The sequence below is a fragment of the Carettochelys insculpta genome, chromosome 6 (genome assembly GCF_033958435.1).
Source record: "Carettochelys insculpta isolate YL-2023 chromosome 6, ASM3395843v1, whole genome shotgun sequence".
NCBI lineage: Eukaryota > Metazoa > Chordata > Testudines > Carettochelyidae > Carettochelys > Carettochelys insculpta.
In genome coordinates this window covers 65208336-66335000 of record NC_134142.1, presented here as the reverse complement: position 1 = coordinate 66335000, position 1126665 = coordinate 65208336, and the positions used below count along the sequence as shown (strand labels likewise).

Genomic DNA, 1126665 nt, shown 5'->3' with positions numbered 1-1126665 from the left:
TTTAAAAATTACAAGTTGAATTTTATCTTGCTTCTACTAAGCCCAAAGATAAATGTTTTGTGTATAGGAAGCTTGTTAAAAATTTTATTCAGTTGTTTTGAGTTATAAAAGGATAAGTGTTTCTCATGCTTTCTGAAAATGCAGAAACTATTTCTTGTGCTGCAATAAAACACACTTATGTAGATTTTGTCCTTACAGAGGACAAGTTCCTTTGACATTCTGGAAGAAATTTGGGTTCTGCATAATGTATTCGTTAGAAATATCTAGGATTTACTTATTGATTTTTCTGCTTGTTACATTTACCAAGTTGCCTGGCAAATAATGCTCTTGTGGTGGTCTGAATTTTGAAGTACATGCAGTAAGGTTTATTTGAAGGATTGTACCTTAAACTGTACGTCATACTACTGTATTCCACATTCATGTGGTTATGTTTATTTTGTGGGGTCACTGAAATAAATGGTGCACTTTTCATGGCTTTCTCTTATTGGTTAATGGATAAATTGTATAAATAGGCAAAAAATGGAATACCCAATTAATGCTGTATACCAGTTGACAGTTTAACAATCTAAATCTTCCAGATGCCTGAAAATCAAACTTCTGGTTCTCTCAGCAACCCTAAGACACATTGCACATATGCAGCATATTAAGGCATAAAACTTCACAGCATATCTGAAAATAGGGAATGTTGTATTTATGTCAGGGAGCCTGTATGCTCTAGTACCCTGCTGGGACTGCTCTTGCGTTAGAGTGAGCTGCTGGTCTTGACAGATGCCACCTATTTCTGCTCATCTTCCTTGCCTTCCAGATTCTTTATGATTTTGCTGCAGCATGCAAGTATTCTACCATGTGCCTTGTATGTAGCTCAGGCTTAGAACATCTTCACACCCCCACTCCCCCGCCCCCAATCCCTGCAGTCTGGTTTTCTTTCTTTGCTCCCATTCCTCACTTAAGGCTGACCATCAGATCTTTTCCATCCAAACCCTACTGATTTGAATTGAATCCAATCTTTAAAAGGCAAGGATGAGGGAACCAAAGTGTGATCTTGTTTTGTTATGGGAACATTTAATGTGAGAAGTTCCAAAATTCATCTGTATTGCAAAACAGCAGTGTCAATCTGTTACAAGTGCATTTTTCATAAACTATATTTTTGCTATTTCAACATTACTAATTTTTAAAGAATGTTTGACTTCTTATAGAGTTTTATGTAATAATGGTTCCTCTTTCTTGTCTAGCACCTCCCCTCTATTTAATGTATTTGTAGAATTCACTACGTGTTTTTAATGTTTTCAACTTTGGTAGCATTAGTAATTATGATGTGTATGCATCTGTTGAATCCATCAAGGATGGAGTTGTGTGTTTAGGCAGTACATAAAATGAAGAATGTCTTTAGCTTGATCAAATTTTAGTTTTTAGTGTAACTTTCTACCATTGTGCGTGTTTATGGGGGAAGGGAAAACTTCATGCTCCTGCTATAGAACCAAGAAGCTTAAATGTTTATTGTAGAAGAAAAATTGTGCTGTTTGTTTGGCTAACAAGATAGTAATGAAAACAGAATATTCCCCTTCACTCCTTGCTTTTCTTTTATCCTTCCCTTTCTTTACAGTCTGTTTCAGTCCTCACTATTGAGCCCTCTCAGATACCTTTTTTTTTTCTTTACTTATTTCCTTGTTATTCAGATACCCTTGTGAACCTCAGCCTCTCCATTTAATTTTGCACTTTATTTCCATCTGCTTAATGATTATACTTGATAAATTTTCTCAACATGGTTGCGCTACAATGATATTTGAAGACATTTTCTCTTATTTGCAATGCCTCTACTGTGTTAACTCTGAATGAATTCATAATTTGAAATTTGTAAAACGGTGCAGAGTACAGATGTACGTGTTTTAAAAACGTCAGCTCTAATGTCCGTTGTAAGTAAGGAGCATGGCTCTTCTGCTCATTTGTACGTACCCACCAGTTTCAGGGAGGTAAGTAGTTGACACAGCTCAGCTCTGCCTCCATTTTTGCTACCAGTGCTACTCCAGCGACACTGCTGTTTATGCTTGTATTTGCTTGCTGGACACTACCACTTGTGTACACAAGCAAGAGAATCACTTGTGGAATTCGACTGAATTGGTCTCTAGGTGTCCCACAACTCTCCAATGTGACTGCTCTGGATATTATTTTCAACTCTGCTGAGCAGCAGATAGGTACATAGAAGACTGACCTTCCCTTGTTAAAGGCCTGGAGAATGTTTTAATGTGTTCTCTTTTGGCCACATGTCCCCTTCTCCAAGTTGTCTTGAACAGCCCACAGTTCGAGACACTTAATGCTGGTCCCTGGTCTCAAGGCAGTATCCGTGTTGCTAGAGGGAAGGGGCATTGTCCACTTGCCCCCTTCACCTCCCAATGCAGGATTCTCACAATTTGAATCTCAAGGCCTGTCACCAGTTGCTGCTGGGCCAGATTCAGCATGACTGGAAAGCAAACCAATTCATCAACTACCTAGGGATTCTGATTATGTTCTGGCTTGCACTTGAGTGTAAAAATGTTTTTGCTAACTATCAAAAGCATGTCTGTTCCATATAGCCGTTTTACAGCCATGAAGACTGAGGGAGCTTTGCTCATGCCTATCAGAAATTTAGGTCTATCTATGGTTGGGCATCATCTAAAGAAGGGGCTTTGAGTGTCTGAATATGGATTTAGGCATCTAAAGTGGCAGATACACACCTAAACTCCTTTGCGGATCTAGCCTTGCGTGAGTTGGGATACTGGGAGATCAATTCATGTTCTAAATGTGAGTCCTATCTTTTTTCCAAAAAGGGTTAAACATGATTCTTTACAAACTATTACCAGAATGATTTTATATAACAAACTGTAATCAGATGTAATGTGGAAGGCTGATTAAGCTGTTGATGTACTGAAACAGGAACACACCCACACATGTACTATTCTGTAGGTAATTTTCTTGTGGAAGTTTATCACTGATGTCTAAATAATTTAGAATGGTTTTTATTTTATGTAATGTTATGCATGTATGCATACTGGCAACAAGCGCATTTTCCTTTACTGACCATAGTTAATAGGTAAGAGTAATCATAGAGAAAACCACAGGAGGAAAAAGGATCTTTATTTTGTAAACTACTTTAGACACCCTGTCTTTACTAAACTCAAGTTGACATATTGGAATATTGTAAGGCAGAGGTGGGTGACCCATGGCCCAAGGCAGACATGCGACCCACCAGGGTTCTTTGTGTGGCCCATGAGACATTTTGTTTATTCTTGCCCACATGCAGAGTTGCAAGATTATATTGAATTCCATCTGAATATTTTTTTCCCCCTACTGGAATCATTAAACTACCATATGAGGAAAGTAAAGGCATGCGACGTGAAGTTCGTGCTGAATGCATGCAATGTTTTTGGAGAGAGCCCTGTACACCCTCTGTATCCAGTCTAAGTGCTGATGTGGTTCAGTTGGCACATCCCACAAATGCTAGGTAGGCAAGCACAGTTTGCAAAACTTTCCTAGCCCCAGAGGTCAGCAACCAAAAAAGCAAGAAGAGCCATTTTTTCCAAATTTGGTTTTAGAACAAAAACAAAAAAAACCCCTCAATAATTCAAGAGCCGCAATGCATGTGAATATGAAAGTCCTTAATAAATAACATCAAACCATACTTTTTGTAACCTGTATGTTAAGAACAGCACATGCACACATCACACAATGCAGTGCACATACTACTAAAGAGGAAGTTATCCAACATTTCAAGATCATACATAGTTTGCTATTTAGATATGAGTTGTTCATTGTTTGTGCTTTTCGACATTCACCGAAACAGCGAAAATCAGGAGCATTTTTTTCTAACTTGCAATTATAGTGTCAGGAACAACAAAGTCGTCCTTTAAAGAGCTTCATGTGGCTCCGGAGACGCAGATTGCAGACCCCATGACAAGTTTGAGGGCCTCTCCTGCAGATTGCTGTGCTAGGGATTAGCTTGTAGCACTATCTGTCATAGCAGATTTCAACTGCATTTCCCCATTTGTGGTCCTGGCAGGGCTGACAGCTGCTGCAGGGCATTGTGGGAATGGGGCCTGGCTCTCTGCCACTGGAAGGGCCAGGCTTAAGGGTGGAAGGAGAGGGGCCTAGGGCACTCACCCTTTAGTTAGACCTCTCTCCTCGAGCCGCACTTCAGAGGCCTATGGCAGGTGCCCCCTTTGCCCCCTACCGTCACTGGGTCTACATGGTCCCTTCCAGCTCCTTGCCTGTCATGTTTAATGGGTAGAGACTAGCCTCTTCTCTCCTCACTGGGGTGTCTTCAGACTGCTCAGTTCCCTGCTTACATTGTGATATCCCCATCAAGCCAGACTACATAAATAGGCCAGTGTTTAGGCTTCACTTTCCCTTTGAAAGCTGTGAACAACATAATTACCAACAATTGTTTTCACATAGCTCTTTAAAAGCAAACACTTACTCTCAGGGTGAAAGTGTTACCAAGGAAAAGTTCTAAAAACAATAAAGCAAACTACACATACGCTAATAAGGTTATCAGGTATTTCACCTCCTCTCCAGCAAAGCTCAAAGCCAGAACAACCATACACAGGTCAGTATTTCCTTTGTATATCATGCACCTTTGATCTTGGTCTCAACACGTGATCATCAGACAAAGTTCCACTCCCCAGGGTGTAGATCATAAAGGCTTGGTTTCTGCCTTATTGGGAGGTATAGAATTAACATTGCATGACATAAATATTTTGTGGGTGTATATATTGTATATTTAATTTGATTGGTCTGTGTAGACAAATTAAAGAACATCATCTGTTTCATGACTGATGTGGAGGAATCCATATGAAAAAATCATTCTAAGAGCATCTTTCATGCTTCTTGTGCTTACTCGTTCTCCGTTTAACTATTCTCTCCTCTTAATATCTATCTTTAATGGCCACTGCTAATGTGAGTCAATCCCAACATTGTTGTTTGAGATTTATTTTGTATGTTTGGTTGTTTTCTTTATTCCAATGTGGCTGTGGAGTCACCAACCTATGCTGAGATAATTTTAGTACTGTAACTTTCTTTCCTCACCAGTCTGTCCCCACATAGTTTTGTTCTCCTTCATGAGATTTAACACACTTCAGGATGCTGTAAAACATTTTTTTTTTAAACTTTTTGAGAGGATGGAACACCAAACAATAATATTTTTAATGCAGAACATTTATGAAAATTTCTTAGAAAAAACCGTTGTCAGACCAAAAACTCAAACAGCAATATATACAGCAAAAACAAAATGGAGTAATTTAATGAGATCATAGCAATGAAAATATAACATTGTATCTGATTTTAATAACTGAAAATATACCATCAGCATATGATAGCAAAAAAGTGTCAGATGCTCAAAGCACACCTGCAAGTTGTTCGCAGAACACGAGTGTTATGCAGAACATAGTTTAAGAAATACTGCTCTAAAGGAATAGTTCGGTATTTGCAGGTGAGTTTGCATTTGGAGTATTTGGTCTCTTTATGTTGTACCAGTATAAATAATCTGATTCTAGTGTTTAAATTTTTACATGCAGAAAGAATATGGTTAGAGTACGTTAAGCCTTCTCAGAGCACTAGGCCTTTGTATTAATGCATCTACTTTGTGCTAAGGGCTGTGGTTTAACCTGTTCTATTAACTATTCTACCAATCTGTTTGTTTGTTCTGTCTTAAACTAAAAATTTCAAGTTCTCATATCTTCTGTATTTTGTGATTTGTTATTAATAGTTTAGTCCTTTCAGCATCATCGCCAGATTCTCAATATTCAAAAGCTCAAATGAATCTTTGTACTTTAATATCATCTGATAAGAATTTAATGTAAATCTCAGCTATTGATGAGAGAATATGATACAAAAATGTGCTTAACTGTTAGCCAGAGAGAAATCCTGTGTGCATTAGCTTGAGCCATCAGGCCTTGTTTTAACTAAAAATGTACTGGAAGAATGTACAGTATATCTAATGTAAAAAGCAGCTGGTTAGGAGTTTTTACCTTGTTTGGCAATGTGGAGTTTGGGTAGCTTGGTTTTTTTACATGTATAAAGTTGATGGTTTGGGAAATGAATCCTTAATAAATATAATAAAAGGGCAAAAAGCTATTCTTTTGCTTGATTTCCCCCCCCCCCCCCCCCGCCATAGCAGATTGCATTATCCACAAGGAGCTGTACTTTTATGCTTGTTTATGTTCCATAAGAAATGGAAGCCTAAAAGCTTTTTGTACTGAGGAAGCCTCATGAAAATTTAGGTATATAAAGTATGTGTGCCAAACTTTAACGGAAGATAGTTTTCTTCTTTGATGTGCAAAATAACTGGTGGCTCCGATCAGGTATAAATACTAAATCTTGTATCTGAATTTTGTTCTGTTCATAGTGGAGTAGTAGCTGAAGCAAGCATCACAGAGGCAGTTGCATTGCATCAATTTAGACCAAAAAGCACTCTTAAATGCCTCCTCTACAAACTGAAGTAACTATGTATGCATCTAACCTGGAATGAGAAGCCTCTAGAGGAAGTTTTTACCCAGTGAATTTGGTAATTCCAAGAAGTAGCAGGGGGATGGAGGCAGTCCTCTTCCGAACAGCTCTTCTTCCAGCCCTTGTCAGCTGCAGTTACTGCTGCAAGGAACCTGTACTAACAGCCCCGCCCACTCCAGGCCCTTTCCTTGGCCCACATGGGGTCACTGATGTGGCAGGGGGCTGGAAGCAGAGGATCTCCCCCCGCACACATACACTGGGCCGGAGACTCCACACACCACAGAGGTGTGGACAGAGCCGTACAGGGTGTGGGCGAGGCAGGGGCTCTGGGGCTGCAGTACCTGCACTGGAAGTCGCGTGTGAAGGGAGCAAGGTGTGGGGGGGGGTCCCATTCCAGCAGCCACGTCAGCTCTGGTGGCACTGACACGCCCCACACCACAGCGGCAGCCGCCATCTCCAGCCTGGCCTACATAGAGGGGGTGCCCAACCCTGCCTCCACCCAGAGGCATGACATGGCCACTGACCAGCTCCCCACAGCCCTGCCACTGGGTTCCTTCCCCCTCCACCCCCTGCTGCTGCTCAGAGCTGCCTGGGAGCCCACCAATTTCTGCTCCCCCAGCTGGGCTAAAATGATACAGTAGGGTTGGGACATTCACAGGCGTTTTGATAACCTTTGTGAAAGTTGAATTTTGCGAATATCTGGATGCACCGCACAGGTGGCTAAGGCGCCTCGCTGTGACTCTAGAAGCACTGCACAGGTGGCTATGATGGCTCGAGCCGCAGGGCAGCAACAGTGCAGGGGAAGACAAGCTTATGATACCTAATGAGTGGCTTCTGGATCGTGATCTGGCAAACCAAACCTTCCTTCATGAAATACATGAGATGCATCTTTTTGCCACTCATTGAGCAAGAAGCTGTCAGCCTTGTGGACAAGGTATAAGAAGAGACCACATTAGCAAATGACATCTCTCTCATCTTTGAGCAAAAGGCCTGGCTGAGCTCAGATGAAGTCAGACCCATCGCTGCATACTGACACAGAAATAAGGCATTCATCTCTGCTGTAGGTGGCTAAAGCCAATTGCATCAAGCCACGACTTTTGCCTCAAATCATGTCATAATTCTGGGGCACTCCACTCCATTACAGCACAGTAGCCATACTGAAATCTGGACTTCTGTAGAGATCTATAGGCTTGGTTTCTTAAAGCAGCTGACTTGTCTTCCTGGCATCTTGGAAGGATTTACAATTCTAGATGGAAAAAGTTTAGGTATGATGTGGACAGGAACAAGTGGAACCTTTTACGTGCTCTGCAAAAATCTTCTTAACTGCCTTTGTTTGAGTCCAACTTAGATTAATTGCATCCTGGTTTATTTGACAGCTATTTTCACCTATCACAACTGGTGAAATTGCAGGTCAGTGTTCCTCCAGCGGCTATTCATTAAGTTAAATTGTACTTAACACTTTTTTAAAATTTCTCATTGAAAAGACCCTTTTATCATGAGATATGAACATAGCCCCGAAAAGTCTGAGAAAAACTAACTTGGTTTCTGTCAATTTAATCTCCTTGTATGGAAGATCATTTTTCATGTGATTTATTTCAATTTGAAGAACGATTGATTCAAATTCAGGCCCTGCTTTTACTAGATTGTTACAAGAATAATCACAGAGGCTCTGGCCACATTAGCCCCTCCTTTCAGAGGGGCTATTAATGTGGCACTTCCTCAGATGGTAATGAGGTGCTGCCATGAGTATGAATATGCAGCGCCTCATTAGCATAAGTGCTGCTTTTGAAACACATGCCGCCTGTGTTGCTGGGGGCCTTTAGAAAGGACCCCCTGATTCCAAAAGCCCCTTCTTCCCGAAACCAAATGGCAATAAGGGGCTTTTGAAATCAGGGGCTCATTTTAAAAGTCCCACAGCTACATGGATGGTGTATGTTTCCAAAGGTGCAGTTTAGATATGGGTGTGGCTGCCAATATGCTAATGAGGTGCTGCATATACATAGCAGCATCTCATTGCCATCTGCCGAAGTGCCACATTACCATAGCCCCTCCAAATGGAGAGGCTGGTGTGGCTGCAGCCAGAACGTTAGCTTGTATCTTCAGAAAACAAAACAGCAGATGTGGCATTTTAAAGACTGGAAAAAAAAAAAACTTATTAGGTGATGAGCTTTCGTAGGACAAACCCATTTCTTCAGATCTGGAAATTCTGTTTAAAAGTGAGCTGGCACAATGAGAATTTAACAGAAAGGCAGAAAAAAATGAAATGAAACCTGACAGAAGGCGGCAGGACGGAGAAGAGGGAGAAGAAAATTGCTTACTGAAATTGTCTATTAAGTGAGTTGCCTGAGGTCACTACGAATATCAAAGGTTGGGTAACAGTCCTGGTAATAAGGTAATTGCTATCTTTACTGAGGCCAAATTGTAAAGTATTGAACTTGAGAATAAATTGCAATTCGGATGTCTCCCTTTGTAAGATGGTGTTAAAGTCTCTAGCTTCATCTACACAAGCGTTTTCAGAAAATCCAGGCCTTTTCGGAAAAACGTGCGGAGCATCTACACACACAATGCACTCTTCCAATCTGAAATCAAAACAACATGGACACTTCTTCCAGCTGCCCTTTTCCTCTCCCAGATGAGGCAGAACACCTTTTTCTGAGGGATTCTTTCGGGGGAAAAACCATGTGTAGACGCCTCGGGGACCCCTTTTTTTCAAAATAGCAGTCCTCATGGTGCCAGATTTTTCAACCCCTGGCCCATTCTTTCAAAAGAAGGGTGCTGTGTGTATGCTCTTTATCGAAAGAACGGCTTGATATTTCAATCTGCTTTTTTGTATGGAAACACTTTTTCAAACAAGTGTTTTTTTTGGAAGAGATGTTCTGGAGGAACTTCTTCCAAAGAATCTCTGTAGTGTAGACGTAGCCTCTTTGTTTTAGGATGCAGGTTTTCAGGTCTTGCGTGCTATGGCCTACTTCATTGAAATGCTCACTGGTGGGTTTGTGTATTCAGATTCCTAATGTCTGATTTGTGTCCATTCATACTTTGGCAAAGTGATTGTCCAGCTTGTTCAATATACCTAGCAGAGGGGCATTGCTGACACATGATGGTGTATATCACATTGGTGGAGTTAGAGGAATATGAGTCCCTGATAGCGTAACTGACAGGGTTAGGTCCAGTGATGGTTTCTTCAGTATAAATATGTGGACAGAGTTAGCAGTGGGGTTTGTTGCAGGGAAGAGTTCCAGGATTAGTATTTTTGTGGTATGGTATGTGATTGCTAGCGAGAATTTTCCTGAGTTAAGGTGGTTGTCTGCAGGAAAGGGCAGCTATCTCACCCAGGGCCTCTGAAAGTATAGCATCAAGTTCCAGAATAGGTTGTAGGTTATCGATAATGTGCTGGAGGGGGTTTGAGTTGGGGGCTATACGTGTTGACAAGTGGTGTTCTGTTACTGACCTTCTTGAGCCTATCTAGAAGTAGCTGGTTTCTGGGTATTCATTTGGTGTTGTCAATCTGTGGGGTTTTGTTTGTTTCTTTGTTTTGTTGTTGTTTTTTAACCTTCTCCCATTGGGTAATTAAGTTTTATGAATGCTTGGTAGAGTTCTTCAAGTTTTTGATGTCAGTGGGATTGGAGCAGATGCAGTTGTATCTAAGGGCTTGACTATAAATGATGGATCATATGATGTGTCCTGAATGGAAGCTGGGGGCATGTAGGTAAGTATAGCAGTCAGTGGATTTCTGGTGCAGAGTGGTATTGATCTTGCCGTGACTGATTTGTACTGTGGTGTCCAGGAAATGGATCTCTCATGTGGAATGGTGAAGGCTGAGATTGATGATGGAGTGCAGGTTGTTAAAATCTCTGTGGAACTCTTTTCCATGGGTGTAAATGATAAATATATCATTGATGTAGTGTATGTAAAGGTTTCTGTAAAGTAAAGATTTCTAGATCTGAAGAAGTGGATCTGTCCCACGAAAGCTCATCACCTAATAAATCATTTTGTTAGTCTTTAAAGTGATACAAGACTGCTGGTTTGTTTTACAAGAATTAGCTTTGGTTTCAAACCCCTTTGAAATTTGCCCATAAGTAGCTTTCAAGTTACACCTTAATGAGCTGATTGTTCTGACATTATCACACTAGTTCTCTTTTGGTGACAGGTAAGGTAGAAATACTACCTTGGTCAGGATGGATCATTTTGAATTAGGAGTAGCACTAAAATAAAGTTAAAAATTATGTGGGAGATGCAGGGAAACAGCTTGGCCAGATCTCCAGTATGGATCCTGGGGATATTTTGTTCTGTTTAAAAGAGAGAATTTGTTCCTACTCTTTTTGTCTTGATAAATTAAACAGTAATAAGTCACCAAAACCAGATGGTATTCATCCAAGAGTTCTGAAGGAACTCAAGTATAACATTGCAGAATTGCTATCTGTGGTATGTATCCTGTTGCTCAAATTAGCTTCTGTATCTGCTAACTAGAGGGTAGTTAATGTAGCCCCAATTTTAAAAATAGATTTGTCTTTGGACTTTCAGAAAGCCTTTGACAAGTTCCCTCCCCAAAGACTCTGAAGCAAAGTAACCTGTCATGGCATAAGAGAGAGAGCCCTTTTATGGTTGAAAGATAAGAAATGAGGGGTAGGAATAAATGGGCAGTGGAAAGAGGTAAATAGCAGGATACCCAACGACCTGTGTGGAGATGAATGTTATTCACTCCCTTCTCCAGATCATTTATAGTGAAGTGGTAAAAGAGAACAGAAAATTACTCAAGATAATTAAGTCTATATCTGACTGCAAAAGAGTATCATTGCAAAAAGATGCACGGGGGGTGGGGTTCCAGTTATACATAGAAAATGGTGGGGTATACATTGACCATTACCAGTCAAGAAAGAGATCTTGGAGTAGTTGTGGATACTTCTCTGAAACCATCCTCTCTGTGCACTGGCAGTCAGAAAAGCTGTTAAAAAAGCTAACAGACAGTACGGAACGGGATAGATCATAAAATAGAAAATACAGAAAAGTTACTATAGACATCCCTGGAACGTCTACACTTGGAATAGTGAATGCATTTTTGGTTACCAAGTCTGTAAAAGGTGTATTGAAGTAGACAAGATACAAAGGAGGTGAATGAAAACAGTCAGGGACATGGAACAGCTTTCGTTCAAGGAGGGATTAAAAAATTGGGACTCTTCAATTTAGAGAAGAAACCATGGAGGGGAGATATGACAGAACGCTATGAAATTATGAGTAACCACGGAGAAAGTGAATAGCGAAATGTTACTTACCCTTCACAAAAGAACTTGGGATCATCCGATTAAATTAATGTGCATCAGGTTTATAAACAAAAGAAAATATTACTTCACAAAACCCCGAATCAACCTGTGGAACTTGTTGCTGTGGGATGTTGTGATGGCCAAAAGTTAAGTGGTTTCAAAAGAGAATTAGATAAATTTGTGGTGGATTAGCCTATGCAAGGGTATTAGCTACATCAGGGTGGGCAATTATTTTTGAAGGGGGGCCACTCCAAGATTTTGGTAAGTGGTAGTGTGGAGTCTGGGATTGAAGTTGGGTGCAGAAGGGAATTTAAGAAAGGGAACTGTGGTGCAGATAGGGTGAGGGATTTAGTTTGGTTGAAGGAGGGGATTGTGACCTGGGGCAGGGTTTTGGGCTGCAGGGTCTATGAGCGGTCTGGAAGGGAAGTGGGGTGTGGTACCAGAAGCAGGCTGTGACCAGAAGGCACTTACCTAAGCAGCTCCTGGCCAGCAGCACTCGGAGGCAGTCTTCCCTGCCTGCCAGCAGCCCCAGACTGCTGGCTGTTCCAGTCGGCTCTCAGGGCTGGAGGAGGAGAGCTTCGGACACTAGTCTCACCCCAGCAAATTCTCTCAGCTCCCATTGTTTGGTTTTGAGCAGTACTCTTGCCCCAGCAAAATTTCCTACCTTATATTGGCCGGAAATTGGCCAACGGGAGCTGAAAAATTGTGCTGCATTGCCCCTGCCCCCAGCAAAATATTTCGGCTCCTACTGGCACCCAATGTTCTTCCCCCTTCCAGCCCTAGTGGCAGGCTGTGGGTCAGATTACAAGGCTTGTCTGGCCAAATTTGGCCCACTGGCTGTATTTCGCCTGTCGTGAGCTAGATGATCAGGCATGCAAGCCCATATTCTGGGTGACCTTAAGTCTCTGACCGTCAGAAGCTGGGGTTGGACAACAGGGAGTGGATCACTTGAAATCATCTTGTTCTGTTGATTCCTTGTGTAACCTCTGGTATAGCCACTTACAGAGATATGGCGCTAGCTGGACCGTTTATTTGCACAGAACGGCTTTGATTAACTTCAGTTGCCACTGAAAGTGCTCAGCACTTCTCGGTATCAGACCCTCCGGTCTCAATGAGGGCACTTGCTGAATGGCTCCTCCAAGGCTTCAGAAAAAGGAGCTCTCAATTAGTGACAACATATGAAAAGTTTAGCTTATGAAGTAATAAGGAATTCAGTAGTTTTGCAAGAGAAATAGCTGGTCATCCTTCAAGAGTTACCTGTTTGGCAAAGTACAGTGATTTTTATAGATAATGATTGATGAAGTGTTACTAGGGAAACAATTGCATATCTGAATGGTGTCACAAAAACATCAATCACAAACTGCTTGCACTGTTTTTTCTATGGGTTCTGGAGTCAGCTTGCATTTTTAAACTTTCCTTAATGTTCAGCTTTATATAAATACCTGCTGCTCTTTCAAATCAATGCTGTCTATGAGAAGTGAAATTAAAACATGCTGCCTTTGGAAGTAGAAAATGTTCTGGCAGGCTATTTAATTACTGTGGGAGTAAGTACTCATTACTTTTGAGAGTTGACTGGAGAAAGTACTAGTTTTCCTAGAAGCACGAGAACCCTTGATTCATAGACAATACTGCATTGTCAATGTGGTGCTGGTTCAGCAGCATCTTTCCACAGATACTTGGCAAGTATTTAAAGGCCACATTTTGTGTAATTGGTTTAGTCTTTGAAAATGATCCACTTCTTTGTGTTAAAGGATGTACACAGCAGTACAGGATTTTATGCTGACATTCTTGTGCCTTTGTCTTCTACCAATTGGGGTGTGTTTGTATAAGTTTTGTAGCTCCTCCAAGAGTAACATAATGCTTTGTCATCAGTGTTTATACTGAGGCATGCAGAAGAATATTTACTTCAGTAGCCTTGTGAAGCTGGAATATAGAGGAATATATTCACAATATTTTGTCAGCAAGTGAAACGCTTCTGTGTCTGGATATTCAAAAGTGCGTGTGTGTGTGCACATATTCACATTGTCTGCACATAAGAGGTATGAAAATGGGATTTAGGGGATGCTATGTATTTTCCAAAATATGCAAATAGGACCAGAGGTGGGGTGGTCAAAACAGAGAATAAGTGCTGACATAATTCATATCTACTGCAGAAGCCTTTTGGAATTTTTTTTTCTCACTAGCTTTCTGCAGTTTTGTTGTTAGTGGTATAAATTATTGTGAAATAGTAACAAAGGGGATTACTGGGCATAGTTTTCTAATTATTCGCAAGGGTGGCTGACATCTAAACATCAGTCTTGCTTACAGACCTTGAAAGGATTGTAGTTGTAACTCAACTAGTTTACTGAATATGTAATAAATGATTTGTACAGTATATGTGTGATTTATTGTGGCATATATTTGTCACACTGATCTATTTTATGACCTAGTTAGGATACTGTGCTTGGGCTTAGAGCTTTCACTAGGTGCAGACTGCTCTCTGCTTAATTTTATAATACTCTCTGCCAACGAATGTATGGAGAAGCACAGATCTGTTCAGTAGATGTGCTTTGTACACAGGGTGGAAGGCAACTGACTTTCTGGGCTCCTGGGCAAGCTTGAAAGGGGAATGCAGCCAGCCCTCACTGCCACAAGAAAGGTGCAACACGCACCCTCTTCCACTGCCATGAGAGAGACACGTGGCAGCCCTCAAAGCCTCCCAGAGCACACCAGCAGGTGCTTCAGTGGAAATTTAAAGTCCCAGTAGCGGTGGCAGGAGCCCCAGCTCTTTTGAATCTCTGGGCCCTAGAGCAGTTACCTCTCTCCTTCCTCCTGCCCTTCGCAGCAGTCCTATTTGTACACAAATTGTGCAACCAAAAGTAATGCGGTGATACTCCTTCTAAATGCAAACAAAAGCTCCACCACTCTACGTTTTTGATACAGTATGAGGGTTTAAGCACAGTGTTTGTTTTACATATAACTTTAGCGTAGCAATTTATTTAATACATTTGGTTCTGAAATAATGCATTTACATAAAATTACTAAAACTTCTGTCTCCCTGTTCCTCTATTCTAGGCGTAAAACCATTGGATTATAGTAAATTAAGTTTTGGAACCAAAGTGATGGTAAGACAATTTAGGCAATTTGGAACATGGCCACCTGTTAAAATGCAGAAGCTAAAGGAATTGTTTTATGACAAAACTTACTGAAAATCTGAATTTCCTGGATATCATTTAACTGCTTTCTTAAATGACCAAGATTGGGATCTCATGCAACCAGTGTACGTTTTGGAAACTATTCTTCAAAAGGGACTTCTGCATTTAAAAAGCAGAGATGCCTATATCTTCTTTTGGAACTTACTAAAGCTGAACATATTCTCAAATCATGACCAGTTTGAAGCGGTCCCAGACTGAAAGAGCTGTTGCCACTGGGGTAGCAGTCGGAACAGATGGAGCTTCTAAGGTCCACTCAGATGACTTTTACATGAGACGCTTTAGGTCACAGAATGGCAGCTTAGGATCTGCAGTCATGGCTCCTGTGGGGCCTCCTCGCAGTGAAGGTCCTCACCACCTTACCTCTACTCCTGGTGTTCCCAAAATGGGAGTTAGGGCCAGAATTGCTGACTGGCCACCCAGGAAGGACAACGTCAAAGAAACTAGCAGATCAAGTCAGGAAATTGAAACATCAAGTTGCCTTGATAGTATGTCCTCTAAAAGCAGCCCTGGGAGCCAGGGGAGCTCTGTGAACCTGAATGCTAGTGACTCTGTCATGTTAAAGAGTATCCAGAACACTCTTAAAAACAAAACAAGACAATCTGAGAACCTAGATTCTAGGTTTCTTACACCTGATGGTTACCCCAGTTCCCCTAGGAAAGCTCTTCGCAGAATAAGACAACGCAGTAACAGTGACATTACCATAAGTGAGCTTGATGTGGATAGTTTTGATGAATGTATTTCACCCACTTTTAAATCTGGTCCATCCCTTCACAGGGAATATGGTAGCACATCCTCAATAGATAAGCAGGGAACTTCAGGGGACAGCTTTTTTGATTTACTAAAGGGTTATAAAGATGAGAAGTCTAATCAAAGAAGTCCAGCCCCTGCCAAGCTTAGTGAACTTCTGATAGCTAGTGGAAGCAAGGGTTCAGGATTCTCTTTGGATGTGATAGATGGGCCTATCACACAGAGAGAAAATCTCAGACTCTTTAAGGAAAGGGAGAAACCACTTAAAAGGCGCTCAAAATCAGAGACTGGAGATTCTTCTATTTTTCGTAAATTGCGTAATGCCAAAGGTGAAGGGGAACTCTCAAAGTCTTCAGACCTCGAAGATAACAGGTCAGAAGACAGTCTCAAGCCTTGGACTTGTCCAAAATGCTTTGCCCATTATGATGTTCAGAGTATATTATTTGATTTAAATGAAGCAGCACTCAACCGGCATAATGTTATTAAAAGAAGGAACACTACAACAGGAGCATCTGCTGCTGCAGCGGCGTCATTGGCTTCTGGACCCTTATCCCATTCTGCAAGTTTCAATTCTCCTATGGGCAGTACTGAAGATCTGAATTCTAAAGGAAGTCTCAGTATGGACCAGGGAGATGATAAAAGCAATGAACTTGTGATGAGTTGTCCTTATTTTCGTAATGAGATTGGCGGGGAAGGAGAACGGAAGATCAGCCTGTCCAAATCTAATTCAGGTTCCTTCAGTGGATGCGAAAGTGCCTCTTTTGAGTCTACTCTTAGTTCCCATTGCACAAATGCAGGCGTTGCCGTACTTGAAGTACCCAAGGAGAACCTAGTATTACATTTAGATAGAGTGAAAAGATACATTGTTGAACATGTGGACCTTGGTGCATACTATTATCGGAAATTCTTCTATCAGAAGGGTAAGTAAACTTTTTTTTCCCTTCAATCTATTAATATTTTTTCTGTCTCCAAATTTGAAGTTATTTTGGCATGTAATAGTGAGATGTTCGCGAGTTATGGTTTGCTGTATTCTATTAAGTTTACCCATAATTTAAAAATAGCTTGAATGTGGGGCAGGGTGCCTTGTTTTGGAAAAACAAAGTGAAGTCATTAAAGTCAGTGGCAAAAACTTCCACACTACAGTAATTCCTCACTTACCATTTTTTTGGTTAACATTTTGATTAACATTGTTTCATTATTATGTCCCCAATCTGTTGGAAAACATTCGTGTTTATAGTTGCACAAAGTTTCCTAATAATATTATTTGGCCACCTGGTGGCAGGTAGGGACTTGGAACCAGAATGGGCTGGCAGCTGCCCTACCAGCACCCCTCCACCAGCTCCTTCTGTCTGCTAGCAGGCCTTGCAGATCAACAGCTACTTCCTCCCTCCCTCCCAGCCCACGCCTCCACCCACAGCAATCAGCTGTTTGGAAGCATACAGAAGGCTCTAGTGGAGCGAGTGAGGATCCCTGTTCCCTCCACTAAGTCTCCTGAAATGCCAGCAAACCGCAGGTGGGGGGCATGAGGAAGAACAGAGGAGTTGTTGATCTTCAAGGCCCACCTGTGCAGCAAGGCATTCCCTGGAAAATATGCCACCTTTTATCAACATGGCAGCTTTAGGAGGACATCAGTGAACTTATAAGTAGGTTCCCAGACAACCCTTTGTTTACAACTTGTTTAAAACTTACACTGCATATGTATATAACACCTTTTGTCTGGTGGGGGAAAAAAAAATCCCTAGAACCCAACTCCCTCTATTTACATTACTTTTAATTGGGAAATTGATTTGCTTAACACCATGTTGCTTAAAAATTGCATTTTTCAAGAACGTAGCTACAACATTAAGCAAGAAGTTGCTGTAGGCCCAAAGGGTCCTTAGTTCCCCTTGCTTTATATAAGCAAGATCTAGAAGATTTACCCAGCGTCGCTCAAGTCCTTAAGTCAATTAATTTTTGTTTTTGGGGAAATAAAATGAAAATGTGCATGCTTCATTTAAATCATTGCTCTGGCATGGGGCTGAGTATGAGGAGTTCAGTATGCAGGCTTTCTGGGGAAAGAGCCTTCTCTCATCTCAGCAACTTGGGGCCCTGGTGAGACGTACCTCTCCATGGCTGCTGCAGCTTCAGCTGGGACAGCCAGGGGAAGGGGTGTATGTGCCCCAGGTGGGGCAGGTTCAGATTCTTTGGCCCTGGTGCTAGCAAGCAAAAGTGAAGAATGCACCAAAATCTGCTCTTTCTCCTTGCTCCCTGAGAAAGGCGAGCGACCAACAATGTCCCCATGTGAATCAGAGCAAGGAGAGCATTAGCTCCTCCAACACCTGGAGCATCAACTCTTCCTAAAGGACACTAGGGGATGGTAGGTTTGGGGCTGGGGCAGCCCTGGTTTTGGTGGGGGCGAAGGTGGGGGAGGGTTGCCTCTAGACAGCCCCGTTCATCTTCCTGGTGTTTTCTGTATGGTTTTATGAGAAGCAGTCCCATTCCAGGCACATCCTGTTTTTCTGGCACAACCGAACCCATTCCTTGCTTTAACTTATGATAAGAGGAAGCTTTATACAAATTTGGTGCTCTTACCATTTAGGAGGAGTTCTTGAACAAACAGAGAAATTCTCTCAAATGTATAGTAGCTAATAAACATGCTAATAAAATAGCTGAATATATCATTCTGTATAGCCAATAGGATAGTAATTGTACTACTTAGATGGCCTATTGTGTAAGTAATTGTCAAATCCCGGTGTTATGTTTGTTTTTATAAAATCAAAACAATGATGATAAACATTTACAATGCTGCATCAGTTTCTAGTTTAATATTCCAGTTTAGAATTACATTCAGGTTGGAAATTTGGGCTTTTAATGAAACATATGTTAAAAATCACATGCTGAAGACTGTTCATTTCTTTATAAAAGTGTGAAGAATTGAAAGGAAAAGCACCTTAACAACAATTTGATTTCATTTTTCCCTTCATTTTGGTCTGGATAATGAAACTGGACTGCTTAGTTGCTGGTTTTCATGTAGGAGTACTTGCTGGAATTATGCAGAAAAAACTGACTGTTGATTGTACTGGCTGGAACTTCATGTCTAGTTGCTAAGTTACATTAAAAGGCAGCTAAAAAAAGAAAGGGAAGTTCTCTGTATAATTATGAATGTGTGGTGAGCAATCCATAAGATGCTTTAACATGAGGCCCAGGCTATGAAAACGTTTGAGAATTCCTGACAATCCTATAGTGTTTGGATTTCTGCTGTTCAATATTTACATAAATCTATTTGTATTTATTTCTAAATAAAACAAAAGCAGTCATGCAGCACTTTAAAGACTGGCAAAATAATTTATTGGGCAATAAATTTTCTTGGGGCAGACCCACTTCTTCAGATCTGGAGACAATGCTGTACTAGAAATGGTGCTGAAAGTGAAGTGGCATGACGGTTTTATAACAGACAAATACAAACTAAAAAATGTGACATGAAAACTGACAAGTCGGGTATATAGGACACAAGGAGGGGTGGGGTGCGGGGGGAAGAAGGGGGTAGAGAGAATTACTTAGTGCAAGTGTCAATTAAGATAAGTGATTTGCCTGAGATCACTACAAATATCAAAGATGGGGAAGCTGTCTTTGTAATGCATAAGGTACAGTAGTCCCACGAGTTGTGTGAGGGCTGTGTTCCCACGCACCCCTGCATAACTCAAATTTCCCCGGTGGAACGCACGTTCTGCAGCCAGGGGAGCAGCAGGAGCACCTGGAGCTCCTTTTGAAAGGTGAGTCCTGGGGTGGAGGGGCAGTTGGGGAGGGTTAAGCCTGGCGGTGGGTTGGGGCCATGGGAGGGGGCAGAGGGGGTTAAGCCTGGAGTGAGTTAAGGCTGTGGAGGTGTGGGGGGCATGGAGGGGTGAGCTGGGACTGGAGCCACATGTGCGGGGGGGGAACAGTGAGCTGGACCGCGGAGGATTTGAACCAGGTGGCGGAGATTGATCCGGGGCTGGGGGGAATGGGATTTTGGTTGTGCTTAACTTGCATTCTTGTGAGTTAAGCGCAACTAAAAATTGTGCATTTTGAGGGTTTACTGTAAATGCTATCTTCTTTGAGACCAGGGCACAAAGTATCAAATTCAAGCATAAACTGTAGAAAAGAGACTCTGGAAGAATTCCCCAGAGATTTTAACAACCTGCACCCTGCTATCAATATCAGCCTTGACCATTCCTCACGAGAGATCCGTTTCTTGGACACAATAGTACGAATCACTGATGGCCAAAGCAATACCACTCTGTATTGGAAACCCACTGACTGCTACACTTACCTACATGCCTCCCAGCTTCCATCCAGGACACACCACACAATCCATCATTTATAGTCAAGCCCTTACATATAACTGCATCTGCTCAAGTTCTACTGACAGAGACCAAAAACTTCAAGATCTCTGCCAAGCATTCGTAAAATTTAATTACCCACGGGGAGAAATAAAAAACCAGATTTGACAGGGCCAGAGAAATACCCTGAAACCAACTCCTTCAAGATAGGCCCAAGAATGTCGCCAACAGAACACCACTTGTTATTGTCTATGGCCCGCCACTCAACCCCCTGCAGTGCATTATTAACAACCTACAGCCTATACTAGAACATAATCCTACACTCTGAGAGGCTGTGGGTGAGAGGCCTGTTCTCTCTTACAGACAACCACTTAACCTCAGGAAAATTCTCACTAGCAACCACAGGCCATACACAGTAATACTAATTGTGGAACTTTTCCTTGCAACGAACCCTGTTGCCAACTTTGTCCGCATATTTGTTCTGGAGACACCGTCACTGGACCTTGCCACGTCACTTACAGGAACAGGGGCTCATACTCCTGTACCTCGACCAATGTTGTACATGCCATCATGTGCCAGCAATGCCCCCCTGCTACTTGTATTGGACAGACAAGAAAATAACTTTGCCAAAAAATGGACACAAAGCAGACATTAGGAATAAACCTGTCAGTGAGCATTTCAGTGGAGTGGGCCATATTGTTAAAGACCTGAGAATATTCATCTTAAAACAGAGACTTTAACACCAGATTACAAAGGGAAACATGAACTACAGTTTATGCTCAAATTTGATACTTTGCTCCTTGGTCTCAACAGAGATAGCAATCACCTGATGCATTACAAAGACAGCTTCCCCATCTTTGATATTTGTAGTGATCTCAGACAAGCCATTTATCTTAATTGACACTTGCAGTGAGTAATTTTCTCTCCCCCCTTCTCTTGACTCTTGCTTCCCCCCCCGCCACTTCTTTCTTTCATACCTGATTTGTCAGTTTTCATTTCAGTTTTTTTGGTTTGTATCTCTCATAAAACTGTCATGCCAATTCACTTTCAGCACCATTTCCAGTACAGCACTTTCTCTGAAGTGGGTCTGTCCCATGAAAGCTCATCGCCTCATAAATTATTTTGTTAGTCTTAAAATGCTAGATGACTGCTCTTTCCTGTTTTGTTAGGATACAGACTAACACGGCTACTTCTCTGTTATTTGTAAATGTTTAATGGTGCATATAAATTTGTGTATAGTAAGTAATAAAATATACATTTTGGGCTTCAAATACTTGACAGCATCCTTTAACTATATGAAATTGTGACATCACTTGAGTTAAACATTCATATACAGAAATATTTGTAGTAAAGAATCCTACTTTTAAAGTTGGCAAAATGAGCTGAATATAGGAAATGCTGACACTCTGTATGACCATGAGTCATCAGCTAACAGCAGATGGGACATTGATCTTCTCTTGATGGGGCCTCTCTTTTTCCTTGGGTGGGATCTTTCAGAGGGCTCAGCTTCTGCTATTTTCTGGCCATCAAGAGCTGCTGGCAGCTGGTTGTCCAGACAGCCTGGCTTCGGGGACTGATTCCATTGCACGCTCACCCAAATTCATACTTTCCTCACTCTCACAAAAGAGAGCTCACTTCAGAGAAAGCAGAAACAATGAGAAGTCCTGTAGCACCTTACAGACTTACAGATTTTTTTTGGAGCATAAGCTTTTGTGGGCTAAGACCCACTTTGTCAGGTGCAATTTTTTCCACAAAAGGAACAGTTAGGATTTCTTACAGACTTATGGTATCTCTAAACAATTTCTTATTAACTTATAATACTTAAAATAGAGCTAGCAGCTGCTACAAAACAAAGGTTAGAGGAAGTTACAGGACTTAAAACCATCAATAACTGAAAGTTACAGAGCTTACATCTGCATTGTACTGGACTGAGCAGAGGCTCTATACAACTTAAGAACAATGAAAGCACAACTGTGCTCCATTTCTCTAGTCATGATGTAAAAGCAGTTGTTTTGAAGGAGAAAAGGAGGTTACTCAGTCTCCAGCGGAAAGAAAGAAGTTGCAGTTAGGGACTGTCTCATTTCCTATGCAGCATTAGATAAACAATTTTTCCCATGCCTGAAAATGTTCAGAGCTGGCTGTAATAAGTGCAGCAGTGCTTTTTTTTTTTTTTTTTTCAGTGATATTATGGCAGGTTCAGGTAGAATTGTTGGCTTGTGTAGTTCTGATCAGGTGGAATCTGTTATGGGCTGCAGCAGTAATCCAAAGTGTTTTTTGTTTTTTTTTTTATTGGAAACATTAAATCAGAAGACACAAAAATAGCTGCATATTTTAATTGCAAAACTCTAAAACATCAGGGTGAAGGTGGAGGATAGGATCAGAGCCCAAATGGCAATCTGAGCTGCAGTGTCAAAATACCATCTATTTTAGCACCCTTGCATTAGCTTCTCCACCATAAGTCTGGAGACATGGGCTGGAATATTTGCTGCCAGAGCATTTTGATTACTGTACAAAAAAATAAACAATAGCTCAATACAAGCCAACCTGCTATGAGAGTAAACTTGCTACTATATGAAAAAGCGTGCTTTTTTTAAAATTGAGAATTACAGATTGAACCAAGTTTGTAATCGTGCCTGCCAAATTGTGACTAATATTTGAATAAAGAATTCCCAAATATTTCTTAAGTTGTGCATCGTCTAAATATACTGCTGCAGAAGTTTTGTTTCATATTGCTTTGGAAGAAAATGTAAATTCTCTAATTAGTCTAATTTAAACCTGGGAATTCCCAGAGAATGCTGAAAATAATAGGTTACTGCACCGGCCATAAATCTTTTTATTCTTAATTGAAAGAATGAAGTTCCAGCCTGACATTCAAATAGGATCTGTGTTACTTTTTTGGTAGGACCTGTGATCATCTGTTTCTGTTCGTGTTGCATAAACACATGCAACATTATGATATAATAGGAGTTGTTGCCTTGTGGAATACTTGCATTTATAGTTGACCAAGTGTTTCTCTAAATTTAACCTGCCAGGCAGTCTAGGTTTGAATTTAACTACTTGCACTCAAGCTTCCCATTTAATTGTGTTGCATGCTGTATTAGTGGCAATCCTTTCTCTCGCCTTACCTACTTCCGTCCTTACTCAGAATAGTCCCAAGAATTGTAAATAGTAAAAGGGTCTCAACCCAACATCCGAATGCTTTTGCTTTAGTTTCGGGTCTGTGTTGTGTTGGGCTATTTTATCTATTCTAGAAAATTTGGATTTGTTTATATGAATTGAGTAATTTACATGTGTAAAATAAGATTGTATCATATTTTCCACTGCTCTCTCCAGTCCAGTTTTAAACTCAAGAGTTCAGTTTCTCTTGAGGTACTGTTCCATGGCAGCATTCTGAAATGTATCTTGATATTCAGCCTACATTTTTCAATACTTAATTTTGTCTGTGCATTAATTTTGTATCTTTTATTCTCACTCTAAATAATACTTCTGTCTTAAATTTGAATACCCTTTGGATACTTGCAGAGATTTACTAAATTGGTCATGAACTGTTGTATTGCAAGCTATAGTTTTGGTCTTTTCTACAGAGAAAGTCAAGCGTTGTCTAAATTTTTTATAGTGTAATCAATACTGTCATTTCAGATTTAAATAGATAGGTTGGAATTTGTCACATCTATTCATTTGCTTCCGTGCTTTTCATGGATTGGGTCAAATGTATTGATTAATTTTGTATGGGTGAAATCTACCCCTTTGGAAAGGGCTAGCATATGGGGAAATGTATTAAGTCCCATTTCAATTGTTTTTTGAGTATAGGCACAAAGATGAATGTCGCCCTATAAATATAGATAATTTTCATTGGTGAATTGACAGCACTGAGGGTGAAATTTGGCTTAAGTGAAGTCCGTGGCAAGCTCCCATTGGCTTCATGGGTCTAGAATTTCACACAATAGATCGTCTGTATGCAGACTGTTTCTGTGAGAACTGTAACGTGATTTTTTCTTTTTTATTATTTTTATACACAAGAACACTGGAACTATTTTGGGGTAGATGAGAGCCTGGGTCCAGTAGCTGTGAGCATTCGAAGAGAGAAACCAGATGAAATAAAAGAAAATGGACCTCTGTACAACTACCGCATCATTTTCAGAACAAGTGAGGTAAGCAATGTGTGAGGGGAATCAGAGGGGAAGAAACTAATAGTGAACAGGGAAAGCCGGGGGGTCTGTGGTGAAGTAGTTGTATTGCAGATATTGGAAATCAGAAGGAAGCCTGTGTATTGCTCATGATAATGATAATTTTGTTTTACATACACATGAGCCTGAACGTTAGTGTGCCTCCTTACCAAGACCCATAACAAATTATATTTTACAGAATAAAGATAAATATATCACCAAGTGAGTTATACGGTAGCCTTTTCCATAAATAAGCAGAATATTTGAACAAATCACTTGGATTAGGGCTTGAAAAATCTACTGGACCATTAGAGGTATGTAAGCAAGCATGGAACATTGCCCACCTTCACGCTTTAGATGGCAATGCATTGATCTGAAAAGCCTATTTTATTTCTAACATCTAACTAGTATGGCTGAGGTTACACTAGTGAGTTTTGCCAACAAAATCTGTGGAACAGCCACACACAAAACTCAGCACTTTTGCCAGTAGTTTTCTGCCTCTCGGCTTTGAGGCATAATGCTGCTGTTGACAGTCTGTTGACAAAAAAGCTGTGTGTATGCTCTGGGGGGCCTTCTGTCAACAGACGGAGCATCTAGAACAATGGGCAGCCCTGTCTGCTGTGCTTCCAGGTACCTGTTTTGTTGAGAGTGCAGCCTGGTAGGGCCAGGGCCACTCTGTCTACAGAGCGGAGCACTCTTCCAAGTGGCTTTTGTGTGTCAACAGAAGTTTTGTCAGGAAATCTCTTCCGACAGTAACTTCTGTCAACAGATTACTGTAGCCTATTTGTGTGGGGTGAGAAGATGGGGATAGTGTACAGATAAGTCGTCTTTTCAGATAGTGTGTCTAGGCTTTATTTTTGGTCCTATTTTTTCTAGATAGCAGATGTATGATGCAGCTGAAGCTTTCCTTCCAGATTCGTTTCTTTTCATTCACTTCCTCTCAGCTGCAAGAAGGAGAGTGGTTTTTTTTGTTTTTGTTTTTTTCCCCTTTTGGCTTTTTTCCTAGTAGAATGAATGGCTGGATATTCCACTTACCCTTTCTTCCAAACTGGGAAATTTCATTTCCTCTTTTTTTTCCTCTCCCATTTCACATTACATCCCTATCATAGCTGCTGTTCATGGCACATTTATTTTAAGAGTGGCCATCTTCACTGCTGCAGTTCTTATCCTTTAGCTGGAGAGAACATGACCAGACTCTGCAATTTTAATTTCCTGCTCTGTAAATCTAAGCCACAAACTACAAATCATCAGCTGTGTCTAAGAATGCTGCCTATGCTATGAGCTGAGGGGGAAGTGTTCTGAACTTATATAGGTGTTGATTTTACCTTTTCTTCCTCCTATGGTTGGGTTTCTGGAGCTGCAAAATGAAATCTGAAACCTCTTGTTAGTGTGAGTTAAGTTCCAGCTGTTGTGGCATCAAAAGTGAAACTGACTAATCTCTTGTTAATGACATTTTGTTACAACAAAAGGATTGTAACATTCTTGGGAGAGTTTTGTCAGTGACAAGTAGGGGAGAATACCTTTTAGAAAGCTGCATGATGTCTGAAGATGTGTGGGGGTTTTTGTTGTTTTGTTATGAAGAAGCACACCCAATTGTTTGGTGCACCCAAATGTGCTGCACTCTTTGTAATAGCAATCATAATTTTTTTGCAGTTGCTTTCTGTGTAGTTTAACAAAATTGACATTTCCACTTGTCTTATGATGCTGTTGAAACTTTCCTTCTCACCATTCATTTCAAAGTAAGTTCTATGTAAAGCTGGTGTAACTTTCTTCAAGAAGATTTTTGATGGGCACTTTACTTAGTTTCTTACCTGAAGTATTCAGTTCAAATGCAGTTCAGTGCACAACTAGGACTTTTATTTATTTAAAACTTCAGCTCTGATTTAAGATTAGTCTTCATCTTGCAGAACACCTCAGGCTAAACTTACAGTACCATTGGTGAAAGCTGTGGGGATCTTATGGGTTATTGTATTAGTTTGTGGAAAACATCCCATGTTTTGCAATAAAATAGTAGTTGTTTTGGGATTAATAAATAAAATAATGGAAGGATGTGGATAAATAATACAACTGCAATTTCCATACTGAATCAAAATAAAGTTTGCATAGACTTATGACTGGATAATTAGATATACAAGGTGTTTAACTATATGAGGCTTTTTAACCCTGTTGCTTATTTAAATTTAGTCCCGCTTTGCAATAACTATAAGTTACAGTGTAATAATTGGTGTATGTTCTTCTTTCAAGTCTGCAAGTTTTGAGAATCAAGATGGGCAAGCTTGCAAGTATTCTTGCTTAGGCTATGTCTACACTAGAGCAATTTTTCAACAGACTTCTGTTGGAAAGTATTGGAGGGGTAGCCGTGTTAGTCTGGATCTGAAACAGCAACGAAGGGCCTTGTGGCACCTTATAGACTAACAGAAAAGTTTTGAGCATGAGCTTTCGTGAGCACAGACTCACTTCATCAGATGGTGGTCTTGGAAGTCTGCAGGGCCAGGTATAAATAAGCCAGAGCAAGGGTGGGGATAACAAGGTTAGCTCAGTCAGCAAGGGTGAGGCTTACTACCAGCAGTTGATCTGGAGGTGTGAACACCAAGGGGTGGGGGGGAATGGCTGGCTAAATACAAAAGCAGCTTCTCCTCCCTCGGTGTTCACACCTCCAGATAAACTGCTGGTAGTAAGCCTCACCCTTGCTGACTGAGCTAACCTTGTTATCCCCACCCTTGCTCTGGCTTATTTATACCTGGCCCTGCAGATTTCCAAGACCAGCATCTGAAGAAGTGAGTCTGTGCTCATGAAAGCTCATGCTCAAAACTTTTCTGTTAGTCTATAAGGTGACACAGGACCCTTTGTTGCTATTTCTGTTGGAAGATATCTTCCGACAAAACTTTTATTGACAGATCACGGCCAGACTGCCAAGTGGATTAAAAGAGCCATCTGCTCTGTTGAAAGAGAGCAGCCGTACTGCCTGTCTGCTCTCATGACACAATGGTCAACCAGAAGAGCAGCAGACAGGGCTACCCGGTATCCCAGAAGGCCCCCAGGACATCCAGATCACCTTTCTGTCAACAGTCTGCGGACAGAGGTGTTCTGCCTCATGGGGGAGCAGCGGAATGCTGTTGACAGAAGGGCTATGTTCCGTCAATTTACGGTTGACAGAACACCTTGGGAATGTGTATGGTCTGTGGGTTTTGTCAATGAAATTCTGTGCTATAGACAGTTGTATCTCAACGTAGGCTCCAGTGACTCACAGAATCATCGAGATGCAGAAATGGAAAGGGCCTTGCACTGAGGAAGGACTAAGTATTATCTAGACCAGGGATCAGCAACCACCAGCACAGATTGCAAGAGGGGCATGCAAACCAATTTTCACTGGTACATGAGGTGGGAGCTCAGTCCTGCCCCTCTTCCCCATGCAGCAAGGGAGCTTGCTTAAAGCCACGTCACCTGTGGGTTACCAAAGGACCTGCTCATGCTACCAGCTGCCACCTAAACGGTAAAGCTCTGCATCTTTATTTACTTAATGAAGCTGTAAGTATCACCAGCACTCAGACCATACACACAGGTTAAAAGGTCAGATTTTGGCACTCCACCTCAGAATGGTTGCTGGCCCCTGATCCTAACGGGTGTTTGTCGGCTCTCTTTTGGTAAACCAGAGATGAGGAACCTTTTTTTTCCCCTCTCGGGACAATAATGCACAGGAAAATCAGTTGGAGGCCTCACATGTTTGCACAAAAGCCCCAAAAAGTACTCACCTGCTCCCACGCACATACATGCACACTGAAAAACCCAACTTAAATACTCTGGGCCAGATTAACTCTTCTGTGGGTCTGGGGCTATTAGATTTTGTGATGCCCCTTAGAATCCCAGGTGGGGACAAAAATGACAGGTACAGCATGTGGGAGGAGGCCATGGGTTGAGACCAGAGGGTGGGTGCGAGAGGAGGTGCAGGCTCCGACGGGGGGTGCCAGCTCTGGGGTGGAGCCTGGGATGAAGCGTATGGGATACAGGAAGAAGCTGAAAGCTGGGCCAAGCGATTTGTTATGCCTGCCTCAGGACAGGAGGGATGGGGTGGATTGTCGGATCTGGGTGGGAGTTAAGGTGTTGGAGCAACCTCGGGGTGGGGTCTGGGGTCTACAGGTGAATTAGGGACTCACGGTGCAGGAGGGGGCTCAAGGCTAGGGCAGGGCATTGGGTTCAGGGCACTTACCTGGGTTAGCTCTTTTTTGGTGTATTGGGGGGGAGGAGGGGAAAGCAGGTGGCTCAGTGCAAGCCATGCTGCACTGGGCTTGCCTGCAGGCGCTGTGGGTACTGCCCCTGCAGCTTCCATTGGAAGGGATTCCCAGCCAACGGGAGCTGCGGAGCAAAGCCTGCAGGTAAGTGCAGTGCATAGCCAGAGCTTCCCACAGCAATTTGTCATGATGTGGTTGCAGCCCAATATTCAAGAAAGGTAAGGCGAATCAAGTAGACATATAAAGTCAGTGTGCATAAATTCTGTTAATTCTTTTCCCTTTCCTCCCGCACTTCTCCAGCTTCTTTGCTTTTCTTCAGAAGTAAAGTGGACTAATCTTCCTACTCCTCTGTTCCAATTTACACACATTGGTTTCCTAACTTTAGTTGAATTGCTTTAGTATCCCTTGTTAGGTATGTTCTCAGATTCTTTCCAAAGTGAAGCTCTTGGGGGGAAAGAAAGGAGGAGAGAGAAGATGCTTATTGCTTATAACAAAAATCTGTCTATTCTAAACTACCATCTGTTTTAATATAATTTGGATTTTATTTATAAACTGATACTTTTCCTAACAAAGTATCAGTCATTTCTGTGCCTAAAAGACAACTTATTTGTGTTTCACTGAAAAAGCTTCATGCAGTTAAAGCCTCATGGTTAGAATTTTGTGACACTTAAAAGCAGGTGAAATGCTCACTGGGGATGTCTCATTGAACTTATCTTTCAGATTTATTTTGGTTGTCACTGCTTATTATTAAAGCCTTACAAGTCTGCTCTCTTCATATGATGCTGTGGTCAGTTTTGAATTTGACCCATTTCGTGATTTTCATAAGACACGTGAACTTCTACGTATCTTCCCTATGTATTAATTTCAGACAAAGTATGAGCCTCTGTAGACTATTACAGAACTCCTGCAGTATCATGTCTGCTGTGCGATATCATAATTAACAGCATTCAGCACATCTGTATTTACTTTATGTAACATGAGTTACTTAAGTCTCTCAAATACTGTTGAGAGATGGGAAAGGTTACATTGTTCTAGTTTACTCTTAGGGTGCGTCTACACTAGCAAGATTTATCTAAGAGAAGTTCTTTCAGAAGAGATCTTCTGGAAGGGCTTCTTTTGAATGGTCATGGTAGTGTAGACATGGTCTTAGTTGTACTGAGACTCCAAAAGGTTGACCTTCCCTGCATGTCATGACAAGTCAGTGTCAAAGGCAGTAACAGGCCCAGTCATGAGTAAATTGGGTGCTCTTTCTATGAGATGATGCATCATCCCTAAATATGTCAAAATAATTTATTTCTGTGTGTTAGCTTCTGACTTTAAGAGGCTCTGTACTGGAAGATGCTATCCCTTCAACTGCAAAGCATTGCACAGCCAGAGGACTTCCCTTAAAAGAAGTGCTTGAGCATGTGGTTCCTGAGCTGAATATCCATTGCCTCAGACTGGCTTTCAACACTCCTAAAGTCACGGAGCAGCTTATGAAACTGGACGAACAAGGGGTAAGTCCCAAGTTAAAGAATTGGAGAGGTAGCCGTGTTAGTCTGTAGCTTCAAGAACAACAAGAAGTCTTGTGGCACCTTGTGCATGCATCTGTTGAAGCGGGTCTTTGCCCACGAAAGCTTATGCTCCAAAATATAGGTGTCAAATGACTACTTGTTCTCGAAGTTAAAGAGCAAGAGGCTTTTCAGAGTTGTAAAATTAAACTGGGAGACCTGCCTTGAACTGCAAAATTATCTGCTCATCTTACATAGCAGCATTTCAGTTCAAATGGGGGCATTTCTGCTATGCTGGATGTAGAAAGTTTTCAGTATTTTTGAAATGGTTAATATCAAACTCACCATGTTGAATTGTTAAATGTTAGGAGGCAAACAGTGACTGAAATAGAAAATTTTGATCTTGCCTGTTAACTTTTTTAGACATTACTCGTGTGAAATCTGAATTCAGATTAATTTTCTTGACAGTTGTGAATTTGTTTCATCGGAATAGATCATAATTCAGTGAAATGCAAATTGTGCATGTGCATTCAATTTCTCTCTCACACAGTTCTCTGCCCAAAATGGAAGGGATGTCATCAAAGACAATTAAACCTTAAAAATTAACTTTTTAATGGCAGTTATTCCATTTAATCACTCCAGTTGTAAGTCCTCATTTTTTGGAAAAAGCCTTTGAGAACATCTGTTAAAGACTAATGTAATATGGGAAGACCTTCTGACATTAACATGAGTTTGAGGTTTTCGATATGAATAGTTTTGCACACGTTCTATTTCTGTAGAGTATAAAGCTATGATTGGAGATAATCATAGAGGTGTAAGACTGGAAGGTACCTTATGAGGTCATCTGTTACATCCCCACCCCTTGAGGCAGGTCCAAGTTTTCCTTAAACTAACCTGGATAGGCGTTTGTCTAACCTGTTCATAAAAACCTCCAACAATGGATATACTGTGATCTCCCTTGGTAACTTATTCCAGTGCTTGCCTATTCTTACAGTTAGATACTAGGAAATACTTCCTAACTACAGATTAAGCTGATTACAACCTGTTTTATCTTCAGTAGCCAGGACAATGATTGACTATTGTCCTCTTACCAGGTACCCACTTCCAGTCTTTTTTAATCAAGACTAAATGTGTTCAATTTTTCTTTGAGTGCTTGCTGACCGCATGCACCTGTGTCAGAAGATTTTTCCATTAGAAATATTCATGGGGGAGCTGACTCAGGTGCCTGCTGGAATGGTGCGCATGTGCTGCCCCATATATGGAGCCTCCGTTTTCCCAGATTGACAGAGACATATGGAAAATACTTGTTGAATATGTTTTCTCCATGAGTTGTGCCTCCCACATTATAGTAGTTTCATCTAGCCACTATTCTCTGGTTTGCTTAAGAAAATGTCACATTGGGCTGTGACAAATGCTTTGCTATAATCAAGATAAATGTCTATGGCTTTTCCTTTCTACACTAGACCAGTAACCCTATCAAAGAAGGAAATTAGGTTGATTTTCACTGATTTACTCATGACGAAATCACGCTGGTTATTTCTTATCATTAACCCAAAGCCAAACCCATACTCTGGCTTCCCTTCAGATCACACCACGTGTTTCTCTTCTAGGTCACCAGTTCTCACACTGTGGCTCAGGATCCCATAGGGAGTCACAACCCCATTGTAATGGGGATGTCAGGGATGGCTGAGTTTTGCAGGGGCCCAGCGTTGAAGCCTGAGCCTGACTGCTCAGGGCCAAAGCCAAAACTTGAAGGCTTCAACAGGGCTCAGGTTACGGCCCTGCTTCCTGCAGCTGAAGCTTTGCCCCCTCACCCCCAGCCTGCAGAAGTAGAGCTCAGGCTTTGCAAACAAACGCACGGGCAGCGGAGCTTGAGTCAGCTCAGGCTTCAGAAAAGATGAAGTGATTTTTCCAGGTTCACAGAGCAAGTCAATAACTAATCTGAAATTGAAACTGAAGATTTTGATTCCTGATTGTATGCTTGTATCATTAGACCATATTGCCCCTATGAAAAATAAAATTAGTGTATAACTACAAGCAGTGTGTACATTGAAATTGTGCTCTCTAAAAATAAAAAAATTTAAATCAACATTTGCTACTCCCTGAACTTAATCTGCATGTATCGCAAATGATCCATTTTATCCTTGGTATTTTTGTATTAGGAAAAAGGGGAGGATAAAGAGCCGTATTCACTGTGCCACATTACATAGTCCTCTTTGATTGACTTCTCTAAATTAACCATCGTAACGGTATCGCTACTGGCACATTGTGTCTTTCTAAGAAAATAGCATCCAATCATATTTGAAGACTTTTATATTGTGAACACAGATGGTTGTTCTGAATGCAGCTTTTGCAGTAGTGAATTGAAGTGTGGGAGTTTAATTAGATTATGATAATCATAATTCAGAACAGGAATTTACATATGGTCAGCTATTGTTCAACAGTGAGTATCTCAACTGTTCTAATTTGTTTATCTAAAATACTTTGAGAGAGTACTTGTTATTTTGAGAGGGTTTTATAATAAGAATTAAAATATGGTTGTTGTAAAAACAGACTTTGTTATGAAACTGTTAGGTATTTTTATTTTAACACAACACAATATAGTATCATTTATCAAAATCAGCCTACATTCTCTTACTGGTGGCTGTTAGAATCTGGCAGGGGGTGTTACTTGAGGTATAAATATTATTTTTGTTTAAATCACACATCCAATTGCAAACATTTTTTGTCAAAAATGTGAACTCAGTGACAGTTTGGAAATTGGTGCTGGATGGCAGGCAAAGTTAAATATTTAATTTAATCTGCAGAGAAAAACTTCAATTTTTACGTACCCTGAATTAGTGCACTTTGGGAACAGTGGACGTCTGCCAGCCTCTCCCCACCCTCTGTTGTTCCCAAAGTGCACTGGAGTCTAACATCTGGGAGACACTCTATCAACTATCTAAACATGTGGACACTCACCATCTACTTTATAAAGTCGACTGTAATAAATTGGACTATTTCCCAGTGTAACGTAGCGTAGATGTTACTTCTGTTTTTAGAATTTATTATTTGAATTTACAAGATGGTGGGAAACAACAGTGATGTCTACAAGAAAGTTATGCAAATCATTAAGTATTTTTCAAGTCTGTAAACTAGGGGACTAACTAAATGAAACAAAATTGGGCAAAATGAATGTTCTATCATCTGATACAAATCTTGACTCTGTATTTCTGCTTGTAGCTAAGCTATCAGCTGAAGGTGGGGATCATGTACTGCAAAGCTGGACAGAGCACCGAAGAGGAAATGTACAACAATGAGTCGGCAGGACCAGCCTTTGAAGAGTTTCTTCAGCTGTTAGGAGAACGAGTTCGACTCAAGGGGTTTGAAAAGTACCGTGCTCAGCTGGACACCAAGAGTAAGGCATCCCCCTTATTTTTAGACAAAAAAATATATCATATGAGAGGATTGTCAGCTGTTGAACAGATTTCTTCAAAAATCACATTCTGGGCTATGTTGAAACAGTTGTTCATTATTAAAGAATGAATAAAAACAAAGCAAACAAGTGAAATGAACCATCCCTATGTGGCCTTTTATACGTTTGATAACAAATGTTTCACTTTTACATCAACCAAAACTCTGGTCCAAAAGTGTTACAAAAATTCAAAGTAACAAGTGAGTAGCCTATGGAATCAATTTTAATTTAACACTTCAGTGAACTACATTGCATTAATTGCATTAAGTTTAACTTCTATGATAATTGTAATGCTCTGTCACTGCCATGGGAAAAAATATACTGAAATAGTTTTGCAGATTCAGATTCATAATCTTGACCCTGGTAATCTTGATCTGTTTGTTTTATGTTGTGCCCAGCCTATTTAGCTACTTGCTCTGGGTATTTTTATCCTGTCAGTTTCTAATTAATTTAGTCTCCTTTCCTTGGTGACTTCTCCTGAGTTGGCCTATGTAAACTAAACTCTTTTTAACAATTATACCAGTAGCTTTTACCATGAAATGTATTGCTCCAAAAATGCATTGGAATGACTATCTTGACTTAGATGGCAGTATTTGTAAAAGAAATATTCTGTCTTCTGTAGGAGGAGAGAGTATAGTACAGTTAGATATCTGTTTTTATGAAACAATCATCTGTATGTGTCTCTTCAGTTTTAAAATCTTTTTAAAAATTCTGACATCTTTGAGCATTAGGATTAACCCGTTTGTATTGAAATCTATTTTTATCTTGTTCCCTCCAGTACAGGAAATTAAATAAGGAATTTGAGTACTGAATATAGAAAAATATTTATAAACTTAAGCTCGGGGGTGGGGGGAGAGGCCTGCTCCCATGGTTCTGCTGTCACCAGTATTATAACTCTGTGTAGTGAGAGCAAGAGATCATAAGCATATGATGTTACTCAGCTTCTCTAGTATAACTTTTAAAGTCTTTTTGCTGTAATCAGTAAAGAATGTCACAACTAAATGTATAAAACTTCCTCAGAATTTTCAATATTCACCTCTATCAAGTCAGTGTCATGTAGCCTAGTTTTTCTACCACTATTTATGAGCAAGATTATCTTGTTGAAAAGCTTAGGGATGGGAGGAGTCACTATTTGGTGTCTGTAAGTGGGTGGATTAGGAATCGATCCTTTCCTGGTGGTGGTGGCGGTGGTTTTTTCCCCTACTTTGAACCGGGCTAGTATTTCTATTGTTCAGAAAAGTTCATTTGCCTCAAATCCTGCAGAGAGAGAACTTTAAAATGCAAATTTAGTAAGAACTACAGGCTCTTCAGATTCTGCATGAATAGAGACTAGATATTTCCAAACAATAAACCTGCTAAATGAATTGAATGGTGCAATGCATTAGAAATTCTATTGAATGAAATAACCTGGCAGCTAGAGACATATGCTGGCTATAGAGAAACAACCTTTTGGAGACCTATTTTGGTGGTACTCTTGAAGGGGTACGTCACTGTATTTGGTACAGGAAAATATTCCACAAACTACACTTCAAGGTATTAAATTTTTAATTTCTGGGTTTTTAGGTGTTGGAGCACATTAACATGTCTTACATTCATATTCAGCATCAGTAGTCCTAACTTTTAGTATCTAAATGTAACTTCACACTGAAATTTATCATTTTCTCTGAAACGTGAGTGTTGGCATGAGCTCTTTTATTCCCAGGTCTGGTGTTTTTTTTCCCCCCCACTGTACTGTATTGCTACGGAAGAGTGCTTTGAAATCTCGTAATTTAAAATAAAAATAACATTATGTATACATGTGTAACCATGGTATGACTTGCTGCTGTGTTGCTCCATCGCACACATCCCTCCCAGAAGATTACCACCCCTCGGGGCTTGGGGTCTGGGGGTTCCTAGCCTGCACCAGTTGCAGGTGCCCCTCCAAGCTTGCCACTCTCCTTCTCTTCATCTTTCAGCTGGCCACACAATATACTTTTTCTTCCACCACAGCCTCATACTCTCTGGTCAGGTCTACCCCATCTGCCTCTGCCTTGTGGCAGTCCTTTTCTGCTGCCGCCAAGCACACACACACAGGCCAGACTCTTCTGGACCCTCGGCCTGAGACTCAGTGCTCTTTGCAAGCTCCAGCCCATCTCTGAGTTCTTAGGTGCTCTTGCTTAAGTAGTTGTTAGTGAAGACCATTACAGCAGTTAAATTATCTGAGAGATGTAGGAAGGAGTTCCCCGATGAACAGGGACAGAAAATAGTGAAGTTTTGGAGTGAATGGGTGTGGATGTTGTGGGAACAACTGCTGTCCAGGGAGATTGAAGTGTTCTCCCACAGGCTTCTGTACATTACCATTCCTGATGTCTGATTTATGTCCATGTATTCTTTTACAGAGAGACTGTCCGGTTTGGCCAATGTAAATTGCAGTGGGGCATTGCTGGCACATGCTGGCATATATTCAAAAACCAAATGGGGAGAGAAATCTCTGAGCTGCAATTTATTTGCAAATTTGACTCCATTAACCATGGACTAAACAGAGACTGGGAGTGGCTCTTAGCTTACAAAGACAGTTTCTCTGCCCTGAATAGTTACTGTTTTTGGTTCTCTGTGCCTTAAATATTGAGTCTGGTCTGGTGTGGCTATGGTCTGAAGAAGTAGGTCTGTCCCACGAAAGCTCACCCAATAAACTATTCTGCTAGCCTTTAAAGTACTACTTGTCTGCTCTCTGCCCTGAGTGTTGATAGCTCCCCATTAGACACTGACAATGGCTCACATCCCCCTGTCTGATCTGACTTGTTTTTTCCTCTTTTGATAAGTACTGTTGATACTGGGCTATTCCCACCTTGCAGAGTAGACCTTGTCAGCTCTGGCCCTCCCTTTTACTGGGACCCCCCTCTTTAAATACCCCTCTGAAACCATTCCCCCTCAACTCATGCATCTGTTGAAGTGGGTCTTTGCCCACAAAAGCTTATGCTCCAAAATATCTGTTAGTCTATAAGGTGCCACAAGACTTCTTATTGTTCTCAAAGCTACAGACTAACATGGCTTCCTCTCTGATACTCAGCATTCTTAATAATTTCATGATTTCCTTACTACTTACAAGCTCTTTCTAATGTATTTCATTAAAATACCATTGCCAAGTTATATTTGTCTGCAGGGTGAACAGTTTTGGCAGGAGAGTAAATTGTGGTTAGGTTTTTTTATCATTGTTGCCATTGTTATTAAAGTGAAGATGAATGATGAATGGGTTTTATGCTGGGATTAGTATGTTTTCATGACAGCAATCTGGTTTTTAAAGTATTTTAGGTCTTAATAATGTTGTTTTTTCACTTTATTATTTTTAATTGCAGCTGATTCAACAGGAACTCATTCTCTTTATACAACTTACAAGGACTATGAAATCATGTTCCATGTTTCCACCATGCTGCCATATACTCCTAACAACAAGCAACAGGTACGATGGACTTCAGCAATTCGGAATTCCTCTATCCCCTACCTCAAAGTAGTTGTAATGTCAAACAACTGTAGTGGCAGCAGAAAGCACTTAATTTTCAAGTATTAAATACACAGAAAGGACAATCCTATGAGAAAAATGTTGTTTAAAATATATTTTAGTGTTCGTTGTCATTGGATGTTTTCAAGCAGGGCAAGCATTGGACTTGCTAGAACCTAGGGCAAAAAGCCAAAGTGCCACCAGATGGTGCTGAATCCTGGGACCAAGGCTCACCACCCAAGGCTGCAGCCAAAGCCTAAGCAACTTAGCTTCTCGGGGCTTCCTGTGGCACGAGGTCTGGGGAATTGCCCTGTTTGCTACACTCCAATACTAGTCCTTGCTTTTATATTCAGAAAAGCAGTTGTGCTTTGGGTTGGCGATGGAATATTTATACTGTATTGTCGGGGAGAGGTGTTGCGGGGGGGGAGCCGAATAACCCCTAGATACGGAGCCTATAGGCGAACCCACGGGTGTTTGGTTTATACAGGAAATAATCTGAGTTTCCAGAATACTTTTTTGTCCTCTTATCCAACTAATCACACCTTGATGGTGACAAGAAGTCTTAATAGCTAAAAAGACATGGTCTGGTTCAGCACTATGAACAGAGACTTTAAAAGACAAAAATATGTGGTTGCATGAAGTTATTTTGGCCATGTAGTAGTTGGTATTTTCTCCTTTAAAACAGAGTTAAATTGGTGCTTAAAATGGTATGTTCAGGAGTGGGAAAGAGACATACTGTACTGTGTGAGTTTCAGTCCTTAGGCTGAAAAATAATATTGAGATCATATAGTCATTAGAGCATCCTCTGGCATGAGCAGAAATGTTACCTCGGGTATCCTGGCCAATTTTCAAACTCAGATAGTCACTTTGTACTGACATAAATTCCTCCTACCTAAAGTAGTCTGTAATGTTGCTGTGTACTGTGGAATAAATACTTTTCAGTCCAGAAATGATTGCTTTTCTATGATGAAGGAAGTTGACATATTTCTTTCATAAACAAAACTGAAAACTTTTATATTAGTAGTCATAATTAACATGAGTTTTTGTTTACTTTTTGCTCACCAACATTTTTGTTCTCATAATATACCAGGTGTTGAGGAGTAATAGTTAAGTGTTTGTAATAGAATTGGGTTAGGATCTTATGCTTTTTTGTGTTTATAAAAAGATTTTGTTGCTGCGATTTTTTTTGCAGAGGAAAAATATTTTATACTATAGTATTAGATTTAAAAAGAAAAAATCCTTGAAAAATCAGCAGTAATATACACTGGCAACTGCTTTAAACAAAAAATATTAACCTTCTTCAAATTTAAATTACTTATTAATGTTGTTCAATCTCTAAATACTACCACCTCATAAATAGACAATCGAACCATAACATATCTTGCATTACAATTTTATTTTCATGGATCACTTAAAATCTGCCCTATATGTAGTCCTTCCTGTGCGTGTTTAAAATAGAATTAAAACTGTTGTTATGGAAACAGAAAATGCAGGATGCAAGCATTTTGTCTAATACGTCAGTTATAGGCAAGTTCCTCATTTAAGTCCTCAGGTTAACGTCTATATTGTCTTGTATAATACAATGATAAGAGCTGTGTACCTTATACAAAAATATCCTTAATTAGTAATGGATATTCAAAAATATAATTGCAGGAGAAATTGAAAAATGAAAATATTAGAGCATAAGTTAAAATGCACTAAGATTCCTTTTGTCTTTAACTTTTTTTTAGCTCCTGAGAAAACGGCATATTGGAAACGATATTGTGACGATTGTTTTCCAGGAACCTGGAGCACAGCCATTCAGTCCGAAGAACATTCGTTCTCACTTCCAGCATGTCTTCGTCATTGTAAGAGTGCATAACCCCTGCACTGATAACACCTGTTACAGGTAGCTATTGCCAGATTAACAGCAAAAAGGAAATATTGATTGTGAGGCGTAGCAACTTTTTGCAGTCTTAAATGTAATACATTGTATTGTTTCCTTTAAGGAAAAGCTTTTTGGGTGTTGAAAGCTAGAGAGCATTCTTAACTTCACAAAGTATTATGGGTGCTGGTGGGCACATTAACATATTCAGGAAGCAAGTTGCTAAAAGCTGTGTCTAAATAGGTGAATGTGAACACGTAAAATAAGGATTTCTTTTGTTCCTGGTTAGATACTGAGGTCTAGGATCCTTATTTTTCAACATGACATTTAAAAACTGTGGTGCAGTTTTGAAATTAGGCTGTTCTCTATTTGAAAAATCTCTTGCAGCTTCCAAATTAATGGAATCCGCATGTTCAATGTATTTGTGCTCAATTTTTTGTATTGGAAGTGGATTTTATGCTAAGTTTTCTAAGATTAGGTAACTAATTTAGATTGAAAAAGGAAACTGTTGATATAATTTGGTGGCAGTCTTAATAGTTGTGGTCTACAAAAATACAAATGTTCACTCATAATGAGTTTGATTTTCTTTTTTTTTGTGTGAAAAAGACTCAAGAATCTAAGTTTATGCTACCATTTCTGTGAAGCTATGTGAATAAGTGTGGTGAGCTCTATATAAAGATGAAACTGAGTTACATTTTCTATCTGAAAATGTATTTTATTACACAATTGGCCTCTGTACAGAATTGTAATTTGCAGATTAAAAAGTAGCCAAACCACTTGGTTTCAGTGATGCTACGTGGATACAGGAGTCTTCCCATGCATGGCAACTTGCAAGATCAGGACCTTTGTGTGTTTCATGTAATTTCCATGAGCTTAAAATCCTTCACTGATAGGTTTTCCACTATAAATACTTAATACAGATTTATACAAGTCAGTTCTGAAAAGTTTTTGTAGGAAACCTCTCTGAGTAAGTTTGTTTTTTTTTTCCCCCCCCCCCCCCCCACTGGATTATTTGGAACAGTTTCATAGGTTCATAAATTTTGGGTGAGACAGACAGCATATATCATACGATACTTCTGTGCCTTACATTGAATATCAGATGAAAGGAGCGGAATTGGGCACCATCTTGCACAATCTTTCTCCCTCTTTTCAGAGACAATATGTTAAAGCACTAGTTCCAATATCAGTGTTGACCTTCTTAAAACAGCCTATAGCCTGTTGATAGCCTATACAGCAGAAGTTAAATCCTTGTACTTGAAGTTCATGATACAGGAAACTTAACCCGGCAAAACGTTGCTAGTAGCTTTGCATTATATATCGGAATCATATTTAACTTATAAACAGCCTGCCTGGAAATAGGAAACGACTCTCCGGAATCACTGGAGATGACTGAGAGTCAAATGGCTACATCATTTGATTGGCTCCAGTGAGTGATTTCTGATATCCTGTCCTCCCCTCCAAAGATATATGTATTTAGATGTCTGTAGAAAATGTGATTACAATGTGAACTTGATGAGGAAAGAGAACTTCTCAACAGTGATACTAGTCTCGTTTTTTTGGGGAGAGTTCTTTAATTTTCATTGATTTTTTTTTTTTTCATAGAAATGGAGATTTTTAACAAACTAAATACTTGTTTCCTGATTATGCTTTGCTAGTTCAGATAAGAGGTCATATCAGAGTTCATTTTTGTTCTTATGCAGCCTCTCTACCAATTGTGACTAACTGGTAAAATGTTGTTTCTCAGGCATATTATTAGGCCTGTCATTAATCACAGCTAAGTCATGAATCACTCAAAATTAATCACAATTTTAAGAATTAGTTGCAATTAATTGCAGTTTTAGTCCCACTAACTGTAGGATTGCAATAAAAATTAAATATTTTGGATGGTTTTTGAATTTTTCAGGCATACTGACTTCAGTTACAATGCAAAACAAAGTAAACAGTGCTCACTTTATAATATTTTTATTACAAATATATGCATTGTAAAATGGTAAACAAAAGAAACAATAATTTTCCATTCAGCTGTACAAGTATTATAGTGCAGTCTTTATGGTGAATGTGACAGCTTACAAATATAGATTTTTTTTAAAATTACATAACTATTCAAAACAAAAACAAAAAAAACCGCAAAACTTCTGGTGCTTTTAAGTCCATTCAGTCTTACTTCATGTCCGTTCAATTGTGAAGAGAAATAAGTTTGTTTACATATATGGGAGATAATGCTATCGATTTCTTTTTTAGAAAGTCACCTAAAAGGGAGATCAGGCATTCACATGTCACTTTTGTAAATATTCATATGCCTCTCCCTGTTTTGGCCATTATTGCAGAGGACGTGCACACTGGTGAAGCTTGTTAAAAAGTGTATTAATTATATTTGATTGAACTCCTTGGGAGGGGAAGAATAATTGTTTCCTGCATTCTACTTGCATTTTGCCATACACTTCATGTTTTAGCAGTCTCAAATGATGACTTCGCTCATGGTGCCCATTTTAAGAACATTTTCACTGCAGATTTGACAAACTGCAAAGAGGGTACCAATGTGAAATTTTCTAAAGATAGGTACATCACTCAACCCAAGGTTTAAGAATATTATGTTCCTTCCAAATTCTGAGAGGCACAAGGTATGGTATATGCTTTCCGAAATCTTAAAAGTGCAATATTCTGATTTGAAAACTAGACAACCTGAGCCACCAAAATCAACATTCTGCTGGTGGTATCCAATTCAGATGATGAAGATGAACACCCATTGGTTCACATGGCTTTGGGTCATTATGTAGCAAAACCCATCACTAGCATGGAGACAATGATGTTTGGAGCATGAAGGGACATACAAATCTTTAGCATATCTGGCATGTAAATATCTTCAATGACAGCTATAACAGAGCCATACGAACTCCTGTGTTCACTTTCAGGTGATATTGTGGCGGGGAGGGGAAAGTGGGCATTATTATCTCCTTGAAATGTAAACAAACTCATTTGAGCAGTTGGCTGTACAAAAAGTAGTACCAAGTGGACTTTCTAGGCTCTAAAGTTTTATGTTTTATTTTTGAATGCAATTATTTTTGCATGTAATTTTGAATTTGTAAGTTCAACTTACATGATAGAGATTACACTAAAACGCTCAGGTGAACTGAAAAACAATATTGTTTTTATAAGGCAAATATTTATAATAATGTAAAGTGAGCACTGTACATTTCATATTCATATGTTGTAATTGAAATCAAAATATTGAAAAGGTAGAAAACATCTAAAATGTAAATAGATGGTTTTCTATTTTTGTTTAACATCTTGATAAATTGATCAATTTTTAAGCACTTGACAGCCGAAAATATTATATATTACTTGATTTAGCTCTTCAATGTTATGTTGCGATCTCAGTGAATGCATACAGTTGAACCAAAGCCTGCCATAAAGAGTGGTTATTAGGGAACCACCACGGGTAAAACAATGTCAGATATATGTCAACTTCTCAGGTACATTCTTCAAAGGAAGTAAATCAACAGTGGCTGAGCCATCAGTTTCGGGAAGAAGCTACCTTGCTGGCCCCATCAGGGTTAAGATAATTTTTCTCTTCCTAAGCATGAAATCAGAAGGTCACAAGAAGTTAAAAAGATGCAAAGAGAGAATGAGGAAGTGGTCATAAAGGAAGCTGATACAAAGATTGATTTGAGAGCCAGGGTCTTTGAAACAAGCTTTAACTTGCTGCCTAGAAAAGAGAACACCAAGGCTGAGTCATGTCTACCTAGGGGCTTAAGGGGAATTTCAACTGTAGCGAAGACTTTCACACAAAGGGAAACCTACCCAGAAACTGTGACACAAACCAGTATTCAAAATGAATCATCAGATGAAGATATGCAATTAATTATGCCCTGTTTTTCTTTATGGATCACCAGGTCCTGAGGCTCTAAACTCAGGAAATGAATGCACTGACTTACCTTGTTAATGTGATCAGGATAGAAATTTGTGTTGAATTATGTGTGAAATGCGTTTGGGGATCTTCAGCAGGACCGTAGGCTCTTGTATATTTACAGCTATGTGACATTTTAGTGAAGTGGTCACTCGAGGTAGCTCTGTGCAAGTGGTGCTTTCGTCAGTGAACCTGAATGTTTATATGAATGTTTCCAAACGAGAAGCAAGTTACCAAACTTGATATTTTACTGAAAACTTACTGAGAATTCTGTTTAGTTGGGAAGTGAGGAAAAACGTTATTTGTGGTGTTTCATTTATTAGCTGTAATACATGCTATATCTGTTCACTTTTGAGTCAGGAAATTTATGTAAAATATTAAAGGGAATGAAAAGCTTTTAATAGGTTTATTTGCAGTCAGTATACCATTAAAAATCTGCCAGGATAATCAAGTGAACATTGGTATTAGTTATTTTTTTCTCCATTTTATCTATATTTATCTTTCCAAATACTGATATTAAAATGTCTTTTCTAAATAGATCCCTTTTAATTACTTTTATATATAAAATCTGTTTTTTAAAGATAAGTGCTAGCTTCATATGAGCCTTTCATTCTTTTCATTAATTGTATGTTAGTGAGGCAAAAAAGACAAGGCTGACAAAATTTTTCTGCCTAGAATGCAAACTGTTATTTAATTTCAGGTTTATAAAATTTTCTGTGGATAACCTATGCTATGCTTTGGTGTTTGTACCATAGATTAAAAATCAGAACTGTGCATAACTAATGATTTCCTCATAAATGAGTCTGCATTCAGGATTCTACGTCTGAAACACATGGTTGTAGACTCAAAATTTTGACAGATCCAGATTATAAATTATATTTATTTATTGAGAAGACAGTCTTTGTCCTGAAGGACTTGAAATCTCCGTTGTGATGAGAGAAGAGAAGAGCAGGGTGGGATCAAGAAGGGTTTCAAATACATAGTAATGTGGTTATTTTTGTTTTCAATGGGCATGCTGGTTGCTGTTCTGTGCCTAAAATTAAGTTCAGATATTTTGTTATTTATGAAGAACACACTATTCTCACAAAAGTTACAGCACTTCTTTTATGGACACCAAATTAATATTCTGAAAATTACAAATAATCCCTTAATTTGTTTAAGGTTAAATTAATTTTAAATGGAATCTTTCAAAAATTAACATTTGTCAGTTTTTGGGTGGGTTTTTTGTTTGTTTTGAGGGTTTTTTTTGGGAGGAGGTAGTATCACACATTATTTCAACTCACTGTTTGGAAAGAGATGAATCTCTGGTGCATTGCCTAGTTTCCAAAAAGTAACTTTTGGGATTAATGATTGTTTTTTGTTTTCTGTTATAATTCTGGAGTACTCTTCTTCAGAGAAGAAGGTAGGGAGTCCCCTCATAAATGATTGCCACCTGTTACAATTAATGGGACTAAAACCTCCAGCTGCTTTTAGTTAATTTGGTCACCGCCTATGTTCTCCAGCTCGTTTGCCTTTTGACAGAACAGGGATCTACTGACTTCCCAGAGGGCATTTTGGCTTTATTCACATGGGGATCCACAGGAGGTTATGGTCATTTTAAGAAGTCCACCTAACTTGGGGCCTGAATCCCACAAAGAGTACTGTAAGATTGTTGCCATTTTGAAGGAGAATTGATGAATTTCTCTGACGGATGATTTGTGCACTACTCTTTTACTAAGGTGGCAAAACATAAACGTTAATCGTAAATGTTCATTCTCAAAAAAATTACCAGTTGAAAAAGAGGTACTGAGTAGGAGGTGACAAGTGAAATGGAGAGGGTGCAGTGCATGTGTGTGTGCACAGATTCACACAGGAGGTAGCAAGGAATGAGAAACATGGGGGTTATGAAATGGGAATGCAGGAAACAATAGTAAGGGGGAAGCTGGGGTGTTCACTAGAGATGCTTTCTACTTCTCGGTTGATGTAAAAAAGCTTAGTAAACCTTTATCTGACCATCACCCATTCTCCTTCTGCTTCCTTCTCCCCCACCAAAAAATGCTGTAACTGAGAAGAGAGGTCTTCATAAACCTTATAAAAGTAATGTTTCTGTTCAAGTTGAGCAAAATTTTAGAATAATGAAATTTAGTCCAAGCAGTTCACCTGTCTTGAATGACTGGTCAAGAAGATAGTTGTTTTTCTTAGAAATAGTGCAGTTTTGACTTTAAAGGAAACAGATCACCATTTTAAAAATTGTTCGTACAGTCGTGGTGATTGTGCATATAGGTTATATGCACACGTTTAATTCGTATGCAGTGAAGAAAATCAAAACTAGTATAGCTAAATGAAAACATTAGTGTTAGTTTTACTACAAATAAAACCAAAAATGATTTACAATGAATTGTCTGTCTTAATTAATATGGTCAGTCATAAGTGTTACCTTAATATAACTATTACAGAATAAGTACAAGAGACAGAGTTGTTCACCATCTCATTGGTGAGTCAAATATCACACAAAGAATGCTATATGCTAAAATATGTCCCCAAGAGCTTAAACTTTCAAGAAAGTGAATATCTGACTTATCCATAATACATGCTCATTAACATTTAATTAACATGTATTATATATTTTCCACATTCTCAAGTTGGTATAAAAATTGTTTTGCATGTATTTTAACTTACGTAAATGGGCAAGTGCATAGTTTTGTTTAGCCTTCCAGTGTGGGGTGTTGTGAAATTTTTGCACATTGTATGCAGCAAAGCATTTAGTTTTCTGCAAGGCAAATGAGACATTATCTCACCTCTACCCTCTTTGCCCCCCTCTCTCCTCCCCCATAAAGTACTCAGATGTATACATCATTATAGAAATCTTTGAGAAGCTAGCAAAGTGGAAAAAATACTTGTTTTATATGCAGATATTGATCATGTCTTCATTTCTGTGTTTCTTTTAGTGTTGCTGTGACAAGATCCAGAGATGTACCATCCTTTGGACCACCAATCCCAAAAGGTGTTACCTTTCCTAAATCAAATGTGTTCAGGGACTTCCTACTGGCCAAAGTGATCAATGCAGAGAATGCTGCTCATAAATCCGAGAAGTTCCGTGCCATGGCCACCAGGACTCGCCAAGAGTATTTGAAAGATCTAGCAGAAAAGAATGTCACCAATACGTCCATTGACCCATCTGGCAAGTTCCCATTCATTTCACTTGCCTCTAAAAAGAAGGAAAAGTCTAAACCATATTCAGGAGCGGAGCTCCATAGTTCTGGTGCCATTGTGTGGAGTGTCCGTGCAAAGGACTATTGCAAGGGTATGGAAATAGACTGTCTCCTGGGTATCTCTAATGAGTTTGTAGTTCTCATTGAGCAGGATACAAAGAGTGTGGTGTTCAATTGTTCCTGCAGAGATGTGATAGGGTGGACTTCAACGGACACAAGCATCAAACTCTTCTATGACAGGGGTGAATGTGTTTCTGTGGAGAGCTTTATCAACAACCCTGATGATATCAAAGAGGTTGTGAAAAGGCTGGAGGTTAGAATTTTTCTTCTAAATTAAAATGTGTAACAAATGAATTCCAATGCTTGCAGTAGCGATGTTTGTTAATTATGTCCACAAGACCACTTCTATATTCTCTCGCTCTCTCTCTCTGGACCCCTTCTGAGCCACCTTTACTTTGTCATCTGCATATAGTCAGCTGTTGTTTATTTTGCATCACTCAAGAATAGCAAATTTGTTTAAAAGCATGAGGAAAAAATGTGCTTTCTAAGGAATCATCAAGATGTAGAGTAAACAACAATTTAGTCAAATCTTATCTGTTTCCCTCGTTTTCCCTCCTTTCCCAATCAGATCTGTTATCTTTATGTCAAATTATAAACTACTTGTAGTAAAAGCTGCCTTTCGAAGGCTGCAGTTACCCTAGCAAGTTTTGTTGGTGAAACCCCAGTTTTGTCTGCAAAACTCGTAGTGTGCGCGCACACAAAATGCCTTTTGTCGACAATATGTGGACAAAACACAGCACTTTCTTCAGCAGTGTTCTGCTGCAAAGCTTCGAGGCAAAACACAGCTGTTGACAGATTTTGTGAACAAAAAAGCTGTGTAAACACCCCCAGGAGGTCTCTCTTGATGCACAGGATATCCACAAGAATGGGTAGTCCTATCTGCTGTACTTCCACGTGCCTGTTTTATTGAGAGAGCAGCCAGGCAGTCCAACTGCTTTGATGACAAAGCTGAGCGCTCTCCTGATTGGCTTTTGTGTGTGGCTGCACTCTGTTGGAACAGAAATTCTTCTTCGAGTGGTCCCCGTGGGTGCTCCACAGTAGGTGTCGGGCTCACCCCGGCACCACAGATCAGAAAATTTCTAGCAGTTTCCTTCGGCTCGCGCATGTGCCGATGCGCGCTGCTCCTTCATGCACTCTCGGTCATGTGCGCAATCCGGTCCCCGCCAGTTCCTTCTCAGCCGCCAACGGCTGCAGACGGAATCCGCTCCGGCTCCAACACCTGAGACAGATAAGACTGTTAATTATTAGTTGATAGCTTGTTTTTACTGCTGTTGAGACCGTTACTATTATATGTTTAAAAAAGAAAAAGTAACTAACTAAGAGAGAAGAAGAACAAAGGGGAGAAGAGCATACAAAGAAGGCTGCTTTAGGCCGTCCGCTACCCTAAATGCTGCAAATGTTTTTTGTTTAAAAAGACTGTGATTAGCGGCTGAGTACCCTATTAACAGTTAAAGACTCACCGGGATGTCTTTGTTGTGGTTTAAGAAGTGTGAGTCATGCCGCGAGGCCATGCCTGCCTCTGATGGGCATAGAAAGTGCATTCGTTGCCTGGGGGAGTCCCATGTTACTTAGAAGTGCTCTCACTGCACTAAGCTTACAGCCAGGGCCAGGAAGGACAGGGAAATGAGGCTCAAAATGATCTTGTTTGATAAGGTCCTTCAGCCCGAACCACCGGAGAAGCCTCACACAGAAGGGCCCTCAGGGGCGCACAAGAGGAAGGCGGCTTCTTTGACCCCCTCTGTGCAAAAGAAGAAGAAACTCTCCCCAGCTCGATCCTTGCCGGTGACATCAGCGAGCAGGACGAGCGGAACGCGGAGCCCTGACCTGCGGGCTGATGATAGCAGCAGCACGGTCGCGCATGCGGCCGTGGCTGGGCCTCCGACTATTCAACAGTCGGCGCTGCGGGCACCAGTGCGGCAAGTGCCGGAATCGGCAGCGCCGCCTCATGCGGCACTGGCTCTCACAGCACCGACGGAGCAAGGGCACCCAGCACGGGGCCAAACGGCGCTGGAGGAAGCTACCTGTGTGACACCGCATATGGCGGCACCGACGGCGGTGCCGAGATCCCCGGCACGGGAGGGAGCGACACCTGCTGTGCAAGGACGGGGAAAAGCTAGGGCTAAAACCCGGCACTGCAGTCCATCCCCGGGCATTGTTGTGCTGCTTTCATCACCCAGCGCCCCCCCCCCCCACCCCGAGATACACACACCGCGCCGGATAGCAACTCCAACGGCCTGTTCCAGACCTCCCTCCCCGTTCCTCCAACCACCATCACCTTGGCTCAGACAACCTTCACCCTTTTCGGTCATGGATCCCTACGAATACTATTACAGACCATCTTCACCATTATCAATGTCGTCAAGGAGATCACGCTCTTCCAGACGACATAGGTACACACTCCGATCGTGGTCCAGATCTCCATCACCGGGCCCTTGCCCGTGTTATGGCCATCCTCATCATACTGAACACTGACATCGGAGGTCCAGATCCAGGGGCAGATCCCCACCCACACCTCGCCAACACCCCCGCATACACTCTCGCTCTGGGAGAGGAACGCAGTTTTCCCAGGCAGAAATGGGTCCAGAGTCCCAAGACCTTCCTTCACAACCCACGAAGGAGCAAGCATACCAGCAAACTCAGGAATCAGAGGAGTTGGAGGAGGTATATCCTAGCGGCGTCTCCTCGTCCTCCCCAGATGAGGTAGTTGTCCCTGGGGACATCTCCCCCCCGGAAGACCTTAAACAATTCCAAGATCTGTTCAAAAGAGTAGCATACACACAGGACATTCAAATAGCAGAGGTGCAGGAGAAATATCATAAACTCCTGAAAAATGTGAGACCCCTGGCTTCATCTAAAATTGCTATCCCACTGGACGAAGTCCTTATGGAATCAGCCACTAACATATGGCAGATTCCGGCCTCCATCCCGCCTACAAATAAAAGGGCGGATAAGAAATACTTCGTCCCAGCCAAAAGCATGGAATTCCTGTTTTAGCCACCCACAGCCCAATTCTTTGGTGGTCAAATCATCTCAACAGAGGTCAAAGACACCTCAGTACAAATCAGGGGGGTCAGATAAAGATGCAAAGAAATTTAGACCTGTTCGGCAGAAAGGTCTACTCCTCCTCTACCTTATTACTGAGAATGGCAAACTATGCGGCACATCTGTCAAACCATAACTTTGACAATTACTCTAGACTTACCTCTCTCATGGACTTCCTCCCAGAGGACAGGGAACCAGCGCTAAAGGCGATCGTCCAGGATGGCTACGCGGCCTCGCGAACGGGAGTTCAGATTGCCCTGGACATGGCGGACACAGCAGCATGCTCAACAGCTGCAGCAGTGGTAATGTGTAGGGAATCCTGGCTCCAGACGTCTGGTATCCCCAGAGATCTGCAAGTGAAGATCATAGATCTTCCATTCGATAAGCAAAAGTTGTTTGCAGAATCAACCAACTCGGTCCTACACTCTAGCAAAGATTCGAGGGCCACACTTAGGACCCTGGACATCTATACTCCCCCATACAAGAAAAAGAAATTCTACCCCCAGCAAAGGCGCTACGCTTACCAACCACAGCACGCACAATATCAGCGAGGCTATGACCAAGGGTGCCATCAACAGCAGCAACAGTACAGGGCCCCCAGGCGACGTCCTCAACAAAGTCGCACAACCTCGGGGCAAGCCCAAAGGCAGCAAGTTTGACGGGTATGTCGAGGACTGCACTATCAACACCATCTCTCAATGCCACTCTCTCACCTCATGTTCCATCATCGCCTCAAACTGTTCTACTCCTAATGGCAAAACATCACAACAGACAAATGGGTGCTGGAAATTATAGCTACAGGTTACACGATGCCCTTCCAGTCACTACCACCACCACCAAAACCTCCCACCTGGCCTCTTCTCAGGGACACTTCTCACGAGACAAGGCTGAAGCAGGAGGTGGATCACCTCATGTTCGTAGGGGCGGTGAAAAGAGTACCAGAACAATTCCAAGGGAAAGGCTTTTACTCACGTTACTTCCTAACAGAGAAGAAAACGGGAGGGTGGAGGCCGACCTTGGACTTACTAGGCCTCAATCAGTACTTGTGCAAACAGCGCTTCAGGATGATTACAGTTGCCTCCGTGACTACGGCACTGGACGATGGAGACTGGTTTGCAGCCCTCGACTTAAAAGACGCTTACTTTCATGTAACAATCCATCCAGCACACAGATGTTTCCTCCGCTTCAAGGTAGGCAGGGAGCATTTCCAATAGAGTTCTTCCGTTTGGCCTCTCTTCAGCACCCAGAGTTTTTACCAAAACCCTGGCAGTGGTATCAGCTTACTTGCACAGGCAGGGCGTGTTCATTTTTCTGTATCTGGATGACTGCCTACTGAAAGGGGCTTCAGAGGCAGAGGTCCTACGCATGACACACGTCACCGCGAACACATTCACTTCGTTGGGCCTAGTTATCAACCTCGCAAAGTCAAAGACCGAGCCCACGCGAGATATAGAATTCATAGGGACGCACATAGACTCTATTACATCAAGAGTGTACCTGCCTGACACCCGCTTCCACACTATCAAATCGTCATGATGTACAGCCCCACGGTGCTGATCCTAACATGTCTGCAACTGTTGGGGCACATGGCGGCTGCCACGTTAGTGGTACAGAATGCCAGGCTACATATGTGAAGCCTGCAGCATTGGTTGGCGAGCGTTTACAGACCGGCAGCCCATACCATCCACAGGGTAGTATTGCCCACGACGGAGGTACGAAAATCACTAGCATGGTGGGCAGATCCCAGGAACCTGCTAGTGGGAGTACCCTTCCACCAACCACAAATTTCTATTTTTCTTACAACCGACACCTCCCACATAGGATGGGGAGCACACATTGGCAGCAAGGTGACGCAAGGGCTATGGTCCCCCGCAGAATAGACACTGCATATAAACATACTGGAGCTCAGAGCAGTGTTCACTGTGTGCAGACGTTTTCGGAAATGCCTGCAGGGCAATGTAGTTGGGATCAATACCGACAATACCTCCACCATGTTTTACATCAATCGACAAGGAGGGGCATGGTCCCATGCGCTATGCGCAGAAGCAGTCCAATTGTGGAACTGGTGCATTGCCAACAAGATAATGTTGAAAGCCTTGTACTTGCCCGGCGTCCACAACGTGAAGGCAGACCAACTAAGCAGACGCTTTGCACTCATGCATGAGTGGCAGATCCACTCCGACCTGCTCCGACGCATATTTTGCACTTGGGGGTTTCCCCAAGTCGATTTGTTTGCCACCCAACACAACAAGAAATGCCCTCAGTACTACTCCAGAGCAGGAATAGGGCGGAGGTCCTTGGGGGATGCCTTCATGATCTCATGGAAGGGCCCTCTACTCTACGCGTTCCCCCCCACAACACCCATCCACAAGGTTCTACAGAAAGCCAGAAGGGAGAGAGCTCGCATGATACTCAGTCCCGACCTGGGACTGACAACAATGGTTTCCCCTGCTTCTGCGCATGTCATGCCATCCACCACTCCCCCTACCGGTAGCGCCGGACTTACTTACGCAGGCTCGTGTCCATACTGCACCCGCATCCTCAGGGACTCCGCCTACAGGCATGGCTAATCCATGGCTCAGCGCCTTAAAGAGCACATGTTCGGAGGGAATAAAACAAGTCTTATAGTGTAGTTGAAGGACCTCCACCAGAAGGACTTACGAGCAGAAGTGGACACGATTTACCTCCTGGTGCTCTTCCAAGCAGTTAGCTCCTCTCGATGTCCCTATAACTGTAATTCTAGAATATCTGCGGGACCTCAAATGAGATGGGCTCTCTCTATCCTCACTAAAGGTCCACCTCGCAGCTATATCAGCCTTTCGACACAAAGAGGAAGGGTCCACCATATTCGCCCATCCTATCGTCACAAGGTTCCTGAAGGGGCTGGTATATCTGTACCCCCCTTGGAAACCACTACCACCGTCATGGAGTTTGGACTTGGTACTCCACATGCTGTCAGGACCACCCTTTGAACTGTTAGCCACGGTATCCCTCCAACTACTTACCATGAAAACGACCTTCCTTCTCGGGATTACGTCAGCCCGCAGGGTGAGCGAACTCGCAGCAGTAATGGGAACGCCGCCCTGCACAGTATTCTCAAAGGAAGCGGTGATCTTACGGTTACACCCAGCCTTCGTTCCAAAAGTTTCCTCGGAGTTCCACTTTAACGAACCAATAGTATTACCCTCGTTTTATCCGAAGCCTCCCAGCTCCAGCGCGACTGCATCTCCTAGATGTGAGGAGAGCATTGGCCTTTTACATAGACAGAACTAAGCCCTTCCGGAAAACGGACAGACTCCTGGTGTCTCTCGCACCCAGGTTGAAAGGGGAAGGCCTCTCTTCCCAGAGGATTTCAAATCGCATTGTGTCCTGCATAAAACTGTGTTACGAGCTCCGTAAGACCCCTCTGCTAGCTGCGCCCAAGGCTCACCCCACCAGAGCGATGGTGGCATCGACGGCCTTCTTCAAGGGAATCGCGTTGAAAGACATTTGCAGAGCGGCGACTTAGTCATCTTACGACACCTTCGCCAAGCGTTATGCCCTGCACCAGGTGTTCGATGAGGACACCCGTCTGTCGGCAGCAGTCCTCTCAAGGGCAAGCTGCACATGAATCGAGTACCCACCTCCTTACTTGGGGTCACTGCTGGGTAGTCACCTACTGTGGAGCACCCACAGGGACCACTCGAAGAAAGAGAGGTTACTCACTTGTGTAGTAACGATGGTTCTTCGAGATGTGTCTCTGTCGGAGCTCCACTACCCGCCTGTCCTCCCCACTTTGGATCTTTGTCCAGTGTTTTTCAGGAGCATCCGGGGAGGTTGGTCAAGGAACTGGTGGGGACTGGATCGTGCACATGACCGAGAGCGCGCGAAGGAGCGGTGCACGTCAGCACATGCGCGATCCAAAGGAAACTGCTAGAAATTTTCCGATCTGCGGCGCCAGGGTGAGCCCGACACCTACTGTGGAGCACCCATGGGGACACATCTCGAAGAACCATCGTTACTACACAAGTGAGTTGGAAAAACTCTTCTGAGTGACTTCTGTTGAGAAAGCTTTGTAGTGTAAACATAACCTAAGTGTCTTGACATCCCCTAGCAAATCAGGCCCCTATCTAGTTTGAGGCCTCTAGGTGTTGTCTCGGTTCAAATAATAGTAATAAAGTAAAATAAACAATTCATTGCATTTTTGTCTGTCTGGAAAATGTCTGCCCATTGTCACTTTCTTTATCTGTGTCATGAAGGAAAGTAGTATATGTGTAGCAGCTGTGTCCTCCGCTGCATCAAAACTAACAATTTGTAGAATGAACAAGAAGGAAGGAGGGATGCATTCCATCGATTAACACTTTTAGAAAGTGTATTCTCTTAGTTGCCAAATAAGAGAGTGGCATAAGGTTTTAGTTCCATTTCCACTAAATTGCATGCTATCAAACTCTGGTACTAAATAATGGTGAAAGGGAAGTTTTGTGAAATGTCTGCCGACTAGTTAAATTGTCAAATTTTAAATGAAATACAGGTGTTTGTGCATCTCTTCCATGCTTACCTGTTGTGTACTGCCACAGTAAACTCTTTCATATCTGGCACTCCATCATCCGGAACTCTGAAATAAACAGCATTTTAAGCATAAGTAAATTTTAGTTACATTTTCCATAAGTACAGCATAGTGAAACTAAATTCAAATACATACAAGAAATACACTGTGTACGGTGTACAATACTAGTGGTGTTGGTAAATAAAGTACTCTGCATACATTTATATTTGTTTCTTAATATCTAATCTTGTTTTTCTTTAGTGTTATGCATTGCTAGGTAAACCTCTCTATTATCCAGAATATTTGAATATCCAGCAAACTCCTGATCCTGAGGCTGCCAGTTATGAAAGAGCTTACTGTATGTTTCTTTAATTTTCCTGTGAAAAAAGTGAAACTTTAAGGCAGAACTACTATATCACTAGTTAGCTCTATGTAATCATATGCTATCTTAAATGGTGGCTTGAGTAAAGAGATTTGTTTGCATCGTGCACAGCAGTGGGGACTTTCCCTGGGACAAAGCGCTTCTGTTCTCTTTCCCCATACCTCATATTGGACTGTACCTGTAAAACCCAGAATTCTAGTTCTCTCAGACGAAGCGGGTCTTTGCCCAGGAAGGGTTATGCTCCAAAATATGTTAAGTCTATAAGGTGCCACAGGACTTCTTGTTGCTCTCTCAGAATGTAATTCATTGCACTAAACTCTTTCCTCTTCATTCGAATTCTCAGTTTGTGACAAAGGGCTGTGAGACCACGGAGATGACTTTACGTAGGAATGGACTTGGTCAGCTTGGTTTCCATGTGAACTATGAAGGCATTGTGGCAGACGTTGAACCCTATGGCTATGCTTGGCAGGCAGGATTACTGCAGGGCAGTCGACTAGTGGAGATCTGCAAAGTGGCTGTAGCCACGCTAAGCCACGAGCAAATGATTGACCTTCTGAGAACATCAGTAACTGTGAAGGTTGTCATCATTCCTCCACATGAGGACTGCACTCCACGCAGGTATTGAGAGTTAATACTGTCTAGAGCTATCCTTGAGCATGAAGTGGATTTTGTTGTAAAAATGCAAATTCCCGCCCCCGCTTGGTATTTTCCCTTGACATAAATTAAAAAATGTGAAAAATTAAAAATATGAAAAATATAAAATAATTGTTACAGCACCCCATACTGTCAACTGCAGTGTAATTAAACAGATGGACCTGCTGGGCTGGAAGGTATATTCTTTAGTAGAACTACAACTCTGCATTGCTAACTACCAGTGTCTGCTAGCCAAGTATGATTTTTAACAGAAACAGACCAGCAGAGTTCAAGGATCAGCTGCCACCAGAGTACTAGAAGCAACTCAAGGATAAAGGGCTTCTGGTTACAACCAGTGTGCTGTGACCAAAGTTGCCATATACACTGGGACTCATGGCTGCAATTATCCAGCTTCCTCATGGAAGTTCAAAATATAATTGAGCAACTTACCTTGGCAAGAACAAGTTGTTCACCAAAAAACTGATGAATCCTGCCACTTGCTGAAAGACTCCAAAGCTGCACTACTGCCTGTGCGTGTTTGTGTGTATACATGCCAGCTCTGAGATTTGGGCAGTTCTGAAGCCTTTGCCCCCATTAAATCTTAATCTCATTCTCTCCATCCTCACAAAGCTACCCTTTGAGCCATTGGCAAGATGGTCAGTCGTCTTCCTCTCAAAGTGACGTTCTTGGTAGCCTTGACTTCAGACGGATTGGTCATGATAGCAGATGCTCCTTGTGCCACCCCCCTTCGGTATTCCTCATGGACAAGGTTTCTTAGAGCTGTATCCAGAATTCCTCCTGAAAGTGATGTCAGAATTCCACCTAAATCAATGATGAACTTACCAGTTTTCTGCTCCAAACTGCATCCCTCCCCAGCTGACAGGGCCTCACGCTCCCTTGATGTCCATGGTACACTGGTATTCTACCTCCATAGTATTCTGTCCTATTTGTAGCCATTGTTGTGTGGTTAAGGATCCAGGCCCTGTCTTCCCAATGATTCTGAGTTGGTGTCCGTGATCATCCACAAATGCTATAAACAGTCTAACATACCTCTGCCTGATAACCACAGTGCAGAGTCACCATATCGGCCATACTGTAGACACATCCTGACAAGACATCTGTCATGCAGCATCATGGAGATCTGTCCACATATTCATGGGACATTATGCCATCACATAAGCAGCAGTTACAGATGCCACCGGGGGTTCAGGCCATACTGCAGATTGCAGTTCCATTGGGTCCTCTCACCCTCCTCCACCTTGATCACTGCTCGCATGTCACCCACATATAGAATACATATAGGGGCCATCACTCGAAGGGCTTACCTGTAAGTGGAGGTTCTTTGAGACGTGTGGTCCTTATTTGTATTCTGTTACCATGCCCCCACATCTCCTCTGCTTTAGACTGGATTCCAGAATAGCGAATAGGACACTGGAGTGGCATCACCCCACACTACCTGTTACACCCTTGGCTGAGGGCACAATGAGATGTCCTATGTGCAGGCAGTTCAACAAACATTGCAGACAAATTCTTCTGGAATTAGATGCTGGCACACATGTACGCCTACATATGCAATACAGTTAGGGATCGTGTATCTTCAAGAAGGTCCCATTACAGATAAGTAACCTCTTCTTCCAGTCTCCGAATCACGAGGGTCGGATAAGATAGGATTTCTCAGCCCATGTGTTGCCAGAATGTGTCACAAAGGATTATGGGGAAAATACAGTGCCTGGATCCCACCTTTGAGGCCAGGGTGTCAGACATTGAGAAGATGCAAAGCCCATCCTGCATTCATTCTGTAGAGCTGGCTTCTGTGGATCTGGTCCTATGGGGCTCTGCTTCCAGCTCCCGGTAGCATACCCTGGAGCATGGGGTCATAGTGCTGCTCAAGTTTGGCCAGCTGTTCTTCTGTCATGATTCCTGCTGGACCAAATTCGAGTGAGTGTTCTGTGATACTGGATGTCTCAATGCCTGGAGCAGGAGCCGTGCTCAGCCAGTCCTGTGGGACAGGAACTGCCACCAACCTGTGCATGGTATTGTTCATTTACTCCTGGGGAGTTCTGTACTAATGCACAAGTACAGAAGTAATGCCCTTGTAATTTTTACACTCTCGCTGCAGAAAAATTGATTCATGCATCCGTCCCAGTCAATGGGGGGTAGAGGAATGACATGTCTGGTTTGGAAATCAGGAGCAGATGGGGTAATTCCAAATCATCATCTCAGGAGGCCGGGCTGGGCGCTCTCTGTCTGACTCATGCACTGTCAAGATGCACCCAGGAAGGGGTAGGGCTGTGGACTCCCCAGCGGATGGCTTCTGCCACTGCTGGGCTCCAGCTACTTATCCTGAGTAGGCTAGGGTGGGGAGACAGGACATCCTCTTCCCCTGCACTGGCTTCTGCCAGGGTCAGATCAGACCCATCTCCTGTAATCCTCATTAGTCCCCAGCCATGAGCGAGGGAGGGATCATTGTATAGGAGCTGGCCCCCTGCCTCCGATCATCCTCCCCACAGTTTCTCCCTCCATTTAGACCCCCTTGTGAGTCTAAACCATGTTCACCTGGGGGAGAGTCCCATTTCCCCCTTCCATCAGACTCACCCATTGAATTGTGTATACAAGTCCCCTTGCATCCAGACCTCCAGCTGAGCCATCCACACCCTGATGGTGTCACAGACCCCTGTCCATCCCTGGATCCCCACTAAGCCCCTCTACTCTTGGATCCTGCTGGGTTGGGCTTGTGTGCTTCACATGTGGCTCTGGGAGTAGAGCTTGGCGTGTATGCCTGCAAGACTCTGACTTTTGCATATGTGGAGCTGTCTAGATTTACTAACATGGCTAATTAGGAATCTGTTTGTTAAAAAATTTGTTTGCAATTTTTTGTTGCCTGTATTGTTACAGGTATACTTGCTGAAGCATATTTTGACATAAATTAGCAAAATAACTGAAATGGCATAATTATATTGTATTGTTTTGACAAATAAAATCAGAATTTTTAATTTTTGGTGCAGAATTCTCTCAGGAGTATTTATTTACTGATTGTTAGTGTTTTTTATAAGATATATTTAGTAAGCCAGAATTTCCTTTTCCTTTTCTTTCCAAAGCTATTTACTGTGCCAGCACAGGTCGTCGTCATCTACAAATGAGCCCTGAGCCCAAATAGGTTGATACCCAGTGGATCAAAACATATACAATTGAATGGAACTTTGAGACGTTCACTGGTTACATCCATGTTCTTTATTTGGTAAACTGATAATTACTAGGAAAATATTGGGAACCCATTAATATAAAGAGTAAAATATTGAAGTCAGAATTCAAGTTTTAAAGGTAACTGTATCTGTCTGACCTGGCCTTCAAGTTGAAGAGAAATGCAACAATGGACAACCTATGCTTTCGGATGCTTTGAGGGGTGATCTCTGAGCAAATGTATAAATACACTTCCACATGCTGTTTAGTTTATTGAAAAAATGGAAGCAGCTTAATCTGCAAAAGTCAAATTTGGATTTAATCGTGTATGGATCCAGGTTCTAGGTTTGGGCTCATTGCAAATAAAATCCTGTCTGTTGAGCTCCTTGTCGTTCAGTTATACAAGGTAGAGAGGGAGATTAGATCATCCAGTCCATTCTGTATTTCTCTGGGTTTATCTTCCTGACTGTCTGTATTTTATTGTGTTTGTAAGCCTGCTTCAGCAAAAGTCAAGGCAACAGGGAAGACCTTATTAAACGGGACTAAAAGCTTCTGTTTAATTGTGCCCATTGCCACCTTGCATCAATGTAGTTCAAAACAATACTTATTTTTCTTTGGTGTGAAAAAATGTCTTCTATACATATTCATTTTTCTTTTCCAGGAGTTGTTCAGAAACCTGTCGCATGCCAGTGATGGAATACAAAGTGAATGAAGGAGTTCCTTATGAGTTCAAATTCCCCTTCAGGAACAACAACAAATGGCAACGAAATGCAAACAAGGGGCAGGGGCCCCATATGGCACAGGTACCATCCCAGATACAAAGTCCAGTCACCTCTAGGATTGGTTCAGGGAAAGGAGAAGGGAAAATGCCACCCCAAGAGCGAGCAGCCAACATCCCCCGAAGCATTTCAAGTGACGGACGTCCATTGGAGAGCCGTCGGTACGTATGCTGTTTACAAATCAATTTTCAACACTTCTCAGATTTTTTTCCAAAACAGAACACATTGCATGTGTGTTCAAATATTTTATTCAGGTGTTTCTTGCAAATAACTGAATGTGCGGACCCAAATGAAATCAGTGAATACTGTTCTTTGCAAAATAAAATGGTTTTGTATTGTTGGAATGGCAGATTTTGAAACTGAAGTATTTTTAAATTTGTTGGTACCAGAACTGAAATCCTAGATACAAACACACGTGGACTCAAATTCTAGATCCACATTTTATAGCTTTTGTGCAAGCCAGATACAGCTGTTTAATGCGGAGAAATAGCAGGAGTTAAAATATATAGCCAATGACAATGCTAGCACGATAGAGACATGAAGGAGGCAACGTTCCCTGACATGATTTGACGCTTTAGAGACTGAGTTGGATTTATATTTCCTCCCCTTATTTACAAACGAAACCTCATTTTGAGATGATGGTAGCAATCCCATCATGCCACAATATTTTCATCCCTTTAATAACTGGAAATGTGAATGATAGTACTGAAATGTCATGTCTTTGTCTTGATTGAGTAAATAGAGTAGCATCACTAGGCTTACAAAGAGATGGGCAGGGTGGCATGGGAAGTCTGTTTTGTATATTACCTTTCATGTAGTGTGTGTAAACCATGTCTGAATTGTGCTTTACACACCTGGAAAATACAAAGAAGTGAACAATACATGCTATAAATAACAGAACTCTTTTTAAAGACATGGTATGGTGGATAGATTCATTGAAGTACTTATTCATGTAGGCTGAAGGAGAGAGAAATTAAGAGATGTCATAGCTGCAGGAGAAAAACTGTAGAAATAAGATTGAAAGCTCAGGCATGACTCAGGTGTTGACAAATGTGGATTCCTAATGAGTTTATAGATAATACTTTCATTTCTGTCTGAAGAGTCTCAGTGATTTTATATTGCATTCACTTCCTTAAAAAAGAATTAAAACTGTACATCTCAAATCATTGTTTTGTATTTTGCCTCCCAAGGAAAAGCTGCACTTGATAATTTTAACAAAGAATGTACTTGTATTGACAGTAAAGAGTTCCATGAGAGCACTAGAGTTTTTAGCACTGTCAATTAAATTGGCGTTAACATAAAAAGTCATAAGTTTCTCAAGTCTTGTTTACGCAGTTTCTTATTGATTTACCAATGTTAGCACCAATAGGGATTTATTTTAAAATTCTGCTGTATACAGAAGCCCTAGAAGCCAGTTTGACATGTGACTGAAAGTTAGTGTTCCTCTGACCAATCTATTTGGATCAAAGTAGAGCACTGTGTTTGCAGGTCTGTAGCGTCCACGTGATATTCCTCCATAGTAATGGTGAAGGCAACTAGGACCTATATTTTAAGTGCCCCATGGACTTATGTTCTCCCCCCCCCCCCGGTATTCTTGGATTTCAAAGCATAGTCATAATTGTAGGATAGAATGTTTGGCGGAGACATCGCAAAACAGAATTTACATTTCCGTATTCAGTGCTTGCGTTGTAAACATAAAACCAAGATTTCTTTGGTTTCCAAACTGTTTAAACTTATTGTCCCCCTCTCCTTAAAATGTAATGTTCTTTCTAAAGTATTTTTTTAAAAACAGGTTCATATTGTGTCCAACTTTAAGTTCCTGTTATCTGAAGTTTTCATTTGGGGTTTTTACCTTCTCTGTCTCTCTCCCCTTGCTCAGCCTGCTTAAGAGATTAATCTTGTGGGCTGTATCCAGTTTTATGTAAAACAGCTGTTTAATGTTGACTTGTTTCCAGTTAAGATAAAGAAATAAATACTTATGTGATGTTAATGGAACACTGAAATTTTAATAGAACCATACATTGATTTATCGTTTTTCTTTTTCTTCAGTTGTGTAGTGCTTCGTATGTTTAGAAAACAAAATTCAACTGCTTTCATTTCCCCCATTAATAGTGATGAGATTGGATCTCTTCAAACGTTAATTCTAAAATTGTTACTTAATGAAAAAAAAGTAATATCCCTTAAAAAAAAAACCTGAAAGTTTATATTCTGCACCAGTAATGTGCATTCTTCGAAGGGACCATGAAGAATAATTTCTCTAATTTAAAATGAATTCTAATATTAGGTAGGCAGAGTAATTACAAACTTTGAATATGGCAAAAACACAAGGGTTAATTCTCCTTTTCTTAAGTAAGGACGGCAAATGGTTGCCTAGATGTGGAAGGTTTCCCACATTAAGTGTACTGGCAAAATAGCCAAATATATCGATATAAATGTGCTTATACCATAATAATTTATTCTGGTTTGGTGAAAAAGTAAGCTGTAATGGCACCATTATCTTCTGTACTTCTGCTCATGCTTGGAAAAAGCCCCGTGGAAGTAAACTTGGAATGCCATTTGCAGTTTCTTCAGTTGCTCAGTATCTACTACTGCTTGTCCTGTCAGAAACTTACCTGATTTTGTTATATTTTCATAAGATTCTGCTTTAAATTGATTGCCATCATTTAATTTTTTGTAATTTAAAATTCAGAGATTTTTTTTTCCTTCCATTTTTAATGATGGTATTGGGTGTTGGGAGGAGGAAGTGACTGTCTAAGGTGGAAATCAGGAGTAGAGCTGAACAATTTCGCTGTCTTACCTCCTCAGACATTCAGGGCTGATTTGAAAAAGAAAAAATGTAGTTCCATTCAAGTGGAAGTAAATTTGCTTGGGGTCAAACTTTGATTTGAAATGAATTTTTTTTCGTTTTGTTTCGTTAACATTTTCATTTTGTTAAAAAATAATTTTGAAACAAAAATGCTATTTAGAAATGAAACCTCTGAAAGGCTGAGGGAGAGCCAGAAGGATTGTATTCTGACTTCAGTTCATGGTGTGTGTTTTACGGGATGCTGCAGCTGTGAAACTTGCATATAATAAATTGATCCAGGTGGCCCTTTGAGCTAAGAACTTGAGATGATTAGTGAGACAAGCTTATGCAGCAATATTTACAACCATTTTGCAGAAATAAAGTAATCTAACACTATCATCATATATATTCCAACCATGTAGAGTTTAAGGATGAAACAGAGAAGCACTATAAAATTTTTGGCTTACGTTGCACTTGACACAATATTGAATTTAATCCTATCAGCAATAAAACTGTTACCTGTGTAACATCTGGAAGATACTAAATATTTCAGCAATTTAACTTAAAGAAAAACAGCTTAAAAGAAAATAAGTATTTTTCTTTGAGTGATGAACTAATGGGGCTTAACTACTTGGTACGATTATGCCGTTGAATGTTGTTGCTTCTGCAACTGAAAAACTGTCTGTCACTTGAGTTTCCAGCAGATTTTTACTGTATAAGAGATTGTTCTTTAGTGAATCTAGTTACCGTGAATGGTGCTGGCTTAACAGTCCTGGAAATTGAAGCAATTCATTTTTCCACTGGATAGTACAGTTTCCAGTATTGTCCTCTGAATGTATATCACATGTGACCTGGAAGAGCTGCCATTCGTGCTCGGATGGAAGTTCAGAAACAGTTCTTGGCTTCTGGATACCACAAAGCGTGCCAATGATTGCCAGATGCGTTCATGTTTTTCTAATACAGTAGACCCCTGATTTACCTGTAGGTTGCATTCCTGGGCAAATTTTGTGTAAGTCAGCACCAGATGGGGGAGGGACCCTGCCACCTTCAGGTCCCCTGTCCTGGCTGCACCTGGCTCCCCGCTCCTGTGAGCAGTGGGAAGCCCAGAGCCAGGCACAGAAGTGCTGGTCCGTTTCCTGGCTCCTGCAAGTGTTAAGGAGCCAGGAAACTGACAGCTGCTGCTGAGCCTAGTTCCCAGCTGCCCACCACTCCCAGGAGCCAGGAAACTGACCTGGCTTCTGGGAGTGGTGGGGAGCCTGGGAACCAGGCAGGAGCTTGGCTCCTGGCTCCCCTCTGCCTGCAGGGAGCCTAGAAACTGACCCATGCTGCAGGACAATTCTGCTCCCCCCAGCCTCAGCTCAACCCCCTTGGCCCTGGTTCAGCCTCGCCCCCTGCCCGGCTCAGCACCTGTTAGCCGATGGTCGGGTGAGATACTACCTATGCCCTTATTTTCATCCGAGCCTTTAACTGCTAGGACAGACAGTCCCTTCGCAGCGGGCAGCCTGGGCAGGCTGACGGGTGCCCCGAGGTCCTAAAACCTGAGTCTTTAACTGCTAGGACAGGAAAAGTCCCTTCGCAGCGGGCAGCCAGGATGAGCTGACAGGTGCCCCAGCGGTTGCACTGAGAGCTTCCCACACCTGAGTCTTTAGCTGCTAGGACAAGAAAGTCCCTTCGCAGTGGGCAGCCAGAGTGGCTGATGGGTGTCCCAGAGAGTCTGCTCTGTGGAGGCAGCACAACTCAGTGCTCAGCTCTCAGCACGCTCTCACTAATGACCAGACTAATGCAGCTGAAAAGCAGCTGGGTTCTTTGTTTTGTGTTCGGCTTGCACAGTAACAGGGAAAGTCACGTTAGAACTTAACCAGTTACTTATTTATTGACTAAGGAGACTTAACTCTTATGATTACAAGATATATACTTTGTTGCAAGGTTTACACTTTGTTCTTTAGTCGCCAATGGCTAGCATATGACAATTCATAGATCTATAACTGAATGTGCACAAAGAAAACAAAAGGAAAGCAATACACTTAACAGGTCTTATTCTCACCCCTGCATTACCAATGTGGCGTGGCCAGCTTTTTCACTCAATCCCTAGGGAAGCAGCAATAATAACAAGGAACGGGTGTCCCCTAGGACCTTGGGAGACAAAGACCCTCCTGACAGGCAGGTAGAGGTAATTGGAGTTCAGTTAGAGGGGCTGCTGGACCCTTACTTTATACCCATTGGGTCACGTACACTCTTCCTTATCTCAAAACATGCCAATTGAATTAAATCGTCTTGAGACACTAGTTCTCAGAAGGCTGGTTCACACCTGTGGGGTGAAGATAATTTTAGGGCATTTTTTTCTTTATGGGCCGGAGATTTTTCCTCTGTCTGGGACGTTTGTGTAGGCAAATCAACTGATGGTACTAGCCAAGGGCAGTCTGAGGCCCGGCTGTCTGTTAGCCCATTGTCTCTTGTTGCAGTTTTGCTCCAGAGCATCAAAAAGACTGTGCCTGAGATAAGCACATCTGTGCTCTCGGGCTGAGCTGTTTCTTTAACCCTTTGGTGCTCTAAAGCACCCAGGAGAGACAAGATGGAGTAGAGAAAAAAGGGGAGGGGGTTCTGTCTGGCTGTACCACCCATGCCCGGATGTGGCTCCAGCTCACTCCCACCCCACGTCCAGCTTTGGCTCCGGCTCAAACCTTCCACATGCAGCTCAGGCTCAAATCCCCTACCAGCCCACCACCCGAGCATGGCTCCGGCTTAACCCTCACCCCGCTTGTGGCTCTGGCTCCACCCCTGACCTGCTCCCGGCTCTGCGTCTGGCTCATGCCCCCCTCCACATGCACAGCTCCAGCTTAACACCCTCAGCCCTGGTTAAACCCCCCACCAGCTCACCAGCCCCACTTGCGGCTCCCACTCAACCCCCCCACCCGCCATCCTGGTTCAACCCCCATACGTGTGCTCCAGTTCAAACCCCTCATGACCGGGCTCACCGCCCAAGCATGGCTTTGGTTCACCACCCCTCGTGTGGCTCTAGCTCAGCTCCCCTGCCGTGGTTCAACCACACGCACCACCCCCCCCCCCGTGTGAGGCTGAGGCTCAACTCCACCACCGCCCCCCCGCTCTCCCTGCAGCCCTAACCCACCCCAGGCTTAACCCTCCCCAACTGCACCCCCCCCTCCAACCCCAGGACTTACCTTTCAAAAGGAACTCTAGGTGCTCCTGGTGCTTCCCTTGCTGCAGAACATGCGTTCCTCCAGGGGCAAAAAATGCCTCCCAACTTATGCAAAATTTGAGTTACATGAGTGTGTGGGAACAGGATCCTTGCGTAAATCGAGGGACTACTGTATTTGAAGCTGATTGGTTTTGCTACGCTCCTTAGGGTACCCTGGTTACAACTTTTAGGTCCCACTTGCGTTGCCTTCCAGGTGATCCATCTCAGAATCTTTGCTTCAGTTCTCCATGCCCTCTCAGCGGAGAAAGCAGAATGTTTTTATAGTCCATTTCAGTGAAATATTTGTTCTCAGGGCAGCCCAAAACACTAGCCTGTACTTCTGCTTCTCTCTGCTTCCCAGATAGACTTTGGCTCTGGCTCCCTCTCCTTTCCCCTTACCCCCCACCACTGTTACTCTGTTGAATAGTGCAAGGACTAGGCACTGCAGCCCAGATAAGTGCCCTGTAGTGAGCAAGGGGCACTTCTAGGTAAAGCCCACAAGGGCAAAGGGAAGGAGACAAAATGTTGGAGCACTTTAGTTGTAGGAAAATGGTGACTGCCAGGACAAGGATATTGAATTCCATGGCATCCTGGAAAAACTACATATTCTGTAGCTGCAGACTCATGGATTTTGTGGAACCATGATTGAAGTGAATGAGGCAGTTCATGCTTCTTGAAGTTACCATTTCAGAATCATCTCTTTATTGGTATGCACAGGATTCATTCTTTCAAACTCGTGCAGGTTTTCATACCTGAGCAGTACAACTTTTTGTTAAAGAAATGTGAATTTCTGGAGCAGAATTCTGTGACAAGTGTTGAAGTTTAGAGCCACAGAATAAATGATGCCTAGATGGAAAATCCTGAGCAGTCATCTGGTGGGAACTGCATGCACTAAAACTTGTTAGTTTAGACTATAACCAGATGCCAACCTCCCTCAACCAGAACTGTTCTCATGTAGGAACTTGGGTGGAGAGTAATATTATATACTTAGGCACAGATGAATTCCAGAGTCTGTGTTCTAAATACCTAATTCATTAAAACTTAATGAGTGGGATGCATTCTTTTACAAGCTAAGGATTGATTTACAGTACTTCCAAGTGGTGGTGATGAAAGTAAAATGTACAAAAAAAGCAAACAAATGTCTGAATAAGCTTTCATTTAAGATAGACACAATGAAGTAATTACAGTATTTCCTGAAGATTAAGTGAATTTATTTTGTTGAAAAATTGTGGCTATTGATGAATATAGACATTGTCAATGTGGTCTAAAAAGGAAATGGAATTGAGGCAGTTGTTTTACTAATATATGTTAAGCAGCTCTTGTTTGTTCATTTCAAATTCATTGCCTTGAAAAGGTGGAAATACGTTTTATTTGTGAGACCTCAGGTTTGACTAGGACTGGGAATGGGTTACCCTTGACTAACCAAAATCGTCTTTAAGTAAATTCAGTATGGCCGTGCTAAGCTATTTTTCAGCTGGCAAAAAAATGGGGGCGAAATGTGTGATTTCCATGTGAATAAAACACTTATGCCGGGTCTACGCTTGCCCCCAACTTCAAAGGGGGCATGTTAATCAGGGTGACAGCAGATTGCTAATGAAATGGTGCGGTGAATACACAGCACTTCGTTCGGCTAATTCTCCCCTGCGGCAATTTCGAAGCTTTAAACTGTGGGTGTCCAACCTTTTGGCTTGCCTGGGCCACATTGAGTGAAGAGGAATTGTCTTGGGCCGCATATAAAACATATAATATAGTTAATGTATATAAATCACATAATAATGTTAAAACTTTACACTCTTGTGGGGCCGCATTACTAGCTGTCCAGGGCCGCATGCAGCCCGCGGGCTGCGGGTTGGACACGCCTGCTTTAAATTTTGGAGTGCCGGCAAGCGTGCAGCTGCAGGCACCAAAGAAGTACCCGCGCTACTTCAAAGTCCCTTTACTTCTCAAAATACGTGCATGCCAGCACTTCAAAGTTGCTGTGGGAGAGAATTAGCCTAATGAAGTGCTGCGTATTCACCACAGCACTTCATTAGAAATCGCCTGTTGCCCTAATTACTGTACGTCCTTCGAAGTTGGGGGCAGGCGTGGACAAGCCCTTAATGTCCTAGTTTATCCTTTTTTTATAGAGATATTTTTATGGTTTGAAATTTTCATGGAGACAATATTAAAAATAAAGGTGTGACTGTCCACCCAGGTTCTGAGATGTCTACCTCAGATTGGAGCATCCACCTCTTTTTTTTTTTTTTTTCTGCCTTTCCACAGTGTGCCAGTCGCTGTTCTTTACCCATGCCCATTGCCTGCTCCAGGCATCATGCCGTACATCACGCTGACTCTAGAAAGCATTTCAAAATTAAACTGGCTACTGACTGTCATTCTCAGATTACGGTTTATTCAGCTGCTCAGTGGTACTCAAACCTGTGAGGTGAAACTTACTTCAGGGCTGTTTTTTGAAGCTGGTTGTGCTAGCAGCACAAGGAGCTAGAATGGCATTTGGATTGGAGTGAGTTGCAAGGGGAATAGCCAGAGTAGAAATTGATGAGTTACAGATGCATGTGTCTGTGTAGGTAAAGTAATCATACAGTGTTATGATTGCTTGGGAGAGAGGCAAAATCATGGAAAAGAACCAAGGAGACAACCAGAAGTGGGCTTACTCTGGCTTTTTAAAAAGAAAACATAAGTAATAAATTTTACAAAAACCAGACCAGACACAAAACTAATATTAAAAGTAGCCTCTGAGTAGGACTTGGCTGCATGCTCTGGCCATGTGTTTCAGGCTGAGTAGGAGGGGTGCTACTAAGGGAAGGGCTGAAAGAAAAGCTGAAAGTGTGCAGCCTTCCCACACTGCTGATAGTTGTGTGTGGAGGTGGAGGAAAGGAGCAGATGGGCAGGGGAAAGAAACTATGTGGGGGTGGGAGAAGCAAAGGAGACAAACTCCAAATCTCTGTGTAGCCTCTCACTGAAACATGGCAGATCTGCATTGAAAATATATGGCAGCTAACACGGGAAAAGTGATCCACAATTCTTTGGCAAGCTCCTAGAAAAGAATTCCATTCACATGAAGGCAGACACAAAACAGTAGCTAAAATCCAGACCTAAGGGGACACCGGCAGCGCTGTAAAATATCTGTAAGCTGGAAAAGGATGGAAGTAGGCATCCTGCGTCCAGTAGTTCTACAGGAAGTTCTGTTTTAAACTAAGTAGACTGTATCTACTCTAGGCACAAAGTGTCTGAAAGGGTGCTTCAGCAGAGTTCTTTATACCTACTGGTTTCTGGCTTTGTGTTTGCGGGTATGCATGCAGATAGACACAGATCACGTTTGCAGCTGTGGATATCAATTTTCTATCTGCGCAGAGCTCTGCATCCACATCTACAAACACAGGATGGGATTTTCCAAAGAGCATAACAGAATGAGGTGCCAAACTCCCACAGAAATTCAGTGGTGTTGGGTACCTCGTTTCCTTAGGGTCTTCTGGAAAATTACAGACTTCTTGGATGTGTGGATAGGTGAGAAGCTGAGTACACAGTCAGGGGTCAATTGGCAGACGACAAATGAGTTTTTTGCCTTACTCTCAACACCTACAAGTCATAGTGGGTTGAGTTAGGAATGCCCTTAGTACCTGCCTGAAGTACAGTTATGGAGTTGTTTGTCGCAACTAGCAGCCCAGTTTCCAGTGTGGCTAAGCGAATAACATGAACAGTTCTCAGAGGGAAAATACATGACATTTCAGTGATGAGCCTGGAATTCATGTGATAGGGTGGGACCTTGGCTTCCTTGTGGGCTGAGGTGCCCATCCTGCTGCTCACTGCACAGCAGGGAGCATACTAGGACTCAGAGACAGCTGAGTCCTGGGACTAGGCAGAGGAGAAGCCACTCTGCATTATGGGTTATACGATAAGGAGTCCTCTAATCCTGCTGCTAGTTACAGGCTGTATGGAGGGTCCTACCAAATTAATAGTGCAGTCTGGTCAATGTCACTATCAGAAGGCTTTCATATGGGTCGATTTCATGTTTACTCCTGAAATGTCATGGTTATTCTGACCCACAATGGGATCAAAGGGAAGGGCAGTTTGCAAAGTTGTTGTGGGGAGAAGGTCATAAGAATTCAATCTTTACTTCTTTGTTGGTTTAAGAGCTGGTCTGGAGAAGGTTCATGGAGGTGACCAATGTGTTGACCCTTGAGAAAAATGGGTGGTCTAGCCCCTTAAGAAGCCTTAGAGCCTTTAACATCTACTCAGTCACTCTGAGTCCTGGCAGGCGCTATGGGGGAAGAAGCCTCAAACCCCAGCTGGAGTCATGCAGGGGCAGAAACCTGGAGCCCAGGCTTCCCTAAGCCCCAACCAAAGTGGACGTGGGTGAGGGCGAGGGAGAACGGAGCGATAAAAGCCCTGAGCCTAGCAGGAGCTGCTGGGTAAGAAAGCTCTGGAAGCCAAACAAGAGCTATGGCATAGACCAGAGTCTAGGTTGCCCTGGCTGCAGCTGCTGGGAAAAGAGCTACTGAGTGGGAGAAACCTCAAGCTACAGCAGGAGTCCTGAAGAATAACTGTTATTTAGATGGGTTTTAAGTTCTAGTCAATGTGTATGGTGAAGAGGCTCTATGCTGATAGAGGAGCATAAGCTCTATTGGAAGGAGAAATTTCCTGCTAACGTAGCTCTGGGCAGATGAACACTTACATCGGTGTGTGTAATTTACATCCCTCAGGGAGCTGGACTATTCACATAGGAATGATCCAAGTTTTGCCAATGTAGTCTACACTATACGCATAGTCTTATATTTTGAAATCTATGGTTTCTCAATCTTGATTTCTCACTCTTAATGTTGTGTTAATGCTGGATTTTTGCATTTAATTTCCTGTTTGCTTTAAAGGGCAGGGGAAGTAAGCTTGTGTGCATGTGTGTCAGATTTTGAAGGTAGGAGGGAGTGCTGTTGTATTACAATCTGCTCTTAAGTGAGTCATCCAAAAGTGAATCAGCCTTAACTGAAGTCTGGTTCAGCAGAGCAATTAAGCAAGTATCTGAAAACATGTGAGCTGAAGTCTGTGTGGCTATTCACATGATTAGTTTTGTATTTTCTTAAATATTTTGCTGGATCTAAGCCTAAGTCTTAAACTATGCAGACACTCCTAAGATAAAATGTTTTTGAGCCCAGTCAACATTCTAAGCCAAATGGAAACTGTTCTGATGTGGTTACATTCAAACACAGACTTTAAATCTCTTATAAATTAAAAAAATACTGGAATAATTTTCTTTGGGGCTGGCTTTAAATTTTATCAAGAATCACAATGTAGGTCCTGAAAACTCTTGCACTTAAGAGTAAACCCTTTATAAGCAATGGCATTAGTTGCATGGAACATTATTTTGTAAATTCATGCCCAAAGTTTGATTATTTTACATACGTTATGCAGAAACTCAGAATATGCACATATATAATGGAGTTGAAGGAATCAACTGAAAAATGAATTTTTAAAAGAGAGAACTTTTTTTTTCCATTTTCATCAAAAACACATTTTTTTTCCTCAGGATTTTTCACAAAACCCATCTTGTGTTGATGGAAACAGAAATGTCCTCACAAAAATTCCCATCCAACCAAAAAGGCATTTTTCACTTAAACAAAAAAATCAAAAAACTTTTGCCCTCTCTATCATACAGGTGGGTTTTGCTCATACTTTCCAAAAATACTCTTTATTTGGCTGAGGCAAAATGTGGAAAATTTCAGCTTAAATAACATTTATAAAAAGTGTAGCCAAGCCTGTTAAGCAATGTTCATGGTGGTGTACTGAGTATCATACAGAAGCCATAGTTAAAACCTTTTCTAAACAACGGCGTTTTAATACAGTTTGACCTTGGCTATGCTTGCTGTTGAATAGTGGTCAGCTCAAGTCAAGAGCATCTGTTGGTGATACCTTGTGTCAAAACTCTTATTTTTCGTAGTGTAGATAAGAATAGGCCTATCTATGATTTGACTATCTGCAGTACAACTGTTACTTTTCCTACTTCAGGAATTTTGGATTAGAAAATATAAAGCCTTGTATCAGTACCCAGATAGCGTGGTCCACTGTGTACTAGCTCTAGACCCGGCACCTTCACTCAGCCTGGAGGACTGGAGGTCAGACACTGCACTGAAATATAATGGAAGATCTACATGTCTTCAGATGGTCAGTTATGGTTGTTCATTGTTATATTGTTTTACATAATGTATATATTGCACACACAGGCTATGTTTATGCTACAGTGATCTGTCAACAGAAGTTGCTGTTAGACGAGATCTTCCAACAAAACCTCTGTTGACTGATCACATCCACACACAAAAGCAGATGGAAAAAGCAATCTGCTTTGTTGACAATGTGGTCAAACTGCCCAGCCCTGTCTCGACCGAACAGCTGACAGAAGCACAGCAGACAGGGCTGTCACGTGACCCGGAAGCCCTGTCTGTTGACAGAGGGCCCCCCTGGAATGTCCATACAGCTTTTTGGTCAAGTTTGTTGAGAAAGGTGTTCTGCTTCGTGGGGGAGCAGCAGAAGGCTGTCAACAAAAGTGCCGAGTTCTGATGACAGAATGCATTTTTATGTGGACACTCCGTGGGTTTTGTCAACACAAACACGAGTTTTGTCCAAAAAAAAAAAAAAAAACGCACCCTCTAGTGTAAACAAAGCCATGGAGACTAAACAGAACATTACTAAAGTTACAAAAACAAAGCACTCAGAAGTCAGGAGATGCCAGAATTAAGTTTGTCTGTCTAACCTTCATTGAGCCCTGTGTGCCTATGTATTATAGTAGTTTTCAATTATTATTCACAGTTCCCCCACAGGACACCTACCTTATTCAGTTCACAGAGTAGGCTGCATTCATGTATTGAGCAATTAATCAGTATTTGGTGTTTTCTTTTTTTCCCCCCAGTGTGTACTCGCAGACCTTATTTACTGCACACTGTTCACATCCTGCTCTGAAAATGGAACTAATTTCCTTATGGCTTTTCTGTAGCACTAATCTCTGTAGTAATTGAGCGCTTCACAGACATCAATGAATTTATTTTCACTGTAACCCTGAGTTGAGGGAATATTTTTATCTGTTTTACAGATTAGAAGCTGAAGCAGGGAGAGATTAGAGTCAAACGTATTCTTTAATTCTGAGTGCTCAATCTGAGAAATGTAAGGCCAGATTTTTCAGAGTCGTTCTTATATGTTCAATTGGGTGGGGAGTGAGAAGTTCCACATGATAGGGATATGGGGGAGAGAAGGGTGCCAGCTCCAGATTGCGTGGGGTGCCTCTGTAGTTCCCATTGCCACACCTACAGGAGTTCCTTAAGGGTTGGTGCCCAGTGCCCTGTGCTTCTCCCCCTTACTCCCTTGTAATATTTCACCTTGTGAACCAGTGCCTCCCTGCTGCCTTTCCTGGATGTTGGTACCATGACTCATTCTTTTTTTCCCTACTCCCACCCTGGGGACACTGGCACACTTTCTCCTATTCAGATGTCTCTGATGGAAGGGAGCACCTTGCTGGACTAGAGTCCAATTTGCTCCTTGGCAGCCAGTCCAATGTTACGTGCCAATGGGCTGCTCTAGTCCCTCCTCTGAATATTTGTCTGATCCCCACCCCTCAATATTTGCATTGCAGGAACACTAGCCCTCCCTTACTTTCTCTGATTCTGTTGCCCTTTCGTGGAACAGACTTCCCGTTGATTTCATCTACAGTTGTGTATTCTCAATGCTTCTGTAAATCAGACCCTGGGAGTCTGTCACTGAACACCCTGAAAAATGAGAGGGAGACAGTGAACACTTGTGAAAATTCTGCATTAGTATTACATAGGAACTTCGTGGCAGAGGCAGAGACTCAGTTCAATGGAGCCCCAAAGAGCTGGCCTGAAGTGTAAGACTGCCCTTTCGCTGCCTCCTGTCCCCTGCTTCATTCGTAGCAGACCTCCCAACTTCTGTAAGTTTCTACATGGTTTCTACAGACAACTCTCCTTCCCTGTATAACCTTGATTCTTCCTCAGAACAAGTCCCTCCAGTGCACTGGGAGGGAGACCAAGGTCCTGTGGAAAAATACATATAATCATGTAATTAATATTTAGTGTAGGGAGTTCAATTAAGGTTACACAGGCAGTCTTAGTTCTGGCCAATACTCACTCTTAAGTGCTTGACTTCACAATCTAAAGAATGTTTTTAAATATTGTGTGTGTAATATATACAAATATACAGTGCTTTTATACATATATATTTAAAAAAGAGGAGCCGATGTCCACCTCCCCACAAGGCAATTCTGTGGCTGGCGCTGCCAAGGTGCCGGCAAGTACTGGCACAAAAAAAGCACTGCGAATGTATAATATAAATGTTATAACGAGATCACATATTGCTATATTTCATACATAAGAACATAAGAACGGCCATACTGGGTCAGACCAAAGGTCCATCGAGCCCAGCATCCCATCTGCCGACGGTGGCCAATGCCAGGTGCCCCAGAGAAGGAGAACAGAAGACAATGATCAAGTGATTTATCTCCTGCCATCCATCTCCTGCCCTTGTTATGAAGGCTAGGGCACCATACTTTATCCCTGGCTAATAGCCATTTATGGACCTAACCTGCAAAAATTTATCAAGCTCTTTTTTAAACCCTAATAGAGTCCTGGCCTTCACAGCCTCCTCGGGCAAGGAGTTCCACAGGTTGACTGTGCGCTGTGTGAAGAAAAATTTCCTTTTATTAGTTTTGAACCTACTACCCATCAATTTCATTTGGTGTCCCCTAGTTCTTGTATTATGGGAAAAGGTAAATAATTTTTCTATATTCACTTTCTCCACACCATTCATGATTTTATATACCTCTATCATATCGCCTCTTTTCCAAACTGAAAAGTCCCAGTCTCTCTAGCCTCTCCCCATATGGGACCCTTTCCAAGCCCCTAATCATCTTAGTCGCCCTTTTCTGAACCTTTTCTAATGCCAATATATCTTTTTGGAGGTGAGGAGACCACATCTGCACGCAGTACTCAAGATGTGGGCGTACCATAGTTTATTAGTATAAATAGCATGAATAGGGGAAGAAAGAAAAATAATCTATAAACTATCTGACATAAATCTCAACTGGAATTTTCTACAATGTCAAATTAAAGCTCATAAGAATATATGATGACATTCAGTGATCTAAGTGCAAAGAACTGCATTTAGTGAGTAAAAATAAATGTGGTATACAAAAAGTGAAGTAAGTGGCTATATGGCAATCCCAGTATAATAGGAGCATACTATCTCACCTGTATATCTCATCTCTGGGAAGATTTTTCCTTGATAGACTGTGAATTTTTGGCCATCGCCTCTTTCTACAGAGGCCTTGTTGAGCCTGTAGGAGAAAAAAAGTTTAAATGTGGCTTTGAACTCTTGGCCAAGGTGTAAAGCATGGCGGTCCAACACATGGCCCGTGGGCTAGAATCCGGCCCATGGAGTTGGTAGCAGTACCATTTTTAAAAGATGGCTGAGCGGATCTGAGCCTCATGTGACTCTTTAAGGAGCCATTTGTGACTTTCACTGCTGCAGCCTGACGCCTGCCTGCCTGCCTGCTGTGCTGAAAGCATACTACTCAATTTAATTGGTTTAATGGGCATTAAACCAATTAAATTAAGTCCTATTGTTTCAGTGCGGCAGGGCGCTGAGAGCTATCCCTGCCGTGCTGTACATGTGGGGAGCCAGAAGGCTAGGGGGGCTGCACAGTCATGGTGAAGAGGAGAAGGTGAAGGAGCAGCAGAGGTCAGCAGCTCGTGGAGTTCCTTTTCAAGGTGAGTTATCCTGGATTTGGGGTGGGGTGCTTTGGAGCTGCAGTGGGTTGAGTCTGGTGGCGGCTTGGGGCTGTCGGGGGCTTTAAGTCTGGGGGAGGCTCAGGGCTGTGGGGGATTAAGCCTGGGGGCTTATGTACATTTTTACAGTATGAAATAGTAATTAAAAAATAATGCTTGAAAAATGTGCATGTGGAGAAAATTAGACCCACCCATGTTATTGCAAAGTGACTTGTTTAACGTTTTATGTTGCAGTTAAACCAAGGGAAGGGGGGCAGTTTGGGGCTGAGGGGGGTTGAGCCTGGAGGCATTTTGGGGCTGCATGGGGTTAAGTCTGGGGATGGGGAGGCAGGTTTGGGGCTGCAAGTGGTTTAACCCTGGGGGGCAGTTTGGGGCTGTGAGGGTTAAGCCTGGGGATGGAAGGGCAGTTTGGGGCTGAAAGAGGTTAAGCCTGGGGGCAGGGAGAGGCTTGTGGTTATTTCATGTTCACCCATCAGAAGATGTAAAAAATTGCCATGTAGCCCTTTATGAAAAAATGTTGGATACCCCTGGTGGTAAGGCATTAACAAAAGCCAAGATATATCTTTTTATATTAAAAAAAAAAAAAAAAGGACAAGAATAAGAGTACATCTTTTTACAAAAGACTGTCATCACAGACGTGCAGAGCCGTAGAAATGTAGTGCTGGAGCGGAGCTTAGAGGTCAAGTCCAACTCCATGTGTTTTTGCACGATCGTGGAAGCCTACACCATCTCCCAACATGTTCTTAAAAACCTACAAATGTGGGGATTCCACAGCTGCCCTACACCTGTCCTTTGCCACCCTTTCGTACAGAAAGTTTTTTCCCCTAACTCTCCTTCTTTTTTGCACTTTAAATCATTACTTCTTGTCACACTTCCAGTGGACGTGAAGAACTGATCCACATCTTCTTTCATATATCTTTTTAATTTTCAGAACTTTCCAGATCTGAAGAAGTGGGTCTGCCCCACAAAAGTTCATCACCTAATAAATTATTTTGTTAGTGTTTCAAGTGCTACAGGACTGCTTTTTTGTTTTGTGCAGATCCCCTCGGTCTTCTTTCCTGCAGACTAAGTATTCCCAGTTCTTTAATCTTAGCTCATATGTCAAGTTTTCTAGACATTTTATTATTTTGACTGTTTTCCTGTGGACTCTCTCTTGTTTACCATACCTACCAGAATTGGGCACATTCCTCACCATTGCTGCGTAGAGTGGGACAGTTACTATCTACGTCTTTATGCTCTTTTTATGTGCATATATTCTTATTTAAGTATTCTACAATGAATTTTGTTAGACCCTCTTGATGTAAATGCGTTTAACTGATCTAAATATTTTACCTATTCCCTAGTATAGGTTGGTGGTGTTCCCCATCGTTTAATATTGAGTTAAATATCTGATTACTATTCTTAACCATTTTAGCATATAGAAAACACTGTGGAGTATTATAGTAACTACTGTAACATGATGGGACATTTCCAATATCTGAAAAATGATAAAAGCAGATATTGAGAGAAAATAAATACCTTATTTATCTTTGTCAGGCTGTCTGGTTGCTTTTATAGAGCACTTTTTGTTCAAGAAAGGGAATCATTACTTTTCTCAGATATCTTTATATTGCTCAGTATTTCTATGACCCTCATGTGCCCAAGAGCATCTTGCTGAATCTTATTAAGGAAAAATAACTGCATATTTCTAACAAGCCTAAGCATACAACACAAATTTGTGGTAAATACGTAACTGTGACCTTTATGGATGAGTTCTAAAATCGAAGTTCAAATTCTGTGCATATATCTCTTTCTCTTTCATGTATGTAAATATTGATATCAACTCTCTCTCACTCCCTATTTTTCCCTGCCACGTGTGAATGAAGACCTCTTCCCTCCTTGTCCAACCTCAGCTAGTTCTTTCAGCATGGACTAGAGCTGTTTGGTCTGAATTCACTAAGTAGCATGATTCAGCACAATTCCATTGACCTGAATGGAGTTGCATCTGTTTCAGTGGTAAATTTGACTTATTCATAGGCTTCACTGTGGAACCCTTTCTTAAAAGTAGTTCCACTGATTTAAAGGGAACAACTTGCATGAATAATAGCCAGTTAGTGAATCCAGTGATCCTGGCACTATGCATATTTTCTTGCAATGTGTTGCACCATTGAAATAGCACTTTGGTGATTCTTTTGATGGCTGGGCTTATTGGTGAACGTGCTGCCCTTTTTCAGATGATGAGCCATTGGTTGAAAGGGGTCATTCTAATTTTTAAAGAAATCAAATACACGCTGGGTGGTATCCACTTTTACGTTACTTCTCTAATGATGACAACTCTTTGGAAAAATCAAAAGTGAGTAATGATGTCACTGTTTAGCCTATAATTACACCGTGTTGAGTCAGTTCATATCTGAACATACCACCTTTATTTTATTGTGGCTCTTGAGTCACCTTAAAATCTCCCCTCAAAACAATCTTTGGAAATTATTTTTTTAAAATTCCAAATAGAAGGAAATTAGAGATTGAGTTAGCAGATGTCATGCTGCTAGAAGATACTGATTATCTTGTCCAAACTAATTTACCGTACAAATTACTTTTATTGTGGTTTGTGTGTGGTGTTTACTGTAAAATAAAACTTTCCCTATTCAAAATTTTCTTCTGTTAGCTGTTAGATGGTAGCTAGTGCTAATTGAAATTCAGTGCTGCTGTAAATAAGGCTGCCTTCCCTATGGGGCTGTTTGTTGCTGCTGTTCAGAAGAAGTTTATAATAATTTGTTTTGGTCATGTTAGAAATCTTTTAGGTTTGTTAAGGAATTATAGCTCAGTCTTCTGGTTGTGCAAGTCTTTGTATCACCTCAAAATAATGGTGTCATTTTTGGTAAGGCATGGGAAATGAGGAAAGCTGTACCTAAAAACTGAAATTGAAAATTTAAAGTATTCTACTGGGGGGACATTTTATACAAAACCATAAAGCTGTTATTGTTCCACTACCATAAATTCTAATCAGCAATCATGTGAGAAGGTCATAGTTTAAAAAAAATGTGATTTATGTATTGCTAAGAAGTCTACATGTGTGTATGTATATGAGAATGTGTGAATCTTAGCTAAAAGCAAGTATTTTTCTTGGCTGGCCTTTTTCTTTCTTCTGTATGCGAATGCCACTGGGAACATGTGAAATTGCTATTAATCTCCTTGGCTCATCTCTCCCTAAATTTCCAGCTTTGGAACTGTTTTCTTTGCAATCAAATGTAAGTTGTAAATATACGTTGTCAAATTTAGGTCAGTAGAGTAAAGATACTTGGCTGGTTTTGGTGGTAGGTTTTAAATGTTTAGGGTATAATTCACTGCTTTTTTGGTTGAGTAGAAATTTTCTTGCATTTCATTTGTAAAGACTGAGTTTAAGGAGGGGGTCAGTCTATTTTTTCTTTCCCTCCAACTTTTTTGTCTAAGTTTTAGCAAAAGTGTGGGAAGGAAAATAAAAAATAAAATAAATCATGATGATCAGTAGCTCTTAAGGATTTTTCAAAACTTATTTCTCAGTGTGATCAGAATTTTAAGCCTTTTTGGCTTCAAAGTACTTAAAATCTTTTAATAATTAATTCCCATGATGTCTTTGTGAGAAACCTAAGTAAATATCTCCCATCTTATAAATGGGATATTGAGTGATATAGATTAAGGAGGTTGCTTAATGTCTTGGAAGTTTCTGGATCAAAGTCCAGTGCTGAGACAAGCACACTATATTTTTTCTGATTGTCAATCTGTCTTTCCCCACCCCGGGTAAAATGACTGAAAGGTTTTAAGATGCAACGTGCTGGCTTTTTACAGTTAGTTTGTTGAACAATTTGTTAGAAATATAATTTTTTCGCCGATGGCCTGATCCAAAGTAATTTTAAGTTACTGAAAAGATTCACATTGACTTTAGTCACTCACATACAGTAGGACAAAACTATGTAGAATTGTTGGAACAGTATAAACTGTACTTGATACATGGGAGACAGAAGGAACCAAAAAAATGATCCAAATCCAGTAGTGCAGGACAGATTTGCTTTTTGGACAAAGTAAGGGTTCCCCGTACAAACTTTTTGTCCAGATGTGATACCTGGAACTCTTCCCATTTCTGTGATAGACTGTTGCTGTATTGATAGCTCTAAGTGAGTCAAGTATGTAGTGACCAGCAAAGTCATATGGTACAGTAAACCCTTGATTTAACGAACTAATGGTGGGGAGGGTTGTCCATTAAACCCAAAAGTCCATTAAATATGAGGATTTAGTGCCCACACACCACTGCCAGGCTCCACCAGCCCCCTCTCCTCCCCTCCCAAACTGCCAGCAACTCAACAGAGCTGCCACTGTTGGAAGAGCTGCTGGAAGAGCCACCAGAGCCTGCTGTGTGGGGCAGGAGCTGCCAGTTTGCTGCCTGGGGCTGGGACCCCGCCAGGGCAGGAGCAGCCCTGCTGCTGGAGACGCCTCCGCTGGAGCCACCATTCACTTCTCTCACCAGGGGTGGGACACACACACGAGTGTCATCTGCCCACGTATGCACCACACACCTGCTGGGAGGAGCGTGTGACAGCTCCAGGGGTCCACGCTGCAGTGGAGGGTTTAGCAGTGGCAGCTTTGGCAGCTTGAGTAAGTCACCTTACTTTTTGGGGGCGTTGTGGGGCAGGGTTTAGGATTTTACGGACTCTATGAAGCGGTCTTGGGGAGCAACGGCAGGGCTGGTGGACATCCGTTGTTCCTGAACTCCACTGACTCGGGGTTCATAAAATGGAGGGTTTGCTGTATTATCCAGATAGTCTTTGTGTTTAGGAGTGATGAACTTCCAGTTTTTTATTTTTGAATAAAATATTGCATCTACAATCCTATCATTTCAGTGAATAAAAACATGGTGCCAAAAAGATTAGCTTTATAGGCTTAAAGAGAGTTGATATTGATAAGTAGTGAAGTTTTTTAATTCCACACACAAGCTTGTTCTGAAATGTAAGACTAAATCAGTTATATGGTATGTGGTGAAACATGTTGTGCTTTATTTTTCCTGACTAGCAAATTGCAAAAACAATTTGGTTTCTGTCATTCTTTGGAAACTGTCATGTTTTTCTAAAGTTATTTTTTGAAGTTTGTTTTCCCACTCTTCCCACAGGAAATAGATTAATAGGGAAAAATATATAGAGCCCTCCAAATGGCTTCAAATTTACTATCTCCATGAAGCCAGTCTTACTGCTGTAGCAATTTGTGTCATGTTGCCCTGCACTGTGATTTATTGACTTTTTGTTTTGCTTGCCTTCAACAGGTTGTCTCCTGGTACTGACGTCTATGTAACAGTTTCATCCATTGCCTTAGCAAGATCACAGCAGTGTCGTAACTCCCCCAACAACTTACTATCCTCAAGTGAGACTGGCTCTTGTGGGGGAACCTACAGACAAAAATCTATGCCAGAAGGGTAGGCACCTGGTTTTTCTTTTTAGGTGCTGTTTGGTTACGGTTTCCTTCTTCTATTTTGTGGCTAGATAAACTGTATGATCTGTGCTTGCTCTGCTGGTTTATAAACTATTCTTAATATGCAGTTACTAAAACAGTTTTTCTTTCCTCGTCTTGCTTAAAAAAAAAATAGTAGTAAAAGAATCCTCTCACTTTCTCTCTCATTGGTCTATGACAATGCTCAGGCTAACATCTGTAGTGACCCTGAAATATTCATGTCTTTGCTAAATGCATCAGTTTCATGTTGCAAACATCTTCACTTCGCAGCTTTTGCTTCTTAAATATATCAGTAATGCACAATACTCAGACTGAGTTCTTAGGGTTTTGATTGCTCTTTTGAAGCAAGAAAATATGTTAATCTAAGACTTGGTTAGTTTAGGCATAAGGGTATTAAATGACCTTCAGGGATTGTTTAAAAATAGCATTTGTTTCATATATTAAATCTTCTCTGATTTCAGCCTGTCTCCTCCAACTTTACTGGAATCACGAAACTCCTTGAAGTAATCTACTATTCATATTTGTGGGACACACATAAGGAAAAAATTATATATGCATAATTTTTAGAGAACACTAAAAAGAAAAATGCATTAAACATTTTTAGGGAAAAATAATTAGCAACAATAGAACTACATGGCTAAAAATAACCCATTAGAACAAAGAGGAAAGTAGAAAAGCAGTTTAATAGTTCTCACTGTGCATCTTCTCTCTAGAGTCACTTTGGCTAGTTTGATGGTCTGTGTGTAATCCTCTACATTTTGGGTGCTTATTAATTTGAAATTTCCGCTCCTGTATTACAGAAATAGTCATAGTTAAATAAATTCTGTTGTATGAAACTAGCTAGCTAGACACTGGAATAACATCCTGTCCTATGTATGTTAGGGAAGTCTTCAGACAGGAGCCTTTCTCCTGTGCAGCACAAAGCATGTGCTTTAGCAAGGTATTGAGTACTTTCTTTGGCCAGGCCTACACTAAGGGGGAAGATCAAATTAGGGTACGCAACTCCAGATAAGGTAATTATGTAGCTGGAATCAATGTACATTAATTTGCTCTTCCATGCAGTCTCCATTGCTGGAGGTCTACGGAGCAAACAGTCCCACTGACTTCCCTTACTCCTCGCAAGGCACAGACATACCGATGCTGATGGGGCGCCCTTTGAGTTTGATTTAGCATGTTCTTACCAAATGCGCTAAAGTGAACTCCGGAAGGCCAGCCATGCCAGCATCAATGTTCTGCTGAGTATAGACAAGCCCTTTTTACTCAGACCTCCTGAGATGCCTCTGCAGTGCTCTTGCTTCCAGCATAGTTTGGGAAACTTTCAGGAAAGATGCTTTCCCCTGCAAATGTTAGGTGCTGCCTGTCTTCCCATGTTTCCGAGCAGGTTCCCTCCTGCACACCAATACAAAGGCGCAGATTCAAGAAAGCATGTCTGTTCAGGACTGATTAAGTACTGTCATGAATAAATACAGATTTACGCATATGCCTAAATATTGTCCTGAGTCATTCCAAAGTACATAGGAGACCTTTCTTAGCCCATTTCAATTTATAAGTTAGTCATGCATTTAATTATAGCAGATCCTTCTATTCAGAGAATGTTATAAGTTCAGAAAAGAAAACCATGCTTGCATGGTAATTTCATTTCTGCCAAGTCAAACCATTTTTCACTGAAAGAATGAAAGGAACAATGATCTTGAAAACAAGCTATATTTTTGGCAAACTTATCTTTCAGAGAACAAGAACGTAGCTGTAGAAACTGTTTAGAACAATTATCACAGTTTGCTTTGTGGTGGGGAAAATACCTTGCCCCTCTCTCCCATCTCTCTGTTATTCTCATGCTCATAAATGGCTGAAGAGTATTTGCTAGTTCTCTCCAAAAATTCTCCTCTGGGAAGAGAGACAAAGTATGAAAAATTCTACCCTGAAAGGTGAGGGTTTCAGAATAAGGGTAACTGGAAACGGAGGGTAGGATGGAACGTTTATCCAACAATATTTATTGTAACAGTAACTGGTGACCCTAGTATATTATTGTCCAGATCATACTCCCATTAAAAACAATACCAAAAGCTTCATTGACTTCTGCAGTACCCAGATGGGGCTTACTGTATATATTTAGATATATGTTTCATGTATACTTCTGTTTGTATTGTTGTATGGTTTTTTATGTATATGTATGAATGTTAATAGAATGTAAAAAAGGAGTATAAAACAATGAATGAATGTTTTTCCTTCTCTGATTGTATGAAATAAACTATTTTCCTGTGTTTCTCTGAGAATTGAAGATGCATTTCTGCTGTTTTCATGAGGCCAGTAACAGCTTCTATAGTGTAAGTGGCATAAAAGATACCACTACAACAAGCACTCATTATTTCTTAGCTTAATTACTAAGTTTTAAATGGCCTAGTTAATAAAAATAAATAAAAAGAAACAAGTTTGTTGAATTTTAATTAGTAGGGAAATTATTATAGCTAACCAAGATTAACAAACAGTATTTTCACAGAACTCTGATGTCCTCTTTGATAAAAATACACTATAAATTAAGCAAAGCGTATTATATTGCACATGATGACGAATACTGATCTCAGGGATGTTAATTACAGGAACATGTGAAGAATCAAATAGAGGCATTACACAGTTGGATGGATAAATAGTTTTTAGATCTTGAACTTTTTTAGAATACTAATTTATAATTACTCCTTTTTTATTTTTTCGTGTATGGAGAGCTGCTGTCCATCAGATGTTACTATTGTTTCAATGGTCACTCAGCTCGTTTTAGGGGAATGGTCAGGTTTTTAAAAAAAACACAACCCCCATAAATCTCTACTGTAGATTATTTTGATACAGTAATACGTGCTTGAAAGTATTTCACAAAGTTTAATTTAGACAGTTCTTACTATCTCTTGGGTTACAAGATAGAATTCTCTATATCCTTGGATTTATGGGATGCCAAATGGAAAGGAAGGAAATAATAGGATAGAATGGAATCCTCCACACAGCATGACCTTACACATGTGTTGTGCGTGAGATCACACTGTGTGAAGTGTGCCATTTTGCATGCAAATGTACAGTTGCGTGCTTGGCTAAATATGTGATGGCGTACCCCTGGTTGTCAGGTTTCCATTTCAGTATTAGGTCATGTGGAAGGCCTATGTTTGGCAGGGTGAGATGTGTTTATTTTCATTTCAACTGTTATGTTAAGTCCTTGGAACTGGGGAAATTCCATGATATGAATTACTGTCAAGTGTACGAAGCTTATCTGCTTGCCGTTTCTGTTTTAATGGTTGTTTGTGTACTTTTTTTATTTTAAATTGTGGTGTGTTCATGAAGTCCTCCAAGTAGAGGTTGAATAGAATATCTGCATCTAATATTTACACTAAAATCATATAGCGTGTTACTTTTATAGGTAGTGATGGATAAAGCAGGATGTTGTGTATTTCATGCTCATTTAGCAGTGGCATTTGCCAGAATCCGTCCTTTGCTTGAGTTTCAGGTTCTAGGCATTCATTTTAAATAGTGTTTTTTTTAGTTCTCATAGCTGCAGAGAGAACCCTACAAATATGTACCAAGTGTAAAACTATTGCCTTGTGTCTCCTTGACTCTGCAGACAGCCTGAAATGATTGTTCGGAGGTGGGAGTTGCTCCAGTACCTCTCAGAACAGTATCCATTTGTTCATTTTGAAATATAACACAAATTTCAATGCCAAATCAACTGTTTCACAGCTGGTCATTTTAACATGCCATTTCTGCATTCATGCCACACACTTTAACTATCTTCGACACCTCACATCTTTCCAAATGCCAAAAGCCACAACCGTCCACTCTTCACTGCCAAAATCATTTGCTTCTGTGTTAGTTGTGTATTTCCGGTGCATTATTCTTCAGTATGTTTGAAAAATAAAAATGTTGATACAATGTAGAAGGTATTGAATGTCATGAAATAAGAGAGGGAGATAATAACAAAGGGACTGTTTGTTTTTATATATATAATTAAATAAAACTTCAGTTTACTTTTGATTTTTTTCCCCCCCTGAGGTTGTCATGGAATTTCTAGTCTGCTCCACTGGAGTGTATCTAAAGACATAGTCTTACCCAGAAGTTAGGTTAAGGATGCTGTGGTGTACAGAGGGCCTTTCCCACTTAAATTCAGTTATAGTCAACAGTCACTTTTAAGATCTTCAACTTCTTTCCTCCCTATCTAATTCCCTTTCAGCTAGTGTGCACATTAGTACCTCATCCTGAATATCTGACTTTTTATCAATCATCTCTTGTTTCCATAACTTTGTGATACACTTGTGTTTACTTTTTGCTGCAGATTTCTTCCTGGTTATTGAACAAATAGAAGTATCACACCACAATTGGAATACACTGTATTCAGTGTCTTAATGAACTTGATTGACAGATCTTATTGTGATAGGACTTTTAATCAGGTGTGTGCTCTGTAGTTAATGAGGATATGTCTACACTCTAGTAAAATGCCTGCAGCTGGTCTGTCTGAGCTGACTCAAGCTCAGGGGGTTCATGCTGCAAAGCTGTAACATTGCAGTGTAGGAATTCCAGATTGGGCTGGAGCCTGGACTTGGGAAACTAAGCTACCTCTAATCTGTGTGGCCGTGCAGCTTCCCTGCAGTGAGGAGAGATGGCTTTCCTCAAGTCCTGAAGTTGCCATGAGCAGTGAACCTCCCAGTCAGGCCCAGTGAGGAGCAACCATGGCTGGTGGGGAAAAGTCCCTCCCAGCAGGGAGCAGCCATGGCTGGGGAAGCTATGTTCTGGGGCTGGCAGGAACACAGCCAGTGCAGCACATGCAGCTTCTAGGTGGGAGGGTCCATGGAGCTCTGTATGCTGCCTCTGCCCTGCTGGTGAGCGCAGTGTGCATGGTGAAAGCCTCGAGCCTCATGTCCCCCCTGCAAGGAGCTGGATTCACCAGACACTTACATGGCACAGCACAGTTGCCTGAGAGAGGCAGGTACCAGGCAACCTGCCTTAGTTCTGTGGACTAGCAGCCACCTAGGCAAGCCGACACAACACAGAGCCAGCTCCTGCACCCCAAGCCCCTTCTCCCTAGCCCCACTCCAAAGCCCATAACCACAGTCCAGTCTTTACCCCTCCTTCACACCAACTCCCAGGCCTAAGCCCCTCCCCAAAGCTGGAGCCCCCTCATTACACTCCAAACCCGTCATCCCCAGGCCCACCCCAACCTTCTGCTTCAACCCAGCTCCATCTCCTGTATTCCGAATCCCACTGCCCCACCCCAGAGTCTGCTCCCAACCAAAGCCTTTGCACCCTTACTACCTGTCCCAGCCCAGAGGTTACACCACCAGTCAGAGCCTTCACCATTCTGCTCCCCAACCCTCATCTGCAGACGAGTCCCCTTCCACACTTAGTATATTATTCTGCAGCACGTTTGAAAAATAAAAATTTTGGTTCTGTATGAAAATATTTAGTGTCATTAAATTAGGTGGGGGAGGTAATATAGGGACCATTGTTCATTTTTACATATGATCAAATGACTCTCTTCCTCCCCTCCACCCCCAGCCACATGAATTTTGTTATATGCATCAATCTAAAGATGATGTGTTGCAAAATTATCAGGAATACTGGAGGGGAGGATCATAGAGACCAGGCTCCAGCCTGAGCCCAGTCATCTACAGTCCAGTTTTATAGCTCTGTAGCTTGCATCCCACAAGCCTGAGCCAGCTATCTCAGGCCAGCCGCAGGTGTTTTATTGCAGATTAGACATAGGCTTGGGCATTTTTGAAAATCCCACCCAAAAATGTGTGCGTGGGAGTTAGGTGAAAATCTGAAGCCATTGCTTTTCCTTATCTCAGCCAAAGTTGATCCATTGTCTCAAACCCACATGTTTAAAACTAACCCAAGTCAGTCATTCACCAGAATTACCAGGTAATGGTGCTCCCATGGCCTGTGACTAATGCTTTGGTGCTTTCAATCTAGTTGCTAACGGACAAGTGTCCACATCACAAAAATCACCCCAACCGTTGCCACATGATGACATGCTGGTTAGCTCAGTGGAAAGGCCAAGAATATAGTGATCTATAAAGTCTGGTAAACCTCACAGCTCGTTTTAATGAAAATGTCGGGAAACTCATGATGTCACTCCTCATGTTGTACATGTATGGGTAGGTAACACATCATGGTCTAAGACTGTTGATCCAGCATCTTTTAAATACTTTTTTTTTAAAAGACCCCAGATTAGTTGGGGACCACAGTTCCATTGGCTTTCAGGAAAACTTGTAGTCCTAAAATCACTTGGTTAGTGAATGAAACATGATTTTTTTTTTTAAAACATTCTGCTTTGATATGAAATTCGTGCCTGAATAAAAATGAATTCTTCTTCCGCCTTTTGAGGTGGTATTTGCCCATTGGACTGCTTCATGCCTGCTCATGTGCATTGGGGCCCACAGCCACTGCAAGGGCAAGATGGGAGGCGAACCCCAGGTCCTCCACCTAGCAGGGGTGGGGCCAAGGGTGGGTGTGGTGGAGCTTGGGGCTGTCATTCCTGGGGTCCATCCCATTGTCCCTCAGCCACATGCAGTGTGGCAGCACAGCGCTCCATGGCATTTCAAAAAGGCCTGGAGTCTGGCTGATGCTGTTGCTACTTTGACCGCGGCAGCTGGAGTTCCGGGCACCTTTGAAATAAGAGGCCCACATTTGCCTCCTTTCCCTCCCTGCATCTGTGGGCCTGCTCACGTGACAAACCAATCATGTATTGAACCACCTTGTGTTGGTGGCAGGTCCAAGCTACCAAGCTGCACGGAGGTGGTCTTCAGCTCTGTGTACCTTCTGCCATCAAAACTCGGTGCACTAAGAGAGAGAACCTCCCCACCCTCGTTTCTCTTGCATCCTGGGACCAACACAGCTACAGTAACGATGAAAACCAGTCATTAAATGTCCTGTTGACCCTTAATTCTTCTTTCAGTTTTGGCCACATAATTAAAAATCTCATGTTGATATCTATTGACTGGAAATAGTGCAAAATGAGTTCAGTTATGATGTAAACATTCAACTTTTTCCCAGGTGCCACTTTTTAAATAGTTCTTTCAAAACCAGTGCTTAATTTGTAATGAAAAAGATGCCAGACCTCAAACAATTCTTTTACATTGATTGATGCAGCAAGCCCCGAGATGCTGGAGCTCTGAACTGCTATGCCCAGAGGTGTCAGGGTTCAGCCCTGGCATAAAGCAAGCAGTGCTCAGCCTTCAATAATAGGTGTTTAAACTAATATAAACAGTAGGTTTTTTTTCTTCCCATTGACCTAATGCTTTATTTAATTTTCCAGAATACATCTTACAATATAACAGTGTGTCTTAAGAACAGAAAAGGTTCTACTCACATAGCTTGCTGACATTTTTTAACCTAATTGCCCCTTCTTGTTTTTTACTATACCCTTTTCTACCCAAACCGATCTGTATACCTTAATTTCTGCTCTGCTTTAATTGCCTCTCTGCTACTGTGTTCCATGTATTTGATAACCATTTGAATAAAGTAACTCTGCCCAACTTCCGTACGCACTTATAATTTTATACAGTCTAGCTTTTATATCCACATATTTTGAACCCTGTATTACTAGACAGTCTGTCAGAGACCTGGTGAGGCACCTGACATCGGATGGGTTGTCCTTGTGTTTCTTCTGAGATTCACTTTCACCAGAACCGTGGATAGGACCATTTGTGGAACTCCCCACTTGAGAACATACATCAGTCTCCTCAGTGGTTTTTACTGAAAGTCCTAAGTCAAGCCTGTTCGGGTCAGTTATTCCCTGACCATTTAAGTCCATGACCACTTTCCACCTAATTTGTGCAAATGAGATCTGGTGATTTAGTTTACAGCTGGGACCCATTTTTGGTTAAATAATTATTTTAACTGAAACCTGGGATCTTACACAGGAGCTCAGTAAATTAAAGATTTAATATACTGTGTGCCTTAGAAATAGGAGATAAGTGCCCCCCCCCCCCCCAACAACTGGAAGGAAAAGAATGATAAATTCCACAATCAGTTAAGTTTCTGGATTTCTGGGTCAAGTGACTTGATGCAAAAACTGTTTTTCTCTAAGTGCTATTCTCATACGTGCAAGTTAAGCATAATTAAAACTGTTGTCTACCTTTGTTTTGGGGATGCTACAACAGGTTCGGACTGAGTCGTAGATCCCCTGCCTCCATTGACAGGCAGAACACGCAGACTGATACTGGTGGCAGCGGCAAATCCACACCTAGCTGGCAAAGGAGTGAGGATAGTATTGCTGACCAGATGGGTAGGTAATTCACTTCTGCAGTAAGCAAATATTGTTCATCACCAGCTGACTTTTTTTACAATATATTTCTCTATTTCTCCATGCAATAGAAGCTTCTAAAGCACTGCGTATTCTCTCATTTCCTCATACTGATTAGATCTCAGATATGCGTCTTTGAGACCTGTGAGTTTCACCTGAGGAAGAACTGAAGTTATTGTGAGGTTAATCCTTTCATAATTATCCCACTCTCTGGGGCACCTTGTCCTTAAGGCAGTGATTGAATAGACGGTCGTCTAAGTTTATCTTGTTGTTTAAGACTTGTTTGACCTCACTCACTCTCCCTGGTAGTTTGGCTTAGTTTAATGTTTATTTACTTTATCTTACGAGTGAACTTCACTTTCAAATGGCACTATATAAATGCAATTTAACTGTTTGATCATTGAAGCTCAAAGTCCCATGAACAAAATGAAAAACAAGCAATTAGTGAAACATATCTGTAGCTTGGTTAGATTGCGTTCCACCAGAATATATATATTTTCTATGCATTTTTCAGATAAATTGTCAGCTGAAGACAAAGTGAGAGGGCGGGTGATGCCAGGCTTCAGAAAGGGCGGGGTCTGTATTGGAGAGGGTGGGGCTGTAGGCAGCCACCCATCAACACCACCCAGACTGGGCCCCACCAATCCTCCAGCCTCAGGAAGCACAGGGCGCAGATCTCCACTGGCTATTTACAGGACCTAGGGCTCTAGGTGCCACACAGCATTGGCCGGGACACCCAGGCCTCCCCTCATCGGCAGTCCAGCTGAAGAAATATATTAACTACATAGAACAGCTGAGTACTGACATTTTTAAGCCCACATTTGGAGTTTCAGTACAGAGGTGTTTTGCCTTGTGTACTGCTGTTTTGCACTAAGGTGACGAGTTAACTCTAGTTGATGCCAGTGAGATCATGACGCTGGTACAAGTTTTGCCCTACAGTACCTAGCTGGTTGCACTGTTGCAATATGACTGGCTGAGTCAAGGTTGCTATTCTTAAAATTCCTCCCTTGAAACAGGTTGGTTGGAATTTAGAACTTTTAGGACTGAAGGAATTGAAGTTATGCCTGTAAATCCAGACCTTTCCCACCCTTATCTGCACAGCTCTTATTACCGCATTGCAGTTTCCTTCTATTTCTATCTCAGTCTGCCTGTCTTGAGCATACAGTGAAGTATTCAGTGGGTGCAGAAGGAGTTTGGGAAGTGCAATGTGATTCGCAGGTTCAGAAGACATACTTTGTTCCAGTATCTTCGAAATCTCAGGGAGCTGTGTCTTATTAACAAAGCCATCTGTCATCCCCTCCTCCTTTCTCCTTTCAACATGGCAAGCTTGTGATTATATTCATCTGCTGTTCTCCTTTTGACCTAATGCTTTTTAATTGCATATGTTTTGATACTGTTGTGATGGTAACGACACACATAAAATTCATTTCTTGTTCAGCATTTCGTCTGCAGCTTCTCAGCTGTGTATTGGTGCTGGCACTGAACACAAGTTAGCAAGTTCTGCTGTGGGATGTTAGGTGCTATCATACTGGCTTAAGAAGGGAGGGGAATCTCCAGCTCCTTGCTTAATTTCATCCAGCCCATGGCAAGTCTCCAAAACACAGCCTGGAAGCCCTGAACCTCAGTTCCCTCCTATGAGGCACGAACCATGAGCATTGGCTTGCCCCCTCGTTGGAGGGGGTGAGGTAAGGTCCCAGCTGATCACCTGTCCCTGTGGTCCCTAGGTACAGGGATGGATGATCAGGGAAGCTCTGAGTCTTCACGTCCCTGCCCCCACAGCTCTCGTTGGCCAGGAATTGTAGCCAATGGAAACTGCCCGGCCAGTGCCTATGGGCACAGGCAATGTTCAGCCTGCAGAGCCACCTGGTCACATTGTGGCAGCTATCTGGAGCAGTGTGGGGGTGGGGTGGGAGCCTGCCTTAGCCCTGCTGCACTGCCAGACAGCAGTTGCCTGAGGTAAGTGGCACCCAGCCCTGAGCCTCTTCCCACCACCAGGCAAACTCTCATGCCCTCCCAGAGGCTGCACTCCCACCCCAAAACCCTACCTAAGGCCAGAACCCCGTTCCACGTCTCATTTCTCTTCAGGAGCCCACACCCCAACCCTGAGCCACCTCCCTGAACCCCTCATTTCTGGCCCTAACTTGGAACTTAGTGGAAGCCTCTGCGCCCAACCCTTTTTCCTGTGGAGCTGTGTGAGCCTTGCAACTGATTTTTTTTTTTCTGGGTGTCAGTGACCCCCAGCAGAAAAAACAGTTCTCTACCCTTGGCTTAAAGGAAGTGAAAGGAGCAGCAAAAAATGTGCTTCTGAGGGGAAAGGTGGATCCAAGATTCTTCAAAAACAGACCCAAAAAAAAAATTAAAGGAAGAAGGGAGAAGACAGGATTTGTCAGTATCTATCTTGCATAGTGTCCTGCATTTGGACAGTTCTGGCTTTAAGCTTCATCTCTGGCTAGAAGCTGTAATGCCAGTTCTGATTAGTCTATGTAGCAATTTGGTTCACGAAAACATACGTGAATTACAGCTTGCAACTAGCTAGGACATAAGGTATGGTTACAGTTTGTAAATAGACCATAAGGCATACGTTCGCACAGAGCTGTTTCTGCCTCTTCCCTAGACGTTAAAGAATTTTTGTCCATTTAACCAAATCGAACAATAACCTACAAGGAGAGGCTGAGGGATTAGGGCTTACTTAGTTTGCAAAACAGAAGAGTGCGGGGGAGGGTGCGATTTTTATAGCAGCCTTCAACTTCCTGAAGAGGGGCTCTAAAGACAATGGAGAGGGGCTGTGCTCAGTAGTGATGGGTAGCAGAACAAGGAGCAATGGCTCAAGTTACAGAGCAGGAGGTGTAGGTTGGATTTAGGAAAAACTATTTCACCAGCATGGTGTTGAAGCACTGGAACGCATTACCTAGAGAAGTTTTGAAGTCCCGTCTTAACAGAGTCCTGTCTGGAATGATTTAGTTTGGGTTGATTCTGCTTTGGGCAAGGGCTAGACTCGATGACCTCCTGAGGCCCCTTCCAGTCCTAGGATTCTATAGTTCTCTGAACATTTTTGTCGCTTTTCCTAGAGTAAGAGGTAGAATGAAAGTAGTGCTCTAGGTAAAGATGGAGAGAAAACAGCTATATTGAGGAAGTTTGGATATTTCACATCTGTAGGTTGGGTAGTTGCAACTGACTGACCAAGTTTGCAAACATGTTACACTGCACTTGATGGTGCTACTCTTTGTGGGTAGAAAGGTAACAACTTCTAAATGCTCGAGTCAGTCAATTTTGGGGAATGCTCTAGGCATCAGTAACCAGCAAACTATTAATCTAGGAAAAAACTAGTGGGGGCTGAATTTGAGGGATGATGATATGGGGGGAAGAGGGAGCACAGCTCCTGGCTTAGGGGTTAGGGAGATTGGAGTGAGGGACAGACAAGGACCCTGGCATAGGAGGATGGAGGAATGATGGAAGTGAGAATGTGGCGGTGCACAGAGCTCTTAGCATGAGAGGAGGGGCCTAGCATAAGTGGGAAGGTAAATTGGGAGCAGGCAAACTCCCCATGATGGAGAAGAGATGAAGAGAATAGTGGCAAATACAGAGCCCCTACCAAGGAGGAGAATAGGGAATCCTGAAATGTTGGCAGAGGAGAAAGGGGGAAGGGGTCCATAGAACCCCTGACAGAGGGAAATATTGGAAGAACCTAGTTTGGGGGAAGGAGAACATACAGAGCCACGGGAAAAGGGCTGCACACACACTCCTTGGAATGAGGGATATATGGGAAGTGGGGGTAGGGGCAAGCAGCTGTGGCGAGAATGGAGGCTGTGGGGAAGTGGGAACAAGATTGCACAAAGAACTGCCATGTAGTGGCGGACTGGGGGTGGGGGGTCACAGAACCTATGGCAGCAGGGAAGACTGGGTTTCTAGGGATTCCTGGAAACTGGGTGGAAGAGGAGGGTGGCATTTACGAAGTTGCGAGGCGAAATGGAGGGATTCAAGGAGCACCTGGTAAGTGCAGTAAATGCAAGCTATGGAAACTATGAAGTGTGTAACCCTCTAGTACTCTTTAAGTTTCTTGTGTTTTGTAAGTACATGTTTCTCTTAAATGTTACCTTTTTAAAAAATACAATACGGTCAGTATCTCTAGAAGGTCCATGGGAAGACCTGTCCCCAAGATCCACCCTGCTTTAAGATACATTTTTTTTGCTTTTTGAAAGCAAATATATGTTGCTAGGGAACCCTCCATTGCAAGACCTCTATACTTCATAGTGACCTTTCAGGAGTGAATTAACTGCTTTTTATACCCTAACACCTCTTTATCCATGTACCTAATTGAAATAAGGCACACTTTAGACTGAGTACGAGTGTCCACACAAGGTGACTGCCCAAATTTAGTTAATTCTGTTTTTAAGTTGTTTTGGTTGAATTAGTGCAACTTCGTCATGTAGCCAAGGTCAAATATGCGCTGTTTCTTCTACAAGTCATTGTAGACCTGTATTCCACTCACGTTTGCGTGCGCGCAGCACAGCAAAACTAGAAGACTTAAGCAGTTCCTGTTGGAGCAGAGGTTGCACTGCGTGGCCCTCCTAACATTTTCCATGCCTGTATAAGGGTGATGCTGCTCTGATTCTCCCACTCCAAGTTCCTTCTTATAGCCTAGAGCTTGAGCTGAAAGTTCCTATGAAGATTTTACCTCATGGTTACAAACAGTACGATTGTCTGTAAACCATTAATTACCGGTACCCTTGTAGATAGTTTAGGAATTAGTTCTGTTTACAGTGTTGAATGGTACTAAGCCCTCACCAGGATTTAAGCTCCATCTTTTGTATGAGGTGGCATGTCCAACGAACAATCCCCATAGCTGCTGTTTGTTGTGTTTTAAGAAAGAGAAACAATAAAGAGTTCTCCACTTGCCATTCATGTAAGGAAAGCACTCAGGTTGCCATGGACTTGTGTTTAAAACAGCGCCTCAGGGAACAAGGCATAAAGTTGGAGTCGGTCAGGCAGCCCTCAGCTGATCCACCCAAGCCATCAGTCTTCAGAGCTGGTGTGGACACAAGATAGCCCCCAGATTCAGACTCTTCTCAGAGAACTAGGGACCCATCCCTTTCATCTGCACCCCTGAGAAGAGAACTCATAAAACTAATCAGAGCCACTCCAGGGATCGAAGAGACTCTCCTCCTCTTCTAGGAGGAGCATGGCACAGACATCTGCAAGTGAAGAGGAGTTCTTACTGCAGGTCTCGGGCATTGCTCTGTGCATAAAACAGACCAAATAAAATACGCCATTTGATGGATAATCTTTGTTCTCTGAAGATGGATGAAAAGTTTTTTTTAAAACAACTCCAGGGCTGTGTCACAGTTTGTCTCAGGGTTTCCTCAACCTGAAGCTGGACCATGTCAAACTTATATTAATTGAATCAGGTTATCTGGACAGTGCTTGAACTTTGGCCGCAGTCTGTGTGTTCAAACTCTCAGATTTGTTCACTTTCCTATGCTTGTGACTCAACACCATGGCCAGGTTACACATCTGGTTCTGAGCAGTGTTACTCTGTACGGCATGGATTATTGAAGGAAGTTGAGACGGAAGATCAATGTTGAGAAGCAGTTTGGAGTTCAAACCATCTACTAGGACTACCTATCTGGTGAAGTGGAAACTCCTCCTCCCTACCCCCTCCCCACCCAGTTTGGTCAATAAGAGAATTCAACCAATGTTGTGTTCAGGAGATTTGGATTACTTATTACATCCTCTGATCTGGATCTGATCTTTTGGTGGAGGCACTTGACAGCACCCTTGGCAATCCATCCTCCAATCTAAGAGAGGGCAGTTTTCTCAGACTTTATGGTATTGAGATTTCTGAAGGACACTGTCCACCTGTTCCCACCTGTAAAGGAAAGAAGCCCACTCTGGGACCTCAGTAGTGCAGTGGCTCTCCCCATGAGTCCTCCATTTGAGTTAGTAGAATCCCGCTGCTAGTTTTTCATTTCCCTTAAGACAAACTTTCTCATAGCTGTAACTTCTGCAAAAAGAGCAAACAAACAGCAAACCCTCATGGCCTGGTCTCTGTTTACACACTTCTTCAAAGACCATGTGGCCTTGAGGCCACATCAAAATATTTGTGTCCAAAATAGCTTTATAGTTTTGTCTTACCCATATTTACTTACCTGTATCCTTTCCTGAGGAGGCACATCATATGTCAGGTATGAGGTGGTGCCTGACATTCTGTTTGGAAAGAATTAAATCATGTTGTTCATTACCACCTCAGTTCTTCATCTCTTGCATGGATCAGAGCAAAGGTCCACTGGTATCGGTGCCGATGATTCCCATGTCATTAACTTCCTGCATGACCAAAGCTTTATGGAGTAGTTCAGACCACACCACTACACCCTTTATGGGCTCATTCAACAAAGGCTCAAGCCTCATCAGTTGCATTTTTAAGTGATGTTTCTGTCTTGGACCGTTGTAGATCTGTGACATGGTTTTCTGTATGTACTTTTGCCAAACCTTATGTGATTACCACAGCATCTAGGTCAGTTGGGACAGCGGTTCTGTAGCTGTTTAAGATGACACTCAGCCCTGTCTCCTGTCAGTAACCTTTATGAGTCACCTCTGGCAACAAAGAAAAAATGTTTACTTACCCATGCTATAACCTGTTCTTCAAGATGTGGGTGCAGGTGTGTACCCCACAACCCGTGCTTTGTCCTAGTCTTGGATTCCTGTGCAAAGGAACTGAGGGTGGTGGGGGTGATTCTGCTCTTACTAGTTACAGGAGTGGCTGTGTAGGCCAAAGGATGTGAACATTGTCCCAGTGGGCGCTACTAAGCAAAGTGCTGTGGCTTCAATGAGCAGGGCACGTGGGCACCTGGGTGGAGTACGCATCTGCGACCACATCCTAAAGAAATAACACTACAGCTAAATAACCAGTTTTTCCATGAAGTACAGTCAAAACTGTTGAGTGATATGCAAATAGTTCAACAGATGCTATTGGTCTTTAGGACTAAACAATAGATTCTCTTAAAAATTGTTTATAGATGGTTTGAGAAATACTTGGGATGTTTCTGCAAGTTATGCTTGAAGTTCAAAGGGGAAATAAATGTGTATAGTTGTGATCACTGTAACATGTCTGTTCTGCTTTGTTTAAAGTACAATAAGCAATGACAGACCTCAAGCTTCCTAATTTATTGTCCCCTGGCAATGTGAACAAAGAGAATTTTCACAGTATGCCAGCATCTGGTTTAATATCCTGTCCCCATCCTCTTGGACGCTTGTGGCACAATTCTCATGTGATGTAAATACGCATGGTTCCATTGAGTTCAGTGGAGCTATACGGATTTCCTACGGGTGAGGATTCGGCACTTGGTTTTTTACATGTGGTTTATGTACCATACAGTCTGTGTTTTGAAGTAAATATATGACTGAGTGAGCGTCTGAAGGTTTTGATTAGCAGCAGCAGTGGGGGGAAAATCAAACTGTGGCTTTCAAGTTTTCTTAATTTGTCACACATGCCATTGTGGGGCACTTTCTGAGTAAGTGAAATGTTGCTTGCTGTATTGCAGAACCAACATGCCATCTCCCAGCTGTATCAAAAGTACTGCCATCCTTCCGAGACAGCCCCAGTGGAAGACTGATAAGACAGGATCCTGTTGTTCACTTGTCTCCAAATAAGCAGGGTCATGTAAGTTAACTTTTTAAAGATTATTTTTAAATGTTTGATTCTCTTCATGCTCAAAGGGCCTGGGTGCAGTTCAAAGGCAAAGTGTCTTTCAAAAACATAATTACAACATCAGCTAAAGAACTCGCACCCGTTAAAATACGGAAGAGTCAGCAAAGCAGATCTGCTGCCTTCTCATTACTCCAGAAGCTAAGCACTGATTATAATAGCAAATTTATTAGGAGGAACGTTTTACTGCAAGTTGAACAGCAGGTTTTTAGTCTGGTACCTGGTGATGAGCAGAGGATTTGTGGGAAATTTGATTATTCCCAAAGTAAGTATCCTTTATAAATCCCACACATGCAAGAAGCTTAACAGCTTGCTTCATATGGCAAGAACCTTGCATGTTTGGAACCTTGGCACACCAGTCCATACACATACATTGAATGTAAGAACGTGGTATTGGCCCTAATGGGTTAGACCAAAGGTCCACCTTGTTTTCCAACAGGGGTCAAGATCAGGTACCCCAGGGGGAATGAACAGAACAAGTAATTGTCAAGTGATCCATCCCGTCATCCATTCCCAGCCCTGACAAACACAGACAATGGGACACCATCCCTGCCCATCCTGGCTAACAGTGATTGATGGACCTCTTCCCCATGAATTTATCTAGTTCTTTTTTGAACCCCGTTGAATTCTTGACCTTCACAACATCCTGTAGCAGGAAAGCCCATTGATTTTATCCCTAGACAGAAGATAGATAAGCTAAACCTTAGGACAAGTGACTGGATTTTAAAGCAAATAATATAAAAACTTAGTGGGGCAAATTACAAGTAAATTAATTTTCTTTGATAAATTAAGGAATTGTTGCCCAAGGTCATGCTACAACTTTAATACGGGCAGTAAATTGATGGCAACCTGAGTTATGTGTGGGAATTTTAGGCTTTCTAAGCTCCCCCCTCCCTGAAAAGTGTAAAAGTAGAGCTCTCATAGTGCACTTGTGCCTCTTTTGTTGTTTTCTCATTGTGATAATTCTGAATTAAACCCATGAACATGTTTTTTGTAGTCTGACAGCCACTACTCCAGCCACTCCAGTAGCAATACGCTCTCCAGCAATGCCTCCAGTGCACATAGTGATGAGAAATGGTATGACAGTGGAGATCGCACGGAGTCAGAGCTGAACAGCTACAACTACCTTCAAGGGACTTCAGCTGATAGTGGCATAGATACCACCTCATATGGCCCCAGCCATTGCAGCACAGCTTCTCTGGGAACCTCAGCAACATCGCCTCGGTCAGGGCTCGCAAAGGAGAAAGTGGCACCATTGTGGCATAGTTCCAGTGAAGTCGTCTCCATCGCAGACAGGACTTTAGAAAAAGAAAGCCACATTATAGACCGGAAGACGGAGTCTTCACTAAGCCTGGATATTCACACCAAGAATCAACCTGCCTCCAATCCTTTAACAAGAGAGAACAGTGCTTATAGTCTTAGTGATGCTGTTTCCCACACAAGGTAATTTTCTCTCGGGTCATGACTGATGCCCCTTCCACCGTCACTCTCCCTGAAACCTATCAGAGGTGAGAAGTGAGAATTAAGGGAAAATCGTGTACCTGTTTTGGCTAGCCCAGAGATTTAAGAGTTCCCGTTGCCTAAAATGTTTGACGGTGGATACTGTGTGTGGTGTTTGTACCTCTCACTGATGGATCTCATCAGTCTGAGGCATATGCATATTTGGGACAGCAGGAATATGCTCCATACTACCATTTTTACATACAACATAAGCTTTTTACTAAGATGGGTGTGGTGCAGGGAACATCACGCAGGCATTGATTTCTAAATAATTGTCAACCTGGGGGGATACATTTAACAGTGCCTATTTAATTTTGGAGTTTTTGTTTCTAAGTGGTGATTGCATGCAGGAAAATATAACTGTACATTTGGTTCCTCTCCCCATGGCTCCCAATCTTTTGGTTTAGAAACTTGGCAGGTATTGCCATCCAATATGTAACGTAAGGAGCAAAGAAAAAGGGAGACCTTGATTCTAGTACTCGCTCTGCCACTGACTGTGACATAGGACAGTTACTTTACCCTTTTGTCTGTTTCTCCATTTGTGAAATGAAGATAATAAACATCTTTATAAAGAGATTCAAGCTCCTTAGATGAAAGTCAGCCATCATTCTACAAATGAACTATAAAAATGAGGTGAAAAAACTGAGCTCTTCTAGCTTAATTCACAAAATACTAAATATTATTTTTAAAATGTTGTTAATCACTCGAAGAAAAATGCATCTATGCAATAGCATGAAGAAAAACAATCTGCAATGAAAAGCAATTAATTATATTTTTTATTCCTGGTTTAGGGAGGCAATTCTGTTCATTATTAGTTGCATTTTTAAGAGACAGCTATGATATCTAGTGGGCTAGAATGTAGAAAGTATCATGCAAACAGGTTTCCAGTCTAACAGTTCTGTTGGAGGAGAAATCAAATGAGGCAAAGCTGGAGGTTTACCAGGCAGTTTAACAGGTTCTGATACTGTGGAAGATGCAAGTTGTGGTGGCCAGAGTCTGTAATGCAATGAATGATTTCTTTTTGCTCAGTGTCATGGTCATTTCAGCTGAGGATTTTATTAATGGGATTCCATCCTATTCTATGGTGTTGTAGAGACATGATAGGCATTAACTGCTTCCTTATGTAAAGCGCATATTTACATTGATATTTTTACATAACATTTACAATTTTTATTTTAAGATAATATTGGAAAGTTGCTGGTATCATTTCTGTTTAGAAGCCATTTTTCAGAAAGCAGAAATACTAAAAATTACATTCCTAACGGTTCAAAAAAATAATGTTTATGCTGTTGAGGGTCTAGCATTCTCTCCCTTATGCAGCAAATAGTGCAAATAGAACAACAGAACTAAAAAAGTGGAAGTGAATGTGAGGGGGGAAAAATGGGAAACGTGGTTTAATGAAATACAAGAGGCATTCAAACAGATACCAGCGAATTCTAGACTTAGCCTGTCAGACCGTCATCCTAATTATTCACTGTCCTACAGCAATGTCTCCAAACATGGCATTTTTCTATGGTTTATTTGATTTTACCCAATTCTCATTTCTCTCATTACACTTAAATTGTTTGTGCCTGTATCTATTTTCTTCAGAATGGTTTTGAATTTTCTTGATAAACTACTCTGGTTTTATACTAAATATAATAGTCTTGTTTTGCTTGATTTGAATACTAAGGAAGGCACAGGTCTTTGCACACAGATATGATATCATAATGTGGAAAACAGACCTGAAGCCCCCTCATTTGGAAGTATGATAATACTTACAAAATTAATGCACGGTATTTGATCTATTAGCCAGAGAGTAGAGACGGGCAAAAAGTATTCAGTGCCTCAAAAGCAAATAGAAGAGCTTGCAGTCTTGATTAGACATGCCAGTGTAAATGAGGGTTTCTAACAGGTAAGGAAGAAGAGAGGAAAGTCAAGAATAACAATAAGAAAATGCTGTTACTCAATAAGGCATGTACACATTTTGATGGGCCTCCATGCTCCCATACCACTATTTTTAGCCTCTCCTTCACTTCTTGTTGGCTTATCTTGTGCCTGCAGACATAAAATTCTTCTGCGACGAGCTATAAAGGCGGTCATTCCAAGCTGGAAGAAATGGAACTTCATTTGGTGACAAAACAGTGTTGGAGAAAATAAAATAACTGTAAATAGGATGTTTGTGCCTTGAGAAGACAGGGACAGTAATTAGCGTGCAAATCATTTGCCAGTGCACAAAAGAATTTGTACCTGAGAACTGGTGGCAAAATGTAAATTATAGTGATTAAATTTTTCATCAGTATTTCTGGCTGGGTTCCCCCCTCCCCCTTCTTCTCCACCTTCTTTCCCCAAATCCCTAGTGGTGATCCTGGCATCCCAGGAGGACTGAGGTAACATAGGGCAGTAATCACACAGAATCACTATAAGATCGTTAGTGAAAACTATATGCACTGATAATTTGAATTTCCTAAAATAAAAAAGAAAGCATAATAATTGTCAAAATTTCATCTGCTCCCTGCTGACGTGGTCTCTTATGGTCCTGACTATCAAAACTAGAAACAAAAGTATTGATGTTTCCAGCCAAATGTGGTATTAAATTACTTCCAACGAAAGCTGTATTTCACGACTGGGCAATAGATCATCTAGGATTCTTTTACGGATGTTGGAGGAAAACATTTTTTGTTTGTTCCTGTTACCACACTCCAGTGTAAAAACAGCCTTTCCTCAAGCTTTGTGGTTAGACTCAGCTCACTTCAGAGACAATCACACTCTTCTAACTGCCAGTTAGAAGGCGCATCTCCTTCTTTCTCCCCCAGGGTAGAATGTGTTTCCAGTCCCTTCAGGACCAGGGAGACTGTACCCAAACTTGTGTGCCAAGTCTTCAGGTTCTATACAGACCAGCACCTTTACTTGTGCAGCTTCCCATGACTTCAGAGGGTGTTTTGTGTTGTAGAATGGAGCCTTTTGATCGCTGTGTGTCAATAGCATGGTGTGCTGCCACTAAAGAACCATGTTAACCCATCGAATATTTGTGTTGTAATACTGGGTACCCCCATACCCCACCCAAAGTATTTAAATCTTATATCTAAACAAGGACAATTCAGGAGCACTATATTATGTAAACAAAAAGCATAAAAGTTGTTGTGAGCTAACTTTTCTACCCCCCAATTGCATATTTCATGTGATCTTTGCTGCTTGGATCTTACTTCGTGTATTTATTACACCCTTCTCCATAAAAAGATCTTTGAAAATAGGTATCAATAAACACATGGAATATATTTGGAAATTTATTTACACACTCTCTTTACCCTCCTCGTTGGTACCCCACCCTCTGTAACTCTCCTTTGACGTTACAATTCTGAAATATAATGGGAATATTAATATTCCCATACAAAAGGGGAAAAATCTCCAGGTCTCGCATGCTCCTTCTTAATGATAAAATATTTTAAAAACAAAACCCCCGATACACTTTTCTTTTAAAATGTGCGTCTCGGTCACTTAACTCGTCTCATAGGTGGACTGGTTTCCACAGCATGTGTAAGAGTTTCTCTTTTTTAAAAAAAAAAAAAAAAAAAAGTGGAGGTGGGGAAGCAGCTTCTCAATTTGTCTTTCCCTATTTCTGCTCTGTTCCCTTAACAAAACTGATTAGTTGTACAGGATGTAAGTGGACAAGATTTATGATGTACAATTTCAGATGAACTGTATTCTGAGCCATTAAGGGCAAACTGTTTCCAGGGTTGTTATCCCCCCACCCCCTCATCTGTGTGTTACTGGCAGATACCTGGAAGAAATTACAATCAGTTGTTTTATGGGCCTGAACAGATTTAAAAAGTGAGTTTTGGATTGAGCACACAACTGGGGATCTTTTTCACTCTAACTTGTGACCTTGGCAAGTCATTCCTTACCTCTGACTCAGTTTCATTATATGTTACCAAAAGAGAACAAAAAGGCATAACAATACCTTCTTTCGCAAAGAGCTTTGAGATTTAAAGTTGAAAAGTGATCTAAAATATCAAATTTTCAGGATTATTGTGAACAGTGTAGACAGTACCTTTAGTGCCTTCTATAATTGTTTCAGTAACAAATAAAACAAAACTCTTTCACATGACAGGCTCACAGAGAACTTGCTATCAGGCTAAAAATGTAGGGTACATTCAACTTCTAGTTAAATTCAACCATCCATTTAATTGTTATTTCACAGTCAGAAAACATGGCTCTATAGCAAAAACCTCATCTGTTTCAAATGCTAGAATTACTCTCTGCCTCTGTCCCCACCCTGCCCATTGCTAGTTAAGGAGAAGATAGTGTATGTCTGCAACACAGAAAATTGTGTGACTGTGTCCTTATCTTATGACATTCCAGCACCGAATCTATACCTAAAGTTTTGTTCTAATTACAGGTGCCTCCACCTTTTTAAAGCATAACGTAATATATTGTCGTCTTAAAATTTAATATTCCTTTTTGATTCCTGGACAGTATCTAACTTTAATATCAACATATAAATGAAAACTAGATTTATCCAAGACGCACTTCCTCTGATGCAAGCAAGCTGTCATTAGGCATTCTGTTTTTCTTCATTTTTTTGTCTAGACATACTATGTCAGGAATTACAGATATGAAAAGACAATCCCTTCTGTTTCAGTTAAGGCCCAGCATGCTGGACAGCAAATTAATTGCCTAGTCATTTTTCTTTTTAATGAAACTGCTCTCATAGATTTGTTGTTCACACAGTGTGATAGAATAAGGAAATAATGTATTTGAATGATATTTTTCTTTCTCCCTAACATTACTTGCTCCCTTATGCAACTGCCTTGAAATGACTAGGGGAAAAACTCAGAATAATTCAGCATTGTGGACTCAAGGCCCAGTCTATCTGGAATTGTGTTTAGAGGCAATATGTATTAGTCAAATTATTTCTTCCTCTTGATTAAATGCTCATAGTAAGAAAGAAGGACTCCTACTGTGATGAGCAAACCTATTTTTTCCCTTAAAAATATAGAATTGATCATTAGACTTTAAAATGCTAGGCACCCAAGCAACCGCATTGATCATGGCGTGCATAACTCAGACTTCACAGAAGAATGGTTCAACTCTTATAGAATCCTCAGGTCTTGGATCTCAAGGAAGGTAAGTCCTCAGTGAGAAGTCAGTGCAACCCTCCAATACTGATGATGTTGCCCAGCTTCTTTCATCAAAGTAGTATTCGGTATATTCATCCGCACCGATTTCTAGCAAACCAAAACTTTGGTTTGCTCTACTTACCCTTTCTTTCCTCTCTCTGACCTTTATGGGTAAAACTGCGTTCAAAGTTCTGTTACAGTGAAATATTTGTATGCCTGCAGGACTCTCAATTGCTTTTTTTCCTCTCCCTTACTAGAGAGCATTGTCTTTAAGGCCAGTAATATATATCCTCTAGAGTTATATATTGTTGGGATTTCTTTAATATCTCTTGCTATTCAGAATATGGGTCTTGTGGATAAAACCCTGAACCTTGGACTCTCACATGGGTTCTCTTGCTAGCTCAGCCACAGAATTCTTGTTACCCAAAGTCACTTAACCTCTCTGCCATAGGTTTCATGTCTGTAAATTGAGGATGATGGTTTTTGTACCTCCCAGGTGGTTTGTGCAGTTTAATTCATTTGCTCTTGATAGTGCTTTATAATCCTTGGATGGAGGGGACTAGAGAACAGCACGGTGGTGGTGGTGGTGGTGGTGTTTGTTGTTGTTGTTTGTTGTTTTATTTATTACGTTTACATAACAGTAGTAATACTTTATGTTCTTGATAACTCTGTGCAGTTTTTTAAAATTTACAAGATATGCCTACACACACACTTAAGTTAAGCTTTGTCTTTGTTATGCTTCTCTCCCAGTACCATGAGCTCACGACACTCTGCCAGTCCAGTTGTTTTCACCAGTGCCAGAAGCTCACCTAAAGAAGAGGTTCATACTGCTACTTCCCCACAGCTCGCACCTTCTTTCTCCTCCTCCTCTGGTCCTAGGACTTTCTACCCTCGGCAAGGTGCTACTAGCAAGTACCTGATTGGATGGAAAAAACCTGGAGGGACAATAAACTCTGTGGGGTTTATGGATACCAGAAAGTAAGAGCATTTTTTTGGTTCCATGATTTGGTTGTTAAGTTAAACGTGAAGAAGCGCTGAAATTCAAAGACGTTTCCCATATGGAAAAGTCAGATAGAATTGAATGAAATGGCCATATTTTTAAAGAATTTTAGAATCTCTGCCCTAAAATTCCATAGAGTGGCTTAAAAATTCTATCATTGTTTGTCATTCTTCTTTACTTCGCAAATGTTTTTAATTTCCATAGAAATTCTACAGAATACTGTATTTTTCATCCTTATTAAATTGTAGGGTTTTTCTTAGGGAATTCTTAAATAGAATTAAAAATATTACAGTAAGGTGTCAGAGTACGTGAGGGTTCTGTTCCATGTACCCTCGCGTAACCCGGATTTCGCGTAAGTGGGGCTCCAGCTTTTTCCCAGGCAGAACACATGTTCTGCAGCCAGGGAAGCAGCAGAAAGTTAATTCCTGGGCTGGGGGTGGCAGTTGGGGAGGGTTAAGCCTGGGGTGGGTTAGGGCTGCAGGGGGGTGAGGGGTGAAGTTGAGCATGGGTGGTGAGCTGGGCTGCAGGGGGGTGGGGAGTTGAGCCAGTACCAGAGCCGTGCATGGGTTGTGAGCTGGCAGGAGGTTGCACGGAGCTGGGTCGGGGCAGGGCGGGTGGCTTGTGAGCCAAGGGGTTGCACTGGAGCTGCAGGGGTGGGGAGGTAGGCAGGCGGCTTTTGAGCCATTAAGGGGTTGCACTGGAGCCGTACAGGGCAGCGGGTGAGGGGAGCAGCTTGAATCAGAGCCGCTTGTGGGCAGTTTAAACTGGGCTGGGGCGTGAGCTGGAGCCATGTGGAAGTGGTGGTAAGCCAGAGCCAGGCATGGGCGTGCGGGTGGTGAGTGGAGCTGGGCAGGGAGCTGCTCTGTGGCTATGCGGAGCTGAGGGAGGTTGAGCCAGGGCAGGGGAAGCGACTTAAGTAGAACTGGAAATCATGGTACACTGCTTACAATAGGAATCGGGGTGGGATACGTAAGAGCGGGGTCGCGTACTCTGAGACCTTACTGTAATTAACCAAATGATAAAAACAACCCTCAACACTTAGTGTGGTTTTCCCCCTTAGGTTCCTCATTTTGTTTCCATATTCTAAGACCGGCATCAAAAATGTTGTGATTTGGCATCTCCAATGCCCTTGAAAAATGGAGGTTGTATCAGATGTATCATGTAAAGATGCATCAGAATTATTGACCCACTGCAGTGGAGAGTCAAAGGCCTGGGCATTTGGGGCTGCTTTGAAGTCATTATTGGTATGAAGACAGCCTTCTCAGATGATGGCTGTGCAACAGGTCATCAAAGGGAATGCCAGAAAGACACTAAAATATTTTGTGTAAGTTATACAGTGGGTGTCAGTTAAAAGAATAGAGACATTTGGTATGGTTATGCATTCATCTACTGTTTAACAGGCTTGAGCAGACATTTGTTCTTTGTGTAGAGAGCTCATTTTTTGAATGAGTACTACCCTTTAATAGGGATATTTATTACGGTACTGTTTTCATGCATTGAAAGTTGGTGTTTTCAACAGGTTTGTTCCTTTAACAGGTATTCCTTCATATGAAACTTTACTGCATAATATGAAACTTGACCTTCATCTTCCCATAACCACATCCTCCCTGTCTACCCCATTTTCTCCTCTGAAAATATTGACGACGCTTTACTGCTAGTTACATTCAGAGATCCATCCCTGAGTGGCTTGGGTCCTGAGCATCTGTGTTCCTTTCCCTTTAAGACGTCACCAGAGTGATGGCAATGAAATGGCCCATCCACGGTTGCGTGCATCAGCCAGAGACCTACGGGCATCACCAAAACGAGCATCCAAGTCCACTGTTGAGGAAGAGCTGAAGAAACTGATAGATCTTGACAGCCCAACACCAGAGTCCCAGAAGAATTTTAAGGTATGCTATTATGTGAAAGTCATGAGCCAGGTGGAGACCAGGGGGCCAGAGCACCATTAACTTAGAGATCCCTGCCAGTTTAGAGCTGCTAAGGATCAGGATCTGATAATCTCATTAGTATCTGAGTGCATCATTCGTAAAGCAGCGTTCATGACTGAAAACAAGATCAGCCTCTCTGAAGTCAGAGCTCAGTCCTTTCTTTTTCCTTTGCCCAGGGAAACCCCAGCTCTGCCCCAGGCCCACCTCCTGCCCCACCTTTTCCTGCTCACTCACATCCCCTTCCCTTGAATGCTGCTGTTGCCCCTCCTCTCCCTCCCAGCACCTACTGTATGGCACAGAGCAGCTGATTGCAGTGTGGGGGCAGCATCGTGGGAGGGAAGCTGGTTGCTGGTGGGTGCTAAATACCTGCTGATTTTTTTCCCCATGCATACGCCAGTGCGTATGTTGTTGAATGTCTCCAGGAAAATGTGAACACTTGTCAACTCTTAAGGAGAGTTGAAGGCGTTTGGCTCTTCACAGGAGCTGCTCAGCACCTCACAAAGTCCTATAAGTTCCTCAGATGAAACTTTCCTAGTCTTATCAATAGCAAGGCAACAAAATACAACATTTCCTGAATTCTCAACATGGACACAAGACTGGCCATTTAGTCCAGAGCTAATCAACTGCTGGAGGGTAGTACAGGTTGAAGCCCTCCTAATCCAGAGCGCTCATTGGCAACATCCGAGATCCAGCATGATTTTAGTTTGGTGTGGCCAAGTTTCCTGGGGTCCCATAAAGTTTGTTTACAGCCACCAATTCTGGCTCTGAGGGTTCTGTGCTGTTATGTAGCTGTAATTTACCCCAAATGTCTCCTTAAAGCCCAGTAAACAGTGAAAGTGTTGGTAATGTTGCTAGACAATACTGACCTCCCGTGTTCTGGCAAATTCTCTCATTCAGCACTGGTCAGGTTCTGAGGGTGCTTGAGAAGAGAGGTTCAACATGTATTTAGAGAGAGGTTTTGGTATTCTAGCCTCTGCAATGGTGTAGCAGTTTTTTGTGCCAGCCTTTGTGGAGACTAACTTTCCTAATTGAAGAGAATACCTAAGCCTGTCTGAATGTGGAAATAACAATGTCTTATCCATTTTGAATGCTCCTTCGACTGGTGTCATTACTAGAGGCGTGGCATGGTGACAAGCTGTAGAGCAGAGACTTCACTCTCCCTTGTCAGTGGTCTCAGTGCCTCTGGGGTTACACTAATAAAATAAACAATTTTCAAGAGAGTGTTTTGATTTCTATAGTCTCTGTATACTGAATCAGTGATTAACAGTTCAGGCTCATCACCAAGGCCCAAATGGTTTCCACAGCAACCATGAAAAGAGAGAGCTTGCAACTCCTTTTCTGCTTATCAAAACCCAAAAAGGCACATCAAAATCTCTAAGTACCAGATTCCATATGCAGATTGTTTCAAATATTACCTCAGAAGCTGGAGAAGAGAGATGTTTGCCCGGGGTGGGTGGTTGGTTTGTTCGTTTGTTTTTTAAATAGTGGTTCTAAGGAGAAGGTGGCATAAGGGGAAACACCTCCTCCTGACTTGGAAATGACTGCCTATTGTCTTTTCGAGAAATTTAATTCAAATTATTAATTGTCCCAGAGACCACACGTGTCTCCATTGTGAGTCTCTTACTTTATGTACAGTGCTAGTCTTTCCAGTGTTTGTTTTCTCAGCTCAGTGTCACCTCAGCCGAGTGACCTGCTCAATTTTATCAATACAAGAACAGACCTCCAATAATAAAACTAAATGTGAAAAGTTAAACAGAACTGTAATTTCTGCCCAGTGCACAATTTGAACTTGAAGTGAAAAAAAAATGTGGCCCTGCTTAGCTACCTGAATTCCCCCACCTGGTACCAGCCCTTCTTTTGTTTGGTAAGCAAAGGGTCCTGTTTCATGGGATTGACATCTTTTTGTTGTTGTTTTTTCCATCTCATCCTTTCCCTTCTCCTGATCATCTTCAATTCTCCTGCCTCTCTTCTTCCCTCCTCTTACTGCTGCTTCTTTTTTCACACCCTGTACCTTCCTATCATCTTCATCTTATTCCCCGGTCAATCTCCTTTTCACCTCCCTGATCACATTGCCTCTACTCCCCAAATCTAACTAGTATTCAAATATTAGTAACTTTCCAGTGCTAATTGTATTGCTAGTTTCTAACAGTCGAGGCTGCAGATGTTTCTACTCTGGGATGTCTAACACTAGGAGCACTGCAGGTGTTCTTCAATTAAACAGTGCCTGGTGTTGGCGACAGGCTCTTTTTTCCACTGTCTTTTTCCAATTATAGTATTGTTAGTCCTGGCTAGGTGACAAGAAACTGCCAGCCAGATTTTTGGTCCCAAAAGTTAAAAAACAGAAAGGTTCTTTATGTCACTTATGTAAAACCCATGTCATTAACCCCTTGGTCCCAAAAGTTGTCCGTTTTCTGGTGCTCAACCTTAAATAGATAACACACTGTGATGCTCTTTCCAGACTTCCTAACACAGTAGCAGTGAAATTAGCCATCTTATTTTTGTGCCCACTGAGCCCTATAAACAGGTATAATTCCACAACTCAGTATGTATGTAATTTTTACATCAGTATGCTTTCAAAAATCTCATTAAAATGTCATTTCTGTTTATGGTAACTTTAGAGACCAGCTTTGTCTGCATACTGCAATATTGGTCTTGCTCACCAAATAACCAGTGTGTGTCCTAATGTGAACAATCCCATGGAGGATACTGGCAAATGAAACAAATAATTTTGTGTGTAAAAGGGTCTGTTTTCTAAGTGTGTGTGTGTGTGTGAGGTGGTCTTGGCAATTTTTAAAACAGTTTAGCTGCATTTCTAGTTCTTTATCCCTAAACACAAAACTTGCTTCTGATCTTTTAGGTTAAAAATATATTCCATTTTAATAGAGTGTCTTCCAAGGTACAGAAGCAATAACATTTCTCCTCCTCCCTGCTTGTGTACCACTATTTGGTGTGGGTTTTAATTAGCACAATAATTGAAATAATTTTATGCATTTATTTGTGTGTTTATTTATGGGAGGAGCTCTGTATTTGTCCATGTCAGTGAGCAGCTTTCCATAATGCACTCAATCATATCTGCTCCAGGGTTTTCACTTAATGGAACAGTTTTAGGTTTAATTTTTTTTCTCAAGGTTCTTCAAAGGAATTTAGTTTGTTAGACTTTCCTCATAGTTGTGTTACATGGGGCTTGTAGCCAGTTGGCATCTTAGTCGAGTGTGAAAGATAGCACAAGAGGGAAACCTCTTTGTTTTGGGCATCACTTCACTTGGTTCTGTAAACATTTTCTCTAGTGCATATGGTCTGCAGCTTATTTATGGAATTCATAAGTCCTTTTTTGAGATTAGATGTCCTACAGGTTGTCTGCTGAGTGACAGAAATAGGAATTCGAGGTGGCAAAGATCTAATAGGACAGCTAGACTTGATATTAATGTAGGCTGAGTATTCATGTAGTAATTTGTCCATCCAATTTGACAGAAATTGGCTATATTAACGCTTGCTTCCTTATACAACTAGCAGCTCCTGTGACATGCTGGGAGCAAAAGGGACTCAAAGTTTCCAGCTGCTGCTGTTGCTAATGCAGCAGCCAGAGCCCCAGGCCCCTTTGACTTGCCACCAGACCAAGGTGCCGTTCCAGGAGGCTTTGGGGGTGGAGGAAGGCGAATAGTAGTCTGGACAGTGCTAATGGCTGACTGCCCAAGGTCCTGCTCCTGCTACCCAAGAAACTTCCCCCCTTCCCACCTTCTCTCCCCCCACCACCATACACCTTGCACCAGAGCTTGTAGTGGTGGTCAGCCACACTGACACATACAGATGGCATTAATAAATACAGCGTCTCTTTGAAATGCTACTATGTACTGATGTCCTCTTAAGAATTTATAGTCCCACCTTTCTTTCCTCTCAGTCTCCATTCCCTAGCACTCCCACCACAAAGCGTGCCTTGCAGAGGACTCTGTCAGATGAGAGCATTTACAGTGGTCAAAGGGAACACTTTTTCACCTCACGGGCCTCGCTCTTGGACCAAGCCCTGCCAAATGACGTCCTCTTCAGCAGCACGTATCCTTCTCTTCCCAAGTCATTACCCTTACGAAGGCCATCATACACTTTAGGAATGAAATCATTGCATGGTAAGTATATGGCCAGCCTCGTTACAGCAAAGGAGTGACACCATGACTGTTATTTATAAATAAATAAAAGTGGTCTGGCTATTTGTGAATTACATCTTGATTTTGCTAAAGTCAGGGGATTTTTTTTCCCTGACATGGACACAGCTTTGCATAAAAGACCAGGCAAATAGCTTTGGGTAAGAGGTGGGAAGTTCGCTTTTTTAATTCAGTATCACATTTTCACCACTACCAAAGGTAGGAATCAAGATTTGTTGATCAAATGATCATTAACTGTTGCCTGCATGTGGTGTCCACTGTTATAATGTAATCCATGCTGTCCAACCAGTTCTGAACCAGAAGCCACTATAGTAGTAAACTAACCACATAATTCTGAAAATACATTTATTTTTCAAGCCAATTAGCCACACTCAACCAGCCAAATAGTCAAGTGTGGCTAGTGAGTTGGACTCCATGCATTGTAAGTTATACGTACGAAGTAACACTGCAATGTATACCACTGAAGTGAAAGAATGCCAGTAGGTGTTGGGAGACATTAAAGTACTTAACAAATTCTTAATGCACCAACTGATCTTGAATTCAGATGCTTGTGCTGTACACTTCAGGGTTTGAATTTACTTAAGCAATTTGATCAAACATTTAACAGATAATTGGAAAAAGTTATCCCATTTAGTTAACACAATGTGTAGGTGATACTGCAATTGCCCTCATTACTGCAGTGAAGAGCATCAGTAATATTATGCTGTGTAATGTGGAATACATTGTGCTGAATTCCTTGCTATTGACGGGAGTGGGAGGGAGATTTTACACTGATTCCTACTTCACCACTTATTTAAATGTATAATTGTATGTTTTCTGAGTAGTTAACCTTCACTCAGAAATAGTTCGATCGGCTTCCCAGTGTGGAAGCACTCCATAGTATCTTCTGGGAATGTGTATCTGATTCTGTTCATTCATGTTGTGATGCATCTTAGGTAACAGAATATGAGCGTTTATAATGCCAATTGTTTCAACTCAGTGCAGTACTTAAGTATTTAAAACCAAGCTGCAGTAGTTGCTAGTTCTTTGATTTGCATTTTGCTTTAACTTTTAGCATAGTTGGTTATAGTATGAGCCATTTCTTTGGCCCTAAAACACAAACACCGTGCCAGCTTTTCAAAGGTGGTGGCGATTTTAGTCATGTTCACTCTGAAGCCTGGGCGCGTGTAGTTTGCATCAGAATAACTGAGGAGGCTGACAGGAGGAGGGCTGTAGTTTCCCAAGAATAGACACACTAACCTTTTATTCTGCAAGACATTATTTGCCAGATATAGTGAGATGATCAAGTGTGGATGGTATGATAAAGAGAGGAGGGAAGAATGCTTCTGCAGCCTAGCTCTTCCGCTGCACTGTGCCAGGGAAGACAAGCAAAACTTACGCACTCCGAAGTTGGAGGGAGAAATAACTGCCTCCTCTTCCCACTCTTTGGAGAAGTTCACTTTTTTTAATCCTAGCAGAAATACTGAACCTCCTTTCTTGATTCTCAGTGTTAGGAAGGTGTCACTGATCTTCTGCAGTTTGAATTTAGAGTTTGGGCACTGGTTGGCCATTTGGCCTACACTGATATTATGACTCGACGGGCATGCAGAAATTGGTCTGAAATGCAAATAATCTGATTATCACAGTTTAAAAAAAAAATGGACCAACTGGGTCAAACATGTCTTCAGTGCACAGGGGACTCAGGTCAGTGGTGTCCAAAAACAAGTCAACTGATCACCACGTTGAGCCCCCCACCACCCCAAGACAGGCATCCTCCTCCTCTTTCCCCCGGTTACTCACCAGAACTGCTGCCAGAGCCACGCCACTGGAACTGTCCAGCCCCAAGCCACGCATTCCTGAGAGCCATGCCGCACCAGCCTGAGCCAGCCATCCAAGCCCTGAGCCACACCGTACAAACTGCCCAGCCCTGAGCCATCCCACCGCTCAACTGAGCCAGAGGAGGAGCTGCCTCCACCACTGCCACCATGCTTGTCCCACCTAGTGGTGGGGTACATGCGCAGGTGGCGCTCCACGTGTGCCGCTCTAACAAGCCATATTCGCCACACCACGCTGTCCAGTTTACCACGTGGCAAATGGACGGTTTATTGGATGCCGCAGGGTTAGACTAAAAAGCCCCAAACTCTCTTCCAGACACCGGATAACCAGAGTACAAAGTACAGAGTACAAATAATGGTCTGGCTGTAGATGTGGGAAATCACCCTCCTCTTTTCCAAATCTGTGTTTATCTGCCACTAAGGAGCACTTGTCTTATCACAACAGTTTCTGTTAAATCAGGTGCCAGGAATTAAAGCACAATGCTGTTAAGGTATCTTACGCAAGCTGTGTAACTGTGAAAAGAAACTGTTCCCTGCCTCACAGAGAGTGCTGTTTGTCAGATTCGTAGAATAAATTTTCTTCAGCTGTAGACTGTGCTAGAAAAATATCGATGTAATTTCCAGCTGCCTCTCATTCCCGAACTTCAGTTTATTCAGTATGGATGTTGATATTTTTGTAATCAGTTGCTGCTGTTTTAACTTAGTTCTCCCACTGGGGTGAGAGAAATGAAGTTCCATTTACTCCTCTCCATAGCTACAAAAATGTACTTTTACACCGAGTTACATTTGTAATGGGCTTGTGGGAAGAGTCCCTATACACCCAGTCAGCATAAAATGGAACACGCCATATATAGGGTCGACTTTCATGTAGACCTCTGCTTGTTGCAGAAGAAGCTTGGCTCCTCTGTCATTCTGTCCTCAGCACTGAACTGGAAGTGCCAGTACTCTTAAAGTATGGGCTTTATGCAGTTGTCATTAAATTGGGATTTTCAGTTAAAAGTACCCAAATATGTGAGTGACACAAATTGTCTTTCTTTCTTACATGTCTTGGGTGAGACAGCATTTAAATAGCAGTGGCTGTTTCATACCACCCAGTATTTGCTAACTTCCACTCAGTCATAATTTTTGTTAATTTTAAGCATATTAATAACAATGGCATTCTCAAGGCAGCTCTTCATATGGTGTGGAAGGGAAAACCTCAGCTGGTAAAATTCTGATTTATCAGTCTGTCTTAACTGACAATCCAGTTAACACCTTTGAAACAAGCAGTGCCTTTTCTGTAAAAAGAGGAGGAGCTGGTATACAGCTGGCTTCCTGCCCCCACTACCCCTCCACCACCAGGGATCCTGGGGCTGCCAGCAGGGCTCTGTGCCCCATCTGGCTGCCAGGTCCCTAGGGCTGGAGCTGCTGACAGGGCTCTGCCCTGGCTAGCTCCCAGCACCAGGGCTTCCGGCGTTCCCCTGGTTCCTGGCCAGGGCTGCTGAGGTGTCAGTATAGCATACCGTCCCACACCGGCACAAAACACCACTGGAAACAAGTTGTTTTCTCAGTGGGTACAAATATTTCACATTTTGTTTTCTTCTGGTTACGTGAGAGAGCATGTGTGTGCAGGGGTGCTATAGCAGAGCTATCAGATTGCTGAGCATTCTAAGCTTGTCAGGGCCATGAGGGGACATGAGTTGTTTGGATGCCACAGTTGGCAGTGTACCGTGTCAGGTGAGAGCCTGAATTTCCAGGTGCTGGTCTGCATATCTTGGGTATGTTAGAGAAAATTGACTCTCAGGGTGAGATGTTAATATGGCCATTGAATAGCAAACTTGAGGAATGATGTGGCTGACCAGCCTCACAACAGGTGTTAATGGCATCTGTGTAAATACGAAAAATCATTTCCCAGAAAACCAAGGAATAGGGATTCAGCTCTTTATTATTTGGAAAGAAAGAAACTTTCTGTGAGGGGGGAAATGGCCGAATAGTTGATTTTTCTTTTTTATTCTTCATTGCGGCAGGGGAGTTCTCTGCCTCTGACAGCTCCTTGACAGACATCCAGGAGCAGAGGAAGCAGCCTATGCCAGACCCAGGTCTTATGCCCTTGCCTGATACTGCCTCTGATCTGGACTGGTCAAATTTGGTAGATGCTGCCAAAGCCTTTGAGGGTAAGTATTCAAAATACCTTGCTTGAAAAGTTTATATACTATTTTATGCCTCACTAAGGATGGGTTTTTAATGCTGATGTACTTTCATTTCTTAGCTGCTTTTCTACTCTGAAGTCCGTGTTCTTATGAAAATGTCATCCAAGTTGTAGTGGCCTAATAGGTGCTTCCTTATAAGAATCAGGTGCTTTTTTTTTTTTTTTTTTTTTTTTTTACATTTGAATCATAGTGCAGGTTTCAGTACTGCAGCCAAAACATAAAAGGATATCATGCATTTCTGTGTAACTGAATCCTTTCCATTAATACAGACCAGTCACAAAGACCACAGGAGGCATGGGCCATCATCTGCCTTGAAAGTGCAGAACAAAGCTAAGTGGTGGTGGAAAAGAATGCATGAGAATTAAATTTCTGTAGAAGACCTGAAGAACATTGCCAAAGTAATTTGGAAAGTCCACTATTCTCCTCTTAGCATACTTCCATATATGTGGTCTTGTAATCCTGTGGTGCTTTCCTTCTCTTCCACAAATAGCAAGCTGAAGAGAAATGTGTGTTGCCAAGAGATAATGGAATTTAAAGAAACACTGAAGATTTTAAGCTCAAGTGTGCATTATTTTAAAGTTGTTACAGTCTGCTGGTAAAAATAATTTTTCAAGTCTCTACATAAATGCTGTTCTACCTCATCAAGTCACTTCTACCGAGCCCTGCTTTTTTGGACACTGTGCCCAAGAATGTGGATACCAGCAGGCAATCCACTGAGAACTGCAGTTACTGTTAAGTAACCTACTCCCTTGAATTCTCCTGCCAGTTCAACAGTAGCAGCAGCATGAGTAACTAACACACAGTATTCCCTAGGTAGTGCTGATAGCAGCCAACAATTTAAGAACATGCTGTGATTAACATGGGAACTGTGTGGTGCCTGGATTAATGTACTTGCTATTCACCTCTGGAGAGCAGAGTTCTATTCCTATCTTAATTCACAGAGGGAAACGAAATTGTGGTGAGATTTTGTTAAATGCACAAGCAAGAATTAGAATAAGGTGGCCAGTGTAATGCAATTTATGATGATTGTAAATCTCTTGTTCGCAGCATACTTGACTCTAGTCAGCAATGTGTTTCTCACTTTCATAGGCACTGAAGCCACTTTTCTTTTTCACTAAAAGTTTGAATGCGTTAATGAAAGGTATCTGATTGACAGTCCTCTGTCTACTCAAAGACCGGGTAAAGCATGGTCAGTGTATGATCATCTTCCTTCCACTACTCCTTCTGTAGGTTTCAAATGTGGCCTGTGGAGACAATCTATCCACGTTCTATATCAAGTCAATCAAGTGGATGCTCTGCTGTGTACCAGTGGGGGATTTGCAAGTACTAAGTAGTGTAAATAACTAGTGCTTTTTTGGATGCCTGTTGACGAGAACCTAGGCACAGGTCTCCTGGGTCATCTCGCTTAGGTCCCAGCTGGCAATATCTTCTTGTCACTAACAGCTAAACTGAAAACCTTCATGCCCTGTTACTAAATTCTTAAGTCATTCAGTTCTCCTGAGTTTTTCATATTTTAAAAAATGGACATGACAAGCATCTCTCGAACAAAGCAGCCATATTAATTTTAGCCATATTAAAAATATAGAATAAAGCCTTTGCCAAATAGAAGACTATTGTCTCTTCCCAGTGAGATGCCAGTAGTAGCTAGCAGATAAGATATTACTTATTCATTTAGTACAGCAAGTCCCAACCTTTTGGTCCTGACGCAAACATATGTTGCCATTAGATTTGATAAGGGTTGCTGGCTGAACGGCTCCAGGCCTCATGTGGCTCTTTAACGAGCCATTTGCAGCTCGGGACTCTGCTGCCTGAGTCGTCGTCCTGCTCCCAGTCCTGGCCCTGCCATGCTGAAATGGAACTCAATTTAATTGGTTAAATGGCCAGCTGCTGGTGGGGGAAGGGAGTAGGAGGGCTGGGAGGGGAGCTGTAAAGAAGAGGCAGCAGCATCAGTACACGGAGCTCATGTGAGGTAGGTGGTTTGGGGCTGGGAGGGGTTGTCTGGGGGCAGGGGACAGTATGGGACTGAGAGGGTTTAGAACACATACTAATTATTTTATTTACTTTCAATTACATAAATTTTATATGTATATTGCAAGGGTGGATCCAGATGAAATTTTCATGGGGTGTAAAAATGTTCAAGCGGATAAAACAGAATCAAGATTTATTACAAAAAAAAAAAAATTTTCCCAGGGGAGAACCTCGTCTTCCCTTCCCTTCCCCATGCCCCCCGTTTTTGATTTACTTTGGGTCATAGTCCTCCTGAATTGTCAGAATTAGTTGCTGTCTCAGAAAGGTTGGGAACCACTGATTTTAATATGACCATTTTTGCTAGGAAGGGTGATGTATCATTTCATGGTGTTTGCCTAAGCTGTTTTTTTCTCTAGTTGTCAGTGGAAGCAGTGTCCTATAGTCTTATCTACTACTGGCTTCAAACATTTCAAAATGTCTGTCCCCTTCCAACAGAAAGGAGCTGCAGGGTGTAGGTGGTAGATTCATGAGCTGAAAGTTGGGATTCTTGAGTTTTATTTTTCTCTGTCCCACTGGCTTGCTTTGTCCCTTTGATCAAGTACGATATTTAACTTTTCTGTGCCTCAGTTTACCTGTGTCAAATGGTTACTTTGCCTTACATATGTCCTGTAGGTGTCGTGTTGTGATATTTAGTGTTTGTGTTGTTTTGAGAACCTCAAATGCAGATGCTCAAATATATAAAAAAACAAATTAACACTACTGTAAATCACAATTTATAACTGTTCAACTGAACTCTCTCTCTCTCTCTCTCTCTCTCTCTCTCTCTCTCTCTCTCTCTCCAGTTCAGCGAGCCTCATTCTTTGCTGCGAGTGACGAGAACAACAGACCTGTGAGTGCTGCTTCCAACAGTGATCAGACTGAGGACCAGCTTACTGCACAGATGAAGCCTTACACAGGGTGAGTAAATACACTGGACGGGAGGCCTTTTTAAACTGAGCACTGGGGAGACTGGATGCAGGCCCCGCTTTAGGGAAGGTGAGCAAGGCAGTTGCCTTGGGCCCCATGCCTTCAAGGCCCCCTGTGCTCTAATTGACTTATAGCATTCACCAACCCCTGGCCAGGCCCCACAGTCAGCATGCCACTTTGGGCCCTGCCCACCAACTGGCGCTGACTGGAAGGAGGGATGCTTTGCTTTGCAGCAAACTCTTAGCCTTATCCATTTTTTACAGGAGGAAAACAGGGGGGATAGAAAGCCAAGAATGCGGAGTATATTTGTTTTTGTGAAAATAGCATATTTCTGAAGGTTCTGAGATATTTAAAAGTGTCCAAGGCAGAGTCCTTCCGAGACACGTGTAATTATCCTGTAACAGAGTGAGAAAGCAAGCAGTGAAACTTCAGTTACTACTACTAGCCATTTTGCTGAGTGATTGTGCTGCCTAAACATGTGTATATTGTTTCTACTCGTAGTAGAGGCCGATGGTGAACATTTTCCCATATAAATACATATTCACAGTGCACTGTATCAAACAAGCATTTTAAGCAGTTTTGTATAGTAAAGGCTGCTAGAAATCTAGTCTAGAGTTATGAGTGAAGGATGATTCTGGAAAAATCCTGCCAATACTGTCTTTGTCTCCTGCTTCCTACAGTAAAGAGTCTCCTCCTACTCTTGCTTCCAAAGTGGATCAGCTGGAAAGTTTGCTGAAGATGCTGCAAGAGGATTTAAAAAGGGTAAACGTTTATTATACAGGAAGCCTGTAGGATGGAGATATCATGTTGCTAGGCAGTACTAGTCATGCTATAAATCTCTTCCCACGATCCTCGAACTTGTAACAGTCCCGGGCTTTGTTGAGAAAAATGATATCTCTTTATTTCTCTCCTCAGAGCATAGTCTTCGATAATTCTATTTTTTCAACAGTCATGTTAGGAAATAAGAGCCAGTGCCCCTGCTTTTTGTTGGTGAAATACATGTTTCTATGCAGAAGGGATCTTGCTGTGCTGAGGTCAAAGGTCTCTTATGCAGTACAGTATTCCTGAGGTGTTTTGCCATGTCTTTTTATAGCTCTCTTCAGCACGCACACCACAGGAAGTCTGTATTAGCAGCATGGAGTAGGTTGTCCATTTTCAGCTGGTCACTTAGGACAGGCCTACACAGCAAAGTTATTTAAAAATAACAGCCGTTATTCTGAAATAACTGTGCTAGCATCTACATGATGCAACCACTATTTCAAAATAAATTCAAAATTGTGGCTGTCTTTTTTGACACTGATAAACCCCATTTCATGTGGAATATCACCCATTTTGAGATAGGTGCTTGTTAAGGCAGGGAACAGAGGCTATTTCGAAATAAGCCATAGTGGTTACGTCTACGCTAGCCCCTTACTTTCGGAAGGGGCTTGATAATGAGCGAGTTGGAAGGATGCTAATGAGGCATGGCCATGAATATGCAGTGCCTGATTAGCATAATGGCAGCTGCACGTGATTCAAAAGTGCTGCTTTCAAATCACGTGCTGCCCGTGTAGATGGGCCTGTCAAAAGGACCCCCCCAGACTTCTAAAGCCCCTTCTTCCTAAAACCAAATAGGAAGAGGGGGCTTTCGAACTCCAGCGGCTACACAGGTGGCGCGTGATTCAGAAGCGGCACTTTCGACTCACACGTGGCTACCATTATTCGAATGAGGTGCTGCATACTCATGGCAGCACCTCATTAGCATCTTCCCAACTCGCTCACTACCATGCCTCTTCTGAAAGGAAGGGGCTAGTGTAGATGTAGCCTGTGTCCCCAATGGCTGTATTTTGAAAAAGGGTGGGTGTGTAGACAATGCATTTTGAAATAGCGGAGTGCAATTTTGAACTGCATTTTTGCATGTAGCAGCATTAGTTTGAAATAAGCTATTCTGGAATAGCTTGTTTCAAAAGAAGCCTTCTGTGTAGACATACCTATGGGGGGCCAGCATTTACATTAGAGCTTAGTTATGAGAAAGCACAACAATCTGTGCCAAAAGAGTGTGGGGAGGAATGAGTGTTGCCACACAGCCCATGTCTAGACTGTCCTAAAGCCAGAAACACAAGTGTCAGTGCTCTCAAAGCTCTTATAAAATGGGGAAACAAAACTATATAATACCTCCCTCTCAGATGGAGTTGTCCTTGTTGACAAGGGCAGGAAATGTGACCTGGAGTCACCACTGAGCTCTCATTCTTCCTCATCTCTCAGGAAAAAGAAGACAAAGCCAGTCTTCAGGCAGAAGTGCAGCATTTGCGAGAAGACAACTTACGGTTGCAGGAGGAGTCCCAGAGTGCATCTGAGAAACTGAAGAAATTCACTGAATGGGTTTTCAACACGATTGATATGACCTGAGAAGAGTAAATGTGGAAGGAAAACGTCAATTATAAATAATTGTTAGTGAGGCCTAGCTTTAATGCCACCTTAATCATGATACGTGAAAGTATAGTCAGAGCACTTCCCTGCCCTTTATACTCTGATGACCCCTCTTTGCGCCTCTGCACGCGCTCAGAACAATTGCAGGTCAACAATCATTGTCTGCCTTTTGTACAAAAACAAACAAAAAAAAAACAAAAAATAATTTAAAAAAGATAAAATAAAAGTTTAACTGTTAAAATGTGAATGTCTTTATTTTTTGCACATTATCTCTACTTGTTATGTACAAAATGATTTGGAGGCTGGAACAAAATTGCTCAGTCTATTAGCCTCTGTTTATTTCTATTAACTCCTTTCTATCTGTTTCAGGTAATCTGCTTTTCCTTGCTGCTTTGACAAATATTATGACTCCTAGGAAACTAGAAAGAAATGTTTATTTTGCTGCTTTCCTTACCTTGTTTTCTGAAGTATGCCACAGACAAGGGGATGTGATATGATGTTTTAGGTGTCTCCTTAATGATTCGTGCTTGATGACTAGTGCTATCTTCACATATGTTACTCAGAACATATGCCCCTAGCGTAGGATATACAGTACAATCAGGATGAGAACACTGGAAGAGAAATTAGACACTTGGATGAGACTGATTATCACACATGTCCTTGCATTAGCACTTCTAGTTGCCTTTGTTTCCTATGGAAACAAATGGCTGCCAGGTACTTTTGGAACAGTGCGACGTGGCATGCTGAATGGCACACTGCATTCGGCTCAGAGAATACTGAGAGTAACTGCTGTACTTATGCTTAAACATGGTCTCCATCCCTCCCCTATCTGGGGATCTGTTTCCTATGTATAGGAGGCAGGTCCTGGGGTAAAGCTATATAGCGTTTGATTGTTCTCCTCCAAACAGTAGATATTTTCTTACGTACCATATCGTCCATGTCATTGCACCTGCCCTCCATCCCCAGGCAGTTTGGTCATAGAACTTTTCAAATAAAAGGCTGAAGACATGTTTATTAATCTCACCTATCTAGCGGGTCTTTGGCATTAGTAAACCTTTAATAACCTTGTTATGGATAACACAAAAGGAGAAATATGAAGCTGAAATTAGAGACTTTGTCTCCTTCCTCAAGGGGTGGGCTGAGAAGGGAAGCAGTATTTTACTTTTGGATCTCTGAGGTCTGCATTTCCCCATGCAACTGCTTAGCATAAGATTTCCTCACCTGTCTGACACTAGGAAGATGAACTTGTCTTTCTGTGAAGGAGCTATAAACTTGCCATAAGAAGTCACCTCTCCTCAAATCCCCTTTGGTGTCAGAATATAATCCTACTGTAACCTCCGCAGACAGGGAGACACGCCACATGCAGTGAGGTATTCTCTTTGCCCTTCTCTGTATGCATCTACTAACACCCTCACATTGAAACACACATTGTCTTCCATGAGTAGCACTATATTATTTGTGCATTTCAGATACAGCCTCCCCTTCTTCCCCAGTCACTTCGCACTCTCAAAAGAAATCATCAATGGGGGTATTATTCTGCATCCTCACTGAATCTTCCAAGCTTTCCCCAATGTCCCTTTTCACGGTCTTCCATCCTGCTGCACACAACCTCACTAAGCTTGCTTTGTTGTGATAATCCCCACTGGAATTCTTCTCTGATAATGTTTTGTCATGGCAATGAATCTATTTGGAACTACTTCTGGAGTGCTTTTGTAAAGGTTGAGAATGTCCTGTTATTTTTTAAAATAGACTTGTATGAAGGAGATTTGTATAATGCCTGATATTATTTGTAAATGGGAAATATTGCTAACATCCCTGAGCATCCTGAGGTCTTGCTTATTCTCTTCTATTTTTAAGGTTTTTGTTTGGTTTTTATTTTATTTTAAAAAAATTGGGACTTGGGGCAGACTATTTATTAGAGTTTTGCAACAGAGTTCTTGTATGAAGCCTCTAAAGGCAACTTGTAAAATTCTGACAATAAAACTCATTTTAAAGGCTCTTCTAAAACAATTTTCTATTGATTTTGTTGGTGTTTTATATTGTATGAACCCTCCTAAAGATAAAGCCTTTTCTGGCCATTCTTCACTACACCGGTGCATCAGTACCAAGGAGACAAGAGTTTCAGTTTCCGTGTAGTCTCTGCTTTTCTTTTCCACTTGTTGGCCATTCCCTTTTACAGACACAGGCTTTTACCGACACCATTATGCTTTCTGTTCCTATTAATACAGAATGTTTTCTCCCCACCATCTCCATTAAAATATTCCTATTTCTCTATGAAGAAGAGGAGTTTTTTTTTATTCCCATGCAGCAGGTTCACCAAGCTAAAAGAAAAGTTTCTATAGCTATCCACTTCTGGCACAAGCATCTGCTGGTGAGTCAGAGGTAGCTCTTTAATTAAAATTTGCCCTGACTAGAGTGTTACTTCTCAGCCTCATGTTTAATCTAGCTCCATGGCATCCCCAAAAGATGGCTAGGGAAGAGTAAAATCTATTTCAGTCCAACAGGCAAATAGCTACCACAATGGAGCTTTCTGGTCAAGAGTAGTACAGGGCAATCTCTGTGTAAATCAAAATTCATGTAAATTGTGGGGGGTGTCACTGGCCCTGGTTGGGGGAGTGGGTAGCTGGGAGAAGTGGGGGAGCAGCCATGTGGCCTCCTGGCTTCTCTCAGCTGGGGAGGCGCACAGCTGCTTGCAGCACGGTTTCACCCAGCTGGGGGTGGCAGGTGGGGGGGAGGTTGTGATTTGCACTTAACTCTCATTAATGGGAGTTAAGCGCAAATTGAAATCGTGCTTCTTAGGGGCTTGCTGTATGTGCCAGGGTCTAACTGAGGAAGACCTATGGGATTCTGAGGAGCTGGCTGCTGTTTTTCCATTTTAAATTCCATTGTTGCGAGCATTCATAATTGAAGGACACAAGCTACTGTTTCTCAGCTAGTTCCTCTGCCCATGTCCTCATTCAGATAGAGCAGGAGGTTCCCAAGCTCTCTGTACCTGCTACACTGGCAATGTGGCAGGAAACCAAGGCAAGAACACCTAACGTGCACAGTTGACTTAAGTTGTTCTGAAAAATAAATGTGAACTGTTTGTACTTGCCTGTCCGTTGTTAGGCTGTTGCTTGTCAATTGAGGCCACCCACAATACAAATGTGCAGTTGATCGCCTTTGAAATCACCTTGCAGTCAAGTACCCTCTTAAACCTGTTTCTGGGTGCTGAACAAACACCTAAATTAGTTTAAAAGCTGGGAGTGCAGGGTTCCTGCTCCCCTCCTTTTCCCTCCTGCCAACGTTCTGTCAACTCGTTCCGCCCCCCCTCTGCTGACTGACTCATCTTCTTCAATCACGATCTCCTCCTCTTCACATAGTCTAGCCTGTTCCTTCCCTTTCACTAGGCGTATGTGTCTTGGGGAGGAGAGAGAAGGGGGTGAGGGAGGATAAAAGCCAGCACCATTAGCCGCCTACTCTAGAACCTAGTCCCCACTCAGTGAGGTAGGTAAAGTGCCAGCTTGCCTCCTTTTCTGGGCTTTGGTTTCATTAAAAAAATTCATTCAAACTTTCTCCCCAATTTTGCCTTCCTGGGTTTCTTCTTTCATGACTTCCGTGGAAATGGCGGGGAAGAGGGTGAGCCAAAGGAGCTCCACTTCATCCTCTGTATTGCACCATATGTTAGCACTGACAATGGCGTTGTTGGGTCAGACCGAAGCTCCATCTAGTCCAGTATCCTATCTGATCAAAGTGGCCAATGCCAGGTGCTTCAGAGGGAATGAACAGGAGTGGTGTCAATTGATAGCCCTGCATTGCATTTAGAGTACTGTCTGCTTTGTCTGTCAGCAGAGGAAACCACTGAGTGCTGAGTTTCCAGCTGCTGTACTTGGAGTGAGCTGCTTGCAGTCCACCCTGTGTTTGCAGGGGTTCATTTATATTTGGCCCCTCAAAGGACTTTCTTGAAACTTTGGAGTTAGAGGCTGATCATGGAGAAGAAGCTAAAATGCCAGCTCATTTAAGGGATCCTGTCTGTCTTTTCTCCCAAGGCATCTCTGCATGAGACTTCACCCTCTCCTTTGGTGGCAGTGTGTTCTGGGTGGACCTGTAACAGTCTCCCTTTTTAGAAGGAATCTGTTGATCTGCTGCCTGCTTGGCTCCTTGTAAAATTCTGTGTGGTTCGTCTGAAGTCAGATCAACTCATCTTGGACAAGCAAAAGGAGAACTGAGGTGGCTGCCATCTCTGAAGTAAATTGGCATCTAAAATTCCAGTCTCTGGATCAGACAGCATGCAGGAACAATTTTCATGGTGGGGTGCTGCTGAGGGAAACCACGTGTTGGTGTTTGTTATAACTACTTCAGGTTGGGATGTGATAGCACCACTGGGAAGAAAGGCATCAGCCTTCCCTCCCCTGAGCAAAAAGGGTTCGAGTGTGTGGGAACAGTGCCCTGGATGCAAGTTGTGGAATTTTCCTCAAATGTAACTGCTCCTAATGTGTAGGGACTTAAAACCTTACCATCCTGCTAGTGTGGAGATGATACTAAGGAAGAATATGGATTTGAATGTTTTCTCTGAAAGTCTAAAGATCTGTTTTCCTTAGCAGCTGCTCACTTTTGAAAGAGGAGTTTGTTTGAGTCATTCAACATTTTTGTCTTACTCAGTATGTGGTGTAACAGGTGGTAATGCCATTTACACAAGCTCTATTTATCCCATTTGGTCATGCCCCCTTGAGAGCAAATTATCCCCAGACTTGGCATCCTCCCGATTTGATTTTCTGAAGGTTTCATATGTTTCTGAACACCCTTCAGTTAAAGGGAGCTAAATAAACTGTGGCTGTAGATCACTGTGTTTATGCATTCTTGGCCAAATGGAGGGTGTTCAGCCACAGCCCTTGATAGGAGATCAAATGGGATAATAGCACTTCCCTACTTCACAGGGATGTTGTCAGGATAAATACCTTAAGGCTTGTAAGGTGCTCAGATATTACAGTGATGCAAGTACCTAAGATGGATGGATGAGGTGGAAGCTAAAAAAGGCATTGAACCTTCAGCAGCTCCTGGACAGCCTGATCCCCATTCTACACTTTTTGGAAGCCTGAAATAGATGTGCGTTCTGTGGGGCCAGGTCTCCTGTCTACTGGGAGAGACAAGCAGAACCCTGGTGTTGCCCATCCATTGAGGAGGATAACATTGCTGAAGGCGCTAACTCTGAGCAGAGATTTCCTCAGATGCAAAGAACAGTAAAGTTTAACCCCTTGAGCAGGGGATAAGAGGAAAAGTTGCTTGGTTTCTGTACCCTTGTGTAAGGTCAGGCATAGTATAGGCCCCCTAGGATGTTGATACTCCAGGGCAAAAGCCAAATATTTCACCTGCTCCGAATATGGATTTGAAACCATCCCTTTGTCATTTGTTTATGATACTGCATGTGATTAATGAGTCTCTTGCTATTCAGTGACTTTTTCCCAAGGATTTTGCATAACTTTAGTCAGCTCTATTTATACACACACAGCAATGTATGGAAGAAATCCCTGATTCAGAATTCTGTACGCACAATTGTACTCCTGGGAAGAGGTACCTATCCTCAGGCCTGGAAGAGCAGCTGGGCAAGATGTTGTGCAGATGGCACAGCTAGTAACCAAAAGAGAGATTTTTGCCTCATTAATTTTCAGTGTCCAAAGAAGCCTCATTAAGATTGGTATCCACTCAAGGACGAGCTCCTTATGCGTCTTCCTAACCTCAGCTTGTCACGGTGGGTGATACCACCAAATAACTATAAATAGGTCTCTCTCCTAAAGCTAAAGGGCAGAGGAAGAGGGGTGTGTACAGCATTTCACTCTTTCAGCTTCATGCCTGCTCTTTTCCCTTTCCTCCATCTCGCCCTAATCCCTACATTTACCTCTCCTAGAAAATAATACACTCTGCTTGACTGATTATTTACTCTCCCAGCTGCTTTCTCTCCCAGTCACGCAACATCCAATGCAGCAAGAGGTCCTCCAACTCCCTCTGTGGCAAGCAGATGGCAGGAGGATCAGAATTAATATCACGGAGTCCGGCAATAAAAATGGGGTTGCTTAGAGCACTTTATTTAACAGTGAAATTTAGCTGTCACCTGTTAATGCAAAAGGATTCAGCTCAAGAAGAAAAATGTGTATCATCTGCTGTAATATATGCAAAATATGCACACTCACATGGGAGTGGCATCCATTTGCAGTAGGCCTGAATTTGATGATCCCTCAGGCCAGAAGGGAAGTGACAACGGTTAGCTGTATGACAGGCATAAGTTCTAGCATGCCCGAGTGGTGGGCAACCCCATGGTCTGCTTGTCCGTAGCCTCTGACTGCCAGATGCTGGGAGTGGATGACAGGATGAATTGCTCAATACCTTGCCCTGTCCCCTATTTGTCCCCTTGGCAGCATTTGACATTGGTATCTGTCAGAAACCAGGTTTCTGGGCTAGATTGAGCTTTGGTCTGATTCAGTATGGCCATTCTTATGTTCTTTGTACTGGAGATACGACACTTAAGCTATGTCTACCCTACAGTGCTACATCAAAGTGAAGTCTTTTGAAGTAGAGACTTTGAAAGACGCTACTTAGATGCGTAGCATCCACACACGCGCCGGGGTTGGCGCCGTTGGCGTGCAATGTCGAAATAGCAGTGCAGCATGTCAAACGGGGCTGCCCCGAATGCAGGGGGTGAGCAGCCACACATACAGGTGGCCCCTTTCGAAATAAGGGGACAGGAAAGGCTGCAGATGGGGTCGCAGGATGAGCAAGCCCTTCTGGGGCCACAGCAAGCTGCAGCCTTAAAGGCCCCTCCCGAACACACAAGGCCTGCACAGCACGAGGCCTGCAGGGTTGGCACAAGCTCTGCAGACACAGTGCCCACAGGAACGAGCCTGGAGCAGCAGCTCAACATCCTGCTGGCCGCCACCGGTGGAGTGGGCCCCCTGCTAGCCTCAGCATGGGTGGCTGCCCAGCAGCTGTTGGCAGGGGAGCCCTCCCCAGGGGCAGAAGGGGATGCCCCAGACTATCTGGCCCCCATCGGCTCTGGAGTCGCGCACCAGCTCTGAGTGGTAGAAGCTACTCATCATGGGGGTGTGGGACGACAACCGATGGCTCTGGAATTTCCGGATGAGGCGCCAGATCTTCCTAGAGCTCTGCCAGTGGCTGAGCCCCTCCCTGAGACACCCGGGTGCAGTGCGTGTGCTCCCGGTCAAGAAAAGGGTCATGATAGCTGGCTGGAACCTGGGAGCTTGTGGGAAGGTGAGGATGCTCAAAATCAAATTTATAAATTAATAAATCAATTTTAGGTCATGGTGTTAGACGCCACCTCAGAGAGGAAACGTTACCGACTGACTCATGCTGGAGATACTCTAAAACTGCCTCCACACTTGACTTAAATCCTTATACTCTAGGTGGAGCAAAGGTCATCTACAGGTTTCCACTTTGCTGTTAGTCCCATCAAAATGTATGAAATAAACATAAAAAAACAGAATTTTTTTCTCTTTTTGTCATGGACTTAGCTGTGCTGTGTAGGAGCAGTAGGTACATTGTTAGAAGTGTGTTGAATACCACATTGTTTAAATTCACAGACAATGAAAATAGCTCTGAATTGGTTGTTTCAGTTGCTGATCACACATTCCTGGTAACTTAGGATTCTTTACTCTCAGGAAAAGAGACAAAGGTGGGAGTTAACTGACTTGGACGTACTGAAGATCAGAGGAGACGCTGGAGTTGCTGAGGCTTTTGTCGAGCTGTCGAAACCAAAAGGTGAGGTGTGGGCTGGAATGCATTTAACCATCTGACTTTAGGGATTCTGGGACTTGCTGACCTGCTGCCAAAGGAAGTAATGAAAACAAGTCAGTCCTTTCCTTAAGCTCATCGCAGGAGAGGGTGTCAGCCATAACTCTGGCACTGAAATTTAGAACAAGTACAAAGAAAATAGGAACTAGATTTCAAAAGGTATTTAGGCAGCCAAAGATACAGTGGGCACCTACTGAGATTTTCAAAAGGACCCAAGTGGGCTAGGTGCCTGACCTCTATTGATTGCAATAAAAATTAGGTGATGGGATACATCTAAAAATCCCTTTATATGCCTTACCTGCATTTTTAGAGGCCTAAATACTTGTAAAACTCTGGTGCAATGTATGTACCCAGCAGGTAAAATCCACTGCTGCCAGGGACTATCGCTGTGTGTTTAAAAGCATTGAATAATTTGCTTTATGGGCAATGCTATCTGTACATATGCTTGTTAAGATAAGAAGAATCAAATCTCAAGCCTGGGGGCACAAGATGATCACTTCTGTGGGCACTAAGGGGTTTTTCCCTTGCGTACTGGGGTGCACATTTAGCCAAGTGCGGTAAAAGAATTTCTGGGCACAGGCAGAGGCAGGATACCTCAGTGATCTGAGCAACTGTGAGAGTCTCTTTTCTGAACCTTTGGTGCATAACCCTTAGCATGCTACGCTGCAAAACCCACAGGCCTGTAAAGAAAGCCTGTAATAGGCAGTGGCGCTGACAGCCATGACAAGCCCCAGGCCAAAGTGGGAGGGGTCTTGACTCCATGCCCTGCAAGGGGCAGAGCTAAGGGCAGAAGGGGCGGGGTCAGGGCAGTCTCCCTTAGCACTGCTGGGTCCATAACGGTGGCCCACCCCCGGCAGCTGCATGAAGCAGCACCAGTGGCACGTCAAAGGGGCCTGGAGCACAGGCTGCCTCTGCCGAAGTACGGGTGGTGGCTGGAACTGCTGTGCCCTGGACAACATCCCCTTCTGCCTCCCCCCGCACCGCTGTCGGTGGGCCTGCTTATAGGTACCTGTAATTTACGAGGGGGGAGTGTGGGGGTCTATGTTTACAAAATCGCATGGATAGATCATTGTGTTTTTCAAATCCCAAGAGCGGGAAAGGTTTGGCTCCAGTGTCTGTTTTTAAATGAACCGAGGGCTCCAAGCCAGTTTGGACGCAAGGTTTCGGTTCTATTGCATCCCAGTAAGGAGCAAACTGGGGTGGATTTGGTGTTGAAAAACATAGCTGCAGTCAGACTGTGGGTTTGCTAACCCAATTCCCAGTAAGGTTTTAAACCTGGATTCAGTTATACCAAAGCCACCAGAATGTGGAGGTGAGAGAGATTGGAATAAGGCCCAGTTCAACACATCAGAAATCATCTGTCCCTCCCTCCCTTCTTCCCTTCCTTCGACACAAACTATGAGCTTCTCTTACCTGGATTTAATTTATACATGGCTGCAGGCGGGTCTCCCTCCTACGCTGCGCTGTCTTGTTCACTGCTGGAACACAGCAGTCAGCTGCTTTTTAACTGAGTGCTGGGCTGTCCTTCATTCTTCAGCCAACTTTTTTTCTTTCTCCCTCGTGAAAGCAGCCAATCGCTCACTTGGCTACTGTAAAAGATTAAAACTAAGTCTATTTTTAGATCTGGTGGGCACCTCCAAGGCCAATCTCAGTTTTGGGGTGACCACTTAAACATAGAGGCACCTAAAATTAGTAGCTTTTTTAAAATTGTATGTATTTTAGCTCATAAGCTCTCAGAGCCTCAGTAGTGAATATTAGTTTGTACAAAGGTGTTCGCTCCCCGGGAAATACCTGCCTTGCAGTATAACAAATTCATGCTTTGTTATTAACAATGCGATTGAAATTCACCCTGCAGTATTTTTAATGTGCAAAACTCTCCAGACTTGGGAAGGTGAGAGTCAACTCTGTACTCTGATGAAAGGCACCATCAGGCTTGGTTAGCTCCTGAGTGTTCTCCTCTTCCCACTGGTGTTACTCTCATCTTGTCAAAGGGGATATTGGTCATCCTAAACCTTTTGGTCCCTCCAGAACCACATAACTACCAATAACTGCTGCTGAGAGCAGATGTGAATGTTGGCAACTGTTGGAATGGATCAAAACTGAAATGAGGCAGATACTGGGGGAATGTAACTAAATAAAATGCAAACTGATCAGATATGAGGCCTGGAACTACTCTGCTTTTGCTGGTGGTGATCGAAACCCTGAGGACAAAAACTGTCCCTACTGCCTAGGCAAGGTCCTCTGTGCCACATAATGCGACCAACCTGTTCTCACAACAACACTGCTGCCTGAAAAATGGGCAGGGAAATTGGACTCATTATTTGGCATCAAGATGACACCATATATGCTAAAGATTAGCAGGGAGAACTTGCACAGCGTGACTCTTTCTAGCCTCAGATACTCGGGGATGGAAAAAATTATCACGGTTATTTTTGTTCTAAATAGAACAAAGCACTAGAAAATATCCTGTGGAGATTAATCCATCTCTGCCCCCTGAGGCTTCACTAGATTTAATATGGGTCTTTCCCATCTCTAATGTCTGTGATAAAACCAGAAACCTCATGGGGGATTAACTGACCTAGTCATATTCTACTGCTTGCTATAATTCACAAGACCTGACATCTGGCCACAAAATGAGCTTTAGCACCAGGTGGTCTTCGCTGAGAGATTTCTTCCTGGGACGTCAGGTCTTTGGGCACTGATAAGGACCAAGCAAAAATGGTAATGTATCTGTACGTGATGTCATCCCTTTTTAAGAACACCAAATACCAGGTAAGGTAGAAAAGGGTATTTGAAGTCAGGAAATTAGACCTGTACTTTTTTTCCTTCTTATTTGTAGCAGAACCTGAAACAAATTATGCAATCTCTCCATGCTACAGTTTTCTCAGCTGTAAAAGGGAGAGATTATCCCATTCTAACGCACGCACATCACTCCCTTCAGTGAAGTGCTTTGAAATGAAAGTTACTATCCAAGGGCTTTCCTTCACTGCAATGATAGCCTGAGTTACCTGCCCTGAGTTTACCTGAGGCTAACTGAAGTTAACCAAGCCCAGGAGAGAGAGGTCACCTTATGAAATAACATGTGAGCTGCAGTGCTTGTATTAGCAGCAGAGTGTACTGAGTGCCCACTGCCTTACTAGAATCATCAGCACTTATACCATAACCCCTACCCTCTAATAGGCAGTTGGCTCTAGCATTTAAAGTACCGCTTTGCTCAGTCTAGCGCTATGTGTCTGCAGACAGAAGGTGGGCTGGGTGCCCTTCAAGTTGCACCTCTCTCAAATGCTGCAGCGAAGACCAGCTCTCTGTACCAAATGATGTTATGTACTTTAATCACTGCCATTTCCAAGCAGCTAACACCTGCAAATGGTATGGTGAGGTCTGGGGACCAGTCAGATGAATCATAAAATCCTAGAGCTGTAAGGGAGCTCAGGAGGTCAACAAGTCCAGCCCGCTGCCTAAAGCAGGATCAACCCAACTAAATCATCCCAGACAGGACTTTGTCAAGCTGGGACTTAAAAACCAATAGGGCTGGTGATTCTACTACTTCTCTAGATAACTCATTCCAAAGCTTCACCATCCTCCTGGTGAAATAGTTTTTCCTATATTATTTTTTCCCACATCATCGGTTACCCGGTTACTTTACTCATCCACTAATGGCCCCACACCCTCCCTAATAAGCCTCTTATTGTTAACATTCCTGTAGAAATCCTTCTTGTTACCATTCAAATTCCTTGCTAGCTTCAGTTCCAATTGTGCTTTCGCTTTCCTGATTACTCCCTGGAATTTTCCAGCCATATATTTATACTCCTCCTTAGTCATCTGGCCAAGTTTCCACTTCTTATACACATCCTTTTTGAGTAGTAACAGAGAGGTAGCCATGCTAGTCTATACACTATCAAAACAAAAAGCAGTCAAGTAGCACTTTAAAGACTAGCAAAATAGTTTATTAGGTGAGCTTTCGTGGGACAGACCCACTTCTTCAGACCATAGCCAGACCAGAACAGACTCAATATTTAAGGCACAGAGAACCAAAAAACAGTAAGCAAGGAGGACAAATCAGAAAAAGATAATCAAGGTGAGCAAATTAGAGAGTGGAGGGGTGGAATTCTTGACCTTCCCCCCCCCCCCCCCCCTCCATTCTCTGATTTGCTCACCTTGATTATCTTTTTCTGATTTGTCCTCCTTGCTTACTGTTTTTTGGTTCTCTGTGCCTTAAATATTGAGTCTGTTCTGGTCTGGCTATGGTCTGAAGAAGTGGGTCTGTCCCACGAAAGCTCACCTAATAAACTATTTTGCTAGTCTTTAAAGTGCTACTTGACTGCTTTTTGTTTTGATCCTTTTTGAGGTTAAGCACACCAAGGAGTTCCCTGGTAAGTTAAGCTGGTTGCGTACCATATTTGCTTTTCTTAGCTGTGCATTGGGAGGTTTGTTCCTGTGCCTTCAATAAAACTTCTTCAAAATACTGCCAGTTCTCCTGAACTCCTTTTCCCTTCATATTAGCTTCCCAGGGGGATCCTGCCCACCAGTTCTCGCAGGGAGTATGTCTACACTGAGATAAATTTGCATTTATTAATATCAGTTTTGTAATGCTGGATTTCCTAAATTTGAATTTGACTATCTTCACCTCTGCACGTGTGCATCACAAATTTGACTTATTGCTGCCACTCTCAATCAGCAAACATCAACTATTGCAACAGTGCATTGTGGGAACCTATCACACAGTTCCCTCATCCCTGTAGATTTCTGGGTATTTTCACTGGTGCAGCGTGGGAAAACATGTCCTGCAAGTGGTTGTTGGTATTTGACATCATCTTCCCACATTGTATTGCCCTCATTCCCCTCCTGTGGTAAGCAATGGTCCATTTTTCTTGCTAGAAGGAAGGAAAATTAGTGTATCAACAAAGACTGCCAAATTCACATAAATCTCTTCCTTTGAGAACTGAATTGCTTTTTATCAGAGAGGTAGCCGTGTTAGTCTGTATCTTCGAGAACGACAAGAGGTCCTGTGGCACCTTTATAGACTAAATGGATATTTTGGAGCATAAGCTTTCATGGGCAAAGACCTGCCTCATCAGATGCATGAGTTGGGGGGTGGTTACAGAGGGGTATTTAAAGAGTGGGTACCAGTAAAAGGGAGGGCCAGAGCAGACAAGGTCTATTCAGTCAGGGTGGAAAAGGCTCATACCAGTAGTACGTATAAAGAGAGGAAAAAACAGATCAGATCAGACGGGGCTGGCCGGGGTAGGGGTGGGAGGGAATGGCCTATTGTCAGTCTTATGTGGAGATATTAACATCTAGGGCAGATAAGCTCCTTTTTGCCCCTCCCAGTCTCTGTTTAATCCTTGATTAATGGAGTCATTTGCAAGTAAATTGCAGATCAGAGATTTCTCCCTCCATCTGATTTTTGAAATTTTTTTGTTTCAGGACTGCCACCCTTAAATCTGCTACTGAGTATCTAGGGAGATTGAAGTGTTTCGCCACAGGCTTCTGTACATTACCGTTCCCGATGTCTGATTTATGTCCATTTATTCTTTTACGGAGAGACTGTCTAGTTTGGTCAATGTAAATAGCAGTGGGGCATTGCTGGCACATGATGGCATATATTATATTGGTAGATGTGCAGGTAAAGGAGCCCCTGATGGTATGGTTGGTGTTAGGTCCTGTGATAATGTCACTGGTGTAGATATGTGAGCAGAGCTGGCAGCGAGGACTGTTGCAGGGGTTGGTTCCAGGCCTAGAGCCACTGGTTTGTGATCTGTAGTGGCTGGTGAGGATTTGTTTGAGGTTGGCAGGCTGTCTGTAGGTGAGGACAGGCCTGACTCCCAAGATCTGTGAGAGGGAAAGATCATTGTTCAGGATGGGTTGCAGATCGCTGATGTTGCGTTGCAGAGGCCTTAGGTGGGGGCTGTATGTGATGTTTCTCAGCCTCTCATACAAACAACCCCACAGCTTCCTGGTCCTGAATTGAAATTCACGGTCTTCCTGTTACCTAATTCCTGTGCACCAGAGATGGAAGCAGCCAGAGCGGAGCAGGAGGGGCATTGTGGATAACATACAGGCCACCTCTGGAGGCTAATAAATTTGATTTTAAGACATGGTGCTTTCACTTTTACTTTTATTCAAACTTTTAAATTCAAACTTGATGCTACACCCAGTCAGTTCTGATGATGATATATCAATATTAGTGCGCCCTAAATCGAGCTAAAGGTATTTACAGTGAAAAGAGTCATGTCATAATATTGAGCTAACTGCCTTAAATTCAAATTTATTTCGTAGTGTTGATTTAGCCAGGGAATTGAAGTCTGCTCTGCTGAAATCAGGGTTGTGTATTATACTACTTAGCTTTCTTCCTTTCATCAGAATCCTGAAATCTACCCTCCCATGATCACTGCAGCCTAGGTTGCCACCTACTTCTATTTCGCCTACTAGTTCTTCACTATTTGTGAACAGTAGGGCAAGCTGTGTACAGCCCCGGTTGGTTCCTTCAGCACTTGCACAAGGAAGTTATCCCCAACATTCTCCCAGGTTTGTAAGAGGTCTTTCTGCAGGGCAACTTCGCTCCCTGGGTGTGCCCAGTGAAGTCAATGGAAATATTCCCACTGACTTGGGTGAGTGTTGAATTGGGTCTTGGGTTGAGAAGAGTTTTTGCAGCTGCAGGGGTATCTCCAGGGCAGGCCAGAAAAGAAATATTTTGTGTTTTAAGATTTGGTTTTGTTCCAGTGTGGAATTTAAAATGAGGCCTTTTGAAAATGCCCACCCACAAACCTGCAGGGCACCCATCTACAAATAGCCTGCGCACTAGGACTCTCACTTGGGATATGAAAGGTCCAGATTCAGGTCCCCACCCTGACTCAGGCACAGTGCCCTTCTGATATGTGTCTCATATGTTCCTAGACTTGACAGACAATTAGACAAGCACCTTGCTTGTCAGAGGGTGTCATTGTTTGCCTTGGGGTAAGGGAAGGGAAGGGAACTGTGAGAGCAGAAGCAGAATGTGAGAGAGTCAGGCAGCTTAGCAGTGGCCTTGGATGCAGGAGGCAGATGCATCTGATGAAGCGGGTCTTTGCCCACGAAAGCTTATACGCCAAAGAATCTGTTAGTTTGCAAGGTGCCACAGGACTTGTTGTTTTATACAATTAACAATCCACTTAGTCAGGGTGAATTCCCTAAAGACCCTCCAGGAAACGTCTGGTGATGGATCTTGGAAGACTGAGCCAAATTCGGTGTTCTGATGTAAGGCAGCTATTGCTGTGAGGAGAAAGTGGCTTGAACTAAAGGACAGTCCTGTCTGTTTCAAGGTAAATATCCAGCTGAGCAATATGTTGGTCATTGCGACTGTGTCAGGGATGAGCCACTGCTCTTCCTCTTAGCCATGCTCTGGGAGTGCCATCTACCACTCTGTGCATGCGCCCCAGCGCTTGGTGAGAGACGTGCATGGCGGCAGCGGTGGCTCTGGTGATTCACCAGCATCGAGTTAGAGTGGGGGTAGTCTGGGGGTGTCTGGCTCTGGGGGCGGGGGTGGGCATTAAGTTAGAGTGGGGGAAGGAGAGGCTGCGGGTGTCTGTGCTGGGGGAGTGGGAGGACACTGAACCACATATTGTAGATTTATTTTTATCTATCTAGATTGATATTATTTCTATGCATACAGCTATATAAAAATAAATCTATACCATGTGGCGCTTTGCATTCTGTCCACGTGGCTCTTTGCACTCTATCTGTGGCTCTTGGTCCCTAACTGGTTGGCCACCACTGGATTATGGGATTTTTATTTTTAGCTATACACCCGCCAGTAAATCTCTTCCACTTGTAGATGTACAAACACCTGGTGGAGGCTTTTTTGCTGTGGTGAAGCGTATGCTGGACCTCGGCAGAACAATTCAATTCTGCATCAGAGAGCCATCGAGACACCAAGCTGTGATCCAAAGTGTCCGTAGGTCCAGGTGTAGGAGATATCCTGATTGTATAATGATGAGGTTGAGGAGATGGATCTGGGCACGCTTTGAAATGTGGGCAACAAAAAGGTACCAGGGTTGTCCTGGTCACACCGCTGAGAGGTGAATCACCGTCTGTTTGTCTGTTCAGACTTTCTGAATCACCCTGGAAAGGAGTGGAGTAGGAAGTGAAGTTCAGTAGAGTGTGTTTATCCATGAGACACTGAATCCATTTCTAAGTCCTGTGGTCCAGTGCTACCTTCAAGCAAAAAGGGGGCCTATGAAGGGTTGTGAAAAGATCTACACTGGGTTATCCCCAGAGGTGGAAGATGCTCTGTATGATGTGGGTGTTGATCTCCCACTCATGGTGTTGAGGGAAATGTCTGCTCAGAGCATCCACTATGGTGTTGTGTGCTCCAGGTACGTAAGCTGCTGAGATTTGAATGTTGTGTCAGATGCAGAAGTTCCATAATTTTATTGCTTCTGAGCATAGTGAGCGAGACCTGGCTTCCCCTTGCCTGGGTATATGAAACAGGCATGATCATCACTTTTATGCGTCGGCCCTTTCTGAGGGGAAGAAAATGTCTGCCGACATTATGCGCCGCGTGCAGCTCCAGGAGATTGATATGGAAAGGCAGCTTCCTGTGATGAGAGTGGACCTTGCACTGAAGTGCTGCATCAAGTGTGCTCCTGAGCCCACGGGAGAGGCATCTGTTACGAGATTCAGCAGTGGGCGCTGTGGTGTAAATGGGATGCCCTCGCAGACATTGGTTGGTCATGACCACTGCTGCAGTGAGTATTACTGTGCTTGGCACTGTGAGTTTCTTGTGTTTCTTGAGTGTCAGATGCTTGTGCGGTCTGTGTACTGTTGCGAACCACGCCTGTAGGCTGCGCATGTGTAGACACACGTTTGACCAGCTGCACTAAGAAAATCTGTCGCATGCTGAAGAGGTTGTGTTTTCTTTTTTCCCTCCTAGTCAAAGGGATGCCTCCTTTTGGTTTTATGACTCTTCGAGGCTCGCTAACACTGTTTTGACCTGGGGGCCCAGTTGTGATGGATTCTACAGCCCTTCATACTTAACGTTTGAGAGACCATTAGTTAGTGTTTCCTTTTTGACTGAAGAAAATCCCCATGTTTGTCTTTGACACTATCACAACTCTGCAATAACCTTCCTCGGTCTAATCAGATACATAGGAATGGTGACATACCCTGCTGCTTTGACAGCATCTAAGATCACAATGAAAAAAGTGAAGATCTGCAGTTCTTACAGTTGCCTCAAAGTTCAAGCTTCCATCACCATACTGGCATTTATGGTTCATGGCAGAAAGCCTGTTGAGCAATAACAATGACTTCATCCTCCAGCTAAGTGGTGTGAACTCTCACCTGCAGCAAGATTCAAAAGAAAAACAAATCCCATATGGCTTTTTGTGAAGGCTTTTGTGAATTCCCACACGAGGAGCTATTTTTAACTACACTTTATCAGTTAACTTGCATCCTTTAGGAAAAGCTGTATGAAAGCACGGAGCCAGCAGCTCACCCAGAAAAGCAGAAATCTGAAAAGAAAGCTGTTGGCTCCCTCTAGCGTTGGCTTCTGCAAGCAAGGTCATTTCGTTTCACCTTGAAAAACTATATCTGTTTAGCATGGGCTGAACATTGCAGGCTGCTGTGAAAGGCAGTGAGAAGGGAAATATGCATGTTTATGAAATGGGAATTAATCCCAGGGCTGTGTAGATTTGGGTGACGAACGTATTTGGTTCAGCTGCGTTAGTCTGTAATGTCACAAATAACAAGCAGTCCTGTAGCACCTTAGAGATGAACACCTTTATTTATGAGGTGATGAGTATGTGGGTCTTACCCATGAAAGCTCATTACCTCATAAATACATTTGTTAGTCTTCAGGGTAATACAGGAGTGCTTGTTATTTGAAAAGTATTTGAGTAAACTTTATTAACTATGGAAAGGACAGCTGAGAGTGTGGAACTTTGACAAATACAGTAGAGGGGAACTAAATCAAAATACGGCTTGGGGGCTGAGTTATGATGAGGTTCTTTAATATATGGCCTCCAGAGCAGTGCAAAAAAAATTAACAGTGCTGAAAGAAAATGTACGAAGACTGTCCATTGAAAGTTCTGAGATGTATTTAACTGGGAAGCAAGAATACATGGATTCAAGTTGACGGAGCTTGAGCTCCAATTTCAAACCTGACACACTAAGTAATTGCCCACATCTGTGTCATAGTTCCTTGATTAAAAATGGCCTGATTTTCAGAGGTGTGGCTTCCACTAAATTCAACAGGAGCTGCTTGTGCACTGCACCTTTGGTCACTGAGTCTGAAAATGTTGGCCTTGGCCTGCAATTGGGTTAAGCAGAATTTCTTCACAGACACTGCCCCAGTGAACCAAAGACAGCGCATTCAGCAGAGAGTCAGGCTTATTCAGACTCCTGCTTTCAATCAGTTTGCCCTGGTTTCTAAACATGAATTCTAATGTATTTCTTATAACTGCAGCACTTGTCTCCTCCAATGGACAACTGGTCTGCTTACCCTGCTTGCTGGTGTGGGCCAGGCATGGGACATCTTAAGAGACTGTAGGAGAACTGGAGCAGAAAATTGTTCCAGGATATATTTCTTTCTCCCTTCCCTTTCCTCTCCTCTTCCTCTACATTTTTTCCTGTCTTCTGTACATATGTCCATTTCCCTTCATCTTCCTGTATTTTTAGTAGGTCGCTTTCCTGTTAATTTTCTTCCAGGTGCACCATGAAGTGCCAGTATTAGACAACCCTGCCTCCAAACACCTTCCGCTCATCAGCTGCACCCTCACACGTTAATGGATGCTATTCCTAGACTTAGGTCTAGCAGACAGATAAACTGCTCTAGCTGTGCTGTGATGGACCATATCTTGGGTTGACACCACTCTCACCCTCTTTTCAAAAGATGACGAAAGCCAACCCAGAACCAAGCACTCTGATGGTTTCCAATTTCTTTTATCCACCTGAGAGGTACAAAAATCTGTATCAGCAGTAGGGTTCCATTAGGGCGATTCAATGCCAGTGCTTGGGTTCTGATGAGCAAGAAATAAATAATAGCTCTAGCCTCTAACTCATCTTTCTTCCCTTTGTATGCACTTTGATGGCAAGGCTTTGGAGAGTCTGTGAGGGGAAGAGTGAATGATTTTGGTGCAGTGAGACTCCACACCCAGCCTCATAGGATTGGGTTGACCTCTAAGCTGAGGAATTTTCTCCTTTCACTTACGTTAACGTAGTTCATTTTTTTTACTTCTTTCTGGTTCTAAATGTTTTTTCCTGGGGGAAAAGATCCTGTTGTCTGCAAGTGTTGTTTGCTACGCTTTTGGTTGATAGTGACATTCAAGAGTTACATGGCTACAGTTATTCTTCTGTTTAGAAATCAGAGTATGGGTTTCCCCTCATCTGTGAACATGTTTGAACACTGGGTGGTTTGAGATATGAGTTTCTTAATTAGGAAATTATCCTTCATTAATATGTTGTAGTTCTCTAGTTAAAGGACTGAGTCAGCATGCTAGTAGTTATATGCACTTTTTTTTAGGGTAATATTCCCTCTTAATATTCATTTGTGTTTTAAGTCACCATTCCTTTTATATCCCTAACAGATGAGGGCTGGCATTCAAAGGAATGGTACTTTCAGGACTATTAATGGAAGAAAAAGAACATTTCCTCAAATAATCGTTCCAAGTTTTTGTCAGTGGCTGCTCCACTGATTTTCCTTTCTTTCCTCCTACCTTCTTTTTGCAGTAAAGCCTTTTAGGGATCTAGTATGGCTGTGATAGGCCATTTCCTCCCTGCTGTGTTGTGTGTGGACTTCAGAGAGCAGAGCCTCCTCTCAGGAGGCAGAATCAGCTGTCAAATGATAAGAGGTGTGCAGCTTCCCCTCATCAGCTGCTCCCCACTACGCTAATGGATGCTATTCCTAGCCTTAGGTCTGGCAGACAGATAAACTGCTCTAGCTGTGCTGTGATGGCCCCTGTCTTGGGTTGACATTTGAAGCTGTCCAAAGTGGATGAAAGGTGGAAGGAGGATAATTCTAACACGTACGTGTTTTATGTGAGATGGTGGCTGAGAGGAAGTACAGAACAAAGAAACGATGGACACTGAGTTTTCCTAAACTGAAAAGAATTTAATTTGAATTTTTGAGGCTTTGGGCAACACAATTTTTTTCATTACAGCAGACCAGAACCTTCTTAGGCTTGGAAGAAATGTCCATACACAGACCACTGGAAATTGTTTTTAATGGTCAGATTTCCCCGGACAAGGCTGACACCACTTGAGGGATATTTCTTGTCAAGGGAGCACTTGGCAGCTTCCTTGGAGTTCAGCTGTGAAAGGGAGCATCCACTTGTTCACCACTTGCTAGGTTCCTGGGATCATATTCTCAGGCATTACTTTTTTTTCTGATGCCTAAAGAGGTTCTGACTGGACCGGATGACATCCTCATCTCTGCATGGCAGTGTTCTGAGCAAGTCCTGAGGGCCCAGCATCATATATCAATCTCCATTCTAACCTTCTTCCTCCTACTTCTGTCCTCGATAGCTAAACCAGACTTAGCTTTGCCGGGTTTTCGTATGATCGGTTTGGCAAGTGAAGAGATACGGAGCAGTCTGACCTGTAGTAAAAGATCTGCCCCTTATAGAATGGCCAGAGAACATTCAGCACAATCTAACCAAACTCTCTCCCAATGTCAAGAGGAGGAAAGCCAGGTCTAGGAACAGCTCAGTGGGTTGTAAATGTGCAGGTGGTGTTCTAGCAACTGAGTTGCAAGCAGCAGAGACAGACGATGTAATTTCCAGGCCCTTGCTATTCTTTCAGCCGCCTCCCTCCATGTGTGTTTGTCTTGCTTTGTCTTAAAAAGAAGTGTAGCCTGAGGCCAGGTCTACACTAGACCTTAAAGTCGATCATAGGTATGCAATCCAGCTAAGGCAATTGTATAGCTGCAATTGAGGTATCTAAGATTAGCTTATCTCGCTGTCCTTGCTGAGGTAGGTTGGTGGGAGACTTACTACTTGCGAGATTGAGGACTACAGGAGTCGACTGTTGAGCCTTGATAGTTTCATTTCACGCATCCCCTCTAGGTGTGCGAAATGGAACCCAGAAGATTGACCTGGTCCCGGGTAGTGTAGCTGTAGCCTAAGTCAACAAAAGCAGAATTAACACTTACAGTTGATTCCCCTCCTCAAAGATATGATGGCATCTGATGAACTGTCAAACACGGGTTTTCTTCTCCAGTGAAGTCTCTCAAAACAGAGAGAGGAGGATGTTTAAAACAAAGAGGAAAGTACATTAAAATGTTTTTTTCTCTACAGGTGTATTCAATAAACATTTGAAAAAAAATCCAATTCTATCTGTTAAGAAAAGGCGGCAGGTCCCTGGCTCTCAGCCCAAATTCCAGTTGCTGGTGTGGCAGTAAACAAGCAGAATAACTTCCAATCACATTGCAGGACTCTTCTCTAGGCCTCCTAATAGTTGCAGTATGTCCCTTTTTCTTACTACCAAGCCCTGCCAGGTTGAGGCTCCAGTTGTTTTGTATTCTGCATAACAAGAGTAACTGTTGCAGCCCAAAGAGCATATTGCTATAGCATCTGGGTACTTTATGATTCCTTCTCTCTTATCAGTAAAGTTAGGGTTTCCCAGGACTTCCATTATGCTGGGATGGGGCACCTTTTTGAGGTCAGGGCCACTGAGTGCTACACAACTCATTTGGGGGTCACCTGGGTGAGAAGCAAAAAAAAACTTTAATGGGTTTTGTTACTCCTAAAGGTGCAAGAGGACTGCTAGTTTTTTTGTCAGTGAGAAATTCATTGTCTGCTATGAACCTGTAACATACTTCAGATATGCAAATGGGGAGGAGAAAGGCTTGCAGAACAAAAGGTGGGGGGGGATATATGAAAATCAGCAGGTTTGGAGTAGCTTTACCTTTCATGACACCTGTTTTGTCCATGTAGACAAAAGCTAGCTAGCAGCTTTTCATCAACATCGCACTAGGGCTTGAGGGATTATTAAATCCTGTCCTAAACTGAGCCAGTGCTGATCTCAGTAGATGGAAGAAACACTTTGAAGAGCTACTTAACTGCCCTGCCCACATGACGCCTCCTGAGATCACCTGCAAATGTACCACTGCAAATTAATGGTAGAAGACCTACCTACCAAAGAAGAAATAAGAAAATCCATTGCCCATCTGAAAAGCAGAGAAGTACCTGGTCCAAATGACATCCCCACAGAAGGAGTCAAGGCTGGCAGCGAGACATCAGTCAACATGAAGTATAACATGTTTGAGAAAATCTGGAACACTGAAGAGATCCTGCAAGACTGGAAACATGGCTATCTTATCAAGTTTCCAAAGAAAGAGAAGGTGAAGGAATGCAAGAACTGGAGGAGCATCATGTTACTGTCTATGACAGGAAAAGTGTTCAATAGAATTCTCTGAGAGAATGAGAGCAGAAATTGATAGACAGCTCAAGGAAGAACAGGTCAGCTTCCATAGAGACAGATCCTGTACTGACCGACTAGGAACTCTGAGTGATTATAGAACAGTTGCTTGTGTGGAACTCCCTGCTGTACGTAACCACCATAGACTTCGCAAAAAGCCTTTGACAGCAACGATAGAGACACTTGGAGGAAACTGATGCAACACTGCGGCATCTCATCCAAAATTATTAACTTGATTTGTTCAACATACGAACCCTCAACATGCCAAGTTGTTCACAATGGTGTCTTGACAGAATCCTTCAGCATACTGTCAGGTGTGCGACAAGGTGCCTATTGTCACCTTTCCTGTTCTTGAGCTCTGTGGACTGGATTATGAACAGGACAACAGATGGCCATCAACGAGACATCCAGTGGACACTTTTCAAACAGCCAGAGGACATTGATTTTGCTGGTGGTGATGTCCTCCTTTCATACTAACATGAAAGAAAAGGTCACAATGCTAAACAAGACTGAGCATTAACAAGGGAAACCCCAAGACAATGAGGATTTACCAGTCCAACAACAACACCATCATACTGGGAGGGGATGACATGGAGCTGTTCACCTACTTGGGGACTATTATGGGGAAGAGAGGGAGGAACAGATAAGGATATCAGTGCCAGGATAGAGAAAGCAACAGCTGCATTCAAGATTCTCCATCCCATATGGAGTTCACAGTGCTTGGATTAGGGTGACCATATTTCCCTGTGGTGAATATCGGACACCTGGTGAAATTGCTCAAATTCAAGCAACTCCAATGGCAATCAGTCAGACCCGTGTGGTAACCATTCCCACTCCCCAAACACCCACCAAGGCCAATCAGAGGGGCAGGGCCATTTGGCCAGGGCCTCAATCTCAAATGGGGCCTTAAATTTAAACATTTGTTCATTTTTGGGCATTGGATATATTTCACAAATTCTTTTTATGGACATCCCTCAATAATTAGTACATTGGCACAGAAAAAGGCTAGAAAAGCATTTCTTGAATTAAAAAAAGTGTTACAATTGTCTCACTTTTTTTGGAACCTTGTTTTGTTGTCGTGTATTATCTTTTTTTTTTTAATTTGTATCCTGGTGAGGGGTGTCGAAAGTGGGAAGTGGCCAGGGCCTCTGAGAGGTCTTGCCCACGACATGCTTTAAAAATTCCAGGGCCCAGCAGGGAAGAGGAGCCATGGTGGTCTGGGCAGAGGGTGGGAAGCTCAGGTACAGATGGAGTATGAGTTTTGTTTTGGGTGCAGAGCCCAGCATACTCAAGGAGCTCCATATGGCAGGATCAGAAAGCCAGTGCCACCTCCACCCTGATTCACTCTATGTGAACAGGGAGGAGCAGAGACTCTACTCATTAGACATGAGGTGTTGCCCTAGATTTCTACATTGAAAGGATCAGACCCTTCCAGAAATCCACCCAGTTTGGAGCAGTTATAGACTGGATGAAAGGTCTCCCTATCTCAGCTCAGAGCATCTCACCATGGATCATATCATATATCTGCATATGTTATGCATTGGCTGGTGTTCTGCCCCCGCCTATCCTAGCTGCTCACTGCACAAGGGTGCAAACATCTTCAGTAGCATTTCTAATGCAGGTTCCCATTTGGGACATTTGCAGGGCAGTGACTTGATCATCACTGTGCACATTTTCTTCTCGTTATTCCATTGCTTGGTAGGCTAGAGATGTGGTAGATTTGGCCAAGCTGTGTTGCAGTCAGCATATCTGTGAATTTCGAGCTGATCACCAAGAACTGCTTGGGAGTCACCTGCTTTGGAATGGACATACGGAAGGACTTAAAGAATTAAAAATGGCTGCAAACTTTCCTCTAACTGGTCTTCAAGATGTGTTGCATGTAGCCATTACACCACCTGCCACCCTTACTCCTCTTTTGGAGTTGTCCAGAAATAAGGACCTGAAGGGTGCAGGGTCAAATAGGCCCTTTACACCAATGCTATGAACATGCATCACCAGAGAGGTTCCAGAGCCAATCTGATGGATACACTACCATGGGAAAAAATTCAGCAGCTGTGCTTGGGGCATGCACACACCTCCATTGGAATGGACATGTGCAACACGCCTCAAAGAACAATGGCTATGGAAAGGTTAGTAGCATTTGTTTTTTGAGGTGAGACGCAAAACTGAATGCCTATCTGCCACTGAGAAGAATGACAAGTGGCAAAGATTTCTCAGCCAGGAGCCAACAGTAGGTATGAGTGGTGCCTTTCTAATATCCCAAGTAAGGTGAGGAATATGCTGTACAGATTGAACCTTTCTAATTGAGAACTCTCTCGTCCAGCAAAATCTGCAAGTCAGCATGCATTTCAGTTAGCTGGACAACCACTTACCATGGGCATGACCAAGTTTCCCAGGGTTCTATAAAGTTTGTTTCTAGCCACAAGTCCTGGCTCTGAGTGTTGTGTGCTGTTGTTTAGCTGTAATTTACCCTTACATGTCTTCTCAGAGCCCTGTAAGTGTTGGTAATGTGCTAGAAAATATTGACCTCCTGTTGTCCGGCAAATTCACTCCTCTGGCACCAGTCAGGTCCTGAGGGTGCTGAATGAGAGAGGTTGAACCTGTATAAAATTTTTCTCCCTTTGCTGTTAAGTTTGCCAGTGTGTATGTTCACTATCTCATTAACTTGGGGGGTTAGCTCTTCAATAAGGGCAGTTGGATTAATCTAGCCCAGAGCAGCTAGAGCAGCTTCAATACAAAGCAGTATGCAAATAACTGTGACCTTTGTGATGCACTTGTGTATATCACTAAGGGATTTTTGGTATTTTTTTTTTTGGGGGGTGGGGGAGTAACATCGCTTTTTCTGTTGAAGATCCTGTTGCTGAGCATGGTCAGTGCAAAGGCTTCAGAGGAAGGTGCAAGAAATCTGACTGTGAGCAATTATTGTGTAAGTGTAACCAGCTAATAAGAGAAATTTCTTCCTAGCCCTTGTCACATAGTACAGGCAGAACCTCCATTGTCTGGCATCCCTGGTTCGGCATGATTTTAATTAGCTGGATGTCCATTTATCATGAGTATGGCAACCTTCTTGTGGTCCTGTAAAGTTTGTTTGCATGCACCAGTCCTGGCTCTGAGTTCTGTGCTGTTATTTAGCTCTAAATTACCCCTAAATGTCTTCTAAGAGCCCAGTAAGCAGTGGAAGTGTTGGTAACGCTGCAAAGGGTAAGTATGTTTGTTATGCTTTAGCTGCTTATTTCCTTGTGCCAATACAGTACAATTGTGTAACAGCACTAACACTTTGTTATAAAAAGAGCCGATAAACCTTGACTAGGCATAGGCTTATGTTGGGTGTCTCAGTAGTGTCAAGCACTGTCAAGCAGCATTTCAAGCATTCTGTTTATTCACCTGGGTGAAATAAAAACAGAGACCCACTCGCTACAATATTGACCTCCCATAGTTTCTCACATTCTCTGGTTTGGCCCCGGTCAGGTCCTGAGGGTGCTGGACTAGAGAGGTTGAGCCAATACTTGACTGGTGCCCTGAAGCATGAGGATGTACATAGCATATTTTTATCCTATCCAAAGTCACTGTGGATGTGCTCATTAGCAATATTTATTTTGAATGTCACTATCTTAAGGGTCTAATGAAAGAGCTTGATAGCTTTGTTCCCCTTACGGTACAAACATGTACTAGATAGTACTAGGTGCTACTAGGAACCACAGTTGGAACTTACCTGGAAATGTCCAGCGGATTTCAGCTTAGTTATCCTGGTAGGGCATGTGTCTGCAGTGCAGCTGGGAGCAAGTTTCTTAGCCTGCTTGCCCCCAGTAGCCAGACTTGTGCTAGCGGTGCACAAGCAAGCATGTTAAAAATAATAATATGGACGTAAAGTTTTGCATTGGAGCTCAGGTTCTCCAGCTCACCCAAGTCCCTAAAGTGGAGGCGTGAGTTCTGGAACACGCTCCAATGACTATGTTGCTACAGTACTTTTAGCCAGCTAGCTCAAGCTTTGCTAGTGCTAGACTAACTTGGGATGGAGGCTCACTCCCTCCTGCAACAGACATACTCTTAGGGGGCTTTCCTGTTACCATGTCCTCCCCAGTGTTCTTTTCTTAGGGTGGATACATGCCAAGTTTTTTAACTGTTCCTCCTTGGTCGTGTTTTCTCAACCTTTTATCACTTTTGTTGGTCTCCTCTGAGCTCTCTCCAATTTACCCCCTGCTTTCCTGAAACATAGCACCCAGAACTCCCCATTGGTGTGCAGAATGAGATAATTGCTTCCTGTCTTGCATACACCCTCCTTTTAATGTAAACCTGAATATTAACCTTATTTGCAGCTGCATCACATTGTTGACTCATATTCAATTTGAGATCCACCATCACCCTCAGATTTTTTTTTTTTTTTACCAGTACTAACATTCTACTCCATTACTCCTTATTCAGTAGCTGTGAATTTGATTTGTCCTTTCTACATGAAGTACTTTGCCCTTGTATTCATTAAATTTCATCTTACTGGATGCAGGTCAGTTCTTGAATTTGTCAAGGATGTTTTGAATTCTAATCCTGTCCTCCAAAGTGATTGCAAACAATTCCAGCTTGGTGTCTTTATAAATTTTATATGTATACTTTCCACTCCATTACATGTGTCAAATACTGAATAGTGCGAGCTATGACTGACTGCTACGGCACCCAACTAGGTAAGCTTCTCCCCCACTGGTTTGATAGCAAACCATAGATAATTAATTTTTAAGAACTGTCTTTCAACCAGTCTCAGAGGGGTAAACCATGTTGGTCTGTATCTTTGCAAGACAAATAAAGCAGTCCTGCATCACCTTAAAGGCTAACCAACTTGTTTATTAGGTAGTGCACTTTCATGGGCAAGACCCATTTCTCTAAGGTGCTAAACACTGCTTAATGTCTTTCAGTGAGTTTATCACCCACCTTATAGGGTTACTTCTAGACTACATTTCCCTGGCTTGCTCATGAGATGGTCATGTGGGGCCATGTCAAAAGCCTTACTAAAATCAAGATCTATCGCATCTCCTAATTTACCTCATCCAGTAGGGTAGTAATTCTGCCAACAAAGGAAATTAGGTTGGTTTGGATGATTTGTTATTGACAGCTCCATATTGGCTATTCCTTACAACACTATACCCTGATATACACCCTCATAGAATTTGTGTAGGTCTCAAGAGATTTACCTCCATGTCTTTACACTCCTTTCTTTCTTTCTCTTTCATATCCTTCTCTGAGACAAAAGCCTTCTTGTTGCTACTACTTGTATCCACTGGGTGGAGCAGCCTACTGCTTATTATGTTCTGAAAACACTTTCCCTTTTGCTTCCTTTTTGCAAAAAAGGTCCAGGGCAAAAATCAAACTAAATGACAAGGGAAATGTTTGGAGGGGAAGGGTGATGACATTTTGAAAAGGACATCTAGAAACTACTGTGGCAAGAAAAAGGATCCATTAATATGTGCAAGCCAAACTCTAATGAAGTGGGCTAGAAACTTTCCTGTATGACAACAAAGGGGTTAAAAAAAAAAGCAGTCAAGTAGCACTTTACAGACTAACAAAATCATTTATTAGGTGAGCTTTCAGTAAATTACTCTTGATGTTCAGATTTTGTCCTAAGTGGGAGAAAAGAGACTGCAAAACCCCAGCACTGTTAACTTGCCAGCTCTTCCCCAGTTTTAGATTTCAAAATATGTGCAAATGTGTGCTGGAAAAAATATAAGCTATGAATAAGGATATTAACCAGACAGGAAACACTTGACTGGCTGGTGGTGTATAGAGATGCCCGGGATGATTTCAGCAGAATAGATTTTTAGTGAAAAATGGCCATTTCACAAAAAATATATAGTTTCACAGAATATTTTCATTTTTAGTAGATTTTTTTCCTTTTCTTAATGAAAAACAGGGAACTGGAAATTTTTACTGAAAATGTTTTTTAAAACTGAAAATAGGGCTTTTCAGCTAATTTTACAAAAAATAGCTATGAAAAGTAACTGGGATTTTTTTTTGGTCCATCTCTAGCTCTGTTATAATGAAAAGCAAAAACTAAGCCAAAGCTCGTGACATCCTCCTTCTTTCTTCCACAGCAGCAATGGGAAAATATACTTTCTTACCTGCAACAGTCAGTTACAACCTGCAGAGGGAGCTAAAAGTTCACACACTAGGTTCTGCAGTCTCCGTTCCTTACGCTTCAGAGCAGCACAAAGCACAGGACAGGAGCGACTACACAAACAAACAAACACCAACACTGCTCCCCAGCCAAGATGTACCCACTTATCACCAATCGAAAATGCCCATCAGCTGAACACGAAGACAAGCTCAATCTCAAGCTCAATAATAAAAAAACCAGTTGTCATCTACAACGTCATTGTAAGAGACACCCCTACGCCTTGACTTGATCTATACTGCACTACATGACACACAGCAAGCCCAGGGTTCATTCATTTCATTACCCCAGATAATAGCCTACTGCAGACCCAGTCACTGAAACCAGAAAGAAGCCTGTCCTATTTCAAACTACTTTTAGCATAAGAGAGGCTTCCTGTGCCCAGATCCTTCACGTGCATCTTCTTGCTGATATCTGAATCTTTAAAAAGGAGATATTTCCTAGAGAAGGTGACAAAAATGCTCTTTAGTATAATGTGACACAGAAACTCAGCGGTAGGACTCCTGTTCTTTGCAAACAGCTCTCATCTGAGACCTGACAAACTCACTTCATTCACTGCAAATGTATCTTGCAGGATATTGGTCCAACAACAGTAATATGTATCTACAGAAAGCTTGTAGCATGTCAAGATTCATAATCAAGGTGAGATGTGTGTGGAGGTAATATTTAAGAAATAATATAATTATACTGAAAAATATGCTTTCTAATATCGGAGTAAGTTAGTCACCAGGGGATATGATGTTTTGGTGATGACCATGAAAGCAGGAGCTTATTTTCACCCTGCCCTGGTTAGCTGGTGATGTAATAGAAGGCTAATTTATTTAGCCTTGTTCCATCCCAACATGCAAACTGCCAAGAATTGAAAGCACCTGGAGGTTTAACAATATTACAACAGACCTTGCCCTATTCTCTGAATAAAGATAACAAGCAGTTACAATACAAAACCAATCAAGGAAAACATAAACCTTGGTCTGCACTTATTAATAATTATCTTTTCTATCTCCTGAAGTAGGTTTCTCCATTTCCCCCAACACTCAGTCTGCTGCAGAGCTAGCTGGCTTCTCGGGAATCACATAGCAGTGTTTCATGAGAATACTCCTCCTGCAGAGCATGATGTCTCAGAGTGCCTTTCCCTCTTTTCCATCACTCTCTTGTTTCTGACAGAATCTCTCTTCTTCCTTAAATAACCTTTCTTTGGTTTTTAATCACAAGTGCTCTGTGATTGTTTTTTTTTTTCAGGCATGGTTATTTAAGATCTGTCATCTCCCTTTTGGTTCTGTCTTAGTACCTCATATGATGTGTAAAGAAGAAAGGGATGCCTCACAGTCACTCGATGGTGCCAAAGTTTCTGTATGTGCGTTCATTTTGTGGTGCACCTGGTGAGTGCCTGACTCCTCCATGTGTCCCAAAGAAATAAGCCGTTTGGCTGTACCTCCAGTGAGACAATAGTTTGATCACACTCACTCAATGGCCATGCCACTTGAACTCTCAAATACTACAAACTCTCACAAACAAGCAAATGAAAAGTGTTAGCTAGCGGTTTTTCCAAGGACTTGATTAAAATTAAATAAGTGATCAATAAGAATATTAAATTATTAGAAATACAGGTTGAACCTCTCCAGTCTAATACGCTCTTTTCTGGCAGCATCTGTAATCTGGCTTCCTTTCAGTTAGCTGGATAACCACTTATCATGGGTGTGTCCAAGTGTCCCTGTGGCCTCACAAAGTTTGCTTCAAGCCACTAGTCCCAGCTCTCAGCGTTCTGTGCTGTTGTTTAGCTTATTTAGCTGTACTTATCCTTAAATGTCTTCTAAGAGCCCAGTAAGCAGGGGAAGCATTGGTAATGTGCTAGAAAACAGTTACCTTTTGGGGTCTGGCAAATTCTTTCATTTGGCACCAGACTGGTCCAGAGGGTGACAGACTAGAGAGGCTCAGCCTGTATTAATGATACTTTATAAGGACCTGAAGCTATGCTTGCATGCTTACTATGGCACATGACCACCCACTCCCTAATATTCCTAACCAAACATGTCCCCCTGCTTAGTTCTGTTTGTCTCACGTGTCTCTGGTACCCAGATGGATCCATGTTGCAGGCCAGCCAGAAACAGTTTATTATACCAGGAACTGGCATTACAGTGCAGTGATGATCCAGGCAGATGAAAGGCCTTGTGCAGATGCAGTATGTCTCAATGGTACATGGTTAATTCTAAGTAGGTGTCTAACTACAATACAAGGCACCCACGCAGGTTCTTTTTCTGACTGAATGGTCAGGAGATTGGTAGTAAAAAGCAGGTCCTCCCTGGGGATTGCTGGGGAGGCACTAAGCATCTGCTCCCTTCAGGAATGGTGCTGACAGTGTTCAGAGACTGGGGCTCACAGGTTCAGGAGCTGGCAAGTCCAGAGTCTCTGCATACAAGGTCCAGGAGCTGGTGTGGAAGAGCTGCAGGTGAAGCAGGCTGCAGAATGAGTGAGTGGATTGTCCCTTCCTGAGGCTTTTCTGTGGGCTGGGATTGATGACAGGTTGGTTGTGGGGACTGGCAAGCTGCAGGGAGACATTTTCTCCCCTCGGCTGATCTCTCCCGTGTGGCAGGAAAGCGCTCTCCTGCTTTCCTAAGCATGTGGGCCTCTCCACACTGTCAAAGGCTGTTTACCATCACCCTGGTTGTTTACTAAGCCGGACTGCTGTTGTCTTTCCTCCTTGCCATGGCTAGGTGACCATGCTCTCCCCTCATCCTGTCTCTGTGCTGTCTCTTACTCTAGACCTGTGTGTGTTCTAAGAGGACACTCTCTCCCTGCCTTGGCACCTCTGCCAGCAGCATCAGGAGCTCAGGAGATGCATGCTTGGTCTCCGGTCCACTCAGGGTGCAACAGCAGCCTTCCTCCTTGGCTCTCCCACGCTACGTTCAGCTGCCTCCATGGAATCAGCAATGCAGGACTCTGTCTTCAACCCAACAGGGGACCCAAAAGGTATGGCTCTTGGGACACTGCCCAAATTGCTAATCAGATATTGCTAACAGGAATAAGAGTGCAGATAAAATTGGTAAACGGGGGCACAGTGTTACTTTGGGAGCAGATGACCTGTGATTTCTGTGAATAGCCAGTGTTGTGGGTTGGATATCACAGGGACTTGTGAATCATGGTGTATCTCTTGTTAACCTGAGACGCAGAGACAACTGGCATAACCCAGAGGAGAGTGCCTGAGTGGCTAGCAGTATTGTGGAGCTAACAACCAGCCATAGCATGGGCTAGGCTCCCTTTCGCTAGAGGCAGAGGGAAACTAGATCAAGCACAATCCTGGATACCTCTAGAACTGCCCATTGGTGGCATGAACTTATTGTCTTGGAAATCTTTAATCACTGCACTGGCCCAACTTCTGATGTGATGGTCCCAGATCTCCTCTCCACAACATCTGCCCTCAGTTTCTCCCAGGTTATCTTACAACTTGTATACCCAGTGAAGGGACCACTCCCCTACCTCCAAATCTCAACATAAACTTGTTATGCTGTTGAAACGTCTCTCATAGTGAGCTATATAGTATTATGTTAAGTCACTGATCACTCACATACCAACACCCCATTCCTGTCTCTCTGCTCCTAGAAATCCAGTTTCCCCATTAACTCCTCAAAGTGTTTGAAGCAGGCAGGGGAAAGCAGCATGTTAAAATTGTCACTATTTCAATTAATCCTTTCCTGAGGAGCCCCTAATGAGAATGACCTTTAGTTGCCAGTTAGGCTCATTGAATTGGCACAATCACATTTAAATAATGTTTTCTTCTTCGTACAATAACACAAGTAGGGTCCTTGCTATTAAATAGGTTTGAAGAGAATTTTGTTATCTAATTGTTCCATATGTGGGGACCAGACTACAGATCTGTCACCCTCCCACACTGAAAACCAGCCATTGGGCAATGCCAAACAAAGCCCAAGGAGACACTGAGTTGAATTAGATTGTAGTTATGTTCACTGTACCATCAATATACATTGATAACAATATTTTCAAGAGTGGCAGTGGTTCAGAAGAACTTTAATGCCCCAGGAAGTACAACCATAATTCACAAATATTGTCTGAAAATTCTTATTACTGTGTTTCTGAACATATGAGCAGCTGCAGCTTCACACAGAAAAACAACCCAATAAGAACACCATTTATCATTGATGGTCTGTGTTTCACAAGAAAAATATACCAAGAAGGAATAATGATTGATTAATACAAAAATATATCTGATAGCTTTTAGGAATCTTGTATAAATTTTTTTGGGTTTCTCAATCCACTAATCTGTACTGTTTGTTATCTTTGGTAGATGTAGTAGCAAATTCATTCTTGACTCAATCCAGCCTTCATCATGCCTGGTTGTTTTACTGACTAGCCCTGTCTATGGTGTTCTCAGTTCTTGTGTTCAGCTGGTGGCCAGCCTTCAGCCACTGGGCCTGGGCCTTTCCTAGGTCTAAGTTCAGCTTCCACTCGGAGCTGTCCAAAGTGCTGCTGGTCTGCCAGACAGAAAAGAGACCTGCCTGGGATGAGCTCCTGGAAGGAACTGACTGGCTCTAGCCCAGCAGCTTCTTTTATATTGGCCATATGGGTCCTGATTATCTGTCCCAGAGACAACCACTCTGTCCTGTTGGGAGGACCTCTCTTCTGCTCCTCTTACTGGGATGCTGTATGGCTAGGCCCCTGGCCTCCCGTTGGGCACTGGGGTTTAGTGCACCCCATCACAGAAGGATTTTCTTATTCACCTGGTGTGTTTTTAGTGCCTCATCTTCTGTATGCTGCATCTGCTCTTACCTGTCAAATACATTGATCTTTGAATTGAGGGCTTGAAGCTTCCCCTCCAACAAGATCATGCAAGCTTGCTGCTTGTCCATTATTGCTTTACTGGTCTATCATATTCTGAAGATGTTGGTGTATTGCTAGCAGCCTGCATGCTTTGCTTCTGCCATTTGGATGAACTTGCTAAAAGCTGTAGCTTTTAAAAAAAAATAAACACTTTTGTTCCAGCATTTGTTTTGTTCTTTGGTGTGATTATTGTACCCATTCAGCAATTCAATGAATGCACCTTGAGTACAGAGCAGCCTCCCAAACTGTGTCTGCATTCTGAAGAGCACTCAGTTTGGAAAGCAGATATTAAACATTTCCTCAGTATCGTAGACAGGATCTCTCCTGAGATTTAATAAATTGGGAGCCATATTTTGTGTCATTCTGTATGTTGTCAGGATGTTAGGATGGGATTTCCTAAAGTTAAACAATTCACTATCATTGAAGTTGAATATAGGATAGATTAGGCTGATTACTTGTGTGATTGCATAGTACAAATGATTGACAATTACATGAACTGGAATCTACAGGTGTTTAAGGGGCTCTTAGCACTTTCTTTAGCCATTCCATATTTGCTGGGCTGATATGGTCTCTCATATGGTAAAGTTCACATAGCTGATTACCTTTGATGGATGTTTTCACTGAGTTATTTTTCTTTAAGTAAAACATGGACAAATGTTCAATGTGTTGCCCACTTGTCCAAAGTTCAGAAATTGTCATGCTGCCTCCAATAGATAAAGAATCTAAATGTCCTTCCTAAGCAAATTTTAATTTCCATAGTTCTTCTTTTGTGCCAGTTTATTATTGCTAATTTTGTACACTATTGCCTACAATTTCAAAAATGACTAGTGATTTTGGGAGTAGATGTGTTAGTCTGTAGCTGCAAAAACAATTATTCCTGTAGCACCTTATAGATTAAAAGATTCATTTGGCATAAGTTTTGGTGGGAAAAATACTTTCATTTTGTGAGTCAATTTATGCACAAATAAATCTGTTATTCTATCAGGTGCCACAGGACTCCTTGTTGGGGTAGTGCTTTATTGTAATTTGGAGTCCTTCAGCTTTTGTGTGTACAGCTTCAGATACCTCAGCTAGGTGCCAAATTTCCCCATAATGATTATTCAGCAGAAAATATCAGACAGACACAATGAGATAAGTTCCTTGATCCAAAATGCTTTACTCTGTTATTTTGTCAGTGAATGAACAAAAGTTGGAAGAGTGGGGATAACCAGTTCATTGAGTTTCATTAGGTTTGGCATGCAGTCATTTCAGGATTTTTAAAAGAATGTATTAATATATTTTATCAATTCATATACACATAATCTCATTTAACTGTAGCCCAGAGGGCAATTGAAGGTACTTAATTATGAAAGGCTTGCCAAAAGAAGTGCATTTTGAGGAGGGGAGAGCAAAGTGCCATGTTTGTGCAGCATTGCCACTTTTCAGTGGTTCAGCATCTTTAATCACTGAAACAATTGTGTATGCTCAATTAACCTATGGGACTACTGCAGTAACCTTTCATGGAGTTATTGTGTGGTTCAACGTCTACTTCCTGCACTTGTGATCTTCAGTCCAGTTCTAAAGATCAGGCAGGTATATTTTTCATTGCACTCACTTCTTATGTCTTGCCTTCGTTTTCCTGTCTTCAGTGGCTGCTGACCCACTAGAGAATCAAGTTTCATTGTTGTTGTTGTTGTTGGTACTCAAGTCTTCCATGCCATTATATAAGTAAAACTAATACTAACAGCTTGCCTTTGATTTTTACTTAGTCTATAGCTGCCGTTGTTGTCGTCATCAATAACCGTGGGCTCAGCGCCTGTTGGTATCTGATGCCTCTCTCACTATTTCCTTCCATCTTTCCCTATCCAGTGCAGAGTGGCTTAGTTTCTGTAGACTAGCTCTGCACCCATCTACATCATCTACCCATTCTCTGTGGGCTCTGCCTCTCCTATTTGAACCACCCATTATGCTTGAATGAAGAATACTGGCTCAGGTGAGGGTGGAGATGAGCTGCAGGCAGAAACCATCCATTCAGTAGATCCCTTCATTTTGTTTTTCCTCTGGACTTTCTCATTTCACTTGCCCAAGACATTGCTTGTTAGTGCAATGAACCTGTCTACTAGAAAGCTCCTCCTGGCACTTCTTTCTAAAGCACGCCGTTTTGGGAGGGTCGTGGGGGGAGCAGCAGTGTATACCAGGACACAGCTTGCTCTTCGTCCCGTTGCCCTGTCTGTTAGGAAATGAGGGGAAAATACACAGCTTGTTTAAATCACTCTTCTGCTCCCTCCCCTCACCAGCCAAGAGTGAGAGGCATGCACACAAGCTGTGTATTTTCCCCTTGTTCCCTGACAGTCAGGGGAATAGGAAGAAGAGCAAGCGGTGTCCCAGAACACGTGGTAGCTGCCCCCACCCACCAGAAATCACTCCTTTCCTGTCCATGTAGCTAGCCCATGCTGCTGGTTAGTTTGAATTCAAGAGTGCAGTTTTTTAATGTTACCTCTTTGCTCTTTGACTTTATGCCTACATCTACATTAGCCCCTTCTTTTTGAAAGGGGCATGGTAATGAGCAAAGATGGTAATGAGGCACTACCATGAATATGCAGCACCTCATTAGCATAATGGCACCTGCGGCAATTTGAAAGTGCTGCTTTTGAATTGCACGCTGCCTGTGTAGACAGGCCTTTCAAAAGGACCCCCCCAGTCTTCAAAAGCCACTCATTCCTATTTGGTTTTAGGAATAAGGGGCTTTTGAAGACTCATGGGTCCTTTTGAAAGGCCCCCACCTACATAGTCTGTGTGTGATTTGAAAGCAACACTTTTGAATTGCTGCATCCACTATTATGCTAATGAGGCAACGCATATTCATGGAAGTGCCTCATTAGCATCTTCCAACCTTGCTCATTACCATGCCCCTTTCAAAAATGTAGATGTAGCCTGTACGTTTTAACAAAAATGTTATCAATTCAACATGTAATCTTGTTCAAGTTGGGGCAAGAAAATACTAGCAACATGTTGGCGATTTGAAAATATTACTGAAAACCTATAGCCTCAAAAAACAAAACAAAAAAACATTACACAACAACCCTCTCCACCACCACACAATCAAAGCCACTTACAGGGGTAGGTTCCTGAAGGAGCTAGGTATCTACCTTTTTTTTTTTTTTAAACCCCCAATACTGTACAAATGAATACAAATATGGTGCTTTATGCATCAAGAAATATTAGTAATACCCACTTTGTTCTTAATATGATTGCACTGTTAATCTCCCTCTGAAAACATTAGAGGATTGATGATAAATTCAGAGCTATTAATAGCAAGATCTTGTAACTGTAGAATCTAGGATAACATCATAGAGTCTGGCAATATTCCAGGACACACATCAAGAAATTAACAAGAGAATTCTCCAGTTGTCAGTTGCTAATGTGAACTCCACCAACACATTCAAATGCTAGATTAGCTTTCGAGAGTCCCGTTACCCAAAGGCTTAACATGGGTTCATTGTCACTGTGCCATGCCTGGGTATATGGATTGGATGCAGTATACTATAGCACAGACACGAGTCATGAGCCCAACAACCCTGGTTCTTGGAGTGACATGAGGGGAAAAATAATCTGTTTTCTTAAATAATCAGTTTTTAGCCCACTTAGTTGCAAAGAGAATATTAAATACATAACTTGAGTTCAAACCAAGTCACTGTTATCTGCCTTAGCCTACAGACACCCTGAAACAATAGCTTTGAGAATTGGGAACAGGCCTGTTCACTTTAATGGGTTGTCAACTTTATAGCTGACTACACTGGGGTGTCCCCTCTGAAATTCATCCCAGAAGAGGATTCTGGTTTTGCAGGGTCCATGCTGCAGTCACCCCATCATAGCTCCAGGGGCTGTCAGAAGAGACCCCAGCTCACCTCTGGAAAGTGGAGGGGGAGATTCAGCCTGGCCAAGAGGAGTCATAGAAGCCTCATCTCCACATGCCCATTTGTATGAGTGTCTTTTAGAGCTGCCATCTCAAAGAGCAATAGGACCAGAGTATACAGGGTGGGGTCATAGCATGGGGGAGTGGCCAGTGCATGGGGTCAGAGCACCAAGTGGGGATATGCCCAAATGCTGGCATTGCCTTAATCCAGTTTTAGGACTGAATGCTTTTCATTTTGGCTTTTCAGCTGATCAGAATTTTGGAACTCCTGTCTGAAAAGGATCCTGGTTTTCATCTAACAGGACAGGTTTTTTGATCCACAGTCAAGGAATCCAGTATCTTACTGCTTATCCAGTTAGAAATGGATAGTATCTGTTGGTAAGACTACTGGCACGAATTTGATTGACAATCAATAAGGACAATAGGACAATCATGGGACTAGACAAGACTGAGTCACAAACCTCAGATATGGATCCTAGTTTCCCCATAGATACTAAGGCCAGAATAGGCTATTGTGATTATCTGGAATGACCTCCTTTATAACACAGGCCATAGAAATTTCCCAAAATAATGTCTAGAATATAGCTTCTAGAAATACACCCACTCTTGATTAAAAATGGTGAGTAATGAAGAATTCACCACCATACTTGGTATATTGTGTCAGTGACTGATTACTCTCACTGCTCAAAATATATGTCTTGCTTCCAGTCTGCATTTGTCTACAAACTGTATAAGGGATGAGTGTATGTTTTCTTCGGGGACATTGCTAAAGCTGTTAAGAATTCAGAACAGATCTCGGCTGGATCTGACTGGAAATACACCCACTTGATGACAATTTCTCATTTAGAGTTGCATTTTGAGGCAACGTTTGGCCACTTTCTAATTCATTTAATGTGTGCCATGTTTTCATATCATTCTAGTTTTTAATGAAAATGTGTTCATGACAGAAATCTGTGTATTACAACAGTGTTGACTTTATAAAAAAAGTCAGTTTGACAGGATCTATTTTCTGTAAAACTATGCTGATTTGAATTAATTACAGTACCTTCTTTTAGTTCATTAATTGAGCCCCACATCAGGTGCTCTGTTTTCTTGTCTGAGATCAATATGAAGCAGACAGGTCTATAATTACCTGGGTCATTTAATTTACCCTTTTTAAAAATAAGCACAATTTTAACTTTGTTCCAGTCATCTGGGCCTTTACCAGTGCTCCACAATCAACATTAATTGTACAGTGACCGACTCAGCTATCTTAAAAACACAAACAAAAAACAAACAAAAAAAAACTCTTCTATGCAAGTAATCTGGGGCAGCTGATTTTAAAATGGCTAATGGGAGTAGCTTTTCTTTACCGTCCTCCATAGATACTAGTTAAACGGAAAGAATGTTATCATGATGAGACTGCATCATCTGTTTCTTCCTGTCGGCCACTAAAGCTGAGTCCTGGGCCTCAGGCCTTTCTAGGTCCATACCTTGGTTCAGGGCCGGGCAGCAAACAAACCACAGTTCTGGGTGGTGTCCACACAAGGCAAAGGGCCAGCAGACCCAGGTGTGTACCTAGAATGGTGAGAGGGGAAGACTGCCACCCACAGGTTAGGAGTGGTGGGGAGAGGGTGCAGGCCTACCCACTCCACTGTGCCCAGGGCCCTATTAATAGCAGACCAGTCTGCCACTGGTGTCAGCAGGGATCCACACTGCAACACGTTGACCCAACTTCCCCTGGGCGATTTCCAAAACTCCCCCCTCAGATCATACCTTGCTGGTCAAGTTCCTCTTGGTTTGGATAGAGTGGGTAGAGTGATACTGGTGGGTTGCCCTCCCCCCACGAGGTCTAGCTGTGGGCCCAGTGGTCTGGGCCAGTCTCTAGCTTCTTTCAGGACTGTGTCAGCCTTCCAGCCTGAGAGTCCAGGTTCAGTGTCTGCCTCGTCTGGTGGCTTGGGCCCAAATGTGCTTCTGGCTGGCGCTTTCATACAGATAGCTCAGGGCTCAAGATGCTGAGAAGAAAAGTAATCAAGAAACCATAGGGCATAGTCAGGGTCACAAGCAAGGGGAGCATGTGCAGAGGGCCCTGATGTTTCAAAGGGGCCCCACTACTTCAGCAGTGGTGGTGGCCTGAGCTCTGGGCCCCTCTGAACCGCCCCGGCAGTGCTGTTCCATGTGGCTGTGAGGAAGGGCACAGCACCATGGTAGGGGCAACACTATAAGCACTGCCTTAGGCCTCACCCTTTCCATCTTTGGCTCTGGCCCCTTCAGGGCATGGCGCTTGACCCCCACCCCCACCATTCCTGGGGACAACAATGGCTGTCAACTCTGCTGGACATAGGAATTGCCAATACACCTATGCTGGGAGAAGAGAAGATCAATAAGAAGTGGATTACACAGGAGACATTGAAGTTGTTCCAAGAGAAGAGATCACTGAGGGTCAGAAGGGATGTTTCTGAGAGGGCAGAACAGCAATATAGGGTGAAATGCAATGAGGTAAGGAAAGCAGCCAGAAAGGATAAGGCAAAATGGTTAGAGGAGCAGAGTGAAGGTATAGAGAGGTGTTATGGCAAATGGAAGACCAGGGAGGTGTATAAGGTGGTTAGGAGTATTAAAAGGAAGTGGCAGCAGAAGCAGATGGCGATCAAAGATGAGAACGAGGCGGTGCACATGAAGAAGGAGAAAGTTGTGCAGCAATGGCTGAGGTATTGCACCGATTTATACAAAGCACCGTTGGACCTGAGTGTCTCAGAGGGACTGACTGAAGTAATGAAAGAGGCATCTCCACTGAGCATTGACAGCGAGACCAATATTTCGAAGGAGGAAGTAGAAAGAAAAGTGAAACTGCTAAAGAACAGCAAGAGCCCTGGAAATGATAAAATCACGGGAGAGAGCATCAAATACAGTGGAGAAAGTATGATTCAGGAAATATACTGACTATGTAATATAGCATGAAGAGAAGGGAAGGCACCTAAGGAATGGACAAGATCCGTGCTAGTGACAATACACAAGACAGGAAGTACATTGGACTGCAAGAACTACAGAACAATTGCCCTTATGAGTCATCTAGGCAAGGTGCTGATGATGATATTGATGGAGAGACTAAGATCATAGATAGAAGAAAGAGCGGATGAGCAAGTAGGGTTCAGGAAAGATAGAAGTACCATACAGCAGATATGGGCACTAAGATTGATAGCGAAGATGGCTTGATGAAAGAACAAGAACATTTACACTTGCTTCATCAATTTTTCAGAAGGCATTTGATAGTATAGATCAGAAAATGACTTGGGTGGTGTTGGAATTGTATGGAGTGGATAGCAGATTTATATAGTTGTTGAAGGATATCGATGACAATGCAGAGTACCAGGAGTACTTAAATGAACAAGGATTAACCTGCGTTTTCACCTTTTGTAGTCTTTAACATAAGTTCACTTCTGGTCTAACCCCCATCACTTAATTACTTCTTGTAAAACTTTCTATAGTTGGGCACTGCGAGACTCCTGTGGACTAGGCTCATTAGCAGATTTTGACCCTCCTTGGGGAAACTCAGTGAGTCCTGCTGATTTATTCTTTTGGTGGCTGCTTAACACCCGTCTGGATTTAAAAGTGATGGGAGTGTCTGTCTTGAAAAAGCAAAATCTAGGGTGCAGGCCAAGCTGCCCTAAGAAAGGAAGCCCTGGGAGAAGGCAAAGGTTGGAGCAGAAGTTAATAAAGCCAAACCACAGGAAATAAGTTAAATTGTCACCCTGAGCAACATGTATTATCTGTGATTTGGAGGAGGCTGGAAAAGTTACCTGCTCAGTCTGACCTCCAGCAAAGGTTTAGATGTCCTTTAGTTGTCCTGGGAAGGTGGCAAGGCTGTTGTAGGGGGTATTGCAGTACTGCTACCGGTGCTTCTCTGCTGCTGCTGGTGGCAGTGCTGCCTTCAGAGTTGGGCAGTTGGAGAGCAGTGTCTGCTGGCTGGGAGCCCAGATTTGAAGCCAGAACTGCTGCCATCAGCAGCACAGGAGGATGGGATGGGATGGAAATGTGATTCTTACTGTGCTGCTGCTGCAGCCTGCAGAGCCGGGCTCTCAGCAGCCACTACTCTCTGGCCACTCAGCTCTGAAGGCAGCAGCACAGAAGTAAGGGTGCTGTGGTGTGATATGGTATTGCCACCCTTACTTCTGTGCTACTGCTGGTAGGACACAGCCTCCAGAGCTGGCCACTGGGCCAACTGCCACTGCTCTCCAGATGCCCAGCTTTGAAGTCAGTGGAGAAGTAAGCGTGGCAATACTGTACCTCCCTGCAAATAACCTTACAACTCTCTTTTGGGTCAGGACCCCCAATTCAAAAAACACTGGTCTCTCCCCATGAAATCTGTATAGGATAAGGTAAAAGCATGTAAAATAGCAGAGTTCATGGTCTGTGATGTGTTTTTCACAGACATGAATTTTGTGGGGCTGTATGTACAAATGTCCTCGGAGAAGTATTCATTCCTCATTTGCAAGGATAGAAGCCATTCTTCATTAGGGCTGCTGCCTCTACTGGCTTTACTCTTCCCTATCACTACTGCTCCCCTGAACCTGTGTTACCAGTGGTTGATCTTTCTGTTCTTAAAAGGGCTATGGAATGGAACTTGCATTGCACGTAAGGCCAGCATCAGAGAGGTAGCCGTGTTAGTCCGTATCCACAAAAACAGCAAGAAGTCCTATGGCACTTTATAGACTAATAGATATTTTGGAGCATAAGCTTTCATGGTCAAAGACCCGCTTTGTCAAATCTCCACTACATCGCACCTGACGAAGCGGATCTTTGCCTCATGAAAGCTTATGCTCCAAAATATCTGTTAGTCTGCAAGGTGCCACAGGACTTCCCGTTGTTTTTATGTAAGACTAAGATTCTCGTTCATTACATTCTTTCCAAACTTTGTCTCTCATGTCTTCTTTTGTATTCTTCCTATGGTTCAGTTTCTCTTATGTTGCTGTGTGCAGTGCTGTCCTCTTATATAATTTATACAAGTGCTATTAAATTTGTTGTAATCCTAATGACCATAACAATTTAATGGTTGTGGCCTTCAACACATCTCCAGTTGTATTCTCTGTAGTCAGAACTGATCTATGTTGGTAATTTATACTGCGGAAGAATGTGATGAGCATATTTATAAAAAGCAATGGCATGATTTATGCAGAATGTTGATTAGAGGTGTGGAAACACAGTTGTTTTGGTGTGAGCCTTTCTGATGGTGCAGAGAAGTCTGGTTGTGTGATGTCCCAGGTCTTGAGGGCAGGCCTGGTCGTCCCCAGACAGCTACTGCACTGGGCCTCTGTTCAATAGCTGCTGAAACCTGGTGGCTGGAAAACTAGTAGGAAAGTAGCTGCAATTAAGGTAGCACCCAAACGATCCCTGATTGGAGGATCATCCTGCTCCACCAATTGGTTGGACCCTAGTTGCGTCTGCCTTTTGCACCCAACCCTCTTCCTACCATGCTCCTGCTTCTACCGTGTTCCTGCTATGTAATTGATCCTCCCTTCTCCTCCCCTCCAGTTTGTGCTCTAGCCTCCAATCATCAGTTGCCAGCCCTGGCTGTGATCCTGATCTTCATCTTCTGACTCTCGTCTCCAGCATTTGGCTCTGACCCCCCGCTTTGATTCTTGGTTCTAACTCTGGCTTGACCTCTGGCTCAGGTAACTGATAGTTAATTCTGGGGCTGACCCCGGGCTTTGTTACTGAACATGGACGTGATCTCTGCCCGCTCGACTTGACACCTGCTCTGACTATTAGGCCAGGCAGCATATATCTTGGCCCATAAGAGCGTGCATCTACTGAATGGCTTGTGTTTTTATTGCTCACCATTTGTGCTGCTGCTCTAATAATTATATGAGATGTCTGTAGCTCTGATTTTCAGTTGCTTGATGATATTTATTGTGGAGCCCTGTTCATTGTGACTAGTGGTGTGCCCAATCAATAGGATAAGAGACTGTTTGTGTCTTTGGTTTGCTTCATTAAAATACAGCCCATCAATGAAATTAAGAACTCAGTCTTGATTTTCAAAAGTGCAGGGTTGTTCAGATATGGTGTTTGGTTAGACTCACTACCCAAGTACAATGTGTAAATATCCACTTTAATGTATCTCTGTTACACCTTTGCTGTAAAATAACATTTGGGTTAAAATAAGCTATTTGCATTTCTTTTCAAAAAAACAAATGGAGTGATTTTGTTGATCAGGGAAGTGAGGTTTCATAGTGCAGTGTAGAACCAGGTGAGGAGCTAGGAGATGCTGTAGCAGATTTAGTATTTTTATTGCTTTAATAGTAGCCCCTTGCGGCCCCCACCAAACCACAACTGCATAGCATCAGATATGGAAAGGCCTGTCTAACTAGATAAGCGAGGCAATGGAAATACTTCAGAGGGGGTAGCCATGTTAGTATGCAACTTCAAAATCAGCAAGCAATCCTGTAGCACCTTAGAGACAAACACATTTATTAGGTCATGAGCTTTTGTGCGACCTAGGCACAGAGAATTTGTGACTGTCGTAAGGTATTACTGGAAATTTGTGGCAAGGGTGGGTGCTGAGCTATAATCTTCTGTCGTCCAGGTTACTGGCTTACCCATAAAACCATCACATATCAGTCCTCTGTTGCAATACCACTCCTACTCCAGTTCTGAGCATCTCTGAAACAGGGACTTCAGCCATTGCCAAGTTGTCATGGGCAGGCCAGCAAATGAGTTAGAAGGATATCAAGCCCAGGATGTGAGCAGTTCATGTAGAAACTGAATACTAGGAAAATCTCATAAAAATGTGTTTCAGGAGTTTATTGTATCATTTAAAAACACTTCTGCTTTACGTGGGGTTTGCTGCATGAGTGCAAATTTCTGAGCACATACTGCCTCCCACAGACTGAAGCAAGCAAAATCTCTTTAGCGGGAAGAGGGGTTGGCACTTTCTTTCTGACTTGTGCTTTCCCATCAGCACCAGCTCTGGCTTGCTTGTTGGTGTGAAAGGTGCACTGGACTATACCCCTGCCTTTACTGCTCATTGTGGAGAGTCCAGTACTAATGATATGCCTCACAAGCTACACGAACCTGAGTGGCAGAAGTCTAGCCGTCTAGAGCCAGCTGCACTTGTGGGAGAAGGGTTCTCTGTGTCCTTTCCCTCTTACATGCCCGTAGTAGGGACCTAGAATTTGGCCCTTGTGGCTGATGTTTGGGGAAGCATTAATTAAAGCAACACATAGAACCAGCCGTGGGTAGAAGCCAGACAGTGCTGCTCTCTTGCAGGGGCTCTCAAAGAGCAATACGAGAGCATCCAGGTCCCTCTGTCGCCTAATTTACTACTATCCGCAGAGATAATGCAGGGGGCAAAGACATCAATGTGAGCCGTCTTAATTTGGTGCATTAATACTTAATAATGTGTGTAATGCACAATAAATTGGGACTGGCCCACCCAGCAGGGGTGCGAACTGCTGACAGGCAGTGTAAAAGGGACCAGAAGACTATAGGCATTTTCCCCTTAACAGCAGCCCTTCCCTCTGTGGAGCACCAAACCACAGCTCCTGCTGACCAGATGACAAATCCTGTGCTACTCCCTCCATGCATAGCCATAGCAGGTCCTGAAGGCGTGGGAATGGAGACAGTCTTGCATGGGGACTGGTGGATATAGGAAGCCTGCTGCTGGGGCAAGCTGCATCTGCATAGTCTGAAGCACAGCCTGAAAGGAGTTTCCCGTGCTCTGCTTGGGAGGCAGAGGGTCTGGCTATACAATTTGGAAAGGAGGGCACAGCAGAAGCAAAAGACGCTGATCCTGACGGAAACAGCTGTAGCTGCAGTGCATGGCTGGGAGGATTCATTCCCATATGGATGTCCTCATTTCACAGCTCCATTGGTTTCTTGCATCATGAACAGCCAGAGCAACAGCATCTGTCTGTCTGTATAAAGGCACCCACATTAGATGGCAGTGTTCCCCTTTGGCCCAAGCAGTTAGGCGATGTGGGTCCTTGCTGGGCTGTTTCTGTTAAGAGGGAAAAAGGATGAAATGAGTCTGGCATGCCTTTGGGGCAAACCAGGTGATTTACCAAGAATGTACACAGAGAGCTGTTCCCTGAAACACAGTGGGAACAAACAACAGGAGGTAATTTCCAGGCCTACTTTTCTAGCAAGGATTGTGTCCCAAGGAGCTCTGTCTCTGTTCCTTCTCAGGGCCATGCTACTGATTGCTTTTCTGCTGCCTTCCATGCCGACTCACCAGCTGCACCCTAATCAGAGCACCAGCCCCTGTGATTTCATTCGGTTCCCAGCGAAACCACTTGCTTTGTATGAGTTAGCTGAAGATCACTAATGCCTTGGGCAGTGGCTTCCAGTGTGCCTAGCTATCTTACGCCCTAAATAACTTTGTTTCTTCCATTTTGTTGAATGAAGTGTGCCTAGCCCCTCAGCCTAAAGGATGTCTGTGACTGATTAGAAATACACTTAAAGACATCCATTAATTCCTTCCAGGATAACCACAGTCTGCAGGTTGGATGAACAGGACTAAGACATGATTGCCAATGCATGGGCACACTTTGCAACCTCCAACTTTTCAATGTTGCAAGATTTATTGTATTGATCACAGAGAGCAGCTTCTACTCAATAAAGGGGAGCTTTTATTATACCTGTTATTCCCTTGTTCACAGATATGCAGCTTCACAGCTTCCTAGTGATACTATGTTGAATTTACTTAACGTTCTATGATAACAGAATGAAATAATTTCATCCAACCTCAAAACATTATAAAACTGATAGGATTGTAACACGGCTATCTCAAGGACATAGTATTTATTTGTTTGTAACTGTCTAACTTTACTGAAAAGTCTATATGGGCAGCCTGTGAGAGACAGTCTTACTTTATACTATGTCCTTAGTAAATCCAGTCTAATTTGGATTACTATTAATAGAAATGCTTCTTTCAGCTTCAGTTGGAATTTGAGTTATTCATGATCACACAAACCCTGGGGAGACATTTAACATAAGAAAATATATTAGATAAAATCCTGCTCCTCCTGCAGTCAATGAGCTTTTTGCCAATAAGACCACAATTTCACCTATTGTGTCTTTCAGCCACAGTTTTAAGTGCATACAGGTAGGTGCCTCGTGATTTTTCCAAAAGCACCTAGGTGCCTAACTCTAAGGTAGCTTTCTTTATCTTTAGGATTTGAAAATCTTACCTTTACATGACATCTAATTCTTGTAATTTTTAAATTATCTACCTGATACACATATTTATGGAAGTTTCTTTTTCTAAAATCTTGTAAATAGAACAGGTGACTTCCAATGATAATTATGTCTCCAAAAGCTGTCTGCCTCACAGCAGGAATTATGATAGGTTTTTTTGGTTAATTAGTTACCTTCTTAGATGCATGAAAGTGCACTTGGATATTTGAAATTTGGTGAGAAGGATGGAAATCTGGTCAGAACAACCAATGGTCTTTTGTTTGCCTCTGACAGACAAGCCAAATTAGCATTTAGGTATAGTGGTACTTACATTTATGCTGATAGGGTAAAATTGACCCCTGGGTTAAAAAAAAAGCACAAAATCTAAGCACTGTTTGGCTGTGTCTACACTAGCCCCCTTCTTTGAAGGGGGCCTGGTAATCAGACTGATCGGAGAATACTAATGAAGCGCTATGATGAATATGCAGCACTTCATTAGGCTAATTCTCCTCACAGCAACTTGGAAGTGTCAAACTTCAAAGTGCCAGCATGCCATGTAGCTGTGGGCACTTCGAAGTCCCCGTGTTATTTCAAAATTCCTTTACAAAATTTTGCCACCTTTTATACCGGGGTCAGCAACCCCCAGCACAGGTGCCAAGAGTGGCATGGGAGCCTTTTTTTATTGGCATGGGAGGCAGGAGCTCAGCCCTGCCCCTCCTCCCCCATGCAACTGGGAGCTTGCTCAAAGCCATGCCTCCTGTGGCTTAACAAGAGACCCGCTGATGCTACCAACCACCACCTAAATGGAAAAGCTCTGCATCTTAATGTATTTATTAATGAAGCTGTTGCAGGTAGGTCTATTAGTGACTTTAGAAAGTATCACCTGCGCTCGGATGGTAGATAGAAGTTGAAAGGTCAAATTTCAGCACTCCGACTCAGAAAGGCTGCTGACCTCTGTTGTACACTATAGCTGTTCTCAGTAATCCCCTTTGTTTCTCCTCTGCAAGTAATGCTGAAGGGACTTTATCAAGGCATTTAGGGCCTGCATTTCACTGATCTTTCAAGGGTTTTGTTGAAGCTGTAAAAGACTTTCTTGTACCTCTTAAATAATTACTTTAAAATTGCTGTCGCCAAAGTCTAGAACTGAAAACCACAGATGTGTAGTGGGGCTTGTGTGTTGGGCATCTAATGTGTAGAACATAGGAGGACAGAAGGCAAAGCTAGTTTTGAATGACTTCCAGAATCTGGGCTACTCCTGGAGCTGAAAATGACCCCTGGGAGAAATTAGAGCAGCCCCAGGGTTGAGAGTTAACCACAGTCCAGAATTTTTGTAGTGGTGTGTCCTACCGAGACCCTTCATTCCAGTATCTCCACCTCCATTGCCTGTAGTAAGGGGTACAGTTATCAACAATGGTTTTGTGCTGGGCATGCACAAGGGGGACTTTTTCCCAACTCCTTGCAGCACACTTCTTACACCTGTAACATGTTAATTTCTGACAACAGTGTAGAATACAGGCTTGGAGCAGAATCTGTCCCAATGTTACTAGCCGCTAATGCAGGACTACCGAGGACAGGTCTCCTGGGACTCTGCCACTGACTTGCAGTATAACATTGGGCAAATCCTTTAACATCGGCGTATCCGAGACAAGCTACCTATTGATAGATCAGTCACAAACCTTTGCTGTACCTATTGTTCCAGCCTAACCGCATTAGGGTATGTTACTAAAACTGAAGCTAGGACTTCTTAAGAGTGAAGCTTTGTAACATTTCCTTTTAAGAATACTAGTCTCACTTTCTATTTGTGTTATGCCTTTTTTGTGAGTATGATCCTATGATGCTTTGAAAATAAATAAAATGTTTCATTGGAGAAAAAACTAATTTCCAGTTACAGGGAAGAGTACCTCAGGCTATGTCTATACTATCGCAGAAGATCAACCCAGCGCTTTCTGGGGTCAGCGTCAACCCTGGAACTTGTCACAAGGAGCAGCAAAGAATAAGGAAGGTCAATGGGAGAAATGATCCCGTTGACCTTCTTCTATATAGACACTGAAATTGACTGCTGATAAGTCAATTTTAGCTACGCAATTGATGTGGCTAAAGTTGCATATCAACGGTCAACTTCTTTCTAGTATAGACATAGCTTCACACTGGGTGAAAAACAGCCCTATGCAAAGGGCTGCCATGAAACCTATTCATTACCAAAGTCCCACTTTTGCTCCGTTCTGAAATTTTAAGTGTTGCAAGCACATTGTGTTGACCCTCTGTACTGGAGTGAATTGCAACTTACTTGTGTTTTAGAAGCATTACCAAAAGTTTGTTAGAACAATGTTCATTTTATTCTCATTATCAAATCTGACACTGTCATTTTGGCAATATGGTGAAATAGAGCAAGACTTGGGGAATCTGCTCACCTCTTGAATGTATGAGAGATTAGAGACTCGGTAAATGGTTGTTTTTTTTTAAAAAAAAAAATCAGTTAATTTAACTCAAGAAAGAGACTGAGCTCCAAAATTCTGATCCAAGCTTCTCCCACCTTTGGGGTTTTTCCGATTCTTGATGGAAGTTTGGTGCCTTCTGCTATGTCTACACTATGGAATTACTTTGAAATAGCATCTGTTATTTTGTGGGCATCTACACTACGCACACGCTATTTCCAAATAAATTTGAAATAGTGGGCATATTATTTTGAAATCGGTGAACTTCACTGCAGGAGGCATAATGCCAGTTTTGAAATAAGCTATTTCCCAGCAGGTTAATGTAGGCGCTGTTAGGGCACAGAATAGCACTATTTTGAAATAAGCCATAATAGCATCCAGTGGCACTATTTTGAAATAGGCACTGTGTCCAGATATGCTATTTCAAAATAGCTAGGTGATATTTTGAAATATATTTTGTACATAGCTGTGCTATTTTGAAATAAGATGTTTTGAAAGTGCTCTCCAGGTCCAAACTTCTGCATAATGTAGGGGCATCTAGAACTGGAGGCTTGTTTTTGACCAGTCTTTTATATGTAAGCAGTTTTTCAGATGTCAAAATGAGTCCCTGAGTTTTACTGTACCATGGGGTTAGGCCCCCCCTATAGCAAGATATTATTTAAATGTCAGTACCCACCAAAGCTGGTCAGGGTGTTGGAGATGGTGAAATAATGACATGTATTTCTAGATACAACTTTAAAAAGTCATTTTCCATATTCTGTTTTGATCCATGTTTATTTATAAAGTCTCTAGCCACTGATGTAGGTTTCATTTAATGAAAAAGTTCAAGGAGGTGAACTTATATGCTGTCGTTCAGACAAGCCTTTCATTTGTATCATCAAAATGATAAGAGATAGGAGAAGACAACTGTATTTAAAAAAAAAAAAAAAGAAACAAGCAGAAAATTTCAAACGTTTTGATAGCAGTGTATCCCTTCATTAGCAACTGGTCCTTGCCAGAGGTCTAACGTGATCATGTTGCAGGAGTTCAGCCGACAGCATGCTGGGATGGTTCAGATAATGGTTTTCTACTTGAAAATGACACAGGTTCTAATTAATACAAACTATTGCTTTGGAGAAAGTCAGAAAATATTTTTTTTTCTATTCTTGATCTGTGTACGATTACCTCTGTGCAAGAATATTTCAAAAGGTGGAAATGCAGCAACCAGAGATTCCTTGGTACCAGTTTTCCAACCCCCATACTGTCTCCCCATCCCCCGTATATCAAGTAAGACAAGATTGAAAAAAAAAAAAAAAAAGATAATCAGGGAACTTTTTATTGTTAAAACATTCATTCTTCTTTTCCTCTTCCAGGCTTCCACAACCAGTCCAATCCTACTCTTCTGCCTCCACTCTGCCCTGGAGGCAATACTGTTGTGTGTGAAAAATTAGTTAAGTCCCCCTGTCACCTAAATCCATTGGCTTTTCTCCAGCAGCTACAAACATGTGCCCCTTAATGCCAGTTATGATGAGATATTTTTGGGACAGGAGAGCCTGCTGAAAACAGATTGAGGTCACCATTTGACTAACAAAGACTGATGTCTATTTTCTATCATGTCTGAATACAATTTTGGTGTTTGCATCCTACACCTTGGATCATGTACTGGTTCTGCACAGACTAATACAAAGGTCAGTGGGGAATGAGGAAGTGGAGGTAGTTTTTCCTTTCTCTCTCAAGCCACAAAAAGGAGCGAAAAATCACTGAGTGCTTTTTTTCCCCCCATTCATTGTTATTTAAGCTCCCTGATGGTCTTCCCTGTCCAGGGCCTGGAAGTCAGCAGACAATGATGTTTTTAAATCTAAGGGTGACTTTTTGCGGGGTGGGAAAAGGATTTTAGAACAAATACTACCACCTAGGTTATGTTTAGTATGAAGTAATCCTCCCCGGGCTGATGGGGCTGGAAAGGGTGAATTGATGAGTTTTTTTTCTGATCCTAATTTCTGTCATTCAGATGATTCACGTAAAGAAAAGGTTTTCTTTTTCTTCTTGGATATAGTCCAGTGAAATACTATATACCCTTATCATGGGCCAGATTCAACCTCTAAGGATGTCAACACAGACTCCCAATTACTTGAGCTGGAGTTGGGCTGAGTCCATGTCACCAACGCAGGGTGTGAGCTCCCCATATTACTACAGCTGGGCACTGAGGTGGATGAAGAAGCTTGGTCTGCATCGGCAACAAACTGCCTTTAGCCCACTGATTACAGCAAATTCAAAGGATAAGAAAAATTCCCTCAATTTCTGGCCTTAAGAAATGGCAAAGCTCTGCGGGAAGCTTGGAATTTTACTGCCGAGCACACTGAATTCACTCACAAATATTTAAAAATGGATAAAAATGATTGCATAGTATGTTTGTCAGGGGACAAAAAAATGTTTGCCACAAAGAATTGGAGGAAAATGTATATTTACTGTGTCTTTGGCAAGACTTTAGGAAGGGCACAGAGTGAGATTTAAGGGTGGTTGTCAGAAAATAGAGAGTAAGATCTTCAGTGCTTTAAATAACCATACTAAACGTCTCCTCCTTTATCCAGATCTCAAAGAAATTCTGGACTCTCCTGTGCTGTCTTCATCTTTGAGTCTAAGTAGCTTTTTGTCCTATCATCTGCCAGCTGTTGTTTTATTAGTGTCACCAGTGCTGCTGGGCTGTCAGGCAGAGCTGTAACGCCCTTAAGTGCCCTTTATGTAACTTGGACACATTCTGTTTAGAGGCAAGTCAGTATTGAATAAAATTTGCCTGTGTTCAGAGGGCCATCACAAAGCATGTACACCAGTTGGGTACCACTTAAGCCCTGCAGCTCCAGGGTATAGGTTACTTAGATCTTGTGTTCACTAACCTTCTCTACAGGAGCCATTTTCACCTGCCATGAGTGAATGCCCATCAAGGGTTACACCCAGAGACAGTGGGTTCTCTGTTGGCAAGCAACCAGCTGGGCCAATCAGAAGAGAGAGGGATCATTTGTATTGACGTGGTTGCCTGTTGAGGAGCCTCTTTTGTGTGGCCAGAGGTGAGGGATACAGAGATGTCGAAACCTGAGCAGGCTAAAGGAATTCAGTAAATATCCAGGCCACAAGTAAATCTGGGCATACAGATATGTAAGTAGAAAGGAAATGTTTAATCAGGCACAATCAAATTTATTTATTTGAATTGGTGCAGGACTTCTCAGGCTGTCTGATGCATCTCCCTGTACACCATAACTTTTAAACTGAATCCCAGGAAATTAATTCTCTGTGCTTTAGCCTACGTTTTTTTTAGTTGCTCTGTAACACCTAGGAACCAATTATGCTTTATCATGTAAATCTTTTGTTTTGTTAATAAATTACCTTTTTTAAAGGCAATTATTTTATTTCTGTGTCCTTGAGAAGGGTCTGTGTATATGCACGCCTAAGATTAAAAGGTCAGGTATCAGAGAGCAGCTTAATTTTTTCCCCTTTGTTTTCAAGCTCTCTCCTAAGGGAAGGTTAAGAGCTTGGGTTTACCCCACAGGGAGACATCCCAAGTGTGTCTTCCTGGATTTAAAGAGGGATTTTCTCACTCGAGGTATTTTCCCAAGGTCAGGAAATCTGTGACCTTGGGAAGCTTTTAAGCAGAAGTCTCCAAAGGCAAGGTTATTTTCAAAGTCTCCTGGGGCCCCCCAGCTTCTGCATTTGGAATATCAGAGTGGGGATGAGCCTTGACATCACCCATAATGAATAGGAAGCAGCAGTAAAAGTAAAGACCCATTTCTAGAAAATTTGCCTTGAAAGAAGGGTAGATGAGGAAGGGAAGGATGTGCCATGTGGGGGCCAATAGAGACATGTTTCTAAAGGGAGAACTTTCTAAGGATCTTAACACATTTGCGGCTTCCACAATAGGTCCATGACCTCTTAACAGCTTTCGTCCAAATGAATGGAATGTCATCTGGATGCATCCGATCACATTCTCAGCACAGGATAGTGCTCTTTTCCTGGTAAAGCCAAATGCCCCAGCTGGCTGACTTCTTGCCAGAGCACTGAACTGGGGCATGCACTGGCTTACTTTCACCTCTCGTTATCACTGATGCCTCCTTAATGGGGTGGAGACTGCACCTGGAGTCTCCGAAAGCCTGAAGTCTCTGGTTGGAGCAGGAAGCCTCAATGTTCATCAGTGTGCTGAAGCATCAGACCATGTACAAAGGGCTTCATGCTTTTCCAGACCATATCACCACCTCAGTGTTGTATTACCAACATCAATACCTCTGTGATGCGTTAGGTGACGAAGCAGTGGAGAGCAGGCTCCATGGGGGGTTTAGAAGAGGAGTTCAAGTTGTGGCAGTTCTCATCCAGGAGAGCGTTGCTCTGATAGCCGACCATTCGCCAGGGGCTGCAAATCATTTTGTGGACATCTCAGCAAGCATTTTTTCATCGAGTCAGAAGTGGTCTCTGAAGTCAAGTATCCTGTGTGTCATCTTTGCAGCTTGGGGTATCCCAGTGATCAATCTATTTGCAATGAGAAGCACCAGAAAATACCAACTATTCTGCTCTTGAAAGGGCCTTAGTCTAAGCTCTCAGTCCAAGACTTCCCACCTTGACTGGCGTTCAGCCCTCTTGTACACTGTTTTTCTGATTCCACAAGTCCTCCTCATGCTGAATGTGGATTGGGCCAAGCTCATTACCCCAGCATGGCCAAGACAGTGCTGCTCCTCCAACCTTCTTATGCTGTCAATTTACCCTCCCCATACCCCTTTTGTCTGAATCTGGACCTACTGTCACAGAATCCTGGTTGCAACTTGCATCCCATACTCAGGGCCTAGTATTTCACAGCATGACAGCTTTGTGGTTAAATAAGGGGAAAGAGTGGTGCTCAGCAACTGTTCAACAGGTGCTACTCAAAAGTAGAAAGCCCTCTACCAGAATAGTCTATTCAGCAAAACTGATATGTTTTTCATTGTGGTCCCTGGTCTGAATTCAACTGGTGCTCACCTCTGTCCAGGAAATCCTGGGCTACCTGCTGCACCATCAGCCATCAAGATTTGTGCTCACCTTATTGATACTATGCCTGGCAGCATCCACTCCTCACCCATTCAGGAAAAATCACCCTCCTCCATTACTATGGCTGCAAGATTCTTACAAGGGCTTCTTTGTCTCCATCTTCTGGACAGAGAGCTGATTCTTCTTGGGGACCATTACATGGCCCTAATCCCTTTAAGGTGACCTTCATTTGAGACCCAGCATCTCACCCCTTTCTGCTTCTGTGTCAAAAAACTGTACTCCTGGGAGTAGTAACATTCACCAGGAGAACGGGTGAGTTGCAAGCTTCGATAGCAGGGCTCCCATATGCACAATTCTGCAAGGAAAAACTGACTTTACAACCATACTCCAAATTTTTATCTAAAGTATTTTCTCATTGGATCAGGTGGCATAGTTATCTGTGTTCTTTCCCATGTCACCTTAATCTCCAGTAATTGTTCTCTGAGTTCCTCTTTTCCTTATTAGCATATTAACATCTATGTCAACCTGTTTCCAAGCATCAGAGTGGTAGCTGTGTTAGTCTGTATCTGCAAAAATGACGAGAAGTCCTGTAGCACCTTATAGACCAACAGATATACTGGAGCATAAGCTTTCATGGGCAAAGATGCATCTTATTAAGTGGGTCTTTGCCCACAAAAGCTTATGCTCCTATATACCTGTTTCCAGGATTACTTGGGGCCAGAACAGAATTTCCCATGATATTACTATAAGGTATCCTGTGATTTATTTTCCTATGAGATCATCTATTGGATTGTCTTTTACAGTAATTTATGTGGTGCTATTGGCATAAGTCAGTCTTAGGTCACCCACTCATGTCTAGTTTCCTTGAATTTGCATCATTGTGCTGCTAAGGTGAAATCTTAGTCCTCAGCCATCATACTTGTTACTCTAACCTACTTCTCTATTCATCACACTTTGATCGCGTACGAAACAACAGATGAGTTAACTAGAACAATAACTCAATTAAATGGCAAAATGAACTGATTGGTTACAGGGAGTGAAAATCAATTTATAGAATTTTGCCAAGTAGCTTAATTTTAAGGAAAATCACAGATAATAAAAATAAAATCACTGCAGGAGCCCAGCATCTACTTGTTTTACGTCAAAGTGTCAGTGTTCATCTCTCTTACAATATTGATTTTGTGCTATCAAAACCATGACACTTCAGCAATTCATTCAGGTTTCTTAGAATAGACTGAGCTTGTCATCTGCCTTTATCAGAACAATGTGCTGAATTACAAGAAGAATCTTGTGGTGGGGGGGGGCCCTGGCTGGTTGGATTAGAGCAATGGCTCTTTGTTTTCTAACTACTGTACTCCTTTCAGGAGGCTGATCTGTCTTGTGCACCCCAAGTTTCACATCTCTTATAAACTACTTGCTTACAAAAGCATATAAAAAACAAAATATACAGAAGTGTCAAAACACACTGACTGAAAAATTGCTCTCTCATTTTTACCATGTAATATAATTACAAAATAAATCAATTGGAATATACATATTGTACTTACCTTTCAGTGCATGGTATACAGAGCAGGATAAATAAGTCATTGGCCGTGTCTGCACTAGCCTCAAACTTCGAAATGGCCACGCAAATGGCCATTTTGAAGTTTACTAATGAAGCGCTGAAATGCATATTCAGCGTTTCATTAGCATGCGGGCAGCTGCGGCACTTCGAATTGACGCGCCTCGCTGCTGCGCATCTCGTTCCGATGGGGCTCCTTTTCGAAAGGACCCCGCTTACTTCAAAGTCCCCTTATTCCCATCAGCTCATGGGAATAAGGGGACTTCGAAGCAAGCAGGGTCCTTTCGAAAAGGAGCCCCATTGTGATGAGCCGCGCGGCGGCGAGGCGCATCAATTTCGAAGTGCTGTGGCCGCCCGCATGCTAATGAAGCGCTGAATATGCATTTCAGCGCTTCATTAGTAAACTTCAAAATGGCCATTTGCGTGGCCATTTCGAAGTTTGGGGCTAGTGTAGACGTAGCCATTGTGTGACATTTTAGTTTGTAGTGACTTTGTTGTGCTTTTATATGTAGTTTGCTGTAAAACTAGTAAAATGTGCGTTTATGCATCTCCTGGAAGATCTCTGTGTTCCCCCAGAGGTATATATGTCCCTGGTTGGGAACTTTGGATTAGAGGAAGTTGGACATACATAAAGAAAGTTCCAGTGCTCCTGTGGGAATCTAGGAATTCAAATTCAAATAGCACAATATGGCAGCTGAATTTACTGAAGGAAGAAAACTGTATGTTGGTAGGTGGTGTTTGTGAGCAGACAGGCATCTGAATTTGCTGAATAACAAATGCATTGAAGGAATATTAGAATCTTATTAGACCCCAGCCCCAAGACAAAAGACCTGAACTTGAAAACTTGCTAAGCTAGTCCGAAGTAAAATTCCTTCACTGAATGTGGATGTAAAGGAAGACCTTGTGTGTGTGTGGAAAAAATTGGTAGTTGCTCTCATAAAATCATTCAGAGAGTCTTGAACTAAAGCTGCAATTTGTCATGCTTCCAGATTCCAGAGGCAGAGACAGTTTTACAGGAAGCTTATAAAAAAAAAGTTGTTATAAAGAGATGACTTCCCCCCCTAGTTACGGTGTAAGTAAACTTCCCATTCTAAGCCTGATTCTTGGCATGTATACCTAGGACTTCACTATCATTATACCAATCCATTTGACTGTCCTATTACACACACATTTCTGCTTTGTTTGGAAAATTTGGTTCAAGTTGAACAAGCTCTTTGGAGATTATGGGTTCAGTTCTCAGATGTGCCCAGTCTCAGCTCAATAGAGCTGAGTAGGAGATGGAGGGGAAAGTGGCTTTGTACATTCTGCCTGGGAAAGACAACTCACCCAGAGCCAGGACCAACAGCTGAGCCTGTAGGTGCAAAAACTTAGAGACTTTCAGTTTTTAAAATTTTTCTAATTTGGCACAACACATCTCTATAATATCTTGACCTACACACTCCTCATGTGTTTGATTATACTGGCCATACTGAAGTGAAGTTTTTCTCAGTGTGATAAGGCTGCTGAAAGCATTACAAAGATATAGAAAGCTGTTTCCAAGTCAATACACCACGCAAGATGGCTGATGTTACGTCCAATGCTAATGTATGTGGATAATAAAACAGGGAGCCTAATTCTCCACTGCCTTGTATAATTAGTTACACGTGGGAAAGTAAATGGAACAAGTTAGTCAGAATGGCAGCATCCTATACCCATTTGCAAAGAAGTTATGACTACCCATGGCATAACGCAGTGGGGAATCATATCCTGGTTACAGTGTATTAATCGGCTGAGCAAAATGAGGCCCAACACACAACTTGATGGCATGTGTCTGTCTGTCAAAACTGTTTTAGTTCAGTGGCTGAAAGCCCCATTGCTCGAGACAGTAATTTGAAAATAAAGAGGACAAAGAACTCAAGAGCACACTGCAGGCACTAATCTTGCGCTGGACCTCTAGGGACTGGCTAGACGGAACTTAATAGGTCTTTCCCATTTTCTACCTTCTGTGATTCTATGCATGGATGCCAGCAGAGCCCTAAATATGGTTAAAACATTTGAATTTGTTGCAAATTAAGTCCATTGCACAGGAACATAATTGTCTTCACAGGTTGCTTCCCTTTTTCTAATCTCCTCCTACGTAATTGGATTATTGACCTGGAAGCACTTGGGTACCAAAAGACTTAAAAGCTAGCAGAGAGATGCAATGTGAAAGATGGTGTTCCCTTAGGAAATGATTGCGGAGTGTGGTAAGGTAAGGTTAAAATTGGAAGAAAGTAAAAAATGTAAGCAGCCAGGGATTATTTTTATGATCTGTTAAAGGGACACTGTACCCTTAGTTGGGGTTCAACATTTAGCTGAAATAGAACTGGGTTGTCATGGTGGGGAACTGTGATGGGTATATGAATCCGTATTGGGGAACAGGGGGTTTAGGAGCAGTCCTGAGCCCAGCAGCCTTGTCAGCTGGGCCTGCTGGCAATGGAGGTGCATCTTAAAAGGGCATAGCACAGTTCAGGTGGTCAGTGCAAGGGCAGACCTGACCTGGGAGCTCCTGCAGGAATAGGAGCAGCAGTCCCACACCTTCTGGTGCAGACCTCCGTAAGAGAAGGCAGAGAAAGCAGGGCAGCTGCCAACAAGCGAGAGGGAAGAACTCCAGATCCTTTTCAATGGAGTAAGCATTACTCATCAATAGCCAGGCCCCTATTTAGCATCTGGAGAGGCGGGCATGCGTGAAAGGAAGTGACCCAGTACTCTTGCCCAGGCTGCACAACTGAACTGTCAGTCCCAGGGTGCTGCATCAGATCCTGATGGTGTGGGAGGGCTTGGGTTCTCCGTACTGCCAAGACACTGATTTGAACCACCAGGAACGTCTGCTGATTGCAGACTTTAACCACTAGGTACAATCAAAAAACCATATACTTAGGGGGGTGGGTATAGTGAGCTGACCAGTAGCAGGTTGTCTCTTACATCACAAGAAGATGTCAGATACCAGAGTGTGGGGGGCTCAGTATTTTCTGAAGAAGAGGGCACATATATGTGTATATATGTATGCATGTACACACCCCACGCTGCAGCAGTGAGTCTCAGAGCTTGGGTCTACATACTTGGGCTTGGAAGAAGCCTGGTAGAGCCATCCTGATTTCCTGCTGAGCTGCCCTGAGGCCTGGCTGACTGGAAGAACCCTGAGCCTCTCTGTGGCCTGGTCCCAGGGCTGCAGCAGGGAGCATAGGGGAGGCTTAGGTTCCCCCAGCCTCCATTTCATGCTCCCCATGAATGTGAGTTATTTACTAATGGAAACGTTTTCAACACTGAATATAATTATTTCCTCTAAGGACTCACCTGCAGATCTGGAAACCCAGTCACGAAAGTCGTGGGAGTGTGCACGAGAGGCAGGAGTTAAAACTGCTCCATCTACTTTCACTGCCCAACCTTATGGGAGTGCCAAAGTCAGCAAACCTCATGAATGGGGAAGCCCAAATCCAAACTTTAGACAGATTTCAGGTTTGTGGGATTTACATGCTGTCATGATCATGAGGGTTAGCCAGCAGCCTGGGAGTAAAAGGGTTAACCTCCTTTGCCAGGTGGGTTGGCCTACAGGAATGTAGGTAAGAATTGAATTTTTTGGCTCCTCCCTTTTTCTGTCCTCTGTTCCTTCATGTTCTTTCCAGCCATGAGGGAGACAAACACAGAATATCTCCCTCCAAGAACAGGCCCTCCAATCTTCTGTAAGTAGGGTAAAGTTTAGATAAGTCCGTTAGGCTTTATTGTTTCATGGTTTGGGAAGTGGGATCTGATGTCTGTGCACTTTTTAGAAATGTTCTTTTGCTCTCCTGGTAACTAAGTTCTAGGCCCATGGTGGAGACTCCCGATGTGTTTTACTTTGTGACTCTTCCATCTAGTCATGAGGCTTGCAACACAAATATTGTTGTAATAATAAAAGTTCTCTCTTTTTCTTTTTATTAACCTGGTATTGGCTAATATTTGTGTCCTGGTTTTTTTACTTTTGGGGCTGAGATTTCCCAAGTAGTTTCTCCCTGGTTTCCTTATTATTACTTGGGTGGTGGCAGCAAATTTTATCCCCAAAATCTAAGGTTTTTAGGATTTGGGGGCGGGGAGGGGAAGCTTACACCAAAACCTGGTAGATAAGGTTTTGGAGGTACTCAGTGGGCCAGTCTCAGTTTGTGGGCATCACTGGCCCAGTCCTGGGTTGTGAGCCTAACCACCCCAATCAGGCTGCAGCAGCTGAGTCCCAGTTCACGGGATCTCCCAGCCAAGTCAGGCCTCAGCAGCCTAGGTCCTGCCTGCATTAGGCTCACAGGGAGGTGGGGGTACGGGAGCGTGCTCCTGCCCTCTCCACCAAATTCCAGCTCAGGGCCCCGTTGGTGGTGGGTGTGGGACCCCAGCTGCCAGCTCAGCAGGGATCCTCACCGCAACACACTGAGCTCACTGGTTACCTTCCCAGTATCCCCACCCTGGGCTGCTTCCCACCCAATTCCTGGTGCGGGCCGCCATCTCAACTCTGGCTGTGCTCTCTACCACTGCTCCAGCTGCTGCTGCTTGGGTGGTTGCTGTGGCAGGGGCAGTGGCTGCTTCTGCTGCTGCTTCTCGGGTGGGCAGCGTGGCTCCCAGGCTCCAGTGGGATCTCCTTCCTCTCTCCTGGCCAGCCCCGACTGCCAGGCTTCCCCAGCCTTTATACCTGGTCAACAGCAGGAGCATGCCCAGCAGAGCCCCAGGGGTGGGGTCTGTTCTATCCAATAGGCCTAGCTTTCACTCCCCTGCTCACTGAGGGGTTGGTATCCTCTGTCACCCCCCTTGCTCAGTGCGGGGTTGGTACACCCCGTCACAACATGGTTAATTCATTTTCAATGTGATTTTAATCTTGTGCACCTTTTTCTGCATTGTATACTCGTGTATCAGAGGCTTGTGGTTCTTATTTACTGCTGTGTAATTGATGTATTGGTAGACATTGTCTTTGGATAATGATCTCTTGATGTGCCTTAAGTGCCATGCCAAAGCTGCCATTTATTTCCAAATCAGGGCAGATTGCTCGGTGATGATGGCCGCACAATATGTTAATAGTAACACATTGTATTTGCAAAATATTACTCCTTTTGTGTGAGAATGGCAGAGTACTTCACCAATACCATTTGAAGTCTGAAATGTATTATCTTCATTTTATAGATGGGGAAACTGAGCCACAGAGAAGTTGTGACTTGTCCAAGATCACAGAGTGAACTGGGACAGAGTTAACAGTAAAACTCAGGTGTCCTAATTCTTATTCTTTTTCTCTAATTACTAAACAACAACACACTATGTCCATATGGAAGAATAGATGAAATAACAGTAAATATAAGCGTTGGGAAAAGGTGACTGATAGTGGGTACAGAATGCCCAAATCTTGAGTAAATTTTGAGACTACTAAAAAGGATAAAGAAAGCTGAACAGGAACTTTTTCTCCTTCGCTCCGTAAAATTGCAGGATCATCTTTGAGAACGCTGTATGTTGATGCCTTTCTATTTAAGTAAGCCAAAAATACCCTCATAAAGAAATCAGGACTTGGTGCTTACACTTTGTGACTGTTTATTTTATCCTTCTGTATATGCCAATCATATTTAAAACAAGTTGCCACAAAATAGTGTGATTGCACATATTTCAGAAATAAAATTCTTAACCATATGGACATGAAAAACACACTGTGCTGTCTGTGAAGCTTCAACAGGTAGGATGGCTATGTTAATTAGTAAGATGTCTCTGCAAGTCAAGCGCAAAAATGCAATTCCCAGAGGCATTCCCTGTATTAAATTTTCATATGGGCCATTCAATATTAACAAAACATAGCTACGAGTAAAATAGGGGAAACTTCCATTTGTTCAAATTCCCTCAGCTCTACAGTAAATTATTCTATAAATTGTATTGCAGCTTTCTTTTTTAATTCAGCTGTGCATGGCAGGGTCCCTCCTGACTGTTCAGGCAGGCAGAAAAAGTGGTTAAGGGTCACTAAATTCAGCTATAATTTTCCTGTTGGAGCGCAACGTGTATCTCACTAAAGCACAATAGATCTATTTTTGAATCATTGCTAGAGTGTAAGGCCATGTCTACACTACAGCAATCTTCTGGAAGAAGTTCTTTGGAAGTGCTCTTCCAAAACACTTTTTCCGAAAGAGCACGTCCACACACAAAAAAGCAGATTGAAAGATCGATCCGCTCTTTGGATAGAGAGTGTCCACACAGTCCCTGCTCTTTCGAAAGAATGGGTCAGGGATCAAAAAATCAGACACCATGAGGACTGCTCTTTCGAAAAAAGGGCCCACGGAATGTCTACACAATCTTTCTTTCAAAAGAAGCTTTCAAAAGAAGGTGGTCTTCCTGATCTGGGAGCAGAAGAGGGCTTCTGGAAGAAGACACATTCTTTTGATTTCTACTCAAAAGAGTGCATTGTGTGTAGATGCTGTGTGAAAGAACTTGCTAGCATAGACGCAGCCTCAGAGTATTATTTAATAACCACTTTGTTGCGCTTCATTGGGAAGAACAGGGCACGTGGGAGGGGTTTGCTTTTTCTTCAATGCAAATTTGTCAGTTGAGTGTGTGATGGAGGAACTTTGATCTCTGAATAATCCTCAAGAGGTCATTCTCCTGAAAGATGGTAAATACAGCTAGAATAATGATGTTTTGTTGAGAGCCCAGTAGCTTCCATCGAAGGGATGAATTGAGTGAGACAGAATAGACGTGAACAAAAATTGCAATGGGTTTGTGAAAGAAAAATATCTAGTTTGAAGTAGCAGAAAGACCTATAGACAGCCTTGTGTATACATGAGGATTTATGGTGGTGTTTTTTTAGTGTTGCTGCTGAAAAATCCCCTTTTTGGGGGGTCTTGCACAGTGTTTCCTCTAGTTTTTCCATTCCTGGGCAGATGCATTTTGTTATGTGCACCAAAGGCATGTGCAGATGTGTGCCACCGAGAGAAACACCTGTTCTGCTAATCAGCAGGGCAGCGCCTGAATCTCTCCTGGATGGCCGCCCAAGCACTCAGTTTACAGGGAATGCTGGTCTTGCAACAAATAAAGTGATTTAGTTGTCATCTTACTAACATGCAGGAATCAAGACTTGGTCTCAGATGGTTCTGAGTGTCCTTTGGGTCATGCACAAATTAGTCTGTCGTCAAATTTGGCTGGGTGAAGGTAGGAGCAAGAATTAACAAACATCTTCATGATTGAATTGTTGCTCTCACTCCTTTATAGACTATGTCTATAAGAATGCTTCAGTGCTTTAAAAAAAAAAAAAGTTTCATATCAGAAATCTAGTGCTTTCTCTGTGACTTCTCTGCCTGTCCCCACTATGAGGAATGAGAACATCCTCCAGGCTTGGAAACATCAGAAAAATATACAAATAGGGACATCATACAGGAAGAGGAATGGTGCTTATGTAGTCAGTGGTGTTCAACACTGCTTTCCTTGAGGATCTAGCCCAGTGTTTTTCAACCTTTTTTTGTAAAGTACCCTTCTAAAAAACTATACGTACCCCCCGTACCTACAATTTTCAGACATACGTTTTTTGTTCTGCCATTGCAACACATTGTTTAAGCAACTTAATCATAAGTGGTTGGTTGGAAGAAAGTGCCTATAGGTAATAAACTTGCCATCATACTTCTGATTGTGCAGAAAGGGTGAATAAAAAAAATTAGAAGAGCATAAAATAAGTCCAACTTTTTGTTCATAAAAAAGGTTGAGAAACACTGAGTTAATGAACCCTCTGGAAGAGCTCAGCGTCACCCCAAGGGTACATGTATCCCTGGTTGAGAACCACTGATGTAGGCAAACCTGTAGCTACATTCGACACTTGAGTCAGAGAAGCTGTTGTCTTTGCAAGTAATATGACCTTTGGCCTCAGTTCCATATTTAATCAGGTGAGAAATCCAACCCTATTCAGCAAAGCACGTAGGCCCATGGAATGGGGATATGGAGACTGGGGTGCTCCCTTTGTTTGCTGAATCAAGGCATTGCTGAACACAGATCATTAAGAAGATCGTCGTGACAAACCTGTCAGACTTCCCTTCTGCCTAGACGATTAGTGGTGCCTTGCCAAGCTGCAGGGCTTGGCCCTCCTGCTTCCCTCCAAAGGCTTAGAACTGAAGCCAGCAAAAACTGCATGCAAATCCTGCCAGCTGTACTTGGTTTCAAGGGAATAGAAGAAAGGTTTCTCATCAGTTAGCAGAGGGCTAACTTTAAAGGAGCAATGGCAGCACAGACTGTACCCTCCTGATGACCTAATTCCAAAAGCGGTCTTTAGATACTACTACAGTGTGCATTTATAATAGTGCTCCAGTGCGAGAAAATTGTAATTTCATAGCTGCAATCTAGTGCTCCCTGTGACTTCATTCACTGGATGTTGCTAAGCAATGAATGTGGCTCTGACGCAAATGCACGCAGAGACCAGCAAGGGAAGCGGGCAGGCATGCAGAGAACTGAATAACTTAGGCTTAACCACTTATGTTGGTGAAGTCCCTGTAAATTTCTTGGCACTCTAGACCTGGATGGGATCTTCTGTTAGGTGAAAATTAGTATATGCAAACTAGTTATTTACCCATATGAATGAGATCTGGACATCCAGAAGAGGGCAGTTAAAAACAGGCCATTTTAAAACACAGTTGGAGAGTGGTGGAGAAAACAGAGCTGGGGAAGTTTCAAAGGCACATTTGGCAATTAGACATCTACCTTCCACTGAAAGTCACTCTCATTTGTGCCTTTGAAAATATTCCCAGAATGGCAAAAGTAACAGCTTCTGGGTTAGGCTCAGGTAATGAGAGAGATGGCCAGGAAGTGGAAGAGGAGTCCAGTGCACAGACCCAGAAACTGATACCATATTTATAGCAACCACTCCCTTCCCATTTCTCTTCAGTGAAGGGATTTTGATAAGTGATCCAGGCTCCTTGGTCAGCTGTCAGCTGAGACTGTGCAAAATGGCAGGCGAGCACAGAAGATGAAGATAAAATAAAGGGATATCCATAACGTTAGAGTTCAGGGCAACTGCACCTTTGTTTCCCTACAGTGGTTTACTTTGGGCTTCTGGTCCCTAGTTTTTGCCTTTCTTGGGTAGAGACTTGCATCTCTCTCCCTCTTGGCTGAGCTATTTCCAAGTTGAATAGGTCCCTGCTTTCACTGTGATTTGTCCCAGCAGAAGACTGGCTGCCTAAACAGGACTGTTTCTCTTCTCTTCTCTTAGAGATGGCGCACAGCGTGACTGTCACAGTCATCATACAGTTGTTTCTGAGACAGTAACAGATTTATTCTTAAGAATTCATCAGATTCAGCCCAGAACGACACTCCGTCTTATGGGATCTTAGTATGTCAAAGTCCTTTTAGCCTTTTCCTAAGGATTGGGGCTCACCTTGAACAAGTAGCCCAGTCCATTCACTGGATCAGAAAACAAGCCCTGAGCCAGTTAGGCCATTTAGCCAAAGATTGCATCCTCACAAACCTAGCCCTGCACCTGCATGCAGCTCCCACCTTCCACAATTACCCAGGCCAGCGTTTCTTAAACTTCTTGAGCGAACACCAACCAGTAATATTTTTTATGAGGCACACCTGTGAGAATTTTCTCTGAACAGTTGGTGTCAGACAAAAAACAAACAGCAACATGTCCAGCAAAACCAAAATGAAGCAATTTAATCAGGTATCATAGCTGTGAAGAAGTAACACTGCATCTGGTTTTAATAACAAAATATATACATGTGCCACGTCATTGCTAGTTGCTGCACTGCTGCGGCACACCTACGAGTTGTTCACAACGTAGCTTAAGAAACAGTGACCTAGGCCATAGACACGCAACAACCTACCCGTAGACTAGACTTTGGGCTATAGTCTGTGCAAGGGAGGTGGTGCTGCCTGGCAACAATACGAGTCCCACTTTTGGAAGTAATGGCAAACTATGGTAACCTCTGTGGGTTTGCAGTGAGTATAACATGGATATTATTAATGCAATTGCTTGTAGGGGTATCTTCAGTTTATCTGGTCTCTCTTGGTTGGACTCACTTGTCTTCACTTTCCCTCTACATTCTCTGCTGCTTTCTGTTGGTCCTTCATTCACTCCCTTCTGAGTTCTTCCCTAGGACAGATGCTTTTCTGGTTTTAGAAGGCTGCTTCTTGTGCTTCCTCCGAGCTGACCAAATGCTGAAGGAATCAGTGAGCTAAGCAGTAAGGTTTGCCTCATGAAAACAGCAAAGGGTAGCAAAACCACTCTAGCTTTTGGGAGTAAGGGATTGAAGGGGATGGGTGGGCTGGCACCAGAATTGGCCTGCCAAGCCAAACGTATTGTAGGGAAAGTGTGAAAATTGTACAACTGGTAATTTACTCCCGTTATTGAACTTTGCCTGTCCTCACTAGTGGTACAGAGCATCTGCTACAGGAACACTATTTTAAGTTACAGCGGTATGTATTATTACAAAAACATTTCACACCCCAAGCATTGTTGTTCCATGTACACTTTTGAAATACATTATCTGGGCAGAGATGGTGAGTAGGGAAGTGTAGCTGAATGAATATCACTTCTGATTCTGTTCACGCTGGTTGGCCTCTGAGCTGGAATTTTTTTCTGTTTTTTTTTTCTTAAACCCATTTCCCATTGTAATAAGAGGTTACATTTTAATTAAGTAAATGTAACTACCCTGTAGTTACACAGCAATTAGTTTGTAATTGCACTGTGTTTATGCCATATGATACTTTGCACATGCACGAAAGGGCTTACCAATGACAGAATCACTTATACTTTATTACCTACATTATATGTTAACCTAAAATAGCCTGGTTTTGAGCTTTTTCTCTCTGCGTTTTCAGATATCTGTTATTTATTTGCATTGCAGTAGGACCAGAGCCCCATTCTGCTTGGTGCTGTACAAGCATATAACAAAGAGACACCCCTGCCCTAAAGAGCTGACAATCAACGTAGGCCTTCAGACAACAGGTGGATACAATACACACAGAGAAACAAATAGGGTATGTCTGTATTAGGAGATACACCTGTGTCCTGGCCCATGCGCATATGTCGTTGAATTAACTAAGTTTGCTGCAAGAGTCCTCATTGCAGAATGTGCCTGAACCGCACCCTATGTAGTGGCTTCTATGCTGATGCTGCAGCTGTATGTTGTTTTGTGTTTGGATTCATGCATGTGGTCGCAGTAGTTCTCAAGACCTGGAGCTGCTCTAACACAGTGGCACTCCCAGTTAAGTGACTTGAGAGCTGCATTTACAGCCACCAGTAATCATGAGAGCCGTGTGCAGGGTGACCACATTGCCCTATGGCAAATATAGAACACCAGCCTTACTGCTGACCCATGTCAGAGCTCCTTGCTGATGGGGGCTGCTGCTCCAGGACAAGGCACCAGAGAGGGGGGCTCTGCAGCCTCCAAACGGGAGGAGCCAGGGATGAAGAGGAGTGGAAGATGGGGGCCCCAGAACACCCTGGTGAGGGGATGTGCCAAAGCCTCCCAGTAGCAGGGGGCAGGGAACAAAACAGGAGCGACCCATGGAGGGGCTCCCTGGCAGTGGGTGCTGTCTCCCCTATGTTTACGGCACCAGAGAACAAGGCAACCGCCCTGTTGTGGAGCTCGTTGGCAGCATGCAGTGCTGGGGAATGGGGCAGCTCCCCCATGGAGGAGCTCCCCTGCAGCAGGAGCTGATGCCACAAGGTGCAGAGCTCTGGGGAACAGGGCAGCCACCCACTGGAGGAGGTCCCAGGCAGGAGAGGCTGCCACCCCAAGACACAGGCTGCCAGGGAGCAGGAGCCCTGCAAAATATGGGACAATTTGCCTATTTTTTTAAAAGTGTCAGGAAACCTGAGAGACAGCTTAAATAAGGGCCTGTCCTGGTAAAAAAAACAGACAGAACATCACCCTAGCCACTTGAATACTGTATGCTCTGCACACCACCTCATCAAACACAACCCACACAATCATATTAAATATTTAACTAGAAACATCACAAAATCCTGTAACAGTTTCAATACAGTAGAAGGTAAGCTTAAGCTAACTTATTTATTGCACGAGGGGCTCAGAATGTGGGAGGGGGCTCCACACTGGGGCCAAGGAGTTTGGACAGCAAGAGGAGGCTAAGGTCAGGAGGTGTGGGTGGGGCTGTGGGGTCTGGGCAGGAGCCAGGGTGTGGGAGGGTGCTCAGGGCTGGGACAGGGAGTTGGAGTATGGGGTTTTTACCTCAGGCACTTCCTATTTGTTGGCACAGAGGGGCTGAGGCAGGCTCCCTGCCTGTCCCGTCCCCCCTCCCACACTTGGAGGTGGTCAGCATGAAGGGGCAGGTGGCTCCACCCACTGTCTTTTCCAGCAGGCACTGCTCCCACAGCTTCCACTGGCCAGGAAAGGTGGCCAATGGGGGCGGTGGGGCTGGTGCTTACAGGTGGGGGGTTGTGCACTGACGGAGCCTTCCCAACTCCAGCCCTGCAGGGGCTGGAGGAACAGCAGTGTGAGGAGCCATCTTCCCCACCCTGCCAGCTGGGTCAACATGGGGCTTTTGTGGCTGCAGCCCAGGCCTCCAAGCTAAGGGAGTCCCACAAAAAGATCTGGACTTGTGGCAGCACAAGGATCGTGTCTACAGGGGCCCTCCTTAGCCTGGGGCCCTGAGCTACAGCCCCCTGAAGTCCCCGTGTTAATCTGGCCCTGCTTCCCTCAAGGAAAACCATGAATCAGCTGTTTGGTGCATTCCTGGGCGGAGTCTTGAGGACCACAGGCTACACATCAAAGAGCACAAGCCACAAGTTATCACGGCTCTAGTGCTTGTTTTGCAGTCTACTGTGGCAAAACTTGTCTGTCCTTCACAGACACCCACGCAGAAGCGCTTTGAGCAGGCCATCTAGGAGCGTCTGTCACTTGGGTGTGCAACTCGCTCACTTCTGTCTCTTCCAAGCCAGGGACAAACCATGGACGTATGTAATCAGCCATTCCTGCTTGCAGGTGAATGGCTTATGCAGAGGAGCGGACCGTGGCTTAGAGATGAAGAGGGCACTGGGGCTCACTGGAGGTTCTACTCATGACAGACATAATGCATGCCACACTGGATATTCCCTCCCATGTGTGGAGCGAGATTTCTGGTGCAGGACAACTAGCACTGTGTGGTGGGACTATATTGTCCTTCAGACCCCAAATGGCCAACAGTGAATCCAGAATTTCTGCATGAGGAAGCAAACCTTCCTGGAGCCGTGTGAGGAACTTGCCCTGATCCTCCGGTTCTGGACCACTTGATTAAGGGAGCCTATAAGAGTGCAGAAGTGGGCTGGCTGCTATTGCACTTTGGACTCTGTCTATCCCAGACTGCTACCAGTCTGTGGCTAAGCATTTTGGGGTCAGCAAGTGAACTGTGGAGGTAGAGGTGTGCTAGGCTGACAGAATCTGGGAATGGCTGACTTGGTGATTACCTGTTGTGTTCATTCCCTCTGAGGCACCTAGCACTGGAATATGTACTGAGGGTGTTGAAAGCTGGTGAAACTCAAAGTCCCCCTTTTATCCCTATCTGTGCCCTTCACACCTCTTAAATCTGGGACCAGGACCAGGGTCATAACTTTGGGAGGGGAAGACACAGATAGGTAAGGGGGCCAGGACTGGGGACAGGCATGGAGCCCCAGGTGCAAGACTGGCTGCCAGGCCTGGATGCATGGCCAGGAGCAGAGCCCTGGGCATAGGGCTGGTAGCTGGGCCCCAGCATGTAGGGCTAGGAGCAGACTCTCAGGCATGGAGTTGGCAGCTGAGACTTGTGGGGCAGGGCTGGGAGCCAGGACCCTGGGTGTGGGGCCTGGCAGCTCAGAGACAGGATGTGGGGCCAGGAGGAGCAGAGTCTTGGTGCAGGGCTGGCACACAGAGTGCTGCATGAAAATTGGGGGTGTTGCAGTCCCCCTTGCAATGCTAATGCCAACACGTAGGGCACTTGGCATTGGCTGGTGTTGGAAGACAGATACTGGGCTAGATAGAGCTTTGGTGTAACCCAGAAAATCTGTTCTTATGTACTGTGACTTATGTATGTGTGGGTAGCATTTGACATGTGAAAGGAATAATAGTTGGTTTACACAATGCACTATCCCACAGTTAAAGCACACAAGCAATATGCGTGCCGGTAGGTGAAAGCGCAAAATGTGAACCAGAGAACTGCATGAAACCTTATCAAGTATTAAATAATATAAACCATAGATAGATAGATAAATGATAGCAGACTGGGAAAATACTTGAGGGCTGAGCAATGGGTAGCCAGTGTGCCCTAGTCAGTTACCACGTTGCAGTCAAGGCATGTATAGCAGAGTCTGGATACCAAGTTGGTATCTTCTGGTCTCTCTCCCCAGGTGATGCCAGTCCTGGCTTCTTAGGGTGAGTCATATGGAACAGCCTCACACAGTCTGGGGCATGGACATGGGAAGTAGTTTCTCTGTGTGGTGTTTGGGACAGTAACTCATGTGTCCACTGGGAACTGAAGGTGGCAGGCATTTCATATGCCTTGTGACCCTGGAGTTTGGTAGAGGCAGCGCTGTGGTCCAGTCAGAAAAGGGATTCTCAGTCTAGGACCTCAGAAATGACACCCGAAAAACTGAGTCTATTTTGAGGGCTTGTGGAAGAAAACTGGGTTGATCTGCTGGCCTATTTGGAAGGGCCAAAGAAGTGGTAGTACAACAAGCGGACAGTCAATTGGTCTGAAGATGATCTGTGTCAAGCCACACTTCTGGTCTACTGTGAATGCCAGTGCCTTCTGACACAGTTGGTCTACATGCCTCTTGTAAGCGCCTTCTTCACATATTCTAGGTGGTTCTTGAGCTACTCCAGGATGAGATGGATCTGTTGGATCCTGTTGTTGGTGGCTGGATTTAGCATAGCTGCTGGAAATGCTGGGTGAAAACAAGGTGTGGAGCCAGTAGTTTGAGACGAAGGTGCTCTGACTTGTAGATGCATTAGTGATTTGGTTTAATGAAAACTGCATACAGCAGGAATGTGCATCAGTTATCCTGGTTATATTTCATTAAACGCCTCAAGTGTTGTTCTGCGACTTGATTGATGCCATTGGTTTATCCGTTTGGGTGTGGTACTCAATGGAAATGGACAGGTCCAGCAGCTCAAGTGCATTGTGCCAAAAGTGAGAGGGAAACTGAGGGCATCTGTCTGAAACTATCTGCTCTAGAGAGCTGTGAAGATGAGCCATGGTTAAAGAATTGTGGGAATGATGGTGGAGGACTATGCATATACATTCCCCCAATTCCTTAACCTGTATCAAGTATGAGAGAGGTAGCCATGATAGTCTGTATCTTCAAAAACAACAAGAAGTCCTGTGGCCCCTTATAGACTAACAGGTATTTTGGAGCATAAGCTTTCGTGGGTAAAGGTGAAGCGGGTATTTGCCCATGATCATCTCTGCCCATGAAAGCTTTTGCTCCAAAATATCTTAGTCAGTCTATAAGGTGCCACAAGACTTCTTGTTGTTTTTAAGCTATATCGTCCCACCATTCAGCCTCCTCAGTTGTCTCCCATTTATTCTTTACAGACTAGTCAGGATGAAGGGCTGCACATTTGACTTGAAGACTTGCTTCCTGACACCAAAGCTTCGTAGCAGTCTGTGAGCCCTGCAAGGCCTTTGAAGTACAAGCAGTTCTGGCTCACTACTGCAGTGACACTTAGCACAGAGGGAGTTAGCCAAAGCGAGTATCAGTCCTGGCCTGCACTTCAGTGGCGAAACCTTAGGCCCTGTTAACTCCATGAGAATTTTGCCATTGCCTTCCATGGGACAAGGATTTCACCTAGGTTTATGGTGCTGCATTCCTGCTGTGAATATTGATTTTCTACTTAATGTTTTGGATTTGAGGCGTCATTTAAGTGGCATATCAGAATCAATTGCACTTCAAGGTATTTGCCTAATGCTTGAGCCCTGAAATGTGAGACAGATGCAGGGAGCAGTTCCTTTCTCCCCAGCTCTTAGCTTCATTCCCTCCCTCACTGGCCTCTCTTTTTAATCTCCAGCAGCAGTTCTGCTGGCTGGAAGTAGCACTAAGCTACCCAGCACAGAAGGGTCAGCATGTACTGCCAAAGTCCTGTCTCAGCCAGCCAAGAATCACTGCAATATGCTCTCACTGGCCAACAGGACTCCTGCCCCATTCTCCTTCATCTGTCTCTCTTCCTTCCTCCACCCCAGGAATTCCTTCTGAAACTCCCTGTTCTCCCTTCCCTATAACATCAGCCTCTTTGTGGCTCCTGCTTTGTTCTCCAACACCTCCAATATCAACTCAAAATTTCACTGAGCTGTCCTGCTCCCATGGCTTCCCCATTCTCTTCTCCCGTCCTTGTTCCCCGCTGCCGGTGTTTCTAGCCATTCCCCTCCCATTACTTCCTAACCTGCACACATCTAGTGTAGGGGTCAGCAACCCCCAGCATGGGAGCCAAGAGAAGCATGCAAGCTGACTTTTATCGGCGTGCGAGGAGGGAGCTCAGCCCTGCCCCCTCCTCCCTCATGCGGTGAGGAGCTTGCTCAAAGCCATGCTGCCTGTGGATTAACATAAAATCAATTAACGCTACCAACCACCAGCTAAAGGTAAAGCTCTGTGTCTTTAGTTATTAATGAAGCTGTTGTAAGTAGGACTGTTAGTGACTTTGAAAAGTATCACCAGCACTCGTACCATACACAGAGGTCAAAAATCAAATTTCGACACTCCACCTTGGAAAGGTTGCTGATCTCTGAACCAGTGTCTAGTCTTGATTTTTAAAATAAATTGCGAATAAAGAGATTAATCAAACTCACATGTGGATAACTAAAAATGAGCTGCTGAAGTTAGTAGAAGTATCATTCTCAGACTTTTTTTTTTTTTGCTTTGCATCTCTCCTTTTCTCTGCCTCTAAGTTTTTATATTGATTTTCTTGCCAAGCAAAATCTAACCACAGAAAAAAGTTTGACACTGAGTAGAAAACAACTTTCTAACACAAAGGCAGTGAGACCTCCACAGCCTGAATTATTCCTTGTTGCCACATCCTGCCATCTGACATGTCTAAGCCTGCCTGTATGCCCTTAGCAACTCATTTATTTTTGTGGGCCTCAGTTTCATCATCTGTGAAATGAGGTTACTAAGACTTACTCCCATCACAAAGAGGCTTAGACAAGGATTTTCAAAGGATACTAGGAGAGTTAAGCCGTGTCTACAAGTGCACGCTACTTCGAAGTAGCGGCACTAACTTCGAAATAGTGCCCGTCACGGCTACACGTGTTGGGCGCTATTTTGATGTTAACATCGACGTTAGGCGGCGAGACGTCGAAGCCGCTAACCCCATGAGGGGATGGGAATAGCGCCCTACTTCGACGTTCAACGTCGAAGTAGGGACCGTGTAGTCGTTGCGCATCCCGCAACTTCGAAATAGCGGCGTCCGCCATGGTGGCCATCAGCTGGGGGGTTGAGAGACGCTCTCTCTCCAGCCCCTGCGGGGCTCTATGGTTACCATGTGCAGCAGCCCTTAGCCCAGGGCTTCTGGCTGCTGCTGCTGCAGCTGGGGATCCATGCTGCATGCACAGGGTCTGCAACCAGTTGTCGGCTCTGTGGATCTTGTGTTGTTTAGTGCAACTGTGTCCGGGAGGGGCCCTTTAAGGGAGCGGCTTGCTGTTGAGTCCGCCCTGTGACCCTGTCTGCAGCTGTTCCTGGCACCCTTATTTCGATGTGTGCTACTTTGGCGTGTGGACATTCCCTCGCAGCGCCTATTTCGATGTGGTGCTGTGCAACGTCGAAGTTGAACATCGACATTGCCAGCCCTGGAGGACGTGTAGACATTATTCATCGAAATAGCCTATTTCGATGTAGGCTTCACGTGTAGCCGTAGCTGTAGACACTCAGTTTCCTTTGAAATTCAATTAGATTTGGGCACCTAACTCTTTACACACCTCTAAAAATCCCAACCTAAATTAATTAATGTTGTAAAAAGCGTGGAGACCCGTGTTTGGAATGCACTGTAGAACAGTACCATGTTGTTCTTTTTGTATTTGTTATTCATTGGCACTCATTGAACATTCACAAACAACTGAGCCCCCTACTCACCCATAGAGCAGAAGTCTCTTCATGTACCTGCTAACTGCTGAAAAGTCAAGCTTGATGTACTGGGGTGGGAGTGGAATGAAAAATAACGGGTCTGGGGTCAGTGGGGGTTGGGAAGCTTTAAACAGCCCATTTTTGAACCATCCTTTTGACATGTAATGTGATTCTTTGTTTCTCTTCTGGAGACTGCTGTTGCGCTTGTGCTGCTTTAGATGTATCCAGAGGGGTATTGTAGACAGTGCCTGCCAACCATATCTCTAGATACATCTGTGAAACTGTCATCTACAGACAATGAATATCAGCAATCATTTGATCTCTCCCTCAATCCACAGCTCCTACCTCCTTACTTTAACTATAGAGGTGTTGAGCCTGTTGATAGAATGGGAAGTATTTGACACTTGACTTTGGGACAAAAGAAGAAAATAAGTCAATGTATAGTAAAGTTTGAGTCCTTGGAGAGATGCCCCCATCCTGACAATGCAGCTTCAGTTTGGTATGGTGTGTTGGTTCTCAACTGGGGTTGAGACCTGCTGGACCTGAAGCCTGAGCACTGCTGCCCAAGTCCAACCCCAAGCCCAAGGGCTTCAATCATTCTTGGTGGTGGTGGTGGTGGTAAAGGTTACAGCCCTCCCACACCTGGGGCGGAAGAGATGGGGCTTCAGCTTTGGCTTCCCCACCTGAAGTGGTGGGATTCTGGCTTTGGCGTTGTCCCCAGGCCGCTGGGCTCAAACTTCAATCCACCCTTTTGGGGTCACGTAGTAACTTTTGTTGTCAGAAGGGGGGTCATAGTGCAGTTAAATTTGAGAACTGCTGGTATATGGAGTGGGCAGCTGATCAAAGGATGTATGCATTCCAGAAGGGGACATCCACGTAGGAAAAACTCTGTCACTCAGAAAGCTGGCTGCCTCCCACCCCACCAGAAGAGAGAAGGTCTGCAAAGGTAGTCAGCTCTTGTGCCAGGGGAATAAGGGGAAAGATTCCTTATGCTGCTGCAGACTACCCAACCACCCAGGTGCTAGCTGCAGTCTGTCCTTTTCTCACTAAAACGTGTAGTTTAATGCAGGTTGAAGCTCTCTGGTCGGGCAACATCTGACATCTGGTAGGACCACAAATGTTGCTGGACCAGAGAATCCTAGTGGTGCTGAGCTGATCTGGCTGGCAGGCTGGAAGTGGAGTCCCACCAGTTGGCTGGTGATAGGGAGCCCCACCAGAGGCAAGGAGCCCAGCCTGCAGCCTTGCAGCTGGGAGCCTGGCTGGTGGGCTAGGAGCAGGAAGCCCTGCTGGCAGCCCCATGATGGGGAGCCAGAGAGGCAGGGTGTGGAGTGCTCCCCTCGACTCACAGCATGGGGGCTGAGAGCCCAGCCAGGAGTGGAGATTCCCCTCATGGCACCATGGTGACAGAAAGTGGGGCAGCAGACAGGAGAGGAACCGGTCAGCGAGCTGATAACCCTGGAGGCCTGACGTCCCCTAGTCTGGCAAACTCCCTCGTTCTGGACCTCTCAGGAGCTAAGTGTGCCAGACCAGGGAGGTATAACCTGCATAAATTTTGATCTTAATGCTTACTGCTGCCTATACAGTAGGTAACTAGGAACAGGATTATCTGTGTGTGTCTACCTCCGACCTGATCCTATGAGAGGTGCTGAAAGGTCTCAGCACCCAATGCAGACAATGAGGTGAGACTGAGTAACTGAGGACATAAAAAGGTGAATGCATGTGAACTTTCTTTATTGGTTTAGTTCTGATGTGAGAGGAAAAACTAGCTTGACCATTGGAGCCAAATTTTGCCCAGAGATGAAGCATCTTTCTGCTATGAAAACATAGTAGAGAAGAGCCAGAAGGGCTGAGAGGTGCCATGAGGCCAGAGACAAAATGAAACGGGGACCCAGCTCTGTGCCCTGTAAGGGGTGGGGACAAGACAGGAAGGGGTGGGGTCAAGAGCAGTCAGCATTCAGCAGTGCCTGGCCCATGGTGCTATTCCCATCCCACTGCTCCCTCGCAGCTGTGTGAACAGCTGGAGCGGTGCTGCTGGGGCATTTCAAAGGGGTCCAGAGCTCCAGCCACCACTGCTGTGACAGTGGTGGTGGCTGGAGCTCTGGGCCCCTTTGAAAATGTGGGCCCACTGGAAACTGCCCCCTTTGCACTCCAATGCCCTTGCTGATGGACCTGAGTAGAGCTATCACTGATATACTAGCTCTTATTTGCCCAGTCACTTACACAGCCTGCCACAGGCCACTAGTCATATGTGGGGAAAAAAAGAAGCAGACAGGTATGAATTCCAGACCTGGTGATTTTTGGACTGCATAAGAATAGAATTTTCATTTATGGAGTTCTGTGGGTTCATGGCACAAAGTTATCCAATAATCTGGCTCTGGGCTTGTCTGCATAGGACTTTGTTGTGCATCAAACCAAAGTGTGACTCCACACTGCACTAGTTTGCTGTGCAGTACAGCTAATATGAACCCTGCTCACGTGCACAACAAGGTTGGTGATGTGCTTTAACATACTCCCATTTCAAATTGCAATATGTCAAAGCACGCGATGGAACCGTAGTATGCAGTAGCAATGTCCACATTATACATTACGCTGTGGTAAATTAGTGTGCTGTAGATGCACATCCTGGCTTGCCTTGCACTAATATCCCATCTGGAAAAGCCCTAAAATTGCAGAACCAATCCATTGGTTTGGTGGAGGAGCCTGTGTTCATTATGATTAAAAAAAAAAAAAAAAAAAAAATGGGCCGGGGGCAGAGAAAGAAACCTTCTTTTCAGGAAAGATGGAAGTAGCCCAGAACTTCCTCTGATAATCACAGTGAAGTTGGTTGGAAGCCACACTACTGAGCTTCCAAGTTAGGGGATGGAAAGAATAACACAAAAGAGGCAACTCGGATTAGAGCAAAAGCCAGTTCAAAGAGCACTGAGGTTTTTATGGCTCAGAAAACAGCATGCTACATGGATTTGAAGCAGCTTTGTGCAACCACTGAGCCAGATCCAAAACTGGTGTAAACTGGCACAGGTCAACTAGCTTGAGAAAAGCTATGCCTATTCACACCAGCTGAGGATGTGGCCGATTATCCTCAAATTATCATATACTACAGTACAATTCTGAAATGGAAAAACATTGGCAGAATTAAAACGAAAAAAAATTAAAAGCTCCCACTGTAGGTATATTTACTTCAGTTTCAAAACCAACAGCACCGCTTTTGCTGCCCACTTCTCAGCTACCTCACCTATGCTAGGAACTCCTAGATTCAATTCTATTTTATGTATGTACCTTTGATCAATGTGGCATAACCACCCTTCTATGTTGTTATTCTTTATGAATGTCACTGTGGAGCACAGGAGACCCAATTGTAGGTCCCCTGTGATACACATCCTCGAAGGTCTGGAACTTCGTGATGGAAGGATTAAGAGCCCACACCCATTGTTACTGGAGCCACTGGGAAACATTTCATTGAGTACATTGAAAGATGTAGCAGCAGCACCCTGTTGTTGTTTCTTTCAAGATATATACTGCTTGCTGACCATACAATGACATCACCTCATGAAGTTTCATGAATCAGAAGGGTGGAGAATGCAAAAATATTTTCAAAAGACACTAACTCAATCAACCATTTTACACTTCTAAAATGTGTCTTTTCTGGACTGGGGTAGAAAGTTGGATCATTTCTTATTTTAGTTATGTGCATTTACTCATCTTTAGATGTATGTATAATGAACTATGTGACATGTAGCAATTACTTGCAGCAGATTTAATAGATCTTATTGAACCAAGTTGGAACACTTTTGGAGTCTGCTGTATTATAAATGCAAAGCTTATGTACTATTGTAGGATTACATATAGCTTGTCTAGGTAGGAGCTGCAGCCACTATAAACCCTGGAGCCTGTGATGAGGTTCAAAGGACCATTTTCAGCAATGTGTCTGAGAAAGAACTTTGGAAACAAAGTTAACTGGATTTCCTAATACCCTTGGAGAGGGAAATACAAATTCCTGCTGTGAGACCCCACTTTCTGAAGCTATGCTTGAGGCCAGAACCCACTGTCTGCTGCCTTATTTTTGGAATCTAAAGGTCAAAGGCCAAACTGTATGAAAAAGTATCTCAGATTAAGGGGGGTGCTTGTTCATAGCTAGCAATTGTTGTGACCTTACAACTATAGAAACATCTTGTGGGATTTGAAGGACTGATCACTGGCTAGAGCCTTTGTTGCAGTTCTGGTGATCTCTGATAAAGTTACTAGCATTTTCCTAGGGGATTATTTATTGTTTTTAATATGTTTTCTCTGTTTTGTTTTTGTTTTAAAAACAAATGTGCTGGCTTAGAAAAGGCTGTATGATGATTTACGCACGCAGTTAAGCTGAGCTGAAAACAAAGCACTGCTGCTGATATGCTCAGACTGTCTGGGTTGCTGGGGAATTCACAGTGTGGGCAGGGTAGCCTAGAAAAAAAAAGCCATCAGGAAGGACACATGAGTCTCTGCTGCAAGAGACATAGGTGTGGGGCCTGGAGTATCCATGGAAAAAAGAATAGTGGGTGCTCAACACCCATCAGCATTCCCACTGCTCTGCTCCTCTTTCCTCCCCCCAGATGCCTCTCACTGACTGCAAAAAGCTGTTCAGCGTGCAGGAAACACAGCAAGGAGACAGGGTAGAATGAGGTTGGACCATGCTTGGGAAAGGGGGCAGGGAGAGGCAGAGTGGGGGCAAAGCAGCAGCACGGATGAGGCCTTGAGGGGGAGGATTGGTGGGAGGGAGGTGCCCTGGGGCACAGCTGGGGGTGAGTGTCGGGCAGCTGCCCTGAACTGTGCCAGATTCAGGTATTGACTGCCCCTGAATTTCCAGGCACATCCCATGAAGTGGTTTATATTTTGCTTACTGTCTGTGCGTACAAAAATATCAAATCAATTATTTTCCTGAGTAATGGATAGACATTGCTGGTTTTTAAGTGGACGTATGGGCATTACTTATCTTCTTCTGAAGGGCTTTGCCTTTTAAATCCAGTCCAACAGAGAGATGGAAATCACCTCCCTTAGCTTTTCACACAGGGTTAAGAATGCTTACTGGATTCTCATGCCTTTAGTATCCAACTTTTCTTGTCTAACCATGTCAGTCCTGTTTGCAACTAACCTCAAGAGAGGGTGCTCTCTAAGGCCATGTGTACACTAGGAAAGAACTTCTAAATAAATTTCGAAGTTAGAGTTTATTTTGAAATTTAGCACAGAGCATCTATGCACATTATATATTGTTTCAAAATAGTGTTCGAAGTAAGGGGCCCAACTTCGAAGTCCTTATTCCATTCCTGGGACAGGAATAGTGCCTAATTTGAAGTGTAGCTTCGAAAGAGGATGTGTGTAGATGCTCCACAACCCGCTATTTTGAAATAGCGGGTCCGCCATGGCGGCGGTCTGCAAGAGCCTGGAGCTGCTCTGGCCAACCCAGACAGGGCTCTATGGTCACTGCCAGCTGCGTGTAAAGACATATCTACCCAGCAACCCAAGGCAGGAAGCTGAGAGCATGCTAGAAGCTGAGGGAGCACAAGCTCCCTGTAGCACACCCGCCTGCCCCCCGACGACACCATGGCAACAGCCACCCTCAGCCAGCTATGTCATCCAGCCAGGAGCCCCATGCCTCACCCGTGCAGCCTACAGGTGAGCCCAGCCAGAGGTCCCAGAAGCCCAGCCAGTGCCAGTGAAAAAGGGACTCCTGTACAGAGAATGAGCTGAAGGACCTCCTTGTGCTGTGGGGGAAGGAGGAGGTTCTGCTACTGACCAGGGTGTGGTGTCACAATGTATATATGGTTGACTGACTGGCCAGGGGCCTCACTGCCTAGGGGCATGCCAGCAGGAGCAGGGATTACATGTGCTCCAAAGTCAAGGAGCACTGGCAGGCCTACTGCCCAGTCAGGGATGCCACCAGCCCGTTGGGGGCATAGCCCACCCAGTGCCTCCATTACGAGGAGCTCCACCACCTCCTAGAGCTGAAGGAGGTGCAACCTCCAGAGCATCTCCTGGACATCTCCATCCCCGCCACCATGGAGATCGAGGAGGAGCTGGAGGTGGGCATGGACGAGGAGCCAGGACCCTCAGGCACCAGCACCACCCACTTGGGAGACCAGGGGACCGAGGCTGGGGGCAAGCAAGGACATGATCGCCATCCCCTCCAGACATCAAGCAGGACACCTCCAGCCAGGCGTCACCCAAGTTAATGGAGGTACCAGTCAGGACCCCATCCCCTGTCACAGGTTGGCAGGGGGCCACACATCTGCATGACACTCAGCACCCGCCCCTGCACAGCTCCACAGTCCATATGCTTGGTGAAGGGGGGGGTGGGGCCTGAACCTGGCCTGACTCTCACCATGTAGAAACCCCTCTGCACCTGGGATCCCATGGGGCCCATCAGGACATTGGACAGCAGGGGGATGGGGTGGGGGTAGGGGTCAGTGAAGCAAGGGCTCTGGCCCCCAGGGTCAGAACACAAGATTCACAGGCTGTCCCCTTCTGTCTCCCCAGGTCCGCCATCCAGGAGCTGCCTCAACACCATCCGGGACCAGCCTGCAGCCATGCAGGACTGAGAGTCAGCCACGCCACCTGATCCTACATCCCCATGGAGTTGCCGATGGGCCAGGTACTGCCACCAAGGGGGCGGATGAGGAGGCGGCCATAAATGGGGTCGTCATGTGGGAGATGAGTACTGTGCTCCAGGACTGGCTGGCAACAGAACAGGAGGTTGTCGGTGCAGGTGGCAGACAGCCTGGAAACCCTCACCGGGGCTGTGGCCAGCCACGTTACCCAACTCCCACTCCCTCAGCAGCACCCCCCCTACAGCTCCCCTCGCTGCTCCTGGTGTGTCCTCCAACCTTGGGCCCCTGCTCCTGCCCGCCCTCTCGCTGATCTGGCACTCAGGCAGTTGCTGGTGGCCAGTGCCACTGAGGGCGGCCAGCAGGCCCCTCCCCCGCATGTTCCCCATGCCTCCTGCCAACCACAAGGCCACTGTACCCCTGCATCGCCCCTACCTTCCTGTTGTCCCGGACCTGGGATAGTAGGGGATCCTGTGGCCACCGCGGCTTCCGGCCTTCCACCCTGGCGGACGAATGAGTCCTCGCCCACTCCAGCCCCCTCCTCCAAGGTGGGTCCCTCCCCCCAATGTCACCACTCAATCCCTCTTGTATATAGTTCCCTCCTTGTACATAGCTGTCAGCACTCATTTTGTTTAGGGGTTTATAAACATGCAACTTTTATTTACAACTATGTTCAAGTTCCACCCCCTACTCCTGTGTCCTTATTGTGTGGTGGGGTGCTGGTCAGCAGTGGGGGTGCAAGAGGGACTGTGTGGTCAGGAGTTGGCTGGGGGAGGGTCACTGCAGGCCCTGGATAAAGGCCTCCCACAGGTCCTCCCTGACAGGCACCCTGTCTCTGTGTGCCTCACAGCACGGGGCTGCGGGTGGCTGCTCATACCTAGCAGTGGGCTCAGTGGCCCAGCTCTGGGCAAAGGGCTCCCCTTTGCTCTCCACAATATTGTGGAGAGCACAGCAGGCCATGACCACTGTGGGCCTGTTTGGGAGGCTGACCTCTGCCCACTCCACAGTGTTCCTGGCCTGGTTCAGGCACGTGTTGAAACCGTCCTGGGAGGGGTCAGTGCATCCGGTGTAGAGCCTCATGAGCCATGGCTGCAGGGGGTATGCGGCGTCGACCATGATGCAAGGGGGCATGGTGATGTCGCCTACTGGGAGCTCCTGTTGCGGGGGGGCCGGGGGAGGGTAGGTCGCCTCCTGCATCCTGTGGCCAAGCCAAGAGTTCCAAAACAGCCGGGTATTGTGGGACCATCCCACACACATGTCCTTGAACTGGCCATTAGCATCTACGAGGGCTTGGAGGACCATGGAGTGGTACCCCTTTTTGTTTATAAAGGTGCCAGTGCTATGGTCCAGGGCCTGGATGTTGATGTAAGTGCTGTCCAGCACATGGAAACAGTTGGGGAAGCCCAAGTCTGTGAAGCTGGTGAGGGTGATGTCCAGTTCCCCGATGATGATTACCTGGAGTGTTGATTTCCCAGACAACCTGCATGGGGCACAAGACAAATGCTCCCCTCCCTGGCCCCAGGCAGGGCCACCCTTTGCTGGGTGCCCCCACCCAGGTGGGTGCGTGGTTCTGGCCTGGCTTACCTCCATCAGGACTGCCCCGATGGTGGCCCTGCCCACCCTGAACTCATGGCCGACAGAGCTCTGGTTGTCCGGGGTGGCCAACTTCCAGAGGTCGATGGCTGCCCCCTTGTGCAGCAGGAGTGTGGGCTGCATCCTAGTGTCCCAGTGCTGGAGGTCTGAAGCGTGCCAGTGGCAGAGCTCCTCGAAGGTCTGCCTGGTCACCCGGAAGTTGAGTGGCCACCGGTCATCTTCCCAGTCCCCCAGCATGAGGTGGTTGCACCAGCTGGTGCTGGTGGGAAAGCCCCAGCATCACTGGATCATTGGGGTGGGGTGCAGCCACTGCCCTTGGCAGAGGGCCTGCAGAAGAGGGCCTATGTGGCTGGCCCTGTGCTGCTGCTGGAGGACGGACACCAGCAGCAGCACTGCCAGCAGGCTGGCTGCAGCCTGGAGGAAATACTCCTCCAGGAGCTGCTGAGGATACATAAGGGTCTCCTCAGCGGCTCTGCTCTGCTGAAAGGGTGTGCTGTGTTGTGTACAGCCTGGCAGCCCTGAGCACATGCAGGGTGTGCGTGTTCGGAGGGGGTCCTTTAAAGGAGTGGCTGTCTGCGACCTCCGTTTGCACCATTTCCTGGCTTCTTATTTTGAAATAGGGCCATGGGTGTGTAGAAACTTCCTTTCAAACTGCCGGGACACTATTTTGAAACAGCGGATGGTGATTTCAATCTGCTTTGTATGTGTGGATGGGTAATTTCGAAGGCCATTATTTCTAAGTTGGTCTTCGAAATAAGCTCTTTTGAAATTAAAGTGTACTGTAGACACGGCCTAAGAGGAAAAGTCTGCCTAGCACTAACTCTTTTGCGCCTTGCCATTACGTCCTCAGAAGTATGTTTTGTTGACAGTAAAAGCAGATGATGGCAGCAAATCCACTCCCTACTTAGCAGTTCAGTTCTGATTTTACAAGATAGTCTAAAATTTTTTCGAGCGAGTGTCTTCATATGCATCCAGTACCATGGGGCTCAGGCACTTTCTTTTTCCATGCCACACAATCCTAATGCATCTAAAGCTGACTTTTAAGAAACTGATACAACATTATTTTTAAAACTAGCTCATCAGGACCCAGGAGCACTTTGAGCAGGAATTCATAATCTGCATTTCTCTGTTCTATGAACATTTTATAGACAAAACTCAATGTAGTTCGATATCCTTTCCAATAAAGAAGTTTTTTTATTATTAATTATTTACTAAGTGCTGTCTAAGATTGATGCAGTAAAAACCAGAGGAAGAAACTGTTTCTATCACAGGGAACTTAAATGGTTTTGGATCAGGCCCTAGGTGATCTAAATATTGTTTTGATAGTCCTCTAGGTTGCTCCTATTTTATCTTTTGTTTTGTGTTTTAATGGACATCCTGTCACTTCAAGAGGGTGGGAGGTATATTTAGGATTGATGGTGTTAATAAGTTAAAATATATATATACACATATATATATAGTATAATATATATTTTTAGCTTCAGCAATATTCTCATCTCTGAATAATACACACACACACAAAACACAGGCCCTTCCCTGAAAGTCAGTCCGTCTTATCTTTTAGATGTATACAAGACAGAGCTCTTGGAAAATATAATTGGTGGGAGGAAGATCATTTATCCCTTATCTAAGAATTCCTTAAAGGTTTGGATAGTTTGAATAACTTTCCTCTAAAATATACAGAATTAATGAAATCATAGGATAAAATGATTGTGTTGTCCAGGCTCATTGACCTGACACAAACAGACCTTTATCATTTCAAATGGGGGGTGGGTTAGCTGGTTAAAACCTTTCTACTTATTTTATTTGGCAAGCAAAACACCTAAGTTTAATCTCCATGTCTTGAAATAGTGCTAAATCTATGAGTTGTGCTGATTCTAGGTTTACAATGTGGTTGGTCATTGGTCCAGCATAATTTGCCAGATTAATGCAAGAGGAATGAATTTTTCTAGCCTCCTATATTTGTCTCTGCACCTTAGGAAAGGATCTTGCAGTCCGTGTAGGACCTATTGACTTCAGTGAGGCCCTGGTTTGTGATGCATGGCAATAGAATGAATAGGGCCATATTTACGTACATTAGACAGGAGTCTAACATATTTTAGTTAATCAAGGAATGAAGGCGGAGATCCATAGGGAAATCATTTATTATATTACTAGATGTTGTGTTTTGTTAATCTCCAAATATATCCAGAGGAAAGCTTAACTGTGTCTGCCCCTGTAAATAACATAAGGATACTAGTAGATGGACCATTGTTTCTAGGTGAGTTAAAAGGAATTTACCTACTTTGTGCTAAAAGAATATTCCTATCCGGTATGGGTCAATCAGAAATAGGTTATAAGTGTCTTTAAAAATAGTCATCCCCTCCACCACCTGTGAAATCTTCTGGTGCTTCCTGCTAGAATGCATCAGTTTGTGCTAACAGAAGGAGTCTCACATAATCACATAAACTGTGGTGTAGCAGATTGGAGATTTTTTTTTTCCCGGTTAATTCTTAGAGGGATTTTTTTCATGTAAAGTTGTAAATATTTCTGGACTGACTGCACCATGCAGCTTTGCGGGTGAGCTGAGTAGTCAGCACACACTGGCTATGTCTACACTAGCACCCGCCTTTTGAAAGGGGGATGCTAATGAGACACTTTGGGATATGCTAATGGGGCATGGGAATATGCAGCACCTCATTAGCATAATGGCAGCTGCAGCGATTTGCAAGTGATGCTTCGAAACTGTCCAACCCTTTAAGGAATTCTTAGGTAAGGGATAAATGATCTTCCTCCCACCAATTATATTTTCCAAGGGCCCTGTCTTTTATACATCTAAAAGATAGACTGATTTTTACAGAAGGGGGCTGTTTCATGTGTGTGCATTACTCAGTGCTGAAAACATTGTTGGCACTAAAACCAAATAGAAATAAGGGGCTTTCGAAGTCTGGGGAGTCCTTTAGAAAGGACGTTGTCTACACAGGCAGCCTGCGATTCAAAAGCGGCACTTTAGAAGCGCTGTGGCTGCCATTATGCTAATGAGGTACTGCATATTCATGAGAACACCTCCTTAGCATATCCCGAAGTGTCTCATTAACATCCCCCTTTCAAAAGGCAGGTGCTAGTGTAGACATAGCCACTGGGTTTGAGTTTAATGCAGGTAATCCTTTAAAACCTTCCATGTGACAGTTACAGAGCTGGCAGTGGTCCCTCTAATTTTTTCCCCACGCATGTGCAGAGTGATTTGTGTTAAGTGCACTAATATGAAAATGAGGTGATATATATTGATTCTGTATTCATGTGATGGCATGGAGCTGAGGGGTTCGGAGAGTGGTGGGAGGACTCTCAGGGGTGGGGCAAAGAGTTGTGTTGTGTGGGGGGGTATGGGCTCTGGCGTGGGCCTGCAAGGAAGGGGCTGGGTGCTGGCTGTCCTGGGGCTATGGTGGAGAGAGAGGTCTTCTCCCAGATTTCTTTTTCCAGAGCATTACCTGAGCTAGGAGGAGAGGCACCTCTGCCTACCCTGGCAGCTCTGTATCTGGGGCTGCAGGATAGGAGCCTCTGCCTCGGCCATGGCTGGTCAAAGGCTGGGCTGGCTTGGAACCATAGGGGCACCTCTCCCTCAGCTGTGCGACTTAGAGGGAACTTAAGGTGAGAGGCAAACCCAGTTCTGTTTGTGTTCTAGTTACAATCTCAAGTTTAAGTAACTCAATCTTCCCTCCATCATAGTGCAATGACAAAGTACCAGTCTACAAAAATGCATATTACATCCTGGCGGGCATAGCTGCTGATCTTCTTAATTTGTCCAGGACACTTACAGGTTTTGTCAGTTGGTCCCAGCTAATTGCTTTCTTGGACAAAGTCCCAGACCTATGACGTCACTGGAGAAAACTGCAGCACCTCTATGCTCAGAATGCACCAGTGTCACTCACAACTCGACAGTCCCCGTTTCCTGACCCTGCTGTCGCTACTTTTCAGCTGCAACTTACTGCTCTAGGGTAAAGTGAGCTGGTAGTTCTTTTTTTACATCAAAACTAGGTTCTTAGGAAGAAAGAGCATTGTGCTGTCACCCCACATTACAGTGTTAAGTCCCTTTTCTGCCTGATATAGACCAGGGACTTGAATGAAGATCGATCCTATCCCAGATAGGTGGTCTAACCTTCAGTGCCTTGGGTAACCTGATACGGGATAAGCTGTCTGTTTTTTCATTGAAAGAAGAAAAGACTGTTTTGTCCTGATGCTAAACAGGAAAAAAACTGAATTTTCAACAATTTGGCATGACAGGGAAACCATATTCAGCCCAACTCTTCTGGGCTGCATCAAGTTTTCAGCAAAAACACACAACAGACACAAAAACTACTGAAGCCAAGAAGTGGGTGCCAGGACCTAGGAAAATGAGGGGAAATTATTCAGAAGAAATTTAAAAATAAAGTGGCAGATAAAAACATAGTCTTGTTAAAGTCAGCAGCTTGAATGACTGTCACCTTCTGAGAGAGAGTGTTCCATTCTGGTCACCTCAAAAACTGTAGCGAAAGTAGAAGAGGTCCAGGATAGCATGTGGCTCTCTGCATAGTGTGCCCCTTGTAGGAAGGGGAACAGCAGGTCTCTGCATGCTACATAAGCCCTCAAACATTGCTCTTGCCGCTCAAACCAGCCAATAGGAGGCCGCAAGGACAGTGCGGGGGCCTGGGATGCACATGGAGACTCCTCGCCCCACAAAGGACAACCCACATCATGACACACTTGCTTGGCCCCAGCACCCAGCCGCTTTGAGCAGCATGTGAGGCTGCAGCAGGCAGGGAGCTTGCTCAAGGGGTGCAATGGGCATGCCAGGCTGCAATGGGCCAGACCCAAATGTTTGTTGGGTCAGATCTGGCCCATGGATCACATTTTGCCCATGCGCCCCTCTGGGCAGGGTAGAGCCATAGACTTTTGCCTGGCATCCTGGCTCAGGCAGAGAGCAGACAAATTCAGGCCAGGGGTTGGGTGGCTGTAGGCTTTAGGAGTGGCAGAGAGTTCCACTCCTGGGTCAGCAGGGAATCCACCTACACAGTGACCTGAATTCTGCCAACACAACTAAGCTATAATCTGGTGTACCCGGGCTACTTCCTAACACTCCTTTGGAGTGCACTTTTGTTCCCTGGAATTCCTCCCTGGGGAACATGATAGCTCTGTCTGGTACAGGTCAGCCAGCAGTCCTGGCACCTCCACTGGTCCACAGCACAGCAGAGCTCCATTTTGGGCTTAGGGCTCTGCAGAAGGCAAGACCCCTCTGTTTCCTCCTCCGGCCTTTCCTTAAATCAGCTGTAGGGCCCATCTTTTAAACTTGCTATACCAACCCGCTTCTTCTGGTGGGTGGAGGTGGATTGCTTGGCTCTGCCCACTGGAGGGTGGGGATTTGCTCCTTCCCCTTAATCCTGGAGGGAAACCAGAACCCCTCACTTGTAAAGAATGAGGCCAAGGTTCTGACCAAAAGATTGATAAGGGGTTTTAACGGACCCCCTTGTAAGTTTCCCACTTTAAGCCCATCTCTCAGAGCTGACTTAGAAAACAAAATACGCCACACCAAATGTTGAACCAAAGTTTTTCGTTTTTTTTTTTTTAAGGGGAAGATGACAGACAAATATAAGGAATTGATACAAGAAGGAAAAGGAGAATGAAAATGGAGGGCTAAGACTTTCACATCAAACGCCTGGGGAGGTAAAGGGAGAAAGATGGAACCTTTCTATCTTGCCTCACGGATGTCAGAGTCTTGGATGGCCAGTGATCACCACCTCTTCTGAGACAACACTACTAGATGTTGATTGGAACGGGGTGGATCAGGGTTCCCTAATTAAGTCTCGCCCTATCCCCCTTTGCACTATTGTGTCCAGATGAGCCCTACCTAACTGAAATAAATCCACAAGTGTGCGTGTTTTCCCCAGTAAAACAACAAACACCAAGATATTCCTCTTCAATTTGTGAGTAACTGCCTGAGGCTGACAGCTACCATACCCTTCCAGAGAGAGCGAGAGGAAGACAGCTTGCGTCAAAGAAGTGGTTACCAGGAGCCCCCTCCTTCTGAGAAGCAATCTGGAGAGCCCTTGCGTGAGAGAGCCCTTATATGGATTCCTGTCTCCTAGCAACTCCCACCTTCTCTTTCCTGGTCTTCTGGCCTTCTGCCTTTTCTCCTCTGGGTGGAACAAGAACCCTGCCCCATTTGGCAGACCCTTGTGGTTATGTCCAAACAAAATGGCAGTTACATCTAACAACCATAACTGAACTCCTTTTAATGGATACACCTCAATTTAAACAAGGGACGCAAGTAATTACATACTTTATTCCTCATAGTGTAATTTCAAAAGGATGAATCCAAAGGTGGGTAATTTATATTACCACCCTTCCAAATATTTCCTAGGAAATCCACTCAACTAAAAATCATTCTTGTCCGGTTTGTTGTCTTAAGACTCATAACATTTTCCTAAAATAATTACGTTTCATCTGACAAGATTTTCTTAAGTCAGGAATGTTTGTCTGGAAATTGCCATGTCGGCCACGGCATTCTCAAAGGGTGACTGGCCCTTTCCAGAAGGAGCAGGGCCTAGTGCATCTGTCACTGACTAGCTGCGTCCCGCTAGGCTTTAATAGAAGTCACCTGGGCCATATCAATTGGGAGAGACTGAGCTAGTTAGGAAAAGGGGCAGCTGGAGAGTTCCTTGAGGAGGAAAGTTAACAAACAAGCTAAAAACAGGAGTAGCAGCAAAAAGTTAATGCAGGGTAGTATTAGGCAGAATAAATGCTGAAGAAAACTGCTGGTGAGGACTGTCTGTGGCTAAGAGAATCAGTGCTGAGTTATCTGAGCACTTGGGCAGTGGCTGCCTAAACCATAGTCTCTAGTTAAGGGAACGTGAGCCTGAAACAAGGCTCATTACCTAATAAATAAAACGGTTAGTCTTTAAGGTGCTACGTGGTTGATTGCTTTGAAGCAAGGGGGTTAGTGCAGGAGGGAGATCACAGGAGCAGAATTCTGCAGCCTATAGAGATTTTGGAAGCGTAAGTTACATTCAAATGTGTTGAAATGTATGTAAGCCCAAAACTTTATTGCCTAAAAATAGATTTGACACTGGTCAAGTAAGGCCTGGCAAAATAGGAATAAGATGAAGTGAAATAAATTGGAATGTAACCTTTTGTTGCAACTGGCTTTAGTGAGGGTATTAGATGAAATGTACACGTTTGGGAAGAATGCTTCAAGGCATAACACTGCTTTTGACAGGGATCTATTGACAGAAAGCTGGTCTGGATGTTTCAGGGGAAGGGAAGCAGGGAGGGTTTCTTTCTACAGAAAACGTCTCCAAGGCACCTCACACTGTGGTCCCAGCATGTGGAGGCACACGCAAAGTAGTTTGTGCCACCCTGCCCCCGGGGGAATGAGTAGGTGTGCCAGCACTTGCCATAGCTGGAAGCAGGGTAGCTACAAGGATGACGGCCTGACCCCAAACACACAGAGGAGTGCAGTTCCTGGCACGCAGGCATGCCTGCAGGTGAGAACCAGCACCCAATCCCATGGACAGTGCTGTGAGCTACAGGGGGGCAGGGGGCACGGGAAGGGCTGGCTGCTCCTGGTTCACCCACTACCCATGACTTTTACCCCCGAGGAGGATTGACAATCCTGCTTCCTTCTGAAAACATGCCACAGTCTGTCCTATACTTCTAGAAGTTGGGGTTAACCAGGTGTTGATGCACCAGCATGTGTCAGTCAGCTGTGTTCTTCCTTGTTCCTGAAGGCTTCTCCATCACAGCCAGTATCAAGTACCTCTCTCTACCTTCAAACACACTGTGTGTGGCACCAGCACCCCATATGTAGCCAACTGCCTGAAGTGTTTGACTGAAAATCTGCCATGGTTGTTTGTGTGGCTTCAATAAAACATTTATCTTTGTGAAAGTCCTCATTGATGCACCCAAACGTGATACCTGTTGGCATTCATCACTGGACTTCAGCACAGTTTTGGAAGCTTAAGAATACTCACCAAACCACTGATGGAAGCAAGCAAACTCTGCCATGAAGCCTCTGGGGGTTCCATGCTAGTCCCAAGTCTGGATGAAGGAAGAGTGTTGGTCAGATAGGTGACGGTGCACTGACCGTGAACCAATACCAATGAAATCTGATGCCAGTATGCCTAAATGATAAAAGATGTCAGCTTGGACGTTGCCTGGATAAACAAGGTTTGTGACACCAGTCGAATGATTGGGGTTGGGTCAATAAGTTGGCTACCGAAGGAAAATTACAACTAACACATATGGTATCAATTGGAACATGGACAGTGTGGGTGACTGGAAAATTAGAGCTGCTTCAGAAGGAAATGGAGAGATAACGATGCGATATATTTGGACTGGCAGAGTTGCATTGGACAATATCAGGAGAGTTGTGTGGTTGTGAAGTCATTTGATCAGGGAACAAAGAGAGGCATGAGGCAGGAGTCAGATTCCTTCTGAGCAAAAGAGCTAGAGGAGCATTGTTAGGATACAAACTGGTGAGTACAAGAATGATGGTAGTGAGATTTGAAGAAAGATCATTCAACATCTTGGTCATTCAGGTGTATGCACCCACGTCAGACAGTATGGAGGAAGAGATTGAGCTATTTTATAAAGACATGACAAAGACGCTGAAGGAGATACTGAAGAGAGATGGGTTGATCATTGGAGGAGATTGGAACGCGAAGGTTGGAACATATAACAAAGACTGGGAGAAAGTCATGGAAAGGTTTGGATACAAAGAAAGAAAAGAATGAGGTGAGAAGCTACTAGAGTTTGCTATGAATCATGAGATGGTGATCTGCAGTACAAGCTTCCAACAAAAGGACTGTAGGAAGTGGACATGGTGATTGAATGATGGGAAGTCCAAGAATATGATAGATATGATTTTGATATGAAGAAGATGGGTAACATCAGTACAGCGGTGCCAAACTTTCCAAGGAGTGGATGTAGACTCAGACCACAGCCTAGTGATTGCAAACATCAAGATAAAACTCAAAGTGTAAGACACAGTTGAAGAAAAGAGGAGACATGGCACATCTAGGTGAGGAAGAAATAGGAAATGCGTACAGAGCAGAGCTTGAAGAGAACATTAGGAATGCGGGCACAGAGAATGACTTAAATAAGAAAGTTAAAGGGATAGCCACGGTGATAGAAGAGGCAATTTAGCAGACTGTTCTGGAAGAAGAGAAGATCAATAAGAAGTGAATTACACAGGAGATGCTGAAGTTGGTCCCAGAGATCACAGCATTGAAGATCAGAAGGGATGTTTCTGAGAGGGCGGAACATCAATATACAGTGAAATGCAATGAAGAAAGGAAAGTGGCCAGAAAGGATAAGGTGAAATAGTTAGAGGAGCAGTGTGAAGATATAGGGAGGTTTAATGGTGAATATAAGACCAGGGAGGTGTACAAGATGATTAGGACTATTAAGAGGAAGATGCAGCCGAAGCAGATGGTGATCAAAGATGAGAACAAAGAGGTGCTCGTGAACAAGGAGAAGATTGTGCAGCGATGGATGAGATATTGCACTGATTTATACAAAGAACAGTTGGACCCGAGTGTCTCAGAGAGACTGATCAAAGAACTGAAAGTGATATATCCGCTGAGCATCGAGAACAAGACAGATATTTCAAAGGAGGAAGTAGAAAGAGCAGTGAAATGACAAAAGATCAACAAGAGCCCTGGAAATGATAAGATCCGGGGAGAGATGATCAAATACAGTGGAGAAAGTATAAGTCAGGAAATACTGACTATGTAATATAAGCCGCGTCTACACCAGCTGGCTATTTCGAAGTTGCCGTGCCAACTTCGAAATAGCGCCCGCTACGTCTACATGCGCCAAGCGCTATTTCAAAGTTGAAATTGACGTAAGGCGGCGAGACGTCGAAGTCGCTATCCTCATCAGGAGATGGGAATAGCGCCCTACTTCGACGATGAACATCGAAGTAGGGCACGTGTAGATGATCTGCGTCCCTCAACATCAAAATAGTGGAGTCCTCCATGGCGGCCATCAGCTGAGGGGTTGAGAGACACTCTCTCCAGCCCCTGAGCTCGATGGTCGCTGTGTGCAGCAGCCCCTTAAAGCTCCCTGCCCCCTTATTTCCTGTGCAGGAAGCTGAGAGCTCGTGCAGGCAGCAGCACTGCCACGTGCCCAGACTGCACGTCTCTCCGCAGCCCCAAGCCAGCACCCTGCACCCCATGGCAGCCAGCCAGCCCCCCAAGCACCCACAGGGCACCCCCCCCAAGGGGACCCAGGGCTCCCAGCCTGCCAGCCAGCGGGGGAAGAGGCAGCGGGGCCCCTCCTGGATGGAGGCCGAGATCCGGGACCTGCTGGGGCTCTGGGGCGAGGAGGAGGTGCTCCAGGTAATGGGGAGCAAGAGGCGGAACGTGGATGCGTTCGCTCAGCTGGCTGAGGGCCTGGCTGCCCGGGGTCACCCTGCCTGCACTCCTGAACACATCAGGAGTAAAGTAAAGGAGCTGCAGCAGGGTTACGCCTGGGGCCGGGACACAGCCAGCCGATCTGGGGCTGCCCCCGCCGCTCGCCCCTTTTACAGGGAGCTCAGGCAAATCCTGGGCCCCCAGTACACCACCTCCCCCCCCCGGCCACCCTTGACACATTGACCGATGAGCCCCAGCAGGCCCCAGAGACGGAGTCCGCCCTGCAGGCCAGCCCTGCACCCCAGGGCCCCCCCCAGGAGCCCACCCCTGGGACACCGGAGGAGGAGGAGGGGGCCTCCAGCGACAGGGGCTCCAGATTGCCCTCCCCTCCCACAGCTCCAGCAGGGCGTCCGCCCGATGGGTGTCCCCCGACAGTGGGAGCAGAGCGTCAGGTATGTACCCCCCTGGTGCACGCCCCCGGGGTTAAGGGGTGGGGACAAGATGCATGACCAGGGCCCTCCACACACCCAGATGACCGTGGCCCCAAGGACAGCAGTGGCATGTCCCTCAGAAGAGTCCATCAGCCCCTGCCCCCCAGCAGGACAGCGCCATGCCCCATCCCTGGGGATGGGGGGAGCAGAACCTAGGGTCCCCCGTGGGGGGGGTGTTGGACACCCATCATCAGCAGCAGCAGCATCTCCAGGGGACGGGGATAGGGAACCAGCAGCAGAGGGGTGGGGGTACAAGGGCCACGGGTCAGGGCCCAGACTAACGGCTGTCTCCACTCTTCTTCCCCCCTGTGTTCCGCAGCTGCACCATCAGAGGGCCTGGAGAGCACTGGCGCACTGTCTATGGTCCTGGAGAGCCCAATGGGGCCATCCCACCAGGCCAGCCCCTCAGCGGAGCATGGACCAGCCCCAGGACGAGCCACGGCGTCAGCTGGAGGTGTCTGAGCGGCACCTGCAGGTGGAGGAGCAGCGGCTCCACCTCCAGGAGCGAGCACTGGCCTGGTGCCAGGAGGCCTGGGGGGCCTTCATATGCACGTTCGATGCCATTGGGTGGCACTTGGCCCTCCCTGCCACTCCGCCCACTGCTCCGCCTGCCATCCCTCTACCATCGGACGTCCTGGGGCCTGCCACCGAGGGGGACCATGGGCCTCCGGACACCACCCGGCCCTATCTGCCGGTTCTCCTGGCCCCCATGCAGCCTCAACCAGGCCTCCAGCCAAGACGTGGGTTGCGCCCCCCAACACCAGGCGCAGGACAATAGAGGTGTGTGGCCGAGGACGTTGCCTCCCAAGGCCCCCTCCTTTGGACTCATTCCCCCCATCTTTGTAAACAGTGTTTGTTCTACCCCTGTTTTGTACCTGCCCCCCCATGTACATAGTTCCCCCCTTCTTCTTCTGTTTTCATATTAATAATACAAGGTTGCAGGGTTTTGTTTAAAAAAAATTCCATTTTATTGCACAGAAGTGTGGGGGGGTGTGCTCTCGGGTTCTCTGTGGTGTGGGCGTGGGGGCAGGGAATATTGTGGAGGATGGGGGTGTGCAGTGGGTGGCTCACCCGCAGCTAGCCCTGCCAGCATTCACCCCACAGCCTGGTCAAAATGGGCCCGCAGGGCCTCCCGGACCTGGATCCCCTCTGGGTCGACCTGGCGACTGGGGGCAGCGGGTGGCTGGACGTCTGCCCTGCCAGCCTCCCCAGCCCAGCCCTGGAAGAAGGCCTCTCCCTTGCTCTCCACCAGGTTGTGGAGTGCGCTGCACGCGCCCACACCCTGGGGGATGTTGGTGAGGCCTGCATCCAGGCGGGTAAGGAGACGCCTCCAGTGCCCTTTGAGGTGGCCGAAAGTGCGCTCGACCACCTGGCGTCCATGGTTCAAGCACGTGTTGAAGCACTCCTGGCTGGCTGAGAGATGGCCCGTGTAAGGGTGCATGAGCAGGGCCGGAGGGGGTACGCTGCATCTGGGATGAGGCAGAGGGGCATGGTGGTGTCCCCCACAGGGATCTCCCACTGGGGGATGTAGGTCCCCGCCTCCAGCCGGTGGCACAGGCCCGAATTTCTGAACACCCGGGCATCGTGGGTGCTGCCAGGCCAGCCAACATAAATGTCCAAGAGGCGGCCCTGGCTGTCCACCAAGGCCTGGAGGATCATGGAATGGTATCCCTTCCTATTGAGAAAGCGTCCTCCGCTGTACTCCGGGGCACAGATGGGGATATGAGTCCCATCCAGAGCCCCAAAGCAATTTGGGAAGCCCAGGCTGGCAAATCCCGTGATGGCAGCATCCGGGTCCCCAAGCCGCACGAGCCTGTGGAGGAGCAGGGCATTGATTGCGCGGACGACCTGCAGGGGAAGGACATGAGAGAGCACCGGTGAGGGGTGTGCAGGGTGCGTTTGGCCCTCCCCCGCCCCGGGGCCCCCCAGGCTCCCCTCCTCCCCCTCGGGGTTCCCCCTGGCCTCTCCCCCCTCCCCTGGGTCCTCTTACCTCCATGAGGACAGCCCCGACAGTGGCCTTGTCCACGCTGAACTGCTGCCCTACGGATCGGTAGCTGTGTGGAGTGGCCAGCTTCCAGACAACGGTGCCGACCCGTTTCTCTACGGTGAGGGCATGTCGCATGGGGGTGTCCTGGTGCTGTAAGGCAGGGGTGAGCCACTGGCAGAGCTCCAGGAATGTCTGCCAGCTCATTCAGAAGTTCTGGAGCCAGCGGTCGTTGTCCCACTCGCCGAGCACCAGCCACTCCCACCAGTCCATGCTTGTGGGGTAGCTCCACGTCTGGTGGCATGTGTGGCGGGCAGGGGGGGCAGGCTGGGAGGGCAGCAAGGTCTGGGGCTGCTTCTTCATCCCCCGAGGACAGCTCATCTTCCTCAAATAAAAGATGGTCAGCTGCCTCCTGCATGGCACTGAGCAGGGCAACCACTGCTCCTCCAGGGGGCAGGTGTGTGGGCCTCTGGCTGCTGCTGCTGCTGCTGCTGCTGGGGGTCCATGGTGCTTACATGGGGTGTGTGTGCAGTGCAGGCTGTGTGTGTCTGGGAGGGGCCCATTAAGGGAGCGGCTTGCTGTTGCCCCGGAAGTGCTAGTCTGCCCTGTGGCCCTGTCTGCAGCTGTTCCTGGCACCCTTATTTCGATTTGGGCCGCTTTGGTGTGTAGACGCTCCCCTGCAGCACCTACTTTGATGCAGTGCTGTCCAACGTCTACATTCAGCGTTGATGGCACCAGCCCTGGAGGATGTGTAGATGCTATTCGTCGAAATAGCTTATTTCGATTTAGCTAAATTGAAATAAGCTATTTCGATGTAGCATCCCAGTGTAGACGTAGCTATAGCATGGAAAGAAGGGAAGGCACCTAAGGAATGGACAAGATCTGTGCTAGTGACAATACACAAGAAAGGAAGTACATTGGACTGCAAGAACTACAGAATGATTGCCCTAATGAGTCATCTAGGCAAGGTGCTGATGATGATACTGACGGAGAGACTAAGATCTAAGACAGAAGGACATCTAGCAAACAAGCAAGCAGGGTTCAGGAAAGATAGAAGTACCATACAGCAGATATTGGCACTGAGATTGATAGTGGAGAAAGCTTGACAAAAGAACAAGAACATCTACACTTGCTTCGTCGACTTTCAGAAGGCATTTGACAGTATAGATCAGAAAGTGACTTGGGCAGTGTTGGAATCGTATGGCGTGGGTAGCAGACTGATATGGTATGGTTGTTGAAGGATATCAATGACAATGTGGAGGCAGTCATGAGAACATGTAGGGAGTGGGGAAGCTGGTTTAGAATGAGTAGAGGTACGAGACAAGGAGATCCGATACTGCTGAGTATCTTCGTCTCGCATCTAGAGAGAGTGATGGACAAGATCAAGGAAGAGGTAGAAGGGATATCTATGCACAGGATGAGAATCAACAACTTGCAGTTCATGGATGATATAGTTATCATTGAAGAAGGTGAGAGAAGCTAGTGAAAAGAGTGCAGGTGCTAAATGAGGAAGGGAAGCGGTATGGACTGATTATGAACATCAATAAATCAAAAACAATGGTATTTGGAGATAAGAAAATATGTAGGAATATCAGTGTGGATGGGATTGAACTAGAGAACATAGAGAAGTTCACATATTTGGGGAGCAATATAATGTATGGTCTAGACTGTAAGAAGGAAATAGCGACTAGAATAGTGAAAGCAAGAGTGAGTTTGAAGGCGATGGATAAGATCTGGAAAAGCAAAGCAATTAGCTTAGGAACAAAGCTGAGTGTCCAGAAAACTTGTGTATTCAGCAGTATACTGTACGTATGTGAGACATGGGTGATAACAAAATATTTGAAGAGAAGAATATTGGCATTCAAGAGGAGTTGTTATAGAAAGATCCTGAGATAGGATGGATGCAGAAGGTCACCAATGAGGAATTATATAGGAAGATACAACCAAAAGAGAACCTACTTCAGAAGTTATACAAGAGGGGTTACAGCTATTTGGCATATTTGCAGAATGAATGATGAATGAAAAATCAAGACACTGGTATTTGGTATAATGGATGGGTCGAATAGGGGAGGAAGACCCCACAGAGAATGGGTAGATGACATAGAAGAGTGGTGTGGAGCTAGTTTACAGAAACTAATCTGCTCTGCATTGGGTGGGGAAAGATGGAAGGAAATAGTGTGAGAGGCATCAGACACCAATGGGCGCTGAGCCCATGGTGGTGGTGGTTGATGATGATGATGATGAAGGAAGTGGATAGTGAAAGGGGCCTGTTTGAGGGGCTGAGTGGAGACACAGATGGGAAGCTACTAAGGAGAAGACTGAACCTTCAACAAACATGAACGGTGATACTAGCACTGCTGATGTTGGCACAAAGTATCATCAACATTTCATACATGGCCCCATATTGTACTCCGCCATTACAAAATATAAACATTCCTGAACTTCCTCCGCTAATGGATGCATGCTGTGGTTGTTTATTCCTCTTCTTACAGTTTTATCACACACTGAGTTTTATGTCTGAACTATGCCTCCGGCCTGTGAAGTAATGATCCTGCTTGATTAGCTCAAGCAGTATTAACCCTAGATTTGAAAGCATGAGGTCTAGGCATCATTCCCCCACAGATGACCTAGCATCCAGTCCCTATGAGGGAGATAAAAGCCCCAGTGTGTTAACAGGCTCTTTTTGTACATTTTAAAATGGGATCTGAAGAAAATGTCTAACTAGTCACATAGTTCATCTTAGAACAAGTCAGAACTATTATTTTATGCTTAACCATAAACTGCTATAAAAAACTCAAGCACCATACCTACAGTAATTTTGAGATGTTCAATTTCATGAACTTTTCAATTTTGTGAACTTCTCAGTACCTAATTCATACCATCTTAAAATAGGGGTTCTCCCCTAATTTTTTTCACAAAGCCTCCATTAAAATGGAAAATTTTGTGCAAGCTTAACTTTAATGTCTCTGCCATGCCATTATAATTTCAATATCTGATATAAATATTCATGCTTCAGGATGAGTAGAAACTGGTGTCTTCTTGGGGTTAGGAAAAAAATCATCCCCTGTGAATAGGCAGTTCAATAACGTGTCATTATGGGAGCCCATACAACTTCCTCTGAAGCATCCAGTATGAGATGTGACATTGAGAGTGGATATACAATAAGTTTATGTAAGAAATGCGCCAGCAGGAGCTCAATACTGTTGAAGGAGTTGGGGAATGTGTCCTCCAGAGATCACTTGCATGAAAATACAAAGGTGTGCATATGTAATGCCTTGTAAACAAAGCCTGATGGGAGCAGGCAAAGCAATGAAATTTAATCTGTTGTAAATAACATGTTATTGTAAAGTCACAATTTATGCTATCACTCAGTGTAGGCATTGTGGATTCTCAATAATTCTTGAAGTTTTGAGGGGGTACAGGGCAGTCATCACTACCATGTAAGATATGGATTGCAGAGGTCTCCACCCCTCAAAGCATTGAAAAAGTGAAAGGGCGGGGGGCAAGGGGGAGGCATAGTGGTTGAAACAGCTGGCTGGAAGCCTTTTGGCTATACAGCTGTAAGACTGATTTGACTAGTTCTCCCCCCACCCCCATTCAAAGGTAGACCTAAAGATTGGGTCTGTAGCTATTCTGTGAGAATCCATTTGGTGGATACGGAGATGCTGTGGCTAGCCTCAGAGCTGAATGTCACCATGAGCTGAAATCACAGGGTTTTGCCTACAGCAAAACTCACAAGACAGCAGCAGGCAACCTGCAGATGGCCGGTAGGAGGAGCAGCAGACGGACAGCAGGCATGACTGGTGGATGGCTGGTAGGAGGAGCAGTGGGCTGCTGGCAGGCACAACCGGTGGTCAACCAGTGTGGCAGCTGGCAGGGAGCAAGCGGAATGCCGGACCAGGGCAAAGGGAGTATTGCCTCAGGTTCAATGAGGGAATGCATCAGGGTGATGTGTCAGGGCCTGCATGGACTGGACCGAGTTGTAAGTGGGGCATTTGAAAGCGGGGGTATGAAACAAGTTTGAGTGTGTGGATTGGCTGTTTACAGTGTTGGACTGGTGAGCCTGAGAGGCAAAGGACACTGTTCAATCCATTTGAGCTGGGACAGTTACCTGAGGATTGGCTATGAACTCCGGAGCTGTGGCCCCACTTGGCCAAAACTTCAAAATGGCCATGCAAATGGCCATTTCAAAGATTACTAATAAGGTGCTGAACTGAATATTCAGCACCTCATTAGCATTAGGACGCTTCCAGCCATGACGCTTTGAAAGTGCCGCTTTCAAAAGCATGCGGCTTGGTGCAGCTACATGGGGGTCCTTTTCGAAAGGACCCCTGCTCCTTTTGAAATCCCCTTATTCCTCTCAGCGGAAGCAAATAAGGGGATTTCGAAAGGAGTGGGGCCCTTTCGAAAAGGACCCCTGTGTAGTCACGCCGAGCCACGTGTTTTCAAAAGCGGTGCTTTTACAGTGCCGTGGCCAGAAGCGTCCTAATGCTAATGAGTCGCTGAATATTCAATTCAGCACCTCATTAGTAATTTTCGAAATGGCCATTTGCATGGCCATTTCGAAGTTTTGGCCAAGTCTGGCCACAGCCTGGGTGTGGTATTTTCCCAAGCTTATGCCGTATCACTTTTCTGCCTCTTTCATTGAAAGTTTCTTTTCTACACTCAGACTCTGTGCTTTTGAGCGGGGAAGCATTGCCTCTCCGAGGCACCCAGGGATGTGTGAATTTCTCAGGCTACTGGGTGGGGGCTTGAGCTGGTTCTATGTGTGATGGGTGAAAAGGAACCCTTAGATATTGAACCTGGCCCTGGTTGCTGCCAACTCCTTCCAGCAGAAGGGTTACATTTGTATTTTATGATCACTATCTGTGACTTGGTCAGTGCGGTGAAGTTATTCTGTATTGGGCATTGAGACTTTCTTATATGAATGTATTTACTTAGTGGTTGGAAAGACAGGCCAGAAAGCAACAAAGTATCTGAAGATAATCTTCCACAAACATTGGGTGGCGCACACAGGACAATGGCCTGCTTCCAGTCCATCTCCCATGTTCTCTCTTCTGCCAAAGAAAGAACTCTGTTGCGTCCTCTCGTAGTTTTTTAAAAGAGAGCCCACCTTATGGCACACAGCATATTCCTTCAGCTGTAAAGAATTTGAAGCAGAACTGTGTGTACCTCTGGTTCTTCAGTTTCTATAATAAAGGGGCCAAATCCTAGTCAGAGCTTCTGAGGTGTACCAGCATATAAATGTTTAATAACCATTTCTTAACTTTATTCTGCCACATGCAGGTTCCCTGTGGTTTTGTGCTGGTAAAGAGAGATGCACCCTTTCATCTTTGTTGAAATAACAGCTAACAATAAAATAACAATAACAATAACAATAAAAGGCAGTGCATGGATTGGCTTTTATAATTGTACAGTTCAGACAAAAATATTAAAACAACCAACCCACAAAACCTATTTTTCCTGTAAACGTAGAAACCACTTCATATTTAGAAACCCCGTGGCATGACTTCTGTTTCATAACAAGCTACTGCATTAACTTGTTGTCAAGTTGTGACAAATTTCATTAGTTTGATGCACAATTAATATAGTTGGCAGCTTTTCTATTATTATTATTCATATTACCCAGTTCTTATCATCTTGATCAGGTGGGGAAAATGTTGTCCTCGTAGAAGAAGTAACAATGAAAATATAGGATGTAGGATACTCCCCAAATCATTTATCATGTGTAAGAATTGATTGAACTTGTGGGCAGCATCTGTACGTGGGCCAAATCAAAATGATTTATCTTCATACCCCCCTTTTATTGAAACTTCTTATATGTGGGGGTGGTATGATTAACAGAAGTTTTGCCAGAAGGTCTCTTCCCACAGTAGCTTCTGTTGACAGATCACTGTAGTGTAGACATAGCCTATATGTGGAGTTTGGTTCAGTGGGTAAGACATTTAGCTCATCAATAACTTGGATCAATTTTCCTCCATAGCTAACCCATGATACATAGATTTTCAGCACCTTAACACATTACTGCTATTTGCTGCAACTGAACTATCAGAAAGAAACCTCGAAGGAAACCAGAGGGAGAGATTATCATTAGTAGTAGCATCCTTCAGTCTACGTAGACTATGGATCGCGCCCTTCGTAGTTCCATTTGGGATCATCATTTGCAGCGTTGACTGTGACTGTGAAGGCCCACACAAGAGTGACAGTCCTTGCTGCATCTGTTGCATGTGTAATGGGTGTCTGGCAGGTCCTTACTGTGCTTTCTGTGCACTCGCTTCTCCTCTGCTAGCTGTCTGATCCTCATCTCACCCTTCTGAAGGCTCTTGTGTAGTTCGTGCCTCCATCTGCTGCGATCGTTTGCCAGCTCCTCCCAAGTGTCCGGCTCGATGTCTACCCCACTCAGGTCCCTCTTGGAAACATCTTTGTAGCGCAACTGGGGGTGTCCAGGAGGTCTTTTGCCAGAGGCTATCTTGCCACACAGGATGCCTTTTGGGATCCTTCCATCATTCATCCTGTGGACGTGGCCAAGCCAGCAGAGCCGACGCTGCCTGAGGAGGGTGTGTATGGTTGGGATTCCAGCTTGCTCAAGCACGGCAGTGTTGGACACTCTGTCCTTCCATGATATTCCAAGGATGCTCCTGAGGCAGCACAAGTGGAAGACGTTCAGCCTCTTTTCCTGGCGGGTATACAGGGTCCAAGACTTGCTGCCGTAAAGGAGGGTGCTGAGGATGCAGGCTCTGTAGACTCGCATTTTGGTGTGGGTGTACAACTTGATGTTATTCCACACTCTCTCACTGAGTCTAGACAGAGTTGTGGCTGCTTTTCCGATCCTCCTATTTAGCTCAGTCTCCAATGACAGGGTGTCAGTGATGGTGGACCTGAGGTAAACGAACTCGTGGACGACCTCTAACGAATAGTTGTCAATGCTGATTGATGGAGGGTCAGCAACGTCCTGAGCAAGTACATTTGTCTTCTTTAGGCTGATGGAAGCCCGATTATCATTATCGTTCTGCAAAATCCCTTGCCTCCTATTTGCCTCACAGACCAGTAGCTGAATCCTGACAACATGTAAGTACATTTGGTCAACCATAGGCCAACTGCCTCCCCGTGGCCTTGCCAGTTTATAGTACCCAGCTGCTAAATATGCTTGTATTATTTTCCCCACATGCTTTAATGTATTTGATACTCTGTATCTAACAAGGGAGTTAAGTTTTATACTTAGCTTTTTCATAAGCTATCTAAATACAGCTACAGTAGCAAAAACCCAGTGCACTGGCTCATGAGATATAGAAAGTTATAAGGACAGTTGAAAAAAATAAGTGCTTTAAATATTAGAGATGGGCCTGCTTCCATGTACCAAAAGTTTTGGTCAAAGCCAGATTAAGGTTTCAAGTGGACTCAGGCAGGGAACAATATTATTTTGGGGGTTAGAGGCCAGGGAAATGTTCTGAAATCTCTAACAGCCCCACTCTATCTGTCCCTCAACTTTGTTTAGACATGGAATGTTTATGAGCCTGCCGGGTCACAGAGCTGGCTAAATAAAGTAATTGCTTCTGCAATCAAAGATTTTATAGCTATCTGCCACTTAACAAAGCCCCTTCAACAGATGGGTCCCAAACTACCTCAGAATGTTGGTAAGTGTCTTCATTAATCCTTCCTTCCTACGCTTGATTTAAATAGGTCCTGTACGAAATGAAAATCTATGTTGCCTTTCAATGCCCTGTACTGTTAAGTAATGCAACACAATCTATACTGACAAAGAGTGAAAATTGACTAATAGGCTCTTATAGGAAACATTTCAGTTCATTGATTAATTTACTGCTGAAGTAATATCTTGATGCAACTGGTTACATTTCATATGAGCTGTTATGTTTGCTGCAATTACTTGAAACACTTTAAAGCAGTATAGGCCTTGTCTAATTTGGTGTTCCATTAAGACTCCTCTCTCTCTCTCTCTCAATTTCTCACTTACTGGGGAATTAAGAATTCCTCCTTACCTTTATTTTTGAAAAGCAGACATAAGTTTGGATATCATTTATTTCCTTCATCAAACCTTAGTGCTAGGGCACAACCTGTTTAACTGTATTACTGTAATATATTTGTTAGGATTACATTTTACTAGGACTTCTGAGTATTCCTACATGTAATTTCTCTGACTGTAAGTGAGCATGTAAAGGTGTTTCCTCTCATTTTTTCCTTCCAACACCAAAGGCCAACAAAGCAATCCTGGGCCCTGGCCATAACATGACTTGGTTCTCTCACCATCATCCCATTTCTGACTTGGCATGGGGGTTTTAGGAAGAAGGGGCTTTTGAAGTCAGGTGGTCCTTTCAAAAGGCTTCCATCTACACAGGTGGTGTGCATTCCATAAGTGGCACTTTTGAATCACGCACAACTTCCATTATCCTAATGAGGAGCTTGCATATTCATGTCAGCTCCTCATTAGCATCTTCTGAACTCCCTCATTAACATACCCCTTTCAAAAGGCAGGGGTCAGTCGAGACAGGACCAGTGTATATGTGTGTGTGTAGATAAGTGTAGTGTTGGGTTTTTTTTTTCTATTCAAGCATCATAAAAGCTGAATACCTGAGCTTTTTCTTTCATGCCATGTGCTAGAGGGAACCTAAGGAGGACCATCTGATCATGATAGAGAGAGGAGAACTTTAGGGAGTGAAGTTGTAAATGGTCAATTTAATTGCTTAAAAGGTTTTATGTAAAATTAAGCTGCTAACATCTTCCCTTTAAAATAATGAAAGAAGACGAACAATGGATCCTCTCCAGACACTAAGCAAATAGTAGGAATAGTTTTACTCAGTGTTTTTTTTTGTGCTGGTAGTAGCCAGTACTGAGCACTGGCACCTCAGCAGTCCCAGCCATGGGACTGGCAGGGACTTTTTGTTTTAAAAAAAAAAAAAAGGCACTGGTTATTCAGTTGTTTGATATAGATTTAAATTTAAAAAAAAATTGTAAGCATTGCAAATCAAATTAGAAGAAAGCTAGGATACCAGAGGTGGAATTAATGAGAGTGTGGTGAATTTGCATTTGAGATAACTGGATACTTGTGCCCATTTCTGGTGGGATTGTGTTAAAGCAATTACAGATGTTGAGGAAAGGAACTCTTCTCTTCTTCAGCCTCTATTTTCACTACAGGTTGAACCTCTCTAATGCAGAAAAACAACAAGTCCCTGTGGCACTTCATAGACTAACAGATTTTTTGAAGCATAAACTTTCATGGGCAAAGACCCATTTTGTCAGATGCCCACAAAGCTTATGTTCCAAAATATCTGTTAGCCTATAAGGTGCCACAAGACTGCTTGTTGTTTTTGTGGATACAGACTAACACAGCTACCCGGTGGTTCTAATCCAGAAGGCTCTCATCTGGCAACATCTGTAATCCAGCATGATTTTTAGTTTGCTAGATGACCACTAATCATCCAGAAACAATTCAGGCATAAGGGGCTGATGACAGGGGGGGTTTTGCCAGCAGATGTACATCTACCCAGCCTGTTTACTGCCGGCACCCATCTCTGCCGGCAGCGAGCTCTTACATGGTTATGCTAATAAACAGCTATTTGCAATTGTGAGATTGTTCATTAGCATGAAGCTGCCAGTAGGGCAACTTTGTGTAGACCCAGCCTCAGTGTTCTGTGGTGTTACGTAGCTGTAATTTACCCTTAAATGTCTTGTAGGAGCCCAGTAAACAGTGAAAGTGTTGGTAATGTGCTGGAAAAGATGACCTCCCATTGTTCAGCGAATTCTCTCATCCAGCACTGGTCAGGTCCAAGGGTGCCAGATGAGAGATGTTCCTCCTATATTAGTCCAGTCTGTCCAATTGTTATACTGCAGACATCAACAGCCTTATTGTAAGTGATGTGTTCTTAATGTAATGCTGCAGTGTACCATGAGATAGTTGGGCCAAGAATTTGTCTTCTCCTGTATAACATATTCCTGTAATTCTGGATGTTGTTTCCATATGGTACTGAGCTAGAAACAGAGAAGCCCTGTCAGAAGTGGGACCAGGACTGATCAGGAAAGGGAGCTTGATGGAAAGAATTGAGCCAGGCAGCGTCCTGAAACAACAGCTGCATTTCAAGGTTGTTGAGAGCTAGATAAATACAAAACACATTTCCCACAAATATCCACTTGAATTAACAGTTGAATTTGCTGTTTACTGGCAGGGAAGCCGACAACAGTGAATTTAAAGCAAATATTCACAGAAGCCAAGTATTTGTACTGGAAACCTGACGTCCAGCTACTTTGTGTAACCTACAAGCCAATCAAAAATCAGCTAAGCCATAAATCTGTAATATTAAAAACAGATTGAAAACAGCTAGAAAACAAATCAAAGACCAATAATTTGTAATATAAAGTACTAAATAACAATAGAGGCTAAAATAACAAAAATATCAACTCAAAATTGTTCTTTCAGCTCCATATGTTACTGTATCTCTTCATAGAACAGTTTCTCTGAAACCAGCTCTTAATTTGATCATTGGATGCAAATATTGTTTCAATATGAATCCTGGTTGTGGCTCTAACAACAGAATTTGATCCATGAACACAGGAAGGAAATCATGGGTAATTAAGTCCAATCCCTTGCACCTAATTGAGGTTATCCTCTTGGCTAGTTTCATAAGTTTTATCTTGCATGACAGGTACAGTATCTCGTACAGTCACAGTTGTGTGTGACGAACAAGTCACTGCAACGTGCTTTGTAATTTGTAAAGTAAAGCTGTCTTTAAAATAACAGGATGACATTTTACAATCTATTATGTTTTTGCCAACATTTCAAATTTCTCTGAATTGTCAAAATACCAAATTGTGCACATGTGTGTGAAAACACACACAAACATCAAACAATTCTATTACAGGCAGTCCAAAGAGTGAGAAATGCAATGATCTCCTAGACAGTGTTTGGGGATGTACAAGTGCTGCAGTAATTTCAAGTGCCTGTGCCAAAGCAGGGGAATGTAATGTTTCTCAGTGAAAAAATTGTATGAATTTTTTAAAAATGACAAAACGCATTTCCTCCTACTAAATGAAACTTAAAAATTACCCTGATGCAGACTTTCAGGCTGGAAAGTTTCAGCCCAAACAGTTGCATTTTGGCAAAGTTGTAAGCAACTGAAAACAGGATTCTATAAAAGAATCTTAACTGAAAGTAGTGCTATCAGCTCTGCCTGTTATACTCACCTATGTCAAAATGGGTTTAAGGACCGTAATTACTTCATTAATGTTTGTAAAGCCCTTTGAGTTCCTATGATCAAACGTAAGTGATACATAAGTGTAATGTATCATTAAATATCTGTGGCGCTTATTAATGGCGAAGCTGTTATAAAGCAGCTTATTGGACAATTTGTTTTTAAGAATTAAAAATCTTATCTTTTAAAATAGGCCCTCTGCATTGTTGTGATGGCTGTTGTGCAAGTGTGTTCTGTTGTTACATCTTAACAGTACAGAACAATTTTACTTTTGTTTTAATTGAATCCAATGCTACCAGCCTCTTTCTAGCAGCTTTGTGATTGATATATAGAAATAAAGTTTGTGTTCCAAACAGGGAGTCAGGAGAATTTCCATTAGTTAGAGAGACTGAAGACAATAAGTCTATTCCAGAGATCAACTTATAGCAGAGACTTCTACAGAGGAAGCAGAGTACCAGGCTACCATTTGGTATCACGACCATCTTTGCCTTTTTTTTTTTAAATTTCCCATTTCTCCCTTCTCTTGTGTAGTTAATTAAGCAGCATAGGGCTAGATAGCTAAAGAAAAGGGCTGTTCAGATTTCCAAATGAATGCTTTAGCTTTGAATGAAAGGTGATTCAAGATCTTGAGCTACTAAAGATGCAGGGGATGAGAGCTTTTTTTAAAAAACTGCCCAAGAGATTTGCCACTCAATTCTTACAATTATAATGAGAACTAGATATCCATACTGCCGGAGGTGGGTTTGAAAATCTGTTACTCCTACTTCCTAAATACATTTTCTTTCCAGCAGATGACATGAAGAAATAGGTGGACAAAATTGTCCCTGCATCTTCACTTGAGTTTGACAATGGATTTCAACTGTATCAATGTTTAAAACATTTTCCTGGTAATCTCTCTCAAAAATTTTAATGCTCAGATTTTATCAGTATGAGCACTCACAAACATAATTTGAATATTCACCAAAAGGAAATTTTATACATACCGTATGTTGTCAAAATCAGAATGTGTGTTTAGATGTTGAAAGCGAAAACGGTGAATAGAAGCAGCACCATATGACATATAACTAACTGATACAATGTAAATTACATACCAGGTGCCTGATAGTTACATCAGTCAAGTGGTGGTGTTTGTTTTCCATGACAGGATGACTTTCGTAACAACTTTATTGGTTACATAAATCATCCCTGACAATAAAGTTAAATAATGTATCATCCTCATATTTATTATTGAGTTTGCAATCGGACCTACCATATGTGAGGTGTTTTCCAAATGCATGGGAAAACACAGTTCCTTCTCTGAAAAATGTACAATCTAAGAGGGCATGTGGGATTTGGGGAGGCACAGGTGGAAGGAGAGACAGCACACAAACAATGAGGTCAGAGTGATAATAGGTACATATCTTGTAGGTTTTTTTTTAAAATTCCAACATGTTTAATTTCTTCCTACACAATTCATCCACCTTATTTTCCTTCCACACCACTTAAAAACACTATTCATGTAACATATATGTATACTGCACATATTTCACATTGGAAATACCCACAGTAAACTGCAACTGCTCTGATGCTCAAGAAATATCCAATGAAGAAATTCACGAGAGTAGTTCTGAATGGCAAACACACTTAACGGTTCCGGGGTTTGTTTAAACTAATGACAAAGGCATGTGTTGATTTATTTTTCAAAGCAAATTTTTTCTGATTATTCCATGTGAATCTTTCCTTCACCTTGATAGGAAGGGAGATGAATTTTTGTTTGTGTCCTTCACTCATCTCTGCTACCTGATGCGACAAGCCTGTGTGGATTTTACCATGTACAATGGCAGACATGCAGAGTACTGTCATGTAAAATGTCTGTAGTTGAGTGTTAGGGAGGCTGGGCAGTGATCTCAGATGAGGGAGGGAAGAGGAAGAACAGATATGTTTTGTTAGATAGCAAATGGCTGAATTCTGAATAGGCACAGATGAATTATTCCCTTGCAGGTGATGGTGAAATCATGGAATATCCCTACTTATGAAAGGCAGGAAGCCAGAATCCTTTATAAATACTTGCCAGCAGCAGTGGAATGCTACTGGAACATATGACTTTTCTTTGGACAACTGCCCCATTCAGCAAATCTCCTAGATTGTCCCAGATCTGTAGTTACCAGGGGAGGAGGAAAGGGACTGTCTGTAATTGGGATGTCTGTGGTAGGGAGAGGCCCATCCAGGATTAGGATAGCATGGAAAATGAATTACTGTTTCCCCCCTTAATATAGTTACTCCATTTTTGGCTTGGGGCTACAGGTAACGGCTCTGAAAGCGAGAGCTTTACATTCTCATACAAAACTGCTGTTTAATACTTGTCATGAACAAAGTCATGTACTCCAATGTTTCTTAAACTGTGTTCTGTGTGTAACCCCAGAGGCACCGAGACCACTGACAAGGGAGAGTGAAGTCTATGCTCTACAGCCTTGGCTGAGAGGCAGGTGGCTTTTAGCTCCTGTGGTAGAGCACAGGGCTTTAGCCACTAAGGTCACAGGTTCATTCCTTCCTGCTGACTACCTGGGTGCAGCAGCCTTATACATGTAACACTGGGATTCCATGAACAACTTGCAGGAGTGCCATGAGTGTTTGGAAAAATATGCTGATGGTATATATTTTCCGCTCTTAAAACCGGATGCAATGTTACTTCATTGCCGTGATACCTGATTAAATTACTTCACTTTGTTTTTGCTGTATATGTTGCCGTTTGGTGGGTTTTTTTCTTTCTCTTTTGGTCTGACAACCACTTTTTCTGAAAAAAATTTTCATAGGTTTTCCACATTAAAAATATTGTTTGGTGTTCTGTGGTTGCAAACATTTTAAAACTCACTGATCTATTCTGTCCCAGAATGAGCCTGCAAAGATTGGGTTTTATTGCTATCTTCTTCTTATAAAAATCTTAAACAGGATGCAAAAGGTGTTCTCTGATATTTTTAGCTTTTTACTGAAAAAGTGCTCTTAATGTTTTTGGTTTGTAAGTTTCATGCGCATTCAGGGGCCTATATTCTTTTGTGCGTGAAGCCTGCAAACCTTTCTTTTTCTGATGACAACAAGCCACAGGGAAATCTTCCTTAGTTCATTCAAAAATTTAAGAAGCATTAGGTTTGACTTAAATCTAATGTTTGCACAGACAGTTGAAATCCCATTGCACAAAGGTACGAATTCAGTGAAGCTGAACCATAAAACAACAGCAGCCTGGCTCTGATTGCTTCCAAACCTTTTAGATGAAGTTGTCCATGTTTTTATGAATGGTGCTATCCTTGAAGAAGCAGAGATTTGTGTTTGACTTGATGTTAACTTCTTTCAGTTATGGCTCAGAAATGACACATTTTGGGCTGGATTCTCCAGTCTGCCTGGTTCAGTTTGTAGTGTGTGTGAAAGGGGTGCAAAGTGAACCTCAAGTAGCTGCAGATTCACACTGGAGAATGTCCTGTTTTATGGGGTTTTCCACCACTGTAAGATTGACAGAACTGACTGCATCTCCTGCAAGGAAATACATCCTACAACACACACAGAGGGAGCATACACAGGGGGTAAAGCTCTGCCATATCCCCAAGAAACCTTGTGTTAGTTACGTGAGAAGCTTCCCCCCTCCCATGGGGTGATGAAGGCTAAGCTACAGGAGATGAAGACCACCATTGGGATGCACAAGAAAATCTAAGGCATTCAAAACTGTTGTTAAGTTGGGATGCTGTTAAATGAAATACATATTTTAAAAAAATTAGAACTTGAACCATTCGGAAAGCCTTTCTCAGCATTCTGACTGGGAGACACGTTTTCTGTGTCTGAACTTTGCCAGTAGAAAGTGACGATGGATAAGGTATCTGCACCACTCTTGTGAGAGCCACCAGCTCTGTTTTGCATATTAATAAACATGTAATATTTCTGTGGGGTAAAATCTAGTTGCACTGATCTAGATTGGGGCTAGTTACTGTACAAAGTGGAAGGAAGTCATCTTCTCTTCCCCAAGTATCTTACAATTAACAGCTGCTTTCTGGCCCCTGCTGCAGCCCTTCTGTGTCAAAAGCCTACCCTAAGGGTATGTTTACACCACAAGTGCTGCAGTGGCATGGCAGTGGCACTGCAGCTAGGCTGCTGCAATGCTGCAGTGTAAATACAGTAGACCTCCAACTTATGTGGAGGTTGCATCTTGTGCAACTCCGCATATGCCAGATTTTGTGTAACTCAGGGAGCCAGGAAACTGACCAGCAGGGAAACCACTGACACTTACTGCCCTGGACAGGAGTCGGGAGGCTGCAGAGGTTTCCTGCTCCTGTCAGGAGCATCAGCTGCTCCTGTCAGTGGTGGCAGCCAAGAGTCAGGTCTTGGCTGCTGCCACTGACAGGAGCGGGGAAACTGACCAGCCCAGCGCTGGTCAGTTCCTGACTCCCCTGAGTGGTGGGCAGCCTGGAACCAGGAACCAGCTCCCTGCCACTCAGGCTGCGTCTACACGTGCACGCTACTTCGAAGTAGCGGCAGTAACTTCGAAATAGCGCCCGTCACGTCTACACGTGTTGGGCGCTATTTCGAAGTTGAAATCGACGTTAGGCGGCGAGACGTCGAAGTCGCTAACCCCATGAGCGGATGGGAATAGCGCCCTACTTCGACGTTCAACATCGAAGTAGGGACGTGTAGACGATCCGCGTCCCGCAACATCGAAATAGCGGGGTCCTCCATGGCGGCCATCAGCTGGGGGGTTGAGAGATACTCTCTCTCCAGCCCTTGCGGGGCTCTGTGGTCACCGTGGGCAGCAGCCCTTAGCCCAGGGCTTCTGGCTGCTGCTGCTGCAGCTGGGGGTCCGTGCTGCATATACAGGGTCTGCAACTAGTTGTTGGCTCTGTGTATCTTGCACTGTTTAATGAAAGTGTGTCTGGGAGGGGCCCTTTAAGGGAGCGACTTGCTGTTGAGTCCGCCCCGTGACCCTGTCTGCAGCTGTGCCTGGCTCCCTTATTTCGATGTGTGCTACTTTGGCGTGTAGACGTTCCCTCGCTGTGCCTATTTCGATGTTGGGCTGAGCAACGTCGAAGTTGAACATCGACGTTGTCAGCCCTGGAGGACGTGTAGACGTTATTCGTCGAAATAGCCTATTTCGATGTCTCAACATCGAAATAAGCTATTTCGAAGTTGGGTGCACGTGTAGACGTAGCCTCAGAGTTACTTTTACCCTAGATGTGTGCAACTTAAGTGCATGTATCTTGGGGTTCTACTGTACTTGCTACAATGATAGCGTGTATGGGTTTTTTTTCCTATTGCTATAGAAAATTCACCCCCCTTGAGAGGCAATAGCCAGGTCACTGGAAGAATTCTTCTGTTTTTGTGGTTGTGTCTACAGTGGGGATTAGGTTGACCTAACTTGCACAAGAGTTTTGCCATATGGTTGTGCTTTATTTTCCATTCTCCTGATAGGTCAGGGTAAGAAAGATGAATAGTTCTGTCAAGTGACAGGATTCAGTTACCACAGATTCTTTTTATTGAAAAACAAATGCAAATAAAATATTAATTATGTCACCAGAACCTTTATAGTATTAAAATTGAATTATTTTACAGTTTAGTTTGCCAGTTTTTATTTGTTTTGTGTTTTCTGTTCCTTGGAGCTTGCACAATGAAAGCAGACAGGTCATTTGTTAATATTTGTAGTCATCTTCACTTTCTGGTTTTAGGTGTTAGCATGCCGCAGTGTTTGGGTTGGAAACAATGTAGAAAAATAAGATCTGTTTTCACTGGAATTTTAAGAAACATGAAAACGTTTCCACCAGTCTTAGATATTGTAAAAGTTATTTTTATAGAACCTATATTTGGATCTGAATATGACCATGTATTTTCCCTTTAAGTGTTGTCTGTGTAGTCTTTTGGGATGGATACAAAAAGAAAGACAGAATAAAACAGAATAGGAATCAAGTTTTCTGGCCCTGAAGTAGTATAAGATACTGAAATATTCATTCCTTGATGTGACACTGGTAGTTGGCAAAGTAATTCTCTGGAACAATGTTCTACTTCAATTTAACTGTTAAAATCTCTGATTAAAATCCTGACAAAAGTATATATTTCATATGTCATAAAAATATAACTATGAAGCCTTTATGAGGCAAATATTCTAACACATTCAGCTTTATTTAAATGAAACTGACAAGTAGTGTAAATACAAAACTAATGTACATAGATTTTTAAACATACAGGTTTTAAAAAAAAATTCTGAAATTCTGGAAGCACAAATTCAACCTCTTTCTGTTAATACTGGAGGTGGGGGGAAAACACAATACAATCCAGCCATATTTTGCACAGCAGTCACAAAGACTGAAATCCCCAAATAGTTTAGAGTTAAATAATCCCTGTAATGTTTAAAATGGGAAATATCAAAGGAGAAAAAAGCTTTCAATGAGATTTCAAGAAGCAGATAATGAAAAGGTCGAGATGCAGGAACTACAGAGTAGAAAATTCTAGTGTTAATTGGAAATGGTGTCAAGGGAGGATTGGAATAGGAGTGGGAGAAAAGGAGTAAAGGCAGACAAGGTCCACTGACTGGTAATAGTATACAGAAGGTTCTTAATATTCAATGCTAAAGCATCCACTGATTTTATTCCCTGTGAAATCACATCACGGGTGTGCAGAGTTTAGCCTCAAGAGGCAGTTTTGACTAAGATACTTCACTAGTTAGGCATAAATTTTAGTATATGAAGATGAGAGAAGAGGTATACACTGCCTGAGAAGTAAGGACTGGCATTCTGCACATGCTAGAATCTAGGACAGAGGTCAGCAACCCACTGCACAGGTGCCAAGAGTGCCATGCGGCTGATTTTCATTGGTATGTGAGGTGGAAGCTCAGCCGCACCCTTTCTCCCCATGCAGCCAGGAGCTTGTTCAAAACCTTGCCACCTCTGGATTAACACAAGACCGGCTGAGGCTACCAAACACCACCTAAAGCCCTACATCTTCATTTACTAATGAAGCTGTTGTAAGTAGGACTATTAGCACCTTTAAAAAGTATCACTGGCACTCAGATCGTACACAGCGGTCAAAAGCTCAAATTTTGAACCTCCACCTCAGAAAGTTTGCACACCCATGATCTAGGACATGGGGAGACCAAATGGAAGGAAGAACTGAAATAGTTAAAATAAGAAGAGATGAAGGTGTGAATTAGGATTTCAATATAAGTGGACCTGAAGCAGTGGCATATATAAGAAATGTAAACTGGCTGATAAATCAATATTTTTATTTACCATTTGATTTAAACAAAACATTTTTTCTTCTGAATTTTGCCAGTGACTATTTACTCTTCAAGCATTTGTCTCCAGGCACTAACAACAGCTGGGAACCAATGTAGTTAGGCACAGTGTAAACAAAGTAAAAAGTAGCCTATCTTCAAAACAGCTTTCATGAACTCAACAGGACAAAACAGACACAGCCATAGGGCCAAATAAGCAGAGAAGATTGGGTGAACATGTCACAGATTTTTATAGAGAAAAAAGTGACCAGTTTTTCTCCTTGTCCTGCCCTCAGTGGACATGGAGAACAATTGGCTTAGGGAAATTCAAGTTGAATATTAAACAATTGAATGAATTATCTGAAGAGGCTGAAAAATCCCCATTGTCAGAGGTTTTCAATAACAGGTTAGACAAACACCTGTCAGGAATTGTCTGTGTGTACTTGGTCCTGCCTCAACTCTGTCTCTCTTTCTCTGTGTGTGTGTGTGTGTGTGCACGCACACTAGATGAAATCTTGAGGTTCCTTCCCTCCTTACATTCCTATGCTTTTATGACATACACAGAGCAAGTCAAGAATACAGAACCTGTTAGCTACGTGTACCTTGATCCCCTTTCCTAGTTCCTAATTCTTTCATGCCAATTAGCCTATAGGCAAAAGCCAACTCCACTTTTCTTAACTCAAAAGATCAGAAAAAGAGCAACCGTTTGAGAAGAAAACACCCAAGCAGTCTTAATTGGGTCCAAAGTCTTCTTCCATGGCTCTGCCTCCTCCCCAGTGTAGAGTAGAGAAAGAAGGGACAGGGTGCCAAGTTGCCTCAGTTGTACCTCCATGGCTACCTCTATGCCTCCATTGTGAAAGGGGACATTCCCTGCATGTCCTTGAGAGAGAAGTAGGCAGACCATATGGTGGAGCTTGTTTCCCATAATGGTGGCTCATTGTCTGCTTCTGTACCCCTGTCACTGAGGGGGGGGCGGATCTTGTCTCAGTGTGGAGACAGATGAGCACACAGGGAGCATCCCACTGGCCTCTCCATGGAAGTCTCTCCTTTGTGGAAGAAGAGTGGGAGCTCTAGGCTGCTCCTTGAAGGGGCAAGGTTGCTCAAAGAACTGTCTCCTTCTCTCACCTCTGATTACAGTGCATATTTTATGGAGAAGTTCCAATGCTAACTTTTGTGTATTTTAATAGCTTTTTCACCTCTTACATTTCTCAGACTTAAGAATAAAATTCTAAAATATCTATCACACTTGCTTCATACTTCAGTGTACACAACAGGCACAACTCATCGGAATGTGCTTGAAAATTGTTTTTTATTCTACAAGCAGCAGTTAACAGATTCATTTGTCTGATAATTTTCTTGAAAATGAGAATAATGGTAACAACTGTCTTGTATCACTTATCTCGGGTGGACAATAATTTTTGTTGGCGGGGGGTGGGGGGGGGGCGTTTCTTCAAGATTCTGATGAGTACTCAAGGGCCACATTTTTCTATGCCAGGGGTGGGAGCTGGGAGGGAGGTTGCATACAGACCAGAGCTTGTAGTAGAGGAATAGGGTTTAGGATAGGATGTGGGGTGTGAGAGGGAGTTTGAGTGAAAGAGGGAGTTGTTACCAGGGCAGGGTATTGGAATGCAATGTCCGGGATGGGATATAGGTTCAGGGGAGGATTCTGGCCTGCGGGAAAGATGTAGGATTGGGTGAGGAGTCTGAGAGAGAGTTGTGACCTGGGGAGGAGGATGCAGAGGGTTTGAGTAGTGCAGGGGATTGTGGGGCAGGATCTGGGTGAAGGAGAGCATGTTTTGGGAAGAAGGGTGCTTTCAAAATTGGGGTTTCTTTTTGAAGGAACCCCACCTACATGGCTTGTTTGCGATTTGAAAGCAGCAGGTTCAATGCTCTGGGTGGCCACCAGTATGCAAATGAAGTGCTGAATATTCATATCAGTGCTTCATTAGCATTTTCAACTCACTTCATTTACATGCCCCTTCCGAAAGGGAGGGGCATGTGTAGACATAGCCTCCCAGGATAGTGCTGTTAGCACACATTCCAAACCTCACAGCCCTGTTCAGGCACAAGTCAGGTCTCTCTTAAACAAAGGGGTGAATGAATAAAGGCAAATGTTCAAATTTAAGTAGAAAACAAAGTCATCAAGTAGGAAGGGAAAACAAAGCAAGTTCAAGTGGAAAAAAAATGGCAGGGAGTCTCTTTCCACACAGACTCTTTCAGCTCATCGAAAGGACCCCCAGGTAGTCAAGCTGCGCGGTAGCAAAACACGGCAATTTGGAAGCGCTGCGGCTAGTGGCATGCTAATGAGGCGCTGAATGCATTATGCATTTCAGCACCTCATTAGTATTTGTCTATTTGGGCATTTGCATGGCCATTTCGAAGTTTTTGGTAAGTGTAGACACAGCCATAGTCTCTTGGGTCTCAGCTGGAAATATCTTCTCAAAAGGGTGACTGAAACTATAAAATGAAGGGACAACTATCCCCAAGGACGCTTTTTCTCTCTTCCTGGCCTACTCATTTTCTGCACCCAAGAAGGCAGAAAGGAACAGCTACTGAACTCTTTGGGAAGAGTACTCACCAGAAAGTTTGTTCAGTAAGTATGTGGTGAGAGTTTTTACTTGCAGCTAGGATATTAGTATTTATTTTAGAAACTAAGTGTTCTAGCTTTAGTCATGCCCACTTACTATTTTTGTAGTTAATAAATGTGTTTTATTATTATGTAATCTGGTGTTTTTAAATTGATGTCTGGCTAACTTGATTAAAATAAGATAGTATTTTGTTCCATTATGCTCTGGTATGTAACAGTGGCTTTTCTTCCCTCAAAAAGATAAGGTTTGTGAAGGTGAATGGCAACCTCTTTGCAAAGAAGTCTGGACAAAGGGTAGGGGGTAGTGTGTCTGGAAGAGCATACTTGCAACTTCTGAACTTTTTGTCATAGGTACTAGTATCAAGTCACATGGCTGTTTATGTGATCTGTGCTGCTAAGGGACTGGTCCACCAACCTCTCTTCCCTAGGGTGTTCTGAGATGTTTATGGACGCAAGGGATATCTGCAAACTTAGTGGGCTAAACCATCTGTAATTCCTCTCTGGGAGAAAAGGTGCAAACCCTGTCAGTCTCCCCCAGTTTTTCTCTTGGAGGAGCAATATATGAGGATCCCCCTTCACAGGAAAGCCCTTAACAAGACAATCTGTGGCACAGTATGTCTGTAAAGAACATTCAGTTCCTCAGATGAATCCTGTGATGTGAGAGAAAAGTATTTATGAATGCAAGAAATATCATTTGCCAGTTCTCTTACAGTCAGTGCCATGGAAAGAATCAAGAATGGTCAGAGTGGTGGGAGGGTCTCTACTGGGAAGCAGGCAGAGAACTTTGTTTTCCTGATAACATTTCTTCCCTAAGTGTGGAGGCTCTAGGAGCAGGGTACTTTCCTCCTTATTAGTCTTCAAGGCCTTCAGTAGCATCAGTCATCAACAATTCAGTTTCAAGTAAAATGGGGGGCCTGTGGGAAGCCCTTTAAGTGAATTCTTCAGGGTGTATCCTTTCTACCGCAAATCTTCAAACTGCTTTGCCTTGCCATCTGCAGGGTGGGGGAGAGCACTGAGGTGATGGCCTGTACAGGAGAGACATCTGTGTATGGCAGGGATGTGGCCACAAGTAGCTTGTGAATTCTCCACTTCCCTCCTCCTCCAGAGGCTTCTATGATTGTGTGATGCATCTCTTGTAATATTAACGCCTGTGGCTGTCCTGTCATCCGTTTGGCTTGGCTCAGATTTTGCCTTGCAGTTACTTATTGCAGCCACTGATTGTCACTGTGGTGCTTGTTCTGTAGCCAGCCAGGTGCCCTCTTCCTAGTCCTGTTCCCAAGCCTTATTAAAAAAGGGAAGGTGCAGGTAGCCACAGCAGCGATTGTGCTGCTTAATAGTCTTCTTATCTCTTACCACACAGGTAACCTGCAGAAAATCCCCCAGCACTCACTTTCATCTGCCAAAGTTTCTACAGGATGCATGGTGAGCAAATAGATGTTCTCTGTGGTGGTGAAGCCTGGAGCTGCACAAAACTTGGCTGCACTGAGCCTTGGCCCTAAGTGTTGTCCCATCCTAACTCCCTGTCAGTAGAATGCAACAGTATTTAGGTCAGGACTCAGGAAGACCCTGTGTAGGCTATTCAGTATCATATTCAGTGATTAGTTAAAGCAGAGTTTTCAGTTCCTAGAATACGTCCAGCATCCTGAATGAAAAAGCAAAAACAAAGCATCCATTTTATGTTCATGACAAGAGGGCAAAAGCAACCTGTGAAGTAAGCATGAAAATCAAAAACACCTTCTCTGAGGACAAATATATATTTTTTTTTCTGTCCCTCCCCACCCTCCCCCCAGGGAACATCTCAGTTTACAGGTTCTAGCTCTCTCTTTAGTCTACTTAATTAAGGGCACTATTATTTTATGGGCAATTTGAGATTGCCAGGTACAACTGACTGACCAGCTATCTCAGCTCCATCAATAGTTGTTGCCCTCAGCCTGCCCCTCTGCAAATGGTCTTAGTAGACTCCCGGTGTTCTGAAGCTCTTGACCTGGTATAATGATGACAAATGATTCATAGAGAAATAGAAAACATGCTAAGTTATCCGAGGGAAACCTACGGGTTTTACCGCTAACTTCAGGCACGTGATCTGCATTAGTCCTTCACCTTCGCTCCCGGCCCACCCAACGTGTGGCTCTCTCCACTGTTTGCGTGTGGGTGTGAATTTCCCTGGCATGTCAAGGAAGGAGGCACGTAAAGCTCTCGCAGCTCGTGGACAAAGGGCACTAGCGCATCCTCCTCGAGGGGGGCTGAGAATCCTGCATCAGCACGCAGCGAAAAAGAAGGGAGGGGGCGGCCTGCGGCTAGGAGGGGAATGCAGCGCTGCGGGAGAACGTAGCGCTGGGAGAGGGGCTGTGGGGGTTTCCCTCGCTCCCCTCCCAGGCAGCTCGGCTCTAAAAGTCGAGCGCAGGAGTCGTGGGACCCCGGCTGTCAGCTGAAGGGAGCGCGCAGCTCCTGCGGTTGCAGCGGGCGTCCAGGGGCCTTGCGGGATCTCCTGCCCCCCTCCCCGGTTCCTCCTTCCTTTGTCCCTCACGGCCGGTCAGGTGCAGGCAGGGAGGCTGCAGGGCCTCGCTCCTCCCTGCAGTAGGCGCTGCCGCAAACCGTTTGCAAGGAGCGGGGCTTTGACTCCAAGCCGCTCCTCCCCCCACCCCCTCGCCGCTGCTCCTCCCGCTCCCGTCGCACGGGGCTCCCACAGCTGTGCGCGGAGGAGGAGAAGGACCGCAAAATCAAGCAGGGAGATCCCGGGGCTGGCGGGGGAGCGCGGGTCGCCCATGGCTGCGAGGCAGCGCTCCTCCTAGCTCCCTCTTCTCTGCCCGCTCGCACGCCTGCAGCCGGGGGCCGGACAAGGACGAGAGCCCCCACCCACCCCAGGCAACTGCCCGGCTCCCTGGGTCCTTCTCCCTGCAGCCCTAGCATGAGCCCGGCTCGCTGAGGAGACGTCGCCCAGCGGAGGGGGCTCGGCGCTTCTTTGGTTGCTAAGGTGAGGGGCCGGGGGGGCTTACAAGCCCCCGGGGTGGGTGGGCGGGAGGGAGGGACGGAGGCGACAGCGATTCAGCTCCGCCTGCCCCAGCCGGGTGCTCCTCAGCGCGCGCGGGGGGCGCTCCCTGTTTGCGGGGAGTCCCGGGGGGGCCCGCCCGGCTGTGCGCGCGTCTGACTTGGAAGCGGTGTGTGTGTGCGGGGGGGTGGTGGTGGTGAGTGGTTTGCTGCAACTCTGCTCCGCGGCGCCGGGCTGGCGCGGGGGGATTTCCTCCAGGGCGCTGCCCCGGCCGGCTGGGGGCGGGCTTGTTCAGGGCGGGGTGGGGGTATCTCTTAGCAGGGCTGGGGAAGCCTCGCGGCGGGGCGTGCGCGGGGAAGGACGCCGGGAGTTCCGCGGGTAGTTACAAGGCTCTCTGCGGCCCCGGCTGTCAGCTCTCCCCGGCGGGGGCGGGAGGCGGCGCGGGGCTAGCAAGCCCCCCCCCCCGGGAGAGGAAAGGGAAGGGAAGGGGCGGGCTGGGGGCGGGGGCGGCCGGGCCCTGCGCGCTCTGCCCGCGGGGGCTCCGGCTGGCTCAGCGGGGGAGGAAAGGCGCTTTGGCCCTCTGATTTTCTCGTGGGGCGGGGGAGAGCCGGCCGGGGGCTGCGTCCGTCCCGGGGGTGGGGAGCCGAGGGGGTGTTAAAAAGTTTGCCGCTCTCGTGCTTCCTGCAAGCAACGCGGGCTTCCTCCGGTGCGCGGCGCTGCACACTAGCAATCCTTGGGGCGAAGGCTGGGGTCAGCTCCCCGAGCCCACCGCCCGCCCTGCGAGTCTGCTCTGAGTCCCGCTGATGGTGGGCGGAGGGGAGCCGGCTTCGGCGGGGCTTTTTCAAAATGCCGCTGTGTTGTCGCTTGGCCTCACCTGGCTCCTTCGGTAATGGCACTGGGAACTGAAACGCGCCCTTGCCTTATTGCCACGCGGCCAAGTGCTCGTGCCACGGAGGAGATTGGAGCCAGGCTTTCTGGGTGGGGCGCGTGGGACGGACACTGGCTCGGGAGCTCAGATCAGCAGGATGCTGTGGCCGTAGAGCAGCCAGGGATCCCTGGAGGAAAAGCCTGGGACTGAATGGAACAGGCGGTGCCCTCTGGTTTAATTACGAAGGCCAGGCGTTGGTTTAAGGGCAGGGTCGATTGCTTAAGAGATCAGCTGCTACTTGTTCTCCTCTGTAACAACAAGAAGTCCTGTGGCACCTTATAGACTAAGAGATATTTTGCAGCGTAAGCTTTCTTGGGCAAAGACCCGCTTTGTCAGATGCATGAGTCCAGCGGGTAAGCCATCTCTCAAACTCCCCCCGCCCCACTCATGCATCTGGCAAAGCAGGTCTTTACCCACAAAAGCTTATGCTGCAAAATATCTAAAGCTACGTAGACAGTGTCACGGAGGAGAACAAGTATCAGAGAGGTAGCCGTGTTTGTCTGTATCTTCGAGAACAACAAGAAATGCTGTGGCACGTGACTTTCCGATGCCTGTTAGTCTATCAGGTGCCACAGCACTTCTTGTTGTTCTCGAAGATACAGACAAACACGGCTACCTCTCTGATACTTGTTCTCCTCCGTGACACTGTCTACGTAGCTTTAGATATTTTGCAGCATAAGCTTTTGTGGGTAAAGACCTGCTTTGTCAGATGCATGAGTGGGGCGGGGGGAGTTTGAGAGATGGCTTACCCGCTGGACTCATGCATCTGACAAAGCGGGTCTTTGCCCAAGAAAGCTTACGCTGCAAAATATCTCTTAGTCTATAAGGTGCCACAGGACTTCTCGTTGTTTTTGAAGATACAAACTAACTCAGCTACCTCTCTGATACACGGCTTTCGGAACCACTGGTGATGTCACCAAGGAAGATAAGGGCTTAGGTTGCAGGGCTGGGAAATGTGTCGGTTCCTTACAGGTTGTAAATTAGCACGGGCAACAATACGCTGTCCTGTCTCTGTATGTTGTGCTGTATGCTGAAATAGCAGCCGTGTCCCTGCTTCAAAGGCATAGGCGTAGTGCCAGCTTCTTCTGTCTGTCCCCAAGGAAATCAGCACAGCTGCTCACAAGAAGCAGGACCTATCTAGGAGAGGTCTGTGGCGGAGGAGCCAAATGTATCTGGATGCTTTGCAAACTCAGGCTTACGTGAGGCACACCTGTGCACCCTCCTGGTTGGTTTTATTTAGTTCAGTAGTTTCTCCTGCACACTGCTGGGCATCTCAGGAAAATCTATGTCAATAGTACCAGATTACAACCGCCCCCCCAGCCCTAACTAGGTATTCTTGTGCCTGGGGCAAAAAATTATTTATGTGCCCCCCTCCTCCAAATTGAAAAAGAAGTCTCTACTAAGTCTTTGTCTTCAAGAAAAAGCCACAAAATTATTAATTGGCATATAAATATATAACACTGTATTTTCAATAATATTAGTAACACTTTACATGGGTAATTAAAACAAACAATAATATAAATAAAGGAAGATAAAAATGACAAAATAATTCTAATGCTTATTATAAAGTTACTTTTTGCGCCTTTAGTGTGGCAAACTCATCATAAAATAACGAGCTTTAAAAAATCCTTCAGTGATCGTATTTCCCTTGTAAGGACAGATACCAAAGGGCTGGGGCTCACCTGATGCACGTGTGGGTGGCAGCAGCTGGGAATGGGAAGCCCAGACCAGGGTGTGCAGAGCAGCCCAGCACCCTTCCTGCCCAGCATGGGGCAGAGCCCAGCAGAATGAGAGAGGGGCTTAACTCCTTAGCTCCTGGAAGCTGCCCACCCAGGCCAGGGCAGGGGCCAGCACAGACAATCTGGAGAGAGAGGAGGGGGGAAGGAGGCTTGCAACTTAATGGAGTTGTGTCCCTGATTATGCTGTGCTCTCGTTACTGTGCTGACAAAACTTCCCTCCTCTGTTGTGGTGGTGCTGTTCTCACTTGCATGTGTGCAGTTGGCAGAGTGCTTTGAGGTCCTTGAGCATAAAAAGCGCTTACCAAAAGACCAAGTAAAGTATGGTTTGCGGTGATCTGGTACAGCTCCGATCAAAAGATGCCTTCTGTGAATTAGAGCTTTGGGAGATTCAAGAGGGTACAAAGTGCACTAGAATGCTGAGTGTGGGTTGGTTTGTTGAAGGGATTGCCTCTGCAGGTCGTCTCCTTGCCCCCTCATTTCTTCCATCACCTGGTTTTAGAGTCGGGGGCTGGAACCATTTGTACAGGGGGGATGCTGAGAGCTCTTGAACCCAGCTGGGTATCCTGCATATAATGGAAACTTCTTCAAGCCAGGAGGTGCTGGAGCACCTTTGTACCGAGTTTTGGATGTCAAAACAGTGATGACCTATGATCAAATCCTTTTGTTTAATTGTGAAGTGATATAGTTTCTCTGTTGGCTGATTTTAAGCACATTTCCTAAGTGCCCTTGGAAATCTGTGCATATGGTTGACTTAAACAGTGTCAAATGTCTGAAGAGCAGTTATTTGCTCAGGGACGTATCATTGCAGGCACAGAACAAAACATTTCATTGCTTCAGTCTCTGTCAGATGAGGAAGAAACTGGTGGAGGTGAGAGCTGGGGATGAGGCATTTGGAGTATAGTTGGGGGGGCTCCAGACTGGGGCCAAGGGATTTGGAGTGCGGGAGGAGGTCCAGAGCAGAAAGGTGGGGTAGGGGACTGGGGGTCTGGGAAGGAATTTGGATGCGGGAAGGGGCTTAGGGCTGGGGCAGAGGGTTGGAGCAGGTCTCTTTTGGTATCTGGGGCAAGCAATCTGGCTCACCACTTGCCTGCAGATGCTGCCTGCCTTCTCCCCCCCCCACCCCCAGTTCCCATTGGCTGGAAATCCAAGCCATTGGGAACTGCGGAGGCAAACCTGCAAGTGAGGGCAGAGTGGGGATGGGGCTTCCCCCAATGCTTGCAGTGAGGCAGCTCCAGCCCCCTCTCCACCCTCACTTCCCCAACCGGGTAGGACCAGATAATACACAGGAGTTTTAAAGCCTGCAGCCCTGGGCTAAGGGGGCCTTACTAATAAACCTGGACTTTTAGTGGCTCAGAGATGTTTTGGCAGGGTCCCCCTTAGCCTTAGGCTCTGGGTTGCAGCTTCTAAAACCACTTTTTTAATCTGGCCCTACTTGTGGTGAGAACAGGCTCGTGGGCCTGATGTTTGTGCTTCAGCCCTGCACAGGGTGTGGAGGGGGGTGGCACTGAGACAGGGGGCTTCTGGCCTGCAGTAAGCAGCCCTGTCATGGGTCAGATCAAATCAAGTGGGAGGTTGTATAATGGTAAATGCTACATGCCCAGTGCCATACGTGATGAGAGAAAATAACCTAATGGTCTGGAAGCCAGGCCCCTTAGTCAATGACTTTTGAGCAAATCATTTAGTCCCTCCGTGCCTTAGTTCAGCCTTCTGTAAAACTGGGAATGACAATATCTATGTCATAGGAGTGAGTATTAGCTCATTCCTGTTGTAAAGAGATGTGAGTTTCTGAGGTAAAAGCGGCTGTAGAAGTGCAACAAAATAATTGCCATCACAGTGCTCAGAATCGATGCATGGAATTATGGTTACTATCTGCATGTGGATTAGGGTATACTACTAAAACCTGCGTGCTCCGAGGAGCACAGGTCATCTACAAGTCTCCTCCACTTCACTCTGTCTTGGGGCAAAACTTCTCGCAGACTCCAGGAGTAGCCCAGTTGTTGTCGTTCGGTCTCAGTAGATCTTTTCCACATTGTCTGAGGTCTTCCTCTTTTGTGTTTTCCTGGCACTTTCCATGTGAGTGCTTGGTGGACTATGCTGGTTGATGGTATTCTGTGTGTGTGGCTTAGCTGTCCTTGCTTTCTTCTTTTGATATGAACATCGAATTCTTGATTTGGGATGGAGGGTGGAAGGAAGGTGTAGCTCAGTGGGTTGAGTTTTGGCCTGCTAAACCCAAGGTTGTGAGTTCAAACTTTAAGGGGGCCATTTAGGGATCTGGAGCAAATAGATTAAAAAAAAATCTGTCAGGGAAGGGTGATAGGTCCTGCTGTGAGAGCAGGGGACTGGACTTGATAACCTCTCAAGGTCCCTTCCAGTTCTGAGAAATATCAAGTGATTCTTGTCATGCTGTGTTTCAAAGCTCCTCATTTGCAACAGTCTTGCCATTTGATGTGATGGACACACCTCAGAAATCTGTTTATGAATGTCTGTAGCTCGTGATTTGAAGACATTTTAGTACACCACTTCTGCCTGAATGACTGAACTGAGCATTAACAAGGGGAAGAGCAAGGCAATGAGTAGGACTGAGGCATCGTATGGGCTTAAATCTTTGAAAAACAATTGTACTTTGGTGGTGGTAAACTAATCTGTGCTATTGGGAATTTTTAATAATTTTGAAAAGGAGCAACCTAATCACTTTGAGGAGTTTGATGTGAGAGTAAATAATAGTGGTAAATTGGTTATCATGCCATTTTACGTTAGTTTACTTGAAGGGAATTTAGGTAATTAAGCCCCACTCAGAACAGGGAGTTTCAGGTGTGTGGTTTTGGATTTGGAATATCATTTTATTGGAGTTACGTTTGCCAATTTTAATAGATTTATTTTTACTTTCTGATTAGCACATATGAGAATTTTAATACTGTACTTTTGAACTCCATTTTTTTAAATTGATCCTTCACTATCAGTTTTCAAATTCTTGATTTTGGTAGTAGTGTAGCAGAAAATGTTGTCCATCCATTGTAAGTCACTTTCGTAAATCACAATTAGCATTTTTTATTATGGAAAAGAGAGCTTCATCCACAGACTGGCATGGAAGACAAATTCCCTCATCACTGCATTTAGTGGACCAGATCCTGAGGCATTGTGCAATGCCCAAGTAACCTGACTTTTTGGAAAGTGGGATTCCTTTCAGGGAGAGCAGATTAAATTCTCGTCACTGTCATGCCCTAGGCCAGGGGTGAGCAAACATTTTACATTGGGCCCCACTTTTCATCCCTGTAATTAGCAGCCCTCTCTCCCTCCGCCCCCCGCATGTATCTAATGTGATCCAAACCAAAGGAAATTTCAGTTATGTTCATATAAAAAAAAAAACAAAACCTTTCAGCATGCATAAGAAAATAAGTTGGTAGAATTTGAAAACATTATTAATTTGAACACACACCCCCCCCCCGCCAACACAGCAACATGTTCCGACATTTTTAGTGAGTTGGATGAGCTTGAGATCCAGTGGCCGATTGTGCTGCACCCCATCTCCCCCCCTGCAGGGAGTTTGCCCCCCACTTTACACATCGCTGCCCTAGGCCATAGAACACCAGTGTGATTGCTCATCTCATCCACTGAAGGGAAGGGTTTGACCAGTGAATTGGCTTAGTTGCAAAGTAACTGGGTGAAGCTTTATATCTCCCCAGTGGAGACTGAGAGAACTTTACAAATACTACCTTAGTTTGGAATTGTACATTCAGGTGAATTTTAGAAGGGGGTTGGTTTTATCCTTCTGCATTTCTGCATTCCCATGGTTCTGACATTTAGGGTGCATCTACACTAGCCGGCTACTTCGAAGTAGCCGGCACAACGTTGAAATAGCACCCGTCGCGTCTACACACATCGTGTGCTATTTCGACGTTGAAATCAACGTTAGGCGGCTAGTCATCGAAATTGCTATTCCCGTCCAAAGATGGGAATAGCGCCCTACTTCGACGTTCAACATCTAAGTAGGGCATGTGTAGATGATCCGTGTCCCGCTACTTTGAAATAGCGGGGTCCTCCATGGCGGCCATCAGCTGAGGGGTTGAGAGAGACACTGTCCAGCCCCTGTGGGGCTCTATGGTCACCGCACGCAGCAGCCCTTAGCCCGGGGCTTCTGACTGCTGCTGGTGCAGCTGGGGGTCCATGCTGCATTCACAGGGTCTGCAACTGGTTGTCGGCTCTGTGGATCTCATGCTGTGCAGGCCAAGTGTGCCTGAGGGGGCCCTTTAAGGGAGCAGCTTGGGGCTTTGCTGGCCCCTTATTTCGACGGGGAGCACTTGTGTGTGTGGACACTCTGCATTTCCTTCCAGGGCGGCTCCTTTCGACGTTCTCCGTCACTACTTCGACGTTGAATGTCGATGGCACCAGCCCTGGAGGACGTGTAGACGATATGCGTCGAAGTAGCCTATTTCAATGTTCTTACGTCGAAATAGGGTACTTCAGTGTAGTGTGCTAGTGTAGACATAGCCTTAGAGTAGGTAAACATTCTGTGTATTTTCACTCTTTATTTTCCATGGCCATTCTTGATAACAAGGTCTTGGCGTACAGCCTTCCCATAGTGACGCTTTTTGTTGGAAGGTAAAATTCTTCTGGACAATATGATGACTTGAAGCAAGGCAGACAGTGGACTGTCGGTATGTATCTTCTCAAGACCATGCTAAATGCCTAGTCATGCACTGCTTTCTGTCCCAGCCCTCCACTGGTTTACATCATCCTTTTGAACCGTTTATTCCGCTGCCATTCTTTGCTGTGCGCTCCAGCATCTGTTGTGAGATGGGATGGATCCCTCACATCTCTCCTGTGCTCTGTTAGGAGTCATGAGGACACCAGGAATGACAGCACAGTTAATCATGAAGTTACTAGCGGAGGAAGAGTTGCATTCTTGGCATTCACAGAGCAGCTGCATTTGGTAGATCATTGCTTTTGGGCTGGGAAGCCAGCACTGACTGGTGGAATCACATCATCATGCAGGTGTGAGGTGAAGAGCACTGGCTACAGAACATCAGAATGCATAAAGCAATCTTTGAGGATCTATGTGCTGAGCTGGTCCTAGACCTGTGACACAAGGACATCAGAATGAGATCTGCCCTCTCAGGGGAGAAACATGTTGGTAATTGCTGTCTGGAAGCTGGTGACTGTAGACTACTACCATGTGGCTGCAAATCAATTTGGAGTGGGGAAGTGGACTGTTGGCCCTGTATTAATGCAAGTGTTCAGGGCAATAAATCACATCCTCCTACAGAGGAATGAGCATGGCAAATGTGCTTGAAATAGTGGATGGCTTTGCAGAGATGGACTTGCCTAATTGTGGCAGGGCAACAGATGGCACACCCATTCAAATTTTTGCACCAGACCACCTGCAACATCAATAGGAAGGGACGGACACATCTCCAAGGTGTTTCAGGCACTCATGCATTTCTGTGAGCGTTGCACAGATGTCAATGCAAGGTAGTCTGAAAAGGTTAATGACACATGCATCTTCAGGAACTCTGGCCAGTGCAGAAGGCTGCAAGTGGGGAATTTGTTTCCAGATCATAGAGTGGGGGATATGGAGATGTCCAGAGTTCTCCTGGGAGACCCAGCTTATCTGTTACAGCCCTGGCTCATGAAAACCATACATGGGGCATCTGGACAGCAGTAATGAGTATTTTAACAGGTGAAGTATGGCTGCATGGCAGTCAAATCTAACTTTGGCAGATTAAAAGCATTCTGGAGGTGCTTGTATGACAGATTAGACCTTATGGAGAATAATATTCCCAAGGTCATAACTGTGTGCTACATTTTGCATAATATTTATGAATGTCAGAGTGAAATATGTGTTTGGGATGGAGCGCTGATGCAGTGTATGGGTGCACAGTTTGAGCAGCCAGATACCAGGGCTGTCAGAGGAGCCCAAGGGGCTCCAACTGACATTCAGGAAGGCTTTGAGGAAGCACTTTGACAATGAGGGGCAGTAACATATACCTGTTTGGAAGTTGCTTCCCTGGTGTATCCCATGTAAATTTTTGGGGACAGATATCCATGTCATGATTAAAAAGCCTGTGCTTGGAATCAAAGTGATTGCTGTATGAATTTGTGGAACGCAAAATAAAAAACAGTTTTAAACCTTGCCTGTATTGATCAAGAGAAAGCATGATGACACTCTCACCAAAACACGTGTTTGCTGGTAAAGGAGGGGCTTGTATAGGGCAAAACTTCACAACTTTGTGTATTCCGCTATCTATCATTGTTAAAGTTGAGGGGTGTGAAGTGAAGAGGAAACTAAGGAGTCCTAATTGCTGTTTTCTGTCCTGCCTTTTGGTTTCCCAGCACTCCTTTCATTCCCTTTTCTCTGTAGAGGACTGCTGCAGAACCTAGCTGAAAATGGCATCTTCTCTGTATCTTGTCCAATTTCTTATCCTCTGGAGATGTTTGACAGGGGTGTACCTCAAGGCTACATCTGCTGAAGCACAAGAGGACAATGCATGGAAGAGGGATAGTGAAATTCAAGCACAGCATTGAAACATTTTACTTCTAAGCACTTTTTGCAATGTACCAGTCACTTTCTTAGTGACCATTGCCAGGAAAACACCTGTGCAAGCACCCAAAGCATGGGGGGCATGTATGTGTGTGCGCACACATGGACAAAATAAAATACAGTCTTTGCAGGGCTTGTAGTGCAGCTTTGCAGGGAACTTGTCTTAAAATTATCCCACACTTCTCTATACATAGAATCATAGGGTTGGAAGAGACCTCTGTGGGTCATCAAGTCCAACCCTCTGCTCAAAGCAGGACCAATCACAACTAAACTATCACAGTCAAGGCTTTTTCAAGCTGCGACTTAAAAACCTTTAGGGATGGAGATTCCATCACTGCACCTCTCTCGGGGAAATACTTTTTCGCAGTGCTTTTTTTTTTTTTGGAAAAAAAGAGGAGCTGGTACTCAGCTGGCTCCACATGTCCTGTCCCTCCTCCCCACCCAGGAATCCCATGCCTGGGGTGGCTGAGGTGCCGGTACTGGCGCTACGTTTTCCTAATAGCCAGCTTAGATCTCTCCCACTGCAACTTGAGACCATTGCTCCTCGTTCTGTCATCTGTCACCACTGAAAACAGCCTCTCTCCATCCTCTTTGTAATCCCCCTTTAGGTAGTTGAAAGCTGCTGTGAAATCCTCCCTTACTCTTCTCTTCTTCTGTAGACTAAATAAGCCTGAATCCCTCATTCTCACCTCATAAGTCTGTGCTCTAGCCCCCTAATGATTTTTGTTTCCCTCCACTGGACTCTCTCCAATGAGTCCACATCCTTTTTGTAATGGAGGGCCCAGAACTGGACACAGTATTCCAGATGTGGCCTCACCAATGTTGAATAAAGGGGAATAATTACTTCCCTAGATCTGCAGGAAATGCTCCTCCTAATGCAGCCGAATATGCTGTTTAGCCTTCTTGGATACAAGGGCACATTGTTGACTCATGTCCAGCTTCTCATCCACTGTAATGCTCAGGTCCTTTCCTGCAGAACTGTTCCTTAGCCAGTCAGTCCCCAACCTGTAGCGGTGTTTGGGATTCTTACGTCCTAAAGGCAGGACTCTGCACTTGTCGTTAAACCTCATTAGACTGCTCTTGGACCAATCTTCCAATCTGTCTAGGTCACTCTGGACCTTATCCCTACCCTCCAACATTTTTACATCTCCCCCAGCTTAGTGTTGTCTGCGAACTTGCTGAGTGCTTCCGTCTCACCTCCATACCCTGTTCCACCTGCTAAAATGACCAGTAATGCATTAGATAATTTTGACAGTCATAAAGATACAGATTCCCTCCTGTCCAGTGGCATTTTAGAGCTCTTTAGGGCAGCAGATGTGAAATATCAATTTAGAGTTAATGGAAGCTAATTGAATTCAAATTAAGTAATTATTTTTTCTTGTCCTTTCCCTCCTGTCACTTTAATTATCTGATTAATTGAGTTGAAATAGTCCACCAGTCCTGGTAGACTCTTTTTCTGGTAGCTAATTTATCAGTTCAGCAGCTCAGAGCTATAGGACATTAAAATTCTCTACTGTTCACGTGCTCAAAGATAGGCACGTTACTGAGTACAGTGAAACTCGGTGTGTTTTAATGACACCAAACTGCTTTTACATTAGACTTGCACAACTGCAGTCACTGTGAGCTCCCAGTCTCAGACATTTGGACACTGGGTTGACATCTCAGACATAGGCAGCTTTATAAATATAAAAATTTATATACAATTATTGCTAGTATCATATGAAATTTAATTATTGCTAGTATCATGTGAAATTGTATATATAGTCAGGAAATGCTGGTGGATTTTCGTGTAAACATTGATTTTATATGTATCATTTTATGGGGCTGAAATTTGTGCTCATTGCCCAGGCAAAATTTCCTATTGAGACTGAACATGCTAGAAGTGCTACATTCATCCTGTCCATTCTGTTGGTTGACTGGAGAGGAAGTTTTATGGAAGTGTTGAAGTGGACCCAAAAATCTGCATCTGTTTGGCTTAGAAAATACCACATACTTTTAAGGACAATATTTACCCTTTCAGACTATCTTCTCTAAATTATTTTTTTTTCTTTCCACCCCTCCTTGCAAAACATGTGGTCTGTGGCTCTCATGAAGTAGCATATTGCTCTCTTTCTGCATAGTTAGATGGAAGATTGGTTTGTGTGACTAGGAGATGGTGCTGATTTTACAGCTGTCTTACTTTGGATTAAGTACTTTAGAAAGCATATTGATGGGCCCTGTTAATATTCATGCTGATTAGGTATGACTGATATCACATTTATTTATGAGTATTTCCAGGCATGCTGGTGGCTGGGGAGATGAACGGGGGTGGGGGGGGGGTGGCAAAGAAGGCAACTGTCTTGGTGCCCAGTAATTCTAAACAGCCAGGGCTCTCAGCCACCACTGCCACTCCTATGATGGTGGTTGGAGTTCCAGGCCCTTTAAATCGCCCCTGGCACCCCATGCAGTGTGCTTCAGGTAGCTCTGAGGGCTGGGGAGGGGAAGTGCTGCAGTCGGGCCTGTGCTGAGGGCTGGCTGCCCCAGCCCCATCTTTTCCAGGAGCATGGAGCCAGTTTCCCCACTTTCCTTGCCTTGTTCAGAGGCCCGACAAGCATCCTGTCAGTTATCACAGTGTAAGGTTGTGTCTACAATACAAGATAAATTCCATTTTTAACCTCATTATTATGAATTCAATTTAAGTGTCACAAAGTTCCTTGGAAATTCAACCCACTTTTTTTTTTCGTGTCGAGTTTCCACGTCCTCATTGCCCCTATGCAAGTTCAACAGCATGAGCCTTAGCCCAGGTTGCTTGTGGGCATTTCATGTTTGAATCCCAGAATTCTGGGCTCCAGTAACCGCGCGAAAATGAACCAGAGATTGCTCCATTTCCTGCTGCAGCATTCCAGTCTGAGCATGGATCCCCAAATGATCCAACATCGTTTCGGCAACCACACTGGCTGTCATGCAATTTTGCCTGCAATTACAAAGCTCGGAGATGATTCAGTATCATAATGGTGATGACAACGATGGTTTGGAAGAGCCAATCTCCCAGCTGCAGTCCAATAACTCAGAGCCGCTGGATGCATTGGTGACAGTGGAGTGGCAGTTTTAGACTAGTGGAACCACATTGTTTTGGAGTCCTGGGGTGACCAGCAATGGGTGGAGAACCTTCACATGCGCAAGTCCACTTTTATGGAACTTTGTGATGTGCTGGCCCCTGCCCTGAAGCGCAGCGACACAAGAATGAGGCTGGCTTTAACAGTTCAGAAACGAGTGGCAATCGCACTGTGGAAGTTTGCAACGACAGACAGTTACCATTCAGTGGCAAATCAGTCTGGGGTGGGCAGATCTGCAGTGGGGTTCATGGTGATTCAGGTGGCCCATGCAATCTGTTAGTGTCTCTCCTCAGGAAGACCTTGGCCCTGGGAGATGCACAACCATAGTGGATGGCTTTGCTCCCCAGGGGTTTCCTAACTGCGGTGGGGCAATAGATGGCATGCACATTTCAATTGTGGACCTGGCCTCTGAGTATATAAACCTAAAGGGGTGGTTCTTGATGGTGTTGCAGGGGGTGATAGATCACAAAGGTCATTTCGCTGACCTCAATATGGAATGGCCAGGGAGGGTTCATGACATGCGCATCTTCTGAAATTCTGGATGTGGCGATGCCTATTGTTATATTGGGCAACCCTGCTTACCCTCTGCTCTCTTGCCTTATGAAGCCCTGCACAGGAGCTCTGGAGCCCAGCAAGGACAACTTCAATCACAGGCTCCGTAAGTGCAGAATGGTGGTTGAATGCACCTTTGAACGTTATAAAGCAAGGTTCAGATGTTTATTGACCCATTTGGACCTTTCTGAAACTAATGTCCCCACTGTGATTACAGAATAGATTATTTTGCACAACATAAGTGAATCCAGGCAGGAGACTTTCCTGTCAATCTGGAATTCTGAAGCTGAGGACATAGGTAAGGCTTACTTGTAGCCACCTACACAACCATCCACTAGTAATGGTGCTGAGACAGCTTTAAAACATAGTTTCATGAATGATCTGTAACGCACATGCTGCCCGTGTATTTCTCTGACACAATGCCAGTACATCATACTGTGTGTTAATGAATGAATGCTTTCACTTGGTGGGAGGGGGTTAAGTTGCAGTACGTAGAATGCATGTGGTAGGCAGCTGTGCCCTCAGCCCTCCCCCAATGCACCCTGGTTTCCTGTGCTGTGAGTCTGCTCTGGACCTGGGAGTATCGGTGGACAGCTGTGCCTTCAGCCCTTCCCCAGCCCCCACTATAATTTGTATTCCCTACCACTCCTGCACACCACAAAAATCACATAGAGCTCAATGGAATCAGTTTATTTGCGGGGAGGAGAGGTTTCAGTGCCTGGGAAAAGAAGCCTTCTCAAGGGTTCCTTCTGTAGTGGCCCTCGGGGCTGGAGCAGCAGGCTTTCCTTGCTCTCCCTCCCTGCATTCAGGGACTGTGATGACAGGGGGTGGGCGACTGCTTCTCAGGGGACTCTGGATCGCAGGTGTCAGCTCCTGAACTGCTGTATTGGGAGTACATCTGCAGCTGCAGCAGGGAGCGCAGGACCTCCGTTTGCTCTATAACTGCCGTTAAAAGCTTTGCCATGGCCTCACTCTGCTTTTCCACTTGCTGTTGCAAGTCAAGCATTCTGTGTTGCAACGCAGCTTGACTCTGATGCCACTGAGCAGTGTCCTTTGTCAGCTTGGTGTGCTCTGCTTCCTTCTGCTCCGTGTGCTGCAGGATAACATGCTGCTTGCACTTCTTTTGCCTTCCGTTCTTCTCTGCTACGCTGGGCATTGACTCTGGAAAATGAAGGTCAAAGTAAGATACAATTCACATAATGTGCTTTGAAAGGGAGTGAATGGGTCTCTGTCTACTATCAGGGAAAATTTAACTTTTGACGTGGCCATACATGGAGGGTCACCATGTAGCTTTGTGGGATATGTATGGACATTTCTGGAGGTTAATAACTTCAAATTAAGGACGTGGCACTTCCACACAAGCCTTTATTCGAAATTTAAAATTGATGCTATACCTGTCCTGTAATATTAACATTTTTTGTTATTGATATTACAGCTTAATAAATTGAGCTAATAGTATGAACTGTCAAGACAGTGGTGTTTTAATATCGATTTAACTCCTTGAAATTCAATTTTTTCTTGTAGTGTAGACACAGCTTAAGTGACTTTGTAGACTTGGTGTAATATAGAGGAACCATTTATTCTTTACAGGTAGTGCTCTCCTGTTCTCTCCTGAAGATTCCAGGAACCCAGTCAGATAAGAAAGAGATAGATAAACCCTAACATCAAGCAAAGACCTGTTGTCAAGTGCTGCCTGTGCTCTAGATCATTTTTCAGGGCAGGGTGAAGCTAGGTGGGAGCTGGGAGCACGCACGCGCGCACACATACACACACACAAAAGTCAAATAAGTCGTGAAAAAAAATCAGTAGTAGGTGTATGGGGAAGGAGAATTGACACAAAGCCTTATCCTACAAGATGCTGTTAGCACATTTAAGTTTTTAATTGGCAACTGAACACTGTTTCAAAAAATTATATCTTCATACTAAGAACAAAATATCAAATATTGGCTCACAGTGTGTGGGAGAACCAGAATGAAACCCACTTAAGGAACAAGTCAGACAAAAAGCTCTAGAAGAAGTGAAACGATACAGTATGTCAGATATAAAATATGCTTTTAGATTTTTTACTTTTACTTTTGATTGTTTTGATGGGCTAATGTTAGAAAAATGGCTTGTGTGAATGAGTTAGGGGCCTCACTCCTGGCCCAATGTTAAACCAGCTCCCTTCCAGGCAATCTCAGGAGAGTCTCTCTGTGTTGGGTAGCTTAAGCAGAACAAAATACTCTGGTCCCTAGTGGTGGCCCACACATCATAATTGAAACTGTAATTTTGCCCCCTTCACTGAATGAGTTTAACAATTCTGTGCTGAGATGCTATTGAGAACAGTTATTGAAATGCTGTTCTACTCAGGAAAAGTAAGTCTAAAATGCCATCAAGAAGCTCAAAGATCTAAACGAATTCCTTGAAAAAGGCAAATATACTCTGTTTGCCTGAGGTTTTTTCCCCCTCACTGCCTGCCTTGTATTTCCACCTATGATTTGAAAGTCACACATGGAATTTTCTGCCATCGCCACAACTAAAATTCTGCAGTCTGAATTCTGTTAATTATAGGCTTTAATGACACATCAGCCAGAAGAGAATCCAGTTCATTGGCCCATAGCTATGTTAGGACAGGGAGGAGAAAAAAGTCAAAATTTGTTTTACACACTAGAGTACCTTTTGTTCTACATTTATACAAAGCTGATCTCAGTGGCAGTTCTGACTAGGGGTCCTAGGTGCTACAGAGGTACAAATAATCTACTGTATATTACAATAGACCCCACCCCTGGTTTACACAGGGGTTGCATTCTTGCAACCCCCCCCCCCCCCACCAAGTCAAGTTTCTGACACAACACAGGGGAGCCAGGAAGTGAGGAGGGCACCAGCCCTGGTCAGTTTCCTGACTCCAGCAAGTGGAGGGGAGCTGGGAAATTGACCAGCAAGTGTTAATGCAAGTCAAGCGCAACCTGAACTCTCACGTTTTGGGGGTTTACTGTATAGAGAGTTTGTCTGTCTGCTTGATCAAGAGCTCCTTCTAAATAGTAAGACCACTAGACTGGATATACAGTTTCATCTTATAACTTAAAGCAGCATAAGAGTTTGGTTGTGCCAGGAAAATGGGATGTGTCTGGAATGTGATTGTTTTTCATAAAACGAAACAGAAAAGAGACAATCACCAAACCAAGTACAGTCCTCAAAACTGGTGTACCTGAGCAAATGTTGAAAGAGACTGGACCAAGATGAGCCAGAAAAAAATAGAATGAAAATGAATAGGGTTGTTTTTCAATAAAACTTACTATAAAAATGATAAAATGGAGAAATTTAGAGTAGTGCTCTGTTTTGGAACAGCTAAATCAATGCTTAAGTTTGGAAAAACTAGAGGAAAATGCTTTTTTGTTAAAACACAGCAAAGAAGAATTTAAAGGGATGAAGGAAAAGTACATGGCATTCTCATTTAAAAAAGTACTAAACATTAAATGGAACAATTTTAACAGTATCTTTGACTAAAATTCAAAGTCAAAAATTAACTTCATAAAAACAGCCATATGATTTTAGAAAATGCAGTCGTTTAAATAGAGCAAGTACATTTGCCTTTTATTTAAAAAAAACAAACAAAAAACTGTAATTGTGTAAGGGACCCAAGCAGGGGTGTGTAAGTTTGCTCGTAATTAATAAAGCAAATATTTTACTTTTTAGAATAAATAAAAGAAGGAATATACAGACTCTGAGACTCCTTCCAATTTTTTTGAAGAAACAAAGCATAATACAGCCTACTCCTCCCTTCTACCGAGCAGCACCACATAATCAAATACCAATGGGTTGGTTTGCTCCTCAGTCTACCTACTTCTCTTCAAGGCCAGATGAAACAAATGGGCTCTGAATTCCCTTAGGTGGTGTCTACACTTGCAGTCCTCTTTCAAAAGAGGCATGCAAATGAGGGAAATCAAAAATGCAAATGAGGTGTAGATTTACATAGCTGGCAACTATTTGCATATTTTTGCAAAAGAGCATCTTTCAAAAGAAGAAAACCAGTGTAGACGCAGATCGTTTGAAAGTAAACCTCATCTTCGAAAGAACCCTTCTTCCCATAAAAAAAATTGAAGGGTGCTTTTGAAGATGGACTTTATTTTTGAAAAAGCCATGTCTACACTGCTTTTCTTTTGAAAGAAAGTCTTTTGGAAGAATATGCAAATGATGTGCCATATATGTAAATCTGCACCTCGTTTGCATGCCTCTTTTGAAAGAGGAATGTGAGGGTAGACACAGCCTTAGAGAACAAATTGGATTAAGAAGATCCTATTTTCACACACTTTTCAGACCTTAGCCACGAAGAAGTCAAAAGCAAAAGTGATGAAAATTTAGAGATGTTTTACATTTGCTATACTGCACTGTTGCACATCTTATAGTTCTTTTTTCTTTTTGTCTAGCCAGTTAGCTAAACGGCTTTCATTTTGTCCTCAGAGTATGAACCAGAACTATGGTCTTCAGATAACTACAGCTTACAGTTGTTACCTACATTGCCTCGCTATGAACTAGAAGTAACAGTCTCTCACTCCACTACCCATTCCCTGAGTCATCTTGTCTCAAATTCTATTATTTTGAATTTTTGAATATTTTTCCATACATTCCCAGGTTTTTGTTTAAAAATAAATATTTTATTTTCTGACAAAACAGTTACCTTTCCAACTCTCTCTATAAACAAGTAACAACCTACAGTATAATCTTTATGCACACATTGTGTGTAGCATCTGTAAACATTTTCTTTCACATACCTAAATCATCTATAAATCAGACTTTTTTCTCTATTGTACCAAGGCCAAAGGGAATAGTTGTATTTTTTTTAAAAAAAGTTGCATTTAGCAGGTATTGAAAACCCTGTTTATAAAAGCATGTAAAATGCAATATGACAACATATTCTCTCAGAGCAGCTATGGCTTATTAAGTTGAAAAATTCTTGAGTTTAGTTCCAGAGTTACATAAAATAAACTAAAGTCAATTGAACATTTACTGTGTATTTCTCACAAAGATTACAGTCCATTATTTTAATAATATAACAATATGTCAGATCTAAGCTGACTTAAATTTGATAAGTTAAAGATGATTGCTTCTATTATTATTTACAAGGTTACCATCATACAGCAAGGAAGCAGGGAGGAAAAGTGGGGAATGTAGAGTAACTGCATTAATAATAATTTCACAGTTCACTTTATTTTTATTCACTCCCCTCTCCTTTTTTTAGACCATTCATTGAAACCTGAAACTGAAATGTTGACTGGTTATTTTTACATCTACATGGAGATGTTAAATTTGTAAAGTTCATCTACCTAAATCTTCAGTCCAGGTGCTTATTTTTGTTGTGAGGTGGTCCAAAATCAAGAGTGTGATTAGAGAAAAATGTTTTTTCTCATTTCAATGTGACTTTTGATCTTCCTGTGGTAGGAGAACAATCTCTGCAGAGCTGGGTCTGATCAGTAATGCAAGAAATAGACAACCTGTAATTTCTTAAAAATGCTTGCTACTATGATATGCTTGGGTTACATAAGTGATGGATGAACTGAACCTTTCTTATCATAGAAAGAGCAGATTTCTGTTTGCTAAACTGTGTTTGTAGTATTAAAGCAGGAGATCTTAATTGTGCTGAAACAAAAAAATGAGGAAAATGGTGTGACTTCATGAAATTTATCATTTTTTTGGCATTACTTACCTTACAATAATATTCATGACCTTTTCAACCAAATCTCACATTATTTGTAAGACCATGTATACTTTGCATGACATTGATACAAATATTGTAATACCAGAATAGCATGCCCAGCCTCTTCTGGTGAAGAGTGAGAAATGAGACCTGAGAATTGAATTGAGCCTGCTTCCTAATATGCAAGTAAGGCAGTGCCCCAGTCAACAGCTGGTGATCTCTTTAGCTTTTATTTAACTTGTACAGTATATGCATGTGTAAACAGCACAAATGGAACAGCCATTTGTAGGAACCTAGCACTGCCATGCTTTATGTCTTGGACAGCAGCTCTGAGTGTATTTTCTCTTTCCCTTTATGTTGATTTGTTCAGGTTTTGCGTCAATGGAAAAGGAAAACTAATCAATCAAAAGCAGTGTTCACCTAAATGCATCAAGTGAAGCATAGAAAAGAGAGCATAATTTTGCAGATCTACTAGGAGCTGTTCAGCAGTGCTTCAGCTGAATTCACTTTGCCAAAACGGTGTTCTATTACTATGAATTAAATGAGAGGGTTTTTTTAATTTCCCTTTTTCTTGTTGAACTGTAGTAGACACAACACTGCAGAAAGTGGGATTTCTGAATAAGGGAAGACTATGTTAACTATTTTTTTCTCTCTCTCTCATATTCTTCTGATGATGTGTGCATTTTTGGAACATACTGTGAACAAAACCTCTCACTGCTATAGTAGTCTTTATTTTTAAGAGTAAAATGATACTAAAACCTGTCTGATTAAATCTGCAAATTTGGCATTCCAGATGAAAATTTTTGTCTGGATAATATGAAGCACAACTGAGTAACACCACAGGAAGATGTTTGATTAGATATCCAAAGTAGCTGTAAAATGTGCACTTAGTTTAAAATTAATATGTTGTTTAAAAAAACAAAAACTAAAGAACCAAAATCTTGATCTATGATATATCAGGGGAGCACATCTGTGCTCTAATGTCTTGAAGATGGAGCTTGGAGACATGGCTATCCTCCAATCGACTTTAAGTTTGAGTGGTATTTTGGAAAGTCATTTGCTCTCTTTTCTTAAGTTTCCCAATCCATAATATTGGGATAGTATCACTCAAAACCTTTGTCATTTAAAGCACTTAGAACTGGATGAGACATGCTATAAAAGTGTAAAATATTTTAGCATCTTCAAAGTTATAGAATTTTAAAAGTGGTTATTTTTACTATCTATTATAATTTAGAAATATCTTGCATTTAATCATTTTGGATAGAGAATTTAGTTTCTTCTACTGGTTCACATGCACATGAGCAATAGTGCTGTGTTGGGTTTACAGCAGTGTATAGTAATATCTAATGCCACATGAAATAAAACTGCAATTGGAAGAAACATTTCTATTTATCTTCATTTTTTTAAGCACTAAAATATCCAGCTCTTGTGTGTCTATTGACCTGTGTCCTTTGAATTGAGAATTTCCATATTTTTAGGTTTGAGCTAGAATTGTACTGCAAAATGTGTTTTCTTATGCACCTGATGTGAAAATGAGCATTACTGGTGGAGGAAGCAATATTTATTTTGAGACGATAGTCCTCCTGGGCCCCTGCCCACGAAGGAGTCTCTCAGCTGTTGTGGCGAGCCAATCCTGGCTCCTTGTGAAGTATGCAGCATTGTAAGTTTGGCTCAGGGCTTTTCATGGATGGGAGAGGGCAGGGTGATGGGTGGAGCATCAAGATGATCCTGGGGTAGCTCCCTGGGAGCTGTTGTTTGACAGTGTAATTTAGAGCAGCCCCCAAACTGCTCCAACTTATGCTGTGGTGGTATTTTCCTTGTCAGTCTCTGGAACTAGGGGGATGACATGTGGAAAGGTGGTGAAAGCTACATTTCTCCTTGGATGCACTGACTACTACTCTGGATCAACCAAAAATGTGGGGTCCCAACATTTGGAAGGAGAGACAATGGTAGGCACATTATATTTGTGGGTGTTTGAAGAAGTTTGCTGATAGTACACCTTAGTTTTGCCATCATAGAAGAAATGTTACAGGAGAATATAAGTGGCAGACTTCAGGGAGGGCAGGGTCCAGCTGTATAGGCCTTTGCATGGGAATACTAGGGGGTTGGGCAGCTTGGGGAAGGTCAGGGCTTCTTGTCATTGGGCAGATGTGAAAGGGTATCACAGTTGGCAGGAGGCAGTTGTAACCATGGAGAAAAATATTTTCACAAATCCACAGAAGTCTGTAAGTATTGGACATTATGACAGACACATTGTGAGACCCAGACACTTTTCCTTTCCCAGGTGCCTTGATAATGTGTGCTCACCAGAGCACGGACAACTTATGCAGGCCCCTGGGCAAGGGGTGTGGAGTGCCAGGCTCCACACCTGGAAATGGGGAGGCCCTTGATATATTCCTATCGTGTCACTTCTTATTCACCTCTCTCTCTAAACTAAGTCATTCTAACTTTTAAAATCTCTTATGTGGAAACCTGACCAGTTGTCTTGATGGATACCTTTTAAATATAGGATGTTCTTCGTGTATTCAGCAGACCTGGGTGGAAAAAGTTTGTACAAAATGCCATCTTGTGGAAAACTGGGGTTTCATTGATATAGTGTCACATCAGTCTTTCTGTGCAGATAGCTCTGAGCCATTTAATTTTGATTTCTTGACCCAAAACAAAACACTGTATGATCGGGCAACTTGCAATCTCTGCATCTGCATGAAATGCCGTGGTGCCTCATAGGAGTTGTAGTTTGAGGTTCCCCAGGCCTTCATTAGGTACTGTGGTAATTCAATCCCAAGGAGTGACTGACCTATGCCTTGGGAGGTACAGTCCAGTCAGCAGCTGGATCCCTAGCGATATGTTGACATGGGGATAACAACCCCACAGCTAGCCTGGGGTGGGTCATTCTCTGGGTCTGAAAAATTGCTGTGTAGATGTTCATACTTGGGCTGGGGTGAGTGGGTGTCCCAGATATCAGACCTCAGTCTAAACCCAAACATCTGCATATCAGTTCTGAGCCCTGTGACCCCAAAGTCAGCTGCACTGGAACATCTATAGGGTTTTCATGCCTGTGTAAACATACCTAAGGGGAGAATGAAGGATTTTGAACTACAATGCCGATAGTTACACCATGACAGCTCAAGTAGGTGCAGAGATTAATTCTTATTCAAAAGCAAAAATTTGTGGAGGATTCTCTAAATGTTTCTGTCACAGTTTCAGGGTAACTGCGCCTCTGATGTGTCTGTGGTCTCTTCAGGGGATTCTGCCCTTCAGCCTCCAGCTTGTAGCAATCACCTCTCTACGGACTGTGGCCTGCTGCCCTCTCCCTCTGAAACACATAGAGTTTAAGCTTGCAGTCCCCCAGCATTTCTCTGTGACTATCCCGGAACGTCTGACCTTAGCTCAAATCCTGCAGACTCCTGTCTTCCAGGGGTTAAAATAGCTTACCAGAGACCAGGTAGCCTTCACCAAACAAAGTCCATTTGTTGGACAAAAGCCTTATGGAGAAACTGCATCATAAAACAATAAAGTATCTACAAGATTATAGGAATCTTACCAATTGTCACCCATCTTCCATATGGGGATTTTCAGAAGTTCAGTGCTTCAACCCCTTTAGCAAGGCTTGTCCCCTTGGATAAAACTCATGTCAGTTTGTTGGGTCAAAATGAAGTCTTTGTTTGTTCAAGCTCACATTTCTGTACAGTTGGAGGCTGTTGTCGCCCAGGCTTCCTGAAGCCATCAATTCCTTTTTCTCCATGGCATAAACCTTCAGAGACAGGATATTGGCTAAATGGGCTCTGGGATTTTTCTTTACCACTCCTAAAAAGTCCAGATTACACAGGGGAAACACCTGAGCTAGGAGCACACACACGTATAGTGTATATTGACACACAAGTCTTTGAATATTCTATAGGACAGATTATATGCTCCATCTCAAAGTTTTCATGTTTCCTAGGTATGGCTCACAAAAAGACAGGCAATATCTTTTAGTGGACATACTTCTTTTGGGTGGAAGGGACAAGGTTACAAGTTTCACAAAGCTCTTCTTCAGGTTTCGGGAAGGTGACCAGCATGTCCAAGCTAAGTATGAAGTGGGACAAATTGTTTAACATATGAGCTTCACCCATGTTGTCAGACACCACAGTGAAAATAAACACCTTCTGACAGGGTGGATAAAAACTGATGCTTTTAAAAATCAATTTATTTTATTTAAATTAGATTTTTTGTTTTTAAAATCAGTAAAATACAAAATTTCTCATTTAATAAGTTACAATTAAATGGTATCACAGAAATGCTACGTGTACGTTTAGTCTCAAAAACAGGCTGTAATCTGTCCAGCCTAACCACTAGCTTTGCTTCTTGGAAGTCCTGGGCTTTCAATTTCTGTTTCTTGGCAGATTAGGAAGTAACATGAGCAAAGAAAGACACCAGCTACGTAAGATTGTTTTTGTTCTCTGCTTATGTGGTGGTGAACCTTGGCAAGGACAGCACAGGAGTTACTTAAGACGCAGTCTTAAAGACAGACAATATATATGAAATGACAGAGGCAGCATAAAAAGGAACAGTGGAATGGACGGGAAAGAAAAAGGGAAGGCGTTATTTAGCGCACACATTGCTTCCTATATTTCCCCACTCTTTTGTCACAGAAAAACTATCATAGTATCTGGGAATAGTTTGAATAAATTTACTCTTTGTGTAAAATGGAAAATGTGTCGTGTAAGTACTGCAAGAAGAAGAAGCAGGGCTTAGTTGAAAGAAGGAAATATCACAAGGAAAATTGCTTACCGTAAACCCTTGAGTTATTCAGGGGGTTGTGTTTCTGCAACCCCTGCATCACTCAGATTTTCATTCAACTTGGACGGGAGATGGGCACCAGGCCGGCCCCTGGTTCCCTGCTCTCCTGGGCTTGCAGGAGCTGGGAAACTGGCCAGCCAACCAGGGCTGGTCAGTTTCCTGGCTCCCAGAGTGGTGGGGAGCTGGGACCAGGGGACAGCCTGGTTCTCTTCTCCCCACTGGACCTGGGAAACTGACCAACTATGTGCTGGTCAGTTTCCTGGTTCCTGCAAGCAGTGGGGAGACAGGAACCTAGTGGCAGTCTGACCTCCCCTCATCCAGCAAATCTCTTCATTCAGGATTACTTAGGACTGGAGGGTGCCAGATGAGGGATGTAGAACCTGTACGTAACTGTTGGTTGGGCATTAGATTTATTGAAGAGGCATGTAATAGGCATGTGTAGAACCCACTGCTTTTGAAAGGTAAGCTATGGGGACAGCTTGATGTTTGTCTGGAGGCTTTTCATCTGCTGTTAGGGCAGGATTTGGTGCCACTTTTGAGTTGTGTCCTGGTCTAATGTGTGAGCAAACTTTTTACATCAGGTCCCACTTTTTGTTCCTGCAATTAGCAGCTCCCCTGCTCCCCACCACCTGAGAGAGAATCCTGGAAGCGAGCGGCTGTCTCCCAGCAGTGATATGCTGCACTCCCATGATGGGGGGCTGTTGAGGCTGCAGCGGAGGCAGCAGACGACACGGGGTGGAGAGGCTGTCTGATCTCTTTGCACCCCCGCTTATGGAATGTCACGCCTTTCCTAGGTGGCGTAACTCCACTGCCACCCTCCCCCCCCGACCTCTGCTCTAGTCTATTGCAGAGCTTCTAATGATGAGGTTTTTGAGGCTGCAGGAGTGTTTGTTTGAATGCCAGAAGAGGACTTGGGAATAGATTTTTTTTTTTTTTCAGGATGTATTTCCCAGTGAGTGTGAATTATAATTGTTTGAGAATACCCTGTTTGGGTTCCTGTGTGGGGTGCTAGCTAACAACTAGGGGTGTGTAATCTGTGATTATCCCTCTGCCCCAATTTTGAAGCAAGTTCTGGCTTGGTATTTGAGTGACCCTTTCTATGATGCAATCTCTTTCTCTGGTGGAATGCACTCATTTGATGATGAGGTTTTAAGTGTATCCTGGCCTGTCTCTTTGACGCATATTCTAGACTATTGGAAAGTTGAGAAGATCTTATAAAGTTGGTGCAACTATGTCAAATATATGGCTTTGTTTGTCATATCTGTCACGGTTTCCTTCAAAAATTTGTTACCATGAAATGAGTCAGTTTTTCCAAACTGAACTTCTCATTCTGTGGAACGTTAAAACATTTTATATTTTTTTTCCTAGTGATGAAAACACATTGAGGCACTGGAATTTGTGGGGCACAGAAATTCTGTTTCTTCCATCAGTTCTCATATTAAAGTCCAGAACAGGTGGCACAATAGCTCAGACCATATCATTTGTGGATCATGACACATCCCCAGAAGTGCTTAATCTAGCTAAGGGTGTGGTGTCAAACCTGAGTAGGTGCTGTCCTTTTCTGGCTTTTTAGCAGTTCCCCGATGGGTACATCACATAGGGTAATGCTGCTTGTTCTCGTACCTAATTCTCTGATGGGCTGTGGGAGCTGCAAGGAGGGAAGGAAGGAAAGGAGACTCTCCTTTACTGTGATGCAGGCTGATCGAGTGCTGAAACCACATATTATGCTGACCAAATATTGTCTCACTGTTTCCTAGTGCTCCCTGGATTCCTGTATCCATCTTTTGTCGCTTGTCTTATACTTCGATTCTAGGCTCATTGGGACAGAGACTTGCCTGTTTTTACCTCTAAGCACAATAGATTCATGGTCCTTGGTGCCACTATAATAAAAATAATAAATAATTGGCTGCCTCTTACTGAGCCAAGGGAAGTGTGTGGGAAAGGATGGCTCCCTTCCCCTACGCAGCTCCACTGGGCAGCCCAGAAAGCAGGGAGAGGAGGAGAAATGTAAAACCAGCAACCTGTTCTGACTTCCTAGTTCTGAGAGTTAGCCCATGTTTGAGCAGTGTAGGGGATTGCTGTAACTTGTGTCATCTGGGAATAATCCTCTGAGGTCCAACCACCAGCTGGGGATGGCTGAAACAAAGTACACTTCCTCTTCCTGCCATGTGCCCTTCATACTCACTGCAGGGAGCTGGTGCAAGAACTCTCTCTGCCAGATCTATATCTTCTGCTCCATGCTAATGAATTCCCCAACGAGGGACTAGCGGGTGATTTCCATTTCAGTCCTGTCTCAGAATCTGCCCTAAAATCCTGACTCTGACCCTTTCATCTTTGTTAAATGAAATATTTGGACAGAAAAGTGTGAACGTGCTGCTCAAAGGTGTGTAAGCATGTATATATTTGTGTGTGTGTATGTAGAGAAAGCCAGAGAGAGAGCACACCAGACACTGCATCACCTTAGTAATATGTCATATCTTGTGTGTTTAGAAGTTGTAGATGCTGATGTACACTGACGTCTGGTACCTTAAAACTAAGTCAGAAGCCTCTCACCTTGGTCAAAGCCATTGTGAGGGCAATACTGAAACCATAAAGGTAATTAAGACAGCTGGTGGAAATAGCCCCAATGGATTTAAAATTTCAATTCTCATTACTTAACTGAAAGAGGATGATCTGCTCCTTTTAAGGAGTAAGGATTCAGGGTCCAGCCACTGTTCAATTATCAGGCCCAGCAATTCTAAAAGCCAGAAAGTGGCCCAGGTGGAGAGGAGAGTTGGAAACTTGTCTCTCTAACTGGCCAGGGAGCAGAGGGAGAGGTGTAGAATTAAAGGTCCCTGGGACCCTGTAGCCTCTGTGGGTAAGGGAGTAATGTTTTTGCATTTGGAATTTTTTAAAAAGAAATTGAATTAATTGAGAGAAGGGCATGCAAGAGGCTTGACTGTGGTGTGTGTTCTTTTTCAGCTGGGGACAGACAGTCTAGCGGGTCTGTTCTATCAAATTAAAGACAAGAAATTCTAAATGGAACAGGATGTCAGTGCACTAAATGACATCTTGGAACGGAAACTGCAAGGTCTAAAAATTCTCACTACATAATACTTTGCACTGTATAGAGGGCCTGATTCAATGGCAATTGAAGTTGCTGGGAAGACTTCCATGAATGGCCCAAGGATCTATTCTTCATAGCATGGGCTTTCAACCTGGACCTTGTGAGTAGACCCAGGGGTAATGATTGCCCTTACCATCTCTGTGGGAGATAGGCCCCAAACTGTTCTCTACTATGACAAGGGGTGAGGCTCTAGAATGCTGTGAGAATTGCTCATGTAAGATAAAAACATTAAGGCTGGATCTACATGTGCCCCTTCCTTTCGAAAGGGGCATGTTAATGAGCGGGTTCAAAAGATGCTAATCAGGTGCTGCAATGAATATGCATTATGGTTAGCATATTGGTGTTTGCAGTGATTCAAAAGTGCGGCTTTTCAAATCGCGCCCTGCCCGTGGAGATGGGACCTTCCGAAAGGATCCCGCTCCCAGTTTTCAAAAGCCCTTCTTCCTATCTGGTGATCAAAAGAAGGGCTTTCGAAAACTGGGGGGTCCCTTTCGGAAGGTCCCCATCTCCATGGGTGGCGTGCGATTCGAAAAGCCGCACTTCTGAATCGCTGCGGCCGCCATTATGCTAATGAGGCACTGCATATTCATTGCAGCGCCTCATTAGCATCTTTTGAACCCGCTCATTAACCTGCCCCTTTCAAAAGCAAGGGGCACGTGTAGGCACAGGGTAAAGGTATATTTTTTTCAAAAGATCCAAAATGACTTTGAATGGGACTTGTGTTCTGAGGACACCTAGTTGCATTTGAAAATGTCAACCTAAATACCTAATAAATCACACGTAGACCGGAGCTTTTAGTTTACACACAAACCTATTATCCTTTGGGAAAAAGATGGTTCTCCACTGGCCGGTAAACCCTTCTGTGGATTTTCCAGGCATTATCTCCTGTTTATTTTAGAAACTTTGCATGCCTGTCTGTCTGTCTATGGGTCTATTTATTTAAGAGCTCCTTCTCAAGGGTAAAAGCGAGGACCACCAAATTTGGTATGTAGCTTCCCCTTATCATAACTTAAAACAAGGTAAGGGTTTGGTTGTACCAGGACAATGGGATGTAAAATTGAAAGTGAGGGCTCTGGTAGGATGGACAGTTATACTGCAAAATGACCATAGGAGGTGGCAAAGGGCCAGAGTGGGGACTGGGACAGCTGTAACCCCATTGGGCCAGCAGGTGCAGAGGTGGAGAATGGGCCAGCTCTCTACTATGGTAAAACCCCAGTTATCTGACATAATTGGGACCAACAGATGGTCAGATACCTGAAAATGTTGGATAAGCAGGTCGGGGCCAGGGGTGGGGGGATCGTGGGAGAACATAGGGGGGCTGATTGGGCCTCTTCTAAAATGATGGTGGCCAGCTGCCTGGGGCAGGCTGTGGGAAGCTGGCCACTGTGGAGCAGCTGGTTCCAGGGAGCTGAGACCTGGCTGGTCCTAGCTGGCCCTAGGGAGGAGAGCCCTGGTGGCTGGGGCATGGAGCCCCAATTGCCCCAGGCTGGGAGCCCCTGCTGGTCCCAGGGTGCCAACCCCTGGCTGATCCTGGAGGCCAAGCTGCCAACAGCTCTGGGGCCCGGGGCCCTGGCTGGTCCCAGGCAGGGAGCCCCAGCTGGCCAGGAGCAGGCTGACAGCTGCCTTGGAGCCAGCTCCCAGGTGGTCAGCCACCACTAGTTCCGAGGTGTGGAGCTACCAGTGCCTGGGGTGTGGAGACGCTGCCTGCCCCAGGGCACGGAGCTGCCAGCGACTGTGGCACAGAACCTCAGCTGACTCCAGGGTGTGGAGCTGCTGCTGGCTTGGGCGAGCTGCCGGCAGCCCAGGTGCCATCTCCCCTGGCTGCCACCCCGGGCAGGCAAATGCTCCTAGCCCAGGCAGGAAACCTCAGCCAGCCTGGGTGGGGAAGTGCTGCTGGCCCCTGTGGGGCTGCCAGCTGCCCAGGACGTGCTGCTGGCTGCATGGTGCTGGAGGAGACTATCCAACTCTCCAGTTATCAAATATCCTGTTTCATCGCACACTGCCTCAGGTGGTGTCAGATAAAATGGACTATTGAATAACTGGGGGTCAGATAACCGGGGTTTACCTGTATATGTTTCAGAGAGTTTGTCTGTCTGTCTGTCCCCCAGCAGGGGGATATGAATCCCCCACCAGCCCCTGGCTGTGCCTGCTGCAGCAACCATGTATAGATACTTCTCCCCTGGCCCCAAGCTGCTGTGGTAAAAGGGCTGGGGTTATCTTCTCTCCCTGGATACTGAGTTCCTCATCTCCAGCCTCCCTCCAGAACAATGATTTAAATGAAGAAAAACAAAACTTATTTGAGTTAAGGCCCCAAGCACTGCTGGGTAAATCTTCTGGTAATTCATAACTAATAGGTTCATAGTCGGTATGGATGCTGAGACTCAAACTGTGACCTTGACACTGAGGAAGCTGAGTTGATGTCGGTGTGCCACGCACCTACGACAATCTATTGTTTCTACCAGCGAGTGTTCTCTCTGAAGAACAAGTTTTACTTGTTCCTGTGAAATTCATTCAAGTATATTGTTTCTCTCCATGTTCACTTTGATTTAGTGTGTGTTAGGAAAAGAAGCAAATTCCTAAGAAGATACCAGTCAGGAGTGCTCCATTTAACTGGGTTTATTGTAAGGGGAGGAGGTTTTCTGCAAAACACTCATGTACTTGTTACTGAAAAGGGACAATGGAAATGAAGAGGGACAGTCATTTCATAAAGACAGTGGTTTGTGCCAAAGTATTTCTTGTTTTTTGAGCCTTTCATATAAAAGAAAACATTTCTCTGACTCACGCATTCACACGATCATACTAGTGACTGTGACAAATCTATGTCAGAATGAGAACAGAGCACATTTCCCTGTCCCTTCCTCTCTCGTACATCTATCTTTGAATTTGGAAGATAGCTTATCGTGCTTCTGTGAGACTTGATGTTCCATTGTGTTCTATTCTTATTTTTGCAGCGTGAGTGACAACTGTTAAGCATGGCCCAAGGAGCTACTGATCAAAGTAATGTGGAAACGGCTGACCCAGAGGAAAATTCTCCAAATATGATTGTCTACAGAAAGGTAATGAATTTGGGGTGATTTATAAAAAGAATTTTCTATGCCACTTCTGGCTGGATTGTGGAAGGCTCCTATTGATCTTTTAAATGTGTCTTTTATTCTGTTGGAGAGCACGCATGTAATATTTCAGAGGGCAGCAAGTTCTTACACTACAAGATTTGAGAGCTAATGTTGCTTGTTTTTGTATACTCGCAAGTGCTACTTTTTTGTAGTTATAGGATGTACAAATTTCTTGTATCAAACCTAAAGACTAGGCCAGTGCTGATACAGCTTGCAATTATTTACCTATTCAATTTACTGAAAATATTGGTCTAAAAATTACATGATTTACACAGTCTCTTGTTCCACGCACTGGTGTCATTACAAATTTTTAAACGATCTTATACATATAATTTAGTGTTACCAGTTACTAGGACATTCTGTATATAGGCAATAATACAAGTACTAGGGAAAAATGAATTAAGCAGAAGCTAATTATAAACATGTTAATGGTACCATGAGATACAGTGGGTGTTAATAACAATGACACTGTAAATGTACACAGAGCTCTGTGATATATGATAAGGGAAACTCTCTCTGTTCTCGAATTTGTGCGCGCACGCACACACACACACACACACACTCACACACACAGACACACACACACACACACAGTGCCTACCTGCTTGAATTTTGAATGATGCTAAACCTAATCCCCTAAATCACTCAACCAGGTAGGCCCACGAATACTGGGACTTCCAGGAGAGAGTAATAAGCCAGATCTGTCGACCAAATTCATACAATGGAGTTTTCCCTTGTTTGGTAGGTTTTTTTTTTTGTTTTTTTTTTTTTTTGTTTTGTTTTGTTAATGAAACCTTTACACTGTCTTTAAAATACTTTTTTTCCACAGAATAATAAATTGCTCTGGCTTTGACATAACTGATGCATGTATTTAAGAATCATAGTGCTTAAAAATGAGGTGGAAATGGCTTGAAATCCTGACTGGTGATGTATCTCAGTTGCCAGCATATGAAGCTGAATTTATAAAACTGTAGCATAAAACCTCAATAGTGTTGTTTTTGTTTTTGTATTTTTTTTAACAGATGGCTGTAGTACATTCATTCACTGTGATAAAATGTCTCATTCAGAAGTACTCTGGGGGTGGGGAGTTAAAGCTGAAGGAAAAGCAATTTTTTAAATTATAGCTATGAGAGCATTGATATATTTTCAGATTTGTCTGTGGATTTGGATCTCTCTCTATAAGAAACAGTAAAACACTGTAAATGTTTTCTATACAGTATTGGAAGTTGCTGTGTGGGTCTTCTAAAAATGAAATTTTCCTTCATAGATCAGCAAAAACTATAATCTACCATTGGTTTATCTGTGTCCTGAGAGAAATGCTGAATTTTATTAAGTGAAATCATTCAGCACAAAATGGTGTTGACATATATAGAACACTCTTGGTTTAAATTATATTTACTAATTTCTTTGAATAACAAAATTGTTGTAAATCATGGAATATAGGCTGCTGTCATATTCCAAGATTTTGTTTTTCTGCTGCATAGTTATGATTTCAGATAATTTTCATACGCTGGAAAATAACTTGGATTGCATCCATCCCCATCAAGCTTTGAACTTGTTTTTGATAATCCTGGCTTGGATTTTGTTGTTTGTTCTGGAATGTGAATGTTAACCTAGCACAAGTCTCTGAGAATTGTGGGTTTTGGTTTTAAACATGATATAAATTCTTGTCAGCTGCTAGTTCGAAAACAAATCAAAAGATGCTAGTTGTTTAACATCAGATATGTCTACTTTGATTTCGTGATCTGAAAGGTCCAGCCACAACTACCACTACTTCCAGGCTCATCTGGAACCTCTACTTTGAAGGAGGCCTCTAAATTTCTGGTTTCATCATCCAGAATTTGAGGTCTTGGTTCTATCTGAGACCCTTTATCCAGTCCTTATAATGTGATTTTTACTTGTATATTTCCCAGTTTTCCATTCCTCACATAGTATTTACACTTAAAAACTGAATATATTTATGTTCCTGCTGCTATTTCACTATTATCATTGTAAAATTGTCGTGTGATTTGCAGTTCAAATGAGGAAAAAGGCTGCCACCATTTGGTTTATCTCTACTGTGGCTAGGCCAGGTGTCAGTACTATCACAATTCCTTGCATACATCATTCAAGTGCACCTGTACTACTTGATTAGCAGTTTCCATGCCTTACCTAATAATACTGTTCTCTCTATTTCACTAATGTATTGATATGATTATTTTTCTTTTTTTCTGGTGCTGGGTTTTGCTGAGGAGGATGATTTTTGTGTTTAGGGCTGGGTAAGTGCTGTTCTTTTGACATAGCGCATTCAATTGCTGACTGACTTTCTGGGCCATTGTAGTGGGCTGTTAATTAATGTATTCATTATCCTAGGAAAAGCTTAATGGGCTGTTGATGTTTCTCCATTATTCTTCCTAAGAGCCAGAAACTGTTAGAAGAAACTTGAGACTCACTTCTGTTCATTTGGCCACATCCTCTCCTTCCTGCGTAGTGTTTGGCTGTTTGTGTCCTCTGATTTCCTTTCAAATGGCCTTGTGAACAGTAATGATTGAAGAGAACATTGCCTCTGAAGCATGGTCAGCATAGTCCCTTGAGTGAAGTGACATGTCTGTTGCTGTAGGAGCTGAACATTACATTCAGAACCCTGAATCTACATATAATAGCTTGGAATCAGGGCAAGTCCGTGCTTTTCAAAGGAAAGTGTTTTTGTTCCTTTCCTAAGCTGCAGAATAGAACTATTAAAACCCAATTCTATCATTTCCTGATCCTTCTGACAGAAGAAGTCAACACTTGAATGCCAAGAGTGCAATGTGTAGGTTACTTACAGACTGCTGTCCTGAGTTCCCAGCCCAGAAAAGATTAATGTCATACCCAGTAGCTATTCAGGCCCTTTCTTTAGGTCTGCATTTATTGAGTGCATGGACAGTTTATCTCTGTGTTCACCTCAGGTGGCAGCCCAAAGAAGCAAACAGGTCTGTCACATAGGTTGACATGGGTTGCTGTCATTTGTTTTGTTTAATGAGGGACAAGTGGAGAACTGTACTGCGCTTTGCAGGCTCTATGAGACTCCTACACTGAGCAGTGACTAAAAAGTAGTAACAATATTTTCTTGTGTGGCTCTGGCTGCCTTTGGCAAAGATGTTGGGATTTTGTTTTTGATGTGATTACAACAGAGAAGAAAAGAAAGATTTTAAAATTGTATTTAAGCCACGTTCTTTTATTCTTTAGCCTACATTTTGTAAAAGCTGATGTTGCCTGAACTCAAGGGCTTTCATGAGAAGTGGGTGCAATTCTGAGGCTTATTTCTATTTGTGGGTGGTGCTGAGGGCCCCTAGGGAAGAGGGAGAAATGTGAAAGAAGACTGGGAAGAAAAGAAATGATAGCCAAGTATTAACTGATTTTCATGACTATCCTATTTCCCTGGAAATCCAAGCTCTGGTGAATCTTTCCAAAAATCTAGCCCCTAAATTATCAAGCTCTGTGGACTATAGCGAAAGAGGAAGCATTCACAGATGCCATCTGGTATTAGTAAATAAACAAAACAAATCTGAGTGACTTATTACCAGAAACAAATGACTGAATTTGGAGGCAGTTCAGAGAGAGCAGTAAAAATAATCGGGAGGCTGGAGGGAAAGATACATATGAAAAGACTTAACTAATTAGGGGCATTAGCCCCTTACATTCAAAGAATGTAAGCACTGAGGAGGGACAGGAGTTGTTTTGGGTGGTATTTGGGTAACATACGCAAGAGCAAAAGCATGAAACTGGAAAAAAAAAAAAGTGAAACTCTACATAAATATCAAAAGAGATCTTTCAGTGAGATCTCTTAGGCTGTGGAATAGTCTCCCAAGGGAAGACTGTAAGCCTCATTGCTCGATATGTTCAAACTTAGACTGAACACAGCTCTGGAGAACACATTGTAGGGAACAATCCTGCATGAGCTGGATGATCACATAGAACTTTTTTGTCTCTGGAGCTCAGTTTTGCCAGATACACCTGGAATTTTGGGCAGCAATAAACTTATCAAATTGGAATTTTTGTTGGAACTCATTGTGTCTTTTAAGTAAACAGCTGAGCATACCAGCGTTTCTTGATAACCCATAGAAATTTTAATTGAAAGCTGAGAGTCTCAGGAAAAAAAAAATCTCTTGTCTCCAATGTTGGGGCTTTAAGTGAGATACTAACTATCATAAGCCTCGCAATAAAATTGTAAGTGCTGGCAACACTGCAGACTGTAGTGATGAAATTTCCCACTGATATCTTAAATGAGTGTTACACTAACCTGTGTCTGGGTATTCCAGACAAGAAATTGAATTAGACGTATGGTTTGGAGTACATATCTCTAGTTTAAGAGTAAATGACACCACAGTATGTAGTAGGAAAAGAGCCTGAAATACAGACTCTTGTGTAAGAAGCCAGGTATGAGGCCTGAAAAGTAGTAGGCAAGCTTTGCTGATATAAAGTGAAGTTCACAGACGTCAGACTTTGAGCAAACATCAGGCTCTGCTTGCTTGCAAGTTTATAGAATTTGGCAACAATAGGGCTGAAGTGCCAGGCACAAAATACTTACACAAACACACTTCAGAAGAACATCCCGATAGCAAAAATGGAACAAAAAACATTCCCGAAGGATAGCAGGAACACAGTGACCTCTCCTAAAATGTAAGTTCAGGATAATAGCATAATAAACAAGTGTTTCATTTAAACCAACATGTACTAAAATGGGTAATAACAAGCTGACACAGGGAGCAGTAACTGTCTGTGTGGCAATACATAACTGCATTATCATAGCTTGAATCGTAGAACTGGGAGGAACCCTGAGAGGTCATTAAGTCCAGTCCTCTGCAGTATTGGCAGGACCCAACACCATCTAGACAATGCATCAGCAACCCCCTAGCATGGGTGACATGTGAACCGATTTTCATTGGCATGTGAAGTGGGAGCTCAGCCCTTCTCTCATGCAGCCGGGAGCTTGCTCAGAGCCACGCTGCCTGTGGGTTAACAAAAGAGCAGCTCATGCTACCAACCACTGCTTAAACGGTAAAGCTCTGTATCTTTATTTGTTAATGAAGCTGCAGTAAGTCAGACTCTTAGTGATTTTCAAAAGGCACTCGGGTGGTACATAGAGGTCAAAAGGTCAAATTTTGGCACTCTGCCTCAGAAAGTTTGTTGACCCCTGATCTGGACCATCCCTGACATCACCTGCTCTTAAAAAGTTTCACTGATGAAGAATCTACAACCTCCCTAGGCAATTTATTCCAGTGGTTAATCAACCTGACACTTAAGAAGTTTTACCTAACGTCCAACCTAACCCTCCCTTGCTTCAATTTAAGCCCGTTGCTGCTTGTTCTATCATTACAGATCAAGAAGAATAATTTTTCTCCTTCCTTTTTGCAACAACCTTTTAGGTACTTGAAAGCCATTATCATGTCATTTTTGTCTTCTCTTTTCCAGACTAAACAAACCCAGTACTCCAGTTCAGACCTAATCAGTATCGAGTAGGGCAAAAGAATTAGTTCCAATGTCCTGCTTACAGCACTCCTGCTAGTACCTCCCAGGATCCCCTGGGGTGGCAGGTATAAGAGGCAGAGGAAAGCAACACCTTTCCAAACCGCTCATCTGGCCTTGACCGTACTCTGCCCAGAGCCCTCCCCATTCAGTTCAGCTTCACCAGTCTTTGGGGCTGCCTGGGCTTCAGCCCCAACTGAGGCTGGGCCTGTGCCACCATTTCTCCTGTGGCTGGGAAGGCTGGGGCTGCCACCAGGCACCGTTCAACCTCCAGGGCTGGGGGTGCTGCCTGTGCTCCCTGGGAACACTGGGACTACATACTGCCTGCCCACCCTCTCCCCTCCTCTTGGGGCTAGGGAAAGCTGGGCCTGCATCCCACCTACCCTCCAGGGGCCGAAGAAGGCGGGGGCCATGCATTGCCCGCTGGGGAACGGGAGGTGGCCTGACCATACAGTGGGGAATGAACTTGGCTTCCACAGGAGCTCTGGGTGGCAGTGATGGGGTTGGGGGCTTGTCTCCCATAACCCTAGTTTCACCCGTTGCTCATGAGGGTGTTTGCTTTTTTGCAGATGTGACAATGACTCATATTTAGTTCGTGGTCCACTAAGACCCTTAGATCCTTTTCCACAGACTTCTTCCCAGGCAGTCATTTCCCATTTTGTGTGTGTGTTCTTTCTAAAGCGGACTATTTTGCGTTTGTCCTTATTGAATTTCACCCTATTTATCTCAGACTGCTTCTCCAGTTTGTCTAGATCATTTTGAATTATAATCCCCTTCTCCCTTCTTTTGACGTACTAGTGTACGTGCGCGCGTGCGCGCACACACACACACACACACACACACAATTCATCACTGTAACTTCCACTTCAGTGTATCTGATGAAGTGAGTTTTACTCTTGAAAACTTATGCCCATATAAATCTTCTAGTATTTAAAGTGCAGTGGGACTCCTCACCCTCCTAGGTTGTACTTCCTTAGACTATTAATGCGAAGGTCATGCAAGACAGTATCAAATGCCTTACTGAAGCCTGGCTGTACCACATCTACTGCTTCCCCTTTATGTACAAGGCTTGTTACCCTGTCAAAGAAAGCTATCAGGTTGGTTTGATATGATTTGTTTTTTATAAATCCATGCTGACTGTTACCTATCCCTTTATTATCTGCTAGATGTTTTGCAATTTGATTCCATAATTATTTGCTCCATTATTTTTCCAGGGACAGAAGTTACCGTGTAATTCCCTGTAAGTTATTTTGTATTGTGTAATTCCCTGGGTTCTTATTTCCATTATTTATAGATGGATGCGGTAGGCTGCTCAGCCAGCTCCTGGAGTATTCCAAGGTGCATTACATCAGGCCTTGGTGCTTTAGACATCTAAACTAAATAATTTTAGCTTTTTCTTTCCCTATTTTAGCATCTGAACCTACCCCATTTTCAATGTCATTTACAGTGCTAGGCATCCAATCACGCCAACCTTCTTGGTGAAAACCAGAATGAAGTCGTTAAGCATCTTTGCCATTTCCACATTTTCTGTTATTGTTTTTCCCCTTCCCATTGAGTAATGGGCACACCCTGTCCTTGGTCGTCACCTTGCTTCTAATGTATTTGTAGAATATTTTCTTGTTGTTCTTTATGTCTCTATCTTGATTGAGCTCCTTATGTGCCTGAGCCTTTCTATTTTTGCCATCCACATAGCTAGATAAAGAGGCATTTCTGAGTGTGTGTTTTGGTTCAGCTGAGTGGGGAATGGAAAATTCCACCATTCATTGAGCTGCATCCATTATTATGAGCATACATGTATTACTGTCCTCATAAAGTCTGCCAGGTGCTACTACTATACTTTGTCAACAATAAACCTGGTCTACTAGCTTTGTACCTACCAAATCGTGTGTTCCATGGGGGAGGTTTGCTCAAGGACTTCTCTACCAGCTGTCCGTGCAGAGAGACGGCAGCACACAAGGATAACATGCACATGCAGCCAAATATCTATTAACACAGGGGTGTTCTCATTATCTCCCCAAGCAAGCCAGGAAATTCATTTCACTTTGAACCATAATATTAACTGGCTAGACATGTAAACAAGGCATAAAACTGAAGGATTAGGTGATCCGGACAGCCTTAACTGTGCCCAGTAGTGAGGCCTTGGGAAAACATATTTGGGAAAAACACATCTAATCAAAACCCCATTTAGTCTAATCTTGGACTGTAAACACTATAAAATATTTTACTCATAATCAATGTTAATGGATGGTTGAGCTAAAGAACCTGAGCTTATGGTCTTGTGCCTGACAGATTGTCAAACATTTTGAAAGAAGAGATGCCTAAATTAGGGTTTTACACAGTCACAAAAACTGGAGTGTGGTTACGGCCTTCTCTACTTTTTGCTTTGCACTGTTATATAAAAGCCCAATAAAAGTATTTTTGCAGGAAGATGATTAGCTTTTCACTCCTATGTATTTGCATTTCAAGGTACAGCTATCTGACGGTACTGAGAGAAAATAAAGCCATTCCATCAGTAATATGAATAATACTTGTAAGATGGAATGTCTAAGCCCACACAGCCCAACCCTGTTTTGAGGCCTAAGGCCTAGCAACAGTGGACAAAACATGGCTCAAAGCAAAAGCCTAGCTGTGAGCAACAGGCAGGCCTAAGAACTGGGCACAGACAGGGCTGAGAGTACAAAGCACTAGTTGGAAATTGGTCCTGGTGCGGAATGATAGTTGGTAGATTTCCTAAGTTGAAATCACAAGGTCTCACCAGCTCATTAAAAAAGACCTTGGTACCTACTCCTCACAGATACAGACCTAGGTTCAGGAAATGGTTTAAAATGACAGCATGATGGATAAGAGATAATCTAATTGAACCATGAGGTACAGGGTGGTGGGCGAAGGGGAGTATGACAGAGGTATATAAAATCATGAGTGATGTGGAGAAAGTGAACAAGGAAAAATTATTTACTTGTTCCCGTAAAATCAGAACTAGAGGACACCAAAACAAATTACTGGGCAGCAGGTTTGGTGGAGAAAAAAAAAGGGAAAATTCTTCCTCACACAGTACACAATCAACTTGTGGAACTCCTTGCCAGAGGAGGCAGTGAAGGCTAGGACTATAACAGGATTTAAAAAAAAAGCTAAACACATTTATAGAGGTTAGGTCCATTAATGGCTGTTATCCAGGATAGGGAAGGAATGGTGTCCCTAGCCTCTGTTTGTCAGAACCTGGAGATGGATGGCAGGAGAGAGATTGCTTGATCATTGCCTGTTCTGTTCACTCCCTCTGGGGCACATGGCATTGGCCACTGTTGGCAGACAGGATACTGGACTGGATGGACCTTTGGTCTGATCCAGTATGGCCGTTCTTATGTGGTATCTAAGTAGTGTCAGAGGGTGGTAACCTGATATGCAGCAGTGAGGTGTGCTTTGTTGGTACCTGTATATAATGTGGTATCTTGGGGACCATCTTTGTCTGACCTGGGTGGGCAGTGGAATTTCCACTGACAGCGTCAGTCCGTTGCTGCAGGTACATCTGTGCAGCATATCAGTATAATGTATTTTTATACTTGCTAACTGTTGTTTGTACCTTGCTTGGCACTAAACCCGGGCCAGGCGCCTCCGATCCTTATCTGGTCTGTGGGGTGTGCTGCAATTATTGGGTCCATGTCATTGAACACACATGCAAGCAGCCTTCTGGTTATCATCAATGGAGCTGAAGACTCATAAAGATACAATGGCAGTAAATCTGCCAAACTACAACACTATATCAACAATTCCTTGTCTGGAAAATAAAGGCCTGGAAACAGTTTTGAATCTCTCCACAGCTGCTGTTGGGGATGCCCAGACCATGATATTACCTCTAAGCAAGTGGGATCTAGATTGTTTTGGAATATAGAACCTATATTGGGTATTCCACAGCACTTTACTAGCTGTGGTGACCTATGCCACTTGTATAACATGATAACTTAATCTGAACAGTCCCATTGCAACCAATGAGGATATTTATAAAATGAGAGACACCTCAGCATTCATAACTGTAGAGCCCTGTGCACATGCAAATGTTTACCCATGGAAGGAGATACCTGTGGATAGAAATTGTGTGTTTTTTAAAGGAGCTGGTACTCAGTTGGCTCCCCACCCCCGATGGCTGGGACTGCTGAGGTTCTGGTACTGGCACGTACAGGTACCAAAAAAAAAAAAGCACTAGAAATCGGCATCTGCTCATCCATGGGGCTCTACTCCCAGGGGACTCTGTGCCCAAAGGAGAGTAATATGTTGCTGTTTAGGAGATGTTTCCTTACAGAAGATGAAACTAGTGAGAATTTGAAGATGATCCACACTTTGAAAATCAGACAGGTGTCCAAATATGGATTTTCAAACTTAGCATTGGATATAGATTTAAAAAAAAAATTGACCCAAGAGAATTATCTAGCTCTTGGGTTGAGCAGTCTAAAAAATGCCTTTCAGATTTACAGGCTACTAAGTAAAGAAGGATGAGCATTCAGAGAAGAGCCATGAGAAGGATGAAACCATTGAAAACCAAGCCTTATAGCAGTAGAGTCAAAGAGCTGTATCTTTTTCACTTAAAGAGAAGGTTAGAAGGTGACTTGATCACAAGCTATGAATACACACATGGGGAACAAAAAGTTGATAATGGGCTTGCTCTTCAGGCTATCGGACAAAGGTACAAGAAGATGCAGTAAAGCTTAAAAAAAAAGTTAAATTGTAAATAAAGGACAGTTTTCCAATGGCCTGTTTGGCACAGGAAGTCAGACTAGATGATTACAGTACAGGTTGTGAACCTCTTTAGGCTGGTACCCTCAGGACCTGACTGGTGCCAAATGAGAGAATTTACTGAACCATGGGAGGTCTAGTTTCTACCAGTATTACCAACACTTCCACTGCTTACTGGGCTCTTAGAAGACATTTAGAGGTAAATTAGAACTAAATAACAGCACGGAACACTGAGTCAGGACTGGTGGCTGTAAACAAACTTTATGGGACCACAGGAAGCCTGGCCACATCTATGATACGTGGTCATCCATCTAACTAAAATCATGGCAGATTACAGATTTTGCTGGACAAGAGAATTCTGGAATAGAGAAGTTCAACCTGTAGTTCCTTCTGGTCTTTATAGTCTGCATCTGGATCATCATAGTGGTTCCCTCTGGCCCTGAAATCTATGAATTGAAGAGAAGCGTTAATAAAAGATGAAGAAATGCTTAGCAAAATAGGAATGAATGGAACGGACAAATGATAAATTTAACTGCTGTAAGGCTCTTCTCCAACACACTCTAGTGGATTATGTAGGGAGTGGCATTAAAGCTGTGAGTGAACAACCCCTCCACATGAGGAGAGAAATGGGATAAAAGAAATTGTAGCTGTTATGAAATAAGGTGTTGGCTGTTGGAGCGGCAGCTGCAGCGTTGTACTGCATCAGTGTTTTGGGTTGGTTCTGGTTTGAGCAGGGGGTTGGATTAGATGAGCCCATGAGCTCGCTTGCAACCCTAATATTCTATGATTCTATGAGTGTTGTTTCTAGAAGGGTGTGGGACCTGGGGTAGCCCCCTGTTGCAGGGCCTGCCCCCCAACTCCACCCCTTCCCCAAGTCCTTCTCCACCCTGGAGCAATGTGAAGCCAAGATTACTGAGGGGCCCAGGACAGCAGCAGGAGTCGCCTCGCCTCCTGCTCACTGTGGAGGCAAGAGGCGGAGAGGCCCAGCAGTCTGCTCCCCTGTTCCAGGCTGCTGTTCTCAGCTTCATTGTGGCTGTGGGAAGCAGAACGCCTTGCAGTCAGGGCACTTCACTTCCTGCTGCTGGGGCAGTGAAGTGGAACGCAGCTGGCCGGGAGAGAGCAGCAGCACGACAGAGCAGAGCAGGTTGCTGGGTGGCTCAGGCTTCTGCTGCCGCAGTGAGTGAATAGGATAGGGACCTCTGCTACTGCCCTGGTGGTTGAGGCAGCTGCTGCGGGGTCTGGGGCAACCACCCCAAATTGCCCTGTGGCTGAGAGAGCTCTGCCTATGACAATGGCAGAGGTTCTCTCATTGGCATAGGGAGTCCAGCTTCTCAAGAGATAGGACAGACGTACAGACAAGAATTCTGTCAGCCTAGCATTGTCTACGTAGGAACTTTGGCCAGTTTAACTACACGGCTCAAAGGTGTGGATTTCCACACTGCTCAAAAACATAGTTCAGACGACCTCACTTATTGGTGCAGACCACGCTTTAATATTGCTTCACTGTGATAGGAAAAAGATTGGAGCAACGAAGGATTCGTGAAAAGCTAAAGAGCATTGCAAGAGTTTAAAGTAACAGAAGATTTTCTTACATGAGGAAACGAAAAGTTTGAATGTCACATTGAGAGAATACAGCAATCAGGTAATGAGGCAGTAGGCAGAGTTCAGGAGGAGGTACAGGATAGAGGAGATGAAAGAGAAAATAAGCCATACACGTTAGTGATTTTTCAACCTAAATGTGGCATATGCTCTGCAGAAAAGACAAGATGAAGGCGAAGAAGGATGAAGAGGGAATCAAAAGTAAAGAAAAGTTTATGAATTAGAATAATCAGAGTTAATCGGAGTGCTATAGCAGGATTGCTTTTATGGGGAAGAAAGGGGAATGTGAGGTGATATGCCAAGAAGGGTTTAAACTATAACAAATCAGTGCAAAGCTTTTCTCAATGTAAATTCTGCTGCAGTTTCAAGTGGATAAGACAAGATACTTTGCTACTTGTCATTGGAAAGAATGACATTTGCAACTGAGCAGGTACAAAGATATATGGGGGCCAATTTACGTAGGAGATTAAAAGTCCCAGTGCCTGTGACCTGATACTGCGGAGACAAATCGACTCAGTTAATTCTGGAGAGTCTCTACTCTTTTCTGCCCTGAGTTGTTACATACACTTGCTGTTCATTGTCAAACAGCTGCATTCTTTTATCTCAGCTGTGACTGCACTTGGTGGAGCACTGAGTGATACTATATAGAATACATGAAGTTTGTACAGTTATTGTAATTCATAAGGAGGCTGTTGGGGACTAATCACATAGATGCACAGTAACAGAGCTCCAGTAGTAACCTCCTCATTTCTGCTAAAATCTTGTAAAGTAACCAAGATTTTTACTTCAAGCTACACGTGAGATGTAAGAATGACTAGACAACTTACTGACAGAGAGAGAAGGAAAACTGATTCTACATATTAGACTGCAGCAAGGCCATAGGCTTCTCCTCAATGAACACACACGCTAGTAATATCCTTCCTGAAACCCTACGCCACCATCACTCCCAGCTATCTCCAAGATACCACTGACTTCTTGAGGAGATTACAAAACATCAGAAAATTTCCTGACAGCACCATCCTTACCACCATGGATGTAGAGGCACTCTACACTAATATTCCACATGAAGATGGACAACTAGCTATCAGGAATACCATCCCTGATGTTACCACAGCAAATCTGGTGTCTGACCTCTAACTTTGTTCTCACCTACAATTATTTCTGATTTTTGGGGACAACTTATACCTCCAGATTAGTGGCACTACTATGGGCACCCGCATGGCCCCCCAGTATGCTTATATATTTATGGGTGACTTGTCCTCATTGTCCCTCCTTTACTTACGATACCTCAATGACATCTTTATCATTTGGACACGTGGTAAAGAGGCTCGAATTCCACAGAGACTTTAACAATCTGCACCCCACCATCAATTTATGCCTTGACCACTCCACACAAGAGAGACAGTTCCTGGACACTACAGTACAAATCAACAATGGCCTGCTCAATACCGCTGTCTAACAGAAACCCACTGACCGCTACACTTACCTACATGCTTCTAGCTTCCATCCTGCACACATAACACAATCCATAGTTTACAGTCAAGCCCTGAGATAGTCACTTCTGCTCTGATCCTACTGACGGAGACCAAAAACTACAAGATCTCTGCCAAACATTCATAAACCTGAATTACCCACTGGAAGAAGTAAAAAAAAAAAAAATCAATAGGGCCAGATGAATACCCAGAAACCAGCTGCTCCAAGATAGGTCCAAAAAAACCAATAACAGGACACCACTTGTCATTACCTACAGCCCACAACTCAAACCACTGCAATGCATCATTAAACACCTACAACCTTTCCTAAACCATGATGCCATACTCCAGAAAGCCCTAGCAATTACCTGGCCTGTTATAAGGACTCTTTTACATACTTTCATGTTTTATCTTGCTCTTAACTCCCCTCCTTCCCCTCTCCATGGTCCCTCTGCCTCTTCTGATTTGCCAACCTTGAAAAAAGTTTTTGGACCTCTGTGCTTGATATATTGAGTCTGTTCTGGTAAGGCTATGATCTGAAGAAGTGGGTCTGTCCCATGAAAGCTCATAATCTAATATGTTATTTTGTTAGTCTATAAAGTGCTACATGACTACTTTTTTAAAGCTAGTAATATAGGTGAAACTGTCTACAGTATGGCTGCTGAGAGATTTCCAGTCTGGCAACTTACAGAAATCTGTATTGTAAATCTACTGGCCAAGCAAGATTTACTGCAATTGCAATCTACTAAAACTTTACCTTTGATACTGGAAAAATTTAGTGTGAAAATTGCAGAATTCAAAGAGTGTCATTTTGGCTGACCAGTGGATAGTTTTTTGGTCAAGTGAATTAGTAAAAGTAACAGTATTTTGGAGAGAGGAAGCAGGTGACAGCTGTCCAGCCTAATACAGGTTGATGCTCTGTAACTTGGACTTCCCAAGACTACATCCATGGGTACTCTGGGGCTGGGGTTCTCATGGGAGGAAAAGCTCAGGGCACCAGGATCAGCAACTCCTCCACCCTCCTAGAGCTTCTGAAGTACCATAAATAGCTGGTTTGTGGTATTCAAGCTCAGGGAGGGACTGGGAGGAACTGGCACGGCAAGTGCTTGGTGGGGAGAAGAGGCTAGGCAGCTGTGAAGCCTGCGGCTTGGAGCACAGCCCTGGAGTCAGGGGGCATTGCTCCTGGCCCCTGGTCTCAGGTCCTCCCTACACAGGTTATTCTACCCATACAACAATCAGATCCAGTATCCTGCTGCAGCTCATTTGTGATCCTGGCGTTGATGGTCAGGTGTGTCGTTGAGATCATGAAGTTGGCCAAACAAGAACAGGAAATTTTGAATTTCATGGACTTTTCCTGTGTACCTGGGGCTGCAGCAGACTTGAAAGTGCTGGACAGACTGGTCACATTGGGTACCGTGGGACACATCCCAGAGTCCAAGAACATCGACTTGAACAGTGCTGCATATGCACTATCCCAAAGTTGACCACCAAAGGTCAAATTTAGAGCTACTACTCTTGTCAAGGAGGAGTATAGAAATTGATTTTAAAAACCCTTAAAGTCAGTGGAAGTGGCTTGGTTGTGTAGACTCATTTGTAATAAAATTGACCTAACGTGGCTAACTTCGACCTATCCTCATAGTGTAAACCAGACTACAGATGACTTCAGACTGGGTTCATATGTACCTGAATAACTTTTGGTTCCCAATAGTGTAAGTGCAATGTATTTTAAATCTTGTATTTCTGAGCAAGCCTGTATGGGGATAATTGGTAAGGCCTTTTCTGAAAAGAAAAAGTATTTCTCTTATTACATCGTATATGGATGGGACGACCTAAGTTAGCCCATCCTTCCTCTGAACTCCAAAACATTATGAAGAAGGGTATGACAAAGTGATCCATGTGTAAAGTGGTCCTGGGTCTAGTAACTCAGGGAATGGAATTGATGCTTAAAATTTTGCCCAATGCACTAATGTAAACATAGATTTGTAGTTCGATGGCTGTGGACTAGTCATCATGGTTGACCCACGATGGTGCTGGTTAAATGGTACAGTGTAAGTGTGATGGGGTGTGAAGACCCGCTGGGGATGTTCCCCAATGTGCTGATCATTCCACTGATACCCTCCTTCTTGATCTCTGGGGCTCCCCCACTGTCCTGTCCTGCTGAGCCAGATCCTCTGGTCTTTCCCAGCCAAGGCACAGAGTTGGAGTTTATGCCCCCACTCCCCCAGCCAGCCTTCCAAAGTTCACTGCAGACACTGTTTATCCACAGCTCTGGACAGATGCAGTTCTAGGGCAGAGCACCCATGGACTCAATCCCCAGAAGGGATCAAAACCCCAAATAAATCTGTGTCTCTCTGTGAACAGATTTGCACAGGCAGGACTCATAAGGTAAGCCCGCTTTATACATGAAAGGGAAATATCCACAGTGGTAGACCTTCCCAGGTAATAGTTTACACTAAGCTTGATTATAAACAAGAGTTTTTATTAAGTGAAAATGGAATCAAGTGGTTATAAGTAAAGACAATCAAATCAAAATAAGTTACAAAATCAAACAAAAGCAAAAATGCAAAGCTAATTCTATTCTTGTGAGTGCTTACCCTAACCATCTGCCTTTATAACAGGTGAAATCTACAGGTCAGAAATGATCTTATCCTGACCTGGGTCTTGAGTAAAGTTCTGTCTCTCTTACAGTGTGTTGGGCAATTTTAAGGCAGGCTGTTGGAGATGGAGAAATACCAGGGTCATATTTATATCTTTCCCTGGGGAGGGAATTCCATTGTTCTCTCTGTGTAAGAGTATACTCCAAGATGGAACCTGTCACATGAGCAGGTCACCTGTCCAAATCCTTTTTAGGCAATCAGCCATTGCCTGTCTGTCGGATTGTATGTTTGCAGACAAATTCCTTAGATGTGGATTGACACCCATTAAGTTGGCTAAGTACGTCTATCCCCTCCCAAGCCATACTCTCACAATAGGGTAGCCAAATTTCCTGTTGAGGTCTTCACAGAGAGAAACATTTGGAATACAAATATATAGATACTTGTAACTTCAACTACAAAAATGATGCATGCACAAATTAGGATTTATAGATCATGCAGGTTATAACATTAAAAATATTAGTCACAAGCCACATCTTGTCCAAAGCATTTTGGGGTTATTCATATTTATATTCATAATCCATTTTCCATAATGTAAGCGTGGGGAGTGAGTCGCAGTAAGCATTCTGGTTTATGATAACGGTGACCATGTAAAAGAGTGTCTCGGAGCTTTATTACCCTTATTCCTTTCATTGTTCCCAGTTTTCTTTGCCCTCCAGCTTCTTTATTCTCTTTCTTCTCAGTTCTTTTCTTCAGCCTCCCTTTTTCCTCTCACAATTTTCCTTTCATGCTTGTCACCATTTCTCGAGGTTATGCTAAATCCAGGTGTCACGGGAACTGAGAGGAATTCTAGGACTCTCCTACCTCGGTTAGATGACTTCATTAAACCAGGACCTTTGGTACCAATAATCATAGTGTAGCTATCTGGTATCAATCATGCATTTATTTTTATTACAGTACTGTATCTTGCGATCTTGACTGTCTCTAATTTGGGTATAATGGTTGCTTCCTTGGAGCGTTGTTTCTCTGGGTGTTACAAAGGGAAACAACGTGTACTTTGTAGAAGTGCTCTTACATGAGTTCAGTAGTTAGCAGTACTGATTAACTCTCTTCTCCTCCTCCTTGTACAGGGCATCTGATAATCCCCCAGAAATAAAAAAAAAAAAAAAAAAAATTCTCCCTTTATTTTAATATTCTCTTCTCACCTCACATACAGAAAACTGCGAAGGAATATAAAACAGCTTCCAATTACTTGATACAATGTAAATAATGAGTAAATCACTAATAATTATTTCTTTAAAATTCCCTTTATAGGAAATATTAAATATGAAATAATGGATCAGCAAGCAGCCATGTTGTCAGCTTGATGGCATGTATCACGAAGGAAGGTAACTAGAATTGCTGCAGCAGACTTCCAAAACAACTTTTTAAAATAGGTCACATATTTTTCTGGTGGTCTTTTGATGTAGCGCATAGTTTAGTGTATACTGTGCTTCCAGATAATACTGCTGGTTTTTTTGGTCTCAAGCAGTATCTTCCTATGTCTCTGGCTGCTGCTGCAGTTAAATTTTTGGGATACATATGAATAGGCTGACTCTATTGATCTTTAAAATGCCAGACCGTCCTGCCACCTTGAGGATTACACAGCTGTCCAATGTGCACTGTGATTAAGTGATTTTTTTCTGTATTCATTTACAGCAATGGTAAAAATTACTTGCAAGTATCTTCAAATAGCTCAGGGATGGCAATTCTCATGATTTTATTATGAATCTCAGAATATCTGGTATTTTTTCTTCAGGCTAGACTCAAGAGATTGAATGAGAATTTCTACTTTGTTTTCTTTCGAGTAAGTTTTTAGTGTTTATGGGTATGGAGAAGATCTTGAACGCAAGAGGCAAATAGGCTCTTGAGGCTTGGAATCCAGAAGACAAATTCAAAAGAAACATTTTTTTTTTGTTTTTTAATTTGAAAAGCCAGTGGCATGAATTTTTGCTGCCTGATTCATCGTTTTTGAATGGTTGAGGCTGCCAATACCCATCTCTAGGGTTTATACCATTGCTCAAAGTGGTATGAGAAAGAACTGATCGAGGGTCAGGTTTGCTCCTGTTGGCTGCAATATGAAGAGGTTCAAGCCCCTGCTCCTTAGGCGAGTAAGATCTGATACACCCTCTACCTTTGGCCACATGTGTCATTGGTGGGAGAGGGGAAAAGAATGTGCTTACTAAACAGGTCTCTTTCCATCTGTAATTTATGTGGTTCTAAAAGCGTCAAGCCTGAGAAAAAGCTGAGATGTCGGCAGGGTTTGATGTCTTCGCTTGCAGTGGCTGTAGGACAGAAGTGCCAATTTGCCAGTGAAGTCCAAGTTGTCCAGAGGGGTCCACAGTGTCCACTTGATCCCATTTCCTCCCATTTCTTTTCCTTGCTGTCACTGTCTTCATGACCCAGTCTGTCACCAGGAGAAAGAGGAATGGAGACAGCAAGGCTGCTTGTTGTCACCATTCTTCTTGGATGACATAATTAATAGTAAAAGATTAGTCCTTGTTGTTATGAAAAAGAAACCATAATGTAACTATGAACTAATAATTTGCCTTTAGCAAAGAGCTTGGTGGTGATGTGCTACCCCTGGAGCAGAGCAGGAAGGAGATGATGATGATACGAGTCACAATCTTTCACCTGGTCTCCCTTCTAAGGGAAGGTGTAAATTTGTGCTGGCTCTGTAGCATATGTCTGAGGATGGCCACCTACATTCTGTGGCTTACTCTTGAACAGATAATGCCACTTTCCCCTAATGAAGCAACTTTGGTGCTGTTTGTGATTCATCACATTTCACAGCAGTTTAAGGAGAGCTGCCACCACCACTCCTTTCACTAATAACTTCTAGATTCTTTTTAATGCTGTCTCAAACTTTAAAATCAGATGGACAACTGAAGAATTAAGATGAAAAGGGGGTGAGAGACTTTTGTTTTTTAAGTGCAAACTTCAGCTAAACTTTTTCTCCGTCCTGATTAATAAAGTATCACTTTAGAGGATTAGGAACTTCCTTCATGAGGCTCTGATTTAAGCTTTGAGTGGGAAGGTTCATTTCAATAAATGGAATTATGTGTGCAAGACCATGACTAGATGCAAATGAAATTCCGTTAAAAAGCCATGTTTTGTATCTTAAGATATTCCAAATTTTTTTGTTTCCCCAAGAAGCTGTTATACCTTGTTCCAGGGGAAGCAAAAGCCTGATTTTTTTTTTTTCAATTGTGTTCTTGGTTTTTTTTCCCCTTTCCTTTTTCTCCCTCTTCAAAGTGAAGTGAACTGAATATGATAAAAATTAAATGTAGGGAAGACTGATTAACTTAGATGCCAAAGTGCATATCACTGCCCCAAGGCAAAAATAGTACTTCATGCCTCATGGCTTTTCGGCAAATGTGTAAATATTGTTGCAAAATAATATTAATAAAATGTTTTAAATTGTTACAAACATTTGCACCATTACTGAATGTTAAAATACGATTACAAGAATGTTATAGCTAGCCTATTTGTAAGTATGATAGTACATGTAGATAAGTATGTTACAAAATAGTAAATCTAATCACAAAAATTCCAGATTTCTGTATCTTGCTCTCAAAAACATGTAAACATTGAGCAGATAAACAATCCAAACATTATTGGGGGCGGGGAAAAAACTGCTGTAAAAGAAATGGAGGATTGTGCTATCAGAGCAATAAATCTAGAGTTAAAGTGGGTCTCTACTAACCCCTACGACCGGTTTCATTTTGAAGGGAAAACCTGAGTTTAAACCCACTCAAAGAATTCTACAGATATTTTGTAAACACACTAAAGTTATTATTGCCTAAACTTGGAAAACATTTATGGTGTGAAATTTTTACCAAAATACTATTTTCTTCCAACTCACATTTCTCACTTAAAAATGAAATCCTTGTTTTTTCTCAAATGCTTAACCACATTTGGTTTTTTTAATGTGTGTACTTGCAAATATTTTGATTCTAAAAGCAAGCAGTCCCATATTAGCTGCATGTTATACAAGTAGTAAAATATGTAGAAATATGGCAAGATCATTTGATGGTATGCTAATTAAAAATGTAAGAAGCCCTTTTAAATATAACATTTGTAGAAATAGACAATTAATTACTGATGGGGCACAAACACTCATGTGAGGCAGGAAGGCAAAGAAAAAGTTTTTCTAAAATTGTCATGTAAACTCACCGACTTAGGCTACAGATTTTCTAAATTATTTGATTGAAAAATGTTCAGAGAACTAAATCTCTCTTATGTAAACAACAGTGTTTGGACTTTTTAAAAACAGAAGTTAATTTCCTGTTACAATTAAAAATGTAATTAAAAGTAAAAAAATTTTTTAAAAGGACCAAATTTAAAAAAAAAAATGTAACCAGGTCACTTCTGGGACCAACCTGTCACTTGTGGGACAGACTGCACTGGCCAATCATGGTGGCCTGTGAGCCCCACCCTCCACAGTGCAGGCCTGGAGTGGTTGCCCCAGTTGGCCATATCCTAGGGATGGCTCTTCTTTAACTTAAAAAGTTATCTAAATTATTCCTGGAACCAAAAAGGCAATTAAGACACACTGGGCAGTCATTAAATAAACTGCCTGTTCAGGAGGGCTAATAATGTCCCCCAGGCCAAGCCTGAAGACATGGAGCTAGTAATGAAAGCTAAACAAGCATAAAAGGTTTTTGTTTTTTTTTCCCCCTATGATTGCATACAAAGAAGGAAAAGATAATTTAAAGGCTTTAATGTAAGCATCTCAAACTCATCCTTTGCCCTTGGTACTCTGCTTAGATATTAAGCACTTCACAGCTCATCTTGCCCATTTCTACAAGCAAACTGCTACAGACACAACAAACGAACACACACAAACACCCAGCCCCCCCCACTCCCCCAAAAAATAACCTCTCCAATACTTCAGCATAAATTGGTGAAAGGAAGTTGACCAAAATACTTGCAAATAAATAAATTTTAGAACGTTTTATAATTGGCTTTGTTGAAGTTTTAGAATTCTGTTGTAACTTGAAAAAAAAGGCTATATCTGGTAATCGCCTAGTAATGTCATGTATTCCTGAAAAGAAAACAGCAACTAAACATTGGCTTTAAAAAAAAAAGTTAAATTTTAATATGGGTTAATTCTCCTCTTTCAAGACTGTTTACGTGACTTCTAAGTAGTGTAGCTAATTTAAATAATTTCTTCAGTTTCACAGAACACAGTTAAAATTACTTACTTTGTCAACTATAAACTAGTTGGTAATATGTTAATATTCAGCAGGGCCACCTACATTTAAATTTGTGGCTGCAATATTTATTAAAAGCTTCCCCCAGAGACACATACAGAAGACACTATAACAGAAGTAACTAGTTCATATTTTTTCATTCAGTTATTTGTAGGGCTTCCTGTTTTTCGTCTTGTTGAATAATAAAATAACCATGGCTAATAATTGTAATCATTAGCTTGGTCCAGCAGGCCTGACAGCAGATAAGGAGCTCCTGCAAACAGATCTCTCTCTGTTGTGGTCCATGAAGTCAGAACTTTTTGCCCCCTCTGCCCCACTAGCACCTCGGAAGTGACTATTACTTGTGGTTGCTCTGAAATAAGTGTTACTTTGAACACACAAATCATCAAACACCTCTTCCATGTTAATCCTGTGGTTGGGATTGACAATATTTATCTCTTTAAAAAAGTCTGGTCATGCTCAGCATTTATTATTTTCATTTAATGTTCCAGGGAGAGGAATTTGAATTATGAGACCTGTGCATGTACATTACATACCCATTATTCTGAAGGCAGAGTTTGATGGCAGGAATAAATAATTATCTAAGCATCTGTCAGCTAGGATGATCTTTTCAGTGAGCCCCTTTTTAAAAAAAAAACAAAAAAACAAACAATTATGTCTGGCTACCATCTGATTAGCAGGGACAAAGCCACCTGCCATGAAAGGATGTCTAAGATACACCTGCACCTGACAAAGTGGGTCTTTGCCCATGAAAGCTTATGCTCATACATCTCTGTTAGTCTATAAAGTGCCACAGGACCCCTCATTGCTTTTGCAGATCCAGACTAGCACAGCTACCCCTCTGATATAAGATACTTTGTGAATATTTTTTGTGGAGTTCTTTGTCCCCTTTCTAAGGGACTGTTTGATACAGGGAAATTAGGGAAGACAGTCAGAATATTCTGGTGAAGTGTTCAGCAAGGAATGTCAAATCAGAGGTTCTGTGATTGTCAATAAAGGGGGCTTTCCTTCTGCCAGAAGCAAGCAACTTCCAGTACAGTAGAGCCCCGTAATACGTACATTCATGTTGTGCAAATCTCAGGTTAATGTGACTCTGAGTGTAGCAGCCCTGATCAGTTTCCTGTCTCCTGTGAGTGGCAGGGAGCTGGAGCCTGACCAGGGCAGCTGCTCTGGTCAGTTTCCTGGCTCCCCCGAGTAACGCAGAATTTGACTTATGTGAGGTTGCACAGGACGGCAACCTCCATGTAAGCCGGGGGCCTACTATATTACTCAGAAGGAGCCAAGGAGCAGAGGTTCTATGTGTCAGTGGAGACAGACGTGCTCTTTTTGTTGTAATTAGTAAGATAACATTTCTCTATTTTGTATTCTCTGTGGCTACAGCTACACTATATCGAGTTTGCTGACAAAACTATTGGAACGTCCACACACAATGCATTTTGTCAACAGTATATTGACAAAAGTCTGCACTTCTGCCAACGACCTTCTGCCTCTCCCAGATGAGGAAAAACACCTTTTGTCAACAGGTTCTGTCAACAGAAAAGCTGTGTTGATGCTTGGGGGGCAAGTGGTGGGGAAGGTTCTGTTGACAGATACGGCGTCCAGGACAATGGGCAGCCCTGTCTTGTGCTTCCTGGTGCACGTTTTGCCGAGAGAGTGGCTGGGCAGTCCAGCTGCTTTGTCGACAGAACGGAGCCCAGTTCCAACTGGCTTTTGTGTGTGGCCACACTCCGTCAACGGAAGTTTTGTCGGGAAATCTCTTCCAACAGTGGCTTTTGTCAACAAATCATTGTAGTGTAACCGTAGCCTGTCTGTTAACTGGGGCATTCAGAATGGCCCATGCTGTTTTTTGTTTAATTTTTTTGAACACAGGAGCACAAGCATTGGGTGAAGCTGCTGCTTGGAGAGGAAAACTCCCCAGCCTGTGACCCTGAACATACACCCCCCCCCACCTCTGCGCAGGCCCCACCTACTCTCCACTACCCCACTTCTTTCCCACTGTCTCCCTCCTTTCTCTGCGCACCCATTAAACCCCTGAAACCACATGTAGCAAATGACATTTGGAAAAAAAAAACCCACTCTTCTAAAATTTCTTTCTAAAGAGAATGGGAGCATGCTTTCCGCTGCGTGCATGCCAGATTGTGAAGACTGAACATGAAGAAAGTACTTAATTAAAAGCACTAAATTTGGGAATAAAAAATGTCAGTCATGGTTTTTTTGATATATTGTATAGTTTGTCAAATTTATTTGCAAAAGTGTTGTAGTAAGGGTAAGTCAGCTGTCCTGGTGAATACTGTATTAAATATTATGGTTTGTGGTTCAGCTCTTCTCTGTTTTACATTTTCTTCATCAGTGTTTCTAAGCTGATTTTGTATTTTAAATGTACTCTTAAGCCTTCCCAAAGTAATCATTCCAGATTACTGCATATTTAAACTCACTGAAACAAAGACATTATTTTAAATTAATCAGTCAGAGCAGTTTAGTGTGTTCAAAACAAACAAAGTTCATGGCTTTTGGGAACAGGGAACACTTACGATTTGGTGTGATTTTTTTCATAAGATGTTTATTAAATTCGTCTGTAAGTTAATGTTAAAAATATGTTTTCAAATATTTTAGGCATATGCAAGAATTTCATTTCTTAGTAAGGTACTGATTTTAATGGAGGGTTCTCTTAAAACTAGTTCATCAAAGAGTCAGAAGTAAAAGGGAAACTCAGTTTTCCAGCTATCTTTAAGAGAAGGAATATTGCCCCTTTCTAAGGCCTCTCTTCAGCAGGGGTGTGCAAGGAGAGTAAGAATGGGTAGAAAGGTAGAAAGGACACTGTACAGACCAACAAAATAATTTATTAAGTGATGAGCTTTCGTGGGACAGACCCACTTTTTCAGATCAGGAACATTCTGATAAATGTAAACTGACACAAAGAGAATTTAACAGAAGGGTAGAAAAAAAAATGAAGTGAAAACAGACAAATCAGCTACGTAGGACAAAAGCCGGGTGATGGGAGAGACTTAGTGCAAGCATCTATTAAGTTAAGTGAGCTGCCTGACATCACTACAAACGTCAAAGTTGGGAAAACTCTCCTTCACCCATGGAAGCTTATGCTCCAAAATATCTTCTAGCCTATAAGGTGCCAGAGGACTTCTTGTTGCTTTTGAAGATACAGACTAACTCAGCTACCTCTCTGATACTTATCCTCGTAATGTTTATGGTAATTGGTGTCTTTTTGAAAATATGCCCAGTAGACATAGTAATGTACAACTGTTTGTCAGTAAATTCAGAATTGTCACGTTGCTGTTAAATGGTTTCATTAACAATTAATGGCTCATTCACAGGTTCAGCATTATGCTAATGGGTCCGGCAAGCTGGACACCTTTTCACTTTTAAATGAACAGATCCACTTTACAGGAAGTCACAAATCTGCAAGCTGCAACAGCCTGTTGTGGGAGTCTTTGGGAATGGTCAGAATAAGAGTTGAAAGAGGGGAATGAATGAGCACTAAGACCCAAGGGGGTTGCCTCCCCTTATTTCTCATACCCACTGCCCATGCACAGTATATGTGTTTCTCAGACTTCATATGTTAAATGGTCTTAACTAATGCTGGGATCCTCTTCAACAGACTGCTTTTTACTTCCCTACAATTCCTAATGTATAAATCTCAAATGACTGCTGACAAAAATGCAGATCAATTAACCTATTGGTCCTTAGTCTCAGAGAGGTAGCCATATCAGTCTATATCGTCACAAAACAAAAAAGCAGTCCTGGAGCACTTTAAAGACCAACAAAATGATTTATTAGGTGATGATCTTTCGTGGGACAGACCCACTTCTTCAGATCTGGAAATTCTGTTTAACAGAATTCCGTTTAACAGAATTTCGAGATCTGAAGACTTGGGTCTGTCCCATGAAAGTTCATCACCTAATAAATCATTTTGTTGGCCTTTAAAGTGCTCCAGGGCAGCTTTTTTATTGTTCTTCATTTTGTCCAAATGAGATTTTTTTTTTGATGAAACTGTTGGTTGTGAAGTAAGCTATGCCAACTGCTGAGCAAATTGTTATGCAAAGCCACTAATTTACTGAGGGAGGTACATGCTATGCAGTAGAACTAGTTGGCAATTTTTTGACAAATTACTTTTTTGTGCGGGTGACTCTGTGTGTGTGTAAAATGCCAGTTCAAAAATAAAAAAAAAAATTATACAGAAAAACAATAAGAAGTCCTGTGGCACCTTATAGACCAACAGATTTATTGGATCATAAGCTTTCATGGGCAAAGACCCACTTCATCAGATGCATCTGACCAAGTGGGTCTTTGCCCACGAAAGTGTATGCTCCAGTAAATCTGTTAGTCTAGAAGGTGCCGCAGGACGTCTTGTTGTTTTTGCAGAGACAGACTAACACAGCTACTACTCTGATACTTCTTATACAGAAAGATATTTGTTTTGGTCAAACTTTTGTCACAAAGGTTTCTGAGGTCTGGGATGGCATTTCTTGTCAAAACCAGAAAGAAGGTGACACCAGTATAGCCTAGTTCTACCTGATTCAGAGTAGGGACTCCCATGTCCCAGGTGAAAACCCTGCCTACTGGGATAGGACTATTCTGGGGTAGATGGTTATATTTTTCTGTATCTGTCCATGCTTTTTTTTTAAAAAGTCTTTTGTATTCCATATCGAAATGAAACCAAAACTTCTGGACAAATTTGAATTGTTTTCTGGCCAGCTTCACTGTCCTGCAGCTTGCAGGATGCATAGAGCATACTGTAGGCTAGGACCTGAGGCAAGTCTTACAAAACTCCTTCATCTTACCTAATATTGTTAAGACTAAGGCTTGACAAACCTCAATATTTTAGAATTCAGGTTCAGTTCAGATAAACTGTTGCAAAATTAGGCTGGAGACATCACAAGAACAAGTTATTGTCAGATTTCTTGCACTACTGTATCCATAGGTGCTAGAAACTAAGCCATCAGGAGGTGCTGCTGCTCCCCCGACTTGAAAGAGTTTCCATCATAAACAGGGTTTAGCGGCAACCCCATTATATAAATTGCTCCAGCACTGCTGCCCATGTTCCCTTTTGTCTGGAAAATAGAAGGTGGGCCAAAAATAGCTCCACAGATATACCTGAATAGTTATACCTGGATCTTGGGAGGAACCAAATTGTTCTTCTGATTAGAGGAAAGACTACAGTTGCCTATCCTGAGAATAGCAGAGTGGGTGTTAAGTTGGGGAGTTGCTCCCTGGCACAAAAGAAGACGCTGTAGAGAACTGAGCCTGAGAATTAGAAAGGAAGGATTTTCTAGCAATGGCACTCAGTAGGGAACTGGGAAAACAGAACACAAGGCATTGTCTTCCTCTGTGGAACTTGCATGAACACTGGTTCATCTCAGACATTTATTCTGGCTGAGGGAAGCCCTGATATACTTGCCTGGCTTTTAGGAGTGTAGAACACTCAACATTTTCATTCTGTCCAGATAATGCTCAGCACGAAAGTTGTTTGCACTCTACCCACTGGCTGGTCTGTAGGAGTTTCACAACCTCAAAGATGTTTCTATTCTAAAACTGGTTGGGGGTTCATAATGTTTTCTCCCACCCTGAGTTTAGATCAGGAGCACTTATAATCCATCAGAATGGCCATACCAATGGTCCATGTAGCTTGGTATCCTGTCCTCCCACAGTGGATAAATGCCAGGTTCTTCAGAGGGAATGAAGAGAGCAGAGCAATCAGTGAGTGATCCATCCCTGTCTCCCACTCTCAGGATCAGGCAGTCAGAGGCTGAGAGACACCAGAGCATGGGATTGCATGCCTGATCATCTTGGCTAAGTGCCATTGATGGACCATGAATTTATCTAATTTATTTTTAAATATCATTATACATTTAGCCTTCAAAACACCTCCAACAATGAGTTCTACAGGCTGACTGTGTGTTGTGTGAAGAACTTTCTACTAAGTTTTTAAACGTGATGCCTGTTGACTTCATTGGGTGGTTCCTTCTTGTGTTATGTGAGTCCTTTACCTTATTAGTGTAAGAGAACACAACTGCTGCACAATTATGTAAATAAGATGTAGTTCCCTGTGCCGTAGAAACCAGATGAACTAAGAGCTGTGATCCTGGTCTTGTTTTGCATAAGATTATTAACTGAGCCTCTTGCATTTTCAGAGTTTCTCTGGAGTCAGGTGTGGAATTTGAAACTCTCTTTTTCTCTGCTACTTCATACTGCTGAAATAAAAGATACCTCTCGCTGAAAATTAATTATGGAGTATTCCAGTGCGTTGTGGGATAGGTATATATTCTCCTGAGTCCTAGCTCTTTCTGTAGACAAGTGCTGTCTTGAGAGTCACACAGAGGAAAGAATTTCACAGCTTCACTTGGTGGCCCTCCTCTCAAAGTGTCTAAAGGCAATACTAAATATAAATCAAAAGAGAGAGACTCAGGAAAATGCATGAGTACTAGAGCTTTTTTCATTTGTTTTTTATTTAGTTTTGTTTTTGTCATTGATATATACTTACTGTAGTTTGTACCTGTGCCACTTTAAATGTTTTCTTGCTAAAAGGATGAAACAGTAAAAAAAACATAGTTTAATAAGATTTCAGTATCATTCAGAAATGCTCACTGAAGAGTGCTGTTTAGTGTCCTTTGAGGTATGCACTCAAATATGATACTGGTGGGAGTTTAAATTAGTGTATCCATTATTAACTTAACAGGGAGATTAATTATCGCACTTAAACTGTTTATTTGTCATGTTCTTAATTTTAGAGCTTATTTGTGTTGTCTTTAACAAGGAAAAAATATATGGTATTGAGGCTCCATTTTGGAATATGTAGGGCAGATGGATGTTTGACTAATTAGAAGCTAGCCCTAGAGTCTATGGTTTTTGAGAGAAAGCTGCCATCAATAAATCTATGTTGCAGAAAAAGAGTAGAGCTGATAAAGTAGAATATTTTGCTGTTTTTATTTTTCATTGCAGGGCTTTTGGAAGGCTTATAGTGAATTAAGGAGTGTTATTTAGTTGCTGTGCCCTTTAGGTGCTTTCAGATACAACCCTTCAGCCAACAGCAGCCAGTAGCAACCAGGGCCAGGTTCAACATCTAGGGGTTCCTTTTCAACAATACAGCACAGAACTGGCTCAAGGCCCCATTCAGTAACCTGGAAAAATTACACACCACCTGAGGGTACGTCTGAGAAGTAATACTTCCCCATTCGCAAGCACAGAGTCTGGGTGTAGAAAATTAACTTTTAATGAAAGGAGGGAAGTTCACCCTGAAAAATGCCACAAGCAGGATTCATAAGACTGTAAGTAGGGCAGGGTCTTCTGTGTCGTGTTCTTGAGTCTGGCAGCCAAAAATTCCTTTTTTGTGTCCCTCTCTGTTCCCTCACCATGTCACACTCACAGTGGTTGTTGTAGGTCATTGGGGTCCCAGGGGTTAAAGATGCATTTGTGGGAGTTGATCTCCCCTCTGGGTAAGAAAGCACATTACTTACTCCACCACTGAGTAATTGTCAGCTGTAGTTCCTCTCTGCTGGCTGCCCTGTTCTGCTTCTGCTGGCTGTCAGTTACCTTGTGCCTTTCTGCAGGTTAGTCTGCTAGGCTATGTTTAGACTGCATGTGTATTTTGAAATAATTCAAACTGAGAAAACTGTCTCAAAATACCTCATTTCAAACTTTGGTACCGTTCAAGTGGCACCAAAATTTGAAATAAGGGGCTATTCTGAAAGTTGTGTTACTCCTCTCATGACGAGGAAAAAGTGTGGTGTTGCTATTTTAAGATACCTCTGTATCCCAAAATAGCCCACACGGTCATTTCTTCAAAATTTTCAACTTTTAGCAGGCTCAGCAGAAATTCTGTCCCACTACGAGTGATGTGAGCTCTCATTTAAGCACTTAAAATAAAAAAGGCTTCTAATGGAGTCTGTTTAGCTCTATCTGAAGAGTTGGGTGGAATAGATTAAACTAAACCAGGAATTATTACAAGGAATCCACACCACCAGGCTGGGACACCTCTTACCACCCCTCTCATTTTCACAGGGCTCTGGCATTTGAGCCTATGGCTTAATGGGGTCCTTTCAGATGAGTAATTCATCTGGAATAAGTTAAGCACCGTTCTACTTTCCTTTATTCATTCAATAAAGACAACAATGTTAATAACTGCTATTTCACTACCATTGCATTCAGTACTCAAGTGATTTGTAACCCAGCACCAACCAAAGTTGATTTCTTTGAGCAATATCACTCTACTTGCTGGATAGCTAAACAGAAGCTAAATACACTTTGCTCCTGAAGTCTCTTCCTCTTCCAACTAGCTGTCAGGGAGAGTTCATTCAGGCCCTGCTTATACATAACTCCCTCTTGGGTGGGAAAAAAACATCCCAAACATCTTTCCCATACAGATGATTTTGAGGGGAGCGGGGAAGGAGACTTTTTACTTTCTACACCATCTGTGAAGGAACAGGGAAGATAACTGATCCATGGCTCCCCTTGACTACTAGAGAGGGGGCACAGTTAACACTACTAATGATAAAACAAAGCAGCAGACATGTAGCGCTTTAGAGACTAACAATGATTTGTTAGGTGGTGAGCTCATTACCGAATAAAAAATTTGGTAGTCTTTAAAGTGTTGCATTGCTGCTGCTTTGTTTTGTCAGAGTACAGACTAACACAGCTACCTCTCTGTTACTACTAATGATACTTCACACTCTGAGGCAGCATAGTAACAGAGAGAAAGCCATGCTAGTCTATACACTGTCAAAACAAAAAAGCAGTCCAGTAGTACTTTAAAGACTAACAAAATAATTTATTACGTGATGAGCTTTCGTGGGACAGACCCACTTCTTCAGACCGTAGCCGTACCAGAACAGATGCAATATTTAAGGCACAGAGAACCAAAAATAGTAATCAAGGTTGACAAATCAGAAGAAATATTATCAAGATGAGCAAATCAGAGAGTAGAGGGGCAGAAACTGCCCCACTCCAGAAGGCCCTAGGTGACAGTCCTGTTCTCTCCTACAGATAACCTTCCAACCTTATGAGGATTCTCACTTAACAACCACAGTTTATATCGCAGGAACACCAGTCCTGTAACTTCTCCTTGCAAGAAAGCGTGTTGCCAACTTTGTCCACATATCTATTCCGGAGATACCATCCCCGGACCGAACCAGGCTATTCACAGAATCATGGGCACATTCTTATGTTCCTCAACTAACATCATGTATGCCATCATGTGCCAACAATGCCCAGTTGCTTTGTATATTGGACAGACTTCAAACTCTCTTAAGCCATGACTATACTAGCCGGCTATTTCGAAGTAGCCGTGCCAACTTCGAAATAGCACCCACCGCGTCTACACGTGCCGAGTGCTATTTCGAAGTTGAAATCGGTGCAAGGCGGCGAGACGTCGAAGTCGCTATCCTCATCAGGAGATGGGAATAGCACCCTACTTCGACATTGAACGTCGAAGTAGGGCATGTGTAGACAATCCGCGTCCCGCAACATTGAAATAGTGGGGTCCTCCATGGTGGCCATCAGCTGAGGGGCTGAGAGACGCTCTCTCCAGCCCCTGAGCTCTATGGTCGACATGTGCAGCAGCCCCTTAAAGCTCCCCACCCCCTTATTTCCTGTGCAGGAAGCTGAGAGCTCGTGCAGGCAGCAGCACAGCCACGTGCCCAGCCTGCACGTCCCTCAGCAGCCCCAACCCAACACCCTGCACCCCATGGCATCCAGCCAGCCCCCCAAGCGCCCACAGGGCACCCCCCAAAGGGGACCCAGGGCTCCCAGCCTGCCAGCCAGCGGGGGAAGAGGCAGCGGGGCCCCTCCTGGATGGAGGCTGAGATCTGGGACCTGCTGGGGCTCTGGGGCAAGGAGGAGGTGCTCCAGGTAATGGGGAGCAAGAGGCGGAACGCGGATGCGTTTGCTCAGCTGGCCAAGGGCCTGGCTGCCTGGGGTCACCCTGCCCGCACTCCTGACCACATCAGAAGTAAGGTAAAGGAGCTGTGGCAGGGTTATGCCCAGGCCCGGGACACGGCCAGCTGATCTGGGGCTGCCCCCGCAGCTTGCCCCTTTTACAGGGAGCTCAGGGCCATCCTGGGCCCCCGGTACACTTCCTCCCCCCCGGCCACCCTTGACATATTGGCTGATGAGCCCCAGCAGGCCCTGGAGATGGAGTCCACCCCGGAGGCCAGCCCTGCACCCCAGGGGCCCCCCCAAGAGCCCACCCCTGGGACACCAAAGGAGGAGGAGGGGGCCTCCAGCAACGGGGGGCTGCTGGTAGACCTCCCCTCCCGCAGCTCCAGCAGGGCGTCCACCCAGTGGGTGTCCTCCGACCGTGGGAGTGGAGCGTCAGGTATGTACCCCCCGGTGCACACCCCTGGAGTTAAGGGGCAGGGACAAGAGACATGACCAGGGCCCTCCACACACCCAGATGACCATGGCCCTGAGGACAGCAGTGACATGTCCCTCAGAAAAGTCCATCAGCCCCTGCGCCCCAGCAGGACAGCGCCATGCCCCATCCCTGGGGATGGGGGGAGCGGAACCTAGGGTCCCCTGGGGGGCGGGGGAGTTGGACACCCATCAGCAGCAGCATCTCTGGGGGACAGGGATGGGGAATGAGCAGCAGAGGGGTGCGGGGACAAGGGCCACGGGTCAGGGCCCAGACTAACGGCTGTCTCCACTCTTCTTCCCCCGTGTTCCGCAGCTGCACCATCGGAGGGCCCGGAGAGCACCGGCGTGGCGTCTGTGGTCCCAGAGAGCCCACCGGGGCCATCCCACGAGGCCCGCCCCTTGGTGGAGCACGGACCAGCCCCTGGACGAGCCCGACAGTGGCGGAGACATCTGTGGGCGTCCACGGACCCCCAGCTGCTCGCCACCCTCCGGCATCAGCTGGAGGTGTCCGAGCAGTGCCTGCAGGTGGAGGAGCGGTGGCTCCATCTCCAAGAGCGAACGCTGGCCTGGCGCCAGGAGGCTTGGGGGGCCTTCATGCACACCTTCAATGCCATCGTGCGGCACTTGGCCCCTCCTGCTGCTCTGCCCGCCGCTCCGCCCACCGCTCCGCCTGCCATCCCTCCACCATCTGCCGTCCTGGGGCCTGCCACCGAGGGGGACCATGGGCCTCCGGACTCCACCCGGCCCTATCTGCCGGTTCTCCCAGCCCCCACACAGCCTCGACCAGGCCTCTGGCCGAGATGTGGGTTGTGCAGGACAATAGGGGTGCACGGCCAAGGACGTTGCCCCTCAAGTCCCCCTCCTTTGGACATATTCCCCCCATCTTTGTAAATGGTTTTTGTTCTACCCCTGTTTTGTACCTGCCCCCCCATGTACATAGTTCCCCCCTTCTTCTTCTGTTAATAATTAATACAAGGTTGCGCAGTTTTGTTTAAAAAAATTGCATTTATTGCACAGAAGTGTGGGGGCGGGGGTGTGCTCTCGGGTTCTCTGTGGTGTGGGTGTGGGGGCAGGGAGTGTTGTGGAGGCTGGGGGGGTGCAGTGGGTGGCTCACCCGCAGCTGGCCCTGCCAGCATTCACCCCGCAGCCTGGTCAAAATGGGCCCACAGGGCCTCCTGGACCCGGATCCCCTCAGGATCGACCTGGCGACTGGGGGCAGCAGGTGGCTGGACGTCGGCCCTGCCAGCCTCCACAGCCCAGCCCTGAAAGAAGGCCTCTCCCTTGCTCGCCACCAGGTTGTGGAGTGTGCTGCATGCGCCCACGACCTGGGGGATGTTGGTGAGGCCTGCATCCAGGCAGGTGAGGAGACACCTCCAGCGCCCTTTGAGGTGGCTGAAAGTGCGCTCGACCACCTGGCGCACATGGTTCAAGCGCGTGTTGAACCGCTCCTGGCTGGCTGTGACATGGCCCGTGTAAGGGTGCATGAGCCAGGGCTGGAGGGGGTATGCTGCATCTGGGATGAGGCAGAGGGGCATGGTGGTGTCCCCCACAGGGATCTCCCGCTGGGGGATGTAGGTCCCTGCCTCCAGCCAGCGGCACAGGCCCGAATTTCTGAACACCCAGGCATCGTGGGTGCTGCCAGGCCAGCCAACATAAATGTCAAAGAGGCAGCCCCGGCTGTCCACCAAGGCCTGGAGGACCACGGAATGGTATCCCTTCCTATTGAGGAAGTGTCCTCCGCTGTGCTCTGGGGCACGGATGGGGATATGGGTCCCATCCAGAGTCCCAAAGCAATTTGGGAAGCCCAGGCTGGCAAACCCTGTGATGGCAGCATCCGGGTCCCCAAGCCGCACGAGCCTGTGGAAGAGCAGGGCATTGATTGCGCAGATGACCTGCAGGGGAAGGACATGAGAGAGCACTGGTGAGGGGTGTGCAGGGTGTGTCTGGCCCTGCCCCCCAGGGCTTGCGCCCCCAGGCTCCCCCCAGGGCTCCCCACCCCCCGGGTCCTCTTACCTCCATGAGGACAGCCCCGATGGTGGCCTCGTCCACGCTGAACTGCTGCCCTATGGATCGCTAGCTATCTGGAGTGGCCAGCTTCCAGACAGCAATGCCGACCCGTTTCTCTACGGTGAGGGCACATCGCATGAGGGTGTCCTGGTGCTGTAAGGCATGAGTGAGCCACTGGCAGAGCTCCAGGAATGTCTGCAGGCTCATTTGGAAGTTCCGGAACCAGCGGTCATTGTCCCACTCGCCGAGCACCAGCCGCTCCCACCAGTCCGTGCTCGTGGGATATCTCCACAGCCGGCGGCGTGTGCGACGGGGGTGGGGCTGGGAGAGCAGCAAGGTCTGGGGCTGCTTCCTTATCCCCCGAGGACAGCTCATCTTCCTCAAATAAAAGATGGTCAGCTGCCCCCTGCATGGCACTGAGCAGGGCAACCACTGCTCCTCCAGGGACGGGTGTGGGGGCCTCTGGCTGCTGCTGCTGCTGCTGCTGGGAGTCCATGCTGCTTACATGGGGTGTGTGTGCTTGTGGCTCTGCAGACCGCGTGCTGTGCAGTCTGAGTGTGTCTGGGAGGGGCCCTTTAAGGGAGCAGCTTGCTGTTGCTCCAGAAGTGCTAGTCTGCCCTGTGACCCTGTCTGCAGCTGTTCCTGGCACCCTTATTTCAATTTGGGCCTCTTTGGTGTGTAGACGCTCCCCTGCAGCGCCTACTTCGATGTAGTGCTGTCCAACGTCGACGTTGAACATTGACGGCACCAGCCCTGGAGGATGTGTAGACGCTATTTGTCGAAATAGCTTATTTTGATTTTGCTACATCGAAATAAGCTATTTCGATGTAGCATCCCAGTGTAGACGTGGCTTTAGACAAAGAATTAATGGGCATAAAACAGACATAAAAACACTCCTGATTCACAAACCGGTCAGTTACCACTTTAATGGAGTGGCCCACTCCATTAATGACCTAACAGTGTGCGTCTGACTGAAGAGGAATTTTCACACTACTTTGGAAAGAGAGGCTGCTGAACTTTCTTTTATATTCAAATTTGACACATTAACATGTAGTTTGAACTGGGCTGGGAATTTTTTTAGGTCATTATAGGGGCTTTTTTGCATAGCGGGCTTAATCTAATTCTTAACCCCCACCCCACCCCTCTACTTTCTGATTTGCTCACCTTGATAACATTTTCCTGATTTGTCAACCTTGATTACTATGTTTGGTTCTCTGTGGCTTAAATATTGAGTCTGTTCTGGTATGCCTATGATCTGAAGAAGTGGGTCTGTTCCACGAAAGCTCATCACGTAATAAATTCTTTTGTTAGTCTTTGAAGTGCTACTGGACTGCTTTTTTCTTCTGCAGCAGCATGAGTAGGAAGAGCAATCCAGACACAAGCCCAGCTACATGGAAACTTCCCTCATCAGCAAGCATTGGGAGAACATGTGCTGCTTCATTAACCGGTATTATGCAGTATGGTATTCTCGTTTGTCTCTTCTGAGGTGCGACCTTAACCCATGATTACTGTCCCACCCCAGTTTTTCATTGTCATTTACACAGTTTTTTGCCCTTTCTCTTTTTCCATTTGTGGAGCATTAATGACGTACATGGTGACTTTTGGTAGCGTTCGTATAAGCAGTACAATGCAAGGACTGCTTAATGCACCAATCAGAACAATGAATTTTCTTTATAATCTATATTCCATCAGGTTCATGGTATACATTCTACGACACAGCAATCCTCTTTCTTTAGACTGCCTATATAACTAGGGCTACGTCTACACGTGCACACTACATCGAAATAGTCTGTTTCGATGAATAACGTGTACACGTCCTCCAGGGCTGGCAACGTCGATGTTCAACTTCGATGTTGGGCAGCACCACATCGAAATAGGCGCTGCGAGGGAACGTCTACACGCCAAAGTAGCACACATCGAAATAAGGGTGCCAGGAACAGCTGCAGACAGGGTCACAGGGCGGACTCAACAGCAAGCCGCTCCCTTAAAGGGCCCCTCCCAGACACAGTTGCACTAAACAACACAAGATCCACAGAGCCAACAACTGGTTGCAGACCCTGTGCATGCAGCATGGATCCCCAGCTGCCGCAGCAGCAGCCAGAAGCCCTGGGCTAAGGGCTGCTGCACACGGTGACCATAGAGCCCCGCAGGGGCTGGAGAGAGAGCGTCTCTCAACCCCTCAGCTGATGGCTGCCATGGCGGACCCCGCTATTTTGATGTTGCGGGACGCAGATCGTCTACACGTGCCCTACTTCGACGTTCAACTTCGAAGTAGGGCGCTATTCCCATCCCCTCATGGGGTTAGCAACTTCGATGTCTCGCCGCCTAATGTCAATTTCAACTTCGAAATAGCACCCAACACGTGTAGCCGTGACGGGCGCTATTTCGAAGTTGGTGCCGCTACTTTGAAGTAGCGTGCACGTGTAGACGCGGCCTAGCTGTATTAAGATAGGAGAACATGAGAGACCATCTTTTCTCATGTGTACAGTTGGTCTTTGGGGCACATTATTTGGCATAATTAGGGCCTCCTCATTCCCACATGAAATGCATTATAATCACATAGCACACCTTTTTCGAGACATTTCCCTGAGTAGTGAGTATGGGTCTTCCCCTGGCCTGTCCAAAGTTTTAGGGTTGAGTTGTGATGTCTAATTCTGTGGTGTTACAAAACAAACACTTGGCCACAGAAAAACTGAGAATTGGTGAAATCAGAATAAGGTGGAGGAGGTGATGTGGGTAGAGAGGTGGTAATTTAGAATGGGCTGATCAGAGGGCACTGTAATGTCATGTGTGGGAGGTCCATGGAGACAACATGGTGGGCTGGGTGTTCTCACCACTTGGTGGTGGTGGTCTAGGATTAGTTCTGATGGGAAACATTCAGCATTTCCATGTTAAACGGTTTTTAAAATATAAATGTTTTAACTTTTTTAAATGTTCTCTCTGATAAGATTGCTACATTGCAGCATAATTTTGAAATCATGATGTGAATATCTTTGAAGAAATATGAGATATGATAATTTGTTATTGTATTGAAGTGCCATTTCTAACTGAAGGATATTAACACTAAGGGTTTAATGCAGATGATCCATTATCTGGAAGCTGGTGATATCATATGTGGTGGCTTGCTAACTGCCAGTACCATATAATGTAACCTTTCCATCATCTTTTCTCTTTCCATATTGTTTATACTTTTTTTCACCCCATCACATATCACGGGAATGGATGGGCTAGTGACGAGAAACTAAAATGGAATGATAGTTCTGAATGCTGGTTCATATTAGCAGAGAGAGAGAGAGAGAGAGAGCGAGAGAGAGTGTGTGTAAGTAACTGGTCAAAGAGAGAGAGGAATGGACAAATGTAATGTATTTTCTTAAAGACAAAAATAGCATACTCTTTATCTTTATTCAATCATCTGACTTTTAAGTTACCTTTTACATCTTGTACACTCTGTTATTCGAGTTTACAGTCTGTTAGTTCTTGCAGTGACAGCACATTTGGGCAGTTCTTGCTGATAACACTAGATGCTACTGATCTCAGAGTTAGTGTAAAATTACAAGGAAAATGAGGGTAATAACTTTGTTCGGTGTGCAATTCACTCTTTTTATTCTTCTCTGCTTCCTTCTATTTAATTATCTTAGCTCTCCCAAAAATCATTAAAGTGCTCATTAGACCTCAATATATAGTTTATTCCCTAGACAAAAGTTAACTTACCGTAGCCTGCTATAGTTTTAGATAAAAGTAATTTTGTAATAACGATTTTTTAAAAAATCAGAGCTAAAATTTCTTGATCAGGTATACCTCTGTGGAACAAGGTTGCATTCTAGCTAATGAATACTATTAAAATGAAATAAATACCCATACGATTCCTAGAGCCATTACTTCGGTGTATGTAATCATATAATGCAGTCAACTCATTGAAAATAACAGTTTCATGGCTCATATCTATTACATTTTAGCACAGGCACTGAAAAGGAATGTTGTATTAGACAAAGGTACAGTGAAAAGGTTTAGCAATTCAAACAAAGGTGGAATCTGGCTAGGATGCTGGGGCTGACGCTCCCAGTCTTAAAAGAAACATTAGAAGAGCAGCTTACTTTACAGTCTCATCGAAAAGTGGCCACTCCAAAATCACAGAGCTCCTTAATACCATGCTGGGGCAGTAGATTAATACTGACTTACCCACACTACTGTCAGCAGCCTACAGTGTTGCCTTGGAGGGTTCCCATACAATCACTGACTAGAATTTTCCGTGCAGTAAAGTCAATTCAGTGTTAGCTGGCTGAGATCTCATTACAGGCTTCGCTCAAAGGCCATAAAATCAATAGACTTCCAGTCAGGCCCCTCTTGTATTTCTGTGGTTTCCAAAATCCTAAGATCCCATTTCCAGCAATATGCAGAGCTTTTTAAAATTTCTTTGGGCTGTGAGGACCACCTCTGATATGTAGATAAGAGTCTTGTTGCTACTGCAGCATCTTCGATCTACAGATATACTAAATCAGTCGTTCCGAAAGATTTCAGTTACTCGTATCACAAAGATGTTGGTAGAATTCGGATAATTCAAACATCCACGGATCATTATAAGCGTACAATAGGAGGACTCAGGTTAGATTTATCTAGATTCACTGACCAAAGCCTTTTGCCAATGCTCAACTACTGTGCTTGCCTTCTTCATGGTTTCACAACGAGGGCCTGGGCTAAATTTCTTGTGTTATTTCCACCACTAATCTTCTTTTTTGGATGCCAATATTAGAATGGGAAGGTGGAAGACACAGAGAGAAGTTAACTTAGAAAGCATTACCAGCACCTAATTAGATGTAGAAAGTAGAGGAAGTGCCCAAGAAAGCCTTTTAAATATCATATATACTAGTTTATACTAAACTTTGATGACATGAAGGAAGGAAGAATAATCATGTGATAGAGGTTCTAATCAGTACCTCTATCACATGATTATTTGGATTTGGTTTCTCTTAGTCTAAGCCGAAGTCTACACTACAGCACACTTTCAAAAGGTGATCTTTCAAAAGCCACCCTTTGAAGAATTGCCTTTCGCAAGTGCATGTCTGCACAGAATAAGTGGATCGAACTTTCAGTCCACCCCTTTGAAAGACCAGCCTGCTCTTTTGAAACAGAGCATCCACACAGCTACAGGCGCTTTTCCGAAAGAATGGGCCAGGAAACACGTTGTATGGGGTTGCATGGTGGACAAGCCCTTCTGGGCCCTGCAGCCAGCCTCTCCCATACAGGGTCCCTGCCAAGCACCCTTGCCCTGCATGGGCTGAGGCCTGTCTCGCAGAGCCTGAAGGTGTGTGAAAGCCGGTCCCCATGGATGTCCAGGAGCAGCTTCTCATCAAGCTGGCCATACTTGATACCATGCTCAGCCAGCTGACCACGGTGCTCATGGCTGCTCTCCACCTCCTCCTGGGAGTGACCCTCCCCTGCCAGGGCTCTGGAGCTCCTCCAGCCTGGATCCCGCTGCCTCTGGAGTCACCCTAGCAGCATAGACTGGTGGGAGCAGTTGGTGATGGGGGACTGGGATGATGCTGCGTGGGTGCAAAACTTCTGCATGAGCAGGTGGACCTTCAAAGAGCTCTGCCACTGGCTCACTCCTACCGGGACAACCACATGCGGCCGTCCTGCTCCCTTGAAAAGTGGGTAACTGTTGCCATGTGGAAGCTGGCCACTCCAGACAGTTACTGGTCAGTCGGACGCCTATTTGGGGTTGGCAGGGTCACCACTGGGGCTGTCACTAGGGAGGTAAGGCATGCTCAGGGCACGTACCTGCCACAGGGAGGTGGGAGGGGGCTCCCAGGCAAGGGGTACCCTTGTTGTCTGGGGGTCGGGCACACCCTCACAAGAGCGCATCCCCTCCCTCCCATGTAAGTTGTGGGTGCCATCAATGCCATCCTGCTGCACAAGGTGGTCCTGGTAGTTGGTGTATGTTGTTGATGGGCCCTTGGCCATTATCTTTGAAAAGTCATGGAGATCAGGAGAGATCCCGGATGATTGGAAAAAGGCAAATGTAGTGCCCATCTTTGAAAAAGAGAAGAAGGATGATCCAGGGAACTATAGGCCAATCACTCTTACATCAGTCCCTGGAACAATCATGGAGGGGCTCCTCAAGGAAGTCATTTTGAGGCACTTGGAGGAGGGGAGAGTGATCAGGAATAGTCAGCATGGATTCATGAGGGGCAAGTCATGCCTGACCAATCTGATTGGTTTCTATGATGAGATAACTGGCTCTGTGGAGAGGGGAAAATCAATGGATGTGATTTATCTTGACTTTAGCAAAGCTTTTGATATTGTCTCCCACGATATTCTTGTCAGCAAGTTAAAGGAATGTGGATTGGATAAATGGATGGTAAGCTGGATAGAAAGCTGGCTAGAAGGTCAGGCCAAGAGGGTAGTGATCAACGGCTCGATGTCGGGATGGTGGTCGGTTTCTAGTGGAGTGCCCCAAGGTTCGGTTCTGGGTCCTGTTCTGTTCAACAGATTTATCAGTGACCTGGATGAGGGGTTGGATTGCACCCGCAGCAAGTTTGTGGATGACACTAAGCTAGGGGGAGAGGTAGAGACACTAGAGGGTAGGGACAGGGTCCAGACTGACTTAGACAAATTGGAAGACTGGGCTGCAAGAAATCTGATGAGGTTCAATAAGGACAAGTGCAGAGTCCTGCACTTGGGCTGGAAGAATCCCAAGCATTGTTACAGGCTGGGGTCCGACTGGCTCGGTAGTAGTTTTGCAGAAAAGGATCTGGGAGCTGTAGTGAACGAGAAGCTGGACATGAGTCAACAGTGTGCCGTGGTAGCCAAGAAAGCCAATGGCGTATTAGGTTGTATCAAGAGGAGCATTACCAGTAGATCCAGAGAAGTGTTTATTTCTCTTTATTCGGCTTTGGTGAGGCCGCATCTGGAGTACTGTGTCCAGTTCTGGGCCCCCAGTTATAGGAAGGATGTGGATACACTGGAGAGGGTCCAATGGAGGGCGACCAAAATAATTAGGGGGCTGGAGCATATGGCTTATGAAGAAAGGTTGAGGGAATTGGGACTGTTTAGTCTGCAGAAGAGAGGACTGAGTTGGAGACTTGATAGTAGCCTTCAACATACTGAAGGGAGGTTGCAAAGAGGCTGGAGAGAGGCTGTTCGCAGTGGTCATGGATGGCAGAACACAGAACAATGGTCTCAAGTTGCAGTTGGAAAGGTCCAGGTTGAACATTAGGAAAAACTTTTTCAGTAGGAGGGTGGTGAAGCATTGGAATGGTCTACCCAGGGAGGTAGTGGAGTCTCCATCCCTGGAGGTGTTTAAGTCTTGCCTTGACAAAGCCCTGGCAGGGCTGATCTGATGGGTTTGGTGCTGCTTAGAGCAGGGGGCTGGACTTGATGGCTTTTTTAGGTCTATTCCAGCTCTATTGTTCTATGATTCTATGTGGGGGACATGGATGCAGCAGTCATGGGATTTGCAGCACTCTGCTTCCCAAATTACCCTGGTCCCTTGGACTGCCTCCAAATGGAGGTTGGGACATACGTCCCACTGTGGGAGAACCAGGTTGGGGATGTCACCATGTTCCTGTGCATTTTGGTAGATGTCACCTACCCCCTGTAGCCCTGGTTAATTTGGCCTTAGACCAGCCACTACAACCTCACCCAGGAGCAATTCAACATGTACCCGAACCAGGACTGCCATTGGGTGGACTGGGCCTTTGAGTGCCTTAAAGGCTGGTGGTGGTGCCTGCTCGCGTGGCTTGAGCTTGGCCTTCAGAATGTCCTGCAGGTGGTGGGCACCTGCTGCCTCCACCAGAGCATTGTGAATGGAAAGGGTGAGGTATTGCCACCGTGGTGAGTGGCAGAGTCTGGCCTCAGCTTTGAACAGCCAACCCCAACCCGCCAGGCCCACCGGGATGCGACACATTAGGGAGGCCCTCTGGGAGGCCTTCACACATGGGCCACAGTGACTCCCACCCACAGCACCCTTTGTAGGTCCCCCGCCCACATGTACGCCCATCACCATCCTCCAACCACACCCACCCACCCACACACATCCACCCTTCACTGCTCCCTGCAACAAGAGCACGGGACACAGGGCTGGTACAAAACTAGAACTTTAACTTTCACTATACACTTCATGTGGTCTAATAATATCACAACAAAACTAGCTATAGCAAGGAGCTGGGGCAAATTATGCACAATTGGGGGGGGCAGGGAGAGGGGGACTTCAACTTGGTGGGAGAGGGGGACCTCAACATGGGGGTGGAAGGGGTGCTACTTCAAGGTTGGATGTCGATGACTGCATTGGCCCCTGGTTCCCCTCCCACCGTGGTCCAGGGCTCCCAGCAGGGCTGGGAAGGGGTGGGCAGCAGGGGGAGGTAGAGCCTGGCAGGAGCAGTGGGGGGTAGACTCAGTGGGGGTGGTCTTGGAGAGGGGGCAGGCAGGCCAGGAGCCCCAAATGCTCTCGCAGGACCCCTGTCATGCCCTGCAAGTAGCCCAGCAGGTTATCCCATGCAGCCCTCCACCATGCATGGTGTGCCCCCTGTGAGGGCTCGAAGGGGTGGTGGTCCTGGAGCTCCTGAGGTGGCTGGTTGCTGGCCATGCGTCACTGTTGCTGCTCTGCAGCTGCACTGAGGGTGTGCTTCAGGACCTTGTGCTACAGCTGTTCCTAGCACACTCTCAGCTTCCTGCCATGGGGTATGTGGGTCTGTACGGCTTTAACGTGGCCAGACACAGCTCCCATAGAACCCCACTGCCGCTGGCCAGGGCATCTCCATGCACCAGCTGGCTGGTACCATGGAGGACCGCTCTTTCAAAAGAGCGGCCTGCGGAATGTCTGCACACGTTTCCTTTCGAAAGCGGGTGTGGTACCTATTATGGGATTGGAGGAATGCTTTGGAAAACAGTGCCTAGCTTTTTCGATTTCAGATCAAAAGAGTGCATTTTGTGTGTAGATGCTACACGCGCTTTTTTGAAAGAGGAATGGATTTTCTGAATGTGCTTGCTAGTGGAGACGCAGCCTCACAGAGTTGCTGTTTTGATCTTGGGACAGTCACTTAGTCTTTCAGTCTTTTCTATCCCCTTTCTCTAGAATGGGGATAGTACTGCATCTCGTGCTTATCTATCTTATCTGTCTTACCTGTAAGCTCTTTGGAATGGGGATAGTCTGTCACTATGCATACACCTAAGGTTGCCAGTGGTCTAATTGTGCAAACCTAAAGATATATGCCCCACCCCATGTCCTGCCCTTTCTCCAAGGCCCTGCGCCTGCTCACTCCATGGCCTTCTGCCTCAGTTGTTAACTTTCTCCCCTCCTCACATGCTTTCACCAGGCCAGAGCAGGGAGTTTGAGTGCAGGAGCAGGGAGGGGGAAGATTCTGGGAGGAAGACTGGTTGTGGGAAGGTAGGCCCAGGGTCATCACTTTCCCCAGGCGGTATGGCTCCTGAAGTTTATGTCCACGAATACAGGAGACTGGACTTGATAACCAGTTGACATTCCTTCCAGTTCTGTTATTCCCTGATCTTTCTGGTGACAGCTTCTCCTAGGCAAGGGACAAAGGGATTTCCACAAGCCATTGCCTGCAGTTGCTCCCATTGGCTGCAGTTAAATTTACTAGTCAGCAATAAGCCCCGAGAGTGCATGTATAGTGTTGTAAAGTAATTATGCTGACAGCATTTAGTTTATCATAATGTTGTCCTGTACTAACAGAGAAATATCTATATCATAGCATATGGCACTCGTTGGATTTATTGAGACTTAATGATAGTCATGCAAATAACATCTTATGGTAAAATGAAGTGTTGCTTTATGCTTTTGGTACTATAAATCAAAGGAATAGCTAGATGTGGTTCTATGTAATGAAAAGCTTATAACTTTGTCCCCCTTGCAAATCTGGAATGAGGCAAATTATTGCGTTCATGGCGGCAGAAACTCGGAAGATTTAAGGGACTTGACACTTTACAGAACTGATACTCCTCTCCTTTGGAGCAGTCGGAATGAATGTTTGCTGCTTACTGCGACTAAACTACTGTATTTCTGTAGTTTTAGATCTCTAATTTTGGAGTGGGAGGTTGACCAGTCTTGTCTTCTCATATCCATTCTCCAGCCCCAATCCTGAAGAGCGCCAGTTGAGACCTTCTGCTTTGGTCCTCAGATTTCAAAATGTCTTTAAAACATCCCCTCCCTGAGAAATCTTTTGAAATGATTGATACTCCCCGTTCCCACACTATTGATTTTGGCAGTCTAGCAGACATTAACAGACCTGGGCAATGTCTGTCAGATGAAACTTTTGATTAAAAATCCAGATTTTGGTTCACTGAAATATTTTGCAAATTTGTGTAGGTTTAGGCAAATTATGGTTGATTTAAAAAAATTTCAGAAATGTAGACACAAACTGTTTCTCAGCATGATTAAAAATGATGCCTTAGCTTGTAAATATTGGTTAAAATATCTGAAAGAAACGAGAATTTTTAGGGGGTCAATACAAAATTTGCCAAGTATATATTGGTGAAAATTCCAAAAATTGTCACTTTTAACCCAGTCAGAACCAATATTTTAGTTTGTGTATCTGTGGATGAACCAAAAACAGTTACTCATGCAGCTCTAAATGTTAACAAATGGCTTCCCCATAGCTGTGGTGAAAGTAATGTTGCTGATGTTCAAAAATAGACATTAAAATGTTGACGTTGGCATTTTAATTTTAAGTATTGGTCAAATATGCCAGATTAGAAATCTAAGAACCATAAAAATGGCTGTAGTGGGTCAGATCAAAGGTCCATCAAGCTCAGTATCTTGTCTTCTGGCCAATGCAAGGTGCTCCAAAGGGAACTAACAGAACAGATTATCACCAGCGGTACATCTACACTAGCCCCGTGTGTCGAAATTAATTTCAAAAGGGGGCCCAATATTGAAAGAGGCCGTGGAGTGTCCACATGCATTATGGCCTCTTTTGAAACTGTCCAGGGTGAAAAGGGGCATGCATTTTGAAATCACTCTTCCTATCTGATTTCAGGAAGAGCGGCCCCTTTCAAAATTATGTTTTGAAATAGGATGTGTGTAGATGCTCCAGGGCCACTATGTCGAAATAGCAGGTCCTCCATGGCGGCAGCCTCAGGGAGTGCAGAGATGCTCCAGCAAGCCCCAGCGGGGCTCTGTGGTCTCTGGGCCCAGCCTCTTAAAGCTGCACGGCCCCAGAAACCCTGTGCAGGAAGCAGAGAGCATGCCCAGAGCCTCGGGTGCATGAACTCTGCCTGGCATACACTCAAGCAGCACAGACAGCAGTGCCACTCATCCAACAGGCCAGATGGTAAGCCACCCACACCCCAGGGACCCCCAGAAGGCTCCTTCCTCCCAGCCTGAGGGGTCACTGGAGGCAAGCCAGGGCCAGGAGAGGAGGGGCCCCACCTGGACAGAGGCAGAAATTAAAGATCTTCTTGGACTCCAGGTAGAGGAGGACATGCATTTTGGTGGCCCCAAAATCCAGTGGCCTTCAAACAGCTGTTGCTGGGGCTGTGGAAGCAGGGCCACCCTTAGTGCACAGCTGATGAAGTGCGCTGAAAAGTTAAAGAGCTGAGGCAGGCCTATAGCCAGGCCAGGGATGCCTGCAGGCGATTGGGGGCAGAAGCCGCCCCGAGGTGCCCACACTACCGCACGCTGGACCAGCTCCTTGGCCCAAAGGACACCCCTGAGCTAGTAGGCGTGGTTGACATGGAAGGCCCCAACCCGGATCCCGACACAGACCTGCATGACCAGCCAGAACCATCAGGCTGGACCAGGGAGGTGGAGCCAGGGAGCAACTCAGAGGACAAAGGCCCCCTTGGCATCAGGGTCAGCTCTGGCACCTCTAGCCAGGCTTCCTCAAGACCGGTGTCCCTGGATCTGTTCTCCTGAGCCCCAGGTAGGTAGTGGGTGGATCAGGTAATCTAGCGTGGGTTGGGGGGCAACCTCCTGCATCCCCAGGCCATGTCCCAGACCCTGGGGTGGTGGCATCCGGCACCCGTGGACAGCGCCCTGACCTCTCTGAGTGGGAAGCAATGTGGGAGCTGGACCACAGCCAGCAGGCACCCCATGGGTGTGGCTCCAGTTATCACACAGGACCCCCCCAGGGGGGTTGGGCTAGCGGACACCATGTTGGAGGATGGTTGGGAGGATGTTAGAGGTGGGGCTGGGCAGGGCCCCCAGGACTGAGTGGCAGCACTGTCAGGTGGCCCCTCTCCCTCTCCACAGCCTCATCCTCCAAGGGCCGGTCCATTCCTGTCCCGGCCGCCAGCTCACCAGCAACGTCATCAGATGAGGCCAAGGAACCCCCGTTCCTGCCATCCAGGCCACTGCCCACCCAGGGGCCCATCATCGCTTTGACCTGAGGAGGCTGTGGTGGCCCACACTACTGTTATCCAGGAGCAGATGGCTGTCCTCTGGGAGTGGCTCCAGACAAAGTGGGTGAACAGGGGCTGGCAGAGGGAGGTCTGGGAAGAGGCGGCCATGGCCTTCCAGCGTGCTGGCCCCTGCCGCCCCACCTTCCACCCCTGTCCCCATCCCTGCTGCCCCCGAAGTCACTGCCCTTATCCCTGCCACCCTCTCCCCAGCCACCCAGGTCTCACTGGGCTGCTGGCTCATCGCTAGTATGGGCCAGGAGAACACTGCCACCCCCTGTCCCTCTGAGGCCACCTGGCCCACCTTCTGGGGTGATACCCCCTGCCGAAGCCTACTTCCCTGTCGTCTCAGCCCCCCACCAACCCTAATGGGGCCCCCCACACCTGCTGAAGGTCCCATCCCTCCACCCCCCATGGAGGACTAGGGCTGCCTGTGCCCCAACCCTTTTGTACGTAGTTTTCCCCCATTCACCCCCGTATCCGTCTCCCAGTTATGACAACCCCACACTGCTTTTTGTTCACATGAAGTTTATTTACATGTGTGTTGGTTTAGTGTTGTTCAGTAAACCATTGTGTTTTACACCCCGATGTCCTTTGTGTGTGCATGGGCCATGATGCAGGGTGGGTGTGTGTGGGGGCTGTGATGCAGGGAGGGTGTTTGGCAGAAGGGTGCCAGGGGCAGGGTCAGTGAGGCTCCCAGTTGTAGGTCTCCTGGAGGGCCTCCCGGACCCTAACCCCGTCCCTGTGTGCCTGGCAGCCCAGAGCCATGGGTGGCTGCTCATATCCAGGGCTGCCGTCCACAGCCCGCCCCTGCACAAAATGTTCATGCTTGCCCTCCACTACGTTGTGTGGAGCACAACAGTCCATGACCACCACGGGGGCATTGGGCAGGCTGACATCCGCCATGCATTGAGGTAATAGAAGTGCCCTTTCAGGAATCCAAAGGCCTGCTCCACGGTATTGCGGGCGTGGTTGAGGCTGTGATTAAAAGCATCCTGGATGGTGGTGGTGTGCCCTCTAGAGGGGTGCATCAGCCATGGCTGCAATGGGTGCGCCTTGTCGGCCACTATGCATGGTAGCATCGTGGAGTCCCCCACAGGAAGCTCCTGGTCAGGGACGTATGTGCCCTTCTCCATGTGGTGCCCCAGCCCGGAGTTCCAGAATACCCATGTATTGTGGGCTAACCCAGACCAGCTCATGCAGATGTCACTGAACCGGCCCCAGGTGTCAATGAGGGCTTGCAGCACCACCGAGTGGTTCTCCTTGAGGTTTATGTAGTTGCCCACGCTCTGGTCCGGGGCACAGATTGCGATGTGTGTGCCATTGAGGGCACCAAAGCAGTTGGGAAACCTGCTGACTGCTAATCCCCCCATGGCATTATGCATCCCCATAGGATGATGCAGTTGATCTCCTGGACCACCTGTGTGATGGGGGGCATTGACATGGGCCTGCATGGTGGGGAACCCTGTGGCCCTCCATGCCCCTCTCCCCTTCAGGGACCCCCACCTATGGGCCTGCTCCCCTGTTCCCAGGGGTGGGCCCGACCTGGCTTACCTCCAGAAGGACGGCTCCAACAGTGGCCTTGCCCACCCCAAATTGGTGCTCCACCAAACGATGGCTATCCAGGGTGGCCGGCTTCCACAGCGTGATCCCCACATGTTTGTCAACTAGGAGTGCAGGCTGCATGCGGGTGTCCATGTGCTGCGAGGTGGGTGTGAGCCACTGGCACAGCTCCATGAATGTCTGTCTCGACATTTGGAAGTTCTGGAGCCACTTGTTGTCATCACACTGGCCCAGTACCAGCCTCTCCCACCTGTACCCGCTGCTGGGGTGGCTCCAGAGGCACCGTAGTGGACGGGGAATGGGGTGCAGTGGATGCCCTGTGGCCAGGACCTGCAGAACCCCAGTGGTGGGGTTCATGGGCTACAGGGCTTCCACGATGGCCAGGGTGATCATGGCTACACAGGCCCTGGTGTCTGTGGAGGTGTCAGCCTTGGGCAGCTGCTGGTGCTGCATGCGCAGCCACTTTTCTAGAGCATGATCTTGCAATGCTGTGTGCTGCTCTGTGTGTGCAGGTTGTGTGTGTTTGTGGGGGGAGCCCTTTAAGGGAGCTGCTGGCTGCGGGACCTGGAAGGCTTGTCGGCCCTGTGACCCTGTGCGTGGTGTTTCCTGGCTTGTTCTTTCAATAGGGCTCATGTTACTGTGTGGATGCTCCCTTTTGAAAGACTGGGGGGCTCTTTTGAAATAGTGGACTGGTGCAGCAATCTGCTTCGTGTGTGTGGCCGCGTTATTTTGAAATCCCTTGTTTCGATTTAGATTTTTGGCATTCCCCCTTTCGAGATTTGCACGTAGTGTAGACACAGCCCAAGTGATCCATGCCCTTGACAGCCTTTGAGGCCAGAGTCCTTCATTTATCCAAATAATCGGCTTTCCAAGGCTGTCCTCCTAATGAGATGGTACTTAAATCTCCACACCCTTTCACTCTTCAGCTCTCCTCCTGAAATGGCCCATAAAGGTGCCAATTCTGGTGGTGTTTATTGTTATATAGTATCTGTCAACAAAGGTGTGGTCTAATACGATACGTGTTCCATTTAGACTCCCATGCAGCCACTGACAATTAAAAACCTATGGTTACTAGCTCTTCATGCCTGTGACATAAAGATTAAAGGCTATATATCTCATCAATCTATCCAGCTATCTAATTCTCTCCAAATCAGCCGTGTAGTTTATTTCCATTTAAAGACACTGTGGAAATAACTGTTTCTGGAATGGCACAGAATAAAATTGCAAGGGAAAGAATTGATGAAGTGTTGTTTTCACCATTTTCCAATGGTATCAGTAAATTTGCATGGATTAAAGATTAATTTAGATAATTTGAGAGAACAGAGAAGAATGTGGTCTGGTTGGTTCAGTTGAAATTGGTTGGTTTGTGTTATGTATGTAATTGTTAACTTTGGATGCAGGGCAGATAGATACTTTTAATAGCTAGAGAAATAAAATATTACGGTACATGGATTTAAAGAAACATTTTCTATATTTTGGTATTTACTTTACCACTAGCTTAATGTTAGTATTTTCTTGTGCATTGATTGCAGCATTACACAAAAATGTTTGTTATGATGAGGTAAATATTTCTTCTTCATATTTAAAGAGTTCAGTGTTAAAATGGTGGAGAAGAGAAAAAAGAGAGGAATTTTTTAAAAGGAGTTGTTCTTTTAATGCCCTTATACAATGTTTTGCAGAATCTTGGCTCTTAATGAAATTTGTGCAGATCCTGGCATTCTTTATGGAGTCACAATTCTTTTTCTTCTGCTTCCTAGTTATTTAACATTCTGATAAAGGCTTTATGTAGTTTAATCAATACTTTATAACAAAGGAAAAGAAGAGTGAATATATGAGCTGCAGTTTTTATTTGCTTCTTCCTCATGTGTTTGAATTAAAGTTCCTTGGCATTGGCCCAGGAGAATCAATGCAAATATATTAGCTTTGTGGCCACAGTTTCCCTGCCACTTTGCTGCACTTGTTAGAAGAGTGATTTTCCGATATGCTTGGTATCAGATCTGTGGTGCTAATTCTAAATGGTCTGTGCCTTGACTAAACCCTATGTCATACAGAAATGAAGCAGTATCATCTTTCAGAAAGGTTAATTCACGCCATTATTCGTTTGGAATTTATTTTATTTAATTTCATTAGTTTTCAGTGTTACTTTTCCCATCAGTCACCAGCTGGGTTTGGTTAGTGGGGGGTTGGGAAAAATGTACAGGGAAGGTTTTCAAAGCTGATTAGAGTCAGCATCATGCATTCTAAGGGCTGGAAAACAATTACGTATCCAAGTGTGTCTGGCTTTGTGAAGGCTTTTCAAATTGACAGTGATTGCCTATAAGATTAAATGTTCAGGAAGAGGCCCTTTTTCCATGTTTGCATGGAGCTGACACCCTTACATAAAATAATTACTTTTATGAGGAATGGTAAATTTAGAGGTTTTCAAAGCACAGTTATTTCCCTACCAACTACACAGAAGCTGACGTTTGAGAGTTCAAGTTACTTCAGCAATGGTTGGCTTATTTGTACTCATAAAGCTGCCAAATATCTCCTGGGATTGGATTTTATGATATATCTTGTTTGCATTTTGACTAATGCTATTCACTGATGGACTGATCATACTCAGTCAGCAAAGGCTGGTGACTAGAACATGGGAATGGGAACCAGCTTGCCTGAGTTCTCTTCCTGTCTTTTCCACATCCTTGCTGTCTGTCCTTTGGTAACTTGCTTACCTTCTCTGTTAATTCAGTTTTCACAGTTATAATGCGGAGATGGTGATGATTTCCTGTCTCAGGACTGATCAGTATTTCAAAGTGCTTTGGGATCCTTGCATGAATGGTTCTGTGAAAGTGCAAGGTATCATTTCTTTTTTAGGGGAAATAGGATAATGCCAGTGAAGTCTACAATAGAGTGCATTGTTCAGATCTTATGAACATAAATACCAAATTTAACACATCTGTCATGAGGCTCTGATGGAATCTTATCATTCTTTTAATAATCAAAATTCTTAAATGGAGAAATTTGGTGTCTGCAGTTTCAGATAACTGACAGCTGATCTTTTAAAGTAAAGGTTCTGTTTCAAGCATTTGCATTTAAGAATATTGTGATGGTTGGGGAAAATCTATGGCAGACTTTGGTTTCATAAACAAAATTGTCTTAGAGGCTTGTGACAGGAATTAACCTCCACATCTGTGAGGTATGCTGTTAAAAGGCTATATGACATGGATTACAATACACAAAAGAACACACAACTGGCAAGGAAAATCTGGCAGTGACATGCAGTTTCACTAACAACAATGCAAATAGCAACAGAAAAGAGGAAGTGGGCAAGACTTAAAACAATAGAAAAGAGATTTGGTAGGATCAACTGTACCAGTACAAGGAAAGAAGCTAAGAAACAGTGAAAGGTAGGAATTAGAGTGTGGGTTCTAATACATTGCTGAGTGTACTTCTTTCCAAGACCCCCACTTTGTTAATTATCTTGCTAAGTTTAAAGACCTTTGGTGCTGGAATTTCTTATGTCACATGTCTGAAGCATTCATTGCATGGCCAAGATTTTCAAATATGGCTTCATAAATATCTATTTGAGTAACTGAATAACTGTCCATGTTTTGAGAAGTGCTGTCCTCCTGCAGCTGCGATTGAATTTAGCGAAGACTGCTGACGGCTCATTTCTGAAAATGACAGCACTTATTTAAACAGCTAAAAATGGAGATTAACTCCAATTATTAGGCACCTACTAAAATAAATAAGAACAAAATCTAGGTCATGTAATATTAGTTAGTGACCAATAAGTCAAATACTACTTTAACGTGCATTCAGTTAAAATTAATACCAACACATTATGGGCTTATTGTGGTTCTGTGTATTTTAATATTTAGAGCCATCTTGACACTACTGCTGAATGGAACAAGAGTGAATACATGAAACACATGCTACAGTACTAGAGGGAGACTCAAAGAAAAAATGAGATGATGGAAATTTTGAATTTTCTTGCACAAAGAATTATTGAATCCTAATGTCTGTCTGTCTCCTCTCAAAATATGGCCATGCTCTTGTACTGGCTTCACAAGAATATCTGAATGGCCACCAATGATCCATTTAGCTCTGTATACTGTGTCTGACAGTGGCAGATAATTCAGAGGGAATGAACAGAACAAGGCAATTTCAAATGTCATCTAGTCCCAGCTTCTGGCAGTTGGAATTTCAGGTGCACCCGGGAGCATGGGGTTGTGTCCTGGGCCCTCTTGCTAATAGCCATTGATGGACTTTTCTTTCATAAGCTGATCTAATACTTTTACGAACCCAGTTTTACTTTTGGCCTTCAAAACCATGGCCATGAGTTTTATGGGTACACCACGTGCTGCGTGAAGTACATTTTGTTTATTTTAAACTTATTGCCTACTTCTGTCTCTCGGTGGTTACTTGATAATGAGTAGGACTTCTTCATGTCACCCTCCTATTTGTGAGTCCATTGATGGCTGACCACCCCAATTCTGGAGCCTCAGGTCTTATCACAGAAGGGGCAGGTATTTGTAGCTGTTGGAGGGGGTGCGAGGTAGTTTTTGACATTCTTTTTTTCTTTTCTGCATCTCCTCATTTGTGCTGCTTTGGGACCTCTCAAATTGTGCCACCTCCTCACGGATTGCCGCTCTCCATTGGGGGCAGTCCTGAGCGAAGTTTTCCCAAGTGTTGACTCTGATGGTGTACTTTTTCATGTGTGTGTTCAGCTTGTACTTATCTCTTCCTCTGGCTCCTGACGCTCCTCCGTCATGTGTCTGTCCTCCCAAGAGATAGTTAAAATAGCTGATTCTCATGAGGCAGCATGATGATATTGTTCAGGTGCCTTAAAATGTCCGGGTTTCACATGAATATAGTAGTATTAGAGCAAACACTGCACGGTATACAAGGAGCTTTGTCTTTGCATAGATATCCCAGTTCTCAAAGACCCTTTGGCTCAGGCAGGTGAAAGCAGAGCTTGCACTGCTCAGATGAAGCTGGATTTCTGCATCGGTATCGACTTTGGTGCAAAGATGACTTCCAAAGTATGGGAAATGCTCCACATTTTCCAGCAGTTTTCTGTTGATTTCAGTAGAAGGTACATGAGATTGTCCTGTCAGAGAGGGTTGGTGGAGCACCTTGATCTTTTGATTGTTCACTGAGAGGCTGAGATTCTCTTATGCTTTGGCAAAGGCACTTAAGATGGTCTGAAGGGCTACAGGAGAGTGAATGGCATGTGGAAAATTAATGTGTTAATGTTAATGTTAACGTGGTTTGAACCAGGATGGGAATTTTCTGGGTCATTATAGGGGCTCATTTGCATACTTGGCTTAATCTAATTCTTGACTCCCTGCTCCCGCTTCTGCCCCTCTACTCTCTGACTTGCTCACCTTGATAATTTTTTTCTGATTTGTCAACCTTGATTACTATTTTTGGTTCTCTGTGCCTTAAATATTGAGCCTGTTCTGGTATGGCTATGGTCTGAAGAAGTGGGTCTTTCCCATGAAAGCTCATCACCTGATAAATTATTTTGTTACTCTTCAAAGTGCTACTTGACTGCTTTTTTGTTTTGGTTGAACTTTGTTCACATACAGTGCTGGGGAGTGGGGAAGATCAAAGTGCATTATCGAACTTGTAGTGCATGGCAGCAGTGTGAACAAGAACTCTTAGTGTGGCAGGCTAGTGTGAAGTAGCTTTATACTCCAGCTTGCTGCAAATTAAATTTTCATACCTGCCAGCTTTTACAGTAACAGATTTTTCCCAACTTTCCATTATGATGTAGATGATGATAATCCTTTGTGAGTCAAACCATGAAATAAATTGTTTTAGAAATCCAGTCTGTCATCTTTGGAAATACTTCCCTCTAATAGTCTATATTGCACTGAAATGCCTTGTACAGTGAAAGAGATTAGGCTTCCTGTATTTTCTAAAGAAATGAACAAAGTCTTACATTACACTTTAAGGCACACGGATTGTGTAAAATAGGCCAGAGATGTATTTAATTTTAAAAAGGGTGGAGTGGGGATGGGGACGAGAATAAAATTTTCCATAACTGCAATCAGGCTACCCTGAGGTGTGTTTATCATAAAATAATTACACCTCAAAGGGATTAACGCCATCCGCCATTGCTTGCTGCCTTGTAATGCCTCAGGGATCTGATTAATTTATGATAATTAAGCTCAAAGTGGAATTACTACACCAACATGGAAAATCTGAAAGGAGTTTGAAGGCTGGGGCCTGACATAATGTTTTATGTTAATTATGTTTTAACTTTTTTTTTGTTTGTGATCTTCTTTTTCCTGCACACATCTTCCCCGGCACTTACCTGTGGAAGTGGTACCATAGATGAGTTAAGTTCCCCCAGGACTCTAAATATATCCGTGCCCTGTTTGTATTAGCATAAGATTGCCAACTGCATAGTTATCCAAAATGGGGTATCACCTTTGTTAAGCAGTACTGGCTCAGACTGAAGGCTGAGATCACCATTGCCATTGTCAAAACTAGTGAAAGTTTGCAAGAAGATATATTTTGTGGAGAGGGTTTCTGACAAATAATTCTAGCTTCAAACTTTCCTCTCATTCAGTAGAATTTAGATTCTAGAGGTTCGGGCCTTTAGCTAGTCCACCTTCCCTTCACCCCTTAAATTGACCAGTGAGGTTTCTGCTCTTTTCTTCTTTTCATTAACTTATATAGGTTATTAAAATGCCAAAGGTGTAACCATTATAGCCGCATCTATGCAGAATTCCACTCACGAGAGAAGAATGTAAATGAGGGAACTTGCCGTTTCAAATGAAGCTCTGATTTACAAATCTCATGCTTCATTTGCATCATCTTGTGCGATTAAATTGTCGTGAGAGATTTTGCTGGGGGAAAAAAGCCATGTAGATGGGGTTCTGTCAGCGAAATGCCCCCATTTTTGACAGAACACTTATCCCTGAAAAAAAATGAGGTGAATCAGATATAAGCTGCATCTACACTACAAGATAAATTTTTAATAAATTTGATTTATGATTTTGAATTAAGTATTTATGAAACTTCTTGAAATTCGACCCACTTTTTTTCTGTGTTGAGTTTCTGTGTCCCCATTGCCCTGTGCAAGTTTGACCACGTGAGCCTTAGTCCCAGTTGCTTGTAGATGTTTCATGATTGAATCCCAGAATTCAGAGCACCAGTAACTCTACAGAAATGAACTGGAGATTGCGCCATTTACTGCTGCTGCATTCCAGCACAATCATGGATCCCTAAATGCTTCAGCTCACAGCACACGTTGTTTCAGCAACCACACTGGCTGTCATGCAATTTTTCCTTCAATTATAAAGCTCAGTGACAGTTCAGTATCATAATGGTGCTGCTGCTGATGACGAAAATGGTTTGAAAGAGCAAATCTCCCAACTGCAGTTCAAGAACTCGTAGCTGCTGGATGCACTGGTGACAGTGGAGTGACAGTTTGACTCGTGAGACCAGCGCACGCTGGTGGGACCACATCTTTTTGGAGTCCTGGGGTGACCAGCAGCGGGTGCAGAACTTTCACATGCGCAAGTCCACTTTCATGGAACTTTGTGACGGGCTAAGCGCAGCTTTGTGTGATGCGCAGCAGCACAAGAATGAGGCCACTTTTAATGGTTCAGAACTGAGTGGCAATCACACTGTGGAAGTTTGCAACATCCTACAGTTACTGGTCTGTGGCAAATCAGATCTACAGTGGTGTCCAGGGTAATGGAGGTGGCCCATGTAATCTGTCAGCATCCCCTCCGGAAGACTGTGACCCTGAGAGAAGTACAGGCGATCGTGGATGGCTTTGCTGCCCAGGGATTTCCTACGTGCGGTGGGGCAACAGATGGCATGCACATCCGCATCATGGCCCCAGACCACCTGGCCTCTGAGTATATAAAGAAAAAGGGGTAATTCTCAATGGTGTTGCAGAGATTGCTAGGTCACAAAGGTCATTTTACCAACGTCAATGTTGGCAGGTCGGGGAGGGTTCACAATGCATGCATCTTCCAAAATTCTGGACTGCATAGAAAGTTCCGAGATGGGACCTTCCCCGTCCCCATCTGAAAATCAAAATTGGCAACATGGAGATGTCCATGGTTATATTGGGTGACCTTGCTTACCCTCTGCTCCCTTGCCTTATGAATCCCTACACAGGAGTCCTGGACCCCAGGAAAGAAAACTTCAATCACGGACTCACCAGGTGCAGAATGGTGGTGGAATGTGCCTTAAGGGACACTTTAAAAAATAGCTTCCTGAATGATCTGTAATACACATGCTACCGATATATTTCTCTGACATAATGCCAATGCATCATACCATGTCTTAATGAATGAGTGCTTTTACTTGGTGGGAGGAGGTTAAGTTGCAGTAAGTAGAATGCATGTGGCGGGCAACTGTGCCTTCAGCCTTCCCGCAACGGCGCGTCCACTGAGGACCTGGGAGTATCAGTGGGCAGCTGTGCCTTCGGCCCTCCCTCAACCGCCCAGTTTGATTTGTGTTTCCCAGCCACTCCTGATTGGAAGGGGACTTGGAAGAAGGGGAGAAATCCTGCAGAGCCTGCAAACCACGTTGTGGGGTGGGGAACATAGCACCTGCCAGCTGCTTCAGGTAAACGTAAAGAAGCAGGAAGCATGTTAAAAACAGATGCAAATTCCCATGCATCTGTAGGTTGCCAAAGAAGACATCACCCTCCTAAACCTAGCAGATATGGAGAAGGAACAGTTACTCCTGCTGTGTGACCAAACACCTGGACAATTGCTAAAATGCTGTGTGGTGCCATGACACCAGATTGCTATCTGGTTGCCTGCCATGGCAAGGTGTGCTACCGTGGAAGCCTCAAGAAGTCAGGCCTGACCAAGAACCTTGTGAAAAAAAATACAAGAGTGCCTGGATGAGGCCATCAAGGAGATCTCCAAAAAGGAAAAACACTCAATCCCAAGAAACATTAACATGCTGTTCTGAGGGGCACAGAACCTGAGCTGGCAGACCTGTACCCATACACAACACTATTGCTATACCCACCCCCAACCCGCTTCTAGCATGCAGAATACATCCTCACCCGAACTCCTTGGTCTAGGAGGCTTGGTGCCTGCCGTGGAGGGTAATGCTGTGAAGGGGCCCACTTATGGTGGGGACTGGTTCCAGGTTTATGGTGAAGAGCTCCAGGCTGTCTGGCAGAACTTTCTCTGTCCTGTACTCACTGCACCCTTCCTCCTCTCCATTGCCCTCTTCCTCTGGGCCGCCTAGCTCCTCCAGGTTCACCCCGGAATCCATACTAGGGCCTCCAGAAGTGTTGTAATTCAGACTGGGTTCCATGATGGGGTTGCTCTGCATAAGCATGTGCAGCTGTCGATAATAGCGGCAGGTCTATGGAGCTGTCCCTGGCTACTGGTTGGCTTCCCAGACTTTTTGATAGGCCTGCCGGAGTTCTTTCACCTTCACCCGGCATTGCATTGAGTCCCAGGAGTAACCTCAGGCAGTCATCTCGCGCAACATATGCTCATAGATTGCGGCGTTTCCCTTGGCCACCTGAAGTCTCTTCACCACTGATTGATTTCCCCACATGGCAAGAAGATCCAGAATTTCCTGGTGGGTCTACGCTGGGGCTCTCTTGCAACCCTGAGAAGTACTAGGAAGATCACTACCCTGAGTGCTCATGATTGTAGTAGATGGCTAACAATGTAATTGCTACCAATGCGGTATGATGGCTACCAGTGTGTTGTGATGCAATAGGCAAAGGAATTTTTTCATAATGGGTGCCCTTTATTTTTGCAGGGCTGGGCGCTGAATTTCAATTCAAATTCTAATTCAAATTCAATCAAAACTTCATGGGCTTCCTGTAACCTTCTTCCTGTGCACCTGGATGGAGAGCACTGTACAACGAAGCGGCCATACATGGAGGGTCACCGCATAGCTTTGTGGGATACATATGGGATACTTCTGGAGGCTAATAAATTTGAATTAAGGACATGATGCTTCCACACTAGCCTTGATTCGAGATTTTAAGTTTGAATTTGACGCTATGCCCATCTTGAAATACCTATTTTGTAACAGGTATAACGGCTCAATAAAATGAGATAATAGTATTAACTGTGAAGACGGTGATGTTTTAATAGAGAGCTAAGTCCTTGAAATTCAATTTATCTGATAGTGTAGACACAGCCATAGAGATACCGGAAGCTTTTCCTGTTACACCAAAGCTGCTTTGCTTGTGTCTTGCTGACCTCCCCAAAACCTCATGGAGATGGGATAGTCATGCTCAGTTGAATGTGGGTTGAAAACTTGTTCTTATTACTAATGCTTCCAAAGTAGGCTAATTTCTCTATTAAATCTGTGTGAAGGATACAGATTTAGAAGTTTCTTTGACGACTGCAGAGTTAACAGTTGTCTGTTTATGCTAAGGACTTTTAGTAGAAGTTTATCATCCAGTGGATTTTTGCAGAATGTTTTACCTGAAGTGAGTTCTATCTAGCTACTCTATAAAGTTTCACCCTCTCACTTCCCTTCACTATTTGATGCCTGCCTGTCATTTGAGCTTGCTCAAAATAAGAAGCAGTACAGTGATCTCTAAACCACTTTACCTGTGTCTGCTTGTTTCACCTTTGTATGCCATCCGCCCACGATACAGATTTATGATTTTCCATAAATCTCAGTGTTCTTTTAAGTTTAATTCTGTTTATGGACTGCTCTTTGTGTCTTGCCCATACTGCTTTGTAGAGATGGAAATATGCATTATTTGCTTTTGAGATCATGGCAGTTCTTCCTGTTTTGCATACACTAGTTATGAATTTGGTAGTCTAGAAATATATTTACTCTCTGGGTCACTTCATTTAGAAAGAAGAATGGGAAAAGGGGAATCCTTTAATGAACAGGTGAAGAACACTGCACAAGAGTCATCTTCGCCTAGAGAGAGAGAGAGAGAGAGAGATGGGTTTATTCCATGACAGCTCTTTGTATTTTTAAATTGAGGTTATTGGTAATGACTCAGCATCACTGTTGTAGCTTTTCTCTGACAGTGACAGTCCAATCACATGGTTTCTTCAGAATCTGATTCATACTACTATGTGTCATTTCAGGTCCTCTACAAACTGTGCGTTAGTGCTAATGGGCAATATGAAAGAAAGCTGCTGAGAACAACATGGAGACTTAGTCTTTTCTTGCCCCCTTACTTCAAAGGGGGTGAAAATGTGGCCTCCGTGTTGCTCCTAATACCTGACAATTAAATCTAGTAAAATGCTTGGAATTTTGTACCCATGTAGTACTATGTTCTGTTGCCACTATCTGTCCAAGTGTTGTGCTTGCTTTTTACATGCATGCTTTTTGTGGTATCACGTCAAGCTGGAAGGAATGAAGCAGTTCATGCAGTGTCAAGAGAAAGTTAAGGTTATACGGTAAAATAGAAGTTAATTCAGAGAGAGATTTGGTGGGGTCTGATTTATCTTAATCAGTATCTTAATTTGTGTTGATGGTTGCACCAAGGAAGACCTTTCCATTCAAATTTAACTAGGAAGCCTGGAGTTCCATTTCATAATTTGCAATGATCCCATTTCTTGTTTTCCGCAATGTACACCGCTACCTGGTGTAAAAATTTTAATGGAGATGAATTGTTGTGCAGGCTAAGGGAGCAGAACTACATCAAATTCAGAATTACTAATGATTTTCACTTTACCACTTAGGGCATACTTATTTAATTGCAGAGGAGGACTATTTGATATTTACAGGTAATCTTTGTTCTTCAGATCCCATTTTGACTAATCCATTTTTGATGTTTCTCTCTCACCAGTATATGCCTCTTTAAATATTCCTCTCCCCCGACCCCTGACTCCAAGCAGGCATCTTCAGGTTTAACTCCAATCTTGTCCACTGCTTTCTAACAAGAATATTTGAAAATCTTCATACTCCTGCAGCATTCCTGACAAAGCTAAGTAAGCTAATCAGCCATTCACACTCATTAACTAATAAGCCTTTCCCGTTCACTTTGAATTTTTATTTAAACTACTCACTTATCCTAGTGAAAGTCATTGCATTTTCTGCGTTTCATTTCCAGCTAAATCATCAACTACTGTCATTCTGCTTTTAACTGTAAAAAAGGTTTGGTTTGGATTTGGGTGAACATGAATTAAATCTCAGAAAAATCATTCATCAAGTGTCTGTAAAAATTAGAAGCGTTTCCTAAGAATGGGTCTAAAAAATGCTTTGCTAACCAGTTTCATGTTGCTCAGCCTTTGTTAATGGAAGGTGTTAATGGCCATTATCTCAGTGTGCAATATTTTTTTCCCCTAGTCTGAATTTGACACTGGCAATTCAGATTCTCCAAATCTAAACTTTTTTTGCTTCACTGACTCTTTAATTTTTAAAATTTGCATGCCATCATACTTCTTGGTTTTATCCAAGACTGGAAACCAAGATACTGAAATTCACCAATGGATTGATCCTGTGGTATTTCTGACCAAATTTAATACTTTGAACCATCTGAGATTGACTCATGGCTCATTCTCTTCAGTTTCAAAATTTCATTTAATTCATTTTGATATTGAGCTCTTGAACTTCAAGGTGATCAATCTTAGTCCAATATTTTTTCCCTATAACTGCTGTTTGCATGGTGCTGTTAAAGATTTCGCTGAATTGAGGCAAGAGATCTTGTCTATAAGAGGCTTGTGCGGTTAAAAGAAAATAATGTAAAATATTTTATTTTTTTTAAATCAAAACATTCCAGTATGATAAGGTACAAAGTGTTTGTTCTGAATATTTTTCTAAGTAAAATGTCATTAAAATCCACATGGTGCTGCAGACTAGTTTTTGATGTTGATGAATTGACAGTTTCTGGCAAAAATAAAAAAAAAGTTTGATTGGAAAATTTACCACTTGTTCTGCATGGGTATGTTGTTCAGGCAGGTTTGGTGGATATGATGAACTGCTAGTCAGAGGATGTGACCAGAAAGATGGTCATTGGTCTTGTGTGCTGTGTACTTTGTACCACTTCCATGCTATTCTGCCTATTGAAAGAGGGAGAATAACTTTGTTGAGAACATTCCTGAAATAGGCAGGTCCAGTGAACAAAAATGGTGGTAAAATTTGTGTGAGACTGTATTGTGTTCACAAATGCAAACTAAAATGAACTGTGGTATGTTTTTTTAATTAGGATGGGTTTAGGATGCAGAATTCAGGTCTGAATCTGGACTAGGATTGCCAGGTGCCTGGTTTTCACCTGAAAAGTCCAGTTGAAAAGGGAACCTTGCAGCATTTGCCCAGATGCAGATTGGACTCCAAAAGCCTTGTTACCATTGGGTGAGTGGTGAGAGGGTGCTAGAAATTAGAAAAATGGAAACCCTAATCTGGATATTTCCCATATCTAAGGGCGGGTTTGGATCTCAAGGTTTATATTTTGATGTCATCCAGTGGTAAACAAGGACAAGGCCTCAAACTGGGATCTGGATTCTATGGTACTCAGGTGCAGAGAGACTGGAAATTCTGTAGCAGAATTACTGTACATTTGCAATGAATTAAGTAAGAAAATGAATTTTACAGTCATTACAGAAACTCCTGTATACTTGTGGTATCTTAGTTTATGTTCCGCCGTTTTCCATTTTTTGTTAAGGTTACAGATTACTGTATTTACAGCTCAAAAGTGAATCAGTGGTGCTGTCAAGAGAAGGTGGGTGTTTTGACACCTAGATAGGGGCCAGTTTGGGCTTTTGACATCTGGAGAGCATCTTAGCTGGATGTTCCTGATAATCAAAATATCAGCATTTAACAACTGCATTGCTGAAGTGTCTTTAGGAGAATGGGTCAGTTCAGTTCATAACTTCTAACAGCTTTAGTTTAAAGTGGTATCAGAAAGAACACTGCATTGGTATACGCTTGGTTCATAGTTTTGGTGGGATCTTCACAATCCTGAGGGCTGGAAAGATATTTTAAAATTAAAGTTTAGATTTTGGAGCATATTTCTGTGGCAAGGAGCAAATTCCATGGCCACGCATTCCCACAATAAAGGGCTGTGTGGTGCTTCCACCTTATTTTTGTCTCCAGATGTACACTTCTACCCATAGAACAGAGGAGTGTCATGTCAATGATTCTCTGCGCCAGATTGTTTCTGCTTCCGTATGGGCAGCACTACTGACTTCAGAGACTCCTGGGTGCTGCTAAGAGCAGAATATAGCCCTCAGCACTATGGCAGACCTAAATTGAAATGACCTGCAAAGCTAAAACTCTAGGGTGAAATCCTGGCCTCATTGAAGTCAATGGGAATTTTGCAGTTGATATCAGTGCAGCCAGGATTTCACCTCCCCCCCGTCCCCCCAGTCTGAATTTAATTTTTAAAACAAAAAAGAAATTAAACAAGGGACCAAAATGGTGCCTGTTGCAAAGTGCATTCGTCAATGCTGGGAATAACTCCAACAATAACACAGCCGTGGTCTGTATGCTGTATGAGAGAGAATAAAAGGAATTAGGAATGGTTCCTGATGCCTGGAGACCTGGACAGCTAATCTGTAGTTTGATGCTACCCATATTGATGAAATAAAGGATAAAGTTGACCCGTATAAGTCTTTGCTTTGGAAATAGGCCCACTCACATTAGATTGTACCTGGGCAAACAAAATAGCTTTTTCAGACCACAGATGACTGAAAACCATTTATACAAGCATTTTGGAATATTGAGTGCCTCTAATTCAGCACCAGACTTTGTAACGTTAGCCTGAAGCTGAGGAGACAGTCTCAGGTTAGGAATAAGTGTGATTTTTTCCGTAAACCACCTAGGAGACAGAGTGGTATTACAACAACCTCTGTTGTGCCCCAGACATCAAAATATTTATGCAACACTTCCACCTCAAACATCATAAATCATGAAAATTCCTGCAGTAACAAGATTGCAGCAATCATAGATTTTAAAAGTCGGAAGGCTTTGTTCTGATAGTCTGTATTCTTTCCTCTGTACATAGTATCATGTGGTAGTCCCACTTAGCCAATGATAATTCTGTTGTTTCATGTGGAAGGAAGTGCATAAACTCCTGAGTTTAATCTTACTCACTGTCTTTCCAATATCCTGAAGCTGGAAATGTTGAATATCTGCTGGTGAACATCTCCCAGACCCCACCTCCTATTTTAGTAAAACACTTTTACTACATTTTTACTCCTTATGACAGGAACAAAGCCAGAAGGCTAAGTCCAAGCTCCTGCCAGGGAGAAGGGAGAAAAATTGTTCTCCTTGGTCTGTGAGGATAGGACAAGGAGCAATGGGTTAAACTGCAGCAAAGGAGGTTAAGATTAAACATTAGGGAAAAATTCCTAACTGTCAGGATGGTTAAACACTGGAATAAATTACCTGGCGAGACTGAGGACTCTCCATCGCTGGAGATATTTAACAGCAGGTTAGACAGACACCTATCAGGGATGGTCTAAATGGCATTTGGTCCTGCCAAGAGGGCAGGGAACTGGACTCAATGGCCTTTTGAGGTCCTTTCCAATTCTAGTGTTCTGTATACTGGCAGAGTTCTCACTGGGGTGAGCCAAAATTCCTCAGAGCTGTTTTTGGGAACTGGGTTTAGAAGGGAAGGATTCACAGACATGAAGAGAATGCAAGTGGGTTGACACAGTCATAAGGTTATGAAAATAATTTCTTTTGAAACTGCTGTAGCCCTTAAATCATCAGAGAGGAAACAAGATAAGGTTGCTGGGCACTTTCAGGCAGGTGTGCTAGAGCAATTTGTTTAGTGGGGCTCTTGAGGACCATTGAAACATGTGTAAAGTGGACATTACTTCAAGCCAAAGAGGCGTATCATCATCCCCAGCATTCTGAGTCCCAGTCCGTGTTTTCAGGTGAACATAATCATCTTACAAAGCATGAAATATTGGACAGATTCCTCCGTTTTCACATCTCTTTCCTTCTATGAGTTCAAACCTTTTACAGTTTGCTGAAAATACTTATATTTTATATGCTGATGTGGTTAAGTGCTTTTCTGTCTCCTCTACAAATGCACTTTGGCATTGACTCAGTGTTATCCTTTAATTCTTGAGCTCTTCATCATGATTTGGTTTACTGATGATTAGGCAGATGGGGAGCTCAAAGCATTGCTTGTGCAATACATGTTAATTCTGAGGAGTTGGCAGTATGTTTAAGTACTTTGCGTGTAGGACTGGGAGGCAGGAGACCTAGATTTTTATCATTTATGACTGTGCCGCTGATCTGCTTGGTGTTCTTTGACAAGTGAAATTAATATAATGATATGTATATTTCTTTTTAACCTAACTTTGAGATTCTGTGATGAAAAGTGATATTATATCTGACCCTTTTTCCCTTCTGGCTCATAAATGTTTGTTCCTTTTGTCAGCTGTACCTCACTAGATGCCAAGATTGTGAACGCTCTCGGGCAAAGATTGTCTTTTTAGTCAATGTTTGTAAAAGCCATCCCAATGGGCTGCTAGGCACTACAGTACAAATAGTAAGAAAAGTCAGTAAATACTTTACTTCTTTAGTAACTTTTCATATTAGACCTGTTGGACTGAGATACTGACATAAGAATAAACAAAGGGACAAGTTTAGATATGGATTTATGTTGTAACTTAAGAAACATAAAGCAAAGGGTAAAAGATAAAGTGAAGCAGTTATGATGGAGTTTTTTCTGACAATTTATTTGGCTTTCTAAACTGTCAACCAAAGTACAAATTAAAGTTGCGGACTTTAACAAAAACATTTGGGCTGGGATATATCGTGCTAGTGGTAAAATCTTGTGATCTGTTTGGACTGCTTCAGGGAGCATTTGACAATCTTGTTGTGAATCTTTAGAGCTCTGCATTTTGCATGACAGCAGAGAAGGCAGGTTTTACTGAACTTTGTCTGATGTAGTTCATTCTAAAGCTAAAGTTGATTGTGCTTTGCCAGAAATCTCTGCCCCATGAAAACATATTTGAAGCAAAAGATTAAACAAGCTTCCTTTGCTTATCTTCACAAAGATTAAGGGGTGACTTGGGCCTTATCTGCACTTACCTGCATTGTTGATCTACTTCAGCTATGCAAATACAGTAGGGTCTCAACATTTGCAAAAGTACAGTGGTACGGTTTGCAAATTCAATTATTTGTGAGCGGCCTCTTCCAGGGGCTCTGGGGCATGGAGCACCAGCAGCCGCCACTTGCCCTGGGGCCCCGAGCAGGGAGCGCCAGCAGCCAGGCTCCAAGCAGAGCGGCTGCCATATTCGCGAAATTCAACATTCCTGATGGCTCTCAACACAGAATCCTCAGAAATGCTGAGACCCTACTGTAGTGTAGCTGAAGTTAACAGACTCACTGCTTCATCGTGCATGAAGTAAGGTTGATGGGAGCTGCTCTCCTGTCAATCCTGGTTTCTCTGCTCATCTTGGTGGAGTACCAGTGTTAATAGGAGCGAGCTTGGAGATTGATTTCTCATGTCAACAGCAGACATGGTAAACCAAGGGCAAGTGGGCTGATTGCAGCAGCACTGATCCACAATACAGAGAAGACAAGGCCTTGGTCACAGTCTATAAATTCTATAAGGGATACAAACCGTTGATTTTAAAAAGAGCTCTTCAGTCTAGAAATATCAGTATAACAAGATCCACTGGTTGGAAGGTGAAGCTAAACAAATTCAGATGACAAATAAGAGGTGAGTTTTTAACAGTGAGAGTAATTAGCCATTGGAACAACTTACTATGTTTTGTGTTGGATTTTTTGCCTTCCTCAAGTTTAAATTAAGATTGGATGTTTTACTGATGTACAGGCTCTGGTAGAAACAAGAAGTAACTTTGTGGAAGCCTTATGACCTGTGTTATACAGGGGGTCAGAAGAGATAGTCACAAAGGTCTCTTTTGATCTAATTTTTTTATATGAAACGTATACTTTCTGAATTACTGTTAATGGTATATCAAATAACACTTCACAGTGCCCTCACATTCCTTTATTAATGTGAATGTATTTGACTCAGGGGATTAATTGCTTACTGTTCACTGGAAATGTTAATCAGGCAATATTAGAAATGTAAGATCTCTTGCTTGTGCTTGTATGGATAAATTTCATGGGGTGCGTCTACACTAGGAACAAACGTCAAAGTTAACTTTGAAGTTGAGCATGACATCGAAGTAGCCAGCAGAGAGTCTACACACACTTTCCATTACTTCAAAGTGAACTTTGAAGTAGGGAGCCCAACTTCAAAGTCCTTAGTCCATTCCTGGGAATGGAGTAGTGCCCTACTTTGAAGTTTAACTTCGAAGTAGGGTGTGTGTAGCCCCTCTACTTTTGAAGTTGCTTAATTCGAAGTTAGTTTTGTACTGCAGACATGGTGTTTTCTATTCCACGATGGGATGAATGTTCGTTTTCCTAGTGTAACATGGCTGTAACGCCTACATTTTACTTAAGGTGAACATGCATGTCAGTAAAATGCTAGCATTTAAATGTCCAGAAAAGGCAAATGCATAAGAGAGACAATTAGAGTTGAAACTGTTTGTAGGAAATCATTTGTAGTATTTGTAGTATTCACTCAGCTGTAGCATAGGTAAGATAATATTATAAAACCATATAAAACAGCATAAAACTGTAAGTACGGTAATGTAGATGTACGTAAGTACCACCTTCTGCTTCTTTTCTATTTGCTTTTTGATTGTCGCTAAATAATAAAGTTTCTTGAAAAGTAAAATAATAATGAGAATTTTCCCACTAGTTATCTGCATGCTTTAATCCCTTTTGAGAATGCTGGGTGTTTTTCTCCTCCCCACAATGGAATCTCCTTATGGACAGAATTTGTTAAATACAGATCCTATTAAAAAGGCACCAGATCTCCAAGAAGTTTGCTTTAAGTACAGACTGCAGAGTGGCGTCCACTTAGCAAATTCACTCAATTTAGAGTATTTTATCTTAAATGACATAAAATAAAAAAAAAGAAAGTTGGCAAACTCGTAGTGCATAGGCTTCACTTTAGGGCTTCATGTTAAACCCCTTTGCCTCAGCTGCTTATCAACATTCCCATTTTTCTGGAAATAATGCTTTATTTCTTCAGCAGAATTGTAAAACAAATGCAAAAACTTCCTCGGTTTATGAAATGCAATGTGCAGAGCAGGTAAGAGACAGATAGGAAGTCTCTTGGGCTCTTTTTTCTTGCTTTATTGTTCTGCTCCTTGTTTGATTTTGCTCTTAATATTTGCTCTTACATTTCAGTCTCTCTTACAACATTGTTCTATCTACAAAATGATGTCAGTGGAAAGATTTCAAAAATCTTTTCATATATTCTGTATGTAGTCACTCATTAATACTGGATATGAGGTCTTTCTGTGTATGAATGTGTTGCTTTTGCATAAGCAAATGCAGTACTGGTAGGGTCTGATTGATTAAGAGCGGCCATTTAGTTATGACAGTCTCCCTAGCGCTGTTTTGGTATAAGCCAGAATGAAGCATACCTATCTCATGGAGCTGGAAGAAACCTTCAGAGGTCATGGACTCCAGCCCCCTGCCATCACAGCAGGACCCATCACCATCCCTGACAGATTTTTTTTTTTTAATCTGTTTGCCACAGATTCCAAATGGCCCCCTCAAGGATTGCGCTCACAACCCTGGATTTAACGGGCCAATGCTCAAACCACTAAGCGGTGCCATTTCTTTCCAGCTGCACTCTGTCCGGAGCGTATCAGAGGCATGATTTAGGGCTTTCTCTGGTGGCCCAGTACTGTTCCAGTGACTTGTCTTTTAGGTTTGCCAACTTTCTGATCGCAGAAAACTGAACAACTTTGCCCTACTCTTTGTCCCTCTTTCCTGAAGACTCTGCCCCTTTCCTGAGGCCTGCCCCACCTCTGTACATGCCCCCTCCCTCTGATGCTTGCTCTCCTCCATCCTGGCTCATTTTTCAGTGGAGTTGGTTGGGATGTGGAAAGGGGTAAGGGCTCCGGCATGGAGCTGGAGACGAGGGGTTTGAGGTGTATGAGGGTGTGCAGGCTCTGGGAAAGGCTTTAAATGTGGAAAGGGGCTCAGAGCTAGGGCAGGGTTGTTGCGTGTGGGGTGTGGGCTTTTGGGTAAGGACAGGGCTAAGGGGTGTGGAGCGTGACAGAGGTGCAGGCTCTGGGAGGGAGTTTGGAGGTGGGAAAGGCTTCAGGACGGGGCAGGGATTTGGGGTATGGGATGGGGTTCAAGTTTGTGCAAAATCTCTTCAGCCATTTTTAAATTAGAGAAGGCAGGAAAAAGAATTAAATAAACAAATCTGGTTGAAAAATTTTCAGTGCCCCATTTTCCACTTTTACTGCATTTTTATTCTATCACAGGAACAAAACCAGAAATCTAAGTCCAAGCTTCTTATATACTGGCAGAGTTCTCAGTGGGGTGAGCAAAAACTCTCAGAGCTGTTATTGGGAATGGGCTTAGAAGGGAAGGATTCACAGATGTGAAGAGAATACAAGTGGGCTGACAGTCATAAGGCTGTGAAAATAATTTATTCCTGCTGAAACTGTTGTAGCCCTTACGTCAACATAGAGGAAACAAGATGAGGTTGCTGGACATTTTCACCTTGAAGGGCATTTTCAGGCAGGTGTGCTAGAGCGATAACTTAGATTGATTTACAGCATTAGTGTAGACCAGCCCTTAAACTTTGGGCCAACATAGGTTTGGAGAGAAAAAACATTTCCTGTGTTAGGTTTTTTTTTTTATTTTAAATACATCTCTGAGAGCTGATAAGCTGCTCTGAATTTTGGAGTGTTAAAATAGTGCTGGAGGTAATGGATGGGGGGCAAACTCAGAGAAGTTGGTCAAAGATGCATGAAAAATGCAACTTATATTATAGAAAGAAAGGAATTTATCATAAGGATATCATCCCCACATAAATGCTGCATGGACCTCTAAGGTATATCCATCTGTAAATATTGAGGGAAAACTATTGGGTGCATCAAATAACCAGGGGGATTAAAATACCTGAAAGTGGTGAGCTCTGAGGGCTTTAGTTCCCAATAAAGATAACCTTTTGAAGTTGAGGGGTGGTACTTTTCAGGTAAACCAAAACCACCGTTATATATGTGCTACACTCTATACTTAATATATTAAAAGGCGGAGTGCTTTTTAAGTACATTATAAGGACTCTCACTTCAAGCATCAAGGGATATTGTGTTCTGTGTAGGCTACAGTTTCCTGACCAGTTTTATTTTTTATTGATTTCTGTTCTTCTAGTAGCATGGCGAGAGTGACAGAAGATTAGACATTTTAGGGGTAAACTTTCCTCTCAAACAGGCATTGAGTTTTTCATTATTCTGTGTAGAGTGATGACATTTTTATTTACAGTAAAACCTACTGGAGTAATACTCAGGTGTTTTCACATGCTGTGCAGTAGTTAAATAAAAAGAGGAGGGGAAGAAAATTTGGAGTAACTGCTCTAAGGTTTGCAAATTGCCAAGCAGGCATTCATTTTTATGCCACAATACATATAGTGATGTTGCATTACAGTGAATGCCCTAATACAGCATATGAATTAGAAGAGAGGTAGAGGTGTCTGTAGAAAGAGAAAGAAATGGAGATGTTTATAGCAAAATGTCTTACAGACTGACAGCTTGAATGTAGACTGTAGAGATGCTATTAAGCATAACAAAAAGGAGAGGCATAGCCTTTTAAGTGAAGACTTCCGTCAGTTATAAATTAGCTCTATTAGAATAATTGAATATATGTGCCATTAGTTCTGAAAAACTTTATATTAATTGAATACGTTCCATTAATGCTGAAAGTATTCTATTTTTCAAAAATTATATTGCAGATGGAATGTGACATCTTTTTTGTTTTTTTCCTCATTCAGATCCACTCATTTAGACTGCTGAATCATAGCCATCTCATCCAAGTGACAGGCAGCAATGACATTTGGACAGAGTGGGTGAAATTCAGGCATAGCATAAGAGGTCACAGCTCTTCTGAACTTCAGTGCGCAGGGGGCTGGAACAATTTGTGTGGAAAGGGTGGGAGAGCCATTGAACCAAACACTAAATCCTGGGATGGGGGTGCAGCAGAACCCCCTATTCCAGAACTCATGTCAATGCTCCTTTTTTAATTATGACAAGGATGAATTTAGCCCCTCAGCCTATTCCTTCCTGTGTCAGTCCTGAGTTAATATATGTATTGTTTATCAGTGAATGACTGCGGCAGTAGCTCTATTCTATTGATCTAAAACTTTTCATTCAACGAGCCAATAGGGAAGCAGTGGTGCTGGAACAATTTTTAGGTTCGGGTTCTGAGTTGTGGACACTGCTTAGATTTTTCACACCCCTCTGAAGCCTGCCAACACTCCCAGACCTGATGACCAGACACCATTTGCGACAAAGGCATACTGTCCAGTAGAGCTGGTAGTCTTAGTCTCATGCTACCACCAGGCTGGAGCCACAGCTGGGGGCATCTGTGTTCTGCCAGGAGCAGAGGCTTGAGCTGGTGGAGGGACCCTGTGCAGCCTCTGAAATGTCAGGTCCTGTGGCCTGGACTCCAGAATGGGTAGGGCTGCGGACTGCAGAGCCCACAGGGTTAGAACCAGTGAGCACTGGGACCCTGAGGGCCAGCAGGGCCCATGAGCTGGCAGGTGGCAAGCCAGTGGAGTCAGAAGCCCAGTGGATCCCCACAGGGGCTGCCTGGGGACCTGGATCCAGGGCTGGCAAAGTTGGCAGTGTGGCTGGCTCCCTGCATGGGGAAACTAGGTGCAAATGTAACCCACGCACCATTAAAACAAAAAGCAGTCAAGTAACACTTTAAAGCATGGGTGTCCAACCTTTTGGCTTGCCTGGGCTGCATTGAGTGAAGAGGAATTGTCTTGGGCTGCATATATAATATATAATATAGTTAGTGTATATAAATCACATAATAATGTTAAAAGTTTATGGTCTTGTGGGGCCGCATTACTAGCTGTCCAGGGCTGCATGCGGGCTGCGGGTTGGACACGCCTGCTTTAAAGACTAGCAAAATAATTTATTAGGTGAGCTTTTGTGGGACAGACCCACTTCTTCACATCATAGCCATACCAGAACAGACTCAATATTTAAGGCACAGAGAACCAAAAACAGTAATCAAGGATGACAAATCAGAAAAAAAGATCAAGGTGAGCAAATCAGAGAGTGGAGGGGTGGGAGGCGGGGGGGAAGATCAAGAATTAGATTAAGCCAAGTATGCAGACGAGCCCCTATAGTGATTTCAGAAAATTCCCATTCTGGTTCCAGCCATGTGTTAATGTGTCGAATTTGAATATAAAAGATAGCTCGGCTGCTTCCCTTTGAATAGCGGTGCGAAAATTTTTTTTCAGTAACACGCATACTCTGAAGTCATTAACAGAATGGCCCATTCCATTAAAATGTTGACTAACATGATGCAACGAATTATTGAAGACCTACAACCTATCCTTAATCAGGATGCCACGCTCCAGAAGGCCATAGGTGACATGCCTGTTCTCTTGTATAGACAACCTCCCAACCTTATGAGGATCCTCACGAACAGCCACAGTCTATACCCCAGGAATACCAGTCCTGGAACCTTTCCTCGCAACAAAGCCTGCTGGCAGCTTTGTCCACATATCTTCTCTAGAAATACCATCGCTGGACCTAACCAGGTTATTCACAGAATCACGGACACTTTCTCATGCTCCTCTACTAACATCATATATGCCATCATGTGCCAACAATGCCCAGATGCTTTGTATATTGGACAGACTTCTAACTCCCTTAGACAAAGGGTTAATGGGCACAAAACAGACATCAAAACACTCCAGATCCACAAACCAGTTAGTCAACATTTTCGCACCGCTACTCAAAGGGAAGCAGCTGAACTGTCTTTTATATTCAAATTTGACACATTAACACGTGGTTTGAACTGAGTTAGGAATTTTTTGAGTCACTATAGGGTCTGCATATTTGGCTTAATGTAATTCTTGATCTCCCCCCATCCACAGCCCTCCACTCTCTGATTTGCTCACCTCGATCATTTTTTTCTGATTTGTTCTCCTTGCTTACTGTTTTTGGTTCTCTGCGCCTTAAATATTGAGTCTGTTCTGGTCTGGCTATGGTCTGAAGAAGTGGGTCTGTCCCATGAAAGCTCACCTAATAAATTATTTTGCTAGTCTTTAAAGTGCTACTTGACTGCTTTTTGTTTTGATAGTATATAGACTAGCACGGCTTCCTCTCTGTTACTCTTCCACACACCGTTGTGTGGTTAACTGTCCCACGTAGTAGTCCCTAGATCACTTCACAGAGAAAGAACATGTCCTGTACAGCCTAAGCCAAGAGCCAGCTGGCCTTTAACTCAAGCTCTAGAGGTGCCTGCATAACGCTCCAGAGTTCCCAGGTTCCAATCTGCCTGTGGGCAGTTACACAAAACCTGAGGGTGTTGTAGCACTCTCTGCAGTCTAACTTTCCACATCCACTGCATAGTGAAAAGGCTCTCTTAAAGGCCTTCTTTGCAGCCAACTGTTACTGGATCAGTCTGTACATACTTGTCACAGGACGCCAAGTACCTCTGACACGAGCGAGAGCCAGGAAAGGGTTCAGCAGTTTTAACCAAGCGAAGGGGATGGGAGTTTTAGGCCTTGGAATGTGGCAAGAGACAATGGAAGAGCTTTTAACTAAGAAAAAGGTACTTTATTATACAAAACAAAAGACATTTGCCAGCATACTTACTGGATTGGTGTATTACAGGGATTGTAATCCCTGGATGAAGAGACTCAGTTACAGTGTTGGCAAAGCATAATAGATTCAAAGCCAGTTCTCAACCCATTAAAACTGAATAATAAACTCTCTAGGTCATCTGTCTAAATGCTTCCCCTGCTTACATAGTTCTGGGTGATCCCGGGGGAAGTATTTCCCAGGGGGCTCATATCCCCCTCATTCATTCTGTGACTCTGACACAAAAGGGTCTGAAGCCCTTGCAGTACATTCACTGAACTATTGTTATATGGACAGAATTCCAGAGAACTCCAATTTACAGCTAAGTAGCTTAATATTGTTTTGGTTGGTCATTGTGTGTAGTCGCCACCATTTAAAAAGTCATTTTCCAACAGCTATCACTCAGTGATACTGCTGTTTCTCCTTCAAAACGTAGGAGAGATGATTTTTAATAATGTCTTCTAGAGAACTGTTGATGAGAGAGAGAAAGCAATTTCAAGCAGGATGGCAGAAATAGAATTGAGCCAAAAGCAAAAGGGAGCCAGAATGTATTGCTCAGTTTGGGATTCTAACTCTCGAATTGCAGTGTGTTAAGATGGGGATTCTGCAGTTCAACTGAAAGCATACACTTCATAGGCTGTGTCTAGACTAGCCCCCAACTTTGAAGGGGGCATGTTAATTAGGGTGTTGGGAGATTACTAATTAATTGCTGTGGTGCATATGCAGCACTTCATTAGGCTAAATCTCCCCTGCAGCAACTTTGAAGTGTCAAACTTCGAAGTGCTGGCTTGCGTGTAGCTGCAGGTACTTCGAAGTGCCTGTGCTGCTTCGAAGTCCCTTTGCTCCTCAAAATTTTGAGTCTCTTTTCCCTATTATCTATCCACGGCGTAACAACTCGAATTCGGCTACGTGTGGCACAGGCTGTTCCACGTGTTTCATTACTTTGAGCTGTCTCATCCCTTAAAGGGTACTTGTTTTCAGCCGTCCCTCTATATCTAAAAATATCCACTTACCAGTAATTCTTATATTTAAGCACATAATCCTAGAATATTTCTCTTCTTCAGCCTAAATACTGATTTCTTGTAAGAGCATACATACTAATAATGATTTGGTACAAGCATTGTTTAAATTTTTATTTGGTAGGCTATATTTAGAATACATAATGGCTTTGACTGGTATCTTCCTGATAAATGAGTTTATATAGACTTTAATGTGTTAGTAATTGTATTGTTGGAAGCCATTAGGGTAAGAGGAGGAGTGGAGCAGGTGATGTTTAAATGGCCTTTTTATTTCTTTGTTTATTAATCACAGTCAAGCTAAACATCAATATATTGATCATTTGATGCTATTAGTGTCGTTAAACTCTTAATTTCTATAATGAGCAGCAAATGACCTTTTTGAATGAAACTATCCTTCCTTTTATTTAGTCAGAGTTCTAAAAAAGCATCCATCTGCCATTCCTCACTGTGAATAAACCATTATCAGTAAGCAGATATTTAGCGTTATGAAGAGTTTTGTAGTCATTGAGTTAAAAGAGTAAAAAAAGGCAAAATTAGGGCTCAAGAAAAAATAAATGTCAACATTTTTCATGTATGGCTTCAGCTATTCAATAATCAGTCCATTTTGCTGTTATGATTATTGGATTCAGTGTTATTTTAATAATAAACCTATTAAAATTGAACATTTGTGCTGCCATCCCCCACCCCTTTCTTGTTTCTTCTGATTTGTGCTGGAATCTATGAATAACATTTCCAAGGGGCTTACCCACTTGGCTAACACTGCCTATGAATGTCTATGTTCTGCATTGTATAGTTGTGTTGACTCCTTAATTCCATTAAATGCATAAACATGTTTTTTAACTACAGTTTCCAAGAATGTAAGCTGCTGATGAAGCATGCATGTGGGATCGTTTCAAAAAACTGAATTGAAAGAGAAAATCTGTTGAGATTTCATGAAACTCATTTGATTCTTTTCCTAATCCATGTGGGTATTTTTTTCCCCTTGAACCAGTTTTCTTTTTTTTTTTTGCAGCCTTTGGACTTCTATTTCTCTTAATTAATGCTGCTTGCATTATGTAACTTAAAAAAAAAATCCAACAACTGGACTTTATTCATGCTCTGCATGCTAGGGTCTGATTTACATAATCAAGGTCTAGTCTGCACTAGAACCCTGATGAAATAGATGCACCTTCTACTGGCAAAAGATGCTTTTGCTACCATAGCTCACATTAGTTTCTAGCACAAAGTAAGTTATACCAGCAAAATCTTTTGTTTATTTATTAATATTACTTGGTTTACAGTTGAGTGTTTGATGACGTAAAAATGTGGCTAAAAATCACTACCCCAGGCTGACCGAAGGTGAGTGTAGTGAAGGTGGCTGCTGCCTGGAGTCCATTGATACAGAAGAGGCTAGGTCTGCTAGTCACCACTGTTACTGTGGCAGCAGTAGCAACTGGAGCCCCAGACCTTTAAATCGCTTGTGGAATGCCATGCGGAACACTCCGAGCAGCTCTGAGGACTCTCTGGGGAAGTGGGGATGCAGCACGCTCTGGGTAACATTGAGGGCTGGCTGTCCCCAGCCCAGCCCCCTCTGCCCAAGGCTCTGCCCCCTTTTGGGAGCATGGACCAGGCCTTCACAATCTTGCCCAAGGGCCTGACAAACAATCAGCAGTACTTACTGGCAAATGTTTTTAGACCATACATGACCTGAGTCTGTTCTCCCATCTTAAAACAAGTCTGAGACTTTGAGGCCAAATTGTTAGATATTATAAATTTGCAAAGGTCGATAGAAGTTCTTGTGTCTGTCTAATCCGTCTCACATTGAAATGAAAAGAGGTCTGTTAATTTAATTTGAATTTATCTGTTCCAAATGGCTACGTCTACACGTGAACGCTACATCGAAATAGCTTATTTCGATGTAGTGACATCGAAATAGGCTATTTCGATGAATAACGTCTACACGTCCTCCAGGGCTGGCAACGTCGACGTTCAACATCAACGTTGAGCAGCACCACATCGAAATAGGAGCAGCGAGGGAACGTCTACATGCCTAAGTAGCACACATCGAAATAAGGGTGCCAGGCACAGCTGCAGACAGAGTCACAGGGCGGACTCAACAGCAAGCCGCTCCCTTACGGTGCCCCTCCCAGACACAGTTGCACTAAACAACACAAGATCCACAGAGCCAACAACTGGTTGCAGACCCTGTTCATGCAGCATGGATCCCCAGCTGCAGCAGCAGCAGCCAGAAGCCCTAGGCTAACGTCTGCTGCACACGGTGACCATAGAGCCCCGCAGGGGCTGGAGAGAGAGCGTCTCTCAACCCCTCAGCTGATGGCCGCCATGGAGGACCCCACAATTTCGATGTTGCAGGACGCACAACGACTACACAGTCCCTACTTCGACGTTGAACGTCGAAGTAGGGCGCTATTCCTATCCCCTCATGGGATTAGCGGCTTCGACGTCTTGCCCCTTAACGTCGATGTTAACATCGAAATAGCGCCCAACACGTGTAGCCGTGACAGGCGCTATTTCGAAGTTAGTGCCGCTACTTCGAAGTAGCGTGCATGTGTAGACGCGGCTAATATGTCAGAAAAGACAGCCAGCAAATTATACTAAGACTTTGGGGAAATAAAAACAGGTTGAAGTAATTATATTAACAATTTAAAGGTCACATGGCACATCAAATAAATGTATTAACTCTTAAATTATTGGCATTTTATGAAAGGCCAACCAAATGGATGCATAGGAAGATATGTAGCCTACAGTTTCCAAAAGGGATACAGACTTCTTATGGGTAATTTTTATGAAACTCACATAAAGAGTACATGCAAAATATTCATTACATAACATGAAGCTCTAATGGTATTAAAATTCCCAAAAGGTTATGAGAATAAGAGTGAATGTACTTCCTGATGGGTATTGGTATTTTTGCAATTTTCAAGGTTGTAGAGTGTTTTTTTTTTAAATGTTGTCTGGTTTTACACATCACTATCATTTTGCCATTAAATGGTGATCAATGTAATTTGGAATGGAGGTTAGTGCCAGAGAAAATCAAATTTTACATCTGGGCATTATTGTAAATAATTAAGTTGATACTGTTTCACTTTTCGTTGTTTTCTTCCTGACACAATATTCAGTGTGGATGAAATCTCAAGGAAATACAAACAGTAACAGAGAGAGAGCCATGCTAGTCTATATACTATCAAAACAAAAAAAGTAGTCAAGTAGCACTTTAAAGACTAACAAAATAATTTTTTAGGTGAGCTTTTGTGGGACAGACTCACTTCTTCAGACCATAGCCGTACCAGAACAGACTCGATATTTAAGGCACAGAGAACCAAAAACAGTAATCAAGGTGGACAAATCAGGAAAAAAAAGTATCAAGGTGAGCAAATCAGAGAGTAGAGGGGCAGAAGGGCCCGCCCCCCATTTTGCCCCTCTACTCTCTGATTTGCTCACCTTGATACTTTTTTTTTCCTGATTTGTCCACCTTGATTACTGTTTTTGGTTCTCTGTGCCTTAAATATCGAGTCTGTTCTGGTATGGCTATGGTCTGAAGAAGTGAGTCTGTCCCACGAAAGCTCACCTAATAAATTATTTTGCTAATCTTTAAAGTGGTACTTGACTGCTTTTTTGTTTAAGGAAATAAAAGTCTGTCTTATATCAAGGGGTAACTATTCAGTACAATGCACAGGGTTAGAGACATTCAAGTCACTGTATTTTGAAATAATGTCTTCAATGTGCTGTGCTCAACATATGGTCTTTTTAGTTTTGTATCTTTTTAAAGTCATTTTGTCTGAATCTGAGTTGAGTGGTAATAGTTATTTATCTCAGTTCTCACTTACTCTCAGGCCATCTACACTAGCCCAAATCTTCATAATGGCCTGGCCATTTTGAAGATTACTAATGAGACACTGAAATACATATTCAGTGCCTCATTAGCATGCCAGCAGCCACGGAACTTTGAAATTGCTGCGGCTTGTCCAGATGGTGCTCCTTTTGTGAAGGACTCCGCCAACTTCGAAATCCCCTTGTTCCTATCAGGATGCTAATGAGGCACTGAATATGTATTTCAGAACCTTATTAGTAATTTTCAAAATGGCCATTTAGAAAATTTGGGCTAGTGTAGACGTAGCCTAAGTGTGCACTCTCCCTCTCTTTCTCACAGAGCAGATCTGCTGAGAATAGGAGTCTTTTGATCTGTTTTTGAGAAAGCAATTTGTTAATTTTAGTGACAGGTATTTTTACTTTTGGAATTACAAATGTAACATTTACTATTCAAATTTCAAGCATGACATTATTATCATTGTTATCGTCATTGTAGTTTTGTTTCTTGTTTTTGATGGAGTGGAAGGAAAGCCAGTAAAAATCCCAAACCAATAAAATACTGAACCAAGAGTAAGGAATTTAGTACAGATGAATCAGCAGGTGAATTTTATATGATAAATACTCATTACTAAATAGCCAACAAACATGAGGCATTGTATTTTCCAAGACGTTTTCTGTAAGTAAATCATTCAGCATTTAAGAGATTTTTTGTTTTGTTTTGCACAAAACTTTGAACCGTTCCATGAGGCTTCTCCAGACAAGGATTGCTAGTTTTCATAAAGTAGTGATACCCCGAGAGAGGTAGCGTTGTGAGGCAGAGCTTTGTGCCATGCACCATCATAGAGGTAGGACTCTGAATCTGACAACAGCTATTCTTTTTAAGGAGCCGCCTTGTTGCCTGCACTGGTGTGCGCTTGGTAAACTGCACGGATAAAAACTGCAGGACTCTAGTGGTGTACCATAGGGGATTCTCAAGAACTTCTTGCATCATCTTGACAGGACTATTGGGGTGGTTTCCTTGCCTTTGCCAGAGTTCTCCCTTTTTCTGAATAAAGCTGCATCATCTCTGTCAGAAGAGGACTCATTTATGGGCTCACAGTATTTCTCCAGAGCACATTTTTTGAACTCTGGAATAGACTAGGTCATGCCACATTTCCCCAAGAAAGGGTCTGTCTTCTACAAAGTGGATCTTCTCCCTTCACTTTGAATTATTTTAGTTGAACACAATTATGTTATCTCCACACTCGGTATGTTTATACAGAAACAATATGTAAAAATTTTTCCAGGAAAGTGCAGCTTAACAGCATGTGTTTGAGCAGATGTTGTTGCATCCTCCTTTGGTTATTCATGAGTTAATTTGCTGTTTAATTGGAAAAACGTAGATTTGCCAGTCCTTTGCCCCTCTGCTCAGGAAGCCCACAGTCCCTGGGCTGAAGAATGTATCACCATCGGAACCCAAATAAGTGATCTGATCTAATGGTTTGGGCCCAGAGTGGAGTTGTGATTGTAGTCTGGAATATGCCTAGGATCACAGCCAGAGTCAGATGCAACGGGCTATTCCAAGGCTATTAGAGTTGCAGTAAGAGTTATACCAGGGGTCAAACTGGAATCAGAGTTGTGCCAGGAGTCAAGTCAGAGTCAATAAATCGAGTTAAGGCAAGGGAGCAAGAACAAGATGAGAAGGCAGGAACTTGGTTTCAGGTATTTGATGAGTAGCAGGGCAGCAACTGGTCATCTCTTAGTATAAAGCTTCCTCCAACAACACTTTTCTGAGCAATCAATCATCAATGTGCTGCTAGTCAGCTGATTTCATTGAGTGAGTGTAGCTCCTGTTTGCATAGTGTTAGCTGAAGTTTCCCTGTTGGGCTTTTCAGCATAATGGTACAGAGGGTTTGGATCTAGATCCAGATCCAAATCTAAATCAAGGTGAAATGCAAGGTAATAAGACTGAACAGTTGGAATTCCTACTGAACCCCAATACTCATTTCTAAGGCTACAAATTCTTCTGAGTAACGAGACCTGATTTCAGTGGGGATCCATCCCACTCTTTCCACCTTGTCTGTAGCAGTTTGGGGATGTATCAGAAAGCCAAGAACCTGGGGCGTGGAAAAAAATACGTGAAATTATCTGCCACTCCTAACTCAGTTGAGGCCAATTTGTTGGAAAGGCCTGCTTCTCCTGTGGGATCTGGAATTGCAAAGGAATACACAAGTGGAAAGGAATGATGGCCTCCTGGTTAAATATAACCTTAGGATTTTTTTGCTGGCAGTGCCCAGGATTAGAACCCACCTGAGCCTGGACCTAATCTTTTTTTATGTTGTTGAGCTGATGGAGATTTTGAAGCATGCAGGGTTTTTTTAAGCAAATTGTACAACTGGGAGCCAGTCATCGTTAAAGCTTTTATTGAGCTGATTGGCTTCCAGCCCTGGGCCTGGCCAATCATACTGTCTTGGATGCATTTAAAAAAAAAATTCGGTAGCCTTTCCTTGGAGAAGCCCAAATACAAACATCAAGAATGAAAAATGTCTAAAAACGAGCAACAAATGACTCAAAGAAAAAAATAAGCCACGTCCATTTAAAACAAGTAGACTGAGTTGATCTTCCACAGTAGATTCGGAGATTTTCCTCATTCAAGAGCTCTCACTCACCCTGGGATAGGTGGGGCTGCGCCAAGTGTATCCTCATGGGTTCAGTCAGGACTGCACTTCCTTGCATGTGAAGCTGAATCTTAGGTAAGTGTGATACATAGGCAGGGCCCCTCTGAATTCCATTCATCATTTGTGAAGTCTGGTGTCTATCCTTATGCACATAAAAGCCTCCAACCTGGTGAGATAGTCTTCCCCCCTACTTCCTTGTCCTTTAGTCACAGAATCAGGGCTGAAACTGATGGATGCATGCAACATCATTGGAGGCAATATGTGTGTGTGGCCAAAGATCTAAACTGGGTGATAGAGGAAGGGCCTGATGCCAGGGTTTACTGAAACGTCCGTAAAATAGTCTCCACAATTTGAGTTTTGTGTCAAAAATGATGACATTCTTGCAGGAAGGAAATCCCATTTACTAGTTTATCATGGCCCTGCTCTAATAGGGGAAAACCCCATAATAAAGCCTCTTTATTAAGCAAGTGAAGTACCATTACCCCCTCAGGTTGGTCCATGGTGTATTCCTGAGGCTGGATTCCTGCACTGGCTATTCAGTCTATGATACTTGCTGTGTGTGCCATCATATTTCCATGGTAATGGAATTCTGGGATTGGTTTCCCAAGCTGGTGGTGAAAGGACAGGCTGAGTAAGTTCCCACAGATGGACTGTGTGTGGCATCTTGTTCCCTCAGTGGAGCGATTTGCCATTTGAAGATGCCTTGCTTTGTCCCTTAGCCTCTGTTTCTCAGCCTGGATGACAGTGATTTGTTCTTATAGACTCATAGGCGCTTGGGGAATTGGTAAAGCTGGAGCCCTAGCAAAGTCTGTACTTGGTCCAGGAGTTCAGCAGTGAGTGCTGGAAGAGACCAAGAGGGTCTGAGAAAATTGCCAGAGCCTCTATCTGAGTGATGTGACATAATGGTTGGGCCCTAGGATAAAGTAATGTTTAGGATCATACTAGTGGTAACTGTTACAGTTGGAGTCATACTGGGGTCAAGCCGGGATCTGTTAGAAGCCATACAAGGGTCAGCCTGAGGTCAGAGTCATGCTAAGGTCAAGCCAGAGTAGGTGGGAACCAAGCAAGATAACAGGAATAAGGAGCAGGAACCAGGCCAAGATATGGGAACTAGCTTTCAGGGGTCAGCTCTGCAGCAGGCCTAATAACTAGACAAGGGATGTTGCAGGAACAGGAAGCATTATATTAAGAAGTGACCAGGTAGCCGTCTTCTCTTCGTCAGCTGATAGGGTTAGTGGTATTATCCCCTGTTGTGGAGTATCAACTACAGTTGCCATATCTGTTGTGTTATAGAGGGTAAATCTTTTGCTTAGCAACTCTGCAGGTCTGGGTTTCAATATATTATAAGAACAACAATGGTAGTATAAATGTGTGCAGCTCTGAAAACATTGTTGAGAATTTTCTTCACACTTTTGTTAGCTAAATGTTTCCTGAGAGGAAGGGGAAGAAAGCATATATTTGAAAAAACCAAACTTATGCTGATGGCTCTTTTTTCTTTGCCTTTTCTTTCTTACATCATATCTTGAATTTCTTAATTTTTGAAAATGAATTTAATATGTTAAAAGCAGTAATGAAACATGGGATGTGAGGTTAATACCCCACTACAGTGCAAACTTTGTTTTAACTGGCATTCTATCATCCCCATTTTTCAAATAATCAGCGTGTTAACCATAAGTAAATTTTAGTTAAGTTTTGGTAAGTGCAGGATAGTGTAAGTAAATACAAATAAATACAGAAAATATAGTATAAGGTTACAGTGTACAGTACTGCTGTTGGTAAATAAAGTACTCTGCCTTCATCTTTGTTTATTTCTTAATACAGTATCTAATCTTGTTTTTCTTTAGGGTTAAGCATTGCTAGGTGTACCTTTCTATTATCCAGAATATTTGAATATTTGGCAACCTCCCGGTCCCAGGGCTGCCAGGTATGAAAGAGTTTATTGTATACAGTGGTTCCAATTTCAGACTGTCTTCTGAGACAAAATCCTCTGTGTTGTAAGGTTGAAATGTTTGTCATTGCATCTTCACACAGTAGTGCAGACAATCACTTGATATAACAGCACAAAAAGAATGATTCAAGGTATGTCATCCATGATATATTGACATGCATTTGATTTTATGCAAGCCATGCAGAATACAGGGCAGTGATATCAACATCAATATGGTTCTATGTATTTTACACAAGAGTAAATTTAGCATATTGGAGCTTGCCTTAGTTTTAAAATAAATATACAATTTGAGTTGATCAGAACCTGGAACTCCTATTTCATGTGACATTTCAAAATTTTATTTTTTATCATTCCAAATTAGAATAAAAACATAATTCTGAAATTTCATTCTAGAAAAACTGAACTGATGTTTTTTTGCTCCTTAAAAAACATTTTGTTGGTGAGGCTGAAATGGCTTTGTTTTGAATGTATTAACTTTTTTACTATAAAATTAAAAAACATTTAGACACTTTTGTTATGCTATGTCATATCATATGTCACAAAACAAAATATATTAATGCTCTTGAAATGATAGGATTTATTTCTATAATTTTTCCCACAAATTTTGATACATTTATATGCTCATGACGTATTTTGATATTGAATCTACATTTTCTGACAGAAAAAAGGTTCCACTGACCAGAAATTGACGTGTTTCACTTTGAATTTGTTCTGACATTACACTAGATTCATTTTATGGAAAGATACTTTAGAAGGACAACATCTTGTAAGGGAATGCAATTTATCCCTGTTCATTGTGCACGTAGTGTAGAGTATTAGGGGAACAAGGTTTGATTTGGAAACCTTCCTGGGGTTCTTAAGCTTCAACTTTGTGGAGGCTGGAAGAACTGCACAAGTGAATCAGTCTTGGCAAGGAGGATTGGCTAACATTACACTATTACTTTCTTTTATTGGCTTTCAGGGTCTCAGAAGCCCTGGTTTTCCAATTTCATTCTGGTGCTGGCAAAACAATGAGAATGCAATTTACGAGTAACCTTTTAGAAGCATCCTTGCTAATCAATACAGTTACAAAGCCCTCTTCCTATCTCAGCAACAGGGGTTTCAGTAAGTTTTTCCAATTTAAAAGTAAGCAATAAGCAAGCATCCAGGATTGGCACAATGCAGCATTGCGTCAAAAGATATGCAGTAACACTTCAGCTTTTATTGTTTTTAACAATCGTGGGGACATGAAGTAAATCTTTAAATAGCAACCAACTTGGTCAAAGGTCATTTAACAGTTGCATGTAAAAGCATTTAACTGCTTTTCATTGCAGGTATTTAATTTTTACCAACCCATTTGGTGATAAGTCATGATGGTACTCATTCCTGATAGTTGCAACGGAAGACGGTGCCGCTTATCATAGATGGAAACAAATTCATTTCATGTTTGGTAGACTATGAAATGACTCACAGCTGTTCTCTCCCCTGTCATACAGTGACAAACTGCCTTCATTACAGAGTGGCCACAGTGTGCCTGTTGAACCAATTAGACAATTTATTTTATTGTAAGTTTTGAAATCTTTGTTTTGGAATCAACTTTAAAATGTCGAATTGCTCCATTGAGATAAGGGTGGAGGGGGTTATTTGCTATACTTTTATCATTTAGATTACTTCAGAATTTTTGGTTTTATAATACATCAGTAGAGTGAAAATCTCTGAAGTGACTATGCAAGGGACCAACAAACTGGTTTTATAAAGTATGTGTTCTGCGAACGGGCAACATTATTCCTGGGTCTTGTGCATTAATCAGATACCAAGATGAGCTGTCAGATGCTGCTTATAACAAACTTCTGGTGTTTGAGCTGAGTATTTCTGATTTTTCTTTGTAGTTTGCCCTCAGGCATCATACAAAGAACTCATTTTGTCTTGAATAGTTTGCCCCTCTCCCAGATTTGGTCTTTGAATTCTTTAATTCTTCTCTGACTTGTGAGGTTCCTATTAACTCTATTTTGTCCTCCAGAGTCTGCTGCTACTGATTGTATTGTCCACAAAGTTTTGCTAATAGAACCAATATCCTTCAGCTTGTCCTTACCAACTTTATTGCTATGAACCATCTGAACATAAGAACATAAGAATGGCCATACTGGGTCAGACCAAAGGTCCATCCAGCCCAGTGTCCCGTCTGCCGACAGTGGCCAATGCCAGGTGCCCCAGAGAAGGAGAACAGAAGACAATGATCAAGTGATTTATCTCCTGCCATCCATCTCCTGCCCTTGTACTGAAGGCTAGGGCACCATACTTTATCCCTGGCTAATAGCCATTTATGGACCTAACCTGCAAAAATTCATCGAGCTCTTTTTTAAACCCTAATAGAGTCCTGGCCTTCACAGCCTCCTCCGGCAAGGAGTTCCACAGGTTGACTGTGCGCTGTATGAAGAAAAATTTCCTTTTATTAGTTTTGAACCTACTACCCATCAATTTCATTTGGTGTCCCCTAGTTCTTGTATTATGGGAAAAGGTAAATAATTTTTCTATATTCACTTTCTCCACACCATTCATGATTTTATATACCTCTATCATATCGCCCCTCAATCGCCTCTTTTCCAGACTGAAAAGTCCCAGTCTCTCTAGCCTCTCCCCATATGAGACCCGTTCCAAACCCCTAATCATCTTAGTCGCCCTTTTCTGAACCTTTTCTAGTGCCAATATATCTTTTTTGAGGTGTGGAGACCACATCTGCACGCAGTACTCAAGATGTGGGCGTACCATAGTTTTATATAGGGGAAATATGATATCTTTTGTCTTATTATCTATCCCTTTTTTAATAATTCCTAACATCCTATTTGCTTTACTAACTGCCGCTGCACACTGCGTGGATGTCTTCAGAGAACTATCCACTATAACTCCAAGATCCCTTTCCTGATCTGTCGTAGATAAATTTGACCCCATCATGTTGTATGTGTAATTTGGGTTATTTTTTCCAATGTGCATTACCTTACACTTACCCACATTAAATTTCATTTGCCATTTTGCTGCCCAATCACTCAGTTTCCTGAGATCTTTTTGTAGTTCTTCACAATCTGTTTTGGTTTTGACTGTCCTGAACAACTTGGTGTCATCTGCAAACTTTGCCACCTCACTGCTTACCTCATTTTCTAGATCATTGATGAACAAGTTGAACAGGATCGGTCCCAGGACTGACCCCTGGGGAACACCACTAGTTACCCCCCTCCATTGTGAAAATTTACCATTTATTCCAACCCTTTGTTTTCTGTCTTTTAGCCAATTCCCGATCCATGAAAGGATCTTTCCTCCTATCCCGTGACCGCCTAATTTACATGAAAGCCTTTGGTGTGGGACCGTGTCAAAGGCTTTCTGTAAATCTAGGTATATTATGTCCACTGGGTGCCCCTTGTCCGCATGTTTATTAACCCCTTCAAAGATTTCTAATAGATTAGTTAGACACGACTTCCCTCTGCAGAAACCGTGCTGACTTTTGCCCAACAATTCGTGCTCTTCTACGTACCTTGCAATTTTATTCTTTACTAGTGTTTCTACTAATTTTCCTGGTACTGATGTTAAACTTATCGGTCTATAATTGCCAGGGTCTCTTCTGGAGCCTTTTTAAAATATTGGCGTTATATTGGCCGTCTTCCAGTCATTGGGTACCGAAGCGGATTTAAAGGATAGGTTACAAACCACTGTTAATAACTCCGCAATTTCACATCTGAGTTCTTTCAGAACCCTTGGGTGAATACCGTCTGGTCCTGGAGACTTGTTACTATTCAGCTTATCAATTAACTCCAAAACCTCCTCTAATGTCACTTCAATCTGGGAGAGTTCCTCCGATTTGTCACCTAAAAAGGCTGGCTCAGATTTAGGAACCTCTGTAACATCCTCAGCCGTGAAGACTGAAGCAAAGAAATCATTTAATCGCTCCGCAATGGCACTGTCTTCTTTGATCGCTCCTTTTATATCTTTATCGTCCAAGGGCCCCACTGCTCTTTTAGCGGGCTTCCTGCTTCTAATGTATTTAAAAAACATTTTACTATCATTTTTTGAATTTTTGGCTAGCTGTTCCTCAAAATCTTTTTTGGCTTTTCTTGCTACATTATGACAGTTAATTTGGGAGTGTTTGTGTTCCTTTCTATTTTCCTCCCTAGGATTTGACTTCCACTTTTTAAAAGCTGCCCTTTTCTCTCTCACTGCCTTTTTAACGTGGCTGTTAAGCCATGGTGGTTCTTTGTTAGGTCTCTTACTGTGTTTTTTTATTTGGGGTATACATTTAAGTTGGGCCTGTCAGATGTAAGAGAGAGACACCCACTGGCTATGTCTGCACTGGAGAGTTTTGTCGTCAAAACTCACAGAGTGTCTAAACACAAAATGTGTTTTGTTGATGAAACTCAGCACTTCCATGAGAAATAATGCCTTTGTTGACAGTTTCTGTTGACAAAAAAGCCACTTAGATGCTCTGGGGAGCCCTTTGCTGAGCTTCCAGCTGGCCATTCTGTTGAGAGAGCAGCTGGGCAGTCTGGCTGCTCTTTGTCGACAGAACAGATTTCTCCTTCGATCCACTTTTGTGCGTGGATATGATCTGTCGACAGAAGTTTTTCCGGAAGATCTCTTCTGACAATAACTTCTGTCAACAGTTCGCTGTAGTGTAGACGTAGGCATCTTGTTGTTGCCTTACCTACCTGTGTGTTACTGTGCTGCCTCCAAGTCCGCTACAGACTAGATCTTGGGAAAGTTAGTGCCTGGGATTTGATTAAAGTTCAAAGTAAAGGAAATATGAATTTATTATTCAAGTAAATTTATTGCACTGTAATTCTGTCTTGTGCAACTGTAATTCTGTCTTGTGCAAACAGAACTGATATTTAAAGTAGAACTGTTTATCTACTTATTTTATACCAAAATGAAAATTAGCTGCTGAAATAAGCCAATTGTGCAAGAAGTGTCGTGTGTAATAACACATTTATGGTGGTTCTACTATCCCTGAAAGTAAGCGGGGAAAAATATTTGTCGTCTTCAGACTTTTTCTTCATCCCTAATATCCCTCCCTTTAAATTTAGGACTGTTATTTTTTCTCCCTCCTAGCAGGTATCTCTTAGGAACACACTAAATTTTATGTTATTCAGGGATGAAATATAAGAAAGTGCTGATGGGCTGCCTCCAGAAGAAGACTCCAATGAAATGCTCTATTTAAAAATGTTAACAAACCTGACTGATCTTGCTTTCCACCACAGAGACACTATTAAGTGGAGATAAAAAGAAAAAAACATTTTTGTAAATTCCCTGGACCTAAAGGCCTTTATTGAAAGGTCATTCTGTTTCCAGGTGCTCAAATCAGCACTTAAGCACTCTTTTGGTTTCCTAATGATAAATTTCTTTACAGTCAGTATTAACCAAGGATTACATAAATGCTTAATATGCTTCACCTATATTTACGTTTGCAACTCTATTGCTTCCTTGTCTCCTTTGTGGGGGAAAAAAATCCTCTGTAGCTGAACAGAACTCATTTTGATATTTGCCTAATTTAAAGAGGGGTGGAGATTGTTGCAATCAGGAAAGACACTACTTGAAGTACTAGGCTGCAAAGGGGTTAGAAATAAGACAATCATGCTAAGTTCTTGATGAATTAGATACCTTTTCATCAATCCAGTAAACAAAAGAACTATTAAATCAGTGAACCTGAAAACATGGACTTGTTTGTACAAGTGTGAAAACCTTATGGCTTAATCCAGTGCCTTTTAAAATTAAGAGGAGGCTTTCAAGTGACTTTAAGAGATACTGGAGCTAGTTTCTAGCAGTGTTTTGTTTTAAACTGCTAAACTGGCAGCATAACTGATGACTAATACAAAATACTTTTTCTTAAACCATACTGATGTATATTTAAAATGAATCTAAGGCAAAAAACTAGCCACAAAATGTATGATTTCTTTAGTACTTCTTCCTTTCCAATACCTACAGATAATAAATACAATCCTGTCTAAGAACAGGCATCTTGATCAGGTGAATTTTGCATTGCATTCTAAATGTTGGCAGCAAGTTAACAGTCATATCGTCTCTCCTCTTTATAATTGCTTATGGCAGTCAGCAGAGTAAAGAGTGTACGCTAGAGAAATTTGGCGTATTAAGAATGATGCTGAGAGTCCAGAGAGAAGACGTTTTTAGAATGAAGGGTTCCTCACCCAGATATACTGTTTTGTCAATAATATTGACCTCTGCCTATCCCTTGGGATCAGCTAGACATGGCAAAAAAGACAATATTTCATTATAAAACAGGAAAACTGTTTAAAAGGATTATACCACGTTTTCCTTGAACACTCCCTCAGGAGTTAACTCTTGCACACCTAAATCCTGTTTTTCTCCATTAGCATCCAAGACAAAAGGCCTGTTTTTCAGAGCTTGTTAAAGTCACTTATTATTAAGAATGAAGGTGAATCAGCCAAAGCTTCAGTGGTCAGCATTCCTGTTCTCCCCTGTTTCGCTTGGGCTGAGCACACAAGTGAAGAGACTAGTGCTTGCAATGAACCTAGAAGTCTGGCTTATCTGAACTGTGTTCAGTGTGTCGGTTCTCACTGTTGGGAGCAGTGCAGCTCAGGCAGCTATCCTTATGACTTTGTTTTTCCTTTTCTTTGTCCCCCGGCTCCAGGTGAGGAAATTATCCGATCAAGTCATTCTTCTCTTTTGCTCAGGGAGGAGATCAACCATTATCCTTTATGGGAAGATAAGAAAACAAGTAATATATTATCAGGTGTTATGTTGATTGTTTTATTCAAAGGATGATTTGTGGGCCTATGAGATGGCAGTAAATTATAGAGCCTAACCGAAGATTTGCCTGCTCTGCCTAATCCTCACTATTCAAGAAGCCCTGTTACTCTGCTAGTGTCATTTGAACTGAAGGAGAGAGCACTACCCAGGGCATTTGAGTTCCTTAGTGTACAGGTTTCCCCTTCCCCTATATATTTTACAGGTTCCATGCTTGTGGGATTTGTCACAAAATTCATGCCTTGATGCACAGCTGTGTTCAGGAATTTGTTTGTATTTTAAATATAAGTTTCTAGCATTTATTATTGTAAAGATAATCTTTAAATTATGAAGATTTTAAACCAATGTCTGAGAGCATGTCTACACAGTGGCCTTATTTCAAAATAAACTATTCCAGAGGAACTATTATTTTTTTGGGAAGAAGCGTGCTTTCAAAATCGGGGCACCCTTTCAAAGGAACCCCAGCGACACAGCTATTTTTATTTCAAAATCAGCACTTTTGACGGGCTGGGTGGCTGCCATTATGCAAATGAGGTGCTGAATATTCATGTTTGAATGGCAATTTATATGTCCATTCTGAAAGGGAGGAGTAGTGCAGCCACGGCCAGTGAGATTTACCAGTTTCAAAATAAGCCAACCACTATTTTGAAATTATTTCAAAATGGTGGTGGTATTGTGTAGGCCCTAGGATAGTTATTTTGAAATAATGGCTGTTATTTTGTAATAAACTTTGATGTAGACCTACCCTGAGTTGGCAAAGAGCTTCACTAAATGTCTCAGAGGTGTAAACTTCCCAGTCATCTCATTCAGTTCCCATGGCCTCTGTGATTGTGTAGCTGAATCATAGAATCATAGAACACTAGGACTGGAATGAACCTCGAGAGGCCATCGAGTCCAGCCCCCTGCGCCAACGGCAGGACCAAGTACTATCTAAATCATCCCTGATAGACATCTGTCTAACCTGTTCTTAAATATCTCCAGCGATGGAGATTCCACAACCTCCCTTGGCAATTTATTCCACTGTTTGACTGCCCTGACAGTTAGGAACTTTTTCCTGATGTCCAACCTAAACCTCCCTTGCGGCAGTTTAAGCCCATTGCCTCTTGTTCTTTCCTCAGAGGCCAAGAAGAACAAGTTTTCTCCTTCCTCCTTATGACTCCCTTTTAGATACCTGAAAACTGCTATCATGTCTCCCCTCAATCTTCACTTTTCCAAACTAAACAAGCCCAGTTCTTTCAACCTTTTTTCATAGGTCACATTCTCTAGACCTTTAATCATTCTTGTTGCTCTTTTCTGGACCCTTTCTAGTTTCTTCACATCTTTTTTGAACTGCAGTGCCCAGAACTGGACACAATACTCCAGCTGAGGCCTAACCAGTGCAGAGTAGAGCGGGAGAATGACTTCTCATGTCTTGTTCACAGCACACCTATTAATGCATCCCAGAATCATGTTTGCTTTTTTTACAACAGCATCACACTGTTGACTCATGTTTAGCTTGTGGTCCACTGTAATCCCTAGATCCCTTTCTGCTGTAGTTTTCCCTAGACAGTCTCTCCCCATTCTGTATGTGTGAAACTGATTTGTTCCTTCCCAAGTGGAGCACTTTGCATTTGTCCTTATTAAACTTCATCCTGTTTACCTCAGACCATTTCTCCAATTTATCCAGATCATTTTGAATTACGACCCTATCCTCCAAAGCAGTTGCAACCCCTCCCAACTTGGTATCATCTGCAAACTTAACAAGCGTACTTTCTGTGCCAATATCTAAATCATTGATGAAGACATTGAACAGAACCGGTCCTAACACAGACGCCTGTGGAACCCCACTTGTTATACTTTTCCAGCAGGATTGAGAACCATTAATAACTACTCTCTGGGTATGGTTATCCAGCCAGTTATACACCCACCTTATAGTAGCCTCATCTAAATTGTATTTGCCTAGTTTTTTTATAAGAATATCATGAAAGACCGTAACAAATGCTTTACTAAAGGCTAGGTATATCACATCTACCACTTCTCTCCTATCCACAAGGCTCGTTATCCTATCAAAGAAAGCTATCAGATTAGTTTGACAAGATTTATTCTCTACAAACCCATGCTGGCTGTTTCCTATTACCTTACCACCTTCCCAGTGCTTGCAGATGATTTCTTTAATTACCTGCTCCATTATCTTTCCTGGCACTGAAGTTAAGCTGACTGGCTTGTAGTTTCCTGGGTTGTTATTATTCCCCTTTTTATAGATGGGCACTATATTTGCCCTTTTCTAGTCTTCTGGAATCTCTCCTGTCTCCCATGATTTTCCAAAGATGATAGATAAAGGCTCAGATACCTCCTCTATCAGCTCCTTGAGTATTCCAGGGTGCATTTCATCAGGCCCTGGTGACTTGCAGACATCTAATTTTCCTAAGTGATTTTTAACTTGTTCTTTTTTTATTTCAACTTCTAACCCTACCCGTTTCCCACTCGCATTCACTGTGTTGGGCATTCCTTCATCAGACTTTTCAGTGAAGACCGAAACAAGGAAGTCATTAAGCATCTCTGCCATTTCCAAGTTCTCTGTTACTGTTTCTCCCTCCTCACTGAGCAATGGCCCTACCCTGTCCCTGGTCTTCCTCTTGTTTCTAATATATTTATAAAAAGCCTTCTTGTTTCCCTTTATGCCTGTAGCTAGTTTGAGCTCATTTTGTGCCTTAGCCTTTCTAATCTTTCTTCTGCATTCTTGTGTTGTTTGCCTATATTCATCCTTTGTAATTTGTCCTTGTTTCCATTTTTTATACAATTCATTTTTTATTTTGAGATCATGCAAGATCTCCTGGTTAAGCCAAGGTGGTCTTTTTTCCATATTTTCTATCTTTCCTACACAGCGGGATAGATTGCTTTTGGGCCCTTAATAATGTCCCTTTGAAAAACTGCCAACTCTCTTCAGCTGTTTTTCCCCTCAGTTTTGCTTCCCATGGGACCTTACCTACCAGCTCTCTGAGTTTACCAAAATATGCCCTCCTGAAATCCATTATCTCTATTTTGCTTTTTCTGTTCTACCCTTCCTCAGGATTGTGAACACTATGATTTCATGATCACTTTCACCCAAGCTGCCTTCCCCCTTCAAGTTCTCTACCAATTCCTCACTATTTGTTAAAATCAAATCTAAAACAGCTTCCCCCCGGTAGCTTTTTCAACCTTTTGGAATAAAAAATTGTCTCCAGTACAATCCAAGAACTTGCTGGATAGTCTGTGCCCTGCTGTTTCCCAACATATGTTTCCCAACATATATCTGGATAGTTGAAGTACCCCATCACCACCAAATCTGGGGCCCTGCTTGACTTTGTTAGTTGTTTAAAAAAAGCCTCATCCACCTCTTCCACCTGGCTAGGCGGCCTGTAGTAGATGCCTAGCAGGATATCACCCTTGTTTTTTACCCCTCTTAGTCTAACCCCGAGACTCTCAACACGTGCATCTCCTACATCCATCTCCACCTCAGTCCAAGTGTGTATGTTTTTAATATATAAGGCAACACCTCCCCACTTCTTCCCTGTCTATCCTTCCTAAGCAGGCTGTACCCTTCAATACCAACATTCCAATCGTGTATTATCCCACCAAGTTTCTGTGATGCCAACGATGTCATAGAGTTATTTATTTATTAGTACTTCCAGTTCTTCCCGCTTGTTACCCATACTTCTTGCATTTGTATATAAGCATCTAAGATATTGATTTGATCTTGCCTCCCTGTTTTGCTCTGACCCTCTTTTTACTCTGACATTATTGCCCATGCTGCCTCTCATTTCTGACCCATCACCCAGGTTTCCATGTTCTCCACTTACCTGTGGGCTTTGCTCCCCTTCCCCCGCCGAACCTAGTTTAAAGCCTTCCTCACTAGGTTATCCAGTCTGTGTCCAAATACGGTCTTTCCCCTCCTCGAAAGGTGAACACCATCTCTGCCCAGCAGTCCTTCCTGGAATAGCATCCCGTGGTCAAGGAAGCCAAAGCCTTCCTGGCGACACCATCTTCGAAGCCAGGCATTCATCTCTAGGATGCACCTGTCTCTGCCTGGGCCCCTACGACTGACAGGCAGGATTGAGGAGAATACCACCTGCGTCCCAAACTCCTTCACCCGTGCCCCCAGACCCCTGAAGTCACTCTTGACCTGGTCAGCATCATACCTCACAGTATCATTCGTGTCCACATGGATGAGAAGCATGGGATAGTAGTCAGAGGGCCTGATAATCCTCGACAATGCCTCCGTAATGTCTCGGGTACGGGCCCTGGGCAGGCAGCATTTAGTATTTTCCCACAAGACCACAGAATTCAATATTCTTGTTACAAAATTAATTGCTATGTTGCCTCCAGGTCCCAGCATTTTGTTTTCTGTCTCCAGGCCTTGCTATGATCTGTCTCCACTGCTCTTTCATGCTCTGTATGTTTCCCCTGCCCCCCAAATAGGGATCTAACTGGATTACAGCACATGCTTCCACCACTATTCTATAGGGCTAGTCAGGAGAGGGCAAATCAAGAACTAAGATCTAGAGACCAGTTTTTAGCTTGGTAGCAGGAGGAATGAGCATCCCAGGTTGGTATTGGGGCTGCTGAGGGAATGAAGTAGAAGACTGGAGAGAGGAGAAGAATCACCGAAGCTGATTTAATCCACTGGCTCCTTTCTTGCATGCATACAGTAAGGGAAGAAAATTCTGAGGGGGGCTGGCCAGGTTGTAACTTATGAAACCTGTGAAGTTAAAATCTGTCATGAACAATAATCAGGAGTATTTTCAAATATGAGCCTTAGTTGTATGTGACTGAATGTGGGAGATATGGGAATGAAGGATATTTCATATCATAGAATCATAGAACAATAGAGCTGGAAGAGACATAAAAAAGCCATCAAGTCCAGTTCCCTGCCCTAGGCAGGACCAAACCCCATCAGATCAGCCCAGCCAGAGCTCTGTTGAGGCGAGACTTAAACACCTCCAGGGATGGAGACTCCACTACCTCCCTGGGTAGACCATTCCAATGCTTCACCACCCTCCTAGTGAAAAAGTTTTTCCTAATGTCCAACCTGGACCTTCCCAACCGCAAGTTGAGACCATTGTTCTGTGTTCTGCCATCCGTGACCATTGTGAACAGCCTCTCTGCAGACTCTTTGCAACCTCCCTTCAGTAAGTTGAAGGCTACTATCAAGTCCCCACTCAGTCCTCTCTTCTGCAGACCAAACAGTTCCAATTCCCTCAACCTTTCTTCATAGGTCATATGCTCCAGCCCCCCAGTCATTCTGGTCACCCTCTGCTGAACCCTCCCCAGTGTATCCACATCCTTCCCATAACTGGGGGCCCAGAACTGGACACAGCACTCCATATGCGGTTTCACCAAAGCCGAATAAAGAGGAATAATAACTTCTCTGGATCTACTGGCAACGCTCCTCTTGATGCAACCCAATATGCATTAGCCTTCCTGGCTACAATGGCACACTGCTGGCTCACGTCCAGGCTCTCATCCACTACAACTCCCAGGTCCTTTTCTGCAGAACTACTACTGAGTCAGTCGGACCCCAGCCTGCAACAGTGCTTGGGATGCTTCCGGCCCAAGTGCAGGACTCTGCACCTGTCCCTCTTGAACCTCATCAGATCCCTTGCAGCCCAGTTCTTCAAGTCACTCCCGACCCTATCCCCATCCTCCAGCTCATCCACCTCTCCCCCTAGCCCAGTGTCATCTGAATGTGGCACTCCTTTCGAAAGTGCTCTTCCCCTCCTGTTTCAGGAAGAGTGCCTTCTTTCAAAAGTAGCAGAGGTAGTCACGTTAGTTTGTACTCCAACAAAACAAAACAGCAGGAATATAGCACTTTAAAGACTAACAAAATGATTTATTTGGTGATGAGTTTACGTGGGACAGACTCACTTCATCAGGTCAATCTCATTTCTGATACAGACTGGTATCTGTAAGTATGGAGGACTGAAAAAAAATTGCAATAAAAACTGACAAATCAAATACATAGGAAGGGGATGAAGTATGGGGGATGTTAATTGTCCTGCCTGAGATAATTATGGGCATCAAAGGAAGGGAAGAACTCTTTGTAATGAGTGAGGTAACTGATGTCTGTTCATACCACGTGTTAATGTGTCAAATTTGAATATGAATTCCAACTCACAAATTTCTCACTCTAATCTGGTTTGATTCTTTTTGCTCCAGGATACAAATTCTCAGGTCTTTAACAGTGGCCCACTCCATTGAAGTGTTCACTGACTAGCTTATGTGTATTGAGTTTCTTGATGTCTGCTCTTTGTCCATTTATTCTTTGGCAAAGGTTTTACCCAGTCTGTCCAATGTGCATAGTGAAAGGGCATTGTTGGCACATAATGGCATATATAATGTAGCTGGAAGTGCACGAGAATGTGCCTTTGATCTTGTAACTAACATGGTTAGGTCCAGTGATGGTATCTCCAGAATAAATATGTGGACAAAGGTGGCCGCAGGGTTTGTTGCAAGGAAAAGTTCCAGGATTAGTATTACTGTGGTGTAGCCTGTGATTGCTGGTGAGAATCTTTCTTAGGTTAGGAGATTGTCTGTAGGAATGGACAGGCTTGTCATCTTGGGCCTTGATCCAGAACAGGTTGTAGGTTTTTAATGATGCATTGTGGGGCTTTGAGTTGGATGCTATAGGCGATGACAAGTGGTGTTCTGTTATTTTTGCAAAAGCTTCTTTCCAAACAAAATGTGTGTAGACGCTCCATGGGCCCTTTTTACAAAAGAGCAGTCTTCATGGCACCTGATTTTTTGATCCCTGGCCTGTTCTTTTGAAAGAGCGGGGGCTGTGTGGACACTCTCTCTTTTGAAAGAGCAGATCGATCGTTTGATCCACTTTTTTGTGTGTGTGGGTGCACTCTTTTGAAAAAAAAGTTCTTTCGGAAGAGATCTTCCAGAAGGGCTTCTTTCGACAGATGTCTGTAGTGTAAACGTACCTATAGTTCTTTGGTGAAAGACATCACCTCCCTTTATTTCAATGCTGTTAATCACCTGCACTCCTAAAAATGCATGCCTGATTTCTAATTTGAATTTCTCTGGCTCCAGCTTCTTGGTTCTTCCTACGCTTTTCTCCACTAGACAAAAGAGCTCCTTGGTACCCATATTTTGTTCCTGTGAAGGCACCTCTTCACTGCAGCTGTAGTACCACTCAGTCTTCTTTGTGCTAAACTAAACAGATTGAGCTCAGTTAAGTCTCTCTCTGAAAGGTATTTTCTCCACTCCTCAGATGACTTTCATGTTTCCCTCTCCTGTCTTTCTCCATCCCTTTGTGTACTTTATTTGTCAGATTCTTTGCGGCCACAGCTCCCTTGGCAGAGCTTTGTGAAAATGCATCTAAAATGTACTACAAATGCATGGAGCACAATTTTCTGTAAGTCATAATTAAGTCAAATACCAAGCAGCTTTCCCCAGAGGACAGTGAAGTCCCACGTATGTGCCCAAAATATGAGATCTTAAGAAGCAAATAGGCTTTATGCTGCCCCTCTTTCCAGGAGTCAGTTTTACCCGTTAAGGAGTAGCACCTCACAGTATTACTGAGTCATTGAGGCTGTAGGAATAAACACAATTCATTCCCTAGTTCCCAGACCATGTACAATTAAATCTGTTTGTACTGCTTTGTTTCAGAAGCCTCCTGCTCCTAAGCAAGTTCTCCATGTGTTATGGAGGTGTCCAGCATCTCTTTTTGATTCCATCATTGCCTGTGGCTTTCTGGCACGCACACAGTGGTAGGCACAGTTTTAGCAGCAATTTTGTCCTGCCAGATATTACTGTTATTTAACAGATGGATTAAATAATTCTGTTGGTCCAAGCAGTAAAATTTCATCTGCAGAATTTTATATTCATAGTATAGCTCAGGAGCGATTTTTATATCTCTGTAGCTCCATATCTCTCCTACCTGTGGTCCTATCTTTGAAGATAGGTGAAGATGCATTTTGTTTATCCCCATCTTTTGTTAGAGACAGTTTCCTCTGCAAAAATTTGAACTATTTCCATGAAAAGACTGTACTTTAATGGCTTTTTACTTTGATTTTTTCCTGAGCACCATCATTCTTAATACAGTACAAAATCATTAATAAATCCATGCCATAAAAGAAATATGAGGGAATGAAAAAATAATGTTATAACTTTGTGTTCAAAATGAAAGAGGGCTGAACTTCCATGCTTCCATCTTTGATCCAAGCAGTCACAGGGAGTGGAAAGTATGTTTGTTAAATATGGAGAGAGAACTATCCCTGTATTTACTTGAGACACGCAGAATAAAGAGAAGAACAAAGCCCATAATTGAAGTTTTAGTTCATTGGAATTAGGTATCTTAACCTCCCAGATATTTGTTTGGATTGTTTTTTAGAGAAACAAAACCAAACCACCAGTCTGTTTTGGAGCATCAGTTAGTCATGTTGCTGTCTGTTGTAGTGAAGTTTTTATTTTTTTTTAAATCACTCTCTATGTAATGAAATTCATACTCCTAACACTGTTCACTTTCATCTTGTCTTAATTATGGGATAATTCACAGCCAGATGACTGTGTAAAACAATAAATGGTGTTTGCAGGTGATTATTAGACATCTCAACTTTCATTGTCCCATTGAATCAAAAAAACTGTTGATTGTAGTTCTACTCCAGTTTCACGAACACTACTGCTATTCTATGAACAGGAAGACAACTGAAGCAAACCAGACAGTAAGAGTGTCTTGCCTGGTGAGGATTTGAAATGCCTGTGTTGTAGCTTCCATGGTTGTGCTTTTGGTGGTATAGGGCTTCAGGGAAGAATTATTCAATGGACAAGTTCAAGAAGTGAACAGTAGTTCAAGGGACTGAAGTGTGTCGAAAAATACTGATGTAACTTTGTATGCGTAGTGCCATGGATGGTTTCTGTCTTTTTCTGTGAAAGGATCTGTGCTTTTTCAAAGTCTTTCCCTTGTTGTATGTTTTAGTGAGTGAGGCAATGCCATTTAGCTGCTGATTGTACAATTTCACAGAATCACAGGGCTGGAAGGGACCTCAGGAGGTCATCTAGTCTCGCGCTGAGCTTCAAGCAGATTCAACCCCCACTAAGTCATCCCAGCAAGGACCTTGTCCAGCTGGGACTTAAAAACCTTGAGGGATGGAGAATCTGCCACCTCTCTAGGCACCTCATCCCAATGCTTCACCACCCTCCTGGTGAAGTAGTTTTGACCATTACTCCTTGTTCTGCCATCTGACACCACTGAAAACAGTTTCTCACCCTCCTCTTTTTAGAGCTCCCCTCCAGGAAGTTGAAGGCTGCTATTAAATCACCTCTAAGCCTTCTCTTCTGTAAACTAAACAAGCTCAAATCCCTCAGCCTTTCCTCATAGGTCTTGTGCTCCAGACCCTTAATCATTTTTGTTGCCCTCCGCTGAACCCACTCAAGCAAATCCACATCCTTTTTATCCTGGGGGGCCCAAAACTGGACACAATATTCCAGATGGGGCCTCACCAGTGCGGAATAGGTCTTGTTTATGTTCGGTTTTCAGTTGTTTATAACATTTTTGAAAGTTTTCCCTTTGTGTACCAATGGGCAACCTAGGCTAGTGAGTGGGCTTCATGAGTGGCCCTCCTTCTTCTCATTAAGCCTCAAGATTGTCATTAACCAAGATGGTCTCCCTGCGTAGAGTAGTTTTGCTAGCTGTGACTGCATACCTAGAATTTGTAGGATGTAACAATTCAACCATAGCAGAGCTCTGATAGGATACGGGCTCGGGGCAGGGACTGTGGGTTGCAGAAATGAGGGCATGGGGCTCTGGGCAGGGAGGCTGGAGAGGGGAGGAACTTACTGGGGCAGTGAGGATGCTGCTGCAGCAGTGGCACCTCCTGGGGTGTTTGGGCTGCTGTTTGTGGTCTGTGGCTCCTGCCGGGGGTGGAGGGTGGTGGCTGCACTTCCTGGACAGTGGCCCCCTCCAGGGGACTGGGATTGCATGGGCCATCCCCAGCTTCTGGCTTGTCCAAGGGTGGTGGTGGGGCTCTGCAGGGTATTCTCTGCTTCCAGCTCCTTCACTCCAGCCTCCAGCCTATCCAGGGGGACTGTGCTCTAGGGGCTGGTCCTGGCATCCAGCTGCTGTCCCCTACATCCTCTCTGGTGGGTGGAGGTGAGCCAGTAATCCTGGGTGGACCCAGCCTCCAGCTGCCGCACCCCTAGCTTATAGCTAGTCTGGGGGTAGGTCTAGTATCTGGGGCCTGGCCTAGGCCTGCAGATACTCCCCATACTCTGTGGCTGGTCCAGGACTGGCAAATCTACAGCAATCAGCCCCAGTTTGCAGCAGCCTTTCCTGCAGCATTTCCTGGGTGCAGGCTGGGTGGCACTGCCTGGCCCTAGGGTGGTTTCAGGGGGTTGGCAGCTTCAGGGCCAGTAGGTGGGAGCTTGCCCCTCGCCATTACTGTTTAGGGCAAAGAAACCACTTACAAGGTCTGGTGGCTACTCTCCTGGTGGTACGGCTACCCCCCAGTGGTCACTCTTGAATATAGCTGCCCCTCATGCTTGCTGCTCCTGTTGGCCAATCTGCAGTATTTCATCCATTGTTTCTGTATCCCCACCCTTTCTGTGTTCTGAAAAACATTCCTTTTCCAGGCACTTCCCATTTTCCAGCACAATGAAACCCTGACCTTGCTTTAAGTTAAGGTAAGAGGAAGCTACGTACCAAATTTGGTGGTCCTACCTCTTATGATTTCGAAGGAATTTGTGAATGGTTGGATGGACTCATGGACAGACAGATAAAGTCTAATATGGTAAAATCATGCTATCAAATGCTGGAATAACTGGCACACTGTTTACCAGCACTCCAGGCCAGGGCTCACTGCCCTGCGGGGGCTGACCTTCTCCACTCCCTCTGCCTGGGACCAGCAGCCCCACTTAACTAATCAAGAAATTTGATTATCCGGCATCCCCAGTTCCCCAGGGATGCCAGATAATCAAGCTTCAGCTCTGCATGTGCGTGTTTTGATGCAAATATGCATTCCTTCAGTGTCATATTTTGTCTTGGAAATATAGCAATTCATTAACAATTCAATATGCTTTGCATAGTCTTTATTCAAAAACTGTGTGTCCTATGTTCTAAATAAACTTCACAGCTCTATTAATAGGGCCAAATTTTGCGCTCCCTGTCCTGTCCATTACTCCACATATAACTTCATTTTTCAAGCCCCACATCTTGACAAGTTTAACAGAGACAAAAATGCCAGAAGGGCTACACAAACATCCAAGGATAAATGCAAAAGATTAAGGTTCTTTCCTGTCTGGGGCAATGTGTAGGTGAGAAGTCGCTCTTCCATACATGCTAGCTACTGTGAAAGGAGAGTTTGGTGTGATTCTGACTGAAGGGCTGTCAGTAGACCCTGTCGGTGTTTCATACTGGACTCTGCCTCATAGGTTTCTGATTAAATTTACCTCCCACTCTACCTCAAACCCCTTTAGCAGCTGGAAGAGAATAAACATTCGGTTTCCAATCCTCCATCTTCTGCCCCTGCATCTGAGGGAGGGGGAGAGGGTGGGTTATGAGGTGAAAGTCTTCCCTGCTCCCTCTAGAGCTTCTATTTCTCCCCTCCAGTATATAATGAAAACCATCCTAAGTGACCGTACACACAAGGGGCCAGCAGAGATTGAGAGGAGGGCCATAGGTAAATTCCAATTCTGTGTTGCATGGTCTGTGTACTAAGTAACTGTGTACTTCCTACAGGTTAGAATTTGCAATTTAAAAATCTTTGGAATTCTCTGACCATAGATTTGTCAGATGTAAACATTTTACTAAGTGTGGACATAATTTATATCTGACTTATAAACACTTGCCCAGTGAGAGATAGTCCAGAGTTACCAATGATGCTCTTTCACTTCAGCAAGTGAAAATATTTTGAAAAATGAGAGGTGTGTAATAACATCGCTTACTTAAGGCATTAGATGTTCTTTCACAGTACAGGCTGTAATGAATGCTGTGCACAGTTCTAAGGGAGGTCTTCATTTTGTGATATACTGTTTACTTTCAGCAGGAACAGTAACAGCTGCAATAACACAATGGCTCTTTGGGGCAAATATATCTCAGGAGCCTTCTTTTATTTGAGCTTCTCAAATATTGTGTATAGCTGTGCTGTTAGAATTGGTTCTCCTGCAATTATGAGAAAAGAACCATTTCAGGGCCAGGGGAATTAGAGAACACAGTTATCTATTAGTTTAATGAAATTTTCCCAAGTCATTTAAACAGCATTCATACTTTCTGTTAAGGTCCTAAAAACATTTTGGATAATAAAAAATGATTAATAGTTAAAATTTAATTCTTCAGAATCCCTTCTCAAGCCAACAAACAGGAATTTTATTTGATTTTTCACATGTTCATGACTACTAATTTACACACTTAAACAAAACCAAACCACAGAAGTGTAGCACTTTAAAGACTAACAAAATGATTTATTTGGTGATGAGCTTTCGTGGGACAGACCCACTTCATCAGATCAAACTCCATTTTCGGTACAGACTGACATTTATAAATAGAGTACTAAAAAAAATTGCAATAAAAATCTGACAAATCAAATAACTAGGAGGGGGATGAGGGGCGGGGCGGATGTTAATTGTCCTGCCTGAGATAATTATGAGCATCAGAAGGAAGGGAAGCAGTCCTTGTAATGCGTGAGGTAATTCATGGCTCTGTTCAAACCTCTGCAATGCGTCACTAAAAACCTACCACCTACTCTGGATCCTGATGCTACACTCCACAAGGCCCTAGGTGACAGGCCTGTCCTTTCCTATAGACAATCTCCTAACCTAAGAGAGATTCTCACTAGCAATCACAGGTTCTTTGGTAGTCTTTAAAGTGCTATACTTCCGCAGTTTGGTTTTGTTGGAGTACAGGCTAACGCAGCTACCTCTCTGGTACTATTACACACTTAGTTATGCCAGTTTTGGTTTAGCATTGTGTTTTCATTAACTCTCCTTCCTGTGGGCTTCTCTTCTTTGTTTGCTGCTTCACAAACTGGCCCTGCTTTTGCAGCCCTGGTGACCTGTTGAGCTGTATAGGTTTTAGGTTCTTCAGCTTACTTCCAGACCTCACAAAGCTATGCCAAAGTCTTTGGTACATTCTCATTGAACATTGACCAAGGTTTCCAAATGTTGTAGGTCATAAAATTCAGTTGACACTGACAAGAACTCCTGTTCTTCTTTTTTACTTTCTTAAACTTTTCTTTCTTAGGATTTTCATAGATTTCTTTAGTTGTCATCTTGCTTTTTCCCAATTAGCCTTTCCTGAAAGCTTTTCCCCTTTTTCTGTGTCTCAGAACAGGAGTCTAAATCTATTGTTGATTTCTAGTCAACCAGTCCGGTTTGCACAGAATTCCTTTCAAGACAGTTCAACCACCAGTGCTGAGTGCTCTACAGCTGCCAAAGTCAGAAGAACTCAACCTGCACAGAACAGAGTGTATCCATCCCTTTCTTCAAACTCAAATGGCATTAGGAAGAGGAGAATGTTAGATAGGAGGTGATTTCTAAAAGTGTACTTATGCCATGTACGAGAGTTTTGAATGGCTCTTGGAGGCTTACTAGATGAGATGCTGCATTTCAAAATATTGCCAAACAAAGTAAAAAGATATCAAAGATGGTTCACTTAGTTGGAACTATGTTTTCTCCTGGAGTAAAACAGGTAAAATCACTTCACTCTGATGGCAATGAAGTGACTGCATGGAGTGTCTCCATGTTTCTGCCACCTATCACTGTTTAAGTGTAGTGGTGGCCTTGGGGGTATGTTTATACTTACAGGGGGTTCAACATGCCGTGATCGATCTTCCAGAGGTCGATTTTGTCACATATGTGAAGATGCAGCAAAATTGATCTCTCTGGGCTCAGCCATTGACCCTGATACTCTACGCTGACACGTGGAGTAAGGGGTGTCTATGCGAGCCCAACGAACTCTTACCTACACCAGGGAGCAAAGTTGATACTGATATGTCAATTCTAGGTTGCTAATTGCATAGCTAGAATTGTGTATCTTGGATCAACTTTGTTTTCTTGTGTAGACTAGGCCTGAGTTATCTATTGAGCTATCACAAAATGGTTGATGGTGTTTTATGGTAACTCCATTAAAAACAAACAATGCCATGTGTACTTTTGGCTTTTATTATCAGAGAATGACATAGCTTAGACTCGTTAATAAATGAGTCTCTACAAACAATGATTTGGGGATAAAATTTCTCAGATAATGATTTCTTTGTCTGTCCTTTAGGCTGTTAGTGAAATCTTGAAAGAGCTAAAATTGTCACTGTGAATTTATTTTCTTTAAAGAGCTCCAATAGGCCTTTCCTCAAATAACTTTTTAAAAGTTATCTTTTATTGGAGAAGCACTATCTTTCTAGCATTGTCCTTAGTCTTTTTGAAGTTTGAGCCCTGAGACTGAGTTGACTGTTATATAATAAATCTCAGTCTACTTTGCTATGCAGAAAAGTATTTCATGGCCAATAGGCTGAGGCTGAACAAACGCTCCGATGGCATGGTGCATGCTCAGATACTATAGTAGTGGATGTGCTCCAAAAATCAAAACAGAGGAGAACAATAAAACATAACTGACTGTTTGGAAGTTTGTCCTCTTGTTTGATGCTGAAATCAATCGATCCAAAGTAAGAGGGGGGAAGAAACCACAAGGGATAAATTGAGATTTTCTGTGTTGTGAACACATTTTGACCTTTTAAAATGAATTATTAAAGAGAATTAATTATGACTTCAGAAAGCCACACTGATGCATCCAGTGATTTCTCCTAGAATACCTAGTAAGTCCTTCAAGCATGGTAGTCTGTAAGGATCATATTCAGTTTGTTGTACAGTCTCTGCTCAGGATGCTGTGGCTAGTATTTACAAAGATACTCTGTGCCTTAGAAGGAGAGGTGTTCAAGCACAAAGTGAGGTATACTTTGCTAAATGTCAGTGATTAAGACAATTGATTTCAGAATGCCAGTATGGGGCGGGGGGGAAACATAGAGGTGCTTTGATTCAGCATAGCAAGTAGACACACGCTTAACTTCCATTGCAATTGATGGGTTGTAAGCACAGGCTTAAATAGTTTACTAATCAGGACCATAATTGATATTGTTTTACTATGTATATATTTTTGGTAACAATCACGGAAAAGACATGCAGGGAGTCTCCATTTTATTTATTTATTTATATAGTCGTGATCATTATATTCTGCCATTCCTGAAGCCTGCTCTACATAGAGTGGTCTAAGCAGCAGTGGGGCAGCCACTATGAGCCTAAGAGCAAAGTGGAAGGGGGGTTCTTGCTCCACACCCCCAGAAGGGGCAGGGCTTCAGGTGGACTGGGCAGGGCTTAGGGCAGTCAGTCCTAACCCCCCACGCTCCCTCAGAGCCGCACATGGAGTGGCGGTATAACACTCCATGGAGTTTCAAAGGGGCCCAGAGCTCTGGACACTAGTGCTGCTACTTTGGCAGTGGTGGTGGCTGGAGCTCTGACCCCTTTTGAAATGCCAGGTCCAGGGGCAACGGCCCTCTTTGCCTCCCTCATTAGTGGGCCTGGGTCTGCATTTTCACATGCGTAGGAGTTAGTTTCTCATCTTGAGATTTAGGACTTGCATAATTTCTTATGTTTCCAGAAGAAAAACATATTGGTTGACAGGTAAAGAATGAATTTTCGTCTTGATTAGAAATAAACTTTCACCGTGTCATGTGTCATTTATGTTAAGGCTGGTAGTTTGTCATGGAAAAATCATTCTGCGGTTTTAGGGAAAATATGTAGACACCACAACTGTATCGGGAAAAAGCAATTCATCATATTATACCAAGTAAAATATCCTTAAGTTTTTCAATACATATAGTTTAGAATTAATGAATAATATGTAACAAAACTCATGGGCTACGTATCTACATGAGAAGCCTCTGTTGACAGAAGTCACTGTTGGAAGGGATTTCCCGGCAAAGCGTCTGTTGACAGATTGGGTCTACACATAAAAGAAGATGGAAAGAGCGATCTGCTCTGTCGACAGAGAGCAGTCAGACTGCCCAACCCCCTCTCAACAGAACGGCTGACTGGATGCTCTGTAAACGGGGCTGCCTGGTGCAACGGAAGCCATGTCTGTTGACAAAAGGGACCCGGCACACCTACATGGCTGTTTTGTTGACAGAATGCTGTTGAGAGAGGCGTTATACCTCAATGGGGAGAGGCACAATGCTGCTGACAGATGTGCTGGGTTTTGTCGACAAACTGTTGACAAAGTGCATTTTGCATGGTGAAGCTCTGTAGGTTTTCCTGACAAAAGCCCAGTTTTGTTGGGAAAAGCCTCTTCTGTAGACATAGCCATGGAGGGGTTGTCTGCACTTGAAGGTCAGCTGGGGTGGTAAAGACTGTGGGTAACATAAGTACATACATAAGTGAGGATCCTAAATCCTATTTTAAAAATGGACTTAAAAATCCAAGTTTGACATTTAGGTGTTGGTCTGCTAAGTGTTGCAGGACCTAAGTGACTTAGTTAAATCCCATTTTCAGAAATAATTTGGCCACTTCTGAATTTAAGTCCTATTGACTTCTATGTCTTCACTTACCGGGAATGCCAATGGCTGCTATGCAATTTTAGGTACACCCACTGCATAGCTAAAATCGATTTTGCAGCCATTGACATTGGTCCCTCTCTTCACTGCAGAATGTTGACAGGAGCACTCCTTCTGCCGACATTCCTTAATCCTTGTGGCTCGTAAGGGTTTCCCGGGTCGACATTGATCCCAGAATGCGTCGTTTTGCACATGTGCGAAACAGTGCCCCAGAAGATCAAACCTAAGCATTCGATTTTCTGCAGCCACTGTAGACCTAGCCATAGTCTAAATGCCTAAGTCAGTTTTGAAAATGGGATTTAGGCATCTGAGTCCTTGTCTTCACTTACAAATTGTTGCAGATTATTATGAATTTTTTTCAGGATGCACCTGCTTTGCAGCCATACAACAGTGTTTGTTTAAAATAATTTGGCACCTCAGATCATTTTAATTAATCTACTTTGCAAGTAAGTGTTTTTGTTGACTTTCAGAATGTTTTCTCCCATTACCAGGTAGATGTGGATGCATTTCTGTTTTGGACTAACTGTTCTGCTTCCATCAATCTTCTTCCTGCTATCCTGTTTTACTTTGCTGTCCACCTAAGCTGGCCTGTTTGTTTACTGTTGTATCCTCTTCTGCTCTGAGGTCATCTTAATTGGCAGTGCTTGAGCTATTGATTGGGTATTAATTATACTGGTTACATAAGAATGTTCACTTAAGACTCTTGTAGGTTCTCATTCCAAGACCAGGCCCTGTACTATTAAAATTGCTAGTCAGCTGGGAGCCATAACATGCATGATTGCAACACTCTTGCCTAAGAAAGCTTTTGGTATCTGAAATAATTTTACTAACACAATGAGTGAATGCACAGATGCTTCATCCCAGCAAGATAGGTAGAGAAAATACAGAATATGTGCAGAGCAGCCATGGGCTTGCACCATGCCTTGCAAAATGATCTAGAATGTTCGTCCTCATTGGGCTCACCATTATTATCATCCCCAGTGGTCATCATCCTAATCACATCTCCACAGGCACACATGCCAGGATACAACTTTTATAATGTGTTAAGCTGGTACCACTATGTCTGTTGCATATTCATTTGGGGGTTCATCCCATTTTTGTTCATATTTTTTCTCCCTACTAATGTAGAGATGCCCTCCTCCTGTAAGTTACTAATCCTTTTATCTATAGTTTACTAACATATATGTCAGGGCAATCTTGCAGTCAGATAGCTCATGGATTCTGAGTAGAAGAAGATTGACCAGACAGTCAGGGTCTCTTCAAGCCACCCAGAGGCAGAGAAAAAAGAGTGCTGGAGAATCCCATATCTCAGAGAGCCAACCTGGTGGTGCTGCAGAGGAGTCTCTCCCAGTAAGAATTATATACAATATAATACAATACTACTGTACATGGGGATTTATACACTTTTGTTTTGGAAACCATCAGTGTGCTGGCCATCCTTGATTAGCCTCTCCCCACATCTTTGGCTTTTAACCTCTTCATGCTCAAAATGGCAACCGCAAAAGAGAATGTGGTAGTCCTACACCGCTATTTATGTGAAAAAGCAGATTCAACAATCAACTTGAACAAGCTGTGTCACACCCTTCCCATGTGACTTTCTGATGCCTCTCCCTCACAGTCCATCTTAGGCCCCTTTGTCCTCCTTCTCAAAATGATGAGAACATATGGGTTAAAAATCAGACTTACTGCCTAAAAGGCATGTTTATTTTAGTGGCACATTCAGTAACAGAAAAAGACAGTAGAAAAAGTACTTTGGCACACAGTTTCATTAATGCACTCAGCTTTCAGCAGACTTGAGTTTTGACAGAAAGTGCCCATCTCAGGCTACATAGTATTTCAAAATGCATAGATATTTTAAGCCACAGAGAAGTTTAATTTTGGAGTGCACTTTGTGCTGATCTGTGGGTGTCTTGAAAGAGGAGGCATCTTTGCCTGAAGTTCTTGTTCATAACACCTATAGATCAGCACACGAGGCACTGCAAAATAAATAGAATACCACAGAAAAGCTCTCTCTTGCATGAACCATGTGCTCCTCTGCACTGTCTGCTTTCCCCACTGTTTAGTTTAAAAACATTTCTATAGGCCTTTTAAATCGTCAGTGCCAGCAATCTGGTTCCATTTTAGTTTAGGTGGAGCCCATTCTTTCTGTGCAGGATTCTCCTTTCCCCCAAAGGTTTCCCAGTTCCTAAAAAAACCCTAATCCTCTTTTCGCTACATTATTGTCTCATCTACACAGTGATACCCTGCAGTTCTGCCTAACTGGCCCTCCATGTGGAACTGGAAGCATTTAAGAGAATAATACATTGAAGTTCTGAATTTTCAGCTTTTACCTGGCCACAGGGACTTATCTTTTCCTTTTCCCTGTCATTGGTACTTACATGTACTCTAACCACTTCCTCCTTTCCAGCACAGCATATAAAGTTTGTCTGGATGTATTGAGAGATCTGTAAGCTTCACAACTGGCAGGCAATTCATCATGTGGCTCTTCTTGTCATCACAAACCCTACTACCCATGTTTCTAATGACTGAATTATCCCCTGACTCTTACTGATAATTGGAGTCCCTCTCCCACAGAGGTATGCTCAGTTCAGGAGGGTAGCAGGGCATATGGAAGGAGGATCCCAACTATGGGGTAGTTTTCCTCTGATGAATTTGATTGTCTTCTTCCTTGAGACTTTGAGATCTGAAGAAGTGGGTCTGTCCCACAAAAACTCAACACCTAATAAATTCTATTGTTAGCCTTTAGAGTGCTACAGAACTGCTTTTTCTGATTTTCCTCTGTTTAGCACAGAGGATGTCAGAATGGGACTAATCTGTGTCCGGGAAAATCTTATTTAGGTACCTTTGTCTTCCTTTGCTCCTCCACTTCAGCCATTCTGGTCTTAAGGGCTCATACTTGGTCTCCAAAGGCTGTAATCTGCTTGAACAAAATGAACACGCATGCCACCTGTCCACAAGGCTGCATTCAGTGTGCTAACTAGATAGCTCCTACTCTGCAGCTGGACTTCTAGCTACACTGTTTCTACTTTTGTGGGTTTTTGTGTTTTTGAGGTTTTTGGAGGATGTGTTTACTGGACTACATTTAGAAATATGTTAGAGCCTTCTAGTTTTTACACATCCCCTCTAAACTCCGTTTGCTATTCTTGTTCACCAGCTCCTCTGGTTGCTCAAGAGACAGTTTTTTAAACTCTTGAGTATCCCTACCTCCTTGTTGGTTAAGGAATCCTAAAGGGATTAGGAGACAAAGTCTCATCAGCCTTGCTGAGCAGGAGGCTAGGCTGAGCACCTGGCCCCTAAGGAGACCACGCTCTAAACTTCAGTCAAGCAGACACCTAGCAAGCAAGCAGCAAGCCCACAACACATGAGACGACAAACTCATGGCAGGATCACATGCGGCTCCTCTGGAAGGAACTCACTCTTGAAACTTCTTTTTGCTACCTGTTCTGTTGACTGAAGGTTTTTGTTATTTATTACTTACAATTCAGTATATCATTTGAAAAAAGAACCTTGGAATGTTTATATAAAGCATCAGGAAATCCTCAAAGTATAATATCTTTATATAAGGCAGGATACAATATATACATAGTTATATGCATTTGTCAAAATATCCTAGCCTCAAAATAAGAGCACAATACATCTGATTCTATGCCTTTGACCAGCGGCGGCATTTAGTGCAGCGTTCCTTTCACCGTTCAGAACATTAGGCTGGGTCTACACTTACCTGGAATATCGATGGCATCTATGCAATTTTAGATACTCCAATAACATACAAAAAATCGATTTTCGTGCCATTGATATTTGTTCCTGTCCCCACTGCAGAATGCCAATGGGAGCACTCCTCCCATTGGCATTCCTTAATCCTTGCAGCTTGCAAGGAGTTCTGGGGTCGTTATTGGCCTCAGAATATGCCGTTCCACACAAGTGCAAAAAGGCACAGCAGAAGATTGAACCTAAGTATTTGATCTTCTATGGTGAGTGTAGACTCATCCTCAGATGGTCTGTTCAGCTTCCCCTTCTACCACTGAAGAAAGTCTCTACCTTGCTCTTAGATGTGCAAAATGCAGCAGGCAGGTCTTGCACAAAGCAGATGCGTTCAGCTGTCTCTAGCCATTTCAGTAGGGATCTCTGCCTTCTTTTCAGGCTTCCAAATGCATGCGCCACTGTCATTCTTGCATTGCTCACTGTATAAACACCTTCTTTTTCCTGTCCAAGTGTTCACTAAAATGTTACGTAAGTCACAGAAACTAAGGGTAAATTAAATCGTCTGGAATAAGAGGAGGCCTCTCAATGCCTTTAATTTCCATTCTGGTCCTGGAATTAGAAGTCTCAGTTTTCATTGCTGCCTCATATTATTGTGAAGCAGAAATATATACTATCCCCTTGTACTGCTATTGTAGAAGTGCTTTCCCCCTCAGTGCACCTCTCACTCTCTTCCGCCACTGCTGGTTATCTCTGGTTTGCAGTGCTGTCCTGCCCTCACCCCAGCAACTGGTAGTTGGCAGAGTCCCAAAGCAGCCGCTGCAGGAAAAGTTCTGGCAGAAGTCAGTAGGGACTAGACATCTAACCCACTTAGGTGCTTCTGAAAATCCTGCTAGGCCTCTCTTTGAAACTTTAGGCACCATTTACAATCCAGCGCTCAGGGGCTCAAGTCAGGATTTTTTTTTTTATTGGAAGTCATGACTGATGATTATACCACTTCTATGCAGATCGTGGGGACTGCATTGCAGGTTACTAAAAGCATCTACAGATGCTTCCACAAATCACATTTCAGGCAATTCCAACACCTTGTAACTGGCACAGTGAGTGATTGTGAATGTGTGATTTTAGGCAGGAAACAGTTGGCTTCTGAATGTCAGGCTTGGTGCAGGGACTTTTATTTTAAATTCAAGATGCATTTCCTTCCACTGTGGGCATGAACTTACTATTATGGGAAGATAATGAGCTCCTAGCAGTTACTGTAGGTGTCTTGTGGTAAAGGATACCAGGTTTTGAATAGCGGCTCATGTATGTTTCATCTAGATCACCTCAATTTGTGGTGTTTGATGCCCTGAATTTTCATTTCTTTCTAATTTATCTTTGCTTTAAATAGCATTTACTGTGATGTGCATTTTCCTTTTGGAGTTTATGCAGTCGGCATTTTGAGTAATGCTTTTAGGGCTTGCCTAGATTGTGATTATGTGGAAGTGGGTGGTGCTTCACACTTTACAGGCAGATTCGGCAGTGGCATGAAATTTATTGTCTTCTGGATCTTTTATTGTGTAGTGTAGCTACCTTTAACCTTTTCCTCCAATCTCAAGAATAGCAGCCTCTTTGGTGACTGGCCTCTTTATTCTACGAGTGTGACCAGTACTTACTTATGAAGCTGCAAAGCAGGCTGTGGCAATGCATAAAGGGTGTGGTTACATACTGTGATTCCTTAGTGGTTAAAGTGCTAAGCAACAATAATATTTATTTTTCTAAAGAAATAGATTGGCAAAAGTGAGAGTAATAGGAGCTTCATTTTCTGCCAAAAAGCCCCATTGCAGGAAAAGTAGTTAGTGTAGGGAAGGAGGATTTAAAAACAAAAGCAACCCCCAACTAGACTGGCAGCTCCCTTCCCCTCATTAACAAATGAAAAGAGCAAAGAGTACAAAAATTCTTCTCTTACAAAGGGCAAACTTTTATCTTCTGTAGTAGAGCCAAAACCATTCCAAAGTTAGGACAGATGCAACACAGTGTGAAGATCTGTCAGAAGGATTATGATTAGAGTTGTGCAGATAGTTCATTTCGAGGCCAGAACGCACTAAACATCAGAGAGAGTTAGTGCAATCTAAGAACATCAGCCCATGTGCCCCAACCTGACTGATTCCACGGCCAGAATTCCTTGTTAGACTGATTAACATAGCACATATGCTTAGGCCCCTTCACCAGGGCCTATTTGTACATTCCTGTGCCTTCCATTGGCATAGCCCCTTCCAGCTGAGGTTTCCCCTTACATCAATGGCTGTGTTTAGAGTTAGGGAGTGGAGATGCTGGTGGCCTGACCCTGGTCACATTCTGTCTTGGAACTGAGTCCCTGCGGCCCCCAAAGGTAGCGACTTCCCTGTCATGCAACTTGAAGAGCTGGAGCTACCAGGCAAGAGACGTTTCTCTTTCTTCCCGTCTCCACCTTCCAGCACCGTCTTTGAAAGTCATTGTAAAGTGGAGCAATGAGTGGGCATAGGTGTAGACGTGTGGAGCCTGAATTTCCAAGTGGACTTACACCCGAGGGATGGTTTGTTTGCCAACTCATGTAACTCCTTTAGGCTATGTCTAGACTGCAGGCTTTTAACAGAAGTTTGTGTTGGTAGATATCTTGCAACAAAACTCCTGTCAATAGAGCACATCCTGACACCAATTCACATCTGGAAAGGAACACCATAGGAAGAAAAACAAATTCATGTAGTAGGATGTGCCATCAAAAACGAACGGACAAAGGTCCTAGCTGAAGTTCCTGTCGGCATCAAAGAGTGCCTCATGACTCTCCAGTTGAAGCTTGCCAAAAATCAACAGGCAACTGTCATCAGTGCTTGTACACCAACTCCAGATGCCAAAAATGACTTGAAGAAGAAGTTCTACATCCGTTGGACACAGTCCTGAAAGACATCCCCAAAGAAGAGAAGATTATTCTCTTGGGGAATTTCAATGCCAGGGTCAGAAGAGATGTGGACATTTGGCAGCGTACCATAGGGAAAGAAGGAGTTGGCAACAGCAACTCCAATGGAGTGTCCTCTTTATGAAATGTGTGGAACACAAGCTTATCATCACAAATACCCTCTTCCACCAGAAAAACACATTTAAGACCTCCTGGCAATATCCTTGATCAATGCACTGGCACCTCATAAACTATTTAATTGTCCATACTTGGGATTGGTGTGATGGATTTCTCATACATGCAATGACTAGTGCTGATGACTGCTTGACCAGTCACCATCTTATTCACCCCACAATGGCAATTAGGATTGTCACCAAATGGAGAAATCAGAAGAAACTGATTGGATGAAATATCAACATACAAGGTTTGAAGGACCCCATCCGATGAAGTGACTTCCAGATAGCACTCCAAAAGAAGCTGCGGACAGTGTACCCTGAAGATGTGGAAGAACACCGGGGTCCATTGAAAAATGCCATCGTTGGAACTTGTGGGTAAACCATTGGCCACCAGTCCAGGAAGCAGCAGGACTGATTTGAGAATGATGCAGAAATTGAATGCCTGAGGCAAAAATGAAAGCCTTTAAAGCCTGGCAAAGTGACATCAACTGCACAACGAAAAAAGAAGTTCATGTCAAGGTCAAGGCAGAAGTCCAACATAAAACAAGGACTCTGCGGGGGCGGGGAGGCAGGGGGAAACAGTGGTAGACTGAGGAGACACAAGAACTGCAGCATCTTGCAGACATCAATGATACAAGAGATTCCTTCAAAGCTAACAATGCTGTTTATGGACCTGGAAACCAAGGAATCAATCCCCTGAGATAAATAGATGGTGCCCAACTCTTGAAGGACAATGAAACGATTGCTTCTCACTGGAGGGAGCACTATAATGAGCTTTTGAAATGTCCCTCCACCGTGGTTCTAGAATCCCTTGACTAAATCTCTCAGCAACCGCCTATGGATGATCTTGCAACACTTCCTACCCTGAGTGAGGTCCAAGCTGTCATCAAAGCGATGAAGTGAAACAGGGCAACAAGATGGAATCTTCGCCAAAGTCTTCAAAGAAGGTGAGCTAGAGCTCCACAGACAACTCCACCTCCTGATTCTCAAGATCTGGGATAGGGAGCAGATGCTGTGAGATTCCAGTGACATGCTGATTGTAAGTCTCTTCAAGAAAGGTGACAAGTTGGACTGTAGAATCTATCGTGGTTTCTCCCTCCTGGCAACAGCAGGGAAAATCTTAGCTCAATTCCTTGCAAACTGACTCCTGATACTCTCAGAAGAAATTCTCCCAGAATCCCAGTATGGCTTCCGCCCATTCTGAAGAACAGAGGACACCATCTTCACTGACCGAGAACTGCAAGAAAATGTTGTGAACAAATCCAAGCCTTATATATGAGTTTCATCGACCTGACCAAAGCATTCTACTCAGTCAAGTGTAGTGCCCTGTGGATCATCCTCTCAAAGATCGTCTGCCCCCAAAAATTCATTAGCATCTTGAGAATGCTTCATGACAAAATGACTGCCACAGTTTCAGCAACAGCAGATCCCAAAGTGACCCCACTGAGGTCAAAACAGGCATCAAACAAGGCTGTGTCATTGCCCCATCTCTGTTCAGCATCTTCATTGCCATGACCCTTCACCTCATTGATGGCAAACCTCCATATGGCATGAAAATGGTCTATAGGATTAATGGGAAGCTTTTCAATCTCACAAGACCAAAGGCTAAAAGCAAGACCTCCATGACCTCCATCATGAAGCTCCAATATGCAGATAATAGCATGGTTGCTACTCTTTTTCCTGCAGCCCTTCAGACCATCTTAAGTGCCTTTGCTGAAGCATCTGAGAATGTCAGCCTTGCATGGAGCATCAAAAAAGACCAAGGTGCTCTACAAACCCCAGCTGATGGGACAATCTCGTGTTCCTTCTATTAAAGTCAATAGAGAATTGCTGGAAAATGTAGAACACTTCCCATAGCTTGGAAGTCAGCTTTCTGGTAAAGTTGACATTGATGTGGAAATCCAGCATCATCTGACTCATGCAAGTTCTGTTTTTGCCTGTTTGAGACAAAGGGTCTTTGAGAACTGGGACATCTGTCACAAGACAAAGCTCCTTGTATACTGTATGGTAGTGGTTCCAACACTATATGTGAAACCTGGACAACATGCGAGCATCATTTGAGGGCACTTGAACACTATCATCAAGGCTGCCTCAGGAGAATCCTAAATGTCTCTTGAGAGGATAGGCGCAAAAAGCCTAGCGTCCTGGAAGAGTCGAACATGACCAGCATTGAAGCCGTTATCATTCACCAGCAACTTTGTTGGACTGGTTGCATGGTTTGGGTGTCTGATCAGTGCCTCCCAAGACAGATTCTGTTTTCTGAATTTGAGGAAGGACAAAGGAGCATTGGTGACCAATAGAAGTGATATGAGGAAGTGCTGAAGGTACATGTGAAAAAGAGCAGCATCTGTGTTGACACTTGGGTGAACCTTGCCCAAGACCATCCCCAGTGGAGAACAGTAAAATGTGAGGGGGTGGCACAATTTGAGATTTCCTGCCGCAGTCTAGATGAAGAGAGGGAGAGAAGAAAAGAGCATCAAAAACTGTCCTGCGCCCTTCCAACAGCTACCAACACCTGCCTCTTCTCTGATAAGATCTGTAGCTCCAGAATCAGGCTGATGAGCCATCCATGGACTCGCAAGTAGGAGGGTGATGGGAAGAGGTCCACTTGTTATCTAGTGGCTGCCAAGGGAGACACAAGAGAGGGAACACAGGGAGTGAGAAATGAGTCATTCATGCAACACCACCCCAGAGGCCACGCCTTCACTGTGAGCAGTGACCAACACTCCTCGGGTCAAGGAATGGATATGTCCCAGGAGCAAAGATGTGTGGCCTGCACAGCAGGCCCTGCCACGCAGTGACTCAGAGGTGCCTCCGGGACCATACTGGCTGCTGCTGCCCCCACCCTACCCTGGTTGACAGGCTAGCAGCCCAGGGGGGTGTCTGGCCACAGAGGGGTCCCCTCATGGGTGTCGGGGGAGCCGGGAGCAGCCTGGCCCTCCAGGGCCCCACTCACCCACCTGTGGCTGGCAGCACTTCCCTTGGGACCAGGTGCTGCCTCGTGCAAGCAGGCAGGGCCTGTGTGCCGTGTGTCACACTCCTTGGTGTTTCTGGGGTCATGGAGCGCCCTTGTGGCTAAGATTTGATTTGAGCTAAGATAAGAGCTAAGATCTTCCAGTCATGGCAGGTGATGGGAGGGCCACACCCTGCCTCCCCCCCAACCCCACTGCGCGACGCTCGTCTGAGCTCTTGTGAGCCTGGCAGCAGAATGCCACCGCTGTCTGGGGTTGTCTGCTGGGTCCAGGTGGTGCACACTAGCACTGCACAAGGTTCTGTGTGCTGGGGCCGCAATGCAGGGTCCCTCCCAAGATGGCCAGGCAACACTCACAGCCCACCCTATCTGCACATGTCTTCCACACCAAACGGGGCACTCAGTGGAGGAACTCTCACCAAGCTCAGGGGGAGGCCCAGGAGGCATCGTGGTTGGTGGGGACCAGGTCCAGGGTGATGACTGGGCTGCTTGTCTCCAAATTGGGATCCTGCTGCAGCCCCTCTTGTGGCTGGTCCTCCTCTTCAGGCTTCTGCTCGACAAGAGGGGCGCCAAGCCCTGAGTCCAGGCTGAGGTCAGGGGGCAATGTGCTCCCCCTGTCCAGGATGCAGTGTAGCTCTGTGTAGTAGGAGCAGGTTGGAGGTTCTGCCCCTCAAGCTTCCCACAGTGTCCTGGGCCCGCACATACCTCAGCTGCAGTTCCTTCACCTTGGCACACACCTGTCCAAGGGTGCAGTGGGGGTGGCTCTGTTCTGCGAGGGCCTCAGCTTTGCAGCTGTATATATTGGTGTTGTGGCATCTGGCTCTGGGGTCCTTCAAGCTTTCCTTCTCTGCCCACAAATCCAGCAGGTCCTGCATCTCTGCCCCGCTCCAGTATGGGACACATTTCTTGGAGCACCATGTCTGCTCTGGTGTGGGTGTAAGGGAATGGGGGAGAGGTGCATGTCACTGCTCCCAAGCTCTCAGCTTCCTGTCATGGCATTCTCTGGGCTCCCTGTGGCTTTAAGAAGGCCCAGAAAGCAGGAACCTTCGAGGGCTGATTGTTGGGGACAAGGTTATCCATGAGGACACCTGTGTGGCATCCTGGAGGACTCTTCTGTCAACAGAAGGCCCCCCTGAACGTGCATGCCTGCCTTTTGTCAACAGGTCTCTCTCGACAGAGGCATTCTTCCTCATGGTGAGTGGGGGACTGCTGTTGACAAAACCGCTCCGTTCTGTCGACTTACCGTCAACAGAGTGTGCTTTGCAATCTGACCATCCCCTAAGTTTTCTCAGCAAAACCCTGCAGTCTAGACGTAGCCTCAGAGTTCTGTTTGTGAGCCCCCAATGAACGGAATCCTCCAGGGTTCTTCTGTCTCTTTTTATGAAGACTACATTTCTAGGACGTAGGAATAAGCTACATAGGGTAAAAATGCCATTTTGAACACGTCGTCATAATCTGTCACTTGATTCTAATTCAGTGAAACTGAATTAGATATCCAAATCTGTTGAGCAGTTTGGCCTACGAAGCAAATTTCACAGTTTAGTTCACCACAATTCAGATTTTTCCCCCTATTTAATACTAGACTTAGTGAAAGAGGAAAAAAACAAAACAAAACCAAACCACACCACATTTATGTATCCACTGGAGTTTTTGTGCTTGGATGAATAGTTATTTTAAAAGGCTGAATAGGAGGGGAAAAGCTAACAATTTAAGAACTCAAGCCTAAATTTTCAAAAGTGATCAGTGCGCCTAGGTGCACCAAGTTTTGTTATCCTGATTGGGAAATTCTGAGCACTGACATGCTGAAAATCATTCCCCGTTAGGAGGTCTGAATTACGTAATCAGAATTATTAGTAATTTTTCAAAATATAGGCCCTATCTTACACTGCCCTTCTGATAGAAAATTCTTACACTTGCTGTCTGGTTTTCATACTTTTTAGGAATTTTCAAATGTATACCAAAATATCTGTAAATACGACAAAGAATAATGTTTATGGTCTCCTTCATTTTTCTTGTCTGGATGCTCTTGTATCAGAAGAGCTGCCATCTAAATTTAAAACAGTTATATTCCTTCCCTAGTATCTTCATTTGGCTGACAATGTTTTGTGCCATATTAATCACTAAAATCAAACATTAAATCATGATAATATTAGATTAAAAAGAAAAAAACAATCAGCAGTCCAAGTGGCATCTTGCTTTTTATTTCAAAAATTGGGTTGTGTCAAGTGCAACTAAATATGAATCTGGTGCTTATCTTTTAAATGATCATAAATGTTTTCTCAGTCTGCAAACTACAGAGTTTTCTCTTGGAGTCTTGGTCATCTGGTTAGCTCACTATAGATTTCCTGCTCCTTTTATGCGCCAAATTCCCTCTAAATAACTGTCTCTCTTCAAAGTCCACTTCCCTGTTTTTGCCATTCCTCCATTGGCTGTTAGGGGAGCCAAGGCTCACCCTGCACACTGCTGTCCAGCCTAGGGAGTCTACACTCAACAGCCATGGTCCATGTGGTCCAATGCGTGCAGGTGTTTTCGCTAGGCTTCTTCCTACTCCGGTCTCTCAACCCTGACAGTGACTCAACAGCACTCTTCTGCTCTTTTCCCTGGCTTTATACAAGTCTAATCTCTTCCAGCCCACATGGGCTTCAGGTTTTGTTACAGCTGTATATACGACCTGCACCTTATCCATGTGTGGCCCATTCTGTCAAGCAACCTCTTCTGGACCATTTTAACCCCTTCACGGTGCGTGAGTTGTACACCCCATCACAGTGAGTATGCTGTGTAGATATTTTTGTAAAATTATACAAATATCCTTAAGGTTCAGTCAGGAAATCCCAATACACGCATTTGTAGGTCATCAGTTCTATTGCAAAATAGGTTGGTCTTACTGTAAAATGGGCCAAGTCCTAATATAGGGTAGCTCCATTCTGACACTGAAATTATAGGAAGATAGAGCTGCTGAAATTACCTTAGGAAGTTTCAGAATAGCATTTCAGATGAATCTACTGAGAGGTCCTTACAGAATTTGCAATCATAAATGATCTTTCAATCCATTTATTCTGCAGTTCCTGTTACATGGAAGATACAACAATAAAATATTGAACAAAGAAAGCTAAGGTGTATGCTGCACATTTTTTTTTATTGCTTCATGAAAGTAAAGATGAGCTCAGTGCACGGGGATAGCCCTCAAAAGTGAGATATCCATCATGTGATCCTATGTATGGCCATTCCCTGAATAATTCGCACAGGATTAGAGAGTCTGTGTTCTGGCTTTTTTCCCTTGGGTACTCTACTGTCCAAATTCCATACTACCTCAAACCAAGTAAATGTGGAAAAATAACTGTTATTGAGGATATTGTTTAGCTTCATTCAGGGAGTTAAATGTGTGTGTGTGTACGTGCGTGTGTACACGTGCGTGTGCGGAGGGCTGGGGGAAATGAATGGAACTCTACTAACAGCCAGCTGGCTCCGTCGTCTTCCTCTCCTCCTCTTTGCCCCAAGAGTGCTCATGCTGTTCCTTCTTGCCTGGTGCCTGCTGCCCACTGTCTCTTCTGTGAGGGTTGCTATTCTACTATATTTTCCCCTTTTCCGGACATTTTCATGCTGCTTTTCTCTCCCTTTCCTTGTTGTCTCTAAAGGCAATGAAGTTGATAGATGTTTGAAGAGATATGGAAAGAGTGGAACCTCTCTGGTGGACTGCAGAGTCACAGTAGTGGGAAGTCTTTTGGGTTTGTGGGGAAGAGACTGCAGGGACACAAAGTAGACGTAACCTCAGTTGTGCTAAGGAGAGGTGGCTCCATAGTTGGATGACACTTGCTGTGAAGGCAGTGTGGCTAGGTCAGCTAGTAGTGATGGTGAGTTGATTCAGTGCACGCCATCAGTGGTGACCATAAAGCAAAGCTGTCCCAAAGCTCTATCTTTATCCCAACAGAAACCCTTGAGGGAGAATGCTCTCCTTAATTTTGTTTACCCAAGATGTAAGGGTTTTAACTGGTTCAGGGAGATGACTCTCACCACTCTGCATTTACCCCCATAGAAAAAGTTTCAGAAAGACAAGACTCAACAGAGCAGAGGAATATAATCAAAGGCTATAAATACCTTTAAGACAAGAATTTAAGTGAAGGAAGGGGATTATTCAGTCTTGGAAGGTGGTGGAATGGGATCAGCGTCCTGCAGCTAATGTGAAAAAAAGTTTGACAGATATTAGGAAACAATTGTTAACACTAAGAGCAAATAGGCAGTTGAAGGAGAAAGTGGGTGGTTAGAAACATTGCAGAATCAAGATCAAGTTACATAAGATGTTGGTTGAAGTGCTGTAGTGAGGAGCCCAGAAAAAGATGTGTAAATTAGACTTAGGTATACCAGGCTGTCTTTTCTGGGTGCCCACTAACTATGATTATATAATTTGTACATGAAAAGTAAGTTAAAAATCAGATGCTGTTGAACTGGATTTCCTTGATAAAAGTGTGGGAAAATTGTTTACAGAACCTATTTGTCAGATTCATTCTGTTATCTCTGAACAAACAAAATCCCGACTTTGCTATTCTGGAACATGCACACAGTAATTAAAATAAAACCAATTTTAGCAGTAGATAAGAAAAGCAGTGAGTTGCTGACAGTCTAATAGCTAATTGCTCCAATGAGGATTTAATTTTGTGTGTGTGTGTGTGTGTGTGTGTGTGCATACGATTTCTTGTGCAGTACGGACTAATATAGAAAGGAAGCGTCCCTGGAATAGAGCATTAAAACTGCAAAGTGTTTGTGAGCCTGAGTGGTGTTACTGCTGGAACAATCTGTGTGTGAAGTCCATACCTGAGTTATTTAGGACCACCGAGTAAATCAAATGTAATTGATAAATTGCTGGTTCTTCCTTTGTACTAGATCTCCCCAGTGGGGAGGAGCCAGTGGCCGGGGAGGAGCCAGTGGTCGTGGTACATGTTGGTACTAATGACATAGGGAAGGATAGGAGAGAGGTTCTGGAGGCCAAATTTAGGCTGTTAGGTAGAAGATTGTAGTCCAGGAGCTCCATGGTAGCATTCTCAGTTCCACGTGCAAGGCCAGTTAGACAGGCAGAATTGCAGGGTCTCAATGCGTGGATGAATGAATGGTGTAGGAGGGAGGGGTTTAGATTTATAAGGAACTGGGAAAACTTTTGGGAAAGGGGGAGCCTATACAGAAAGTATGGGCTCCACCTAAACCAAAATGGAACCAGATTGCTGGCACTTAAAAAGATCGTAGGGCAGTTTTAAACTAAGGGCTGGGGGAAGGCCAACAGGTGCAGAGGTATACGTGTTTCGGACAGTGGCACCCCTTAAGGGAGGATCTCTTATTGGAGATTCTCTATGTCCTGGTGAGGAGGAGACGATGAAACAAGATAAAACACAGGTAGTATCTGATGAGGAACAGTCAAGTATAACAGATTCCATTTCAATCGCATCATGTAGTGGCAGGCAGCTAAAGAAAGACAAGTTCTTAAAATGCTTATATACAAATGCTAGAAGTCTAACTAATAAGATGGGTGAGTTAGAGTGTCTTGTATTAGATGAAGATATCGAGATAATAGGTATCACAGAAACTTGGTGGAATGAGGATAATCAATGGGACATAGTAATACCAGGGTACAGTTTTCAGAATGGAGAGAAGTAGATAGTGGTGCCCACCAGGGGTCTGTAGTGGGACCAGTCCTATTCAATGTATTTATAAATGATCTGGAAAACGGGATAAACAGTGAGATGGCAAAATTGGCAGATGATACAAAACTACTCCAAATAGATAAGTCCCAAGCAGCCTGTAAAGAGCTACAAAAGGATCTTAATAAACTGGGTGATTGGGCAACAAAATGGCAGATGAATTTCAATGTTGATAAATGCAAAGTAATGCACTTTGGAAAATATAATCCTAACTATAAATATAAAATGATGGGGTCTGACTTAGCTGTTACCACTCAAGAAAGAGATCTTGGAGTCATGGATAGTTCTGTGAAGACATCCACTCAATGTGCATCAGCAGTCAAAAAAGCTAACAAAATGTTGGGAATCATTAAGAAAGGAATACATAAGACAGAAAATGTCATATTGCCCTTATATAAATCCATGGTACGTCCACATCTGGAATACTGTGTACAGATGTGGTCACCCCATCTCAAAAAAGATATATTGGAATTGGAAAAGGTTCAGAAGAAGGCAACAAAAATGATTAAGGGTATGGAGCATCTGCCATATGAGGAGAGATTAATGAGACTGGGACTTTTTAGTTTGGAAAAAAGACGATTAAGCAGGGATATGGTAGAGGTATATAAAATCATGAGTGGTGTGGAGAAAATAAATGAGGAATTGTTATTTACTCCTTCTCACAACACAAAAACTAGACGTCACCACACGAAATTAATAGGCGGCAAGTTTAAAACAAACAATAGGAAATATTTTTTCACACAATGAATGGTTAACCTGTGGAACTCCTTGCTGGAGAATGTTGTAGAGACCAAGACTATAGCAGAATTTAAAAAAAAAACTAGATAAATTCATGGAGGACAGGTACATCAATGGCTATTAGCCAGGATGGGCATGGATGGTGTCCCTAGCCTGTGTTTGCAAGAGGCTGGAAATGGGTGACAAGGAATTGATCAATTGATGATTACCTGTGCTTTTCATTCCCCCTGGGGCACCTTGCATTGGCTACTGTCAGAAGACAGGATGATGGGCTTGATGGACCTATGGTCTGACCCAGTATGGCTGTTCTTATGTTGTTATGATTATAACATCTTTTTTATATCCCCTGAAACTCTATTTCTCCTTGGTGTGATTCTCTAATTAGATACATACTAAACTTTTCATGTAAGACATAGATCAGAGGGTCTCAAACTGTAGTTCGCAGACTGCTGGTGGTCCACAAGCTCCATTCAAGTGTCCTGCAGGTAGTTGCCTCTAAGCTGCATGCCTAGATCCCTGCACATGAGAGATGGAAGGACTGCCTACCTAATTAGTGGAGCTGTGCAGGCATGGACTTCTGGACCCTAGAGAAGATGCACGTGTAAGTTGAGGTGGTGACCTTGTGGGTTGGAGGGCACGGAAGGGTGAGAGGAGTAGGTGGGGGAATTTGGGATGTTCAGACAGAAAAAGAGGTAACTTTCCCCAGCTTCAAGGTTGTGGATTCCAAGGTTGTGGATTCCAGGGAAAGGTATCCTTCCTTCCCAGCCTCAGATCTGTGGTTGCTGTGGGAGGTCAGAGAACCTCCTTCTTCTCATCCCTAGTTCTGTGGCTGCTGTGGTGGAAGAGAGGCCCCCCTCTTCTTCCCAGCCCCAGTTTGGGGACTGACATGGTAGAGGAGGGAGGAGAGATGATACCCCGCCCCCCAGCCCAGCTTGGAAGCTTCCAGGGTGGAGGGAGGAGAGGCTTAAACTCACAATCATTACAGCTAACTTCGCTGAGCTTTGCTTACAAAAACAGGCACTCCCATCACATCAGAAGTTGGGAGAACTGATGTTGAAATGTGAGTTGTGTGCTTTTATTTGTCGAACAAAATGTTAATTGTTAGGGTTTTTATATAGCACTTTTATCCAAAGGATGTTAAATAGTTCCCAAATGTTTGCACCATTAGGTAAGGTCATTGTCATCATCTCAGTCAGGGATGTCCAGAGGGTTGGCGGGGGGTGCAGGACTGGAGCAAACCCCAACCTCTGCCTCAGAAGTGGGGCCTGGGTCAATTCCCCCCAATGTCCCAGTCCCTGCCCCTGCCCTAGTTCTTTATCCCCTCCTCCAGCCTCAGGGGCATTACCTGGGGCTGGCAGTTGCACATGGCAGAGACAGCAGCAGCAGCATGGGGTTGCCTCCACTGCTCCACTCACCATGTGAGTGGCAGGAGCAACAATCCTCTCCACTCCACCGGGAGAAGCTAAATGCTGCATCCAGTAGGATGGCGAAGTAGAGAAGGCTGCCACTCATGCCACCCAAGTACTGTGTCTGTGTGTTTGTGTGGGGGTAAGGAAGGTGACCCCTAGCTGCTGCTGCAGCTGCTATCCCACGTAACCCCTAGCCCCCTATAATCCCTGGGCCTGAACTCAGGCCCAGCACCATCCCTAGGTAATCCTCCCCATTTCCTGTCTGTAAGATGGCTGGGGTGGCTGCTGTGAGGCCCTCAAAAGTGCAGGGCCGGGGCAGCTGCCCCACCTCATCCTATGGACAGGATGTCTTTGTCCTCAGTAAATTTCAAGTGGATCATGGAAAAAAAATTGAGACTCATTGACATAAAACAAATTCAGTGATTTAACTCTATCAGTTGACCTTGCATTTTAGAAACTAGAAATAAATTCTTCTTGTGTTTCTTCTTCCCAATGTCATGGATATTAGGCATAATTTTTACCCGTAATTTTATGTTTCACTCTTTTAATTTAATCATTATCTCATTAATTTCACTTACTAAGGCTATGTTTACATGACAAGATAAAATCAACTTTTATTAATATCGATTTTGTACTTCTGGAATTAATAAGTTTGAATTTGGCCATCCTCACCTGCCACGTGCGCCTCACAAAGTTGACTCATTGCTACCACACTCAAATTGGCAAACATTGACTGTTGCAGTCGTGCATTGTGGAAACCTATCCCACAGTTCCCTCATCCCTGGAGCATTCTGGGTATGTTCCTCTTCTCACACTGCATTTTCCTCATTCCCCTGCCGTGGTAAGCAAACATCCATTTTTCCCTTTTAAAGGAAGGAAAAGTAGGGCATCTACATAAAAGACAAAACAGTTAACAAAAATGTCCTCCTTCTGTAGCTGAATTCTCAACTGGCCATCCATTGAGTGTCACCCCTCCTGTGACTGCATCCGATCTCTGAAAGTAATACAGGGTCCCTGACTGTATTCTCAAAGTTAGAGGAAAGAGGATAGAAAAGTCTAGGAAAAAAGAATTTTGACTTTATTGAAAATAATACAGAGACCCAGAAAAGCTTGAAGAATGAGAAGATAGGAAAGTTTTTCAGAAAACGTTGCTGAAAGGAGAGGATTTGGCTTTCTGGTGCCCTATAAGGCTTCTGTACAATGACTGTGTTCTCAACCTACCATACACCGAGTATCCCACCTCCCATCATTGCATGTAATCCCTTTAAATAATACAGGGGCCTGGACTGTATTCTCAAAGTTAGAGGATAGAAAAGTCTAGGAAAAAAGTATGTTTGGCTTTCCCTTTCATTACACAAATATTGCCAACATAGGTGCAATGACTGTGTTCTCAATTTGCTGTCCACTGAGTGTCCCACCTCCCTTCATTGCATGTGATCCCTGATAATTATACAGGGACCCTGAAAAGTGTGAAGAAAGAGAAGATAGGAAAGGTTTTCCGGAAAAGAGCTACTGTTGGGGAGAGTCTTTGGCTTCTGTGCAAAAGCTGTGTTCTCAACTGGCCATCCATTCCTACCCACCTCCTATCATTGCATGTGATCCCGGAAGATAATACAGGGGACCGGACTGTATTCTATAGTGAGAAGAAAGAGGATAGAAAAGTCTAGGAAGAAAGAATTTTTTACTTTCCCCTTCACTACACACATACTGTCAATGCAGGTGATGGCAGTGAAATATCTTACTCTGAACTTACAGTGCAAACAGGAATCTCAACTTGCCCCCCTCTGACCGCCGTGTTTCTGAGGGGGTCAAAGCATGAAGACAGGAGGAGATGTTAGCAAAAAGATTTTAAAACCGAAATATCAAACCAGCAGGTGTCTGCAATAGACAGCAAGCTCCCGAAAGTATTTTTGGCAGGGCGTGTGTGTGGGGGTAGGGTGTGTTGTGGTCTGCAGCTGCAGAGCTGCTTGGAGTGTTGAAGTAGTGCCCCCCCCCAACTATCTTAGCTGTCGGAGTAGACTTCCCCTTAGCAGCAACAAGCCCCCAAATATCTTAGCCACTGGGGGAGACTTTAGCCTAGTGGCTGCAAGCTCCCAAATATCTTTCCCACCCTTAGAGCCCTATCTATGCGTAATCTATGACATGGTGCTGCTTGGCAGGATGGTCAGCACTAAACGGCAGGCATATCGTTTTATTGGGTCGGGGTCTACCCAAGTGATGTGGCTGAGTGCAGGAAAGACCCTGAGTTCATGGAGCCTGTAGGGGAGGGAAGGGTTTTTGCACACAAATGTAAATCACTGAGAAGAAGTTTCTCGGCATCTTATGCAAGCACAAACCCCGTAACAGCCTTGTTGCCACATGGTGAAGCAGGACAGCGGCTGGCACTGGGCAACGCTGACACCAGGCAATAGAGAAAAAACTAACAAGTGTAGAGACAGAACCATGAATTCCCTGCAGAGGCTATTTGTAACGGGTAGCTGCACTCACAGCGCTAATAGCAAAGAAAGAGAGGCATTTTTCAGGCTCTCGTACAAACTTGAGCCCACAGCCACAGGCTTGCTGTTCCTGCTTTGAAATTCATGGTCTTTTTGTTACCTGATTAACTGGAGAGCAGTGGCCAGAGCAGAGCAGTGAGAGGCATTATGGGTTATGTACAGGGCACCTCTGGAGGCTAATAAATTTGATTTTAAGATGTGGCGCTTCCACACTGGCATTTAATTGAACTTCTGAATTCGAGCTTGTCATTATACCTGTCAGGTAATGACGATGTTGTAATCTCAACATTTGTGCTTCCTAAATCGAGCTAATGGTATTTACAGTGAAGACAGTCACGTGGTAATATCTAGCTAATTGTCTTAAATTCAAATTTATCTCACAGTGTAGACGCAGCCTTACTGTCATGTACAACAGAGTGTATCTGGTGACTGGTGCATGCTTTGGTTCTCTCTTTGTCAGACTATTGTTGTAATATCCTCTTGGTATGACATGTCCACACGTCATTTTACTCATACTCGTTTGAGCTCTGTTTCTCTGTGATCATATCTACATATCAGCTTGCTTTCTTGCTAACCTTCAGGTTTTCTCCTTGCCACTGAAAGCTCTTGTTCCTGAACATCATTTTAGCTGCATAATTTGTTTTATGTCTACCCACCACAATGTACTCCCTTTCTGCTGTATTTTTTTAGAATTCAGTCTACTGTCACTTGCCAGTTTTATTTACAGTAGACCCCGAGCTACACGCACTCAAGTTGCACATATCTTGTGTTAACGTGGCTCTGAGTGGCAGGGATTTGGTGCCTGGCTCTCAGTTGCCACCACTGATGGGAGCTGGGAAACTGATGAGAGCAGCAGCCCTGGTTAGTTTCTCAGATCTGCAAGTGGAGGGGAACCAGGAGCCAAGCTGCCACTTTGTCCCTGGCTTCCCTCCACTCACTGGAGTCAGGAAACTGACCAGGGCTGGAAATTTGACTTATGCAGAGGTTGTGACCCTGTGTAAGTTGGGAGTCTACTGTAAATGGCTTTCATGTTACTGTAGTGGTTCAAATTTGACTCAATTGTTTCAATTTGAATTGGACCATAAAATTTACTTTTCTAGATACTAATCACTTGCATTTTTGTTGTTCTTAGAGATGTTTGACTTATCTATAGCACTTCGGAATATGTGAAAAGTATTTTACTAAATTTATAACAAAATTATAGGTAATACACCAGTGTCATCTTGTAAGTTACAAATGAACATCAATGAAAATCTTGTTTGGCCTTCAGTTTTAATAAAGCAGTAAATAAGACTGCATGCATGCATTTGAGACCAACTGTCTGTTTAGCTGTGTTTGTTCTAATAAATCCACAGCTGAAAACTACAGCCATTTTCAGGGGCTAATATTTTCAGGACAGATTGTTTTTATTGAGTGGAACTTTGGTTGCAATGCTGATATTTAGTGTCAAGATACTAGGAAGCAATTTTAGAATTGTTAGGTTGTAGTATTTTATTTTTATTTTCAAGGTGATTTTTCTCCCTTAAAAGTGCTTTACTGGTTAGTTCATCTCTCATCTTTTTATCCTTGCAGGACAAAAAAATATATATATATACTTAAATCTGACTTTGCAGATTTATGCTTTAAGAATTTCAGTTGAATTGCAAAAGTTCAATAAATGAAATTAGTTACTCAGACATACTCCGTATGCTAAATATAACTGCCATAAAAGTAAAGAAAAATAAGTCAGTGGGTGTCAAGCTAGATGATGGCTAGAGGTCTAGCCTAGTGTCTCTCAACCCTTCCAGACTACTGTAGCCTCTTCACTTCACTTAAAAACTACTTGCTTACAAAATCAGGCATAAAAATACGAAAGTGTCACACTATTACAAAAACAATGGCTTACTTTCTTATTTTGCCCAAATGAGATGTTAGTTTGTGCTGACTTTGCTAGTGCTTTTTATTTAGCCTTCAGTGCTTTTTATTTAGCCTTTTGTAAACCTAGGAGAGTGCCTAGATGAGTTGATGTATTCACTAGAAGAGCTCTGTGTATCACTGTCCTAGGTTTGCTTTGTTGCAAAAATGTTTGCTTTATTCACAGACACAAAAGGCTGGGCCCAATCTTCTAGAACTTAATGAGTATACAGTAAGCCAGATGTTATTCTGATGTTTTGGTGGTCCCTCGATAACAAGTGGGACGTCCTCATGTTACCCTCCTATTTGTGAGTCCATTGATGGCTTATCATCCAGCTCAATTCTGGAGCTGCAGATCTTATCACAGAAGGGGCAGGTGTTAGCTGTTGGAGGAGTATGGGGCAGTTTTTGCCACTCTGTTCTTCTTCTCTGCTTCTCCTCCTTTGTAGTGCAGCAGGACCTCAAACTGTGCCACCCCCTCATGGATTACTGCTCTCCACTGGGGACAGTCTTGGACAAGGTTCTCCCACGTGTTGACCCATATGCTATACTTTTTCACGTGTGCCTTCAGCATGTCCTTATAGTGCGTCCTCTGGCCTCCAATGCTCATCTGTCCCTCCTTCAACTCCAAAAACAGAATCTGTGTAAAAAGTGCAGAGGTAGGCCAAAAAGGAATTTGAAAAGTAACTAGCAAAAGACACAAAAACTAGCAGCAAAATTCTTTTTTAAAATACATCGGAAGAAGGAAGCCCGATAAACAATCGGAAGGGCAACTGAGTGATGGACCAGCTAAAAGAGCACTCGAGGAAGACAAAACCATTGCATAGAAACTAAATGGTTTCTCTGCCTCAGTCTTTATGGAAGAGGATGTGAGGGATATTCCCATGCCTATGACCTTCTTGTTTAGTGGCTAAATCTGAGTAACAGTCCCAGATAGAAGTGTCGGTTAAGGAGGTTTTGGAACAAACCGATAAACACCAATACATCACCAGGATCAGACAGTATTCACTCAAGAGCTCTGAAGGAAGGCAGATATGAAATTACAGAGCTACTGACTGTGGTATGTAACCTATTGCTGAAATCAGCCTCTGTACCAGATGACTAGAGAATAATTAATACCGTGCTGATTTTTTAGAAAACGTTCCAGTGATGATCTTGGCAATTATAGGCTTTTTAGTCTAACCTTCGAAATGCGTGATTTTGAGTTGTGCTTAACTCACATTAATGCTCCCCCTGGTCTCGTGCTGCCTTGCTCACCCCCTGCCCTCCCCAGTCTGGCTCTCTCCCGCAGCCTGGCTCTGGCTCACTCCTCCCGCGTGGCTCCAGCTCACCCCCTCCTCCCTGCGGCCCGGCTCCAGCTTAACTGATTTATGTGCCACAGCAGTATAAAATGTAACAGAATATTAGGTGTCTTTATGAAAAGGACAGGTAATAAGACAGAACATATCATAATGCCACTCTGTAAATACGTGGTAGGTCCATCTTGAGTACTGCACAAAATTGTGGTCAGCATATTTCAAAAAAGATGTATTAGAACTGGAAAAGATATGGGTACAGGCAACAAAAAATGATTAGGGGTCTGGAACAGCTTCCATATGAGGAGAGATTAAAAAGACAGACTGTTTAGAATAGGAAAGAGACAGCTAAGAGTGGATATAATCGAGATGTATAAAAATCATGAAAGATGTGCAGATAGTGAATATTTAAGTATTATTTAGCCATGTATGTAACACAGGAACCAGGGGTTACCCAGTCACATTAATAGACAGCAGGTGTAAAACAAACATAAGGCAGTACATCTTTACTCAGCCCGCAGCCAGCCAGGGGATTTTGTGAAGACCAAAATTATAGTGAGGTTAAAAAAAAATAGGTAAGTTGAGGGAGGATAGGTCCATCAATGACTATTAGCCAAGATGTTCAGGGAATCAGCCTCATAATCTGGGTATCCTTAAACCTCTGTCTGACAGAAACTAGGTCTGGATGACGGGGACTCATCATTCAATTACGCTCATCCCTCACTATATGAGCACAATTGGTTCCTAACTTTTTGCTCGTAGGTGAAAACTCATAAGAGGGGCACTAAATTCCTACTAAAATACTTGTAAAAGTCTCTGATTGGTTCCAAGTGCTCAGAGTGGCAGCAGATGGCACTGCTTTTGAAAGGTAAGTGAGCCTGGGGTTGGGGAAGGTTAAAGGCTGGAGGCAGTGTGGGGACACGGTGATGGGTTGGGTCCATTGGGGGTGGGTGGGAGGGGTTCAGGCTTCTGCAGGTTGGGTCTATGGGGCCAGTGGGGGGGTTAAGTTTTGGCAGTTAGGGTGCGTGGGGGCTGGCAGGGGTTTGTTTCACTGGTTTGGGCTGTATGGGACAGCAGGGGGGTTAAATTTTGGTGGTTCCGGTGTGCGGGACTGGCGGGGGGCGGTAAATTTCAGCCGTTTTGGTGAGCAGGGCTGGCAGGGGGGTTATGTTTCAGCGGTTTGCATGTAGGAGGGGCAGCGCAGGGTTTAGGTTTTGGCAGTTTGGTGTCTGCGGGGCTGGCAGGGGGGTGGGTCAGACTGCAGCGGGTTGGAGACATGGAAAGGGAGTAACTCTCGTATTAGTGGGTGGAGTTCACTCGCTGAGTGAACTAGGGGAGGTAAGTGTGTCACTCGTTTAGACTCTGACAAAGGCTCACATCCCCCTCTAATTTGACTTGTTTTTATCTCTTTTGATAAGTACTGTTGATACTGGGCCATTTCCACCTTGCTGAATAGACCTTGTCAGCTTTGGCCCTCCCTTTTACAGGGACCCCATTCTTTAAATATCCTTCTGCAACCACCCCCCGCCATGCATCTGATGAAGTGGGTCTTTGCCCACGAAAGCTTATGCTCCAAAATATCTGTTAGTCTATAAGGTGCCACAAGACTTCTTGTTGTTCACTCGTTTAAGTGAGTACTCACAAATGAAATACTCGTTTGGTGAGGGATGAATGTATTACACTTTTTCTGTTTATTGCTTCTGAAGCACTTGGCACTGGCCACTGTCAGACGACAGGAAATGGGACTGGTTGGACCATTGGTTTGACCCACCACGTCCATTCTTATGTTCCTCACTTCACAAAAAATAATCACATATTTTTAACAAAAATGCTATCCTCTGATTAGGAGAGACTCAGCTGTACAAGTTAAGTGTGATTTACTCTTATTGATGTCCTTTGGAGTTATGTATAGTGCTTGTCTGGCTCCAAACAGCAGTGTTACTAGACCTTCTCTTTCACCTAAAGAAAAAAAGTCCCTATGGATTGCAAAATCACATGAAAAATAGTGATTTTGGACTTTCTCAGCATGTGTGTCTTCAGGATCACTGAACCTTTCTCCCCTGTCTTATTTCCTGCAGGTGTCACACATGTTGAAAGCCAGGAAGTTTAATTTGAAATAAACTGAAATTAATCCCCATGGAGCAAGAAGAATATCTCACCCTTGAAGGGTAATTATATTTCTTTCATTTGCAGAGAGAAAATTATTTTGTTCGCTTTCAAAAGAGTCTTTCACTACTGTAGTTTCCAAGCACATTGTGAAAGAAACCCTAATATCCGTCCTTCATGGGTGAGAAATCCTACGTTTCTTGGGATTACTGTTTTTCTCTAATCTAATTCATTATCAGCTATAGCAGGAGGGAAAGAGCAGCAGTTTTTTTTTCAGCCACTCTGCAACTGAGGGATTGTCAGCCTATTTCAGGGAAAGTAGAACATGGCAGGTTCTGTACCAGATCAGGCCAGTAGCCTGACTATTCCAGTATCCTGCCACTGAGAATAGCCTAGCTGTATAGGATAGCCTGGCAAGATGCTGCCTAGTTCGTCTTTGTTGGTAGTACTTTTCAGCATGGTTTGTGAGTTCTTCACAAACCTTAATGGATGTATTCTTTCAGCACTGCTAAATGATAAGGAAATATTCCTATCATTACTTCTGTTTCATAGATGTGCTCTGGAGTTTAAAAAAAAATTAAGCAATGTGAGCAAGGTCAAGGTGAAAGTCTTTTTTGTATTCTGGAAATAAAACCAAGATCTTTTGAATTCTAGTTCAGTGTCTTAACAGCCAGGGCATCCTTCTTCCCTGAGAAGATGTTGGTGTAATTAACCTTGTTTGGAATACTTTATGCTTTCATTCATCCTTATTTAAAAATTCGTAGCTTCAACATTAGTAATGTTGTGATTCTTTCATTTCAACCTCACTCTAAACATGTCTTTATCTTTAATTATGAATGGCTAGTTGACTGACAGTTAACATTTAAAAATGACTCATTGTAGACAGAAGAGTGGAAGGAAAGAAGGAAATAGAAAGAAAATGTTTAACAACTCTCGCATTTCAGTCAGGATATCAGCCTAAAGCAGGAGTTGGAAGTGAATATAAGGATTTTTCCCATGAGAGTTATAAAAGAAGGTCACCTGGTGAGGACAAGGAAGACATCACCGGACAGAAGGTGGCTAAAAATTGTAAATGGAGAGGAGCTACCTTTATTTGGATTTTTGGCCATTTTGTCTTTAGCTTAAAAGGGGAGAGAATCACAAGTTGAAACTCTCTAGTCTAGCTTCCTTGGTGCCTGAATGGTGCTGAGCCAGAGAATTTCCCAAAGCAGAGGAGGTCAATATTGTCTACCTCTTAGAAGACATTTAGGGCTAAATTACAGCTAAATAACAGCACAGAGCATGGAAAGCTTTTGAAAGTGAATTGGCCACTTACGATATGTCTACAATATAAATTAGTTTGATATAGTTTGTTGTGCAGAGATGTGAATAATCACACCTCTGAATGGTGGAAGTTATACCTATTTACACACCAGCATGGACAGGGCTACATCTGTGGAAGAATTTCTCTCAATGATAGAACTCCTGCCTCTGTAAGAGGTGGTAGCTTAGTCAACATGAGAGCTTTCACCTGTCAGCTCCCAGAGCCTTCCCCAGAAGTGCCGGAGCAGCACAGCTGTGCCGCCACAGCTGCTGTAGTATAGCCACAGCCTTAGCCTCTTTGGAAAGTGTCACTCTAGGCTCCAAACTCACTTATGGATGTCTAAAACCTGGCCTTTAAATGCTTTCTAAAATGTTACCATCTCTGACCCTGATTAAAATGAAGGTATAAACCCTTTCCTGTTTTATGAGGGTGTAGGAAGGCTTTGTTAATTGATCATACATTACTGTTAAGATCTTAGATGTTAGAAGTTGTAGAAGTGCAGAGGAGGAGGGGGGACTCTAGAGCATGTGGGGAAATGGTAGAGAATTGACATGATTTCACTGAAGAGGATTATAGAACCATATACTCATTGCTAAAACTGTTAGAATAGTCTCCATCTGTGCATTCATGTGTCTGCACAATACCAGAGTAGTAGTTTTCACACTGTGCTCCATGGACCCCCCAAAGGTCCACAGACTATGCCTAAGATTTTCAAAGAGATATGCACCTCAACACAAAATTTGTTTGTCTGAAAGTGCAGCAGTTCATTTTGCACACACCTGAACATTTGAATGCTTGTTTGAACTCTATTCAAACCTACATGACAACTGGCTCCGATTTCAGGGACTTGATAAACATACCAAATGAATCTCTGATCACCTGGTATAGAAGGAGATTATGTGGATGACTAGTATTCAATCAGTCATGGAGGTATTTCGAAGGGGATGGATCATCTGAAACTCATCCTAGCAGATGGATCTGATGACAGGGCTCCAGCTAAGAATTAAATGGCTTACTGGGCTAAGGATTACTTTATCTGCTACTCCTCCAAACCAAACAGTATTTGAGGGAGTGAATGTAGGGATGGAAGTGTCAAATTATGATACAGTTGTGTGTGTGTGTGTATATCTCTTAGGATGCTTACTGCAAACTAGTGTTTTCCAGAAGCCTGAGAAGTGTTCAGATAATAGCTTCCTCTGTGCATAAATCTGACTTTTAGAGTTTATTCAACACTACTAGCAGGGGGATTGAAGGAAGGAGAGGTGAAGGCTTTCCTGGCTCCATTGCTTTTACATGAAGTTTGACTTCAGCTCCAACAAATAATCTTAGATTTTAAGTGGCACTTTTAATGTGAACATGTCAAAATACTTAATAACGTAAGTATCATTATCACCATGGTACAGATGGGAAGCTGAGTTCACATTGCAATGGTCTCACATGGCAGATCAGTGGCAAAGTTAGGAATAGACCTAAATAACTTAACTCAAGTGCTCATGCCTGGTTGCCCAGCCTACTTTGCCATACAAGAATATTTAAACAGTCAAGCCACCCATGATTCATTCAGGCTCCATGGTCCCTCATTCTTTAAAAGGTTGTGCAAGGATATGTGGACACTTCAGTGTCTCCTGATAGGGACAGAAACAGATCCAGCCTGTAGAACTGATTTAGAGCATATGAATCAGAGAGGTAGCCATGTTAGTATGTAGCTTTGAGAACAACAAGAAGTCTTGTGGCACCTTATAGACTAACAGATATTTTGGAGCTTATGCTCCCACGAAAGCTTATGCTCCAAAATATCTGTTAGTCTATAAGGTGCCACACGAGCGTATGAAGTTTGCTTCTCCCGCTTACAAGTCCTCTGTGAGCCTGGTATGTCCAATTGGTTGTTTTCTCCAAGAGGAGGTAAAGAGGATGTGGGCTTCCAAAACATGCCAACGTTTCACCTGAACAGGCCATCTCTGCTTCCAGGCCCAGCATCTGTGGTCTGTTGGGGCTTGTAGAGGTCAGGAAGCTGTGGATGTGCTGTGGTACCAAATACTCTTTTTTGGAGTCTATTGGGTTTGGAAAGAGCTTTTGAAAGGCAAGCAGAAATCACCAACAGTATTACATGCACCTTCTGATACAATGTTTATTTCCATACAAGCCAATGAATATCCTGCGTTCCCTGGTGAGGAAATTAGGGTAAAGTATTTAGGAATCCTGTGTGAGTAATCCAAGTTGCTGGGACAGGGAGGGAAATATGGACATGGGAATTCAGGCGTAAGAACACCTTTCCCTTCCCCCAAAACCAAGGCCGTCTCTGCCTCCGAACCAAATGTGATATTTTTTTGTCAAGTGTAACAATTCTTATGTCCTTTTGTTTATTGCATTTATAGTATAATATGGAGTATGCCAGGCTTTTCTCAGACAAAAGGTGAAACCAAGGTCTCTTCCCTAAAGTGCATGTATATATTCTAATTCTGACAACATAGATGACAGAAGAAGGCAGCAAAAGCATTTCTCTCTGTTATTCGCTCACATTCTCTTTGGTGTAAACAGTACTTACTTGGAGGGAAGAATTCCAAGGTGTATAAATCTCATAAAAAAGTGTATTTTGAGGGCAAAGTTGCAGAGGCGAGGAGGAGGAGAGAATGGAAGCAGTGGTGTGTGTGTGTGTGTGTGTGTGTGTGTGTGTGTGTATGGGGAGAAGGGGGGCGGTGAGGTCCAAGGTCATAAGTATGGAGGATTGTGTGGAAGAAGACATGGAAGTAGCATGGGGTAAAAGACATGAAGGAAGCAGATGGTTATGGAGTTTAAGAGAAATGAAAAGAAATGTAAGCACAGAGAGAGAGAAATGGGTGGAAGTAAATAGTGCAAAGCCTTTATGCCACTGCACTGTGAAAGACTTCAGAATATAAGACTGCTTCTCCATCTTATAACCCAACTACAGTGCTTCGACTCCCAATTCAAATTATTTTGCAAGTCTTTCATATGGAACGGCTGTACTCACTTTTGTTGCTCCCAGGCAGAATCTTCCTACATCTATAACATTGGCTCTTCTGGGAGTTAATTATATGCCCTGAATAATTTAATGTTCAGGTTTGGTAAATCAAATAATGTAAATGAGATTCCTTTGTTTGAGTTTATATAACAAAATATATTCTGTGAACAGTAAGGTTATAAGAGCAAAATAATCTCAGTGGTAGGATCTTTACAAATAAACCTTCCAGTCATCCATTATAGTGTGACAGACTTCACTGTCTTTAACACCATTTTGTCTTCCATGCACTATGTCCTATGTAAAATAGTTATTGTCACTTGCTTTATTATTAGGTAGTGGTGAAAAGATGAGAGAGAGAGTCACAAGATTATTTTCCTAATTATAAATTACTTTCCATACCTACAAACAGCTAATCAAATCTGAGTCAAAGTAGGTGTTGTTTTGTAAGTGGGAAGATAACAGAAAGAGGAACTTGGCTCTATGTGCATCACTCTTAATTCTGAAGGATTTTACTAGTACCAAGTAAATCATCACACCGTAGAGCTCTGCAAAGGGGTGGGCGGGGCCCAAAGTGGCACGCTAACAACAGGGCTGGCTGGTGGGCAGTGGATGCTGAAATCAATTGGAGGACAGGGCCCAAGACAACTGCCTTGCTTGCCTTGTCCTAGGGTGGGTCTGAAGCCCACCAACTCAGTGCAGAGTTTGCCTCCATAGAGGTATCTTTTCTGGCATGTCACATCTCACAAAGTTAAGAGAGATGGGATTTTCTACAGGCCTGTCATTGTGCTTGTCCCTTCAAAACCAATTCTGGTGTTGGGGACCTTATCCAAGAAAATACTTGCCAGTGAAAGGGAAAGAAGTAGAGGTGGTACCATGGTAATAAGACCATTCAGTGGGCTCCAGTGCAGGACCGGGGATCTAGTCTGGTAGACTGCTTCTTGCAAAGATTTTCCTGTAGATCAGGTCTTAACAAGCGGGCAGCATTGAATGTGGCTTTTGCAGAATGTCCAGACAGGTTTTTTTCCCTTTTGAAGTGTAGGCACTACAGTTGGGATTCTATCTTGGCAGCAATTTGTATTGTAAAATGTTTCCACCTTTCAAAATACTAGTACTTCAACTCCAATTGGGGAGGGCTTACAGTTCACTCGCTTGTGAACGTAGCACACGTGGCCAACAATTGTTGGTCCAGTTATCTGGGAAAATGATCAATCCAAGTGATCTATATATATACTCCTTTCCCACAACCAGTCCTATGAACCCGTGGAGATATGGCATTGTCCTTGACTATGACAAAGGCGTCCCGGGTTCGAATCATGCTGTAGGCAGCAGTTTACGCATGTCTGACGAGTTCCAATAAGAATGAAACTGGTCACGTGCTAACGTGGTTTCCATCGGAACCTTATTCTAAGTAGTACTACTCTTGGTATTTTTGCCCGCTACACTAATTGAGCTTCCTTATCTCGTGAGAACCTCTTTCTATTTAGGTAAATGACGGAAAATATTTATTTGCAGTGAAGATACGGGGCTGGATCCAGCAGGATACAGAGGACTCTTACTAGTGATTTAGACAAGGGGAGTTAATGGTGCTTAGCACTTAGTGAAATGAAGAACTAGATTTTGAGCTTCCAGAGTTTGAGAACTAATGGATAATTTAGATTCTGAATTGCACTGACATTCTAGATTTTGCAATAGCCCTATATGGAAATCATATTCCAAGGAGAGGGATTAAAACCTTTCTCAGGTAATTGGAATATGGAGTTCTCAGCAATATTAAAATAATGTTAAAAATTGGAACCTACTTTATCTATCAGCTTGCTCTCATCCACAGTCGAGGAAGAAGATAACTTCCCTTTATTGCCTGATCGAAGACATTTGGCCATATTATAGACAAATTGCTTACTTTGACAAATTTCTTGCAATTTTTCTATCTTTATGACTGATGTTTCTAAAATAGTCTGGTCTATGAACTCCAAATTTCTTATGTTTTGTTGGAGGATTATTTTCCTCATGTTTTAGGGGCCAAAATTTTAAGTTAGAGTAGAAGTCCGATAGATGGAATGATTGCTTGTGATGAATAACTGCAACAATGGGCTGAATGCCTTAGCTGATAATTTCCATGTTTTAAATGTTTTATTGAAGTTGTACAATTTTTATAAGGAAACTAATTTTTGTTAGTGTGGATTGTCAGCTAAATTGCCTTGAATCATATTTTCAACCTTTTGGGTTTTAACAGATTTTTGGTATGGTTTACATTTTGGGGAATTTAAAATTCTACTCTTTATGGAATGGAATTGGAATGGTGTAAGCTTCTGTTGTGTGTGTAATATTTGAATATTTGGTGAAATCAACATGATTTTGCAAAGGGTTTTGTCTTGGATGCAACTGCATTCTCTGACACTAAGAGGCTCTATTAAAGGTTTTTGACTAGGTCTACTGTCTCTTGCAGTTGGGAACATTGTTCATATTTTGTCAACTTTTCTGTACTTCATCCCTGATCCTGTGAGCACTTAGGCACATAATTTTAAGCATGTGAATAGTCACTTTGGCTTCAATTGGGAATACTCATGTGAGTTAAGTTTAGCTCACAATTATGTCCTTTATGGCTTTTATTGTTGCTGATGGGAATGCATGTGCTGTGAAGAGAATAAAATGCATGTGCTTCAGTATGACCAAATCCAGTCATAGGTGCATTTTGTACTGAATGCCTTTATTTGAAGTAGTATTACTGAGATCTCTCACAAGCAGTTTGGTTTCTAGTGCTGAATGTGTAATGGAAACAGATGCCAGGGCTCAAGCAATTTTTTACCTTCATAATTAATGTTGAAGACCTAGAGGTGCTGGGGCTCAGCCCTGTCAAATCCGTGCACAAAGTAAGTGCTTTTGGTTTCTTTCTTTAGGCATGTGGCTGTGGTGGTGCTGATGCTGGAGGGTAGGAGAAGGAGAGAAAGAGTTTTGCTAGCAAACGGATGTGCTGGCTGTAAGCTCAGAAACACACTTAAAATAGAATGTCTGTTTCCCTATAAGAAGGGTTTCATGTGTGTGGGTTCAGATAGATTATATGTGTCTAATCACAAAGGAAGATTTTTAATGGAGTTCAGTCTAAGTTGTTGCTGCTGCTCTGTGCCCTCACTCCAAACAACCATACAAGCAAACCACCACTGTCATTGGGTTCTTTAATTCTACTCCATCAAAACCTGCCTCTGTTCTCCCCTTCAACTTTCTTATGTACACATCTGTCTCCATTTCATTCTTGTTTCTTTCATTCCGCTCTCCTTATTGCTCCTTTAGTTTCCTTCTGCCTTTTCCTTTTGTGCCATTTTTGTACAGCATCCTGCACTCAGAACTATTGCGTAGGGGCAGACCCTGAACTGGCATAGATTAGCATAGCTTCACTGAGTTCATCTGAAATGCAACAGGTTACACCAGCTGAGGATTTGTCCCCCTCATTTTTATCTGCTAGGCACACACATACATATTCTCTCTCCTTCAGATCTTACCTTAGACCCCATTTCTTCCAGGATCCTGGTATATTAGTTATTAGCTGCATCTTGTCTTGTTTAAAGGATCATGCTTTGCTTTGTTTTGGAAAGCATTATATGTTATCCCTATTGTGTGTTGTTGCTTATTTTATTTAATTGCTGTGTGTGCATCATACAGCAAAGACATATTTGTACCATCTGTTTTGTGGTTACCCATTTCACATGAATGAAAAATCTCCTGATGCTGGTTTACCACCTGTTTCTTTGTCTTGTATGGCTCTCCTCCCTCTGTTCCACAGGAGGAATATAGCTCTCACTATGGCCTTGGCGTATGTTGCGGAGATTTATAGAAAGTACGCTGCTAACTAAGTAACCAGTAAATTTAAGGAAGCTTGCTGGTTTATGAACATAAGTTAGCAGCTATAATGCAACCACCCAGAAAACATGTACAAGCAATGAGTGAGGTTTTACTGGTTCTTGGAGAGCAAAGTTTAAAAAACATGTTTGTTACATTTTAAGTCCTGTAGCACCTTAAGGACTAACAATATTATTTATTAGGTGATGAGCTTTCGTGGGACAGACCTACTTCCTCTCATCTGGAGAATCCTGATAACTGAGATGAAGAATATTTAAAAGAAAGATAGAAAAAATGAAATAAAAACTCAGGAATCAGCTAGATAGGGCAGAAAGAAGGTGGGGGAGAAAGGGTGAGAGAAAACTTTACTGCAAGCGTCTATTAAGTGGGATGCCTGGAGTCACTGCAAATATCAAAAGTGGTGAAATTGTCCTTGTAATGCATGAGGAAATGGATATCTTTACTGAGTCCAAGGTGGTAGTTATCAAACTTGAAAATAAATTCCAGTTCAGATGTCTCCCTTTGTAATCTGGTGTTAGTGGTTTTGTTGTAAAACACACACCATTAAGTGTTGGATACTTTCACCTGCTAAATTGAACATGGCACAGAACATTTCACATGATCTGAGATGTCTGCTGTACCTAGCTACAATGGTACTTTGGTAAACTGTGAGTTCACCAGGCTGAGAGATGTTGAAATCGGGTGTTTTGAACATCTGCTAATAGTCTGCAGAAATCAAAGGGGCATGACAATGGATTGGATATACTCACTCTAAAGGGAGGGATGTTATCTGGATATAACTTGGCCCTCAAAAGCACTTGAGAGGTTATTATTATAATGTGCTATTCTTTTGTGTTGGTTATACTCTTATGTGATATGAAATCAAATTATATGTTACCCTCTTTGTATGTGATTTTAGAAGTACAGGTTTGCAGTGCTAGTGCGCATTATCTCTTTTGGTAACTGATTATTCGTTATCTCTCATGATTTAAATGGGAGTCAGGCAACTGTTGTCTCATTGATCATACAAATACAAATATTTAAACAATTAAAAATAAAATTGATTATCATTTCCATATAGTTTATCAATATAGACATCTACACGGTTACCCCACTTGAAATCCTGGCTCCACTAATGTAATTCTGATTTGTGTCATTGAATTCACTCAGGCCAGGATTTCAGCCTTCATGTTTCAGAAGTCTATGATGTGTAGGGAATTTTGAAGTTAGGATTTTTCCATGTTTTGCTATGCTTTTCATGATAGCCTTTGCTAACCAGGGGAAGTGTGCCTGTGGTTGAGCAGTAACTGTAAAAGAATAATCCGTAATATCTATGCAATTCCAAGACACGTTCAGTGGAAGATGTGGTTAGTTTCCCCACAGTTATGGGATTGATTTCAAACTATTTCCTCCCACAGTTAGAGTTGACAGTATGCATTGCAAATGATCTTTAATGCATCAAATGATAGCATATAATTTGGAACATCAGAGTTGCCCTTATTTCCTGTGTCCTTATTGTTACTCACTGTTGAGGATTTTTTTTTTATTTTTTAATGATGGAAGCATTAACAAAAATGTCACCACTGTAGGTGACTGGTACTCTTATGAATCACATTATAGTTCATTAATGCTATAATGCTGTTCCCCAGACAACACTTCCAGGAGAGACAGTGAATTAATGATGTGTGAGTAAAAATAGGTACCATCAAGTAGTGTAATACCCCTCCATGTTTATCCAGATTATTGTGCTTGTTTGTTTTTAGCTGAACCAAGATACAGGAAAGGCAGGTGGAATTTCTGCCCTCCCTCAGTGCATCTTTTCACTGCATGTGCCCCGGTTACTTTGTGAGTGAGGACCTCTCTGTGGCTCTCTGCCCTGCCACTGCAGAAATAATGGAAGTAAGTTCAGTTGGTTTAACGGCCAGACCCCGCCTACTGGTCTGCCAGCCATTAAACCAGTTAAATGTAGTTCTAGTGTTTCAGCGGCGGCAAGGCTGGGAGCCACAGAGGAGTCAGTGTCTGCAGCATCCAGAGCCGCAAATGACTCCTTGGAGCTGCAGGTTGCCGACTCCTGATCATTTTCTCACTGAACCCTTGTTTTCACTCCATAGAATCTCAGTGCTCTTCACAACATCATTTGGGAAACACGTCTGTAGACGCTTTCTCCTTAGTTCGCCCAGGTTTGGGAAATGTGTTTCTCTACACTTCTGGATTGTTCTTGAGTTCACCTAACAATAGAATGCTTCGAAAGTCACTACCACTTCCTTCCTGCTAAATCCTCCCCCCAACCAACCCCCCAACATCACAACTGTATAAGATGAGAGAGGGGTTTTGTTGTGCTGTTGCGATGGGAATATTTTCTACTGCAAAATTTCTAAAGTGTTAGGTAAATTACTGTGACTTCCCTGAAAAGGGGTAATGGAAAAGAAATGTGATTTAATTTTTTTTCTTAATATGAACTACCCCTCAACCTTGATGTTTCTTGTGCTGTGAAAATCCCCCAGGTAGTAAGCAACCTTTTGTCACATTGCACTGACAGAATTTGGTAGGTAGTTTTTATTATGGCCTCTTTTGTTGGGGAAGAGGAAAGGGAATGATTGGACTCTAGCATAAAGGCAACAAGGTGGCTTTTCTCTTTAAAAAGTCTCAAAAATTTTGATGATAATACAGGTAAAAAATGGCTTCAAAATTAGCAACTGCCCAAGCCTTGCACCTCAACATATTTCATGGTTGGCCTACAAAAATATAGAAGGAAAGTTAGAAGTAAAGGGACACTGCACATTTAAATATCTCACTGACCTGTGAGAACTGTGTAGTTTCTATTGTAATTTGCGTCTAAGATCAGTACAAGGGCAAATCTCTCCGTGATAGGTGTAGGCTTAGAAAGGATAGCTTCTCTGGGTTAGTATTAGGCTTGGGTCCCATAGGGCTTCCCAGGCTAACATGAGGCTTACAAATTGCAGGGCTTTGTAGGTTTGGATTAGGTTTTGAATGGATACACCTTCCTGGGCTGTGCCTATAATTACAAAGGGTAGGGCTCTCCATGGTAGGATTATGCCTGGGGCTTTTAAGGCTCTCTAGGTTCTTAAACCACAGTATCAATACATATTGCTGAATTAAGCCTCATGACACTATAGGGAAAGTGATGTAAGGAAAAGTTATGGAAGAGGATGAATTAAATTATAGCTGTAATGATTCTGTGATACTGTCTGGCTTATTTTACAGTAAACTCTTTCATAACCAGCATTTTAACCATAAGTAAACATTAGCTACGTTTTCCATAAGTACAGGATAGTGAAAGTAAATACAAATAAATACAGCAAATACGGTGCAAGCTTACAGTGTACAATACTGCTGTTGTTGGTAAATAAAGTACTCTGCATACACTTTTGTTTATAAATTGAGCTAAGTTCCTTAAAATTGAATTTATGCTCTCGTACAGATGTAGCCTAAGAAACAATGTGACTGTCTTCACTGTTGGAATTTAAGGATTGATAAGGTTGACATTCTTGCATCAGCCATCCAACGTGGTGTAAGACCAAGTTCGAATGTAAAAGGTCGGATTACTGCTAGTTTGGCAACAGTGTTTCTTTAAATCAATTTTATTGGCCTTCAGAGGAATCCCACAATGCCCAGAATGTGTACATTCTGTCCGCTTTCACCTCCCCAGCCCTCCTGGAGTGCAGGAAGTAGGAAACAGGAAGCCCAGCATTTTGAATTCATTTCTATATGATGAGTGTAGCGATCACATCTAATTATGAAAGAGAGCTCCAGAATGGAGTCATCAGGAGAGCCAGGGTCTCATTTCGGCTGGTGGGCTAGCCCCCGCCCTACCTCACCACATAGTGGCTTGATTGCTGGGACGAGCCAGTGGGGCAGCATGTTCTGCTGAGGGTGGGGTGAAGGCTTCTTCCCTATGTAGGGTGTAGCAGGAGAGGCTGAGAAACTTCTTTTTTGCACTTCACATTTGTGTGGGACACCCCTGGGCACCATGTAGTTAGGGGTATAGCCCCCAAAGCTTTACATGGCTAGCTCCTGACCCAGGAACCATGTGGCTGATGGGCCAACCCTGCCCCATCACACCATGTGCTGGCTGTGCAGTGCAGACCATGCTTCCAGACAACAGCATGTCCTGGCCTGCATGGGGTGAAAGCTTCTGCATTTCACATTTTCTGGGGACTCACCAAGCCCTGGGGGGCTAGTTCCCCCCACAGCAAATATTTTTGGGGCTGGCTGGCCCCTGTGAAGAAACATGCGCCGGGTGGGGTGGCTAATAAGAAACCAGGTGACTGCACCAGGTCAATGGGAGGTTCAGCTGACCCCTACCAGCTGAGCTTAGTTGGGGGGCTGGACCCCACAGCACCTATTTTCAGTGCTTGTACCCCCTCTCCCAACAACCCAGGCACACTGCTCCAGTACTCTCCCTTCCCAAAGCCTCCAGCTCAGGGAAGCCACAATTTCAGCAGTGGCCTGTTTTGTTGAATTCTCACCAGGGGAAAAGGAGCTGAGTGACCTGTTGAGATGATTCCCTTCCTACATTTCTGCATGTGATCTGGTTTTGATCCACTGTTATAAACAACAATGTAGTATATTCCTCCACGTGCTGTCTTAGGAAAGGTGTTCTTTCACCGGGGAAAACTAGCTGAGGTACGTGGCCCAGTCAGCTGGAGGCTCAGAGAGCACATTTGTGAAAGGTGCTTCAGCTTCTGAAGCCCACCACCTGTTCGGCACCCTTTCCCTTGGGTTTCCCTACTTTCCTTTTTTTGTGATAATATTAAGTCTTTCCCCATTCACAGGGATCCAGACTCTTCCACTGTTTGGTGTTCTTTCACTGGGGGAAAACTAGTTGAGCAACCTGTTGACATGGTTCAGTCATGGTTTTCTTTCCCCTGGGATTCCCTACTTTTCCTTCTACTTTTCCTGTAGTGCATTTTTTTCCCATAATGCCCCAGAGAAAAAAACAAGAATGGTACAGGGCTGACAGAACTGTGGGATAGGTTCCCACAATGCACTCCTGCAACAGTCAAATTTTGGCAATTCAGTGGGGATATACAATGTCAACCCTGTGGGGAGGTGCAGATATTCAACTTCAGCTTTATAAAACCCAGTGTTACAAAGTCAACTTTAATAAATTTTACTTTATTTCATAGTGTAGATGTAGCCTTAATATCTAATCTTATTTTTCTTTAGTATTATGTATTGCTAAGTATACCTCTCTATTAACCAGTGTACTTGAATATCCAGCAACCTCCCAGTCCTGGTGTTGGTGGATATGAAAGAGTGTACTGTAATTGGTTTGGTTCTTTTCTAGCCTGCCTCTGCAAGTGGTGTGGAGATCCGTCCAGGATTCCACATACTGTAGCTAAGAAGGTCAAATGACTATCCAGTCCTGCAGTCTTTGGAGACCAAGTGGGGTGATGAGAGGCCCTCCCCAACAACTGCAGCAGGGAGCAGCACACAGATCTGCTGCCACGCTTTTCCTGATTGGCACAGGCAGGTGAAATGTAATAATTATATTAACATTGAGTCTGAGGAGTTGAGAGGAGTTGATAAACATTAATTTCACAAACTTCTTTAAAATAGTTATTATCCCATTTTACAGATGGGGAGTCTGAGACACACAGACATTAAGTGACTAGATCATTGGTCATGTATGTAGAATCCTGAAGAAACTGGGATCTAATGTGAACTTCTGGCCCTGGGCTAGTCATTTTATAGTTCTGTACAACAGGGAATCTCAGCTGCCGCCACTGACAGGAGCAGCTGTCGTCGATGAAATCAGGGAATGATTTGCTCTTCTGGCTCCACATTAGAGCTCAGCAATGAATTTGTCATTCTTTGTTGATTATCTCTCGTCAGGAAGCAAGCACCATATATCCCCTCCTTGCTCGATCCACTATTCTCTCTCCACACGCACAGAGAGAGTGCAGTGAAAGTTGACCATCTGATTTGAATTACTAGAAAGGAAATTGTTCGTAAGGGCCACTTAGGGACAATTAAAGACAGGCACAGAAGGAAATGGTGCTCTCTCTAATCAGCAGTTCATCAATAGCAATATATTGTATGCAGAAGTGTACACAGGAGACTGCTGAGACTTACGCAGCTCTAATTGTTTAAACTGGAAATTTTGAAACTTTTTGGGATCTTGTGTGGTTACTTCTGAAACATTTTCCACACTCAACCTAATGTTATATCAAAACAAAAAAGCAGTCAAGTAGCACTTTAAAGATGAACAAAATAATTCATTAGGTGAGCTTTCGTGGGACAGACCCACTTCTTCAGATCATAGCCGTACCAGAACAGAGTCAATACTTAAGGCACAGAGAGCCAAAAATAGTAGTCAGTATATGTTTATCAACGTGCTAGAAGTAACAAGTGGCGATTGATGGCTGGCAATAGAAGAAAAACACAAGTTTCTCTAAATAAATTATATAGAAAATAACAGAATCAAAGGGACATTTTGGAAGATAAAAAGCAAATCCCTGGTCCTGCTAATGCTTTTGTATATGGATGGACTCGTGTGCTCAAGAGAGACACCGTCCCTAGAGCACTGCACTTTGTGCAGTTACTTGCAGAATCAGGGAACGAATTAGGACCCTATAAAAGAAAAAGAATTGTGACCAGTTGCCCTAATTGTCTTTTTTTCCCAAAAATTCATCTCCAGTCAATTTGTAATTTTACACTTTACTGTGAAACAATTTTTTCCTTCTGAGGAGCCCCCAGTGTTGTTGTAACTGACAGTAGCCAGATTATATCTTGGAAAGATGACCAGGAAGAAAAGTACTTTCAAACATACTACTTTGAAGTTTGGAAGACAAAAATAGGTCAGGAGATTCACGTCCCTCCTTTATAATTAACCTGCTGGGGACTAGTCTTATTTTAAGTGTATACATGCAGTGAGACCCATATTCTTCCAAGAATTCCACATAGGAAAATGTAATTCATGTACAATCATTTTAAGGAATAAAATATCCTGCTCTGTATATTTCATCATAAAGTTTTGGAAAAATAAATACTCTGCCAGTATTGCCCTGTAAAAGGGCAATCCTAACTATTCAAAGGTGAGCCAATCCCAATCGTGAACCTAACTTAAAATCATGCTTTTAATACATTATCAATTTGGAGATTTTCATGTGACTTCTGATGTTTGAGCAATTAGCATTTGGATAGCTATCCTGTATAACCTCCAAGGCTAACAACTTTTAAAAAGGAAAACTGAGATTTTTTCACATAATAGTATAACTCCTCGATCTGGGGCCTTAAGAATATTGCGAAATTAACATGACACTTCTATAAAGTTGTGGGAATTGGCAACACTATATCATTAATCTGAAGAGCATGTGTTTGGAAGACAAAAGTGTGATAGGGAGTTTACTGCACGCTGGCTAAGAAAAGGTTAACATAGATTCAGAAGGAGGCTGATTAAGGATAGGCCCAGTGGAGAGGAATGAGGTTGCAAAGTGTTTTCCTCACTCAGTGAGGGAGCCCGGCTAGGGAGGAAAGAGCTGGTCTGGAGCTTTGCTATCACTCTCTAGGGCCATGTCTACACTAGCCCCCTTCTTTGAAGGAGGCATGGCAATCAGCCTGAGTGGAGAATATTAATACTGTGATGAATATGCAGCACCTTATTAGCCTAATTCTCCCCGCGGCAACTTCGAAGTTGCAAACATCAGAGCACTGGTATGCTCTGTAGCCATGGGCACTTCAAAGTTATGTGGCTACTTTAAAGTGGGAAAGGGAGTCTGACTTTTGTCTGCCGCCATGGACAGGAGCAGTTGCTGCCCCTGACAGGAGCAGGGAAACCTCTCCTGTCACAGGCGGCAGTCACGTTAACCCAAGACACGCACAATTCAGTTGCACATATTTTGGGTGTTTACTGGGTAAAAGAACAGACCTTGAGTGCTGGGCTAGCTAGTCCCTGAGGTGGAACTTGGAATAGAGAGTGGACATGAGTTCCCCTCGTCACTGAGAAACTATGGGACAGTGAATGTGAAGACTGCCTAAGATTACTGAAGAAAGACTATGATATCCCACAAGTGGAAAATTCATGCTGCTTATGAGGCTTCATCACAATGAGGCAGCAGCAGCTCGTGGAGCAAGAGAAGGGCAGTGGACCTAGAGAGAGAGAGAGAGAGAGAGAAGTGGAAAGAGGACGTGCAACTGCAAGAAAAATTATCCACCTCACAAAGCTAATCCTTAGAAATGCCAAGTGGAGGCACCATCCTAACAAGGACTTCAAGAGGTCATCATGTTCAGTCCCCTGCCCTCATGGCAGGACCAAGCAGCATCTATATGGTCCCTGTTAGATATTTATCCAACCTGTTCTAAATATCTCCTGTGATGGAAATTCTACAACCGTGCTAGGCAATTTATTCCAGTAACTAACCACCTTGACAGGAAATTTTTCCTAATGTCCAACCTAAACCTCCCTTGCTGCAGTTTAAGACCATTGCTTCTTGTCCTCTCATCAGAGGCTAAGGAAAATAATTTTTCTCCCTCTTCCTTGTAACACCCTATAGGATTTGTCTACACTACCACCTTCCTTTGAAGGAAGGATGGTAATTAAGGTGTTGGGAGTTTACTCATGAAGTGCTGCTGTGCATAGGCAGCACTTCGTTAAGCCGATTCCTCTCTGCAGCAACTTTGAAGTTTTAAACTTCGAAGTACAGGCACACGTCTAGCTGCGGCTCACCCGCCGGTACTTTGAAGTGCCGGGGCAGCTTCGAAGTCTCCTTACTCCTCAAAATTTTGAGGAATAAGAGGACTTCAAAGTTGCCCTGGCACTTCAAAATACCGGCGTGTGAGCTGCGGCTAGACGCGTGCTGGTACTTCACAGAATAGTAGGGCTGGAAGGGACCTCAGGAGGTCATCTAGTCCAGCCCCCTGCTTCAAGCAGGGTCAACCCCCACTAAATCATCCCAGCCAGGACCTTGTCCAGCCAGGACTTAAAAACCTTGAGGGATGGAGAATCCACCACCTCTCTAGACAACGCATTCCAATGCTTCACTACCCTCCTGGTGAAGTAGTTTTTCCTAATATCTAACCTACACTTCTCCCTCTTCAGCTTCAGACCATTACTCCTTGTTCTGCCATCTGACACCACTGAGAACAGTTTCTCACCCTCCTCTTTAGAGCTCCCCTTCAGTAAGTTGAAGGCTGCTATTAAATCACCCCTAAGTCTTTTCTTCTGTAAACTAAACAAACCCAAATCTCTCAGCCTATCCTCGCAGGTCTTGTGCTTCAGACCCTTAATCATTTTTGTTGCCCTCTGCTAAACCTGCTCCAGCAAATCCACATCCTTTTTATCCTGGGGGGCCCAAAACTGGACACAGTATTTCAGATGTGGCCTCACCAGTGCCGAATAGAGGGGAACAACTACTTCTCTAGAGCTGCTCGAAATGCTCCTCCTTATGCACCCCAGTATGCCATTAGCCTTCTTGGCTACAAGGGTGCACTGTTTATTCATATCCAGCCTTTCATCCACTGTAACCCCTAGGTCCCTTTCCATTGCACTGCTGCTGAGCCAGTTGGTCCCCAGCTTGAGATTCTTCTGCTCCAGGTGCAGGACTCTACACTTCTCATTGTTGAACCGCATCAGATTTCTTTTGGCCCAGTCCTCCAATTTATCCAGGTCACTCTGGATTCTGTTTCTACCCTCCAACGTATCTACCTTTCCCCCTAGTTTTGTGTCATCTGCAAACTTGCTGAGGGTGCAATTCAGTCCCTCATCCAGGCCATTAATAGTGATGTTGAATAACACCGGCCCCAGAACCGAGCCTTGCGGCACTCTGCTTGAAACCAGCCACCATCCAGATATTGAGCCATTGACCATTACCCATTGGGCCTGACCATCAAGCCAGCTTTCTATCCATCTTATAGTCCAAGCATCCAATCCGTATTTCCTTAACTTACGGACAAGAATGTTGTGGGAGACTGTATCAAAAGTTTAAAACTTCAAAGTTGCCACGGGGAGGGAATTGGCTTAATGAAGTGCTGCCTATGCACGGCAGCACTTCATTAGTAAACTCCTAACACCCTAATTACCGTCCTTCCTTCGAAGGAAGGTGGTAGTATAGACAAGCCCTTAAGTGCTTGAAAGCTGTTATGTCCCCTCCCAGTCTTCCCTTTTCCAAACTAAACAACACAGTATCTGCAGTAACCCGTCCTAGGGAGTCGGTTTTCATTTTGTATGTGTGAAACTGATTGTTCCTCCGTAAGTGGAGTACTTTGCATTTGTCCTTATTGAACTTCACCCTATTTGCTTCAGACCATTTTGCCAGTTTGTCCAGATAATTTTGAACTCTGAACCTAACCTCCGAAGCACCTGCAGCCCCTCCCAGCTTGGTATCATCTGCAAACTTGATAAGCATATTGCCTGTGGTATTATCTAGGTCATTGATGAAAATATTGAACAGAACTGGTTCCAGAACTGACCCCTGTGGAACCCCACTTGTTGTTTCCTTCCTGTATGACTGTGAAACATTAATAAGTACTCTCTTTGAACGGCTGTCAAACCAGTTATGGACCCACCTGATAGTAGCCCTATCTAGGTTGCGTTTCTCTAGTTTACTCATAAAAAGGTGATGTGATACTTTATCAAATGCCTTACTAAAGTTCAGGTATATCACAATCACTGCTTCCCCTTTGTCCACAAAGCTTGTTATCCTATCAAAGAAAGCTATCAGGTTGGTTTAACATGATTTATTCTTGACAAATCCTTGCTGATTGTTACCTGTTACCTTATTATCATCCAGATGTCTGTAGATGGAGTCTTTATTTATTTGCTCTATCATGTTTCCTTGCACTGAAGTTAAGATGACTGGTCTGCAATTTCCTGGGTTGTCTGTATTTCCCTTTTTACAGATACGCACTATATTTACCCTTTTCCAGCCTTCTGGAATCTGACCTGACTTTCATAGATTTTCAAAGATGATAGCAAATGACTCAGATACCTGCTCTATCAGCTCCTTGAGTATTCTAGGATGTGACTCATCAGGCTCTGGTGACTTAAAGGCATCTAACTTTTCTAAATAATTTTTAACTTGTTTCTTACCCTATTTCAATTTCTTGACCTACCTTATTTCCACTAGCATTCAATAATGTTTTCTAATGGGGATGCCTAGATACAAATCTCTGTGGCCTGATTTTTGAGAAATGCTGAGCATCCTCAGCTCTCACTGACTTTGAATTTCTGGTGCTCAACACCTCTTAAAATCAAGTGACTTAACTGAGCGCCCAAGGATGGAGTTGATTGCATGACTATAGACTCTGAAGTTTGAAAATGTCGTCCTTCCTAATTTATCCTCATAATACTTGGGTTTGATAGGTAGGGTGGTCTTTCTGGGGTGTAGCACAGCAGTTGCTTAGCCTTCAGGACACTGTTGCCTGGGGTAGGGCAGATTTATAAGGACACTACTATGAGGAGAAGGGGCTGAAGCATTCCTGTCGTATCCCGTATACCTCCTTAGGCTGACTTGTAGCACAGAATTAGTCAGTGCTGAGCAGCATAAGGAAAAAGCCTCCACCAGGGACAGAGGGATTTCTATCGTAGCACTTAGAAGCTTTATTGTGAATTCTGTATTAAAAGAGATGATGACTAGCAAGGCACTCACTGTTCTCCTGTCTGGGGTTTTTGGGAAAGACCCAAAATAGGGCTGTAGAGGCAGGGGGGTGGGGGTGAGAAATCATTCCAAAAAGGGCAAGGTGAGGGGAGAAATAAGGGAATGGATATTTCTCTCCCATCCCTCATATTAGAACTTTCAGAACACATGTACCCAGTCACCTGTAAATCTTTATAGCCCACTACTGGAACACTACTTAATTACGGTCCACTTTAAAATCTTCCCGTCCATAGATGTTCCGAGTGGGATTTTTGAAGTTGTATTGTCTGTTTTGTCCCTGGAAGTATGAGGTTGCTCTAGTTGACACAAGTAGGTGGTATTGATGCTTGTGACCTTCAATTCCCATTCTCGAAAGCAGTGTTTGCTACTTTTTCCTGAATGACCTTTGCAGTAGCAACTTGGCACACCAAAAGCCTGCTAGTGTGGGCTGCTTATCAGAGTAATGATTGGGAAATGTAAACTGGCAACAAGATACCACGTCTGTTCATGCTTTGTATATCTGGAGAGTTGCTGTTTTATACCGACAACTAAAATTGTAGTATAAACTTTGATTCATCCCTGAACTGTGATTTCTGGTGTGTAACTTTCCTCAGAAGGAGACAGTGGGCCAAAGTCCTCTCCCATTTACATGGGTGCTTTTTCCTTGACCTTTGTAAGGGAGACCAAATTTTGGCCCATGAACATGAAGGGAGGCTTCTGTTGAAAACAGCTATGGACATAACTCCATAGGCAGGCAGTATAAGAGTCAAGGGAAGGCAATGCCTTCTCTGTGTCTTAGTGCTCAACTTCTCTCCCTTCTTCCTAGCCCTATTTTATTGTTCCTACAGTCTCCCACAGCAGGCTGTTGCAACTTTGTGAGTCTTTCCCCAGAGCGGATCTATTAACTGAAACATGAACAGCTTGCTAGGCTTATTAGCATAACACTGACCTTGTGAAAGAGCCAGTAAGTGTTACTGAAGCCATTTAACAGGCATGTGCCAGTTTGGATGTGTATACTGCCAGTTTCTGAACTTACTGACAAAAATAGTTATGTTTTACAGCAATAGTTAAAAATGCACTTTAAATATTTCATTAATATGTTGCTGAAGATTATAAAAATCACATCTCTAAAAAAAATCCTTGCATAGGTTTTTAGATACGCAGTCTGAGTATTCAACTTTAGCTTTAATTGGTTGGACCATCAGACATACAGTTTTTAAAATAAATTCTTCAAAAGACCACCCTTCTGTAAAATACATATTTTAAATTACTTTTACAAAAACTTGCTTCCAAAGTCTTCCTATCCATTGCTGCTCTCCTTTCATCCCCACAGATGATGAGAGCCCATAAAGGGACAAAATCCCTCTTTTCCAGTTAGCTGGACAAATGAGTTTCCCTTTCTTTACTTCTAACTATTTGATGAAATAGTTTTAAGAGAACCCTCCACCAAAATCAATAATGTAGTAAAATGTAAAATACTTTCTTATGCCTAAAATCTTTGGAAACATATTTCTAATATAAACATATGATGAAATTTCATAAATGTCTGTTATGGAGATCACACAAAATAAATTAGTGTTCACTTTTATTCTAAAAAAATGAACTTTGTGAACAAGCTGAAATGCTCTGATTAATTTAGAATAATGTCTTTGTTTCAGTGCATTAAATATGCAGTAATCTGGAATTATTACTTTATGAAAGCTTATGAGTACATTTAAAATATAAAATCAGCTTAGAAATACTGATGAAGAAAATGTAGAACAGGGAAGAGCTGCACCATGTATTCCATAATATTTAATGTTGTATTCAGCAGGACAGCTGACTTGCCCTTACTACAAAATTTTTGCAAATAAATCACTGACAAAGCAGTGTATTTCAAGAAACCTGTGTCCAACAGTGTGTTGTTCCCAAATGTAGTGTCTTTAGTTAGCTAGGTACCTTATGGGTGTCCAGTCTTTGCAATTTGACATGAAGTGGAGAAAACATTCCATTTTCTTTAGAAAGAAATTTTAGAAACCTGGTTGGTTTGTTTGTTTTTTCAAATGTCATTTGCTACATCTTGGTTCAGAGAATTGGCTGAAAGGGATGCATAGAGAGGGGGCGGGAAGAGAAGTGGGGCTGGGAAGGGCAGGGATGGGGCTTGGGTGGGGCACAGACTGGGGAGCTTGCCTCCCCAAGGAGCAACTTCACTCACTATCCATGCATGTTTCCATACACAATGGATCTAAAGTTGCTAATGGAAGTGTGTTAGTTCTTTTCCATTTTCAGCCTAGCCTCCCTTTTTCTCAAAGGTGGGATATAGTATAAATAATGTGAAGACATGTGACTCTTCCCTCTAGAAGTTTGCATGCTGAACATTTTTCTGCATTACTGAACATGCCGGCTACGTCTACACTACAGAGATATTTCAAAAGAAGCCCTTCTGGGAGATCTCTTGTGAAAGAGCTTTTTTCGAAAGAGTGCGTCCACACAGAAAAAGCGGATCAAAAGAGTGATCTGCTCTTTTTGAAAGCAAACATTCGCACAGCCCCTGCTCTTCCGAAAGAAAAGGACAGGGATTGAAAATGAAGACTGTTCTTTTGAAAGAAGGGCCCTGTAGAGTGTCTACACACGTTTTCTTTTGAAAAAAGCTTTTGAAAGGGGGTGCCCTTCCTGAGACAGGAAAGGAAGAGTGATTTAGAAAGGAGTACTACATTTTTTTGATTTACTTTTGAAAGAATGCTTTTTGTGTGTGAAGGCTCCATGGGCTCTTTTGAAAGAGCTCCTTCTAGTGTGAACTGCTTATCAGAGTAATGATTGGCAAATGCAAACTGGCAACAAGGTTAAAAAAAAAAATCTTCCAAAAGAACTTGCTGGTGTAGACACAGCCACCATATCTAGGTAGGCACAGAGTTTTCTGTCAAAAATAATAAGCTCGGGGTAATGTCTGTCACCTGTGGTAAAACATTTAAACTAAAGTAACATTTTGTTAAGGATTTGGGTCATTATTGATCTACTACTGTCTTCCCCGAAGAGTTAATAAAACTGTTACTTCCAAACAAAGTTTAAATTTTATGTGTGTATCCTATATGCCCCCAAACTGAAAACAGTTACTGCCAAATTCCTGTGGCACTGATTAGTGTGATAGATAGCTTGTGGCAGGTGAAGATTCTCTTCATGCCATCTACAATTTCTCTCTTTCTTGATCTGGGGAATGAAAAAGGAGTTTTGTTGGCAGAGAGATGCAGTTCTCGGAAAGTCTTCTTGAGGAAATCTGTCTTCCCCCCCCAGCATGCTAATTATTCTGAAAATATTCTGAACTCTGCTAAATGATCATTCCCATTGTCTGTTCCCTGCCCCAGATGATAAGCCAATGTACTTCTGTAATATGAAATGGTGCTGAAGCAGGAATGAGTACTTGCCAGAGCTTGACCTGTGGAGACACCAATGTCTTTAGCCTGCAGTAAGGAGAGCAGAGGCACAAGTTTACCTTGAGCCACAAGAGGAATTTAATGAAATGGAGAAGAGAGACTAGATGCCCTAGAAGTGAGGCAAGTATATGCGAAACAGATTGTGGGAGTAATTACTTTCCATGCTTTCCTGACATTAGCAGCAGGGCTGGTGTTGTGATGAGCGAACTTAATTAAAACTTGAAATTTTTTTAAATGAAAAAATATTCAGCGTGGTTCATTGGTGGGTGGAATGTGGGGCGCTATGCAGTTTTAGTTGCTTTCAAGACATATGTCATGTGAATACTGCTGGAAAAAAGAGAAACACAAGGAAATCAGAACTGGGTAGATAAAAATCAGAAGAGTTATGAGGCATGTCTTTCATAGGCCTCTTTTTGACAAATTTCCCATAGTTGCTGCCACAAGAGGATCGTCTTCAGAGAGAGGTAGCAATGGAGTGAGCCACCTGTCACTGTTAGCAGTGTGGTGTGCAAGCCTGCTGGGGTGGTGATTAAACCTGCTCATGGGGAACCTGGAAACTTTGCTATAATGCTGCAATGCTCAGACTTCTTTTACAAAAATGCCTAATTTATTATTATTACTACATGTGCTGCTGTAACTTGTAGGATCCCCAGCCCCAGAACAAAGCCCCTTTACATCAGGTGCTGTACAAATATAAAACAAAAAGATGGAGTCTTACAGCCTTAGCTACACTACATAAATATCTATATTTGAACACTTTGCTCGGCTGTGAATATAATTTTCTTTTTAACATCTGTGTGGACTAAAAAACCCAATTCCCTGCTATAATTATTCCTTTTGTACATTGGTGCACACCAGTGTTAACATTTGATTAATTAATGTTATTGCTAGGGTGACCATATCTCCCCTGGCCAACTATGGGACATGGGAGAATGACACCATCCTGGCCAAAACGGGATGGCTAGTCACCTACCTAGGAGTCAGGCAGTGGATGCCCTGTGCTGGGGATGACTTGCTCCAGTGAAGCTCCTGGCTCCCCACAGCCGGGGGAAGCCAGGCGGCCGCTGCACCACTGTGTGGGTCCCGATCTGGCTCCCCCAGCTGGGGAAGTTGGGTGGCTGGTAAAATATGGGGCTGTCCTGCCCAAAACGGGATGGATGGTCACCCTAGTTATTACTTAGTTTGTTCTGTCCAAACAGATGAGCAAAAAATGGTATAACATGGCTGATCCAAAGCCATTTTAAAACATGTTTATGTTTACTGTGCTGTCAGGGTCTTGCAGTTGAAAATTTTATGGGCCATTTATTCGGTAAGAGCACAGGTACAGGCCAGATGGGTCTAGGGGGTGTGGGAGAGGCAAAAAGGCTAGTTGCCCTGGGCCCCTTTTGAGTTGCCGCGGTAGCTCTGCTGCACATGGCTGTAGGGGGTGAGGGGCCAGGCGGTTCTGAGGGCTGAATGCCATAGGCCCTACCCCTTCTGCCCTGGGCCCTGCCTCTTCCAGGGCCCACAGCAGTTGTCAGCACCACTGCAGATGGGCTATTTCTCTATATTTCTTAAATAAAAGTACATATGGTGAGAAATGCAAACATTTGCCAGGCTTCAAACAGTAGCTTCAGGAAATTACGCACCAGGCTTCCCTCTGAACCTGATTTCTTCCTTGCCTTCAGCTTTCCAGGCAGGGAGATATTGTACATCCCATGGCTGTGGGGACATCATTCCTCTACAAGTCCCTCTGCTGTTCTTCGTAATTCTACTTGGTTCATCTTTCATTTAACACAGAGCAACAAATATAAGATTAAAGAACGCACTGTGTTGTGCTGGGTAGCACGGGGAGTTACGGAGCTTGCATTCCCCCTGCCTTTTCTGTAACTGTTTTGTGGAACAGAGCATCAGAGGAGGTCTGCGCTTAGTGCTAGCTTTTGCCATAGATGCTTCAATGAAGATTCTCTAAGCTAACAGGAGAGAGCTTTCCTGTCAGCATAGATTAGTCCAGCTCCCTAAGAAATGATAGTTATACCCCACCAACATAGCAGTGTCTACATAGGGGGTATGTTGGTATAAGAATGTCGCTCCAGCTGTGGATTTTTCATATCTCTGTGCAACATAGTTATAACAACATAGGTCTGTAGTATAGCCCAGGGTTCTTGTCTGCAATGTCAGCTTCATGCTAAATTCACTTACATTTTGAAACTGGAAAGATTGCAAGCTCCAATTCAGGGACATTAATCAAATTTTTAAACAACACAACCAGAGAGAGAGAGCGAGAGATTGTTACATCTCATCCTTTCTTTCCATCTTTCTAAAGCAAATCTTTGCTGCCTTAAAGTCATAGTTTCACACTTTAGGTGCCAAAACCAAAGCCGGGATTACTGTACCTTTGAAAAGGGAGGGTGGTTAGGTTTCCTAGTGCTAAATGTAGGTTGTGAATCAGAAACACAAGCCCCTAGGAAGAATAGCAAGGTTCTGAGATGGAAAGGATGAAGAATGGAGCTGTGGTACATTCATATTAACATTATGTAATATCACATATGAGCAATGAAAAATGGGGTCGTATGGGGAAAAGCTTGGTTTTAGTTGGTGAATTATTTATTTTAGTTACCCACTTCCCTGGGTCTTGGAAATCAGGCAAGGAGAATATGTGAAAATAAACAGTGAGGGCAAGAGGGAGGAGGGTTCTCTGTGAAAGGGCACAAATGTTGCATTGCACAGACTGTGAATCCTGCATGCTGCTCAGACTGCATGAAATACACTGGTGGCAAACTGTACGATTTACAGGCCCGCAGGTTCCCAAGGAGAGCAGCATGCTGCACGACGAATGTAAGGAAGTCTGACAAAAAGGTGGTACTTCACGTTTGCTGTAGCTCTTTTTACCAGCACTCAGACATTAGTCATGCAACAGTTTGAGAATGGCTGCTCTGTTGACATGCCTCTCTGTTTTGAGTATGTTAGGAGCGGTAGAAAGGGTTTTTGAAGCTTCTGAAGAGCTGACACAGGTTACTTCAAGTGTCAGAAGTCTCCTCCATTTTGGTCTGTTGTTTGCACATAGAGAAGTAAATTTGGGTAAGGATGGGGTCAGAGAGAGAGAATACTTGCAAATTTTCCATTAGAGTCTAAAATTATCCTTGCATTTCCCATCCTAGGGACCCTACTTCTGCCAAGAAGGCTCCTTTGGCTATGGCTGGAGAATGCAGGTATTTCTGCAGAACATGTTTTGATAGTTGACTAATACTTGAAAAAGAAATGTTGCAGGGAACAAATAGGAAAAAAACTGCTGTCAAGCACAGGACAGACGTTAAAACAAACAAACAAACAAAACCAATAAAACCCTTTCTCTGTTCTAAAAAACAGCAAGCAATCCAGTGACACTTTAAAGACTAACACTTTTGTTCAAGTATTAGGGTTTGTTCATCTTTAAAGTGCCACCCTACTCCTTGTTGTTTCTCTTGAAACAGACTAACCCTTTTAGACTAACGGCTACCCTTTTGAAGCTTGTCTCCTCTGGTTAGTGATAAATATCCCTCTTCTGCGGTTTTTGTTAAGCTTGCTTTCTGCCCTTGGCAGTCTTTTTCAGGTTAAAAGGCTGTTGGCAGGAGTGACAGTGTCTCTAAAATGGGAAGGAAGATGGAGCTAGGCTCTATAAATCCACAGATAACTCCATCTCCAGGAATGCCCCTAAGAATAATCCATTGTCCACCTCCATGCATACCTTCCTCTAGGGGGTGGGGAGGGGGGCAGTCTATTGCCAATGGTTACTCCATAGAACAGAAAACAAGCTCTGTGCCCCAGGCTTTGCCCTCTCTTTCAATGCCACCAAGAGGAAAGTTATGTTTGGACAGATTGGCGGTTTTTTCCAACTCGGGAGCACACAGTTGCCCTAGATGTTAAGAGTGTCAGTGTTTCAGTCTACTCCCACAAGTACAAAATGGAGATGGCTCAGTTGACAGCTGTCACCCAGGGGGTTAACTAACTTTGTGAGCTTCCCTCCTCACATTGGCAATTCCAGCTCACATTGTAAACTTGCCCCTATAATAAAAAAAAAAAAAAAAAGTTTCCTCGGTGGCTACTTCAGGCTGTGTCTACACTAAGAGAAATCCTCGAAATAGCCATGCTAATGGCCATTTCAAAGAATACTTATGAGGCCCTGAAATGCATATTCAGCGCCTCATTAGCATGCTGCTGGCTGCAGCACTTCAAAATTGCCGCTTTCCGCTCCCGCATGGCTCGTCCAGACGGTGGTCCTTTTTGAAAGGACCCCGCCAACTTCGAAATCCCCTTATTCCTATCAGCAGCATTAGCATGGCTATTTCGAAGATTTCTCTTAGTGTAGACATGGCCCTAGAAATGGATTCTGTAAAAGGGATGCCAGTTTGGATGGACGGGAGCATGGTATAAAATCAATAGTGGTTAACAGAATCTCATTGCATTTATCTGTATAGAACTGTGGATAATTGGCTGAGCACCACCTTAAATTCCAGATACATACTTGTATTTACAGACAGCACCATGGCCCTGGCATTTATAAACAAGCAAGGTGCCACACACTCAGCTTTGTTGCAAGGGGAAGTTGCAGCGTTTTTCGAGAGCGCTGGGAGAAACATTGTCAGTTCCAGCTCCTAGAGTGCTAATTCAAAGTGCTAATCCAATTCTGGAGTACATAAACAAGGAAATCTTGAACAGAAGCAGAGGCTATTTTAACTCTATATTTGACTCTGCTGTTGCCACTGCTGGAATCATAGAGAATCGTGGAATATAGCACTGGAAGGGACCTGGAGATCATTAAGCCCAGTCTCCTACACTCACAGCAGGTCCGAGACCCATTTAGACCATCCCTAACATATGCTTGTCTAATCTGCCCTTAAATATCTTCAGTGATGAAGATTCCACAGCCTCCCTAAGCAAATATTGCAGTGCTTAACCACACTGACAGTTAAGAAGCTTTTCCTAATGGTCAACTTAAACCTCCCTTGCTGCAATTTAAGCCCATTGCTTCTTGTCCTATCATCAGAAGTTAGGGAAAATAATTTTCCCCTTTTCATGAAACAACCTTTTAGGTATTTGAAAGCTGTTGTGATGTCCCCTCTCAGTCCTCTTTCCAATCTAAACAATGCATTTATCTAGCTCTGCTATGCAAAATTCAGGAAGGATCTTGGTAAACTAGAGGGAATTCACAGAAGGGTCACAAAACTGATGAAAGATTATCAATTAGTAAGCATTGCTTGTTGTAATAGAGCTCTCTCAGTCTTAATGAAGGTTAAGACATCATTTGATTAATCTAAAAGTATCTACATCAGGAAAAAGTATTTAATAATGGGCTCAACATTCTAGCAGAGAAAGATATAACATGATCCAGTGGTTGGAAACTGAAGTTAGATAAATTTAGGCTGAAAATAAGGTGTAAAATTTATCAGTGAGAGTAATTAACTATGAGAACAGTTTAGGAGGGGCTCTGGTACATTCTTCATCACTGACCATTCTTAAATCAACATTGGATGTTTTTTTTTCCCTAAAACTTATATCCTAGGAATTAATCTGGGGGAGTTCTCCGCTTTGTGTAATACAGGACTTCAGACTATATGACCAAAATGGTCCCTTCTGCGTTTTTAATTAAGGAATATGGAGAGTCAGGCCAACCAATCAAAATATCTGCCTCTATCTCTTACACTATTTGACCAAAACACCAGCTGATTCCATTTCCTTTGACAGCAATTCAGTGCATGGAAGTCATGAAAGCTTAATCACACGCTTCTGTTCATAGATGTTGGTTAAAGGAAATCAGCAAAATCTCCATGAAACTTCATATTAACAAATTAAGTACCCCAGTTAAACCCTGGATACCTTCCTGTGGGGAAATGACATCATGGATGAGCTCATGCCAATGACAAGATTTCAGTATGACTTGTAGTGCTGCAAACTTGTGACTATACTATTTCAGGCTGTGCTGTTGTCATAGTAAAGCAAGGCTGGGTTTGGTTGCTATTTGGATGGGAGAGCTCCATAGAAAACAAAGGTTAAAGGGAATTTGTGATGATGGCAATCTTCCCTCATAGTCAGCTGTTGATTAATATTTAGGATGGTTTGAGGTAGCACTGTTTTGCCAGGCATGTTAATTTTTGGATTGGTGAGGGAGCACATAACACTTTGTAGCAGGGGCTTTTGGCTGTAATATGTATCACGTAATATTTCTGTTACAAGATGTTGTTTTAAGTTGCTTATAATTGTTTGAGCTAAAAATGTTCCAGGCTGTGTTGGATGTCTGCTGCAAGCTGGATGTTTTTGGAACATTCCGACCAAAATATATCAGCTGTTTCTGAGACTGACGAAACAAGCATGTTTTAGAGCAGGACCTTGAAATTTGGCAGGAGGATGCCAGCAATGTAACTTTTGCTGTCCCCGTGAAAATATGCTCACATTTGACCTGCTGTAATGTTAACAGTTTGCACATGCTAAGTGGATACACCTGCTAATTTCTCCAAAGATTCCACTAAAGTGGGGCATTTGGGCTGGAGCAAGGCTTAACCACTGTATCTGCCGCTCTGGGCTGCTCCGGGGTATGCTGCATTTGGGTCAGAACTGAACACAGCGATCCTGCCCCTGAGAAGAGAGAGAGTAGATTGCGGGGGGGGAAGGTGCCTGAGTAAGGGGGAACAGGAAGTGTGGGTTGTCTGCAGGAGGAGGAAGTTTGGAGTGGGATTGGAAGTGAGGGGGATGGGGAGTGAATGGACAAGGAAAGTGGGATTGTGCTACACGGGAGGGAGTAGGAGTTGACAGAGCAAGTGGGCAGATACTTGACTGTCTGGGTGAGGAGACTGGGTCATGCAGCTGAAGAGAAGAACGAGGGCAGGGAAGGACAGGTAGGCAGTAGGGTGAGGGTCGGCAAAAAAGATCAGATAGTCAATGGCTGGAAACAGGAGGTGAGAACCAGTGGTGTTGGGAAAAATGTGGACAGATCTGTCAAGGAGCTGGAGTGTGGGTGGTTGAACCAGGAGAGTCCGGGCAAAGAAATGGAAGCAATAATCTGGCAGGATGATCTCTGTCCCTGAGACTGGATGAACGTGTGGGAGGGAGTGATCTGTCACAAGAGGAACTGGCTGGACATGGCAACTGGAGCAGAGGAGAGGACTGGACCAAGGATAGGAAGTCCAGAGGGATAAGACTAGGACTTGCTAGTAAAGAGACCAAGGCCTGAATGGGAGGACTGCGGAGTGGAGTATGGGGCTTGGATGTGCAGCAAAGTTGAGGAGCAGACCAGATATGAATAAGGACAGATTGGAATGGATGTGTGTGTGATCATCAAATCGTGATGCTTTGTACCCGTACGCCATGTTTTCTACTAGTGCAAATATTATACAAAGTACAAGGCTGCAGAAAATCAAGCCCCATACGTTAGCACGGAACATGCAGTCTGCTGAAAAATTATTTTCAGTCAGAATTTGTGTACACTTCTCTGAGCACAGTGAATAAATAATGGCTCTGTAGAGTGCTCTGTCAAACCTCATACAGGCTCTCTGAAATGCAGAACTTGGTTTGGTAAGAGACAAGCTCTTTATTTCATATTAGGATGGCTGGTAATCCATCTTCATTTTATGAGTTATGTCCTTACCTGTTTCTATAAAGTTGACTTTGGCATTGCTGGGGGACAAAACTTAGGTAGGTTTCTCAGTGTTCTTATAAAATTGTTACGCAGATGGAGAGGGAATCGATGCATAATGTTTTTCTTATAGTTTAGGCATAGAGACTTGCAATTGGAAGACTGAGGATCAGTTCCCCATTAAATCCTGCTTCTGTGACCTTGGACAAGTCACTTTACTTTTCTGTTTTTGAATTTTCCTGCTTGTAATGTGGAAATCATACTGCTTCCTTTTCCTTCTCCAAGCCTGTGTGCGACCTTCGGATGAAAAGCACTAAATGCAAAATATTCCAGTTATTTTAGAGTATTTTAGGCTATTTGTATGCTGCAAGATAATGGTGTGTCCCTGTTCATGTCGACTTCCTCATGCTAGCTCAGGGAACAAACAGCAGTGTAGCATGGGCAGCTGCTGTGGCAGCATAGGCTAAGGCTAGCTGCACCGAATACAAATCTGCCTGAGCCCAGTGGTTACGTGCGTGATGTGGCTAGCCCCAGGCCACTGCTACCCTTGATGCCCTGGCTACACTGTTGGTTTTAGCATACTCATTCATAGAATCATAGAAGAGTAGGACTGGAAGGGACCTCGAGAGGCCATCGAGTCCAGCCCCCTGCCCTCATGGCAGGACCAAGCATTTTCTAGACCATCCCTGAAAGCCATCTATCTAACCTCTTCTTAAATAGCTCCAGTGATGGAGATTCTACCACCTCCCTTGGCAATTCGTTCCAGTGTTTGATCACCCTGACAGTTAGGAACTTTTTCCTAATGTCCAACCTGAACCTCCCCTGCTGCAATTTCAGTCCATTGTCTCTTGTTCTATCCTCAGAGGCAAAGAAGAACAAGTTCCCTCCCTCTGCCTTATGACACCCTTTTAGATACCTGAAAACTGCTATCATGTCCCCCCTCAATCTTCTCTTTTCCAAACTAAACAAGCCCAATTCTTTCAGCCTTTCTTCATAGGTCATGTTCTCTAGACTTTGATCATTCTTGTTGCTCTCCTCTGGACCCTCTCCAATTTCTCCACATCCTTCCTGAACTGCGGTGCCCAGAACTGGACACAATGCTCCAGCTGAGGCCTAACCAGCGCAGAGTAGAGCGGGAGAAAGACTTCTCATGTCTTGTTCACGACACACCTGTTAATGCATCCTAGAATCATGTTTGCCTTTTTCGCAACAGCATCACACTGTTGACTCCTATTTAGCTTGTGGTCCACTATAACCCCTAGATCCCTTTCTGCTGTACTCATTCCTAGGCAGTCCTTTCCCATTCTGTATGTGTGACACTGATTGTTCCTTCCTAAGTGGAGCACTTGGCATTTGTCCTTATTAATCCTGTTTACCTCAGCCCATTTCTCCAGGTTATCCAGATCCTTTTGAATTATGACTCTATCCTCCAAAGAAGTTGCAACCCCACCCAGCTTGGTATCATCTGCAAACTTAATAAGTGTACTTTCTATGTCAATATCTAAATCGTTAATGAAGATGTTGAACAGAACCGGTCCTAAAACAGACCCCTGCGGAACCCCACTAGTTATACTTTTCCAGCCGGATTGAAAACCATTAATAACTACTCTCTGGGTATGGTTATCCAGCCAGTTGTTCACCCACCTTATAGTAGCCCCATCTAAGTTGTATTTGCATAGTTTATTGATAAGTATATTATGTGAGACCGTGTCAAATGCTTTACTGAAGTCTAGGTATACCACATCCACCACTTCTCCCTTATCCACAAGACTCGTTATTCTATCAAAGAGAGCTATTAGATTGGTTTGACATGATCTGTTTTTAACAAAGCCATGCTGGCTGTTCCCTAGCACCTTACTACCTTCCAAATGCTTGCAGATGATTTCTTTAATTACCTGCTCCATTATCTTTCCTGGCACAGAAGTTAAGCTGACTGGCCTGTAGTTTCCTGGGTTATTCTTGTTCCCCTTTTTATAAATGGGTACTATATTTGCCCTTTTCCAGTCTTCTGGAATCTCTCCCGTCTCCCACGATTTACCAAAAATGATTGCTAAAGGCTCAGATACCTCTTCTATCAGCTCCTTGAGGATTCTAGGATGCATTTTATCAGGCCCTGGTGATTTGCAGACATCTAATTTTTCTAAGTAAATTTTAAATTGTTCTTTTCTTATTTCAACTTCTAAGCCTACCCCTTTTTCACTAGCATTCTCTATGTCAGGCATTCCTTCAGATTTCTCAGTGAAGACCGAAACAAAGAAATCATTAAACATTTCTGCCATTTCCAAATTCCCTGTTACTGTTCCTCCCTCCTCACTGACCAATGGCCCTACCCTCTCCTTAGTCTTCCTTTTGTTACCAATGTATTTGTAAAAAGCCTTCTTGTTTCCCTTTATGCTTGTAGCTAGTTTGAGCTCATTTTGTGCCTTAGCCTTTCTAATCTTGCTCCTGCACGCTCTTGTTGTTTGCCTATATTCATCCTTTGTAATTTGTCCTAGTTTCCATTTCTTATAAGATTCCTTTTTTATTTTGAGATCATGCAAGATCTCCTGGTTAAGCCAAGGGCCCTTAATAATGTCCCTTTGACAATCTGCCAACTCTCCTCAGCCGTTTTTCCCCTCAGTTTAGCTTCCCATGGGATCTTACCTACCAGCTGTCTGAGTTTACCAAAATCTGCCCTCCTGAAATCCCTTATCTCTATTGTACTGTTTTCCCTTCTACCCTTCTTTAGAATTGTGAACTCTATGATTTCATGATCACTTTCACACAAGCATCCTTCCACTTTCAAATTCTCAATAATTTCCTCCCTATTCGTTAAAATTAAATCTAGAACAGCTTCCCCTCTGGTAGCTTTTTCAACCTTTTGGAATAAAAAGTTGTCTGCAATGCAATCCAAGAATTTATTGGACAGTCATTCAGGTGAGAGTCATTCAGGTGAGAGTTGTCTGTGTGTATGAGTTTGGCTACATGAAGTGGGAATCACACCTCTAGCTTGTAGATGTAACCTTAGAGCTATGAATCCTATTGTATTGACAACACTAGAAAAATGAATGTTGTTTTCATAAGAAGTACCATCCCAGAAAAAGCTTAAAAACAACTAAACACAGAAAAAAAACCCTACTAAAAACAGAGTTTAAAATTAACTGGAGTTACTCAGGGTCTCAGTAGACTCAGCCCATTGGAACTGAGGTCTCTGCCACTATGTAAAAATCCTAATTACTCCCTTTTCCCTATCAATATAAATGCCTGTTTTAGGAAAGGGCTTATATTTTTCTTTAAATGCTCAAGCATTATACTGTACACTCTGTAGCCCTATCTCAAAATAATGTATGCAGTTGCTTTGTGCAAATTGTATAAGTTGTTTCAAGAGAAGTTATTTCGAACTCCGGTGCCAGCTACACTGCACTGGAGTTCGAAATAAACTCCTATTTTGAACTTCCTACTACCCCTCATATGATGAGGGTTAGCATGAACAAGATGCTGCTACTTCAAGCGCAATGTTTGGTCGCAGGTTAAATATGAAACTTAGTGTACTTAGCCACAGTAGCTGGCATTTCCCTCGGCTAGTTCCTTTCATTCTCTGAACTCTTGCGTCCATTCTGGTTTTTTTAGAATATGAATACAGCACTGGCAAGGATGGGTTTCTGCATATGTATGTCAGTATGAAACTCATTCCCATGTTTTTTATGTTAGGGTGAGTTTTGCAAAGCAGTGCAGTTACTCATTGTCTTCCACATTCTTATCTATTGTGTGAGCAAATGTTCAGTCATGGAAGACTTGTACAGCATTGCTAGTTTTGTTATAAAAGGTTTTAGAAGGGGTTGTATGAGGCACAGGAGGGTTCATTCATTTTAAATCTGTTTGCCCCAGACCCCTAAATGGCTTCCTCAAGGATTGAACTCTCAACTCGGGTTAGCAGGCCAATGAAAACTGAGCTATCCCTCCCCTCATTCTCTGTCTTGGTCTCTAAAGAGAGGCAGTATTTGATACAGAGTTGCTCTCTGTGAAGAAGACATTGAGGTGGGACTGAAATTTCTGAAAAGCATGAATGCCTGCAAAGCTAGCTGAGACCCTCTGTCGTAGGTCTGACGTAAACATGTAAAGAAGACAAGTCACAGTTACAATATGTCCCAGATTCCACAAAAAATTTCCAACAAAAATGATTATGGGTATGGAACAGATTCTGTATGAAGAGAAATCAAAAAGACTAGGGCTGTTCACCTTAGAAAAGAGATGACTAAGGCCTACAAAAGGATGTCATGGCCTGCAAAATTCAAGCCTCATTCCACAGACTTTAGGAGATTTGTCCCTGTACGTTTAGGGATTGTTGTCATTTGAGGAATGACTGTGGTGATACAAACCAAGGATGTTAGTTTGTATGTGCAGTCATGTTTGGAAGGTTGGCCCTGAAAGAGGTTTTTCTGAAGATATACTGTAATGTGTTAAATACAACGAGCTGTTGTTGAAGCAGTAGAGGAAGAAGACTGAAAAGTAGATGAGCTCATATTTATTTTATAATGAGTTGTTTTAATTACCTAGAGGAAAGAGTCACTGGCCAGGAAATGCAGTAAGTTTTTATTGGGTCTCTATTACAAAGCTGGTATAAGTCTGAAAAATATAATGCATTTCATCTCCCAAATGCACGAAGTCTCATTATACTGTAAACGCCTTTTGTGATGCATGACTAAGTAGAACATGAGCAATACTGCCGTCAGTTCTTTGGACTTTCTTCCTTCACAGTTTGTTTGAACTGACTGTTTCAATGTTTGATGAGCTTCTATCTACCTGAGCATCATGATTACAAAATCTGGCCTGACTACAGGGAGAGAAGATACTCATAGGATCAGCTTTGTTCATATAAATCAGAATGAGTGATGCAGGAATCACTTCCATCCCTGGTTCAAAATAATGCATGCCACTTTCAAATTCTTCCTCCTCTATGTGGTCTCGATTCCCTGCTTGTTATTAAATGTCTAGCATTAAATATAACAAAACAAACCTAAGGGAAAAGAGAGAAAGAATCAAAGACTGAAGAAACTAGAGCAAGAGATAGGCCTGTCATCACACTGACTATTTTGTGTGTGTGTGTGTGTGTGTGTGTTGCGTGAGTATGTTCTCTTTTTACTGTAAATTCTTCAGGCAGGGATTGGCCAGTTTTGTGTTTTACAGTGCTTAAGATAATGGGGTCTGGATCCTGCCCTAGTGAAAGCAGAGGATAGGGAACCCTTTCTCTTCTAAACACCAGGTGCAGAGCAGACACAGCCACTGCTGCTGCCAGAGCTTGAGGCCCTCGAAGGGATCTGTCGGCACAGAAAAGTATCACGTTCTGGGGTGGAGTCTAGACCACTGTGGGGTTGTCACCACTTGCTGTGCCTCCCTGGGTGCCTCACTATGCTTTGCAGCCAGTCCAGCAGATTCCTTGGTTCAGAAATCTATCGTTGTCAGCCTGAGATGCTCACAATGCAGGTCATGCTCTGAAGTGTCTGTTTTCTAGTTCAGCAGCTCTGATCCCAACAGCATGTCTGCCACCCCATTCTGCTTGCACCAGCCTCAGTTACAATGAGTAAGGTGACCCCAGCGCACTCCCAGTCCTGAATCTCTTCAAAAACATGTGTTTTGTCATATTCTGAACAGATCAAAGAAGAGAGAAGGTATGTTTGTTCCTCATAAGACCTGAAAGCTCATCACAGCTTTTTAACATAGTGGGATGAATATACCATTCAATTTAAAAACAGCACTGAATTGCTTCGTGGTAAAAATAAAACATGTTTTAATAATAGGGCACAGGTTAAATGATGCCATGTAAAAGGAGTAAGTTACAAGTGTTACCAGCAAAAACATATCAAAACAAAAAAGCAGTAAAGTAGCACTATAAAGACTAACAAAATAATTTATTAGGTGAGCGTTCGTGGGACAGACCCACTTCTTCAGACCATAGCCATACCAGAACAGACTCAATATTTAGGGCATAGAGAACCAAAAATAGTAATCAAGGTTGACAAATCAGAAAAAAAAATACCAAAGTGAACAAATCGGGGTGGGGGGGGCTGGAGTCAAGCAAAAACATGTATCTGAAAGTCTAAAGCATAACCTAGCAAAATACAGGTTGGACCTCTCTGGTCCGGCACACTGTCATATGGAAACATCCATAATCCAGCATGATTTTAGTTAGCCAGATAAGCACTAATCATGGGTGTGGCCAATTTTCTTGTGGTTCCATAAAGTTTGGTCACAGCCACCAGTCCTGGCTCTGTGTTCTGTGCTGTTATTTAGCTGTAATTTATCTCTAAATGTCTTCTGAGAGTCCAGTAAGCAGTGGAAGTGTTGGAAATCCTGCTAGACAATATTAACCTCCCAGCGTCTGGCAAATTCTCTCATTTGGTGCTGGTCAGGTCCTGAGGGTGCTGGACTAGAGAGATTCAACCTGTGCAGGTTTTGTTCAAGAAGTGTTTCCTTGGCTATATTTAGTTCTCAGAGACTTCAAACCCTCCTTGGTAGAAGGACACATTTCCATAGCTTGTTCCTGTCTAGTGATGGATAATTTAGGGGTTCTTTGTCCCTTCCTTTATATTGCAGTGCATCTTTGCAAAGCATATTTATCAAAGTTCATTGACCTTGCTTTAGAAGGAAGGACCACTGTCCTAATGTCTGACTTCCTGTGTGATATCATGGAACTTTCCCACAATAATTCCTGGAGCAGGGCTTTTAGAAGAATATCCAATCTTGATTTTAAAATTGCCAGTGATGGAGAATCCACCATGATCCTTAGTAATTTTTTCTAATGGTTAATTACCCTTACTGTTTACCAGTCCATTTATACATCTACCCCCCTGCACAGGTTCACATGGGCCATGCACGGTCTAGTTCTATATATTTAAGCAGCTCAGACTAGATATTTTTGATTACCTGCAGTGGTTAATTAGGGAATTACAAAATATTGGCTTTTTTTTATAGGCAGGAGGAAGATGTTCTTGTACTGTGAATCCAGGTGAAGTTCACTGATAAACTGCATTTCCATGTAAACTGCCATCTCTGTGCAACACATCTTTCCTCTTACCCTTCAGCAGTCTGAAATAGCTCACTCTCTTCCTCATGTATCACCTTCCCTTTCTGCTAGATATTTTGTATTTCTGTGCACTCTACTCCCTTTCTCAGTCTTTCCTAACCAAAATACAAAGCCAGTGATGTGAGAATTCAAGGTGAGCTTTCAGACTCGGAGGGCCTGATTCTCCACAGTTTTGTATATTCTGTAATCATTTTGTACTCTCACTTCACAGGTGTAAATAACTAGTTAAGGTGGAAGGCAGTGGAGAATTCAGCCCAAGCTGTTTGGATGAGTTTGTACATGGGCAAAGCTAGTTCACTCGTCCATTTTGTACTTAACATGTAAAATCACAGATTGTTGTATCATATATTTGCTATGTGTGCTCAGGATGGCTGCCACATTTCACTTAAGAAGGGGATGCATTTCACAGGCAGGTAAATGATCTTTGTGCAAAGTCTGAAAGCTTCAGAATCCTACTGAAAAACAGCAAGTGAAGCTGCATCAGTAGCTATGTATACATAGCTATGTGTATTTATCACACAAGTGATTAATGTTGCATTTGCCAACTACCAGCAGCCAGATCTCTTTAGGGGGAGCTGACTTGTGGCAGTTTAAGGAATCATCCAGTTGTCATTAGTAGTCAAGAGAGACTATTCCTGTAATCCTTCTCATTGCTTCTGAGGTCAGCGTCATTCACTGAGGCTTAAATTAGAGGATCAAATATGCAATCTGGGAAATTTTCCAGCTGCACTTTTGCCAGAGTGCAGTGTTGCTTCTAACATTGTCACCCTAAGCGAACTTCTCCTCATTGTCACAGCACTAGTGAATTCAGACTACTTGTTATTTTTACTTTGTCCTGGGACTGGAATTTCCTCTAAGAGATCCCATGCATCTTACCAGAATCCTAAAACTCTCCCCATGATTTTATACCACCCATCCTACTTCACAGCCATCATACTTCTGCCCAAGGTGGTAGAAAGGACTCCCTTTAGAAGTTCTCTGAGATGAACTGCTGAAAAGCATTATGCAAGTGCTAACCAACTCTGCCGTGAAGCCTCTATGGGTTCCATGCCAGTCCCAAGCCTGGATAAAGGAGGAGGGCTGGTCAGATGAGTATTGTTGCATTGACTGTGAAACAACAATACAAATGAAATCTCGTGCCAGTGAAACTAACCGATAAAAGATGCTGGCTCAGAATGATGGTAGCAAGATTCGAAGCAAAACCATTCAACATCTCGGTCATTCAGGTATATGTACCCATATTGGACAGTACAGAGGAAGAGCTAGAGCTATTCTATAAAGACTTGAAAAGGACTCTGGAGGAGATACCGGAGAGATGTGTTGATCCTCAGAGGAGATTGGAAGGTAAAGGTTGGAACAGATAACGAAGGTTGGGAGAGAGTCATGGGAAGGTTTGGATACAGAGAAAGAAATGAAAAAGGTGAGAAACTACTAGAGTTTGCGATGGAGTCCCACAAAAGGACTATAGGAAGTGGGCATGGTGATAAAATGACGGGAAGTCCAAGAACATGATAGATATGATCTTGATAAGAAGAAGATGGGTAACATCAATACAGCAGAGCTGAACTTTCCAAATAGCAGATCACACAGAATCATAGGGGTGGAAGGGACCTCAGGAGGACATCTAGTCCAGCCCCCTGCTTCAAGCAGGATCAACCCCCACTAAATCATCCCAGCCAGGACCTTGTCCAGCCAGGACTTAAAAACCTCGAGGGATGGAGAATCCACTATCTAGCTAGGCAACACATTCCAATGCTTCACCACCCACCTGGTGAAGTAGTTTTTTCCCCCTAATATCTAGCCTACACCTCTCCTTCTTCAACTTCAGACCATTATTCCTTGTTCTGCCATCTGACACCACTGAGAACAGTTTCTCACCCTTCTCTTTGGAGCTCCCCTTCAGTAAGTTGAAGTCTGCTATTAAATCACCCCTAAGTCTTCTCTTCTGTAAATTAAACAAGCCCAAATATAGACTTGGACCACAGTCTAGTGATTACAAACATCAAGATGAAATTCAGGAGAAAGCATTAGACACAGTCTGAGAAAAGAAGAGACATGGCAAGGCTAGGCGCGGAAGAAACAGAGAATGAATACAGAGCAGCACTCCAAGATAAGGTTAGGAATGCGGGCACAAAAAAAGATCTACATAAGAAAGTCAAAGGGATAGCCACAGTGATAGAAGAGGCAATTGAGAAGACTGTTCTGAATAAGAGAAGGTCAATAAGAAGTGGATTACGTAGAAGACACAAAAGATGTTCCTAGAGAAGAGAGCGTAAAGATCAGAAGGGATGTTTCCGAGAGTGTGGAACAGCGATATAAGGTGAAATGCAATGAGGTAAGGAAAGCAACCAGAAGGGATAACGGTAAATAGTCAGAGGAGCAGGGTGAAGATATAGAGAGGTATTACAGCATGTGTAAGACTAGGGAGGTGTTTAAGATGATCAGGACTGTTAATAGGAAGTGGCAGCCGAAGCAGAAGGAAATCAAAGACAATAATGATGAGGTGCTCATGAACAAGGAGGTTTTGCAGAGATGGACGAGATCTTGCACCAATCTGTACAAAGCACAGTTGGACCAGAGTGTCTCAGAGAGACTGCTCAAAGAACCGAAAGAGAAATAGCCACCGAGCTATTGAAGAAGACAGAGAAGCTAGTGAGAACGGTGCAGGTGCTAAATGAGGAAGGGAAGCAGTATAGACTGATTATGAACATGGATAAAACAAAAACAATAGTATTAGGAGATAAGAAAAAAGGAAAGAAGATCAGGGCAGACAGGATTGAACTAGAGAACATGGAGAAGCTCACATATTATCTGGACTGTAAGAAGGAAATTATGACTAGAACAGCAAAAGTAAGAGTGAGTTTGAAGGAGTTGGGTAAGATCTCGAAAAGCAAAGCGATTAGCTTAGAAACAAGGCTGAGTGTCTTGAAAACATGCATTCAGCAACAAGTTGTGCAGATGTGAGACAGGGGTGATAATGAAAGATTCAAAGAGAAGGATATTGGCATTTGAGAGGAGTTGTTATAGAAAGATCCTGAGACTAGGATGGATGCAGAAGGTCACTAATGAGGAGTTATATAGGAAGATACAGCTGAAAGAGAACCTACTGCAGAAGGTTATACAGCGGAAGTTACAGCTGCTCAGGTATATCTACAGAATGAACAATGAATGAAAAATCCAGACCCTGGTATTTGGCATAATAGATGATTTGAATAGGAGAGGCAGACCACACGGAGAGTGGGTAGGTGATATAGCAGATTGATATGGAGCTAAACTACAGAAAGTAAGCCACTCCGCACTGAACAGGGAAAGATGGAAAGAAACAGAGAGGCAGGCATCGGACACTAACAGGCGCCAAGCCCATGACTGCTAATGATGCTAAAATGTTAAATATTTATCAATATTGTAAATATACTTAAATGTGACTGAGTTCCAGTAACTCTTAATCCCGCCCCTTTCAACACTTCTCTCAAGTCTACAAGCTGTTTCCACAGTACGTTCAGCTGCTACATAACTTAAAAAAAAATCAAAAATTGTTAGTCTCAAGCATATTTCTAACTCCCAGCTACTCTTGGTCTCCGATACCCAGCAATTCAGTAACTCTTGCCACAAGCAGCTGAATTTGGACATAGATGGCCTGTCGCTTGCACTGAGCATTTGGAAACACGAGCAAAGAAGATATTATGTACTCTGTGTGCCAAAGTGTACCACAGCATATGATCCATTTTTGACTTCATCTTGAATGTACAACGTGTCTTTCAGCTGATGCTAAAGTTATGTTTCTTCCTGAAGTCCTGTCACAAACTGTGTTTCTTTTATATTTCACAATCTACATAGGGTCAGACAATGTCAGTATGCAAAGGAAAACCTAGTATGTTAAAAGAAGAGTTCTCCAGTGATTCAGCCAGAGGAACGTGTGTCTTTGACTGTATTGAAACGATGCCAGCATGGGTTAGGGGCAGTTGGCTGCAGGAGACACCATCTTCTGAATGGGACACAAAATGGAGGACCTACCTTCTTTTTGTCATTAACAATCCATTAGTCCTTTTTGTAAAAATAGAAGTGTTAAATCCAATGTCCTGTTTGACTCAATTCCATTTTTCCTACCTAAATTCACCTTGCATTCTGGATTGGGTATACACCTTGCTCTGTTGTGTAATGCTCCTGACAACTGTTAAAAAATTTTGTGCAGTTCACTCCCAAAGAGTCCTCCTTTTCAGTGCAAAGTAATGAATATATTGGGATTGCTTTACCTATCTGATAGGTACATTGTGAAGTGTACTCTTTTTTTTTTTTTTAAAACATTTTTTGGTCTTGGATGAAAGCAGGTCTACAAATGGAAACTATTATTGCGATAATGTGAGGCTCTAGGGTCACTTGCTAACATATAAGCATAGTATTTTAGACAGTATATTTTAGAGCTCTTTGCTCTTTACTGTCTCTAGGGCTATGTCTACACGAGCCCCAAACTTCGAAATGGCCATTTGCGTGGCCATTTCGAAGTTTACTAATGAAGCGCTGAAATGCATATTCAGTGCTTCATTAGCATGCGGGTGGCCGCAGCACTTCGAAATGGACACGCCTCGCCGCCGTGCCTCTCGTCCCCACGGGGCTCCTTTTCGAAAGGACCCCGCCTACTTCAAAGTCCCCTTATTCCCATGAGCTGATGGGAATAAGGGGACTTCGAAGTAGGCGGGGTCCTTTCAAAAAGGAGCCCCGTGGGGACGAGACGCGCGGCGGCGAGGCGCGTCAATTTCGAAGTGCCGCAGCCACCCGCATGCTAATGAAGTGCTGAATATGCATTTCAGCGCTTCATTAGTAAACTTCGAAATGGCCATTTGCGTGGCCATTTCGAAGTTTGGGGCTCGTGTAGACACGGCCTAGGTGCCATATTGTTCCTCTTGACTCATAGCACTGAGGTATAATTTCTGTAGAACCACCCAGAATATGCCTATGTAAAAAGAAGACTAGCGTGAAAACAGAGCTTTTAATCTTTTTGTTCTTTTGCTTCAGCCATTTTCCATTAACACCCCAACAGCCTGTTGCCAGTTTTATTAATGTCATCAAAATGGCAGGTGTCAGTAAACTGCTGCTTTCTGAGATTGTGACAGGTAGGTTGGAGCATACCAGTCAATCACCAGCCAAGGAGTTCCCTTTTATGTAAATAGACACTCATTGTGTCTGAAGAAAGACAGCAGAGGACAAATTACATCCTCTGGGTATTTGCGGGATGATAATGGCCAGTAGCGAGAAAGCCAGAAATCTCTCAATTAGAGGAAGAAATGTTGCCACAATATTTCCAGAAATGCAATGTTTAAACATTAATCAGTGCAGTGACATACACAATGGCCATGTCCTGTGGAGTAACATGAGGCAAGTATCTCAACAGCTTGCTGTTTGTGTAGACTCCTGGGAACAACCAGATTCTGAGATGCAGAGCTTGATTTTATTTTTGCTTGCTGTAGATCAGTGTAATTCTGTTGACTCTTGATTCTCACTATTGTGAGAGCAGAATCAAATCCAAGGGATCCAAGTATTCACTATGGATATAGTATAACTATGACAAGCATAATTTGAATAACATTGATAGAGCCATGGTTCAGTTTCTCCAATAGTCTTTGAGACTTGGGGGTGAGATCTAGGTTGGTTTTCTCCTCAAGGAGCAGAAGAAGATTCCTAGACCTAAACACACAAATGTTTCCTAGCTCTAAGTTTCCACAGTAGCAAAAAAATGCTGAGCGAATTAATGTTTGTGAACTGCTTTGTGAGCCTTGGCAGAAAAGTGTTACGTAAATACAACTTATTATTAAAGTTTTTTGGCACATTTTTATAGTGTGTTGGAGCACTGGGCATATTATCCTCAGCCTGTTGCAGGGTAAACTTCTTTCCAGAGATGCTTCTGTTTAGAATGCTGAGTCTTGGTGCAGTTGGACAGTGTGGCTGCTTCTATGCTCGCGAGTTCTTTCAGAAAAGCTGGCCCTTTTTTGAAAGAACATGCGATCATCTACTTACAAAATGGGCTCTTTTCATCCAAAATCGAAAGAATGTAGCTCTTCTTCCAGAAGCCGTCTTCCACTCCCACATCAGGAAGAGCACCTCCTTTTGAAAGTTTCTTTTGAAAAAAAGCTTGTGTAGATGCTGTGCGGGCCCGTTTTTTCAAAAGAGCAGTCCTCATGGTGCCCGATGGTTCTATCCCTGGCCCATTCTTTCGAAAGATTTAGGGGCCGTGTGGACACTCTCTATCAAAAGAGTGGATTGATTTTTGATCCACTTTTTGTGTGTGGATGCACTCTTTCGAAAAAGTTTTTTTTTTTTTTTTAGAAGAGATCCTCCGCAAGGACGTCTTTGGAAAGATTGCTGTGGTGTAGATGTAGCCTGTGAGTTGGCAATGATAGGGATACTGTTTGCCAAGTTAGTCTAATTATTGACCTTACCTTCAGTGTGAACCTGATAAGAACACATGCTCAATTTCATCATGCACAATAGTCCTAAATTTACATAGCTGCTTAAATATTTCCACTTGCATCTCTACATAGCCGGTCTAGTCACTAAAGAAGTAATGAGGTGTGAGCTAGAAATGTCTGTTTCTAAGCTAAGCTAGTAGCAGATGCAATTTCAGGTTACAGATCACTCCTGCTCTATGTAGTATCTTTTCTCTGATTCTTTCTATATTCACCTAGATTCCTTCCCTTCACATAACCATCACAGAAACAAAACCTGGTGCCATCTGGAGGAAGCTTCCCAATATTGTAGTATAACATGTCAATAAAACTGTTCACAGAAAACTACATTTCATAATATTTTACAAATGATGAGAGAGACTGGCTTGTGCTGTAGCCTTTAGATATAAGAATAAACCTTTCCCTTTAAAAATGTGTTAATATTTATAACCAAAAGCTATAATGGCATTTTGTTTAGGTTATTCTAAATGACTTTATACATATAGTACTGGGACCAAACAAAAGCCTTAATCTGGTATTTGAGAAAGGTCCCTGACAGGAATACAAGAGAGAGCACTGTAGATGTACATGCTTGAGTATAATTTGCAAGTACTCAAATAGCACCTATTACTTTAATGAGTATACACATCTGAATTTTACTTCATCTGTTCTTAATGAGGTTCAGTCCAATTCCTTCATTTTATTTCATTAAAAGATTACGAGAATTGTACTTCAGTTTGGACTAACCAGCATCCCGTGGGCACAGCTCCTTCCACCTATCCCTACCAAAGTATCAGAAATCATGTATAGGTTGAACATTTCTAGTCCAGCACCCTCTGGACCTGACCAGTGCCAAACAAGAGAATTTACCAGGCTGTAAGGGGTCAATATTGTCTAGCAGCATTACCAACACTTGTACTGCTTGCTGAATCTTAGAAGACATTGAGGGGTAAGTTAGAGCTAAATAACAGCACTGAGTACTGAGGTCCAGGACTGGTGGCTGTAAATAAACTTTGTGGGATCACGGAAGGCTTGGCCAGACCCATGATAAGTAGTCATTTGGCTAACTAAAATCACGCCAAATTACAGATGCTGCCAAATGAGGGAGATGCAACCTGTTACATGAATTGTAGTATGCAGAAGCTGAAATTGCCCTCCTTGTGATGGATGGATAAATGAATGTAATTTACATATGTGTATATGAATAGCATTTGGAAAATGTCCCAATGCCGGTACTTTTTCTGAATTAGGGCGATTGGATATTTTTTCTTTAGAACAAGCCCTTCATCTTTTAACCTATGAACCCAGACAACCCATTTTGACCCAGGCCTAGATGGACTTCGCTATTTTAGAACTGTGGCCAGAAATACAAAGCACTGCTGCCACCTTTCATTATCACTATGAGGCCAAGTTGCAAACTTGAATATTCCACAGCATCTGTCAGCGTTAAGCTTATGCTCTGTTACAGTTCAGTTATGACAGTGTGGTGTTTATACAACAGCAGTATTAAAAATAAGAAAGAGGGTCAGTCAAACTTCTGATGACACCCAAAGTATTTAAATAGCGGATAATACACAAAGTATTGCAATGTGCTTTTTCAGTCATGTATTTTTATACTAAAATATGGTGTGACAGTAATAGCAGTCAATGTATTAGAAGCAGCTATCAATTATCACTGTTTTATATGACAAATGGCTAATTACTTTGTTTGAAATGAATGTGTTCATTGAAGAGAACATGAATAACTGATTTGTGCTACTCATTTGGAGACTGTGTTCTAAGAATTACTTGTGATGGAACAAAGTACTACCCAGCTAGGAAAATAATACAAATTTATTTTGTAGAGAAGCTTTCATGGAAAATTGTACCCCCCAAATGTCTCATAACTATGTCGTATGGGTAAAACCAGTGATAAACACAACAAAAGTCATCCAGATCTATCTCTGAACTGTTCAAATTCCAAAGGGCTGTAGGTTTCTTTCAGTTCAAGGTTCCATTTGTGTGTAAGGGGAGGACAGGGGAGGGGAAGTATTTGAATTACAATGGTGAATAACAGCAGAGTGAGAAATTAAGAGGCTGTAAGCAAGGGGAACAAGGTAGGTTTTTATAATGAGATTTGTAAAGAGTTGAAGATTTGATGAGCAAGATACAAGAAAGCTGCTCCAGATGGCAAGACCTGCCATATCAGTACAATTGAGATTAGTTGGATGGACAGATCAGAGACCAACATTAGATTAAAAACAGAGAGCTGAGAGACTGACATGCTGAAGAGATGAACATTTTTAAACTTCAACTGGAAATCTGTGAGGGAACATTGGAATTGTACAAGAATATGATATATTGTGCTTCACATTGGAGTGCAGGAGACAGCAATCTATATATGCTGCAATCTGAAACTCGACAGGTCCCCAGGAAAGAGAATGACAGTAGTCAAGATAAGAGGAGATAAAGATGTTGAGGAGGATTTTGGGGTTGGTGCATCACCAGCTTTCTGAATATGGTTGTAGGGTAGTAAAGGAAGAGAAGAAAAGTGATCTCAAGGAGTGAAAGGCCTAAATCAAAGATGGAAATAGATTCTAGTTTGTGTTCTCGTGGTCTTCCAGGATCTTGAAAATTTCTGTCTGCCTTTAAAATACACTATCCATCTTTGTCTGTAAAAGACACAATAGAGCCACTTAGTTATACATACAGTCTATGCTGACTGAATCAGAATCCCTGTGGGAATGTTGGGAAACACAGCCATGGATAACTTTTAAAACAGTGCATCTTGCACTGCACCTATTCTGCTGACTGGTGCAGCAGGTGCATTCTTTTGGATTGTCTACTGCAATGTTTTTAAACTAGTTTAATACCAGGGACTGGCTTCTTGGCTTCCTGAAAGGGAAGAGCTGAGGGTCCAGCAGTGGTCCACAGACTAGTCATTGAGTAACACTAGTCACTAGTGTCCCTCCTTGTCCTACACACCTTGGGTCTGAGCTACCAAAGTGGCAGATGAAATTAACTGTTGACGAATGCAAAGTCATACACATTGTACAACCTAATCCCAATAATGCGTATGAGTAGTAGCTGTTACCATTCGAGAAAGAGATCTTGGCGCCTTTTTGGATCATTTTCTGAAAACATCAACTCAATGTGTAGCAGCAGTCAAAAAAACTAGTAGCATGTTGGGAATCAGTAAGAAAGGATATATAATTAAACTGAAAATATCATATTGCCTCTATATAAATTCCTGGTACTCCCACATTTTGAACACTGCAAGCAGATATGGTCATCCCATCTCCAGCAAGATTTGAAAGGCATAGAAAAAGGCCAAAAAAGCCCAAACCAAACCAAACCAAAACAAAACAAAAAAAACCTAGGGGCAGGAAAGGCTTCCATGTGAGGAGGGATTAATCAAACTGGGACTTTTCAATTTGGAAAAGATGTGGCTAAGGGAAGGGATGTGGTAGAGGTCTGTAAAATCATGACTGGTGTGGAGCAAGTAAATGAAGAACACCTAATACTGGCCACTGTCAGAAAACAGGTTACTGGGCTGGATGAACCTTTGGTCTGACCAAGTATGGCTTTTCTTAAGTTCTTGAGTGTGAGGGCTGGAGTTTTCAAAGGTGTCTAAGAGTATTTAATGTCCAAATGCCATTGATGGCTACATCTACACTAGCCCCAAACTTCAAAATGGCCGTTCAAATGGCCATTTCGAAGTTTACTAATGAAGCACTGAAATGCATATTCAGCGCTTCATTAGCATGTGGGCGGCCGCGGTGCTTCGAAATTGACACGCCTCGCCGCCGCACCGCTCATCCCGGCGGGGCTCCTGTTCAAAAGGACCCCGCCTACTTCGAAGTCCTCTTATTCCTGTGAGCAGATGGGAATAAGGGGACTTCGAAGTAGCTGGGGTCCTTTCGAAAAGGAGCCCCATCAGGACGAGCCGTGCGGCAGCGAGCAGCGTCAATTTCGAAGCGCCGCGGCCACCCACATGCTAATGAAGCGCTGAATATGTATTTCAGCGCTTCATTAGTAAACTTCGAAATGGCCATTTGCGTGGCCATTTTGAAGTTTGGGGCTATTGTAAACATGGCCAATATGTCACAGATGTTGGCATCAAACTCCCATGGGATCTTTTGAACATCTGCCTAGGTATACAAAAACAAGGACTATGGCTGCATCTACTGCAAGTGTGCTAGATGGAAGGAAGAGGGAGGAAGGTTTCCTTGAGACCCCCTCCCTTCAACACAAGCCTAAGTACTATCAGCTGGTGCATAGTTGAAAGAGAAAATTGTCAGTTATTTTAATCCCATGTAAAATTTTAAAATGTGGCTAAAATATGCAATGGAAAATATGCTGGTTCTCCAGCAGTGCTGCTTCTGTGTCCAATATTTGCTTGAGCACTTCCATGATGATGTTTGGATTTACTTACATTGCTTCTGCCCTATAGGAATCTTCTCTGTCTCTTATGTTCCATACTGTGCATCCGTATCAAAGTTAGATCCAAATCTGAAGTTGCAATTAAATATGGTCACTTGTATAATTTGGCAAATTAACTGGCCAGTAATCTGACCTATAATTAGTATCATATGTCTATAAATTACAGTTCTATTATACAGAAATAATGGAAGGTTTGAAGCTGGTTATAAGCTGCATTTTTATCTTCCTATACTAGCAATAATTTATCATTTATCTATTGGGAACAATTCCTAAGTTTCAGATCCAAGGTGCAATGTGCCATTCACAGTCAGCACACAAACAGTACATCAATTTGTAGACCCGCAGGGGAGAAGGCAGTTGAAGGTTACATGAATAATATCCCAGACCTAAAGTACGGGCCTCGGTGGAAAAAAAAGAAAAAAGAGTATTGCCTTTTTTCAATCCACCCCACCTTCATATCTGACTTGTCTGTGTATCAGCACTATATTCTTTTGTGAAGGGTGTCATACTTTGTAAGTGGCACAACAAAGTAAACTGAAAGCTTGAGTTCTCACAAAGGAACCATTAGGGGTCATGCTGCTTCTGTGCACAGACACAATGGTACTGTTATTTTTAATCAGAAATCTTAGTACAAACTACTAGGAAGGCAACACAAATATTAAGCACTCCCATGGCTCTCTGTACTTTATGTTCATGCTTGTGAAAACAGAACATGTGGGATTAGTCTCTAACAGGCAGTGAACATAAAAAACCCCGTGCAAACAAAATGCTATTCTGAAGAATAAACTGGTGATGGGATAGATACAACTGCTGCACTGGGTCACCTTCTGCCTCCCTCCAAGAGATGATAGGTTTCATAGCTGGCATGGGCCCACCTCTCACTGAGAGTGGCTTGGCTTACCTTCCACATAGTTGCTGCTTTTCTCTTTTGCTCTGCCAGTGTGCATTACTTTTATGTCTATTGAGCACAGTAAAGCCCAGCCTCCAAAATGCTGAAAGGCTTTTGTCTCGTTTTGGTTGAGCTCCGAAACATGAGGAGTTCTGAAGTGACTTCTTTCCAGCTGGGATAAAGGGCCATTCCCAGCACAGCCCTGACCTCTTTTTAACCCATCGGATCTACTTAACAGTGAAACCACACATTGTGGAAAGCAGCTAATTGGTTTAAGGAAACCCTTCATTTTTGGTTCCTCTCAGAGGGTTTTCTGTAAACTCAATAGATTAAATGAAACCAGAATGCAAATGGTAGTTTGTAAATGTGTGTGCGCACACGATGGTTTATATAATATCTGTTATGCCAACTGCATTCTAGAACTACCAAAGTAAACAGAATGGCTGAATACCAGAAAAGAAAATATTAAGAGTTTTGTTTCTTTTCTGAGTTGTGGACTTGTCTTGCTTTAGAAATAAACAGTGGCAAAAGGTAAGGAAATTGAAGATTGGATCGAGGAGAAAGGAGGCTGTTGGTTATGATCACATGTGAGATGTAGTTCTTAGGTGGTGATGCAAGAAGAATGCATCAGACCTTAGTCTAGAAGCAGGTAGCAAAACAAATTCTCACAACACCCGAGTGTCGAGATTGTTTGAAAGGAAAAAGATGAAGTTGCTATTAAATGAGATGAGCAAGTGGGAAGAGAGCGAAGACACCTAAGGAAAAATAGATAAGTAGAACACTGGGGTGGGTGTGGTATTGGTTCTGCTGTGATAACAGAAAGAGATCATAGAGTTGTGGATTTAGAGGCCCAATCATCTAGCCTGATCTCCTGTATAAAATGGATTGTACAATTTCACCCATTTACAGTGTATTGAGTACAAGAGCGTGTGTTTCATCTCAGTGGCCTGTGTGTGTTTGAGCTGGCTAGCCACTGGAAAAGCTCTCACTTTATCTATGGCTATGTCTACACTAGACATAGCAGTTGACCGCTGATATGCAATTTTAGCTACATCAATTGCATAGCTAAAATTGACTTATCAGTAGTCGACTGCGATGGCTGTCTGCATGGAAGATCGACAGGAGCATTTCTCCCGTTGACCTTCCTTGATCCTCGCTGATCGCAAGGAGTTCCGGGGTCAACTATGACACTGGAAAGAGCCATTTCATGCATGCACGAAACAAATCCCTGGAAGATCAACCTTGAGTGGGTCGATCTTCTGTGGCAGTATAGACGTAGGCTATGTTGCTGCTGCTGTTCTTGTCACTTACAGACTGTTTTTTTTATTTCTTTTGGGACCAAGAAGTGACTGTCATCAAATACAGGGAGGAACTCTTGACACTGGCACGTTTTGTACCCATTGATCTTGGTAGTGACTTTTAAAGTATGAAGAGCACTCAGTCCACCACACCACACAGGGTCCTGCTTTCCCATTGTATTTATTAGAATCTTATGCTGTGTGTAATCCAGCCGAAATCAGTGGGGCAGTTTGTGGAGTGATGTATTATTCTTTGAGAATAAAGGGCCAGATCTGGGACCGTGATGTATAATAGTGAAGTTATTTGACTAGTCCAGTATTTCAGTGGTTATCTTCAGGTTGTTAGGCTGTACTGCTGAATTTGCAGTGACTTCCTGTGGCCAGATGAGGGAGGCTGTTTTGTGACCAAGGACATGAAGGCAATTGGAAAATCCTCTACTGATGACGAAGTGTAAAGCCTTTCTTTGTTTAAACAAAGGGGGCTGGGGTGTAAAGGTAACCCAATTAACTCTCTACCTATGTCACACATGTACTCCATCAGCTAGAAGAGGATTCCTGTTTTTAGAAAAAAATCTCACCACTAGGAAGATTTTCTGTGTCGTTCTGCTGTATTATTCCTTTGCTTGGTTCCATTTGTTGCTTGAGTCCCCTGTAAACAATTCCTCTTCCTCCAGTGGGCTTTATGTTCTCCATAAATATATAGGTAGTAATGTCTTCCCTCAGTCATCATTCAATCAAACTATGCATCTTTTGTCTTTAATCTTTTCCTCTTAGTTCAGTGTTTCCCAATTTCATTTGGCCACAGAACCCTTTTAAACTCAAAAGAGTTTTTAATCATAGTTTTATATATGGTTTAACCCCTCTCAGCCCCAAAGCCGTTCTCCTTCAGATTAACCTGCCTCAGCCCTAAACCGGCCCCCAGGACTAACCCATCTACCCAAAGAGGCCCCCAGTTTAACCCTGTATGAACAAACACTGACCAAGTTAGCTCCTCTCATTATATCGCTCAACACAGTGGACAAACCTATTGTACGCCTGCTGCTTCTCCAACTCTAGTCCTGAGGGTCTGATTTCATTGGCCACCCTATGGCAACATGAGAGGTCAGTCACAGCCAATGGAAGGTGAGGATGACACATGAACCACAGGGCCCATCTGGCTCCCCTTCCAGATAGCCATGGGCTCCCCTTGCCCCGTCCCCATTGTGCACACAGCAGCTACTTTGCAAGTGAGGGGCTCTCTACAGCTCCTTGACCTGCTGTGAATGAAATAATAGAACTAAATTCAGTTGGTTTAATGGTCGGATCCCTCCTACTGCCCTGCCAGCCATTAAACCAATTAAATCTAGTCCTACTGTTTCAGTGGTGGCAGGGAAGGGAGCCACAGAGGAATCAGAGTTGGTAGTGTCAGGAGCTGCAAATGACTCAGAGCTGTATGTAGCTCCAGAGCCTCAGGTTTCTGACCCCTGGTTCATTTTCTCCCAGAATCCTTATTTTCACTTTGTGGAGCTCTGGGGTTTTGCAGGACCACCATTTGGGAAATACCATCTTGGTTGATCCCACTGGTCCCTTAATTATTTTTTATTGTCTACTAGAATTACCTACAAACCTCTTCAATGCTTATGATGAAGGTACAGCCTGTAATAAATGTCAACATTACAATTTTAATGAGCTGAGCTATAAAATCCTAAATATAGATGTTGATCATATGAACATAGGCAAGACTTTTTATTAATAATGAGTGTAATTTTCAATTAAGGTACATGTGTGTAGTATATTAATATATTGCAACTGTATAACGCAATACAAGCGACTAACAGATCATGATGTAGAGACATATCATAACAATTTAACTGTGCAAAACATTCTTTCACTAAACTCTAATGAATTATCTGTGAGCAAGCTGATAGTGTTAAAATAATTGATAAAACAAAACAACCCAAAAAACAGAACAGAAGAGGTGGTGGTATAGGGTATCCACTCAGCAGGCCAATGCCTGAAGAGGTGATGGTGGAGAGCTGTGTCAATTACCTGCCCAGCCTGCATCTGCAGGAGGTAACATGGATTAATTAGATGTAGCTCAGCTGATGGTTTATATATCTGCCGTGCCAACTGCACTCAGCTAAGGGGGGGCTTGTATAAAACCCAGTAGCTGAGAACAGTTGTGGCTGCAAGTCAATAGCCTGCAGCCACTCCTTAGGTAGAAGGTGGCATGTTTAGTACTATAGAGGGCAGTCTGCAGTGATTTCCTGGGAGGTGGGAGTTTGGGCTGGCAAGCTAAAAGGGAGCCAGAACATTAGGAAAGGCTCAGGGGAAAAGCCCTGAGGTATATTGGATAGTGCAAATATTGACAGCTGATCAGAGTATCCCTGAGGGGGAGTAGAAGGAGGGCCTGGAGGACATACAGTAAACCCTCGGTTTAATAGACTAATGAGGGGAGGGGTGTCCATTAAGTCCATTAAATACAAGGGTTTATTGCCCACCTGCCCTACCAGGCTCCCTCAGTCCCAGGTCTCCCTCCCACCCCCACCCCACAAAAAATGCCTGTGACTCACCAGAACTGCTGCTTCTGGAGCTGCTGGACCTATGGCTGGGACTCCACTGTGTAGCTGGGACTGGCCCACAGCCACGGCCTGGAGGAGCTGCTGCTGCCACTGCTGGAGCCACCACACACACACCTCCCTGGTGGGAGGAGCATGTGGCACCTCTGGCAGCAGCAGTCCAGCAAGCAGTGGAGGGTTCAGCTGTGGCGGACTGTGGTTGCTGGAAGTGATGACCCCTCCTGCTGCAGCAGCAGCAGTTCTGGTAAGTCATCTTACTTTTGTTGCTGCGGGGGGAGGGGAGAGTGGGGATTTGACGGGTGCCGATTCAGCAGACTTCAGGGACAATGAGGGGGCAGGTGGACATCTGTTGTTCTCAAATTCCTCTAAATTGGGGTCTGTAAACTTGAAGGTTTACTGTGCACACAAACGGGGCTTCTTAAAGGAGTGCTAGTACCTCATTTGCTTTAGTCTACAGAAATTAAGCCACTCTGTTCTGGACAGGGGAAAATGGAAGGAAATAGTGAGGGAGGCATCAGACTCCAACTGGAGCTAACCCCTTAGTGGTTGTTGATGATGGCGATGTTAGTCTTAGCAGACTGAATTCACAATCATACTGCAAAAGATGGCACTCTCCAGGAGTTTTCCGAACATGTGTAGGATTTTTGCTTCATAGTCCCAGCTTCTCCACTATAAAGTATCTGATATGATGCCAGGCCACCACCACCTTGTGAAACACACTGTACTGATTTTATGATCCAAGGAACAGCACTGGATATGTTGACTGATCAGGTTAATCGTGTTTTGTGTCATAATCAACATGAGATTGTTCTCCTGTAATGGCTTTAAACTCACATTAGTGGCTCAGTGCCTTTTCAAACACTTATATATGTCTGAGATCAAATTTATCACATATTGGCTATGTCTACACTAGCCCCAAACTTCGAAATGGCCATGCAAATGGCCATTTTGAAGTTTACTAATGAAGTGCTGAAATACATATTCAGCGATTCATTAGCATGCGGGTGGCCATGGCACTTTGAAATTGACGCAGCTCGCTGCCGCGCAGCTCATCCAGATGGGGCTCCTTTTCAAAAGGACCACAGCTACTTCAAAGTCCCCTTATTCCTATGAGCAGATGGCCACCACTCTAACAGAGTTTAAAAAAGAGCTTGATAAATTTTTGGAGGTTAGGTCCATAAATGGCTATTAGCCAAGGGTAAAGTATGGTGCCCCTAGCCTTTAGTCAAAGGCTGGAAACAAATGGCAGGAGACAAATCGTTTGATCATTGTCTTTGGTTCACCTCCTCTGGGGCACCTGGCACTGGCCGCTGTCGGCAGACAGGATACTGGGCTGGATGGACCTTTGGTCTGACCCAGTATGGCCGTTCTTATGTTCTTACCTTGTACTTGTAAAGATTTCGTACCAGGTTTTCAGGGCACTCTGAAGAGATCATCAAACTACATTTTTTCATGTGTACTCTTGTCCTGGAAAATAAGGAAGATATCCTTAGTTTGTGAGATGGCTATATCTGTTTAGACTGTAAAATCTTCATACCAGCAAACTGTCTTGCTGTGTGATTTGTACAGTGCCTTGTATTTAGGGGGAGTGGGCTTTTTCTTGGCCTCAGGAGATGCTACTGGAGTACAAATAATGTGGTAATATGCCGAAGATCATACTGAAAGTCAGTGGCAAAGTATGGTATGAGACCTAGATTTCATGAGTGTCTGATCCATACTCTGATCATAAGACCACACACACTTTCTGTCAGTAGTTCTGGAAATAATCACACTGGGGCTACGTCTACACATGCAGCCAACATCGAAATAGTCTATTTTGATGAATAACGTCTACACGTCCTCCAGGGCCAGCAACGTCGATGTTCAACTTCGACGTTGCTCAGCCCAACATCGAAATAGGCGCAGCGAGGGAACGTCTACACGTCAAAGTAGCACACATCGAAATAGGGATGCCAGGCACAGCTGCAGACAGGGTCACAGGGCAGACTCAACAGCAAGCCGCTCCCTTAAAGGGCCCCTCCCAGACACAGTTGCACTAAACAACACAAGATACACAGAGCTGAGAACTGGTTGCAGACCCTGTGCCTGCAGCATAGATCCCCAGCTGCCGCAGAGGGAGCCAGAAGCCCTGGGCTAAGGGCTGCTGCCCACAGTGACCATAGAGCCCCGCAGGGGCTGGAGAGAGAGCATCTCTCAACCCCCCAGCTGATGGCCGCCATGGAGGACCCAGCAATTTCGACTTTGCGGCACGCGGATAGTCTACATGGTCCCTACTTCGACGTTGAACGTCGAAGTAGGGCGCTATTCCGATCCCCTCATGAGGTTAGCGACTTCGACGTCTCGCCGCCTAACGTCGAAGTTAACTTCGAAATAGCGCCCGACGCGTGTAGCCGCGACGGGTGCTATTTCGAAGTTAGTGCCGCTACTTCGAAGTAGCGTGCACGTGTAGACACAGCCTTAAAGTGGTAAAAGAAAATACACTGAAAGGCTGGTTTCTTAATGTAGTGTAATAGAAATTCATACAAATATTTCATTTTCCCAAAATTAAACAGCAATTTCTTTTTAAAATAAGAAAAAGTTTGTAGTTTACTAAATTAACATATCACCTATAACAAGCATGTAACATTGTGGGGCCCCAGTCTACGACTGGGGCTATAGTAACATAAATAACTACTCAGGATTAGAAACAAACCTCTCCTACAGGTCAATTATTTCATATTAATCCATTATAAGGGTCTTCCACCTTCCTCTGAAACATTTGGTAATGGCCGTTGTCAGACCTATATGCTAGGCAAGATGGACTCTTGGTCAGATTCAGTGTGATGATTCCTATATGATACACTTTGGAATCTGACCCACTTGTAGGTGGAGGAAGCACTCAGGAGCAGCTCTGAAGAATTTAAACAGGTGTAGCACATTGACTGAGCCCCATCAACAAGCACATTTTAGGTGGGTGAGATCACTTGAAAACATGCTGTATTATTTCCTTTACCAATGTCTAGGGAACAGTTATGGTAGAATGTCATTTAATTTTTGTGTCCCTTGAGTAAAAAAAGTCACACATTTGGCTTGTACGTAAGATACATAATAGTTTATCTGGCAGGGATAAAATCAGATGTGCCCACAGTGCCTTTGAAGGTAGAAAATATATTGCTAAAATTAAATCACTCCCAGACAAGTTTGAATTGATGTTGAGGTCTAACTATAACTCACTGGAGCAAAGAAATTCAGAGGTAAGGCTAAACATCAGATGTTACTTGCTCTCTGTCCATAAGTAGGCTCCTGTGCCCCATTTTGTTTTCCCCTTGTTTGACAGCAGTGTAAGAATGCTATCAGGTTTTTTTGTCTTAAGTGTTTCTAGGTTTCCTGTTTGAAAAGTGTGTCCTAGTGCCGGACGTATAATGTACTTAATAGCACACCATGCCTAAAGGTCATTTTAACTTTGGCTCTTTCCTGTCTCTGTTCTGCATGATGCTGAGCCCTCATGGGAAGGGTTGAATACCCTCACAAAAAGCAGCAGCGGTGGATGACACTGAGCGCCACATCCAGTGCTTGCTGGGATTCTCTGTGAGACCTCTTCCAATCAGTTTCCTAAGAACCTAATTAAACTCTGGATTTCTTCATCTCAGGTACCTTTATTTTGCATATGGCAATGCTAGTCTGAGTACATCAGTCTCAAAGGCAGCGGATGGACAGATGCAAAGTTACCAAAACCCCTCCTCTTGTATATGCATTTGAACATCTCCTTGCATGTACTGTACATTGAATTACACACTCTGAAATTGGCTAGGTTATCCATCAGCACATTCCCAAGACCATGGTAGTTGTAATCATTTGAACCACCGTTAGTGTTAGGCTCAAAATATGGAGTGGTGGTGCCAGGTCAGCAAGATATCCATTGCCTATATAGTGCTGTGTCCAATTTTATGTTGATTCGTTGTTATTTGGGTAAGGGACATCAATTGCTCTGTTTTCCTTTCTACTAAATTAGTGGTGTTGGTGGACCAAGTGGGTATAGATTCAAAGAGATTGGTCACCAGTGATTCCCATTAGGTGTTGTTAATCATGCCCTCTGTGATGTTTTCCTTAATGAGCACTTTTAGCTATAGGGCATAGGTCCCAATCTGAGAGAGTCGGAGAGGTGAGGTTCAGACAAAATCCATCCATGCTCCCATGGCAGGGAAGTATTCATACTGAACAGCTGCGGTAGTCCTCTTTTTCTTGCTCTTTAGTGACTCACTTGGACCTTTTAGTCTTATGGTTGTGTTTTAAAAGCATCTATTTAAAATTTCCCATTGGAGAGGACAGTGCTGCCGAAGTGTACCAGCAACGAAGGGTCCTGTGGCACCTTATAGACTGACAGAAAAGTTTTGAGCATGAGCTTTCATGAGCACAGACTCACTTCGTCAGATGCTGGTCGTGGAATTCTGCAAGGCCAGGTATAAATGTGTGTCTCAAAATAATAACCAGTGGTGCACCAACTGGAAGAAATCTTTCTAACCTGCCTCTGCAGCTCCCCCAGATTTCCAGACTAAAAAATATGGCCACTGTCAAAAATGTTGCATGAAGTTCTAAAGAAAAAGCAGTCAAGTAGCACTTTAAAGACTAGCAAAATAATTTATTAGGTGAGCTTTCGTGGGACAGACCCACTTCTTCAGACCGTAGCCGTATCAGAACAGACTCAATATTTAAGGCACAGAGAACCAAAAACAGTAATCAAGGAGAACAAATCAGAAAAAAATGATCAAGGTGAGCAAATCAGAGAGTATGGGGGGGAAGGTCAAGAATTAGATTAAGCCAAGTATGCAGACGAACCCCTATAGTGACTCATAAAATTCCCATCCCAGTTCAAACCATGTTGAATAGTAACAGAGAGGAAGCCGTGCTAGTCTATACACTATCAAAACAAAAAGCAGTCAAGTAGCACTTTGAAGACTAGCAAAATAGTTTATTAGGTGAGCTTTCGTGGGACAGACCCACTTCTTCAGACCATAGCCAGACCAGAACAGACTCAATATTTAAGACACAGAGAACCAAAAACAGTAAGCAAGGAGGACAAATCAGAAAAAGATAATAAAGGTGAGCAAATCAGAGAGTGGAGGGGTGGGGGGGAAAGATCAAGAATTAGATTGAGTTAAGTATGCAGACGAACCCCTATAGTGACTCAGAAAGTTCACATCCTGATTTAAACCATGTGTTAATGTTCCGAATTTGAATATAAATGTCAATTCGTCCGTTTCCCTTTCTACAAAGGAGGGATAATCTCTTTTCAGTAACACGCATACCTTGAGGTCGTTGACAGAATGGCCCATTCCATTAAAATGTTGACAAACTGGTTTGTGGATCTGGAGTGTTTTAATGTCTGTTTTGTGCCCGTTGACCCTTTGTCTAAGGGAGTTAGAAGTCTGTCCAATATACAAAGCATCTGGGCATTGTTGACACATGATGGCATATATGATGTTAGTAGAGGAGCATGAGAAAGTGCCTGTGATTCTGTGAGTAACCTGGTTAGGTCCAGTGATGGTATTTCCAGAGAAGATATGTGGACAAAGTTGGCAGCGGGCTTTGTTGCAGGGAAAGGTTCCAGGACTGGTGTTCCTGGGGTATAGACTGTGGCTGTTAGTAAGGATCCTCATGAGGTTGTCTGTAGGAGAGAACAGGCATGTCACCCAGGGCCTTCTGGAGTGTAGCATCCTGATTAAGAATAGGTTGTAGGTCTTCAATAATTCGTTGCAGTGGTGTGAGTTGGGGGCTGTAAGTGATGACCAGTGGTGTTCTGTTCTTGGCTTTTTGGGGCCGATCCTGGAGTAGCTGGTTTCTGGGTATGCGTCTGGCCCTGTCGATTTGTTTTTTTTACTTCTCCTGGTGGGTAATTCAGGTTTATGAATATTTGGTAAAGTTCTTGTAGTTTTTGGTCTCTGTCAGTTGGAGCAGAGCAAATGCGATTATACCTAAGAGCTTGACTGTAAACAATGGATCTAGTCACGTGTGCAGGATGGAAACTAGAAGGGTGTAGATAAGTATAGCGATCAGTAGGTTTTCGGTACAGTGTGGTACTGATCAGGCCATCCTTGATTAGTACTGTAGTGTCCAGGAAATGTATCTCTTGCATGTTGTAATCGAGGCATAAGTTGATGGTGGGGTGTAGATTGTTAGTCTCTGTGGAATTTTTCTAGAGCCTCTGTACCATGGGTCCAAATCATAAAGATGTCATCAATGTATCTTAAGTAGAGGAGTGGTGATAGGGGACGAGAGCTGAGGAATCGTTGTTCCAGGTCAGCCAGAAATATATTAGCATATTGTGGGGCCATGTGGGTGCCCATAGCAGTTCCACTAATCTGGAGGTATAAATTGTGCCCAAAATGGAAATGATTGTGCGTCAGAACAAAGTAACAGAGGTCAGACACCAGATTGGCTGTGGTGGCATCAGGGATGGTGTTCCTGATTGCTTGTAATCCGTCTTTAAAGATTGGCCCAAAAAAGCCGAGAACAGAACACCACTGGTCATCACTTACAGCCCCCAACTCACACCACTGCAACGAATTATTAAAGACCTACAACCTATTCTTAATCAGGATGCTACACTCCAGAAGGCCCTGGGTGACATGCCTGTTCTCTCCTACAGACAACCTCATGAGGATCCTTACTAACAGCCACAGTCTATACCCCAGGAACACCAGTCCTGGAACGTTTTCCTGCAACAAAGCCCGCTGCCAGCTTTGTCCACATATCTTCTCTGGAAATACCATCACTGGACCTAACCAGGTTACTCAAAGAATCACGGGCACTTTCTCATGCTCCTCTACTAACATCATATATGCCGTCATGTGTCAACAATGCCCAGATGCTTTGTATATTGGACAGACTTCTAACTCCCTTAGACAAAGGGTCAACGGGCACAAAACAGACATCAAAACACTCCAGATCCACAAACCAGTTAGTCAACATTTTACTGGAATGGTGCATTCTGTCAATGACCTCAAGGTATGTGTGTTACTGAAAAGAAATTATCGCTCTTTTGTAGAAAGGGAAGCGGACGAATTGACATTTATATTCAAATTCAGAGCATTAACACATGGTTTAAATCAGGATGTGAACTTTCTGAGTCACTATAGGGGTTCGTCTGCATACTTAACTCAATCTAATTCTTGATCTTTCCCCCCCACCCCTCCACTCTCTGATTTGCTCACCTTGATTATCTTTTTGTGATTTGTTCTCCTTGCTTACTGTTTTTGGTTCTCTGTGTCTTAAATATTGAGTCTGTTCTGGTCTGGTTATGGTCTGAAGAAGTGGGTCTGTCCCACGAAAGCTCACCTAATAAACTATTTTGCTAGTCTTTAGAGTGCTACTTGACTGCTTTTTGTTTTGATAGTGTATAGACTAGCACGGCTCCTTCTCTGTTACTGGTTAGGTGCAGTGATGATATTTCCAGAGAAGATATGTGGACAAAGCTGGCAGCGGGCTTTGTTGCAAGGAAAGGTTCCAGGACTGGTTCTAAACGACTAAAGAAGATACATGAAGTATAAATTTCTCTTACTTCTGTTTTTTTTTTCTTCAGACATCCACCAGAACTGGTCTTAGGTCCAGGTATTACATGTGAGTCCCCAGGGATTCATTTTGATACTATTTGATGTTGCAAACCCCAATAGGTAATTCTTAGATGACCTTGCAAATGTTAAGACTGATCTGACACCAGTAGCATTTTTGTTACCTCTCCTTGAAGGAAAAAGGGAAAAACACATCACTATGTGCTGCCTCTTTAATAGAATTACAATAGCTTCTGGCACTAGAGCTTTTTTCTGGCCTTACCAAAGTCCTGTCTTTTGTCACTAATGGATCTATCAGTATATTTTTGTTGAAATATAGGTCCTGATTTTTCTCTGATATACACTGATTGAATTCCTATGACATTAGTAGAGATACTCCTGACTTAATACCAGTGAGGAAAATCATGCTTTTAGGACTGAGAGTGGGCTGAATCTGTCTGAACCTTAGGAAAACTCTGCAAATTATTGGAGGTGAAAAACTGGAGTTAATAGTTGCTTGTTACTTCAGACGAATAGCTACAGTGTGAATTATCCCTGTCTACATAGACTATTCTAAAATGTTTGGTTTGTTTTTGGTTCGTTGTACAATATAAAACCATCACATTTGATGTTACCTCACTCATTTAGAAGAGGAAGGAGAAAAGTAAAACTAACAAAACTTCTTCCATGCTTATGATTCTGTACCTACATTCCCAGGCTAGAGCCTATGGCCGGTTTGTTTAAGCAAGGATGGTTAGATAATTTCAAATGGAAATATTGACACATGTTCTGAATAAAACTACATCTGAATCTTTTTTCAAGGGAATAAAGTGTGTGCCTGTTTGTGAGAGAGGGAGAGCAAATGCATATATAGGGTTGGTTTAAAAAGAAACTGGCAACCTTGAAGACTGAAGTTTTCCAGCAATAGGAAAGGTTCACCATCAGCAGTAACAAGTAATGTAAGTTTCATCCTTGATATCCCTCCATTATATCTTAAGTCTAATCAGAGAGGAGCATTTCATTTCTAGGACTGAAAGAAGAGTTCAGTCCGTTTGGTCTGTTCAGGCTGCTCTGCTGTGATGGATTACAAGGGTGCCAAATGAGCGGTGGTAGAGTCTTAGATGTTACACATGTCCACTAGGAACTGGACTGTGGACTAAATCATCTCACATAGCCACTGAACAGAATGGTTTTGGTTTCAGTTGTCGTGGATTACAGTATTGCTCATCACAGTAGTTAATTCCCTGTAGCAGTGTTATATGCATGAATATGTGCACAGTCCAGCGGATTACGTTTGTATGCAGCAGGGCATGCCTTACCATTCCTCTAAAGGGTAGGTCCTTAAGCCATTTTCATAATAGCATTTTTGACCAGCCATTAAGACTGTCTAAGTTTTCTAGTGATGAAATTCATCAGTGGCTTAGTATGTGTCCCTGATTCAAGCAACAGTCGTGTTTAAAATTGCTATTTATCCAATTATTCCTTGCCACTTGGTTTACAGCCAGTGTCAAACTGTATAATGTCCTACTGCCAAATAAGTAGAAAAATCCATCTGCCACTGTTTCTGTTTGCCAAATATAGGGTATTATTATCATATTTGGACTTTTATTTTCTGGTTAGGAGCAATGTTTTGCCTCCCCAGAGGTATGATAATAAATGCATGCATTCGTCAGGGGTACATTGTGAGTTCTGTAATTGTGGCGATGTTTTTGTGTTTACTGGGGTTGTATCTGCTGCCAGGGATAAATAGTTGTTTGATATTATGTTGGCCACTTTATTCAAGAGTAGAACAGCTGCTGCATTTTCACCTTGGGTCCAGTAGTCTCTAACCCCAGCTGTAATATGCATTTTACATAGCTTGTAAAATAGTCTTTGATCAATGAATTACATATTCACATAAGGCCAGTGAGCGGCACATCATCTTCTTCCTCTAAAATGAATTTCTTCCTCAGGAGGGGGAAGAGTGGGAGCTTCATGTCTTACCATGAGGCAAACTGGCAACCAGAATAGGGATGCTCACACAGATGCCCTCCAACAGAGGTGTGGCGAGTCATCACTCAGGCTGCATCTGCACTATGAGATAAATTGGAACTGAAGGCAGTTAGCTTGATATTGCCACGTGGCTGTCTTCACTTTAAATACCATGAGCTCGATTTAGGGAGTACTAATATCCATATTACAATATCGTCATTACAGTATCATTTGATTACAGGACAGTGTGGAAGCACCATGTCTTAAAATCAAATGTATTAGCCTCCAGAGGTGTCCTGTATGCTATGTTGCACGGAGCCCTTCAGCACTCCGCTCTGGCCACTGCTCTCCAGGTGTGCAGGAACCTGAGAAATGTCTTTGTCTCTCTCCTATTAGTGCTGTGAGCACATCTACCCATTACAAATAGGCCCTGCAGGGAGTTCGTGGTTCTGTCGCTACATGTTTTTTTTTTTTTAACTGTGCTGAATGGCGCCAGCCACTGCCCCACTGCACCACGTGGCAACAAGGCCGTTGTGGGGGTCATGCTTGAGTAAGAGGCTGAGAAACTTCTTCTCAGTAGTTTACATTTGCGCGCAAACCCCCCTCACTCTCCCACAGGCACCGCACAGTCAGGGTCTTTCCCGTGTTCAGCCACATCATGTGGGTAACCTCTGACCCAATAAAAGGACGTGCCTGCTGTTTGGTGCTAACCATTCTGCCAGGCAGCACCATCACCTAACTTGCGCGCATTTAAAGCCCCAAGGGTGTGAAAGAATTTTGGGGGCTTGCTGCCCCGCAGCAGGGGAGGTCTCCCCTGTGGCTAAGATAGTAGAGGGGAATACTTCAACTGGCCCCCCACTGAACCCCTCCCCCACGACCCTGGCATGGGACACCTGGTGCTTGCTGTTGCTGGGGAGAAGTCTCCCCCAGTGGCTAAGATATTTGGGGGCTTGCTGCCTCCAGGGGGAAGTCTCCCCTGGCATCTAAGCTAATTGGACGCTTGGGCTGCGTCTACACGTGCACGCTACTTCGAAGTAGCGGCAGTAACTTCGAAATAGCACCCGTCACGTCTACACGTGTTGGGCGCTATTTCGAAGTTGAAATCGACGTTAGGCGGCGAGACGTCGAAGTCACTAACCCCATGAGCGGATGGGAATAGCGCCCTACTTCGACGTTCAACATCGAAGTAGGGACGTGTAGACGATCCGCGTCCCGCAACATCGAAATAGCGGGGTCCTCCATGGCGGCCATCAGCTGGGGGGTTGAGAGATACTCTCTCTCCAGCCCTTGCGGGGCTCTGTGGTCACCGTGGGCAGCAGCCCTTAGCCCAGGGCTTCTGGCTGCTGCTGCTGCAGCTGGGGGTCCGTGCTGCATATACAGGGTCTGCAACTAGTTGTTGGCTCTGTGTATCTTGCACTGTTTAATGAAAGTGTGTCTGGGAGGGGCCCTTTAAGGGAGCGGCTTGCTGTTGAGTCCGCCCCGTGACCCTGTCTGCAGCTGTGCCTGGCTCCCTTATTTCGATGTGTGCTACTTTGGCGTGTAGACGTTCCCTCGCTGTGCCTATTTCGATGTTGGGCTGAGCAACGTCGAAGTTGAACATCGACGTTGCCAGCCCTGGAGGACGTGTAGACGTTATTCATCGAAATAGCCTATTTCGATGTCGCAACATCGAAATAAGCTATTTCGAAGTTGGGTGCACGTGTAGACGTAGCCTTGCTGTCACTGAGGGTGGGGCGTCTCCCCCAACAGCTAAGATAGTTGTGGGGGGCACTACTTCAACTACTTAAACATTTCAACCGACTCTGCAGCTGCAGACTGCAGCACTCTTGTAGTCAAAAAGATTTTATCTGCCATCTGTCTTCGTGTTTTCAGCCCCACCAAAAACACAGGGGGGAGGGCAAGTTGAGATTCCTGTTTCTGTTATAAGCTCAGTGTATGAGATTTCACTGCAATCTCCCGTGTTGGCAGTGTCTGTGTAGTGAAGAGGGAAGTCAAAAATCTTCTTTCCTAGACTTTTGTATCCTCTTTTTTCTAACTTTGAGAATACAGTCAGGGTCCCTGTATTATTTTCAGGGATCGGATGCAATCACAGGAGTGGGGACACTCACTGGATGGCCAGTTGAGAATTCAGCTGCATGAGAAAAAGATTTCTGTAAAGTTTTTGCCATCTCTGTGGATGTTCTATTTTTCTTTCCTTCTAACAGGAAAAAATGGATACTTGCTTAGCACAGGAGAGGAACGAGGAAAATGCAATGAGGGAAGATATCAAAGAGTAGTGACCGTACCCATAATGCTTTGGGGGTGAGGGAACTGTGGGATAGGTTCCCACAATGTGCTTACTGCAACAGTCAATATTTGCCAATAGAGCATGGCAGCAATAAGCTGACTTTGTGAGGCGCATGTGGGGAGTTGAGAATAGTCAAAATCGAATTTATAAATTCCAGAATTACAAAATTGATCATAAGAAATTGGAATTTATCTCATTGTGTAAACGCAGCCTCGGGCATGCAGCCACAGCTCAACTGAACAGACTTACCCTGCCAAAAGAGCCTATAGCGACTCAGCACTCAGGCATGTGGAAGCAACTTGTCCCTAAGATCAGCCTGGGTTTGAAGCTCTGCCACTGAGGTATTTCCGCAACTCTAGCAGAGCTGCAGATGATTCTGTGCAACAGCTCTACCTGCCCAGTAGCCCACCTCCTGTCTCAAAGAGTTTCAGACCCCGAGGTCTCCCAGCTTGTATTCCTGCCTCATCCTGGCTCGAGCCCTGCTGTTCCAGTCTTGTTCTTGCCCTGCTCTGACCCACTCCAGCCTTGCCTCTGATTCCTGACCTTACGACTGTGACCACTCAGCTTCACCATGTGACTTGCACCTGGATTCTGTCTTTGGCACTGATTATGGCTTGTCTCTAGACTCTGATCTTAGTTCTAAGCTTGATCTCTCCCCAGATTTTGATTCCAGCACCACCCTTGGCAGAGGCCAGACCTTACATCTGGCTTTAGAATCACAGAATAATTATAGAATACTAGAACCGGAAGGGACCTAAACTGGTCATCAAGTCGAGTCCTCTGTCCTCACAGCAGGACCGAGCACCATCTATATCCTCCCTGTCAGATATTTATCTAACCTGTTCTTAAATAGCTCCAGTGATGAAGATTCCACAACCACCCTACACAATTTATTCCAGTACTTTTCCACCCTGATAATTAGGTTTAGGAAGTTTTCCTAATATCCAACCTAAACCTCCCTTGCTGCAGTTTAAGCCCCATTGCTTCTTGTCCTCTCATCAGAGGCTAAGGAGAATAACTTTTCTCCCTCCTCCTAAACACCCTTTTAGATACTTGAAAACTACTATCATGTCCCCTCTCAGCCTTCTCCTTTCCAAACTAAACAAACGCAATTTTAATGTTCTCTCATAGGTCATATTTTCTAGGCCTTTAATCATTTGTGTTGCTCTTCTCTGGACCCTCTCTAGTTTCTCCTCAACTTTCCTAAAATGTGGTGCCCAGAACTGGACACAATACTTCATCTGAGAGCTAATGAGAATAGAGTGGAAGAATTGCTTCTCATGTCTTGCTCACAACACTCCTGTTTAATGCATCCCAGAATCATGTTCACTTCTTTTGCAAGTGTCACGCTGCTGACTCATACTTGGGCACGTGATCCACTATGGCCCTGAGATACCTTTCTATAGTACTCCAGCCAAGGGAGTCTCTTCCCATTTTGTATGTGTGAAGAATTTTGACTTCAACATCTGCTATGACCATTAGGCCTGATCATTTGTAGGCAGCACCTTTCAGTTATCTTCTCTGGGAATTTGGGATTAGAGGCGGTTGTCTGCAGTTCGGACCGTGCTCAGACCCACTGACAGGTGACGTACGGGGAGTGGGTCAGGGAAGAGGGCAGTTGCCATGGGTCTGGTGTTTCAAAGGGTCTAGAGCTCCAGTCAGTGCTGTTTGTATGTTGGCAGCAGTGGCAGCCTGAGCTTCAGGCCCCTTTGAAGTACCACGGCCACGCTGTCCCTCGAGTTCCACATGGCTGTGTTGGGAGGGGAAGGGGCCAGCACCGTAATCCTGGCAGCACTAAGGGCTGACTCCCTATGGCCCTGCCCCTTCCAGGGTCATGGAGCCAGGTCCCATTCCCATCTTGCCTATGGCCTGTGGTGGCTGTTGGCCCCATTGAGCGTGCTATGTCATAGGTGTCCATTACATTTTACAAACACATCACAAAATGAAAGCTTTCCAAACTGGAGAGTGTACAGTCTGAGACCAGTCCTGCAAGGTCATCTGCATGGGTCAATTCCAGTACCCACACAAACAACAAGAAGTCTTGTGGCACCTTATAGACTAACAGATATTTTGGAGCATAAGCGTTTGTGGGCAAAGACCCGCTTCATCAGATGCATCAAGTGGGTCTTTGCCCATGAAAGCTTATGCTCCAAAATATCTGTTAGTCTATAAGGTGCCACAAGACTTCTTGTTCTTGAAGCTACAGACTAACACGGCTACCTCTCTGATACTTAGTACCCACAAGATGATTTATATAGCATTGGGCCTTTGATTAAAACAGACACAATGTTAGAAAGGATGGACTAATCAGAGGGAGGTCAATTGATTGCAAGCTAAGGTTATGAAGTTAGTTTGTCCTAATGTGCCCTCATTTTGGTAACTCTGTATCTGTTCTAATCCATTTATATGCCAATATTTAACTCCTATTGTTTGCAGTTATTAAATCATAACTTTCCATTAATTAACAGTCTAGTCCCTTATTTGTAAGTGCAGTGGGAAAACTCTAGGTTAGTTATCCCCAATACCCGTTTTTGGTTTTTCAGTCTTATGTACACATTAACTTAATCAAGCTTGACAGGGAAATTACAGTGACTTTTTCTCATCAGTTGTAGCTAGAAAGAGTCTTTCTCTCAACTAGTCTCATTAAAAGTGGCTGCCGTAAGGCACCAAGCAACCTGACTGTGACCAATTTTAGGTGCAGCAATAAGCCATCAAAAGGAAACTGAGACAGCCTGGGTAATTCTGTCATACAGGAGATTGAAACAGTTGGGCTGGGAGTGTGGCTGCATCTACACCACGAGATATATTCGAATTTAAGGCAGTTAGCTCAATGTCTTCACTTTAAATACCATTAGCTCGATTTAGGGAGTACTAATATTGAGATTAAAAAATCACAGTTCAGGTATAGAGTCAAGCTCAAATTCAGAAGTTTGATTAAAGGCCAGCGTGGAAGTACCATGTCTTACATTGAATTTATTAGCCTCAAGAGGTGTCCCGTATGTATCCCACAATGCCCCTCAGTGCTCCACTTTGGCTGCTGTTCTCCAGTAACAGGAAGACCATGAATTTCCGATTAGGAGCAGCAAGCCTTCGGCTTGTATGAGAGCCTGAGAAATGTCTTTGCTGTTAGCGTTGTGAGTGCATCTACCCATTACAAATAGCCTCTGCAGGGAGTTCATTGCTCTGTTTCTACACTTATTATTTTCTGTGCTGCCTGGCGCCAGCCCTTGCCCCACCGTACCACGTGGCAACAAAGCTGTTGAGGGGGTCGTGCTTGCATAAGAAGCTGAGAAGCTTCTTCTCATCTGCTTATATTTGTGCACAAACCCCCTTCCCTCTCTCACAGACACCACGCAGTCTGGGTCTTTCCCACGCTTTGCCACATCACATGGGTAGCCCCCAGCTCAAAAAAAAGATGTCTGCCGTTCAGTGATGACTATGCTACCAGGCAGCACCATGTCCTAGATTGCGTGCATTTAGGGTACCAAGGGCAGGAAAGGTATTCAGGGGCTTGCAGCCACTGTGGGGAAGTCTCCCCCGGTGGCTAAGATATTCTTAGGCTTGCAGCCACTGATAGGAAGTCTTGCCCTGGTGGCTAAGATACTCGGGAGGACCACTTCAACTGGCTCCCCACTGAGTCCCCCCCCAACACCCATAGCATGGGACCAATGAGGCTTTCTGCCACCATGGGACAGCCTCCCCCAATGACTAAGATAGCCCAGGGGACTACTTCAGCTGCCGCGGACCACAGCACACCCCTCCAAAAATATTATCAGGAGCTTGCTGTCCGTTGCAGACACCTTCTGGTTTTATATTTTGGTTATATTAGCAAAAAGATTTTATCTGCTCTCTGTCTCCATTCTTTGACCCCCTCAGAAACACTGGGTTGTGGGGGGAGGTGCAGCTGAGATTTGTGTGGCCGCGTCTACACTTGCACGCTACTTTGAAGTAGCGGCGCCAACTTCTAAATAGCGCCCGTCACGGCTACACGTGTTGGGCGCTATTTCGAAGTTGAAATCGACGTTAGGTGGCGAGACGTTGAAGTCGCTAACCCCATGAGGGGATGGGAATAGCGCCCTACTTTGAAGTTGAACGTCGAAGTAGGGCACGTTTAGACCATCCGCGTCCTGCAACATTGAAATAGCGGGGTCCGCCATGGCGGCCATCAGCTGAGGGGTTGAGAGACGCTCTCTCTCCAGCCCCTGCGGGGCTCTATGGTCATCATGTGCAGCAGCCCTTAGCCCAGGGCTTCTGACTGCTGCTGCGGCAGCTGGGGATCCATGCTGCATGCACAGGGTCTGCAACCAGTTGTCGGCTCTGTGGATCTTGTGTTGTTTAGTGCAACTGTGTCTGGGAGGGGCCCTTTAAGGGAGCGGCTTGCTGTTGAGTCCGCCCTGTTACCCTGTCTGCAGCTGTTCCTGGCACCCTTATTTCGATGTGTGCTACTTTGGCATGTAGACGTTCCCTCACAGCGCCTATTTCGATGTGGTGCTGCCCAACGTCGAAGTTGAACATTGACATTGCCAGCCCTGGAGGATGTGTAGACGTTATTCATCGAAATAGACTATTTCGATGTCGCTACATCGAAATAAGCTATTTCAATGTAGCATACACGTGTAGACGTAGCCTGTGTGTGTTATAAGTTGTGTAGGATATTTCACTGCCATCACCCGTGTTGGCAGGATCTGTTTAGTGAAGGGGAAAGTCAAAAGTTCTTTTTTCGAAGACTTTTCTATCCTCCTTTGTCTACCTTCAGAACACAGTCCAGGCCCCTGTGTTATTTTCAGGGATCACATGCAATGATGAGAGATGGGACACTCAGGGGCTGGCCAGTTGAGAAGACAGTCTTTGCACAGAAGCCTTATAGTACACTGGAATGCCAAAGACTCTCCCCATCAGCAATTCTGTTTTCTGAAAAACTTTCCTAGCTTCTCTTTCATCAAGTTTCTCGGGGTCCCCCTATTATTTTCAATCAAGTCAAAAGTCTTTTTTCCTTGAATTTGCCATCCTCTTTCTTTAACTTTGAGAATACAGTCTGGGTGCCTATGTTATTTTCAGGGATTGGAATATTTTCAGGGATCAGATGCAATCACAGGATGACCAGTTGAGAATTCAGCTGCAGAAGAAATACATTTGTGTTAACTTTTTTGCCATCTGTGTGGATGCCCTAATTTTCCTTCCTTTCAATGGGGAAAATGGTCATTTTGCTTAGCACAGGAGGGGAATGAGGAAAATGCAGTGTGGGAAGGTGATGTCAAAGACCAGTGAGCATACCCAGAATGTTACGGGGATGAGGGAACTGTGAGAGAGGTTCCCACAATGCACCACTGCTGCAGTCGATGTTTGCCAATTTGAGTGTGGCAACAATGAGTTGACTTGGCGAGGAGCACGTGGGAGGTGAGGATGATCAAATTCAAACTTATAAATTCCAGAATTACAAAATCAACATTAATATGAATTTATCTCATAGTGTAGATGCAGCCTCTGTGTGTTGGGGGTGGGGGTCGGATATATTGGATGGGAAGCTGCATTGGTCAAGAAAATGCTTTATATAGTATCAGGACATAAAGTCCTAAACTCAGGATCTGGGGGTGTTTGTCATCAGTATTTTCCCTTCTTATTAAACATTTGATGTAAGTACCTTAAATCGACTTAGTCTCAGTCTCAAGTCTAACCCTAAATATGACTTACAAGATCCCTTCTTTATTCTTCCCCAGAAATTTTTTATCCAGCATGCTCAGCCACAAGATAAGCTGCCTCCCTGTCAGCTTCTCCAATTCAGACAGGCATCTGCAAATGAAGCCAAGTTCCTTCTGCCTCACACATCAGCACCATTCCTAAAAAAGAGTTCATAGATGTTATGGCCTGATTTTTGAAAGGTGCCGAACACCCACCTCTCCCTCTGACTTGCAGCCAGCAGATGTTAATGTTGCTTGTGAACGACTCAGAATAGTAACAGTGTTCCTTCAGAGTTCTGTAACTGGAGGGGCTCATTCTGTTCTGTAGTTGCTTATTGAACCCATTACTGTCCATAAAGACACCTGCCTCAGCTCACCTCTGCCTCAACAATGCTAAAGAGAAGTGATAAAACTGGGCTTCTCTATAACGCCTAGCTCCAGCATCACCTGTGCTTCTTTTTGGATGTCCTCATGTTTTGCCCCTGGGGTCTGATAGGGTCTTACTTTCACCCTCACTCTGGGCTCTGTGGTAATGTGGTGCTCTATACTGTAATCCTGCTGGGCTCGGTTGAGAATACCTCCTTCATGCAATCATCTGGAGCACTTCCATACACTGATTTCTGAGAGTTCTCTTCGATCATTGCCCCCCTCCCTCTCAGGATAACCACCTATGCCTCTCGGTCCTGACAGGGTTTCAAAAGGTTCACATGGTAAATCTGCTCTGGCTTGCAGCTATCCAGTTGCCGTACCTTATAGTCTATATCTCCCAAGACCTCAACCAATTTGTAAGGCCCCTGCCAGGCAGCAAGGAGCTTGCTCTCTGCCATTGGGACCAGTACCATTACTTGGTGTCCCACCTGGAACTTCCAGACCATCACCTGGTGATTGTAATATTTTTTCAGCTGCTTCAGCCTTTTCCAAGTGTTATCTGACAATGGGAAAACAAAAGCAGTCAAGTAGCACTTTAAAGACTAGCAAAATAGTTTATTAGGTGAGCTTTCGTGGGACAGACCCACTTCTTCAGACCATAGCCATACCAGAACAGACTCAATATTTAAGGCAGAGAACCAAAAACAGTAAACAAGGAGGACAAATCAGAAAAAGATAATCAAGGTGAGCAAATCAGAGAGTGGAGGGGCGGGGGGGAAGGTCAAGAATTAGATTGAGCCAAGTACGCAGACGAGCCCCTATAGTGACTCAAAGTTCCCATCACGATTTAAACCATGTGTTAATGTGCCGAATTTGAACATAAAAGCCAGCTCGGCTGTTTCCCTTTCCAGAATGGTGCGATAAGTAACTCCATTTGGAGTACGTATTCTACAATATTTTGCCCATGAGCTGGTTGCTTCTCCCAGGCCCCCTTAACAAGGTCTAGGATACCCCTGGGCTTATGACCATATAGTAACTCAAATGGGAAAAAACCCATTGATGCCTGAGGGATCTCCTGCACAGCAAGCATAAGGTACGGCAGTAGGAATGCCCAATCCTTCCTGTCTCAGTTCACCACATTCCATAGCATACCTTTTAGGGTCCGGTTGAACAGTTCGATGAGACCGTCTGTCTGCAGGTGGTAGACAGAGGTCCAGCAGGCTGACCAAGTCCATAGCAATTTGCTCAAAAGGTATGTTGATGATGGGTAAGGGCACCAGTAAGGCCCTCAAGTGCAATTGAGGCTCATGCAGCTGGCAATCAGAGCACCAGGTACAATATCACCAAACCTCCATGTATGCTTCTGGACAACAGAACCTCTGTAGGACCTGGTCCAGGATTTTGTCAACCCCCACGTGCCCGCCAAATAAATGATTGTAGGCTAGGTCTAGTATCACCCTCTGGTGTCTTTGGGGCACCAGGAGTTGCTCCACCACACCACTTGCTCTTGGCTGGGAACCACTTGGTACAACAGTTACCCTTCGTTACATTGTATGGCCTAAGTCCCCTAGTTCTCCTTTCCTGAGACCCCATTTACCTTAACTACCTCTTTTCAGATGTTGTGGTACCTCCAGTCACTGTCCTGGTACTGTCTGTAGCTCTTGAGGGTCCCACTTTCTCGACCCCAGAGGGGCCTTCCTCTGTTTCTACCCCAGGAGCCTCAATGGGTTGGGCCAGGAGTCAGGCTCACTTGCGTCCTGCATCACCCCCTGATCGTCTCCTTGGACCCCCTTTCTGCCAGGGCCTGCTTTAGGTTCTGGACCAAGATATGGGTACCTAGCCTTTTTGCTGCTGTCCTCTCCTGCCTCATTTTCCAGGGCTATCCAGACCCCAGGAACAGGTCCTGGTCAAACTCCCAGAAGACCGGGGGTGGGGTGGTTCTTTCCTTTTGCATCATCCAAAGGGAGCAGATGGTGTAACCCAGAGAAGTCCCTCCCTAAGACAACCAGATAGGGAAGCCAAGGGACCAGCCCCACAATTACCCTCCTGACATTCCTTTGGACCTCTAGCTGTACTGGGACAGCAGGGTAGTAATTAACATCCCCATGCATGCAGGTTATGCCCGTGCACTTGTCATGCAACATTCCTGGACCATCAGTTTCCCAGAGACCAACATGACTGCACTGTCTGAGTCTATCAGGGCCATGGTCTCCTGGCCATTCATTTTCACCAGCTGCGTGTACTGATGGGGGGCTGCTGTGATGCCCGCTGGGTTGATTGGGACACAGGGGTCTCTGAGATCCCCAGGCTTGCATTGCATAGGCTCCTCTGTGTCTCCTATTCCGTCAGCCTCCTATTCCATTGGGCCTTATCTCTGAGGGGCTGAGACAGGCCATTAGCAGTTATCTGTCTCTCCATGAAGGCCACTATCTCATCCTAAGGGGAGGGGTCATTTTGGCTGACCCAGCCTCACAGGTCAGGCGGCATCCCACTCATGAGTCAGTGCAAGATGACAGTCTCCACCATTTCCTCAGGGCTGTGCGTTTCAGGCCGTAGCCGATTCCAGGCCAGGTGGATAAGGTCAAACAGCTGTGACTGTGGTGCCCTGCCTTCCCGCTATCTCCAGTCATAGAACTGTAGGACCCTGACAGTGGCTGTCACCCCCCAAATTTGCCAGTATCTCTGCCTTCAGATGGGGTTAATTAGTAGCCTCGACCATATCAAAATAGGCCTTCTGGGCCTCTCTTCACAGGAAAGGGGCCAGGATGATGGCCCACTGGGTTCAAGGCCAGACTTCCAATTGGGCTATTCTTTCAAATGCCAGGAGGTATGCCTCTCCGTCATCTTCCTTCATCGTTTTTTTCAAACACCCTGCTGGCCTGCAGGGTCTGTGTCCAATCTTGGCGGAGGACCTGGGCAGTCAGGGCCTTCAGCTGGGCAATTACCTCCTGCAGGGTGGCTCTGCCTTGAGCTGCTTGGCTCATCATCAGCTGGTTGGTCTCTTGTTGTAGGCAAATTGACTCTTGCTAGGCAGCCATCTGGACCCAGGTGGCCTCCTGCTGGGCTGCTGTGGTCTGCACCAATGCCTTGACTACATCCTTTGTCTTGGGCAGCTTCACCTTCCCTGGCTGGGTCTGCTTCCAGGTATCACAGCAGCAGACAATCGCACTCCTGGAATCCCATGTGGCAGGGTATCCCCGGGTCTGGCCAGGTTAGACTGCACCTGCCTCTGTCAATCTGGACCAGCTGGTCAGTTCTTTCACCCTTTTCCACAGCCCTGGCTTCAGTCTCGCCAGGGAGGGGAGCCCAGACACACTCCCACTGAGCTACCCCCTCTCCCCCTTGCTGTCTTTTGTAAAAGCTGTTTTCGCTCCTTCTCTGTCTCCTTTTACCACAACTACCTCCTTTTCCCAACCTGGTCCACCACCTCTTCCCTGACTGGGACTGCTCTTTAAACCCTGCCTCTACTCTGGCAGTGAGACCAGCTGGGCCTCATTAATTAACTGCCCCCACTCCCAATTGCCTATACCTGGGAGCTTAACTATCTCTTGCTCTTCTTCCTCCAGCCCAGGCTGTGTCCTGAGCTATCTTTCACCCTTCCACCTGGGGTCTGCTGGTCTGACCCTGTTACAATATATACAGTATAGACACTATAGACATATGCACACATAGTACTAAATAATTGTCAGGATAGTATTATTGTCCTCAGCTTACAGCTGGCAAAAGTGATGCATGTGTGATTAAATGCCTTACCCAAGGTCACACAAGTGAGTCAGTGGCAAAGCTGAGAAAAAAAAATCTTAGTCCTGATTGTCGGTATTACAATATTATATTATGGTAGACCTCAAATGCCCCAATTGAGACGGGGCTTTATTGTGTGGAGTATTGTACAAATCCAGAACTTGAAGAGTGGCTGTGAATCCAAAGACACCAGCACAAGAATAAGGTGATGTATTGGTGCAACTTGTTACGTGTATGGTAGGCTTTTAATTTTTTTTTTTTGTTTGTTTTTAATTTGGCATCGAGAGGGGGAACAGAAAAAGGAAAAATGGGAAAGGAACAAGCACAGCTCATTATCTGCCCTGCCATGATCTGCAACCTGGATTTTGTAGGCCGTCTGGCAGAGTTGGGGCTTAGGGTGAGAGCTGTCTCCTACAGTCCCTACACGGGAGTCATCAATCTGCCGCTCTGGAGCCACATGCGTCTCTTTACGGAGACACTTGTGGCTCTGGGTGCTACCACCTCTGACTCGTCTTGCGGCTCCTGGCCCTGCCCTCTGCTAAAATAATGGAACTCAGTGGAATTGGTTTAAAGGGCAACAGGAGGGATCCGGCCATTAAACCAATTCCATTGACTTCCATTACTTTAGCAGGTGCAGGGCAGGGAGCTGCCTGCGCTGCAGGGGGAGGGGCGGATGAGTCTGCCCCTACTTGAGCCGTACAGCCACGCTAAGAGGGAGGAAGAGGCAGAGGAGGCCTCCTGGGAGCCGAGTACAGTTTCCCTCCCTGTAGAGCCGGTGCCTCCTCCCAGGCAGCGTGGTGCCCCCCAGCTCCTCCTCACTCCATAGCCATGGCCCCTGCCCATTTCTGCTAGAAGCTCCAGAGCCTGGAGCCATGACTCAGTGCAAGTCCAGCGCCCTGGTGAGTCCAGCGCTGGCACTGCTGGGTGAGGAGTGGCTGGGAATGGAGCAGCACTCTCTGGCCTGAGAAGCTGGGGTGGGAGGAGGCGGGTGGGAAGACCCAGAGCACGTGTGGAGGGAGAGAAGCAGGTGGGCAAATAAGATCCAGGTTCAGTGGATGGGGTTGGGGCAGAGTGTCTGAGGTGGGTTAAGCTTGGGGATGAGAGGCCAGTTTGGGGCTGAAAAAGGTTAAACATGGGGAGTGGGGGGCGGTTTGGGGCTGAGAGGCATTAAGCCTGGGGGTGGGAGACAGGTTTGCGGGATGCGGGAAAAGGTTAAGCCTGGGGACAGGGGGACTGATTTGGGGGCTGAGGCTCACATAATTAAAATCCCTCAGCGAGCGGAATGAGCAGCAGGAGACTGATGACAGGAGAGAGCACTGCAGGAGACTGTGCACCCAAGGGCTGATGCCAGCAAAACGTGTTCCTGAATGAAATGTCCTTTTTTTATAGGCCTGAGTGACAGCAGGTTTGCCAACGTAAGTGCCAGTGTAGATAAGGCCTTAGTTGCCCAGACCTGAAGAAGAGCTTTGTGTAAGCTCAAGAGCTTCTCTCCAACAGAAGCTGATTCAATAAACATATCACCTTGCCCGTCTTCTCTGTAAGACCATGTCTTCACTAGGGAGCTCACAGCAGCACAGCTGTTCAGGTGCAGCTGAGCTGCTGTAAGATTGTTCATGTGGGTGCTCTCTGCTGGTGGGAGAGCGTTCTATCACTGACAGCACTATTTGCACTGGTGCTTATGTTGTTGTAACTTCTGATGCTTTGGGGACTGGTTCGTTCGCACCCTTGAATTACATAGATTATGCCAGCATAAGTGGTAGTGTAGATAACCTAATATCCTGGGACCAATATGACTCCAACAATATTATGTATCACACTGTCAAAGATATTAAAGCAAAGTCATGCCCACTGACTCCAAAGGAAAATCCAAAGATCTATAATTATTTTTTCTAATATCCTCCATTAGTTAACCGTATGCTATTATGTGGTCTTGCTCTCAGGAGTGCTGCCAGGATACAATATTCATTTCTGTGGCCACTTCATTTTCTTGCATGTCATTTGGTCATAATCAGATGATGGCAAGAAACATCATGCAAAAAGAGTTTAAACTTCAAGTTAGACTAACAGTACCTAGGATATTAAGACATAAGACTTGGAGATGGAAAAAACCTGTTGGATGAAATCTTTTCTCTTTCAAGGGCAGGATGCTGTTCCCTGCTACAGAATATATGCTTGGGAAATGTCCTCTGGAACTCAAATACTATAGTGAGAGAAATATCCACCAGTCAACAAAGGCAAATATATTGGTCAAAGATGTATTTGCAAACCAGCTGGAGATGGAATGAATGAAATCCAGAATCACGAAAGAGATCTCATTTGTAAAAGTTTGAGACTTTATTATAAATGCTGCAGTTTTTTTACAAGGGCTGTTGGAATTACTAAACTGACTGACTGAGAGAACTGTAAAGTGGGTAATAAAACAATATGCCAAAGTACATAGTGTAGTATGACCCAATTACAGTGAAAGTTATGTATCATTAAGACAAAGAAAAAAATAACCCTGTTTCCTCAGAAGAAGAAAAAAAAAACTCTTCACAGTCTGTGCTGGGATTAAGTTGCTGCCAGTACTGCATGTTAAGCTAATCAAAGCACAATACAAAGTTAGGTTGAACCTCTCTCATTATTTTTTTTTAACCATTTGCTCTTTTTACAGGAAAATGCTACATTCTGGTAGTCATGGAATACAGGGACATCAGGGCAACAGGGCTTAGAAGACATGGCAGATTAAAGGAGGAAGGGTAGCCTGTGGTTAAAGGCATAAAGCCAGGAGACAGTATACCTGAATATCATCCCCATCTATGCCATAGATTTCCTGTGTGACCTTGCAAAAAATCATTTACTCGCTCTTCCCCACTTTCTCTATCTGTAAAAGTAGGATAGTGGGAGTGTTCTGAGGCTAAAATTAATTAATTTTATGATGTGTTCTGGAGTCCTCAGATGGACAGTACTGTACTGTGTGACGTAAAGAGTAATTATCCACCTACCTTCATACATACTTGGCCTGTCTCTCTGGAAGTCTGAATGTAGAGCAGGTATTTAAAAATAGAAACAGTAATATCAATATTTCTGGCCCCCGCCTCCCCTACTGTGTCTTTAGGAGAAATGACTTCCTTATTCAGTGTGGTGTTCTTGGTTGGTGTGACTGTGTGTCTGTGATTGTAGAATTTGGTCAAAGAAAAGTGCGTCTAGGAAACATCTTTTGCATTTAATTCTGAGAGTGGTGAGGTCATTGTCATCTTTTGCAGGACTAAATTCCATAGTTTAGGTCCAGCTCCTGAGGAAGTTCTGTCACCACATATTAAGGAAATGAACTTGCTACTTTTTGTCTAGTGACGTTTTTCAGGGTCCGCAGGTTCATTTCTAGCAATAAAGAGTTGAAGTGGTTGCCTCTTGGGATCACCAATAAGTAGGTCGTTGTGGCCACTGTGAGGTGTGATCTTTTGGCCAGTCAAGAATGGAAGTGGGCATAAATTGCCACTATGGCTGTTTAACTGTCCAGTTTTGAGTCCTTCAGGAAGTCATATCTGGGTCAGGCTTTATAAGTACTGTAATTGTTATTTATCTAATTTGTTGCAAACAGAAAATCAATTCCAAGGGAGTATAGGGAAATTAGTTACTATTCTGATGGTGGTATAGTCTGTCATAGTTAATTCATGTTAACTTCAGGTTTGCTCTTTGGATGATCTTAAAGTTGCTAGAAGAGCTGAGAGCATAAATATCTGTTAATTTACAGCCCATAATGTGTTTTTTCAAGAGGTGTGTATGATCTACGTGTGAGAAGCTGTATTGCCTTAGGGATTGTAGGGCCATTACTCATAACTAGCTGTCTCTCAAGAGACTGGAATAAAAACAAAATAAAAAATCAAATCTCGCGGGGTAAATGTACTATTGACTGGTTACTCTGAAATTCTAATCCCAATACTAATAACATTTACAAATTGATTCAGGTTTACTGGACCTGCCTTTACTTCCATTAGCTCTCTAGATACATGTCTAATTTATAGAGAACATTGCGGAAGGAAGGCAGTTGTAATTCCTTTGATGTCAACATTTTAATTTCATATTCTAAATGCCTGACCGATTGCTGGGATAAATGTGTGACAGTTATGGGAATATCCAGGAAAAAGCTTACTGTATTATGTTTGTGTATCACTGTGGGCGAGAGGGTGAATGAACTTCCTTGAAGTAGGGGACAGCAGCATTCCAGGAACTAAGAATGTTGTAGGATGGCTGGGCAAAATCACTCAGGTTATAACATCTCCTGTGAAGCCCCACCACTTGGGGAATATAATAATATAAAAATTGCCAGGCTGGATTAGTCCATCCACCTCCATACCCAGTCTCCCAACAGCAGCCAGTGCCGGGAGGGAATGAACAGAACAGGAATTCAAGTGATCCATCTCCTGTGCGCCATTCCCAATTTCAGGCAATGCATGGTTTGGTGTTCCCTGCCCATCACGACTAATCACCGTAGATAGACCTACCCTCCATCAACTTATCTCTTCTGAACCCTGTTATAGTCTTGACCTTCACAACATCCTCTAGCAAAGAGATTCACAATAAGTGTGCCTTCTGCGAAGAAATACTTCATTTTGTTCTTTTCAAACCCACTGCCTATTGGTTTCATTTGGTGACCCCTAGTTCTTGTGTTATGAGAAGGAGTAAATAGCACTTCCTTATTTACTTTCCCCACACCACTCATGATTTTATAGCTCAAGATCATATCCTCCATTAGTCGTCTCTCTTTCAAGCTGTAAAGTCCCCATTTTATTAATCTGTCCTCGTCTAGCAGTTGTGCTGTATCCTTAATCATTTTTGCTGCCCTTTTCTGTACCTTTTCCAATTCTACTATACCTTTTTTGAGATGTGGTGAGCAGATCTACACACAGTCTTCAACATATGGGTTTATGGATTTACATTGAAACAATATAATATATTCTGTGTTATTATCTTTTCCTTTCTTAATGATTCACAAAATTCTGTTAGCATTTTTGACTGTCACTGCATATTGAGTGGATGTTTTCAGAAGACTACCCACAATGATTTCAAGATCTTTCTTGAGCAGTATTAGCTAATTTAGATCTCACCGTTTTATATTCATAGTTTTGATTGTTTCCCAGAGTGCATTACTTTGCATTTATCAATACTGAATTTCATCTGCCATTTTGTTGCCCAGTCACCCAGTTTTGTGAGGTCTTTGTGTAACTCTTTGCAGTCTGACTAGGACTTTAACTATCTCGAGTAGTAGTATGTCATCTGCAAATGTTGGCACTTCACTTTTTACCTTTTAATTTCTATTTTGTTTTCTCATTTTTGCATAGTTCCCCTTCTGAAAATAAATGCTACTGCAATGGGCTGCTTTGGTGTTTCTCCCCCACAGAGATGTTACATTTTACTTTAGTATGGGCCAGGCTACACCTCTTGGACCAGAACCTGGGCTCCAGTTAGGACTAAATCAAGAATTGTCTCTCCTCCTATGGGGTCCAGGATGAGCTGCTCTAAGAAGCAGCCATTTAAGGTGTCGAGAAATTTTATCTCTGCACCCCATCCTGTGGTCACGTGTCAATATGGGTAGAGTTGAAATCTCACATTATTATTGATTTTTTTTTTTAAATTTTATAGCCTCTCTAATCCCCCTGTGCATTTCACTGTCTGTATCCCATCCTGGGTAGATGGACAGTATCCTACTGCTATATTTTTGTTATTCAAGCATGGACATACTAGCCATAGGGCTTGTTAAATATATGAGATCAAACTGGATTCTCTAGAGACTATCAAATAAAGGATTTTTTTTAAATCAGGCTCAGGGCCTTGATTTTGCTCTAGCAAACAGACATGACCTTCTGTTCAAGGGTGGGGTTGGAAGAACTGACAGTAGCCAGAAACCTTTTGAGGTGGGGGTGAGGTGAATTTGATTCTGGTGTTCTTATTAACATGCAAATAGCTTCTTGTATTGAATAAAGGCATAGAAAGTGCAGTGTGCAACTTAACAGTGAGCAATTACACTGCTCACGGCCTCAGGAATAGAAAAGCAAAGCAACCCTGGCTAGGCAGTCGGACTCTGCACAGCAGGGAACTGTGCATCCTGGAAGTGCCTTGGTCAAAAGGGAGAGAGACAGATGTCTCCATCCAAGAGAGTTTACTACTGCTGGGGAGCCAGAAGCCTAGAGTTGGGTACTGTTGCTGGACCATGGAGGGGGAATACAGGTGCAATTGCTCCTGAACTATGACCAAGTTCATGGGTTGAAAATGATGGTGATGCTCTTTGGTGGTTTATGAAATGTCTTCACTGAGGCAAGTGGCATTTTTTATTTTTCAGATACACAACTCTGGAGGCTTCTACCTATTCCAGGGAGTCATTTCCTTTTTAAAATCTAAACATATCATAAAGGGGCATAGGCAAGTTGCTCCCTCTTGCTAGGGTGGAGCATTGTATGCTGGACCTAGGAAATAGGGGTTGTGGGAATGATATTATAGGATGCAGTCTTTTGAGATCCTGAACGAGATGTCAGCTTTCTCCTTAAATCACTATGGTCAAAGCATGTAAAAGAGTTGTGTTTATTGCTACATGACTACAGAGCCAGAATTAGCAGTTCTAAGTATTGTGTACAGGGTTGGGCAGGGCTGGCTGATTAAATCTGTGCTGTCCAAAGAATTTTCTATCTTCCAAAGACCCACAGAAGCCAAAGAACAATGGAGTCCCACAGCGATGTTTAAATTTCCTTTGTAACTTCTTATTTCAAGTTTAATGAAACATTTTAAATTAGTCACTAACAAATGTAGAAATAATTACCACCATCAGGCATGCAAATGCGCAGATCAAATTGCATGCCCTTGCACATAACCCTATATATAAGGAAACAATAATTAAAGTGTGCTACAAATGAGTGCCTAGTTGAGGGAAATTGCATGAAATTAGAAGCTTGTAATCATAGCACCGAGCCTCTTACGTCAAGTTTGGAAAGCTCTGTGCTCAAATGCACTTTCTCTCCTTCGCCCCCTCATCTTTATTATGTTGGGGATGGGGGGAGTGTAGTCCATCCAGGTGAGTTTTATATCTACCAAGATGAGACTCATCATCCCGTGTTATCGTTTAAGTGTACATGAATAAAAATATCATTGTCATTTGCAGGACCCAAACATCTTGGACAGTTGAGTGAAAAGAAATTGAAGCAGAGGAATAGTCTATTTAGTGACCCTAGGCTGTCACCAGTGGATAGAACTGTAATGGGGTTTATTACAACCCGTGGGGTCCTGTGTTCCTAGCTGGCCCAACTGCTTGTTCTTCCTGCCACTGCAAGATTGCTCTTCACAGTAGCAAAGTGACAACAGGCAATCAGTGAAATACATGTACATATATATGCATACGGGTAGATGCAGGACAAATTTAACTATCAGCTGTCTACTGCCCGCAGCACATTGTTTTGTTCTAAAATGGCCTCTGAGCAAGAACTTAAATGCATCTGAACTTTCAGGGGCCTGGAGTAAACACTCTCAGGCTGATCAGTGAGTGATGTTTCCTAGGGATTGTCTTTGTAAGGGACCTGCGGCTGTGACTAGCATAAAGAGAGCTCTTTCACCCAAGTGCTAGATGCCTGTATCTTTGGGTACAAGATGACGTTTCTAGTCCCAGCTCTCCATGTGTTAGTATGAAATCTAATAAAAAAAAGCAGTCAAGTAGCACTTTAAAGACTAACAAAATAATTTATTAGGTGATGAGCTTTCGTGGGAAAGACCCACTTCTTCAGGCCATAGCCATACCAGACCAGACTCAATATTTAAGGCATGGAGAACCAAAACAGTAATCTAAGTTGACAAATCAGAAAAAAATTATCAAGGTGAGCAAATCAGAGAGCAGAGCAGTGTGCGGGGTGGGGAAAGTCAAGAATTAGATTAAGCCAAGTATGCCAAAGGGCCCTTATAATGTCCCAGAAAGTTTGCATCCCGGTTCAAACCACGTGTTAATGTGTCAAATTTGAATATGAAAGAGAGTTCAGCAGCTTCTCTTTGTAAAGCAGACTGGAAATCCTTCTTCAATAAAACACAGACTCTTCAGTCATTAACAGAATGGTCCACTCCATTACAATGTAGACTAACTGGTTTGCGGAACAGGAATGTTTTGATGTCTGCTTTGTGCCCATTAACTCTCTGTCTGAGAGAGTTTGAAGTCTGTCCAATATACAAAGCTTCTGGGCATTGTTGGCCCATGATGGCATATATGATGTTAGTTGAGGAGCATGAGAATGTGACCGTGGTTTTGTGATTAACCTGGTTAGGTCCAGTGATGGTATCACCAGAATAGATATGTGGAAAAAGCTGGCAGCGGGCTTTGTTGCAAGGAAAAGTCCCAGGACTGGTATTCCTGAGGTATTGACTGTGGCTTTTGGTTAGAATCCTCATAAGGTTGGGAGGTTGTCTATAGGAGAGAACAGGCAAGTCACCTAGGGCCTTCTGGAGTGTGGCGTCCTGATTAAGGATAGGTTGTAGGTCTTTAATAATTTGTTGCAGTGGTTTGAATTGGGGGCTGTAGGTGTTGACCAGTGGTGTTCTGTTCTTGGCTTTTTTGGGCCTATCTTGGAGTAGGTGGTCTCTGGGTACTCGTCTGGCCCTGTCGATTTGTTTTTTTATTTCTCCTGGTGGGTAATTCAAGTTTATGAATATTTTGTAGAGATCTTGTAGTTTTTGGTCTCTGTCAGTTGGATCAGAGCAAATGCGATTGTACCTAAGGGCTTGGCTGTAAATAATGGATCTAGTTATGCGTGCAGGATGGAAGCTAGAAGGGTATAGGTACGTATCGCGATCAGTGGGTTTCCACGACAGTGTGGAACCAACCCGGCCATCCTTGATTTGTACTGTAGTGTCCAGGAAATGTATCTCTTGCATGGAGTAATCAAGGCATAAGTTGAGGGTGGGGTGCAGATTGTTAAAGTCTCTGTGGAATTCTTCTAGAGTCTCTGTACCATGGGTCCAAATCATAAAGATGTCATTAATGTATCTTAATTAGAGGAGGGGTAATAGGGGACGAGAGCTGAGGAATCATTGTTCCAGGTCAGCCAGAAATATATTAGCATATGTGGGGCCATGTGGGTGCCCATAGCTGTTCCACTAATCTGGAGGTATACATTGTCCCCAAATTGGAAATAATTGTGGGTGAGAACAAAGTGATGGAGGTCAGACACCAGACTGGCTGTGGTGGCATCAGGGTTGGTATTCTTGATTGCTTGTAATCCGTCTTCGTGTGGAATATTAGTGTACAGAGCCTCTACATCCATGGTGGCAAGGATGGCGTTATCTCAGGAACATTTCCGATGTTTTGTAATTTCCTCAGGAAGTCGGTGGTATCTCGCAGATATCTGGGAGTGTTGGTGGCATAGGGTTTGAGGAGGGAGTCGACGTAACTGGATAGTCCGGTGGGGAGGGTGAACAGGAGGCAGCCAGACAACTCCCACACCACATTTTACAGACCTCTCTCTGCTGATCCGACTTTGAAATTCAAAAGGAAATTACAACTACTACTTAAGGAACTCCCTGCTGCTACCCGGGACCTTATTCACTCAGACACACCATCTGAGCCCAACCTGGATTATTCTGTTTACTTCCCAAAATCCACAAACCTGGAAACCCCGGATGCCCTATCATTTCGGACATTGGCACCCTCATCACCGGACTATCCAGTTACATCGACTCCCTCCTCAAACCCTATGCCACCAACACTCCCAGCTATCTGTGAGATACCACTGACTTCCTGAGGAAATTACAGAACATCGGAAAAGTTCCTGACACCATCCTTGCCACTATTGTTGTGGAGGCTCTGTACACTAACTTTCCACGCAAAGACAGATTACAAGCAATCAGGAATACCATCCCTGATGTCAACACAGCCAATCTGGTGTATGACCTCTGCAACTTTGTTCTCACCCCCAATTATTTCCGATTTGGGGACAGTTTATACCTCCAGATTAGTGGAACTGCTATGGGCACCCATATGGCCCCACAATATGCTAATATATTTCTGGCTGACCTGGAACAACAATTCCTCAGCTCTCGTCCCCTATTATCCCTCCTCTACTTACGATACATCGATGATATCTTTATGATTTGGACCCATGGTACAGAGACTCTAGAAGAATTCCACAGAGACTTTAACAATCTGCACCCCACCATCAACTTATGCCTTGATTACTCCATGCAAGAGATACATTTCCTGGACACTACAGTACAAATCAAGGATGTCCGGCTCGCTACCACACTGTACTGGAAACCCACTGATCGCTATACTTACTTACACCCTTCTCGCTTCCATCCTGCACACATAACTAAAGCCATTTTTTACAGTCAAGCCCATAGGTACAATCATATTTGCTCTGATCCAACTGACAGAGACCAAAATCTTGCAAGATCTCTACAAAATATTCATAAACTTGAATTACCCACCAGGAGAAATAAAAAAACAAATCGACAGGGCCAGATGAATACCCAGAGACCACCTACTCCAAGATAGGCCCAAAAAAGCCAAGGACAGAACACCACTGGTCAATACCTACAGCCCCCAACACAAACCACTGCAACAAATTATTGAAGACCTACAACCTATCCTTAATCAGGACGCCACACTCCAGAAGGCCCTAGGTGACTTGCCTGTTCTCTCCTATAGACAACCTCCCAAACTTATGAGGATTCTAACCAAAAGCCACAGTCCATACTTCAGGAATACCAGTCCTGGGACTTTTCCTTGCAACAAAGCCCGCTGCCAGCTTTTTCCACATATCTATTCTGGTGATACCATCACTGGACCTAACCACGTTAATCACAAAATCACGGTCACATTCTCATGCTCCTCAACTAACATCATATATGCCATCATGGGCCAACAATGCCCAGAAGCTTTGTATATTGGACAGACTTCAAACTCTCTCAGACAGAGAGTTAATGGGCACAAAACAGACATCAAAACATTCCTGTTCCGCAAACCAGTTAGTCTACATTGTAATGGAGTGGACCATTCTGTTAATAACTGAAGAGTCTGTGTTTTATTGAAGAAGGATTTCCAGTCTGCTTTACAAAGAGAAGCTGCTGAACTCTCTTTCATATTCAAATTTGACACATTAACACGTGGTTTGAACCGGGATGCAAACTTTCTGGGACATTATAAGGGCCCTTTGGCATACTTGGCTTAATCTAATTCTTGACTTTCCCCACCCCGCACACTGCTCTGCTCTCTGATTTGCTCACCTTGATAATTTTTTTCTGGTTTGTCAACTTAGATTACTGTTTTGGTTCTCTATGCCTTAAATATTGAGTCTGGTCTGGTATGGCTATGGCCTGAAGAAGTGGGTCTGTCCCACAAAAGCTCATCACCTAATAAATTATTTTGTTAGTCTTTAAAGTGCTACTTGACTGCTTTTTTGTTTTAATAGTATATAGACTAACGCGGCTCCTTCTGTGTTACTATGAAATCTACTGTTTGGTTGCTGTGTTCAGTACATGCATCCTTTGGACCTTCCCATCTTCATCACTTGTGAAACCTAAAACCTCCATTTTCAAGAAGCAAAATGCTGGCCTCTGTAATCCTAGTACAATCATGTATGAGTAAGGAGTTTAACTAATGTTCCCCACTGAGCTTTAATATTTCCATCTTACAGTCTTCCCCTTCATAATATAGTTTCCATTTCCATAATATAGTCTTGTTTTTATGCTGTCTTATTGTCTGGAGAAGCTGAAGTACTGCATATTTCATCTTAAACTTATTTGTAAAGCTTTCGGGAGCACAGATGGTCTTCAAAAGACTGTTTAAGAAAACATTTTTTTAAATCATGTGTTTTCAATGAAATCCTTTTATAAAGAAGTTAGGGAATTCCTATTTGGACGGTTACACCCAAATGATCACTCCGTCCAAAAATCATAGAGGCTATATCTACACTAGAGTGTTTTACTGACAAAATTCACAGAGCGTTTACATACAAAATGTGTTCTGTTGACAGTCTGGGGTTAAGGAGACTGAATGGATACAGATGAGAAAATAGCTTTGGCAGGGATAGTTGTTTAAAAATCTGAAATATCTGCCCAGATGTGGTTGGTTTTTTTATTTATTCTAAATCAAGTTGCTGTTATTGCTTTGAAATTACAGTATATAATCCCCCTGCTCCTTGAAATGTAAAGAAGTATCAACCCTGGCTGCCAAGACCCCCAAATAGATATGTGTCTAGTTTGTCTGCCTTGAAGTTTTAATCTGTAAAGGGCAACTTGTCTATAATAAATTGTATTTGTTCCAGAGAGTATTTAACATCTAAGTCAAACCTGCAACTTGCGTCACCATATTTGCAGCATATTTACTATGTCATTTAAAATATCCTTTAAAAATACTATGTTGCAATGATTGGTCTCTAAGCCTTAATTGATACTGTTTTCACTAAGGTGGATACCGAATGCAAATCCAATTGGATGTAGATCAGGTAGAATCATACCTTAGTTTCCAAGATAAAAGGCCCCAAAGTGGTTCAGATTAGCTCCTCTATCTCTGAAGACCTTGCTTGACTTCCAGACAGAGGTGGGGTTTGTTTTTTTTTTTAAACCCATTGCCAAGGAGGTAGAAGTGAGAGAACCCATCCAACCCAGTCATGGAAGAGTCTAATGCAGACAATGCGTTATGCATAATGCAGCCTACAGCTCCACGCCCTCAGAAAGTACTTCTTTAGTGATGTGCCAGCAGCCACTTCAGTTGCCTCTCTCTGTGAGACCATCATTGAGAAACAGTAGGGTCTCAACATTCGCGAGGGTTCCGTGTTGAGAACCCTCACGATGGTTGAATTTCGGGAATATGGCTCCCACCCAGAGCCCAGCTGCTAACACTCCCTGCCCGGAGCCCAGGGGGAGGCAGCCACTTGGCTGCATGCGAATAATTGAATTCACGAACATTAAGGTTGCAAATCTTGAGACCCTACTGTATTGGCCATTGAAAGGACACTTTGCTCTTTTCTTCACTGTTAGTGCTGGCTGCCAGCCTGAGCGAAACAGCTGTGTCCTTGACCATTGTAGACAGGTCAAGGTAGCTGTTGAAAACACATGTAGAGAGACTCTAAAAGCTGGAGTACTTGCACCATATAAATGGCGACGGCAGATCTCTGGTATCGCTCTGTGAATCTGTGAGTGATAGCATCAGCAAGTCACACCACAGTCAGTTCCTGGAACACACTTTTAAATCTTGAGAACTATGTGAATGCTAAAACAGTTGCTACTTAGCCTGTTATGTCATTGGTCCATCTCAAAGATCATGTGTGTTTGCTGGGGACAAAAGAGCAGTCTATCTTTTGTTCTTTTTATTTTTTAGTGAGCCAACTATGTGTCAGGTGCCTTAACAGACATGTGAGACAAAGAGCCAGAGTCTCAAGTGCACTGGAGCAGCAAATGGTGCACCTATAGAGGGCGGGGGCATGGGTGACTGCTCTTCGTTTCCTTTTCCCATCCTGAGGGCAGCATTGCCTGACTGTAGGACACTCCAGTGTCTGCCCCCTCCTGTCTCTTGTACTGGGGGTTAGAGCCATAAGCAAGTGGCCTCTCTACCTCTAGTATGCCATCTGGGGATCCCCCTATGTCAGCTCTCAACCCTCTGCTGCCAGAGTGGTACAAAGAGGATGGAATGTGGGTGGGATTTGACTCAAAGTGGCTGCCTTAGTTGCTTACAATCCAAATAAGAGAAGAGACACACAATAGGAGGAGGAAGCAGGGGAGTACATAGAATTTTTCCAGCTTATTCTAGTTAGAATAAAACGGTAACATATGATGTATTCCATACATACATATAGAACTGGAAGGGACCTCGAGAGGTCATCAAATCCGGTCCCCATCACTCACAGCCCAACCTGTCACCATCCTCAGAAGCGTGAAACCCCTGTTGTATCTATTGTCAGATGATATCTACCAGTGATGTATCAGCACCAATTTACTGTGACGAATAATCATCATCATCATCCTAAAAAATCCCACTGCCTCTTATTTCTTTTCTTCTTGCTCTGGAGAAACTCTTAAAATGCAAAGTCCAAAAGCATGAACATTAAGCTCCTAAAAAAATGTAAGATCATTGTAGCAGGTGGTGCCACCTGCATACAATCTGCTGCAGAGAGGAGTGCAGAGCACGAGAGTGATTCATATTCAGCATGGAGGAGTGCGAGTAGGGGTGCTGACTCAAGCAATGAACGTGCTATTGGAGATGAATATTATTAGTTGTCATGCCCCCACAACAAATTCTCACTCTTCACATTGTAACTCTCCCTCTCGTGTATATATTTACATATACATGTACTCTGCAGACAGTGTACGCTAAACGAATGAGTCCCTCTCTCTGCTTGGCTGATTAATTACTGCAGTACCTGTGGGCCAGATGTGCAAAGCTGTCATCACAACTGAACCTTCTGTTCTGTATGCCAGTGTCTCGTCTTAGTGTGTGTCAGGAGGGTGGGGCTGTTAGAGGATGTCTGAAAAGCTAGTTTGTTCTATGTTACATTAATTTTCCATTTACTTAAAAAATCTGTATTGTTCAGTATCCCTGTTTCTTTCTGATGACCTAAAGCGTTTGGAAACATGTCCCAGACTGAAATCCTGTAGTTCTGGTACTGACACAACAGGCCCTTTTGTAAATACTAGTTCATTCTGGCACGTACGTCAGTGAAGCTGCTAAGGTTCATGAGTTTGACATAACATAAGAGCTAAAAGTTTGCACTGAAATCCCAAACAATTGATATTCAACTTCTTTAGGGATTTATTACAAATCTGAGCACTCAGGCCAGATTTCCAAAAAGGACTGCTAAACTCTGTGAAACTTTAGGGTGGGTCAGGACCCAGTTTAATTCTGGATGATTTTGCTGCAAAGCATTGGCTTCAGAGGAGGATAATGAAAAATGAAACTTTTCTCAGGAGTGAAGTTTGCTTTCAGAGTTGGGGTTTGTTCAAACGTAAGATTGAAGGGCTAGGACTACACTAGCTAGCTTTTTCAACAAAAATGGAGTTTTGTTGACAAAACTCATCACACACCAACACACAAAATGTGCTTTATCGTCAGTCTGTTGACGAAACTCAGCACCTTTGCTAACAAATTTCTGCCTCTTCCAGTTGAGGAAGAGCAGCTTTGTTGACAGAATCTGTAGACAAAAAAAGAGCTGTGTGGATGTTCTGGGTAGGGTTTGGGGGAGTTCTGTTGACAGACAGAGCTTCCAGGACACTGGGCAACCCTGTATCTTGCTGCCTGCAGTTGGCTATTGCCTGGCTGATCTTTCAATCCGCTGAAGTGTATGGCTGCACTCTTTCAACAGATGTTTTGTCGGAAAATTTCTTCCAACAGAAACGTCTGTTGACAGATGGCTCTAGCGTCACCGTAGCCAAAGTGATTACAGAGCAAAAGGAGACAGAGAAATGCAGATCAGAACTGAGGAAAATGTTTATATAAATCCAGTCAGATAAATTCCACCCAATTTTTGGAAGCTTTATTAATAGCGGAGTTGCAGATCTCATCCCCATCTAACCTGTGCTCACATTTAGGGCAGTACAATAATAGCAAAGCAGCTTTTCACAAAATGTCCTCTGGTTTCTTTGGTTGTAAATTTTTGTGGAAAGACCGTTTCACATGAAAAATGATTTTTTGCATATTTTGATGAAAGTGTTATTTAAATTATTTCAGTTTTGAAAATTTATTCAATTATTTTGTTTGGGAAAGAAAACAAACTCCTTTTTGTGTAATTAAAAAAAAGTTCAGCAAATCAAACTTAAGTATAATGACCTCAGATTTTGCAGCTTTTAAATTTAATTGTGAGCATTGTATCATTTGAGGCATGAAAGGTTCTGTTAAAGTTCAGTTCCAGAAATGGGCAAAATTCAAGGATTTATTTTTACTAAATTGCTTTAGTCAGAGGTGAACATTTAAAAAGTAGAGCTCAAAATTAGAGGCCACTCTTGAAGATTTGGCTTAACGTACTAGACTGTTGATCATATGCATTTACTATGCCTGTCTATGCCTCCATCTGCCTTCTTGGAATCTAAAAATGAGTACATCCCATGAATACCTCTACACACAGAAGTAGTCTTCTTGCTTTGCCAATCTACGATGTTTATCATTGTAACAATAATGCAAATTCCATCATCCAAACAACTATACATGAAAGGACAGAATATAGCAAAGTATTTCCTTGGGTATTTCAGAATGTACTCTCTACTTTGTATCCCTTACGGATCTTCACTTTTTTTGTTTTTTTGAGAAACCTGAGCCACCAAGGATTTTTTTGCCCATATGTTTTGGAACCTCTTGGTTACATTAGAAAGTGATGTAAACATAGTGTTAGTATTTCTTTTTCTACATACATTTTTCTCCCTGCCAAACTACAAGTATTCATTGAAGTAACCTGCCTCTGTAATCAAATACACTCAAATGTAAACGTGAGTCAAAATCTATGATGCAGAAGCGGCTGAGATGTGTAAAGAGTAAAGCTGCTGTGAAAATGCCTGGGCTCTTTTAGTAAATTGTGAAAAATGTATCAGGATACCAAAAGGCATTCCTTAATGATTAAAATAGAAAACTGACAAATACTGTTTTTAATGCACATCCATGTAGCTACACTGGACGCTTTGTAAAAGATTATTTTTAGGATTATCCATTTTGGAAGGTATTGGTCGAAGTACCGCCTGACTGCACAGAAGAAGAAATAGCAAAATCCAGAATCCCCAAAGAAGGAACCACACTGTTCTCTTTTCCTGTAGTCAGAGCTGCCTTTAGGAATATAAAACAAATCCAAGTGGTGAGATCTGTGATCATGGTTTTGGTGCCTCTGAAACTCCTGTAAGAATAATACTTGTAACGGTTTGGGGACTTTTTCTTCTAAGGAGCTCAAACACCATACAAAGGAGAGTATGATTCCTGTTCCACGGGTGGAACAGCTGAGGCACAGAAAGACATTTCGACTTGCTGAAAGCCGTGCATTGAGCAGCAGCATAATTCCTATCTCATGATTGCCAATCTGGTGCACTGTCTAGTGGGCCACACATTCCCTCTATGAAAACAACAAGAGGTCCTGTGGCACCTAATAGACTAATAGATATTTTGGAGCATAAGCTTTCATGAACAAAGACCCACTTCATCAGATGCATGAGTAGAGATTCCAGCGGATGGTCTAATTATCCTCTGGAATCTCCACTCATGCATCTGACAAAGTGGGTCTTTGCTCACAAAAGCTTATGCTCCAAAATATCTGTTAGTCTATTAGGTGCCACAGGACTTCTTGTTTTTACAGATACCGACTACCGTGGCTACCCCTCTAATACTCCTTCTATGCAAATCCCAGTGGAAAGTGACAGCACTTGCAGCATGCCTTAAAAATAGTAGGGTTTAGCCTAGGCGGGACCTTTAGTCCATGCAAAACTCACCATAATTTACTTTTCACTAAAATAGTTCAGCTCTTGATCCCCACCTATTTTTGTTTGGGGACTATCAACAGTCCTCCTATTGTTGTGGCAGAGTATTTATCAGGAGGCGGCCTCTGAGTTCTGGGGGTCCTAATCCTTTTATCAGAACTAATTAATTACTTAGTTACTTTTTATTGTGGTGGCTGCTGGAGAGTTTACATTTGATGCAGGAAATGATAATTTTAAAAAGGGTCTTGTAAAAGCCCTAACAATGACTGTTGGGCTTTAAGCTGCATTTGATTTACACCCCACATATATTGTAGAGCATTGTTTTTTGATGTGTTCACACCAACAAACTAGAGAAGTTGGAGTTCCCACGTGGCCTGCATAATGAGCGTGTGCTGCAGCAGTCTAAAGGCTAAGACCACAAAAACATGCATGATGGTGATTGAGGCTGTTTCCAAGAGGAAAAGGTATAGTTTTGTGGCCAGCTAGAAGCTGGGGAGGTGTGTTTCTGGCTACCGTGTCTATCTGGAAACCAACAGAGATGATTCCAGTAAGGCCTTGAGATTAATCACAAATGGAGGACAAGATATTTACATGTGAGCATGAGGTCAAAGCTACTGTCAGTTGTTCAAAATGCATGCTGCATTTTTAAAAACTCAGCTGAAGCCTTTAATTGAAGCAGATTTTGAGGCAGACATTTCAGTAACAGAGGACCAACATTATCCAGAAATATAGCCTGAAACAGAACCCAGTTCCCCTGAGGCTTAAGCTATTGGTGTATCCTCTAAACCACATTGAAGGTCAATAATTATCCAATCGCATCTTTCAGTCTCATACATGAAATGCACACATTGGATGTCTAATTTGAAGAAAATAAATCCAACTGTATGCGTAGAAAATGGTGCAAAATTTATTCTACAGTTTAGGAGGAATAGGGCCTGAGACATAAGGCCTGGTACCAGAGGCCTGTTATGAAGCCTGGGCTAAAGTAATGGTCAAAGTTTTGCTGATAAAAAGCAAAGTCAGGCTGAAAATTAGAGGTGGGGCCTGCTCACAGAATCTGGCAAGAACAGGGCTGATACTGCAGAAATATACATTCCTAAGTAGTGCTAGGCACAAGTGTACCGAATGCAAATTTATTCCAGAAGGATCAGGTACTAGTAAACACTTTTGGACCAACACATTGCCCAGTGATAACAGGACACACTGACCCATCTTAAAGTTAGGGTCAGGATGAGAGTATGATTGAGATGCTCTGATTGAACCAACATGTACAAGGTAACGGGTGGCACTTAAATATGTCAGAGAGTGGCAGCTGGCCACATCAGAAAGGCAATGTGAAATTTGCTTGAATTAGTGTATACAGGTCTCAGAGGGAGTGTCTTTGGCCAGCCAAGGTGGGAACAGACAGTCTTGCCATGCACTGAGCTGTGTCTGTTGTCTTGGGAGTACATGTCTTCTCGGTATCCTCGTAGAGTCTGCCAGGTGCTGTTACCATGCTTCATCCATAACAAACGTGGTGAGGTGCCTTCATACTTAAATGGATCTTGTGGGCTGTTTGCTCAAGGTCAGCTGTGCCAGGTGTCGGTGGAAAGCTGAGGTTGCACTGAGAGAACACAGAGCCAAACATCTTACAACATGCAGTAATATAATAACTATACATGCTAAATTCCTTTCTTGATTAATCAGCTACCAAATATGAACCTAGACGATGTCACATGTTTTTTTAGAAGTCTGATTTATTCCACAAGCATTTTAAAAGTAAAACCAGCAAAATATACTATCGGCTGTGTTTTGCAAGCTAAAACTGCAGTCCAATGTACAGAACATACTGAATTCTTCTTGGCCTGATCCAGCAAAGCAATTGAACACATGCTTAAATTTAAACTTGTGAAACGTGCCTGATGGGGGGGTGGATCAAATCTCAGGTATGGGGCAGAGCCGTCGGGACCCTCAGACCCCAATTTGTCTTAATGTAGCCGATCTACAAACATTTTCTGATGCTATGGTACATCTCTTTCTAATTGTCTGGTGTCTGTTTCTTGTGTATCATTTCAGAAATATCATTTTTAAATAATATATGAGATGTTGACTAGATACGGCTTCAAAAACTGTTGATTTGTGAGATATGGGTCGAAAAAAGACAAGGAACCTGTCAAAGGAATTTGCACCTCTTTTTCACTGGTCTTTCCAGTGCCGAGAGTCTTTCAACACTGCTTCCATGGTAATGATGATCTCCTCGTCCTACTGTCTATCATGTGGCCCACAACCACTATTCTGCATGTTCAGTGTACTCCTGAGGATAGCACATTTGAAAAATATTGACATCTTGGTCACCTTCATACTCAGTTTATTCCTGTATTTCTCAAGAGATGCTACTGAAGAATTAAAAACTTGACCTAACCCAAACACTAGTGAAAGTGTCTGTCAGAAGTGACAGTTATGCAGAAGAGGTCTGTACAGGATAAATAGGATGTGGAGTTTGCTTGGGTGGGGGGGGTGTGCGCGCACGCTGCTGTCAAGTGATGCTTGAGTCAGTTAAAGCCCCACTGCTTTTAATTAACTATATAACATTATCATTAGCAGTGGTCTCTGCCATTGTTTCTGTTATTAATTATGGTGATATAAACTTATGGTAGCAATTCCCACAAGGGAATTCCTAGGTTTGTGCGGCGGTAGAAGACAGAAAGTGGAACTATTTACACTTTTCTGGTATTTTTGCAGGCAGTGATGAGATGATAATGCTTGGGTAGTGGTTTGGGAGTTAGTCATTTTATTGCATTACTTCTTTCTGACTACAAAATTTCTCTAGTTCGGGTTTCATTTATAAGGCAATTATCATCACTTAAATAACCCCATAGATTGTGAGCTTATATTTTTGTCAATTTGCAATATGCATATACATTTTTAGCTACCACAATTCTTTGGGTTTCTGCTTTAAAATAGGATGCTACCAGATATCCTACTGTTCAGGATGCCTGCCAACTGTTCATTCAGTAGGTTCACCCCTGCATCCTCATCTTTGTATAGCTTGAACTTCTCTAACCCAGAATTCTGTCATCCGGCAACATATGTAACCTGGCATGATTTTGGTTAGCCATACAACCACTTATCATGGGACTGGCCAAATTTCCCATTGTCCCGTAAAGTTTGTTTATAGCCACCAGTCCTGGCTCTCAGTGTTCTGTGCTGTTATTTGGCTCTAATTTACCCCTAAATGCCTTCTAAGAACCTAGCAAGCAGTGGAAGTCTTGGTAATGTGCTAAACAATATTGACCTCCTGTGGGCTAGCAAATTCTCTTCTCTGGCACCAGTCAGGTCCTGAGGGTGCTGGATGAGAGAAGTTCAACCTGGAGTATCATTGCCCAATTTTTGTCTCTCAAGTTGGCTATCCACATAAGTCAAATGGGGGAGGAAGTTTTTAATTCTAAGGGATCTAAGCATTATCATCAACTGGAAAAGCATACTTGGATTTGTCCCCATCTCTGTCCCCATAGTTCTGTAATTTTAATAGAAATACAATGAGATGGCTTCCAGTGGAAATGACAGAAGGACATAAAATTCCCTGTCTCCCCTCAGATTGCTACGGACATAGGAGCATTATCTGCGTGTGGTGTATGTTGAGGGTTGGGTGGGGGTGAGGTTTCAGTTTACTTCAGTAGCCAGTTTTGACCACTGTAAGAAAAAGCATACCAGGATAGATGGCCCAGCAATTTTTATCAAGTCTCATCATCTTTTGTATTATTTACTGAGTGCCAATACTGTTTGAGGCATTTTGAAGAACATTGAGGGAGATGATATCCCTTATCTATTGTACACACAAGTCCCTATCCATTTTCTAGGAACTTACAATGCACAGGTCTCACAATCTGATGTGTTTGAGGCTGCTGTGATGCTGTATAAAAAGAGCAATAATCAGGTTTACACTACTGTTACAATTTCTAATGTATCATTACTTTGGCAGAATTGCTGTAGACCTGATGAAAAGTGTGTAGTGTAAGGTATCAGTTTTTGTCCTGTGTCTTAGAGTCTGCTATATATGTGGCACTCTTAGGGGTGGCCCACACTATCTGCGGTAAAATCAGACAAGAAGTAGAGTCCTTGAAACTAATTGCCTCTCTCACGTCTTCCAAGTGTGTGCTGGGAGTTTCTGATCTGGGAAGCCACTGTATTGCCATCTTTCTCAATCTGCCTTGAATTCAAGCATTATAAAGGTTTCACTCTCCCCATATGATTTTATGTCAGTTCAGTCATTGAGACTGTGTAACTGACTATATCAATACTTTTCTTATTGACCAGATCACATACAGTTATCTTAACATTACTGCAGTATTCTTAGATTCTTAAATAGCCTTTCCATGATGCTCTCAGCTGGGTTTTTGCATTCTTTAACTACAACTTAATATAAAAATTACCTAGAAAATTCAAGTTTGACCTTGTTCAAGAGAGAAGCCTTGGTGAAGCTCTATCTGACCTTCAGGGTGAATTTAAGGGATTTAAATCTTGCCTTGGTTTAAAATTGAACTTCTCTCCTTAATGATGATCCTGCCACAGCTCTGCCAAAGTATCAATAAACTGCAAAGCCCAGAGTTGAGACTAAGAATAAAGAACTTTGTCTCCAATCTCCTTATCAAAACCTTCTCTAGGAAGGAATTATCAATTACATTTAAGTTAAACTATCTTCCAGTTTTAGAGAAAGATCCTTATTTTAGCAGGAGAAAAAATGGAAGCTGTCTTCCTAAAAATCATGTCATATGTTGTTTAGTCTTTTAATAATTTATTTGAGAATTCATGAAGTTCTGACAGGTGTTGGCAAGGAAGATTTTTACCTGTTATAGAATGATCTGTGTTTTAGATTTCATGGAAAGAAGACCAGGATAATCTGAGAGGAGCAGAGACAATTATCTTTTCCATTCAAATGATTGTGTGTTAAAAGCTGCAGTTCACTGATTCTTTAAAAAAAAAAAAAAAAAAGGGGAGGAGGGGTTGTTATGAAAGAGCAAAAGTCTGTAGAAAGCAAGTTCTGTACTGAATGACTGGAGCATATTCACTTCAGTCTACGTATCAGCTAGTAATCAGGCAAGTCAACTCCTTTATTAAGAAAAAATTCCTTGACCTTTCATAGTCTTTTGTTTGAAGTTGCAAATGAGCATCTATTGAACCTGATAATGTATAAATAGTCTCATATATATAACCTTTGCTGCATCCGTCCGTCCAGACAAGGTTCTACCATGTTCCACTCTCCGCATTGTGCCAGCCCCAGCCTCTCCCTTGGCCACCCCAGGGCCTGGCACAGCCCCCTGACAGACACCCTCCCAACAGTGCCAGCCCTTCCCCCACCCAGTGCGGGGCCAAGCCCAACCCCTCAATGGAGCCCCCACCAGCCACACCATGCCAGCTCCAGCTCCTTTCTCGGCTACTGCGGGGGCCCAGCCCAGCCCAGCTCCCAACAAAGCCCTTCCCCTGGCAGCATAGGGCCCAGCCCATATACTTCTCTGGTGTATTACAACAGATTTCTGTCTAGAACTTTCTTCCAGCACAACTTCTGCTTGCAAGCAGAGCTGCAACAGGGTCTCTAGTGTTTTATAATTGGTGCTATAGTATATGGTGTGTAAAGGTATATTTACAGTAGGAATGCTTTGCGACATCAGTGTGGTATATTGGCAAAGTGCTCCTGATGTGGACCCAGATAAACTTGCAAAACTGAGCTTTGTAACAGTAAAGTAAATCACCTGTGGGTAAAATGAACTATATTGATAAAAGTGCAGTTTTGCTGGTATAACTGCATCTACACCTCTGTTGATCATGGATCATGCCTCCTCACACCCTTGACCAGCATAACTGTGCTGGGAGAAATCAGCGGGATAGACATGCAACTCATCTGTCCAAGGCTTTTATGAGACCTGTCCATAGCACTTCTTCCTCTATCTTCCTGACACAGAGAGAGATGCATGTGGTGGCTGAAAACGTAGGACAAAATTTGGGAGGGGGAAGTGGTAGTGGAGGAATGATTAGTTTATTTTTGGTACTAGCTATTAATTTAATTGCCAAGCAGATGCTTTTGAGAGGAATTCGGAGGTTTCGTTGGGTGGCAAGAAAAAGGCTATTGAACCCAGGAGCTGTAGAATCTCGTGTCACAAAATTCTGAACTGTGCAGATGAAATGTATGGGGATTATATTGTTCTTTTTTCTTTCAAATAATGGTTATGGAGTGGCTTAATTGGGGCTGGAGAAATGAGAACTTTTTTGGTGGAAAATTGACTTGATCTCATCTGCATAATGATATTATCTTGGATTCTCGTAATCCTGAGTCGAAAACAAATATGTGCAAGTGAAGGTTGAGTCCCCGAAGCCCTTGACATTTGTAGTTAGCCTGGATTTGACCATCTCCTTGCAGTTTTATTTATAACAAAGTGTGAGAGAGATAATCGAAATGCCTGACAAGCAAGAGAATGGGGAGCGTATCTCACAGCTGAGGTTCATTATGAGTGACCCTGCTTCTCATCTTTGATCTAAGTTACACACATACCACATAAATCTGCTTCCATCCGGCTATTACTATATTCTATTATACATCACAAAAGCACATATCTACTTTTGTATTGGTAGGATGAGCCTCCAGGTTAAGCCAGAGGATCTTTCAGTGCTTAATGTAATGAATTATGGGCTCGTTTCCAGTCTAAAAGTATGAAAATAGACCTATTCTTTTCTTTCCTGACTTGAGTAAACGCAACGGGGAAGCATCCCTTCTTTTCCCTCACCTACGCCCCCCAGCTCTCACACACACAAAGTTAAACCCAGGCCAAAAGTACAGGTATGTGAACTTCATGCAGACTGCATTTTTCCCCTTTGAAGGTGCAGGATGATAGGTAGAAATGTTACTTTACATGGTTTGTCCTGGAGCATTCTTCCAGTAAACCATGTTCATTACTGCTTGAGCTACATTCATTCCTACCACCTATAGTCACCAACAGAGAATTTTCCTAGAATATACAAAACTAATGGAATGATGAGTGTGATAAGGTGGATGAGGTAATATCTTTTATTGGGGCAACTTCATGTTCTCTGTGTCTCTAGTATCCTACAGCCAGCTTGGCTAAAACAACATTGCCAACAACAAAGGGAACTGTGTGTTTCTGAACGAATATATTCACCTGTCACACAGTGCTCTGTGCAGCATTATTCAGAGATGTGTAACTTCCTGTTTCCTTTCTGTTGGGTCTATGCAAGTAGGGAAGGCAGCCTCAGGGTACAATTCCAGTGCAGTATGCTGGGATTTACCAGGCCTGCCAGCTGAAGGGGGACACAGTACACAGTTGCTCAGAGATTCTAAGCGACCTAAGGCTCCTGGCTGCTGCCCCACCTATTGCAGCAGTGCCCTGAGCCCTTCACATTGCTATTGGAGTGCTGCACCACGTACCCTGAGCAGTGCTAAGGGCTGTCTGGGGCAGGGAGTGACACAGCACTCTCTGGGTAGCACTGAGGGCTAGCAGCCCCCAGCACTGTCCCCTTCTGGGAGCGCGTCGCCAGCGAGGCCATCAGTGCCCCTGGGATTTACCCTCTAAATGCACACATGGAATTTGTTCAAGTCAGTCCATGGGCATCACACTGAGAATGTCTTTCCATTTTGAAAGAAAAGAAAAGACAGTGGGTGTTAGGTGCCCAGCTACCATTTGTGTCTGAGAAAAATCTCTAAGTGAGAGGAAGATTAGTTCATGAAGAATACATAGATTTATGTATAATAGTAAACATAATAATGGTGCATTGGTGTCGCTGTCTTTCCCTGCACTGACAGTCCCTCTAAAAATAGCGATTCTTATAAAATTACTATGAAGTTCCTACTTACAACTAGTTTCTGTACTTCCTCTATTTGGAAATGACTCTGTTGGAAAGAACAGTGATGGATACCAGGATCCAATGAGCAGGCTCTGAAGGCACTGTTTGTTTCAGAGAGATATTTAAGATCCTATAACTTAGGTGTGATGGAGTTACAAAAGAGCACGAATATCCAGCATTCAAGGCCAGCCCACTGATTTATCTGGTTTGGGGATTTTTAAAAAAAAATGTGTGAAATTAGTGTGCATAACATTGAAGGATGGTTAGTACTGGCTAGAGTCAATCCTGGGACAGGTACTAGCCAATATTTTCATTAACTATTTGTCTAATCAAGTGGGAAATATGCTGATAAAATATGTAGATGATAGCAAGATGGGAGGGGTTGCAAGCGCTGTGGAGGCAAGGATTAGAATTCAAAATGATTCTGACAAATTGGAGAATTGGTCTGAATTCAACAAGATGTAATTCAATAGAGACTAGTGCAAAGCACAGTATAAGCTGCTTTATCAGGCCCTGTACCAACTGGAAAGAGCTATAAATCAGTATTTCTGATCTTCTTTGAAAGTCCAGTTCATAGTTCAGTTCGTACGCGGCCAGCAGGATCCCTGGAAATGGTGACATGTCCCTGCTGCTTCTAGGTGGAGGAAGGGCCATGGGGGCTTCATGCCTTGCTTCTGGCCCACCCTGCATGCTAGCTTCACAGCTCCCATTGGCTGAGAACCACAACCAATCAGAACTGCAGTGCTGGTGCCTGCAAGCAGAGGCAGCACACAGCTGCTTAGCCACAGGGCATGTCACTTGCCATGTGTGGAGAACCACACGACAGCTGCAATAATTTCCAAGGGAGGTTGTGGTGCTACCGTACCATTTCTATGATTTCTTGCTGCTGGCTGGTTCTGGACAAGCCTATCAAAGATGGGGCTGTTGTGGTCTGGAGCTGTGCCTTAACCTGCAGAACTTTGTGCTATTTTAGACACGAACTACAGCTTATAGACAAGGCTCCTAAACTAGCCTACAGAGGGTTTAAGAAGAACCAGTGCTGCAAGTTAACCCACATTGTGGGCTGCTTGGGACCCCACTACCGATTCACTTCTTTCTGTGCTCTGGTTTGTTGACCATCTGCAGAATGAGACCACTGTTCTGCTCTGCAGCTGATCTAATCTACCACCCTCTCCACGTGACTCTGAGCTTTAGCAATACTCCCCAGTTCTAACTTCTACAATCCTTTCCTCTCCCAGTGCTTGTGGTTTCAGAACAGAAACTGCCAATTAAATGTCCATTTTGTAATCTGGATAGCTCTCGATAGCGGCTGAGGATGAAATCACCACATTTGCAGAGCAGTGGTGATACAAAAGAGCAACGATTAGAGTTGGGCAAAACTTCAACAACCTTTTCAATGAAATATGCAGAGTTGGCAACATGGAAACACTTCACAATTTCATCTTGATTTTACAACATTGGTTAAAATCTGAAATTGAAATGTAATTTTGAAATGAAATTCTTCTCTTTGAAATGAATTTTATCAAAATTTCCTTTATTTAAACAAATGAAAAATATCAACATATGCTTCACATTGAAATAAAATGCTTAATTTTGGTTTGCATGTAGTACTTAATTTGACTCAAAATGTGCTTTTTTAACTTATGATTCACTGAAAATAAAAAGAAAATTGTTTTGGTTCAGTCCAGAACAATTTTTTTCCCATTTTTTTTAATTTGGCAGCAAATTAAAAATCCATGATTTACTCACTTTTAGCAGTGCTATCTCAGAAAGTATTCAAGCAGATGAAAAGTGCATCAAACTAGCATGAATCTGCACTAAATCACACTCAGGACTGCCATCCGGGGCAGGGAGGGAAAAGGGGTCAGGTGCCCCTGGGCCTAGAATATCAAAGGGGCCTGGAGCTCCAGCCGCTGCTGCTGCTGAAGTGGCAGTGATGGCAGCCGGACCTCCAGGCCTCTTCGAAATGCTGTGTAATGCTGCGTCAACACTGCACAAGTGGCTCTGAGAGAGCATGGTAGGAGACAGGTGACAGGGCTGACTGCCCTATGCCCAGCCACTTCTGCCCTTGCCCCCTGGGCCTGCGGTGGCTGTCAGTCTCATTGGGCACGCCACGGACAGCTCATCTGTGTTGTGTGTGACTACATAGCTTTATAAGATGAGCAGAGAGTCCTGCATCTTACGGTGATATCCTGCCCTTTTTAGCTCTGTACACTCTGCTGCACGGAATACCTGTGTGATTGGGTGTCAGACCTCCAATGCTCTCATAAATAACAGATGCTATCTCAACTGTCAGATATGAGGAAACCTTTTGAATCGGGAAGAGAAAGTACATGAATGGAAAACAGCATCCACAGACAATCTGTGGGCTCTGCTAAATTGTAAAAACCAAAATGTAGAACTCTGTTTAGATAGTCTCCGAGGGGTAGCCTAGTTAGTCTGTAGCTTCACAAACCAAAAGCAGTCTGGTAATACCATAGAGACTAACCAATGTATTAGCTCTAGTAGTTTAGTAGATTTTGCTCTTTCCCTCCCTCCAGACCCCAATACCTAAGGTTGACTTAGCAAAAATGAGTGATCTGCTCAAACTCAAATAGTCTACATAAATATAATTTAAAATAAAACTAAATATTAAATATTAAAATTAAATTATTTTCCAAATAAAAATTTAAAGATCTAGTTTGTAATTAGATCACTTGTCTTGAGTTACAGTTAACTTTTAAGGAAGCTGATATAGGAATCCTGAAGTCCAGGCATAAAGGAATTGTCTGGGTATTTTGCATCTGAACACTGCTAATATCTATAAGACTAGGATATGATGTTGAGGAGAAGGTCAGAACTTTGGAAGCAGAGTCCAGTAGCAGTAGAATATAATGAGGTATTCACCCACTTTTGTCATAGAGTGGTAGCTACTTCCAAAAGAGCTTCAGCAACAATAGGTGACATGAGGGATATTTAATATTCACTACATACTAGACTCAGAAAACTGAGTATCCCTTTCCCAGCAATGGTAGAGCTAAGATAGCCCTAGCAATAGAGTAAGCACTACTGTAGACAGTGCTTGGTTGTTTTTACCACGCGATGGGGAATAAATACCTATGTGACGTCTTGTCTATCCTGGACCATTTCAAGCAATGGCGAAACTGAATTCGGATACAAACTGTTTTAGGACAGACTCTCCCATGAAAAGGGATTAAGGGAGTGGAGACAACCTGAAAGCTTTCTTCTATATAGTGTGTCTTCATGTAACAACAAAATATAATTTTCAAGCTTTCTAATCTTTCATAGGCACTCACTTGTCCGCAAAGTTCTCTTTGTTGTCCTTAAATAATTTCCACCATGCAATGCAGTGGCAGAGCTTTACAATCAGTTGACGTTTGGACTGTTTGAGACTAATCTGTGTTTTCTCATGCAAATGGAGTTCAAGATGCTGAAAAGGGATTCTTGTGGGCTGCCAGAAAACTCATGGGAAACCCTTTGTCACATCTCCAAAACATCACAGCTTGGAAGAGGAAATTCTCAGGGAGCTGGGGGTGGCGTAGGGAAAGACCTTTGCTTGCGACTGATGCCAAAATACCTAACAACTCTCTTGTTAACATTACTCATTCCAGGAACATTTGGAACGCTGTGTCACTTAAGCAGAAAAAACAGCACAAACACCAAGAATACCGCCCGAGTCTGTTAGCTTTCCTGATGTTAGGAAGCAGTGCCAAGAGAGAAAAATAGCTAAATTAAAATGGCAAGGCGATTAAGTTGGTCCTAACCTCTCTTTTTATCGATGCGCATGTATCTTTCTAAGTTCGCTAACACGATAGTAGATGCTGCAGTCCAAGCAGTTGGGACAAAAAGTTAAGAGCAGGGAGTTTTAAGTTCTGCTTCTATATACACCACATTGCTTTGTAGCTGATGGAATGTTAAGATCTCCTCTAGTGCACAGTCTTTGGGTTCCCTCTACTGGCTGAGCTAGTGGACTTGTTCAATGTACCTGTTGGGTACAATCTTGTGCTTTTGGAGCCAAAGAACCTGAATTTTATTTTCTGATGCCGCTTTGTGTGCATTTATTTTAGGTAGTATATCAACAAACCATCTATGTTAAATAAAGAACTTAGGCATGTGCTTAACTTCAAAGAATGTGTTTGGGACTCAAGCATGTGCATAAAATTAAATATTCAACAAAGTGCTCTGCTGTGTGGGAATGAATTTAAGCATGTTCAAATGCTTTACTGAATAGAGGTCCTACTGGTTGATCGTGTTTATGGAAAATACAGTTAGATGCAGATTGTTAATCCACTCAGGAAATCTTATAAATCATTGCTTTGATTCTCACAATTGTCCAGATGGTCCCTTTCCACCCAGGCATATAAATGGTATTTGCAGGGATGATGATAAACCAGTCTCTCGTTATTGACTGACTGCCAAGAAAATCAAGAGTAGGATGTCTTCATGTCACCCTCTTATTTGTGTGTCCATTGATGGCTGATCAGCCCGTTTCTGGAGTCACAGGTCTTATCACAGAAGGAGCAGGTGTTGGTAACTATTAAAGGGGTGCAGAACAGTTTTTTGTGTTCTTTATTTCTTCTCCTCATCTGTGCTGTGCTGGGAACTCTCAAATTGCACCACCCCCTCATGGCTTACCGCTGCACTGGGGGTGGTCCTGGGCAAGGTTCTCCGAACTGTTGACACTGATGCTGCACTTTTTCATGTGTGCCTTCAGCATGTCCTTATATCACTTCCTCTGGCCCTCAGTGCTCCTTCATCCTTCCTCCCACTTGGAAAACCTGAGAATCTGTTTTGGGAGGTGCTGATCAGGCATCTGAACTGCGTAACCAGTCCAACAAAGTTGTTGATGAATGATAGTGGCTTCAGTGTTGGTCATGTTTGACTCTTCCAGGACATTAGTGTTTGTGTACCTATCCTCCCAAGAGATAATGATCACTTGGCCTTCCTTATACTCTGTGCTACCTCTTATGACTTTCTTGTTCTTTTCAAGAGGGTCAATGGTTAAAAAGAATAGTGTGTGGTTGTAGTGACAGGAATACCTTATAAAGTTCAAGTATCTGTGCAGGACGTGTGTTAAACACAAAGTTTAGATATTATTGTGGGCTGAATGACAAGGAATCTGGTGGCACCTCAAAGACTAACAATTTTATGATGGCATAAGCTTTTGTGAGTTGCAACTCACTTCGGCAGATGCATGAGGGGGAAGAAAAAGAAACTGATAGTAGGGATACAGAGATGGGAGTGTTACATCAAAGTTAATTCAATCAGGGTGGGGGTGGATAAGAAGATGAGAATACTGAAAGTGGAAAATTACGTATTGCAATGAAAGAGCCTTTCTCAGTCCCTGTTCAGACAGTTTCAGATTTGCCTTTGATGGCGCGTCTAATGCGACTAGGTCCTAGATATATGGACAAAACTGGCAATGGGGTTTGTTACAGGGACTGGTTCCTGGGTTTGTGTTTCTGTTGTGGGCTGTGTGGTTGGACATAAGCATGTGGGTTGAAACTGACTAACACCGCTAACTCTCTGAAACCTGTCATTGTGGGCCTTCATTGTATGGAACTTTTTTAGAGGAGAGATGTGATGTGAGACACAGAGGGTCAAAGGGTCATATTGAACAAAGCCCCACACTGAAATGGACATTTGGGACAAAAAGTGTTAAGTGGATTTCCCAGGGAATGTTTATGTTGCGTCAATGCAAACTCTGCGTCTCTAGTTATTTAAAAGCTCTGCTTTTTGAAGCTGCCCCCTAAAAAGAGGGTCTTTGTCTAGTAATTACCTGCTGCATGAGGCCAAGATTAAAGTCCTAAACTGTATAAAGGAAAGATTCAAATATTCGTAGTGGCTCTTGTTCAGAATCTGAGACCATTATGAACTTGTAACTATGGCCCAGGACTGAAACCTACCACAGTTTGAGATTGACATTGGGGTAACCTCTGGTAGTCTTTTTTTTAAACATCTGTGTAGGTTCTTTTGCTGTTTGCTGTTTCTCTCTGATGCTTTTATCATAAAAAATAATGAGCTTGGTTACAAAAACTGTGTGGTAACTGCAGCAGTTATACTGTTCATAACATCTGGAGAGGAAGCAAAGCACATATGCTGGCCTGTTTACGCTATCTGGCTTGCTGGGGATAACACAGTGTAGGTGAGGAACCGTACAACCTGGAAAATTTCTAGTGAGGAGAGAAAGATGTGAGCTTCTACCCAAAAGAGATGATGGCTGAGAAACCAGGAGCCTATAAAGAGCATGAGGCTGAATGCATGGCTGTATGCACATCCTACAAACTATTGCAAAAATTTCAATTAAATATGCCTTGTGATTCGTCATTTGAAAACTAAAAACTCATTAGTCGGTAGTCCATAGTGAAATGTCTGTGGCACCGTTCTATGTAAAGTAATGAAATCCCCTTGTTAGATTTGGGAACACATACTTATGCCCACCAAGCCCTATTTGGCAGGAGTGGTTAAGCAAGTGTGCCTTTAAAAAAAGGGTGGGGTGTTGACCTCAACCTAAGCCTAGTCTTTGGGACAACAAGAGGGAGATGAAGCAAATCTGCATTTCAGCATATGCAGGACTCCAGGGGTAATACAGGTAGTGTTGTCCAGAAATTGTGACAGTTGTTATACAGGACTGGGACTTGGAAGACCTGGGCTTTCTTAGCTCAGTCACTAGACATGTGTACATGAACACTTAGTTCATAGCAAACTGGGGGGTGAACACAAGCCTGCTGTGCACTAGGTGTCCACTTGGACTCAGCTGCCCCACATCAAAAGTTTCAGAGTTTGATTGTTTCCTGTTTCAAAGCGGGATAGATCAAAGCACATTACAGAACACTTAGTGTATGGCAACAGGATCCGCATGGACATTTAATGCATGGCAGGCCAGTGCAAGGTAGATTTACACCCCAGCTTGCCAAGAACTAAGTGGTCGTACAGACAAACTCATGTGTCCTCTGTGTAGCCTCGAGTAAGTAATTTAGTCCCATTTTGCCTTAGTTTCCCCAGCTGTGAAATGGGAATAATAGTAATTACCTCATAGGTATCACTCATTAATATTTTAAGTGGTTTGAAATTATCAAATGGGCAGCCCTGCAGAAATGCTCATAATAATCAGTGAGAGAAGGTGAGTGAGGTGCTATGTTAGGTGGACCAACTTCTGTTGGTAAAAGTAGCAAGCCTTTGAGCTTATACAGAGCTCTTCTTGTAATTGTGTCACAAAAGCAGGACATTGTACACACACAGCAGCAGAAATGTAGCACTCTAAAGACTCACAAAATGATTTATTCGGTGATGAGCTTGTAGTTTTTAAAGTGCTACTTTTCTGCTGCTTTGTTTTGTTGGAGTACAGACTAACACGCCTACCTCTCTGTTACTAGTGCACACACACGTACAGGTAAAGGCGACCTTCCTTATTTAATCCAATGCTGTGCACCTTCTTTAGTCTGAAGGCTAAAACTATTATTTCCAGAAGATCAAGGGGCCACAGTCAATGCTTTGGGTCGCACTGAAAGGGAATAGAAATCACCCCAAGTTCCTCTGCTTCAGTTTCTCTGGTATGAGAAAATCCTCAGTGCATTTTGAGCCAGTGTAATGGTGGTCAGTGCCTCCCTCTCCACTAGGGTGACCAGGTGCCCTGATTTTATAGGGACAGTCCCATTATGTGGGCTTTCATATATTACACATGCACGTGCGCACCCACATATTTCCCATCTGGCCACTCTACTCCCCAGAGAGGCAGAGCAGAGGCAGTGGCTGCAACATGGTGAGATATGGCTCTGCCCAGCCGCTGGGTATGTCCCTGCTGATCAGGTGAAGCCATCCAACGCTAGCCCTAGGTGTTTTGTGACCCAGCGCAAAAAAAGGTTTGCAGTCGCCCATCTCTCCCGTAACAAGGCACAAGCAAAAAAACCCAACACAAACAAGCCGGGGATGTGGGACCTCCAGATGTTGGTGCTCAGAGCAGCTCTGGCACCATCCTTTGCTCAGCACCTTCCCAGGCTCAGTCATAGCTCCATGAACCCCTCTTCCTCCTGGGCAGGGAAGCAGGTGGTAGAACAGCCTGACATCCTCTCTCTTCTTCCTTCCCTGTGATGGCAGCAGCTGGTCAGCAGAGGAGCTGCTAGTCAGCTGCAGCACAGAAGGGACAGTAGCTACTCAAAACATTAGTGCTTCACACTAGAGCTTACATGGGAGAGCAGAGGGAGAGGAGACCTCCATCACCTCACCAAACCATTGTGGTCATGGTTTAAAAATCACCAGGTGCTGCACATCCTCCATTCGTTATCTAATAAATGTTTTCTTCCTCACACACTTGCCCTCAAGAGATGGGGTTTACAGCCTCAGGGGGTTGGATGCCACTGATATAATCAAATCAATTTATTATCTATACATCCATTCTCTAGTCTCTGTGTTTGTCTGACTCTGCCCCACAGAAACCATCAGCTAGAAAATCCAAATTGGTTTCTGCTGTCATCATTACAGGCATATACTGTCCAGTTTTTCTATCTCAAGTAAAATGTGGGTGTATTGTGGGCTTCAAATTCAGGAAGCCCCTCCAGGCAAAGTCTAGGCTTAGGATATGGCAGCAAATTAGATGTCAAACAGAACTGATAGCAAACTGCTCTCTGCAACAGCTAACTTTTTTGAGTAGAAAAAAAAAAGACAGCTTAATACTTCCAAATATTATTTAATAGCCGACTGTTTAATACTTTGCAGGTCTATGATATTTATTATTTAAATATTGTATCAAGTAAAGAATTAATCTGTACTCTCCCCTCTTAGGACATACACAAGGTAAATGTCATTCAGCTAAGTATAGTGGTGATAAACGCTACACAGCACCCTAAGATAAATATTGTAGGTGGAAAAAACTGAGGCGCTGAGTAGTTTAAATAATTTGCTTAGCATCACAAAGTTTCATAGGCAGAAGAGGTGATTTCTAACTGCCAGTCCATCTTTCCTCAGGTTGTTTGCAATCCACAGTTGTTAGGTGAATGCTGCATGTGCAGGCTTTAAAACTACAGAGACACATTTTAAAGGAAAACTGAAGTTTGTTTTACTTGTCAAAGTCTTGAGTTCTGTTTTTGCTTTAAAGGTTCTAATGACAATCATCTGCTTTAGTACTTAGGGAGGCCACTGACTGTAACAGGGGAGACATAGGAGTCTGGATACAAATCTTAGTAGGTGAAGGAAGAAAGAGAGTCTATTTTGGTCAATATATTTGTATGATTGTGAAGTCAGTTTTTTTAATCATCATAATCAGAAGCTGAGTGTACAAATGTTGTCTGAGCACCAAAAGGAAGAAGGGCTTTGTGGTGGCATGAGACTGGGTGACCTGGGTTCTAACTGGAGCTGGTTGGGAATTTTCCAATGAATTTTTTTTTTTTTTACAGGGGCAAAACCATGTCATGAGAAAGTCAAAACTGGTACAAAAGTTTCATTGGGTAAGGTTTCTCAGATCCAGGGTGAAATTTCTGGAACAGGTGAACTATTCCAGAACAGCCAATAGCCCAGCAGTTAAGGCACAATCTCACCCCAATAATATGGGAGTCCAGCGGGACCAACAGCCACTGGGCAGACAAGCCCAGGGCCAAGTTGCAAGTTGGTTCCTTGCTCCCAAGAGTGGAAGGGGCAGGGCTTAGGGCAGTCACCCCTGCCCCCCCCACCATGCTCCCTCTGAGCTTGTGTGGAGTGGTGGCACAGCACTGTTGCAGTGGTTCAAAGGGGCCCAGAGCTCTGGCCATCACCGTTGATGAAGTAACACTGGTGGCAGGGGCCTTTTGAAATGTCATGCCCTGGGACACCTTTGAACACACCCCTCCCCCATCGGTAGGCCTGTGAGGGTCTCTGTCTCTTGCACACAGAAAGAGTTGAGTCCCAGTATTCTAAATGCCCACTTAAATGCCACCAAGCTGTTGATTATTCTGTTGATTATAGTGCTGCTTCCAGTTTCTCCTCCTGGAGCTATTTCTCTCTGTATTTAACAAAAAAAAAAAAAAATCAAAAATTTTCATGGGGCAGGAAAACTTTCCCACTGTCACACCCTGAGATACGCCCATTCGAGTTATGAGAATTCGACTTTACAAGGCGTTTCATTTAATATCCCTACTTCAGCTTACAAGGCATTTCTTTGCATTTACGAGGACCAATTTGGAGGCTGGCGGCTCTGGTAGGCAAGCACTGAGGGGACGGAGTTGGCCTCGTTGGTCTTGACAAAGAGGCTGTGCAGGGGGGCGGCGGTGCCCTGCGCGAGGGCGTCAGTCTGGTGTGGGGAGGTAGACTCGTCCGACTCCTGGCAGTAGATCATGCCGCTCTCTGAGATGTGGATGCTGGGTGCACACCCCATCCTGGCCCCGCTACTGCTGCTCACACCCTGGGCAACTAGGGGGCTGCTGCTGCCTGCCCTGTGCAGCTGTGCCTCAGACGCCGCTCGCCGTCTGCGGCGCTCCCTCCCATTTAGCACCTGGCTCACCCACCACTGCTGCCTTGGCTGCCGCCAGAGGGACCTCTCCGCTGCGCAGCCCCACACAAGCGAGGCATCACCCCTCCCCAGCCGGGGGCCCCCTGTGCCTGCTTAGCTCCTCGTATGGCCAGCCCCTGGCAGAGCCCCCTCCCCACTTAACCTGAGCTGTATTCAGCCCAGGTTGCCTCCCCGTGCCCTGCCCTGCCCTGCCCGTCCCCTTGCACTGGATTTAATGGGATTTGGTGGTGTTTTAGCATAAATGGGTGTAAATTTTGGGGCTCAGGAACGCACAGAATTTTTTCCCATTGAAATTAATGGTAATTACGTTTTCGACTTACGAGAATTCACCCTAAGAGGGGTTTTTCAGGAACGAATTACCCTCATAAGCCGGGGGAAGACTGTAGTTCAAATGTTTGTAAAGGATCTCAGGTCCAAGATACTAGAGAAGTATAAAATGTAACTACTGGGTCAAATAGATAGATATCTGTGTACCCCATTTTAATGCACATGTGCGAAAGTAGAGGGAGAATTTTTGGAGTCAAGCTAAATTTTGAACCAAATGAATGTCTACCCTTAGGCTGGAGAGTCTGAGACTAAGTGAACCCTGATTATGTAATGAACTCCCTCCCCCAGGCTCCAATCAGAAATTGCAATACAGAAGGTGGCAGAAGATGCAAGGAGGAAGTATTAGCTTGAGAGGAATGGCTGAGATGGCCAGAGGCCTGGTAGCAAGCTTTCTGAGTGTCCCACAATGTGCTGTGGAAACTCCATGACATTTTAGTGCTACAACTGTGTTTTCTGCATGTAAAAGTTAAGGCAGTTGCCCAGGGTACCACACCACAGGGTCCCAGCAAGGCTAAGTTGCTTCGGTTGTGGGTTCAGTCCTATAAAACAAGGCTTCAGCTTTCTGCTCTGAGCCCTAGCAAATTCTGGCCCCTGCTTGGCTACTTCCTGAAACCTGCTCAGGGGCCCCTCAGACCCTGATTGAGAACAGTTGGATCAGAAAAGCCTGGGAAATGGGAGGCTGAGGCCATGTCTACACTTCTGGGAAGCTCGACACTGCTGCAGTTGATCTTCCAGTGTTTGATTTAGCCCGCCTGGTAGGGAAGGAAATGGACATCTGGAAGGTAATGGGGGAGAGGGTCAGGATTTAGCCAGAGCTGAAGTTGTGGATGTTCCTTGGCTGCTTCTTTTTTTGGGGGGGTGGGGGACACTGCCAGGGGGCACAGTTTCATTAGGACCCTTTTTTAGGATAGGAATGAAGAAAGCCCTAGTGTTTTAGGAGATACTGGAGGTGGCAGCCATAAGGGTGAAGCTTGCTCACTTATTTTGCAGTGGCCCTGATGGTAGGTTTTATATTATAAAGAACTAGTGTTCCCTCTAATTTTTTCCATCCAAGTGCGGCTTTTTTTCTGCCCATCTTCAGAATAAATTTTTATTTGCACTGAGGCATGTGCAAATGTACACCACCAGTAGGAAAAAAATGTCTTTAGCTGTGAGTGCTCTGCTAACCAGCTGGGTGGCATTTGAATTTTTCCAGAGTGGCCACACGAGTGCACAGCTTACAAGAGAACATTGTTAAGAACCCCCAGACAGAGTGATGGGTGGAATAATTTCTTATTTTGTTTACTGAGAGGTTAAATTTCGAATGCACCAATTTTGGTTTATTCATTTTTGGTCTTCTACTGTTTACCAGATATATTTTTTTTCATGGTCCTTGTACTATACAAGTAGGCCTTTTTGTTCGTCCCAGCTTGGGCTGGGAGTGTTGCATTTTTTTTCTGTGACCGTTTATTATAGATTATTGTGACACTTTGTGAACTTGACAATTTTTCCACTTGAGCATTCAGTTAAGGTAATAATTGGACCTACAAAATTGCAACATAATCTCTTTTGATTAACTCTTTCCATGTAGATCTAACATTTGTTCATAAAATTACAGTTATGAACAAAAGCCTTAATTTAGTATTTCCATCTAGAAAACAAAGCTCTTCTTTATTTTAAGATTTGTAAATTCCTTGGCTGATAATTTTGTTTAGATGGAAGTTCATAAAGATTAGTTAACCCTTCTTGATGTTAACAAAGGAAATAACTTTATCTGCGGCTATGACAAAACTGAAAACTGCTGTTAGATGTATAGGATGTTTAAACAAGTCAACATTTTTTACACTTCTGGTTGGATGCCCAGACTGGGTAGAGAAGGAAGAAATTTTACTACTTTTCTCTGTTTATACATACAGCTATACATATACAAACCCCATGTTTGGCTTTCATTTTTCTGGGTGTTTGACAGTCTTTTAGATGAAGATGATAGGTTAAGGAGTAAATTCTATGTATCTCAAAAACTTGTACTTATCACCAAAGAAGGCTGCCCAGTAAAAGTCTCACCTTAGCTGCGTCTACACGTGCACGCTACTTCGAAGTAGCGGCAGTAACTTCGAAATAGCGCCCGTCACGTCTACACGTGTTGGGCGCTATTTCGAAGTTGAAATCGACGTTAGGCGGCGAGACGTCGAAGTCGCTAACCCCATCAGGGGATGGGAATAGCGCCCTACTTCGACGTTCAACATCGAAGTAGGGACGTGTAGACGATCCGCGTCCCGCAACATCGAAATAGCGGGGTCCTCCATGGCGGCCATCAGCTGGGGGGTTGAGAGATACTCTCTCTCCAGCCCTTGCGGGGCTCTGTGGTCACCGTGGGCAGCAGCCCTTAGCCCAGGGCTTCTGGCTGCTGCTGCTGCTGCTGCAGCTGGGGGTCCGTGCTGCATATACAGGGTCTGCAACTAGTTGTTGGCTCTGTGTATCTTGCACTGTTTAATGAAAGTGTGTCTGGGAGGGGCCCTTTAAGGGAGCGACTTGCTGTTGAGTCCGCCCCGTGACCCTGTCTGCAGCTGTGCCTGGCTCCCTTATTTCGATGTGTGCTACTTTGGCGTGTAGACGTTCCCTCGCTGTGCCTATTTCGATGTTGGGCTGAGCAACGTCGAAGTTGAACATCGACGTTGCCAGCCCTGGAGGACGTGTAGACGTTATTCATCGAAATAGCCTATTTCGATGTCGCAACATCGAAATAAGCTATTTCAAAGTTGGGTGCACGTGTAGACGTAGCCCTTGTGTTTCTAATATTCTAGAACCAACACACCTACAACAACACTGCACACAGTCTTTTAGGCTATGTCTACATGCCAATTGCGCAACTCCGCAGCTTTTCCCCATGCTTGAAATAGCACTGTTTCGAGCACAGCTTTCCGGTTCTGGTACCCCTCGCTGTATGAAGGGTAATGGAACTTTTGGCATAGTCATTTATTCTGAACTTTGGTGCCATTTGGATAGCACCAAGTTCAGAATAAGGAATTTTGGAATAATTTACACAATTTGCGTAGCACAAATTGTATAAATTATTTTGAAAACAACTCACTATGTAGACATGGCTTTAGATGGCAATAACTGTCCTTTTTTAGGAGGAAAATAAAATAGATGTGACGGACTGGTGATTCTGTCTTAAAAATAAAATTAACGGCAGGACAAACAGGTAAGGGGAGAGCAAAGATTGCAAATGCTTCTTCTTTCTTGATGTTTACTCTTACTTGGGACTTCTGTGTTGGAAAAATACAGACAAAACACAAGGACTTATCAGCCACTTTGAGATCTGACAAAATGCTGTCAACATCTGACTGTTTAGAGTATTGCATATGGATGCCTTCCTGGTTATAGGAGAGTAGCACTCTTTCAAAATATGCAGTCTTAGCTGGCCAAGGCAGACTTTTTTTCCTTAAACAGATGAAGAAAAGGAAAGGGCAGACATTAAGTAGGGAAGGAAGAGGATAGCCTGCAGGGCTTAGGCAAGATGCACAGGAGAAGAGGGAGAGGCAATCTCATATCCCGGGTGGTGTACAGGATTTAGCTGGAGGTGGTGGTGTCATCTGGCTCCCTTTCTGAGCTAGTCTGATCAGGACATCTCTTATTATCAGTTGAAGGTCTGGGATTCCAGGAGATGGTGAAGCTTGCTTCTGATTTTTTTCATTTACCCAATATCATAGTACCCTTCACTTCTATTTAAAAACCTCAAAGGTGGAGATGTGGCAAATAGTTCGTTCTCATTAACTTGTCCAACAATAGGCCCAACCTTTCACCCAGCAGTTTTGGTTTATTAATTTCTGGTTTTTATTCACCAGGCATAATTTTGACACAGACCATGAATTAGATTAGCAGTCCTTCTTGTTTGTGCAGTTTTCTGCAGGGGAGGGAAAGAGGTGCAGGGTGATGTTAGAACTTTTTCCATTAGTAATCCTTACAGGTTATTGTAACTCTTTATCAATTTTCTCTCTTTACAGCTAATTTTTGAATTTAACCTAATTATCAGGCCATGTTATTTCAACACATTTTGTGGTATGGCGCAGCCAAAGGCTTAAATCGCAGCAGAAGAATCAGTGTAGGACCATGCTTCTCTTCTCACTGGCTTGCATCCCAGATGGCAGTAAGAGCTGCAGCTCCTTTCCACGTGTTCAGGGGATAGGGAGTTGGGAGGGGAAGGAAGAGAGCAGTTACCTAGGGGCACAGCATTTCAAAGGGTCCCAGAGCTCCACCTGTGGAAGTAGTGGCAGCCAAAGCGCTGGGCCTCCTCTGTAATGCTGCAGCAGCATTGTGCCATGGCTCTGTGTGTGGTTCTGAGGGAGCATGGGAGGCCCTGGGCCTGACTGCCATAAGGGGCAGGGATCCAGGCTCCCCTCCCACCTTGCTCCGAGGTCCACGATGGTGGTTGGCCCCACTGCACATGTTGGATGAGTCATTTCATTTTGTTATGCTCTTTTAGCTATTGTGATGTTAAATAATTAACAGAGAACTTAACTCATGTTGATAATTTCTGAACAAAATCAAGATCATTCCAAATTTACGTAATGTTCTAGAATGCTTAAATTTGTTTGGGTGCCTTTAAAGTAAGAGGATTTAATTTGTGTTAAAGCATATAAGTCCGGCTAGGTCCCTGGGGACTACAGATTGAATTACTGCACTTAGCGTAGAAATATTGCAGCAGTGCCTACAAGCCCTCATATTTTAGATACTGCAGCACCCCATGACCAGAAGTGCTTTCCATTGCATCCAGGGTTTACAGTTTGCTTTAGTGGTTCTCAGCACCTCCTCCAGAAAAATTGTCCCAGCACCCCTGCTAGTTTTACTTGGGTTGGGATTTTATTGCAACATGTTGATCTGCTCTGTGCATCAGCTTCCATAGACAAATCTGAGCTCTCAAACGCCATGCCTCTTGTGCTTGTCCATTTCCATTCTTAAACATGTACTGCATATTACAAATTAGACCCTAACAGTTCTCACTGACCGCAATGGGAGCAGGATGGGCCCTACATTGCTGATTCTTATGTCTCTATCCCCAGAAATTGGACTGAGATCACTGCAGTCATGTCACAGAGGGTAGCAAATAGCTGTAAAATGCTAAGAACTTACGGTGCTGCAGTTTCAGGCCTGGAGGAGGTTACAGCAGTTATCCCAGCTGGCAGATGTCCCCAGGGTCTCGTCCATAGGCTGTGAATTGGACCACATGAGCCGGCCAGCTGTCCTGCTCCTGGTTTTGATATGCCACTTGCCTGGAGTCAGGGCTGGGAGAAAGAAGATGGTAGGAATTAGCTATGGTGTGAGGGGTGGGTGATTTCTGGGCCCGATGAGACATCTTGTCATTATGGGAATTCTTAACTGAAGAGATATAACTCACTCATGGGAGAGAATCTGGCCTTCTACCATTAACAGTGCGTATAAGCAACCCCCTGTCTAAGGAAAAACAAAATGCTCAGGGGGATGTAGCCTTTGGCACAATAACTGGCTGGAAAGCAGACAACTTGTGAAGCTGAATTTGGCATCAGAATAAATAGACATTTTCCCCTGGTACAGCAAACCATTTTAAAAGCTGTTTATGAAGGGATGGTACAGATGCATCAAAATAAACATTGTGTTTTTAATTGAAAAGACCCCAAATAGCTTTTTAAAAAAATAGTACTTCTAGTTTTCATGGAAATTGAAATCTGAACTCCTGTGATCTCTCTGGTTTGATTCTCACTTCATAGGTCCTGGAGCAATTTTTATAGTGGGCTGCTGAAAGCCATTAAACAAAACTGAAAATCCTATAAATGATGGAAACCACATCAAAGCAGGGGATGCTGCTGCACCTTCAGCATCCCTAGTTCCACAACCTACACCAGTTCTGGCATAACTGCTAAATGACAATAATGTTGATTGTTACAACAGCATAAAACTCAGCCAATAGGGTGATTGAGGCAATATGCTGTTTTGTGAAGACTGAGTCACTGAACCTAATTTTGATCTTGCTTACGTTGGCATAAATCAGGAGAGAGCCAACAGAAGCCAGTGTAGTGACACTGACGTAAATGTGGTTTAACTGAGTCAGAATCAGATCCTGTATTTTCCATAACCCCCCCAAGACAACAGCACAGGGATAGTTTTAAAAGTAGTTTGGATTGGGCTCTTGGAGGAATTTAAGGCTATTGTGCTATTACAGAGTGTGTTAACTTTTTAGATTTTTTTTAAAATAGTAGCAGAAAATACTCTATTTTTCAAAGATCCACAGTGAATATAGTACCTATGGTGAATTTTTGAACATAGAAAGCTTTAATCGGACCCTTGCAATGGTCATACAAGTTCTCTTGAAAAATGCAAATAGAAGAAAAGCCAATTAAAAGCTTTTTCCCGAGTGCAGCATCAGGCGAAATGATAGCTTTGGTAAAAGGCACTTAATGACATGATATAAAGAAATGAACTCATTGCAGAAACTCAGACTAGAGATTGGACTTTAAATGGCAGGCATCACTCTGGAGATTTGAGCTCTGTGCCTAGCTAGAGAGACAAGAATTTTTAGAAATACAAACTTTTGTAAAGGTGGACAGATAGAAGAGCACTTTTCTCACAAAAGTTTCTGTGTGAGCAGACTTTTTCAAAAAAAAGACTCTTTGTGCTGAGATTGATTTAACCACAATGAGGGCTTTTAGTTTTTAATAGGAAAACAAACCATGGTTGTGCCAAGATCAGAATTAAACGGAGATGCTTCTTAAAGACTAAATTAGGAAAGAACTTCAATGATGTATTCTGTGGTAAATCTATACTTGTTTTACCTTTGGTGGGGGAGGAAAACCACAATGATATTTTAAGCTATTTAAAAAAAAATCAAGAAAAAAGATTAACAAAACTGTGATTTCCTGTGTCATGCCACAAGTAGAACGTACTTGAACCAGCCACAGAGTGTGACCCAACTCTGTCATTGATAAGAAGTTTTACCTTGATTTTCTTTCTAAAATTGAACTGGGTGAAAAATCAGCTGGAGCAATTTTATAAGAGAAACTTGGATGAAATCTGGCTAATAAATCAAACTTCTAGAGGTGTTAGAGAAAGTCCTTAATATCCTCCTTAGAAAACATAGGAAATGGTTCTGGATAACTATAGAAGTTTATATTCATGGGAGGAGGCAGCAAATACCTTATTTTCTTTACTCTTTCTTATTTTCTCTTTTTCAATAGTTTAAAACATTATTTCAAAATGTTTGCAACTTCTCCCAAGGAAAAAAATGCCTGTAAAATTACTGGTGGCAAGAGTGGCATTGGATCTGATCCAGATCAGTTTTATAGCAGAGTTCAAAATAAGGATTAAAAGTGGGAGTGAATTTATATTTATACTCCTATAAGGTTCCCTTTACACTTGCAAGAACACTGGGTATTTTCCTATTAAAGAGCGGAAATGGCACACGTGAGACTTGAGTCCAAATTTACCACCAATAGACAGTTTCAATTAAAAATTCACTGCATGTACTGTGTGGGCCTATTTGCTTAGAATACTAGTGAAAAATTAGTGATCTGGGTATCACAGTGGATCACAAGCTAAGTACGAGTCTACAGTGGTAATGCTGTTGATTTTAAAAAAAAAAAAAAAGCAGCCATCATTCTGGTGTATATTAGTGTTGTAGGTAAGGCATGAGAAGTAACTCTGATCTTCTCTGGGCTGGTTAGCTCTCAGCTGGATATGATTCATTTTAGGAAAGATATGGCCAAACTGCATAAGGTCCTGAGAAAATCAGTAAAAAAAGATTAAAGGCCTCTAAAACATGACCTATGAGAGGGATGGAAAAAAATGTAGTTGTTTAGTCTGGAGAAGAGAAGACTGAGAGGTGACATAAGTTTTCAAGTATATAAATAGTAGCTACAATGAAATGAGGAAAGAGAAAAATTGTTTTCCTTAACAAGGAGAATGGGCTTAAATTGCAGCAAGGACTCTTTTATGATCTCTTTCAAATTTCTGATCTGATATTGTCAAGTGTCTAGGGTTGTATGTAGAGTTTTCTGTAAAAATATCTCTTTCCAATATAGGTCTGAGTTCCAGAAGGGAGGGAGCTATGGGAGGTCAAAGAGATTCAAATAGCGGAGTGCCCAACAATGGGTGAATTGGAAATACACATGTATACCATTCTTACTGAAAAGGGGTACGGTGTTAGTTAGGTGTTGGCTAAGGACATTTCGATAATTGTTGCTGATTTCATTTCAGCAATCTGGCATAGTAACCATGGGTTACTCTGATGTGCTGCATTAATTATATTCTAGGGAGAGGTTATTTCTGTGAAGTGGTGACGGATTAAGTTAAAGTAACTGACTCCAACGATGTAATCACTGCAGGGATAAAGTTGAATGGTAAAACATTATAGATAACATGCTGCTGATGGCTGTAAGAACAGGACATTTTCTTAGCCTATAAAGTACTAGAAAATGCCTGCTATCAGGTTAGCTGCTTCATTATAAGAATTGAAGTATTTATTCTGGTGAGATTTTTTTATTGAGAGAATAGTGTTTGAAGCAATCATATATTTATTAACATACACTTGATAGCTTCAGCTATTATTAAGCATACATTTATTTGGAGTGAGCCTGTGCATATGCATACAGAGAAAAAGAATAAACAGCTGACAGGGGCTTTAGAGGAATACATTTATTGTTAAGGTTTTCACTTTAATTACAGCTGGGAGGACAATCTCCATCCAGGCATTAAACTGGGTCAACAGCTAAAACGGTTTGAGAAGACATTGATGAGAGCGTGTGTCTGTGTGTCTCTATATACATGCACACAGGAAATAAACTACAGTGTGGTGCTAGGCCTGATAAGCTTATGAATGCTGTAAGGGTCTCATTAACATTCAAGTAATAAGCGCATTTTCTCTCATGTATTATCATAAGATAATAAATACTCCTAGGATGTCAAGGCATTGGACTCCGCAGACAACTTCTAATCCCTGGAGTTTGATTAGCTCATAGTAGCCAACCTCCCTGAGTCATCTTGTACAGTAGCTGTTATAAAATGACTTATTTAAAGAAATTAGTTGGATGGCTATTGTCATCATAAAAAGACTGTAAGTATGAGTTTTTCAGACACTCACATCTCCTCCTCACCACCTCTTCAAAATCTTGCATGGCCAATCTGAATCCTGGTTTATGGCTAAAATGATTTAAAAAAAAATTTGGTGCCAATTAATAAGGCTCATATGTGGGGCAGAGTAGAGCTGTCACTTCAGATTCCCAGCACGCACATTAACTGCAGGACTAGGTGATGTGATACCTTATTTAAAAGATGAACAGAAAGTGCCTGCAATAGGGTTACTATTTAGAGGCAACAAAGGTAAGAGATTGTCAGATGGAAGTATTGGGGGAAATGGAAGAAATCTGCTCAAACCTGGTGATTTATTGCTTGGCTGAGTCTGAATGAACTAAGCCTCAGACTGACAATGTGACAATGGTTTGTATCTACATAGAGTAGTGGTTGCCAAACTTTTCAGCATCATGCCCCCCTTTTGATTTTTGAGACCCCCTCACCCCCCACCTCTTCTTTACCATCATCCAACCCCCCTTTAACAAAAAATTCAATTAGTAATTTAAAATAAACACAAAAACTTGATATAAAATGTTATTTAAAATTAAAAATAAGGACAAATAGGTTGTTTTGGCCCCTTGCGGGTGCCTGGTGCAGACCCAGCTGGCCAGCTGCATGAGCCCTGTGTCAGCTGCCAGAGCTGCCCAAACCAGCCGCACACCTGCCTGACACCTGCACTGCCAGACCCACTCACCCAAGCCCTGCACCACCAGGACCAGCCACTCACCGACCCCAGCCTCAGGCCAGCTGCCCTAGCCTGCCACCCAAGCCCCATGCTGCCTGAGCCTGCTGACCCTCTCCCCTCAGCCTACCCAAGCTGCACGTTGCTGTGGCCAGCTGCCCGCCTGCCAGCCCGAGCCGTCCGAGTTCCACGGTTCAGGGCCCAGTCGCCTACCTGCCACCTTGAGTTACACGAGCCCCATGCTGCCAGGGCCAGACGCCCATCCACCTACCTGAGCCCTGTGCTGCCAGGAGAGCTTCCCACCCACCAGACAGAACCACGTGAAGCCTGTGATGCCGGGGCCAGCCGCCCAAGTTTCGCAAGCTAGCTGGCTACCTGAGCCCCACAAGTCCTGTGAGCTGCCTGCCAGGGCCCCTCCCCTCCCACAAAGCCAGGTACAACCACCCCCACTGCTCTTATCCCATCCCCCTCACCTGAGCCAGACACCCCCAGTCCGCCATCTAACCCCACCCCCTCCTCCTCACCCCTCAACCCACACTCACTCACCTGTGAATGTGGGTCTTTGCCAGCTGCCTGTTTTTACAGTGGCTGTGTCGGATCACACACATAAAATAGCAGGGGCTGAGAGCCAGAAGCAAAGGCCAGCTTTTTTCAGGTAGGGGAAATGATGGGAGGGGCTGTGTCAACTCACATGCACCCTCTCCACCCCGGAATTTGTTCATGCCCCGCCCCCAGTTTGGGAAACGATGACATAGAGAATCTCAAATATAAATAATTCTCAATACCCTATTAAGATAAGTCCATATTATAATCCTCTTATGAAAGTGCAGAACAGAGACAGAAGGGCCAAAAATTGCAAAACTTTCAGTAGAGACACAAAGCTATCAGTTGTCTATTTAGAGCCTCTGGTTTGAATTGAGCACCCAATGGATCTTTCACATCTGATCTTGTTGGTGATGCTTGTGTAGTCAGAGTGTCCTGGGGCTTCAGCAGTTCAAAGGCGCATGGTGTCGGTGATGGTGCCTTAAAATTTATTACAAAATAGGTGTTCCAGATCAGTTCATATATTCATATAGATGTAGATATGTCGGTCCCAGGTTATTAGGGAGGCAAGCTGGGGGAGGGCATGTTCACCAGCAGATCCCTCAGCTTCTCATTTACAGTAGTTTCTCATCCCTCTAGCGTATTCCTCATCACCTGTATATGAAATTGCTACTGCTGCCACCTTGCCGTAGGTTTGGCCACTGCCATGATGTCAGAAGTGGTTCACAGCCCTGAGTGCCAAACTCAGGGCAGAGTGTCGGAAAGCAACGCGGACGCCCCAAACTGGTGGTATAATTCTATAGCTACATTTCACCAGTTTGAACTGCTGAAGCAGTATAGCAGTCTTACCACAGAATCAGTCACGCAGTCCCCTTGAGTACTTCACTCTGACTTGTCATGCAGGCAAGTTGGATTTAGTGGCAGATAGTTGCTTTAATCCAAAAATCACAAAATATTCAGGTTACTCCTGGTCCCAAGAGACCAGTCACTTACCCCATGACAACTCATACCTCAGCTCTCACACCAAAGACAATGCTTGTAGCCAAACCTGTGCAAAGTTAAGGATTTATTCATTAGGAAAAGGAGATAAGTTGTTTACAGGTTAAAGCAGGTGACATATATGCACAAATGAGTTAGCATATAGTTCCAAGAAATGACAGAAATGTACACTGTCAGCATTAGATGGATTGGGTTGGTTTTTTTTTAAGGGCTAAACTAGGTTTATCTTGGGGGTCTCTGCTTTGGTTTCCTAGCTCCAGTCCTGTCAGATGACAAACACCAAAGAGATGAAGAATTTTCATATTGGCTATCTTTATATCCTTCTAGAATTCAAATTGCTGGGACAAGCCCTTCTGAACATAGCCTATGTAGGAGCAAATAGGAAAGTCTTTTGTATTATGATTTTTCACACTAGCCCACTTCGTTAGAATAATCCTACTTGATGGGCAGGGAAACTATTTCTCCTGACTGAGATCACAAGCTCAGGGCAGGCATGATTACAGTTTTAAAGCAACCCTAAAACTGCTGTATGACATGGGATACTGACATCCCAAGTAAAATTAATGCATGCAGCAACCTAAACACATCTTTACAAGTTTAACACCTTTGTTGAACAACGTTAACATGCAGATGAGCTGGTCTGGTTTCCAGCTGTGAATTTGTATGTGCTCAGCATATGCCTAAAATCCTAGTAAGAGCTTGCGTCTGGTACAGTCTGCCCCGGGCTTACGAGGGTAATTCGTGCCTGAAAAACTCCTCTTAGGACGAATTCTCGTAAGTCGAAAATGTAATTACCATTAATTTCAATGGGAAAAAATTGTATGTGTTCCTGAGCCCCAAAATTTACACCCATTTATGCTAAAACAACACCAAATCCCATTAAATCTGGTGCAAGGGTACGGGCAGGGCAGAGCAGGGCACGGGGAGGCAGCCTAGCCTGAGCACAACTTAGGTTAAGCAGGGAGGGGGCACAGCCAGGGGCTGGCCGTGCAGGGAGCTAGGCAGGCACAGGGGGCCCCCGGCTGGCCAGGGGTGATGCCTCACTTGTGTGGGGCTGCGCAGCGGAGAGGTCCCACCAGCAGCAGCCGAGGCGGCAGCTTTTGGCGAGCCAGGCGCTAAATGGGAGGGAGTGCTGCAGACAGTGAGCATCACCTGAGGCACAGCTGCACAGGGCGGGCAGCAGCGGCCCCCTAGCTGCCCAGGGGGTGAGCAGCAGCAGCAGGGCTGGGATGGGCTGATGTGCCCAGCATCCACATCTCAGAGAGCGGCATGATCTACTGCCAGGAGTTGGACGAGTCTACCTCCCCACACCAGACTGACGCCCTCTCGCAGGGCACCGCCACCCCACTGCATGGCCTCTTCGTCAAGACCAGTGCAGCCGACTCCATGCCCTTGGTGCTCGCCTACCAGAGCCGCCAGCCTCCAAATCAGTCCTCGTAAATGCGAAGAAATTCCTCGTAAGCTGAAGTAGGGGTATTAAAAGAAACTCCTTGTGAAGTCGAATTCTCAAAACTCAAATGGGCGTATCTCGGGGTATGACTGTATATCATCATCATAGCAACTTACCCATCATCTCTGAAAACAGCTTTCTTTTAACCTGCTCACCATTTTACATCCAGGCATCATTAGCATATTCCGGCTTTCAGCTTTAACGTTCACTTGATGTTCAACTCAAGAGAAGAAAGTGGGGATGGCTGGGCCACGCTCTCAGAAAACCATCATCCAGCATGAAACCTGTAAGGAAAATGCCAAAGAGGAAGACCTCAAGGAATGTTGAGAAGACCCACTGAGACTGAAGGACAGCAACCTGGGGTACTCCTGAAGTCAGCTTGAAGTTTTTTTTCTTGAGACAGAGTGACATGGAGGAGACTTGTAGATTGCCTATGCTCCACTTGGAGTACAAAGTTGGAGTCAAGTAAGTCAAGGCCTCATTAGCATATACAAATTGTACTCCTCTCTTGGAAAGGTGTTAAGTATGATCTGGGGAATAATGGAACGTGAAAAACTGCAGAGCTCAGACTTGAGCTGATACATTTGCTGTGTTTTGCCTATTGTTTCTTTTTCTGTGTAGGTGGAAGAGTTACAAGAATAAAATCCCCTACGATTAGTGTGCCCCCTTTTCAAATCAGCTGGTGAAATACCTTTTTTGTAGTACTATAATTTTTGAAATTATAGCTCAGCTCAAATTTACAAGCAGTACATTCATCCTAACATTACACGTGCCATGAGAGCCAGTTTCATTGCTCCCCTGAGGGATGTTGCTCCCTAACCAGTCTCCATTTAAATGTTGTGATAGATTATTGTGTTCATGGGAATGTGGCTAATAGCACTGAGTCAGACATAGTATGGGTAATCTATCTGCAAATTTCCTCGTGCAGCGCTGCCAATGGGTCTCATTTCTCATTAATAGTATCCCATGCTATGCCAGTCCTGGCCCTGAAAGCAGCTTCAGTCTTTACCTGTACTACAACTGTAGTTGTCCATGCTTTCTAGGCACGAGGCCAGAACGCCTCAGTTCTCACTTGCAGCTCATCTTCCATTTGGCAATAAACCAAAGCCTGCTGCTGCTCAACTCTGTAATAGTGTAGCAGTTGATGTGATTCACATTATCATGAAGGGGAGAAGGAGAGGTGATTAAACTGCATTAACTGATTTGCCTGGAGAGAAAGCAGTGCTGTAAATTAAGGGTCTCTGATGACAAAATGGAGTAACAAAACACATCTCACAGGGCACATCCAATCATGTGTTTACTTTCAATAGCTATAATCCTGAAATGAGATGAGGGCTGAATAGCAACACTTACCATGGAATAATCTCTAGGAGGCAGAAATGCCTGAGGGCATTCTATCGAAAACCATTGAAGAATAACACTGCTTAACATGTATGTTACAATTAGTGTAATTCTGTTATAAAAACAGGCCTTACTATACCATTTGGTTTTCATCAGCCAGCAGGGACGTGGGTTCTCCGCTTCCACAGTGTCATTGAACAGCAATGGCCACAACTCCAGAGGAGGTAATGTTTGCTACTACCGTTCTGGTGCACCAGTACAATAAACATTACCAGAAATAATGCATGCAAATCAACTGAGAAACATATTTGTTTGCTGCTGATACAGAATGAAGAACCAACAGGAAGAGTATATTTGTTACAAAAAATTATTTGCAGTGGATTTAAGCCATAAAATATTTTCCATATTCATATCCATATGTGAAGTATTCCTCAAGTTACAGTTTTATATATTCTAGGTCAAATCATGGTCATTGTAATTTGATAGTGCCCTTGAATCATCTGCTGTGCATTTAGTCATCTGATTGGGCACCTAAAAATAAGTTTCCAGCTAGTGTACAAACTATCAGTTTGAAATAAAGAAAAAACTCCTGGAAGACTAATTGGAATTCCTATAGATAAAATTAATTCTTATATCTGTTCCTTTTTGCTATAAATGTATGCTTAAAATAAAAACAAAAACAAAAACAAAAAAAACAGTGGCTGGTATTCTGAGAGAAATGTGACAGGCATGGAGTCATGACAACAAAAATATTTCAAAGGAAAGTCAGAGCGCAGTAGGGTTGGTATGTATTTATCAGCTAGGGCTGTCAAGCAAGTGACGTGAACAGGATATTGCAGACTTTCCATAATTGATCACACAGCAAAACGCTGTCAAGTCTCCTACAACTTTGATAGGCCTTTGCCAGAGCAGATGATCACACTTCTGATAAGCCCAAGAAGAGCCTGGCTTAATAGTAGTAAACCGTTTTAAAAATGTTACTTAAATTAGGTAACTTGTGCTAAAATGTTTCGGGCACAGGAAGGGGGTTAAGAAGGTTGCTTCTGTTTGCCAGGGAGGTTTTTTTTTTTATTTTTAAACAAATAATAATTTTATCCCTGAATAAAAACCTTTGGATTGCCAGTAAACTGTATTCCAGTAAACATAGGGGCTAAGATCCTGCAAAGTTATAGCTAAAATTAACCTGCGAAGTTGACCTTGGCACAGATGTAATTCATCAAAGACATTCCTGATGGTCGGTCCTACAGGTGGGGAAGATGTGTAAACAAATATTGCCCTCTGCTTGTCACTGTTAATTGGAGTCTAAAACAAGGCCAGTACGTACCATTGCCATGCTGTATGAATCTTTCTGAGACAATGCATTGTGTGAGTTTGTGCCCCATAACACTGGATCTCATGATAACAGTCAATAGTTAATGGCCACTAGAAACAAGCATCGGGATACTGCCGAAGCTACCATTAGGTAGCTTTCAATAACTATGGTATCGCCTTTTGTATCTGTGAATACATGTTTGGATTCAATGACAAGACAGTTAAAGACCAGAATGATTTCTTTGGTGGGTGGTGGGGGGAAGACACTATTTGTCCCCGCTGCAGGATGATCTACTGGGTAGGAGGCAGTGTGGAGGGACATTCCACCTCCCCTCTCCTGGGATCAGAGGTTGTTTAGGGCAGCAGAACAACCTGCCACCTTCCTATTTCCTCAGGATTATTTTGTTATTTTGCACAAGAGATGAATGCTATGTCAGTCCCTCTTCTTTAAGCAAATTCACTGAGAGATGTTGGGAGGGCTGGCTAATGTGATCCTCTCTCCAGACATCGTAACTGGGTAGTAACTGCTCAGCCCTGTCCCTGTGGTTCTCTTGCACTTCTGCAAACTCTGTGCTTTCCCCACTGTTGCTGTCTTAAGCCGTGTCTACACGTGCATGCTGCTTCGAAGTAGCGGCACTAACTTCGAAATAGCACCCGTCACGGCTACACGCGTCGGGCGCTATTTTGAAGTTAACTTCGACGTTAGGCGGCGAGACATCGAAGTCGCTATCCTCATCAGGAGATGGAGATAGCGCCCTACTTCGACGTTCAACGTCGAAGTAGGGACCGTGTAGTCATTGCGCGTCCCGCAACTTCAAAATAGCGGGGTCCGCCATGGCGGCCATCAGCTGAGGGGTTGAGAGACGCTCTCTCTCCAGCCCCTGCGGGGCTCTATGGTCACCGTGGGCAGCAGCCCTTAGCCCAGGGCTTCTGGCTGCTGCTGCGGCAGCTGGGGATCCATGCTGCATGCACAGGGTCTGCAACCAGTTGTCGGCTCTGTGGATCTTGTGTTGTTTAGTGCAACTGTGTCTGGGAGGGGCCCTTTAAGGGAGCGTCTTGCTGTTGAGTCCGCCCTGTGACCCTGTTTGCAGCTGTGCCTGGCACCCTTATTTCGATGTGTGCTACTTTGGCATGTAGACGTTCCCTCGCAGCGCCTATTTCGATGTGGTGCTGCGCAACGTCGAAGTTGAACATCGACGTTGCCAGCCCTGGAGGACGTGTAGACGTTATTCATCGAAATAGCCTATTTCGATGTTTCTACATCGAAATAAGCTACTTCGATGTAGGCTTCACGTGTAGACGTAGCCTTAGAGAGCACTGCATTTGTGAGAGCCTTAGGATAGATACTTGCCAGATGTCCCCTCTGTGTGGGAGGATAAATTGTATTAAGGTTTCGTTAGTTAGCGTAGTATTTCTAAATACTTAAAACCTTGTATTCTGAGTGGAGCATAGGTCATCTACAGGTCTCTTCTGCTTCACTGTCTTGGGACAACATTTCTAGCTCACTCCAGGAGTACCCCAGTTGTTGTTGTCCTTGAATCTCAGTAGATCCTCTCTATGGCTGCGTCTACACAATCAAGCCCTTTCGAAAGGACGGCTATCAAAACTAATCGAAAGATGGCCTTTTGGCAAGGAGTGTCCACACAGGCAAATGGGGTGCAAAGATGCACCCCGCCCCTTTGAATGGCCCCACCACTCTTTCAAAAGAGTGTGTCCACAGGGCCAAGAAATACCATGGGCAGGGTTGAATGGCAGACAAGCCCTTCCGGGGCCCTCACCAGCCACCCCTTTAAAGACCTCCCGCCCACTCCCGAGCCATGGCGCGCACACACTGAGGGCCAGCTAGCCATCCCCAGGCAGGCAGAGGGAGGGTGAGTGGAGGAGGCACCTCAGGTTTGCCTATGGACACTGATCAGTTCCCCTTCCCCATCAAGGCCATGGCCAGAGTGCTGGCCACTGTGCTCCAGCGGCTCGAGGTAGCCACCTGACTGGAGGCCATCCTGAGAGTGCGATGCCCCACCCAGTCCCCCAGGTCATCCACTGCTTGTGGGACTGACTGGTGCTGGAGGCCTGGGGCAATGACCTGTGGCTACAGAACTTCAGGATGACCAAAGGGACTTTTCTGTAGCTGTGAAACTGGCTTGCCCAAGCCCTCCAGCACTGCGATGCCGATATGAAGCCAGCGCACCCACTCCAGAAAAGGGTGGCAATTGCCCTGTGGAAACTGGCCACCCCGGGCAGTCAGTGATCTGTCGGGCACCAGTTTGGTGTAGACAGGGCCACCGTCAGGGCTGTCCTGAATGAGGTAAGCCATGCCCACGTCACACCCCCACCACATGTGCAGAGAGGGGGCAGGATCGAGGGGGCTCCCTGGCAAGGGGCACTGTTGGGAGTCAGGGGGTGGGGGTGGCCCCCACTGGGGATGGGCGGGCATGCAGGGGGCAGGGGGATGGTGCCCCGGGGAGTCATGTCCTAAAAGGGTCGGGGCAGGGGCAGGGACACTGGTCCTCACCCCACACTCACAAGGGCATTCACCCGCAATGCCCTGCAGGTTGTGCGGGCCATCAACAGGGTCCTCCTGTGGAAGCTGATACATGTCAGGGACCTGGACAACACCATCCAGGGCTTTGAGGAGTTGGGGTTCCTGAACTGCTTCAGGGTGCTTGATGGTACACACCTTGCCATGTGGGCCCTGGAGCGGCAGGGCCTACATGAATTGAAAGGACTACCATTCCGTGGTCCTTCAGGTGCTTGTGGGTGCAAGGGGATGGTTCCAGGACATCTACATGGGCTGGTCCAGCCAGGCCCACGATGCTAGCATGTTCTGGAACTCAGGACTGGGCTGCTGGATGGCCAACGGGATCTACAACCCTGGCAGGAGCTCCCCGTTGGGGACACCACAATGCTGCCCTGCATCTGAGCCCTACAAGGGGCCTGGGCAGCCTCATCTTAAATTACAGCTGTCCTAAGACTACTAGTGATTAATCGGGCAGGCTCCCAACTACCTCTTACACAGGGAGCTCCAAAGGGACTTAAATCTCTCTTGGTGGTCACTCAATAACAAGTAGGATGTTTTCATGGCACCCTCCTATTTGTGAGTCCATTGATGGCTGCCCAGCCTGATTCTGGAACCACAGGTCTTCTCACAGAAGGGGCAGGTGTTGACGGCTGTTGGAGAGGCATGGGGCAGTTTTTGCTGCTCTTTTCTTCTTCTCTACCTCTCCAGCAACCTCCTCCTACCTCCTCTTCACCTCTACTTGTGTATCAGGGCAAAAACAGAGCAGAGAGTCATGAGCAAAAATCTTAAACAATTTACCTGTATCTGTATTCATTTTGTTAAATCAGAGCTGTAATTTAACTTTGCCTTACCTGAGAACCTGCTGACTCAGACTGAATCTGAAATGCACTAAGCATCACATGTCTAACTTTGAGTATATGCTTAAATTCATCTTTATCCAGCAAAGTACGGAAGCACGTGGATGGTTGGAGTTTCCTGGTTTGCTGACGGTGGGCTTTACTGTGTGGTACTCTCTTTTTTCTATAGCTGAGGTATGGGCATTAAGTTAAGTGGCTCTAGAGCAGGGCTCACCAACCTTTCTGGGGCAGAGAGCCAAAATTTGACCTTTTGACCTCTGCAAACAGTTGGAGTGCTGGTGATACTTTTTAAAGTCAGTAATAGTCCTATTACAACAGCTTCATTAGTAAATAAATGAAGATGCAGAGCTTTACTCTTTAGGTGGTGGTTGGTAGCGTTAGCTGGTCTTTTGTTCACCCATGGGCAGCATGGCTTTGAGCAAGATCCCAGCTGCACGGGGGAGGAGGGACGGGGTTGAGCTCCCATCTCGGATGCTGATGAAAATTGGGTCATGTGCCACCCTTGACACACATGCCAGGTGTTGCTGACCCCTGCTCTAGAGCTTTCAGATAGGTTTGCAGCTGGAACTTCTGTGTTATGTTCCCTCCAAAAGCTTAGTGACCTTGAGCAAGTCACTTAAACTCTTTGGGCCAGTTCCTTAGCTGGTGTTAAAATCAAGAGCACCCTATAGCCTGAGGATGTGTTCTGCTTCAGTCTACCCATCTGTGAAAAGAGGATACTATTTGTTTATTTCAAAGGGAAGGGAGAGGTGTAAGTCTGCCAGTGCCACCCCCAAAGTATCGTGTCCAGAAGTACCTTTTGCAGACAACTTCTTTTTTTTAATGATAGGATGCAAGTCCAGTTTGCAAGTTGATGCCAATTACATTTAAAATACCTTTGGGGCAAGTTTTGTTCTGATAGTACAAATTCAGAATAACTGTTAATTAGGAGTTGCTTCTTGTTTACACCATGGAACAGTATTAGGCATATTGGATAAAAATCATTCAGTTAAATAAAAGCAGCCATGCCTATGTGGGAAAAATGTATTATTTTTACCATTTTTAAATTTGCCACAGATTTTTAGCAGTAGATATTTAGCCACAATTGGCCATGACAATAAGACATCCGTCTTCCCCAGCTTCCCTGTACACAGTTTACTTTGTGGCTATTTGCATACCAGCTCCAGATGCTGCTTGGAAGCAGAAGTAATGGGGAATTGGCACAGCCAGGATTCTAGGGGTAGCCAGTGCTTGAAAGGCATAAGCCATAGCTGATAAAGGGATGACTCATTGCTTCCCAGTCCTCATTTTAAGCTCCTAAAAATATGGGCCTGTGCTGCTTGTTAGGTTCAATGCCTCTGTCAAGGACATCACTTGTTGTGAGGGAGGGAACAGATTGCCCAGACTTGTCACAGCCTTTTACCAGCTGGTCCCAAGATGTCTCCCCTGGGCCGGTGAAGGGTGTGGTGAGGTGGGATAGAATGTCATGGGGCTCCTTGTTGGTGCCTTGTTTGCGCTGTCCCCACTCTCCATGCCAGCCAGCCAGGAAGCGGCAGCAGTTGTATGCAGAGTTGTACGCAGAGTGAGCCAGCCCACATACCTGCTCCAGGGTGACCAATGACGAGACACCAAACTCATGGCCTTCTGCATCCTCACTCCATGGTGTAAAACTGGTCCATCACTTCCCCTCCCCAATCCAGCATGGGACCTGCCTCTTAACCACCATAGACTCAGTGGGAAGGCAGAAATGGCGAAGCTGCTGTAACTTTGCCTACCCTTCCATTTTGTCTAAAATGAAGCCCCTGCTCTCTATGCTCCCACGGGGCCACTGCACTAAGCTTTGCAAAACCTCTTACCATGGCCAGTATGCAGGTAGCACAATCTAACTTAGGGATCGAAGTGACACTTTTTGGGAAAAAAGGGTTGTCTGTTCGGTTTCCCATTTTAGTGTAGTTGTGATGAGTAGAGCCTAGAGAAAGAAGAAAAGTTGGAACAAACATAGAAGAGGCGTTTTTAAGATTGCAACTAAGCTTTGGCCACAAACTAGCTTTGAACTTCAGTATGAGTGTGACTAATATGCTTTCTTTGTGCTCAGCAACTGGTATGTGCCAAGTTGTTAATCACACATGACAAGTGCATCGGGTTATACATGGTGTTTTAAGTGAGTGAAAAGTATTTAGAATAGGCCTTAAATAACTTGTGACATGAGGAAAGTGTAGTAAACAAAATAAAAAGGTACTCTTGAAGAATAATCACAGATTGTTGTGTTTATGTACTACACATGTAGCTGCTACAGCAATAGCCAATACTTTTAAGTCTACATCTACAGTATGAGGTAAATTCTAATTTAAGGCAGTTAGCTCAATATTAAAACATCACTGTCTTCACTGTAGCTCGATATTAAAACATCACTGTAAATACCATTAGCTTGATTTAGAGAGCACTAATATTGATATCATAATATTGTTGGAACCAGCTGGGTTTGAATTTAAAAGCTTGAATAAAGGCCAGTGTGGAAGTGTCATGTCTTAAAATCAAATTTAGTAGCTTCCAGAAGCGTCTCATATGTATCCCATAAAGCTACGGAGTTACCCACCATGTATGGCTGCTTCCTTCTCAGCTGCTTTCCAGGTGCTCAGGAAGGATGTCACAGGAAGCCTGCAAATTTGACTTTTGAATTCATCAGCACCCAGGCCTGGAAATATAAAGGGTGCCCACAATGAAAAATTTCTTTTGCCCTTCACATTGCACTGCATCAGTAGCCATTTCCTGCAGTCATGAGCGCTCAGGATAGTGATCTGCCTAGTAGTTCTCAGGCTCACAAGAGAGTTCCAGCATAGAGCCATGAGGAGATTCTGGATTTTCTTGCAGTTTGGGGAGAGGAATCAGTGATGAGCAGACTTCAGGTGTCCCAGAGAAATGCATGTGTATATGATAAGATCTTGCAGTTCCTGATTGCCAGAGGTCACTCCCAGGATTCCATGCAATGCTGGGTGAAGGTGAAAGAACTCTGGCAGGCCTGTCACAGAGTCCAGGAAGCCAACAGATAAGAACATAAGAATGGCCATACTGGGTCAGACCAAAGGTCCATCCAGCCCAGTATCCCATCTGCCGACAGTGGCCAATGCCAGGTGCCCCAGAGAAGGAGAACAGAAGACAATGATCAAGTGATTTATCTCCTGCCATCCATCTCCTGCCCTTGTACTGAAGGCTAGGGCACCATACTTTACCCCTGGCTAATAGCCATTTATGGACCTAACCTGGAAAAATTTATCGAGCTCTTTTTTAAACCCTAATAGAGTCCTGGCCTTCACAGCCTCCTCCGGCAAGGAGTTCCACAGGTTGACTGTGCGCTGTATGAAGAAAAATTTCCTTTTATTAGTTTTGAACCTACTACCCATCAATTTCATTTGGTGTCCCCTAGTTCTTGTATTATGGGAAAAGGTAAATAATTTTTCTATATTCACTTTCTCCACACCATTCATGATTTTATATACCTCTATCATATCGCCCCTCAATCGCCTTTTTTCCAGACTGAAAAGTCCCAGTCTCTGTAGCCTCTCCCCATATGGGACCCGTTCCAAATCCCTAATCATCTTAGTCGCCCTTTTCTGTACCTTTTCTAATGCCAATATATCTTTTTTGAGGTGAGGGGACCACATCTGCACACAGTACTCAAGATGTGGGCGTACCATAGTTTTATATAGGGGAAGTATGATATCTTTTTTGTCTTATTATCTATCCCTTTTTTAATAATTCCTAACATCCTATTTGCTTTACCAACTGCCACTGCACACTGCGTGGATGTCTTCAGAGAACTATCCACTATAACTCCAAGATCCCTTTCCTGATCTGTCATAGCTAAATTTGACCCCATCATGTTGTACGTGTAATTTGGGTTATTTTTTCCAATGTGCATTACCTTACACTTACCCACATTAAATTTCATTTGCCATTTTGCTGCCCAATCACTCAGTTTGCTGAGATCTTTTTGTAGTTCTTCACAATCCCTTTTGGTTTTGACTGTCCTGAACAACTTGGTGTCATCTGCAAACTTTGCCACCTCACTGCTTACCTCATTTTCTAGATCATTGATGAACAAGTTGAACAGGATCGGTCCCAGGACTGACCACTGGGGAACACCACTAGTTACCCCCGTCCACTGTGAAAATTTACCATTTATTCCAACCCTTTGTTTTCTGTCTTTTAACCAATTCCTGATCCATGAAAGGATCTTTCCTCCCATCCCATGACAGCCTAATTTACATAAAAGCCTTTGGTGTGGGACCGTGTCAAAGGCTTTCTGGAAATCTAGGTATATTATGTCCACTGGGTGCCCCTTGTCCGCATGTTTATTAACCCCTTCAAAGAATTCTAATAGATTAGTTAGACACGACTTCCCTCTGCAGAAACCATGCTGACTTTTGCCCAACAATTCGTGCTCTTCTACGTGCCTTGCAATTTTATTCTTTACTATTGTTTCTACTAATTTGCCTGGTACTGATGTTAGACTTAACGGTCTATAATTGCCAGGGTCTCTTCTGGAGCCTTTTTTAAATATTGGCGTTATATTGGCCGTCTTCCAGTCATTGGGTACCGAAGCGGATTTAAAGGATAGGTTACAAACCACTGTTAATAACTCCGCAATTTCACATTTGAGTTCTTTCAGAACCCTTGGGTGAATACCGTCTGGTCCTGGAGACTTGTTACTATTCAGCTTATCAATTAACTCCAAAACCTCCTCTAATGTCACTTCAATCTGGGAGAGTTCCTCAGATTTGTCACCTAAAAAGGCTGGCTCAGATTTAGGAACCTCTGTAACATCCTCAGCCATGAAGACTGAAGCAAAGAAATCATTTAATCGCTCCGCAATGGCACTGTCTTCCTTGATCGCTCCTTTTATATCTTTATCGTCCAAGGGCCCCACTGCTTCTTTTGCGGGCTTCCTGCTTCTAATGTATTTAAAAAACATTTTACTATCATTTTTTGAATTTTTGGTCCAGGTCATCTCCAAAGACCTGCTGCTGTTATGAACAGCCATATGTGCTTCTTGGGAGGGACCCCACCATGTTGCCCACTCTTCATTATGACAGTTGTGGAGGCCTTGGTTTGGGGTCTGCAGTGAGCTGAGAGGAGCTGGGGTGCTGGAAGGAAGAGGCCAATGGAGAGGAGGATGAGGGCAACCAGCAGGGCTTGAGGAAGTTCTTCCCAACGGCCTGGAGCTTTTCATCCTAGAGCTGGAACTGGTCCCCTGTATGCACGTCCCACTACACTGATCCCATGGGACCAAGCTGTCCTGGTGAGTGTTTTTTCTGAATGCTAGTAGCGGGTTGCGTGTGAGTATAGGTATGGGTATGGGTACGGGTTTTCTATTAATTTGTGCTCCTCAGGAGAGCGTGTTAATGTTTCTAGGGATAAAGCACTTCTCCTTTTTGGAGATCTTCTTGAAGGCCTCATCCAGGCACTTTTATATATTTTGCACAAGGTTTTTGGGCAGGCCTGACTTGTTGCGGCTTCCATGGTAGCACACCTTGCCATGCCAGGCAACCAGATAACGATCGGGTGTCATGGCGCCACAAAGCATTTTGGCAAATTTTCCAGGCTTGTGGTCAGATAGGATGAGCAGCTCTTGTTTGTCGATATCTCTTAGTTTTAGGAGGGTGATGTTTTCTTTGACAACCTAAACAAGCACGGGAATTTGGATTGGACTTTTTGCAATGCTTCCTGTCCATTTACATTTCCTTGGAGCGCACCGCCACACTATGTGGTTGGCACGTTCTCTGCTTCCCACCCTCCACACGTGAGGCAGGCTCTCCAGGCCTTCTCCCCTCCCATGTCACTTTCCCTCCACATTTCCTTTCACTTTACTGGGATCCCTCCTCACCCAGCTGTCCCTGCAGCTGGAATTGAACCCATCCCTGTCCCCATGTGGCTGCCAGGCTCTGTGGACCCAGCTACCACCTACTGGCATGTGCAGCACAGGTGGTTTTGCCTTCCTTTAATGAGCTTTTTGTACAGATCAGGATTTGTGAAGATGTGCACATTGTGAACCTTGCACGCGTGAAAGTTCTGTACCCACTGCTGGTCATCACAGGACTCGAAAACGATGGTGTCCCACCAGTGTGTGCTGGTCTCATGAGACCAAAATCGCCGTTCCACTGTCAGCAATGCATTCAGGGCAGCCAGCATGTGTGAATTCTTGGACCTCAGTTGAAAGATTTCCTCTTCAAAACCTTCATCATCATACTCAAATATCATCACCCATTTTAATCAAAAGAAAAATTTCATGGCAATCCAGGAAGTTGCCTTAATAGCATGGGCAATGAGTTGAAGCATTTGGGGATCCATGCTTGTGCTAGCACTGTGCTGGAGAAAATAATGTGATCTCCCATTCATTTTCGTGCAGTTATTGGGTGCTCTAAATTCTGGGACAGTGCTTTGCATTCTGGGAGAGTGACATCAAACACCCTCAAGCAACCGGGGCAAAGGCACGGTGGGATAAGTCCCACAATACATTCCTCCTGCAGTCGAACCTGAATAAGGCAATGGGCACACAGAAGCTTGACACAGAAAAAGGGTGGATTGAATTTCCAGAAGGTTCGTGGACACTTAAATTGAAATTCCAAAGAAAAAGGTTAAAAATCAAATTTATTAAAATTCAAATTTATCTCATAGTGTAGACCTAGCCTAGAGCTATCATAAATCAAAGAAAGGGTAAGTAGTAAGCAACCATGTATTTGCTTGTTCTTAACAGCTTATCTCTTATCTCCAAAACTCATGGACCCTTTAAACAAGGGGTCAGCAACCTTTCCCAGGCAGAGTGCTGAAATTTGACCTTTTGACCTCTGTGTAGGGTTCTAGTGCTGGTGACACTTTTAATATCACTAATGGTACTACTTACAATAGCTTCATTAATAAATAAATTAAGATGCAGAGCTTTACCATGTTGGTGGAGGTTGGTAGCATTAGCTGGCTTTTTGTTAATCCACAGGTGGCATGGCTGTGACTCCCAACTGAATGGGGGAAGCTGGGTGGGGCTGAGCTCCCAAATCATGTTCTGGTGAAAATTTGGCTGTCTGCTATTCTTGGCACACATGCTGGGGGTTGCTGACCCCCCCCCTTTAAACTGTTAGTCTGGTGAGTAATATTTGATGGATTCTAAATATCGCTCCCCCCCACACACACATCATGTTATCAAAATATTTAAAGCAAAACATTCCTTAGCCTGTAGTTTACATGTGAGTTTTTGAATATGTTTTGATCCTTTGGTGTACGACCAGGAGAGGGAACTAAAAAACATTCTATTCCCTGATGTGTATGGACATGAATGATATTTTGCACCAATGAGGGGGAAATGTAGATAGAAGTCCATAAAAATGTTTGCCAGACAGAAGCATTTATGTACAATTGTGAAAATAAGGATATGCTGGCTAAAAGCAAAACCAGTATTGTCAAGAATATAAGGTTATTCTCAGATAGCATTTCAAATACTGGAAGGAGAAATAACAATCTGTAAAGATCTACTTAGTGTTTCACTTCACATGGTTTGGCCTGATTTCAGAGGTGCCAGGTAATTCCCATTGAAGCTAATGTAAGAGTACTGAGGCTCTTGGAAATTAGGTCATTCAGTGCTATATCTGCCTCAAGAAAATCAAGTGTGGAGAAGGTGTGGGAGTCTCATCCAGAGCTGCAGAGAGAGAAATATACAGTAAGGTCCTCACATTGGCGAACTTAAGGTTCGTGAATTCAATTATTTGTGAGTGGCTGATTCCCCCGAGGATCCGGGGCAGGGACTGCCAACGGCTGCTACTTCCCAGGGCTCCAGGGTGGAGCATGCTGGCGGCAGCCGCCTTGCCGGGGCTCCGGGCTGGGAGCACCAGCATGTGGGTTCCAGGCGGGGAGAGTTGGTGGCTGCCATATTTGTGAAATTCAACATTTGTGAGGGTTCTCAACATGGAACCCTCGGGAATGTTGTGACCCCGCAGTACATTTTTTGAGAATGGTCATGATTTATATGAAACCAGACTAACACAATCCCTTTTGATACATACTTCAGAGTACTCAAGCATCAAATGATTTAGCTGATCTATGCCATGAAACAAATTGTGGTGGAAGCACACAGAGTGAAACTGATTTGTTGAATGATTGGAGTTTGTCGAGATTTTAAAGAAATACTAATGTCTCTGGCCTATCAGTGGCCCGTGCTGAGCCAGCAATTGCTGTGGCATTTGTGTATTCTGCATTGTTGTTTTGGGGATATGAGACTGATGCTGGGCCCACTGAAGTCAATGAGATATTTGTCATTGTCTCTTATGGGGGCATAATCAAGCCTCTGTGTGCTGTCCAGTAACAGTGAGGTGTTGGCTTTAAATAATTATCTTTCAACCCTAGTTATCACTTCCTGTTAATATTGTTTTGTGTATCTTTCTTTGCCAAAAGAGCCAATACATTTAGAGCTGTCTATATTCCAAGTTTTGTATGCTGGAATCCCATAGTATATTTAATTCATGCTCAGAAAAACTTGTTTGCCAGTGCAGCAAATAACCCTTTTAAGTGAAAATGCCTTGTTTGCTGAGCTTCCCTGAACTGGTGGGAGAGATCAGTCAATCTGAGCAATTGAGTTTTCCATCACTTCTCCCCCAGTCATGCTACAGATCTTAGATTTTGCTAAAACAGTGAATGGTCATAAACCATTACATTTCATGAGCAGTTCCTCTTCCAAGTAGTTTTTTTTTTTAATTGTTTTTTGGCTGACTTATCACCAGAATTTTCAATGTAGTGGCTGCTCCCAGCTTTGCTTTCAATCTTGGGCTAACAGACTGCAATCAGCCACATGCCAGTGCTGTTTTTGGCTTAGGCGTTGGTTTGAGATTTGGAAACAGTGTGTATAATATAATTTATTTCACACTCATCCCAAAACAAACATTTTTAGTTACAGTTGAGGTTTCTATTATTGAAGAAACATTCCCATCCTTATATCATTTTGGAAAGGATAGAGAACCATGAGTCTTAGCTAGTCTACCCCTTCCCACCAACACCCTCTGGAGCTGGAATTCTTTTTAGGCAACTCCAGGGCTCCAAATCCTTCTTTTGGCCCTGTAGATTTAGGAAGCAGAAGCATTGGCAGGTCCAAGTCTTAAAAAATCAGGAGTCAGGCCCACCTCCCTAACCTAGTGAGCTCAAAAGTACAGATATTCCTGTACAATTATATTTGAGACGCTTTTTGTGGTTTACTAGTTTCTGAACTCTTAGATTATGCCTGTATCCTATTGCTAAGTTTTTCCACATAACAATGAGGCCTAAAAACTTAATAAAGTTGTGGTTCTCGCATCCACAGGAATCTAGAAGCTGAAGCTTTAAAGATGATATCAGGTATTGTGAACCAGGCATGCCAAGAGAGGAGAAGCTATAGCCCAAATGCAATTTCCGGCCTTGCCTAAAATAAAACCTCTGTGCTTGGCCGATTTGCCTATTCTCTGGGGAAGAACAGCTGATAAGCACTCCTGCAGCAGGCAGGCACGATAGGTTGGCTCACAGAGGTCCTCTTGTGATGAACACCCAGTGTGCTCATGAAGCCACTGAGGCCCACCTTCTTGCCCTCTGGAGCTCCCCACCACATGTCCTGCTGGGCCAGGAGCTCTGGTCTCCCCCAGCAAGGGCACAAAGTTGGGGTAACTGCCCCCAGAAGAGCAACACTGATGTGGAATCAGCTCAAACCTGGGAGGACTCAGCTATAAGGGCTTAGCACCCAGGAAACCAACCACCAAAAGGGAACAAAACCCCACATAATTCTGTCTTACACAAAAGTTTTACATAGAGAAAGTTCATCAAAATGCTTTCCCCCTTTATTAATGAAAGAGAGAGATGCACAGTAATTGCTTCCCCACACACTTAACAACAATTTATGATGGGCTTGATAATAAATGAAAGTGTTGTATTAAGTATTTAAGTGATTGTAAGTGAAAACTGACAGATCAAAGTAATGTACTGAGTTAAAATAAACAAAAGATGCCAGCTAATTCTAATATATTAAGAAATTTGTTACGTGCAAATTCTTAAACAGTTGTTCTTATCTCAGGCCAGAGTTGATCTTTATGTGACCTGGGCAGCATGGCTTTCCCCCTTTCACTACAGTTCTTTGTTTCTAGGCCTCTTCATGTATATCGTCTTAGGGTGGGGAGGTAATTTCAAAAGTCAGCTGAACACAAAGACTTGATGGCTTTCTATTCCTTGAATAGACTTTACTCCAAAGTATAACTAATGGCCCTCATTAGCACATTTAGAATTAAAAACAAAGTCATACTTCATATTACTAACTTCACTTGCAAGAATGATACAAGCACAAAAATGGGATGCACAGATTCAGCAGATGGTAACTTTAAAATGTTACATGACCTGTTTTGTCTAAAGCATTTTCAAGTTATGCATATTTGTATTTATAAGACAATTGTCCTGAAGCTTGTGGGTTAAAGCTAACGCACCCCCACGTCAGAATCCTCTCCTGCACCCATACCTGCTCCCAGACCATACACCTCAATCCCCTGTCCCAGGTCACAACTCCCTCCTTCACCCAAACTCCATCCCAGACCCTGTACCCTAACCCTCTACCCACAACTTCCTTCTATACCCAACCTCTGTCCCAGACCCCTGATGCATCAAGCTAGAGCTTGGGTTTAGCTGTCCATATCCAGGTTGCGACCCAGTAATTATTTCGGGATGAGGGAGGTAAGGTCTGGCCAATGCCATTCTTGCTGAAATGAGTGGTGAAGGATAGAGTAGAGAGACTAGAGTTGGTCTGCTCCCCCCTCTTCCATCTCTTCTTGTGACAATGGGTCAATCTGCTCTCTGCTCTTCTCCCCACTTGCAGCACCATGTGTGGGAAGAAGGAGAAGGCATGAATAATCTCTGAAGCTGCCCTCTGGGCCTGGATAGAGGAGAACAGGAGTCTGCCATAGCTGACCCCAAGGCCTGGGAGAAGGGTAAAGATCAAGTGTAAAACACAAGTACACTGTGGGAGCAAAGTTGATGTGGGGACTGGAGGAATGAACAATTGATAGTTTGTCTGGGAGATGGACGGGTGTAGCTGGGTGGATGCATAAAATTAATTAGGTAGAATGTTGGGCTTTGGGGAAAGCTGAATGCTCTGTAACAGCAGGCAACCAGCCAGAGGTCCTGAAGCAAAGGCTGAAATCCTGTTTAAATTTGGAATAAGCAATGGTGTAACTGTCATGCTCCCACTAACAGTGGGGAGGGGATATTCAGAAATCAAGCCAGACAATACAATATAATCTTTTAAAACATTTTTAAATTCTTGGAATTGACAATACAGCACTCATGATGCTACAGAATAAGCTAGAGATGTATTCAATTATCTCTATTGTTCAGGTGCATAAAGGTTTGATCCCATGGAAGTCAGTGGTAGTCTTTTCTGTGACTCTAGTGGAAACTGAATCAGAGCCTGGAATAATCTCAGAAAGGCAGGGGCATAGGCAAGGCTGTTTGGCTGCTAGCCACTGAGGATTTTACAGTTCAATATCTGTATGGGCATGAGAGAGAGAGAAATTTATGTTAAGATTTTCAGTTTGGGTAATTTAGCTTGATAAGATCCAGTCTGTTCTGTACAAGATTGTTAATAGTTTGTGTTTCTGAACCAAAATTCTGATAACTGATATGGGGGGTGGGCAATAATTTTTGATTTGGGGAGGCCATGCCAAAAATTTTGTAACTGGTGAAGGGACCAACTTTTCCATGGTATTGATAGAGGAGGCATGGAGGTCTGGAACGGAGATTGGGTGTAGAAGGAAGCCTGGGGTACAGAAGGGGTGTGTGGGGTCTGGAATGGAGTTTGGGTGAAGGAGGGGGTTCTGAGCTGGGGCGGGGGATTCAGGTACATGGTCAGGGCAGGGGTATGGGTGCAGGAGGCATTCTGACCTGGAGGAGGGCTGTGGGATGGGGTACAGATCTGGGAGTAGATTGTGATCTGGCAGGAGTGCAGAAGTTTGAGTAGTGACCTATGGTAGTGGGTGGGGGTGCAGAGGATTTAGGTTGTGACCTGGGGCAGTTACACGGGGAGGGGGAAGGTGGCGCGCTAAATGAAGGCTCTGGCTGGAAGGGATTTACCTTAGGCAGTTCTCAGCCAGCAGCCTAGCAGTACCTCTGTCGCACCCCTGCATGCAGCTCAGAGCAGCTGCCTGTTGGGGCCATGTGCACACTGTCCACCGCACACCCTTGGGAGAGATGATGGACTCTGCGCACTGCTCCTGCCTCCAGCACTGTCTCACAGCTCCCAGTGGCTGGTTGCAGTGGGCCAGATTCAGCCTTGCAAGCTGTATTTTACCTGCCCCGACATACAGTGTGAGGTTCTGTTAAAATCTCGTCTGACATCTATGAAACAAGGGCCAAAAAGAATCTGCATTGAATTTTGTACACAACTTCCCACCGTCCTGGGAGGGGATGGAGAATTAATTGTCAGTCTTTAGTTGTCAATGAACTTCCACACTGTTTGTATCCAAATATGAACAGCACTGCCTCAGAACACCTCTGATTAGTAGGCAATGCAAAAAGCAAGATATTTATAACTTGCTTTTCGCTTTTCTCTGATGCTCTGTGATGCCTTTGACAGCGAACCCCATCCATTCCCTCATAGACACACCCTGTGTGTTTGCCAGTGTCTTCCTGTAGCCCAGGGTTCAGAGAAGCCTTTCAGGAACTCCAAATAGCTTTGAAAACCACCATGTCGTTTCCTTCCTTTTCCTCTCTCCGGCTGCTTTAACATTTATTATTGATGACCTTCCACATCTTCTCTCACCTACTGCCCTGAGATCCCTTGTGCACTGCTGTGCGGCAATCAGCATGAAGCCCAGACTGCTGATCTCAGCGCTGTCAGGACTTGTTTCTTTTCATGCATACTTGCTAGCACTAACAGGGGGACCACTTGGCACCAGGACAGAAGCAGCAGCCGTTAAGGAGGAATTTTCCATTTTACAGGAAATTGATGCCTTGACTTTTCACTTTTAAAGATCTTATGTAGGCTGCTAAATGTAAAGGCCTGAGGGCACCAGCATGATGATCTTTTCTGACCTTCTGCACATTGGAAGCTCCAGAACCTCATCCACCCACTCCTATAACAGGGCAGAACCTGGGCCTGAAATGCCGAAGTTCTCACATCTCGATTGAAAGATTTCATGTGACAGACAATTCACCATTTACTACAATTTAAACCAGCATGCAACTGTGTGGATGAAGTTGTGCAATGTAGAAACCCTCCAGGGCAGCAGTCTGCAACCAAAATAGTAAGAAGAGACTTTTTTTTCAAATTTGGTTACAAAATCAATACTTCAAGAGCTGCAATGCATGGGAATACCAGTCCTTAATATATCACCTCACACCGTACTTTTTGTCACCCCTATTTTAAGGACAGTGCACACACTGTAATTTGTAATGTGATCTATGTAAATATTTAACCCTTTTCTGAGTCTTAGTAAGCGCCAAGATCAGTCCTATCTAGTGGCAGTGAGTACCAGAAATTATTTGGCGATCCAAAGGGGGGTCAATTTAGATGCATAGAGAGTAGCAGGGTTCAGCAAATTTTTTTAATGTGGGTCCCCACTTTTTCTCCCTGGAATTAACAGGGCCCCTCTTCCACCTTGTCCAATGCCTCAGAAGTGAGCATTGGTCTCCCATAAGTTATGCGCCATGCTCCATTGGCAGTGGCAGGGATGAGTAGGAAAGCCGGCAGAGGTTGAAGGGGGGGAGGCTAGTTGCACTTTGCCCCCACTATGATATTTCAGTCCCACAGCCAACTGCTTATAGCAGAAGCTGAAGCATCTGGAGATGAATTCTTTTACTAGCGTTTTATTGGTTCATCGTGAGCAGAAGGCCACATATAACACACCAAGCATGAAAGTGGCTTTCAAAGCACACTGGCAGCAAAGCAGTGCTTGTGAGGCCTGGTGCGCTCTCAGCCTTAGTTGTTCCATCCGTGAAATAGGTTTAATAAAATTCCTGTCTCTCAGAGAAATTAGGAGAATGAACCAAAACTGACCAGGCTGATCCCCACTAGCAGTCTATGGCAAACTTGCTCTTGAAGCAGCCTCAATGCTGAGACCTACCGCCCAGGGCATGAAGGGAAGCTTGAAAGCCCATCAGTGTTGTGCAGACCCTGAGCTATAGATCATCACAGACCTAGGGAAGTAGGTGGATGAGAATCCAATAGCCCATGTGAGCATCCTGTTGCCGTCCAAGCTGAACACTTTTTCTTCCCTCCTGCTCCCCTGGGTCCATAGCTTTGGAAAAATCTCAGTATTAATTAATTAATTTGAGCACAGTGCCCACAACCCTGGCAGTAACCGTACAACAGTCAGGCCAAGGCAACTCTATGTGGTAACTGTAGCAATGCAGCCTATCCGGGAGCTGCTTCTCCCTAACCCTGGACCGGCTGGCTCCATTCACAGCTGGGCTAGAAGCACTCTGCCTGCAGGGGCTCTGTTCCCAGCCTGAACCTGCCCCCACAAGGAGAGTGCTTACCTTGCCAGTGACTGGCAATACCTGGGCTGCCTGGCTACAAACGTGCTGCCAGTTGGAGGGGCTGAGCTCTCAGCCTGAACCCATCCCAAAAGGAGGGTGTTTACCATGCCACAGAGAACAATGGCTGGACTGTCCAGCCCCATTCACAGCTGGGCTGCAAGGGGCTGTCTGGAGGAGCTGAGCTTCCAGCCTGAACCCACCCCCACAGATCTTTTTTCCGTAAGCAAAAAGGGAGGGGGGCAGCCCTCCTACTATCTCCTAGCTCGGCTCTGCTCCTGCCCACTCCTTTTCTGACTTTGCTCCCTGCCAACCAGCTGAAGCAGTTATAACTTGAGCCGAGGCAAACATGATGAAGGGGGAGGAGAAGGCTCCAGGACTGCAGAAAGTGTTTGCAGGGCTGAGCAAAATCCCAGCTATTTTCCGATTTTGTAAAAACCTGGCCAGACAAAGAGTTAACCGGACGTACGGTAACCCTAATTCCAGCATCCAGAGGTGCAGAAGAGTAATTGCTTAGAGCTGCAAGTGACTCCTCAAAGAGCCACAGATTTCCAACCCTGACCCACGATCTCGGAGGGTGGGGGCGAGAGGGAGGAAGGAAAGAAATTTCCTTTCAGACTCCAAATCTGGCAGTAAGTTAGATCCTGAGTATGTGGGTGAGACCCACCAGCCAGCCAAAAACCTGACCAATAATTCTCTAAATAACTGAGAGCCCTCCCAATGTATTGCTCCCTCTCTGTCCACGGGAGATGTTTGCTAACAGCAATCACAGGTGAGCCATACACCCAATCACACCATTTTCTCCATAAACTTATCAAGCTCAGAGTTTAAAAAAAAATAGGTTTGTTTGTTGGGGGTGTTTATCTCTGACTGCTCCCTGTACAAGACTATTTCTGAACTTGATGGTTAGCCAGTAATTTCAAGTCTAAATGTGCTGGTGGCTAGTTGATTATTACTTGTTTTTGTGCTAACATTGGGCCTTAAATATCTTTCTCTTCCTCCCTGAAGCAGCTTATTCCTTTGGTGTATTTCTAGACAGCAGCCATGTCTCCCTTCAATATTTTGTTTTGCTAGGCTAACCAAGCCACGCTCCTTAAGCCTTGTTTCGTAAGGCAGGTTCTCTATTCCTCTGGTCATCCTAGTAGTCCTCCTCTGCTCCTGTTCCATTTTGAATTCATCTTTCTTAACCACAGGACACCAGAAAGGTACTCAGTATTTTATACGGTGCCTCGCATAACTGTAACAACACTTCCCCATCGCTACAGGAAATACCTTGGGTGATGTATCCAAGGCCTGCATTAGTTTTTCTCACAGACACATCCCAATGGTGGCTCATAGTAATCCTGTGATTGATCAGTACATCCATGTCTTTCTCCACCTCTGTCACCTCCGACTGATAGGTCCCCATACATCAGGAAAACCTCTGTGACTGACTCTTCCCACCTCTGAGGGAAGAAGAGCTGATCATGGGCACTCAGGAGCATGACATGGGAATAAAAATGTGGCATCGTTTGGAGGGGCATATTCTGTGGGCCTAAGGTCCATGCTCCTGCTTGCCCCCCTTGTGCACACCCTGGGGCTCCTCAGCTTGCCCTCTCACACCCATCAGGAGTCGAGTTGTTTATGGATAAGGTAGGGAAGCAATGGAGCAGCCAGCATTGTTCACGCCGTGTGTGTGTGTGTGTGTGTGTGTGTGTGTGTGTTGCATTGTGTTGATTACAGACGTAACAGTTTGGGCCTTTACCAAAAGTAATTAACACTCTTTGTGCACTCGAGATTTCTTTGCTTGCAATGCAGCCTGTGTAAACATGATGGGGTGGGGGTGGAGAGGGATGTCAAAAGGGCAAATGGAAGCTAGACATCCAGCCCAGCTGAGTTGCTCCTGTAGTAATTAACCACACTGAGCACCAAATCTCGCTTGCCATACCCACACATAATCCTCTTTACTTGCCATACCCAGTGAGGCTGACAGCGACCATGGGTATGGGGCAAGGTGGAAGGGGGGGCCAGCTCCATGTCTTGAAAGGGGAGGGGCCAAGGGCAGAAAAGCAGTGCTGCTGCAGCAGTTCAAAGGGGCCTGGAGCTTGAGCCGAAGCTCCAGACCCCTTTCAAATGTCGGGTCCCACTGTCTTTGGCCCTTGTCATACCCACACACTAGCCAGGACTACACTAGCCCCCCCCCTTCAAAAGGGGGTGCTAATGAGACAGTTCAGGATGTGCTCATGAGGTGCTGCAATGAATATACAACGCCTCATTAGCATAATGGCGGCCGCGGCACTTCGAAAATGCTGCTTTTGATCACATGCGGCTCATCTATGCGGGGCCTTTTTCAAAAGGACCCTGCACGCTTAGAAATCCCCTTATTCCTATAACCAAATAGGGGATTTTGAAGTGTGCGGGGTCCTTTCGAAAAGGTCCCCCGTGTAGACAAGCCACATGCAATCAAAAGCGGCACATTTGAAGTGCCGTGGCCACCCTTATGCTAATGAGGTGCTGCATGTTCATTGCAGCACTTCATTAACATATCCCAAACTGTCTCATTAGCACCCCCCTTTCAAAAGTGGGGGCTAGTGTACACATAGCCATAGTCATGCTCACTTCAATAAAACCACAGCTGTGAATATGGCAAAACAGGCATTGGCAATCAGTGCTATGTACTCAAGAGATCCTTAAGTTTTCTGCCACATTTAGGCAGGACAAAGATGTGCCTCTGAAGGAGAGCTGTCGGTTTAAAGACACGCAAAAGTTGGATGCTGTCTCCCTGCATGGCCTTTGCGCACGTGTGTCCAAGTTTAAATGAGGGGTAGCTATAGCGGTCTGAGATGGCTAAATGTTGCAGAAACTCTGTTCAGCAGCGTTCATTCAGATTCTGAATCAGTGTTTTGGTTTGACCAGGTGTGTCCCCTTTTTTATTTAATCTGCACAAGAATTCCCCCCAATGGGATTTTATCTGCTGAAATGGCTGTAGTTCAAGTAAATAGCCATAGTGTTAAGTAATCAATTATGTTCAGACAGTACCAAGATTATTTGCTAACTGTCACTTGCACAGCTCCTCTTCAAATGTTTGTCATGCAAGCAGGGAGCAAAAAATGCAACTGGTTACTTAGGTAATCATTCCTGCATTATATATTGCAAAGGGAAGGGAATAGTTCCGGAACAATCAATAGGCTGAAAAAGTGTTTATTCAGATTCTATGACAAATATTTAAGAATAGTGAATATATTTGTAGCATCAACATATTCATAATGAATAACTTGCCCGGTTCTTATCACAGTCAAAAAATGTTAAATCATAACTAGCTCTTGGTTTTAACATTCTTGTCTGGTGTCTGTCAGAAACATAAACAACCAAAATGCCACTCAAGAGTCCGCTACAGGTTGAACCTCTCTAATATGGAACACTTTCATCTGGCAACATCTGTAATCCGTCATGATTTAAATTGGCCAGATGACCACTTGCCACGGGTGTGGCTAAGTTTTCTGTGGTTGCATCAAGTTTGTTTACAGTTACCAGTCCTGGCTCTCAGTGTTCTGTGATGCTGTTTAGCTGTAATTTATCTGTAAGGCCGCATCTACGCTAGCAGGTATGTTCGAACGTAACTTCGAAGGAAGCCCTTCTTTTGAAATTCCCCGCACAGCGTCTACACACAAACCGAGATCTTTCTACATTAACTTTGAAAGAACAGGGCTGTTCCATCGAAGTCGGTCCTCTGTTCCTGGCGTGCCCCCTTTCAAAAGACGCATTCGAAAGAGAGCAAATGTGGATGTCCTCCATGGTGCCGATCAGCTGGTGGGCAGCAGCTCTGCTCACGCCACAAGTGGAGCTCTATGGCTCCTGCATCTGCCCACATGTAAAGACTCAGGCTCCCACAAACCCCCAGGCAGGAAGCTGAGAACGTGTAGGCAGCAGGGACCCCATGTTGCTCTCTAGCCCACTGCTTGCCGCGATGCCCCAGGCAGCCCGATGCACTCCCTGGCCCCAGCCAGACCCTTGGCCACCCCAAAACGCCAGGCCCCCTTCTGCATGAAGGCCGAGCTCTGGGAATTCCTTTCCCTTTGGGAGGATGAGGAGGAGACTGGTGCCGCAATGTCATGGCATTTGAGCTGCTCTCCAAGGGCCTCACCGGCCAGGGCCACCCCACCCACACCCTGGACCAGGTGAGGTCAAAAGTTAAGGAGCTCCGATAGGGCTACTACAAGGCCCGGACATGTCTGGGCAGTCAGGGGCAGCGCCCACCAGCTGCCCATACTAAAAAGAACTGGACCACCTCCACGGGCCCAAGGAGGCGGGATCCTGGACATTGTCCTGGACATGGCACCCCGGCTGTCATCCTGGATGTGGCAGAGCCTGAGACCAAGCCAGAGCAGAGGACAGAGGGTGAGGACCATCTGGAACTGGTAGGGGGCACCAGGTGCCCATGGACAGTCTGGAGATTTGACGCCATCACCTGTGCCTCACCCAAGTTCCTGGAGGGACCCTGAGGTAGGTGTCATGCATGCCTGTTCTCCTGGGACCCAGGGAGGGAGCGCTCAGTCCTGCCTGGAGGGGCCACAGCCCACCCACACGACCACCGGTCCATGTGGAACCTGGATGGCTATGCTGCACAGGCCATGGGGCACTCAGCATCACACAGCCAGGACAGCACTAAGGATCACACAGCCATGGAAGGACCAGGGGGGAGGGGGTGGATTTGAGCCTGTGCCTGCACCACACATGTGGAGAACCCCACAGTCTGGACATCTCAGAGCTCCCAGGATGGAGAGGGGAGGGGTGGGGTGGGGTGGGAATACAGGTGCCATTGCACAGGATTAATGGCCCTTTCTTCTTTCCCTTTCTGCCTCCGCAGCTCCTGCAGCTGGAGGAGCCCCATCTACAGGCCAGGGAGCCCAAACACGAAGAGCAAGGGGAAGCAGCCAAGACCGTAATCAGGGAAGGCATAGGGCTGCCGCCAGGCCATCTGTCAGCATCACCAGGGTAGGGAGGAGGAGGCGGGGGACCCTGCCCACACCACAGCACTGGGGGACGTCTTGGGCATGCTGCAGGAGTGGCTCATGATGGAATGGCAGGCCTGGGACTGGGTGGCATCCAACTTGGATGCCCTGACTCAGGCCATGACTGCCCACCTGGCCCCGCCTGTCACCACCTTGCAAGCCACTCCCACACCCATCCCTCCTGCGCCCAATCCCCTATCCCCCATCACTTGCCTCCCCGACCTCTTCCCCTGCGCCAGCCCCCCATCACCCTTCCCCCTTCAACCCCCATAAGCTCAACCTCGCTGCCCTGGTCCCAACCCACCTCTCCCAGCTGGCCGTCTCCAGCTGGACTGCATGCTCCTGGCCAGGGCCAGCCCTGCGGAGGCAACTCCCACCACTCCCTCTGTGTTGACCCTGGCAAGGCTGCAGAGGCTGCAGCCCAGCCATACCCTAACTCCCCATGTTCCCAGCACTGGTGGGGCCCCCAGACATGAGGTGGGGTAGAGATGGGTGATGGGGATCCCTTTCCTCAAGTCCCATCGAGGGTTAAGGCCCCCCACCCCAACCCCCAGTCTTCCTGAGGTGTTGGTGTCCACCTCCCGGCCCGCACCACCCCTGCAAATAGTTCCCCCCACCCCTCAGTTCATAGTTCCCTGGCCCCCTGTAAATATTTTCTACCGTTGTGAATACAAACACATTGTTGATATGTGTGCAGTAAACAGTTTATTTGTGGCTTCCCCTGTGTATGTGTGCGGGGTGGTGGTGGGCTGTGTGTGTGCATGGGGATAATGGGGGATGCGTGCTTGAGAGGGGGTCATTGTGGCTCCCAGGTGAATGCTTCGCAAAGAGCTGCCCTTACCTGCACCCTGTCCCCCTGGACTCGGTGGCATGGAGCAGTGGGTGACTGCTTATATCTGTGTCTGGCCTCAGCGGTCAACCCTTGCACAGATGGCTCTTGCTTAGCCTCCATCAGGTTGTGCAGGGTGCAGCATGCCCCAGGGACCACCGGGATGTTGGCAAGGCCCGCCTCCAGCCTTGTTAGGAGGCCGAATGCCCGCTGTACTATATTCCAGGCACGGCTAAGCTACTCATTAAAAATGTCCTGTGTTGGTTGGGTGTGACCCGTGTTTGACTTCATGAGCCAGACCTGCAGGGAGTAGGCCGCATCCACCATGATGCAAGGCAGCGTCCCCAATGGGGAGCTCCTGCCAGGGGATATAGGTCCCCTTGTCCATCTGGCGGCCCAGCCCCGAGTTCTGGAACACCCAGGTGTCATGGGTGCAGCTGGACCAGCCCACGCAGATGTCCATGAACTGGCCCTTGGTGTCAATGAGCACCTGCAGCACCATAGAGTGGTAGCCCTTGCGATTCACATAGGCCCCGCTGCTGTGCTGCAGGGCCTGGATGGTGAGATGTGTGCCGTCCAGCACCCTGAAGCAGCGGGGGAAGCCCAACTCGCTGAACTCCCAGATGGCATCATCAAGGTCCCCAACACGGATCAGCTACCGCAGGAGGATCTTGTTGGTGTCCCAGACGACCTGCAGCACATGAGGGGAGAGCGCACTTGTGAGTGTGGATTGGGGAACAGCGTGCCCACCCATCCCTGTCTCCCTGTCCCCGTCCTCATCCCTTACCGGGCATGCCTCCCCAGGGCGCCTTCTGCCTGCCCTGTGTGCCTGTCTGTCCCCTCACCCATCCTTGATGGGGGCTGTTCCCCTGGTTCCCAGCAGTGCCCTGCAGGAGCACCCTCCACCCTGCCTGTGGTGGGAGCGTGACCTGGGCGTGGCTTACCTCATTCATCATGGCCCTGACAGAGGACGTGCCCACCCCGAACTGGTAGCTGACAGATCAGTGACTATCGGGGGTGGTTGTTTTCCAGAGGGTGAGAGCCACCCTTTTCTGCAGTGGGAGTACTGGCCTCATGCAGGTGCTGTGGTGCTGGAGGGCTGGGGTGAGCCAGTGGGTACAGCTCCAGTACTGTGCCCTTGGTCATCCTGAAGTTCTGCAGCCACTGGTCATTGCCCCGGTCCTCCAGTACCAGCCACAAGCAGCGGATGGACCAGGGGACTGGGCAAGGGCATCGTGCCATGAGAATGGCCTCCAGGAGGGTGGCCACCAGGGTGGTCACCTGAAGCTGCTGCAAGACTGTGGCCAGCGCTCTGGCCACAGCCTCAATGGTTGGGCAGGGGAGCTGCTCCAGGTCCATGGGCTGGCCCGTGGTGCCTCCTCCACCTGCTCTCCCTCTGTCTGCGTGGGGACAGCTAGCTGAACCTCAGCATGTGTGCAGGCTGAAGCTCTGGGGTGCAGGCCCTTCAAAGGGCTGGCTTATGACAGCCCCGAAAGGGCTTGGGTGCCATGCAACCCTGCCCACGGCATTTCCTGGCCCTGCTCTTTTGAAAGCGCACCCTGGGCCATGTGGACTCTCTTTCGAAAGAGCAGTGTGGCCTTTCGAAGCTGCTGGTTGGACTTTCGGTCCCTGTTTGCCTGTGTGGATGCTCCTTTTTGAAAGGCTGTCTTGCGACATGTATTTTCAAAAGCTGTCCTTTTGAAAGCACGCTGTAGTGTAGACAGCCTAAGTGTCTTCCAAGAGCCGTGGAAGTGTTGGTAATGTGGTAGACATTATTGACCTTCCGTGGTCTGGCAAATTTTCTCATTCAGCACCAGCCACATCCTGAGGGTTCCGGACAAGAGAGGTTCAACCTATAGCATGATATTTTGACACCAATTTTACAGTTATGAAGCTTGCTAATAGTTGTAATAAACAGCAGGATAGGCTTCTGAATTTCTGGTTGCTTATCTAGACCTAACCTAATCGCCTCATTTTTAAAAGTTAGCCCATCTCTAGGGCTAATCAGTTTCTGAAATCTCATAAACCAAAACAACCTTGACTTTGCTAACATAATGTTATGGGCTTAGAATTTTCATAGCTATTTCTTCCTATCAGCCACATGGTCCTGGAACCAGACTCTCTCTGAATTTGTCCCCGTGTCTTTATAATTATTTGAAGAGTGCCTTATGGTTTTAGAGCTATAAAGCATTATTACAGCCCATAGATTAAGGATCCACAATATAGGAAGACTTAACTCTTAGCTGTGGAAATAATCTACTACAGTTTAGCAGAGTTCAGACCATTTTCGCTGACCACTGTAAAGATTTGGGTCACCTGAGACATTTACATATTAGAGTAACAATGAAGTTAGGTGTTTCATTAGACATCTTATTTGTGAAAGGCATAGGAAAACAATGGATGCTGAGCCACTTGTCTGACACCAAAGACTGATGATGGTCAGATGACAGAATGCTCTTGAAAGGAGCAGAGAAATGCAAAGGAGAGTGATTCCTCTGAGAGCCTTTGTGTCCCATGCAAATAAACTTATGGTTTTCAATAGGTGTTCTCTGTTTCTACTCCGTTATAAACAGGCGTAAGCCATGGGACTCCCCTGGCTTTCCTGCTTTTTTCTGTTCCCACTTCTTTTAAAGTGGGTCTGAATATCTCCATTTAGCAGGCATTTGAGGGTAATCAGACTGATGAAATTTTGTTTTTTTCTTTAATTCAAATTGGAGAGTTGCTGACAGTGCCACTGATTCTGGTTTGTAATTGCAAGCATGCTGCAACTCACCAATGACAGAACAGCAATACACTACAAAACACCACCAAGGGGACCACATTGCTTATTGACAACAGAAATTAATCTTCTGGAACTTCAGTAGCTGAAGAGTTTTCTGGGCTCCTATTAAATTCATCTGCAAAGGTGATGCCCCTTTGTTGCAGGAAAGAAAGCTTAGGTTATTTCTTTAGAAAAAAAGGAAATTATGAAATGAGGGAACATTGAATCCATACAAATCATGAATATATCAGACTTCAAAGGATTTAATAAACTATAATACATGGTAAAAAGTGATTATCACTGAGTCAAGACTTACATTTTTTTGAATTATAGCACTTACAGTGATGTCAGACTTGAATGGTAATGAAATATGACACCGCAAAGGCACATGTTAGGATCACTAAAGTGTAATTCCCTGGCATTAGAGTGAAAATCTCATATCTGAAGGTTGTGAGCATCTTTTTTAAAACTTGAAAAGAGACTATACAAAGAAAATCCCACAAATAATGTTTCCAATAACTTACAATGCCATAAAATATACCTCCCAGCTCCCTGTAATGTTTTTCTATCTCATGTTTGGCAAACAAAGGTATATGCCACTTGAGCTTCTTAGTTGTGGTTGATACTATTATTGGAACCTCTTTGTGGCTTGTACGTTTGTTTTAAAAAGCCTTTATAAAATAGTATTACTATATAATTTATCGGAGGCACTGCATTATTTATTATGATGAGGGGCCCAATAGATATTCTATGTAGTCATAAGTAACTTTTTAGTGCTTGATAGTAATTTCCAAACTACTTCTGGCAATGGTTTTGTTGCTCAGAAATTCCAGCCATTTGTATTAACTAACTACAAACATAACGTAAATAGTATTTTAACTATCTCTTCTCACACTCTTCCATATAAGAGAGAGAAACTTGCATATTTTACCGTTAAACAATTTTCTTACATGCATATAGTACAAGTGGAGTTTGCTGTGATCCTTTGTAACTTGAAGTGGGAATCAAGACTTTGCTCTATAACAAATCAGTTGCGCTTAATACATTCTATAGTGCCACCTGCTGATGCGTGAATGGCCTCTCCACACTGTGGTAATCTATGTAGATGCACGGGAATTTCTAAGGAAAGGTTGATTTCTCCATGCAGCAGTATTAAGCCCCGGACATTTTGTTCAGTTAATACTTTCTGCAATTGAATGGACACTAAAGCTGTGTCTACACTACCAAGAGGCCTTCTGTTGACAAAACTAGGGAACGTCCACATTACAAATGCATTCTGTCTAGTTATCTGTCGACAGAATGCAACCTTTTTCCAGCAGAGTTATGTCTCAAAAGTTGAGGCATAGCGCCTCTGTAGACAGATTCTGTTGATGGAAAAATAGTGTAGACTCTCCGGGGGGCCCGCTGTGGACAAGAGAGGGCTTCTGGTTCACCAGGCAGCCCTCTTTGCAGAGCTTCTGGCTGGGCAGTCTGACAGCTCTCTGTCAGCACAGGGCGTTGACAGTGGGAGCTCTTATTTGGTGTGGATATGTTCTGTAGACAGAGGTTCTGTCGGGAAATATCTGTCAACAGTGATTTCTGCTGACAGAAGTCTGTAGTGTGGACACAGCTTTAGTTAGCTGAAGGCAGCAGGTAAACAAGGTATAAAAATGAATTTGGGGAATGATCGACAGTGTGCACCCCGTGGTTCTGGGGGAGAGGTGGAGGGGCCATAGGGTTTTTCCTTTTCATAGGAGAGTAGGCACAAATAAGGGAAACTGGGTTCTAGTGCCAAGGAACTATAAACAACAAAAGTAGAATTGTGAGTCTTGGCTCTCTGGCAAGGCACATTCCGGAGAAAGAGAAGCATCATCACTGCAGTCCAAAGGGAAAAGTGTAGAAATACTGCTTTGCAAGGGCACCACTCTTTCTAGCTTTTGGAGCCTGAATGACATTACATGCAGATGTTCATGCTAGGGGGTGGGGTGAGTGGTTCTGGGTAATCCTAGTTGAGAGATCTGGCTCTTTGAGTCAGTCACTTACTAGTAATCAGTTTTGGATCCATCTCCTGTCTATTTGAGAGAGTTTGCCTGTGAGTGTTTCTCTGTTCAAGAACTCCTTCTAAATGGTAAGAGCTAGGACCACCAATTTTGGTCCTCTACAGCTTCCTCTTATCACAGCTTAAAGCAAGGCAAGGTTCTGGTTGTGCCAGGAGAATGGGATGTGCCAGGAATGGATTTGCTTCTGATATACAGAAGAGAGACAAAATCACCAGGCAGGTAAAAGGGGTTGGCTTGTGGGCATGTCCTCCGCTCACCTGGTCTGCCCCAGCTCTGATCCTCCCACTACTCGGGTGCCCTTATGGAGTGGGGACTGCGGCTCTCCCCAGTTCATATGGGAACACTGCTGGTTGTTCCCTGTCAACAGACAGTGAGGGGAAAGTGCATCGTTTGCTCCCCAGTCAGAGTGAGGAATGCAGCAAAGGGGCCAGATGAATCTGGACCTGACACAGCCAAGGTTAGGAAGGGTGTGGGGGCTCCCCCCCCCCCCCCGCAACTTGCACAGGGCAAATAAAATCATGTAGAAAAGAGACACAATCACCAGGCAGGTGAAAGGGGCTGGCTCATAGTCGACCGCCTCTGACAGGAATGCCCCAGCTCTGAGCCTCCCACCCCTGGGTGCCCTGTAGGGTGAAGGGAGAGCTGAAGCTCCCCCCACAATTCATACAGGGACATTGCTGGTTGTTCCCCCTCATCAGGAGTGAGGGGAAAGTGCACAGTTTGTGGCATTCCTCACTCTGGCTGGGAAGTGCAGGGAGCGGCAGAAGGACCTGGACCTGGACCTGGACCTGCCACAAAAGGGGGTTGTGTCCCCCTCCCCCGACTGTTCCCACTGAAGCTGCAGTGGTCTTGATTTTTCATTTGTTGTTCATTCTGCAAATATGCCCAAATAGTTGTAACTTCTGTTTATATAACTTTCTGCAGCAGGTTCTCTTTTGGCTGTGTCTTTCTGTATAATTTCTCATTGGTGACCTTCTGCATCCATCCTATTCTCAGAATCACTCTGTAACAACTCCTTTTGAACACCAATATTCTTCTCTTCGAATCTTTCGTTATCACCCATGTCTCGCATCCGTACAACATGCTGCTGAATACACACGTTTTCAAGACACTCAGCTTTGTTGTTAAGCTAATTGCTTTGTTTTTCCAGATCTTATCCATCGCCTTCAAACTTGCTCTTGCTTTCTCTATTCTAGTTGCTATTTCCTTCTTACAGTCTAGATCATACGTTATGTTGCTCCCCAGATATGTGAACTTCTCTACATTTTCTAGTTCAATATCATCGACACTGATCTTCCTTCCTATTTCCTTATCTCCAAATACCATTGTTTTTGTTTTATCAATGTTCATAATCAGTCCGTAACACTTCCCTTTTTCGTTTCACACCTGCACCATTTTCACTTCTCATCTTCCTCAATGATCACTATATCATCTGCAAACCTCAAGCTGTTAATTCTTTCCCTGTGCACAGATACCCCTTCTACCTTTTCCTTGATCTTATCCATCACTTTCTCCAGATGTGTAATGAAGATACTTGGCAATATTGGATCTCCTTGTCTCGTATCTCTACTTGTTTTAAACCAACTTCCCAACTCCCCACATGTTCTCACCGCTGCCTCTGCATTGTCATTGATATCCTTCAAAACCATATCAGTCTGCTATTCACTCCGTGTGACTCCAACACCACCCAAGTCACTTTCAGATCTATACTGTCAAATGCCTTTTGAAAATTGATGAAGCAAGCATATACATTCTTGTTCTTTCGTCAAGCCTTTTCTGCTATCAGTCATAGTGCCAATATCTGCTGTTTGGTACTTCTACCTTTTCTGAACCCCACTTGTTCGTCTGCTGTATGTTCTTCTATCTGTGGTCTTAGTCTCTCAGTATCATCAGCAGCACCTTGCCTAGGTGACTTGTTAGGGCAATCGTTCTGTAGTTCTTTCACTCCAATGTACTTCCTTTCTTGGCTATTGCCACTAGCACAGACCTTTTCCATTCCTGAGGCGCCTTCTCTTCTTTCCATGCTATATTACATAATCGGTGTATTTCCTGAATCATGCTTTCTCCGCCGTATTTGATCATCTCTACCTGATCTTATCATTTCCAGGGCTCTTGCTGTTCTTTAGTTGTTTACTGCTTTTTCTACTTCCTCCTTTGAAATATCAGTCTCACTGTCAATGTTTGGTGGAGATATCTCTTTCAGATCTTCAATCAGTCCCTCTGAGACACTCAGGTCCAACTGTGCTTTGTACAGATCGGTGCAGTATCTCGTCCATCGCTGCACAATCTTCTCCCTGTTCATGAGCACTTCTCTGTTCTCATCTTTGATCGCTATCAGCTTTGGTTGCTGTTTCCTATTAATATTCCTAATTTCTTACACACCTCCCTGTTCTTACATGTGCCATAATATCTCTCTATATCTTCACATTGCTCCTCTAAGCATTTCTCCTTATCCTTTCTGGCTGCTTTCCATACCTCATTGCATTTCACCCTATATTGCTCTTCTGTCATCTCAGAAACATCTCTTCTGATCTTCAGTGCTCTCTTCTCTTGAACCAACTTCAGTGTCTCCTGGGTAATCCACTTTTTATTGATCTTTTCTTCTTCTGGAACAGTCTGCTCAATTGCCTCTTTTATAGCGATGGCTACCCCATGACTCTGTTATCTAGGTCTTTCTCTGAGGCTATAATCTTCTCTTTGAGCATTGCTCTGTAGGCTTGCCACATCTCTTCTTTTCTTAAACTGTGTCTCACATTTTCTTTTGATTTTTATCTTTATGTTTGTGATCACTGGACTTTGGTCTGAGTCTATATCTGCTCCTTGGAAAGTTCGGCAGTGCTGTACTGATGTTATCCTTCTTCTTATCAAAATCATATCTATCATGTTCTTGGACTTCATGTCATTCGATCACCACGTGCACTTCCTACAGTCCTATTGTTGGAATCTTGTGTTGGAGATCACCATCTCATGCTCTGTAGCAAACTCTAGTAGTTTCTCAGCTCATTTGTTTCTTTCTCCATATCCAAACCTTCCCATGACTCCCTCCCAACCTTCGTTATCTGTTCCAGCCTTTGCATTCCAATCTCCTCCAATGATCAACACATCTTTCTTCGGTGTCTCCTCCATCTATGTCAAGTCTTCATAGAATAGCCCAATCTCTTCCTCCGTACTGTCTGACGTGGGTGCATACACCTTAATGACTGAGATGTTGAATGGTTTTGCTTTGAATCTTGCGACCATCATTCTTTCACTCACCGGTTTGCATCCTAATAATGTTCTTCTAGCTGTTTTGCTAAGAAGGAATCCAACTCCTGCTTTGTGCTTTGTTTCATTTCCTGATCAAATGACTTTGCAACCATATATCTGCTGATGCCATCCAACACATCTCTGCCAACCCAAGTATATCGCATTGGTATCTCTCCACCTTCTTCTGAAGCAGCTCTAATTTTCCAGTTGCCCACAGTGTTTGGACATTCCACGTTCCAATGGATAGCGCATGTGTTAGTTGTAATTTTCTTTCAGTAGCCAACTTATTGACCTAACCCCAAATGCTCAATTGGTATCATGGACCTTGTTTATCCAGGCAACATCTGAGCCAGCATCATTTATCATTTAGTTGTACTGGCATCAGATTTCATTCACATTGTTGTTTGATGGTCAGCGCATCGACACACATCTGACCAACCCTCCTCCTTCATCCAGGCATGGGACTGGCATAGAGCTCTGAAAGTAAAGCTAGAATAGAGCCAAGATCCCCCATCTACCACTTCTAACAAATGGTAACAGTTTCTCATTGCATGCACATTTCTTTCTCAAAACTTCTGTCTGTCACACAGGAAGCTTAGAGTTCAGAAGCCAGCAGAACTTTAAATACTCTTGAACTCTAATACAAAATGTGACTGTTACGGGGTTTTTTGAATTCTATGAAAACTGAACTCAATGCTTCTTAAAAACTGACTCTTACATCTCTTTACAAATCTATAATTTCTGCAAAAATACAGTTAAACTAGAGAAAATAAATAATACAGGTAGAAAGTGTAAATTCTTGTAAGTAATTACCTCCTCTCCCGTAATGTCATAGATTAGTCATAACAGCTCTCATCTGATATGCAGCTTCGTCTAAACCGTATTTGCACAGGGTCTGTCCTGGGGTATCTATATTGAACTGTTTTCCGTAAAATGTCCTGCCAGTCTAGCTTAGGCACAAGCAGAGACAGGCAGTCAGCATGGATCAACATTCAGAGGGTATGGGCGAGCATTCATGTGGTACTCATGGTCAGTACCTGGCCTGAGCTGGGAGTGCTAATGATCCATCCAGCAGACCAAATTGGGTGATGAGTCTTGGTCACAGGCCAGGTGAGGCATGTTGTACACATGTGTTAGTTAACAAGGCTTAGTCTTGGGGCTTGGGCCTGTGCTCTGGCCCTAATAGCAGTCTTCTCAGCTCCATAACTTAAGACCTGGGACACAGGCCTATGCACAGGCCTCACTAGGCACCAACTCGGGTTCCAGGCAAGGCAACAGACGGTAGTAGTTGACTCGGCCCAGGCCCTGGTGCGTGGTGGGGAGACAAACAGTAGCAGTTCACTAGACCCAGGCACTGGATCAGAACTGGGTGACAAACAGTAGCAGTTTACTTGGCCCAGACCCTGGTACAGCTCAGGGCTGACAAACCCACTGTCCCCAGTAACTGGGGAGGAAACTGCCACCCTGAGATTGGGGGCAGGAAAGTTGGAGGCACTGGCCCTCTCAGTCCACTGCACCCTGACCCTGAACCCTAGCAGTGACATATCTGACTGTCATGCTAAGAGTCTGTTAGCTAGCCCTGTTCAGAGCAAGTGCAGACAAGCTGGTAATTAAAGGATCAGCCGCTGCTGGTGTCTGTCTGCAACATCATTCCCACTGTGGTTAGGAACCATGAAGCTGCAACAGTGATAGCTGTGATGGAAAACATTTAGGACCCAAAATGCCAGTGTGAACAAAGTCGTAAAGGCAGGGAACATTACACTGATTCCCCTCTCCCAGGGTGACAGTGCTGTGTGCTTAATCCTGTTTCTACAATGTCAAAGCAGAACGTGAGACTGTACATGTATTTATTCAATTCAGAATAATACTGTGGACCCTGCTGATGATAAACTTGCTCATAATGAAGCTTCTCTTTGAATTAAGTATAAAATCTCTTTAAAATTATTTCCTGTGGAACTTCAGTCCTTTTACTCACAAGTCAAGATCTGGGAAACAAAGGGTTCCTGCTTCTGATGGGGGCTGATACCGTTCACCCAAAAGCAGCTGATCACCTCTTAGACTCCTTTCACTGGCTGGAGATCATCTCCAACTGTCAATTAGGATAATTGAAATGCTAATAGAGACCTATATCACTTCATTGTCATGCTTTAGCTCTTCTTAAATGCTGGAAAAATTACACTTCTTCAGACATTGAGCAGAAAGAGACTTAACAATAGACAAAAGAACCCTGAAGAAATGGGTAAGTGGGGAATCTTTGATCTTCTAAGAAATATAGGCATAGAAAGAAGAACAAATTAAAGAAAATTGGAAGAGTTTTTACTTTTTAAATTTTAACTGTTCTTTTGATAAATTAATGTAACTGACTTCTAGCTCATTCTTACATTGTACTTAAATGTATGAGCTGCTTCTTGACTTTATAGACTGAGCATTTATTTGTATCTCACAGAGCAGTGGGGTATTGGAAGTAGGAAGATGAATATTTTGTTAGGACCTTGTCTGTGCTAGAGAAATGTACCACTTTAAATGGCTTGGTCATCTTAGTCAAGTATATCAGATCCACACACCCAAGTGCTGCAATTATAGATTCTCTTTGACTTCATTAGCCTTGCTAAAAGTTAGTTTACTAGTTTAATCTAAACTGATTAAGCATGAACCATTTTATTGCAGTAAAATCATTAAATGGTTCATACCAAAATGGCTTAGACAGCATTCCCATAGTGTGTTCTCCCAGAATCCACTGCCTCTCTGAGAAGTGCAAGAAGGCATTGCAGTGAAATGATTTTAAGCAGTGGTACTGAAGGCTGAGGCAAATTGCAATGGTTCTAAATCATCAGGATTAGGCAAGCATTTGGAGTTAAACAAGAATAATCCCATGGATTTACCTAAAAATTATTCAGTTCCTTAAAGTAGGCATGGTCCATAACTGAGTCATATGAGTTGTTCAGCACTCTGAGAACATAATGTGTTTCCTTTTGCTTTTATTTTCATGAAAAGGGTAGATGAACTTGGGGACATAATGGCAGACCCTGCATTCTCCCATTACCACAAAGATAAAGTCTTCCTGTGCCTACATCCGAGGTTCTGGCAAAGGCTATATCCAGGTTTCCAATCAACCAACCCACCCATTTAACTACTTTCTTCCTGAAGTTTCGCACCTTGGAAGAGGAATATACCTTTTGTCCCTCTGTGTCCAATGAACTTTGTCTTCTACCTACAAAGGACAAGACCAATCAGGACTTACTTGACTTAAACCCTTGTACTCCAAGTGGAGCATAGGTCTTCTACAAATCTCCTCCACTTCACTGTATTTTGAGACAAAACTTCTAGCTGACTCCAGGAATACCCCAGTTATTGTCCTTCAGTCTCAGTAGATCTTCTCCATGTTGTCTGAGGTCTTCCTCTTTCGTGTTTTCCTTGAAGGGATCCATTTGACAGCTTGATGGACTGTGCTGGCAGATGGTTTTCTGAGCGTGTGGCCTAACCATCCCCACTTTCTTTTCTTGATTTGAACATCATGTGGTTCTTGTCCTCCTCTGTTCCATAGCTTCTCATTTGTGACAGTCTTGCCATTTGATGCAAAGGATGTACCTCAGGAACCTGTTTATAAATGTCTGTAGCCTGTGATTTGAAGACTTTTTAGTATGCCAGGTCTTGCATTCATACAAGAGCACACTCTTCACGTTTGTCTTGAATATCCACAGTTTCATCTTCACAGATATTATTTGAGAAGTTCATATGGGATGAAGAGTATTGAATGCAGCTGTTGATTTCCCTATTGTATCATTGATATCCTTGTCTGTTACTCTGTCTCTTCCCATAATACTCCCCAAGTAAGCAAACTGCTCCACATCTTCTAGGTCATCCCCTCCCAGTTTGATGGTGGTGTTGTTGGACTGGTTGATCCTCCTTATCTTGTTGTTTCCCTTTTTAAAGCTCGGTCCAGTCATTGGGGCAGTTTTGTGTAGCATTGTGACCTTTTCTTCCATGCTTTCATGTTGGCGTAAAAGAAGGGCAACATCGTCAGCAAAATCAGTGTCACCTAGTTGTTTGAAAACTGTTTACTGAAAGCCCATTGATGGCCATCTGTTGTCCTGCTCATAATCTAGTCCATTGTGGTCAAGAGTAGGAAAGGTAACAATGGACATCCCATCTCGCTCTTGTATTGTCTCTTGAATGCTGAAGGACTCTGTCAAGATACCATTGTGAACAGCTTGTCGTGTCGAGCATTCGTACATTGAACAGATCAGGTTAATAATTTTGGATGGGGTGTCATGGTGTTACAGCAGTTTTTACAAAATGTCTCTATCAATGCTGTCAAAGCCCTTTTTGAAGTCTCTGAAGGCTATGTATTGGGGGAGTTCCATCCAAGCAACTGTTCTGTGTTCACTCTGAGAGTTGCTGTTTGATCAGTACAAGAGCTCTGATTTCGAAAGCTGGCCTGTTCTTCTATGAGCTATCAGTTTGTCTTCATTCTCTCCAAGAGAATCCAATTGAATGCTTTCCCTGAAATAGACAGTAGTGTGATGCCCTTCCAGTTCTTACATTCCTTCATGTTGCTTTCTTTGGAACCTTAATAAGGTTGCCGTGCTTCCAGTCTTGTGGGATCTCCACAGTGTTCCAAATTTTCCCAAATAGACTATACATCATGTTGACTGATGTCTCACTGCATGCCTTGATTGCTTTTGTGGGATGTTGTCTGGACCGGGTGCTTTTCTGCATTTCAGATGGGTAATGGCTTTTGTGATTTCTTCTTTTGTAGGTCTGCTGCTGTTAATCTGCAGAGGTGTATTTGCAGGTGGTGACTCCCGAGTTTCATGTGGGCGGGGCAGTTCAGTAGCTCTTCAAATTGTTCCTTCCATCTAGTGAACTGATGACTCGGATTCATTAGCACATGCCCCTCCTTATCCAGTACTGACGGGTCCACTCTATGTCGTGTCCCAGTTAGCTTCCAGGTGATGTCATATGGCTCTTTCAAATTTCTATGTCCTGCAGCTTGTTATGCTTGTAGTGCAAGGTTTTCCACAAAGTTTTTCTTGTTTTGTTTTACAGACTTTTTAACTTCTCTGTTGGTTTCAGAATACAGTCTCTGAGTCTCTGCCTTGGCTGCTCTTGTTATGCTGTTGTTGATTGCTGCTCTTCTGTCCTTTTGTTCCTTCATTTTTCACAGAGTACCTGCTGTGATCCCTTCTTTGTGACACCTTTGTCCTCTTTCCCAATGTTTTATCGCAGGTCTCTTTCCAGGCTGTTTTGGTCTTACCAAATTTGTTCTACGGTAGCATCTTCTGGGATAAGGTTTGTCAAAAGAGCATTATCTGTTGGACAGCTCCACTTGGAAACCTTCAGCAGCTCCCTGTTGAATCTCAGTCCTGGCTGGGTCACTTTTGTGGTGTACCTCTGGAGCTTGAACTTCAGTTTTATCCTCATCTTCATATCAGCTTTTGTGCACCTGCTTTGAGGGGAGGGGAATGCATTAAAGTGCAAGTTACCAGTGTCTTCCTGGGAAATTACTTGAGTAAAAGTACATACGCATGCACACACGTCATGTCTAGATTGTACTCAAGTACGCAGAAGTGAAAACAGCTGCACTTTTACTAAAGTGACTTTTTGGGTGCTTTTTCCACCTCTGTATTTAAGACCTTGATTTTTGCCAAGATTGAAGCGAACATTTAACTTCAGGCCACGAGTAGATTCTCAGACTTCAATAGGACTGTTCATAGTTGATGTGGTTAAGTTCATGCATATGGTTTTACAGGGTCAGTGCATAAAAATGTGTCTACTGTAAAAATGTGTTTACTCTGTCAAATTATTTAATTAAATGCAATTTCTGTGTATATACTGGTGCTGTGTCACTGATTTAAGTCATGCCAATAATAGATGGACATATGTTCTGAAGGCTGTTGGAATTTGGAATGAACAAGGAAAAAATTGAAATAGCTGATTTCCTATTTATTTTAACCTATTGTCCTTTAATACAAAAGTGATTTTTTCATTTTTCTTGTGAAGCACCTTTTGAAGAAAGATGTGGGAACAGGAGTTGGGGAGAGAGTACAGATTTATTCAGGATATAAAACCAACCATGCCTGCGTGCGCGCACATACACAAGCTATATTTTAATTTACAGTCCTAGTATTAGATGGAATATCTCAAGCATAAAACCAGAGATCTTTGTTCCCTCTCTTATCTCTGTACATCAGAGTAGACCAGGATCTGATTAAAAACGATGAACAAGATCTCCCAGCTCCTCTTGCTCCATTTCCAATATCTACTGCATTATCCTTTTTTAATCTATTGTGGCAGGCTGGTCATAAGTGTCCTAATATATAGGCAATAGCTGGATAAGAGCCCTGTAACTTACCTGAGAAAGTGTCTGAAGTGGAGATGTTTTCAGTAATAGAGTTTAATTTATTAAAGCCACTTCCCGCTGTTGTTATAGGACTCAGTTCTGCAAATATAAGAATATTTGGTTTTTAGAACTGAAGCTTCTTTTTATCTCTCTGATCAGATAGGATCACACTTGATCATTATTCAGCTTGATTTCTCTGAGATGCTGGCTTTCCATCTGGAGCTCCTGCAACTGTGCTCAGGAATATTGGATTAGACCTCTCATTCCCTGCCAAATTGTGAATATTGTTTTCTCTTGATTTTTTTTCCACATTCTGTGCATGGTTGTTAGTGAACTTAACATAAAATTCCTCTGGAGGTAAACAAGTTTAGCCATTTTGTTCATGTCCTTTCCATTTTCAGGAATCTGCCCCAAGTTAATTAGTATTAGTTTCCAAGAAAGTTGGTTGTTAGTACAGCTGTTTGATAGTGTACTACCACTTCGTATGTACAGGAGCAGCATAGATGATTGTGCGTTTAGATTGTTTTAGCAGGCATTGCTGGGTGATGCGGTTAGAAATCATTTTCCAGTTTTTTAAAATCTTCATTCTTAGAAGAAATGCTCGTGTTCATGGTTGGTTATACAGGATTCTGAAGAGAGAGTTGTCTGAGCAGCTGGAGGGTTTGCACTTGATCTCTGATTATCTTCAATCCTTGAAGCAGATAGTAACAGAGAGAGAGCTGTGCTAGTCTATATACTATCAAAACAACCCTTCTGCTGCTGGCTCCACCTGGCAGCCAGGGCCGAGTTCAAAATCTAGGGGTTACTCTTCATCCATCCAACACAGAATTAGCTCAAGCCCCTGCTCTGTTACCTGGGAAATTGACACAACACCCTTGGGTGTCTCTAAGAGGCACTGCTTCCCCACTCACCAGCACAGAGTCCGAGTGTAGAAAAGAAACTTTTATTAAAAGTGAGAGAAGTAACTTGGCATTAATTTGGGAAAACTCCATGAACAGGGTTCACAAACATAAGCCATGATTAAAAGTGCCACTCCAAGTAGGTTTGGCCAAAGTGCCTTTTTCCTCTCAGATTCTTAAGTCCTGCAATGTAGAGTTCCCATCACAAACCCGACTCTTCTCTGCACCACAGCCACAGTTGCTGACTTTGATCAGTGCACACCCAGAGTTCAGAGGTGCATCTGCAGAGTTCACCTTCCATCCTGGGTCGGGGGAGTTATCTTACTCTGCTGGTCACTCGCCATCTTCCTGCTCACTGCTCTCCACCACCACCCTGCTGGCCACTTACTACACCTTTCTTCTGCTACCCTGCTGGCCTTTCATCGCACTGTCAGTCACCATCCACTGCCATCCACCCTTTGGACGTGGCTTCTGCCCATCAGTCTCGTGGGATTTCAATTCCTAGTGATTTCAGTTGCAGCAAGCAGGATAGAACGAACTCCAGCACAGTTAACATGAGAAAGAAGCTGTTGATGATATTTAGCTCTGTTCTTTGAACAAATGTTTTTGTGAGAGTTGGGGGTGTGGGAGCAATCAAACCAGTCCAGGCAGGAAAGGATGTACAACCTCTTGACCAAAACAACCTTGCCTCTCCCTCTACTCTCCTTGAGCTCTGAAAGTCAACTCCCTACTTAACAAGGTTCTTTCTACTAACCGGGAGCCCCTTTCCATGGAAGAATTTAGCACTGTTCTACTTTTGTGTATTCTCACAAAATTGCAAAAGTGGGAAGCATATTGTACCTAACTCACCATTTCACACAAACAGCTTGTGTTGGGTCACAAATGAAGTTGACTACAATGAGGAAGATACTACTCCCTCTGCTGAATATCTACAAATCTCAGCAAGGCAGGAGCAAACTGTATTTACATAGACCCAACCAGAGCCTCTTCCGTGCTTTTAGCTGGCTGTCTGGGAAGATTTCTTCAGATCCTGCTTACAAAGAATTGCCATTGGATTTGAGCTCAGATTCTGGAGATGCTGAGATTGCCTGAATGCTGTTTGGTCATCTCTGTACCAGGACTGATGTATATGTATAAACAAAACAAGTTACCACATGGGACATAGTAGTCAATAGCTGATACACGATTTTAGCTACAGCAATTGCATAGCTAAAATTTACTTTTCCAACCTCAACTTCCGTGCCTGTCTTCTGTCTTTACAGAAGAAGGTTGACTAGAGTGTTTCTCCCATCAACCTTCCTTAATCCTTGAGGTGCACAAGGAGTTACAGGGTCAACGCTGACCTTGGAAAGGTTGATTTTTCCATGTAATGTAGATGTGCGCTTAGAAGATACCCATCACTGATTTCTCCATAAGGTGTCTGACCTCCACGGACCCAGAATTATGTTACCATTTGGCAGACGGGCAATACTAGTATGAGAATCAGACACTGATTTTGAAAGAAGGGACAACACACCTGGAAGACAATAAACTCACCTGCTTACAGTTAAGTATGAGTTTAAGTACGTTTGTGAATCAAGGTTTGGCTAGTACTTGAGAAAATGCCTCTGTTCACATGGTTAAAACTGCTTTATTTTGTTTCTGTTGAAATGTTTCATTCAGCATATAACATTTATTTTTTATACCTCTGAATGGATGCTCACTTTCTTTAGATTTATGTGAGCTACTGTAAAATTACTTCCAGAGCTACTTGGGACCCATACTAACCGTGATAATAAATGGTTGTCAGAATCAATTAGAAAGCTCTCGTGTTAGCTTCTCTGACAGTCCTTTAAAATGACCATATTGTCTGGGTATTATTAGTGGCTCCAGCACCAGTTTTAGCTTATGCCTCTTAAGAGATTTGTAAGAGCAATTTTTGATTCCTTAAATAAAAATGGATTCTTCTGATACATATATTAATTTTAAAAAGGTATCTTCCATTCTTGTTTTATGCTTCTTATATTTGACGACTGCTAATCAGAAAACTAGTGTAGCTGCTCTGACCTTTGATCATATTACAATGAAAGGCATGAAACAGATCATTTAAAAATGTGATTTTGCAGAATGTAGTTTTGCAGCCAATGGGGATTCATTTAAATAAACTTATTTATTGAGCATTACTTCACTATAAAGATGAACCTGAGCAACAAAGCGCAAATACGAATGCACATTTTCCCAAGGGTTAATGCCATCTGCATGGTGGGATATTGTATTATCCCATTTTAAAAGTGTATCTGAGTTTAGAACTTTGGATCTGTACCTTGCAAAATCTGGGAAAGTTCAGATCCGGTGTCTTGATTTGAATCTGCATCTGCATCTATCTATTTTACACTTCTACCATATAGGTATGTTAAATGTTGTTTATTTGCATATTGTGTGTACGCTATTAATATTACTGCCATTTGTTTGTGATGGTGCCCACCATGTACTAGATGCTTTCCATATAGACAAGAAGGAACTTGGCCTCTGTGTTGTATAAGTAATCAACACAACCATACTTACTATTTTTTATGCTTGTCCACAAGGTGTCAGATTTCTTCAGTAAGATGTGATTTCTGGGAACACCTTATTTTCAATTTCCTTTTTAGTTGTGGTGTTCTACGGCAATAGTCAAAAGTTCTGTGAATTACTCTATTTAGTTATATTTATTTTCAGTCTCTATTGTAGCTGACCTGCCACTGACTGACATTTAAGATGAATATTTTTACAGTTTTCTGGGCATCAGGTAGCCAGCAAGAGCAGGCTGGGGGTGCGAGTGCTGAGTCTGGGCAGGAATTAGGATGTGGCAAAGGGGTGAGGGTGTGGGGACTGAATGGGAGGTAGGGTGCAGGGTTTGGGCAGGAGATTAAGTGTGGGAGGGGGCAGAGGATTGGGGGGCTTCCCTGGAACAGTTCTTGGGGCAAACAGGTGGCTCCTCATGGCCCTGCACTTACAGGCACCATTACTCCCACAGGCTGCAATTCCCAGCCAATGAGAGTGGCGAGGGTGGAGCCTGTATGTGAGCGCTGCTAACAGTGACACACATGGCTCCAGCCTGGACGGAGGGCGGGAGGTACCAGGAATGGCAGCATGCAGAGACACTTCTCCACATTGCCTCTGCTGGGCAGAGCCATGAGCAGCTTGTGGGGCATCAGCCCAGGGTTTCCCCATTCTCCTTCCCCCCAGGCCCACCAACAGGGAGGTAAGGGAGTCAACCGCATAGGGGCCCGGCATTTCAAAGGGACCCAGAGCTCCTGGCTGCTGCCACTGCTCCAGTATTAGCAGTGGTGTCTGGGAGCTCTGGAACTCTTTGAAATGCTGCAGGAGCATCACTCTGCCACTCTGTGCAGCTTCTGAGGGTTTGTGGGGGGGTGGGCAATGCTGTGCTCTGGGTAGTGCTAAGGGCTGACTGCCCTTGGCACCATCCCTTCCCCTCTGAGGCTTTGCCCCATCCAGGGGTATGGAGCCACCCCTCACCCCAGACCTTGTGCCTGGGTCTGCAGGCACTGTTTTGGTGTCACTGGACACAGCCTCTAATGCAGCTCTGCATGCTGCCCCTTCCCCCTTCCTTAGCCCAGAGCCCTGGGATGCAGCCCATAAAGCACATTTCATAATCTGGCCCTGGATGTGGGGTGAAATTCAAGAGATGAAGTGTCAGTGGATGAGCCCTCTGGGCCATTGGCTGGGACATGCTCTCCAGGAGCAGTGTGTAAAGACTTCTTAGTACACTGACACTATACCTAATCACGAAGATTTTATTTCTCCAGGCTGTCCATTTGGCATGTTTCATTAGCATGAAAAATTAAAAAATCAGTACTACAAGAAAGGAGGGTGTAATTCAGATGCTGCTGGAAGAGGTAAGCAGAACTGAGCTGAATATCAACTCCCTAAAAAACTGAAATCTTTAAGCAGTTTTTCTGCTTCTTGTCTCTGGAATCAGTTCATCTGACAAGATCACGGCCACTTAACAGCATTAGCATTGGAGAGACAGCACATTTATTTTCTCCCATTTTGATTGTTGCATTTAACATTTTTAATGCAATGTGCTCTTTCAGTTGAATTACTTTATGAAAAAAATTGAGAGAGAGTGGGGTTGCATACCCTTTCGGAGAGCTTTAGTGAAAATATGACCCTTTTGATGGTGTTGAATAGGGTTGCTACTAGAAATGAAAATCAAACTCTTTTTGCATCCACTTTGCACCACCTTTTTAGATCTAACCTTTCTTGTGACACATTGCATTGCACTGAGTCAAATCATGCATGAAATGACCTGCCACTCTGCATTAAGTAGTGCAATATAACACACACAAATGTTTTGAGCATCTTTAATGTTTTTATAGAGCATTTGCTAATCATTTTGTAGGACTGTCCAGCCTGAGTTCCTTTTAATGTTTATAAACTTAACAACCACAAACGTAAAGGTGTGCTGTATATGCAGCATGGTTTTGTGCATCAGTTCTCTAGGGAAGCCAGTACTTTAATACTGTGTGTGCTCTTTAATGTAACTTTCCTCTCAAGAACAACAGTGCCAATTGGCTGGGTTTCATAGGGGGCTGTTTTATTAGCTGATTTCTGACTAGCTGCAAATTAACGTCTGGGTTATTGTGTGGAAAGCTGGAAATGTATTAATGGAAAATTGCATCCACATAAGGAGAATTTTTTTTCGAGTGCTACCACTTTTCAAACATTTTACCAAGTGGATGTGGTAACCCCTGTTATAAATTCTTACCTAATTTTGCCTATGACTGATGTCTACATTTTACAGCATATTGTTGAACCTACATGTTGAAAACAGGTTTTCAATGTAAAAAGTCAAACGTGATCTCTGATTTCAGCCCCTCAGTCTCTGAAGAGAGACCAGGACCCAGAGAGACCCTCCAATGTGCCATTGGTATCTGAGGGCAAAATATGGCCCTGACATTTTTAAATACCCAATATGGCAATTTTTAAAATGAATGATGCTTTGTTTTAAAAGCTTTTCCATATTCAGAAAGGGGTCCTGTGTACAATATAGCTGTTGGCTTCTTGCTGTAGGGTTTTTACTTTCTGATAAAGACTTACCAGCTGGGTAGAAATTCTGTATTCCTTTAACAGTCAAGGTTGGAGAACCAAACAATCCCATCAGAGTGTCTTTGGGTGGTGAAACCATGAAGTTTACCAAGCATCTTAGCCATAATAATACAAATCTCTACTGTGGGGATCCATCAGCTCCTTCTCTACCTGCTCAGTTCCCTGTATAAAGTATGTTTTTCTACTATTATGAAGGAACTTGACTGCAGCTGCTTACTATGACAGGGAAGAAAAATGACTCAGCAAGTGCAGCCTATTTTGTCTCACCTACCCACCCTTATTTTAAATCATTCTTTCCTTACTCTCAGGCTGTGGCTACTTCCAGCTTGCTCCATGGAAAATCTCCTTTCCAGGTGGCATTGGAGCTGGAAAAGGAGATCCTGGCCAAGGCTGGGATCTCCTTTGCTGACTGCCTCTCGGTTCAGGCAGGCAGAGTGAGGCTTTTGCATTTTCTGTATTTCCAGCTATGTGAAGAAGGAAACTGAACAGCAGCTTCCAGAACTTTTGCTTAAGTTTTAGTTTGGGAATTTGCTGGTAGAAGTCTGGGTGTTTGGGATATTTTAAATTACAGGGGCATCATTTGTGGTCAGATCTTAGTTCTTGTGAAGACTTCAGGACCCAGGACTTGATCTACTAGTAACAGATCCTGAACTCACAGAGTCCGGGACCTTCTCTCCAGAGGTGTCCTGCCCCGCCACAAAAAATGCACCGAAAATAGTGCAATTCTACACCATAGAAGAGAGACATTTCATCCTGATTCCAGGTTGCAAATAGGCTACTGGAGATTGGGATCTCCATGTGTGAAAAGTACAACTAGCAAGCACTAGTCACAGTGGTGGCCAAATTACATATTATTCATGGAAATGCAGAGGGAATAGAATGTCCACCATAATACTGACTTGTAGTATCTTGTTTTCCCTAGCTGTGCTGACCTGGCAGGTGTAAAAACAAGAGTGGAGATATGTGCTGCTTCAGTTAAATGTGGTAATTGGATCTGGGAAGTCAGAGCCTAGAATTTAATGATGCTTGTCGTATTCTTGAAAACGTTTTAGGTGATATTCTGTTCAGTTTTGCATCAAAGTAGCTATAGCTCATTAGTAAAGTATACATCTTTGTTGAGTTAATCGGAAGTGCTGGCTGACCAGTAATTTAGGATTCCCTGTTCTGTAACTACTGGATTCATTGCTAGAATTTCACATTAAAATTAAGTCTAGTAAAATACAGTAACAAATCCCAAAATTTTGCAAAACGGGCCTGTTGGGTCTCATTTCAGTGATGACCTGGTTTGCTGAAGGATTTAAGATTCCTGAAGCATTTTTCATTGAGATGAACCTCATTTATGGTTCCAGCACAAATTCAGGCAAAAACCCTTGGTTTCAGCAGTATTTCTTTTTATATGTTCAGGATTGGTTCAAAGTCAGGACTCAGAGTGATATTTATGGCAGCAAACACCACACTCAGGCTTGGCCTACACTAGGGAGTTAAGTTCATTAAAGATATGCAATTCTACCTAAGGCAATTGCATAGCTAGAATCAACTTATTTGCAAGTTGATCTTGGTCGTCCACACAGAGGGAGGTCAACAGGAGAGTTCACAATATCAAGGAGTACAGGGTCAACTGCCGACTCCAGAGAGTTCCATTTCGCATATCTTGACTTGGCAGGCAAAATTGAACTTCAGAAGATCTACCCTGATCCCATTGATCTTCCCAGGAGTATAGACATACCCTGAAACAGATCAGAAGGGCTTGTGAGCTGAAACTGCTTTTTCGGGGTTTTATTTCCGTCACTTCATTGCCATTTCAGAAGGTTTGTTTGTACAGGCTTATTTTAGATGAGCTTCGCACAGAAGCTGTTTTTCAGTGGCACAGCTCAGCGCTGTCATGCTCTTGGTTATTAGAATTATGGGTCTTAGCCTGATACTCTGCTACATAGTGAATGAAAGTCTGCTTGAGAATGAAGGAGGTTCTTTTATGAATGTATGGAATTCATCCCCTTCTAAAACAACCCCCTTATCTGTATTTCAGTCAGGCGGGTCTGCTGCCTTCTACTTTTTACTCATCATTTTATAAGCTAATATAGTCTGAAGAACTAGCTGCTTTTTACATTATGTGCAGTGATGAAATAGAAAAGAAAATCTTTCCTGTTACCAAGGCAACTTGTGCGTCTAAAAATTTCTGTAGTGAGGCAGCAGACTTCCGTCAGTCCCAGCAATAGATCACTCTATTAAAAGCTTATCTAAACAGAATTCTCTCCCCTACACACCCACCCACAAAACCTGTAAAGAACTGATTTGTGAAAGAACAAGGTATCAGCTAAATCTACTTTTTCCCCACTTCAGACTCCAACCTGTGGTTTTGCTTTTATTTTCATCATTGAATTCTTACTCTCTCAGGGTTGGACTACACAAGCAGTTATTTCAAAATAACAGCCATTATTTTGAAATAACTCTTCTAGTGTCTACACAATGCAACTGCTATTTTGAAATAAATTCAAAATTGGTAAACATCATATCATGAGGAATAGAGAAATAAGTGCTGGTAAGACCAGGAATATAGCCTATTTTGAAATAAGTCATAGTGTGTACAATGGCTCTATTTCAAAATAGGCTCTAGGTGTGTAGACTATGTATTTTGAAATAGCTGAGTGCAATGTTATTTCAAAATAGGCTGCTGGGCAGACATACCCAAAGAACATAACATAAGAACAGCCATACTGGGTCAGACCAAAGGTCCATCTAGCCCGGTATCCTGTCTGCCGACAGCAGCCAATGCCAGGTGCCCCAGAGGAGGTGAACCGAAGACAATGATCAAGCGATTTGTCTCCTGCCATCCATCTCCTGCCTTCAACAAAAGGCTAGGCAGCATACCTTACCCCTTGCTAATAACCATCTATGGACCTAACCTCCAAATATTTATCAAGCTCTTTTTTAAACTCTGTTAGAGTGCTGGCCTTCACAGCGTCTTCCAGTAAGGAGTTCCACAGGTTGACTGTGCGCTGTGTGAAGAAAAACTTTCTTTTATTAGTTTTGAACCTGCTACCCATTAATTTCATTTGGTGTCCTCTAGTCTTATGTTATGGGAACAAGTAAATAACTTTTCTGTATTCACTTTCTCCACACCATTCATGATTTTATATACCTCTATTATATTGCCTCTCAGTCTCCTCTTTTCTAGACTGAAAAGTCCCAGTCTCTCCAGCCTCTCCTCATATGGTACCCATTCCAAACCCTTAATCGTTTTAGTTGCCCTTTTCTGAACCTTTTCTAATGCCAATATATCTTTTTTGAGGTGAGGGGACCACATCTGCACACAGTACTCAAGATGTGGGCGTAACATAGTTTTATATGGAGGAAGGAAGATATCCTTCGTCTTATTCTCTCTCCCTTTTTTAATTATTCCTAACATCCTATTTGCGTTACTGACTGCCGCTGCACACTGCGTGGATGTTTTCAGAGAACTATCCAGTATAATTCCAAGATCTCTTTCCCAATCTGTTGTAGCTAAATTTGCCCCCATCATATTGTATGTATAACTGGGGTTATTCTTTCCAATGTGCATTACCTTACACTTACCCACATCAAATTTCCATTTTGCTGCCCAGTCACTCGGTTTGCTGAGATCTTTTTGAAGTTCTTCACAGTCTGCTTTGAGAATAAACTGCAGTTAATTCTCGAAGTGCTATCCTCAGTCACCACTTTGACTCTAGTCAAGCAATAGCGTTGCTCAAAAGTAGTAAAAGTGAAAGGAGTCGGTAGTCTGCATGAAATGACCTGGGAGTCTTATCCAGTAATTATCTGATAAATATCCATATCAGATCACATTTGACACTAATTGTCTGTCTGAGAAGAGAGGTCAAGGACTTGAAGGACATAGAGATTGCACTTTCCCTAGAGATGCTTTCTTCAGGTCAGATTCAGATACATTTGGAGGCAGCATGACAGAAACTGGCACTGCTACTACCAGCGCTACACCAGATCTGGACATGAAGAGAGGTCTGTATTACCAGGACTGTCAATTTTAGCTGCTTTCATTGACATTCTAACTCGCTTGGTGGAAAACAGAACGGATGTAAATAAAACAGTGAATAGAGGGAAGGGGAGGAAATGATGATCAACAATACCAAAGTGTGAGCTGGAGCAAGAGAACACAGTATTTCAGGGAATTATGGTTTGAGTGTGCTCATGTGTGGAGAGAGATTTAATTCTGAATATAGCCCATGAGCCCACGGCTGCTGCTTAGAAGCATACAGTACAGTAGTAATTATGGTATCTCACTGAAATGTGGCCTACAGTTCGGTTTACTCCGCGCTGTAGGAATCATTAAGCAGCCAGTCAGTCTGACTGTGTGTGCTTTCCACTGCAGCAAACATGCTCATTTGTTTTAAAACTGTGTGCACATAGACTTGGCTTCTCTTAAATAAAGTTTGGGAAGTCTCTAGGCTTTTCCAAACTGTCTGTCTCGACCCAGTCCATCTCCATCTGTTGCCACTTCTTTCAAACTTGGATTGTAAGATTCTGGGGCAGGGACCATCTTCTTGATCTTTCTCTATAACACCTGGTACAACTTGGTCCTGGTCTAGGAGCAGGGCTCCTAGGCACAATAGTAGTATTCTGTGGAAATTGTTACTACTACTAGAAGTACTACCTGTAGTAATAGCAATAGTAGTAGTAATAATGATGATAATAATAATAATAATAAAGGTAACAATGATGGTGATAGGGAACCTGAATCAACAGGGAGTAATCTGAGTGTCGAAAGCCAAGTAACCATAAAGTTTGCCTTTCTAAAAATTAGCAAACAAACCAAAAGACTGACATACAGAGGTTGGCTGTAAATGTACTTTCCAGCACTAATGGAAAACTAAATGTTTGTGGGTTCCATATCGGTGTCATTTAATTATTTCAGTATTAATTGCATTTCCTTAATGTGCCTGTTCCTTTATGAACATTTTAGTTCTGTCCTATGCTTTCTTCCAGGCCAGACTCCTTGGAGGACTATATCTCCACTAATAACTCAGTCATGTAACTTGTGAGGCACAAAATATTTCATTTTGATCAAAATTTTTGACATTTATTACCTGAAAATTTTCTGAATTTCCATCCTGTGTAAAACTTCAGCTTCTCATCCGGACTTGAGACAAAAATGAATGTCCAGGTTTTCCCATGGGACAGAAATTCCCTATCCCAACAAGCTCTCCAGAGGAAAAAAATTAAGTGGCAATTACAGTCTCAAGAAAATGTTTCTGAAATGCATACAGGAAGCCAGCTGCATAAACGTCTATATACTGTCACCCAGGAATTTGGAATAAAACACATTTGTGGCCCCAGTTATAGTGAATCATGCTCATAGAAACTAGATTACAACTGATTGAAATTTTTCCATCAAAGCTATTTGTCAAGGGAAAATTGGGTTTTTAAATTAAAGTTGTTGTGAGTTGTCTGCTTACTATCAAAAACTTCAGTGTTTCACTGAAAAAACGTGTGCACTCTGAGAAACAAAGATTTGGATCCAAACCCCAGATGTTTTGATTTGGAGATGCTGCTGCTGCACCTCATGACACTTGCGCTTTGGGTGCCACACGCTCTCCTTCTCCTCTCTTCCAGGCACCCCACCAGGTGATATCTTTCTCGAGGTACTGCAGCCATGCAGCAAGGATGACGGCTGTGCATGTTCATCTTGCAAAGGCCTAGAGAATCTAAGGGATGTGACCCTGGTTGCACAATAAGCTAGTGGGAGAGCTGGGACTGAAACTTAAGTCTCCTACAGCCTGGCCCCCTTTCCTCCATAGTAGACTAGACTGCCTTTCATGCTAGCTTTCCTTAGAAGACCCTAGCTAGCCTGAAGATAAGGTGGTACGCAAAGGTGAAAGTAAGCCGTTGCACCCCAGTGCAGCGCTGTGGTAAGATACTACGAATACTGCCAGAACCCTGGGCTATCTGGCTACAGAGCACACTGGCTCTGGCCTCAGGCAGCTTGGTTCCCGCTGCCCCAGGGAACACGGTAGCTATACTCCCAGCCCTAAGCCCCCCAGATCTCCTTCCCTATCCTGAGCCTCCCATATAGCCCAACTGCCTGGCTTGACTCCGACAGCTTCCACAACTCAATCCCAGTGCCCTGACTTCAGCACCGTCCATGCCTCCCAATCCCCAGCTCCCTCTCCAACAAACACACCAACCCTGTGCTCTGAGCCCCCACACTATGTGCCGCATTTTAATTTCTTATAGGTACCGTCCTCTTGCACATACCACCCAACCACAGACTGCCCTACCCTAAAGTTGGGGGCTGGGGGGGATGGTTTGTGAGGGGACAGTACCTGTAAGAAAATGGTTAATTTCCCCACTGCTGAGAAATAACAGTCAATCGGCATGGATTTGTAAAGAATAAATCTTGCCAAACCAGCCTGATGCTTTCCTTGACAAGGTAATGAGCCTTGTGGATGGGGAAGTGGTAGATGGGGTATCTCTTGACATTAGTAAGGCTTTTGGTACAGGCTGGTTTGACCTTTTCATAAACACACTAGGGATATGCAACCTAGATGGAACAACTGTAAGCTAGGTACATAAGTGGTTGGAAAACTGTTCCCAGAGAGTAGTTTTCAGTAGTTTACAATCAAGCTGGAAGGGGATAGCAACTGGGGCTATGCAGAGATCAGCTCTGGATTCAGTTCTGTTCAATATCTTCATCAGTTACTGAAGTAATGACATGCAGAGTACACTTATGAAGTTTGTAGATGATACCAAGTTGGGAGGGGTTTCAAGTATTTTGGAGGATGGGATTAAAATTAAAAAGTATCTAAACAGACTGGAGAAACGGCCTGAAGCAAATAGGATGAAATTGATTAAGAATAAATGCCATGTACTCCACTTGAGAAGGAACAATCAGTTGCACACATACAAAAAGGGAAGGACTGCCTCGAAAGTAATACTGCAGAAAGGGCCATGGTGGTCATCGTGGATTACTGGCTAAATATGAGTCAACAATGTGACGTTGCAAAAAAAAAAAAAATTCTGGGATGTATTCGCTGGAATACTGTAAGCAAGACATGAGAAATAATTATTTTACTCTACTCAGAGTCCAGATCAACTGGAGTATTATGTCCTTTTCTGGGTGCCACATACCAGGAAAGATGTGGATAAATTGGAGAAAGATCAGAGAAGATCATCAAAATAATTAGAGGTTTAGGAAACATGGCCTATGTGGCAAGATTGAAAAAATACAGTTTTTTTAGTCTGCGCACACGAAGCTGTGTTGTAGGGGGCCAGAAGTGAAGAGGGTAGACAGAGCACAAGGTTTTGGTTGTCTAGTGGAAAACTTTCATAAGCCGTGAGTGGGGCTTGGGATTGATAAACACTGATTTTTAACTTTTTATTTCAATCCAGGTGTGAGAGTACAACGTACTTGGTAATCCTGTTATTACCACATTAACTCATAGAGATTGATCCTTCCCTATACCCTCAACCTCCAGTCAGCGTTCACGAGCATTCTCACTATAGAAAGCAAAGCAGTATGTACTGCACGCCATGTTGTGTCTAGTCAATGTAAGGGGTGTGCTTTCCTTTCCAGGTTTAATATTAGGGCTAATGAGTAATACTTACAGAACATTCTGCCATTGGTTAGCGTGTGATATAAATTCCTGAGTTGCAGGCAGTTGTTGCAGGGAATCGGTTTGGCACATGATATAGAGGATCATTTGGAAGAAGCAGATATCACTTGCATGTCTCCAGAAGATGATTGGGTGTGGAGGGAGAGGAGAGAAACGCAGATGAGGAGACCAGCACAAAAGGACTGGTTCCATTACAAGCTTATAAGCAGGAATTGGCAAAATTAGACTCCAGTGAGCTCCGAATTGCACTCAATAGATTTTAATTACTAAGTACCAATAAATACCCGACAGGGCAGCCTCATGAAGCTGAAAACGGCAACCATGCAACTGGGCCTTGGCAGGTGAGAAGACTTTTAATTTATGTGTGATTTATATCCCTTTCTCATCACCCTGCACATGCTGAAGTTAGCCTCTAGGTTCCTGACTCAGCACAAACCTAAGTAAGTCTGTATGCTTCAGTTCAAGTATGCCATGTGCTAGTGGTCTCCTTGGCTGTGGTACTGGGAGAAACCAAGAAAGTTCACATCAGAGTTGAGTCATTATTTTTCTCCTTACTACTGAATGTGCAGTGTTCAATTTTGAGAAAAGTTGATGGCAACCCTGGACTGGCAATGAGATATAGCCTTGAGATTGTTTGGCAGTGACATCTATTTCTTTGGACACTAATTGGACCGTGTCATTGTAGAACTTGTTTTAAATGCTGGTACATTTTGGAAAATCTGTGAAAACAGAGAGTGGTAAATCAAGATAACCCTGAATTTGTTTTGTATAGGTTTGGCTCCACTTTTAAGTTTTAACCCTTTTACTCATCAAATGTGAATGAGTTATAGTCATAGAAAGACACACTTCATAGCTAGGGCTGCAGAAAACTGAACACTTTTTCTTGCCCCCCGCCCCAACCTCTTCTCCTGCCCCCACTCACTCCATCCTCCTCCCTTCAATGCTCACTCTCCCACAACCTTCCTCACTCACAGATTTTCACTGGTGTCCAAGAGGATGCAGGCTGTGGCTGTGGATGTGGATGCATACCCTGGGCCAGGGCCAGAAATGCAGAATTCACAGTGTGGGAGGGGGTCCTGGCTGGTCAGGGTTGGTGTATGAAAAAGATATGGGCTTTGGGTTGGGTGGTGGGGGGAGCAGGTTCAGGGGTGAGACTGGAAATGAGGGGTTCAGCATGTGGGAGGTGGCTCCATTCTGGAGGGTGGGTTAAGGTGTGGAGGGTTGAGTTCTCTAGCTGGGGTGTGGGCTTTGGTGTGGGGCCAGAGAGGAAGTGTTTCAGCTGCAGGAGGGAGCTCTGAGCTGGGGCTAAGGAGGTTGGATTGCAGAAGGGAGGGGGTGGAGTTTCTGAGCAGAAGTTTGGGAGGGGGTTTGGGCTGGGACAAGGAATTAGAGAATGGGAGGCAGTGAAAGGCGCAGGCTCTGGGCAACATTTACCACAGGCAATTCTCAGAAGTGACAGGTGCATCCCTCTGGCTGCAGAAGCTGTGAGGTTCCCAGACATGGCATCTATGGAGTTGGTGCTTGGAGCTAGGGCTATGCACAGCTCCCCCATGTCTGCTCCTACACCTAGGGGTTGCAGAGACATGCCACCACTTCCAGGAGCTGTGCAGAGCCAGGGCAAGCAGGGAGCCTGCCTTTTAACGGTCCAGTCAGCAATACTGGCTGGAGCCACCAGGATCCCTTTATAACTGGGCATGCCAATCAAAAACCCAATGCCTGAGAACTCTGTTAGATGGAGGTGCAGAGGGTAGATTCATTATTCTCTTGTCCCAGCATGTTGGAAACCAGGACATCCTTCTTCAGAGTAACAATGGTGGTGTTTAATTGCATTCATTATATAAAAAAAAAAAGACAAATGTATAGTGTTAATGTGTATGGGAAAAGACTGCTGTCCACCCTCACCCTAGAATAATGCTATTCAGCACAGCGGGGCTTGAAACTCAGACATTTTCTGTTTTTTTTTGCTAGTGGAAGTGCTGAGAATGGAATGTAAGAAAGTCTAATGAACATTCATAAATCCCTTAATAGTGGATGGGTAAAGTAATGGCTTTGCGATCTGGTACACAAGAATACACCAGTATTTTGCCAACTGTTATGTTCAGAATCATCTTGGTGTTGATAGTCATATACTCCTAGAGCCTCAAAGCACTTTGCAAATGCAGTGCAAGTATGCTGATGTGAAATGCAGCTATCTTAGACAGAGGGACGATGAAGACGGGAGGTTGGAGTTGTATGACAGCTTCCAGTTACGAGAAAAACAATGTCTGTGTGGTTTATTATACCCACACTCTGTGGCTAAAAGTGTCAGCTTAGAAATTAATTTTCAATTGGCTTCTCGAGGAGCTATTAAACTCTTGCCCCTGGATTAGTGAAAAGTCCCCTGACAACGATAAAGAGAACAACAAGCTGAAAAAACACCAATGATCACATAATGGGAAAAATCTCTTATCATGTTTTTTGCTGAGCAGAAGCCAGTTCAATGAAGTTTATGTGCTTTGGTTTATGTACTTTGGTACTTTAGAATAAATATGATTCTTCTTTCCTTGTAATCTTTTCTACCTCCCACTGATGAGATATCCAAGTATTTGTTTTTGCTATTTCCCAGACACAAATATAGAAGAGAACACGAATGAAATACGAGAACTGAAGAGTCCTTACCAGCTATGAATATGCAAAGCTTAAGCTAAAACTCTGTAATAAAAATGGCCTTCCCACTTTGTAGTCCCTTTGTTTTTCTGCAGGCCTGATGCTGTGGTGAACTTTTTTTTTTTTTTAAATCAGAGAAGTAGCCATGTTAGTCTGTATCCTCAAAAACTACAAGAAGTCTTGTGGCACATTATACTCTAACACATATTTAGGAGCATAAGCTTTCGTGGGCAAAGACCCGCTTCATCAGGTGCATGAGTGGGGGCGCTCCAGGTGAAGGTTTAAAGAGGGAATCTCAGTCAAGGGGAGGGCCACAGTTGACAAGGACTGTTCAGTCACAGAGGATGTGGCCCATTATCAGCAGTTAATGTGGAGCTGTGAACATCAAGAGAGGAGAAATCAAATAAGGTCAGTCAGGGATGATGTGGCCCATTATCAGTTGTTAATGTGGAGGTGTGAACATCGAGTGGAGAAACTGCTTTTGTAATGGGGCAACCACTCCCAGTCTCTGTTCAATCCTTGGCTGATGGTGTCAAATCTGAAATGAATTGTAGCTCTGCACTTTCTCTTTGGAGGTTGTTTATGAAGTTGTTTTGTTGTAGGATTGCTACTTTTAAATCTTTTACTCAGTGTCCAGAGAAATTGAAGTGTTATCCTACCGGTTTTTGTATATTACCATTCCTGATTTCCAATTTGTGTCCATTTATTCTTTTTACATAAAGACTGTCCAGTTTGGCCAATGTAAATTGCAGTGGGGCATTGCTGGCACATAGCATATATTATATTAGTAGATGTGCAGGTGAAAGAGCCCCTGATGGTGTGGTTGATATGGTTAGGTCCTGTGATGATATTGCTGGTGCACATATGTGAACAGAGTTGGCACCAAGGTTTGTTGCAGGGATTGGTTCCAGGTTTAGAGTTACTGTGGTGTGGTCTATAGTTGCTGGTGAGAATTTGTTTCAGGTTGGCAGGCTGTCTTTAGGCAAGGACTGGCCTGCCTCCCAAGGTCTGTGAGAGTGAAGGATCATTGTCCAGGATGGGTTGTAGGTCATTGATGATGCGCTGGAGAGTTTTTAATTGTGGGCTGTATGTGATGTCCAGAGGTGTTTTCTTATTGGGCCTGTCTTGTAGCAGGTGGCTTCTGGGTACACATCTGGCTCTGTCAATCTGTTTCTTCACTTCCTTAGGTGGGTATTGTAGTTCTAGGAAAGCTTGGTAAAGGTCTCGTAGATGTTTGTCTTTGTATCAGACATCTACAAGACCTTTACCAAGCTTTCCTGAAACTACAGTCCCCACCTAAGGAAGTGTGTTCTGATGTTACATTTCTTGGTCATATATACATGGCCATCTTTTTAGTCCTGATACTGTAATTAGTCAGTTCACTTTCATTTGCATTTATATGGTACAATTTAGTAGTAACATGGTAGTGACAGTGCAAAATACCTTCTTCTGCTAGCTGATTGAAAAACCTGATGCAGTCTACATTCCGCACTTAAGCATGGATATAGTTAACATGACTGGAGACCATACAGCCATATATAGAACAAAACATTAGACTAATTGCAATACAGTATCTGACTTAATCTGCATGCAGTTCCTGTTCTCTGTAATCAAGGCCACTGAGTGAAGGGTTGTTATGCTGAAAATAGGATTGGCAAGAAAATAGCTAAAGTTTTGGGGCAGAGTGAATGCCCTGAAACCTTTTCTATATCCATTCATGCCTTGCAACTCTTTATATAAAATCTAGCAGGAGCTCAAAAAATGAAAAAGAGGGCATCTGAATTGTGTGTGAGGCTAAATTAAAGGGCATGCCACAGAACTACTTGAATATTCAGTCCTTTTCTTTTCTTTTCTTTTACTATTAATATTAAAAGGAGGGCAAAACTGATGATTCTGTTAGAGAAATTAAGTGGCCTGATTTTGCCATCTTCTTGTACGGAGCCATTTGACTGCTCCAAGATTTATCTTTTCTTGACTCTTCTCCCTTTTGTGCCATCTGTATGAAAAATATGTCCTAAATTTAGCAGAATGGTCCTATATATAAAGAGCAAAAGAGAGAGCCAGTGAGGCTGGGGAGAGAGAATGCCGCGGGGCTCAGGTGATTATTAAGCAGAGAGTTCTCCCTCTGGATTGCTGACTTGCAGAGACCCCCGCGTCAACAGTGACTCTACATGTTCCCCATCACAGAAAGCATCACCTTCCAGAATTGACACTGTTCTCAGGTGTGCAGGCAGTTGCAGTAGAGAGGCCAGCAATCAGATGGGAGTTGAGACTGAAGTCTTTTTGTACTTTCACAGGTAGTCCTACAAATAAGGAGTGAAACTAGAGGTGAGTGAAATACATCTGCCAAAATTCTCAAGGCTAAAAATGTAGATGCCAGAATGCCCAAAATATTTTGATAAACTTCACATGCATTTCACGCTTTGGTGAAAAATTCATTAAAAATCTGAAGTTTATTTTGGCATTTTTTCAAAATGAAATGTTTCAGATTTTTCAGCTTGAAATTATTGGTTTTGTTTCAAAGTTCCCCAGAATCTTTAAAAATGTTCAAATGAAACAAAACATTTAGGTTTTGTTGAAATGAACTGTTTCATTTCACTCCGTACAAGCCACTTTTCAAAAATTCAAAGAATTTAATTTGTTTTTTACCTGAATCAAAATGCATTTTATTTTTTTCATAATTGCCAGTGAACAAAAAAAAATCCATTATTCACATATCTGTAGTGAAGAAGGCAGTATTAGAAAGTTTGAGCTGCGCTGCCACCACTAACATTGTGCCGGTTATTTCAATAATAAAGACATACTAATTTGTCTTTCTGGTATCTGCTTTCACTAATGCTAATTTTTACACACACACATTCATACATTTCAAGTAGTTTCAATCAGATGTCGGCTAGGAAGAATAGTGCTGCAGTGCACAAAGCGCCATTTGTCTAATTCCCAAGGTGGCTCATATCACTGCACTTTTTAAGGGTGTGAGTTCAGCTGTGATTTTTTCCATTGCATTGGGCATGCATGTGGAATAAGAGGGTAGACAGTGACAATCGATATCATGATAGAACTCTTCAAAACAGAAACTTTCTTCCCCTTAAGCAGGTCTTATCACATCTATCCCATTATCTGTCTACAACAAATAAATCTGAAATGATTACATTATTTATGGGCCGAAGCCAGGAGTGTGTGAGAGCAGCTATTCCCAGAGCTACTGATGCTATCTGAAATTTTGCTTAATTTTTCCATTTGCTTCATTGTTTCCAAGTCTTTTATTTTTACTTTTTAAGTACTTTAGTTATTCTGGGCCAAATGTCTTCAGTGGGAGTTTTGACTGAGCACAGAATTCAAGATATGGACCAATAGGGAAAAAACGGAAGTCACTGAAATGGCTGGAACTCAGTCTACGGCAAGACTACAGCCCTTTTCCAGGATACCAGAGGTTTCCCAGAAAAGGTCCGCCATGTCCAAGAATACGCCTGGAAAAGCGGACAAGTTCTGTCACCATCCCTGCAATCCTTGTTCTATGTGGAAGAAGGGGCAGCCTGACAGAGAAGGTTTTTCCAAAATTGGCACCATGTAGGTGGGCCAATTTTGGAAAAGTCCCTCCTGACAGAAAAGCAGAAAAAGATACGCAAATTGCCGTGCTGTATTTGCATATCTTTGTCCAACATTTCTCAGTAGTCTAGCCAAAGCCTCAGTCTTCCACTTCTAGGATTGTTCCTCTAAACTTTGTATTAACCAATCAGATCAATAAATTCTCAATCCCTTTTCTCCAGCGACAAGGGAGTTAGAATAGCTCAGGAAGTCTTAGCAAATTACATGAAAAGATTTTAGGGCACCTAGCCCTGGTTGGCGCCAATGCCGTATCAGTATGATGAGTCTCTATAGTCGCTATTCTTGCAAACCCAATGTAATTTTTTCCTTCCCCCTTGCTAGGTTGAAGATATAATTACAAGAATGCAAGATGACAAAACAGGTGGAGTTCCCATCCGGACAGTCAAGAGCTTTCTGTCTAAAATCCCCAGCGTTGTCACAGGTAAGAACCATGGTTTGAATGAAAGACTATGAATTAGTGCTAAAAGAAATATGGCTTGAAGAAGAGGTAGGTGAGTGCTGGAGGAAGAGGAAATGAAGGGAAAAGCCAACAAATCTGGGCTTATTTTCTGGATGTGCGCTGCAGTCCAGGCAGAAAGATGATGCCCAGGTTTCGTTCTCTTCTGTAACCGTACCAATTTTTAACCAAGTGATTGGCTTTCCTTAGGTTTATCTCTGGAACCCTGCTAAGTGTTTGTACAGCTCCAGTCCACATCACCACATTGCCATGCAACATCCTATATAGTGACATCATACAAGAATGGGGGATACAGCAGAGGTGGAAAAAGTACCCCAAATATTACTTGAGTAAAAGTGCAGCTGCTGTTGCTTCTGGATATTTGAGTGCAATCTAGATGTACCATGTGTGTACTCAAGTAGTTTACCGGAGGTGCGCCGGTGACTTGTACTTAAGTACACCCCCCACCCCAAGCAGCTGCACTTTTACTCAAGTAACTTCTGGGGTACTTTTTCTACTGCTGGGATACAGCTCTCATTTGAAATATTAGAAATAAAGTTGGCAAATACAGCATGTGATCAGCAGATAGACAAAAAGCTCAGCTGTTGTGAAGAGGCAGGAAAGAGCTGCTGGGAATATGATGTGTGGAATCTTTCTTGTCCTTCCCAGATACTCCATAGTTCCTTTAAACTTCTGCCGAGTGTGCAGGCACTGCGTGGGAATATGAAATTAAATCTCTCTTGCAGGGACCATTCCAGTTCATGGAAGTTATATGCGTCAAAGTGTGGAATAGGGCATGATCAGGAGCTAGGCATCAGAATATAGAGCCATTCCTTTCCCTTTCTCCGGCTTGGCACTTGTGTGCGGCTTTTGAGACCTAAAGTAATTGCTGTGTGATAGATGCCCTTGCTGACTGATGTAGAATGAGTCAGTGGTCTGTTAGGTTCCCTGTGGACAGCTCTCCCACAACCATGACTAGTTCTAGTTTTCTATCTCTGCCATTCCAGCAGAAAAGATAAGGATTTGCATAAACTATTAACCCTGAAATGCACTGGAGAATCTTTTTCCTAGCCAGGTCTGAAGTGCATTGTTGGGACAGGTTGAGGAAGTTTTCACTGCTGCTTTACCTGTTCTGTGGATAAATGGACTTCACTACCCATAGCACATTTCACCAACAATCAACTCATTACAATGATTAATAAAAAGACAAAAAGCCAGTGTCCTCTTGTAAACAGGCAATAAGCCAATAAGGATATGGTGAGGTTTGAGAGAGAGGTTAGCAGTTCAGTATAAATCTCTTGCTTATGTATTTGATGTAAAACAGGAGGAACACATAACTGAACAACAAGGGCACTAGAAAATACAGATAGCATTGTCAAGCATTTGGTTCTTTCCCGTGGTGCAGCATCTGTGAACACAAGTAATGCTGTGCTTCCAACATCTCCTTTGAGGGAGGATGGGTTGATTAGAGACTTGCAAGTTAGGCTGTTTCAGTAAGAGGGATGAGAGGAAGCATGCTTTGATGTCTCTGTATCAGAAGCAATGGTCCTTGTCCAAATCAGCACAGGAGTGAAATACAAACCTCCAGCAAGGCAGGAGTCAGGATGTAAATGTGGAGAGTGGAGTGGTGATGCTCCTGAGTTAGAGCTCAATCCTGCAAATGCCTCTCATGAAACAATAGGCCCTACTTCTGTGCATAGTCCAAATGATTTCAAGCAGGTGAGTCAATATAGTGAGCAGTGGACAGAATTAGGCTAGGATGAAGCATGGAAGAGAAACATGAATCAACAACAACCAGATGTGAAAAGATACTAAATTGAGGCTTATGCCTCTGGCATGTGTTGACTAGCTGTTCCTAGGGAAAATAACTGTTCTATCTAGTTTCTAGATCTAAATTCATCATATACACTCTAGTACAGAGTATACAGACAGAATGGCTCAATCCTTATTCAGCTAAGAGAGGTCAATTATTTTCTAGTTAATATTCATTGACCTCATTAAGCAATTGATCTAATTATCAGGCCATTAAGAGAAGGAAGACAGAAGACGTAACAGTATCTCTAAGCTGATTATATTTATCTGTGAGCACCACCACAAGAGACAGCTTCCTGATAGAGTGAAAACTGCCCATTTGCATTCTGCTCTTCTGGGGCAGCTGCAATAAAGTCACCTTGAAACTGGGTCTCTCCTTGGAAAAGAACCTCAGTTCCAAACTTTTTGAGTACAGAGGGATGGAACAGACAAACTGAGATAAAGTAACTGAACCTAAACCAAAATTTGTGAAATCTTTCAGGGAAGGCTGTGAGAAATGTGCTCAGTTGACAGCCCTTTCAGTGGACTTCGAGCCTCAAGCCAGTTCTTTTCAGTCAATTGTGGCAGTGACCTGGCGCTTTGGAAGATGGACAGCCAGGAAAAGCAGAGCTTAAACAGGGAATCTGAACTCTCCTCTATATTTTCTTACCTCTCCTCATCCCCCTCCCTCCAACTGATGCTGTTTAGATTTAGATCTGTGGCAAAAACAGAGAAAACATCGTTTTATCATAATACAATGCTAAGTATATTTCTTAATCCTTCAGTTGCTTAATATTCCTTGCATAAAATGGCATACTATCAAAGCCTTTGAAGCTAAGAATCTGGAAGGATTTTAACTTCTGAATCTAGTGATGTTCTAGATTTTCACAGCCTGCCCAATTCCATGTGGAATATGTAACAACAATGTGAAGGCATGGCCTACTGTCAGGCTAACACTAGTTACACTGTGATGCTCATGGGGTTATTTCCTGATTACAGTAACACGGTGTGTGGTACTGGCATTTTTCTTCACCCTTATTCCCAAGTGTGTGTGTAAATCGTGGAGGGTGGAAATCAAACAAAGGTCAGGAGGGAAGATGAAAGAGGGAACTGCCAGAGGAGGGATAGAATGGGAAAACCCATGAAGAATTATGGGCTCGTGACTCTGGGAAGCGTGGTTTGAGTAGAAGAATAACATTATTTTATTAACCTCAACACCTATCCTTGGCTAGTAGTTGTCAAGTATGTTGTGGTACAGAAGGACATGAATCTCCCATTTCCCTAAATACTTGTTGTTAGTTTTGTCTATAACAGTACTAGCTGCAGTGGAAGAAGCAGCCACACATTCCCCTCTCAGGTGAAGTAAACTGTGCCATCAGTAATGTTCAGTTACTCTAATGTACATACATAAACTTGCAGCTCACCACTCCATGGTATTCCATTTCTCAAAAAGGAGTATCCGTGCACCTCCTCAGTATACTACACACCACTCCAGTCTTGCACCTAATTTCACATCTCTGTCAATGTATCTCACTGTTAACCTGGTGTTTCCATGCCAGGACCCCACAGCTTTCAAACATTGATTCCTCTCCCCTCTGCTATTTTTCAGGCAAGAGCTCTGTACACCATGACTAAAGTGATGCATCCAGCCCTCAGCACCTCCTGGAGCATGTTGCACTGGCCTCTTTCAGCACCACCCAGAGTGATTTAAAAGGGGCCAGTGCTCTGGCTGCTACCACTAATGCTAGGAGCCTCTGGTCCTTTTGAATCACTGGGCCCTGGGTAACTTCCCGTTTTGGTCCCGTCCCTGACCTTCGTTGCCAGGCCTGCTTACATTTCAGTGCATTATATAGGCTACGTCTACACGTGCAGCCAACATCGAAATAGTCTATTTCAATGAATAACGTCTACACGTCCTCCAGGGCCGGCAACGTCGATGTTCAACTTCGACATTGCTCAGCTCAACATCGAAATAGGCGCAGCGAGGGAACATCTACACGTCAAAGTAGCACACATCGAAATAGGGATGCCAGGCACAGCTGCAGACAGGGTCACAGGGCGGACTCAACAGCAAGCCGCTCCCTTAAAGGTCCCCTCCCAGACACAGTTGCACTAAACAACACAAGATACACAGAGCCGACAACTGGTTGCAGACCCTGTGCCTGCAGCATAGATCCCCAGCTGCCGCAGAAGCAGCCAGAAGCCCTGAGCTAAGAGCTGCTGCCCACGGTGACCATAGAGCCCCGCAGGGGCTGGAGAGAGAGCATCTCTCAACCCCCCAGCTGATGGCCGCCATGGAGGACCCGGCAATTTCGACGTTGCGGGACGCGGATCGTCTACACGGTCCCTACTTCGACGTTGAACGTCGAAGTAGGGCGCTATTCCTATCTCCTCATGAGGTTAGCGACTTCGACGTCTCACCGCCTAATGTCGAAGTTAACTTCGAAATAGCGCCCAACACGTGTAGATGCGTCGGGCGCTATTTCGAAGTTGGTGCCGCTACTTCGAAGTAGCGTGCACGTGTAGACGCAGCTATAGAGAGCAGTATGAACAAGTCCTGGTCTCCATGAAATTTTAGTTTCTACTGACTTCACTACTGCTTTTTATGTAACCAATTGTAAAACCAGCCAAATATCTAGATGAATTGATGTGCCCCCTGGAAGACCTCTAAATGCCAGTGATACAAGTGCTCCTGTTTTGGCCCCCAAATGTCCTTCTGTTCTTGGATAACAGTCTTCTTCACACAGCTCTTCTGTACATCTGATTTCTGATCTACATAACCTTTATCCCAGTCACAACCCGGACCTGTAGCTTTTCCCCAGCATTCTAATATTCAGGGGAGACCAAACTAGGCATAGTGCAGGCAGACGCTCATCGGCAGAGTTGTGTCACTTCACTCTTGAGTAGTAGTGTCTCTGATGTCACTCCTGGGCATCTCTGAACAGAAACTGCCAATTTTGCTGAAATGTGCCAGCTGGCTTGTAGTTTTCTTGCTGTGAACAAACATTCACTTGGGACTAGTGCTCTAAACTAAGATTAAACTGCTGTATATTTCTCCTTAACATGCCAGCATCTATCTTTTGACAAGTATGCATGCAAAGGTCCCCAAACAAATCAGAATGCTTCCCTCTTTGATAGAGTGGCATTCAGCTGAAGGATATAAAACCCGTGGTGTTGGAAGACTGATAAAATGTATTATTAATACTGTACTGCTCCTAGTCAATGGAGCTCTCTGTTAGAATGGTAAAGTAGAACCATTTTACCACCTGCAGCAAGGGCTGTGCAGAAGGATTCCCAGTTTCTGTAATAACCCCTTTTCACAGCTGGGTCATAGTGGAGAATAAATCTCGAGACCACTCTGAGAGTAAGATAATAGCCTCTTTCCTGTCCCGTGTGGGAACAGATGCCAAACACGTCATGAAAGACAAAAGTGAGCTCTGTCACTGCAGTCATCAAGGTTGTCTTTGCTTGAAAGTGGGGAGGTGGGCGTGGGGAGGCATGGTATATAGTAATCTATCCCTCAGCAGTACTTAGACAGCAAGGCATGGGGCCAGAGGATCTGCTCTAGAAGAATCTTCTGGATTTCAACTGTAGGTGAGTCACACGGGAGCCTCATTAAGACCCTAGCATTACAGTAGGTCACAAACCAATTGCGAGGCAATAATGTGATGCATTTTTTAAAAAGAAAGACTAATCTCCTTCTGGAGAATATAACAAGGCAAGGAGGTGATTGTCCCACTCAGCGCAGGTGAAGCCTCAGTTGGAGAAATATGTCCAGTATGTCCAAAATATGACTTACTTTAAGAAAGAGGTGGACCAATCAGTATCCAGAGGAGAGCCACAAAAATAATGAAAAGTATAGAAAACCTGCCATAGGAGGAAACATTCACAAACGGAGCATGTTTTGTCTTGAGAAAAGAGGACAGGGTTGTGGAGGATGGGGTGGGGAGGGGATCTGATAAGTCTTCAAACAGATTAAGACAAGGTGGACAACTTTTTTTCTTTGGGGGCCACATGATAGGTTTTTTTCCAGGTTCTGGGGGGCCGAATACAAAATAGGTTTAATGGCCGGCAGGAGGGATCCAGCTGTTAAACCGATTAAATTGAGTTCCATTATTTCAGTGTGGCAGGACAGGGAGCCACAAGAGGAGTCAATGGCGACAGCCGCAGGTTGCTGACTACCAGTCCTGCAGCTAGCTTTCAGAATGGTGCCACAGCTGGCTCTGTGAGCCAAATGAAAAGGGTCCATGTGCTGGATTCTGTCCCACAGGCCATGTGTTGGGATTGTTGTAAAGCGGATGCTGGTCAACTGTTGTGCATGGCCAGTGAAGGTAAGATAAGAAGTGAATGGGATTAATCAACAGTGAGGGTGATTGAAGTTAGATAGCAGGAGAAATTTTCTAACTGAAAGACAAGTACTGGAATAGGCTTCCAAGGGAAGTTGTGGAATGGCTGTCATGGGAGGTTTCTAAGAACAGGTTAGACAAACATCTGTCAGGGTGGTCTAGTTTTACTTGGTCCTGCCTCAATGCAGGAGATTGGATCAGCAGACGCCTCAAGATCTCTTCCAACTCTACATTTCTATGGTACTGTGAAGGGCTGCATTAGTTACTAGCTTGAAAAAAGCCTTCACAGGCTGGTTCCAAAAAGTATTCTGCTTCTCCTATCTCTGCCTATCCAGCCTGGCAACATGAGTTTAGCTGAGCCTTATCCAGTATCCCTGAACTTTGAGACCCAGAATGAAACTTTCCCACTCTTGCAACAGAGTCCTATCTTTGTACCACATGAAGCCAGTATGTCATATCCAATAACCTGACGGCTTGTCAAATTGTGAATCTGAACTTCTGCTTCATACAGTTTTGCTTCCTGAAAAAAAAATGCCCTCATGTAGCACTTGAAATTTAGCACGTTGGCTGTATTTTCAGTGCCACAAGTGGGTGTAAAGTGTACGTAGTGCTTGGATACTTCATTTGGCTTTGGTGATGGTCCCACATCTAAATAAATTAAAGATCAATTTGCATATTCAGTGCTTTTTGGTAATGATGAGTGAAAAATACAATAAGAATCTCCCAAAATTCAAACAAGTTTCCCAAAGTAGCTTTCAGATGAATAGCAACAAAGCATCCTGTGGCACCTTATAGACTAACAGAAAAGTTTTGAGCATGAGCTTTTGTGAGCACAGACTCACTTCATCAGATGCTGGTCTTGGAAATCTGCAGGGCCAGGTATAAATAAGCCAGAGCAAGGGCTAACCTTGTTATCCCCACCCTTGCTCTGGCTTATTTATACCTGGCCCTGCAGATTTCCAAGACCAGCATCTGATGAAGTGAGTCTGTGCTCACGAAAGCTCATGCTCAAAACTTTTCTGTTAAGTCTATAAGGTGCCACAGGACCCTTCATTGCTGTTACAGATCCACACTAACACGGCTACCCCTCCGATACTTTTTAGATGCATGTGGTTTTTGATACATTACAACTTTCTTCCTGAAGGGTTTCTGGTGATTTTCCAAAATAGTTATGCAGCAAATTCAATAGTGTCCAACAGTCACTTAATGAAAACTAGCTCACAAAGGCTGGGCCCCTTTATTAATGTATTTGCTTCTCACTGGAAAGCAGTTGGTCCAGGCGAGTTAATTATTTCAAACTAAGATTGAAGTGGGGTTCTTCACCAGAGCTTGGTGATGTTCTCTATTATGCATCTCTTCTTCAGCTTGGACAACAGGAAATGCAATCCATTCAATAGGTTGAACCTCTCTAATCTGGCACTCTCTCATCCAGAGAACTCCGTAATCTGGCAGGATTTTAGTTAGCCAAATGACTTATTCTGGTTGTGGCCAAGTTTCCCTTGATCCCATATGGTTTTTTTATAGCCACCAGTCCTGGCTGTCAGTGTTCTGTGCTGCAATTTGGCTGTAATTTACCTGTAAATGTCTTCTAAGAGCCCAGTAAGCACTAAGAGAGTTGGTAACGTGCTAGAAAATATTGACCTCCCGTTGTCCGGGAAATTCTCTCATCCAGCACGGGTCAGGTCCCAAGGGTGCAGGACAAGAGAGGTTCAACCTGTACAACAATAGGGTAGATGCTTTATGTCTTTATTTAATGTAATCTGAAACCTTCATGAATCATATTGTACTGGACGTGTAATGTCCAATACACATACTGCATGGCTTGCAATTTTCTTCTTCGGGTTTCTCCTAAACTCTTTTGGTCCAGTGCCAGGAGACAAATGAACCCAGCTAAGGAACAAAAGAGCTATGCCAGCTTTATATGCAATTCCTTCTACTCCCCACCTTTTCCTTTTGAACTTGCTAGTTTTGGTTAAAATAAGGGTGAGAATGAGTTCAATGCTACCAGTGCAATAATTTCCTGCCGATTGCTAAGGGCTCATTCATTTCATTGTAAAGGTAAGATACAGACTGATTTTCCTACGGTTTAGGATGTTATGGATTAAGGCAAAGTTATAAAAATGTAAATGAAAATGGCCAGTCTTAGAAACTAAATTATTAAAATGTGGACTTTCTGCATATTGTTGTGAATGTGTGTGAGTGTATGCACATATAGTCTATGTCTGCGCAACAGCGTTATTTCAAAATAAGCCATTCCAGAATAGCTATTCCAAAATAGCTTATTTTGAAATAACACAGCTACACACAAGAATGCATTTTGAAATAGCGCCCAGCTATTTTAAAACAGCTTGTCCTGATGCCTAATGCCTATTTTGAAATAGTGTCACTGGATGCCACTATGGCTTATTTCAAAATAGCACCATTCTGTGTCTTATCAGCACCTATTTCGAAGTAGCTGTGTCAAAATAGACGTTATTCCTCATGCAATAAGATTTATGAAATTCAAATAACGTGCCCACTATTACTAATTTATTTCAAAATAACTTTGCTGTGTAGACGTAGCCACGCAGACCTATACGCAGCACACAATTATCTGGCAAATTACTAACAAGAAAATAAACTTTAAAATAGTAGTTGTGTTAGGTGCTATGATTAAATATTGACCAGGTTCTGCATTATTTCTACCTGCTGTCAATCTACAAAGTAATGACATGGCTTTTGCATATTATGTGCCACTGCCCTTTGCTACAATACAGTTGTGCATCAGACTCAACATAATTAATGTAGATTCACAGCCATCTTGGGAATATATCGTGCTTTTCTAATTTAAGCATGATTTGTGCTTATTTATTTCTATGCAATTCATCCTTTAATACTTGTCCTTTCCAGCTCTGTGGCCGTGCATACACTAGCCCCAAACTTCAAAATGGCCACGCAAATGGCCATTTCGAAGTTTACTAATGAAGCGCTGAAATGCATATTCAGCGCTTCATTAGCATGCGGGCGGCTGCGGCACTTCAAAATTGACGCGCCTCGCCACTGCGCGGCTCGTCCCAACGGGGCTCCTTTTCAAAAGGACCCCACCTACTTTGAAGTCCCCTTATTCCCATCTGCTCACAGGAATAAGGGGACTTCGAAGTAGGCGGGGTCCTTTCAAAAAGGAGCCCCATCGGGACGAGCTGCGCGGCGGCGTGGCGCGTCAATTTTGAAGTGCCGCGGCCACCCACATGCTAATGAAGTGCTGAATATGCATTTCAGCGCTTCATTAGTAAACTTCGAAATGGCCATTTGCGTGGCCATTTCGAAGTTTGGGGCTAGTGTAGACGTAGCCTGTTACTGAAAAACAGTCCGAACTATGTGGTTTGCTTGATGCCACAGCTATGCTGGGCTTGTGAGGGAGGTTTGGAATTTTTTTTTTCCAAAGATGCCTGTATGCACTCCTTCCAAAGAACTGATTTTAGCCATCTGCTTCTTTTGAGATTGTTCATTCCACCACAGAACCTGTTCACAAATCATGCAGGGCTGACCATGTATGGCCTCTTCCTTCTCCGCTGCTCTCCATCCAGGTGTTCAGGAAGAAGGTCACAGGAAGCTCGTGAATTTTTGATTGAATTTGAATTTGAACTCTGCAGCACCCAGACCTGCAAATGTAAAGGTCTGGATGTGTGGCTGACCAAACTGGGCAGGGGTGGACAGCTGCCCATCACTATGCCAATGTCCGCAGAAGATGTACAGCTCAGGAAACCCAGGCAGGTTTGGGAGAGGGCTACATTCTGTTACTGGGTGCTTGGAATTCTAGGACAGAGCTTTGCATTCTGGGATTCTAACATGAAACACCCACAAGCAACCAGGGCTAAGGCACTGTGGGATGGGTACCCACAATGCACTGCTCACACTCTTCAACTTGCATAGGGCATTGAGGACACGGAAACTCGACAGGAAAAAATGATGGGTTGAATTTCAAGAAGGTTTGTGGACACTTACATTTGGATTCAGAAGAAAGAGGTTAAAAATCATATTTGTTAGAGGTTACATAAGAATCTGTCTAGCAAATAGCATTTTGCTCACTCTTAATGTATGTCTATAATTGACCTGGGAGGTGTGATTCACCAACAACAGATAGGGCGACCGGTGGCTCAGTTTAACCACCAAACAGGTACCTATGCAAGCTGGGAATCACACCTCCAGTTTTAAATTGAAACATAACCTTTCTTAATTTAGGCTTTCTGCCATGTCTTATCATCTCTCTCCAGCTACTGGAGCCATTGTCAAATGGGGGCCAGGAAAAGAGATTCAGCCATCTTATTAAGTTGGAACCTCACAAAAACTTTGTCCCCTGCTGTAAAATGGAAGGCAGAGGTTAATAGGCCAGAGTGGTGAGAGCAGCCAGAAAGAATTCTGTGCTTGGCACAAGCAGACACCAGTTGTTGATGATGATGATGATGATGATTAATAATTAGGGATTTCTTTCAGGGCTTTAATAAGCAGTAGTTCTTTCATATGACTGCTCTTACACTGCTCTTTCTCCACGCTTTTCTACCCTTCTGGGGGATTCTCCCCTCCCTACATCATCTGTGTGACAAACCCACATCTATTTTATTGGAAACATCCACATCCTGTAAGGCACGAGGGGAGATTTGACCCTATCACAAACCATTTATGCCATTAACTGCTGTGGAACAAATTACACTAAATATAAAGTGACAATCAATAGCAAATGGAATCCACAAATCTTTATGGAACCTAAAGTGAAAGGCATCATCCTGAATCAATCAATCACAGTGTATTTCAACTTTCATTTGGTGGCATTCCAGCACTTAAAGAAATAAATCATTCACATTATTCAGTAAATACATTGTGCTTGCTCTTATTTATCATTCTCCAGCTTCCCTAGTCAAACAAATTTGCAAGGTATTTATTGAGAAAGTCCTAACCTTCAGTTAAAGAGAATTAAATTATAAAGCATGACAGGTTTTTTGCATTTCATTAGAAGAAATTATGTTAATGTAATCTATGTGCTAAGGTCAGAAAATTCAAAGTTACAGTTTCCTCCTTTAACTGTAACACCAGTCTCACATGTAGCATTTTTATTCCTTTACACATTAAGCTTAATAGCTGGATACATACTCTATGTATAATGGAACAAAGCTACAATTAGTAGGGAAAGCATAATTGAAGCTTTGTGTAAAATTCAAATTTCAGATTACATTCTCTTAATGTAGTTTTAATATTTATGTTCAAGAGAGCAAAAAATTAGAAAGAGAGAGGTTTAAATGGTCCTTCTACTGTCCCCAGTGAAGGTGCTTTTTGAAAGTACACTGAATCCATTGCTTTTGGGAACTGTGCCAAGACCAGTGGGATATCTTCCAAGAGGTCACTGTAAATGTAAAAGATTTTGCACAGCACTAGTGTAGACACAGGGTTTCAGTATTCAAAATGTAATAATAAAGTGGAGAATTGTTATCAGATTGAATGCTTCTGGTGGGTTCCCACAGGAATCTGCTTCTTGGCTCTATTTGTCAATGACCAAAAGGAAAATGTATACCCACTACTGGTCAGTCTTACAGATGAGTCAACAAATGGTGGTATGATAAATGATGAGGTGTAGAGATTACTAATAGAGAGAGATCTGGATCTCTTGGTAAACTGAGCTCAAGCAAACAATACCCATTTTAATATGGTTACAGGTAAATGCGTACATCTAGGAACAAAAAGTATAGGTCATTTGGAATGTGGTGGATGCCACAATGGAAAGCAGTGACTCAGAAAAATATTTGGGAGGCTTGATAGATACTCATTTGAACATGAACTCGATGCATAAATGGGAATTGCTAGTCATATTTGAGAGATTATTTCATTTGGCACTGGAGCAACCACCGCTGAAATAACATGTGCAGTTCTGAGGCCCACAATTCCATGAGGGTATTGATAAATTGGAGAAGGTTCAGAGAAGAGCTAGGAGAATGATTAAAGGATTAGAAAAACATTCCTTATTGTGATAGACTGAAGGAGTTCAATCAATATAGGTTAATGAAGTGAATGTGAACAAGGGGGTGTCACTTGATTATAATTGATAAACGCCTACATTTAATCATGAACTCTTTAATCTAGCAGAGAGTGGCATAACACAAACTAATGGTTGGAAGTTAAAGCTAGACAAATTCAGACTGGATATAAGGTGCACATTTTTAACAGTGAGAGTAATTAGCCATTGAAACAATTTGCTAGGGGTTATGGTGAATTGTTCATCACCGACGATTTTTACATCAAGTTTAGCTCTTTCTAAAAGTTCTCCTCTAGGAATTATTTTGGTGACATTTTATGGCCTGTGTTACACAGGCAGTCACATTGAATGATCGCCGTGGTCTCTTCTGATTTTGACTCATAGATTCCAGTACACAAGTCAACAAGGACAGTGTAGCAGTGGAAGTGTTGGTAATGCAGCTAGACAATAGTGACCTCCTGTGATCCAGCAAATTCTCTTGTTCAGAACTGGTTAGGTCTCAAGGGTGCCAGGCTAGAAAGATTCAATTTGTAGTAGCTCCCACTTTGTGTTACAGCCAGGGCACCCACTTAGCGCCTTCCAGCTCCCAGCTATCTCCTCTTCTGAGTGGAGCTTTGCATCTGACCAACTTCTGACCAGGTTTTGCCAGGCTGCATAGTCTCCTGCCTTACACTGTACTATTCTCACCAAGCCAGACTGCCTAAACAGACTGTGCCTGCGTTTCACTTCTTAGAGCGGGTCCAGAGAAGAGCAACTGAAGTGGTTAAAGATCTAGACAATATAACCTATGAGAGAAGATTAAAAGAATTGGGTTCATTTAGTATGGAAAAGAGAAGGCTGAGAGGAGACATGAGAGCAGCTTTTAAGTACCTAAAGGGGCGTTATGAGGAGGAGGGGAAAAGTTATTCTCCTTAGCTTTTGACAATAGGACAAGAAACAAAGGGCTTAAATTGCAGCAAAGGAAATTTAGGTTGGACATTAAGAAAAATTTCCTAACTGTCAGGGTGATTAAGTATTGTAATAAGTTGCCTAGGGTGGTTGTAGAGTCTCCGTCTCTGGAGATGTTTAAGTATCAGAGAGGTAGCCGTGTTAGTCTGTAGCTTCGAGAACAACAAGAAGTCTTGTGGCACCTTATAGACTAACAGATAATAGTAGGAAATATCTGTTAGTCTATAAGGTGCCACAAGACTTCTTCTTGTTCTTGGAGATATTTAAGTACAAGTTGGATAAATATGTAACAGGGGTGATACAGAAGGCCCTTTGTCCTGCCATGAGGGCAGGGGCTGGTCTTGATGACCTCTTGAGGTGTCTTCTAGTTTTAGTAGTCTGTGATTCTCCAAGGTTATGACCACTGTATTGCTCACAGTTCTATGTTGCCACACATATCTTCAGAACAAGCAATTTTTTTCTGATGGTAAAAACATTACACAGAAAGCATATTAAGACAATACACATTCCTATGTGCACATTAATAGCTTACCAGATGTCAACCATCAGGCTTATGGGGTCATAATTCAACTCCTTCCAACCTTTCTTCAAGGACTGCTCCTCCATGGCTGTGGTTTAGGATGTGAGAGGAAAACTTTCTCCATTTTTGTTCAATGTTAAGCTGCACATTAATTAAACCCTAACCCGAGTGGTGCTGAAAATATTCTTATGCTAGAAGCCAGCACAAGTGTAGTCAACCCTCATTATTATGTACCCACCAGAGGCACCTGATCCACTTTTTAATAGATGCTCTTTACTGGGCTCAGAGTTATTCTCTTTTTGCTGAGAATCCGTTTTTAGTATGGTTTGGAACAGAGATTCCTAGTTATCCCCTTCCTATACATGCACGACATCTAAGTTAATGCTTTTGAATTACAGCCATGCTTACTGGAGAGGTCAAAGCTCATCAGATACATCCCATTCCTGGAGCTCAGATTGATTTCTCTGGACTCCAGCAAGGGCTTTGTCTTTGTAGATCGGGATTGATTTTTTTTTTCCTTTTTGCCTTGCATGAGATGAACAGAATACAACCAAAAGGTAAAAGCTGATGACCCTGAGTAGCTGATCTGGGACTTGAAACAAACTGAATAGCCAAATTGGTCTTTTTAACCACTTTGATGCCTTTTTTCAATTGAGGGGAAGTAATATTTGCTCTTTAGCTATAAGCTTGGCTAGTGTGTGATGCCTAATTAGTCTCAGTAAATTTCTTCATCTCTGAGATGAGCACCTCAAACAGAATGTGAAGTGAGATCATTGCCTGAAGCATTCATCCTGTTTTGTCCCACTATCCACCAGGTTTGATTTGCAAGCAGTATGATAGGATTGCTTCATCCGATTTCTCTAAAACACTAATGAAATCCCACTCCATGCCACTGTGGAACCCTGAACTATGACTTCATTTTCTTGTACACATTATCATTTAGGTTATTAAGAATAATGGGCCTAATGGTACAGGATGTTGTTTCCTGGCATTATTGTACCCTCTCTTAACTGTGGAAGAATGAGAGCTCTTGGATAGAGAACAAGGAAAGTGACTGTAAATGTGATAAGGGATCAGATCACATCTTTCTAGGGGAACTCACATAAGGGGTTTTTGGGGAGGGGGAGACTCCAAGTGAGTTCTACCCAGGATGCTTTCTTTAAATTATCCTTCAGAAAGTCCTTACAACACTTCTGTTGGCCTCTTACATTACAGAACCCTTCTTTCAGCTGAGAGAACAGGACCTGCTTTGGGAGGTGAAGGTCTGGCATCTGGACAATGTGACCAGTCCAGCAGAGTTGCTGAGAGAAGATCATTGCCTCAATCAATACTGCTAGTGTTTCCCTCTTCGAGAACACTAATGGTGGTGAATTTGTCTTCCCATCTGATTGTTGAGATCTTGCAGAGGCAGTGCCTTTCAAGAACTCTCTAGGACTTTCAAGTCATATCTGTAGGTTGTCCACGTTTCAGACCCATACAACAATGCTGAGAGAATAGTAGCTTGAAAAACAAGAAGCTTCATGTCTATTAAAACAGAAAGCAGTCAAGTAGCACTTTAAAGACTAGCAAAATAGTTTATTAGGTGAGATTTTGTGAGACAGACCCACTTCTTCAGACCATAGCCAGACCACAACAGACTCAATATTTAGGGCACAGAGAACCAAAAACAGTAAGCAAGAAGGACAAATCAGAAAACGATAATCAAGGTGAGCAAATCAGAGAGTGCAGGGGTCGGGGGGGAGGTCAAGAATTAGATTAAGTCAAGTATGCAGACAAGCCCCTATAGTGACTCAGAAAGATCCCATCCCAGTTCAAACCACGTGTTAAATGTGCCAAATTTGAATATAAAAGCCAGCTTGGTTGTTTCTCTTTGAAGAACAGTGCGAAAGTTCTTTTTCAGTAACACACATACCTGTAGGTCATTAATAGAATGGCCCATTCCATTAAAATGTTGACTAACTGGTTTGTGGATCTGGAGTGTTTTGATGTCTGTTTTGTGCCCATTAACCCTTTTCTAAGGGAGTTAGAAGTCTGTCCAATATACAAAGCATCTGGGCATTGTTGGCAGATGAAGGCATATAAGATGTTAGTGGAGGAGCATGAGAATGTCCCCGTGATTCTGTGAGTAACCTGGTTAGGTCCAGTAATGGTATTTCTAGAGAAGATATGTGGACAAAGCTGGCAGCAGGCTTTGTTGCAAGGAAAGGTTCCAGGACTGCTATTCCCGGGGTATAGACTGTGGCTGTTAGTGAGGATCCTCATAAGGTTGGGAGGTTGTCTGTAGGAGAGAACAGGGATGTCACCCAGGGACTTCTGGGCTACGTCTACACGTGAAGCCTACATCGAAGTAGCCTATTTCGATGTGGCGACATCGAAATAGGCTATTTCGATGAATAACGTCTACACATCCTCCAGGGCTGGCAACGTTGATGTTGAACATCGACGTTGTGCAGCACCACATCGAAATAGGCGCTGCGAGGGAACGTCTACACGCCAAAGTAGCACACATCGAAATAAGGGTGCCAGGCACAGCTGCAGACAGAGTCACAGGGCGGACTCAACAGCAAACCGCTCCCTTAAAGGGCCCCTCCCAGACACAGTTGCACTAAACAACACAAGATACACAGAGCCGACAACTGGTTGCAGACCCTGTGCATGCAGCATGGATCCCCAGCTGCAGCTGCAGCAGCAGCAGTCAGAAGCCCTGGGCTAAGGGCTGCTGCACACGGTGACCACAGAGCCCCGCAGGGGCTGGAGAGAGAGCGTCTCTCAACCCCTCAGCTGATGGCCGCCATGGCGGACCCCGCTATTTCGAAGTTGCAGGACGCGCAACAACTACACGTTCCCTACTTCGACGTTGAACGTCAAAGTAGGGCGCTATTCCCATCCCCTCATGGGGTTAGTGGCTTCAACGTCTCGCCGCCTAACGTCGATGTTACCATCGAAATAGCGCCCAACACGTGTAGCCGTGATGGGCGCTATTTCGAAGTTAGTGCCGCTACTTCGAAGTAGCGTGCACGTGTGGACACGGCTCTGGAGTGTGGCATCCTGATTAAGGATAGGTTGTAGGTCTTTAATAATTTGTTGCAGTGGTCTGAGTTGGGGGCTGTAGGTGATGACCAGTGGTGTTCTGTTCTTGGCTTTTTTGGGACGATCTTGGAGTAGCTGGTCTCTGGGTATTCATCTGGCCCTGTCAATTTATTTTTTTTTTTTTTACTTCTCCTGGTAGGTAATTCAGGTTTATGAATATTTGGTAAAGATCTTGTAGTTTTTGGTCTCTGTCAGTTGGATCAGAGCAAATGTGATTGTATCTAAGAGCTTGACTGTAAACAATGGATCCAGTTATGTGTGCAGGATGGAAGCTAGAAGGGTGTAGGTAAGTATAGCGATCAGTAGGTTTTCGGTACAGTGTGGTACTGATCAGGCCATCCTTGATTAGTACTGTAGTGTCCAGGAAATGTATCTCTTTCATGTTGTAATCGAGGCATAAGTTGATGGTAGGGTGTAGATTGTTAGTCTCTGTAGAATTCTTCTAGAGTCTCTGTACCATGGGTCCAAATCATAAAGATGTCATCAATGTATCTTAAGTAGAGGAGGGGTAATAGGGGACGAGAACTGAGGAATTGTTGTTCCAGGTCAGCCAGAAATATATTAGCATATTGTGGGGCCATGTGGGTGCCCATAGCAGCTCCACTAATCTGGAGGTATAAATTGTCCCCAAATCGGAAATGATTGTGTGTGAGAACAAAGTTACAGAGGTCAGACGCCAGATTGTCTGTGGTAGCATCAGGGATGGTATTCCTGATCGCTTGTAATCTGTCTTTATGTGGAATATTAGTGTACAGAGCCTCTACATCCATTGTGGCAAGGATGGCGTTATCAGGAATTTTTCCGATGTTTTGTAATCTCCTCAGGAAGTTGGTGGTATCTTGGATATAGCTGGGAGTGTTGGTGGCATAGGGTTTGAGGAGGGAGTTCACGTAACTGGATAGTCCAGTGGTAAGGGTGCCAACACCTGAAATGATAGGGCGTCCAGGGTTTCCAGGTTTGTGGATTTTGACAAGTAAATAGAATAATCCAGGCTGCGGCTCAGATGGTGTGTCTGAGTGAATGAGGTCCCGAGTTGCAGCAGGGAGTTCCTTCAGTAGTTGTTGTAATTTCCTTTGGAATTCCAAAGTGGGATCAGTGGAGAGATGTCTGTTAGAATGTTAGGATCTTCAGAAACCCTGTGCTGTAAATGAGCAAAGGCAGCACTGGGGCAGCTTAGACAATTTGCATTTCTGAATCAATATCTACCTTGGTTGAGAGCTGACTTCCAAGATAGAGGAAACGGTTGACATTTATCAGTACATTTCCATTGGTTTTAATAGATGGAACCTGTGGGGCCTCATTTAGAGCGGCCTGACGGGGTACTTTGGTCTTCTTGATGTTGAGCGTCAGACCAAGACGTGTAAGCATTGACAAACACACTCAGAGTAGTTTGAAGCTCTTTCTCAGAGCAGACAAAAACTGCATTGTCAACATTCTGAAAGTTCCATGAGAGATGTGGTAGTGATCTTACTCTTTCAGCCTGCTAAGCCTGAACATCTTTCCATCCATCCTATAAATGATTTCAAACATCAGCTGGGAGCTACCTAGCAATTAGGTAAAGAATGAAGGCAATGAAAACTGCAAACATGTTTGTGGCGATCATGCAGCCCTGTTTGACTCTCATTTGTATTTTGAAAGATTCACTCTGGGAGCCAGTACTACTCAGAACAATCGCTTTTATCTTGTCGTGAAGTAACTTTAGGATACTGATATGTTTATCAGGACATCCATATAACTATCTTGTCCACTGACTGCTATCACTTAGTGTTCTCCCCCTCCTCTTGGACTGCATGGGAGTTGCTACCACAGTTTCACCTCTTTCGCCTTGGAGTGTTTATGCCAATACGGTGATAATAGAAAATATTTCTTGCTAATGGTCTTGAGAACATAAAAATAGACATGAAACATTTAAAAAATAGAACTAAGAAAGTGACTGAGCTTATCTAGAGGTTAAAGTGTTAATGTTGGTCATATTTGTAGCCTAACAAATGCTTTGTCCTGCTAATGGGGGACAAAGAAATCATATGCTGATTAGAAGTCAGTTTTGATCCATCTAATTGGTTATTAAAGAAGTAAATTTCTCTTGCTGCAATACTGAGAAGTTGATGTGAGCAATATTGCTTTTATCTGTTTTCATATCATGTGAACTAAAGTATCCGAAAGTTTGTAGGGGGGGTTACATATATATATTTACCACTGAAAGTGTGATTGGAAAAAATAAAGGTGGTCTTACCAGCATACCTCATTTGTTTAATAAACAGCTGATTTGTAATTTTCAAGGGGAAAAGGAACACATCATGGACTATAATCTGGGACTACTGGCAGGATCAGGGAAGAGATGAATGCTTGTGAAAAGGTATAATATATAATGGCTGGACAAATACATTATTCCCCAGACAAGGGGATAATTAGCCTTAATTTTTTTATAGTAACTTTATCATTCTGCTGCAGAAAGCAGTAAATGTAACTGTGATTCTGTGTGTTGTAGCCTTAATCTCAAAAAAAGTAATATGGGCTAGATTACACATGTTGAGAAGCTAGTCGAATATTTTAAAAACAAAAATGGAAGCCATGCTTGGAAAAGAGGGTTATGGATTTCATGAAGGCATTCAGTCACTGTGCCTAGCCTAATGAGTTTTGTTCTGGGAGTTCAGTGTGTGTACTGATCTAGAAATGGATGGATATCTTCATATTCAGATAAATACCAGAGAAGCACATCATAAATACTGTAAATCACATGGACTGCACAAGAAGTAGATATTGACTACTGTTGACGTGAATATTAAGACTTATTGGTGACTGAGAGATAACTATCGAATGAAGCGAAGCAAAGCTGCTATATTTACCTTGAGGGATAATGAATCTTGAAGTTTGCCAAAATTTAGGCTCTTCTGCACTGACAGTATAATGGAAGCTTCTTAACTGAAGGAACATCTCCTTTTGCTGTTCAATTAGCTCGTTAAAAATAAGAAAGGACAGTGTAGCTGGAAGGAGAGTAGTACTCTTTTGAATTCAATTTTTTTCCCCCCAGTCAAGGCATAATAGATCTGGGTGGGATTTTCAAATACAGAAAAACCCCAGTTATCTGACCCCTGGCTATGCAGCACTCCATTTTATCAGACACCACTGTGGGATGAATGGAACGTTGGATAACTAGAGTTGGATAATCTCCCCTCAGCACTGCGCATCCAGTAGCCCCACCAGGGCCAGCAGTGACTGCACACTCAGGCTGGCTGGGGGCTTCACACCCTTTGTTCGCAGTGGGGATTGCTGCCCACCCAGGGCAACTGGGGCTCCCCACCCAAGGTTGGCAGAGGGGATCGCTGCCCACCCAGGGAGGCAGCTTATGGAGATGGCGCTGGGACATCCAGCAGCCCGCCTGGCCTGCCAGGGGTCCATGCACTGGGACCAGTTGGGTCTTACAGCCTGGGATTGGCAGGGGCTGCTCACCTGTGGAGCCCTCGGGAGCCACTCTGTGGTGGCCTCCAGCATGTCAAGAGGGGCCCAGGTATCCCCAGTCTGGCCTCCCCATCCACTACTCCCCGCCCCCCGATTATCTGACATTTTGGGGTATCCGACCATCAGTGGGTCCCAGATGTGCTGGATAACTGGGGTTTTACTGTGTGTACGAATGGCAGTAGTGTCATAGGGACTGAGTTCCTAGCCTGCCCCTGACAGGCTCTGAGGAGAATGACCCAACCCAGATTGACTTGTGGTTAGTGAACTGAAAATGGAAAAAGTACCACAAAAGTGATTTGAGTAAAAGTACAGCTGATTTCACTTCTGGGTATTTGAGTACAATAAAGATGTGGTGTGATGTGCATGTACTTTTACTCAAGTAGTTTTCCAGAGGGACATTGGTGACTTGTACTTAAGTACTTTCCCCCTCCCCGCACCAAAGCAGGGGCTAAGCTGCTGAGGTGTAGTTAATTGGGTGAGGAGTACATGGACCTAATAAAGGCTTATGAGCACTCAGGAATAGGATTTGAGAACATACAGAGGAAGCTTCTGGATAGAAAGCTATTCCCAGCATGCAGGAAGATGCTCCCAGGGAGAGGAACAGCCCTCAGAACACACAGAGAGAAAGTTCCAGAGTAAAGATACTAAATAGTTTTCCAGGCAGGGAGGGCCTGAAAGAGACACTGAGTTATCAGGGGAGAGACTTCAGAACTCCATGTGGTGGAAGTGCCTGGGGACTTGCATACCATGTCTGGAAGTTGATTAAATAATATAGACCCCTGCAGCCAGTGGGAAGTGGTCACCTAATGCTCATTTGTCCCTTTATGTATACTAGGGATAGTTTCGTTTAAAGAAGTGGAGACCTACAGACATAGGGAAACAGAGTAAGGGCTGGATTCTTTTCTTTTTAATTAACTTTAGCATACAAAGTCTGCACATAAGTCTCATGAAGGGGAGCAGTCTAAAGCAGCATAAACTAAAGAATCACTCTATCGTAAGGTTTTTTAACCAAATGTTAAAGTGAAAACACCCTTCACCTAGGACATTTCTAGTTGAGGCCAAGCCAACAGAGAACTTATGAGTCTCCAGCTCCTGGCAGCCTCTGATTAGTCTTCCTGCAAAGAGATAAAAACAAAATGATAAAAAATTTTCCTAATGATTTTTCTGTAGATCAACTTTTCTTGTCCCCTTTAAATTTGAATGAAGCAATTAGGCCCCATCAGCAATGTGTCTGTTTTCATTAGACTGCAATTTGGCAGGATATGCAATGCATTTGTGTGTAGTTTTAGAATCCTCAGGGAAGATTTTATCATAAATCAAATCAATTTATTTTGAAGGAAGAATTTCTTCCCTTATACCAAAGGTTACACCGGTACTGTGGCACAGTTAGAACAGAGCAGCAAGGATGTGCCTTAAACTGTTCACTAAGCTAACTGCACAACGGTAGTACTGAGGCATGCAGTCGGTACTGGAAAGGTGTGCCATGGGATTACATCGTGGGTCAGGTAAGTATTGACCAATAACCATTTAGGTGCTTGTGAGTGTCCAGTTGTTTCCTGCCCTTCTCTTGTATATTCTGTTTTGTCCTGTGACTGCTCTGATTCCTCTACTACTGCCCCATGCCCAGCCTGACTGCACATCTTACAAAGAGACCATTCTGTAAGACTTCAGATATCAAGTGAGCCCCAGAACATGCATGTGTCTTTAAAGTTCAGCATCTGAAGGCTAAATAATTGGAAAATCTTGTTTGTTTAATTGACTAATAAATATTGGTGTTCATGGTTCTGTTTCCCATGTACCACTCAGTGAGCTCTCAGTGCCCTGACCAGAGCACGAACAGAGAAACTATTTATGGATTCATGGAGTTTAAAGGGCAGTATTAGGTCATTCAGGTTTTTTCCAGCGCTTTGTTGACTAAACCCAGCACATCCACCGGCAGCGTTATACAGCATTATACAGGTATAATGGCTCTCTTGACACTCAGGGGATCTTTTGTCAACACAGAGGGCTTCCAGTTCACCGGGCAGCACTGTTTACAAAGCTTCCAGCTGGTTGTTCTGTCCTGAGAGGGCCTGGCAGTCTGGCTACTCTTTGTTGACAGAGGGGCTTGCTCTTTGAATCGCTTTTACGAGTAGACGCAGTCTGGCAACAGAAGTTTTGCTGGGAAATCCCTTCTGACAGTCACTTCTGTTGACGGATGCTTCTTTTGTAGACAGAGCCTTAGTCTGACTACGTGTATATCCTAGGTCATTACATTTCTCCAAGTTACTCCAGTATTGATCCCAGTAGCATATGGCTAAAGCAGATCTTCCAGAAGAGCCTCCAGTTTTGATGTGAAGATGGTAAGAAATGGAGAATTCAACATTTCCCTTGGTGATTTAGTCTAATGCTTAAGCACCCTGACTGCTAAAAAATTCTGCTTTAGTTGTAATTTGAATTTTCCCGTTAAATATTGTGTTTCACAATTGTGTTCTTCTTATTACATAAATGTACATATTTAAGACCCAATCCAAAGTGACCCATGTCATTTGTAGAGCAGAAGAATAGACATTTACCTTTTTTCCCCCCTGTGTAGGTATTCACTGTGTTCTTCAGCATCATATCTAAATCTTTATTGATTTCAGTGCTCATTGACCCAAAAGATCAGGCCCTTAAAGAGGTGGCAGTGTTTCTAATTGGCTGAATTCAGAATAACAAGTAAGGTATTTCTCAGTTCTAATTCTGGCTGGGCAACAGGTAGGACAAGGCTATTGCATTTGTACCATTTTCAGAAGAAATGGCATGTGTAAAAAAGCTTTATTTGTGGTTGTTAACTTTTAACGCTAAAGTTCAAAAGGATTCATTCCTCGTTGGTGGGTAAAGACATTGCACCTCCTTTTTGCTCTGGTAGCTCTAGTAATTAATATATACTGGCCATTATCCAGGTAGTAAGTACCCAAAGTACATAAACAAGTTATAGAGAAAGGATAAGGTAGACACTGATTAAGAATTACCAGCAGATAAAATGGTGTAAACAGACAGCCTGTATGTATCATTGATTTCTCTCAACCTAACAATCTCAGTTGGAGCCTTTTTAAAAACAGAATTTTGGGCTGATGTTTTATTTTCCTGAGGTGGTACAGCAGTTGCAGTTTTAGTCTGTGTCAAGGGGAGAGTGAAAACAAACAAAATGGCCCAAGTCATCTCTGATATAATCCCACAAGTTCACTCAAGGCACACCTACATTTGCCCCACTCTTCTGGCCGGGGTATGGTAATGAGCAGAGCAGAAGATACAAATCAGGTGCAGATTAAAATATCTCGCACCTCCTTTGCATATTCCCACGAGATCTTGCTTCCAGAGGGGGCTTTTCTGGGAGCAAGATCTCACAGGAAATGCAAATGAGGCACTAGATATTTTAATCTGTGCCTCATTTGCATCTTCTACTCTGCTCATTACCATGCCCCTTCTGGAAGGAGGGGGCAAGTGTAGATGAGGCATCTGTGGCTGCTCCAAGTGAAATATATCCGCTGGGGAAGGGGTGCCCTGCTTTTTAAAGGATCTCTCCCCTCTACCCATGCATGTTCACTTGCCTTGTAGTTCTTCCCCTTAGCACCCTGTATCAGTTCTCCTTCTGGGTAGTGAAGTGGTGACACTCATGCTGCAGCTAATTTCAAAAAAATCATTGATCCGTGCTTTAGTTTAAACTTGGCACCTGTATATTGTACTTTATCTCTTCAAAAAGCTCTACAAACATCACAATGAACCACAGAGCAAGTCTGATGGCAACCTAAAACAAAATGCAGCACAAGACATGAAACCAGCAGAAGACTTCCCAAGTGCTGTAAGACACCTTCTGTTTGTTTGGGCAGTACATGTGGAATAGTGTGGGTTACAGGTTTTCTTGACACTCCTGTGGAATGAGGTGCATAGCTTGCTCAGAGTTTTGCCACTCTGGATCAACACTGCACTCATCCAAAACTCATGTTGATAAAGCCCTTTAGATCACACTATTTTGTACTCCACGTACATGGTCCAAACAAACAGAATTTGCTTTACAACACTTGGGAAGTATTCAGCTGTTTTATCAGCATGAGTCTGGGTAGGTGCAGGTCATGAATGAGTGGCACATCTCATCCCGAACAGAGTGCTAATAAAACCTTCTATATAGTGTGGTGTGATCTAAAGGCATGCATGTTACAGAAACACCATCAGAAAAATGTTTTAGAAAGTTTTCTTTATCCCACTCCCCACAAAGATCAGCTCCTTGGTTACCAGTTTTGCAAAGTTTCAGGTGACAGAAAAATATACTGCATTTAAACACCATTAGAAATAGATGGTCTATCTGTACAAATGTTCTGATCCTTAGGTTTGCTATCAGGTGCCTCCAGAGCAGAAGGTGATTGCTGGGTCCCATTAGAAAAGGCAGTCTCCTCTTCCTGGTGGTTTAAATCCCCTGTTTACAACCCTGCAAGAGTCTAAGATAACATACTTTAAAGTCAAAACAAAGCAGCAGTCGTGTAGCACTTTAAAGAGTAACAAAATAATTTATTAGCTGATGAGCTTTTGTGGGGCAGACCCACTTCTTCAGATCATAGCCATACCAGAACAGACTCAATATATAAAGCACAGAGGTCCAAAAATTGTTATCAAGGTTGGCAAATCAGAAGAGCAGAGGGACAGCAGGAGGAGGGTGTGGGATGGGGAAGTTACGAGTTAGATAAAACAAAGTATGTAGACAGTCCATATAATGGGGTCAGATAATTCTGGCCCCATTCAAACCATGTGTTAATGTGTCAAATTTGAATATAAATGACAGTTCTGAGCATTCTCTCTGTAGACAGTTAAGTTCCTTTTCAGTAAAACACAGACTTTCAGGTCCTTAACAGAATGGCCCACTCCATTAAAGTGCTGGCTGACAGGTATGTGAGTTAGGAGTTTTTTTATGTCTGTTTTGTGTCATTCTTTGTTGAAGAGTGTTTGAAGTCTGTCCTATATACATGGTGTGTGGGCATTATTGGCCCATGATGGTCTATATGATGATAGTTGAGGAACAGGACAACGTGCCTGTGATTCTGTGATTAACATGGGTAGCGCCAGTGATGGTGTCTCCAGAATAGATATGTGGACAAAGCTGGCAATGGGGCTTGTTGCAAGGAAAAGTTCCAGAATTAGTATTATTGTGGTATAGCCTGTGGTTGCTAAAGAGAATCCTCATAAGGTTTGGAGGTTGTCTATAGGAGAGAACAGGCCTGTCATATGACTGCTTTTTTGTTTTGATAGAATACAGATTAACACAGCTATCTCCCTGTCACTATACTTTAAAGTCATGATATGTTTATGAACAGAAGACCAATCATTGGCCCCACATGAATTCATACCCATTTTGGCCTCGTGCAAGTGTAATTTGGGGACTGATTTCACATTTAGTGGGAAACGAGGAAACATTTCTCTAGTCAGTTGATTTGTTGCCGGGGCCCTGCCGGGAGGGTGGGCAGCTCAAGCCCCCTACAGCAGGCAGTTAAACAACTGGGGGGACAGACCAGACCTCCCCAGAGGGTGGCTAGGGCCCCCCCCCCAAGGTCCAGGGCACTGGCTCCCATACCCTTTGGGCAGCATGGCCCAATAGACAGAATCAGTAAGGTTCTCTACCAAAGGGGCTGGTGATGCAGGAAGGGAAAGACCTGAACCAGGGACCTGGCAGCAGATAAGTAGATCACCGCTAGCTCAAAAGAGAATCCCATCAAAACATGCTGAGCTCACCTGGGTGGGAGTTACTCACCTGGCCTGGGTTGCTTCCTACTGTAGCTGGTGATGCATTGGTCTGAAAGGTCTCCCAATGACCTGATCATTATTATATTTCCGTGCTAAGGGGAGGTTTGGCAATATGTCTCTTCAGGATACATTCAAAATGTGACAGGTTTTATATAAGTGCGTGCAACGGAGATTTGTAGCTTCTCCTGCAGAAGCAGAGCTCAGCAGATCCTTCCTTTCCACTCTCTGATTTAATGACTGGGGATTTCTGTTGCTTCCATTTTCAATGCTCTTCTCTAGGAGAAGAACTAGAACCTTTCTTTGAGAATGTCAGTCTGAAATTATGGAAGTTTTGGAAAGTTATGAGCAGCTAGAAGCAGAAGGTTGGAATGGAAACTCTCTAACTTCCATGGGGCTTGTTTGGAAGGTACTCCCATGTGCGCTAGAGGAGCGTGATTTCTGAAGTGGGCTGTGCACTAACTGGCCCATGTAGGCCCAGCTAGCAGGAGCTAAAAGTTCTTCATTGTGCATTAGTGTAGTTCTGTTTTAGATGACACAGTGCTACTGCAACTTAGGGTAACTTTGTTTTTGTGCCATCAGAGTCTGTGCAGGCCAGTTAGCACACAACACGCTGGTGCACTTGAGAAATTGCACCCCACTAGTGTGCATTGCCATGGTGTGTAGATGAGCCCATAAGTGGATCTGTCAGTGGTATACAATACCAGGAAATATGAAAGGGAGAATACAAGGTCAGCAATAAATCAACAGCTGAGATCTAATAATGAGTTCAGCAATTGGTTTCTTAGTGCATATATGTTTTAGGCAATCCATGCATGCTACTCATTCCAACTGCAGAAAATCCAGTGTTCATGTTCATTGATGAAGACTAAACTCTTCAATCAAGTTACCCCAGTGTTAGCTGGTGGCCAGGTAATGTGCGGTGAGGTACTCCCCTATGCTCTTGTTATCATCCGAGTTTAAAACTGCGAGAGCAGGGAGCTCGTCGCTGCAAGCAGCCAAGACAGGCTGACGGATTCCCCTGGGTCCTAAGCAACCCAGTTTTTTACTGTTAGAGCAGGGAGCTCCTGGCACTCTCTCACCTATGGCCAGGCTGTAGTAACCAAACGGTTAAAGTTCTTTTTGTTGTGCCGGCTGTGTTCCAGTGACAAAAGGGTTAACAGCAGTCAGGCTTAGATCTTAACTAGTTACAAGTTTATTAAGCTACAGTTATAAGCGTGTGGTTACAAAAGGCTGTTGTCTACTTCTTATATGCTAGCAAAGTACAGGTGTTAACAGGTTACGTTACAATCCAATGCAAAGATATCTGTTACCATCTAACACAATGATATCTTGATACAACGACGTCTAGTTACAGAGCTCTAATTCTTTAGCTGTGCACAAAAAAGAACGGAGACCTAGCATGGGTATATCTTACCCTCTCTGCGTCTCTCGATACCAGCGTAGCCAAGCCAGATCGGTCACTCAATTCCGCGGAAAGACGAATACGTGGTTGGGCGTCCCCAGTTGTGGACCTCGGGAGGCAATCACCTAACCCGACCAGCAGGTAGTTGGTGGGATGCACTCAAAGTTAGAGTTCAGCTGGACCCACCTTTTATACCCCTTTTTGGGTTACGTATTCTCTTTCTTATCTAAGGTGCCAGATTATACTGGTCTGTCTTTTGTGACGCCAGTTTGTTACAAGGGCATTTCTTACTTGCACTTGTAAGACAGGAGATAAGCAATTTGAGAGTACAGGACATTCTTTTGTGTGGGCAGGGGACTTCCCCTTCTGGGGTGGTTGTGTGTGTGCATCATATCCATCAATGCCAGCTGGGGTGATTTCTTGAGGGTCCCCCCCTCTCTTGTTGACAGTTTGGCCTGTTAGCCTTCTATTTGTACTTTCTGCTTCTCAGGGTCAAGATGAGCTAGCACATCTGGGCCTCAATGAGGGCATCAAAGACTGTGCTGTCAGCAGCCGTTTCCGTGCCCTGTGTGCTTCCCAGTGGGGGAGCGGGGGCAGTGAGCAAGCTGGCTTGTAAGGGGGAGACTTTGTCTGGCTACACCCAGGGTCTTTTATGAATTGTAATAGGAAGCCTGTTCACATATTGAAGCACAAAATGTGTCCCCTTTGGCATTCACAAATGTAATTTGTGTCCATACCCCAATGCAGCAGTTGGAGAACACAATTCTTAAAAGCAGAGGATGGCACCAAATTACAGGCTTTTCCTGTGAAATATGAAAAAACTTGGCAGAAATTAAAGGTCTGGAGGAGAAAGAACTCAGATGAGATTTCCAGGCTGATGCTATTAAAAATACAGAGCTGGTGATGGAACATAGCTTCTAATAATAGGATAGTCAGCAGTCCCTGTGTGAGCTTAAGATCAACATAGCTCTGAATGTCATTTGTTTCGAAATCCATATATTTTTCTCTAACATTTTCTTTACATGAGTCTTCTGTCTCCTAACACCTTCTCCACCCTTTTCTGGAAGTATTAGAAAATTGGTATTACTGGTTCATGGGAAACTGACATTTCAGAATTTTGGTTTTGGTCCATTTTAGAATAAAAAGGAATATTTTAAAAATTTCCAATGAATTTTTAAAAAAAAAAAAACAATTTTGGAATTTTTTTTGTTTTTGGAATTCTCAACTTTATTTCAGAATTCCAAGATTTTTTTTTAATTTAATTCTGTTTTGTTTACATGTTTATATTCAGCCAGGGGGCAGTGGTATGCTGCATACTGTGGATATCACTCCTTGCATGTTAGAGCCGGAGGCTTGGTCTACACTAGACCTTACAGTTGACTGCATATACACAGTTCTAGCTGCGTGAATTGCATAGCTGGAATCGACATATCTGCAGTCAGCTGTAAGGTCTGTCCTCTCTGAGGGAGGTGTACAGAAACATTTCTCCCATTGACCTCCCTAGTTCATGAGAGGAGGAGGAGTACAGGGGAGCAACTGCTGACCCCAGAGAGACCCCACCCACCAAAGACATGCACAACCATACTCCTGAAGATGGAACCTGACTCTGTCGATCTTCCCACAAGTACAGACAAGCCCTCAGAAGCAAAGTTCCCTGTTAGTGGGACAAACAAAACAAAACAAAACAAAAATGGATTCTGGAATGTCAGAAATTCACGACATCCCCAGAATCACAGACAGATGCAGTAACCTGAGGCCCAGAGCTGTATGTGCTTAATATCATGGATGGGTGTTGTCAAGAACAACCCCTGAGTAAACTTTTATGGATGAAATACACAGATACATAACAGGGGCAAATTCTTCTCTGACTTACAACCCCAGACAATTACAGAGCCAACAACCAGTATGACAAAATCTTTTTTTTAACTTTTCTATGGGAAGCCAATGACTCAATACAAAAAAACAGCACCGCAGCGTGTTCCTCATATGTGTTAATTCTACCATTTGCGAGAAGAAAGTGACATAATCAAAGTCACCAGAACCTTCGCTCTCTCACCCCTCACCTTCCTTTCATGGGATTCAGCTTAGTCTGTGACAAGTCTCATAGGGGTAGCCGGGTTAGTCTGTAGCTTCACAAAAAGAACAAGCAGTCCTTTAAGGTGCTACAAGCCTGATTTTTTTATGTGACATAGTAGAAGTCTATGCCTGTGTACACTGCTTTGTTTCTGTCTCACAGGAGAGCTCTGCTCTTTGTCCCTCTCCCTCTCCTTCTCTCATTCTGTCTATTTAATTGCATACTCCGGTCTGTCCTCTGGGGTCTGTGTGTTTTTGTTTTTTTCTGTAAAATCAGTCACTTTTTAAATCAAGCACAGCCTTTGCAAGAAAGGCTATGTTACGACTCTATGACATTGGTCTTTTCTCCCCTCTCCACACTTCTGCAAATTGAGGTTAGATGGATTTCAGCTCAATAACTAAAAAGTTACAATGCTAAGCAGCATTTGGGGGGGGGGGTGCTAATGATTGCTAATTTAAAATGCATTCAAAATCGATATGCCCAGTGAGCCCGTAACCTTAATTCACAAAAGACCATAGCTGCTGAAGAGGCTCTTCTGCCATAATTCATGGATAGCAGCGCCATCTTGTGACCAGTCATTGAGCTCGTGCCTAATGCTGGTAGGTAGGGTAGATGCTGCTGTCCTGTGAGGGGAAAAATCTGCCATGAAATGAATCTAATACTGTATAGCAATCAAGAAGCATCCCTTTCTAGCTGCTGACCCATGAAGCAGTCCCAGGTTTTAGACAGCTTGCTGTATCCTACCGGAGTGGTTATGGCAACAGATTATTCAGCATATTCCTAACTAATTTCAAAAGGATTTTTAGCAATGAGGAATGAAAAGTTTGGGGAGCAAGGGCCTGGAGAAAGATGAGCGGATGCTCCTGGAGGAAAAGATCAAACAAATATGTGTATTTACATTGTAAATGAGACCATCGACTTTGCCAGATGAGCACAGATGGCTCAGTGAAAGTTCCTTGCTTCCGGCACAGTTGATTGATACTTCTGCAGTAATGTTCCACTTGAATTGCAGCTTGAATGGGATTTCATTTGTGTACGGGCTGATAAAGGGATTGGTGGTGCACTGTGTCAACACAGAATAGTGATGATAGGTTCCTTCTGAAATTTGGGTGCATTTATTCCTCCTACACCACTTTCATGTTGCTGCTATTTCACTTCTGTTCACTAGAGAGAAGACTCACTGAAAAAATACAGATCCTTAACTTTGCCAAAGTTCCAGCCAAACAATGCTTGGCTCTATGGCTTTAGGCCTTTCTGCATCACTCACTACATTTAAAAGCTTCTGTATTTCCTCCCCTACAGCTTCTTGCATGAAACAGTGTCCCTGAGAATGAAGGTCTAATAACTTTGATCAATGCACAGTTAAAGCAGGGTATGAAATTCAAAACTCTTGCCCACCTCATCCCTAGCTCTACTATCATTATTTATCCTGGACATCCACCATTAGATGAACCTCTGTCTTCACTCTACTATTTCACTCCTGTTCCAGTTTTGGCTCTCTTCTCCCCATTCTGCTTATCCACTTAGTGCTCACTTCCAACATTGGTATCTAATCTAAGCAGGGACTCATAGTGGCTTCAGATTGCGTGGTGAATTTAAGGCTGTAAACTCAGGTTCACACACATTAAGACCAGGCCACCTAATTCCTATTTTTCTATCTAAATCATATATTGACAAGCATGGAATGTATATTTTGCAGCAAATAATTTTTTATCTTTTTTCATTCTGAAATTACCCTGGAACAGTTTATATCATTGAATTTTTTAATTATTCAAATAACTCATGCAAATACTTATTGATCTGTACACTGATCAGAAGCAGTTTGCTGAATTCAAGATTTGAAAATTGAGTTATTTTGGTCAGCTTTAATGGCCCCAACAATCATGTGGCATTATTTCTCTTCCCTGATCAGATGCATATAATGATTAGAAACCAGTTTCTGTTGTGAATATTTGCATCTATGAATACAAATTTGTTTTCTGTTAATATCCACCTAAATGAAGGCATTGCTATAAACATTCCTGTCGGAAACTTACAGGTTATAATGCAACTTGCAGCAAGGACTGTCTTCATTTGTGTTTTGTACAGAACCTTACTTCGCCTCTGGTTGTTAAACTGCAAACTAAATATTAAAGTATTATTATTATTATTATTATTATTAGTGGAAAGTAAATACAAAGGAAATGTGAGCAGAGGTGGAATAACGTCAACACTTCATTTGTGTGAATGTTTTTAGGAGTTTTTTGAAACGCTCATTCATCTCTAGTTCCTAAGCGCTCGTAAAAAGCTCCAGAGATGGATTAACATACCATATTAGCATTAAGTGGTTTCAAAAAAATCCTAATGCCTTATTAAAAATTAGTTTGCTTTGAAGTAAATTATGTCTATTTTTTATTTGCGAGAACATAAATGTATAATTTGTTTTGCTAGATCTATCAGTTGACAGAGCAGAATTATGCATGGTAAGAAACACTGCTGGAGCAGACTGCCCCAAATTATGCCAATGCAATGCCAATGAGAGCACAGTTCCACTTACTGAACACATAGCAGTTGAAGTGTCTGACACCACACGTAATACAATACATTCCTAAAGGGCCATCGTCAGCAATCAGTGGTGACACATTAAACACCACTGGTCATCACCTACAGCCCCCAACTCAAACCACTGCAACAAATTATTAAAGACCTACAACCTATCCTTAATCAGGATGCCACACTCCAGAAGGCTCTAAGTGACAGGCCTGTTCTATCCTACAGACAAACTCCCAGCCTCATGAGGATCCTTACTAACAGCCACAGTCTATACCCCAGGAATACCAGTCCTAGAACCTTTCCTTGCAACAAAGCCCGCTGCCAGCTTTGTCCACATATCTTCTCTAGAAATACCATCACTGGACCTAACCAGGTTACTCACAGAATCACGGGCACTTTCTCATGCTCCTCTACTAACATCATATATGCCATCATGTGCCAACAACGCCCAGATGCTTTGTATATTGGACAGACTTCTAACTCTCTCAGACAGAGAGTTAATGGGCACAAAACAGACATCAAAACATTCCTGTTCCGCAAACCAGTTAGTCTACATTGTAATGGAATCGGCCATTCTGTTAATGACTTAAGAGTATGCGTGTTGCTGAAAAAAAATTTTCACACCGCTATTCAAAGGGAAGCAGCTGAGCTGGCTTTTATATTCAAATTCAGCACATTAACACGTGGTTTGAACCGGGATGGGAATTTTCTGAGTCACTATAGGGGTTTGTCTGCATACTTGGCTTAATCTAATTCTTGACCTTCCCCCCGCCACCCTTCCACTCTCTGATTTGCTCACCTTGATCATTTTTTTTTCTGATTTGTCCTCCTTGCTTACTGTTTTGGGTTCTCTGTGCCTTAAATATTGAGTCTGTTCTGGTCTGGCTATGGTCTGAAGAAGTGGGTCTGTCCCACGAAAGCTCACCTAATAAACTATGTTGCTAGTCTTTGAAGTGCTACGTGACTGCTTTTTGTTTTGATAGTCTATAGACTGGCACAGCTCCCTCTCTGTTACTTACAGGAGAGATTCTAAAGGAGTAACAACAACAAAATTCAAGGAGCCCGTGGAACCTTGGGCTGTGGATCCTCCCTGCAGACTGAAGACAGGACAACAGCAGTGGCCCAAGATAGTGAGTGAGGATATTGCTCAGATAGTGTTATGGGTGTAGGATGTAGGGTTTGGGGGAAGTTGCCCTAAACATGGCTGGCATTTGGTTTGCTATAGAATAAATGGAACACCACGAGGCGGGTGGCACAGCACCAGCTCTCTATCTAGGACCACTGCACGGGGGCGATCCTTAGTGAGGGGGCTGAGGCTGTGGCCAGGCCTGACTATTTGGGAAGCACAGCCTCTGCAGCCTATAACACAACCCACAGCCCCCCAATGATAAACCTGTCAGAAAGGAGGAATGTGTTTCTAGTTAAGCTCAGTGTTTCCTTCGGTGAAAAAAAAATCATCTTAAGTCTTCTAGATGCGGATGTTCTCTGCAGCTGCACCCTCTGGACTCTTATGGCACCTGCATAGACTGTTTAACTGGAAGGAGTATTTATTTTCAGCTGCCTTTTGCTTTTTTTGAACTCTTAGTTTTATAGATTATTTTGTAAAGCAGGTGGGGAGCTTGGTGCCGTAGGGCAGCAAATGCCTTATAAAGCAGGTGTATTTAAAATAAATTAATTGATTTTTTTTCACTGCATTTCTTACCACTCCCAGTCCTGTGAAATCAGGCAGTCTTAGGAAAGAGCTAATCATTTCATATCGGCTTCGTTCTTGCTCCTTGATTATAATCACTATCCAATTATTTGCGGTTTATTATTAATCATTTCTATGGCATCATCAATGTGCCCAGCACTTTAAAGCCGTGTCTACACGTGCACGCTACTTCGAAGTAGTGGCACTAACTTCGAAATAGCGCCCGTCACGGCTACACGCGCCGGGCGCTATTTCGAAGTTAACTTCGACGTTAGGCGGCGAGACGTCGAAGTCGCTAACCCCATGAGGGGATAGGAATAGCGCCCTACTTCGACGTTCAACGTCGAAGTAGGGAACGTGTAGTCGTTGCATGTCCCGCAACTTCAAAATAGTGGGGTCCGCCATGGCGGCCATCAGCTGAGGGGTTGAGAGATGCTCTCTCTCCAGCCCCTGCGGGGCTCTATGGTCACCATGGGCAGCAGCCCTTAGCCCAGGGCTTCTGGCTGCTGCTGCTGCTGCTGCAGCTGGGGATCCATGCTGCAGGCACAGGGTCTGCAACCAGTTGTCGGCTCTGTGGATCTTGTGTTGTTTAGTGCAACTGTGTCTGGGAGGGGCCCTTTAAGGGAGCGGCTTGCTGTTGAGTCCGCCCTGTGACCCTGTCTGCAGCTGTGCCTGGCACCCTTATTTCAATGTGTGCTACTTTGGCGTGTGGACGTTCCCTCGCAGCGCCTATTTCGATGTGGTGCCGCGCAACGTCAAAGTTGAACATCGACGTTGCCAGCCCTGGAGGACGTGTAGACGTTATTCATCGAAATAGTGTATTTCGATGTTGGCTTCATGTGTAGACGTAGCCTAACAGTGTAGACTGAGACTTGTCCTTCCCTGGGCTAAGAGCATAAGCGACGCAGGACAAGAGGCTGGGCAATAATTTGAGGGAGGTAGGAAGTGAGGGCTATGGCTCAGAAGAAGGGGTAGGTGTTGCTGGAATAGGTGTTTCTTAGAGAGAGATGTAAAGGAGAGGGCACTCTGTGGATAACAATGGAGGGTGTATTCCAGATGTAGGAGTGCACAAGAGAAGAAATGGAGTTGAGGTGGGAGGAGCAGACAAAGGGAACAGTTAGGACAAAGTAGTGGGCAAGAACAGAGTATGAAGGAATGAGGTCAGAGGGTAAGTGGCAGCAAGGGTATGCAAGACTTGTTAGCTGTTGGGGGCAAGAAGTATAAACTCAATGTGATTGCTAATGGAGAGATCTGAAGAAGGAAATTACATGCCAAGAGATTGAGTTTAGCAATGGCTGGTAGGAGGGAAAAAAGAGGTAACAGGCAGGAGAAGGGTACAGTCAGCAAGGGGACCAATATTTGGACAAGAATTTTAACAATGGACGCAGTGAGGAAATGGAGGATCCTGGTACCTGTGAAGAGGAAAAAAATCAATAGGCTGTAGCAAGGAGGAGTGATGGCAGTCAGAGCTTATGTCAAAGTTGTGAGCCTAGGAAACAGGGAGGTAGTGGAAATGTCAGTAAAGAACTGGACACACATCCTATTGTCCATAATAATAAAGTTGCATGTTTCTATGTGCTAGGCTGGCAATAAAAGCAGAAATTTTATGTGAATGTTTGTCTGAGGTCTGCTTAGGTCTGAGCTTCAGAGAGGCAAAATGCCTATAGACATCAGTGAGAAATCCATCTGTTCATTTAGTCAAGAATGCACACAGATGAGGAAGTGCACTAAAATTTTAAGAAGCATCTGAGCCATGAATCTACAGGTATGAAGAGCTTCAGGAAAATCTTTTTGTGGAGGGTTGCATTGCTGTTCAAGGCACAATGTAACACTGGAAAGCACTTTTTCAACCCAAGGATCAGCACTTTTCTGTTCAAACCAAAGGTCTTATCACCTGTGTGTGTTCATTTTTTGTCCTAAATTTGGTGTTTCAGTTGTATGAGCTACCTCTTCTTTAGATTACAGGATCATGCGATATACTGTCTCAGCCAGTAGTAAAACCCTGGCAGTAACAACAGCAATAGATAACTGAAATAAACACTTTTTAAAATTTACCCAATTTCTTTCTATCTTTGTCCCCAGTTGACCAAAGCATTTAACCATGTATTTAAGTATTGTCAGCAAGAAACGAGAAGTCATTCATCCGCTCTGTTCTCAGCTGATTAGGCCTCAAATTGGAGTATTATGTCCAATTCTGAGCACAACATTTGAAGAAAGATGTGGAGAACTTGGAGAAGGTCCAAATAAGAGCAACAAGAATGATTAAAGGTCTAGAGAACATGAGCTATGAGGGAAGGCTGAAAGAACTGGACTTGTTTAGCTTAGAAAAGAGAAGACTGAGAGGGAACATGATAGCAGATTTCAAGTTCCTAAAAGAGTGTTACAAAGAGGAGGGAGAAAAATTGATCTCCTTGACCTTTGAAGGTAGGAAAAGAAGTAATGGGCTCAAACTGCCACCAGGGAGGTTTAGGTTGGACATTTTGGAAAAACTACCTAACTGTTACGGTGATGAAACACTGGAGTAAGTTACCTAGGGAGATTGTGCAATCTCCATCACTGGAGATATTTAAGTGAAGGTTAGATATATACATATCAGGGATGGTCTAGAGACTCTGGTCAGTGCTTGCTCCTGCTGCAAGGGCAGGGGACTGGACCTGATGACTTCTCAACGTTCCTTCCAGTTCTAGTTGTGTATGATTCCAAGTCCATTGCTCTTCAGCAAAACACTTAACCCTTACTTCAGTTCCCTGTAAATCAATGCTGCTGAAACATTCTTAAAGTGAAGTATGTTCTTAATTGCTTTATTGAGTAAGGTTGGACTGCTGTATTTAGGGGTTGGCCAGGGTTTTGATGAACCCAGCACTCCTGGTAACGTTATTCTTCATGAGGTAGTGGCAGGAAGTAAATCAGTGGGACATGGCCATCCAGATGATAGACAGTTGAGGCAAGAAACTTTAGTCTCTGGCACTTACACATGTCCACAACAGTATTTAAACAGGGTTTTGAGGAGAACTCCAGCAGATAACTGTAGTCATCCAATGGCTGGCCTTCCATCTGCAGGGGAACTTGAGGTGTTCAAGTATCCATCAAGCTCATATTTCTTCCTCTTTTTTACCCAATTTGTTAGTATTACATAGCTCATTCATCAAAAACAAGTAAACAAACAAAACTCTGCTGAGCAGAAGCTAAATTAAATCTTGTTTTTTCCAGCCTGTAGTATGTAGCTTTCCCTCCATTAATCAGCTGTATTTCACATAACAATAGTAACAGCAAACTATTTGCAGACTTGCCACTTTGGAAAACCACTCGTTTCAGAAAAAAAAATAAAGTCAGGAGGACATGGGATCATGTTGACTCTTCATGTCCCCTTCTCCTCCTGGTCTGTTAGTTGTGCTAATAGTAACAGAGAGATCTCAAAACAAAAAAGCAGTCCACTAGTGCTTTAAAGACTAACAAAATTTATTAGGTGATGAGCTTTCATGGAAGAGACTCACTTCTTCAGACCATAGCCATACCAGAACAGGCTCAATATTTAAGGCACAGAGAACCAAAAATACTGATGAAGGTTGACAAACCAGAAAAATTGCAGAGATCTTGTAGTTTTTGGTCTCTGTCAGTAGGATCAGAGCAAATGCAATTGTACCTTGGGGCTTGACTGTAAACAATGGATCTTGTTGTGTGTGTAGGGAAGCTAGAAGCATGTAGGAAGTGGGTCTGTCCCACAAAAGCTCACCACCTATTATTTTGTTAGTCTTTAAAGTGCTACTGGACTGCTTTTTTGTTTTGATGGTTGTGCTAATGTTTCAGAAAGGCTCTTCTAGCTACTTTCAGCAATAAACATAATTTTTATTCAAGCTGTGGGCAGAGACTTACGCATGTTAGTGGGCTAACAAAATTTTCTCCTTACATAGGCACATTTTCTGCCCACGTTTTTGGAACCACATCATTTTACAGGCATGGGACAATCAGCAGTGGCTGCAAAACTTCTGCATGCATAAGGCCACCTTCATGGATCTTTGTGAAGTGCTGTCTTCAACCCTGAAGTGCAGCAGTACCAGAATGAGACCTGCTTTGACAGTTGAGAAGCGTGTGGTAATTACTCTGTGGAAGTTTGCAACGCAACAACTATCAGCCAGTGGGAAATCAATTTGGAGTGGGCAAATCTACAATGGAAGCTGTTGTCATCCGGGTAGCCAAGGTGATCACTAACCTTCTCCTGCAAAAGACAGTAACTCTGGGGAATGTGCAGGACATGGTGGATGGTTTTGCTGCCATTGCATTCCCTAACTTCAGTAGGACCAAAGATGGAATGCACATCCCCATCCTGGCACCAGACCTCAAAGTACATTAACTGCAGGCATTGGTGGCTCACAAAGGTTGTTTTCATCAACTTCAATGTGGGGTGGTCGGGAAGGGTGCATAAAGTGCCAATCTTTAGGAATTCTGGTCTGTTTAGAAGGCTTCAGAGTGGTACTTTCTTTCCAGACCAGAAGATCAACATTAGGTATGTGGAAATGCCCATAGTGGTGGTTCTTGGTGACCCTGCTTACCCCTCGCTCCCTTGGCTCATGAAACCATACACAGGCACCCTTACTGGAGTAAGGAGCTGTTCAACTACAGCCTGAGCAGGTGCAGAATGGTGATAGAATGTACCTTTGGCTGTATAAGTGCCAGGTTCAGGTGCCTTCTGACCTGCTTACACCTCAGTGAAGAAAACATTACCCTTGTCATTGGGCCTGCTGTATTCTTCACAATATTTGTGAGGCAAAGGGGGAGAACTTTCTGCCAGCATGGGGAGCAGAGGCGGCTCTCCTGGTCAGTAATTATCAACAACTGGACACAAGGGTCATCAGGAGAGCACAGAAAGAAGCACTGAAAATCAGGGATGCCTTGCAAACCAAGTTTATGAATGAGCGTGAAGAGTCCTGAATCTCCTGACATTAACTAGCATACCCCCTCCACCACAGATGTTTCCATGCCTTTTATAAAATTGCCTCCACCACTTGACAATCCTCATTACCACACTCAGCCCCAAAGCATGAACCCCAGAACATGTTAACTAATAAACAAAACTTCCTTTTTTCAGCCAACAATGTTTTTATTTAGGGGATCCTAATGGCAGAGTGGTGGATATAGGGAAAACAAAAGGATAACAACATTGTGGTTGCTGAAATGTTAACATTTTCCTGGGGGATGATTCCCTTGGCGTGGACTGCAGGAATCTCCATGACCTTCTCCCCATTATTCTGGGGCCCCAACAAGAGGAGGGGACTGAATATGCAGAGGGGGGTCTGAAATGGGGGGCATCCAGCATCCTGGTTTACCTCCAAAACCTCCTGGGGACGAGGGGACTGGCTACGAGGTGATAAACCTGTCCTGGGTTGCAGAATCAACTTCTACACTGGAGTGCACCCTGCTGTCATCCACATCTTCCTCATTTACCACCTCAAACCCTACATCATCATCCTGCTGAAACAACACATACTGAGGAGTCCATGTATTTTTTTTGAGGAAAAAGGCTGGGTCTGTCCCCAGAATAACATGCAGCTCATCATAATAGCAGCATTTTTGAGGTGATGACCCAGACTGACCATTAGCGACAATTAGCTTCTTTCATCCTTTGGTATTTCTGCCTGAGCTCCTTGATTTTAGCGTGGCACTACTGAGCATCCCTGGAGTACCCTCTCTGAATCATGTCGTGTGATATCTTTGCATAAATGTTGGCATTTATTTTGCTGTTTTTGAGCTGCATGAGGACAGATTCATCCCCTCCCCCCATACACACACAACGAGGTCCTGGATCTCCTGATGGCTCCATGTTTGGACCCTTGTGTGATCCTGTGCACTCATGGTTAGTAGGTATGCTGCAGGGGCATATTCCTCATGTCTGCTTGCCACACTGGCCAGAGAGAAAAGAAAATTAATTCACAATTCCCTTACTGATGACCACTGCTTCCTGTCACCTACTTCCTGCTCACCTGGAGAGCAGCGAAGGTGAAGTGATGACCAGAAAGGACACTTTGAGGGGTACTGTGGAATAGTTTTGGAGGCTAATAAAACATATTTTAATAATGTTGTCATCTGCACTTGCATAAGTCAACACTGAAAAATCAGTTTTTGGCATTACTCTCAGTGAACTCAGGAGTACAAATGTTGACCTTAAGAGCACCTTAAAATTGACCTACTGAGCACTATGGTGAAGACTGTTGGTTTATAAAATCAACCTAAGACCTTTAAATTTGATTTTATCCACTAGTTTAGACCAGACCTAAAGGAGTTTAGCATTTGTCCTTGTTGAATTACACCCTATTTACCTCAGACCCATTCTTCATTTTGTGCAGATCACTGAATAATAATCCTATCCTGCAAAACCCCTTACAACCCTTCCCAGCTTGGTATCAACTGCAAACTTTATAAGTATATTCTCTATGCCAATATCTAAACCACTGATGAAGCAGTTGAAGAGAATCAGACCCAGAACTGATCCCTATGGAACCCTACTCATTATGCCCTTCCAGCCTGACTGTGAACCATTGATAACCACTCTCTGGGAATGGCTATCCAACCAGTTATGCACCCACCTTGTCAAATGCTTCATAAAATAGTTGTCTGAGGTGTGGTAGTGGACTCTGGTTTTCCACTGATTCATTCCCTGCCCTGGTCACCTGTCCAGTAAATTTGCAAAGCTGCCAGCTTCTTTTCTGGGATGTGTGGCTGTTCCTGTCTTACTTCCTAAAATCCACAGTTTTGCTGGCCTCACACCAGGGATTTACCAAAATCTGTCTGTGCTTCCATGACAACGAAGCAGCACTTTGCAGAAGGCTTGTTCTGGTTTCCATTGCAAAACACAGAAGGCTCTCCGCTGGTGTGTTTGCAGCTCAGTGCTCAAAGACAATGGAAGAATTAATGCTGACTCATGATGCTGCTACCATATGCCAATGGGAGTGATTTCCCATTTCACTGCAATTGACTTGAAATTCTTGGGACAGAGAAGACAAAGGAAGTTGAGTCATGATATTGTGGGATACCTTTGACGGACTGTCAGGCCCAGAGTCAGGTGGAGGAATGTGTCTAAGTAGGGCTTGGATCCTGCTGCATCACAGAGTACTAGCAGCCTAGGTCTGAGCCCAAGTCTGAGTGATTTTCTATAAATGAAGAGCAGGGAGGGGAGCTGAGCTCCAGCCTGCCTGAGTCCAGGCTTGCATTGTGGTATAGATCCTATGACTCCAAGTGCACTGATGTTTTTGCAGAATTAGAGCCCGTCCTACTAAGCGATGGGAAAAGGCAGGGCGCTATGACATAAGGGCCTTTTATTTTCCTGGCTGGTACTTCAGACTTCAGCTTTTGGGAACCTGCAAGGAAGAGTAGAATGCCTAGGTCTGTTAGGGACTTACTCCTCAGCTTGTGTTACTGATATTGCTGAACTCTAGCACTGCTCTTAGCTGACATGATAACCTGAGAGGAGAATATGAGTAGTAGGTCAGGCCAGGAAGGATTCTTGTCATGGTGGGAAAGCTGATGTTATCTTTCAGTCTGCATCTGCATCAGAACAATTTGGTGGGTAATGCTGATGCAGTTATAGTGGAACTGTGTGACTTCCTAGCAAATATAATGATTTATCTTGGCCAGAGCTCTCAAGTGGCTAATGCTTCAGTGCCTGTGCAGACATAATTCCTTCTGAAATCAATGAGTGCCTTGCTTATCTAAGGCCTCTAGTAGATAAATATTGTACCAGTAGTTAAAAAATGTTAGGTCACTTGGGACGTCCACCTTACACTGTTCATTGTTGTTTATACCTTTGCAAAGAGTGTCTGAATACACTACTGTGTGAGTGAAGCATTTGGATTTGCAACATTTGATTCCTACTTGATGCAGGTGTAAATGATGTCACTGGGTGTGAAGTAGTGAAAATCAGATAATTGCGGAGCAATCAATCAAGTATGTGGCCCTTCATATTTTGCGGCTTTTTCCTTTCCTTTAAGAAGCAAATGTGCTATTTAAAAACTATCAATAGATGATGTACTTGACAGAACATTGACGTTTGCTTAAAGCTTGTAAGTGTGAAACATGTATGCACGCCAGAATTTTCAACCCCCTCCCACTTTATTACAGGAGTGTTTCAATTGCTTCCCTTGCCATGTTGTTATTGAATTATTATGACAGCATGAGGAGCAGTGTCTATATGCTAGTGTATGGCTGAAGGCCGAGCTGGTAAATTATACAAGCTACTTTCAGTCATTTTTGGTGTGACTTAATGCTAGAGAGACTGGGAAAGTAAGTCTAATGTTATTAAAAATGTAGATGGAGAGAAAAATAGGTCTTTAACCATCTGTAGTGCTTAACCATTTAGGGTAGGAAGCTATTTCTCATACTACTTGTAAATGCTGGTGACTGTTGCTGCTGAGATTGCATGAATATAAAGTAAACTTTTTCGTCTCTCATATATATTTAAAGCAGCTCATGAGGCTGTGTGGGTCTTTACAGATATTGCAACAGTGAGCTGTTAGGCTGATGCAAGTAATTTTTTTTTCATATTTGTAACTTTGTTGAATGGCACCCCCACCCTCCACTGCAGGTGTGATAATGGAACCTTGGAGAGGAAGTAATGGTCCAGGAGTTAGGTTACTAGTTTAGCCATTCAAAGACCCAGTTTCAATTCCCTGCTCTGCTGCAGACTTCTGAATGATAAAGATTCTTGAGGTGCTCAGATGGCCGTATAAGCACCTATGATAGCCTAGAAGATCTACCTCCTGGGATGTGTAGAGGTGGGCACAAGTCAGAAAATTTAAACCCTTGTTTAAATTTGCCTCAGATTTTGGTTGGGGCAGGGGCTGGGGAGTGAGGGAATGAGTCTCTGGCTTTGGTTTGGCCCATAATACAGTTTGGGGTTATATACAAAATTTGAATCTGACAGATTCTAATTTTGAATCCCTCCAAATTTTGTAGATTTTTAGATTTGGGGTTTTTGGTTCAGTTATGGTTTAACTGGAATCAGTTTAATTACTTCTGATTTATGCTATTGTAACATAGATGAGAATGTGGCCTCAGATCTCTTTTAAAGCCAGTTTCAGAATATTCAACCAGTCAAGGGGTCCATATTGGTATGATGGGGTGGAGTAAGCCCTGATGCCCCTACAGGAGGCAAGAGGCCTGGCCATACCCCATCCCACTAAGAGGAGCAGAAGAGAGGTCCTCTGGGCAAGAAAGGGTGGCTGTGTCTGCAGCAGCCAATCAGGACCCAGTAGCCTGGTATAAAAGAAGCTGTCTGGTTGTTCCCTTCAGGAGCTTGATCCAGGCAGATCCCTGGGAGACCAGCAGCACTTTGGACAGCTCTGAGTGCAAGCTGAACAGGCCAGGCCAAAGCCCTGGTGGCAAGAGGCTGGCCACAGGCCTAATAGAGGAACTGACAACACCCTGGACAATGCAAGGTAGAGCCCACCCTCATAACCCTGGATACAACAGATAAGACTTTACATGGTACCCTTGGCCGCAGAGGGGTGCTGCTGGGTGGGATGACCCCATGGTTTGTCCTAGGTATATAATTGGTATAGTCCCTTACCTCATTTTCAGCCAGCTGGATTCCTCAGCACTTCCTCAGTCTTGTCTTCGGTGCTGTTTTGCTTTATGTTCTTTGGGTGTGAGAAGCCTATGGTTGTCTATGGATTAGTAGGAGCCTGAGCATTGACCCCAGGAATTCTGTAGGCATGACCTGAGCCAGTCTGACTCAATAGCAAGGAACCAAGCGTATGCCCACACTTCAGCTAGATACCTGCAGCTGGCTCAGGCCATGGGGATCTAGGTAAGGGGTCTGTTTGAGCGCAATGTAACTATTCCAGCTTGAACTCTGGGACCCTCCCACTTTCCTGGGTCCTGAGCCCAAACATCTACACCACAGTTCAACAGCCCCTTTGCTGAGCTGCACAAGTCAGTGTCAGTTGGCAGAGGCCAGCCATGGGTTTTTAATTGTAGTGTAGCAATACCCGCAGAGTCTGGCTAGGAGATCAAAGAGGTGGTGGGTGCGGGGGGGGAGGTTGAGCAGCCAATGTGGAAGCGGGGGTTGGTAGAGGGACACTTAGCATGTAGGGATGCTCTCACATTAATCTGTACCCCTTCAGGATGTATAAAGCCAAACTGCGCCTGTGCATGTCTGTGTAAAATAAACAAATTGGAGGGAGAGACCAAACTTTCAGAGTAGAATGTTGAGAGATGTAAAATTGCAGCGTATACCCTATCAGCTAATTTAAACTATATCAAAACTGAAGAAGCTTTGAAATCTCTGTCTAGAGGTGAGTTTCCATGATGCCAGTTCTGTGTGTTTCATCAACTGCCATCAGGTTGGTCTCATTCTCCAAGATTCTGCTGTTTATGCTGACTGCCCATGATTACAATGCATAGTATTTTCAGTCCAAGGCTATCTCCTCAAACTCCTTTACATCCAGACTGTGCATCAACAACCTGCGGTACAAACTGGGTCTGGTACATTTCCCCTCTTTGTGAAAGAATTTTTCTACTCTTGCGCAAGTGTTGACTATCTTGCTTTGGAGCTTGCTGTCAGTGACAAGAACAAGCCAAGGGGAAAGGCAAACATACTCTTTTGCTTTACTGTGCTTTCAGTAAATGACACGGTTAATCCTCCGTAATTTGATTAGTGTGTCCATTTACTTATACAAACATGTTCTCTGAAGCAGTACAGTGGTGTTGTGCTGCTGAAGTTTGGGGTCAGAGGAGATGGCACATTGTGGAAATATTGTACTCGATGTAACAGTACAAACTTTGTCTCTCAAAATTCATCTCACCTCACCTTGAGTGTCCCGCTAAACAACTTCAGAGAAAGCCATAGACCTTAGCTAGTACAGGAGAATTGAAGGAGTAAATGAATGGGAATGGCATGCCTGCCCAACAGGTGAGCCAGTAGCTCACAGTGAAGTCTGGGACATGTAGAAGAGCAGTGTTTGCTGCATATTTTTCATCTAGAAAGAGAAATCTGTCCCTCCAAGTTGCTGTATCCCTATATGATGCCCTTGTGTCATTTACCTAAAAAGATCACTGAATATGTTGCTTCCTGTCACAATGATAAATTATGCTTCTGCTTTGTACAAAAGTTTTGTGTCGTTTTTATGTAAAACACGGAATCCCCACCCCAGAGACACCTTTGTTACACAAACATTCTTCAAGATCTCAAAAGTTAGGAAATACAAGAGTTTAAAGAAGGGGACAGAGGATCGGGGCACTTACCTGGTACAGTTCTGGGGAAAGGGCACAGGTGGCTTTGCACCACCCTGCTTTTGCAGGCACCACCCTATCTCCACTCCCATTGGCCACGATCCCTGGCCTAGGGAAGCAACGGGAGTGGGGCCTTCGGGTGAGTGATTCCCTGTGCTGCCATTCCCTCTACCTGGGGAGGCTGGGGAACAGCAGTGTGCAGAGCCGCTTCCTCCCACTTGCCAGGCATAGCTGTCCATGGAGGAGATTTAGCACCAGCTCTCTGCTGCTTCCTCGTGGATTGAGGAGCTTGTGCTTCTGCTCCAGCCCTTTGGAGCCCCAAGCATTGTGGCTGGATCTGGCCCATGAGCTGTAGGTTCCTCATCCCTGCTCTATATTTTCCACAGAAACCTGCCTTATTCAGTTCCTGAGCAGTTACTCAATATTCCTCCACATTCAGTGGATCACCCTGGCCTTATTCATCTCACTCTATCTAAACCGTGCACTGAAGACAGAATTATTAATTTCCTCAGGGGCATTACTGGAGTATTTTCACTATAGGGTTTGAGTGTTTCACAAGCATTAATTAATTTATCTTCCCAGCACGTCTGTAAAATGAAGGAATGGCATTATCTCTGGTTTATACATGGGGAACTGAAGACAAGAGATGAAGGCCAAAATTGTCAAAAATATCCACCAATTTTGGGTTCCTGGGCCTGATTATTTTTAAAGAGTGCTCAGCTCTTTCATAGCACTTTGTATGTTCAAAGCGCAGCTCCCAGTCAGCTTTAGCTGCACTAGTGAGCCCTTGACATTTCTGCAAGTTTAGCCCCAAGTGTCTCATGTTGGGCACGTAGAAAATGCGGAATTAGCAACTGTGACAATTTTGCCTCAGGTGGTTAACTCAGCGTCACCACAAGAACCCTACAGCAGGGGCAGGGATAGAATCCAGGTCTCAGGAACAGCAAAGTCAGACACCATCACTTCTCTTCCGGGAGTCCACTCCAAAGCACGTTTGAACTGAGATTTTTTTTTTACAGGCTTATAACCTGGGTGCACATTCACAGAGATGGAAAAAGGCTCCTCTCTAAAACTGAGCAGCTCCCTACTAAATTTCAAAATTCTTTCTCCAAAGCATGGGCTCGCTACAGCTCCTTAGCCAAGTGATTATATATTTTAACATGGGCCAAACAATATATTTTTCTCTAACCTCATTCTTGGAACTAATTTAATCATTTTAGCTCAAATTACAAAATAATTCAGCCTGAATCAGATACATGGCATGAAAATGTTGGCCCAAAGAGTTAGTTTGGCAGTTATACACATCTGAAAACAGAGCTTTATTATGAAGTTTGACAACCTTAACTAGAGATCTCTATCAGCTCCACCTATGATGAAGCAGCCCTTTCCTGCCTCCCTCTGTATCCAGCATTCTCACAGTGCCCAGGAAAGGTGCTGGCTTGGAAGGTTCCCTGCCACCACAGTTCTTGTTAATTCAGAGTGGTAAACTGTCTGTATGGATGGGTGGAGCAATGCTTTGTTCCATGGATCACTCTCTACAGTCGGCTTTCAGGAAATACTGGTGGGATGGAGCAAAATGGAGAAAATGAATGAACAGTAATCAATGATAACATCACTTTAATCGGCTTCCATGCTGAAAAGCAAGTGACAAGAAATTTATTCAGAAGCAGAAAGGGAGCTGTCTCATCAAGGAGATAAAAAAGCATTTAAAGAGCATAAGATCATCATAGAGATGCTAAATGATTACTTTGTTTTGGTTCTCCCCCGCCCAGTAGGACACATTTTCAGAGTTAATACAAGTTGTGAAAGATCAGTATTTCTGAAAGTTGAGCCAATCGTTTAGATGCCAACAGTAAATATGGATTTAAGTACCTAACATTAGACCCCCTCATTTACAAATGTACTTAATTTCTCTGTGAAACAGTTTCCGTTTCTGTAAAAGGGACTAAATCATCCTTATCTACCTCATAGTGAATGTGCAAAAATTAGTTAATACATGTTGAAGGTTTTCAAAATGAAAAGCATTATCTACATTCCTTTGATCTCTTTCATACCAAGCTCCTTTTGGGACGCTTCAGATACATTGTTTGTACTTGTAAACTGCAAAATTTAGAAAATATGAATTTCTCTGCCCTTTACTTCTCAGTGCTTTTCACCAACAAATCAATTCATGCAGAAGGGGAGTATAACTTGTATTTCCCAAAGCAAGTTACTGAGGACAAGAGTGTTGCCAGGAAATGTGGGTTGTTATAAGCTATGATCATTTTTTAATTTCTAAAATATCTGGGTTCTTTCCAGCCTCAGTGTCTCTGAACTTATAAGAAGTACTAAAACATTCATAGTGTCCCACCATCGGCTTAATCTTGACTGAACACTTTGTTTTTTCCTTACAGGCTTTGATTTTTTTCAAAATGTCTTGAAGTCCTTTCAGCTAAATGCAAGGGAGTAGTAAAAACTGAAGGCACATACAGTATGTCAGTTTACAGAAACACATTACTGATGCAGTTTAAATTGTGTATGTTTATTTGAGAAAACAGTATTTATTCTTTTGACTTTAATAAACTGATAGTTAAGCTGTATCTATTGCATTCTCTGTCTTTAATTTTGACAATCAACACTGGTTTGTTTTTTTTTCCTAAAGTCAAGACTTCTCTCTAGTTCTGCTGCACACTATTCCTTTGTAGACCTATACTTGACTGCTGAGAATTGGCTATCAGGCTGTGAATGAGCAGGATATCAACTGATGAGTTATGATGTTATGAACCCGTCAAGAAGGCTTTATAAGATAAGCCGTGGAAGCAATGACATTAGGCTCACTCAGTGTTGATGTAGTACTTTGGTAAATCAGCTATCCAGCTGCTTTTTTGTAACACATTTGTAACAAAATGCTATCTGCATTGTAAATGCTTTTGAGGGCTGGGACTGCCTAAAGGTACAGTCCTATTATTTTTATAGTACTATAATCATTACTTGAGCTCTGATCCTGCAATTTGTTGCACATAGGCAGACGTATTGTCTGTGTGGCTCCCCAGAGGTCTAGGGAATCTGAGCAGGTGTAGCAATCTGCCATCATGTTATGAATTGTGGAACTGGGGCCTTAGAGTGTAAAGTGTTACATAGACTGCATGCTCTTCAGAGCAGGGTCTGTCATTTTATTAGGTGTGTATACAGTACACACAATAGGACCTCTAGGTGCTGTCATAATACTAAATAATGTACAGGCAAGACAAAAAAGGAAGTCTTAATTGCTATAAATACCATGCTGGTCTTGCTGCGATGAGGCTCCTTGCTGATACTGTGTGGTGCAATTAGGCTAATTATCACACTTTCAGGCTGCAGCACTGGGGCTTTTCAAGTTGATCCCAGTATGCTATAAATTGTTTCCCTATATTATAATAAAATGCTATCTACATTGTAAGTGCTTTTAGGGGCCAGGAATGCTTAAAGGTATAGTCCTATTATTTTTCAAGGATGGTCAAAGAGAGAACACTTTTCCATGACAAAAGTTGGAGCACAACACACAATACGTACTATGGCCAGGATTCTAAACTGTCTACCCAGGCAAAACTTCCACTGAGAGGTTGCCAAAGAAAAAATGTAAGGCTGATATCTGAGGGAATAATCCATGCTGGGAGATTCAATAATAAAGAGTTGTGCCCTTCAGCAAGAATTCTTTAGGTTTTTTGATGTTGGTGGTGCTGTTGATGATGAAGGTGTTTTCCTAACAAGATCTGGAAATAAAATCATGAGAATTCACCCCATCATTCTCACAGAGGCAAATGCTGCCCCCAAATACACATCGGTGCGAAACGATTTTTATTTATTGTTGTGTTTATGAGCAGAGGGTGGAATGACCTGCATGATTAAGGGCTTCCAAGTGTTTATACTATAAGGAGCCATTTTGGATATTTATGACTTTTTCAGTCTTACGGGTGTGACAGAAGTTTATTTGGTCAGACTCAGTGATAAGAGTTTGAAAATGTATTTTGCATGGGGAAACTGAATTATGTAGTGCAGTCTCTTAGTGGTTGCCAGTGGTTGGTTGGCTTGGTGGTCTGCTTATATGCATGACGTAGGAAAATTTGTAGATGGTGTTGCATCTTTCCCTACATTTAGTGACTGAATACTGTGAGTCATGGGGCATTGTGTATCATCAAAGGGTTCTGTCATCTTCGCTATGATACAGAAAGTTCTGTGTGGAAAGAATCAAAGGCTCCTGTTTCATTACTTGCTAATTTCATGCCTGTCCACAGCACTCCACTGCTGTCTAGCAAGTGTGAACATTCCTCCAGATTGGGGGGGGGGCGGGGGGGGGGCAAGATACAGCCTGTGGGCAGGTATGGCCGCCCAAGCCTTTTAATCTGGCCTGCAGCCACCCCAACAGCTGCAAAGGGGGAGAGCTTTGCATGTTTCCACCTCACCCCCTCCAGCAAAATTTGTCAGCTCCTATTGTCCAGATCTTGGAAACGAACAATAGGAGCTGAGGGATTCTGCTGGTGCTGGGGGCAACTCGGCACAATTTCTCAGCTCCCATTGGTCTGTTTCCAGCCAACGGGGGCTGAGAGGTTTTGCCTGGGGGGTGAGGGGGCAGGGCAGCACACAAAGCACTCCCCTGCCCCCAGCATCTGGAGCAGAGAGCCACATAGAGCAGTCAACAGTTTAGAAATAACTGGAGCTGCAGCAAGCAGGGAGCCTGCTCCAGAGGGTCCTACAGGGCTGCTAGCTTGGAGCAACTGGTGCAAGTCTCCATGCACAAGCCTGCCTCTGGCACCCCTGCCCCTCCTTCCTGCCTGTTCTCTGCCTCCCACCCCACATGAGCCTAACCCTCTGCCCCCTCATGCACCCATACCTGGCCCAGACCCTGCACTCCAATCCCCTGCCCCTCCCTTCTGCCCCCGACCTCCATCCCAGACCCTGCACCCCTTCCATAGAAAAGTGCAGCCCTTGACCACTTACCAAAATCTTGGAGTGCCCCCCATTAAAAATTATTGCCTGTCCTTGTTCCAGATGAATAGGAAGGAAATCCTTTTATGCTAATTTATTTAGTTTCTTCATCTTTCATTTACAAAACACCTCTTTGTGAAACATCCATTAAAACACATTTTAAATATGCTAAGGTTTCAAAGTTAAGCAATCATAAAGGAGGAAAGAGTAAAGTTAAGAATGGCTGTGGAATATTACCTGTGCACCCAGTGCATTATGTCGTAGTCCTTTATTACCTGATCAGGTAGTGGTTTTCTTCAAGAGCCTGCCTCATTCAATGCGTGCATTGGGCAAGAATGAAGGAGAATTGTATGGCAAATTGATCTGGAATTGTTGTCATGGGGTATGTAATGAAGTGTATGTTGGTTAGGTGTACGTTGTACACTATCTTATTCACTTCAGAAGTGAAGCAAATTCTTAGCATGGTCTCTAGGGGAAGAGTAAAATGAGATTTTTATGAGGATCTTTACTATGGGTGAATGACTTGAAAAGAATTTGAAGAAGGAGGGGGTCTTATGAGTTGAAGAGAACTTGCACCCATTCCTTGACTTTTATAGATGAATGCAAACTTCATAATTTGAGAGACAGATCAATTGGTATATCGTGAATGGGCGCGATTGGGCTGCAGTGGTACACAACCTGTGGCAGAGGTGGAGCTGAAGTCAGGGTAAATCAGAAAGCTGAAAGTGGTTTTGGAAGTAAGGCGTTGTCATTGTGGTGGAATAATAATTAGTGACATAGGTATTAATATGACATTAATTAACAGGGAAAAGAAAGACTATGCCTTGTCGTGAGATTGAATAATCTTAGTTGGCAGATAAATAATGGTTCAGCAAACTCAGCGGAAGGATAATCTGCCTGCCTGAGGAAAGCTGAAGAATGGCTATAAACTCTGCCAGTCTCTTGGCAACACTCAGGAATTTTTTTTTTTTTAAACTGAGGCCCATTAAGATCCATGATTTCAAGTGAAAGTTTTGGATTTATTTTTGGTTAAATATTCAGTTCATACAGTGCATGGTGTCAGGGGTTGACAAAATGGCAATATATTCTTGAGTGGCTGCTCACGATTCCATCAGCACCATTGCCATACAAGTTTTCAGTTTAACAAGAGCTGTAAACCTGTAATTAGTAAAAATCACAATAAAATGTCAAAGAAACAGCAAATAAACTTTCTACGGTGAATATTTCATAGAATCAAGGAAAATAGGATTGTGAAAAAATGATTTCTTTAATTATCTCTTTTTGCAAGGTTTTCATGGGACTTTCATACCATTTGGCAGACTAAACATGCTCTAGAATCTGTGCTTGCTTCCACATGCTGCTCATTGTTCGCTGATTAATACAGTATTGATTATGTATTGGGGTAGAGGGTGTTAATTTATGTCATGATTTGAATGTTTTTCTCCGTAAGCAAAAAAAAAATTGCACCAAGCTGAACATGCTCTGTTTAGCCATGACACCATAACATGCCTAGTCATGGCAAAAATGGAGAGCAAAACTGAGCTCTGCAAACATTACCCCCGGATTGGCTGCTGATGTAGGAGCTGAATGAATGGGTATGGAGTCATGTACAACAGGAACCAATTATTATTTCCCCTCCATCTACAATTTTAAAATGAAATTGAGCTGGAACAGAACCTTATATCTAAATGCCTCTGAACTTTTGGGGAGTTTAAAAGCAGAGCCAATCTTTGTAGCGCAAACTAATCTCTATTTAAATGCACATGTCATCTCCAAGCTAGCTTAAGGTCAGTTCATCCAGACAGTTCTGGTTTTAAACTTCTCACAAATTTCATTTTCTCACTTGTTTTGGCCAGACCCAGTGTAAGTGGGTGCATCGCCATCCAAGTCAGACTGACACTTACGTACATTGCCCTTCAGCCTTCAAAGTACTGACTAATCGTCCTGTCCTTTTCTCTTTCCTGGTTCTGGCACATCAGAATGTTGTGAATCATGTCTGTGATCCTAAATCTGAACTCTCCAGTTGTTCTCCGTCCAAGGGATAATTTTTCGGGTTTGGTTTAAGCTGACTGTACCCCATGGTTAATCAGCTGCTGTTGGTACAACACTCTGTAGTTTTAAGGCACTATATAATGCCATGTATTGCTGTAATTATTGCACAGGTGTAACTCTTTCTAGTTTGACAAAACTGGTGGAATGTCCACAAACAAAATGCATTTTGTCATCTTGTCAACAAAACTCAGCACTTTTGCTGGCAGTGTGCTGCCTCTCAGCCGTGGGGCATAATGCTGCTGTCAGAAGATTCTGTTGACAAATCTGTGAGGACAGTCTGGGGGGTCCTTCCCTTGACAAACAGGGCATCCAGAACAATGGGCAGCCGCGTCTGCTGTGCTTCTGGGTGTCTGTTTTGTCAAGAGAGCTGCCAGGCAGCCCTCCCGATTGGCTTTTGTGTGTAACCATACTCTGTAGACAGAGGTTTTGTCAGGAAATCTCTGCCCACAGTGACTTCTGCTAACAGATTGCTGTAGTGTAACCGTAGCCAGTGTGTGTTGAAGAAGTCTTGCTGATGTGTCGATAATCAGACCAATGTGGAATCGGTGCTTTTTGTGGGAAAGTGTTTTTCTGATCTGGCTCCACTATTGACTTTCTAGATTGCCGCAGGCTTGCTGTGTGACTTTGGACAAAGCTAACAAAGGGATTTGGATGCCTCCTTGAGACATGGCCTGAATCACAGTTAGCAGCTCAGCACGTGATCTAAATAAGATGGCAAAATTTTCGTCTCATCATATTGCATTTTGCTGATGAGTAATAGTGTCTGCTTAGATGCAGTGACACATCTTTTGTCCTACATGTTTCATGCAGGCAGCAGACTGGTCACGTGCATGTAGAGAATCAGTTCTAAAGGTCTTATGCCACTTGTAAGATACCTGTATGTGTTGTACCTGACTAGAGCTGAAAAGCCCAGATCCAATCTCCCCTCTCTACTCTCCCCAAACCGCCAGTGGTATCACTCACAAACAACACATTCAAAGAGAGACCTTCCCCCCCGCCCACACACTGTCCCACTTCTTTTCTGAAGACATTACTTACATTGCTGATATGAACTAGGCTTACCCCCCACCCATCTTTGCAGTGTAATTTAAACTGTATCAAGGTGTCCATCCTGTGAGTTTTTTAAACTCGAAATAAATAAATAAGTAAATAAATAATAGTGTTAAACAGGTAAACAGATTCTTCAAGCCTCCAGTTGGAATAAGAGAGGAAACACTTTGACCTGAACTTCTGTATCTTTGCTTCTTGTTTAAAACTGGTGGTTCTCCACAACTTCTGAACATCCGTGATCTCATACGTGAAATGCATTTCTGTCTTGCCAGGTGCTGACATTGTGCAGTGGCTCATGAAGAACCTCAGTATCGAGGACCCAGGTAATATGACTGTTGAAACTGAACAACCTACCTTCAGAAGGTTTGGGGGAAAAGAGAGAAGCTGAACCTAGTCCTGAGAAAGCACTGTGGTTGCAGTGAGCTGAAGAGAACTGGGGGGAAAGGGACATGAATCATATTTACTGTCCCTCCGCCTATCAGTGAATCATAAAACATTGTCTTGCTAACTCCAGAATCCCATATGACACTTTCAAGCCATTTGGTAAATATTTAACTAGGTGAGAAGGCTTATTTTGCTGGAGGACTGAGGCCCTGACTGTACACCTAAGTGCAGATGTGCAACTTGTATAAATTTGCAGAGCTCTGAAGTCGATGGGACTTTGACAGTTTGCATCAGCTGGGGAACTGTCTGTCCCTTGAACTGCAGCCTGCATCAGAAGGAAAAGACTGAAGTTGCCCCCTGTGCTTCCAAAAGTTGCAGTACAGCACCCTCTGCCTCAGTGCATTTTCCTTGCAGTAAAGCCCTTTGCTACCTTTAAATGATTTTTTCCATATTAATAAAGATGCTGTTAGCAGTACAGTGGGGTCTCACAATTCGCTAACTTACTGTTTGCAAATTCAATTATTCATGAATAGCTGCTTCCCCCGGGGCCCGAGGCAGGAACGCTGGCAGCCACCACTTCCCCTGGGGCCCTGGGCAGGAGTGCCAGCAGCCACTGCTTCCCCAGGGCTCTGGGAACCCACCCCCATATTCGTGAAAAATCAACATTCTTGAGGGATCTGAACACAGAACCTTCATGAAAGTTGAGACCCTATTGTATATCATTCTGGCTGTCTGTATAATTTACCAACATGATTGAGGTTCATTGTTGGAATGGAGTGATCACTAGTGGTAATGTACGATGTGCTTTGAATTGAATTTCAACACACAGAGCAGCATTACACCCTGTAAGTGTCAATGGCATAAGAAAATCAGCAGATAAATTTCTTCCCTAAGGGTATGAAGTGGTATGGGATATGCTAAGTCTGACAGTGCACCACCATCAGATCTGTAGGGAACAATGGATACACTTGTTTGCCTTTTTCTGACAGATTTCTGTTGTTTTCTTTCTTTCCCTGATGTCTCACAGCAGAAGCAATACACATGGGAAGTCTTATAGCAGCACAGGGCTATATCTTTCCAATCTCAGATCATGTCCTTACCCTGAAAGATGATGGAACCTTCTATCGTTTTCAGGTACCTGAGCCCTCTGCTTCCTACACTGTTGCTTCTACTATCACTGAAATGTTTCACAGAGACCAGCCAGTGTCGTTAAAGTTCACGTAGCACAACATCCCTATATTTATTGAGGTCATTTGGGCACAGCCATAAAGAACTGGTTGAAGTCCCTTTAAGAAATCTGCTGTCCCGAAATATGTTTTTCTGATGCCAGAATAAAAACTCCAATCTAAAGGTTAGCTGTTTTCAGAATCTGAACATGGCCCTGAATTTGGTAACTAGTTTGCCATATGTAATGGGCGGGACCAAACTCCAGATCTGAACACATGCAAACACAAGAGAGTTATAAGTCTGAATCCAGATTTTGCACCTCAGTTTCAGGCTCAGTTTTATGTTAGGTTAGTTGGATCCAGCACTTTTTTTTCTAGGAAAAGAGATGCCAGAAATCAAGTTTGATGATTCCTCATAGAGGTTACTGTGTTCAATTTTAATGCACCAGTCCCTGTGCTGCTGTGGGACCAGCAGGGGCTCCTGCCCCAGTTTCCACACTGCTGCGGGACGAGTGGTGAAAAAATTTTCTGGTGTTCGAATGGAAAAAAGGTGCCAGAACAGCATTCCACTGCATTCTACCAGAAAAAAAGCCCCGGTTGGATCTTTTCTCTGTTAAAGCATAAGATCCAGAATCAGAATATCAGAGTTCCATTTCTTGCTCTGCCGCAGAAATTGGTAACCCTGGCAGAAATCACTTAAATGCTCCATGTTTCTTCATGTTGATTCTGTTTCCATCTGTGTAAAGTTTACTTGCAGGACCTGATTATTTTATACATCCCTCCTGAAATCTGCTGGTACAAGGCTTCCCTTTTAGTTCACTGATTGTGCTCCAGAAGTTCATTTTCTGTAACAGATTGTTCATGAAGAAAGAGCAAACCTGGAGCTCATTGTGTGCTGTTGTTTCCATTGTTGATGTGGTACATAGTAATGTTAATAATATCAAGCTTTTCATAGCAGTTTTTGTTCATAGAGCTCAGAGCACTTTGCAAACATTATTTCCATTTTACAAAAGGGAAGCTGAGGCTAAAGATGGTGAAGAAACTGTCCCTAGATCTCCCAGCAGGACTGCATAGATGCCAGTGCTCTTTCCACTAAGCCATTTACCTTCCTGTCGCCTCTCTTCTGAGTACTCCTGCTTTCTCCGTCATGTAACTCTTCCCTTTCTTCTTTTGTCAGCCTTCTTTTAGTTTTGATGGAAATAGCTTTCACTTCTGCCCCTGTTGCTGCTGCCTCTGGTTCCCACTGCCCTACTGCTTCATAAGTGACAACAACATGCAACAGAAGTATAGATTAATTACCTAAAAGTGTCATTAACTCACCTGTACAGTTGTACTTTCCCACTGGGACTCATTAAAAGACCTATCAGGAAAGGACGATTAGCAGGATGTCATCTCCAGCTGTCAAACTCCTATCCTTCATCCAGTCAGCTAGGCTCCAACATCAATGTCTTGTTTAACTCCCTGTGATGTGGTGCACTAAGCCCCATTGCCTCCTACAGTAGGCCAGAAGCCTTGCCACACCCCATCCCAGCAAGAAGAGCAGAAGAGAGGTCCTCCTGGCAGGATAAAGTGGCTGTCTTTGTGGCAGCCAGTCAGAATTCGGCAGGCCAGTATAAAAGAAGCTGTCAGGCTAGGGCCTGGTAGTTCCTCACAGGCAGGACTATATCCTGCCTGGGAGACCAGCAGTACCACAAACAGCTCCAAGTGAGAGCTGAACCAAGACCTGGGCTAGACCCAGACCCTGTGTCTGGAGACTGTCCACAAGCCTAATAAAGGAATTGACAGCACCCTGGACAGGGCTAGTCAACCCCACTCTCATAAGCTTGAAGACAACCAGCCAAGACCTTACATGGTACCCTGTGCCTCAGAGGGGTGTTCATGAGAGGGTGGACCCCATTACGCTCCCTTTCCCAATTTTCACCCCACACATGTTCAGTCACCAGATTATATTGTTTTTTTCCTTGCAGTGTCTTTTCCCCTGGAACCTTGCCCACTCTTTCATCAGCTCTCAGTGCCCTGCCACATATTTTGGCCCTCACCAATCTACCCAAAAATATTCTGTTAGAATGAGTTTAATGGAGTAGGAAGGTGATTCTATCAGCCTCTTGCCTTTGCAAGGAATGTGGTAGGGTAGCATTTGGACCAAATATCTTCAACACCACCATGTGCTCATTAAAAGTTCCTCACTGTTCCTTGGCAGAAAGAGCTGTCCTCTTACATGGTTGTCAATTGCTAAGCCCTTCTTTGGCGCTTGTCACACTCGTGCTCTGCTACAGAGCAGTTACTCTGTCATGCACATCAAAACTGCAAAGTGACCACTATGTAGTAAATATAGTAGTAATTAATGGGAGGGGAAAGTTTAAGCTTGGTGCCTAAAGTGTCCTCTCTTGAGCAGAACAGAAAATGAGTGATGTTAGTTAGAGCTTTCAAAACTATGGCACTAGATTGGGCTTTGACTTTAGGCAAAATTAATTTACCCATTTATAATCTGAATTGTATTGTCCAGTAACTGTAAATTGGGCAGGACACTGTATCTTCCTCTGTTTTGTACAGTGCTGAGCACATTAACATTGCTCAAAACCTAATGAGAGGTTATGTGTAAAAAGGCGACAGGGATGTTCTCCCATTCCTGAAAGGTGTCTCAAGGTAAGAGCAGGTTCATTTGGGATGAAGAAGATTACAGGGGGATGGAGAACAAGCCGATAGTCAAATGTAGGGGTAAGGGAGTCTAAAGATAATCTGAATATTGGAACCCTGAATCTTTGTATTGGTCTCGTCATTTATCCCTCGAATTCAGGGAAAGTTGGCTGATACCAATCCTGTGCCTACTGACATCAACATCAGTATTTTCATTGAGACTATAAGAACAGGGTTGGGACCTTAGGCTGTCAGGGGCATCATAATATTTTCAGCTCTATAAGTCTGGTTGTTGTTTAAGTTTCAGTGAAATTGTTGAAATATGATGTGCTGTTTTTCAGGCCCCATACTTTTGGCCTTCAAACTGCTGGGAACCAGAAAATACAGACTATGGTGAGAATAAAGTATTCTAGTTTTTTAATGTTCCTTTTGTGGGTGTCAGAAGTAATGCTGTTGCCCTGTAGATAGTGGTCTACCCCACTGCATGTTCTGAGTTTCCTTCTCACTTCCACATAAGGAATGCATCACATGCCATCCTTACATTAGGTGACTTCCCAACTCTATTGAAAGCAATGAGTTTGTCATTGACTTCAACAGAGCTAGGATTATACCCACTGAGTAGCACCTTTCTTCTCAAATAGTCCTACTGATTTTAACAGGACCTCTTGGGGCAATAGTCAATGTGAAGGCATAAGAGGATGCCTTGTAAGAATTAGTAGGGTCTGCTAGCACAAAGATTGCTTCTGTGGTGCAAGAGTCTCTGATTTATAGCTGAATTTGAACTGTTAGTCAATAACTGTTAATCCTATTTGGGCGCTGAACTAGTTAATCAATAAATAGTTATCTAACCAATAATAATTTACCATTAGCAGCGTCAAACAAAAATTTAAGCTTTTCTAGTACATGGCATTAAAAACATGAAACAGGAAAATACATAAAGTTATCATATGGTAACTGGTGACAGAAGAAAAGCAATGGTTTATTAAGTAGTAAACCACAATGCATTGTATTAAACATCATAAAGAAAAGACAGCAGTATTGTTGTTGTCAGCTGTTTCTGTTTTATTAGTATTATTTCTCTCTGGTAGTACTACATTTTTTTTCACACCTACCTCATAAAACAATTATTCCAATCCATGGTGGCGTTGGTACAGGAAGTGAATACCTCTGTGTGCTAATTAAACAATGGCATCTAGAAGTGTTTTCTTTTAAAAGATCTCTCAGGCTATGGTTACACTAGAGAGTTTTGCTGGCAAAATCCTGGTTTTGTCAACAAAACTAGTGAAGTGTCCACACACAAAATGGGATTTGTTGACAGTATCTCAACAAAACCTGGCACATTTGCTGACAACCTTCCTCCCAGATGAGGAAAAGTACCTTGTGTTGACAAGTTCTGTTGACAAAAAAGTTGTGTGAACACTTTGGGGGGCCTTCTCCCAATAGACGTCGCATCCAGAACAATGGGCTCTCCTGTCTTCTGTGCTTCTGGATGCCTGTTTTGTTGAGATAGTGGCAGGGCAATCTGGCTGCTCTGACAGAGCAGAACACTCTTCTGATTGGCTTTTCCATGTGGCCACATTCTGTCGACAGAGGTTTTGTTGGTAAATCCCCTCTGACGGTGACTTCTGTCAACAGATCACTATAGTTTAACTGTAACCTTGGTGACTAAGGTTAAATTATAACAATCAATCTCCCCTCTTCACCCAGGCAATTATTCATCTCTATAGATTTTGGAAATAATATTTAATAGGATAAAGGGAAAGCCCCTAACCATGACCTCCATATTAGAGCTTATTTGCAACCCCCACATACAGTGTTAGCTATTAACATCTTTCTATGCTGCTTAAATGTAAGGAACATCTATGAAAAACCACCAGAAAAGTCACAGCAATATTATTTACAAAAGTATTTCTAAATATTTTAATGTGTGATGTATGCACACAGTTACACTGAAAATACTTTCTGCACTTATCACAGTAACAATTTGGAAACACCTTTTTTTTTTCTTCTGTAGGATTAAGTAAAGAACTGGCTTATAGAAGTCAGTTTATGTGTACTGTGGTGCATTGAATGAGACAATGGACCTCAAAGGAGGGCCCAATATGACTAGCCCCAGTGCAAAAAATGTTCTGCTGGTGCATTAGCAATGGAGTCCTTTGGGGCACCTTTTCACATGTCCGATATCAGAACTTGTATATCAGTTAGGCTATGTCTACACTAGACGCTTTTGTTGACCAGATTACCAAGGTGTTCTGTCAACAATAAATCAACAGAAACCAGCACTTTTGTTGACAGCCTCATCCCTCTCCCCATGAAGAAGAATGCTCCGGTCCAGAGAAATCTAGCAACAGAATGCCAGTGTGGACATTCTGGGGGGCCTTCTGTTGACAGACAGGGCTTCCAGGACCCTGGGCAGCCCTGTCTGCTGTGCTTCCAGTAGACTGTTTTGTTGAGAGAACAGCCGGGCTGCACAGCTGATCTCTGTCAACAGAGTGGATCACTCTTGCAATCAGCTTGGCCGTTTGGATGCAATCTGTTGACAGAAGATGTCTTCCGACAAAAACTTCTGTCAACAGATCCCTATAGTCTAGACATAGCCTTATAGTTGACCATGTGGGTGCCTCAGAATCCTGAACGATGCCCAGACTGGCAACTTTCAGCTAAATCCAAATAAAACTGAAGTCTCAGCAGCTGCCTATACATTTTTAACCTGTGTTTGTGATGCCTCAAAAAGATATTTATGGGGCTGAAACTAGCTTTCTGATGATAATTTAGTCCCAGGAATGTGGAAAAAACCTAGAGACAAATGGATCTGGATTTATTTTGACTCTGTAAATGCCTCCAAATGCGCTACTGTTGAACTACATAAACACCAAGAATAGCAATACTTGAATTAAACAAGTCTGGTCACTGTGCCTCTAATACAGTATCTGAATCCCCTGTATAGAAACTAGTCAAAATAGTCTGTGAATTTTAGCAGAAAATCATTTTTTAAAACTACATTATTTGTTTTTTGGAAAGTGTCTAATTGATTCAAAAGTTTTATTTGGTCAGAAAATCAAAAATCCATATTTTTTCAATAAAACTTTTAACATTTTATATTGAAAATGTAGATTAAAAAGAATTTCCCCCAGACAAAACCCCATTTCCTGACCAGTTCTACTGTCGACAGTGGAATAGATAGTGTCCAGACCTGAAAGAGATTAGCAGAGGAGGTAAGGTAGGTATTTCAATCAAGTTCAGTCAGATTTCAAAGACTTTCAAGATCAAAGACATGGGCCCATGCTATGTAGTTTGACTCTTAATCTGAACCTGATCCAGCTCCAGCTCCAGTGTAGGGTGGGATTCTTTGTCCTGGTTTCAGTTCATAACAGAGGTGAGAGGGGCCAGCTGTAAAGTGCCAATTCTGTCTCCCCCAGAATGCAGGCTGGTGCAGAACACACTGGGCCCATATCAGCCCCCAGTATTTGCACACTCAGCAATTGCCATGGCAACCAGTTGTGGTGTTGGGCAAAATTTTTCAAATTGGAATAAGCCGACGGAGCAGATGAACCTTAAAAGTTCCTGTCTGGATTGGCTCAAATTGCTATTTTCATATCAGTACTCTGAAGATTTTTTTCTATGAAAAATGGAAAGGAAAAGTGGAAGAAATGCAGGGCCGCTCCTAGTACCAGTTATCTCATTCCTTGTGCTGTAGATGGGATGCTCAAAAAGGGGGTGAGGCAGTGACTAGATAATGACTCTCATCTTTTCCGTACTGGCTCTGGAGCATGGCCAGTGCACTGTTGGGAGCATCTTTCACCAGTGATTATGCCTTTCTGAGACTCGACTCCTCTTTGGGCACCACCCCATACTCAGGCCTTTGTTGACAAAGCCATAGTATGGCCATAAGGTATAAGCAGAGCTGTGTTTAAATGAAATGGCTTCCCATGCACATTAATTTAGATGTCTCCAGATCTTTAAAGGCTATCTTCTCCTATGAGACTTGAGAACCCCTACCATTCCTTAGTTCAGATTTAACTCTAATGTTAATGAATACCCCATGCCAAATAATGTTGGGGGTGGTGGGTTTGTCCTATAGTAACTGCCATTTTCTTAATTGTTTTCATTATGTTTCTCCCCTTAGCTATCTATCTGTGCAAGCGGACCATGCAGAACAAAGCCCGGCTGGAGCTAGCAGATTATGAAGCTGTAGGTATACTGACCTCACAGTTCATGGGAAGGGAGCAATGCTTTGTTCATAAACTGACCTTTCTTCTTAGTGAATTGAAATCATCACGAGCAGGGAGCCTCTGTTGTTGTTGTTTGTTATCATTTTTAAAATATTGTAATTAGTTAATCCCTGAGAGAACATCAAACTCACTAATGAGGATGTCCATGATATACATTTTAGCTATCCACAGCTCACTCCTTTAGAGATCTGGGGCAAGCTGCACAAGGGGTTCCTATGGGGCTGTTTTTCTGGTTAGTTGCTGTTTTTACAGGAGACAGTGAGGGATACATGTACAGATGTAGTATTCTTGGACAATTGCATTGTTGCTGATGCATGTCCTATATTTGTAGACTCTAAAAGGAATGATTTACAATAAATAAATTTGAGCTAAATTTTCCAAATTCCATATACAGGCATTAGCTATGTTTGTTTAAGGAGCACTGTAGGGTTAAAAAGCAGATGTATGGACATGCCCTTAGTCTATGTTACAAGTAGTTTGATTTTTGCATTACTCTGATTATAGGCAATGAAAGCATTCTAGACAACTGCACTCTTTTCTTTTTCTTTGTAATCAGGGTCTTGTCAATCTCCTTTTCAAGTTCTAGTTGACTAGCTCAGCTGGGTAGTGATTGACTTTCAGACACTTTGATGGAATGCTTGTTTGACAGACTGTTTCTATTAGTTACAAAGGGGTAGCCATGTTAGTCTGTATCTGAACAAAACGAAAAAGCAGTCCTGTAGCCCTCTAAAGACTAACAAAGTAATTTGTTACAGAACTGCTTTTTTATTTTGTTTCTAATAGAAATGTTTTTAATTATATTAAAAAATTGCATTTGTCTTAGTTTTGTTTGTTGAAAACAAAACCTAACTCTCCATTCCTGCCTTGTTGCCTATCCTCTCCCCATTGCCTATCCTATCCTATCCACATCATGCTAAAAATGTAACCTGCTAGAGTAGAGATAAAGAAGAAACCACCTATTGGTTGCTTTTATACACGAGGAACTATGTATGCTCCACTGGCTCATTGTACACAAGTCTTGTTGATGGTGATAGGAATGGTATAATCAATACACTGAGAACAAAAAAGCCTTCAGTGACTGAGTAGGGTCATGCTGTTGCTGAATCCATGTATGGATTGCCTTTCCACATATGTAAGGAATAAGAACAGATGCAATTTTCTTGCCACAATATACAGGGTTAAATTCCACTCTCATGCTAATTTAAGTCTCTTACCTCCCACGCAGTCCACAAGAGAGTCAGCATAATTTTGGAGCCTAGCAGGAAACAGTGTCCTAGCAGACCCAGATTATAGTCCCTGCTACACTGGCTGTGTAAATATTTTATACAACATGGAAAACATTCAACAGGCAAGCTGGAAAAAGACCCAGCCTGGAGAACCTTGTAGCCCAATGATTAAGGCAGTTTCTTAGGAGGCTTGAGTCCCTGCTCCCAGTCAGGGACAGCTGTGATTTCAACCCAGGTCTCTTTTACTCAAGGTGAGTGCTCTAACCATTGGGCTGTAGGCTCTAAGAGCACCATCTTTTCCTTGTGTGTTTGGTGGAGCCCCATCCAGTAGAGGTGGGCAGTGAAATGGCTCCTTTGAGGCTTAGGCACTGAGCAGCTCAGTGTCATCAGAACTGGCACATAGCTGCCAGGAAAAAATCCAGGACTTGTCTACATGGAAATTTGGATGGAATAAGTGTGGGTGTGAATTTAAAGTACACTAGCTCTTCTGCATGCACTCTGCCCCAGAGGCACCCTTACTCTGCACTTGAGAGTGCCTTTTTGCAGCTTAGCTTATCCATTTTCAAGTTACTAAGCTACACATAACAAAGGAACGTCCAGTGTGAAATGTGTCCCTTTAAAGCTAGCATAATTTAAATTTGCAACTTAGCTTACTCTGCACCAACGTTCTGTGTAGCCAAGCCTTCAGGCCCCAGGGGCTTTACTAGCAGAAACTTGAGCAACTCAGGAATGTAGGTGCCTTCAGGGGCAGGCAGCAACCTCACAGTAATTCTGAGGATCTAAATTTTGGACTCCAGCCCCTAAAATGGCAGTTAGGAGCTGAAATTCCTTTGTTCATTTAGGCTATGGATTCCATCCTTACAATGAATGCAGTAGTCACAGTAACACTGCCCAGGAACAGCAGAGGACCTGTGGAATATTAAAATCCACAGGCATTGTGTATCCTTTTGCTGAGTTGCTGCTTCTGCTCATCTCCAGTTTAATTATTTAAGAAATGTCATATATAATTACACAGTTGCCTAACTGTAAATTCTATAAACATATATTATGAAGAAACACTGGGGCTGTTCAGCACCAGCATCAGCAACCACACTTATGCCAGGAAGCTATGGCATAAGTACTATTGCATACATGTGTCTATCTTTCTGGGGAAGGCAAACAGTTAGATCTTGATGTTCTGTCAGTTTCTCTTTTATCACATGATCACTTCTGAACAGCAGGCTTGCCCTCTTAATAAGAGACAAGAAGGCGCTAAGGGCATCAACTCTTCCTATTGCCATTATCCCAAGTAAAGTCAATGGAGGGGTAGTGGTGTAAAACTGATACAAGTGAGAGGAGAATCAGACCTTTTGTACAGGGAAGGAATAAACTTTTTTGGAGTGGGGTAGGCTCAGCAGAGGATTCTTCCATTTTTTCTCTCATATAAATCTTCCTTAAATCAACCTCACCTCCCAATCTGTCCAAGGAGAGCTCTTGAGGAGGTGTTTTTGGGAGATTTTCCCCTGGTCATGAGTTCTGCATGCACATTGATAGGGACCTTAGGTTTCTTTTGGTAAACTGTAGTATGGACTGAAAGGTTAAGTTCAGAAGCCATTATGGGCTTTTTTTCCTTGTTTGCCAAGTATAAGTCTGATTCTTCTCTCATTTACACTACATTTACCTAGTGTCGCGCCATTGACTTCAGTGGAGTTACTCCTGATTTACATTAATATACAGTGGGCAAAACTATAGTTTCTTTTGCCTTTTTACCAGCTACTGCCAATTTTCTGTACCCACAGTTCATGACCAGACTTATTAATTTAAGGCATATATTTAAGTCACATAGAATTCAGTGCACTCTAAACACATGCTTAAATGGTCTCCTGAACATGTATGAGTTTAGACTTATGAATGTATGGACTTCTGAGGTAAATGGGTGAAATTTTATGGCTTTTTATACAGTAAGTCAGACTGGATTATCTAATGTCCATTCTGGCCTTGGATTCTGTGACTTTATGAACCAACTTGTATGTGTTTAAGTGCTTTCCTGAGTTGGAGCTATAGTTGCCATGAGCTGTCATGACGGAACCAATAATATCTTACAAACCAATATAGAGTTCAAACATTTTATTTCAAAGTGAGTGAGAGAAGAGAGTCAAGCTAATAGAGTTCTATGTCTCCATACCACAGTGTACGTGTCAGTGTTATGAAGCTGATATGGGCTTGAACTTGGAATTTGAGCCATATCCCAAACCCCACATCACAATCTGATAGAGTCCAGATCCATCTCTGAGCTTTGTGGCTCAGGCCTTTGTATAGTGGTAATGAAGCAGAAACGTAAACTGAGCCTCAAACTTAGAGAAAATTTGTATCTGGATCTGGAGCAGCTTGGGCCTAACTCTAGTTATTTCCATTGTCCTGGCAAGTAATCAATTTCCGTTTGTGAACTGGTCTGACAATATCCATACTTCAATCTTCTGCTCTGTGGAATGCCTTCAGGGTTAATAATTCCACTGGACAATTGAGGGAAAGTCATCCTTTATGAAACAAAAAGGCCAGAAAATACCTTCCTTTTCCTCCAGCCACCCCCCAAAACAAAGCATCTGCACAGAAGTCAGCTGCTGTCAGAATGGAAAGTTTCCAGTTTCAAAAATTTTCACAATGTTGTATTGTAGAAAATAAACCAAGGAATATATGGAAATAAGTTCAATGCTATTTTATTAGCAGAACTCTGGCAGTCTGTTTCACATCCTATTTCCTTTCTTGCTCGGGTCCTTCCTGTTCCTGATATGTGGTGGCTTAAATGGGCACATATCATTGCATTCAAATTCCTATCATATCTTGCCTATTGGGACAATTTACCAATATTAATTTCAGTGTTTTTGAGCTTTCCAATTTAAAAAAGCCTGATGCAAGAGTTTAGTTCTTAAACTGCAGTTATAACTTAGTATGATTAATTGTTCTCTTTATCTGTTTCTCTTACCAGGAAAACTTAGCAAGATTGCAGAGGGCTTTTGCAAGAAAGTGGGAATTCATCTTTATGCAAGCAGAGGCCCAGGTGAAGTAAGTATTCACAAATCAGTGTACTGGAGGAGTATTTAGAGCTTTATCGGGGAAGAGATCAGTTTAAGAAATTGTTTCTCAGTGAAAGTCTTTGTCAAAACTACACTCAAGATTTACTGGTAAATTCTTGTCTATCACACTGGAAACAACATAGGACTAATTCACAAGATCACATACAATGAGAAAAAATGCCAGGAGAAATATGGATCTAACCCTCTGTGCACAAGTCTGGAAGCCAAGGGCTCCTAAGCTTCTTGCTCTTGTTCAAGTCTCTTACCATTTGTGCCTCAGTTTCCAAATTGCTGCAAGTGGGAAGAAATAACACCTACCATGCAGGTGTGCACATTAATGTTTGCAAAGTACTTTCAAGATTGAAAGTGCTGCAATTTCTGTATGGTTGGGCTTCACACAGGATATTTGTTTTATAAATACTGTATCCTCATTTATTTTTCTCATGGAATAAATCAAACCCCAGAAAAATCAGAAGTGTTGTATCCATACTGACTTCCTTTTGCTATCAGTTCATTGTAAATAGTGTCATACCTCTATGAGGCTGGCTCGTTTTTTACAATGAGTAATTTTCTTTGCCCTCCTCCTGTCATTCCATCCAAATCAGGAACAGTAATGTACAGAGGCCTGTGGGAGAACACTTCAATCTCCCTGGACACTCAGTGGCAGATTTGAGGGTGACAGTCCTGAAACAAAAAAATTTCCAAAAATCAAACGGAGAGAGAAATCTCTAAGCTGCAATTTAGTTGCAAATTTGACTCCATTAACCAAGGATTAAACAGTGACTGGGAGTGGCTCGCAGCTTACAAAGGCAGTTTCTCTGCTCTGAGTGCTAATATCTCCCCATTAGACTCTGACAAAGGCTCACATCCCCCCCGTCTGATCTGACTTGTTTTTTCCTCTTTTGATAAGTACTATTGATACGGGGCCATTTCCACCTTGCTGAATAGACCTTGTCAGCTCTGGCCCTCCCTCTTACTGGGGTCCCACTCTTTAAATACCCCTCTGAAACCCCACACCCCACGCTCATGCATCTGATGAAGCGGGTCTTTGTCCACAAAAGCTTATGCTCCAAAATATCTGTTAGTCTATAAGGTGCCACAAGACTTCTTGTTGTTCTAGGACTCTACAGTCTGCCTCCTCTTTGTCCCTGATCACAGTGTTCAGTCTCTTAGGAATATATGCAACATGACATTGCTACGGTCAAAATATATGCCTGGTTCTGGCTTAGTGAAACTAGGGTGCATAAAATTCTGCAGGCCCATGCTGCAGAGGGAGTTGTCACATGTGAAAGCTACCTTGAAGAGGAAGGTAGCACATTAGATATGCAGAAGATGGATGTTTCTACTTTTGAGAAACACCGAAAAAGCAAAGAGAATTTGCGATTTTAGACTCAAACAGCACAACAAACTTTACAAAATGAAAAGATATTGCTACTGATTATGAATGTGTGTGTCTATATTTGTAGTATTTCATTGGTTAACACTGTAATTATGGACCAGTTAACAGTCTGAGTAATTAACCTTAAAATAACATGGTAATTAAGGGATTATGTTGGTTCAGAATACTAGTGTTGTGATGAGATGAGAAAATTAGAAGTTACAATAATAATTAGTCTTTGAGATGCTTAAATGTTCACTGCCAAGATGAAAATCATAATCAAAACAAAATGATGTACTTCTGTTACTTGTAGCAACTGTCACAATGGGAAGACTTTGAGTCTTGTTTTCTTTTCACTAGCAGTGCTGTTTGGTACTTTTCTCTCCATTTCATACACTTGGAGAAGAAATGCTCAACTGGTCACTATCACTTCCTCTTTTTAGTTGGCTTCATTTCTTGTTTTTCAGGTGCTATATCAGTACTGCTCAGGCTTAGATTTTCAGCACTGCAGAGTAGGATATAAATTGAAAAATTAAAAGGATCTGGAAACATTTGTGCTATAGCTGTACCATTGGTGTAGTTTATTTATCTGTTGGAGGGACATGCCAAAGCCCAGGCCAGCTTTTGATGAGCAGTAATATTCATTTTGGACTTCATTGAGAGCTGTGGTCACTTGGGGTATGTCTACACAGCAAGGTCATTCCGGAATAGCTTATTCCGGTGTTGTTATTCCAAAATAAGCTATTCAAAAATAACATGTCTACACTACAGGGAAGCTCTGGAATAAGCAAATTTTATTCCAAAATAGTGTGTCTACACACTATACAATCTATTTCATATTAGAGCCCCTAGAACCAGTTCTTCTAGGGGCTCTAATCCTGAAAACCATGTCTACACAACAGAATTTTTCAGAATAAACTGTTCCAGAATATTTTATTTCAAAATATCTCTTTTTCCCTGTCTACACAGCCCCTATTCCAAAATATCCATTTTGTAACAGGTGCTGTTCCTCCTACAATGAGGTTTACCAAATTTAAAATAAGTTGTCTTGTCGATGCTTGCAAAGTTATTTTGAAACAACAGCTGTTGTTTTGAAATAACTTTTCTGTATAGTCAAACCCTTGTATTTTTTTTTTAAAAAGCAGACCACCCACCTACTTACTGTATTTTGTTGCATTGCTTGAAAACCAGGGCCTTAATGTAATTAATTATATTGAATTTTCATAATTCAACATTTCTGACTTCTTAAAAATGGCAGCTAATGGCACACTCTTGGAGATGCACATAAAAAGCCCGAATTCTGGATTGTGTTGCAACAATGTTAAACTTTAATATTCACACAATGCAGCTCTAAGAGAGTGCAGCCAGCCACAGAAGGATTATCCACTGTGAGCATGGGAATCATCTAGTGGTGTGAAGCTGGCATTACATCTCCTACTGAGTCTATTACACTGCATACAGCATAGGGCTAATTTGCCAGGACAAAAATGGATCTAATCATTGTTGCACGGGTCTGGAAGCCAAGAACTCTGGAAGCTTCTTGCTCTTGTTCAAGTCTCTTCTCGTTTGTGCCCCTGTAACTTTCTTGGGATTGTGGAAAAAAACATAGCAAGTTACAGTGCTGTAAAGTGCCAGTGTAAACAGGCTTCCGGCTGGGGGAGCTGCACTCCCATTGCTGTCAGCTGCTCCTGTCATGGATGTGGTTTACCTGCAGTGCTGGGAGAATCACACTGCCCTGTCTTTGCTTGAATCTTCACAGTCTAGACAAAGCCTCATGAATTTATCTCAGCTGCCATGCCCTAGGGCCATTGACAGCCAACTGAAGGCTGCCCTAACTTTATGTTACGTGACCAGACTGGGACACAGGTGACCTGGGACTGGAGGAGCACAAAGACTTTGCATGACACCCTCCCTCTACTTGCTCCTCATCTGCCACCAACGAGCTGGGTCATTATCTCAGCATCATGAGTCTATTGTCCAAGAGGTAATGCTATAATACCGTTTATAGGCCTGGCTTGGTATCCAAAAGTGGTTGCAACATCTTCAACAGGATTGAGGGAGGCTAGAAACAATTAATAACCCCCACAGTTATGGGTTTTCTTTTAACTTCTACTTTAAATTATCATTTAAAATGCTGTAAATAAAGGTACTGAACTGAGAACTTTAGAAACAGATGCCCTTTTTATAGGGACAAAACAGATGCACTATATGCGGTGCTCACGTAGGGCTTCTACTACACTTCTCCCTCAGACATGCTCCAAAGAGACCACATTATGCTTAAGGGAGATGATTCATTCTCCTTGTCCCATTCAGTCTCTGACTTGCTTTCGGAAATTTGTTAGAGGAATATCAGTGCCAGATTTAATGGTACTATTGATATTTATGATCTGTGGACATGTCCATGAGAAATTTGCAGTAATTCTGTTAGTTTGGCCCATGTGGGACGGTTTTGTGAAGTCACATGTTTATCTGACTCATTGGACCCTAATCCAGCACAGCCCTTAAGTTCATATATAACTTGAAGTAACCTGATTTCTCTGGGGTTCCTCTCATGTTTAAAATGAAGCACCAGTTTGAGTCTCTGCTCGACTAGGACTGAGAAGTCTGGTATCAGCCAGGCTGTTCACTGAAGAGCAGATGTTAACAAAAAAAGTTCTCATTTAAAGATCCCTTTCATCAGGCTGACAGACTAAAACTTCAAGAAGTTTATATTTGCTGCACAAGATACAGCGAATCACTTAGCATCTTGGCAATCTGACATTTCTGAATGGAAAAATGTGTCACTAGAATGGGAGTACAAGATGCTGCTGGCAAGTGTGTGCAAAATCCAGTGTGAAATTGTGGGCAAGTCAGAAGAGTGAAGTCATGAATTGTTTCATTTCTTTACTTTTTCCTCTCAGAATTGACAGAAAAAAGGATAAAACTGAACGGAAAATTCTGGACAGCCAAGAGAGAGCATTTTGGGATGTGCACAGACCAGTGGTAAGGTTACATTATGCAGTTACTGATTAAGAAATGGTTTATAGTACACACTATAAAGAAAGCATTTTGAAAAAAATACTAATATGTATTTGTGCCACAACCAAAGGACAAAAATCATTTTTAGTATTGCTTTCCGGCAGGAGGAGGTGCTATATATGTTATTAGCATCAGTGGTAATATTATGAATGTCCCTTTCTTAGCCAGGCTGTGTGAACACAACAGAAATGGACATCAGAAAATGTCGCCGTATGAAAAACCCACAGAAGGTCAAAAAGGTCAGTTGTAGTTTGGGGTTTGTTTTGTGTTTTTTTTCAAAATATTGAGAACTATGAATCATAAAAATTAGGGTTGGAAGAGATCTGAGAATGTTATCTGATCCATACCCACCCCACAAAAGGAGGACCAACCCCGACTGAAGTGCTCCAGCCATCGCTTTGTCATGCCTCATCTTAAAAGCCAGTAATTATGGAGATTCCACCACTTCCCTAGGCAACCCATTCCACTGCTTTACCAGCCTCCTAGTGAAGTAAATTTTCCTAATATCCAACCTTAAACATACCACACTGCTCTACACCTACAGTATGTTGCATACTTCAGAGGAGAATTTCACAGTAATTTACAAATATTAGTTGAGCCTCCACATTTGTAGGTATGTTTATTATGTTCACTTTACAAATGAACAGATACCAGAGTAAGTCCTGGCAGAACTGAGAACAATAATTGGGAGTTCTGACTCCCAGACCCATGTGGTAGCCCCTAGACAGGATTTTTTCAAATTAAAGACCCTATTATTTTTTTTGCTTTTACCTGGGATAGTCGTCATCTTTATTTAGGGACCATGGAGCTCCCCTTTTAAACAAATATATCTAAACAAATGAACTGTTGCATACCAGCATGATGGTCCTGAACATGTCAATATGCTGGCTATAAAATGTCATCACAGCCATTCAATGTTTCAGACAAATGTCAAATAAAGAAAAAAAATTGAACAAGATAATGCTTGTTTTTGCAATCAGTACTTGACAAATGCATGACCAGTGAATTTGACGGTACTTTTTTTTGATAGTTTTTGTTCTTTGTTAAGGTTTTTGGAAAACTTGGATCATTAACACCAAAAATAACCCTTTTTTCAGTCTACCAAAGCCTCAGGGTTAAAAGTTATTTCCCTAAATTCTCTTTAAGTTGTGTAGGTCATAATTAAATTAGGGATGAATTTCCAACCCTATATTTTCCTTTCCTCCCTGTCTCATGCTGCATTTACACTGTGCCCTTAACTCAAAATGAGATACGCAATTTGCCCTATGCAAATTGCGTATCCTACTTCGAGTTAATTTCAGAATATGCTATTTCACCATTTGGTGCTGTCTACACAGAACCCACTGTTGAAATACTGTGCTATTTCGAGGCATCCCTTACTCCTCCTGCAATGAGGATGGATGCCGAAGGATGCCGAAATAGCGTGCCCAGTATTTCAAAAAATATTTTAAAATACTGGGCACGTTTCATAGACACGGAGTAGCTATTTCCAGATACCTCAGTATCCCAAAATAGCTCTGCAGTGTAAATGTAGCATCAGTTACCGATCTTAAACACACACACATCACTTCACACATGCAGCAGTCTCCTTGAAGTGTCACTTCTCAAGTATAAATGTCTCCATTCATTGTGGAAATGCTATAAACTTGTGGAGTATAGCATAAGGCAGTTGTTTTAGGTCTAAATATGTGTTTCAGACATAATAAATGGAGGGCTTGAGTGACTGACTGAAATGAGAGCGTTTTATAATAAGCGAGCAGATATTGAGGAATTTTGAAGTGAGAGTCACAGATTCTTAATAAAAAGGTAAATAATAGCAGAGTTGAAGCCTTTATGAAGCTTGTCTTTTTGATGAAGTGCAAAAGCTTCCCTTGTGCAACTGACATATTAAGATAGGGAATCACAAGGAAAACCTTCTTCTGTACCTGTAATTATCAAGCAGAGACCTTTCATTAACACAGCTACAGCTATTCACCATTCAGATATATGTAAATACAGTCACATTTATAAACTTTGTTCCAGATTTAACAATTATTGGTCTCTGAAAAGGTAAGCAGTAGAAAGGTGCTGACTAATACTAGATGTTTTCTTGCACGGATTTTTCTTATGTTTATAACAACAAAGATCTGTAATTTCTCATGTCATTTGTTTCAGTCAGTATATGGGGTTACAGAAGATTCTCAGTCCCAAAGCCCTGTACATATGCCTTCCCAACCTGTGCGAAAAACTACAAAAGAGGATTTCCGAAAACAGGCAAGTAGACTGCCTTAGAACAACTCCTCCAAAAGCTAAGTACATACTTTTCAAAAAGACATTTATATTTAGATTGAAATACCTGCAGGGCCAGAAATATTTTTCCTGATGAAAATGAGAACTGCAAGGTAATGTTGGCATGCTTTGAACAAAGTAGCTTGTATCAAAAGCTAGATAGGGAAGGGGACATGCAGTTACATTGAGATGAATGTCACGGGCCATATTCTCCTTCCAAACCAACCAAGTGGCTCTTAAACCCAAAATTCCAGTCTCCTCACCTGCCCACAGACACTCTTTCCCATAAAACGTTAAAATTAACTGCCACACAGATTTGTAAGTACTTGTCTTTTAAATATGTTCCAGTCACTCATTCAATCAGAGAGCAAATACAATGTGACTTTGGAATACGGTGACCATCCATCCCGTATTAGGCAGGACGGTCCCATATTTAGGGAGTCAAAAAGAGGTCCCAACTTATCTTTTAAATGGGACCAGTTGTCCCATATTTGACCATCCCTGGTGACCTTTGCCTGTGCTGGCTGGAGACTCGCAGGGCTCTTTTCCAGGCACTGCCATTTTAAAATATAGCTCCCCGCCTGGTGCACCACTGGGATGCCACTGCCAGCCCCGGCCTTGCTCAGGTGCCTGGTTAGGCTGCAGACAGAACGGGGGGGTGGGGGGCGGGCAGGAAAGTTGGGGCTGGAGCAGGGTAGCTGGGGCCATTGCAGTGCAGGGCTGGGGCCATCGCCAGAGCCCCCTTCACCCCCAGTCCCTGCTGCAGGGCTGAGGTGGAGCCAGAGCCCTATTGCATCCGGAGCCCTGCACAGCCTGGGGGCAAAGCCCCCCCCCCCCCAAACTCCGGTCACATCATGGGGCCATGGCTGGAGCCCTGTATGATGCGGGGGGGTGGGGGGGCCTGGACCTCCAGTGGGGCCGGAGCCCCCCTTCTGGAGTCCCACCTCAGGGCTGGGTTGGAGATGGGGTGGCCCCTGCTGTGGATCTGGGACCAGAGCTCTGTGGGGCACAAGAGCGGAGCCACCCCCTGCCCCCCAACCCTCACCTCATCACAGGGCCAGGGCCAGAACCTTGTACTGTGTGGGGCTGAGGCCCCACCAGACATCCTGCAGGAGTGAAGCCCCCCACACTGGAGCCTTGTGCAGCATGGGGCTAGGGCCAGAGCCCCTCTGGAGTCTGCAGCACTGAGCCCTGAAGAACCTGCCACAGGCTTGTTTCGCTCCCCAGCCCCAGTGGTCTGGGGGTGGGTGGGCTGGTGGGTGTGTTCTAGCTGGAAGGGAGGGCACAGAAGCAGGCTGGAGTTTGGGCATTTGGGTGGGAGGTAAAGTGCCGCAGAAGGGTGCAGCCATTGCCTGATGAAGGGTGACCATCTGTCCTGTTTTAGCTGGGACAATCCCTGCCCCCAGGGTGTCCTGTATTTAGGCTGGAGGAATGTGGTCACCCTTCTTTGGAAGCCCACAACATGCCTTCAATAGTGGCAACACAAACCATTTGTGAACAACCCACACTCTGAAAATTATTTGCCCAAAATAGTTGTCAAGAATGTATGAATGCATTCAGTGAAAATCAGGATGGAAACTGCCACTCCCACCCCCATTTCTCTCCCCACCCCCCTTGCCAAAAACTCAACCAAATTTATAACAAATTGTATATAAGGTGGTATTGAAAAGGGAGGAGGATTTTTGCAAGGCAGCTGGAGGTTCTGCTCATTCAGTACATATTCCACAGGCAGGCTTCCAGGGAACTGGAATAAAAGCTGTTTTCTGTAGTAGAACCCCTGGGGAAGGCATGTACAGTACCAGCAAAGTGAAGCAAGAGCTGAATATTAAGGAGTACCTCAGTAATTTTCGAAAACCCTCCAAGGCAAAGCCAACCTGCCGAATGCCAGCAGGGAAGGGCAACTTACATGTCCCTGTTCCAGCACAAGTCATCCTGTCCCGCTATTGTGGTTTCTGACATGTGAGAGAGAACAGATGTTTACTCCTTGCAAACTGATATATCAGTTGAAATGCAAAGCTGTGACTGCTTTGTGACAACCAGTGGATGTTTTAGACAGGAGCACCAGAACATGGGTAGAGGAATGTGGGAGGGGGCCACTGAGCCAGAACTGTGCCCCACACTCTGTTCCTCCTTTCCTCCTGGGTTCCCATTCCCCCTTGTCCCTTGAGGCCCTGTGTCTGGTCAGAGTGCCTGAGAAGAGCCTTCTGGGGCACACCACCTAGGGCAGATGGTAGGTCTGGGGCTCCCTCCAGCAGTCTAGGCTTCCTAAGTGGCTCTTACCATTGTCCAGCTTTGGGGGTGGGTGGGGAACAGGGGGCGGGTCTCCTTAGCCTCCCCACTCCTTGCCAAGTCCCACCTTAGCCCACAACTGGGAAGAGACTGTACTTCATGGCAGGGGAGGAGCTGATCACAGTCCCTGCCACCACCTCTATGCACCTGCTTGAGGCTCCTACACCCACGTTAGAAAGTGGGGACCCTTGCTCACCAGGGTCCTTGCTTCCAGCACCCATGGCTCTAAATCTGCTGGGTTGTTAATCCCTTGTAATTGTCATCTCTTTCCCCAGATAACCTTTCTGAACGTGCAGATAGACAGACACTGTTTAAAAATGTCCAAAGTAGCTGAAAGGTAAACATCTTGATTTGCATTATTATAGTACTCTCTTGTAGTCTTTGTATTTCTGTTTCTTTGTCTCAGATGATCAAATCTGACATTTTTCCATAACGGTTGTGTGCAAGGTGATGTACAAAGGATGATAACACTTCCACTTCCCTTACTAAATTTCCCAAATTCATTTTATACAAAATATAATTAGGTTTTTAATTGCTCTTTACTCCTGTTAGTCAGCACAGCTCTGGGAGAAAAAGCTGGATTCTCTTCTGAGTCACACATGTATAAAATTTCCAATGCAATTTCAATTGCAGGGCCGGATTCTATCCTGATTTACAGCTTTCCAGCCTCATCAAAGACACTTGGGTTCCATGTGTGCAAACCAGGCCAATATTTTAAGACAATGGTTATCAAACAAAGAGATTTGTACCTCTGGGAATATGCAGAGGTCTTCCAAGGGGTACATCAACTCATCTCGAAATTTACCTGGTGTTACAAAAGCCTGTGTTAAAAGCACTGGCAAAGCCAGTCCAAACTATAATTTCTTGTAATGACTCCTTTATACTGCTCTATGTATGCTCTGAATGTGAGTAAAACACTTACATTCCAATCCATCTATTTTATAACTATATGATAAAGGGGGGGGGCTAATTAGTTTTTCAGTAATAGTATGCTGACACATTTTTGTCTGATTTTGTAAGCGAGCAGTTTAAGTGAGGGAGTAGGCAAGACTACTCAAACTCCTGAAGGATCTATAGTAATCAAGGAAGGTTGACAGATAGTCTGTGAAGTCTTTAGGGTCACAAAGATGCAGATGATGGCAAAATTTGTCCAGTGAAATATCTGTTGCTGGTGATCAGAGTTGCCCAGTGCAGGGATTCCGGGAGGAGGTCGGGATGGCACTGGTCATGTGCCCTTGCTCTGCCCATGGCCTTCCCTTCCCCACACGTGTTCCACCACCGCCCTGCCAGTGCCTCACCCATGCCCGACACTCTCCCACCCCTTCCCCTGCTGTGCCTATGCTCACCTCTTCCACTGGAAGTGCCATACCACTTCTGGAGATTGCAGAAGCACTCCCACCTCCTTCTGTGGAGCAGTATGGGCCAAGAGCAACATGAGCTAGGAAGCTCATGCTGCTCTTAAGCTACGCCATGCTGGGAAAGGGACAGGACTAGTCCTTCACTCACCGTAAGTGGGGCCGCACTGACAGTGAGTTTTGGTGGTTTTTTGGGGGAGGGGGGTGGGAGGGGTAACACAAGGAGTGCGTGTGGCCCCCTGGGCACCTCTGTGTGTCGCCTAAGGTAATGATGAAGCATGAGCCATGAAAGAACCTGCTTGAATTTAACATTCCAGTGTGTGAGGCTGCAGAGCTGGCTGCTAGAAACGTCTTAGTTACTTGTAAACAGAGCAAATTTACAATAGAATCTTTTACCCCAATAGGGATCCCCACAGTGCCAGTAGAGTTGTTTTGCAATGCGGAACTGTACTGTAATCTAAAGCAATGGACCAAGGGTCATTGTATTTTATGCAGGACCCAGTAGAGGCTGGTCTTTTATGGGAAAAGAATTAAATAATTGCGAAATGGGAATTTGCTGTGTTTAAAACAAATTGAAAAGACTTTACCCTGAAAACAGAACAGCTCCTGGGTTCAACATTTTTATAGTGAATTAGACAAATTAGGAAAGGGCGTAATTGAAAGTAAGTCCCCTGTCGGGTCATCAAAACTAACCATTTAAATGGAAAGTAATTACAAAGAAAATGTTCAAATGTTTCATAGGACCTTTTTGATATTTTGCTGCATTGAAAATGATTACATCCATATTTATGCTCTAGGCTTTTTAAATTTGTTCTTCTCATTGGCCGTTAGGAGCTGAATGTTGTGCTTTATAGTAAAGGTCAATTTGCAGAGATTTCATGCATAATGATGTTGATGTCATGAGGCAGTTGCAACCTCCAGACAGACAGGCAATTTGTAGGCAAACAAGGTTTTTTTTGTTGGTTTGCTTGTTTTTGTAGTTTTTCAATAATTATATTATTTCTGGAGGATAAAGTTAGTGAAAAATAATTAATTTATTAATATTGAACAAACATGTTCCTCAGGTAGACCTGAACGGTCATTAAGAATAGCTGTATTTGTTACTGTCAAGTTTTTAATATGTGACTAGTGATTTTGATTGGAGATAGACAGGAAATCATATCCTGTCCAGTGAGAATTTTAGAGATTGACATTTTCCCAATCACAAATTGGGAGAAGTCAAAATCTCAAACTTGTTTACAAATGGATAATCTGGGAAAAAATTCAGATCAGGCCAACTGAAGTATTTTGTTTCAATAATTTCAAAATGCTTTGTTTTATTTCAGCAAGAGATTAATATTCAAAAGGGCTTTTGTTTCTATTTTTAACTAAAATTTCAAAATACGTTTTAAACGAAACAGCCTTTTCTTTCAAAGTGTTCTTGTGCTATTGATTTGGTGTATGCAATCTGGTCAGGCCAAGCAAGAGTTTTCCATATCAATAAAGCTCACAGTGTGAAAACCACAAGAAAGAAGACCTCTGTAGATCATTGTCCTTGTCCTGATGTATACAATCTGAAGCCTACCTTACTCCCACTGAAGTCGTCATGTGTTGTACTATTTACCAGATATAACTATAAGACATAAGGAAACTAGATACAGTAGACCCTCCAAGTTACAAATACCTCAAGGCTGGAGGTTATTTGTAACTCTGAACAAAACATCATGGTTGTTCTTCCAGAAGTCACAACCAAACATTGGCAGTACAGCTTTGAAATTTTGTTATGCAGAAGCAAAATGCAGCTTTCCCTTTTCTGGTAGTTTGTTTAACACAACACTGTATTGTATTTGCCTTTTTAAAAATCTCCCTGCTTCTTCCTGATCATGTTTTTCCAAATGAGGTGTGTGGTGGATTGATCAGCATGTTCATAACTCTGATGTTCTACTGTAACAGGCACTGGAAGTCAGGGAGAAAGATGAGAGTTACCTATGAGGTTACTTTAGTTGGTTACATATGTCTTTTAGAGTCAAATTTTGAGATTTGTTCTGGCATTTAAGGCATTGGGAATGGGGCCAGAAAGAGAATTCCAAACTGAATGAAGCAGCAAGACCAAAGCAGGTGAAAACAATGAAAAGAGTGACAAGTTACATAGCTGGGCAGGAGAGAACAGTTGAGAAGGAATGAGCTCATGTGACCATCAATCCATGTTGTTCCTCAAGTCAGCATGTACACACAAGGACCAGTTCTGTTGAGGAAGAAGTTGCCATTATGACAGCCACTGTCATAGTAAATTCACATGTGGAGAGATTAATTCAGCTGATGGTGCTGCAATTTAGCATGCTACAGCACAATGGAGATTTCTTTCCTGTGATTTCCTTTGACAGCTGAATACTGACAGCAGCACCCTGCGCAACACCAACTGGCAGGTTTTCTGCTTAGTATAAAGGGATTTCAGGACAGCCCTGAGAGAACTTTGGGGTAGAGGGAGGGGATAAAGGAAACAAGTTGCACTGTTAGCGGGACACAGAATGCTCCAGCCACTCAGTCTTCATGGGCCTTGTGCTCTAACTCCCACAGGGTGTTGATATCTGAAATACTCTCCTCCAAGGGTTCTGGAGCCTGGGCTCCAGCCCAAGCCCAAATTATTAGATCACAAACAATCATCCCCTTAGCCTGAGCAGCTGGCACAGGCCACCCCAGGTGTCTCATTGCAGTGCAGACCTACCTGGAATCAAATAAATCATGAAATGTGCTGATCACGGGCAGTTTAATCCTGCGTGATGTTGAGCACTCCTGCAAGATGTTGAACACCTTCAATTCTAATTGAAACCAGTGGGCATTAAGGCCACTCAGCACCATCCAGGGTCCAGCAAGAGCTGAGAAGCCCCCCAGATCAAGATGGAGCACTGTACGCTAGAACTTATGGTCTCTTTGGAACAACCCTCCATTCCCAAGATGGCAGCTATAGTTTCCTTCTCTAAATACTTTATGGTACTTGGCTACAAGATGAGTGTCAATACATTCTTCAGTTGAATGAAGTTTGGATGTATTCAACAGAACGTCTCTAAAGAGGAGCCTGATTCTGTCTCCCTTATACTAGTTGTATAATGGTACAAATCACTGACTTTAATTGACTTTTGCTTCTGATTTAATTGACTTTTGCTCCTGGCCAGTGATCAGCCCTATGTTGTTCATCATTCCAGAAATATCATTCTGGGGTGCACTAAGAGGATTGTTGTATGAGACACACAGGAGGTATATTGTTCTGGTCTACATGGCAGTGCAAGGTTTCAGCTGTAGTACTGGATTCAGTTTTGTGTGCCACGCTTCAAGAAAGGTTTTGGAAAAATGGAGAGACTCCAGAGAAGAGAGAACCTGATCTTTTAGAGAAGGTTAAAGAAATTGGGTGTTTAGTTTTGAGAAAAGAAAACTGAAGTGAGGAAAGTGGTAAGTTTTCAAATATGTTAAGGGCTCCTATAAAGTAGACAGTGATCAGCTGTTCACCATGTCCACTTGTGGTAGGACAGGAAGTAATTGGCTTAGTCTGCAGCCAGGGGAATTTAGGTTAGAAGTTAGGAGAAACTCTCTAACTGTGAAGGAGAAACTCTCTAACTGTGAAGTTAAATACTGGCCTAGGTTAGTGAAGAAGGCTATAGTATCTCCATCACTGGAGGTTTTTAAGGATACATTAGACAAATACCTGACAAAGGTGGTCTAGACATAGATGATCCTGTCTGAGTCCAGAAGAAAAGACAAAATGTAGGTTCCTTTTGGCCCTAGGTTTCCATGATTCTCTGCTGATCTGTCCAGCGCAGCAATTCTTGAGGGAACAAAAATATTGCTTTGTTGCTATATATGCCACAAATACTCAGTGAAGAGTTCTCTTTCCTCCCTCCACAATTTTTTTCTCCACTTGACCCACCCCTGACAGCTGGCTTTAGGATCTGGGTGCCTTAAGTGAAGTTACTGTTCAGCTCACAAATTCCACCCAATCCTTTCCAGTGTTTGAACTTTCTTGTTTGCGTTCTGATATTGCATGAATGTGTATTGGTACAAGAACATCCTGTAGTGCCACTCCATTGTAATGACAAGTGAAGTAAATCTGAGCCTCTTCAAATGAACTGCAAGCTCCTTTCCTGTGATCTGGGAACCAGAACCATGGGGGAGTATCTTGTAGCCTCCCAGATCTTTGTCACCTATGCCGTGAGTGTTGTAAAACCCCTGCATTAGTAGTATCCTTGTGAATGTGTGTGTAAGAAATGCCTACCACTATTGTTGCACACCTCAGTGAAGTATAACCACTGCATCTTCTACAGGTTGAACATTTCTAGTCCGACACCTTTGGGACCTGACTGGTGCCAAATGAGAGAATTTGCCAAAACATGGGAGCTCAATATTGCCTATCCACATTACCAACACTTCCACTGCTTACTGGGTTCTTAGGAGACATTTAGTGGTAAAATAGAACTAAATAACAGCACAGAACACTGAGAGCCAGGACTGTAAACAAACTTTATGGGATCGGGAGAAACTTGGCCACAACCATCATAAGTGGATATCTAGCTAACTAAAATCATGTCTGGCGACAAATGTTGCTGGATTCAAGAGTGTCGGATTAGAGGGGTTCAACCTGTACCAGAATTATATTACATCACTTGAAAGGCCAAAAGCCCTAGTTTACATTTCTTTTCCTTAGGATTGCCTGTGCCTATAACTTAATTTAGATGAGCAGTGATCGAGTTGTTGTTGATAAGCTGAATCAGCAAAGGGCACTTAGCCCATGTTCTATTTAATTTTAATTTAATTTTTGCTGCAATTTGTGGCGCCTGCAATGCATTCTCATTATTTTATTAGGAGCCATTTAACTTTCACAGCAGAGTGCACCTGATTGATTTTTTTGGACTTTCTCTCCAATTTCCATCTCTGGGATTGCTGCTTTCTGAAAGTGGATACCAGTCAACTGGATGTCTCTTGGTCCTCCAACCCCTAACCCTCAGCAGTCCTGAAATGTAATTAATGAAATGAGATAAGGCAGCATGGAACTGGATGCCCTGAGGGTCTATTGGTACCTGCTGCAGTAACAAAGTGTGTGATTTTAATGCCTTCTGACAACAGCTAGGTCCAAAAAAGAGGAGTGGGGAGTAGGACAGGTCCGAGCAACTTTCTGGTTTCAGTGACACTATCAATAAAGGGTTCTTCTCATTGCTGTCTGTCCTCTTCAGAGCGGAAAGACCTGGACAAGCACAATTAGACTGTAGCAGTAAGATGCAATAAAACATGTTTATCTTATTTAATTAACATCTATCTTGGATTGAATAGAGCTGGACAAATAACACAAATAAAAAAATCATCCATGACTATTCAGCAGCTTGGATTAAATGAATTTCCATTAGCTGCTTTCATCTTCATAATGTGAATTGCCCCTCCCCCCCTGCAGATATTTGATTGATTGAGTTCTTCTCACAAACTGTTCCCACAAGGGGAATTCCCAAGATGTTTTTCCAAATATAGAGCAATAAAAAGTATGATATGCGCCTCAGAGCTAACCCGTCATAAGTCTGTGTGTATAATATAAAATATTTATAATATAAACAAAATATTTCAACAAAATATCAATCACATCATTTCAGGTAATAATTGAGGGATTTGCAAGCCGCTGGTGAATATTCTATGAGAAGAAAAAGAAACATAATTAGCTGAATAACATATTATGAATGATTTACTCAGATCTAATAGAAACACAGCTCAAAAACTGCCCTGCTCAAGAGGACAGCATGATGCTGAGCTTCTTGCATATTAATTTATGGAGCTGTACCACCATGTACACAATTTTTTATTTTTTAAAATTGAGATTGTTAAAGGGTACAAATACTATTTATTGTATTGCAATAAAGTGTAGCATCTGCAGCTCCTTTGTGCTAGATACTGCAAGAAAGATGGCTTATGCCCCGAAGAGTTTACACTCTAAAACTCTGACCCTGAATACATCTGCACTCATGCTTAACTTTATGCCTGGTGTATAATTCCATTTAAATCAATAAAACTACTCAGCATGGATAAAGTTTAGTATGTGCAGAAGATTGTGCTGGATTGAGGCCTAGAAACAAAATGAGACAAGAAGTGGGTACAATGGACTGGGGGGGCATATGGTATTCATGTGATCACCATGAAAAGCATTGGCTGCACACACCCGCTGCCTAACCACTACTGAGTTTTCCCATGGTGTGAACCACAGCAGGTGTGAATTTTAAGGAGAACAATGTGGTGGCTTTGTGAAGTTTTCTAGAGAGTGACTTCCATGTGTAAAAGATGACATGGGACAAAGCATCAAGTGCTTGTTGGAAAATTTGACCAATATGTAAAACTAAAAAGAAAATTGTTGAAGAACTGTAGTTTGTTAATGTTCACATAAGCATCTCGGCCACTTTCTTTTCTTTCTTTCCCCTGTCCTAGTTTAATAACTTACTCAGACCAGTACATTGAATATGATCCATTTATAACTCCTGCTGAACCTTCCAATCCCTGGATAAGCGATGACACTGCTTTATGGGACATAGAAATGAGGTAAGAAGTGGAAATTCCATGGAAATTATGACTAATATTGAAGCATTCCTTTCATTTTATATGCACTGCGCTCTCTCTGTGACCCAGATGGACAGTGTTGCGTACACATGTAAGTGCATAGGTCACACAAGTTTGCAAGAAATAAGGACTCATGCTCTTTTTTCTTTTCCTGAGTTACGTTAGATGTCCACAGAGAGGGCTGGGCCTTTCTTGTTTGTTTTTCTATTCTATGGCATGTAATAAATATGTGAAAAAGTAAAAGAAAGAGGCTACGTCTACACTAGCACGCTACGTCAAAGTAGCCTATTTCCATGTAAGAACATGGAAATAGGCTACTTTGACACGTATCGTCTGCACGTCCTCCAGGGCTGGTGCTGTCAATGTTCAACATTGAAGTAGCGATGGAGAACATGGAAAGGAGCCACCCTGGAAGGAAATGCGGAGCGTCCACACACACACAAGTGCTCCCTGTCAAAATAAGGGGCCAGCAAAGCCCCAAGCCACTCCCTTAAAGGGCCCCTCCCAGACACACTCGGCCTGCACAACATGAGATCCACAGAGCTGACAACTGGTTGCAGACCCTGTGAATGTAGCATGGACCCCCAGCTGCAACAGCAGCCGCCAGAAGCCCTGGGATAAGGGCTGCTGCGTGCAGTGACCATAGAGCCCCAAAGGGGCTGGATAGAGCGTCTCTCAACCCCTCAGCTGATGGCCGCCATGGAGGACCCTGCTATTTCGAAGTAGCGGGATGCGGATCATCTACATACGCCCTACTTCGACGTTCAATGTCAAAGTACAGCACTATTCCCATCTTTGGATGGGAATAGTGATTTCGATGTCTAGCCACCTAACGTCAATTTCAACGTCAAAATAGCACACGGCACGTGTAGATGCGACGTGTGGTATTTCAATGTTGCGCCAGCTACTTCGAAGTAGCCGGCTAGTGTAGATGCACCCAGAGTGTAGTTTGATTCCCCACTCTGTGCACATTTGTAGTTCTTTATATCCTTGAAAAATGGGTGCAGTGCAGTTTTGCTAAACCAGAATGGTTATGTTATAAACACTTTGCACTGGTGTTAATGACTACACAAGATTCACGGCTGAATAAAGTTAAGCCAGTGTCTTTATTTCTTCAGCTCACAATGACAGTAGCTCTTGAACTAGAATCATCATGTCTGAGCATAGGTTTAGCAGTTGCATGAGGCTGCATTCAGAGGTGCTCTGAGTATCTAGTCCTCCTCCCCAGGGCATACTGGTTGAAAAACACTAGTTTAAATGCTACTAGTCTACGTGATCATATTTGATACTTAACATCGTGTCATGCTTAATCAGATACTTCTCAAATGGGTTCACAGTGTGGGCCACATTTAAATATATTGCTATTCTCCCAGATACCTCTCTTCTAATCTGCAGTAGCAGACACCACCTCTTCCCATTTGCAAATATGCGATATCCCTGATGCAACTCTAGAAATCCCTGCTGTGGAACAGTAAGGGATTTCTAACAATAAAGGAAGGATTTAGGGGAGGATTTTCAAAGGTGACTAGTGGTTTTGTGTGCTTCTATTTTTGGGTGTCCATCCTAAGGCCCCTTAAAAAGGCCTGATTTTCAGATGGTTGAGTGTCCTTTCAAGTGTATTTGGTTGGGCACTAAAAAAAAAATCTTAATCACCTTTAAAAATCTTAGCCTAACGGTATTTTAAGCTAATTTGTGATGTAGTTTTACAGATGAAAAGACTCCTGAACCATTCGACCCACCAGCTCTTTGTGGACCAGCTGTGGTTTATGTATCAGCAGTGGTTTGAGCACCATGATTTGAAAAGCTTTGCCTTGTACAACATGAAGGTACTAAGGAACATGTGTTGTTTACAATGTTACTATAGCCATGCTGGTCCCAGGATATTAGAGAAACAGGAAGGGCGAGAAATATCTTTTACTGGACCCAATGCTGCTCATGAAAGAGACAAAATCTTTTTGAGCATGGGAGCTCATCAGAAGTTGATCTAATGAAAGATATTACCTCACCTGCCTTGTGTCTCTAAGGAATGTTTGAAAAAAATGCAGGGCGAACAGTCATACAAGGATCAGACAGCGTGATGGACACCTATCATATTGTAGCATGAATAAAACACTTTATGGGAAGCTGACCTTTCAAAAATCAGCATTGTCCTGTATTCTTCACATAAGCTGTGTCTACACGTGCACGCTACTTCGAAGTAGCGGCACTAACTTCGACATAGCGCCCATCACGGCTACACGCGTCGGGCGCTATTTCGAAGTTAACTTCGACGTTAGGCGGTGAGACATCGAAGTCGCTAACCTCATGAGGGGATCGGAATAGTGCCCTACTTCGACGTTGAACGTCGAAGTAGGGCACTATTCCGATCCCCTCATGAGGTTAGCGACTTCGACGTTCAACGTTCAACGTCGAAGTAGGGACCGTGTAGACGATCCCTTCATGAGGTTAGCGACTTCGACGTTCAACGTTCAACGTCGAATTAGGGACCGTGTAGACGATCCGCGTCCCTCAACGTCGAAATTGCCGGGTCTTCCATGGTGGCCATCAGCTGGGGGGTTGAGAGATGCTCTCTCTCCAGCCCCTGCGGGGCTCTATGGTCACCGTGGGCAGCAGCCCTTAGCCCAGGGTTTCTGGCTGCTGCTGCGGCAGCTGGGGATCCATGCTGCATGCACAGGGTCTGCAACCAGTTGTCGGCTCTGTGTATCTTGTGTTGTTTAGTGCAACTGTGTCTGGGAGGGGCCCTTTAAGGGAGCGGCTTGCTGTTGAGTCTGCCCTGTGACCCTGTCTGCAGCTGTGCCTGGCACCCTTATTTTGATGTGTGCTACTTTGGCGTGTAGACGTACCCTCGCAGCGCCTATTTCGATGTGGTGCCGCGCAACGTCGAAGTTGAACATCGACGTTGCCAGCCCTGGAGGATGGGTAGACATTATTCATCGAAATAGCCTATTTCGATGTTGCTACATCGAAATAAGCTATTTCGATGTTGGCTTCACGTGTAGACGTAGCCATAGTGTCCTGTCTTTCAAATGTAGGTATCTCCCACAGCAACACCTAAACTTGCATTTCTCCTGTCACATTCTTTTTTAAAGTGACATGTCACCCTGCTCCTGTCTGGCATAGGTTTTCATACTGACTCACATCTCTTTGGTATAGAAGCACTACCCAGGTTAATAAGCTTGGCATAGCAAGGACCCTAGTCCCCAATTCTTTTCAAATGGTGTATGATCGCTTCCATGTGAGTTACTAAGGAAGCCTCACTCTCAGCTGGTTTGTCATCCTTTTTTCCCTTGGATGTTGAGCAGAGTCATTTGATATTCAGCCTTTTGAGATGACAAGTGGGCATGCATTTAATCTGACCTTTCCTCTCTCTCACTTTAACAGTAAAGAGCCCAGCCAACAGCGTGTGAAAAGATGGGGCTTCTCTATCGATGAGGTGTTGAAGGATCCCATAGGGAGAGACCTATTCCTTCGTTTTCTGGAGTCAGAATTCAGTTCAGAAAACCTCAGGTAAAACCCCTCCAATTAAGCTGTATGTATGAGTCTGCACTCATACCCACAGCCAAATTCCGTAGTCTTTGCTCAGGCAAAATAGCTCACTGAAGTCTACATGGAGTAAAGTCTGAGTAAGCATCTGTGTGTCTGTAATAAACATGCAGCTTGCAAAGGTTGAACATTGTGATGAAACATGGCATTTAGATGGGTTCACATAGTGCAGGGTTTCTAGGGAAGAAGTAGTATGTGATGCTTCCAGAAAAAGGAGTCAAGTTAAGGTGACATAATGGCGTGAGGCAGTGATATTGTGGCCTGATCCATTGTCAGTTTTGGTGAAATTCAGGATCAGATTCGCAATGCTGTTTGTCTACAGCTAGCACCTGGAGTTAAACAGTTTGGGTTGCCACATCTGGAATCATGGCATCACCAAATGAATCCATCAGGGAATATATTAAAAACTAGGGATGGTAAAAAGAAGCGAGCTCATTTTTACACTAACTTGCACATATCTGCAATCAGAGGAATGGATAGCCTGAAAAGGGGCATCATAATTTATTGAGACTTTAATAAAAACATATTCTTAAATTTTCCTTATTTTAGATAGGTTAAATAATTCATAGAATATGAAATGTGATGTGGCAAACTCACCACAATACACTGTTAACCCATAATTTTTGTAAGGAATAACAGAAAAAAATCCTATTTTTTAACAATTGTAAAACTATACAATCAACAGCAACTTGTAATCTCATTCAAGAGTTCCCTATGGGTATGCATAAAGGAAACACAGCCGAGAGAATGAATGTAGCCCAAAAGCAAGTTCAGAGAATTGTTTTGTTTTCTGGGCACTTGTGTGATATTTCTAAAACAGAGCAAAGCTGTGCAGTCCTTGAATATGCAAAATCCACAGAGCTTTCCCTACAGTTTTTTTTATAGGTAGCACCACTGCATAATGGGAAATGTAAGACAAAAATAAGGTATGGGATTTACAGTCTAAAATTCAGAAAATTAAAGCTGAAATTCCATGTTTGGAGGCTGCAAAATATGGGTGGTGATCTCATTTGCTAGCTGATGTGCAATACCATAGCACAGGAGGGTAAGGGTAAGAGTTGACATGAGGCTATAGCTTTAATTGAAGATTGAAGGTGGCTGAACGTTCCTGTATGTTTCTATGGTTTAATTTTATGTTTATAAAACCTTGGGAATATGCAAATGACTGTTGAATGCTGCAGCATCTATGGAGTCCAGTGAAAATAGACGGATGTGCGCATTCCAGATTACATCATCACAGTGGCTATTAAGCGTTAGTAATTTCACTACAGTGGCCAAGAGCTGAGTGGACCCAGCGGCTTAATCATCATTCCTCTCTAAGATGCAGTCCCTCTAGAACAGAGTTAACACATTGGCAGGGCAATATTGGTCAGCTTGAATTTCTGCTGCCCACACAATGCTGTTCTGGGGATACAAAAGAAAATTAAGTAGGGCCCAATTCTCAGCTGGGGTAAATTAATGTAGCTCTTGAATCAATGAATTCCACTTTTACACCAGCAAAGAATCTGACCCAGTGCCTTTCAGTGGCTCTAAATTTGTATTTTTTTTAAACTGGAAGAAATATGAATAAAATAGGTGGACAGTCCAGACATATCTCTGAGTTAGTGTATAAAGGTGAAATTCACTGCAAAATAGTTTTAAACTATAATGAAACTGAATCAAATCAGAAATTTAAAGAGTAAATGAACAGCATAAACAGTAAAATATACAATTTTCAATTTTTTTCACTTTTAGTACTCTAAGAAGTTATTTATAATACAAACAAAGCAATATTTTAAAATGCTCTTTAACCTTATAAAGCCTCTTTAAGTGGCTGTGAACTTTTACATTTTCATTGCACTTTTGTGTTCTTCTGGCAATTCCTCTGCTGTTATAAAGCACAAGTTAGATCTTTGCCATTTAAGTAAGGTGCATTACTCACATTCCTTCTGTGAAATACAGTCATGCTTGGACTAACGAAGGGCAGAAGGTTTGCCTCTGGCAAGTGTACATAAACTCACTCTCCTCTCATGAATCCGGAGGGTGTCATAATTAGAAATCACCACTAGCCACTCTCCATGCTGATAAGTATTCTCTTTAACCTTGAGATAGAGCCTATGCATGTGCAAAAGGGAGGAAGTCCTGTGAGCTGTGGCAGGGGACTTTATTGATTAGTGAGGGCGAAAAGAGTGGAGGAAGAGAAGGGAATTTCCATGGGTTGACTTGTGTTAAAGTTCTCTCAAGCCAGGGATTCCACGAACAAAGCATTCTGCGCAACTGGCTATCTAAAACACCCCCAGACTGCTTGCCTTTTCAGTTTCTTTGTTGTAAGGAATGTAGCACAGTTTTTCTCTTCTACCTTCTTTCTGCTTTCTTTATAATAGTGTGTTTTCATTCTCTAAGCTCTTTTGATATTTGGAGCACAATGTGAGGGCTCCGCTAAGAACTCAGTTTAGAATTCAATGAACAATTATTTGGATGCATAATAAAAATATAAATCTACTTACTTTTGGACAGCAGCCTCCACACAAATTGTCCTATAGCCCAACAGAGATAAACTTATAGGCTTGGCCGGAACATAGGGATCCACTAACACAGACCCTTGACTCCAGTGGGGCACCACACAAACACAAAGGTCCATATTAGCAGATCCTCATACCGGCTGGCCTTAGATAACTAAACCGAAGGAGAGAAAAATAAAGACATATTCACAAGGGAAAGAGAAATGTGGTGGACTGCATCACCAGTGGTGTGGCACTTTGTGGAGGAGCAGAGGGAAGGCCATTGCTAGACAGATTGATCCAACAAAATGATCAAACAAAATTTATAGTTGTACTTATTAATGAATGTCAGTGAAATTGCTGGTAATTTTCAAGGATGAACAATTATTTAATACTGCACATTTGATGGAAAATTCCCATCTGCAACCATTCTTTAAAGACCTTCCAACCAATAGATATCAATAGATATGTGCAGTAAACACAACAGAGCCATATTCTTCCTTTGGGACATGAATGCAGCTCTCATTAGTGGTGACAGGAGTTACTTGCGCATCTTGGAGAGAACATAACCATATGTAACTGAGAGGCCAGCAAGACAGCTACAAATTGGTGACTATTGGAAAATTCAAGTTACTAGCAGTGCAATCAAAGAAGTAATTGTCAAGAAGCCCTAGTCATGCACCGGGATTTCATTCTGCTAGATGTTGTACACCTGGAAAAAAGGACGATCCCTGCCCCCAAACAGCTCACAGTCTAAGTATAAAACAACAGATAGATGCAGAAAAATGAATAGGGAGTACCGCAAACGATGACCATGCTGGTCAAGCCTGATTGGCAGTGTTCTCGGTATACAAGCAGTCTAACCATTGTCCTGTTATTTGTAAGCTACACAGCCAGCACTGCCAAGAGCCACTGTGGGACAGGGTGCGGGGGAAGCCCAGCTCTGCACCCTGGAAGTGGGCCTGCTACTTAGGCAGCAGCAACTGCTGGAGCACCGGTCCCCTTTGAACGGCCGGGCCTGGAGACAACTGTCTGTTTTCCCCACCACTACCCGTCGGTGGGCCTGCACACAGCAAAGTTAATGGAAGAAATGAAAGAGGATACTGAGTTAGTTTTCTGTATGTTTTTAGAGAGATTCACGCATGTGCGAAAGGGCATTTAGGAAAAAGAACGAGATATTTGAAAATGTAGCAAGTGGGCAATGGAGGCAGGTATCACAGGCAAACTGGAAGTGGGGGACAACTATTTAATCCTGAATAAGAAATTACATGTAGGGTGGGACTAGTGTGTGAAGTTCTGTGACAGCGAAGACAATGAGCTTATATTTGGAGTGATAGACAACAGGGAGCCAGTGGAGGGATGCAAATAGATGGGTCACATGGCTAAAGCAGCAGGCTAAGAAAATTGTCTTTGCCGCAACATTCCAAATGGGTGCAAGCAGGGACGACAACACATTTGTCAAGGCCACTAAAAAGGATGTTGCAGTAATCGAGGGACAGGACGATGAGAACCTGGATGAGCTTTTTAGCTGTGTCAATGGTTAGTAAAGGAGCAGACTGGATCTAAGTCTGCTCTTAACTAAACTGACATCAATCCAGACTCACTACACTGACTTACAAAATTGGTTCTTTGAGTAGGACTTCAGGGAAACTCTGTCCATGTAGAACTACCTGATTGGACCCATTACCGTTCTGGGTTTGGTGCAACTCTTTTACTTATTTTTACTGACTGGTGTTTACGTTAGAGAAGGAAAGTCCACCCTTTCTCTCACTTCTGATTTTACACTTCTTTCTCTCACACTTCTCTTTCATCTTTCTGTCACCGTCCATCTTTGATCTGCAATTTGATTTGCTTCTTTTTTTTTTTTGGTGGGGGGGGAAAAGGAGTTTACTGAACTATAGCTGAGATGCTACCTCCTCCAGTCAGAAGATTTTTTGCCCAGCATCACATAGGATCAGTTGGGAGGAGAGATAAAAGGGATCATGGGAGACACCACCGGGGGGAAAGGCAGATTGTATACCTCACCGCAGACCTAAGTAGACAGCACATCCATCCTTTGTATGCAATGTGAAGGAGCACGTAGATACTATAGTGATGAGTGTGTTATAAAAATCTGAATAGAATAGAAATGAGAAGCCTGCAGCACACTACAGCGGAAGTTTGTGTGTTGATAGGGTGAGTTCACTGGAGATAGAGCTAGTTGGAAAATGCTTTTTTTCCATGGAAGGTGTTGACTACTTTTAGAAAACCCACATTTTAACCAAAACCTGAAAATATTTTGAGCCACCCAATGAAACATCAAAAATTGAAGGAGGGTAGTGTTAATTGAAAATTCAGTTTTCTATTGAATGAAGAGTTTAGGTGGGAAATGTTTGACTGGCCCTCACGTTTGCTCCAAAGTAGAATCACATTATGGTGACTTTGCAAGAGAGCTGAACAGAAGACAATACTGGTGTCTGAACTGTATGACGATTTTCAGTTAGAGTTGTCCTGGGATGATTGCACGCTTTACTGCAAATGATGCAATGAAAATCGGAGACTTCACTGAAGCCGAAATGCCTTCACATTCAACATTCCTTTCTCTAATCTTCCCTTGGCCACCAGGGGGCACAGAAACTCTATTTCTGCACTTACTGTAGGCACAGAGAAAACTTCTGTGCACTCTAATAGTGGAAGTAATTTGTGTCACATTTGCCTGGGTTAGTAGCAAATTGTACGGAACCACACAGGAGACTGGGATCAGAATCCCACCCCTTTCTGTACTCTCAGCCTAGAATATACCCAGGCTGTACATAGGAGTATCAGTTTACTTATTTATTTGTAAGTGCTCCCGAGTATGCTAGGTGCCTCGCAAACAAGTAGAAAAAAGCACATTTCCTTCCCACAGAGCTAAAATGTAGAAATGAGAGCAGCTTCCAAGTGCTGGGTAGGGAGAGAGAGGTTAGGGAAGGAAGCATAGAGTTCATAAATATAGGGCCAGACCCTCAGCTGAAGAGACTTGGGAGTAAGAAGGTGGCTTCTTCAGCCAGAAGTCAGTTCAGCAATTGAAAGGTTGCTTTAAATTACACCAGCTGCTTTAGTCTCTCTCTCAGGAAATGCTGCTTCAGTGTCAGTGCTGAATCCTGCCTTTAGCACCATACAGTCCTGCAACTTCATACCTGCCTATGCTCCTTTTAGGGCAGCTTTCTGCAGTCTCATTTAACGCTATAGAAAAAAAGATATCCTAAAGACAAACAAACTCAGCGGGAATCTTAAAAGATGCAAGTGGGAATAAGGATACACAGGACACCACAGCCAACCCAAAATCAAAATATCTCCCTAGGTTATAAAGTGACTGCTGAATTCAGACCAAGTGGCCTCGGTGCAGTCCCAGCGCATTTTACTGACAGCACACTGCAGAGAGAGCGAGAGTAGCAATTATCTATAAAAGGATCTGTATAACGGTTGCTCGTTGTAAGTCAGGGTTATAAGATTAGGCCCCATGTGTACCAAAGTTCTGCAGAAGTCCCAGCAAATAGTCACCCAGGCAGCTAATCACTTCATGTGAATGAGTTCAGGATAATAAGCCATGCCCAGACTGGCTTTTCTCAGCAGCATCACCCAATGACAGCCAGGCAGGACAAGGACAGAAGGAGAAAGCAGGTGCTGTTGTTGACTTGTCCCTGCCCTTTCTTCATCCATGGAAACCTGTAACTTCCCATTCAGTGTCTGCTGAATATTACCTACCAGACCTTTTATTTATTCCAGCCTGGCTGTTTTGTATTGCTACGCTCCCCTCTGTCTTGGTGTGGGTGCTACTTCCTGCGTAGGTTTACGTTATGCACTGAGGGCTAAATTTACACCTTACATGCATCTAGGTACCGCATCTTCAGCATCTCCCCTGCCTACAGCTGACCTTCCTGTTGCACACAGGTTTAGGTGCCCCTAGAATGGCGGTGCTCCTAGCACGTGCCTAGTGTGCCTAGTTGGAACTCTGGCCCTGTATACACATACTTACACCTGTGACCAGTGTGTGCTGATTGGAGAGACTGTTTAGGGAATGGTCCCTTTAGTGTTATGCAACCACTGAATACAGTTACCATGTGGCTCAGCTCTGTGCCCCGTTTGCTGAGGACTTCTCATCTACTTCACATCTTGGCCATGAACTGACACACTTGCCCTCATTCCCTGCCCTCGTGCATTCAGAACCCCCGAGAAAAAAGGTTTTGCTAAGATTGAGGCCTTTTGTGGACCTGCTTTATAAGTACTGTTTGAAACTGCATGTTTTGCAATATCTCTCCTGCATTATAATGGCAAAGAAGACCACACCACATTGTAATATTAGGGCTGTAATTAAGATGGGTTAAGTGATGAGCTGGTACCATTTGCCTTGAGAATGAAAAATATTCAGTGTAATGATTCATATAAACTGTTGATACTGATTGTGGTCTCAGACAATTGTTGATCTTTGCAGCATTCTTCATTTCAATTGGCTGGTTACTTCTACTCTTGCTTGCTGGTTGCTAGGGCTGTAGAGGAGGAGAATATGAGTGGCCAGTCAATCAAGCTGCAGGAGGCTTCAAAAGGTCAAACTAATGCAGCCCACTGCTGCCTCTCCCAGATTTCATGAGGGATTACATACTTTAGTCTTGTGAAAGAGTTTGTAACAACAAGGAGGAAAAGGAGACGAATCTGTTTATCAGGACACTGATCATAGCAAGAGAGAAGATGCCAACTCAGCTCACTCATGTTAGAAGTTCAGGAGTGTAGGAAACGTGTGCTACTGGCTGGGGAGTTGGGCGAGGAATATTTTATTCCTTTACCACATCATGGAATGGTCCAGATCCATCAACATTTATTCTTTGGCTTCCTCTGAAACTCTGGATATTGGCTATTCGTTTTCCTGTAGCAGTATGGACCCTGCAGGGCTTAGCGAAGTAACAGCCTGTTTGTGTGCTTACGGCCACACATGCAGGCAAGTGGAATATTTTGAATAAGAATAACACATCTAGAGTTGCTTTTCTGCCCCTCATGATGTTTAAGTGGATTAGTGTACAGCACATTGGAACCTCTGCAAGCCAAATACCTAGAGAGACTGCCATTGACTCCAGAGGTTGTGGGACCAGGCCACAGTGCATCAGGATTTTGCTAAGGCTTATCCACAAGGTTATTTCTGAGTCTTTCTCTTTTCTCTTTCTTCTCTGTTTTGTTACTTCCCATGAAAGGTTTTGGTTGGCTGTCCAAGATCTCAAAAAACAACCTTTGCAGGATGTAGCCACCAGAGTGGAGGAAATCTGGCAAGAGTTTCTAGCTCCAGGGGCACAAAGCGCTATCAACCTGGACTCTCACAGCTATGAGAGAACAAGTCAAAACGTCAAAGACCCGGGGAGGTACACATTTGAAGATGCACAGGTTTGGATTTTGATTTTATTACTAGTACGAAACTAGTAATTAAACAGCTAGTTTTATGGTGACTCCTTATATTCTACATTGGCAGCACTATCCACTTACTTTTAAGAAAAAAGAGAAGAGTGTGCAGTTGAAGAGGACATCAGTTATTTCGGTTCAGGCAGGGTGAACTATATTTCTTTTCTAAATCTGTGTGAGTTTAATGCTCCTATGGAAACAAAGATGTTCCTACACTGACAAATCTACAAGGAGGGTGAAGCTGTAACAATGTGTCAGGTCTGGCCCATGAGCAGCCAGTGTGCGTTGGTCAGTTACTACGGTGCATTCAAGATATGAGTAGCAGAGCTGGCTGAATCAGGTCAGGATACCTGGAAGTCAGGATCAAACACCAGTTACAGAGAAGAGGCAAGTAGTGGAGCAGGGGATGAGCCAGAGTCAAGAGATGGAGCCTAAGGTTTATGTGAATGGTCTGGAATAGAAGCAAGCAGCCGTTCTGCATCATTGCTCAGATAGCTCCCCGTGATGGCTTCCTGGCTTATGTACTGGCATGGACCGATCAGAGGACTGCCATTCACACCCCACTGGGTGGTGCTTCCTAAAATGTCAAACTTCCAAAAGTTCCCCCACAAAACCCTAATCAGAAACCCCTGTAGCAATGTTAGAGGATTAGCATCCAAGAACCTCCTTCATGTCAAGTTCTAGTCCCATAGGGAGTTATATCACACCTCACCTTCTGGTTTTCCATCAGAATGGTGCTGGCCCAGATTTGTTGGGTAACTCTCTCATTAGGTCTGGGAGATGGGCAAGGGAGGCATATTCTCAGGTGTGCTTTCTGGGACCTTCATCTTCTCAGTCCACAGGTACGGGTGGCGATGATAGTTCAGGAATATGCAAAATTTCTGGTGGTCCCTATCAAATCATTCAACCACCGCATCACTGGTGCAGGTTCAGGGAATGGGTGGTCTGCTCAGGCGTGTCGTGTGGCTGCCTCACCCTGTGAGCATGCTAGCGTTCAGGGCTTGCTCTTCAGCAGCAAGCTGTGTTGCCTGGGTCAATGGCTTATGCAGAGTGTGTGTTACACAGGCAAAGTGTGCATCTTGGGTCTGTAGTTCAAGATTCACTGCCTGAAGGCAGGTGTGGTGTTCTTGCCAGGCCCCAGACCCATGGGGGAATCTCAGGTTGATGGGTGACCTGCCATTTTCATCCTCTGAGAATAAAGTTGGATTGAGTGTGGGAGAGCTCAGAGGTGGTCAGAGGAAACTGGGCCATGCGCAGCAAGTATATACTTGTCAACTGCCCAGTTGTGGTCATAAGATGAATGCTGTTATCAGAGGCCAAGACGAATCAGGAGGCTATCAGGAAGTCACAATCAGTCATGAGGCTGCAAGCAGCATGCAAGGATCAGAGTCAGGGACAAATCATGGTCTAAGGTTCACAATAAGGCAGCATCTGAAACAGAAGCAAGCGGACAGCCTGCATCATTTCTCAGATAGCTCTTGTGTTTGCTAATGGGTTCATATAGTGGCATGGGCCAGTCAGAGGGTTAGAGGAGCACTTTCCAAATCAGGTACTTCCTGCAGTGTGTAGCTTCAGAGGGTCACCCACCAGAAAATCAGCTGGAGCATATAGCGGTAACAGTAAAGCATCGAGTTGCCTGGAACCACTGCATTCTCAGGTTTTAGTCCTGAAGGTGCTTATGCAAGGGCTCAAACAAGACAGGGAAGAAAGCTATAAAATACAATAAGTCTTTCTGAACTCCCTACCTCAAATAGAATATATCTCCTTCTCAGAAGCCCTAGAGGAACTGAAGTAATAGCAAAATCCCACAGTACTGCATATACAACTTCTGTTTATTAAAAAAAAAAAATCACTGACCTTGTTGCAGCAGCTGAATATAGCATACCAGGAAACATGTTTCTGAGACCTGGCCCCTGGAAAAAAAGACTCAACCACAAATTTCATTAATCGTTCCAGTACAGGGCTCCGGATTCCTCAGGGCAAATTTGCAGATAAACTGTAAACAGAAAGTATCTTGAGGAGAAGAAACAATCTGTGATAAAATGTTCCAGACTAGAACAAAGCTGTTTAACCTTCCGAAAGAGTGAAAGGACATTCTGTAAAGAACACAAAAAAGGGGGCATGGACGAGCAAATAAAATCAGGAGAATAAGATTGGCAAATGAGATCAGGGAAACCATGGACAGCAATGTCATTATCAAAGAGGCAAAGTAAAAAGTACCACAAATGTCATGGATGGGCCCTGATTTTAAAAAGTCAGCATTGTAAAGTGATGTTCCAAATTGCTGCATCAGCAATGTTGTCAGCTGGGATGTCTTGTGAACCAGGACAGTAGGACAGTGCTTTATTGTAAGGTTAGGAGCGGAATCTTGAAATTTGAATCAAATATTGTATTTTTCTGAACCTTGTTTATGAATCAGAAGGGATGTGTGCAGAGGTTCCAAGCATAAATTAAAACAGACTGAAAGCAGATTTTAATGTAGGGGAATACCAATGAATATCTCTTTTCCTCAGCCATACCCCAAAGCAAGTAACTAGGAGCTGTAGTATGTCTGTGTTGCCTGCAGATCTCCTTTAAGTAGGAGAAAATGTGATGGGAAAATATAGTCCAAAGTTATTCCAGACCAGACAGTGTGAATGCCAAAGATAATTGTTAAAATAAGTTACATTACTGTCAAGAAGTCCATCTTGCTTTGAATAAAATTTTAATTGGAAGAAGATGGCAGAAAATCTAGACTTGGACTGATCAATTTCAATTTCAATTGCTGCCCAAAGGGAACTAATAAAATCAAACAAGAGCTCCTAAGACAAGTTTTAGTTTAATGTAGCCATCTTCTGATAGAGTTTGATTCCCCTGCTTTAGGTTGTACTCAATGGAAATATTCCCATGACCAAGAGCCTCAACACTGACAACCACCACGGGCCCAGGGATAAGGTGGGAGGGGGGCCTAGCTCCCTGCCTGCGGAAGAGGTGGGGCTCAGAGCAGTCAGCCTGGAGCCCCCTCAACCACGTGTGGAGTGGCAGCATAGCTCTCTGTGGCATTTCAAAGGAGCCCGGAGCTCCAACCACTGGTACTGGTACTGTGGCGGTGGCTGGAGCTCTGAGCGCTTTTGAAATGCTCAGCCAGGGGCAACTGCCCCCTTCCCTTCCAGCCCCCCTTAAATCCCTCCCCTCCTCTCTCCATTGGCAGGCCTGCCCAAGAGATTCAATGAGTCAGAGCTGCTCTCCTGTAATCTCCTGTATATTCTGGGTGGAGATCAATATCATTTACCTACAAACCCATGGCAAAGATAAGAATTGAGGCGACTTCTACCCTCACCAGGGAAGTTCAAACGCTTAGGTTCGATCTTCTGGGGTGCCTTTTTGTGCATTCTGGGGTCAATGTCGACCCCTTAACTCCTTCCAAGCCACAAGGATTAAGGAATGCTGACGAGAGGAATGCTCCCGTTGACATTCTGCAACGAGGAGAGGGACCAATGTCGATGGCTGCCAAACCGATTTTTAGGTATGCAATTGGCGTCCTAAAAATTGCATAGCAGCTCTCAACATTCCCGGTGAGTGTAGATGTGGCCTCAGAGAGCGTATGTGTCCAAGTTATCTGTTTGTACATTGTAGGTTACTTCTAACAGTGCATAATCCTTCAAAAGCCATGCCACTGATTTTTGAGATAATTGGTCAATTAACTAACAAGGCCAAGTAATGAGAAGAAGCACAAATAGGATGTAAAAATGCCATATGCCTTCTTAAAAAAAAAAAAAAAACTATATATTGGAGCTACCCTGGAAAAAGGCAGTCTGTTTGCACTGCCAGTTTTTGAAGAGGCTCCATCTGAAGATATCTGCTTTAAGGTGTGGCATAGGCTCAGATGGCACCCAGTCAGCGTAGGCTCCACATAGTAAACTCTGAGTACTCCAACTACATTATTTCCAAGATCAGCATTGCCCCCTTGTGAGACTGTGTTGGCTGGTTTCAGCACCCTGACATGCTGGGGGCACCTTTCCATTACCTTAAGCTACAGACACAAAGATCCCATGGGAGTTTAACACAGCACATTCTTACAGAGTAAGCTAGTCATAATCAGCCAAAACACAGCAATGGCAGGGAGACAGTAATGTAACAGGTATGTTGAAACTACACAAGAGAGAACATGGAATAAAACGACATGTAAGTCTTGACATAAGGAGACACAGAAATAGGGTGACCATCCGTCCCATATTGGGCTGGATGGTCCCATATTTGGGACGCGTCCCTACTTATTTTTTCGAAGGGATGAATTGTCCCATATTTAGGCCCTCAGGGCCTTGGGGGTATGGGCGGGAGCACCCGCGGCCACTGCTTCCCTGGAGCCCCGGGTGGGGAGCACCCACAGCTGCCACTTTCCCGGGGCTCCAGGCTGGGAGCACCCCCAGCTGCAACTTCCCTAGGACTCTGGGCTGGGAGTGCCTGCGGCCACTGCTTTCCCAGAGCTTGGTGCAGCCAGGAGGAGCCACTCCTCCCCGCTATTTGGGACAGGGAGATGTGGTCGCCTTACACAGAAATATAGTTTACCAAACAATGCCTTCATTAAATGCCAATGACTTAGAAATGCTCTAAGAGGGAAGAGAAAGCTGGCTGAGCTGAGAAGAAAGAAAAACACTATGACTGAGTTGAGCAAATAGGAAAGGGTGACCATGAAATAGTATTTTGCCTATATGCTGCACTGTGAGATGACATCCATACAAAATGACAGCAGCACACTGGAAGAACTGGGAAGGAATGTTGGCATAGGAATAACTAGGAAGAAGGAAGGAAGGAATATGACCATTTCTGCCTGTGAATACATGAGTACTAAGTTATATTGTTGTTATACCTCATTTCTATAACACTTTAAATGTACACAGCTCTTCACAGAACATAGCTTCCCAGAACTGTGAAATTATTCAGAAAAGTGACAACTAGACGGAACAAGAAAAGGGGATGTAGAGATACCTGTGCTGACATAGTAAGAGAGCATTGTCGGTGAACCCCAAGGAAAACCTCTTGATTCAAGTCTCAAACCTTCCCCCATTTTGGCAGGGCTGAATTTTGCTAATGGCCCCTAACTTTACACTGAGCTGAATGAAAATCTTTGTTCCAAACTGCCCTGACCTGTGGAATACTTGCAATCTGGATCTAAATTTGAGCTAAATGTGGTGCTCATTAGAGTGGTCCCAATCAGATAGATTTCTGCATGAGTGTTTTGCCACCTTTGCCCCTCAAAGGTGAGTCAGTCCTGCCCTGCAAAACTCCATCCATCTGAGATTTTACTCATCTCTTCCCACACAGTCCTGTTTGTGCACGTTCAATCTGCCTCGTAGCACCTCTTGCTATTCCAGTCACATCTCATGCCCCCATCAATCTTTGCAGTACACTGAAGTCCTTTCTAGCCCTGTTCTGTGCTTTTCCTCTCCTGAGCCCAGTGCCCCTCTTCCACACTGATACTTTTACAATTGTGCCTCATTTGTCTGCACAACCCCCGTTGCTACTTCTGCCCTGATTCCTAATATACACAGATGTGCTAATGCGCCTCACCCTTGATCTGCAGCATCTTTTGTTATTCAAATCCTGGGCCCCGCTGCCAATTTAAATGATTATTTTCTGCTCTTAGACAACTGTCCACTGAGCTAAAGATTATAATGATCAAAACAGTGTTCACTTGGGACTAAAGCAGCTATTACTACAAGGACAGCATGGAGAAAGGTCAGCTCAGTTAAACTAGTGCACCACTTAGCAAGTGCTAAATTCTCAGAACAGTTATTAGCATCACTGAGCAGCCAGCGTGAGGTCTCCAAGACATGGCCTGCCAGGATCAGCTCCGGAAAGCACAGAGGTACCCATCTATCTAAACATCCCCACTCTGCAAATGAAGCTGCTGATCACCAACCTTCTTGAGGTAGAAATAGGGGCTCAGTTATGTGACATGCGCACAAGCTCTGCTTGCTCCTGACACTTTTCACCAGTTTTTCTCAATCCCATTTTAATTTTTTTCAGATTTGTACTAGATTCCAAGGCCTTCGAAATGCCCTCTCACCTTCAGAGAGCCATCCATCTGTGTTCCGGTCACACAAGCCATTGTGTTGTGAACCAATATCACAAGAATGCATTGTGTTTCCTGATACTGATGCTTGGTTGTAGGGCATTTCCTGGCAAATTCTGGAGTCTGGCACACGTGAATAGAATGTGCCACATACTTGACCTTGAGGTTTCTTTTGTGTACGGTTGGTTAGACTTTTTATTGTTTTTTGGTTTGCGAAACTAAAGTAGTACTGTAGATTTAAGTTCAATTACCTGAAGTTATCAGCTGTTGTTTGATATGGAGATGATTTAGGGTACTGTAATTTGGTTCCAATCCCTAATTTGATGAGGGTTTAACTGTACTGCTCAGATATTTAATTCCAAAACAGAGTTTATCAGTGTTCCAAGCTTCTTGCTACTCAGGCTAGAGGTGCACCTGGGCTCTGAAATTTGGATCCAAGTCCAGATTTCAGAAGTACAAATATGAATCCAGTTTGTCCTGGCACATTCCAGGGAGAGGAACATCTGCAAAATGTTTAAGTGATCAGGCTGTCATATTCATTCCATCTTTCCTGAGACTATTTAGTGTTAGGCTCGTGCTGAGTTCAAAGATCAAAAGCAAACACAATGGAGATGTCCTCCCTTTCAGAAGGGAAAATAAAATGTGTGCAAGTGTGTGTGTGTGTGTGTGTGTGAGTATTTTCAAAGAAGGAAGAAATGGAGAAAGCTGATGAAGAGCCACCTCCTCCATGCTGCCTATTCAGCAGATTGATCTTTTTTTCCTGGGTCTTGGGTAGAAATGACTGGAAGAAAGGACAGTTGTAAAATAATAATCCTTTGCAGAAATGCAAGATCTTTGGTCCAAGACCTTAGGTCTTTACAAATGATGTAATCATGTCTTTTACTCTCCACTCACACAGTCAGCCCGCATTTACAGAAACTTCTGTAAAGGAAAGTAAATATTATTCCCAGTGTTTGGATGGGGAAACTGAGCCAATACAGAGAAGTTACGGAAGGTGTCCACAGCCAAGTTATTTTAAAATAAAGGACATTATTTCAAATAGCAGTTGGCTTATTTTGGAATAGGCAAAGCTCATTCTACGAGGAATAGTGCCTATTTCAAAATACCTAAATGGGAAGCAGGGGCTTTTGGAATCAGGGGGTCATTTCAAAAGGTCTCCCAGCTATACAAGCATCGTGTGTTTTGAAAGCAGTGCTTTCGAAGGGCGCACAGCCGCCATTATGCTCATGAGGCACTGCCTATTCATAGCAGCGCCTCATTAGCGTCTCCTGAAGTGCCTCATTACCATGGCCACTCCGAAAGAAGGGGCTAGAGTGGCCACAGCCACAGAGAATAGAGCCTATTTTGAAATAAGCCATAATATGTACTTGCAGACTCCAAAGAGAAATTGCTGAGCTACAATTCATCTGCAAATTCAATACCCTCAGCTCAGGATTAAACAAAGACTGTGAACGGCTGGCTAAATACAAAAGCAGCTTCCCCTCTCTTGGAGTTCACACCTCCAGATCAACTGATGACAATACAACTCAGCCTGCCTGACTGAGCTAACCTCGTTATCCCCAGCCTTGCTCTGGCCTATTTATACCTGGCCTTGCAGATTTCCAGGACCAGCATCTGAAGAAGTGAGTTAACTCACGAAAGCTCATGCTCTAAACTTTTCTGTTAGTCTATAAGGTGCCACAGGACCCTTCGTTGCTGCTACAGATCCAGACTAACACGGCTACCCTTCTGATACTTGTGTAGACACTGTATTTCGAAATAGCTAGGTGCTATTTCCAAATGCATTTTTGTGAGTAGCAGTGTTGTTTTGAATTTACATATTTTGGAACAGCTGTTCCGGAATGGCTTATTTCAAAATAAGGCTGCTGTGTAGACATACACTTAATGACAAAACATGAAACAGAACTCAGGAGCTCCCACTCAGTCTTTTGCTATTCTCTCCAAACTACATTGTTTTCCTAATTAACGTTCTCAGTTGTTAAACTTTTTGTGATATTTTGCTATAGAACAGACTGTGCAAGAACTGGATGTAGTGTTCTGTCCTGCTCCTCTGGCTGTGTCCAACTCCTTTAGGCTCTAGGGGGCAACCTTTCCCTCCTTTTCTCTCCAGTTCCTCTACCTATGTGTGGTCTGTTATGATTGCAGAGCACAGTTTGCCCCAGAACCCTCCTTGTGTATGTCTATCTGCTAAGGTTATATTAATATGCAATCTAAAGGATGAATACATTCCCTTTGGATTTCACAGAGCCACCTGTGAACAAACATCCTGAATCTAAAATGTGGGCAAGGAGGACCCTGTTCAGGAGAGCAATTAAGTATATGTAGCAAAAAGTGAAAATCAGGCAAGTGAAGGGGAAGGTTTAGACTTGAATCCCTGTTTTGCAGAAGGCAAAAGATATCAAGCAGCATTCTGCAGGTATTCAATAACTAATTCTTCCAGTTTCCTGTCTCATTCAAAAGGCTATATGTGCATGATACAAATTTGAAGTAGTTCATGGTTTTGAAATTATTTTCATTTTGAATTTATTGCAAAGTGTCTATATTTTGTGACTGCACTGATGGGCTTAAAATCTCGCCACTTTATGTCAGACTCCATGGCAATATGTCATTTAAGTGAGTGTCAAGGTATTGTCTTTCTGTAAGGAGCGAAATCAGTGACTGAGTCCCTTCCTGTGCTGCACAGGGGTAAGAGATTAGGAAAGGGGCATAAGAAATGAGCTCCCACCTTGTACATTCACTAATATAAGATCTCTCCAAAGCACATGAGAAAGAGATGATTACTGTACTGGCCAACATGTTTGTCCACATGGCATTTCTCCAAGGAACAGCAGTCTGTGGTTTCCGTTGCCACAGACAACAGCAGCTCCTCCATGATGACTCAACATTCAACTTCTGTAGACAAAATCTGATCAGAGATCAATAATCAGAGCATCCACACGAGATTACTTTGCAATAACTTTACAAGTAGGGCAAATCCACCCACAGACCCAGCACGTTACCCAAAAGGTCTAACACAATTTATCACAGAAGGGATATTTTTTTGTTGGCATGTTGTATGATATTTGCTATTTTAGGCTACACAGGGCCAAATCCCCACCTTCCACACTCACCCATGGAAATGCCTAAAATGCAGTGAAGTGTTGCCTGAGCCGCAGAGTGACTCCAAGCAATGAAACTTAGCTTTGCGGTAACGTTCTTTTCATGGGCATGTGGAAAGGGAAGCATCAGGTGGGCAGTGTCTTGACCAATGAACTCAAGAACCTTGTGTAGCAGTTGAATATGTATGGGACTGCAGTGAGTATGTCCACTACTATGGGTCATGGAGTCTGCATTATGCAGTGCCCCCTGGTTGAAAAGGGATTCCAGTCCCTGCAAAAACTGTGTTGCTCCACAAGGCAAAGCCTGTTCACACTGACATTTTGCCAGGGACCAGGATTTGGCCATACTGAAAGAATCAACTTTGTAGAAATGGCCGTTGCTCTCAAAAGCTATCGCTGCTCATGCATAATTAGAATACTGAGGCTACTCCCATCTCCCAGGAGAGCTGTTTCTATATTTAGCTCAAAGTCTTCCTGCATTAAGAGAATGACATCTCCATTGTACTGCATTCCAGGATGCTACACCTTTGTGTGCTCCCGCAATGAGCACAGAAAGAATGCCTAGCAGTTTTGCAGTTCTACTGTATATATGAGGGAGAAGAAAACAAGTAAAGACAAGAAAAAGCAACACGTCATATAGTCTGATGCTAAGGATATATTATGTTGCCATCTATACATTATAAACTCACTGTAGAGCTTTACATTGCATTTTTAACTATGGATCTACAGAGATAAACAGCTGATTCCTGTGCTTTATTCAAAGGCTATGTCTACATTAGAAGCATCTGTCTCAAGAAGTTCTTGTCAGAAGAGTTGTTCCAACAAAACTTCTGTCGACACATCATGTCTACACATAAAAGTGGATCACTCTTGTGATCCGCTCTGTCAACAAAAGGGCCCCTGGAGCATCCACACGGCTTTTTTATCGACAGTGTCTGGTGAGAAAATTCATTTTGTGTGTAGATGCACTGCGAATTTTGTTGACAAAACCCCAGTTTTGTCAACAAAACTCACAAGTGTAGACACAGCCAAAATGAGCTGCGAATGCTTCAGGTTGACTATGTCTACATTAGAGAATTTTGTAGACAAAAGTAGGGTTTTGTAAATAAAACTCGCGAAGCATCTACACATGAAATGAGTTTTGCTGACCAAAACTGTAGACAAGAAAAGCTGTGTATATGTTCTGGGAGGGCCCTTTTGTCAACAGAGCAGATAAGAAGATCAATCTGCTTTTATGTGTAGACATGATGTGTCAACAGAAGTTTTGTCAGAACATCTCTTCCTACAGTAAATTCTGTACGCAGATGCTTCTAGCATAAATAGCCATTATTTCTTTTTCTTGATCACCACCTTACAGTATTTTCAGCCCAATCATGGTTTCGTACTTTCTAGTTTAGCAAGAAAATAAGTCCGTATTGTGATCTAAGTACAGTAAAATTCCTTTAAACCAGCACATCCAGGACCAGACAGGTGTCAGATTACCAAATTTTCTGGACTGTTGGATGTCACCATAACCCCCACACCCTAGTTCTAACCCTCCTGTTGTGGCTCATCACCCCCTCACCCAGCTGCGGCTCTTCACCCCTGCGTGTCCCCAGCTTCTTCACCACGCACAGGCTTCTCTGCTTCTTCACCACCCCCACTGTCCCCAGCTCCAACCCCCTTGTGTATCTTGGGGGACAACTATATGCCAGATCATCAAATTTTGCCAGATTAGCTCAGTAAATGGGACTATTTTTGCCAGATGCTGGGCTATCAGGATTTCCTAACCATCGGAGGCCAGATTAAAGGAATTTTACTGTATATATGTTTAAATAATAGAATTGCTTACTTGAATGCAAAGTAAAACCAATTGCTAAAATTTGAGATGTACTTTATTGTGTCAGTTAAATAACTTGAGGATGGTAAAATAGATTTTCCTCAAATTTTCCAGAGCAATTCACTCTCAGACAATGACCCTTTGTGTCACTAACCACACTGAGCCTTTATTTTCTAAACTATAAATCTCTAAAAATCTAGGGCTGCAATAGAGTCTACTGTGATCATTTAAATATAGCATTGCTAGCTAGCACTACTGTGTTTTAACCAGAGTGTCAAGTGGGGAATTTGGTAATTTTGCTATTGGTAGTGCCATGTGGTCACCACTAAAATGATTACACAAAGGTAGTCTGAAAAGGGGGGCAGGGAAGGGAAGTAAAATGAGAATGGAAACAAGGGGGGAAAAAAGCAAATTTAGAAGAGTAGCTCTGTGTGTGTGTGTGTGTGTGTGTGTGTGAGAGAGAGAGAGAGAGAGAGAGAGAGAGAGAACACTGCAGGAGGCTAAAGGCATTTTGAATGAAACCTCTTTGAGTTTGTAATGGGTGTTTTTCTTTTAGAATGTACCAATGTTAGGTCCATCCTTCAGCTGCCTATTTCATGCACACTCTGAACTACAGCTGCTACTATCTCCATCTCCTTCTGCTCCGGGGGCTCATGTGGCAGCACTCCCTACCTTGTCTGAGTCAAGTTCCCATGCAGTCCTCAGGATTCATTTAGCATAAATGGTGATCAGTTGAGAGTGCTTCTAAAGAACATTATGTTCACCAATGACACAGAAGGTTTGTCACTGATTCTCTTTCAGGGTTTTTTCTTTTATTTTCTTGCACCAAGCTCCCTGCTTACCCCTGGGTCTGTGTTTGTGCTGTTGTGCTATAGGAAGCTGTAAACCCGGGCAGGATTCCAGAGGATAAGCTGGAGGAACGTAACGTGAAGCCTGTGGAACTTAAGTGGTGCATAGGCCTTTCTTTAGATCCTCCGTAAAGGAGCAATTTAAAAAAAAAAACTGAAGGAATGTTTTATACTCCAAATGTGTTGGAAACTGTACCTTAAAACACACAGAGTGTAGAGAATCTCGGGATGTAGCCTCTTCCATCCCAACAGCTACAGACAAGCCTTAGCTGCTGCTTACATTGTATATATAAAATACACACACACTGGCATGGCAGGGGGGCACTTTCTGTTAGCAAGGTATGATTTGAGGACACATTGGAATGTTATCTGGGACATAAGGGTACAAGAACTTGAGCCGAGAGCTAGAAGACATGTAAAGTTTGGGCTGTGTGCAGCTTTTGCCCCAGACAGGGAGCATATGAGATTATAGATGGTGTAAAAACACAAGACAAAACAGCTTTTCAAACAGAGAGACTGACTTTCTCCTGCACACAAGCTTCAGAGGAAATAGCCAAAATTTCCCACTAGAAAGGATACTTTGAGTGAAGAAAATTCTTGCTGTGCTCTATCAGGTACCCAGCCTAGAAGATTGTGCTATAAAATTATTTTTTAAATTACTCGGCCATTTCTGACATACTTGTCTGGTATTCCCAAGGTCCTGGTTGGTTGGCTGGCTGCCACCCTCTGCCCTAGTCAGGGTCATTGTACTTTGATTGCTCAGGGGGTGGGGGAGAGACTTAAGATCTTGTTGCAACACATTGATTTGAAGCAGGTGCAGCTCTGAGACAGCTTCTGCTATCTCATCCACCTCCCACATTCCCGTCTGGATTTCCAGCTTTGATATTTTTTCCTTTCCTCTCTTGTCAAGAAAATTTACAGAGTTTGTCCTTCATCTCTTTCCAAAGATGTGGTGTGTAAAGAGAAAACAGCAGAGGGGCACTGTGTCTTATCAGGGTTTACTTCCCCACACTTCAGCTGTCCGTCACAGCTGGGGTGTGATTTCCTTTCGGTCTCTCGTAATCACACTAAAGAATGTTTGCCTGATTTACTACCTAGTTAATCCTTTGTTTTCTAATCCACAGAAGTGTCAACGTTTTCCTTTTTAAAATGTGTTATTTAATTCCACATTTACAATGAAACATACATTGCAAAACCCCCTAAGCAATTATTTGCAAAATTCAACAGGCACTATATAAAGCGGTGCACAGAGGATATGGGATGAAGCCTGTAGACCTCAGGCACCGTATAGTATTTTTCAGGTTGTAGAAGAGACACATTTCACAGGTAGTAAGCACAAATGGGTACTTGATTCAGAATACTGGATATACACAGACTCTGTATCTCACAGCTGCTGAGCAAAGACTGTGTTGTCTGGAGATACCGTACAGTCTCAGAGAGGAGAAGCAAGTGACCAGCACTAACTTCTGAGATCTTTTTGGAGAAAGAATTAACCTAACAGAAAGGTTGTTCTGATCACTCTCACTAGACCAGGGGTTCTCAAACTACGGGGCACCACAACCCCTTTCTGACAACAAAAATTACTACGTGACCTCAGAAGAATGAAGCCACCCATGCCTTGACCCACAGGAAGGAGTGGAACCCAAAGACTGAGCCATACCACCCCTTATAAGCAAGCTAGGGAAATGTGTTCTAAACGAAATCACTATGAGATGTGTGAACAATTGGTTGGAAGAGTAGAAGTAGTGAATGACAATGGTTTCTTGTCAAACTGGGAGGACATAGCTAACGAGCAGTGATGCTGGACCAAGGGGTGCTGCATGTGCAGCTGCACCTGGATGTGGTGTCCATCATGCACAATGATTACAATTTTGTTTAATAGTTCTCAGCACACCCACTACAAAATTGCTCCAGGGCCCCTTTAGAGGGATCAGGGAGGTGGGGGAGGGTCTATTTTGGGGCAGATAGCAATCAATATTTTTATTCATTATTTAGATGAAGGAGTGAAAAGTAACCCTACAAAATATGAAAATGACCCAAAGAAGAGAGGAGTTTCGAGCCCTTTTGAGGACAGGGTTAGAACTCAGAATGCCCTTAATAAATTTCATCTGAAATGTACAAGGTGAAATTCAACAATGACACGCACACAATACTATACTAAAGAAGGAAAAATAAAGCATACATATAAAATGAGGAATAGTTGGCTAGGTATTAGTACTGCAGAAAAGGATCTGAGGGTCATAGCGGATAAAAAAATTGAATATAAAACACTGTGATGCAGTTGCAAAAAAGGGCAAATAACATTCTCATATGTAAGACACAGGAGTTTATTGCTCTGTCCGTCTAGACATTGATGAGGCCTCACTCGTATATTGTATCCAATTTTAGGTGTTAGACTTTAAGAAAGATGTGGACAAGTTAGAGGTAGTTCAAAAGAGAGCAATAAAAATGACAACAGTTATAGAAAACTTTATAAGTAAGGGTAATAGGAAGGACAGAAGTGGAGAGGCAAGTGATGCATAGTCTTGCAAAAGGAAAACTTTGGCACCTGTTAACAGTCTTGAAATAAATTAAGGACTTTTAATGAGGACTGTTGTTAGTTCTCCATGTCTGCAGACAGTAGAACAAGAAGTAATGGGTTTAATCTGCAGCAAGGGAGATTCAGTTTAGCTATTAGGAAAAACTTTCTAACTAAATGGATAATTAGGGACTGGAGTAGGTTACTAAGGGAAGTTATGAAATTCACAACATTAGCTGTTTTCGTGAACAGGTTAAACAAACATCTATCAGCAAAGGTCTATGTATACTTGGTCCAGCAGGCATAGTCTAGAGCGGTGTTTCTTAAACTTGTTGAGACTGCAGAACACCAAACAATAATATTTTTAATGAGGAACACCTATGAACATTTTCTTCAAACAAATTGTCGGACCAAAAAACAAACAGCAACATATACAGAAAAAAATAGTAATTTAATCAGGTATCATAGGAATGAAGAAGTAACATTGTATCTGGTTTTAAAAGTAGAAAATATATACCTTCAGTGTACGATGTCAAAAAAGGGCCAGACACTCATGGCTCACCTGCAAGTTGTTCACAGAACCCCAGTGTTCTGTGGAACATAGTTTAAGAGACACTGGTCTAGATGACCAATGTTTCCATGAATCTGTGCAACATCAGAAATCTCATTCACTGTTATGGGATATTGGTGCTCTTATTACCAGCCATCTGCAACAGAAACAGCATTACACTGCAGTTTTGTGAGTTGAGCCTCTGACAGAAGGCCCTAGGCAGAGCCAATGGGACACTCTATAAAAGTCAGCCATGGGGCTTGTTCTTTAAAATAGCTCTTTTTCATTTACTCCAAAGTTTTAAAAGTAGGATGCTACATTCATTGATGTTTAACAAGACATTTAACAAATTTATAATAGAAGCTTATTTTGAAAACCTTCCACAGAGAAGGAGTGTTTTCTTAAACTTAATGCACAGGACTGTGGTTTTACTAGTTTCATTCTGATAACTAATGCTGAGGGGCAGTACCTAAAGGTAGTCAACAGAGGGGCAGGACCTAAAGGTAGCTAGGGGAATTGTCATCACAATCCCTAAAATGAAATGTCTCTTCCTTCTTTTAAATGACAGTGCAAGGCAGAATGTAATTTTTCCATGGAACTCCTTGAGAGTAATGTAAGAATAATAGGCAGTTCCGGCTTCCTGCCCACCAGTTCCCAGTGAAACAGGCTCTACTGCCTGGAGTTGCGCCTTCACTGTGGTAGATTGCATAAGTGGTGCATTTGCTGTACATAGTCACTGGGCTTATGGCAGCTAACTTGTCGGTTTGGCAGACGTGTTCTGCAAAATGAAATATTTTGCCAGCATTCCATCTGGAAAGTCCTGAATTTCATGTCATCAGTGCCACATAGATAGGTATGTCTTGGGATGTGCATGTCTGTAGAGGGCATGCCACTTTTCCATCCTTAAAAATGCTCTTTGTGGTGGAAGATTCATCATCATAATCATCAGTCCTGTGGCCAAGGTTGTTGGGGCACCTTCATGACAATGTCATGGAAGATTACAGCCTCACAATGGGTTGTTCACCCTCTCAGCCGTACAGTGAGGAAGAGAAACACATGCTCTGTGGGTTAGGAAGTGGGCTCACAGTCGATAGTAGTAATAGCTCAAAACAAGGAATGAATTAAAATCATATGCATAATGGAACTCACCCATTTGCACTCTATGAGACTAAAGCCGTTACAGTCACACAGATTCCACTGCCAACCTGTCATTTCCTCAGCGTTTATTATTTGGATTTATTGCTTTTTCTGGGTGTTCCAGAAATTGTGAGATGCTCAACAGTATATTTACAAGTCCTCTCAATGGGCCACAGATCACCTAGATTCTAGCACAGCAGTTATATTAATAGTGCATTGGTATCCATTAATGGAGGGCATCAAAGACCAGAATAGCCTTAGCACATTATGGGAGTCCACTGTGCAAGCAGGTTGGATTTGTTGTGTATGTACATTATTGCAGCCACGCGATTCAAACTGGAACTTTTGTGGTCCATTCTCAGCAGCTCTTTCAAGTGAGCCAAAGGGAGCTACACTGAACAGGCGTCATCTGAACGATACTCCACAGAGCTAGAAAGACAAAGGCGGACTGTCGACTGAATGTTCCACAAAAGCCATGTTGTTAAATGGTCTGCGTATCGGGCATGCCATCAGTCATGAGTTTAAGAAAACCCTTGAATCATTATAACCAAAGAACAAGATTTGCTTCTGGAAGCCGCATATTTCCCATGATCAACTGTCTTTCCTCATTCACATTCAAAGTCTAGGAAGAGTTATCAACAATTTCATAAAATCAGCCCCTGGAAAGGGACAGTAGCAACACCATTGTTTGCTGGTTCCAAGGTATAAAACATACAGAGAATGCTTAATAAAAATTACATGAATATAGCTACATTAGAGCTTTGACTGTGACTCTGACTTGTCTTTCCTGGGAGAGGCACAGTCAAGGGGTCAGCTCGTTATTTATTTCATCTCGAGATGTGATAAATCATTGTTTTGTTCCCCCACCCTCAGATGTAAAGTCCCTGCTGTTTTTAACAGAGATCCAATACAGGTTGTTGGCTTGGCTTGGATGAATGCAGTTTGCCCTCATTTTAGTACCAAAGCAACAACTTTGCTGTTAACTTACCTGGTTTGGTACATTTGTCTCTGATCAGCAAACCCATGGCACCACTTGTCTGTATGTCTGTGAGGACTGAACATACTTTTATCCTACAAGGATCATTTCCCTTTGACAGCAAACCCCAGGCATCTGAATACAGGTTTCTCAAGTTCCCTTGAATAAGGGGACTTTGAAGTAGGCGGGGTCGTTTCGGAAAGGAGCCCCGTCGGGACGAGCCGCGCAGCGGCGAGGCGCATCAATTTCGAACTGCTGCGGCCACCCACATGCTAATGAAGCGCTGAATATGCATTTCAGCGCTTCATTAGTAAACTTCGAAATGGCCATTTGCGTGGCCATTTCGAAGTTTGGGGCTAGTGTAGACACAGCCAATAACTCTTAAGTGTTCTTTAAACCTGGCTGATCAGACATTCATGCGGTGGTTTCCAACCTTTTCAGTAGCCTGGCACACTTCAGTGAGACAAACAATTCCGCTGCCCACCTACTTTTTTTTTTCAGCTAAATCAATTGCTCGTAAACCGCACATTTACTGTGGTTACGGTCTTACTAGAGAGGTTTGCAACATAGTAGTGTATACAGCAAACTAAACAAGGATCAAATGGGATGCTGAATAACTGAGTAAACATTGAAATGTTCGACTACTGGTGGGATGGGGAGGCAGGTCCAGTGAGCAGGCTACCCTTCCGGCCAGCCCATTGAAGTAGAGAGCAGCATTTAAACTGCATCCCGCCTTCAGCAGGCTCCCACCCTCCCTCCCTTCCCACCTTGCCACAGCAGGGAGGTGGAGCCACTTCTGCCAGCCCCTTCAGGCCAGGAGGCAGCATTTCAACTGCTACCCAGCACGAACAGGCTCCTGTGGGGTTGGCATTTCCCCTCACCACAGCTCTTTGGGGAAACTGATGAAATTTCCTGGCGCACACGGGCAGTTCTCATGACATATCAGTGTGCACATTGGTTGAAATTCGTGCTTGTTCCCATTTATGAAGTACAATGCTCCTTCAGTAGTCTTCCTGAGTTCAACAGCAGTAGATGACGGAACTTGGTCATAATATAGTTGTTTCAGAGAGCTTTGTACCTAACAAACTCAGCCCCTTTCTAAGCCGCAGATCAATATATGTAAGCTCTACTGGGACAGGGTCCATCTTTTGCGTGGGGGGTACAGTGCCTAGCAGAAAAGGATTCTCCAGGACATGGGCTCCTGGGCACTGCCACAATATAAATGAAAAAAAAATTATTGTAATTAGGACTTTAATTCCTCTTTTTAATTGTCTCTCATCTTTTCATTTTCATTGGACTGTTTTGAATCCCTCTGATTTCTGAATGGCATTTGGTAACAATTCTCAAACTTTCCTTTCCTCCTGCCCACAGGAGCACATTTACAAGCTGATGAAGAGTGACAGCTACGCACGGTTCCTCCGTTCTAATGCATACCAAGACTTATTGCTGGCAAAGAAGAAGGTATCTTTTGGGAAGGACATGCTTGCATCTCTTAGCACCTATTGAGTCTTGCCTGCTGCTTGCTGCTAGTATGAAAACGGGAATATTGTTTCGTTTACTTTTTTACTTTTTCTTTTTTTAAGAAAAGGAGTGAGGACATTTGTTTCCTTGAAGGCCCAGGGTATGGCATCCCAATAGACAGTTTTGGCAACTATTGCAGGGCAAAGGTAGAATGCCCAGCCAATCAAAACACAGACTATGAAAACTGTTCAGGTTATGCAGGCGTCTTCCAAACTCGATGCAGGCCATTGAAAGGCCATGGTCTCCTCTTCATGACAAAGATGATATCTCACCTCAGAGTAACAGACTAGGTACAGCATCCTAGATGAAACCATGTGGTCCTCCTTTGGGATGCCTTACCTGGGGACCTCCCTGTAATGTCTTACCCCGGCTCCTTTTCTCTGCTCCCTGAAAATGCATGCTTTTCATTTTAAACAAGAAAGAATTGCAACCCAGAGAAAAATCAAGAACTTTAGTAGCCATTTTCTTCACCAAAGACCTGTTTCTTTTCATCCCTTTGATGTCAGCACATCCGCTGCCAGCAAAATATATTCTGCCAGGAATTCCCAGCTCAGAGTAGCAAAGGATTGATTCAGTAGAATTAAGTCAGTTCTTATCCACCCAGTACTGTTTGGGAAAGTGGTGGTGAGGAGAGGGGTTTGGAAGGTAGGATACTTCTCTCTGCATTTGTGGCTGTGCTTATGCTTTCTGTACTTGCAAGCTTACTCCAGTACTGTACTAGAGAGAGAGAGAGCGAGAGAGAGAGAATGTGTTTTTGTATGCACACTTCTCTTTGTGTGACGCACTCCCACTTGCAATTAAGTCTTTGGTTAACAGCAACATAGACCAGCGGTTCCCAACCTTTTTGGGACAGCAACCCATTTTGACAATTCAGTTACACTTTGTGACCCAAGGCAATTTAAAACTGTGGGTGGGGGAGGAGGTTCTCCCCGGGGGAAAAAAATGTTATAAATCTTGATTCACTGCTGCCTTGCCCCCAGGCTTAAACCCCTCACATCCCCAAACCACCCTCTGCCTCCAGGCTTAAAACCCTCGCAGCCCCAAACTGCCCCCCTCACCTACCTCACACAAGTTCCATGGCTGCCCCCCCACTGCTCCTTTGCCAGCTCCCCCCAGCCCTCCTACTCCCTTCCCCCACCAGCAACACAGGCAGTTCCCCGCCTGTATGCACTGAAATGGAACTCAATTTAATTGGTTTAACGGCTGGATCCCTCCTGCCAGCCGTTAAACCAATTAAATTGAGTTCCATTTCAGCACAGCAGGGCTGGGACTGGAGTCGGAGGAGTGAGCAGCAGCGGTGGCGGGAGCTGCAAATGGTTCCTTAAAGAGCCACATGCAGCTCAGAGCCACCCAGCCAGCAACCCTTAGAAAATCAAATGGTGACCTATGTTTGGGTCCTGACCCATGGGTTGGGAATCCCTGCCCTAGGCACAATTATTTTCAACTACTTCAGCCTGACCTTGTGGTTTTCTGTCACCATGCTCACTGCTATTTCCCCACTGCATTAGCCAAACGGATGTCAAATTGAGTCGTGTCAATGCATTGCAGTGAAATCCCATTGGATTTTTACCTGCTCATGGCTATTATGGGTCCTGAAAGTGCATGTCACAACGTAATAAGCCAAAATTTTACTTTCTGTTGTGCCTGGTGTTCACGTCAGTGGGATGGCAGTGGTGTAACTTAGGACATGAACTGGCCCTGTGTTTTAAAACCAGCTGGTTTTAGACAAATACAGGCCAGAAAAAATGCAAAATCCTAGCTGACATTTGAATTTTTAAGTTGCTCTTTAAACCTGGGTCAGAATTCAAAGGCCAAGGGGGAAAGAGGTGTAAGTAAAACTCTTGAACATCCTGTGATAATGAAAAATAAGAATTAGAAATCAGTGCTGTCTTAGCCCTGTGAGCCTCCCTGTATGTTCTCCCTGCAATGCTTCCCCTTTCAAAACATTAGGACTTGATGGTTTGTGTATTAATACAAAGGAAAGTTCTCTTCCTGGATGAGCCAGTTTTGAATCAAAAATGTCTTTGGAATCGTTGTTTGCTGTCAGATCAAGTGCTAGAGACCTGTCAGCATGATGTGCATGAGTCTCATGCCACCTAAGGAACAGGTTTCAGCGTCATGCTAACATGGCAGTGGAAATAAGAATCTAGTTTCTTTTAGAAAGAGACCTGGGTACTCAAGTAAACATATCCAAGAAAAAACATGTTGCTGTGTCATTCACCAATTTAACATGTAGTGTGTGGGGGAGTGATTCAAGTTGCGTCAGGAGCTGTAAAGCAAATCTTACCATGTTAGTCTAGTAAACATTGTACCACTGAAAGCACAGTGATGCTGTCTGACCAGGAAATGAAGCTTCTGTATACTGACCTACATGGTAGGTCCTTAGTAGTTTTATAGCAGATTTGAGAGAGTCCTTTAGGGCTTCTGGAGGCACCCTGGAAGACGGGGTGGGTATAAGAGAAGAACAGGGGAATTCCCGAGCCTTTCAATAGTGAGGATTTGGGTTTAAATCCCAAGAGTAAAAGTTTGGCCTTATTGAAGTCAGTAGTTTTGCCATTGACTTCAATGGGGCTAGGATTTCACCTCAAAAGTTTGAAGCCTTGTCAGGTATACCTTCCAAATGTCCCTCATTTCAAGAGACAGCACTCCTTTTAGTCCCAGACTGGCCTGCATTGCATACCTGTGTGGTGCCCTCACTTTTCTGGTTGACTCTTAATTACAGCAGATCTGCAGAATCATAGAAGTGAGCTTACCGGAAGCTATTTACACTAAAGAAATGAATCCCACAGCATTTTAAGCTTTTTGTATTTTCCTGCTCTCATTTTGGGGTATTGTTATACATTGCAGCCCACATAAAGCATTGTGGCAAAAATACAGGATTGGGAGTCATAAGATCTGTTTTCTTTCCCTAGCTTTTCCACTAATTTTTTTGTGTGACTTTGGGTAATTCACTTAATCTGTGTGTGCTTCATACTCCCTACTGTGTAAAATGCAGAAGATAATACCAACCTGTATAGAAGTGATGTTGAGAGTCTTAATTAACATCAGTAAAAATGTCTGGCATATTTTGAGGTCCTCAGGTGCAAATCTCTATATAGTGTGCGTCATGTAAATTCAAAGTATTATCATATTTCCACATCTTGAAATTGCCCATGTGAGTTTTTGAGCTGGGGTCTGGAAGTGGAATAAGCAAGAGAACATTGTGGGCCAGGATTCAAATATGTTGGCAGGGTTAGAGAAGGAGGAGAGGGGAAAGTAGACATACTTTACAGACTCATGGATGCACGGATAATGCAGTTGGGCAATATATAGGCTAGGAGATCCTTCTTCATTAATGGTGGGGATTTTCTTCTTTCCTACCAATGTCATTTTTACATGTACTTCAGTACGGTGGTCTGGATCATTCAAATTCATAGAGTACTACTGGGAGTACAGAACTGGGATTCAGCAATTAGAGGCTTCGCATAGGAGCAAGGAAGGCTAAGAGCTGGGTGTAAGTCTCTGCATTGCACAGTCGTAAGTTTCCCTACATTCCTGCCCCCTTACTGTGAAAACAGCAGGGTGAAAAAGAGGAAGGATATGGGCCTCTATGTATCAGAGGAGAGAAGAACTTTAGCTTGATAAGCTTGCAGATGAGCCATTAACTATGTGTTTTTCTATGGACCTCACTCCTGCTTCTAGGTAGGAATCATTAGATGTTTGTCAGCAGCTGTCTCACATGTGCACAGTTGGGTTCTGTTGCACTCCTTTGCTTACACATTGTATTTTATTTTATTGTGCATGCACTCAACATGTCAGATCTGTGCTGTGTAAAACCAAGCACGAGTTGGCCTATGTTTCTAATGATACATACCTTACCCTGCCCTGTAGCGGGCAATAACCACCATCCTTTCCCCTCAGGAGCCAAAAAGAATAGCCGTGCCCTCAGATGAGAGTGAACTTTATGCAAGAGAAGAAATTACTTGAAAACCTACTGACCCCACTCCTGCAGGTTGAATAGCGATTTTGGCAGGTTATGTTGGCTGGGTGAGAGGCAACAAGATGTTGATTGGCTCATGCTCTGATGTGAAGTAGGAGGGAGGGAGTGGAGGGCCTTGAGACTGCCAGTCCACCTTCAGGAGACAGGGCACTAAGGAGAGTGGCTGACACACCCACTTTCTTCTGAGTGTGGACTGTTTGTGCAAAATGAGCAGCTGGCAGCTGGAGCCTGTCTCATCTCACGGTAGAAGCAGCGGGGACTTGGAGCCACTGTCTTCTGAGAGGAGGAAAGGGGTGGGTTGGTGAGTGCCCAGGTGCAAGTGAAGAGAATGTGAGTTATCTGAGCACCTGGGATGGAGGATGCAGTGGAGGAGCTCTGCAAATACGTGGGAGTGGGACCTCTCATCCGTGTATTGTGGAAGGGGAGCTGATCCACCAAAGTGAATAAATTCAGCTTGGTTTAGACAGGTGAGGCAGTTATTTTTCCTCTGAACAAGAATGCATCATGTCAGATTCCATATTGCCCTGCACTAGTGAGTGAAAAGTGACACCTCTCTGATCTGGCAGTGTCCTGCACTCATTCTGTGCTACTGTCAGTGACTACATGAGGTGTCATGTAGCTGAAAACTGGCTTAATCCACAGGTGAGTAAGGATCAAGGCGATTTTTCAAGCCTTGTTTTTATAATTATACTCAGTACAATATTGTTCTTTTGGAAATACATGAACTTCCAGATTGTAGAACACAAAAGACATGAGGAGAAACTAGTAACAGGCTCCTATATAAATAGTAGACCTTCTCCTGCAGTGTAGAATACTGAACTCTTAGATTTCATTCATACTTTAGTCAAAACTTTCATTGCTTTCACCATGAGCCCAACAGGGGCCTTATTTGTATGTGTCAGGAAAGGAAGAGAACTTAAAAGTCATATTAGGATCCATGGGAGGACAGTCTCCATTGCAAACAACTTGTCTTTGAAAAACCAGTCTCAAGCTCTCTCACCTTCTTTATTTACATATTGTGTCCACCAAGCTAACTTTAGCACCTCTTCAGAGGAACTGTGACTGACCTCGCTCTTAGTGCTAGAGCTTTGCTTGAGGGCCGCAAAAATGCTAAGAGATTTCCTATTAGTCATGTTAATAATCACTTGTAGTTGGTTTTCTAAAAATCTATGCTGCCCTTTTTTCAAAAGAACTTGGAATCTCAATAGTTTGAGAAATAGTTAAGCAGAGGGGGTGGAGGGGAAATAGATAACGCAGGAAAGGATTAGTGAGGTAATCCAGCATATTCAGGACTTTTTCTGCACCTAACTGTGCTCAGTTGTTTTTAATAAAAGCTTTTTTAACAGTTTAAGTCTCTCTATCCTACTGTGACATTGGGCAGTAAGTCGGTCTGTTTACTGTCGATGAAGGTAAGTTTTCCATTTGCATGTCTGAGGGCAGCTTGAAACATTGTGTGTGTGTGTGTGTGTGTGTGTGTGTGTACATGCATTGTCGTCATACTTCAAAGCATTTTGCTTCACTTCCTGCGCTTTACCTGACATGTGCTCAGGCAACATGCAGAGACCCTTACTTTGTATTTTTCTAAATTCTTAACAATGTTATTTTTAAATTTCCTTCCTCCTCTTTGCAAGTCAGCCTGAAGCGCCTTCGCTTTGAGCTGGACCGAGGCAAGCAAGCGCTTACCTCAATAACATGTAGCCAGTCACACGTTTTGTAGACAAGCAGGCAGGAAATGCTGGAGAGCAATACAGTCAGCACAAACGAGTGCTCCTGTTGAAACCGTGCACTCTGCTGCTTGGCATGCAGCCCAGAGCAATAGCTTTTTTTATTTTAAATAAAAAAAAATTTAATGCTTTGATCAGCAACTAGATATTATCGTGACTGGTGTTCTGCAGATTCCTGAGTCAGTTAGATCGGGGCTGTTGCACAAGCACAGTTCACCATGAGGATGTCATTTGCAAGATAGTGCTGAAGCTGGGAGTGTTTGCAAGGCCAGTTTCAACAGGGGACATTAGCATGGCTAAATTTTCAGATGGTAGTTCCCAGTGAACCCTTTGAATATTAGAAGAAACTAAACCTTATATGCCGTACCTTGTCAGTTGGTACGAAATTTCAAATCAAATCTGTGTGGTCCATTTACACCTCCCACTCCAGTTTCCCTGAGAACAGGAAACAGTATAAGCCTGGAATAGTGTTCCAGACATTCCCCAATTCTGCAGGTGCAGAATTTGCCAGAGAGTTGAACCTTTGCTACTAAAAGGAAGGAGATCCAATGTCTAGCCTTTCCAGACCAGTTGTCTCTAGCTTTCCTGCTTGTGGCTGGCAGCAGTGAAGCAGCAGTGCAGAAGGTCAGATCTGAGTGGCTGGAATGCAGCTGCTGGCTATTGGTGTTCATCTTGCTCACAGTGTGGGAGGGCTAATTTTTTCATCCTTCCCAACAGTACCCATGAATGTTCCAGCTACCAGACGCTGCTCTTGAGCCACCCAGCTCTAAGTTCTGCACTGCTGCTGGCAGTGGTGCTGCCATCACAGTGGAGTAGCCAGGCTCTCCCAAATAGAGAAGTTCAGCTAGGCCGATGTTTGCTGTGAGAATTGTGTCTGGGCCAATACAATACAATACAGGGCTTGGGCAGTCCATTGCATCATGTTATCCATACAGACCCTTTTTTCTGTTTCCATAGATATATTCTGACTCTGTCTAGTCGCAGGGGCGGGGGGCGACTCTGTTGCTGGAAGGGGGCATGCAGTGTAAAAAGTTGGAAGACCCCTGCCCTACACATGACATTTCATTGTCATACTGGGCCTTTAAGGCCCTGGGCATTGCTGGGAATGAGGCAAAGTTTCACCGCTTCAATGAGAGGTCAAGAAATAGAGGCACAGCTATGGGAGGGCCACGGGCTGCTCAGTTAACATTCAGACCCACAAAGTTTTGGGCAGGGATGTAATGCTGTCACAGTGGCACACAGTGGCACTAATGCACCTGACGTCCAGGACAGAGCTATGCACGTGCCCTTCAGAAATGTTTACTCCAGTAGCTTGGCCTTGCCATTTTCTGAGCTGCCCCATACACATGTTTCTAAGGGCACTGGCGATAAGCAGAGCGTGTGGTGTCGGGGAGAAGCTGAACTAGCAGTCTCATTACCTATCCACCCAAATGTCAGGATCCACCCAAATTTCCTGTTCCAGCGACGTCACTGTCAAGAAAGGACAGAGTTCCTGAGAGGTTCAATATGCAAAGGTCCCTTAGATTGGTGCAGTGGGTTTCCTGCTAGTGCACATGGCCTGCTCTGTGTCAAAGGGCAGCTCCATGCTTTACTTCCTCCCTGCCTTTTCCATGCATCTCCTTGGGGTAACACGCCAACCTGCAAGTGTATGGAAGGAAGTTTCTTCCCTTTCCTGTGCATAGAGATCGCAATTGTGACTTGCTCTTACAGAGGCCACAAATGTGTGGGTCTGAAGGCTCCTTATACCTTTCAGCCTCACCTCCACACCCACACTGTGGTGTGCATTTTAAATATGTGCCCCTGCAAAGCCCAGTCCGCATAGGGTATAGGTCAGTTAGGCTATGTCTACACGGCCACATTATCTTGAAATAATAGCAGTTATTTCAAAATAACTTTGGCAGCAGCTAAATGATTCAAGTGCTATTTGAAAATAAATTTGAAATAGCAGGTGGGTTATTTTGATGCTGGTAAACCTCATTGCCTGTGAAATAATGCCTATATCAAAATAGGTCACAATGGGATCCAATAACGCCTTTTTGCAAAACTGCTATGAACCCAGAAATGCTATTTCAAAGTAACTGAGTGCTATTTTGAAATGCATTTTGTGTCAGGTTGTGTTATTTCAAAATAAGATATTTTGAAATATCTTATTTTGAAATAGGGCTGTTCTGTAGACTTAGCCAGATGGGCCACAGCTGTGGGGTCTGGCTTTTTAGTCTCAGTAGTAAAGATTTGTGCTTTCAGCTCTGGATACCCTCCAGAGTTGGTCAAGATAATGGCTATATCACAGAGACCAAATTATGACAGGTACAACAGAAGTCCAATTCACAGAGATCACTGTCACAGCTGGCTCCAGTGAAACATCCAGGAAGGTGTTGTATTTTGAGTAGGTGGAACAGTTGATATAAATGCATCAGCATGAAGCATTCACTTGAGAAGCAGAAATTTATTGCAATAAGACTAATACCATTATTTATGACAACTTCTTCTTAACTTCCCCAAGCAGAGGTCTTCTATCTGTCTTGATGCCACCAAATCTTGATTTACCCTGGACCCTTGGGCAGGATGGGTTTCTCTGACTCTCCAGCAGTTTACCCAATCAGAGGGAAAAGTCCTATTGTTTCTCACATCCCGTACCTATCATTCCTTTATTTACTTTCCACGTCAGTTTTCCTACCCCCCACCAGCTCTTGTACTGCGCAGAGTTGTGCTGCTAGAGTGCCATGAGGAAGCCACAATGAACAGCTCCCCAGTGGTCCAGTTTTGGAATTACACCTGCCATTTTAGCTTACATTCGGCCATACCCCTCAATATAACATGGTTTTATGCGTGGTTCTGGAATATGAATGTCAGTGTAAACGGCAAAGATAAACACCAGTACTGAAAGCACAGCCTCACCATTCGTGTTCTCTCCCTACAGAAATGCAGTCCTTAGAACTAAAAGTCCCAGTAAACGAATACAGTTTTTAAAACAACAGTATTTTATTGATCGGTTATAAAACTGTATCATTCTAGAATCTATAGCATTTGCGTTGGATGCCATATAAGGCTATCTTGGCTGATAGTGAGGCTCTTTCAACTAGTTACACAGGAGAACATTCCATGGTTGTTTCAGCTGGACATGGGCTGGGTTTTTTCTTTCAGTGTCCATTTCTATTGGCCCTGCTGTTTCTGAGGACTTGTTACTGACTGCTAGCTCAGTTTGGTCTTCTAGGTATTGAAGTGCTGCTCTTTGGTGGCAGATGTAATCAAGTAGCTTGATAATCTGTTAAAGGCTTGGCATACAGCCAGCTACAGGTGCCTTCACCAATTCATTTGTCTTCCTTTAGGATTCTTTTTGTCTTCTCTTCGGTGTTTCTGTACTCCTGCTGTGTCCCTTCGGGTAAATATTCCAGCTAATGTCATATGTGGTAGGTAATCACAGGCGGAAGATTCTAGAGTAGTACTTTACTTGTATCTGTTACTCATATGGATTCATCTTCTATGCATGATCCTCTCTTCTTCCCTCTTCTACAGTGCGGGTTGTATCCTCCCAGTGGGATCTTTTTTTCCTGGTTTGCCACATTCAGATAAGTTTCTTCCCAGGACACTGTCTCAGAGTTTTCTGCCTGCGGTTGCACTAGTGAATTTTTACTGTTTTTGATAACAGTTTGTAGGCCCGTTTCTACTGTTCTTTTCAGTCCATACAGTTGGTTGATTCTTACTGTCTGGATGTACACTGGTCAGTTGTTAGTGGATCCTACTGCTGGATTGCTTATGTTTCTGAATCCCCAACATCTAGGTAATGACTCATCACTGTTCCTAACCCTTGATCTCTCACATACACTCCCCGGTGGACCTTCTGTGTATGATGCTATTCTTAGGCAGTCCAATTGCTTAGACATATTCCCCCCAAGAGCTACCTGGCTATGGAATATGCTGTTTCTCAGTTAACCCATTCAGAGACAGATGAGCCAGGAAAGCAGGTTTAATAAAGGAATGCCTTAACTGTGCATTTTGCTCTTAACAAAGCACGCTAGGGAATTATGGGCATTTGTAAAATAGCAAACAGTTCCAGGCCTGATTTCCCCCCTTCTTGTGAGTCCTGGGTTTGGACAGCATCCTTGGGCTGTGCAGCCCTTCTCGTTTTCTTACTTGTAACTGTTGGTGGTCTGGCCTCTTGCTTAGAGAAGCACTCCTCTTTCTCTTGTGTGCTTGCTGGAAAAATTCTAGTCTTCAGACCCATCCCTGGCCCCATCAGCATCTGAGTTGACAGTCATTCTAAGTCAATGGCTGTCCTAGTAGAAAGCCTGATGTTCCATTAGGGGAGAATTATCCAATATTGATATGCCTTGTTTGCTCAGTCTCAGCTTTTTAGAATTTTCCATTAGCTGCCAAGTCCCTGCCACAAAATGGCTGCTCTAACCTACCTTAGAGGTTGCAACATGTGAAGTTGCAACCTCTAAGGTAGGTTACAAAGCAGAGCTTCTGAAACAAAATGGCTTTCACAGTTTGATATGGAGAAATCCTCAATCGGCTGCTTATGGCATGACTGTTTCCCACTTTGCTCTGTCCATAGTCAAACTTATCTGTAGGAAATCTTGGTGACAGGACCGTACAGCAATAAAATGGAGAATACCCATTTATTCTTGGACTGATTTAATCATGTGCTATATGGCACAGACAGTCCTTACGAATGGATTGTTCCTCTGACAGTGTATCGGTACTGAAGAGTTCTGCAGACTCTTTCAGCTGGCTTCCTTGAAGATGGTCAGGTCTGGTATAAGTGTTTTGTATCTCACTATACTCCCCAATTCTCCTTAAGAGATGATTCTCAAATTCCTATTGCTGGTGAATCTTTCCAGAACACTCAAATTTAAAGGCAAAGTCTGACTACTTTATTAATAACTGTTCTGCTGGATTGATTAGCTATTGGACAGATTGGTGTAAATGTAGTGAAATGATCTGTTCTCTACTTCTCTTCACTAATCTCTACATGCAGGCAATAGTGGAGAGGTTGGAGGTATAGTGCCCTCTGGGTGGTGGGGCAACGCTTCTAATTATTAGGTTTTTTCGATTCAACATGCTGACAAATATGCCAATAACTCATCGGTTTCTTTCCTCATTAGTGACCAAAAGAATCTGTTTTGTGACAAATGAAATATTGTTCAGACCTGAGGTAAGCCATGTTCCTCATGTAAACATTAATTAAGTCAATGGTGTATGGATTTCAGTCTTATTGCAATGAAGTTTTATGACTTCTAGCATGTGAAGACCTCTATGCTCTGTGTAAACCAAAACCAGGGCCAAAATATGACCTCATCTGTCCACAGCTATATACAGTGATCTCTCTAACTTTTTCCATCCATGGGCAGAATAAATTTCGTTATGTGCACCAATGCATGTGCAGATGAGCACTGCTAATAACAATACACGCTGCCCACTGTGGGCAGTCTGCTAATCAGCTGGATGTCACTGTGGGACACAGTACCCCTCAGACCCTGTTTTGTAGCTTTAAATCAGAACTACAGAGTATATTTTTAATAGAAGAGAAGAACAGGTGACATTCTCCAAGGCTATGTTTAGATTGCCGAGAACTGTCAGCAAAAGGTATGCAAATTACACAATGCATTGCATATCTCGTACCCACAGCTCTGCCGGGAGAGGCTTTTCCAACATTTGGCCCATCCACCCGGGTCCAAATGTTCGGAAAACCCCCTCTGCCAACACACACCTTCTTCGTGGAACAAAAATGACCAGGATGTTGGCAGAAGCCTCTGGTCTCCCAACAGAAGCCAGCAATCTAGAGGTAGCCCGACTGTTAAGGCAGGTGGTGGATTTCATTCTTTATGGCTTTTCTGTTTGCTGTAGCAAACAGCAGTTGCTGCTATTTTGATTTTTTTTCTTTTGCTTCCTTATCTTTTGCTGCTGATTCAAAAAAACTGCACTTAAGCTGAAGAGTTTTTTTTCTGTATTTTTTTCTCCCCACTTTTTTCCCCTTAAAGCCAGAGAATGACCAAGGTCGTAGAACTTCTCTAGAAAAGTTCACTCGCAGTGTGGTAAGTTCCTTAATTTTGTTTTCTTTCCTCAACATTTTACTTTTAGTTGTGGGGTGTGTGTGTTTACCCTTTTACTTCTTTCTTTACTTCTTGCAGATATCATTTTTATGGCTTTTCTTTTAAGTCAGTAGGTCATTTAAATGCAGCATTTAAAAATGGTGTTGTACAGGTGGAACAGAATTCCATCACGTGCATTCTGCATAAAAATCACTGCATCAATGGACCAATTTTGTTTAGCATCAAAGGCAGTTTATGGTTTTGCTATTTTCACACTTCCCCTGTACTTTATATAGGACTACATAGTTATAATAGCATCATTTATATTATAGTATATTCATATTGATTTATATGCATGGTTAATAATAACATATATATATATACAAACATATAAATACCATATTGCAGCTTTTATTATATCAAGTGTAGCAACTTCGTTAGTCACCCAGATTTGTTGGTGGTGGTGTAAGAAGGTGACCTATGATGATGAAGATGTTAGTCAAAATGTGGTTGACTCTGTTAGAAGCTACTGTATGGTACAAGATTTTGTGAAAAGTGTGTGTGTGTGTGTGTGTGTGTGTGTGTGTATATATATATATATATATATATATATTATATATATAAATACATAACTGCACATCATATATATATAAAGAAATATTTGCATACAGAGATAGAAAAGGGGGTGCCACCCAGGTAAGTGTGAACTATAGAACAATGTGTAGGTGTCAAAGAGTTCTTTCTGATGCAGTCATGCTAACCACACAAGTGAAACTCAGTTGTGACAGCTAATATGTCAGCGGACTCAAGAGACAAGCTATCTTCTCTACTGGCAGGTTTCCTCAGCAGTGCTTTATATAATTAATGCATATGATAGACAGCTTTGGAGACAGATTCTGCTGCTAGTTACTAAAATACGTGCTGAAAGTAACTCTGGCTTCATCTACATTACAGCTGTGTCAATGCACCGGGGAGGTGGGGTGTAAATTTAGTGGATCTAATGAGGACCCACCAAATTAACCACAGATCTCTCTCCAGTTGAGCCCCACTAATCTAGCTGAACAAGAAGGCCCATGTCTACACTACAGTGGTCCTTCGAATAAAGTTCCTCTGAAAGATCTCTTCTGAAAAACCTTCTTTCAAAAGATTTTGACCACACAAAAAAAAAGGATCAAAAAATCGATCTGCTCTTTTGATAGAGAGTGGCCACATCCCAGCCACTCTGTCAAAAGAACAAACCAGGAAACACAGCAGATTGAAAAATCTGACACCATGAGAACTGCTCTTTCAAAAAAGAGCCCCTGGAGCATCAACACGTTTTTTTCCCAGAAGAATCTTTCGGACAAAGGTTCAGAAGAAGACCACTGGGAAAAGCGCCATGTTCTTCTGATTTAATATCGAAAGAACGTATTTTGTGTTTAGGTGCTCCGTGGGATTTTTTTAAAGCACCACGGCTTTTCTGAAAAAGCTGGCTAGTGTAGACATAGACAAAGAGTAAGAAAAGTCAACAGGAGAGTGTCTTCTGTAGACTCAATGCAGTGTACACATTGCAATAAGTTGACATAAATTATATTGACTCCTGCCACATTAGTCACATAGCTGGAGTTGCATAACCAGTCGACTTACTGCAGCGGTGTGATTTCAGTGGAGTAATTTACAGTAGCCTAAAGCAGAGCAGAATTTGATACTTAGCATTTTGATTTCAAGACTAGCATAAAAATCTCATTCAGGGTATTGCCACACTGCAAAGTGAGCACCTACACAAGGCAACCGCAGTTTCAAAATAGCAGATGCCTTATTTTGAAATTGGTAAACCTCATTGTGACTTTGTCTACACTAGCATTGCATTTTTGAAAGAGGCTTGCAAATGAGGAAATCAAAAATGCAAACGAGGTGCAGATTTACATATCTGCCACCTTATTTGCATGTTCTCCTTTCGAAAGAGCTTCTTTCCAAAGAAAAAAAAACAGTGTAGATGCAGCTCTTTCAAAACTAAACCCCATGTTCAAACCTCAGTGATATTTCAAAATGTGTTTTATGTGTATCTGCACTATTTCAGAATAAGCTATTCCAGAATACCTCTCCAGAATAGCTTACTCAGGAATAACACTGTTGTGTATACATAGCCACAGGACTGTAGGATTATGAAGTAAAAGACAGCAAAGGAAATCATCAATAGATTGGTCTGTTGTTTAGACAGTGCAGTATTATTGGTTAAAACTGCATAAAACGTATTCTTGCATTTTATATCTGGTACGAATTGGTGTAGCTATACTTCAATTTCTGTGAATCAATACTAATTTATTCTGCCTGGAAATCTAATCCATATGATTTTTAACCTATCATGGTCACTTTAAACAAAGTCATTGTTCTTGTTTAAAATCTTACATCGATCCACTGTTTAAAACAACACAGGATGACTGCATCACTGACAATATTACGTGCTAGTAATTTTTCACCCTTATACCTAAGATCAATCATGGGGTCAAAATTCTTTTGGCTTGATTCATAATTACACCCTTTGGGCACTTGAGACAACGATGGGGTGATAGTCTTAAGCCACCTTTGTGCTCACTGTGTTCAGGAACGATGTAAGTGTAACCATTGACAGGTGGACGCAAACCTGGGACCACTGAAGCCTAGTGCATGAGCCTCTACCATTACAGTTAAAAGCAGGCTGGCTCCCAGCTAAGGCCTCAGAAGAGACTCATTTTATATCTCCGTGTAAGTGATCTAGGTGCCACTACAGGGGACAGTGAACCATACCCCTACGTTACACAAGCACTGGGCAGGCCATTGATGTAAAAAGGGCTTTTCTAATTTATGGTCTGCTTCCCCAGGCCACCTAAGTACCCTGGGAAACCAAAGCCAAGCATGAGCCAGTGCAGTCCATAGATGTCCTAACATGTCCACCATCTTCCTTCTTTATTGGGCCCTGAGAGCAGAGCCAGCACTGAGTCCTGTTGCTGACACTGTACCAGGTGAGACGGACTTGTGAACCACGGGATGTTCGCCAAGGACTATATCCACACAGTTTAAGGCTTTTTATTTTGCTGAAAAACAACCTGAGCCTTAGTGTAAGTAAAAATTAGACTCTCATTGTTTCTCTGTTGTGGCTTGTCATATGTCATAGTTCCTTGCTGTTAGGCACTGGGAAGTGGGTGGTCTGACACAGTGGTCAGAGCAAGAGTTGGGCAGTAGAACTAAGGATCAGAACTAGATGATGGTTTCCAGAGCCAAGGGTCAAGCTAGAATCATAGGAAAAAATCAGAGCCAAAGACTAGAGCCAATGTCAGAGGTCGGAGTTGGAGTCAGAGCTGGAGAACAAGGGCGGAAACTAGGGAAAAGGTCATGCTGAAGCTACAAATCAGTCTGGGAGTAGCAGCAGCAAACCAGGATCTACCTTGCTGTGCAGACAACTTCTTGGGTCCCTTTCTGGCTTAAATAGTGCACCTGGTCCAACCAGGAGCTTCAGAGCTCCTCCAAAACCAAATCCTTTTGGGTGGTACTTTCAGGGGCATGTGAGGCGGTATGGCTCTCAATTTGCCAATCCCTAGCAGAGCTGTCAGGTAGAGTTGTGGCTGTAGCATGGGCCTGGGTACAGGACCTGTGGCTTCTCACGCTTGTTTGATAAATATAGAGGTGTAAGAGGAGAGATTCACAGCACTGGAGAGAGAGGTGAAACCTTACTTTGTTACATGAGTTTGTCAAACCACAAAACATTTTGCAGTTTTTGCCTCGCATTTTAGGTAACAATGAAATATAAGTTTTTATTGCTGCCAAATTGCCCTCTCAGGGGGATGAAATGCTTTGCAAAGTCCAAGCATGGCTGTGGGCTCAGTCCCAAAGCTCCTAGAAATAGTCTCATGCCTAGGGTTCTTGCTACCCTCAGAATCCTTTCCCAAGCGATGTAGTTCAACTCCAAACCAGGTAGACTACTCTCAGAAAGGACACTGTGGCATCCCACTAGCCAGCCAGAAACTCAAAGCCTTCCAGGCAGACAATCAAGGCGTGGGAAAGAGCAAGACTTTATTCAGATGATTCTTTTCATCTTCAACCTTACTAACAAATCCATAAGGCCAGGGCTTCTCATGGGATAATTTTGAATCACAAGGAGGTTCACAAACAAAATTTCATAAAATCTTCTCCTTTGGCAAAATGTGCCAGGTTTGCCCCAAGCTAGACACCACCGAAATGGCAGTATTTTGCCCATCAGCAGTTTTCAGAATGGTCACAAAAGCAAATGGTATCTCTTCTGCTTACAGACTTTCCAGAAGCAACAATCGATACCTTGGCACAGCTGCCTGGTGCAGGGTGGGGTACTCATTGCTAAACAGGAGGTGCTCAGTGTTGCCAAGACCCTTCTATAACAAAGGACATGTTCTGCAGTGGCTTCCCAGGTGGAGCTCCACACTGGCACCTAAAGCAATGCTACCTGCAGAATCAGAATGTTATATTTCAGGTCCCAACTCACTTGACCTGGCAACATACAGCGTGCCAGATATCCTCAGACTCTCAGCGTACCTTATGAAATATTTACAGCTCATATTTTTTGTTATTACTTTCCGCTTCTGAGCCTCAGGCCTCCTCCAAGCAACCAAGAAGTAACACATGGGGACATGTGGCTGCCCCTGCATCATCAACACTGCTCCCTAGTCAGCCCCAAGGACTTGCCATTCAAGCTCTGGCACCACTCTCTCTCTGCCCCCCCCCCCCCCCCCCACACACACACACCTTGGGTTGCACCACAGCCAGAGGAAATGACTCTGTAGCCTTACTACCAAATGTCACGGCCATTAGTACAACATTAATGCTCCATGTTTATGTTGCGGAGCAAATCTCATAGCTGTTTGCACAGAATTGTCACTGATTTCACACAAGAACTCCATGTGGGGAGGAATGCAAAGTTTTGTTCTAATTATATAAATGACAAATATGCAGGTCTGAGGTAAATCTCAGTAACCCTTCTGCCAGGTGGAGTTGGCAGCAGCAAGGGCCAGTTCAATATCTAAGGATTCCTCTCAGCAATACAAAACAGAACTGGTTCAAGCCCCTATTCCTTCATCTGGGAAAATGAAACACTGCCTTTGGGTGCCACTGAAAGGCAATACTTCCACTCTCAACTGAGTCTGTGGATAGCAAAGAAAACCTTTAACAAATGGGGGAAAGAACTGCCTCTTGCTTCAGTGTCCTTTCTAATCCACCTCTTCTTAACAAAGATGGCACTGTGCAAGTGACAGGTTTTCTTCAGTCTATGGGAAGAAGTAGCATAACCAAAGCTGAGTTATCCTGTCTTGCCTCACAAGTATAGATATATGACATCATAAAAATCAGGCATCATATATCATATTATACATAGCACCTGGTGCTGAGAGTTATAACATAATTTTAATGACATACAAACATACGTAAATATATAAAATCTGTTTTTTTCTCCTCTGTCATGTGTAATTATCTTACTAATTAAAAAAGCCTACTGATATTATTTTTAGCCATCCTGTCTCAGCTTAGCTATTTAAACTGCTGTAGTTTCCCATCTGCTTTGGAAATGATTTAATAATCAGATAGGAAGAAGCTTAGCTTTCATAAGATGGAATGAGCCATGAGGGCCAGGAGTAGAAGGAAAAAAATACATTTGAATGAATACATAGAGGAAAACATTGATACTTTTATATTACAGTGAAAGCCACTGAGTCCATTCCACCTTCTTGTTCATGGTAGCACATAATATTTCCCACATTTAATAAAAAGAGAGAGCTGGTGGCTCCCTTTTTGCATGCTGTAGCATCTTCAGTATTTCCATTGTCTGAAGTCCATTTGGTAGTTAGTCCAGTGCCAATGGTGAGGTTAGAACTATGATTTCCATCCTTTGCAGGATGCATGTGTTTGACTAGCACCACTGAGCTTGAGCTCTAAAGTTCAGATCAGAAGCCAAACTTCTCTAAAATTGTAACATTCCAGGAGGAATTTTTCACCAGGAGAAAACCAGCACGAAAGCCAGTAACAATACAGAGCACTTGGGGCCCCACGTTCCACTCCTACTTGATGGTTACATGAACTAAAAGAGTACTTACTGTTACAATAGCTGGGATTGTTTTTAATGACCACGAACACCAATGTTTGTGCTTCTGGCCAGAAAATGATTGCCAGTCATGGTTGAAAAGGAATTCTATCCAGTGGGGTAGTTTTGTATGGTTTAGGATTATGGGGGCGTTTTCGAGGTGCCCCCTAATTCATTGGTCAGTATAGGGGATAGAATACTGGCCAATATAGACTTTTGGACCTAACTCTATGGCAGTTCTAGTGTACTTCTCTGCCACTGAATGAATATTGCCAGGAGAGTTGTATCGCCAAAGAGAAGTTACTATGTGCTGCTGGCAGTATCACCTAACAAATGTCTGCCAATGCGGTGGTGGTGCCTGTCAACTACAAGCCAAACTAAAGTGCCTAGCCATAGAGCAAGTGTCCAGGATGTAATGATTGGTACCAAGTCCTTGGTCTGGGAAGGGGTATGGGACAAGCTTCTGGATAAAACAACAAGCATGCTGAGAAGGACAGTAACTAATGCCTATGGGGAAAACCCTCATGTGTGTGCGCTCTCTCGCTCTCTCTCTGCAAGTGCAATGGAGCTTTTGTTTGTGTCATTTGTATAAATTTGTCGTAGACTGTTAAGGCCTATGCGTGCACATACAAGTTAAATACAGATTACAACAGACCTCATATGGTTAGCACCTGTGTGGTCTGGTAAAATGCCAGGTGAAAAGGAATCCAGCACTCAGAGGGAATTTGAGCATTGACTGGCAGCATTAATCCAATTGATACATCTTTCTGCCTATTCTTCTCACACCGGAGACATAGAGCCACTTTACTGGCTTCTGCGCTGTACTTCGTCCTGGTGTTGTGGGCGTGAGCAGGGAAAAGGGGCACAGCTGTAGCATTCCTATACCCTGCCTATACTCAGTTGCTGGGATTGTTGGCAATCATTGGTAATTAAGGGTGGCTTTAACGCTGCGATAACGTGTTGCAGGAGCTACACTGGAGAAATCTAAAGGTGCATCTTTGTTTTGTGTCACCCCCTTTCTTGGTATAGTGATGTAGGAAACAATTTTAGGAGCTTTGTTCAGTTTCAGAAGTACTTCACAGTAGACTCAGACTGATAACTGGTCGAGGGATGGTTGGGAATTGCAATAGTCGGCCCCACTTAGCCAATGGACCTGCAGTAGTTGTAAGATTGTCTGCATACTAAAATTCTGTTGACTAGAATGCTGTGAGAGCTAGTATGTGTAAGTCATGTTTGTGTTAATGACGTCTATTTGCATAATAAAAGCAGACTTCCCATAGTAGTTGGCTGCAGGATTTTGGGGCCTGGCTAAATTTATTAAATATTCACCAGGTTAGAGTCAACAGCTGACAATAGAGTCTGATGACCTGGGAAAACAAATGGGCAAATCTGGTGTGTAGAAGTGAACTTTAGAGCCAGTTTTCTGTGGTAGATAGAGAGGACAGTGTACAGTGTCTGAGTCAGATAGAGGAGACTCTGCCTCCCCAGAGGGATTGTCCACTAAATTATATGACTATAATTGAATCACAATATGCTAGTGACAATGTGATGTACAGGAGTCAATGAAACCCAGCGAATCTTAGCCAGCGTTCTTTTGGTGTTTTTTTAATTTATAGTCCACACAAATCAGATTCCTGAGTGTAAGCCCCTCCTGGGATGCCATTCCTTCCTTGCTCAGCTGTACCCTGCCCTATGCATAGCTGCTCTCCTCTCCCTACTGTCCCCACCCTACATTTTATGCCATCCTTTCCCTACTGCCTCCCTATTTGACACTTTCATGCTGCCATCTCCTTTACTTTGCCCCTAACTCTTGGTCACAGTTGCTGCCTCATGCTACTCTGCTTGTTATGTGCATTCATTCTGTCTGCCGTTGTAGTAATTCTTACATCACTCGCCAAGAACCCAATTCCTTTTGGTTTAATATTACAATTTGTGAGTATGCTGTCATACACATGAAAACTATGGATGGGTTTTCGTCATTCACTGCTGTATGAATTCTATTTTACCTGGATTTTAGTGTAATGTATGATAAACGCTTATGATGAGAACATTGTGAAAGGAGGCTTCTGATTGGCTGATGGGTAAGTACCTGGTATAGTCATGCTATAAGTCAGGACTTGTTCTGTGAAAATCATATAGACATTTCAGTTCACCTTTATTTACGGGTGCTTTTTCCAAATACTGGACAAATGCAGCATTGATTGATAGGTGACAACATGCCAAGGCATGGAAAACTAAGCCCCACTTGCACTATATGAAAGCAAATAGGCAACCTACCCCAAAATTAAGAGTCAAAGACTTCAGCGAACAGAGGATAAATACATCCAAACTGTAGCCACATAAAGGGGCAGAATCAGGGTGCAGGCAAAGGGGGTACTATGAACAGTTAGCTCAGAGAGAGAGACAGTGAAATACCTTTCAAAGCTTCTCAAATGTTGAGAGCTATCTGGACAAGAGGAAGAATGTTTATTAAAATAAGATGAGAAGATTTTCCACACAATATCTTAATTGTTTTATATTTCCAATTATTCTAAGAAGTGTGACTATACTGGAGAAAGGTACCTGCACTGCTTAGGCAGCAGAAAACAACAGAATGCACCAATTTTATGAGGGTAGCCAGTATACGGTCACAATATGTCCCGTGTTACCGTGCTCATGGTAACACATTGTAATTAGTCAGTATCTACCCCTGTAGGGGACTATACAAACACTCTGTGCACTTCATGTCTTGAAAATATCCTGCATGCTTAAATATACTGCATCTATTCCCTATATCTACATAGCTCTACATCAGTATTACATAGATGCTACATGAACTCACACAGAATGCTTTGTCCACTGGGGAAAAAAAAAAAAGACTGCATGTATTGCATGTGTGCTACATATTCTCTTCCATATGAGGGCACCTTTAAAGATACATATTCATAGTTTCTATTGGACAAGCTATCCTCCCCATCCTTTCCTGAAAACACTATAGTGCAGTATAGCTGGTGCAGAACAGTTGCCACATTACAGTCCAGATGTTGCAGCAGTGGGTGAGTGATCCCTATATATACATTTTGTGAAGTGCTTTGAGATCCTTCCAGGTGAAAGACACGACCTGAAGTGTGAGAAAAAATCTGTTATTCCTTCATTGTCTCTTATTCTGGCCACATGAATGCTTTGATGGATAAACATCAATACCTTTCAGCTAGAGACTGAGCTGTGGCTGCCAAATTCAAATCCAGATTTTAAATCCCTCCTGTCGACAAGTTCAGTTCTGAGCTTTTGCTTGGACCCAGCTCTGATCTCAACTTTTCCAGTCTAAATTTCCTTCCCAAAACAGGTGCAATATCTCAGTAATACAAATAAGTGAACTTTAATGTCATGAGTTTCTGTTCTTTTCTTATCATGCAAGACGTTTGCGTAAATAACTCCTATATTCTCTAAAGGGAGCTAAGCAAATAAAACCTCCTGTTTGTGAAGAGAATAGAACGCAATGTTCCATTTGCATTCAAACAGTAACATCCAGCGGTGGCATCTCGTGCAGCATTAATAGGACATATGCTGCCATAAATTGTGCACCTGGCTATAATAATTTGAGTTGCATATAGTGTAATTCTGTCTCCAGTCTATCTACAAGATAAGATAGAAGACAGGACTTAAAGATTATCTTTTCCCTTCTAATGAACATCAGAAAATAACATATATAATGTAACTAACAATCAGGGTATTTTGTAACCTGGAGGGTATTTGGGCATTACTTGTTTTCATTGCTTAGACATATTAAAGAATATATGAGTTGTTAGGAAGTAATTCTTGGATTTGTTTTGGTGTTTGTCATACAGTGGGCCAAATCCCGCAGTCCATACTGAAGTTAATTGACTTGAGAAATTATGATCAAAGTTAACCAGTGGAATTGATTTCCAGAATTGTTATTGTCCACTGTCAGGATACCAGGCTGTTGGTGATTCTGACCTGGACAGTTCCTGCAATATATTTCTATGTTACAGATCACATATTTTTATTACCATCCCTCCCTAGAGTTTACTTAGGGCTCCAATGGTGTAATTTAGAGCAGCCATGAGGCTACTCTAACTGGTGCCAGAGCTGGCACAAACTAGTCCTCAGAATCAAGGAGCCATAACTCCTTCTTGACAGAAGAAGATCTTTTCTCTCATTAGGTTTGAGATGTACTGTAGGGATGAGCATTAAGACTCGCAAACAGATCTCTAGGAATTGGTGAGTTTTGGAGTTTGTCTTAGTTCTTTTCTTGTTGTATATTGTGCATTTTAGTGCTATTTACCATGGTAAATTACAATGCCTTAGTTAGTGAGGTAAATAATTTCTGCATAGAAAATTCTCTGTAAATTGAAAATACAGCAGAGATGGATAATATTAGCTTTAAGTCACCTGTTGTCCAAGCATGTTGCTCACAGAGACATATCCAGAAACACAAGTTGGGGAGGGATGGGAAGGGAAGGAGCAAATGCCCATGCTAGTTGATTTTATGGAAGACTAAACTCTCGTAGCTTAGACTGTGAACCGTAGTGAGATACAGTCCAACAGTCACATGTATCCAGATAAGAGGTCCAGTTTGCAATGTTTCGGGAGGAATTCTTGAGAAAACAGTGGTGAAGAGTGATGGGCATAGCTGGAAATAAAGTGAACTGATATTTGTACACCCTAATATTGAAAGCCACACTACACATTTGGTTCGTATTTGTATGGCCTGGTTTTGCTGGTGTCATCCATTACTTTTGTGTATACTAATTTAAATGTTTTTAATTTATGTGACTGTGTGGATTTATTGTTCAACTAAGTTATTTTACTTTGTCATTATTAGGTTTCTTTAACTTTCTTTTACATTTATGTTTTGCTTTCTTATTTATCTTATGTTGGTGATGTATCTTTTTGTGCAAAAGTCTAATAAAAAGAACATTAAAAATGAAATTGCCCTATGAGCCATATCGAAACCAAGCAATGAAAAGAGGGACAGTACTTGAAAATCTCTTACTTCAGGAAGAGGATTTGGTGGGTAGGCACACTCCCTTGTTCAATACCAGATTGGTGCACCTGTGCTAATTAAGTTAAGATTCACTTCAGTTCCAAGTGTCATGAACATCTGCAACCACTTGAGAAATGTCAGGTTCAGCCCTAAACCCAGGTCTGACTAAAGTGCTGTTTATTTGCTCCCACAAGAAAGATGTACATAGCGTCATGTCTGAGGCCTCCCCTCACACCCGCCGCCCCGTCAGGGTGGAATAGGTGGAGGAGCATCTCAGAGGTGTTTGTGTGCCCTATTAGACATTGATGTTTCTGACTTGCATAGGGTTCAAACCAACAGGGGAAGTAGGTGGGTGGGGCAGGGAATCCGACAGAGGTAATGTCCATGTGCTAACTTGTTGCTGGAGAAGTTGGCAGGAACTATGGACAGGAACTCACATAGCATTAAACTCATTTCGTCCCTGCCAGTCTGGCCAGCAAAGCCCAGGTTCAGGAAGCCTCCCACATACCTCCTCTTTGCCCTCCTATAACTGTCAAATTCCCCCTACAATCAATCCTGCTCAGGTAAGTAACTAACGGAGTACATGGCGATAGCTGAGGTTGATAAGATCTGCGTTTGCTGGCCAGAGTACAGTATTCTGTACCTTCATAGAATCATAGAAGAGTAGGACTGGAAGGGACCTCGAGAGGCCATCGAGTCCAGCCCCCTGCTCTCATGGCAGGACCAAGCACTTTCTAGACCATCCCTGAAAGCCATCTATCTAACCTCTTCTTAAATAGCTCCAGTGATAGAGATTCTGCCACCTCCCTTGGCAATTCGTTCCAGTGTTTGATCACCCTGACAGTTAGGAACTTCTTCCTAATATCCAACCTGAACCTCCCCTGCTGCAATTTGTCCATTGCCTCTTGTTCTATCCTCAGAGGCAAGGAAGAACAAGTTCCCTCCCTCTGCCTTATGACACCCTTTTAGATACCTGAAAACTGCTATCATGTCCCCCCTCAGTCTTCTCTTTTCCAAACTAAACAAGCCCAATTCTTTCAGCCTTTCTTCATAGGTCATGTTCTCTAGACCTTTGATCATTCTCGTTGCTCTCCTCTGGACCCTCTCCAATTTCTCCACATCCTTCCTGAACTGCGGTGCCCAGAACTGGACACAATACTCCAGCTGAGGCCTAACCAGCGCAGAGTAGAGCGGGAGAATGACTTCTCATGTCTTGTTCACAACACACCTGTTAATGCATCCTAGAATCATGTTTGCTTTTTTTGCAACAGCATCACACTATTGACTCATATTTAGCTTGTGGACCACTTCAAAAGCAGGCTGCCTTTTTTGAAGAACTAACCCTAACCCATATCCATAACTTTCTACCAATCTTCCAGCCATGAGAATGACAGCCAGACTAAGGCTGCTCCCATTTTGAGCTCAGCATTAGCAAAGCACAAGATGGGAGATAACACAACACACAATCTGTTAAAGCAGGCTGGAAAGATCTGCTGTTCTGTAGTTATGCAAAGCCCTTAATGGAAAGTTTGTTTTCATTTGGCGCATTGCCTGTATGGGGCAGTTGGGCTTAATTACTGTATTACACTTCATTAAGAAGCTGAATGTTGACGGAATTTTTAATCTTAGAGAGCAGCAGGTCAGCTAAAGCCCAAACTTGGAAGATATTAATCATCTCCTGAGACAGAGTAAGTGCCCTTCATTTCATTTCATTTAGTTGGCTGGATGACCACTTATCATGAGTGTGGCCAAGTTTCCCATGGTCCCATAAAGTTTGTTAACAGCCACCAGTCCTGGCGCTCAGTGTTCTGTGATATTATTTAGCTCTACCCTTAAATATCTTGTAAGACTTGGTCTATACTCGGCAGGTAGGTCAATTGCAGATAAGTCGATTCTAGCTACAGCAATTGCATAGCTAGACTCGACTTGTCTGCAATTGACTTAGCTGGTCTTCCACACAGAGGGAGGTTGATTGGAGAAACTTTCCTGTCACACTCCCTTACTCCTTGAGAGAGAAATACAGGGGTGAACTGCTGAGCCCATGCTGTTTGATTTCGCACATCTCTGCCAGATGCACAAAATCGAATGCCAGAAGATTGATCCTGAGCTAGTTGATCTTTCCCATAATATAGGCAAGCCCTTACAGCCCGGTAAGTAGTGGAATTGTTGGTAACACTGCTGGACAATACTGACCTCCCATGGTCCCGCAAATTCTCTGGGCTGGCCGGAGAAAGATGACCCCCTGCAGCTATTGCTGCCTCCAGTTGCCCCCACACCTTGCCCCAGCTAATCCTCCCTCCCATTCATAGGACAGCAGGGGCAGTTGGCCAGGGAGCCCCTAAAAGCACAGGGCCTGGGGCATCCACCCCAACCTTATCCCATGGACTGGAGAGCTCTGCTGGAGACCCTGCATAAGGCAGCTGTCATTGGTATCCAGGGTGAAGAAAAACAGTATTTGTGACTGCTTCCTCTCTACCAGTATTGGTTAGGTCCTTGTATAGAGCAGACCTTTCAGAATTTTAAAGAGGTAGGCCACATAAATGGGGACGGCTGCTCCCTAGGCACTATTACTCATAGTGCAACAGACTACTCCATCGCTGTGGTGTGGCATCACTTTCAAATCCGGGAGGCCCATGCCCAGCCCAGGCAGCCTTTCCTTAGGAGCTACTATCACTGTCAGAACGCACACATTCCGTTATTTGCATGCCAAAGGGATGGTGCTCACTAAGGTGGAGGCCCTTTTCAAAGCTGCAGCCTGTGCCTCATAGCCAGTGAGGGAGAAGTGGATTTAGAAGGAATGTTGTATCCAAATGCAGTGGGTTCATCACTTGTTCTCCGGAGGATGACCAGGCATGTAGCCACTAAGGAAGTGCACGACACCGTGTGTTTTATTTCAGCCTTCTCAGCTAATTCCAAATGTGAAGAGCCATGCTCAGCAACACTTGGGAGATTTATGTCTTTCCCTGCAGGACTTTGGGAGCATAAAGCAATACAGGGGATTAAGGAGGAAACATAAATACAGAGGGTCAGATACTGAGCTGGTGCCAGGCAGGACTGCTCCACTGAAGTCAACAGACTTAAGGTGATTTGCACCAGCTGTGGCCCAATATGCACAGCTATGAATATATTTTTTGCATATTAAACACAGGAAATTTGTGCCCCTTTCCCTCACAAATTACAGTTTCCAAAATGGAAAAGGACAAGAAGGACCTACATGAAGACAAGACATTATACCAACTCCTCCAGTGTTGGAGGTGATCAGATCCAGATGCAAGCATTACAGCTGGGACTTACCACTCTACTGGGCTGAACCAAAACCCTGCACCTCAATCTATGGAAACATAGGGTTCTCTGGTTTCAGAGCGGAAATTTTCTCCTAGGGGCATTTCCCTACTCATTGCCAAAGATATACAGAATCAAAAAATCCCTCCCCCATTGTTGCTTCACACAGATATATATGTGACAGTGGATTTGGCGCGCACGCACGCACACACACACACACACACCCTTCCTCCTCCTGAAATTACATGTTATTGAAAAAGGTAGTTTTCTTCTATTGTTTATAAACACCTTGCATCTGTTTTCCTGATCCATAACATGGTGCTAGCTCAACCCCTCCCACTTGATTGACAAATTCATCCCCCCAGGCTCTTAAGGTACAAAGCGATGGTGAGCTGCCCAAGAGTCACAAACAGGAAGTCTGTGGCGGGGCTGTGAACATAAGTCTCCTGGCCGTGAGGCCAGTATCTTTTCCACAAGATGCTGCAGATGGTGGGGAAAGAGCTGGGAGATGAGTGTCCTGTCTCTGCCCCGGAAGAGTAAGAACAAACAGGGAGCGTCTCTGGCAGGGGATGGAACAGCTTCCTGGTAACAATTCCATGCTGTTGTGCTTCAAAGGCCTAACCCCTGCTAGCGCATCACCAGCATCTCACCTGTCATGTACCTTTTCTGCTGCTTTAATAGCCATGGATCTGGGGCTCCAATCTTCATTGTCAGACGTAATCTCTACTCTCCCTGAGACCATGATCATACAATCCTTCTGTCCTTCCTCCCTGTCAGCTGCCCCATTTCTCTGAGCAGCCTGGCCATGGGCACAACTGAGACATGTACAGCTTAAAATCTCCATTGAGGTGGGGACCCCTTTACTCCTCACTCCATTCTTAAACATGGAGGCAACATGGGAGCTGTGATAGTGGTAGATGCCAGTCAGTCTGCTCTCCCCTATCTTCAACATCCTCAGCCAACAGCTCCCCTCCCTGTCCTTCCAAGAGGAATAGCAGACAGGGGTCAAGACTGAGCCAGGTAATGACACTTTGCAAGCCACACGCTATTCATGCTCAGTAAATTTTTAACAAAAAAATCTGCCACCATGTGAAGTTGTAATAAATTGTACTCTACGTGTGAGCATAGTTAACTTAATACGTAGTTACAGCGCCAGGTCACTGGGTAAAAATCAAACCTCTGGCTACAATATTTTTAAACTATTATTGTTACAAGTTAAACCTAACACTACAAGTGGAAGAGAGCAGAAAAGAGACATTTTTCAGTTTGCTTACAGATTTGAAAGCATTTCATAGGTAGTAAATTCCACTGTGCAGATTGTTTCTCTTTGCTCTTTGAGTGGATCTTTAAAACAGCAATAAATGTCTTTTCCGAAGAATTGGCTAGTTTAGCTAAATACAGTCACACAAGATAAGCTCTCTATAACACCCGTTAGCAATAGCAGTTGTGCTATTCCTCTAGGCATTTTTCATTTTTAGTAGAAGAGTATTATTGTCAAACCAGAAAAGCTGACCAGGGAGAATTGTCAGCTGCTAGACTACCAGAAATTACGCTCCACATTTTTTTTAAAAAATCTGACTAGCTGTAAAGTTGGCAATGTCTCTTTCACAAGCATGTCTCTGAAAGTGCACAAGTAATGAGGCAGGGCTGGGATCCTATAGGGGAATTCAATGAAGGGATTCAAATCAGGTAGGGACACCAGGGCCTTCATCCTATACTTATTGAAGTCAATGACAAAGCGCCTATGGACTTCTGTTGTGCAGTATTGGAGCCTTGGAGTGCAAGCTTCCTTTGGAATGGCCTGGAGGAGACTGAGTGAAATGCTCAAATTGAACTTACCAGGCACCCCCATCAACTGGGGTATTCCTGTCCCCAGTTAGGAGTAAGGGAAATTGACCACCACTCAGGCTCCCATTGACCTCCCTAAGTGGAGCTGGCATGGAAGCCCAAATTAAGGTTCAGCACCCCTCACTACCTAATTAATGTATCTGAAAATGAGTCCCTTAATTCAGCCTTCCCCTGTAGGATGTATTTGCCTGATTATGACATCTCTAAAATACATTGCTCCTAATTGTATTTCTGGTGGACTGATACTTGGTATCCAGGGGTGTGGGACGCGCATTAGTGTCAAGCGCCAGGTGGCTTGTGTCCTAAGTACAACTCAATACACACTGTAAGGAAGCTGCTGGAGTACTAACAGGCTCGGTTCTGCAACCTTTATTTATGCTGTGCAGCACTTACTCCTGGGCCTAGCTGAACTGGTTTCAATAGGCGCACTCCGCTGGATGAGTGTTATTCAGTATGAGTACGGGACATAGAAGTGGGCTTTATGTTAGCCAGTTCTCATACCAGCACTCATCCTCTCTTGATGCTAAGAGCTAGCGATCTCCAGTGTCTGAGCTGACCCCTTTGCTGCACATTCAGCTGAACCTCATTTCACAGAGTCCAAGGCCAGAAGAGACCTGAGTGTTCACCTCCTGTATAGCACAGGCCAGAGACTGTCCCCAAAATAATTCCCAGAGCAGAGGTCTTTGAAACACATCCAAGCTCAATTTGAAAATTGCCAGTGCTGGAGAACCCAGATGTCCTTTGTATGTTGTTCCAGTGGTTAATCACCCTTGTTGTCAAAAATGCACATCTTATTTCCAGTCTAAATTTGTCTGGGCTTCAGCTTTTTGTCAGAGGATTGTGTCAGGCCCACTGACCGGAGTAGCAAGGCTGGAGGGCTAAGGGGCCAAGAGGGCAGTTGCATAGGTGCCTGTTGTTTCAAAAAGCCTGGAGCTCCGGCTGCCACCCCTGCTACTTCAGCTGTAATGGCAGCCTGAGCTCCAGGCCCCTTTGAATTACTGTGGCAGCACCGCTCTGCATAGCTGGAGGGGAGAGCACCACAGTCTGGGCAGCGCTAAGGGCTGGTTGCCGTAGGCCCTGCCCATTTGCCCTTGGCCTCACCCCTTTTGTGGTGGAGAGCCCGGCCACCCTCCCACCTTGCCCGGGGCCTGCAGTGGCTGCTGGCCAGGCTGGATTGTGTTATACTTTTCTCTGCTAAATTAAGGAGCCCAATATAAAACATTTGTTCTTCGTGCAGATACTTATCGACGATAATCAGTTCACCCCTTAACCTTCTGTTTGTTAAGCTTAAACAGACTGAGTGCTGTGTCTGTCTCTAAAAGGCAGGTTTTCTAATCCTTTTATAAGTCCTATGGCTGGTCCCTGAACCCACTCGACTTTATCAAAGTCTTTCTTGAATTCAGGAGAACCAGAACTGGATGAGCAGACCAGCAGCTGTCTAATACAGGGCTTAATACCGAAGTAAAATACTCTGAGTCCCCCTTCTCACAAGCCCTTTTTATGCCTCCCGACACCACATTAGCTCTTTTGACCATAGCATCACATTGGGTGAACATGTTCTGCTACTAGTCCAGCAGGCCCTGCAGGATTGCCTCCCCCATGCTGTAAGTCTGGCCTATAGCCTTTGTTCCACTGCAAGCCCAGGTACCTGAGGCACACAGAGGGGTTGAAATACCAAGGGTTCTGCTTCACCAGATTTGCTACCTCCGCATAAGCTTTGGCCTAGGGAGAACCCACCTACTCCCATCAGCACCCACAGGAATGGCACCTATCACTTGCACTCCACTGCATCTGCCACCACTCACCCATTTCAGTCTCTGGCTCCCGGTGATCAGTTGTGGGCCAGCTAATTGGGCAGATGGGCCTATTTTACTGTGCTGCAGCTTAACTCACAGGATGGCTTTTTTTCTTCCATTTGTTTGTTCCTCTAGGGAAAGTCTCTGACAGGCAAGCGCCTCACAGGCCTGATGCAGTCCTCCTGACAGCTTCTGCCCAACATGCGGTTGTTGACATCCCTGAAGCACAGCTGCACTCCACCTCCATGGAGAAGATTCGTTTGGGGAAGAATGGGTCACTGTGAGAGAGCACGACTGAAAGCCAGGGGAGACAAAGGCACACAAGGTGGAGAGATCAGCCCACTCAAGGTTCCTCGTTTCATGGTTTACATCAACACTTTCTTACTTGTACAGCTTTGTAATGACATTGAGTTCTATAAAAGTACTTTGTTTCCTACTTGGTTTTAAAGGAGCACACTTCATTGTATCTGAAAGGTCAACAAGGCAGAGGGCTTAGCAGTTTATGATGAAAGGAATCATTCCTGTCATAACCTAGAGAAAGAAGAGCTGAGCGAGATCAATATTTACCCATCATCTCTTCTCTCCCTGGTAAACGCCACCACCACCGCCGCCACCGCTTGCTCTCTTTCTGGTGACCATCCAGCTCCAACAAATTATCTCCCAGAAGCTGCTTCTTCTGCTCAAAAAATGCTTAATTGACCTCTGCAAATATAAATTTGACTTTATAATTTTTCCTTTATCCGCCTTTTAAAAAAAAAAAAAAAAGAAACACTGGTTAAAAAAGCACTTTGTAGCTCTTCACTTGCTGTCCTTCCAAGGGATGTAGCATGTCCAAACATACATGGCCAAATCATCCCCTGAAGTCAGTGGAGCTTTAATGATTTATGCTAGCCCATGTGGGCAGATTCTAATCTCTGTGTGAATCCTCTACCTTCAGCAAAGTTACTCTGCCTGTATGTTAGTGCAAATGTGATCAATGTATGCCCCCGGGTCACCAGGCAATGTTTGAGCTGTAAAATGTATACACACATAGTAATATGTTTTATATTGTATTTGGTTTCCTATTTATTTCAAGATTTTTTTACAGATGTATCAATTTTTTTCAATTTAATTCAAACCAGCTTCACTTGAACCACTTTGGGAAAACTCCTAGCCCCTCCAAAGAGAGAGGCCAAAACCTACTCTCATTTATGCAAGTAAAGCTAACTCACTTGACTTTAGGTGGTCACTCAGGCTTTACCACTGATGGCAAAATTCAGAGAGGAAGAGGGTTCATGGTTAAGGTGACATAAATATGAAGCAGAAGCATGCTATGAATAGGGCAGCAGTTTTGATGCCAGAGGCCACATTTTGAATAGTAATGGGCACGGCAAGGTGCTTTCTTTAACTCTCAAATAGGCCTCTTCTCCCAAATGTGCCATTTCTAATAATAATAGAAAAATTAGGATTGGCTGAAACTTAGTCTGAAAATCAGGCTATACAAGAATACAGCTTGAAAAATGATTCACAGACATCCCAACGCGGTTCTCAGTAGTCTCTGTAAAAGCTGAGAAATGTGTCTTGGGAGCGGGATACGCTGAAGGAAAGTAATTTATATGGCTAATAATAAAACCCATATATCGTAAGTAGAAAGTGACCTGGAGTCACCTGCAGCGTACTGTACGTATTCAGAACCCTCCAGGAACAGCCATTTCCAAACGTGGTTCAGTTAGTTCATGTCACAATAACTGTTTAATCAGCGGTGATAGTTTTAAGATCGTGAACTAGCAAGTGGTTCAGAATAAGTACAACTGTTGCCTTTTTTTTCACTCACACCAAGCTAAGATGTCTTTTGGTGCAGGTGGTAGAAACTTCTGCTATAGGTTCTAATCCTGCCTTCCTACTCAGGCAGAACTAGCTAGTTATCCAGTTATCTATCTGCAATATATGCACTTCAGGGGCACTAGCCTCTAAGGACTAGGCATAGACAAATTTAGAGTATTACAGTGTCTATTAGACAAAAAGATCTCTTCTGCTTCTCCCTCTTCACTGAAATGAAATGCCACACAAGGGCACCTTATTGCTTCCAGGAAACTTAATGGTATGTCTCAGGATTCTGCCTGAGTGAGTGAAGGATCAGGCCCTTTCCCTGCATGGCTACACAGTAGAGCTCTGAGAGGTGGTATGTGCTACCTTTTGCTATCTTAGCATGAAGAGTATGTTTACCTAGAGCCTCAGACTAAACTCTTCCCTTTTGTACACCAAAAACACAGTCGAGTCCCAGGATTGCAGGACTGCTACATCAGTGACACACACATACCTCTTCAGATCATCTCATGATCTTTGACCACCCTCGCGACCTTATTGCATCCAACCCCCGTTGGACTCAATTGTCTGCCCTTTCAGCCACCCGGCCTCGGGTAATAATGGGCCTGTTGCACAACAGGCCCAGCTGGGGATCCACATGCACTGATGCCGGCAGCCACCCCCAGCAGTCTGGGAATGTCACGGCTGGCTCCCCCAAGATTTCTTTTGCTGTGTAAAACCCATCAGCAACACAGGTCACTGGAGTGTTATAAAACAATGCCTGCCTCCAGCCCAGACTGTTTTACGGCTGCGTGAATGCTGCTGCGCATCCTGTGAGCAGAGGCATCTCAGCCCCTCCACCTTCACGAATCAGGGGAGTTTCTAATGCAATATCAAGCCAGGCAGCATAGGAGGGGGTCACAAGTAGGATGTGGCCATGAAATGCAAAGCATATGGATGAGGCATTCCACGAGGGGCAGGCAGGTGGGGGCTGTGTGCCCTTGGACTGTTAGGAGAGGAAGGTAGCTGCTTTTGCCCAGGTAAGAACAGTTATTCAGGCTGAAGTTGTAGCACTGAACGGAGTCCTTGCTACACACTGGAATGCTGGCGTGTGGAGCTGAGCAAAGGTGCTCCGAGTTATTCTGTCTGCACAGGCCACACGTAAGCAGAATGCTGCATGGTGCTGTAATGAATGTGCTGTATAGTGTTCCTTACCTGCTGGTGCTGCCTCATGGGGGGCACATGTGCAGGGATGGGGGAGAGAAACGAGGGTTCCTTTTCTTATTTTCTCCCCCTCCTGGTCAGAAGGGGCCAAAGTTAGTGCATACTCTGGGGCTGTGTAGTGTAAATAGCATGGTGAGCACAGAAGGAAGCTTTGGGGCCAAGTGTGTCTATGTACCCAAAGGATGTCGACGAACTTGCTAGTTAAGTGAACTCACGTGCAATCTAATCTGCTCAGCAATGACTAGAGGAGCTCAGAGAGCTTTGCTCCTACTTGCTTTTCTGATTCAATTTCTGGAAAAACCGGCAGCACGACTGCAACCGAGTCCTTCTGAGGACACACGTAAATTGCTCTATAGTTGTCTCACTTTCTTGCAGCACGATCACATTTATGTGCAATTACTTCTACACAAAATTGTTTCAAGTATCTTGATTCATACCAAGGGATGCCGCTTTTATCTGCTCAGAAGGATCCCATTGGGTACTGCAGTCGCAATCCTGCCACTTTACAGTGCAGCTGGTGTATTCCAACTACCTCGCCATTCTGCAGATGAGTTAGGAAGGCAGCTTGCCGCCCCTACCCGTGCTCTAGGTGAGGGTGTTTCAGGGCAAGGCCTCATTCCAGATAGCAAGATGGAGGGCTTCTAAAATCTCAGTAGCGTGGAAGCCATTTACAAAGCTTCCCTTTACCACAGGGCTGCTGCTGTGAAATATGGCTGTAAAGATGTCTTTAGATAACACAGGTGCTTCTGGACATTACAGGAAAGTAGCACTAGAACAAGACGGTAAGAATGTTCTACAAGATGTTAGACTATGGCAATAATAAGCTTCCCAGACAAGTGCTGCAAAGTACTTCGGGGTACATTGACACTTGCCAGGAGACTGGCCCAGTCAGATCTATCTTCCAGGGTTCGATTTCATGGACTTAGTGGGGACATGTAAAATCGAACTATTGGGGCTCGACAATTGGCCCCTGTACTCCACATTACCGCAAGGCATAAGGGAAGTCAACAGGAGCGTTTCACCCACTGACCTCCCTTGGTGAGGCCAGCCAGATAAGTCGATCATGGAGACATTGATTCCAGTTACGCAATTGCCGTAGCTGGAATTGCCTATCTAGGATTGACTTTCAGGTCCAGTGTAGACCTGCCCTGAGTATATAAGGTACTGGTGACTTCAGCACTGAAGTGGTATCTGGGCAATGCAACCATAAGCTATCACAGCATTCCATTTTAATAATACCAGGATAAATGTAGCAATATGGCAACACGGGAGGCTGAAACAAGGTAGTATTTGGATAATACATTATTAAAGCACCAGTGGGATGCTGCAGTAAATTAGCTTGGTGAAAATGCAGTAATAATGAGTGCCAGGAAACTGTGATACATTAGGCGCAGGGTAGTACAGTAATATGGTACCACAGCATGCTGCAGTAATAAGGTGCTTCAGTAAGTAATATCTAGATAAAGTGCAGGAGGATGCCACAGTAAAATAATATCAGACAGTTAAGAATTGCAGTTCCATGCCACAAGATACTATCAATGGACAAGAGAGACAAAAATATGCTTCCACTCCAGACCACAGAAAAGTTGCTGCAAAGTAACCAGAAATGTCTTAGTACTCTCTGTAGTTATTCGTTTATCACTCTGCTTTTAATGAAGCTAGGCTAGTAGAATTCCAACACAGTGCTCACTGCTATTGTCTGAAAATAAACAACTGAACTCAAACTGTCTGATCAGCTACCTTCTTGGGAGCCATAGGCTTAAGTTCTTCGTTAGCCAGTATTCAGGTAAAAGGCCTGCAAACTGAAGTCGGATCTTCGCCTTGACAGGGGCTTCAGGATTTGGTTCTGCAATACCTTGGTTGGGACGGGTGGCGGGGGGGTGCATGAAATTACTGAGCTCCTGAAAGTGGCGCGATACCGAAGATGAATTTTGCTGGTCTGCTTCCTGAAATGAGCAGTCTGGAAAAGTGAAGCCGGCCAGCTTGCTTGTGTGCACCTGCATACTCACCCATGCACTCTCTAGGGCTTTTTCCCACTGATGTCTCTGTGGCCCATTGAGCCGAACCGGGGTAAGTCTCTGCCCAGCACTGTGCAAGGCACAAGCATGACATCTCCCCCACTGCATCTGGGCTGGATTCCCTGCATAGCAGCATATTTCCTGTCCTTTATTGTTTGCTCCATTTGTGTCTCATGTATGCTTAGCTGAAACTGTGACGTTGATTTGCCAGAAGCTGTCACATTTAACATTGGGTGACTAGACTGTGAATCCAGTCCTGTTTCTGCACCATTGGGCCAAACACTTCCCAGACTGTTACTCATCGAACCAGACAGCGACATCACGTGTAAGGAAAGGCTCATTAGAAACTAAAGCAAAGACAGCAAAACTTGCACAGTTTGAGTGTTCGATAAAAAAGATGGATGGTCTCTTGGGGGTGGGAAAGAGGATGTAAATGGGGCATCACTGCAAGGCATTGAACAGCAGGGACAGAGCACAGCTGGTTATGGCACCATGGATCAGCCCCAGTGTCAAAGTGCTGCCAATTCTGCCTGGACGTAGGCAGAGCAGCATTGCCATCACTTTGGGGAGCTTCATCCTCCTAGATGGTGTAGTCAGCTATAAATGGCTGGGGTCATGATTTAACTAACACAGTCTCAGCTTGGCTTGGATTTCAAACTCCTTGGCTTGCCCTAGTTCATGTTTAATTATTAAGCAGGATTATCACATGCTGCTAACCTATAGCACTCAGTTGGGTAGGGTAGGTGGGCTGTGATTTTGAGCGCTTGTGTAGCTTCCAAGCACTGTTTGTAACCTGAGACTCAAAATAACCAAGACAGCTGTTCATGCTAACAGTGAGCTGTGTAAACAACACACTGGTCTCATGCCTGCACAGTGCTTCGGACTTAGCGTTTGGAAGAACTATGCTGTAGTGCAAAAAGTTATCTTACTGTGTGAGAAAGTGCGAAGTGATCAACTTTTTGCATGCCTGTAACTTAAGCTCCCATGCCCAGACATCTGCACGGCTCACAAACCTCTAATCCTGCTCATAAGCATTTCAAATATAAGCTTTCAGAAGGCTGCCTTGACATCCTGAGTCTGTTACACAGGCGCTTTTAAAATGAATTTATGGCTACCATCCGACGTGTCAGTGTGGCTTCCCACTTGCCTCTGGAACAGAAGATTGTGACCTCACCTCTCAGAAGGTAGCCATTGGTGAGCCGTATAAAAGGAAGGTAATCTTTGGCTGGGATGCCAAACTGAGTTCACTTCTGCTGTGAAAAATTTGGCACCATGAGGGCTGCTCTTTCGAAAAAAGGGCCCCCCCAGGGGCCATTTGTACACAGGCCACTTCCTTCAGAAGTGGCACGCTAATACATGGCGCAAAAGATGCTAAGTCGCGGATGCAAATTCCCCACATCTCATTAGCTTAATGTCACGTGATTTGGAGTCCAGAAAACTGTTCTTCCCAACTCCAAAATTCTGTGCAGAAGCACGGCCCCGGGGGCAGGGCTTCTGAAAGGAAGTCCTTCTGCCGGAGGCCTCTTCTTCCCAAAAATTTTTGGGAAGAAGGGGCCTCCTGAAGGAGGACTTCCTTCCGGAAACCCCTCCCCGGGGCTGCACTTCTACACGGTGTTTTGGAGTCTGGAAGAACAGTTTTCCAGACGCCAAATCATGTGACATTATGCTAATGAGGCATGGGGAATTTGCATCCGTGCCTCATTTGCATCTTTCGCTCTGTGTATTAGCAGAAGTGGCCTGTGTAGAAAGAGCCAGAATGTCTACACGCTTTTTTTCCCCAAAAAAGAGTCTTTGGGAGTGGAAGAGGGACACTGGAAGAAGTGCTTTGTTCTTCCTGTTTAATGTGGAAAGAACTCGTTTCATGTGTAGACATGCCACAGGACTTTTTGGAAGATCCCCAGCTTTTCAAAAAAAAAAACAAAACCCTCACAAGTAGAGACATAGCCTCAAGGAAAGAAGCCGTAGCTTTGTCCAGGCTAGGACTTCAGGTCCGATGTTAGCTATCCAATGCTAACCTTGCCCCCTGTAGCGTTAAGGCTAGACACTGCCTCTTGCACTCCCGAACTATGTCGCCAAATTCTTTTGTACGTAGCCTTAGTTCCCTCTTGAAGAAACTATAACCCAGAGGCTCTGAAACCACTGACAAGAGGAAGATGAAACCAACAGACCCTGATCATCAGCCATGTGACTGAACTTACGGGCTAAAGCCGTGTGCTTTTACAGCAGGAACTACAAGCAACTTGGCTCACAGCTAAGGCGCTGGAGAAGACTCGACTCTCCCGTGCCACTCAGCTCCCTGCTGCTGCGATATATAACCAAGGATTTAAGATGCCTCACAGTGTTATTGTGAAATCATTTTAAGCAAACCCTGAAAAATGAAAACCTGTTGGCTCCTTTTATGAGAAAAAACATGCAGCCATGCACGCGTGGGGAAAGGAATGGCTAGGGCCAATGTGTGATTTAGGGCCCCCAGACCTGGCTAGCAAGCACCAGATTAGTTCTCAGTGGATAATGGATGCCTCCCTTCCAAGAAGCATTTGATGTGTGTGATTTCCCTCTGATCCAAATAAGGGCTCCCTCTCTGGCAGATGGGGCTGGGGGCGGGGGGAGGCCGGCAGGAATACACTGCACAGCCAGCCCTGTGCTTTGCTGCATTGCAGAATGCAAGCTTGAGAAGCTCATACTGAGGAACCCAGCTCCTCAGCACTCCCATGAACAACTCCATTAAGGGCAACCAAGGGGTAGCCAGGACTGGGGCCAGTGACGCTCACTGATGGATCAATCAGCTACACTGTTAGAGTTAGTACAGGGGTTACTACAGCCTCAGGATGGATCCACAGCTATCCCCAGTCCGGCGGCGAGGACACATTCTACCTGCCGTAGTATAACCAGAATCCCACCCTTCAAGCTGTGTGCTGATTCCCATGCCAGGGGTGTTTGTGCATGAGCCCTTTGACCCCACCCCCCGCCTTGTCACCCCAATCTTGTCCAGGATTGCCCCAGTGCATTGGAAAGGAGGAGGACTCAGTGTGAACTCTACAGTGGAAATGTATCAGTGCCACTGAGTATTTTTGGCCTTAAGCAGGCATGGAAGCCGGTTTAGACTTTAGCCTTTTGAGGCTTCTAGGGCGTAGAGCCAGCTGGATGGTGCTAGGGCACAGCTGCACCTTCTGCCCCCGAATGAGTGGGTAGCCCTCTGCATGCGTAGACTGCGGGGACCGTAAAATGAGTGCTGTGCTACCACAGCTCAACCATATGTGCTCGCCGCTTTCCTTCTGGAGGCAATTTAACCCTTGGTTACGTGGCTGATTATGACCTATTGCTTGTAAACAAAGGCCATGCTATCAGGAAAATGCAAAGGTTTTATTCCGAGGTGGGCGGTTCAGCTAAAATAACTCAAGTTTAGCCGCTTGAAACCACCCACCTTCTTCAGTATGATCCCACCCCAGTCACTGTTGCTCTTAATCCCCACCCACCAGCACTGCAGCATCTCACTGCTGCCCTGCAGCCTGCTCTGCTAGTGCTAATAATCTGGACAGTAGCAAACCTAACACTGCTGGGAACATTGTCTTACTGCAAGAAAATGGCTGCTGTGGATCAATGATTGGGCATGCCCCAGAATTCAGAGGTGTGTTCTTTCAAAGATTAAGTGCACAACAGCTCACACACTAAAGCATCAGATCTACACCCCCACCCCAGCAGATTCCACTCTCGTCCCAGCTGGGAGTCCATGCCACCTCAGGAAGCTGTCTCTTTGCCTCTCCCCACAGCAGTTGGTTGGGGGGGGGGGCAGAGACAGATTCAGGGCTGTACCCCTTTTTAGCATCCTCCAGTTGCTTGCTTCAGCGCTGAGCATGGTGTCTGTGGGATGCTGGCCTGGAGCTGTGCTGCCCTGGTGTAACCCACATACCCTGTGTGTGTCAGTGCACCGTCCTGTGTAGTGGCACTTAGCCACTTGTGAAGAGCAAGAATTAGTCTCCTGAGCAATCGGGGGTGGGGGTTGGCGCAAACCATAGAAGCTCATCTGCTAAGCACCCAACGTCCCAGGTTCAAGTCTGCCTGTCAGCAGTTAAACTAGGGGCTATGGCTACGCTACCCCTCCCTTTCAGAAGAGGCATGTAAATGCAGCAGAATGAAAATGAGGCACTGATATGAATATTCAGCACCTCATTTGCATAAAGGCAGCCCCCCCTCCCAGCCTGTAGAACATTATGATTGCAAAATAAAAATAGCCATGTAGCCAGGGTTCTGTCAAAAGGGTGCTCCAATTTCAAAAGCACTCTTCTTCCCAAATTTGAAGGGTAGGGTGGGAGCAGACCTCTGGGGCTATAACTACACTGTAGTTGCTTCAAAATAACTTTGCTAGCATCTAGACATGAACAATTTCAAAATAGTGGCAGCATTATTTCAAAACTGGTACCCCACACCAGAGGAGGAATAATGCTTATTTTGAAACAGGTGCCATTAAGCCACAGACTAGCACTATTTCAAAATACACCATAGTGGGCTCCAATGGCAATGTTTTGAAACAGCATGATGGGTCCAGAAATGCTTTTTGTGTGTAGCTGTGTGATTAGGGGAGGGATAACTCAGTGGTTTGAGCCTTGGCTGGCTAAGCCCAGGGTTGTAAGCTCAGTCCTTGAAGGGACCATTTAGGGATCTGAGGCAAATAGATTTAAAAAAAACAAAAGGATGGTACTTGGTCCTGCTGTGAGGACAGGGGATTGGACTCACTGACCTCCCGAGGTCCCTTCCAGTTCTATGAGATGTGTGTAGCTCAAGATATTTCAAAACAGGTCCGCAGCGTAATTGAAGCCTGTGTGACCCACAGTTGAGACCATTCACGTTCTCTGGGAAGTCAGCTGCAGGAAGGCTGCTACTTCCAGCTCTTTATCCTACCAGACAGATTTGTTTGCTTATTTTACATATCTTCACACAATTCACCTGGTTGCCTTCTTGTTGCCTGAGACCAGTAGGCTGTTGTATCACCATATGAGCAATGTTGCCTCAGTCCCCACTGGTTCAGCTCCTGGCAGCCCCGTGTCATCTGCCAGTCTCCCACAGTGAAGCTCACCCTGCTTGCCTGCCCCCTGCTCGTGAGTTAGAAAAATCTGACACTTTAGGTGGTGGTGGGGGGGGTGGGGGGGTGCCTGATTCGGCTGCCTAAGGGATGCTGCACTGTATCAAAAAAAATGTGTTCCAATAAGGAACAGCTTTGGGCCTCATATAACTGTTACAATTAAAATAAATTTGAGGGACTTGGCTCAACTGAGACTTTCTTTGTCTAGATCGCAAACCCATGGCAGAGTTTGGCTTGATGAGCACACGCAACCCTGCAGTGGCGTATCCTGTTGTTCTACGGCACAACTGAGGCATAATACCAACACAAACAGGGTTCACAATGCTGGAGCTGTTCCTTGCTGCCATTGTCTTACTCGCAGGACCCGCCCCCCCAGTCACTGCGAGGCTCCTCACTTGCTGTACCAGGGACGTGACGACATCCACACAACAAGCTGCTGGGAACAGCAGGTGTTTGGTGATGTCAGGTATTTGACCACCGCACCCAGGGCGCCAATAGGCTGTGGGAAAGTGGTCTAAGGGTTGAAATAGTAGTTGCTTTCTGCAAGTCTTGATTGTGCATGTCTCCCTAACCCAAAGCACCATGTCCGCCCTAGTTCTCACACACAACTGAAAAAAAAACAAATGAATGAGCTTAATGCTTAGAGCACCTCAAAGAGCACCATCACCCTTCTAAAGCCTGCCCAGAAGCATGCAGCTTCTCTGACCAGCTCACAGTTCCTTTCCTTCCCACCTGGCTCTGAACGCTCAACTGCTTCACACAGATTTGACCCCTTCTGCTAAACTCCCCATCCTGCCCCTGTAATGCTCACAGTTTCCAGGTGCCAGCCATAGCTTAGCGCAGGTTTGTCTAAGCCTTTACTTTGAAGGGTTACCATGGCTTGCTGTAAAGTAGCACAGCAACCCTTGGTCTGTCATCAGACCCAAATGACCCTACGCTGAGAGAGTCAGCATAGAGGCCCAAGTGTGCCCAACAGTAAATCTGTACCCATCAAACAGAATGGACTGGTTGCATGGCTTTTTCTTTCTATTAAACTGCTCGGATGGCAGAGCATTTTGCACCCCAGGAGACCAGTTTGGGTATGAACTCTTGAATTCTTCTTCCCAGGGCTTTGGGAGCTATGGTGTGCTGCAGTGGCGGTGTCACCTGGTGCTGGGTAAAGGAAGCCAGTTTAGCAACCTCCTTTTTGCCAGAGACAGCCCAGTTCATCACTCACAGCAGCTCTGCAAGCCAAGAGCACATGACGCCATAACCCCCTCCTGCCCCCCCACCCCCGAAGTGACCATGAAACCAGCTCCCAGAAAGAGTGCTGCATGACCATATGGAGGTGCGCCTGCTCATGGTAGTGCTCTCTCGCTGTGGAATCCCTCACTAAGCTGCAGAGAAAAAGAGAGAGAGAGCGAGAGAGAGAGAGAGTGTGTGTGTGTGGAGGACACCATGGCCTCTGTGTTAAAAAAAAAATATATATATACACACACACACATATATATATATATATATATATATATATATATATATATATAAAAAACAAAAGCGCAAGCTTTGCACCTTGTGTTAGCATTCAGCTATGACATGATGGATTTCCCCTTCCTGGAAAGTAGCTTGGGCATAAATAAAGCAGTGAAGGGCTATGTTATTAAAGTGCCCTTTACCACCACTAAGCATGCACCCATAGATAATAAAAGACCTGGCCCCACAGCATGTGTGCCCCCTGCAATCAGCAGGCTTATACCTATTGCATATTCAACAGGTTGTTTTATCTCCTGGGCCTGAGCCTTTGAGGTTATCCTCAGATGCTGTTTTCCCCACCATGTAGTCTCAATGCACGAGAAGAAAAAAATTCCATCTTTTGTATTGTCTGAAGAGCTGAGAATAGCTTTAAGCACCATGGTACTCTCCTCCCCTCCCCTCACTCCCCACCACAGCCATTGGCTGTAAAGTACACTAGTTTTTGGCCTGAAAGATTTCTTTATGCAGCTTCATGCCCTAGCTCCTACCTATACCCTGTCCCCGCCGCTAATCTTCCACCTCTTCCTTGCACATCGATATTGCTGAAGCCTTGTTGATATCTGTGTTGTTTCCTTTCAAATCTCTTCCCCCCCTCCCCCCCCTTTCAGTCGACACAGAAGTATTTCAAAGTCACTTTTGATGTCAGGTCCTCAAAGAACCTGACCAGCTTTTTTGCCTTTTCTATTCTGAACACTTGAGAAAAACATACTAAGAACTGTACAAAAGGACCTTGCAAACCCATCCTTTACTATGAGGTAGACTTTATCGTTCACACAGAAAAATGCTCCTGCCTTGCTCAGGAAAGATTCAGTAGCAGGTTCTAGAACCTAGATCAACATTGCAGGTCACTGCAGCTATGTCTAGACTTCAGGCTTTTGGCAACAAAGCACGCATCCAGACTACAGCTCGTACAGAAGAAATCTGCCAATTGGGAGCATTCTGTCAACATTTTTGTGCACCTGGTTCTATGAGGAAGCCCAGATGGCTCACCAGAAGGGCTTTTTCCCCCCCACAACATTTGGCCCTGTGTGGCCAAGCCAAGTGTCAGAAAAAACTCTCCCGACAGAACTGTTGGCAAACGGTATGCAAATGAGTTGTGCAATTCGCATATTTTTTGCCAACAGTTGTTGGCAATCTGGACACAGCCTATGCCCACAGTTTTTGTCACAAATTTATTGCCTGTGCAGAAGCCGACCATGACATAGTCTCAGACATAATTAAAACTAAAGTTGTTCAAAAACTAGCGAGTAATGCACTAACCTGGCTTTTCTTTTAATTGGCATTAAGTGAACAAATAAATAGAATCCCATTAAAAGCAAAAGAACAACATCCCCAGGCTTTCACAGGAACTGCAAAAATGAACACCTCACATTGGATTTCCCAGGCATTTGTAGGAACTAGCGAGGTACTACACTGTGTGCGCGCGCGCCCACACACCCACACACCCTCTGCCACATATGCCGGGGGGAGGGGGGGCACGTGATAACACGTTAGCATGTGTCTGTGGCCACTTAATCTACCCTCTGCCCACATGGTATCGCCCCCCGCAGAAGCGCTTCCAACCGCTTTAAGTGGCTGCCATTTTAAAAAGTTACCCTGCTCCCCAAATTACCCCAGCTCCAAGATGGCCGAGAGTCAGCACTGGATTAACGCGAACGTTGCTGAACATACAAATACTATTATAAAAAATCAAGATCATGACCAAAAATGTTATTTTTCATATATATTTGCCATTGGCAAGATGGAGGCGCCCCTCCTTGCTGTGGACCCCACACTTGAGTCCAGCTCTGGGAAGGCGCATGATTCAAGTCCTTAAACCTGTGATGATTTTCAGAACAGAAAAACTATTTTTAAGTTTCTCTCTGAGAAAGTAGTATGGGTGGCCATACGCTGACTAAGGCACTTGGCTTTACCGGTGGGAGCTATTCAGAGACTAGTCCCGGGGCACAGAGGGGGAAAATCAACTCTTGAATTCATTTCAAGAATAGCTTTTTTCACACACAGCCTGACTTGGATAACGAACTTGGGCCTCCACACCTCATGCGTACTGCAGCAAGCCCAACTCATGCTGCTAAAAGCTTACTGCACCATCACGTTGGCATGCCTGCTTGCTTTACATTCATACAAAGATACTAGTATTGATAGCTCCCCAGCCATGCTAGCAATTTACATGCATAAATGCCATTGAAATTCATGGGAGCCCGTTCTAATCTCCCAGCTGCTTTGAAGCCATCAGCCTGGTGTTGTATATGGCATGCTATTATACAGAGATGGGGATATGTTTGGATATAGGTATCTGCTTCAGTTAAGCAGGCAAAGCCACTTGCATTATAAAAATGTGTCTGGTGATTTACACCAGCTGAGGTTTTGCCCCATAAAGTATCCAAAATTCTCTGAGCTCATTCTCCAATAGGAAACAGTAGAGCCCACTCGGCCAAACGGGCAAGAGTGGTGGTGATTTTATTCCAGTGGTGGTACCAGAATCCATACTAGAGCTACACAGAAATGTGGTGATAATTTTTACAAGTATTATTGCCACAAAACAATGATTTGAAGGGAATTTAATGCCCTACCAGAAGGCAGGAAATTAATTTAAACAAAAATATTAACATAAAAGCTGTGCCCTGGCTAACTCTGCCCCGCTCTAAAACTTCATGTACAAAGACACTCACCCCTGGCAGAGGACCAACCTGAGGCGAATGTACTACTTGGTACCCACTTCAGTGCTATTTTGAGGACTTGAGTAGAACTTAAGAGCTGCACATACCTGTTGATCCCAGCATGGGGTACAGTTCCTCAGAGCAGGAAGCTTCTTCTCCCAGGGACAACCTGTACATTTTAAGTGCCCATAAATTACACCAGCCAGTTTTATACCTCCTGGATCTCCAGACCAGTTTTCCTAAAAAGGTGTCAAGGCCAGAACATCCATTTCGAAAGCTTTGGCGTTGAGTAATTTCATCTCTTTTTCAGGCCACAATTTGTGTGTGAGAAGAGCACAGTTTTTGCAAATCTACTCACTAGTTGAGATCATCTGCCAACCAATTCTTGGTCTATAGATCTGCCACAAGCAGGTTGTTAGCAGCGTTTGACATTTGAAATGCAAAATATATTGGTCAGCTTTGACTGGATGCAGAGGTTGCAGGGTATCAGTTCTGTCCCCTGAGCATAGCATTTAGAATCAGATTTCCAGCATGAACTTGTGTTTGTGTGCTCAACAGTCACGATCCACAAACATGCTCCAGTAGTTGCTTAAAACTGACTGTTTTCACACCCAGTCCTGCAAATAACTGCCTTACTCTCATAATGCATGGAAAGCAAAGGGGTATGTACCCACCAAAGCTAATTTCTGTTGGTTAATATAATTTACGGAAAAATTATTGAGGCATCTGCTGTTTTCTACAACTAGGCTATGCAATGTGCTGTATGCCGTAATCTGCATATCGGATACCCTCATGTTGTCTCATCTAAAGCACCCAAGGAAGATGCTAAAGAGATTTCTGTGGGAAAGACAGACAGAACTGCAACTCAGTGTAGCCATCCAACTGCTTCACCAGCACACCTTAAGCCCACTGCAGAAATAACCCAGACTGCAAAAGCTGGTGTTTTTAGCCACACAGCAAAAGGGTCTATCATGCACTTTGAAGTAGAAAATAATGCAAACAGCATTTCCTTGCTCCTAGCTAGTATTTTTTTTACTTTGGAAGTTGGCAGACTTTTTAGTGGTGGGCATCTTCCGAAAGGCCCAGGGCTTCACTTTGAAAAGTAAAATGAGTAGCAGCCGTTCCCCATGAAGTCAGTAGGAGATGTGGACTCAGCACTTCTGAGAAATCAGCTCCCCACTTTGATTAAGATATCACCACTTTCCCCTCCTTGGTAGCTTAACGACTCATCTGTTCGATTCTTACGTCCCAACTGCAGAGCCTTTCATCCACAAGTCACCTCTTCTCCCTTTCCAACACCACTGAAAGCCCCCACCACCAGTGGCTTGTGCTGGGCTTTTTCATCAGCAGTGGTGAGTAACGTAAGCCAGGGAAGGCTGAGCCTCCCCTGGCACAGCTGGATGCCTGGTTGTAGGTTTTGCCAGTTTGTACAGGGGAAGTGTTTGCTTATTATTAGGACTAGGAAGCTGAGTAGCATGTACTGCTGCCTCAGTTGCCCCAGAACCTGCCTGTGGTGTATAACAGCTCAGGCTCTTCAGGAAGAAACATTTTCCTGCAGGGCACGTTGACCTTTCAGGAGGGGCAATATGTGGGGGCTCCTCCAGCCATGGGGTGAGGGGTAGATGGTGGGGAGCTGGGTGTCCCAGAGCTCCTAAAGCTCAGGGCTCTGGCTGTGGGAGGGCAGGTGGGACTCAGGGCTCTGGCTGTGGGCCCTCAGGCAGAAGAGCTGTGGCCTGGGGAGCTAGACTCGCCAAAGGAGGGCTCCACCCCGCCTGTGGCTTTAGTGCAGGATTTCAGCCCGCGTTTGAGCCTTAGCAGTGCGCTGGCAAATGCAGTCTGTGTCATATCACAGCACATAGTAGTAGGTCACGTATGGCACGATGCGCCCAATCTGTAGGCTCACTTAATAACCTGTTAGGCCACATCTATGTGGCGGGTGCTATTTCAGGATACGAAGGTACCCCAAAAGAGCAACGTCACCGTGCCATCACTAGCACTGCTATTTCAGGTGTGCTATTCCGGTTCCAGTGTCCCTTATTGTACAGCCTGTTCAGAATAGCCCCTTAGTCCTTAACGTGGTGCTGTTTGAAAGGCATACTAGATAGCACAGACTAGTTCAAAAACACCTCGCCATGCAGACATAGCCTTAGTGGGCCACACGATAAGGTTTTAATTGGAGCTAAACTGAACCAAAAACTGGATGCCCAACAGCAATGGAGCATAATGGAGAGGTTCAAAAGTGAAGCTAAATTCAAACGTTATAGCGCTGGCTCTAGCAGCCTGTTCCAGGATAGCCGCACCTGTGCTACACAGCCACTCTTCAGTAGCCAAGCCAGATGCAGGTTTCAGTACAAAAGAGCTCAGCAGCTCCAGCTTACGTAAGTTCACCTGTAATTAGTCACCCACCTCCCTCAGAGCCCATCCTGTTTAGGTTTAAAATAGTAGGGGCTCTTTAGTTAGGCCTGGTAAAATGTATAGGGCCATAAACTGGGGCAGGCAGGCCTGTGGGAAAGGAAGGAGAGTAGGGCCATGCTGTGGGCAGAGGAGATGCAGACAGGGGGGCCTGACTGGCTGAGACTAGGGCTGCAGACGCAGGGAACGGGAGCTGTCTGAGCGTGTGAAATAGCTGGGTGAACCAGTGATAAAGGTGAACCTCAGCTCCAGTGACAGTATATGCACTTCACTGCCCTTCTTACTTACCAACGCCGCAGACCCCAGCCCTGACGTAATGACCTCCCCAGGTCAACAGCCGCCATACCAGCTTACTTGAGGGAAGTTGGAAAGAGAACCCACATCTTCTCTGCGCTGTCATGCTGCCTTGTTAGTTCTCCTACCACTAGCACCTACACCACCTTCCCAGAACCAGAACTCATTAGCCCCGAGCTCCACTATGGTAGTGCCGTCTAGAAACCAAGTGTGAACTGAGCTTCAGCTTTTTTGCTTAGTTCCCCTCTAGCTCTTGCTCCATCATGACGGCGAGTGTATGTGCTGTAGCGCAAGCGGTAGCAGTCTGCACTCGGGCTCTGAAATGCCAGGGTTAAGAACCTGTTCCTGGAGCTGCCAGTGATGGAATGCTTTGTTTAATGTACAGAGGCAAAAAACATTTTTTCCTCAAATAATTTAATAGGTATAACCATTATAAGCTATCCATTCTGATGCTTTGTGTAACAGAATGCAGGTGTTCTACAGTTCAGTTATTGTCACACTACCCGGACAACATACAAGCATCATTTGAAGGCACTTGAACAATATCAAGGCTGCCTCAGGTGAATCCTAAATATCTCTTGGGAGGATAGGCACACGAACACTAGAGTCCTAGAAGAGTCGAACATGACCTGCATTGAAGCCGTTATCAACTTCAGTGTGCTGGTCATGTGGTTCAGCTGGCTGATCAGCACCTCCCAAAACAGATTCCGTTTTCTGAGTTGGAGGAAGGACAGAGGAGGGCTGGGGGCCAGCAGAAGCGATATAAGGATATGCTGAAGGCACACATGGAAAAAGTGCAGCATCGGTGTTGACACTTGGGAGAACATTTCGCAACACGGTGCCCAGTGGAGAACCATAATCCATGAGGGGTTGCACAATTTGAGAGGTCCTGCTGCAGCGCAGACAAGGAAAAGCAGAGAAGACGAACAGAGTGGCAAAAACTGCCCCATGCCCCTCCAACAGCTGCTAACACTTGTCCCTTCTGTGACAAGATCTGCGGCTCCAGAACTGGGCTGATCAGCCATCAATGGGCTCACAAATAAGAGAGTGCCATGAAGACGTCCTCTCATTATCGAGCATCCGCCAAGAATAAAGATTGTCGCACGAGTTGATTGCTGGTGCCCAGCACTGCAAGTTGAGCTGTATGCCAAGAATGAGCCATCAATCGGGGCAGCTTAAAGCACGTGGGAGGGCAGAGATAGCAGCCAACTGGGTGTCAGGAACGAAAGAAACCCAGCATCGTTACACTCAACCCTTCTATGGGCCACCACATCCTCTCAAGCCCACCACCTGTCTTGCTGAGGAAGAATATGCGGGTTCTTCAGCAGGGAGCAAACTTAACATCTGTGGCAGTGACTATGGAACATGCAAGTGACAATCCCTCATGGGTACAGCGCCAATTGCTTGCATGTCTTACACAATGCATGAAGGAGAATTACCGAGCCAATACAAATCCAGCTCTTAACTCTGCCTCTCACAGGGAACTGCATGACTTCCAGTTAGCAGAGGCAGTGCTGGGACTGGCTAGTTCAGCCCACAACCAGCTCCTTATCTGCCTTGGTGTGACTATGGAATTTAAACAAACTATTGCAGCAGTGTAACATGAAAAAAGCATCAGGTGCTTGACTGGGCCCTGTGTGGAAGGATGTTGGGGCAAGACACAGGGAACACCCCATCTTTAATACCTCTATAAAAGGCCAATCACAATCATTGTTCCTGGCCTCAGGGGTGTGCAAGGGTTGTTTCCCTTGTGCATCCTCCAGAGGGGATCCTGGTCTGTGACCCATGTCAGTACCACCTGCCCTTACATGGGGAAGTGTTGGCTGTGTCTGCCCAAGGTCAGCTTGCTCACCTTCCAGGCCATTGGCAACACAAGTACTCCCCTCTCAGCCTATGCAGTGAAGCCACTCTCCTTCTGCAGGTTAGTGATAGTGATGCTCATATCCTCTGGGCTTCCCAGTAGAGTGGCCGATCTCTGGGCCTCTGGACACTCAGACTTCCCAGCATCATTGCTTCCAAGGGATCAATACCCACTCTCACTTACAGAGTGGCTTAGCCCTCAGCACTTAGCCATTGTTATAGTGAAAGCATGCAAAGGTTTATTTAACAAAGGGTACAGCTTCAAAGGACAACAAGGAGCCATAGTGGCACCCTGTAAATGAAAAGCACAGCATGCATGCTGGACCCTAGACTTAAATAACTAGGCCACTCCTGCCTAATGCCATTCACTTGACCCACAGTCTTTGCAGCATTGATCAGCCAAGTTGTCTATGACCATCCTTGCATAAGTCAGACCATACTGACAGTTCCTCTGCTCAATAAAAAGACCCAGGGTTTACCATGACAACCACAGTTATATCCCCAAAAAAGCCAATGTCTTAATTTATAACCAGGCTACCCTCCACCTTGCAATATTTTTTTCCTGTGAGTTTCCTCTTATGTGGTTCTCACTTTTTTGATTAACAGCAAACAAGCCACCATTGTGATGCAGGCAATGCATGACACACACTCTTATCAAACAGTGAGAAACATTAGGTTTGCTGTAACATTCAAGCCCACAATTTCCAGCATAAACACATAACTTCGTAACAATGAGCCTTATACACATTTCAGACTGAATAGTAACAGAAAGGGAGCCGTGCTAGTCTATACACTACCAAAACAAAAAGCAGTCAAGTAGCACTTTAAAGACTAGCAAAATAATTTATTAGGTGAGCTTTCGTGGGACAGACCTACTTCTTCAGCCCACAGCCATACCAGAACAGACTCAAACTCAAGCTTGAGTCTGTTCTGGTATGGCTGTGGGCTGAAGAAGTGGGTCTGTCCCACGAAAGCTCATCACCTAATAAATTATTTTGCTAGTCTTTAAAGTGCTACTTTACTGCTTTTTATTTTGATATTTCAGACTGAGAATGCCAACTAACAAACTACTGGCAGTTGGTACAGCTCTTACATATCACCCATTGGTGAATTATTATACCTGCTCCTGAACAGGGGCCACCTTTAAACCCATATGCGTCTCCTATATGCTGCTCTCAGGAGGTATCCTGAAGCCTCTAGGTCACAGTCACACTTTGCACCAAAGCAAGTAGAAAGGAGATGGAGGGGACAGGCTAGGTTGCACATGCACACACACACACACACGCTGTGCACAGACAAGCTCTCTTTGGGCAGGTGCCATGGCTTAACACACACCCCCTTCCCGCCACAGCTGAGCTATGTCATAGGTAGCACTGTCAGTTTTTTTCCATGGCTGTAATGCAGATACCTGTTTGCCTGCCTTAATTTGAGAATATTCTCTGGTTTAAGCTTAGCATTGCCATCTGGCTCTGCAACAATCAGTGACTATGAACTAGCTACACTGCATGACTCATTCACTCTTGCAGAAAGCACGACTAGTGTTGGTGTAAGCTATGCATATAATATGTGTAAAGATGGGGTCATAGGTGCCTCCATGGTTAGCATAGTAACTGTAGTCCAAGTAAGTAGAGTTTAACATTATCCTTTCGCTCAAAAATATTGTGGGGAAAAAAATAACCTGTAAACGTAGCAGTGGTTCCATAATGAATTTGCTTTAGAATGGGCAGCTGGGAACTTTCAGTTTGAATTTGTCAGAAATTGCCCCAATCAAAAGCAGCCTGGGACAGAGTCACTGTTACCACTGGAACAAGACACAGTGACTGATAGACCAAATCTTTCCTCATCTTATTCACACAAAGTGTCCCATTGAAGCCAATGGACTTGTTCAGGTGACTAGGGCAAACAGGGTTTGACCATGATCAGGTTACTAATAAAACAAAAAAAGCAGTCCAGCAGCACTTACTAACAAAATAATTTATTTGGTGATGAGTTTTCGTGGGACAGACCCACTTCTTCAGATCATAGCCACACCAGAACAGACTCAATGTTTAAGCCACAGAGAACCAAACGTGGTAATCAAGGTTGACAAATCAGAAAAATATAATCAAGGTGAGCAAATCAGTGAGCAGAAGGGGGAGCAGGGTGGAGTCAAGAATTAGATAAAGCCAAATATGCAGAGAAGCCCCTATAATAAGCTAGAAAATTCCCATCCCGGTTCAAACCACATGGTAATGTGTTGAATTTGAATATAAAAGAGAGAGTTCAGCAGCCTCTCTTTCCAAATTGCTCTGAAAATTCCTCTTCAGTAAAATGTAAACTTTCAGGTCATTAACAGACTGGCCCATTCCATTAAAGGGCTGATAGATTTGTGAATTAGGAGTGTTTTTATGCCTATGCCCATTCAGTCTTTGTCTAAGAGAGTTTGAAGTCTGTCCAATATACAAAGCACCTGAGCATTGTTGACACATGATGGCATATATCATCTTAGTTGAGGAACATGAGAATGCGCCTGTGAGTCTGTGAATAACCTGGTTAGGTCCAGTGATGGTATCTCCAGAATAGATATGTGGACAAAGTTGGCAACGGGCCTTGTTGCAAGGAAAAGTTCCAGGACTGGTGTTCTTGCAGTATAGACTGTGGTTGTGGTTGAGAATCCTCATAAGTTTGGGAGGTTGTCTGTAGGAGAGAACAGGCCTGTCACCTAGGGCCTTCTGGAGTGTGGCATCCTGATTAAGGATAGTTTGTAGGTCTTTAATAATGTGTTGCAGTGGTTTGAGTTGGGGGCTGTAGGTAATGACCAGTGGTGTTCTGTTATTGGCTTTTTTGGGCCTATCTTGGAGTAGCTGGTCTCTGGGTATTCGTCTGGCCCTGTCAAAGAGTCTGTCTTATCCCGGCGTCTTTTCTTCTGCCCCACGAACTTAATACAATTCTGTGGTGACCTTGAAGCCTTCTTTCCCTGCCTCCGTCTAAAGGAATTATTCCAACATGCCTATGAACAACAGTCTGACTCTCTCGATGCCCCCTTCCAACACCAAAAGAAGAAGAACTCTATTTGGACTCCCCTGATGGTTGCCGAGAAAGTCTGGATTTCTACGTACAATGCTTCTGCAACCGTGCTCAGACTGACATTATACGCAAACAATACCAAATGAGACACAGTCTCAACTATGCTGAATGCTATGCTATCCAGAGTCTCAAAAATAACCCAGACATTATAATCAAACCAGCTGACAAAGGGGGTGCTGTTGTCATCATGAATAAGTCAGACCATGAACAGGAGACAGCCAGACAACTCTCCAACACCAAATTTTACAGACCTCTCTCCTCTGATCCCACTTTGTAATTCCAACAGAAATTACAACAACTACTTAAGGAACTCCCTGCTGCTACTCGGGACCTTATTCACTCAGACACTGAGCCCCCAACCTGGATTATTCTATTTACTTCCCAAAATCCACAAACCTGGAAACCCCAGACGCCCTATCATTTTGGGTATTGGCAACCTTACCACCGGACTATCCAGTTATGTGGACTCCCTCCTCAAGCCCTATGCCACCAACACTCCCAGCTATCTCAGAGATACCACTGACTTCCTGAGGAAATTACAAAACATTGGAAAAGTTCCTGACAATGCCATCCTTGCTACCATGGATGTAGAGGCTCTGTACACTAATATTCCACACGAAGATGGATTACAAGCGATCAGGAATACCATCCCTGATGTCACCACATCCAATCTGGTGTCTGACCTCCACAACTTTGTTTTCACCCACAATTATTTCCGATTTGGGGACAATTTATATCTTCAGATTAGTGGAACTGCAATGGGTACCCGCATGGCCCCACAATATGCTAATATATTTATGGCTGACCCGGAAGAACAATTCCTCAGCACTCATCCCCTAATACCCCTCCTCTATTTACAATACATCGATGACATCTTTATGATTTGAACCCATGGTATAGAGACTCTAGAAGAATTCCACAGAGACTTTAACAATCTGCACCCCACCATCAACTTATGCCTCGAATACTCCACGCAAGAGATACATTTCCTGGACACTACAGTACAAATCAAGGATGGCCTGATCAGTACCACACTCTACCGGAAACCCACTGATCGCTATACTTACCTACATGCTTCTAGCTTCCATCCTGCATGCACAACTAGATCCATTGTTTACAGTCAAGCCCTTAGGTATAATCACATTTGCTCTGATCCTACAGACAGAGACTGAAAACTACAAGATCTCAACCAAATATTCATAAACCTGAATTACCCACAAGTAGAAATAAAAAAAACAAATGGACAGGGCCAGACGAATACCCAGAGACCAGCTACTCCAAGATAGGCCCAAAAAAGCCAAGAACAGAACACCACTGGTCATTAACTATAGCCCCTAACTCAAACCACTGCAACACATTATTAAAGACCTACAACCTGTTCTTAATCAGGATGTCACACTCCAGAAGGCCTTAGGTGACAGGCCTGTTCTCTGCTACAGACAGCCTCCCAACCTTATGAGGATCCTCAACAACAACCACAGTCTATACCGCAGAAGCACCAGTCCTGGAACTTTTCCTTGCAACAAAGCCCGCTGCCAGCTTTGTCCACATATCTATTCTGGAGATACCATCACTGGACCTAATCAGGTTATTCACAGAATCACAGGCACATTCTCATGTGCCTCAACTAAGATGATATATGCCATCATGTGCCAACAATGCCCAGATGCTTTGTATATTGGACAGACTTCAAACTCTCTTAGACAAAGAATGAATGGGCAGACATAAAAACAATCCTAATTCACAAACCTGTCAGCCAGCACTTTAATGGCATGGGCCAGTCTGTTAATGACCTGAAAGTTTGCATTTTACTGAAGAGGAATTTTCACAGCAGTTTGGAAAGAGAGGCTGCTGAACTCTCTTTTATATTCAAATTCAACACATTAACATGTGGTTTGAACCAGGATGGGAATGTTCTAGCTCATTATAGGGGCTCTTTTACACACTTTGCTTTATCTAATTCTTGACTTCCTCCCCACCACCTTCTGCTCCTCTGCTCTCTGATTTGCTCACCTTAATAATAATTTTTCTGATTTGTCAACCTTGATTACTATGTTTGGTTCTCTGTGGCTTAAATAGTGAGTCTGTTCTGGTATGGCTATGATCTGAAGAAGTGGGTCTGTCCCACGAAAACTCATCACCTAATAAATTATTTTGTTAGTCTTTAAAGTGCTACTGGACTGCTTTTTTGTTTTGATAGTATATAGACTAGCATGGCTATCTCTCTGTTACCATTCACCATGTTACTATTCATGTAGCAGATGTTGTTAGTAGTTAGTTTCCATTCTATCACTATGGCAGATACAAATGCAATATACAAGCTTTTAAAAAAAGCATCAGTGATTTATAAAACATAATAAGAAGGCATCTCCGACTGTTCTGCCAATCAGATTATTCAGTTGGCAGGGTCTCATGATGCATCTTCCACAGAGATGTCATCCAGGCTATGTTTACACTGCAGAGTTATTTCAGGATACTGAGGTATCCTGCTTCAGTAATTCCTTGTCTAGTAAACGTGCCTGGTATTTCAAAACATTTTTCGAAATCCTGGGGCACTGTTTTGGCATTCCTGTACCTCTCATTGTGGGAGGAGTAAGGGATGCCTCAAAATAGCCCAGTATTTTGAAATTTGATGCAGTGTAGCCAGCACCAAATCCTGAAATAGCCTATTTCGAAACTGACTCAAAATAGCATGTGCAATTTGTGTAGTGCAAATTACGTCTCTTATTTCGAGGTAAGCGCACAGTGTAAGCATAGCCCCGGTGACCAGCCAGTGTACTGGAGGCACTGTCATTCGTGGAAGAAATCCCTTTTTAAAAAAAAAAAAGATCTTTAAAAAAAGGTCTCAGAAGTGCAATGACGTGTTGGTATGTATTGGCTTCCCTGCGTGGGGTTACTGACCTTACAGAATGCTTGCACTCCTGTGTTCCAAGGTCAGGAGTGGATTTAGGGTTCCTGAGACCCTGTGCATAGCTTCATTTTTTTTTTTAACCTTTCCCTCATCCTCAGAGTCCAGACAAGAAACAGAACGTTCTCCCTTTTTTCCCCATCCCTTTTTCATTCTGTCTTCATTCTCCCTCTATATTATAAGTAATAGGAAGTAAATAAAAATAAAGTGAGGTGTCTTGATTGGGGTTAGGGCAGTGGGGCCTCTGGGAAGCCATTTAGGTGGTCGGTACAGGCTCAGGGCCTGGGAGAGGAGCAGCGCCTATCCAAGGCACCGCAGCTCCCAAAGCGATCAGCACACCCCTGTAGCAGGAACGTCTACGTTGGCCATAGCCAGGAGTTCTCCATATGCTGCTGCTCATGGGTGCCACCCACACAGTTCCCACTGTCCGCAATTCCCAGCCAATGGGCTCTGCGGAGTCAGCATTCAGGGCAGGGGCAACATGCAGAGATACATCCCAAAGGGACCACAGGGACATACGGGACAGGTCTGGGAGCGGCACAGCATGGAGGAGGAGAGGCAGAGCAGACAGAGAGCCTCCTTAGCCCTTCTGTGCTACTGCTGGCGCCTCTCTGGATGCCCCTAGTGAGGCGGAGGCAGTGGATCTCTGTGCACTTCCCAGGGTTGGGGGCAGCATAGGCAGCCAGCCCCACCCCCCCCTTCCTTGCCAGGCACACGCAACCATGCCAGCAGCTGGCCGCTTGCGGGAGCAGCGTGAGGCCAATGGGGGGCAGCGCTGTCCTTGGGGGCCCTGTGCCACTGCATGGTGTATTCAATGGTAAATCTGCTCCTGTCCATGGTACTTATTGTCACCCAAGCCAGAGCGCACACCCGGCAAGGGAAGCCCTTACAAACAGGTACTAGATTGCCTCTGGGGCAGCCTCTAGAGTGTGCATGTCAACTTTTTTGACGGGCCCACTATTTAGTGTATCTCTTAGAAGAGAGGCAGAGCCTGGGACAGTAGCTAGCTGGTAATAGGACATCACAATAATCACCAAAGGATATTTCACCTTCATGCATAAGTATGAAATCCAGTCCAGAGGTGGTGGTGGAGGTAGATACGAGCACCTCAAAGCAAGGCACTGGGGCTTATAGTGTGTTACATTAGGGTAATACTAAAGCTCAACAGTGCTAAATATACTGGAGCAACACTAGGCTGATCCCACTGTGACAGCGCAGAAGCTGACTCGGGCATTCAGTAGTAATAAAGCTGATCGGTAGGTACAGTGGTCCCTGTGAGCTGAGTGGCTGGGACAGGAGAGCTTTGGGTGCCACCTAGTTGATTAGCAGAGGATCCAGAGCTGGCAGCATGGGCTTCTATTGGTGGTGAACAGCCGCACATGCCTGGTGCACATAAAGTTTATTCCACACATGGCTGGAAAATTTTAAAAAAATTTAAAAAAAAATAAATTACTTACCTCCTAGAACAGGAAGGGACCTTAAGAAGTCATCACATCCAGTCCTCTGCCCTCACAGGGAATCTATTTGCCCCAGAGCCCTAAACAACCTCTCCAGGAACAGAGCTCACAACCCTGGGTTTAGTGGTCAAACCACTGAGCTTGCCCTCCCAATCCACTTAGGGGTCTCACTGGTTATGTGTCTGCACTATGTGATTCTCCCTCCATCCTTCATGACCTAACTCCCAAGTCCTGTCCCAGCATGCATTGGGTTCAGTGTAACAACAGGAGTATTCAAAAAACCTAGTCAAATGTACTGATCAAGGGTATCCTTAGGTTAGCTAGTTTTGTTTAGAAACAAAACTTCATCCAGGTTAACATTTAGGGAAACAGCTTACACAAATGCTCCTCTATGAATAGTGAAGATTTCCGAAAAGGAGACAAGATCAATTAAATTCCAAACATAGCCTTTCCATCCATATTCCTTATGCAAAAACTGTGCCAAATCTGTTCACCTTTCATACTGCCTATCCAAACTGCAGACACAAGCTGGCAAATAATATGAGTATCCAGGCAGGCAACAGTCATGTTCAGGTGGTGGGCCAGATGGTGCCCATTTGGAGGTTATACATCCAAATGTTTAACAAAAAATAGAAAGCTCTCAGCTGTGAAAGACAATCATCGTGCTTCCTTCTCAATGACTGGCTTGACAGCTTGCTATGGTCACAGATGTGAGAAAGCACTAACCAAGTGTTCTACAGTAATGCAGAGCAACATGCACATAATCATAGGGGGGCCGTATGGACAGTTTTGGCTGAAACAGCCCCTTTTTGAAGCCCCGGCTCAGGCACCCTGACCTTTCGGCCTCCCCAAAAGAAGGCTTTGTCCCATTCGCTCTTGCTGACGGCCTCCGTTGGCTCTTACCAGGGAGACAAATGCCCACTTTTGTTAATAATTTGGGTGTGGTGCAGAGGGGACATGCACCAATGGGGGAAGCAGACCTGTGGGGTGAGGTAGTAGGGTTCCAGCAACGGTTGACAGTCTCCTAAGGGAGCTCTGGCAGGTGCCAGTGTTGAGTGACAGCCTCACAGGTTGTGGGAGGGGCACTGGGTTCCCGTGGTATGCAACCACCTCATGATGGGGGCCTCTCAGGCAAGCTGATAGGGCTTGTTTTTGCTTTGTGAAATATGGTTCCCCCTCAATATCATCACCACGTCAAGTAGTCCAGTGGAAAAAGAAGAAAATTTACTGAAAATTTACCTTACCTTAATTCTCTAGTTACAGCATCTTGAGTTCTTCGGCTTTCAATAGCCCAAAGGAGGGTATTGCTATCTATTAACAGCTTTTACCCACTACAAAGCCTTTACAAGCAGGTAAAGTAGGTTCAATAACTTCATTCTTACTGCTTCTCCAACAAGGTATTAATTTGGAATCTGTGTTGCTCACAAAGGTTTTATCCCTTTCCTGCCTTGTCTTTGAGACATTTCCCCCCCACCCCAGTGTTCTTCAGATTGTATGAGAGGGTTCTCTTTATGTTGGCTCATGAGAGGGATTCCATGTAAAGGTTCGTCTGTGGACATGTTGAAGTAGCAACTCTCAACTTAGTAGGACCAAAAATCCCATGTCTTCTCAGCGAGGCGTCAGGCTGAGTAAGCTTGGTAATCAAGTGGTTTCAGGAGAAGGCTGACTAATTAATACATTTTCAGGCCAGATAGAGCAATTACGCCCAATTACCCTCACAGTCTGTGTAACACAGGCAATAGCATTTTCCCTGGTAATTCCTAAATCAAGTCAGTATCACATAGGTTATCATTTGTTGGCTAATATCTAGTTGGGAACTGAGTGAAGGATTCTTACCTCAGATGGTGGAAGACACATGGTTGTCGCGGAGTTATATTGCAATTAAGAACTACCACGCCTTCCCAGGCAGGTTTACTCTTTTCGTTTCAAGTATTTGTTACAGATTGAAAAAAAAAAGCAGAATGCAGATCAGTCTGAGCACTACATATAGATCAGTTAAGTAGACTAATCGGCTTCATGATGGATTCAGAAATTAGATTCCTCTGGCCAAATTCACCCCCATCACTGAAGTTAATATATTTGTATTGGATGGATTTGGCTCCTTCTTTTTTTCCAAAGGATGGGGGGCTTAAACCACAGATTTAAAAAAAAATATTGCACATCTGGGCAACTTGCTGACAATGCTAGTAACATACACTGCCAGATGAAAGAGGGTGTTTGGAAACTTGGGACAGTTCTCCCTTTCTGAACCAAAATAGAGACAGGGAACTTGTTAGAGGAAACAAGCTCAGCTCTTGCAGAAAGCTGACCCACAACAGCAGCCAGTGACCCGTCATGGTTATTTAAAAATAACCCTGATCAGCTACCTGGGCTCCTTCCTCTGCCTCTTGCCCTCTTTGTGCACCCAGCTCTCCTGATTCACTTAGGTTGCTTAGAGAGTGTTGATGGGGAGACTATACTAAGCAGCAGCAGAATCAGAAAGCTGTCGTATGGCATGGGGGAGTCTTAGGAGGCTTCATTTGCTCACAAAATGCAGCAGCAAACCACAAAATGCAAAGCAAACCAGCAATGCTGTTTCTAAGCTCTGCAAGAGCTGTTAACACACTTTTGCTCTGCATTTCGGGCTAGATAGCCACAAGCTTCTCAAAAGGAACCAGTTGTTTCTACAGGTGTGTCCCATGCATAATTGTACATTTAATTGTGCTCTAATAACCAATTTGCATATGCAAGTGCAAGGTTTTACATATACAAATAGATTCATCTGCTAATATGTTGGTAGGTCTTAGAGTCAGATGAAAACTTGCCCAGAATTACTGTTGTCTCTAATTTTAGATATGTTTCCAGTTTGAACATTTAGACAGAAAACTTTCACTGAGTAAAAACATGATGCTGTGTCTAACTCCTTTTTTCCCATACCAAAATTTTCGCTCCTCTGCATTTCTCCTGATACCTATTTCATTTTAGGTTCACCAGTCTACCAAATGCTGAAAGGGCAAAATTCTCATGGCTTCAGGATCAATATGTTAGATGCTAAACCTTCTCACTGCAATGTTTATTGGTATTGGATCTGATGCCAAAACCCTGTATTGCTGTTTAACTTGTAATATGGCAAGTCTATAGAAGCAGTTACTTCTTTGGATGTATATACATTATCCATAGCAAAAGCTTCTTAAAATGAATAGTGAAATATGTACCAAAAATACAATAGATTCTTGGAAAGATAAAATCCGACATGAGGTTCATTAAAAGGGTTTTGTATTTTCTTTCATGAAAAGACTGACAGCCATTGTGTCATAAAGGTAGAGCATGATGCTGGTATGATCCTGGCCAACACACAATTTTAGAATAGATTTTTAATCACGTTCTATTTTCAGTGATTTGAATAGGAAAGTGTTTGAAAGTGCTTCTTTAAGGCTTGTTTCATTCTCCATCTCCCTTGTTCAGTGGTTCTGAAAAAAGTTCCACTGGAATGAATAAGATACTAGTAACTGTAAAGGACTTTTAGTGACTGCAAGGCTCATGAAAAATACCTGCTGTTGAGTAGTAAATTCAGCCTCATGCAGTGTCAGTGAGCTTCCTAAGTGACACAGAGGACACCTTCATGGTATGGAAAGTAGTGCCTCCAGTCAGAGGGTCTGCTTCTTACTGAGAAGGAAATGGACTGAGAATGATCAAGTTGAGGGGAAATGTGCTTCTGCGTCTCTGATCAGAAGTGAGGCAAATCGGCTCAGTGCAAATGATTTTGCAGAAAGCAGCACTGAAGGACGTTGGTTTTTAAGGAAAGCAAAAGCTACAAATTGAGAAATTTCGTGAGCGACTTGAAACAGGAGGAATTTTTAAATCTCTCAAATGGAGGAAGGTGGGGAGCTCTGGAGCCTACTTTAGTAAGGCACAACAGAGGAAAATTTCCCAGGCAGAACCAGTGTGGCTATGCAAGGCAGTGCTCAAAATGCTTTCTGTACAAATGCCCCTAACGGGATATGAAAAAAGGCCCAAGCCTCCATCTTACCTCATGCTACATTAACTTGCAAATTACTGTAGGAGGTCTGCGTTGTAAGTCAGGTTATGTTCCTAAATAATGCAACTTACAGTGAAATAACTTACAGCGGGGAATTAATGCCCATAAGGAATAATGTAATTAGTGTGAGATACCTTCCCAACATGTACAATTCGCACGTGTGTATAAATATAATGTACCTATAACCCACCAAAAAAATAAAAATATAATAGAAATAAATAGAATAAATAAATAGATAAATAATGATAGATAAATAAATAGGAAAAGGTAAGCCAGGTCCCCTCCAGCTCCCCACCAGCTCCCTGCCAGCTCTCCAATGGCTCCCCACCAGCTCCCCGTGTCTTGCCAGCTCCCCACTGATGCCCTACCTCTCCCCACAGCTCCCTGCCAGCTCCCTGCCTGTCCCCAGTGCTCCCTGCTGGCTCTCTGCAGCTCTCCACCGCTCCCCCAGCTATCTGCTAGCTCCCCCCGACCCCTCCTGGCTCCCTGTGGCTCATGACTTCAGGGCTCACTCCCAGGACCCCTGCACTACAGCGCCTGCCACCCAGCCACCACAAAGGTCTGCTGTGCTCCTGGCTTTGGTCCATTGGCCCTTAAACCACCTAAGTGCAAATCAGTGCACCTTATAATGAATCTGCTTTCCTGAATTACTTAACGACTTATACACAAAACTTATGGTGAAGTGATTTATAACGAGGACCCCCCTCCATATTCAATAGAATTTCTAATGCAACTCAACTACTTTAAGCCAAACTGATATTGTTGCCAAACAGGCTTCTTCTTCATGCAAACAACTACACTTGTACACATTGAATAAATCTCAATCTCTCATTCAGCCTGTGCTTACTTATATGGCCTTTATCACCATAGTTTCTGAGCACCTAGTACACTGGTCTAGAAGAAAGTTCTTGACAGCTATTAAAAGGTCAGTTCCCTTGTGGCTTCACTTTGCATTGTAACTAAAGCAGCCTCTCAGTCTCCCTCTAAGGACCACTTAATGGCTGCCTCAGTAAAAGCAAGAAGTACGGTTAGGGGAAAAATGGTTGCTCATCATTAGAAAACATAGAAAGAATCATACATCCAGCTCATCTTTCCTCCTGCACTGTGACACTTCCCTTTTCAGCCCCCTTAAAAACTGTGAAAAATGAATCCAGGACCTAATGGCTTAGCTCAGGCAAGTATGGAGCTTCTGAAGAGAAAAATGATCACTCCTCATCCAATCCAACTCTTGGCTGTCATGCACCATCTCTGCTGAGGCTGGCCAGCTCATTCCATAGTCATTCATGACTGAGCAGCCACATGGAAACATTGAGTACATAATGGCAATCATGATCCTGTGAAACGTCACAGGTTGGTGGCAAGCAGGTTTCTAACTATATCTTGACGTGTAAATACTCTTGGAAGGTGGTTGCCCTTATATGGACTGGCACAGTGAGTAATTAAATATTTTCATTATTTCTATCAGAGGCTGTGTACGTACGTGTGTGGGAAAGAGAAATGATTGTCAGTGGATTCAACCCTTATAGCACTATAGAAAAACGTGTGCTCATTTCTATTGATTAGCAGCCATTTTTCCCCCTAACCATGTTCCTTGCTTTTACTGATCTCGCCTTCCCCCGTGGTTCATTCTCAACACATCATGCACTATTCTTGTAGCCCTGCCTGTGTCTTTTCTGTTGCCACATCCCACATATAGCCCCAAGGACATATGCCTTGGGCTTACCTGCCTACTCCTGTATGGGTCAAGCTCATAGTCAGGTCAAGACCTAGCCATGAGAGGGCTCCAATGGGACCACAAGCCAGAGATGAAAAAAGGTTTCTGGCAGCAAGCATGTGAGGTAGGGTTGGCTCTAGACCAAGACCTGAGCGGGTCTAACCTTACTACAGCATGAAACACTCAGCTATTTGGTCCTGAATCCTCCCCAAAAAGCCAGGCCCCAGCTGTTAAACTGGTCAGTTCCCAAAGATCTGCCTTTAACTGGGCTGCGCTGGAGCGAGCTCCAGGGCTACTCTAGTCCCACAGTTCTTGAGAGATCTGATTTGCTGATTGACTGAGCTATCACAAACTGCAGCATTTACTAGGTACGCAACCCAGATGTTAAGGCACTGTAGGCAAAATCCCATTCTCACTGTAGCCATGTCGGGGCAAAACGTGTTCACACAATCTGGCAGGAGTCACTTATACTTTTGGTGTAAGTCTGGTTCTGCTGTAACTGAGCTGGGGGCGAGCGGAAGTAGTAACCTAATGTGCATATTTGCATATATGCATATTAGACACTTCAGCCATCCAGAAGCTCTCAGTACCAAAGGTTGCTGAGGCTTTTGGACATTCAGGAATGATAGTACATTGTATGGTTACCATTTTTTCCCATTGTCCTTGAGGGAAAAAAGTTACTTAGGTTTTAAAGCTAAAGCATTCTGATGTGTAATAGGAAATCTGAAACCAAGTAGCATGAGCTTGGCTTTTGAGTTCAGGGAGGACTTAAAGCTGAGCACAGCCTCCATTAGAGGTTTACTAAGGCTGGTGAAGTTTTGCATGTGTCCAGACTCAAGGCTCGGAGACACATGTCTAGCAAAGATCAGGGGTGCAAGCAAACACTGGTCTGACCTCCTTAGAGCAAGCCTGGGTAAGTGTTCTGAGCCCGTGGGCCCAGGGAAGAATTGCAGGTGATCTCAGGGCCTCGCTTTGAAGAAGATGGGGGCTTCATTTCAAATGCTCTTGGGCTGCAATTTGAACAGGTATGTCCCAATGAATAGTTGCACGTTCCATCCAGGTGACACTAGCAGCTTTGCATTGGTTTACTACACCACTTGGTGAAAGTCATCAGTTTCAGGTCACACTGTCTCTTGTCCTCTGTGCTTGGATTCTCTGTCATGAGAGCAATTTAGGAATCATGGGCCATGTTTGCATACTTTCAGCACCTGGGTCACATGGCCCATAAACTGTCCTGCTGGTTTGATTTGTGTACTGTACAACTAAATAACACAGCCCATTTTCAAAGAAAAGGACACCACTCTTCTAATCACCAGCCACACATCTAGGAGGAAGTATAGTACAGGAAGAAGCTGGTTGGTATGGCCATTACTAATGCCCAACACAGAAAACAGACTTCTGGTCACGATGCCCAGTCTCTTCACAACAGGTCAGAGCCCTGAGCCCTGAGTCCAGTGCCTTCTTTAAGGCATAATTCCTGACTAGTGGAGTGTCTACACACCAAGAAAATACAGTGAAAGTGGGGCAGGGGAGGCGAGGGGGAGGAAGCTACATGTTCTGTAAATGACTAAGTCCAAACAGTGGGCTGCTCAGAAAAAACAATATATTCCAAATGTAGGATCCCTGGCTCAGCAGGCACATGCAAACCAAGCCACAGCTGTATAGCTGCAGTGGTAGTTCACTGCACCTCCAGGGGAACTAGATTTTGCATATACCCTTTGTGAAGAATGGCAGTCTGTTCTTAGGGAACTATGTTGGCATGAAAGGCTCTAATCTTCGTCTCAGCGACATTGGTTTACACTGCTGCAACTCAGTTGACTTCAGTGGTGTAATTTTGGATGTACACGGGCAAACCTGAGATAAAATCTGGCCCCAAGCCAGCATTTTTTTTTATTGGTAACTTGCTTATTTACCACAAGTAGATGTTCCTCATGCTGGCTGGTTCACCTCATTATGCTCACAAGCTCTGCCCTGCCTCCCCCTCTTCTAATGACCCCATTCCATGCATCTTTCCTTCTAATTGCATTTGCAGAGAGGAGGAGAATGTTTCAGCATAAATTAAATAGGAGGCTGTATTTAAGCAGCTCTTGCATTTTCTCCTTCTTGCTCGCTCTTTTTAATGTGGTGAATTTATTACTACAAAGGATGCTGGTTTGTCACTGCTCCTATTTAGCCAAAAAAGAAAAGCCATTGATCGGGTACATTTTTCACACTATCCATTTAACATTGTCAATTTTAAAAATGCAGGGCCTGCATCTAGGGGTGAGAGGGAAGCCCATTCTCCATGGCTCGTTGCAGACTGGCTACCAAGGAACTCACTTACTGACAATTGTGATGGTGGTTCTCTAGATACCTATTTGGTGTTTAATTTGTCAAGGGCTTGCCTAGGCATCTCTAGGCTTGGCAGTTCATACACCTGGTAGCTCTGAGCTTGCCACATCAGTTAGTAAAGTAAAAAATAATTGCATGAGCCCCAGCTAATTGCTTGAGCCCTGGCACCACTTTTGTTACAAATTACACACTGCACCTGTTTATTAGACCTGGCTGGGTTTTTTTAACCTGTTCTGAGGAGAGACACTCTCTCATTTTCCATTACGTGCAAGAGGACTTTTCTGCAAAAGAGATAACTCTGTTGCCATTTATATGCTTTCCATAGGTGGACAGGAAATATTTATTCATGAACTTGGCCCATTTGTGCCTGGGCAGAAATTATCTATGAAACACTAATGATTTTTACAAATGTGTTTACTCTTTGGCTGATAAGTCATTCACATGAATATATTGGGTTTCACAGACTGTCTGTCTGAGTGGTCTTTTGCGCAGCCAGCATTTGGGATTTTATGTGTGACTGGTCACTTAGGTCACTTATTATGCCTGGTATTGTGATCTACCCCTTCCTAAACAGCAGCAGTGCGTGAAGCCATCATTAAGGTGTTGAATCACTGGGAGGACAGCATGAGGAGCAGCTTAAGGAAAGGGAGACAGGAGATTGAGTCAGCCTAGGAAATGGTTGGAATAATAAAATCTGACCCTCATTTCCACAAGAAAGGGCCTGGGATTTGACTGGGTGGATCTCTGATTCCCAATTCCTTCCAGCCTGCAGGAGAAGGATAGAACCTAAATGTATTGCCTTGCAGCTCAACAGTTTTCTTTTGCCACAGTCTCACCCACTAAGGCTGCGTCTACGCTCACATTCCTCTTTTGAAAGGGGCATGCAAATGAGGGAAATCGAAAATGCAAATGAGGTGCACATTTACATGCTTGGTACCTCATTTGCATATTCTTATTTCGAAAGAAGAAAAGCAGTGTAGCTGCAGCACTTTCAAAAGTAAACCCCATCTTTGAAAGACTCCTTCTTACCATTAAAAAAAAGGAAGAAGGGTTCTTTTGAAGACAGGGTTTACTTTCAAAAGAGCCATGTCTACACTGTTTTCCTTCTTTCGAAAGAATATGCACATGAGGTTCCTGATCTGTAAATCTGCACTTCATTTGCATTTTTGATTTCCCTCATTTGAATGCCTTTTTCGAAAGAGGAATGCAAGTGCAGATGCAGCCTTTGGGAAGAATGATTCTTTCAAAGATGGGGTTTACTTTTGAAAGTGACGCATCTACACTGCTTTTCTTCTTTTGTAAGAAGAATATGTAAATGAGGTGCCAGATATGTAAATCTGCACCTCTTTTGCATTTTCAATTTCCCTCATTTGCCTGCCTCTTTCAAAAGAGGAATGCAAGTGTAGACACAGCCTAACTGTGTGTGGATAGGTAGGGAGGCTGGGCTAGCACTGATGGCATGAATGTGCTAATGTGTGCAAAAAGTCTTAGGGATGCAATTAAAAGAATTCTCTCTCTCTCTCTCTTTCTCTCTCTCCAAAAACATTTGTACAAATGAAAAAAAATGGGGCTATGAACATTCACAGAATAGCAACCAAAAAAGCAGGGGGGACAAGCCTGACGGGAGTGAAATATAAACCTAACAAAACAAAAACCAGTCAAGTAGCACTTTAAAGACTAGCAAAATAGTTTATTAGGTGAGCTTTCGTGGGACAGACCCACTTTTTCAGACCAAAGCCAGACCAGAACACTATGGTCTGAAGAAGTGGGTCTGTCCCACGAAAGCTCACCTAATAAACTATTTTGCTAGTGTTTAAAGTGCTGCTTGACTGCGTTTTGTTTTGATAGTGTATAGACTAGCACGGCTTCCTCTCTGTTACTATAAACCAGACAGTGTGGATTCAGGTTTGGACTATTCGCCCGGGCTCAGCCAACACTCTACACTTAGGTCCTGTCTCTGTCTCCGAAAACTTTGTACTGCTCCTGGAAATGTTAAAAGAGAAAGCAAAACAGCAGTGGATGAGGGAAGAAGAATGGGGACCCTGCATTATAATTTATCCCAGGAGAAAAACAAGCACCTCCACCCCCAGGGATCTTAGAAATGGTCCCATTAAAAAGCGGGGAGGTGGGCAGAAGCCATCTTTGTAATAAGTATCAGAGAGGTAGCCATGTTAGTTTGTATCTTCAAAAACAACAAGAAGTCCTGCGGCAACTTATAAACTAACAGAAACTTTGGAGCATATGCTTTCATGGGCAAAGACCTGCTTCATCAGATGCTTATGCTCCAAAATGTCTGTTAGTCTATAAGGTGCCACAGAACTTTGTAATAAGGTGCTGGTTTTGGCTGTGATCACATCAGGAGGGGGCAGTGTAGTCAGGGTCTTTTTTTTTTTTACCCTGCTGATTATTTTAAATTCTGAGTGTTAAGGGACAGGCCAAAGCAGCAATGAAACGCTCACTCTGCCTCTGGCTTTGTGACTGGATTACTTCTGAAGGCACAGGATGCAAACGTGAGCCCAGTGAAGGTTGAGGATGGAATTCCCAGGGGCAGGGGACACCAGGTTCCTTTAGAACACAGACTAACAGAGCAGGAATGCACAGGCTATGAATATTAATTGATGTGGGGCCTTTCTGGTCTCATTTAATTCATTAAAGTATATTCCCTTATTGCATGTCAATTATTTACATTGTTTAAATACGTAGCCTCCAATGAACAGGCCACTATGGGGAGATAGGTAGTTAGATGAATGCTATATGTTACGTACAGTTAGATAGTATAGATATAATTTATATATAAATAAATAGATAAATAAATGTATAGATATATGAATCTATATCTATATCTATATAGTGAGAGCGAAAGAGAGAGTATATGTGTGTGTGTGTGTGTGTGTATATATATAGATATATCTATATATAGTGTCTAACTATAGGTAACACGTGGCATTCGGCTGTTTATCAGACAGCGCTGCACACACTTGTACTTGGCTAACTAAATAATACAGGGGATGCTAGAGAAATTAGCTACCACTCTTTAATGATCACTCTTTGACAGGCTCCTTATTTACTCACTGTCCTGGGCTGACATTATCAGGGCTACTAGTATCAGGGAGGTAGCTGTGTTAGTCTGTATCTTCAAAAACAACAAAAAGTCCTGTGGCATCTTATAGACTAACAGATTATTTTGGACCATAAGCGTTCATGGGCAAAGACCCGCTTCATCAGCTGCATCTGATGGGTTGAGAACTGGTGGCTCACAGGCTGCCTCCAGCCCCTGGCTTAACCTTGATCCAGCCACGGCAGGGCTCAGGGCTTCTTCCTCCCCTCCCCCAGCCTGCTCACCCTCACCCCCTCAGCAGGGTGAACCTGTGGGCATGCTGCAGTCCCCTGGCAAGTCTCCACGCCTCAGTGCTCCCACCACCCCCGACAGGGCTGGAGCACAAGCAGGGCCCTGGTGCCCTGAGCCGAGCTGTAAGTGAGATGCATGTCTCATTTTTTCTTTCTCAGTTGAAAGCCAGGTCAGGGCGGCGTTTGTTTTTATTTTGTTCTGTTTTGATTATTTTTTTGGAGGGGAGGTGCTGTTTTGCTTGCTGGGAGCTAAATCAATGAGGGGTTTTTTTTCCTTGCTTCTTAGAAATGTGTGCCCCCCCCCAACTTATTTTTCTGTGGGTCAGTTCCCCCCCACCGAAATGAAAAAGGCTCTCCACCAATGTTCCCTCCCAGCTGAGCATTTGGGTGGCTGCCAGGAAAGACTCAACTGCTGCCCACCTGGCTAGCAGAGCCCCCACAGCCAGCAGCATGTTTTGAATGGTGATGTACATCAACACATACCCTGGTGCAAATAATGAAATTTATTCTGCATGTGGACGGGAAAAAATTGGAGGGAATGCAGCGCCCCACCCCTGCTTTAAAAAGCCAGAGTCACCTTGCTGCAGAACAGTTTGGACACAGGTGCTGTTTAACATTAAGGAAACATTAATACTGCAAAGGAGCCAGTAGCCGTCTCCTGTGCCTGCACTAATCTCTGGTACATAAAGCCTGTGGGCTCAGAGATCGTTATTATGCTTTCCCTCATCTACAGAAGTTCGCAGTGAAAGAAAGATAACTAATGCAAATTCCCTGAGCCTCGTGATTCCCCAAAGTTAACATTATTAGTGAAGATTTTGGCTATAGGTATTTTAACATTTTTCTCTGCTAGCATGTATAGATTTCTCGTTATTTCTCCTGATTCTGATAAATTTACCTTCTCTAATTCCCTCTCTGCCTGGACATATGTGTATCTACTTCAGTGTTAGCTGGGGGAGTGGGCGGGGAGGATGAGCAAGGCTAAGTTACAAACCTAGAACTGCAGCTGAATTTTGGAATTAACCTGTACCCCTTACTGCATAATGAGTCAAATGAAAAACCTGGATCTGGACACCCTGTTTTCAGAGGCATGTAAAATTGAGATCCATATGTTGCAGGTTAGACAAGTCCATATTATTTGTGTGCCAAATGGCATCTGCAAGCATGCATTATTCTGCTTTCTAGGGGTTGGGCTACACAGCAAAGTTATTTTGAAATTACTATCCTAGCATCCACAACATGCAAGCGCAATTTCAAAATCATTTCAAAACCGCTATTGGTTTATTTTAAAGTAGGTCAACCTTATTCTATAAGGGATAGTGCTTATTTCAAAATAAGCAGCTATTTTGAAATGGGTGCTAAGACAGGCTGTAGCCACACTACCCTTCCCTTTTAGAAGATGTTAATGAGGTGCTGGCATGAATACGCAGTGCCTCATAAGCATAAGAGCAGCTGCACGCAATTCAAAAGTGCCGCTTTTGGAACTCATGCTGCCTGTGTAGACGGGGGCCTTTTGAAAGGACCCCCTGACTTCAAAAGAGCCTTCTTCCTGTTTGTTTTTTAGGAAGAAGGGGCTTTTGAAGCCGGGGGGGTCCTTTCAACAGGCCCCCAACTACATGGACAGCTGCAATTATGCTAATGAGGCACTCCATATTCATGTCATCACCTCATTAACATTTTCTGAGCTGCCTCATTAACATCCCCCTTCCAAAAGAGAGAGGTAGTGTGGCTACAGCCACAGGGAATAGAGCTTATTTTGAACTAAGCCATAGTGTGTCCAGTAGCTCTGTTTTGAAACTGGCTCTATGGCAATAGCTACACTAGTAAGGTTTTTTTTGACACACATCGGTTATGTCTACACTAGCCCAAAACTTCGAAATGGCCATTTCAAAGTTTACCAATGAAGTGCTGAAATACATATTCAGCTCCTCATTCGCATGCCGGCAGACGCGGCACTTCAAAATTAATGTGGTTCGCTGCTGCGCGGCTCGTCCAGACAAGGCTCCATTTTGAAAGGCCCCCGCCTACTTCGAAATCCCCTTATTCCTATCAGCAGAAGCTGCCGGGGTCCTTTTGAAAAGGAGCCCCATCGGGACGAGCCGCGTCAATTTCGAAGTGCCGCAGCTGCCAGCATGCTAATGAGGCGCTGAATATGCATTTCAGCGCCTCATTAGTAAACTTCGAAATGGCCATGGCCAAGAAAACTTTGCATGGCCATTTCGAAGTTTTGAGCTAATGTAGACACGGCCATCAACACACAAAATGCCACGTGCATTTTTAAACTGCTGGTTTCCCATCTGATTTTGGGAAGAAAGAGTTTTCGAAATCGGGGGGCATTTTGAAAGGCCCCTGGCTACATGGTCGTCGTGCGTTTTGAAACTGGCAGTGCCTCATTAGCGTATTCAGAAGTGCCACATTACCATAGCTCTTCTGAAAAGAGGGGTTAGTATGACCACTGCCTTCCAGAAGAGCTTATTTGAAAATAAGACTGCTGTGTAGCCACACTCTAGAAAAGTTATCAACTTTCAAAAGCCCTGTTGGTGAAATTGAAGTCTGCTAAGAACATGCCCAAGAGCTAGAAGGGCCCAGCAGAGATCATAGGTTTCTGCACAGTTCAGTCTACTGGGCCAGACCCAAAAGTAACTGAGGCAAAGTTTGACAGGTTTCAGATTTCATCTGGTGCACCCTCTTTCTCACCTTCCCCTGTCGTTAGCGCAACTGAGGCGCCACTTAGCTGGGCTCAGATCTTCTTGCAACGCATCGTAGAACATGGTAGAAAATGAATACAGTACAATTTTATTAATCTACGCTAATGTCAACTAGCAACAGTTCTGCAGAAATAGAAAGTTCTCCCCGGTGCCCTTACCCCCAGTGAGAGCAATAAGAAAAAGGCATTAGACAAAGGGTACATGTGTAAAACAGATATCACTTCTATTAGCACTAAAAGCCAGCCTCCCAGCAGGTGTACATCAGTGTAACAACATCAATGGAGCTACACTGATTTACACTAGCAAAACAGTCCAGAGCCATCATATTTACTCTGCTGGGGCTCTGGCAAGGTACTGCCCGCCACCAATTTCCAAAGCAGCATTTCCAATATCTCTTTAACAAAAGCAAAGGGGGACAGCCCTTAGCAGAGATTAAAATCACACTGATACTACAGGCAGACCCATGGTAGGCAATCTCCCTCTCCCACTCCACCACACATAGTTACAGATTGAAAAAAAGCTTCCACCCTAACCTGCTGTGACACCCTGCAAACAACTTTGAAGTATTTGAAGGTTCTAGAAGACTCTGGAAAGATTCTGCACCATAAGGCTCCATCTGATGAACACAAATCCCTGCTCTGTGTGCTTCCTATTCAACAGACAGCAACATGGCGCTGTTTGGTGACTTCCTCGCTTCGGTTTAAATAGCCGATAATGTCAGTCCAGCATGGGAAGAGCGCCGTGGTGCTTGATTGTTGCTGTGAGCATAGGAAGCCACTGACCCTCCTACTTCAACACGGCAAAGCTCTAGGAAACACTGCATCATTTGTGTAAAATGTGCACAGTACATGCAAAGTGACAGCCCACTGGATAAATCCGCCTCCCACAGTTGACCAGGTCTGTACTTAGCGCCAGGGCACAGCTCCCAATTTCCATAGACATACTTGCACTAGCTGTCACTGAGATCCCACGCTGACCATAGCAATGTAGCACAGGCACCAGCGGTAAGCAGTGATCTAGGCTGGCTGTTCTGAATACATACTCGTGGGATTCAGGTGAGTTTCTAATTAGCACAGTTAGCCCAGGCCACTGCTTGCCCCTGCCCACACTACTGCAGCTACATTGGCATTTTATGCTAGCTCCCATTGAGAATGTCTACACAAGCTGAGAATCACAGCCCTGCCTCCCAGCGCAAACACTGTTAATCTGCTCCTCCCAGCCCACTCCAGATGCTCCTCTCCCCCTCTCAGTCAGTTAGGCTTCCTTCTCTACCAGTCCAGTGTCCCCATCCAGTCCCTCAGCTCCTCCTACCTCTGCTGCTGCTCCCTCCCACTACTGCCCCAGCCAGCTTCCTCTCCCACTGCAGGAAAGGAAGGGAGCAGAGGGCAGAAAGGAAGTCTGGTCAGCTGACAGTGAGGATGGGAATGGTTTCTCAGTCACTAACCCCAACCAGGCAGGCAACCTGCCAAAAACAGGTGATGCAGCCAGGAAAACCAGAGGGTCAGAAAACAGACTGAAAAGGTGGCGTCTGTAGACCTGGCTATTAGGCAGCTCATGGGGAAACACAAAACAGAGATTACATGTGGTCCATGTGACCTCGTGCCTGGGAGAGCCCATACTGAGGATGCAGCAGGCAGGACAGTCTGGAAGAACAGGGCAGATAATCCCCGCAAACAGGTGGTTTATTCTCTAATTAGGTTCACCAAACCAGAAACAAGAGAGCTTCCACTGTAACACACTGATTAACTAGAAGCCAGACTTCAACTGTGTTAGACTTTCCAGCCCTCAATATTCACCTCAGCAACCCCATCTAATATAGAGGGAAGTTAAAGAACAACTATTGCACTGAATGTGAGATTCTTACTAAGCCCAAAGGATCAGATATATATTCCCAGGTCAGTATGAATCTCAGATCATACCCAAATATCACACTGTCAGCCAATCTTTAGTAAATTGACTAATGATTTATTAATAAAATAAGGTTATAAATGGTTAAAAGATCATATATATGCAAATGATTGCAAAATCCTTATATCAGGGCTGTAGTAGTGACAGAATAGACTGATGAGGTGCAAAGCCTCTCTGGTAAATTCCAAAGGATTGGAAGGTCTTCAGTCCATCGTTCGAGATGCTTCTTTGAGTTGTAAATCAACAGTCCAGGACCGGAAAAAGGCAACATGGATTTGTCATGGGCATATTTTATATCCTTTGTCATCCATATGGAAATATACTATCCCAAACAAAACCCACATCCCCAAAATCTGTAAAGTTACTAGCTCAGTCCAGAGGCATGTGAACATATCACCTGCCCCTACTTGTTTTTCTGAATCACAGGGGATCGTCATTGGCTCCTTGCTGTCTGGGAATGTGTCCTGGATAGGCCATCAAAACATAGCTATCTAGCCCTAATGTAAGTTCTATATGGAGAGTGCAACCCAGGAATACAACACATGCATGAGATAGCAGAATATAGCCAATGTTCATAATTTCAGCTACAAGGATGATACATACATATAAATAATCTGATCATACCTGGCAAATCGTAACTTTTCCATTAACAACTTACACGGCATACTTTGTATAGGATTTGTTGCAAAGGTATAACAGCGATAGCGACAATGATATAAATGGTCAGCCTTTTACTACACAGCATCACAGGCCTCACAGAAATACTTACAGCAGCTATGTGACTAGGCGCTACATGAACTGTGGACGCTTAGACTACTTGTGTAGCGGGGCACCATCCTTGGAGCCCAGCAGCAAGTGGCCAGCCACCAAAATCACCTAAAAACATCAAAAGTAAATTGGGGATATGCTCAGGCAGTCTGGAATGGGACACAGTAGGAAGGCAAAGTGTGCCAACTGAACAGCAACGCTTTGCAAACGGTCCACAAACCTGGGCTGCATGCAACAGAACCCCTTTGAGGTTTTGCACACCTTGCTCATGTCAACTGAGAAGTTAGTTCTTTTGGGGAACATTTTCTTAAGAAACAGCAGCAAAGAATTTAGAGTCTACCTTTATGGCAGTTTATGGCAACTCAAAGTTGAGGCCAACATAACTGGCATGTGCCCACACACCATGCTGGCACTGCTCTGCATTGACTATCTTAACCTACCAAAATCAGCTTTCACTTAAAAATAACTACATTGCTAGCTATTATGGGACCGAAGAAAACCTCAAAAAATGTGAACAGTGTAACCGATATAGAGATGTCTATATGAGTCTGCAGATAGCCTGGAATAATAGCTCTAAGCTTTGCCTTGGTCCTTGCCCATTGATAATTTAAATGACAACAATATTATTTCATCCTTCCTGTATGAAAAAGGAGGGTCACAGATTCATACTATATACTGTGTGTCACATCTTACATTGGTGCCACTATTGGTTGGGCTTTGGGAGACATCACCACTTTTTTCCCCAAATCCAGAGCCAAGTCACAGCATAGGGGCCCCTCAAATCCCCGGCTTTGGGCCAGATCAGAGGGCACACATGGTTGAATCTCAGTGAGTGGTATCTGAGAGCAGTGTCTCATATTGGCCACTCACACAGATGGAGTTTGGAAGAGCACCTGCTCCTGCCTCCTCTCCCCAGCCTGACCCCATCTCTGCTGCTCTAACCATACTGACAACAAAACAAAAAGGAGGCAAGACCAGGCTGCACCTAGATGCACTGCAGACCTAGGCAAAAATGTCCCTCAAATCAACATAGTCAGTTATCTCCTTGTTTCTTCCCTCTGGCCCTCACATCTCTCTCTGTTCACACCATCCTGGTCTCACATCTCACCACCTTTCTATCCTTCCCTTCCCTTTGAAACACTTTTGATCCTCCCCCTGCCAAGATGGGGCTATTATACTGGCCAGGCAGGCTCTGGCTACTTCTTGCACACCTCAGAGTGAGACCTTTGTGCATTTTTTGAGCTGATGGCTCATCTTGCCTCTTGTATCTGTGAAATGAGATATTTGGACTATGGGCGTCTACTGAATGCAAATGGCCTGCTGCCTGTGCTCTGGGAATGGCTCCTGGAAGGTGAGCGTCTTCTTGCAGGTGGCTTCTTCCCATAGGCCAGGCATCCTTAAACATGACACTTTAGGTAGACTTTCCAGTCAATGCCTAACCCTTCCATTAATGCTGAGTGCCCGTGCCAGAACATCAGCTGCACTAGGATGTAAGTAAACCATTGATAAATAAGCCCAGTGTTTAACCTTAAGAAAAAAAAACAAAAAAACAACACTTCCACAATAACAGGAATGCAGCTGTGCAAGAAGCAAGGCTAAGGGGTTGCCAGGCATCTGGTTTACCACTGGAATGCCTGGTGGGAGAGGGACTCTGGTGTCTCTGGTTGGCAGCGCAGACTGAGATGTTAAAAATCTGGTTGGTGGCACAGTCAGATCCTGGGGCTAAGGCAGGCTCCCTGCCTGTGCTGGCTCCACTCTGCTCCCAGAAGTGGCCATCAGGTCCCTGTGGCCCTAGGTGCATGCTTGCTCTGCCCCAGGCATCAGCTCCACAGCTTCCATTGGCTGGGGAATGCAACCAATGGGAGCTCTGAGACATGTCACCTGCAGATGCAAGGGCAGAATGTGCAGGTCCCTCTGTATCCCTCATCTCCAGCCTTTCCTCCAACTGGAGCTATCAACCCCTGCATGCTCAACTCCCTGCCCATGCCTGGAGCCCCAGCCTGCAGCCTATACCTCTCATCCCAGGCCCCACCCCGAGCCTGCACCCTCAGCCAGAGTCCCAAACCCCCAACTCCTTCCCCCAGCCTGGAGCCTCCTTGCATACTCCAAACCCTCATCCCTTGGCCCACCTCAGAGTCTGCAACCCCTAGCTGGTGCCCTCACCATCACCACCCTGCACTCCAACCCCTTGCCCAGCCTGGATCCCGATGCCATACCCTGGACCCCTCATTTCAGGCCCCACACAGTGCCTCCACCTCAGCCCAGAAGACTTACCCACTCCCACACCCCAACACCCTGCCCCAGCCTAGTGAAAATCAATGAGGACAGGGTTGGAACCAAGCAAGCAATGACCGGAGGAGGGATGGAGTGAGCAGGATGCAGGGTCACATGAAAGAGGCAGAGCAGGAGCATGTGGTTGTGTGCATTTAGGAAGCTGGCAACCCTAAGCAAAGCTGCTACCTCATTCTTGGCCTGGCTTCCCTCAGGAAAACATTTTAATGAGGTTCTCAGCTGTAATGTCACACAAAGGACATTAACACTGTTAATTACCCAAAGTTGAGCCTATGAATCTTGGAGACGAGCGGTTGTTTTGCCCCAGATGAAGTGGTGATGGCTTGAAATGCAAGTCCAGGCTCACGAGGGAACGAGACACAGGCATTAGGCACACACACCTGGCAATGCTCCTTCCACAGCTAGGCTGTTAAATAAAGGGGGCATATAGAGAGATGGAAAAGCTGAACCCACACAGGGAAACCGCACTGCAAAGGCCAATTCTCTCTTGAGCAAATTCTGAAGGCGTTGCTAGCCCCTTCATCATTCCGGCGTGAAGTGGATGCAGACTGAGCTCTGGAAGAAATGCGCCTGCGAGACAGCTGCACCTGTCATGGCATGCACTTTAGAGTAGGTTGGGTGAAGCCAGGCTTCCAAGGCACAGCCATGCAGCACAGGAGCCGGCCTCTGGCTGGAATAAGACCACAGCTTTTCCTTCACACCATGTGCACAGGCTAGCTCAAGGTCACAACGAGGGAGGCTGGGTGTGTGAGGATTACTGCAGTGAACTGAACAGCTTTACGCTCTGAACTAGCTTGAACCAATCAAGCGTCCATAGCATTGGAGCTTAGTCTGTGACACAGTAGCGAAGGGCTACAAGCAGCATTGCTTGAAGCTTCGTTTATTGCCTGTGTCTGTATCTCCTTATCACAGACTTTGCAGGGGACAGCATGACAAAGGCCCTCTGTCTGCTGTGTGTCGAACTGGATGTACGGATGCTCCCAGGTGTGCCACACAGGTGCAGATAAATTTCGCAGGCCGTATTGGCTGTCTCTAAATGAGCACACAGCCATCACCCTGGCATGTGACAGTGCGCTATCAAGTTCTGCCTGCTAAGGGTGATTTTAATTATCTTTTGTCCCCAGAGGACAACAGCCTGCGCTTTGCAAATCTGGATGGGGAGTGGCAATTTAGCAGCCTCCAGCATCGCTAAGGAGGCCCAGACAGACCATCTTGCATCACAAACTGAACCCGGCCCTTTCATTTTCTCCTTTCCTCCCCAACGCTGCTGTTCTCTGCTGTGAAATATTTATTGCAGTGAGCTGTGGCAGTGACTGTTGGGTTGCCTGTCTCCTTGCCAAGGTCGGTCTGCAAAGGCGGCACTTCTGTTCTCAGGATGTTGTCTATGCAGCTGACAGCCTTCCTTCATCTCTGGGCAAGGCGAGCAGCCTTGGGAAGGAGGCTATTTTCATTCACCAGGTTTTTCCATTTCTCAGGAACACAGCAGGCATGACAAAAACGAAAAACAGCCACTGTAAGCCATGGGCTGGTTTCAGTATCAAGATAGCCATTTGCACTATGGCCCATCGGAGAGCGTATAATATATAGACCCATTAAATCATCCTCTAGTGCTTCTGGGAGCCTTATGTTTTACAGTTGAACTCACAGTCACTAGTCACTAGAAAAGTCCAAATACTCCCAGGGTGAAATTCTGGCCCCATTTAATCAAGGTGAGTTTTGCTATTCACTCAAATGGCACCAAGATAACACCCCTCGAGTTTATTCAGGATTTGCTACCTTGTGGCTTATCCTTGCGTGAAACCTAAGTGCCAGTGAAATGACAAAAGCCTGAATCGCAATAGGGGTTGGTAGCCCTTTTTCAGCCACACTGAGCTAAATCTGCGGGCAAAAGAATTCACCAACACTAGCAATATTTGATGAAGAATGAGACCATTAATTGCTTACCTACATTACAAAGGTTTGCTGCTTTAACCATACCAGTACAATTAGAGCAGCAAATTCCTTCTACTGCAGACACAGTTATATCAATATCAAAGTACTCAAGACATTATCTTGATATTGGTATTGAACATAAGAAAATTCAACCCAACCATGCATGGAAAAATCGAGTACAAGGTGCTCAGGACCCCTGTATAAGTTATCTTTATTGTTCACAGTAGACTTTTAGTAGTATAACTATTCTGGCAAACAAACAATCACACCCCGACCCATATAGTTACGCTGATAAAAGTTTTAAGATCCGCCCTTACTTTAACGAAATTCCACTGATACTATTTTAGGATATATTTGTAAGCAGGGCAGATACATTTGTTTGGCTCTGTCTCTATCTATCGCTGTAAATAGCTGAACAGAGTATCTTATTGCCTTTGGTAACTTGATTGACAGCACTAAGCCATAGGCCACAAGCTAGCAATCAGATGGTAATGAAAAACAAAAATAAATAAACTAATTACAAAGATGAGATTTTTACTGAGACGGAAATATGCCAGAGATGAGCAGGCAACCTAAAAACGGAAGGCTCCATGCTCAGATTACCATTGATCTGATCAGCGAGTCCCTGCAGATGATTTTTGGTGGGGTCCATTGATTGCCAGGCTTCCATGACAAAATGAAAAAGATCTTGCTCGTTGGGGTTATCTAACACTGGAAGCTTCAGAAATGTGCCCACTGCCAACTGCCAACTGCCAACTCCATAGCCCTCTGTGTGTGTGTAGGAAGAGAGGGAGAAGAGGGGCATTGTGCAGGGAGCCGCATTCCAAGTGCCCGTTTATACTGCATACTTTTCTGTAGACAGACAAGGAGCATCTGGCTGTCACTCATTCTGTCAAATCTTTTCCTGTAAGCCTGGTCCTAAGCAGATCTCAAAACCATCCTGAGGTGAGATTGTTTAGCTCAAAGACACACCACTGACTGGATCCATGTGAGTAGCTGCATAGATACATTTAGTGCACAGGCTAGAGAGAGAAGACCAATTTGCGGAAGAATGTGATGTGAACCATTTGTTGACTGCCATTGTAGGGTGAGGCACAAACCACATTTCCAGTGTCCTTACACTGTTTCAGAGGGGTAATGTTTTCTTCCACTTTCACATCAGCAGAGGCATTTAGTTACCCTTCAAGTTATCCCATCTTAAAACTAAAGATACCGTACTTCACTAACTAGTTCGTAGGACTACAGCTACACAGCACTGTGATATTGATGAAAGAGTCATGAAGTGCTGAGTGTTCGGTAGTGTGGCCTCTGTAACTGCCCCATGTAGATGCTTCTTATTCAAACTAAACATCTGATGACATCAGCATGAACTTGATACCTGGTACTTCACAGTGGAGTCTAGACAGGGGGATACAATGCAGAACACCAGAGAGCTCTGCAATTTACACCATTGTACTCCATACCATGGCACTACATAGACAAATCCTTAGTTATCAGCTGTACCATAGCTCACAGAGGTGCACCAATTAGTGACAGCCTGAACCACGAAGTTCAGGCTATTGATCTGAATTTCCCTGGTGTCTGGGTGCATCCAGATCCAGGGTTTGCGCTCTATCCAAACTTTTGCTAGTGATGAACACAGAGCAGGTGTGAGTGAAGTCCATTGCTTGCTAAATAAACTTCAGCACTTGGAGTTTTCATATAGAATATGCCCTTCTCTGAAGCAATCAGTGAAGCATTCATTAAAAGAGCCATGGCTCTCTGATTCCACAGATATGTTTAAACACATAATAAAGGCCCCAGGCAGCAGCGTTTTTTCCACATATTTAATTGAAGTGCTTTAGTATAAAAAATGTACATACCAGTTCTCACGTCCTGTTTTCTTTAATAGTTTACACTTTCTCTAAGTTGCAACAGAATATTAGCTAGGTAAGCTGTCCACACTGCTAACAAACCACAATACAAGACACTAATAACAGTACAAGATGCTTGGAATTCATACTTGTAGATGTTTATGACTATCCAAGAAGTCATGTAAAGTCAAGCGGTCCCAAGCACACATCACCCCCTTCTTGCGTCCTTCTCCCAAACAGTGGTTTTTAGCCTCAGTTTTCCCAACCAGAAAAATCTCACACAACATAGTGGACCAGATCCTCAGCTCATGTAACTTAGAGCACCCCCGTTAACTTCAGAGGACTAATGCTGACTTACATCCGCTGAGCATCTAGAACACTGTATCTTCACATATCTGAGAACTTGAAGGGGAAACATAACGTACATTTCTATGGAGGACAAACTGATGGGCTTTCTTAACTTGCTCTGTCTTGTAGCTTCATCAAGCATATTTTTCTGAGGGCTTTGGAAGTGAGTTGGTTCCCTTGGGAAACACTAGATGGGACTATCTAGAAGTGGAAAGATATTTGGGACCCTCCTGGGTTCATATACTTACCTACTTAAAGTCGCACGTTTCCCTCAAAAAAAAAAGAAAAATCAAGTTTTAAAATACAAGCTCCCCTCTCCACATGCCTACTCACCTACCATCCCCAAAAAAGTCTGACAAGAATATCAAGCACTTTAGAAAATCAGGTATGAGCAAAGGGCATCCTCAAATGTACCTTATTAAAACAAATTTATACATACACACAGAGTAGCAATACAGAAACTTCAGAGCGTTTTTAAAGGGTTCACACTTTTCAGAGAAGGGTTGAAAAATTATGACAAACAAAAATGCATTGGTTCCCAAACCTGTAATCCTAATCTCTAGCCATCAATAATAAATAAACTCCAGCACCAAGCAGTATAGTATAAACTCCAATTAGGTGCCACATAGGCCCACAACATGCAACTTGAAGACAGTATGAATGGCTGAAAAAGGAAAGAAATCCAAGGGAACAAACAGAAATTGATATTTTTCTCCTATTCATGGATGTTCAGATCTGAGAAGACACTTGTGACAATGAGGCAAGATATCTGCACTGCATGGTCCCTGAGGCACTACATTAATGTCTCTCTTACACACCCATCCCAAAGGGGGAGCTTTTGTCTCTGAAACGGTGACTCAAGATTTTGACTGAGCTCAGTGCAGGAGACTTCCCAATGTTTTCCCTCAGCCCAATCATTCTGAGTGACACACCACCCTCACAAGTGGCAGTCTGCACTCACTTTGTGACTGAGAGGGCAAATGACTTTGAGACTGACGTATTTTCCCCACAATCCCTGGTAAAACACACTTGTGCAATCTTCATCGCCTTTCCCATGAAAAACAATTCTTTTGGTTGGGGCTTTCTGTTGCCAGCAGCCCAAGACCTCCCTGGAGTCTGTTGACTGGGGTTAGCTTACCACGGTAAGAAATGATTGGGACTGGTGAACATGTAACAGTGTTGTCTCTTCCAGACATCAACTCCAACTGAATTGACTAAATGTGTCTTCCAATAGCTCTGTTGTGAAGTAAGGGAGCAAAAGCCAAGTTTTTTCCTCCTGCTCAGGACATTAAACACTACTTTGGGGACAGAAGGTCCGGCATGCTGTGGAAAACTGAGCAGGCACTAAAAAGTCACGAGTTAGAAAGCTTCCTCACATTTTAAGTTGCCTTTGGTTTAACACTAGAAACCCAGGTCCACCATCAGCCATCCTAGCTTGACGACACAATTAATGCATTAAAATCACTGGGATAGGTATAGATTTAGATATATATCTACATCTATATCTCAAAAACGGTTATGGGTATAGAAATGTATAAGAAACTCACAAGAACACAAGCATAAATGGAGGTGGAACACCCTTTACACTTCTTTTTATTTGTTTTTGGCTAACTCAGCTGATCTTAAAACAGCTCAGTAGATTACATTGTTCTGAGTGTGCAGAAGAAAGAGACATTCTGTCTCCTGAATAAAAGATGGATGTTGTCACTTAGTATTGCCTAGGAATTACCCAGTCAGCCTGCTCTTCCCTGGCCCAATCCTGTTATGATATTAGTTTGTCTGCCTCAGAGGCTAAGGGTAATTACAAACAAATTTCTAGGACAACGTGTTTTGAGACTGGAAATAGATACCCTCCCACATTTAACAGAAATAATGTATCAGGCATTGACTGCTTATGGAAGTCTTCAATCCACAGAACAAGCAGCTACACTCCTGACCGCAAGGGACCATCTCTGGGGATTAAAGGATAACTCAGCTCTTATTCAACAAGAAGTCCTGTGGCACCTTATAGATTAACAGACCCACAAAAGCTTATCTCCCAAATATCTGTTAGACTATAAGGTGCCACAAGACTTCTTGTTGTTTTTGAAGATACAGACTAACTCGGCTACCTCTGTGACACTCAGTCCCTATTGCCATTCAATCCTTGGCTCCTTTACCAAAAGTGCCAAACTAGCTGCCAATTTATAACAACTGTATCTGTGATATGAACATTCGTACACTAGAAATTAGATTGAGACCACTGTTTCACTCTATATGGCCACCAAACAGCTATCAGTTAACAGATTCCAATCCTCGTCTATGTTTCTTGGGCTAGATGTGAAGTTGGGACAAAAGACAATTTCCTATCCACTACAACGTTTTAATAGACTACAAAGGACTGCGGGGATATGCTGGTGTACTAAATAATTACATAGCTGCCAGGTCAAGCATCTGGAGATTCTTGAATCTGTCAAGATTTGCGCATGTCTAATGGGCTCCATATTTTATGTTGCGTTGGACGAATGGAAGAAGGTCAAAGCCATAACAATGTAGTATTACTCGCCTCACTCTGAAATTGATATTTCATGACACAAATTTTGTTGTGCATTTCATTACCTCAAACACATTAAAGTGCAGTTCTAACCTAAAATACGTCAGCAAAAATAGCATTATCAGTGACATAATTGACAGGTGTCTCATTGATTTCTATAGCATATAAAAACAGTTTTCAAATTAAAGGGTGTTTCTTTTCCCCCCAACTACTAGTCCTACAAATTTAGTGAGAGGGCTGAGAAGCGAGCTGGCTACTGCCCAGGGTGTGACATAAGGCTTGATTAAGTAATGTCTGAGAGGGAGCCAGACACTATACTAAGAACGACAGAACACCTCTAATTAAAAAGGCCCTGGGTTTGCCTACCTATGTGACAGCCTGACAAATGCTGATGAGACTTGTGTATGTTATTAGGCAACACCTTGGCCTCCTCATGGTGGTAGCTATCTTGCCTGTGATCTCATAATCAGTCAACTTGGTCATTTCACCAGCTGTGGTACTTGGGAGACCACGGTTGTGATAGAAACATCAAGGAAGAAGCCCAGGCAGTTTCAGTTACATCCGTTAGTAGTCAGATTGGTTCACTGGGGTCAACAGTTGCCACAAGCCTGGGGGCAAGATGGGAGTGGGGCCTGGCTCACCACCCCCGGAGAGGGTAGGGCCAACGGTGGAAAGGGAAGGACTTAGGGCAGTCAGTCTTTGCCCCCACTCTCACCCTATGCTCCTTCAGAGCCGTGTGCAGAACGGCAGCACAGTGCTCCACGGCATCCCAAAGGGGTCCAGAGGTGTGGCTGCCACCACTGCTACTTCAGCAGAGGCTGGAGTTCCAGGCCCCTTTGAAAACCCAGGCCTGGACTGGTTCCAAATTAACTGTGACTGCTATGGAAAACTTCCTGGGGAATAACTACGCACAACTCAGTAAAACAATCTGCTCATTGAGCAGTCAGTCAAAAAGCTAACCCAATGTTGAGAAGTATAAAAATTAGTCTAGAAATAATACTGAGGATGTTTTAATACTTTTTTATAAACTGATGGTGTGCCCTGACCTTGAACACTGTTTACTTCTCATCAAGCCATCTCAAAAGCTACAGTAGAAAATGGTTGATTTCAGAGATGTGTAACAAAAATGGTTAGAGGAAAGGGAAAGATTTCCATACGAAGAGATTAGCAGGGCTGGCAGAGATTACCTTTGAGAGGAGATGATTAAGAAATGAATAAAAGAAGAGAGTTCAGAGGTGTACGAAACAGTGAATGGTACAGAGAAAGTAGGTCACAGCCTTCTGTTCACCTTTTCTCCTTGTGCAAAAACAAGGAGACAATCGATGAAAACAGCAGGCAATTCATTTAAAACCAACAGACCAATCCATAGCTGCTTGAGTTAAGGAAGAAATTTGTTCTAATGGTGGGTTACTCCACAATTGTCTATTCCTAGGATTATTGCATCTTCCTTTGAAGCACATGGTACTGGCCATTGTCATAAACATGACACTAGACTATGCCAGTTTGATGAGGGATAGCAATTCCTATTTTCTCATTTGTGTAAGGTAAGTTTAGTTGTTGAGGAACAACAATAAGAGGTACGAGGCATGGGTTTTATGCCTAAAGCACTTACATTTTTGAGCAGGACTCTAAATATTTTAACCTGGGCCTGTTTAAATCATTGGGCAAGATCCTCAGTTTCATCAAAGTCGGTAGTGCTACACCTCTTCAGCAGGGGTCTTCTCTACTGCTCAAACTCCCTTCAGGTATATGCCACACACCTTGTCCTGCAGCAAAAATATCCCCCCACCTCTCCCAATCCTCATCCTTATAGACACATTCTAAAACAACGGTCCAAATAGTATAGCAGAAATACCGTGTTGCAAGACAGACCATTTTGCACCAGGTCTGTAGAATGATGTTATTAAAATAAATAAATAAATAAATAAATAAAGGAATCAAGCTCTCCCTTGCTGCTGGTCCTTATTTGTTGCAAGTAACATTCACATACCACATACCTAAGTCTATCCCCTACTAGAATAAAATATTACAGAATCACAAAGTAATACTCCCAAAAGCTGCAGGATTAGCTGCCAAGAGCAGTGGTGAGCAAACTTTTTCCATTAGGCCCCACTTTTTGGCCCCACAATAAGCCAAGACCCGCCCCCAAAAACCTGCAGAAGGAACACAGGAATGGATAGGGGGAGCGTTCAGGAAGGGGGTGGGATACTCAGGAAGCAAGTGCTGGGAGGTTCCAGGTGGTGCTCTGAAGTGGGAGGGGTGTTCTGGGGGAGGACCTCAGGAGGGTACCTTGCCAAGCTGGGAACTCACTCACTGTGCCCTGCCACTTGTCTCAGGGCCTCTCTACATTCTGATTGGCTCAGCAGTGGGGGGGAGGTTCCCTTGGTGACAGCAATGGTGGAGGCTGAGCTGGAGAAAGCAGAAGCCGGGCAAGGCAGCAGAAGCCATGGGGGGTGGTGCGTAGGGGAGACCCAATTGTGCAGCGTCCCCCTTACAAAATATCATGCCCCCACTGGGGAGGGTGAAGCCCCACTTTGCGCACCCTGATCTAGAGCGTTACATCAAAACAATTTCAAAGGCAACATGTGGTGATATCATAGATGATTTATCCTGTTTGCCGTTCTTATTATGATCAAAAAGGAAAGTTTGGTTTATCACCATGTTAGGGACCAACAACAAAGAATAGCTTTCACTCTCTCCTGAAGTTTGATGGCACGTGTCTGGCATCTTTCTTTGTACCCATGTCTAAAAAAGAGACACACGCCTTTTGTTGCAATGAATGAGCACTCATTTGCCAAGACCAACGTTCAGCCTGAAACAGTGGGGCCGGGGAAAATGTGGAAAGATTATCATAAAAAAGCCCACAACTTTGGCTCTTTGGAGCAGTAACTGCACATCACCTGTAATGATTTGCTGGAAGCTTGGAAATAACATTCCGCCATTGCTCACCAGCATAGATGCTGCCAACACAGCTGTGAGGATCTTCTTTGTGAAGTGACTGTTACTGCAGAGCCAGTGAGGGGACTACGTTTGCACAAAAGATTTGTGAACATGTTCACAAAGTACGTAGGCTGCTGTGAGTGTATTTGCAGTTTCTTAGTTTGGAGTAATGACGATAATGAAAGGTCAGATATTGTCTGGCAGTGCACATAAATGCCCATCAACAAACCCTTGAGTGCAGCATTCAGGTGGTAATGACATGTAGGTGTTAATGACCTTGGCTGGTGTTAATTGGTGAGATGGAGATGAAAGTGTTTGCTGTCAATTGCCTGAAACACTGCTCCAGACAAGAACTATGGCTATCACCTCAGACACAATGACAGGATCCCAGGAGACCCCAAGCAGGCACTATATGAGTTGAAATGATGGCAAATGACCCAAAGCTTCCCTCACCATCTTAGTTTTTCATGGTTGCTTAAATCTCACAGAATAAATGTCTCTCTCTCACACACACCAATAAATAGGAAGAGGGGAGAAAAACATTCCCCTTTGAGGGCACTTGCCTGTCTCATGAGGTCCAAAATACAACCTACCTTAGAATGGCTCATATCTTGTAAGGAATGTCTTCAGGATCTTAAATACATGTTTTCAAAAAGAAAACCCACTACTATCTTCAAATAAAAAAGTCCTGTAGGTATGAGCTTGCAGTCTGATGCAACAAAATAAGCAAGATTGGAGGTTCATGCTGACTTCTCCTCCCGTACATCCACACAACAACTTACACTCAAACTAAGCTATCAAAATAAAAAAGCAGTCAAGTAGCACTTTAAAGACTACTTGGCTGCTTTTTTGTTTTGATAGTATATAGACTAACACGGCTCCTTCTCTGTTACTATTCAAAATAAGCTATGCAACTTGTGCCATGCAAATTGCTTAGCTTATTTCCAGTGTCTAAACAGCACCAAATGTTGAAATAAAGCACTATTTTGAGGTATCCCTTACGCCTCCTGCAATGAGGACTACAGGACAAAAAAGCAGTCAAGTAGCACTGTAAAGACAAAATAATTTACTAGGTGGTGAGTTTTCGTGGGACAGACCCACTTCTTCAGATCATAGCCATACCAGAACAGACTCAATATGTAAAGCACAGAGGTCCAAAAACTGTTATCAAAGTTGACAAATCAGAAAAATGGAGGATTACAGGAATGTTGAAATAGTGCCCCTGGTATTTTGGAAAAATATTTTGAAATAACGCCTGCATGTCAAAGACACAGAGTAGCTATTTCCAGATACCATCGTATCCCAAAATAGCTCTGTCATATAGACATAGCCTAAAATGCAATGCCATCTGGAGGGTATGGCTGAGATGGAATGGTACATTTTCCCTATGTTTTTAAACAGCACTTACAGCTAGCAGAGGGAGAATACAAATCATTAGGCCAAAATTCATTTGGGCTTAGGCTTTATATTTGAATTTCAGCAACCTCAGAATTCCAGGCTTTCCAAATCTCTATTTTGATTCAACCCTCTATGGAGGTAGGGGCCATTCTAAAGTTTACCTGTATAATGCCATTCATTCTGGAGCTGTTAGGAGTTAGGTGTTCACGAAAGTGAACATGTCCCTTTAAGCTAGCATTTGGAACACCTTTTTGAAGAAATAAAGTAAAGTTTTATTTTAAGGGAAGAAAAAAGCGATTAGGCAAGACGGAATATGGAAAGATGCTTTCATAAAAAGCTGTAGTGAAACTGGCCTTTGGAAATTCATTGAATCATAGAATTCTAGGGCTGGAAGGGACCTCAGGAGGTCATCTAGTCCAGCACCCTGCTTAAAGCAGGGTCAACTCCAACTAGATCATCCCAGCCATGACTATATCAAGCCGAGACTTAAAAACCTCTAGGGATGGAGATTCCACCACGTCTCTTGGTAACACATTCCAGTGCTTCCCCACCCTCCTGGTGAAATAGTTTTTCCTAATATCCAACCTACACCTCTCTCTCTGTAACTTCAGTCCATTGCTCCTTGTTCCACCATCCATCACTACTGAGTACAGCCTCCCTCCATCGTCTTTAGAGACCCCTTTCAGGAGTTGAAGGCTGGTATCGAAGCGCCCCTCAGTCTTCTCCTCTGCAAAGTAAATAAGCCCAAATCGCTAAGCCTCTCCTCATAGGCTGAATGAAACAGGGAGAAGGAAATTCTTCATTCTCTGCTGCCTTTCCACAAGAATGTAGGAGCAGGGAAATGAGAAGGAATCATGGCAGAACTCCTTTTGCCGTATTCCCACGGGAACTATGAGAAGGAGGGTATGTTAGGTGTAACATTTTATCTGTTCTGATTTTGCATAGATGCTCTGTCTATCTGGCTGCAGTGGTAAAGGCTGCATCAAACTCCAGTCTTGAACTTACAATACCTGCAATTGTCGGATGTCAGCAAATGAATATGTTCGAGCAGAGTTTGCAGACTGAGGAGAGGGGTCTTCTGCCTATGTGACACTCATCCATTCTGCAGCTTAGACAATTTACAGCACCACCAATCTAGATTTTCACAACCACAGACCAATTCTCTCAGCTACTGCTAACTAGCAGTTTAGAAATATTAAATGATAGGGCACAGCTTGAATCATTCCGATGGACAAAACTCTCCAGTGTGACATTCCCCAAGATTGCACAGTTCATATGAGGCTAACACTATGTCTTAGTGCCAGACCAAAAAAGACTCCCTTGGGCAGCCTGCTCAATCTCTCACAGGGCATATGCACCATGATCTGTGGAACTGGGATCAGAGGGTCCATGTACTTGGGAGGGACAGTTATTGAAGGTCACCAGAAAAACAGATAATGTAGGAAGGTTGGGCTAGAAGCAAACAGCCCCATGAAAGGAACAGGGTTTGATAGTATATAGACTAGCATGGCTATCTCTCTGTTATTGTTCAACTGCAGTTGCAGTCAGCTTCACTTTGCTATTCAAACAACATGGGAAGGAGTAGGACCTGAAACAGATTTTGTCAGTCTTCTAATTCATGTGGAATGTGAAGAAAAGTAGAACTAAACCCTTGTCCTCATCCTTTGAAAGAGATGGAATGCAGCTCCTGGTTCACTGGTGGGGTGGCCTATGCCGTGCTTCGGTGAAATAATGGTGGTAATTCAAAATGCAGAAGTGAGTAGTGTAACAATACTTTGCACTTCTCCTGAGTGTCTGAAAGCACATTACAAACATTAATGAGTTATTGGCCTGAATTTTCAAAAGTGCTAAACACCTCTACCTCCGATCAACTACTGTAAAATCAAGGCATAAACCCTATTAAACCACACCCCACACCCCACCCAGCATCCAGGGTGAAAGGTAATTATTATTTCCATTTTGCAGATAGACAGACTGAGGCATGGGAAAATTATATGACTTGTCAAAGACCAGATAGCAATGCAGCAGCAGAGAGAGGAAACAGAACTCGGCTTCATTGCAACCGGATTCTTTCCTCCAACCCCCAGTCCATGCAGATTATGCATACATATTCTGCCAGCCCGCCTTAGTTAAGTGTTCAGACGTTCCTTGGCCCATGGTCTTATGACACCAGCTGGCAGCTTCTATTCATCCTTCTTTTAGTTCATCCCTGGGTCAACCCTGTGAGAGAGATTCTGCCACTCTTGTTTATGCTAAGTAGTACCTTCCTGTATAACATCCCTCCTGAGGTCAGTGGTGCTTCTTGTGTGCATACGGGGCCCTCAGTGGCAGTATGGGGCTCCCATTGTGGTTCCAATTGAAGGTACCAGTGCTAATAACAGTGCTGCTGACAGTGCGCACATTGTGTTGCTAATCAAGACAGTGAGGTATTTTGGGGGCTGATGTTGCTGCTGGGAGCTGTCCCTTGGGACGAGAAAGACCTCCTGCTCTGGCTCCCTTCCCTGCCAACAAAATTGAGTTTACCTCATATAAACCAGACTGGCTTGGTGCCTGCCCTGAAAAGCCACTTAACTAGCTGCCTGGGCCGAGGTCATTATTAGTAATTATATCTTCACTGAAGACGGATTTGGCTGCCTGCCAGTCCCAGCTCCTGCCCTTCTCCGACCAGCATGAGAAAAAACAGCCAATCAACAAGAGCTTTTCATTTCCTTTGCAGGGACTTGATTGTTCAGCATGAGAGCTCAGAAATGTCACCTGAATCTCGTGTGTGCGCGCGCGCGCATGCGCAATATCCCTGGCCAGAGGCTGTGAGAGTTTTTGGGGAGTAGGAGGGCCCAATCTATGGATAAGTACAAGAGAATTCTCCATCTTCAGCTATCACCTGCTCTCCCAGTAGCAAATAACAGTACTTAGTACTTAACCAGTGTTTTTGCCCACACATCTCAGTGCTCAGCAAAGATGGGCTAGAATGACCATCCCCACTTTTCATATGGGGAAACTGAGACACAGAGAGATTGGGTGACTGTTCACAATCATACATGAAGCCCTTGGCAGAACTGAGAATAATGGAATTTCCCAATTCCAGTGGATCACAACAGAAGGACCATCCTATCCCTTTTGGCTGTGAAGAAAAACTCCCAAGTAAATTAAAGTAGAGTTTACTTCCTAAGCTTGCAGACAGGCAGACAGAAACAAAAGCTCTGGGAGACAGAACTCCCCCCCCCACACATTTAGTTCAACTGCTGATTAATGCTGAAGCCCAAAGATGACAAAATGTACATATTGTTGATCACTTCACTGCTGATTGTTTTAGTGGAGACGCTGTGATTTTGAACAGCGTGCAGAGCTTGACTAGAGGACGTTACACTTACTGCAGATATTGTGAACCCTGGCAGTAGCTAGCACAGGGCTAGCATAGGTCGCTGGCTCAGCAGGTTCACGCCAGGGAATCGCAAAGAGCATTGTGGATGGGAAGGGGTGTGGGTGGGCATGACAGACAGCATGCCATAGATCCAGTCCCTGGATTGGGTGAAATACAATGAGCCCAAAGTCAGCTTTCCCAGTCCTAAAACCTTCACGCATTCAGCTATGAACTGGGCTGATGTCAACAATGCAATTTGTGAAGCGGCGTATCATGAAGCACGTAGGTGCTGCCCTCTCTCCGTTGCTTCTTCTCCTCTGCGCCATTCAGATTCCAAGTCTGGCTCCAGCAGGACTAGAGGACTCATGCAACAGTCTCTGTAACCGTTCGAACAGAGTCTCATGGAACTGGAGATGGGAAGGACACATTATTTACTGGTAGTGCAGTAGATAGGGAAAGCTGAAAGAGGGCAAGATTTCAAGATGGAGAGAACAGACAATGAGATCTATGGCAGCCAAAGGCTGAGGTGGATGAAGAATTCACCCAGCAATTTAGCCAGAAAGAGGTTCTTAGAGGCTCCTTTGAAAGCAGTTTCAGTAAAGTGTGGAAATCGGAAGCCAGATTGGAGAGGGTCAGTCTGCTAGCTCTGAGTCCCCTTTCTGCTGCCTGTGCACACCTGTTGCTTCTCACCGTAGACTCAGAATATAAACCTTGAGGTGCAGGGACCTCCTTGTGTTATAAATTTGTATAAATGTCGTATAAATTTGCTGTTGAGCCCCGACTCCAGTTGAATATATAACCATACCCAACACAGCTGTCTGCATTCGCCAGGGCAGGGGCAGTGTCCATTTCCTGGCATGTGTTTTGCATTACTAGTGCAGTTGGAGCAGCAGTGTTGGAGAGCTAGCTTAGCAAATCGTGGTTTAGCTCAGGTCTGGAGGCTAGAAAAGCCGCTGTTCAGCTGCATGTATATGAAGCAAACATTACTCCCCGTGGCCTTCAAACTGTTACTTCCACACTTCTCTCCTGCACTCAGAGGGGGACTTATTACACTCTGACTCATAACAAGAATTTCCCACACAGCACATTAGGAGTGGGGCTTTTGTGTTTTCTCTGTATCTACTGTCTGTTTTTGAAAGGGGTCATACAGGAGGAGACAAAAGGACGCGTGTGGAAAGAAATGTTAATGAAAGCTGTCACTGCTGCAGGGCTCGTGTACCTTGTGCACACTGATGTCCCTGGGGGGTTATTTCTTCAGCACAGCTGTTTAATTCAAAGCTCTTGCAGCAAGTAGTTTTCTTAGGCTTGGTTTACACTTAAAATTTAGATCCACATAGCAACGGCTCTCGGGGGTGTGCAATAAGCACACCTCTGAGTGCTGTAGCCATGCTAACCTAACTCCCCAGCGTAGGCACAGCTAGCTCAACCGTGCTATTACCGCTTGGGAAGGTGGAGGTCCTCCAACGATGGGGAAAACCTCTTCCATCAGCGTAGGCTGCATTTACACTGCAGGGACTATGCCAGAAATGTCGGACTCTGCTGCTATGAAGTCCCTGTGGTATAGACATGGCCATGGAAACAACGAAAACAGGGACTGTAGGGAAGTATTTCAAGTGTGTAAACACTTATGGAGCAAAAGAAATCATTTAAGGTGGTGCATGAGGGTAGAACTGGCAGTAACAGGAAAACAAATTGTTTCATCAAGATTTGGTTATCTAATATATCTATGACTAAATACTGAAATCTTAATCTGAGAAATCGTTTTCCAAGAGATAAATGAAAGAAGCAGCATTGCTTTAGTACCAGAATTAAAAATTAGTCTGGATAAAGCAATGAAGAATACGCAGTCAGGAAGTGCTGGCAATGCTGCTAGACAATATTCACCTCCCGTGGTTTAGCAAGTTCTCTCATTCGGCACCAGTCAGGCCCTGAGGGTGCTGAACAAGAGAGGTTCATCGTGTATTTACAAAACTCTTTGACTGCCTCAGAGGCAAGGTGCTATGAAAGCATTAAGTCTTAATAACTTTAAGGTGAGCAAAATGATATGTAAAATGAAAGAGAAATTCACTGTTAGCAGCTGAACACAACCGCTTTAAGTTGTTGGCCAAAAATGCAAAGATTCCTTTCTTTGTGAGAGGGAAGGGAAAAAAATCAGCAACTCATTCTCTTTTGTTAGACACTGTTAACTATATCTGGTTTGAGCATTGGCCTGCTAAACCCAGAGTTGTAAGCTCAGTCCTTGAAGGGGACGTCTAGGGCAAATAGATTTAAAAAAAAGGGGAGGGATGGTGCTTGCTCCTGTGAAGAGGGCAGGGGACTGGACTTGACGATCTCCTGAGATCCCTTCCAGTTCTCTGAGATGTGTATCTCCATATTCAGGCCCTGCACTAAAGGGAGGAGAGCTAAAGGTTAAATGTGCCATGATCTCAAAAAACAAGACAAAACAAAGCCCCAACTCCAACAAACCACCAACTACACAACATTAAGGCTCCATGGAACAGTTCTTGTGAAATCCAAACTGGCATCACTATTGTTTGAAACCTCCATGAAACTTCTGCTGACATTGTTACTGATGTTCCCTGAGGCAGAAGAGGATCTAAGTCACATTTATTAGCTCGGCAGGACTAATGGGGAGAGTGCATGTAATAGTAAAGTTAGCACATCTGACTCAGGTTTACAGAGGGAACAGATCTGGTGCATGGGTTGGAACTGCTTAGAGAGACCTTCTCCGACTATGTGCCTGATGCACTTATTCATTGGTTTAGGGGTATGGTGCTGCAAATTGGCAGTAACAGCCCTGTCTCTTATCCCTTCCACTGGGGGACTACCAGGATCCAGTCAGTACAACCAAGAAAATGGAAGGCCCAGGACCAAGCAGGATGAAGGATTCTGTATCTCTCCTGGGCAACCTCACCCAAGGCAGCTGAATTGATAATTCCTCCTACCTGAATGAATCTCCAAGGTAGGACAGCTGAAGCATGAGATTGTCACCTCCACTGCAACTGCCCCCAACAGGCGCACTGGAAGCTGTTTGCTACGCTCTGTCGCAACACAGGTGTCTCATTTCCCATAATTGCACTTTAAGGGCTCATTTACAGATAAAAAGTGTGTTAAAACATGGTTGGGTTGAAATACATGAGCAAATATGTTTTAATGAAAACATTGCAGGGCCATGGTACAGAGAAAAGCTGTATTTTCACATGTTCCCTCAATCAGCTAACATGCATTTCAGTAGATCTACAGAGTTTTATCCAGAAGGGACCATTAGATCACCTTCTAATCTAACCACCAGTATGTCACAAACCATAGAATTTCACCCAGTTACTCCTGTGTTTGACTATAATTGTGTTTGACTAAAGCACATAGTTCCAACAAAGAATCTAGTGTTAATTTGAGCAGTTCAAGTGATGGACACTCCACTGCTTCCTTTGGCAGTTTGCTCCAATCTGTATTAAAACCATGTTATTCTACAGTTTGAAGATGTGTCAGGTCAAACATATTCACGGGCAGTTTTAAATACCCATCTTTTTATCCTAGTCTAAGCCTCAGCATTTGGTTCACATCAATTGTCACTAACAACTCACGCAGCTGTGCCAGAGAGGAGAGTGAATGGAAGCTTAAAAACTTTTACTGTAATCACCACCCTTTACTTTTTAATGCATCAATTCAGTTTTTTAAAGCACATTTCCAATAAGCAAATGAAAATGGTGCAAATTGTTCCACTTTGAACAGAAAACATTTATTCAAAACAAAAACAGTGAAGTAGCACTTTAAAGACTAACAAAATAATTTATTAGGTGATGAGCTTTCGTAGGACAGACCCACTTCTTCAGATCATAGCCATACCAGAAGAGACTCAATATTTAAGGCATAGAGAACCAAAAATAGTAATCAAAGTTGACAAATCAGAAAAAAAAATTATCAAGGTGAGCAAATCAGAGAGTAGAGGGGCGGGCAGGGTGGGAGGGAGTGAAAATTCTTCTTTGGTAAGACACAAACTCTTAAGTCATTAACAGAATGGCCCACTTCATTAAAATGTCGGCTGACCAGTTTGTGGATCAGGAGTGTTTTTATGTCTGTTTTGTGCCCATTAACTCTTTGTCTAAGAGAGTTTGAAGTCTGTCCAATATACAAAGCATCTGGGCATTGTTGGCACATGATGGCATATATGATGTTAGTTGAGGAACATGAGAATGTGCCCGTGATTTTGTGACTAACGTGGTTAGGTCCAGTGATGGTATCCCCAGAATAGATATGTGGACAGAGCTGGCTTTATTGCAAGGAAACACATTTTCACACTACTTTGGAAGGAGAGGCTGTTGAACTGTCTTTTATATTCAAATTCAACACATTGACACGTGGTTTGAACCGGGATGCAAATTTTCTGGGTCCTTATAGGGACTCTTTTGCATACTTGGCTTAATCTAATTCTTGACCCCTCCTCCCCCCTCGCCGCCCCTCTACTCTCTGATTTGCTCACATTGATCATTTTTTTTCTGATTTGTCAACTTTGATTACTATTTTTGGTTCTCCGTGCCTTAAATATTGAGTCTGTTCTGGTCTGGCTATGGTCTGAAGAAGTGGGTCTGTCCCACGAAAGCTCATCACCTAATAAATTATTTTTAGTATTTAAAGTGTTATTTTATTGCTTTTTTGTTTTGATAGTATGTATACTAGCATGGCTTTTGCTCTGTTACTATCAACATGCAAGGCACGATATTTATTCCGTGTGCAAAATGTTACTTCCAGCCATGAAAAAGAGAGGGCTGATGACAGGATCCCGAAAATGTTTTTCCTTTACACTAGATTGTGGAGTGATTGAATCACAGATATGTCAAGCTGGAAGAGACCCCAACAGGTCACCAAGTCCAGCCGCTGTCCTGAGGCAGCATCAAGTAACAACAGATCATCCCTGAAACTTCTAGAGATGAGGATTCCACACACTTCCTTGGAACGTATTTCAGAGCTTAAATATTCTTACACGGTAGAAGACCTTTTATCCAGCAGGCATGTCACCAGCCAGCAAGTTCAACAAACTGGCATTTCTGATCTTCACACAAAGTCCGCTTTATAGAGTGGCTGGTGCAGGCAGCAATTTCCTCCTCCCTGTCTTTCCCCAGCATGCCAGACAAAAGGGCTTTTACTGTAGTTAGAAATGGTTTCTAGTATCTAACCTAAATCTGCATTGCTACACATCAAGACCATTATTTTTTGTCCTACATTTAGGCTACGTCTACATGAGCCCCAAACTTCGAAATGGCCACGCAAATGGCCATTGCGAAGTTTACAAATGAAGCGCCGAAATGCATATTCAGCGCTTCATTAGCATGCGGGCGGCCGCAGCGCTTCGAAATTGACGCGGCTTGCCGCCGCGCGTCTCGTCCAGACGGGGCTCCTTTTCGAAAGGACCCCGCCTACTTCGAAGTCCCCTTATTCCCATCACTCCTTTTAATACCTTCCAAGATGCTAGTAGCCTTTTGTTTGCAACTACATCACACTGGTTCATATTCAATTCGTTATGCACTATAGTCCCCCCTTTCCTTTTTAGCCGTACTTCCACCTAGCCAGTTCTTTGCTGCTTTGTGGTGTGCATTTGATTTTCACTTCCAAAGTAAAGTACTTAGCACTTGTCTTAACTGAATTTCCTCTTGGTGATTTCAGACAAACTCTCTAATTTGTCAAGGCTGTTTTGCATTCCAATTGCATAGAATCATAGGGCTGGAAGGGACCTCAGGAGGTCATCTAGGAGGTCCTAAGTACTTGCCAAGTACTTCCTCCTCAGTACTTGCAACCCCTCCCAAATTCATGCCAGACACAGATTTTATGAGCACACTCTCCACTTCATTATCCCGGTCATTAAGAAAAACATTGATTAGTACCAGCTTCAGGACAGGACTAGATCTGCCCCTCCCTCCCAATGGCAGCAAACATTGATAACCACTTGTTGATTTCAGCATTTCCACCTCTCATGCACCCACTTCATAGTAATATACTCTAGACCACATTTTCCTTGGTTACCTATGGCAATGTCAGGGCTTCCAAAATCCCCTTACTGTAGATTATTCCTTTACAGAAATGAGAATAGCAGAAGACAGTATGCCCAATGGTTAGAACAGCTGGTTGTGGATCAGGGCTCACGATTTCTATTCCCTTCTTTTTCATTGTATGCCGGTGGGCAAGACACAGGATAATTTTCCTGTGCCTTTGCCAAATGGCTACAGAACAACAGTAAAAGCTGGGCTATCCAGAATTTGGATAACCAGCATGTGACTGGCAGCTGTGGGGCTGGCTGTCCAGCCAGGGCCAGGACAGCCAGGGCCAGAGTTGGTGGCCAGCAGCAGCAGCAGCAGCAGTGAGACTGGTGGAGCAGAGGCAGTGGGCTCCCTCCAATATCCGGTACACTTTATATCTGGCACCCCTAGCTCCTCAGGAGTACCAGATAATAAAGCTTCTACTGTATTACAGAATAGGTATTGTGCAGATTAAATAGTTAATGTTTTTAAAGCACTTTGAAGTTGTACAGCTCCATGCAAGAATTATTCTTGAGTGGAATATATTTGCATATTGCCTAAGAATAAGGATGTGATGCAGGGAGCTAGGGGTTGTGGGAACATCTTAATGTAAGAGAGGTGGAGGATTTGAAATAGTGCCTGGAGTTTAGACATAGTCTTAGTGTCTTTATCTACTTGCAGAGGCATCCTGATACTCTCTTTCTTGCAGGGAAGCTTTTAAATCTGTTTATGAACAGATTTTATATATCACACCCAAGAGAGGACAATTCTTGTATATTTAATAGAATCGGGAGTAGCATATCTGCAACCGTACAAATCATAATTTTTAAAAAGAGCCCTTCCTTTGTTCACCCCTTAGAGTACTGCAATGGATGATTGCTTACAAAATCCTTAGTTTCCATTGATGCTTTCGGTTTGTTGTTATTGTTCACACTTCTCCAGTTCACTTAGTGGGGACAGTGACGCTACAGGGAACAAAGTGATACTTACTGGTTCTGAGACATGAGCTCAAGGCTATTTTGGTTGGGTAAGCTACACAGCAACGGACTGTTTAAATAAAGGGAAGCTACATTTATTTAAATTTTAAAACTACCATGGCAATCTTTCTTTTCAGGTTCTGTAAACCATTACCCCTCACCTCTTCTAAAATAAAAAACAGCCTTTTGGATCTGAACTATATAACACCACTTTAAGATGTTCTCCCTAAACATTAAAAGAAATTGGAAAGGGGTGGAATATATATATATATAAAAAACCACTCTTCCCCGAAAGACAAATATGTACATATTTTCTTTCATTTACACTAAAATCTAATTTCTAATATCAGTAAAAATCAAAGAGTTTGATGATCCAGAAGATAAATGGTCACCCCGAGAATTTTTCACCAGTTCCTGTTTCAGTGGCCATATGTTCAAATTATTCATGACTCAGGAGAAAGCAAGCTACCACAACCTTCGAAGCCTTCCTGGACCTACCTAATGTTGCAGTAAAGCAGTTTTCAGTCAAGCCAGTGAGGAGCAAAAATTCTCAACATCCCAACCAAAGCATCTCATCAGTTGTGTTTTGGGAACTATGTTGCTATATTTTTCTTTACAAAGAAGACCAAATGCAAAAGCACAAGGGTGAACAAAATTGACTCCTCAGCATCAGAATAAGAACTCCCCCATGAACATAATGCATGTGAGCCTATTACAACACAGCATCAACCATGCACAGCAGTGAATAGAATCCATTTGGAGCATTAAAGGAGAACATGTTTCTTCTAGCGAACTCAGGAGGTACTTCATTAGTGATATCTACTCTTAGACAATAAATACCATTGTTATCTCTTCTTATACATGAGCGTCCATTCTCGTTCCTGTGTGCGTGTGTGCGTGCGCATGTGTGTGTCTTTGTGTTCTGATAGGGAACTGTGCACGGGTGCCACAATTCCAGAAGCAAATTGTGTCTTGATCCCTGGAGCTCCTTATGCTTGAAAACCAAAAGCTGATGCTCGCTCTTGGAGTAGTTCCCGGCACAAATGACAACTCCAGCTCCCTGTAAATCAATAACAGTCAATCTCACATGTATATTGTTAACTCTGAACACTCATACTGATGGCTTCAGTGGGACTGCAGGTGTGTCCCCAAAATGGAATTCCCAATATATTTCTGAATCAAGTACAGCGTTGTTCCTTTCCCACTGATGTTGTTCACTTAGGCGATGGCTACACTATAGTTGCTATTTCAGGATATCAACACTAAACGGCTGTTTCAAGCACAGTGTTTTCTTTCTGCTACCCCTCATCATGCAAGGAGTAGGGTAAACTTCAAAAGAGCTGCCTATTTCAAACTTCGGTGCTGTGTGGACGGCACTAAGTTTGGAAAAAAATTACACAATTAGGAACACGAACTATACTGCCCTGAGCTCAAGAATTTGTTGCTATAGAGCAACAATTCTTGGGGATCCATTTACCCTGTGCTGTGGAGTCCTGAAAGTGAGCTGACCACCCTTCTATGGATTCATCTATGAGGATGGCCCTTGCGGTACATGAATCCTTGTGGGAGATGAATGCAAAAAGGTAAAACCCTGTTCTGTTGAATTTGTTAGGAATCAACTAAATTTCCCCAGGAATAGAAAGGATTGAACTTCCTGCTTCAAGAAACCCTGGTAAGAAGAGCCCTTGAAAAGGGACAGAGAGAAGGAGAAGGATTTAAATGGGATGGTGTATGCTGATGAAAATATTTCCAGCACTCATCTGTCTCATGTGATGAGCTCCCAGGAAGGTGTGAAATGGGAGAGAGAATCCCCGTAAGTGGATGGAAGACAGAATGGTACAATGCAGAATGGCCACTTGGATGAAGTTGGTGACTAGGAGGCAGCTGCAGAATACTGCTTATGGAAGGCAGGACTACACACGGTGGGGTGGGGAGAGTAGGGGAAGGGGTCAGTTGCACAGGGGCCTGGTGTTTCATAAAGGCCCAGAGCTACTTCAGCAGCAGCAGCAGCTACAGCTCCAGGCTGCTTGGAAATACCGCAGCAGCACAGTTCCACCGCTCCTTGTGGCTCTGAGGGAGGGAGGGCCTGGTGCCACAGTCTAAGCCAGCCCTGCTCATATGAGGACGTTCCATCACTGTAGCATGAGCAGTGCTAATGGCTGACTGTCCTTGGCCCCTCCCCTTCTAAGGCACAGAGCTGAACCCCCTCCCACCTTGTTTTGGAGTCCACCCTGGCTGTCAGCCCCACTGACGGTAGGCAAAATACTGTACTGAGTGAAAGTATTGGACTCTCTGTGACTTGTAATATTTCTGGTTTTGTTCTTGTTGCTGTGATGTAAATCTCTGTGGATTGAAGGGTCTTTGTGAATCTGCAGAGACTCAACTGTCTCACTGCTGAAAGGTCTGGACCCTTCAAAGGAAGATCTAGAGTATTCTGCTCTTCACTAGGCAAACAAGAGGTCTGCAGCCATGAACCTCAATATATATATATATATATATATGTGTGTGTGTGTGTGTGTATGTGTATATTTATATATATATATATGTAGCTGCAGCCACAGAGTGAAAGGCTTGTCTCAGCCACAGTGAGAGAACCTTGCAAAGGATACTGTGGCAATCATCTCGCTTTCTGAAATAAGGCTATGAAATTGGTCCTTCTGGTCCTGTAGTAGATGGTCAATAAGATATGGAAGTTTGGTGTAACTGATGGTGTTGTACTTCACCAACAAGACAACCCTAAATTGTAACACAGCTGAACAATAGCTCTTGCATCCAGAAAGCCACAGGTATTTGGACTCTTTTATCATGAGAAGTAGATCTCACCCACTGTTTCTGTTCCTTTCACTGATTGTGTTCACCACCAGAAAGCTGTTAGATACTGAAGAGAAGAGGGCACCATTAACGGACAAGGAAATTTTGCCATGAGACACAATATAGAGAACATCCACAACTGAGTGCTGGAGGTTCTGTATTTCTCGGAAGGAAATTTATAAAGTGTTGGCCACCCCCTTCATCAGATATTGAAAAAATATGATAATTCATATTGAAATGTGAAGGGAGCAAAACTGTTTCATCTGGAGATGAAGAGGATTTATTGGAGAGCGTCTCAGTCCTCCGAGGAGCAGGAACCTGAGGTTGGGCTCCCTGGGTACTGATGGCTGCTCCTCTTGACAGACCCTTATACATAAGAACTTTCTATAAAATTCCTCACCATAGGTTCCAGAATGCACAATGTGACAGAGCAAATGGAAAAGGAAGCGGATTCCAGGGGTGTTCCTGCTAGGAATGGTGGCATAAGTGATGACTCCTTTTGAAGTCTCACTGTCAGGATACACCATTGGGGTGGGAAGTATAAATAGGAAGCTGGTTGAATCTTAGACAGTGATGTCGGATACTGAAGATCTGTCATCACTTGTGTCTGATGCAGGGGCAAGGAAAGTCAGCACTAGGGGTCATTCATTGGCATTTGAGGCAATACTGTTGCCCAAGATTTTGTGGGAGGGTGCTGCAGTACTGGCAGGTACTTTAGTATTGGTAGGAAGACCCTCAGCTTCTCAGGAGAAGAGACTGAAGCCTGTGTCATGCAGTGGTCCTCAGGGGAGAGGAATGAGATAAGTACCAGTAACACAGGGCAAAACTTGAATGGGCCACGAGACCCTCTAACTCAGTGGAGGCCACTAGAATGTCCAGTACTGAGTGGCCGGTCTGGCAGGGTTTGGCCCAAAGCTCAGAGAGGTGAGAACAGGCTGAGGGTGGGAGAGGCTGTAATGATGGCCAAGAAAAAAGAGAAGGGAGGAACCCCTCCCTACAAAGGCACAAATGTGGGCAGGAGAAAAAGAAACAGAGCGCTGAAAATAAGAGAAAAGGAGAATGGGTAGCTGAAAGATTAATGTAGTAACCAGCACAATACTCCATTGAGAAGGGACTGGAACAGCAACAGGGCTGCCTCTTCCTATGGATCCTTGGTCTGGAGCACCTAGATGAGTGGTCTGCAGGCACAGACCTACTGATATGGCTGACAAATAAATGATCTCTCATTGATAATGTGGCACACCTGTAGGAAGAATAACTTGGAGAAGAAAATAACATGCAGGTGAGAAGTGTGGTTTTCAAAAGGCAATGCCACTGAAAATGCTTTCTCCCTTGAAATGCAGCATGGGTCAGGAAGGACAGCCTATGCCCCATATGTCTCCAGAAAAGGGGTATTGTAAATTCCCCAAAGTTACGCAGTGCCTAGACCCACCAAACTATCAGCCCTCACCCCTACTAGACAGGAGACATCTTCTCCCAGTAAGGACTCTTTCTGTGCTTCTAAATGGTCTCTTGTAGTCCTTCAAGACTGGGTCCTTGATATGCCTCCCTGGCAACCAGCTGCCAGCAATTGCAAAGGTGTCTGCCTCATTAATCCGAGTCTGGTTCCCATGGCCTTCACCCACCTTTCCCAAGGCCACCTTCTGAATTTCCACCCTCCTCCCTAAAGGCCTTTCCATGGCTTTCAGTGTAGACTTCCAGTATAAATTACCTTCTGGGGGCTCAGACACTGGTGGGTTCAGGCAATACATGTGATATCCACGGTCACAGTCATCACAGAAGAGCAGCTGGTCCTGAAGCAGGATCATTGAGGGGGCAAGGGAAAGGAAAGAGAATGCAGATTAGCCTATTACCAAGGTAGGAACACAAGCATATGTAAGTCAGTAGAACCCATTTTTTGAACATGGCTTAACAATAAGGATATAGGGAACATGAATAGATTTACAAAACATCAAATTTCTGTTTCCAGGACGTACCATCATACTCTCCTCACTTTACCACAACAAGCCCTCCTGCCCATCTCTGAGTGGTGTAAGACAACTTGTGTTTCTAATCAAGAAATTACCCTTTGAGCCAGGACTCCACCACCAAGATCAGATAAACAGAGAGACATTTGTCTCTAGACCACATCTATAGATGAGATTGTATTTCCCACTTCATTATACCCTCATAGACTTTAAAGACAGAATGGACAATTATGGTCAGGTAGTCTCACTTCCAGCACATCACAGACCGCAGAACTTCACCCTCCCACACCTGTAATAGACCCATACTAGGTCACAGAGAATTCACCATTTACTCTAAGTCAAACCAGTAAGTGAACCTGTGCCTCAGCTGCAGAGGAAGATAAAAAAAGGGGTGTCTCCCAACAAGACTCACAGAGAAAGTCCTTCCAAACCCCAGATATGAAGATCAGTTACTCCCTCATCATGTGGGCAAGATCTACCAACCTACTGTAGTATCAGAGAGCCCTCCCATCTACCTGGAGGTATTAAATACTAGCAGCTGCAGGTGGGACACACGTAAATGTAGGCAGCCTCGTTATATCTCTTCCTAGATAAACTTATCAAGTTTGGTCTTGAATCCAGCTGGGTTTTTGCCCCCCGCTCTACCCGTCAGAAGGCTGTTCTAGAAATTTATTTATAACTCCTATCCCTCCCTGGTATTTATCCCTCTAGTTTAGTTGTGGTGTGTAATCATATCTCCACTCGGCCTTCATTTGCTTAGGCTAAACAAGCCACAATTTTTAAGTCTCCTGTCAAAACATAGGTTCTCCCGTCCTCTAATCATCCCTGATGTTACCTAGTACAGAGCCTCCTCTCTTGCCAGGACACTTTCACTTTACAACCTGGACAGAACAAATTCGGCACAGTTCAGCAGGTCAGCTGCTGGATCACATGGAAACGAGCTGTTCCTATCAGGAGGACTGTAGCACTTCACCTTGTCACAATAAAAAACATGTTTGAATGGGTAGTCCAGGGTGCGGTGGGGCAACAGCTTCTATGGGTCCTTGAGCAAGGTGCTGCGGGGGACCTGGCTCCCTGCCCCTGGAAAGAGTGGGGCCTCAGGCAGAAGGAGCATGGCTAGGGCATCCAGCCCTCAGTGCCACCCAGAGCACGGCACTGCCCCCAACAGACCTCAGAGTCATGCAAAGTGGTGCTCCAGCAGTGACTTAAACGGTCCAGGGCTCTGGACACCTTTGAATTACCAGGGCCCAGGGCAACAGTTCCCTTTGCTCCCCCACTCCTGTTGGCAGGCCTGAGTGATACCCATATGCCGCATCAACAACTCCCCCGCCTTTGCTTTTTAACAGAATGCACCTGCATGCTTTAATTTTTCTGATTTCTGCTAAAATAAAACCCAAAGAGCTGCTTGAAGTTTCTCTTGCTGTGGAGAAAAGGACATTAACTAGGTGATCAATAAAAAGCCCCTTGCAACCCAAATATTTCCAGGGTTTGGGGTTTTATCATAAAGATTGAAGTTCTAGTAAGACATGGGGGGCTAGTAATAAGATCTACCATCTCTAGACCACCCCCCATTCAAATCCAGCCCAGATCACAGACGTTTAATGACCGATGGGACACTGGGTTTGTGGCCTCAGGCCAGTTCTATAGGACAAGTGCCCACATCACAACTCTCATCTTAAGTGGCCTTAGACGGCAACCAGGGTAGTCTCAGGCAAGAGAAATGATGAAATGAGTCATTGAGACTGGACTAGAGAGGTTCTTTGCAAGTCAGGGCTAATTTGCACTGAAGGAGTGAGACCTTGCTGCTGCCGCTGTTTCAGTGTTGTGGTGAAACAGGGGACTGTGTTCCAGGGCAGTCGTTTCAGTAGCTTTCACCAGCACTAAACTGCATGAAAAATAAACAAACTCACATCATTTTCCGAGGTCCCACAGAGGCTGCAGGATTTGCACTCAATGCATTGCCACTTGTAGGTTTTTACAGCTTCAGTCATGTTTGTGGTGAATTGCAGGCAGGTCGGATGTCCTGAAGAAAATGGGAGAGGAGTGTCATTAATAAGGTTTTACTCTTTGCATTACGTGCTATTAAATTTGGGGACAAAATGCACATGGACATGGACTGATCACAACATGGGCTGCAGCTAACAGATACCAAAGAGGAAAGCAGGCATTAACTCTTTCGCTGCTGGGCACAAATAAAAAGTAGAATCACCCCAGCCCACTTCCCCATTGGCAAAGCAGTTTTGTTCAGAGCTCTTAAAAACGTTTTTAAAAAGAAAAGAAATCAGAAGCTCGCACTTCTAGAAAGAACTCATCCTTTTTCATAGGAATTTGAACTATGTTTTAATTGCCAGTTAATTCAGCCTGATTGAATTTGGTTGAAATGAGATTTTTTTCTCTCTCTCTTTTTGAAGCTTCCCTTCCCACTGTCCAAAGGTCCATAAATAAAGGAATGATTCTGTAAACTTTGCTTTTGTGGGATCACCAGGGTCTGGAAATCGGGGGGCGGGGGGAGAGACAGCCTGAAGGGGATGGGTTTTTTTAAGAGCTCTGTGATACTCAGTTTGGTTGGCACAGTAGAACCCAAATTGCACAGCTAACCTTCCAGGATTAAAAAAAAAAAAAACAAGAACAAAAAGCCAACAGCTCCCCCAAACAAACTAAACAAAAGGAATCAATACAGGAAAGCTAGCAAAACAGTCACATCTATTTGGGAAGGACAGATTGCCAGAGCGACAACCCCAACCCCTACATGCGTGTCAGCTCCAGCTTTGTGAAACAGCAGTACCACGGTACCAGGGCCAGCAATGGGCTTTCTTGGAGGGGGAAATATAAACAAACGAGAAAACCATGGTAGGGTGAGTGTTCCTTCTGCAAAACAGAACAAGAAAAAAAAACCCACACACCACTGAGATGCAGTATTGTATGCCAAGCTCAACATTCAAGGTTGAAACTGTCTTTTGGTCACCTGGAGTTACATATTGTCTTCATTCTCAGAAAACAATGCATTTTATACCTCTCCATGGTACATGCAAGCATCAATATTGTATGCTGCAAGAGGAAAAGTGGTATATAAAGGAAGTATGTGTGGGTGTACATAAGACACACACACTGAGTATAGTTTTAGTTCATCTGCAGGCAAATTGTACAAATACACAATGGCTTGTCTCTTGCACACCTGCTATTATTGGACAGCTACCAGGAAGCCCCAGGGGAAAGAGCCTTTTAACTTCATTGTTGTAGGAATATTTTTTACTAAGGTGGCCAGAGTAGAAAAGTGAGAGATATTTTGTAAAGAATTTGAGATCTGTCATTCTGCAATGTTTATAAATGTGGATGTGGGAATGTTCCTTTCACTAGAAAATCCCTCAGAAATGTTTCTCTCTTTCTGTTGTACGGTTCCCTCATTATTATACAATATTTGGAAGGTTATATTGTCTATCACAGGCAGCTACACAAATGGCTCCTGAGAATGCCTGGCTAAGCCAATAACACTGATAGAGGATAGCCCTATTTTACAAATCAATAATTATACAGTCTCCATTTGCAGTAGGATTCTGGTTATGCTTGTGTGGGATCAGCATGAGAACTAAGGACTTCTAGTGGTAAAATTCATGCTCATAGATTAAAAAAGAGCAGAACGGAACGGGGAAGAAATATTAAAGGAAGGAGAAATCAATGTCGAAGTCTGTTATTCTTTTAAGAGCTAGAATAAGCAATCTCATGGAGAGTACTAGCAGGCCCAGACCAAAACCCTGGCTGAGAAGAATCCCAAGCTTTGGAGCGTTTGAAATCCAAATTTTGTAAATAGAACCTATTGCATCAATCCAAAACCAAGGATCTGCACATCCTAAACTATGAGCTATCCAGACCCAGATTTTGTGACCTGAGCCCCTCTCTAACTGAGAGTGACTTGAGGGGTTATTGCTGAGATGGAGCTTCCAGAACCTGACATGACACTTGGTTGGACCTTCAGGGTGAACTCCTGGAAGAAACAGAAGTTCATTTCGGTGTCAGTGATCTGAACAAGCACACCACACGACGTAAGAGCAGAGTTCATTGCAACAGCAACTAATCGATGTCTACAAAGGCTGCACGCTGCTGGGATATATCAAACAAACCCACTCAGCCAGGAACCCCATGCACTAATCACAGAGTTATCAGCTTTAGTCACACACGAAATCAGCACCGGGAGGAATGGAATGAAATTTAAGGACAAGTAAATGAAGGCTGAGTACACGCACATGCACACACAAACTCTAAATTATCTGTTACTCTTCATCACATCTCCATTCTGCCTGGCACGCCGACCCCTAACCCAGGAATCATTCCCAAGAATCATGCCCCACACATCCAGACTGCTTCCAAATCTTTCCACTTCTTTTGCTATAATGGTTTTAGAATCCTGGTTTTCATTGTCTGGACAAAAAACCTCTGACCCAGGCCCTCTTTATCACATATCTGTCCACTGCTCCTCTGCAGCTTTCCTGACACCAACATCACCTTCGTCCAGTCCATACATAACACAGCTGCTAAATACAGGCTTCTTACCTTTATCCTCTTCCCTTTTTTGAATCCTTCTAATGGCTTCCTCACTTACACCACGTAACGTTCAAATTTCTTGTTCCAGCCTCCCTGGCCCTGCACAGCTTTACTCCCCTTTCCTTCTCTATGTCTAGATTTTATTGTGCCACCCCAGCCATATTCTGCTTTGCCAATGAGGTCAGACAAGGCCACCAACTTTTCTACTCCTCCCATCTAATAATCTTGGCAGTTTCTTAGATGCCGCTCCTCACCCAGTGAATGACCTCCCTGAACAGATCCATCCCTCTCCTGCTGCCACATGGCCTACAAGAAATCAGCTACTTTAAGATGGTTAGGTTGAGTTGGGGTAATAGAGATAAAGAAAGTTGTAAAATATTTCCTATCCACCAGATCTACTACCAGTGCCAGTCTGGCTGAATTTTAGAGGAAGTGCAAGAGTCACCTGCAAGAGGTGTCAATTTATTCAATCCAATACACCCTGTCCCAGACCTTGTTAATTCTTAAAGGAGGCAACTATGGCTGGTCAAACAATTGCATATGCCTAGAAGTAGCTCTCTCTGCTAGACCAGAGTTTCTTTACCTTCAGAAAAAAAGAGATTATCTCATGGTTATCTATCCTGCCAACCTCCAAGTCAGGGTCTGATTCACGCTCCCTTGCAATGATTATAGCCCCAATTCAAAGGATACCACTGACTGCACTGGGAGCTAGATCAGTGCCTGGAGCAGAAGTCCATTTATAGTGGACTGCATGAAAGTCAAATGAGTTTTCTTTTCCCTGCTCCCCTTTCTATGCTCTCCAGCTCCACACTAGACTGGTTGGCTGCATGTTCTGCATGACACAGTGGAAATGCAATAGCACAGAATTCCTGGGGCTATGTTCCCACAGTGGAAAAGTTCCTGGCACTCCCCCTGCTAAGAACGGGAAAGTGGCCTAATTGAGCCCATGTCTGGTCGGCATATTTTTGTAGATTCATAGTTGTAACAGAAAAGGCCTCTTTACAATGACAGGCTTGCACAAAGGGCAGCCCCAGGAATAGCCCCAATGACAGATGCGGTGGAGCTGTGTGCAGGAGGGAGCTATAGAGGTTTTATTGCACTGTGCATGTGGTTGTGATTGCCCAGACACACTTTATTTCTACAGTCTTGTGATAAACTGTATTTTGCATAGGTCAGGTGCTGTTGACATGTGTGGGGAAGGTTCTACAGTTGAAACCCAGGGAATAAGCCTGATGGTAACAGACTCCAGTTCCATCTGACATATCTGTATGAGCTCTGCAAGACAACAAGAGGGAGAAGTAGCACAAAGGTATTGTGTCCTTAAAGTCAATAGCCAGACTGCTAAAATGCACACAGGTAGTAGCCCAGGCAAAGGTTTACACAGCCATTTTTCTAACAGACCATAACTGTGCTCTAATGGTATCTTTCGCTATGGAACAAACTCTGTAAACACACAAAATAAAAGAACAGAATAGGGGAAGCAATTCATAGCTCCCCTGATGAATCCAGACTGAGTCGAAAGACTCCTGTGTGCGATGCCTGCTCTAAGTGTAATGCCTGCTCTAAGAAGGGTGACACACAGCAACCTCCTTGTCTTAAGCAACTAGTTTAATGTATAGATAGTCCTGAATCAGGGCTCCAAATCTGAATGGAAGCTCACCCTCTCTTCAATTGTTCAGATCTAGATCTGAGCTCTGTGACAGCTGTCCCATTCTTCCTTCAAACGTCATTTTGGTTGCTCTTACAGCACTTCCATTAGGCAGCAGATATGGGGGTTGGAGAGATCACGTCAGAAATACTTCATGGTGTATGCACCCAGTGCTAGTGTTGGCGAGGTGGGAGGACGATTTTTAACACAAATACCTGAGACAATATTTTCAGTCTTTCCAGCCCTCACTGACTGTGTGACAACAAAGACCAGGAATGACATTGCAGCCAATAGCAATCTGCTGCAGCCAGACATTTTGCAATCAGTACAGACCATAGAATGGCTCATTAGCACTTCTTCAATAATGAATTCTGCATCACAAGGTTAATTGTAACAATGTGCACTGTCACAACAACCACAGACTACTTAAATTAACAATCCAATCAATAATCTTTTCCAAACAAAAGCAGGGATGATTTTGAGAGAACAAGAAGCACCAGTTTCCTTGTTTTAAAGAACCAAACCTAAACATACTTAAGCTAAGTAAAAGGCATTTACACCCAGTTTCAAGAGGAACATATCATCAGCATACACTGAAACTGTCAGAGAAGATTATGATATTTTTCTGTCCGTTCCTCTCTCTCCTATGTGATAGTGTGTGGGGTGAGGGGCAGGGTGTAGTTTGTTGGTTTTTGCTTTAATCAAGGGCATAATAAACATCCATTGGGCTCCAGGTGACTTTCTGTCAGTGATCCAAAAACTGTTCAGGACTTTAAACAATCACAGATTGTAACAAGAAAAATGCCCAGTGCTGCAGCCATCCAATGTATGTAATGGAAGTTCCAGAGGCAAAGCAACTGCAAATCTTCTTGCTGAGACTGAATCAGTGTTGATGTAACTGCTGTTGTTATTAGAGCAATAACTGAACATTAAAAGGTAAGCTATAATTCTAATGGGGGATATGATCTAACATACAGACTCTGTCCTCACTTGTCCGCCTAAAATTATAGTTCATACAGCTTACACGTGCAGTATCACCAAAATCACAGAAACCATGAGTCAGTCCTCTGCAAAATTATAAGACTATCTTAAAATGCATAGGATTTCTAAAAAAATTAATAAATTGGGGGTTCTTTTCATTTGCAGTCTGGTGTTTGCTTCTCGGGATCCTATTCTGAAACTTTTTTCAGTAACCACAAAGGCTAAAAACATAAATATGAGACAGCTGAAATTCTCCAGGATCACAGGATTCCAAGAGCTGGAATATTCAGAAAAAACACCAATCAATGATCAAATTACGAGACTGGAAACATCGGGTATTTATTCTTGGGAATTCCCTAACACTTTCCACTACCTGAGCTTTTCCTCGAAGTACTCAAGCTCTAATCATGCCAATATTTATTCATGTGAGTTGTCCTAATGACTTTAATTTGTGCACCTGTTTTCAGGATGAGGTCCTAATTCGCTGCTTATCACAATACCCCTTTCCATTAGGGAAATATTATTACTCACATTTTACAGGTGGAGAAGCTGGAGGCACAGAGAGATTGAGAGATTTGCCCAAGCCCACAGAAAGTATCAGTATCAGAGCAGATAAAACTCATGAGTTTCTGGCTCCATATCCTCAAACCAAACCACAACTGAACCGAGCTTTAGTAATACACTGAAAATATTAAAAACATCAGTGCTAGATAGTGTTATACTCAGACAGTATTTTATTATTAAAGAAAAGGAGAATTGGAGGTATTAAAAATCTCACTTCTGCCTCTCCTGGTGACATAAGAGTAAGATTTTCTTTCTGGGTCCAACAAGGGATTTGCTTTGTGGACACATTGGCTGCTGCACCCGACAGAGGCCTTTGGGAGGCATCCAATACCAATGCTGCAGGTGCTGCTGACAAATGCTGCTCTGCCATAGAATGAGCCTTTAAGGGTTACGGTGGCCTTAGTTAATAGACAGGCCAGCCTGATTTTGCCAACTAGCTCCAATATGCTTGTAATTGTGGAAGAGTTAACTCCGTGAACAATTGATGGGGATCTGAGGCCATTCAGCGGCAGCAGAGCACGCCACCCCTCACCCCAGCATTTCTCCTTGACCAATGAGCACAGAGGAAAAAAAAAAAGATATTCTGAGGCACTAGTACTTGGGAGGTGCAGGCAGCCAAGATGGGAGCTCACTTCCAGGTACTGCAAGTTCCAGTGAAGTACAGTAAAACCTTAAAATGCGCAATTTTGAGCTGCACTTAACTTGTGTTAACATGAGTTAAGCACAACTTGAAGCTGCTCTGTGGCTGTCTGCCCACCCGGTTCCCCCGGCTGGGGAAAGCTGAGCAGGTGGCCATGGTGATGTGACTTCTCTGGGGAAAGCTGGGGAGAAGCCACACCTGGCTCCCAAAGTGGCAGGGAGCCTGGGACCCAGTGGCTGGTCAGTTTCCTGTCTCTTGTGAGCAGCAGGGAGCTAGAACCTGGCTCGCAGCTCTCCAGTGTCCCCAGGAGACAAGAAACTGTCTCTGTGAGCATGGTCCTGCTTCTGCGCTGGTCAGTTTCCTGGATCCCAAGTCAAGCGAATGTTTAACTTACGTGGAGGTTGCCAAGAGATCTGTGGAGATAAGATGTAATAGGTGCAATGTCTTTATTAACAGAGCTGATAAAATTACCAGTGCTTTTTATTATCATAATTGATGATGTTGCATAAAGAATGAAGTCAAAAATAGATATGATAATTTCAGCTCCATTATAAATACAGGTGTCCAGGAAAATAATCAATGTTTGCCAATTGTAAAAGGCTGGACATGTAAGGGAAAATGTGTTTAATAGTGGAAGATATTTGTACAGAAAATGGGGTAAACTCTGCTATTACAGCCAAGCATCTTGATAGTAGAATTAACTGAGAGCAAAATTTGGCTCAAAGAATGTGCGTATTATAACATTATGTACGTATCTCTGGGGGCAGGGGGCCACACGGACACACATCCCCATCTACCTGAGAGAGCGACAGAAAACTCTTCATGCTAGAAAAGAGTATTTGTAACTGTTTGAATGACCTGCATAATACATTAGTGGCAAACCCAGGAGAGAATTATTCAGGCCATCTCCAAAAAGTGCCAGTAAAATCTTTATCCCCCCTCAAATACTGCTATTTTACCAATAAATGCTTTTCGAATGTTTTAGACTGGTTTAAAATGGCTTTGTTGGTACTTCAAAAAAATCTTTTCCCCTGTAAAGTGAGATTTCCTTAACATTCATAGTCCAGTTGCACAGGTCTTAGAAGGAAAAGACAAAACGATACTTAATAGCTTTTGAAAAGCCCCTGAAATCACTTGAATATGTAGAGCATGTCACAGTGTAAGAGTTCTATATTTTGGGCTAGACCTTGGGGTACAAGTATCGTATGTCTCAGTGGACAATTGGGAAGAGAAAGTTACTTAGCTGTAACTGGAAGTTCTTGGAGATGTACGGTCCCTATCTGTATTGCAAATCAGTAGCAGTATCTGTTGACCCTCAAACGCACCACATACTGCCTGATGCTCAAAGTGAGGTTATAAGAACTCATGCACCTCAATTACCCTCTTGCCACTGAGTCGCATAGTCCAAAGCAGAGGGGACATTGGACATTGTATTGGAATACAAATAGGGACCACATATCTCAAAGATGGTGAGCTGGATGGAGATCAAATGAAAATACACAGCCTTCATGTGGAGAGCTGCAAACCATGTTGCCCGGGTGGAGGGAAAGAATGATGGAAGCAGGTGTCACCATATGGACTTGGTTTTCTTGATGAAAGTACTGAGCTGTTGGAGATTTAGGATGGCAAAGAAGCTTCCTCCCTTTTTAGGGATGAGAAAGTATGGAACTTAGAAGCCCTTGCTGATGAAGGGGTCAGGCACTGGTTTGATCATCCCCTGCACTGGTACAGGATCCCCGGTGGAAGGTGGATGGCCTTGGGGGTGGTGGTGGTGGCACTGGTATGGGTGCCAGGGCAGCCAGTGTTCCTATGGGGTTGGGTCCTGGGGAAATGGAGGGCCCCAACGATACCCATGCCAAGGCAGCAGTGCAGGAATGTACCATGCCTGGTACAGCCATCACTTAAGCCTGAGCTGTGCCATGACACAGGGCAGAACAATAGTTCCCCAGATGAATCCAGACTGAGTCCAAAGACTCCTCCAGTAGCAGTGGAACTGTCAGCGCAGGTGGCCCATTAACAATTGCCCGGTGTGGTTTCTGTCAAAAGAGAAGCAGCATGTCCACTGGAACAGGGAACCACGGTACCGAAAGCACTGGAGAAGGTGGAGATGGCAGGTCTAGGGGTGCTGTGAGGAGCTGAGTTTGGATGGACCCAGGCATCCCAGGGATGTCTCTTGGATCACTGGAGCAAGGAGGCATGTGTAGCGTGAGTGTGGGGACTCTGGTCGCAACAGAGTGCGTACCGTGGAGGGCTGTCTCCTTGCCTGGCTGGGAAAACAATCATGGTACCAATGCCTTCTCCTTCCTTTTAGGTATATCCTCTGCGTGGGGAAGCTCAGGAAGGTAGCACAGTGGGTTCATATGCGGTGTCTCACCCAACCTGGCCTGGCTCAGGGAGGAAACGTTGTGCTTAGAGGCAGTCCAAGGTGGGGACTTGTGTGGTCCACATGAGAGCACTGACAGCCCCCTCACTTGGATGTGTCCTCCACGAGTCTGATGGACAGATCCCAGTGGGAGGCAGTGGGTGGAGCACTCGCCACTGGTGAAGGGAGGAGCACTGTCAGTTCTGTCGCTCCTGGATCAGACGCCCCACGTGCCAGAGACCCTCCTCCATGAGGAGCTTCTGGAGATGCAAAAGATGAGTCTTGCAGGTGTGGGGGGGAAAGGACTTGCAGAGCTCACAGCATGCAGCAAGAGGCGCCTCCCACAAGCAGTACACACAGCAGCAGTCCTTGTCACTCGCAGAGAATGAGCCAGGGCACAACATGCAGTTTTTTGAAACCCAGAACATGGGGCACAGTCCCCTGAGGAAGTCCAGGCAGGCCCTGAGTGGGGCAAGACCATCTACGGTAAATGTGAACTATCTACACTACTAAGAATAACTAAACTAGCTACCTCTGTAGACTATAGCATGGAGGAAAGAGGTTCCAACTCTGACCATGCAGCGGAAGAGGGAACTGAAGAAACATCACCCCTAGTGGCCTCTTATGCCCTCCAGCACTAGGCAACATATGACGCACATGTGGGTTAATGGATACTGCTACTGAAACTCCCTAGCTTCATCGCATGGTATGGAGACACTCCTGAGTTTGTAACACATATGGGACCACCACTCACAGAAGAATCTCTCCTTTCCACTGGTATCCAGCTGCCACGTGAAAAACCTGCAGTCCTAACAAACAGCATGAGTCGCTACATGTGTCACAGCTGCAGAACTGCACATTGCACATGCTTCTGCTCTGGAGCTTGGGCCAGAGTGCTATGGCCCTATATGTAATATGCAGGATGGATTCCACATTTTATGGGGAAAGGTTGCATAGGGTCTCAGACCTTAAAATCCTAGCAGCCAGTTCAGCCACTGGTGTAAATTAGAGCCACCTTTTCTAACCCAGAGCTGCCTGCAGCAGTCACCTAAAAGGCTGTTGTGGCAGCCAGGGATCTCCAGAGCACAGTGCATGCTCGTTAAGTCCCATCCCTTGACTTGCTCTTGTACTGGAGACGGACGCTGGATGGTGTGTCAGCTGCTTAGACCATCCTTAAGAATACTTTATGCAAAGCATCTCTAACACAGCTGAAGCTCTGACCCTGTGTTTCAAGCCGCTCAGAGGTTTGGAATAAAACAAGTAGTTATGGGGAGATGGTTTACTGAGCAGAATTCAAGAGAAGGGGAAGGCGCACAATAACGGCTTATCACCTAGCTCTGCAATCCACATGAATATCTTCACCACTTAACGTATAGCTACAGAACACTATAGCTGTGGTGCACCTGATTCTCGTCTGACGTACACCATCAGCACGACTCTGTTGGTTTCAGATTTGCTTCGGTTATAGCCATGATCAGAAGCTGACTGTGTACGGGAAGGTGAGCCTGAGTCCCCACTGCTTCGTACCTTGGGCAGAAGTAAAAAGCTGCCATGCTTATTTGTACACACGGCAAAACGTGCAAGGCAGTGGGGAACCAGGCCCGCACCACAGCTGACGCAATTTCTCACAGAGCAGTTGGTTTGTGTGCACCGCATGCTTTCCCAAACTGGGGCGGGGGGGTGCCCCGCTGGGCGGAGTGAAGAAATTCCAGGGGTTGTGGGACAACCCAGACCCCCACCATTCCCCCCACCCCAAGAAAGAGCCGGCCCTCAGCCCCTGCCATTTCACATGGGTGACCCGGCACAGCTGCTCAGAAAAGCAGGCAGCTGGTGAAGGCCCACGTGGAGATAGCTGCCTCCTGCAAAGGTGAGTGAGTGTGGGTTGCAGGGGAGGAGGAGGATGCAGTTAGATGGGGTGCTAGGGGTGCCTGGATTTGGGGGAGGGGAGGAGCTCGGGCGGGCAGATCATGGGCAGCTGGGGTGGCTGGCACATGGCTTGAGTGGGCGGCCCTGGCAGCATGGGGCTCGGGCGGGAGGACAGCTTGGGCTGCGCCAGGCACCCACAAGGTGGGGCCTGTGCCATTAGCCTGGATGGTCCATAGTTGGTCTCCCGGGATTTCTCAACTTATGAAGAATATGCAGCGTCATCTTTCACACTAAATTCATCTATTTCTGCTGTTTCTGATATTAAATTATGTTTTTATTACATTTTTGGGCCAAGAAAAACTATTTGTGCTTATTTTTAATTTTAAATAACATTTTATATCAGGCTTTTGTGTTTGTTTTAAATTACAAATTTAATTTATTGTTAAGGGGGGGTCGGATGATGGTAAAGAAGAGGTGGGGGAGCGAGAGGGTTTCTCAAAAATCAAAAGGAGGGCATGATGCCAAAAAGTTTGGGAATCACCGGCGTACAGCTTCTGGCAGCAGAGGGCTTGTATGTCACTCCTGAGTTGATTTCAGTGGAGTTACACTGTTGTAAAACTGGAGGTTACCATGAGGTGTAAGAATGGAACCTGACCTTAGTCCCACTGAAACCATTGTCTGCCCAGAACCTCCCATCCTGAGTCGTGCACTCGTCTGCTAACCATCTTCCCAAACTGACCCGTTAGACCTTGCTGGCTTCTAAGCAATATGGCTATTACTTGCCTCAGTAAAATAAACAGAGAAGCACCCAAATAACCTGGTATTGAAGCATCAGCTCATTACTGTATTGCATAAACCGTACAGCACTGTACAATTCCTGTGGGGTAATCTAGGTCAGCATGACCTCCAAAAAAAAAAAAAAACCCAGCAGCCCACATCACAGTGTCCTTAGCATTATGGGTAATGATCTGCTAATTGCCAAAAGGCAGTTAGGCTGCTTACCAGTACCAACAGGAAAGAAACAGCCTTCAGGCACTGCACAGATTCTGTATACCAAGGTTTTCAGTAGCAGCAACACAGAGCCTAATAACTAAACTAATACAAACTTATTAAATGGCAGAGAATGCAACTGATGCTGTGCTGGGGTGCTACACCCAGCGGAGGCACATATTGGCAAATGTGCTGTGTAAAGCATTCCTAGCACTATATTTATTTCCATACAAGGCGCTTTTCTGTAGTTAATTGTCTAGCAAAGTGAGGAAGAGGCAGATGAGAGGCTGGAAAAGGGAGCTAGGCTGCCTGTCCAGGCAGGGTGAGTCACCACCAACTGGAAAACCAATGTACCTCTTGTCTAGGGGAGCTTTTAATTATCAACAAACTGCATTGGGGAAGAAAAAAAACTCCAGAGCAGCTCAGACCTCATCACGATGCACTGCAGGCTCCTCAGCCAGGCCAGCTCACACACCAGAGTGCTTTCAGGCAGCTGGCAGGCTCACTAACCTTTTCAAAATGAGCAGCGAAGCAAAAATACTTGGTCATAAACACTAAAATAAAGGATGGAGGGTTAAGGTAGTATTTTGTTGGGGTTTTGTTAGTTAGTTAGTTTAGTTTATTTAAATCAGCTCTTCCTATCACCTATCCACAACATTACTATCCTACGTGAGCCAGAAATTTCCAGCAGTATTGTTATAATGAAAGGACCATTTTAGCGTCTAAGGCTTTCGGGAAGCCACAGGCTGCATATCCTTTTGTTAGTGTGTGGAAAGGAAGCCTATTTAAAAAATAAATATGATCTTCACCCTTTCTATACGAGCAATAATCTTGCCATCTGTTAGAACCAACAAGCTGCTGCTGCCCTAATACCTGCTTCTTCCTCAACATCACTGGTGTTGGACTACTGCCTTAATACAAACAGACAGCAGCACATCTGTAGGGGATTCTAGTGCTGTCCAGCATACAGATACATTGACAGTAACTCTTGAAAATAACAGTTGGCTGGTCATGCACTGGACCCTGGTAACACCCTCTGTTCCCAAAAGGTGGAGGAATGGTTCCCAACCGCCGCTGCAGTGCAATTTAGAACAAACCCGACAAACTACTGGGACAAAAATTGTCACCCACATTTGGCACTAAAAACACTTCTTTTCTAAGCTGGTATTTTACTTTCCATGGATGACCTTTGGATAGAATTTTCAAACTATTTTGTTGTTATAAATATTCTCTTCTTGAAATTCATTTCTTCGCAAGACTTCCCCTTTTCTCCTGCCCCAGTAAGGTTGTTTGACTCTTGGGAAAAAAAACCCAACCCCTCCCCTATACAGCTCTGTATGGAAGACTTGCAGAGCTCCAGGCAGAGCACCGACCCACAACACAATTGTTGCATGCACTTAGTACTGGTAAAATGCAGAATGACAGCCTGGAAACCCTCTATTTATCTGCAAAACAGGCTTGGCTACATTGCCCTGGTTAAAACCTGAGTGGGAGGGCCAACTGGTAGTGACGAGAGGGTCAGCTGGTTTCTGAGGGCCTTTCAGTCCTCAGCGTCTCTTCTCAGACTTCCAAAAAGGGGGGACACCAGTGGTGCTGCACCACTGAAATCCCATGTAAATCCAAAGGGGCTTCCGTGGTACAAAGAGCTAGGTTCTCTGAACAAGGGTGATTTCACCCATCTGCTGTGGTAGAGCCTTCGGATAAGATTGACTTGGACCCAGTCAAGTGAATTTTTAACTTGTTTTTACCTTCAGTTTTTAACTTGTGAATTAGAGGGAGGAAGTATCTTACCAGTCTTCTCAACCAACTCTCTTCCTAAAATGCACCAACAACAGCTCAGAATTAAGTTACTAGGCAGACTGGTTCCTAACAATTCAAATCAAATGAAAATGCCAGAGAAATTATTTAAATTTCACTATTTAATATTAAATAAACTGCAGAAGTAATTATGCACGAGCTATCATGCCATTGCATACAGGGTAACCTCATTGCTGTTATATGAAGTAACTGTATTAGACAGGTAGATAAATTCAGTGCAATGGATAAACAGACCATAATCTATATAAATGTATATCGGAAGGTAACAGCTCTGACCTTCCCACGAAAGCCTGTTGTACTGCCTATAATTTGGACTATTGCTAATATAGTAGAGTAATTGTATATACTAACATAACTAGCACCACATTACTCAGCTAAACAAAAAGAAACAATTCTGAATAAGTTACTTCATTCATTCCCTTAAATGGACTCCTTCAGCTAGTGTGTGTGAGTGAGAGAAAGAAAATAGATTATATGCAAGACCTCTTGTCATTGTTGGTAATGCAATCTTAGAAGCTGGAAAATAAAATTTGTCTATTGATTTTTTTCCATTCTCCTAACCTTAAACACTTGGGTTTCCTCTCTTGTCAATGGACCATTGGTCTACATGGCTGCCTTTTATTTACATCATCAAAATAGTACCATTTAGCAGGAAGTGCTTAGTTAGTTAATCACATCCTGTGACCAGGAAGGGGCACTAAACGTGAGAGGATTTCAAGAAGCCCTGCCTAAGTGGTTGGTTGGTTGTTTTGTTTTGGAAGGTTGGAAAATGACAGACCAACACTCATTCATTTGCTAGCTCCCAGGTGACCGTCCCCACCAGAAAAATTCAAAAGGTCAGTCATACTTTAGGCTTTGGCAAACGAACAGCATTCCTCTAACGTATACACAAAATATTTCATATTACCTAAATACTGTATTTGATAAAACAAGCCATTAGCATGTTCTACAGCAGTGGACATAAATGCTCATTAAACAGTCCACTCAGCACCGAAAGGAAGTACCGGGTACGGGTGCTCATGAAAATTAAAATTAGACACTATTTTATCAAGTTATTGTCTTGCTTATAGGAATCAGTTGTGCTCTTAGCCCTGCTGCAGTTTTAATTTTTTAGCTTCTTGTAGGTTTGGTAATGGGGTCTTGCAAGTTTCTGAGTGCCTTTGACTCCAATTAACTTTAATAGGAGTTGGAAGGGATCAGCACCTCTCCAATTAGGTTCTTAGGGAGTTGTGTCCAAGTACCAAAGCAGCCCTTGTAAGAGCAGGTCTATGCTAGATATTAAGGTTGATCGTAGATACACAATTCTAGCTACAGCAGTCATGTAGTGAGAATAAACTCACCTCCAATCGATTTACCTGGCTATCCTCAAAGAGGTAGGTCAACAGGAAAAACGCCCCCATTGAACTCCCTTACTCTTTGCATTATTGAGGAGTATGGGTGGACTGTCAACCCCAGACAATTTAATTTCACGCATATCTACTAGGCGCATGAAATCGAGCTCCGGAAGATCGACCCAGTCATAACTGATCTCCCATGTAGTGAACACATACCCTAAGAGGCTACAAGAGAACTGGTGCTGGGCCCTTTAAATACAAAAGAGCCTAATGCTTATTTCCAGAAGTCCAATTTATGCTGCCAGAACAGAATTAAAATATTCCTGAAAAAGTATAAAAGGGGCTTCAGGACCAGACTTTTAAAGGTATTTATGTGCCAAGTGGAAATTTCAAATGTGCTTAGATGCTTCACTCCCACAGAAATGAACAAGGAGCCTGCTGGGAACAGGCCAGCTGACTAGAGGCCTGGGTGAAAAGCCTGCAAGGACCAGGAGCCTACTGACAGGTATACCTCAGCTGAGAGACCTATAGGGAACAAAAGCCTGCTGAGTGCAAAGCCCTAGCTAGAAGGGCTGCAAACGACTGAGTTTGGAGGAAAGGGTGTAAGGAAGGTGACTCCCAGACAAAAGACTGGAAAGTGTTTAACCAAGAAGGAGGTTTATATGGCTGCTGAGGGCCACAATAAACTGAAAAGACTAACTGAGCCTGGGAACGAGGGCCGACAGTTTTTGAGTGTTCTAAGTGACACGCAGAAGCAAAGCAATCTTGTGGAAACCCCAGGATGTGTGAGGGAAGGAGAAATTGAGCTACAATTGGGTGTGGTATGAAATTCAATGTCTGGCATGTAGTTGGATTACTTGTCGTGTTACAGGGCTTCTGACACAAAAATAAAAACATCCACTTTTGTTACTGTACAGCTCTTGACTGCCTGTCATTTTATGGGTTCCTCTCACTTCACGTCAGTCGCTGTACATGCTACTGAGATTCAGGTAACAGGAACTAACGCCTGTTACCTAGTGAAAAAAAGGTTTAACCTCTTAAATTAAGTCTCTGGTAGTGATGACATAATTCTGATAGTGAGCTCTTTAAAACTTCTAGACTGTGGTTGTATGTGAAGAACATGCGCCTTCTCCTCCCAAAGCACAGCATGGCGAAGACACATTGTTGCTGATAGAATGGCAGAGATCCAGCAGCTGATGAGGCAGAGTAGTTCAGTTCAAACAAAAATGTCTCAAAGGATCACAAACAGAGAACATAGGTATGAACTGGAATTTGGAACTAGGGAATTTGCCATCATAGATGGTTAAGAATAACGTCAAGAGGCACATTAGCGCTCTGGCAAAACTCAGTGGGGATAGGTCCTTCTCTTGATGGGCAGGACTGTCCATCAGCCAGAAGTTCAAAGGAGGAATGTCCCCATTGGGTATTTTCCAAAACTTCAGTTGCTTTCATGCAGGCAGCAGCAGTTCAGAGCACCTCAGTCCATTATTCAACTTTCATTCTTCAAAACGTGTCAAATTTTCCATAATAGCTTCATAACTGGACCTTGTTGGTCACTCAATACCATTCTATATATTTTAGACAATCTTACACTGAAAACCAGTCAGCGGTTTCTAATTTTAACATGGATGAGGACATTAAGAAAGGCAAAACCGTGCTCCAGAAACCTAGAGGTTTTATTTTTTAAAAAAGAAGGTGTGGAAGAATTAGATGCCCGATGGATGAATGATCATTCAAATCATTATGGCAAGTACATTTTTAGACATAGGCAGTGCATCTCATGCAGATAAAGATGCTTAGGGTTCTTTTAGAAAACAATGATGAAGTAAAGAAGGATCATAAAGGGTAAGTCCCTTCTTGTCTTATGATGGCCTCATCAGAACTAGGGCTAAATTGTTCTAAATCATAGAATCATAGAACACTAGGGCTGGAAGGGACCTTGTGAGGCCATCAAGTCCAGCCTCCTACCCCAATGGCAGGACCAAGTACTATCTAAACCATCCCTGATAGACACCTATCTAACCTGTTCTTAAATATCTCCAGCGATGGAGATTCCACAACCTCCCTTGGCAATTTATTCCACTGTTTGACTGCCCTGACAGTTAGGAACTTTTTCCTGATGTCCAACCTAAACCTCCCTTGCTGCAGTTTAAGCCCGTTGCCTCTTGTTCTATCCTCAGAGGCCAAGAAGAACAAGTTTTCTCCTTCCTCCTTATGACTCCTTTTTAGATACCTGAAAACTGCTATCATGTCTCCCCTCTATCTTCTCTTTTCCAAACTAAACAAGCCCAATTCTTTCAACCTTTTTTCATAGGTCACATTCTCTAGACCTTTAATCATTCTTGTTGCTCTTTTCTGGACCCTCTCCAGTTTCTCCACATCTTTTTTGAACTGTGGTGCCCAGAACTGGACACAATACTCCAGCTGAAGCCTAACCAGTGCAGAGTAGAGCGGAAGAATGACTTCTTGTGTCTTGTTCACAACATACCTGTTAATACATCCCAGAATCGTGTTTGCTTTTTTTGCAACAGCATCACACTGTTGACTCATATTTAGCTTGTGGTCCACTATAACCCCTAGATCCCTTTCTGCTGTAGTCGTTCCTAGACAGTCTCTCCCCATTCTGTACGTGTGAAACTGATTGTTCCTTCCCAAGTGGAGCACTTTGCATTTGTCCTTATTAAACTTCATCCTGTTTACCTCAGACCATTTCTCCAATTTATCCAGATCATTTTGAATTATGACCCTATCCTCCAAAGCAGTTGCAACCCCTCCCAACTTGGTATCATCTGCAAACTTAACAAGCATACTTTCTATGCCAATATCTAAATCATTGATGAAGACATTGAACAGAACTGGTCCTAACACAGACCCCTGCGGAACCCCACTTGTTATACTTTTCCAGCAGGATTGAGAACCATTAAGAACTACTCTCTGGGTACAGTTATCCAGCCAGTTATGCACCCACCTTATAGTAGCTTCATCTAAATTGTATTTGCCTAGTTTTTTTATAAGAATATCATGAGAGACGGTAACAAATGCTTTATTAAAGTTTAGGTATACCACATCTACCGCTTCTCCCCTATCCACAAGGCTTGTTATCCTATCAAAGAGAGCTATCAGATTAGTTTGACAAGATTTATTCTTTACAAACCCCTGCTGGCTGTTTCCTATTACCTTACCACCTTCCAAGTGCTTGCAGATGATTTCTTTAATTACCTGCTCCATTATCTTTCCTGGCACTGAAGTTAAGCTGACTGGCCTGTAGTTTCCTGGGTTATTCTTATTCCCCTTTTTATAGATGGGCACTATATTTGCCCTTTTCCAGTCTTCTGGAATCTCTCCTGTCTCCCATGATTTTCCAAAGATGATAGATAAAGGCTCAGATACCTCCTCTATCAGCTCCTTGAGTATTCTAGGGTGCATTTCATCAGGCCCTGGTGACTTGCAGACATCTAATTTTCCTAAGTGATTTTTAACTTGTTCTTTTTTTATTTCAACTTCTAAACCTACCTCTTTCCCACTAGCATTCACTATGTTGGGCATTTCTTCATCAGACTTCTCAGTGAAGACCAAAACAAAGAAGTCATTAAGCATCTCTGCCATTTCCAAGTTCTCTGTTACTGTTTCTCCCTCCTCACTGAGCAATGGCCCTACCCTGTCCCTGGTCTTCCTCTTGTTTCTAATATATTTATAAAAAGCCTTCTTGTTTCCCTTTATGCCTGTAGCTAGTTTGAGCTCATTTTGTGCCTTAGCCTTTCTAATCTTTCGCCTGCATTCTTGTGTTGTTTGCCTGTATTCATCCTTTGTAATTTTTCCTTGTTTCCATTTTTTATACAATTCCTTTTTTATTTTGAGATCATGCAAGATCTCCTGGTTAAGCCACGGTGGTCTTTTTTCATATTTTCTATCTTTCCTACACAGCGGGATAGCTTGCTTTTGGGCCCTTAATAATGTCCCTTTGAAAAACTGCCAACTCTCCTCAGCTGTTTTTCCCCTCAGTTTTGCTTCCCATGGGACCTTACCTACCAGCTCTCTGTGTTTACCAAAATCTGCCCTCCTGAAATCCATTATTTCTATTTTGCTGTTTTCTGTTCTACCCTTCCTCAGGATTGTGAACTCTAAGATTTCATGGAGATTTAGTAGAGATTTAGTGGAACAATGGAAAACCCATTTTCCTGTGGGACAAAAGACAGCTTGAACAAATACAAGCCCCCAGTTCAGGAAAACAGTACTGAAGCTAATTCATTAGTTTCCTAAATAGGGACACTTTCGGGAATAGGGAAGGTTCCAGTTACTCAGAATCCCATTTAGGAAGCATCAAGATGCGGATGAGAGTTTAGATCTCTTCAGAAGAGTATTAAAGGTTGTGTCTGGGTGAGTATGGATGTGCTCCCTCAAACTCCATTGGTTGGATCATTCTGATTACGCTTGACATCACAGTAGTAAACAAATATTAACACCCTCCTGCCCCCCCCCTAAAAAAGCCAACTTTCTTGCAGTTATAAAGGAGCAATGGGAACAAACCAGAAAGTGTATACCAGTAAAACATTAATTTAGGCCAAAGCAACCAATTGCTCTTCACATAGATCCTAAAGCATAGCATCACGGCCCTCAGCTATACAGCTCTGGGGACAAATCTTCACATTAACTGGGAGTAGTGCAGTACTGGTGGCCACAGGGAGGCAGATTAAATGCAACTGGGAAAGAAAATGTTTTATTCTACCATCCTCTCACTGCTATCATTAGAGAGAGCACCTTCTACAGCAGAAAAACAAGGTGCATTTATCTAACCCTCTTCCACTATACACAGGCCCTAAAGTGCAATCAGAAGCAACACTGCTCAGGCGCTTGTGGGGCCTTAACTCACACATTGGTTTTGTACAGTTAAAACTTTCATCTAGGTGTGATTATGTTTTTGGACCTTATGGTTAGAAAAAAGCCTTCTACCTGTGAACGCTATGCAGAGCCATCTTTCTGAGTCAAACAGCCTAATCAGTAGCTTTACAGTGGTAAGAATGGCCCCTTTCACCTAAATAGGCCCTTAACAAATAAAAGTCTAAGAAGGCCAATTTAAATGCCAGGTTTCACTCCTGATCACTTCAGCAGAAATATCAAGCACACCTACTTAGCCACACAGTGGCAGATAGAAGGGGGTGGAGCAGAGCGAGGAAAGAGGAACTGTATAAACTTAACAGAAAAGTACCCTGTTAGGAGCAGTGAAGTCCTGTAACAGTGTTTGTTCTCTCCTTGATTTGTGGTGGTGGTGGCTAACTCAGCCCTCTAGCTACAGTTCCCTGTCTAATGTTACATCTTCACTAAATGGAAGATTGATGCTGCTGCAGTCGATCTTCTGGAGTTTGATTTAGCATGTCTGGTAGGAACATGCTAAATCAAACTTAGAGAGTACCCCTGTAGACTAAAGTACTCCACCGTCGTGAGGACTAAGGGAAGTTGACGGGACAGTTTCTCCCATCAACCTCCCACAGAGCAGCCATGCCAGAAATTCAACTTAACTTACATCAATTCCAGCCACTCAATTCTCGCAGCCGATGTTGCATATCTTAGGCTGACATTCTTTTGTAGTGTGAACCTGCCCTTTCAGAGAAGTGAGGACAAAAGGAGAAAATCACTGGGCTTCCTAACCATGGTCTAGGGACCTACAAGGGACAGATTTTTCCCTCAAGTTTTCCTCCCTCTCCTTGTCAAACATCAACAGCTGTGTACAGTAGCCCAACCTCATGCTGACCTTGCTTCTGGCTGTGTGCTTTGTTCAGCACATCAGGAAGGTGGAAATGATTGAGGACAGAGGCACATTGCAGCTGGAGACAGGAGGAGCAGAGATTGTAATGGCCAAGGATTTGGGAAGAGGAAGAGGGACTTTCTATGGCACATCCCCCCTTCCTGCCCAGCTATGGGGCAGAGAAGAAGAGCATGCACTGTCTAAAATCCCTCTGGATGACTAGTTTCATGGGTCTGAATTCAGGTAAAGGATGAGGGTGGGTGGGCCCTCCAGAAGTGAAACCCAGGGTATGTCTTCACTACATGGGTCAATCTTCCGGGGTTTGATTTTGCATACCTAGTAAGGACATGCAAAATCAAACTAGCAGGCATCAACAGTCAACCCCTGTACTCCTCAATCTCACGAGAAATAACTCTCCTGTCAGCCTCCCTCTGCAACAACAGCCAGGTAAATCTACAGTAGATAAAAAACTATTACTATTACTCTCTGTTACTATAGTAGATAAGTTGACTCTAGCTGTGCAGTTGCAATAGCTATAATTGAGTATCTACAATTGACTTCAAGTCTAGTGTAGATTTGGCCCCAGAGAGAGGCAACTGAAGTTGCTAAGTGAGGGAAGTTAAAAGATACCATGGGTCAGATCACAGAGCTTGCTATAGTGATGTTAAGCCGCATTAGAGCTGCCCTAATAGGTCAGCTGTGGGGTGCCAGCAACTCTGTGACAGTCCATCTCAGGATGGGCCAAGAAAGGGAGTGGCTGGCTAGAGCACAGTAAAACAACACCTTGATGGACATTACCAATGGCATAATTTGCAAAACCCTTTACTAAATTTTGCCAGGGGCCAAACTGGTTCCTGGCAGCCACAGTGATTGGGAGAGAGAGGAGGTGGCTTAAAAGGCATCATCAAAACTTTTTTCACCAACATTTTCAGGTCTCTTCACTTCTGATGAACTCAGGAAACAAACTAGCAATTGAATGAAAAAATACACAGAAGGCATACAGTTGAACTGAGAATGGGAAGCTTCCTATTACAGGGATATTAGCTCTACTATACAGGGGGATTTAAAAACTCTATAGTCTCATTCTTTATGAGTTTTAGAGTAATTCCTACACAGCCCTACTGGATTCATCCCTATTATGTTCTATAGAGAATTATTGGATTTTCTCCTTTTTGTGATATATAATTTGTCATTTTAAGCCCAGTTTGGGTTTCATTACTTCAGGGATTCTTTTCCCAAGCATCAAAAGACCACTTAAGAACTGCACCCAGCTGATACTACTGCACGTAGCCATGAACACTGAAAGTGCCTTCTGTAACCTCTGCTGGTTGTTGAGAGAGTGATGGGGGCCAGAGAAACCCCACAGAGTTTCAGATTAATGACTGCACTGTTACTAGGGGAAAAGAAACAAAGAGAAAGCTACCTAAAAAGGCTACTGCTCCCAGGAGACCTAAAAAAGTCATTTTCTCTCCCTTTCCCTATCACCCCACCCACAAATGCATGTGTGGAGGAAGAGGTTTATTATTTCCCTTGTGAAACACAAAAAAATTAACCAAAAGCCTGAAACCGGCACCAAGATACTGAATAGATGGCACATTACAAATGTGATGGTTAGGTTCTGAACTTCATATATATATATACAAACAGTTAAAATCCATGCTAAAAGGAGCAGTGACAAATAATTTAGACTCTGCATTTAACCCACTTTAACACAGTTACATTAATCTCAAGTGGAAGATCCTCCAAATGCATACGCATTATTGCCAAATGATTGAAAACAGTCATTCTTATTTGCATGGCCCCTACACAAAACCAATATTTTATTCTCTCTCTGCCTACCTCCACCAAAGCAAGTAATAAACACTTCTCCCAAAATCCAGCCAACAGAGAAACACAGGAAAGTTCTGTTAATTTCAAGCTTCATTAGCAAATACAAAACAAGACCCAAGGACAAAAGTCACCATTTACCAAATGGCAAAGGAAAACAAAATCAACAGAGAAAGAAGTTTTATTTTAAGCTTCGGAGAGAATATTGCAAACAATGTAAAGCTTAGAAAAGTGTGTGTACACCAAATATATCTGACAAGGGGATTTTAGAGATGGTAGTGTGCACTAAAAAGTTCTTGTGGAACTTCTTGATAAAGCAATATTTACAGAGAAATATACCATAGGGGGTTCAGAAGGAGACTTTTATTGAACAGGCATATTATACAAATTGAATCCAGATCCTACAAGTTTGAGAAGCTTCATCACAGTTGTACATCTTTTTATATTTTTAACAGACCAAAACTCATTTTATTTAAGGGCAGTTTAACAACTACTGATTTCCACACAACTGCCAAAAATGTCCTTTTCGTGCTCCCGGTGATGGTGATGTATGTTTTGCCGTTGAATTCACTGGGAGCTGTAATGGGCTCTACAAGTGATGGTACGTTGCCTAAACCTACAGATTTGGTCCCAGGTGTTAACGAGTAGGGGTTGTGCCATTTTCTTGTTTATGGCAAAAGAACAGGTTCTCCCCAGATGCCTTTGGTAAATAAGTAATGTAGTGACTAAGCAGAGATGACTCATTGGATGAGGAGGAACAGGAGCACTCAGGCCAGCTCCAAGCTAATAATTTTTGCTGGCAAATTAATGTCATGGAACTGTTTTGGAACATTTCTATACTGGCAAAAGCCCAGTTACATCAGCCTAAAGGTGTTTTTTTCCCGCACAGCCTATTCTGCTAGGGGAACTGATACCGGCTACACCAGGAACAGCTATAATGGCCAACCTTTTCCAGTGTAGACTAGGCCTCAGGTTCAAATCCCAGGCCTTCTTTAGGAGAGTACACTGTCCTGTATCTTTAGCCTGAAATGCTCAAAACCAGACTGCACCAAGCACTATAGGGAACAATCTTGCACTGGACCCTGGAGATGGACTGGGTAAGCAAATAGGTCCTTCAAATCATCTATAAACTCATACATCTAACCAGGCTAAGAAGATGACTAACCTTTTAAAATAAATATTTGAACTCCTCCCTTCCCACACATGCGCCATAAAACTAAATTCAAGGTTATACACATGGTAGCTCCCATTTGTCTTCTGTTGAGTCACTCCAGCTGCTTTTTTCTGAGGTGCTTAAAGGCAGCTCTACATGTCTTTGACTATCTGGTGGTTCCCAAATTAAGGCTCAATTAGGCAAGGGCACTGCACTTGGAGCGTTGGGGACTTCCGCTGGGCAATTCCATGCAGAATGCTTGCCCAATCCAGCCCTGTGATTGCAAGCAGCTGTCGGAATGAGCTGCAGCATTACTAAAATAAAAAGAAGCATGTGGTAAAGTGAGTTGTTCCTTTTTTAAACCTCTATTTTCAGCAGCAATGTTTCCCCAAACTGGTAAACTTGTTTCACTCGATAGAAAAGATATATCAATATTCTTTCCAGCCTGGACACAAAAACCAATAACAAGAATTCAGCCTTTGGGTCTGTTCTTTGCTTTTTCCACAGTGTATTTGTTCAGATTTGTGCCTAATACAGTAAAGCAAACAAGCTTTAAATAGCTAGCGTAGAAACAATACCAAGAATTTAGGAGAAAGTAAAACAGATCAATCTTCACTTACCACATTCAATTTGCAAAAACTAGAAATACTCAGCACATTTATGAATGGCTTCTTTAAAGTAAGAGAGAGCAGAGTTGATCTTTATTTTCATAATTAAAAAAAAATCCTTAAAGTAAATATTCAGTCTTTATTTTACAGTAAGTGCTTTTTTTAAGTTTCACGTCTTCACAAAATTGCTTTTAAATTTTGAAGTAAACTGTATTTTAAACAAAAATACTGTGCAACTTAAGCACTTCTTTTCTCTCTTAAATATTGAAATAAATAAAATAGTTGTCTTTTTTCAGTTTGTTCATTTGTTTGTTTGCTTTTCAGTCATTTCTATTGTAGATCAATTCCAGTTTGACCTGGGTTTACACACACACTTAAAGGACAGTTAAATCAAGACGTTCAACAAAGAAAAAGTTTTCTTTGTATTGCACAAGCTTAGGGCATCCCAAAACTTCTCTGAACAGGTGCCAGCAGGCTTTCCACAGTCCAGGCTCCTGTGCCAGATGGGAGGAGTCGGGCAAGGAGAAGAGAAATATCAAAGCACTCTGGCTTCTCTTGGCCTTCTTCGGAAATGGCTTGCTTGAAGGATGCTGGAGTCCGCGAGGGCAGGGCAGACTGCAAAGGGAAAGGCAATACAAAATAAAACCAAAAAAAAAAAAACCCCAAAAACAAAAACAAAAAAACAACCCAACCCCAAACAGACAAAAAGAAGCAATTCTGCGAAAAGGACAAAAGCAAAATCTAGTCTGGCTCCTACTTCACTTCAAACTTTGAAATATAGCTAGACCAAACTCAGGTTCCATCAAATGTGGATGTCCAAAATAAATACCAAAAGAAGATACATGGGACATGAAGGGGTCAGACCCAACCCCCCACCCAAACATTGTGAATGTTCTCACTATGAATATGTACTTGCATTTCCCCTTTGTTACTCGTTTCTGACAACTGCTTCTTCACTAGAGGTGAGACCCTTGGTGGGTGAAATCCTGAGTTGTTTATGTTCTTATTATGAATCACTTAGCTAGAGCCACACGTGTATGAAAAGGAAGAACACATGTTCCCTATCCTGAGGAGTTATGTGATGCCAACCAAATTTTAGAACTCACACATGTATGTGATGGTGACAGCCATGTGATAATTCTGGAGCAAGTAAAAAACTGACTATCATACCTGCGTTCTACCTATTAGTTCATCTCCCCTGAGACTAACTCCTGTATTTCAATCCTCTGAACAGTGTCAAACAGGTACCGCAATAGTCTTATCACTAAAATATTTTTCCCCCAAAATGTGAAACCCATTCACCTCCCTCACTCCAAAACTGCAATGGTCAGAGTTTCCAGGACAGGAAATATTGAGTCCTGGAGTAGTGATACATTTAAGAGCCAAAACCTCTGGAACTACTTGGTGACCAAAAGAGTTCCCCTTTCCTTCTAGCCCCAGCATTCGTTTCTAGCTGCAGTAAATTATAAGTGATCAGCTCATAAGCTTATAATTATAAAATCTAAAGTTTCCAAATTGCATTATATTTTTTCTTCTTTTTCATGATACTAAATGCAGATTAGAAGGTCATGAATATTAGAGCCAACTCAGTTTTTGAACTCTGAAATATTTCAAAAGTTTTTTTCCGATGACATGTATATTTTACAAGCACATGAATAATTGCACTCTACAAATAAATTTAAAAAAAAACAGGAAGAATAGGGAACAAGAGCTTACTGAAAGCATCAACTTATGTTGCAGTAAAGCACATACTGGGCAGATTTTATTTAACCAAAACTCCCAGCAGAGCCAGGAAGACGCTTGCCTGAGGAGCAGGCTAAGCAAAATTGATTGCCATTACCAGGCCAGTGAATTTGGATCAGGATCCACCGTTTGAACAGTCAGAGTTTGAGGGTGTTTAGATTGGAGATTGTGTTCACAGCCTATCTCTAATGATCATGAAAAGAATTCACCAAATTATGGGACAATAGCAGGGGGAGAATGTATTCATAACAGATGGTGTCCCAGCACAGGCTGTGGCTCAGCCGCTGTCTGGATGAGGCTCTGATGTGTTCCACACATCAGCAGGCAGCAATCTGAGCCTCTGTCTCCAACCAAGAACCAAAGTAGAGAGCTGTAAAATGGCAAATTTAAACTCAAACTGAGAAACTAATATAAAAAATTTAAAGATGAAACAATATAGATGGGGCTATGTGTGACAAACCAAATACCACATCAGGAAACAAAGGAGCAGCTCACATTAACTATCGCATTTACAGTGCAATTAGACTGCAGTAGCAGAAATTAACTCAGAAAGCCCAGTGCTGATCCTAATATAGCTAATGCTGACACTCTGAAATCTGGCAGCAGAACATAGGAGACACCAATTAATGGGAGCTGCTCCTTTGTTTTAGTATGTGACATTTAGTTTGTTGTAAGTAATTCACCCCAACACCACAGTTGCTTCATTCACAGTTGCATAAGCTATACAAGGAATAAAAATACAAGCCATAAAATCAGTAAATAAGGGATAGGGGTGAAAATATAAACTACTTTGAAATCCATTCCTTCTTTGCCACACACCTAAGTAAAGCTCAAGTGACAGATATATTTCCTATCCATTATACTAGCTAGGCCCGTGATAATTCCCCAAGTGCTTATAATTCACTGGATCAGAATTATTCTGTTTCAGATATTAAACTGTCATCTTCCAGTAAGAGGCAAGATCCATTCCTGTTAAGCAGACTCTTTAATTAAACCCCAAGCATTTGAGCATGCCAAGAATGGCCTGGACATTCTACCAGGCCTTTCCTCCCACCAGTCAGTTGTCCAAGCAGAGCTGCACGCTCAAACTCCACCAGCCCCACCTATAAGAATGGAGGAGAGCTTGCATGGGTGGGTTCAAGAAGCTGCAGGTCTTCCTGCATCTGTTCTGGGATACTTTGGGAAGCAGGAGATGGCAGCTGCCTAGGAAGTTGCCCTCACATTATCAAGGGAACAAACAAAAGCTTGAACGTAGGATCTGAGACACTAGAAAGCCTGCGCTCCAGCCTGAGCTGCAACTTCGAAGAATTGTCTATATAGCTCTTCTCAGAGCACTACCATGAGTATCTCTTTGACCCAGGCTGGAGAGCTCACTCCACACAAAAGACAGTGTAGGCATGTGTAGGCATTACCCTGAGGTTGCTGGAAGCAACACTTCCCTCAGGTTTATTTATCTCCCTCTCTCCCCTCACTCCCCGATTTCTGACCTGCAATTCAATTCCAGAAACTCTCTCTGTGCCTCCTCGGTTTGGTTAGTGGCTGTTTTTTATCTTGGGGGCAAAACTAGAACTGCGTGTAACCCATACACCAACTGGGTGTGGTTCACTGTCCCATGCAGTGGTATTCAGAACATTTACAGAGAGGAAAAATGAGTCTCCTCTACAGCTGTAGCTGAGATCCAGCTGTTTTTTAGCTCAAGCAGTAGGTGTTCATGCGCTAAGCTCCTGAGGTCTCCAGTTCAGCATTACATGTGCAGCTCCTCCACTCCAGCTGGGAAGTCTGTGGCGCTGGTAGGGTCAGACTCCTCCTTTTTCCTCTGGCTAACTGCAGCTCCACTCTTGTATTCTCAGCCTTCAAACTACATGTGATCTGACTCTCCTCTCCCTGCTCCTTCAAGGGTATCAGCACCTCTGTGCACTTGGTTAGGCCTTCATCCCTGACCTGTATGGCCATCCCCCTTCCCTTACTCTCAATCCCAGACCTCAGTACCATTCAACACTCCTGGGTGTATTAAACTTCTATGCCAACAGTCATTTCCATGGTCACAATTATGGCCTCTCTCCTAGTCTGGTTTTCACAAGGCACCACTTCCTCTCCCACCACTGCCTTTTAGTTTCCTCTCTGTTGCAAAGCCTTTTGTTCTGCATCACTCTTATCTGTGACGTTCACTGTCCATCCACCTGTCATATTCCTCAACTGCTCTGAACTCTCTCCTCCCTTGCTTGACTGCACTCTGCATATTGACTCTATGACCACAGCACTCAACTCCAGCCTCTCCTTCATGCTCAACTTCTCCCCTACACTCTCACACTACTCAGCCTGTCCTATTAACAATGAGCTGCAGCTCTCTCCTTGCCTTTGTTATCTCACCACCATGAGCACATCTGAAGTAGTCCCATGACTACACTGCCCTCGTCCACAATACATGTATTCTGTCTACCTTCATATCACAGGACCTGCTGAACCCAGTAAGTGTGTGCGCGCATACACACACACAGACACAGACACCAAATATAGCTACTGGGGATTTTGTACACTACTGAAAATAAATTTTGGCTGGCATTTTCTTATATATTAGCTTATCGCGCACTCGTCCTGAGGGCATTGCACCTGCCCGGGTGCCATTAAGGTGGGCACCAAGTTGACTAGAGGTGCAAGCTGACATACATGGTCATCACAACTTTAGTTATGGAAGTAAGCCATTACTTAATGCATTATTCATATTTGATTGTCATTTGTATTCCTGTAGTGCCCATAATGTGCTAGGCATTGCTGATACACCCACTGACAAGATTTCTATCCTGAACAATTTACACTTAGGCACTAAATTCAAGACAGATGAACTAACAAGGACAAAGTTAGAACATTTCTCAACTGAGTTTGAACAAACATCCCTCCTTTCTCTTGCGAACCCATCTTCCACATTACCGCCATGAATTATTTCTCCTTGGAAATATATCGAAGCCTTTTTGCGGTCTCTCTTGATTTAAAGGAATGCTGTCAATTTTCAAAAAATCACAACACTGTCTGTTTGGGGGGTTGGGGTTTGTTTGGGTTTTTTTACTACTAAAATTCCAAGTAACCATTGTGGCAGGGGTCCTCAAACTGCCTAGGGTGGAAGGCACAGAAGAGCGTTCATGGAGCAAGGGGCAGGGCCACCTCTTGCAGTGAGACAGGAAGTGGATGCTATCCAGCTTATGACCAGCTCTGACCTCAGCCATAATGCCACACTGCCCCCAGGCCAGCTCCAGCCCCAGCCCCAGCTCTGCAGCTCAGCTCTACCTCCATTCCCTCCCTGCTCCCAGGCCAGCTAAGCCCCTAGTCCCAGCTCCCCAGTTCTGTCCCCAAATCCACCTTCAACACAAGCCAAGGAAGCCTTGGCTGTGCAGACAGCCTTGGGAGGCAGAGAGACTACATTACTGGTGAGCGGAGGAGAGGCACAACAGGCAAAGTCCGGGTACCTCTGACCTATGGTATGATTACTGCAGCAGAAGGACATTAGAAATAACATTCTCTTCTCCATTTTTCAATTTTGTTAATGCTGTGCATTTGACAGCATTTTGTGAATAAACAATTTCTCCTGCTTCCTTTGTATTGTCAGTCAGCGTCTCCTGTTGCTTGCGTGGCCTTTAACATAGCAACAACAGAGAGGAAAACATGTTTAAAATACCAAGTTACAAATGTGACTGAAAACCCCCAAACATTTGCTGGGGTGGGCAGGGAGAAGAACAGGTGTAGTGGAAAAATGCACTTCAAATCATTTTTTTGAAATATACAAATGGAACCTCCCTAGTCCAACACCCTTGGGACCTGACTGGGGCCACACGAAAGAATTTGCCAAACTGTGGGAAGTCAGGACCGTCTAGCAGCATTAACATCAGTTCCACCGCTTATTGTGCTCCTAGAAGACATTTAGGGGTAAGTTGGAGCTAAATAACAGCACAGAACGCTGAGAGCCAGGACTGGTAGCTGCAAACAAACTTTATGGGACCACGGGAAACTTAGCCACCCCCAAGATTAGTGGACATTCAGCTAACTAAAATCCTGCCAGACCATGGATGTTACTGGACTATAGAGTACTGTATTAGAGAAGTTCAACCTGTATTAGACTTCAAGTTCACAGCATCCTTTTAAGTCTTCAGAACTACTGGACCAGATTCTGCTCTCGGCTACACTCACACAAATCCAAAGAAATTCCACTGACTTTACTGGTATTACTTTGGATTTGCATTAGGGTCACTAAAAAAATAATCTGGCCAATGCGTCTGTGCAACTGTGGACTCCATTCCATGCTATCTTCTATCCTGACTTCAATTCCTTCAGTCTTCACATTACTAAAATAACTAAGTCTAAATGACTAAGATCGGCAAAGCACCAACTATAAAGCTCTTATTCTTTCAGGGGGTTGAGATAATCAGATAGCTCTGTTCCTGTGGCTCACCATCAGAAGCAAGAAGGAATTTAAGCTTTTAATAAACACAGAGGGGTTTGTAAGTTTCTGCAGATTGTAGAAACAAAATATTAGAAATCTATTCCATGCATTTGTTCAAATAAAACAAAATGATTGTGGACAGAGTGAATGTTAAAGTTCATGTTTCATTGACATGGTTAAGTCAAAATGCCATTGATCTGACATTTGATCAATTATAATATGACTTGACACAGCAGTGGGAACGTAGCTCAGCAGAATAAAAACAGGAAAAAGATTGCCAACACGGGGATTGCTTAAAGGGGACATTCTTTGCATCACACATGCATTAGTATACACTATATATAAAATACAGATTGATTTTGTAATTTTATGTATTATAGTTTTCTACAATTCTAAGGGCATATGCTTATTGGAATCCAGAAGTCAATGACATAACTCCAGATTTACACCTTCATATCTGATGGCAGATTCTGGCCATTAATTATTTTGTTTCTGATATCAATTATCAAGATGCACAGAAGCATCACACTCTTACGTCTAATAACCAAAATAAGGATTAACATTTATTTTAACAATGGAATGTAGCTGAATGGTTGAAGGAGCCATAAAATACCTGTTCAAAACTATTATACAGCCCCAGAAAAAGAAAGAGTGTAGTAGAAGTAACCAACCCCTTTTGGGCACATTTTACTCAAGAGCTAGAACAATGTACACCCAAATTCTACACAATGTGTGGATATGTTTCTATCTTGAGCTCTGGTAAGATGAACACACCATTCAAGCTTCCCTTGCCGGGTGAAACTCTGGCTCCAATGGAAACGTTCACAAAACAAAAAAGCAGTCATGTAACACTTTAAAGACTAACAACATAATTTATTAGGTGATAAGCTTTTGTGAGGCAGACCCACTATTTCCAGATCTGAAGACGTGTGTCTGCCCCATGAAAGCTCCTCACCCAATAAATTGTTTTACTAGTTTTTAGAGTGCTACATGACTGCTGTTTTGTTTTGTGAAGACACAGACTAACATGGCTACCTCTCCAACTACTCACAAATGTTGTCATTGACTTCAGAGGGATCAGGATTTCACTCTTATGGTTTAGGATATCCCTATAATATGACAAAAATATATCTTTACAGCCTAATCCTGTGGTGAGAGCATTGCCTGTATTAGGAACACAGGGTGGAGCCTACATGTTTAATGTTTCAAGATCCTTAATTCCTGCTTATACATATTGTACCAAAGTCACCACCCTACAAAACTCCCACTGACTTAATAGGGAACAGGATCCAGCCCACTGTACGTAAAAAATCATGCACTTTACTTTACAGAACTCACTGCTGTAATAAAAGAGTAAAAGATTTGTTAAAAATCCACAGCACAGAGATTTTACAGTGACTGAAAAACATTTCTATCAGGACATACCTTCAAATCTGTCACATGGCTTCTCGGTGTTGGGACAGCCGCTGGGAGGAAATCACTCTCTTCTCCATTGCCCACAGAAATTTAGTAAATATTGCTTTGGTTTATTTGAAGAGAAGCTATTGAAAAACAACACAAAAGTGCCTCACAAGACACTATAGACAGAGAAAAAAATGAGCATCAAAATGTGTGTGTGAATTAAAAAAAAAAAGAAAGAAAAATATAGGTGAGGTATTTTTCCTTTTAATTTCTTCCATTATTCATTCCTCCAGCAGTTTTGTCTTTGCAGAGTCTGTGACTTGTCATTTATATCCCATTCCTGTGCTTGAAAATTGTTCTCCATGAGGTGAAAGGTGAAGAAGAGAGAGAAAAAAAAAAAAGAAAAAGAAAAAAGAGCCACACAGAGTGAGGAAATGGAAAAGTGAGGAAGGAGGAGATATCCTATGAGTGCAGAGGTGTCCAGAGGAATGACGGAAATGTGTTCACTGATGTCATGGTCTTCTTCAGAGCTGCTTGCTCATTTTCAAGCTGCTAAAGGTGAGTTGCAGAGGAGTATGCAAGGGGGATTCACAAATTCCACGTGCTACAGTAAGTGCAAAATCTCACATAGCAGAAGTCGTCAAACCAAGGGTTTCATTGTCATCTCAAACAATTGACCCTGCAGTGGTTTTTCTAGAAACAGTTCTATTATCAAGTAGACTTATGTCGCTTTTTTGTTTTTGTAATTTTTATTTAAAAAGTCTTTCTTCTAATAATATATAGGATATATAAATAATAATAATAATTAAAAAATTATTTGGGTTGGCTTTCTGCTCTCCAGCCCATTTGTATTTTTTGTGGTTTGCTGATATATATTAAAAGATGAGAAAAATCAACTCTGCTCATTGTTAAAAAAAAAATATTAAATCCACATTTCAGGTTTCCAGAGAGAAAGAGGGGGAGGAGCAGGAAAACAAATTAAAATGAAAAAATAAAAAAGTGAATCAAAACTTTCCATCTCTTTGAAGTAGTTTGTCTATGTTTTGTAAATTTGTGCTTTCAGTGTACACATCCAAAGGGGAAAAGAGGGATCTAAAATTAAAAAAGTAGTAATAATAATCAAAGTAGTAAAAAAGGATAGAAAACTGCTCAAAAGAGTTTCTGTGTCTAGTTATTTTAGCAGCCGCCCTTTTTATTTGTGGAGGGAGAGCTGCTACCACGGCCGCCTCCTCGGCTCACGAGAGGCTCTTCCGCATCATCCTCATCAAAGCCGTGAAAGGTCGAGGTGTCACTTTCCGAGGTGGAACCGAACAAGTCCTCCGTAGTGCATGCTGGCGCTGCTTCCTCCTTCCTGCCTTCTCTTCCCAAATGAGCTGACATGTATGATGAATATATCAGCACATGGGTTAAGCAACAGGCATCATAATTTTTTAATCATCATAATTATCAAACAATGCAGACTATCACCCTGGTAGGTGTGTGAGTGCCCACAAATCAACAACAAAGGACAGAAGAACAGCAATAAGAAAAAGTAAAAAGGGGTTGGTTTCACTTTTAAAGAAGAAAAATCTACAACACAGATGCCCATAGGTATGGCAGCGAAAGGGTTAATGTTGTTTTCCTCTCTTTGAGAGACATTCAAAATATTCTCTCTTGATTACGTTGATTGGTTTTAAAAGATTTTTAGACCACATAAATAATTAGAAGCTGTTAGCTTTATGCAAATGATTGTCCTTCAGATTGACATCAACTGTCACAAATTTACTGCTGTAGAATAACAACTTACTAGTTATTTCATCAGTATTGCAGTGGTTTTTTTTTTTTTAATTTTCATCCCTGTCTCTTCCTGTCCCTGCCCTAAAGTGGTTCCTCTGAAGACAAACTGAAAAACATTTTAAAGACTAAATATTCATTAAATTAATATATTCTATCTTAGAAATTCTATGGAGTGCCTTGTGAAAAATAAAAATGAATCTACACCTTCCAGCAATTAAAATGGCCAGAATAAAGCATGACTTGCTGTGAGGACATTCCAAACTTTAGAAAGTATTTCAGTCCATTTTTTACGAAATCCTCAGCACAGACCATCAGGACCAATAACAACAACAGTTTAAAACGAGAAGTTAAATCTGTAAAACTGAACTTTTTTCTGAATCGAATGTGATACGTAATTTGCAGAACAGGTGCTAGAATCTCACTTTAAGAAGTGCAGGGGAAAACATGTCCCTTGAGTCCTAGAAAAATGAAAGCCTTGTATCTGGTACTGGAGGTTTGTTGTGCTATTCAGAAGCAGTAACTAACATGATGATACACCAATTGCTCAGTCCCTTAATGTGAAGGAAACTGCTCTGTGGCAATTATACTGTATTTCCTAAGGAACAGACAGAGAACCAAATCCTGTACCCCAAAAGAAAATTAATATAACAAAAGAAGTGGTAAGTGAAGTAATCACTTCATAGGGATGTGGATGGACTGACTGCATACTGTAAAGAAACAAAAGACTGCTCATGGTCTCTCCTCCATTAATCTTTCATCACCAAAAAAGTAAAGATGGCAGTCACCAGTCATTAACAGTACAGCTTAAAAATCTCTGTATATTTGCACCTAAGACATTCTCATCACACATGTATCCCACAGATGGAGAACCTCGTAAATGAGTCAGGTGGATGAGAATTTGTAAAAGGTGTTTAGTGGAACTGATCTGGGGACTTGTCCACAGACAAGAAACACCAGCTCTGTGGGACCTGATGCTTCACTTTGCAAATACAATAAGTAAATCAACAAGCTACAGTATTTCAGCCCTGTTCTGAAGATAAATATGAAGATACCATAAAAACAGCTACATGCCTGAACTTTTGGATCCCTGTCACTGGGCAAGGTTGGGACAACGCTGAAATGAGCAAGGCTGGGAAATAACACCCAAGGCAAAAGAGAAAATGGGAGACATTTTCCAGTTTTGCAGTGTAGCCAGTGTAAGCTTTTTTTCCTTATTATGAAGCAAACACAAAAGTAAAAAAAGATGCACATTAGTGTCTGTAGGTCACTCATAGCAAAGCTCCTCAGAAGGCCAGAAGTTGCCATTGGTCCACTGATAACTATTTTTTTTTTTGAAACTCAGGATATCTTCAAGGATCAGAACAACTACAGAGGACATTTGTCACTTCGGGCCCAGTCCTGCTCCCATTGAATTTGATAGGAAATTTGCTATTAATTTCAATAGGAGCATGACTAGGCTGTTATTTCAATACCAGAACTTTCTCCGTTATATTTCTGCAATTATACAACAAACACTTTCCAGTGAATAAAGAGCAGAAGTAGCAGCAATTTTGAAGGTTTCAAATGTCAAGTTTCCTTTTGTTTTCTGATGTATAATCCATGGCCTTCTCCCCCCACCTCCAGAAAAATCACAACGATTGGGAAATTTGAATTAGAGCTGGACTATGCTGTTGCTAGAGACCCCATTCCCTCCTCCATCTAAAAATAACAACTCAGCTGGGACAAAAACAAAACAAGAAAAAACAACCAACAACCCAGAAATAAAGAGAGTTCAGGATGGAAAAAGATACAACTTCTTCAATTTAAAAAGAGACAAAGGAAGAAAACAGATAAATAAAACCCTCTTTAAACAATATTAATGATAGTCATCTTGTAAGAGGATAATCCTTGACAGCTACTGCCATTCCTACCCTGTAATTTCCCCCCCTTTCTTTTTTTGGATGAAGAAATGCATGAAATGTGTAATCAATGGAAATGCTCGTCATGCAACTTCCATAAATCTTGAAAGTAATTTACATGTGTAATTACGGCATTTGAAGACAGAGCCCATCCTTTAACATTGTCATAGGACTTTCTCTATGTTCACAGCAGCCAATAAATAATCTACAGCGTTATATCAATAGCTCCACAGATGATATCACAAGTGTTATATTCACCCGTTAACAGAACAGAAACTTTCAGAACCATTCTTCCTCACAAACAATAAGCAAACTGCCCCCAAAACATTAGAAAGAGCAAAAAGGGAATTGAGCTAATTTGTTCATCTTAGAAAGCTGCAAGGAGGAGTCACCTACCCGAGCGTCCACAGTCAGAGCATGACACAAGCTCCTCAGGGCGGCCACTTTTTTTGTTCATAGTGGAGCCTCCAAGGCAGAAGTCACAGTAGTTGTTTGGAATGATGGCCCCATCTGGTCCTTTCTGGGCTGCAGGCAGGTTGGAAAGCATAGTTACTTATAAAGAACACACTATGCTTGTTTCTCCCTTCCCCTCTTGGCTGTCACATTACTGTGATGAATTTGTAGACAATAGCCTTCCCCCACTATTTTCCATTAGGGTGGCAAGCAGACTATATAAATCACTTTCATTTTAAGTACATTACATACCGAGGCACCAAGTTCTGAAGCTCTTCCGAGCACCCTGTTCAAATGGGCAAGTCCGCTGTGTGATGTCCTACCCTCTCTTAACCTTTGGAGAGGTTGTGTTGATACTGAACAATCCTAAGCGTCTTACTGGTTTTTGTTTTTCTAAAACACACTGTCAACTTAAACAGCCCATTCCTCCCTCAACTTTTTTACCTTCACTTGATGTTTTATAAATAACTCTTAGGATTTCTATAACAGAAAGAAATGAGGGGAGGAGAAAGCATTGCTTTTTTTAGCTTGTGCACTTTGTGCCTTTGGCAGCACTTTGCGTACAGTAAATGTCACTGTTTCCTCATATAATCAGTGAGACCCTGATCCTACACTGCCATCTGCTAGCAATTCTTGCATCCATACAGAATACCAAATAAATGGGGTCTCTGCTAAAAGACCCAAGGGCAAAATCAGAGCCTCAGCCAGTATTCCCTATAATTTGTCTCCCACACAGCAACAGGGGAAGGGAAATAAAATAGCAAAATTGTAAACCCACGAAATACAACAAAACTCCAAACTCACAAAAGGATTCCCAAAAGTTTCATGAACTGTTGACTGAACTAACTCATGGGTCTGTATATAAATCAGGTGCAGCTTGTCAGTTCAACAAAGCATTTATCTATATACAGATACGTACCTACTTGACTAAATCATACAAGACAATTGAAAAAAGGTTTACGGACGTCTGCGTTAAGGGTTTGCACCAGCTTAACGAAATCACTTGAAAAAGACACTTTCTGACAGATCATTGAGGCATAGGTTCCACCCAACAAATGTGGTTTAAAACCAAAAGAAAAGTATCTCAGAAACCCCTCAAGTTCCATAGGGCTGAAGTTCAAAACACATTTTTAAAAATGATGGGCTTGACTAAATAGGGATATTTTTCTGAGGGGGCAAACTACTAAGTTTTAAGGGACAACTGTACAAATATATGAGTGCAGCTGAAGGAGGCGGTTGCTTGTGATGGTAGGAGGCAGGACTCAGCAGCCAGGAGGCTTACTTCCAGTCTATGTCATAGACTTACTTCCAGTCTATGTCATAGACTTACTTCCAGTCTATGTCATATTTCCCTTAAGTTCATGTTTCAGGATTCCACCTGCCCACTGACAGGGGGACAGGAGAGGATTTCCACCCTGCCCCCAATATATTCTGGGAGGGTTTTTTTTGTTATTATTTCATTTCTCTGAAACATCCTGGATGGGCCTGGATGGAGATGGGCCACTGAGTGGGGTGAGCCAGAGGTATGAGGTAGCACTAAGTATTCTCTCTCTCTCTCTCTCTCTCTCTCTCTCTCTCTCTCTCTCAAGTACTTGGCTACCTGGTGCTTGCTCGCGTGTTCAGAATCTAACTGAAAACTTGGGATCGAGAGGGAATTTCCTGCACATCAGACTGGCAATGACCTTGGAGAGTTCCCCCTTTCTCTGAAGTGCCTGGGTTCAGGTCACTTGCCAGGACTGTCTGGGTATACCTCATTTAATCATTTCCCCTGTCATTACTGAGGACTCTAGCATTGAGGCAACTCAGTCCCTCCTTTTCTCTCCTTGCAGAACATAATAGTCTAGCCTCCTGTGGACTTCATTACTTTAGCCCCATGTCCTTTGTTGAGTTTACAAAACAAAAACAAAAAAACAGAACACCAAGCAGTCCTGTAGCACCTCAAAGACTAACAATTATATTCATTAGTTAGTCTTTAAGGTGTTATAAAACTGCTTGGTTTTTATTTTTGTGATGCTACAGACTAACACAGTTACCCCTTTGAGACTACTTGTTAGATTTAGTGTGTGTGTGGCTGGGTGATGCTGGTGGCCCGTGACAAACAGAAAGCAAGACTACAGGATTTAGAGATCCTGCTTTGGCTAAACTTCTGTGCTTTTTGTAGTCATATGAATCTCAGAGCTTTCATTTAATAAACAGATTCTAGATGTCATGGTTGCAGAGAATTTTTGTCCCTGTTATGCATCCAAACATTTCAAAATCAGAAATGTGTCAACTGTATTTGAGTATGTGAACCCTAGAAGCTCAAACACCAAATGATAAATAAAAAGAACTCCATATTGATTTTATGTCAATCTCAATTTTGCAGGGGGGTGGGGGAGCGGAGTCCTGATTTTTAAATGCCTCGGGTTGGCAATACTGCAAGGAAGAGTTCTAATTCTCCATTGCCTTGCACTATGTTATAGTCCTTTATATCAGTGAAACCTGAGCACAGATTGTGTATTAAATACTATCATTGTATAGTGTAAAAAATGTTTTGAACTGCAGCCCTATGGAACTTGAGGGATTTCTGAGATACTTTTCTTTTGGTTTTAAACCACGTGTGTTCAGAGGAACCTATGTCTTTTCTTTTCCTCAATCATGTCAGAAAGTGTCTTTTTCAACTGATTTAGTTAAGCTGGTGCAAACCCTTATGCAGACGTCCATAAACGTTTTCTCAATTGTCTTGTATGATTTAGTCAAGTAGGTACATATCCGTATACAGAGAAATGCCTTGTTGAATTCTCATTTGGTAACATTTTGCACCCACTTCACATGAGGGGTGGGAGGGGTAGCTCAGTGGTTTGAAGGTTGGCCTTACAAACCCAGGGTTGTGAGCTCAACCTTTGAGGGGGCCATTTAGGGTCATTGGGCGAAGTTAGAAAAAAAAATCTATCAGGAATGATGATAATATAGGTCCTGCTGTGAGTGCAGGGGACTGGACTCAATGACCTCTCAAGGTCCCTTCCAGTTCTATGAGGTAGGTAAAGACAAGTTGCACAATAGCGGAGAATCAGGACAAAGCTATATGTTTTAAGCTGGGGTTTTTGGTGTTCGTTAATTTGAATGAATACAACAAATTGATCACAATTACATCCCTGAAGGTATTTTCTTACCCCTCTATCTCTTGCACTGTCCTCTGCTCAACCTTTTTTCTTGCCATTCAGCTTATCCTCTTCTAAGTTAACATGCCCACATAAACAACTAACCAGAACACTCCATTTGCTGTCATCTCAGATTTGCCTGTGTGTTCTACCCCTTCTCTCTCCCTGGCTGCATCTACACTAGAGTAATCTGTTGACAGAAGTTGCTGTCAGTCACACACAAAAGTGGGTCGTTCTGTCAATCTGCTCTGTTGATAGAGAGCAGCCAGACTGCCCGGCTGCTCTCTCAACAGAATGGCTAAACAGAAGCACAGCAGACAGGGCTGTCCAGTGACTCTGAAGTCCTGTCTGTTGACAGATGCCCCCCCAGCACGTCCACATAGCTTTTTTGTTGATGGATTCTGTTGAGAAAGACGTTCTACCTCTTGGGAGAGAGGCAGAAGTGCTGAGTTCTGTCAACAATAAGTCGACAGAACACATTTTTAGTGTGGACACACTGCGGGTTTTGTCTACAAAACCCTCTAGTGTAGACATAGCCCCTGTGTCTGTTTTATCTTTACACTGTCAGCTCTCCAAGGCAGGGACCATCTACCGCTCGGTGTCTGTACAGCACCTGGCACAGTGGGGGCCCATTTTCAGCGGGCCTTCTCATAATGCTGTAATAAACAGGGATAATATTAATCTCCACAGCTTGATGGTTCCCACTACTGCCCTGTTCACTTACGGCTTGGTCCAAAGCTCAAAAAATCTCTAGGAGGCTTTCTACTGAATTCAAAGGGCTTTGAATCAGACCTTTGACTGCCATTTGAAGCCAAAAATTCCAGAGCATAGCAGACACCTAGGGGAGCATATCCTGAAACAAGCCCATATTTTGCAGTGAAGAAAAAAACTGGGTTTTCTTAGAGAACGCTGCAAGCTTCTTCATCTCAGGCTTTGGCCCAGATTCCTCCTCCTGTACCTGTTCCCCACTGGTCACATCTATGCCCAACAGTTGGCTGCTGGTTCAGTTCAAAGGCAGCCCAATAACCATCCTGTGTATTTCAAGTTTTCCCTTGGAGAACTTGATGATGCAGAATCTGAACCTATAGGGTAAGTGCCACAGTGCTTCTCTTGCTCTCTTTGCCCCCCTACTGCTGACAGATCTCATCCCTCTGCAGGTCTGACATGTTTCCATAGCAACCAGAATCCTAGCTCTGGCTGCCTCTGGTCTTGCCACCTGTTATTACTTCATCTCTCAAGTGTAAGGAATTGTAGCATGTCCCCTTATTTTGCTGTTCAAAATGCATCTGCAGAGTAGACAGATTCAAGAAACAAGACATTAAAATAAAAAATACACTACTGAGGGTTCGGGGGGTGGGGGGGGCAGCTCTTAGAAGATGTACCTCAGGAAAAGCCACAGGACAAGAGATGGATTCCCAGCTGGAGAGGCATCCACTTCTACCTGGCTTAGTCCCAGTTTTTAATGAGAAATGCAGAAATCCACGGGGGTTGGGTTGCAAAGGGAATGGATCATTGCACAGACCTGCCAGTCTAGTGTAGGGCAGAGCTCTGGACTAGAAGAACACAAGATAGATGGCATAATCTGTGGACGTGGTGAAGGACAGGCCAAGTGGAGCGCCAATAAATTTTAACTCACATCCCCCAACTTCCGTCGATCTCTCTCTCACACACATATGCACACACACTTATGTATTGCTCTCTCCTATAAATTATTCTTACAACTTTTTCATTAAAGCTCATGGGAGGAAAAATACAAGCCAAACAAAACAAGTGGAAATGGTCAGATTCTTTAGCATGCCAGCCTGAGAAGCAGGCTGCACCATCCAAGGAGATGGTACAATACGCACACACCCAGAACTGGCAACTCCCATGAAAGCATTTTGGCCCCTAAAGGAATCAGTCTCATGATGATACAAGAAGTTTCAGCCCTGCTCATGAGCTCTGTCTGTCTGGGGTAGGGATGCAGCCAAATCAGAGCACCTGCAGGCCTCTCCCATTCTCCCCTTATGAGCCAAGAGTTTTTGGATAGGACAGGCAGCATCTGATGCCATTTTCACAGGAATAGATATGAGGCGGGGGAGCATAGTTCATTAATGGGCTGTGGGTGGGTGAGTATGGGGCTGGGAGGACACATTTGGGTAGAAGGTGTTTGCTCGCTGTGCACTCAGGCAGCGTGTTATACAAATTTAAGCAATCTGATCTCATCTGAATCTTTTAATGAGAGCTCCTGCAGCAGGAGGCCAAAGTCAAGGGAGACGCTGTAAACCTGTAAGACCTGGCAATATGGCAACTGTCCACTGCACACAGGGGATGGACAGGGAAAGTTTAAAAATGAGAAGACCCAAAACCATGATCCTAAAATCTCTGGATTTCTGGGCTAATCTCAGGAGTGGGTGGGATCAGATTTATGAGTTTTGTACTTTGGGGGTTGGCATTACAGCACTCCCATCACATGAGGTAACAATCTGAAGCACAATCCATCCTGAAGCTCATACTGTGGCAATGCAGATCTGTGATCATCCATAATGGGCTAGTACTTTATGGACACACAATGGTCCCTCCTATAGATAGGCCACTTTGAGGACAGAAAAGGCTCAACATGAGGCATGTTAGAACTCATGTAACCTAATTTCAAGATCAGTCAAGCACTGAGAGCTGTCTTATGTTTATATTCTACTTTGGAAAAAAGCGTAAAGAGGTGAGAGATAAAAATTATAATAAAATATATTAATTTATACTCTCACTGCAAACCTATCCCTGGACTAAGAACTGAACATCAGAATCGGCAAGGCAGCTACAATTTTTGGAAGACTTACAAAATGAGCATGGAACAATCCTAAACTGACAGTGAAAACAAAGATACTAATCTATCAGGGATGTGTATTGTGTATCCTGCAATATAATTCTGAGGCATGGACCATCTACTAGAACCAGGAGAAAAAAATGTACAGCTTCCATCTTCGCTGCTTCCACAGAATTATGAATATCAACTGACAAGTTCAAGTTTCAGATGCAGATGTCCTGTAAAGATCAGGCATACCCAGTCTCATTGTGATCCTCAACCACAGAAGACTACAATGGCTTGGTCATGTGGGAAGAATGGGTGGCTAATGTCTTCCCAAAGAAATCCCCTTCAGTGGACTGTCATCTCAGTTGAGAAGAAGAGGAAGACCAAAGCTAAGATTCAAGAATACATGCAAAAACATGATGAAAAAATTCAACATCAGTCTGAAATCCTGGGAATCTACATCATCAGATCGAAATACCTGGCAACGATTTCTACAACAGGGTACATCATCCTGTGATAGCATATGTGCAAGCCATGCAGAAGAACTTTGTCTTAGAAGGAAAAACACTAAGGCTCAAGAATTCGGAAATAGACTGACATGCGGTTATTTCAATTGGCCGTGCAAATCCAATATTGGAGAGATAAGCCACCAGAGAAGCTGCAGACTCAAACACTGCTTATAGATACTCACCACCACTGCTAACCACCATCTCTCAAGAAGAGAAGGGGCCACAGACACTACACAGATGACCCAAACCTGACCCAGGCTTGCTTTTTTGAGGGAAGATGTTGTGGGGCAACATATGATCTTGAAAGTCTAATTACTCAATCCAGTCAGGATCAGTTTCCTCCAAAACATTTTAAAGTGCTTTTTCTCAATACAGTAAAGGCTATCTTCCTGCCAAAATTTCTTCACCTTGCCATTTAAAGGCTGAAGAAGATTTTGCACAATGTAAAAAACATATTTTAGCCATTCCCACATGCAGAATGGTGGAACAGGTTTTCTTCTACAGCATTCATGCATGGAAAATGTCAGCCCACAAAGTAAATGTAAACGTATGATAACTAAAAACAGAGGGTACAAATGGAAACTGTTATGCAACCTTAATGAGAGCAGCTACTTCTGCTATAATTATGACAGCACCCTCAACTGTCATTTTAAAGTGACATTTACATTCATTCCTTTATGAAAAGCAACGAAGGAAAAGAAGAAGAAATGGAGTAAACTAATGAGATATCTAATCAGAATATATGCAGCTGTTCACTGAAAAGGCACCTGCTGTAGGATTTCCTGTAGGAAGGTGGGTATTGGAGCATTCCTGCATTCAAATGTAGCTCGTATCACCTCCCCAGTGAGAAACAGCGCTCAGGCAGAGAAAGGGAGGCCTGATGGAGCTTTTCAAATTGATGCTGCTTATGGAGAGGAACAAACAGTTCATCTCCAACCGAGGGGCTGGCTCTTGTCATTTATTCATCTCCAGCCCCCTGCCTGGATGGAAATAAAAATGTTTCAGAAAAGTCTGTGTGGGGGAGCTGGAGGACAGCTTGGAAGCGCAGTACAGGGAGTGCATTAATTTTTTATCTCTGAAGACTGGATGTCTAATTATCCATAGACTACACAAATGCTGTTGACTGATCTCTCACCTAGAGATTTGTCCTCCTCGCAAGATCTGCCATAGAAATGGGCAAAACTGGCAGAGGCCTCGGACTGGTACAGCAGGTGGTTTTACAGATCAAATCTTCATGTTAGCAGAGCTGTGTGAGTGGGCTGGCATGCAACAGCACTAGCAAAAGGTGTGGCAAGTCCTGCCTGGTGTTGGAAGAGGGGTATGAGGGGCATGAAGTCTGACTAGCATCAGTTCACAACTATGACTGACTTTAGACACTGCTATGAGACCCCGATTTTCCTGAACACTAGAAGTTACCCCAGTGCTTAAGCTCTGGGAAGCAAAGTGCCACTTAGATGACTCACTCCTATTTAAAAGGAGGTTTGCACCTTACTGACAGGCACACACCTACCTGTTCCTTTAGCAATGAAATGAGTTTTAGAATACCTCATACATTCACACATACATTTAAATGAACACATCAACATAATAAAAATTCCACTTGCAAAATCTGCAGGTGCCAGCTATCCCAAGTCATACTATAACTTCCAAATGAGATGTATATATATTGCAACCTGTGCTCAGTGGCAGATTTGGGGAACTCAGCTAACTTGTAGCTCATATCCTGCCAATGCCAAATAGAGAAGGCTGAAAACAGCAGAAGACGAGTTTTGATGTGATGTGGAACCATTTTGTCCTATTGTGGGGGAGTAGGTGTGTTTGGTTTTCAGACCATTTGCTATACTCCTTTCTCATGATTTCAAACCTGATTGACAAGCATTTGCAGCACCAGAAGACAAGTCTGCCTGGGACTAAGGCAAGTTTGGGGCTTGAGGAAGGGCCATAAGCCCCATCTTCCATATCAAGGGAGTCAACTGAGGCATATCAGTAAACCAGCTCATGCTGCGTGGTCACGCAACTGTGATGAGAAAAGTGAGTGGTTGAGAGGAAATTGGAAGCCAGTCAGTTTTTAAATCAGGCTGCTCCTATGTACATTTTTTTCAGTCCCCAGAAAATATATGTAGCCATCTAAGATGGCTTGTGGGTGGCTGAGGGAGTGAGGGCAGAGGAGGGTGACAGAGAGAGAAGAGACTATCAACTGTTGATCTGGCACTGGTCAGAGGATCAATAACTGACTCCGGGAGAAACTTGGCTCCAGAGAGGTTCCTTCTGCACCAGCAGGGCAATTGTTACTCCAGGTACTGCTAAAACCAGTGACTGTACAGGAGGCATGGGAGTGAGAGAGAGAATAAAGTGGCAAGGCTTTCATACTGGAGCAGATCGCATGAACCACAGTGCCACAGATCCCCACCTCCCCCACCACTGCAAATTCCAAATGGCTGCCTTGGAGTCGCTTTGCCTTTCTAAACTGGGCTGCTTGTATTTCTCTGCCACACTGCTAAGGAAATAATCAGTGCCTGCTGTTTACTGTACTTCTGGCCCTTCTCTTCTGTAGGTTGCAGATTAGCTGTTTGGATTAACATCCCCTCCTCCCCCCACAAGCCCACACAGAGAGGATTTTTGAAGCCCAGACCCTGTGACACAGCAGACCTGTCAAATCTAATTCATAACACATGCCCAGCAGTACTTAAGGGAAAGGAAGGATCTGCTACTCTGGCTGCCCACCATCCCCACGTACAAAGGAACCGTTTAATGACTGTATATTAGCAACGTGGACAATTAGCATTCACTTGGAAGATGGATGGCAGCATAAATTAAATATTGCCAAGTGAAAGAGGGAATATGTAAGAGCTGAGCTCAAGGCCGTAAACCAACAAACAGGAAAAGGGAATAAACAGCCAGGCCAGAGAGCTGCCTCCCAGTCTACTCTGACTCCCTCCTGCAAAAATCTCCTGGCACTTCCACATGGTTTCTGTTCCCACCCTCAGTGGCCACTGATTCTCGAGCATAGAGAATGTTCCATTCAAGGATCTGGACCTCACAGTGATTAACAAACGCAAAGGGAGTGCCAGCAGTATTAAGCTTCTCTCTGTGTTGGGGGCTGCACACCAGCTGCCTCTCCCGGAAGCACCACACCTGCCTGGCCCACAAATGCCTGAAGGAGCTCAGAGGACACATAAATCTGAACAGCTCTGGCTGCAGTGTTTTTCAGAGAACAGAGTGTGCTCTCCTCCACAATGGCTCAGGTTTGCTGGCAGGGACTGAATGAAAGGGGTGTATCATCCCACCCTCCCCAGCTCCTTTGGTGGAGTTTGTTACCACTCCCTGAACCTCAGAACTGCAAGAACTGGGCTGTACCTGTCCCCTGTGCCAAGCTGAATGGTGAAGGACAGCGAGCTTTCCTGTTTGCTTCTCCGTATGGGGTTAAGAGAAACACAAATTCATTAAGCCCCAGAACCCCCAGCAGGTAGATAAATGTACAAGGCGCTATTTCAGACTCCAAAAGTGAATCTAGAGACAGCATACAAAATAAACATAAAACCCTCTCCTACAGCTCACTGTGGGATTAACAGCCAGATGGTGATATTCAAAAGCCTGCCAGAACAGCAACTCCATAGAGTAATGGGCAGTTCAACTTTATCAACAACTCAGCAAGTCAAAACTGCTTCTGGACAAGTCAAAACCTCTTACTAACCATGTTAAAACTACAAGGGGGAGTGGGAAAGGGATAGAAATCTAAGGGCTGTCCAACTGGTTCAGCCCAACCCCCAATGGCCAGTAAGAGATGCTTTGGAAAAAAGGGAACCCCTCCTCCCAACCATATGAGACAACTGTGCACCATCCTGCTTAACGGGGAAGTGGCTTTCTAAATCCAAGTTTCTTCCTTTTCTTCCTGACAGAAGTGTGAATATTTGCCCTGTATTTTATTCTGATAAGTATTTCATTGTTTTAATAAATAACAATAATAATGATGCTGAAGTAAAATTTTCCATCTAAGGACCTGAAAGTATTTTACAAAAATCAATTAATTTAATCATATGATACATTACTTTGCACCAAGGCAAACTGAAATGAGGGCGGCTAATAGATACAATGACACTAATAAAACATGGATCTCCTGATTCCCAGGCCTATGTCTTTAAAAAGGTAAAATGGGTTTTACTGTGCCAGCAAAACATACTATCTTTCCCTTACTTTATTGCTAGGGTTACCAAAGCACCATCTTTCTGTCCTTTCTTGTGACATCAAATTTGTGCAGATAATTTTCTCGACCAAGGGTCAGCAACCTTTCTGAGGCGCAGTGCTGAAATTTGACCTTTTGACCTCTATGTACGGTCCGCGTGCTGGTGATACTTTTTAAAGTCACTAATAGTCCTATTTACAACAGCTTCAAAAATGAATAAATAAATGAAGATGCAGAGCTTTACCGTTTAGGTGGTGGTTGGTAGAATTAGCTGGTCTTTTGTTAATCCACAGGCAGCATGGCTTTGAGCAAGCTCCCAGCTGCATGGGGGAGGAGGGGCAAACCTGAGCTCCCACCTCACGTGCCAATGACAATCAGCTCACATGCCACTCTTGGCACCAGTGCTGGGGGTTGCTAACCCTAGTGATGTTTGAGGGTGGGGAATCATGGGGCACTGGCTGAGCATTGTATTCCATAAAACTGAGAAGAGACTAAAGATCTTTTCTCAAGGAAAACAGTGAAGAGGATGCACTGAAATGAAATGTGCAATTTTTTTTAACCTCCACACTAACTACTCTTTGCTGATGGGCAGGTTAGACACCCCTTATTCCTCCTCTCTCTCCTTGCCATCTTCTCACCACAGGGGCAATGATAGCAGAGTAATGTCCACAGTTAATGATGTGCGTGAACTGAATTCTTGACTGGCTGAGCTCAGCTGAAGTTCATTACTCCACTAAACTGCCAGGTTCCACTCATTCACAAAGAAACACAACAAACAAAGCAAATGCTAAAATGCACAGGTTGAGAGACCTTCCCTGAAAAAAAGACTGCACAGAGTTAAAAAGCAACTCCTACTCACGTTTGTGGTTCTCATTTCTGTGGACGGGCGGGGAGCGTGTCACTTGCTCCTGGGCTTCATCCCCCTCTTCACTGGCTAGGTGAGTGTGAGCATAATGGTAACTCAATCCAGGTCTGTTCTTATAACGTTTGCCACAGACTGGGGAGGAAAGAAACATAAGAGAAGGGAGAAGAGAATGGAATATCAGTACCTTCAGCAGTAGCGACAACAGCCTTTAATCTATCATCCACCCCTACTGTCAGTGTACATACTTCTTGTTGTTAATTGAAACTCTGCAAATATAATGCTGATGAAACATGACAGACTGATATCTCTGCAACCTAGTGCCCTCTATGTACCTCAAAAATACATACAGCACACTCAGGTTTCCCTCATACTACACTGGCATTGGTCCCTAGTCCTGTCCGGAATGGAGCATCTCTAAGGTTGAGAGCATTGTTTGATCTCCAAGGCCCATTTAGTCCTGGGCCTGTGTACTGAGATTGCCAGTGAGGTGGTCTGTCAGACTAAATTAAATATCCATTGTGGTGTTCGTGTTTTGTGATATAATGGGCCCTTTACCAATAGGAATTGGAGTGAGACCAAAGCATTGTTTTATGATTGCTGGAGAAGGAACCAGTATTACTAACAGCAAGACAAGAGAAAAAAATATTTAACTGCTTTCCAGATTTAAATTGAGGCACAAATTTTAGGAATCACCTCCTACTGAATGGTCTTTGAACCCAAAGCATTGATGCTTCTGTCCTCTATCCAGTTAAGCCTTACACTGAGCATTACAATAAATAGTATCTGTTGTGTGATGGCAAATCCTCCATCAAACTTTGCTTGCACTTATCTGGTCATTGAGTCAACAGGCCTTGATAACAGATTCAAACCACTGACACATGAAAGTACCTATGCTCCTATGACTCTACAATGGGTCAAGCTCATGATAAGTATATCAAAACAAAAAGCAGTCAAGCAGCACTTTAAAGACTAGCAAAATAGTTTATTAGGTGAGCTTTAATAAACTATTTTGCTAGTCCTTAAAGTGCTACTTGACTGCTTTTTGTTTTGATAGTGTATAGACTAGCACGGCTTCCTCTCTGTTACTATGATAAGTATATGTTAAACTTCTTAATAGGATTTAATTTTTATTCAGGCTATTGCTGATAAAAACAACAACCTGATCCTCAGCACATTTAATCTTCCAAGCACTTTATAAAATTTCAACTAATTCTCTTCCAAAGCAATTTTGTGAACTAAAGTATCAGTATTACAGCTTTACAGATAGGATAATGAGGCCCACAAGTTAAGGGACAGATCTGCAAGATGCAGATGCAGTACTTACTACTCTGAATAGTCCACTCACCCCAGGGTTACCCATGCTAGAAAAATCTTTGCACAGTAAACAAGCAGTCCTGTAGCACCTTAAAAACTAGCAATTTTATCAGACAAAGTGGGTCTTATCCTTGAAAGCTTCTTGCCTAATAAATAACGTGTTTAGTCTTTAAGGTGCTATGGGACGGCTTGTTTTTTGTAAAGCTGCAGACTAATGCACCTACCCCTCCAAGACTTGCACAGCAGTGTTTGCAGGACTGCGCCCTAACTAATAAACCTAAGGCCAGAGAGGCAGTTTGTGTCTGCACTGGGAACTGGACCCAGAAATTTGTGGCTTTTCATCCTGTTCTTAGCATCAATGCTTTGTCATAGGTGTTCTGATTGCCTCTTTCTGAAAATGCCTCTTCACCATGTGATTTGAGCGACTGGAACACACAGCGCAAGTTCTAGACTACTTTATTTCACTGAGGCAGGTGGTGCAAAGCAGGGCTAAGCATGGTACTGCAGGCACTCCCTGCACAGTCCACCTACTGTGGCTGCAAGTTTGGCATTGCGCTACACACGGCACACTAAAAATAACAAACTCAAACTCTGGCCAGTGTAGCCCTCTGCTCCTTTTAGGCTCTTGTAGATTAGTTTGCTAACCTAATCTAAGTGGATTTTCATTGAGCAGTGAGTGTCAGGGTCTGATGCCTCCAGAAGATGCGAAATCAAACCCCAGAAGGCAAGACCTGATAGACCCTGTCCCATTCTCTTTCCCCACACGCAGGAGGCCAACAATGTCTAATGTTCAGCAAAACACCTCAAGAGGCGCTTGTTCATTTACACTGAGGTTTCACTATGAATCTTTTCTGCTATCTCTCGCAAACAGCAGATGGATGATGCACATTCAAGAAGAGATTCTGTGAAACTGTAGACTACATTGGTGAGGTAACATTTTAATCTCAACTTGTTCTACCTAATTTGTAAACCCTCTGAGGAAACATGCCTTGACATTTGTGTTTGTAAAGCATGCTTCTCTACGGCATGATATGAATAACTGATTTATAATGATAGCCATTCTTGTCCTACTTTTCTTCAGTCAGTTTGGGAATATAATACGTGCATAATGTTTAGGTTGTGAACTGTGTAAACAAAAGAAATATATTTAACAAATTAAAAAGTAAAAGAAATTCACTGATGTGGGCAGGAAAGACCTATCCTAGACAGCAGCAGTACAAGCTTCCTCCACACTAGCCAGAAAACATGCCTCAGGAGGAACCACCTCCCAAAAAGAGAGGGGACCTCAGTCTGTATAACACATCCAGCCCTTGCCCACTTTACTGAAACAAGGAGGCCAGGTGCAAGGGCCTATTACCAAAAAGAGCCGAATTCTTAGTCTTTAACAGAGGCAGCAAAATGCTGAATAATTTTACCTACGGAGAGGCCATTAACTTGGATCAGAGTCCCATTAAGAGAGGTGCTAGTCTCATTAACTTCCATGGTAATTGTGCCCAAGGAACTGAAAGGATTATCAGGCACTAAATGAAATGAACACATCAGAGCTAAGGGTGTGAAAAAAAGATAAAATGTTAAAACTGAAATTCCCAGAAGCCTGACTGGGTCAATGGGACTGATAAAGTGATATGGTCTCTCTCACCTCTGGGTCACCAAGTCCAATCTTATCCTGGTTAATAGTCCCCAGCCACACTACTCTACTACATTTTCTTGGTCCATAAATGAAAGAGTATTGTGTATATTCCTTGCTGGTATTGTTAAAGATTATGTTATGGCAGAGGCTCACTTTCCACTGGCAACTTAAATTTAACCCCTTGTCGCTGAAATGGAAAAAAATATCCTTTCCATTTCAAATTTTGCAGGAGTCCTCTGTGGCCATCAGAAAACATTTTGATTAAATCTGTGGGGAGTAAGACAAGCTGTTTCCAGGACACGAGAATCAAAAATAGATGTTGTGCTTTCCAGTTCTAGAAACTTCAAATTAAGTGTCATTGAAAGATCTTAGCAAGACATAGTGCACAGGATCCAATTTTGGAGGAGTGGAAGCCCTGCTTCAGAACTTGTTCACTATCCAACTGGAATATCAGAACAGCCCACCAACTCTGATAGGCTTATGACAGTGGGTCATGTGACTGAGGGGAAAACTAAGCTTTTATTTTTAAAAAGTAAGTCTATCCCTTTGTCTTGGTGCAATGGACTCCAAAATGTATGGAACCTGATTGCCAGGAAACTTTGCTACAATGCTTAAAAAAAAATAAAGACAAGTCAAAGCCATCCCAAGGCATTTTTGCATCACAGAGACTAGGCAAAGTATGTCAACTGCAGATAAACACTTCTAGCTACGGCAACTGCGTAGTTAGAATTGATGTATCTGCGTTTGACTTGCTTGGCTGTCCTTAATGAAGAAGGTTGATGGGAGAGTTTTGACCGCGACCCCTGAGAGGTCAATTTCATGTGTCCCTATCAGATGCACAAAATCAAACCCCAGAATATCGACCCTGAGTGAGTCAATCATCTGGACAAGTGTAGACATAGCCAGAGTTAATGCATCACTTTCTCCCTGTATTCATACAAACACCTAATCACAGCAACAGAAGTTAAAATGGGGGAAATCTAAATACAAACAACCAACCTCTAGGAAGGTCAACATGTAGCCTACTTTAGTTTTGAGTCCCTGTACCTCTTCTTTCATTGCCCAGATCCTGTGACTACTGGTGCATCTTAAGAGCCGGACAGAAATACAGAGTCTCCTCCAAATTTAATTTTTTTTTTTCACAGCAACAGACCACAGGCTTCCCACAGCCCTTATGAAAAAGGATGAAGGGGAAACAGAAAGATGGCAATGCATCCCTGGTCCTGCCGGATCAGAGATGTCGCTGGACCAGAGAGTGCTGGTTTTAGCAGGAGGAACCTGTACAAAAATAACACTTACAATGAAGAAGCAGTTATGTAGTGGGACAGACAATGTTGTTTGAATGCCTTAAATATATTTATCCAAATGAAACTCAATGAGCTGCTTGTAAGTGTAAATTTATCTTTGAATTTCCTGTGGCGGTGGAGTTAATTAACTAGACTGTTCTTAGGTATAGGTCCTTAAAGAAGTGTCTCTTAGGTCCTTTAAAAATGCAACTTGGATCTCACATCTTTCAGTATCAGCCAAATACTCTTTGATTGGATTCAAGAAAAGAATTCCCACTCATATCTTCCTTCTCATGTCATAGAACATGGGACATACTGGTGATGCAAAAATTATAAGGCAGGCACACAGCAAAACCCTTCACATTTAACATAAACAAGACAAATACTAAGCACTTATTGTTATATGCCTTATAATGCAAGGAAGTACGATTTTCAAAGATAGAGTTCTCTGATTTATATGACACTTATTACATACCTTGGAAAGACAGATGGAGAAATGTTCATAGTACGTTACTTGATTTTTAAATTGCACTATCCCATTCACACACATGAACAAAAAGGAATTTTTAATGACAACATGCATCTAGTGAGCTTCAAATAGTATTCACGGATTTCACTACAATATTTGAACTTAAGTGTTTTTGTCAGTAACTTGCAAGCACAGCCTGAGACTATTCTGAATTCTGCAGCTGGCCACTCTTTTTGGTGGTAATCTTTATAATGGGCACGGGGGTTCCCAAAGACAGAAGCAAGCGGAGGCATTCCTGGCCATGAATGGGGCAAGTGAATCTTTAAACCATAGTGGAAACGAGCCCACTGAACATGGCCCAATGGACCCCTTGAGGGGTTGAAGGATCTCAGCTGATCTTCGGGTTTTTTAGGTCAACCCCAGAAATGCTTTCTTGATGACCAAACTTTCTATCCCTCACACTCATATGGTGTCTACTCTACCTGTTGAAACTCCTGGAATTTCCTAGTCTCCGTGCAAGTTAACCTTTTATAGGTGAGTAGGGGGTCCTATGTTTCTTTCCATGCAAAACAACCTCTACCTTTCCTGGGAATATGGTATAAGAAAAACTAATTCAGAATCTGAGGAATTAAAAATTACTGTTTTACAGAAACTATCATTTATTTTCATTTATTTATTTTATCATTTATTATCATTTATCATTTTGCAAATTTGACTCCATTAACCAAGGATTAAACAGAGACTGAGATTGACTCACAGATGACAAAAACAGCTTCTCTGCCCTGGGTGTTAATATCTCCCCATTAGACTCTGACAATGGCTTATATGCCCCTGTCTGATCTGACTTGTTTTTTCCTCTTTTGATATGTACTACTGTTAATGGGCCACTTCCACCTTACTGAATAGACCTTGTCAGCTCTGGCCCTTCCTTTTACTGGGACCCCATTCTTTAAATGCACCACCCCCACTCATGCATCTGATGAAGCGGGTCTTTTCCCAAAATCTCGGTTAGTCTATAAGGTGCCACAAGACTTCTTGTTGTTCTCAAAGCTACAGACTAACACAGCTACCTCTCTGATACTTATAATTTATATAATATTTTCCACATCTCAAGGGATTTTCATACTGTAATGAATTAATCTTCCCAACATTCTTGTGTGGGGTATTATCCTTATTACATAGATGAGGAAACAGAATCACAGAGGGTTAAGTGACTTGCCAAAGTCACACAATGATCATAGAATCATAGAATCCTAAGGCTAGAAGGGACCTCAGGAGCATCAGCCCCCTGCCTAATGCAGGATCTACCCCAACTAAATCATCCCAGCCAGGACTTTGTCAAGCTGGGACTTAAAAACTTCTAAGGATGGAGATTCCACCATCTCTCTAGGTAACACATTCCAGTGCTTCATCACTCTCCTAATGAAATAGTTTTTCCTAATATCCAACCTACACCTCCCCCTCTGTAACTTGAGATCATTTCTCCTTGTTTTGCCATCCAACACTACTGAGAACAGCCTTCCTCCATACTCTTTAGAAGGTGTGGTAAGAACACAGCATTCACACCTCTCCTAGTTTCCTTTATCCACTGAGACATGGATTTTTTTTTCTGTTTCACATGTGTGACAGATTTTGTGTGTGTGTGTGCGTGCAGTGATGGCTACAACATATCTCCTGGCAAGGACCACATGTATAACAGTCTAGAATGAGGGCCGTGCAGCCAGCAAATAGCTAGCAATGAAGCTTTTTGAGCCACTGACCCCAAAGCACTTTTTAAAACAAGAAGTAGAATTCTTTTCATTTTACACATTGGAAAACTGAGACATAGAGAAGTGAAGTCACTTGTCAAAAGTCACAGTACTCTCCAGTGACAGAATTAGGAAAAGGATCTGGTGTTGTGAAGTTCTCTCTGTAGATAATCAAGGTATTTCTAAGTCGGGCTTGCTTTCCCAAAAATAATTGTGTAAAATGTTAATGTCTTGTTTAAAAATCAGAAGCAATTTAAGATAAGTCACAGAAGAGCATCTGGTGGAGAATGATGCTTAGTCAGCATTTCAGCTGCACTGCTTCATTACCTGGCTTGCACAGTCATTTTGCCCACAATGACACACTCTATGGCTTGTAGCAGGCTGGATGCAGAACATACTTCAGTGCAGGAGGGACCAAAATGCATATTGGGCCAAATCCTTCAAAACACTAAGTCAAAAAGGGAGGATTTGTCTTGGGCCTGGTCTACACTAGGGATCTAAGTCGATCCCAGATACACAATTCTAGCCACGCTATTAGTGTAGCTAGAATCGACTTAGCAGGACCAGCTATCTTCTCTGGTATAGACTGGGGCTCTTTGGGCTCATGCCAACATGCCTTACTCCATACAGCAATGTGGAGTACCAGGGTCAATGGCTGAGCCCAGGGAGATCCATTTTGCTTCACACATGCAGCAAAATTGATCCCCGGAAGATCAATTGTGGTGCGCCAACCCCCCCAGTAAGTACAGACATACCTTTAGTGTTAGGAAATGGGAAAAAAAATCTTATCCATTGCTAGATGGATGTGTTCATCCAGGAGGAAAGAGAAAAATAATTTAAGACTGTTTAATGGAATGCAAAGTACACAGTGACCTGTGGAAAGTGCACATTCTTCACTTAAGTGGGAGGTGCATGATAGCAGAGCATAGCAATCAGTGCTTTTTTTGTGCAGGTATTCACCAGTACTGACTACTGACACCTCAGCATCCCCAGCCACAGGACTGGCTGGGAAGAGAGGCGGGGAGCTGGCTTAGTACTGTCTTCTGGTTTGCCTGCTTTCAAATAGTGGTTCTTTCTGCTCAACTGGAAAGAATGTCCAATATTAAAGCCTCAGTTAATCACTGTCAGAGAGCTATTTTGTGAAGTAAACTCCACCTCCTGTTCTATACAGACACACACACAAATCTAATCCTCTTTTTCATTGGCTCTGGAATATAGTTACCCTAGTTATACCCATCATAAGCAGAATCTGGAACTTGGAGTGGTCTCTAATGTTCTACAGGACCAGTTTTGATCTTTGTCGGTGGAAAAGCAGTAGGTTTGCTTCTAACTGATCCAGGGTGTCATATAAATCTAGTTGATCACAATGGTAAAATGGTAATACATTTCCTACTAGTTTTCCAAGCATATAATGAGCGGTGCTGCTTTGGCTGACCTGAACCCTGTCACCTAATTAGTGTGCTAATTTCAGGCTCTGTGCACATTAAAGACTGAAACAAAACATTTAAATGTCATTTTTAATTTTTTTTTAAATTGACCATTGCTGGTGAAAGCTATGAGATTGTCAAACATGAAAATCCATGCCTTCCATTAACTCCCAGAGAAGCCACAGCACATGTAGGAAAAGCAACAGAGTCCCTTGCGACTCCATTCATGTGCCTCATCCCTCATCTATGTGATGCCCACCTCTACATCTAGGAGAAGTGTTAAAGCTCCATATCTATTTAGGGTGACCATCCACCCCATTTTTCCCAGGACAGCCCCTTATTTAAGCTGTCTCAGAGGCATCCCAGCTTTTTTAAGAAAATGGGCAAATTGTCCAATATTTTGCTGGTCTCTTGTTCCCTGGCACCTGCTGTTTTGAGGTGGCAGCCCCCACTGCCAGGATCTCCTCTGCTGGGCAGCTGCCTCATTCCCTGGCACCTCATAGAGGCAGCCCCCACTGCTGATGAGCTCTGCCACAGGGCAGCCTCTTAATTCCTTGGTACCCCCGTGCTGGGAGGATGTGGAGCCCCATCCTCCATTCCCCCTCATCAGAAGGCTGTGGAGCCCCCATCCCAGGTGCCTCACTGTGGGGCAGCTGCCCCCCTCACTGAGGAGCCCTGACATGGCACAGCAGCCCCCGCATCCCCAGAGGCTGGTGTCCCATATTTGTCATAGGGCAACACGGTCACTGTATAGCTATTTAATTCTTGACTTCTCTACTGAGATGGCCAGAAATGGAATAAATAAGCACTATGTGTAGCAGATGTGATGGAGATGGTTTGATAGAGGTTTTTATATGGACACTTAGCTAAAACTGGACTGAGACCATCAAAATCATTTAACGTTGGCTCCCAAACAGTTTCACAGGGACTGATGTCACCCTACACTGAAACCACAGGTAATTAGAGGCTTAAGACCTGCTGTAGGGAAAGGAAACCTTTGAGTCTTGTGAGGGATGGACTGAAAAAAAAAAGGTGATATTTGGCTTTAATAACTAAATATCACCCAAACAAAAGGCCCTCTGAACCCCAATACAATCTGAATCCAAATATCACCCTATTCCCCCATTCTTAAGAACAACACTGGGTAACCCTATCAACTTCTAACTTCTCTGCTATTTTATTCTAGGCTTTATTGCCTAATAGGTACTTTTCTTCAGTCTTCATGTGATCTAGCACTTCAACTTCTGATAGTTACAAAGGGAAGGGTGACACAAAGCAGACTTATGAGTGAGCATGTCACAAGACTATAATAGAATATATTCAAATCAACTGGACACAGTGATATTTACCATAAAGAGCTCAAAAGGCTAGTAGAAGTACTACTGAAGTCATTATTAGTGCTTTTGAGAACAGAAAAGGCAGTTGAGGTATCAAAGACCAAGCAAAAAGCAAACATTATGCCTGATCTTGAAGGCTTTTCTCCAAAAAACCTTTCACTGGAATCAATATCAAGTTTGCTCAAATGAAGATCACAGGGCCAGGCCAATTTTAAAGATGTGGGGAAAGAAGGCGGGCAAGCGTAGAGGAGCAAATCTAATTTCAATTTGTGTAAGTTGTTAGAATAATTAACGCACTGATTACTTTGTAAGCACCTACACCAAAACAGGGTGATAACTAGAGAGTGACACAAGTTTGCACAAAATAAGTCATGTCCTAGCTACATAATGTGTTACGGTATGTCTGCACAGCAGCCTTATTTTGAAATATTCTATTCCAGAATAGCTCTTCCAGAACAGTTCGCTTACTTCAAAATAACACTGCTATGCACAAAAATGCATTTTGAAATAGCACTCAGCTATTGCACACGACAGCGTCTACATACATAGAGCCTATTTCAAAACAGAGCCACTGGATGTACGATAGCTTATTTCGAAACAGGTGCTGTTAAGACAGGGAACAGAGTCTATTTTGAAATAGGTGCTATTTCTCGAAGAATGAGGTTTACCAATTCCAAAATAAGACAACCGCTATTTCAAAATAGTGAATGCATTGTGTTGACGCTGGGATACTTATTTTGAAATAACAGTTGTTATTTTGAAAGAACTTTGCTGTGTAGACCTACCCTTAGATTGGTACCATTAGACCTACCCTTAGTTAGGTGTTTGGCTCCCATTGAAACTTAGTGATAGTTGGGTGCCTTATCACCCTTAAGCTGCTTGAAAATCCCAGTCTACCAGGATATGTTTCATGTATACAGGGAAGGTGGAGGACACAGTGTTTCCTCACACTTATGAGGCCTGTGATACTATGCCACATGACACACAAGAAAATCAGAATAATGTTGACGAGGTCAATCTACGATGAATTGAATGGAGGGGCTGCAGGTTTTTTTTAAAGCAAAAATCAAATTCAGAGTAAATATTAATGGCTCAATGCCAAGTTCAAAACATTCACCATGGGGCACATTTGCACACCAAAAAGCTGCACCTAACTGGACTTTCCCAGTGATTGAGACACTAGCCAAGGACTTGAGAGTCCTGGGTTTCCTTTTGAGATCAACTCCCCGCTGACTGACCCTGGTACTTGCTCTCTGTGTCACAGTTCCTCCACCATAAAATGAGGATAACAGCACTTCCCTACCTCATAGGAGCATTGTGAGAATGAACCTATTAAAGGTTGTGAAGTGCTCAGATACTAGGGGAGAAATCCTTTTACCTGCATGTTTAAGCACCAAAATGCTTTGAAAAACTGGCCATTGGCTCTCGCAAGAGTTCATCTTGGGTTCAGGGCTAGTCTATATATTTACTGCTGGTTTGGCAGGTGGAGTGGAGAATACAAGAATCCCATGTTCCAGGGCTCTGGGCTGGGATCACACCTGGCTGCCACTCCCTTGGGGCAGGGGGGTGGGGAGCCCCTGTGGCTGTTGCTTCCCTGGGGCTGGCGGGGGAAGCACTGGCTCCCTGGGGCTTGGTGTAGCTGGGAGAAGCTGCCACTTCCCCGCATCTCCCTGTGCTGTATTTGAGACAGGGAGATGTGGGCACCCTAGCTGTGAGCTAGGTTTAATTTTGGCCACCATACTATGAAAAAAAGGCAAATTGGCGGGGGGGATTGGTGAAGGTCAGAGGAGAGGAACAAGCTTGATAAGAGATCTGTAGGAGATACATGATAAGTGTTTTCACCTTCTGAAAAGGACAGTATATAGAAAACATGAAATAATTATCCTCGTTAGGCATCAAGAAGGGAATACAAAGTGATGAGTGTATGTCTACAGCAGAGAAAATTCAGGTTAAATATTCAGAGAAACTTGATAACTAAAAAGACAATTGGGGCAACTGAACTACCTTCTAGCCAAGAATGACCATCAGTAGGGTTACTCAAAGCTGGATTAGTCACCAGTCCACCAGGAGTGATAGGTTATGCCATCATGGTGGGAGTGGACTAACAGATCCATATGGGATCCCAACTTCAAGGAGTCTACATACTAAAAATGCTATATAAAGTAAGATGTCAGAGACAGACAGACAGACAGAGGAAGTGTTACAAAGAGATGACAAAAAAGAGTGAACCAGAAAAGAGAGAGGAAATGCTCAGCAAAGCTACATGCATGCAACTCTTTTCACAGAAGTAGAAAAGGGAAGAAAAAGTAGATGAAAATCACAGTGGAATTTAGATGAAGATGCAAGTACATATACTTGCAGATTAGTTACAGTGGGGCAGGAGGGGGAAAAACAAAAGCAGCAGAAACATGAGGTTATCTCCACATTGCTGTGGGAAACAAGCTTGTATGTATGGACAGACTGACGTGAGCTGTGCTCAACCTAGCACAGTAGACACAGAACAGGTGGCAGCTTGAGCTAAACACCCTAGAACAAACCTTCCCAGATCCCTTGGACTATCCCAAGCCACCTCCTGTGTAGCCCCTGGCCATAGTGCTATTTTTAGAAGGCAATCCCAAGCAGAGCTCACAAGCCCATCAACTCATGCTAAAAAGCATGCCGTCAGCTGACTCAGCACACGTAGACTACATGAGACAGAAAGAAGAACATCAACTCACCTAGTTCAGAAGCCCACAACCCAAGCTATGGATGACATTTACCAGAGTGAAGATGTTTGATTTTCAAAGACAGCCAAATCATGGTGGCATGTGACCAATACTTCAGGTATTGTTTGTTTCCACTAAGCAAAGTTTCATAAATGGGGAAGTAGAACTGGGCAAATTCCTCAAAGATTTTTCTGAGACTACATCCTTTAGATAAATAAATAACACGTCAATTCCCTTCTGTTTGTGCTCCTTCTGTATTTGTTTACTTTCCACATTCGAGCAAACACATTTTCTTCCAGCCTATTTGCAGAAACAGAAAATTTGGGGTGAAAATTACAGAATACACAGGAAAAGCAAATTCTGGACTCATGAAGGCAAATATTCACACTGGCAAAGTGATTCTAAGCATAGTGATGTATATAACCTAGATGTTCCCATCGGAAACTAACCCATCTAGCTGTGATTTTGTATATTGAATATTGGGAAGGAACTTCTCCCAAACAATCTGCTGAAGAAGATACATCTGTCAAAAAATATTTGGCAAATAATTTTGAAGAAGAAATAGACATTAAAAATTTTAAACTGATTGCTGCTAATTCATTAACAGAAAGGGGGTTAAACTTGTCAAATAAATTATTCGCTATAAATTATTAAAAGCTGGGGGAAGGTCAACACACAAGAAAGATAGCACTGTAGCTGGAGCAACCCTCTTTCTGTTCCCCCAGAGTAATGTAACTTGTAATAACATTATCTTAGCCATCTACCTTGGACAAGGAAAGATCATTGGATTATCTAGCAAATTTCTTCTGGTTCCTCTTTCTGTTCGTATGTTTCTTAAAAAGTTTTCAGCCAAAGGGAGTGGGAAAAATTTGTTTTTCAAAATCAAAAAGTAAAGTTATGCTGTAAAACCTAAAAAGGCATGAGAGTTGGGAAAAACAACATCAGCACAACACACACCATAACCTTGACTTCAGCTCAGATTTCTGTTGCTTCCTTTGATATCTTTGATAGGTCACAAATTATCTGTGAATCACTAAGGTGCCTGAGTGATTTGGCAGCTGAGCTAGATCATTTATACTCTCATTAGGGAAGTGGTCACAACGTGACCAGTCACAGAAAGAGTCATGATACATTTAAAATGCCCATAATCCACAGAAGCGTCCTTGCATGTGGAGGCATTTCAAAGAAAGGAGATATAGACAACCCCCCACCCAACACACACACACACATCCACCCTCACTGAACAGTTCAGGATTTTAAACAGAAAACGTGTGTTGCGCTTCTAGACAATCCTTAGAATGGGAAATTGCAACCCTCCAACATAAAAAGAGACCCTTAAGTAGAAACCCTGAAGAGATTCCTCTCATCCTCCCACCTAATGAGCTCCCCACTCCTGTGATCAGGTTATACTCATGTGGCATACATCCTAGAGCCCATTATGCCCATTCATATGCAAGGCTTTCCCATCTCTCTTCCAAACCAATTGCTCCCTTAAGAATCTCCATCTGTTGAGCCCCCATAGTATTTGTATTGCCAAAGTAAGACCCTTGGAATGCCCATCACAGCACTGTACAAGCATCACCCCATCTCACTGTGAAAGAGCATGGCCAGCCTGCAGGAACTAAATCTTCCATTGAACATCTGTGTTCCAGATTTCTTCACTTCTAAAAACTACATATTCATAGATGGCTACTGTGAGTACCGGTCTTTTGGGGCTGAAAGAGTTGGGACGCTGGGATGGGCAGAAAGGAACTGGGGTGTACCAACTCCTCCCAGACCCCACCAAAACCTTTTTGAGACACTAAATGAAGATGGGCCTTCTCCTACTAGCTTTTAGAGAGACATGGTGGGTGAGGTAATATCTTTCCTTAGACAAACTTTTCCAATAAAGATATTACCTCATCCACTTTGTCTCTCTAATATCTTGGGACCGACTTGGCAACAACAGCACTCCATTAGCTTTGGCTGGTTAGCACCTTCTTTCAACAAATAGGTTGTATTTGACAGTACAGCTTCCTATTGCCCACTCAGTCTGCCCACGACATAGACATGAGAGCTGCTCAGACAGATGGTTTTGGCCCAGAATGTGACTCACTGAATAAACAACAATAAGTCCTGTGGCACCTTATAGCCTAACAGATATTTTGGAGCATAAGCTTTCGTGGGCAAAGACCTGCTTCGTCAGATGAATAAGTGGAGATTCCAGAAGAGGGTCTAATTATCCCCTGGAACCTCGACTCATATATCTGACGAAGCAGGTCTTTGCCCACAAAAGCTTATGCTCCAAAATATCTGTTAGTCTATAAGGTGCCTCAAGACTTCTTTTTGTTTTTGAAGACTCAGACTAACTCGGCTACCTCTCTGATACTATGCACTGAATAGGATTTATTGAAGTAAGAAAGAGTTGAAAAGAAGAATGAAAAAAGGCCCATGGATAGATTGCAGCTGTAGAAAAATGAGTTCTGTGCCAAATCCTGGGGCTCTCTTGTACAGTCTGACACCCTGGCTCATTCTGAATAGTGCCTGACTTCATGTGCAGTCCCCCTGCAACACATCACTTACCCAGAAAGCTCTTACAGTTAATCAGGGTACAGCTACACAGCAAATTGATCTGTGACCGTAGTATGGGTAGGCCTAGACCTGCTAGCTTCAATCTCGCTAGCTAGGGTAGCAGCTGTAGGGACCATATGGCAGCATGGACCCAGCCACCTGAGCTGTGTACACAGCTGTGCCCAGTAGGCAGCACTAGGGCAGATAACCCATGCTGAAGTCTCTGCCACAATATATACACTACTGTCGTTATTTGAGCTAGCTAGATGAATGTCCATATGGACACGCCAACCCATGCTACCATCACACCTTGCCTTGGTGTGTACTCTTCTCCCCAAGTGGCAGAACCAGGCAGTTGGGTTCCAATAGCTGCTTACAGAGGCACAGCTCCCACTGATACACCTAAGAACTCTGCCTGAGTAAGGACTGAGAGAGTTAGGACTTGAAGATTTAACCCGCTGAGGTTTAAGGAAGGACTGAAAGCAAGGGAATCACCACAAAAATGAGTGAGAGACCCACGAAGGTGAAGTGGCTTTGTTGGAGATATCTGAGTTAAGCTTTTGTTTGTAAATGTCTGAAACAGAGGAGGAAATAGATGGTGAATCTTATGGGGATGAGGTGGCAGGTAAGGCAGAAAAGCCACAAAGCAGGAGAAAGACTGGTAGAGAAGACGTGAGAGGTGAGTTATTGCAGCACCACGGGAAGTGGAGTCTTGCTGAGGATTTCACTTTCTTTCCTTTATGCAAAAACTCCAGACACAGCAGGAGCAGAAGCAGCAGCAAGTGACAGACATGAAAATCAGAGGGCAGCAGTGCTGTTTGCTGGGAAGAAGATGAAGCCCTGATTACATCTGATCTAGAAGCAAAGTTGATGGTCTGGGTGCTACTTACTGTCACAAACATAAGGTTTGTCATGGTCATCCTGGGATGCAGCGTCATTCCTTCTCCTGCCACCTCCAGATCCTCGTGCCTACAATGAGAATAAAGATGTTAACGCCATTCTGGTGCCATCACAACTTTCACCTTGCCCCAGACAGCATACGTTATGGACTAAACACAGATTTCTGAGACCCTTCTTTTTCTAAAACACAGTGTATTTATTGAGCTTTGGAATGTGGCAGAGATCCCTTAGAATGGATATTCCTGCCTGATTAGTCACAGTACCATAATGATTCCTGCCTCACTGCCACTGTCAATGCAGTCAAGAGATTGTCTCACAGTCACAGAAGGTGGTGTTCAGATTTGAGCTAATCAAGGGGTGGGTAAATACTGTCCCACAAGCTGGATCCAGCTTGCTGGGCCCCACCTCTATATTTATCTGCACCTCCACAGATATCAGGCCATCACAGCTCCCATTGGCCGCAGATAGCCATTCAAAGCCAATGGCAGAGGCAGGAAGGAGTGTCCTGGCTTGGCCCACTTCCTGCTGCTCTGATTGGCCACAAACAGCCAGTTATTATGGTGGTGGGTGTGATGTGGACATTAGGAAACAAACCCAGCCCTGCAAATTATCTCATGTAGGCCAACGGACAGTCTTTAAATGGTAATACCTTTGGGCCTGATGTCTATTTGAACTAGTGATCCTGAGAAAAAAGGTGACACAGCACTTTGCTAATACATTGACCCATTGAGTTCTCGGGCAAAAGCTGAAAACAACACATCCCAAGGGTTTCAGTTTTCCATATAAAAAGTGCTTGGCTTCTTCTTGCCCTCCCAGATCTAATTACCCAGAATCCCTTTGTTTTTTCTGAGAGAGGATATGACACTGAAATAACATTAGCTGGTAGAACTGAAGATTATGTAAAGATGTAGATGACAGTATTGGTGTCCCAAATACTAAAGGGCTCTATGAGCTAACCCTTTGCATCTCCTCAATGTATGCTCAACACCACTCTTGTTAACTGAGCTGCATTCCATCACTGGCCAGAAGACAAGGCACAAGGGACAGCTGTATACTGATGTACTATATAAATGCACAGGTTAAACTGAACCCCATCCCATTGGGTTACTCAAGTCTCCAGAACAAGCCCAAGAAAGACTCTTAATCACTTAGAATAGGGTAGGAATAAACTCTTCCTCACAGCAATCCTGGAGGAGAGGGAGAGATTTGTGACTGGCTGGACAGGGCAGATGCTGTTTGGTTTTGCATCCTGCAAACAGAGTTCAAAGCAGGGCACTACATTTTGACCAGTGTGTGATCTCCTCAAGTGAGTCAATTGTAAACCAAATGAAATGCAGTAGGACACAAATTCCTCATAGTAACCACAAACACGGTCCTTATGGAAGCGGAGGTGTATGTAAGAGGCAAGATTTGTAAGAGTAAATTAAAGGGTGGGACTGCCCTGAAAAGTGAGTCTGTAGCAATTGTTTTACGCAACCCATGTTCACTGCCGCTCAATGATTCAATATCATTTCGGTGCTCAGTTTACAAATAAAATATATTGTTTCCTGACTACCAGCTCTGCAAAGGGCTGTGTAAATACTTCCTTGAGATAACTAGTTCAAGTAGTTCTGAGAGTAGTATGTCTGGGCTCCTTCCTTCCCTCAGCATGAGCCAAATCAGGCATCAGTGACATCAGTGCAACCCCTTTTTCATCACTGGGTTTGCACGGATGAAACTGACTTGACCTTAAACAATTCTAATGATGGACAAACTAGAATCCAGCCCCCTATCCACACTAGTTGCATTGCTAATAGAAATAAAAGAGCAGTAAAGACTCATTTTTGTCACTAGTTGGCAATCGGACTCTGAATATACTCAGAGAGCAGTTCTGCAGAATAAGTGCCATTGTAATATAGTCACTTTCCAGAGGTGAACGGTAATTTCAGATCCGTTGCTTAGCATCATAGCCAGCTGTTTCCCTTCTAACCATCCTTTACAGAAATACAAGCGCAAAACATTCATGACATGACCACATATACTCTTTTTCATAAACCGCACATGGAGAGATTTTCAGATCAAGTCAGTGTCTTTCAGTAGGACATGGCTCCTAAATTCCTCAGGCATTTGTGAAAATGTCCCCCAGTATGTACTTAAACAGCACATTTACTGTACAAGTGCAGTTGCATTGATTTTGTATTTTTAACAAACTTTGTGTCGAACCTCCTTCCACATTTTCTCCATCTAACAAAGATTCTAAAAACCTCTCTCTCTGTGAATCCATCTCGTTGTCCTTCAGCCTCTTTACTAGCACTTCCATTATTTCTGAGCTACCCTTAGGGGGCCAGAAAAACAGGCAGTCACCCCAGGGGCACAAAACTGAATGCCACGTTCATGCTGTCAGGGCTTCAATCTGTTGGATTCAGTCATCCACAGCTGCCTTCATTCTCCTGCCGGCATGCAGCAGGGACTAGGATACTTGATGTATGAAGCCTGGAAGGCTCAACAGAACAGATTTGAGGCAGCTTAATGGAGCCAAACAGAGAGAGTAGCCAGAGGGACAGATGTAAGGTCCAGAATTAAAAATGAAATCATGCTATAGGAAATGAAAGGGAGACAGAGAATTTGGAATGTCCAGAGCAATAATTCTGCTGCATTAATCCTGTGTCAGTGCCTTCAGTCCTCCTTTGTTCTCCAGATGCCAAGAGATTTCTGGGCCAAACTTTGCAGAAACTAGTTTCCCTACTGCCAGCCCGCCTTTAACAGTACCCTATCCCTCCTTTGTAGGCAGCAAAATGCAGTTCAGCTTTCAAGTCTTCTCAGTGTTGATGCCTTTGCACTAGTTCCCACTTCTGACTGGACACTTCACAGCATTACCAACACTTCCACTGCTTACTGGGCTCTTAGAAGACATTTAGAGCCAAATTACAGCTAAATAACAGCACAGAGCACTGAGACCCAGGACTTGTGACTGGAAACAAACTGTATGGGATGCTAGGAAGCTTGGCCACACCCATGATAAGTGGTCATCCACTAACTAAAATCATGCTGGATTACAGATGTTGCTGGACGAGAGTTCCAGATTAGAGGGTCAACCTGCATTAATTCTGCTTTTGTTCAACATGCTGACTTCACTCCATTAAAAGTTCCCAGCATGTGGAGTGCTTTCTCCCCTCTGCACGCTCACCATTCTGGGAAGTGAGAGTCACCAGTGGAGCAGAAGTCACTAGTGGGGCAAGGGCAAGAGATTCTATTGTGGCAGGTTGTGCTGTGGCTGCACTTAGTAAGCAGCCCCAGAACAGAAACCAAGATATAAGTGTGTGCTTCAAGATGGATGAGAAGAACAATTCAATGCTCCCGAACACCTCCGATTCTTTTATTTTTATTTTATAAAATGAATATTGTTTTCACATAACTTCCTGGAGAAGCTGGTACAGCGCTGCATGCAACAATAGCATCAGGGTATTGTTTGTATTGGTTGAGATGCACGGAAACCAGAGAATATACTTTTCCTTTCTTGACTTGAATATATTTCCTGCTATGCATTTAGTCCTTCATTTCCAAAGTCAGGCATCCCCAGATTCTGTGACAGGAAGTTTATTGGGAAAGGCCCATGCAGCTGAAGTATTAGTGATAGCTACAGTTAAGGTTGTATACCCTTGCTTTTGATTATCAGTTCATATAATTTTTTGAATCACACACGTATATGGTTAAAATATTCCAGGTTTGGGGTTCTGTCTAAAGCTAAATTTAAAAGAAATTAAACAAAGGTTCAGCCAAATGGTTCAACCAATGAAGAGAGTGAAAAATATACTTTTCCAAGTATTAAAAAAATTGTTATCTTTAATTCCAAGGGTCTTAGCAGCAAAGTGAACAAGAGCAGAGAGTTGAAATAATGGAACAGAGAGTTTGATGCAAAAGCTTATTATGACAGTGGCTGCAAGCAGCTCTTATTTTTTTAACTCTATTTTTATCTGTTCTTTATCTCAAAATATCTGCTAAGCACACCAAAATGCATGTTTAGAGGTTGTGTGTCCCTGCAGTTCTCACTGCGGTCAATGAAAGATGCAAGTGCCAACCACCTCTGAAAATCATGTTCAGTGATTGTAATAACAACATGATAATAATCATCATTATTAGAGTTTCCTGAATAAAAATAAAAATTCATCACCATAATAAATTTGCTCCATTTTTTCCATCTCCCATCGTCTTATTTCTTAGTAATAGGCAAAAATAAACTGAAAACATGAGAAAACATAAAATAATCACTGAATCTGTTGCTCCAGAATGTACCACGTGGATATCACTTCAGAATATCTATTAGTTGTTTGTGTGTGTGCGTGTGTGTGTGTAATACAGAAATAGAAACCAAGAATGTGAGCAAAAGGCTTTGCCTCCCTTCTTTCCTCTCCCAGAGATTCCCAACTTACCCGTCCTCTGGGCCTGTTCTTTCGTTTTGGTATATCTTCTTCTAATTCCTCTTCCTCATTCACTTCATCAGCATTTTCATCATTTTCCAAAACTCTCTGCAGGGAAAAAAACATTGCATTGATTCGCTAATGGCAGAATCAGACGCAAGCATCTCCAATTCCTTCCAATCAACACTCTCCAAAGTTAGCTAGTTCCTCCCTCACCCACCCTCATTTCCCCAGGAAAATGCTTCCTGACACGTAGGCTCATCTCCCAGGATACTAACAAGACAGTCAGTGGGGATGGGGGTGGAGATTCTCTTCTGGAACAAACTCTTAGAAGCTGTAAATCAAGATTTCTTTCCCTAGTAGTTACAATTTTCTCCATTTAATTAAACATTCATTTTCTGGCTTTCTAATGGACCTTAAAATTAATATCCTTTGAGAGTACCAGTACTGTGGGTGGCTACACAGCTCTGGAAATAAGGGGTCCTGAACCTGTGAAGTGTTGCACAAATGTCATTCCCACTGAAATCAATGAGAGTAGCAGGTGCCTGACACCTCTCAGAATTACTCCTGGGATTTGTGAATTCCATGCTTGGAGAATGGTGTCCAGTTCGGAAACTTTGGAGGCATCCATAAAGCAGATATAGCAATGGCAGTGACAGTACAAGCTTCCCAACAGAGGTGAAAGGATTACTCAATCTTCATAACCCATTCAATTCTTCACATCTCTACTAAGAGACCAAACAAGGATCCACCCAGCATCAGCCATGATGTGAGTGCTTCTTCTTTAGAAGCTGCTCTGAAACCATTCAGTCCAGTCAGAAAGGCCACCACTGAATCCTGAGATGGCAATATAATTCAGCCATTAAATGGATTCAAAACACTGAGTTAGAGATGATAGAAAGCTTTTGTAACCTGTTACCAAATGCTGACCTATCCAGTCTCCCAGGTGAATAGTTGCTACAGAGCCAGCAAAGGGAGACTAGGACCAGCATGTGTTAATTTTGAGCCCTTTGCAACTTAGACATTGCTTGCTGGGGCTGCTGGCAGAGAATATGCAGAGAGATTTCACTGATGAGGTATTTAGAATCGGGACGGATACCTGCAGCACATAATTATAATCTCACACATTTAGATTTTTGAGCCAAGATACTGGATGCTGTCTGTCAGTTTCAGGCAATTGCACCTCTATTCCCCCTCCATGGTCCTCAAAGGGCACCCACCTGTAGGGTCCTAGCTCCCAGCCATCACCTTTCTTGGGCACAGACCTGTATCTCACTCTCTCCCATGCTGCCCACAGTCATAAGCTACGACACAGCTCTTTCTAAGCAAGCACATTTATTCTTAAAGTGAAAGCATTATGGAGAAACATAATAAAAATAAAAAAAACTTACATGTATGCCAAAAAGCTTATCAAAGACCACACCCTCCCCAACTTTAACAAGGGTTCTGCAAAGTGTCAGCCTGTCAGAACCCACAACTGGGTTTTCCCTGTGGTCACAATTTCGTAACTGTCTCAGATTCAGAATCAGAACCCAAGCTAAGAAGTTCAGTTGTTTCTTTTTAAAGTTTGGGCCTTGTGCTCCCCAGTCTCCAAGAACAGGTAATTAGCAATCATCCTCTCTTCGGGGCACAGCTACAAAAAATTGGATTTTTGCATAACCTGAACTGGGGACTTGACTTTAAGCTCTCCGTAGGCATCCCACAGGAAATCCACTTCACACTTACTGTTCCAAAAGTCCACTTTTTGTTTGCACATTTTCAGTACCAGCCTCACAATAATACATAAATTTTGCACTTAATAAAATGGACACCAAATATGCTTAAATTGAATTCAATGGCACCTCCAAAAATATACAAGAAAGTACTATATCTGTCATGGTGTTCCTTTAAAAAGTTTAGCAACTTGTAGAGTCTGGTGGGCAATCTAATATTTGTAAGGCATTGGATTTATATTGCTCTCATTTTTAACACTTCGAGGAGCTATTTATGGGATCAAACTAATCTTCTCCCATAATTTTAATTCCTGGAAGGAGGAAACTTTAAATTGTCGTCATCATCACATACAATTATTCTTTCAAAATTCACACAATTATATATATTAGTTGTGGAGACTCCACACTTTTAAAGTCCGGGGGTGCGTGAGGAATTTTTGTTCCTTAAAGGATAAATGCTGTATTAAAAAATGGAAGATAACTTGTAAGATCTCCCATTTGCATAGTGCCTTCAACTCCAGCAATTCCATTCTGCACCAGCAACAGTACCCAACGATGTTAAGGGGAAATAATATATAATACTTTCTCCAGTTGAAATTGCAGGGCAAATTTAAAGTAGGCAACCAATTAACTACATATGAGTACAGCAGCAGAAATGTAGCACTTTAAAGACTAACAATATGATTTATTTAGTGATGAGCTTTTGTGCGACAGACCCACTTCATCAGATCAATCTCATTTCCAATACAGACTGACATTTATAAGTAGAGAGGACCCCCAAAAAAACTGCAATAAAAACTGACAAATCAAATAGGATTGAAGGAGGGGGATAAGGGGTGGGGGGATGTTCATTGTCCTGTCTGAGATAATTACGAGCATCAAAGGAAGGGAAGCAGTCCTTGTAATGTGCGAGGTAAATGATGTCTCTGTTCATACCATATGTTAATATGTTGAATTTGAATATGAACTCAAACTCACAAATTTCTCACTCTATTCTGTTTTTAAATTATTTGTGCTCTAGGACACAAATTCTCACAGGAGTATGTGCAAGATACCTCTAATCCATGTGATAAATGACAAATCATCTTTCAATAACTGATAAAAGATTCTGGTTTAAGCCGACTCCAAAAGATGACGCGTTTTCATCCCACCAGACCAGGGGTCTGCAACCTGCAGCTCTGGAGCTGCATGTGGCTCTTTAAGAACTTCTTTGTGCCTCCCTACACTGTAGTTGCCAAGCAAAAAATAACCACCATCTTGATTATTTTCAATAAACGGTGACTATCTATAAGCCCAACAATGAACAAGTCATATCTAAATCGCAAACAATGTGATCTCAAAACGTTGGATAACTTCCTCTTTAATATGTGCAGTGCATTGTGGGATATGATACCGTATCTGTGATCATATGGCGAATAAATTCTTGATTTTGAAAAGGATGCTTGTGGCATTGCTTCTGTGAAGGGCAACACACACTTCAAGAAAGGAAACTGAAATTAAACGTGAAATGAAACGGGCATAATTAAAGTAGGTTTGGGAGTGAAAGTCAGGAAGATAGTGGTACAAACACATACACACGTAAAGAGTGAGGAAACAGAACACGTAAAAAGTTTGTGAACATCCTGCAGTAAACACGTGTCACATTACAAGTCATTGTGTGCGCGCTGTTCATAGGGGTTACAAAAAGTACGGTTTGATGTTATTTATTAAGGACCGGTTCTGTATTCACATGCATTACAGCTCTTGAATTATTGAGCTTTTACCAGATTTGAAGAAATGACTTTTCTTGCTATTTTGGTTGCTGACTCCTGCACTAGACACACACATTCAACATTATGCTCACACAGGACCAAATCTTCAATTCATGCAAACAGCAGCTGAATACCTGGCCCCTAGTGACTGCACCTACTTAAGAGGGGCAATCCTTATTCTTTTTTAGCAAAATATCTATTATTTCCTACTCTGTCCTTCCAGGACTCTCTTCCAATTCAACATATTTCAATGCAGGGAAGTAACGAATCCATTTTTTTCCCAAGCCACATTAAGGGCTAGAATGAAAGCTCACTCTCAGCTCATAGCAAAGGGCAGTTCAGAGCTGGGACCCAGGAGGGAATGATGACTATATACCCTCACCCAGCTGCATAGGAGGCAGAGTGGCAGCACCACAGAGAGTGCTTCCTTCTGAACCCTCCCAAGCAGAGACTAGCAGAATGTGGAGCCTGCACGGAGGAGTAAGCGGGAGATTTGTGTGAGCACGCAAGCACACATTGCACGCGCGCGCGTGCACACACATGCATACACACGCATACGCACACACAGCCTCCCTTACACTTCTGCATGGTCAGAAAGGACTGATGATGATCTTGTCATCTGAATGTCCTACCATGGGCTGAGAGTGACCTATGGTTAAAATAAGTGTCGTGCCCACTGAATCCAATGAAGCTGCACTTGCATGGGAAACAACAGCAAGGTAAGCCTCTCACACCAGCTCCGTAATTAAACCAGCATCCATAAGACAGGTCACAGCACAGAGGGTACAGCTGAAGGCTCCTTGTGCAGAAACTGCTCCCCTCCCCCATTTGTAATGCAGTGCTGCCAAGACTGCTGTCAATTCTGCTGTCTCTGAAGTCTCTTTTCCTCAGGCTGATGCTGGGGATAACTTGGGAGCTCAAATTGCAGAGCAGCATCCGAAGGCGCTCATAAAGATGCTGCACCATGACTTTGTGTGACCTTGGAAGCTGCTGTAATAGAGTCTTTAGGGCTTTGAATTTATTAGAGTCAGAAAGGGGGAGCTGAAGGAGGCTTTCCGCATAGACCTCATTGTGATCTGGGAATGCTTCCTGTTTGGCAATTGCCATCGGGCAGATAAGCAGATTCTCATTTAAAGAGAAGTAAAATAGGTTAAGAATCATTACCTACATTTTTTGGTTGCACTAAGGTGCAGAGTGTCTGTTTTTTGAAACATCAAGCCCCTTTATTGTGTCCCAAGCTGGGATCTCCACCACCCAAGGCTTCCAAAAATCACTAGTCACTTTTGCTAATGTAGACATGTATCTGTGCAACGTTTCATTACATGCGTCACTGGTAGCTGCGATCCTACTGTCTTTGAATATGTGAAAAGTGTAAGGATTGTAGGGCTGGCATCTCACGCAATAGAAGTTTGATGCTCGTGAATTTCAGCTTTGACCTCTGTTGGACCACATAGTTGAGTTTTGTTTCAAGTTTCAGGAACCAACCCCAACACTTGAATCTCGGCCAAAATCACCAAGTGTTGCCAGTTTCACATGATTTGCACTAGAAACCATATATCAGCATACGTTAATTCAGAATGTTGCCTTGGGTTCATTCAAAATTTGTTTCTACTTCCTTGAATGGTTTGCAAACCTCAGCAAAACTCGCCTGAGTCAAAGGGTTTCCTCATGCATATTGCATACACCTCTTTGAGCAGTCCCTTAGATTATCAGGATCCTACCAACAACAGAGACCATCAACTAATTTTTGCTGTTAACATTGGCAAATGATCAAAAGACAACCCTTATTATTTAATATTTAAAGGGATAATGGCACAATTCAAAGGAAGTTTTTCCAGCCTATGTCACTTATCATAACTGGGATATTAAAGATGAAGAAGATTATGCTATTAGCTTTGAGCCATTCTGTTTGGAAAAAAGACAAAAAACTGGCCAGTGCCACTTCTTTAAAAAGATAAGCAGCTACAGGCCCAATTTCAAATCCAGATCTGAACTTGAGGCTGCTCAGCTCCACTTTATGGTCTTGATTCATCTTTCTCAATGAGTGAGATGCCATAGCTGACAATTTCACAAGTCTACTGCAGCCATACAGGCCCATTGATAAGGGGAATGGAGGGAGAGGGGGCAGTTACACCAGGACTCCAGCATTTCAAAGGGGCCCAGAGTTCCAGAGGTCACGGCTGCTACTTCTGCAGTGTTGGCAGCCTGATCTCCAGGCCCTTTTGAAATGCTGCACTGCTGTGAGGAGTTAGGGCCCAGCACCATATTCTGGGCAGTGCTAAGAGCTGACTGCCCTCTGCTTTGTCTCTTCCACTGTTGGTGCCACCCCTTCTGGGAGTGCAGACCCAGGTCCCCCTTCCACCTTGCCCCAGGGCCCACACTGGCTGTCAGTCCCACTGCTGCCATGTGTGGGTTGTAAGCCATCAAGAACTTGGCAGACAGACCCAATTCTCAAAACAATATTTACGGGATAGTTGTACAAAATTCTGAATTTATTTTGATCCTCACAATGTTGAGTGGTGGTTTAATAACATGCTGTGGTACAAGGGTATGATATCACTATGCATTAATACAGTATTCTCCCGCAAAGACACATATGGCACAAGATCAAAATTGTTTGGGTTTAGAGAATGAAAGGTAAAATCTTCAAGCCGGCCCTGCTGTCCTTGTATAAAGACATATGATGCAGCCAACCTAAGTGCTCAATCCAGTGCTTTTTTACCTGGATTTCCTGTATAGTGTCTTCCTCTTTAGTATCCACTTTTTTGTCAATCCCTTCCCCGCGCAGCAAGGCTTCCAGTGTGGTTCCTTCTGATGTGAACCCATCCTTCTTCAAGGGCAGATCAACATCTGAGAAACAAAACAGAGAGATCATGTCTATCACCTGCACACAACTGCCGAGTGTGGGGAGCAAGAGGATAGGTAACAGGTTGCCCAACTCTTAGCTCTGTCCCCATCTTAAAAAAGGAGACATAACTTCAATTAACCTGTTAAACAGGGGGTTAATTTCTACCTTGCTGAAGCTCTAGGACCTTTTCAATTTGCTACGTTGGGTTGCAACAAAGGAAGGCTGGACCTAGTATCTTTTAGGGAAATAAAAACAAAGCCTGTTCTCATTTAAGTGAACTCTCCATGGTCCAAATGGGAAGAAAAGCCACACCACTTTCTTGAGCAGGTCGATAAAAATATTAAGGTCCTCTCCCACATAAACAGGAAAGGGATTTGGCACCATTCACATGACAGTTGGTTGTGTACAGGATCATTTTACACTGGGACCAAGAATCCAACATGTAGGAAAGGGGGAGAAGAGGGATTATGCAGTGGAAGACTGCTGAGAATTAATAAAAATAATTACAGGCTGTGCCTTTGAATTTCCAACTAAATATTGATCGCCGCCTTTTTTATTTAGGCCCAGAGTCTACAAGCCTCACATTGACTTCAGTGGAACTACTCACATACGTGAATATTACTTAGTGTATGTAACGATTGCAGAATTTGGCCATTGTGAGGAGGAACCTAATTATAGTTCTCCGACTGCGTAGAGCATTCGCCACCATAAAAAGAGCTGAGATTTCTGGTGCCATTTGATGCAACATGGCACATAGAGGACAGAGCTGACCATATTTGAGTTTGGGATGGCTATCACTGAATTGGGAAACAAGCGACACAGTCAGAAAAATACAGCATGAATGGTAAAATACCCATCTCCTACTCCATTTATATAGGAGTTTGCCTAGAAAAATCCCATAGCAGCCTCTTTTCATGGGGCACCCTCATTGCTACAGCCACCCTTGTCATGCCTCCCTCCTTCTCCTCCAGGCTAGGTTCCTCTTCCCAGGCTACGATGTTTGGCAAGGAACTCGGCACCAGGGCTGATGTTTCACAAATCACTATCTGCTGTCCTGGCTTCACAGTTGTGTCCCATTCTTTCATCTGTGCGTGCTCCTCATCAGAGAATCAGAGAATCATAGAACAATAGAGCTGGAAGAGACTTAAGAAGCCATCAAGCCCAGCCCCCTCCCCAAGGCAGGACCAAACCCCATCATCTTGTGTTGTGTCCACCTTCTGTCTCCTGTCTTATGCTTGGATTGTAAGCTCCTCAGGGCAGGGACTGCCTTTTTGTTATGTGTTGGTACACTGCCTAGCACTCTGAATCTATGGCCTCTAAGCACTCCTAGAATACAAATAATGAATTGTTATCATTTGGCACGGGGTGTGTAATCTACTATCTAGGGGAGCTATTAGCCGTGCATAATAGCAGTTTTCTGCCTGTGTCAAGGACTCCAAAGTCATGGGAAAGTTAAGTCAAAGTAGAGACCATGGGATTTGCATGGTGAGCTCTCCAATTGCTTGAAAAGAAGGAGCATTGCATGATCAACCCTCATCCAAATGAATGCAGATGGTAGCCACAGCAAAAGCTAGCCTATTCATTGAGAGGGAATACAAGCCATACAGAAAACCCAAAGCTCTGTGTTTTTTTCAGAAAAAACTGCCAGAACGACTCTGAAAATGGAAGCTGAAATATTGAGTTGACCACTTCTCATTAAAGAAAACGCCACCCTATTCCCTCAAGATTTCTCCAGAATGGAGTTCTCTGGACCACTTACTACCAGGTCCCACAGCTTATAATGCCGAACCTGTCCTGTGATGTTTGTGCTATGAGAAGAGGGAAACGGAGTCCTTAAATATACAAGAGGGTCTGCTCAAAATTCTCTGTATGAGTTTCTGGTCCCTCCCCACAATCTCTTCTTCCTTATTCAGTTGCCCCATTAAAAAATAAGTTAAATTTGGAAACTAAATTGAGACATTTCAGAGTTGAAGAGAGGGATTTTAGTCCTGATTCAAATGCAAACTTCAACACAGGCTTAACTATGGAGTCATTCAAGGCACCTCTGTAATTTCTCCCTGTGGTCCTGACTTGGTTTCAGTTTCTGTGCTGTGGTGCAAAAGGACATGAGTATTGTTTCTGGAACCTCGTGAGACTAAAAACGCCAACTGGTCATCAGACATTCTGCAAGTGAAGGTGAAGCTTCAAGCAACACCAAGGGTATCAGCAACCCACAAGTCTTCATGCTGACAAGCGACATCTGTCTCTGGCTTCTGATGCACTCAGAAAAAAAATTCCTTAGAATGGGAAATGGGGAAGAGAGTTAAACACAATCTGCGTTAAATCTTAAACCAAGAATGTAAAGTGGGGTCTCTATGTTACAGAATAACTGACAATTAAAACTAACATGGGGAATACAGGACTTTAAGGGCAAGCAGGGCAGCTGCCTTCTAAAAAAAATTGTTGTAGTGCTGCTACTTGATGCTGTTACTATTACTCAGCCCTTCTATAGTATTTCCCATTCCAGAAATGCCCTGTGCAAGGTAGGTATTATTACCCCCTTTCCAAAGGGGGAGACTGATAAGTTAAATCATTTGTGCAAGAGCACACAGGATGTGGATGTAAGCAGGAGGCATGGGAAAAGAACCCAAGACACCCAACTCCCAGGCTTGTGGCTAACTGCTGTCCCAGTACATTCTCTCATCATTTAGTACTGTCTTAGCTTCACATTTCTGGGCCACCTTAGCAGCCATAATGTGCAGTGCCTCGTGCATGGAGCTTTTAGAGACAAAAAGCAGGAGGTGGCCCACACAGCTTACTGGGTACGAGGCAATGGGAAGGACACGAAGAATCATCTCATTCAGCCTTAACGCCATCATGATAAATGAGCTGACCTTAAAACAGCACAGAAAGGAGCTCGGCTCAGTCCTTTTTGAAGATGGATAATAGAGCAGATTTGCAGGTCCTGGGGGTTGCAGGAGAGGTTTATAATAAGGATGAGGGAAGAAACCTCTATAAAAGCACAGGTTGGACTTGGACTTAAAGTGGTAATGTCCCAGTTTTCCAATCCCATCTTGGTTACCCAGCCTGTGTGTTTGCACTACAAGGTACACTGTACTGCACAACAGTGGAAAGCCTGGAGCTCAAAGGGAGTGGCTCAATACAGAGAATCACATGCAAAATATCCCTTGACTCTTACCATTTTGCCCTTTTACACCCATGTTTCCCTTAAGAAAGTGTCCTACAGAATGTAACAGAAAATGATGAGGCTTTTTGAAACTGCCTTGATATTACAATAGAAAATTACATCCCCACTACAGAGTTCTGAAGAATGGTTCAAATCAGCCATAGGAAAGATTTTATCCTCTGTTAAATACTATCAGGTTTGTAGAGTAATTTCTGTAAGACTCTTATGTTTTTATCCCTCTTAACTTCTACTGGACTTTTCCATAAAGATTGTCAAACTGCAAGTTTTCACCTGTAGCCCTACCCAAATGGATACCGACAGGTAGATTTAGGTCCCAGGTTCAGGTTTTGTGAGTCAAGGAAGGGCCTTAAACACAGAAATTGCCACAACTGTATCAGACTTGAGATCCAGCTAGTCCAGTAGCCATTCTCTGACAACAGACCACAGCAGATGCTTCGGGGAAGATCTAAGTACCCCACAGTAGGCAGATGTGGGATAATCTGTCCCCCAGATCTCTAACAGTTAAGCCCTGAAATGTGACGTTTAACATTCCTTCCAAAATATTTGTTATTGTGACAACTCTGGATATGTCAGTTATCAATATAAATGTGCAGTCCTTTTTGAAATCTTGCAATGTTCTTGGCCTCACCACCCTCCCATGACAGTGAGTTCCATAGTTTAATTACACGGTGTGTGAAAAATGATTTCCTTTCTATTGGTTTTAACTTTTCTACCCATCTATTACATTCAATGCTCATTTCTTCTCGTGTTATGAGACAGAAAGAACAGAAGTGCTTTGTGCCAGCTATTATTTTATATACTTCTTTTACCAACCCTTTTTATTTACCTCCTTTCTATGGCAAGTAATCTGTTCAATCTCACTTCAGGTGGGAATTTTCCCAGACCTCTTATTCTCATTGCTCTTCTCTGAAACACCAACCTCCCCGCCCCCACTCCCCATTCCACAGTATCCTGTAGAGACGGATCAGTGCTATATACAGTTTTTCAGACGAGGTTGCACAGTCGATTTATGTAAAGGCATGGTAATAGTCTCTGTATTATTCACTATCTCATTCCTTATGCATCCTAACATCTTATTTGCCTTTAGACCACTGAGGCACACCGGGCAGAGGTCAGTAGTGAGCTGTTTACAGCGATGTCTAGGCCCCTTTCCTGGGTTAATTTAGAACCCTATATGATGCATGAGTCATTCTGGTTTTTTTTTTCCCTAATGCATTTTACTTGGCACTTATGGACACTGAATTGCATTCATAATCATCTTGCCTACTCACCTAGCTTGGTTAGGTCTCTATGAAGCTCCTCACAGGAGCTGAAGAGGCAGCCAGGCCATGCCACCCCTTTTAAACCCCTTGGTTTGAAGCTCAAGCAGAAGGGCACCGGGCAGACCAACAGACACTTATCAAAAATCTTCTGCTCTCAGGCACATGAAGTGCACTCATACCCCCATTGGAATATGTATATAGGGACCACCAGCTGAAAAAGTACTTTATGACAGCTGCAAATTTTGCAGCCTCACTCCTCCCCATCTGCTTTCTGGACTCCTGCCATATTAAACATGCATAGAACTTTGAGGCACCTGGCTGGTAACCTTTTGCCATGAGGAAAGCTGACAGTATCATCTTTCTCTTCCTTTTCTCCTTCCTAGACAGTTTTTGATTGGTTAGACGGTACTTTGCCTCTCGTCCCTTGAATATGTTCTTAGCTGCTTCTTCAGCACCCTCATATGCAAGATCTTTTCAAAGGCCTTTTTGGAAGTCAAAATCAATTGTCAACCTGTTCTCCTTTTTCCATTACTTTACTCTGTGCTTTAGTTACGCTGGTACTTGTCAGTACTGAGTACCAGCACCTCAGCAGCCCCAGCCCCAGGACTGGCTGGGGCCGAGGGAGCTGGCTGAGTTCCAGTTCCTCTTTTTTTTATGAAAAAAATAATAACAACAATAACAACAAACAGACTTTACTAGTTCCAAGAGATTAGAGAGGCATGATTTTCCTTTTCAGCTACCATGCTGGTTAGAGCCTATCACATCTTGCATTATTTTATCTTTAACTGTTGTATTTTTAACCAATTCGTCCATCACAGATAGTTCCTGGGGGACCAGTCTTCTATGGAATAGAGGTAACAAGAATTGTGAATATGGGTAAACGGAATTACAAAGACAATAATACCCAGCTAGTGCATGAGATTCAGGAAGCAAACTTGATCCGTCTAGCTTCAATGTCGAAGCTAAATAAAATGCAAAAATACTCATACATTTTAAGTCTTTTTTTGGTTTTAATTAACTGTGAAACTACTGGTAACACAGGTAAAGACTGTGCATGTGCACACCTGCACACAGATTTTAACTTAAATTTCTGATTTTTAACTTGACTGTGTCCCTTTCACAGTGATTAAATTACCATGGGTATTTTCATCAGCTAAATGCAGCAATCTCTGTAAATATCAGGATCCTCACTTATTTATACAGAATCTGAACAACCACCCATGTCAACATTGGTCCTGGCTCTTTTTCTTAGTGAACTTATTGCTTCCAAGAGAAGTACATTTTTATAGGTCCTACAAAATGGTGGGTTTTTAAAAAAATATCAATTTTTATCAAAATAGCACTATGTTCCTCGCTTGAATATGCACAATTTAATTCACAATGAATTGGCGGCTAAGCAACTTCACCGTGCCTCCTCAAAACACAAATTAAAAACCTTCTCTTCTCCTAGACAATATAGCGTATTTGTTTCACAATGGATCATTTCCATCTCCACGGTAGCAGCTGCCACCGGAGCCATCATCTCTGTGCTCTCATAAGCAGCTCCATTTCCAGTTCTAATTGGGAACAGAGATACTTGTTGGGTGATTTCCAGCATGATCCATCATGCCAGAGACAGCTACTGTGCAAACCAAAGCAATCCAGCTTCCAAAAACCCTCTTAGACAAACGGTGACTATGCTACAGCGATTCTTGAGGTTTCGGTGACGTTTCTCTAAAACATAAGAATCGCCAGAGGAAATTATACATTACGAATCCAGTAAGTGCCGTTTAACATAGATAAATCCAAATACTTAGCCTTAATAGCCACACCTCTTTAAAATTATGCTGGTGGTCTAAAAAAGCCACCTAATTTGCAGTAAACAGATCTACCACTGGGTGAATGCAGCCTCTCAGCTCATTAACAGGATGTGGCAGGATGTGCCTGAAAGTGTAAGACAGTGGCTCAGTGAGCAATTAAACCCCATGCCACTTTAAAATAAAAATCTATCCATGTCACAAGAGTGCAAAGCCTCAGCTCCTCCCCTTTTTCCCACCCACAGCTTGTTATTTTGCATAGCATATTGGGAACAGGGAAAGTCACAAAGATTATAATGAAATATGCCCTATAAAAACCAGATTAAGCCTGCTCTTCTTTTGGGAAATAGGCAGAGAGAGAACCTGTCTGTTAGCTGTCGAGTTTGCAAAAGATACCATCTTTTGGGATGGTGCTCCCTGCCAGCAGACAGAGTGCCCCAGGGGAAATGGTGGTGAAAAACCCAGACAAGCAGCATCCATCCATCACAGGTTCATCTCCAAGGCACAAATATAGCATCAGCGTGCTAAGGGGGAGGGTGGGGGGCACTTTAAGAAGAAACAGAATACAATGCTTTTCCTCCAGTGGTGGGAATTTGTAGCTGTTTTGGGCAAAATGAGTGAATACAGCATCTTTTGCTAGCTTGTTTGTTTGTTTACATTTGTGGTCAGCCTTGTGATCTTCATATTGTTCTTGAATTGGATAAATTCAAGGCAGTGAGTAGAATTGCGTGTTCTGAGGGAGAGCAGGAGCTTTGCAAGCTTCCTTCTACATGCTGCTGCCAATGCAACTCAATTCTGATGTCCAGCAGCTCTCTCCTGTTCCAGGCCCGCACCTCCACACAGCTCTGTCATTGTGTTCAGTCCGGGCCCTCTGCTTTGCCAAGCCTCTCTCTGTACCTCCACTCCATTCTGCCACTGCACGTCAACAAGTCGTGTCTGACCTGCTGCATCATCCCCTTCCGGTCCAGTCCTGGGACCTTCACCCAGTTCTGAACATCATCCTCCAGTCAGCTCCTCCTGCTAAGCCAGTCCTGGGCCTCTCCGGAACAGAAACTGCCCATACTGCTGAACTGTGAAGTGAGTTAGAAATGCAAACAAATATCATGTGGGGCCTAGTCGGAGATCACCACACTCATTTCACTTTTGTTCTGCGACAGACTGGGAGAAGCCAGGACTCTGGGGAAGTGAAAGGCTACTGCATTCAACCATTACTGTTTTCTCCTTCCCAAACGTCCTCACATCTAAGACCCCAATTCTCCTATGTCTCAACGCCCCTTCCCACTGCTCCGGCAACATAAAAGGGGGCTCTGTGTAAGTAAGAATCAGACCCAAAGTCAGCATTAGGAAATGGCAAACCTGTCCTTAAACGAATCCTACGAGAAAACGTGGAAGCAACAGATGTCTATTATCTCCCTGTTGTAACATGTCACGTTTGGTTGGGTGAATGGATTGATGGAGTTTCCTCCCTCATGTCGAGGCTCTCTTCACAAGGCAAACTGGGGCTGTACTCCTTGCCCAAGGAATCTGAGATGCTGGTGCGGCTCACTGATCTCTGAGATGGGTCTCACTGAACAGTCCTTCTACGCGTAAAGGCCGATTGAGGCTCTCCTTTCATTTATGCCCCAGAAAGCAGTGGTGAGTCCCTTCCTCTTCTATAAAATCTAGACTGGGGCTCGGAGGTTGACAGCGTGCAAGCACAGATGTGTGTGTGCTGTGGGACTGTGCATTTCCATGGGATCCTCTGCATATAAACAGCAGAAAATCCCCCAGATGCCTTGGAATGTTCAGACAGCTCTCTAGAATCCAAGGTAAGAATCCCTGGACGCCACTAGCACACACCTGCTAGTACATCGCATCAGGCTGCCAATAAAGGGGAAGATAATTAGGGTTTCAGACAGTGTTCCCTGAGCACTTGGACAGCTGCCCAGGAGAGATACAGGTGCCACCCATCTGATTAGCAGAGCAGCGTGTCCTTCTATGGCAGTGCACATCTGTGCATGCCTGGGTGCACATAACAAAATTTATTCCTCCCAAGGATGGAAAAAGTTAGAGGTAACATTGGTTGCAAGCAGTGTTCCCTGTAAGCTGAGCACTTGGGCAGCCACCCCGGAGAGATTCAAGTACCATCCAGCTAATGAGCAACCCACAGCTGGCAGCATGTTTTTCTACTGGTGGTGCACAACCGCACATGCCTTGGCATACGTAATAAAACTTATTCTGCCCAGGGATGGCAAAAAATAGAGGGAGCACTGGTTGCAGGGACTGGCAGGAATCCTCACATGTAATTAAGCATTGCCAAGTTTGCCCATTACTAACCCGTGCGCTTTACAAGCCGCATATGCTGGACTACTCTCTGTTAGACAGCTCAGTAAAAAACTAGCCCTCCTCTTGGTTGTCGCTCAGAAATAATTTACACGTTTATTTCTCAGCACAAATATAAATCAATGTCCAACATAACAGCACATTGTACCTGTTTTACAAAGACTGCAAAATTACAATACCTGGCTAAATTCTGGAGCAGATAAAGTCCCTCAGGGCATCAAATCCTAAAATAATCTCTGCTTCCATTCTCCCCTCTGATACCATTGTTCTAATTTCTCAGTCTTCCCCTTTCATGCTCTCTTTAAATAAGCATCCTCTCTACGTTCACAACAAGACATAGGGCAACTTGCCCTTTCAAGCACCTGCTCACGTAACAATTATCTTATAGTATCTGGAGAAAGAGGTTGCATAATCCCTGTATTTGACAGCAGTTGGTAATTCGAGTGGTACACTGCTCTGGACATAGGTGTGATCTAGACATCTGGGCAGTGGACTAGGCCTCAGGAGCTACCAAGTTCTCGTTCTGGCTCCAGTGTCCACATTCTCCATAGCTTTGAGCAAGCTCCAGCCTCTCTACCTCAGTTTCCCGACCTATGAAAGAGGAATGCACTCACATACCTCCTTAGGGAAGGGTGGGAGCCTTAATGGAATGTGCTAAGTATTATTAGAATTTGCAAAGAAACTATGTAAGTTTTAAATTCTCTTAAATTCTCTTAAGGCAATTGGTGGGACCACGTGAGATTTCGCAGGGTTCTATAATTATCTCATAGGGCAAGCTCTGGATACTGTTTCAATTGTTGCCACATCAATTGCCTTAAGGAAGTTTAATTGGCATATTCTAGAGCAGGAGTGAGGAAAGTGGGCGGTGGGCCCCCTCAGAGGGGTCCTGAAATTTCAGAAGGGGAGAGCAGTAGAGCTGGCTGTTGAGTCTCAGGCTCATCCATCTCATTCAACATGCTAAAATATGTTACTGATTTATGCATGTGCATTCACATTCATACACCGATTAACAGTTTTACATTTTGCATACTTACTTTCTTACAGGTTCCAAATATTTGTGTTTTTTCATGGCTCATAACCAATTTTTCCATCAGTTTGGTTTAACATTAGACATGTTGGGGGTGCCCTGCTAATTGCAACAAGTGAGGCACAACATAAAATGTTTGCTCACCTCTGTCTAGAGGTCAGAAAGGTTGTGGAGAGGAATTTCATATAGGACATGGAACTGGACATCTTGGGTGCTGTCTCCAGCCCTGCCACTAATTTGCTGCGTGATCTTTGGCAAGTCACTTAACCTCTGCCTACTGTAACATGGAGCTAATCTTTACCTACCACACAGGGTGTGGTGAGACTGGCTTAGCACTAGCAAAGCATTCAGATCCCCAAATATAAGTGCCTACAAAGTGCAAAGTGTTACTACATTTGCTTGCAAACATTTAGACAATTTTTTTAGTGAAGAAAAAGGATGTACAAAACTTGATAGACTTAATTTGCATGTGCAGCAGATTTTAATGGCCAACTGATAAACCTCTCAGATTGAGGCTGGCAAAGGCCAGCAGACAGAGATGTGTAATTGCAAAGCATTATTACAAAGAGGGACGTTTGTAATGCAAACATTGACACTTTCTTCCAGTGGTGCCAGTAAGTATCTTTCTGGCAGGGGGACAGAGCACAATAAATGCATCCACCGCTCTCTTGCCACATGAAGATGAAAAAATCCAATGGCCCCACAGAGGTTTTTGATAAAAATGTGAACTCTAGAATTAACACCAAAATGGGCAGAACAGGAAGATTAATGACAGCGGAGAAAATGCAGATGGTGAAAGGGAGCCTGCAGGTTCAGCAAGACTGTGCATGGGGAAGAGGGGGAGAGCAAAAGCAGCAAGGGGGAAGCAAGGTGACATTCAAAGGCATTAGAATGCCCTCCATAAGGCCCGGTAGAGGGCAGCTGTGGACACAGATGGGCCACCTGAGGTAGGCAGGCTCATGCTAACACAGCAATAATCACTCCTTAAAACTTGGCAGGGAGACGAGAGGTCCAGGGGCAGATAAAAGTGATGATTTGCTCAACCTGCAGATAAAGGAGCCAACAGCGTGGCAAATAGATATTCTAGGACCCAGAGTGAGAACATCTATGTACGACTGAGAGAATCCCTGAGTCCCCACCAGGTGCCCACCGTCAGGAAGCTTCCAGGCTTAGCTAGGGCATTCATTAAACGTATCACTCAAGCTTCCCTTTGTTCAGCAAACATGTAATGTGTTTAAATTTACCAACTTCAGCTCTAAACCGACTCCTGCAAAACAAGTCAAATATGTAATCACCCCTCCTCCCCAGCCCGTGCATATATACCCTGAGGCAAAAACCAGAGTTAAAAAATAGCCAATCCTATTACGCTGTACCCTGAAGGTCAATAGATTCTGTCTCTGTCAATCCAAGAGAATAGGGAATTCAGGAGTCCTGGCCATCCTTCCAAACCCTTCCAGGCACCTTTAGGCCATCAAATCTAGGAACTGTTAGCAAAAGTGTCCAAGCTGATGGCAAATGCTGCAAAAGCAAATAATGTGTAAGGCAGTCTCTCGGCAGCCAAACCAGTTGGCTGTATCTTACACTACAGGTTGAACCATTCTAAACCAAGACTGGACCGAGCAGACGCCACGCATACTTGCAAACATTAGCAGAGCGAAGGAAGGAGTTTTAAGACAAAGTGGGGGAGGGAATAAGATGAAATAGTGGCAAGCTTGCGTAAGCATGCCCTTGCATATTCAAGCCAACCTACAACAGGCTCGTTTTGCAAATGGCACAAAATGTTTGAGGCCTGCATGTTGTTACTATGCCTTCTGTCTCTCACCTCTCCCTCAGCTAGCAGAGAGGGACTAAACTGCAGGGGTAAAGCCCTTAACCCTAATAACTTCTTGTCCTTGACCCCCACTGTCCCTTCCCCATAATGGCAAGTAGGATGGGCAAAAGCGGAGGAAGGAAAAGAATCACATTCAAGGAGAAAAGAAAGTGAAATACAAGAAGCTAAGAGTTGTGATCCTCCTGCGTTTCCTTTCATTCGACTAATGATGTGCAGAAGGAGCTGCTGTGCTGGGCTGAAAGATTGATAGCTTCAGGCACACTCCACAGTGAAGAGACAAATGACTGGTCATTCCCCTCTGATGCACAGATATACATCCATCCTCACAGCCATACCAAACCCAGTCACGCTCCTTTTAAAATAGGAGAGATAAGCACTGGCAGATGGAGGCACCTGGGCATCCCTTCCCCTCAGTTGAACATAGTTATACTCTTCCGAGTTCCAGGAGAAGCCCTGTCTATTCCCTAACATACGGCTGTGGGATTTGCCAGTTCTCTCCCTCCCAGAACAATCATCCATCGCTGGAACACCAGACAGGTTCAGGGGAAGCTGACGAGAATGGTGTGACAAGCTCATTAGTCTACACAGGCGTGTTTGACTCTTTAGCTTTCTTTAAGCTATTCCTAAGCCAAGAAGGAAAACCGCTACCAATATTAAAAAGTAAATGGTGGAAAGGACACAGCAGACTGGAGTGAGTCTTATGACTATTAAAATACTTCCATGAAGCAAAGTACTAGGGAGTCCATTAAGATTCACGATTGAAAAGCACAACAAAAAAAGTTAGAAGCACTTGGGTTCCATCTGCAGCATTTGCTCACAGTTCACATGTATTTGGGGTGTCACTCCTAGTGGGAAGAGTGACTTATGTTGCTCATTCAGACATCGAAAGAAGATCCACAAGAGTATATACTGCTCCTATATTTATAATGCTCTACTCCAGAGCCTCAGGTTAGGGCTGCTACTCTTCCAAACTGAGGGAAGCCAGCTGAGGTGGTTCAGGCACCTGACAAGAATGTCCCCTGCTGTAGCAGGCTTCCTTTGGAACTCTACCAGGCTTTCCCCACTGGAAGGAAGTCCCACCCCACCAAAGACCAACTCAGGACAGGCTGAAGAGATTATATCTCCTGGCTGGCCTTGGAATGCTGGGGAATCCCTCAGAAGGAGTGAGAACCTCTTACAGAAGAAAAGCCTCCCTACGATCCACGTTGCCACGGTGACCCTCTTCAGGAAAAGTGTTATAAAGCAAAAAAAATGAGAGAAGAGGATGGTTACAATGCCATCCCCAGTGTTAGCAGCTTAAGAAGATACTCAGTCTTGACTCATGCTCCATTCAATTAATAACATGTTTGCTAATACAGCTCTGGTCTATAGCTTCTCTCACAGTTACAAAACTGCTATTTTCCAGTTTTCCAGCTGCACTGCTACCTCATTTCAGCAATGCACATTACACGGCGAACACATCAGGAACATCATTCACAAATGTCACATCACCCTCTACTTTCCTTGCTATTACGAACTTAATTTTATTACCATGTAACAAGCACCTCTACCACATTATTTATGGATATAGCATCAGTGAAGTCAAGAGAAGCTACAGCTAGTCAGCTTCTCTAAGTGTGAGTTTCGATGTCTAACAGTATGACCCAGGTTTGTGAACACTGGCTTTTCTTCCTATATCACCAAGTCAGTTGTTTGTTGGTCTTTCTAAAGGTCTTCTCTGTATACCCATAGGACCAACACAGCATATTTATTATTGCTGTATGTATTTTTAGGGCATCCATCCCAGCAGCGTCCAGGTGACAATAACCAACATTCAGAACTCATTCCTCTCCCTTGAGAAGGAGGAGTAAAGTTTCAATTGCTCTCCACCCCAGTGAGAGACAGGCCTTTAAATGATATAAAGGCATGTAGCTCTTTTGGCTTGCGTGACATCCATTTGTATCAATTTACAATATGGCCCTGAATCATCAACTTTATTCAAGATTAATCAAATCTAGCACATTATCAGAGCGATGCCTTAGTCTGGGAAGTGACATTTAAAAGACAAACCACACATGCACCTTCTCCCTCCCAATGCACAATGCATATCCATCCTCTTTCCACCAAGGAGATTATTACTGGGAATGGGCTCAGAGACAAACACTGGTGGTGTTTGAATTCTGACACATGAAATGCCAGTATTTATTATTTATTCAAAAGCAAACTTCAGAAAATATTGAAGTTAGTTGCAATCCAGTAGAAACATATTTTTATCCATCAAATGTAAGATGAAATGAAGATGTAAAATATTACGCTAGCAAATGAGGATGACAAACTGAGAACGTAACAGGCATGCCTGTACACTGAACGCTTTTGACAGTGTACCAATGATGGCTAGGGAGAGAATTCTTTTATAATGCGTTTGTATTGGCAAAAGCCCTAGTGTGGTTGCAGTTATGTCAGAAAAAAAGTACTTTTGCTGGTACAGCTTATTTTGTTTGGGTGATCTGGAATATGCACTAATGACAAAAGCACTCCTTTGCTGATATAAGACACATCCACACCAGGAAGGTTTTCTACTTACAGACAAACCTTTTCGACTGTAGACTAGGCCTCTAGCATTGCTCTTCCCCTTTGCTAGGAAGCACTGAAGTACCTCTCAAATGGCCTAATTTCAAGGGACTTCCCCTGTTTTAGTCCTCAGGTTACCTGCATCCTACACAGATTTGGCATCCCCTTATTTTTTATTGAAACTTATTTACATCAGAAATCAGTGATTGTAGAAGTAACATTATGGAAAAGCGTGTGGATTACATACTTCTCATAGCTGAGGGAAGTGTGTTCCGAGCTTCAGAGACCCACCTGAAATTCTGAGTGAGCCTCCCCAGTACATTTTTGTTACTATTTCTAGGCTTTACAATTTTCTCCTTCAACAGCTTTCAAGTTGAGACTTGGTGTAGCTCAAGGAAGACACAATTTATTATATGTAAAATGTACGTGTCATTCATTTGAGGCCCACATACAGTTAAGCATTTGCAGCATCAGGGCCATAGCATAACATTTGCAAAAAAAAAATAACCTAAATCTTTAGGAACCTAAGTCCTATTTGAAAAAAATCAATAAGGGAATTTCTACACAGCAGCCTTGTTCCGAAATAAGCTATTTGGGAACAGCTTATTTTGAAATAACGCTGTTACACACAAAAATGCAGTTCGAAATAGCACTCGGCTATTTCGAAATATAGTGTCTACACACATACAACCTATTTCAAAATAGAGCCATTGGACGCATGGCTTATTTCAAAATAGGCTCTATTCCATCTCTTAACAGCCCCTATTTCCAAACAACTATTTTGAAATAAGTGCTATACCTTGTGGAATGAGGTTTATCAATTTTGAAATAAGCCAACCGCTCTTTTGAAAATATTTTGAAAGAGCAGTTGCATTGTGTAGAGGCTAGGATAGTTATTTTGAAATAATGGCTGTTATCTTGAAATAACTTTGCTTTGAAGTCATACCCTAATGGCTCATGACTGCCTACCTCACCTTTAGTGAGTGCTTGGAAAAATTTACCCCAGATTACCAGTGTTGCATACATTTTGTTCCTGGGAATAGAGTCCTAGAGCAAGGCCTAGGTGGCCCAGAAAGACACAGAATTAACATTTTCCCCACTCTTGCTTATTTGCTACTTTTGCATTGGTCTAATCCACATCACTTCGGAGTTAGTGTGTCTGGCTTCCATGGGCTTTGGATTAAGCCCCTGGAGAAATTCCAAGCCCCAGTGACTTCTTCAGAAAGCCCTTCTCCTAACTGTAAGAGATGGCTCATCCAGACAAGAAACAGAAGCAATACCATGTAATGTATGAGACCAGTCACTGCTAATCAACACAAATGTAATTTCAAATAGTAAGTATCAAATGCTCACAGTGAAAAATTCCAGCTCAATCTACAGACAAAGGAGACAGAGAGAGACAAAAAGGTAGTCCCATAAAACCCAATGACAAATTGAGAAAATAGCAAGCTACTTGAACAGTCCACAAATAGAAAAAGTGGTTTAGTTTTACTTACTAAATTAGCCACCAAGAATTATTCACTCATCTCTAGAAAGGGTTATGATTGATTTTTAGACATCCAAGGTCATGAAATGCCATTTGGGGCAAAACTACCCACTCACTGCCCTTGAACCTACAGAATTAAATTAGAAGGCTAAGAACTTACAGCTTATCATAAGATAACTGCTTCCAGCAAGGACTGTACAAGCTTTCATTCCCTTGGGGGTGAGGGGGGTACTTATCACAGCCTAGGCAGACCTGGTAGCCACACAATGCAAAGTTCAAAGAAGCCAGCTCATCAGTAGCCACTGCAAAGTAAGAAGAGTTACACTGGGCAAAAATCAGAACCATCTTTACAATATTTACCCTGCTCGTGCAGCCTTGAAAAAGTCTACTCTTGCACTCAACTGCAGTGATTATTTTTTATAATAAAGAATGAGTTTAAATATCTGTTCTGTCTGATCATCCTAGTAAGAGAAGATAAGCATATTTGCCTTCCAGGCTGGTATGTGTTCACAACTGTTTTCCCAGCCTGTGTGTTGATGACCAAAATGTGGTTTACAACCCCATGACAAACAACATGTTTCTAGTTTCTATAGTCCTTGCCTTTTGAAGACCTCCAAGCAGTTCACGAATATTCATTAATTAACCTTTGCAACACTTCCCTATCACAGAGAAATAAAAAATGAAATGTAAGTATTATTACCTCCATTTCCCAGATGGAGACACTGAGGTAGCACGACTTGATTCTCCACTGCTTTGCCCCTCCTGCAGTAACTTATTCCTGTACACACATGGGTATAAAGTGCTGTGGGACAGATTCTCTGGTCCATCAAGTTCACTTTGGACATGTAAGAAGGGAAAAGGTGAACAAACTAGCTAGAGATGTGGACTGGAGAATTCTCTCTCTGGAAGGGGAATCTCTGGTGACCTAAACATAAAGCTGACAGACCCTGGTTGTTGACAAGTGGGATTGAACTTGGGACTTTAGAGCTAAAGCCACGAGCTTCTATGGCATGAGCTGAAAAGCAACTGGCTCTTAGCTAACTATACACAGCAGACTTTGCTCTCCCTTCCTCAGTGGTCTCAGTGATTGTTACATAAAGATGGTGGAGCTAGTGTAGATGGGGCTAAGGGTCTGTCTATAGGCCTGCTGACTGGGGTTGGGGGGACGGGGCAAAGGAGGCAATTGCCCCCAGGCAAAGCATTTCAAAGGGGCCTGGCGCGCCAGTTACTGCCATGCTGTGGAGAGCATGTGAAGAGGGTGGCAGGTTGACTGCCCCAAGCTCCATCCCTTCTGCCTTGGCCTCACCCTTTCTGAGTACAGAGAACAGGCCTCCCTCCCACCTCTTGGTGCTGCTGTCTGTCTAAGGAGGTGGGAAGGATGTGTCGAGAGGCAGGAGACCCCCCATGAGCTAGTCTGTACCTGTGGAAGTGAGAATAACTCTCTGCTGCTAACTTCTGCCAGGGATAGGTAGATGAAGACCATGGTGTTACATAGATTCCCTAGTGTCAACCATTGTCTGCTAAGCACAGACGGGAGACAGAAACAGTGGAGAACTGGAGCTTACAGGTCTGACTGCACAGTGATTTTGCACTCACTAGTCATCTACATGCTTACGTGCTTGGCTGAATCAGAGAGGCAGGGACTTGTCCAATGGGACAAGAAGAATCAATATTTACTTTAGTCAAGGTAAAAGCTAGAGCTGGTCAAAAAAGGCGGGAAATGTCAATGTGTTTCCTCCCACCCATTCTTCATCAAAGTTTTCCAAACAGACTGAGAACTGATTGAAAAAAATAGGAGTGGAACATTAAAAATGTCTATGAAAAACAAAAATGATCTATTTTTTCTTCCAAATTTCAAACATGCTGAAATTTTCTAACCAGTTTTAATTTTATAAAAAATCCTTAGGAGTTCCTCTTCCCAATCTTGAGCTCAGACTACATGGTTGCATTTCACTCCAAAGCAATCTAGAAATATTATATCTGTGTACATGCTAGATATACCATATACAAATCTGCATTAAGTTTGATGGTCGTCTGGTTTGCCAAGCAGTGCTGAACACTATAAAATACGTAATGAAAATTAAAGTTTTCTCCTCAAAATGTAATGCCACATAGAACGTAGAACATCTGGTGGAGCTCAAGGGATAATTTTGAGAGTTTCTCTAGGTTATCCAGACAGTTTAGGCTTGACACAGAAATTACAAAGTGAAATTCGATGGCCTCTGTTATGCAGGAGTTCAGACCAGATAGTCATAATGATCTCTTTTATGCATCTGTGAGTTGTCCAAACCTGACTTTTGACGTAATTATGTCCAAAAAGTGTCATAGTTTCACTGATATTGCCCTAAACAAAAAAAAAAAATTAAAAAAAATAAAAAATAGACCATTCCTGTCACAGAGAAATCTATAAAAAAAGAAATAACACATATATAATGAACCTAAGTTTTATACTCATTTAACTCCTCTAATTTCAACTGAGTTACTCCTAGTTCACATTTGTTTCAGTGAAAGCAGAGTCAGGCCCTGCACAAATTGATCACATGCTATTCGTTGCTCCCTCTGCTGGCCCTGCAGCAGCAGCTATCTGTGCAGACAGATGCTCATACAAGAAAGCAAGCTGAAATAACCAAGGTTTGTTTCAAATTCTGCAACAAACTTATGACTGACAGGTGGGACCAGTGATTATCACAGGGAAAAGGAAAAAAGACATCAGCTAGAAAAAAAAATTATTTTAAGCATTGGAGAGCATGTTACAAATATAAATCTCCACTGTTTAAGAAAAGGGAAAGTGTTTAAATGAAAAGGAGATTTAAAAACACACATTTTAAGATCTGAAGCAATAGTACCAATATAATATGGATTGGTAATGAATTACAGAATTCCTCTTCTTTGGGTCAGTCTCAGTCTTTGTCAGAGATCAAAAGTTATTACTGTTTTCTGGCTGTCAGGTCAAATTTGGGTCAAAATTTAGCAAACCTGAGATCAATCCCTATACAAAAAACCGACACAGCAGTGAAATTACCACTGCAGGCATATAACTAATGCTTGAACTTCAGTGAACAGCAATTTTTAGGACCTTGTAATTTCAGTGCACCTTCATTTTAAAAACAAATAGAAGTCCTGTGGCACCTTATAAACTAACAGATATTTTGGAGCATGAGTTTTCATTGGCAAAGGCATGCCTCTGATGAAGCGGGTCTTTGCCCATGAAAGCTTATGCTCCAAAATACCTATTAGTGAATAAGGTGCCACGGGACTTTTCATTGTTTTTGAAGATACAGACTAACTCGGCTACCCTTCATTTTAAATTCACTTAAAATTTCACAGAAGTATTCTAATTTAGACACCAATCTAACCTATCATTTTTATTCCAATATTATTCTTATTGCAGACTTTGGGACTCAAAATACAGCAAAACCGCAATGGCAATTACGGAATGCATTAAAAAGTTTCCATGTTGTTTGAATGCTAGTGAAAATAACTTATAAAAAAAACCTTTTCCCTCCAACATCTGTAAGTGAAACATTGTAGTCTTACATCAGTGTATGATTACAAAGAGTGTAACTGACTAGAAAACAACTGGACCCAATAATTTTAATTCGCCAAGCTGAAAGAAATGGTAAAAGGAAATAGTCTATATAGTGATAACTAGATCTGAATTCTTCCAGAGGTATTCAAGGATGGATGTCACTAGTAACATAGGCAAGGCAAATTGAGACAAAGATGGTCTTGTGGCTAAGGCACTGGACTGGGACTCAGAAGATGTGGCTTTTGTTCTGGGTTCAATTTCCATTTCTGCTACATACCTCTTATGTGGCCTTGGGCCAGTCATTAAATCTCAGTATGAGCCAGTTCCCTCCTACGTGGTTGTGCAGTGCCCTGCAAAATGAGGTCCTAATGGTGGTTCCCTATAAGCCATGCAGGCACTCGATGAAGCTGCACAGGCTGTAGTAAGTACAGGCCCAGTATGAGGCCTTAGGCCTGAACTAAAGTAATGGTCAAGACTTTGCTAACAGAAAGCAAAGTTCAGCTGTGAGCTAAAGGGATTCATTGCTCACAGAAGTTGGCAAGAAGAGGGTTGATGTTGCATAAACATATCTACCTAGCATATTGAAGTATGAACATGGTACCAGAACACCCTACCCTGGAACATTCCACAGATAAGAAAGAACAGGCCGACCCATCCCAATGACAGGGGCAAAAGGGTAATATGATGGATAGAGTTGTTTTGTTCGAACCAACATGTACAAGGTGAGAGGCAGCACCTCACTACGTAGAAGGGTTGTACCTCAATACGTCAGGAGTGATGTGTAAATTGTTTGTACCTGTGTATAAGAATGTACTCCTGGGGTGTGGTCTGGGTCCAGCCGAGGGGGCAGTGGAAAGTCCTGCCACTGACTGAGCCGAGTCTGTTGATCGTGGGTGCATATTTGTAGTATGCCCTGACTTAGACTAAGAAGTCTACAGGGAACTACTATTGTGTCCAATATGGCAATAAACCTGGCCGACGTGCCTTCGCACCTTACTAGACTCTGTGGTCATCGGGGGTTCTCTTCGGGTCTGCTGTGTCGGCTGTCTGCAGAGCTGGGGCAGCGCACAGAGGGAACACATGCACGCAGCCGAGTGATACCAGCATTAGAGAGAGCAGAGCACCACGCTGGTAGCATCTGACAACACAGGCCAGGGATCTGCAGCAGTAGGTGTAGGGCTGCCCCACCCATGTCCACCAACTGGCCCACCCTCCAGAATGCTGAGCAACCTGGCTTCTGCTGAAGCAGCCTGGCCCTGATCCTACCACAGGGAGGCTGGCCCCAGACCCAGTCCACCCATGGCAGCCTGTATGTGGCACCTCCAGCCATAGTCCCTGTTAAGCCATGGCAGCCTGGCTGCAGCACCCTGTCCCCTGCCCGCATCTGGCTGTGGTGTCCTGGCTTTGATGCAGACCATGTCCCTTCTGGACATGGTGGCCTGACTTCCATTTGGTCCTAGCCTCCATTCACTTCCCATGCAGGCATGGCATTGTCTGTGGGTAACAACACCCACTCCTGGCCCCCATCCAGCCCTGTCCCCCACTAGACTGCAGCAGCCTGGCCCCGGCCCTGGCCCTCATCCAAACACATCTTTGTCCCCCCACTTCAGCCTGGATCCAGTCCCCATTCAAGCCCAACCACAGCCCCATCCAGCCATGGCCCCTATTCAGGGACTGAGCCTGGCCCTGGGGTGTTCCCACACATCCAGGTGCTGCAGAGATAAGAGAGAGATGGGAGAAGTCTCTCTGCTCACAGTGGCCTCAGAGCACCCTGGTTCACCTCACACCTTTTCCTCACCCACCCCCATCCTTCAGCATGTATCCCTAGCCGGAGCCCTCACATCCCTGTACTCCCACCTTCAGCCCCAGCTGTAAGACCCTCATCCGGGGCCCCACCCCAGAGCCTTAACAGCCTTGTGTCCCAGCCTTCTGCTCCAGGCCTACACTACAACCCCTTAGCCCAATGCCCAGCACATTCATTTTGTTAGGTGTACCAATATGGAAGTGATGTGTCACACATCAGCTCCATGTCACCCATCACCGCCAAAGTGGTGCACATAACAAGACTCATTCCACTCACGGGTGGGAACAATCTGAGGGGCCACTGGCCCTGATTCCTGGATGGGTCTGGGCTCACTACCAGAACATAAATAACAAAAGCATCTTTTGAAAAGATAAGTTTTTTTAACTCGACACTGTCCATTTGATATACCCAATCCTCAGAGACACTGAAGCCCCAGCCTATAAGTGACTCTCATAGGTGACGAGGGTACACCTCAGCCTCTTGGAAGAGCTCAGCACCCTTCAGCATCAGGTGTAATGTCAGTAAGGGAAATTGAGGTGCTTGGATGAAGAGCACTACCGACTGGCTACAGAGATCCATATGCATTCACAAAGGCACACAGTAATTTATTCCCATGAGCCAGAATACTTATGTCTTAAGATATGAAAGTACCATTGAAAGAGTGGGTCCAGCACATCAGAAATTAAATGTCATAAATATTCAGTGTAATTCATAATTGCCTGGTAGTAAGAAGTGAAAATGGTGGCTATATTGTCACTTTAAGTAGCTACTGTAAATGAACTTACGCCGTCTTTATTTCTGCCGCACAGTCTATGTGACAGACTGGCTGGGTTTTCGTAATTAGCATTAACATAAAAGTTGCTGGACTGTTGATCACATGACTTTACTACAGTTACCCGTGCAATTCCAATGGCCAAACAGAAGTGGTTGTCCAAAGATTGCTCTAGTAACAGCTATTTACGAGTTAGATCACAAGATGTGAAGACAATAATTACTGTTAAATGAAAATATTTCACAAACACAATTCCAGAGGCACAGCGGTGGACACTAAGAGCACAGTTAATTATCAGCAAGATTTTTGTGAAATGTTCACATTAGCATGGAACTAAAAAATGACAGAAAATACTTCAATGCAATTGCCTTTCATGCTGAGGGGGCTTGTGAGGAATGTATTTATTTTAATCATTAACTTTTCAGATTACCCAATGCAATACTCTAATCAGGCTGAGATATAGCCATGTTTGCAAACTTAATTTGGCAGTTTCCTTCCTTTTATCCTCCCCGTTAGTAACCCTCACTGTCATGGGGATAACAAGCCGAAACCTGGTCATCTGGTCACAATGAAGTCAACCAGAATTTTGCCTCTGATCTTCCTGGAGCCAAGACTTGACTCTGCATCTCCTCTACCTCCTTCTCCACAACCACCACACTAAAACCAATTCCCTGGGGTTGAGTCTCATTGCCCAGTTCCCAGACACCTCCTGCTTTCAAACATTTTTTAATATTTGGGTAATTTATGGTTTTGGTTGTATGCTTGTGTTTTATACTGGCTGCATCTCTCCTCTTAAAAACTGCCTATATCTCCCAGTGTGTTCCTTCTTTCCCATAAACATATGACCCAAAAGATAGTGCTCCTTTTATTATTAGCTGCACTAAGGAATGCACCACACTGCACTCTATCCAACACAGCTACTGGTCCTGCACAACTTCTTTACAGTAACTCATTCAACATCCAGACTCCACATTTCAAATTAGCTTAGGGTATACCTACACTACCAGGAAGATCGACCTGGTCAAGGAAGATCTTCCAGAGTTCTATTTCACACGCCAGGTAGAGATGCATGAAATCAAACTACCTGGAGTTGGTAGTTGACCCCTATACTCCTCGATATCACGAGGAGTAAAGGCAGGTGACGGGAGAGTTTCTGCCATCAAGCTCCCTCTGTGTAGATGGTCAAGTAAGTTGATTGCAGATAAGTCACTTCTACCTACACAACTGCTGCAGCTAGAACTGCATATCTGCAATCGACTTAACTCCCTACTATAGACCAAGCCTTAGTGGAAGGAAGAACTACAGCAAGGGTAAAAATCAAACGGACTAAAAGAACATAATGTGGCACATTCTCACTAAGTATTATGATTATTTATAATGCAGTAGCACTATTGTGCTAGGCATGCTACAAACTTATCAATGCGCTATTCTGCACACAAATCAATGATGTCACCCCTCCTCCTAGCAACAGACCCCCCTAGTGAGGCTTCATGTTACTAATACGTTGGTGGTGACTATAACAGGGTTCAACAAGGAACTAGACAAACTCATGTTGAATAGGTCTATTAATGGCTCTTAGCCAGGATAGGCAGGGATGATGTCCATTTGTCAGAAGCCGGGAATGGGCAGTGGGAGGTGGATCACTTCACGATTGCCTGCTCTGTTCATTCCATCCGGGGCATCTAGCTTTGGCCACTGTCAGAAGACAGGATACTGGGCTGGATGGACCTTCAATCTGACCTAGTATGGATGTTCTTATCATAACTGATACCCACGTGACCATTTACATTCTTATGAATGGAAGCCAAGATTCACATAAGTGGATTCATCTCCTGTTAGTTTCAATGAGAGTTACATCCACTTATGCCAAGGAAGAATTTGCCCTGGAGACTTACAGTTTATTTTATTTTCTATAAAAGGAAGGGTGGCACAATGGACTTCTGCAAATCTCACCATTGAAAAAAAAGGAGACAGCCAAAACACTGAGACTAAACGCCAGTCCTGTGTGCAGGCCAGTCTCCACCTGATCCATGACACATCAGTGAATGCAACACAGAGAAGAGCAAAAGTGAGAAAGACAGCCAGAACATGTACCAGGTTTAATTTCCAAAAGCTTCAGCCTGGAGTCCTCAGGAGGATGTAAGCGTCTTTTCTTGCGCCAACAGCGAGCAGGATACGTGTACAGCTGGCCCGGGGCTAGTCCTGTGGGTTAAAAGCAAAAAATAATCATCATCACATTGCTTTTGCAAATCCCCATTATTTCTCTGGCATCATTGTTTCTCCATTCCCAGCATTACCCTACTGTAGGGTTCAGTCCTGCAAGGTGGAAAGCAGCTCCAGCAGCTGAGCATGGATCCTACAGGATCGGCCTTATAGAGATGCCACATGTTTCATTAACGTATTTCACTCTGCGCAGAGGTTCACTGTCACCAGAGCTCCACTTAAAAAAAAAATAGAGTGACAGATAAGACGGGAATGACTTTAGCACCTTGAACACAATTTGTCATTTTTCACAACTTGACAAAATCAAGCCCATGTCAATAACACAGAACAACCCTAGCAAGCAATGGCAGCTGAGTGGTCTCAACCATCCTGACATAACAGCAAGCAACATTCACCAACCTTGGAACAACATATACTCTCTGAGTGCCGCAGGGCTCGGGGCTCGGGGCTCGGGGCTCGGGGCTCGGGGCTCGGGGCTCGGGGCTCGGGCCAGTGTTGTTCAACATCTTTATTAATGACCTGGATGAGAGACGGGATTGCACCCTCAGCAAGTTTGTGGATGACACCAAGCTAGGGGGAGAGGCAGATATGTTTGAAGATAGAGATAGGATCCAGAGTGACCTGCATAAATTGGAGAATTGGGCCAAAAGAAATCTGATGTGGTTCAACAAGGAGAGGTGTAGAGTCCTGCACCTGGGGCGAAGAATCCCAAGCATGGTTATAGGTTGGGGACCAACTGGCTCAGCAGCAGTACAACAGAAAGGCACCTAGGGTTTATGGTGGATGAAAGGATGGATATGCGTAAACAGTGGACCCTTTCAGTCAAGAAGGCTAATGGCATAGTAGGGTGCATTAGGAGGAGCATTTTGAGCAGTTCTAAAGAAGTGGTTGTTCCCCTCTATTCAGCACTGGTGAGGCCATATCTGGAACACTGTGTCCAGTTCCCCGCTCCCCAGTATAAAAACGATGTAGATTTGCTGGAGCAGGTTCAGCAGAGGACAACAAAAATGATTAGGGGGCTGGAGTCCATAACCTCTGTGGAGAGGCTGAGGGATTTTGGCTAGTGTAGTTTACAGAAGAGAAGACTGAGGGGTGATTTAATAGCAGCCTTCAGCTTCCTAAAGGGGAGCACTAAAGAGGATGGTGAGAAACTGTTCTCAGTGGCGTCAGATTGCAGAACAAGCAGTATTGGTCTGAAGTTGCAGAGGGAGAGGTGTACGTTGGATATTAGGAAAAACTACTTCACCAGGAGGGTGGTGAAGTACTGGAATGTGTTGCCTAGAGAGGTGGTGGATTCTCCATCCCTCAAGGTTTTTAAGTCCCAGCTGGACAAGGTCCTGGCTGGGATGACTTAGTTGGGGTTGATCCTGCTTGAAGCAGGGGGCTGGACTAGATGACCTCCTGAGGTTCCTTCTAGCCCTATGATTCTATGACGACACAGGAAAAAAAGTGATACCTTCTGGAGAAAACTGGGCCATCTTGCCAAGGGAATGGGTAAATCAGATTTGGCAAGTGCTGCCTAAGTCTTCAGTTTGAAACACAGAAACTCCCTGGGAATAAGATTCCAATCCCAATAGGATCAACCCACTCTTGAGGCAAATAAACTGAGCACCAAGAAAGTTACAGTGGGCTGGGAGGAGCTTCTGAAGGAAATCCTGAATATAAAGTTCTTGTCTGCCCTGCATGGATTCACACCTTCTGTAAGACAAGGGCAGTTGGTTTTGGTAGCCTTGGCAATAATTCCCCTTCCCTCCCATGTTATCAGTGCAACAGCTGCTATACCTGACTTCATTGAATGCTGCTTTTCAATGGGGTGTATAAACTCTATGACTAGCTTTGGAAGGAAAAACACTACAAAGTACCCAGCCTTTCTAGAGTGCTTGACATATTTTTTCAGGGCACTTTACAAACCCTTAACTAGTATCTTTACATGTTGTTATTAAGGTTATGATTGTGACTGGCTCTGGTGTGAGTCATTGTGGGACAGCACACATGGAGTGTAACCCTCTCCAAAAATGTCTGTGCAATGGGCACGCACAACCTTAGTCTGATGTAAAAAATTGTGAGCGAGGAGAAACAGGCTCCTTGACCTGTCCTCTTGATAAAATCCTGCACCTGAGCATTAGCCCAAAACTTAACTGTTTTAAAAAATGTATTTGAAAAGTGTTGTTTTAACCTCTTCTTGGTCTCTCACAAATTGGCACTTCTTGGCTGCAGCAAAAATGGGCAGCACAAACACCAAAATACTAAAGGCTCAACTGGAAGAGAGAAGGCCCAGAAAATTTGCAGGAAGGCCTCCTTCCCAATCTGACCCCAGATGGGCTGACGTAAGCTCCAGCAAGCCTCCAAAGTAACCCAGTGAACCTTCTGAGATGAGGTCTCCTTTGCTGTTCAATAAATCCCTGCATAGCCGTATTCAGCCAGCTGCTGAACCAACTTTCACTTGTTCAAACAGGTTTGATACCATCTTCAAGAGAGAAAATTTACACTGTTGTCCTCCACCCTTCCAATCTATCAACATGATGGTACCAAGGTGAACCTTTGGTCATTTTTGTGGAGGAGGTAGCAAGAGAGAGGGCCTTTTATATCTGCTTTGAAGCTATCCCCTCCAGTCTGACTCTCTCTGTGCCCATGCTAAAACATACGGTGCTTGCCCTCTCTAGTTCTTGCTGGGTTGGGTTGTCTTGCACTCCTGTGCCTTATAGGGCAACCACAGAAGGTTCCAGCTATTTGCTTATAGAGGAAATAGCAGGACCTGCAGTGAGTTATGTTGTTTATCTCATTAGTGTAGGAGAGCCATAACTCAAAGCTTGCGTGAAAGACTGGGGGAGGAAAGGAAAGAGGGAGGGAGTTATGTGCAGTATTGTGTGAAATTAACCCTGAACTGTTGTCGCAAGAGGCAGCCTTCTGATCATTTACAAAAAAGCTGTAAAACACCACGTTTCTGCACAGGCCGTCTGACTCTCCTCTCCTCTTTGTAAATCCTGCATAAGTGAAAGGAGGTTCTGGATCTTTTCTGTTTGCCTGCAAGCATTGCTTCAGGTTAGACATGGGGGCAGTGAAGGCCAGTAAACAAAGCAAAGGGGTGCACACAGCCCAGATACCAGAGTGCCTGGTGGAGAATTCTCGTTGGCTCAATATTGCCAAGAGCACAGCATGCACAGCCTGGAAATGGTGATGCTCACACCACAGATAGATGCTGTGCCCGTCACACTGGGGCTATGAGAGATGGATGATGCAGAGAGACCCAAGGGAGCACTGAATGAGCTAATCACGTCAAGGAACAACCGAGCGAATATGGGGGAGGAGGGATTCTTGGTTTCTTTCTAAGTCACTGTAATTTAAATATAGAAGAACACAGGTTTGGTAGCTGATGCAGATACAGGAGGCTTCAGCCTATTTAAATTCTAAACAAAATATTATTTGCCACTAACCTATGCTCACCACAGCCCTGTGAGAAAGGGAAACATGACTGTCCCCATTTCATAGACAGGGAAACTGAGGCACAATGATGTCAAGTGTCTTATGTCGTTAGGGATAAGGTTGACAGATTCACCCATAAAGCTAACAGAAAGTTAGTGACAAACCTGGTCAAAGAACCCAGCTCTCCTGGCTCCTGGTCCTATGCTTGAACACTAGACAGTGATCCCGCCCCCCCGCCACCCGTAAGATACCAGTGTGTCTGGTTTGAGGCTGCCCTGTGCTATCCTTGTAGCAAATGCTCCTTCCAGCATCTGGCTTCTACATATAATAAATGCATAATTGCTTATGTGTCAGCAAGTTCCAATGAATAAAAAGAGCAGTCTCTCACTCATAACCAGACACCTCAAGAAAAGAAATTCTTAGGGTAAACAATATTTTTTTAGGAAAAACAAAAATTAGCTTGTTTTTCCAAAGCACAAGCTTTCTGGAACAGCAAGATGAAACAAAACCAACTATGGTCGCCACAGACCCCCACAAGACATTTTGTGAAGGAAGGTCCCCTTAGTAACAGACGTATTTCAATTCAGGTAACTACATTCTGCCTGTCCAAACTCCCCCTGCAGTTTTGAGAAAATAAGATATTACCATCCTTCAGAACTTATCCTATAGGACAATATAGTGTTGCTTTACACTAATAAAACGGCTTCTACAAATCACATCAAGAGTGGCTGCATTTCATTAATCGGTGAAGTGACTCCCACATTTCCTTTACTTGGGCTTTGTCTACACTGCCAGTGGAGCAGGCATAGCACACAGCACACCGGTGCTTAAACCAACAGCACCACCCCCAAAAACAGACAATGGTTTTGCTGTGGCAAAAGGCAGTGAAAATGGCATGTTATCGGCAGGAGCAGTCTCCCCTCGACAACGTGAACCCCTCTCTTAGAGGGAGGAAGTATTTTGTTAGAAAGGGCCAACAAACTGCATTTACACTGCCTTATTTCTAGTGATACAGATGCATTGCTAAAAGCTGCGTGGTGTAGAGCATGCCTCAGAGTAGGTCTTATATCGGGTGTTGTGAGGTTTAATTAGCTATGGCCAACCCTGTTATTAGGACTTGTCTACATGGGATGGGGTTGTGTTATTCTGGAATAGCCTTTCCCCATCAGTTCCACGTGTGGATGTTCTTATTCTGAAATGAGAGCATCTTATTCCATACTAGTTCAATACACTGCCAAAACGGATGAAGATAACTTGAAATAAGGCAACCCTATTCCAAGATATGACCATTCACACATGGAAGTAATTGGAAATAGTTAATCTGCTTTAAATTCACAATGCTGCCCTGTTCTGGATTAATATTTTCATGTACACAAGCCCTTAGTGCTGGTGTGCAGATGGGGAACAGTGCAAGATGCCTTCCCTCATTCTCTGCCCTGTGAAATGGCCAGGGAAATTCCAGTCCTTGAACTTGGCAAAATGTAGGGACTATTTCCTCAGTATGCCCCTGGGCAGGCTATGACCTCACCTGCCAGAGCTGGCCAATCACAGAGAGGAGAATAGGCTGCACCAACCTGAGACTCCGGAAAAGGCTACCACAAGAAATAAGAATGATCAAGGACCTCCCCACAAACAGAACTAGACACAAAAACTCACGTCTCAGACTTCGTTCTCCCTCCAGCCTGCACACATACAAAACGCACATGAACGTACAGAGACACCAAGAGCTAAAAACTAACCCAGACATTTCTCGCAGAGGCTAGCAAGGAAGAAAGAGTAAGAGATTGTTATTTCTCTTCTTGAATATTTGAGTCATTCTGATTCTACAGCCATTTAAACACCTGGAAAGATTTGCTGAGCTACATGCAAAAAAGTGGCACTAAAATGAGGGAAGGCGGCCTGCTTCCTTTCACTATCTCATTTGCCAAAGCATCCCTCAGGAATTTGATTTGAACATACACAGTCTGCTTCATCCACAGCAGCAAACCCCAAGAACCACAGTCCACTCACCTTACTTCTACAAGTAGGCCCATTGACCTTAATGGGATTACTCACAAGAGTAAGTAAGCAGAACCTGGTGCTAGCACTGCACACACAGGTGCTGTCCCTTATTACAAATCACATTCCCTGTAACAGATCCAAATTTCTCTCTCCTGCCCCACCACTGCCGCCATCTTGGTCTGATTTCATTTTTGCTAAATGTAAATGATTTATGCAACAAGGAAATCCATGAAACACAAATTATACAAAATCCTATTTTGGCTTTAAAAAGAATCACGTGTTAATTAAGCAGACAGTGCAACCTCCATTATCCAAAGATCAGTTATCCAAAACAGAGCATTGTCGTCCAAGGTCTATTAAATGGAAAACTTCTTCAGTTACCCAAAACCCCAGTTGTTTACTAATATGCATACTTTCAACCATGGCACTTGGATAATCAACTCTTCACTGTAATTTTGGGTGTTCCCCTCCTATTTGGAGGTTTTGTCCCTAATATTGGAAAAAAACCAAACGCTTTGTCAGAGATCAAAGTGTTCGAAAATTCTGTTCTTTCAACAAATAACACATCTGGCTAAATTCTCAGTCACGTCAGTGGCAGCTTTATCAGAGTAGAGTGCTTAGGGTTGACCCAACAATAATACTTTAACTTGAATGCAATCAATAATGAATTAGAATCTGATCCAAAGCCCATTCAAATAAACCTTTCCCTTGATTTCAGTGGAAAAAGATATATGATATGATATGATATAGATCAGGTCTATACCACCCCTGTAACGTATTTATAGGGACATTTATCCTCCTTTTACAAACAGAAAACAGAGACACAGAGGTGTAGACCAAGTGATCAGTCTAAGGCAGAGCTGGGAACAGAATCTAGATCACTTGACTCCTGGTCCACTAATAAACTCAGAGGGGTAGCCATGTTAGTCTGCAGCTTCACAAATAAAAAGCACTTCTGTAGCACCTTAAAGACTAACCATTTTATTTATTAGATAATGAGCTTTTGTGGGAAGTGGGTCTTACCCATAAAAGCTCATTAACTAATAAATAACATTTCTAGTCTTTAAGGTGCTACAGGACTGTTGCTATTTGTGATCCCCTAATATGGTTGCCGACTTTGTAATTCAGAAGCGAGCAAACTTTTTATGTCAGGCCCCACTTTTTGTCTCTGCAATTAATGTAATACAAACCAATGGAAATTTCGGTTATATCCATATGAAAAACAAAACCCTTTCAGTGCGTGTAAGAAAACAAGTCGGTAGAATGTGAAAACTTCATGAATCGGTATATAAACATGAATACACACACATAAAAACAGTAAAATGCCTCAACATTTTTAATGAGATGGGTAAGCCTGAGACCCAGCAGCCAATCGTGCTGCTTCCCCCTACGAAATTTCACACCCCCGCACTTTGCACACCCCAGTTCTAGTTGCACAAAACCTAATGCCCTTGACCTGTCCCTTCTGCAAGAGCCCAAACCTTACCCCTCTCCTCTGAGCACCTGCTCCCACTCACCGTCTGTTGCTCGTTCTCCCCCACGCTCATCACTTTCCAGGGGCTGAGGCACGGGATTGGGATGAGGGCTCCAGCAGGCCATGTGGTCTCTGGGGTGGGGCCAGAAATGAGGGTTTCAGGATGAGGGGGGAGGCTCTGGGTGAGGAAGGGGCTGGGCACAGGATGGGGGAGGGCCCTGGCAGGGGGTGTGGGCTCTGGGTAGGGGTGGGGATGAGGAGTTTGGGGTGTAAGAGAGGCCTCCAGGCTGGGTTGAGGGGTTTGGAGTGTGGGAGGCGGTCCAGGATCTGGGGAGGGGGAGTTTGGGTATAAGGGGTGGTCTCTGTCTGGGACAGGAAGTTGGGGTCCAGGTAGATGTGCGAGGTCTGGGAAGGAGTCAGCATGCAGGAAGGGGTTCTAACTGGGGTCAGGAGCTGAGGTGTAAGCTCCAGCCAGGCTGTGCCTACCTAAAGCAGCTTCCAATCAGCAGTGCAGCGAGGCTAAGGCAGGCTCCCTGCCTGCCACGGCTCAGCACTGCTCCCAGAAGGTGTCATCATGTCTGGCCCCCTAGTCAGCTGTGAAGTCAGATGGCTCTGCACAGTGTGTGATGCCCACACCTACAGGAACTGTCCCCACACCTCCCACTGCCCACAGTTCCCAGACAATGGGAACTGTGGAGGCGGTTCTCGGGGTGGGAGCAGTGCAACCTGGCCACCTCTTCACCTAGGAGTCAGAGTGAAATCCTGGCCACTTCCAGGAGTTGCGTGGAGCCCAGGCAGGTAGGGAGATGGCCACAGCCCTCCTCAATGGACTCGGAATGGCCCAGTGAGAGCTCCTAACCAGGGCCGCCCTCTTGGTCAAAAAACAGACGTCTGGCAACCTTAGCCCCTCCTCTCATCACCAGAGCAAGGTGAATTTGAAACATTAGACTCCCTAAATTTATGTTTCCTATGATTGCCTCTACCTTCCGTTGGGATATTTCCAAGGCTCTCCTGGGTAAAGGTCCTCTGTTATGTAACTGCATCAGATCAATAGCAATAAAGGATCTGTGATGATGCAGCACTAGAAACTAGGATGTCAAGCAATAGGAGGAATAATTAGGATCTGCTCTCTGCAGTCACTGAAGGGAATACCCTCCAGGCCCAGAGGCTTAGGCAGCTTCTCCTGTGAGCATGGCCCTAAACAGTTTGAGTTGCTAGTAATTAAATCCCAGGAGAGCTCAGCAGCCTGCCCTCCTTACACACATGCACAGAATGCTGCTAACCTGGTCCCCGGTGCCTTTTCTCCATCCAGATATAGCAGTTGTTTTGAGCTACCCCAGTCTGAGAATCCAGGAAGGGCAGGCGGACACTGCGCTCAGCGCACAGCCGGGAGTTGTAGCTGCGGCAGTGCTCGATGGCCTCCTTGTAGAACTGGTCCCCAAGTCTGCCAGGAAGAAAAGAGGAGAAAGTGAGCGATTGCTTTGGGCTCCCTGAATGAGTCATGGAAAGAAGGGCACATGGGGTCAGTCAAAAATGGGTCAGTGCAAATACCTTTCCCAAACACATTGTATGCATTAACCTGGAAAGCTTACTGCCACAGGGTGTCACTGAGGCAAAGAGAGAGGTAAGAGGCATAAGAGTAGATGCTGAGGGTACATCTGTACCGCAGGTGGGAGTGAGCATCCCAGCCTGGGCAGACTGACCTGCATTGCTGCACTGGCAGAGGCTCAGGCTAGCCACGCAAGCTCAGACTCACCTATCAAGTGGCTAGCCCAAGTCCCCACTGGCGCAGCAATGTCCACACTTGCTATTTGTAGTGTGATAGCTTGAGCCCTGTAAGTTCAGGTCTGTCCACCTGGGCTGGGAAGCTCAGCCCCAGCTGCTGTGCAGACGATCCTGAAGGATAAAGAGATGTCTCTGGGTAATGGGAGACAAAAGGGTTTTGTTTTGCTAATGTGCCAGTTCAAATCCAGCTCACAAAGTGAGCCAATGATTTTGTTCCATATCTCAGGGGAACTCCCACACTATTTTTGGAACAATTGAAAAGCTGCTTTTAGAATGCTGGAACTCCACCTCAAACCCTGCAGACATACACCTCTGCTCCAAGGCTGGCTTGCAGGCGAGGCACATGCTTTACTTGTTTATGGGTGGGTGTCCCCTGAGCTAGCAACAGGGACTCATTATGTGTGCTCCTGGGTCAAATAATAGGAGGGGTGGGAGGGAAGGAAGTACAGCTGCATTAAGGGTCTGGCTTGATTTAGCATTTGGCCCATAATTTGTAAAGTGCTTGTGGGCCTTTCAGGTGAGTGGCACTGTGGAAATGAAATACATTAACATGTGCAGCATGGAACAAGGTGATCACAGCAAGAGATGGGAAAGAAATGTAACCCTTGCCCTTTTACACAGCTGGCTTAGGGCACTGGCCAGGAAGTAGGATACTCGATTTACCACCATGACAAATCCCTTGCTCTCAAATTTATACAGAACGGGAAGATATTTAGAGAGACTTCTCATTATCATATCATTTATTTGATAAATAGGCATTCGTTCCAAACTTTGTGAACCCTTAGGCTTCTATGGAGAATGGTAAAAAAAAAAATCTGCATGCCAGAGGCAGCCCAAAATCTCCTAGTTACAGCCTCTTTAGAAGCAAGAGAAGCATACTTTCAACAACGTGGGGCCATATTCCCCTGTAAGTTGTGCTCCTTTGATGACACAGATGAGCCATCATGCTGAAGTGCCCCAAAACTGACACAGCATACCTCCAGAGCCGGTCCTAACCCTGTTGGGTGAAATTCAGAAGTGGGCATAAATTGATCAGAAAAATAACTGTAAGTAGTAAGTTAGTGTAACAAGCACTGAATCTGACATTTGTGAGTCTGCAACAGGAAAAAAAAATGCATGTCAAGGGCACAAAAGTAGAGGAGGGAGGAAAAGCAGCCAATAAAAAGGTGTCAGATAGAGGGGCTACACATAACTGATAGAGGCTCAAGCTGCAACAACTCTTCTGAGGATTGTCCAATTGTTTCTTGCAGCAGACAACACGCATGGTGTATCTAACCTCTCTTAACTTCAGCTTCCCCCTCTGGCCGCTGGCCCCAGAGCCAATGCAGGTGTGGTCCCTTGCATGCTGTGCTGAAGAATAAGGGAGGGGACAGTAACGTGGATGTACAGTCCATGAGCACAGAGATATGGATACAGATGGAGCTTCTCTGTACACAGATCCCAGGGAGACAACACCTGCCTTCAGGTGGGAAAGAACAGCTGTATGTATTGCATGAGACTGATTAAGAAATGAAAACTTGTTAAAAGCTGTCATGTAGTCTTGCCTAATCAAAGTCAGTAACAGGGAAACTTAATTCGATCAAAGATTAACAATTCTGACAACTACTCTGAGTGTCAGCAATGCTAAGTCTAATTCCTTCCCATGTTAAACCAGGGACATTCAGACACACTGTGGTTTGTATAGAACAAAGTGTAGTGCTGGATGAAAACAAACTGTCACCCGCTGCACAGGTTCTTTGTGTACTAAGTATCACACACACCCTACACGCAATGAAATATGAGCTTAGCTGGCATTCTGTATTAACAATGGCTCAGGAATAAACTACAGCAATCAGGATAAGAGTCATAGCTGGAGACTAATTCAGTTTTCATCCTGCTGTAAACTGACAATAACTGTAAATCTTTCAATGTTAAATATTTGGCTTAAAGTGAGACTGTCAAGTATGGTTTAAGCCTAAAATGTAGGTTTTTCTAGAAGGGGAAGAAAAGTTTTCCAGAACTTAAATGTGTTTCATCAGTAGAAGCTGACAGACTAGTGGATGAAATTAATCCTGCAAATAACACTGCTGAAAGTTATGTTTGGCTGGAGCCTATATATTTTATATCAAATGCAATTATTTTAAAATGAAAGGGTTTTTTCTCACCTTCTAAAATATATATGCTAATAAATAAATTAATTAATCGATTGGTCAATCACTGAATTAATTAAGGATTCTGGTTTGGACCCAATCACCTCTGAACTATAGGGAAGTTGGGATGTGGATTCAGATTTCACAACTGGCTTTTTTATGAGCAGAATCAAAACCCAAAACCCAAACGACTAGAGCTTTGGAAAAGTGGAGATCTCCAGTGAGGGTTTGAGAATTGGGCCAAGCTCTGGTTCTGAAGGCTGACACTGTGAATAATAATTGACATTAAAAGGAAAAGCAACATTTTATTGGATCAGTAGTGGAAAACTTAATGGAAAACTTTGTTATTTTGTTTGTTTTAAGGTTGGACTTCCTTGGAAACACAATACAAGTAAATATGGCCAACTCTGATTTTTCATCAAATTTTTAAAGATATGAAACTAAAAGTATGTTTGAATGTAAGCATCTTCTCCAGTGCTTCCATCCAAGCATGGCAACTTATTGCTTAAGCACCAAAACCAAGAGTAATATTATTAATATCAGGGGTGTCAAAGGAGGTCAAGAGCCCATTGTGTATATAAAAACAAGTGAGAGCCAGCCTACCCCAAAGAACTTACAACCTAAAGAGACAGCATAGACAAAGGATGGGAAGGGAAACAGTGAACTGAAATGATATGCAAAACTCAGTGGACCAACCCAGTTTCATAGACCAAGTTTAATTATGAATAAAATAGTAAACAAACCACATTAAAAGAGAAAAGTAAATTCCATTTTAAAAATTCTTTTGGGTTTAATCATTGGCCACGTGTACACTACAGTCATCCTTCAAAAGATGATATTCCAGAATATCTTCTTTTGAAAGAGCATGTTCACTCACAAAAAAACAGGTCAAAAGATCAATCTGCTCTTTCAACAGAGAGCATCCATGCCACCCTTGCTCTTTCGAAAGAACGGGCTAGGGATCAAAAAATCTGGCTCCATGGGGATGGCTGTTTTGAAAAAAGGGCCTGCACAGTGCCTACACATGCTTTTTTTTGGAAGCAGCTTTCGAAAGGAGGTGCTCTTCCTAATCCAGGAGCAGAAGAGGTCTTCTGGAAGAAGAGACGTACTCTTTCGATTTCAACTCGAAAGAGTGCATTTTCTGCGTGGATGCTCTGTGTGTTCTTTCAAAAAAGGGCCCGATTTTCTGAAAGAACTTGCTAGTATAGACACGGTCATTTAGTGTAATTAGCAAACTGGGTTAGGGAAACCACTCATAAAATACGTATGACCTGTTCCTCATCTCTCTAAACACTGACGTTCCGCTGATACAATTACACTGACTTCAGGGAGCGTGTCACTGGTACAACTGCCTCATAACACAGGAGAGAATCAGGTCCTGTGATGTCCGTTAGGTCAATGTCCTCTTATATATTGAGAAACAAAGATTTGCTACTCATTAGAAACAGCCTGTTCTAACCTGACTGAAGTCCATGGATAAGACTCTATCCCTCCTTGCAATCTTTGTCTTTCTTGTCTTTTTTAAACTATAAATCTTTCAAGGCAGAGATAATCATATGCTATTTGTCTGCATGGTACGTAGCACAATGAGCCGCATCTGAGATGGGAGCTCTTTCGGCACTACTTTAGGACACGTAAATCATTGCTGATGGCTGTGATCCCAGGTTACCTCTTAGCTGTAGTGTACCTCTTCACATCCCTTAACAGTCCTCTTGAATACAGCAAAACCCAGGATGGCACAGAGCTAAAGCAGCAGCTCCATCCTGCTTTGGGTACAGGGTCCGATGAATGCTAATGATCTCTAGCTGCTAGAGTAGCTCCAAGATGGGTGTAACTTAGAGCATTCTTCAGCACCTGTCACATCTCCAAGGGATGGGAATCCCCCTTAAAAGCATACAGCCAGCCAGCCCCAGAAGGGATGACACTCCCTCATGACTGCCAGGAACTTAATGTCATTAAAATACAGCTCTTATATTTTTACCAGTCCTTAAGTATCAGCACTTTCAAACTGGGTTGGATCCAGCCCCACAGTCTTCTCTTCTGCATTCTCATTTCCCACTACAGCAGTGTTCATTACAAAACAACTCAGGTGTTAAGAAGAAAATAAAAAGAGAGATTACTAATGGTCTGAGAGAAACAAGCAGCCTTTTCTCTGGAGGTTTGCTAGGGTACCAAGCTATGCTTAAGTGCACAAAATTCACTGTCCTTCCCAAGAGCAGCAGAATGCCCACTGAGATTTTATTTTCTTTACTTCTTGGCTCTACTCTTATTTTAAGACCAAGTATCATTGCAAAGGCCAAGGAGTGCAACTGGAAAATACTTAAACCTGAAACTACTCAAGAAACCGACACTTGGCACTAGTGAGCTGCCTAAGTACCAGCCCCTTTCAAACCTTGGCACAATTTAAGAAAATAACGATAAATCAACTCCAGCAAGGCAAACTCAGCAAATAACGTGGATTCTCCCAATGGAGTCTGGAAATGAAGCAGCAAAGGGGCCTGGAGGTTCCTCATAGAAATGGACAGAGGTGACTCAATCATGCCAATACTGCTCTATCAGCTGCCTTTGACGCTGCTGATCATGCAGTCCTGCTGACTCAACTGCCTGTCTCGACACTCAGTAACAGAATTGTGCTATGCTGGCTATACTCATCTTTTTCCCAACAGATCCCCCAAAGACCCATGATGGGCAGCAGCTCCTCCTCCACGAGCTCTGACGTACAGAGTGCCTCAGGTCCCATCACCACCTCTGTTTAACAACCCCTGCAAAAGAACCTTAGGGGATATTGTGGAAGGACGTGGGCAGCAGTACTGTCAGCAGGACATTGACACGCAACTCTGTATAGCCATTTTCACCTCACACAGAATGCAGACTTTCAGGTAGCTTAGTGTACAAAAGGAGGATGCAAAGAAGGAAAAACTTCTGGCCCATCTAGAATTTAGGCAAGAATGAAGTGAAGCTGGAATCACAAAACACACGGAGGAACCGAGGAGCTAAGATAGTCCATTAGAACTCACACCTTCACTGACATGGACAATTAAATAGAAGCTGTCACCAAAACGACCTACCCTTGTCCCCAACTAGCAAGAAGACTCTATTCGATTCCTCCCGGAGGATGGCCCGTTCATCACCTCCAGCTGCACTACTGTGACTCACTCTACCCAGGCCAAGGCAAGTTCACAAAAGAGAAAAAAACTACTGCCTGATGTGGAAGCCCATCTCCTATGCAAAACAAGCTCAGCTTGCCATATTAGCACTAGCTCCTGGCCCAGATCTATTCTGATGTTCTCAATACTGATTTGCAGAGCCCAAAATGAGATAGAACCATGGCATTTCAGAAAATGCCTCCGCTTCCTAGAGCCATCACAGCAGCTGCAATTGTCTGTATCGTTGGGCTTCACAGAGCCCAAGAGTCATCTTAAGAGAGACAGAACCTTCTTACCAACAGGTTTCAGGCCCTGGAACACCACTACCCTTCTACCCTTCCCCTTTTCAGATAAGAGTCACACTTTTGTCTACCATTTGCAGACCTCTGTGATGACCTAAAGGCTACAGTTTCCTGTAGAATGTCTGCAGACCATTGTTGAGTGAACATGAAATTTGTGAAGTCCCAGGCTCTCTGCTTTACCCTCAGAGTCTGCTGTAGGATTTTCGGGTTATCAATCGTACTTGGCCCAGAAGCAGCAAAGGCAGTTTTGTTTTTTGTCTAAACTATCTAATTTATCAGCATTTCTACTGTCACCACAGTATTTAGGTACTGCATGCGGATTATAAAATCCATTGAGAAAAGAGGAGCACTCTGTCTTTGTTTAATTATGGTCTGTTACCCTCACACACACGCTCAGATACTTTTTCCTGCCAGGTTCTCTGGGGCAGGGGTGGGCAAACTTCAGTCCACAGGCCACATCCAGCCCATCAGTCATTTTAATCTGACCCTTGAGCCCCCAGTGGGAAGCAGGCTCTGGGGCTTGCCCTGCTCTGTGCATGCTATGGTTCTGCACAGTTCCCAAAGCAGTAGGTGTCCTATGCAAAGGGGCAGGCAGGGGACTCAGTGCACTGCCCACCAAATGCTGGCTCTGTAGCTCCCACTGGCTGGGGACCAAGACCAATGGGAGTTGCAGAATGGTGCTGTGGGGGGTGGACAGCACACAGTGTCTCCTGGCCATAGCTCTACATAGGACCCAGCCAGAAGGGAGACACACTGCTGCTTCTGGAAGCTATTTGAGGAAATAAGCACAGTCTGAAGCTGCACCCCAAGCACTCCCCAGTTCTGATCTCCCTCCTGCCCTCTGAACCCCTCAGTCACAGCCCAGAGCACCTTTCTGCACCCCAAACTCATCACCTGACCTATCCCAAAGCCCAGAGCCCCAGCCAGAGCCCTTACACACACACCACACTCCAATCCCCAGGCCCAGCCCAGAGCCTCCTCCCACACCCCAAACTCCTCACTGCTGGCCCCACTCCAGAACCTGCACCTCCCAACTGGAGCCTGTCTGCACCCCTACCCCAATTTTGTGAGCATTCAGGACACCCATATGTAACCCCAGAGGCGCTATGACCACTGACAAGGAAGAGCAAAGTCTCTGCTCTACAGCCTTGGTTGAGAGCCAGCTGGCTTTCAACTCATGTGGTGGAGCACAGGGCTTTAGCCCCTAAGGTTGTGGGTTTGTTCCCTTCTGCTGACAACCCAGGTCCATTGACCTAATGCATCCATGCTCTCGGGGCCATAGTTTACCCAACCTTGCTTTGAGGGATGCTAAGGCAGGGAAACGATGGCACCACAGAAGATCCTCAAATGATGCGTGAGGGCTTGAATATGAGTGAAGGCAAAGCAGGTGTTTCCAGCGAGGCCTGTGGAGTGACCTGGTCGGTCTGTAAAATGGGTTCGTTTAGTTTTTAAATATGAACCTGGCTTCTTTCACTTTGCCTCACACAACTGACGCATGCCTCCCAGACTTTCCTGCCTTCTGGGGCTCAGTACCCATGAAACATCCATCCCACTTCTACAGCTGCTGATTGGCTTTTTTTTTTTTTTTGCTCTGTGGGAGAAGGGGGAGTCTTATGCAACTTTCCACAGCACAGGAGTCAGCCATCTATTTTTAATCCGGCCATGATTTCTTAAGATATTTGCAACCTTCTGTTTGGATGCTGTACTGTCTGGGAGGAAAACAAAACAACAACAAAAATGCTCCCTACCTACTGTTTCAGTGGATAGAGTGTGGATATTTTAGTCTATAAAGGAGATTACAAAGTAGTATAAGGTTGTAGGAAAAATAATACATTTGTCTTATAGAAATGCCTGAACGTTCCATCAGAGTTGAAGCCCCATTGTGCGAGGATCTGAACATTGTGCCTGTCACAAGAGACTGGGAGGATGGGAAGTATCAGAAAATTGGTTACAGCTTACTGATTCAATGCCAACCAGCCCATGTATTAGAACAGCCAATGAGCTGCTCTAATTTACACCCTTGGCATAAGAACCTAATGAGCCTTAGGCTCGTGGAAGATCAGTGAAACGTGTATCCACATACCCTGACATGAGCCCACCCCAGCATGTTCCATAGGTTTTTTTGGCAGGAGACAGCTCCCCTTGTGGAGAGGAACTCTGATGGCCATTAATGGCAAGAATCCAGCGTCTCCTCTGACCCCCACACGCTTAGCGTGCTCGTCATTGTTCTGATTGTTTTTTAACATTCACAGGTTATGTTTTAATCCAGTTTGAAATTTCACATGCCACATGTAAACAAGCTGGCTGCACAACATAGTTACAAATGGAGGCACACGAGCACATGAAGCAGATTTGTTTAGTCCCACCATTGTTGTCAGGAAGGTGTATGTGCCCAGTAGCATCTCCATTTAACAGAAAGGATCATTGGCTATGATGCAGGATCATGCTTCCGGGCTGAATGCACACACTATCCAGCACCAATGCATTAACATTCAAGTTCGTTGGCTCGCCACTGCTGTTTCCTACATGTGAGGTAATGACTTTCATTGGTCAGCTGCCTTAGTTCAGAAGGTGAATTTCTTGGAATATTCAGGGACACTGGGCTTTGAACAGTACTAATTTATCCACATTGCCCCCTCCTCTATCCATCCATTCCCACTGGGAGTCAGGGCAGGTGGTATTCATACCACAAAACATGGGGTGTTTATACAGAATGTCTGTCTCTAGACTCTGTATAGGTCTATTAGACTCAGCACAGTGACCAATTAGGTTAAGCTCAGAGGTAGGTTCCTTGAACCCCTCTCTCTCTCTCTCTCTCTCTCTCGATACCCTGTTTTAAAGAGCCGTCATATCATCCAACTGAACTAACAACAGGTGAACAAGATAATAACCTAGACCCCTTTTGCAAATGAAGACAGCAACCAGCATTCAGACTGGGGATAACCTCTTCTGCTCTCTCTTCAATTACTAAAGATGTGAACTAGTGAAATCTTCAGCACCAAAAACAGATGATCGATGTCTGGTATCCAAAAGACATTTTTAAAGGAGGACTTCACAGTTCAAGCCACAGGGGTTCAGGAGCATAAGAAGTCTCCTTAGCTCTATGGAACTTAAATGTGATCACAAATCTAGGGTCAAATTCAGTAAAAAGCAAAGTCTTTCTATCTAATTCTCGCCATCTAGAATCCCCACACTGGGCTTATCTTTTCCATCTGGACAGCCCATAATGAGACGTACTTGGACCAGCAAGCTATATGGTCTGCTGGTCTGGTCTGTTTGGACAGTAGCAGACTTGAGTTCTAATTCTGGCTTTGACACAGATTCCCTCAGTGACCTTGTTCTTGGCAGTTAATCTCGCTTTGTCTCAGTTTCCCTATCTTCAATGTGGGGGCAATAGTACTGGTCTGCCTCCCTCACTGTAACCCCTCTTTGAAGATACAAGCTTTGATTCACTGTGAGTGAAAATTATTGGCCTACGATATACAGAAGAGCAGCCTAGACTCTTGGTTTTGAACTCTATTAAAGTTATTTACATGGTTGTAGTATGCTACTCAGGTAGAATGGCAGTGCTTGAATAGGTGTAAATAATGATGCTGGCTGCAGAGCACTGCAATTTTTTCTATTGGGCTTTCACATCATACAAAATTGTAATTATGCTAAAATTTCAGGTGCTTTCCCCAGCATAAGATTTTGAATGGACAGGTTAAAGGACATGATTTCCCACTGTTTCCTTTTACTACTCACTTTGCAACAATTCTTATATAGTGCAGCTTTATACTTGTTTTGCGCAGGTGAAAGTAATCACAGAAGAAGCAAGGCAATGAAGTGTCAGGCCGAAACTGCACCAATGCCACCAAGTGTGTGAGCAATTAGTGCTCCATAACCTGAGGCTGTCACACACACATGCTAAATATTTTGCAGGAAAAATACCGATAACCTAATGTGATCTTTGCTATCGAGTATTGTATTATCTAGACACTGAATAAAGCAACATAAACTTAATAATTAGAATTTAATTTGCCTCTGAGGTTAACCTTGGGAAAAGCAAAAAATTCAACCACAAACAAAAAATATTATAAAAACAGGCAAACAATTCTGAATAGAAATAATTTTCAGTTTCATTGTTGTGGTACAGCATAATTAATACAATAAACGTGAAACAATAAAACCTATTCCATTCAGCTATTATTACCACAACAACGAAGACTTGAGGCTGAAAATTAAATTTTCTGATCATTTAAAAATCATCCTTAGCTGTGATAATAAGGGTGATGCCTCTTCTATTTATTGCATCTTTTGATCACTCAGGGACAACTCTGTTTTTGATGTAACTCCAAAGACCTGAGTGAATTATCCTGGACGTGCATTTGACTTGCACTTAATCTAATATTGAAATAAAGCAAAAGAACATCATGAGGAAGATCTGGAATCAAATTTCCCTCTCTCCACCTTACAGTGATTTTATCTATAGGCAGAAGTCCAGCAAATAGTGGGTGTTCCCCTACCACAGCATTCTCACTGTTCCATCAAGTAGAATCTTAGAGATCAGAGATGGAAGAGAAATACTAGGTCATCTTGTGCTTGTACATGGCTGTTCCCAGCCGATAGAGAAATGAGGTGCATTAACAGTGCACGCTGGAGAATTCAGAGTTCTAGTACAGGAACTTCTGCATGCCAGAGTTGGATCCACTGCCCATTCCAGGCAGGGCCTGCGGGATTTTTGCATGTACACAAAGAGAAAACTCAGAGGTTCTTTAAGCACCTTAAAAGCACCTGTGTACTTATGTCACTAGGTATATGTAATGCGTTCCATTGGAGTTGGCTGGTGCAAATCGAGAAGTATTGCACAAACACACCACATCTTGAAAATCCTTTTGTAACCACCCACAAGCAGACTTGAATCTGGGGCCTCTGGACCTTAGTACAGGAACTATTACCATTTGAGCTAAAAGCCAGCTGGCTCTCAGCTAAGGCTGCAGAGGAGACTCAAGATGCATCTACCCCAGGGTAGAAAATTGATTTCCGATATGCAGTTCTAGCCACACCATTAGCGTAGCTCGAATCGACATATCAGAATCAACTTTCTCAATGTGTGTAAATCAGGGGTCTTCAGGCTCACGCCAACATCCCATACTCCACGTTGCGTGGAGTACCTGGGTCGACAGCCAAGCTCAGAGAGATCAGTTTGGCTGCATCTTAACACACATGACAAAACCGAACTCTGGAAGATTGAGTGCGGCATGGTTCGTCAGCCAGTAAGTATACATTTACCCTGAATCTTTCTCTGCATAAGTGGCCTAGGTGCTACTGCATGGGACTGTGAACCACACCTAGATGTGTGGGCTACGCTGACATCAATTAAAGTCAGTGGGTTTTTTTTGTGCTGGTACTTGCCAGTACTGAGCACCAGCACCGTGGCAGCCCCAGTCATAAGATTGGCTGTGGGGTTGGTGGCAGGGAGCCAGCTGAGTACCAGCTCCTCTTTTTTTTTTTTTAATAGAAAGAAAGCACTGATCAAAGTCAACAAAAATTAAGTTGTGAAGACTCTCTAACCCCTTTTAACAAATGAGGACACTGAGGCATAGAGATGCCAAATGATTTGCCCAAGGCCATATATGAAATAAGTTGCTGAGCTACGATTAGAACACATTTCTCCTGGCTCCCAGTCTAGGGCCTCCTCCTCAATTCAGAGTCCCCTCCTTCTAAGAAACTTATGAGGGCCCATTCCACAACAGAAAACCAGTTCAGGATTTTCTTTGCTGTACTCCACAAAAACACTCCTTGTGGCCACTGAAATATAGCTCAAGTCCTTTAACACCAAAATCAGTTTCAGGAATGATGGAGCAAGGCACAACTCTGCAGTTCATTCTGACCTCACTAGCATAGCTTGGAGAGTGAAAAATCAAAGATAAGCCCCAAACTGGTACCCAGCTGCATTCTGAGTTTCCTACCCATTTCATTGGTAATGGCATGGAAACATGGATCTGAATGATCCATAATTTGGGCCGGGAAAAGACAAGCAACTAGATGAAGGGAAAGACCCAAGGGAGTCAATTCTCGAAGCCAGGAGGGGTCACAGAAAAATAGGAGAGAAAGGATAACCCATACCCCTAAAGTGATGGCTCGTCTTTAACACATGGCTTCTGCTCCCATCAGTATTTCTTCCTGGACAGGTTATCTCAGGAATTTATGCTTTCCAATAATTACCTTTCAAAGGCCTTCCACTTATCTTGCAAGAGGAATTCACTAGTAACCTGACCTGCATTGCTCATACTATTGCCTTCCACCTCTTCTAACCTTTCACCTTATCTCGCAAGGCAAAAGCAGATGGCTCCTTCTAGACTTGCAGTGCTGGCTCAGCAAGGGTTGGTGAAGTTGATGAAAAGGAGAGTTTTAATGCTATACAAATACTGATGAGTTTGAGGGCACAAGCTGTAAAGTGTTGCCAGAGGGTTAAAACACCTCCCGAAGTTGTGCTACGTTACTCAGAGCCGAAGAATGAACAAGGTATTGAACAATCAAAAGAGCCATTTTAATCTCAGGGCAAGTTTTATTATTTTACTGCTATTGTTCTCTGAGACAGTCAATGTGTGTTTTATTAACCCTTGTTGGACCCTACGTCCACGCTCTCTGCTTCTCTCTTACCATCCCCCATCTTTCTCTGTCTCTCTCCCCCCACATAATCAATTTCCCTCTCTGTCCTCCCAGATTCTAATTTACCACCAGTCACTGGAGCATTAGGATCAGGGTATGTGCTTCTTGCCATCATTCTGGGGAATGGAGAAAATGTTTTCTTCTAAATCTGCCCTGCTGCCTACTCTGGGAGTTATCTGGAATCATCAAATACAATTTATCAAAAAGACAATCAAAGCATGGAAAACAGAAGGGGTTCTATTACAATGTAGACTGCTACCAGCTCATGAATGCATAGTAAGTCCAAAGAAATACAAGGGATCGAACCCTGAGCACAGCGTAGACCTAGTGAGAGGATCATTGCTACCTCTGACAGATACCTCTGGGTTACTCCTCTCAGCCTCAATAAGAGCTTTGCTGTGGCTACGCTATGAACCTGTTCCCTGGCATGCCAGCTTGCCTGCCCTATCAGCAAATTCCCCAGGACTCTGCTATTGCAAACCTGGCCTTGCAGTAACAACCAGTGAACCCCAATTGCCAACTCCCCCAGAAACACCTCTCTGCAGCATCTAAGCCATCTCATAGTGCAGTCACAGAAGTTAAGTCCCTTCTTCCAGAATGACCAAAAGCACTTCAGCCTGCTACGTTAGACTCCCTCTCCACTTTAACGCACAGCACAGAGATGGTTTGTAATAAGAATGAATTTATTAACAAAGAACAGAGATTTAAGTGATAAAAGCTAAGAATGACAGACAGGTGTGGTTACAAATAAAACAAAGCATTTCTCCGAGTGAGTACAAATTAATTTCAGCAAGGTACAATCTTTGTCTAAGCAGGTTTCTCACCTATAGTTATGTTCCAGCTACTCTTGCCTCCAAAGCTTAAGAGGATCCACTTTTCAAGAACTCAACAAGTGCTTCTCCCTGTTACTCCCTAGGTCAGGGGTTGGCAACCAAAACAACAAAAAGAGACATTTTTTTCCATTTTGGTAAAAACCTCAATAATTCAAGTGCCACAATACACGTGAATACGAGACAGTCCTTAATGAATAACATCAAGCCATACTGTTTCTAAATGCTATTTTCAAAACAGTGCACACACAATGATTTGTAACATGATACATGTTTACTACTGTCTCTCGAGACGAAAAAGGGCCACAGATATCACCCTAAGGTGGTTAGCAGGGAGGATTTGTCACACCTGCTTTCTGGCATCTCCTTGCAGTCACCTCAGTTCCAAATGTACTGACTTCTGTCTTTCCTTTGGATTCAACCAGGGTGACCAAGAGGGGGATGTTGCCACTTGGGCCATGCGCTTGCTCCAAACACTAGCCCATGTAAGAAGGTGCCATAGATCCTCACCACCGCTGCTAACCACCACCTCTCGAGATGAAAAGGGACCATAGACATGTTTACTGCAGGATGGTCACCAACTTTTTACATGCCCTATTTCCTCACACTTTACATGTGTGTTTGTACCACTGTCCTCCTGAATTTCACTCCTGAACCTTCCCTCTCTCTGGAGGACACTGGGGAGAGTTATCCAACATTTCGAGATCACACATAGTTTGTTATTTAGATATGAGTTGTGCGTTTTGGAACTTTTAGACATTCACCATTTATCAACAGTCATCAAGAAGGTTTGCTTGTTGTTTTTTAACTTTGGAATTACAGCGTCGGGAGCCACAAAGGAGTCCTCAAAGAGCTGCATGTGGCTCCGGAAACACAGGTTGCAAGCTGCTGCCCTTGGTGGTGGATGACTCAAATGTCTCTTTGTCCTCCTTATACTACTTTAAAGTTCATGGTCTCTATTGCAAGAACCAGCAGTGCTTTCTGAGTTGCAGCTGCCCTCTCCATTGAGATTATTAAGCAGTCATCTCTCCTACCTGCTAGCTCAAGGGTTTACATTCATATGTACTTTCCATTGTCTTCTACAATCAGACAAATAAATACACACTCCTTTCTTTAGGCCAAGCTAGGCTTTATGCATTATTGCCTACCAAAACACATTGCAAGGACATATTTCCAGCGGGGGAAGGAAGGGGCCCAGCCCCAGCCTCCCTGGCCCCAGAGAATGGGCAGGGCTTGCAGTGTAGGGCTGAAGCCCAGGCTGCCCCAGGAGATGGGGCCAACCAGGCAGTTTAGGAAGGCATTGTCTTCTCTGCCTCATATACCCACAGCCTATGCTCAGCACCTTTCAGATACACGTTATGGCAACAGTGTGTTGGGGCAATGAGTGTGTCAGGTCAGAGGTGAGTTATAACATGGTATGCCCTCTGCCCATTGGCACTGAGAAGTTTCCAGAGTCACACAGATCTCTCTCTCTCTCTTTCTCTCTCTCCTTTATGCTTTGGCAATACTTGCTTGCCATGCCCATAGAGTCTTAAAGCACTGAACTGACACTGGGTGAACCTTTGCCTTCTGTGCATGTGCTCTGGCCTGGTTGTATCAGTTTCAGTAAACAACACATGTAATTTTTAGTCATGTAACAACCTTTGAAACGCCATCCAACACACACACACACACACACACACATACTCTCAGTGATCCTGGAACTAGGGGTGCTACTGTACCCCACAACTTGAAGTAGTAACAACACACACCAAATAGGTGGTTTCCATCAGCAGTACCCCCACTGTTACAATTGTTTCAACATACCTGCACACACTCCTTTATACACTCCCTCATCCATTGGACCAGTACTGTGCCACAAGAAAACCAGCTGGGAGGGCGGGGAGGGGAGGGGAGGGTTACTCCAATAGGTGCGAAATCCCACCCGTGCTTTGCCACGGTCTGACTTTATGTTCAGAATTAACCTATTTCAAAGCACAGAGTTCTCTCTCTTCTGAAAAAGGAGGAACAGGAGAACAACCACATTCCAAGCATCTGGGACAATAATTCAACTGCCACAACCATCCTCTGGGAACAAAAGGGGTGGGAAACAAGCTTGTCACCAACCAATTTAAAACAACCTATCCATCCTTGGTCCACTCTATCTCAGGGGACAGATCCAAATCCTTGCTCCCTTTCTCCCTTCCACACACATCCTCTCGCCATACCCCCTTGCCCCCCCATCATTTGCCCAGGATGAATGAGCAGAAGGAATGTCTGAGCACAGATGCCTCCTGACCACGGAGAGGGAAGTCAGTCACCTCTGCAGTTCTTCCCGCTTCGCTGAGACCCTCTGAAGGAGCCACTGCAGGTCTGTGCAGGTGCAGAGGCCACATAAGGAGAATGTGGGAGACAAAGGGCGTGCATTAGCCCCCATCCCCTCCCGCTAGCAAAAAAAGATAAAACGCAACCTCATGTTCTATTAAGTTTTCCATTGCCCCCTCTTCACTGAGGAGCTATTCCTGTTGAGGGAGTCCAGGAGATTTGAGGAGCAAGAGGTAATGGACGCCCTCGGCACATGGCTACAATAGAGGAGGAAGGTGCTCGGTGGAAAAGAAGGGAACCTTGGAGATGGGCCAAAGGCACAGGGTCTCTGCACAGGTCTGGCTCTGCCAAATCTAGCAATTTTATCTCTGTTCTCACAACTCTTGATATTTCCCTTAAAGCCCAATTGCTGGAATAAAGAGCCTGAGTGAGACCCTCAGGCATTGTTAACTATCAAGTGAGTTTCTAGCTCACACAGTGGCAGAGAAAAGCTAGAAAACATAACCCTGGGGCCCCCTAAAGGCTCAGGAGCCAGAAGGCAAAACGTTAAATTTTTTCAAAGCTTCATTATTCATAAGCCAAACTCCTGATTGGAGAGGAGGGGGCATTCTGATTCATGAATGCTTGTGATTGGCAATACTGCAGATTACCATTTGCCTCCAGGGTCTTGAGGTTTGGCAGGGCCATAGCGGGCAAACACTGACCCTCTCCCCTCAGACTGAACAATTTGAGGGGAATTCTGCAAGAAGAGTTTTGCCGAGGTTGCCTTCCAGGCTTCCTCCTGCTGGATATTTCTTAATAATGACTTGTATAGCTGCACGTAATGGATTGCACACAGATATGAAGACCATGAGCCAAATTCTCGATTGCCCTGCACCTTGCAGAGTCATTTACATTAGGGCAAAGTAACTTTAAAGCACCACCACATCAGAGTGGGAATATTGTTACACGTGCTTTGCACTGGCACCAGTGATGATGTGGTAAAAGGGAGAATTCGGCCCAAGGGTCCCATACTAAAGTTATTCAAGATCAAGAACTCAACCTCAAATGGCTGAAGAGAAGAGGCCAGATTGTCCATGTCCACACACATCAGTTACTCACCTACAGCACAAAGTGCAAGTACAGTCCCAGTAAAATGTAACCACTCTGTTTTCAAATTTTTATTCCCTCTCTCACTCCCTTTGCGCAGATGAGCACAGCCAGTACAACACAATGAAGCCCCAGGCCCAATGGAAAGGGAGAACAACAGCAAAAACATTGATCTGCACTCATCCATGAGGTCACCCTACCGACTTTACTAGAGTTCCTGAGGGAATAATGTTGCGCACTGTTTTTATATAAGGATGTGAAGAATCTCCAGACAGGAAAGAATTTTTTGACCTCCGACTCTGCCCCATATACAGTAGCTTTCATCCTCTTACTTGGCCTCTTTGCATCCTCTCACTCAGGCTCACGTGGTCCACCATATCACAATGGGCAACAGTGGGCACACACACACTAAAGACAAGCCAATCTACTTTTCATTGCAGTGTTCACAACACCACTGGGAACCTTATGAGAGGAGGCGTGACCCCAGCTGCAGCTGGAGTGGAAGCTATACTGCATTGCGATGTGTGGCTGTCACAAGGTTGTCAATCTGAAGCACTGAATATTCATGCTCAGAACCCAGAAATTCCAGATTCATGCCACCACTAAATGGATCCAGTTGAGAGCTGGGAGAACATGCCAGTTATTTTGTGGATTCAACCTCCGACTCCCTTAGCAGTTAAAGTTATCATGGCTGGGGGCAATTCCAGCTCCAAAACATGGGGACTTTTCCATTGGGAATGGAATCATCGGGGGTGGGCAGAAATTATCGTGGCTTAATTTTAGGCCTTATTCAGAGTGCTGCTGAATTCTCCAAGCTCCCAGTGAGTGTGGTGGTATACAGCACTTCTCAGTATCAGACTTCTTGGCTGGAGGAGTGCTAAGCAGATGGCAAACCGCTTCTCCACACCATCAGACAAACACACATTAGTCATACTTTGAATCATTCTCTGAATAAGCAGAGTGACAGCTGAGAGCACCATGTGACCTGATGAAGCACAGAATGTTTTCCAGGAAGTCAAAAAACTCATCACATCTCAGATGGGCAAAATCTATTATATAAACCCGTAACAACTTGTGGCACTTTGCAAATAACACATGGTTCTGGTGGTGCCTGCTGGTTTGGTCATAGCTTCTCTCTTTCTGATTTACAAACAAGAATGCCGAACAAATAAACCACAGCATCTGGGATCCCTCTTTATTCTTCCAAATGGCCACGGGGAATGGTAGAAATAGATGGAAAAGGGGAAAATGCTCCACCATGCCAGCAATCAGAAAGACTAGAAGGAAGAAGAAATTCCAGTTTCAAAGAGCCACAAAACAAGCATGGCCTAATGATCTGACATTGCCATGAGATGTTTGCGTATAGCTTACCATCAATATGTGATATGTGCTGCAATAGGAAAAACAACAAAGCAATAAAGGCATCATGACACAATGTCAGGATGCTGCTTGACAAAGGTGATTTTTGTGGCTCCTCTTGTGAATCCAACCAACAACAAAATGTCTCCACAAGTTTAAGAGAATATATATTACTGTATTGGGTCACTGCCCATTCTGGCAGAAAAGGGATTAATGCAGGCTGGAGGGACCCTGTACAAACACCCCAGCCAATGAAGAAGGGACTTCTAGGGGGGCCAATCGGAAGACAGCTTGCTGGAGCAGTCCTCTATATTAGGAGCTGCTCAGCAGAGCTGAGGCAGTTGGAGCCTGACCATGGAAAGTGCAGGACCAGCTCCCAATAAGAAGCACCTTGGACAGAGCAGTGCTAGGGAGGCCCTGGGGAATGGGAGGGAGGTTCCAGTCTGTCACTGCCAGACTGCTGGCCCTCATATAAAGGCCTGAAAGGTGAAAGGGGGCATGGAGAAGTGACTGAGGGAAAGTGTGACAGTTAAAGGAGGGCAGGACAAGATTGCACCAGAGGATCCCTGGACCAGGACTTAGATTAGAGGGTGGGCCTGAGTTCCTCCCCTTGTACTGCACTTAGCTACACCTAAGAGTGGACTTTATGAGCTGTGGCTTGCCCCTGAAATGAGGAGCTAGATGGAGGCTGTAGCTGGCTACAGTGGTGGATGTATGGAGGCAGGAGTGCTGCTACTCCAGGAAGTGGGTGAGAGACTTTAGTGGACACAGCCAGAGGGCAGTATCCTGAAGGGGATGCCATGATCTGGGGAGTGACGTGGGTCCAAAAACCAGAGCATGCATACAGCAGGGAGTGACAGCACACCAGACAGGCAAAGGCACCCTGCTGAAGCTAATTCCCAAGGTAACCAGCAGGCAGCACCATGGTGGTCAGTTTCCCCACTGTGACAATTACACAGGCATCACACATAACAAGTATTTTTAGGGTTGCTATCTCTGATGTTTTTTGGTTTGACTGGTTTACTTCAGATGAGTTGCTGGAACTTTGGTTTAGCTTTTATAAGCAGAGGATGGCTGTGCTTATTTTCTGTTATGTAGTCTTACATACTATGGCTGGAGATTTTTTTGTGGGGAATCTGAAGAACTGGAGGAGCCTATTTTTGATTCTTGTTTTACTGTTTTGAGAGAAAGATTTAGTCAAAACAGATGACAGCAGTTATGGTCCTTTCTTTCCAATGATCTGACTTTTGATCTAAGAAGGCAAAATGTATAAAGTGCCACCTACAGAACATACTCAGACAGGGGTGGGAAAATCCTGCCTGGGGGCCAGATCCACTCTGTCAAACATTTCTTTCTGGCCCACCCGGCTGATTAGCAGAGTGTGCAACCTTACAGGCGGCAGCATGTGTTCAGCATGTTCCGTCTGCAGCTGAGCTGCTTCTCGGATTCTCTGGCTAGCTCTGCAGGGAGGGGTGCAGGGGAGAGGACAGTACTGAAGTCAAGATATCCCCCTGTCCCTGTACCCCATCTCTGCAGAGCAGGGATCAGGGAGAGGGAGACACATAGCAGAGCTGCTCCACTCTGAAGCATAGGGGGTAAGCGAGCAGGAGTGCAAAGCAGGGGCAGGGGGAGACAATGGAGCAGGAGAGATTTCCCTTAAAGAGACAGAGGGAGGCTTCTCTCAGAAACTTACCCAGCAGCAGCTAGCACACACACTCTGTGCCTGTCACACATACCCAGTCTGTACCGCACACACATAGTCACTGTCTCACATATACTGGAGCACAAACTCAATCTGTGTCACAAAGTCTGTTGCTCTCACAGTGTTTCTCTTTCATACTCACTTACTCTGTCTCTCTCTCTGCAGCCCTCAGTCCCATGCCTTCCTGGGGGCCCAGAGCCAGCCCAAAACCAGTACCAAAACTCAAGGAGTGGCCCCCTGCAAAAAGTATTGCCCACCCCATACTAAGAGAATGAACCTCCAGTTCCTAGGCAGCTGCTGTACAGCTGTGTTCTTAGTCCATCCTCTCAGAAGAACTTCTACATCCCATCCCATTCCATCCTTCACAGCTCATCCATCAGACTCCTCTGCTTCATCAGTCAGCTGATGAGGCTTCTCAATGGGTGAGGTGCATCCAAAAGCAGAGAAACAGCTGGAAACATCTGCAGCAGCTGGAAGGCACCTGTGGCAGAATCCCTAGAGGATTTAAAGTGGCATGCTCCGTGTGTGTGATTACACTTCATTATAGGTTGGCAGGTTTCTAAACTTTTTAATGTACAAAGATGGACACATTTTCAAAACTTTCTGCTGCAGGGTATATGTGGGGGATTTTATTTACAGGTTTGTGTTTTGTGTGGATCAGAGATGCGCATTGTACAGCTTGATACAATATTGCAGGAAAGCCCCCATGGAATGCAGTCCTTTTGAAGGAAGAGAGCTCACCCCAAGTTGGTACTTTTTAAAATGGCATTGTGGTTAGAAGAATATCATCGAGAAATAGTTCCATTGAAAAAAAAGTCCATATTACTGTAAACATCTGCTTCCTTCAGATTACTATCCAGTTTGTACTATAGTCTGCTCTGCAGAGCCAAACATTGCATTAGGAAAAAAAAACAACTGATGATTGTCATATAAAGTCTGATTCCAGACTCATCATGCCAAAAGAGGAGGTATGAAGCAGGGGGCTCGGGGAGGAAGAAATCAACTTAATTTTTAGTCACACAATAGGACTAACAGGAAGATTGAAATAAAAATGATCTAACTGGACCTGGAGTTGAGACTTGCATTTGAGCTTTATCGGTCTGATTCTTGACTACCTTGCAGCTCGGGTAATCATTATCATTTGTGAACACTGGATGTCAGAGGCAAGCATTCTGATTCATGTTAGTGTCTTAGGGTTGGTCTATACTAGGAAGTTAAGTCAATTGGACCTACACAATTCTAGCTACCATGATTGCATAGCTAGAATCGACTTATCTGCAATTGACTTACCTGGCCATCTACGCAAAGGGAAATCAATGGGAGAAGCTCTCCTGTCAACCTCCCTGACTCCACACGAAATCAAGGACAGCAGGGGGTCAACTGCTGACTCCAGATAATTCAATTTTAGAGTACAGAGAATATAGCATACACTATTTATTTCCTAACACCAGAATTAAAACCACACTGTATAGAGGGGTTTGAGCAAAGCAGTTTCACGGTGGCCCACTGGGGGAATTGTTCACTGAAGCTCACACATGGCAGAACCACTCCAGGAAGGATTTGTGTGAGTGGAGGCAGGTGGGAAAAAATTGAGATGCAAGAGCCCATGAGTGTATAAGGTAGACCAAGAAGTTGTTTGCCTACACTCCACAGTAACAGGTGACTAGACTTGATGATCCAGGAGGTCTCTGCCTTTCCTATGTTCTTAATTCTGGACCCAAGATCAAAATGAGTATCCTAACCCTAGCCTTTACTAACTGAACTGTTGTAGCCAGGGAAATCTAATCCAGAGAGAATTCAGGACAAGTGAATGTTGAGATATCCTCCATATAGAAAGGAGGGTTGTACGCAAAGATGCTAAGGAGGTACCAGTAGAAGTCCTTGTTGGTGACTGTCAGTTGTATTGCAACAAAATTCTATTAAGTTTGCCATGTGTTTTTGTGCTTGTGTATTCCTCACAACTCACCTCTCTGTTCAGAATGCAACACAAAGCAATGGAGGATCAGGCCTCAAAACTCTAGAATGGGCCTTGCCATCTCCTTGGAACCACACCTCTAGAATAGGTCTCTCCAGCTCCCAAGATCCAAATGTGCCTTAATGGAGGAAGGCTCTTAATCCAGATATGAATCCTGATCTCCTCAAATTCTGGAGAGAGAGGCTATAGATTTCAGATTCAACCCTTTACTGGTAGGCTTATATCTAGTTTTAACTAAAAAAAATAAGCATAATCAGAAAAGTAGCACTGGAAGAGAACTCCTCCAGGGCTGGTCGCAAGCCCAGATGAGAAAGGAGAAGGGTTGGGCAGAGGCTAGCACCCCCACAATGTAAAACAATCCCAGCTACAGGCACATTGACAACAGTTCAACGGACTCCACTCTGGGAAGAAACTGAAACAGATTGCCCAGGACAAAGGATGCTGGCAAATGGTCATCAATTGCCTATACTCCAAGATGTAGGAGTGGAAGAGGCTTCAATCAATCAAAAAAGCACTGGAAGGGACCACGAGAGGTTATGTAGGATCAAGTGTAACAAGAGCATCTCTGACAGATGTTTATCTAACCTGTTCTTTAAAACTTTCAATGATGGGGATTCTACAAACTTCCTGGGGCTGCTGAGCTGCCGGAACTCAGTACTGGCAAATACCGTACTGCATTGTCATAATGAAGCACTTCATTGTCATAATAAAGCATAAATCTGGTGTCTCTATATAGTCCATGCTCTTATGTGCCTAGCAAAGCTATTAATTTAAGTTCCCAGGCTTGTGTTTTGAAAGACTGTGCAGCTTTCCTTTGGGCATATGGACTGATAGATCAGACATGGAGTGATTACTTGGTGAAAAGCATTCACTCACAGGTGCTGAGGTGGTTTTGTCTTTTTGTCATTTTCCTGTGTGAGTTCATTCAAGAGCATCATAATTGTCTGGCTCCATCCACAATGTTAAGGATGTCAAAGTCGACAACTAACATCACATCTACCACACGGCTGGGAGGACAGCTATAATCTAACTACCAGAGAGCGATCTAAACAAGACACAATACGTGCATCATTTTCACCCTCTACTGTGATAAGGATATTAAGAAGGCCAACAAATAACTCTCCAACATCACCTCCTGTAAAGAACTTAAAGATGGCACCATACCCACAATTTTACCTGGAATTTAAAAATATCATCAACTTCTACACCGTATAATTCTAAGACAGCCTCTACAAACTGATCCCTCAAGAACCCATCCCAGGCTCCTTCTACATGCTTCCCAAAATACATAAACAAAGGAACCCAGAGAGACTCATCATATCTTGCCACTGCACTCTTACTGAAGGAATAATAGGACTCATAGAAACAGCATCAAACCACTCACCCAAAAACAAGCCAGCTTCTTCCAGGACACAACCAACTTCCTCCCCAAGCTTCACAACATTAACAACCCATCTCAGAACACCCTCCTTGCCGCCATGGATGTCACTTCCCTATTTATCAACATCCCTCACAATAACAACACGGCTGCCTCCCTGAAATATTTACAAGACAGTGAACAACCATCAGATATCCACCCCAAAAACACCATCAAACTCAGGCATTTCATCCTTACCTGGAACATTTTTCATTCAACAACACACACTTTGTTCAAACCACAGGATCACTGGGGGAGGAGGTGTAGCAGGATGGCTCTCCAATATATGCCAAACTCTTCATGGGCTCCCTTGAGGAAGAATTTCTGGAGAAGTACACCATGAAATCAATGATACACCTGAGATACATCAATGATATTTTCATATTCTGAATAAATGACTTAAACTCCCCCCACAGAGTTCCATCACAATGTCAACAACCACCACCTACTCACTGGACTCTCTCTCTGTCTGGAACACTCACACACGAGCACGAATTTCATGGTCATTACAATTAGCTTTAACACTGGAACCCTACACACAAGTATTAGGAGAAATCCCAGACCACTACATCTGCCTTCATACATCTAATGACCACCCTAAACACACCAAGAGATCTATCTACAGCCAGGCACCCAGATGTCACAGCATATGCTCCGAACAGGAAGTCTGAGATACATACCTTAATACACTTAAAAATGCTTCACCAAACAAGCACCAGAAAAATAGATGACATCATGGAATGAACCACCCAACAGAGAGAACCTGCTTCGATACAAAAATATCACACACACCCCTAGTTGTTACCTACCACCCTGAACTGGTTCCAGAGTGGAGTATCATCAAACAACTACAATCCACACTCCACGGGGACCCCATTCTGAAAGAAGTTTTTCCTGAACCTGGCATTCACACACCCTCCCAAACTCTCCAAGAACCTCCCCTGGCCTTCAAACAACCTCCCAAATCTCCAAGTTCCTCATCAGAAGCAAGTTCCCAACAGACCAGGACACACCAGCTGAAAAGGTGCCACCAAAGCCTGCTAAAATAACAACTGTAAAATCTGCAGGCATATCTCCACTGCCACAATGACCAACAATGCCCATAACATAACTTTCATGATCCATGGGTCCTATGTACGCCTATCACAACATATGGCGTACTTCAACCGGCACACTAAATGCCCCCAACAACAACTATGTGTCTGAAAACAGAATCACTATAATCTCAAATGAATTCACTCTGGATAGTTATGGAAGACAAAATCAGCATATCAGCTCTGGGGAAACAGTTTTCACAAAGATATCATTCTATGTCTGACCTATCCATCCTAATCATCAAAGGAAACCAGCACAACACTTTCAAAAAATGAGTCCGAGAGCTTAAATTCATAACATTTCTAAACAAAAAATCATGAACTGAATAGAGACACTGGATTTATGGCTTATTACAACAATCTATAAGCTGCTAGCAACTCACCACCCAACTGCTTTTTCCTGTCCCCTTGTTTCCTCCCTGAAGAGGACAGGGATATTAATGGGCCACTCTATTTTGAGGGGTCCCTTTGAAATGTCTGACTGGTTAGGCTAAACAAATGGTTCCACCACATACCTAGCTGTGGCATTTGGAGTACCTTTCACACCCAAAGAAAAGTTCTGTATAAGCTTAAGAAGTAGGCTCTCTCACCAATAGAAGATGGTACAATAAAAGACATTACCTCAATCACCTTGTCACTCTCATACTGAGAGTAGTGAAGGTTTCCCTATTTAAATAACCTCTGATTATAGCCTACTGCAGCTTGTCAAGCAAATCTGTGTTCAAGAGAAGCCCGAACTTGTTAGGTCTAATTCTTTTTCCACTTACACCAGTCTCACACTAGTGTAATCCCATTGACTTTAGTGGAATTGCCTCTGATTTACATCACTATGAGAGGAGAATCAGGCCCATTGTGTTCTGCTCTTCCCTTAGCCCTGCCAGCAAAAGAATGTTGGAAGAGGTGTAGTCAAGATAAGAAATTACCTTGATTGACAGAAACATTTTAGGTTACTGACCCAGAATGAATTTCTTTCCGCCATTTAGCCTTTTTGTTTACCTTTTCACCTTACTTTGAAACTTGACTGTTCTGTTGCACTCTGCATCTGATTCAATCCTGAGTGGGACACATCAGTTTCCACAAGGATGACCCAGGGCTGGAGGCCCCTAGTAAGAGTCTGCCTAAAAGCACAGCCCTGAAAGTTGGTGGCCCTAACTAAGGAAGGGTCATGGCAAGAGCATCCTTGAAATTCACTGATTTAGCACATGCCATGGAAAGCCCCCACCAGCACTGAAGCCAAGACTAAAGCTATAAATGGAAAATCCCTGTAAGAACAAAAATTAATCTTACATTTAGGACACACCTTCAGATTTGTCTCTTCTCTTCCTTGAAACCTCAGAGGAGTGGGTAGGATCTGAAGACCTCAGAAAAGTGACTGACCACTGTTACAAGGACAACTAAATTAACCAAATTCACCCTGGTGTAAAATCCACAGAATGCACCAAAGATGGGTTTGGTCTTACCTTTCTGCCACTAGAGAACACGGAGAAATAATGATCATAGTGGGGTCTTTGTTAGGAAAGGCTCTTCACATGGAGTGACCCAGCACAATTCTCAGATTTAATGTTTCTTCTTCCCAATGCCTTCTGCTGATTCCTGCTTTATTCAGTTTAAAATATTTGATCCCTGTTTGGGTATGAAAGGATCTAAGCTCAGATAATGGAGAGGGGTGGCATTTGGTTCTTTGGGGCAGAAGTGTACAAAAACAAAAACAAATAAAACCGCAGCTGGAGTCATGACCATTAGCGGACTTTGTGCACCAGGGAGTGTGGGGTAGGGGCCGATAAAGGAAAAACAATGAGGGACTTCAGCCAGTTTGTTCCATCTCTTTGGTTAGGGTGTCCTTTGAGTCAATAAGAATGATTGCAGCAGAAGTCAATACACACAAGGATCATTCATTCGGCTTTTAAAAATATATCGGAAATAAAGGAAATAGTAAAAGAAGTGAGCCGATAGCCTGTGTCATGATGTGTGGGAATGAATAAAAACGTGAGTGCCAGCTGGTAATAATATGTGGTATGTAAATATGCTTAGGCCAGGGGAAAGAATTTTTTTGGGTCCGATCCAAAGGTGTCAACCATTTGCAAACTCTGGCTGAGGTTAACCTGTGGTTTGCCACTGTCAGAGCACAAAGGGAAAAATACAGTAAGTACAGCAGTTGTATTGTGGATGGAGCATACTAGTCTTGTTCAAACATACATAATGCGGTCAGAGCCATAACCGTGACCACACCTGGCAAGTGTTCCTCAGCTCCTGGAAACATCCCCAGCACGAAACTGGGCTGGCTTGCTTCTCTGTCCCTTTCTGCCAGGATGCAAGCACTGAATGCAAGAAACATCATCCATTTCTAAAGCACTATCTGTAGTTCACCATTCCTTCAGAAACCAAACCAAAGCACTGAATTTTACATAAAGGCAATTTGGGCCGCATTCATCACTCTTGGCATAACTCCCCTGAACGCTATGGGATGAGGAGTTTGGCCACTAAATGCTTACAGTTTACCAAATTGTATATATGTGTTGGGTCTTTTGATTCTGAGACACAGTTCCACAAATTATTATTATGAAAGAGGTGAATTTGAAAAGGTCTCATCATGTTGCAAGGACATACTGAGAAGCCTGCTCGGGAGCCCTTCATTCCCTAGATCCATACGCACAATCTCAGAGTTACAAACTATTTTCCTGTTAAGTGTTCAAAAGCATTTGTTCAGGTAACAGTCTTCACACCAGATGTCAGGTCCTGGGGAGAACAATTACACAGTGTTAGGGAGCTGCATAATCTTTACCATCTCTAGCTTCTAGGATTCATGGCAGATTTGTGGTTTAGAGAAGAGATTAAAAGGAAGAGCATGGGGGTTTGCTTTCTGCATAGGGGAGGAGGGCGGTCGGGGGATAGGGAACATGGGAACAAAAAATCCTGTCCATTGTTTAAGTCAATAGAGTTGTGTTCAAATATGCCAGTGTTGACAGTGGCCCAATGTGTTGTAATAGTTATTCTGAATATCTGGAACTTTCTGCAGTAAAGCCATGGATTTCAAAAGTGTAATAAGCTCTATTTCCTTTAAAAAAAAATCTACATCGCAAACTGAGTCTGAAGTCCTGAAAAAAGCCTGCTACTGTCCTCTGATGAGCTGGTTGGGAACCATCTCCATAAGCTACCCGACAGAGTCAAAGGCAAAAAAATATTTCTCACTGACATCAGCACAGGTAATCTAGATGCATCTATTTCCATATGCAGCCTGATTGACTATAAACTCGCCACGGATCTCAGTATTATTTACTTTAGAGGTGGCAACAACAGAAACCAATTGACTGGCTTCGTGACTTTTCGACCAATTATGAGCCACGATTTTTTTCCTTGCATACAACAGTATCTATTTAACTAGAGTCTTCAGCTTTATATTATTCTTATTTTTCAAGCACCCACTAAGGTACTATTCAGCTGTCATAACACACAGGACAAGTTTCTAACATTCAACAACAGTACCCCAGCCACAGCTTTACTCTGGGGGCAAAGACAGTATCTGGATATAAGAAAAACTGTAACCCCTTCAGGACAGGAACTCTTGGTTTTTAACTCCATGTCTGTACAGGTGTGCAGTCCAACTGGATCGTGATCCCAGTCTGGAGCTCTGGACACTAATCTAATAAATAATATTTTCTCCTTTTTTATATTAGCAAAAATTATTGACGCTAAGGAGAGAAACTTAACTAACACAAAAAAGCAGTCAAGTAGCACTTTAAAGACTAACAAAATAATTTATTAGGTGAGCGTTCGTGGGACAAACCCACTTCTTCAGACCACAGCCATACCAGAACAGACTCAATGTTTAAGGCTCAGAGAACCAAAAACAGTAATCAAGGTGGACAAATCAGAAAAAAATTAAAAAGGTGAGCAAATCAGAGAGTAGAGGGGCAGAAGGGCGGGGGAGTCAAGAATTAGATTAAGCCAAGTATGCAAACAAGCCCCTCTGCTGACCCAGAAAATTCCAATCTCGGTTCAAACCACGTGTTAATGTGTCGAATTTGAGTATGAAAGAGAGTTCAGCAGCCTCTCTTTGAAGAGTGTTGTGACAATTCTTCTTCAGTAACACGCAAACTCTTAAGCCATTAACAGAATGGCCCACTCCATTAAAATGCCGACTAACAGGTTTGTGGATCAAGAGTGTTTTTATGTCTGTTTTGTGCCCATTAACTCTACTCTCTGATTTGCTCACCTTGATAGTTTTTTTTCTGATTTGTCCACCTTGATTACTGTTTTTGGTTCTCTGTGCCTTAAATATTGAGTCTCTTCTGGTACAGCAATAGTGTGAAGAAGTGGGTCTGTCCCACGAAAGCTCACCTAATAAATTATTTTGTTAGTCTTTAAAGTGCTACTTGACTGCTTTTTTGTTTTGATAGTATACAGACTAGCACGGCTTTCTCTCTGTTACTATTTAACTAACCCAGTTTGACAAAAGATAATCTACGTGCTTCCTTTATAAACACCAGTATTGCAACATGTGGCTTAATGTCATTTTCATTGTGAAAGGGAAACCTTCTAGGATGTAAATGAAATCTGCCTGGAATGACAGGCATGGCTCCCCTAGAGCAGCTGGAAAGAGAGAGCAAGCGACAGGCCAAGAAGGGGCAGTGCTCAGCCTTCAGCGTAGGAAGGAAAGGCAAGGAAGAATGCTAATTAAAGATGCAGTGTGGATGCAGGAGACTCGCAAAGATTCTCCCCCCTCCCCATCCCAGCCATCCATATGACAGTGCTGCTCTGTGGAACAGAACAATAGATACATTATGCTAACCTATAATTATCCCAAGAAAAACGATTGCTAAGTCAAGGCATTATATGAACGTTGTAATACTGGATACACTCCAACAAGAAGCAAACAACGGGGGAAAAGTCTTTAAACAAAGACTGAAAGCTGCCTAGCTCAGAACATCAAAGAGGAAATTTCATGTTCTCTTCACATTTGTTTGTTTGTTTGCTCGTTTCATTTAGGGATTTAAGCACAATTCCCTCTTTCAAGTATTTCTTGGTTATATTCTGTCCTAACCAGTTCCCATTATGAACATTCTCCTTCGACACCATAGCGGATCTGGCTCACACAGACCAGATGCCTCTGCATGTATAGAGGATTCAGCCCAATGCGTTTCTTCATCACGTGTACAACTAACAGGAGACAGGGAAGGAAGGTAAAGATATACGACAAAGCCAGACAACAACAAAGCAATAGATGCATGATCAGGAATCACCAAGCCACATTATGAACAGGCACTTCAGTACCTGCAGTCTGATTCAGTTAGGCTGGAGATGCCCAATTATGGGAAGAAGTGAGGTTCAATTGTCAAAAAAAGCTTCTTACTCCTTATCATACTGTGCAGTGTTGTAGAAATATTTTAAATGGGGAGTTAAGATCATATTGTTTGGAAGGGCTGGCATGTTGAAATAAATAAATTATATCCTTTTAAATCAGGCTTATACACAATATATTAACAAAAAATACTACAGGAAGACCCCCCCTCCAAGTTCCGTTGAATTCCCTTATGTTTTAGGGTGCATATCTAGGGCAACCAGATGCAAGTTATCTAGTCCACAGTCTGCACAGCAAACTAGTGCAGTGCCCGCTCAGCTGCTGGTCAACAACCTGACCAACAGAAATACATTTGTCTTTGTCAATGCTATATGATCAGTGCCACTCCCTGCAGACCAGAGCAACTGTGTCCCATCACTCCCGGAGACAGTACCCTATCTCTCCAGCATCTTGCCCTTCCAGAGAAAATATCTGCTGGGAAACAGCAAGACTGGCCTACAGCTGTGTTCAAACATGGCCACTGCTGGCACCATTCAATCAGAATTTCCCTCTGTAATATGGAGAGAGAGATTTTGCTGAGAAACAGGTTAGCTACATTGTACTACAAGGGCAGCAGCTATCATCTTTAACCAGTCATTCCACTTGGATATGGCCCAAGAGCATTAGCATATAGTTCAAGGCAGGGCTAAAACCGGCAGCATGATTTGCAAACATGCTTTGTGCCTATCCCCACAGTCAAAAATTCAATATGGTCAGAGACATTCCCCCTTTGCAGTGTTGATTGGCACCTAGTCTCTAGCTCCTAAACCATGTGAGCTTTTGGCTGCACTTAACCAACCAGAAGGGATGGGAAAGGACATGGCACGTTCCAATGTTCTGTCACTCTCCCCTCCCCCTGCTCCCTACGGTAAGGATTAAAAAAGGCAGAAACATCTGCAGGAGAGATAAGCAGTTGCCTGGCTCCACTCAGCAGCATGGGAGCCTCTCTGTTCTTGCTGCAGGTGTTACTGGTGTCAGAAAGACAAATTCTGCATTCAACTGCACCAGGTTAAAAATCCAGAGTAACTCCACTGACATCGAAGGAATTATTCTGTGTTTTACACTGCCGAAGCCAACCACAGAATCAGATCCAGAGGCAATTACAGAAATAAGTTGCAGGTCACATGACTTACCCAAGCCAGCCAAAACAATAGGGCATAAATACTATTTAATACAAAGAGAGATGAATAATTTGGCATTGACCCTTTTCTTCAGCAAGAACAAAGCATCTGTAATAATAGCCATTTTCATAAAGATACTAGATAGTGAAAAACCTTACTGAACCCACTTCAAATTTTTCTCTCTACAGATACTACCAAACTGATCTAATAACCTTCCCGCCCCCCAAACTATAATCCCCACGTAGTATGGCAAGTCATAGTCCATCTATATTGCACTCTTTGTGTGCTTGTAACTGTGCCACTGAGTGTTGTCAGAAAAGTTACCAGCTGGAAAGGATCCTGGAATGAATTCTATGCCATTCTGCCACCTCTTAAGTGGTTGCAACTGCGGCCGTTAAACCCGCTGATGTGTTAAGCATTTTTCTGGCAAAGCCAGCAGGTTTTATTGACATTTTGGGGTTGATTGAAAAGGAAACTTTCTTGGTGCACTTGAGAAGGAAAGAGGTTTAGACAAAGAAAAAAAAAAAACCAACAACCCAGCACCCAGGAAATATCTTGTAGAACTCACTACAATGGGAGTTAGATTTCAGATTCCAGAGCAGCTTCTCCAGATGAGATAAAGCCTGAACTCTTGGGTTCCTGCCAGCTGTGTAGAAATAATTTCATTTCCTAGAAGAAGAAAGTTTCCTTTGCTCTTTCCCCTGCCTTGGCTTTAATCAAATCATTGCCTGGCTGTTTTACTGATAGTCCTGGAGAAGCTTACAAGGGACAGGTCCAGCTCTGGTGTAACACCATTAAGTTACCTAGGGTCACCCTATGCAGGAGTTAGACCCATTCGCTCTTACAGACTTCCCCATTTCAAGACTAAAAGATGCTAGAGAGATTTCTGGGGCTTCCATTAGTTAGGATGTATCAACAATACATCTGAAAACACTCCAATCTGAAACCTAGATTCTCAAAAAGTATTTAGATGACTAACTCCCACTGAAATCAATGCGAGTTAGGCGCTTAAATATCTAGGTACATCCAGGCCTTGCTCAACTTGAAAAAGTCAATTAAAAATAAGTTCTGTCATACCAGCTGCCCTGCCATTGGGTTTCCCCTTTTCTCAATCTTTGTGCTTTTCAATCAGACTTTCCTACAACTGAGTATTTCTCGCCCTCTGGCACCACTGCATTTTCTCTGGAAAAAGTCACATAAAAAACCACAGGTGAAATTGACTGTATGCAAGTGCTGTCAAAGACACATAGCAAATCAGCCTGGAAAATTGGATAGTGTAGCTGCTGTTTTCTGGTCTCAGTTGTAGCCATCTGAGATGTTACTTTTAGCAATAGTAGGTGAAAAAAAAATGTCCTGAGAGAACCATGACTTCCGTTGATGTCCCTACCAAGAACAGTACTGAAAGAGGGCTAAAAATAAAGAGTGTAAAACTAGCAATAGGCCAAATGATGAGCAAGTCAGTAAGGGTTTGTCATGAATGAGGACTTCAGGACTTGATTCTTTAGTAATAGTAGTAACCTCCTCCTCTAACACAGCAGACAAGGAATGTCTCAGGAGGGGAAAGAAGCAGCTACGGAACTTTGAATTGGCTTGAGTCACACCAGCAAAGAGGGCAGCTTTGCAGCATGATGCCATTACATGCCTGCCCTGATGTCATTACTGTCCACTTTCCAACAGGAGAGGAGCAAAGGTGCTGTGTGGCTAGTGGGTGAAGGGAGACAAAGGGAATTTGCTACAAGGAAGCTGCTTTTCAACCTCTAAAATGCTTTTCAGAATCCAGTTTTGTAACTGATAAACCCTCAGCACAGCAAAGGGTGTGCAATTGATCCAGTGTGCAACCGGTCACAGCATTTGAAATGTGAACGAGCAAGCTGATGAAATAATCAACTTTAAGAAACAGACTTTGGATTTTGATCCCCTTTTGGGACTTTATTGGAAGCAAACAGAGACTGCTGACAAAAGATAGCTCAGACAAAGTTAAGAAGGTAAGAAAAGAACATAGAACAGCCACACTGGGTCAGACCATAGGTCCATCAAGCCCAGTAGCCTGTCTTCTGACAGCGGCCAATGTCAGGTGCCCCAGACGGAATGAACAGAACAGGTAATCATCAAGTGATCAGTTCCCTGTTGCCCATTTCCAGCCTCTTGCAAACAGAGGCTGGGGCACCGTCCATGCCCATCCTGGCTAATAGCCATTGATGGACCTATCCCCCATGAATTTATCTAGTTCTTTTTTAAACTCCGCTATAGTCTTGGTCTTCACCACATTCTCCGGCAAGGAGTTCCACAGGTTAACTGTGTGTTGTGTGAAAAAATATTTCCTATTGTTTGTTTTAAACCTTCTGCCTGTTAATTTCATTTGGTGACCCCTAGTTCTTGTATTGTGAGAAGAAGTAAATAACAATTCTTAATTTAGTTTCCCCACACCAGTCATGATTTTATATACCTCTACCATATCCCCCCTCAATCATCTTTTTTCCAAGCTAAAAAGTCCCAGTCTTATTAATCTCTCCTCATATGGCAGACGCTCCATACCCTTAATCATTTTTGTTGCCTTCTTCTGAACCTTTTCCAATTCCAATATATCTTTTCTGAAATGGGGCGATCCCATCTGTACACAGTATTCCAGATGTGGATGTACCATGGATTTATATAAAGGTAATATGATATTTTCTGTCTTATTATCTATTCCTTTATTAATGATTACAAACATTTTGTTAGCTTTTTTAACTGCTGCTGCACACTGAGTGGATGTTTTCAGAGAACTATCCACAATGACTTCAAGATCTCTTTCTTGAGTGGTAACAGCTAAGTCAGACTCCATCATTTTATATGTATAGTTGGGATTATATTTTCCAAAGTGCATTACTTTGCATTTATCAACATTTTGAATTTCATCTGCAATTTTGTTGCCCAGTCACCCAATTTATTAAGATCCTTTTGTAGCTCTTCACGGTCTGCTTAAGCCTTAACTATTTGGAGTAGTTTTGTGTCATCTGCAAATTTTGCCACCTCACTGTTTGTCCCTTTTTCCAGATCATTTATAAATATGTTGAATAGTACTGGTCCCAGTACAGACCCCTGGGGGGCACCACTATTTACCTCTCCCCATCCTGAAAACTGACCATTTATTCCTACCCTTTGTTTCCAATCTTTTAACCCGTTAGCAATCCAAGAGAGGACCTTCCGTCTTATCCCATGACAGTTAAATTTGCTTAACAGCCTTTGCTGAGGGACCTTGTCAAAGGCCTTCTGAAAATCTAAGCATGCTATATCCACTGGATCCCCCTTGTCCACCTGCTTGCTGACCCTTTCCAAAAAAATTCTAATAGGTTGGTGAGGCATGACTTCCCTTTACAAAAGCCATGTTGACTCTTCCCCAACAAATAATGTTCCTCAATGTGTCTGACAATTCTGTTCTTTACTAGAGTTTCAACCAGTTTGCCCGGTACTGAAGTCAGACTGATTGGCCTGTAGTTGCCAGGATCACCTCTGGAGCTCTTTTTAAAGATTGGCATCACATTAGCTATCCTCCAGTCATCTGGAACAGAAGCTGATTTAAATGACAGGTTACAAACTACAGCTAGTAGTTCTGTAATTTCACTTTTGAGTTCCTTCAGAACTCTTGCGTGAATACTATCTGGTTCTGGTGACTTATTACTGTTTAGTTTATCAATTTTTTCCACAACCTCTTCTGATGACACCTCAATTTGACAGTTCATCAGATTTGTTAATTGAAAAGAATAGCTCAGGTTTGGGAATGTCCCTCACATCCTCAGCCATGAAGACTGATGCAAAGAAATCATTTAGTTTCTCTGCAATGGCCCTATCACCCTTGAGTGCTCCTTTAGTATCTCAATCATCCACTGGCCCTAGTGGTTGTTTAGTAGGCTTCCCACTCTGATGTATTCTAAAAATGTTTGCTACTACTTTTTGACTCTCTGATTAGCTGTTCTTCAAATTCTTTTTTTGTCCTTCCTAATTATATTTTTACACTTCACTTGGCAGAGTTTATGTCCCTTTCTATTTTCCTCACTAGGATTTAACTTCCATTTTTTAAAGGATGCTTTTTTTGCCTCTTTTACTTTATTGTTTAACCACGATGGCACTTCCTTGATTCTCTTACTACATTTCCTAAATTGGGGTATAGATTTAAGTTGAGCCTCTAGTATGGTGTCTTTAAAAGGTTTCCATGCAGCTTGCAGGGATTTCACTTTAGATACTGTACCTTTTAACTTCCGTTTAACTAACTTCCTCATTTTTGTGTAATCCCCCTTTCTGAAATTAAATACTACAGTCTTGGTCCACTGTAGTATTTTCCCAGCCACAGGAATGTTAAATTTAATTATATTATAGTCACTGTTACCAAGAAGTCCAGAAATATTTACCTCTTGGACCAGATCTTGTGCTCCACTTAGAATTAAATCAAGAATTGCCTCAGCTCTTGTGTGTTCCAGGACTAGCTGCTCCAAGAAGCAGTCATTTAAGGTGTCAAGAAACTTTACCTCAGCTTCCCGTCCTGAGGTGACATGTACCCAGTCTATATGGGGATAGCTGAAATTCCCCATTATTATTGGACTTTTCATTTTGATTGCCTCCCTGATCTACCTGAGCATTTCACGCTCACTATCACCATCCTGGTCAGGTGGTCGGTAATATAACCCTACTATTATATTCTTATAATTCAAGCATGGGATTACTATCCAGAGAGATTCTATAGTACAGTTTGGTTCATTTATGATTTTTACTTCATTTGATTTTACACTTTCTTTAACGTATAGTGCAACCCCCGCGTCCAGCACGACCTTTTCTGTCCTTCCGATAAATTTTGTACCCTGGTATTACTTTGTCCCATTGATTATCCTCATTCCACCAAGTTTCTGTGATACCTACTATGTCGATATCGTCATTTACTATGAGGCATTCTAGGTCACCCACCGTATTATTTAGACTTCTGGCAGTTGTATATAAACACTTTAAGAACTCATCATTCTTTAGCTGCCTATGATTACATGATGTGATGGAAAGGGAATCTGTTATACTTGACTGTTCCTCATCAGACACTACCTGTGTTTTATCACGTTTCATCCTCTCTTCCTTACCAAGACATAGAGAATCTCCAATAAGTGATCCTACCCAAAGGGATGCCACTGTCTGAACCACATGCGCCTGCACACCTGTCGGCTTTCCCCGAGCCCTTAGTTTAAAACTGCTCTATGACCTTTTTAATTTTAAGTGCCAGCGATGTGGTTCCATTTCGGTTTAGGTGGAGCCCATCCTTTCTGTATAGGCTCCCCCTTTCCCAAAAGTTTCCCCAGTTCCTTATCAATCTAAACCCCTCCCTCCGACACCATCGATTCATCCACGCATTGAGACACTGCAGTTCTGTCTGTTTAACTGGCCCTGTGCGTGGAACTGGTAGCATTTCAGAGAAGGCTACCATGGAGATCTTGGACTTCAATCTCCTACCTAGCAGCCTAAATTTGGCCTCCAGGACCTCTCTCCTCCCCACCACTACACATAAGTCTATCTAGATGTCTCGAGAGATCCACAACCCTCTCACCAGGCAGGCAAGTCACCATGCGGTTCTCCCACTCATCACAAACCCAGCTATCTATGTTCCTAATGATTGAATCGCCCATAACTAAAACCTGTCTCTTCCTCATAACTGGAGTTCCCTCCCCTGGAGAGGTATCCTCAGTGTGAGAGGATACTCTGACATTATCTGAAAGGAGGGTCCCGTCTACGGGATCATTTCTCTCTGCTCCAGGTAGATGCTCTCCTTCTCTGAGACTTTCATCCTCCTCAACAGCACCAAGGATGTCAGACTGGAGGTGGGACCATTCTACTATGTCCCGAAAAGTCTCGTTTATGTACCTCTCCAGCAATCTCAGCTCTTCCACTTCCGCCACCCTGGCCTCCAAAGCACGTACACTGTCTCCGAGGGCCAGGAGCTCCTCGCACCGGATACACACATGGGCCACCTGCCCAGAAGGCAGGTAATCATACATGCTGCATTAGGTGCAATAAACCAGATAGCCCCCACCCTCTTGCTGGGCTTTTGCCTGCTTTGTCTTATTAAACCTGAAGCAGGTCCCTTGGATTAAGTTAGGTTGTTACTGGCTTTAAATTCGAGTTGGACGATTTAAGTGTTGCTAGACCCCCCTCCCCACACACACTCCCCATCTAAACTCCCCCTCTAAAGTTATTGTGCGAGATTGAATTTTTGAAAGGGGGAAAAATTGTCTTAATACCAAGTGTTCTCTAGAGGAGCTGTAAGGCAGAAAGACAACTCCTAAATGAAAAAGCCTCCTTTCCCCCAGGGCTCTGAGCATGATTACAATACGTTACGATAAGCCACATTTTAAAGTAAATAGGGAAAAAATAAAAGACACTTCAAATCCCATAAAATCACCTCCCGCCTCTCACCCCTTTTTTCACACTATCTCCTTCAAGCCTGGCGGAGTGCTGAGGGCTTGCAGCATCTGCTGAAGATGAATAGTCTGGGGCTCTGGATCTGAAACAGGGAGCAAATTCCACAGTTGCATGCATGCTGAGAACAATCTACAGCCATTCCCTGCACAGCTGAAGTAGAGCACTGTTACCTTTAGCACTTTGGGGACCTGTTCCTCACATGACACAGGAAGGGAGGTGATATCGTTTGTAAATAGTTAACTGTGCAGGGGGTCCTATTTAAAACCGCCACCCTAAACTGTAATGGGAAGGACTGGGCAACCACTGTAGATCACAGGGCCTAGGTGTGACTTGCTTCCTACTCACAACACGTTTTAAGAAGCAGACTGCCTCTTTCTGAGCAGGCTCACAGTAAAGCACCCACACAGTGCATGTTACTACCCAATGCCAAATGATTGCACTAATGAGGCCTGTATACAAGATTGCTCACAACACCCCAGGCAAGCAATAATGCTGGAAACTTTCTGGGGCAGTGCAGCTGTTAACACTGCTTATCTCTACAGCTATTCCACCTTAATCAATGAATTAAGCCTCATGGCAACCTGTTGAGAGAGTTATCTGCATTTTTACAGAGAGGCACAAAGAGGACAAGTTGCCACAACCAGATAGGCGAGTGTGAACCACAGTATTTTACCCAACTGGCTACACTCTAACTCCTTCCCATCCCACTACATGGTGATTAAGCCCCCACATCTTCCCTGCCACTGCCCCTTTGGTTCTTTCTTCTGTTTGCATATGATTCCAGTCATTTTTCTTAATATTTATTTGACACAGAGAGACAGGGAGGTTACATGTTGACAATTACTGCCTCATTGTTCCCTGGTGCTCCCCTGTTGGTCAGCTGCAGCCATTTGTTGTCTCTTGTCTTGTACTTACATTGCGAGGTCTGTTGAGTCTAGATCAGTGCAGCACCTAGCGTGGATGCCATGATAATCCGAGGAATACATAAAATAACAATAGCAATAACTTCCCAGACTGGCCCACCAGAAGCTGTTGCTGTGTTTTTATCCAGAGGTCTTTATGGCTACGTCTACACAGCAGTGTTATTCTGAAACGCTGAAACAGAAAGAAAGGTGCTTTCAAAATGGGGGTTTCCTTTTGAAGGAACCCCATCTACATGGCTAGTTTTCAATTCAAAAGCAGCACTTTTGATGCTCCGGGTGGCCACCATTATGCAAATAAGGCACTGAATATTCACATCAGTGCCTCATTAACATTTCCGATCCAAGGTATTAACATACCCCTTCCAAAAGGGAGGGGTAGTGCAGAAACAGCCATAGTGCCTATTTCAAAATAATACCACTGGATGCCAATATGGCTTATTTTGAAATAGCACTATTCCAGCTCTTACCAGCGCTTATTTCGAAATAGCTATTTTCAAATAAGCATTATACCTTCTGCAATGAGGCTTATGAAATTCAAAATAATGTGCCACTATTTTCAATTTATTTTGAAGTAGTGTGGGTGTGGTGTAGCTGCTCGCAAAGTTATTTAGAAATAATGACTGTTATCTAGAAAAAACTTCTGTGTGTAATTCAGCTATTATTTCCTCCTTAAATGCTGTCACTCTCTGGTCTTCTTTCAGGTACACCATTCAGTTGTTTTGTTTTCTCTCTGTGTCCTGTCAAGCACAATTCTTTGGCTGTTTGGCTATCAAGCTTCTCTGCTTTGTATGCTACCAGGTCTTGAATGAATTTTCACACACCCTAAAACAACAAGAAGATCCAAAGATTTTTAATACATGCCCTGCCTTGGCTTCCTATTCAACTAGATTGCATTGTGAAGGTGCCCAGGCAGAACATTTCCAAAGAGGAAGCATTTAGTGAGACAACAGCACTGAAATGCTTTGCAAGTGGAGAGTCTGAATGCATCCGTAAGCCATTCTGTCAACAGGGAACTCAGTTGCTCTGAAGCAGTTGTCTACCTAACACATCAGCAAAAGTTCCTATCATTCAAATGAAACTCTTCACATGCCGCTGGTGTAACCCTTGTCATATTATTCCCAGTGCAAACATCACAGAAAGCTGTGATGGGACTTCACCATGCTCAGAGTAGAGACCTATTTTGTCTTTTTGCCCCATTCTCTCCACTTGCATGTTACACAAACCCAATCTACCAGATCATCATTTGACTCAGAAGAAAATCTTTAATGAATTATATATTCCATTTCAAGTAATGCTGCTTCCACTGGGGGAACAGCTAAGTCTTGTTTGCATAAGTAAAACACCATGGCAGGGGATGCTTTACGCAACTTGAAAGAGATGACTTAGCCCAGTGGTTCCCAATCTTTTTACTAGTGCAGACCTCCAATTGTCCCCCCAAACCATTAGTGGACCCCCAACCACCCCTCAATCCATTCACAGACCAACATCAAAGCCAATTCTAGGTGCTATGTACATGTCATTAAATCATCAAGGAAACCACAACACGGATTTTCAGACAGCAATTAATAACATTATTGGAAGATATTTAATTTAAAAATAATAACTGATTGTAACTTTGCAATTTATTTAAAACTTATTATCAATGATCATTTCCATTTTTCTTTTATTTTTTTCACAGTCCTCCTGCAATATCGTCACGGACCCCAGGTTGGGAACCACTGACTTAGTGCAGTCCTCCCTAGAGCACACTAACTCCCTAAGCCACATGTTCCACTCCTAGTGGAATTAATTCAGCCTGCTATCTGAGGTAGGTAAACTGAGTGTTCACCATTTAATTTTTTTCTAATCTAAAATAAAAGACACCCATTCATCCAGTGCTATGACTGACCTTGACAATCTTTTACAATATAAAAAACGAGCAGTCCTGTAGCACCTCAAAGACTAACAATTTATTAGTCGTGACTTCATCAGTAGGTCTTACTCATGGAAGCTCATTACCTAATAAACTCATTACCTAATACTTTAATTCTTAGTCTTTAAGGTGCTACAGGGCTGCTTGTGGTTTTTTGTTTTTTTCTTTTTTCTTTTGGTTTGGTTTGGTTTGGTTTTGGTTTTGAGGTTTTTTGGTTTTTTGGGTTTTTTTTTTTTCAAGCTACAGACTAACACAGCTTTCCCTCTGAGACTACTTTACAACATAGCAACAGATGGACTGTTGTTTTGTCCAGATCGACTCAAAAATCTATTCTTGTATCAAAGGCAACTAACAAGCACAACTTATATTGTTTCAAACACTCTACCACTGAAGGAAGGAGAGCATCTTTTGAATGAAACCTGAAGAGTTGGGGCCCTGTCTGATCTACAGACATATTAAAAATCTCATTAAATGTTCCATAGTAGTAGAGGTTTCTTCCACACACTACTCTTAGCTAAAATGTATGTTAGTTTGAAACCCAGATGCTGAAGGATGTGTTGCTGGTAGGTCAGTAAAGTGATGCCATTCCCTCATGGAGTCACTGTTGAACCAACCCCCAATCGCTACGCTGACAGTATTCACGGATGCCATAATATATTCTCTGAAACTGTGAAAAAGAATTCTTGACCCATTGCAATCCCTGAAAATACCCTGAAGTTTTTCATATAAGCAAAATGAACAATGGCTGGAGTGAACCACCATCAGCATTCACAGGTACAAACCTAATTGACTTTGGCTTCTGCCTCCTTACCTCAGCAGTGACCCTGACCTAATATCAGGAACACAGAAGCTGCAGCAGGCTTTATTTCTAATAGGAACAAGAAGAGGATGAGTGTTGTGCTGCCTTTGTAAAAGCCATAGTTGTCCAAGAACATCCTCTGGTATAGCCTTTGCCTTTCATCCTGGCCACAAAAAAAAATTCACAGCAGGAGTAGGCCTATTTACTGTGAGAAGAGAAGGCTAAAGAAATAACCTGGTCCCTCTTAGTTGAGGTGACCATCCGTCCTGTTTTGGGTGGGACAGCCCCATATTTCGGGTGCCTTCCCAGCATCCTGATTTATTTTGCCAAAGGGTCTAACTGCCCCGTATTCCACTTTTTTACTAGTCACCCGACTTCCCCCAGCTGGGGGGAACTGGATCGAGACCCATGCGGTGGTGCATCTGCTGCCTGGCTTCCCCCAGCTGGGAGGAGACGGGAGCTTTGCTGGCCCAAGTCACCCCCAGCACTGGGCATCCACCACCTGACTCTCAGGTAGGTGACCATCCATCCTGTTTTGGCCAGGACGGTGTCATTCCCCTGTGTCCCATATTTGGCCAGGGGAGATAATGGTCACCATACTCTTAGTCATATTTTAACTGACCAAGGACAGAGTTAAAAGTGTCCTACAACCTACAGAAACTACTTTTGATCAGTCTTCAAAGGGGAAATTGCCAACTTAAAACACTTCTGTCTAAACATTATTTTTTAACTTTGTGCTGTCACAGGTCACATTTAGGCCACGTGTAGTTTAAGAGTGGTCTAGCTGCTAGCACAGTGGTCTAGCTGCTAGCTAGTTACAGTGCCAGAGGTAGTACAGCCTAATCCTATAGTATAGACTTAGCATACATCATCAGAATGTGTTATACCACAGGTGTAAGAACACAATCTCCCCAAGCAACAGTAAGTAGGTCAACAGACACATTGTTCCAGTGACTGAGCAGAATCTACACCAGAGATTACCATAGCCATGGTACTCAGGTGTGGGCATTTTTCACACCTCTGACAAACACAGCTATGTCAACCGAAATTTTAGGTGCAGACCAGCCCATAAAATCATTATCATTTAGAAAAACTAGAGAAAATGTGATTGTTTCTACTTATTTTAGTTTGGTTACTGCGTGCTTCAGACAGCTCTTTGCATAAAGTCAGTTTCACTGCCTTCATCTGCACAGTATTACTTGGATTTCTCTGCTGTTGTGCCAGTCTTTCCATATGGCAGCAGGTAAGAGAAAAATAAATGGAAAATGTGTGATTTTAAAAAATACAAATATTGTAAAGGAAATCTGGTGCCTGACACTGTTTTTCACTCTTTTTGGGATACTAAGTATTAAATTGATTGTGTCCCTTCTCTCCAGTTCTGGTACTCTCCATGCTCCATGACATCCCAGAAGTCTCACAGCAAGAAAGAGCCAGAGATACTTCTGTAGTATAGACAAAGCTTTATATGTTTATGGGAGCCTTTTATCAATTTGTAAGTGGAGGCACACTTTTTCCACACAAAAATTGCCAAAGTAACTTGAGTATCACCTAACAATCATACAAAAAACCAAATAGACCATTTTGCAGTTCAAAGGGGATGGCAAAAATCCCTGGAAGACGTATGTGCTAGTCATGGAGCAGACATTGGATCAGAGCACCACTCAGTAATTGCTAAACTCAAAATGAAACTTGGGTCAAGAAAACCACAGTCCAGCATAAGAACCAGATCTGATGTGGGGAAACTGAGGACAGAAGAAACAAAAGACGCCTTCCAGATTACCTTGAGCAACCAGTTTGAGGCACTCCAAAGTGAAGAAGAAGCAGAACAAACTGCAGAGGGAGTCTGGGCCTCAATGAAGGAAGCTATAGTGGAAACATGTTATGTGGTGTTAGGGCGACCTCCCACCAACCGGAAGAAATGGATCACAGATCAGACATGGAGAACGATCGAAGAATGGAAGGCACTCAAACAAAAAGTCAACCAAGCAAAAACAAGAGGCTACAAACAAGCTGCATCATCCAAATACCATGAAATTGCCAGGGAATTAAGGAAAAGTCTTTACAGGGACAAGAGAAATTTCATAAATGAGATCACAGAAAAAGGAGAGGCAGCATTTGGCAGCTAGCCAAAAATTCAAAAAATAATACTAAAATGTTTTTTAAATACATTAGAAGCAGGAAGCCCACTAAAAAAGCAGTGGGGCCCTTGGACGATAAAGATATAAAAGGAGCGATCAAGGAAGACAGTGCCACTGCGGAGCGATTAAATGATTTCTTTGCTTCAGTCTTCACGGCTGAGGATGTTACAGAGGTTCCTAAATCTGAGCCAGCCTTTTTAGGTGACAAATCTGAGGAACTCTCCCAGATTGAAGTGACATTAGAGGAGGTTTTGGAGTTAATTGATAAGCTGAATAGTAACAAGTCTCCAGGACCAGACGGTATTCACCCAAGGGTTCTGAAAGAACTCAAATGTGAAATTGCGGAGTTATTAACAGTGGTTTGTAACCTATCCTTTAAATCCGCTTCGGTACCCAATGACTGGAAGAAGGCCAATATAACGCCAATATTTAAAAAAGGCTCTAGAGGAGATCCTGGCAATTATAGACCGATAAGTCTAACATCAGTACCAGGAAAATTAGTAGAAACAATAGCAAAGAATAAAATTGCAAGGCACGTAGAAGAGCACAAATTGTTGGGCAAAAGTCAGCATGGTTTCTGCAGAGGGAAGTCGTGTCTAACTAATCTATTAGAATTCTTTGAAGGGGTTAATAAACATGCGGACAAGGGGCACCCAGTGGACATAATATACCTAGATTTCCAGAAGGCCTTTGACACAGTCCCACACCAAAGGCTTTTATGTAAATTAGGCAGTCACAGGATAGGAGGAAAGATCCTTTCATGGATCGGGAATTGGTTAAAAGACAGAAAACAAAGGGTTGGAATAAATGGTAAATTTTCACAATGGAGGGGGGTAACTAGTGGTGTTCCCCAGGGGTCAGTCCTGGGACTGATCCTGTTCAACTTGTTCATCAATGATCTAGAAAATGAGGTAAGCAGTGAGGTGGCAAAGTTTGCAGATGACACCAAGTTGTTCAGGACAGTCAAAACCAAAAGGGATTGTGAAGAACTACAAAAAGATCTCAGCAAACTGAGTGATTGGGCAGCAAAATGGCAAATGAAATTTAATGTGGGTAAGTGTAAGGTAATGCACATTGGAAAAAATAACTCAAATTACACGTACAACATGATGGGGTCAAATTTAGCTAGGACAGATCAGGAAAGGGATCTTGGAGTTATAGTGGATAGTTCTCTGAAGACATCCACGCAGTGTGCAGCGGCAGTTAGTAAAGCAAATAGCATGTTAGGAATAATTAAAAAAGGGATAGATAATAAGACAAAAGATATCATACTTCCCCTATATAAAACTATGGTACGCCCACATCTTGAGTACTGCGTGCAGATGTGGTCTCCTCACCTCAAAAAAGATATATTGGCATTAGAAAAGGTTCAGAAAAAGGCGACTAAGATGATTAGGGGTTTGGAATGGGTCCCATTTGGGGAGAGGCTACAGAGACTGGGACTTTTCAGTCTGGAAAAGAGGCGATTGAGGGGCGATATGATAGAGGTATATAAAATCATGAATGGTGTGGAGAAAGTGAATATAGAAAAATTATTTACCTTGTCCCATAATACAAGAACTAGGGGACACCAAATGAAATTGATGGGTAGTAGGTTCAAAACTAATAAAAGGAAATTTTTCTTCACACAGCGCACAGTCAACCTGTGGAACTCTTTGCCGGAGGAGGCTGTGAAGGCCAGGACTCTATTAGGGTTTAAAAAAGAGCTCGATAAATTTTTGCAGGTTAGGTCCATAAATGGCTATTAGCCAGGGGTAAAGTATGGTGCCCTAGCCTTCAGTACAAGGGCAGGAGATGGATGGCAGGAGATAAATCACTTGATCATTGTCTTCTGTTCTCCTTCTCTGGGGCACCTGGCATTGGCCACTGTCGGCAGACGGGATACTGGGCTGGATGGACCTTTGGTCTGACCCAATATGGCCAGTCTTATGTTCTTATGTTCTTAGCATCTAAACAAGGGGACTTGAAAACCCTATGCAATACAACTCAAGTCTTGATAATATTCCACTCTAAGTACTAAGCGAAGGAGTAGCTGCTATAGTGGACCAGCTACACAGTTTGCGAAATCTGATATGGACAACAGAAGAGATCCTAAGGATTGGAGAAAAGGGCTGCTAGTGACACTCCTTAAATCTGGAGATCTGTCAATGTGTGAAAAGTAGAGGGGAATCAACCTCCTGTCCGTTCCAAGCAAAATACTAACCAGAGTTATCCTGGAACGAATGAAATATGCCATAGACCACAACCTACAATATGGCCTGCCCATTGCCATTTTCATCAAATGGCAAGCACCACTCTTCATCAATATCATAGACTTCATGAAAGCCTTCGACAGTGTGGACAGGCAGTCCATCTGGACCACCATGCAATATTACAGAGTCCCAGGCAAGCTGATCATCATTATCAAGAAACTGTATGAAGAATACTCCTGCTAAGTCATCCATGATGGAAGATTGTAAGAAAAATTCCAGGTCACAACAGGTATATGCCAAGGTTGCCTTCTTTCTCCATTACACTTGCTGATTGTCCTAGATTGGGTCATAAAAACAGCATATGCTGACTGAGGAAGGGGACCGCAATGGACCCATACCAGGTAACTTGAAGATCTAGAGTTTGCAGATGATTTAGCACTGCTTGCAGACAAACTAGAACATATGCAAGAGAAGACAGATGCCCTACAGGAAACAGCTGAGCGAGTGGGCCTCAAGATCAGTCAAGAGAAGACAAAGTTGATGCACATTAACAACAGACAGGAAAGCGAAATTACAATCAAAGGAAAAGTTGTACAAGATGTTGACCAATTTGTATACCTGAGGAGTGTTATCAGCAAGAATGGGGGCACTGAAGAGGACATCAGTGCAAGAATACAAAAGGCACAACAAGCCTTTGCCATACTACAACCAGTCTGGTGTACAAGAGCCATTTCAACAAGAATCAAACTATGTATTTTCACTTCCAATGTGATATCAGTGCTGCTGTATGGCTGGGAGGTGTGGCACATTCTCCAGAGCAACACTAAGAAAATTCAGATGTTTGTCAATAAATGCCATAGACACATTCTCCAGCTAAAGTGGTACGATAGAATGCCAAACGAAAACTTATGGACCAAAACAAACCAGAAGCCAATGGAGGTCCAAATCTAGAAGAGAAAATGGTGATGTGCAGGCCACATCCTGCGTAAGGACTGGAAGGAATGTATCATGAGACGAGCGTTAGAATGGAATCCAAAGGGAAAGAGGAAAAGGGGATGTCCTAAACAAACATGGCGACAAAGCAAAAGCAGCTGGCTTAACGTGGGATCAGATCAAGATTACCATCGAGGATAGCAAGAGATGGAGAATGACTGTGGTTACCCAATCCTCCATTAGGAGCTCAAAGGATTAATCACAGACAAAGCTTCCCAAATAGAAGCAACACATGCAATGGTCTGAGGTAAATATCATTCTAGGAACTTGTCTACTTATTAAAACACAGAGCTTCAGTTTAAACCTCTGCATTCCAGAAATCATTAAAAGGCAAAAGTCACACACATTTCTGGGGAGCTGTTTTAATCCCACTCTTTCTGCTTTTTAAAAGTCCTTACTGTACTTAGGTAGAAGATACTTTTAACTTCACCAGATTCAGAGGTTCAGCTCAGTTTCAATTCTGATACAAACCATTTAGGTTTGCACAGTCAGGATGCACATTTCATACAACAAAATACTCATGGCTTCCCTTATAGTTCCGCCTCTGTTCTGTATTGATCAGCTGTTTCATTGTTCCATTGGAAAGTAGCTGTCAGGGGAGGTTGTACAGATAGACCAATCCTACAGAAAGCTTTGAATTCAATATTAGTCCTTCAATGGACAGTTAAGTTTCTCCTACTTTAAGGTTCCAGAAAGGCCAGACATCTCATAAAAGCAATTGTTCTCGCATTATTTTGGCATTTCCACTTCCATATGCCATCTGAAAGTGCAGAGCTTAACATAAGTGGGGGAAAATTCAATATTTCTCAGTTTTGACACATTTCTCGTACAAAAAAGGTTCAATTCAGTTAAGTGTTCAGATTGTTTTTTCTTTCATCTGAATTTATTTGCTCCCCACTTACTCTTTTAAGGTTTTACTAACTTGGAAGCATATTAGCTCTTTTTTGAATGAGGAACTATATATTTACTGTATAAATGTAACTCTTGTCCAGCTTGTGCTATACACTGTGGAACACGTGATGCATGGATGGGTAGTTAAGTTTCTCCTGTTTAGGGATAGAATAATAGTCCTTGGTGAAAGTCTTCCCAAGCCTCGACTTTTGTCCCTTTCCTACTAGGTTCATGCACATCTAGGATCCAGTGGCATTCAAATGGGAATTATATGGGGCCTCTCTACAACAGAACAGAAGACTAAAGACACCGAGGAAAGCAAGGCATTCTGACAGGGAGGCAGTGTCCTTTCTGGCTTTGTTTCCTGGGCAAATTGTGCACCTTCCTTCTGCCTTCTTTTTCTTTATGTATTTGGGGACAACACCTACGCACAGACCCCTCTTCAAAGCAGTTCGCTATCCTTGAGTAAACAGCATTGTTGACAAGTACAAAACAATATTGCGAAGTAGGAGAAGTCTCAATTCAAAGGAGTTTGGGGATCTTTGGGCATGGCTCCCAAAAACATCATGCCTCTGTTGCGTTATTACCTCTCTGCTTTCCAAATTGATGTAGCGAAAGCTATACAGTTCTCCTAGGCCTGCATGCTAGCATGCTAGTGTAATGGGTATAAGGGAAGACTGAACTTCCACAGACTGTGTTGTACAGGTTCTTTGGACAGAAAACTTCAGTCTCCAAGCCCAGGTCCTCTCAGAGGTCCAGAGAGACCCAGGCCATTTCCAGCTTTTGGGGTCCCTAACCATAATAAAAATAAAAAATTACAACACATAAAAAATTAGACATTTTTCTGTGCTAATGCACTGATTATTGAGGGATGTGCATAAAAATTAGTTGCAAAGCTTATCCAATGCCAAAAAATTAAGCATCTAAATTTGAGGCTGCTTTTGAGCTTGAGGCTAAGGCCAAATGGCTCTCCGACCTCCTTTCCCCACAACTGGCCCTGTCCAGGCCTGGATATCCAAAAACTTCCACTAGAACCAACATCACTGAAGTATATTTTAGTGCAGTAAACTTTTTCATACCCAGCAACCCCAGGACCGGGAGGTTGACAGAAGTTCAAATATTCTGGATAATCACAAGCAGCAGCTGGATACCCTGAGAGGGACGGGGTAGAGGGGAGCCTGCTGGGGCCAGGGCAACTCTGACAGCCCCAGTACTGGCGGAAAATCTGCCGGGGTGTAGAAATCTGCTGACAGCCCTGAGGCTTGGAGCCAGCCATGGGGGGCAGAGCTCCGCCAGCAGTTCCAGCCCTGGGGACCTGGCCAGAGGAACCCCAGCAGCCACAGGGCTGGGAGCCCCTCTGGAAGCTTGGAGGGAGACAGGGTGAGTGCTGAGCAGGCTGGCCACCAAGAGGCAGCATGGCTTCACTGTTCCCATGTTTGCACTGGTTGTGTGAGAGTTCGGTTATACAAATACTGGATAAAACAGAGCTTACTGTAAACTGGGATGGAAAAAAAAGGACATTTACTCCAGGTCTCCAATAAAGTTTGTGATCTGAATTATCCTAATGAAATGCTGCCTCTGTTATGCACAATGTTTTCAGTATCCCCCTCCCTCCCCCCATCAAAGATTGCAAAGTGTTGATCCATTTTTGGTATCTCTGGGCCAAATTCATTCTTGGTGATACTCCAAGGATGATTGTTTCCTTGGGAAAATGTGGAACTAAATAATGTCAGAACAAAAAAGCATCAGAAGCAGCATCTGGCCATAAGCAGCACAGACAATAAAAGCAGTTACACTGGTGATTGGCCTTAGAAAGAAAATAAGGGGTGAGATCTCAGTATTTGTTTTGCAGAAAAGCAGCCCTACAGGAAAGCTGCACCTATTTTTATCAGCACTAGGAGTATACCAGATAAAAACCTTTTCTCTGCACATACAAACTGTGATGTGTACTTGAAAATCGAGTTCTTGGGCCTTATAAAAAAGCACTGTATTTTTCAGCATGTTTAAATGGATCAAACAGCATCAGCATTACAAGGGACCAAAACAGAGCTCAGAATAGTTTTTGAATTTGATGTGAATGTGATGAGGTTGGTGGCCATTCCTATCGCTTGTAGGAGTGCGTTCCCTAGTCCAGATGTGGCTTCTCCTCCAGTTCTGCACTGATCAGCTGTTTCATTGCTCCATTGGAAAGTAGCTGTCAGAGGAGGGTGTAGAGGCAGGGGTACAGATAGAACAATGCCATGAAAAGCTTTGAATTCGCTATTATTCCTCGCACACGTTCATCACCACTATGAAATATAAAAAGGGACCCTGAGCAGCTCACCAGCCTCACTCTGCTCACCGGTTCCCATGAGCCAGTGTGCTTTCCATCTAGAAGCTGCTCTGACATTTACTGCAGGATATCCGCAGCCACTGGCATTGGCATAGGGTGCTTCCCCACTGCCGCTTCCTGGGCGGAGGGACAGCATAGAACTGGACAGCTATAACAGGTGGTTCCCACGGAGCACCTCTGCCAGCTAAGGAAGCACCCAAGATGGACCATGTTCCTGAGAGGGCTGTATGGTGGGAGGGGTGGTAATATGGGTTGGAAACCATTCACAGGAGAAGCAGGAAAGGATTAACTAAGTACAGGAAGTGGTTCCACACCAATCCCTCCTACTAAAGGCTGCAGTCCTTCCCTAATACAAATAAGAAGTTCTGTGACACTTACAGACTAACAGATATTTTGGAGCATAAGCTTTCATGGGCAAAGACCCGCTTCGTCAGGCCTGACGAAGCGGGTCTTTGCCCATGAAAGCTTATGCTCCAAAATATCTGTTAGTCTATAAGATGCCGCAGGACTTTTTGTTGTTTTTGAACATACAGACTAACACAGCTACCTCTCTGACACTTGTTCCCTAACACAGTCCCCACCCACCGCCTTAGCAAAAGAATGGAGATTAGCCAGTCAGAAGGTTACATCCTGCAGGGAACACATGCCAGTTTCCTAAGGGTTAAGAAACAACGTTTCACGTTTCCGTTCTTTGGCCAGCCTACTGCTGTGCCCTGCCATCCAGGAAAACCAGATTAGATTCCTGTCCCAGTTTTTCTGCTCCCTGGGGTAGCAAGCTAATTAAAGAGTCCTTTTCCCAGACCTCCTTGGCTAAACAGACAACAAGGAGAAAGACTTAGGGTGACAGACCACTGCTGACTGGTGCACAGAGCCACTCTTCGATGGCATAACACCATTTGCTTTTCAGATGAGATGCAAGGAGGCTGATTCTCCTCTCTTCTCCATGCAAATAAAGAGAACTGCACTGAAGCCAGCTGGAGACGATTCTGTACAGCGTTAGGCAGCGTTGTAAAACAAGGGGGAAAAATCAGGTCTATGTTGTCGCCAAGTGAATCTTAAGCAATGTTAGAAATAGGGTAAAAATCAAAGGAATTTCTTACACAAAAGGCCAAAGTTCCGCATTCAGTAACTTTGACGGCAATGAAAGATAAATCACTTCAATTGAGAGAAAACTGTCCCTCATTGTCCACCACTGTGGCGTTGTATGAGGGAGGACACCTTTAGATAGAAGCTGATTCAAGGCACCTGCAAATGTAAATATAACACGTTGTCCCACTGGTGCCACACAATGCCAAGTAGAGTCTGGGATAAACTTGGTGTATTGGTATCTATCTTGCAAAGCCCAGGTGGCTGGTGACAGTTATTTGGAGTGGAAGGAAGGCCTCACACATAAGGGTTAAAAACAATACATTTCCTCAAGATGACTGGGAAAGAAGCCTGGAGTTCAAGAAAGTCCTTGCTGATTAGAAGCTCCTGGAACACAGAAAATGTTTGCTGGATGATGCTGTTGCTCTCTGCTAGGGACTATATATAACTGATACTCAAGCCAACTGCCTCCTCCGCATGCACATGCATACACAAAAGAATATGAGAGCCACTGATTTTACTTCCATCTGAGGCCCAGACTCAATTCCCTGGCACACTTTTTTTACATTTGAGCTCGCGTGGTAGCAACATAAATAAGCATGGTTATTTTCTGGTAGCATTTCAAGTTTGAACCCAACAATCACTGCATCCAGCAATTGAGATTGTGTTTAATCTAAGCAGTGCTTTCCACAACACAACAACTCCAAAAGTTATGTCATTGGGACAGTCCCCAAGGCCTCTAAGGACTCACCAGAGAGGCTGGTCAGAAGGGATGCCAGACATGGCACTAGCATCTCAGAGGAGGAACTAATGAAGGAGCACGCAGAGCCTTTGCACCTCTTCTCTCACAACGTAGGACTGTGGCAATTCTCTGATGGAGAACGAACGGAGATTTTCTGTACGCAAATAGTTCAAAAGTCCACCAGATCTGCCCAGACTGAGACTCTTGAGTGTTTATACCTCTCGGTGGTGAAGAGATACAAAGACAGAGATGGCGGGGGGCCAGGGGGAGGGAGAGGCTCTCTAAGCTACTGCTCCCCCTTTCTGTTCCCATTTCCACTCCCGGGTGACAGTCACACACTGAAGCTAATCTCTACACTACTGTGCTGGCCACCACACTGATTATTAAGCTTGGTGTCAAGATGATGCAGTTCCTCTTAGCACTGGGGTTTGGTCGATTTTCAGAAAGACCCACGCTCTCACTTGGATTACTACATGGAGACAATGCCCCAGTGAGCATGTGACATTGCAAGCAAAAAAAAAAAATAAACAGGCAAGTCCTGGCCCTGAGGAATTTACTGTATAAAGAGTTATAACAACAAGAAATGACACAAAAAAATGGGCAATGGGAGAATGCGTGGGGATTTGTACCTTACAATGGTGAAGGATTGCAAGTTCTGATCAGTGGTACTTGCAAACTGGTCAGTTCTCTTTTATTCCCCCACACTATTGATTATATTACAAATCCTGGTCTAAATGAAATCACTGGCAGGTCATCCAGTGATTTCAACAGCACCATAATTTGGTCCAGCATTCTCTATGACCGCCCGTGGGGTGAACAACAGAGAAAGGCTAACCAAAAGAAACGAACACGGAAAGAGGTTTGAAGGAAGAGAGTTAGGGCACACAGACACTAGGAAGTTAAACAATGGGGAAATGCCCAGTCACTTACAGGAGACTAAAGGAGCAATGAGGCAAGCTGAATTAAAAGACCACAAGGCACTAATGAAAGAGCAGAAGGCAATCAGAGACAGGAGGCTACATTCCGTTTCTAGGTCACACCAGTGTAAATGCACTGATTTCAGTGAGTCACCCAGCCTAACTGAGCACAGACTATGATAAAAAAAAAAACATAGGGAGATCCAGTGTACAGTTGGGCAGGGCTCTGAAGGTGAGAATGAGGCCACTGAATGGGACATAGGAGGAGACTGGAAGCCAGAGCTGGAAATCCAGGAGGGGAGAACTCAGTGTATAGCTGGCTAGAACAATGGGGAGGAAGGCAGGCTGGCAGCCTGGAGGGTACTACAAAACAGGGAGAGAGGCCAGAGCCTGCTTTAGTGCTCAAATACAGGTTAAATGTGGAGAGAGAAAAAATGTACTTTGAAGCAGAAAACAACCTAGGAAAAAGGAACTATTTTAATGAGACTACAATGATTCTATCTTCAAGGTGTCAGCCTTTCCTCTTGACAGAAGATAATGGAAATATAGCGGCAAAGGGGAATGTTTACAAATGCAATTGTTTTGTACGTAGAGGAATGCAAAATAATTTAACTGACAACAACGTAAAGGAGAATTCCCCAGATGGGTAGGAAAATGTCGTGCCAAAGATTCTAGGCTAGAGGGGCAAAAAACAAAACAAAACAAAAACCAGCAACAGGAAATATAATCCTAATAGGATCTTAAAAATCATAAACAGAAGATAATAATCAGCTATGTATTCTCCTCTCCAAAGAGACCAGAGGGAGTTTCCATGATACAGTGGAGGCATCAGGGAAGAGACCTCAGCTGCACCAAGAATCCCCATGGGAATTAGCACCATCTGCTACACAACACAGGGTAAGAGAGGGAGGAAAAAAGCACACGCTGAAACTTGGTAACAGAAGCCACAGTTCTACAGAGTGAAAGCTGCTCCAAGGAGGCCATCAATGTGGTGACAAGAACATGGGCAGGCACAAGGTAGTGCCAAACATGGAGAACTGAGTCGATGCAAATTGTGAATTAAAACAAAATCTTCACAGAAAAAAAGTCCGAAGAGAGAATCAGCCACTTTGTCTGCTGGCATACAGTGGGTCAGTCTGTGGGACTACCAACATTTACTACAACTGAGAATCTGGCCCGATCATTTTGTTTCCCGGTATTGCTGTGATATGAATGTGGCAGGGTGAGGCTCTTTTCAAAGGGTTTTAGTTGGCAATAACATCAGTGCTGTTTTGTGCTGGTACTTGCTGAGTACTGGCACCTGGGCAGCCCCAGCTGTGAGACTGGCTTGGGGGGTAGGGGTGAGGAGCCGGCTGAGTACCAGCTCCTCTTTTTTACAAAAAAATAAAGGACGGGATAGTGCGATTGCTTAGCTTCTCCATCTGGGTAGGTATCGTGTGAACTACGGGCACCAGAAAATAAGGACCTGTACTTCACACAAATGAGCACAATAGGAATGTCAAAGGGAGTGAGGCCCAATCTCTTCCCACTGACTGCAACATACTAGTCTTGTGCTATTGTAGTTCGATTAACTATAATGTAGCTATTTGCATGTCAGGTTACCAAGACTTGCCCCTTAATGCTGAACTCGCTAATGTCAGTAGAAGAGTGCAGCCATTACAAAGAAACACTATCATCGTTTCATTCAGTCCAGCCTAAAAGATCACAGAAAAGCACATCTCGCCAGAAACAAAACTTCATACACAATTGAATGAAGCTCTTAGTTACAAGAGGTATTTCTGGGCCTCCTACGACTGAAAAGCAGCAGCGTACATTACTTACACCAGGCCGCAACTTTTAAGTGTGTGAATCTGATCCTTTATTAGGCTCTTAATTCATACAAGAAAAACTATTAACATTTACAATGATTGGCACCCAGCTCCTACGCTAGTAGTACCACCTAACAGAAGACGGCCAAGGTGACCAATAGCCAGTCTGGTACTGCACTGCAGAGCTGGCACTTTTATAAAGACCTGCATGCCATATCCGGAGGCCGTGCTGCTTGCCACCCCCACCCTGCCATCCAACTTCGCAGACCACCACCAATATCCCTCAACTGCCTGGGTGCCAGGCGCCAGGTGTGAGCAATGAAGAGATGGAAGAGGACAGGGTCATGCAATCAAGGGGCAGGAAGGTGTGCAACAAGTCAGGGCCTTCTGAGTTTCCCCTGCAGAGCAGGCAGTCCCAGCAATGGGACCCAATGCCCCGGAAGGAACGCTGGGTAAATGTGTAATTGTATTTCTCATTACACTGATTTACTGATGGCTCTCCCAACATAATAGTGTACAGCTACTGACTTTGCACTATTTTATTTGTACTTGAAAAGGGGGCTGTACCGCAAAGGAAGGTAAGTGTTGTTATCTGCTTCTGATTCCCCTATAGAGTTGCGGGGGAGGGGGGAAGTGGGCAGGCAGAGCAGTTTGCTTGTGTGTGCTGGGATGTCCCTTGATTCCTTCTGAGAGATCTCATTGAAACTTCCAAAGGTGTACTCTGCAGTTCTCTCACAAAGGTTTCTGGGGATGGCACCCTCATTTCCCCTTCGGTGGTAGGACACTTTCCTGCACCTCTCAGCAGCAACTAGCAGCACCGTTGCAGAACACCAGCTAGCTAGCAGCATAGGGGCCCAGGCAGCTTCGGGGTGCCAGCAGCAGCTGTGCTCTCTCTGCCTCTGTTACCCTCAGGAGTGAGGAATCAGCTGACAGCACCACTGCCCGTGGAAAATTGTGCCAGCATTCAGCGCCAGGGCTCTCTACTCCTGGTCTCATGCAACCGAGCAAGTCTCTCCTTATTTCCCTTACCTTCAGTGGGCCCTTTGTTAACATTGTGCACAAGCACCTGAAAGACATGTAAAGAAGCATGTCTTGTTTAAAAAACTTGAGGGACGCAAGGAAGGGATTTCTGAATCTTAACTCCCGCTTTCCATTGTGACTATACTGACAATGGTACTTCTGTGTTTTATCTGCAGCTGCTGCCACTGCAGCCTGGAGGGGTTTCCCCTCCACAGGCCTGGTATGCCCAAGCCAGATAACGGGGAGAAAGCAGAGGACTCAAGACGACATGTCTGATGAGATGCTGCAAGTCAGTGCTGCATCAGGCCATGAGCAAATGGCCTGGAGGATCAACACCTCAGACAGCCTGGAGGAGGAAAGAGCAGACAGAAGAAAAGCCCAGCAGGGAAAGATGGGAGATGCACCAGAACATAACAACAGTTCTTCTCCAGCAGCAAAAAGATACTCCACTTTCTTATAGATCAACAGGGTCAACAGTTCCAGGCTCCATTCTCTCCTTAACCTATGGAGAATTCCATTTCAGCATGTACCCAACATCGCACATAGCATGAGTGGATGCTGTTCCCCCAACCCCCGCCCCTACCTTGCCACCCCAGGGGACATTACAGACAGTCACAGCTCCACATACTGTACACTGGCCTGTGAAAGCCACAGTTAGGGTATGTGCAGCTGAAATGGACATGAATGTTCTTTCCCATTCATAAATTATGCTCTATTAATTTCTTAAGTTTGTCATGTACTTCCTTTTTAATAGCACAGACTTTTTTTTTCCACTGATTGTTAGAGAATAAAAATTTGGAATACATTTCATCTTCATTACTTCACAATTAATGCTGCAGGGTTCCTAACCAGGTCTGAAAGGAACCAATTACTTGTTATTGTGCAACATAAAGCATAGAATTAGTGACAATGAAGGTTATAATCATCCATGTACAGCAAACACCACAAACACAGATGCACTGACTGTGTAATGTTCACAGATGTACACCAAGGGCCACACCGTTCCTAATAGGCTCCAAAACAGCATGGACAAATACAGCACAGTACACAATGCATTGCTGTGGATCATTGTTTGTGTGCTCTCTATGCTGTATAGCTCTGTGTTCTGCTCTTCGAATAGCCTTTGATGCAGGCTGTTCAAACCTTCCAGGTGGCCACTCCACTGGCATACTCCATCCCAGTGGCAATCTCTCCCTGTGCTTGATAAACCTCATGCGGGTCACAGCAGACAGTGTCTAACCACTGGCATTTTTTTTCCACTGAGATCCAATCTTGTGTGAATAAACAATGCCAGAGTCCCTTCAAGCTGCCAAAAGCACATTCAGCTGTCATTCTGCACCCACTCTCCTTGCAGGTGTCAAGGTGCCTGGTGTATGGCTTCCTAAGCCGGCAGACCAAGGGATAGGCAAGGTGACCCAAGATCACTACTGACATTTCGACATTCCTAATAATAATCAGCCAGTTGGACTGGGGAGCAAAGGGGTGGGGGAGTCCCTTCTTGTAGCTTTCTGAACAGCTGTGTTGTTACAGATGCAAGTGTCAACCAGCACTGAGGGCAGTGAAGCATCCCTGGTGATCCACCATTGCTTGCATAACCCTAGAAAAGTAGGCCATCTGTTGATGTACTCTGGTAAGATGGTCTTGGGACAAAATATGGACATGCAGGTCATCTATTGGGCCATCACAGTTCAGGAGCCCCACTGCTGCAAACCTATCTACTATTTCCTGCATTTTGCTGAGAGTCATAATCTTGTGGTGCAAAAGACAATTAATGACCATGAACACTTGCATGACAATGTCCCCTCACGCGGACTTTCTTATTCCAAAATGATTTCCCACTGACTGTAGCAATCTGGACCTGCAAGTTCCCACAGTGAGACCACCAGTTTTGTGTCCCTGTGTTGGAAGGCTGGAGCCCTGTGTAGAAATGTAGCCTTGGGTGTCCAAAAGTTCTGCAGCCACTGCTCCTCAATCCAAGCCTGCATTACAGTGTGTTCCCACCAGTCAGTGCTTGTCTCTTGGGCCCAGAAGCAGTCCTTCTGTGAATACCAACAAACACCTTGAACTGGCTCTCATTAGGCCTCACAGGAATCTGCCCTCCAAGAAACAGCCATGTTTCCCAGTGCTTTGGTTCTTCTTACAGTTCTTCAAATACTGGTGGATCATGTGTTCTGTGTTCGCAATGATTATGAAAACGTTGCAGAGCTGTGCAGGCTCCAGACCTCTGATGGAGAGGGTGGACAAGGAGGAGGGCCATGTGAGTTTGCAGGATTTTGGGAAAAAAAAAGCACAGAAATTATGGAATATTGATACTATGGGCGGGAGTCAGATGCACACAGGGAAGCTGAGACCTGGCTCCAAGTCACCACTCTGCAACTTGTTCTGGCCCCAGCATAAATTGCTAAAACTTCCCAAAAGATGCTGCACTGGATGCTTGTGGGTTGCACACAGGGATACCTACCCTCTGTGCGCTACACTCTGACACAAGCATTCCTGATGAGTACATGCAGCACTGGCACAAGCAGCCAAGTATGCATGTACACAATCTCCTAACTGAGGCAGCTGTATGCTGACATAACTTGCTTTGGCCCAGGTTTGTGGAGTAGACATGGCCTAAGACTGCTGAGGAGAATGAATGTCTTCTTCCGCCAGACAACATTCTCTGGGATGAGCAATTTTATAATCATTATTTGATGCGCCATTATGAAATGTCCGTTCCTCATTAGAAATTACATGAACCCAATTATCCTGGATTTTTCAAATACCAAATGCATTATTCTGCTTCGGTATTTGGTGAGCCTCAGCAAAATACCATGGAAATCTGCAGAACACCTCCAGGGCCATTCAGTCATGACCAGTGACAGAGGCAATGCTCTGGGCTGGATCAGAGGTGTTACCTGCCAGCTCTGTGTTTTTGGGGAACCAGAGCATGACCACCTGTCATCCCTGTGCTCTTGGGGAGCCAGGGAGTGAAGCTCATGGAAAACAAATCCCCTTCCTCCAGGCCTCTGCTTGAGTCAAAGACAAAGCACTGAAACTTGCAGGGGTGGGCACACCTAAATCCTACCAACAAGGGTGAATGCATGGAGGAAACACCCTTAGCCTCATCTGCATTGAAGACTGAACAGAAAGACATCTCCATTAGCTTAATGAATGGAGAACAGCTCTTTCAAAGCTGGAACCCAACTGAATTATGGGATACCGAAAGCAGAGAAGCACTGACTGATGAGATATCTCTGCTCCAGATGCTAATGAACCCAGGCTTGCTCACACCCAAATTAGTCATTATCAGATCAATTCTAGTAATGGATCCGATTGAAATCCAAAATACTGAAACTGCCTAGTTGCATTGTGAGCTCTTGCAAGAAACATCACCCATAGCCAGGCATGATCAGTCTCTATTCTCTCACCTCTGTTTACCCATAATCAAAACCAGTGTTCTTCCCAAACCATTGTCCTGTCTTTACAAAAACACCTACCCTTGCTCAAGAAACTGTTCTGATACCTGGATGTAAACTCTACATCAGTTCCATTGAGACCTCATCATCTGCCTGCTTGTGCTGGGGGCTCTGCTTGTCTCCTGCCCTCTGGATCCCTGGCTACCATTACCACCTGGGACCCCTGATCAGTGCAAACTCCACAGAGTGGTGAGATCTCGCTCTCTCTTTCTCTCTCTCTAGGCATAGCCTCCTAACCTTGCCTTATGTAATTAGTTCTATGGTTTGCTAGCCCTAACATTTGTAATCAGTATATTTACCACTGTAACTATTACATATATATTCACAACCCAGAAATAAATAACTTTCATTGTTAAACTGGTTGTTTCTCCCTCTTTTTCTTCCTCTCTGGCTCACTCATCCTCAAAGGTGTTGTTTTGGCTTCCCCATTCACTCTGCAACACCGTTTCTTGTACCTACACTAAAAGATCCCTATGGTGCCCAGAACTCCTGTGGGGTTTGCCCATCAAGTGGGTTACTAGCAGAATGATTGTGCTGTGAAAGTGGGGAGTGGGGAGGGGGTGCTGAACCAGGGTGGTATATGAGGGTGGCAGCTGAGAGTGCTGTTTTAACCCAGCCACTGAGTCCAAGGGCACATAGGCTGGGTCTACACGAGCCCCTTCCTTTTGATAGGGGCATGTTAATGAGCGGGTATGAAAGATGCTCATGAGGAGCTGCAGTGAATATGCAGCATCTGCTTAGCATGATGGCGGCCACGGCAATTTGAAAGTGCGGCTTTCGAATCACGCACCGCCCATGGAGACGGGGACCTTCCGAAAGGACCACCCCCGGGTTTTCAAAAGCCTGGGCAGCACGCAATTCAAAAAGCCGCACTTTCAAATCGCCGTGGCCACCATTATGTTAATCAGGCGCTGCATATTCACTGCAGCGCCTCATTAGCGTCTTTCAGACCCGCTCATTAACATGCCCCTTTCTAAAAGAAGGGGCTCGTGTAGACACAGGGATAAGGCCCACAGTTTGACACTGCTGTGCAACTCAGTCCAATCAGTGCAGGGGCATATAAGGTGTCAGCTTGTTAAATGCTGATTAACCAGTCCTCTCAGACAATCTCTGGCAGAAAGAGAGAGAGAGAGATTGTACGTGTGTGTTCACGTGAGTCCAGGGTGGGAAGAATTTAATCCTGTGGACCCTGGGTCGGGCAGGCAGAATAGCTCCATTGGGAGGGAATTAGCAGAAGGGAGAAGTAAAGCTCCTTAGGAACACTAGTGTCACAAGCAGCACACTGGTAGAATTAGTCACCTCTCCCCCCTGTAACCCAGAATAAATGAGCATACCCCAGACTAACAGGCTAATCTGGTACCAGAGGTGCCACTGCAGAGTGGACAGTAGAATTTGCATTGAGAGGGAGAACCAATGGAAGAGGAGCATCTATTACACAGATCATTGGGCTCCAGGCTGGCACTGCACCAAAAGACATGACAGGTCCCACAGACCAGACCATGCACCAGTGTCAGGAGAATCAAACATGCCAATCTTTTCGTCGCTGCCATGTCAGACCCTACTCACAGCATGCTACTGCAAGGCAGCAAGCTGTGTAATCAAATGATCAAATTCTTGCCTCCTTTTACCAGAGCAGGAAATCATGAAAGGATTTTAAAATGAAATTATTCTAAGATCACATCTGAACACTCCAGAATTCGGAGGAGCTCGCAAACTGAACCAGACCGAGATCTGAATTTCCCACCTACCCTCTCCCCCTACGTGCGGGAAAAACAAAGCTCCGATCCCACACCCCTGCAGGAACAGGTTCCAACAGTGGTAGTTCAAGCCCCTCTTGAGCTCCAGCAAACTGAAAGCTACTTGCCTTGTATCAATGTGGTGCACACCTAAACGAGGGAAACAGGATGTGGCAAAACGAACAGAATCATTTAAATTTTATTCTGAATCAATACCCTGCCAGCGTCCATACCGGATATGGAGCACTTCCCCTGCAGGTGCAAGAGGTTTCTGCAGGATCTCGTCTTGCAAGCAGCATCCCACAGACTAAAAAACTTTAATAGATGCAACGGTCGATTAGCTGATTTTTTTTTTTCCGGTGAGGGGTGAAGGAAGAGGAGGTGAAGAGAAAGATAAACGAGCCTCAGGTTTTTTCTTTTTAGAGATGCCTCTGAAAGTGGCTGTATAGTTCTGATGTGGTAATTTAATAAGTTACTGTGCCAAACCATAACCCGGTTTAAGTGAAAGTTTGATCAGAGTAAGGACTTGATGCATTTCACATGGGAATAAGCCTATTCTCACAGTGTGGAATGGAAGGATTGATTTTGGAGACCCAGACAGCACAGAAGATACAATGCCCAACAGTGCCGGCAGCTCTAACACAGTGCAGACCTCTGGTGTGACTAACGTACTTTATGGTGACCTCTAACAAAAGCAAAATGGAGACAAAGCTTACAAGATCGGGGTATCAGGCCCACAACCATGCATGTGGCAATCTAACCAGGCACTGCAAAACACACCATGTAGGTCATAAAGGGAAGAGAAGAGCTTGAAATGGAAATCCTTAAAGGCTCAAAATCCAGAAGACAAATTAAAAGAATCCAAACATTACCATTTTTTAAAACAATCTCATGATTTTTGAATAATGAGGATTGACAATACTGCAGCTCCAGTCAAGATCTCTCAAATAATGTACAGTAATATGGGGGAGGATGGGGAGCTACAGCAGCTAACTCCATCCACATTATATCACCAGACTATATTCTGGAGTATTTAGGAGTTCTTGGTTCCTAGTCTTGTGCTCGGTCCACTAAACCATGCACACTCCCCTCCCTCAGAAACGGAACAAAGTTAGTTTTGGTCTTGTATTCCAAGCTGGGTGCAGTCAATTAACATTTTTCATACCATCACTGGGAAATCTAGCTCTGTCTTTAATGGAATATACAGCTGAAACTCAGAACTACAAATGCCAGGGCTACAAACTGACCAATCAACCACACACCTCAGTTGGAATTGGAAGCACACAGTCAGACGGCAGCAGAGACAGACACACAAAAAGCAAATACAGTGCAATGTGAAATGTAACTAAAGGCTAAGCAGCATTCTTCTTTTGCATAGTAAAGTTTCAAAGCTGCATTGAGCCAATGCTCAGTTCTAAACTTTTGAAAGAAGAACCTTAACATTTGTTCACAATTATGAGCATTTCACAGCTATGAACAACCTCCATTCCTGAGGTGTTTATCATACTGAGGTTCTACCATATTACAGTAACACCCTAAGTCTAAATATGTTACCATTGAGCAACTGCAGTAAAAAGTTTCCTGCAGTTGGAGCTTCCATTTTTTCTGATAAACATCTGCTGTTTTTGTTTTGCTTTGTTTTGTTTTGTTTTGTTTTGTTTTGTTTAAAGGATTCCAGTGTGAAAAAAATCAGATCTTTTATTCAACTCAAACAGGCAATTATCTGTGCAGGCTTCTTCAACACAGCTCTGCCAATGAACCTCAAGCCTGGCCCTCAGTTTTCTTATTTTAGTGCTGGGCCTCTCCTCAGAGACTGATCCTCCTACTCAACTGAAACAAGCTGAAAATGTATGTATTAAACACTGAAGGAATACACCAAAGCTCATCTTTTTAAGTACAGCTCTTAATGATCAGTGACCTACTGTTCTTATTTAGACAGTGCCTTCAGAAATGCGCATGGCACTTGTGAGGTGAGTTGGGGGTCTCAGTCTTGTTTTTCATGGGCAAACATCCACTTGACTAAAAACACTACTTGCTGGCAGTTTCAGCAGAGAAGCTGAGGATTTTAGAGGGCTATGACTATACCACCACACACAAGTCTGTGTTCATCAAGTTTGCTCTCCACCCCTCTGTCCAAAGAGAGTAACTTGCTCTCTCATTCCTGCTGGGGCAGGGCAGATGGGAGAACCTTACAGTACCACTGCTCAGATCAGTTGAGCAGATAAACAGTGAAATCAGGCACCAGCAAAAAGAATAAGAGCATCTTCTTTCCACCTTCGGCACCCCCCACTCCCCCATTGCAATACCTCAGCAGATGATGGCTTCCACCAAGGCAAGTTTATTACTGACAAGGGACTTTTGCCCCCTCCCAAATCCCTGAGTTCCTTCTTGACTATTCTTGCAGTGAGGGTGATGCAGCTCCATGTCTCCCTGAGAGATACTTGTGTATATGCAACATCTAGTAGTGACGGTGCCCCTCCTGAATGGCACAGCTGATGATTTGCCCTGCTATGGAGACTTTTAAAGCTCTTTACAAACCGCTGTATTGTACCTGAGTTTTATTTTTGCCCTTCTTTTTGTGGGGGTAAAGAAGGAGGAGAATGTGTCACAGAACCTTTGAGCAACTGCCCAATGAGCAGGCAACATATACCAGGTTTTCTGACTCCCCGTGCCACGTATTCTTTCCTAGCCCTGCACCAGCACAGGGCTGCTTTCGTTAACGTTTCCAAGAAAGGCACATTCCGAATTGTCAAAAGGCCTTTCCCACATAACTGACCCGAACAAGAAGAGGAGGCGGGGGAATTTCTTTGACAAATGTTTACATTAAAGCCCCAATTTTCCAGTAAGAATTCTATTCTCAGAATTCAAAGAGGGCGGGTTCCTGGTTGCTAAGCTTTCCAGGGGTCTGGTGGAGGAAAGGAGACAGAAGAGGTATTTTCTTACAGAGTTTCTAGGTGTCCTATGATAAGCAGAAAGTATCATGTTATCTGCCTTTTGCAGGTGTCATGTGAAAGGGTCAGAGATCTGCTTCAGTTTAAAAGCCCAGCTTTCATGGGAACTGTGAACAGTCAGGCAATGGAATTTGTTAGATGTGAGGTGGGAAGAGAGGAAGATAAGGTCTTCATGGAATTCCTTTCAAATTAAAAGTTCCTACCAGCATTCACTGGTATTACAATGCTATCTACAATGCATTCAATTTAGCCATCAAATTCTATTTTGTTTTGTTTTTTCCTAGCATTCCCTCTGTTAGTACTGGCTTTTTACTTCCCCATTATAGTGTGTTGTTTAGTTTTCTAAGACAAATTGGATTCCTGTTTCAGATACGGGTCTTGGGATGTGGAGATCGGAAATGATGAGTTCTTATTTTTGTATCACTCTGCAAACACAGGACTGACTTCACCCCAAACCTCTCAAGCACTCACTGTAACAGGATTTACAAATACTGTGTCTCTAAGGGCACAGTTTTGAACCAACAAGCTCATTGAGATCAGGGCCGAAAACTTTTAGGGAAAAAGCATACTAGATCTAAACCTCCTACCTGTGTGCTCTGTTTTGGGGGAGTAGAATTAAGGGATTAATATTATCCTGTTGCTAAAATTCAGACCTGCAAAAATTCTATACTGCTCCATTTGGGTGCTTCCACTGAGCCCGTCACAAGGGTATGTGGGTGGAAAAAAGGGACGTAAATTCCCAAATCCAACTGCTGGGGGCCAAAGCAGTCCTCAGTAACACTGGTAAGGGATGTATTTTACAAATGAGTTTATCCCTTGAAAATCTACTTTTCACACATCATGAATACTACAGTCACTAGAGGGAAGCTGGGTTGTGGACAATGTGCACCACTCAGATTAAGGAAAAAAGTGGACTCCTTTTCTTACCACCTTTTACCGATTCTCACATCAGGTTCTTCCACGATTTCATGAGCAGGCAAGAGAACATCTAATTCCCTCTAATGTTAGTAGGATGTAGGCATAGCACAAAGAAGAAGATTCCATAGTCTTTACAGTGGTGCGGAGCTGAAGGAGATTCTTTGAAAAAAGTGTCCTAAGGCGCAAGTTTATCAATGCAGCTTTCCAGCAAGCTTCTTGTGTTTTTTGAACCCTACGCCTACTCTAAACAATGTAAAGACTCCTGACAGTCTTTCAGCTTTACTTTCTACCCTAATCCCAGTGGTGTGAGTTTCATTTTGTGCAGTTTTCTTTACTGTTTAGCACATTTGACAAATAGATGTCACTTCTGCTTTTCTGTATTTATTGGCTGAAAATGTCAACAACGTGGATAGTATATTTCAACATTATCTGCAAATGGTATAGACATTTTTCTCCAAGTGGTATAGACACAGGCATTTTTCAATCCCTTAAAAGTCTTCTTTCTTTTTCCTCCCCACCACATGGCCCTTGTCTGAAAGAGACAAGAGCAAGAGGAGGTCAATTAGCTCTCCTGGGCTCTGCCTGTTGTGTGATGGAGCCATATTGAACTGGGGTGTCAGGGAGCTACTGCCACGATGACCCAAACAGAGAACTGGAGTCAGGAACTCCCAAGTGATGGTATTGTAAAAGTGGGTCTCCAGAGAGACCGATGACCATGGAGAATAGAGGGGTGGTGATTGGTTTCTATATACTTAACCAGAGATACAGCTACTTCTAGAGAGAGACACATGATTAGGTGCCAGGAACTCCTGAATGCTAATCTCATCTCCCTATGACCTTGGGGAAGTAATTCCATTCCTTTGAGCCCCCATCTTTAAAATGTCACAGGGAGTTTCATTATTACTGTTAGGGGAGTACAATGCTTTGAAGATGTAGAAGTGCTAAATAATGGTCACTCCCAAGTTACTGAGAATTCTTTCATTCAAGGCACTGAGATTTTAACTTAGAGCTTTCCTCATGTCTCACAACATTGGCTAAACACACAAAGTCCTCTCCAGCATGCCAAGCACTCAGGGTAAAACATTTCTGACATAAGCCTATTCTGTGACTGTCCCAAAGCCCTGCCTCCAGAGTGTACACATAAGGATATTCCATGAAACTTTGCCTTCTCCCATTGTCCCAATACATACATATGTGCCCTCTATTGAAGGGCAGATGGTGGAGAAGACAATACAGTTTCCCTGATTACTGGTACCGCAAAGAACTGAAAGCAAAGTTAGTGCAGTCTGAAGCAGGCGATTGAGGGGCGATATGATAGAGGTATATAAAATCATGAATGGTGTGGAGAAAGTGAATACAGAAAAATAATTTACCTTTTCCCATAATACAAGAACTAGGGGACACCAAATGAAATTGATGGGTAGTAGGTTCAAAACTAATAAAAGGAAATTTTTCTTCACACAGCGCACAGTCAACCTGTGGAACTCCTTGCCGGAGGAGGCTGTGAAGGCCAGGACTCTATTAGGGTTTAAAAAAGAGCTCGATAAATTTTTGCAGGTTAGGTCCATAAATGGCTATTAGCCAGGGGTAAAGTATGGTGCCCTAGCCTTCAGTACAGGGGTAGGAGATGGATGGCAGGAGATAAATCATTTGATCATTGTCTTCTGTTCTCCTTCTCTGGGGCACCTGCCATTGGCCACTGTCGGCAGACGGGATACTGGGCTGGATGGACCTTTGGTCTGACCCAGTATGGCCTTTCTTATGTTCTTATGTTCTTATGTCTGTGGGCAGCCTCCACAATGTGACATCCTTCTCAAGATGGTGTTCTAAGGCAGAAGCAGATGGAAGAGTGTCTGCCATGTTGCCAGAGAAGAGGCAGGACATTCCAGGTAGCATGACCTTCCAGACCTGATTTGTACCCTTGTCCCTGCAATCAGTGGTCATTATGGCAAGGTGATGAAACCATCATCCAATTCTCAAAAGTAGGCTTCATAGGAAACTATGATGGGGACTTCATATAGCATCCATCTTCCTATGGGGTGATTTACACACTACACAAGTTGGACCCTGGTCAGCAATTAGCAGATGTTCCAAGGACATCTGGCTTTTTTTTATGGCTTTTTTAGGTCTGATGGTTTTTTTAGGTCTCTTCCAGCTCTATTGTTCTATGATTTTATGACCTGATAGGTTTGGTCCTGCTTAGGGCAGGGGGCTGGACTTCATGGCTTTTTTAGGTCTCTTCCAGCTCTATTGTTCAATGATTCTATGACACTGTAATATCTATTGTAAATAATACCAAGTTTCTATAAAAACCTTCTTCCCAGCCAGGGCCTCGGTGAAGTCTCATCGCCCATCCCTTCAGTGATCTACGTGCTGCCTGTAGTCTGTGTGCTCCTGTGACTCATTCCTGGGGTTTTGCATCCCTTTGACTTAAATCTATCCCATGAAAACACCCGTACCTGTTATTCTCCCTGCTTTAAAAACAATAGAGGTTAGGAGTGAAATAGTCATTCGGGGCAGGAATGAGAGAGAGAGATATTTTCTTTGGACAGAGGGATGGATGGCAAACTAGCATGTCTAGCATGAGCTGGGGCCTCTAGTTGCTACTATTATACAAATATTTCCAAGCAATTTTGTACTTCATAGTTTTTAAAATGTGGCTAGCTTCATCTCTCTCACTTTTCAGACATCCTCTTTTCCTTCTTGTCTTCACTTCTCTGTTTCTTTCCTATGGTCTTACTACATATTGTAGAAATGTACATGTCTGTCTGTCTGAGTCACTTTGTTCAAGAGCCCTTTCTAAAGGATAAGAGCTAGGACCACCAAGTGTGGCATGAAGCTTCCTCTTATAACTTAAACCAGCCCAGGATAATGGGATGTGCCTGGAATCTGATTGTTTCTGCTCTGCAATGACCACAGGGAGGCAGAAAGTATTAGGGACAGTTGTAATACAGAGTGACCACAGAGACGAGACCGCACCTGTTGGAATATGGCCAGCTAGAGTCAGGGTTTCTGTACATTGCAGGCCACCCACCAGGGATAAAGTGGCTCCCTGTCCCAAAGTCGCAATCCAATCCTCTCCCCCAAGGGCTTTGGCCACAGCACCAGACACAGCCCCCAGCGAGCAGTTGCCATCCAGAGCCAGCCAGTGCAGCCCTTGTCACCATGGTCCCTTCCCACAGGGAGCACTGCCATCAGGGCAGTGCCGCTCCAGGCCAGCCCAAGGAGCAGCTACTGGCGGGGACCAGCCTGCACAGCCCCTCCCACTGAAGACCCCCGCCAGCCCCACAAGAAGAGCCATCAGCAGGGCAGTGCAGTTCTGGATGGCTTGCGGCTCCCCTGAGGCCCCCCTACACCTTCCAGTCTCCTGCCCTGAGCCCTCTCACCCTATGCCCTGAGCCCCCGTGACAACCCAAGCAGCACCAAGTAAATCCTCTAGTAACTCATAATACACCTTTTCAAACTTGCTGTCGGTGTCTTTCCACTTCTCCTTTTCTCTTTCTTCCCTCTTTTTGTCTCCTTCTTCCCCTGCCCCTTCTCCACCCCTTGACAAATTCCCTCGCCTATCTTCAATCACTTGTCTCTCCAAAAAGCCCTCCTCTTTCCCTCACTCAATATCAGACTTTTCTTTTATGGCTCACCCCAGGGTTCCCCTCTCTGCCCCCTTCTTTCCCATACCCATTCACCAGCCTCCACCTACCCACACACACATACCAGAGGGCTTGAAATACTTAACAGTCTACTGACCAAGGACCAGGCTCAGAGTTTGGGGTCAACATCCAGTTGACAAGCTATCCCTCACCCTCAGCAGCTGGGAAAGAAGAGGATTCTGGGATTCCTCTGCTCTGCTCAGCGACTGGCCATTTATATCATCTACCTGCTAGCTGACAAGCCCTGCCACTCTAACTGCTGAAAGCGTAAGGAGAACTCTCTTGCTCTCTCCACTCTCCACATCCCTCTAAATTCCCCAGATGCTGTGCCAGGCTGCACCTCTACTACTTGTCTCTAGGGCTGCCAGCTTTGTGATTGCAGAAAACCAAATACATTTGACCTGCCTCCAGTCCTGCCCCTTCCCAGGGCTCTGCCCTTTCTCCAAAGCCCACCACCTGTTCAACCCACCCAGCCCTCCCTCTGTCATCCTCACTGGGCTGGGGGAGACAGTTGAAGTGCAGGGGGAGGGCTCTGTCTGGGGCTGCTGGCTTTGTGGTGGGACCAGAGATGAGGGTTTGGAGTGCAGAAGAGGGGTCCAGGCTGGGGGGTGGGCAGAGGGGTTTGGAGCTGGAGGGGCTTTGGGCTGTGGCAGGGGATTGGAGCATGGAAGGAAATGAGGGCTCTGGTGGGGGGGTGGTCAACTTCTGGTGTGGGGCCAGAGATGAGGGATTCAGGGCGCAGGAGCAGCGCTGGGTTGGAGGAGGGGTTGGTGTAAAAAGGGTGTGAGGGCTCTGGTTGGGGGTGTAGGCTCTGGGATAGTGCCAGTGATGAGGGGCTTGGGCTAAGGGAGGGGGCTCAAGGCTGAGGCAGAGGCTCGGGACACAGGAAGGAGTCAAGGGTGTAAGCTCCAGGCCTCTCTTACCTCAGGTGGCTCCTGGAAGCAGCCTCCAGCTCTAAGGTGGTCAGGGAGCTCTGCATGCTGCCTCCACCCACAGGAGCCAGCCCCACAACTCCCATTGACTGTGATCAGCCATGGATCGTCAGCCTGGCACCAGCTATGTACAGGCCAGTACCAGCAGCCTTTCTGACCAGTATGTCACACCAGCCCACTTTCACCTTTGACCAGACACCCAGCAAGCCAACACCTCGCTGCTTTATGGCAGAGTTTGCCCCTCTTAGCCTCCTCCTATGGATTTAAAGAAACAGAATGCATCCACACCGCCTCGAGAAACCTTGTTTTTAAAAAAATAGCATCGCCACCAGCTTCTACAGAATCACTGGAATGGGCCGGCACCTTGCGCACCAGCCCGGGGGTTTTCCAAGCCCTGACTGAAACCCCTTCAAAAGGAGAGCTGTGCTGCATGAACGGGCTCTTCCTCTGAAGTCCGCTCTGGTTAGGGTGACCATAGCTCCCCTGCCCAAATATGGGACAAGGGGAATGATGCCGTCCCAGCCAAAATGGGACAGGTGGTCACCCTAACTGGGAGACAGGCGGCAGCTGTACTGTAGGGGCCGTCACCCTCCCAGTGAAACTCCCAACTTCCACAAACTGGGGGGCCACAGTGCTAGTGCTCCAGCTCCCGGCTCCCCCAGCCAGGGGAAGCTGGGAGGCAGCCACACCGCAGTGGGAGAGCCGGGCGTGGGGATGGAAGCTGGGGAGCAGCCACATTGCTGCGCAGGCCCAGTCCTCTGCTTCCCCAGCTGAGGAAAGCTGGTGGAGAGGCAGCCACGCTGCTGTGCAGGTCCGGCTCCAGCTCCCCCAGCCGGGGAAAGCTGGGGGACAGCCACACTGTGGCAGAGGAACCGGGGGAAGCTGGGCAGCAGCCCCGCTACTGTGCAGGTCTAGCTCCTGGCTCCCCCAGCTGGGGGAGGCAGAGGGGTGGAGCAGCCACAGCTGGGTCCAGCTTCCAGCTCCCCCAGCTGGGGGAAACAGGGGGGCAGCTGCGCCACCATGGGGGAGCCAGGGGAAGCTCCTGCAACACCCAGGGGAGGACAAATCCCGAGTGTTTTCTTAGTTCTTACTCAGGCAAACACCAGTGTAAAAAAAGAAAATCAAGCAAGGGCCACTGACTTTCCTGGGTGCTACAGATGCCCGGCTCCTCTCAGGATTTGACCCAAAAGGTGGGACAAATCAGACACCTTTTAATGGTCTGTTGTTTTTAGCTATTCTATTTTGCAATTGGACATGTTTGGTTACTGGGCAGATAGCATAATTGTAAAAGGGCCCCAAAGAAAATCAGAACTATTCAGTTAGCAGAGCAAGGACAGGCAGAGCAGACCTCTCCCAGCTATCACTGCCAGCACTGGCTGGGGTGAATGCCCTTTGTACAGAGTTACTATTTGCATAGTATAGAATAACTAATTGCTAAGCTGTGGTTAGGCACTACTCCTTCACTTTGTGCAAAGAGCACCTCACCACAGGACTTCAGTATTTGAAGAAAAGCCAGCACGAGATAGGGAAAAAGACTTGTCATCCCCACCACTTTTCTCTTCCCAATCAAGAAATCATGGTAAGCAGCGCCCATTTTGATTGTGCTAGAAGCAGCAATAAATTACAAGCGAAAGGGCATGAATCAGTCACACTTTTAGGGACTGTTCTTTTAATTCAGGAGAGGTCACTATGTGACTCCAGGGTGCAGAGCTCACCCCAGAGTACACAACAAAGCCTTTCCTTGCAGAAAGCATCCCTAGCTATAGCCTGACAGTTTTGGCAGGCATCTATATCAGTATTTACATCTTGACAGCTTCCTCTTTTCATGGCAAGAGCCCTCTTGCCTCCTTTACTCCTTGGGTGTCTCCAGCAGCCAGGTGTGGTGGCACTGTGAATATAAGAGCCATGAAAAGTGCACTGCTCTGCGCCAGTAACATTTCCTTTTCTGTCTGACAGAAGCGTTCCTCTAACTGGCTCTCCTCCTTCCCCGACAGCCACTCGCCCATCCTCCCACTGACTCAACAGACCCTGTCTGACCTGTTTAAACTGACACTGAGTTAACAGGTGCCACAAAACGCTTTGCTGCAGCAAGGAGGTGCCAGGCATCGCCAAATATTTCATTTTAAGCACAAATGCAAAATGACTCTGATTAATCTGAAGGGGCTGCAGGGATCAAAGCCTCAAGAATTACCTCTTTTGCCAGTTCTGCTTCATCTCACCTTCTAAGGTCTAACCAATTCCACACAGGCCAGCTCCCTCTTCCTCTGCTTGTAATAGCAGTGAGGCAAAAGACCACTGCACTCCCAGCACTCCTTAGACATGGCATTGAAGGAAGCCACCTATGCCTACCTAGCTCTGTCCCCACGCTTGTGTTTCCTCTCTGGTCATCTCCCAAAACAGGATTTCTAAGACTTCACGAGTGCAAAAACAGAAGTAGATCTTCAGAGCTTACTCCTGCCTGCTGGAAGGTGCAGTTATACATACATCTTAGCCGTGTCTACACGTGCACGCTACTTCGAAGTAGCGGCACTAACTTCGAAATAGCGCCCGTCACGGCTACACGCGCCGGGCGCTATTTCGAAGTTAACTTTGACGTTAGGCGGCAAGACGTCGAAGTCGCTAACCCCATGAGGGGATAGGAATAGCGCCCTACTTCAACGTTCAAAGTCGAAGTAGGGACCGTGTAGTCGTTGCGCGTCCCGCAACTTCAAAATAGCGGGGTCCAACATGGCGACCATCAGCTGAGGGGTTGAGAGACGCTCTCTCTCTAGCCCCTGCGGGGCTCTATGGTCACCGTGGGCAGCAGCCCTTAGCCCAGGGCTTCTGGCTGCTGCTGCCGCAGCTGGGGATCCATGCTGCAGGCACAGGGTCTGCAACCAGTTGTCAGCTCTGTGGATCTTGTGTTGTTTAGTGCAACTGTGTCTGGGAGGGGCCCTTTAAGGGAGCGGCTTGCTGTTGAGTCCGCCCTGTGACCCTGTCTGCAGCTGTGCCTGGCACCCTTATTTCGATGTGTGCTACTTTGGCATGTAGACATTCCCTCGCAGCGCCTATTTCGATGTGGTGCCGCGCAACGTCGAAGTTGAACATCGACGTTGCCAGCCCTGGAGGACGTGTAGACGTTACTCATCGAAATAGTCTATTTCGATGTAGGCCTCACGTGTAGACGTAGCCCTTGTGTCCTGAAAGGATCAGATCCTGCAGTACACACATTTTGGATTTTATGCCATGCGTGTAGTACCCTGGGAACGTCCGCTCCAGATTCCTAACCAATTGCCTTGTTCGCAGCTGCCATGTGCCCTTTAGCACCGGTTACTCTGGTGCAAAGAGGACACAAAGCAGCTGCACAGCTTCCCCTGTTCAGGAGGACCAAAAGCCAGAGCCACTGAGCACAGCCAGGTCTAACTCCTCACCACTCAAGAGTCACCAAGCACAAAGGGCTGTCCTGGAGATGGAGTAAGGCATGGGCAGAGTGAGGGGCAGGAGATGTGGGTTGTGACATGTGAGGAGAGGCTGAGGGATTTGGACTTGTTTAGTTTACAGAAGAGAAGACTGTGGGGTGATTTAATAACAGCCTTCAACTTCCTGAAGGGGAGTTCTAAAGAGGATGGAGAGAAACTGTTCTCAGTGGTGTCACATGGCAGAACAAGGAGCAATGGTCTGAAGTTACAGCAGGAAATGTGTAGGTTGGATATTAGGAAAAACTGCTTCACCAGGAGGGTGGTGAAGCACTGGAATGCGTTGCCTAGGGAGGTGGTGGATTCTCTATCTCTAGAGATTTTTAAGCCCCGGCTTGACAAGGTCCTGGCTGGGATGACTTAGTTGGGGCTCGAAGCAGGGGGCCGGACTCGATGACCTCCTGAGGTCCCTTCCAGCCCTATGATTCTATCCATTTGTTATTCCACTACAACATGGCCCCTGGGTACCCTTGTCAACCAGAGAGCAACTTAGGTCTGCCCTAACCTGAGCCCTGGCATCCGATACATTCATACCACCTCCCTTCAGTATCCCCAACAAATCCCTGGTTGTTCCAAGGAAGAGGCTATCTCCAGATAAGCCATCATTTTAGCTGAAGTAATGGTTGGTTAAAGTCTTTGGGAGTTTGAGAGCACTATGTGAATATGGGCCCCTGTTTCACACCTCACTAACGAGAATTGATTAAAAGAGCTCCCAGTCACTTGGGCCCCAACAAACAGACATCAAGAATCACTCAGTGTATTCCTGAGATTTGGAATGGTCCAGGTCACCCAGCAAGTGCCCATGCAAATACTGTTACCTTAGGTGTGCTTCATTTTGAGACAATGACATGCCCCAGCTTTCCCAGTATGAATCTCTCCTGACTCCAGTTTCTTACTGCACAGCACCAGGACAGAATAGTCATTTCATCTGAAAGTGCCCACAGCCACCCTTGCTTATAAATGATCATTTTAAGGGAAAAAAAAACCCATCTTCTAGAAGCATCATATAAGCAGAGAAGTGGCTGTCTGGAGGAGCAAGGGTCAGTGATTACAGCATGTTGGAGACATTACTGAAAAAACTGTGTACTGGTTTCTTGAGGGTACAGGACTGGAAAGAGACTGTATCTAGAAACCCACATGTAGTGCTTCTTCTAGTCAAATCAGACCATTTCAACTTTTCCTATGATTAAAAAGTCCTAGTCAAGACTCTCCAAGAAACCACCCAAGCAAGAGGTTGTGACAACTAACGCAAACTTATTTATCTATCAGGAATATGAACCCAGATTTTATTATCTACCCTATTGGAATGGCCATCTGATCCCTAAATACCGAGTACAGCAAAATCTTTACCACAGTCTACACAAAGTGAAATAGTGCTGCAACACCATTAGATAGCACACTGTGAGCTACTGCAGTACCTTGCTTTCCCAGTCAACACCACCATTATTTAGCAAGTACAGAGTATATTTCATCCCTTGATCTCAAAGTACTTTACAAAGATGGATATGGATTATTACATCATTTCTGAATGTGGTAACTGAGGCCAGAAAGGTTGTGACTTGTCTAATCAGCAGCACAGCCAAGAACAGAACACAAACCTTTTCACTCCCAGTCTGAACCATATTGCCTGGGGCTCCATAACAACAGCCAAACCAGGTACATCACAAGTATTGGGGTTGTCTTTTTTTGCTGAAACACCTGGTGTTATCTCTAAGTAAACTGATACAATCTGCGATGTCCTCTCTCAGTGTTGACAGGAAGGCACAAGTGTGACCTACATGCTGATTTAGCCAGTGATCTTAACTCTTTCTTGCATTTAAGATTCTTCTACTTTTAAACTACTCACAAGTCCCTACTTGCAGCCATAAGTCTAGGAGCTAAGAAACAGGTGAATCTGCAGTCTCAGAACCACAGAAGTGGGTAATAGTGTGTGTCAACTTGTCAAAACAATTCTGTGTAAAATGTCGTATCTCATGGATGCACTTACCTCACTATTGACTGAGCCAGCCCAGTGGGGCCCAGCCAGTGGCCAGGGCCCAAGGCAGCACACTGACACCAGCCTGTGAGTGATGGATGCTATTGTCACTTGGAGTGCTGGGCCCTGAAAACGTGGTCCCCAAGTCAACCACCTTGCTCTAAGGCTGGGCCTGACCATTGTGAAACTAAGTCAGACCGATGACCATTTCCCATATTCACCACTCTGACAATGGCTCCCCCGGTTAGTGTGGACACTCTCTTACAGTGAAGGCATTTGTCTCATCCTCTGAGCAGCTTCACTCATGATAAAGGTTCACTGTCTCATATTGAGTTAATTGACTCAGACTGGAAACTTTCATACAGCTTCACAACAAATGGGATTCTGGGACAGCAAAGTTTATGATCATAAGGTTTAGTGCCTTTGTTTTTATCAAGAAGACTACCTAAAAGAATCAGCTACTGAAAACCAGAGTGGGTATGTCTAGGAGCGAGAGAGACCACTGCGTCTTACACTGATTGGAAATGTCACGATTCAGAGCTCACTGCACCATTGACCCTCCCTCTGCTCTCTCCATGTGCACCTCCCCTGGCATCTGGCCTCATGCCATCACCCCTCTCAGAGTAGAATCCTAAGAGCCTCTCACTCATACCTCAAGCTACATTACCTCGGGTATCAACTGTTCCTACCCTATAGGTCAAACCAGACCTAGGCACCTCAAGTTCTTCCCTTCTGGGAGCGGTGACCTGTGAATACAGTGACCTAAAGTAGGCTCCTCATATAAAAAATAAAAAAATAAAATAAAAAAAAGGTATTGTTCTGTTTTAAAAGTAGGGACAAAACATAATACAAGAGAAAGGACTTTTAAATCAATGAAAGCTCTACACACAGGCTGTGCTGCTGATGCGGGAGACCTAGCTGCTTCAGACACAGAGAGTGTCCATGCATATCACTCTGTTCCCCAACAGTAACTGCCTCACAGAGGGGAAGAATCCCTTTTTTATCCACAGTTCTTTGTTCTCCCTTCCTGTATTTTTTGACCCAGCTAGTCCAAAATCAGTTTGATGGTCTCCAAGGGAGCTGAGCCGGTCCCCTCCAGGCCAGTTGCTCTCCCACTGCCTTGTAAAAACCTCCAAGTGTTCGTGTGAGGGATGCCTTATATCAAGTTCTTGGTTTTGCCCTCCTGCTTGTTATTTCCAACAGCCTGCTACTCAACTAAGCCAATATAGTCATATACTAACCATCCCTTAGCACCAACTGACGAACATAAAGAACACATAGTGTTCAAAAATTATTATAGAGCCACTCCAAATCCATCACAAGGAAGAGAAAACTTTCCAGCCAGTACATTCTTGGAATGGCTCTGTCAAGCAAAGACACAGCTGTACTGAATTTTGGAGGGGAACATACTGAGAGATCAAAAGGCACTTTCCGTGAAGCAATCTGAGAAGGCCCCCAGTGGTCCATATTGTTTGCTATTGGCTCAAAGTGTGGAAACATCTGGTGTAGTCATGGCTAATTTGATGCAAGGACAGTTCTGCAGGTGTCACCAACCCTCGAGATAATTAGTGTATGTTGGTTTCAGGGGACGGGAAAGAAGGGGAATAGATTGTATAGTTGAGATTAACACATGGATGAAACACTTTCTTCAAAACTTCAAAGCAGCACCAAGTCAGATGAATGCAGTTGGCACAATGGTGACAAAAGAGTTTCATGACTCTGCTGTTTATACTGTGCACTACAGAAACTATAAAAGAACAAACACTTCACATGTGTTAAATGCCTAACCTAAACCGTTGCTAACATTCTTGTTGTGATTTGCTTAGAATGTCACCACCACCACCACTCACAGAAAAAGAATTCATTTTCCCCCTACATTAGTGTTTTCCTTACTGGAGTTTTATCACACACATTTGTGAAAAAGAAAAAGGTTGTGGGGAAAAAGAGCATTTAAACATTCCGGCTTACTGACAACTTCAGTCTCTCCTGTGATTTTAAAGAGCTCATGACGCCTTATGGAAAAACTTTTTAAAATGTGCTTCTGAAAAACAATTCTGCCAATGTGTCATATTCTCTGCTTTATCCCTTCCTTTGCTACTCAGTAGGGGCATTTACGTGAAAACAAGACCTTGCCTCTTTAAGTAGAGGTTAATACAGATCTGAAATCCCCAAAAGTTTTTGGGCATTTGGATGCAGCCTATTATAAGGAGAGGAGACAGTCCTAAAACTTCAGTTCCAGTTCTGTTCTTCAACATTAACAAGAAGTACCAGGAGCCAATATTTTTGTTCAGGTCCCTCTCTGTTCTCAAGAGGCTGTCTGCTCACTCTTCCATGTGTTAAATCTGTTTGGGATGCCACATGTCTGCTATTGGCAGGACCTTCCCAACATAAATGGGGAATTCTGCCGACTCTTCAATTAGGAAAGGAGAAAAAACCCTTTTGCTTCCATGTAAATGTCTCTCGTCACAGGATTGCACCGAGATAACCTGGACTTGATTCTCCTCCAACACTTTGACTCAACTCCATTGCCCAACATAAAAAAGGATCAAAAGTTGACAATGGTCTTTGAAATGACTAAAATAAACTGGAAAACAACAAACCAGGATGTGCAAATTTACAGCTGTTTGGCTTCCTTCAAATGTAGTAAATTTTATTACAGTTTCTCTATATTCAATATGCTGAAAAAAGTAGTATCAATCCAAACACAAAAACTTCCACTCTCATATGACAATGGAAGAGAAGTACACACCGTAAGTCTCTCTCTCTCATTACAGCATGTGCAAAAAAAACCCCTCCTCATCTCATAAAGGGTCCAGATGGAACACAATTAAAAAATAATAATTCATACTTAAGCATAGACACACTCAAGTGGCCTTCGGGCTCCCTGGGTTATATACACAGCCAGAGCAGCAGAAATTTTTGTTTGTTACCTTCTTTGGGAATGTGTAGAAAGGAGGAGAGCTGACCTTTTACTGACCTGAACCCTATCATCACAAAAATATCACTCTTACCTTTGGGATTCTGAAGCAAGGCAGGGAAGGGAAACTAGTATGCAGATTCCCATCCTGCTCTAAGAAACCTTTCTACAGTGGTTATACTGGTGAATGTTTTTTCTTAAGGCTGAAGGAGCCATGAGTGCTGACAGTTTCTGGCTAACTTATAAGACAAAGACAAAAATGCAAAAGAAGCTGAAAACATAAAATCTTGGGCTGGGGTGGGGATCAGCTGACTCCGACCAAACCAACACAATAAAAAAAGGGAAAAACATTGGTTTTGTACAGTTGTTAAAGCAGCATCCAGGAGTCTGCAATGGCAACTTCTTAGGGCCAGACTTTAATTCCTTTACTCTGTATACCAGCACCTTAGGTTCCGAAAGGTTGAACCTCTCTAGTCTGGCACGCTCTCGTCCGGCAACATCCGTAATCCAGCATGCCTTTAGTTATCCAGACAGCCACTTCTCATGGGTGTGGCCAAGATTCCCAGGGTCGTATAAAGCTTGTTTACAGCCACCAGTCCTGGGTCTCAGTGTGCTGTGATGTTATTTGGTTGTAATTTACCCCTAAATATCTTCTAAGAGCCCAGTAAGCGGTGGAAGTGTTGGTAATGCTGCTAGACATTATTGGCCTCCCATGGTCTGGCGAATACTCTAATTCAGCACTGGTCAGGTCCCAAGGGTGCCAGACTAGAGAGGTTCAACCTACAGTAGTCCCTCTGACTTCAATGAGGCATTCAACATGAGTAAGGCTATGGGAATTTAGCCTCAAGATACCAAGTGTCCTTCCTGTTGGAAACTTGCAGTGGCTGCACACAGCAAAATCCCATCAACCAGGTGGTGCTAGGAGGGGTGCAGGGAATGGCCATCATTCCCCACTAACAGGTATGCCCAATCAGCAGACAACAATTTCATTGCAGCGCTCTCGTTAGAGAATTGCTGACCCCAATGCATTACTGCAAAACCCCCTGTAAAAGGAAAGAGGCACTGTCTGCATGGGGACAGGGATTCAAATTGTTGCCTTCCAGGGACAAATGGCAGATCCACGGCATGGCAGCCCAGCACATGTGGCTGGAAAGCTAGGGGCAACCACCCAGTCGTAAAGCAAAATTCATGCCATTTCTGCACATACCCTAGTTCTGGAGAAGAGCAAATAGAACGAGCATGAGAATGACACACCAAAAGCTTCATCTGTATCACATGAAGCCAAATGCACAAAAATAAAAAATCTGGGCCTGCTTCTCTATTGCCTTGCACATTGTGTAATCATTTATACCTCTGCAAAGAAGGTGTAAAATGCTACCAAATCAGCAAGCTAGTAATTCACAGTAAATTTGCACACAGGTCAATTAACTGCCTAAGATACTAGGCAGTGAAGAAATCAGTTCATCCCTCATGAATAAAAGCTTCTTAGCAACAAATGATGAGTTATAGGCAGCACTAAAGCTATAGGATGTGTAATTCACATAATTTTTTTTTGGAAAACAGTCAATTTAGAAAGGTTACCATGAGCCTGCAGCTGCTCTTTAATAAAAAATCTGCTTCTGAACTCCTGTCATTGTCAAACCCTAACCCTGTCAATAACATAAAGGGTGCACAAAATTATGACCAGCACCGGACGTTAGTTTCCTTTCTGGGCAGGAATCCCAGCATAACAGATACTTATGCATATTCTGTCCTCATTTTATCTAATTACAGACCTCTCTCCAGGGAAGGGGAGGGGAGAAGGGGTTTGATCACCCGATTTTAGGTCACTTACGCAAGGAGTTTCTGGGATATGCATTGATCCAGAAAGTGCTGTCATATTTAAAAAGTTCCCAGAGTCCTCTTGTAAAAAAATCATTCTTTTCCATTACATAAACTGTTGAAGTCAGCCAATGGGAGAGTTAGAACATGTGCTACAATAAATCAGCACAAAGTGTTTGAAAGACCAGCACATTGATTAGCCAACAATATAAATTTTTCCCAACACTCGCCTATTATAAACATCCTCTCTTTCTTATAATATATATTATACACAAACACACACTCTAGTTAGAATAAAATCAATATAATCAAACACTGGAATTTAAGTCATTTCAGACACCCAAAGATATGCCACTCATTTGACTTTTTAATTAACAAATGTAATTCTGGTGAAGGATGCCAGGGATGCCATATCATCATATGTATTGTTACAGGCCAAATTCAGAGCTGGTCTTAGCAAGTGAAACAGTATTCAATGAGATGGAATTTCAACTGCTCACACCAGGTTGAATTTGGCCCAAGTATTTCCAGAATGGGCACAGCACTTTCGAGCTTCCCATCCTCACGAAATGCCTCATCCCTGCTCAGAGCAGCCATCTTTACAGATGAGTCCACTTTCAGGAGTTGTCTTCTCCTACAAGGCTGCCCCCAGGGTGGTCAGTTCGTGCTAACTGGGATAGTAGCTTTCATGATGCAGGTGCTTATCCACTAGAAATGGGATCCAAGATCACCATCACATTCTAGATGTGATACTAAACATTCTACCTGCTTTAATAAATATTAGAGCCCAAACTGAGCTCTAGGGATAGCGCAGTACGCAAGCAGGAAGTTCAGGACCCGGTCCTGGTCTCTTAATTTCTGGCCAACAGCTATCTGGTGTCCCTACCACAGCACTCTTTCCAACTCAGGAGGTCTGGGTAGAATTCCCTTCAGATCAAATCAATATCTACCACCAATGGTCAGCATCCTCGGTGTATAAATAGGATGAGGCCAGGAGACAAAACGAAGAGCCACACTAGAAAAAGGATATCAAAGCCAAGGGTTGACTTGGCACTGTGGTTGGGGCCAGAGCCAAAGGTCAGACTGGCTGTTAGGAACTGTAGTGAGCAGGGTGTCAGGCAAGGAGGGTTCAAGGCAGGGGCCTGACAAGAGGCAATAACAGTTGCAAGACTGGAGCAGCAGGAACCAGGTCACCCAGGAGCGAGCACATTGGTGGTTAAGAGCCATGAGAAGCCAATGAGTTGCTGCCGCTACTGGCATTAAAAACCAGTCTGCTGGCCTCTACAGCCAATCAGCTTGCATGGTTAGTCAGGCAGCCTGCTGCAGGCCAGCTGGCCCCCAGTTCCTGATAATGACCCCACTCTAAGGGCATCATCTAGACACCTCAGCACCTGGCTTCTCAGAATAAGTGGGTGGGAAGGCAGACAAGAGCTCCAGGGAGTGGATGTGTTTAGCAGGTTCCCATAAATGTTCATCTGGGCCATAGTAATCCCAGGCAATTTGATATTAAAGTTTTCCTCAAAGCCGATGAGAATCTTGAGCCTGCCAAACCACATATGTTTCTTGGCCCTGAGCAGTTTTAGGCAGATGAAAAGGAGTAATTCAGAGTGGAAAAGGGTTTTTGACTAATGGTTTTAGAAGGGAGACATAAAGCGGTAAATCTTGAGGGAATCTGATTGTTGTGATTTAAGAGTAAACAAGTTAATCAGTTTCATGATCTGGAAAGTCTCCAAGTACTTATGGTCCAGCTTTGCAGAGGGGCAAGTCAATTACAAATTCTGGGTGGACAACTACACCTTGTCTCCCACCCCAAAGCCAAGTGTTGGCTGACAGGACTGACTGGCATACAACCTGTAGGTAGCCCTGGCAGCATTTATCTGCCTCTGGAGATCATGATGCTCTTGCTGGATGTGGGTGGTGAGTTTGATAAGAATGGCCATCAATGATCTAAGAGGGATCTCTGGCTGAGCTCAAAGGATGGAAATCACAGACAGCAAAGAAGGGAGTCTCCTCGGTGGAGTTATGTATAGCACTGTTGCATGCAAACTCCAGCCTGAAGGATCAGTGACAGCTAGTTGTCCTGAGGGTAGTTTAGGAAAAAATGTTGGTACTGTTCAAGAAGCTGACTGAAATACTCTGCCTGCCCATTGATGCTGGGGTAATAGGCTGCTGAAAGTAGGTTTTGATACTCAGAAAACACAGAAATTCTTGCCAGAAGCAAGAAATAAACTGGTCTCCTCAGTCAGTCATTGTGCCCATAGGAAAACTGTGATGGTGAAAGACGTGGCTCACAAACAGTAGCCTATCTCCCGAGCACAGAGAACTACGCAACATGGAACAAAATATGCCATCTTGGTTAAGTGGTTGAACACCACTAGCATAGTAACAGAACGTGTGGTCTTGGGAGGGTGATAGTTCCACAATAAAGTCCATGAAAACAAGGGGCCTTGGCCAAGGTGGAGTAGATAAGGTTTGGAGAAGACCCAGAAGTCTTAAACAGGCGCCGAGATCACTGGACTCTACATAGGATGCAACACCTATGGCTTGCCAAAAGTCCCTAGAAACCAGGTCTCAGGTCTTGGAATGAACTCAGTGCCTGCTAGCAGAGCATCATGGCAGAGATGTCAGACTGTAAGTCAAGCAGCCCATTTGGGCACATGGATACAACCTTTGTGATGTAGGATCCCCTTCTGGAATGTGAAGCCTGTGATGGTCTGATCCTGGATGTGGTCTAAAGCTTGAAAATTTGGATGGTGAAGGGGTTGCTAGGTAACTGAAAGCAGATGGAAGATAATAGGTCAGAGGATAATTGGTGCCAGAAATTAAATCTGAGAATCTTGTATGCAGTCATCTCACTGGGTTTGTAGGAGTCATCCTTCTACGACAATGCATATGCCTTCCTCTTCCTTATCTCCAGCCAATGAATGACCACAAACTCAAAGCATGCAAAGAAGAGGGACCGTTATGCCAGCTGCTGGTTCAGGTGCCTGTAAGTTTTGAGGTACTGAAAAATTTTATGGTCTGTTGAGCCTTGGACTGAGAACCTAGCACCATTCAGAACACTCTTCACAGACTGCCTCAGTGAACAGAAGTTCCTTGTCCAGGATGCCATGGTTTATCTCAGTAGGAGGGAGTCTTCATGCATAAAACGCACATGGATGAAGCTGATTGTTGGAAGCAGCCAGTTGGGAAAAGACTGTGCCTGGTGCAAACTTTGAAGCCTCAACCTCTGTAAACTATCCAGCAGGGTCTAGATCTGGGCAGCCCACCGGCTGGATCCATCCCACCAAGCCTCTTCATCTGGCCCACCCCAGTGCTCTGGAGAGAGGGCTTCCTGCCCTGCCCTGCCCTGCCTCCAGTAAACTCAGCCAATGGGAGCCAAGAGATTTTGAAGGGGGCGGGGACAGCATAGCCCAATTTTGCAGCTTTCATTGACTGGCTTTTGGCCAATAGGAGCTGAGAGCTTTTTCTGGGGTTGGGGCAGTGCAGGAAGATTCCACAGCAGCACAGAGAGCTGCATGGAGTGGTGTAGGGCTGCTAGCAAGCCTAGAAGCTTGCCTGAGAGTGCTGCAGGCTGGGAGCTGTTCAGGTAAGCACCTCCTGGCCAGAGCCTACCTCTGGCACACCTCCTCCACCTCAAATCACGCCCAGACCCGGCACCTCTTTCCCCAGGTCAGAAACCACTCCTGCACCCATACCCCCTCCTGGATCCCGCACCCAGTACCCTGCCCCATGTCACAACCCCCTCCTTCACCCAAACACCCACTCTGTCCTGCACCTCAGTCCCCTATCCCTTCTGCAACCGACCTCCACCCCAGACCCCACACCCTCTACATAGAAAAGTGCAGCCCTTGACCACTAACCAAAATCTTGGCATGTCTCCCCACACCCACCAAAAACCATTGCCCACACCAGGTCTAGATGGATCAAGATGGGAGCACTGGCAAAGCTCCATTTCTGATGATCGAAGGCAGCCTGTGCATCTGGAAACCATGAAAACTGCGCTCTCTTTCTTAGCCAGGCAGTAAGAGAGCTGGCCAAAACAGAGAATAGAATCCGGGAATAAAATTGTCTATAAAAATTAACAAAACCCAAGAAGTCTTGGATTCTAGGACTATCTCTTCAGTGCCACTCAATTTGTGATGATCATCACCTCGTGAGAGTCCCTTTCAAACCCCTGGAATGATAGAGACACCATAGGGCATCCCAATCACACTCACATTTCTCTGGCTTGGCATACAAGGGACTATGGCATAGTCCGTCAAGAATGATATGAACACACAGTCAGGAAGAGTGGGGGGTCTTTGGAGAAAATAAGAATATAGATCACAGTAGAGAATGACAAAGTCGTCCAGTGTATCTCAGAATATAGCGTTCATAAAGTTTTGAAAGGTTGCTGGATCGTTGCAAATGATGAATGAGATGATTAGATAGTCAGAATGACTGTAACAGATATTAAAGGCAGTTTCCGTTCATCTCCATCGAGCATATACACCAAGATATAAGATTGGTGCTGCAATAATTTTGTGAAAATACAGACCCCACAGAGCCTATTTAGGAGCTTGTTGATAATGAGGAGTGGTTTCGTGTGGTCACCGTGTTCCAGGCCCAATAATCAACACATGACTGCCAAGAGCCCACCTTTTTCTTGACAAAAAAGGTTGAAGTGCCTGCTGGGGATGCTCCTAGGCAGATGAAACCCTTCTGAAGGTTATCCTGCAAGCAGAAGTGGAGAGCTCAAAGTTTGGGCTTGGAGAAGGCACAAATCCAATTGAATGGGATCTCAGCTCCAGGCTGAAGATCAAATAGGCAATCATCAGTCCAACATAGGAACAGGATGCTCACCTTCCCCTTGTCAAAAACACAGAATCATAGAATCATAGGGCTGGAAGGGACCTCAGGAGGTCATCTAGTCCAGCTCTCTGCTTCAAGCAGGATCAACCCCCACAAAGTCATCCCACCCAGGACCTTGCCAAGCCAGGACTTAAAAACTTCGAGAGTGTTTCGCTAGTATTACTAATATTACAGAAAATACCTAGTATTAACAAAGGATAGATCGGCAAACTCATGATATTTGTGGGGGATCTTGCTCCCAGCTGCAAGGGATGCTGGGGGTTCTGATAGTCTTGCTGTCTGGGGATTGGGAACTTCCAGCAGACAATGTGAACTCAAGAGCGCATAGCTCTGTTTCTCATATCCTGGGAGGCATGATAGCCAGCAATGCTGGGAGTTAAAGGGTAGGTCCCCTTCTGCCAGTGAGAGTCACAGGTCTTAATCCAGGGCAGATATACAAAAACAGGCACATGAGCAGCCTGGATTAATCCAAATTGTAGGGCCTCCTGATGCTCCCATTGCTGGTGATCTCTACCTCTGCATCTCTGACCTCTGACCTGGGCAGAGCAAAAGAATGAAATACCCTTTAGCGAGATGAGCTTAGGGCTTAGAGCTTCTATGAATGCAGAAGTAGTTCTGTCTTAAACTAAAGTTGTGGTGATAAAGTGAATTAGTTGAACCTGGCAAAATCTGGTGGATTACAGGTCCTGAACAGAAGAGACCCAACAGTTGTCTCAAGCAGCTCTAGAGGGTCCTTGTGCACGAAGAAAACCACATAGGACATAGCCAACTTTAAATCTATAAAGTTACCCAAGACCCCTGAGTTGATTAAGACCTCTAGAGAGAATTCAGAGCTTACCAGTACTTAAATTAATATAGGTTTTGAAAGTTTAGTTGTTGACTGTGGCCATGGGAGCTGCGACTCACTCGAGAGGGAAGAATACCAGCTCAGTCTCTACTCCCATCTTAAGGGCTGGGGACCCTGGCACTTCCTGGCCCCAGTTCCATCCAAGTGTTTGAAGGACACATGAATACAAAATGGCCAGGTTCCCCATAATACAGGCACAAACTTTAAACCCAGCCTCAGTGCTTCTCTGAGTCAGAGACATCTGTGTGAACCTGGTGGCCTTGCATGAGCTATCATGCCAGGAAAAGTCTGCATATATTCAATGTAAGAGCTCCGGGAATGTTAAAATCCAAGTATACTCATAATGCCACTCCATGAGGTAATCATTGGTTCTGATGCAGACTGTCCAAACCGAGTAGAGGCTCCACCCATGCAAGCAAACTCATTCTTAAACTCCTAGTTTAACCCATGGCGTAAACAGTGATTCTGTGCCACCTTGCTCCACCTGGTGTCAGAAGCCAGACGATCAAGATCAGTGGCATAGTTGGTTATGAGATGACCTCCCTGCCATGAGGCCGAAAAGGTTGCCTGGGCAGTCTGCACATGGTTGAGGTCATCAAAGATGATGGACACAGGTTGAGTTAATTTTTCTGACTGTTCCAAGAGTGAGCTGGAATTGTTCCAGGAGCAGGGAAGCCCAGGCCAAGGCCTCCCGGGTCAGCTAACTTCTGATGAGCGCCCCCATGGTCCTGGTCTATGGCAACCAATCTGGAGCGCAAGAGGAACAAAAGCCCATGTTGGTTCAGGGACCCTGAAAAACTTGCCCTGGTCTCCATCAAATTGATCAGGCATAGCAATCTTCAGCTCCAGGTGGGACAAAGAAGAGAAGCCAGCAAAGCAAACTGCATCTGCAGGGCCATATTCTGCAATTAGAGGGCAGTCACTTGCACCTGCAGGCTCTGAATGGTATCTACCAGGACTGGTGGTGCCTTAGCAGGGTCAATGCTAGCACCGAGAGCTATTGGCCCCAGTTTTAAGTGTTTCTCAATCTGTCAGATGACCAGGATGGGGCAGTCTAGCCCAATGGCTCGAGTGGGCACAGGCATAATGGATGGCAAGCCCAGTGGTCAGGAGCCAAAGCCAAGTGTCAGACTGGAGGGTCAGGAACTGGAGTGAGCAGGGTAACAGGTGAGGAGGGCTGAAGACAGGGGTAAGACAGCAGCAACACAGGGTGCCAGGCAGGAACAGCAGAAACCAGAGCACACGGGCAGGCACAGTGTTGAGAAGGAGACTTGAAAAGCACAGAGCAGCTGCTGCTGGTTTAAGAGCCAGCCTGCTGACCTCTGCAGCCAATCAGCTACCTGCTTAGTCAGGCAGCCTGCTGCCAGCCAGCTATGTTGATGAGGCTGCCTGGTGACTAGCTCTGACACAATTCTTGACACAACCCCAAACTACTGAAATTGTGGGTAGCTTGGGGCTTGAACACAGAAGCCATGCCGGAGGAATTTCATGGGTGTGGGCACATGAACCCTTCACTGCATGCCACAGCTTTTTACTGTCTTTGGACAAACCAGAATATGGAGTCTGAGTCTGGTGGCGCTTGCACTTTGGTTTGACAGTGAAATTTGTTACAATCCCTCACAAACGTATTTGCAGTGCGAAGAGGTTCTCCAGCTTTCATTATGCTGTGCATCACAGAGCAAGAAAAGGAGTCTCTTTCTCTCTTCCCGACATCTTAATCCTCCTTTGTTCTCAAACTGATTCATTTGGCCAACCACCTGGAAGACCTCCTTCAATCTGCTGGTGCTGCACAGACCATCGTTTAAGGACCAGGCTCAACTTAATGAGACTGACGGATTCTATTTTCAGCCTCAGTTTTGTAAACAAGCCCAAACCCCTCTCCAAACCAAAAGAGACATGGGGGTTTACTGAAACCCAGGCAGTCTGAAATCAGTACATTTCCTGCAACTTTACCATCAATGCAAATCCCTAACAACATACTCTGGCACCTGAGATGGCTGCTTTATAAATATTTATTTTTAAAGAACAAAAGCAAAAGGCCACGTCCTGCAGTCCTGAAATAGATGTGTCTGAGGGAGAAATCTGACAGGTCCTGATTGATAACCGTGCTGGAGGGGGCTGCTACAGAATGCAGCCACCCCATAGGCCTGCCACAGCAGAAAGGGGGCATGTGGCTGTTAGAGGAATAGAGGGACATGGCTAATTGACTGGGAAAGTTTAAGAGAGGTGGAATTAATGTGAAGAGCACAGAGCTCAGGTGTGCAATTCTGTTACCAAGAAAAGAACCGTTCAGTTGGAATTGCAATCCATTTTCAGGCAGAGCCTTTCCCAAAGTCACAGTGGCAGCCCAATCATACCCCTCCCCCTCTTGCAGCCAGGACAGATGAGACTAGCCACCCGTGCCAACTGCCCCTTCATTTCATTCCAGAGATAACCCAGAGAAATACACAAGAATTTGCTGACCAGCCTTCAACTTTGTGTGGTGGTTGCTTAGCAATGGGTAACCTTGAAGACATATCAGGAGACAGAAGAGCCAAAAAGTGTATTTTGTGGATAAGCTGGTTATGAAAACAAGACCAGTAAGTAAATAATGAGGGGGAGGGAGGAAAATCTATTTTCAGATCCACTCAGTGGAACAAACAGAGTCCTAAACCAGTTGCATTTGTAAGTTAACAAGACAAATTAAAAACACGGGGAGCACATTTTTCTCTGCCACTAATTTTACACTATTGTAACACCAATGAGGTCAGTGGAGATACTCTGTATTTGCGCCAGCACTTGTGACACAAGAATCAGGCCCACAGGCTTTGTTGTTGTTGTTGCTGGATTTTTATTTTCTTTAAACTTAACTGTGCTGTGGAAGATGGTAAGAAAGAGACAGAATCAGTCATGGGCTATATGACAAGGGTGATCTTATGCAGTGATGTTCTGCCAATATTTTGAAACAAGGCACCACAAAGATGTTCCTGTTAGCTGGTAGATAGACTTTGCTGCCCAGGCATACTTTTGCCTATAGACTGAGAGGGCTAGGGCCCGGGAATCTAGTCATTTGTTCTACCATTTAAACAAAATGCTCCCTTTTACCCATAAGCAAGGGAGACAAGCAATAGCACTGGGTAGACAACTTAGTTTCAAATACACTTGCTGGATATGCTTATATTTTGTTCCTGAAATATATTTTGTGCCAAATTCTATTCTCATGGTAGGGCCTTTAATAACATTATCCAGACCTAGCCTTACACCATTCAAGTCAAAGCAGAATCTGACCCACCAGACATATTTATAGTATCCCAGTGATCAGCATGTGTATTTTGAAATTTGGAGGAAAATGGGGACCAGAAGATATCATACAAGGGGAGTTTTTTCAAGAAACCTGTGTGATATTTGGTACAATCTGGTTCATTACAAAAGCAAGATATTTGCACCTTAGAAGCATCTTCCTAAGCTCCGTGGACAAGTTATCTCTGGCAAGGATGGTTTAGCAATAGAAAGGCAATAAACTGCATCACTGGCAGAAAGATACCCTTCATCCTCTATTTAACTGAGGCCCTCTCCAGGAATTCACTGGCCTTCTATGTAAAGCACAGCACGGGAAAAAAAAAAAAGTGGTTACTACATTCTTGGCTCTGCCAGTGATTCACAATGTAACCTTGGGTAAGGCACTTGATTTTGATATGGCTCGGTGGCCCCATCTGTAGAATGAAGAAAATCATACCTCCCAGCCTCAGAAAGGTGTTGTGACATTTACTTCACAAATGTTTGCAAAATGCTTTCTAATCCTGGGAGGGAAGTGTCAAATATTAATGTTCTATGTGACAGACATTCTCGCTAATCCCTTTTGTTCTGTACCGCCTGCAATACCCACTGCAGGATACGCACAGAGAAAATTCCAGCTGCGAGCACCTTAGCACAGCTGCTGCTGGCTCAGTCTGAAGAAATCTCCCTTCATAGAACCATTCCCAGTGGACAAAGGGAGTCATCTATTAAAGAGACACAGTCAACTTACATATATTCATAAATAGCAAATTAACTAAGTTTTAAAATGCCCATATTATTTAGCAGTGCCTCCTTTAAACAGTTTGTGTCCTACAAGGGAGCTACAAGTGATCAATATCTCCAAGGACAAAACAATACTGAAAAGAAGTGAAAACAAGATTATAAATGGTTTGCCCAGACCACACAGTGAGTCACCATCCAGAAGTAGAACTCAGGGACTCTTGCTTCCAGCCGTATGTTCTAGGCACCAAAGTTGCCCCATTTTGTACTTTCAGAAAGAACACAAAAGTGAATCTTGCCCTGTGACAAGGATCAACAAGAACGATTAAAGATCTAGAGAACATGAGCCCTGAGGGAAGACGGAAAGAACTGGGCTTGTTTAGTTTAGAAAAGTGAAGACTGAGAGGGGACATGATAGCAGTTTTCAAGTACCTCAAAGAGGGTTACAAGGATGAGGGAGAAAAATTGTTCTCCTTGGCCTCTGGGGATAGGACAAGGAGCAATGGGCTTAAACTGCAGCAAGGGAGGTTTGGATTAGACATTAAGAAAATCTTCCTAACTGTCAGGAACTGTTAAACAGTGGAATAAGTTACTAGGGAGGTTGTGGAAACTCCATTGCGTGAGATATTTAAGAGCAGGCTAGACAGACACCTATCAGGAATGGTGTAGATGGTGTTTGATCCTGCCGAGAGGACGGGGAACTGGACTCGATGACCTCCTGAGGTCCCTTCCATTTCTAGTGTTCTGTGATTCTATGATCCAGCAGCAATACTGAAATCCATCATATAAACTCTCTCTTCTCCCACGACAGTGGCAAATCTAACCAACCCTCCAGAACCCTCCATTAAGCCCTTCTCCTTATGCTGTCTGAAGGATCTGAAATAGTCATTTTGATTCAGGAAGACCATGTGAGCCAGCAGAGCCACAAACAACAAATAAGGCAGATATAAATCCAAATAAAATATTAAAATCGTTAAAGGGTTGCTGCTCCCTGAAGGTTGGAAAAAATGAAGAGAGTTAATTAAAAGCAGTCTCCACACAGTGCTGAGCCAGGCTGCCCTGATAAATCAGCGACTAGAACTGCACTTGTAGAGGTCAATGGAGTAAGGAGGTTGGGAAGAGGAGGGAAGAAAGGTGAGAGAAGAGAAAACATTTAACTCAAACTACCAACAAGAATGAATTAGTGTCAATGACAAAGTTTCCTCTTTCCCTTCCCAGAGGTTGTGGATTTAAATCTAATTCCCCTTACACCTATTTCACAACGACACACCAGTGATCTAAAGAAGTTACTCTACAACAGCAGGAGACTCAAGAAAACAGTAGGAGAGAAAAAACTGTGGTCTCATTCTGCCTGAGGTGTGGTGCTTCTTATCAGCAGGATATCCAAGCACCATAAGTAACGACTATGTTCTCCAGGCTGGCACATCTCAGGTAACCAAGAAATGAAAGGCTGAGGAGGGTTTGCTTATCACCAGGCACCTGAAAGTCGCATCAGAAATATACCAATACAGGTTGAACCTCTCTCATCCGGCACCCTGGGGACCTGACCCGTCCCAGATGAGAGAATTTGCCAGACCATGGGAGGTTAATATTGTCTAGCACATTACCAGTACTGCTGGCTGGGCTCTTAGAAGACACCTGGGATAAATTACAACTAAATAACAGCACAAAACAATGAGAGCCAGGAGTCGTAGCTGGAAACAAACTCGATGTGACTGGGGAAACTTGGCCACACTCATGATAAGTGGTCGTCCGGCTAACTAAAATCATGCCAGACGAGAGAGTTCCACGCTAGAGAGATTCAGCAGGTACTGCCGAAACTGCAGTCAAATTACTACAGAGCAGGAAGAGCTCATTCTGAAGTATCGCCACCCACAGCTCACTCCTGCCAGGTCTCTCAAAGGGTGAAAGTCTAAATATAGGCTTCTAAGAGCTGGGCTCTTAGAAGACACTTGGCGTAAATTACAACTAAATAACAGCACAAAACAGTGAGAGCCAGGAGTTGTAGCTGGAAACAAACTTGATGTGACCAGGGGAAACTTGGCCACACTCATGATAAGTGGTCGTCCGGCAAACTAAAATCATGCCAGATGAGAGAGTTCCACATTAGAGAGATTCAGCTGGTAATGCCCAAACTGCAGTCAAACTACTACAGAGCAGGGAGAGCTCATTCTGAAGTATCTCCACCCACAGCTCACTCCTGCCAGGTCTCTCAAACGGTGAAAGCCTAAATATAACAGGCACTGACCTGCTGATTTAAATTATATTATTGATTTCTTGATGTTAAATATTAAACAGGTATATGTGGGTAAACTGACAAGCAAAATGAAGACAACAAGAAGCCCATAAAACTCAAACCAGGAGTTTTCTAAACATCCTAGGTTTTAAGAAAATAAACCAGGAGCAATAAAGTTAAACACAGCTAAAAATGGGCTTACATTATCACTGCCAATATTGCACACTGGTGTAGAATGTGGAACCAGTTAATGTTTATTTGAAATCTACAAAGTATATCAGCTACAGACATTTCTTGTTTTATTTATAGTCAAGAGCAAAGGTGTTAAACAACAATGCAGCTTCTGCACCGCTAGTGTTCCAAATCTCCCTTTTTTAGACTTCACAAGTCAAAAAGAGTTAGCATAATTATAATGGCAAAATGTATTTGAGTCCCATCCCTTACTAACCACTGGTAGGAAACAGTATTTAGTCCAAAACAATCAACACAGCAAATTCAGTTCTCCAAGTCCTGGGCTTCTTTCTTTGGGTCTGAATTGTTGTCACAGGAAATGGACATGTGGCTATTATTTTCTCCCAATACAAAATATTTACTTTGCATTCTCACATAGCCTTCCTGAAAGCATGGTCCAGAGGGTAAGTGACCAGAATGGGACTCAGAACACCTGGATTCTATTCCCAGTTCCATACAGTACCTGACCCAATGTGTGACCAGGTCAAATTTACCTTTTGTCTGTATGCCCCTGTTCCCTCCCAGCACTTGTCACTCAACAATTTAGAACACATGATCCTCAGGACAGAGCCTGCCTTGTAAAGTGTTTTAGTCCCTAGAACACTGGAGCTGAGGCATTTAGATGTGGTTTAAAAAGTGCCTTGATCACAGCTCTGAACAGCCTGGCCTTTTTAAAAGAGGTAAAAAAGACAGCGTGAGGGCTCCCCAGACAGAAAGAAGAAAGAGGATGCTGTAAATTAAAGTTGGGATTCATTTGACATAGTTAGATTTTCAAGAGTCAACATCTTATGCCCATTTATAAACTACACACAAGCAAGAAGTTTGTGTGTGGGTGAGGTAAATGAGTGTTATTAGACACCATGACCACTACAGGCTTTGTCTACACTACCACTATGTCAGTATAACATGTTGCTCATAGGTGTGAATAAGCCACCTCCCATGAACAAGACAGGTTACACCAACATAAGTGAGAGGTGCGGACAATACTGTATCAGCAGGAGAGCTTCTCCTGCCATAACAAATATCGCTGATCATTGGTGGGAGGGTTGGAGGATTAACTTTGTGAAAGGGAGCACACTCCCTCCCATCAGCATAGAGTGGCTACACTAGAGGTCTTACAGCAGCACAGCTGCATCAGTACACCCGTACCACTGTGCACGCACTAGACACAGCCTTAGGGTGGGAATGGAGATAGAATCTTAAAAGCTTGTCTACCCAGAGAATTATTTCATAATAGTCATTCCAGATTAACTCCCTGGATGAACTGGATGGAGATATACATACACACATATACATAGCTCATAAAAGTGGGAGAGACCTATTGAGAGGTCATCCAGTCCAGTCCCCTGCCCTCACAGCAGGACCAAGCACCATCCCTGACAGATTTTATTGTCACTCTTCTTTCAGAAGGACGTCCTCTGATGGACATACACAGGCATCATTAATCCACTTTAAATTCACATCCTCACTTATTCTGGATTAATTTTCACATGTAGATCACCTAAACTGAGCTGGATCAGTTTTGTGCCAGAATCTTCTTTCACGGAGTCTTGCAAACCATGTGGCCACACCCTCACAGGACAGACAACCAAACCCCACCTTAAAAATAATGGTGATAAACCCCGACTCCCCATCAGCGTCTGGGGAGATGTACGGACTTTCTACAGACACTGCCCAACAGAAAGAAAAATCAAATACCCAGGGATCTGGCAGGCACTCCCTGCCAATCACAGCTACCCACTGCAAAGTCACCTATATCCCCTCCCTCTGGTGCTGCTGCTGTTCCACTCACTTGCTGGGAAAGCCTCCTCCAGACAGTGCTCCAGTGCCAGGGTGAGCAAACATTTTACGTTGGGCCCCACTTTTTGTCCCTGCAATTAGCAGGGCCCCACCACCACCACCACCACCACCTGTCTAATGTAATCCAAACCGATGGGCATCTCAGTTAGGTTTGTATGAAAAGAAAAAAAAAAAAAACTTTCGACCTGTGTAAGAAAATAAGTCTGTCGAATGGAAAAACATTATTCATTGGTATATAAATGTAAATACATGTACATAAAAAGAGTAACGTATTTCAGCATTTTTAATGAAACAGATGAGCCTGAGACCCAGCCGCTGATCGTGCTGTGCCACCCCTCAAGAAATTTCAGCCCCCTGCTCCCCCGAGGGGGCCCACCCTCACTCTGCACACCTCTGCTCCAGTGCCAGCAAACGCTTCCATGGGCTGCAACAGCAACTCACTGACCACACCCCATTCAGGCAGGTAGAGGAAAAAAAAAAAACCACATGAGAAGCATACTGACATCCTTCTGATATTCCCATAGCGGAGGGAGTCAGAGAGTCAGAGGGTATCTGCCAGAAGCCTTCAAGATACTAAATTTTAATTCCTTGCGGCATATGCTGGGAATTTGTATTTAAAACAGTTTTTGTTTGGAAATAAACCACGTTTTTTTCTTAATCTACCTAAGTTTCTTACAGGTTTAGGTTACTAAAGCTAAATGAGAATGCTGTTTGTTTGCTTATTATATGTCACTCAGTTGAGACAGTGAAACTAGACAGATCAGTTTCACTTTTTGAGCAGAATGACTTTCTGGTTCTTAAGAGTCCAGTGCACTTGGGTTTGGTTCACAAACAGCAGGGAAAAGTTTAAATCCAAAGAAGAATTAAAGAATAAAAACAAGAAAAAATATCCCTGGAAAGTTTTGTGAAAAGGAAGTTGCCTTACTATATTTTTCCATATTCTATTTTATAATATTCTTTTCCAAAAACAAACAAACCAAAAAACCCCTAAATGCAGAATATAAAGTAAGTTGCAACTGGTAAAACTGAAAGCCTGATTATACATGCAGAGCAAAATTCACCTCTGTATAACAAGCTAATACGCCACTAAAGTCCTACAGGTTGAACCTCTCTAGTCCAGCACCCTCAGGACCTGACCATTGCTAAAAGAGGGAATTAGGTGGACCACAGGAAGTCAATATTGTCTAGCCGTATTACCAACACTTCCACAGCTTACTGGGCTCTTGGAAAACAGTTAAGGGTAAATTACAGCTAAATAACAGCACAGAACATTGAGAGCCAGGTCTAGTGGGTGCTTGGGTTACCATATAAAAAGAGGACAGCCCTGAGAGGGAGCGTATCTGTATCAGTATCTACCAACTCAGGTTGTATCAATGTGCTATAGTATATAGAATACATTAATACAATGTGAGTTGGTAGATACTGATACAGACACACTCCCTCTCAGAGGTGTCCTCTTTTTTGGAAGGTCAAATATGGTAACCCTACTGGTGGCTGTAAACAGACTTTATGGGATCACAGGAAACTAGGTCACAGCCATGATAAGTGGTCATCCATCTAACTAAAATCATGCTGGATTATGGATTTTGCCAGATGAGAAATTGCTGGACAAGAGAGGTTCAACCTATACTTAAGTCGACAAAATAAGCTTTGAGGGTTATATAGGCCCTGTGCTGTCTTTGCACACTAGCTAGTTGCACTCAGACAAATCTTTTCAGATAAGAGGTTTCCCTCAGAAATATCCTTCAGGCCCAAGGCCGCTACTGCACACACAGACAGTCAGATACCACGGTGATGAGCGCAGATTAAGGATCAAACCTGACAAAATGGATTCATTAGGCAAATAGTCATGAATGTCAGAACTGAATCTAAGTGAATGAGAAAACCCGTCCCTGCCATGGTGTGAGATGGGGCAATCCTCAAGCAGTTTATTACCTGCTGAGAGAAGCCTGGGCTTTCTCATTTTTACCATCCCTTGGGACAGTCAATTGTCATTAATTGCAGAGGACAGATCTGCAAGATGTACAAAACGTTAATTTGAAAGCAACCTCAGAAAACAACACTTACTGGATGTTAAGGTTGAGGGGGGCACATTTTCAATGCCTCACAAGGGGGATTAGATACATTACTCTAGCTACTGCTAACTAGGGCTCAGAGTGAAAACAGAAGCCCATTCTTCATCTTCTGGGTCACTGTTTCGACCCTATTAAACTTTTTATGATTCAACCCCATTTAAGAACTGTTGTGAACCTACTCCATAAATGCACCCAAAAAATTCTTGACGTTCTTTCACACCCAACAAGTCTAAGGCATTCGCTCTTTTTAACCACTCTACCTCCCGTATTACCCATTGTTTTTAAAGGCATGAATATCCCAAATAACAGGCTTTTAAAAACCTTTTAGGTGACAATGTTATGATGCCAGCTCCATCCATCCATCCACCCATCCAACCTGACAGACTGTGAAAGACTGGAATGCCAGCAAAACAAATTACAAAAGCACTACAACAAGTAATCATGCCCAAGTCACTCATGCAACCAAATAAAACGCTGCAACGATATCATTTATCAAGTCTCCCACATTAACCCAGCATAATCTTGAGCTTTCATATCATGGCTTTTTTCTTTTCTTTGTTTATCCTTTAACCCACTTTGTTTTTATTCCCTTGTTTCCCCATATACATCACAGCTACACTGATCTACAGTAAAGTTCCTTTAATCTTACATGTCCAGAATGAGACAGGTGCCAGATTACCAAATTTTCTGGACTATTGGACATCACCATCCCGCACTCCTGCAGTTTCACCACCCCTGCATCCAGCTGCAGCTCACCACCCCCACACATCCCCAGCTTTTTCACCACCCCCGCATGTCCCCAGCTTCTTCACCACCCTGCAGTCCTGCAGCTTCTTCAACACTGCCGCACTCCTGCCGCTTCACAGTGTAACTAAACATCCGATATTGGGCAGGACGGTCCTATATTTGGGACACCAAAAAGGCGTCACTATTTATTCTTTGAAAGGGATGAATTGTCCCATATTTAGGCCCTCAGGGGCTGGGAGTGGGGGTGGGAGCGCCTGCAGTTCCCGCTTTCTCGGGGCTCAGGGCCCAGAGCACCCCCTGCTGCCACTTTCCTGGGGCTTGGGAACCGGAGCGCCTGCAGCTGCCGCTTCCCCAGGGCTTGGGGCTTGAGTCCAAGAGAGCCCACGACTGCCACTTCCCTGGGGCTCAGGGCTCAGGTCCAAGAAAGCCTGCGGCTATCACTTCCCTGGGGCTCAGGGCCCAGCGCACCCGCTGCCACCACTCTCCTGGGGCTTGGGGACCAGAGTGCCTGTGGCCACCACTTCCCTGGCGCTCAGGGCCTGAAGCACCCGCTGCCACCACTCCCCAGCCCCCCTGCAGCCCTAACCCACCCCAGGTGTAATCCCCTTGCCCCCCTCCCAGGGCCCCAACCCACCACCCAAGCCCCCCAACTTACATGAATATCAAGTTACACGTATCTCGGGGGACTTCTGTATGCCAGACCATCAATTTTTGCCAGTTCATCTCCATAAATTGAACTATTTTTGCCAGATGCCGGACCATCAGGATTTCTGGACCACCAGAGGCTAGATTAAAGGAATTTTACTGTATCATTTTATTGAAGGCCAGAGCTGTGGTATGGTAGAAAGCATTTCAGTGATAATGACACCTTCATCCTGGAACACATCATGTGGGCTTGCTTCTGTTTTTAACTGGCTTCAAACACTAGAAAAGCCACGAGACACTTAAGAGAGTTTGGTCAAGTGATTTTAGGGGCAAAACCATCTTGTTAGCAAAATGCACTTCTGCCATCACCAGCCCCATCCAAATCACCTTCACGTCACTTGGGAAAACTGAAACCTAAACTTTCCATCTGACTGTCTTGTCTTTTTTATGGTTAGCACCTGCTGGAAGGAGCCTGCTGAACTATACTTTCATTTCAGCATTTAAAACCTGGTGACCAGGCAGCTGTGCAACAACATGCAAGAAATTCACCCTCATTAGCACCTAATCACAATTTTGGCTTGATTCAAGGAACGATAATGGGATAAAGAGCCCCTTCAACACTCTGTCACCAGTTGAATGCAAACTAAAGTCCTAAGTGACCAAAAGTGATTGACATTCAAAAGCTGTTCTGTGGCCTATATGAAACAAGTTTGTGATCCAGATCAGCTCCTCTATAACAAGCGTCCATATAATAAAATGCATTAAAACATTACCTTTAGCAGGTGAATGAATGATCCCCACAAAGAGAAAGTGAACCGCCCTACCATCCTAGAGGTGGGCTCTCTAGATCTTCAGCAGGACATCATAGGAAAGCATTTACACTGACATGTCTATTCTGAATCTATGCTATTCAAAGGAAATCACTTCTCTTTGAGAGCTAGAGATCAAGAATTACAGTGGGAGCAAGTCCCAAGCAAAAAAGGCAACAGCTCAGTCAACATATGCACCAGTTAGTGTGTTTAACTGATCATTTGAAATAACATTGGAAATAACAGTCAGCTATTGGATTAAAGAGAATGAAGAGGGAAAAAAATCAGCTGATTTTACAAGACTTTTTAAATTACAAGATGTTAATTACATTAAATATGTTATGGCACCAAATGTACATCAGAAAATGGAGAGAATCCAAAGGAATGGAAGTTAAGTTTCCAACAGCTCTAGCACAGACTTGCCGTGTGAACTTGGGAAGTTTCTTAAGCATTCTGTGCCTCAGTTTACCCATCTGTACACTGAAGGTAACAATACTTCAGAGAGGTGTAGTGAGATTAATTGCTAATGTTTGCAAGGTGCACTGAGGTAGCTGAATACATTTTAAGCATTTATTCTACAGTATTTCTCTCTTCATATATCCATGCATTTCTTATCTATTGGACTAAGATATATGCATTAGAGACAGAGAATTAGATAGCAAAAACACAGTACCGATTTAGACACGCAACAAAGGGTTACTTTTTTAAACCCTGAATTTAAAAACACACCACTCGCCACTGATGGTTTCTGAATATCGCTATTTTGTGGAGCCAGGACAAGGTATTTATCCAAATACCTGCTGTCTTCCTTTTGTGATCTGATGAACTCAGACCTGCAATATTTCTGCTTGTAGCACCATGTTGGCAAACAACAAGGTGTTAAATGGCAGAAACAATGGGCAGTCCTGTCAGGTTGACCAGATCACAGAAAGAAGTAGAGGACAGAGAAGAGATGGAGGCATCCATAGTGATCAAGCAAGGGTAAAGGAGACCTACCCACAGCAACACGCATTGGTAATATAAAGAGTCATTAATAAGGGACCCAGCCCTGAGCTGTGAAATGTAATGTGTTTACACCTGATATTGAGGCACACTGGAAAAATATTATCCCATGAGAAGTAACATAGTATAAACAGAGCCACACTTGTGCCTATGCAATGGAGATAAAAGATTATTGCACATCCATAAATAAATAAAAACACACAGGGCACTTCACAATACCTGAGCTAGCATTTCAAGCTATAGTATCTCTACATTGTCCCCCATCACGGAGCGAAACCTTTGTGTGGCCAGTTTCTGTAGGGGGCGTCGGTCTCTCTCGCATTCTCTTTCGTTTTTTTTTTTTTTTTAAGAGACACAATCAAAAGGAGACAGAGGAAATGCAAATGTCATTCAGCTCCCTTTCATTGTCAGTAGGGACACATGAGGCTAAAACACTGTGCAAAGCATCCTTCCCCACCCCTATTATGTGTCTTAATGCTTTTGTCCTAATTTAGCCCTGGCATAATTTATTTACGCGCAGGATTGCTTCCTGATCAGCAACTTGTACCAATAACTGGAAATTACAGAATGTTTTATTAAACAAGTTACCAAAAAAAAAAAAAAACAACCCAAGACAGATGGTTTCAGCCCGCCCGTGGCAGCCCTGGTACTCTCAAAGGCGCACAGAAGAAAGCAAACCCTGCACTTGAGGTCTATTGTCTCCTCCCTTCGCAGCCAGGGGAAGGGCCAGGGGTAGTTATAACAGACCTGCTCCTGCTCTCGTTGACTTCAGTGGGAGCAGGGCAGGGCTGCAGGACTCCAAACTCGGCAGGACTGGGTAGGTGAGGGAGCTCCCAGTGGCAGGTGTGATCTCTGTACCACAGGCGCACGCACACAACACAACACAACGCCACACCACACAACGCCGCGCAGAAAGGGCCTGCCCACGTTGGAACCGCCCCCCCCCGGTCCCCCAGCGGCGTAGGACCCGCAGCCGCAACTCCACGTGGAGTTAACGCCGCGCTCGCACCCCCGCCAGCAGGCGCAGTCCCACGCGCCCGCCCACCCGCGAGCCAGCGCCGCGCCACGCGAGACGCTCCGGCGGCCCCTTTCGGAGCCGCCCTCCCGCGACAAACGCCGGGTTTCCCCGCCTGCAGCGCGGCCCCCGCGCCGGGTTATCCCCGGGATCGCCCCGGTCCCCTCCGCACGCGGCGCGAACCCCGCGCTCCCTTCCCCACGAGAAGTTGGCCCCGGACGCGCGGTGAGCCCCCGCGGCGCAGAAGTGAGCTGCCGGGAGGAGTCACCTCCGCCGCTTCTCCTGCCGCTGCAGGGGCCACGGGTGTCCGGATCCCGCCGCCGCGGCTGCACGCTGCAAAGGGGCAGGAGATCGGCCGCGGGGGGCTGGTAAGTTGCTGGAGGTAGGAGAAGTGCCCCGCACGCGGCGCTGGACCCCCACCCCCGCACTCCTGGGCTTGGGCTCGTGGTCTTCCCCGGACCCCTCGGAGAACACTCCCCCCCCCACCCGCGGCCGCTGTGCCCTCCCGGGGCACAGCTCTCCGTCCCCTCCCCCCCAGCTCGCTGCACAGCGCCGAGGCGGCAGCAGGAGTCCCCGGGGCAAAGGAAGCCCCGAGTGCTGTGCCAACCCCGAGCGGCCCGCGCAAGCGAGAGGAGGGGATGAAGCACCCCCTCGGCGCCACTGGCAAGTCCAAAGGAAGCGTCTCTCCGCCAGGTCGGCGGCCGCCCGGCCGGGGGAGCCCCGCGCACTGCTCGCCGGAGCTGGCCCCCCCAGCACAAAAGTCATTTTTAAAAGGCCCAGGCGGCCCCTTCTCTCCCCGCCTACGGTGCCAAATCCCACCCCCGCCCCCGCGCTGCCTAATGCCCGGCGGGGTTTGCGGTGCGTGCCGCAGCCCGTAAGCAAACCAGGGACCTGATCCCGGGAGAGAGGGCTGGCTCCTGCGCGCCCCTCCTAAAGCTGCAGTCATTCACGCTCGGAGAACCCCGCTCAGCTGTGGAGCAGAGGCACCTGCCCCCGCGCTAGCCCGCCTCCCGGCTCGCCGAGCGAACCGCTGGTCAGGCAGAGCCTGCTCTCGCTTGCCCGCGGGCGGACCTCGGCCATCAGCGTGTCGCTCCCGAGCTGGGGACACAATCAACTCTCGTTGCCACTTTGAACAGCGAAACAAACCTCCCGTCGGCAGAGAGCTCTCCGCACTTCCTGCCTAAAGACCAGCCGGCGGTGGCCCGAGTCATTCATTTCGCGCAAGTCCGGCTCCCTCGCCCTTGCTCACAAGCCCAAGTGTAATTGCAATGCCCCGGCTGCCCTGCTAGGGAACCAGCGGTGCAGCCCCCTCTGCTGCCGAGCCAGCAAACGCTGGGGCTGAGTCCTTCCTCCTCTTCAGGTCATCCCAACTCCGAGCAGGTTTGCAAAAGAAAACTCCGAACTGCGGACGGAGCGCAACACACCCGATCGCTCTGCCTCCGATTTCCAGGACCGAGCCCTCTGCCCTGGACACGAGGTTGTTGGCGGGGGGAGCCTGCCCGGACGTCGGGCTCAGGACTCTTGTCAAGTGCAAGCCCCTCCTCGGGGGGTTCCTGCAGCACCTCGCCGCCTCCAAGATCCACAGCGCCCCGAGAGCTGCGAGAAGCCCCGCTACCCTCTTCCCCTTCCCAACTCAAATCGCTCGCCCGCCCCGCCAGCCAATTAATCACAACACAAATGTAACAATTTCTTCGTGTTAATTTCAGCGCAAGACGTCCGTGTATGGTGCACAAAAAGAGGGGAACTCAGAAAGGAAAGAGGGAGGGAGAAGAGATGAGCTGGGAGGCTGGAAGCGCCGGGCTCAGGCTGGCAGCGGCCTCGGAAAGGCGCCTTTTTTCATATTTAAACCACGCGGAATATGTACATTTTTGATTCCTACTTACGCTTTCAGGGGGTTGTGAATGACAGTCGCCATTTTGCTACAATGTAACAGAATATTGTGTCTCAGAGTTCTAAAGGTTTGCTTAGGGGAAGCGGGCAGCCAATCAGAGGACGGGATACCGGCCCGCTGCCCAATCCGGCGTAGGGGGCGGGGTCTGGGCTGTGCTAGTTATTAGGGGAGCTGTCAAAGCCCAGAGGTCACTCCCTTTCTGTGGACTGGAAGAGAGCAGGTCTTAAAGAGGCAGTAACACGTCCAAAGGGCTGTCACCTCACCGAACTACATCGAGGGGGGCTAGGATGAGGAGCAGAAGACTTTTTTGGAGTTATCTGGCTCTTTAATGTCGAGAAATCGCAAGAAAGGAAAGAGGGAGAATACCTTGTCTTTGTGTGTAGCTGTGTCCTTCCCAAATGGCAAGCTCCCTTATTCACATGCAGGGGTTGGATGCCTGCCATTTCATCAGGAAAATAAATTACATGTGTACTGACATTTGGTTCAGTAGATTCTTTAGCCTTATTATTATTAGTATTATTATTCCCAATGTGATTCCCTTTGCCTAAAGCCACTTTCCTTTTCAGGTTTCTTGGCACTGCTAGGGCATGCGGTGACTCCAAGGCAGCACCCTCTCCTCCTCCCCTAGGAATTTCTCAATGTCAGTCATCCAGCTCCTGCAGCCAGTGCACTGGTTACATAATGCACAGTGGCCAAACTGCCTGCCTGTACTCTGTTTTTCCCACAAAGCAACTTCTGGAGTGACTGTCCTGTCTAGCATGTTGAGACCTGGGCCTGTGATCTTTCAACATAGAGAAAGGGAGGGGGCAGGATTTTAATTTACATTTTTATATGACACTTACTCGCAAAGAAACTTGGAGCCAAGTGCTCTGGAACAGATACAGCTGTAGTTAAGAGTCCATTGCTGGGAGAGGCACCAACTCCAGGAAGTCAGAGTTTACCTGTGACTAATTAAAGAAGTTGGCAAATGAATTATCCAGCATGATCTTGAGAAGTGGCTAATTCTGCTCTCACACCACTATACAATGGAAGGAACTCCCATGAAATTAGTGAAATTACATCAGTGTTGATCTGGTATAAGGAAGATCCCATTTAGGCCTAAGAAGTCTCTTCCTATCCAGTATTAGTGTAGGTTTTGCTTTACAACATCTCTGTACCTCTCAAAGGTCTCCGATCTAGTGCTTTTTACTTTGCCTGTTGTAAAACCAGGAAAGTATTTAGATAAGTTAATGGACCCTCTGGAAGACCCTGGTTGAAAATCCATGAGTTAAACAAAGCTACTCTAGAAATGTTTGTCTTTCTCTTCCCAAAATGTAGAATTTCCTCCCACAAAATTATACCTTTGCCTTTGGACCTATCGCTCATCCATCCCACAGGTATGAGGGATGTATTGATCTATTTTGATTCTTCTTCTATCTACCACAAAGTAAGTTTTAACCAAATTTTAGGATATTTAATATATTGGCTAGAGGCCCAGGATCGGCAGCAGACAATATTTCTCTATATAAGAAAAAAAAAATAAGATCAATATCTCCTAGCACTGCTACACTAGAAATGGGAGCTTTAGGCCCCTGGGAAGGGGAGAAATCAACATTCACTCCAAGCAATGGAAAGTTCTATGACAGTGTACTGTAAATGATGACATTTTTAAAGCTGGTTTAGGTCATCTTTAGAAGTGTAATGAGTCCCTCTGGGCCCTGAATAGGTGGGTTCCTGGGTGCATTCCTGAACTGCAGGCAATGAGCTCCTGGCGAAGCTTGGTAGGGCAGAAATGGCAAAAATTTAAACTGTTTTTCCATGCTCCTGACCCTTAGGCCACTCAGATGCTAGGGCAAGCCCAGTTTTTTAATTTATGTTAGTTGACATCAATCTCAAAGGGCTGTTACAGCAGCCAACCATAATCTGAGCATGAGAAAATCCCTTGATGCAGCCTTTTCTCCCCTGCCACTCCCCATATGCCAGTGGTAGCCAAATGGTGGTTCTTTTATAATTAGTGTGTGGCATGCAGAGCCCTCTATTCTTCACCTGCTGGACTTGGGGGGGAGCTTGAGGTTTCTGCCACACAGAGACATCAGCCAGGACTCACTGCTTCCCCAGGAATGGGACTGAAACCCCAGCAGATGAACCCTGAAGGGTAGAAACCCAAAGACCTCCCTTCCGCAGAGCTGGAGCTCTGAGCCCCACCTTCCCCCAGAGCAGAAGCCCCTAACTCTGCCAATCTGCTGCAGGGCTGAAGCCCCAAACCTCAGCAGGTGCACCCCAGCTCATGAACTTCAGAAGTTCAGAGAGTCAGGAAGATTGGCCACCCCGAATATGCCAATGGTCAGAGTAACTACAATCATGTTATATCACACAGTGATCTCTGAACACAGCTTCAGAGCAGCCATACCTGCTGATGTGGCGGGGGGAAGAGGAGAGAGGGAAGGAAAGAGCGAAGTTGACCTGGTGCCTGGCATTTCAAAGGGGCCTGGTGTTCCAGCCACCACCACAGTCAAAGTAGCAACAGCAGCAGCTGGAGCTCCAGACCCCTTTGAAATGCTGTGGAGCGCTGTACTGCCAAGGAACACATGGCTCTAATGAAGCATGGGGGGCTGGGCTGACTGTCCTAAGCCCTGCCCCTTCCGCCCATGACCCCTCCCCTTCCCGGGACTGGGAGCTGGGCTCCCCTCCTACCTTGACCCTGAGCCCACAGTGGCTGTCAGCCCTGATGAGGGCAGCTTTACAATATGGGAAACCGGGAGATTCTGGGTCATTGTAACTAAGGCGTCAAGATTTACTGACAGAAGGATACAGAAATAATACCAATAATGTTTTAACTCTAAAACACTTCTGAAATAGATGACCCAGTAATATGCAATGTGATAACAACACATGAGGATATGGTGTGGTAGATAGGTTTTATAGACCCCTGTGTCAAATGACCCGAACAACTCACTCATGATTGCACCTCTTGGGAGTAATGTGACATTCACAAACTCATGTTCATAACCTTAACACCACACCATCATGGATTTCATTTTAATACCCATATGCATGCACACGATCATAGAGGCATAAGACTGATAAGGACCTTGAAAAATCATCTAGTCCAGTCCCCTGCACTAATGGCAGAACTAAGTATTATCTAGGCCAGGGGTCAGCAATCCCCAGCATGGGTGCCAAGAGCAGCACGTGAGGTGGAAATGCAGCCCCGTCCACCCTCCCCCATGCAGCTGGGAGCTTGCTCAAAGCCATGCTGCCTGTGGATTAACAAGAGACCAGCTAATGCTACCAACCACCACCTAAAGAGTAAAGCTCTGCATTTTTATTTCGTTATTAATGACGCTGTTTTAATTAGGACTATTACTAACTTTAAAAAGAATCACCAGCGCTTCTACACATTGTTTTGGAGTCCGGAAGAGTGTCTTCCGGACTCTAAATCATGTGACCTTATGCTAATGAGGTGCGGGGAATTTGCATCTGTGCCTCATTAGCATATTTCAGGCCATTTATTAGCATGCCACTTTCGGATAAAGTGGCATGTGTAGAGATGGCCTGTATGTGCAACTGATTGTTCCTTTCTGTGTGGAGTACTTTGCATTTCTTTCCCCTTATTGGATTTCATCCTTTTTGCTTCAGACTGTTTCACCAGTTTGTCCAGATTATTTTGAATTTTAATCCTATCCTCCAAAGCAGTTGCAACCCCTATCAGTATGGTATCACCTGCAAACTTCATTAGTGCACTTTCTATGCCATTATCTAAATCACTGATAAAGATACTGAACAGAACCAGAGAGAATACTGATCTCTGTGGTACTCCACTCATTATGTCCATCCAGCATAACTGTGAATCTTTGGTAACTACTCTCTGGGAACAGTTATCCAACCAGGTATGAACCCACCTTGCAGCAGTGCCATCTAGGTTGCATTTCCCTAGTTTATTTATGAGGTCATGTGAGGCAGCATCAAAGGTTTACTGAAGTCTAGATATGCCATGTCTACCACTTCTGCTCTATCCAGAAGGCTTGTTACCCTGTCAAGGAAAGCTAATAGGTTGGTTTGACATGATTTGTTCTTGACAAATCCATGCTGTTATTTATCACTTTATCATCTTCTAGAGCAGAGGTCGGGAAACTGCAGCTCTTTAAGAAGCCATTTGCAGCTCCAACCACTGCTGCTGCTGACTCCTCTTGTGGCTCTGGAGGCTGCTACCACCTAAACAAGGCCCAAAGTTACAACAGGATTTAGTTGTTTTGTTTAACCAGCCGCAGCCTCTGGAGCCACTGAGGAGTCAGCTGCAGCTGTGCAGGAGCAGGCAGGGCAAGAAGCCCCGGAAGAGGAAGCTGGCAAGGCTCCACGTGGGGAAAGTCAGCCTGCAAGAGAGCTAGGGAGAGGGGCAGCTGAGCCTGCCCCTGCCAGAGCTGCACGAAGAAGGAGACAGTAGGTAGGAGCAGCGGCAGTGGATAGAGCTCATCGACTGAGGCAGGCTAGTCCTGGGGATAGGGGGGTGGGTGGGTTTGGAGCTGACAAGAGTTAAGCCTGAGGATGAAGGGGTGGTTTAAGGCTGATGGGGGTTAAGCCTGGGGAGTGGGGGTATGCTTTGGGGCTGAAGGGATTAAACCTGGGGATGTGGGGGAGCACATTTGGGGGCCAAGGCAGCTGAAGTTTGGAGATGGGGTAACAACTTTCTAACTTGTACAAATCATTGTGCATGCACTGCTCTTAAAATAGGGGTGACAAAAAGTATGATTTGATGTTATTTACTAACGACTGTCTCATATTCACATGCATTGTGGCTCTTGAAGTATTGATTTTGCAACTGAATTTGAAAAAATAGATGTTTGCAAATTGATTGTTTAATTATTTGCTCCATTATCTTTCCTAGTACAGAAGTTAAGATGACTGGTCTGTAATTCCCTGGGTTGTCCTTATTTTCCTATACTACATTTGGTCTTCTGTGGTCTTCTGGAATCTCTCCTGTCTTCCGTGACTTTTCAAGCTAATCACTAATGGCTCAGATGTCTCCTCAGTCAGCTCTCTGAGTATTCTAGCATGCATTTCATTAGGCCTTGGTGACTTGACTAGGGGTACTATACTTGACCTTTCAAAAACGAGGACACCCCGAGAGATAGTACATCTGTATCAGTATCTACCAACTCATGTTGTATCAATGTATTACATAAACTATAACACATTAATACAACGTTGAGTTGGTAGATACTGATACACTCCCTCTCAGGGGTGTCCTCTTTTTGATATGGTAACCCTAAACTTGTTCTTTTCCTACTTTACCCTGTCATCCTATCTCATTTTCACTGGTATTCACTCCATTAGCGGTCAAATCACCACCATCTTCCTTGGTGAAAACTGAAACAATGACATTATTAAGCATCTCTGACATTTCCATATTTTTTGTTGTTATACTTCCCTGCCCTGATTGAGTAATAGTCCTATCCTGTCCTTGGTCTTCCTCTCGCTTCTAAGGTATTTAGAGAACGTTTTCTTGTTATCCTTTATGTTTCTAGATAATTCGATCCCATTTTGTGCCTTGGCCTTTCTAATTGTGTCCCTTCAGACTCGTGTTATTTGTTGATATTCAACCTTTCTAATTTGACCTCATTTTCACTTTTTGTAGATTTTTTTTTTAGATCATTGAAGATGTCCTGGTTAAGTCACAGTGGTGTTTTGCCATACTCCCTATCTTTTCTCTGCAGTGGGATAGTTTGCTCTTGTGTTCATAAATGGGGCTGTCTCTAGTGGGGTGTGGGGTCTAGGAACCTCTCCCCTCAATGCCCCAGGTGCAGGGCATGGGGCCATAGGCCCCACCCAGCCTCTAATCTATCACATCTCCCCTACACCCCTTCCCTACTCTATGTCCTCTCACTCCCATTGCCGCTCTTGCCTGAAGCTCCCTCCCATGAGTGATATGAGCCAGGATATTACAGGAGGGCCTGGCACAAGGCAGAAGTAGAAGTCGCTTCACTGCAGTGGCAGAAAGCAGAGTGTCCTGGGGCTGGGGCACTCCACTTCCCACTGCTGCAGTGAAGCACAGCATGACGAGATGCCTGGTGGGTGGCAGAATGGAGCAGGCTGCCAGGTTGCTTTGGTTCCCACCACCATTGTGAGTGCAGGGGGGCAGCCCCACCTCAGGTAATTCCCTGGGACTCCCTAGGTCCCATCCATAGGATGGCTGCTGTGGGCCCCCCCTAATGTGCAGGGCTGCACCCCCCAAAGCTATCCTGTGAGTGGGACAGTGCTGCCCATAATGATGTCCTTTTGAAAAACTGCCAGCTCTGATGAACTCCTTTTTCCCCTTAGACTTGCTTCCCATGGCATCTTAACTTTTAGGTCCCTGAGTTTGCTAAAGTTCACTTTTTTTTAAATCCATGGTCTTTATTTTGCTGCTTTCCCTCCTACCATTCCTTAGAATCATTAACTCTATCATTTCCTGATCACTTTCACCCAAACTACCTTCCCCTTGAAAATTGTCAGTTAGTTGCTCCTGATTTGCCAAAGCAAAATCTAGAATAGCTGCCCCCCCCGGCCTTGCCACCAGAAGCATTCACCACCTTCTGAAATAAAAAGTTGCCCCCAGTACATTCCAAGAGCTTGTTGAATAATCTATGCCCTGCTGTGTAATTTTCCCAACATATATCTGGGTAACTAAAGTCCCCAATCACCGTCAAGTCCTGTGCTTTGGATTAGTTTGTTAGTTGTTTTAAAAAAGCATCATCCATCCCTTCTTCTGGTTAGGTAGTCTGTAGTAGACACCTAACATGACATCAACCTGGATATTTTTACCTCTTTTATCCTTACCCAGAGACTTTCAACGTCTCTCCCTAATTCAATCTCAACTTCAGTCCATGTATGTACATTTTAATATAAGGCAACACCTCTTCCTCTTTCCCTGCCTGTCCTTCCTGAGCAACCTGTACAATTCTGTATCAATATTCTATTCATGGGTACTATCCCACCAAGTCTCAGTGATACCAACTATGTCACAGTTGTGTTTGTTTGTGAGCATTTTGATTTCTACCTGCTTATTCCCTGTACTTCTCATATCAGTACACAGGTATCTAAGATACCAATTTGATTCCCTCCCTCTTCCAGTTCTGTCATCTCTTTTTATCCCAGCTGTTACACGCTCCCTGCAAATTCTACCCTTTCTCCCAGGTCTCCAGGTTTTTGACTTACATGTGGGCTTTTGTCACCTGTCCCCTTTGAACCTAGTTTAAAGCCCTTCTCAGTGGGTTAGCTGGTCTATATCCAATATGATTCTCTCCTTTCTCACTAGGTGGATCCCATCTCTGCTTAACAGTCCTTCTTTCGGGAACAGCATCCCATGGTCAAGGAAGCCAAAGCCCCCCAGGTGACACAATCTTTGCAGCCAGGCATTCATCTAGAACATGATTTCCCAAATTGGGCGGCATGAAGAAATTCTGGGGGGGGGTTTTGAGGCAACCCAGCCCCCAGCATCATTCTCCCCACCCTTTGCTTCTGGCTCCCAGCCCCTGCCATTTTAAGTGGGTGACCTGGTGCAGCCGCTATAAAAAGCAAGCAGCCGGTGAAGATCCTCATGCAAAGGTGAGAGGGTGGGCAGGAGGGAGGAGGAGGATGGGGTTAGATGGAGAGCTGGGGGTGCCTGGCTCAGGTAAGGGGGATGGGGTAAGAGCAGGGGGCTGGTGGTGCCTGGCTTTGTGGGAGGGAGGGGCTCAGGCGGGAGGCTTGTGGGGCTCAGGTGGCCAGCCAGGTTACAGGATTCACAGGGCTTTGGTGGCTGGCCCCAGCATTACATGGCTCAGGCTGGCAGCTGGCCCCAGCAAGATGGGGCTCAGGCAGCTTGGGCTGGCAGCTGGCCCGCGCAGTGTGGGGCTTGGGCAGGTGGCTCGGGCAGCTGGGGCAGGTGGCTGGCCCCAGTGGTGCGGGACTTGGGTGGGCGGCTCTGGCAGTGCAGGTCCGAGGTGGGTGGGCAGCTGTTGCAGGCAACTCTGGTGGCTGGCACAGACCTCAGGCAGCTGATCAACTTGAGCTGCATCTGGCACCCACAAGGAGACAAAAACTATTTGTACTCATTTTTAATTTTAAATAACATTTTTATATCAAGTTTATGTTTATTTTAAGTTATGAATTGAATTTTTATTAGAAAGGGGGTTGGACGATGGTAAAGAAGAGGTGTGGGGGCATGAGGGTTTCTCAAAAATCAAAAGGGGGGCATGATACCAGAAAGTTTGGGAACCACTGATCTAGAAGATGCATCTGTCTCTGCCTTGGCCCTTACCCTTCACCAGAAGGATCAATGAGAACAGCACATATGCTCCAAACTCTTTCATCATTAATTGATTCCATGTGGATGAAATTTTTGAGACCCATTCATCTCCCACTAGCATTGGTTTTATACCAGTGTAATTCCACTGATCAGTTGTTATTGCTGATCTGCCCTGGTGTCAATGGAGAATCAAGATCAAAACACACGATCTCTCCTTTATTAACACACCAAATCTTAAATTCAGGGCTCAGTGATCCCCATTTAAGATCCCCATTATTCAGAGCCATACACATCACAGCAGGGAAACTGGAAAAAGATGGAACTGATCTTAAAACATGCAGTGTTATAAGGCAGGTAGGTATACATTCCCGAGCAATATTGGGAACCTACAAATAAAAGTCTAAACAAACTGCATTAAAGGTTAAAAAGAGAGAATTTTAAGCTAAAAGTCATGTATGACGCATCAGATCCTCAGCAAAACTTGGTAGTGATGGTGGGGAGCATGAAGCAGGTTGGTTTGTGGGGTGGGGGGAGTAGTTTTGTTTTTTGTATAAACTATAGTTCTACTCTTTACAAAACCTGAGCATTCAGGTTCTGTGGCTGGATTGTGAAGGGCTTGTAGAGTGTTGCAGCCCACCCCCTCAAATCAAGGCTGATGAGCAATAAGTCCCAACAACAGCTGTCACTCCTCCATACCACTTGCATGAGTGAGGGAGCTGTTACAGCCACTGGACTGATGAGTCCTGTAACTAATCTCTGACCTATTCTCATTTCAGACTTCTCAACACTGGTCTACATGGAGCCAGCGCAGTGCTCCTTTCTGCATAGTGTAGGGGATGCCTGGGCTCACGGTCACCCTGCACGGCCTGTATGCAGGATCTATATTGTTTTCTGAAGGTACTGTGCATCATGGGTGACTGTCACCCTGTAAGAACACATTCATTATTTATCCCTCTTTTTTTTTTTTTTTTTTTTTTTTTTTTAAGTCTTAATGCAGTTTGTTGAGAATTTTACTTATACGCTTGTCAGCAAAGTTGGGAACATAAAAACACTGCTTGAGAACTGGAAAGTGAAGTCAGCTAGAAACTGACTTGCCTGTTTAATTTTCCAGGTTGAAGGAAATGCAGAAGGCAAACTTATAGATAAAAATGGTGAAAAGGCTACTTGAACGGAAACATTGTTTCAGCTGTAACAGTCTAAGGTGTGATCAATAGCACACAACTATATTTGTAAGATGTGGATTTGATATGGACAGCGTTTTGTAAGGACTTAAGCCTGTATGCGTTAGCCAGGCATGGAATTTCTCAGCTTGAGGTGCAGGTCTATGTTTGCAAAACAGGGCCCCATGTCTACCGATTCTCTAACTGATTTGGGAGCTTAACCCCTTTTTATTTACTTAAAGCTCCACAGACATCTCTTATGCGCTCGGCCTTGTCAGTCCTCCTCCTCATTTCCTTTGATCTCCACCAGTAGTTCAGTTCTCAAAGTAAAGAAAGAAAAGATATCAGAGTGTCAAAGTTCCAAATGCAACACTCTCTACAAACATCTCACCCGGCATCTTATATAGTCAGCAGAACACAGATAACTGCAGAGCTGCATAGGCGAAGCATAATCAGCACCAATGATTCATTCTTTACAACTTTGTGAGTCCTGTACTCAAAAGGTGACCTACAAATGCAATCTGTTCTTTAAAAAGCAATATCTCCTCCTCCGTAGCAACATGTGCTGCATGCCTATAGGCTAACAGATTTATTCAACACAAAAGGCCTGGTTCTAATCTCAAATAGTTTTATGCCATTATCACTTCATTGGATCTCGAACTGAATTACTCCTGATTTACACCCACCCCCCCGCAGAAGCATCAGATTCAGGTGCCTTTAGTTTAAAAATGGGTTGTTCTCATAAAGCTGAAGAAGTGCTGCAACATTCTGATCTGAATTCAGAACTCGGTCTGAAGTTTTCCAAAGCCTAGGGAGAGGCTCTGATCTTTGGCTCTGGTTCACGTCTATCGCCACTTTAATACTGCACTGAATGCCCCTCTTAGCCCAGCTATGGGTATATTCGGCACGCCCTGCTTCAGTTGAGATATTTTTGTGAATGATCAGCAAGGAACACCTTTACAAATAAGATATGCAAAGAGTCGCATGGGGAAAAATAAATAATTCTGAACTGCTTTAAGTATACAAAAGCCTTACAGTAGTAAATGTGGTGGTGTAGTATGACCAGATTACAATACCTTGTGCTTTGTATCTTCAGCATAAACTAATACATCTTCATATAACCCCTGTGAGATAGGTAAACAAGACCCTGTTTACAGCTGTAATATTACACTATAGCATTACAGTTATAATCAAATCTGGGAACCACGTTAGTTCTCTGACCAAGTTATAAACATGATCAAAGTTCTAGTACAGATGGGAATTAACTGTGTCCCCATATCCAGGCAAAAGATTCATACTGTCTAGGATCACAGTTACATTTTGCCTTCCCAATAATTTTTGATAACAGTAATAAAGTAAAGGGATAAACATGAGACAATCTGGTTTCCTGACACCCTTGTAGCTGAAAGGGTTATATTTTTATCTGTAAATGTTGGTAAACATCCACCTCACTGACAAAAATATTTCCATCAATAGTAATCAAAATTTACAGATAGGCAAAGTAAGAAAAATGCTGTTTGAGAACTTATTATTGTTCATTTTCAGGATTCGTGCTTTGAATATTTTGGTGTGCGCCATTAGCAATTTCTGTGTTAACAGTTATAAAGATTTAATTTTTGTAAACTCAGCACATACTGCCATTAAATAATTACTATCTAACATTCTCAATGTCTTACCCCCTTAATTTTCCACAACTGTGAAAATGTAAATCAATAAAAATAAAAAGTGTTTAGAAATGAATATCTGTATTATCACTGAAATGATAAAAGATACAAATTAAATTCTGACAAATCTAATTATAAATCAGATGTATGTGGAGCCTGAGACACTGACTATACAGAACTGTAATTCCTTTTAAACATGACTATTAAATGGTTGTTACATGGTCATAACATGACTTACATTTGCCTGTGTGAATAGAACACTACATTTCATAACCATGTTTGGTAACCATGCTTTAAACCTGGTAGAGAGACAGGATGGATGAGGTAATATCTTTTATTTAACAAACTTCTACTGGTGAGAGAGACAAGCTTCTGAGCAACACAAAGGTCTTCTTCAGGTCTGGGAAAGGCACTTTCAATGTCACAGCAACGTGCAAGGTGGAATAGATTGCTTAGCACAAGTAGAGAGCATATACTATGGGAGACCTTTCAAGGTAGGGTGACCACTTAACACCCCCACAGTCATAGGAGTCTGGGAAATATATTGACCACCTCTGTGGAACACTGTGAGATCTACAGCAGAAAAACTCTACTTATGGGTGGGTGTTACTAGTATTACATTTTTAAAATAAGTTCCCTAGCCCTTATGTTTGTGAAGAGAAGTTCTGAGACCTGGCAGATACTTAAAATTTAGGTCAACATAGTTATGGCTTTTCCAGAAGTGGAAAACCAAAACACCTCTGAGTGCCGCAGCTATGCCAACCTAACCCCCATGGTAAATGCAGCTAGGTAAATGTAAGAATGTGTTCATAAGCCCACCACTGCTCAAGGTGGATTTCCTACCACACAAGTAAAATACCTTATGTTACTGCAGTCTGTATCTATGCTACAGGGTTATGCTGGTATAGGTATGGTACCATGGTTAGGCAGCTATAATCCCTCCGGCGTACGCATGGTGTGAATGTGTAAGCAACTTAAAAAAATACCTCTGCGAAGTGAAAACAGACCCTTTCATCTCAATGAGGTGTTCACTCTGAAATAAGCATCAACCTCACTAGGTATGTCACTGCTGATCAAAGCGTGTAAGAAAGGAGAGTGATGATGAATATGTTATGAAGACATGCTCGGTCTGCTCAGACTGATATTTCATTTGGTATCATGAGTGGGTGGATGTGATGGCAGTTGAAGCTTTGGGTTGTGGAAAGAGCTTGAGAAAGCACCACTGCTATTTTTTTTCCAGTCTGCCCCATCTTTTTTCTGTTAACACAAGCAAAGGGAAAAGTTCTATTTTAATGTGGTCCAACATATTTATTTCTGTAGTATATATAGGCCTAAAATATTACTAATCTCTCTTTATGGTGGAGCTAGTCTAAATTTTTACAGAGAACTGTCCAGTCCCCCATGATTTTTTTTTGTCAAAAACAAATGAAAAATTAAAAAGTTCGGAGTGCAGGACATCTGAGCATTATTCATGTCTGCACCGCATTTTATTAGTCATAAGTGAGGAAGCGGAATTAAAACACTTTTTTTCCACATTTCCCCATAACAAGTTCTTCTGGGACACTTTGGGGAGGGGGAAGAGTTTCATCTCAAATCCTGCAAAACTGAATAAACTTCCAACCATTCTCACAAAATACTTCTTCTACTGTTCAACCATCTGTCGCAGTTTAAGTTTAACCACACCCCAAGTTTGAGCCTGTCTAGCATCAAGGATTTTTGCAGTGGTGTTATCCCACTGCATATCCCTAATACCGACAAGATGGACTGGTGCAAAACAGGGTTCATCCTTGTAATTTACCAGAATAAGGCCACATATACATGACACATGGACTACAGCAGCATAGCTGTGCCTCCACAGCTATGTCAGCATAAGCCCATAACATAACAGCAGCCCACACCAATTGGAGAGCTTTTGTACATGAACTCTACCTCCCTGAGCAATGGTAGCCAGGTTGATAGACTTAGCCTGCAGCTACAGCAGGGGTGAGGTTGGCATAGCCATGGTATGCAACAATACAGCTACGTCAACCAAAGTTTAAAGTGTAGGCCAGGTGTAAATTATACCACTTTAAGTGAGAGTAGTGACAGGCCTGATTTATACCTACAGAGTGTGTCTACCTTAGGGGCTTGTTCCTGTGGATACTTTGCATAAATTTCCCGAATGAGGACAGGCCTTTAGTGTCAAAACAGTATAGGAACTCAGGTATTCCAGCTACTGGTCACTGCCTCACTTCGTTATACCATGTCACCTCAACAGAAGAGAGCTAGAAAATATCTGTCCAAGATTATTATGAAATTCTGAGTGCAGAAGGTAGAGGATGGGACACTGCCTGCCGCAGGGCACGGTACTATTCTGCTACTAGCCATGCTGCTTGTGAGGTTATGTGCACAACTCTATTGTAGCATCATTGTGTGACTCCATATAAAAGCTGCCAGACAAGGGACCTACTACGCATACATATAGGGCCTGATCCTCCTCTCATGCTGCTATTGACTTCTGTGGAATGCTCCTGATTTACATCAGCATCAGTGAGAGGAGAATCGGGTGCATATAGTCGTGATACCACATACTGTAGCTAGGATCAATGAGGCGAGGCAGGCTCCAATCAAGATATTTGTTGGTATGACCAAGAATCATATATTCTTCCATCTAGTGCATCATAAGTATCACTAGTATCAATACCGAGTGTGTAACCCAAATCCCAAAGGGTTCACTAAAGCAAGACAGAAAGGAATTACTACCTCCCAGTATTTCAGGATAAAGTACCAGTCCAAGCACACCTTCTTCACTTAAGACACACAATCTCCATCATCCCAACACTGCTGCACGCAAAAAGTACACCCTTTCCATCCTTTCCCTGCCTGCTTTCACCCTTTCCCATGTTGCTGAAGGACAGTGCTAGCACAGGGGCATTTCAACCACTATATTTGAAAGGGTGCAGCAGTCGTCTTCAAAACCAGGAAAAAACACCACAAACTATTCTGATTATACCTCCGAACATACAGGCTGTAGGCTTAGAGCTGTCAAAAATTGAGGGCTTGGCGGGATAGGGGGCAGAAGGATGCCATTTAGAAGGGTGGGGCCAGGGATTGGTCAAGTACTAACCCCCCACTTTTGTAATCATTATAAACGGTATAAGAGGGTCAGAGAAGGGCACAGGAATGTCCTACCAATGCACTAAACATCCTTTTCTCCCATCTGGTGGATGACAATAGCATTTAGGCACTGGGACTCAAAGCTACTGGAACAATTTAGATGTAAGTAAAACGAACACAATACCGCGATTGCTTTTGTGCAAAGCTGGAGCACTACAAAAATAGTACGTCTTACCACATGGTTCTCCGGAGGCAGATTTACCCCTCCTGAGGGACTCTGACATCTCTCTGCAAAATACCAACACTTGGATCCCAATGCTGCAGCTGCAACATGTGCCAAGCTTCTGGGAATTCTATGTGCACAGCTGCATCTTGCCCACTCCTCAAACATTTAGCCAGTGACAAACAAAATCGAGCTGTATGCTTTACTTCTCCCACTGGGCCTGCACTAGCTTCCCGCTTCTCACAAGGAAGCTTGCACAAACTCAGACAGACATCATCTCTCTCTCCAAATGCAAATGAACCAGACATCATACCAAATGGACTAAAGGTGAAAAATACTTTGCAATCTACATACTGCACAGACTACAGTGAGAGATTATGCCATACACTCTCGAAGAAACTGAGGAACCACCTAATCAGCATCCTGTACAACAAACAGGAGAACATCAAAAAAGAGCTCTCAAATCTGGAGTCTTTCATAAAAATCCATCCTTCAACACAAACTTCCACACCGCTGAACTTCACTAAAATAAGACAGGAGATTTACATTAGACACTTCACTACTCTACAGAGGAAAAAGGACTGCAAGCTGTCTAAACTCCTGCTTGCCACACAGAGCCACAGCAGCGGTACCACTAACTCAGCCAGCAATATCGTCAATCTGTCCAGCTACACACACAGCTCAGCAGAAGAGTCTGCTCTTTCTCAGGGACTCTCTTTTTGCCCCACCACCCACACAAACATAATACAGTTCTGCGGTGATCTGGAAGCCTACTTTCGCTGTCTCAGACTCAAAGAATACTTTCAACACAACACTGACCAGCACACCATTACACAGACTCCCTCCCAGCAGCACAAGAAGAATAACTCCACGTGGATTCCTCCTGAGGATAGAAATAACAGTCTGGACCTATATATAGAATGCTTCCGCCGACGCACACAGGCAGAAATTGTGGAGAGACAGCATCATTTGCCTCACAACCTCAGTCATGAAGAACACAATGCCATCCACAGCCTCAGAAACAACCCTGACATTATAATCAAAGAGGCAGATAAAGGAGAAGCTACTGTCATCATGAACATGTCTGACTACCAGAAGGAGGCTTCCAGACAACTCTCCAATACCAGATTTTACAGGCTACTTTCCTCAGATCCCACCGAGGAATACACTAAGAAACTACACCATCTGCTCAGAACACTCCCTACACAAGCACAAGAACAGATTTATACCAACACACCTCTAGAGCCCTGTCCAGGGCTATTCTACCTACTACCCAAGATCCACAAACCTGGAAATCCTGGATGTCCCATCATCTCGGGCATTGGCACTTTCACTGAAGGACTGTCTGGTTATGTGGACTCTCTCCTCAGACCCTATGCCACCAGCACTCCCAGCTACCACCAAGACACCACTGACTTCCTGAGAAAACTGCAATACATTGATGACCTACCGGAAAACACTATCCTAGCCACCATGGATATAGAAGCTCTCTATACCAACATCCCACACAAAGATGGAATAAATGCTCTCCGGAACAGTATTCCTGATGATGCTACAGCACTTCTGATGGCTGAGCTCTGTAACTTTATCCTCACGCACAACTATTTCAGATTTGGCGATGATATATACCTTCAAATCAGCAGCACAGCTATGGGTACCCGCATGGCCCCTCAATATGCCAATATTTTCATGGCTGATCTGGAACAGCGCTTCCTTAGCTCTCGTCCACGAACACCCTGTCTCTACTTACGCTACATTAATGACATCTTCATCATCTGGACCCATGGGAAGGAGACCCTGGACGAATTCCACCGGGACTTCAACAACTTTCACCTCGACATCAACCTCAGCCTGGAACAGTCCATACAGGAGATCCACTTCCTGGACACCACGGTGCTAATACACAATGGCCACATCAATACTACCCTGTACCGTAAACCCACTGACCACTACGCCTACCTTTATGCCTCCAGCTTCCATCCCAGACACACCACACGATCCATTGTCTACAGCCAAGCACTAAGATATAACTGCATTTGCTCCAACCCCTCCGACAGAGACAAACACCTACAGGATCTCTACCAAGTATTCTTGAAACTGCAATACCCACCTGCGGAAGTGAAAAAACAAATCAACAGAGCCAGACGTGTGCCATGAATCCTCTTATTACAGGACAAGCCCAAGAGAGAAACCAACAGAACACCACTAGCCATCACCTACAGTCCTCAGCTAAAACCTCTACAGCGCATCATCAGGGATTTACAACCCATCCTGGACAATGATCCCCCACTTTCACAGGCCTTGGGAGACAGACCAGTCCTTGCCCACAGACAAGCTGCCAACCTGAAGCAAATCCTAACCAGCAACTATACACCGCACCACAGTCACTCTAACTCAGGGACCCATCCATGCAACAAACCTCGTTGCCAGCTCTGCCCACATATCTACACCAGCAACACCATTACAGGACCTAACCAGATCAGCCACACCATCGTGGGTTCATTCAGCTGCACATCTACCAATATACTTTATGCCATCATGTGCCAGCAATGCCCCTCTTCTATATGCATCAGACAAACTGGACAGTCTGTACGTAAAAGAATAAACGCACACAAATCAGATATCAGAAATGGCAATATACAAAAACCCGTAGGAGAGCACTTCAATCTCCCAGGCCACACAGTAGCAGACTTAAAAGCAGCTATCCTACAGCAAACAAATTTCAGGACCAGACTCCAAAGAGAAATTTCTGAGCTACAATTCATCTGCAAATTCAACGCCCTCAGCTCAGGCTTAAACAAAGACTGTGAACGGCTGGCTAAATACAAAAGCAGCTTCCCCTCCCTTGGTGTTCACACCTCCAGATCAACTGCTGGTAGTAAGCCTTACCCCTGCTGACTGAGCTAACCTTGTTATCCCCACCCTTGCTCTGGCTTATTTATACCTGGCCCTGCAGATTTCCAAGACCAGCATCTGATGAAGTGAGTCTGTGCTCATGAAAGCTCATGCTCAAAACTTTTCTGTTAGTCTATAAGGTGCCACAGGACCCTTTGTTGCTGTTACAGATCCAGACTAACATGGCTACCCCTCCAATACTAGCTTCCCACCGATTCCTAAACTTCAGGTCAGTCTTCTTGAATACTTTTTATTAATAGACTTTTCCCCCCGTGTGTAATATTAATCCCTTCAGGCAGCCATGATCACTCCTGGTTGCTCTCCCAAACAGATGCATTGGTCAAGTCTATTTTGAGAAGGGGAAGGATAATAAAAATCAAAATACAGCCCAGGAATTACTGCATTTACATTTGCTGCAGGTGAAAGGTACTTGCTAATTAAGTCTGCACTAGGGTCAGACAAGCAGAAGACTCTCTAACTCTATTTATACACTTGGAATAATTCAACAGCTAGTGCTTTTCCCAGAGTAAATAAATGCCCACCTCCTGAAATGGATTCCAACTTCTGGAGCACTGAGGTTACACACCAAGAGTCAGTATGCCAATCGCCAAGCCAGAGCCATGCAGCTGTTTCCCTCAGTCACTCATTCCCTTCTTTTATAGGGCATGAGAATTTCACTAGTATTCCAGATTCAAATGTAGCCATCTTATATTCCAGTGGATGCTGGAAGTATTCTGAACTACAGTCCGGGGGACACCCACACCTGGCTTGCCTCAGCTAGCTCAGTATTCAGAATGCTAGTGTGATAGATGGTTATTGTATAGAATCCTAATGCTAATTTTTCTTTGCACATGTAAATGAACTTTGACCTGCATGTCTGCACAAGCAGCAAAATGTGGTTTTCATGCTCTGCAAGGTGGTGAAAAGCAGAAGTGTGACAGATTAGTGGCCCAATGGGGAAACCACCATATTTTTAGATGACTTTCCTAAGGTTTTTATTTTATTTATAGATGTTTCTAAGGCATGGGAGAGAAACACAGGAACTATATTGTTTTCAAAAATAGGGGATCATGGTATAAGGCCTCAATTCAGAGGATATATTTATGCACATCCCTATGGATAGTCAGCATAACTATTCAATGCTTAAAGTTAGGTATGTGCTCAAATGCCTTGCTGGATTGGGACTTAAATGAAAAGAGTGGTGTTAGCCTAGGGTAGCAGGCAGGGGTGAGGTGAGACAGGACTGGAGAACCGATCAGAAGGTGGCTGTATGCCAAGACAGTGGAACACCTGGATAGAGCATGCGGGACCAGGCTTAGTTCTTCCACTCCATTCCTGAAACTGGGTTATGATTTTAATAATTAAAAAAAATCCACTGCTGCACTAAAATTAGACAGGGCCCTTCAGATCAAGAGTCCATGATTGTAGGAGACATTGAAAAGCAAGCATAAGTCGATGTATTGTTTGATTGATGTAAGATGGCCACTCACCACAGACACAACAGGACCCATGGAAGACTATGGGCATCTGTCAGGCTCCACAGTGCTCCCCCAGCTTCTCAAATCATGCACAGTGCATCCCAAATGAATAGAGCCAAGCAAGTGAGCAAGTCTGATAACCACTATTCTTGGCACAAACTGTGGGGGAACATTTTTGCAGGGTAGGGAGCACAGTTTTGGTATCCAGACTCCATGGAGCCTCCATCCCCCAGACAAGCCTTCTAATGCACAGATTTGTTTCATCTTTAAATTCTTGCTTTTTAAAATGTTTGTTAACTCTTTGGCTAAATGTATTTCTGGACACATGGTTAAAATACACAGGGATAAAGTATTTATCCTGGGGATGGATGCAAATGACAAAGTCTGGATCTACATGAAGACCCAAATGTTGCGAGCATTTAGATCAGGATTTTGCGTCAGTCCATTACAGAGATAGGAATCCCAAGGATCACACCTGGATCCTAATTTTTGTCTGAAAGATTTGAGGTGTTCAGATTAGTGGTTTCGTTCAGATCCATTTCTATTTTTTTACCTTTAAAAAGACAGCTGATTAATATCAGTAAAGAATTACATATTGCCAGTGTTCCCTGTAGGCTGTGGGCTTGTACCGCCACTCAGAAGAGATCCAAACGCCGACCAGATGATTAGCAGAGTGTCCATAGCTAGGTGTTTTGTTCTTACTAGGTGTGCATATTTGCACATGCGCCAGTACACATACAAATGTATTCCGTACATGGCTAGAAAAGATGAGAGGGAGCATTGCATATTACCAGACCACTTTATATACACGATTGTGATAACTTTGCAATAACACTGAGTATTATCTCTAGCAGTATGAGAGTTTACAAAGATTGGGAATCTCAGAGCTGAAAATCAAAAGGCATTTTCAAAGTTAGAAGCCTAAAGTTTGGCTTCTAATATTTACTGAAGCATGTAAATATTGCTGCCTCAATAGGACATTTCTTAAGTGCCCAAAAATAGATTTAGATAGCTAGCTTTAGGCCCCCTCAATTGAAAATTTAAGCTATAAAAATTAAAAGAACAAAAGCTTTGCAGGCCAGATTCTGATACCAAGTAAATCTACAGAAAGGACTGTGTCCTGCAAGGTGCTGAGTTCCTGTGTTCAGTGGAAGATTTGGGTGCTCAGTACCTCCCAGGATCAAACCTTAAATTGTATTGAAACCAACAGAGCTACGTGTATTTACAAAGTACATATGCACGTGGGTTTTAAAACCCCCATACTGTGTAGCAGTAGAGTTTTCTATTTCAAGATGGATACCCACATATTTAGACAAAATTTGCCCCCACAGAGAGCACTGAGAGGTAGGAATTACTGATTTCTGAACAATTACTGCAGATTTAGATCAGTGCACCTGAGCACAGAATTTGGCCCATATATGGTATTTCTCCTTGAAAAAGTGAGCTTAATGAAAACATACTGAAAAAACAAACTGACTAGACAAAGGCAGAACTTGCATGCATTAAGTTTTTCTCTGTCATTTTGTATATGAATCAGTTAATTTATCTGCTAGCTTCTCTGGATATACAAACCATATATTGATGCAGTGGAGTTAGAAGTTGACATGGATTGTACACAGCTAATATTTATGTCCACAGAATCTCTAAAACCAAAGTCACCCCCATTTTATTTCCTCTCTTTTTGCTGTTCCACTTTACCTAATATCATCACCATTATAATTTTGGTTTTAACTTCCTCATCCCAAAGTTAGGAAAGTGAAGAGACAACTGCAACATGTCAAACAGCCTTTGAACCACACTCAGCAGAGTAATCCAATGTTTTATCTCCCCCTAGCGGTTCTTGAAATGCATTTTGAGCAATGGAAATGGAAGTTTATTTTTCCCAGAGACAGCAAGCACCCCATGAGCTGGTGCAGCTTCTGATATTACACCATCCTCATGAGTCTGCTGTGATATGCTGGTGGTATATGTTACAACAGGTATCTGCCAGGCCACCTAACTAGATTCACTTCTCATCATTGGCACGTTGTGAAGAACTGTTGTGGATAGTACTTTCCCCCACAGAGTAAGAAGTTAGTGTTAAGGGGACACTGTACCATCTTCCATATGAGGCTCCACACAAAAGTGTTGACTGACTAAATTTCCCGCTGCAATTTCAATTAGCTGCAGTATTCTTCTCTTCCTCTAACTCATTGTGTAAACTGGAGCTGACAAACTCTAGCTCAGGAAAGACAATGGAGCAGCGATTCCAACATCTGTACGGTTTTACACATGCGTAAGATAGAAGCACATATTCACAGGGATTATAGGTGTCAGAGAGAGAGCTGCCAATAGTTAAGAACCACTGACACCTATAAAACCCTATTTTCTTTTGCTTAGAGCTTTGCGAAGCTTAAGCCATTCTGACTACAGTTCATTTCCTATGCAAGATATCTGCTGGAGGTTGTGAGGTGTTTTTTTTTTTTGTTTGGTTTGGTTTGGTTTGGTTTGGTTGGTTGTTTTTCAAGCTTCATTAGAAATGATTCAGCCATTTCCAAGAACAATATAAAGAAAAATGGACTGGTTCCCCCTTATTAAAATAAATTTTACAACCATTTGGTTGAGACTCTCCAAGCCCTTCATGCTTTGGACATAGGATTTGAAATTTACCAGGGTTAGCCTTGGGCCTAGAGGTAATACTTTTAATATTCCTGCTCACAAACACCTACATTGGCTAAGTTACAACCCTTTGGGGAAAAAACCCTCAGTCTGCACATAAGGAGTAGAGACTTGGTGGAATCTGGCAGCTAACTCCTACGAAGAGTGCATCAGTAGTGGACATAGTTCCAGGGTTTACAGAGATGAGCGGGACAATCTGTTCCCAACAGCAAAGGATCACTGTGGTGCCAAGGACCCACACTCTCAGGTTTCACCCCACGAGTGTCCAGGCAGCATGAAAGAGGGGAAAATACCATCTAGCATTTTATGAAACGTTTCATAATACATGAGCATGTAATAAAAGATTATCAAAACATATGCACGAGGAGGCTGAATTAATACTGCAATGGTAACCTTAACTCTGGCATTTCCTAAATTCTGAGTGCTTGACTTGCAACCTAAATGTTTTAACTTTCTTTTTTATGTAACATATATTGCAATTAAATCATAGAATACTAGAACTGAAAGGGACCTCAAGAGGTCATCAAGTCCAGTTCCCTGCCCTTACACAGAACAAAGCACCATCTATATCATCCCTTTTGATATTAATCTAAACTGTTCTTAAATATCTCCAATGATGGAGATTCTATGACCACGCTAGGCAATTTATTCCAGTAATTAACCACCCTGACAGGAAATTTTTCCTAATGTCCTTCCTTGCTTCAATTTAAGTCCATTGCCTCTTGTCCTATTTTCACAGATACACAGAATGTCATTTCATCTGTGAAGTCAGGTTCGTAACCTTGAGGCTACTATTTAGGACCAATTATACATTAACATCACTATTAGTTTTTCCCACTCTTCAAGTAGAAACAGAAAGAGCTTTAGTCTGTGGCCTGTGGCCTCTTTGGGTACATCTACACTCCAGCTGGGAGCAGGGTGGATTGGATAAAACTTGGGGTGACAAGAGGTGGATAAAAATTTTTAATTTTATTTAAATTTAATTTTTTTATTTAAATTATAATAAGGTTTTAAATAGCACAGATTTCATTTAAACAAGTTTGACACAAAATATAGCAACACCTAAAATTATAATCTCTAAAAATATTTACATTAGATGCGCTGAATCCATGAGCTTCTACCAAAAAACGAGTTAAGGCTGCTTTCCTATATAAAGAAAGAATCAGAGGAAAAAGCATCTGATTTGTGAGGTCAAACTTTATAAATATGTCACAATATGTTATGTAGGCTGTGTCTACACTGAAACAAAACTTCTAGATGGCCATGCAAGTGGCCATTTCAAAGATTTCTAATGAGGAGCTGAAATTCATATTCTGGGCCTCATTAGCATGCCACCATCTGCGGCTCTTCAAAATTGCTGCGTTTCGCTGCCACGTGGATCGTCCAGACAGGGGTCCTTTTTGAAAGGACCCCGCCAACTTTGAAATCCCTTTATTCCTATCAGCAAATTTTGAAGGGATTTTGAAGTTGCTGGGGTCCTTTCGAAAAGGACCCCCGTTTAGACGATCCGCGCAGCAGTGAAACACAGCAATTTCAAAGATCCGCGGCCAGCGGCATGCTAATGAGGCGCTGAATATGCATTTCAATGCCTCATTAGTAATCTTCAAAATGGCTATTTGCATGGCCATTTTGAAGTTTTGTTTCAGTGTAGACGTAGCCGTACTGTATTAAGGACTTGTTCTGTTTAATAAAAATAAATTTTATAAGCTATTTTGTGTGTTTAATTAAATTCCAATTACCATCCTAATGCAGCTCAACATAAATGAGCAAAATGTTAATTATAAACTAAATAAGCATTATAATACAGAACATGTACAATTACTAAGAATGTGACCATAATAAGCTATATAATTTGCTACCTAGTAGGGTATGTTATAAACATACACATATATATATGTTTATAGCATACCCTAGTAGGTAGCAAAAACATGTACCAAATAAAGCGTAAAGCATCAGAGAGGTAGTCGTGTTAGTCTGTATCTTCAGGAATAAGAAGTCCTGCGGCACCTTATAGACTAACAGATATTTTGGAGCATAAGCTTTCGTGCGCAAAGACCCACTTCATGAGATGTAAAGCGGGGTTTCTCAATGCGTGGTATGCGTACCCTTAAGCGTACGTGAGAGAAGTCTGGGGGGTATGCACGCTGTGCAGCTCTTTGAGAAATAAAATGCTCGAAGCCATGAGAGTGCGCTGTGCTGCTCTCACACGTGTCCCTCCCTAGTGCTTGGAGGGAGAAGCACGTGGCAGCAACGCAGGTGGCAGTGTCAGCAGTGTCTCTGGTGAGTCGCCGGCATTGGATTACAGCAGGGGCGGGAATTAGGTTAAAGTGGGCGGCGGGGAGGGCTGGGGCTGCCTGGCAGAGCCAGTCCAACGGGCAGGTGAGCTGGACAGTTGCCCAGGGCTGCCGATTTCAAGGGGCCACCAAAATGGACCGGCCCATGCAGGGCCAGAGCCAGTGGGCGTTTGCCACATGGGGATAGGTTGGAGGGGCAGGGCTGCAGCTGGGTGACTTTGCGGCCAGGACATGCTGCAGGTGGCCGGGGGGCAGCAGGGCCTGAGAGGAGGGCACAGCAGCTGGGAGGGAGCACCCACTGCCTCCCAACACCCAGCAGCCCCCATTTGCCCAGGGCTGCCAATTAGTTAGGACTGACCCTGCTACCTAGCTCTGGAGGAGAGGAGGGGAATTGGGATGAAGTGGGGAGCTGGCAGTGCCTGGCTCTGGAATTTTAATTTTAATAAGAAACACTAAATTAAGAAATCATATATCTCCAGAAAATGATTGAATTGTGGCCGCCCCACAGTTTGACACTGACGTTTGATTTCATCCAATACACATATGTATGAATAAAAAAAGATCTGCTTACTTTAGGTTCATCTATTTTTTTTTAAATTTATCCTCTTTGCACAATTATAAGTATGATGACAAGTTTACTGGTGGGGAGGGAGAGTTCAGTGGTTTGACCACTGGCCTGCTAAACCCAGGGCTGCCAGTTCAATTGTTGAGGGGGCCATTTAAGGATCTGGTCAGCATAGGATTTGCGTACACCATGCCAGGCCAGTCTCCTGAAACAAATCAACCTAGAACAAGTAGTAGCAAAATTAACAAAATATAAGAAATGAAAAACAAACCCTACTGATAGCATCTTTTATGCCAAGAAGGGAGAAATGTTAGAGACTCTCTTAATGTCCATTCTTTGCTCTTGATTTTACACAGAAGGTGTTCAGATGGGGCAGGGGTCTGGACTCGATGGCCTCTCGAGGTCCCTTCCAGTCCTAGTATTCTATGATTCTATGATATTGCCTCCTCTGAGGCCAGGAGCTGAACTTGCATTGAAAGTTAACACTGGATATGTACTACCCTGCCAAAAACACCCCAAAACCCTAGAGTGAGTTTCAGAACCTGGGCTCTGACTCAAGCAGAAACATCTACATCAGTGGTGGGCAGTGTTCCCTGTAAGCTGAGTGCTGGGGCAGTCACCCAGGAGAGATTTGAATGCTGCCCAACTGTTCAGCGGAGCACTCGCAGCAAAAAGAATGTATTTCTACTGGTGACGTACATCTGTACATGCCTTGGTGCATGTAACAAAATTCATGCTAAAAACAGATAGAAAATCTTAGAGAGAACACTGGTGATAGTGAGTAGCATTACCATTCAAAACACAAAAGCAAAAAAACTCAAACATAATTTGAGTTAAAAATATACATTCTCTAACTTAGTGGATTTTGGATTTTAAAAATACCTTTGGGCAACTCATTTGCTGTAGAGCTTCAAATTTTGCATAGACAATATGAGATCTTAAGTGAAGAAATCTGGTTACAAAACTAACTTAATTTGCCTTCAATGAGAAAGATAGCTGCAAACTAAACTATAGGGATGTTAGCTGCGGCTGCAGGACATAGGACAATTAGCCATGAGGCATATACCTCCCTTTTACCTGGAAAACAGTTATCTGATTAGTCTCATCTGCAAGGGATTCCACATGATTTTACGGAACAAAAAAACTAGCCTGCTCTTTCAGAACTACAGATCATGTTAGCTAGTTTACAACTGCACCCACAATTGCACGCACTGAAAAGTTTGTCTTTTAGCTGTAGGCGAGTAGCGACAGTGTTCAAAACAATGACCCTCCAACATACTTGTCTCCTTACCATTGTCTGAACATTTTTCAATTAATGATACTCCAAATGACAAGAGCGATATTTCAGATGTATTCTTCCCACAATACACATACACATCATGGAAGTCATAGGAAGTCTCAGTTAAAGTGCCAATAGCTGGGTTCCTGAAAGCACAGCTACACAGAGGTTTCTGGGAGCCTGGGGCAAAACCTGAAACTGTGGCCATAACACTGGCAGACCAGGGGCCAGCTCATGCCATGATGGCTCGGTCTCAACCATATGCTAATAAATACATAGCTGGAGCCAGTCTGTCTCACGTGTGTAGTAGTATTGTTAAAATAGGTATCAGTAATAAATAGCTGTAGTGATAGTTATACAAATATGTTTAGACTTTAATGAAGCAATTTACAAGCATTTCATCCTCTCACTTATAATACTGTAGCCCATGTTACAGAGTAATATTTATGGGCTTGCTCTGCAAGAGAAGCAATAACAAGTGAAGATGTGCAACTAAATTCCTCTTAACAGCTGAATTTGAAAATGGAAGCAGAAAGAGATGGCAGGAGAGAAAATAAAAAGCCCTTTGATACTGTGCATAACTTGAATACTGTTATGACCTTTGGGCAAGGGACCATCTACCTAGCACATAGGCAAACCCACCTGAGTGGCAAGATGGACCAGTGTACACAAAATCAAAACACAAACACACACACCTATCTGTGACTCCACATTAAGGCTGTTATAGTTCTTGAGGAGTTTACACTTAATAATTGGTTGGCGAAATATAAGTCTACACCTAACAGCTTTTGAATTCTGTGCCCTGCCTCTTAATAATCTCCTCTGAGATTGGTACTCAGGCTCTTGAGCCACTGTAGGATAGCCGAACAGAGGCCATTTCTGCCCCCTTTCCAGAAACGTTACCCTGGAGATGAAAATGTAAAAAGAATGCTATTGGAAATTTTAAAGCTTATTTATTATCACTAAAGAAATCACACTATATTTACTAATAGAAAGATAGCACCATAAATAAGTTAACATAATTTATGTTTCTTGCAAGATCTTATTCATATTGGCCTTGGTGATGCTGTCAATAACGTTATGCACCTAAGGTTAACGGGAGGCTTTTTTAAAAAAAATAAAACAATCAGGGCTAACTTGTTAAAGAATCACTCCTCTTTGGAAACCAAAATCAGAACAAAGATGAAAATCCTTACAGCAATGCAGACCTGTGGGAAAATATTCTGCAGTAATTTTTAGTAAGGTCAGGTCTACCCTAACAAAAGAAATTCCACTTAAGAATCGCAGATCCAACTACAAGAATTGCATAGCTAGAGCTGACGTCCCTTAATTCGAATTTTGGGCACAGCCCCAATGTGGGAGGTCAATAGGAGAAATTTTCCCATGGACTTCCCTTACTCCTCATGTCTGTAAGAAATACCGGAGTTGATGAGAGCACCTTCAACATTCAATTTATTGGATCCATACTAGACCCGCTAAATGGAACCCCAAACTGATCGATCTCCAGAGTGTCGATCTTCATGTAAGTATAAATGTGCCCTAAGTCGTGTTTAACAACTTAATTGAAATCATTTTTCTAAATAGTCACTCTCTCAGGTTGTTTAAAAGGGGGATTTTCTTCACACAGAATCATCTTCCATTAAATCTATCAAACAGCATTTTGAAAGTTCAAATTTTTGAGAAGCTATACGTGGCCTTATTTGTTGTCAGGCTCCAAATAAGTGAAGACAGCTTGTTGATTTGTTTTTCCAGCTGTTCCAGGTCTTCTTGTGATTTTGCACATAAGCACCTCTTGAGCAATGTGAAAAACATCATCTCTGAACTCACTTTCTTGGGTTTTCTGGTCTCATGCAGTGGTCCTGTCTTCCTTACGGAATGTTTTCCTCTTTTCTTTTTGAAATCTTGTTCAAGGTCTGGGCCAGCTGCTTCAAGTTTTGACTTGTCAAGACTCAGAGGCCAAGATTTTCAAAGGCCCTCCAGTGCACTTAGAAGTGATTTCATCAGTCTTTACCCTTCATCAAATATAAGCTGACGGTCTTGAAGTAAACAACTTGTGTCACCTGCTCGCAGGGTTTTAAACCAGAAAGGGGCTATTAAAATGACTTGTAAAATGTTAACTGTTCTGATGAACAGCAGTCTGCAGGCAAGCTGAGTTCTTCCTTCAGTTTCACCAAACTTTGTAGAATTTCCTTGGTGTTTTCACTCGTGGTTTTACTGCTTGGATTCTTGCACTGCACCACATCTGCAACATACAATGCCGTTATAAGTGGTTGTCGCTGCCTGTTAAATTTTCCATTTGCTAGTACTAGAAGTGAGAAGTCTTCCAACAGACTAGTCAAGGAGACAAATCATTTTGTGCCTTTGCTTATTTCTATCAAAATACAAACCCTTTAGTCTTATTCCTTCTGTGTGACTTAGAATTGCTGCAGCATAGAACAGAAGAGACGAACTGGCTTCTCATATCGTAGCCCACTCATTTAATAAAACTCAATAGGAATTTTATAGAGTCTTGAATGCAGCTGTTGCTTTCCTATTCTGGCATTGACATCCTTGTCTATTCCTCTGTCTCTGCCCATAATACTCCCCAAGTAGGTGACTGCTCCACATCTTCCAGGTCATCCCCTCCCAGTGTGATGGTGTTGTTGCCAAAAGCCTAAAGATTCAACTGAAGTTGGGCTTATTCATTTAATTTCAAAAAGCTAAGCAGGGCTAGACCTGGCCACTAGGGCTACATCCACACAGCACCCTAAACCCAAAATAAGATATGCAATTTGTGTTACACAAAGGCTGACAGGAATAAGGGGATTTTGAAATGTGAGCAGTCCTTTCAAAAAGGACCCCGCGTAGCCGAACCACGCGCGTTTGAAAGTGGCACTTTCAAAGCACCGTGGCGGGCAGCGAGCGAATGAGGCACTGAGTATTCATTTCAGCACCTCATTAGTATTCTTCGATGTGGCAATTAGCATGGCCATTTCAAAGTTTTGGCCAAGTGTGGCCACAGACAAATTGAATATCTTATTTTGAGTTCATTTCAAAATAGGCTATTTCAGCATTTGGCATGGTCTAATACACTATTTCAAAGTATCCCTTACTCCTCCTGCAACAAGGATGCTGAAATAGAGCGCCCATTATTTTGAAAAATATTTCAAAATAATGGGTGCATTTCAAATGTGCAGAGTAGCTATTTCAGGATGCCAAGGTATCCCAAAATAGCTCTTGGTGTAGACATACCCTACCTGACAAATACCATAAAGAGGAAAACAATCTTGCGAAAAGAGTGTGTTTTGTACCTTAGGCCTTTTCCTAAAAGAGGACTATAAAACCTACTGACAAACAAAGCAGACTCTTCTCCATGCCACACCCAAAAAAACCTTGCTCCTTCAGATGATGGAGTTTAATTTCTTGCTAGACTAGATTCCTCACAAATAAAGATTAATCCTTCTCTTGATGTTTACTCACTTGAGCAGTTTTCTGAATTATGGGATCTGGGACTACACATGCAAATAAATATTCAGATGCCATTAGTCAAATAACCATGTAAGGTCACAAATATAAGTCACCATAGAGGAACAAACAATGGGCCATCTAGCTTGGCATCTTGTCTCCTATAGTGAGCAAATCCCAAGGCTTCTTTATACCATGGTGGAGACATTTCTTCTGGCCTCCAACTGGCGATCTGCTTTTGCACTGATGGCGTGATAGCCATACACATTTCATTCCAGGTAACATAGCCATAGATGCCATTGCTATCCAGCTACGAATGGTTAAACTTGGGGACTGAGGCTCTGGTCCGTGAAAGAATTTAAGACTAAAATAGCATTCTGAGACCAGAGTAGCTGAACTGAAATAAATTGGAATTACTCATATTAAAAATATGCATGGGCTTAGGTGATCTGCTGGATTGAGGTATACAACTAATTGCATCAATAGTGCCCCATGACAATAGAGCACCAAAAGGTATCAGGGGTGGGGTTAAAAACGTTTCCTTTCTACCCATTTATCATCATGGAAAGCAAATAAAAGGAGTTTCTACAGGGAGGCTGGCTGAGTTCCTGGATGAATGATTTCAGGGTTGCTAGGTTTTCATTATACTGTATAATTAATAAAGGGGTTAGGGAGCCCAGAGCCTCAGATAGGCACTTTTTTAATAACTGTAAATCTAAATATGCATCCTCTGACCACATCTCCACATGTTTTGTATTCACTCTGCTAGCTTCCCTGAGAATTCTATGCAGAGTGCACAATTCCTGGAGTTTGAAAATTCTTCATAATGCTGCCCCTGTCATCAGCATGCCTCTGACTTCACTGGCTCCCACACAAGCATCTATTCCCCATTTTACAGACTTCCTTCTCTCCTCTTGGTCTGTTGTGTTTTTCAGATCATACACTGAGAGTGAATGAATCTTTCCTACCGAATTCAAAACCAAAAGAGAACAAGAGTGAAGTCTACATAGGATAAACCCGTCTATCTCAGCTGTTTTATGCTGCATCAATTCCAAGTCATAAAATGGCAACTGCCCAGGCAGATCGTCAGAAATTTAAAGGAGCAGAACACAGAAAACAAGTCTCACACACCTATCTCCATTTGCTCCTGACTTCGTGCTCACTTTCATGGCACCCTCATGCATTAGACTGCGTTCCAGTGAATATTCAAATACCTACTCTTCATCTTCAGAAACCTGTTCCATAAGGTACCCTGACCAATGTGTGGGATCTGAGTTCTATTCAGGGTGAGAATTTTTCAAAACAAAAAAATCCAAGAGCTCAAAAGTTGATTTTTTTGACAATATCATCCCTTCATGAAAACAGGAAAGCAACAGTGCAATATGATGGATCTACATCGGAATCATTTGCAATGAACAGCGGTTCCAAACAAGGGTGTATTCTTGCCCCTATCCTCTTCAGCATATTCTTCTGAGTTCTACTAATTGCACATTTCAAAACTCACACAGCGATGTATTTCTCCACACAAGATTACATGCTTTCTCTCCAACCTGGCATGACTCAAGGCCAAAACTAAGGTCAAGAAAGTCATCATTAGGGAACTCCTCTTCACAGATGATATCACTCTCATTGCTCATAATGAAGATGTGCTACAGTCACTGACGGATTCTCTGCCCAGAGCCTGCAAGTTGTTTTCCCTTGAGATAAGCATGAAGAAAACTGTTATGTTCACTCAAGGTAGACCTCAGCGACCTAATGTCTTTCTGAATAACAGCCCATTAGATGTGCTTCAACAATTCTGTTACCTTGGATCTACTGTCACCACAAACCTATCCATGGACAAAGAACCAAACAGACTTGGGAAGGCAGCTACTATTTTTGGCAGACTTATGAAATGAGCATGGAACAATCTTAAGGTGACAGTGAAAACAAAGATACTACTCTACCAGTCATGTTTACTGATTATCCTGCTCTCTGGATCTGAGACATGGACCACCTACTCGAACCCGGAGAAAAAACTGAACAGCTTCCATCTTTGCTGCCTCCGCAGAATTGTGAATATCAGCTAGCAAGACAAAGTTTCAAATGCAGATGTCTGGTCAAGATCTGACACAGCCTCATAGCGATCCTGAGCAGCAGATGACTTTGTCATGGTAGAAGAATGGGTGACGAACATCATCCCAAAGAAATCCTCTTTGGTGAACCGTCATGTGAGGCGAGAACAAGAGGAAGATCAAAGCTAAGATTGAAGGATATATGCAAAAATGCCGTGAAAAAATTCAACATCTAAACTCCTGTGAAACTACATCATCAGATTGAAATACCTGGTGACAATTGCTATGACAGGACACATCATCCTTCGATAGCATATGTTCAAATCATGCAAAAGAACTTTGTCTGAGAAGAAAAAACTCTCAGACTCAAGAATTCGGAAACAGACTGACATGCATTTATTGCAACTGACTGTGCAAATCCAATATTGGACGGACAAACCACGAGAGAAGCTGCAGTTTCAAACACTGCCCATAGATCCTTACCACCGCTGCTAACCACCGTCTCTCATGACGAAAAGGATCCATATTAGTATTTTTGAAAATTCATAATGAAATCTCTTTTGGAATCTTGGAGGGGTAGAGGAGAGAACTAAACACAGTTGCAAAACGGCCCAAAGAAAATTATGAAAAATGTAATACTAAGTCACTTCATCATTTGTGCATGCTGCTGGAATTGTGGTGGCCAGGCCTCTTGGGAATTCAGTTACCTGGTGTCCTCATTCTTCTCTGTGGGCCATGCTCCTCAGAATGGAAGCATGAACTATTCAGATTGCAACTCCCATAAAACACAGCATTTCACAATTTGCCTGAAGTTTTTGTGGGTTTTTCTTTTTTTGGTTGGTTTGTTTAATTTGAGGGGATTTTGTATGTTTTGTTTTCAGATTCCCACCAAAAGAAAAAATATCTCAAATTGCGGGGGGGAACTTGTGTAAGCCAGCACTACTCATTTTTAGGGTTGACTGTGGTCCTGAATTCAGGCAGCATGGACAAATCCTTATGTCAATGCCTAGTGCCAATGAACACGATGGCTATGTCTAACAGCAGCTTTATTTCGGAATAAGCTATTCTAGAAGAGATTTTCTGGAATAGCCTATTTCGAAACAGCGCGCCTTCACACAAAATTCATATTGAAATAGCACTCAGCTATTTTGACACAGCGTGCCCACACTTATTGGACACTGAATCACATTTAAAGCACACTGGATATGCCCCCTATTTCAAAATAGCCGCTATTCCCTATCTATACAGCCCCTATTCTGAAATATCTATCTTAGAATAGGCGCTATTCCTCATAGAATGAGGTTTACAGAACTCGAACTAAGCTATCCACTATTTTGAAATTATTTTTAAGTAGCAGTTTTGCTGTGTAGATGCTCGCAAATTTATTTCAGAATCGTGGCGGTCATTCCGAAATAACCTTGCTGTGTAGACACACTCAATGAGACTCCAGCCAAGCATAAGAGTTTGCCCACATGGTTCCAACTGCAGAAGGAGGGCTTTAAATGGTTAGCTCTTCAGGTCAGGAACAGTCATTTGCTTGAAAAAGAGCATCTAGGGGTACTGCAGTACATAAACAATAACAGCCATTTGTCATCTCGGTTTTGCTGAACCTCCTTGCTCTTTCATAATGCTATTTCATATACCTGTCATATTCTAATATAATTTTTATCCCCAAATAAAGTACTATTCTTTCTTAAATTTCTCCTCATATGAAAGTTCTCCTTGCCCTCAACCACACACATGTACGGTATATTGCATTGAATACTTGTTCTCTTTTTCTCATATGTCATTTTGACCAGAGATAACAAAACCTTAATTCAGTATTCAAAGGTGAGGCTGCTAGACCAGCTGACCTAATTGCATTATACTTTCCCTTCCCCCTTCTCTTGTTCTATGTCCTTTATAAAATCAGGTATGTTTTGTAAAGAAAGTCAGTACATGGCTATTAGTCAATTTACACCCAGTTGTTACCTAGGAAGAAAAATCAATTACATCTTGTCAGGTAATTAATACAGCTTATACCCCATGGTCTGGTAGCCTCTGGAAGCTCTTAGCCATTTCATACAGCATACTCCATCTGTCATCCTTCCTGATCCCCCACAAGGTCATAGCACACAGTATGCAATTTAGATTCTATAGGCAGTTATCTTAGCAATTCTTCTTTCTTGGGGACTTGTATAGATTTCCTGTGCCTAATTAAAAAGTACTTTCTTCTGCAAAATGATAACCAACTCTAAGTCATTTTTAATATCTCTTACCTACCCTTAATTTCCATATAATCAAGTCCAAAGTCAAAAGATTTATGGAACCGTTATACCAGTAAGCTATGTAACTACCAGTATTTTAAATATGGAAGATTGGAACTGTCTCTCACTTCCATAACATCATTATCCAGTTTCAATTGTTCTCATCTACTCCTGCAGACCTGCTGACTACATTTTACTAAGATTAGGGACAACATTTAAATTCTTTGTAGAAATTTGTTAGTTTCCAAGTTTGATTCACCTACCAGCTCCTTCCAAAACAGTTTATTGGAAAAGAAAAATTAGTTCAAATGGGCTGGATATTTACTTGCTTCTGCTGAACTCTAATCTTACAAGGAGAAAAAAACCCGTATATGATAGTTTCTTAGTATCTAAGATGGAAATTGCTAATACCAGGTGGTATTTAGGATTTAGCTGGTGCCAGCAGGGTGGTGATGTCATCTGGATTCTTCTCTGGCTCAGCCTGATCAGAATATCCCTCATTACTAGATCAAAGAAAGTGGGGGTCCCAAGAGAATGTAGGGTGGCAGCCAGGATAATGAGGCTCATTCTCATAGTCTCCATCTGGTCTTTTCTTCTGTTCTTTTGCTCTTTCCCCAAAATATATTTCTCTTAGTCTATGTCTACACTTGCCCCCTACTTTGAATGGGGCACGGTAATCACTCTGATCAGAGAATACTAATGAAGTACTGCGATGAATATGCAGCACTTCATTAGGCTAATTCTCCCTGCAGCAACTTTGAAGTGTCAGACTTTGAACTGCTGGCATGCCATGTGGCTGCGGGCACTTTGAAGTAGCGCAGGCACTACTAAGTACCCACGGCTATGCAGCGTGCCAGCACTTTGAAGTTTGACACTTCAAAGTTGCCGTAGGCAAAATTAGCTGAATGAGGAGCTTCATATTCATTGCAGCACTTCATTAGTATTCTCCAATCAGCCTGATTACCATGCCCCCTTTCAAGTAGGGGGCAAGTGTAGATATAGCCTTAAGGACCTAAAAAGGGGGTAATGGCTGGAATAGTCCAACTCCCTCATTACTTTGTTCAACAGTTAGGCCCAAGGTCCAATCCAGGTTGAACCTCTCTAATCCAGAACACTCACCTGGCAACATCTGTAATCGGTCATGATTTTAGTTAGCCAGACAACCACTTATCATGGGTGTGGCCAAGTTTTCTATGGTCTCATAAAGTTTGTTTATAGCCACCAGTCCTGGCTCTCAGTATTCTGTGCTGTTATTTAGTGATAATTTACCTCTAAACGTCTTCTAAGAGCCCAGAAAGCAGCAAAAGTGTTGGTAATGTGTTAGATAATATCAACATCCCATGATCTGGAAAATTTTCTCATTCGGCACTGGTCCATTCCTAAGGGTGCCAGACAAGAGAGGCTCAACCTGTATAACAATTTCGGCTCATTAACTTCTGGCTCCACATTTCTTGCTTTTAAACAAGTGCAATCTCAACATGGTCTTTGAATTGTATCAACTTGGTCTTTTTTGTTTAGACTGATCTAGTTAGCCTGTTTCCCTCTCATACCTTTTCCCATCAACATTCTTTAGGCGAAGTCATTGTAAGGCCTTATGAACTTTTACATAATTTTTACAGTTGAGCTCACAATTTGGGTAAATTTGTAGTTCCAGTTGTCACAAGAGTGGCCTGCATACATCATAAAGCTTGCACTCCCTCTTTCATCAGACTCCAATCACTCACTCACAGGTGATTCAACAACATAAATTTCCAGCCAACAGGAAGGAAGGCTCTCTGGGGTCCAACATTCAATATTGTTATGTCAGGAGTTAGTAGGTATCATTCTTCCACACAATTTTACAGAGTTATTTTTTTCTTATGAGAACAGGGTTTGAAGAGATGCTATACAGTTTCTTTGGGGAAGAGCATCTCAAAGTGCTATAGAGTTCATACTCTGTGTTCATATCTCTATCTACAGTTGTTGATTCAGAGTGTTTCCTAGGAACCAAGCAATGGTTTGGGGCTAAGAGTTCTGACAGAAGACTTTTGCCTACATATCATTTGCAACCCCACTGTTCAAAGACTAGTGTATACACTGTAAATATACAAGTTGCTTAAGAAGATAACCAGACTCCATGCCACTTATTTCAGCTCAGATAGGAAACCAATTCCAAGGCCTTGCCGTGTGCTACTGCTCAGCAAAGTGGAAATATTTTCCAGCTGCATAAAGATCCTGACATACTCAATTATCCATGGATCACCTTAATTTTCATGACTTTCTGCAACAGCTTCCTTCCACCAGAGTAGTGACACTGTCAACCAATAAGACAGGTTTGGGAGTATAAGATAGAATTTTCATTGGAGTTGGACTAAGACTATGGAAAAAGCTATAAGAATGACCATTGATCCTGGCACCTACAGAACTAAATGCAAGCCATTTTCAAAGCATCACAGGCTACATCTACACTAACTCCCGAAGATTAACCACTTAGGTTTGATCTTCTGGGACGCCATTTCACACATGCACAAAATGGCCCATTCTGGGGTCAACGTCAACCCGAGAACTCCTCATGAGCCATGAGGATTAAGGAAGGTCGATGGGAGGAGCATTTGTGCCATGAAGACAGGCACAGAAGTTGACAGCTGCAAAGTCAATTTTTGGTATGCTCTTGGTGTACCAAAAATCGCATAACAGCCATTGACCTTCCAGGTAAGTGTAGACGTAGCCCAAGTCACTTATGAATCTAAGTCTCATTGATTTTCAAAAGGCTTCTAAATGGCAATATTACGTTTGAAAATGTGACTTGAGTTTTTGAAAGTTTTACCCTAACATAAATATTGTACTACTTTTTACTCCTGCTAGCTCTGGCAAATATACCAATGAGCTGCATTCCATCTCTCCTTATGCTGCAGAACTTTATATTAAACCCAAATCAGATATACCTGAATAAGCTCACACACAATAGGAGTGCAAAGGGGCAGCACAGGCCAAGGTTTTACTTACAGAATATCACTCACTACTTACAATGAATGACAAGGGGAAGAACCTACTTTGACTCTGAGTCCAGTTTCAATTATGAATTAATAAGGATAGTTGACATGATATATACTGTATTATTGAACACATTTGACAGTGAAAATATTGCAAGCCAATTAGTATAGGACCCACAATATAATTCTCAAGGAATCGCTTCTCAGAGCGGAGTAGCACTGTAATGTTCCATTGAACACATCAGAGCTTATTTTACAAACTGTTATATAATGTAAAAGAATTAATTGTGAGAGTTCATTTAACTTGCCATCTCTTGGATGTATTTGGTGACCTCCTTCCTTCAGTGTAGATGAAGTTGATATCACCGAATCCAGAGCAGGACTCCTTCTAACACCTTTAGTACCACTTCTCTGAACAGCATCAGTACCATCTGGGACTTATATCTATAAATACAAATTAAAATAAAAATATTCAATTTTACAATATGGGCACAAAGCAGGTTATAAGTATACTCCAAAAAGCACAACGCACCTCTTTCAGTGTTTTTTGTAAGTGTACTACTGCCCTTCACTGGGTGGAATTAGATCTGCTCCAGTGTTTAAAGGCTTTCTGTGGCAGTTCTAGAGAAGCTTCATTAACTTGACAGGCAGAAGCCTGCATATGGGAAGTACAAGTTCTCAGATGCTACACGTATGCAACAAGTGAACTGTCATGATTGTTAACATATGCTGTTATAATGCAGCTGTTGACATTTTGTGGTAATTCCTGCCTTCACAAGCTAGTGCAGGAGGATATAATACAATTGCAATAGCACCAGGGCAGCCCTTAAAATTTATGAGGCCCTACAAAGTACTATCAAACTGGTGCCCCTTTGCCCAATGGCAGCCCAAGGTGGAGGGATGATATATTTTTAGAGATGTGATTTTACAGTCTTCAGCAATACACTAATGAAATATATCCGTAGATTAACACAGTAAATTCAGAAGCTGACAGTATATATCTGGAGTTGACAAATGCTTGTTAAATTGCATCATTACTACTTGATTGACTCTTTCACACATTCAATGTTCTGCTAACAGGTCCAGTGGGCTTTTTCACTTTGAAGTTATTAAATCCTCTCCAGAGGAAGCAGAACCACAGAGTAGGAATAAGAAGAGTCCAGTGGGTTGGACATTAAGACCAGTGGTGCCCCAAATTTTCTGGTGCCCTAGACAGCTGCATACTCTGCGCATGGGTAAGGATGAATAACACAGTGCTGCCTTATAGGATTTCAAATAAATAGATCTGTGCTGTCCCAGATGAACTGAAGCAAAAAAAAAAATCTCACTAGCAACTTTAATATTGAAAAATATGAAAAAGGCCAATACTGCTGTTACAGCAACAAAAGTGCAGCCCAGAAGGCAAGACAGCAAGTAATTTAAACTCACCAAGTCAAATTAATTCCAGATGTAACTGCATTGTCTTCAGTAGGGTTGAATTAGGGATGAATTTGACCCACTGAATCAAATCCTGCTCTTATTTATGTAGTAAGATGAGGGCCTGAAACATAAGTCCATATAACACCAGCTTGGTGTAGGCCTAAGACCTAACTGACAATGGTCAAAATTTTAAAAAGCAATGCTATGCTGTGAGCAAGAGGTAGGTCTCTGCTCACTGATCTTGGCATTAACAGGGTTGGTAATGTAAAGCAATAATTGGTAACAGGCCCAGGTGCAGAACAGTAACTGATATTGGTCTTAAGTTTAAAATTTGCTTTAAATAATTCATTAGTGGGTGGCTGAAGCTTCTAAAATTACATCTCTAAAATATCCTTTCATAGATATTTAGGTGCATAATCTGGGTATTCAGCTTTACCCTTAAAGGATTGGATCTTCAGACAGTTTTTTAAATAAATTCTTCCAAAGACCACCCTGATCCAAAATCAGAGGCCACGTAAGATAACCCAGCCCCAGGGTCACCTTACCCTCCCCACACACACTGTACCCTAACCCCATTCCCAGCCTCCAGTACTACCCCACCAGCACACTGCCGTGAGCCCTTCATAAACCCTGATACCTTGCCCCACACATGCCCCAACCCCTACTTCTGAATCCCTGACATGCACAGTATGAACAAAAAAACCTATATATATAGGGTTGGGGTTTTTTTCATACTGGTAGTGCACATCCTTGCACTACTGTAGTATTGGTGTTGCACATAAGAAATTTTAACCTGCCCAGAATAAAATTCAACCTGTCCAAGGATGGAAATCTTACAGGGAATACTGCTCCCTTGCCCTGCATGCCCTCAGGAGAGCCCCTGTACATGCACAGGGCTGGTGGCAGCTAAGAGAGTCCTGGATGCACAGCAGCCAGGGCCCTGGAGCACAGGGCAGGTAGGAGTGGGGAGAGGAGTAAGGCAGCAGGGTATGTTGGGAAAGAGGGGCAGTGCCAGGCTGGCTGGAGGGGGAATACTGAGGCAGGGCCACCTTCTGCAGGGGCAGGGCTAGTTGAAGAGCCAGGGGCAGAGGACAAAGGCAGGGCCCACAGAGAGTGTATAAGGGACCACATGTACACAAAAAGCACTCCCTCATCACATGTCCCTGGCAAGCAGCACACCTCCCCTTATTTAACAGGCCTGTATAGGCTAAGCAAGAAAACAAGGCCAAAACATTCAACAGAACAGATACTGTAAATGGATTTCCTAATTTCCTCAACATCCGAATTTTCTGAATTAAACTTATTGGAATGGCAAAAATTTAGTTTTGGCATTTTGGAAGGAGAGCCCTAGATCTGCTTCTCCCAGATTTCTTAGGTGTGATACAGTATTTGTGTTTGACTGTATTGCAAACAATCTTTCAGAGAAGCTCCTGTAGAAACACACTGTTGTTCTTTAACAGTAAGATTAACAGCTAATAAACAAGAGAGTCATGACGCCAGGTGCACAACACGCTAAGTAAGGTTTTGTCAGAAACACTGCAATATAATTTGTATATCAACTACAGTTGTTATATGCTTAGTTGCTATGTCTTCTGGTATATTTTGAGCTGCTCTCTTTCCTAATACAACAGGCAAACCACACCAATACCTGAATATTACTATAAACACTGCTTATAAAGATATAAATAAGTGATAAACTATTTACACTATTATTCTGTTCATAAATATTTATTGCAGTGGTTCTCAGATCTACAAGCAGGAAAATTCAGTGCAAATAAACTATACTGCAAATGTGAATTTGGTCTAATTGAGTTTCTCCTTTCACATGAGCAACAATCTAGCAACCTACAAAACAGCCATAAATTCATTCTTACAGGAGATCAGTATTACCCTGTATCAAGCTCACCTCCAAAGCCTAATCCTGACACCTCTCAGAAATTATTTTTGGTGACAGAGAGCCTGAGTTCAAACGCCTGACTGCCTTGGAAACCTTGATATCACCACAGCTTTGAAAATCCACGGAGAGCTGCTTTGTAGCCACAAGCTATCTAGGTGCCCAAAGGCATTTTATTTTTGGTTATCGGTACAGATGCTAAATTTTGTATCCAGAACCCTGCACATTTGCAGCTACCCACTTGATAGCCGCAGATGTCACTGCCGCTACCGGCCGTGTGTACACATGCTCCAAACTTCGAAATGGCCACGCAAATGGCCATTTCGAAGTTTACTAATGAAGCGCTGAAATGCATATTCAGCGCTTCATTAGCATACGGGCGGCAGCGGCGCTTCGAAATTGACGCGGATTGCCGCCGCGCGGCGCGTCCAGACGGGGCTCCTTTTCGAAAGAACCCCGCCTACTCCGAAGTCCCCTTATTCCCATGAGCTGATGTACACACGGCCACCTACAGCTCATTTTTGCAGACACAGGGGTGGGCACAAATTCTGTATCAGGCTATCCCAGGGGCTGAGAGAGCACACACTGTAACGTTTCCCTCCCACGGCTGGGGGCTCTGCAGGAGGCACAGGCTGCCACAAACACCGCCCACCTACGACACCGCCTCCAGGCAACCCCGCCCGCGGCGTTCTTCTGGCGTCAGACCATCACATGACAAGACCCCGCCTCACAAGTGATCACCTGAGGCCTGACCCTCCGCGCTCTTGGCAGGACAAAGAGTACGTCATATGATGGACAGTACTTAGAACCAATTAGAACGTAAACAGGGGTTGGGTAAACCAGGGAGGGGGCGGACGCGGAGCGCACCGGAGGGGAGGATAGGGCAGGAGGAGGGCTCTCTTCACGTGTGGTGACCTGGAACGTCAGGCCTGAGAGGTGGGTTTGTGGCGGGCGGGTCCTCCTTCCTCTGGTTTCTGCCAGCTGCTGGGGTACGAGCACGTGGCCAGGCAGTGACCCCTGTGGGGAGGCCCGGTCGGGGGCATGTGGCCGGGTATTAACTTATGTAGGGTAGTGGGGAGCCCCGTGCAGGGAGCATGGGGCCAGGGCACTTACCCCTGATGCTGTACAGAGTGGAGAGCCTCAGTTAAGCAGGGACCTAGTCCTCAGCGGTACACATCAGTAAGGACGATGCTCAGAAAGAGGTTGATTAAGTGCAGCATTAAAAAATAAACGTTGCCAGTTAACAAGCTACTGTATTTAGGAAATGCGCAAACAATGTATCCTTACTTATGGGTGTCGGGGAAGGAGAGATGGCTATTCATAAAATCCTCTAGTGACCACATCTGGAGCCCTGCGAATCAGTGGGTATGCATCCACTGCTACATGTTTGTAGCTATACATAACAATTTTGTATCTGTGCAGGACTCGAACCATATTGTTATAGGTATTAATGTATCATCTAGCACAATGAGACACCACTGCTTATTTGAACTTCTGGGTTTTATGTGTATTGTTGCTATGCTGTATATGTGTATAGACTATCCTTTAGTCTTTGTCATTATGCAGGAAAACTAAAATACTCAAAAATAAAATTAATGTGGGTACCCAGAATTTATAATTAAAATTACTTTATATAAGCCTAGTATCGGAGGGGTAGCTGTGTTAGTCTGGATCTGTAACAGCAACGAAGGGTCCTGTGGCACCTTATAGACTAACAGAAAAGTTTTGAGCATGAGCTTTCGTGAGCACATCTGATGAAGTGAGTCTGTGCTCACGAAAACTCATGCTCAAAACTTTTCTTTTAGTCTATAAGGTGCCACAGGACCCTTCCTTGCTTGTATAAGCCTGACGTTGACAAATAGGTCAACCAAAAGTTAACTGAAACGGAAATAAGATTTTTTTTAAAAAAGTATTTCTCCTTACATCACACCGATGTTATCGTAATTCCTTGCAGAAAGAGACTGAACACTACAAATAAATAAATGAAAATGTGGTATTATAATCTTAGGTAGTGCACTTAAGTTATTGTTACTTTTAGTTTGGCAGGGAAGAATATGACTGTTACTATCATACTTTCTTCCACAGAGCTGAATTCAGCTCTGGTGTTAGCAAATGTATTTCCATTGATTTACAATTGTTTTCACAAGGCTTGAATTAGGTCTATAGAAAGTCTAGGTGCTTGTGCATTCATATGTAAACATATATAGAAATTAGTGGAAAACACATAATGTCACTGTATCGCTCTCCTATGGCCAAATAAGGGTTATATTGTGTACCAGTTTCCAGTATTTAGTCCAATCTCACTTTAAATTATTCAAGCTGTTGTTTTTTCTTTCTGTGTTCATCCTAATATAAGTTTCTTCCTTTACTTCATGTTCCTTTTAGTTTTGACTGGAGTGGATGAAGACAAATTTTGAAAAATAAGGCAAATGATGTATTAAGAGAGTACCCTGTTTTTTAAACTCTTTCAAACTGTTGGAACAGAAATTGTGTTTATGTATGTATCTGTGTTCTCTAGTAACAAGAATGAAAAGGAACAATTGGAAAAGTAAAGAAAATGAAGAGTGGAGCAGTCGCAGACAAACCTGCAATCTCAATTACCACAGAAGACGCACCCACTGTAGCTTTACTGGAAGGCGAGCATACACAGCTTAATACTTTATCTGTAGACTTTAAGGCAATTACAAAGGTAGTTTGGGAGAAGGCAGATTGGAGGAGAGGGGTTTGGTATTTCCTAATTAGTTTTGGTAGTGTTTTCTGTAAAATGGGTATTATTTCCCATATTTTACAAACTGGGGAACTAAGATAAAGTTCATAGGGACACTGTTATCTTGAAATCTAGCCCATTTCTAAGGTTAAATAGTATTTTACATATTATACGTGCATTTTAGAGTCTTTCTGATAGTTTTTCCAGCATTTCATTTTTTTCTTTTTTGCCCTGTTGATGAGAGAGATTCACACAAATAGCAGAAGAAACTGACTAATGTGTTAAATCTGCAAACATGGACCACTGTATTTATTGTGACTGTTCAAATGGAAAGTTAAACGTGTTTAAATGTTTGCAGGATTGCACCCTAAGCCCCACTATGTGGGGGAAACAAGTTTAAAAAGGGGTTTCAGATGGAAGTGATTTTTTCTTTGGTGGTGGTGGTTGTTCTTTAAATAACCAGTTCAGTCCCACAGATCAAGCCAATGGTGGAGACAAAATTAGCACTAAGAAGTTCCTTGGCCCTAATCCTGTTCTCAGAACACTAAGTCATGCTGTCTCTAAACCAGCTTGACTTACTGCTTTCAGAATGACAGGTTGTAAGATCCATTACAGAACTTAGGATGAATATGAACATGGTGAATTAATAACACTATGAAGGTAATTTTAAATCAAATCTTTAAAAAACCAAGTGAATCCACCTAAAGTGTGGACTTTGTCAACTTCAAATAGGTTACTTCTGTGTTAAATTTTTTTTTTTTACTTTTTGTTATTGTTAGAAGTAATTATCTCTCACCTCTTCAGTTTGTTTGTTTTGTGCATTTCAAAACACTGGGTGAAATCCTGGCCCCAGGGAAAACAAAAGTCACATTAATATCAGGAGGACCAAGGTTTAACCCATAATGTCAGTTTCACTGTGGATAATGCATGTCTTCCTCTCTTATTTCTGTGGGTCTTTTCCATAACAACGTGAGGTCAGGGATAGAGCAAATCACGAAAATTGATTTGAAAACTCAGGGTAGTTGTATTTTTAAAAAAAAAATGAATGTAATTTCAGCTAACATTAAGTAGATTTTAAGATCATGGTGACATGTTAATGTTTATATAACACGTTGAAGATGGCATATTACTATTTTCACATTGTGTGTTCATTCTGTGTACATATTTGGTATCTGTGTACCTATCTGGTATGTACACGTGTGCTTAACAGCCTTACAAAATTCTGTTCAGGGAAAAAATCATTTTCAACAAAGCAAAATAGCTTTTTTCAGTAGACTAATCTTCATGGGAAAGGTGTGTGAGGAGACCTTGTGTTTGAGTTAGTAAATTTTCCAGGTGGTTTTGCAAGCCAGATGTAACAATGCAATATTATTGTCAGGTATGAACAAGAGGAACTATGGAACTCACTGAATGCAGGCACCAGCAACAGCAGATCCACTTCCAACGTCTGTCATAGCTCTCCAGCGCCTGGTAAGGGACCATTGTACTCAGGAGCCAAAAACCAGCACCTAAACATTGCATAAAGATTGAATAGGCTGTCATAGTTTACTTTGTCTCTCTAATATCCATATCCATCTGTGGCAGATATCTTTTAAAAGTTTTGTTATTGAAAAAGTTATGTTAAATAAACAAAGACAAATCTAACAATACAACAGATTCTTGCAGGATGGGAGGATCAGAGCTTGGGCTCCAACGTGAGCCCAGAAGTCTAGACAGCAGTGAAACAGCCTTATAACTGGAGCCCCATGAGCCCAAGTTGGCTGGCATGGGCCAGTTGCAGGTTTTTCTTTGCTGTGTACGTAAACCCTGAGTGGGCCAGCCCCGTCCACAATTGCAACGTGATTATAGGCATCTATGCCTTTAATTTGGGAAGTGTAATTAGGAAAGGGTGTACGGGGAAAGGGATTGCTACTTTTACGTTTGGGCAGTGTTCAGTTGTCCATTATTCTTGCCACAGCGTACAAATAATTTTTGTCAGTAATGTGCCGTTTGTAACTCGTTTATGTTAAAGAAGAATCGCCATGTCTTAGTTCTGAGAAATTTGCCTCTTTCAGTAATGTGCCTTTTGTAACTCATTTATGTTAAAGAAGAATAGACATGTTTTAGTTCTGAGGCATGATGTTCTTTGCTTTACGATTTCTATTTGTTGAATTCAATCTCCATTACTTCTGGTTTCCATCTCCGTATCATTGTGATGACCTTTCCTGTTTAGACAGGAAAAGCATGGTCTAGCTTTTGCTGAGGTGGTCATTAGTATAACCAATCCCTCCCCCAATTTGTGAGCTGCCACTGTGGAAGCAGAAGTATCCAGTGTCCTTTTTGACTTGGAATCCCCAGAGTGGCTGTCTCTTGGCTGCTACTTTGGAATTGGGTGAGGTCATAGAGTAATAAAAAGGTTTGCTCTCAATCTGATTTTGTTTGGTATTTACCCTTTATAGAGCTGCCAGGATTTTATTATGACCCAGAAAAGAACCGCTATTTCCGCCTGCTCCCTGGACATAATAACTACAATCCTCTCACTAAAGAGAGCCTCCAGAACAAGGAGATGGAGTGCAAGAGACTGAAGCTCTTAGAAGAGGAGGAAAAGCAAAAGAAAGTTGGTTGTGTCACTGAAATTGCTTTTAAACTTTGCTGTGCTGCAACTTATATCACCAGAATTGGCTACAAGTCATAAAACCCTCCAGTTTCACCTTTAGTTTAATCACCAATAATACTAAATATCAAGGCCAAATATTAAAACATTTGTCCATTCTCGCCCCCACCTTCCATCCCACCCCCAAAAAGTGAGGAGACTGTGTTAAGATGGAGTTATAGTTGAATCTACCTAATCAGTAATTTAGGGTAAAATGCATTACAGAGAAATTTTAATGATCTCAAAATCAAGTATGATAAGGAAATTCACAGTTAAGGTTAAACTTAAAACCTTAAATCCACCCTGTCACAGAGTTTTCAAACAGTTTATAGATAAAATTCACTAAAATCTTGTGCCCGTGCATTTGAGTTCTTTTTTTTTTTTTTTTTTTGTGTATTAACCATTATTTTTTCTGGTTGTTGTGGAATTCTTTATAGTAGAACATTGTGTTCTTCAGACCTGCTGAAAAAACTTTTTTCTTGTTATTCTTCATAAATTATGATTAATCCTTAACACTAATTCAGCTATAGCTTGAGGACAAGATTTTAGTGCCTTATAGGTAGTCTGATGTTTCTGTTGTGTTCTGTTACTGCGATCAGGGAAAAAAAAAAAGTCTGACTTACCGTGCTAAATATCTTAAAAAGCCAAATTTTAATTTAATTTTTTGTTTCTTGAATAGGTTTAATCTCGCTGAGAGAATTGATTTTGTTTTGAAAACTTAATGTTACAGTTTTGGGCCCAAATATGCCTCCTTTCCTATAGAGTCACACCAATGCTGACTACATCAGTGGCCTAGTTTTCTCAGGCACTGTGCACTTGCAGGTGCCATTAATCTTCATGGGAGGTATGGGTCCATGGTACCTCTGAAAATCAGTCCTTTGGTGTAGATGTCTAAATGGGGCACCCAAGTCTGAAGACAACCCCAATTATTTGTTTGATTAAAAACTGAACTTCACTCTATGTTGAGGCTACAAAATGGATTTTAAAAGCCTGGTATGTTTTGCTTTGGTCCATCTCTGTCTGCTATTCTGTCTTGCTTTCATGAGCACTGAAAGTATTCAGTCCAAATGTAAATTGGCAAATGGAAAAGCTAGGCTATTGCAACATTAAGGTTGCACAGTTAGAATGAAAAAGGAAATGCTAAAGTTTCTATGGCAGCATTAGATGGCCTATTGTTTTTCAGATACAAACTTGAGACGTTATTTTGTAGTGAAAGTAGTTCCTGAGTTTTGAACCACAAGATGAGCACACAACATTGAGCAAAAGTTTGATAACTATGTGGAATTCAGTAGACAGAACAGCTTTTGATTAGTTTTGTGTTTAGAAAGAGCCAAATGCTATTCTGGGAGTCAGGAGGGAACTGATCTATTGATTATTGGGATATTTTGATGCATACACCTTTTCTTTTTTTTTTTTTTTTTTTTTAGATGTGTGAAATGTTTTGTTCTCTTTTGAAAAAACACCTTTTAAATACCTGGGCTTGGTACTAAATTGTTCCCCAAATATCACAGAGTTGAAGGGAACATGGGCTGCTTTTGATTCTGTGTGAGCACTTAACTGTGCACTTTCATTTGTTCTTTTTTCAATAGAAAACATCCAGAGCTGGGTTGAACTCATCACTTGTCTTACGCAAGAGGCAGTTAGGTTTACTCAGCTCTACCAATTATTGTAGGTAAGATCATTTTGAATCTCTTTTTTACCCTATAAATTCTGACTGCTAATGCATCTTTGTCATTAATCTGTAATATACCCTGCAGTTCCAGTAAGGACCAGAGCTGGGAAAGCATCATTAATAGATACCAAAAAGGCAGTATACATTTTTGTAAGAGATCCGATTGTTTTCTGTACAGGTTTTCCATTACATTTTGTACAACACGTGCCTGCAGAATGGCTCTGTAAATCTTCCCTGAATTACGATGCAAGAAAATATTTTCTTATGATCAGGTTTTGAATAGTTCTATTGTGAAATCTCCCATCTTTAAATACATACTGTCCTGCACTTTATAAAGTTATTGCAGCGTTTTCCGTTATATAAATACACTTAAATGGAGCTAGTCTACATGAGATTGCTCTTTTGCTTAACTTTCCTGGCTTCAGTGGTACAAGTGAGGATGCTACTGTAGACAGTGTATCAGCCAGCAACCTGTCTTTCACTGTTGAAGTTGACTGGGAAATTACAGTGGTGGGACAAGGATGGTGTGTATACAAACAAGGGCCCCAAAAATTGTTTTTGGTGACATCACGAGTCTTTGGATCTTAATGTTGCTTGTGTTATACATGGTGGGGCACCAGTTGCCTAACCTGCAGAAATAAAGGAGCATTTCAGTGCCTTTTACCCAGCATTTCATTGGCATTAAATATCAGCCTAGCTCAACATGTTTTTCTTTATAGATTGGTCCATGAGTTAAAGGTGAACTGCATGCAGAGGAGGAAGGTGGAGATTCAGAGCCCAGACTCCTCAGTTACTGGAACCAACAATTTTAAATTAATAGTGGTATGTGATGGACACATGCTTTAATTTTTAAGGCTGAGAACACTTGACTATAGTTATTTTCTTGTGAGCGCTAGGATTTATAATGACAGGTTATGTACAGTGGGAAGTGCTTTCCTTCATAGCAGATTGTACTGGCATTCTCCAACCATACAGAACGTATTCCAGACTTCGGGAGCTCTGGGGCCAGCTAAGTATGAATACGGTATCTTTTCCCCTAGAACCTTTCTCCTTTAAATTATCTGCAGTGACTGATTTCCACTCTTTTGGTGGAATGAATAAATTCTTGGGTCAGATACTGCTGTCAATGACATACTATTTATATCGGGATAGTGCTGAAAACGTGCTGCGTGCTTCCTTAATATCTAGACTGAAAAATGTACAGCCTGCAAAGACAGGTGAGGGGTGGGAGGAAAGATCATGAAGATAATTGGCAAGTTTCCTGATGAGAGAGGAGGTAAGGTAGGTGGGTATTATGGAGTATAACAAAAGGAGGAGGAGAAAGGGAAAGGATGAGATTAATGGAATGAATGGAGGTGGAAGCAACAAGAGTGACAAGTCTGTGATTAGAGCAGAGTTTATATAGTCCAATAAAGTCAGTGTGGCTGTTAAGAGTGACATCATGAGTCTCTGGATCTGAAAACTGCTGAGGCTCTGTTGGTTGCGGGGAGAACTTCTGGTAGGAGAAGCAACCTGGGAACCTCCCCTACATGGAGTCCTGGCTATGTTGATGGGCGTGGGGAGAAGCACTAAAATATCTCATTCCATGGCTGCTGCTACGACTGATGCAGTGGTGTGAAGCAGCTTTTATCTTACAAAGACTGCCTCAGAAAAACCTGCTGATCCTGGCCGTGTGAGTGAAAGCTGTTGAAGCCAGTAGTGATACTGAAAATTTCTGCTGGGTTGAAGGAGAGCAAAATCTGAAACTCAGTACTAGCACTTTGTTTGCAAGGGCACCAGTCTGATGCAGTAGGGGGAAACGGAAAGGGTTTTCCAATGACTGAAAAAAATCTACATTTCCACTGAATGCAAAATTCTTTATGCAGAGCCTGTTTACACACTGGGCTCTGTACTTAACTGATCATAGTTCCTCATGGCAGCCAAGATCTATCCACAGTGCCGTGCCAGAACTCAGCCAGTAGGGGTCAGTGTTCATTGTCATCAGCTGTTGAAGAGGAAAAAGCATACATTTTAAATGTTTTTCTAGTGAATCTCTAGAACAAACATGACCATGCATGCAGTGTCTGTAGTCTGAACTGATAACAGGTGGTGGTGGGAATGTACAATTAATCGATTTCTCATCATGGAGCCTAAAGCCAAGTCTAATTTAATTGCCCATAGTGATGCACTTATTTTGCAGGCAGACGCGGCTTGTGAACGGATATTCACTGTGAATGATGTCGAGCATGGAGGGTGTAAATATGGCATCATCAACCTCAGTGGCTTAGGGAAGGACTCTCTCACTGTGGAGATGTACGACAACCTGTACTTCACAAACCGCAAGGTACCGTTCATCACAGGCTTTCCTTCAGTTCTGAAACTCTCACAGTGTTGTAACCTGGGATGTATGAATGGAGATGAAAGAGGGGACGGGGCAGAGAATAAAAAGAATCCAGGAAAAAGAGATTGGGTAGATGCAGACTTTGCAGACTGCAGCTCTGATATTGCTGAGTTGCTGTTGAAAAGCAGCAAGTCCAGTACCTTTCAACAGCTTGAACATACATCTCCACAGGATTACTTTTGGCAGCACTTGGAAAGAGAAGCTTTGAGTGATTACTTCTGCAGATTTAATTGCTCTGTTTCTTCGTAAGAAAGCAGGGAAACATGCCTCTCTTTAAATGGGAAGAACTTTGTTGCATTTAGTCCTAAATCTATAGATGTCCAGTTAGTGGAGAAAAAGTGCCTAACTAAAGAGCTGTGCTGAATGGCCCCACCCAGGTTTGGAGGGTGTGACTTTTTTGGGTGCTAATCTTTTTCTGCTTCATGAAAGTGCTATCAAGAGGCTAAAATGCCTGTATCTCTTTATTTGGTTAGTCATTTTCCAGGCTGTTTTTCTTGGCATTTCCCAGTATGCTAAGGGTAAGTGTTTAATTTTTTCAGAGTTATGTGACGTGTTTGAAAATGCTCTTTTCTGAATTACACAGGAGACAGCAAGTTTTGTTCTGTCTTGAGATTTTCTTTTCTTTTCTTTTTTTAAGGTGAATTCTGTGTGCTGGGCATCGCTGACTCATCAGGATTCTCATGTTTTATATCCTTTTGAAAAAATAAAGCAAGCAACTCTTAGGCTTGCTTCTGCTAAGCAACAAATTGCTTCAGAAAACAGAACATAAAAACAGCCGTACTGGGTCAGACCAAAGGTCCATCCAGCTCAGTAACCTGTCTTCTGACAGTGGCCAATACCAAGTAACCCAGAGGGAATGAAAAGAACAGGCAGGCATCAAGTGAGCCATCCCCTTTTGCCCATTGCCAGCTTCTGGCAAAGTGAGGTTTAGGACACCATCCCTGCCCATCCTGACTAGTAGCCACTGATGGATCTGTCCTCCAGGAACATCTCTAGTTCTTTTTTGAGCCCTGTTTTTAGTCTTGGCCTTCACAATATCCTCCAACAAAGAATTTCACAGGTTGATTCGTAGGAGCAAGAAATCTCAAGAACCTCCTCAAAGAAGGGCTTAACAATTCACTGGAAAATAACCAGGGAGGACTTAAAGTTGAAAGAAAGTATGTTATTAAACCATAAATATTCATGACAACATTCAGATTTATTATAAGTCAAAAGATAAGACCCCTGCCTCCAGAATCTCCCAATTTAACCTGTAGAGTTAATGCAATGAATAAATTACATCTGATCACTTTTGGGTAAAAGAAAGAAATAGTAGGTATGGCAAAATGAAGGCCTGGGGGTAGGAAACCTCTTGAGAGAGCTTTATAATGTGTTTTTCTTTTGTGAATCCATTAGGGAGTCAGGTTTGGTATTGGCAGTGCAGAATGTCTTACTGAAGATTAGTAGCAGAATAGTGCACAAAAGGTGCACATCTCTACTGAAGGAGGCTGGGTGTAGGGGAGGGACACAACAGGCAAAATGTGAAAGGAGCATGGAAGTGAAGTTGTTGGCAGATAGGGTATGTGCAATGATATTAGTCAACCAGAGACTTATGCTGTGTCTACACTACAAGATAAATTTGAATTTAAGACAGTTAGCTGGATGTTATCCCATGACCGTCTTCACTGTAAATACCATTGGCTCAATTTTGGGAGCAATAATATCAAGATTACCATATTGCTGTTACCTGACAGGTGTAGTGCCAAGTGCAAATCAGAAGTTCGATTAAAGGCCAGTGTGGAAACGCCATGTCTTAAAATCGAATTTATTAGTCTCAAGAGGTGTCCCGTATGTAATCCACAATGCGCCTCACTGCTCTGCTCTGGCCACTGCTCTCCAGTTAATTAGGTAACAAGAAGACCGTGAATTTCAAAGCAGGAGCAGCAAGCCTGTGGCTGTGGGCTCATGTTTGTATGAGAGCCTGAAAAATGTCTTTGCTATTAGCTCTGTGAGCGCATCTATCCATTACAAATAGGCCCTGCAGGGAGTTCATGGTTCTGTCTCTATGCTTTTTTTTTTTCTGTGCTGCCTGGCACCAGCCACTGCACCACATGGCAACAAGGCTATTGTGGGGGTTGTTCTTGCATAAGATGCCAAGAAACTTTGTCTCAGTGATTCATGTTTGTGTGCAAACCCCTTTCCCTCCCCTACAGGCTCCATGCGGTCAGGGTCTTTCCCATGCTTAGCCACATCATGTGGGTAACCCCCAACCCTATAAAAGGATGTGCCTGCCATTCAGCGCTGAGCATGCTGCCAGGCAGCTCCATGTCTTAGCTTGCGCACAGTTAGGCCTCCAAGGTGGGGAAGGATATCCAGGGGTTTGCAGCCACTCGGGGGAATTGTCCCCAGTGGCTCAGATACTCGGGGAGAACCACTTCAACTGGCTCCCCACTGAATTCCACCCACCCTTAGCATGGGACCAGTGGGACTTGCAGACCCCAGGGGAAGTCTCCCTGCAGCAGCTAAGAAACTCGGGGACTTGCTGCCGCCAAGGGGAAGTCTCCCCCGGCAGCTAAGGTAGTCGGGGGGAGGGGGGTGCTACTTCAATGTTCCAAGCGGCTCTGCAGCTGCAGACCACAGCACACCCCTCCCTCATGCACACCCTGCCAAAAATATTTTTGGGAGCTTGCTGTCTATTGCAGACACCTACTGGTTTGATATTTCTGTTATAAAATCTTTTTGCTAACGTCTCCTCCTGTCGTCATGCTTTGACTCCCTCAGAAATGGGGTGTGGGGTGCTAGTTGAGATTCCTGTTGCATTAAAAGCTCAGTGTATGAGATTTCACTGCCATCACCCACGTTGGCATTATTTGCGTAATGCAGGGAAAGTTAGGTTTTTTTTCCTTAGACTTTTCTATCCTCTTTCTTCTCACTTTGAGAATACAGTCCGGGTCCGTCTATTATTTTCAGGGATCAAATGCAATGATGGGAGGGCAGACAGTTGAGACAACAGTTGTTGTACAGAAGCTTTATAGTGCACCTGAAAGCCAAAGACTCACCCCTCAGTAACAATCTTTTCTGAAAAACTTTCCTATCTTCTCTTTCTTCAAGCTTTTTGGGGTCCCTGTAGTATTTTCAAAAAAGTCCAAAATCTTTTTTTCCTAGACTTTTCTATCCTTTTTCTTCTAACCTTGAGAATACAGTCAACATCCCTGTACTATTTTCAGGGATTGGATGCAGTCGGGGGAGGGGGGCACTCAGTGTATGGCCAGTTGAGAATTCAGCTACAGAAGAAAGACATTTCTGTAAATTTTTTGCCATCCCTTTGGACATTTACTTAGCATGGGAGGGGAATGAACAAAATGCAGTGTGGGAAGATGATATGAAAGACCAGCGAACATAGCCAGAACGCTACAGGGATGAAACTGTGGGATAGGTTCCCACAATGCACTGCTGCAACAGTTGATGTTTGCCAATTTGAGTGTGGCAGCAATAAGTCAAGTTTTTGAGGGGCACATGGGGAGTGAGGATGGTCAAATTCAAACTTATTAATTCCAGAATTACAAAATGGATATTAATAAAGTTTAATTTATCTCATAGTGTAGACCTCATCATAGTGTAGGATTTCGAAGACCCTTGAAGGAGAGCATGAGAGCTTAAAAAATTGAACAGAATGCAGGAGCAGAGTGTTATAGTCATGTTACGCAGCGAGGAAGAGGACTTTTTAGAGTGGTGTTTCAGATCTGCAGTGCAGCAAGCCTGGAATTTTCACTCTCCCCCGCCTACCTGATCATAATTCCATCACACTCAGTTAGAAAAACAACTTTAAACACTGCCCATACCTGCCATTACCTCCAGAGGGCAATGTGATGCAACCCATTTGTTTTCCACTAGAGAAGAGAGACCTAAAGTAGTTTGGAAAAGGTAGTTCATGTCCTGACTCTCCGTTCTTTATGTAGATGATATCATTTAATGACTGGAAAGAGCAAAGAAGATTTTATTATTCCACCCACTGTCCTTCCCGGTTGGATAACATTAAATATTAAAACTGGAATTTTAGAGCTACAGATCTTGTCTTCTAATTCCTATAACAAAAGAAGAATTAACACCTCACAGCCCTGTGAGGAGACTTATTTCATTAGTGAATGTAGAGGATGTTGGAGAGGTGCCACTGAGGAACAAAACAGTATTTATGTCAGTGTTTCAGAGGCCTGTCCCCCTCTAGTATTTTTATGCAATGTGTGCCACTTCTGGGAAGAATCTTGGTTTTCTTTAACAGCCTTCAGCACGCTGTGCCTCATGGGGATAGCAGAAACTCCAGGCTGTGCCAGTCTGCTTCCAGCATCCTTATTCAGCAACTCTAACCCAGGTAGAATATTTTTCTCTCCTGGTTGTAGCCTAAACAGGGCCTAAATGAGGGATGATTTCTATGTTTGCATTTTCTAATACTTTGAATGTCTTTGTAAGCATCCCAAGAATGACTATTAAGATTGTGTAATGAAGCCCAAGAACAGTTTTTGATAGTAATAGCTTTAGGAACTAGTTAACAAGAATAGTTTATGGCACCAGTTTATGTTGTGACTAACTATAAGGTAGTTGGCAGAAAATGCACTAATCTATAAATTAAATATTTATTTGTAACTTTTCCTGTGTACGTTATTTGGTTTTCCGTAATATATAGCACTTGGCTAGATAGAAGTTTGAGTGAGCATGTCTTAGGCTATTTGGTCTGTTCAAATGGAGTGAATGAGTGCAAAATTGTTCTCCAAGATACGACCTGTTCCAACAATAATTATTCCATCAATAAACATTTGTGGATTACTTGAAATGGAAGAACTCGTGTAAATTTCGCTGCTCCTTTTCCAGTACTGATCTCCCACCCCCAGCCTATCACAAGCACTGTGTATAGTGTTCAGTCATATGACTATTAAAGAGAAGAGGTTAAAATAAATTGGCTTTAATCTGATGGGTATGGCTACATTCCTATATATTTGTGCTGTTCCTTTTCATAAGAGTGGAATCTCCCTTATGTCCCCATTATGCTGCTCTCTCCTGCTAGTGTCATTCTCTAACCTTGCTACATGTCTAATTTTTGTGCCTTATGCAAGTTTGGCCATGGAGAAATTTACATCAGAATTGTCTGAAGACAAACATGTAAAGCAGTTTGATGAGGGAAAAGACATGAGTTATTTCCAGAAGCTTTTTAAAAACACAGTCACACAGAGCTAGTGCTAACAGGATGGGTTGCTGTTTGAAGACTGTAGGTGCTTGACAGAACGACAAAGATAGTTTTAAGGCAGTCGTCCTCAACCTTTTTCCATGGAAGCTGTCCATATCACCTTCCCCCCAAACTGTGGTTAGAATCCAGGGCTTGAGGCTGGAGCTGTGTCCGGGAATGGGGCTGCAGCTGGTGCCCAAGCTGTAGCTAGGGCAGGACTGGAGCCAAGGAGGGGACAGAGGGGCTGAGTGGTACTCCCTCCTTGGCCCCTGTGGGGGCTGGCCCAAGCCCTGCTGGGCCACACTGAACGCTCTCCCCCTCTCCTTATAGGGCCATGCCCCACAGTTTGAAGACCCTATTCCAAGGTCTTTTGGAAATCACTTTCTTCAGATATGTAATAATAAGATACGTAATAAAATGAGGGCTTGGTGAAGTGAATGAAACCTGCACACATAGGTACTGGCACTAGATTGGTTTTGAACTAGGTTGGGAATTGAGGGAACAATACAAATTTCATATATTGCTCTATAATTAAACTTCGGTCATGCAGCAGCCAGGGGACAGTGTAACATGTTCAAAGCTGTGTTTGTCCAAACAAGACCCTTTGTTTCATCTCTCCCCTCCCCCCATAATTTCACTGCTCAGCATGCTACTATTTGAAAACCTTTATAAATTCTCAGTCAAGGAGAGAGACGGGGGGCCTTTGGCTGTTGGAGGAGGCAAAAAGGCATCCTTGTTCCAACACACTTGCACTAAAGCACTAGGTATACCTGTTTTTAATAAACTTTGAGAAGGTGGGTGCGTATTTCCTTTACTGTTTTCCCTCCCTTTCCCCATAGTCATACTTGTGACTATAGAGTTGTTCTCATGGCAATCACTCAACCATCAGGCAGTGCAATTTTCCATTTCCCAAAGAGCAGAGTGGGTAACAGCAGGACTGTAAAAGGGTAGGTTAGTGTTCTGGAAGAAGAAACCCTGAATGCTATAAGAGGCACCAGCGGCCTGATTAAATTTTCTCGGGGTACAATTAATTTGAAGCTTCTTCCTGCATCTCCTTGTGTTACATGGAGGCTTCACAGTTCTTGTCCCTGTTGCCGCCCTTAGGAGACCAGCCTGGAATGCTGTGCAGCTTCAAGATCTCCACTGCATGGTCCTGTGCTTGGTGCTTGAACCCTCAAGCTGATAATTGCTTCAGCACAGGTAAGCAAGAGTGTATTTTTCACCTTCTCAGGGGGGAAGATCTGTAACATCATGACCTCCATGCGCGCTGTCCAAATGACGTCCGTGTGTGTGTTTTATCTTTTTCAGGTCTGATGCGGCGAGTCCTTGTGACCAATGCAATGACTGGTCATCGGCAGACATTTGGGACAAGCAGTGATGTACTGGCACAACAGTTTGCCATCCAGGTAGAGAGAGACAGAGAGAGAGATGGATGTTTGATTTTTTTTCTAGAGAGACGTACACACTGCTGATTTTGTGGAACACCATGACAACTTTGGTAGCTGTTCAGTAATAAAGTAGACAGTGTTGACAATGTGACTGAAAATGGAAACATCAGTAAAAATAAGCTCCACTGTTTTCAAGCTCAAATGGAGATGTTAGGCAGATGGAGTGGGAATCAGTTTTGCAAAATAGAAAAGAATTAAAAATTAATTGGGGAAAAAAAAGCAAGGAATTATAAATAAGGCTTTACGTTCATAGTGTCTGTTGTGTGTTTGTGTGAAGTGCTTTAAGATGTGAAGTATCAGTATTGCTCCCATTTTACAGAAGAGGAAGGGCACAGAGAGATTAAATTACTTGCTCAGAGTCAAAGTTCATGGCTAAAGTGGAACCAAGATCTAGGACTCTCCGCTCCTGTTCCCCAATCTAACCACAAGACTAAGTTTCCATTGCTTTTTCACTGCTAAATATTAGAAAGCAGAAAGTAAGCCCTGAGTTAGCTGCAATGTTTTGCAACAAGACTATGCAGTTCTGGTTCTTGTGATTTTCCATGTACAGTGAGTGGTATTATTCTGGCACTACAGTGAAGAGGCGTCTTTTTATTTGAACCCTTCCTGTGAAAGTGGTCACAACAACTGACTAGAGATGCCTGCACGACCCTGTTAAATGTTACCAGTCTAAATTCCTTGCATGTTTTGATGCATCTAGACTCCAGTACTGTACAATGGCTGCCGTTCGGGGGAGGTTTTCAGCATTGATATTCGTCAGCGCAGCCGGAGGGGCCACAGCTGGAAAGCTGTCCGTCTCTTCCACGACTCAGCAGTCACATCTGTTCGCCTTCTCCAAGCTGAGTACTATCTTATGGCAGCGGACATGGCTGGAAAGGTAACTTCTTTTTAGAAAAGTTAGATTGGCCCGTGGCAAGGTCCCACCCGAGACCTGAAAGAGGATGCCACCATCTTTAGAGAGCGTATTAGTTCTTTGTCCCTTGACCAATCTGTCAAAGTTTCCCAGCTCACTGGTTGGTCAGAAGGAAGTTATGAATGGTTTGCAGATATTTGTATTCTCTGCTCTTTACTCCGAGATACTTGAAGTGTGGCCATGCCTACCCTAGCATCTTCGTTGGTATAACGCACATTGCTCAGGGAAGTGAAAAACACACACCCATGAACAATGTAAATTACATTAACAGAAGTACCAATGTAGGCAGTGCTGTATTAGCAGGAGACCATCTCCCAACAATGTAGCTGCTGCGCCCATTGGGGCTAGTTTAATTATCTCAATGGGAGAGCTCGCTCTCATCAGCGTAGAGAAGCCACAGGAGCAAGCTTGTGGCAGCTCAGCTGCACCAGTACGGCTGGGCTGCTACAAGCACCTTAGTGGAGAAGACAAAGGCCATGTCTACAACTTCTGCATCAGCACGGAGCACTGGAACAGCCACTGTGTGTGCACACAAGAACTTGGAATTCTGCTGGGATTCCCTGACCCTGCTTGCTTGTCAGTGGATCATGCCAGCAAGTCTGATGCAGCTCCTTCTGAGCAACTCCACAAGAGAGGCTTCCGGAGCACAGAGATCCAGTAAGAAAGAGGTTTTGATAATGAATTAAAGGAGAACAAGGACATATAGAGAATAAAAGGAAAAGAGGAGGTGGAGTTTATGGAGGAGGTAGAACAGAGAGGAGAGGCAGAGAAGGCTGATAAGGAGTGAGAGAGGCAGAAAAATGCAAAAGTTCATTTTTCCTTTGACTTCTAGCAAAGTGCCAGTGTGGCATATGGTGCCACAAAAGATGTATTCCACTTCTCCAGCTAGCTAGAACTTGTATCACTCCCAAGAGAAGGCATTACTAATGCTTAGCACTTCAAATTCACGTCACCATAGGTATGGTACTCAAAATGTGAAAAATTCACACCCCAAGTACCATAGCTATGCTGGTTTAGTCCCTGATATACATAGAGCTAAGCTGACAGAAGAATTCTTCCATCAACAAAGTTACTAATGCTCTGGAAATAGAGTTCCTGCAGCAGTGGAAAAACTGCTTATATTGCTGTAGTCTTCATAGAATACTAGAACTGGAACGGATCTCAAGAGCTCATCAAGTCCACATCAGCAGCACAGATAGATATGGTATGGCTTGGTTGCTGTAGTAATCCTGGTGTAGACATGGCCTTATTAGTTTAACTTACAAGGCTGTGGTAAGGAATATAAGTAAGCGGTGTTACCTTCTTTTTACAGATGAGGAAACAGAGTATGAGTGGCTTGCCTAAAGCCACCCAGCTAGTCGGTGGCAGAGCAAAATTAAAGCTCAGTCCTTTGCTCAGTGCATTAAAAACAAATGGAATCAGGCTTTTTGTAAGTGGTTTCTCACAGCTAGTATCTTAAGCCAGTGCTTCAAATAAATGTCCACTTGTATCTAGGCGGTAATTCCAAAACTTAAGGAATTTACTTAGGAGTCTGTAAGACTTTGGCCACCTACTCCTTTCTCTCCCTGTCACCAGCAGCAATGGTCAGAAATTGCCCTGCTTCACTAAAATGTCCTTTCTTCTCTTACCATTTCCACTTGCAGATAAAACTATGGGACCTGAGAGCAGTGAAGTGTGTGAAACAGTATGAGGGCCATCATAATGAACATGCTACTCTCCCTTTGCAAATAAATGAGGAGGAAGGTCTTGTTACAGCAGGTGTGTCAGCTTTTCTGCACTGCATGCATGTTTGGTTCCTTTCCCCAGGTATGTGGGGCAGCTGTAGAAACAGGCTATTGGAGATTATGTGGGCACTGCTTCCTTTGTGGCTTTGGCAATAGCCTTATAAACCATGAGTGTGCAAATCAAAACAAAAGTTATTTGGATGCACATTAATTATGAGGATGGCTCTCTGAGTTACAAAAGGCATACTCCAGCCAGTTGGATTTCTCAGTCAGAGGTCAAGACAAACGTTGGAAGAAAAAACGGAAGAAAGTGAGTGGTAAGTGTCTGATTTAGAAGTAATAAACACTGTGCTAAAACTCCTCATGAACCCATAAAAAGAGTAACATAAAAGGATGGTGGTCCTGGAAGGTTGCATTAAACAGGAGTATATTGGGTCTTTGATACCCAAAGAACACAGTAGGATAAAGGGGAATGTGATGGGATGCATACCCACACAGGTTCTGTAAGGTTTAACGTGGACCTGAGAAGTCAGTTAAGATACCTGTCAGCAGCTGCGACAGAGAGAGAGAGAGAGAGAGACGTTTAATTGATGATGAAGCCCAACTGAGGAAGGGCTGGGTTGAGATTATGTCAGGATGCTGTTCTAGGGGGGCAGCAAAGAGTCTGAAGGAGTACGCTTGGCTGCCAGATAAATGGGTCCTTGGGTTTGAGCCTAGAGTAGAGGAAGGGCCTGATTTCCCCTACCACCCACCAAGTAAGATAGGGTGAAACCACCTATGGTGAGGGTGCAAGGACAGCAGAGTTCAGGAGCAAGAACTACAGAGCCCAGAGACAGATGGAAGACTACAATAAGGTAATTAGCCTACAGTTTGGTTGTACTCTGCTACCCTAAAAAGGGCAGGCATAAATATTAGCTGACCAGAGAGCTGAGTTACAGGAAGACACGCTATTATGGTGACAGAGCACCAAAATACAACGGGTATAACATGCCTGGCCACCAAGAGGTGCTGCTTCAGTGAAGGCAACCCTTTATAGGGCTACAGAAACACCAAGATATTCGTGAATGTATTCATTTTTTCTTGAATTTTCCATCCACAGCTCAATTACTGTAAGATTTTCTTTCCCCCATTTTAATGTATAACACAAACCTAACAATGAGGATACTGCTTTGGATAGTGACATGTTAAGTGCTGTGTTCCCTGATTTTTTCTTTTTTTTGCAAGTTTGCCTGCAGGTATTTTTATCCATCCCACTGTATGTAGAGTAAAATATTGGAATCACGTTTCTCATTTTTGGAGGGGCTCAGAGGCTTTTCCATGGATTGATGGAGATGGGCAACCATTCTTTATCCTGTAGAGTATTAAATACCTTTTTCCTCTTCTGGGACCAGAATTTTTTGAAGATGGCTACGACCATTTATGTTGAAGCATTTCCTTGTCCTGATCTTCAGTGCTTTTCTCTCCCTAGTTGGTCAGGATTGCTACACAAGAATCTGGAGTCTCCAAGATGCCAACCTACTCAGAATTATTCCCTCTCCTCACCCGGCCTCCAGGGACTCCATCCCAAGTGTGGTGTTTTCTTCAAGACTCGGAGGCAGCCAAGGAGTTCCTGGCCTGCTCATGGCAGTCAAGCAGGATCTCTACCACTTCTCCTACAACTCAGATAATCCATGTTATCTCCAGACGAGGGCTATGGATTCTCCAGTCCTCTAAGGTGACTCTGGAGAGAGCTGTCACTTGTGGTTTCTTACTGTTGTCATAGCATTAATTCACATTTGGGTGCTGCTCTGCCTGCTCTGTCTGTGGAGTTTTGAACTTTATTCAGCAGGTTCACCAACATTCTACTCTAGCTGTTGTATATCTGCCAGACAATTGTAAATAAAAGTGGTACAGTGACAAACTACTCATACAGATGCTGATTTTTTTTTTTTGCTTTGTTTTTTTAAATTCAGCTCTGAGTTTGGAAGGAAGGATCATTTGTGGGGTCTGATTTTTCACCCCTAGCTGAAACTCCCTGGCAAAAGTTACACAGAAAAAGCTGGCTCACTCTCCAGTAAGGGAGAGAAATGAAAAGGGAATGGGAGGGGAGCACCCCAGACAGACAAGGAAGTAAGGCTGGTCTCTAATACCTGGCGGAAAGTGGTAAAACTGAAATAGTCAAGCCTCCAGGATACAAATAGACCTTAGAGATTACAGTGACTCACTTATATTTAATATCAGGAGTTTTCTTCACCCCACAGAGCTCCACATTCACGGCTATTTTGTACAGAGTCTTTCTAGGACCACTTACTTGGCTTCTCTAGGCCCCTTTCTTCGATACACTTTGCATTTTCTCCATCCAGCATGCTGTCCCCTCTTTTCTATGTCATGGTCTTTTTGTCTTCATCTTTCTCATCCACACCACCACTGACTGCTGAAACACAAAACTCTTTTCCTGCTAGAACAGTGAAATATTAAAGAGAATGCTTCCTTTACTGGGAAAAAAGTCACTCCATGGGAGTGTGGTGTGCAGAGAAATGCTGGTGAATAATGTACATAATGAGGTCCTCCCTATCTTTCTCATTTGTAAAGTTTTTGCATATAGAATGAAAAATTCTCAAAATAATATCACTGAACAGATACTCAATTAATTCTTCTAGTTACGTGGTCTCCTTGTGGTTGTTAGTTGAAAATATTTTCAGTTTGCATTTTATGCTATTTCGTTACCTACCTGTTCTGCACAATTTCCAAATGTATATGATTAATCGTCTGTGCTTTGTTGGTTGGACATCTAATCAGGAAACAGAAATAGGACTGTAACTAATTAGCTTGGTACAAATGGTGACTGTTACTAGCTGCAGTTCACTTGAGAATTGCTGTTTGGAGTATTTGAAGTTTAAAGTGTCCTTTGTAAAAGCATTTTTGCTAGTACACCTGAATATCTCAAATGCACAGAAAGCAAAAGACAGATTATGAACACCACTGAATCAATATTTTTGAATTTTTAAAGCAGTATATGTAATATTCCCACCACCCACTCCCACCACACACATCCACATGTCCCAATTCTACTACAGACCCTTCTCTTTTCTGTAGGGATAAGAATCCCGTAATATTTGTGTGTACCACTGATGTGGGAACATGAGCTAAAACAGGCGTGGCAGGAAGGCATCTTGTTTTTTTTTTCTGCTGCTTTGTTTTCTCCCTTTCAGGCAAAGCCCATTAACCATAAGAAGCTTATTTGCCATGTCTGCTGTTTCCGTGAGCTAAGCACTCATGATGAGCCTCTGCACATTCATTCATCCTCCCCTGCTGTCAAAGTGCCTCCAGCTAAGATTTCTAATTAAGCTTGTGATGTGGGAGCAGAGGAAGTGCAGGATTGGTAGTGTAGGGGAAGATGTGATCCAGAGTGCAGGCCGTTGCCAAGGACCCTGAGAAATGACTCTTGAGCAGCAGTACCTAGGTCCTTAAAGCCACTGGAAGGTAAGACAGTTAAGGAAAGGTTATAATGCCTTCTGACTGCAGAACAACCTGCTTCTTTTGCTCTGATGTTGCAGCAGAGGGACTGAGGTCTAGCAGGAAAGTCTAAAATGCCCAGACTCAAGTTGGTTCTCTGCTGTTCAGAAGGAATGCTTGTTCACTCACTCCTTTGTAGAGTCCTGCAAATCTATGGATTCCCACTTTATATCTGCATCTCCAGATCGTGGTGGGATGTGGATCCAAGTTTCATACTTAGTCCTGCAAATCCACAGACATTCGCAGGTGTGGATTCGGCTGTCTGCGGTTCATTTGTGCAGATGTGGATAAAATTATATCCATGCAACGCTCTACCTATATGGTATGGAGAAAGACAGACTGAGCAGCAGAGTATAAAAATTTTCCCAACACCTTTGTCTAACATCTCAGCCTAATAATCCTCATGAAAAATACTGCACTGCTACGCTAGCAAATCCACACACTTCCACACTTCCTGTGGTTGTTCTCATTTGCCTTAGGAATTGTGGATGTCTGGTGATCAGATCAAGCTCAATATGGCTAAACCAGAACTCTTAAACTTCCCTTCCATTATTTCCTTTCTCGGTTGCAATGGATACCACCGTCATCCTGCCTGTCACTCTGGCCTTTAGCCTCTCTTTAAGTTCTTGCCTCCAAACTACATCTATATCCTATAGATTGTTTGTTTCTGTATAACAATGCTCTGGTACAACCTTTTCTAGCAGTCCACACGGCTAAAACTCTTGTCCAGGTTTTCATATTGCAGCTGTATTACTAAAACATTCTTCTTTCTAGCCTTGACCAACACAGCCTTGTCCCACACATCCATTCAGAATGCTGCTGCAGAGAACTTTTCAACCCTGTCGCTTTGACCCTGTCACCCTCATCTTCAAATCCCAGCACTGGCTTCTCCTTCTGTGTTGCATTCTATTTTATATAGGTTCTGACACAGCATCAAATATAAGCTGCTTGTCTTTCAGGGCCTTTGTTGTGTATCTCCTCCTTAGTGATCACATTTCATTTGCTGTCAAGCTGTTGGTGCTTGTGTCTGATTGATCCATCGTGCCAGTCTTGATTGCCCACTCATTAATTTTTCAAACATCTTTTCTCCCATCTCAGGTTGCCTTTCATGCTTGGGAGGGACTCCTTATAAACATCCACAAATTACTTCATGATATTCCTTCAAACTCTACTTTGCCGTTATGTCTTCAAAAAGTTTGATAGTTAAGCTGCTGGTATGCGGACACTGCAGCCTGTCGTGCTGGCCAATATTGTCTCATTGTTTCCTTGTGCTCCGCTGTCTGTATCTGTGCATTATCTTTTGTCATGTACTGTGCTTAGATCGTCTGGTCTTTGGAACCAGTGGCTGTCTTTGTGTTGTGTGTTTGTATGGCACCTAGTCCAGTATAGCCCAAGTATAGAGCTTGTAGGTACTGGAATCTTAGAATTGCAGAAAACTAGAACTAGAAGGGACCTCAAAAGGTCATGAAGTCCAATCCCTTGCCCTCACAGTGGGACCAGGCACCATCTGTATCATCCCTGTTAATCATCTAACCAACCCCTTCTTAAATAGGATGAAGTTCAATAAGGACAAATGCAAAATACTGCACTTAGGGAGGAACAGCCAGTTTCATATATACAAAATGGGAAGGGACTCCCTAGGAGGGAGTATTGCAGAAGGGAATCCAGGGGTCATAGTGGGCCAAAGCTGAGTATGAGTCAACAGCGTGACACTATTGCGCAAAAAAAAAAAAAAAAAAACGCAAACATGATTCTGGAATGCATTAACAGGAGTGTTGAGAGCAAGACATGAGTAGTAGTCATTCTGCTGTACTCTGCTGAGTAGGCATTGGAAATAAATTTAAGAAGAGGTTAAATATTTAATAGGGATTATATAAATGGTGCTTGGTCCTGGCATGAGTGCAGGGAACTGGACTTGATGACCTCTTGAGGTCCCTTTCCAGTTCCAGTATTCTAAGATTTTATCTCTCCAGGGGTGGAGATTCTACAACCACCCTAGGCATTTTATTCCAGTACTTAACCACTCTGAGTTAGGATTGTTTTCCTAATGTCCAACCTAAGCTTCTCTTGCTGCAATTTAAGACCATTACTTCAGTTACAATAAATCAGTGCTCTCTCCAGTCAAATATACATTATTTCCCCAGCTGAAATTAACCTTTTTGACGGCTGTAGCCACTGCTATCCACTCTTCTTTCCAGCTCCAGTAGCTCGCATCTTTATTCTTCCGCCTCTTCGGTGTGCCAGTTTCCTGTACATACAGCAGTGGCTGCAGTTACTCCCTCCCTCCCTGTTAAAGGAGCAGGAGCCATCATTTGCTCCCTGCCTCCCTGTGCCTTACAAAGAAGGAACAACTCAAACTTTTTCTGGTGCTGTCCTTCCCAGCTGGCTGCTATCCAGTGCTAGTATAAGGGCATGTCATAACAGCACAACATTTTCCAGGGACTGAAGCAAAGAAGTTGGCCCTAGACCAGCAGCAGCCCATGGCCAGGCAGGACCATAGCTGATGTCTGTTAGGGAGTGGGACTGCACTGATGCAGGAAGTAACCAGAAATTCTAAGAACCCCTCTAGGTTTACTGATGTGAAGAACGTTGCAGACATCCGGTGGTTGTTCTGAAGGTTATAGCTTCATTTCAGTAGAGAACAAATCCATCTTTGTTACTAGACTCAGAGGGGTTAACCATCTTTGTTAACTTAGTAAAATATGTTAGTGTGTGTGCCACAAGGTACCAAAAGCAACCTATGATGCTTCTCTGGGCCCTGAGTGAGACTCCTCTTTTAGCACTGAACTCTTTAAGTCACACAAGGAACACAGAAAAATGGCAGTCCCCAAAACTAAGAGCTACAGAAATGACAATGTGAGCATTGCTCCTACTGAGTGCAACTAAAGCATTTCTTGGTTTGCTTTTTCTTCGCTCTCTGCATGCAACCCCAGAGAAAAGTCCTAGATGCAGAAAAGCCAATGGCAAAATGCATTAATGTCAGTGGTTCTCCTAATATAATCATTGCTCTGAATTGTAAGCCCAACCCTGTAAAATGCTGCATGCCCTCACGTTCTGAAAAATGCGTACCCAAGGACTGACTCCAATATCAGTTCAAGCTTCCTGGCCTCACACATTAGTGCACTGCACCACATTTAGGCCTTGAAAAGTAAGGAAAAGTGCATGGGCTAAATTTGAATACCACTATTTAATTAAATATTTGCTAATGAAGGCGATTTTTAAAAAAATAAAACATTGCCCTTTTGAGTAAACGGCATTCTTTGTGGCAGGTACCATTTCAGGCTGACTCCTGCAAACACTTGTATGTGTGCCTCACTTCAAGCAAGTGCGTAGTAAGATGGAAGTCAGATCGCCTACTCAGGCTTAAAGTTAAGCTTCTATATCAGTATTTGCAGGATCCGGACATATCTGTTAAAAGTACAATGTACATTCTCTGGCCTGCCTTTTCCAGCCACAGATTTCAAAAGCATTTCACAAAATGATTATCCTCACATAAGGAAGAGGTTAAGCGACTTGTTCAAAGTATGAGCAAATCAGTGAGAGGTAATCTGACAGAATTCAGGTCTTCTGATGTCCTGTGTTCAACAAGTAGGTCATGGCTGTCTACACTATCCGTCACTGTTTGAGAACCACACTAGCCATGGGATCCGACAGCCTCACCAGGCTGCTGGGCAAAGTATGGGGGGAGGGGAGGAGGGGGGTTGGCTCTGTGCTTCCTTGGGCAGAAGGGCAGGCAGCCCCAAGCACCACCTAGACCCCGGCATGCTCCCTTCAGTGCTGCCTGGAGTGCACTGTGCTGTGTTCTAGTGGCACTTTAAAGAGCCCACCTCTGGTTCCTGTGACTAGCTCAGAGCCCAGAGCTTATGTTGTCTCCCGCATCTCCCCCTCCCCAATGGAAGGAAAAGAGATCTATGCCCCCTTCATTAAATGGGTGGTTAGTGTGAGAGCCTGGGCCCTCTCACTCCACAAAGTATATGGCTGTATGTCTCACCCATGATCCTCCAGAAGTTAGAGCAACAGGTCCTACAGTCTTGGGCAAGTCTCCTGCTGCACCCTTCATCAGCATCTTGCTAGGTCAGTCTCTCATTCTCTATTCTCTCTCCCCTTTTGGAGCTGTCTGGCTCGGTGAGGTAGTGCATCACTGCATTCTTGTTCTCTCCTTTCTGCAGTTAAAGTGGGGAGGATGTAGCTCCAGCTTGCTCAGCTGAGTGAGACGGTCAGTCCACTGCTCATATCCAGGAATCTGGAAGTCTACTCTGTTCTCGTCCTTGCCAGCTACTCTGACAGTGGGGAAGGCGGAAGGGTTTTGGAATGGACATGAGCAATACCTCTTGAAGAACACCAGTTACAGAACAGGTAACTGTCTTTTCCTCTGAGTGATTGTTCATGTTCATTCCAAGTTGGGTGAATACAAGCCAATGCCTAGGAGGTGGGAGTTGGAGCCCCAAATGGACTGCCCACAATAGTGTCCTCCCGTGAGTGCTGCATTAAAGTGTAATGCGCTATAAACATGTGGATTGAGGACCAGGAAGCTGCCCTACAGATGTCCTGGATAGGAACTCTGGCTAAGTATGCCATCGAGGAAGCTTGTGCTCTAAACTATTTACAATTATTTACACTAACAATTACTAACTAATTTACAGGTAATTGTTAGCAGCCCAACTATGAGAGAAGAGGGAGCTCCAGAAACTGACAGCACAGGGAGAAGGAACTGAGTGGCAGGCAGGGCAGGGAGTACATATATTGGTCGCCATACAGGCGCCACTCCAGGGGACGCTGCACCAACTCTAGGGCTACTGGCTAGGGCAAAAATGCTTCCGGCAGCTGGGCATGCACCAGCACACACCCAACTTGGAATGCACATGAGCAATCACTTGAAGAACTTTTGTCAGATTTCTTTGACTGGTTTTGGTGGCTGTATTCTTCCATTCCCATTGGGTTCCTTCCCTGGCCCAACAGAATAGCAAATCTCACTAGGGTGGGTGGAGTGTCCTTGGTGTGTGGGGATGGGGTTGATCCTAAATTGAGTAGGGGGAGGAGAGAAAAAGACTCAACTCCCCAGGTTTGGCCAATCTCAGCAGGGCCCTATGGAGGACAGTCTCAGATGAGAGAACAATAATTTCTCCCTCCTTACACTGGAGCTCTGAGCAATCATACTGCTCCCTCACATACAGCCCCACTCCTCCTCCTTTTCTCTGTCTGTCCTTCCTAAACAGTTTATAACCTTCCATGACTGCGCTCCAGTTTTGTGAATCGTCCCACCAAGTCTCCATTATTCCAACCACCTCACACTTCTCTGACTGTGCCAGGGCCTCTAATTCTTCCTGTTTGTTCCCCAGGCTTCTTGCATTTGTATATAAGCATCTTAGCAAGGTGGCTGATTGGCCCACTTTCTCGTCTCCACCCAGGAAAACTACTTGATCTGCATTCACTTATGTGGGCCTCCTAAAGTAAGAGCAACCCCCCCTGCCTCCGCAACACCCTCACACCTCCTTGGTGGAGGGAGCTGGGGGAGGGAAGAAAGGAAAAGCGGAGAAAGAAGAAAACAAAGGAGGAGGGAGGGAGGGAAGGTGGAAACTTGAAAGGACAAACCCCCAATGCCCCCAGTGATTCTACAGAACAGAGTCCTTGGTAGGAAATCATAAACACCTTAACCTGTTACTCAAATTCACAGTACCAGGAGGATCAGACTGAACAGGTGCCAAACCCCTCTAAGGCTCTTACCTTCTAAACAGGGAATACAAAATTATAGCAGAGAAGGAGAAACCACCCGTGAGGTTCGTCCTCCTGCTCATGTAGATTAATCCTAATTTTCTCTCAAGGTCCTGTCTAGTTCTAATGTTCTATGATGCTATGAGAACACAATCATGTCCCAAAAATACTGTCACTAATGTACAATAATGGAATATGTGCCCACCGTATGCATGTAAATGAATTCTGCTATCCAGTTACTCTCAGCCTGTCCCTGGAAATGCTAAACAAATCCTGCAAAGTCCAACTTACCCCTTCCCAGGGCTTTGGCTTTATTAGTAACTCAAACTGGTATAGAATTTAGAATGTAGCCTAACCTGTCCCACATGACCAAGCTGTCTCTGCCATTCCCTGCACAGTCTCCGTCTCTATCACTTGTTCCCTGTGAGGAAAGACACACATTGGTTTTCCTCCTCCCACTGAGGTTCATAATTTGTACCGATCACAGTGAGTCAGCAGCACTCAGTGCTTTCTTCTCGCCATTGCTTCAAACACTGACCTGGCCAACACGGCAGCTAAAAAAGCTACAGGAGCCTTTAGGTTGCCTCTACTTTGCACCTCTGTTTTGCCTGGTTGATGGTTGTCAGGCAGTAATTAGGAAAGTGAAAGCACAATTGGAACTGCAGCTGGCAGGGGATGTGAAGGGTAACAAGGGTTTCTACAGGCATGTTAACAATAAATGGGTTATCAGAGAAGGTGTGGGGCCGTTACTGGATGAGAGAGGTAACCTAGTGACAGGTGATATAGGAAAAGCTGAAGTACTCAATGTTTTTTTTGCCTCAGTCTTCACAGACAAAGTCAACTCTCACACTACGGTCCCAGACAATGCAGTATGGGAAGGTGGAGGGCAGCCATCTGTGGGGAAGGAACAAGTTCTGAGCTTTTGATACAGTCTCCCACAACATTCTTGCCTGTAAGTTAAGGAAGTATGGATTGGATCCATGGACTATAAGATGGACAGAAAGCTGGCTTGATAGTTGGGCCCAATGGGTAGTGGTCAATGGCTCAATATCTGGATGGCAGTCAGTTTCAAGTGGAGTGCTGCAAGGCTTGGCTCTGGGGCTGGTGTTGTTCAACATCTTTATTAATGACCTGGATGAAGGACTGGATTGCACCCTCAGCAAGTTTGTGGTTGATAACAAAACTAGGGGGAGAGGTAGATACTTTAGAGGGTAGAGATAGAATCCAGAGTGACCTGCATAAATTGGAGGATTGGGCCAAAAGAAATCTGATGCAGTTCAACAAGGAGAAGTGTGGAGTCCTGCACCTGGGGTGGAAGAATCCAAAGCATTGTTATAGGCTGGGGACCAGCTGGCTAAGCAGCAGTACAGTGGAAAGGGACCTACGGGTTATGGTGGATGAAAGGCTGTATATGAGTAAACAGTATACCCTTATAGCCAAGAAGGCTAATAGCATACTAGGGTGCATTAGGAGGAGCATTTTGAGAAGATCCAGAGAAGTGGTTGTTCCCCTCTATTCGGCACCGGTGAGGCCACATCTGGAATATTGTGTCCAGTTTTGGGCCCCCCCAGTATAAAAAGGATATGGATGTGCTGGAGCAGGTTCAGCAGAGGACAACAAAAATGATTAAGGGGCTGGAGCACAAGATCTATGAGGAAAGGCTGAGGGATTTGGGCTTGTTTAATTTACAGAAGAGAAGACTTAGGGGTGATTTAATAGCAGACTTCAACTTCCTGAAGGGGAGCTCTAAAGAGGAGGATGAGAAACTGTTCTCAGTAGTGTCAGATGGCAGAACAAGGAGTAATGGTCTGAAGTTGAAGAAAGAGAGGTTGTAGGTTGGATACTAGGAAAAACTACTTCACTAGGAGGGTGGAGAAGCATTGGAATGCGTTGCCTAGAGAGGTGGTGGATTCTCCATTCCTGGAGGTTTTTAAGTCCCAGCTTGACATGGCCCTGGCTGGGATGACTTAGTGGGAGCTGCTCCTGCCTGAAGCAGGGGGCTGGACTAGATGACCTCCTGAGGTCCATTCCAGCCCTATGATTCTATGTTAGGGTTTCTCTATGAGGTCACCACCTCCCCACCTCTTTTAACAATAGGCTGAAGTCCTGCAACCAGCCTTTGTGCATCGGCATCTTCACGTGATTGCTCACGTCCATTCCAAGCTGGGCATGCAGGGGTGCATGCCCAGTCGCTGGAAGCTTTTTGCCCTAGCCACTATCCATAGGGTCTGTGCAGTGCCATAGTAGTCAATCTCCGGTGTCGAAGAGGAAGAGGCATGAGAGGTATCGCACGCCGAAGTCAAAGCAGGCTGGCCTCAAGTCCAAGGCTCTGGTGCACACTGCCAAAGGGCAGGAGGCATGTCTGTTGAAGCTGGTGCAGAGTGGAAGCCTGCAGGCACTGGAATTGCCCTCAACGCCAGAGGCATTTCAAGCAGCACAAGCACATGATGGTGCCGGGTCCTTCTGCATCTATGGAGGACATGCACCGTAGCACTGAAACGGAGCTATCGGGGCTCATGGATGTGACATTGGGGCTCATGGATGTGGCATTGGCACCAACCCCTGCGCTCACGTGCTCATGTCCGTTCCCAAACCCTCCCACCTTCCCCACTGTCAGAGTAGCAGGCAAGAAGGAACTGAGCGGGGGAGGGGTGAAGTCAGGTGGGGCATATATTGGTCACCATATAGGCACCACTCCAGGGGGTGCTGCACCGACCCTATGGCTACTGGCTAGGGCAAAAAGCTTTCAGCAAGTGGGTGTGCACCAGCGCACACCCCAACTTGGAATGGATATGAGCAATATATCTCCAAGAGCATGAGTTACAGAACAGGTAACTGTCTTATCCCCTGGCTGGAAGTGGTTTCCATCACATACAGGGATTACGGTTTTGTTCAGTGGCTCTTAGCACCATCCCTATACAAATTGTTCCAGCACCCTCATTCCTGGTGTACTCAGGCGGTTCGGATTGGGGCTCTCGCTGGGCTATTCTCTGTTGTCTGTGTGCAGATGTTTCGTGGCATTGACTGAAGTTCTGCTTGTGCAAGTTTGGTCACTAATAGTCATGAAAAATTCCTGGTTCCTTGCAAGCTGTGGGTGCTCGGCACCAGTGGAACTCAGATTCCATTAAGTTAGGTGCCTTCGTGTGGATTTAGGAACACCAGAACTGCCAGCCTGGATCAGATCAGGGATCCATGAAGGCATTCTCTTCTCTCTGACAGTGGCCAGCACCAGCTGCTGCAGAAGGTGCAACAAATGCTACAATTGACAGCTGTGGAACAATCTATTATCCTGGGAGCTCCTGTTGAGCAATGGGCCCAGCGTGACGCCTAAATCCTTCTCCTAGTCACTGCTTGCCTGGATACAGTTCCCCATTCCAGGGGTGTGATCTGCATAATGTGGGGGTAGAGCTAGGACCACATATATAAGAAGGCCCTACTATAAATGGTAATACTATGACAAAATAGTTAGCGGCCTTCTGCAGAGCCTTATGTCTGGAATGGATTTCTGGCCCGGTAGAGAAGCAAAGAATTCTGGAGTTCAGACACCTCTTTTGATTGGCTTCATTGTGAACCAGGAAAATGATTATATGGAACTTTTAACCATCAATTAAATTTCAAAACAACAGTGTATCAAGTCCAAACAATTGGAACTTCCTTGTTTAAGCAAGAAATTTGTTACAACCATTCTTTTCCCACAAAAAGTTTCAGTTTCAACACAGCAGCATTGTCCAGTGAAAAACCTCTTAATCAAGAAATACGCACCTGGCTCTGGATCCGATGGTTAGTCCCACTGATGCTGAGAAGCTCCTAGTGGCCAGAATACTAAAACTGTCAACTCATCTGCAAGCTCCAAGGTGACCTCTGGCTACTTGCCTAGTACAATCCAATTCAAAGGCTACAGGCACTCACTTCACATGCTGCCAGTCTCTCCTCTTGGAGCTGTTCCACTTCGTATAAATATTGAGCCAGAAACAAAAATTGACGCTAAAATATGAATAGGAGGCCCATGACCAAGTCCCTACACTCGCTGGTTTAGTTCAGGAACATGAGCCGGCATCTCCTGCATCCAAAAAGACTGTCCCGGGCATTTCTTTTTTATGTTGGGGTCTCAGTCTCCTTCCTGTTTTTCACAGCTGATTTCAAAAGGCCCCATTGTCCTTCTGTATTGGAATGAAAATGAAAATCAAATCCTGGCAAAATTTTGCAAAACAGATTTGTAGTTTTTCTTCCATGGCCCCTCCTGTACTTTGTGTGGGTCATGGAGGAAAAACAACTATGGCAGCCACGTCCAATGCCTGCCTGCCTGCCTCATGGGCCATAGCTCACCGTGACAGGATGGAGAGAGGGCTAGGCACGGGCAGGGCAACCTGCCTCCTCCCAGTTCAATTCTCTGAGTGAAATCATAAAAGACCTTTTCTGCTCCAACAGGAAGCATAAGGTGACCTTATGTCCCATTTTGGTTGGGACAGTCACTTTTTTAAGCCCTCTTTTGGCTGTCCCAGCTTTTTTGGCCCATTTGATCAAAAAGTGGGGTAAAGAGGAATATGCTGGGAGCAGGGAGCAAAAAGCCATCCCTGCACAAGTTGGAGGCAGGGCTCAGGTAGGTGGCTGCTAGAGCTCCAGCGAGCAGTGATACCAGCCCCTATGGGAAGCACGTCATGGGCCGGTAACTGTCCCCAGCCCCATACTTTAGAGGGACAGTACACACCAACCATACACTAGGGTGGCAGCTCACTCCAGACTCATGCTATAGGGAGTATTCAGGCTAGTCCCATACAGCATCCTGTTCTCTCTTTGGGACGTATGGGCAGCCTAAAAGGGAAGCATCTCAGTAAGGGAAGGGGACAAAGAGGGGAGAAAAGAAGGGTTAGAAAAAGAGTAGATACAGATGTGCTAAAACCTTTAAAACATGCAAAAAATATCACGAAAGAGAAACAACAAAAGGCAGGTGTTGCCTTCTGGTCCTCCTCTGTCACCCTTCAGGTGCATGTTTGTCCATTTAGGACCTTCTCCAGGCAGCTTCCTCACTGAAGCCAGCTGGTAGTTCTACATCTTCAATTAATTTTAAAACTAACACTTTTAATCATTTTTAGCTGGTCCTGCTCTAACTTTGTGCTAGCTCCTATGTGTGTGGGGGGGTGGGCAGAAGCTATTTGGCCCAGATCTTTAAAGATACTTACATGCCTCAATTTCCACTTATTTCAGTGGGAGTTAGGCACCTACACACCTTTCAGGATTTGGACTTTTGGTAGCAATAAATTTGTCCTTGCCGGCTAATATGCCAAAAAATTAAAAGGGGGTTGACTGGCTTAGAAATAGAGCAAGTGGGAATATTACAATTTTCATTGGGTCAAAATTTTGCGTTTGTTTTTTTCATTTTGATGAGGGAAAAATCCCTTTTTTCCCCTCTCATGGTTTTACTTTTTTTTCTAAACAAGTACAAAAAAGGTAGAAGAACTAGATTTGAAAAATTTTCATTGAAAGAAAAAAAAAGTCATGAAAAATTTCCACTATATATACATACACACAGGCACTCCCATTTCAGTAGAAACTTTAGCAAGCTCTAAGCAGCCTGGCTAGAGGGGAGGGAATTCCATGGAAAGAATCACAGTTCTCTGCATGGCCAAGTAGAAAATGGAAAATCTCTCATGATGTTAGTACATAGGCTAATCCCCTTTACATAATAATATGGAAATTAGTCTTACAGAGCCTCCGGGGTGATTTCTACTTGTTGTAGCAGGGCATAGCAGACCTCTGTGTCAAGGAATAACATTAAACACACACACACATGCAGAACAGTTTTGAGACCATGGTTGGGAGGAATTGTCTTGTTTTCTGGGCCATGGACAAAAGGTTCAATGCGCGCACGTGTTGTCGTCTAAGGATAGGTCTACACAGCAAAGCTATTTCGAAATAACTGCCGTGCCAGTAGTCTACAGTCATCAGGTGCTCTAAACACACACACACACACACACACACACACACACACAGAGGGAACATCCAGTCTGTCTATATAGCCTATAAAGGTTGAACCTCTCTAATCTGGAACTCTCTCATCTGGCAACATCGATAATCCGGCATGATTTTAGTAAACCGGATGACCACTTATTGTGAATGTGGACAGGTTTCCCATGGGCCCAGCAAATTTGTTTCCAGCCACCAGTCCTGGCTCTCAGTGTTCTGTGCTGTCATTTAGTGGTAATTTACCCCTACCTGTTTTCTAAGAGCCCAGTAAGCAGTGGAAGTGCTGGTAATGCTGCTAGATAGTACTGACCTTCCATAGTCCAGCAAATTTTCTTGTTTGGCTCCAGTCAGGTCCTGAGGTTGCTGTACGAGAGACATTCAGACTGTACCACTTTACAGGTAATTGACACAGCCAGCTCATTTGAAGTAAATAAATCTAAGTAAAGAACAAAATCATCTACATTTCCCCTTACTGAAATCTGAGCTGCCTACCATACACCTCATGTACAGAATTATTTTCACACTCAGGCAAACTGTCAGGCATATTTGCATGTTTAGTCACAATTCTTATTTTAGCCCCCCCCACACACACACACGCACACACTTGCTAGAGAGGATCTGAGAGGTTTCTTCACCTACTGTAAATCTGATATCGCTTTTCTGGCCAAATGTTACTATCAAACACAGAATACTTCATTCTGTAAGTCAAAACAGGCTGTTCTCTTCCACATATCAGGCAGACTGATATTAATAATTTTGCCCAGACAAGTCTTCACTGCAGCCACTGAAACACTAACATAACAGCGAACTGTACGAGATGATACAAAAGCCAATCTCCCAGCATGATTTACAATGTGACTCACTAGTCAGTAATCCACAACATCCAGAAACTGGTCTTTTTTAAATATACCAAGAACAGCCTTTCATTTAACAGGACAATGAGGCTTTGCTTTTCCTCCTGTGATGTTTCATTCCTCCATATCAACAGTGTTTTCCTCATCTCCCAAGTGAGCTTCATTCAACCACAGACTTCTTCCAGGTTGAAGTCATGAAGCAACTTCCAGTCTGGTCATGTGCAGGGCTGCTGACACCTGGAGATGAACTTTTACAAGAGTCACTTCATTCACACGCTCTGGGAGCATCTGCGAGAACAGCTTCTCTGGTTGGACGTTGTGGGCTTAGACTGCAAGCTTGGGGCAAGCACTGCTAAGAACAGAAACAATCCCAACTAAGTCATCCCAGCCAGGGCTTTGTCAAGCTGAGCCTTAAAAACCTCTATGGATGGCAATTCCGCCACCTCCCAAGGTAACCCTTTCCAGTGCTTCACCACCTTCCTAGTGAAACAGTTATTTCTAATATCCAACTTCCTCTCATGCTGCAACTTGAAACCATTCATTACTCCTCATTCTATCATCTGTCACCCGTGAGAGCAGCCTCTTTCCATCCTCTTTAGAATGCCTCTTCAGGTAGTTAAAGGCTGCTATGTAATCCCCCCTCACTCTTTTCTTCTGTAGTTTAAATAACCCAACCCCTCAGCCTCTCATAAGTCATGTGCTCCAGACCTGTAATAATTTCCATGGTTGCCCTCTGCTGGATTCTCTCCAATGCATCCACATTTTTCCTGTAATGGGGGGGCCCACAACTGGACACAATACTCCAGATGTGGCTTCACCGATGCCGAATAAAGGGGAATAATCACTCCCCTAGATCTGCAGTGCTCCTGCTAATGCACCTCAATCTGCTGTTAGCCTTCTCGGCTACAGGAGCACACTGTTGACTCATATACAGCTCCTCATCCACTGTAATCTCCCAGTCCTTTTCAGACGAACCGCAGCTTAGCCAATCAGCCCCCAGCCTATAGCAGTACCTGGCATTCTTCCATCCCAAATGCAAAACTTTTCACTTGCCCTAGTTCAACCTCATTAGATTGCTTTTGACCCAATCCTCCAATTTGTCTAGGTCACTCTGGACCCTATCCCTACCCTCCAGTGTGTCTACCACTCCCCCTAGCTTAATGTCATCTGTAAACTTGCTAGGGGTGCAATCCATCCCCTCATCCAGGTCATTAATAAAGATATTGAACAATATTGGCGACAGAACCTATCTTTGGGGCACTCTGCTTGATACTGACTGCAAACCAGACATCGAACCACTGACCATTACCCATTGAGCCTGATGATCTAGCCAGCTTTCTATCCACCTTACAGTTCATTTATCTAATCCATACAGACTAAATCAAAGGCTTTGCTAAAGTCAAAGATCACATCCATCACCTTTAGCCACAGAAACAGTTACCTCATCATAGAAAGCAATCAGGTTGGTCAGGCCTGACTTGCCCTTGGTGAATCCATGTTGACTATTCTCAATCACTTTCTCTTCTTCCAGGTGCTCCAAAATGGATTCCTTGAGGATTCCCCTCCACAATTTGTTTTGGGAACTGAGGTGAAGCTGACTGTTCTGTAGTTCCCCAGATTCTTCTTCTTCTCTTTTTTTAAAAGATGGGCTCTAAATATGCCTTTTTTTTCCCCCAATCATCCTGTCCTGAATGCTTCAGTGTTACCTGCTTAACATTCCTAAGCATTAAGCAGGTAACGCATTTTTCAGATTATTTTCAGTTTATACTGCTGCAGACATACAGAGCATTGTCCAGGATCAAGGGAGAGGGGATTGTTCAGAGCCATTTGCCTATGTAAAACTAATACCTCAAGCATAGAAATGTGGTAATCCTGGCTCCTGCGAGGTTCTGTTAATGCACACATTCTAAACTTATTACCTCCTCTAAATGCCCAATCCAACTCTCATTTAAGTCAACATGGAACTTTCGACTGACTTCACTAGGAGATGAACAAGGCTCTGAACTAACAGCTAATGCGAGGCCTTCTAGGAACACCTGGCTTTTTTCATGAAACTGTATTCCAACAGGAGAGTAAGACCCAAATTTGACTCATTTTGGATCAAGGCAGGGTCTATAGGAAAATTCTGACTATGCTGTATTCTCTCCACACTCACCTGACACTGTAAGACCTGGGAGAGAGGAAGGCCTACAGTGAACAGCTCAGGGGAGTGCTCTCTAACCTGTGTGGTATACAGTATTCTTCCCCAGGAAGTTTTTGTAACTTAATCTTTTTTCCATTTTCCCCCTCTACTCAAGCACTCTCGTTGGACGCTACAGCATAGAACAGAGCACAGTGCATTAAAACTTTGCTCTTATCTATTTGGGAAAATTGCACCAGTATAGCCTAAGTTGTAAAGTTAAACCAATCTAGTTAAACTGATGCAAACCAGGATGAAGACACTCTTATTCTGGTGTAAGACTGGTTTATTTCACATTAAGTGGATTAGGAGCAGGTTTAAATAAGACACAAACTCCATGTAGGAGTTTAAACTGGTTTGGAAAGTAATGTAAGTTAAAACCAGAGCAACTTTCCTCTGCAGACAAGGCCTTGGCTGAATTTCTTACCTTTCCTGTTGTCACCTAATTTAAGATTACCTGCCATCCTCTTTTTTATTTTACTGATGCTCAGCTACAGTTCCCCCTCACCACTGTCCAGCAACACCGACATCAACCTCATTTCAAGTAAGCAGAACAAAAGGGCTCTTGCTTTGCTGACAAGACCTCAGCACAGTCCCAGAATCCCAGAGAACGAGAGCTATCAACTGGGATTGGACTCCATGTCCCAGCAGGCACTCAGTTATACAGCAATGTGCATACTAGAAATGCAGAGACTGTGCTTTGACTTAAATGGACCAATGCAGGACATCTGTCTGCAGGAGGAGAAAATTGTGACAAGTCAATGACACGGAGACTCTGAAGTGAAGACTTTATACAAGGAATGTCATGGCTGATTTCTCTTTGTGCATAAACATGATGGTAAATTAACATGCATGGAGGCTGCATGGGGCATACCCTTCCAGCCAACAACAAATCTCAATTGTATTGTCCACCACCTATTCAAAAATAAACAGCTCAAAGTGCAGAGCTATGCTGTAAAATGTCTTTTCTAAGACAGGACTGTTGCCCACCCCAGCCCCCTCCCTTCGACTGTCATCTTACGGCAGCATTAAATTACAAAATACAAATCTGTCTCTGATAAGTTTAACCAGCAGGGAAGGTTTCCTACAACATATTCCATTTCAGCTTTGGCGTGCTGTGCAGTCTGGGACCAGCTGCCTGCGGCAGTCACTTTGCAAACAGGTTTCCTTGGGTGAGAGAGCAAGAATTATTAATTACAAGGATGAAGCCAGCACACCTGTTCAGAAAGTCTAATCTTTTATAGCAGTTAATTTAATAATATAGTCCTAAAAGAGGGTGTCAATCATAGAGCTACACAAGGGCATGTATAACAGGTAGGACTAAACCAGTTTCAGGGTATCACATCAAACTCCTGCCACAATACCTGGCGATAATTCTCCCCCATGAGAGCATCTCTTGTCTACAGAAGCCAAAAGTTCAGTCCCGGATGGTCTCTTATTTCTTGTCATGAGAGCCAAAATCCACAGATAAGGAACATATCAGCTGAGCTCAGTGGTTTGTTCACTGCTGATAAATTCAGTGGTTCAATGCAGGCCTTTACAGAAGGGTCAACTCCAGTACATGCCACTTGCAAGGAGCTGAGAGACGATTCCTGTTTTCTAGATAGAGCTATAGATTTGTTTAGCTGATGGTGACTGTTTTGTTTTGTTTTTTGTAAGAGAGATCACAGTCAAATCTCCACCATTTCTCTGCAGTTATCTGCAAGACCATCGGTGGCACCATGGATTTGGGAATCCTTTAAAACTTTAGTAAACCTAGCAGACACTAGACTGCAGACCATGTTATCTTCCAGAAAACTGGCACTTGCTTCATACTCATCACAAGCCTCTTAGTTTGGTCTGATAAGTAATAACTCAAAGCAGTTAAGGTCCTCTGGAATGAAATCCATGCAAATGGTAACATGGTCAAGAAGAATGAGGCCCTACTTTCTTGTGCTGAAGTGGAAATGGATATTACCCCAGCTACCCTAGCATTTTCCACATTGTTTGTCTTCCTTTCAACAACTCTAGTTTGGTTTCTGCCACATGCTAGATTCACCTCCACTTGTCTGCACTGCAGTACCATGACCTGCCAGACTAGCATCTGTGACCACAATTAAAATGGCCTTTGCAAAGACTTCTGTGCCATCTGGAGATTAGACAGACAGGGCCTTTCTCATTATCAGATGCAATTCATCCATCAACACTCTTTGGGGGTGGGGAAGCCGTGGACACTCCTTGCAACACAAGGTCCAAACCTTTGCAATAGGACCTTGTGATGGGCACAATGCTTCAAGGGAAGAATTAGAAGGCACTGCAGTGGCTATGAATTTGACCCAATACAGCAGGGAGCAACTGCATCTCTTATTTGAACTAAAAGTATTCAAAACTTCACTAGCCAGCTGCATCCTTAATATACTACATTACATAGATATAGATGTTTAAACCGGAATAAAATAGAGGATTGCAGTTTGCTCATTTACAGGTGAGCTCCCCTCTTCCCCAATCACCTTACAATTAAATCCTGAATGTCCAGTTTACTCACTCGAACTCACACCCCAGCATTCCAAGATGGGTAGAACATGAGAGCAGGCCAGAGATCAGAATCATGCACTCTGGCTGCAAAAGGTTGAAAAGGAAACCAAATATTTTTTTCTAACCCTGAGAGCCTAGGGAACTGTGGAGGACCTGGACAGGAAGCTTGGGTTAAAGGTCACCCGGTTTCTTATTGCAATTAAAACAGACTCGCACGGGATGATCCCATCCGCGGGAAGGGACTGCTCGTCGCTCATTTGAACATTCATCGCAGAATCCCTGGCCACAGGCTCGACAGTGGTGTTTAGAGAGCTTGATGTTGAACTCCTTCTGGCAGTTGTGGCAGTGCAGGATTTCGTGATCTGGCACCCAGTAAGCAGGTCTAGCAGCATCTTTCACAAGTCCTGCAAAGGATTAGCAAGAGCCACAACAATTACAATGTCACCTGTTTTTTGCTAAAAGGAAGAGGAGGGGAAGGACCCAAGGATTACCAGCCATGCTTGTGCCTTATCCAAATAAATCATAGTGGAAATTGTTAAGCTCTGCCCACAGAACACTTCATTCTAGCAGGCATCTGCTAGCAGTTCAAGCTAGTCCCAATTTTTCATATTCTGCCCCTACACAATTCAATGGCATTGTTTTTTATTGGGATGCCCACCATCATTACACCATTGTTTAATAAATAATTAATCTGAGCTGCTTTAGTAGCCCTAGAGTCCTCTATTTAACCTCACACCTCGGTTCAACATATACTGCAAGTTTCCCAGCTACACTCAACCCTCACCAAGTTAGAGGCCAGAAAGCAGCAGGTTTAATCTCCAAATCTCACTCAGTCCTAGACCTTTGTGCTAAGAGTGCCACTCAGGACACTGGTGTAAGGTATGTGATGTGGATTCCTGTCTGGTAGTAACCAGACTAAGGACTCCAGTTCATTTCACATCAGTCACTAAATAGCAATCAGTGACTTACAAGACTTGGTCACTATTGAACTTGGGTGGATTCTGACCAGTGATTTAAAAACTTGAAGATTCCTGCATTAAATCTTATTCAATCTACTTCATATGCCAGGCTGAATAAGTCTCTGGGGGCCACTCAGCTCACAATGTCCTGTGCTTCTTGTAGATTGCAGTGCAGAAGTAGGGCAGCTAATATTCTTAACTTCTAGCCTTGGCTCTTCAAGAGAACAGGGTGAATAAATCTCCTGGAATTACTGGAATGATCCACAGACTACCGTGCCAAGACGGACAGAGATTCTGGACCTAGAAAAAAGCATAGCTCCACTTTGCTAATCTTTTGCCTTTCTTTGTAGAAGGCCATTCAGAGTAAGTGGTGGTGGATATCTCTTTCTCCCATGACTTGTTCAGACAACACTGTACTTTATCTGCCTTGTCTTCCATCCACTGTGATTCAGTGAGGTGACCAAAACAACGTGACCATCATTCTGTCCGGTATGTGTACAATGGTGGCAATATCTGGAAGCTTCACTCCTGCTTCCATTTTATTAGAAAATAAGTAGTCTGCCACTCTGAATAAATTCCAGACAGAGCAATGAAGAAAAGGTTTGATCAGAGATTAATGAAATTCACCATCCTCTACTTCTTGTGGGAGTTTGGCCACCATGACAAACAAGAACTGTGGAATAACCTTTAAACCAGACACCTGCTGAAGCACCCAGGCTGGTACCCAGTGCTCTAACAACCAGTATGTTGTCACTATACTAAGTTCAGCTTTAAGGACCATGCTCCAAGCTACTGGATGCTTAAATTTCTTGGTCCTGATTTACAGAAGTGCTGAGCACCCACACATGCCAGTTATGTCAACTGGAGCTGCAACCAGTTGGAACCTTTGAGAAACCTGGCAAAAGGCATCGTAGTTTGGCCATGATTTTTTAAATACAGCCTAGGAAACTCACTCTGGCAGATCAATGCAACCCTACTGGTGTATTGGGAAGAAGCGATACTCAGAACTCAAGGATCCGTGATGCTGTACTGCTGAGGGAACAGAAGTGAAAATGCATAAATTGGAGGAAAAAAAAACTGAGAAAGTAGAGGAAACACAGGGAGTGTGTGGCGGGGCTCAATGCTCAGCAGGAGCAGAAGGCGGACCCTTGACCCATATTGGCACCCTAGAATAAGAAGGGTCAGTGCACTCTTCCTCCTCTTTTCAAGCGCTGAAGTTTAATGAACAGCACTGACACAGGCAACCAAAATGTTCCCAGATAGAAAAACAATTGGAAGCCACGAGCACCCACCTAGTGGAATGTCTATGGCAGTCACCACGGCTCCAAGAGTATTCTGCACTGCCTCACCGACCTTCCTGGCGATCAGTGTCCCACCTTCCTCTTCTGTCTGTGACTCAGGCACATCTGCAAGACCAAAGAGTTAGAATTCAAAACCCAACCCATGGTTCTTCCTAAGTCTCAGTTAATCCATATGATCAGGGAAGCTAATATGAAGCGAAGGAAACGGGGCTAGGTGCAGCATCCGTATTACAGATCTGGGGCGCTCTGGTATCCAACTCAGCCTTCATTTCACACCCATCCTGACTTCAGCTGGGAAATCTGCAAGATCTTCACTGTTATACTTTTCCCCTACCCACATGGACAAGGCACAGTCTGCTCTCAGATTGGTACAGAGGGATCCCATTACCCCACTAGCAGGAGATGCTGTTGCCTTCTGGGATATTGGGATAAAGTCCAATTTAGAAATAATTCCTCCAAGGGATCAGATTTTCCAGACATTTCTTGTAAATGGTATTTGCAATAAAAAGCATCTCTTAGGGCAGGTCTACACGGCAAAGTTATTTTGCAATAAAAGCTGTTATTTTGAAATAACTACCCTAACGTCTACACAATACAACCGCTATTTCAAAATAATTTTAAAATAGCAGTTAGCTTATTTTGAAATAGGTAAACCTCACTGATCAAGGAATACAGCCTATTTTGAAATAAGCCATAGTGTGTCCAATGGCTCTATTTCGAAAGAGACTCTGTGTGTGCAGATGTTGTATTTCAAAATAGCTTAGTGCGATTTCACAGTGCATTTTTGTGTGTAGCAGCATTATTTCAAAATAATCTGGAATATTTTATTTCAAAATAAGGCTGCTGTGCGGACATACCCTTAGAATGCATCTGCTTTCCCCACCAGAAATATTCACCAACTTGAATTTAAATCCTGCTCTGAGGTGATGTACATCCCAAAGAATACCACCACTCGTTAGGAGGGTGAATCAGTTTATATACCACCTTCACAGTCTGCTGTAGGATGGGGCTTTGAATAGAAAGTAGTCAGCAGGATGATTTCAGACACAACATGCTGAGAGGAAGGTGGAGCATTTCCCTCCATTCCCAGAAGTAGCAGAGTCAGGTCAGGATTACCTAACTGGATGCCCCTGCTGTCATAGCAGTTGTCACACACTCTCACTGCCGCCGGGCCCCAGCCCCGCTCAGGGACAGGGCGAGTCTTGGAAGAGCAGCCATCACAGAAGCCCTCCCCACAGGCCCGGCAGTGATGTTTCGTATCATTGTCTTTAAAAGAGGTGCCACACTTGTTGCAATTCTAAGCAAGACAAAATAAAAGGAGAAACTGTTAGTTCGATTTTCCCAATCGTCTCAGATAAGAAAAATATCAGAGAGCTTGTGTACAAAAGGACAGGGACTCTGGCACCCAGAGACATCACTGGACACTGTCTGAGTGGGGAGAGTACTGTAAATCTAACAATTAACTGATCTGTATTTGAACTGCAGAGACTTTCTATTGTCTTTCACTGGCACGTCTCGGGCAGAGACACCACCTAGGGTGGTGCCAGCATTGTTCTGCTGGCTCTGCAACTTCATACCCAAAGAAGGGACCCATAGGATGGCAACCATCCTGTGTCTGGCATTACCACAAATCCTGTGGTTTACAGCCATGAATGGTTAAAGCTGTGTTTTCTTGGCTGCCTGTAGGACTGACAGTTGACCTGTGGGCACCTGAAGATTTTGGAAAACAAAGATAGGACAGTCATTTCTATTTTAGCCATCTACCCAATTCCTTTTATATGCTTAAAAGCTGTGAGTCTTTTTTCTAACTGACCTGTAAGGGCCCAGTATTCATCTACAGCTTCCTATTTTGTACAAACTGGCTGCACCTGCAAAAGTAGGAATGCAAATATGGGAGGCCAGGACTTCAACTTTGAATCTCTACGTTCAAGAGAAAGAATGTGGGAGCTAGCATTTTTATGAACAGTATTGATGGTGGGAATGGATCAAACTTGAAGACACAGAAGGGGTCAGTGGAAAAACCAGGGGACAAATTGCATTTCCAGGGAAAAAGGGCTGGACAAGGCATCTCAAGTTATCTTTCTAAGGCCAAGCTAAGAATGGGAATAGCAGAAGGCACTGCCGTTGGCTCTGAAGAGCTGCAGGAGGTGGCTGAGCTGCAGTTTGCAATCCATAGGAGATAAAGTGCCTGAAACCTATCAAATTATATTTTAACTGGTCACGCTGTCATTTGATTTTTTGGATAAGGTATGGAGGCAGAGTATGTCAGTTACGCAAAAGGAGGAATTTCCCTCAACAGCATGAGAGTACGGGATCTCCTACGTACCAGGATTTGAGAGTTGGGTCTCCAGTAGGCCGGGGCAATCTGGTCCGTCAGCCAAGATGTCACGGCCTTTGTGGGTCCCAGACTGAGCTCAGACACAGACTGTGCCATGAAATTCATCCCATCCAGCAGGCGCTGAGCTGCATTGTTGTTATCTTTCAGAAATCCATCTGTCTATACCCCAATGGTGGTTTACATGAAAATGGAAAACACAGAGAAGGAAACGTTTACCTCTCCTGCATAAATGCTTCTTGGACCAAATGACCATCCACTGCTGCTGTTAAACTGGAGAGCAACACCTGCAAGAATCGCATTCCCCTCCTTTTTGAGAAAGAGGATATCTTAACCCGGTCCACGATACTGCAGAAGATTGACCTGCTCAGTGTCAATCTTCCATGGTTCTATTTCACACATGAACGAAATGGTGCTTTCCGGGGTCACTATTGACCCCAGAACTCCTCGTGAGCAGCGAGGATTAAGGAAGATTGACGGGAAAAATGCTCCCGTCAACCTTCTTCCATGAGGACAGCCCTAGCAGTCATCCACTGATAAACAGATTTTAGCTACACAATTGGTGTAGCTAAAGTTACATATCAGCGGTCGACTGCTACGTGTTGTACAGACATAGCCTTAGTGGTTCAAACACTTACACCAGGAGTTCAAATGTTGACAAGATCAACCCAGTCCTTCATCTACCAAATGGCAGGCTGAGCAATTTACTGTGTGTGAGACTTTCAGAGGGACTTTAAAAAATAAGATCCTGTCCCCTATGTCATGTGAATATTAAATATCCCACTTCACTTTCTGCAAGAGTGGGAGGTTTGCTCAAATGTCCCTTGCTCCCAGATATTGTTCAGCATGTGTTGCAGCAGGTAGCTGGATTTCAGTGGGGCAGTGCATAAGTAGCATTTTGGGATGAAAGCTCACTATAAGTAGATGTATTCTAATTTTAATTAATCAGTGATTGCAAAGAACTGTTTGGTCTTCTAGCTCATCTCCTGGAGCCATTGCAACATGGTGTTGTGTCCAGTCCATTTTTTAAGGTCTGCTTGGGCAAAACTTGGCTGCCTCTTGCTCAGAGGATGCTCATCCTGGAAAGTGGGTCCATATTTCAAGCAGCAGAGGAAACTGCCATAGCAAGAGTTGGTCCATTTTTTCTGCAATATGATGAAGGGGAAAATAAATAAAAAAAAAAAAGAGAAACCACACACCCTAAAAGCACCACAAAAACGAGACTTACTCCAGGCCAGACGTGCTCAATTTCTGTCCTCACCACTGTGTCCACAGGATCTTGGTTCCCGAACCAGTACTGCCGGCTGCGGTACACCACTCCACAGTTGGGGCACTCGATCACATACCTGCAGTGAGGAATCAGGAGAACTGGTTATTTAGCTAGGGGAAGGAGGCCCAAAGGACATGGCAAAGGAAAAGGGAGGGAAAGATCAGAAAAACTGCCTACACCTGCACTCACCCTGACCAGGCGTACTTGGCAAGACCCATCCAAGGAGAATCAGTGGAAGCAGATGTTTTTGGCACCACGCTGACCTCCCTCCCACGTTCATAACAGGCCTGGAACAGGAGTGTTTGATTAGGATCACATTTTGACATCCCAGGCACCAAGTCCCATGTGTCTTTTTGGTCACAAGTGGGTCTAACGGCCTTATTTGGTGTATGTTTGGGAGATTATTTGCTAAAGGGGCCTTGTGATGGATCCCATCGCTGATGATGGAATTTTTGTGCATTGATTTCCCAAATGATGTTATTTGCCTAAACAATAATAAAAGACAGCTGTGGGTGAAGCAGCCTCCCCTGGCTCCTCCACATGACCTTTGAGTTACATGCACATCAAAAAAGAAACCAACATTAGGGATGGTTGGATGGAAACAGAGAAAGCAATTGAATGGCTTATCCATGGAGTGTAGGGAAACTGAAGGGCAACACTGAATGCTTAGCCCGTTCTGGGAAATGGCAATAGAGCATCTGCAGTGCAACTGGGCTGCCAGCAAACAAATCAAAGTACTATTAAAGATCAACAGGAATCTTACTGCCAAGTCAAGGCCAAAGGGCTGTTCTCACAGTCTTCAACAGAGAAGAGGACCAAGACCACAGGCACATGTGAGTAATACTCTTCATTCCCAAGGCGTAAGTTCCCCTCTTCTCCCACTCCACGCACCAGACCCCTTCCCTAGGGTTCTGCTTACCTTGCAGGTGTAGACTCGGTTATCATACTGGTGGGAGTATCTGCAGCGGCTCTTGGCTTCATGAGGAATGCCTTCTTTCGCGTGGTTCATGCTGTTCTTACAGCCACACCTGGAGTTCAAAAGCAAGCAGTGAGCAGGCTAGAGAGGCACTGATACAGGACCGATCTCAGCAAAGGGTCAGTTGAACTGCCAGAACCAACACTCAGTTTTATTTAATATTTTACATTTGTATGGTCCCTTTAATCCCAAAGCACTTTAAATGCTCTATATGCAACAGTGACTTCAATGGCCACTGAAATGCAGCCACCATGGAAAGGGTGCAATCTAGAAGACGGAACTAACCACTTTTGGAATTTGACCAAGGCATGAGAGCTAACATCCCGGCTCTTACCAAGAGTGCTAGAGAGTTTATAATGACCCCGAAAGACAGGAAACCTAGTTTTACATCTTATTTGATAGACAAGACTTCCAGGAGCCCAATCCATCATGCTGATGCAGCCCCGTACAAACTCAGAGAGATGACTGCCATATAGTGAATTACTAGCACCACTTCCCATCCCACCTGGACTTTCCTTAGACAGGACTAGCACGCAAGGTCTGATGCATGTAACAGGTTATCCAAAGTCTCATCAGTTTCAGTGGGTATGGCTACTAGTCACAGGCCATAGGTCACGGTCCAAGGCTGGATCTATGTATGGTTTCGAGATGTTTATGTAATGAACACAACAGGAAGTCTCACATGGCAATTGTTTCTGACTGCAAGGGATTCTTGTAAAGCATTCCTGTCATACACTGCCCTTCGGCAGACTTGTACAGTTCTGAGACCTCATGTTTCTGAAGACGAGTTGGGAAGAGATGTGAGCAAAAAAAGAGTTGACATGAGTACTTGCGAGACTGCAGATTCTGCAATATTCGGTTTTCGCTGCAATTTTGACAAAGGAAGCCCCAGGTTGCCACTCTCACAGAAAAATAATGAACTTTACTTCTGCAAATAAGGTACGTTATTACTTTTCAACAATTTTCCATAGTTTGTCCACAACTCAGCTGCAGTTTTTTGACAATCAGCCCACACTTCAAGCAGGGCATTAATGATATTAAAAAACAAGACCTTATTGCCTAGCTGGGACACAGAGACAGCAGTTGCCCCAGAACACGTTGAACTGCTTTCCAGGGAATTCAAATTGGGCTCTGATGTCAGGGGAGAACATGTAAATTCTGCATTCCAACTATACCACACTGATGTCACCACCAGAGGAATTGTGAACTCTCTATAACTGTGCATTCTGATGCTGCAGATCTTGACAGTACTATCTCCCAGAGGGAGGAGGGTGTGTTTCTTGCTTACTTACCCACAGCTGAGGCATACAGAAGAGCAAGTGAAATATTCATCCGGAAAGAAGGAGCTGTGAGCTATTTGGTCATCGGGGATATCACCACTGAACCGGTCACTCAACGCCTGTCAGACCAAGTGAGAGAAATTGCTAAGGAATTGAGAGTAATATGGATATTGAGTCACCAGACCAGTGACAGCCTTTGGAAAGGTACACATCTTGCTGGATATCCCAGGAGGCTTCTCATTAATTCCTCTCTTGGTGATGTATAATTAGCTAGCATGAATTAAGATCAAATGAGAACCATATAGCTAACAGCCTGCAAAACTTTATTTTCAATTATTTTTGTGATGGTGAAATAGTGCAAATTTCCCTCATGGGGCCATGCCAAAACCCCTCAATCCTACGTGACCATATATGAAGTGAAAAGTGAACTTGCTTTTCATGGTCCATTCAGTCGTTGGCTTTTGAGCTCAGACTGCAAACAAGCTTGATAATTAGGGCTAGTTGTGATGGTAGCTTCTGTAATGGAAAAATGTCTCCACTGGGACCTGGACTAAGACCAAACACATTTCACACAAACCACTAAGTTGTTTTCAAATAGTAGTGCCTTTGATGATTGCTGATGTGGGTGGATGTAAACTGACAAACCCATCGACAAATGTGACAAAAACCCTTAAATATGTGAGATAAATCAATCACTATAGCATACATGGTGGGAGCAATGTTGAACAGGTTTATATTCTTCTCTTCAAAAGAAATCAATTTTTTTCTTTCACTAAAAAACAAACAAGCAAACAAACAAAAAAGCAAAACAACAAACTCTGCCCCCTCCCAATTACATATTCAGAATTATTAAATATCACCCCCTTGGACCTATGTTCGTGGCCTTCTCTGGGCCCAAGGGTCAGATCTTTATCTGGAGAAGAAAGGAAAAAAATACTCTCTTGCAGGGAGACTGAAGAAAACATTTTCTGCAGATCTATGTCTGGGCCTGGAGATCAGATACTAAATCTGTCACCTGCAACAACATGGATCTCTCCATTGTACCAAAATTGTCTAACTGTGTCCATCTAGGGCATTTAAAACGTCCTCACCGCTGCTAATGCTGAGCTTCAGGGTCCAACCCTAGTTCTTATACCTGTATTACAAAGTATTTTAAAAACTACATTTAGTGCTTTAAAAAGAGGCAGAATGTTATTTCAAAGTTTCATTTGGACAGGTTTTTCAACTCCAACAGGCAACTCTAGCTATGTAAGGCTTTCCTAGAGAACCCATCACAACAATACCGGAGAGCTGAACAAATGAACAAAGAGAGGTACCACAGCCTCTAATGTTGCTTAGGGACCTGTCCAGTGCCAAACTAGAGAATTTGCCCAACCACGGGAAGTCAATATTGTCTAGCAGCATAACCAACACTTCCACGGCTTACTGGGCTCTTAGAAAACATTTAGCTGTAATTTACCCCTAAACAACAGCACAGAACACTGACAGCCAGGACTGATGGCTGTAAACGAACTTAATCGGACCATGGGAAACATGGCCACACCCATGATAAGCGGACATCAGCTAACTAAAATCATTCTGGACCACAGATGTTGCTGGACCAAAAGCGTCGGACTAGAGAGGATCAGCCTGTATCGGTCCCTACCAGGCAATCAACTCCTGATGGTCCCTGGAGTAACCATACACAAAGATTATTATTATAATTAAAACTCATATTTTACTTTGTGATGCATCTTAGAAAAGACAAGTATTGTACTGTTAATCAGTCCACTAGCTCTGGTAAACAGTCTTTCAACGGACGTTATGACGGTTAAAAGTATAACTGGGCTTTTTAAAAAATAAAATAAGAAAACAGGGAAGGATACCAGACTCAATGAACCATTGTGCTAACCCACTCCAGCCATTCCTACATTCATGTTAAACGTTTCATAGCGTTTCTCCAGAGAGAGGGGGATAACTTAAATTGTTACTCTGCACTAAGCTCCCTTTTTCCTGCTCCTTCCCATATGGCAGCTGCCACCCTGGTGTCCATTTGGCTTATGGAACTGCAAACTCATCAAGAAGCTAGCAACAAAAGTCTCTGGTGCCATTTGTCAGCTCGCCAGTATCCAAGATTCGTTTTCAGTCAGGCTTCAGGCCAGAACATGGCACAGAGATGGCACATGTTTCTCTGGTGTACTATCGCCTCCTGTCCATAGACAGAAGTACACCTACACCCATATACATCTTGCTTTGACCGCTCTGTAGTATTTTATACATCCAAACAGTCCCAACTCAAGTCCAAGAGATGCAGGAGTCAACAAACACCTTGATTAAAGTATCTCAATCCCTTCTCCAACAGAAGCAAAACAGCTGCCATCAGCCATGGTTTCTTCCTTTCCTGTATTATTCAACATCTATAGGGAAATAGGGGCAGAGCTGCTGAAACAATGCAGATTGTAATGCCAGCACTAAAAGGATTATACCCAGCTTGTATGTCTCCTTTATGTCAAAGGTAAATAGTACTGGCTTCCAGCTTTCCTAATGCCTAGCTGGAAAGCACCTGGATGAAGGGCACCTAAGTCTGAACTAGAGAAGAATTGAGGCAAAGATGACAAGGAGAGGGAAGAGCTGTGAAGATCTTGTTATAGAGGTAATATCTCCCTCAGCTGAGAACATCTGCTCCAGATTGTTCGGTCAGGCCACAGCCTTGAGGTCCTTTTGGACTCTTGGAAGCTACTGGATGGCCAAACAGCAAGGGTGACCAAAATAGACACATTTTTACTTGAGCATGCCTGAAAGACTATTCTCTGCTGTATCAGACACAAACCTGGGCACAGTGATTCCCATGTTTGTCACCTCCAGACTTGAGTATTGCCACTCATATCTACAGGATGACATACCCTGAAAAAGCTCCACCTGGCTCAAAATACAGCATCCAGTCTGTTTCGTAACACAGATTGTTGTGAACACATCAACCCAGCTTTCCTCTATCTGCAGTGACTATCCACTGAATGCAGATTCCAGTTCAAGTCACATGTTCTGATATTCACAGTCCTTGCCACAGCTTGCCCTAACCACCTGACAGCTCCCATTTCCCTTCACAATCATGACAGCTATATTCCCCAAGAGCAATGAAAATGCCCACCAACAGGAGGCAGCATAAGAATTCAGGGGACAGAACTTCCACAGAATCCTGATCCCGATCATGGGACTCACTCCCTCAGGAAAAAACAGTGGGCACGGCAATCACCATTTTCAGAAACCGATACAAAACTCTTCTTCAAGTTACTGAGGAAAATCCAAGCTTGTCACAAGGAGACATACATATGAAATAATCATGCTTTTTCTCCTACAGAGAGAGAGAGAGAGACTTATTCTTAAATACTTAGGAAGCCCCTGGATATTATGGTGATAAGGACATCAGCCCCCAAGCATGCTGTTGCATCTAATCCTAACAATCCCTTCTTTGATCTCACTTGCTTCTCTAGCTACTGCCACATCTCCCTCCTTCCCTTTGCCTCCCAGTTCCTTGAGTATACTGTCTGTACCCACAGCCTTTACTTCCTCACCACCTAGATCCCTTGCAGTCAAAACATGGGAACGGCCATTCTGGGTCAGACCAACATGTCATCCAGCCCCTTGTCCTGTCTTCTGATAGCAGCCAACTCCAGGTACTCCAAAGGGAATGAACAGAAGGGGCAATCAGAGAGTGATCCACTTCCTGTTATCCATTTCCAGCTTCTGACAACCAGAGGCTAGGGACACCCAAAACATGGGATTGTGTCTCTGACCATCTTGCTAATAGCTACTGATGGACCTATCCCTCATGAACTTTTCTTTTTTTTGAACCCTGCTATAGTTTTGGCCTTTACAGCATCCTGTGACAAGTTCCACAGGTTGACTGTGTGTTGTGTAAAAAATGTTTCTTTTTGCTTGTTGTCTGCTGCCTATTAATTTAATTGGATGTCTGCCCATAGTTGTGCTATGTGAAGGAATTAAAAAACCCACTTCCTTATTCACTTTCTTCTACACCAATCATGATTTTATAGACCTCTTTCATATCCCCTCTTAGTCATCTCTTTTCAACCTGAATTCCATTTCTATCATTATCATTGCACTAATGCTGGAATTTAAAAAATTACTAAAACTTCATCCTGGCCAGGTCCATAAGCATTGTTATAAATATCCTTCATGAACTATCTGTCACTTGCAATAAAGTTTATCACTCTTTCCTCCCCCAGTCAACTTCAGCCTATGTGTGGATATCACATTTTGCTTTTCAGGATCTCCTTTAACCTTTCCATCTGATTTGGAGTCTCCCTCATTTCTTCTCTATTTTCCTCTCCTGCTGTCTTCCTCCAGCAGAGACCCACCCAGTTCATTCAACTGTTGTAGGTCTATAGGAGAGACATTAAAGACTTGCCTTTTCTCCAGATGTCTGCAATTCTGCATAAAAGCTGTGTGTGGAACTTTATTTGGTACGTGATACGTGTAAACGTTACTAGAGACATTAATAAGGACACTGTGCACCTCTCCCCAACTGCTAGCAAGCCACACTCTGCAGTAAATCACTTACTTTCAGTGCTTTGAAGATAACCCCAGGTTGTCGGGGGGAACGGGTGGTATTGTTCTCCAGCTGGTGCTCCACAGCTCTCCTAAGACCTGAGAAGTCTGTGGGAGGAGTATAAGTCCTTGTTCCCTTGTAGTGGATAGAGCTGAAGGCTTCGGGGAAGCGGCTCAGTCTCCGGAAGCGATCCTGGATGAGTTTGTCAGGTGCCTCAGAGGGGTGATCTACATCCATTCAAAAGCAGTAACAGATGTATCAGTAATTGCTGACTTAGCATAATAGTACTTGACAATCAGGTAGTGCTTTAACAATGCAGAGTCCTGTACAGGACTAACATTCTTAATTTGCATCCGCATCCTTCTGTGATGCAGATAAATAAATATTCCCCATTTTATACATGGGCAAAGTGAACCATTTTCAAAACTGGCCTCTGATTTTAGGTACAGTGTTAGCACTTACAAAGTGTGGAGATGCCAAGCACAGCTAAAACTGAAATCAGTGTGAATTGTGGGTAGTCAGCATCTCTGAAAACCTGTGCTTACTAGCCCTAAAGCCGGGCATCCAAAACCAGTGGCTAGTTTGGAATTTGTGACACTAAATAATCAAACTTTATGTTGAAGTGTGTTGAAGCGCAGCGGTTCCTGGCTCCAGGCCATTAGCCCACACCATGATAAGCTTAGAGTTAGTAGCATCATTCCTACCACCTTATGTGTTCATTCTACATGCAGGCACTATGTCAGGAAAGGGAGTATGTGTCTCTTAACTCCCTTAGAAAACACAGCAACACAGAATTATCTATTTCAAGTCTACCAACCCCCAGACCCAGCTTCTAGCAATGGCATATAGTGTATGCTTGACAGGAAAGCAAATCCCAACTCCTTTATAAAAAATAAAAATAAAAAAAAAAAAAAAAAAACCCTAAACACCCCAACATTGTCTTTCAAGTTAAACAATTGTATGTTACTGCATAGGGTGTGTGTTGTGGGGAAGAGGTGGATTCCCTTCTGGTTTCTGCTGAGATCAGCTGATTTTCTGGAGTATATTTTTATTACCCTGCATTTGTGCATATAACTACTACTGTTATTATTGGTCATAAAATTAACCAGCTACAGCATTTGACTCTGACCTCCTGAGGCAGCAAATTTCAGCGGCTGACTACGTGCTGTGTGAAATCCTGCTTCCTTATCTGTTCTACATTTATCCAAGTGAGAAGGAGGTGCCATTTTCACATAGCCGTTTTGTTGTTTAAAATACATTCTGAAAAATAATAATAAATGGTGCTGTACTAAGTTCCATGGCTTTTCTATTTGCTGAGCACCTTGTGGTTAGCAAAACACCCAGCCTGAAGAAGCCAGCAACAATATTGTGGCCTGCAGGGAATTACAGAGCTCTTGCACAGTAGGGCACTTCTGGATGCACACAAACAGAAGGAAGCTAAACCCCATCTGCCCTGATGTAACCAGGTGCGCTGACCAGGGTTCCCTGCAACATATTAGGGCATGGTAGGTGTGGGAGCCCTGGTCTCTTTGAAGTCAACCACCAAATGCCAACTGACTTCTACAGAGCTAGGATTTCACCTCATAGCTGTGTAAACAAACCACATATCCTAAAGGTGCTTAGTCTGGCATGCAATGAATCAACTTAAAATGCAGAAGAAAGAAATGGGTGAGAAATGAAAGTGTAGTGGGGCTCACACCCTGTAGGGCGTGGAAGGAAATCCTACCAGCAATATTGCATATTTTGAGCAACTCCCATAAGAAGAAGCAAGGCCAACCCACCAGCCACTGGCCACCACACTCTAAGTCTGTGTTGCCCAGAATTTATGTCTACTTTAAGAAGGGCACCAATCCCCTGGAATCACAGTGCCAAAGGAATGGTGCAAGTTTATAAACAAGTCAATTTCATACCTCTTACCCATTTAGTTCTGTAAGCATGACCTCTTTATTTTTGTGAGAGGGCCCTCTGCATCCCTGTTACAGTGTTAGGATCCCCCATTTTCACTTGCTCTCGCTGTTACCCATCCTCATGGTCCAATGCCACAATCACTGTCCTACACTGAAGACTAATCAATGTTGATTCTTAACTGGGTGGTTATTCTGGGTGGTTATAAATCCCACATTCCACCATCAGAGCAAAGCATACCGCCTTTGCAGATCCTCTGCCAGCCTGAAAAGTGAGCACGACCAGGACTCTAACCCAGGTCTTCCACATTAACAGATAATATTTAGCTGTATTTTGATCCACTGTCTCTTTCTCTTTACTCACCAGAACCCAGTAGCTTGGTGTACACAGTCTCGTGGAAGATAATGACTGCAGGACCCAGAGTGGACAAGGGAACATCCAACCCACAGCGGGCCGTGGTTGCCTTCAGCTCCCTAGTGAAATGTTTCAGGTACGCCTCTGAAGCATCCCCAAGGAATTTGAAGAGATCATTGTGGAGTCTGTCAGCATGAGTACGATAGATGACAAGGTCTGAGATGGCCAGAACTTTCAAAAGCAGCCGTGTTCTCTGACTCACATTCACTGTGGCCCCAAGCAGACCTTCTGTGTCAATCACCACCACTTTGCAGACAGGGTCATAGGCTGCCCATACACCGACTGTGCAGGATTCTTGGGCTGGAGATGTCTTAAAGACCTCACGGCCATAGAAGAAAGTATGGTTGAGAGTGTGTGACTTGCCATCCCCAGTGTTCCCAAAGATGGACACCACCTTCAGGTGTTGGTCAGGTTTGCAGTCCAGTTTCTTAACGAAGTCTTCTTCATTCATCACCTTCCAATATAAGAAAATTACAACATTTTAGATGGGAAACTAGAAAACATTACACTAAAAGCAGAGCTGGCTTCAAGGCTCACAAAGTTTGTGAGGATGAGCAACTTCCATTTAGGTTCTTTATAAACTTTATAAACATACAGGAGTCCCAGGCAAATGTTTCAAAAGCACCCAAGTGTCATAAGCACTTAAATACCACTGACTTTCAAAGGGACCCAGGGTTTTAAGTCATGTAGATGCTCCTGCTCTCTATGGCTGTGTCTACACGTGCACGCTACTTCGAAGTAGCGGCACCAACTTCGAAATAGCACCCGTCACGACTACATGTGTTGGGCAATATTTCGAAGTTGAAATCGACGTTAGGTGGCGAGACGTCGAAGTCGCTAACCCCATGAGGGGATGGGAATAGCGCCCTACTTCGAAGTTGAACGTCAAAGTAGGGCATGTGTAGACGATCTGCGTCCCGCACCATCGAAATAGCGGGGTCCACCATGGCGGCCATCAGCTGAGGGGTTGAGAAACGCTCTCTCTCCAGCCCCTGCGGGGCTCTATGGTCATCGTGTGCAGCAGCCCTTAGCCCAGGGCTTCTGGCTGCTGCTGCCGCAGCTGGGGATCCATGCTGCATGCACAGGGTCTGCAACCAGTTGTCGGCTCTGTGGATCTTGTGTTGTTTAGTGCAACTGTGTCTGGGAGGGGCCCTTTAAGGGAGCGGCTTGCTGTTGAGTCTGCCCTGTGACCCTGTCTGCAGCTGTTCCTGGCACCCTTATTTCGATGTGTGCTACTTTGGCATGTAGACGTTCCCTCGCAGCTCCTATTTCGATGTGGTGCTGCCCAACGTCGAAGTTGAACGTCGACGTTGCCAGCCCTGGGGGACATGTAGACGTTATTCATCAAAATAGACTATTTCGATGTCGCTACATCGAAATAAGCTATTTCAATGGAGCGTGCACGTGTAGACATGCTCTATCAGTGGCCAAATGACAGCTGTTACCAATTCTCCAAGACAGTCCCTCCTCCCCCACTCCAGAGCAATACATCTTATGGGTTGAGTAGGGGAGAAAAGTGACAGATTTAACTTGATTAAAGCAATTTTAAAGCAGGTTTTACAAACTGCACAACAGACCTAATACTTTACCTCATAATGATGTACTTGACTAGGCCTTTTTTTATAAAGTTTTAAAAACAAACAAAAACACAGCACCTGGCCTTCAAAACATTTGGTTTCCTGGGCTTTTAGGGGAGATAAATCAGACTTCTCATACCATTTAGTGGCAGATTGTGAGACATTTCTCTTAAGAAAGCTTTTTGTCCTGCTCAGGGTTGGTTGCAGCGGTTTGTCATGTGTGTTTCACCTGGGGACCAGGTAGCCTCCCTTCAACAGGTGTTTGCTCAAGAAGAGTCCCAAGAAGAGCAAAATGAAAACACTAGCTGAGAGGGATTAAATTCAGTTCATTCCTCTTTACTCCTCCCATGGAATTCCCTTCAACAGCAAAAGGGCACTGACTTTCCTTTTACTGGCCATCAATTTCTGGAGGTCTTGGCCATTTCCCAGGAAAGGGGTAGAAAAGATTTCTTCCCATATGCTGCTTCTTTCACACGTGTGTCCCAAAACTCCACCTCCCCTTTCTCTTGCAAGCCAACATGGGTAGAACATCTCAGAATGTAAGATCCACAGAGGTCAGGAGGAGGAGGCTGCAATCAATGGATTCTTTGAATAGGTTTATTCTTAGCTCACTGATTCAGGTTCTTAAACCCCACCCTGCTATGGTGAAATCTGTGAGCAAAATCAGATCCTAGACTGCGTTCAAATAAAGAGAGTCTATGTTCCACAGAAAGACTTGGAGCAGTATTCAGAAGGAGAAGTTACAGAGTATAGGGGCAGGGTAGTCATGCACCAGTTCAAACCAGGCAGCTATACAATATGAGGGATAAAAGGAAAACCTGCTGAAGCACCTCTCCTACTCCTCTCTTCCTCCTTTACCCTCCCCTTTCCACAGAGCTATCAGGCTTTCCCGGGACAGCAGGAAGGACTAAGGCACACCCACTTTTTTAGCTGGGGACAAGAGTTTGTTTCTGACAGCTGTGCGTTTAAGGGGACACCTTCAAATGCTGAAGTATATTGTGACTGATTAAGACAACTGGGTCAGTGGAAAAGTCGAACCCATTAAAAACATTATCCTTTTTCCTACTCCTCCCTTGTCCAAGGATGCCATCTTTGAGGGGAGGGAAAAAAAAAACCCGTTTCCTTAACTCCTCCTTCCCTGTGCCACAGAAGCCAGCGCTAACTATAGTCCCCAACTATTATGGTCTCAGCACTCCCTGGAGGCCAGATAGACAACAGCTTTGTTCCAACAGTTGCTTAATAATGGGGTAGGCAACTATGCAAGGATATTTTAGTGTCTTTGGTTACATGGGGTCAAGATGTCTGGTAGGAGGTGTCTGGGTGGGGAAAAGTCAGCAATGTTGGCTGTGTAAAAGGACTACAGAGAATCAGAGGAGGCTAACTCCCTACAGAAATCCTAGCAACAGGTTTGCAGTTCATTAGGGACCTGATCCTGGACCACACCCTCATTGGGCAGGGAAAGTGAGCTCCAGCACCTCTTTCATGATAAATTAAGCACCGGCTGGGGTATTAATTAGATGTACATTTGCACAATACAGTACCAATGTAACAGTTCAGCACACACCCTTCTAAAACACTACTATGCCAGCAGCTTGAATGCTGAACTGTTTTACCTTTTTCCAAAGCACTGAATACCCTTGGGCATCCCTAGAGAATACAATGGTGTGGAATCCAGTCACAGCAACTGGCCTACCAACTTCCCCTTCCAGATTTGAGCCCTGTAGGTGAGCCAGTGATAGTTGTTATGCTTCACCCCAACTGTAAGCAATGAAGATCTAGAATGCAAATGTTTGTTTGCCTTAATTTTTCTGGGTGGGGGAGGGAAAGGAAAGTCCTAAAGATGCACAGATCTGAAAGGGTGTGCAACATCATCTCCTGGGTATGTAACAGCAACTCCTAGTGTTGATGCCAAGACCTGGGTGGCAGCAGTTCAACTAACACAAACCCAGCTGTGGAAATGTTTCAGACTGCCTAACAACACACCTCCAAAGTCACAATCTAAGTGGACACAGAAGGGAAAAAACAAAACCGCACCCATAAATGACATTACATCAGCTGATTTCAGAGAAAGAACTGTACAAATCTGTCTAAAACGAGGGTCTCTTTCCTTACAGAAATGTGGGCAGGGGTGGAAAACTAGGGGCTTTCTTCCCTTTTTCATTTCTCTTGCCATTTCTAACACTGGAGGTTCATTTACGGCTTTTTTTTTTAAATACTTAGAGATTGTAACTGATAAACACAGAGACCCTTCAACCTCTTATTTAGCGATCTTATCTTATGCCGCATATCACCGGTTACAACTACGTTTTGTTTTATTTTCTGCATAATTATTTACAGCTGCTTGTATTTGTGTTAATAATGGTTCTATACTTCCATAAAGGCCCCTCACCAACATGCCCTTTTGATGGGACCCTCCACGTGGTTTGTAAAGGAATCTACATGCGGAACTTTCAACACTAAAAGCATGAAACTCTCCCACGACAGTTAAAGGGACCGCTTCTGTCGCTGGTAGGAGTCGTAGGCTCTGATACTTCTGTGTGGACGAGCCACGAGGCTGAAACAAAGACCACCAGTGCTTATATGGCTCATACTTGACTCACTTGGCACTTGTAAAGGGATTTACACACTTGGACACAGAACTAACGCGTAATCAACATTCCCTTTATTTTTTTTCCCCCATCCATGTGTGGAATAAATTTTGTTATGTGCCTTGAGGCATGTACAGCTATGCAACACAAACAGGAACACGTGCTTCTGGCTGGGGGCGCTTTCCCAATCAGCTGGGTGACACCCGAATCTTTCTCAACAGCCACCCGAGCATTCAGCTGATCCATCAGCACCTAAGTTAATAAGATGAGACCTGAGCAGAAATAAAAGCAAAGGCATCAAGAACGTAAGAGAACTTTTAGCAAAACTTCTCTTGACCATCCTGAGAACATGAAACACAAACTCTCCAAGATCTTGGATGTTCTCTTATCTGAAGGGTAAGTACACTGTTTTGAACTGTTACCCAATAAAGGACTCGAACCCCACTGAAATCAACACACTTTTCCATTCCCGGGCCATAAAAACTGACAGGGGATCATGGAGAAAATGAAAAGATAACCCAAGACCCCTCAGATGAATCTCACTGTCCATTAATTTCCTGGAACTGATCTCATTCATTAACTGTATATGTTACAGTGTATGTAAAAAACCCATAATATGAAAACTGGCACACAAACAACCTTAACTCTGTCCCACAGGCATAACACCACCAAGTCTAAATGAATCCTGTTCCTTTTTTCACAGAACTTTTTCTCCGACCTGTGCATACAATCTCTTAGATCTTACTCTTATTCATGCACAGATTGTAGAAGGCCTGCCTTTCCATACCCTTATACACAATTCACACACTCAACAGTGTTAAACAGGCTATTCAGGCAGCATACAGTTCATCTTGAACTGAGTTTGAATTGTATGGGCTGTTGCATTTTAAAATCCTACTCTTTGACCGGGTTCACTTTGGCAGGACGTGTCTGATGACAAACTTAACAGTGTTGTCAATCTATGTGTTTAGATGCCAAACATACAAGACATCAAATATATCATTCAAAAGACTTGTTTGACAACCAATATACCACAGCAACCCCCGTTATATGACCACTGCACCACTTAAAAGGATAGACTTTTTTTTTTAAATCAGAAATCAAAGGAAAAAAATATTAAAAGATTCCTGGCAGCATGTTTAAATGTGTGTCATATATATCAATTTTCAAATATCTCCAATAAACCAATGTTTAGACAAAAATAGGAAGAATAAATAAATTAAAAAGACTTTTAATTCCGAAAAAAGCTTTTAAAATTATGCAATGCAAATCACCTGCTCCTACACTTCTAAAACTCAATTTTAAAAGTGGTAATACCTATAAAATTCAGACCAATGTCTCTTTCAACTAAAGTCAGGGTGTAAATGAGTCAACTTAAAGCTTTACAATGGAATAGCAGTTGCCATTTTAACTTTATAGTCTCAACTGGTGCCTCCACAGCAGACAGCTAGCACTGAACTTCTGAAACACAGAAGGTGTTTTTAGGTAGCGAACCTCAGAGTGGGTCAGCACCATGGGTTAGCGTCCAACCAGTTTTGACCCAGTAGTTCAACCCAACTACAGGTTCAACCTCCCTGATCGAGCACCCTTGGGACCTAAGCAGTCCTGGACCAGGGATTTTGCCAGACCGGGTTGCTCAATTCTGCCTCCCCTGCTAGCCTCCAGCCTCTGCTCCTGGGCTCCCCTCCCCACGGCTCCCCAGCTCCCCTGCCCCCACTTCAGGCTCACGGCCCAGAGCTGTGTTTTCTTTCCATGCTCCTGCCACGGCTTCCTGGAGCCACAGCTTCCTGCCGAGCCCCAGCTGCAGCTTCCTGGAACTGCAGCTTCCTACCTGCCCCAGGGATGAGCTCCGCTGCTCCCCGGCTTGAGGTTTTACATCTAGCCCTGGCCACAGCTTCCCTGGCCTGCAGCTTCCCATCCAGAGAGCCCTGGCCACCGCTCCCAGCCCAGGGCGAGGGACTTTCGCTGCTGTTCCCGGGCCTAGGCTCCCTGGAGGCTGCTTCTCCACCCCTTGCAACCAAACCAGCTGAAGCTGCCCTGGCCTGGGCTCCTGCCACTGGTCTGGCTGGCCCCTCCTCTTCACAGCCCCAGAACTGTCTTGATCTGCAAGATCCATGGTCCTGCCAGCTGACATATGTTGCTGGATGAGAGAATGCCAGATTTGGGAGTTTCAAGCTGTAGCTACACTCAACCGGCCAAAGAGCTGCATGTGGCTAGCATGTTTGACGCACCAGGGTTAGTATTTAAATCATAGCTGCTAGTCACAAAAGAGACCCACTATATCTCTCCCAATGCAGCTTGGCTCCCTATGATTAGAATACCACCAAACTGGGGTGTGAGATCTGGTGTGCCTCATGAAATCTGGCCTTTCACATACTTTCCACCGTACACTATACAGATTTCACAGGGGAGACCAGAGTTTCTCAAAATGGGAGTCCTGACAGGTTACAGTATTGCCATCCTTATTTTGTGCTGTCCTCAGAGCTAGTATCAGAGGGGTAGCTGTATTAGTCTGTATCCACACAACACCTTATAGACTAACAAATTTCTTTTGCGCATAAGCTTTCATGGGCAAAGACCTGCTTCATCAGCTGCAAGTAGCTCTTTTCCTATGAAAGCTTATGCACCAATAAATCTCAGAGCTGGGTAGTCAAAAAGCAATATTTGCTGGCCAGACTCTCAGCTCTGAAGACAGCTGCCTGCCAGATGCAGAACAGAAGAAAGAACATAAAAACAGCCATACTGGGTCAGACCAAAGGTCCATCCAGCCCAGTATCCTGTCTGCTAACAGTGACCGATACCACGTGCAGAGTGTCAGAGGCAATGAACCAAACAGGTAATGATCTCTCTCCTGCCATCCATCTCCAGCTTCTGACAAAGAGTCCTCACCCTGGATCTGGATCTGTGAGGAGTCGGTACCAGGGTCTTTTTTAATGAGCGGCAAGACCTTGTGATTTCAACTCATGACCAGTACCAATTATCATTTTGCACCTGGGCTGATTACCAGTTCCTTACCTATCCTGGCTAACAGCCATTAATGGACCTAACCTCCATAAATTTATCTAGCTCTTCTTTAAACCCTAGTGCTAGTCTTTACTGCCTCCTACAGTAGTGCTAGTCTTCAGTGCCTCCTACAGTAGTAGTACAGAAGGAGGGAGTGGCAATACCATACAATGCTACTCCCATTTCTGCAATGCTGCTTTCAAAGCTGTGTTAGGACCCCTACAGTTACAACTTTGTGAAATTTCAGATTTAAATAATACCTGAAATCAGGAAATGCACTTTTTTTTTAAATCTCTTTACTGAAATCGACCAAAATGGACCCATGGGTATGGTAGGGCCCTACCTCTGAGACGAGTGTTTTAGCATGTTCCATTTTAAATTATTCAAACTAAGGGGGTCCATCCAGGGCTGGATCAAGGCTAAAGCACTACAGACAGACTCATGCCTAAAATGTCAGCTCCTGAAAACAGGCAATTAAATGAGAATCTCGGCATCCCTTGGGAGAAAAAACAATCTAGTCCATATAGGTGTGAATTAAAGTCTGATAATACAAATTGAGCATAACAGATGGAACAATATCTGCCAGTCGCTGCAAACTCAAAGAAAGGTTCAAAGGTATGAGCTACTCCATGCATCTCTGCGCTTTGGGGAGCCCAACACCACACCATACCACAAACGAAACTGTGCCATGAGAAAAGCAAATCCCACATGCCCACCAACCCCAATTCATCTCAGCTGCTGGAATAGCTACTGGGGTCCCCCACACTGCTACTCTTACACCTCCAGCGGTGACTCTTGTTGATGTTTTTACTACCGCCTCAAAGTCCCTACTGTCATTTCAGGGGAAAAAGTTTCTCTAGGCTGGGAAGGGGTCTACCCTGTCACTCCTAGTGGGATGCAAGATCATGGAATGTGAATGGGACCACAGCGGGGCTCTCTTATAGTGCAAGTCAGAACTTTGATTGCTACAATTCAACCCAGTTTCCATCACTCCTTTCCAGCTTTGAAAGGCCTCATGGAGCAGAGATGCCATTCTGCACAAGCAGTGTGACAAGTAGTCCGGAAGGTTCAAATCTGAGCATTAAGTCTAAAGATTTGATTTCCTACTCAGTTCATCTAATATTTCTTTCTTGTCATGATATTTTGACTGAAGTGAAAAGACTTTCCAACAAGGCTATGCACAGTGGTTAATTTATAAAATCACGTAATTCCTTACTCATAAGGCAACTATTTTTTCACAACAAATTAGGCCCTGATCCTGCAAACACTTCTGCACAGGTTTAATTTTATAGTACCCTGAGTGGTCTCATAGCCTTCAACAGGACTAGTAAAGATAGATAACCATGGGCAAAAGTGTTCACAGGATCAAAACCTTATATCAAAGCTCCCCAACCTTAAAATATTTGCATACCCCATTCAGGACTTCAGGCTTATTTGCGTACGCCCCCATCTGCCAGTGCTGATCTTGTGATTTTTAGTTCATTTATTTTCTGCCACGTGTAGTTAGGTGTATTTACTACCATTGTTTCCTCACAGGTCTTTGGCTTCGTTGATGATGATAACCAGAAGGTTGCTTTCGTGTGTGTTCAACGATGCGGGCTCAATGATCACAGCAGACTCTGAGAGGGCTCCAAAGACCACAAACCAGGTAAGGACCGAAGGTACGAGGCCAAGTTTATTGTAAAGAGAAGTACAGTAACAGTTACCAGTAGACTCTACTGAACCATTGTGCATGGGTACCAGCCACAATGGAATGACTCAGTGGGAAATTTCCACTGCCCCCTAGGACATAAAATGGCATCTTCATAGAATCATAGAATGCTAGGACTGGAAGGGACCTCGAGAGGCCATCGAGTCCGGCCCCTTGGCCCAATGGCAGATCCAAGTACTGTCTAAACCATCCCTGATAGACACTTATCTAACCTGTTCTTAAATATCTCCAGCGATGGAGATTCCACAACCTCCATTGGCAGTTTATTCCACTGTTTGGCCACCCTGACAGTTAGGAACTTTTTCCTAATGTCCAACCTAAACCTCCCTTGCTGCAGTTTAAGTCCATTACCTCTTGTTCTATCCTCAGAGGCCAAGAAGAACAAGTTTTCTCCCTCCTCCTTATGACACCCTTTTAGATACCTGAAAACTGCTATCACGTCTCCCCTTAATCTTCTCTTTTCCAAACTAAACAAGCCCAATTCTTTCAGCCTTTCTTCCTAGGTCACATTCTCTAGACCTTTAATCATTCTTGCTGCTCTTTTCTGGACCCTCTCTAATTTCTCCACATCTTTCTTGATCTGCGGTGCCAAGAACTGGACACAATACTCCAGCTGAGGCCTAACCAGTGCAGAGTACAGCGGAAGAATGACTTCTTGTGTCTTGTTCACAACATACACCTGTTAATGCATCCCAGAATAATGTTTGCTTTTTTTTACAACAGCATCACACTGTTGACTCCTATTTAGCTTGTGGTCCACTATAACCCCTAGATCCCTTTCTGCTGTAGTCATTCCTAGACAGTCTCTCCCCATTCTGTATGTGTGAAACCGACTGTTCCTTCTCAAGTGGAGCACTTTGCATTTGTCCTTATTAAACTTAATCCTTTGGGGGGGACCGTCTTTGTATGTACAGGTACAAACAAATGACACCTCACTGCTGCACCCTCTGATGTTGTCAGGTTACCACCCATCACCCTGTACCTCATGGGCCGTGTCTACACTAGCCCCAAACTTCAAAATGGCCACGCAAATGGCCATTTCGAAGTTTACTAATGAAGCGCTGAAATGCATATTCAGCGCTTCATTAGCATGCGGGCGGCCGCAGCACTTCGAAATTGACGCGCCTCGCCGCCACGCGTCTCATGCCGACGGGGCTCCTTTTCGAAAGGACCCTGCCTACTTCGAAGTCCCCTTATTCCCATGAGCTCCACTGTGAAGAATTTTCATTCTAAGAATAAAGAATTTTAGAATTTTCATGAATGAGCTCATGGGAATAAGGGGACTTCGAAGTAGGCAGGGTCCTTCCCTAATAAAAGGAAATTTTTCTTCACACAGCGCACAGTCAACCTGTGGAACTCCTTGCCCGAGGAGGCTGTGAAGGCCAGGACTCTATTAGGGTTTAAAAAAGAGCTTGATAAATTTTTGCAGGTTAGGTCCATAAATGGCTATTAGCCAGGGATAAAGTATGGTGCCCTAGCCTTCATAACAAGGGCAGGAGATGGATGGCAGGAGATAAATCACTTGATCATTGGCTTCTGTTCTCCTTCTCTGGGGCACCTGGCATTGGCCACCGTCGGCAGATGGGATGCTGGGCTCGATGGACCTTTGGTCTGACCCAGTATGGCCATTCTTATGTTCTTATACTATCACGGGCTATAACTATATGAGACGCAGTCTAGGCAGTGGGGAGGGAGGGGAAGCAGAGGCTTTAAATCAACTTGTTGCCTCTAGAATTCTACGCGCATCATGCCCCTTCCCACCATTAACTCTCTCCCTGTGCTAGGGTCTGCAAGAAGTTGCACAGAACTGTGGCACCAGCAAAGCCCCTTTATACTGGGGGCATGCATCAAGAGAAGACCACTCTGCCTTCTTTTTGCCTGTGTAATGGTGTGAAGAGACCACAGAAAAGACAGAAATGAGGCCATCTTTATTCTTAGAATGAAAATTCTTCAGTGGAGACAATATCTTAGTGTGTTTGTACAGCTCCTTGCACAGTGCAATCCTGAGTGGCACACCTGGGCCTTAAATAAAATCACTGATATTGCAGTGACACTGCTATTGAAAAGTACAGGCTGTCCATGCCTGGAACATGGACTGTTGGGCTCTTGCTCATGAAATAGCAGAAGGCAGGAGTGGCAAACCTTTAATACAAACTTTGGGCAAGCAAATCCAATTTCAAAGCTGTGGAGGCAGACTCAGGGTGTAAAAAAAACAAAACAAACACCTGTAACACGGCCCTGTAGTTAAAGGATAGTGATTGGGAACCGAGCACTTGCCAGGGAAACACTGTATCCAGGAGGGGCAGCTGGGTAATACAACCAGCAAACGAGCCTTCTAACTTCTGAAAGCAATATACATGGCCTGGTAACTGAACCACTAGGTAGAATACTTTTAGCTTTTGCGTTAATCTGAGAATTAACACTTCCTCTGCTCTGTGACCACTCCAGATAGGTTAGTTATTTTTAGAACACCTGACAAGACTGGAGCAGGAATGCTAATAATACTTCGTACTCAGTGTTCAGAGTCCCTTCTCAAATACTAATTTTGCCTCCCACTAGGCTATAAGGAAAGCGCATGTTGTGACCTCCATTTTACAAGTAGGGAGGTACAGGCAAGTGAAGTGATTCCCCAATGGACAGTAAGGCAGTAACAGCCAGAAATAGCATCCACCAGTCCTGACTCTGAAGATCTTTTCTAACACCTAAACAATACTCTCTCCATACTAACAAAGATTACCTCATTGTAACACAGAAGCGCCTTATGCAAGGGCCTTCGCCATAGTTGTATTCAAACAATATTTTCTACATGTTGCACCACAAACTCTCTTCATCTAGTCTTCCAATAGCCCAAATAGGAAAGTATGAAATAGGATGGGGAGCAGGGAGGCAGGGCATCAAAATTTCTCTAGGAGGAATATAACAGTTCCAGTTTCACATTACCACCATGCTACGCAAGCAACATCACCAGTGAGGAAAAAGCAATGTGAGGCAATAAGCTACTCCTGAACCTGCCTTCGAGGGTATGTCTACACAGCAACGTAAACCCCAGATTAGTGGAACTCAAGTCAGCTGACCTATGTCAGGGAAGCCTGGACTCGAGTATATATGTTGCATATTAACCCTAGGATAATTATTTTCTGATCCACACTCAGATCTAAGCCTCTGGCATTCACAGTGCAGTGCATAGACCTGAGTCAAAGTAACCCTATCCCAGAGAATGAGCATGCCCCATCCCATGTCCACACTCTCGCCCTACAAATCTGTTGCACTGTGGGAAAACTCTACCCACCCTGTTTGCTAACGGTGATGGCTGCTATTGATGGGAGACAGGTGTCCATAAGGAACATAAACTGCATAATTAGGGCCTCTTGTGTCTATGTCAGTGGAATGAACTATCACATATGAGAAGTGGGCTCTTCACCTCTAGGCTGAGTCACATTGGCACAAAAATGTCAACGTGCACCTTTTCTCCGAGGATGATTAGCACATCCGGCTCCAGGGCCGTAAGACTACTGAAACGAAACTTGCAATTCTTAGCTTTTAAAGCGGGATGCTCCACAACAACATTTTGGGTGGCTTTTTATCATTTTGAAGTTTGACCAGCCAGCTGTCAGAGGAAAAACCACACACACCTCAGCCTAGCCTCCGCCAGCTACAGATCAGTGATGTGCATCCACAGGGCACACCTCCCTGGGATGCCCCATCCCTGCCACAAGCGCACGACACATGGGTGCCCCTTGCCTACGCAATGCAAGAGAGGGTGGGGATGGCCCAAGAGTACAGGCCCTGGAGTGGAGTGGAGAGCAAGCAGCTGTCCTGCAGCGAGGAAGAGCAGCAGAGCTCCTAGGTCAAAACTGAGGGGGAGCAATGATCTTCCTCACACCCACCACATATTCTGGCAGCCAGGAGATGCCTCCCACCTGTCAGCATTGATCCCTGCTCCAGGCAAGTCCTTCACAGCAGGGTGGAGTAGCAGTGGCAGCTGCCACAGGACGTTGCAGGGAAGTTTTGCAGTTGACTGGGAAGCCCATGTTTCCCACGAAGGAGAAGGGGAAGGGGAAGGGGAAGGGGAAGTGGCATGAGAGTGAAGTAACTACCCTTCTGGAAGGAGAAAAGCCAGAGAGCGTGGGTGTTCATCTTCCCCCAGCTGTACTGATCCAGAAGCTCTGCTGCACCTTCATTCTTTAGGGCAGACACTTAGTCCCCCCTCCACTCTGGGGCCTTTGGTCCTAGGCCCTCCTTGGTGCTGTATGCACTGAGTCTCCTGGGCTGTGTACTCCAAACACTAGCTGTGCTCCTGTGACCAGAAAGCAGCTCTCTTCAATCAGAAGAAACTGTTTGCCGTCTCCCCTGAAAATCCTGCAGGCCCTCTGCTAAGGCCCTTCCAGACACAGTGTTCAGCATCATGCTGTCATTTGCAAAGGAGCGTGAGGTTTCCTTTTGCAACACAGTGTAATAGACTTCACCACAGAGTGTCAGCATAGAAAGGACAAAGGAAGTTGCCACAGAGCACTTCCATGTCCAGAGTCAAACTGGGGCTACATACACATAAACTGGGACCTACGATCTGAGCCCTAGCAGTCTCTGGCTCTATAGTCCTGGGAATCTAGGTTAAAACAATTGCATGGACATAAAGGGGTCTAGCCAGGTTACACTGATGTGTAAATATATCTTGACTGGCCCCTGCCAGAAGAGGGGAGTACAGCAGTGGGCAAGACCATGAGAGACTGGGTGAGAGGAGAAAGGGGAGAGGAGACTACCATTCTGCTCCCCTGGGCTTAGCCCCGGCTTCCTCTGCCTGCCTGTGTTCTGCTTCCACTGGAGCCTTACAAAAAACCCTTTGGTAAGCATGGGGAAGGCCCCAGCATAGCTGCCAATAAGCCTGGGACTAAGAAACAAGCAACTGATAAGTGGCCTGTGGCCTGCTTTTCAGGGCTGTGCCTACGTCAGCTAGAGGGCAGAAGTTTGACCACACAACGGTCAGTAGCAGGAAGCAGGAAAGGGAATTTGCACTCTCACTGCAGGCAGAAAGCCAGATGCCCGGGGGAAGACAGAACAACCAAACCACGGGGAGAAAAGCGATGATCCCATGCTTTCCAAGGATTATTTTCCATATCAGCCAGCAGTCATGCTGGGGACCACTGGCAGGGTTGTGTGTGACTCCTCTCACCCTTCCAAGAAAAAAGTACCCTAATATCTCCAAAATGTGGGAGGGAAGCTCTGCTTTATACAGCACTGTACCTGTCAATGCTTGTCAGTTGCTACCATCCTTCATACTGAACTGAAAGCCAACCCACTGGTGGGAGAGGGAACTGGAAAATGAGTAGGAGAAAGAGGAGGAAATGTGGGGGAGGGAATGTCAGGAACTCAGACATTCATAGAAGCTGGGGAAATAAATTCACAAAGATACAAAGGAAATAAAAGCTTCCTAAACTGAATGAAGAGGAGCAGAGAGAAGAGAACAGGTAAAATGGCTGTCAGGCACACAGAAGCCCCAGTGCCTAGAAGTTGGGAACCTCTGTACCAGCCCTGTGTCTGATCAGCGCCACAGTTCTGCTTTCTTTTAAAAGTCTGTGGCGCAGGCCCCACAGTGGCACTTAGAACTGAAGGAAAAAAGGAGGCAGTCCTGGGGAGATGGTTCAGGCTGACCAGCATTGTCAAAATATTTTCACATCAATGGGTGAGAGGAAGGTGTTACACAAACTGGGAGCATTTGCCACACAAACATTTCTCCACACAAATGCAAGCAGTAGAACACAGAGATGTGACCTCTCCTTACAGAAGATCCTTTGTGTGCTTTGATTACTAAGGATTCCCTCATCGGAAAAAGCGATCCATGATTTTCTAGCATCTGGACTCTGACCTAACTCAAGTAAGCAAATACATAAAGGGAAGCCCCAGTATTTTCAGGACTACTCAGTGCGTGAAGTAGCTAAGCGATGCTCCTTAAAGGATCTTTCCACCATCCAGAGCATGCAACTTTTAAATTAAAGGGAATTTTGGTTGCTCTGCTATTGGGGTCAAGTTACCCAAAAGTTGCACAAAATGACTGACCAGATCATAATTAGTGGGCCATCCTTGTTTCAAGTACAGGATGGGATTTTCTGTCCATCTTCTACAGTCAACAGTCATCAAGGGCATCTAAACTTTCTCTCATCTTCCCATGAAGCAATATGTAGATCCTGTGCAGTGTCTGGCACAAAGAAGCTCTGTTCCATACCCTTGAGTAACAAGTTGACAAAAGGTGACTTGCAGAAGGAGCACAAGCAAAGCCAAGCATGGGGCTGTACTTGGGAGGTAGGAAGGATTGTTGTGTTTGCAAGGTGAGGAAAAAGCTCTTATATTGGAAAGGGAGAGCTTGGCTGCTGTGGGAGTTTCAGTTGAGAGAATCAACAGTGCCTGGGCCCCCCTTTCTCCACTTAAGATTGTGGCTTCCATGAACCTGGGCCCTTTCAACTCACCCCAAGAAGCTTTCTTCCTCTCTTTGCTGAGAAACTCTAGCAACAAAGCTTTTTTTCATTGTCCCATTTTGACTAAACACAACAGGCATAGCTGCTCCTTATGACTAGTGCTCTATGTCTGTAAGTAAGTCACCTCATGGCATAGAAGGCAGAAAAATATGAGCGTCTATCTCCATGAACAGCTGAAGCCCAGGAAGCACCTCACTCTACCTAAGGGCATGTATAGCCTACGCTACATAATTATAGTCTTGGACAAACTGCTATAATCCCATCTGCTACTGATGGTGAGACTACACCAAAGAATTGAAATCAGGCTCTGGGGTAAGACCCATCCATTAGATCAGTTTTCCATGATTCTTAGGCAAAAGCTGCTACAAGAGATGAGACAAAAAGCTTAGCAAAGCTCACCTTTTACTTGTATGTCATAGCACCTATGAACAAGTCTCATGCCCCAGAACCCCATTGTGCTAAGCCCCATATAAACACAGAACAAAAGATACCCCCTGCCCAAAAGCACTTAAAAATCCAAGTATAAGAGAAAAACAAAACAAACAACCCATGATGAATGGCTACAGATAGGGGAAAAAAAACAAAGAAACAATAAGACAGTAGTAGCCGTCATTGTATGCAGAGGTCTCAGCACACCAGCAGTATAAACATTATTAAGTTTTTTGCAGGTACCATGGCAAAGAAGTTTTGAGGCTAATGTAAAAGTTGAGGATGTTTACAGGGAGAACCTATTCCAACTAAAATCTCAGCCTCTCTTACATGCCATCAAGGATATCGAGCAGTCCACTCAACATCAAGATGGTTAAAAGAGCTCTTAGTGGGAAGGGCTTGCAGGGAAGGGACACCACCTCTTTTCTTGATCACTGTGGATAACACCACCACCCTGCTCATCAGGAAGATCCACAAATTGGGAATTATCTTTGACTCAAACCTCTAAGTCCTCACATTCAAGCTACACCTAAATCTTTCAGATTCTTTCTGCATACTATCTCAAAGATATGGCTTCTCGTACCCATCCATACAACTAAAACTCCCATCAGCTCATGTCTCAATTACTTCAACATCCTTTTCTTTAGCCTCAACAAACTCAGTATTACCCTGTTCCCACCCATGGGAAATGCTGCTGGAAAGGTAATTTTCTTAATACACTCTACGTCACTTCCTCTCACCAGCTCCCACTTCTCTACTGCATCAACTATCAGCTGCTTTCAAGCCCCTTCTATTTCCCCACCCTGTCTACACAGTGAGAGATGATGTTGACTCCTACCTCCAACCACTCTATCACTCACTTCTGATGGCGGCCTCTACTACTCACTAGTTACATTTTCAAAACAGTGCTTTCATGCTTTCTCACCTGCTGCCCCTTTTGCCTAAGTAGTAGCATTTATTATACACTAACCCAGGTGATGGTAAAATAGGTTGGGCACTTCCACTCGGGCTTTGTTCAGCAAATGCTTTAAAAATCACACCTGTGACCATAACATCCTAAGCATACTATCTCAAGGCACCCACATGTCTGGATTTTCTTATAGAACATTGTCGTCATTGCCATCTTCTCTTCCCCTCCCTGCACCAAAACAAAGTAAACCACCTTGTTTGTGTTAGCTGGGTTCCCCATGCAGAAAGAGCTTCTTGTGAGCCATTCTCCATTAGTCCACCCAGTTCTTCCCACAGCCCTGTTCATTACCACATGATCTCCATCAGAGAAGACTCCCACTGCTGTGCAAAGGGCTTAGCAGTGTGATCTTTTGACAGCCTCCTTCAATGATAACCATTTTCACATGCTAGGCATGTAAGAAAATTCCTATGCACTATGTTTCTTTGGCAAGGACACAGATTTAGTGCTGAGAGCAAGTTATCCCAATTTCATCATTTTACAACTCAAGTGTTTGACTATTTAGACTCCCCTTGGAGAATTCTTTAGTCTAACAGAACTATTAAGAAGCATGGTTAACACAGACTCTAAGGCTTGTCTACACTAAGTTGTCACTTAAAAAACTGTCTTTTGGCACCAAAAGAGTGAGAGCATACACACTGCAATGGGATTTTTGTCAGGAAAAATGCCCAATTTTGACAACAAAAAACTTCTTTCCCTATGAGAGACTTATTCCCTGCTTCCTTTATTGTCCACAAAGAGCCAGTGTAGCCACTGCTGCTCATTTTTTTGACAGAACTGGCTTCCACCAGTATCCCACAATGCCTGTCCTTATTGCTCTGCTCAGTGGTTTGAACTTTGCTGCCTTACAGGCATGCACTCCTCTCTTATCAAAGCTCCAGGAAGTATATGACAGCTGCATATGCTGCTCCTTTGGAAAACAAAGAGCAAATTTTTGGACTGCTCCAGTCAGAGATGAAAGTAAGATGGTGTGCCCCACTGCGGTGCTCTGGCAAGAAGCCAGCTGGATGGGGCACTCAGCTGCTCCCAGATGGGCTCCCCTGTAGGCTGCCTTGCTAAGAAGCAGGTAGCCAGGTAGGTGAAAGGTGGTGGCTGGGGGTGCACTTCATCCTCTCCTTCTGGGGTATTGAGGCCACACAAGAGAGACTGCTGTGCTCCTTTGACACCCCTCAGCACAGACAGCTCACAGAGCTACTCATGATGCTACTGGAGGCAGCTGAGGAAGATATGGGAGAATTCAGAGGGAATCCCAAGATGGATAGCAATTAGCCTGTCTTGCCCAACACTCTACTGTGGGATACATACCCAGAGTGCATTGCTCACACTGTCCATGATGGTGTCCACAACATGGACAAGGTCTGTCAGAGGTTGCCAGGTGAACACCCTGTGGCGATCTTTCTTTTGCTGACTTTTGGGCATCGACAAAACACGATAGCACAGACTAGGCCAAAGATAGCCTGTCTGTTCAAAAGAGACTATAATTCTTACCTGAATCTCTTCTGTTTCATCCACCAAGAGGAAACTAGAAACTTTCTCTGTCATCCTCCTCCTCTTGGTCTCTTCATCCATCCCTTCCTCCTCTTCCTCATGAGGTTTGCTACCATGGTACATGGTAACTGGGTGTTTCCTTTTGTTTCCCCCAGTGTGAGTCCTCTTCTGACACTCCATGCAGAGATTAATTTTGCATTCCTGGCATCTCATTGCTGCCCTCTGCCTGGGCCCTGTGGCATTGCTGTGAATGATAGTCCCATTGGCCCCCTTGCAGTTGCTGCAGTAAGGGACATGACCAGGTCTTATACGGGTCCGCTCGTGGTTTCTCAGCTTTTCCTGCCTGTGCAACTCTTCTTCACAGCGCTGGCATTGCAGGCTGCCACACTCATCACATTCAAAAACTGCTTCATCAGTCCCACTGCAAGCATAGCTTTCCTGACACAGGAGTGCTGTGTTCAGTCCCTTCTCTGCTGTTGGAGTGTGAGCACTCATCTTCACCTTTATTTTTTTTAAAGTCCTATCAATCTGATTTTTAAATAGAAATGTATACACGTTTTCAAGAGCTTTCAGTTATAAAATTGATCTGTCTCAACAAGGACAAAAGTGGCAAAAAAAGCCTTCATATTCTTAATTTTATAAGCAATGTAACAATTGCTGCTGAAAAGTTTTGTACCAGCTTGAACAATGATTCTCTCCCTCTCTCATCCCCTTACAAAGGTTTAGTGATAGGTAGAGTGCAGATTAAGTGTTTGTTGTCTGTCTCCAAAATAGCCTTACACAAGGTTGGTTGTTTCAACTGCTGACTCACAGGGGGTTTCTACTTGAAACTGTAGTTTCAGTAATGCAGGGGGATTGAAAAAGAAAAAAAAAAAAAAAGAGGATGGGCTCAAATGTTTCCCTGGAACATCTAAAGCTGAGACAGAAAAAAAAAAAAGATTCATTTTAATTAGTAACATGTAATCTTAAAAAGAAACAGATCACACTAGAAATGCACAGTGCAGGGCATTGTATCTCCAGTCTCATTCCACAGTTAAACTGAGTTCACTGCATTCCAGGAACCTTCCTGGTCTGATTTCCCAGACAAGAAATTCTCTTTCGACGCTCAGGCCTGAGATGCCCAAAAGCATTATAACCATACTGCTTGTTTACATCCCTCATACATACATTATTTCCAAAATATGGCTACTAAAACAAAAAACAAATAACTGCTACAAGCACATTACAGATCAAGTACACTTTGCCTCAATACATTTGTTTGCAGTTGCCACCTCACAAACAAAGCCCACCATAATAAATTCATGAATTTTTTTCTGATTTGTCCACATTGATTACTGTTTTTGGTTCTCTGTGCCTTAAAAATTGAGTCTGATCTGGTATGGCTATGGTCTGAAGAAGTGGGTCTGTCCCACGAAAGCTCACCAAATAAATTATGTTGTTAGTCTTTAAAGTGTTACTTGACTGCTTTTTGGTTTTGATGATAAATCCAGCTAACTTGTCATTTAATATCTCTTTAAATCAAAAAACTTCTTCAAAAACAGAAGCTGATTATATTTGTGACCTGTTTCTTTACTTACCTTAAGTCAAAACAACATTTTTCTCAGCCATTTTAAACACTTGTTTTAAGCAATATTGTATTAAAAATATAAATCAATGACAAGGCAGGGGAGAGGTGACAAGGAGGGTTATACTGCACCCCTACACTGTTTACACTTGTGTCTTGATTACTCCAGACATAGACTCTGCCTGGAGCTAAAACAAGTGTTGCTTTCTCTAGGCACTCCACACTCCTTCAATCGATTTTACGTTTACTAAATAACAGCTGTATCGGGTAGCTTATGCTCTCACAGTCACCTACCTTAAACCAGACTTCTTTTTTATTAAAAAAAAAAGCAGCATTCCTTCTGTTAAACCATAACAATGCTATCATCAGGCAGGCAGGCAGGCTTGCGCGGGGGATGGGATATATTGTGCCTAGGAACAAAGAAGGCCCCCCAAAAGGAACTCCTCGACCCAATCGATTGTTTACAAAACAGCGGGCACCTTCCCCTCCTCTTCCTCCTGCCAGTACTTAGTGACTAAGGAGTCGAGTCCCAGACGCTTCTTCCTTCTCCTCCTCGTCCTCTCAGCAGCCGAGCGGGCGTCTTCCTCGCTTCTTCTCCCCCACCACGTTGAGGTGGGCCCCCAGGATGGCTGTTAGCCCCACCAGACAGGCTGACTACCCCCACGGGGTGCCTGCGCGACCTCCCCTGCCCCTCGCCCCCTTGTTGTCAGTGGAGATCAGCTGATGGCAGGGAACTTCAGGCTTATTTTCTCGCCGCGAAGGCAGGAAGGTGAGGGCGCAGGAAGCAGTGGAGACGCCCGGGCACGCCGGTAGTTGTAGTCCTAGCGCCGCGTCCCGCCCAGCACACGCAAGGAGCCGCGGGCGGCAGGAGATTCCCAGCGTGAGCGCCGCGGAACAAGGCGCCGCCTGAGCGCACGGCCGGGTAGGCCCCCCGCCCTGCCCTCTCCCCACCGCGCAGAACGTGCCCGCGGGTGGTGGGATGGAGCAGCTGCCTGGGCACTGGTAGGAGAGGAGGTTGTGCCGAAGTGCGCTTTGTGTCACGGGGACGGTGCTGAGAGTGGGGCGGGTTCGTGGCTGACTCACCTTCATCCTGTTCTCATCCGAGTGGAGATCCCCATTCCTACTCTGTAATCCGCCTTCCCCTGGTTTTCTCAGGTCGTGTTACCACCCTCTTCACGTGGGAGTTACTCAGACGTCTCAGTCTGTTAGTTCGCAGCGTCACACGAAACACAAGCGGTCCTGTAGCACCTTAAAGAGTAACAATTTCATTTATTTAGGTGATGTGAACTTTCCTTTACCCACAAAAGCTCATTACCCACTAAATAAAATTGTAGCTCTTTAAAGTGCTACCTGACAGCTTTGTTTCACGTGACTCAGAAGTCTGTGTGCTGTGAGGCTTTTCATTACTCCTGAAGCATGGGTGTGTCTCCTGCCCCCCTCTTAGAGCCAGGCGGATACAGCCTGTTCTAGGCAAAAGCATGCTGCCATGGGAGGTGGGGCGCAGTATGTACTTTAAGGACCTTCACTGATAACTCAGTAACACACAAAAAAGGCCTGCTCTCCCACTCTAGCAGCAAAACTGGAGTGGAAATTGGCACCGGGTCAGATCACATGCTATCTCTGATAGCAGGTCCAGACGTGGAGAAAAGTCTTTTTTCCATTTCCAGGCCTGACAGGGACAGCAGTTTATGTATCATTCTCCACCACCATCTCAGTATCTTGAGAGTTTGCAAATAATTAGGCTCTGTAGAAGGTGGAGAGGCTGTTCTAGATTTGATTTGGACAAAATCAGGAGGAACTTGTTGAGAATTTGAAGGTGGAAAACAACTTGAAGGAAATCAGGAATGGTAGAAGGGAAAACAGCAAAAAAAAGACAATGGACGGCAAGAGTCAGCAAACTCGGGGAGGTGGTAGGCAAGATGCCTCAGAAGCAAGTCTAAGAAGGAAAAAAAAAGTTCAAGAGAGCTGACAGTTGTTCAAAGAAGCATTATTAAGACAACAAGAGGAAAATATCTCACTGCATGCAGCCTGAGCAAGGTGGGACTTTTGTAAAGACTAGGGCATGGGAGATGTGACTCTCACATGGATGGTTTTTGCCAGAGCAGCTCCTGTTTCAAAAATAACAAAGAGCACTCATCTAGACAATACTTAGTCCTGACCTGAATGCAAGGGGCTGAACTAGAAGACCTTGAGAGATCCTTTGCAGTCCTGTGATTCTGTCCTAATGACCATCAGAGGAGCACTGGATGCAGTTCTCTCTGAGCCTGCCAGTGCTTCTCAGTGGAGCGGCTGCTGAAGAGTGATGTGACCATTCTCAACAACGGACTCTTCATTTGTGTTTGCGGGGAACAAGAAATGCTTTCTGAGTGGCTGGAGCTAGCTCTCTTGCTGAGTTTTGGCAATCTGGTAGCATTCATGTTACTAAAGTAACTGATGTATCTTATCCATCTTCATAGTTCTGGGCCTCTGTAAGGCACTCCACCTTTTATGTTAAAAAAGTATTTTCAACTCAAGCACTTAAAATGATTTTGCATATCTGTATTAGTTTAGCCTCAGCACCATTGTGAGATAGGCAGGTAGTTATTCCTCCTACTCAGTGCTTTTTTTCTAGAAAAAAAGGTGCCGAACACCCTGCAGCCCCAAACCGCCCCCAGGCTTAACCTCTTCACAGCCTTAAACTGCCCCAGGCTTAATCCCCTTGCAGCCCCAAACCACCCCCAAGCTTAACCCCCTCACAGCCCCAAACCAGCTCCGTGTCCCCTGGCTTAACCCCCTCACAGCCCCAAACTGCCCCAGGCTTAATTCCCTCACACCCACAAACCACACCCCGCTTCCCCAGGCTTAACTCCACAGCTCCAAACTGCATCCAGGCTTAACCTCTTGCATCCCCAAACCACCCCCCTGCCCAACCCAGGATTCATGTACTTACCCAGGAGCTACACATGCTGCCAGCCACGGTCTCCTCTTCACCATAGCTGCGCAGCTCCACCCAGCCCTCCGGCTCCCCCTGCGTACAGCGCGGCAGGGGCAACTCACAGCGCCCTGCCGTGTTGAAAGAGTAGGACTCCATTTAATTGGTTTAACAGTTGGATCCCCCCAACCTGGCTGTTAAACCAATTAAATTGAGTCCTACTCTTTCAGGTTGGCAGTCAGGGAGCCAGAGTGAGCAGCGGCAGCAGCAGGAGTCACAAATGGTTCGTTAAAGGGCCACATGTGGCTCATAGATGCCCAGCCAGCTTCCAGAATGGTGGTGCCAGGAAAAAAGGTGCTGGAACTCCGTTCTGATGTGTTCCACCAGAAAAAAAAAAAACCCTGCTCCTACTTTTCCAAAGAGAAAACCGAGATACAGATAGGATAAGTGATTTGCCCTGTGTCCCACAGAGATACTCCAAGAGAGTGGGAAATAGAATCCTGGTCCCCGAACTCCTAGTCTTGTGCCTTAACCATAGAACGTTTTTTCTCCTTGGTTTGCATAGAGAGGTGGATTATACTATCTTTGTACTCCTCGAGGTGAACTTTAATCACAACTTGACTTTAGAAGGAACATTATAACCCACTATTGGAAAGACACATACTATCCCTTTTCTAAGCAGTGTTCACAAACACTTCCAGCATTCCTGTCCATGAAATGCCCTCTCTGTGTCAAATGCTGGTCAGAAGCACCCTGCCCTTTGGCCTCTTTGGCTTGACTATACAAAAATATCATCCAGATGATACTGAATTACATAAATGGATTGGTTTCAGTGTTGTCTAATTCACCTGTAGGATCACCTTCAAGATAACCCAAACTTTTACAACACATATGAAATCTTAACAGTGTTGCAAAACATATGAGACTTTAACAGTGTTCTTGAACCATGCTAAAGCTTTGGATGTATCCAAGGCTTTAACTGAATTCTGGGATGCTTTTGAAACACATAAGGTCCCATCTATGGTACAAATAAGGAAGAGAGTTTTAATTCCATTAGCTGACACAAGTGTTTCGGAACTAGACTTCCCTCCACATTAATATAGCTGTACATGTAATGTGGATGGGACCTAAATCTAAGACAAATTGGTAAGCCCTGTGTGTGCAGATGTGGTTTCTCCATTTCCCCACCCCCACCAATCACAATTTGGTCTAGAGACTTACAAAAGAAGAGTAAAATGTCTTCAAATAACAGGTGGAAAATATTTGGCAGCTGGATCTTAGGCACAGCATATACCACACAAGGGGTGAGGGGAAACTTTCACATCTTATTGGAACATGAAAGCTAGGAATTATTATACCAGATGAGCGTATAAATGCTCAGAGAAGATTGAAAGGCCATAAAAATAAAAAGATAAATAATAATGTGTGATTTCAACTATTCCAATACTGACTGGGTACCCATGGACTCACAGATTGTGCCCACACTTGGCCCATACAGACCCTGGGGGAACCCCTCTTCAGTGCAACAGCCATTCTTGGGTGTCCACTCTCTCTTGGGAATTAAGCCCCTCTGCCTCCCGGGACTGCAACTCTCTGAACCTCCAGCACGCCTGTCTCTCGCCATGCCCTCCACTCCCAGAGGGAATAATGCAACTCTGTCCTTTAGACTGGAGCGACTCTCAGCCAGTATAAAACAGGAGGGTTTAGTGAGCACAGGAACTCTCAGAGCCCATAGGTCTGGCCTTCTTCAGCACAGCATGTCTGAGCCTCCCCTGCCCACTCCCTCTGCTCAGTGCAGAAGGCCCCACCTTCCAGACGAGCCTCCAATATTCCTCCACAGCAGCTCCTCTTCGGTCCTTTGTCTGCTGTCCAGGTAAACGGGGCAGCCTGGCTCCCTCTCTTCTCCATCTCTCCTTTCATCCATCTCTCCCAGCTGGCATCAGCTAATCAGGTCACCTGGGTCCTCTCTCTGAAGCCCACTGTCATCCCAATGGCTAGAAACAGACGTACTGTCCAAGCTGAGTCTCCCAGCCACCAGATGCTGTAGTGTCCATTCTCCAGGACCCCAAGTTCCATGTTGATCCCTATAACAATAAACTCAATGAGCACCACCTTTTCCGCAAGCAAGCCCCTCAAAACCCTCACAGATGCCCCACTTCATCACACGTCACCTCAGGACAGGATGCAGAGATCAATCTTTTTAGGGGTCAGGGGACGCTGAACCACAGAAAAATCAGTTGGCAATCACATGCAAGTGAGATGCAAAACAACTCCACCCTCACAGATATGGCCCCCAACTGAGACTAGTAGATTTTGTGGGCTTCCCCTAGGCTAGGGTGGAAGGCAGCCCCAAGCCTCGTGGGCTAGATCCTGGTACACCTTGGGTCTTAGGTTCCCCCTCCCCATGCCTTAAATGTCTGCTTATTTGAATAGCTAGTCCTGGAACCCACAAGAGGAGGGGCAATTCTTGATTATGTCCTAAGTGGAGCACAGGATCTAGTCCAAGAGGTGAATATAGTTGGACTGCTTGGAAATAGTGACCATACAGGGCTGGATTATGACACTCTGAAACTCTAAAGCATATCAAGTGTAAGAAACCTAATACCATAAAAAAAAATTACTGTTTTCAGAGAAACGATGTACACCTATTCCTTCATTTACCAACTTCTGATTTACAAATTTTTGCTACAACAACCGGTGTAAATTTATACCTATTTTTCAAATTCCGAACATAATTTTCACTACAACAAAGAACCAACCTTCATCTGAGTGTCCATGGAGGAATACAGTACAGCCAGTGCCCCACTGGCAGCTCCAGCCCCAGGACCAGGATGGACCCAGGGAACAGCCCCAGGGCTGGGAGCTGGCTGGATTGCGGAGCTCCACTGGCAGCTCCAGCCCTGGGATCCATCTGGGACCAGAGCAATCAGCCAGTCCCATGGCTGGGAGCCCGCAAGGTGCACAGCTGTGCTGGCAGATCCAGCTCCGGGGACCCAGCTGGGCCAAGGGAACTCCAGCAGCCCCAGGGCTAGGAGCCAGCGTGGCACACTCTACTGGCATACTGGCAGCTCCAGCCCCAGGGAGTCAGCTGGGGCAGGGGAACCCCAGCAACCCCACAGCGGGGAGTGGCTGGGGTTGTGGAGGACCACTGGCAGCACCAGGCGCAGGAGCCCTGGCGGGAGGAGCAGGCAGGACATGGGCAAGGGGTCAGGGAGCCAGCTGAAAAAAAAGCACTAAACAGAGCAATATGCATACAGCAATACAGCAGCATGCATGTGAAAGGCTTATGCACTTTCCTCAGCTGCCCTGTTCTTCCCATTCGGTTTGCACACTTCGTTGTGTTCCTGTTGTCTTGGCTATGAGTGCTATTAATCTTCAAATATCTTGGTTATTTGTGATCATCATGGATCCTAAACATAAAAAAGTTTCTTCAGGAGGTGTTACTAAGGCCAAGAAACCAAGGAAAGCAATACTGGGGGATTTTTCTGGGAGTCAGGGACCAGTCAGAATTTTTTACATTGAAATTAATGGAAATTTCATTTTCAGTTTATGAATTTGCACCTTACAAACAGTTTTTATTGAACAAATTACATTCATAAATCAATAGGCTAGGTGTATAAACACAAAAGCTTTATGTTCTCATAGGAAAATAAGAAAGGGAACATACTTTTTTGCACCATGGATAACGAAAATAATCCTTCTTTTCAAATAAAGGAATGAAAACAGAAGTTTGAATAATTTTGCTTGGGAAATTATGTTTATGCAGACTATAAAATATATTTACAAATGATTATTCCAATTTAATTTTTGCTCTAAGACAATGAATTCTTGAGTTTTCTCTTTTACCCTGCTATAAAAATGAAGTGAAATGTTCTGAAACAGACAGAGGAAAGCCAACACAAATATATCCTCCTCAAGATCCACTCAACCCATGTCCATAAGACAACAGATAACATATGAAGCAGAAAGTGGCATGCGCACTAAAACCTGAGTCGTTCTTTTTAGGTCATAAATCTGGGGAACTGTCTTATACTGAAGTATCTTTAGAGGAGTTTTAGAACAATTGATAAGCTAACAAGCCATAAGTCTCCAAGACCAGATGATACACACCCAAACGTTCTGAAGGAACTCAAATGTGAAATTGCAGAATTACTAACTGCAGTTGGAAACCTGTCATTTAAATCAGCTTCTATACCAAATGACTGGAGGATAGCTAATATGACAACAATTTTTAAAAAATGCTCCAGAGTGATCCCAGCAATTACAGGCCAGTAAGCCTGACTTCAGTACCAGGTAAAATAGTTGAAACTATAGTAAAGAGCTAAATCTATCTGTCACATAGGTGGGCATAATTTGCTGGTGAAGAGTCTGCGTGTTTTTTGTAAAGAGAAATTATGCCTCACCAATCTACTAGAATTCTTTGAGGGGATCAACAAGCATATGGACAAGGGGGATCCAGTGAATATACAGTAATTAGATCTTCAGAAAGCCTTTTATAAGTTCCCTCACCAAGGGCTCTTAAGCAAACTAAGCTGTCTTGGGATACGAGGGAAGGTCCTCTCAGGAATCTGTAATCAATTAAAAGATAGGAAACAAAGGGTAGGAATGGTCAGTTTTCAGAATGGAAAGAATCCCCCAGGGTCTGTACTGGGACCAGTCCTGTTCAACGTATTCATAAATAGTCTGGAAAAGGGAATAAGTAGTGAGGTGGCAAAATGTGCAGGTGATACAAAGCTAGTCAAGATCCCAAGCAAAATGTGAAGAGATACTAAAGGATCTAACAAAAATGGGTGACTGAACAACAAAATGGAAGATTGAATTAAATGATGATATATGCAAAGTAATGCATATTGGAAAACAAGATAGACTCCTAGGCTAGGGTAGTTTGGTTAATTGTGATTCCATATTAGAATTTGTGGGGTATGCGGAGTGAACTGTAGCAGCTTTTGTTCGGATGCAGAGGGAGCACATGACTTTCAGTCAGTGTTGTGTGCAATCAGCATGTATCCTGCTGCACATGCCCTTGCTTTATGTGTGTGTCACTTTAATAACACCGGTAAGAATAAAACAAAGTGGATGGAAAGCAGTGGAATTTGACAATCTTGTGCATAGACAACAGTAAACAAAATGTCTCACAGGCCTATGGTTGCCAGATGTTTTTCACAAAAATAGCAGACATGTATGTGTCCCAAATACCCAATTACCAGACGCCTCTGAGGTCATGTTATTGTCCCCCTTTACCACTGCTGGTGTGAGGTCTGGGGAGCCGCTTCCGCATGGGCTGCATCACACCGCAGCCTGCAGACCATGCGCTGTGGCTGCCAGGGCCTGCCTCCCACCTGTCATGCACCAGAAGTGGGCTACTACCACCACGGTGTGGTAGGAAAGGAAGGGTGGCAGTGGGCCGGGACTGACTCACAGCCCAGCCAGATAAGGGACCCCCAGTGCTGTGGCACCAGAAAGGCCCATTGGGCAGCTAGGGGGAGCTGGCTCCCTCCTGCATTGCCAGAATAGAGGATGTGCTCTGTCTGCACAAAGCCACCTCAGGTACAGTCCGGGCCCAGAGCAAGACTGCAGGCTCTCGGTAGCTTTGAGCCACCTGAAATGTAGGGTTGCCAGATGTCTTCCACAAAAATACCAGATGTTTACATGTATTATTTGATTTTTTTTAACCGGACAGAGAGCCTAAATACTGGATACCTGGCAACCCTGCACAGGCCACTCATAGAGTGTTGATGGGCTACATGTGGCCCACAGGGCACAGGTTGCCTGCCACTGCTCAGTATAAATACACGGTATGCCCACATCTTGCACACTGTCTGCAGATATGGTCACTCCATCTCAAAAATATATATTTTGGAACTGGAAAAAGTACCAAGAAGAGCAACTAAAATAATTAGCAGTATGGATACCGTCCATGTAATATTCAGTTTAGTAACTCCGCATTTACTCTAGCCTAAGGTCGACATTGTAAATTCAGTTTTGGCATTACTCCTTGTATAAAAGTTGACCTTAGGACCCCTTAAAATCAACCTAATGATAACTGTAGTGAAGACTGGTGCATTATAAAATTGACATAAAAGTCCCATAAAATCAAATTAATCCCCTAGTGTAGACCTAGCATAAGACTTGGCGTTTTCAGCTTGGAAAAGAGATGTCTAAGGGGATATGACAGAGGTCTATAAAACCATAACTGTTGTGGAGGAAGTAGATAAGGAAGTGTTATTTACTCCTTCTCATAACACAAGAACTAGGGGTCATCAAATAAAATTAATAAGCAGCAGGTTTAAAACAAACAACATGAAGAATTCCTTCACACAAAGCACATTCAACCTATGGAACTCTCTGCCAGAGGATGTTGTGTAGGTCAAGACTCTAAAAGGATTCAAACAAGAACTAGAAAAATTTATGTATGACATTATTTTCCTAATTAACAAAATGTTTTAAGTGTAAGCTTTAGATATGAATGTTAAGTGATGTACGTGTTTTGCAGGGGAAGATATAATAAATGTACAAGGCATATGTACAAGGCAATGTACAATGTATAATAAATGTACAATGTATTTCACCCATTTTACAGACTGGGAAACTGACATAGTGTATTAAGGGATTTAGTCTAATTTAGAGAGAAAAGCATGACTGGGAAGGGAAAGGAGACTACTACCACAGGATCTGAGAGAGCTGCGCTGCTAAGGGAGAATGAGAATTCCCTGGGTGGCAACGGGGCACTGCCTGGGCTGGCAGGGAGGAGGACTCCTTCCCCGGGATGCTTTTAT

The 1126665-nt window shown here is 43.6% G+C and overlaps 5 protein-coding genes across 27 annotated transcripts in view; 3 read left to right on the top strand and 2 right to left on the bottom strand.

The window, feature by feature from the left end:
- SIPA1L1 (signal induced proliferation associated 1 like 1) overlaps positions 1-120583 on the top strand; it is a 321214-nt gene extending 200631 nt beyond the window's left edge. For all 9 annotated transcript variants that reach the window (XM_074997151.1, XM_074997143.1, XM_074997149.1 and 6 more), the window contains 20 exons: positions 14793-16599; positions 23998-24128; positions 29680-29868; positions 33085-33259; positions 36652-36755; positions 38525-38682; positions 45493-46069; positions 54109-54383; positions 58240-58518; positions 79387-79536; positions 87710-87834; positions 95391-95509; positions 96552-96997; positions 102904-103131; positions 104877-105042; positions 108980-109202; positions 113059-113205; positions 116052-116166; positions 116856-116937; positions 118420-120583. In XM_074997151.1, the coding sequence (XP_074853252.1) occupies positions 15102-16599; positions 23998-24128; positions 29680-29868; positions 33085-33259; positions 36652-36755; positions 38525-38682; positions 45493-46069; positions 54109-54383; positions 58240-58518; positions 79387-79536; positions 87710-87834; positions 95391-95509; positions 96552-96997; positions 102904-103131; positions 104877-105042; positions 108980-109202; positions 113059-113205; positions 116052-116166; positions 116856-116937; positions 118420-118563 (5331 nt within the window). In that variant the 5' untranslated portion in view covers positions 14793-15101 and the 3' untranslated portion in view covers positions 118564-120583. The remainder of the gene's footprint in view (positions 1-14792; positions 16600-23997; positions 24129-29679; positions 29869-33084; positions 33260-36651; positions 36756-38524; positions 38683-45492; positions 46070-54108; positions 54384-58239; positions 58519-79386; positions 79537-87709; positions 87835-95390; positions 95510-96551; positions 96998-102903; positions 103132-104876; positions 105043-108979; positions 109203-113058; positions 113206-116051; positions 116167-116855; positions 116938-118419) is intronic.
- Positions 120584-236574: 115991 nt separating this feature from the next.
- Positions 236575-728028, top strand: RGS6 (regulator of G protein signaling 6). Of its 7 annotated transcripts, none has more exons than XM_074997135.1 (18): positions 236575-236784; positions 266165-266269; positions 581091-581190; positions 634357-634407; positions 635496-635602; positions 638613-638664; positions 642398-642462; positions 646695-646771; positions 651061-651142; positions 651343-651417; positions 653333-653431; positions 656011-656072; positions 663523-663633; positions 667033-667158; positions 674879-675065; positions 693453-693542; positions 705290-705343; positions 723450-728028. In XM_074997135.1, exons 2-18 carry the CDS (start codon positions 266186-266188, stop codon positions 723498-723500), a joined length of 1473 nt encoding a protein of 490 aa, XP_074853236.1. In that variant the 5' UTR covers positions 236575-236784; positions 266165-266185; the 3' UTR covers positions 723501-728028. The 7 variants fall into 7 exon arrangements, with proteins under 7 accessions (XP_074853236.1, XP_074853238.1, XP_074853240.1 ...); XM_074997138.1 differs by lacking the exon at positions 236575-236784 and adding an exon at positions 579458-579488 and having other exon boundaries at positions 266211-266269; XM_074997137.1 differs by lacking the exon at positions 705290-705343.
- A 59607-nt stretch (positions 728029-787635) lies between these two features.
- DPF3 (double PHD fingers 3) lies at positions 787636-1003480 on the bottom strand. 5 transcript variants are annotated; one of them, XM_074997133.1, is made up of 11 exons: positions 1003211-1003480; positions 902108-902268; positions 893798-893905; positions 870012-870139; positions 863839-863934; positions 859420-859498; positions 844058-844195; positions 832522-832650; positions 796713-796825; positions 794547-794628; positions 787636-791084 (listed from the first exon to the last, which is right to left on the bottom strand). In XM_074997133.1, exons 1-11 carry the CDS (start codon positions 1003240-1003242, stop codon positions 791014-791016), a joined length of 1137 nt encoding a protein of 378 aa, XP_074853234.1. In that variant the 5' UTR covers positions 1003243-1003480; the 3' UTR covers positions 787636-791013. The 5 variants fall into 5 exon arrangements, 3 of the variants coding, with proteins under 3 accessions (XP_074853234.1, XP_074853233.1, XP_074853235.1); XM_074997132.1 differs by lacking the exon at positions 1003211-1003480 and having other exon boundaries at positions 902108-902362; XR_012645960.1 differs by lacking the exons at positions 787636-791084; positions 794547-794628; positions 1003211-1003480 and adding an exon at positions 828476-829824 and having other exon boundaries at positions 796712-796825; positions 902108-902362.
- A 40183-nt stretch (positions 1003481-1043663) lies between these two features.
- Positions 1043664-1063380, top strand: DCAF4 (DDB1 and CUL4 associated factor 4). 3 transcript variants are annotated; one of them, XM_074997129.1, is made up of 15 exons: positions 1043664-1043740; positions 1045323-1045440; positions 1046890-1046981; positions 1047950-1048107; positions 1049733-1049815; positions 1050535-1050637; positions 1051995-1052138; positions 1052669-1052713; positions 1052833-1052882; positions 1056464-1056543; positions 1058497-1058592; positions 1058701-1058798; positions 1059541-1059717; positions 1061397-1061511; positions 1062946-1063380. In XM_074997129.1, the coding sequence occupies exons 2-15, from the start codon at positions 1045331-1045333 to the stop codon at positions 1063188-1063190; spliced, it is 1596 nt and encodes a 531-aa protein (XP_074853230.1). In that variant the 5' UTR covers positions 1043664-1043740; positions 1045323-1045330; the 3' UTR covers positions 1063191-1063380. The 3 variants fall into 3 exon arrangements, with proteins under 3 accessions (XP_074853230.1, XP_074853232.1, XP_074853231.1); XM_074997130.1 differs by lacking the exon at positions 1043664-1043740 and adding an exon at positions 1043902-1044169; XM_074997131.1 differs by lacking the exon at positions 1052669-1052713.
- A 17058-nt stretch (positions 1063381-1080438) lies between these two features.
- Positions 1080439-1119639, bottom strand: ZFYVE1 (zinc finger FYVE-type containing 1). Of its 3 annotated transcripts, XM_074997126.1 has the most exons (13): positions 1119138-1119639; positions 1117273-1118226; positions 1115415-1116330; positions 1097131-1097635; positions 1094875-1095089; positions 1090329-1090435; positions 1088980-1089088; positions 1088250-1088347; positions 1088019-1088136; positions 1086782-1086952; positions 1085572-1085752; positions 1084447-1084560; positions 1080439-1082599 (listed from the first exon to the last, which is right to left on the bottom strand). In XM_074997126.1, exons 3-13 carry the CDS (start codon positions 1115907-1115909, stop codon positions 1082367-1082369), a joined length of 2346 nt encoding a protein of 781 aa, XP_074853227.1. In that variant the 5' UTR covers positions 1115910-1116330; positions 1117273-1118226; positions 1119138-1119639; the 3' UTR covers positions 1080439-1082366. The 3 variants fall into 3 exon arrangements, with proteins under 3 accessions (XP_074853227.1, XP_074853226.1, XP_074853228.1); XM_074997125.1 differs by having other exon boundaries at positions 1117273-1119639; XM_074997127.1 differs by having other exon boundaries at positions 1118062-1119639.
- Between the last annotated feature and the right edge of the window lie 7026 nt (positions 1119640-1126665).

Coding starts and splice junctions, on each gene's coding strand:
- RGS6 (XM_074997135.1), top strand. CDS start 266,186: ATGGCCCAAGGAGCTACTGATCAAAGTAATGTGGAAACGGCTGACCCA. Junction 642,463..646,694: donor AGCTAGCAGATTATGAAGCT/GTAGGTATACTG, acceptor TTCTCTTACCAG/GAAAACTTAGCAAGATTGCA. Junction 705,344..723,449: donor AAAAGTTCACTCGCAGTGTG/GTAAGTTCCTTA, acceptor TTGTTCCTCTAG/GGAAAGTCTCTGACAGGCAA.
- DPF3 (XM_074997132.1), bottom strand. CDS start 902,327: ATGACTCATTCAGGGAGCCCAAAGCAATCGCTCACTTTCTCCTCTTTT. Junction 893,906..902,107: donor GAAAAGGCACCGGGGACCAG/GTTAGCAGCATT, acceptor TTTAACCCACAG/GACTAGCCCCGGGCCAGCTG. Junction 863,935..870,011: donor ACACTATACAGGAAATCCAG/GTAAAAAAGCAC, acceptor TTTTCCCTGCAG/AGAGTTTTGGAAAATGATGA.
- DCAF4 (XM_074997129.1), top strand. CDS start 1,045,331: ATGAAAAGGAACAATTGGAAAAGTAAAGAAAATGAAGAGTGGAGCAGT. Junction 1,049,816..1,050,534: donor AGCTCTACCAATTATTGTAG/GTAAGATCATTT, acceptor TTTTCTTTATAG/ATTGGTCCATGAGTTAAAGG. Junction 1,059,718..1,061,396: donor CAGCGGACATGGCTGGAAAG/GTAACTTCTTTT, acceptor TTCCACTTGCAG/ATAAAACTATGGGACCTGAG.
- ZFYVE1 (XM_074997125.1), bottom strand. CDS start 1,115,909: ATGAGTGCTCACACTCCAACAGCAGAGAAGGGACTGAACACAGCACTC. Junction 1,089,089..1,090,328: donor TCTGTATGCCTCAGCTGTGG/GTAAGTAAGCAA, acceptor TTTGAACTCCAG/GTGTGGCTGTAAGAACAGCA. Junction 1,082,600..1,084,446: donor TGCCATAGACATTCCACTAG/GTGGGTGCTCGT, acceptor AATCCTTTGCAG/GACTTGTGAAAGATGCTGCT.